Source organism: Calypte anna, chromosome 3, assembly GCF_003957555.1.
Source record: "Calypte anna isolate BGI_N300 chromosome 3, bCalAnn1_v1.p, whole genome shotgun sequence".
Classification (NCBI taxonomy): Eukaryota; Metazoa; Chordata; class Aves; order Apodiformes; family Trochilidae; genus Calypte; species Calypte anna.
In genome coordinates, this window is record NC_044246.1 from 88693985 (window position 1) to 89847417 (window position 1153433).

General features: G+C 36.6%; 4 protein-coding genes across 13 annotated transcripts; 2 read left to right on the plus strand and 2 right to left on the minus strand.

Annotated features, from left to right (window-relative positions):
* Positions 1–46740: 46740 nt before the first annotated feature.
* Positions 46741–756374, plus strand: EYS (eyes shut homolog). Its single transcript, XM_030447573.1, has 47 exons — positions 46741–47494; positions 49330–49443; positions 87361–87554; positions 90212–90339; positions 94681–94795; positions 109944–110103; positions 122898–123002; positions 123260–123399; positions 128840–129006; positions 134478–134731; positions 143454–143558; positions 225433–225555; positions 237648–237752; positions 254214–254336; positions 255318–255431; positions 255736–255849; positions 256301–256414; positions 273921–274118; positions 276444–276565; positions 304554–304675; positions 322458–322717; positions 333716–333812; positions 334827–334934; positions 335606–335751; positions 348833–349004; positions 349489–349567; positions 360080–360279; positions 416029–416153; positions 420048–420172; positions 427220–427460; positions 499625–499815; positions 501429–501520; positions 516384–516534; positions 547388–547500; positions 569136–569365; positions 614968–615132; positions 624144–624297; positions 659502–659610; positions 663714–663934; positions 704517–704689; positions 713999–714181; positions 718651–718817; positions 718999–719143; positions 725089–725263; positions 731438–731610; positions 745702–745863; positions 755176–756374. Exons 1-47 carry the CDS (start codon positions 46741–46743, stop codon positions 756372–756374), a joined length of 8727 nt encoding a protein of 2908 aa, XP_030303433.1.
* Positions 756375–759182: 2808 nt separating this feature from the next.
* On the minus strand, positions 759183–804852 carry PHF3 (PHD finger protein 3). 9 transcript variants are annotated; one of them, XM_030447158.1, is made up of 17 exons: positions 797012–797094; positions 792149–792286; positions 790307–790381; positions 789880–790044; positions 786871–788686; positions 776854–777181; positions 775715–775892; positions 773877–774009; positions 773596–773752; positions 772472–772588; positions 770200–770331; positions 769669–769801; positions 768976–769171; positions 766629–766776; positions 764836–764925; positions 763394–763589; positions 759183–762223 (listed from the first exon to the last, which is right to left on the minus strand). In XM_030447158.1, exons 4-17 carry the CDS (start codon positions 790022–790024, stop codon positions 760062–760064), a joined length of 5931 nt encoding a protein of 1976 aa, XP_030303018.1. In that variant the 5' UTR covers positions 790025–790044; positions 790307–790381; positions 792149–792286; positions 797012–797094; the 3' UTR covers positions 759183–760061. The 9 variants fall into 9 exon arrangements, with proteins under 9 accessions (XP_030303018.1, XP_030303020.1, XP_030303019.1 ...); XM_030447160.1 differs by lacking the exon at positions 792149–792286 and adding an exon at positions 790683–790757 and having other exon boundaries at positions 797012–797083; XM_030447159.1 differs by having other exon boundaries at positions 792149–792283; positions 797012–797065.
* Positions 804853–814720: 9868 nt separating this feature from the next.
* Positions 814721–829226, minus strand: PTP4A1 (protein tyrosine phosphatase 4A1). Of its 2 annotated transcripts, none has more exons than XM_030447164.1 (6): positions 828942–829226; positions 821022–821574; positions 819386–819478; positions 818911–819041; positions 817225–817299; positions 814721–816331 (listed from the first exon to the last, which is right to left on the minus strand). In XM_030447164.1, exons 2-6 carry the CDS (start codon positions 821124–821126, stop codon positions 816214–816216), a joined length of 522 nt encoding a protein of 173 aa, XP_030303024.1. In that variant the 5' UTR covers positions 821127–821574; positions 828942–829226; the 3' UTR covers positions 814721–816213. The 2 variants fall into 2 exon arrangements, with proteins under 2 accessions (XP_030303024.1, XP_030303025.1); XM_030447165.1 differs by having other exon boundaries at positions 821022–821571; positions 828942–829179.
* A 65012-nt stretch (positions 829227–894238) lies between these two features.
* Positions 894239–913417, plus strand: LGSN (lengsin, lens protein with glutamine synthetase domain). The gene is made up of 4 exons (XM_008502303.2): positions 894239–894268; positions 901572–902568; positions 910682–910860; positions 912218–913417. Exons 1-4 carry the CDS (start codon positions 894239–894241, stop codon positions 913415–913417), a joined length of 2406 nt encoding a protein of 801 aa, XP_008500525.2.
* Positions 913418–1153433: the final 240016 nt, after the last annotated feature.

A 1153433-nucleotide genomic window follows, 5' to 3' on the forward strand; every position in this document is an offset into this window, starting at 1 on the left:
CAAACAGAATAGTCAATATTTTTTGGCTACACACTGTTGTGTCCCTTGAAGTCTTTACTTTCAAGTGTCCAAAAAGTTATTCAGTATAATACTTCAACCTCCATCTTAATGTTGTAGAATCAAGCAACTAGCATTTTTTAACAGCACACAATTTTTCAGAAAATTTATGATCACATCTACACATAGCTAGAGAAGGGTTCATATCTAACTTTTTACATATGTAACGTGTAAATCTTACCATGGTTATTATGGTATCTCTTCAAGTACAAGACACTGAGTGTTGTTGAGTACTTGTAGTTTAGGTGTACAGTAAACATAAAGCATCAGTTATGTACAACTAATTTGAATGAACGACAAAAAGGTTTTACCTATGTTTTATTCTTCATTTGAAATAATATTTCAGCTATTTGTTTAGATATCAGCATAATAGATTTTTTTCATTTCACAGATATTTTATGCTCATTTGTCTCTTTTGTGATTTTTCTTATATTGCATAGTCAAATTGGTTTTCACATATTGAGAATCACATTATTCCAAAGTCCCCTTGTTCACTGTAGCATGCAAATACAGGAGTTTCCATTTTGCCTGTTCATACATTTAAATTAATCATTTTGTCCTTTCATTACTTATTATAGTAGGCAACCGATAAGAAACCTGCATATTTGGTCAACACTAAAATTACAGAAAGTAAATGAGTTGTGCTAATACATTTACACACTCTTTTGCTTTTAGTAGATTTTTGAAGTTACATTTAGCAATATTTGAATTACTCAGGTAAGATTATAAACTAGAACATGAATTTAGTATGCTTGAAATCTTTTCTGGTTTTCTACTTATTTCTCAGCATTGGTTGAATGCCCCTTTCCACAAAGCTTGAATTTCTGTAGTAATATTTTGTGGGTTTGCTAACAAATATAAATACAAAAGCTAAAGAAAATAGGGCTGAACAGGTAAACAATGGCTATTCAAGTGTTGTGTACTCTGGTGGATAGGACCTACAGTTGCATGAGAAACTTTTTTTTTACTTTCTAATGATTTTTACTTTCTAATGATATTAGAGTATTATCAGCTTATTAGTATGTAATTCGGTTAGAGTATAGGGTTGAGATTTGGGGTATCTTTTTCCATACAAAGCAAACTGGAACTGAAGCCATACAAACACCAGAGCTTTTCTTAATTTCTGAGTCAAAAAGGATTCTAGATATTAAACTAGTCAAATAAGATGAAACAGTTATGAAACAGTTGAAATAGGGGGATGATATTAGAGATGGTCAAAATTACTTGTGTTGTATTTTTGTAAGACTACACATTGTGAGAAATTCAGATACTGAAAATGTGACTGATCCATGTACAACAGATGAAGCTCAATAGTTTTGTTTCCTCTTGTGCAGCTATCTCACACCTCTTTCTTCTGTAAAACACCTATGTGTAAACATCATTTGCCTACTTGTGGCTAAAAGGCTAAAGTTATAGTTTAAAAATAATTTCTTAATATTTACATGGTATGGGTGACAATACTTGATAATTAAGAAATCTAAATATATTACAACATTCAAGTTATAGGTCCAGTTGTCATAGCTATTAAGTAATTTTAAATCATATTAAGTCACTATTTCAGTCATAGCTCAAAAAAACCTTGCTGCACTATCTTATCAAACTGTTTGTATGCTGAGTACGAATGATATCCCCTATTTCTTTTTTGCCATTACCAACAATTATTCCTCTCAGGTTTTTTGTCTACATATATAGTTAAATTGTAAAAGATTGCTACTTAGATGATTGGGAAGTAATTTGCATCATGCAACGAAAGTCTGTGAATACCACTTCTAGTATAATTGGAAATATTTTTTTTTCAAGACAATAAAGGCCCTGACACAGCAGGAAAACATTTTCAGCAAGTGTTTAGTAACATAGCTCTGAAAGACAGCTTCTGGGTGTCAAAACCCAGAAGCCTGAATGACTGCAGGATCATAGCTCAAAACCTCTCCATTTTAAAATAGTTGGACTTCTCTTTACATTGCTTTAGTTTTTGTGCTTCCTTCTGATTGCCAACTTAGGACATATTTAGTAGCTATTAGACATTTTTCTAACTTCTCATTCAAATGCTTCCACAGAGAATGCATACCTACATACCACTCTGCCAGTATTGTCTTGTGTCTTAAACAGTATTTTTTTTCTTTGCTGCTGTGCATGCCCTTGATGTGTTTGTACAGAGATATAGTACTCTTCTGTCTTTCTTTTGCTACATTGTGTCTGAAACAGACAGAACTCTGCTGCCTCAATTCTAGAAAAGTAATAGTTCCCTGGCTAATGTAAATATTTTGGCAAGCTCATACATTCCACATCTATAGCAAGATGCTTCTAACATTGCAATTTTAACTCCTGGCAGTGTATTAGAAATACTATGCTAGCCTGAACAAGCCATGTTTTTTCCATTTTCTCTCCTGAGATCAGCTCCCTACTCCATCATTGCCATTGCTCTTGTCAGCAGCTTCTGTAGTTTGTTGCTATCAGTCTTGAACATGAGGAAAAAGCTTTTCAGAATGTAATGAAAGCTGATTCCCTGATTTTAGGAAGAAAGTTTTAGCTGAAATACCTTGGAATTTATTTTGCTTCCACTGATTCACACTGATGGCTCATTGTCATTCCATAATCAGTTAGGCATCTAATTGAGTTACATGTTTCTTTCTTTTTATTAATGATGGAGATCTAGCAGGACTACCTTCACCTGAGGAGCTGATTTCCAGATGATTTGTGTGAAATGTAGTGCAGGATCTTGTATGTCTTGTATGTTTCTTGATTTAAATGTGTAAATGATAGATAACTATAAAATAAATTATGATTATGCTACAGTTTGCGTTATGTTTTAGACCGATGGTACTAATATTTATCTGGACATTATGTCCTTTTAGTACTTTGATAATTTCGTAAATAGCATTTGTATTTTCCAAACAAACAAACAAAAAAAGCTATCTCACAATGATGTATACTTGTATCTGGGTAAACAAAAAAATCCTTTTTCCCTAAGATACCCAGTCATTACTTGAAGCTCTCCTGCATTCAATTAAATTCCCAAGAATATCTTGAAATAGAAGCATTGAAAAATTAGTGGTTTTCTTAGGGTTGTTGTTTCAGGAATTAATACCAATACACATTGTAAAGCTAACAGACATCTTGAGATAACATTTGATATTTGATATTTGGTTCATTGACTAGACTGATTTCAGTTTCTGACACATCTTTAGAATGACATGAACACAACATAAAACTTCCTTCAAATTACTCATCAGCATTTTAAAGTAAGTTAAATCAGTATTCAAGTATTTTACTGATGAAATTTCATTGACACTCAGTGTGGAAGGGACGTGTTGAGGCTCAGTGTGTGTATTTATTTTGAGCATCATAGGATGTTTGCTGATTATTAGCGTATTAATAAGAAACAACTGGAATCCTTATGACTGGAGGATCTCTCAAGTTACTCCGAACATTGTTAAGCCAGAAACTGGACACAAAAAATAACTTGTTTGATCATGTTTTAGGGAAGCCATGTTAAGATTTTACATCTCAGACAGGTTTCCTGTAAGATTTCCAAACATTACTTGGTTTCTCATTGCTTGCCTCTCTCTCTCTGTAGAACAGAAACAACAGATATGCTTCCATATCCAGGATCTGTGTGAAGGTAGACACAGAGGAGTGTTCTTTTAATACAAATAGGAGGACAAGCAATTATCATCTCTTGGTCAGCAGTTATGCAAATAAGGTCTATTCAATTCATTACAATCCTAGATGGTGTCTATTTATCTTCTAGAACTTCAGTAACAACCAAAGAGTTTCAGTTCTCTGCCTGCACTTACCAATACTTGCCAGTCCGTAATTCTGTTGATGTGACTTTACAGCTTTCCTCCCCAAATATCCTGTTGATATTTTTAAACCAATCTTACATATCTCAGAGATTTATGCACTATATGAATTTATTTTGTAATTCTTTTAATTTACACATTTTAGAGTAGATCTCACAACTTGGATTCTAACTGATACCATGAGCATCCATGCCTGTCTTCTGTTCTATACTAAACTACCACTTTTCAAATACCTGCTTAGTTAGGCTTAATTGCATCTTCTGTGGCAGGTGGGTACTTTCCACAGCAGGAATTGGCATGATCATTTTAGGCGAAAATATGTAATGACTTTGTCATATAATGTTGTTTCAAAAGGACCACACAGCTAAAGAGGAAAAGCAAAACTTTTCTTCACCTTCTTAAGAGAAATGCTGAAGCAATGATTTGTTGAGGGTATGCCTGAATGTACAGGACAATGAAGTTCATGGTTCACGTCTCATTTTCTATGCAAAAAAGGATAACACTGTCATTCATACGTGCAAATGGTTCATGGCAGGAGGTTATAGTGATAAATTACACCAAAGATTTAAGGCGACTTATTTTTAAATAACAAATGAGGTTAATAGGTCTCCTTGTACAATGTTTATGTGTACTGAAAAGTTTTATAAATGACCTTCTAGTTTCTGGGAAAAAAAAACAACCTGATTTTTCAATAGCTAAAGGTCACACTATATATTTCTTCAGCTTTATCTTTTCCTTTGGGCATGTAGTCTTGTCTATTTGATTCTGTCAGTCTCAGCACCTCAAAAACTAGAAATGTGTCATAAGAAGAAAGAGACACTAAATTTCATCTGTTTCCTAGACATTAGCTGTTTCATATCTGGCCTTTTTTTATAATCTAGTGTAGTTTTTTCTAATTTTATTACTTTTGGATAATATATTAGATTTAAATATAGCAGGAAATCTGTTAAGTTGCATTACATGATTTTTATGATCCAGGGCAAGACTGGCCCATTTTTCAAGAACAGATATATAAAATGTAGGATGATCAGCTATTCGTTAGATTCTTTTCATCTATCTTATGCACCATGTTTACACACTGCCAATGAAAATTATCTTCTGATAATTTGAGATAACAGTTGTCCAAAATGCCATAATTTATTTCGATATTACACATATTTTGCTGTTATACTTTCAAATCTAGCAATAATATGTCATATGATTTCTCTTAACATCCACAATTTACTGTAGAAGTCAAAATGGCATAAGCATGGGGAATGTTAGAAACTTAAATTGCAACCATATACATGTGATTTTGACAAGGGCTTAATGGTCTTTATGTCTGCTACTTGTTATGAAGTGAGTGCAATAACTGATTTTCCTATGACTTTATGCACAATTTACAAGAGCTGGAAAAAAATCCTATCTGTCAACATTAGATGCTTGACTAATAGTTTATCTTGGTAAATAGTGCTGTTATCTCCATCTTGGAAGACTACAGTTATGAAGAAAGAGGAGCTCATTGAAAGATATAGAACAAAAACAACTAGAGAATAATTTCAGTACTATTTTTTTAAAAAGGAATTATATCCCTAAAGTCAGTTTACTGTTTTAGTTTTATATTTCTTTTTCATACTAGTAGAGATATCATACCATGGATTTACATTAAAAAAGATATTACAAGATCCAGACTGAGGATTTGTCTCAAAAGCTGTTTTACTGTGTAATAATCTATTCTTAAAGGACCGAAAACTATTCTTTTTTTTTTGTTTTTACTTGGGCAAACATATTTCAGAAGGTTGTTTTTTTTTTTTTTTTGGTTTAGATAAAAAGTATACGGAAGACATCTCCTTAATAAAGCATCAGTTGACACATCATTTGACTCATAAGGCATATGTTTCATTCAATAAGTTTATTTAAATATGGTTCTAAGTCTTTCTCTGCACTGGAAAATCCTTTAGTATGTATGGGTTCATTTTGTTTTTCTAGTGAAAGGTATTAAAATCTCTGAAAAACTTGGAAATTTTTCTTACTGAAATAGTTTAATTCATTTAAGTTTTTATTTTTTTTTTATGTTTTCATCAGTGCTTTTAGATCAATTTTATGTTTTATTTGCTCTCTTTCACGTGTTTTGTTATCTAAAAATGTAGTCATGAAAATACAATTAAAACCTTTACAAAGGGACTATTCACACTATTCTGTATAAATCCATTTTGAGTTGTTGCTTTATTCTGACTTAAATCTCTTCGAGTCATTACATTTCATGAATACAAATGCAGTATTTTTATACATGGCCTTCCTTTCTTCCTCCAAAAACCTTTTTGTTTCTGCTTTGTCTCTGACTGGCCCCAGCTAATCAAATATTATAGGTACTTCATAACTGACTTATCCATCTAACTCTTTAACATCCCAATAGCCTTTTTATGATCTATACATTTTATCCACAGTGATTGTTACACTTGGCCTGTACAGTATAGCACACTGTTTATAGTATTAATTGTCTCTTATACCAGCTTACTTGTTGACCTTCACATTTTTTCAAGACACTTGACACACTTGCTTGCTCCAAAAATATTAGAAAAATCCATCTCAAAGAAAAACGAAGGGAAAAAGTAGAAAACCCTTCAGTCTTTATAGGCAGAAATTTGTTGTTGCATGTATTTATTCAGGTTATATTGAGGAGTGGGGAATACAGGGGGATCAGCTCGTGTAAAGCACAATGAAATGCTATGAAAAGCTGCCCAAAAATCAGAATCTTTACTGCTGTTATCTAGGTTAGCATAAGCTTTGTCTTCCACACACTGTCCATGTTACCATGTAATTTGTATTATCAGGTTTCCCTATTGCACTTGAAATCAATTTAAAAAACATCATTGTTTAAAATATTTGTATGGATACAACTTTTTAGTTAATGGACTACACAGAGAGTGTACTAAATTTATTGTATAGAGACTGAAACCCTTGTTTTTTTCTGAAACCATCACGTTTCAGCAGACATGGAAGCTTCCCTACAATGCTGCACAAACATAGGCTTAATCTCATCTGCAAGTCAGAGAAATTGGCTGTCATTGTAATAACTCATCAATAAAGCTGAGCAGGTAAACAGAAACAGATAATATTTTTTTTTTCTTTTGATGAGCAAATAAGACATTGTCACTGAGGAAAGATGTTTTTAGTTTGCGTGGAAAATAATGTATACTATTGCACTTATAGGTGTACTGGTTTAAATGATTGTTGTGTCCAACTCTAATGAGTTTTAGAAAAGTTTGAAAAAAGCTATTTTGTTTTGGAAATAGAGTCCAGAGGCTAGGATTTTCTCTTCATGGAAAAGGTATATCAGTCCTGATGGTGTGACACTAGGTTGGGATAAGACACTAATAGTGTATTGATTTTGCATTGTACAAATTCTATCTATTTTCTCCAGTGTTTAAGGAGACATGTATAGGTCACTGATGTGAGCAGAGGCTGATGTTGTTATTCTTGTATGGGGCTGCCTGGCTGAGGTTTGTGTTTATCTGAGTTTATTAGTACTTCTGTGTTCACATTGTAAATACTAATGGTATGTTGTGGCACCTCCAACACTTGAACGGTCCTTTTGTCATGGGAAGTAAATGAATATAAAGTTAAGAAGGCAAATACCCAAGGAATTCTCTGAGGCTTTAAGATCAGTTAATACACATACATATAATTGTAGAATATAGTTGCTTATGACAGAAAACCTATTCAAGTAACATATCTAAGGCATTAAAATAATGTGATTAATATGGGCATGAAAAATATGGCAGAGGGTCATACAGTTTTAAAATAACTTCTACAGACACCAGAAGAGCATATTCCATTCTATGTACATATGATTTATTTACTTCATTCCCTTAGATTCCATTTTAAAATAATATAACAGTATTCTTTTAAAAGTATTGTGGCAAACAAAGCAATAATTCACACAAAATTCACACCGATATGATTTTGTTGTGTCATCTTACTGTCACAAGCCTCATCAAAACATATTTTAATGCACCATTTACTGAAATATTAATTCCTTCCTATATAGTCTCAAAGGTAACTTTCAAAGCAACTTGTCTGACAAGTATGATCTAACACTTCAGTGAGAAGGATGAAAAAAAATAATTTCCAATAAGCATATTTTATACAGTATGGTCCCTCTTTTATAGGATGCTTCCTGTTTCACCTTTTGAAATATAAAGTGGATACAGTGAAACAAATGTATCCTTTGCATTTTTGAAGTGATGTTTTACTGTGATCAAATACAAAGAACTTTTACCATTTCTGGTCTAGTTAGTATATAGTTCAGTTACCTCTCAGGAAATATTTTTGTTTGATAAAAGTAATAGGGTATCAGAACTGCTGAGGATATGAGACTTCTATGTAATACAAATGATATCTTGTAGAACAGAAGTATGTACTTTCTATGTAACCCAAATGAGGTATATTTTATTAGTTTCAGGCTTACAGTAATGTTTCTTTCTACAACATTACATTGCCTGATTGTCATGGTTTAACTGCAGCAGCCATCTTAGTCGCTTGTTCACTGGCCCCACGGTGATGGGGAAGAGACTCAGGAGGGTAGAAGTGCAAAAAATCATTGGTTGAGATGAAGACAGTTTAATAGGTACAGATAAAGCTGTCCATGCAAGCAAAGCAAAATAAAGAATTAATCTGCTATTTCCCATCTGCAGGCAGGTGTTGAGCCATTCACAGGAAAGTAGGGCTTTGGAGGCTAAGGATTTGGCTGGATGGTTGCACTCAGAAAGTAGTGGTCAACAGCTTAATGTCTGAATGGAGAACAGTGATAAGCAGCATTCCTGGTGCTGTTTAACATCTTTGTCAGAAACAGGGACAGTGGGATTGATTGTATCAGCAAGTTTCCTGATGGCACCAAGCTGTGTGGTGTGGTTGCCATACTGAAGGGAAGGGATGCGATCCAGAGGCACCTTTACAGGCTTGAGAGGTGGGCCTATGCCAACCTCATGAAGTCCAACAAGGCAAAATGCAAGGTCTCAAGGACAAATATAGGGTTGGTAGAGAATATATTGTGAACAGTTTTGAGGAGGCCTTGGGGATGTTGACTAGCAAGAAGCTCAACATGAGCTAGCAAGGTGCATTTACAGCCCAGATTCCAACTGCATCCTGGGCCGCATCAAAACAAGCATGTACCTGGAAAACAGGATAACAATACTGAGAAATATAAAATTATGAGAAACTTGGTCCAGCTTCTTGCTGCTGTACGCTTCTTTTATCAAATGTAAAGAGCAGCTCCGTCATACAAGTATTGAGTTTTCTCCTACTGTGCTGCTAAGGCTGTCCCTTATTATTGGTTATAAATATTTTTTTAAAATTTGCTCTTGTATTCTCATAATGCTTGTACACCCTTTTCCGACATTACCTTTTTCCTGCCTAATATTTACCTTCATGTATTATAAACATCAATCATATCCCTATCAGCCTTTATTTCCCTAGTTAAACAAGTAAACTCCATTTTCCCGTCATAGTTCAATTTTCTTTTTCCTTGATCACAGCTGTGAATTCTATGTTAAATTTTCCTGTCTTGTTTTTTTTCATTATTGAGGATATATGCCAGCTGAGGTCTTGCATGGTGGCATTATCATATATCCGTTGCTTCTGGAAATGCTAATCTGAATGTTAATTTTTTTAAATTTTTTTTTTTTTTTTTTTTTTTTTTTTTTTTTGCAGTCCCATTGCATAATTGGCTCTTAAACAAATCGTAACACTTATGTGTCTCTTGGCCTCTTCTGACATTTAATTCTTAATAATGCCTATTTTATAGTAGAAATTCATGGTAATAAATTCTTGGTTAAGTCACAAGTTAATTTCACTTAACATCTTGGCTAAGCTGGACACACAGTGATCAGAAAAGATCAACAAAACAAGGGATTCTGCTCATTCAGGACTAGAATAATCATTTAGAAGTCTTTTTTTCTACCTGTTAACTACAGAAAGTCCCAGTGGACCGAGGTCCCACCTACCTTCACATAATTAACTGAAGTGCCTTACTGATTTTAGACTGTTTCTGCACAGATTGTACATGAAGAAGGCAATCAAATTCATTGTCCCAGAAATAAACAGTTGGTGGGCAGGTCAATAAAAGGATTTTTAAAGAGATTAGGTGAGTGTATCATATACTCTCATTTATTGTCTAAGTCAGGTATTTAGAAGCACTGACTCCAGGAGATAGCTGTAGAAAAAGAGGAGCTTTCTATTGAACAGCTGTGTCTATTGAACAGTGATTCCTGTGAAAAAAATGTCACAGAAGATGACCTCCCAGAAAATTGCTGCTAAACAAGACAAATGCAAAATTGATAGGAATTCTGATTTTGGAACCCATGAAACAAATCCCAGAGTGCTTCTTATTGTTTCGTATCTGCTACTTCAACAAAGCATGATAAAAAAGCTAAAAAGTGAAAAGCTACAGAAAATACTTGAGAAGTGGAACAAATTTATCATTAAAGCTTTAAGTAGCAGTTATTTCAGGAAAAGAGGATTGAAAGATTATAGTATATAGTACAAGTTCAGCAAATATACTCCATTATCCAGAGGTCAGTGTACTGGTTTGGGCTCGGATGGAGATAATTTTCTTCATTGTAACTTGCATGAGACAATGTTTTGGATTTGTGACTCATGTTTGTGGACTGGCTGAACTGATGGGAAGTAGTGAACACCTTATTTCACTTTTCCTATATGGACAGCTTTATCTTTACCTATTAAACGGTCAACCCATGAGTTTTCACTCTTTTACCCTTCCGAGTCTCTCCCTCAGCCCACCTGGGGTTGCAAGCAAGGGGCTGCATGAGGCTTAGTTGTCCATAAGAACTAAAGCACGATACTACTCTGAAGTTTTTGTTTTCCAATTGGTCATCAGTGATTTTTATTTCCTGTCAGGGGAACAGTCATAGAATAGCTTTGACATTGGTCACATGGTAAATATGGTCACATAGTTACAGATGTGTGCTAGTGAAACCTGAGGTATAATGCTAATGCTTAGCACAAAATTATTTATCAAACATGAGATTTTTATGATAGAACCAAGAACTCAACATCTAAAATTAATCTACAGGGAAAAATAATTTTAAAAACCTCGCTTTGAAATATTACTTATTGATAATTTTCTTATATTTTTGTTTCAAAAATATATTTCATTTTTCTCTATTCTTTCATCATTCCAAGGGTGTGTAAAAAAAAATATCTGAATAGCATGATTAGTTCAAATACTGAAACTGTTTCACAGATAAGGAGGATGGGAAAGAGAGAATCCATTAATGCCTTCATTCTAACCTGCTTTCTAGTCTTGATACAAGTGTTGGAAGTAGAATAACAGTAGAATAACAGAATAAGAAATTAAACTTAGTCCCTTTATATGTACAAACCAAGTCTTAAAAGTGTGACTTTATCAACGGCAAACCTAAAAACTGAGGTCACTAAGCCACAAACATCAGCAAGATTGAACAATATGTAGTTCATCAGCACAAAGCCCTTAATAAAACCTCCACAACTAAAATGTACTAACAGCCTTCACCATTACTAATTTTCCAGCAAATATTCCAGATGCTTTTTTATAGTCCTTTCCTGTACCTTACCTAGCTTTTTATCAGATATGTGTCTCTATTCCTACAATTTGTAACAATGGCTAAATGTAATCTTTGGGATAAAGCAAATTTTTCACCCTTAGATCAATAATGAATGTATTGACCTGACCACATTAAGGAATAATGGTAAATATTGAGCCAGGAAATCTTTTTGCATTTAAGATAAACTAGAAATGTAGTTCACACCGATATCAGAGGCGTGATAGAATGCAGATCATAGTGTGTGTAAATATAGGGAAAAATTAACTTGACTTTGACACTTGACTTGTGTGGCATAAGAAAGCTTAACCTTGTTGCTGGAGGGTTTTATTTTAATTTTTTTTCAGGAGTCTCAGTAACTGATATTAATGACATCATCGCTTAACTTCATTGCTGTTTTATTTGTCTTAGTATTGGGACCTCTGAGAGTGAGGACGTCTGTAACTCATTTTCTGTCATTGTTTTCTCTTGGATTCTGCCACCTTTTCTTACTTTGACCTCTGTACACATTTTAAGTAGATTCTATTTAGAAGCTTTTCATATGAACCTAAATAAAACACATAGAATCAGAACACTTAGGACAGGGTTTTTTTCATTACACACTGTCTGACCTACAAAGAAAGGAGAAATTTTGTGAAGCACTAAACTGTGAGGTTTTTGACGATGAAAGGTTTGGGCTTGGTTTCCACTTTAAGAATTGCTACTTTTGTCTACAGTTGACTACAGTAATGTCTACACATTGAATATGGAATCTGTATTGAAGTAAGAATTTTAAGTTCTGCTATGCATCCTTTACAATTCAGTGTTACATGTGCTGAAGTAACAAATGTAGTTTCCCTCATTAAAATCACACAATTATGAAGTCGCCTTAAAAGACTTCAGGAGGAGTTGAACAGAGGAGTGCTAATGGCTCTACAGAAATCCCATTTACATCTACCCAAACCTATCTGCTTAGCTGAAGGCTGCCATTATCTTTTACCTTTTATGCCTCTCCTGTTCTGCTGCTTCTAATCCTGTTTTTTCATCCACGAAACATAATGGTTTAGCAGCAGCTTGTCAAGATTACTGAAGATAACTAAAGATGGGGAAGCTGTTGCTGCTTGCTCAGCTACCATCCTAATTTCACCTGCAAGAATGCAGAGGGAACAGGGAATCAAATGACAGGCAATTGTTAAAAATAATGCCCAATATTTTAAAATACGACATCTATCAAGCTAGCAGCGCATAACTGTGCTGATCACCATGGTGCCTTGCAATGTTTAAGAAGCATATAAAAATATTTTAAAATTTTTTACATCTAGGCAATGTATGTATAAATGCACATAACATTCTACAGAGTGGGAGATGGTGAGCCTTTCAAGTACATGCAGTCAAAGAGGGAAAGGAGAGAGAAGTTATTTTCCTGTTATGGCATGAAGCTTTCACTGCTCTTTTTCCTTAATCTTCCCATCATTTAAGTGTAAAAAATTAATATGCCATAAATATAAGAGAAAATATGTTTCAGAAGAAAGCACATACTTTCAGACTTTTTTGGCTTAACTCTTCTCTGTGGCTTTTATGTTTCTAACCCATTCTTTTCTTCATCCAGGGAACATTTAATAGAAACATTTAATAGAACCTGGATGCTTGTCAGAAACTAAGCATGTAAGAATGCAGAAATATCTATGGCAATACAGATTTCCTTCCTTTTGAAGCAACAGTATTCCACCATCACCCAAAAGCCTTGTCTGCTTTTACCTGTCAATCTCAGTATCTGAATGGTTAAAGAAAAAGAAGAAAATAATGACAATATACCTTCTTCCAGCAAGGACTGTGAAATGGCTAATACCATTTGGTGGATAACAAGAAGAATATGATCCAGATAAATGCAGAAGAAATTTGTATGTTCTGAGTTTCTCTGATTTTACTTAACTATTACCATTTTGTGTCTCTAAACAACAGCACTGCCTCAACAACTTTTGTCAGTACATTCATATGCACAATGAACATATCCTAGGAAATAGCTTTTGAAGTTTTATAAATAATTCTCTTTTTGTATTCTCCATGCTTTGCACCACAAACTAGATAAGTTTAGCCAGTTGGGATGAAGATTACACTACACATCTCAAACTGCCTCAATGGTAAAGCTGAGCCTCAAAATTGTACTCCCTCTAAAGATATGAATCACTGAATACATAGAAGCTATCTAGGATGCTCATGTCAGACTTCTTGCTGAAGAAGGTGTTGATGTCAGCCTCAAAATAAAAGATTCTCAGGAGTCCAATTATCAGTTCCCAAACTGCAACCAACAATAAGCAACTGCATTATTTCCCACTTTCCCATAAAACCATATAAAATCTAAAATGTAACAACTAATTGGTGTTGAGAGGTTAGCTAGGAACTATAAAAATTTGGAGTCTTGACAGCAGTTTATTGATTTTAAACATTCAACTGTAGCCAGAGACACTATAAAACACCTCCTTTGGTGTAATTGAAGCTTGTTCCAATTTGAATTTCTCCAATGGGATAAGCCAGTTAGAAATTAATTTTAAGATACATATGACTATATTATGGAATTTAAACTCTGTCACAATTACCTACATAAAGTATATGGACTGAAATAATACAGTAAATTTTAAGGCATAAAAATAAAATCATGGTAACTGATAAAATGCTCTATCATGGTAAAAAGGTTTAAAGTATATTAGAACGCATGAAAGAAAGGCAGTTATTACACATGATTCAAATAAGAAAAATTAAGACAAGGCTAAAAGAAACCATAAAATAATTTAAGAAAAATCAGGGTGAATTGTGGCTTTAGAAATGTTTGGTTTTGGTCTAGGAATCATTTTTGTAGAAACAGCAAGTCACAGCACTATTCTGAAGGAGGCATTGTACAATATTTTTAATGGAAAGATAGCAGTGATTTTATCACAGTAGATGGTGAAATTATTAATCAGATTCAGTTCTTTTATGGTCATAAATCAAGAGATTCCTGTGTACTCACCTTTTCTAAAAACACCTGCCACTTTTGAGAATCAGACTTCCTCTGGAGAACTCTTGGGTGGCCACAAGGCTTTAAACAGTGATGTTACACAAAATGGAAATCCCCAAACTAACCTAAATGGTTTGTGTCTTTCTTGAATTTTAGAGTTTAGCAAATTTAGTTATAATTATCATAATAAAAGGAACTGTGGAGCTTGTAATGAAGAATGTATTCAGGAAATCTAAATATTTTTATGTAGTCATTTTTGTACAACAAAACTGCTTTTGAATCCTTCCTTTGGCCCTATAAAAGATACAAAATTTGAAGCTGAAGTTGAATTTGAAGTTGAAGTTATACTATGTTAAGGTATGTAATGTTAGTCTGAAGGAAAATCTGTCACTGTTCTTCACATGAGGAAAAAATTACTTCTCAGCTGGATTCAAACTACTTGTGAATACAACTGGATGGAATCAGTAGCATTGCAAAAATTAAAATAACTATTCTCTATCAAATTATTTCATAACCTTATAAAAGAATAATAATTAAAAATTCACATAACTTCTACACAATTCTCACTAATCTGTTGATCAACCTAACAGAATCACTCTCAAGAAGGGACAGTTTTGTTCCACTGACTTTAGAGTGTAGTTTGGAAATTAAGAGTCATAATTTAGGCACTTCAAGCAAAGTTACATGGGCTGAAAAAATGCTTTAATAACCAATTAGAAAATTCCTTTCAATGGTGAAAATTATGAGTAAACAAGCAAACCCACTGCAGTATACTTGTAGTATAAAAAGAGCACTGTTTTTTTTTTTTCCTGCCATAGAATATTTGAAGATGTGAAGTTCAGTGAAGATCTTGCAATTAGGAATTTCAGCAGTGGTATATGGATTATTTTACTGAAGCAAGCTGCAACATATCGGTAGATTACATGTTATACCATGTATTACAAACTGTAGGATTGGGCCTGAAAAGTAAAGCAAGGATAATTTTTCCAACATTCCCTATCTAGTGGCAAGGTTAATAATGATACCCAGCTCCAAAGAAGGTATATGATGAAGAAGGCAGAAAGAACAACTCAATTATTTATAAGCTTATTTATAATAAAAAACCTTCAAGCTTATTTATAATAAAAAAAATTATCAAGTGTAACTATAAAAGCAGCTATCAAACAGATGTACTTGATAGGGGGGAGCATAGATTTCCACAAAAAAGAGTGCTAGGCAACACATCCAGATGAAAGGATTTTCAATAGAGCCCTTATAGAGGATACATCTTCTAATTGACCATCATATCTCAGCTTTGTCTACTTCTATTATTTCTCAAAAAATAACTATGTTTTCTACTTGTACTAAACTCCAGATTTCATTTATTTCATTATAAATGTGCTGTTCCACAACTCTATCAAGAATGAGTAGTTATCTATGATTTATGTACATATGTAAAGTTGTAAGAAAATATATTTCATGTTTGAATTATATTTTTAAATTTAAAAAAGGAGAGCAAAAATCTTTTAGAATGAGTAGAACTAACAGCAAAGCAACAAAATAAATTTCTGGTGTGGAAGGGCTTGTATTAGCTTCAGTGTGATAAAGAATCCAGTACATATTGGCCATATAGTTCTACTTTCTTTCTGTTCCAGTAGAAAAACAAGTTGCAAAATTCTAATTTTATTGAGAAAAATCAGGTTTTGTCATTGAATAGAACAAGCTTTATACTTTAGACAGGGAATCTATCAAGAATAATTTCCCAAGTTCTTTGCAGATAATTATTTTTATTGTTATATGTGATCTTCCTGAAGTAAAAGACTGAAGTTTTCATGGAACAAAATTTGAAATTCTAAAATTTAATTGAGATTAATATTTTAACTTTATACCCCACACCATACAGTGGATACATAAAAAAGAGGGAGCAGAAGACTTTTAGGTAATACTCGTCACAGTAACCATTGATTTAGTAAATCAGTTATCTGAAATCTATTCTGATTTACAGTACATAGGAGGCTGGTCCTCAGATAGAATGACTAATGGAAAAGATCAAGACAAATTATGTTTCAAAACCTAAGTTCCCTACTCTTTTTTTCTCTCCTTATGTTAAAGGCCATGATTTTGGATTCTCAACCAAGATTCTAAAGAATAAAAGAATAATGTACAAGGATAGACACTGACCTTTCATTTTGCAAAACTTTAATGGAATATTTACACAGTGTTTGAAGTAATTGCAAAGACATTTTCATTTAAATTATTTAAGCAGAGTGGGAATAAAGAAACTGAAGCAACTGCAACTGTTGACAAGTTCTCTAAGTAGCTGAGAAAGATTGTGACATCTGCTATAGCTGCTGCTAGAGTGGTTTGATTCAAGTGTTAATAACTCTTTGCACACTTTGAATATATTTTTAAAACTTTGAATGTAGAGTTCAAGCCCTGTGTCTTCAGTCACAGACATTTGAAGTTATATGGCTGAAACCTAAACCATACTTCAAAATCACAAATGATAAAATCTTGCTTTTTCTTTATTAGTTATCTAGAAGCACCAATATTTAAAATTCAGCAAATGCAATCACAGAATCACAGAAAGTCAGGGGTTGGAAGGGATCTCAAAAGATCATTGAGTCCAACCCTCTTGCCAGAGCAGGGTCACCTACAGGAGGTCACGAAGGAGTGCATCCAGGTGGGTTTTGAATATCTCCAGAGCAGGAGAATCCACAACCTCCCTGGACAGCCTGTTCCAGTGCTCTGTCACTCCCACAGTAAAAAATGTTTTCCTTATGTTTATATGGAACCTCCTATGCTCAAGCTTATATCCATTGCCTCTTCTCCTGTCATTGGCTATAACTGAGAAGAACCTGGCACCATCCTCCTGGCTCTCTCCCTTAATGTATTTATAAACATTTTTTATTTATTTATGTATTTATGAGGTCACCCCTCATTCTCCTCTTCTCCAAGCTGAAGAGACTCAGCTTTCTCAGCCTTTCCACATATTATCTGTGATTTATTTTCTTTTCTTTTTTTTTTGTGAGTGGCTTCGGTTTGGTTGTGGTTTGTTTTGGGTTTTTCTAATTCTTGGTCATTAAAAAGCAGCACTTATTCTTTCTTCCTCATTTTTAAAATTACATTTTAAAGGGACAATTTTCGAGTTTTCATCCGATGTCAAGTGCCAAAAAAGTATAAAACATTTAATACTCCTGTGACTCACTACTGAAATCTTTTGAACAGAGTCTTTCTGAAATCTCTGTCCTGTGTGAGTAGTTCATTCAGGATCTATTCAGGCAAAATATGGCTGTAATTGTGTTAAGTTTGATGGGGCATCAATGATATGCATCATCCTCAAACCACCTACTGCTGCTTGAATTGCTTTGGCAGGACTGTTACATCAATTAACATCAAGTCTCCACAAAATTAGTCTTCTGACTCTACTACTTCATGCAGCTTACAGTTATATACACATCACAACTTACATTTACTTTTAGCAAAGGAAGAATTATTTCAAAGATGAAAAATCAAATTTGCATTTTTTTAATTCTTTCAATATTCTTACTCCTTAGTTTCATTTAGCTAATTAATCATATAATTTTCATGTTAATTATGCATACACTTTTCACATGCATTCTGTTAGTAAGCATATTTAGAAATCCAACATTAGATGTGTATTTTAAGAAAGAGAGAGGGCTACCGAGAATGCAGAGAATGCCAAGAGAAAATTATGTACCTAGCTATTAGTATTGTCAACTAATACAGGGGGGAAAAAAAGAGCTGCAAACATTCATGATCATAGAAAATGATCATGAAATGATCATAGAGAATGATCATAGAAAATACTCTATGCTTGTCTCTAAATGTCTTCTTCAGATGTATGGCTGACATTTTTTGGAATGTTTGTTGTGAATGCCTGTTTCTTAAATTCTTTGAATGACGCATACGTATGTCAACATGTACTTGGCCACATACAAAGTAGAAGCTACTGGTACTTCTCAAAAAAAACTTTGACTTTTGCCTTTTAAGACATTCTCTGTTCCTGATGTGATTTTAGACAACACGGCAAATGCATACAGAGTTGAAACAAAATGCATCAAAATGTTGCATCAAAATGTTGCCAAACATTCTGTATTTTAAGTTATTTATATTTTGAGAGTCAGAAGCTGTTCTCTAATACATTAAATCCAACAAAATTAACTGGATGGAAAAAAAAAAAAAAAAAGCCTATTGTCTATTATTTTTTTCCACATTATTTTTGCCTATGTGTCTGTACATTTGTTACTTTTATTGAAGCAATTACTTCATGCTCCAGCTATGCTTTCTGTCTTTGATAATTCCTTTTCAAAGAGGTAATTTTTTATAGCCTGAACTTTACATTTGTTTTCCTTAATTGTTGATGCTTTTCCTTTTTCACATTACATCTCCCTCAGCATGCTCAGGCAAATAATAGTGATTAATACTCCAAAACCTAAGCGAATGAATCCATCCAGGACTGGAACATCCAGTAAAAATGAAATGAAGCCCCTTCGGGTTCACTACAAAGGAGCCACTTCATCACATCTTCAGCATCTTATTCTTGAGATTGCTAGGATGCTAAGATATTGTCTTCTTCCTTCTCATAATAACAAAGCACAATGTACTCTGTAATTGGACAGGTGAGGAGAAAGGTTTGTCAGGATCATCAATTCAACGAATATTAGCATAGCACCAGTGAGAACTTCAGCTTTATTTTCTTTCTTCACTGAACGTCACTTGCCATCTGCTGGCAGAATCACAGTTTAAGTGATTTTGAGTACTGTTTTATTATTATGGTTTGTCTTCCTAACTTTACTGTAATTTACTTTTGAAAAAAATCATCTTTTACCAGTATATTTCAGTTTTTTACCTTTATTTATAACCTGATCAATCAGCAGGAGTTTGACTACAAATTTTAATAGTCACTAAAGAGACCAGAAATTATCATAGTAGTGCTTCACTGTCTTCTGATATGAAGAAAGAAATTGTCATAAATTTAGCAGAATTTAGAAAAAGCTGGATGCTGAGGAGGGCTGGAGGGGAAGGGGGAACAACCCACAAGAAAAAAAGAAATTAAATTACATTTATAAACTTTGGAGAAAAATAGAAAGTTTATAAAGGTGCAGTGGATACAACTATTGTAAAAATTTAATTAAAAAATATAAGAAAGTAAACTCAGCTTTTGTGAAAAAGCAGACATTTGAAAAAGAATAGGAATGAAATGGAAAATTAAATTGTCAGGGAAAAGAACATTTAAATGGAGAGGATAAAATAAGGAATAATATTCCATGGTTATTTCATATATTTATGAAATGTGTTCCGTGATTGTTCTTTGACTAACCTTATCATTTGATTTGCCTTATCATAGTATGCAGGTACTTTACCATCTATAGTGGATTTTTTAACACAGCTCTCATTAAAAGCTGGAGATTATTTTTGCTGAAAAGAGAAGTGATTCTCTGGGTATTTACAACAGAGCAGGATACTAAACAGCAGTCTTCTTGTCCACATGTATTTTCTAAACTCTTTCTTATGAAGTCAACAGTTTAAATTCAATTTAAATTAAGGTGACTCAAGAGGCTGAAAATTAGCATAAACACTCAATCTGTTAAGAAATTTCATCTTGCACAAGAAAAACAAAGGAAAATTGGGACTGGATTCAAAAATCTATCAGTTATTTGTCTGTCATTCAGTTATATGTGTCTAAGTACTCACCCAGAAAATAGGACATCTAATTTAATTTTTTTTTTTTATCTGAGCTTTTAAAATCATCTTCCTTTTTAAGAGTACTGTAAGCAATAATTTTCAATTACCTGCAGGATTAAGTCTGGTGGTTTTAATTGCATATTAAAAATTAAAACATTTACTGGACCAGATGAAATAAAGTCATTCAAACCCCTGCTTTATTTTCTAGTTCACTGATTATTTAAGAATTACCTGTATAACAGAACAGCTGATCAAGGTCATAGCCCTCTGCAAGTACATGAACAGATACCTATGACATAACTGTAAGTTTGGTAGCTTATAAGCTATATGCAAATAGTCAAGTACTATCAAACTACTGAGCTACTGTTCAAGCACTACTGTGCTGGGGCAACATGTAATCAGAAGTGCAGGGTTTCTTTTTTTTTTGGCAGGGGTGTTTTAGACTGTCTGAGTTGTTCAAATCAGTGAATTATCAAGGACTACTGAGGGCTGATCTGTATACCTGCTCTGGCTGAAGTTTTGATGTCTGAAAACTCTCACCTTTCTTATTTTTTTTAATTTTGTAAGTGGTGTTATTTTCAGCTATGTAGAAGTTTATACCTGGCTTATAGAGGAAAGCACGTCAGATATCATAAAAAATTATGTCCTCCTTTCCTAGAAATTATTTTCTCCTTCTTTTTGTGATGTTTCCTTCAATTATCATGACTGCAGTAATAGTAATACTGGTATAGTATAACTGATGTCTAGTTAATAGTAACACGTGACTTTTTAAAATGTTGGTAATATGGGGAAACACAGGAACAATGCTATTTTATGTTTTTATTTAATAAATTCTATAACTTTGAAATTATGCATAATTAAATCATTATAGCATATGATCTGTGACTTATCGGTCTTTCATCTCACTTTGACTTCTTATAGACTCTCCAAAGATTATGTTTCTTAGAGTAGTCTGTATAAAAGAAATGTTTTTCTTTAAAAGTTTATCTTCAGTACTTTCTTGTGAGTAGCTTACGTTTGCAGATTTTGCTGCAGGACTACATTTAAACCTTCAAACAATAAAATGAATATCAAGTATGAACTGTATTTGTCATAACACCTGTAAAGTATAGAAGAAGTTATTCTAAGAATGAAAAAGTAAGCAATTTATGATGTTTTAAGAACATTGAGATGGCATATTAAATTGTTGAGCCCTTTTCTTTTGCATATATATCTGCATTTTTGCTGAAAGAATGAGGTTATTTCTGCCAACAGGTAGTAGTGCTTCACTCCCAGTAGCTGTAAAGATAAATGAAAAGTATTTAGTAAATATTTTTTGGCATTATTATTGTCTTGATTGCTTTTTAAAATAATCCTAAACTCTTGCTAATTTTTTTTTTTTTTACATATCTGAACCATTTTTTAGGGACAGGAAGTACTTCTGTTTCAACTCTTTGAAATGACAAAGGGTCACTAGGAAAGAAAAATTATCCAGGCACAAATTAATTTATCTTGAAATTCTGGCAATGGGAAATCGTAAGAAGAATATTAGCTAAAACACTTTCAGGAACTTACAAAGAGAATCCCCCTTAATTCTTTATATAAATGTGGAAACCTTTATGAGTCTTACAGGTTAAGTCTGTCTTAATCTGGAAGGATTTAAACACTTGCACGTATCACTGAACCCAGAACTGTCCATATTACTTGTCTGAGGCATCTAATGTAGTTTCTTCACATGATAAAATTGTAAAGCCAGGACATTCAGAATGGTAATTCAGAATACTGTTTGCATGCTCTGAAGCAATTTTTTTTACTATTATTTGGATAGGCAAACTTTTCTTATAATGATGATTTATCAATTAGAAGCCTAAAAGTAGGTTATAGAAATTCTTACCAATATTCCAGATGAAGTCTCCACCATGTTTTGCATTTTGACCCAACTCCTTACATGGCCTGCTAAGCCCTGCAAAACTCAGTGAGCTTCCCATGTCTCCATTAACACTGCTAGTTGATGATTTAATACAGAAAGAATTTTGTCCCTCTTTGCCCTCTCCAACTCAGAGTTTCCATGTATGCAGACTTTTATTATTAGCAGTCATACACTTCATACTGATATAGTTCATTTCCATTTCTGTCTCCATAGACTGCAGTTCTTCCTGTTCTGATTCTCTTTTATCAGTGATGCTTTCTGTATCTTTAGGTTAGGCAGATAATATTAACACTTTGTTATTTTTTTGTCTTTCTAGTGAGATATCTAGAATCCGGTTTTCAGTCCAGTGGATTCTCTTGGAATTATATTATTTCCTTTGTATTTTATATATATTATACACATACCTGCATATATTTATATATCCCCTGAATATTCTCTCTTTGCAATAAAACACCTTACAACTGCAGCCCTCATTCTCCAACTTCAGAATAATTCCTTGTGTAGCTCTGCATTAAACACTTTGCATCACATCTCTGCAGTTGAAGAAAACACAAGTTCATGACAGCTTTTCTCAGAATAGCAACATAAAAGAAGTGAGCACTACATTCAGAGGCAGGACATGCACTTAATTGTGGAGAATGTTACAGGTTTATTCTATGTGAAATAGCTTCAAAATTACTTCTGATATTTATTTGTATTTATGCTTTGAATTGGGTTTTTTATTTCTGAACATTGATTGAAATACTATCCCCCACTTAGTACTTTTTTTCTTAATCTTAAATTCATGGAAATACCCTTACTTAAATGTAATTCTTTATTAAATATTATTTGTTGAAAAATGAGTGCAAAAACAAAGATTTTTTCAGGTGTCACTGGAGGATATGTGCCAAATACATCATAACTAAATTATTCTAGTTACTCCTTTTGCATTTGAGAGAGATTATCCATGAAAACATTCATACATAGATTACACTAGAGACCATTAGTCACTTTCATGACCTGATCCACACTAATCTGACTGCAAGAACAGTTAATCCAGTTACTTGCCTTTGGAGGATTTTAAAATACAAGAGCGTGTTACTTATTACTCAATTTAAGACATGATAAAAGTTCTTTTCCACATGAGAAAAGCAGCTGCTTTTATACTTTTGACTCTAAGGATATTATCTCATTGAATGAGGTTTAAAAAAACAGCCTTTCAATTATGGAGCAGTGCCAATTTCACTGAGCTGTGCCTAGAGATCAATGTGACAGTCTCTTAACAGGTACAGTCTCTGAATGACAGTTTTCAGGAAAATGCAGGTCGAATTACTTTTCCAAAATTAAAAAAAAAGACAAGAAAAAAGTAATAAAGATTTTTACAGATATTTCTGCCTCCTTTATTAAATTATTCTATCATATCTTAATTTTACATTTTTACTTTGAATATATTTATTTTGTTTAAAGTATTTTTATAATTTAAAAATATTATTTTGGTATATTAAAATTTGGAGTAATTATAAACACATTTTTTTTTAAATTCTTACTCCTCAAGATTACATTCCCAACCTGCAGTCCATTGTCCTATTAGCAGCAAATTTAGGCCATTTTTTTCATAAATATACAGCAAATATGCTTTTGGTATGACACTCGGCTATGTGATGTAATTGTGGCAAAACTATGTTTGAGAACAGATTTTACATTCTCTTTTCCATAGAAGCCACTTTTTTATTTCAGCAGACTGATACTTTTCTTGCAGAGAGAGAGGGAGCAGAACATTTAAGCACAAGCTAGAATATCGCATAATACCTCATGACAAAGCAACAGTGAAGAAACAAAAAGTTTTAAAGATGTGAAAATAAAATCTCTAAAGTTTTGAGAATTTATTTGTTCTACTCTTGCTAAGAGTAAATCTCAGATATATCCTGGACAATAATTTTTAAAATAGTTATGTAGACATTTTGACATTACTGGTAAGAACACTTGCAGTCCTGCACAAATCATAGACTTTATCTTAGAGATTAAAATACTTACTAATCATGTTTGTGTGGTGTAGAAACACAAGGGGTCCCCTTAGAGATGTTCTTCTGTTAGCAGAACTTTTGTGTCCTTTTTTCCTTGTGCCTGTTAAATGTCTGTCATGTGTCTGATATCTGTATGGTACACTTAAATCTGACCTTATTTGCTTTCAGAAGCAAATACATTTACAAATACATTTCATTTAAGTTTTGGTTTGAACTGTGTCTTAACTTGCTGAATCTCTTGCCCTGGGCATCCGAGGGTTTTTTTTGTTGTTGTTGTTTTTTTGACTACAAATTGGTATAATTATGTCCAATCTCACCCTCTTCAAAGAACAGGTGAAGCCCACTCAAGTCATCAATGGGAGCTGAGTATATGTCAGACCTTGGAAGAGGATTACACCATGCAAGTAATCCTGTATAATCCTAAGTAAACCTGCTCCAAAATTTTCATTCTAGTACAGGACCTACTTCAACAGGCCATGCTTTGAGGCTTAGGTGTTAGTAACATCCAGCTGAGACAGTGACTAACTGGAACTGGTTCTGGGTGTCATGGTGTCCCTTACAGCCTTTAAGCACACAGCAACAAGCTTCTGATTTCTACGACTGATACATGGGGAAAGGGTGTGATTTTAGATAGTGAAATGTACAGTGTAATGGATTAAATTCAAGCCTGAAAACAAATTCCCTTTTATCCAGACTGACCTTCCAACCTTTCCTCTAATTTTGCTTTCCAGACAGTAACTTTGGCTCTTTTGAGGCTCCGCATGTGTTGTCATGGATAATGTGGGGTCACAGATCCCCTTCTTTGCAGAGTTTCTGAGACTTAGCTTTGAATATCTTTCCTGTTGTAAATGTGTCCTTATTCCTACTGCAGGTTCTCTCCTTAACTACATTGTCCCACTTACAGTGCATTTTCCAAAACTGAGCACACACCAGTGAACTCAGTTTAATCTACTCTCAGGAAGGTTTTGATACAGGATGTGAAGGTCAGAACCAGCAAAGGTACAGCCTTCTTTCTTCAGTAAAACTTTCTTTATCTGCAGGCCTATACCCAGTAATGGTATATTGATCAAATAAATAGTTAAGCCATTGTCAACAGCTCCCAGTTAATTTTGATGTGGTCGGTCAAGTCTAAAGTGCATCAGTTGTTATGTATCTGATCTTGAGCTGAGGCAGTCCAACTGAAAGGGGGGAAATTTAGCTGTTTGGTTGGTGTATGGACTGAATGCATGAAGATTATTCTGCAGTCTAGTTTTCAGAGCATTCTCCTTTGGAATCTCTCCTATTCAGCATTTGTATCCTGAATAGTTAAGATAGAAAAATAAGTATTACATTTAATTTCCTGACTGAGGAGTGGAATAGTTTCCTGAGCGAAAGGTTATCTTTACCAGACATGGAATTATCCATATGTATAATCCTGAAAAAAGGACAAATGGTATGTTTAAAACAATATAAGAATTGAGAACTGTTAGTCACTACATCTTACAATTCATAACTGAAAGAATTAAAACAAGCAGAAGAAAGGACTGTTTAACTGTGAGATACTGTGCCATAGCATATTTCTGGAAATGGGAAAAGGATATTGACCTAATGACAGTTCAATCAGTAACCCCTACTGTTATCAGTAACCAGTAATGAATAGCCTGACAAAATGCAACTTACACTTGCTCCATTTCTTTCTCTCTTCCCCTAAGTGTCTATTACTGGCTACTATTAGAGACAGAGTATTGGAAAATGCAGCTACTCATGCTGAAACATAATCTGGCAAAGCTTTTGTTCATGGGCCCTCATGTGAACATGGGCACATAAGCAGAAGCCCAGATATAGTAGATGGTATAGTTTCTAATACAGACCTTTTCTGGTTATTTTTTTTTTTTGTATCAGTAAGTTAACATCCTTCTCACCTGCTTTCTCATTTAGTGTGTTTAAATTTAGCATTTATTTCTTATGCAGTACAGAAACTTACATGCTTCTTTGTTTGGATTGTATTTAAAATGCGGTGTATAAAGCCTCTAGATGGTAGAGAACAAAATTAAATATTTATGTCCTGTCATCTCTTCAGAAAATGTTTTATTTGTAGTTCAGGCTTAAGAATTTTGGAATTTGAACTAAGCATCTAAAAGGTGTAGAGTTTCTAAATGTTTGTGCCTTTTTACCTTGGTAAAGACAGAACATTCACTTTACTTTCACAGCTCTTTATATTGACATGAAATAGCTCTGAACCCCAGAAAACAATATTGGATTTACACATAGATCTGATTTACACATCTTTCTGATGTTTTCCTGAGATGTTTACATTCATGTTGGAAGCTGAAGAAAAAAACAACCACCCAATAACAATAAAACCAGACAAAAACCAGAGGAGCATTAGTGAAAAATAGGAAATTGTGTATATCCAAAGCCGCCTATTTTTTAAAAGACTTGAAGAGAATGAAATTTTCATGAATCAAGAAATCTGTGAAATACAAAACATGACTATTTGCTCAGGCTGTTCCTTGGCTGCATGTCTCTGAAAGCTGAGATTAAAAAAGGAGCCCAGTTTATGGGCTCTTTTCTGGCCACTACAAGAGACTGGAAACAAGCTATAAAGGTGTTTGTAAGCTCAGTTCATTGCTGTACTCCTGAGTGAACAGAATAATATAGCCCACGTTGTGTGGTAAACATGAAGTTGTTAGTGATGATTCACTAGTGTGTTTCTTTGTCTGCCACAGTAGGCTTGTGATTGGTATAATCTTTGTTCACCTTCTCTTACCCCAAGCAATATACCATCAGGTTGGCATTCTTAACATAACCTCAGATATTCCTCATATCCACTCCACTACATACACAAAAGCCTTTCTGACAAGATGAAAAGAGATATTTAAGATGACATGAACCAAAGCTATTATTCCCAGGATAATTTTTAGCAAGAGTCAGTTTATAGTTGTAAGCTAATCTGAAAAGCACAAAATTCATAGCCCAATTATCAACTATGAATACAAAGACTGTCCATCAGCTCTTCCATGAATACTGTGGAAAAAAGAGGATGACCTGCAAAGTCAGTGAACTTTTCCATGTATCACATCCAGTGAGTACGGAGTAAACAGATCTGGCTGCTTTGGCATTGTCTCCTAAACCCCATCAAACCCTAATGCAGGAGGATCAAGGTCAAAAACCACTTAACTTGGATAACTTCCTGGCACTTGCTTGCTGTATCACTTTTCTGCTATCCAATCTAAACCTCCCCTGATGTAGCTAGAAGCCATTTTCTCTCATCCTATCACCTGCTACTTGGGAAAAGAAACTGTCAAACACAGTGTAATCATAGCACCGTAGAATCACTGGATGGTTTGGATTGGAAGGGATCTTAAAAATTATTTATTTCCGATACGACTTAATGGGCAGGGACACTAGATCCCTTGTCCCCGTAAACTCCCACTAGAGAAACTGGGGAAGTGGGCCCAGATGAACCTCATGAGGTTCAACAAGACCAAATGCGGAGTTCTGCACCTGTGCTGGAACAATCTGCACTTTCAGTACAGTCTTGGGGATGAGGTTTTAGAAAGCAGCTCTGCAGAAAAGGACTTGGGTGTTATGGTGGATGAGAAACTGGACGTGAACCAACAGTGTGCACTTGAAGCCCAGAATGCCAATTGCATCCTGGGCTGCATCAAAAGAAGCATGGCCAGCAGATTGAGAGAGGTGATTCTGCCACTTTGCTCTGGTAAGACCTCACCTGGAGTATTGCCTCCAGTTCTGGAGCCCTCAGTACAGCAAAGACATGGATCTGATGGATTGGGTCCAGAGGAGAGCTACAAAAATGATCAGGTGACTGGAAAACTTCTCCTATGAAGACAGGCTGAGGGACCTGATGTTGTTCAGCCTGGAGAAAAAAAGTCTCCAAGGAGACTTAATAGTGACCTTCCAGTATCTGAAAGGGGCCTACAGGCAGGCTGGAGATGGACTGTTTGCAAGGGCTTGTAATCATAGGATGAGAAGCAGTGGTTTTAAATTAGAGAAGAGTAGATTTAGACTGGATGTTCGGAAAAAGTTCCTTATGATGAGGGTGGGGGAAAAATGGAACAGGTTGCTCAGGGATGTAGTTGAGGCCTCATCGCTGGAGATAGTCAAGGTGAGGCTTGATGAGACTCTAAGCAACCCTACTTAGTGCAGGGGGATTGGACTAGATGACCTTTAGAGGTCCCTTCCAACCTAAATTATTCTATGATTTTTGACCAGGTAACTCAAAGCCCCATCCAACCTGGCCATCAACACTTCCAGAAAGAGGGCATCTACGCTTACCTGAGCAACCTATTCCAGTGGCTCACCACCCTCACAGAAAAGAATTTCTTCCTAACATCTAACCTAATCTAATCTAATTAGAACTGCTAGCTCTGATTTCCCAGGTATATATATTCCCATTAATTCAGTTTACTGAAGTTAAAACTGGTAACTGTGTGGATTAATTGCAACATATTATATGCAGATTTTGCAATTACTTACTTCAGTGAAGATTTCCATGGGTTTTGGGTTTAGGGAGGGGATTTGCATGTGGGAAAGCCACAAAACAATTTGCTTTATAGATGTGAGATCTTGTACTTCTGTTTTCAACATTATACTTTCATCAGCTACGCAGTTGTCACAGTTTAACACTGGCCCGGCAATTAAACCGAATAACAGATGCTCTCTATTAATCTCTCTCTCTCCTTGATAGAGAAAGGAGAGAGAATAAGGGAGAGAGAGACTTATGGGTTGGAAACTAAACTACACAACTTTAATGAAACAGTAGTGATAAATAGGTAAAATTACTAAATATATACAAATATACAGGAAAATGGAAACCACATTCCTCCCTCCTTTCCCCCAATAACTCTCACGTCACCACCGAGGCTGTAGGGCAGCCCTGGGAAAGTCCAGGCTGGACTCCTGGAGTCGGCAGCAGTCGGGAACTGGAGGCAGGAACACACAGATATGGGCTGGCACGGATCAGGACCACAGGCAGATGAACGGACGGGATCCTTCCAGGATGCCGTGTAAAGGAAGGGAAGCAGGAAATCAGGGAAAGATCTGGCTCGGCCCTCGTGATGCCTCAAATTTATACTGAGTGTGACGTATATGGGATGGAATACTCTGTTTGGTCAATTCTGGCATCTATCTTGTCTGTTCCTCCCCAAAGGAGGGTTCAGATGGGGCCTCTGTGTCCTCCTGGACGGTAAAATGTTTTCCTCAGAGCTGAGTGTCCTTGGTTCTGCATACCAGTCTCTGGCAGTAATTATAAACATCAAGTGTTATCAATCATAGAAGCACACACTGTCTGAGAAACTTGCTGTTAATTTCAGAGAGACTACTTACAAGGGACTTAGCTAAAAGCAAAAGTACAGAAACAGAAAACCACCTTTATCCTGGCCCAAACCAGGACAGCAGTTAAAGAGGTCAGTAAGCTTGTGATTGAAGAATAACAAAATCGTTGTAGAAGAGCTTCTTTCTACTGTTTAACTCTGTAAATACAGACTACAAATGAACAGTTACTTTAGATCTGAATTAACTTGAAGTAATAAAAAGGATGTGAGACTATGTTGAAGTACTCTCAGGTGATTTCAGAATGAATGTCTTCCCTGTTCGTGAAGCATTGTTGTCTTCAGACAAATATATACACCTCTTAATTGTATAATTAAAAACAAAAATGATCTTAGACAAAAACACATTCCAAAAGAGTTCTGGAAGTGATGTTGTCAAATAACATGTGAATCGTTTGAATTCAGTTTTGGGACTTCTGTCCCACATTCACTTTTGTGGGTAACTATCATTTTCTAAAAATGAAACAACTTTAATCTCCTTCTATGCAAGTGCAATTATGTTATCCTTTTCAAGTGTATCATACAAATTTGTGCATAAAGGAAATTTACATGAAAGGCTTTATAAAAAAATAGGAAACAGAGATAATTGTGGATCAGGATGCTGGCTCTTAACAATGATAGTATTATTAACATTTTTAAATTTTCTTATTATGTGGAAATACAAAGGACATCAGGCTCAGTGAATTAAAATTCTTGGACTAAATACTTGGACTTTTTTCTCCATGACATGCTATAAACTGGCTAAAATGTTCAATATTGTACCTTATTGTTTGCCTGGGCTGTCATTTTTAACAATGCAGTTGGTTGTGCATTTTACATTACATAGATTATGGGTTTCTTTGTTATTTTTTTTAAATTTGATGCCTAACATGATTCTAATAGTCAGCTACTTTGTGATCTTGTTAAACTTATGAAATTTTTGAACGATCACAGAAGTCTTCACAATGAATCTGGATTAGCTGAAAACTGAGCATTTTTTCTGAAATCAGAGTACTTTGAAATCTGTGTTCTATTAATAAAAGCATTAACCTCCTACAATGCTTTTTTTCTTGGTTGGAAAAGGAGATATGTATTATTTTTCAGACTAGAAAATCTAAATCCTAAGGATTGGGTTGTGGGTTTTTTTGTTTTTTTGGTTTTTTTTTCAAATTTAAGTAATAGATTTTTTGTGTTTTTAATACAGCAACATATAGTGACACTTCTGATAATTATTTCAATTAGTTCTCCTTTCACTATCTCTTGTAATTACTTCTGCAGATATGTATCATTACCTCCCAGCCAGTAGGATATTGTCTCAGGGGAGTTAACACCTTTTTTCAAGTTCATTAACTGTTCTTATGCTCACCACCTGAAATGCTTCAATAATTAAATCTCATTTTCCTAAAGCTTGTAACTTATATCTCTGTAAACTCATCTTTCACAGTGCTCTCCTGCATGTTTGAGGTATCAGTAGCACTCCTTCATACATTCCCTGGAAATAGACTGTTGCTGTGAATATTATGCTTTCTACTATAAGAGAAGTTCACTCAATTACAGGCTGGAATAGAGAGATTTGAAACCGTGTATAAATCTTAGTTTCTCTCTTTCTTCTCCCAGTCTTGTGCTCTGGACTTACAGGATATGAAGATGAGAACAGACACACAGTGGTGGTAATTGGCTTGTAAATGAGAGAGCTGACCAGTAAACCCATAGTCCTGGATGCTGCAAGATCTTGCTCTGCTGAGCCAGATTTTTCTTTAAAAGACTTTTTTTTTCCCCTTCAGTTAATTTTCTATGTATTCAGCATTTCAGTTCACAGCTTTCCCCTCCCTGCACCAAAATTTCCTGTGTAGCTGTTTACTTTGAGGGAATTTTCTTTGAATAGGGTTAATTTGCTGCCCTCTAGCAAATGTAGAAAACAAAATAACACATCACTGATATATTTCTGTAGAAAGTTAGTAGAGATACATCGAGTTCCTAACTCTAGGCATTTTATTTTAAGCTGAAGTACAAAAGAGAGAGGAATTCTAAATGGTAGCAAATGCTGCAGAGTAGCCACTGGGATTGAACTTCTGCAGTGTCTGCACTATGCTACAAGGAAATAAAAAAGAATTTAAAAATGAGTCATAAATATATGTTTGACTATTTCAGTCATGAAAGCAATCCGTGAGTTAGAGGATAATATCCTGGCTTTTTCTATAAGAATTATTACTATCAATTAGCTGAGCAGGTGGTAAGCCTAGCTACTTTATGAAGAATTATTATGATTTTTAAATATTTAAGTCTGATGGTGAGCTAGCAGCACACTTATATATAGGCGCCATTCTCTTTTTTTTACAATATCTTTAAATGTTCCATTGATTACCAACCACAATTCTAAAACTATTAATGCATTTGTTAGAGAGAAATATAAATTTATGCTACCACTTTCCTAGTAACACTGAACAGTATGTTGCCAATCTTACTTAAAAACCATATTCTTTAAGGAAAAAAATAATAGATTTATCCTATTACTAATAATAGGAGAAATCAAAATTGTACTTATATGAATTATCAAAATACAAAATGCAACAAACATAACCCAGTTCTATATTATTAATCAAATTAAATGTTCTGTATGATATGACAGTGTAGTATTATGTATATAATAAGCTCAAAAGAAAAGGCTACAGGTTTAGTTGGGTACATTAAATGTTCATTTTGAAATAACTAGCAGCAGTTTAAGATTATTTCCAAATGAAATATATATATGCCTACAGATATTACTACAAGAGAGAAGTCAGGAAGATATTTATGGTATAGGAAAGACAGACTCTATTTAAATACTGTAATAATGAACTGAACTATTCCAGGGGACTATCTTTGTGTTGTAGTTTGACCTTGTTTGGTTATTGGGTTTGGGGTTGGTGGTTTGTTCTTTTTGGGGTTTTTTTTGTTTCATTTGAATATTAAATACCCTTACATCTGTTTCAAAGTAAGGATAGCAAATTTATTTCAGGAACAAATAGCTGATTTCTAATGCAGAGAAATACAGAGACAGCATTTTATACCAAAACATAGTACAGTAAACTCTAGCAAAAAGAAAATGGGAAGCCATATGAATTGTTTGTATACTCAAATATGTAGAAAGCAAAAAATGAAGAGGATTTTGTCAGATAATAAAACAATTAGGAAAAAATTCCAACAAAAAAACTTAACATAAAAATATTAAACAATTCAGCTTCACAGTGGTTATGTTGGAGATAAGATAATCCAGTGACAAATATGGGTAAAAAAGGAATGCTGCAGAGTAGTGGCAAAACTATTTCATTATTTGAAATTTACAAAAAGATAATTGGGGGGCTTTTTCTTTTGTAATTTGATTAATAGTTGAAAATGAATTACATAAAAAATTCAGAATATTTGGGATTTTCTTTTCAGATATTTTTGTTTTCTTCCCTTTAAAGAGACACTTCATGGCAGCAGGTCTTCTTCCTCTGTATTTGTGCAATATTGTTATATGATTAGCTATAGGAATAATATTCATTACAATTTAATGGCAATAATGCCACAGAGAATATGCATACTAAGTTAGGATGTAAGAATGAAAAGACAGCACTGTATGATAGTTACATCACAAAGGTTTTCTGTCCTAAATTTAAATCTAAATTAACTAATTTTTATAAGAGAAGTCTTAATTTTAATATGAGAAGTCTTAATTTAAATCATATTAAATTATATGGTTGAGTAATTCTTCAGGCAAGCACATCAGGTTCCAAAAGTCTCTGTCCAGCTTCTTTTAGATAGTCCACACATGGAAGGAGTAATGTTTCATACCAAATAGTTATACAAAATACACTGTGTAACATAATACAAATGTAAGTTAAACTTATTAAAATATAGAAAAAATTACAATATGCCTTTTAACGACAATACCAGTATGATCCTCAATCATTTTTCTGTAATGTCACACTGCTGATTGTCCTCCATGACCACAAGGAAAACGTGTGGTGAAATGGGATCAAGCCCCATGCTCACTTCAAAATTCATTTACTAGTTGCCTGTTTTTTAAACTTTCTGTTGGGTTTATCCATGTATATGAGTAAACCCTATATGGTTTATTTAACTGTTATTAACTGTTTATCCATGTATATCCATGTATATCCAGTTTATTTAACTGTTATTAACTGTTTATCCATGTATAGGGATAAATTATACACAGACACCCTCATGGTGTTCTGGCTAACTCATGGGTGCATTCATACTTTGAGTGGAATCAGGGACAAACATTTACACCATCAATTGATCCATTCAGCTGTTGATAGCTGCTCATCTAAAACAAAGGCCACCCTCTGTGTTGAGATAGAGTCAACTTCTTTGCAACAGTTGTGTTCATTATTGATCATTCTGGTAACATCTGCACCATACATTTTGCAGATACATACATTTTCCCTACTGTACATAGTTACTAAGAACTTAGCTATTCATTTAACATTTGGTATCTCTTACTGAAACATATTTACGTACCTTACTAAGTTTTGTATAAGCTATTTGTGAACAGGAAAGAATGGTTTATAACTTTTCTGGTCAAGTATTTGCAATGCTGCATTCTCTTAGCCTTCTATCAGACTTAAGAAATGAGATTTGAGTAATGGAACTTTCTGTGTTTATGGAACTAGGCTGGCCAGTCATAAACCACTTCCTACCTGAAAGCTGTACATAAAAGTTTGATTGACCCCCCAGCTTGAGCACCGACCATGATAAATTATTATGCAACTTCTGGTTCAGATTGTTAGAACTTTGATCTTGCCCAAATCTTGACTATAAAAAAGCTTGTAGTGGCAAGGGGTGCTGTGGAGTCCTAAGGGGCCAATTGATCAGAGAGAAAATTGATGTAGATTCAGATAAGTGAGTGAAATCCATGGCAGGTAAGATAGCTCAGGGTTTGCATCCACTGCTTTTGAATATTTTAAATGTTATAACCCTAGCTGTAAGGAGCTTCATTTTCAACTCTTAACAAGAATATCATAAAAGCAGCAGCAAGCAGTAATACCAGTTTATGATTTATTAAGTATAGTTGGAAAGTTTTTAGAATCTGAAATAAACATCAGAGACCAGCAGATTGCTGCTTTAACAGTAAAACTTCAAATGGGAGAAGTGTCTATTAACTTGTCTCTTCACCACTCTGTTGAAATGCAGTGAAGTTGCACCAGGGAAAGTTCAGATTCAGTGTTAGGAAAAGGTTCTTGATTTAATGGGTGGTCAGACACTAGAACAGGCTCCCTGGGGAATGGGTCACAGCACCAAGGCTGCAAGAGTTCAAGGAGCTCTGGACAGTGTTCTTAGTCATATGGTTTAGCTTTAAGTGATTCTGAGAGGGGCAAGGAATTGCACCCAATAATCCTTATGGATCCCTTCCAACTAAAGAGGATTCTATGATTCTAAACCCATAAAGAAAGGGAATTTTAAAAGATCACAGAGATCCAGATGATCATTATGATCAACTATTATTTTCTTACACAGTGTTTCACCTGGGATTTAAAATAGACTTTGTCTAGCAATAACTCTAAGCGAAAGCATGATATAAATTCTAAAATGTTTGCATCTTAGCCATATTGTCCCAAAACTGGTGTGCAAGCCAGTAACACACGGAGTCCAGGTAGTAGCCATTTCATAGTAGTTGTATACAGAAAGGGGTGCTAGGAGTTATTCTCACAAATCTACTAAACACAACATGGAAGCAGTCATACATTCATACATTGTCAGTTGACATATTTAGCATATTTATTGCTCCCTAGTTTTTTACTGGTGCTTACAATCCCTCATCTTAAAGCTGATGTAGGATATTCTCTTCTTCATATAAAGGTCTTTCGGTTATACTGGCCAAGCTCAGTGGGTGGGGGTCTTCAAGGAGAGGGGGTATCTAACTTGTGGAGATGTGTTTTTTTAATTATAATTTGTCAAGTTCACCCATAGGACACATTTTGTCTGATTCATGCAGTATGGCCAAGCTCCAGCCCACTAAAGTTTCTAGTACCTGGTTTATGTCTGTGTGTTCCCTCTATTACACTGTTGTGTCAAGGGGTGATTTGCATCAGTTACTTATTTTGTTTCTTAAGTTAATTAAGAATTATATGCATAAAGATATCAACATCAGCCATACATCTAAACTCCCTTTTCTTCACTCCCTTACCAGCTCCTTCAAAGAACTTGATGACTGTGGTGGATTAACCTTGGCTGTATACCAAACTTCTCAGTCACTCCCCCTCCTTAGCTGGATAGGAGAGAAAAAAATATGACAAAAGGCTCATGGGGACATGGAGATCACTCACCAATTACCATGAGCAAAGCAAATTCAAATTGGGAAATTAATTTAATTTAATTTATTGCCAATCAAAGGTCATGGAATGATAATGACAACTAAAAACAAATCTTAAAAATCTTCCCCTTCATCCATTCTTTCTGGGTTCAATCCCAATTTTGTCTGCCTCTTCCCCTCCTGATCAGGAGAGAGGGACAAGGAATGAGGGTCACAGTCAGTTGTCTCTGTGGGATGTGAGTCCTTCCCATGTGCTGCAGTTCTTCAAAAACTGCTCCAGAATGGGTCCTTTCTATGTATCCTTTCCACAGGATGAAGCCCTTCAGGAATGGTCATAGGTCCTTTCAGAACTCTCATCCAGCGAGGCGTCTCCATGGGGTCACAGACTCCCTGGGACCCATCCAGCTGCTCTGATGTGGGTCTTCCATGGGTTGCATGGATATATCTGCTCCACCATGGACCTCCATGGACTGAAAGGGGACAATCTACTTCATCGTGGTCTTCACCATGGGCTGCAGGGAATCTCTGCCCCAGTGCCTGGAACACCTTCTTCCCCTCCTTCTTCACTGACCTTGGTGGGTGTAGAATTTCTTTCACATTTTCCCCTGCCTCTCTTCTGGCTGTTGTGCAGCTTTTTTTTTTTTTTTTTTTTTTTTCCTTTTTAAGAATGTTGTTACAGAGATGCTACTGCTGTTGCTGATGGGCTTGGCCTTGGCCAGCAGTGAGGCTGTCCTGGAGCCAACTGCAATTGGATCTGTTGGACATGAAGGAGACTCCTGACATCCTCTCACAGAAACTACCCATGTAACAGACCCACTACCAACATCAAGTTGGGTGTCCCTTTAGAGCACATCGTATTTATAAATTACTTTCTGCCATGTATGCTCAGATAGTATTAACAATGTCAGTGGGGCTTGATTTAATGTTTTGGAGTTTGTGCCTGATTTTCTTGCCCTGTCAGTGGAGAGTGATGCAAAGGGTCTGGCTCCCTCTTCTTCAGTCTTTCCCGTCAGGTGTTTATGCACATAAATAAGATTCCCCCTGAGCCTTCTTGCTCCCTCAGCTCTCTCAGCTTACCCTGATATGAAGGATCCTAAGAAGTGAAAACAAGTTGTGACAATTGAATTTCACCGCTGGAGTACTATTGCAAAATGCAAGATCATGGATTAAATCATACATCACATAAAAGTAATTGCAAATGTCTGAAATGGATATTGAAATCTCCAAGTATAGCTCATGTATTGTAATGAGTTATGGAAGTCAACAGATTAAGTGTTTCAAACAAATACTGCTTTGTTTAACAAGAATGCTTATGCACCAAACAAGCAGACAAAATGCTAGAAAACTTATCAGACTGAGAACAAAACATAATTAGATTTCAAATCTACCATAAGTGAAGAGAATTCCCTGATATGTTAGTTAATATATCTGAAATTAATTCCTCTTTCATTTATTATTTGTGGCAAAAACTGCAAAACAAAAACAAGGAAAATCCCATGATCAGCTAAATTGTATTTTCTAAAATTAAATTACTGTATTTTTACCAGTATATATATATATATATTTAGAAAATAAATTGTTTTTAATTAAAAATGTTTTCTAGCTTCCAGAATATTGGTACAACTTTCTGGAAAGATTAAAACCATTTTCTCAACAGTAACTTGAATTAATTTGCAGATATTTTATACACGTTAGTTAATATAATATTCCAAATTTACTCTGTTCTAAACACTGTCTTTAAGTCTTCTTAATATTGAAGAATTTTTTTTGTTAAAAATACCACTGTGACTGATGCTATTAGTAATCCAGGTTTAAAGATTTAGGTAAAAATCTCCTGTATCTTCATTTCAAATGTTGAATGCCAAGTAGCTATTGTCATAATAAGAAAAATAAACCTTGGAAACCCAGAAACTCTGTCCTTAGTTCCTAAACTACACGGGTTTGTGTTTAAATTCAGATTAAACATTTACTTTTAAACGCTCTTACCAAGAAGTGGACAGTTGTATCATCTGCTTTGATTTTGGAACTTCCTTCTCAGCTTGATCAGGTTTGCTTTCTTAGGCTTCTCACTAAGATACATCAATCTCCCTCTCCTTGAGATAGATTATATCAATTTTATTTGTTTCCTTGCATTTCTCTGTTTTTATGTGTGTCAAAATGAACATGTTTAGGCAACAAAGAAAGGTTTGTATGTTCCCTGTCCTAACTGATGCAGATAGATACTTCTGCAGAAAGAGTTGAAGATGATGCTTTGCTTGCAGCTCAGGATGCTTTTGAGGAAGCTCTTGCAATGCAGGTGATGAGCAAGAACCTCAGTAAGTAAGGATTGGCAAGTGTGAACAAGGCAATCTTGGAAAGAACAAAGAGGAGGCTTCAAAAAGTACAGGAGATTCAGATAGGGTTTTTTACATTCCTGGAGAAAACAATTGAGTTTTTTCAATGCAAAAAGACTTATGAAAATTGCTGAACCACAGGAAAGTGTATGCCATTCAACTACAAAATGGGTATTAGTAACTCTGTCTACAAAATCCTTTTCTTCTTGTCTTATCAACCCTAAGTATCTTGTTCTAATAATCCGAGAAATCCAAAACAATCTGTCTCCTCTAAAAAATGAAAAGAGGTATCAAGACTGTATGTGGCTTGGAGTCAGCAACCATCAATCAGTTTCTAGGTTGAGAAGTTCTGGAGAGACTTTACTATTGTTTTCCATCGTCAGATGTTCTAAGTGTTTTATTTTGTTGTGCTTTATGGGGTTTTGTTTGTTTGTGTGTTGGTTTTCTTTTTTTTCCTGAGTTCTGCTGAGTTTTACCAAAGCCTACTGTGAAAAATGAAGTGCTCTCAGCAGGACGCATTGAATCGGTTTCTGCTTTGCTCTGACAATTACAGTCTGTGTGCTTCCCTCAGAGCTGAAAGCTACTCTGGCACATGCACAACTTTCATGAATGATCAGGAAAACAGCGAGGTATCTCTCAGAGTTGCATGAAATTACTTTTTGGAGATCATAATGAAAGTCTGAGTAAAATACGTGTATTTCATCCATCCAAAATGTACCATTGGAGCAATACTATTTTAAGAAGATAAAATCAAACTTCAGATACCAGTGTAAATTTTGATATATCAGTAACATTTTTCCTCTGATCCAGAAAGCATTGATGCTTTGACTAGTAACACAAGCATGGCTGAATAAAATCACCACTTGAAGAAAAGCAGCATGAGGTCCAAACCATATCTTTTCAGGCAATTATATTCAAATGCAATTTCATCAGGGTTTCATAAAACTTTCCATCCTCTATTGTGTTTCTGCAAGTGAAACAGGTGGCAAGATACTGCTTACTCAAAAGTAGAGTCTGAATACTGTTCCAAGAACACTGACATCTATGTCAGCAGAAGATAATTCATTGTGATCATTATTTGTTTGTGATGAGAATCTGGAGAACAGTGTTGATGCTTTTTTTTTTTTGCTATCCACAAGGTCCTTCTCCACAATCAACTAAAATCTGTTTCTGAACATAATTTGCAGTCTTGATTACTCCCTGAGTATCCATTACAGCTGAGGTTTTAGGAGAACTGCAAGTTCCTTTCTAACATAATACTTGTTAGCTCTTCACATAATTCGACATCAAGAGTGAAATTCTCTTATGCAGCCCTCATGATAGCTTCTTCAAAATTTAGATTAAAAATCTATTCGTCTCATCTTGACTAGTGGTGGAGCTGGCTTTGAAATATAATTTATTTTTCTGTGCCTTATGTGAGAAAGATTTTTCTTCTGCACCTGCTGTAGCTTAACTCAAGTAGACAGAACTCAAATTATTGCCAGTGATTTGTAAGGTCTTGGCTTATTCAGAGTGTTAATAGTGACTCCTAAAGAGTGAGAATCAGCCTACTTACTTCTTGTGTCTTTCAAAATAAGTATGATTATAGTTGTGAACTTTCAGATTTTTCATTCTTAACCCTGAAATATAGAGATCATATATTTTTTATTGTGTGAATTCATGCAAAAATTATGATGGAGACAACTAAAAAGAAAGAAAATGGTACCTAACATTCACAGGAAGCATAAATCACCTTTTTTTTTTTTAAATTTACTCTTTCAAGAGTACAATTAACAAGTTGGATAATAAACCTAAACTAAATTCCCCATAATTAGAAACAAGCCTTTCATTCTATATGAGAATGTTGCTGGAGGAGCAATGGGAAGGTGGTTTGATTCCTGTTGGTTTGTAAAGCAGTAATTTGCAAAATCCAACTCAACATAAACCAGGTCTCTATTTCTCTTGTTGGCTAGATACACCATGGTACACTTGATATCAAATATATTGAATCTTAACATTTCAAGTAGCATGACTTTGTCAGTTTTACAATTAAATGTAAGCTTCTGTTGCCTCTATTAGGAATTTTCAAAAGAGATCTATTAGGAATATATATTATAAACATTTCTACTAACAGTGAGAATGAATTCCTTGTGTGAATGTCCTTCCCTCCTATGAAACTTGAGTCACCACCCCTGGAGATATTTAAAAGGCATGTAGATGGGCCACTTAGGGACATGGTTTAGTGGTGGACTCAGTGTTAGGTTAATGGTTGGATTTGATCATCTTAAGGGTCTTTTCCAAACTAAATGATTCTATGGTCCTATGATTCTATCTATGCATTGTGTTAAGAATAGAATTTAATCACTATATTAACATAAAAATACTTATCTGAGATTACATATTGCATGTGCTGTTGCTGCACGTTTGTCAGCTATGGATTATTTCCAAGGAAAATGTAGCTGGAGAATTTGAGTTCATAGTGTCTAGGATTAAGTAAAACACAACACTACTGAATTGATGATTATCATTCAGACCTTTTAATAGTCAGTCATACAATTTAATATTATTTCATTACAGCTCCAATTATTTTGCTTTCATATCTAATACATTTTTAAACACTATTAAAACATGAGTCATATATTCCGGGCATATGTTCTGGAGCAGGTACTCTGGGCAATTATTTTTCAGGTAGACATAAACATTGGTTTTGTGCCTTGTATTTTTGGTTCCCTGATATAATACAATCTCATCCAACAGTAAAGGCCTGAAGGTATTTTTCTATTACATGAATATTTACAGGGACCATTGTCTAGTCCTTAGGCTTAATAGGATCCTCTGACCTTCCCAAACTATGACTTTTTCTTAGCCTCCAGAATATGTATCTGCACTCTGACTGGCTTCTGGGGAGTGATCCTTGGCCTGACCCCTAGCACAAATTGTGCTTGAAAACTGACTGTTAAAGAATTGGGTTGATAATGGTCACAGTCGTTCCAAGAATCAGTCTAACAGTTTAGAAGTATAGAAGATAAATGCCTTTTTCCCACTTCCAGAACTGATAAAATAAACTGATAGAAACCAACTGCTGAAGGAACTAAAAAAACCCTCAAGGAAATGAAAACAAGGAAATAATCAATTTAAAATTGATTTGTGGATCTGGGTTTATAGTGCAATAAAGCTAAATTTGCTCTGTACCAGAGACTTATGTCCTTAACATAGTTCCAGATTTTGAATGCTGAAAGTGTAAAAGTTATAGCAGAACGAGACCAATTATTTTTATTTGTATGAAGTTGTATACTATCTGAAATGTCTACATATAACAATTTTAATAATTATTATTCTGTGCTGGTAATAGATTCATCAAAACTTTAGGGAATTTAACGACAAGTTTCAGAGGATGACTATGAAAATGATCAGGGGGCTGGAACACCTCTCCTCTGGCTTAGGGAGCTGCTGGCGTTGTTCAGTCTGGAGAAAAAAAGGCTCCAGGGAGACCTAATAGCAGAGTTCCAGTACCTGAGGTGGGCCTACAGGAAGGCTGGAGATGGATTGTTTGTGAGCGCTTGTAGTGATAGGATGTGAGGGGCAATGGTTTTAAATTAGAGTAAATTGGGTGTTAGACAAAAGTTCCTATGTTTTTCCTGAAAAGTAATGGGAAAATGGAGTAGGTTTCCCAGGGAGGTGGTTGAGGCCTCATCCCTGGAGATATTCAAGGTGAGGCTTGACGAGGCTCTGAGCAACCTGATCTAGTGGAGGGTGTCCCTGCTTACTGCAGGGAGAGTTGTACTAGATGACTTCTGGAGGTCCTTTCCAACTCAAATTTTACTGTGATTCCATATTCTATAAAATCAACTATCCAACTCTATCTAGATTTTTAGTCAGATTTTAATTACAGTTGTGTCAAACTGTTCAATTGCCCAGCCTTTTGCAGAATAAAGTATTGTTTCTTCAAGAAAATTTAAGTGACTTTTCTAAAAAGTAATATTAGCATGTAGGATGCAATTATTTTCAATAACCAAATTCTTCAAAGGAAAAGGAATTAAGAATTACTGTCTGACATTCTTACCTCTCTGATGAGAATTTATAGATGAAACTAATATTTGAATTTTACTTTTATATGTAGAAACAATAATGAAGAAGCAAATTTATAATATCTGTCTTTGAGATTTCAAAGCAGTTACACATTGTTATTGAATCACAATCCATTAAGTATGACAGAAAACTGAGTTTTAAAACATTGATTATTCAACATGAAAGAAATAAAGAACACATAAGGCAAATTTATGTCTTCCTAAGTACTGTTTAATAAAGCTAATTGGTTTTACATTGAACAATAAAATCATCAATGCTAGTAATACTATCTGAACATCAGTGGAAATACACTATCACAGGAACTGCAGAGAAACAGAAATCTCAAGACAAATCCAGCAGTTAACACAGTGGGCAGTGGCAGAATACAAATATTGATGGACTGGGTTCCCAAACAACATACTAATTCTATATAAAATAATTAAATGAAGTTAAGCTTTTCTTTTGTATTTAGAATCCTCTTACAATTTTACATTGTCCATCATACTTTTAATGCATTCTTCTTGAAAGTCCTGTTTCCATATTTAAAAAGCTTAATAAGCTTTACTGGCATGATCGAAAGTAAAGGTAACACGATGATGAGCAATAGAAACCAGTATCCTATTTTAACCCAATCTGTTTTCATTTCATTCTTTGTACACCATGATCAAGGAAGCTGTTTGAAAGAATGTAACTGAAACAAGCACTTCATATATATTTGAGTGCATTTTATCATCATTGCTGGTGGTCTCTTTCAGTGCCTTGTTCTGTGAATGGGCTGTAGCTATCCTCCTTTTAATGAAGCTGTAGTGCAGTTAACTAAAAAGACATGTAAATTAGCATGGAAATGAAGAAATAGTAGAAAGGAATTTTATCACAAGAACACAGTGTGTTCCTTAGCATTTTCCATTGTTAATATTTCCAGCAAAATCAGTTTTTTCCTCCAGTCACCGTCAGGATCATTGCAGCAAACCTGTGAAATTCAGCAGGGTGAAGTCAGTGGCACTAGAGAGGTGCCATTCTCAGCATCTTGTGAAATTTTCTTTAGGTCTATCTGAGATATGAACTTCTGAATATATCCTTTTATTCTCTAGCTTGTTTTGTGACCACAATTTTCACCAAATATGAGTATGATTCACTGTGCCCCTCTATCAATAGCATAACAATGTGTATTCAGAGAGTGTAGGAAAAGGTGCTGCATCAGGAATATTGACACATACAAGCATATTGGCATATCCTTTGCCAGCTGCAGAAGTAGATTTACTTTCTTCAGGCATGTTATGTGTAGAACCCTAAAGCCATGGTTTATTAAAACAGAATATTTGATTGCAAGCATTTTAACAGAGAAAATTAAGGAAGACAGAATATACAAAGAAAGGGTTTATTAACAGCTCTTACCTATTTGGCTGTGCAAATCACTGATTACAGACATCTCAATGGCTTTCTGGCTTGCCTGGAACTCTGTGTTTCAATCCTAATAAAGTACTGTCATCACTTTGGAGGCTACCATTTCTTATTGTGCCTGCTTCATGAGTCTCTTGGATCTTCTCCTCCAAATATGAAAATTTCCTTCATCCTTCTATTATCTTGTTCTATCACCAATGAGCAGATAAACTAGATTCACAGGAATCCTCTTTTCAACTCTATTCCAAAATAAGTCATAATACAGAAAATAAAATAACTCGTGTTTCACTGATTAAGAGAGATTGTAGTAGGGCACTCAGCTGGAAGAAAGGAGTAATTTGTTTTGATTCATCTACAGATAGTTCTTGAATTTAAATTACATTAAAAAATTACTTTTTTTTTTCTTCTGCAGAAAGTATACCTTAGCACAGAAAGAGGTTACACACAAAACCAAATTAATCTATTTAATCCCTGAGCTCCCTTATGCTTGGTATTTCATGGGGCTTGGTTCACTATTGCTGTTGACAGTGTTTACTTTGTTTTAAACACCTTTTGTAGTAAGTTTAAGGTCTAACAAATCCATTTTAAAAAACTCATCAGATTCTATCATAATGAATATAAAGACATATAATTTAGTCTTTTTAAATACCTCCTTGAGTGTTCATTTTGTACCCAGAATAGCTGTTGGTCATGGAGGCTCTCAGGCTTTTGTCTTGGTTTTGCTTGGACAGAATTCTAAAATCATTTTTCTGTTTGGAGAAACAGTAGTTTTGAGACTGCAGAGTCCAGTTTTGTGAAAACAAAACAGGTTGATGCTCTGGTAAACAAGTTTCTGTAGTGACCAAGGCCAAGGGTAGTTTTGAACCATGCAGGTGCAGTGGGCCAGGATGGGTGAAGCACAGGGCAGCTTCGAAGACAAAGTATTCCATATCATAAGCATCACCATCTCTATTATTTTATTGCTAAAAACACAACCTTTGTTCTGTCTTGATATTTCTTTTCTGTTGTACTATTTTTTCCACTGTTTTTACAAGATATATTTTTTTACTTAACGCTATTAATTCTATTACTGCCATAATAATATTTTAGTTGCATGAAGATCAACCATGATTTTAGTGGAGAAAGTGTCCACTGTTATAATACTACTGATGACTTATTAATTTATTAATATTATTAATTATTAAAAAGATATGTAAAGATGGGTTGCTGAAGTTAGGATTTCTAAACTTATACTACTATAAAGCATTGACTTTTACACCTGATAATAGTAGCAAATGCAATATCAGCTATAACGGGTGTAATAATTCAACACTGCTACCTTAAAAGAAAAAAATGCCAAATGATCCAAATTACACATTTGATAGTGCATTATCTAATGGTATCATTAAATATCATGAGATTCTGAAGATTAGAGAATGGTCTGAAAATAGAAATACTGTGAGTATTCTGTAACAAGGCTAGTAGTTTTCTTGCAGAACCATGATATTTTCTTTTTTTTCTGTGGGGAAATAGCTCCTAGGACTGGAAATACAGAGACAGAGAGAGGAATTAGAAATTAAAATATTTGCTCAGCTGTGGAGCGAAGTGGTTTGAGTATTTTAGTTGTATGAAGGCAGAATTGGTATTCAATTGGTAATTAAACTGAAACAAAAACTATTCTGCAAGATGGATCAAAATTTTTTTCCTACCCCCTCTGACTTTAGGATTCTAGGCCTCAAGTTTGCTATTATTGCTACTAGTTAGTCATAGTACACACCTTTCTTTAAAGGATCAAACAGTGGCGGTCACTGTGCTGCAGAAAAGTCAATGGGACACATTCAAATGCACAACAATTTACCATTAGGACATCACTAAATTTTAGATGTTTTCACCCTAGTTTGGCTGATAATAGGAAAGACTGAATATCACCCTTCGATATTAATGTATGACAGCTTACTGAGTCATTTAATATTCTCCACAACAAGTTTTCTACAAAAAAGTACTTGCTTTGATCTTTCAGCATAGTCCAAAGTATGCTAGCAAAATATTTTTTAAATATATGGGGGAAGAGGAAGACACTAATTAAATGTAATTAAACTGTATTATAAATCATGTGCACTTTAGAGATAGATCAGTTGTATGAAAGTGTAAAAATATATCCATTCACATGTCATTCACATACTGTGTAAAAATAAAGTAAATTTCAAAATACAAATGCTATTGTTTCTTTTTATTAAACAGCTTCCCTGTAGAACAGTTTATTCTTTAAAATAATTTTCTCATTTGTAAAGTCAATTTAGAGGCTGCTATCTTAAAGTGTAAGATAAATATACTGAGGGGAAAAAAGCATTAGAGAACTGCAGGAGAGGGAAAAACATATTTCAGGAAGATGAAACTGTTACTAACTCAAAGCTATTGACAATTTCTAAGATATTAAACAGCATACTGTGTTTTCATCACTTTCATTATGGCTCCAAGAGCAAGCTTCATAATCTTATATGTTTTTTATTTTTTTTCTGTTCTGTAATCTCTCATCACAATGAAGCAAGAATTGCCATATAAGTTTAAGGGCCAAAAAAAGGCTTTTGTATAAATTAAATAATCCTGGAAGACTCTCTAATGTGCTGATTTGACTGCAAGCCTTCAAGAAATCTCAAAAATATGATTAAAGATTTTGGTTTCCAGATATATACTTTCAAAACTAAGGATTTAATTATTCTGCTTAGTGTATGTTATGGAAGAGATGAGGATGTGGTTTTCTTTAATGAAGCCATAATTCACATGCATACACCTTTATAATATCTACTTTTACCACAAATGATGTCATTATCAGAAAAAGACATCTGTAGTTAAAACCTCATGAGTAGAACTTTGGGGTTCTCGTGTACTACTTATTTTTCCACAGATGTTCTATCTTAACTGAGTTTTTGTCAACAGGGAGAGGAAAGAAACATGTAAGTATGTGTTTAGGCTCTTTTTGTTCCATACACAAGTACACAATGTACACATTGTACACAATGTACAAAATGAAAATGAAAACATGAAAACTAGCAAAAATAGAACTAGGAAAACAGGACTTAGGTTACAGTGGTGTAGCTCTGATCAGATAATTGGACTTATTCCAGTTTCACATCAGTGTAATTGTATTAAGACCTTACTTTGTTATATATTTTCTATTTTTGTAATGAGGCTTTGATATTCAACTGTATTTGGAGAGAAAAAAAATATTTTTTTCTCTGTTTGAATTCCTAGGCTGAAATGGAAAAGACAGATGAACCTTAAGGAACACGTGCTCTGAAGCTACCCTCAGTAATGAAGGAGGTGTGAAAGAAAACTCCCGTTTTCCAGGTGAAACAATGACTTTAAAATCAGCAGTTCAGATGTTGATGTGCTTTCTTCAACTTTACACTGTAAATGGACAGACAGTATGTGAGAAGCAAATGACTGCTGAATGGCGTGTGAAACCAAAACCTACTTTAATAAAATGGACACTGAGGGAAAACATCTGCACAGACTTTTACACTGAATGTTGGAATATGAACAAAAGTATTACTGGGGATATCTCAGAAGAACAAAATCTCAGTATCCCTCAGATATGCCCCTTACAGCTCCAATTAGGTGACAGTCTCTTCATCTCCTCTGAGCCATCCTTTCAGTCCTATGGAATGAATTTGGTAAATGTATCCAAAGAAGAATTTATTAACTGCCCAAAAGCTGTTTTTTTTCAAGAGCAGTTGATTTTTGTTTGCCAGGTAAGAGGACTGCACCAAGTTGACCCTAACTGGCTTGGTGTTGGAACTCATTACTTTGCAGAGCTTCATAAGAGGGGCCCACTTCTGTGCAACATGGGCCTTCGGCTGAATGTAACTGTGAAGCAGCAGTTCTGCCAACAATCTCCAAATGCACCATTATGCTCTGGGCATGGAAAATGTCTAACCCATGTTTGGGAAAAAGCATATAATTGCCATTGTTTCTCACAGTATTCTGGAAGATTCTGCCAGAAGTTTGATATATGCTCCACTAAACCTTGCCAAAACAACGCCACCTGTACTGAGAAATCAGAACTTTCTGGAGATTCTTATGAATGCACGTGTCCTCCACAGTTTTCAGGTATTTCTTTTCCCCTCTAGGAATAAATGTTGCATAGATAATACATTTTTCTTAATGAGCAATAGAACAGTGAGAACACCATTATCAAAGGTTTATGTGTAGTTTGACTAGCCATTGCCACTACCACACCTACACGGAGTCTTTTTCACATGGAGTAACTCATAGGATACTGTGCAGTCATTTGAAGAAAGTTTGTACTTGCTTACAATACTTACATTGTGGGGAAAACCAGAGTAAGTTCTTGAGTTTTTGTCATGCTTTTTTCCCACTTAAGAATGAGACATAAGTAAAATTACAGAATCAACAGATTTTTTATTCAGCAGTTCAAGGTCTTACACCAAATTACTCAAATAATTTGGAGTAAGCTCCCTAGAATTAGTTAGTTGACCAAAGTGCTGAAAAAGACTAAATGGTTTTGTTGTAATGAGCATTTCATTGAACCTGCCAAAATCCGTTCCCTGTAAATTTAAAGACCTTTTAAGTTACATTAGAATATTTTTAAATTAAAAAATTGTTTTTAATTGGCTATTCAAACATCTAATTAGAAGAGCAAGCATAAAAAAATACTCTTTGTGTCCAGATTGTATTCAGACAAATGGATCTTGGGAATCCCTTAGAAAGTACCAGAAATATTCATTCACATAAAAAAAAAAAAAAAGATTGTTGTAGCTCTTTTTGTACTTGTGGACCAGAATCCTTTGATGGGCTGAACTTATATGCTCTCCCAAAAGTGTATACTATGAAATACAGCTGATGGGTCACGAACAAGTGAGGTTCACAGAACACAGAAATGAAGGCTATGTTGCATAAAATTTTCTGTAATTTATTTTTGATTGCTTTTCAAACTGCGTAATAATTTGGTTAATAATGCATTTACAAATAGAGGATTATGCAGGTGTGAATAAGTCGATGCTGTGAGAAAAATATTTCCAGAGTTATTCAAAGTTTAGCAAATTAGTTGGAAAATGATGATGTGCAGCATGTATTCTATGTCTGTTATGATTTCTGGGGGGCTGTGCAAAATGCTGTGAAAATAATAATATCAAAAATTTTTAGGTACTATTTTAATTCAAATTAATGGAGCGATTCACAAGCAATTCTGTTAAAAGCAAACACCATGCATATTATCAGAAAATAATGCTTAGAATATTCTGTTAGCCTATATTGGACAGTGTTGGTTAATGCCATATTTCCTTATAGGAAGTATTGGTCCAGTAAATAAGCTATATGTAAAGAAGAACTAGGAGATTAAACCATTATATACTATGCATGTGGCTGCAGAGGAGCAAGAGAGAAAAAAGTGCCTCCCGTAAAATAAAGTTTATTCTAAATTTTAAAAAATTGCTTAAATATGAAAACTATCTTAACAACAATTCAAGTGGCAAGTATAATTATATGATATTTAGACCCATATGATGTAATAGAATAAATAAATTAAAATTTGAGTTGTAATTTCCTGAAAGCTGTGTCTTTAGAAAAATTCAGTCAAATTGACTTCCACATGAGGAAACCTTTCGTTCATAATGGTAGAAGAAAATGTAAGGTAGATTTGTAAAAAGAAACTAAAAGTACAATACTTTTCTGCATTTTAGGATATACATGAATTTGGAACTATTTGACAAATGAGGTTAAACACAGTAGCTCATATTTCAGCAACTGAATATCTTTATGCCTTGCTTTGAGCTCTCAGTAATTTTGGTGAACTCTCACATTTGCACAAATATCCATCAGTCTATATATTACATTAAAAAAAATTAATTTGCATATAAATTTGACATTTCATTTTAAAAATAATAATAATAAATTTCAGTATTTCAATTATCCCTTTTAAACAGGTAAAAATTGTGCAGAAAGAGTTGGACAATGCCAGCCACATATATGTTTCAATGGCAACTGCAGCAATGTTACTCCAAACACTTTTATTTGTGAATGTGACAATGGTTTTACAGGTAAGAAACACCTTTGTTATCTGTCTTATAATAATGGTTTCCTGTGTCATAATACTGGTGTGACCAGTGTGATTTCCTGAAATAGCTATATTAGATAATTTTTGCACAGTTAGAAATCTTCTCAGAATTTTTCTTACGTAGATTTTCTAAAATAAAGAAATCAGACTTCCATGTGACTATTCTCAAATATTCTTCTGCTAAAGTAAAACCATATAAATGATAAAGGCTATTCATAATTCGATACTACCTATGAGAAAGGCAGACTCATAATCACTAACTTACTGGTTCTCAAATACAGAGTTCGCAAGAGCAGGATCAGAAGCTCTTGCTGGTTGATTTAGAATAATCATGATACCTATATTCATCATTTCAGTGTCCTCTTGATAAATGTATGAGGAAAATAAGATGGAAATAATTTAGAGAGTCAATAATCTCATGATTTAGTGGTGTATCTTGATTTAAAAAAAAAAACTCTCAAAAGCTAATTGATTTACGTATGTTATTGTACATATAAGATACTTTTATGAGAAAAACTGAAATTAGAAAATATTGCTGAAGCCATCCTTTTTTAAGTACTTTTCCTTGGGGATCATAATAGCAGCCAAACTTAAAACACTATTTATTTTTGTACTTTACACTAGAGATTTACTGTTTTGGTATGAGAGCGGTAGCAATTATCTGAAGAATCATAGCCTCATAGAATTGTATAAGTTGGAAGGGAACTTAAATATTATCTTAGTACACACACCTCACCACCATCACCTCATATCCCTGCCGTGGGCAGGAACACCTTCCTCTACACCAGGCTGCTCAGAGTGACGGGAGAAGAAGGGAGAGAAGTAGAGGAGAGGGGAGGAGAAAGGGTGAGCACACTTCCAGATACAGTAAACACAAATATATAATGACATGAAAACAGTTTTGTGGAATCGTAGGGATGCTGTAAGGGACATTTAAGATTATCTAGTTCCAACCCCCCTGCCATGGGCAGGGACACCTCCCTCTACAGTGGGTTGCTCAGAGCCCCATCCAGCCTTGGCTTAAAAGCTTCCAAGGAATGGACTTCCACCACATCTCTGGGCAACCTGTTCCAGTGTCTCACCACCCTCATGGTGAAGAACTTCCTAACTTCCAATCTAAGTCTACCCTCTAGTTTGTATCCATTACCCCTACCTAGTCCTATCACTACGTGACATCCTAAAAAGTCCCTCACCAGCTTTCTTGTAGGTCCTCTTCAGATACTACTGGAAGGCTACACTAAGGTCTCCTCAGAGCCCATGCCTCTCCAGACTGAATAACCCCAACTCTCTCAGTCTGTCTTCATAGGAGAGGTGCTCCAGCCCTCTGGTTATCCTTGTGGTCCTTCTCTGGACATGCTCCAGCATGTCCATGTCTTTATTGTAATAGAAGCCCCAGAGACGAATGCAGTACTCCAGGTGAGAGCAGAGTAGAGGGGGAATCACTTCCCTCGACCTGCTGGCCACGTTTCTCTTGATGCAACCAAGGATAGGGTTGGCTTTCTGGCCTGCAAGTGTACACTGGTGGCTCATGTTGGACCTCTCATCCACCAGCTCTCCCAAGTCCTTTTCCTCAGGGCTGCTCTAAAGCCAACCACTGCCCAGCCCAAGCACTGCCTGGTGCTTGGGATTGCCTCGACGCAGCTGCAAGATCTTGTACTTGGTCTTGTTGAGCTTCATGAGGTTGGCATGGGCCCACCTCTCCAGCCTGTCAAGGTCCCTCTTTATGGCATCCCCTCCCTCCAGTGTGTGAGCCACACCACACCACACAGCTTGGTCTCATCAGAAAACTTGCTGAGGGTCCATTCGATGCCATTGTCCATGTTGCCAACAAAGACATTAAACAGGACCAGCCCCAATACTGATCCTTGAGGGATTCCACTTGTCACTGACCTCCACTTGGACATTGATCTGGTGACAGCCACTCTATGAGTGCAGCCATCAAACCAATTTTTCATCCACCAAGTGGTCCATCCACCAAACCAATATTTTACCAGGTTTGAGACCAGGATATTATGTGGGACAGTAGATGTGGTTGCTCTTCCCTTGTCTATTGATATTGTGACCTTTTCATAAAGGGCCACAAGGTTTTTCAGGCATGATTTGGTGTTGATTATAGTCCTCTCTTCATTATTCTTCTGCTCCAGCAGTGCCCCCAGGAGGATCTGCTCCATGATCTTACTGGGCACAGAGGTGAGACTGACCACCCTATAGTTCCCTGGATCTTCCTTTTTTCCCTTTTTGAAAATGGGGGTTATGTTTCCCCTTTTCCAGTCAGTGGGGACTTCACTGGACTGCCATGACTACTGGAATACAATAGACAGCAGTTTAGAAACCACATTTTCCAGTTCCCTCAGTACCTGTGGGTGTATCCCATCAGGTCCCATGGACTTGTACACTTTCAGGTTCTTCAGATGGGCATGAACCTGATCTTCACTTACAATGGGCAGTTCTTCCTTCCAACCCTTGCCATTAACTTCTGTGACTTCGGGAGTGTGGCTGGAGCCCTTGCCAGTGAGGACTGAGGTAAGGAAGTCATTGAGAACCTCAGCCTTCTCCATATCACTTGTCACTAGTTCTCCTATTTCCTTTCTGAGGGGGCCCATACCTTCCCTTGTCTTTCTTTTGCTGTTAATATACCTATTAGAAATTTTTGCTAAGCACCTTAATCTCCCTGGCTAGATTTAATTCTAAAAGAGTTTTAACTATTCTAATGAGGTCTCTTGCTTCTCAGACAGCTTGCTTGTATGTCCCTAAGTCTAGATATCCTTCCTTCTGTTCCTTGTAGAGAATACACTCAGCTCTGGACAGCAGCACTCATTGCAATCTGCTCTGCAGGTAGCTGGTAAGGATTGCAAAGGAGGAAAAGAGACTATGAGTGTGAAATACCTTTTTTTTTTTTTTTTCTTTTCCAGTTAGCTAAAAGAAAAACAAGAATCCCTTCTTATTTTGCATAATAAACATCACAAGAGGATAAGGCAGACATCCAGGAATTTACCTCTTTTTCTCTTGCTCTGACAAAAGTTGCCTCAGGTCCTACTCTAACAAGAAAGGATGCAGTACACTAGCATACCTTGCAGCATGACTGACTGACTAAGATGCAGTTTAATTTTATAATAATTTTCTGACCATATGTGTTTGCCTTGAGTCTACATTTCTTACTGTGATCTTCTCTAAAAGCTATTAGAAAGGCAATTTCAAGAACAGTTACCTGAAAAAGCCAACCCAGGTGGAAACATTTTTTTTTTCTATGAAGACAGTTGCTTTTCTATTTCATTGTGGTTGCATTGTATTCTGAGAAAAGATGAGCTGTGTAATTATGAATCTTCTCACTCAAATGTTATTTTAAGTTTGTGAAGTTCGCAGCAAATTCAAAACATTCCTCTGTTTTGAAATTTAACTTTGGCACAGGAAAAAAATACAACAAAACTGTACTGATATTGTGCAAATGATGCTTTATATTTCATAAACTTTGATATACCTTTTTTTCTAAATTTAGGTAAGAAACTGGCAGCAGCTAGTTCACATGATCCTAATTAAAGTATGAAATATTACTGTCACTGTAAATTGATGAGATGTAAATAAATTATAAGAAATTTATTTTATATTCATAATTACAAGAGTTATTTACAAGTATTCACACAACATTAGAAAAAAGGTTGCCTTGTCCAGGTTGTTGTCTTCACAATGATAGAACAGCCCTATTGGAATCTTCACTCTTTCCTGAGCCTCTCCTCATTTGTGTTGTAAGGTCTAGGTGCCAGAAACTGGAGAGATGAAAGTGACAGTTTGGGGTCTGCAATTGGAGTTAGATCACTGGTGATTGTGGTCCTAATGTCTGTGGTGCCAGCAGTTGGAGTGAATGAGGGTCTCAACATAGGCAGCAGAAAGGAGACCACACATCATAGGAGTGTGTGTCTGCAGTGAGTGAATTTCGAGCTAAGAGACTGGCATCACACCGTGCATGATGGTGGTTCCCGTGACTTGTGCCAACTGGAGCAAGTAAAAGTCCCACCACCAGCAAGCGGAAAGGGTATCAAGTGTCATAAGGCCTGTATGGCTAGGCTTGAGTCATTGGAAGACCGGAGTGTTTGTATTTTCCCCTAAGCTGGTGTGTGTGCATATGTGCACATTGAGCATGTGTGCACCTGTATGTGTGTTCGTGCCTGTATGTGCATGTTTAATTCATTAGCAGACTTCAAGCTGGACTATCTAATGAGTAGGAGGTCAAGGATCTAGGCATCAATATCATCTGAGCTGAGGTCCCATGCTAATATTCAAGGGCTTCATGAATGTGCCTGTCCTTTTGAACAAGAGAGTAAGGGACTCAATCTTTTTATTAGCAAGTTTCAATCCTGATTAGTCCAATAGAATTAGGATTTGGCTATTTGAACGTATGTTTTATATAAGTTCTGGCAATGTTATATGCAGCTGTTGTTAAAGGCAGCACAGTCTCTGTGGGCAGTCTACTTAGCTGGCTTGGTTAATATCCTCTAAATGTGTGTGTCTCTGGCATATATGTTCATCTTTGCTACTGGCTGAGACAGCAGATAGGAAAGCAACAGCTACATCCATTGGCCTAGGACAGGTCTCTGGTTGCACTGGGCTGAGCTTCAGCAGCAAGGAAGGAAGCTCTTCAAGCCCCAGAGTCTACCAGAGGAGGTGCTTGTTAGACATTCCCCAACAAAGAAGATGTCTCAGAAATGATGATAGATATTTTAGTCCTGTTTAGAAGATGGACAGAAAATTAATGTGACTCATCCACAGCCTACAAACAATACAAGTATCTTAACTACCTGTATCATGTTAATTCTTAGTGTGGTTACCCTAGAAAAGGTTTGGTGAATTAAGAGCAACAGTTTTCTATTTGAATTTGTTTTGTTGAATTTCAGAGCTTTTTACTCAGTGGGGAGATAGGAGGTAAGAAAAGTGACTAAATACCAACCCTCTGTAGAGCAATTGAGATCACTGTGTTTTTTCACATATTGCTGTAAGGGAGGCCTTCATTTCCTGTGTTACCCAAATGGTCCAATTAGCATCTTTACATGCCATAATGAGTTCCCTTCTCACTTGTGGGACAAGAATATGGTGGTTTTGCTTGAAGCCATTTTGTTAGTTTCCATCATCCAGGTGCTTTAGTTTAAAATGATCTGTTTGCTTAATTAGTGAATTATAGCCAGAATACTTTGTAAAAGAACTTCACTACAGATGGAGAGAAGGATTTATTGTTTGTACAATTAATGTTTTAACAGTTCAATTTGTCTAATATAAACATGCATAGCCAAAATTAACACCCAAAGCCTTATTATTTATACACCTAAAATTTTATACATAAACTCCTTTGAACTATCTATTTTTTTGATTTGGTACTGTCTCGGAGCAGGAACACCTCCTGCTAAACCAGGCTGATCAAAATCCCATCCAGCCTGGACTCGAGCACTTCCCAGAAGAGGTGATCCACAACCTGTTCCCAGTGTCCCACCACCCTAACATTAAAAGAATTTCTTCCTAATGTCTGACCTAAATCTTCCCTCTTTCAGTTTGAAACCCTTCACCCTTGTGCTATCATTACTTGCCCTTGTAAAATGGTCTCCCCCCCAGCTTTGCTGTAGGCTCCCTTCAGGTACTGGAATGCCTGTATAAGGTCTCCCCAGAGCCTTCTCTAGTCCAGGCTGAACAACTCCAGTTTTCTCAGTGTATCTTCATAGGAGAGGTGCTCCAGCCCTCTTATAAGCTTTGAGTAAGAGTTTGCATCTCTCCCATTAGCAAGTAATAACAAACTTTAATTTTTAACATAAATTAATTTCTACGTGTGAATTACAGCTGCTTTTTTTTTTTTTCCTTTACCCTTTCTACAGTTTATTTTAACCTACTTTTGAAACAATTTATAGTAGAAATTTCAAAGTTAGAGCTTAAGTCTTCCTCAGTGTCTTCTGTCAAATTTAATGACTGTCATAAACTACAGTTTGGGAGACACTTCGTTCCACTGTACTTTCACCATGGTCCACAGACAGTACTTTCCTAACTTTCTGGGTATCCAAGTGAAGCAACTTAATGACAGGTGAAACTGATCTGATGATTAAGAGACTCAGCTCTTCTCCAGACTACATGCCTATTTTATGTCAGAGTGTAATATCTGACAGTAACACAGGTCCCCGAGGTGAAAATAAAAATGCAAAGACCATGTCCCTGCTCTCTGATCCACCTACCAGACATGCTTCTTTAATAATTATTTTAAATTCAGAGTCAGCAAGTTCACAACATTTTATTTAGATCGTGTTTCATAAAGGTACTTTTATGAAGACTGTTTTCTAGGGGCTTGTGTTTCCAGAGAGTGATTCAGGGAACCAAGGCCCTGAAGAGATTATTTCATCAATGAAGGAATATTCTAGCTTCAGAATTAAGGTAAATGCCCCGAAGTTAGGCAATGAGTATATGTGACAGGACATTTCATTTTATTCTTTTGAACTAAAGCTGTTTAGGCAATTGTTGTCTAGTATATAATTCTTGTAGAAATAGCTATAATTTACTCCTATAAACATGATACAGATCAATCTATCTTAGCCAGTAATAAAGATATATAAACAGAAAAGGTTTGTCAAAGCTACACCAAATGATGTGAATTATTTTGTCTGACCTAATATACTTTCATTACACATTTCAGTAGTCTGCTTTTCAGAACTTCCTATGAGTTTGATAATTCTCCCACATCATGCCGTTTTTTGGTTTTTTCTTTTCTTTTTTTAACAGAAAAGCATCATGGATTTATAAATAATTTTCATACCTCTTGAGTGTATCAATTCAGTGTTAAGTATAAAAAATCAATATCACGATAACATTGTAAATTTACTTGGAGAGTAAATTGTACGTATCATTGACATTCTAATCCAGTATGCCAGCTAGTAAGTCCTTAAAGAAAGAAATTGTAAGAAACTATAAAAAAAATTAGGGAAGATACTGACCATAAGATGAATAACAATGCTTAATTCTACAGTAAAAGTGGAAATTGCCCTATTGTAAAAGAAATGACTGTAAGCTAGCAATGGGCAACCATTTGTGGCTGCTGTACAGATTTTAAGTATATTAATTATAAAATGCTTTGGGGATGTAGGCATGAGGTGCAATGAAGCGAACAGTTTGGCTGATGAAATGCAGTGCAGACTGCTAAAATATGACTCAATGCAGAAAATGGTTTTTTCCTTGTCTTCACTTTTGCAAAACATTGTATGTCAATATTAGAATCATAAAAAGTAAGTAAATATTGCCAGCAATGTTATTGGCAGCAGTGTCATCTTAAAAAATTGTATGAAAGGAAGTTTATTTATCACTCTCAGTTTGTATTTAATTATCTGGGCTAGTAGAAAGATCTTCACCCTGACATCATGGTTTGAAACTTTATTTTCTAGCTTTTTAAAAATACAATCTCCCTACAAAATAAAAAACCAGAACTGCTTTAATAGCTGCTTTATTTTAAAGCAAAGAACTTCTAAATATCAGCTGGATTTCTGAGAGCTTATCATTAAACATATGGATAAAGGAAAATCCAAGGACAAAAATAGTGCCTTTAATGGCATTCCAAACAAACATTCAAAACAAACAAACACAAAATAAAACAGAACCCCAAAAAATGACAACAGTTATGTAGAACTAGAGGAAATTATTAAAAGCCAGATAAAGAACAGGAAGAAAAACGTAGGAATTAATTTTCATTGTTTCAGAATAGGGAAAAGTTAGTCATGCACTACCCAAAGACTATCACTGGGTCTGATTTTATTCACCATCTCCAACAGTAATCTGGAGGGGAAAATGACAAGTGATATCTCCAGCTCTTCAGAAAAAAGCATGCTCTTGCAGGTAGATATCTGGCATGCCAAAAATTAAGAATCCCATGAGGACTGCAAAAATGTGAGCAGAAAAATTTGGTGATGACCTTCAGTGTAGATAAAAGGTGAGGCTCACAGCCACAGACTAGCTCACTCTTGGGCTAGGCAATAGAGAGGCCAGTAGCTCCTCTGTGGGTGTGAGCGAGCCTCATCTTTTATTGGCCCCCTGGTCCTGTGCATGCTCAGTAGGGGGCCTGCCCTAACCAGGCACAGGTGGACTTGATACAAGCTCACACCCACTCCTTGGCAGTTAGAGGCACCTGGTTGCCTTGTTACTCTACAGTAGATAAGTAGAAGATAATAGTTCTAGGCTAAAAAATATTTAAAACAGCTTCAAATGAAAATACTACTCAAGAAAGAAGTTGAAGAATCACAAGTTTTGTTGTTGGGACAGACCTCTTGAGGTCATCTGCTTCAGCCAGGTAATCTAGGTTGAATTATGTCAGGTCAATATTCCATTTCTCTTAGACATTTGTATATAAAAATAATCGGTCTCTTTCATAATTAGTCTTTACCTGCTTTCCATGTGCTGTAAATCAATGCAAGGTAAAATATGTGGCTTCACATCTGTAGTATGCATTATAAATATATTTTTTTTTTTATCCACCAACCAAAAAAACCCCCAAACATTCTGACTGAATGAGTATAGAACATTATCACAGACTCTATTATTGGTTAGCCTTTTATTTGATAGTGCCTGATCCTAAGGCTTGTGAAAAAATTTATAAAGCAGAAGTTCCAGTTCATTTTATCTTAATCTTAGTCATTTAATCAAATACTTCAAACATTCAAACAATCTGTTGAAAGATCTGTCTTCCTGTTGCCTCTGGATGAAATAAAGACAATGTAAATAACAAAAGTGAAAATCATGCAGAAAAATAAATGCTTCAACAGGGTTTTGAATTTTGAACCACGGAGTGTATTGTTAAGTCTGGTTCCACAATAATTTAGAGACTTCTATAGCCTCTGTGTTCCATATTTTCTATATTAATATTCAAAGGTAGCATGAATACAAAGGCATAGTAAGGTGTTGGGTTTTTTCTTTTCACTTTCTCAGTCTCATTTTTTTATTCAGATACCTAACACAGCTGTTCATAACAATTTTCCCTTTACAAATCTGTCAGCTTATTTTGATCTGAATGTAATTGTAGTTCAGTTTCTGTTTATAAAAAAATATGATAGGAAGCAATTGTTAAGGACACATTTTAAGAATACAAATTTCTATTCCATGAAGCTTGGAGAGCAGCACAGACGTGAGTTGTGTAGGATGGAAGCAGAATTTCTGCCTGTATTTTCTTCAAGCACTTCACATAATTGCTTTGAATAGGCAGAAAAGTGAACCTGATATTGTAGAGTCCAGGGTCTACAGTATTTTTCATTTAATCCATGCAAACATATGATATTATAACATTTGGAATAATAATAGGAGCTCTAAGGTACAGTCAGAGTGTGCCTACAGTCTGCAAAATCCACTGAAAACAAATGCAGGTCCCATCCAAGTATCAGGGTACTCCAGTCTTACAGAGTCAGGAATATTTACTTTGGAGTATGAAGCAAGTGGGACATAACATTTAAGAAATGTGGACAGACATCATGTCTAAAAAGCAATACACACTGACTCTTGTCTATTTGATGGAATAACAGCCTCTCTCTGTTGCAACATGAAGACAATACTCAAAAGGGCACCAAGGATAATTGTATTAATTGTTTTTGTATACTGTGAAAAGATGAGAGATGAAAAAATCCCTAGATGTTTGTACCTCTTTTGAAGAAGGTAGAATCAGATGCATAATTGTGAGTCTATTTAATTGAAGTGTCATATCTAGTTTAAATAGACTGTCACTAGATATGGGTAATCAGACCAATCAAATACATTCAGAAAAGCTTCAGACTGGATACTAAATAAAATTTCCTTTAATGACATTAAAAAAAAAAATCACAGATATATACCTCTACATGGTAGGGTGTCAGAGTGATCAGCTCTGCATATCCAATTCTGAAGCATGACAGCTGCAGAATCACTTCTTCTTCATGTAGTTTTGTGCATATAAAGTGCCTATAAAGGCACTTTCAGCCATGCTACAGGCAGATTCATTACCTTGGTGTACAATTTTACATCAATAATTGGCCATTTGTGTGCATTGAATTGCTATCTTTGATAGTTTCTGCACCTCCAAAGCCTCTGCTTTGAACTCTTGGGGACCTCTGTTACAGTCTTGCAATTATTTACTTTTACATTTGCTTTCTAGACTCAATAGCTCAAAGTGCACAACACTGGTATTTAAAAGCATATCACTGTATATATATCACTTTTTCAACTAATTATTATTCATATCTTACTAGTTACTGTATTTTTGGTGGAGAAAAATGTGAAGGGGGGAGAAAAAGAATGTAGTTCTTTTTCAGATTATAGCACAACCAGAATATGAAGTCGGTGGAGACAAACATTGATCTTACTTGGTCTACTAAAGACATCCATGTAAAGCTAGCTACTAGCTTGCATGTTTCGGTTAATCACATAAAATCTGATGGAGAATTTCTGTGTGTTTTATTTATGTAAAATATTATAAATTCATTATGAAAGGGATTATCATCAGTAGTATTTATTTATCAAGCAGCCATTTCTGTAAGTTTGGTTTTGGTTTTGTTTTTTTTAAGGGAATGGTACAGGCTGCCTTTCTTACAGCTGCAAATCACACCACTGTAGTAATATTTCTGTATAAAAAATGTATATGTAGTATGACAAGCAATCGAAAGCAGCAAAAGCACTTCCTTCCATAGGACTAGACCACTTCTTAATAGCCCTGTAGAGCTACACTGAATAACACTCAGTTTCATGTTATAAGTATAATCAGTGAAGAACCAGAAGGATTTAAAGACAAGACTTAATAATAAATCTTTAATAACTTAGGAATATAAAGTGACACCACAAAAGAGAACATAGTGCGGGAATAGCAGAAAAAATATAGGAAAAGGAGATTAATTTCTGAATTATTGTAAAGCTTCATGGAAGACAGGCCCAGAAGTTGGTATCAGTTAAGAGTCTGAATAGAAATGAACAATGAGAGGCAGATATTTATCATGGTTTCAGCCCAGCCAGTATCAACTAGGCCTCCACTTGCTCATCCCTCATTGCACTGTGGGACAGGGAGGAGAAAATCCTCTTTAAGTGTCATGAATCAACAGACGGACAAGTAGGTTTGCATTCCCCAGTTACAGTAACAGGCAAAAAACAGATGGTTGTGACTTGGAAAGAAAAAAAACAACACTAATTTACTCTACAAGGAGAAATAGAAAACATGGCCAGATCTTAATACTTTCCCTCCCACTCCTCCCTTCTTCTCAGGCCCGGATCCCTTCTCTGCTGCCTCCCCCTCAGGGCACAGGAGGGTCAAGGGGGGTTTAGTTCCCCACACAGTCACGGTGTTTCTGCCACTCCTTCTTCCTCAGGGTAAGGGCTCCTCAGAGCCTTCCCCTGCTCCAACGCAGGGTCCCTCTCTCTCACAGGAGAGAGTCCTTCAGGAACCCCTCTGACATGAGTCCCTCCCACAGGTGCAGTCCCTCAGGCACAGACTGCTCCAGCCTAGGCTGCACACAGAGTCATGGCTGCTTGGGACACAGTCACCCCTCTCTGGTACGGGCTCCTCCATGGCTGCAGATCCACATCTGACCCCCTCTGTGATCCTGCCGAGGCTGCTTCTTCACACCTGGCCCACCTGTGACAGACACTTCAGGGGCTACAAATCCACATCTACCCCACCGTGCTTCAGGGACTGCTCCACCGTGATCTCACCATAGGCTGCAGGGAAATCTCTGCTCGGGAGCTTTATCCTCCTCTTCACTGGCCTTGGTGTCTTTTATCTGACATTTCTCTCACTTCTCATCTTCTGCTCTGCAGGTCTTTTTCTTATATTTTTGCAGTTTCATTTTTCCTTTCTTGAATATGGTATTCAGAGAGGCACATCCAGCTTCCCATATCTGCTCAGCCTCGGGCAGAGGTGGAGCAGGGACTGGAACCAAGGAAGCTTCCAACAGCTTCTCACAGTAGCCACTCCTGTGGCCCCCTGCTTCCAAAACACCAATTCACTAACCCAAGACAACATTTTAAGTTTATTAATCAGTACTTAAAAAAACCAACCAACCAAACAAAAAACCCACCAAAGCAAATAAACGTGAAAAATGAAAAATAAGTGGTTGAAATAAAACAGAGCAACCCTTTGCAAAGAGCCAAAAATGAGAGTGAGAAATATCCATTAATGCATGGAAGTCCAGAGGCTGATGAATGAGAGGTAGCTCAAATGTGACATTCTTTGTTAACCATAAACCACAGCAAATACCAAGAACAGAAGAGCTCTACTCCAGCACATTGCTGTACCTGCGATGGGACACACACTGAAGGCTCAGTTAAGTCTACAAAATATATCACTACTCTTTTTTTTTATGGAAGTGATTGACTATTGGGGTGATGAATGAATAGACAGATAGGAAGATAATTCAACAAAGAGAGATTGCTCAAGGTTTGACTGTCTTTATTCATATTTATCAATCACAGTTGGATTGTTGAAGAGAAAGCATACTTTGCAATATATTGGATTAATACTGATGAAAACAAAGATGTAGTATTTCTTTTTAGTTCTGTGCTGCCATTTCACTTACAGAGATAAATTAGTGAGAGAAAAAGGCATGAGCTGATATGAAAATGTAAGCTTAGACAGCATATTGAAGTCTCACACACTCATACAAAGAAAATATTTAAAATAATAGTAATTTTTAAAAGAGGAAAAATCTGTAGGAAATAATAAAAATGACAGTCAATAAAGATGCTGCCATTCATAACAGCAGACTGTTTAAAATTGTCAACATTAAGCAACTAACAGCTTTTTAAAAGAGAGGTCGTTTGAAATAAAACCCATGTTTTTGAGCAAAAATAAAAGGTAAATGTTACTATTTCACAGTGATGTGTTAATAATAACGGCTTATGAAATCCATGCAGAGGAGGAGAGAAGAAGGAGAATAAGGCAGAATTTCATTTATCTAGAAACATTCAAAAGCATTGTGGTTTGCAAATCTGTATCAAACAACCATGTAGAAAGGTGATTACATTTAGAAATTTAACCCTACAAAGACTGGAAGTGAGGTGAGCAAATATGCATGAGATGATCAGCACTGGCTTAACAACAAACCATTAATGACTTGTGTGCAGAAGTTAAAGCTACAATAAGGCAATTTGCTAAACATACCAGTTAGGATGCTCTGTCGATAAAAAAGACAACAGTTTTACAGGAAGATTTGGGTGACCTGGAAGACTGCATTAATAAAAACATTAAATGGAGAGAAAAACCTATGTACTCTGACTAATCTCAAAGAAACTCACACAGAGATACCAGTACAGTACCATCATGAAAAAGGCAATTGCTATCTGTGACATTCTACTCGAGGTATTTTCAACTGACATATGGAGTTATTCACACCTTTACAAAGCACAGTAATAAAGTCAGAAACTTAGCTGACATATATTCTGTAAAGTTCTGCTTATCGTTATGCAAGAAGAGTAAAGTTTAGAAAGTAAAGCACAAAGGAGGGAAGGTGAGACTATATGAACTTTATTTATATAGATTTATATATATAAGTACAACATTTTGTTTTCTAAGCAGAGTTTGAAATAAATCTGTCGTTGTGCTATTGTGAGTGTTCTGTAGAACAAAATACCTAGCTTGAGAAAAATACATCCTGATTAACTGTAAAATGAATAACAGAATGGTTGAAAGGTTGAAAGTAGCCTCTGGAGGTCATCAGGTCCAAATTTTCTACTCAAGCAGAGACCCTTAAAGACAGTTTCCTAGGACCAGGTCCAGGTGACTTTTGAATATCTCTGGGGATGGAGACTCCAGCATTTCTCTGGGCAACTTGTGCCAGTGCTGTTACTCTTACAGTGAAAAAGTTTTCCTGATATTTAGATGGAACCTCCTGAGTTTTAGTTAGTGTCCATTGCCTCTGGTCCTGTCACTGGACACAGTGGACAGCTCTGTTTTCTTTGCACCCTCCTTTCAGGTATTTATCTACAACATCACAACCCTCTCAAGTTCCTTATGCTGTGTGCACTTGTGAGGATACTTCAAAGAAATCAGCATGCTGATTTCCCAAAAAGGGTCTGTTGCTTTTTTCCACAGTAGAACTTCTAGGCACTTTCTTAGGCTGGAGGTGATTCTGTTTAAGTGATGTTTCACATGGTTTATGTTATCTTTTATTCACATCATTTCAGGCACTGGTGAGTCTCACCCATCTCTCCCTCATAGGACTGCTGGTAACCCTCTCCCCACCTGCTTTGTTTCTAGTTTAAAGCCCTCCTTAAAAAATCAGCCATCCTACTGGCAGTAATACTTTGCCCTGCCTATTCAAATGGATCCCATTTCTCTCAAAATATTGCTTGCTCATTGTTATAAGCATAAATATGCAACATATTGCTTTCAAGAGGGCATGGGACCCTTCAGTTCAATAAGTCCCACGTATTCCTGTATAGTAACTCTAACCTGTGTTTATTAACAGAGGCTTATTTGCTTGCATTTGTGGCAACTAAACAACCTGAAAAAAATGTACTAATTCTGGCTTGATTTTTAAATTTGGTTTAGAACCACCAATTCAGATTTATGCCACCAAGTAGCATTAGCTATTCAATATAATATGCTCTTAATATCATGTAATATTATCAACTCAGCTCACTCAATATCATTCTCATATGAATCCTCAATGAATACTAATTGGAAAAAGGAAGTTTGAAAGGACAGTTAAAATGATTGGAAAGAAAGAAATACTGGGAAAAAAGGCTAAATTATATAACTAAAGAAAATTATAATAGACTCTGCTGTAGAAGAACCCAGTGATTTTCTAAGAACTTGATGATATAAAATAAACTAAGGATTATTTAAGAGTATATTAATCTTTATTTAAAAAGCACAAAATAAATTAAGATCCTTCAAAAAAATCTAATAATAACAGAAGATTAACATGATAATCTAGTTGCTATGGTAACCAGAAGAAGTAAAAGGTAATGGCATCAGCGCTGACTAGTACACAGAAGTAAAATTAATAACAGTATTTTCTGGCAGGAGAGACTCTGTATCCTATTCATATGTTATAATGAAGCTAGTTATCTCTTTAAAAGCCTTGACCCCAAAGTACCTATTGTCTACCATACACTGAAAAAAATTACATACTAGCAGCATGTATGAAAACGAAGTAAATCTTTTCTTAATGGGAACATATGTTATTTCACTTGGCTTCATCTCCACAAAATAATCTTGTGCTGGCTTTCATCATGTAGTCAGACAGACTTACAGAACCAACTTGAAGTCACATTGTGAACATCCAGGCAGAAATGGTAATAGCTGCATTTGCTTAGATAATTTGATTGCAGCTACATATGTCACTAGGCTTTTCAGTCCATAAAGACTTTTTTCCACAATAATTAGATAGTCTGGTCTACATTTCTCTCCTACAACTTCTGTACATCTTACTCATTCTCAATAAAACCAGTCTTTTTTTTCTCCCTGCTCCTCACTGATCAAAGCTTAAAGCTCTCAAATACCCTAAATCTCAAACTGGTCCCTGTGCTCCTTAGACAGATGCTATTTCCAGGATTTTTAGAGAGCCACATCTAACTCAGTGTGGGAAGATTCAATTTTGTAACTTCATGAGAAATTAGTCTCATTTTTGTAGCCATTGTAATTTATGGCACTGTTTTGTAGACAATAGTATGATAAAAACCATAAAGTATTTTGTACTGTTTGTACTGCAGTCACTTTGAAAGGTGTCTTTTGTCCATGCGGAATGAATTAATTTTTGCTCGAAGGCCTTGGCAATATCAATATATAGGTTCTGTGATTCAGAAAGTTCCCCTCAGCCTTTAGCTTTCCACACTGTGGTGATACTGCTGCCACTCCACTAAAGATTTAGCTTAAGCATGTCCATGTAACATATCAGCCTTATTTGAAGCCATATATATATATATTTATTATCTGTCCAGTGAAAATATGTTTAAGCAATCTGTTTATGTAATATATAGGCATATATAATATGCCCGGACCAGAGCATTCTTAAAGAAGCATGCAGCTGTCCCTGTGATCTCAATATTGAAAACTATATTCTGTCACTTCATATCAGCAAAATCATTCTTACAGACTTACATGGAAAGCAGTGAGATGTTTATTCTGATGAATGGAAGTTTCTTAACTTCTGTACATTACATAAAAATGGTTTTGAAAAATTAATATAGTACACTTTCATTCAAAATAATTATTTTTTTCTTTTTAATATAGAGATGAGATTTTAATGTCTCAAAAGGGAAATTGAATTCATCTGTATTGTTGTTTATGTGTGTTTTTTTCAGTTATATTGTCAACCTAGCTAAATGCACTTACACATTTTTCAGTTTTTCAGTATGAATTCACAGCTCTTATAGACATTTCAGCATCTTTTAGCTTTTCTGGGTTGTGAACGTGGGTGTGGATTTTAATGTCATTTATGTTGCTGTGCAGGCTTAATTGCTTGTTCTTTTGATCAGAGTTGATAATATATGGCATACATCCTAAGAAGTGCATAATCATTGCCAAAGAACAACCTACTGTACAGCAATCATATACATTTTGATTCAGCATAAAATCTCTCTAATTTATGTTGACAAATTCAGATTCCTTTATGCCACCTAAGTACAACCTACAGGTTGCACTATACAGCAAGCTATTGCAATGTAAATTTTTTTGCAACTGAAAGACCTAAGCAGTCCACTTTAAAAAAAGGATCTGTGCCCTCCCTCACTATGAAATAAAAGAAAGATATTTGAAAACTTGTCTGAATTATTTTTCCAGAAACCTTCAGAGAACCTAATAGCTGATAGTACCAAAGGTTTTGGAATGACTACTGAACATTTTTTGTTAAATTTCCTTTGTTGTATGAATCATATCTGCTCAATCAGTGTTGTGGTTCAGCTGCAGTAGAAATGCCACACAGCCACTTGTTCACTCCCCACAGGTGGGATGCTGGAAGAGAATTGTAAAGGTAAAATTGAGATAACTGGTGGGTTGAGATAAAGACAATTTAATAGGTAAAGCAAAAGCCACGCACATGAGCAAATTAAAATAAAGAACTCATGCAGTACTTCCCATTGCCAGGCAGGTGTCCAGCTGTTTCCAGGAAAGCAGAGCTCCATCACACATAACTCTTACTTGGGAAGACAAATGACATAGCTCTGAATGTCTCCCCTTCTTTTTTCCTCCCAAATTTTGTTACTGAGCATGATGTCATGTGTTATGGGATATAGCCTTGATCAGTTGGGTCAGCTGTCCCAGCTGTATCACCCCCCAACTTCTCGTGAAGACATGAGAATGACACCTAACTGGAGAGGTAGTGTGAGAAGCAAAAAAAGCCTTGATGCTGTGTAAACATTGCTCAGCAATAACTAAAATGTCCCTGTATTATCAAAAATGTTTTCAGTACAACCCAAAACCATCACACCCTACCAGATCCTAAGAAGAAAATTAACTCTATCCCAGACAAAACCAGAACATGTTTTATCACTGAGAGTCAAGGTGTGATGTTTCTTTTTGTACTGATGAACATTAATTTGTCATGTGAAAAATATTCTTCAAGTTTGTCAAAAGAGCAGTTTTTCTGGCTCCCTACTGACTTCTTTATTTTTGTGTTTTGGTGGGAATACCATAAGTTTTTGTTTAATGTCTCTAATACATCTGTTCGGTAGTTGAAAGTATATCACAAAGCTGATACTCCTACCATCTGCCTCTTGATGGGTAGCTTAAGTTTCATTTAGCCTTTTGTCAGAAATGATAGATGAATAATTTAATGGTGTTCAACTGTTCACTTTGCACCAGTGACTCAGAATTTCTTTTCCATCAGTGGACAGAATTTGATCTGCTCCATTGAAATGTTGTACATTAAGACCATCATAGGGGCATATATAATTTAAAGCCACTGTAGAGGTGTTGGAAGTGATACCACTTTGCATTTTTATTGGCCTATATACTTTCCTTCATTAACAACTTTCATTTATGGTATGCAGCTTTTGTGCCAGTTTGTACATTTTATTCAAGGTTTTATTTCAAATATTTTATGCTTTTGCAGTGTTCTGATGAAATAATTAATAAAAAAAACAACCAAACAAAAAAACCCAACAACCAAACAAGAAAAAAACATACCCCACATCTCATCTTTTGCCTTTGGCAAAGCAAAGAACCTCATCTGAGACAGTTCATGCTGTCTAACTTGCATCCTGACTGACAAAAATAAAATAAAGACAGCATCTAATTAATCTCAGTATCACCTACTCCATTCCCCTTCTCCAGTGCAGTATCAGCTCTACCTGTAAAATTCCTTGTAAGAAAAAAATAGTTTATTTTGTTAGGTTGCCACAAGATAGCTATTTAAGTCCTGGTCAATGTCTCTCGTCTATTTTTTACACTTCCTATCATGAAGGTATTTAGCTGGGGCAATGGCTTATTATGACCCCAGTCAGAAAGACACTCAGACTCTGTAAAGTATCATGCTAGATGATACTTAAAATTATTTCTATCAGGACTACAAATATAAAGAGAGAGAAACTAGTCTAGATTATTTTATATTTCTATACATTTTGTTAATCAAGAATTGTGAAGCACTGAATACTCTTCCAAGCAGCATGCAGCACTCTATGCTGACCTTGTCGGGGGAAAGGGCTGGTCCATTTTTGTCATTAGAGCTACTGAAGGATTTTCTTAGAAGGAAAATCTTGAACTCTTTCTTACACTGGAAAATTGCTATCACATTGTCTCTGAGCCTTGATTTTTTTCTTATATTGAACTCACGTTCATTCAAATTCTCTTTGTAAACCATGTTCTTTAAACTTTTGGTACTTCTTTAAGCAGAACTTCTGTAATGATTCACTTTCTTTTTTCAACTGCTTTTAGACTGCATTTTAAAAGTATTATAAAACTTGTTGTACTTCATAAAACTTGACTTGTTCGACAAGATTTGTAGCTTACAGCTCTGTGTCATCTTTTATTTTTTGCTATTATATGCTGCCTTTATTGATAAAGATTGCAATTCTCAGACACGTAGCACTCTATTTGTTGAACATCTGGAAAGCAAACTGCATCCTCTGTAGCTAATTCTGACATCTGCAAATTTGAGGACAGGCTAAGAGCGTTAGTGTTGTTCAGCCTGGAGTGAACAACAGGGAAGGTCAAGGGGACCTTATTGCAGCCTTCAGATACTTAAAGGGGCCTATAAGAAAGATGTGGATAGACTTTTTAAGCAGGGACTGTTGCAGTAGAACAAGGTGTAAAGGTTTTAAACTTAGAGTAGTTTTGGACTAGTTACAAGGAACAAATTTTGTACAAGGAGTTTGGTGCAATACTGGCAGAGGTAGCTGAGAAGTGGTAGATGCCCCATCCCTGGAAATGCTCCAGGTCAGGTCGGACAGGGTTTTGAGCAGCCTGATCTAGTTAAAAAGGTCTCTGCTCATTGCAGAGGGATTGTACTAGATAACCTTTACAGGTCCATTCCAAACTATTCTAATACTCCATGAGAACCAGAAACTATGTCCAAAGAAAAAGAGCAGAGGGGAAAACATTACAGAAATAATACAAAATATTTTTTAATTATAGAGAAAATGTATACAGTAATTTTTGCAATAGCAACAAATTACTGATTTACATTTTTACCATGGTGCTCAAGAAGAAAGAAACTCTTTCCTAAATGCTGTTATTTAGGCAGTCATTGCATAAATAGGAATTTTTATCTAATTGTAGACTACACGTTTCACTGGATTTCTTCCTGCTTTTCTGAAGTATTTTGAAATCCATATTTCATAGAAAAAAGCTGTCACAAATGCATTCTAATAATTTGTGATTATAGACTCTCATTTGTAGCAAACTAATTTTTCAGTGTGACAAACATGATTTTATGGATTTATTTCAGTGAACATTTACAAAAATATTACAAACCCCAAGTCAAACAGCATTCTGCAAAGGACTATACATTTAGAACCACAAGCAATAGGTTTTGAATGGCCTGAATTGCATCTGCAAGATAAGCATAGCTTTAATCAATAAAAGAACAAATGGCTTAAGCTTGTGTTTAGTTTTGTGTGAAAGAAAGTATCCAAACCACATGCATTTCTGTAGTTGTTTTAAATGCATTTTTTATATTTGCATTATTCAAAACAAATTAAACTTCATTTAATTACATGCGTTCCTTAATTGCATTAATTAATGAATAATATGTTCACAGATATTATTCGATTTCTGTATAAAGATAGTTTTGGAATATCTGTGTTTTAAACACAAGACAAAATTTTATGAATCAAACATATATGCATTCTGCAGAAAGAAACTGAGAGAGGCTCCTAATTCTTGTATCTTCATTGAATATGGGTATAGTAGCATCAGAGAGTCAAAAAATCAATAAAGTAATGTCTTTAGTGTGTGTTTCTTCAATTAAAAGTGAATAAGTGTCATTTAGCTCTGTTATCTCAGCTATACCACTGAAACCAGACATTGATCACATCAAACGGGTAGCTCGAGCCTAAATATGGCATCTGCATGTGAGACAAATATAGAACACTGAAAATGTGATGCCTGTAGAGTGAGTTCTGATTAAGTTGGAAGCTTTTTAGAGGGTATTTTATCTCTATTTTGGATACAGAGAGAACTCATTTGCCAAAGTCCCTGGCACTAACACAGAAGCTTTCATGAGCTTTCACAACTTTCAGAGGCTTCAGCCTCTGATTCCTTGTCATCTCCCCTGAGCCTTCCATGCTTAGAATTGTCACTCCTTTGGGTTTCTTATGAAAGATCTCATCTCTGTACCTTGAGGTGTTCCATTAAGTTATGTTGATATAGAATATACACATGCGCTCACCGTTTGTTTTGTCCAAAAGAAATCTATGTCACTGCAGGAATAAAGAGCTTAATAAGTGTTCAGTACACAAACCTACAGTTTCACAGTTTCTTACTGTTATTAGTGGTCTTTAAAACCAGCAGGTACTCTCTACTCAATTAATTTTGTAGACGATCACTAAGCAGGTACCATTTTATCATCACTTGACAACTAAAGAATGCTCTGGGGTTTTTTTGCCGCTATTGCTTCATAAAAAGAAAACATAGTCAGAACTGTCTCTGAAACCAGATTTATTCAAAACACAAAAAGCTTTAATATACTGTTTTAAAGTCTTGTACAATACAGAAGCTTGTGTGGATGCCTATGAACACGAGAAATCATATGCAGAGTTTATCCCTGTAAAGGAATGCTTTGCTATGGGAAGAAGAAAGTTGTTTCTTTTTCAAATTATGGGAATCACTGCAAATAAAGAGAATTTAGAAATGTAAAGCAAGTTGCACATGTTTGCTGTTGAGATTGATTAATTCAAAATATTATCCTTTTGTTCACTGGATATACTTGGTAATCTTGTAAGTTTTATGCTGACAGTATGTTGAGTGGATTGAACACTCCAGAGTCTGAAAAAAAAAAAATTCTGTACATTTTATTGTTTTAACATATATTGTACACATTCAGTTCTATTCAATACCATTCAATTCCTTTTTTTAAACAGTTAATAGCAGGAAAAAGTACTGCTGTTTTTTTCTTATATCTGAACTTGTCTTGTGTTTATGAACTCACTCTAGAGAATCATTTGTTTAGTTTGCTGCTGGCATCTGTTAGTTTTCTCTTATGTAAGCCCTTAGTGCTTAGTGGTCAACTTGTGGTAGTTTGGTTGAATGTAAAGCCAGAGTGTACATAAGGAGTAATTTGAAATTCCTTTTGACACTAAGCATGGCTACAGGAGCATATCAATCTATAGTCAAGGGAACTTCATAGCTTCTTCATCTTCTTTTGTTACTATGACTTATTCCTTCCCTCTGGCTTTTCAGCTTTCTTCCAAGTTAATGGCTTCTCAACTCTGAGATACCTGATACCTTGTCTTGTCATTAATCACTCTGAAGTTGGGTAGTACACCTTTCAGCACTATTTTTACTTTAACTTTGTCCACATAGTAATGACTCAAGGTCATGGAAATACAGGATAGTGATGTTTGAAAGCAAAGCAGTCTTTCATTTTAAGAAAATATTTTTCATTGTTTCAAAAACCAGAGGCCTGATTGAGGTTTATGTGTTAAAAAAAGCTAATTGCAAATACAACAGGAGAGACCAGCATTTCCTGTAAACAAATTTGAATTAAAGCAGTTCAATTTCTTATTTCTAGAAATGTAAGTTATTGAAGAAGCGTTTGTTATACATTTATGTCACTCACCATGCCATTTCAATTTAGAATTTTCATGGTTTTGTGCTTTATTATGTGGACAAATCTGTCTGTACACTCATGATTATACACTTCATTTGTGTATAGTGTTCCTGTCAGGTGGTGCAAACAAAGAACATTAAATAATTACTTTAACCCATGATTTAATTGGAATACATCCCAGACATTGGTGTTCTTGCCTGCAAAATACACAGAAATTTCAATGCAGGGTGGAGAATGATTGAAAATTGATTATTGAGTTTACTTTCCAGAATAATTCTTCTCATTCTGAATGAGCCATTAACACTAGAGATCTTTTATCAGTCTTCAGCTGGACCCTGGGAATTTTGGTGTATTTCAACGAGTTCAGTTCTTGTTTTAATTTTGACTCACAATAACTTATAACTATAAGAGGCCAGTATTTTGAGAATGCAAATCTTTTGAAAACCTTCCATCATGGTGACTATAATCACACAAAAGCATCATAGCTTATGTGCATTGAACTTAGAGCCCAATAACCAAAACATATTAAATGTATTCCTATTAGAAGAAATGTTTGAAAATTTTATCTACCTAGTCAAAAAAAGAATATATTAAATATTTGTAGGTATAAGCTTCCAATCACAACTTCATTCCAAATGCTTAAATAGATTATAAAATTCTAAATACTTTAACATACTATATACTGTTTGACTGCATCAGTAACTAAGTCCCCTGCAACACTAGCTATAGCCTTTCACAGCTTCTCTTTATGGAATCTCTTAAAAGTAGCCAGTGTACACAAACCCACATACACCTCTCTTATAGGCATAAGAGACAGAGATTAAGAGAACATCCTTTGAAAAAACATCTTCTGTATTGTAATTAATAGTTGTAACCACAAACATATATCATATTCAAAATCTACAATGATACTATGCAATAAGGCAGTAAATTAGGAAGAGTATAAGACTGTACAGTCTTATACAGTCACAGACCAGGTAGAAGAGAGAGGACTATAAATGAGTCTGTTAACTGATGCCAGTAGTATAATTTTAAAACAACAAAAATGAGCAGTTTAGATTTTTGGCACCCATGCATCACATCATTTAAAAATGTAGGTAAAGAAAATCGCTATTGTTTGTCAGTCTCTGTTTATCTGTTCTGGTCCCTTAAAAAAAAAAAAAAAAAAAGATAAACCAAAAGAAGAGTGAGAAGATTGCTTCTTCCCTGGTGAACAAATGAGCAGAATTAGAGAGGAAATTTCCATATGGCAGTGTAGCAAACAGGATAGTGGGAAAAGAGATTGCAGTTTATGCAGAAGACTACTGGGAGGAGTAAGGATCAGCCAGCCAGGAGTCAGTGGTGTCTGAAAGAACTTCCTCGGGGCTACAGTGCTTGTGTGGTTAGCCAAGAAACCAAGCCCACAAACAAGAACTAATCTGCTGAGAGTCATGGAGGAGGAAAAAGCAATGTATTAGTGCCTTTGATTTTAGCTGTTTGGGTCATTTTGAGTTCTTTTTGTTTAAAGGATTGATTTTTCTAGCTCATGCTCTAATAAAATCTGTCCCTTTTTTTATTATTTAAAAACCTTTCAGATTTTTTTTGAAACTTCACTGTAAAGATGTCTGCCTCAAACTATTGGCTTACTTGGTGACCTCTTACAATAATTTGTATTCCACTGAATAGAATTGTAGTATGTTTGCATATAGTTTGCATAAATTTTAGTAGTTTGCTAAATCAATACCAAAGATATTTTATCGTTGTTCAGCGTTCATGAAAACTGCTAGGAAGAGAATTAACTCTATCCCAACCAAAACCAATATAAAAATAAGCATACTATATTTATAAGTGAGTGAACATCAAGGATATGAAGACACAGGACAGAATTTGAAAATATGGCAAACTGAAGGAAAAGGATTTTACAAAACAACTCTCTTGCTTATTGGATCAGGCGGGCTTTGAAGATGGATGAAACTTTGAAAAGTTCTTTACTCTTTATTGTGTAAATCAGTGTTTGGAATAAAATGGGAACAGAACAAGTTTCCATGGAGGAATAAGTAACATCACCAAGGCACAGATCTGGATAACAAGGCAATAGATTGATTCATAATCTGAAGTGCATTCTGAAAGGGGTATCGTGAGTTTTTCAGTATCTATACACCACAATTGCCTTTTTCTTTGCCAGTTAGAGGGTAAACATGCTATTGATTAGCTTGATGGTAGGATCTAGCACCCAGGAGAGAGAGTGTAATGTTTATGTAGTTCACTGCTTATGTGATTTTTTGCTATTAACAGCAGAATCATTCAGGCTGTGTGCTGATTCAGCAGTACAGGGGCTCACCTTGGCCTGATCTGGGTTTTGCATGTTTAACATCTGCATGGGGATGGAGTGACTGCTGCCTCTGTTTGCTCCAGCTTCAGCTCAAGGGGTGGCCTCTCCAAGGAGGTGGGGACTCCACCCCCTGCCAGACAAAAGATAGTGATCTGTGTGCACAGGGCTTGTGTGCCAGGCTGGAGGTCAAGGCTTCAGCTGACAGACAAGAAGAGGGAAACTGTCTGTGATTAGAAAATAGATTTTAAAAACCTCAAAAACATACATAAAACCCAACCCTAAGATTGAGACAGAGGAGGAAGAAATCACTTCTCTGAGCATCATACTTTCCATCAAGAAGACATCAACATGCTTGTCAGTCTCAGCTGAGCCTTGAGCTCTTATTGAGATGGCATGAAACTGTCAACCTCATGCTCCAGAGAGACACTGGAAGGGTGAACATAACACCAAAGAAAGATAATATCAGTAAATTTTATTCTATAGGTATTTTACGTGTTTCTATATTGTGTAGAGAGAATGAATGATTAGACAGCTAAAACATTACTGAACTAACAGTAACTCATTTGATCATTTGCCCATAATATTTTGTGCATAAGTGTACCTCTCAGTTTCTACTCAATACATAAAACAAATGAAAATCAATGTTTCTCCAGCCAAAATCAGCACTGTATTGACCCTTGTGTTCACTGTTTGTCACTTACTCAATTTCTTGATCTAGTTAAATCCATCCTACCTTTCCCATTTGATATCATCCCACCCTAAACACCATCAGAGGGGTGTAACACTGGTTATTAAACAAGTGAAAGAAGGTGTAGTTAGAAGCTTTCTTGCTTTTTGCTTCCATCTTCAGAACAGTGCCTTTGGAGATGTAGCTCTGATCATTCAGTACCAGAAACAGTGGCATTAAAGTGTAGCAGTTACATAACCCAAGAATTATTTTTAGCTAATGTTCCAATTTAGTTCCTAAGAATTAGTGCACAAAAAAATAAGGTAGCAGCTTGAATGGAGATGTCCTGACTGATAATACTGTAGGCTGAATAAGGCTGAAGAGCTCTTCAGCCTCTTCTTCCTTTAAGAATTGAAGTTAAGTTTCTTGCATAATGACAAGACCACCAGAAGATTGTGCTCTGGGAAATATTTCCAGTCAGAAAGTCGCAGGATTGATAATGCCACTATTCAGTATAATAGTCTTTCTCCCCAGGTTAGTGATTAATTATCACTGCTGGAGAGAGAACACTAGAATTCCTTGTACAGTTTTCTTTATCTTTAGAATATGCATAGGAAGGCTGACATTCAAAATCTCATAATATTTGCTTTAGTAGAAGATAGTAAACAAAGAAATATAAGGTAAATTTTCCTAGAAACAAAAAATTAATTAATTATCACTGTTATGGCTTTTGATTAAATTTACCATTACCATTTAGAAATGACACCTTTAAGACCCTCAGGATTTCTTGCAGTTTTATGTCTGAAATTTTAGACTTTAGGATCCTTGCTCAACATCTGATCCTATTTTAGGACCTGATAGCATCCATCTATACCTACAAGGTAGGTTACTGAGAATATGGAGTCAGGCTTACCACAGTGGTGCATGGTGGGAGAATGAGAGACAACAGGGATCAGTTGAAACAAGAGAGGGTTGAAATATATTAGAAAATCTTTTACACTGTGTGGACAGTCAAGAGCAGGAACAGGCTGCCCAGAGGGATTATAAAGTCTCCATCTGTGCTGCATTAAAAGCCTAGACTAGATAAAGCTCTAACTAACCCTTGTCTAACCTCATAATTTATCTTACTTTAAAAAAAAAGTTGGACTGCACACTTCCTACTGTCCTTAACACTTATATCCTATGATAATAATGCTGAAATAATGTTAAACTAAGTATGAATAACAATATTTAGAGCCACTTTTAGTTTCAGTTAGATATAATCCCAGAAGTAAAACACAGGGCAAGTCTATGTCATAAGGAGCAACCCATAATTTGTATAAAGTGACACTGTTTTGACGATTACATTTTAAAATTTTGTCATCTTCCATGGATTTATTAGTCCAGAGAGAGAAATTCAAGTCTGATTCTAGAGTTTGGACATCAGAACATACTTATCCTTATCTGTAGAAGGGATAAGAATATTGCCCATATTATGCATTTCACATTTGACATATAATTCTCTAGCTTCTAGACAATAAAGCCATATTCACTCACACCTTATTCTCTGTTTCTCAGTAAAATTATAGTGTATCTATACTTCCTATTAGATTTCTAAAATTAAACAGATGGTAGGCTCTCAGATTTATATACTTCTAGTAATATCAGATACTGGATACACCTAAAGGGGGTTTATTTTGCATATAAATTAATTATGGCTATAAAGACTACTGTATAAACAAAGCCAAGTTTATCTTACTGTTGGGAAGGTAATGGCAAATGAATTATGATAAAAAGTCACTATTTCAAAACCTTTTGAAAGCTTTGAGAATTCAATTTCTTTTCCATTTTACTGGTGAATCTAGAATTTAAAATTAATTTAGGCCTTAAACTTCTTATATGCTGAACTGTTCAAACATAATACCAATAAAAGTAATCTTGAATCTTTTAGGTTTAAAGCATTTTGAAAATTAATGGAAATTACAAATGAAAATAAAAATACAATATTGAAATATTAAAAAACATTACATTAAACACTGTTCATTTAAATTTATTACTTAGTGCATGTGTGAAGGAAATCCCTAAATGCATAGGTAGAATTACAAAATATTATGAAGTTGCTTTTCTTGTAAAATGCAGGCTGTTTTCAAAATACTAGTAAGTTATTTCAAAACATATTTTGCCACGTTCGCAGTAAAATTAACAGACTAAAAAAGATTAGTTTTATCAATTAGCTTTTGCAAGTTACTGCAAAAGGAATGCTTCTAAAGATAAGTCTGTGGTTAAATTATTTTCTCTGATTGGCTTTAATCTGTTTAATCTGTTAAAGCTAATTTGTTTAAATTGGCAAATTTTCAGATATTCTTCATCGACTAACTGTATGTTATTCAACACCAGCTATCTAGAATTTGGGATATAACCTGAAGTATTTCCTTACTTGGCCCTGTTTAGTTAGAAGGAAAACAGATATTAAAGGAGCAGTTAAATTGCATCTGTCCTAGATATCGTCAGTGGATGTAATGAACTTTTAGAGGTGTCCAATTTAGGCAGTTTGTTCTAGTGGGGGTTAGAGTGAACATCTAGTTTTTATAGAGCCCAGTTTAGGTTACATAAACTAGCTTTTTTGTATTACAGAGCACAGACCTCCCACATGGTGAGAGAAAATGTAGTCTTCTTATGCTTTAGAGGTCTCACTTACTAATGTAGAGGTCTTTTTATTAGCCTGCCAAGTGTCTTCAATGTTTAAAGTCATTATTTGGTTTTTTTTTTTCTTTCCCTGGATTTCATTTCATTTGGTTTGGTGACTGTGCTTCCATTATGTGTGTCAGCATGTACTGATATGCTATGGTGAGTGTTATTGTGAGCATCTGAAGTCTTACAGCAGGAGGTATATAATGTGTGTGCTGATGGTTTCATCTTCCTTGTTCTACGAGTAAATACTCAAGACCATGTTTATCCTAGTTACCCTCCTTTTTGTTCATTGGACTGCAGGTCCACATTATATCTGAATTTACTATATATGGTGGGTTTTACATAAGTCAGATACTATCTCTTTGGTCTATTTGTTGCCCTTAAGACCAGTTTTGTCCAGCTCCAGGTCTGCACTTAAACTGCTCACTGATGAGTTGTTTGCCACTGTGGGGTCTCCATTGCCAAGCCTTTGCCTTACCTCATCTTATTCCATACCTGTACTGCTCTATGCTGCATGCTGGGTCTAAAATTTTCAAGTCCTCTTTTACCACACCAGGCTTGTATTTCTGTATATTACATTATTAGAATCATAATCCCATGGTGGTGCTATCAGCTTTTTAGGATGACTATACTTTTTTATGAGAGACCTCGAAGCTCATTCCTCTCTCAATATTAGTGTCATGGCACATAGGCATTCACTGAATATATTTTGTCTAAAGTGCTTCCAGAACTGCCAGATGCTGCCAGACTCTGCACAATATCCAGAGATTCAAATACTCCCAGTTTGTTCCATTAAACAGTGCTGATAAATTTGGCCTCAGGAAATGAAAACATGACCAAAGATCTTTGGAGAATAAAAGTTACAATTGTAAGAAGCTTTGAATGTTCAAAACCTGATTTTCTTTCAAAGGGTATAATAATCTCTTTTTTCAGAGCCTAATAACATTATCAACTGCTACAATAAGAAGACCTTTTCCTTCTCACCACAAATCTAATAGAATGTACAGATTTTTTTCTCAAATTAATTCATTAAAATAAATTAATGTGCAGTCTAGAAGATGAGAAGATAAATTTGGACTATGAAATGATGTGATGTTCTGGTTTGAAAGGACCAGAATAGATTTAAAAAAAAACCAACACAACAACAAAGCAATAACAAAAAACAAAACCACAAACAACAACAACAAAAACAAACAAAAAATGCAAAAGAAAACAAAACTAAACAAAAACAAACCCCACAACTGCCTGGGACCCTACCAGCAGCCTGTTGATGTGGCAATTACAATGGGGAGGAGAGGATGGGTCAAATGGACCAATCACAGTATTCTTGCCCATGGTGCTCAGTATAAAATGGCCGCTCTCTGGGGGCTTCTCTGGTTGGTGTCCTGTCTGGTTGTTTGATAATGATCTGCTGCTTGTTTCTTCAATGGAGAGGTACACAATTCATCAAGAGAGATCACCTTCTGCCTTCCCAAGTAGGACCAGCTTGGTTGCTTTCTCCAAGGGTCTTGTGAATTGTCACTGGAACCCTGGACCTAAGCAGCCCCATCTGCAGTCATGTCCAATACAGGACTTTGCTTTTTGGGAAAAAATTACTAGTTGAGCTGTGTGAGGTCACTGAGTCTGTGAGTTCATATTTGTAATTTCCTATCTCTATGTCATTAAACCTAACCTAGTGTTTTCTTCCAACCTTAAGGTTTCTCTCCCTTATTCCCTTGTTCACCTTCCCCTGGGAAGGTAGTGTGAGAAGAACAGAGATTATCCATCCCTTAGTTATGGGCTAAACCAGTGGCAGACCTATTGGTGCTCAACATGGGGCTTGAATCTGTGACCCAGAGGTTAAAGGTCTCATGCTCTATCAACTGAGCCAGCTGCTGAGACAGAAGTGATTTGGGCATGTGAAGAAGGGTGGGGTGGGAGAAAGGTATTAAGATCTGGTTGTGATTTCACTTTCTCATGTTAGATTAGTTTTTTTCCATCTCAAGTTGAGTCTGTCTATTTTTACCTATTACTGTTACTGGGAAGTGAAAACCTCCCTGTTTTTGTCTTGATTAATGAGCCTTTTGGTAGATTTTCTTCTTATCCCACAATAGGTGGGGGAGTGTGAGTGAAGGGGGGCCTGATTGATACTGGCTGGGCCTAAACTGTGGTTTGTGGTCACTTGACAACATATCACACATTTTATCCATAGCCTTCATTTTAGGCACTGACACAACTGAGTTCTCTTGGGACAGAGACTGAACTCTTTTTTGGTGACAATGAGTATTCCTAAAATTTAGGAACTAGCCTAAAATATCAGCAATATGAAAACAGTCAAGTTAAAACCAGCATTTTTTTCTCACCAACAACATTAAGATTAGAAACCTTTTTGTTTGGGTTTTTTTTTAAAAGCTATTCTCTTTTCTTTCTTCCTTCTGCTACTACCCAGGCTACAAGATGTATCAAACCAGGACTATTGGTAGCTACTCAGCTCATCCTACTGCTTTTGTGTTGCTATGATGAGGCTCATCTATTCCTGAAATTCGAGTGCTATTTTTGCTTTCTTTTAGTATCACCTGCTCTGTCATCCTACTCCTTCTCCTCAATATGCTCAATACCCATTACTGCCTCAGGTTTCCCCTTATTTAGTACATATCCCTTGTCTCTGCACTTGCCTGAGGGTACACCTTCCCAGAATATATTCCTATAATTTACATATCTTCCTCAACCCTTATCTTGCTTATTGAATTTCAAATTAATAGATCTCCTATCTCATCTGTTTTCCATGTCTTTAGCAGTTGCCTCAAATCTAGTCATGTTTCTGAACACTAAGTAATTAAGTAGGAATTCATCTTGGGGAAAATCCTCTTTCTCTGTAGTAGAAGGACTTAGCCATTAAGACTTGTGATATCTGAGGATCAGGAATAAAAAAAAAACTAAAATGAGAAAAAAAATCATGAGAAAAAAAAAAGCTGTCTGTGGTAACTTCAGGGACTGAAGACTAAGTTAATCACATGCTACGTGCTTTTAGAAAGTCTGTATATTAGCAGGCAAACACCAAACTGTCAACTTTCTAGCTGCTATTTTATTTAAGACTCTTCCTTCTGGGTTCATATAAATGAATTGTTCACTATCAATATTTAAACTATTGCATCTTTAATTTATCCTGGTTTCAGAGCAATTCTTGAAAATGTTATTGCTAAAAGAATGGATGATAATAACAACAATAGTAGCAGCAGCAGTAGTAATAATAATAATAAAACCCCTGAATACTTTTACAGTTCCTAAAGATTTACATTTATTATGTTGTAGACAAGACTGCTGGATATTAAGACACATAATATAGGCATAATAGAATTTTAAAGTGTTTTAGGGATCTTCTAGCTGCAAGTCAGTTTCTTTATTTGAATCTCAATAGGTACTAGCCTAAAGCTTTTGATGTCCAAATACCAAAAATTTACTATTGATCTGTTGACTTACACTCTGTAGGAAAGAAAGCTGAAGAATTTGATTAATCTATCTATTGTATCTACTGATCCATTTTTTCAATATGAGTTCAGCAAATTTTATAAGATTTCTTCTGATATATATCACATATGAGATGCTACTGGGGTAAGTTATCAAAGACAAATTATTATGACTGCCCAAAAAATGGAAAGTGTGTAGTATTACCTATATTACTTAACTAAAAAACAGTTTGTCAAGAAGGCAGTCAATTAATTATTATGTAGACTACAGTAAAACTGTTAACACAGAGTTAAGAATCACTTTCAAAAATATATGGTTGACTTGACCTTACAAAGTTGTCATTTGTCAGAATATTTTGTAGTGCCAGCAAAGGAATTTCCATTCTAAATGTGGATGGATAATTTTTGAAAATGTGATTTCACATGATATCAAAGTATATAAGTCACCCCAAAAATGAAATCTAAAATTCAATATGGTGTTGATAACACTGCTTCATTCAAGGTGTTTTAAGATGTGAAATAATCTAGCTATAATAGGAGAGATAATTAAGTGAGAAATATTGCATAGCACTTTTCCATGTCAAGTTATTTAGATATTTTAAAAAATGTATCTCGGGCTCCTTGTGTTCTTTTAATTCCTATAGTTTTACAATGCTAGAAAGTGCTAAATAAAATTACTATAAGTACTATAAGTAACAATAAATTACTAGATTAGACATAATGTGGCTAAAACTGTTACCTGTGTTGTGAACACTTATAAAATAGAATGTCCAGAAGGTTTTCAGTAGTTCAGAATAATTCTGACCCATATATAATTAATATTAAGCATCTTGTCAAAACCTCTCCTTATTCAATGCCTCTTGAAGGGCTTTTCCTCTTTCTATCCATTTGTTAGTCTCCATTTAAAAAAAAAAAAAAACAACAAACAAAAGACCTCTAGAAGAAATTAATTTATTTCTTTAATTTAAAAAATATTGATTTTTCACCTTGAAGTCAAAGAGGTTTTAGCTGAGAGGAACAAATTTACAAGTAAATCAAGACTGGTGGAAGTATAAATATGTTTATTAATTCAACAGAAACGATTGAGAAAAAAAGCCCAAACAAGTAAAACCCCAGTTTTGTTCTACAAAACCTGTTTTGTCCCTACAAATTTTTTTTTTTTTTGCTTAATAACAGGTTTTTTTATTATTCATAAGGAGTTTACTGGAGAGGTAACTTCACTAATACATTACCAGGCTTCTCAAAATGTTTTAATTTTAAAATAACTTCCATTGCTATAATATCTAAGCTTTATGGTAATGTTGTAAGATGGAGGGTTCAAGATCTGAGAAAATAATTTGTTGAGTTGCACCACACATTACCTGCCAGAGTTGGACTAATCTGGTAAATCTGCCATGTAATTTTGTGAATCTCAAGCAGTAGTACAGAGGAAAACAGAAATATAGGAAGTTTCTACATTGTCCCAACTAGAAGCAAGCAATCTCAGTCTGTCCTTTACTGACCTGTATTCAACAACTATTGAAGTGATAATAATGATGACAAATGCAAACACTTTTTTTTTTCACTTTTCACTAATAAGTTATAGCAAAATTTGCTTGTCTTTCATTTGATTTACTTTATCCACAAAGTTACTGCTTTCCAAGACATCTGATAATCAATTTTAAAATTCCCTGTCATATTTACTGTGTAGACTATTAGAGAATACAGCTGCCCTACTAGGAAATCTTTACCTCCGTACCTTCCTCATCCTTAGGTGAAATAGGAAAATATTACATGCTTGATTTTTTTTTTTACAAAAGAAAGTGTTAAGGACATTTTACTCACATTGTGCATAATGACCAAGTCATCTCAGTTTCATTTATCAAAGTTTCATCCAAAAATTGCTATTGATTCAAGAGGCAAGGCTTATGTTCCAAACATACCTATAGGACATGGAGCAGCCTTGTTTTGGTGTTTCCTTTGATGTGAAATTGATATCTAAGCTAAAGAGCTTCCAGAAGGTTTGACCTCAGGAAATGAGGTAAGTTATGAAAACAACAGAACTTGCATCCTAAGGAGGAGCAAAAACCCTAATGACTCCAGCACCAACAAAAATTAAAAGCTGTAGGATTGCACCAGTCAGTCATTGCCAGTAAGAAGTACTGAACTACTCATTACTCCATGGAAGACAGGGAAATATGGTATCCCATGCAGATGGTGGGATTCAGTGCACCCTCAACAAGTTTGCTAATGACCTCTGGTAGTGTGGTGCAGTCAACATGCTGGAGCAAAGGGATGGCATCCAGAGGGGTGACAGGCTTGAGAGGTGGGCCTGTGCCAATGTGCTTCTCTTGCCCCAAGGAATAATAGCTTTCCAGAAGCTTTAGTGGCCAGCCTAGCATAGGCTCAGAATCAACCCAGCTTAAAATTCACTTTAGCTATTTTAGGATTTCTGAACACTGTAGTTAGTGAAGATAAGAAGTAAAACTAAAAGTTTACAAGGAGTCTTGAAGAGTTTTTTTCACAGCAGTACTGTAATTTTCTATCTAATAGGCTTTTCTCTGATGGAACCTAATGTTCTCATTCATTTACTTCCAAAATGTCTATTTTCAAGTGTGCTGATTGGAGCTTTTGTATAAAGCACATCAGTAAGCTTTGATACTGCCTATTTGGACTAAAATTAAGATAGTAGCTCTTATAATGTCCTTGGAGATTTGCACTCACTCTCTTCTGATTCCTAGATTTACAGTGTCCTAAGTAGGTTTCATTTGATTCAAACTTTATTGAAACTTCATATTAAAAAAAAATTAAAATTGTCATTCAGTGATTTTTATTAGAAATTTTTATGAAGATACAAATACTGTATTCATATTTCAAGGATTACGCTTTTAGTGCACCAGTAGAAATACTGGTATATTTTAGTGTCTAGATATTTAAGAAGAGAGCTTGTGATTCAGTGCTACTTATAAACATAAAAGTTATATTCTTCCTATAAAGACAACTTTTGAAAATACTTTTCAGTTTTGAATTTAAAAGGACTAATGAAACTCAGGAAAGTAAAAGCAAGGAATGAACTGTATTGTACTAATTATAATAAAATTGGAACCAAACTATGCAGATGGGGATTAGTTTCATTGCTAAGGTGTTCTTTCATATGTTTTACTCCTTAGAAAGAGAAAAAGTTGTATAAATATGAAGCTCACAAAGACTATTGAAAAGAAAAAATATTTCCTTTAATCATTACCCCTGATATTTATGTAAACGGCAGTATGCTAACTTAATGAACTGACTGATGCTTATCAAAGGTGTCAGGAATGTTTCTTGACTTGTAATGGATTATATAACATTGTAATAAAACTAAGGAAGACTAGAAGGGACACAGTTACATCAAAGAAGGCAAAGTCTGAGGGCTTTTTGTCATGTGTTTGGTCTTGATGAATGGTTTTTGTTTTCACATGTAAAATGCCAGAAAATACCGGAATGATTTCCTGAAATAAAAATTCATTAGCTTTCTTCTCAATCTATAGGATAATATGTACTTGCTCATTTCTTCTTTTTAATAGTCTTTTTTTTTTTTTATCTTATTGAATTAAACCAAACAAGAATTCACTGTACTGAAAGACGACAACAATGATGTCTTTATTTTTTTGAATTTTCCTCTTTATTCAAGATATTTAACCAAGATGATGACTATTTTTTTACTACACTTAAGGTTCTTTAATCAGCCCCCATTAGAATATGGTACATTCCTGAGAATTTGAACAATGTCTTGTATCTTTGAATAGTTAATAATTCATCAGTGAACACAAAAGACAATTCATTATTTTCAGCTAATGCCTGTTTTTGAATATGACTGAGGAAAGAAGCACTTGTTGAAATTGCTGGCAACAGAAATATACACCACCTATGTCTAAGAATATGTCCATACTATGGTGTTATTGATATCGAAGTAAAATACAAAGTCATGCATCAAATCTGTGCAGTTCAAAGAGTTTGCCTTGCACTTTTTAAACTGAAGTCTCAGGTCTACAGAGTTTATGCAAATGTTTTTAATAAGTACTTGCATGTTGGACTCATGTGTTGCTCCCAGCTGCATTGTTCATTGCTTAAATATTGTCTGCCTTCAGGAGCTGACATCTTACTTCAAATTATACAGATCTACTTTTCTCTTCCCCCTTTACATTTCTTCTAATAGCATTCAAGAGACCAGTAAGTGTTAGTGTGACTAGGGAGTTAAGTTTAAATAAAAACTTACCTAAACAAGAGGCACTGATGATAACAAAAATGTGTAAATTTTTAAGTGGAATTTTGCAATTAATTCCTAATTTTAGACAACTGTTTAGATGTTTCTACACACTTTGAGTCAAAGTAGATAAATAGATTTGCAAGTTTAGAGGACCAGTTGTTCATCAAAGTGATGAAAAAAGCTTCCCTATATATTAAGGCTTCTGTCTTGTAGCTGGTTGTAGCACTATGTTTCAAAAAACATGATTGTGAAGACATAAGGAACCATACAGTCCATTTCTTTCATGGTAGTCAGGTACAGAGACTTCACTGTGAGGTGTTTCTAACTTTATCTCATTTTGATTCTCTCTTCAGTCATTTGCTTTTGTTAAACTTTTCTCAAATGAGTTAATGATTTTATTAGTGCTTGATATTTCCCACATCCAAGGGCTGTAATTGAGTCGCTTTTCAATATTCTGTAGCAAACAGATTGAATGTAGATTCAGCTTTGGGAATAACAGAATGAAAATAGATGCACTGCATTTTTTTATTTTTTTTTTATTTTTTTTAGCAGAAAAATAGCATTTAGCAGAAAAAGTACAACAGGACAGCTAAATACTAATTTGAATAATAAGAAAAAAAATGACCAATCTATGTCACTCTATGTTGCAAATATTCTCTTATGTATGCACTATTACCAGACAACAACCTCATTCTGAGTAATGGCCTTCTTGGCTTTTCCTATTAACAAGCCCTAACATCTTCAATTGCAATATACTTTTACTGTGATTTGGCTACTATGGTGATGAGGGATGACAATAGATTTAGAAAAGATTATTTCAATGTCCTCTGGTAATAAAGAGAAGTAAATACTATGTTCCAAAAGGTGGATCCCCAATGAATTTGTCTTGTTGGAACAGCTATTTCCAATTAACTGAGTGATAAAAAGGAGACTTTATTTTGATCCTTTTTCTGCCAGTGGGATTTTCTCGTATAGTGTGGTTTGTATCAGCTATTCTGGTACAGAGCACAGACAAAGTGTGATATTTGGATCTCCTGACAAATGTTGTTTCACATACTTATATTTGCTCTATATGGCTACTCAGTGTTGGTAAGGAAATTATTGGAGGCTCACACACATATCTATTAATTGGTTCACAACTAGTTAGATAGGTTTACCTGAGAGTTTATAATTTGAAGTTAAAAGTATTACATTTACCATTTCAAAACCATACAGCTTTTTATAAAGTATAATTCATTCTCTTATGAATATCTGCTTTTAATTCAGTTGATTCAAGTGACTAACAAAATGTGGAATCAATACATACAACTACTTCAGAATAGATTTATTACTCTTGGTACAACAAATTATTGAAAAATGCTTCTGGTGTAATCTTTAAGTATGTGTTAGGAAGGTAGTTGAAATCAGAGTACCACAGTAGAAAATATATATTTGCTACATAATTTGCCAGAAGTAAATGGAATTAAATTCTTAGTTGCTACAGTTCTCCTGTATCTTTGATGTTGCACAATTTAAAAATGGTGATTGTCAAAAATACATATGCAGCTCACAACTATTGAGTTATACCGGCAGATTAGTAAACACCTGCCTGGGGCTACAGTGAACAGAACATGAGAAACTACTGGACGTAACATGAGAGGCTGCTGAGCTTAACAATTAACTGAGTGGGTGGCTGACAAATATCACTGATAGCATGAGCAGTGACTGCATTCCACAGATGGTTAAGGGAGAATTTTGTGAGAGACAGGAAAACTTCACAGATAATTAAAGAGGGAACTGGGGACTTTTCTTGCAAGGTCAACTGAACCTGGGTAACCATATCAGTAATCCCACGTAAAGCCAAGTATTGGATATACTTAATTTGTACATGGAGGTGACAAAACCAGGCCAATAGGGGCAAAGACTTAAATGAAGGTTGTTTAAGAAGAAAAATGTGAATAAAGACAGAGATTAATGTGGGTAAGAGAAGTAGAAATGTGGGAAAATGCAAAGAAAAGTGATAAAAGGGCTGTGTATAAGCAGGATTTGACTCATTGCACTTGCCTGTCTGAGCCCAGAAATCTAGTCACTGCAGTCTCATTTCTTTACTGTATCTGTCTTACCACACTTCCTAGTGAGCAGGGATTAAGATGCACTAGCCAGGAACTAGAATGGTACCGAATTCTGGAATAACTCAAGTTCTGAACCAGGAAGTTGGCAAGAGGTCAAGGACTTGGGTATAGATATCAGATTTAAAACCTGTGCTAATATTTGAGGGATATTTTGAGGGATTTAAAGAAACAACCAACCAAACAAGAAAAATAATGTGAAATAATAGGGTAACACAAAAGAGCACAAAATAATGTTTACAGGCAGCATATCAAGATACATTCACTCAAACGCACCCTAATTTTTTATTCCTCTTTCTTTTAGGTCCATTTTGTGAGAAACTTGGAGACCTTTGTGCATCTCAGCCATGCCTCAATGGGGGCTCATGCCAATATAATCAGTCCAGACATGTCTGTAATTGTCCTGCTGGTTTTCTTGGCCACAATTGTGAAATTGATATGAATGAATGCTCTTCAAGTCCATGTAAAAACAGAGGTACATGTATTGATTTGCCAAATGTAAGTATTAACTTCAAAGGTCCTTATTTGAACATAGAATTATAGAATGATTTGGATTAGAAGGGACATTTAAAGGTCATCAGTTCCAGCCCTCCTGCTGTGAGACATCAACTAGATCAGGTTGCTTAAAGTCTCATCCAAGATGACCTCAGACAGCTCTCATGATAGGGCATCCACAAATTCTCTATGCAACCTATTCCACTGTCTCACCACTCTCATAATGGAAAAATTTTTTCCTTATGCCCAGTCTAAACCTATGCTTTTTCAGGTCAAAATCTTTGTTCCTGGTCCTCTCACTTAAGGCCTTGGTAGAAAGTCCTTTTCCATCTTTCCTATTTTCCCCCTTTTTATATTGAAAGGCGACAATAAGGTCTCCCCAGAGCCTTCACTTCTCTGAGCTGAACAACCCCAATTCTCTCAGTCTTTTTCTATAGCCATTTTCTTGGCACTTTTCTAGATTAGGTTTAACATGTTCATACCTTTCTTGTACTGGGTTCTCAGACCTGGACACAGTTCTCCAAATAGGTCCCTAGGAGAGCAGAGTAAAATGGGAGAATCATCTCTCTTGACCTGCTGGTCACACTTCTTTTTGTGCAACCCAGGATTCAGTTGACTTTCTGGGCACATTGCCAGCTCTTGTCCAATTTTTCATACACCAGTATTACCAAATCCTTCTCAACAGGATTGTTCATAATCTATTCATTACCTGGTCTATCCTGATACTGGTAACTGCCCTGAGCCACGTGCAGGACCTTGCACTTGGCCTTGTTGAATTCCATGAGATTCACCTGGGTCAAACCTGATAAGGTCTCTCTGGATGACATCCCTTCCTTTTAGTGAATCGACTGCACCACACATCTTATCATTCTCAAACTTGCTGAGTATTCATTCAATCCCACTATCTATATAATTAATTAAGATATTGTACAGTGTTCATCCCAGTACAGCCTCCTGAGTGATATCAGTTATTACTGATCTCCAGTTGGAGCTGGTGATTGCAACCCTTTGGACATGATAATCCAGTCAATTCCTTAACCATCTAATACTTCATCCATCAAACCCATCAAATCTCCAATTTCACATCAATGATGTTATGTGGGGCAATGCCAAAGGCATTACAGAAGTCAAGGCAGATAGCATCTCTTGCTGTTCCCTTGTCCATCAACACTGTCTTTCCGTTAAACAAGCCACCAGACTAGTCAGGAATGATTTTCCCTTTGTGAATCCATGTTGACTCTTTCTGATCACCTCACTGTCATCCAAATGCTTAGACAGAGATTCCAGGAGGATCTCTTCCATAAAAGTGCCAAAACATTTATTTCTAACTTTTTTAATTAGCTTGGCATGCTTCATGAAGAAACAGAGAATTATCTGAATGTGTAGTATTTCTAATATTTGAAGGTCACTTAAGAAACTACTAATTTTTTTTTCATTTTCTTCTCTCTCTCTAAATAAAAACCCTAGTATAAAATTATATCAGTCATCTCTACTACTTAGTGTTGTTTCCTGTTGTTTCTTTTCCTTTAGTGTCAGTTTTAATTTTTAATTTTCTTCTTTTCTTTTTGTAGAAATAATTACATTTATGCCGATTCACAAATAACACATCTGATAAGTGTCATTTCTGGTATTATTTCAAACCATGTTGTCAATATTATTTCATTAGTGTGACTATTGCAAATAGAAGTGATTATACAGATTGAGAAAAATGAAAGAGTTCAAAATCTTAGTTATGATATACCAGTGATACATACTCACTTGGAGAGAGAAAAAAAAGAGGCATGTAAATAGCTGAATTGATAGATTTCTATGTATGCAATTTGTCTAAATATTTTATCTAGTACATAAACTAGCACATACTCTTTGGTACAATCATTTCTATAGACCAGTGCAGTAGTTTCACACATACAGAAAACTCTCAACAGATGCTGAAATAAAATTCCCTGTTCATGTCTTTAAGGTAGATTCTGAAGAAACACCTGAACACTTTCAATTTTACTGCGGGAATAAACCCCCGTTTATTTTTCTTCTTGGATATGAAAAGGCCTATAAATGATGTAATACAGAAAAATAAGGGTAGTTCAGCTGTAATAAATATTTTGTTTTGTAAAATAACTTACTGTTCTTAGTGTGTAAATTACAGATTGCATTAACTGACAGATATCTTTCATCATCATAGAGATGTATAGTTTCTGTGTTTCATTTCAAAGGGGAAAAAGGATACAATTTATTTTCTTTCCTGTTCTAGCTAGTGAATACTGTTTGGTATCTGATTTATTCTGTGCACTGTTACTCTTTGACTGATGTGAATACTACATTGGAACAAATTCAGAAATTATGAAAAAACATAAATAAATTATATATCTCCTACTTGATCCAGTTAGGAAATCACGAAGCCAGCCAAATTCAGAGCTGGTATACGTCCAGCTAGCAAACACATTTCTGGAATAATCTGTGCTGGAAGTTCTATGCCACTTGTCCTAAATTATGTTTGTAACCTATTTGTGGCTAGGACAGCTTTTTGCTCTGTCTTTATAAACTGTGTAATAAAATGAGACCCTGTCCTAGTTAGTGTCTCTATCGTAATGGAAGTAAACAATAATTTCTGTATTGCCTTGGTTACAACAAATAATTGTTTCTCATGTCCTTCTTTTCTATAGGACGTGGCATGTGTCTGCCTGCCAATATTCACTGGCAAATTCTGTGAGAGAATATTGAATCCATGTGAATTGCTGCCTTGCTTAAATAATGCAACTTGTGTACCTCAACAGCAGAACTATAGCTGTCGGTAAGATTAGAAATTAATCTATTTCACTACTTTGTTGGGTCACTTGATATCCCACTGAATGCAGAAATAAAAAACATCATCAGTCTGAGTGTACAGAAAGCTATGACCTTTTCTTTTAACAATTTTAAATTTAATTTTGATTCCCTACTGTGTTTTTCTTCTTGAAAAGTCCTGAAGTGCTAGAAAAAATTGTAAAACTTTTAAGGAATTATACATGTTTTCATCCTTAATTCAATAAGATGAAATACATAAATCCTGACTCATTAATGACAAATGATACAGTCAGACTATAGGTGCCACTCCATTCAGGATCTATGATGTTTATGCTGTGTTGATTTCTGATTCACAGACATGTATTAGTAGGTATTAGATTAATTCTTCAAACAGCATATTAAAAAGTAGTTAATTCAGAAAGACCATGCTATAAATTACCTGAGAATAACGGAAGTGACCTGGTAGGTATATAATTTGATTCCATTTTAGATGTCTTTTCAGCTGTTTTCTTACACTGCATTTACTTGGCTTTTATCTGGCTGTCTGAAGTACAGTAAGCATCTTTCAAATTTCAGGATATTCACAAAAGCAGAAAATTGAAAACTGTACACAACAAACTGAAAACATATTATGAATGAGCTTAGAAACTGCAAATACATCACAGAAGTATAGAACATAGTTACAGTCCATGAGAAGAGATTTGGCTGAGAAGTCTGGAAATTAAAATATAAGTAGAACTTGTTTCCTGTTTTCCCAAATAAAAAAAAAAAAAAACAAACCACAGACAATTTTATTCATATGTACACCTAAATACACAGAAGCTTACATACACAAACACATGCACAAAGTTTGATGTTCCCAAATAGTTATGTATAGTGCAGAACGACGGTGTTATCGTTTATTTTCCAGTACTTTAAACCAAAATATAAGCTATTAATAATTTACTATTCTACAGCCAGTCTTTTACATGGCATGGTGATGCAAGCATTAGTATGATGTGATGCCTAAAGCTTACATTTAATAATAAAATGAATAATTACTATCAAGCCTCTCAGGAAAAAAAAACAAAAAAACAAAAAAACAAAAACACCACATTTTGGCCATGTGTGCAAAGCAAATTTAACAGTCTACAATATCACAAACCACTGGTCATGTGTTCTGTAGCTTGAGCTCCGTTTTGCCTTGGAAACTGCTTGATAAAAATAGCTATGGAAAGTCACGGTGATTTAACGTTGATATATTTCCATTGCTATACTGAAAATAAAAGCAGTTTTCTATCATTTAATCCTAAATACTCATAAATGTAAATACTGTGCATATTTTTGCTTGTACATGTGGAAGAAAACATTTGGGTGAAAGAAAATTGTTGAGGGAGCATGAAGCACACACTTTTCACAAGACCAAATGTAGTAATATGGTTGTGAGAGCTCCCATTTTGCCAAAGTCATAGTGCTCAAATGTAGAAGAGCTGCTAAGTTTTAGTGAGGGTCAAGGATCGTAAGTTCTTATTGTTTTCGGGATTCAAAAATTGAGGATTTAATTTGTGTAAATGTGTCTTGCATTAGCTTAATGACATATAACACAGAATATAGGAACAGTGCTTTAACAATTTCAAGTTTTTAAGTCACAGACATGGAAACTTTCTGGTTCTGAGTCAGGCTTTAATTCATTTTACCCAAATGAAATGTACCGTCAACAACTTTGCTTTATTCAGGGAGATGGGAGCTGCACATTCAAAGTTTTAAGTGGAGGTGTAGTGAAATGAGGCAACCAGGTGCCACTAATTGCCAGGGAGTGAGCATGAGCTTGTGTCAAGCCCACCTGTGCCTTATTAGGGTGGGCCCCCACTGTGCCAATAAAAGGTGAGTCCTGAAGCACAGGCTCAGCTCAGTCCTGAGCACGTCTGCAGAGGGGTCAGTTGCTCTTGGAGCACTGTATTATCGTCATTGCGCCACTAGCACTCATTGCCCTCAGGATGAGGCTCTGGTGGCATTGGCCTCCTGGTTCTGCTCATGTGCAGTGGGGGCCCACCCTAATTAGGCTCAGGTGGGCTTAACACAAGCTCTTGCTCACTCCCTGGCAATTAGTGGCACCTGGTTGCCTCATTTCACTACATGGAGGTTTCGTTTAATTTGTGGTAATCAATTTCAAATACTGTAGGTTATGACTATGTTTAGTTACTCCATAGAAAACTGCATGTTTTTCATTCAGTGTAATAGTGCTACCTAAAATTTTACATGGTGTTTGGCTTACATGTGTATACAGATTAAAATAATAGCTGAATTAATATTTAAATCCTTTTTGTTTTGGTTTGGTTTCCCCTATTTTTTCTGCTTCACATTATGCCCAAACTGCATTCTGCTAACATCCATTACCATCTCAGCTTCTATCTGCTTATCCTTTATTCTTTGGGAAAGCAGGTGTCTTACATTCTAAACATATAACCAAACAGAATATAATTTTCTTCACTTCAGTTGTGATGTATGACTATCTTGTATCCTCATTCTATTCTTTCAGTCTTTGTATCATATATACCCTTGTGCTAAGAATCTAATAGTAGCATTTTTTCTTAAATGTCAAAATTTAAGGTGAATTCAAATAGGCAGTGAACAAGGATATCCATCACAATAAATTGTGATTGTTTACTTTGTATCTTCTTCTATTATCTTTGTTCTCTAGGACAATAAAAAGTCACAAAAAACATGAAATGGTGTTTTAAGAACATTTGTTCTGCCAGTGTCATTTCTGGAATTTTACTATCAACTTCCTTGATAACCTGTGGATATTTCTATGCTAGCCTTAAAGAATGTAACTGTTTAGAGCATGTTTTCCTTTGTCCACCTGCCTCTGCACAAATGGTTCTAAATGTGGTCTGTGGATGCTGTCTGGATGTTTCTGGCACCAAAGGCTAAGGAGTGACCCAATCTTCTGGATATTCTCTGTGCAGTCCTCAGAGGCATGGTTATACCCACTGGTTAGATATCATTAACTGATTTAAAAAATACAGTTAACTCAGATACTTTCTGTTGAACTTTTACTTTTATATGCTACATAACTATTGGAGGTTGCATGCACTCTGAAATCAGGGAAGATGTTATTTTTTAAAATGGGGAAAAATAAGCAACATGACTGAATTTTACCTATTAGAAGCAAGAAAAAAGAAAAACCAGTAATAATTCTGATTCATCTTAATGATTTCCAGCTTCTAATTTCTGTTTACCTCTCAAAATAGGTAAAGAAACTTCTGATCTCACACTTTTATGTTCCTTCACAAGCACAAATTTTCAGCCAGTTGGCCATTTCTTTTCTTTTCAATTTAAGGTTTTTCTTTCTATAGTAAGAGGATTAGCCTTTAGGCAAGGGAACATGCTAAACGTATCTATAAGAACATATCAAGCATATTTGGTAGGGACTATGTACCTATCAAAACAGAATAGCATATTAGCAGTCTGGATTTTAATTTTTGCACATTTTGAGCAAGATATAAATATTTAAATACTCCATGCTGTTCCATTATTGATTTTGAATAATATCAATAATGATCAATAATATAATATCAATTGATATTGATATATCAATAATATTGATATTGATTTTTTGTTTACTATCCAGTGGTGTCATAATTTTTTTTATGGAAAGAGGGCTTTTTTAAACACTGGAGGACTAGATATGTAAAACATTTTCTCCTACTAGTAAATGTGATGACATGAACCAGAAGAAATGCCTGCAGTTTCTCATACCACAAAGGAGTTATTTTCTTTGACATCACATTGAACTGAGAGTGTCAAAAAACTGTGTGCTAATTTTTATCTTTAAAGAAAGTACCAAATTACACTTAAGCAAACACAAAAACAGCCATGAATGCATTGTTCTCTCTAGAGGTTCCTTATGTTATGGCTTATATACCTAAGCAAATCATTACTGACTGCTCTTTGTTAATCACTAATAATGATTGATGCTAACTACTTTCAACCTAATATATCACCATATTTATAATTTTAATTTCTAAATTATTTAATTGATTCATCCTTTCTGATAGATTTCCAAAACCTTATTTTTACCTTCTTATTAAATATTACCTCAGTGGATTTTTTTTTTCCTGGAAGGTTATATGAAGTATTGGTATGAAAATGTTTTTATCAATGAAAACAATTATTGAGAAGAAAAAATATCTAGAATCATGCAACTGATTTTTAATTGCTTGAAACCATGCTCTGTTTATTTTTAATAAGATACGAGGACTGTTTTTTAACCACAAGAACATTATTTAATAGAATTATGGAACATAATTAAATACAATTAACTTTTTAAATGGAAGTCCTCTAATATACACTGGTGTATTTGCAGTTGCACACCAGGATTCACTGGAAAGAACTGTGAGGAAGTAATTGACTACTGCAGACTGCTCAGCATCAACTGTCTGAATGAAGGATTGTGTCTTAATATAATTGGAGGATTCACTGTAAGTAATTTGATATATGTTAAACTTATTCAGTGCTCTAAAGGTTCAGACAAGCCAAACTCCAAATACATTCATTACTCTAAGAGACAAGAGGAACATACATTTATGTGTTTGTTATTTATTTAAATCAATAACACATGGAGAATTCACATGGGTAATATGGATTTTTTAATTGCTTTTCTACTGAGACTGTGTTTTGCACTGTATCAAGGAAGAGAAATTCAGAGGATTTTTTTAAAAAATAAAAATTATATAAGTAATTGTGCTCCAGTTCTCATAGGCTTGAAGATTAGTGAATCTCATTTAAAAAATTTATTTAGACTTGTTTTTAAAGCATATTAAATTAACTATAAACTGATTGAGTAGTCAAAGAGTAAAATTATAAATTGGGAATTATTGTCCTCTTTGACTGTTTTGTTTCATGGCAAGTTGGTTTTGGACTAGTGATTCATACTGCTTTGAAGTAGTAGAAAATACAAATTTCTTTCTGTTGAAATGCACACGTGTCCACAGAAAATTGTAGTATAGTTAATAACAAGCAAATATGATCAGGCTACACTACTTAGAAAAAATGTTTTCTAAAAGAGACTAATGCAATATGCTTAGGTAGAAGAATATGAGATACACCATAGTGGCTGTTTACTGTTACCCAGTGACAAAGTAGACAACTTTAAGCTCAAGGTGGTTATTACATTTGACATCACACTATTGATACAGATGAAAAGAGAATCCCTGTAGTTAGAAATAGACACCGGTACAAAGAAGCATTTGTAAGCAGTCATACTTCTGCATCTGCCAATGGAGAGTACATCATGGGCAGTTCTATCGTCTAAATAGTTTTAACAAGGCTGAAAAAGCAGAAAACCCTACTAACAATAAGTTTTATGGAAAAACAGCACTTTAAACTGTATTCTGAAATGTATGTACAGATTTGCAGTTAAGCCAGTCCATGAGTTATTAGTTTTCCTCAGAAGAAAAACAACACTTGTATTTAGAATATTTAACTCCAGGTATCACAAAATGTTGAAGCCACGTTAGCAAGAAAGTGCTAACAGTATTGTGCATAGCTTTGTGCAGCTGCTTCTTCTATACACTATTGATTATACTGGAAACATTTATTTTTTTTTTAATTTTAGCTAATAAAATATAGCTTAATGCAGTATAGTAGCAGTTTTCTATCAGATCAGCAAGGCCAGGTCACATCTCACACAACCTCGCCAGATATGTCATGGGATCTGCTACTGAGGGATCTAAACCCCAAAATTCCCGGAGAAGACTGTAGTCTGGAAAACTTTTGGGGGACTGCAGTCAAGAGGGCAGACTCGTTCTACTGCTAATAGACTGAGAAAAGGATCACATTTCCCAGAGTTGCCACAGATAGTAAAAACATAAAAACAAACACAAAAACCAAATCAAACCAACCAAACAGCAAAAACACACACAAAACCCCCCCAAAGAAACAAACCAAACCAAACCAAACCAAACCAAAAAAACCAAACAAAACCCCCCCCCAAAACCAAGAACTTTGTCTGGACTCTGTAGAAAGCCAAAGAGATGACATTTATTTTGTTAATTATTTTCTAAAATACAGAAATAAAATTGTAGCCGTACTTTAGTGTACAAAATATGGATATCATTTGAACACGTTATAAGAGGTGACAGATAGTGTTTGAACATTATAGATCTGCCTCTCTTTTAAAAAATACTGCTATGTAAAATTCTGCTGATTTGTCAATTATTTCAAGACAAGACTGCTATTAAATGTCTCCTTGTTTTCAGCTTTAGTGATGGAATAGCTTTTAAAAAATCTATATAATCACTGATAAACTTGTGAAGAAAATATAGCTTATTTTTCTTTGATATCTTTCACATAGGAAAATTTTTAATTAATAGAATGTTGATTTGGCAACTTTATTCTGAACACCTCCATCTACTCAGTATTAGAACACAGGGCCCAATGTTTTAAGGAAGAAGTTAAATTAAAACCAGTTTGACTTTCACCGTAGTTTCAATTACTAAATTGTGAACCAACTGTAAATTCTAGTACGATTTTATTCAATTACTCTGGTCATTTGCATTATTTTGACAATATAACTTCCTTCTTAAGAACTTTTTAAAAAAAATTTGCACACACTGACACAATTCAATAGACATTTTTATTCTCAACTCTTTATTTTCTCTTAACTTCTGTTTTTGTTAAATGAATTTTATAAAACAAAAGTCAGTGTTCATAGCTGGTAGTTGATAGTGTTTCCTCAGTGCTTTTAATCTGAATGTCTAAAGGAATTTATGGCTATAGGTATCTGTTATCTTTATGTGTAGATGGGGAAAAAATGAACAGTTTCCAAAGGACATCTGATGGGGAAGAAAGAGCTGTTGTTTCTTTCATGCTAATAATGCTGCTGTCTCATGCTACCCATCTAGTGGTTTGGGTAGAGTTCTCCCAGTGAACTAGACTGGCTCCAGCAATGACTCTAGCAAAAGGAAACTCTGCAGTAAAAACAGATAAAGAGTGATTACAAACAAGGGAACACCTTGGGATTATAAAGCCTTCCTCTAGGTTCCAAGGGGAGATCAGGAGTCTATTGACTTTATCTCTTTATCCACAGCAAGAGGCTTAGATCAAGGCAAAAGAATAACTCCTGTTTAAGAACCTCTGGGGTTTGTTTGTTTGTTTGTTTTTGTATTTTCCTGAATCATTAGTATGAAAGTTAAAAAATAAACAGGATATAAAAGGATTCAGCTAATTTAGTGTAAATTATGAGGAAAACAGAACTGTCAAAACTGTCAGTTGTAAAATTTTGGAAGATTAACAGTTTTGAAAATGTAACATTGGGAAAGTAAAAGATCTGGAGACTAAAGTTTCCAGGATACCAGCTGTCTTTGCTTTCTAGGGAGAGAGGAGATTGTGTTCTTTGTTTTCAAAAACTGAATTGTATAGAATTGAACAGAATTCATAGGCCAATTTTAACTATCTACAGAAGTGCATTGATGGAAAAGAAGATGCAGCAGTTGCAAGCAGGAAATTTGGAACAGTTACACACACAGTCCTACATGTACTCTCCCACATGTCTTGTAGAAGAGCATACAGATTAAAAATACATTCCACGTCTTGCAGGGTATAAAATTGCTCCTTTATAGATGTTTGGTTGTGAGGTTTTTTGCCTAACAGCTTCTTACTATTTTATGAGCAACTATCTTTCAACTTACATGGTTTGCATAGTTCCTCCAAGTCTATTTTGTCAATATGCCTTTCTTCTGTCATCCTGACAAACCACGCAACATTATGTACTTACAGCTACCAAAGGAATTGTGTTATATAGGCACAAAAGCTGAAAGATGAAGTGAAAGTAATGCCATTGTAAGGTCTGTTGCTATTTGCATGCACTGCACTTGAGACAAGGACTAAGCAAATCACACGTTGCTCAGATAACAGGGATGTGTTGGCAAGCAAATATACACTAGAGCAGCATTAAAGAAGGAGTAATTGGTGCTGTCATTATGGGCTTTACAATTACAGCCACTGTTGGTCATTCAAAGCAAATACTTACATTTTCTTTGAGAAGCTGTACTGACACTTAAATGTGAATTTTTATGTTGGAATCATTCTCAATGGACATCCTGTTGCCTTCCAAGAGAGCAGCAGGAATTGCTGCTGATTTCTGGATACTGTTCATGCTGGGCAGTGGAACTAGGTTGTGCTGTTAAGGGGGAGTAAAGCTAAGCAAAAAGAAGTCATGCTTTTAACTGTTGTAAGTAATTTGCAGAATATATGTTCTGTAAACATCAGATGTTTACATATGTCTGGGGAATACTGATTAATAAGAACTTGTATGTGTAAAACAGAAGCAAACCAGAAAACACTTAATGACAATACCAGCATGGTGCCTTTCCTTAGTCATGCAATTTTTTTCTGTCTTGAATGGACATGTATTTGATAGTGTATATTAAATAATATGATCCACTGAAAAAGGAAAGAAAATTAATAAAGTAGGAAAGTCTGGCATCTAAAATCTTAACCTGCAGGTAGATCTATGACTGTTCATGTTAGTTTCTTGTGATCCTTTTCCACACAGCCATATATCAAAACCATCATTGTTATATTTTGAATTTGATGGTGAAATTAAGATATTTCAATAACAAAGTATAAACCAAGAGTGTATATGCCTGATAAAGTAAAAATGTGAATTCAAATGAATAATCATGGCTCTCTGGTAAAGCAGAAGAAGAATAGGAATAGAAAGAACTGCCTTTACGATAGGCAATATGTTCCTTTGTAGGAGAGGTGAAGGAAAGAGCTGGGAATCTCACTTTTACCTATGTTTTTTTCTCAATGTCAGAAAGCCAGTATGTGGTATGCATTCAACAGAAATTGTGCAGAAATTGCAATCAAGCAGACAAAGGCCCAAGTTTCAATCCTAACCAGATGAGGTTTGCCCTTGCGGGTGCCTAGCCAGACCCCCCAGCCAGCTGTCGGGCTGGGAATCAATCTACTTCTTTTCAGAAGAGTGTCAAGAAGTGCCAAGCCCCACAGGCCTGCAGTAAATCCTACATCAGCCTGAACAACCCCTGTGCAAATTCTGCTGCCACTGCTCCCCTTTGCCACTTGTTAAGTTCTTCTCTGAAGAGCCACTCTCAGTTCTAACACTCTTTCATAATACTTTATCCCCAGAAGTCTGGCTGAATTTATAACCTAGAAGTAAAGCATCTGTGTGCAGAATTAGCAATAATCTCCAGAACTGAGCTACATCAGTCACACTGCTTAGATCTTGTAGCCCTGGAAAGGCCTCAGACTTAGAGATTGCTTAGAGAAGCCATTTTTACTTACTGCATGAGAGGAAAAATACCTTCTAGATAACAAATCCAGACTGAAGATCAAATACAGATGAGAGAAAGCATTACCTTATTTCACAAATCAATTTAAAAAGCAACAACAACAAAACAAAACAAAACAAAACAAACAAAAAAACCCAAACCCCCCCCCCCCCCCAAAAAAAAAACAAAACCCAAAGAAAACAAAACAGCCTCTAGCTAGGGCTTTTTTTAAGTCCTCTGCGCTGTATCAATCAACTTTTGTTTTCTGAGTATAAAAAGCTGTAAAGAAAAAACCCCGAACATTTAATATGTTTGGCATACTATATGTTAAAGCAGTTGGTTGGAGTGATAGAATTGTTATGAATATTTATAACAGCTCTACTAGCATTACTAGAAGCAATGAAAATTGGCACTGCAAAATCTGCTGCTCTCAGATGCAACTTTTATACTTATGCTCAACATATAAAATAGATTATTGTCATTTTTCTTTTAAAAAATCTTGAATCTCTCCTACTGTTTCCTCCCCACAGACTACCTGAGCAATACAGTTTCATCTCTGTGAAGCCACTTTGCCACCATCATTAATTCTACTGATGTTTCTCCTGTATTTGTCCTTCCAGCTGATTGTTCAAACAACAGCAGTTCAAAGTCAGATACTTCCATTAGGAGCTAGTTCTGCACAAGCTAATGAGTCCATTTTCTTTCACACAGTAGCAATAATTCTACAGAAGTAATCACATAAATTTTGAAATGTCCTATACAGTTTTGTGCTTCTTCAGTATTTAATTTGAACTTCACAGAAACAGCCTTTCTCTGCTTTTCTTATTCTCCATAGGTACATTTCACACATTTTGTTAAGTATCTCTGAGCAGTACAGAAGTTAATGAACAGTAGAATTCTTCATGTAATGAACTAAATCTCTTTTATTTCCAAGAGTTAATTTAAATTAAAAATATTTTATTAAAGCTTTGATTCTGCACCTTTCCATAACATGAAACTGTGGTGAACTCAACATGCTGGGGGGAAGAGATGCCATCCAGGGGACCTTGAAAGGCTCATGCAAGTGACTGGGCTCATGAAAGCTGCATGAAGTTCAACAAGGCCAAATGCAAGGTTCTGCACCTGGGTCGAGGCAATCCCATGCATGAATACAGGTTGGGAAGAGAAAGGATTGAGGGCATCCTTGAGCAGAAGGGCCTGGTAGTGCTGGTGGACCAGAAGCTGTCAATGTGCTCTTGCAGCCCAGAAAGCCAACAGTGTCCTCAGCTGCATCAAAAAAAGTGTAGCCAGCTGGTCAAGGGGGCTGATTCTCCTCCACTACTGTGCACTTGTGAGACCCCACCTGGAGTAGTGTGTGGAGTAGTAAGAAGGACATAGAGCTCCTTGAAGTGTGTCCAGGGGAGAGGCACAAAAATGACCAGAGGGCTGGAGCACCTCCCCTATGAAGACACACTGAGGAAGTTGGGGGTGTTACACCTAGAGAAGAGGAGGCTCCAAGGTGACTTTATAGCAACCTTCCGATACCTGAAGGGTGTCTACAGGAAAGCTGGAGTGGGGCTTTTTACACAGGTTTGTAGTGAGAGGATAGGGGCAATGGTTTAAAATTCAAAGAAGGGAGATTTAGATTAGATATTAGGAAAAACATCTTTCCTGTGAGGACGGTGAGACACTGGAACAGGCTGCCCAGAGGGTTGTGGCTGCCCCCTCCCTGCAAGTGTTCAAGGCCAGGTTAGATGGGGCCTTGTGGTCTAGTGGGAGGTGTCCTTGCCCATGGCATGTGGGTTTGTAACTAGGTGATGTAACTGACCCTCTCTGACCCTAGCCACTCTGTGATTCTATGATCTTTATACACTATATCTTAGTTCATCTGCTAGAATAACATGTAATACACAGTAAAACACACCAGAAATAGCCCGTAAAAATAACCAGTTCTTCTATGAAATGTCAGTCATTTTAACCCATTATCAGTAAACAAAAGCATAAGCCAGCAAAAATACTGAAAGATACACAAATGAGTGAATATTAGAGTGAAAGAGGTGCTACACGTTCAGTATGAAAAACTGCTTTTTATTGTTAAAATGCAGTGCCATTCATATGAATTGTTTACAGATGAAAAATAATTGGCTGATTCTGAGATGGTGAAACAAAAATAATGTGAGTTTTAGACAACCTGAATGAAAAGACAAAAATACCTCAGAAGTTTCAAGAAGGAAAATAACCTTAAGAAAACAGTGTTCAAATCAGAACAGCAGCAACATTTCCTATTACTTTGAAACTATGAAATAGTTTCTATACCAAAGACTATTTAACCTATAGTCCAGTTGCTTAATTTTTATGTGGCGAGACATTAAATTAATAAAACGAGATGAAAATTTGTACCTAGGTCGAATGTCATGATCATTAAAAAGAGAACACATGCAAACATAAATGTCTGTAATTCACTTTCATATTGTAAAAACACAGAAAGGACAGTGCTAACAAGCAACCATATATTTTGCTTTTTAATAAAGTATTGTAATTTTTGATGCATATAATGAGGCCAGAATTCATTTATGTAAAAGTTTACCATGTTTGGACACTAAGTAGCCAAAAATTTAAAAAATTATTAAACTTTCAAAATGTTAGAGTCCTAAACAATTATCTAAAATAATATGGTTTTTACTAACATAGAAGCTAGGCAATTCAAGTATTAAAGAGAGTGGAAAAGCTTAACTTCATGTGGTATGAAAAAACTGTCCAGCCATAAGTGATTTTATTGTCTTTAGGTAAGATTCTTAGTCTGTTCATATCCAGATGTATCAATGTATAAGTATTGATACAAGAGATATTCCTACTAGGTGTAAGGAGAAATATTTTGACTGTGCTGTCAGTGATGTTGTGCCAGAGATGTTGTGCAGACTCCAGACTTGTATGTTTTCAAGGCTCAACTGAGTAAAATTCTGAGCCACCTGATCTGGTCTCATAGCTGAACATGCTTTGAGCAGAAGATATTACTAGCAGTGTCCTGATGTTGTTTCATACCTGAATTGTTCTATGTACTATAGTGTACACTAAATAAGTAATAAAGCCATCTACAAAGAACAGAACACAGCAACTTACAGATGACATATACAATTTTAAATTTTTCAATTAAATGATGCTATTACTTACCAACATTTTTAAATCACATAATATGCTTTTTTTTAAAATATAAATGCGATTCCTAAATATTCTTTTTCTATTTCCCTTGCCAGTGCATGTGTTGACTTCCTGTATCCTCAATGATCAAGTCAAAACTGCACTAAGTTTTCTGTGCTAAAACTATGTTAGGCAACAGTAGAGCGCATAGGTATTTCAATGCAAACTATAGGAGGATTGGAAATATAGACAGTATACAAAATGCAAAGAGTAATCACCTGTTCCCCAAACTTACCTAGTATTGGTAACACAAAAAAATCATGGAATACTAGAATAATAGAGTCATGGAATCATAGAATATCTCAAGCTGGAAGGGATCCATAAGGATCATCAAGTTCAACTCCCTAGTCCTAACAGAACTACCTAAAACTAAATCACTTGACTGAGCATGTCCTACAGAAACTCCTTGAACTCTGACAGGCTTGGTGACTGACCATCCTATCAGTGAAGAACTTTTTCCTAATGAAAATATGTAATAATTGTAAAATTCAATACATTGCAGTTGTGTTGAATGCATTTAAGGGTCAGTTAGACAGACAGAATTTCCTTCTTCATCTTGACACTTCAGCTGAATATATTTAAAGTTGTTTGACAGTTGTGCAAAATTTAAAATAAAGTTTATATCTGGAATGCTCTATTTTATGAATTTCCTTTTCCAGTGTAGAAACTGGTGGTTCTGGATCACAAACATTTTTTATATCTTAATGGAATCATAAAAAGCCTCCACAAAACCACAGAACCTTTATACAAATAATGAAACAGTGAATCATATGGCAACGACTATCCTCAAAACAGATAGCAAGTGGAGTGAAAGGAACAGGAAGTTTTTCTTTCATTATTTTATGTGTTTATGTTTCATAAAATAATGAAAACAACAATTTTTTTACTATTTTTCGTATATTAAAAATAGTGCTAATTTTCCAAATAAGATGCCCTGATGATTGAATGATCTTCATCCACCAAGAATTAAACTGGCATCCCAGAGTAGCAGAGGATCATGACAATAGGCATGCTCACTGGGAGTTAAAAATCTCCAGTTTTCAATATCTACAGTTAGGAACAAATTAAGCCAGCAAACAAAAAAAGCTTATGTAACATGAGGTCGTGAGAATAATGAAAAGGAAGTAGTGATTGGGTCTTTCATAATTTCAGTTTCCCTTACTCTCTTGTGACTCAAGGATTCTAAAAGATTGGTTGCTTTTTGGTAAAAGAAAAAAAACCTTAGGCTCTAAGAGTTCTAAGAATAATCAGTAACCTAAATAACAAACCAGGACTGAATTTTAACAATGTACTACTTTACTTTTATTAAGAGTGTAGGTTAAATTTTCTTTACAAATAGAACACCAGATCCCTTCATACCAGCTAAATCATGATGGTTAAAAGCAGAAGAGGTGAGTTTTGCCCCCACCAGTCCCCATATTTTATGACTTTGTAACTAAACAGTATTTTATAAGACCATTGCATCTTCACACATTTACACTTGTATGTGAAAGCTGTTTGCTCAGCCCCATGCCTTGCATAGGAAAGTATGAATTTAATAATATGGAACTGAAAACTTTTGTAACAGTGAAATAAGTTCATTTCCCACATCTCATAAAAAGTTCAAGGACCTGACTTTGAATTTTTTTTTTAAGAAAATAGTTAAAATCAAGCCTGTGATGAAGTTTAAACCACTTTTCAAGGATACAGAAATCCCCCAAATTTCTTTTTTGACTTCCCTGAATAATAAGAAGCTGGCCCCTTGAGATAAGGCGGATGGCTGTAAAGATTCCATAAAAGTTCAGCCAGCCAACTCAGCACTGTATATTTCTTAAGTGCTAAACTTATAATAAATTTCTTTAACCTGTTTATTAATGCCACACACATTTTTTCATGTGCTGTATAACTTTCGTAGTACCTCCAGCAGCTGTGTCCAATATTGGACAGTAAGGGTCTAGTGCAGATGCTACAACTTCTAGCTGGTTATTTTTCAGCATTCAACAGCTGTCCTTTTCTCACCTACTACAAAACACTCAAAAAATGAACAGCCTTAATTTTCCTCTCCAGGTTATACTTAAATATTAATAACTTTTCATTATTTTATGAAGTCTGATGAAAACAGAAGTCACAGATACTCCAGCTGCACATTCAAGTTCATCCTCCCCCTCCCTAAGTGAGGTGTGTGTGGACAGAATTTTGCTTCAAAGGAAGGCAGAATACTCAATGCTCTATAACAGTTCATTTCTGTTTTCCTCCATATGTCTACCTATAAAATGAAATAATATCATCTCCATTTAAATGAATTACTTAAGCTATACCATTTTTCTGCCCATACCCTTAATATTTTTACCAGAAATCAGGGTTTTGCATGAATGAGCACATCAAATTGTAAATGCTGTACCCTGTCTCCTGATATTGGTGGATAGGAATCAGTGGCAAAGGTTCTGACCCAAGTTCAGGGTGATTAATATCTCATAACATCTGTTGATGTGAGAGGTTAAACTCCAGTGGAACAGTAGTCTCACTTACCTTTTTTTACAACTGCTGTATATAAATGAACATATTTGTTTATACATTATAAAATAAGGTTAATTCAAAGAAAAATTCTAGATCTGAGGTCTGGATAGGGTGAGAGAGGAATGGGAACATTATTCTTCTCACTGGAGTACTCTTTCTAAAAGAAATTTGAAGAATCTGCAGAGTTAGACTGTTGCCTAAGATAATCCCACTGAAAAAAATGATCTCTTTATAAGATGCACTTCCAAAACATGGAAAATTTATCCATTCTGGACTATGTATGTCAAAGCAGCTGAAGAGGTGCAGGAATGGTAAGTAATAGTCCATTCCAACCCAGCTGAGTCTGTGATTCTGTGAATTACTGTCCTCACAGTAAACACGATACTTCAGTTGTCCTGGCAGAAAGCTGATCTTGCTTTGTGGTTCCCCTTGAAAATGAGATCTGGGACCAGATGAGTTACAGAGATCAGCCACTTGAGCAGCCATCAAGAACCAACAGGCTAATAGCTGCTCATATTAAATTAAGCAGTATGTGAGGAACTGAATCCCTCCACTCACATACTTTGCCATCTCCAATATACTCTGAGATAATATTGTTAAAGGAGAAACCTAACCAGAGCATTTTCACCAAATCCTTGCAGTCCGTGAATGGGAGAAGAGATCAGATGCTCCCACACCAGCATCACTAATGAGCTATGAAAAGTTCTGCCCTTCGAGTTTCCAAAATTCTAACAGTGTAGAATTTGTCAGATGGGATATTCTCACGACAAAGCAATGTACCACCACTATGATTCAGCTCTCGAAGTTTAAAACAACATATGTTACAGTAGCATTGTATATGTGTGGAAGTAGACTTAAATAAATTTTCAGTAAATAATTCTACCTTTTTTTTTTCTTTTTTTTCCCTTTTTTCTTTTTTTTCATTCCCTTTTTCTTCTTTTTTTTTCTTCTTTTTTTCTTTTCTGTTAGAATAATTTGCTAGACAGTAGTGTAATGCTTGAAAATAAAAATGTTCACCCTGTGCAGTCACAAATATAGTAAGCTAGGATCAACTCATTTTCTCTTTTTATGTTAAAAGATTGTTTGTATTCCCCAGTGTATTGCAGGCTAATGAATCAAAGCTGTAAAATTTTAAGTCCTTAGCCATTCCAGAATTACCCTCATTTAATTCTTTGTATGCAGTTTGAAGGAAAAAGACAATAACCATCTCTTTCATAAAAAGAGATGTGTTCCAAGTTTAACCAGGAATTGATTAGGCAGATATCCCCAAATAAATCCCTCAATCCACGTTATCTATGTGAAATGACACGTAGCAACATGTTATCTATGACCTAACTTTCCTTATGATTTTAGCAGTTCTTATGTTCCCACTCTTCCCAGTCTGAGTAACATCTACTCTTAGGCATGCAATTTGCATACCAAAAAATTGTAAGATTAAGATAAAGATTTTGTTGTCTTTATTTAAAAATTTTCATAGCTTCATCAACAGACCTAAAATAATACTACTTTTTTTGTCATTTAGCCCAATAGAATGTTCTGAGTCCTTCAAATCTTCTTTCATAAACCAGTCACTGTATTTCCTAATGTTGAGCATACCTCTTGGAAAAACTGAGGAAGTAAATCTGAGGGTAAAGAATCATAGAATCATAGAATCCTAGGGGTTGGAAGAGACCTCAAAAGATCATCTAGTCCAACCCCCACATAAGAGAATAGTAAGACAAAACAAAATGTGAAACATTCATACCCAGTTTTATCTCTACATTTTGGGATGAGATGGGGTTTTCTCCAAGTATTCTAAAAGTAGCAGACTACCCTATACTCATGAACATATTCCTTTTACAAGTCATCCTACCAGGCAATTGAAAACTGAAAAGAAAAAAAAAAGTTCATTATACCACTTTTCAGTGAAAGAACCAATATGCTGTTGGGGGTATTTCGATCCATTTAAAAAAAAAATTACTTAAGATTAGTGGGAAGTGCTGGCTTAAGCATCCCTGAGACTTGTCTTTTAATTATCCTCAAACCAATTCAGGTATAGTCTGGGCACAGTGATTTAGTTGCTGAATGTTGTCTTGCAAGTAATATGTTTCACCGTGGGTACGATAAAGCCACTTTATGAGATGAAAAGTAAAAGTAGTCTTCACAACAACTCATTCTCTGGTGTTTTTCCTTAATCTGAAAACAGAATGTGGATTCACCAGGAAGAGGGTTAAACTTAAGTGAACCTATTTGAAAAATATTTCTTTTCAAAATTAACTTAATAATAGAGTTAAAGAAAGAAAATGCTAGTTAAACACTTTTAATATTTAAATATTAAAGTTTAGTGACTGAGAAGATAAGAGGTTGACTCCAATCAGTAAGAGTTTCCAAATAAACACTATCTTTATTAAAAGCAATCATAAAGGGAGAGCTATCCTATAAACATCCTTTTTATAGGCACTGTTTTTCACTGCTTTCAACTTTCCCAAGTCACTGTGCTGAGAGGCAAAATTTGGAGGAAAGAAGTGCTATCAATAGTAGAAGAATGCCAAACTTGGAACTACATAGGCGAAAGGGGTACATATATATCCAAAGGGCTTCTAAGGCAAATGAGGGAGTGGATTATGTGATCAGAAGGTAGTAAAGGCTACCTTCATCTAATACTGGATTGCATTAGTAAAAATATAGTCAGCAGATCAAATTAAGTCATTAGTCCTTTCTGCTTTGCACATGCGAGGCCACCCCTAGGGTATTGTGTGAAGTTTGTGACTTCAATGTACAAAAAAGAGAGACTGACAAAACTGGAACAAGTCTAGCAGAGAGCTATCAGCGTTGAGAAAAGATTGCAGCATGTGGTGTATGAAGAAAGGCTGAAAGAACTGAGCTTGTTTAGTCTTGAAAACAAAGCAGAATGGAGATGTAAGTCTTTCCCTCACCTCCCTAGTGGGTGATGACAAACAATAAAGCAAAACTTTTCTCAGAAGTGCAGAGCAAGTGGGTGAGAGACAGCAGACATAAATTGCAACAAGGTAAATGCTGACTTTAATTACTTAATTTAGGTATTAATTACAAATTGTTCACTGTGTGGTTAAGCACTGCAACAAGTTATCCAGAAAGCCATCCTTGTAGATATTCAGAACTCAATTAGACAGGAACCTGAGCAATGAGCTTGGGTTTTAAAGTTGTCTTTCTCTGAGCAAGGACTAGGTAAATATGACCTTGAAAAGTCTCTTTCAACATAAATTATTCTGGGATCTATGAATGCAAAATATACTGACATGTCAGCTATGTAGTTAGTGCTGGTGGCTGTGGTCCTTGGTGATTCCTAGTTCCCATGGTTGAGTTAATTTGTCCAGTGAATTCCTTCATGCCTTTACTGAGTTTGTCTTATTTTTTGTCCAGCCTCCCTCTTGGTGTTTTATCCCCTTTCTCCCCTAAAAAAGAAGAATAAAAAACCTGCTGATGTTCCTTGCCACATGGCTGCCTGTGTTCCCTGCCTTATGCTGATCTTATCCTTTGGCAAATTTTTTTTACTTGCATGATATGCACCTACACCCAATCTTGCCTTTTTGGCAGTCACACTGTAGACATATTAATGTAAAATGCTTATACATTGTGACTGGCTATACTCTCCCATAGATTTAGTGATCTAAAATACTTTTATGAGACTGTTTGCTATATGGTTTTATTCCCCTTATAATAGGACTCAAGGCCAACTACTATTAATTATATCCTGATGAGGGCACTTGTAATCTGTAAATCTCACAGGGATCTTTTGAAATGTTTATATAAGCCTGTATTCCAACAAAATATTTTTGGTGTGATTTATTTTTTTGTGTGTTGATGGTTATAACCCATGTCTTTCACCTTTTTTAATGTGTTTTGTTCCTTGAAGGAGATTGAAGTAAAAAGACTCTGCCAACATATTTCTGTCATACTCATGTTTAACAATAATTATGTGATAATTATGGAATAGTAAGGCTACATGTTTGCTCCTGTTTTAGTTCTTTTTTATTATTATTTTATTAAATGTCTTTTCTGTTGACTTATGATTGCATTGTCATTTTCCCAAAGCAAAAGAAATTGTGAAGACTACCAATTTTATCTCCATTACTCCAGAAATTTATTTTTACTTAAAGGAGCAACTCTAGCCTACACCACTATACAGCTTCAAATCTTCCCCTTTCCTCTGAAGGAATTTTTAAAAATTTATTTTAGTTAACAGGTCATGTATAGAATGTATACTGAAGCTCCATATTATGTTTTGTCATTACTGCTTGGCTACTGTCAGTCTTGCAGGCTGTTTTAGTGTCACTTCTTAGTTTTTCCCTTACCTCTAGGCCTTTTAAGTCCATTTTTCACACTCAGATTTCCTTCTCCTGCAGGCAGCTCCATCCCTCACAGTCAGTAATTATCTTTCCCATTTTCTCTTACAAATGAGTCCTCTTTTTTCCACAATTTTTCATCATACATCATAGATAAGTGAGTTCTGCCTCTCTTAACTTTTACAATCTGCAAATACAGAAATGAAGCACAGTTGCAGCTGTACATTCTACCACCCTTTTACTCAGTAGTAAAACACAAGACTCAAACAAATTTCAACGAACTTTCATATTAAATATTAATTTTGTTTTGCCTTTGTTGTTGTTTTTTTGTTTGTTTGTATGTATGTTATATCTAGTGTCTCTGTGCACCAGGATGGACAGGAGAATTTTGCCAGTTTGCTGAAAATGCATGTTTAATTTACCCAAATATTTGTTCTAATGGAGCAACTTGCATTGATGTAAGCCAACTGAGAGAACAACCTTTGGTTCAGTGTGTGTGTCCTCATGACTTCACAGGTAAGGCTCAGAGAAATCATTTAAAAGTTTGTAGTTTCGTTTCCTTTTAAATATTGAAGTATAGGAATACTGTATTTTCAAAAATCAGGGACAGAAAAGTGTTTGGAGGAGTAATCATATCTCTATGAATTTTCTGCCATCTCCTCTGAAATGTACAATATCTAAATCATACTCTACAGTGTTGTTTTGAAGCTTCCATGTGAATCTTATAGTAAAAATAGAAAAAGAGTGTTTCTCTTTTTTTTTTTTTTTTCACTGTAAAAGAAATCTAGAAAAATAGCTTAGATTAGCCACATTGGGTTTTAGCTGGCAAGGAAAAAAATTTCTAATTTTTCCCCATCCTCACACTTTAAATAGAACCTCATTTAAAATAGATTCTGCAGTCGCTCACTAATCTTTGGCTAAAGAGAGCAATGAAAGGAAAGCATTGACTATGAATCACTCCAGTTTTAGGTAAAATTAAGGAAATAGATATTAACCATATGTATATCAATTTAAAGATAAGTGACAAAAAGGTTAACAGAATTTTTAAAATATCCAGTTCAAAGATATAAACTTAACATTTATTACCTAAAGATTAAAAAATAAATTAATCTAAAGAAATGATATTAATACATGGGGGACATGGAAAAGGTATTAATACACAGAGGAAATGGACTTTAAATCCTCTGTCATTGAAAAAAAACCCTAGACAGTAGTAACTGTCAACCTCTCTTTCCACCTTATCACCTATAAAATTTTCTTTTTTCAGTCTAATCTTGGGCTATTTTTCTTGGTATGACAACAGAAATGATGTATTTTTTAATAAATGTAATGTTTAATTATGATTCCTCAATGCTCTTGAGATGGTAGTAAGGTCTCTATGCTATGACATTATCACAAGTCTGATGGGCCATAGTAAACAGCAATAAATGTATGGAATTAATACAATTTAATCTTACTAAACACTCAGTTATGACTGAGCTCAAGTGCAATTGACTTCAGTGTTCAGAGACTTGTAATTATAAGGTCAAGATTCTTTCGTTTGTAGGATCTCATTGCAAGAGGTTCTTCATATTGCAATAGATAATTATTTTTATTTTTTTCTCCTTCCTGTTAAAAAAAGAAAAAAGTTACTTCTTCAATCTCTACAGCATTTTTCATTTATATCTTTTTAATGTTTAATTTTGTGTCTGGGAAGAGTGAGAGGGAGGGACAGTGCAGTGACAATTTTGGCATGCTTACTTGACTCTGAATTAAATAACATCTGCAACCAAAAAGACTACACCAGTTTAGCATCTAATTTTTCTTAACTGTGTTAGTAAATTATAAACACTACATCTGCAGCCCTTGTATTGACATTTAAATCATATTTGTAGTCTTAGGGAAAAGAAACTAGGACAATATGTGAGTCTCACCTGTGAGAAGTGGGAATTTGATTTCAAAAGTAATAAAAGCATTTCCTTTTTGTTTCTTTCTCTTTAATTAAAATGTAGAGCAGCTTAGTATATGTACACTTTTGAACTTTGTTTATTTATGCTTATGTGTGAAATAAAATTCGGGTAGTGGACTCAGAAAAATATCCATGTGTTTGGTTTAAACTTTCAAAGGAGAGAATAAAAGGTTATAAGATATAGTTGTTTCTGCTGAAGAGATGCCATAGCTTCTTTGCTTTCAATTTTCTTTTGCAGTTAGTTCCTTACTTTCCTTTCCTCTCCCTTTTTCTCTTCTCTGAAAGTGGATAAAAACCTTTATATCTACAGCAGTGCATGTAAGTAACAAAGCTTATGACATTGAAATCAAACAATCCAGTCAGCGATTTCTCAGGTTTCGCACGTTGGACTAATTGTCCTTGAAGAAGCCTGCTCTAATTAATTACTATCTTTCCTTGTGCACAGAGAAATCATATTGGCAGGAATTGATTTGGCATGTCAGACACTTCATTTAGTTGGTATAAAAGTCCTTTAGTTGAAATAATCTTACTGCTTCTAAGTTGGACTGCTCCCCAAGTAAATTCACCAACCAGAATTTAAAATACTGCAATTACATACTTTTTCCTCATTTTCAAACTTTCTTTTTATAAGACTCATTAAGATAATTCAGATATTTCTCCATAATTTAGGTTTTTTCCTTTCTCTCTGTTTTACTGAGTTGAGATAAGGATGGTAATTTCTACAGGTATGTGGAGAAATTAATATAAACAGATTTGAATGAAGCTTGTACTATTGAACTATGTAGGTGGTTTGAAACAGTCTTCTGTAGTCTCTGGTGCCATAATACCTAATGTCACAGGAAAGAAGATATGGGATAGAGAAGTTCCTATGTCTTTCACAAGCTAGTTAAGACAACATTTATAATAAGTAACAAAACCAACGACATGACCTAATTTAAACCTTACTACCTGATCAAAGCCACATTTTAAAATTCTGTAGTTCTGCAGAATACAGTGTAGTGATAGCTGAACCTCAGTGGGTAAGGAAGAATCACACAGTGGTGGCTCACTCTTCTTCGGCAGGATGGAAAAGAAAATTGGAATAGTAAAATAAAGAAAACTTTTTTTGAAGTTGAGCTATAAACAGTTAAATATGTAAAGTAAAATTTTGCAGACATAAGCAAAGCAAAAAAAGGAGTTAATTAACTACTTCCTATTGGTAGGTCAGTCTCTGTCATGCTGAAGTACAGTGGAAGACTTAAGACTTTGAAAACTCAAATAGATAAAAATAACAATAATATTTTTTTCCACATCTCTATTCCCTATACTAAAGGTAAAGGAATTTTCATAGCATCATGAGAGGTTCCTATTTCACAGGAGTGTCACTGGAATTACACAGCAGTGTATGTCACAGCACCACATGCTGTCATTTTAAGCTTTGCTCATCGTACTTTATGTGTTATTACCATTGTCACCTTTGAAAGAAAAATTGTTAGTGCAGACAAATTCCAAATATCAATGACCATGGACTCAAATAATAGAATAAAAGAAGTCACTTGCTAGGTACTAGTAGAGAAATTCGCTCAGAATACTTATCTTCATTAGATGGAGAAAAAAGGAATAGCTTGCTGCTTTGCAGAGGCTTAAATTTTCTATAGAAGACTTTTTGATGGTAAGTGACAGAAAGCAAAAATAACAGCTGAAGTAATTCAATCTCTAATACTCTTAAGCAGACATCTAGAAATGTTTCCTGCTGTTTATCATGGCTTATAGAACAGGGATGGCTGCATAGCACTAGTTGGGGTTAAAAGCAAATGGTTTTAGCTAGGGCATGGATCCTTACAAAGATCTACCTAAGAAGATACCAAGCTGAGTTACATGGAAACACAATGATTCCACTCCATGTTGAGCATTCCATTGTACTAATTGAGATAAAAGGATAGAGAAGCACACAGTCCAAAAATGAAAATAACCCATTAAACCATGGTGGCATAGTATTTCATTTGAAACAGATAAACTCTAGAACACTAAGCAAGGGTTAGTGCCTTGAGGTTGGTGAGATGCTGGAACAAGCTGCCCAGTGAAGTTGTGGCTGCCCCCTCCCTGGAAGTGTTGAAGACCAGACTGGATGGGGCTTCGAGCAACCTGGTCTGATGGGAGGTGTCCCTGCCCATGGCAGGCAGTTGTATCTAGGTGGTCTTCAATGGCCCTTCCAACCCTAGCCATTCTGTGGTTCTATGATTGTGTGACTGATGTATCATAATTGTTATACAGGCAGACTGTGACCTACAGAAGTTTAAGTCAACAATTTTTCTTAAGTCTTGATTGCCACAAGAAATACTATAGCTACCGATTCTTTAATGCAGGAAATACTTTTTTTTTTTCCTTTGGAATTCAGCAATTGCAGGAAAAGCCAAAAGACTGTGAAAATGGTCTACCTGATATTTCAAAGAGAAATATAATATCACCATTTAAGTTCTGGCTGTTTTTAAAGTGGAACAAATTTTTCCCAGTACATGAGGATATTTATGAATTTGTTCCAATTATTTAATATTTATAGTTTAAGTCACTGTACAATTAATATATTTGGCCCATATGAACAAGAAAGAATTTTGAGAGAATTCTTGTCCATTGAGAATAGCTATATTTTAAACGGTTAACTTAAATATGCTTTGTTTAATAAGAAGTATATATGTTAATGTAAAAATGAAGTTCTCAACTTTAAGAGATGTTTAAAAATGTTACCTTAAACTTGACCTATAAAATACTTAAGCTTGCTGCATCTACTCATGAACTCCAAAAATTGCTCTCACTCATCTCTGTAAAAGTGATGGGGTTTTTTAGGCAAAGTATAACCTCCTTAATCTTTTACCTTCTGGGACAACTAGTCAAACATTCAAACCAGAACCATGCTATACATCACTGACTGAATATTTAAAAAGCAGCAAAGTTGCAGAGACTCAGTGGGAGTGTTTCCTAATCACAATGTGTTCACATGAAAATCTGTCCTCAAAGTCAGGTGCATGCAAAAAAACCTACACACTTCACCACTTTCTTCTGCTTTTTATGATCCTTCCAGGGATCATTTATTAAGGCACATAACTCCTGAACTTACTCTAGGGTTTCCAGAACTTTGCTAATTTGCTTTAGCTTGTTTGTCTCCTCTGTCTCTACATCTACTGAAGTCTATTCTTTCCTTGTTTACTCATTCAGAATAAAACATAAAAGGGATTGAAGCTCTTCTCTTCATGGATAGTTTAATAAGTCTCTCAAAGAGAACAGTAATGCATTATTCATTTTCATTACCCAATACATAAATCTGCTATAAGTGACAAAGGAAAATAGGAATTTGCAACTTTCTTAAAGCCTCCAGAGATGCAGATGGATAGTGTATATTCAGATAGCTGTGTATCACCTCAAAAAATCGTATCATCAATAAGAAACAGGAGAAAACTATGCTTTTTACGTATATTCAGTAAAAAACCTTCAGAAAAAGGTGCTTGAAGTGTTTGAAAAATTGATGCTCTATAATAATCATAGACACATTTTTTCTGCATCTCAGCTTATCTTGTGTTGATTAGTTCAACTGAATACAATATTTCAGATCTTACCTAGGTACAAAAATTGTTGACAACCCTATAAAATCATCTATTACACTACCAGGTTTAAAACATTATAAGGTGTGTAGTCGAGTGTGGTGTAGATGTAAATATATTATGTTTAAAACCAGAAATGAACACCATTATCATGTAGTTATACTGAGCGATGTTTGTAGCTATATTTTATTTCTTTAATCTTACACCTTTTAGCTCCTCAAGTCTTTCTGTATAGTGGAAGCATGGGTCTTCATGGGCACTGTAAGACCTATCCACTTTCTCTTTAGCCTGTATTACATTGGAAAATTATATTCAGCAACAACTTCTATATTTTGGTCTTTATCCTGGTACACTTTCTGGATAGCTCAGGTTTATTCTTTTTGTAATATACTTGCTCTCATTTACGTTTCTTGGGACCTATCTCACTTTGAAAACATGTTCCTTTAAAATATTTAATCCTTTTAAATCTGTTTGTATGACATTTCTCTCCTTGATATTTGCTGCCAAGTTAGCATAAACTCTGTATGTGATTAAACTTTTGTTTAATCTACTTTCCAGAACATTAATAACAACATGAAATAACAGTAGAACTTTTGTGGCACCACCCAAATTTGGGCTTCCATCCCACCTTTTGTGTATTATTCTAGCATCCTTGGGGGTTTTATGAACAAGGTTTTTCAGTGAGACACATGAAGGGCATTTTGATAACAAAACAAACAAGAAAACCAACCACTAGCAAGCAAATAAGAGAAAGGTTAGCTAAAAGGGAGGTCTACAAAAGACCTCCAAGGGCAGAATCTTTAAGGCCAAATTTCCAGCTAAATCCTTGAGGCAGCTAAGAGAAAGGACAGATAATCTATTAGGTGGTCAAAAGTCGAATTATATGTTCCAGAATAATGAGTTCATTTAAGAGCCAAGGTTAATAAAATACATCTCAAACAAATTTAAAGACATTCTGTAAAAAGTAGCTCAATTAATAGACTGCACTAAAATAATAGTTAAGAAAAAACTTTCAGGAAGGAACATTCCTAACTAAGAGTCCTTGATTAATTTTATTCTAAACCAGGAGAAGGTGAAATTTTAACTCCACATTTAACATTTGAGAGCATGTGCTCATGTTTATAGTTCATGTAGCAGCAGACAATGAGGCTAAATTGCTGAGTGTGGCCAGTGGAAGTCTTTTTCATGTTTTTAAAATGCTTTAAATCCATCTCAGTGTGTGGGGAAAAAAAAAAAAAAAGATACTAGCAGTAAAATTTAAGAAAAAGCATACTATTTTTCACTAGAACTGTAAAATATTCAGATTAAAGTTGGGATCCCTTTTAGTCTATGAAGTGGGGCAGCATTACAGCATTTAGTGAACATATATGGTTCATTTTGGCTGTTCTCATTTATTGGGACACATTAAAAAGGTTATGTTCCTTTAGTAAGAGAAAAGTAACTTTACAGAACAATTGTGTAAAAGTGCCTAATATCTGTCACCTAATGATGTTTACTAAATTATGAGTTCAGCCTCAGAATTGTTATCTCCAACCCCAACAGAATTTTTGTTTTTCAGGAATGGCAATTTCTATTTCCTTTAGATCTTAACTACGAAAACTGTTATTAGAAAATTATTAATATCACATTTTTCTTGGGTTTACTTTCCATAATACTCTCAGAAGAACAACTCTCCTTCACAGACATTTATGAAACACCATCCTAGTGGTGAAACACCATCCATGGAGATGCAAGGAATTTTGGAAACATAAGTGAGAAATTTTCATTAAAACTGTGAATTTTGACAAAAATAATATTAATAGATTAAATTCCAAATAACACGGTAGATCAACATACATTCTTAAGCCATCTGCCATTTTAGGTGGCTGTAACATTCATTTACTATAATTAAATATTGGGATAAAGTACTGACAGTCAGTGGGTGGACTAATTCAGTATGCTGTGTTTTTATCAATTTAAAATTTAATAATTTAGTGTAAATACGATGTCTACATTCTATCTATAATCAATGGAGATTATCCAGTTTTAACCATCCTCAACTCAACTCTAGTAGAAATCTCTCCACTGATGGGATATATTATATGTTTCTTTTTTTCAAGTTAGATGTAGAAAGAGTCAAGACAACTGTTTTTTTAACCTGTATAAAATTATATTTTACACTAAGACAACTGAAAAACTACATATATTGATCTTAAATATATATTAACTTCAATATCCATAATAACTAGGTTATTAAAGATATATTTTTTCATCTAGCCAATAATAGAATTTTCAAATTCAAATGTTAAAACCAAGTCATTTAAACTGGATTGTTCAACTGTCTGAGTTACAGTCAGGCAGATGCTTTTAACACCTTCATGCATGAATTGTCAGATCATTTCTTTATTTCTGCCTTTTGTTATTCTTTTGTCATTCACTGAAACTACTTTGAAAAGCTCAAATATTCATTATTATACTAGGCTTCTCTAAGAATACATTTACTGCAGAGTACTGCACATGAGGAAATATTCAGAACCCTTGAAAACCTGTTTTTCAATTTCTAGTGGTTCAAAAAAAAAACCTAAAGATGTGGATTTGTTTTCTTTCAAACATAAATAACTGTAAAGTTCCGGGAAGTAGTATAGTATAGATCAAGGCTAACTTCTAAGTACCTACAATGTAAATGTCTGTGCAAGGCTTGTCACTCTGTGCTCCCTCCAGGTCTTGTGCAAAGTAATAGAAATTTCAGAGTCCGATCATCTGACCTATTCTGGAGCTGGAGTTCAGGATAAGACACTCCTAGCCTGTAAATGGGCACCATGGACATAAAGGCCCACTTTCAGAAGATGAAACTTAATTGCCCATGCCCTCCCAAAGAACATACTTTTAATTTTCATGCTAGTTTCTCAATGTAAATAGACAGGAAGCAATGGGTCTGTGTGTATGCCCGTATATGTATGTGTGTACTCATATGTCCCAAATCTAACTGGGTTTTATAACATAACTACATTCAAAAACAGGAAAAAAAAATAGTCTTGAACTGGGGCTTGTTAAAATTACTGAGCATAATTATGATGCACTTGTACACTGAAGAAAAGTGTTGGTCATATCATATGTTTTGTACGATAAGCTTGTTGCCATATAAAATAGAGAATAATAAATGCATAGGGTAGATTATCTTTAGGTACTCTTTATTAGAACACTTGTTAATTAAATAGCTCATTATTAGATAGTTTGTTACGTAGATAGTTTGTTACTTAGAGAGTTGATGACCTGCAGCAGTACAAAGGAAATGGGATGAAGATGCATTGGGCATAGTACAGATTAGACATTAGGAAAAGGTTCTAAACTGAGAAGAGTCACTTGAACAGGCTCTCCAGGGAAGTGGTCATGGTACCAAGTCTGTCAGTGTTGAAGGAGCACCTGTGTAATTCTTAGACATGGTGTAGGTTTTTGTAATCCTGCAAGGTGCAGGGAGTTGGTCTCAATGATCCTTATTGGTCCCTTTCAGTTTTAGATATTCAATCATTCTGAGAATCATGGTGTCACAGAAGGACTGAGGTTAGAAAGGGATTTCTGAAGGTCATCATAGAATCACAAGTTGGAAAAGGACCTCTGAGATCATCAAGTCCAACCCATGATCCACTACCACTGCAGTTACTATATCATGGCACTGATGGCCACATCCAGTCTCTTTTAAAAACCTCCAGGGACAGAGAATCCACCACCTCCCTGGGCAGCCCATTCCAATGTCTGATAACCCTCTCTGTAAAGTTTTTTTTTCCTCTATCTACCCTGCACCTCACCTGGCAGAGCTTCAGGCCATGCCCCTAGCTGCCGGGGAGAAGAGACTGACGCCCCCCCCTGTCTACACCCTCCTTTCAGGGAGTTGTAGAGAGTGATGGGGTCTCCCCTGAGCCTCTTCTTCTCCAGACTGAACACCCCCAGCTCCCTCAGCTCTTCCTCATAGAACTTGTGCTGGATCCCTTCACAGCCTCCTTGCTCTTCTCTGGACCTGCTCCAGCACCTCAGTCTCCTCCCTAAACTGAGAGGCCCAGAACTGGACACAGTACTCAAGGTGTGGCCTCACCAGCACTGAGTACAGGGGCAGAATCCCTTCCCTGGACCTGCTGGCCACGCTGTTCCGGATACAGGCCAGGATGCCATTGGCCTTCTTGGCCACCTGGGCACACTGCTGGCTCATGTTCAGCTTCCTGTCAATCCAGACTCCCAGGTCCCTTTCTGCCTGGCTGCTCTCAGCCACTCTGTGCCCAGCCTGGAGCTTCTGATGGGGTTGTTGTGGCCAAAGTGCAGGACCCAGCACTTGGCCGTGTTGAACCTCATCCCACTGGAATCAGCCCAACTCTCCAGTCTGTCCAGGTCCCTCTGCAGAGCCCTCCTGCTTTCCAGATGATCCACACTCTCCCCCAAATTAGCGTTGTCTGCAAATGTGCAAATTGTGGACTCAGTCCCCTCTAAATCATCGATGAAGATACTAAACAGAACTGGGCTCAGCACTGATCCCTGGGGGACACCACAGGTGAGCGGCCGCCAATTGGATCAGCACTGTTCACCACCACTCTCTGGTGGCCTCCAGCAGTTCCTAACCCAGCACAGTGCTCCTGTCTGAGCCCTGGGCTGACAGCTTTTTCAGGAGAATCCTATGGGAGACAGTGTCAGAGGCCTTGCTGAAGTCCAGGTAGACTCCATCCACAGCCTTCCCCTCATCCACCAGGTGGGTCACCCAATCACAAAAGGAGATCAGGTTGGTCAGACAGGACCTGCCCTTCCTAACCCAGTGCTGGCTGGGTCTGATCCCCTGTCCATCCTGTAGGTGCTGTGTGATTGCCCTCAGGATGATCTGCTCCATAACCTCCAGGCACTGGTCAGGCTGACGGGCCAGGAGTTTCCTCGGCCCTCCAAACCAACTTGTTCAAGTAGGATCAACAAAAGAAGATTGCCTAACTGTATACAAATGGATTTTTAATTTCTCCAAGGATTAAGACACCACCAAATCTGGCAACCTGTTCTAGTGCTTGGTCACCCTTGCAGTAGAATAAGGTTTCCTGGTGTCCATGCATAACCTCAGTTTATTCTTGTTTGTGGTCGCACTTTATTTCACTGATATCTTGGGCATATAATTTGTAATGAAGCAAACTTGTAAGAACACATGCTTAGGTAAAAAATGTATAAAGTCACTTTTAGAAATAAACAGTACAAAAGTAAATGCTTTAATCAAATTATTTTCCCTCCCTCTGAACTTCTATAATTTATTTTTTTCCTTTGTTCTTCCTACCTGCTGAACTTATTCCTGATAGAAGAATAACATGCTTAATTGTACAGAAAAATTTTGTTTGAGTTCTCTAAGTATTGAATTTTTCAGTTATTCAGCCTTCACTCACTATGAAGTGATAATTAGACATTAAAAGCTAAGTGGATTACTGTGGAGATCTCTCCTGACATCCATTTAGCACTTAATCAGATCTTAATACCAGAAATTATGTATTTCTCAGCAGCACAGAGATTCTAATAAATTTTATAACAGTTAGGAGTTACTAGGTTTTCTTGACCTCATTGTGGCAGGGAAAAGTTGTAAAGTTTGCTTAAAGGATACAGCCATTATAAGGATTTCAGATTTATAGCTAAATAGTTCTTTAAGTCAGTTTGATTATATTAAAAGCCACTCCAATTCCACCTTCATGAATAAATATGAAAAAATGGATTCAAAATATGTATTGAGTTAAAGTTTATTTGCAGGCTTTTTTTTCCCTGATTTTGCCTTACAAATCAACACACCAAAACAACAATAAATCCCTGGCTATTTCTTAGGAGATCGAAAATTCCTCAATACATACTGCTTATTTCACATTTAAAATATCTATATCTATATCTTTTTAGGGTATCTTTTTGCCAACCAATATTACACAAAGTTTGTATTTTATAATTCTTGTCTTTTCTTGTCTCATAGCATGGTTTTCTAAAAGTAGTGGTCATAATCATTATCTTCCCAGAGATACAGATAGATATAGTTACCAATAGTGTCAATACAAAATGAAAAAATAAGAATTTGTAAATGTAAGGTCAAGTTGTTCACAGTTTTCCATGTATTGTAGATTATATTGTAATTCTTCTAATTGCATATTCCATTACAAGAATAAACAGTGAGAAGTATCTAATTTTCTATTTTTTTTCTATTTTAAAAATTTTATATTAATAATATGCAAAAAAATATTTCTACCTCAGTAAGCTTTATAAGTTACAGTAAAGTATAATCTTGGCTGTTGAAAAATTTATATATGTTAATACTGTCCTATTTTTCACTGAAGAGCAATGAAACAAAATAAGCATTAAAAGCCTATATGGCATGCTGATCAACCTCTCTGTAAATACACGAGATTATAGGTATAGTTCACCTCCTGTTGGCCCAAGGAAGAGATTTCTGGCCAACAAGTCACAGAATTAAGGACTTAGGTACATGCCTGTCTGCATTTGTAAAAGTCCATAAAAGCTAATCCTTAAGTCTTAGGCTGACATTTCATTCCAGCTTATTAAAATTGGTTCATTTTCCCCTGATGTCTCCCCATCTTTAGATCAAAAAGAGAGATGATTAAAAATTTAAAATTAATTTCAGTATTTGAAGTAATTTTTTTTGCCATATCAAGAATTTAAATCATAGTACTAACTTCTGACAAAACACTTTAGAGAACATATTGTCTGATTAAAGCAATTATTCCAATTTCTTGTACATTTCTCCCAAATACTTTTCCCCTCTGCAGCTCTGGCTTTTCTGATAAAGACTCTGAGTGAAGTAACACTAATTACAGACATGTTGATGGTTACAATATCTGTAAACTATTCTTATATTCTTTCCTGAGGTTTTGCGTTTTCAAACTTTTCAAAACTCCTCTACCTTCTTCTAGCTTTCTCAACAGTAAAGATTATTTCACTTTTCATTGCTTTATATTTCTAAAATTGAAAAAAAAAATTAAATGTCACTGAACTGCTGTAAAAAGAGTAAATTGAAAGTTTAAAAAATATTATGAAAAACAAAACAATAGTACAACAATAACAAGATGTAGAGAACCTTTACAAAGAATTAATTAGATATTTTATGTATCAAAAATAATGAAAAAACTTTAATGTGTATTCGTTATTGTCAGATCTACTGGTTTTCCAAGATTAATAGCAAAGATAATCTTCCTTATTGACTCATCAATTTGCTATATACAAACTTCTCTTCAGTACATTATTTCTAGAACTCTCTAGTTACAAGTTCAGTTTTTTCCTTCTTGCTGAGCTACAAGATTTCTTCAACTAAATGATAGTAATTGTTCAGTGGAACGACACTGGGGGTTTCCTCAGACAAATATGGACTGGATTTTTCCTTGCAAAAATGGAGCCCAGAAAAGATGTAATGAAATATACGCATAATAGAATCAAAAGTCTTGAGTAGATATCTGGGTTGACTAATGCAGCAGTAAAAAGTAGAAAATACGTACGTATTACCTTTGCTACAGATAATTTCCAGTGAAAATCCTCCCTCTTCAGGACTGTATCCCATTTGAATCCCATCTAAAATCCTTTTTCAATGGTGAAAGAGTTTCTTTAGACCTTTTTTAAGACACTGGGATTTTGTTAATGTAAACGGAGAGGAAGAAGCCTGGGAACTTATACAAGGTCTTTGAAATCTAAGCAATAGTCCAGAAAGATTATTTATAGCAATAGTTATTTTACTAATATTACTTTTGTGGTGTTTTAAGATTGTGATATTAATGCTTAACCTTTTTAGGATTTTTTTTCAACCCTAGGAGAATTCTGCGAGGTGCAAATTGACAGCTGTGGTTTTATTTCATGTGAAAATGGAGGAACATGTGTTGATTATGAAGATCATTTTAAGTGTATTTGCCCCATAGGTGAGTAATTGGAAATCTATTGTATTTTCTAAATTAATATAAAAAGAAAGTGTCATCCATATCTTTAAGAAATAGCAACTTAACAATGTATCACATTGTGTTCAATGAACATTTTTATGAAGAATCCCACTTTTTCACTTTGGGAAATAAAACCGCCAAATTACTCTGGTAGAGTGTTGTTAACTGCTAACACCCTGAACAGACATAATGTCAATATTCTGAATGAACTGTGATTAAACATTCTCTTTGTGGTGCAGGTTTTGAAGGTGAAAGATGTGAACTGGATATTGATGCCTGCCTATTCTATAATATAAGCTGTGCCGCAGGAGCACTGTGTATGGATAAATCTCGTGGATTTAATTACACATGTTTATCACCATGTATTGGCAACACAGAGGTAGGATCAAGTGATATATTCCCCTCAGTGTTTTGGGGAAATCAAACAAGTTATTCTAAGAGCAGTGAGCTAACAAAGCCTCATTTCTCATGGGTTTCCTAAACACAGTTCTTGCTCTTGATGTATTCTCATGCTAACCTTCCTCTTTCCTGTGTAACACACACATTCAAAAGTGCATGATGTGAGTAGTCTAATCCTTGTCTGACAAACCATGTAATATCTGAGCTCTTTCTTTCTTACTCTACAGATTTACTCCCTGACAACTTCTGTTCCCTACTTGTTGCTCTTATGTTGTGAAACTTGTAGGAACCTAGGACAAAATTTCCCTGAAATGTTTGAAGTGCTTAAAAGTTACTAGAGAGAAGGATGATAGCACATCAGTGCATTGAAAGAATAGCAACATTTTAATTTCCATTAAAAAAAAAAAAAAAAGTAGAGGCCATAATCAACCAAGCAAAGAAAACAAACCAAAAATCTAACGCCAGGCTAACTATGCTACAATGACAGCTGAAAATGCAGTTAGAAAATAAAAATTCTTCTTGCAAGTTACTCCTAAATGCTCACAGAATCTAGTAATGAATTTGATTTTTGTACATTCAAAGTACTCTATAAATATTTAGGTTAGATACTTAGAATGTTTAGGCCAAAACTGCATCCACTTTGAACCCATATATATCCGAGAAATGTATTTGCTGTACCCTTATCATTTCCCTTCATGACCTTTTCAATTAAATTACTTGTCTGGGTAAAATTCATTCACATCAGGGTGGACTAAAGACCTAAGCTCTTGAGTTACTGAGTTTTCAATATGGAAGAAAGTAGAATACTGTTGCACTTTTTTATTAACATAGTTATTTTAAAAGCTGTGTACACAATACTATATAGTCCTTTCAAACAGCTGCTCAAACATGATAACCAGGGTTTTGAAGGTTTAATCAGTGAAATATATTCGCCATAAAAATATACTGTGTGGAGCAGGAAATGTGTTTATAAAGAAGCAATCAACATTTATGTCACCTTGAAGTCCATGGGTACACACTCACCAATTAATATGAAATGTAACATGGAAACACTCACTGGTTCAAAGGTTTATATTTAAATTGTTCAGCATCTGGTAAATTTTAACATTTTTATGATTTAAGCTGTCATACTGAGTGCGAATTTATTGTACAAGGCATAACAGCATAATGATGTAATAATCATTATGGATAGGATGGGAAGTGATCATGTTGTGCCAAGGATGCTGATGGGACCTACTAAAACATTTTACTGTAATATTGGTTTAAAAGCCCTCAGACATATTTAATTTATTCATATAAACATTTCTTAGGTTACCATAAATGCCCTATGGGGGAAAAAAAATTATATATATATATATTTTTATGTATATATATATACATACACACTGTATATTAATACACACTTTATGAGACAATTAATGTGGTTGTAATGTGAAAAATTAGTAGATTTTCTAATGGCAAAGGAAAGAGAAACTAAAATAAAGCAGTTATATTTTTGGATTTTTCTCCTTTTTCTTAGCCTTCAGATCATTAAAGTAATATAATTTGCTTATCGGAGAAAAAAAAGCCTTATTTAAATGAATATTGGAATACTATTTGAAATAGTGTAAGAATTTGAAATTAAAGGTTTACATTATTTAGTAAATTACATAATTCAGCATTTATTTCTTTATTCTTTATGACTGTAAAGTAAGTATATATTTTTCCATTCTCTCATTTGTTTTCTTTTTCTAACAGTACCTTAGTTATGCTGAACTTCTGGGTATTCAGGACAATATACTGAACAGAATGGTACCATTCTTTATATTTTCTTAATAAACAAAAAGTAAATTAAAATTTTTGTGGCTTTTTTATCTCTACATAAATGTATAGTACTATAATAGTACTACTATTCTGTATAGTATGTATAAGGCTAAGATGTTGGTGAAGGGTTTAGAGGGAAAGCTGTATGAGGAGCAGCTAAAGGCACTTGGTGTGTTCAGCCTGGAGAAGAGGATACTGAGGGGAGACCTCACTACATCTTACTGCTTCCTCACTAGGGGAGGAGGAGGAGCAGGCACTGACCTCTTCTCTCTGGTCACTGTCACGGTTTAACACTGGCCCGGCAATTAAACCGAATAACAGACGCTCTCTTTAATCTCTCTCTCCCCTCGATGAAGAAAGGAGAGAGAATAAGGGAGAGAGACTTATGAGTTGGAAACTAAACTACACAACTTTAATGAAACAGTAATGGTAAATAGGGAAAAATTACTAAATATATACAAATATACAGGAAAATGGAAACCACATTCCTCCCCCCTTTCCCCCAATAACTCTCACGTCACCACCGAGGCTGTAGGGCAGCCCTGGGAAAGTCCAGGCTGGACTCCTGGAGTCGGCAGCAGTCGGGAACTGGAGGCAGGAACACACAGATATGGGCTGGCACGGATCAGGACCACAGGCAGATGAACAGACAGGATCCTTCCAGGATGCCGGGTGAAGGAAGGGAAGCAGGAAATCAGGAAAAGATCTGGCTCGGCCCTCGTGATGCCTCAAATTTATACTGAGTGTGACGTATATGGGATGGAATACTCTGTTTGGTCAATTCTGGCATCTATCTTGTCTGATCCTCCCTAAAGGAGGGCTCTGGTGGGACCTCTGTATCCTCCTGGACGGTAAAATGTTTTCATGCAGAGCTGAGCAGTGTCCTTGGCCTGCATACCAGTCTCTAGCAGTAACTATAAACATCAAGTGTTATCAATCCTAAAAGCACACACACTGCATGAGAAACTTGCTGTTAATTTCAGAGAGACTACTTACAAGGGACTTAGCTAAAAGCAAAAGTACAGAAACAGAAAACCACCTTTATCCTGGCCCAAACCAGGACAGTCACCAACAGTAGAACCTGAGGGAATGGCAGAAGGATGTGCTAGGGGAAAATTTAGGTTGAATATTAGCAAAGTTTTTCACCCAGAGGGCAGTTCAGCACTGGAACAAGCTCCCCAGGAAAGTGGTCACAGCACACACCCTGCCTGAGTTCAAAAAGTGTTTGGATGATGCTCTTAGACACATGGTGTGATTCTTAGGGTGCCCTACACAGGGACAGGAATTGGAATTCAGGATCCTGATTGGTACCTTCCAACTTGGCAGATTCTATGATTCTGTGATTCTATGATAATGTTGAGAGGCTTTTTTTTCTTTTCCAGTACAGCACTTAAAACACTGAGGTAGTTTTTAATATTATTATATATATATATTTTAAAATAAGTATTTAAAAAGGGAAATGTGGAAATATTAAAATAGCAAATAATTTAAATTTCAAAATCCTTGTTAACATTGTAACAAGGATAAAGCCTGTCTGTCCTGTACCTCAAATTATGAAAGACCTACAAGTAAATAAAAATTTTGGCATATATAAATTAATGATGTCCAACAATACCAAATTTAGCCACTCATAATGCCAATGGTTAATGTTTTTTAAAAGAAATTATGCGAGCTTAAAATTATTTTTTAATTATTTTTCAAATTCTCTTTTCAGTTTTAAAATGTAAACAGGCACACTTGTGTTATCTGCTTGTTTTTTCAAAAATAATTTCTATCTGGGTTAGGGACTGAACTATCTCTGAAAAGTCATCTCAGTGTCTATCTACATCTTTATGGTGCTAAAGTTGTGTCCAGCTGCATTGTTGAGCTCCACTTGCATGATTGACTTGGAAACTGATTCCACTTTTTATGGGACAAATGATCCCAAGTTACTCTTCTTGGTTTAAGGCAAAATTTTCAACATTCTTGGTTTAAAATATAAGATTTGTGTTTAATCCTAAGAATGAGGAAGATTTTCTTTGGGAAAAAGAAAATGGTGATGTATGGGAGGATGCTGCTCTTTCCAAATCTGTTTGTCTGTTTTCATTTAAAAGCATTACTTGTATAAAAAAAAAGTAACAAATAAATCTTTTTAGTAGTTTTGAAAACCACAATGTAGAGGTACATTGTTTGACTTTAATAAATGATCAATAAATGTATTCAGCCTTAATGTCTTATAAATCCTTAATAATTCTAACCTGGAGATGTCGATTTTTAAACTGATAGGAAATAAATTTTAGAGCAGATTTGAATATCTATCTGATAGAGAAAAGTACTACTAGATTTGATACTAAAAATATCTGTCTTGGCTTTAATTTTAATTGAAAGCTGCTTTAGATTGCATTAAATCTTCAAACACATTTCTTCACAGTATAAAGTACCAAAACAACATTAAAATAAGATAATTATAATATTGTGGAGAAACTGAAATTTAACTCTTGTCTTAATTGCCAGAATTTTTCTAAAGTCTTATTGACTATAATATTGTTCAGTCTATTTGAGCTCTGAGAAACTTCAGGAAAAAAATCCCACAGAAAAGTTTAAATAAAGAAGACAAATGAACACTTTATAAAGAGATACTCTTTTCGAAACTATATACATATGAGTTTCCTTTGTATTTGTTTTGAGCAGTTCTTTTCTTCAAGAAATTGTCCTATTGCAAAACGATTGGAAGTCTAAAATTCAGTACTTAATTTTAAGGTCAATTTAAAACTTAATCAAAGACAAATGAATATTAGAGGATTACTGCCAAGAACCATTATTATTATTAAATCTTAATGACATTATAAAGAGATTCAGACTCAATCAAACCAAAGTACTAGTGCATTAGCACATCTTCTAGACACCATCTTCTTTAAAAACCTATTGATTAAATGGAGAGATCTTAATCGCACTGAAGTGAAAATGTAGTAATCCATTTTCACACTGGTAAAATTTTCATGGAAATTAAATGGCACCCTAAAAGTAAAATTAAGAAAGGAGTATTCATTCCGACTTTGAACTTTCTGTACTTCTTGAAGAATATAAGAAATACTGGTTCAGTAAATAATATTACATAAAAACTATGAGAAATAATAGATATAATTACTTTATATATAGAAATAAAAATATTCAAGGATAAGTTGTGAATCAGTGTCGTTATTACAAATTTAAAATAATTCTATTCTGGCTTTTTTTGATAGCCACAAATTCAATTAAGATATATGTAGATACTAAGCACAAGAACAGTTGTTCTACTCTTTTAATGAAAAAATCCCAGACTAGTTCACTATCGTCCCTCCTAGAAAAAGCACATTTTAAGGTCAGTTATGAAAATGATGCTATCAAGCTGAATCAGAAATGTCCCTTTCCAGCTAATCAATGAATGGATACATTGATTTAATAGCAGTCAGTATTTTAGGTTCTTGAAAGTCATCCTTTTGTAAAATTGCATTATAAAATCATTAAATAACCATATTTATTACCATCATTAAATAACCATAATTATTACCAATAGCTTACCCTGTTAAACTCTTTGGGGAAAAAACCCCAGCACGTAGAGATAAATGTTCTTATGTATCTATACTTTCCATCTCCAGGTATGTGCAAATGGAGGCAGCTGCTTCTATGATGAAGAAAACCAGACATCTCACTGTGTCTGTGCTCTTGGATGGACAGGACAAACATGCCAGGAGAATATTAATGACTGTGAGGTAAACCATTGCCAACATGAAGCCACATGTGAAGATGGAATTAATAAATACAGGTACTAATTAGATGCTTTCCATACAAGCATTCATAAAATGTTTATGTCATACAAAGTTCTTTCCTTCCAACAAGCATTACAGAGAGAGTTGTTACTGCAGTAATAATTTTCTCAGATTAAAAATGCCATGGATACTAACTTTCATTAAGTTAAACCAAGTATGCAAAAGCTCAGCAATACAAATAATCTGTTTTTTTTTAAATGGTAAAAACTATATGAGCCTGTAATGTTACATGGAGTAACATTTTTTATTAAAACTTCTATTTAAATTTCAACTGGATAGTTGAAATGCTGAGGTTTTGGTGGATTTTTTTTAATTTATTTTTATTTTAGGTATTGACAAAACTGTCAAGAATATGCTTTCCTTAGTGAGCTGTCAGGTGCTGCAGATGAGAGCTGAAAATGAGACAGTATAAAGGTCTGGGTTGAAAGTAAATGAAAAGGATTTCTTCAAAAAGTGGTGTTTAGCTGTTCTTTTTAGACTTGAAATATTTATTTTTCCTCTTTATAAAAACAAACAAACAAAAAAAAAACCCACCACAGAATAAGTAATATTTTACCGTAAAACAAGACCTTCTGAATTTAGTTTGCTAATACAGACTCAGAATGTTGACAGAAAACACTTAACTTGTCTTTCAAAGACTGAAAAAGTAAAAATTAAGTTGACAGATTATTCTCTTTATTTAAGGAACAAGAAAACATACTGTTAAGATCCCCATCCTAGATGTGTTAGTGGATGGTTTTGCTAGCAGAGAACATGAATCCCACAGAAAAACAATTGCTTATTTTTTCAAAGGCAACTGTTCTGCCTGTATACCTGCTCTGTAGACAGAACTGTTGTCTATCATCAGTGAATAATTTTTTAAAGAACTAAACTCTTCCTTCCTTAAAAATAATGGAATTTCCAAACAGGTATTTATTGTCAGCAAGTCAAATAATTGTCATTTCCTCTTCCCAATGCACCATTAAAGCCAAAATGAAAAGGAGAGGAAATTCTGAATGCGACTACAATTGGTACCCAGCTTTTTCTAAAGATTCATGCGATTTGCATTTCTATCCTAAAATGGGTATAGTTTTTGATAAGGCTGTTGTCAAGAACTGTATTTGACGCAAAGTAGTTTCAGGAAGATATAAGAAAACTATCAGCAGAATATATGGAGAATTAGATGTGTAAGTGCCATTAGTAACCCTACTGAGATCCATTTTTAAAGCTATTATAGTCATTCAAAACATCACTTACCATTATCTCCTCCACTTATTGAGTAAGACAAAATGTTATACATCACAGGTTTATTTATATATATTTTTTCCCTAGTAAAAAAAAAAAAAAAAAAAAAAAAAAGTCTTAACTTCTAAACTAATTATTGAGCTTAGGTCATAATATATTATTCCAGTGGTGACATTATAGAAAGACCAGGAAAGCATGGACAACCCTTCTTTTAAGCTCTCAATCAGGTATATGAAATTTTTCTAAGTTTCTACCTCCTTACCATGGAATATTCTATTTTTCCTCCCATTTTGAAATTACTGATCCAGACAGCAATGTCAAATAAGTGTATCTTTAATATAATTTCTTTTGAGTTCAAATTGGGGAATTGCTCTGGATGAAGGAGGAGGACTTTAAAACTGTGATTAATATAACACTCAGTAAGACCACAGAATAAGAGCAACACAATCACACTAATCAGTCTTAGCAGTTTTACTCCTTTGGTTTAGTGAGCCTTCTCCTTCAACAAATAACACTCCAACAACCTCAATCACACTGACACAAAGATCCTTGTTAATAAAAATTAAATACTGCACTTCCAGCTGAGTCTATGATTTTGAGTTATCCTAACATTAATTAGCATATATTAAAATTTTAACTTCTCCAAAGAATAACTGGTCCTGCTACTGCATTGATGGTGTAGCTGTCAATATGATGATTCTGTCAAGATACAATGCAATAGACCAACTGCATCCACATGCCAAAAGAATCTAGTGTCCTTTAGTCACACATACCTGAGATCAAAACCAGAGGAGATTCATTACATCAGTAAACAGACAGCGTCACTACATAAAAAGGTATTTTAATTTTCCTTTCAAATGAACCTCTATTATTTCATTATGTTCTCTATAGAAGAGAGAGGAATGATTCACATGGCCCAATGAAAAGTATTTAATGAGTACTTAAAGTGAAAGAACTCTTCAAGTTGTTGATTTCTCTATTTTGAAATCCAAGAAGGGCTTTAATGCTGTTTTCTTCACCCTTGTAAATTTATTCCTAGCCAATTATGTTTGGACAACCAAATTACAAACTGAAATAAGTCCTAATATATATTTTACTGTACTGAATTTAAGGGGAGCAAAAGCAAGAAATTAAAAAAATCTAAAATTCAATGCAGTTTCCATTTCCTGTCCTATTTCTGCTGTTTCTCCAGTCCAGTCTAGTCAGATGAACTTCTACACTTACCATAGCCCAAGGAAAGCATAGAAAGAAAGACATTATCCTTTTTTAGGGAAGATCTCTGTAAGAAGTTACACAATAGCTTTTCTACAGATGCTTGCAAAAAAGCAAATTCAAAGTAACCTTTTAGTCCATTTTTGAATGAGTGTGCAATTCATATTTCATAGAAAAAAATCATTACTGATAAAAGGCAGTTAATCTGCCTGAACTACTATAAATAATGTATTAAAAACCAAAGTAGACAGATACTGGGCAGTCTTTAGCACAGCTGCAGTGCACCTATGTTCCTTCTATTTCAAGACAGGGCTCTTCAACATTTACATTTAGCTGTAAAGCAACTGCATGTGATATTTGTGTGAACTTCATTCCATCAAAAAGTGAGAAACCTCGGAATCAGCTGGAGCTCTCTCAGCTGGAGGGGAAGAATTTTTAGCTAGGGAGTGACTGAGATTGGAAGAGAAATACATTAGCTGTACCTACTTGAGTAGGTGCTGTAGTGCAGTAGCAGTGGATCTGTAAAGCTAAAGAAGATGGTGCTGAAGAACTCGCAACCACACTATACAAGATATGGAAGACTTACTTCAAGCCAGCACTAATTTGATCCACAGACTAAAAGCCCATCAGTAGTTGGTGTCCATTAGCTGTGCTCCAAGGAGCACATCTACTGATTTAGTTGCAGCTGAAATAAATTGATTTTACATGCTGATACTGCTCTGCAATGTGCTACAAAACACTGCCATCTGGAACAGCCAAGAGATTAATCATAAAACTTTTCTCCTCATCCTATCTTTTATAAGTGTTGTACAAATGCACTTTGAGACATGAGGGAGCACAAAGCCAGGCTTCAGGTATTATGAAAAAATTTCATAGGATCAAGAAGACACAAAGTTGACATAAGCTTGACTGGGAAGCCTGGACCTTCCTGCAAGGAGTCAATAGGAAAGCAGCTGGTGTTTGTTTACATACCTATAAAAAATAGTAATTGTGGCTCAATCATTTAGTCATTTTTCTGTTTAAAGGATCAGCTATCTTATTTTCTAGTACTATCACTCTTTCCATAGATGGAAAGAAAAGAAAAAGAAGGAAGAAAATTACAAAAACATTTCTAAATTCAGTCCACTGTACAGTTCCACAAAAGAACCAAGAATATCTGCTTAGAAACATACCTTCTTTACTGTAGGTTTCTTTTAGTGACAACACAAAAGGGAAAACCCCCCATATTTTTTATTTGCTGAAGCTATATTCTTGAGAAAAACAAACAAGCAAACAAATAAATAAATTTGTTAAACAATAGGAGCTATTCCTTTGATACATATCTCTTTCCACCTTCTTCCTTTTTCTTCCAAAGTATTTCATTAGTACCGTAATAGATGGAATTCTCACAGTATTCTGCCCTTCTAATACTCTAATTTGTATATAGAAAAAGTTCTTTGAACTTGGGAAAAAAAATCTTGCCAAGAACTTAGGCAATATAAGAACCTACCCTCATAGAGAATAATGTGTATCAGCAGTGGATATGGTTATCCTCAGTCTGAAAGTTATGTTGCAAAAAACCCTTTGTGAAATGACATTCAAAATGGCTATCATGATGCCAGTATTATTAAGATCCTTTCTGTACACAGAATCCTTCATGGAATCTTTTTTCTAGTGACTTTTGATTGTCCAGCAGGAGATTTGGTAGCGATATAAAAATATTTACATGTAAATTTCCAGAAGTCTAACATGAAAATGTAGCAATAATAAACAAGGACTGAAACAAACAAGCATATGAACATTAATTTCTGTTAAAAAATCAAGGAAAAAAAATCATTTTTTCCAGATACATCAGTAGGGAAAATTGCTATAATCTAGTCTTCCTTAAAATGCTAATTTTTTCCAGCTTCTAGGTAACATCTCTATGGACCAAGAATATGTAAGATTACCTCCTCCTGAGAGGAGACTTCTGGACATGATAAGGATAGGATCAATCAAAAAAACTATTGCCAAGTACAAGGGATTTTCTAATACTGTGAGATGTGAATCAGTGATGAGATAATCCAGCTTTGTTTCCATTCACACATGTAGTGAAATGAGGCAACCAGGTGCCACTAATTGCCAGGGAGTGGGCATGAGCTTGTGTTAAGCCCACCTGTGCCTGATTAGGGAGGGCCCCCACTGCCCATGAGCAGGATTAGGGGGCCAATAAAAGGTGAGGCCTGAAGCACAGGCTCAGCTCAGTCCTGAGCAAGCCAGCAGAGAGGTCAGTTGCTCTTGGAGCAACAGCACTTATCCAGGCTGGTCAACCCTGAGGGCTGTAGGCTCAGAGCCCTCCTCGTGAGTCTCTGCTGGAACACCTGGTTGGACCTTGAAGTGCTGTTCCCTAAAAGAGGTTTGTCTTGCAACACACACATTTGTAAAAACTGTGAGAAAAAGGAGTGTGAAGAAAGTGATTGCCAGTCTTACAAAATGTATATGTCATCCTATGTTTTTTTTTCTGGTGGGTGAAAAAAGGCTTGCTCAGTTTCTTTAAAACCATAGAGATTGTTTATGTTCTTTTTTCAGTTATAGACAAATTAGAAAACTTGTTTCTAATGATAAAACATTTTTATACTGATTTTATATTCAGAGCAAGCAGGATGTAATATTGTCTTTTCTCCTAGTGATATTGTAGCAAGCAACTAACAATTTTCAGAAAAGCAATTCTTAAAATACGTAATACTCATTATTTATGCAAGCTTTTTATTTTAATATTGTCACTGGCAGCTTGATATTAAAAGCAATAGAGCTACTAGTTTGTCCCACCTAAATACCTAAGATTTTTATTATTGTGCAATTCCATTTAGTTACTGAAAGCAGTCTGTGTGAAACAAAATTACTTAGTAATTAAATGTAAAGCAAGAAGACTGAAAAAAAAGTTTCAGCTCATTTGTGAGTAATTCAAAGTGTATTGTTAAAATTAGTCATTATTGACCTATATATTCAAGACTGGTGGTTTGTGAGTTTTTGTTTTGGTTTGTTTTTTTTTATTTTCTCATTTAAATAACAGGTGCATATGTCCCCTTGGTTACACTGGCACATTTTGTGAACTTGATATAGACAACTGCATTGGAAACCAGTGCTCTGAATATGGTTTCTGTCAAGACCACTTACATAATTACAGCTGCAACTGTGTGCCTGGATATGAAGGACCTTTTTGTGAAGCTGAAATTAATGAATGCTCAAGTTCACCTTGCAAAAATGGAGCTACTTGTCTGGATTTAATTGGCCACTTTTCATGTCATTGTGCTGCTGGCTTCAAAGGTAAGTTTTCTCTTTTGAAGAGCCTTGTGCTATAAACATGATTGTCCAGCTTTATGCAGTCAATGTTTATATGATAGTTTAATAACAAATATGCATACATTTCTGTGTTTGTGTGACTTACGAGAGTTTTAACTGAAATAGCATGAAAACTCATAGACTGTGTCTCTTAATTGTTCCCCAGCTGATTATTTCTCCACTAAATGTTACAATTATGAGCATGAACTTTGCTTTGGGCAAGAAAATTGATCAAGTTACAAAACACAATTTTACTCATATTATTTTAATTTCACTGTTGTGCAGTCTTAGGTGTCATGGACTTAGACATACCCTGGCTGATAAAAACAAATGTTTTGGTACAGAACAGGAAATCTAAGTGTAAAGAGGAATGAGATCACCAATATCATGTATTAGCATATTTGGAATATAAACAGCTACATCTGAATGAGTTATACAGTCCTGCTTTCTACTCAGCAGAGATAGGGCACTACCTACCTCAAATCTGTTCTCGGATGAGATGGGCTGTAGGTTTCTGCATAGGGTTAGAGGAATCCCATACAAGCTGATAATACTATTTCTTTTTGTCCTAAATTTGTTTCATCTGAATACCCTGCAACTCATCAATGAGCGGGAGGCAGAAAATAATTTTGGATTCAGCAGTTCAGTGGTCATGACACAAAGCCTGCCTGAGTTCAAGAAGTGTTTGGGTGATGCTCTTAGGCAAATGGTGTGATTCTTGGGGTGCCCTACACAGGAACAGGAGTTGGATTCAGTGATCCTGATGAATCCCTTCCAACTCAGCATGTTCTATGAATACTGAAGTGTGGCATTCCCAGCCTTTAGTCTGTACCACCAGGCACATGCACTAATGCTCTGAATTCTTCTCTATCTTTATTGACAAATTGTGGTACACTACTGCAAACAAAGGCAAAAATAAATGGTATAGAAAGCACGGTGTCATCTGTACTAAATAATCATTAATTTACCTCTTATTCTTCCAAGCTGCTGGAAACTCTTTCTCCAGTTCAGGGAGCATGCATATTACTAGGTTCGTAATTCCCATTTCAACTGCTGAGCTAATACATGTATTTGGATTTTTCTAGGTCACTACCAGAGTGCTGATCTATTTAGTAATAATAACTTCAGTTCTGAAATTCCATGATAAATTCTGGCCAGCTATACTGACTTAACATTTCGGAGCTAACATTTTTATTTTCAAATCTACTTACGTTCATTTATGTATAAATACACACTTATGTATGTGGCATACGTTTGCAGACTTGCTGCCAATTTGAGGTTAGTATATAATTTCATGGTCATTGTAATACACATTTAATAAAAGATGGTATTTACTTTTAATGCTCATTAATTAATAAATGTGCAACAAAACAGAAAATTGTCCCTGAAGCAGCCTACATTCTGTTAAGACAGCACAACTACACTTTTTCACTGTGAGGGTGACTGAACACTGACCAAGGTTGATCATGGAGGCTGCAAAGCTTTTTTCTGTATAGATGTTAAAAAGCGTTCTGGACATTGCCCTAGAAAACTGACTCTCGGTGTTCCTCCTTGAGCAGGGACATGAGACAAGATGACATCCAGAGATCACTTCCAATCTCAACCATTCTATAGCTCTGAACACAAGGACTTGTTTTTATAAATTATATCGTGATATATTACTAGAAAATATAATTTTTATCGCTAAATGGAGGTATTATTCAATGGCTTTCTCACAGAAGCAAATCCAAACAAAAAATTCCACACTACTACTCAGTGTGGTGCATTACCACATGTACTGAACACATCAAAATCTGATTTGTCAGAGAGTATAAACAACAAACAATTAATAAAAGACTGTTTAAACTTACAAGAATGTTATCACTATCCTAGCAATTCAATTTTCATATAATCTCCTGGCAGTTTATTATCCTGGGATATTTTCCAGCATAGAACAGATTTGAAATTCGGTCATAACTGCATGTTATGAATCAGTGAAGAGCATCTCAGTGTAATACTACAAAACCACATTTATTCTTATCTCACTTCTCTTTTTGTGTGTTGGGTATGTAATTTATCTGTAATTCAACTTCTTTATATATCCAGATATACGTCATTTTTCTTCATAAACAGTATATTCACTTTCAGATGAAATATCAAAGGCAATAATAAACTAAAGGGTAAAAAAGTTACTGTTCCGGACTCTGTAAATCTTTGTGAAACCATCACATTTAGTGTACTAGAACTCATAGATTTGCAGATAAACCGTAAGTTAATACTCACGAAAATGGTTTCTCTCCTGCTAATAAATGAATCCCTGGGTACGCTTTAATATAACATTAGAATATTTTATTTTCATTTCAGAAGCAAAATTTTACATGGACAACTTATAGTTGTCTCCTCTGTCTTGATGATTGATTGATGTGGTGTCTATCAGCATTTCTCAAGTGCTTTTCATTCTATTAGCAAAGGATCCCTTAGGCATCATGATGAGATTTGCCAACATGAAAATCATAATCTGAATGTTACAAATACTTCGTAACATCATGTATGAGTCTTTCCTTTTGATCTATAAAATATACCTGTGATGGAAAATTTAATATGGAGATATTTTTTAGATGTCTGAAGTATTCCCCAGAGCCTATAAGAGAATTTGGCCTATGTCAAATTTGGATCTTTAAAAGTTGAGTAACTATTTTTTCACAAAATTTTCCAGGGAAACCATGAACCTGAATCCAAGAGTAATTCCAGTGCAGACAGTGCCATCACTTGTCTAGGCCCAATTCTGCAACATATACACAGGTTGGGCAGAATCAAGCAGCTGGTAACAGGGTCCTTCATAAGCTCCATGCATCACAAGCAAGGGACTAAGTCCAGGGTCTACCTAGGGAAGCAAGTTACAAGGAGTGAGAGACAGAATCAGGGAAAAAGCTGGGATCCATCCAAAGAGAAAAATTACTTACAACCTGAGCTGAATTTCTTTCTTGAGACAGGGACAGAGGTGGGAGTAGAAACAGGCACATCTACAGAGTAGATCAGGCCACTGGGTGTCTACACCTGAGTACAGCTGAGTTGAGGCAGAGCTCATTGGACAGTAGGCAGGGAGTGTTGAAAGGTCCCAGGTGGGGCTGTTCAGGGCAATTAGGATCTGTAAGTGTCCTCAGGGCCCTGATATCTGCTAATCTTAGCAGGATCACCTGAAATTATGTAGTCACTAATTCTGCAGGACAGGTGGGTTCAGTTGGTTTATTTATAGACCCTTCCTGCCTTTCCTATCCCTGCTTCCATTTGTGTTTATGGACTTCCTATTTCAATAAGGTAAAACCATTTTATGTCTGTTCTCATATCTCCAGCACACCCAGCCCAGCTCTTCTTGGTAACTTAAGCAATCTGTGAGTGCAGCCTTTGTGGAGGTTCTGTCTGGCTTTTCTTCTGCTAAGGGGATTTATAATCTTGGCACCCTGTGCCAGTGATGCCGGCCTGTCACATGTGCAGTTTAATGTCAGGAAGAGAGATGAACTGGGCTTGTGTGAGTTTACAGTTGAAGAGCTAGTACAAAACTGATTTATTTTATTTATTTTTAACTATTGCAGTTTCTTACACAGACAAGACCTTGAATAAAAGAAAAAAATTACCAAATGCATAGAACAGCATAGCTGAGAAGAGGAAATATCAGCTAAGTTCACTAAGACCACACCTGGAGCATCTGTCTTGCTTTTTTGTAACTGCATTTTCTTCAAAGTAAGCAGAAATATAACTGAGGCTGATACCTCTTATCTAACAGAGTAATTAATGGGGCTTAGAAATCAACAAAATTAAGTCATTTGTTCTCAAGCTTGGAAGCTTTATACTTATATACATTTTACAGAATTGTGGAGAGTGAGACAGGAATATTGTGAACAATACTTTCAAATAATTTGTTAGCGTTTCGAATACTAGTTGAACTTTCAAAGAGCCTCTTGAGATTTTTTTAGTAGTATTTATTTAAGATCCCATTAAGCAGAATTTTAAAAGATTTACTTTTCATCTGATCTGGGAATTGAACATTTCATCTTCTTTCTTGTAGTAATATTTCCTCTACTAAGGAGTTCATGCTAAATAAAATCAGAGAATCATAGAGTGGTTTGGAAGGGACCTTAAAGATCATCTAGTTCCTAGACCCTGGCATGGGCAGGGACACCTCCCACTAGAGCAGGTTGCTCAAGGCTGCATCTGACTTGGGCTTAAACACTTCAAGACATGAGATAACTATGGTTTCTCCAGTGCCTCACCACCTTCATTGAAAAAAAATAATTTCCTACTAATAAAAATCTAATCTCTTTCAGCTTAAAACTATTCCCCCTCATCCTTTTATTATGTGCCCTTGTAAAAAGTCCATCCACAGGTTTTCTTTAGCCCCTTCAGGTACTGGAAGGCTGCCCTAAGGTTTCCCTGGAATCTTGTTAATAGTAGTGGCAGTTAATCAGAGATACACATAATGCATATTACAATGAGAAAAAAGTATCTCAAATAAAATAAATTGTACTTTTAGCATGTACTTACTCAGGTCCTTAGGCTCTTCTCAAGACTTTTGTGCTCAATAATCATTAATTTTGTGCACAATAATCTGTGTCTGCATATTATCAATGTGCCTACCGAAAATGTTGCCAAACACCAAGCCATGGAGTTTACAAGAGTGATAGACTTCCTTCAGGAGCATAATTTTTCACTATATATATTTAAAAACATCAGTTTTCTATAGGTTGACATACTATAGAATTAATAGAAGTGAAACCGGCTCAGTCAATTTTAACATTTTCTTTGTTCTTCAAAATTTGGTGACATGACCCCTGTAGCTTGTTTAGGAATTCAGAATCATTTATTAAATACCTAATTAAATATCACATGTTATTACTGGGTATGTTTGGATGTGTTGCATTAATGTTAACCTTGAAAGAGTAAACCCAGTAAACATCTATATTAACTTTGATGGTGAAAGTAATTTGTAGCCAATTAGTGATTTTTATCTGATGTTCAAAGAAGGTTCTCATCATCCATTTCAAATGCATAGTTGAGATTAGCTGCATACTGAAAAAGAAGGCTTCTTTTTTGCTGTCCAGCTTTTATCATCTCTCTAGTATTCAGAAAATATGGTCTCACAGTAGCTTCATAGATACTTTGATTTTCTCTGAAATAGTTTAAAAATACTTTTCATATATTGCCTTTGTACTCTGAGGGCAAGAATTCATGAATTTCCCTAGCAACTCTTAGAAGTTTTGGGACATATCTTTTGTTAGGTGCAACTATGAGTTTAATAGTGTGCTGTGGTATGGCACATGGCCAGAAGAGATGGATATTGTCTACAGTACATAAATACCAATTACCTTTATTTTCACTACATATGCATTTGATTGGCAGAAATTGTATTCAAGCATTAAGCCTTTCCAAGCTTTAACATGATTAAAGGGAAAAAAATTGTATTCTCCTAAGCTTTTCTGAGATGTACAGAATTACCAGAACTGCACTATTAGTTTTTAGATTAAGAATAATATCATTTTTTCATAGCTGTACATAGTATATTTCTCAGTAGATAGATAGCAAATTTAGAAGGAAACCAAAAGAGATTTTGAAGGACTGGTAACAGAGATGCATAGAAACTAAAGTCTTAGCTATGTATGTCACTGATGCTGCAAGTTTATCAGGGAAAAAAGAGAAAACTATCTTTGTTTAAGGTGTTGAGAGCATTTCCAACTGAAATATTTCAGAAAGTTTGGTTTCTTTCTAAATCATTCTGCAAGGACTGTTAGCTAGAACAAATTGCAAATTAGTCAGTGGTTTTCACAAATATTTTCATCATTTATAAGAAAGGTATTCTCAGTGTTTGATAACAAAGATGAGGCTGAGTGGCATGTAATTGCTTCTGTGGCAGCTGAAGTAATTTAGCTGTAATAACAGTCTCCAGCATAAAATCAGCACCTTTGTTATCAAAGCAGGGTTTTTAATTTTTTTTTTTCCATTTCTTTATTCTCCTAAGTGAAGAATAGAATTTTCACACATCTAGTATGGCCTTAGATAAATTAAGGCAAAATATCTGAAACCAGACAGTTCTCTGTTAAAAAAGTATAGTATGTGTATCTCTACAGCGTTAGTTTGGACATTTGGGATTAGCTGTCTAAATTGAAATTAAATATTTTAATTCATGTAGTGTTGTAATATAGATTAATACATTAAGAAAAACTGTACTAAATAAGGTTTTAAAATAATGGGGATTAGTGTGGCCTAGTATTAGAAATGAAATTCCATTCCTGATGCCAGTGGTGAGAATTTCTTAGCTGTACTTTAGAAGATATTTATTTTTTTCCAAACGAAGTTAAAAAATAAGTTATCTTTTTCTGCATCCTTTCTCACACTGACAGAATCATTATGCTACCAGTCAGGCTTAGAATGGGAGATTAGCTTCAACTCCTTTCTTTCTTTTTCTACACACAATCAGGTTTTATGACTACTCCTCAACACAGCTAAAGCTCCAGAGTTCATCTCATGTCCCAGATACCTCTCACCTTCATTATTTTGTCATCCTCACAGGACTTGCAAAGTTTTAGATCATTTCTTGTAGTCCAGTCAAAATGCCACCACAGAATTACCCTTTTTAACAGGTATCATTTTGGTTTTGAATTCTTCAAAGGGTTCACCTTGCTCAGTACATTTTACTTTTTACTCCTTTTTGGAAATGCTCCTCAGTTGACAGCTGCCCTCTGTGTCATTGTTCTATTCTCTTATTTCCTATCATTGCATCAGGCCATTCCACCCTGAATGGCCAATTTATGGTACTGTTAGAAAACTGTTGCAACTGTCTCTGCTTCTTGTCTGTTTCATTCCCTTAGGACTGTTTTCTTTTGCATTAGATACTGACATTTAAGGAACTGAATTTCTCCCTAAATGCTCTGTTTTAAAATACAGATCTGTAGTCAGAAGCCTACAGTAGTTGATTCATTTTCCTGCTGAATGCCACACCCAGTTTCCTATCCCAAAAGGAAAAGAAAATCAAAGGATTTCACAAGGAACTGTAGTTATACCTGTTACAGCCATGTTTTAAAATTATGGTATTACTGAGTTCAGTTAGAAACGTTTGCTCCTTAGATTCAAGAGGAAAACAGAGCCATCTTCACAGAAAGGCAGTAAGAAGTTCACAAATCTGGAATATCATGAGTAAACAAGGATGATCTCATTCCATTATATCCCTCAGAATTTCATTTGCTTTATTTTAACCTTTTACCTACTGGGGGTACACAACAACTCAGGGGAGGTGAAATAGTCTTTTTGAAGGGGGTTTGCTTGCACACGCTGAAGCTTACCAAGGGCATGTGGCCAGATTATTTACCTCTAGAGGAAGCTCCATTTTTGCTACTATGCGCTTGTCTCTGCAGGAGAAGAGAACAAAAGCCAATGCATTTCCATTTATCTTCCTTAGGAGAGACCTACCTTAATCAGGGATTTAAGGTTGGAAATGGATCTGAAATAGAAAACATAAAAAAGCAAACTATCAGAATTAAATCAGAAAGGTTATACTTAGTGCTGTTATCCTAAAGAAAAATCTAAAAATCAAAAGAAATTAAAAAAGTATATTTTGGGCAGTCCTGACTATTCCTCACTGGTGCCAGGGCCATACTAAGCCATACTCAGCAGCTGCTCCTAGCAGATAGTTTTTTAGTTTACTTGTCTCCTTTTCATCCAGATATCTTGAAGTCTTATGGAAAATGCAAACCATGTTTAGAGGCAGGAAAAAACCTAATACACACTCCACCAGTTTATGTGTGAGGGAGAACCTTGGTGTTAATACAGCCTTATCCTATGAAGGTCCTTTATATGTTGTAGATTCACAAAATGCAGGTTTTGAGAGCTCTTGATTCATAAGATTGTATGAGAGGGTATGTATGTATGTATGTGTGCTGCAGGTAAGAGACCAAATATTTTTTGCAGTGCAAACAATTCAGAGGTGTTTCAACATTCATTTTGGTTTAATCTTCCAGGAAGTTCACAGAAAACCCAGCCTGATTTGTGCGCTGCTGACATATGATAAACACATTCCAGTGACTGGATGTAACCTTTCCTGTTAGAAATCAAAGCAAACCCTGTTATAGATTTCAAACCTACATTTCACTATACTTCCTACCTTTGCTCTTAATTTTTTCATTCCCTTTCATGTATACTTTCCCTCATGAAATATTCTTCAGTGACTTGATCCTCCTTATTATGACATGGAGAAAGAGAAATATCCAGTACCATGGTCCCAACAAATTCCTGTAGAACCTAGGCTGAATGCTGCTATTACACATTACTCTTGGCAAATTAGTGTTGGCCTGATTTTCAAATGCAGTGATTCTTAGCCATTCTTCCTCAAAGGAGACAGTGAGTGAACTGAAAGGAAATGATTGACACAACTCAGCTAAAATTGCCTGAATATAGTAATTCTGTATAATGGAAAAAAGCTCCAGGATTACACATACTCTCAGTAGGAAAGCTTTCTATTTTCCTGATTGTCATGCTTCCAACAATGCCTGTCAAAATGGACTGTCTTGTAACAGGATGTCTGTCAGTACTCCTGGGTACTCAGTAAGTGCACCTTGGCCACTGGAATCACCATTTAGTTTGGGACAATCCCATAGTCCTTTTCATTACAAATATGCCTGAGTTGAATACATGAGCATGTTTTTTTTTTCTTTTGTTTTTTTTTAATGGAAAATTACAGGAGAAACGTGTTCTGCTCACATGAATAATTGTCTAGACAGACCCTGTTTGAATGGAGGAACCTGTGAAGAGAACATAAATGGCTTCCAGTGCAGTTGCCCCTTTGGTAAGCATTTATATTTTGTATACAATTGCTAGTTTGGCATAATGTGTGAGTCCTACATATGTTACTTGGGTGCTATAATGTTTTGTATAATGAAAGCATTTTGCTTACATTTTGAAAAATATACAGAGCAAGTTATTTAGACTAATTAAAAGGAGCTTTTTTTTAACTGTGTGCTAGTGACTACTTTTTATGAATAATAGATTATTTAGATTAAAAACTACTTGTAGTGCTGAAAAATATCGGTACCCAGGATATTCTAGGAGGCAGAAAGATATGCTGCAGGATATAAGTGACATACAAGATGGATCAGGCCAATTGGCAAATGAACTAAGCACACAATGTAAAAAGACCTAGCAAAATAAAAGGAGAAAGAAATACAATGTTTAAGATTTTGCTGTGCTAAATGTGTATACATTTGAATACAGGATTTTGCATGTTCTTTTATGTTGACTAGGAAAACATAGAAAAAAGTGGATTAGAAATTTCTGACCTTAGAAATCCTTTAACCAGGATCAGCATACTTTCTCCAGTTTTTATAATAAGTGTGGTCAAAGGAATCTGGGGTAGAGAATTAGCTACTGGTAAATTAATAGGTATGGATAAGAATGTACTGATAAATTCTAAAAATGTTTTTGGTTTTGACATGTGCATGGTTACTATGGAGAATAAGGTCAGAAAAACTAATTTTATACACATGGTTTAGGAAGGCTTACAGTAATTGGGATGTTCAGAAGAGAAGCTGGTAGTGATCAGTAAACCCTGGAAATGTCAAAGTAGTAAAAAACAAGTCTCCAACCATCCCTTTCAAGCAAAGCAACATATTTTAAATATCTAGAGACCCTTAAATGCTGTAAGAATGGTATCCTGCTGGGCTCGGAACTGAAGACAATACTGAAATGTATCTTCAAAGGTAAGAGGAAATTTCTTGTATGTTACTCCATTGTGACACATGTAGACGTGTTCAAGTGTTTTACTGAATGAGGGTTTTAGATGAACATTAACACAAACATTATCTCCTCTGTTCCTCTGCGATCGAGATCCTCAGATTCAATGCACTTATTTGCTATCCCATGTTTAATTCTCACTGGTTAAAACTATTTTTTTTGGTCAAACTAATTTTTATTATCATTCTACGTGTGTGTGCATGTATATGGTTTGAGTGTCTGTAACTATTAATCCTTTATATTGTGCATCTGATTTTAATCCAAGTATATATCTGGAACAATGAAGATCTGTATAATGGACACATATATACTAGAAACTGTGAAGTTCATTCTATTATCTCTATTAAAATGCTGTGCATAACAGTGATTCATCATCATCATCATCATCAGTTTTGTTGTTCAGATCATGTCATAATAGTAATGTCATTTATTTGGGAAATGAGAGTATAAATTATCTTGACAATCAATTTAGAAGGAAAAGTGTTAATTTCCTTTGGTTTTCCCTTCAGAAGCTCTTGATGCTAAGCTAAATCTAAAAGGACTCCTGAAAAGTTTTATATTATCAGTGGGTGAAGATAGCTTAATGAATTATCTTGGCGTGGCTTAACACTGAAGAGATGCTGCACAAATAGTAAACATATATATATTTTGAAAGGGAAGAATATTTTGCATATTATTTGGTACAGTTTCCTTAGGCAAAGTGGATTATAGTTATAGTAGGATTGCTTATTACTAAGGCATATATATACTTCTATGGTGTTTACACGTGACATATCGTGTTGTACCTGACATAACTGCCTCCCCAAAAATGCAAATATAACGGGTGAAAGACTGGATTCTTCACTAGACTGTGTGGTTGGTTCTGAAGCGAGCAAGCTAATTAGCTTGATTAACAAACAAGGCTCATTAAACCAACAAGAAAACTATGCTAATAGTTGCACTGTTTCAGATACTGTAGTATGATCTTCCAGATACTGTGTCCTGGTAAAGTACTGTATTTAAGTAGTGCAGCTCTTGTCTGGAGTTAAGAGAATTCCATTGTCAGAGATTTATAGACTTACCAAAATGCTTTTGATTGAGACTTGTGGTCTTCCATCTTTATTTTATTTAAAGAAGAGTTTCAAGTGGGAACAGCATGTAGAATGAACAATGGGACCTCTGATTTACCAGGGCAATCCTCCCACAGACCAAGTTCCAGCCTTCAGTGTTTACATCTATATGAAGTTTTCAAAACAATGTCTACTTTTAAAAATCATGATAAATTAACTGTGCGAAGACTTTCTGAGCATTTGAAATATATTTCCTATCTTAAATGATTTATAATACTATTATGTCATTTTAATTATGAGAAGGTGTGTCTACATAAAGGAGTATTCATTGATGCACTAAGAAGTTCTACAGTCACAACAGTAATAAAAAAATAGCAAAGGACTACTTTGATTCATTAGCCATTCGTATAGTACATATTTTGTCAAATCATGTTTTAATCCTGATTCAAAAAATATAAAATCATATTTATCCCCATTTTTTTCTAAAAAATATCTAAGACAATCACAAAGTTTTCCAAAGGTAAAAATTTATAATGAAGTGCTTCTGCTCTTTTCAGAAATATACAGTCTTTTAATCTAAGATATAATAATTAAGTGAAAAGTAAGAAAAAAATCAGCACATCTTCCATTCCTCATCTGTCTCAGTTAAAATCAGGGAAACCCATAAGTCAATGCATCTGAATGTGAGATAGTAAAGTATGACGAGCACCCTTTGTGACAGGTTTCAACAAATTATTATGCCAAAACAAGAATGAGTAATATGAAGCTTTTAAAAAGCATGTATAGTGATGTATTATATGAAATCTATTCATTATTTTACTCCGAGCATCCTATGAACACATTCAGTATATTTGTAGAAGAACTTTGGGGGATATAAGAGCAGTTATAAAAGTGAAGAAAAGACTTTTTTTAAAAAAAGTATGCTTAGTTGAATATATATGACTATATTTCTCTTCAGATTACTCCTCAGAGTGTCTTAAGGGCTATAATAAACCAAATTCTTAAAAAAAAAAAAAAATGTAGATATTCCTAGTCAAGAGTTTCAGAAATTTGTATAATGTTTGAATATTTGCATTCATTTAAAGTAGGGTTTAGCTGGAATAACTATCTAGTAACCACAGGCTGCTAAAATATTCAAATATAAAGGAGAATTCAATGCTGATAATAGAGAAATTAATAAAAACTTCAAAAGTTTTACTTCCGAAGAACTTTAAATTTGATAAGAGTATGCCAGATTCCTTTTTCATCCATGTATCCAGTGTTAAAAATGCAAGTGACTTGACAGGGTCAACTAAATGTGACAGTAAACACATTTTATTCCAGAAAGAAATCCTGCGTGTTAGAAACTAAGAGAACACCAGTAAGGAAATTCTTCATCTATAATAGCTGAAAGGAAGGATAGCCTGAGGGATAAGGCAATGTATAACTTTAAGAAGTGTGATGCAAGTTATACATTACTCCAGAGTGTATTTTTACAAAATATATTTAATACCACAAGTTAGTTCAAGAATCGGTTCTGCTGCTACGAATTGCAGGACAATGCTGATAGCAGAAAGTTTTGATCTGAGGATTCTGATCACTGGGTTTTGCTCATCCAAATCTGAATTCTAACTCTAACCTTCACCTCTATTCTTGATGGAAGTTCAGGTGTGCCTTATCTCTGGACAGCTACCCAGATCTATTCTGAAAGCTTCTGTATCATACAGTCAGTTAAAATTACAAAAAAATTATCTTTCTTAGTTTTAGTTTGTAAACCTACATGAACTGTTCCTCCACCTTTGAGAAGCAGAATTGTTCTTCCTTGTTAAGGAACCAAAAGAACTATATGTATTTATCAAATCTAAAATATACATATTTAACTTCTATGTGCTAATTTTATCAAAATATACTCTATCAATTATTGTCAGGTAGTTCATTGTCATAACATGTTGTCAGTTTAACACTAGAACTATTATTTTCTTAGGAGAAATCTCCTTTCAGCAGCTTTAAAAATAATTCAAATTTTCTATGGTACAGGTGAGATATTTCCTAGAAATCATTTCAGTACTACATCCTGCGGTTGATAAGATACTGTCACTAAATAGGAGGAAATTAGGTCATTTAATCATACAGATCATTAATTCACATAAATATAGCTGCATTGATGGAAATCTGACATAACTAGAGTCTGAACTTTTAAAAATATAAAACCAGAGAAAACTCTTGGCTTTCATACATTTGGGATGGGTTGTTAAGAGATTTTAATTTTCTTTTTCAGATTTTTAAATGTCTGTAGCCTGATTCTGTCTAATAGTCTGTACTGTAGCCTAATTTTGTAGCACAGCAGAAAAACCTCATCAATGAAAAGGCATAGCTTACTTCAGGTAATGGACTCTTGTCTGACTCTGCTTTTGTGATGGAGTACAATTTTTTTGCATGTCAAGACAGGAAAGAAGACGATGATTAACACAAAAAGTATAAAATTAAATTGGATAATGGCTTTAGATATTGTATGACATCATAACAGTTTGTTTTCTAAGTGAAGACATGCATGACTTTCAGGTGAACACAAGATCAATCTTTTTAAAGTGTTTTAATAGGGAAGTAATTTTATAATAATATAGCTTGGGTGACTGGTTACTGCTTTTATGTTTTTTGGTATATTCTGGTCACCTTATAAAGGAGATTTTGCAAGCATTATATTTGAACGTTAGGAGTTTCAATAATAGCATTTGCATTTAGCTGATCAACAGTATTGAATCATCATGGCGTTTGATTATTGACTGAATTTTTTCAAGTGAATTCTTTTTTAAATGCTGTGACTGCATCCTTTTGTAGTGCTTTCTCTTCAGGGGCATAGAATGTACTTTCTGCCTTTATTTGTATCTGTACCCTTTTCTAAAAGGTATATATTTCTATATTTATACCTTTCTAAAAGAGTAGCTTCTGGAAAAGTGATCTCTCTCTTCCACTTACTATGTTGACTATAGAGTAGAGACTGTATGTCACTGGTAATGTGTGACTGGCTTCTGGGGGCACATGAGTTTCTTGTGCACAGGGAAACTTGTATATATTTATGTTCATCAAGTATGGACTGGTTTATTCAAAAAAATAACATGCTTTCAAAACCCATGGATTCATATCTGTGTATTTTATTGCCTTGTCGCTTCATTGCACATTCTCCTTCTTTTATGTAGCTCAGTTTTCACATTGCTTTTATTTGTCCCTTACATGATTTCTCATTTTGACAATTGAAATTGTTCACTGAAGCATGATTACTTTTTTCGCTTTTAAGTTTGTTTTATGTTTGTTGCTTCAGGTTGTTTTCTGAAACCATGCTGATTGTTGCCCTTTCCATTCTCCTCCCAATGGCATTTAACACTTCTTTTGTGTGATGGTAATTAATATGTATGGAATGTGATTTGTTGGAGGTATGCACATACACACTAATTAAAATTTTGTTTCTCACATGCAGGCTAGTTATGCAGCTTTTTTTTTTTTTAAATTTGTCGTCTGAGTATTTGTGTTCCTTTTCTGATCAAGCTGGTACTTTTTTTGTTTACTTGTTTTAACTTAAAACTTTTTTTTTTTTTTTAAACTTTAAAAATGAGCTTTGTTAGTGGCTTTTTACAGTTCATGTTACATTCATAAAGAGTAAATAATTTAAGCACTTCAACATTTCCAGGGCTTTTTATATACATTTTCTTCTTCCTTTAGTTCACTCTAGGTAAGCATTGTCTAGGATGCCATGATACTCTTTTGTGGAGACACTGACAAACTCTTTTAGTCACCTTTCTTTTTCAATCTTTCTGCTAGGTAAGTGTAGGAGTAAAATGGAAGTATTCATGTTTTTAATGTTTCAGTACAGGTTAGTACACATTAGTCATTGCCTTGTATCTGAAAAGTTCTTAACATAGCATCTTGTTATGAGAAAAATAAAATCATGAATCGAGGAAAATCGACTTATTAAAATAACATCAAGACTAAGCAGCAGCTAAATAAAATTGTAGCAACCCAAAGATTCCTAACCCATCTGTTTCCATGACAACCTCCCTTCTCAGAGTTTCAAAATCCATTTCTGTATTACTCTTGTGCTACTCCTCACTTTCATTATATGTTACTTCAATGGATAGGTATTTCTGTTTTATCCATATGAAAAAAGTCAGGTAAAATACACGATGGGAGATATTTTCTTTTTATTATTGTTATAATAGTGCCAGCAATGCTTGATTTATGGTAGTGATAATTATACTATGTGCTTTATGTCTGTGTTTGTATTTTACAGTTGCATAGGCATTAATCTGATCCAGAAAGTTCAATAGGTTTTGTTTGATTGCTTGATAGTTATTAAGTGTAATCATCATTGTTGAGAACAAAATAAGAAATCAGTGGATATATTAACTACTGCTTTCCCTATTTTGTAATTGTAGAAAAACATGAATGATGGTGGGATGAACATTTTCCTAGAGGTACCAGTGTCATGTAGCAGACTTTAAATGGAGAGCACTTCAATTAAGAAAACTAAGTTTTAGACATCTGAATGTAGTTGGGATGAGATGAATCCCAGATTAAGTGTTTTTTTCTGTGGCTAGGGACACTGCAGTAAAAATGGACAGAGTTCTCCTTAGTCTTGCCTTTTTTCCGTCTTTACAACTGAATATTGGGATTAAGGGTTTTTTGATTCACACAGTTTCCTTCCCTGTTATTCTCATTAGAACTTTAAGGTTTCAAAAAGTTCATATATTTTAATAAAGCACAATTTTTTGCTTTAGTCCCCTGACTGGATCTGAAAAGGACAAGTGGAAAATGTGTATGTATTAAATCTAAATCTGACTCATCAAAGAAATAACATGAGAGAAGTTATGTGCACCAGAATGATGAGGGCAGAATTGCAGTCCCTATATGACAGTGAAAATAAGCTGTAATGAGGCACCATTTAAAAGCTGAATAAAATGAAACTTCACAAAAGCTAGCACACAATTTTATTAACTTCACCATAATTGGCAGTCCTTTTTAAAGAATAATTCAGGACTGAAATAGGAAAGCTGCTGCCTGAACTGTTGAAGTAAACTGACAATGTCTGAAGCAAACTGCATCCTGTCTGCGTATATTATGCCTCCCACAACTTAAAATAAAATGTTAAACTCATTAATAGCATGGTTTTGCTGCAGCCAAATTACAGTCTAGACTGCCCACATTATTCATTAATTGTTGCACCCAACCTTAGTAGGCACTCCTTAAAGTCTGGTACTCAGGACTAGCACAAACACAAAGCCTTAGGCTGGATTCACTCAATTCACTTTAATGACACACAAACAGTGCTGATGTAATTAGCGATAAAATAAAATTATCAGTGCTCAGTTAGCCACCCACATTACAGTAACTTTTTCCTCCCTGTTTTTCTTCCTTAAAATGAGATGCAATGATATATTATAGATAATTAAAAGCATTAATAAATTCTAATTGGTCAACATACAGTTTAGTTAAACTTGTTTGTTACATATTCTTGCATACTTTGAGCTTAGATGTTGCCTAGTTCCAAAAGCGCAACAAAGAGTTAATACTACTGGTCATTTCCATACTACAGGCATATATAGGAAGTTACCAGTTAATAACTCTTTCGTCCACCTACATCTTTCTAGTTACCTTCTTTTACTTCAAATAGTTAATCTTTCAACATAAATTATTTTCTCAAGCCTTTATAGCAACTTTTCTGATGCCAAAGTAAATGCAGTAGATGTCTTTTTCTGGGTGTGATACCACAAGAGCTGTACAAAATGACAGTGGTCTTCATCCTTCATGACTTGTTAGCTTTGCTTAATTGGTTTGAACTTCCTTCTGTCATATTATACCACAAACTCATATCTAATTTACTGCTTCTGGTTACACAAAGTATCCACTGGAAGCGAGGGTCTGTCTCGAAGTTTCTCTTGTTTGCAAAATTTTATACTCATTTCATTCCCATGGACCACTGCTGCAATACAAAGCTACTAAGTACTCTTCAGAGTGAAAGGAGGATTATCTTTATCCAGTGCGGTGGTTTAGGTACATAGCCATAGCTTCCAAAGATTATTGAAAGAAAAGAATGAAATAAAAAGATTATTAAAAAGTTTGTTTCATTTTTCCAGAATAAAAAGCCCACGTTAGAACAATACTCAGTCTTCAGAAAGGACATTATATTAGAGGATAAAAATAAGGTACAAATAATACTTTAAAGTCCAATTTTTATGTCAATATTTTGTCACAGAATATCTCAGTTAGAATATAGAGATCCTGTTTCAAACTACATCTATAAAAATGCAAACCAAAGAAAAACATGGTTAGTGTGATTCATACTGAATATGGATTTTCATTCTAGTATCAAGTGCCTAAAGGATTTGAGGTTTTTGTTTCTCAAGGACATAATAATTTCAATTTATTGTGTTTGTTTTGCCAAAGTCTGGCTAGTGAGAACTATGACACATATTAAACCTGGATTCACAAAGATTAACAGTTTAGTGTAAATATTGTCTTTCTTACCTTCCTTTGTAGATATTGAAAAAGTGAGAGTTTCAGATTAGGAATTAAATTTCATTGCTCTGAATAAATCTGTGGAGTGTTTTCTAATCATAATAACTATGAACTGAAGACTGGGAGATTAGCATGACTAGGTAGTTTTTTGGACACTTATATTCTCCTTACTATCATTTTACTCAGAAAACCAAACAGAGCATCTTAAACTTGTGTTCTTTTAATGCAATACTGGAATTTCCTGTCTGTGATATAAAATCTATGGAATAGCCCTGAGGATCTATGAATAAGAGAGCCTTTCTTCAGGACATGTAGAATTAAAGGCAATAGCTCTATAATGTGATGCAAAGGTTATAACAAAATGAGATTTTAAACATGCTTTCCTTTTCTACATTTTCCTCATAATTTTAGATTTTGCAGGTTATCTGTGTACAGTAATTAAATATCTATTATGAATAATAATAATATATTATTATTGAAGCCTTAGCATGTGCTCACTCTGGCTAAACCAAGTTTTTTAAAATTTGACTTAGGTTCTTCATATTGACCAGATTTTGCCATGGCAAAAGGACTGAACATATGGCTCTGCCAGCAGCATCCCTGCTTTTTAAGTGTCTGTGGGGGATAAAATTAACTGCCTATTAACTTTAGCATTTGTTGCATTTGTAAAGTTGTAGGTCTGATGCAAAATCGCATCAGTTAGGTGAATAACATAAAGAGGCAGAAAATATGTTTCGTCTTAATATTAAGCTTTCTCACTTAACAATTCATGTTCCTTTTCTCTCAGACATGAAAGCTGTATGTATGAATACCAACTTCTACAAGTTTTTGTTCAGTACACCAAAATTATGTAGGGCCTTACACATTCACATATAATTCCATCTGACAATGATGAAAGTAGGTTACCTTGATTCTCTGGCCTTTACGTTCAAAAGATTAATTTTTTTTTCTCTTCTATCTATAAGTATTGATCCAATATGACCCTTCTTTTGGGGACTGGGGAAATGGGAGCTCATATGAGTTCAGTGGCTGTGTATGAATGATCAGATGGGAGCATCTGTTTTTCAGTGTTATTCAGTTCAAAATATTTTGTTAATTTTTCCTAGTACATGAGTTATTATTTGAGTTACATTTATTACTATGTCCTTGAGATTAAAAAGGACATTACATTTAAGGATGGCCTAGCTCGGGTAAATTGAGCCTTAAAGAATGCTTCAAAATATATATTTTATTTAATCTTGAACATTTATATGCTTAAATTTGCATCTCTAAAATTTATGTAAGATTTTGTCCAAGTTTTTTCCTGTGTTTAGATCAGATTGCACATAGCATCTCTCTCACTTCCTCAGCCTTTTTCACAAATTTTATTAATGTATATAATCCAGAGGAACATTAACTAAATTGCTTTAGCTCTGTCTTTTATTTTTTTTCACCACATCTCTATGTACACTAAAATCCATCTTCTCAACCATGACTATTTCTTTTATACAATCCTAGAATACAGCTCAGTAGGGATAGAAATGCAAAAAAAATGCTAAAATAACCACTTTTCCTTGCTAGGAGTTGCAGTCTCCTCAGTAATGTCCAAAGTGTCAATAGAATGCCCCAAATGAATTCACCACAAAAATATTGTGTCAACACATTATCTACCATGAATGAAAGAAGATTTTGGATTTTCTGGGGAGGAGGAGCCTGCCACTGACCATTTGAAATCTGTGAACTTCATCCTGAGAGCTTAGTTCTTTACATCCAGACATTTCTGAAAATAAAATTCTATTCAGGTCTCTTTAATTAGATAGTGTGTTCATAGTTAGAGCTAGGATTTATTTATCTTGGTAAAATATGACCAAAAAGTCTGTATTCACAATCCATAAATGTCTTTGCTTTTTCACCATTGATGTAGAAGTCACTAGGAAGACTAGATTAGCTGCACAATGTAAATCTGCACTGTAAGTATTTATGGATAGTAACAGAAATACCATTTTTCATTGTGACTTACCCAAATTTTGCTACTCTTGCCCATATCTCTGAGTTAGTTTTCCTTTTTTTTAAAAGAACACATTTTGGAATGTTTTTTTAATATGAAGTAGCTTTCTTTTCCTACCCTTTAAGATTAGAATTAACCTATATAAAATAGAGAAGCATGAGACAGACAGAAGACTGTATCACTGGGAGCTGAAAGACTGATAACAGTATTTGCATATTTGGATATTACTACTTTCTATTAATAGACTGTAAATTTTTGATATTTAAGATAACATGTCTAATTGTAGCCTCATGAAAGGTGAAATCCCTCATGAATTCTCCATGTTAGCAGAGGAGAGTTAAGGGTAAAGCTTTTCAGCTGGACATTTTTGAGGGAAGCTGGTTGATGAGCTGCTTGACCTGTGCTGGCAATATGTGCTTTCAGCCCAGAAAGCCAATTCTGTCCTGGGCTGCATCAAAAGAAGCATGCCCAGCAGGTCAAGGGAGGTGATTCTCCCTCCCTACTCTGCTCTCATAAGACTCCACCTGGAGTACTGTGTCCAGAAATACAATGAGGAAAATAACAAAACACTGCCAAAATTCTAATTTTTATATTTTTAGTGGTATATCTTGGTGCATATCCTGATTAAGACTAGTTTAAAAAAAAAAAAATTCCCTTCTGTTTTTTTTGTGTTCTGCACATTAACAGGCAAATCAAGGTGTTAAACAGCTGTAATGAAAAGAGGTAAAACAACCTGGTGCTCCAGTATTTCCTTGGAATTGGGTGCTACATATGTTTTTGAAAAGACATTTAGGACATTTAGTGTATTCTTAATGCTAACGGCAGTCATCAAAATTGATTTTATGCTATAAAGCATAAAAGAAAAAAGAAAAGAAGATAGTAAAAAAAAAAAAAAAGCAAGAAAAGTATTGTTCTTTACAACTAACTGAAAGGAGGTTGTAGCGAGGTGGGGATTGGTCTCTTCTCCCTAGTAAGCCACAGGATATGCTAATCACAGAATTGTCATGGTTTGAAAAGACCTCTAAGATCACTGATTCCAACCATCTAGCCAGAAAAGAATACCATGCCCACTACAGCATATCCTTGGTTGACACATCCACAAGTTTTTTTAATACCCCCAGGAATGGTGACTTCACTACCTCCTTAGGCAGCCTGTTCCAGTGCTTACAACTCTTTTAGTAAAGAAATTTTTTTCTAATATCTAGTCTAAACCTCCCCTGGTGCAACTTCAGGCCATTTCTTCTAGTCCTATTGTTATTTACTCGACAGAGGGGCCGATACCCACCTCCCTAAAACCTCCCTTCAGGTTCCTGTAGAGCACGATAAGGTCTCCCCTCAGCCTCCTTTTCTCTGAACTAAACAATCCCACTTTCCTCATCCTCTCCTCATAGGACTTGTTCTCCAGCCCCTTCACCAGCCTGATTTCTCTCCTCTGGACACACTTCAGCAAGGGGACTTGCACCACAGGAGGTTTAGATTAGATATAAGAATAAACCGTTTCATTCAAACGGTAATTAAACACTAGAATAGGCTGCCCAGGGAGGTGGTTGAATCCCTGAGCATATTTAAAGATGTGTAGATGAGGTGTTTAGAAACATGGCTTAAGCACTTGCTTGACTTAGGTTATGTTTGGACTCAGTGGTCCTAAAGGTCTTTCCCAACCAGAACGATTCTGTGATTTCATTACTGAACTATATTCTTTTAGATTAATTTCAATGATTACTTAAACACAGTGTGTCATTACCAGCCTGTTTAGCAGCCCATAACTGATGGATTATTTTACTACTCACCAAATTGAACTGCTATTTGAAAATACTGCAAGTAACCTCGAGATCTAATTGCCTGGCCCAGAGACAGGGATGGTAGGATCAATACTCTAACTGGTAGTTATTATTAAAGATATTTTTATTTGACTGTGATCAATTGTATTTCAATGAAATAAGTATCCAAGATGCATCAGAACAAACAGCCAAAGTCCAAGGGAAGATGCAAGCTTTGACATGGACTAATATATAGGCATATACCTAAATACTATGCAAAACATCAAATGCCACTGTTTTAACAACCACTTTATAACTCAGTGAATCCTCTTTTTGTTCTCTTCATTTAAACTTTTAAGTTTATATTAACTGCAATTACTTGTTAAGACCAAATTTTAATCATAGCGTTCAGTTATACTTGGAAAGGAAGTAAAAGCCTCAAATATGAATGCCAATAACACAAGGCATGAAAATTCTGTAGACCCTCAATATGATTCTGAAAAATATGAGAGAAAGAGGGTAGGGCTCAGTTATTTCCCATTACACTGAGAGAGGAGAGCTGTAAGTTTGAATTTAAAAAAAAAAAAAAAAAAGGCAAGGAGCACAAGTAGCTTCAGGGCATTCAAGAAAAGAAGTCTTCACTTTAAGAACAATTCAGTCCTGGAATAAATTGTCCAGAGAAGTGATGTAATGTCCCTTGCTGGAAATATCTAAGACTTGGCTTGTCAGAGCCCTGACTAATCTAATTTAACTCCCTGTTTTCAACAGAAAGTTGGCTCAGATGATCTCCAGGAGTCTTTTCTGACCTGGACTTTTCTATTCCTCTATTGACTACTCGCACCAAGGCATGCTGGTTGTAGGCTGCTTCAGTGTAGGATATGTGCTGCTTCTGCATATCAAAACCTCACAATAGTGGGCTGTGAGTACATATAAATTCCAACTTCACTATGCCTTGATTTTGTATCATAGACATATCAGATTATCTCAGTATCATTAACTGTATAACTGTATATATGCAAGGACTTCTTTGAAGACTAATTGGGTGAAGAGATCCTCAAAGGGAGACCTAGCATTCTTCATCAGCTCTGGTAGATGTTATCTAATGTGAAAGTAATGTGTATTACAGAACATCAGCTCAGACAACTGTGATAACCTATATCTTTTAAAATTCAGTAAGTGATATGGACTTACTTTGTATTTTACATCTAGCTTGATGTGTATGATGTAACATTATCATTTCTGAATTAAAAAAGTTTTTTTTTTCATGTCAGAATAGAAGCAAAATAGACACGGGAAAACTGGAATAACACAAAACTGGGAACTTGCTTAGCTTTGGTCAAAGTGACAGGAGTCTTTACAAATATTTTCATGACTATCGGCTCACAGAGCAGATGGTTGATTGGTAATATTCCAATAACAGGTTTGGAGGTTGTTTCTTACCAAAATCAGTTATTCAGAATGGATTAAATATCAGTTATCCTTTTAAATATGACACTTTGTCTCCTGGAACTGCAGTAGTACCACTAATTAATAACATTACTAATAATCAGTCCTGCAGTTTGGGTACTTTCTGAATACCCTCTGAGAAGTCAGAGCTCATGTAGAGAGGGACTGACACTGGTATGTGCAGCTTCTCATGTTAATTCTTGAGGTGTTTTGTTTAAACAAATCAATATATGCAGCTATCACTATATCCAGTTATATTCTAAAATACATCCCTGGATAGAATTCGTTACTCAAAACATTTTAAGAAGCAATATACTGTATAAAAATAATGAAAAAGGGACATTACTTGCAACAGATCAGTAGGCCTTGCAATAAATATGTGCCGTGGTGTACTTATTATTTTATACAATACACTTAGTTACGTTTTTATTCACTAAGAAGATAGATATGTAGGATTCCCTTGTTGTGAAAACATTTATAAAACAGTGTAGTTTAACGCCAACAATTAACCAGATGACAGATGCTCTCTTTTAATCCCCCTCCCCTCCCTGATAAAGAAAGAAGAGAGAATAAGGGAGAGAGATGTATGGGTTGGAAACTAAACTATATGATGGAACAGTAATGATAAAAAGGAAAAAAAAATTAAATATATGCAAATATACAGAAAAACAATACCATGGCTTGCCCCCTTACTCCCAGTAATGCTCACATCCAGGCTGGGCTCCTGGAGTCAGCAGCAGTTGGGAACTGGAGGCAAGAACACACAGATATGGGCTGGCACAGATCAGGACCACAGGCAGAGGAATGGATGGAATCTTCCCAGGATGCTAAAGCAAACAGGGACAGGTGAAAAAGGGCAAAGAAGAGAAAGGCCGAAGGAAGGGGAGGGGATTTGACCCTCATGATCCCTCAAATTTACATCGAGTATGATGCATATGGGATGGAATTCTCTCTTTGGTCAATTTTGGTCACTTGTCTTGTCCACTCCTCCCTAAAGGAGGGTTGCAGACGTGACCCCTTTACTCTCTTTCTCTTTCCAAAGCATAAGATGTTCATCAGAACTGAGCAGTGTCCTTGGTTCTGCATACCATTCTCTAGCCATAACTATAAACATCAAGTGTTATCAGTCCTAGCAGCAGACTGACTGAGAAACTTGCTGTTAATTTCAGCAAGTGCAGATACTTACTAGAGACGGAGATGAAAGCAAAATGACTTGACAGAAAATTAGCTCTATCCTAGCCCAAACCAGGACATTTGCAGAATCATGTATACACTTAACACTCATTCAATACATAAAAATATTTTTTCCAGTTTACTGTAATATTTACAAAAAACATACTAAAAAGTTATATATAGAGATTTACATAATACTGTATAGAAATGAGAGAAAGTATTTCTTCTGACTTTTCAATACAACTGGTTATCAAATCCACTGGAAAAATATTGTTTGCTGCTCTGATAATCTAATTATAATTATTACATATTTTAGAATACAAGGGCTGGGTCATTGTCTCACGGATTTCTAGATACAAAATAGCTTTATCAATTTACCTCACGTCACAGAATCAATAATTCTGGCCTCCAGACAATCTTACTGTAAAAATGTCCTCTTGTTGCAGGCATGTTTGTATCTAGACAGATGGAAGGGTTCATCTTGGCATTTTAAATATGTTATTGAATATTTTGTGAAGAAAGAGAGTAATTACAATATTTGGTTAATCTGATAGCACTATCATCTTGAATACATATACCTATAAATTTTGCAATTCAGGCAATCATTATCCATAACTTAAAACCAATAAATTAATGGTTTTATCACACTACGTTGTATTTAAAGTTTGCCAGAATAAACCTATGTTAAAAAGACAAGATTTCATCCCATAAAAGGGATAATGAAACTCTCAACCCAGCTGTTCAGTTAATTCTCTGTTTGAAAGAAATCTCTCTTTGTTTGTAGAAGATAAAAGGTAGAAACTGTATTTTTAGAAGTCAGTCACTGAAATTCAATCTATTAACTAAAACATTCATTTATTTGAAATAAAGTTCAAAATATTCTGCCTAGCCAAGCAGCATGAATAAAATCCAAAGGCAAGGTTTAATTTCTCAAAGAAAATGCTGTGGGCTATATTTGAAAATCAATTTTATTCAAGATCATTGATTTTTTAATAGTGAGCACGTTAAGGACAATACAAATGTGATGCAATAATTTGATACTACAAAAAGGATGGAGGAGGAGGACCAGATATAAAGAATAAGCATCATCAATGTGAATAAATCATTTGGTGCATTGCACACTGAACAATTTCCTGGTGAGGATGTACTGATGTGACTGTGCATCTTATAAATTATGTGAGTACCCACTTTTCATACAAGCATGAATGAAGAGATATATCCAGTAAATAAGCTAATAGAGTAGCAATATTGTCTATTGCATTAGCTGGGAAATACATTCCATATAAAAATAAATATCTGACTTGCAGAAGATTTTCTCTTTTTTAATCTTCCAGAAAGAGAGAGATTTCTCCCCTCTCCCCTGTGCCCTAGCCCTGCTTTTCCAGAGTGCTAATTAAAGTAGAACCAAAATTGCTCCCCTGTTGAAGAGGCAAAGCAAAGTAGGTGAAATAGTTATGCTGAAGTTGATTTATTTTTTTTTAATAATAAAAAAAAGGAAAACAGAAGGGTATGCTGTAACTGTTCTGAAAAGAAACAGGTAAGGTGAATATTTGTTCTGCGTACAAGATTGGCTTTTATAGTAGTTTACCAAGTAGGTTATGTCTGTTATCACTATATATATGGTGAGGCTGTTGCTCAGCAGAAAGCTACCAGACACTTGCCAGGAATTCTCTGTGCAAGTAAAAGTTCAGGTATAGCCAGGCCAGTATGCAGTCCCAATTCTCTCTCCCTGTCCCTCTCATTCCACCATCTCCACTTTTCAGCCCTCATAGGGAAACAGAAAATCAGCCAAAGACCACAGAATAAAATGCATTCCCAGAGTTAACTCACAGTACTCTAACAGCTTACTCCAAATTTCATTCTCAGGCAACCTGATTGTTAAATATTTTTTTGTTTTGTATTACAGAATGGTAATCAAATCTTTCATTTATCCTGCTGAAGGAAAAGGTGTTCAAATACTCGTCTGTGTTCATTTTTACTTCAGTATACTAATGTAAATATATGCATGAACTGTGTACTCCTTCACTCAGTCTTTTTCCATTATTTAAAATAGAATTTAATGTTATTTTTTCCTCCTCATATTAAGAGTTAAAAAGTTTTTTGTACTTTAGTCAGATTCTGGGGAAGCGCTTATTTAAGTGACAGTGAGAACTGTGAGTATCAAGCTGAATGGCACTATTTTTTTCCCTAGAGTGTACTGGAAATGAAATTGTTCATATTCCAGATTCACTGAAGTACCACCAGGTTTTAATTGCTTCTGAATTCCATGACACAGTAACTATATTATTGCAGACACCTTCAGTCAGCTGAAGTGAATTCCACACTGAAGATTTCACCCCAGTAATACCTCAAACAACACCAGACCTTGTAGATAAGATTTCAAAAACTGGAAGCATGTGGAGAGTCCCTAAAAGCAATCTTATTTCCCAGTATGGAGTCCCTAGCCAGAGATGGTATTATTTTAATTCATCTTGAGCTTCCTTTCTCTGAAATTGTCATGGATAAATGGCAAAGATGCATAGTAAGCAGGGGAAAAGAACTATTTTTAGTAAACTATTAATTTCCTCATTTTTGGGTGCCTAGTTTGGATCAAATCAGTCACATATAAAAAATTCCCCAGTAAGTTTCTCTCAGAAAATGTAGATGTCTTCATGCAAATAATTTGGTCTCCCTCTGTCTATCTGAACTGTGTCCTAAGGCTTGTTTTCATTAAATGTATCTCAGTTAGCCTCTAGTATTTGGCTAGTTAATACTTCAAATAGTTCAATGTTCCTTTTTCTCATTTTCAAAGACTTTTGAAAAATATTTTATGAAGATTAAAAAAAAACTATGTCACTGAGTTGTTTCTCAGACATCTGAACAAGCTGATGGGTATAACAAACAGGTATCACCATTCTGGAAGGTCAGGCCAGGTGGCTTACTCAGAAGTGGTGATAGACATCTGTATCTAGGCAACTTAATTCCACACAATCTTATTTCCTTTTTTTGCTTAAGCAGAAAAGAAAAGGTGTTTCTTCTTGAATATATCATTTGTGTTGGTCTAATGTGAATGCAGTCAATTACTTTATGGTGTTTAAAAAGGTATGTTCAGGCAACCTAATCCCAGCAAGGTTCCCTCAAAATAGTGTCAACTTCAGCAGGTGCTGACAACATTCTTTCTTGGGGTTACCTTTTGTGCTTCTGTGTATATATAGACATGAATCTATACTTCGAATTGGATTGCACTGGGTTTCTAGTACACTGGAGCGCAGGACAAGCAAAGATAAACTATTGTGCCATTTAGCCAAGTAATCTAGAGAGTCGCAGGGACTGAGAATAGCTATTTTAAGGCATTTCAAAGGATATCCTTTGAGCCACAGGTAGCCTTCCTTTATGAATACAACTATAACTCCAATATGTCTGAGTAGTGGGAGAGGAATAAGAATTTATATACTTGTCTTGGGGTAAGATTTTAAATGATCCTGTAAAGTGAAGTTTGAATTGAAAAGATTGTTTCACAGTAAGAACACACAAAGGGACTTAAAATCCTCTGGTATACCAATGAGAGTTATATCTAGCACATATTAAGGAATAACTCAGGAAGAAATTGCAAGAAAAAAGCCTGCTGACAGCAGTGTGCAAATAACATAATTTGGCTGACTGTGTGGTGTCCATTACTGTAAAATGGAGTTTCAGTAGCATTTGAAATATCTGGTGTTTCACAGATGGTTATGAAGTCTTACTTGTAACTTCCTATTAGGAAGAACTTTACATTTTTTTCTGCAGAAAAGCAGATTTGCCAAGGTTTACCTTTCTGAAATCACTTGCATAAGAATACAAGCAGTCTGAGGTGTAATCAAAACATTGTCAGAATGGAAAGAGTTGATTGTTCTTTCTGGAACTAGTTAATTATTGCTTCTGCAGGTAGTGCTCTGATATGTCTTAGGAGAGACCATGTAGGCTTCGTCCTGTATTTTCCATTTATACCGTTAATTTCTGTTGGAATGACCTCAAGAGGTTATCTATGTCAGCCTCCCTGCTCAAAGCACATCTAACTTGAAAGTTAGATCAGGTTGCTGAGGGGCTTGTCCAGTCCAGATCTAAAAATCCACACTGACAGAGATGCCGCAACCTTTCTGAGTGACCTCTTCCAGTAACTCTGGGATCAATACTGCATCTAACTCCGTCAGCATGTTCAGGGATGACAACAAATTGGGGGAAACAGCTGATATGCTGCAGGGAAGGGTTGTGAGTCAGTGTGAGCTAACCAAGCTGGAGAAATGAGCCAATGGATCTTTATGAAGTTCAACAAAGACAAATGGGAAGTTCAGCCCCTGGGACAGAAAAATGTCATGCATCAATGCTGGGACTGATGTGCTGGGAAAGAGCACTGCAGAAAGGGTCCTGAGTGGGTGTCGAGATAAAGAAATTAACATGAGCCAGGACTGCACTCTTGTGGTGATAAAGGCTAAACACACAGAAGGATGCTATGGTGGCTTGACCCCAGCTGGCAGGCAAATCCCCACACACCCACTGGCTCAGTGCCCTGCAGGAGAATGTGGGAGAGAACCAGGAGGCCAAAGGTGAGAAAAACTTGCTTTGTGAATGCAAAACAAAATAAGGAATTTATTCATTACATCCCACGGTCTTCCAGGAAGGCAGGGTCTCAGCACACATAATGATAAATGGGAAGACAAAAACCGTGACTGCAGAAGTACCCACTCTCTCTTTCCCTTAGTTTTTATTGCTGACAGTGATGTCATATGGTATGAAGCATCCCTTTGTGAAACTGGGGTCAGACATCCTCAGCTTTGTCCCCCCTAGCTTCTTGTGCATCCCCAATCTACTCTGCTGAGGCAGAGTGTAAAAAAGAAAAGGTCTTGACACTGAAAGCACAGATCAGCAATAGCTAAAACACTGGTATGTTATCAACATGGTTTTAGTCAGAAATTTAAAGCAACACCATACAAGATGCTATGAAGAAAATTAACTCCATCCCAGCCAGACCCTGTACAGCTGTATTACTAAGATTATTGCCAGATGGCTTTTATTGCACTAGGGAAGCCATATTTGAAGTAATATGTCTTGTTCTGGGCCCCAGTACAAGACATATGTTAATAAAATAAAGCAAATCCAGCAGAGGGTCACTAGAGCAGGTGTGCGTAACTTGTGAAATGGCACACAGGGACTTTGTTTAGTCCAGAGAAGTCAAGCTGATGAGACTTCATTCTAATAAGAAATAATGGAGAAGAGGGGCCAGACTTTCCTCTTACATGTGCAACAAAAGAGCAGGTGGTGATGGTCAAAACTCGTAGCAGAACTTCCAGAGAGGCTGTGGAATCTCTGCCATTAGAGATTTTCAAAACGTAACTGGACACAGTCTGGAGCAACTTCATCTGCCTTTGAAGATAGATCAGCTTTGAGCAGGAGGCTGAAGTAATGACCCCTCTCCTTCCAACCTAAATTACTCCACAACTTAGCAGACTGTTTGTTTCATCCTATTTCCCTATTGCCCACTAGATCAGTTTGGAAGAAAATGCAGGGTTTATTTCTCTGTCTCATCCTACACAACACAGATATTTGGGTTTTCTCTTCTTTATTTTAAAGACTCAGTCTTTGTGCATCATTAATTCAGCCTCCTCTGAATTATTTAGAATATGAATGTAAATATATGAATTCAGAGTCTCTTGTGGTGCTTTCTAAACTGTTTGTGACACTTTTACACTTACGTATCTACTTCTCACAATTAGTGCAAAACAATAGTTTAATGAAGTTTCCCAGGCAGAATTAATAAATAGTTACTTTCTATCTGATATAGAATTTACTACCTACACTGATATCTCTTCAGGAACGTTTTTACAAATAGTTTTTTGCTGTTACAGTGAAAGATACTATTTCTTTTTTTTTGTTTGTTTGTTTGTTTGAAAAAAGGAAGGTTTTTTTAAGCTCCTTGAAAGGGAGCAAAGAGAAAACTCCTTGTCATTTTATCTTTGAAGTGAAACCTTTGTGTAAGTAAATATGAGTAATTCAGATTTGCTGCCTTGCTGCCTTCTGAAGTAAAGTAGTTGCATGCTGTAATACTGCAGATATATATTGTTTGATTTACAATTTCTGTAAAATGGAGCTTCTGTAAAGGTTTGAACCACTGAGAGGAACTGCAGATGTTTTAATGTGTTCTTTCTGGAGGCACCTTCTAAATGATAACAAATAGTGGTAGGATGAAGCCTCTATTACAGTGCACTTCATGTGGTGTGAAACTGTAGTCCACAGCTTTTGCAAAAGAGTAATGAAAAATCATTCAGAATTTCAAAAGATAATAGGAGTTTTCTCTTATGTATCAATAAGCCATTATGCATTATTGTTGTGTTCAAGTGTCTTTACATGCTTTCTTTATTAACCTTCATTTTCATGAACCCTATAACAGCCATTTTAAAGCACCTTATCTATCCAAAGGCATACATGCTAATTTTGTTGAAAAAAAATTCAATACACTTAGTCTAAATATATTGGCATTATTGGCTCAGGGTCAGACAGTAGTAGCAATCTCAGCAGGTGTTGCTGTTCAAAGATCATGTGCTGAACTGGTGATGTTAATTCAGCTAAGATCAAATTTAAAGAAATCATAGTCAAAAAGAATGGTCTGGACTCTCCTATTAACCGGTTCAGCCTGTGAAATAACTAGGGCTTAAAAAACCAACCTAAACAGAAGGGATAATGAGAAGAAAAACTCAAAAAAATGAAATGTCAAGACCTGAAAATGCAGAGAAATGCAGCTGTGAGCTCTACAACTATCCCAGAGACTGAATTAACTTACAGCTTCTATTAAAATTGTGCTGAATATTTCAGGCCACCGATTAAGTTAAAACTGGACTACCCATCAGCTTGATCATTACATATATAGATCTGTTTTTCCGAATTATATTTTTAACAATCTCACTCAAAGCCATTTTGGTTTTGCTTACACTCAATATGAAGTTGCATCCATTTCCCCATTTTGTTAGTCGATCTCTAATCACTGTTCCCATGGAAACCAGTAATGTAAGGAAAAGGTGCAGAAAAATTCATTCAATTGTTTTGACAGTTTAAATTTTTTAATTTTTTTTAATTAGGAAAACAATCACCCTCTATGGTAGAATTAATTGTTCATTCTGCTTCCTTAATTCAGTCAGCATCAGTATTCACACATAGATATAAAAGTTTACTGTAGAATTAAGTGGTCTTTCAGTTGCTGATTAGTACATTTGTTCTCAAGATATGGTTAAAGCTCCTTGCACAAATCACTAAGTTATAAGATACTGTGTTGCAAAATATTTAACAATGATTACTAGAAACCTAGCAAGGAAAAGTTAGTATGTATAACTATAGATATCTGGGTTAGCAGAATTTAATTTGGAAGTAGTTGATTGTCAAAATCTCCAGGTATTTTCTAATTCCATGGGCACTTTGACTGGCAACTAAGTAGTCAGGTATCTTTAATATTCCATTAAAACAAAATATGAAATAAAACAAGTTGCTATGATGGAATAGAGTGTCAGAAAGCACCTTCTGTGTCTGGACTTGTTTTCCTGCTATTGCAGATGAATACATTTAATACTTCTTTTCACAAACCAATGAAGTTGCATTTAAAAGTAATAAAGTTTTTTCCATGACTTTTGTAAATTTATTTTGGAAAATCAATCACTTTGACTGCTTGCAACTTTATTTCTATTAAATCACAACCTGTTTATACCAGTTTATTCCTCTGCCAATATTATTCTCTCCAAGGAAATCTATTTTAAGATTAAAACATAAGCATTTTTATACCTCTTTTGTGCCACAAATGCATAATTAGATCCTTCTAACCCCTGTAAAAACAAAATAATCCTTTTATTTTCTGTCCTGCTTTACTGATATACATAATACTTTCATATCTTTTAAATGTTTCACATACCAGTACAACAGGCAGAAAAATAATGTCATAGAACCATAAAATAGCTTAGGTTGGAAGGGACTTTAGAGATCAGCTAATCCAACCTCCCTGCCATGGGCAGAGATGTCTCTGAACAAGACAAGGTTGCTCAAAGCCTCATCCAATATATATATGTATAATTTATCTGGGTCACAAGGCAGAATAGAAAGAGCAGAATTGTTTGTAAGTGGATGTGCATGAAGATGTAATTCACAGGTGACAAAAGGGTAAGATATGTTCTGATTTGGGCCTCCTAGGAAAAAGCCCAGTGTGTAGCATTATTTGTAAAAGAGAACTATCCTTACCACAGCAATAGATATTCATCCTGACCAAATCTTATCCAACTGTAATGCTGATGGACAGACTCAACCTACAGACCTGGGATTGCAGTTTCTCTAGGAGATGGCCTGTTTCACATGCTGGTAATAGGCTGATGTGTTCCTGATTTTAATAGGCAGCTTTTAATCATTCTATAATCTAACCACTGTAAGTGCATTTGAGTTCCTCTGAATTTTTGGCTAAACATAAGCTGTACCTTCTTTGCATATGTTTAATTTGTTAATTACTTTCTTATGCATTTCATAATTCTACAGTTTACCAAATTCTTGGAAGAAAATAAGTATTATACTTTATGAAGGTTCTATTTATTTGCCATCAAATACTCAACTTCAGACTTTTCTGAGATAAATAAACTTGTTAAATGGGCCTTACAGGTATTTTTTCCATACAGCACTGCCTTTTACATACTTCATAAATGTGTTATTTTGCATCTGATAAACACTGAGTTGTACTTCAGAGCACTCAAAATGTATTTCTTTGCTATGTGTCAGAATAACTGCATATTGGGTGCTCCAACATTTCTCTTACAGTTCCCATTGACTTTGCATTTCAGCATGACATTTACTGTTGCCAGGTTTATCAGCATATTCTGAAATGAAAGTTTGGCCTTCTAGTCAGAATAAGAAAGTGGTATCTTGTAATATAAGTTGCATTGAAATATATTCCTATATTTATATAAAAAAAGTTATCTTTTTCCACCTGTCTGCTCTGATAAATTTCACACAAATGACAATTTTTATCATAATCAATTTCAAGGGGAATGTAAATATTCATTAATTCATCTCACCAGCATTAATTTGCTGGGTTTTTATTCCCAGAATAGGGAGTCTCTGATGAATCTATTATAATCTCACATACCTTTTCAGCTCAACAGTGGTAAATGAGATCAGGGGAACACATGCTTCTTCTATTGATAGAATTTGAATAGAATAGAGAATGATAATAAATTATTACAATCAGTCATAGCAAATTCATAACTACATAGGAGAAAACAATGTACACAGGAAAGAGTCATAAATACATTCCTCTTTAATTCCTCTTTTTAGTGTGTTCAGAATACATACATTAAAACATCTGCATATTCTGTTCTGTGTGGTTAAGAATTCTGATAGTTTTAATGTTATTTGATTAATTCTCAACATTGTGTATATGACCATATATAAGCTTAAGGCTTGACCCATAGAGTGAGCGAAGGAAAGGGAATGGAACAGAAAAACCTTCTGTTCCTCTTGAATTCCAGATCAGCAACGTGGTTGGATTTTACTTTTAAAAACAGTGCTGGCAGACACTGAGGGCCTGAGATAGTCAATGGCAGTTGAGCAACATTATGAACGGGGATTGTGCAGTCTGGGGAAAAAAGGTACATATGGAAGAAAAAGGCTTAGTGGGAATTGCTCCTCATAGAAAGCTCAGTGTATCTGTGCATTATGCCTGTCCATGGTCAACTGCTATTATAATATTGATATTGATTAGCACCCTGATTTTGCTGGGATAAAACTCTAAAATAATTTTTCTGTTTAGAGAAACAGTAGTTTTAAGATGGCCAGTTCTGTGAGAACAGAAGAGATGGATGCTTTCTGTATCCGTTTCTGCAGCGACCAAGTTCAAGCGTGGTTCTGAACCATGTGGGTGCATTGGGCTATGAGGGTTGAAGCACAGGGCAGCTGACACAACATGGCCAACTGAAATACTATAAACATCACCCTCAGTATAAATCAGGAAGTTTCTGAGGATGCTTAGGGCCTTCTACAATGGCTGTCTCCAAGGAGGAGGGGAGGACATCCATCTCATTGGCCATCCCATGCCTGAGGCCTACTCCTCTTGCTTGCTCTGACCACTGCATTCTCACTGGAGCTGTGATGCTCAGTGCTGATATTCAGCCTTCACTGCAGGCAGCTGCACAGCCTGGGACTGTTATCTGGAGCTGAGTGTAACATTGTATACTACATTAGCATCCTAGTGTTAGTTCTTTATTATCATTCTATTAAATCTGTTTTAATTTCAACAACTCTCCTTTCCTTTTCCTGGTTCCCCTTCCCTGGTTGGGATTGAGTGATAGAGCAGCTGTTCAAACCACACCACTTAGTTTGCTACTAATTTATTTCACTTCAGTTATTTCAATAAACCTACAGATAGAAGACTTAGTAAAAATAGTCATAAAATTCCAATATTTATGATCTGAAGTAAATTAAAATCTCACTTAAAAGTTTCCCAAACCTTATTTCTTATCAGATTCAAAATTTTATCAGTCTTGTCAGGATCTGAGAAACAAGAGCTAAACATTGAGCAAAACCTGGTATGGATTCATAGAGACCACATGTTTAAGTCTGTTTCTCAATATGAATGTTGGCTCATATGTATTCTTAGATGGTGCCTGTCATACATAATTGAACACAAAATAGAATGGCAGGTTTTGCTTTTTTTAAAGTTGTTCTATTATTATTATTATTATTATTATTATTATTATTATTATCTTTTGTTATAGTGTAGTGGTTATGATAGTTGTCCAGTTTTCCTTCAGTGACATCCAAGTGTTTGAGAAGTATCTTTCCCTTGTCATTATGCCTTTATTTGATGTTCCATATCCAGAAGTCTGGTGAACAGAGAACACAGACTTATCATTAGAAGATAATGAGTTGTTCAGCTGGCTTTAAACAGTAAAATCAACTTTTTTTTTTTTTTTTTTTTTTTTTTTTTAATAGCATTCAGAGTTCTACATGGCTGTTGTTTCAATCAATATAGAGCCCCCAGTGGTCTTAACACAATTTCATTATGTCCATGCATGACTGAACCCAGAAAGCTTCTCTGTAAAGAATAATCCCAAAACAGGGAAATAGAAAGTGAGGCAAAGATATGCATGAAATTAGGTATAAGAAAGAAGTGCTGTGCAATGATCTACCAGTTTTGCTTCATTTGACACCATAAGATAGTACTATTTCATAGACACTCAGAGCAGTGATTGATTGAATCAGTTGGATTTATCTCACAGGTACTCTCCCTAGGTCTGAATCAGAGGTAACTTTGGCTGAGGGATGTGGCTGGGAGGGTGCTGGCTGGACCCAGGCACAGCCTGCCTGCCCCCCGGGAGTGTTCAAACAGAATGTAGCAGCACTCCTGTGCAAATGTGTGTGATTGCATTGTCTCAGCTGCTTGTTGTATTACAACATTTCAGATCATACCTACCTCATGGATTTTGTCACTGTCCTTCAATTATAGATATGTCCTTGCCTTAATTTTTTTCCAATATGAACATATATTCATTTTTCAGAATAACTTGTATGGGTTTTTATTTGAGTGTGCTACAGCAAGAAAGTATTGTGGATGCTTTAATCTTGCTGCATACAGTAAATTTTCAGAAAATGAATACTGGTGTTTGGATTTAGATTTCAGCAAGAGAGGCTTGTTTATGCTACAGCATACCTATGCATACATGTATCCATGTCAATGAAAATAAGCAAGTTACAGCTTGGACATATGCAGACGCTACCTCACAGGCTATTCCTTCCAGTAGAAACTCATTTATAGCATTCTTGTTTCAAATACCATTAAGCAGAAGAGCAGTAAGACTAAGAAATGCTCCTTCTCATAGTGCCTATTCTGCATACAGGAAAATAAAACCCCAGATTACTACTTAGAGGCACACCTGTGGATATTTGGCAACCGTAGCTCCCCTGTGTTTAGTCTTCAAAAGGCATTCACTCCCAGACACAGAGCAGGGCAAGTGGCTCTGCCACCACGCAGCCCCTTCAGCCCATACTTTATTCAGTCATATGATACCAAGCTCATTCCTTGGAGCCTTTTTTTGAGAATCTGGGTCGGTATGTGCTAAAAGAAGTTACAGTTATGTAACAATCCTTGCTTTGAAAACACAGCAAAGTGAACTACATCAGCATGCATTCAGAAATGCTGAATCCTGCAGTAGGAAGTAAAGTAATTTTGTGAGCAGCCTCCATGAACCTAGTAGTAATCTTCTTTACATTCAAATTGCAAGCAATTATATTAGCGTCTCTCTAGGCTCCCTGCAGAGAACCATTTTAAATCAGACCTATAAGAGCTGTTAAAAAAGAACAAAGTATGAAGATACTCTGCTCCTGTGTGTCTCGTGATAAGTAGCCATACCCTATAGCTGGTCATTTACTGAGTATAGTTAAGACATAGTTGGGTAACAGAAACTGAAAATGCAGTAGTAGATGAATGATTGCAATTTAACACATTCTGTAGCGGAAAACACTGTACATCAGATGAAGCAGAAGTAGTTTCCCTCTGGTACAAAGTGTCTCTGACAGAAATGTGACACATGTAGAAGCAATGCCTATAAACAAAGGCAAAAAGAATAAAGAAGCAACAACTGCTGCCAGTTTTGGAATAGGATATGTCTAGTGATTTATTGAGTGAATCACTGCTCTATATTTCTCAGTATTTACTGTATCAAATCACTGCTCTGGGTGATGAATTTTTTTTCCCTTTCATGTTTTATGCATTTGTGTATTAGTGGCTGCAAGGTGATGGAGAAATTAATAGCAAGACAGAAATTAATAAAGCATATAGTTTAGCTGCGCAGTCTTTATATTGATAAAAATATTATTCTGTGAGTAGCCTTTTTATCGTTCTGTTAAGCAGATATATGCTCCACAAAAAATTCTTGTTCCTATCAAAAAGAATAAGCCATAGATTTCTGAGCCAAGTCCTTACTTAGCATTTCATTTTCTTTAATGTCTGTAGGCATTTATTAATTTGACAGAAATGTTGGGGACAGTACACATTTTTGATGGATGAGGGCTGAAAAAACACCCTGAACACCCTGAAAGAAATCTGGCTTCTTACATTAATGTTTAATGAAAAATAGAGCAGTAATGCATCTATTTCTTATAACAATAATACAGAAAGAAAAGTAAAAAGTTTGGTTCCCTCCTCAGCTTCTATCTCCCACCACTGACAACAATGCCAAGCTTAATTTATTGGACTAGCACATGACTTGGGCCAGTTGTATAAACCTTTCCTGTAGTTACAAGACTACTGAGCAGTTAGGGTTTCAAGGGTTCACAGATGTGACAAAAAGCATGCAAGAAACTTGTGCTTTTCAACAGTGTAAGGCTGACAGCGTGAGCCCACTGAGAGTATGAACTTGCTTTTAGCCCTTGTTCCCAGAAATGTTTCTGTACTCAAAACAGGTCTAAGCTAAAACAGGTATAGTTAAAGCCCTATGTGAACTATCAGCCACGAACCTTACTTTCCATTTTTTTTCCAAATGTTGCATTTGTTGCTGCTTATTCTCAGACTGAAGCTGGGTACCTCCTGTTGTACCGGGCTTGCTACTGCAGGAGTCAAGCTAAAATACCTTTAGTTAAGAAGAGGGAGATAGGAAGTTACACTGATTTGGTTTAAACCAATATTGATTTATTGGAATGATGCCATTTTTTACACTATTTGATCCAAATTTTTACAATAAAGTCTACCATTAAAACATACTGAAGATATCAGAATTGGAATTCAGATGGAAGACTGTTTGCTGCAGTATTTCAGAAGGACATCAGGAACTTGTACTGTTTATTTGACCTTTTGAGTTCTAGCATCACCAATATGAGATTATAAATGTCTCAATCATCTGTTACTCATATAAGTTATACCTTAGTTATAAACAAAAATATATGGAAGGCAAATAAGGGAAGTGAGAGACACTCTTAAAAACATGAATTAATAGATCTGCCAACTACAGTCTCTTCTTCAAACTTTACGTAGTCCTTTTTGTAAATGAGTTTCATAGCTGTCATTTTGATATATTGATTTGTGCAAAATATACCTCAGGGCTCTGTGGCACTCTTCCTCACCAAAAATAACAACACAGTGGGAGGAAAAAATTGCAGCAAATTGACATTAAGGCTAGCAAAAATGTGTCAGTAGAATGACAAATTTAGTTTGATTGGGCTTCTCATGCAGTCTGTAAAAGAAATTATGCTTCTAATTATCTTTTAAAATGGCCTGTATTATGCCATGCAGTATTCAATGTAGCTTGAAATGATGTCCTTACCATTGCATCTTAGCTGGATGATTTGCTAGCTGATGTTGCTTAGAGCTAGTGTTTGGTAATTTTTATTCCACACTTCTCTATCTACAGACATTCATATTGCATGAGTTATAATTTCACAGGGTTTTGTGGATTTTTTTCAGAAAAACAGCACCTTTCTCCATGAATGTTTAATATCTCTTATGCCTTAAAATAAAGATTCATATGCATGAATAGCAGATACAGATGTATTTTCCTCTATTTCTTGACTTGTGAGTACCTCATGGTTATCAGTGTATCAGCAAACACTAACACATCTCCCATTCTGAACCACATGCATTAGAAAAGCAGTGGCATTAGCATTCATGCTCTCTTTCTCTTCCTCTCACTCTGGCTTTGTAATGTATGTCTTCTCAAGTTTCTGTGAGTTTACTGATACAGAGCTCTCAGACCATTATAGTTCACATATAAATACACAGAAAACAATTCAAAATGACAATATGGTATGAAGAACCTCCATTTTTCATGTGAAAATTACTTGATACTGCTATACTGTAAGCTCTTTTGAACTTGTTATAGCATATAAATGTAATGACTGACCTATTGGGAGAGGTGGCAACTTATACTGCATGTTGAAACCAGTTTGATTTTTAACCTTTTATACTGAAGTACGCTGTGGTAGGTAGTCTTTGCTCATTAAAGGTGCAAACTGGAAAGATTGGATGACTTCAAATATCTTTAGGCAAGCTTGGGCTTAAAATTTCTCTACTTTGAGTGGCCAGTTGGTGTTCCAAACAACCTTTTGCATTTATTATAATTCTATCCCTTTGTTACTTGAGATTCACGTATTACTGGTAGATAGGTGCCAGTTGTTGCTCATATAATGAACTGGCTCAAGGCCTAAATTTTTCTAACAATGCAAAACTCAGTCAGATTAGGGGCATCATACCCAAAATGCCATCCCAAATCCTTCTGTCGAGAGATTGTGTAGCCTGAGAAACAAAGATTGCTTTGTAGCCTTGTGGTTAGACCACTCATATCAGCGATGCACTATTTCACAGATTTGCTGCAAAGATCCATATCTTGTCAAAACCTTAAGAGGGTTCTCTCTCTAATGAAATTTTTAATCTTCAGATTAAGAAGTTGTAATTTTTTTTCTGTCTCCACATTTTCTTTGCCCATTTTATGTATCATTTCTTCACTGAGAAAGAGAAAAGATGAAGGTTGAATGTTTTGCAAAGATTCTTGATGACCTTGAGGCTAGGTCAGTCTCCTGGTAATAGAAGATGTCAGTGTAAATAATTTCAGAGTCTGAAACTCTCTAAATCAAGTTGTTTTTTTTTTTTTCACATCACTGTTTAGGATTCAAGTCATAAAGGTATAAAATAATATGAGTCCTGTATCAGAGTGCAGTGATGGTGACCCCAGTACAGGTGGTGCTCCACAAATAGGGGCTGGACATTATGGGCAGGGCAAGGAAGTGGTGGCAGCAGACAACTCAGCTACAGTAAGAAAGGAACGAGGTCCAGTGTCCCTCAACAAAGTCCAGCCAGAACAAAAAGCACACAAGGCCATAGGCCAGACTGGACACAAGGCTACAAGATTGGTCTGAAAGGTTCATCTACATAAAATGTGGGGTTTAAGTTCATCCAGGAGACAGGGCAGAGGCAGAACTGGAGGCTCTCCTTACAAAAGAGACTGAGATGAAATGGAGCTCTTGGGGCATGGGAAGGGGGCAGAGGAAGCAGCAGGGAGGCTGGGCAGGGCCCTAGGGGTCTACTGGAGCCCTCCAGGCCCTGACACTTGCCTGTCAATCTCATGTGTCTTCTCATTTAAAATCCTGAACAAAGATGAGCAATGGTATTGATTCTCAGTAAAGGATTCCAGGCTTTTCTCTTGATGGAGGCAGAGATAAATTGGATTCAAGGCACAGTCATCTGGGGATATTTCTTATCAGCCACCTCCAAGTGGTTTCCCATTCAGCATACAATTTTTGCCATTTCCCAGCAGCAGTGTCACCTCAGATACTGGCGTGGGAACCTCGGTATTTCACTTCAAAAGTTTAAGATCAAGGTCATCTATTGGACCATGTGAAAGATAGCTTCCTGAAGATCTGCAGTTCTCGGAGCAAAGTATGAACATTTTGAAGACAAGCACAAATTGTCACTCTGAATCAAGGACAGAATGAATAGAGTCAACAACAACCTGCAGTAGCACTTTCACATTCATCTTTAATTACACTACAGAACATGACTTTTAAAAGCTAAAGGTTCAAGAAATAAATAATCCAATTTAATTTGGGAAAAAATATTCTAGTCTTATGTTTTGTTTTGACTTAAATTTCCAATAAGCCAGTACAGTGTCCAGATATTAATAAAGCTATTTTGTATTGAGGGATTAAAATTAATCCGTTCAAAAGGAGTTTGGTAACTCTCAAATTTAAAATCATGACGATATGCTCTGCCATAACATTTACTCAGCTGCATTTTTCTCATTTCAAATAAACAGTCAAAAGAAAAAGTAAGACTAAGACTTCTGTTAGCTTAAACTCAACAGCGTTAGTTTAGTAACAGTAAGCAAATGTGCAATACTAGTGACAGCAGCAAACAATCCACTGAATTTTATGTAGTTCTCAGTAATCTTGATTTTCAATTATTGGAAAGGTTTTGTAAAGCTAAGTTTATAAAACATATTTAAAAATGCGTTTATAGCAATTTGCAAGAGTTTAAAAATTGGTTTTGTGCCAGTATTCAGAGGTTTTTTAATTAATAAGCTCATCTGATTGCATACAGATTTTGGAAGAATTGAGCTATGAGATAAAGCAAGAGATCATGAGATCTCTTGGAAAGGTTTTGAAATACAGCTGCAGAAAATTAGAAATTTAAATTTTTTAATTTTTTTTATTTTGGGCCAAACACAAATGTATTAAATGGATATTTCATTTAGTTGTTTCATGTCTGCACAGTGAAGAAAAGCTATCTAATAAAGAAAAGGCGATGGTCAAACAAAATGTAGTATTATGTACAAAAGAACCAAAGTCTGCTCAAGATGCAAAGCTATCTATTTTTTATAAATGCCAAATGCTCTCTTCAATTCTATCTCTATTCGCAATACTGCTTTGTCTCTTTTGCTCTCTCTGCTCACTAGACTGTTTTTTTTTTTCTTTTTAGTATGAACCAATTATGTCGTTATCTTTATACATCTTGGTTATGAGTTACCTCCAAATTTAGCTTTTTTTGTTTTGGCAGAATCATTTATATACTAATGAATTTTTTTAGTATGAATGAAGAATTAACAACACACCTCAGGATTTTTGTCTATAAGGGTAATTTTTAGTAATAAAATTCTTATTTTTATTTGCTGGCATGATCTCAGTGCATCTTAATATCTTAGGATCTAGCTGCTAAAATTACCATAATTATCCCAAACATCACTAAATACCTAAAGGGCTATATCAGCCTTTTATAGAAACAAGGGGCTTTCTTCCAAGATTTGTAAGAGACTACATTACCTATCTCTAAACATTTTCATCTGTTGTAGTGCCAAATCTATAATCCTAGATCTGGTCTTGCAATATAATTTCCTGGAAAGCACCTTAAGCCTTTAAGCCCTTGTTCAATCATACCAGGGAGCTGAAATATAGTAAAATGGCCCCTATTATTTTGATTTTTACTAAAGAAATGGAATTTTACTTGCCTTCCTTTTATTCTAATGCAGGGGCTATATTTTCAGAGAGATTTAGATCAAGACATAACTCATTTAAGAAAAGTAAATGGTCCAAGAGAAAAAAAATTCTTCTCTACCCTAAAGTATGAAAAAAAAATAATTAAATTAACTTTCATTCCTCATTTTATTCGTATGATCATTAACCAAAAACTTATTTTAGTAAAAGCTGATTATCTAAAGTCAACAGCAAACTAGTCTGAACTCCTTAGCCCTCGATAGAATTGTACTTCCTAAATGAAATGCAAAGATTCACTAGTTTCAATACACATGACATTTGTAATTGGAAATAGAGAATGAATACATTTGAAGTGATATGTACTGACATACAAAGCTGACCTCCCTGTCACAGCAGCCTTTTCCTCTATTCTTTCCTGCAATGTCAAAACTCACTTAAAGAATGTTGACTTGGTGTGATTTGTTGTTTGTTTGATTTTCTATTGTGAATATATTGTGTATATTCCTCCCCATCCAGTTTAATAATATTGTCCTAGAAAGAACAAAAAGAAGAATGAGAACAAAAACAACTATGGAAGGACCTTGATCTCATCCACTGGTGATCTCTTATAACCTGTAGAGGTGTTGCTTAGATCTGCAGGGCTGGGGTTATATGTGACAACATATAACCAGCTAAAAATATCTGTGAAAGAAACATTATAAACATTTTAAAGTATTTCTGATAATTACTAGGCAGGTTAATCCAAAGTACCGAAAGCTGTACATTTAGATTTCCAATACTGTATTTTTCTTTTATCCATTGTAATTTGCTTGAGAAGTGGTGTTTAATTTTTCTGTCAGAAGGTTAACAGTGAAGATGTAAGATGTCTGGTTTATTGCCATTTTGGTGCCTCAGGAGGGGCAGGTTTTCTCCTTTCTGATGTTACATGCACCTTTGAGGAGTTTCCTAGTCTTTAAATGCTTCAAGGCAGATTTTTATGGAAAGGATCAAAAGTAATCGCTTCATCAGATTAAAAATCAGAACAGTCTGGTTTGAATCAAAAGTGGGTAAGTCTGGAATTTCATATAGTGTTACACAATAATGTAGTCACTGGAGTATGGTCCCCTATCTGTGACACTTTTAAAAAAGAAATTGTTAAAAATAAAACCTTTAGATAAGAGATACCTGAAAGAAAACTGATTTTTTTCTGTCTGACAAATGTTCCTGGTCTTTACGTGCACTAAACTGTTCTGACCTGTGTGTGAGGAATTCTATGAAAAAGAAGCCCATGTTAAAGGGAGAAAGGACAAGATAGCTATTTCATTTTAGTGACCATTTTAAAATTTTACTCTTTGAAACACTTTGGTTTACATTTTCAGAAGTGCTTTTAGCTTATTTATGAATTCTCTGAATTCTAATTCTGTATTTATTTCACTACTCTGTATTTCCCTTTGTTACTTTAATTAGTTTATTCTTAGTACTTTTGGAAGAAACGTTAGCATTAAAGGCTGACATGTTAAAACCTACACTGGAAGAAGAAACCAAATCTAAACCCAAGATATCCATTTTCTGTTGCAGGTGCTTCAAAGTTATTCAGAATTTATCCAATTTCTTATTTCTCTCTTCCTATATGGATCCTTTGGAAATCTGGTCTTATTTTTCCCCTCTCCTTTTTTAGGGAGAGCAGCAGTTGAGAAAATGTGGCCTAAAAGCTCTCAATTCTAACAGAGCAATTATCCTCTTATAGGCAAACTTCTCTTTGACATTAATTATTTATAAATATATTAGTCACTAGGTGTTTAAAAGGCAAATGTCAAAAGTAATCAAGTAATTTAGAAGCTCTATTTTTCTCTATTTTCTCTTTCTTTTCAAAGAAGCTATAACCCATATTATCTGTAAAAACATTGGTCCATCTGATTCAAAACTTCAGGTTTACAACAATTAGAACTTCTTTACCTTTATTTTGTTTCTGTAATGAGAGAGGACAGACTCAAACTGTAAAGTCATATCAGAACTTACAGAATGCCAGTAGTCAATGCCAAAGATGGATATAGTATGGTTAAAGGAAGTTATTGGCATTGTGTCTACATTACATAGCCATTGATGTAGTTCTCCAGTCTTCTAGAAATGTCTATAAGCTAGACAAGACAGATGAGGCAGTGCCTGTTTAGTATGGGCGTTCATTTTCCCTCACCTTTCAGACAATGACAAGATAGTGCACAGTGTGTTCATTTTTAGAAGTCTGGTGGAAAGCTAGAGTGGACAATGATGAACATCTTATATTGATTAAACTGTTTATAGTGAAAGATATGAGTTCAGTTTATCAGGAAGAAATAATGGAAGGTTGTGTCATAGCTCATAAGAAAAATTTTCATGATGTATAAAACAGGCACCAGTGGTCTTGGGTGAATCTGGCAGAGGAGCTTGCCAAGCCTCTCTCCATCATTTATCAATAGTCTTGGTTAACAAGGGTGGTCCCAGATGACTGGAGGCTTGCCAATATGACACCCATCTTACAGAAAGGGCTGGAAGGAGAATCTGGGAAACTACAGACCTGTCAACCTGGAAAAATTACTGAGAGATTCAGCTTAAGTGTGCTCACATAGTAAGTGAAGGACAGCCAGGGGATCAGGCCCAGCCAGCATGGGTTCAGGAAAGGCAGGTACCACCTGATCTCAGTCTATAACCAGGTGTCCCACCTAATGGATGAGGGAGAGGCTGTGGGCACTGTCACCTGGACTTGAGTAAAGCCTCTTACAATGTGTCCCACAGTGTTCTCCTGAGAAGCTGAAGGCTCATAGAGTAGACAGTTGTACTGTTTGCTGGGTAAAAAACTTGCTGCACAGTAAGGACCAGAGAGTTGTAGTGAATGGAGTCAAATCCAGTTGGCAGCCATCACCAGTTGTGTCCCTCAAGGCTCAGTTTTGGGGCTAGTCTTGTTCAGTATCTTTATCAATGATCCAGAAGAGGGTATTGAGTGCTTTCTCAGCAAGTTTGCAGAGAATACAAGGTTGGGTGGGAGTGTTGATCTGCCTGAGGGTAGGAAGGCTTTTCAGAGGGATCTAGGCAAGTTGAATCAATGCATCGAGGCCAGTTTAAAAAGGTACTTCAGTCACAACAATCCCAGGCAATGCTGCAGCCTTGGGGAAGAGTGGCTGGAAAGCTGCCTGGCAGAAAACAACCTGGAGGTGTTAGTCAGCAACTGGGAATATGAGCCAGAAGTGTGCCTAGGTGGTCAAGGCCAACAGCACCCTGGATTGTATCAGGAATACTGTGTCTAGCAGCAGAAGTAATCATGCCCCTGTACCTAACACTGGTGAGATGGCACCTTGAGTACTGTGATCAGTTCTGGGCCCCTTACTACATGAAAGACATCGTGCTCCTGGAGCAAGTTCAGAGAAGGGCAACCAAGCTGGTAAATGGTCTGAAGAGCAAGTCCCATGAGGAGAGGCTGAAAGAATTGGAATAGTTTAGTCTCAAGGAGAGGAATCTGAGGGGAGACATTATTGCTCTCTAAAGCTACCTGAAAGGAAGTTGTAGTGAGGTAGGTAAATACCTCACAAGGTACAAGTACAAGTACAATAATGATAGGACTTGTACAATAATGTACAAGTAAATAATGATAGGACTAGGGGAAATGGCCTTTTAGAAGAATACCATTAAGCACATTTTTATTTGCATCTACTCTTCCTTAGTGGATAAAATCTCAGCGTATGCTTTTTAACTGCTGTGGCAATATGGGCTGATATTACTACTGATCTTCCATGTTTTTTCCTAATTGAATACCTCAGTTTACTCATCTGAAAAAAAACTATAATAAAGCACTTTCTATCCTCACAGAGGTGTTGTTACATTTAATGAGACAATAATGTGGAGTACTCAAGATCTTCAGATCATATGTAACTGCAAAGCATTAATTATTATTATTTCCGTCCCTCAGAGCATATTTTAAATTAAAAATCTACTGGCATGAGTATATTTAGACTATTTTTACCGACTGTAGTTTGCTATGACTTTAGTTCATCAGTGCCAATCATAGAGAATTAGGGGTTGGAAGGGACCTCAAAAGATCATCTAGTCCAACCCTTCCTGCCAGATGAAGGTCACCTATAGCAGGTCACACAGGAATGCATCCAGGTGGGCTTTGGATGTCTCCAGGGTAGGAGACTCCACACTCTCCTTGGGCAGCCTGTTCCACTACCTTGTCACCCTCAAAAGTGAAAAATTTATTCCTAATATTTTTATACAACCGCCTATGCTCCAGTTTATAACCATTGCCCCCTGTCTTATTGTTAGTCACCCCTGAGGAAAGCTTTACTCCATCTTCCTGACACTCACCCCTTACATTTTATAAACATTAATGAGATCACCCCTCATTTTCCTCTTCTCCAGGCTGAAGAGCCCCAGCTCCCTTAGTCTTTCCTCATAAGGGAGATGTTCCACTCCCTTCATCATCTTGGCCTCTCTGTGCTGGACTCTTTCAAGCAGTTCCCTGTCCTTCTTGAACTGAGAGGCCCAGAACTGGGCACAATATTCTAGATGTGGCCTCATCAGGGCAGAGTAGAGAGGGAGGAGAACCTCTCTTGACCTACTAACCACCCCCCTTCTGATGCACCCCAGGATGCCATTGGCCTTCTTGGCCACAAGGGCACATTGTTGGCTCATGGTCATCCTCCCATCCACATCTTGTGTACTATGGGTCTCATTTATTTCTCACCTAGATTTATTGCCAAATCCATGGTTTATAATAAATGTACCACATTTAGGTGTAGCATTCCATTTAGGAGACAGGAGAATTTTCCATTCAATAAAAACTGAAAAATCATCACTTCCTACTGTAAAATTATTGGGACTTTTTCAGAGAAAGCATCTAAGAAAACAAGCCTGCCTTTATTAATCTGAATTTGATGTTTTACTACCATAAGAAAAGTTCAGAATAAGCTTCCTAAGCTTATAGGTAGGCATCTCTAACACTTAAAAAAAAAAGAAAAAAAAAAAGAGACTGCCTTGAAATATCCAGAATTCCAATTATAAAGATAAATTTAATTAATTTTCACCTGTCAATCAGTGATAGGACATGGGTTGTAGCCTAGTAAATACAATTTCTGCTTCATGAGGTGAATGCTCTGGCTGTGTGCTGACCTGGAAGTGCAGATATTGTGAGCTGGATGTCACTGGTTTAACCTCTATTATATACTATGTTATAGCCTATATCCACTCTGGATCCAGGAAAAGCAGACTGTCTGCTTCCACTGCACTTGGCCATATTTTCTTCAACTCCATGTATGGAAGCTATTTTTTAATTCAGAAAGTCTAAAAGGAACAAATACTGAATTTTAGCCCAACAAAATATTGTAGTTGAAATGCAGGACAATAGCTTGGCATTGCAAATACCTGTTATGTGTCTTAGAATACAGTAGGAAGATGTGGCAGCTTTTGAGAATGCAGTCTTCTGGTGTAATTACAGAAGACTACATAGGGCTGAAAAAGGCAAAACTGTGTCAGTTTTCCTTCTTGGGAGCCGTCACTGAAATAAGTGACACTGAAATAATGCCTCAAGAACCAGACCTGAACCTTGATTTGAAGAGACTCTGCTGGAGATAACCAGACAACATGCTGAGTACCTTGCAGGTACTGAACTCTAGACATTCTTTGAGCCTCCCCTACTTTCCAAGGACATGTCCTAGGCACAAGAGGAGCTGGAATGACAACTTCCTCAACTTCAGCTGTCTCTGAAGCAGAATAGTTGAGGGAAAGAGTCTAAAATGAGGTTGGTGGCAAGATGACTGCTAGTATAAATGAAGTCCTTCAGAACAACACCCAAAGGCAGCATGACACTGACGGCTGCTGAAAGTAGTTGCACTCATTGCTGGCTTCCTAGGGTGTATTCCTAATGTAGCTGAAGGATGGAAGACACTCCAAAAGCTTTGGAAAATTTGTTTCTGGAAGAATACTGGGAGAGATTCAGGAATAATCTAGAGGGCAAGGAGCTCAGGAGGCGATAGCAGTTTTACTAATGCAGAACTGTTCAGAGTCAGCAAGGACTCACATGTCCTATTTTCTCCTTTGCATCTTGGCTTTTCCTTTTTTTTTTTTTTTTTTTTTTTTTTTCTTCCCAAATTACTATAGCCATCCTAACTATGATATAAACCTCAAAAGAATTTATTGTGAAAAGAATACTAAATATACTACTGCCTATTAGTAAATTAAATACCTGAAAGTAAATATCAAAGTATGAAAAGAAGAACAGTTTGATGTCAAACTCCTTATTGTTGTTATAAACTGTAGCTATTAAGACTCATGTTCTTGTGCTTTCCCTCTCTGTCTCTTTCCCCCCCATCCCTGTCAACCAACGTGTTAATTATGCTGCATGACATACCCTGTGCTGTTGCCAAATACAACTGAAGAATTGGTACTTATAATTCTATCTAAACAATTCTATCTATTAAAAATATTATTTGTTCCATTAAGAAGGTTGTGTGCCTATTATAAATCCCCATCATTTCATTTCTGCTGGAATATAATTTGCTTATAAAATATTCTTGTATTAAATCATATTCACTGCATTTAATATACAGAAAACTAATTGTAACTGTTATGGAACATATACTAGTGTGCAGCACTGCATAATATTTATGAGCAGAACTTGTAGAAGACAGCACTATTCGTATGGGATTTATGTCCACTCTTTTTTTTGTTGTTGTTTTTCTTAAATGGGTTTATATTGTAATTAAGAGTTGAAAAGTATTTCCAGAATTTTCATTATCTTTCACGTTTTCAAAGCAAAACAAGAAGCAATTATTTAGAAAATAGAACTTCTGAAGCAAAGAAAATTACAAGAATATTATATGGACCTAGAAACAAATCCCACAGTGTAGGCAATACAACATTTGGAGACTCATTCACATGTTCACAGCATGAACAAGTCATATAATGAAGACACTTAACCATCCTTCCCTTTTTCTCAGAATCCATAGCTTTAATACAATTTAAAAACAAAGTTTTGAGCAGTTCTGAATTGCTGGGCAATATTAAAATTAGGATATTAGAAGCTAACCACCTGTTATCAACTATATAAATGTCATGAGAATACCCATATTTTTGCACATGTTATTGCATATATTTTGTACGAAAATGCTAAATTCCCTAATCTTTGCAGTTATTCTATTTCTTTAAAACTCTCTCCAAGAATTTTCACTTTCTCTCTATCCAAGCTTTCCTAAAGCTTTCTATCCACCAAATAAAAATAAAGCCTCACTACTTACTCATATTTGTCATTCCAAGCACTTTAGGACTCTCTGATTACTTGCACATATTGACCTGGAGCCTAGAGTTAATTAGAGGCAACTTCTATTACACCTTGACTTACATCTATAGTGGTTATATTCTGCTACTCTTACACATAAATGAGTATTTTTCTGCAGCACCCTTTAATTTTATATGGCATTTGAAGCATTTTTTTTACCTGAAGTGTAATAAAATGTATAAATATGAGTCAAAATGTAATCACTGTTTTTCTGGGTTTTAAAAAATTATTTTAAAAAGCTTGCAGTGCTGCTCAGTAAATTCTTCTTAAAAATTATGCATTTCACATGCTAAAGCTTCTAATCTTTTACCAGTGGACCAAACACCAAAGCCATTCCTAGTAAAAGTGTAGATTTCTACAGAGATTAACTGGTATTACCTGCTTATTTCTCTGGAATAACTTCATACCCTCCTCTCACTGTGAGAAGTGATAGTAAATCATTATTCTTAGGTAAGCAGAGCTTCAGAGTAGGTATATGTTCCTCTCTCATGAAGGAATTTCTAACAGATTAATCTTAGAAAAAATAAGAAACATCATTAAGAGATATCTGTCTTGATTAATTTAATGTTATCCTGTGCTAAGTCAATATACCTGCTTGTATCACAAGAAATTTTTGTTTGTTTGGACATGGAACATTTAAATATTCTTCTTTAATATAACTTCATGTCAGTGATACAGCTTCTAAAATTTTCATATGAAATTTGCTTCTTTTTTTGCTTGTAACTCAATTTTTACTTTGCTGCAGCTTTACTGTTTGAAGATGATTGTATTAAATCAGATCAATGCTGTTTATTGCTCTTGTGCTGTCTTTCACAGCAAAAACTTAGGGATAAATTCTGACTTACACAGATTCCAGTAAGGAAAATGTAACTAATAATCTGATCAAGGTTAAAAAAAAAAAAAAAAATCAGAGCCTTAAACTGTATTTTTTACATCTTAATTATTAAATGGTCAAGATTGTAATTTACCGTTTTTTAGAATCTTCAACTGAATTTTGATGTGAAAAATACCATTTATCATTTTAGATCCTCTCCAGAAAGTTCAATAATAGCAGTTAAAATGAAAAAGTTAACTTCAAACACAATATACAGCATATTATGGCAAGAAGTACTTCTCACTCTATGAGCTTTCAGAATGATGGACCTTGCAAATTGGATTACGTTTTTCCTATAACTGTTTCACAGTAAGCCCAAGAGCAGGTTGTATGATGAAAAAAATTTAACGCAAAAAAAGAAAGTTGTGATTATAAAGTGAGGATTAGTGTCTATTTCTACTAGATAGATGGTGTATGTAGAATGATATCCAAGGTATACTGAACTTCTAGCATTTTCTTTCTTTGAGTTTAATTAAAAAACCACCGGAAGACAGCCTTTATAATTGAGTGCTCTCAAGTTGTGGGTCTAATTACTATAAGAAATATCTGGAAATTTCCTGGCTCAAGCCTTCTTATTAATTCTCTTCTGGTTTGTAGAAACCAAACATTTCAAAGAAATATCTTGAATTCAACAAACTTCTGTCTAGTAACTGAAATTCACCTGGCTTTCTAAATGCTCTATGGAATTTAATCTTTCAAAGCCTGTGACTTGAAGAGATCTATCAGGGCTTTCAGGACCTCTAACAAAGATCCCAAGGTCTGCTAGCTCTGGATGCCCTTGGAAAATCCCATCTGTCACTCAGCATCCAGGCTCCTCTGCTTTTGCAGTGGTGTGGAAAGCTATATACCCTAATAACTGTTACAGCCTGGAACCAAAAAGAATATAAATTTTGTTTGGAGATGTTCACAGAACATGAATTTGTATTATCCTGTCAACATCATGGACAGTTATTTTTCCCAAATTATTTATTTTCAAGGCTTTCTGTTCCATAGGAGGTTTTATATTCATATTCCAAGATCATCTATAATGTAGTATGACCTAATTCTCAGCTTATTGAGTCCCAACCTCTGAAGTCCATATCAGTGGCTGAAACAGAAGCTGTTGTACTGTTTCAGGAAGCCATCCTGATGACTTCTACAATTCCTTCTCTCACTGTCCCTGCTTGGGTCTTCTGAGCACCACCACCCTTCAAATGCTGTCTGGAACTTCAGCTATTTGTCCAGAACACAGCAGGTTTGACCCATTTCAGTGACTAAGATCCTCATTATTCTAGTAGCACAGAAATAATGTCTGGTTGCTATTGTATCACCAAACATGTTTTCCTTGGTACTTGGTAAAAAGAAAACTAATAAAAGGGAGGGAGGAAAAGAATAAGGATTCTGCTTAGTCACACAACAGCTCAGAAGTAGCATCTGTTGCCATACTTAGCCCTGTGGCAGGATTATTTGCATGAAATACTTAATTTTAAAACACTATTAAACTAAAGACCTCGAGTGATTTCCCATTTCACTTAGGTGAAATAATGTGGCAGTAAGTATTGAAGGGGAAAATTCACGTTTAGCTTCCTGACAATGAAAAGAAGCTGAACACATTATAAAGAGAAGGAGCTATTAAGGAACAAATCAATAGTCTTTTGCCTGACTCAGGCTTGACTTGTACACCTATAAAATTATTTCAAATCTTTTTTTTTTTTTTTAATTTAATCAGTAAAATAATATGATAAAAAATGAGTTCTAGCCTTTATGTGCAAAGGTGGAAATGGTTTTGTGATAATAACTGCTTGTTTTGGGATATAGCAACAAACTACAGTGCATGCTGAATAAGCCTATTCAGGAATTTGAAGTATGGGTACCACCATCATGATATTCCTTACAACCTAATTTAGTTTCCCTACAAATCTCTCCATGGGTCTCTGTACAGTGTGTGAACATATGCATGTATATATGTGTGAGTGAGTATGCATATATACATATTATACATATATATTTATGTGTCCTTCATATTTCTTAAAAATGGAAAATCAGGAAAATGTGTTGTTGAGTTCAGCATCAATAATTCTTTTATCCTTGTAGAGAATTGGTCCCTGTCAGCCTTTTATGAACAATATATTTTTTTTACATTAAAAAAGCCTTACATTTCTCAGTTAAAATAAAAAAATCCTTCCTTCCTTCCTCCCTTTCTTCTTTCCCTTACCTTCTCTAACAGTATGCATTTTTATAATTATTATTGTTTGATGCATAATATGACTAATAACATGTTCATATCAAGAATAAGATCTTCAGATTTTCTATTTTTCTAACTACTATTTTTTAGTGCCTCATTTGTTACTCAGTGAAAGATCGAGGATTTTGTTTTTATCTGTCTTGAGGTCATTGCAACAGTAGCTGGAGTATTGCTTTCAGCTCTGAGATTCCCAAAATAAAGAGGACATGGAGGTGTTGGAACAAGTCCAGAGGAGGGTCACAAAGATTATGAGAGGGATGGAGCAACTCTGCTACGAAGATGGGCTGAGAGACTTGAGTTTGTTCCAGGGGACCTTAGAGTGGCCTTCCCGTACTTAAAGGGAGCTTATAAGAAAGATGGAGAGAGACTTTTTAGCAGGGCCTGTAGTGGTAAGACAAGCAGCAACCCTTTTAAACTGAAAGAGGGTAAGTTTACATTAGGTATAAACCAGAAATTTATTATGGTGGGGAGACACTAGAAGTTTCCCAGAAAAGTCACTAGAGGACTCCTCCCGTGTTCAAGGACAGGTAGGATGGGACTTCGAGCAACTTGATCTAGTAAAAGATGTCCCTTCCCATGGCAGGACTTTTGAACTAGATGATCTTTAAAAGTATCTTCCAACCCAAATCATTCTATGATTCTGTGATTCTATGATGCTGTCAATAACCAGGTAATGTAAATTTATTATTATGGATTATTAGAATATTGTTTTCCTTCTTTTTCTTTCTTTTCCAGTTACATTTGAATTTTTAATGTTTAGGATTTAAAACACACATTTTTAACTGCCTGCACTAAACATAATGCATCTCATACAAATGCTTCCTCTCTGTGTGCATACTGCATAAAACTATGCAAAACAATTCAGGACATCACACACTCTTTGCAGAAGTAGAAACGGCTATAAAAACTCTTAAGAAATAGATAATCAAGTTCCCTTTGTGCTGAACAACATTTTTCATGCAGAGACCTTGCCAAGGAGCACTCAAGCTTTGTTCCAGGCAAAAAAGCAAGATTGTGCATAATAGTAATTGCTACGTATCCTGGCATCTGTGGTAGCCAACAAGTTTTTTCCTGATTATAAATTCAGGACAAAGAGGTAAGGAATGAAGACTAGAAACACTGAAATTTGCCTTTAGCTGAAATGGTCCTATTTCAATAAAGATTAAAGAGTATTTATGCAGATTGAAATATCTGTCATCATTTCTTAACAGAAAGAAATTTACTCAGCTGTTCTTTTCAACATAAATTATAGGCAGATTATCAATCTTTAATTTTTTTATCACTGCTGTAGATGACTTGTGTCCTTTACAGTTACATAAGAATATTATTATTTTCTCGTCAAAAATATGGTTGGCAGCCAAGGTCCAAGATGTATATATTAAAAATTATGTTTAATTCCAGGTAGTACAGTTCTTTCCAGATTAGATTATCATATATCTGAAATAAAGATTACCTTAAGAGCTCATATAGGGGAAAAAAGTCCTTGTTATAAGTCTGTGTATATAATACTGAATAGATGATCAACCACCTTTTAAGATGTCTGTAGTACTATTATTCTCACTGAAGCAAAATATGCATTTTGTGAAAATATGTACTCTTTTGTACTGTTAATACAATTTTGCTATCATGGCAATACCTTGAATCAAATAAGTAGCTTTTGAAAGGATGAATCCTCTCCTAATGCATTTGCTATTTGTATAATAGAAATTATTTCATGCACGCAAAGAAAAGCAGTGCCTTCATCCCATTTGTTCTTCTGCTGTGAAACTGAGGTAATAAAAGTTTTGAATGTCATAGGTAGCACTGCTTATGGGAAGGCTTTTTGTGTTAATTTCTATAAGCATGGAGGATTTGATGGCATTAATGCTATCATTCCTTGCTTAAGAATGGATTAAATCGAGGGGCTGAGAATGTAGCCTGAGCATGAGTACAGACCAGTGGGCAGTATAGGGCAGTATGTTCCTAAAAACGTGACACCAACAATGTTGAGCAGTACTAATCTTAATTCAGATGTTAGCTGTATCTCTTTTTTTGCCATAAATGCCTCTTTATCATCATGGTGCTATGACCTATATCCTGGACAACTTAAATTTAAAATTAGGGGCAGGATTCATTTTGAGAAACTGCATACCTAAAGTTCGGTAAACAAATTATTGTCATGATAGATCCTTTCAAGAAAAAAACACTTGTTTTCAATGATACTGCTTCACTACCAAAACTGTGCAATCTAGATTCCACTTAATTTTATAACAGTCTCTTCTCAGTCAAACAGTATTTTAAAGAATTAATCAAGAGATATTCCAATCCACAGTGTGAAAAATGAATGCTACATTCAGCACCAACAACTGTAATCTCAGTCTTCATTTTACTTTTGTATTTCTCTAAGAAGAAAAAAATTCATCTTGTGGTGGGACCTGGTGTTACTTCTACTTGAGACTAAATAGGGCATACTCTAATGTGACCATTGTGTCCCTCTAGCATTATTTCTAGTTTTGTGCTCTCTCTTAGCTTTTCATGCAGTGCAGTGAAATTTGGCAACCCATAGTTTTCTGAAAAGTATGCTAATTTGGTTCCTGGTTTTATAGATTCATACCTTTGCAACCATTTTAGTCAAAATATCAGTGGTCATCAATATACTCAAAAGGCAAAAAACACAATGCTGATAACAGTATATTTAACCCACACTTTAGAGCATTGTTTAATGTATTTAACTGTTTTTTTCTGATAAAAGAAAGTGCTATAAAATGTTACATATATCAGATATGAGGAAAAAAAAAAAACGACAAAAACAAACAAAAAACACCCCACACATTTCAGGAACAGTAAATGATATTGCCAGCAACACAAAGCACATCAAACAACTTAAGCTTAAATGAGTCTGGAAGATATGCACATAGCCACTTACATGAAAACTATTTAAATGAGAAGAATAAGCTCACCCAGAAGAGCAGATAAGCATAAGTCAAGTGGGAGTGATGATATGAGAAGCGATTAATTTCTGCCAAATGATCCTGATGGTGTTTTGTTGCATGTTAATAATCCCTAGAAATTCTTCATCATATGAATTTAAACTATACTCTCTACTTTATTCTATTTTTAATTGTGTAAAGAAGTGGTGATGAAGAAATGCTATACAGTTTTATGCCAGGAGGTATCGAAACATCTGTTCCCACTTTGATATTACAGCCTCTTATCTTCCTCCCACCTCTCTATATTAATCACTAAGATTTAACATATCAGTCCTCTGGCACAGTTGTAGGGAACAGCTAATGCAAAGGTAATTGTAAGATTAAAAAACATTTTAGGGCCCTGGTGTAAACAGGTTAAAAGAAATGTATTTATCTGATGTCAAAAAAAAAAAAAAAAAGTGAAATTTTGAAGAGAATTGCTGAAATTTGAGATCACTCACAACCTAGCATTGAGCAAAATTCCTTCTCTAGCATACATACAGTGATCAGCATGACCACTGGTATGTAAATACAATATACTTGTTGGGTAAAGAAACAGAGGATACTGGTGCCCTCTATTCCATATCCTGTACTGTATTCAGTTCCAGTTAACGTAAATTTCTTTGCTAATTGTTTTGATCACAGCTAAGGAACAAGAGTATACATGAGCCCTTTGCAGATGATCAGCAAATGAGTGGCTTTGGCTGGATATTGATATTGGTATTTTGATGTCACCCTTCTTTCCACCAGCTTGCAGAGCAATCTTTGTCTGATAGGATGTGCAGTGCCACTTCCCAAAACAAAGTCTATGGAAAATAAAATTATCAAGTTAGGTTTCCTGTCTCACAAGGTAAAAACCTAAGCATTTGAGTAAAGGAGCTACAGAGCACTCAGATATGAAGCTCCTTCAGAAGAAAAAGTAGAATGATGTTGGAGGACCTTGGCAAATTCTTTCACAATAAAAATCCCAATTTGATGATTAGATGGAGTGAAAATTCTGTGACAGTAAATTTAGGCCTTAGTTCTTACACTGTCTCTTCTTAAAAAGGCCTGGGTTGCTTACTCCCAGTTTTGATTTTCACAGCAGTAAAATAGAGACTGTATGATTTCAAGACAATGTCTGCTAAATTTTACTTCTTCCAAAAACACATAGCAAGGACTTGATCCATAAACTTCTTTAAGACAGTATCTGCCTATGCAAGGCTCTCTCCCAAACAAAAATTCTGAGAGTTATAAAGAAAATCTGGTTTTGACAACTTATTCCATGCCATCAGCTACTTCTTTATTATTTTTATAATTTCCTGACCTGAGTTTGCATTTTATCAAAGTGAATCTGTCTGAAAAATATCTGATTCATTGGAAGGAATATCTGTTATCCAGACAGTAAAATGGTAGAATGGATGTCAAACTGCTTTTACCTCTAACTGAGATTTCATACATTAAGGGTGATGTCTGTCAGTGATAGTTTGTATGAGAAACCTATACATACATAGTGCTTGGTTTTACTGTGTCTGCCGTACTTTCAGTGAGTTTGCCATAGCTAGCTCTTAGAAACTTGGATCTTATTTTCAGAAAGTTGTGGGGTTTTCCTTCAATATTTTTTAAGTATTTCTCTTGCAAGAGTATGAGCTGTAACCAAACATCAATTACCATGCCTTTAGCTTATTACCCATGGATGTTTTGAAAAATTCAATAAATTTAAGGAGTAGTGGTGTATAAACTAAGTATGTTCTCTGTTTAGAAAATAGCCCATCTTTATTGAAATATTTCTATAAATGGGATTTGTCTATCAGAATATGCCTCAAGAGAAAGTTGATTCACAGAGAATGTGTCCACTAAAGTAGTTTTAACTGACTTGGCTTACAGTTTCAGTATAATTTTTCCTTAATACATTGCAAATCAGTAAGATTTCTCTATAAAGAACTGTTTCCCTAGAATGAAAAAACTTCCAAGGTTCCTTGCTGTCCTTGGCTCTGATTACATTTGGTCACTCCTTACTTTGAACCACTCAGCAGAAACAAACAGATGCTGGTTTCAAGGCATCAGCTGTTGTCACTTGAGTTTATGTTCAAGACCCTGAATGATCAGTTTGTTCATTGGTGTTTTGGGTCTTTTTTTTATGATTTGGAGGATTTCCTGCCTATTTTTGTAGACATTGTCATTCTGTGCAGTTGCAAGGCATGAACAAATCCTAGAAAAAATTTTGAAAAGAAATTATATAAATTTGCTCTATAAATTTGATGGTAAATAAAAGACTACAGTTCGGGTGAAAATCAGAATTCAAACTGAATTCAACACATCTCTGTAAGAGACTTGATGTACCCCCTACTATTTTTGATGATTATATGCTTTGTAGACTTCCTTTCTTTTTTAATTGCCATAATTTGGCCAAAGTCAAACAGTTGATATGTTAACAATCCATATTACTTTCCCTTATGTGCTTCATCTCTTCAAGCTTGTGGTGGGCTGATATTAATGGTGTCCAGACCAAGCCTCCGTCCTTCCCTCCCTCCTCCCAGACTTCCAGCAGAAATTCCCTTTACTGCTTTGTTGCCTATGAATTATCTTGTGTGTCTCCTTAGAAGCTTTCCAGACCCTGCCCATGATATTTTCAATATTCCTTACAAAATCTCTTCTTATGCCAGCAGGGATGAATACTTGCTCTATTAGTCAGCAATGCATTAAGGTGGTCTAGAGCCTGCTCATTATGTTCCCTTTGCAGCAATATTTTCCCCACTCTAGTTCACCTGCTGGCATGTGGAAGAAAAGCAAGCAAGCAAGTGCAGGTAGCCCTGTTTAATCAGTTGGAATTGATTTGGCTCAGTCTGAGCCACCACTTTTGGTGTGGTTTGACATTAATGGCTGGAACAGGACTGAGAGAGACAAAAGTGAGAGAAGGACTGAACTAGTTTTTTGCATAGTTCCTAAATTTTTAGTACTCTTGCTGTTTATGTCTCCCCATTACATCAAAAGGAGCAGGAAGGAAGGAATGTGAGGGGTCTGCCTTGCTGCCCCACCTTTGCAGCTGTTTTTGATGCCACAGAATGCTTTCTACTAGCCCTTTGCTATGATCAAGAAGGTAAAACTGATTTGTAGCTTATGAGTATTTACTTTATGTAGGGGAAAACAAATCCAGGCTACCTGCAGAGAAATAACCTGTAAACAGGAAGAGTAATTTTCTCATTCAGAATTATACATGGACATAAAAGTGAAATTCTATGTAATTTCCAAGCACAAGTTAACAAAAACCTCTTTTTTCAGCCAATCATGGCTGGAGTCATCTCTTTCACTTAGATGCTGACAAGTTAATAGCCATTGCAGCTCATGAGGAGCCACAATGCAGTTTGTGTAGGGGAAGTGCATCCAACAGCAGCACAGCTTCCTTCCCATCCTCTGACCTAGACATGTATTGGTGTCGACAGGGAGAGAAGGACGCTGTACCACAGCAAATTGCTTAGCCTGCCTAATAAATCTATCTTGCATAATTTGCAGTTTGTCAAATTAATTTATGCCACAGCACCTACTTATCACAATTTTGGCTACATTGCAATCACTTCTCTGTCTTGATTGCAGCAGATTAGTTCCTGTTTACACCAGGATGACCTTTGACAGCATTTTGTCCAAAAGCAGCCCTTTGAAATCAGTGATGTTCCAAACACACGCTCCTGGGATTTGCTCCTGGACAGATACCTGTTGTTAAACTCTGTTCTGTTGCACAGCCTACCCAGATGTACAAAGACATTTGACATTATATGAGAGTCCCCTGGCAAATTTAAATTCTGATCAGATCTGTTAATCAAATGCAGATTTTCTTTTTCAAACTGGTGAGAGTTGTATGCATCTATTTTTATAGTTACCAATTATAATAACAGTGTTGAGATAAAATACATGCTTCTAATTAGTAGAATGTTAAATTTTTGGTTTATATGCGATGAAAATGTAAATGCAATGAGAATTAAAACAAAACAAAACAAAACCCCCAAAGTATCTGTTTGAAATATGCAGAAGAATATTATTTATCAAAAATTAATATAGATATCCATGGACTTTAGAATACTTGTCTTCCATGCATTTATAATAATGTTGGTTAATGTTGGTTGCCTATTAGATAAAGATCCCCAGCCCTAAGCATTAAAAATTTGAAAATTTGGTATCTGATGTGTTAAAGAATTGCAGTAGACAAGTCATTAGTCATATGGTTTACATAATTATCCACACAAATTTTCACATGCAGCAAATTAGAAACGTTTTTGTGTGTTGTACGTCCTGATTTACTGGCAAATCAACAAAATTCATAAGTACTGCTTCACTACATTTATGATTTATATGTATTTTATATGAGACAAATCTGACAGTCTGCACATACCTACTGCAGTCACTTATTCCCTCTCCTCATGTAAAAACAATTAAATGAAGATACATGATCCTAGCACCCAGTGAAGGAGGATAGTCATAGGTATTTACTTTCTTTATTTCCTTTTTATCTTAGCATGCACATAGTTTAATTGCCAGGTTTATACTCTCACTTGCATCTGATGCATTACATTTTTAGTTAATTTGCTGTATATTTTAGGCTTTCTAATATAAAGCTTTTCATTGAATGTTTTTCACCCTTGATTAAGTACATTCATCGCAGAAATAAAATGAAGTTACAAAAAACCTATTTCCCGCAAAGTATTTAATTACCTGATTTTACAATCATTATAAAATTGGGACTTAAGCTGACATGAATGAGGAATGCAGAACAATGCCCTAACATAAAAAATTTTTCTAGATGCTCATCTGCTACTGAGCTTTCATAAGCAATTAAGATGGATTTCCATAGGTTAATATGTTGATACTAGTACAGAAGAGACTAAAAGAACTGAGCTACTGTGTCTGAAGAAATAATTTGCTTAAACATAAAATATCAGACAAAATACAACCTGATACAAATACTTACACTGTTTCTATTTCAATTTTTGAGGTAATTATCTTACAATAATACTGTCATAGAGTGTTGAAGTCCTTTTCTTCACATAAGTAATAGTCTAAAAACACTGTTCAATTTATAACAATTATTATTTTTTAGTATATTTTGTGCAAATAGAAGCAAAACTATATGCAACAGAAAATATTTGCCTTTCCAACAAGTTTTATACATGAAGAATAGCCTGTTTTTCCCATTAGAAAACCTTTCAATGTCATCATATGTTGCACAATGTTTCAATGTCATTATTAATTTAATTGCTGACTTCCCTGTATCTTCCATACGTAGTCTTCATTACATTCTGTACTAATGAGTCATGAAGTTATTACAGAAAGTGTCATAAATGTAAGAATGTGTGAAAAACATTAAAAGTCTAGCAGATGTGGTTGAATAAGTTATCTTCTAAAATTTAGTTATCTAAATATCTGATTTTCTGCCAGATTTTTTTTTTTTTTTTTTTTTTGCACAGCTTTAGTTATTCTGATTATAATGTAGAGCAATTAAATCTGTAGACAGCCATTATTTTCCAAAGTTTAACAAATACCTCACAAAGAAGTACTGTGTCATCTTCTTGATTGGATTAGCAGGTGAAATACTCACTGTGGAAGTCTTGGCTTGGGGAATTTAACATCTGAGCCAAAGAAAATTTGAATCAACAGAGAACATCCTTCTGAGCTCAATAGGATCAAGCCTTTGGAGAGCTGCCTGGAGGTCCTCAAAGCCAGACAGCTTACCCACAGCTAACCATTTGCCTTTAGGCTAGATGTGTTTTCCTGCAGAAAAATCCAGCTGGCACCAGCAATTCAGCTGGCACTGGAGTTCCCTGATGTAATATTTTTAAAGTCCTCTTTCTTAGAGAATAACACCAAAAATATCAAAAAGCTGCTGGGTTTCTTTTTTGATTTTAATGCCTCAAGTTATGAAGGTTTTTCAGTTATCTGAAACTTCCTGATAGTTGGACTTCACTGCTTTTTGTCTTTGTTTAAGAGGTTTGTTCTGATCATCTCAAACTTCTTAGTGCTTAGACATATGTAGACTAAAATTATTTACCAGCATACCTGGAAAAGGGTATGCTAGCCACAGTTAAAATATATGGTAGTTATAGTTTATTTGGGGTTTATTTGGGAATGCTCCTGGAAACAGGCCAAGAATTCTGCTCATATAAAATATGTTATCAAATTGAAATAATCTTAATTTTATGGCTGTTCTGAAGAGAATGAGGAAAAGTGCCCTAAATCCAACATTACAGGGTAAGTAGCTTATGTCAGCTATTGGAGTAGAACTGGAGCAAAAGTACAGTGGGCAAATTGCTCTGTAGATATTGTAAATTATCCTGTATAAATAATTATCTCAAACTGTACAATATTATAGCAAGATAAAATTATAAATGTTCTTTCCTTAAAGCGTTCAGGGTCTTTAAGCATTTAAAACTTGAAGCTCTTGTTGCTGCAGGCTTCATCTCCTTCTGACTATTACCTGATTTTTAACAAAGTAAAATATAGTTCCAAGGAATGCTAAAAGCAATTTTAAAAATGGAAAGGAAATAAACATAGTGACAGATATGCTAAGAGCAATAGCTATATTAAATGTAAATGTAATGTAAATGTAATGTAAATGCAATGTAAAATATGTTGGGAATAAATATTTCAGCAGAAACTGTAAGGCTCTATTTTAAAGCAATATACAGAAAACACATGCCATATAAGTCCCTATAAACTTTAAGAAAACCCAATTACGGCCCTCATTTACAACATAAAAAGTAAAATTAAGAAGTATAATTTTATAGGCGTTTACCAGCATTAAGCATATATGTAGGCAGAAGAGGAGCACTGTAAAATAAAGCTGTGAAAATCCTGGAATGACACAAATGACATAAAGGTCAGCAAGCTGGATAATTCTATATTCAGTATTGATTTTCACAAGGTTTAGATTTTAAACTTCTTTTCTTGCCATCAAATAATTTTACACACTTGGTTCATCTATGTTAGAGCTGCAGGAGTAGATGCTGTAAACACAGTGAATAATCTGGCCCTGTCCTCAATTCATTCCTTGTTAAATATCATATAGCCACAGTTCACATACAACATATGTCCTATCTTTTCTTCTTTCCTTCAAATAAAATAATTGTCATGCTTCATATATCAGTGTGTGTTATCTATTGATAAACACTGTTTTGTGTAGGACAATATTTATATCAACACCAGCGTAATTCTGTGAGCTACAGTCCAGCTAGCCCAGAGTCCAGGTACAGATAGCTCGGTGTTAAATACTGACTGTCTGAACCACTCTGACATGGAAATTAATTTTTGAACTATTTGCCATTCATCTTCAGGATACAGCAATTGCAAACTCTTTATGTTTCATCTTTGTTTATGCATCTTGCAGCAAGATTCGGCTGCATAATTTTCATCAGTGGTTAATGAGCTGCAGTGCAGTCTGCTGGCCTTTAGATTCTTCTTTTCACTCTGAAGGCATTGTACTGCATTTCTCATTTTCTTTTCTCATTTGTAAAAACAAGAAATAAAATTGCCAGAACTATGAACAATGTAGGTGAAACCTTTTCAAGTGTGCTCAAGATACAAGAAATTAATTTTCTTGTTTGTGTGACTGTTTCCATTTCCCCACTTGGTCTGTTTTTTCTATGGGGGTTCTAAGCTAGCAGAACAGCCCTGTTCCTTTGGGCTGTATATATACCAGCGTTTAGGGCAATGAATTTAAACCTCTGAGCAAACTGGAATCTGCAACACTATTAACCAATAATGAAAAAAAGCAGTAAGACTAAAAGGAATAAAATTTAAATATGGACACACCTTAGAAGTCTCTTATGAAGAAGCTTATTTCTTTTCAGTCAATGGCCTATTTTCTTTCTACAAAATTTATTTACTTCTGCTTTTAATTTTATATGTAAACTGCCTAGAATGGTTTTTAAAAAAAATTCTGTTTTGACAGTTAGAAAAAAATCATGGTGCAAAACAGAGGAAAAAGGAAAAGTGAGTGGACTGTAGTCGATCCTTGAGTGATAACTGGTACTTAGAGTAGAACTTCATGTAAAGTATTTCAAATAACTATTTTAACACCAAAATATTGTATATGAAAATAAAACTTCAGGCTTGAACTGGCTAAACTCCAAAAGTAACCATAAGTAATTAAGTCCTGTAATGGCAGACCAGTGGTAGACTCACTAGAGGAAACACATATTGACAAGATGACAGCAATTGCAGCCTAGTGCCAACGTAGTTGGTACGTGTGCATTCCAAAACCATAGATGTTTTGAATATCAAGGTAAAGGAATAGTACTGAGTAATGCTCTCATGTAATTATGATGTGGTTATGTAAATTATTGTAATAACAGGAATCAAAAATACTAGAATAATTCAATTACTACATTGTGAAGCATATCTTAACTTTAAATGAGTCTGTCCCATCAAACTGCTTCAGCAATTGTTTGACTTCATAAATCATTCAGTGAGTGTTTCTGCAAAAAGAAGTAAAAGGTGGGGGCATTTCAGTTTGAACCAGATCAGATAAAAGCTTAATACATTAGATTTGCTGATAATCTCAAAGAGAAGCTTGTTTGATAAATTCCACCCACGTATGCTCAAGTCATTTATTTGTAAGCCCTATAAAAAGGCATGTGCTAAAATGCTATGGTATTCTAAGTACCACTAATAACATTTATGTAAATGCTTTGATCTGGTTTTAGCATATACTTTTGACACAGACCTTAAGACATCTAGGATCCAGATGGTCTCGTGCCTGTTTTCACCAATGTGACATGACAGTAAAATGCTATAATGTCTGCATTATAGCTCCACGTCCCACTTTGCATCAGCACAAAGAATATGAGATGAGGAGAAAAGTTGAACTGATCATTTGACCAACTCTAGGATGGAGCAAGTCCCACAGAGAACAAGTGAGGTTTGCATCATGAGCTCCTGCTCCAGACCACCCTGCCACTGATCCTATGTGCTGCTCTTATGTACGGTGTTATGCCACATCCTCTCTTCCACTCTGTGACCTCACTTGGGGATTTCTGGCCTCATTTCTGAGCAGCATATTGTCTCTGCTCAGTAGTAGTCAGGAGCACTACAGTGCTGCCTAGCTGAACCTCAGAGAAACTTTAGTAGCACCCTTCTAGAAATACATGGGTGCACCCAAGGGCACCCTTCTGTGACCAAGTTTCTGCTCCACAACCTATCCACATGACACACAAAGTCTCCCACTCTGGAATATCACAAGTGAGTTTCCCACACTCATTTGGTGCTTTTGAAAGTTCAGTCACAGAGATAACTCCCCAGGTTGCTACTGTTTTAAAAGAAAAATGAGAGCCATATAATTCTCTGGCCATGTGATCTGTTTCATAGCCAGGGTGTGTTCTGTTTTCCAAAAGTGAAAAGTTTGAGTGTAAGCCCACAATGAAATCCCTGCTTTAAAAGTCTCTTATGAATTTTTATTTTTTCTGCTGACTCTGCTTTTCTGCATAAAGTTGAATATTATGCCATGCCAATCCAGTCCAAGTCCAGTGGAGTATTTAATCACCTGAGTAACTCTAATTATGTAAGTACCTCCACTGAGATCAATACCATTCGTCACACACTTAAATTGTACCCATAGTTAAGTGCTTTCTTGGATTCTGGCCTAAAACACTGTCATTAAAAAACTTGGGGGTTTATATGTCAGAGAAATGTAACAATAAAGGGGTATTTCTGGAAAATTTCATATTTCAGATGCATGGTCATTTCACAAGGTCAGAATGATTCAGTGGATTGCATTCATAAAAATTATAAACAATGAGTAATTTGTCTATCAATAGCCTTTAAATAATTTGCAAAACCTGTTTTCATCACAATTATGGACATATTTAATTAAATCTTTTTCTACATAAATTCTATATGAATAAAGATGAATGAGAATAGATCAGACTTGATTCAGATTTGAACAGAAAGATACATGAGATATTCTGACTCCTGAAATGGGCAAAAAGTGTAAGTAATACAAAGTCTGGTGGTAGAGGCTGTCTTTTTTATCTTTGTATTCTATGCAGTAATCTGTATTTGTTCAGGCAAATTGGATTAAAAGAGGTTTCTTTGTGAGAAAAAGTCCTGAAAACCTGAAGCTTTCCCAAATCATTTTAGAAATTCTAACCCAAGGACTAGATAGAGAATTGCCATAGTGGTTCCACTGGTACTGTTCTTCCTATTCATATTTAACCTCTCTCACTTCATACACCAACATCTTAGCTACAACATTGTACTTTTTTGCAGCAGGTGAGATATTACTGTGATCCATAATCCCTTTGTAAGTATCTCTGCACAGGAGTTTAATCCCTACCTGCAAGTTTTGCCAAACTTACCAGTTTAACCACTTGATTTTGAAAATGAGCATTATTTTCATTGTCCACTCATCCTACAAAGCCATGTAATTTTTTAAACTTGCACGTCTCCATCAATATATTACTCTGTCAGCCTTACTTCAAAGTGCAAATTTTGGTAAGTTATATATATATTATTTAAATACTGAACATCTTTATATTAAGAACAGATCTCTTCCATATCTGATTAAAAAAACCCCTCCTGCTCTGCAGAGGTTTCATAGCCAAAGTTACGTAAATCTCAGATAGCTAATTTGAATTTCAGTACATGTGGGGACCTCTTATTTTGCATAGCATTGATGTGTTATTCAGAATATTTTATGATACTAAGCCAGAAAATATATAGAAATGCATTTTTTTCTGTCAGCATGCTTTCTCTTAACGGTACTTGCCACAAGTGTAAATTTTATTTGATACTGCAAATTACAATTTTCTCCACCAATTTGTCTCTAAGTTCTAACCAAATCTTCCTATAATTGTTTTATGGAAGAACTGTCAAGCTAACATAGCTAAACTTCTAAGAGCGCTCTTCTTGGGACTTTTAACATAGCAGTAAAATGTGTCCCTCTCTCCTTCATTCTTCTGAAGTTTTTCTGTTATTCCAAGCTTTTCTATGATTAATATTAATTATCATAGATGACTCAGTTAATACTTTTAATTATCTTGAATGAGGATTCTGTGACCTTGTAGACTCAAAGTGTAGTAAACTGGGTATTCATTTTTTAGTGTTATCCATAACATTGATAAATAGAAAAAAACTATTGATCACTGTAAAAATATAAATAGTTTCTAAGTTAAAAGGAAAAACAGGTCTTCTATCCTGACACAGTTTAGCAATCTATGCGGAAAAAAACCCAAATGACAGAATTGCTATTACCCTCCCTCCACCCTTCCAAGGGAAAATAAAAGGGGAATAAGGACAAGAGACTTAGAAGTTGGAAATTAAAATGGAAACAGTTTTACTAGACCAAGAGAAGAGCAGTAACACATGGAATAAGAAACAAGGATATATAAATATACAAAACCTGATTTCAATGGTTGCAGGGACAGGGCCCCGTGCATCAGGGCTGATTCAGGAGAGGGACCCAGGCCTGCTCCCAGCCAGTGGATTCTGAAGAGCAAGTGACAAGTTGATGGCAAAGTGGGGGATTCTCCAAGGACTCAGAATGGAGCACAGAGATGTAGTAGGGAAAGAAGGAGCAGGAAAAGAGGGGTCAGGCTTCTGGTCCTCCTGGCTTTTATGGAGTATGGGCAGGAAATGGGAGGAAATATTGATGCTTCTGTGTTCCTCCCCTCTTGTATCCTTTAGGGTCATAAAGATCCCCTCTTTTGGTCCTCATGTTGGTACCAAAAATTAAACTGGTCCACTCAAACCATGACATCTCTCTAATTTAGCTTCACATTTTTAAACAAATGCTTTAACAATAATAAGGAAAAATATGTTTGTATGCAGTAAGGAAAAATTTTAAACATGTCCGTGTGTAATTTTTTTTTTTCTCAGACCTTTTTAGTAATTCAACTAAGTATTTTTCTTATTATTAATTTAAATCTTAATCTTAGTTGTACTTGTGCACAATTGCATTTAACCTAGATGACATAATAGATATACAATAGTACAATTTATTTCCTGATATTTGCAGTATCATAAATAATGCTGTTTTATTTATGCTCTTCAAGTGTGACACAATATGGAAGAATGACCTTCAGTACTTATAGTAAGATGTTGAGATATGCTAAGCTATAAACAACTGATGAGTGAAGGATTATGATGTGATTTTAACAGACTGACAATATCTTATTTTATAGCTACACACATAGCTATATGAAAGCATGAAAGGCAATTTACCCTCCACTGTGACTATTTATTAGCTTTTTAATTGCTTGGACTAATACTGTACAAGAAACCATTAAATCATTGTTGAAATGAAAGGATGTGCATGGTGGGTGAGAGCATCTGTCTTTTTAATTTCTGAGTCAATAAATTTCATGTATTCGAACACTATTTCTAATACCTCTTTAAGAGCAATTAAGAGCAAAATAATATTATGCTCTTGGTCATTTACTTATTAAGCAGTTATAGCTGCTAGGGATTATGGAGACAGACAAGGCAGCAATCCTATAGTCAGAACTGTCCTCAAGTTTGTGGTAAGAACAACCAAGCATTTGAGCATTTAGATTTGATTCCCTAGAAATAAATTTTATTTTTAAATGAAAAAAAAAATCCTTTGAGTAAAAGTTCATTTAAAATAGTAATGTTTTGTTTCAGTCAGTGCAAAAAGACACTACAATAAGCCTGATTTCCCAAGAAAAAGTTTGAAGTACACATTGTTTGAACAAAAATGTAAGAACGAGAAAGATAAACTGTGCCTGAAATGGAAATCAACTACCTGTAAGGGATTTGGTTTAAGTCCTAATTCACAACAGAGATTAATTCCTACATCTGATTAGACTGAAGTACACAGCAACTGTAGCTGATCGTGGTATTTCCTAAAGTGGTTCTCTACTTTGTGTTCTTACCAGACTGACACCAAGTTTTGTGAGGAAGTGTCAAGTGAAATCTAATATGGACTGAACCCTATGTAAAAGAAGTAAATATATATATTGCCATCCTGGATATCTTTTGTGTTTCCATTCAGATGGGTTCTAGCTCCCAAAATCACCTTAGACTTTGTTTTTAATTTTTCATTTCTTTTTCAATACAGGAATTGTGAACTTACTCAAAATACATTTTTGTGATCTTAAAAGCTTGTGGTATTAATATGAAGTTTAATGGTGTGAATATACCTTATAAAAATGGTTTAATTTTTTTCAATTACGAGATGTGCAGAATGGCTCTTTTCTCATTTTCTGTCCTCTAGGAGATTGTTTCCAAAGCACCTTAAGGACATGATTTCCACTGACTGCTAATTACAGTTAAACACCTGACCTGGCCTGACAAAATAGGTAGTGAATAAATCCCACAGGTACCTTTCATTTAGTCTTAACACCACAGGTCACATAGCTGAGTACCATAGTTTATTAATTCACTCAGATTCCTTTCTGACCAAGTTCTTTTATAAATATTACATATTTTTAGCCTTCCTCTGTAGAATAGGCCATTCTCAGATCCTAAAATAATCCAGAAGCTTTATCTAACAAATTATCTGCTTCTACTGTATCAAAGACTTTAGTCTCTTTATCTTCAGTTTTTTTCATTCCATATTGATTCTTTTTTGGCACAAGTTTTAATTTTATGACAGTGTACTGAAAAGATTTCTGAAGGAGATGTGAAAAAAATGTTAACTCTTCTGAAAGAAGCATTTATTTCACAATTAGCAGCTTTCAGGAGTGAGAGAGGAGGAACTGACTGATTTGATGTCTGTGTCTACAAGTTATGTGTTTCTGTGGCTTAGGCTGCTTCTAAAATTAGCTGACTCCCACAGCATTTCCCTGAAGAAATACCTACTTTCTTTCTGAGATCTGATATCACCTTTGATCAGTTTTTAATTTTTAAATTGAAGAATCCTATTAGTGTAATTGGATTAATAACACATAAAGCATATTCTCAGAAATCTTTAAGCAACTCATAGGATTCCATGTTTGTTTTGGAAAGGTTAAAACTGGCTACAGTCTCAACACTTTTTTATTTTCCATTACGGGCTGTGTATTTGATAAAGAATTAATCTAAAAAGGTCAACCTAAAGTAAGTTAATTGTAGGATGTGTGTGAACAATAATATGCTAAGCTTCATATGTCACATCCGAAACTAAATTAATATTCAAGTGATCCTTTTCTCCTTAATACTCAAATGACTATAGACCTATTTATTTTGCTTTGCTTCTTAATTTACCCTATCATCCTTCCCCACTAGGTAGTTTAAATAATAACATGTAGTAAATATTGAAAAATTAATTTAGTTTCAAGTCTCAAAGGAGGTCCCTCTGAAGCCTGAACAAGTGATATATTGTTTAGGCTACTTGTGGGATGTCACTGTGCAAGTTTTAAGTGCTTTTACTTAAGGATAATGCTTGTCCGATACTTTCACCAGCACTTTACTCACTTTTTATGTGAAAAATTTCTGTGTAGCTTGAGTTTTCAAACTCCAGTGCTTTGTACCATGAAACAACACACTTGAGACAATCTTAACCTATTCCCTATTGCTGGGGAAACAGGCATCCTTGAAGACAATATCCCATCCTGCTCAGAGCTTGTCAGGCCACATCTGTAGTACTGGCTTCAGTTGTGGTCCCTGCTATATCAAAAAAAGATGCAGACAGGCTGGAAAGGGTCCAGAGAGGTGCACAAGGATGATCAGAGGACTGGAGCATCTGCTGTATGGAGAAAGGCTGAGAGAACTGGGTTTGTTCAGCCTTGAGAAGAAAAGGCTCAGGGGAGTACCATGTACCAGTACACAGTCGGTGGCTACCAATAAGATGGAGGCTCCCTTTTAAGAAGGAATCTCATGGAAAAGACAATTGGTAATGGGTACAAGTTACTTCTGGGGAGGTTCTGATTAGACTCAATAGGAAATAGGAAATTTTTCAATGGGAAAATTTCTCAATAGGAAAATTTTTCACCATAAGAACAATAAGACATTGGAATAATCTCTCAAGGGAAGTGGTGAATTCCCCTACATTGGACTGTTTTAAGACTCAGCTTGACAGGGTGCTGGGCCAACTCATTTAAATGGTGTTTTTATTTGGAAAAGTTGGTCTAGATGATCCTTGAGGTCCCTTCCAACTTGGGATTTTATGATTCTGTGATTATCAGAAAGTTCTTTCATTACCTGGCCACAAGAGCTATGAAACAATGCTGAGTTTGTTGAGTAAGTCTGGACTTCATGATCTCAGAAGTCTTTTCAAGCCTCAGTAATTCTGTGATGAATCTATGAAGTTTTAGGGATGAATTAACTTGTTTTAAACAGAAAGCCATCTTACTACTTCCTTCTTAATAGCTCAGTAAAGAAACAAGTTCAGGCTACTGTTTTCCTGAAAAACAAAAACAGAAATAAAGTTAGTTAAATACATGCAAAAAGGTGACATTTAATAAAATCTTTAAGCAAATGCAAAAGGAAAGCAGAATGAAAAAGCAAATTCACAATTTAGAAATAGTATGAAACATCATTTTAAATTGAAAGTAATAGAAGAAGTGGTTCTGTTCATAAAATGAAAACCAATAATGTGGACACAAAAGTACTTCACGTGAGGCTTTTATGAGAAAAAAAGATAGTGTTTTATCAGTGAGTAAGGTAATTATTGCTTCCATAGTGCAAATCACTGATCATGAAGGAGAAATAATTATATATCAGGAAATATACACTTAAATAGATATGTTAGTACACCTGAATGAGCAAGCTCAAAACAATTTTGTTATCAAAAGAATTCCATGTTGGTGGGTGCATAAGAATAATTTGACTGAAGAAAGCAAATGTAAATTTGAGTAACTGATGAGCAGGTACTTTATTTTTTTAGATTATTGGGCACAGATAATTGATTCCTTATTATGTGGATTAGTTTGTCTCTATGAAGTGAATTTCTGTTGAGGGTAAATTTGCAAAGCAACATCTTGATTTAGCATAAAGTCATAATTTTTACACTGAGTAGAGAAGAATACACAATTAACTGAAAGCAATTCTGATAATTTACTTTTATATTGAGTTTTTGTGGGTTTTTTACAGTACATGGGAATCAAAACTTCTTGGTTAGGCAGAGCTCTAATCAAAATACAGGGAAGGAAAGGCTTGCATTTCAGTTGCTATATATCATTAACTCATGCTGGAACAACATTATCATGCAGTACAAATTTGAATTATTTTTTTTCCCCATCATAATTTCACAGTGTAATGCCAGCATGATAGACTCATAATGGGATCCCTATAGACACATACAGAAATTATTTTGTCATGGTTATCTCACCTTGTAACGGCACAGAAAGTAGTTGGTCTCCATGGTCTTGCATTAAACTGTCACATCATTGTTAAAATTCTCTGTTACAGGAAGTGGTGATGGTGCATCTTGAGTGCTGTGGAAAATAACTACTTCATTGCCCATCGTCAGTGTTTCTGTAAAATCAGATTACTCTGTTTTTCATGAATGTGAGGAGAAAACATTTTTCAGTAGGAAATGATCATAAAGATAACCATTTTATTTGCTTGTTTAGATGCCTCAGAATCATCACACCAACATTTTACCACCGCAGTACTAAAGCCTGTGCTAAGTTTGTACTTTGGCTTGCCCTGACTTTAAATATTATAACAAATATGAATTTTTTCTTTTATGGTTATTTATTTTTTATACTAAATATAATTTAGCTACTGTCCTCAGAGGGCACTAACTTGTTTTTTCAAATTTCTGAGTATTCACTTCTCATTGTTTTGGTTTTATTTTTTTTTCCCTTTATCCTGACCAGAGCTTCACACCACTACACTAAGATACTAGATGGAAGAGAAATTTGTTATGCTGTTGTTGCAAGGGAAAAAAACTATACTGACTCCTACTGTTTGACTGTAAGAATAAATATTTTTTTATGGATGATGCTCTTTCATGTCTCTCTTTTAACTGGAAGAGTGAAGACATGCAACTTTTTTTTGTCCAGGTGTTACCAAAATTTACAATATATCCACACAATGATTACATCTTACAATTTGTAGACTTCTTGAGATTTTTACCCACAGCTATATCCACGATTATCTACTGCCTGCTGACATTTACAATTTAATCTGCTTTTTCAAGTTAAGATGTTTGGGTTTGGTTTTGGGTTTTGGGGGTGTTTTTGGTTTGGTTTGGTTTGGTTTTCCCTTCTGGCAGTCACATTAAGGGTTTCTATTTGGGGTGAATAGTTATCAAATTTCAAGGATGTCAGTTCAGCCCATTGCATTGAGAGTCATACTCAGCATTTTTGCCTTGATAAATTACAGGGAATTAAGGAGCCTTCATTAACTCTTTATATGATAGAATTTATGCAGGCTTTACCTGCAAGAGGCAAAAAGCAGACATTGAAGTCCTAGATCAAATGCTACTTAAATCGAACATTTTGGAATTTATATTTAAGATTAGTCTTCAGATTATTTTTAAACTTATGTTTGAGCTTTTCACAGGGTGAAATTGTGTCATGAATACTTTACTTATATAGACAGTTAATTTAAACAGATTTATGAATTTAAGGGATTTTGGAATTGTTAATATTCTGTTGAATTATTTAAAAGAAATTAAGAATGCTCCATGTCTCCATGAGACATCTGTGTTGTGCGTCTGCTGGGCAATAAACACATAACAGTCATATGCATGAGAATTTTACTTTCTTGGATAGAAAAGTTCCCATCTGGTTATTAGAGTCCAGATGTGCAACTATTCTTTTTAAACCATTTGTACATTTCATTTCTTTTACAGTCAGTTAATATTTTTCTTTGATCTCAGTTTAAAATCTGTTAGAAAAGTAAATGTAGAATAAAATATCTCTAGACAAAACACAACAGACACAACAAAAAAGGAAAGCACATATCCAAGCTCAAGAATGCCAAGCAAAAACATTTCTTTAAATCCTTCTACATATATTGCCTTTAATACATTTACACCAGGGAAAAATTTGGCTACATAGTACTTCCTTGTGCTGTACTTCCTTACAACTATGTGCACTTCATAAGAAATTCCTTTTATTCAAGCTGTTAATCCTGTTATATTTTTACACCTAAACTGTAAATTCTGAAAATCACAAATGCAAGAAGAGGACCCTGAGGCCTAAATGAAACAATAGCTGTCCCTGTGCTGACTGTGGTATCAGATAGGTTCAGCATTTCACTTGGAACAGAGCTCTTTGTGCTGGCATCTGAAGCCTTTTATCAACGGGAGGCACCCAGGTGCTGTTCATGCATCCTTAGTTTCGATGTAGCTTTATAAATTTGTCTGCAGTAATGACATCCTTTCAAAAAGACAGATACCAATGTAAAAAAAGAAATAAAAAAAATAAAATTGCTGTTCTTAACAAGAATGGAAGAAACCACTCTGATGCTTTTCATCTTTAAACAAAAATTTCACTGGGCATTTGAAAATTAGAGTGGGTTTAAAGAAAGGCCTGGAAGATCTCCCACCATAGCACAAGTAAAATCAGTAAGCCTCAGTTTGCACCATTTTTATACAATCATCCTGTCAGGGGGCATGGTTTTCTATTCAGGCCTGCATTATGGTTTGTGTGACTGGTATATCCCACATGCAAGTCTGTCTTTATTTTTCTCTGCAAGGACAAATCATACAGAGATTTTTTTTAAAAATAATTGACTACACGTAGTTTCTGCTATATGCTTGTTCTTAATTCCTTCTGAAATTTGTTCAGCAGTCTTGAACTGGCTGTCAAGAAAACTTTGTCTCCTCTACAAATAATTCTAATCCTTGTACTAGAAAAAGTGTGCGCTCTCCTTGTTCTGAAGTTTTCTGATACTTTGGTACCCCAGCTCACACTACTGAGTGCTTAAAAAATAAAAATCTGACATGAAATTCCTTAGGGATGTGGGATGTTTTGCAGAAGACAAGATAGCTAAGTTACAGATGTCCTCTTTCCCCTTATAAACCCAGAGAGTTAGTAATAGCTTAACCCTGAACAGACAGAGGTATAAAACAAATCATCTGGATATAGATTTAGAAAAGTGAAACATGTGAGAGATGAGATTCTGTTCTTTAATATTTCTAGATTAATCTCCAGTATTTCATTAATTTGTTTTAGAATAGTACTGTATCTGGAAAGTTAAGTACAATTGTTGGGAACACCCTCAGGTGGAGTAATTAATCCTGTGGAAGTCAGTGGAATTTTGTAGAAGCACAACAGTCTTCTATATCATATTCCTTGCTCGATGGCAGACTTTATGGTTTCCTTGTTAATATTTCAATGCACATGTTATATATAAACCCACAAACTGTATCAAAGAATGATTTAAGTTTTCAAAATCTGGAAAACCCCTAATTATTGTTGCTGATGTGATTTTCTGTACCCTCTCTCTCCTAACCTGTGTAATATTTTTTTCTTAAACTGTGCACAATACATTTAACGAGGAGGTCAAAAGAAAAATCTTGTTTACAGGCTTATTAGAAATTTCAGATTAAGAGGTAAGAGCTACTTTATCTACTTTTCCTGAGATTCTAACAGTTGAGGAAATTTCTTTATTGTGAATAATGTTTTATGCAGTTTAAATTTAATTTTATATGCAATCTTGATTTTGGGGAAAATATTTTCTTCTATCCTATTGGGGCTGCTGATATATATGTTGTTTATAAAAAGCTAGCATTTTATCATGTGAAAATTGTCATGTAATTTTTTATCCTCTCCAACACTACCCAACACTATCAGAATTCATTTATCCAGATTTAAGAAGATCATGAGAGATGATGATCTTCTTCAAAACGATGTAATGAGTACGTAACTATACATCAAGTAGCAGTAGCAAGTATAATCTTTACCTTCGTATAATATGTTGGACACATTTTAACTGAAATGGATGATAATACTATTTTTGGTAATTTAACAAAATTTGTGAACAAGGAAATAATTTTTGTTTCACTGACTGTGTTGTTATACTTGATCCCCAGCACAAGGCAGACAGTGACATAATACAGTGAGTCCAATGGAGGGCCAGCAAGATGGTTAAGGTACTGATGCAGGTTGTATATGGAAATATGAGGAGAACTGGGCCTGTTCAGCCTTAATAGGGAAAGAGTACGGGGGATTTTATCACTGTTTACAAATACCTAATGGGAGACATAGAAAAAGATTCAGAGTCTTTTTAGAAGTGGTCAATGACTGGAGAAGAAGCAACAGATCTCTCCGATCTCCAAATGCTAGAGTTGGTTGGTGTTTTGGGTTTGTTTTGGGTTTTTTTACCATCACAATGGTAGCCCAGAGTCTCACTGCTCTTTCCTGATTAAAACATTCTACTATGTAATTTAAATGTCTTGTGGAAAATCAATATCACTTTGTACCCTTGATATTTATCTCTTTTTTGATGATTTTTTTCTCATTGTCAGAGTTAGAAGAAATACTCATATCTACTTTTAGCTTACATGTTGCTACACTAGATAACCTAAATTTTGGTCCAACCTTTCATGGCAAATGGATCCTAGATTAGAATTTCCAGCACCCTGTGTCAAGTGACATGTTGAAAAGTTTCAGTGATGAGGACCTCCATCCTTGGGGAGGTTCCAGTGAATGCTGTCAGAGTAAAAAATGTCTTGAAAGAAGAAAATGTCTTCCTTGAAAGTAGTGCTTTCCTCTAATGAGCCTCTTCCTTTATTTTTCCAACATGCATTTGAAGTAGAAAATACTGTGCCATTCCTCTGGGTCTCTATCCAAGCAGTTCTGTGGACTGAAGTTTTGTTCCTTTGTTCTCAGAATAGGCTTTTAATAAAAAAAATGATCTTGCTTTGGGATCAAAACATAAAAAAACATGGCCTCAACAAGGAAAGTTCACACATAATTGCTGGAGCTGTAGACAATTCTGTTTCCAAATGGGCCTTATTTTTCAGGGCATAACCTGAGTGCAATAAATTCAAATGTAGCCTACTTTAGTATCTGGCTTAGTTTGACATTTTAAGAGTTGAAATTTTAAAGGGTGTAACATAAAATATTTTTCAGTTTTATGCTTTCATCCTTGGAAAATGTCTAGGAGTCTTAGTACTTTATAAAACTATTACTTTGATGTAAAGTGTCTGAATTCAAGCTCCAGCAAAACTGATCTTAGACCACATTTTTACTGGTCTCATTTTGTAGAAATTAATGAAGTTAACAAATGATAGACATATATTGTTTCTGTTTTGTGAGGAGGTGCATCTTTATTGAGTAAAGATGTGGACAAATAGATTTACGCATCGAGTGAGTTCCTGTTAAGTAAGATGCCTGTAGGCTTATGGGGCTCAAGAAATCTCTCTCATTTCTCTGACATATTCATAATGCAGATTAAATTTTCTGTGGTTGTGACCTTAATGCTAAGAATGAGAAGGAAATATTTAGATCTTTTTTTTCTGGTGTAATCATAATTCTCATGTATTGAATATTAGAAATATATTTTCATTCCATATCTTCTATTTAAACAACTGCATTTTTGGAGCTGACCCACAGTTTCTTGGTTTATTTACGTCAAATGTTCTCTTTTTATTATCTATTCCTTACCCTTACTGTCTGAAAAACAAAATAATTCTGATGTTTTAACGTATGAAACATAATAAATCACTTTACTGCATATGTCATCACAGAATATCTACAGTTCTGTTAAAATTCCTCTCTTTTTTAAAATAAATTTCATATATGTAAAAGGTTTCTTTCACAAAATCAATTCCATGTGAATTGCAGTCCTTTTCTTGACTATTTATGCTTTATGTTACCTTTCCATTAGCTGAGAAAACTATGGCTAGTGTCAGTAGAAACAGAGAACTCATCTCCATCTTGAGTATATCACTCCAAATACAGTTATAAAGCCTGAAAGCTGAAACTAATTACTTTGGTGCAAGTGTGTTGGTAAAAAAATTATGAAACTATATCCTCAGTAAATAATCATGCTGAGTTCTTCCAGACCTGTAGTCCCAGAAACAGTCTATTATCAATTCCTTCCTTGCCATACTTGAACTAAGCTTATTTAATATTTCAATTCATCTTTCAGATGCATTGTATCCTTGAGTTTTTAGTGTAGAGAAAAGTTGTATAGCAGCTGCATCATCTGCTATGTGCTCTGATGGCTATTTGTCACTCAGTTAAAGCAATGACAAATTATGCAGATTGCAATTTGTTTACCTACAATTTATGCTAATACAAACACCCTATTTAATGATCAAGCTCTGAATTACATTACCATACTAATATGTATATTGTTTTATATATATAAATATATATATATAACTTCCTTAATACAATATGAGCATTGCTACTGAAGTATTGATGCTTGGTAACAAGAAAATGCTTCCTTTAAATTTATAAATACAACAAGAATGAAAATTATGTTTAATTGCCTAAATCAGATAATCTGGATACAATGTTACTTTTGCATTTTGCTTGTAAATACTTACAGTTTTGTGGGGGTTTTGGTAAAGAAACAGCATTTTGACTACCCAGCACTGGTAAGTCCAAACCTATAGTACTCTGTCCAGCTCTGAGCTCCAAGGTCTGAGACACATTGAACTACTGCAGGTAGTGAGGGGCCCCAAAGATGACTCAGGGACTGGAGCATCTCTCCTATGAGGAAAGGCTAAGAGTACTGGGCCTGGAGAAGGCTCAGGTGGGATCTCATCAGTGTATAACTACCTGAATGAGACTTTTCTGTGGTGCCCAGTGGCCAGAGGCAATGGGCACAATAATTAAACACAAGCAGATACACTTGAACATCAGGAAACATTTTTTACTGTGAAGGTGTCTGAACATTGACACAGATTTCCCAGGAATGTTGTGGAGTCTCTAATCTTGGAGATATTCAAAAGCTACCTGGACATGATCATGGCTTTAGATGGCACTGTTTGAGCAGAAGGTTTGACCAGATGACTTGCAGAGGTCCTTTATAACTTCAGCCTTGCTGAGATTCTGTGATTTTTGACTGAAATCACTGGCTCAATGTACTCTTGAAAAACTTCACTGATATAGTTGTACAGTGAAGCTCTGGTGTGAATGCATTTGTATAACAAAGCTGCATGCTACATTTCTGTGACCTTTATAATTACAAAGAAAAGGGGGTTGATCTCAACTGTTCTGAATTAGCTTCTTAGTGTTCCTTGCATTTTGCACAGTCTAAATTATTTTTTCATATTCATTTTTGTAGTAGTCATGTCCATTTTTATGTTACCCTAGTTTTCCAAATCTGAATTTTTTGGCTTAAAAATTAAGTAAGTTTTACTCATAAAAAGCATAATAGAAGTATTTTATACATTTATCATCTTTGACTTATCTTTCGTATTTTTTCACTTAAAAACTTTAACAGTTTTACAGTTTCATCTCAATAAACTAATTAAATACAAATATACTATTTCCTCTCACAAGTCCTTTATGATATCTGTTAGCAATAATTTGATGTTCTTTGTTAGCATTCATGTCAATTTCTTTTCATATTTTCATGTGTATGGAACTGGTGAAACCTGCATGGTATCCCAGTTATATCAAGCTGGTACGGTTTCAAGCATGAAAATATATTTGTATTTTAGTTGACTGCTTTCTTCTATTTTCTTGTCTAACTTAATTCATTATGTTCAAAGTAGGTAATTAAATGTGAATACTTTTTTTATAATGTAGTTTAAAACATTGCTCTCTACACATCTTGATTTTGATAAAATGCAAATGAAGCTCACTTTTCCTCATGTCTTTCCAGCACATTAAGACAGTTAATTGATGTGTGTGAAAGAGGCGTCAGTCATCTGTTGGCATTCTGATCAGCAAGAAACATTGAAAAGTATATATTAATAATCTACTTCAGCAGAAACACATTAAGATAAATATAAAATGCATTTAACTTGTTGTCTGTCTCTTGGACAAATTCTTTTAAAATGTGACAAGGAAAAGATACAGAAATAAAAATCCATCAGGACATTTTCCTTTCATATCTTGCAGAGAGGATAATTTACACTGTGTACACCAAACAATTATGTTAAAGGCAGATTCAACTTATGCCTTTAATTTCTTCCCTCCCAGTCCTTAGGTTTGTAATGTAACAAAGGCAGTTATGAACAGCTGTAACACCATGAAGTAAGCTATATAATGAAAACATTTGTAAAAAAGTCTCTGCTACCTGCAACTGTGTATTTTCCCCAGTTTTGCTTGGCTACTAGTTCTCCTGTAATATCCTCAGAATATCAAGAGCAGACACTGGACATTTACATTCCTCCTGAGAAAGGCTGTCCCTGCCATGAGTTGTCACAGGGAATTGCTGCTGTATCCCAACCAGACATGTTGAGGTCTGGGAGCTCTTGTATCATTATATTTTCTCAGATTTCAGACTGTCTCAAAAGGTAGGATGGCTGACAATGTGTGGGCTGGTTTTGGTTTGGTTTTTTTTTTCGGATGCTGAAAGGGAAGCAGAAATTCCTAAAACATTTTGACACTATTAGAAAAAACAATAAGAATATTAAGTATTTATTTCAAAAACAACCAAAGTAATACACTTGCCAGTAGCTCTGTTAGGATGTTCTCTACAAAGTGTACTTTTCAGGAGAAAATTTCTGGAATAGGAAGTGCTCAGAAAGAGGAAAGTAATATTGAAAAGTATTTTTTTCCATTTTGAAGACTGAGGCTTTTTCTCCATGAATGTTAATTTTCTGTCTTTTCAGGAAAAAAACCAAAACAAAACAAAACAAAACAAAGCAGAAAACAATTTGAGCCAGAGCTCAGATAACCATGTTTTCATTCTAAATTTATTTCCACCTAGTTAGCTGCTTGTCACTTAACTTTAGGGAAGTGTCAGAAACTATAAGTATTACCAGCACAGACTTCAGTTGTTTACTTTTACAGGCCGTGTTTAAGGAATCATTTAAAGAATCTTTATAGATGGGTTAAAGGAATGTTTTTTAGAGGGGAAAAGACATTGAACGGGTCATTTAGGGTAACAGATTAGTAAAACAGAGAAAAGAACCTGGATAATTTGTTAATTGTTGTAAGTAGAGGGCAGGATCAATTATGGGTTTATTTAAGTGATTCAGTTTTTACAAATGTGAGCTACTTCATCATTCTCTGTATCATCAAATTACTTTGGTTTCTATATAATAAAGCTGTTGCATTCCATTATATCCATAAAGTAGTGAATTCATAAGCTATTACCCTATAATGTATAATTTTGTTTGCTCTAGGAGTGCAGCAGTACAAAGATTAACTGAGATAAATGCATTTTTAATCAAATGGATCATCTAGAAGGCTGAAGGAGTATGTGCTGCAACAAGCTATAGTTTGTGGAGATGACAAAGATTCATCCCTTTAATTCTTTGTTCTCCCAATATTTTCTAGGGAAATTCATACACAAATTAAAATTGCTAATAAAAAGAAGTTAGTTTTATTTTGATTTGGCATGCTTTTATTCTTTGATGCAAGCAAGGTCCTAGAAAAATTTTTATACAGAGAAACTAAATTTTAAATTGTGTGGAGTGAGAATTTTTATCCTCACAGTTGATGTGATCAGTGTGTCCCTCTTATTTATCCAAAATTAAAAAATTAACAAGGAATCAAATTTTTACTCTTTCAGTTTGGTCATTTGTCTGTTAACAGGTGAGGATATAGACCCAAGTAATACATAAAGAATTCTTCATTTTGATGAAAGCAGACAGTCTGCTTTTAAATCATTATTCAAAGAATTCTAACAAGAGACCTCAGCTGCCTAAACTGAATTCTTTATCTTCTTGTGAGCTATATGGAAGTGATAGTACCAAATACCTTTGCAAAGAACAAAAATTGTCAATCACAGTTTAACAGAATTGCTTTCCAAAGTAGAGCTTCTCAGAAAGTGAGATGCTTTTCCCCTTGTGTGGGTCCCTTGTTAGTTTGAAAAAACTCCTTTTCTGTCTTTTTCTTCTAAGATGTAATATCCCATGTTGAAAAATGTTGTGAGATCTTCAATACCTTTCCTTTTTCTTCCATTATGGAGCATTTCTAATGAGTTGGTGTATCTATTTGTTTGTTTTTTTTCTTTTAGTTGGCTGACCCCCTTTTGTTGGACACAGGATAAAGGATGGCTACTGTTACTGAGAAAGATGAGAAATTATCAAAACAGTAGTATTCTCTCATCTTTTCCATATAGAATTGTTCAAAGAGGCCAAATCATGAGGATAGTTTATTATAAGAAATAAAAGTGATGGTAACTTGACATTTTGGTGTCTAACAACATCATCTAATATACTGAAGATTTTTCTTTGCCTCTCATGCTGTTAAAGAAGTACTGCTTTTGATCACAGCTTTGTTTTCCATCCCTTCGCTTTTGCTCTATGACATTTAGGAAATTCTTACCTTCCTTCTGGCAGTAAAGAAAAAGCAGAAAGAAATTACTACAATTACAGTTGTTAGCTAATAATTCATAGCATTTAACCTAAAGAAAATAAGTAGCAAAAGCTTCATTTCTCCTCATTTCAGGCATCCTGAATAGAAAATTACTAAATTTTCAGACAAACTTCATAGAAAATACAGAAGGAAACACAAGAGATGCTAAATCAAAGGCTTCTTAAAAAACAGCGCTTTACTTTACCAGTCAATGAATATAAAAAAATAAAGAAGGCTTGAGAAATCAAGTATTGGATATTTGCTCTCCACCAGTACCCTGAGACAAGATTCTTGAAATGGTTTCTGAGAAAGCTGCCTCTCTGTAAAAGGAATGAATAAAGGTTCCCACCTGCCTTTAACAATCTAACCTCTCAAACATTTATTCTATCATCTGAAGCTGGCAGCAGTTACCTTGTTAGATAGAACTCCTGAATGTCTGTGCATCTGCAGAGCTTTCTGATACAAATAAAAAAACCTTGAAGATATATATTTGCTGCGTAAGAAAGAAACAATTTTCTCATTATTTCTTTGCAAAAGGCTCTGGACTCAGAGCTTTGCAGTTTCTTTGGTTCAAACTTGACATTGTTGCAAAACTTGAAATTTTAAATTTTAGTATGTCGCTATTTGCACAATGTGTGCCTCCACATCCACTCTTCTGGACTTCTAAATTAGGAACTTTGATGAGTCCTCTGTAAAAAATAACATCTTCTCTGGGAATCTAACATGTTCTTCAAGACTCTCAGTTTACCATATATTAAAGAAGTAAGTCTTAATTCACTAAAGAAAAACTAAACTTGTGGTAATTCATGTACGTAAACTGCTCAAATTTAAAATATTTATATTAATTAATTTTGCCTCTCAGCCATTCATTTTCATGATGTATAATCTCAATACATGGTAAATTATTGTTTGTGTTTCAAATATGAACAACCTTCACGTGTCTTCACTCAGGAAGTTAAGTCTGTCATGACCCAGATAGGGCACACAGGGAGATACAGATTGAAGCCTCATGCTCTATAACCTCCTTCTCAGAGGGGAGCCAAAGTGCAGCTACAACTGATCTTAGACTCAGGCCTGATCCTTCTGAGGAGAGAGATTAAGAATTGGATTAAGGTGAAATGACACTCAAATTCTGCATTTCAACATAAGATTTGATTAAAACTACAGAAAGAATAACTCATAAAAGCTGATACTTCAATTATTTTGCATGCGAGCATGCTGTACAACCATAAAGGCTGATGATTTTGATCACAAAAGTCACAACACATATATGTTCAAGCTGCACAGCCTGGGAAAAAAATTACAGTAGGCCTTCCATTACTTAATGATTTTAGGAAAGAAAAGGGAGAGAGATTGAGAGAATGAGAGAATAGTATGAGAAAAGTTAAAGAGATAACCTGACGTAGCGGTAGGTATCCCTACCCATGGCAGAAGGGTTGGAATTAGGTGATTTTTAGGGTTCCTTCTAACTGTAGCCATTTTATAATAGAAAATTACCAATCCTGGATCCAGGGCTAGGCCAACCAACAAGGGAGGGTTGATGTCAGCCAAGCTCCCAGATCCCATCACAGGTCGGTAGAGAAACAAGATGAACCAGGTGCCTCAAATTGCCAGTGAGTGGGTGTGAGTCCACCTGTGCCTGATTAGGACAGGCCCCTGTTGGGCATGAGCAAGATCAGGGGGCCAATAAAGGTGGGACACACACCGACAGAGGAAGCTCAGCTCACTGTGGTGTGAGGCATGGAGAGGCCAGCAGCTCGTTGAGCCTCTGGAGCAAGAAGGGCTCTTCCCGCTACACTTCTACCCTGGAAGCGCTGTGTGGTGGCTGGAGTCCTGGAAGAGACCAGCAGCTCGTCGAGCTTCAGAAGCAAGAATGGCTCCTCCCGCTACACAGGTCCTCCTTTTATAGGCCTTTTTCAATCAAAAGTGACTTCAATGCTATTCAAATTGGATGAGACATATCAGATTGAGCAACTGGAGTGGACCTCTGCCCCACTCTACTCAATCTTTATCTCTATTAGTGTTGTCTCTATATGGAGACCCTAGGCCACATGCAGGCTGTTAGTTCCATAGGTGCCAGGCAGTCCTTTCTCAGGCAGTCCTTTTGCTTTGTTTGAGGTCTACAACAATGTTTCAACACCAAATCCCAGAATACATCTGTTACGGTAGGAGGTAACATTTAAATTTATTTTTGTTTTGGATCTGCAAAACAAAGTCCAACTCTAGAAGGGTCAGGTGCAAGCAGACTTTATTTGACAGTTGATACAGGCAAAATTATAGAGCCAGGCAAAAGAGGGAGAGAGAAAAAGAAGATATAGGAGAGAGAGAAAAGTAGAGAAAAAGGGTAAGAAACTGGGAAGAAAGAGTGAGAAAGAGTCACCACCAAGGGTCCAGCTGTCCAGCGAGTTTCCTCAAGATGGCGCTGATCCTGTACAGGGTCCGATGCAAAATGGTGGTGGGTCAAGAGACAACAACAGCCACAGCATGGACAGCCATATATACCCCTGAGTTCCTTTTGTTCCAAAGGGGGCAGCTCTCAGTCAGCTGCCACAGAAGCTAGGGTCATTGGCATCAGAGCCATTGCAGACAGGCTGCCTGCAGGGGAGCTGCTGCAGAGGGTGCAGTCCCCCCCCCCCCACTCATCAGTTCTTATCTCCTGCCAGGTGCCACTCCCCCTCCATTCCAGCCCCCTCAGCCAGGTACATCAGCACCAGTACAATCAAGGTGGCTTCCTCCACCCTGCCCAGGGTAATCGTGCCTGAAGGGACATCCCAGAAAGCTGGCCCTCAGAAAAGGGGAGTAGTCTCCACCCAGTAGTTCTTATCTCTTCCAGGGTGTCATCCCCTGCTCAGCTCTGCCCAGGCCAGGTCTTCCACCCTAGCCAGATCTATTCACTTTAAAATTGTTCTTTTGAGACAATTGCAAATCAATGAGGACAGACTCTCACATCATCATCTCACAACATCCATCTCAACGACCTCACTAGGTCGTGTAAAACAAATTTTAAACCTACTTCATTTTATGTTTTCCTTTGGAAGTTTGAAACTACAGAACCTGTCTAGTAATGTGTGAACTGATTCTGGTTTTGCAATTGTTTTTTTTAAGTTTTTTTAATGGCAAAATTCTTCTTCTACAGAACTGTGTAGTGAAATGAGGCAACCAGGTGCCACTAATTGCCAGGGAGTGAGCATGAGCTTGTGTTAAGCCCACCTGTGCCTGATTAAGGCAGGCCCTAACTGCACGTGAGCAGGACCGGGGGCCAATAAAAGGTGAGGCCTGAGTCACAGGCTCAGCTCAGTCCTGAGCAAGCCAGCAGAGATGTCAGTCGCTCTCAAAGCAATAGCACCAATCCAGGCTAGTCAAGCCAGCTTGTCAAGCTCAGAGCGCTTTTTGTGAGTCTCTGCTGGAACACCTGGTTGGACCTTGAAGAGCCCTAAAAGAGGTTCGTCTTGCTACAGAACTGCATATAAAATATGCAGGCTAAGTACTTGAGAACATTCCTGTTATCGCATAGATAAAATTGCTGTCAGCTACCACTTTATATCATGAGGGGTTTTATTTACATTCTCACTATAGAGTTCTGATGATAAAATTGTAAGGAATGACCAAATATTGAGTTAAGCATTAGGATATGTTAATGGAGCTGTTAGATTAAAGGATGTTGCTGTTAAACGTACTAGTTTGTAAGACTCTCAAAATGCTGTTTCAACAGCAATTAATTTCCTTTTTCTTTTTTTCTTTTCCACTTTTTTTGATGTGATGTTACTAGCTGGTACAAATCAGAATACACAAGTTACCTATTCTGAATTCCCAACAGGAAGAGAGCCAGACTGGGTAGGACTAGTCTTGGAAATAAATGTGACAACATGGGTCTGTGAGATCCATGGTATCATTAAACCAGTTAGGTAGCAAATTATGTTATCATACCATAGAGCTTAACCTATCTTCTACTACTTACTTAGGCACTATTTATAAGCAGAAATATAAATAGTGTCAGTTCCTGGTTCAGTTGGAGGTGTCACATGCAGGGTTCTGTCTTTGGGGCCATAGGACCCTGTTTCAGAAATAAAGCTGCTGGGAAGAGACAGATTCATCTTAATGAGTAGTTCAAGGACATCTTTGCCTACAAATATATTGGTTAGGAGAACATTGAAAAGGTAACTAGTACTTTTCATGCTGGAAACTTGAAACTATAATGGCCCAAACATTCATGTTACAAGTATCCACACTGTTGTCCCCTGTAGTTTGGCAGTCTGTTTCTTAATCCCTCACTGTAGATTTTTCATCTTCAAGGGTAGCCAGGCTGGCAATTTTGATATTAAAACAATATGCATTGTCTGGGCTCTGTGTGAAAAAACTCACCTACTCTCAACTGAAATGAGATAGACATAAACGTGCATTTCAGCCTGCATGAAGGGTTACTCCAAGATTTAGATAACCCCCATGTTTTTCCCGGGAGAACAGCTGCATCCAAGTATTTCACACTTTAATATTGTCTTAAAGGCTACACTTAAAGCATCACATAAAATGCAATCAACACAAAAATAACCAATTAATGGGGAAACAATTAGCACTGAAAGCTAAATTAGACAAATTTTAATTCATTACTTTAACGTTGTATAGTAATTTTATTTAATAGTATAATAATTTATACTTCTGTTTTTGGAAAATGAATTCTGTTATCAAATATCCAAGTGGTAGTAAAATAAAGTGCTTAGGACAAGTGGGGACAGTCTAGGTTGTGGGGACAGCCTGGGTTATTTACGCCAGTTCCACAATGCAACAAAATCTAATCTAGAAGGGACAGTCTGGAGTTCCCTGGTTTGACCTTAATGATGCTTCACCCTGAATGGCTCTGCTTTTTTTTATTACATGTGCAAGTGGAAAAAAATGTTTCATTTCAGCAGAAAGGCCTTTGGGAAAAAATAATGTGTTCTTAACCAAAAATCTGTACCCTGCATGATACTTCTATCATTAATGTTTTGTGATATAGCCTATCAAAAGTAAGGACTAATCACATTTCAAATGTAACAGCATGGCTAGAAATGCTGGTTAATTATAATATCTGTGAAATGAATACAGGAGTTACAGTTTACCTCATATTAATCTGCATGATTTATACTCTCCAGCATCCATATGTTTACTCCTAGTAATTATTTACATTTTCTTTGACAGACAGGCAGAATTGTGGGAAATATGTGAGGTGGATTTGTGGGAAATATATGACACAGAATAATCCAAATAATGATGATTGTGTGGTGCCTTCTAGAAACTTCAGTCTAAGAAAGAATGAAAAGGAGATTCTTTGAAAGCACATCTGAGATCTGACTTCTCTTGTATTCTCTGCAGGTTATGATCAGTATCTTATGTGAGAGCTCAACCATATATTAGAATTCATAAATAAATTCTGCAAGAAAGAGGGAAAAGAACTCACACATTGATCATGCTGGGACACTCCATTAATTATCTGTGTTTGTTGCTTTTTTCTTAAAAGCATAATCAACTCAATACAAATTGTTTTTTTCTGGTATTCAAAACTCTATCATAGATTGACATTGCATTATAATTCTGAAGCCTTTTGAATTTTTTTTCCTAAATGAGATAAGGTTGAGGGACTTTAAAGATGATTAAAAAAAAAGAAAGATGTAAACTCATCTGACTTTCCTCACATGCACACTTTTTAAATTTATTGATTTCTTTTGTTAGTTTTAAAAATAATTCCTTAATAAAATAATTGGTAATCTTTTACTTTACATAAGTAAACATCTGCTTAACAGTGTACTTTCATTATACATCTTCTGAAGTTCATGTCCTAGGAACATAATAAAAAAATAATGCATTTTCTCCATTTGAATAATTAGTCTAAGGTACATGGAAAGGAACTGAGCAGAAGAAAAATATTCAACAGGAACACTTTCTTTTTATATATAGATGTACTTAATTTTTTTTTTCTAGTAACAATGAAGATATGATTTATTTTGTTCTTCTAATCAAACTGAATATGCTAATGGTTGTGAAAAGATTAGCGGTGATATTTGGAATTAATACAGAACACAGATCGATGTGTGGTGGGTTGATCTTGGCTGACCTTTAGACCCCCACCCAGACACCTTCTTATCCTGTCTTCTTATCAGCATGGGAGAGGGAGAAAAGATAACAAATCTTATGGAATAAAGATAAGGAGATCAATTGCCTGTCGATGTCACAGGTAAAACCCATCCCATTTTTCCCAGAGGGTCAACTTCAGTCCTTCATTCCCTGCTCCTCTACGGCCTCCTCACCCCAAGCAGTGCATGGATGTGTGGAATGGGGGCTGTGATCAGTCCACAGCAGCTCCTCTCTGCTGCTCCTTCCTCCTCACACTTTTCCCCTCTTCCTGTGTGGCCTCCATGGCTCCTTCAGGGCCCCTCTGCCTACTCAAGCAAGGGGCTTTCCATGGGCTGCAGCGTGGATGAATGCTCTGGCACTGCCCTCTCCACAGGCACCTGGAACACCTCCTGCCCTCCTTCTTCTCTGACCTGGGTACTCATGCAATTGTTTCTCACCCCTTTTCTAACCCCTAATCCTCATTTTGCCTGATCAGTCTTTTGTCACTTCTTATGTACGCTTGCTCCGAGGCACCACCACCACCATCCTGCCTGTGGAGCTCATCCCTACCCTGCAGGGCAGTGGGGGGAGTGGGTTGGAGCCTCCTGGAACCATCTGGAACCGGTCAGAACTGGCTGTGTCCTGCCCAGGGAAGCCCCACCCTCTCCCCTCATAGCCCCCCCTTGCCAGCCCCAGTGCACCTGTGCACAGCACACGGTGTCAGAGCTCCTCTAGGAAAGGAGAAAAGTGAGCTACCCTCTCTCTGTAAGTTTTGTTATTCTTGGAATTTTTGTTTTGATGATGTCTGTTTTCCTTCCTTTAGCAACATATACACATTCCTCATCTATTGTAATTAAGCTGTGTGCATTACATGGGCTGAAGACCTGACCGGCATGGCATGTGTTTTCTTATTCCTCAATGTATCTTGATTTTTTTAATGCTCTTCTCCACAGTAGAAATCACCAGATAATGGATGAGAGATAATTGATGCACTTTCTCTTACATTATCCTAAAAATACTAAAATTACATCAATACAAACAAAACATTAAAAATCTTTATAGTGTTTGCATATTTCTATGAACGTCTTCTCAGTTTCTGGAAGTACTTCCTGCTTTTTATTACTTTATTCCAGCAATAAAGACATGTATTTGCAATACTGAATAAGAAATGAGTGAAATTTAATTCATTGTAAGCATAATAAAGAAGGTCTGACTTCCATTCCTTTTTCAAGGGAATATGGATCATAACACCTCCTGGTTTTAATTACGGAATAACATTTGGAATAAAAGTTTCATGTTAATAACTCACATAAATATGAAGAAAATCCAAGGTTATCTTGCTTCCTTTGCAGGTTTTTCAGGCCAGCACTGTGAAATAGAAATGAATGAGTGTGATTCAGCTCCCTGCTTGAATGGTGCTATCTGTCAGAATGATGTCAACAACTATGATTGTTTTTGCCCTGAAGGTAAGTTGTTCAAAATAATTTATTTTTATTGTCTTTGACAATTTTCAAAATTGCCTGAAGTCTGTAAACATCTTCTTGACAGTCTTCAAAACCATTGTTAAAATGTCCTTTCTATGGAAGTTATTAATTCTTTTCTGAAGTTTCATTTGCATCTTTGTCCAACAAGGCACCCAATAAAACAAACATATTCATAAAGAATGAAGACAGATGTACTTGTGTTATTTTTCCAGACAAAACCCCAGGATTTTAGCAAAGTCTGAAGGAGTGGAGAAAACACAAATGTGTAGTACGTGTAATCCACAAAAAACGTAATCAATAAACTTGCAAAGAAAATATCTCATCCTGATGTACTGACTTGCAGCTTTGTGACTGAGCATAGCAAGCAAATTACAAGTACCATAATAATGACTGTAATGTATCTTCAGTACAAAAATCTATTAGACCTTTCACAGAAAAAAAAATAATGTGATTTTCAGCACCTTGGGTTTGTTTTTTTAAAAAAATGCATATTGCTGAGTGCCATCAGAAGAGTATGAACCAATGAATGATTTCAAGAAAAAATAATTAAAGGAATTATTTAAGGTATTTAAAATTATAGTGTCTTTCCGTTAAACTTTCAGGAATGGGTTTCTTCTGAATACTTGTATGGTTTTTAAAGTTGGATTTTTACTTAAAAATTAAGTTGAGGTTGTGATTTATAATCTGGTACTTTGTTTCTGCATTTTAACATTTTTATATTTGTTTTATTTTTCTCTTTAAATAGTACTGTTTTGTAAGTATATGGACTGTGGTGATTTAATTTCATAGCTTCCAATATTTCAGATATGTATATATTAATACAAGCATTCTAGCATTAATGGTAAGATCAGAAACTCATCACAAAGGTGAAAGTGCTACAAATAATTCTCATAAGTACAACCTCTGTCATTAGTTTAAATGAGAATTACTTTAAATTAGAAGCCAAAACAGGTATTGGGAGGGAGTTGAAAATTAATTTTAGAAAAGATGTGCTGTTTTAGTCTGCCTGCCCAGCTCATAGAAAAACAAATCTTGGTATCCACTTTGATGATTTTTGTGGCTTACTTGTTACCCGTGACACATGGGTCTGATTAAACCCTCAATGCAAATGAGAACTGTTACTGTATACATTATTAATGAACTAAGGGTAATTCAAAAGTTTTATGACTTAGGGATCAGTAGAAATTGGTTCCATGGTCAGTTTGAGAAATCATTGGAATATGCCTTGCACTGAGGGTGCTGATGGCTTAGCATTAGTCATGGTCTTCCTGCAGCCATGGCCTGTGGCAGCACTAATGACAGTCATTTGGTGGCATGACCATGAATTAGAATACATTTACAAGAGGGTAAAATGTCAGATACTGGAGTGGAGATTCTCTGGCAATTCCAAGTACAAAAAAGCCCCACTTCTGGACTTCTGAGTTTTCTAGAAGTCACTATGACATAAGAAACAAATAGAGAAAAAGCAGAGGAGTAACTATTTGAGAGGCGATTTTTAAAGTTATAATCAAATGTCCAAAGAGCAGCAGCACTTATCTTTGTCTGTGATGTTCTCAAAATGGCAGAAGAAATATAGATTCTTAAGTCTCTGATAAACAAAAAGTTCAACTAGATTGATGAAAATACTGAATCCTATATTTTTTTCTTTCAGTAATTAGCTCCTTTAAAAATATATTTGCTGGCCAAATTTATTTTCCTGTTAATGAAAGAGCAGAAAGAGCTTTTAGAAAGATCTTTCAATAAGACTTTCAGATAATTTTATTACAAGAGTAAATTGAAAAAAAAATCTGTTTTTTAGAAAAAGGGAGAGACGTGTTTTAGAAGAAAAGGTACAGATATAACCGAATAATACAAGTTCTTTGTTTTTTTCCAACTAAGGATTTGAAGGTCTGAACTGTGAAATCAACTTTGATGAGTGCACTTATGGTTTCTGTAAAAGCAATTCAACTTGTTTAGACCTGGTTGCAGACTACAGGTGTGTTTGTCCACCAGGATTCACTGGTAAGATGTATTTTAACTCTGGAAAAAAAACATTAAATAGTTAAACAATTTATTTCCATTTCTGAAATGAAAAAAAATTCTTTAATTGCCTTTTGTTCAGTGTTTTACCATTAATAAAAATGCATTCAACTCAGCATTCTGTAATATTAATAATCTGCTTTAATTTCCCTACTAATATGATTAAAATTGAAAGCAAAATGTATTCCATTTGCTTAATTGATGGAAAGCAAAACTGGATTTTGCCTAGGAAAGTGTTTGAAAATCACCAAGTCTATGAAAAACAGGTCAGCAATAATAGCTGTAGCTGTTGTTCTTTGGCTTCATAGGATAGTATCACAGCTATATTTGATTGAGATAGAAATGAGAATACAATTTCAGCAATAGGACACTTCACTCTCTTCAAGAAAGATACCATCAGACCCTTATGATAAATAACTTGTAAACTGCACAATTATTTGTGTGTCTAACAGATTTAAGAAAATAGCTATTAAAACAGAAGCAGTCTTCATGGCCCTGCTTTCTGCCAGAAGGAGCTAACAGGATCATGGGGAAATCAATAAATCTGTCTCAAAAATATGTCATCCTAACAACTAATACGTTGTGATGTCAGGGACTGAAATACACTGACTTTCAGCTGCTTATTTCAGAAAGGCAAATGGAGCAGCATTAGTCATAAGCAGTAACAGGGCGACAAGAAGTGGCAGTCTGAGAAATCATACACAGTTAGTGGATGTTGTAATAAAATGTTATTAAAAAAAAAAAAAAAAAAAAAGAGAACTATTATGGAGTAAAGAAAGGTTAAAGAAGCAAGCCAAGCAGTAAAGGATGAGGAGGCAAAATTAAGTTAAAACTAGTTTTACATTTACTAGTTTTACATTTAACTGGTTTTACATTTACTAGTTACTCCATTTACTAGTTTTACATTTACCAGTAACACCAGTGACATCCATTTTAGGAGCACTTTACACATATTTTGTCAAGGGTTAAAAATAGGCAGATGAGACGTAAGGAGTGTAAGATGATAGATGGAGATATGGTATCTGTGGAAGTCATAATAGTTGCATTTCCCAAAGACATCTGCAATTTTGTTTCATCAGTTCTAACATATTCTTATATTATTCAGCATTACAAAACTGAGATGTGCTCTATTTCCTACAAGATCATATTCTCCTTTCCTTCTTTCTTGGATAACTGGCTTTGCTGTAATGAGTTTGCGTGGTATATGCCTGTTTTGCGTCAATCCTGAAAATATGGGAGGTGATTACAAAGAATTTGTTCATATAAATAGAAGCATTTTAAGGCAATAATTTTAAAGAAGCTTTAAAATGTGGTGGTGTGTTGCAAGAATCAAAATGGAAAACATCTAACTTTTCTGTAGTAGGCTGCAAACAGGCAGATTGAACTAGGAAAAAGCAGGAAACGCTGTTCCTTTGAAAATACAGCAACACTATTTGCATATGGTGGAATCCACAGTACAAAACCAGAACGGTAAACTAATGGGTGGGTGTGACAAAGGCATCCTGAAACAGGGTATGTTCTCCTTAGAAACACTTTATCCTAGATTCATACTAATGCAAACAGTTTGCCAATGATGCATCAGTTCATTCCAAGACAAAAATGAGTCAAGATCTGTCAACATTAAAACAATTATCAGTGAGGTATGGGCAGATTTTAATGGGTATCTTGAGACTTATGTTGGATTCACAGAAGTTAATATTACTGCATAGTAGGCCATTATGAAAAGGCTCTATTTTGTCCTGCATTTCTTGTATGAGAGTCTTCTCATCATGAATTTGCTATTGACCTTGACTTCATATTGGCATATTTTGTGAGACACGACAGATCCCTCAAGAAAACAAATCAACCAGTCTACTGACTGGAATTGGCAGTAGGGATAAGGATCCTCCTGACTACACTAAATATTTTCAGCTGCGCTCATGCTATTTGTAAAATAAATGCTCAGTCAGACATTGTGGATGTCATTAGGTCTGCTCGCTACATGCCTTTCAGCAATTCCTTCAGCCTCCCTAGAAACAGTCTTTGATGCAAAGCACTAGATATTTAAGTTTCTAAGAAAAGCAAACAGAGGTGAAAGAATGTTCCATGTCCTTCTGAGTTTTAAGACTGATGTAAGTGACTCAAGAAGACATTGCCACAATAACAGTGATACACTCAAAACCTTTTTAAGAGCAAAGGAAAACATAGTGTATATAAATTAATTTCATTTTTATCCACTTAATATTTAAGCAGTGTAGAAATCCATACTATACAATGAATACAGAAAAGTGCCATTAATAGCACAGTCAAAATTGTTATACCAGAAAAATCATTAATAGCTACACATTTCCTTTGGTGCTATGTTCAGTTTTCCAGTGTCTCTCTGCATCCTGCATGTGATGGTTTCTGTCTTCTAAAGAAGGAGTGGGGAAGTTTGGGCTTTAATGATTAGAGTTCTGAGCCTGATATAGTAGAATCCTGAGATGATATTCCTGGTGGGGATTTCTTCCTCCTTAATCTGAGGTCCAGTTTGGGTTATTTTTGTACATACTCTCACGCAGCCTTTATCCTTCTCCTGCACTGCTAACTAGTCTGGCAGTAGTCCCCAGCTCCAGGCACACAAAGTGCTATGGTTTGTCAAGCAGTAACTGAGGGGGTCACTCCTTCCCCAGAGAGGCTACCCCAGGAGCAGCAGCTAGGGTAGGGCAGGCAGCAGCCACTCAGCCTCAGCACAAGGGTAACCTCAGATGCCCAGATCATGGTGAGGCAGAGCCCCTGAACTGCCAGGAAGGCAGTTCCTCTTGATGGGGGACAGAAATTGTATTTACAATATGAACATGGAGGCACAAGTTAAAAAGTTCCTCAACAGATCTGCTAACTCTTTGTTGATCATGTCTTGTGTTTTTCTGATGAAACTTGATCAAGGAAGTGAAAATTAAAAAAATTCAATTTTTTTTTTTTTTTCCAAGCTTCTTCGTTTTCCTAGCATGCTAAAATGCTTTCCACCTGAGCTGGTCCAGTATAAAAACTGTCTTAAGCTTAGCTGTTTGCTCTTCTTGCTATTTACTAGCTCCATGGTGGGTGGCATCTCTCTGATTTGGTGTTGCATGCCTTGTACATGAACACTCTGCTGGAAAGGCAGCAGTGGACAGGAGGGAAACAGCTTCCTCTTCCAAGGACTTTGGCTGTGGTCCTCCACAGGTGGTGGAGCTTGTTCTTTCCGTGGGAAAAGTCAGGAAGGGGCAGCACTATCTATGCATACGGCAGAAAATAGGCCTGGATGGAGAGAGCAGCTCTCCTGCTGGTGAACACCAGCAAGACATGAACATCCAAAACAGCTGAGAAAGTCCTAAGAGGATCAGGGAGTCTTACAGCTTCTGCTCCCAAGTGCAGATTTGCCTTAAAAGAGTAAGCACCTGAATGCTAGCAGCCTGGCAACCTGCTGCATGGAGCTTCCTTTACTCTGAGCAAGGTCGGCGGACAGAGAGAAGCTCCTGAGAAAAAAGAAAGAATTTTCTCTCCCTCCGTCTTACATCAAAGCTTGCTCTCAAATGCCCTCTTGTGGTAGTCAGCATACACAGGATCACGGTAACTATCCCATATGAAAGAACTACTGAAAAAATTGACAGATTGTGACACAGCCACCTCCTTCCCCCACGACGTTCTGTTCGATTTTATCAATTAGAGGAGCTTCAAGAACATCTGGCAGTTGAGATAGGTAAAGGAAGTCCAGATCTTAACAGGACAGGCCTCAAAAATTTGAAAAGACTTCCACAGCACATCCTGAGCATTATCAGAACCTGAAGATAGGTGAACTAGGGAATTATAACTTTGAACAGTAGGACCTGTTTAGTACTTTAAGTAATAAAATACCTTGAATCAAAGCATCAGTCAGGTGGGCTGGTATGTAATTCACCAGTAGTGTAGAAGGACGAGGCAATTTTATGAGATGTTGGTTACTGACAGTTTTCATTATTTGAGTGGATTTCGTCTAGTTGTGTAAGTCCCTGAAACTCAAGAGTTTTGGATGTCAGTATTCTGGGATGAGAAGGCATTTATTTTTCATTTCCGATAAGTAATAGGATTATATTTTGTCCATTTTAAACCATTTATATATGTCATATTTTAGAAGTCTTTATTAATTATATAGATTTTTAAACTGTGCACATGTACATGACTGTAGAATGTATTCCTATGCTATTAATGTGACACCAGTGAACCCTGGGTCCAAAAAATTATTCCAAAATGATTTTTACTTTAGTACTTCACACTGAATTTTGTTGCAGTTTGTATGCATGAGATTCTTAATCTGACTTTCTCACTTATGTCACGGTCTATATGAATTCTCTATGTGTAACACAATCCTTGTTTTAGGTTTTGTTTGTGTCTCATTCATGTTTATCATTATACAGCAGGATGAACCAACAGTCAAATACTACTACCTTTCATATGTTGACTTAAATAAGTTGTGAGGTTTTACACAGCAGACTGAATAAATTTGGAAGACTTTTAATATGCTTTTTGAAGATTGAATCTGTATAATTTCCTATGGCATGTTTCATGCAACAAGCTTTAGGAATCCTGTAGTAGGTATTGTGGCCTAAAGAAGTGCAACACTGACCATTTGAAAATCCAAAATATAAAAAGATGTGTGGTGTCTTCTAGTTCAATTCACTCTAACATGAGAAGACACCTTTTCTTGTGCTTTAAAAAGTCTTTTCCTTTACATTCTTTTCAAAGATTTTCTAAGCTTTGTTTCCAGCAAGCCTGCAAAGGCTCTTCTATTTTAGGCGGCTTTTGGCTGATTTGGATGTTAATGTCTGGGCCATTGCACAGTTTAAAACCCCTAAGTCACTCTATCTTGCATTCCCCTCTGATCGTCTCTAGTTCTGTCCTCAACACTTCAAAGGAAAGAATTGGCCTGGGAAATTTATTGGTGCTTTCCCATCTTTAGTTAGTCACAGGTACTTAGTCTTTCTTCCATCATACATCAGATTCCACATCAATGGCCCTTACAGAAGCAACCAAAAAGCCATCTATTTACTCTGATGTCCCCTAATTGCCAGGTTCATATAAACAGCATGCATATATCTCTAGTCAGAGTACTAATGCTAACATTAACTAATATAACTAATGCTAACATTTTTCAAACAAACCCAAAACATAGAAGCTGAAGACTGAACAGGGATGGGTGGTTCCTTTGGCTCCTGGTGAGCAGAAATATCAGTATTGGTCCCATGGCAGCATGAGAGGGAAAAGTTGCCTTTCCCTCTTCTCAGCAGTGGTAATGGGCTGCTCTTTTTCAGAAATACTCCAGGAGGCAGGCTGTTGAGGGCAGGCTTCCCACATCCCATCCATCCCAGTTGGATGTGCAAATTTAACATGCTGGGAAATTAACACTCATTAAGCATACATGGAAATGTATTCAGTATGTGTTTCTGTGGCTGTTAGAGGATGTTTATCACCACTTGTGATATGTAAGTGTACCTGCTTCCCCTGGAAGGAATTTGGGTTAGAACTCTTGAGTGGGAAAAAAAAAAGATCAGTAGAGTGCAGAACTCTATTTAAATTTCATCATGCTGCAAATTATATCACATAAAAAATTGAGAAAGTAATACGAAAAACTATTGAATTGCATGAAAGAAAAACAAATCAGTTATAGTTCAATAGTGATGTTTTTTCCAGTCATCTAAAAAATCAGCAAAATTTGTTTTTTGGGGTGAGAAATCAAACAGGACATTTCTTCAATAGTGTTCATATGCAAATACTAAATATGATTTCTTGAAAAGGTAAAGAGTAACAGTTGGAACCTTCTGAAAAAAAAGATAATTTAGTTCTTCAATCAAAAATATAATTAGCTGATACGTTATCTACTTTGTCATTGCTTCAGTGGAGGCCTTATGAGATTATTTCAGTTTATCCCCTTTAGTTTAGATATAATGATGGGTATTCAAAAGTGATGCCAATTGTCATGCATAATATACTGCACATATAGCATCCATTAATATTTTTCTGGACATGACTACCTATTTTATTTATTTTTGATAAATTGTACGATAACAGCAAAAAATGAACAGACTTGTTTTTAATTTTAAAAATGTTGTTGGTTGCTGGGAGGCCCTTATCAAATAAAAAATGAAAAGCCATCATGCCTAGAAAAGCTCATGGCAGTGATGAAAGCACATATAGAAGACTCTGGAAAATATGGTTGAAATTCTTGGTCTTCATGAGTTACTGTGGGAAATTAGCCATTTTTTTCCTTAACTCCATACTTTTTATGCAAAACATTTCTCTTTTGTCTTTTCCTTTCATAGGTTTTCTATTTATATTGTAAAGAGTTAAGGTGATGGATCATAGAATCATAGGTTTGAGTTGGAAGGAAGCTTAAAGATCATCTGGTTCCAGCCCCCCAGCATGGGCAGGGACACCTCTCCCTAGACCAGGTTGCTCAAGGCCCCATCCGACCTGGCCTAGAACACTGCCAGGGAAGGGGCATCCACAACAGTAATGAACAGTATGAACAGTAATATGCCAGCACAGTGAGCACAAGTTTTACTTTTTACATCTGAATTAATCTACAAAAATAACATAATATCTAGACAGAACTTCCTACTGCATCAAGATTTTTAAAATACAACTGCCTCAGTTAACCTGCTAGGATTAAATTTTCTGTTATGATGTGAGCGATCAGTGAATAAACTCTGACACAAGGCAATCTGCCTCCAGACAACTTCCCCAGTGCACATGTTCCACCCTTGCCAGGTATTGTGTTAATGAATATGAGAATCAGAAGGGGGGTCTTATGTGAGAATGGATTTCTCTAGGTTTTTTTATAGTGAACAACTCCTCTTCTGAAAAAAATCCATCAATTCATTGATCTTGGACAAAGGACTCTCCCCTGTACTCCTTGACACTGCTGTCTTACTCTAGGGTCATAATTAGTTCATTCTAGGCAGAGTAATTATTTGTTAGTCCTGTATTAATCTTATTAACAATAAGCACGCTGTGGTGCAATCATACAAAACTAAAGAAAAGTGAAGTGAAACAAATGAGGGAAGATCCACTTGGACACTAGAGAGGTCCTGGGGCCTCTGGTGTTAGTGTAACATCAAACCTGTAGCCTGATGCTAACAATCACAGTCCCATAGGTACTGAGATACAGGGTGATAATGGGACCATAATCCCACAGCTTCACTCACATCACTTGTAGGTCAGCAAGAAACTACTGGCTTCCCTCAGATCTGAGTCCTGAAGCAGAAGGGAAAAAATGCTAAAAAAGAAGTGATATTTTTAAAGTAGTTTATAAAACTTGAATAAGATTTTTTTTGTCACCCCACTGGCACTTTTGAAGTCAGGATTTTGCAGGCACTTTTGCAAGCAACAGGACTGTATAGATTATTGGCTCTGGTAACAGCCACTTTTCCTAACAATCTGCAGGACCTCCAAGAAAGAACAGGATATGCATGTTACACATATTGGCAATGATGCCACAGGGCCCAGCTGCCTTGAGGTAGGCTGTTGTCATCATCTGGCTTTCAGAAAACTGTCTCGATGTTTTCCCAGGAAAGATCCACAGAAGGCTACAGAATGATTGACTTTATTATGGAATTCTTCTAACAACCTGTAGATTACTGGTTGTATGTACTCCATTAGGTCTGCATACCAGAAGGCAGAAAATGTTGCCTATTATCCACTTTGTACTGAACCTAATTACTGAGTTTTGATTAAAGCACACTCTGAATCCAAAAATGTTCAATCCTGATTTGAATGCATGAAGAGAAGAAGCCAGAACTCCATTGGCATTTTTTCCTAGTAGAAACCACAACCAGATTTAGAAGTTTAAATTACTTTTTTTTTTTTTCTTCAACTCTGAGCTATTGAGTCTTATTACTCTTTCTACACAAAATGAAAAAGCCTCTTACTACTCAAGTATTTTCTCTTTGTAAAGACACTAATACACTGTAACCAAGTCACTTCTTGTTTTTGTTTGTTCTAAATGAAACAGATGGAGCTCTTTAAACTTTTGCCGGCAGCATGCTTTCTTTGGTTGTTGAATAAATTGTGTAGCTTTTCCTGCATCTTTCCCACATACTTGTAAATATGGACAATTTCAGTCAATGTTTTATGCAGAGGTATTTTACACATCAATAGTTTTTCTTGGTTCTTTAAATACATTTGAGATTATTTTTTTTTTTTTTTTTTGGTCACAGCACTGCAATAGCAATCATATGCAAAGGTCCTCAGCATTTCTTTTCAGGCCACTTTTTTGTTTCCTCACATACAATTGAGCTACAGTTCAGTAGCTATAACCTACATATCTTTTTCCTTGCTTGTATCAGGCAGCTGCAAGTGACCAGAAGGGACTTGCAGTACACTTAAAAATAAGCTGCTGAACTAAACAAAAGTTATCACAAGATATCACTTAGTGCATCTGCTTGTCCGGTAGCATGAAGATACAAGAAGGGAAGCAAGAGTGGAAATGCAGAGTTTAAAAGTCAGAGTTGAAATAACAGAGCAAGGGTTTTTTTATATTCACCTATGGAAAAATATGCTCAGGGAAGTATGAAGTGGCTCATTTTAATCCTCACAATTTTCTCATGAGAAAGAATTGAGGCATAAAAATGGGTTGCATGTGCTGAAAGTTGTACTTCCCTCTTTGTAGGACTTTCCACCTCTCCGTCTGTATTTTAACCACATCCATTTATGGTATGCATGAATAATATTTTTTTCTTCTTCCTGCTTGTGGTAATGATAGAATCATAGAATGTCCAGGATCATCCGGCCCAAGCCTTCTAATATTGTTTGTATGATATGTCTCATCATCCTGTGGAGCTGAGACTTAAAACTTTCCAAAGTGAGGGAACCTAGCACTTACCCTGGGAGGCCATTCCAATGTCGGACTGTCCTCAATATTTTATGACCTATTATAATTGTCCTATAATATTTTTACTACATCCTCAGTGTCCTCTATTAAGTGCTGCATGCTTGACTCACCTCTGTCTTACCTGATACAGAAATGTTTTCCAAGAGAGGCAGAGATACGGATTTTGACAGAAGCAGTAGGTTCCACAGTGCGAAAACAGTGCTCTGTTACCACACGTTAAGAACTTAAGACCTTTCCTATCCTATTTTAAATTTTCTATGCTTTTTGATATGAATGACTCTTGGTCCTTTCTTACATGACCAGTTTTGGCACCCACATCCTCCTTTATCCTACCGAGGCAGAACACATATACTATACTGTGCCATTCCTGACATGTTTATCCCAACTTAATGAAGTCCAACACCATTTCTTATTTTCCCAAGAGACTCTTTCCAGTGTGTTATTACACTAAGCATTGTAAGTTCTTTAACATCTAATCTTTTACTGTAGTTTAAATGCATTACTACTTATCCTGTCCGCTATGAACTTGGAGAACCAAATATATTTGCAAGAGCCTTTTCTTATTTTATGACTGTTTCTATTTCAAATTTCTATTCAAATGTTCCTTTGTTAGGATTTACAGCCCCATTCGTTTTGTTTTTCCTAAGATGTAATGCTTTCAAGTTCTTTGTCATTCTTGTCTTGCTTGTCTGGACTGTCTTCATTTGGTCCAGAAATTTCCTGAATCCAGGTCAATGCACAGTGCAAAGCACTCCAAATGCAGCTTGATAAGAATGGAAGGATTACTTAATGCTTCTAACTGGCCATGTTTCTTTTTGTATACCCCAGCACACTATCCGATTTGGAAGAAAATTCCAGATTTTGATCCTACCTCCTGATTTGCTGTATTATGATATCTTCTACTTGTTCACATTGGATAATATTCATTACTTAAAACTTTATCTCAAACATTGCAAAATGTATGAAAAATTTTAATCATGTCCTCTAATGCACTTTTTTGTGTTGCCATCCAGATTGTTGTTGAAAAAATTGAGCAGAACTAGATGGACACTCGACCTCTTTCAAAATCTGTGCATCTCATTCATCCATTTTGGCAGCAAACCCAAAAACTGATAACTAATGCAGGAATATGCCTTTCCAACACTTCCCAATACTTATAATATTCTCTTGTAGTTCATATCTAGCCCAATTATTACAATTTTGCACTAGATAGCAGCAAAAACATTACAGAAGTCAAGGCATATGACTTTTTTTTTTTTTTTTTAAATCCACAAGGCCTGTAACTGTGGTGCAAAAGGGAATTGGTTTGTTTATGTAAGTCTCATTTATAATAAATTATTTTATCTTTATAGGCTCTCACAAGTAATCAGTTCAGTAACTTTTTCCTATATTTCCCTCAGGAACTGAAATTACACAAATGGGTCTGTAATTTCAGGGCTCTGTCTTTTACTCCTTTTTAAAGGCTGATTTTATTGAGTTTTCTGGTACTTTACCAGTCTTCCACAAGTTCACAAAGAGAACTATTAAGTTTTTATCAGTCAGCTCTTGAAGCACCCAAGGGTTAGGAAAATGACCCTCAAGATTTCTCTCAGCCTATCTGAACATCTAACTCATCTGACAGCTCTTCAGCTTGGTTTCTCATTCAACACTGAAATTTTGCCCTTTAATCATAGTTATCAGTTACAGTAATGATCTGATTGCAGCTGACCTTTTTACTGATGACTGAAGCAAAAGAAGCATTGAAAAAATTGACATGATCACCATTATGAGTAGCCATCCTGCACTGGATGGCAAACCATATCTTTCCTTCATCTTTAATGTTGAAGTACTTACGGAATGATTTCTCATTACCCTGCCATCCCATGATAGATACATCTGCTGGTCTGATGTAATACCTATGTATTTATGCTGTGCTTCTTAGGCTATCTTTAGCAATCTGACTTTTTTTTTTTTTTTAATTATACGGTTTCATCCTTTGAAAAATAGGAAGAGACAAATTGGTCTCCTAATATCCAGTGTCTTTTTTCCCACAAAAATATTTTTTCTCCTGTTGTATGTAAACAAAGAAGTAAATTTCTTAATTATCTTTTTATTTTTGTTCAGTTTCTCATCAGGTTTCACATGATTTATTTTCTGCATTCTTTGCAACTTTTCTAAATTCCTTTGGTTTTATGTTGTATGCCTCTCCTTCCACATGGATCCTGATTGATCTCACCCAAGTTCTTCACATTCCTTTCTTTATGTTCAGAGATTACTTTTCCCTTTTACTTATAATCAAATACCAGAAAATCTTTGTTTGGCATTGTCTTTCCCACTATTGAATAAAAAAATTGCCAATACCAAAAAAAACCACAAAACAACACCTAAATCTTTATATTCTTTAATGATGATTACTTTCCAAAGTGTTGCTTTCCATTACTTTCTGGGTAGAATACCAACAACCATTTGGCTTACTCACTTCAGTGACAGCTACAGTCTTCTTCTGTCACTGGTATTCACAGGAGCTCTTAATCTCCATAGTCATCCCTTGATTTTCAATCAATTTTGGATCAGAAATATCCCAGTATAATTTGTATCAGGCTACAGTTTGCTCTAAATTAATGCAGTGCACAATAGAGAGATGAGAGACTGTGCATTTTCTTTCATATTCTGAATGAGATGTTTTCATAAGTGGCCTATTATATTATCTTCTAAATAGTCTCCTCTATGTCTTCTGTGTGTTGTCCTACATTTTAGTTGTTTATGATTTAATCTGAGTTCCGTCTCAATGAAATCTCTTTAAATTAAAAATGTGAATGAATTTGTGGTTTTCCTTTGGGATATGAGATGTGGCTCTATTCTTCTAAACTTGGAAGTGATCTTGAGAAATATTTTTCTTATTATTGTGTCTGAGGTTATTAAACCTCTGAAATAGTTTTAAAATTGTGGCAAATAATTCTAGTAATTACAATTTTGAGTTGTATTGCTAGAATACACAAAGAATATACTTGCAAACGTAGCTCATACTTATTACTTTAAAATATGTTTGTTAAGTATCAGCAATGATCTATTAATATGTCCAGTATTAAAGCCATCAAGCAGAAATAAAATCGTGATTCCAACCTGGAAAAGTTAAACTATGCAGTTGTCACTTGTACTGTGAAGTAGCTTTTCTGCTTTCCCAAACCTAGCATGATTTATGGTTCTAATGTTTAATTTTCTTTTCTGTCAGACAAAAACTGTTCCACTGCTATTGATGAATGTTCCTTCAAGCCTTGCAAAAATGGAGGCCATTGCCATGATCTGACTGGTGAATTTTACTGTAGCTGTTTGCCAGGTAAGAAGTCAGGTGATATTTAGTTGAGAAATGTTCTGTAATATTCAAGAAAGAAATACAGTTTTTCATAAGCACACAACTATGTAGTAATTTATTTTGCTTGAAAAGTGAGAAGGACTAAGTGGGTATTCTTTAAGCCTACGCTGTAGTTCTTATGCTGCTGGTGTCAGCAGAATCTGTTTGCAAAACATAGCTTGTGCACCTGAAGTCCTGCCTTGCAATCTGGTCAGAAGTGTTAGTGATCAACCAACACTGTCAATGGTATTCACCCCAGAATCTTTGAGGAATTGTGAATTTTTATATCTTTGCAAAAATTAAATTTCTTCCTCCCATGAATGTAGAATGATTTTATTTCCTTTTTTCTACTAGCAGTTGCTGATTTTTATATTTCTTATTATACACTGAAGAAGAAAATGAGGATTTATACAGGATTTATACAAGGGTTTCTTGCAGTGATGAGAGAAGCTTTTAATAATCCATACCAGGCCAACTTTTCTGTCCTCATATAGCATAAATAACCTTTATCAAATATGCAGTTACAAATGTATGAACATACATGCTTTAGTGTGCTTTTGACTCTATAAATTGGTGCTACAGACCAGCTTCTATACATAGAAATGTAATATCTTTTACTATAACCATCTAATTTAAATATATCATATTTGTGTAGTATAACTGTTGTTTGGTTTTTTTCTGGCCATCTTTATTGTGAGGCTGCAGAACTGTGGGCAGTTTTGGGTGCTGCAGGACATTGAGGTGCTGGAGAAGGTGCAGAGGAGGGAAATAGGATGATTAGGGGTCTGGAGAACAGGTCTTACAAGGAGAGGCTGAAGGAGCTGGGGCTGTTCAGCCTGGAGAAGAGGAGGATGAGGGGAGACCTTATTGCCCTCTACAACTACCTGAAAGGAGACTGTGGTGGGGTGGATGTTGGCCTCTTCTCCCCAGTGACTAGTGCTAGGACAAGAGGTAATGGGTTCAAATTGCACCAGGGGAAGTTCAGATTAGATACTAGGAAAAATTTCTTCACTGAAAGAATGGTGAAGCATTAGAACAGGTTGCACAGGGAGGTGGTGGAGTCACCATCCCTGGGAGTATTAAAAATCCAAGTAAATGTGGCACTTCAGGAGATGATTTACTGGTTAAGGAGGTGTAGGACTGATGGCTGGACTCAGTCTTGAAGGTCCTTTCCAACAATCATGATTCTATGATTCTATTATGTCACATACATGGCATGATAGAACAAGGTTTAATGAAAAGTTAGGAATGCAATGATAAAAGGAGCAAGCCTATATTTGAAAAGAAATATTTCCTTTAAACAGGTATGAAAAAGAAGCAGCTAAAATTATTATATCCCTTTAAGAATTATATATAATTTTATGCAAGATTTTAAAATGTATACAAGCTATTTAAAGTCTAATGCATCTTGAAAGTTATTGAACTATGAAACATAGAAATAGTACTCAAGGCCAGAACTGCCACTAAATCATGGTGCATGTGCTTTAAAATAATTTGGTTATATAAATACATAGGGGTATTAGTACATATAGAACTTTATGGATGTGTGTATTATATATGTACATACATTTACATACAGCTTCTTTCAAAACCTGAGAGGTTCCCAATTGCTTTTCAGGATGCAGAATATCTACTTTTTTGTATTTTTTTTAACTCTTATTATTATTAATACTATGGCCTATTTGTTAAGACTGGACTCTGATATGTTGATGTAATAGGTTAGTTTTCCTTTTTAAATCAGTAAACCTTTTTTCAATCAGTAATCATTTTTTCAAAGAATATTTTGCTTTGTGCAATCACAAACACAACAATTAGCATAAAAACATCTACCCTCTTTGCAGGACTTAAAAGTGAGACCATATGCATGGAACTATTATTAAAATGATGTAAGAAGTACCTATATAAATGCTCAGGCTATATACACTTTCATTTATATTTTTAAATACTTGTTAGATAGTCTTTGTGAAGAATCAACACATCTACAAAGTACAGGATCAAGATGAATGATGTAAATGGTATTTATTCTAGGAAGGTATGAGGTTATGCATGCATGTAATGGATTTGAAAGAAAGCAAGGGGGGGGTTATAAATAAAAGAAGACAAATTATTTATAATAATTCTGTATTATATGGACTATGAGCACAGATAACAAAGCTGCTAACACAGACTTACCAGTTGTTGCAGCAGTTTCCAGGCTTACCCAATGAACTGCAGGAAGCATTTTCTGGGATCTTCCTTTTTGAGCAACATCTTCTAGCAGGCTGCAACATCTGGTGAGGAACAGTATCTGGAAGGTTTAGCTTCTCTTAGCTACTTCCTTTTCCTTAGCTACTTTCCACACCCCCTGTACAGGCAAAAGTCTGAGCCACATGATGCAAGGAAAGAGATTATGCTTAAAGGAGTAGTGAATGGAGATTCCCAAGATGAGGGATGCCAGAAACTTATAACTGTAGCAACAGAAGGAATGTTCTTTCTTTGTCTGCACACCTGTCTGCACACTGAACAGGCACAGTGACCTGAGAATAGATGAGGACAAATCATATCTATCAGAGAAGGGACTGAAGCCAGTGGAACTCAAACCAACTGCCTGCAGAATGCATAAGTGACGGGTAACAAAAGATATTTCCTGCTTCAGGAGATGGCGAAACCCACCTGCCTACCTGCCATCACTTCTTGGAAGTTTTATTGCTCACCAGGGGCTTGGATTTCAGATCTTTTGGGAAAAATGCTGGTGTTCATCTCACCCTCAAACTTCTACCACCCATCCCAATAGAAACCAACAGTACTACCAAGGGAGACCTGGAACAAAATAAAGAGCACTAGGAAAAGTAAATAAGAGCTTGTGGAGCCATGTGGTGTTGTCCTCAGTCTTTTCAATGAATGTCAAAGGCTTAGGTAGGTTTGAGCAGCTGAAAGCTTGGCTGTGTGGATGGTATTGCAGGCAGATCTTTAGCTTCTAGGACCCTCCCTGAAGAAGAGTAATACTGGTGAGAGATATGTAGCCCAAATGCATACAATATGTGATAAACACGTGAGGAATTAAAAGTGTATGTGAAGTTGCACAGCAATTATCTCATGGAGTTCAGAGAAACATGATGAAATAGCCAACATTAACAGAGTGTTGCAGTGAAAGGATACTGGATCCTTAGGAAAGACAAACTGAGAGTGTGAGAAGGAGGGATTTCACTCTGTGCAAAGGAGAGCCTCAGACACTGAATTTTGCTTTGGAATGAATGATGGGCCAGTCAAGAACTTACAGGTAAGGATTAGTGGGCAAGCTCACACACGTGTTGTTGTGGACATCTGTCATAGAGCACCTGATCAAGACGAGGAAGTAAATGAAACCTTCTTTAAATACCTTGAAGAAGTGTCAACAGCCACTCATACTCATGTGCAACTTTAACAAGTACAGTATTTCCCAGTGGTTTAATAGAGTTAGGCAAAAGCAACTCAGAAAACTTCTCAAATGTTGAGAAAGAAAATACTTAGATGATATGGGAGATGTTCTGCTTTGCTTGTTGCTCACAAATAAGAAAAACTGAGGTCTGTAAAGAATCCTTGACTCCAGTGACTGAGTTGCATATCTTATGAGAAGAGACAAACAGCAGACTCACAGCCCTGAATTTTAAGAGAGAGCATTTTGTTTGAGGAATCTGCTTGACCAGATCTCTACTCCTGAGCAAAGGAGCCCAGGACAACCTTCTGAAACACAGTAATGGTCCATTCCAACATGCTGGAGGCTGAGCAGGTGTGGCAGAACAATGAAGAAAACACAGGTCCGTTTTTGAATGATGTTGTGTATGTAGTGACAAAGGGTAAGGAAAAGAAAGAGGTTGTTAGTGACTTCCCTGCCTCTTTACTGATAAATTCACCCTCTGGTGAATCCTAGATTGCTCTGCCTAGAGGCAGAGCCTGGGGAACTGAAACATTATTCATGGCAGAGGAAAGTAATAGGGAAGGACTTAAACAAATTAGGCATACATAAGCATGTGGGACCTGAAGGTATGCATCCACAGATGCTGAGGGAGTTGGCTGGCATAATTGTGAGGCTGCTGTCTATTTGAATAAACATAGTGATAAGGGGAGGTTTCTGATGACTGAAGCAAGGCAAAAGCAACCCCATCTTAATGAGGAGGATTCAGATAACTATGGGCAAATCAGCCTAATCTCAGACCTTGGGCAGTGCTACATCTTTGGAAGAATAATTCCAAACTCCAGTAGAGCCTGATGGACAACTGGTTGGAAAGCAGCTTTGTAGGAAGTGACCTGGGGTCCTGAAGTTCACCAAGTAGAACATGAGCCAATCGTGTCCTTTTAGCAAAAAAGCATCCTGGGCTGCAGCAGGAGGAGCATAGTTAGCAAGTCTGAAAGTGATTACTTTTCTACTTATGACTAGTGAAATTGCATCTGAAGGACTGTGTCTATATTTATGATCTCACAGTAAAGTCATTGCCATGGGTGAGAAAAGTCCAGTAAAAGGTCATGAAGAAGTCCAGGGACTTGGAGAACCTGATGTACAAAAAGGGGCTGGAAAAAAGACTAAGGGAAGATTAGACAGAGAAAACCCCACTATGAGGCCAGCTAACTATTGGAATAAGTAATCTGGAAGGCTTGTGGAATCCGTGTCCTTGGAGACATATTCAGATCTTGGCAGGAGCAGGACACTCTCCTGAACTACTTAATGTAGCTGGTCTTCCTGTCAGTGATGACTGTACTAGATGGCCTTGGGAAGTCATTTCCAACACAAATTCTCTTGGGAATTACTAAGTAAGGAACCTTTACCCAATTTTATGTGTACTTTACAGGTGTAATACTTTAAAGTTAGATTTCAGTTAACTGCCTATGCCTGCATGCAGAGTCTTCAAGACTGCTAGCGTTTCAACCACATCTCAAAGTTTTCCATAATCTTAATTAGTTAAAAAAAAAAAAGTGTTTATTTCTATGCAAGGCTTTTTCAAAGCCAGAATTTGTATGAATATTTTAAAACTTCTCAAATATCATATTCTCCTGATTTTAATTTAGCCTTCCTCTAGGAAATGGCTTCAAATCTATGCTGAATTTTAACAAGGGAAACCAATTTTAACAAGGAAACCAATAATTATAACAGTGTGGTGAAAAGTTGATTAAAATAGCAGTCTGTAATCTAGAAAGCTTGAAGCCTTGAGATGGTAAAGCAGAGAAACACAGTTTGAGGAAGAAGTGAGGAGTCACTTTTTAAAGTTCATAATCTGATACTTAAGGAATTACTATTCTAGAAGGTGAATTGTAGAATGTATTCAGAAAGCCAACAAAAGTGATCAGTGGAATGGAGAAACTGCTATATGAGAAAGCAAGGACTTTTTAAATTTATAGAAGAAAGACACAAAGGAAAGAGAGGAAACTCAGAAGGAACGTTTTGAAAGTGGGGGCTAAGTTCAAAGCAGAACTGTGGTTCACTGGAGGCTGCCTTCAAGAAGAAAGAAGGTACTTTAACCACCTAGTGGCATTTTAGACTAAAACACATGAAGTCTTTTAACAGATGACACTGTGCTTCTAAATTTGTTACAATAGAATGTGACATAGATAGACAATTCTCATTAAAAGGTTTGGTAAGGGTTGAGACAAATTCACAACCAAATGGCTGTAAGTGGATACTAGAGGATCCTTTGGCTTTAGTACCCCTGAATGCTTGGAGATGTCAGAGGGAACAGACTGTGGTTAGGCTTCTATGCTATCCCTAAAAAGCCTCTCCTTTTGCTGCTTTGAGTTCTGGGCTAGATGCACAACTGCACTGACCACACAGGTGTTTCTTAGGATCTTACAGTATGTTTCTCATTTCCATATTTTACAAAATATTACATATACTACACAGCCTCTTTCCCATCTCCTTTCATGCCTCAGTGGTATATTATCCCTGCTACACTTAACAAAATACACAAAAATTTCTTTTTTTTCAGTGGGATTACTGCATGATTAGCATGACTCCCAAGGGAGACTGAGTTTGAAGCAGAGAATCCCATCATTTGAGATGCTTGGACTGATAGATTCAACCTGGAATCAATTTTTGTTCAGCTTAATACATTGAATCAAAAGAACAGCACTTCTGATTAAGAGTAAACTCACACAGAAAAATTGTAAATCAAATTCTTCCTTTTTGAAAGAATCATTATTATTAAAGTTTACTGTACCATGAAATAAGACTATGCTTTCTTTCAAACCTTTCTGGCATCCCTTCTTTCGAAGTAAAACTTTATAGATGAAAGTTTTCACTCCAGGAAAAAAAAAAGCCTTTGGAAAAACATTACAAGCTATGACTGAAAAAATAAAGTAAATCATCAAGATTACAGATGGGAAATATTCAGGAAGTCACTCGGTCCTTCACATTGTTTCTGCACAATCACACTAATCATAGAATCTGTGATCATTATTTTTCTGCTTTTGGTTTCATGGTCTGAGGTTTTAGCATTTTTTTCCATATATTTATTTATTTCCTATTTGACATTTTTTCTATCTGTTTATATTGTTTCCAGAAGCACGGCAAGATTTTAATTTCTGAGTTTAGTGTTTAGTGCAAACAAAACTGGATGGAGAACCTCTCCTATAAAGACCAGCTGAGAGTTGTGGTTGTTAAACTTGGAAAAGAGAAGGCTCCAGGGAGACCTTATAGCTGCCTTTCAAAGCCTGCAGGGTCCTACAGGAAAACTTGGGAGAGACCCTTACAAGGATATGTAGCAACAGGACAAAGGGTAATGGTTTCAACCAGAGAGTGTAGATTTAGATTAGATATTAGAAAAATTTTACTTTGAGGGTGATAAAGACATGGGAGCAGGTTGCCCACGGAATATGTGGCTGCCCCCTCCCTGGAAGTGTTCAAAGCCAGGCTGGATTGGGCTTTGAGCAACCTGGTCTAGCCGAAGGTGTCCCTGCCCATGGCAGGGGAGTTGGAACTAAATGGTCTTTAAGGTCCCTTCCAACTCAAAGCATTCTGTGAGTCTGACATCTTCTAAGGCTTCAGAAAGTGCCTGCTAGTGCATATTGGCTGGTCACAAATATTTTAAAATAATGCTTTCAGGATTTTACTTATATTTCTCCAAAATTTACATCTTTAACAGGTTTTAGCTTCTTTTCAATTTCTACCTTGGAGATAAGGAAACTTTTGTTCCCTATTTCAGAGAACAAGAAACAAACACAGCATTAGTGAGTTTTTAACACAAGGCCTAAAATGGATGTACTATTACATGTAAGGCTGCCTACTTATAGTCACCATCCAGAGGCAGTTATATGAGAGTTTTTACTTCTGCCACATACGCTAATTGTAAGCCTTCAGAGACTAGAAGAATAGTGAGCAAGTTGTCATTACCCTTTTACATAGTCAGACATTGGTGGCCAGAATTTTCCTCATTTTTATCTTTTTTAAGGTGAAATATGGCGCTGCTTTTGTTTTCTCACTGGTGGAGCACTATTGATTTAATTTGTCTTAATCTAATCAAAGCTATTTCTACTAGGCAGTTTCTTACTACAGTTTTTTCATTGTGCATAAAGGAATTTTTAAACACCATAGATTTTGCATCTAAATTACAAGAACACATTATATAGGTTGGGGTTATAAATTACCTATAGGTAACAAGAAACAAGGTATGGACTGCAATGTTCATCATCAATTTCTCTGTATTGACATCCTCCCTAAGGAAGCCATGTATACTGACAACTTTGCAGTCCTTCTGGTAAAATGAAATTAGATAACTGCTACTTTGTCATAAGATTTTTCTTTTTCCCTTCTACTTTTGTGGCTATATTCTTTTGCAGTTTTAGAAGACCATTAGGTGCTGTACTAATGCATTGTATCACAAACTTATGTCACTGCCCATGTAGGGAGGCTGGAACTAGATGATTTTTAATGTCCCTTCCAAACCAAACCATTCCATGATTCAGTGACATGATAGCCTGTCTTATTTCAAGGCAGCAAGCAAAGTAAGAAAAAAATTTATTCTACCATTTCTTAGTGTAAATAATGGAGAATCTCAAGTTGCCTGCTGTGGTACAGTAATCAAAAGTCTGTTGTAAAAGCTGTAAGTCTTCTAGTAGAGTTCTGTAAGATGTGTAGAGGATGCCTCTATTCTTACTTAATCGTTTTTCTCTAATTCAAAATGTTGAACAAAAAGATTCCTACAGTACTGCAAGATGCATTTAGCTTTTTCCTAGGTTTGAGGGGGTTTGTAGAAAGAAAAACACTGTAGGACAATATTTCTCTTACATCTTCTCATTAAAATCTATGGCTTAAGGTCCATCTTGTCCAAAGCAATAGAACTGGTCATTCATGTAAGGCTGCAAATAGAGAAGTGATGCACTCATTAGCCCTCACTGGAAGAAACAAAGTCTTGACAGAGAAAGAATGAAGAAAGTGATGAGAGGTCAGAGAGCTTACAGAGAAATTCGAAGATCACTAGTCACAGAGTTTAAGAATTCTCTCATTTAAAAAGAATTTTCTAGATAAGTAACTTCTGCTATTTTGCTCTATATTTAAAAAGAGATACTGTTATTAAAAAAAAAAACCAAAAAACAAACAAACAAAAAAAACCCAGATGAAAACAAACAAATAAAGAACCCCTACATGCATTTGGGTAATTCTTTAGGCTAGAAAAAGGAAAGAGAGGAAAGTGTCAGTCTGCTTCCTAACAAAGAGAGACAGTTGTTGATACAGGATGCCAGGAAGTTCTCAACATCCTTTCTGCTTGACCTTAGCAGAAAAAGTCAACTACTGTCAGAAAGGAAGATCTTCTTCCGTAAAATAAAAGAATAATCTAAAAACCACTTAGATAAAAATGCGTACTTTTTATTTGGTCAAAACTTCAACTGTGGTATATAGAAATGATTCAGAGCAATTTCAGAGCTTGTGGATAGGTCAAATAACAGAAAAGTAGAAAAGAACAGAGGTGAAGTATCGAACTGTCAGGTTGAACTTGAATTCTTGAAAAAATACTAGAGAAAATATAAAGATGAACTATTTATAAGAATCTGAAGCCTACAAAAAGGCGGCAATCAGTCACTAGGTAACATGGATTTCTCAAGAGCTAAATGTGTAAAAGCATTGCAATTTCTGTTCTCAAGTGGTAATAAAACTTCTGGGTAGGGAAGAAGTAGCTGATATATTGTGCTTAGTGAAACTACCACTAAATGAGATTTAACTCACTGGAAAAAACAGTAGTGATTCAGTGTGGAAAAGAATTTCACTTGAAGTGTTTTGGGTCCACTAATATTCTTCATTAGTGTTCTTCATCAGTGACCTGGATAATGGAATTGGGAATATTGTGACTGAATTTTGCACGAATATGGAAGAGACGAAGGCAAGAACTCTGATAATTGTCTGGAAAAGAATGAAAGTTTAGTCGATCAAAGAGGAGTCCTCTTTGCAGACATAAAACAAATACATATAAATTGGGAATGACCAGGCACTGATATATAAAAAAAACAATAAACAAAAAACAAAACCCCATATCCAGAGAATTAAAGCTAAATGAGATTCAGCTATGTACTGGTGTTGTGGGAAAAGAAATCTCCATGCTGAGATATTTTGGTCAGGAATTCTGCTTATTGTTAATCAGTCAATTAACAGAGGCTGACAAAACTGGGTCTGGTTAGCCTTGAGAAGAGGCTTAAGGGGAGACCTTATTACAATGTTTCAGTACTTAAAGGGCAGCTACAAAGAAGATAGAGACTCTCTATTTACAAGGAGTCACATGGACAGTACAAGGGGCAATGGGCACAAGTTGCTCCTGGTGAGGTTCCATTTGAATACAAGAGGACAATTTTTCAAAATGAGGACAGTCAGACAGTGGAATGGTCTCCAAGGAGAAGTGGTGGATTCCCCCACTTCAGAAAGATTTAAGTCTCAGCTTGACTGGGGTGATGACACATAAACAATAATATTAGAAGGGTTGAACCAGATGATCCTTGAGGTCCATTCCAACTTGACATGCTATGCTTCTGTGATTAAAAATAAGAAGCTAAATCTAGATGAACACAGTACTTTAACATATGATGTTAAGATGTACACCTGATGTACGGTCACCACATGATGTGACTGAAACATGTATTGCCAACTATTACCCATCTCCTAAAGCCTATTGATATTGATAGCTCCATGCCTTTGTATGGAGTTGTAGATACTCAGATTTTGATCAAGAAAAATAGAAAACAAGTAATTTCTATCTGTAAAGGTGGAGTTCATTGGTGAATGAAGATTTTTATCAGAAAAGCCTTTGTGTGCTATAAGTGGTGATCAAACTGCTAGAGAAAATCTTGATAACGTTATAGAACTCAGTTTAATCTGTCAATTTGTTAATTTTTAAATATGCCAGACAATTTACATTCAGGTACTTACCTGTAATTGCCATCTCATTCCACAAGGGACTGAATTTATGAATTGGAAATAACAAGAACTTTTGCATCTCCTGTACAGGAGCATAACTGAAGCCGTTGTAGGTAGAAAAGAATCTCCGGGCTTGTGCAGCATCTGCAGATCTATCAGTGAGGGGAAATTACTGCATCTGTACCAAGAATTTCTGTCCTAGCATGGCTATGACCAGTACAAATTGGATGACAGTAATTGCTTAGGAAAAGCCTAGAAAAGGATAGGAAAGGCATGTGGCTTAAGGATCATACATTGTATTGTCCTGGTTTAGTAAGGTCTACCTGTTAGGTCTGTCAGCTTGGAGCTAGCTGAATCAGAAATTACCTAGGCCAGTCAAACTTCATTTGGTCACAAATCAATTTTGTAGAAATTATATTATCTATAATCTAGATTAAATCTTTTCTTTTGCTGTCCTTGAAAGGTACATCAGGTTACCATCACTGTCCTAAGATGACTGAGGCAGAACTTCTGTAATGTCAAGAATATTTTAAAATATACATGAATTTGTTGTTTCCAAAGTGAGTGAGCAGTAAGAGGAAGGTGGACTGCTATTTAAGATTTCTCTCCTGACTAAATTAATTTTAAATTATGTATACAACTTTTTGTTGAAAAAAATAGACTTGTCTTCTTTTCAGAAAGTCATTTAAAATTCAAAGTGATATGTAATGATGACTTTTCAGCAGCCAGTAGAGGTTTTTGAGGAATACATAATGAAATGTTTTTTCATCAGAAAAGGCTGACATGATGGGATAAAACCTGACTTTTGACCTAGGAGATTTATTTTTCTCACTTACTACTTAGTTGAGAAAACTTTGCATAAGATTTAAAGCTGTTGAAAGATTCACTTTAAACCTAAGTGACAAAAAATCTAAATCAAAAACTTTCTTAAAGTCACATTTGCATCATTTTTCAGACTCTAGTTTTAGAATATGAAGTTTTAAAAACTTTTAGTGAATAATTCTGTTATTCTAATCTAGTTGCTGAAGTTTAAATTAATTGGCTTTGCTGAAAATTAGTGGGTTTTGGTCTTCGAGTTCCAGAAACCCTATACACCCCATATGATAAATTAGAGAAAATTGCATCTTCCACTGTGTCTTTTATAGTTGTGACTGGTTACTTAAATACAACAGTCACATGTATTAGTTAGAGGAGGATGTATTTATTAGAGCAGGTGGCCACAACAAAGCCTTTTCCTATTGTATTGTCTGAGGTGACAGCAACATTTTTTTCTCCTTATTTTCATGCAAAGACCTGTTTATTTCCCTTTCTCTATCTTGTTGAACTATCCTATTATTAGTTGCATATTTTTAGAATTTTGTCTTTGGTCAGTGCACTGGTGTTTCAGACATGGGGGAGAGGAGGGGGAGAAGATAGGAGGAAGGGTGAGCACAGGGGTGGCTCTGTGAGAATTTACTGGAAGCTCCCCCAGCTCCAATTCTGTCCCTGTCTCTGCCCAAGGCAGAGCAGAAATGGAAGCTGGATGTGCCTCTGACAGTAACATATTAAAGAAAGGGAAAACAAAACTAAAATATTAAAAGACCTGCAGAGGAGAATAGAGGAGGTGAGATCAATTCCAGGACGAAGACATCAAGGCCTTTGGGGAAGAAGATGAAAAAGGGGGAGACAGTGCCTGAGCAGAGATTTTTCCACATCCAGTGGTGAGATGGCAGCTGTCCCCCTGCAGCGCATGGACGATCACGGTAGAACAGTCCTTGAAGGACCACGGTGGGGCAGATGTAGATTTGTTGCAGATGGGCAGACGCAGAGCCACAGCCTGTGCAGGATCACAGCAAAGGTCAGATGTGGATCTGCAGCCATGGAGGACCCCGTGTCAGAGGAGGTGACTGTTCCCGCAGCAGCCGTGACTCTGTGTGCAGCCCAGGCTGGAGCAGTCTGTGCCTGAGGGACTGCACCTCCTGGGAGGGACTCATGTCGGAGGGGTTCCTGAGGGACTCTCTCCTGTGAGAGGGACCTCGCGCTGGAACAGGAGAGGGCTCTGAGGAGTCCTCTCCCTAAGGAGGAAGGAACGGCAGAAACACTGTGTGGAAAACTGCCCTTAACCCCCCCTGCCCCTCCCCTGTGCCCTGAGGGGGAGGCAGCAGTGAAGGGATCTGGGCCTGTGAAGAAGGGAGGGGTGGGAGGAATGTATTAAAATATGTCTTTTTTCTCATTCTACTGGTAGATTAAACATTTTTTTTATTATTATTCTCCTGAAGTTAAGTCACAGAATCACCTAGGTTGATGATGATGATGAAAATGATGATGAAAAGACCTCTGAGATCATCAAGTCCCACTCTTCATCCACTATTACTGTGTTTACCAGACCATGGCACTGAGTGCCACATTCAGTCTCTTTTTAAAAATATCCAGGGATGGAGAATCCCCCACCTCCCTGGGCAGCCCATTCCAATGCCTGATCACCCTCTCTGTAAAGCATTTTTTCTAATATCTAACCTAAACCTCCCCTGACAGAGCTTAAGTCCATGCCCTCTTGTCCTACTGATAGCTGCCTGGGAGAAGACACAGACACTCCCCTCGCTCCCCCGCCTCGCTCCCCCCCCCCCCCCCTCCGGCTACACCCTCCTTTCAGGGAGTTGTAGAGGGTGATGAGGTCTCCCCTGAACCTCCTCTTCTCCAGACTGAACACCCCCAGCTCCCTCAGCCCTTCCTCACAGGACTTGTGCTGGATCCCTTCACAGCCTCCTTGCTCTTCTCTGGACCTGCTCCAGCACCTCAATCTCTTTCCTGAACTGAAGGGCCCAGAACTGGACACAGTAATGAGGGCTGTCTAGTTTTGACTGTGACTGTAACTGGAAATGAAAAACTCCTTTTCTTTGTCTTGATTAAAGAACCTTTAGGTGGATTTTCTCCCCCCTTGTTCTCCAGTGGGGAGTGGCAGAGTGAGCAGAGGTATGGTTGTTACTGGCTGGGCCTAAACCATGAGAAATCTGTACCTTTAGTATAGTTTCTGCAGCACGTACCACTTTTATATTTTAAATTTTAGAGGACCAAAGTAAAAGAACGTGTTGAATAAAAAAAACAAAAGAAATTACTCTGTCTCAGAAACAAAATTAATAAAATGGCTTATATGTTATTACTACCAGTAATAACCCCCTTGTAAATTAGGGGACATTAGCAATCCATTAGTATGAAATAATCTTAGACAATTAAAATATTGTACAGGTTTTAAGTGAATATATTAAATTCTGAAATTTGTTCCTTTCAACTGTTTTTGAGTTATTTGCAGCTGTAATTTCAGCAAGAAACAGCTTTTTCCCCCGAAGCAGTATTTGTTCAATAAGAGTGAATGCATGCACATCTCATATCATGCTTGCCCTGACAATAAACCTTAATATGAAGTTCCAGTTAACACCTTGAGATGTACCTGCCATCCAGAATATAAGGAGGCATGTAGAATAATCGCCATAAATCACTGTGTGGCTGGAGTATGTCAGAATGGATCACAGGGCAATGACCTCCCTGGAGAGTTTGTGTGTTGCAGTTTGACTATTAAAAATCACTTTTGTCATGAGGCATTTGGCTTTGCCAGAAAGAAATGTCTGAAGTGTGTAAATGCGACATTTCTGGGAAAAAAATAGACCCTGCTGCTAAATTTCCATTATCTAAATTCATGAATTACTTTTTGAGTGTCTGTAGCAGAAGAATAATCTGACCATTTATTTTTATAGGTAATAATATGTTCTTAAGTACTGCTGCTGAGTCTGTTTTGATGACAAACTTTAAACAAAACCAGATGTTTATTATTAAAATTGTGCCCTGAAATAATCACCTTTTGTTCTTCAGCTTAGTATAATAACTTCAAACATATTTTTCCTTGCTACAACACTTTGATAATTCATTCAAAACCCACACAAAAAAACCCAGCATACATAGGTTAGTGAGATTTTCATTTCCAATCTGTAAAGTTATTATGAGTATTTATTCTTATATTCTCAAACCAAAAAATCATGTTGTATTTTCTATATTCAGTATCTCCACTTGGACCACAGCCAAAAAAACACATGTAACATTTATATGTATATATATATATATATGTATGTATATATATTTATAAATATATATATCTGTATGTAACTGCTACCATCATTTTTTAACAATTACATTTTGCTTTTTCATAATTTTTTATATTAGTTTTATGTAGTACTTCAGCTGGCAGATGTTAACAGATATTTACAAAAGCAAAAATGAGAAAGGTGTTTGAATTTGTAATAGCAATCAACAGGGAGGAAAACTTATGCTGTGTGAGAATGTTGCACAGCTGGTGTTTTGGGATGAAATAAAAACATAGCTTGAAGACACCTTTCTGCATCTACTGATTTAGGAGCCAAAGTGACTGCATGTGTTATAGGGCAGTTTTAATATGCATTGTCTTGTGTTTATGCCTCAAAGGGTTGTTATACAAGCCAGGATTTCTTAAGCGCAGTATGCTTCAGAAGTTTACCCTGATGGTCAGAAGTTGCTGTCTTACCTGATCTAACCAGCTGTTCAAAAACTAAAAAAGCTTCCAGATCAATTGTGCCCTAAGGACATCATTTACATTTCCTGTAATTTGAAGACTGTGTTTAAAATGGGCCCAAGCAGGAATGAACTTTTAAAATTTTGTAATAATTTATTATTATGGATCTGCACTTAATAAATGCCTTTTAAAAATATTCTGTTTAGTTTTTAAAGCTGTAACAGTACACTGTAGTAATTCAGATTTCTTTGAACATCTTTGATCAAAGATTCTTCCTTCTTGTTGAGTAAAACACTGATGAACATAAGGTCAGATATGCGTCAACTCAGTGGTACATAAGAATCTGTTCACGCAGTACCTATGCTACTGAAGCCTGGCATGCATTTATAAATCTTTTCTAAAATGAAATACAAAGTTCAGCTTTTCAGCTGGACTTGGTATCCAAGTTTGTAAGACATTGAAATTAGTCATATTTAGCTCTCTGAACCAAACCTCTGGTTTAAGTCTTTTAAGTAACTTCATGCTGTAATTGTTAAACTATAATAAATTGGTCCAGTCTCTTTTGATCTTTGCTGGAATATTATCTTTGCAAGAATCTAAAAAATCTTTAGAAAATTTTAAAGTGCTCAGCTAATAGGAGAACAGTAAACTATACTTTTATTTTAGCTCATTGATATATTTATTACAAATGTTAGATGAAAAATGTCTAAATTTTGAAATGACTTTTTTGTTAAGCACTTGGATCCCTGCTCAACACCCAATAATTGACTTTTTTAATTGCCTTATTAAATTAATGTAAATATTCATTAGGTTTGAAAACTACTATTTTTCAGTGAAACAGTATATTTATTGTGAATGTACCAAAATAAAGGCATTGCCAACAATGAACCTTGTGATTTTCATGCTGGATGATGGCTTCAGAAACTATAAAACCTTAGCTAATATATTTTAAGTACAAAATGTAGTTTCATATTTTATCTTTGAATTTCTTTAAAAAATTGTGCACATGTAGCCCTCAACAAGAAACACAGATACTCAGTGTTCCACAACATTAAGTTTCTTGCTAACTTTAAGTTAACTGATTCAAAAAATCAACACCAATAAGCTGCCAAACCTGTCATATCTTGTAATATCTACTTTATAGCAGAATACATTAAGACAATTTTTTTTGGCCTGAAAAAATTGGATGTTTTCTTTAGTTTTCTACTAAAAATGAGAAGCCTTTTATCAGTAGTGTGTTGGCTGATATTTCAATACAAATACGAATATCTGCATAACACCACTTGAACAAATTGACATTCTATCAAATTCTCTTGAAGACCTATTATATCTTGGTTTTTATTACTGTTGCAAGTATGATTTTATTAAACAGTTCTTTTCTTCCATTTACAATTGCTTTGCATATGAACCTGAAAATTTCAAAGAAAATGGAATATTTTATTCTATCCTAAATAAAATTTTGAAATTTAAGTGAAGAACACAAAAGTACTTAGCAAAATTGATCTCTCCCTTCTTTATTACCTCAGATTAAATGTGATAACAAGGTTTTCATGAATTCTGTTACTCTATTTTTCATCAGGTTTTACCGGGCAGTTTTGTGAAGCAAATGTTCCTGCTTGCCTGTCACAACCCTGTGGAGCCTCCAGCATATGTCAAGATATATTGGGTGGCTATCTCTGTTTCTGTGCACCTGGTTTTATAGGTGGGTTTGAAGGAGTGTTGTTCAACATGTCTAAGTCAGTTTTAAACCTCAGAAATGTTTTTTCAAATGTGATATCACATTTCACAGCACAATGTGATCACATTTTCAAATGTGATATCACACCCACGATCCTGGGCAGGCCTAACTACTCATTCTCAAACACCGCCCTACAGGTCACTATCATTAGTGCAGTCTGAGTAGATTTAAATTAACTTTGTTATGTCAGCATCCTGTCATTTTTAATTCTAAATTACTTTTTTTAAAATAACCAACAAAACATTTCTAGATACAGATTCAGATCTTTTCAATCACCTGGATGATGAACTAATCAAACACAGTTGGAATTCCATGAGTGTCAGGTGAGATCTACAGGCCAGATCCATCCTGCCTTACTGCAGGGACTTTGATGGTGCTCCCAAAGAAGGAATAGGATGATTCCAAAGTCTCTCTTGATAAGGAGTTAAGGAGGAGAAAGGCGACCAGAGGAATTCAGACTTGGAGTAGACTCCATACCTCTTAAATTGTTGCTCTGTATCCTAATGTAGGTATCCATTTAGATAAAAGAGTGAAGAAGAATACTATAGAAAAAAACTGTGATGTTTTAATATATGATTTTAGAAATATATGATATTAATATGATTTAGAAATATATGATTTTAATATGGTTTTAGAACCCATACTTACACTTTTGTGATGTTTCAGGAAAACGAAAGACTTTACAGGTCTTAAAATATTGAAATATGCATATTTTGGATTGCACCTATTAACTAATCTATAAAATGTGTTGAATATCATGTATCACATATACATTTCATTTTTGCCTTTATTCAACAAGAAATGAATTCCTCAAAGTTAATATATGGCTCATGGGTAAAAGTTGCCTGTACTCAGCCTCAGCTATTTCATTTCCTTACTGCTGCTTGCACTGAAGACCTACCAGTGACACATCCCTAATGAAGTGAATCCTTCACTTGTTTCCAGGTAATAACTGTGAGATTGAGGTGGATGAGTGTCTTAGTGACCCTTGTCACAATGGAGCTACTTGTGTTGATCAACTGAATGCCTTCACTTGTGTCTGTCAGGATGGATTTCAAGGTATTAAAAAATCCATAGAACTATAAATTCTACATGAATGAATCCTAACTAAAGTTCTGTGCTTTGTTTTCATGATAGCATGGACCTTAGTGTTTTCTCACAGCTTGTGGCTCAGCTGTTGGGAATGGATCCATGGGATTCAGTGAAATTTTGCAAATAGCATAATCTGTTTCCTGTAATCTTTTTAAACTGTTGGAAAATTTAATATAATAGAATCAGAGCAAAAACTTGTCTGGGAAAGTGGTTTTTTGGGGGATACTTATGCAGTAACTTCTCTCCTCTTTGCCTGATTGTATATTTATAGGCACAACTTGTGAAGCAAATATAAATGAATGCCACTCTTCTCCATGTCTTCATAATGCAACATGTGCAGACCTCATAGGTGGCTATGAATGCCTCTGCCTGCCTGGCTTTACTGGTGAGTTGTATTCATAGCAAAACTTGTTTTCCACAGGGAGGTAGTCCACAAAGTATCCATTAAGACATCATTGACTAATTTGCTTGTGTTTCCTTCTCATTTCTCTTTATCTGCCCTTGTCTAATGTTTCATTTGCATTCCAACAAACTGGAACACTGACTCCATCTGTAAACTAAATAGCACAAGATAAATTAGTCTGCATTTAAAAAGGCCTTCAGAGCTTCCACACACAGGGAAGATTAGTTACCACTTAGCAACAATGAAACAAGTTGTTATGTATTTGTGGTGATAAGAATTAAATGGATGTTGACATTAGTATGTGTGGCTCTTCATTTGGCTGATTTATGTTAGTTTCATCTTACAAGTTGCTTTAGATTCTTGTGGTGCAAATGAATTAGAAATTGGCACCTGATTGTCTTACTAAATGTTAAAAGTTTTTGTCTTTTTAAAGGTGCAAAATGTGAAACAGATATAGATGAGTGTGCTTCATTTCCCTGCAAGAATGGAGCCACCTGCATTGACCAACCTGGTAATTACTTCTGCCAATGTGTAGCTCCTTTTAAAGGTAATGAACACCAAGGGAGTGGGGAAAGCAAACATAATTAACTTTAGAAAGCATTTGTCAATTGTCTCAACTCATTTCACTCTTCCTACAGCATTACTGGTCTTTCATTTTCTCAGGCAAGACTTTTAAAGTGACCAGACAATTATGCCTTAGGCTGCAAGTAAAGTGAAGTAAACTTTGTTTTAACATCTACCAGCAGTGTTTATGTGTTTATTTATTAATCAAAATAGATACTTTAAAATTAGTTTGTTAACAAAATAAGGTTATTTAGAAAATGAGAGATGTCTGCCTATTATGTTGCCATTACAAAAATTGACTTCTTTCCACACTGTTTTATTTTTTTTTTCCTAATGGTTGTGGCATTCTCTAGAATACTCATTCATTACTCATTCATTCTCAGAAAATGATTCATAGTTATCTTGGAATCCATAAATTGTGTGTGATTATTTCTGTTGGTGCTTTTAAAGGAAACACACTTGAAATGGAAGCTTTATTGTGACCTTTTTTCATATAAATTTTGGGGTTTTAATTTTGAATAGTCACTGCTAAAATAATTTAAAATAACAAATTATGCTGTGTTCTTGAGCAAATCTTGTTCAAGTTATAATCTCAGTTGAAGGTGCTTGTTGGTTTATAAATTAAATATACACACATTTTTCCTCCAGCAGTTCAATATAATGATACATAGTTAGGATTCCAGAATAATCATTAAAAGGCAATTTTCTTGGTGTGTTAAGACAGCAGGGCTTTTCCCCTTCAGAGAATAGCATTAAATTCATCATTCATGAGAAAACAGTGAGCTCTAATGTTTCTTCTTATTATTTTAGTTAGTGGTCAAAATTTATTTTGTCATTTTTATTTATGTTTGGCTGAATAAAATCTAATATAATAACAAGTTAATGAGTGCTGCACTACCATAATTGCCTCTGCTCAGAAAGATGTGAAATCATTTTCAGTACATAGTTAAAAATACTGGTCTCAAGTACTTATTCACAAGGAGACAGATTTTCAGAAGACTTTGGTATTCATTTAGATGTTTAAGTGAGTGATTAGAATTTCAGAAAGTCAGTGTTTCTGTAGTCATCCTTCAAGAAGCTAGCAGTGTCTAATACTCTCAATGGAAAAGTTAAGCCCTTCTGCCAAGATTCATAGATGGTAACTGAGATCCTCTGAAAACATAACATTCTTACTTCAGGAAGCCTACAATCCAAAGGGTTCTTGTTGAAATGAAAGATTTTTTGAGATTGCTTACTTCTTTACAAGTTTACTTGACACCTTTCAAGATTAAATTCTTATACAGATGTTGCCTAGATTTATGATGGTATAAATAAAAACAGAATTGACTTCATATATGGCTTCTAGTTCAGTCTCACACCATCTGTTTATTTAACTGTTGTAAATGTAGTCTTTAACCGATTCACGGTAAGCCAGTATAATGGTTAGTTAAACTATGTTCTCTAATTGTGTGGAAATATTCAGGTTACTGTAAATAGTACCTTTGTGTGCACTAATTAGACATAACAGAATTGCTTTATTGAGAAAGTAGAAGGAATATCTATTTTATTTTAGGAATATTTTCACCAGTTTTTCATGTGTTCCTGTTAATGTCGGAGGAAAAGCATAAAGTTATATTGTGAATGCAGTAATTTACTTGGAAAGCAATCTGGAGTTGTATTTCTATAATACATTGTAATGCTTTGGTTGTCCCATCACAACATCTGCCCTGAAGAGAATGCATCACAATTAGGAACATATAATATATCAGTTGATCAGGATGTGTACACCAGCCCTCTACTATGTGGAATATAGAATTAAAGAATTCAGAGCAAGATTTGGACATTCAGGTGCATTCAGACTCAGATTAAGCTAGGAACTGATTTTAGCAATTGAAACTGTTTTGAATACATTTGTCTTTCTTTCTGATTTCCCTGTCTTTTTTTTTTTTCTTTCTTTCTTTCAATTTCACTTCTTTCAAGAGAAAGCAGAGCTACTTCTCATTTTCATGTGCTGCAAACTTTTTGGTATCCTGAATACATACTTTTATATATTACCAAGCTTTTACATTATTCCTATATGAATATAAAGAGTAATCAGAAAATTTATTAAATACTGTTGTAAATTCAAAGTTTCTTGCATTTTTCTTTGTTTAGTTTTGTTTTTATTTTGAAGCACAGATTCGTCTACTTTGACAAAATGTGTTAACTCTTTCCACTGACTTCCATAGAATACGGGAAAATTTCCAAAGCCTTTAAGAACAACAGTGCTTGGCCAGTGGTATTTATCTGGATTTTTCTTCAAAAGTCTGACAGTCCAGGATGTGTGAATTAGTTGTACAAGCCAGATCTGTAAATGCTTTTAGTTTTCCTATGGGCACAAATCTTTTTAGAAAATCCCATTTCCATGGTAAAGTCAATGCATGGAAAGCACTGGAGAACTACGTTTTATGACACAGTTGCTGTAAAACTAACAGTGATAAAATTAATGCATTCTTCTACATCAGTGTTCCCCTGACAATTGATCTCCTCATACTTAGTGTACGATATATGCACTGTATATTCTAATTTTTCATCGGAATTATTATTGCTGAAGCTGGTACCTTTGAGTTTCCCCAAATAATCAGCTGAACAGCTTGTGGCTGCTGTTAGCCCATCTTGGTATAACTGAAAAGGAAAGCCAAAGACAATTATAAGATTTCTAGATACAAAACATCCTTTTGACATCCTTGTCAAATCCTAATAATATTCTAATGACTAAATATGACAATGGTAGGATTTTCATCATATTTTAGCAAAATTCCTTGTTCCATGGAGGAGAAAAGCCAATTTCTATTTTCCAAAAGCTACAATTTAGCTCTAATAGAGCTTTAACTCTAGCCCTAATAAGGTATGAATAAACTGCAAAGTCCATGAACTTTATATCATGTCTTTTGACCTTAGTTTGAAGGAAGTTCAAGCTTTGATTAAACAAAAAAAAAAAGAAATTTATACCAAATTATGTTATTTCTGAAGAGATTCCTGTGTGAACCCACACAGAAATCCTAGAACTTACTGAGAACATGTAACGAAGGTAAAAAAAAAAAGATAGTAGCATCTATATTTATATAATATTACTTTACCATTTATAATGTAGTTAGCTGTATAACAAACACTGCGTGAGCTTATGAATATGTTCTGATTACCCTAGTGCAACTGTTGTTTTAAAGTCCAGTTCTCTGTTTCTGCCTCTTTTCACTAGTGTTCTGTCACTCACTAGGGTAGTATTACTGATTACTATTACATCTCCCGCTTCAATGATGAAATGCTATTTACCATGATGCCACCTACACATACAGCAGTATAATGTTCTTTTAATACTAGATTTAACCTAAGTAGATTTTTGGTGTAGTTGTTTCTGCTTAGTTCTGATGTATTATTACCTGCAAATATGCTAGCTACAAATTTAGAAATGTCTGCATCTTCCACCCATTTTCCATCATATCTAAGGTAAAAGTGACACAATTATTGGATATCTTTTATCAGAGGACATTCTGAAATTGTTCAGAAACAAAAAAATGGAATTAGCTGTTTTTTCTGTTTCATTCCTCAGTGGTAAGATAGCTATTGGAACTGGGAGAAGGAAGAAAGATTAACTTGATTTGGCTACAAGACAAATTAAAGATTTTAATATCAGGAGACAAACAGCTCAGAAGTATATTCAGCTATGGTTCTGGCCAATACACTATCACTGATAGGTTGTTTGGGGTTTTTTTGTTTGTTTGTTTTTGTTGTGGTTTTTTTGGTTTTTTTTGTTTTTTTGTAGTAAAATATCTATTACAGTGTTAAGCAGGTCTCAGCTCTCTTACAAGCTGGATTCCATTTTAGTATCCTAGCTGGGGAGTTGCAATAACTTTTCAATTATGATATTGATTCTACAATTGTGGCCTTTCTATCATAGAGTCACAGTTATTACAGAATTGATATTAAGTGGTAGAGCATGAGGTACAAGAAACACATTGGGAGACTGTATCTCATTAAAGGTTTTTTATGGAACGTAGAATGAAAGCTCCCATGTTTCTATCAGGAAAAACTAACTTGTTCTGTTAAAAATTCATGCACAATTCACAAACAGTGTAATTAGTAAATTTTACAGTCTCCATTGTTAGTTTTCATATATATATAAAATATATATGTATATTTTATCTACATTTATATCCTTGATGCACCTTCCATGTGAAAGCATATTAAATGCAGACCTCAAGGGATTTATTTACGAAGATTTACAGGAAGCAGGAATTGATAATGGTGTTATTTTGAAATCAGCATGTTCTGTAATTTTCAGTAAAGAGAGAAAGACTCCTCATTCTTCTATGTTAAGGACTAAAAAATATTTTTCTAATCCTCAAATCTGCCATATTTTTCAGTCCCTTCTGGTTTCTGTTATTATTTAGAGGAGTATACTTTTTTGTTTTATGGTATTTATTTTAGTATGAGGCTAAATCATACCCATTGTATTCTTCCATCCATGACAGCAAAATCAGAACTGCCTTTTTGGATTGCTACACTTCTATTTGCTTTCCTTAGTTGTAAGTCCTCATATTTCTTATATCTGGAGGAGCACAAGAGTTCACAGTTTTTATCTGGCTCTTGCTCAGTTGTATGACGGGACAAGGAAGAATACCTGAAGTTCAGTTGCTCAAAGACAGCTTAGTAGAGGAGGTTCTCAGATATTCAACTAACAAACACTGTTTTACTAATTCTTAGCAATACCTGCCCTCTGCATAGTAGATGAATCTTTTTTACACTTTGAATTTTTCTAATATTTCATACCTACTTTCAAGGTACTTCTAGGTGCTTCAGCCCAATCATTAGCCATTTCTTCCAAATTTATACTGGTGTTGGTGTTTTGTAAAACCTTTGAAGTATATTCTAACATGCTTCTAGCAGCTGGATACATAGCTATAAATGCTAGTTTACTGTTCACAGCTTTGGAAAGCCAACATTTTTATGTATGTAATATATAGCCATAGCAATGAAGTTAGTTGTAACAATTAGACATCAGTCCTCGATGAGAGTGCAGCAATGTGGGGTTGTCTTTGTATAAGACATGCTGCTTTTCAGCATTTCTGGCATGCAAAAGGAGAGCAATACCATTACAATTTCTGGGCCTGCTCATTTTTATGAGAAAATAATGTAGGTTCTAAAGGGTGGCTTTATTCTTACTTGGGACTGAATACTAAGAGCTGATCGTGCAGTCCCACACCAGAACTGCAAATTTTCCCTATTTTCTAAACTGCCATTAAGGAAAAGGTGAACCAAATTACTTCAACAACATTTCTGTGGCTCATGGACTGAGCCAGTATTCTGCTATTCACAAAGATAGATCAGGAAGGTAGAAAACATTAAAATGCCCCTAGAGATTGTCCTGTAAGAGCTGACATCTTTTTTGTTGTTGTTGTTGCTTTTTGTTTGCTTCAATTAAAAAAAAAAAAAGGCTGTTTAGTAACTTGTTTTTAATAAACCGTGCAAAGAAGTTGATCCTTTGATCCAAATTATTATGTGACTCATTAAAGAAAAAAAAACCATTGTATGTATTTAGTCTAGATGTTCCTAATAGGTATGACCTTTTTAATGAAATACATGTAATTGCAGAGGAAAATTGAAATTCAGTTCTGAGGAAATATCTACTTATTTGTTGCAGCCTTAATGACACATGTCTCCAAATGTGCTCCAATTAAGATTAAAGCAAAAATGGTAATTGGCCATTAAACATGTTGCAAAGGAGAGTAAAGTAGTGAGAAAGGCAACTCAGCAGAATAAAAAATGCTTAAGTCTGTTGAAAAGCAAGAGTACTAATGGAGTTTTCAGGATAGAACACTCTATTATGGGAACAGCTAATTACAAAACAGATAATAAGTAAGAAACATAAGTGCTCATGGAGGCAAAAATCTAAAATAGAGATAATGGAGCAATTACTTTTTCAGTGCTTATAAGGCCAAACTTAAGTCTCTCCTGTGCCGAGACCCATGTGAAAAGGCAGTTTTGAAAGACCTGTGACACCTTCTAGTATGTCTGCATTAGACCGTAAAGGAATATTTCCTGTTTAACATCAGTTTCTATCTGGTTTTGCCAATCTCTTGATATTGAACAGCCAAATAAAATTTTATTTAGGGGAAAAATGCAACTGGTGCATAGAGCCATGAAGGGTACTTGGCATCACATAGGAGCTTTTGTGGGTAGAGGAGTAGGGTGGCCATGCATTAGTATATTACCTAGAAAATAAGCATTGCCTCTAAGTAATAAAGGAGATTTGTCTAAAAGGCTATATAATGCCTAATTAGGAACCAGTATGAACTGGGACTTGTTATTGACTCAAACATAAAATCTCTGCTGAACTTCTTCGAAACTTTGTATTTTTACTTATTTTGCATTGGTTTCAGAAGTTGCCATCTAGATACATAAATTTAGGTGTTTCTGCTTTCAAAATGAAACAATTCAGGGAATCATAGAACGGCTTGATTTTGAAGGGACCTTAAAGATCATCTGGTTTCAATCCCTCTGCCATGGGCAGAGACACCTCCCACTAGACCAGGTTGCCGAAAGCTCCATCCAACCTGGCCTTGAACACTTCCAGGGAGGGGGCATCCACAGCTTCTTTGGTCAACTGCTCCTGTGACTCACCACTCTTACAGGAAATTTCTTCCCAACACTAATTCAAAATCTACCCTCTTTCAGTTTAAAACCATTCCCTCTCATTTTATCACTTCACATCCTTGCAAAAACTCCTTCCCTGATTTCTTATAGGCCCCCTTCAAGTACTGGGAGGCAGCTATAAGGTCTCCCCAAAGCCTTCTGTTCTCAAGGCTGAACAGGTCTGTATAGGAGAGATGCTCTGGCTCTCTGATCATCTTCATCACTCTCCTTTGGCCTCATTTCAACAGCTCTATGTCCTTCTTCTGTTGGAGACTCCAGAACTGGACACAGTACTCCAGGTGGAGTCTCACAAGAGCAGAGTACTACATGTATAAATCCAGTCTTCTACAGCAGATGAGGGGTTTGAATTTCCAGGGAGGAAATTTAAGTTATGTAGATGATACAAGGTATATTCATTGCAAATGAGAATCTGTATGAGTATCTGTCTCTTAATTTTCCAGAAAGTATTTGCAAACCACCAATTTTTCAAAGACTTAAAAGATGGTTACATTTTCTCTGGCTGCCCTACAATTTATGAGGATATTGCTCAAAGAAAATTTACCACATTTCAGGGAACAGAGGAAGGAGGGGTGGTGGTTTGGCTGATGAAACAAATGTTTGCAGCTTTATTTTTCCACATGGTGGGCCAATTTATGGTGCAGGGTAATCTGTCAACACACAAATAAAAGTAATAAATAATCCTGGTATAAGCTTCTGTAAATATCAGCCAATCTGTCAGATTTTAAGAAAATGAAAACAGGATCTCAAATACAGAAGGGTTTGGCCACCTGAACTAAAAGTGGCCATGACTATATCTGAAAATTACACCCACAGGTCCTATACCATAAAGGAAAACTGATTATGATACCAGCTCTCTGTAACTTTTCCACATATATAGAAATCTCAGTTGAATTCCAGTGTAGTAAAAAAAAGATAAGAGTGAAAAGCATTCCCATATACAGTAGGATATACAATTGTGGTAACTGTTTTCCTTAACATTCTTGAATTCTCTGACAGATTAAAGCATGCTCTTATGCTGACATCTGAAATGCACAGATGTGGATACAGACGTATTTTCATTGTTTAACAGTTATAAACTTGTATATTTTAAAAGAAAAAAATACACTTAAATAATATGTTCAACCTCTGTTTTGTCTTCTTTTACAGAAATTTATACAGGTATGGAGCAGTAATATATGTATCTCTGTGTGATTTTCATTCTACAGTCTTTGATGAGGGTCTCTCTCATGCTTTGTTTCAGCACCATTGCATGACCTGCATTATCATATACAATTAAGAAAATGGGTTTTTTTACTTGAAAAGTGCTAAGTATTACTTTTCAAACATTGTTCCTTTAAAAAAACCCCAGACTTTTCAAATCATATGGATTTCGCAAAAAACGCCTTTTCACAGATTCTACTTATAAAGTGAAAGAAATTCCTCTCATGTAAAGTAGAATTTGCATTCCAAGGAAAAAAAATCGATTTGCTACACATTTGAAGTGAAAGAAATTACTTCTGACTTGCGATATTTTTAAACCATTAGAGTAATACTTTGCTTAATTTCAGGTAATACCACTATATGCATGCTTCTGCAGGTATTTCTCTTTCTATCCACTTCTAGGGTACTTCTGGTTTGGTTTTGGTTTTTGGTTTTTTGGTTGGTTGGTTGGTTGGTTGGTTTTGGGTTTTGGGTTTTGTTTTTTGCTTTTTTTTACACTTCCTACTCTAATATCATCTCAGTTGTGCAAGCATTTTGTTTTCCTTGGCCACAAAGTAGATCACACCAGGTAGCCAGTTTATAAAATAATGGCAAGCTTAGAGGTTCATCTGAACTTTTCAAAGTTACAGAAAATGTTAATTTTTAACTTGTAATTGAGAAAATTTCATATTTAGCATTAAGACATTTAATCTTTAGAGTTGGACCAGAAACTTTAGGCATCTAGCAGTGTTCATTACTGTTTCTGGGATATTAGTATAAGTTTAAGTGAGTTTTTTGGGGTGGAAGCCATTGAGCTGTATACAATTGATGAAAACCAAAACATTAATTTATCTGAAATTATCAAATAAATTTTTAAAATTAAAATTTCGGTATTCACTAGTTTCCAAAAAAACAGTCTTGGGAAAAACAGAAAGTTTCATGTAGATTTTGTTCTGGACTGGGTATTTTTTGTTTGTTGGGTTTTTTTAATAGCCTTATGGTTCCTTTGTATAGTGCATAATCTCCCATAACTTAACACATTTTTACTTTTATTGAATGGTATTCAACTTACTTAATTTAGCTCAAAACAGTGGTGATTCACTTTAGTGTGAGAAATGTCTTTTAATTCTGTTGTGAAAAGGCAAGTTACCAAAATACTGAAACTTAAAGCTGTTGAAGTGATGTTGTGATGATAAATAAAAAACCTAAAAATATCGAAAACATCTAAGAAAACATACTTATTGTGGAAGATTCACATCAGTCATCAGCTTTTATTTCATATATGAAATTAGTGTAATTTTGAAAAAATGGCCTCTGTGTTGTGAACCTGAACATAACTTAACAATGTAAATTTAAATAAAAACATTCTCCAGTTTTGAAAATTGTCAAGTATTCATGTAAGCTTTATAAAGTTAGTCTGTTGTAGATTTTCTCCCTGTTCTTTCCTTACTTTCATCCTTTCAGCTGCTGTACTTTTCTCATTTCATTGAAGCAAAATGCTATTAACTTTATTCATATGATATATTCATATGATTTCATGTTTAATGAAATTTATAAGAATGGTGAAAAAACTCAAGTAGCAAGGCTACTGAAATCCAGAGATAACCAGTTGTCATGACTGGGATAGGTCCCCAGTGAGACAGAGATTAAACCACCTTGCTCCTGGATCCAATCATATATTGTCAGACCTGACCCTTCTAGGGAGAGTGACTAAAATGATATGGTTGATACCCCTTGATTGGATTAAGTTGAACGATACTCAAGGTTTGTATTAGAATATACGGTTTTATTAGAACTATAGAAGGAATAAAAGCAGATACTTCAATTATTATATATGCTCAGGCTAAGCAATCAAAAAAGCTGATTATTTGGGTCACAAAAGTCACAATACATGTATATTCAAACTGTGTAACCTGGGAAATAATGTGGCTATTAATGATTTTAGGAAAGAGAAAGAGAAAGTGAGAGAGTAGGAGAAGAAATCAGGTCTGTCTTGAGATCCTGTCTTGTGTCCTCACAAGTGACTTGTGGAAAATGACTCTACAACTTGGAAAGCTATAGAGAGAGGTATGTTTATTCAGCACTGGCCTCACATGGGGATAATTCCTCTGGAATCTGTGCGCACCAATCTCACAATTAGGCTTTTGTTGTATACACTGAAGTTTTAGATATTAATTAGATTTTGCAATACTCCTTGCACATGCATCACCTACTCCTGCTTCATATTAAAATTAGTCCCAAGAGGTCATTTTCATAATCTCCTCCCCTCTGTGCCTTCACAGAGCCTCCTGGTGGTGTTCACAGGGGGTCGTGGGGATGAAGTAAAAATGAAGCAAAGCTCTTTCTCTGGGTAAACTTCTCACCTCTTCTTCTCCGGGCATGAGCATTCCTTCAGTTTTCAGCCAATGTGTTCTGTTTCTTATCTCAAGGTTGCTGTAGTTATCAGTTTAGCACATATATTTCCCTTATAAGGTGATGACTACCTAAACAATTTCTTAGCTTCTATCAGGTCAATGTGACCCTAGACAATTACTAGCAGGCATTTTATATTAACTCTTATATCACATGTGCATATGTAACACTAAGTTAAACATTAATTTAAGCTGAACATAAAGTTAAGCATAAATTTAAATTAAATTAAGTTTAAATTGAATTAAATTTAAGGTAAAGTTAAACATAAATTTAACTTTAAGTATCAGACTCTTTGGTATTATTTAGGTAACTGCCATCCAAACAATACACTTGTTGTTCTGGTACCAGCCATAGATAGCTTATTTTCCCTATATTGTCATAATCATGACAGCAGTTTGCAATCAGGTACATTTTGTCATTGATTCAGTCAGTACTTTTACGGCAAAATGCTGACTTTGAAAGCTGCTGTCAGATTTAATTCCTTAAAATATTAGTGGCAAATGTTTTTTAATTAAATTATTTTCCAGAAAGAATAACAACATTGAAGAGATGCCATTTCTGATTATAAGTGAATTCTGTAGTATACATCAAAATTTTTCATGTACAGATTTTGCTGAGCAAATAAAATAAGCATCAATAGCTTTGCATAAAGAAATGAAAACCTCTAAAAGATAATTTAATTTTATGTAATTTCTATAAATTGTTTTTGAATTTTAATAATAGCTTTAATAGAGTAGTCTTTTTCAGAAAAAAAAAATCTATTGTCAGTGTAAATTTATGCTTAGAGATTGTGCTGTAGACGTATTGTAACCAAAGTAGAGGGCTGATAAACATTAGCAGAGTTACGTTCTGAGTATGCAATCTGATTCTCATTTCTAAACACACAAAATGAGGATTTTCTAAATAATTATGCATTGTTTGACAAATACTGCATGCTAATAAATAAGCATAACATATGCTATAAGTATATGTGCTTATATACAAGTATACTATTCAATCCAATTCATAATAATACTGAAAAGAAATTGTGTCTTCAGCTCTGTGTAATTTAATAATTTGTGCTGGTTTCTTCAGTTTTTTTCAAACAGAGGACTTTAAATGTTAAGTAAAGACAATCTTGTTATAATCAATAATGTATAGCCAAGAATTAAACAAGAAAAAAGTTAAACTTGTGTAATGGAAATAAGCACAGTTGAATAGATGTGGTTCTTACTAATTCATTAATGAACTTCTTTATTTGATTTTTCGTATTTGATCTGTTGGATGTACTTTCTTTCTCTCTTTAGTCAGCTCCCTATGTTTGGTGAATATTAACTTTCATCCCTGTGATGGACAGTTTAAAAATTCTGATATGTCAGTGGGGGCAGACAGTTTATGAACTTTTTCCCTAGCATAGCATGCCTTCCTGTCAATGACTGGGGAAGTAATATCCTAGAAACTTACCATATCAAGAATTTTCTATACTTAGCAAAAAAATAGGTGTGTTCAAATTAATCAGCTACAGTTAAACATTTAATATTTACACATTTGCACAAAAATTCTCTAACAAATATTTTACAGGAAAGAGAAAATGCAGAAGGAATGAATTCTGTATTCGGATTAAAATGCTTTAATAAATAGATTTTTCATCTTTTTGCTGCTTGATTTATCCAAATAATTTTATTCATACATTTACAGCTTTGTGAAAAAATGCCAGTACGAGAGCTACAGCAGCAGTGCATTCATTGTAGTGACATGTTACCACCATTGCCTATTACTATTGAAGCTTAATCTTTGTGTGCATATGCATTTTTCAAAGAAATTGGACTTTAAATCAGCCAGCATTTCTTTCTTGTTTTCTCATTACTTAAACTGATTAACATTTGTGGTCAGTTATTTAATATTAATTGATTTTCAGAATTGTGTTAAAATAATCACAGAATCACAGAATTTTAGGGGTTGGAAGGGACCTCAAAAGATTATAGAGCCCAGTGCCGCTGCCAGAGCAAGGTCCCCCAGTGTAGGTCACACAGGAACATGTCCAGATGGATTTTGAAACTCTCCAGAGAAGACTCCACAACCTCACTAGGCAGCCTGTTCTATTCACAGTCAGCCTCACGGTGAAAACACTTTTCTTCGTGTTTATGTAAAACCTCCTATGCTTCAGTTTGCACAACAGTTTACACCTGTTGTTCCTTGTCCTATCATTGGACATCCCTGAGAAGAGCCTGGCTCCATCCTCCTGACACTTGCTTTTTACATATTTTTAAACATTAATGAGGTTGCCCCCTTAGTCTCCTTTTCTCCAAGCTAAAGAGACCCAGCTCCCTTAGCCTTTCTTCATAAGACAGATTTTCCCTTAATCACTTTTGTGGCTCTGCACTGGACTTTTTCAAGCAGTTTCTTGAAATGCTGTTCTTGAAATGAGGGGCCCAGAACTGGACACAGTATTCCAGATGCAGCCTCACCAGGGCAGAATAGAGGGGGAGGAGAACCTCTCTCAATCTACTAACCACATGCCTTCTAATACACCCCAGGATGCCATTGGCCTTCTTGGCCACAAGGGCACATTGCTGGCTCGTGGTCATCCTGTCCACCAGGACTCCCAGGTCCCTTTCCTCTACACCTCTCTAAGAGCTCAGTCCCCAGCCTATTCTGGTACCTGGGGTTGTTCTTTCCCAGATGCAAGACTCTACCCTTGTTCTTATTGTATTTCATAAAATGTCTCCCTGCCCAACTCTCCAGCCTGCCCAGGTCTCGCTGAATGGCAGCACAGCCTTCTGTGTGTCAGCCACTCTTCCCAAGTTTGGTGTCATCAGCAAATTTGCTGACAGTGCACTCTATTCCCTCACCCAGGTCACTGATGAATATATTGAATATTACTGGTCCAGTAGTAAGCCCTGAGGAACACCACTAAGTACAATGCCTAAGAATCTTGTCACATTAAAACCAACTCTGACTTCTTTCCTTTAACCAGGTCTATTCATACTGAAGGTTTTACATATCGAGTATTTCTAAAAATCATTTCAGCAGCTGTGTTTGAAGTAGTAAGAGTCATCTTCAGCTGCTCAAAGTGAATTCAATAAATATGAATTTTTGAATAAGAAAACATTTTTATCTAAAGTTCTTTGGAGGTCACTGGGTTTTGGAGGGACTGAGACCATGCAAAAGTTGTTCAGTTGCTTTGGTCAATGATAGATCTCTATACACACAATGCAGAAAGAAAAAGCAGAAGAAACCAAATATGCTGCTGAATCAGCAGAGCAAAATGTTTGAAATAAAAAAAAATCAAAAAACCACAAACCCAACTTCAATATACTCCCAGACCTCTAGCTTCTATGTATGATTTTTAAGATGTAATACTTTCCTGAAATATACAGTTAAGTCTTTAAACTTTTCCACAAGATATTGAAATCAAAATTGAAAATTTATTCACATTCATATGACAGCTTTGGGTACAGTCCCATTTATATTGGGCAAATACTTGAAAATTACATAAACCTGTACCCTTCAGGACTTATGTCCTCACTGTTGTCCACAATAACTCTGTTATGCTCTCATCCAAAAAGTGGTTTATCTACCACTGGAGACAAATACTATAATAGAGATGATGCACTGATGCATCAGCACTGATGCACTGAGTATGACTTTTGCTTTATCTACCAGAAATGTCTGGTCCCACAAACACTTGGCATGTAAGAGGATAGGCAGATCTGTTTACAGGTTCTTCTGTCAACAAAGAAGAAAAAGAAGTTCTGCAATACTAGATCATCTGACAGTTCCACTTATGATTGTGAGCCAGGTGTTAGCTTTATTCTTGTGGGTGTGAACTCTGGGAATCACCAGGGTTGTCACCCATGTCAAGCTGGTATGATACAAAGATGAAAACTTCAGGGCAAAGACTCAATGTGCCATATGGCAGCTTTTGCTATGCAATTTAATTAATTCTAGATCTGAGACTGTCAGCTGCCTATAGCAGGATCACCGTGCACCAGAGACACCACTGGTGATATAAAGACAGGGAACAACTTGTGCCATTCTTTTTCTCCTCTGTCAGTGTCACTACTGAAATCAGAGGGTTAGGTTCTGTTGTGTGTTTTTTTTAACCTCAGTTATGTTTCTACCTGTTGCTTTTGCTACTAGAATCCTTAAGAATTCAGCCCATAGATAACTCTGTCTTACATTAATGAATCAATTCAACTAAAATTCCACTGACATTGTGGACAGTGCATTTCATTATTATGAAGAAGACCTATTCACAGCTACGGTTAGGATATTGTGATTACGGTTACTGTAAAACAAAAGAAGGCAGCTAATGTGGAATAGGCCAACAAAATTTTGGCTATATTGACAGTACAAGAAAAGAGGGAGATATGCAGGTTCACCAGTACTAAGTGTATAATAACTGTGTGCTTTACCATCCTCTCTTAAAGCGGAGTCCAAATCATTTTACTGACAACATATCTCAGTAAATATAAAAGTACATTTTCCAAGTGAAATTTAATTATGATTCAGTCTCATGAACACATTAATACTGGAGCTATCTGATGAATCTTTCTCATCCTTCCACCACAGCCTATAAATTTAATGAATATTAAGCTTTCAAACAAGTCACAGAATAACACAAAGTGATACTGTAGCTTGAACTCAACCACTATGTTGTAGTTAAAGTCTTGATCTTCTGAAACCATAATAAAATATTTAGTGTATCCCTCCAGAATAAGCTAACCATTAACTGGATCACTTTGGCCAAAATTAGATAAAAAACCCTGCATGAATTACCTCTTCTGTTAGTTAGCAGTAGGTCCACAAACTTAAATCCAACATATACTATAGGTGACCTTTAATTTTGGTGGAATCATTGTCAGGAATTCTTGCCTGAAATTTTGACACTGAAAATTCTCAGCACTCTTATCCATCTCATGAACAGGGCTTTACCCCCTGTACAGGGTGCAGGTGCTCAGGCACTGGCAGAGGGGGCTGGGGTCGGGGAATGTAGTGAAATGAGGCAATCAGGTGTGGCTAACTACGAGGTGGAATGCTTCCACCTATGCCCAATTAAGACTTGCCCCAGCTGCGCATGAGCAGGACCAATAAAAGAAGTGCTTCAGAGTGCATGCTCAGCTCACTCTCAAGCAGCCAGAGGAGGAGGTTAGCTGAGTCCGGAGCAGAAGCACCAAACAAGGCCCACCAAGTCTAAAGGCAGCCAGATTGGAGCATGTTGGTGCACCTTGGCAAGAACACCTGTTTGACTTCGAAGCACGGTGCCCCAAGAAGGGTTCGTCTGCTACAGGGGAAGCCTCTTTGAGCAGTGACTGGGGCTGCCCGGTGCTGGACCCATCTGGTTACAGATGGCTCCAACTGAACCCCCTGCAGGGTATGGCTGAGGCCTCCAGCCAAGGTGCTGGTGAAGATGGGAAAATGTGTATAAGGAAGGGCAAAACAACCCACAGGAAGTGAGGAGAAAAGAAAACTGTGAGAAACAACCCTGCAAGTGCTGAGGTGAGAGAAGGAGGAGAGGAAGGAGGTGCTCCAGATACCAGAGCAGAAATTTGTCTGCAGCTTCAACAGAAGACTATGGTGGAGCAGGCTCCCAGCAGGAATTACGGCCTGCAGCAGGTCCACACTGAAGAAGGTGAAAAGGGAAAGGGGAACTGTTATGGACTGACCACAAGCCCTACTCCCCATTCTGCTGTGCTAGTTAGGGGTGGGGGAGGATGCAGAGGAGTCTGGAGTGAAGAAGTGAAGTTTAGCCTGGGAAGAAGAGGGGGATGGTGGAAGGCATATTTCATTTTGTATTTTTTTTCCCCATGCTATTATTAATTGGCAATTAATTCAATCAGTTTTCCTCAAGTTGAGTCAGTTTTGACTGTGACAGTAGTCAGTAAATTATGTCCCCATCTTTTTCTTGACCCACAAGGTTTTTTATTTTCTTTTCTCCATCTGACCTGTTGAGGGGTAATGTGAGAGTGGCTGGGCAAGGTCAAACCACCACAAGGTAACTGTATGGATTTGATTTTCCACGTGACTACCTAGTTGTAGTGTCAAATTGCCCATCACTAGGTTAAGCTTGCAGCCTGTCTAGGGGAGAGTGGGGTCCTTGGGGCATGGAAAAGCTGCTCCATGACGGAAAGGCAGGGCAGTGAGAGCTAGGGCAAGAGCACTGAGGAAGTGGGTGGAAGACCTATTGTACAGCAAACTTTGGGCAGCTTCTCGAGAAAGCATAGCATAGACACAGCCCAGGTTCAGCAGTCCCAGAAAAGCATTCGAGCCTGAAAGAGGCTCAGAGAGGCTTGTGCACAGTTTGTTTCATCCCCAAAAGCCACTGAGCTCTGTCTGAAACTAAGCTTGAAAGAACAGACTTGCCTTGAGCAACACTCAGGGAAAAGAGAGGCAGCTTTACAAACCCAAAGGCATTTGATCTTTGTTCTTTCTACCCTCGTAATTTCAAATTTCACTAATATACTGGAAAATATAAATCAGTCTTGCTTATGTTCTAATAAACTGAGAGTAACTTTAAAGAGCCTTTTAATCTTTTTTTGATCTATGTGTTGCAAATTAAAGATTTAGATGAGGGCATCTGTGCCCAAAGATCACCACCACAAAGTTCCCTGATTTGTCCAGATAAATGTGCATAATCTGTTATACACTAGAGTGTTAGGAAAGAGTAGAAAGGGACTGTGTGAGATTTTCTGTTGTACAGAATTCTTATAAATGATGGGGCAGCTACTTGTTATTAAAGACATACATAATTTCAGAAAAACTATTTGTGTGTAGTCACAATTTCTAAGCTGAATAATTATGTGAGGTTACTTGCATTTCATTAACATTCAGGAGTATGGGTTAATGTATAAACCACTCATATTCTATCTGTGACAATAGGATATCAGCAAGAAATAACAGTAAGCTTCAAAACAAAAATAATTGGTTATTTTTAAATAACCAGTTCAGACAGCTTAAGACAATGGTAAAAGAAAAGCTATGAACTATTTGAGATAGCTATTACTATTTTAAAGTACATTATCATTTTATCAATGAAACAAATTGAATAGTCTGTTTTGTGTTTTTTCTTTTTAATTCTACAAAGCAAATAGATGTTTCTGCATGGTGATATAAATCTGTATGTCTAAGACACTCCAACTCAATTTTAACCAGGGATATAAAGAAAATCCAGCTCATAATAGGTAGCAGCTGCAGGGATATGTTCATTAGTTAAGTACTGACAGCTTTGCCTTTTTTCTTTTCAGGTCTGAACTGTGAGTTTAGGCCTTGTGAGGCCAGCAATCCCTGTGAGAACGGAGCTGTGTGCACAGAAGAAATGAATTTGGACGTTTTTCCCCTTGGATTCCAGTGCCAGTGTGTGAAGGGCTTTGCAGGTCCACGTTGTGAGATCAATATCAATGAGTGCAGTTCTAACCCTTGCCTCCATGGATACTGCTATGACAGTGAGTTCAGTCTGGTTACTCACTTTAATGTAGAGTAGTCTTTTTGTTGAAATGTCTGTAGCTACTGAGCTGCTCTGGGGAGAACAGTGGATAATTTACTGAAATTTAGCTTGTCTGAAGCTCCACATCCAGTAACAGGAGGATTATTTTTGCCAAAATGCCTCAACTCCTGGCACTGGGGTTTATGTGTTCAGGGGGTCAGAACTGCAGCTAATTGGGAATTTTAATGAGATTTGTGCTGTCTCTTTTGATACCTAAATTAGCCAAATATCCTGCATTGTGCATTCAATGAGAGAATATTCAGTCCAAAACACTGCATTAAAAATCGAAGTGATGCAAAATGGAGTGTCTGCTTCCTATTAAGTGCTTTCTATCATGTAACTGTGTAACTTATGCATTCACTGATACACTTAAAGATTTTTGAAACAACTTGATGATTAATTACTCTGCTATAATCTGTCTGGATTGGCAGGCTAAATTTAGTAGCACCCATTAAGAATGGAGTATTTACTGTAAAGTTTTATGGGGCTCTTACCATCTATCAGATAACTGGTAAAAATGGAAATTTTCAGAGAATCTTATAATGGTGGCTGGAAAGCAGAAAGATGTCTGGTGGTCACTTAGTCAAGTTCACAGGAAGCTGCATTATCAACAGTGCTCCAACAGAAGGGGAGTTTTCTAGATGAGTGTTGAAAGCCTCTAAGGATAGACAGAAATTCCACATACTTTTTGGGACAGCCAATGCTACTGATGCACTACTCTTGTGGTGTTCTTCACACTCCAATCCCATCTGAATCTCCTATGCTGGAACTTTTGGCCATTGTTATATCATCTAAAACTACTAAGAGGAATTCAGTCCTGCAATCTGTGCAACTTCCCTTTAAAATGTTATCTAGCCCTCTTAAATTTTAATCCTTCCATAAAGGGACTAATACAAAGCAAGCCTAGATGACTCAGCTTTTCTTCAGAGGTCCCACACTTTAAGCATGGAGCAAGTTTTGTTTGTCTTCTGCTAAGTCTCCTGTTTCCCATGTCCCTTTTAAAATGAGAATGACGATTTGAGGGTTTCCCTGAAATTCAAAATTTTAACAAAAATTTGCAGAGGAGCTAATCAACTTACTGGTTTTAAATGAGATCTTAAAGAAGTGCTGCTGAATTGCTAAATATATCATTGCCTAAAACTCCCCTAGCTTTAAAAAAATCATTTTTTTCAGTAAGCTTTGGAAATTCTATCTTCCCATTCATGGGAATAAGGTTAACGGCTTCATTTTTACCTAGTAAAGACTATTTTACAGATGTTTTTATGTACTCCACCTTGTTTCAGAGATATTTTTGAACTGGAATTTGTGTGAGTTGCATTAAAGTTCTTCATGTTTACAAAGTGCCAAATCTTTTGGGGACAGCTTGTTTTTGTCATGCCTCTGGACTTGAATCATATCATGTGGGCATTTCAGTTACTCTGCTCTATGTGGACTTGCTGCAGAAAGCTGCAGTCCTGAGAAAGCTGGAAGTTCTTAGCAGATGAATAATGCTCCTGCTCTGAAGGACTTTAAGGATTTAATGAATACAATAGCAGAACAGATTCCATTGTAAATCTCAGCGATAATGAAGAACCCAGGGACCTCTTTGAGGCTATAATAAATGCAAGCCTGCAAGAAATGCAATTGTTGCTGTCATGAGCTCCTTATGTGGACATAACACTCTAAAGATTCCTCTTCATTCTGATCATTAATGAAGAAAAAAAGGAGAAATTCTTAGCATTATCTTGTTAGGATAAAAATAAAGCATGGAAATACATCATAGGATGAGCCGTCAAATTCAACTGAAGCCAGTTTTGCATTAATATAGTTGCATAACATGAAGCATTCCTTACCAAGAAAAAAAAACCAGCCCCAAAAAAACCCAAACCAAGAAACCAAACATTAAACTGCTCAATCTCATTTATTCACACTTTCAAATATAAATGTACTTTATAAATGATATTTTCAAATATCATGTACTTTGTGACAGCTTTTATATGGAAAATTACTCATTTGCTTATCAGATGTCATCACTTTTTCAAAAGGCAGTAATGGTCCACTGACTTATAATTCTTACATCAAAATATTTGGATTTTTAAAGTAAAATGCAGTAGATTAACCTGGTTTCATATTTAAAAAAAAACTCTTTTTTTCCATTTATTTCTATTTCGTAACATGTCTACACCTTTTCGCTAGAGCGAGTCCAAGTCTTTTCTAGATAGCAGTGATAACTGTAACTCAATTTTACTGCATTCGGTTGTTATTCTAAAACTGTCATAGCACTAAAATTCTATCTCTGTTACAGTTGTCGATGGCTTCTATTGTTTGTGCAACCCAGGATATGCAGGACTGAAATGTGACCAGGACATTGATGACTGCATAGTCAACGTTTGTGAACACAATTCTACATGTGTTGATCTACATCTGGTTAGTACAAAGTATTTTTAATTAAAATAATTTCTAAGTTTTTGTCATGAGATCTAAAGTAGTTCTATTGTGAGTTCTAAACCTCCCCTTAACCTAAACACCTGTCAAGCATTTTAGAATAATTCTTTCCATTCACATTTTTTCTGTTTATTTGTAATTAAGTAGGCAGCAGCAAAGATTAATGTTTTTTATCATTTAAAAGCAGTTACTGGGTCACAACAGTTATTTGGGAAATTCAGAAAGAGTATTTGCAACTAAGTATGTTTATGGCCTCATAATAAGAGACAGAAATACTCACATTGATGACATTGTCTTCAAAGAGACTTAAAAAGTATCTGACCCCCCAAAATGGCTTTACTTCAAGTACTTCAGCATTAGTTTTCACAATTATTCAGTTATATTCAGAGTTGACAGGAGGCCTATTCCATGGATGATATTTCAAGAGCATAACATGCCAGTAGGTTGGCTTATTACGTAAATTGTAAAAGGAGGTTTAATTGGAAGGAAATTTAGCATTGAGAAATAAAGTACAAAAGAATAGTTAGCTGTTAACAGTTTTTGTTACTCAAAAAGCAATTACTCAGGTCTTTGGACTAATCTACAATAATTTCCTGAATTTGTCCTTGGCTTCCACTTCTCGCCATGTCTCAGACTCTCCAAAAATTGCAACCTAGGACATCCAGAGATACTCAGTGCACGATTAAGTAACTTAACCTTGGGTTCTGCCTCCTCCTCCTCTGTCTCCTAGCTGAGGAAGGCAGGTGTTCTGATACTTGAAATGAGAATATAGACTAATAAAGTAATAAATATAAGTGAGTAAAATAAATCTAATAAAATTTAAAAATAATAATAAAATAAAATATTAATACAAGAATCAATGAAAAATTTCCATGGGAAATCCCACTCCGTGGGAGTGGAAATTCTCTAAGGTTTTGATAGACCAAACAACAGTAGCTCTGCTACTGAAATTGGTCCGAAATAGTACCTTGGTTTAACTAAAGGTCAGAACGCATGCCTTGAGTAGAATACAGTATATAACAAGCAGTAAATTCAGGTTGTGTTGTACGTTACTTAAATTTCTGCACTGACTTGACTGAGAGAATCCAAATGCTGAACTTTTCAATGTGCTGTTTGACAAATCAGATTTAGGTTACCAATTAAGCATCCTGAAAAATAGCTATACAGCAGCTGGAGTTGACTTAAGAAACCAGCAACCACAGCAGTACTTCTGCAAAGTATTACTGCTAATACAACTCACTGTAAATCTCACTGGCCATCCCTGATATATTTCATCTTCTACCTAGATTTTGTTAGGGAAAAAAAAAAAATGTCTTCACGGTCCGTCAATAGGAGTTTTTAGAAAGAGATAGAAAGAGTGAAAGAATTCCTTCCTTTGCCTTGTACCATTAGTTCTACATATCTACTAGTTTTAGTTGATATGGTACAGAACAGTAGATATAGCTGCACACAAGCTGAAAATTTAATCATTATGATACTTCCTCTGTTATGCTCTAGTAATCTGAGTCAAAGATATTGGAATGCACAAAATTCCAAAACTACTGATTTACTGACTTAGGATAGTGTCCTTAATATTGATTTGTTGAACTGTACATTGCTTGGATGAGGTGATTATGATATCTTAAGCCTTACTCATCTGCTAAAGTCAACAAGCAAACATCAGCATTCAGAGATTCACAGAATGTTAGGGGTTGGCAGGGAGCTCTGAGGAAGATCAACTCCAACCCCATTGCTAGCGCAGAATCATCTAAAGTAGATCACACAGGAAGACATCCAGACAGGTTTTGATTGTCTCCGGAGGCAGAGACACCACTGTCTGTCCATTCCAGTGCTCTGTTACCCTTCACTTCATTTTTCTATTTCTTGCATTATTTTAAATACTCAAATTTATTTTTTAAAAAGAAATTGCAGACACACATGAGAATTCTTACCTTTAATCAACAATGTCAGTACATACTATGGCAGTGAAGCCTTTCTATTGACTTTTTCATAAAGTGAATTTGAAATGCTCTGTAGAACTGAATAAAACTGTTACAAACTGGAGGAAAGGGAGATTAAGAGGAAATTAAAGATGGGCTTTGCAGCAAGACTTGTGAACAGATGGCAGATCAATGTGATAAAGATACAGGAAGGTGGTCCCAGATGGTGTGCTATAAGTTCTGCCAGCAGCAAGGAGGCTGGACAGAGAAAATCAATGACAGAAGGGAAAGAATTGAAGAACTTCATGACATAAGGAACAGGCTACAGAACTGTGGCCTGCTTGCAGAAATCATAACCCTTAATTTGATTTTTACGTGATATAGAGACTAACATTTTGTTTGAGGTGGGATATGGAGTGTTGATACCATCAAGAGCATTAAAAAACTGACAGTGGTATTATAGAGACCTGAGAATACAGAGACGTCATTGACTCATAAGGAAGAGACTTCTACAAAAGTGGATTTAGCTTCAGAGAATTGGATATAGTAAAGTCTCTGTATTTAGTAGATTTTAAGAGCAGAAGGTCATGGAAGGGTATGGTTCCACAAGGAAATTACTCTGAATTAAGTTAAATGGTGAAATTTATAGGTCCTCAATCTTTGAAAACTGCCCACATACATGTCTTTATCATACAGCACAGAAGACTTAAGATTAAATCTGTTTTTTGAAGACGAAGGATGACGAAGTAATCCATTTATTTTGGATAATTCTGAGAATCAGGACAATTACTGAAAAGGAACTCTCAGTCTGTAATTTCACACTCCAGTTTTTATTGCAGTAAGTCATTGTCTCTAGAGTCAAGCCAGAGGATTCTGGGTAGGAATTTTTAAGCCTCATCTATACTTAGTTCTGAGAACAGCATTGCTCTTTTTCTGATTATATGCTTTTGTGAAATTTGTCATCCAGTAATATAAGTATCTGGAAAATATTTAATTTAAAACGCAGCTTCTGTTGGCTTCAGTTGCAGACATTGAGTGTTCAGCAGTTCTGAAAATCACACCTTAAGATGAAAAATCAGAAAGAAAGAAAAGGAGACTTTAATTTCTACCTATAAAAAATACTTGCTAGATTACACCAAGTTCAACTTAAGTATGATTTATTTTCATTTCAATCAAAACCATAAAACTAACATTGTGGTGTTCTTTGAGTGCAAGTGCACAAAACCAAACATATCTCCCTCTACTTCACCTCTAGAGCAGACCATTTTCCTCATGCTGTCTTCTGTACTGAATGAAGTGATGGAAAATTATTTAATTCATATAAGTAAAGACTCTTTCATGGTATATAGGTGGGGAGGAGCTAAATCTAACAAATCATAAACCAATCCCTCAGTTTTCTTACACCTGCATTTGACTTTTAACATTTTTCTATAAAATAAATGCAATGTATCCAGATCAATGCATGGATAGGATTTTGTAAGGAAAACATTTTCTGTCATCTGTACAGTAGACATTTATAACTCTTAATGTGAGCAGATGCTACAACTATTTGCAGTATTTTCTGAAAAGCACTCAGCCCTATGTAAGGCCTGGCCTTGCTCTGCTCCCACTGAACTTGACAGAAAAATTGTTGTTGATTTCACAGTATCCAGCTGCCAAGTCATCTTTTCATGTAATGGCAGACCCTTGATGTATATTAACCCTTGCCAAGCAAATCTTTAACCTTCTTTATGGAAAAAAAAAAAAAACTAAAGAAAGAACAAACCCCCTCAAAAAACTCCAGAATATTATTCATAAATTAACTTCTTCACAACTACTGTTACCTATTCCTATTAACTTCCAAATTCTGTGACTTGTCCTCCTTTAGATTTTAAAATTCTGTTTCAGGGATTCTGACTCAAAAATGGTAACTGAAAAGCCAAGCTCCTGCCATCTTTTCACCTTGACTAAGAAGCTTTAAAAGCACACAAGAATGGCCACTAACAGATAGAGACTGGACAGGAGACATTTTTAAGGCTGTGTACATACCTAGAGTACTATGTGTATGGAAACCACCCCTGGGAGAACTGTGCTTACTGGAGAGTGCTGCAGTTCTCATTCTTCACAAATTCATTCTTCTGCATCAGAAAGCATGTGGCCAGCAGGAGTAAGGAAGTGATGGTGCCCCTGTGCTCAGCACTGGTGAGGCCACACCTCGAGTACTGTGTTCAGTTCTGGGCCTGCGACAGGGCCTCTCACTGGAAGAAAGACATTGAGTTGCTGGAGCAGGTTCAGAGAAGGGCAAACAAGTTGTGAAGGTTCTAGAGCACAAGTTGTATGAGGAGAGGCTGAGGTAACTTGGATTGTTTAGTTTGGAGAAGAGAAGGCTGAGGGAAGACTTTATCTCTCTCCACAACTACCTGAAAGGAGGCTGCATGAGGTGGGTGTTGATCTCTTCTCCAAGTAAATAAAGATGAGACAAAATGGCCTCCAGTTGCACCAGGGGGGAAGTTCAGATTGGGTATTAGGAAAAAATTGTCTACTGAATGAGTGGCCAAGCATAGAACGGGTGGTGGTGGACTCATGGTCCCTAGACTTATTAAAGCTACATGTAGATAAGGCACTTCAGAACATGTTCTGGTGCATGTGGTGATGGTTTTATATGTTTGTTTGGGTTTTTTTCCCTGGATGGAAGATTGGACTCAGTGATGTTAGAGATCTTTTGCAACCATGAAAATTCTGTGAAGCTCTATTTTTTCCATTGTGTAATAATAGCTTCTAGTAAAACAACCTAAATGATCTCACCAGAAGGCCTTTCTCAATTCCATTATACTCTTCTAATCTCACTAGAGAGGACAGATTTTCCTATCAAGAAAAAGCACACTTTCTCAGTATATATGTTGAGCTTAAATAATTTGAAGCATTTTTTATCAACATTGACTTACAGCTCTTATGTGCTGCAGAGTCATCTAACTTTGGTAAATCCATACTAAGTTGTTTTATGCAGATTTCACTGTGACACTGTTACTGACATTGCTAAGTCATCACATCAAATGATTACCTTATCTTCATTCTGATAAACTTCCCTCTGTTTGTATACCCAATTCCATTATATTGTTTCCATGTACACAGGCAAAATCTGTGATGAGATTTGTTGTGTCAACTGCTTCTCCCCTTGATCAAGTCACTGGCTTGCTGTGCAGTTCTTATATAAAAATAATATTGTCATACCATATGATAAACAGATTTTTTTACTACACTAGATAAGATCTTTTTCAAAAGAAATCAAATAAAATAAAATCCTATACATTTAACCTAATTCAACGGTTGACAATGCAATAAGCTATTTATTAAGATACTTCGTATCCAATTATCCAGAAAATTCCCAGTCTGGCTGTGCAGACTTAATACATATAAACTAGAAAGACCTTGTGGTGCTCATTTTTGACAGCCAAGTAGACTAGATTCTCATATTGTTACATATTCCTATACTTTTGTTCAGACTATGCACTTCAGTGCCAGCTGTCTTTCGTATTGCTATACCACATGCTGGAAATTTATTTCTCACAGCCTGGACTCTGTAAATTCTCCTTAACTGACCCAAAGTATCCAAAGTGGTTATGAGCTACACTGGCTTTAAAATGTCACGCTTTGGGGGGAAGTCTAAAGACGTGGGATAAGTTTAGAGTTTTATGAGAGGTTTATACCACATACAGTCAACTGATTATTTTAATGTTACCAAGACTGCACTGTGATAAAAACATGTCAAAGTGCATAACATGTTGACTGATGGACCAGAAGACAGTTTTCGGTAATAGTAAAATAAATTAATCTGGAATATTTCTTATCAGTATACTTTCCACATGCACACGATCAGTCTAAGTCTCTAATCTTTCAGTATAGGTGATGGCTTTAAATTAAAAGCATAGAAATTGCTTTAACTAGACATCAAATTTCAAAGGTCTCAGGCTAGAGATAATGTTTCTTGCTGAAAAGATGTAATCACAAGAAAGATTCTGGAAATACAACTGCTCAGATTAGCATAACACACTTCTGCAAGGGCTTGTTTAACACCAGGCAAACTGTCCAATAGCTCACTGCTTTGGCTCACTAATTTAGAACAAATGTAAATCTAGCTTGTTTGCCTCACTGGTACAAGTTCTTGCTCATATTTCTGAATTTAATTCCTAAGTGATGGTTTCAGTCTTAGCTACTTTCAGACCAACTCAGTTGTCTTGTACCAGCTTGCTCTATGGATAAATGTTTGCCCTGTCTACCTTTCTTTTTATCCTCTTCCTTTTGTGCCACATTATTACTAAACAAATTTGTATTTGAAACAAATTATTTCTGCTTGTTTCCATCTTGTAAGTCTACAGTAAAAATGAACAAAAAACCCCAACAAATCCAACTTTCAAACTGTCTGTAGGGTACTTTTACATTAGCTGTTTGCTTTGAGTGGCAACAATTCTGAAGCAAATCTTCTAGCTGTACCCACTTACCACATATTATCTGCACTGTGGAAAAGACATGTATGATGGAAACAGGCTTTCCCTCTGATGACACGAAACCAGAAATTGCTCTTCATGCATACAGTGGGTTCACACCATTGAATTTCAGTTCTCAGGTTTAGATGAAGACTTTAAAATTAAAATCCTCAGAACCCAGGTAGTATGTTGAGCCCTCAGTGCCACAAGTTGTCAGAGATGTGTTGCTATTGCTCATTGCTGTTGTAGACATAGACACAGTGATTTGAATTTCTTTGAATCATCACACATCTGCTTATCACCACCCACCCGGCCCCATATCAGCACCATGGGGAAATTGAGCCCAGGTCAGCCTTGCTGACTGTTTTCTCTGGCTTCACCTAGGTCGTTAGGTTGGATTTTGTATACACATAATTAATATGGGTTAAAAATTAAAGATATGTTTGGGTTGTATATACTCTGTTATATTTAGATAACACAAAAACATTGTCTTGGGTTAGTGCAGTGGTGTTTTGGAAGCATGGGGACCACAGGGATGGCTCCTGTGAAAAGCTGCTGGAAGGTCTGCCTGGTTTTGCCCGTTACCATAACTGAGAAATAAAAATCTCCCTGACCTTGTCTTGATTAATGAGCCTTTGGGTGGGTTTTGTCCTTCTTGTCCCAAAGTGGGAGTAAGGGGTGAGTGAGCAGAGGCCTGTTTGGTACCAGCTGGGCCTAAACCCTGACAAACATGAAATATTCTCATGTGTTGCACAGAAAAACTAATTTTTAAGATTAATTTCAATAGCTTATTCTTTTGTGAAGAAACAGACTCTGATAGTACTAGGAAAACATTATACTTATTCAGTGAGTAATAACATTATTTGATTTCTCTAGGTTATTAGAGAATTGTGAACATAGATCACACCAGATCTGGGTTCAATTGAAATCAAAACTCTTCATCAAAATTTCCTTTGAAAATAATCGTGATAGCCTCTTATTATTTCCTCATTAATCTCCCTTGTCACTTTAAGTCCTGCCTTTGTTTTTGACTGCAGTTCGGGTCCAGTGTGAGGGTTTTCTTCAGGCCTGTGCAGGGATACAGAGCACATACACCCAGTCAGAACATGGAGCTAGCCAGAAGCTTTCTGAAGCAGTAATTATGTATGCATATGTTTCTCTGAGTTATGCTACCAAGACTTTAAAATCAATTAATCACAGACAAATGCATCACTTTCTGGATCTGTTATAAAAAGACTTAAACTTTAGAGTCCTCTACTAACATTTTAAATAATTCCTGAATCTGTTTATACTAAGGTAAAGAGTTGATTCATTGCATAAATGCCACCTTTTGCATCTTTCCATTCAGCTTCAGCACCAGGCAGAAATTCCCTGAATGTCTTAATACACTGTTTCCTCCCAGACTCATTCTATTCCAGTCAGACACCATATCCCATACAAAAGTGTGTTTATAGGCAAAATAGATTATTTGAAACAAAAACTTCACCATCTAAATATGAACCCACTGACTTCTAAAACAGCAAACTAAACAATATCAGAGCTTGTTCCCTAGCTTTAAGTTTAAATGGCCTGTGACATTTTGCCTACTAGGAAGCTGGTGTAAAGCTTTTTACATGGATGTGTAGTGAGAGGACAAGGGGAAATGGCTTCAAACTTGAAGAGACAAGATATAGGTTAGACGTTAGGAAGAAATTTTTTAATTTGAGGGTGGAGAGACACTAGAACAGGTTGTCCAAGGAAGTGGTGGTTCCCTCCTCCATGGAAGTGTTCAAGGCCAGGTTGGATGAGGCCTTGGGCAGCCTGATGTAGTGGAAGGTGTCCATGCCTATGCAGGGGGGTCTGGTACTAGATTATCTTTAAGTTCCCTTCCAGTCCTAACCATCCTATGATTCTATGGTCTTGTTAAAGTACCTTTAGCAACCATAACAGGGTGGCTGTGTTCTGGTCACTAATGAATGTGCACATAACTAGCTAATGATTGAGTCCTGCCTTCGTTTCTCCCATTTTGTCCTTAGAAGCTCTCAGCACACAAGGATACTGTGCTTCTTAATTTGTTTCTGAGAAGCACCTACCACATTCTGAGACATAAAAATATAAAAATGCATTTAACTTTCCACACTTGCAATTTTCTTCACAATCACAAATTATATTTTATGTCACAACACAATTGAATAGCTAAATTGGAAAGCTGCAATTATTCAGTCAAATAATACTCTAAAATATTTACTGTTGTATGCAAAAATGTTATTTCCATGGCAGAATATGAGAAGTTGAGAATTATCACCAAGCAGTCAGTTTCCTCAAGCATAAAATCACCTTGTTATGATATAATTTTTCTTGTTTTTCTTGTTACTTGAAGAATATTTTAAGTCGTAAGTTTATGCCTTAAAACCATTTGTGTTTTATGGAATCTTTCTGTATGGCTAACAGTTGTGTTTTTTCATCTGTAGTCCATGACTTGACTTTTCATTTTGGCAGTTGCTTATTACTTACAGCATCTGGCACCTTATATTTTGAGATAAGCACTACCTCTCTGAAATAATTTTTAATGCAAAAGCAAACATTACACTTTATTCATCTCACTAGTGTTCCACATATAATACTGGATACTTTGCTCTTAAAACTTCTTGTCATCATCTGCTGACAAGATGAGATTTCACCAATACAGAAAGAAATCCCATAGGAATAATTCAGATGTCTCTACTCTGTCAATGATTACTTAAGCAAAACTCAAAAGACTTGATTACTGCTGCTGAGTGTCTCATCCAGTCAAATGATAAATCTGCTTGATATAATGGTAAGATAAATCCCATATTTTTAAATTACCATTTTAATAATAAATATATATGATGTAGTCTAAAGTATAAATACCACTGCAATTTCCCTGGGTAAAATATTGAATTTCATGTGTGATTTTCATTCATTCATTCTCTCATGCTCAATGGAAACATGGAGTGTCTAGAGAGAACCACAAATGACTGAAATAGAAAAGGAGACAAAATACTTCTTTGCATTGCACCTATGTTTTCTCTCATTTTTTAGATGATTGTTCTAATTGGGTAAATACTAATACCATGTTCTTTATAAAGGTGTTACTAGACTTTCCCTAGGGGGAACAACAACAAAAAAAGAACATATTTGAGAATATCATCTGAAGTCCCCTTGAGGTGAAACCAAGAAACCACAAAAATTGGAAAGAAGTTACGAATTTTACTGTAGTTTTTAATTAATGAATATACAGAACAGGTTCACTGCCCTGGTAACATATGAGAGGCTGGGAGTTCTGCCAACAAAGCATCCTAGCCAGCTGAGCCTGAGCCACTTAGCAGTACTCGAAGAAGCAGCAAGTGACAGTAGTGAGAAACTGCTGAGGATGAAGGTCCCCAACAGCCTATGTTACCTGCTGTCTAGAGAGTATTGCTGCTTTCCAAAGGACTGGTTTTGGGACACTGTGGCTTGGGACATCAAGGCTTGTCCAGCCCTGGGACTGTCATCTCTTGCTGCTCTTCCATGTAGGTACCTGTGGTATGGCCAAATGTAGACCTGGGACATACCCCAGGTGACTGCAAGTCTCCAGGCATGTGATAAAGGACATGAGGTCCCCGATGGTTTTCTTCCTGATAGTGAGAGAAAGTATTTGAAAAGCTGTGAATAAATCCTGCTGGTCAACAACTGGTTAAATAGCTGGTGTTGATAATAGGGCCAGATGTGTTTCAAGAGTTCTCCAACCAATAATGAGTATTTAGTCTTAGCACAGGACTATTCTTACTGTGCTAGAATAGTGCAAAATAGAAATCAGTCCAAAATAGAAATCAGTCCAAAATAGAAATGATCTTTTAGGATGAAGGGACTTTTTTTCCAGAACTGAGGCTAGGAAGAGATGGAACCCATTTGATTGAGTGGGACAGAACTGTCTTTGACAACAGAAATCAGCTGTCAAGCCAAAGGTGTGGGTTTTTGTAGACACCTCCTTATCAACAGAGTAGGGCTGCAGCAGGCCTACTTCAGTCTATGCACAAAAATAAGGAGGTGCTAAGAGAAAAGCTTAAGGAATGAACTGTCACACCTTTTGTGAGAAATCACCTGGGTACCCATTTGAAGTATCTGTACATTAACACATGCAGCACATTGGCAAGTAAAGAAAGCAGAGACAGATTCTTTTCGGTACACAGTGTTACCCAAAGAACACAAACTGTTTTATCAGAAAGTCCATTTAAATGTACAGAAAATATTTTTTTCTGTAAAAGTGACTGAATGCTGGAACAGGTTGCCCTGATGTGAAGTGTCCATCCTTGGATGTATTGAAAATCCAACTGAACAAGGTTCTGAGCAGCTTACTATAGTTGACCTTGCTGTGTGAGCAGTTTGGGTGAACAAGACAATCTCTAGAAGTCCCTTCCGGCATCTCCTGTTTTATGATTCTGTAATAAAAAAGTTTAATTCCTGTATCTGATCCAACCACTTACAGTTTATTACATACCTTCCACTACAGCAATATAAATTTATAGGGGAATGATGTAAAGGTATAGAAAAAACAAATAATAGAGCTCTAGAATTGCATTGCAGAAATATTATACATTAAGAATTGATCAAGAGATGATTCACACCCATACAAATCACTTAGGTGGAGAAAACTATACTGACAGAAAGTGATACTAAATATCCCCTCATAGAAATGCAGCAGTAATTTATTTAAAAAACACTACACTTGAGTGCAATGGAGTACAAAAAGGCAGGGAGTTCAGGTTCTTCAGGTCCAATCTTTGAGTAAAAACCATTTAAGATTGACTCATACCAGAATATGATCAGATTTTTACTTAGTAATGACACATTACAGGTGACTTTAGAACACATTTCAATGCTTTTTACTTAAACTAAAATTATTCTGTAAATGGGCTTTTCTAAATTTAGTTATATACGTACTTTACTGAAAGGCTGTAGTGGTCACTGTGGGATTGACTCATACAAGGTGGCAATTTCTGTGTAAATATAGTTAGTGTTAATCAGAGTACAGACTTCAGAAATGGACTGTAAGACAGGAAGAATTCTGTGGTTTTTACTCATGTTTCATAGTGCATCTGAACAAAGGGTGTTGCCACATTAGCAAGCAACATATACCACCAGACACAGAGTGAAAAAGCTGAGGGCTGCCTGCAAACACTATGCATGTTCTGGAGAAAGGGCTTTCTATTTTGGACTAGTTCTAGCGCAGTAAGCATAATCCTGTGGACTAAATACTCATTACTGATTGGAGAACATTAGGTATAGTCTTGAAACACATCTTCTGGTTCAGTTTCTTTCAAAAGTAACCTGGTTTGTGTGTACTGAGACCACTGTGTGATGTGAGGCAAAGTAGTGATGTGAGGACAACTGTGAAATTTGTTTGAAAAGTATGGGCCTGATCTAAACTAAAGCACTAATGAATCTGAGCCTTATGGATCCTAAGAAACATGAACAAATGGTTGGTTTTAAGTTACGTGGGACAACAGAGTCACAAAGGAAAAGTCTTCTGAAACAGCAGTTTTCTGATCTCAGTATGGGTTACAGCTTGGAAATCTCTGACTTTAAGTCTGTCCCTCATTAGTCAGCTGAGTTACTCAAATTATGTGTAAGTGTACTGATTGCCTATAAATATTCTCCATATGTTTGTCTGGTTTTCTGCTCACTAGAAAATCAGTCAACTATTAACAGAGCCAGACAAAATGTGCTAAGTGATTGAAATAATTTAACTCTTACTGATCCATAACGGTTCATGGCATATCATTTAAATGAAATTCAGCATTCACACTTCAACAGAATTTGGCATTTTGTCCCAAGCCCTAAAAGACATCAGAGCAAAGAGACTAAATTTAGACAGTTCTTGTCAATCTGCCTGTTGGCAGAGGTATACTATGGAACTGAACTGAACCATGAAGGAACTGCTAGCTGTTGGCACTGCATGGCACTGGCAGATATCAAAGAAAGTGTGTTGCCTTTTAAGGGTGAATGGCTAGATGCTTTTGGTAGCTTCACTGTGTGACAAGCTTGACTTACATCTCAGTGTCTCATCTGTCTTGATGTAGTTCAGTTAGTGATATGAAATAGAAACCTAGTTAGAAGATATTTCTGGTTTCTTGATTCTGAGTACTTAAGACAAAAATATTTTGTACTGATACATGTTTCTTGATGCATCAGGTGATGAGTAGTGTTCAAGAGCCTTGCTGTCACAGTTTTACTCAAGTGCAGTCACTGAAATACAGGAAAAAAAAACCAACAACAATTGATGGAAGATTGCAGAAGTTTTCAACTGCTCTGGTTTCTTGTAGTTTATGTAGTTTATGGCTTGGCTTCGCAGATGAAGATTTCAGAAGGGCTCTCCCCATGCTTGCTGCAAGCACGCTGAGGGCTGACAAGGCCAATGTGGGACAGGCAGTGCAGCTGCAAAAGCCAGAGCAGAAAGTCTCTTGTGAGGGGACAGCCAAGGCATGGTTCTTTCTGCACTGTCTTTTCTCCTTGAGACTGATTCTACATGTGTTCTCAAAGGAGGCAGCAGCATTATGGATGGTGTGTCTCTATGTCTCCAGACTGGAGGCCAGAGTGGAGCACTGATGGCAGTCAGTATGGCCAAAGATGAGGGATCGTTTCAGGGAGTCCTTGTACCTCCTCTTTGGGGTTCCTCTATTGCGGCAGCTGGTGGCAAGTTCACCATAGAGCACAATCTTAGGGATTATAATCCTGGATTATATCTCCAGGATTATATCCTGGAGACATGCCCTGCCCAGCACAGCTGTGTCCTCAGTAGCATGGCCTCAATATTGGTGACCCCTGCCTGGTCAAGGACACGAACTTTGGTCACGTAGTCAGTCCAGTGGATATTTAGGATTGTACAGAGGCAGCACTGATGGAAGCGTATCCTTCTCTACATGGATGGCCTGACAAGGCTAAACAAACTCCATCTATCTGGGTTTGGAGTTAAAATTGTCCTCCTAGGATGGTTGCTGGAAGGCTGGAGAGCCCATCCTGCCCATGGAAACACCTTGACCTTTCAGTTGGGACCTGTCTGGCATGGGAGTCCCTGTTGGAGGCATCTGCCACTGCCAGCAGAGCTTGCAAGCTTCTGCCCCACAGCAAGAGGGTGCCCGTGGAGGGAGTTTACGTATACTACTCTACCTTAATTACAGCAAAACTGTGTGAGATGTTCCTAAAAGTAGTAACTCTGGTACTTATTGATACTATACACTTACCTTCCCCATGTTCTTGCTATGTTATGTCTTGATATGGAAAGAACCTTTTAAGCAAGTATCTGCACTTTATGGTCTTTGTAGAACAATTTTAGGATCTGAAAAGATATTAACAATTTTTCATTTAAGGCTCATAAGAAGATTTCTGATTTCTATTTTGAAGACTAATAGAATATATGTAGTACTTTTTAAAAAAATAGCTGAGAAATCTTAAAATTATCTTAGCCCTAAAATATATATATAGTATAAGAAACCATTGGATTCAAATAGTACTCTATTTTTTTTTTTAGTTTTTTTTTTTTGTTGTTGTTAGGAGGAGCAACTGTGTATTTTGTGCAGCTAGCAAAACACAGTATACTTTTTGGTTTTCTCTCTTTCCACTTGCTGGTTAGCTATCCATCTGTGATGACTGTCACTAAATGAGTAGTTAAGTGCAAGACTGGAAAGCATCTGGAGGGAAAAGTCCTGGTACTATAGAGAACAATAATGTACATTTTGCATTCTGTGTACACAGGGGAAAGACACAAAAGACACATCAAAGAGTCTGGCACTTTCATTTTCCCCAAACTAAAGTGATTTTATTACCTAGGGATAATTCCCTGTCTCCTCTGGCTGTGGACATATGCTTTTCAGTCAAGTTTTAATAGCTTTTTCATGCTTGAAGAATAAACAATAATTGAGATGCTGTTTTCTACATGCTTTAAATACGTCAATTTGATTAATAAGAGTAATAATGATCAGTAGGTTAAATGCACCTTCTCATGGTAAATACAATTGTATACAAACCCAGTTCCCCTTACTCCTCAGCTTTTGTTACCTACATCTCCAGATTCCAAGTTTCCAGCTTTATGTTAGTTCCTCTGGTTTCATATGAATTCCCAAATGATTTGCAACTCCTGCCTTCCAGACAGTCAGGTCTTCTCCACTAAATCTTTGTCCAGTAAAAAAATCCATGCTATTTCCATTATTAACTACATGCATTTCATTAAGGGAGCTAAATAATACTTCTGAGTTTGTTCTATGGAATACTGACTTATAGCTGATTGAGGGGAAGGAAAGGAACTGTGTGAAAGACATAAGCTTTTTAATGTGATCTTTTATCAATAAAAATAACATCCCTTTCATAGAAAAGACTAGGAACAAATTAGAAGAGGATCAAAAGATTGCATTATGAAGAATGAACCAAGAAGTGAACTAAGGCAACTGTAAGTTTTAGCAGAAAATTTTCCAGCTGCTCTTCATGATGCAAGTGACAGGTGCAGAAAAGTAATGTGGGTTTAGAACAACAACAACAAAAAAAAGAACAAATAAGAAAAAAAGAAAAACAAAACAAAAAACCCACAAAAGAAAGAAACAAAAAAACCAAAACCCCCACAAAACCCTGAATAAATGCACTTCAGGAAAAAATATACAGAAATATACAATGGCTGTCTGATATAACACTAGTTTTGATACAGTTCAAATGTGCTGAATCTTTGCTAAACTAAGCAAATCCAGTCTTCTACAAAGTTTAGGCTTTAGTTCTCTGTCTTTACTGGATATATCTCCTCCTTGTCTAAATATTTTCTCATTTTTTTGACCTGTCCAGATTATTTTGCTGTCCTATCAGATGTAAATTTTTTTTTTCTTTCTTATGATAGACTCATTTTTCAAACTCTGACTTTACTTTCTGTTGCCAAACTGGCAGAGAAGAAGAATATATATCACACCTAGTCAATTTTTATTCAGCAAGGGTATATCAGAGTACTTTTGTTATATTTTTCTGTCTCTAATCTGTAGGTGAGAGAAAAAAAAGCATTGTAGACTTAATTTCTTAGAAAATACAGTTCCTCAGAAATATAAAAGTCATAGCAATTAGGTATATGGTCATAACCGAGAAATCCTATATTGGGAATGTCCCCTGGCTATGGTTACTCCTGAACTGTGCCTGTGAAGAGTTTGAAAGCATACTAGTTTTCCCAGGCAGGAAGCATTTACAAGGACCAAATCTAATAAATGAGACTGAAACCACAACAATTTTTTTAATAGAGTAGCTCATAATTTTTAAATTGAATGCTTAGAGATCCTCTGTCCCTCTTCTAGGGTCATTGTGTTAAAGCAGCAGTGATTATGTGGCTGTCCTATCTGCAGAATTAAAAACAAATAGATGCAGAAGTTAATTTAGCAGGAAGGTTATGATCTTCTCCCCTCATCAAAAACCCCCTTTCCTGTGATATAACTTGAGAAGCTGCATCTCCTCCACCCTGGTCTGCTCTACCCTTGGGTTATTAAATTTTATTTACCATCTTACTACTAGAAACCCAGGTTTTCTCTCTGTGGATCATGTGTTTAGGTAAGAAAGAGAAGAAGATAAAACAATTAGTCCAGTTTGCACTTTTCTGTTATTTTACACTGTTCTTTATTGGAATGACAGTCTCCTCTTCTGTCCTCTCCCTGGCAATTTTCACACTTCTTGATCCTGCTTCTACACATGATTCTGCTCTTGGTCACATACCCCTAGCAGATAGCACTGCTTTATCCTTACCTATAAAATCTTTACCTTTCAGTCTGTCCTGTTCTGTATAACATCACAATTTATTCATAGGATCCTAAGCCCCTCCTATTTGCCTTTTTAGGCACTTAGATGTGAAATGAGCTTCTTTCTTCTTAATATATCTATGCTTTTCATGAGGAAAGGAATACACAGAAGGAAACTTAAATTATTTCTGGAGCATGAACACAAAATCATTGACTCCTACAATGATTCTCTGTGTATGTGTAGTTGTTTTTGTTATTCTGTAATTCAGAATGATCATTCTGGAATAAAAAAAATTGAAAAGCTTAGAGATTTAAAATTTTAGATAAAGATCCCAGTCTACTTACCATCTTCAGTATTAAATGAAGAGACTATTCATTATGAACTGAGAGTTTGTATTCTGAATAAGCACCATCCTGTTTGTCTTATAAAAACTGAGATCTCCTTCCTCATTTATTATTGAGTACAATGGTGGCAACTAATCCAGGATAGTGCTCATGCTGGCTGTTTCCGTACCTATCAGTAAACAAATGTTCTTTATTCTTGTTCAGAGTATGCATGTTTAATGAAATATCAAAACATCACAATGCTCTGGTGCACTTCGTTATCTCATGATTTCTCAGTTTACAGAATGTTATAGAGTTATACCTTCTTTTTCTTCTGTATTATCTTTTCAGAAGATTATACACAAATTATGCAAATGAAAAGAGCAAGAGCAATTTCCTGAAAACATTTTTATTTTTAAAGTAACTTCCAACATTCAGCGTTCTTAAGCAGTGATATTTTATCTTTTTACATTTTTCAGAAACAATCATTTAATCAGAAAAAACCAACTTATTTACATTTTAAACATTTCTGCAATGATCCACTTACTTTTAAAAAAACTTGATTCAAAGAAGCTGGTCCATTTTTTCTCCACTAAGTTCAGTCTTGAATTCCCATCCCTTTGTCCTTTACTTTTAGGTCTTGCTATAAAATATTGCAACAGAAACTCATTCATCTTGTGAATTCAGTGTGGGACTCAACTTACTCAGTTTTCACTTTCTGACTGATGGCTAAGAGCTTTTTGCCTTTTTAGACATACACTGATACCACAATTTTTAAAACTAAAGTTTTCTCTTGAAGTTAAGGAAAAACCAACTATGCACAGAATAATATTGATCGATTTAATGTCAAAAGGAAAGTTAAATCATATGCAGTTTTTTTTCCTCTGGCATATGATCAAAAAAAATATCCATACAAAAAGTTTAGCAGGATATATGAAGGAAAGAGAACTTAAACCCTTATTGTTTTATATGTCAAGCATCTGCTAGTTGTATCTCAGTATCATAGAATCATAGAATGGCTATGGTTGGAAAGGATTTAAGATCATCTGGTTCCAACCCTCCTGCATGGGCAGGGACACCTCCCACTAGATCAGTTTGCTCAAGTTTCCATCCAGCCTGGCCTTGAACACTTCCAGGGAGGGAGCAGCCACAACTTCTGCCAGTGTCTCACCACCCTCACAGAAAATTATTTCTTCCTCATGTCTTAATTAAGTCTGAAAGCATTTCCCCTTGTCCTCTCACTACACATCCATGTAAAAAGCACTACCCCAGCATCCTTGTAGGTCCCTTCAGATACAGGTAGGTTGCTATAAGGTCACCTTTGAGCTGCCTCTTCCCTAGGCCGAATGACACCAACTTTCTCAGGCTGCTTCACAGGGGAGGTGCTCCAGCCCTCTGATAATTTTTGCGGCTTTCCTCTGGATATGTTCCAGGAGCTCTGTGTCCTTATGTTGTGGACTCCAGAACTGGACACAGTACTCCAGGTGGGGTCTCACAAGGGCAGAGTAGAGGGGAACAATCACCTTCCTCACCCAGCTGTTTATGCCTCTTTTGATGCATCCCAGCACACAGTTGGCTTTCTTGGCTGTAAGCTCACATTGATGGCTCATGTTAAGCTTCTAGTTAGTGTATGTATATTCCAGATATTAGCATCTTTAAACTATTTCACATAGCATTGCTACACCTCAGACAAAAGAGAATATGAGTCTTTCAGTGAAAAAGGGACAGAAGGGATCTTGAAAATGTGTCTTGACAAACCATGGCCCCAAATCTATGTGCCTGAGATGGCTGGTGGTAAATACACCATGGAAATCTCTTTAGACCAGAGTTCTCACAGGGCTTTCACAGACTTTTTCTTCCAATCTGCAGAAACCCCATTTTCCTCAGCATCCCTCATTTTCACAATTGGAGTCATTAACAGAAGGTGATCAAAATTAGATTTGCTAAAGATCTACAAATGCTAACAGAGTCAGACACTATGTCCTTTCAATGTTCTCATTGCTCTGAATCTTCAGTTCCCTAAGTGACTTCCCTATCCTAACATGCTACTGTTTTCTCCAATTTAAAGCTCTCTAAGTCAGTATATATCTCTAGGGTTCACCGCTGTCTCTTCACATTCCTATCAACTCTGCACTGTTTTCTGTTTTTCCTTTTTTTTTCTTTTCTGTTCACTTATAGTATCCCTTGATAGTGTTCAATTAGCTGCACTAGCTGTACACAACTTTGTCCAGTTTCTGCTAGGGCCTGGGTGAGATCATCTTTAGTTGTGGAGAGAGAAGGGTAGATAATAAAGAAAGAAATAGAAGACTCAGTGTCCTAATGAGGACACAACCACAATTACACAGATAGGAAAGGAAGATATATAATTTATCACAGTGTTAGACAAATATTAGAAACAAATAATCATTTTGTGGCTTGCTGATAAGATTGCCTATCTCATCAATATGCTGCTGAAAACCCCAGAATGAAGAAAAGCACCACCATTGTAAACTGTGACAGAATTAATAAATATGGGTAACGGCTCTGGTGCTTGCAATACCATTAAAATGTGTGGAGCATCCTGGAGTTCTGTAGGCAAGCACCATCAATATTCAGAAAGAGAACTTCATTAAAGTAATAAGAGGCAAACTCCAGCAAGGCCCACAACATGTAAATTACAAAAAATTGCCCTTAATAAGATCAAGTTCTCCTGAGGATTGGAAATGAGATGGAACAAGTTATAGCTAAGATTAAATATTTTTACAGCTTTATAAGATCAGAATGAAAATCTTTAAGCTTGCTGCTATCAAACAGAGAGAAAAGCCTTTTCCCTCATATGAAATATGAGTTAGAAGGTAAAGAGCTGCTACCCTCTACCATACAAAATATAGACAGAACCATAAAATCTGGCCATAATTTCTTATAGCGTAACATCCCTAAACTCACAATGTAGTTTAATTACAGCACAAATTATTGATCATTTTATTGCTATACCCTAAATACTATTAAAATTAATTTTAACTGTGTTAGGAAAAAAGAGAAAGAGGGGAAGACGGCTCTTAACATTTAAATGTAGGGAATTAAGTAAGGATTTTATTATAAGAATACTTCAATTTTATTTTCTCTTTTTAGTGTAAATGTTTCATAATGGAAATCCCTTCTTAGTAGTCCTTTAACATGCTAATAAATCTAGAACTAACTCGTATTTTTCAGGAAAAAGATAAATAGGGCATTGAAATCTGGAGCTGCTACTGCTGCTTTTAAATCATGTGCTGATTTTCAAGACAAAATAAGACACATGCAAAAGAAGAAAGGAAAATCCTGTGACTGGAAAAAGTTTCTAAAAATGGTGGGGGTTGGTCATGATGCTATTGATCACTTTATCTCCAATTTTACGATTCTCTTCCTCTCGTTTCCTTCAAGTAAATGTATCGTTTAAAAAATGACAAACCTTAGATACTTAAAAAGACTTTTGTGTCCTGTTCTAAAACCTCTTTAATATTTTAATTGACATGATTTTTAGAAGAAGCCTCAGAAGTAAACTCTCATTGATTCTCCAATTAAATAATCTGGTTTTCAAAAGAGTACTTGTTTTGACTTTTGGTGACTTATTTATAAATTAGGTTATGTAACAAGTGAATTAGACTGTTGCACATAATTTGTGTCTTTCCCAGAAAGTACTGATTTCTGTAACAAGCCACTCGGAGATCATAAGTATGAATTGCAGAAAATCTCTTGCAAGCTGAAACTGCTATGAATTTTTCACTTGTGAATCCAACTATCACTAGGTGACTCTGCTAAACACCCTTTCAAGTTCCTACTGAGTGAACTAACTTCAGGTGTGCATTATCATATGTGGTTTTCTGACTTTGTTTTAATGTTTTGCTTCATAATGTTTGTCTATATCTCGGTTAGGTCATGCCCCACCCCCTCAACCCACATGTTTTTCCATTCTCATAATTTGTTCTTCACAGGTTCCTAGTTGTTGTGTTAAACCAAACTCCTTTGTCCAACTCAGTGGCTCTGTTACAGCCATCACTAAGAGCTGATCCTTGGTTTGTACCTTTCAGTTCAGAGAAAGACATTCCTTTACAGCTTGCCTGTCTGGTTTTGAAACCTTCTCATTTTAGCCTATAGTAATATAGGGTTAGGTTGAATAAAAGGTCTTAAGAGTATGCATGTCAATACTGGACTAGATTGAATACAGGGTCATCTTGATCCTTTTCTACTAAGTGTCTGGATGATTTTTATGCTAGCTTTACTCGAAGCAGAGGACAAGTGCCTAGTTTGGGTGATTTCAGAAACTCTTTGTTAGATATCGTGGAGGCAGCTTATTGATTTTTATTGCTATTTGTTAGACTGAAATGCTCTAAAGATTTGAAATAGGGATGAGTGAAATTTCAAAAGAGAAGATTAAATCAAATAATTATGTGAATATGTGGGTTCTCCCAAGAATATTTGGGCTTAAATATATTCAGAACACCCTGCTTCTATAATTTTCATCTGCTTTTAAGCCTGGGATTGGCAAAAAAAGGCACTTTGTGGCATTGGAAATCTACTGATAATGGTCATATGCTTAAAATCTAAATCTGAATCAGGTGATAAGGTACTTGTTTTATGGAAAATAGTAGTTGTTCCACTGCATTTTCTTAGTTTATTGAAAAAGCTACCAACAGCAACACCAGTTGGAAATACAGAATCAAAGTGCTAATTCTACCAGCACCTAGACTATTTCTTTGGTATGTAACAGTATATATACCATAGCTCACCTCTTACATGAGATCTGGTAGTAAACTAAAAGCCCTGGACAAGTTTTTAGGTGCATTTAGTTTCTTGTCAGTGCTTCTCCCTAACAGGAATCTGTTTCTGACCTTTCGCTATTCATGAACCATCGAGCTACACATCAAAACAGATGCACTGATTAACAGCTGATATTCAAAATGTCTCTCAATACTTGGACTAGTTATTTGGTTTATTTTGCACGAACAATTTAAGGCTGTTGGTTTTCACTGTACTCTTCAGTACCTGTCATGTTGAAGGTGATTTCTTTGACGCGTTTCCTAGGAGAGGAAGCCCTCTAGGAGAGAAAGGAAAGAAGGGTATAAGTACAATAACTGTTAGAGGTCAAGAAATAGAGGAAAAAAAAATTTCACCAATTAATAATTATGTAAGAGTTCTCAAATGGACTTTGATTTATTATCATAAAATTACTCATGGTCTCATAAGATTAGGCCCATACATAACATTAACTTTCTAAAACCGGAAATAAAATATATTTTTTCCTTAGAAACTCTTCATCTTTCCTAAGAAGAATCCTTCCTAATTTGCTGCAACAACTTTTTAACACTTTGACTGTCACCCTTTTTTTATTTTAACTATTGGTCTTAAAGACTTCTTATGGTCTTCTAATGCTCATATTACATATATTGTCTCAGAATAAAGTTTAAAATAACTAGAAAAACATAATATCACAGAAGTATGCCTTCTCATTGAGTATTTTTTCCTTATTTTCTGCAAACCTAACACATGATATGTAGTATTGGCAGTTCTCAAAACTAGTGTCAATATGACTAAAAGCCACATTGCATGTTTGTATGCCTTAGCTTATTATGGATGAATCTCCACAGAGAAAAATAATCCCAGCAAGGTTTCCATTGAACTATGAATACTGTAATATCTAAATAGAGATGGAAATGATTGATTAACTTCTTAAGGTACAGGCCACCATTTTTTTGCAATGGTAACATGAAATCTAATATAATTTTAAGAGAATCTGTTGCTAGCATTAGTCATGATTTAATTTTTAAAAGGGTGAAATTTTCAGCTAAGTATGGTATTTTTACAAATGCATTACTTTAAAATGATCAATATAAAAAGCAGCAATTATTAGGCATTTATTAGCAAAGCTACCATTCTACAAAATGGTAGTGTAAAAAGACATGCAGTGAAAATAGCTAGTATTCCCATTTAAGATAATTTTCCTTGTGGTCACAAATTATAGTACAGTGCAAATTAGAACTTCAAATATGCAGTGTGCCTAGAGGCCAGCCATGTTTTAAGCTGGAGCCCAAAATGAATGAAAATGTAAACTCCTCTTTACTGTGAGCAACTGAAATACCATAAAAATAACTATTTTTGCACATATTTTGTTAGGAGCACACACAGATACAGAAATACTAAGGTGTAAAGCAAAACTCATTACAGCTTACCAAACTTTGTACTAGCTGTTTTCAGTATGCTTCTTGCTAACTTAAAAAAAAATATTATATAAAAGGTTGGAAAGATAAGGAAATTAAAAATTTTCTTTGTTTCTTCTGTAAGCCTTGCTTAAAATCTGTTTACAAGAAATTCTGTTTTATCCTTGGTATCAGATAATATATAATTTATAATAATATAGTGTTATTGGAATATTAGAATAGAAATAGGTTTAGAATGACAAATAAAAACACTGACCAGCATTTTTAACATGTTAAACTGTTTAGAGGGATGTATGAACAAAACCAGAGAGTAGGTAAGCATTTGAAAATCCATAGTGCTATCTCAAATTCTGTAGATAGCTAGTACTTAATATTAAATTATTCATCCTAGTATCACACATTTTGCAGTGCTCAGCACAAGAATCACATAGGGTCTGTAACTTGAGTAGCAGGAGTAAAATAGGAAAAAACCCACTTTTTTTCAAATGAAATAAGAATATGACAACTAGTGATTCTAATGGGAATGGTTTTCATTTACCTAGTGGTACTAATAAGATTTGATAATTTCTAAATAGTGGTTTTATCACGACCATCCAGTTATTGTAGCACTGCTTAGAAATTAGACTTCTAATTGTAATTTTTCTGCACTTCCAAATCCATTTTTCATACTTTTTTCACCTCAGTTTTTCACTTTGCTTAGTATAATTGTTCATCCAGTTCATATCAGTATTAAGAATCATATTGCAAACATCATGGCACTTACCTCTAAAAAAGTATTTCTTTGCAGTGAGCTAGGCTATCTGACTGCAATACAGAGTTATTAACTAGCATTAGAGCAAGACACACGTGTCTCTCTGAATAGGTAAAATGGGACAGTTGCAAATTTTCTTCAAGCTTCAGAAGTCAATTTTCTTTCACATGTGGAGTAATGATATTAATATCTTCACGGTTCCAAAACACTGTGGAGAACAGGTAGATAATTCATTACCAGATAATTCATTACCAGAACACTCCAGAGAAGTGTAGTTGCTGGGACACTACGTGGATCTTGCTTTAGCTTGATTATCTTTAGTAAAATATAAGGTTAGGGTTAAACCAGCTGAAGAGGAACCGGTTTCCAGGTTTTTGGTTTTGTTTTTTTTTTTAATTATTGCTGTTTTTTTTAAAGCTTCTTTCTTTAAGAGATTAATACAAACAGAATTGCATAATGAAGACAAAGTCGTGATAAAAAAATGGGAATAACCTAGTTTTGCTAGTGAATATGTATGGTTATGTAAGTGGTTAAATAAATAATAAATTAAAAGTGGAGCCTTAAAGTAGCAACTTGGAAAAGACCCTTAAATTTACAAAAAGGGCTGCATAAATAATATTAGGATCTCAATATGGTTTAGAGCAATTGCAAATATGATTTCACAGATGCTTACATTTTTATGTTCACATTTATTTCACAAGGTTAAATGAACTGCTGTTTGCACTAACAGAATTAAGTTGCATGAAGGTTTTCCGTAGGAAAAAGAGCTGCTTCCAGCAACAGAATTTTGTGATTAAAAGTTTTCTGAAGTGAGAAGACCATAATTTTTCAGGAGGAAAAAAATGCCAAAGACAAACTTGAATTTTCTTCCTGGAGTACAACTGCCATTACATGCCAAATATTAGTAGTTTTATGACCTGCTCATCCTGTTTGGCCTTAATGGAAAAGGAGCTGCACCACAAGAAACATGGACTGGTAGAAGCAGTTGGAACACACAGAATAAAGGGAGATTTCCACATTTCTGTGGATATTCACATTTCACACTTTTTTGTGTTTCAGTTTCCAGACAAGTCAATTTTTGCCTTTCTGTTTAACAAAAAATTAAAAACTGATACACCCCCAAAAAAAAGCCAAAAATGCCTTCCATTCAAATTTTATTCTGGATATGGAAAAAGGACCTGGAGCATGTATTTGTATGGTAAAAATTCTGATCAAACTACACACACAAAGTACAGGATTGAAGATCTACCATATTGATAATTCAGATCCTTGTTGTGTGTGATGTACCTTCTTTTTTTTTAAATTTGCCAGCTGTTCAGCTGCCATTTTCCAGTAAAGTAACACTGACTAGAGCTTAAGGAAATGAGTAATTCTTCATTTATGGTGTTGGAGAAGGGAAAATATGCAGAAGTTTGTAAGTAACACTTTCTTACCACACACACGAATTACTGTTTCAAGACATGATAGTGTACAAATGTGGTTCTGGGTATGTATGCAGAAGATGAAAAAAATCAGGTTTTTACCCTGGGTATAACTGGTAAAACTCACTCTTCTTGTAAGAACTGTGCTACATATTGTACAAGAGAAAAACTTTGTGCGAGAAATAATTGGGGTTTCTATACATTTATTGTGTTTTTTAGAGGACAAGCAAAAGACAATTTGGAGGAGCTCAAAGGTACTATGTATTGCTTCTGTCTACAATGGACAGTAATACATAATTACAGTAAATTTGGAAGAAGAAATGCATTAATGGGTATGAAATCCTATTACTTCAGTCTCTTGCTTGATTCACAGCATGCTCACCACTACACAGCTTCCTGTCATTTTATGTTGTTCAGTGTATCCTGTGTCCTGACCGACAGTCCCATCTCTCTCAGCCTTAGCTCAGATGAGGGATGCACCAGTCTCTTGATAATGTCAGAAGCTGCATATCGCTCTTGTGCTGGGGAGCCCAGGACTGACACAGCTCTCCAGCTGTGGCCTCACCAGTGTTGAGCAGAAAGGGTAAAACCCCTCAGTTTGCTGGCAATGAACCTCCTAATGCAGCCCAAGGTGCCTTCAGCTTCATTTGATACAAGGGCTCATTACTGGTTCATGTTCAACTCACATCCACCAGAACTTCCAGATACTTGTCTGTGAAGACTTTTATATAGAAATACTTCTTTTAATCTACCTATACTTATATATTTATTTTAACATGGCACCCTGATTTACTGTAAATATACATAGAGATTAAATAATATATAGCTTTTAGTTTCTACATGCTGCATGTATCCTATGTGTGATATGCATACATGTGAGTAATGTGTGTTTGATGTGAAAATGTAACATATTTCTCATTATCATATTAGAAATATTCAAAGCAATGAGTTTCAGGTGATTGAGAGATGTTTTTAGAGAGGCCAGAAAAAGTACTGCTGCTTTTTAAAGAAAACAGTTGGCAGCTCCTTTAACTTCTAATTTTATATTCCGTTTCTGTGAGATTTTTGGAAGTAAGTCTTTGTCTCACATTCCTGGTTTATGTGAAAAACTAGCCTGACATTAGAGCAGTTTTTAAGAAATATCAATTAGTTTTTTGTGGATATGGATTAGTGGTCCCCATTTTTGCCTTTTGTGTTTGAAGTATCTTCTTATTTTTGCATTCTAACACTGCTTTTCATGGAACTGAAAAATGTGCAGAGAATTGAGGACATCGCAGAAAAAATTTCAAATTTCTTAAAATATTTAATAAGTACTTTGGGTGTGGCTATGATTTAATAGAATACATGTGGGCTAGTAATATAATTCACTTCAATGTATTTTCTCTCTCCTTGGCACAACTCCCAGAAAATTTTATCTTTCCACATTTGTCTATAAGTATTTGGTTTAAAAAATATTTAAAAATTAAGCAAAAACTTTTTGTCTCCTAAGTTAACATTAGATTTACTGTCACTTCAAATATTTCCCTCTTCCTGGACTCATACTGCCCATTTTCTTCACTGTTCAGAGGTAATATTTCCCAGATCTTCAGCCTGAGTTCAGGAGTATAGAACAGTAACAGTAAACAATCAGTGTTAAGCTCTTTTTTTTTGTTTTCTTTGTAAGAGATGGAGCCCACAGGTTGCAAATTGAATTTAGTTGCATGGAATAGCATTGCCTATGTAAAACATGGAGGAAAAAATGTGAATTTATTTTTTTTACTAGAATATGTAGTTAACTCATCAGTATATACTGAACTCATCTTGAGTGTCCAACCCTCTTTCAGGCAATTATTTTTGTTGTCTTATTTTTCTCTGTAAATAAGTTGCTGAAACCTCATTTTTTTCAAAATGCCCTATCTCAACTCAGAAAACATCCTTTCAGTTTTATTTTCTGGCTTTTAAATATATCTCAGTGGGTTCAGAAAACCCATGTTAAATCATGAGTGTGTCCCAGGAAAGCATAACAACTGTGTTTGTCAACATGAACAAAACCAAACAGAGTTCAGTTGGTAAAAATATGAATCACCTGATTTGACCATCTATTGTAGAATATTAATCTAAATAAATTAATTTTAAGTACTAGAATTGGTGTAGGTGTACCATGCTGTAGTACATCTCAGGTCAATCATACTGAGCTTGTTTTTAAACCTTTAACTTCCTTTCTTTTTTATTCTCTTAACTTTGCTCCAATAAAATACTCCAACCTTTTAATTTCTCAGGAGAGGGTAAGAGTATCATCATAGAAAAGCCTGGTACAATTGCCCAATATACATTTCCTTCAGAGTTCTGGCACCTAACTTACTATATTTATTAAACTGTTTTAGAAATTAAATAATTTCTCTTTAATGTTAATGTAAATGTTCGTAGTGTGTATCTCTTTGAAACACGGCTGTCAGTTTCCAAAGTACAGATTTAGTAACAAAAAAGCTAACACACAGCAACATGATTTGCAAATTGTAAAGCCTATGTATGCCACAATGCTTCTTATACATTACACGTTTCATCATCATGATTTATGCACTCAATTTTTTAAAAAACTCTTACACTTTTTTTGCTGTCTGTTAATGGCTTCCAATTTACATGGATTTTTAATAGGCTTGAAAATCCACCCTGAAGGCTTTTGCAATGTTTAGCATGAAATGAAAAAAAATTCACATTAGTCATGCTTATCATTAAAGTGTTGCCTAACTTTAGGTAAAAGATGCCTTGTTAGAAGCAAGTGTGCTACAAAAGAAGCAATTAAAACTACAGCTGAACGGAAATGTTTGCATTGCTGCCCCTCCTCAATTAATAGTCAATTGACCAGATGTTCAACTTTTTATTGTGGGTTTTTTTGTTTTGGTTTTTTAGAACATGGACAGGAAAAAGATGCTTAATGCTGTTTGCTTCTTTGATACTATGTCAAACACCTCATCGAATGAGATACCAGCATATTTAGAAGCTGGAGATAACACTGAATAGTCTTTTTTCACAATATTAATATGTCAAGCTGTGGATACATTTACCGAATTTTCAAGTTTTGAAATGGAGAAGCACCTGTTAGAAGACAAAAGATGCACAGTAATTGGTTATAATTCCTCTTGTTTAAAAATAATAATAAAAACCCAAACCAATTATTTATTTTATTTAATATATTACAGCGATACCAATGTGTTTGCTTGCCTGGATGGGAAGGAACATTTTGTGAATATGAATCAAATGAATGTAATTCAGAGCCTTGTCAAAACAATGGCACCTGCATGGATCTTTTCAACAGCTATCGGTAAGTCTTGCATCTTCTCACTAGATGAGGAATGAGACTTACATATCCAGTTATTTTTTCATTTTGCAGCTTGGGAAGTGGAATGTTACTACACAGAGTAGAGCAAACAGCCTATGTGTGGATACACTGATTCACTGTGCATTCATATGAAGTCAGCAGACATAAATAATTGTAGATGAAAAAAGTAAAACAAACAAAAAAAATGCATCATTTCTAAACAATTAACAGGTAATCTTATCTGGAATTTTATTTCCTCAAAATGTAAGATCTTTCTCTGTCATATATGTTCTGTAGGCACAGGAGATGCTTTAAGAATAGGAGTAGTGGGAGTGGACATAGTTGGACACTTTGATAAAGAGATTATATCGTTGCTGCCACCTTGTGGTTTAAAATAGCAACAAATAGTAATTTAACTACACGGTCGCTCTGGGAGAGAGCATGAGGATTTGACTCTGGTTGTCTTATTTTTAACTGAAACCCCAGTCTTTATTCCAATCATGCATTTATGATTTAAAATTTTTTTTTTGGAGTCTTATGGGGATAAGAATTCCATAAACAATCTAGCCAGCAGATTCTTTAATTTGTACTCTATTCCTGGTAATAGAGACAAGAACCAGGAGGAAAGCCTACCACTCTTGAAAACAAGCATTTGTATTTGTATATTTATCTTATATGTTCATATAACCGTGCAGTACTATGGAACCCATGCTGTTTAGTTAGTGCTGCTGGCTATGGTGCTGATGGTTCTTAGTTGCTGAGGTCAAGGTAGTCAGTACTTAGAGTTCTTCAGTGAGGGAAGTGTCCAGTCTTCTTTTTTACCCTGTCTTTCCTCATATACCAGTTTTGTGCTTCCTTCTTCCTCCCCAAGAGAAAAGTGTGATCTTCTGAAATCAGGACCCCTTTTTGTGTCACTTGTTTTTACACAGACAGACACGTTTCCTGCCTGCTCATTCTTAGCCTATAGATTTTAGTTTGGCACCAGTTCTCTTATACCCTGCTTGTGCAGCTATATCACGGGTCTCCATTTGACCTTCATGGTTATGGAGATTATGTATATGTTCATGTGTGTTATGAAATACTGTAAGTGTTGTGAGAGTACTCTGAAATCCAGTTATACAATTTTAGTGTTCCTGTGTCTGGAAATACTAGGTACAGTTACTTCAGCCTACTTCTAAACAGCCTTTTTTGGGTGCAATGGTTCTCTTTGGCTACATATGATACAGATCTGAGTTGTCTAATGTTATCACTGAGCCATACGTGGGTAGTCAGTAAAAACTGTAGATAGTTTTGTGATGTTATTTGTATGGTTTGCACCGAAACACTGTTTTCCTTACTAACTTCTTTAAAGACAAAAGTGAATTGATGCCAGTGTCACTTTAATATGAGGCTTAAGCACTGAGAGAAATTAGTGATAATGTGCAAAAATGTCTGTATTTAAATGCTCTTCATTTAAACCCTTTTGTTGTTTATCTTTTCATGTACGAACCCCTGTTTTTCTGATTTCTTATTAGACTCCAATTTCAAGTACTAAGTTGTTTGTGTAGTGGAGGGTCTTTTGAGTAATTTCAGAATTAATCTCAAACTGTGCTAGCCTTTGTAACAGTACTTCTTCAATTAGTAACCGTGCCATGGTCATCTTTCTTCATCTTTACTTAGATAATAATTTATGCCAGCTGACAACTTGGATAACTATACTGTCAGACAGTGCGACTTAGTCTCCTTTCTGTTATGTTCTCAGTGCATTCTGAAATAAAACATCTTGCCCTGTAACTCCCCTCTTTGCCTCTTAGCATTTGAAGCCACATCTTTTCAGAAAAAAAATAAATTATTTTCCATTAGTGTAACTGTCATTTACTTGTGCTGAGTTCATAAAAAAAGGACAAGTCTTTTGTCATTAGGATGTGTTGCAGTGTTATGTATACCATGAACTTTGATTATTGTAGTTACAGAAAGGCAGCATACTTGTTTTCTTTTTTTTCTGTGCAAGAATAATTCTGTGGTTAAGTTGTATAAACAGATAATTCCTAAGTTAGAGATGGGTTAATGTCTGAAAGATCCCTAAGTAAAAGCATGCATATCTATGTAGTATATTTTTAAAATATGTTTATTTCTAAATGAGTGGATTTTAAACAATCATGGAATTGAAAAGTAGTGATTATAATTTGCTGAGTTCAGCCTGCCTTCTGTTTTCACTGAAACGCCTTTAAACTACTGCTATATTCTTTCTTACACTTTTTCCACCAGAAGCAGTAAACAGGTTTTTCCACAGATGGGGATCAGCTTGGCATTTAATAGTCCCAGATGCCAAACTCTGGAACATTTTTTTTCAAGCAGCATCTGGCTTCTTAGCTGATGTTTCTTCAGGGTTCTTTGGCCAGCTCTTCAGCCCTTGCTGTGGACATGTTTCCCAAAACATTAGTCTGCTGTGATTCTGACATATTGAGTTCTGACTTGTAATTTTTGCAAATTTTCTGCAAAGTTTTGACTACTAATCCTAGCACGAAGCTATGTATGTGCTTCTTACTCAGAAAAATCTTCAAGAGATTTATAGTGACAGTCAGGAGTTTTACTAATGAATTGATTAAAGAAATATGTAAAAGCACAAATAAGTGCTTCCTCCAAACACAGTGTTACATGGTTCAATCTCTGCTACTACTAACAACAGGAAATGTGTATTATGCTGCTTGTTATACTACAGTGTGTGAAATCAGCTTTAGGGTGTTTGTTGCCTTAGGCAAACAACAAAATATCACTGAGTCATCTCGGTAGCATCTTTGAAAAAGTCACTGACATTTTGCACTCCTTACAGCATATGTTGGCTATTATTTAACAGTGGCATTTTCATTGAAAATCCCAACGAAACATGAATTTTTAAACAACAAAGAGTAAGTATCTGGAAGCCAGAGTAAGTACCCCCCCTAAACCAGCTCATCAACTTTTCCTTCTTTAACAGTAGAATTGTTCCTGGTATATTTATTAAGTCATTAGGCAATGTACTTAAAATAAATTACTTATAACATATTTTGGTAACAGACACCCAAAACCACATGAAATGATCATTTGATGCATCTGCAGGTTAAATGGAGGGAGTAGAAAATAATTTCTAAAATGGCAAGGTACCTGAGGCATAGCTTTGAGAGTACATGAAATGTGATATAAAAATTATCCAAATTTATCATAGTTCTGGGGCATTTAAACACTTTCAGTGTAAATAATGTACAAATGCACAGCTAACAGCTAACAGCTGAAGCAGTTTGCATAGCAGTTTCAGGGCTCTGGCCTGAGATATGCTAGATTTTCTGGGAACTACATCTGGACTCATAAAAGGACTGTTATGAAGTCTTTGAGGTGAGCCTCAGGGTGTCTGCAACTCCAGGGAGGGGATAGCTACAGAAAGCTGTGACTTCTAGTAAGCTGTGGCAGTTTCCAATTTCTCACAAGCTTTGTTGTGAAAGTTTCTTGATCAACGGGGACTTGGAGTTTTTGGTTTTCAGCTGACTCCTTGTTAGGAATGGTCAAGCAGCCTTTCTGCAAATCCCAGGAAAAGAGTATGTATCTACCAAGCCTAGAGCACAGCCAGTAGGGGCAGTAGTGTAGAAGAGGGCCAGAAACTCCATTGAGAACACTGTGTACTTAAGCAGTGAGGTGCTACAGGGCACTATTGCTGACCATGCATAGGAGCAAATTCCTCAGCACAGTAGAGGCCTGACACCAGACTGAGTTTGTCTGGGGGGATGTAGTTGTGTGCACCTGGGGCTGTAGAGATGTCTGGAAACTTGGGGAGGCTGAGACCAGAGGATACAGAGTCTTTATCTGCAGGAGACACTTAAGAGCTGAAGGAGGATCAGTAAATGAGGATTAGCAAAGTGAGCGACAGGAGGCAGTCCCAGACTGTGCAGCTTCTGAAGTGCCAAGAATGACATTGTATTCTCCAAGACCTTACATTTACAAAAACTTGAACTCCTAAGCATAGTGAAGGAGGACCAGGCAGAGTCTGTGCTTAGGAGGTTTGGAAATAGAGATGCCAATGATAATGAAGGCTGGAAGCTTGTGACCTCAACAACAGGGTGAGTGCTCCTGCCCCATCCACAACTCTGCAGCTACAGAGTAGGTTCAGTGACCTGGTAACAGAGGATGGATTGGAAGCTCTGTCCAGTGAAGTACCTGAACCAGCTATAGCTGAGACACAAAATAACATCAGGAGGAGAGGGTGAATGATTTTACTCGGGAAAATCCTGCTGCAGAATTCTGGTAGGATGTATTGAGTCCTGAAGGAGCTGGATTACTTCATTGTGAGGCCACTCTTGAATATCTCTAAAAGGTCTTGGTGACTGTAAGAGGTTGCTGATGATTGAAAGAGAAGAGAATGGAAATATGCCACAGAATAGAAAGGAAAAAGGGCAGAAAAGGGATGGCTGAAAGTGGACAATGTTGCAATCTTCAAGAAACGTAAGGATCTAGCAAACTGTAGCCTTGTCAGCCTCACCCTGACCCCTGAAGCTGGAGCAATCCTTGATGGAATCCTTGAAGAAATTTCCACATACATGATGGAACAGGTGATTGGGAGCATAGATTTACAAAGGTGAAAGCATGCGTGACAGTAGAATTCAATAAGATGACTGGCTTGACAGATGTGAGAGCTGTGGATGTTGTTTATCTTGATTTTAGCAAGACTTGAGACATCATCCATCACAACATCCTCATAGACAAAAGTAGCTGAACTACCAGGCACAAAAACCAGCTGGTGGCCAGTCATGGAGGTCTAACCACAAGGTCAGTATGGAAGGATAGCAGCATTAGAATGCATTAAGAAGAACATCAACATCAGGTAGAGGGAGATAATCCCTCCCCTCAGTACTTGTAAGATTGATCTAGAGTCCTGTGTCCTATGGGCTTCTCAGTAGGAAACATGGATAAACTGGAGAGAATCCAGCAAAAGACCACTAAGACAATCCAAGGACCAGAACATTTCCAAACACGGAAAGAACTTTTCATGTTTCATCTGGAGAAGAGATGGCTTAGCAGGATCAATGGATGTAGTACTAGGAGGAGGGGTCAAGGGGAGGGCATAGGTAAAGAAGACAGAGACAGACTCTTGTCTCAGTGGTACCCAGTAAAAGGACAGGAGGCAGCAAGTAGAAGTTGGTATATGGGGAAGTCCATTTTAATGCAAGAAAAGGCTTATTTTACTGTTAGAACATTAGGACAGGTTGCTCAGAACAGTTGTGGGTTGTCTATCCAAGAATACAGAAAAAATCTATGGTTGTGTGGATCCCTTTCATTTTTCGCAAGTGATGAAATGGGGTGGAATGGAGATGCCAGTTTCTCTAAGAATAAGTTGGAATCATTTGTAACAGATTTTGGGAAAAAATACTGAGTTATCCCTGTACTGACAGCATGTGGAGAATGAGCAGGCTGACTGCCCTGCATCTTTTAAGAAAGGGGCTTAGGGTAAAAATCTAGGCCCCACTGAGGTACCTCTTGTCTTTCCTCAAACTTAAGCTCCTCGACTTCCAGGTCACTTCTGAAGAGAAAATGCAGAGAAGTGGACACGTGCAATTGAGGGGTTATGCACAAGGACCAGTTTTAAAACTGTACAAGCACATACTAAGCATCCTGAAGTGTGTATGAACAGGAGAATTCAGCACTCTGGTGCATGTAAAAGGCATAGAAATTATTCACATCTAAGGATGAAGAAAGATTAAAAATGGTAGTAGTCCAATAGTTTTGCAGAGGTGGAAGAACTGGCTCTGCAGGAGTTTGCCAAAACTGGGTTGGCAAATTGCATGGAGCTCTTTTTAAAAAAAGGAACTTTTCAACTTATTGATTCAGAATTTGCTCAAAAGCATTGAGGAAGCAGGAAGCAGGGATTTGGAGAAAAAGTTTGGACCATCTTAGAATATTCTTATTTCTTGAGGTCTGAGGATAAGATGGTTATGCTATAAAAGGCATATATATGAGCTAGAGTGCTGGATGAAACGGTGGATAAAGCTTAAGGAGAAATGCAAGTGAGATAGAAAGCTGGGTGTTCATAATGAGGTTTGGTCTAATAAATAAAAATAACAGGACAAAGAAATGTCCTATTACCTTCAATGTAAATGACAACAGGTAGCATGGTAGCATTGATTCTTTTTTAAATTTTTTTTTAATTTTATTTAACTGCCTTACCTATTTATGTTATCTTAAAGTGAGTATATAACTTTTAATACTTGGCTTTTTTCTGCATGGCAGAGCTTCATTGGAAGTCATTCCCCTATGATGTTTTATAGCAATGATATTAAAATTGAAATTCATGGCTTGACTTCTGTAGCTACACTTCCGGACTTTAAAATAATGCTGTCACCACTAAGTATTCTTTGAGAAGGGAGCATGAGAATTACATGTAGAATGGACAGAAATAAAATAGGCAGTGAACAGAAGAATGGCTGAAAAGTTTTTCAAGACAGATTCCACTGTCTCATTATTTCTCACCCAACTTTCTTAAAATGCTTCTCTTGCAGATGATTCATAATGGACTCAGTCTTTTCTTTTGCCCTTCATTTAACAGTCCCCTAAAAGCACATTTTCATTTTTTTTAATTCAGGCAATCTTAGTAAATAGGAAGTTTATACAAACAAAAATGGTGCTGACACTTTAAAAATGGCTCATTAGAAGTGAACAAGAAAACCATCTGTTATTGTTAGCTACAGATTAGAGGTTTCGTGCATTGCCAGTGTGTAATACATGCATAAGGGGACAAAACTGAGAAAGGATTGTGGACACTGTGGCTGACATAATTTTTTGAACTGTGGGGAATGGGTAATAAGCAGTTCCACATAACAGGGCAAGATGTAGATGACTGTTCTCTTTACTACAAAATTTGTGGATTTTTTTCATTGATTTGTAAGTCCATTACTAAACCTATGTGCTGTACTTGTTAGAGCATATTTAATCATTTTCATATATATTGGTCCTTTTACTTGCCTTCTTAAAGCAGTTCTGAAGTGGTTGACAGTCAAAATTTTTATAAATTAATTGTGTCAGTTGTAATGCCAGGGTATTACTTGAGATTATTTTGTACTGAAATGACTTCGCAGCCAAAACAAAAGCAAGGTTTCATCTTCAATTATAAGGTATTGTCTTTTGAAGTTAAGGAAAAAAAAAAATTAAAAAAAAATTTTTTTTTGAGAGTAGCAGTCACAATATCCTTATTACTAACAACATACAAAACTATTTTTCAGAAACCATTGTCAGGAAGCATTTTCTCTGTTTTGGCTGATAAGGTAGAAAATGAAGCCTGATTATATATTTAGTTGCAGTGTAGGTGAATATGTTTTAGTTCTGTCAAGCAGTACAGTAGTGGAATGCTATCTAACCCAGACAGCATTGACTGCCATCAGTTGGTGCTCAGATACCTTACATGAGTAGATTATATTACCATCATTATGTCATGGGGGTGATGAAGATAACGTCTGGCATATGTGGAACTGGCATGTAAAAATGTAGCTACCAGATGCAAAAAGAGAAGTTTTTGATTTTGTTTGGTTTTCCATTTCCACTAGAAGAAATCAATGTAAGACTTTTTCTTTAAATTGTTTTTAAAATAGATTGTGCTAGTAAATACAAAATTGTTTTTATAGAAGGGTATAATAATATGTTTATAAGATGTAAGCTTGAAAAAGTATGAATTTTCAGCTTTATCCATTTCATCTTTGAAGTCATCTCTTGTGTATGATAGTACAATATGAAATATATGTACATATGTACAAATTACATGAAATGGTTATAGTATAGGTAAACTGTACACAACGCATAATTAGAAAATCGACATTGTCTTCCCCACCACTAGTTTCTATGGGTAATCGAATTTTAGTTAATGACCTTTCTGGATTTGTCTGGGATTTAAATTGTTATGTTCTGTCAGATCAATAGAAGTATTATAGGAAAGTTTATTTAGACTGCAATTACAGAAACTACATTATTATCCTCTACAAAGCAGTGCTTGCTCTTCAGCAATAGCAAGCAGACTAATGCAGATCTATAATTATTATACTTGCTTCCACTAAATGACAGATTGGATGCAGGGAAAAAAAACATATCACAGTTATAATAGGAACCCTTTATCTTTGAAGGTCACAATTAGAGAAAAAGGACCACAAATACAAAAGTCACTCTTCAATGAGTATCCTTAAGTATTGTCATGTATATATGTTAGGCTTGTTCATTCCATGCATGGAAGGGGCAGTCATGAAATTTTTGTAGGTCTGCTCAGTTAAAATAGCCCAGCCATAGTAGAAAGTTGTATTGTTTACATTACAGCATATGTTAAAGGTAGATGAAGACATAACAGACCCTTGAAAAGCAACTGCAAATTGTTTTGTTACTTTCTTTCATAGCTTTATATCAGAACAATATTATTTTTAAGCACAAAGCTATTTTTTAAATGCTGGTTACCAGGATGTGACAAGTCAAATTTGGGTTTGCAACAGAATCTGGGGAAATACCAATCTCATCAAGTGACAATAGTATTTGAGCAGGAGTACTGTCTGAGTTTAACTTAATGGTTACTTTTGTCTTTTTCCTATTGTTTATATGCTTGGAAGTTTTGGCACTCCTTTATAAAATACTTCAAAGATTTACTTAAATAATATTTCTTAGGCAAAGTTAAGCAAGGTACATATTAGGTGATCTTTGGTAAATTTAGTTGTAGCAAGATAAAATGCTCAGTTATTTGTGGTAAGTTACAGTCTTCATACAGAAGTAGGTGAATGGCAAGATTTTATAATTAGGATATTGTCTGAAATCATTAGTGATGGTAATGAGATGCTGGAACAGGTTGCCCAAATATGCTGTTGCTGCCCCTTCCCTGGAAGTGTTCAAGGCCAGGTTGGATGGAGCCTTGAGCAACCTGGTTTAGTGGAAGGTGTCCCTGCCCATGCAGTGGGGTTGTCACTAGGTGATCTTTAAGGTCCCCTTCACCTATAGCCATTCTATGATTCTATTATACCGTTCTATGAAGATCATTGTCTTTTTTCCTTTCTTTCTGTTATTCTAATAGCAAATGTGAGAACGGAGGCATCCTTGATTCTTAATCTTTTTCTAAAATATCTTCTACACTATCAGTATTGATGGTGACAAACACCATAGTCTTTCTAAATGTTTTATTTTATACAGGCTTCTCTGAAAATCTGAATTTTTAATACTGAAATTAGCATTCTGAGAGTTACTCACATGCTAAATAATTAGCCGTATAAACTTTGATGTATAAATGACTACTGCTGAGTGTTGAAAAGGCTTGAATTGTGCTTTGAAAATGTATAAAAGTTGGTACTTTATGGTAAGAGATGTCCTGATGACCTGATGTATTCTGCTATACTGAATAACACAGATACCCTTGGTTATCAGTTGTTTACATGCAACTAATTGGTTCTAGACATAAAGTATGTAATCTGTTCAATTTGTTCAAAGACATGAGGGTTTACGCCATTGCTTCCATTCCTGGATTTGATAGTGCTTTGATGTTAGACTGAGCCAACGACATGCAGTATATTCAGTTATACATCTCCTTGGAACTTGAGAATACCCAAAGTAAACATCAAGTGACAATCCTGAAAGTAGGTCAAAAAATAGGCATAAAACACTGGGGAAAAAAAAACTGATAAAGACATCTTGTTTAAATGACAGAAGTGTTTGCAGAGTTCAGAAACACTCAGAAATATGAGGGAGAGAAATATTTCTTTGTCTCATCCATTCAAATCTATCAGGTAATTTTGCAGAGGTCATTTACATAGACTTCTGAATTGGTGTGCATTACATTCAATTATTTTTCATGTCAATTTTTCTAAATGTCTCAGTAATCTCTCTTCAGGGTTACATTTATATTACTCACTCTTCATAAAATTTCAGAGTTGCAGCATGCCATCTGCCACTTCATGTTGCTGTGCGAATTATTGCTAATAAAGGTTAGCAACTGTAATTACCATTACTTGGTCTTCTTTTGTTGCCTGCAGTAGAAAGTGCAGACAAGGAAAGATCTCCTTTACTCCCCTAGAGCAAAACTACCTTCTTTTGTTAGCACTCCACCTGAAGAGTTCATTTTTCTTTTCTGTAATCAGTGCCATCTTTGTATACCAGCTGAAGAGCTTCAAGGTCAACTACTACCTCATTGCTAAACTTTCCAAATTCAACAAATGTCTGTTACCTGCTTGCAAGTGATAGCTTTTTTTTTTTTTTTTAGTGCATCATTCTTCCTTTCAGATTTCTCAGGTCAAAGACGACTTGTCTCAAAATCTATGTACTAAAACATAGCAAGAGTTACCTGTAAGTCTCAGAAAAGATCAGAGCAACACTAAACTGATAAAAAGGCATAGGGCTCAAATCACCTAGGCTCTGAAATGTAGTAAAGAAGAGATTTCCAAGGGGCAATAATGCTGAAGGTACCTGTTTCTATAGGTGCAGAAATAAAACCAGAACTGAGAGATTTGTCATCAAAGTCTGGCATTAAATTAAGATGGAGGAGCACAAGCAAACAAGAAACTAGGGAGATGGAAGCCTTTTGATCAGGAATCCTTAAGAGATGAAGAGTGTTCCAGATAGCTAATTTATTCAACATCTGAGCTCTAAAAGATTATCTTTTAGATATTAGCTTCTTGGATACAGCATGATAACTGATCCCCTCTGATTCTTGAAAAGATGAAAAAAACTCATCTTTTTTTCCCTACCAAAGCAAATCAGTATGATCCAAGATACTGCAGGTAGATTCTTTCCTTATCCTCACCCTAGAACTAATTTACTGATGCTGTGTTTTTACACATGAAGGTTTTTCAGTCTGGCAGGCTCAGTCTTTAGTGTAGTGTTGCCTGTTAAAAAGAATGCAAATTAAGTCTTTTCCCCCAGACTGTTGGATGGAGTCTTGAGTTACCTTGTTGCTGTTGTACTGATTGTTGTTGCTCAGTTGTGGGATGAAGGACATGAAGGTGAAGAACACAGCTCTTGATGTTAGTGACAACAGATGGCAAGTTAGAAAGGAATGTCTCTATGCCTTTTCATTTTGTCAGGAAGAGAAGGAAGTCTAAGGCAGGTTTTCTTCAAAGATGATGTTACTCAAAAGAGCAGCTTCACATGCCAGAATGTGCAGATACCCCATGTGGGGGTTGGCAGTAATTAAAGAAATTAATGCTGCTACACAAAACATTGTTTTACACACTGAACACAAATTTAGGTATATCTTTTTTTCTCTTTACTCTGTGTTGTGTGCTAGCTTGCTAGGCTGCATTCCAGAATTTTCACATAATTATGACACCCTTTCGACATACCTTGGGGAATTTAGGACTAGGAAGTTCCTATTATTTTTTAAGAGATGATTTTGTATTTTAAAATGTTTTTATTATTTCTCTTAAAAAACTTGAACATGGTAAGTAGTTTTTCTCAACACAAAAGGGAAAGCAAGTGTGAAAAAATGCTCCCAAAACATAAAAAACATTTTTGGTAATTTTTAATTATTTCCTGACGAATCCAAAATGGGAGTTTGTGGAGGTAAGGGACTTTCTTCTTTTCTACATAGTCATGCTCAATGAACAAGATTGTTGATACTAGACTGTATTTTCTGGTTCTGAGCCATATAACCCAACTGACATTAATGCTCCATTTTACTTGTTTTATTGTCTTCCTTAATTAAAGTATTCAAAGTGAATATATTCAGTGTTTGTGCTCTTTTAAGCACTAACATTCTGTCTAACAAGATTGCCCTCTAGGGACAGTTTTACTGATGATTTTTAATTATTATAATGTTTGCTAGCCAAAACTGAAAATCATTTGTTTTCATCTGGCTTTGTAGATAGGAGAATTCTCTTAATAAAAACCTTCATGAGATAAATATGAAAATAGTTTGATTTATCTGAAAGGAATAGGGTGTACCTCATCTCTGTGGTCCAGTAGTCTGAAAGCTGCAAGGAGTCTGATGTAAGATGCATCCTGTATTTTGATTTCAGAGAATGCAAAAAGAAAAAAGCTGGGCATTGAAAGTTGAAATACCTTTGTACGACATGATTCCTAAAACAGAAATGTGTGTATTGCAGCTGAACTAGAGCTTCAAGTACAACTTGCTGTCTTACTGAGCTGAATGTTACCTTGTGATTCTGTCAACTCAATTTCAAGTAAAGAATTAAGAAAGAAATATCTAAGGAACACGTAAATATAACTTTGTCTATTTGTTCCTCTAAAACATTTTAATTCTTTCTATGTGTCCCTGAGTAGCCAGAATATTAGGAATAAATTTCAGTTATTGCTACTAAAAGAAAGAAGGTAAGCAGTTATGGGAGCAAAAGTATACAGAATAGAGGAAAACATATCCTAAAAAATTATAAAAAAGCTGCAGCAGTTAAAGTGGAGGGGAGTTAAAACTGGCTAAGTCCTCTGAATTTTCGTATATATATATCAAACATGCAAAAGGCACACTTACCTAGTATTATAGTAAAAGAAACATAATCTTTTAATCTCTCTTTCCAAAAATGTGCCTCCCAAATACTTGTCTAGTTTGGGTTCAATATCTGCTTCTCTTTCTGTCTTTAAGAACAAGCCAAAGGCAGAAGAAGACGTGTCAGTCTGTCTTCAGAATCTCCCCTCTTCAAGCCATTGCCCCTTGTCCTATTACTACACACCCTTGTAAAAAGTCCCTCTCCAGTTTTCTTGTAGGCCCTCTTCAGGTACTGGAATGCTGCTTGAAGGTCCCCCCAGAGCCTTCTCTTCTCAAGGCTGAACAACCCCAACTCTCTCAGCCTGTTTTCATGGAAGAGGTGCTCCAGCCCTCAGATCATCTTCTTGGCCCTCCTCTGTACTTGCTCCAAGAGCTGTATGTCCTTATGTTGGGGGCTCCAGAACTGGACACCCTACTCAAGGTGGGGTTTCACAAGAGGAGAGTAGAGGAGGAGAATCACCTCCCCTGAGGTGATCACCTCCACTTTCTTGCTGTGCACATTTACAGTTTGGAAAGATACTTATCATCTGGTCATGGCAGACATGTCTGTGTAGTGGGATCAAAACTACTGGACAATTGATTAGCTTATTGACTATTTATTCCTTTGTTTAATCTTTTTATACCCTGAGCTACTTTACTGAAGTCAAACCAAGCTATTGTTTATTTCACTGCTAATGAAACTTCCGTTGTCAGATTGACAGCCCAAGGAGCTGAAATTCTTTATTGACTAACCACAGCAGTGATACATAAGTACCACTTCCTTGCACTGAATTGAGAGGACAGTTCCATCACTGTGCTCAAATTGATAATTCAACATAAAAAAAATGTGGTTGGGACTGCTGTAGTAATTGGGATAATAATTGAGATAATAATACAATTATTGGGATAATAATTGTAGTAATTGGAATAATATTGTAATAATGAAGGATTTTCTAGTGTTTCTCAAAGCCAAAATTGAAAAACTTATGTCTGAGTCTGACATGTCATTTTTGACTGGGCCAGCACCTAAACACATCTGTAATATGTCTAAACCACAGTTATGTATATGCATTGTACCTTATATTTAAGGGTTATAACTTAGTAACTTAAAAGTTGCTTAGGACAAATGCAATCAACAAGACAATGCCACTCCTTAAAAAATGCTGAGGTACTGCAGTACTTTCCTAGTGCCCAGCACTCCTTGCAGCAGTCAGCTGCAAACTGAGGATTGGTTGGACACCTGCACTGAACTTTGTGATTCAGTTCAGGAGCCTGAAGTAGAAAGCACTGGTGTGGAAAAGATCCTTCTATTAATTCACATTCACAAGATCTGCCTTTGGTTAATTCATATTAACTTTTTCTGATACACCTCAGAAAAGGGTAAAATGCAAGTGCATAACAGCGTTTTTATTTCAGGTGTTGATTGGTCCTTCTTGCTCAACCACTGACTGCAATAAAAGAATAGGAATTTTAGGCTTTGCCATTATTATAATTTATGACTGCAATCATCTAAAAATTTTATCCCCTTGCCACTATTAATAAAAATTATTCTCTACATCCCATGTTAAGAGTATGTTAAAAAAAAAAAAAAAAAAAAGAGCAGAATAAATATTAATAGTACTTTCAAAGTGCAGAACAGATGAAGCAACTAGTTTCATCCTCAGTCTTTGGTTTTTCCTTGTCATAGCCCCCTCTCTTCTTCCAGGCTGCCAGCTGTGGTCTGGCTGTGGCCCTCAACTGTGTGGTTTGTCAGTGACTGCAGGTCTGAGGGATGTTACACCCTATTTGGGGGACTATTTTCCAGAAGCTGGGGCAAGTGAGGCAACAGTCACTGCCCTCCAGCACAGGGGTTAAACCAGCAATTCCCAGCTCAGGCATGGTGAGGTTGAGGCCCTACGCTGTTGTTTCAGGGCAGAGCTGAGGGCCTTTAAAGCAGTGGCCAAACCCATAGAGTCACAGAATCATAGATTGGTTTGAGTTGGAAAGAACCTTTGAAGATAATCTATTCTGACCTGTGCTATGGGCAGGGGCATCTTTCCCTAGACAAAGTTGCTGAAAAATATGTTCAGACTGACCTTAAACACTTCCAGTGATGGGGCATGCACAGCTTCCCTGGTTAAGCTGGTTAAGCTATTCCGGAATCTCAAGAACCTTATGTAAAAGATTTTTGTATCCAATCTTCTCTCTTTCAGTTAAAAAGCATTGTCACTCGTCCTGTCACTACAGACTCTGGTAAAAAATTCTCTCTCTTGCTTTCTCACAAGCTCCCTTTAAGTATTGAAATGCCCGATTAAGTCTTCCCAGAGCTTTCTGTAGTCTGAGCCGAACAATTCCATCTGTCTCAGCTTTTCTCCATAGGCATTTTTGTGACTTTCCTCTGGACTGGTTTTACTAGGTCCATGTGTGTCTTGTACTGGGGACCCTAGAGCTGATGACAGCACTTCAGGTGGGGTCTCATTAGAACACAGTAGAAGAGAAGCATGCTTCCCTTTACCTTGCTTCCTTTGATCCAGTACAGGATAATGGTTGGCTTTCTGGGCTGCAAGTGCACATTGCTGGCTCATGTACAGATTTTCATCCACCAGCATCCCCAAGTCCTTCTCTGCTCCAAATGTGCCTTAGCTTTCATAATACCAACCCTATACATTAGGGCAGCATACTATATTCTTTCCAGGACACGTCCCTTGTTCCATTGCCTGCGTACATTTTCTTCTTATACTTGAGTTGGTTCAGGAGGTCCTTACTAAGCCATTCTGGTCTCCTTGCCTGATTTTTTTCATGTGGAAGAGGTAGTGTGCTCAAAGAAAAACGTCCTTAAAGAGCTCAGAGCAGTTTCCTAGGGGACCCACCTGCTAATTCCTTAAACAACTGAAAGTTTACTCTCCTGAAATTCAGGTTCCCGACTCTAATAGTTTGCTGGCCTATATCCTTCAATATTGTGAATACCATCATGGCATGAGCACTGCAACCCAGGCAGCCCCCAGTCTTAACCTCAGTAATCAGTTACCCGTGTCACATTTGGTTGATTACAAAGGGAGAGCACTAGGAAAAAGGTAGGGAAAGAATGATGGAAGTGATGCTATGGAGGGGCTCAAATGAATTCAGAGGGGAGGAGAGGCATGGGTGGAAATTTAACGAAGGCATCTAGGAGTGACATGAGAGTGGAGAGCTAGTAGCACCACGAAAATAGCAGAGCATGTATATATATATTTATCTATCAGCATAAACTGGTAACAGGATTTTTGCAGATGAACGCTGGTGGAGTATGTAAGATGAGTCAGATAGCTGTCTGAGGAAAAAGGAGTGCATTAAGCTTTCAGACAATAAATGAAGAAAGATGTTCATGGGAGGAGAGAGAAGAGAGAAAAATGAGTATTTGAAGCCTCTTTGGTGGTGGTGGGAAGTGTGTGTCTCTGGAGCTCTGTGATGTGTGTTGGTCCTCTAAAGTCAAAGCTGTGCATGTATTGAAAGTGAGCTCTCATTTACTACTTCAGATGGTCCGGTAGCCTCTAGCTTAGAAAGAATAAATTTGTCACTCTGCACTGTGGCTTTTCAGCCTGTTAGTTGATTTGATTGAGTGTGCTAAGCAACATAGACTCATACTGCAGGATGGACCACTCTTGCATGTATTGTATAGTTCACAGACCAACCTAATCTTCATTGAACATCTTACCATTTCTTAGTAACATCCTGTCAAACAGAGGCAGGTAAATAATGGGCATATAGTGTATCTGAGGGTTGAGTTTAGAATTCCTGTTGCTTCGACTGAACCACAGAGGGAAAAAAAAAAAGTATCTTGAGTATTCAATTTTTTTCCATAGAAAGACTTATATCTGTGGCAAAGGCAGGTGCTATGGCTGGTATTTTCTGAAAATTTGTTACATAATGCAGAGGACTAAAAAGATCAGTTTCTCCTGTTTTCCTGCTGTAAGATCAATCATGGGTGATACTCAAAACCAGACAGACACAGACCTGAGAAACCTCTGACTGATCCTACTATGAGCAGGGAAGACTAAATGAAACTCAGAAACTTGTTCTAACATCAGGCATTCAGGGATTCTCAGGATTCTTCCTTGTTATATGATTCCTTACAATGTATAAAGTAGAATGTAAGGCAGATTATATTATCATATTTCACTGTGATGTAAGAAATTCCAAAGAATACAAGAGATCCCCAGGTGTAAGAAATCTAGCAAGGAAGGGAAGAAACCAGTGTGGGTGAGCCATAACCTGCTGGTCAAACTAAAAGGTAAGAAGGAGCTGCACAGGCAGTGGAAGCAGAGACAGGTATCCTGGGAAGTGTGTAGAGATGTACAACTTCATCCCAGTCGTGTAGGGATGAAGTCAGGAAAACCAGGGCATGGGTGGAGCTGAGCTTGACAAGGGATGCAAAGAATAACAAGAATGGATTCTACAGGTATATCAATGAAAAAAGGAATGTTAAAGAAAACATAATCCCCCTGAATAGCAATAATGGTGAACTGGTAACAACAGATGAGGAGAAGGCTGAGGTTCTCAACAACTTTTTTTCCTCGGTCTTCAATGTCAGCTTCTCTCCCAACATATCCCAAGTTAAAAGGTAATCTTTTACTGTAGGTAATGAGGACATTTTCACTGCAAACTTTGAAATCATTACCAAATAGTAATGTTTGAAGAGCCCTGTCATCACAATTATACTGTAAATAAAAACAGCTATTTATCTAATTCATGAAAATACATTCCTTACAATCAGATGTAATGTAGATTTTTGGCCAAGTTTTTTCTTCTGTGTTGTAAGGAACACAGAAGAGCATACAAAGAGTTCACAAAGCATACAAAAATAAAAGAACATGGTGAAATGAGTGTTTTTCTATATTTTATCACACTTTTGACCTCCCACATTCTTTCTTAAAAGTCTACTAAATGCTACCTGGTGCCTTTCATTCCACATACTGAAGTGTGCTGCTATTCACTAGTTTCAAACATATGAAAAGCTTAAACTAGCTTGCCTTTGACATTTGATCAATTGTGGTGTTGTTTCATCTTAAAGAAAATTCCCAGGTGATTCTGTCAGCATTAACTAAACCAAGTGGTTCTCTTAAGTGAATAAATCCTGTGATGTAGAATAAGTAATTTTTCTTTTGCTGAAATAAATAGTGGGAGATGAACCTGAATATAACTTTTAGTCATAGGGCAGTCTGGTAGAATTAACAGAAAAAAACTATGAATATAAAAAAAAATCTTCATTTTTTTCTTTTGTTTTAATTTTTTTAAATTGAAATATTTGGAACTAATTAAGCCAAGTTGTTTCTCATTCTTGTCAATTCTCACCTTGTAAATTCCTTTTTTTATACATATATTTTTTGTCAGATGCACATGTACAGCTGGATGGACAGGGCCAAACTGCAATGAAGATATAAATGAATGTGATTCTGAACCATGCTTGAATGGAGCCACCTGTTATGAATCTGTCAAGCAGGGACAGTTTGTATGCATTTGTCCTCCATTTTATACTGGTGAATTCTGCCATCAGCGCTTCAGTCCCTGTGAGCTGCCTTACAATCCATGCTTAAACAATTCAACCTGCTTGGCACAAGAAGATGGAAAGCCAATGTGTATTTGCAAAACAGGTAAGAACTGGTAGAGTTAATCTTTTCCATTGTCTGCTGTGCTGCAGGAACGTTGCAAATGTATGTTGAATTTAATGTAATTTTCAGTGAAAGTAACAACATACACATACCTTTCAAAGCATATAAAACTTTCATGAGTTACAGCAGGTTTATTACTGGTGTTAAAAGAGTGGTAAGATACCTGTCAGTTTGCCTACTATTTAAATCCTGTATTACGGTACTTATTAAATCTATGGTTGTTGTGTTTTCCAGTCAATTGTTATAACAACAAAGAGACAGATATGCACCTGGCCAGCAGAGCTGACAGACCAAACTGACAGAACAGGCAGAAGTAGACAAAATATTTGCAAATTTTTGAAAGTACAAAAACCAGAGCAAGTTGGAAATGGTTTCCCTTCCTGCTGTGCTGTCAGGAAGGTCTGGCACATCAGGGGAGTAATCTTCCCCTGCCTAATGGATAGAGTGGATTGCTCTCTGTATGCACAGCAAGCAAAATCACAACAGGTGCTGACAGCTTTCCTGGGCCATGACTTTGAAGACAGGATCTGTCCCTCGGTGTACAAAAACTGCTAAGGTGGAACAGAGCAACAGTTTAACTGTGCAGAACATCACTATGCAATTCTGCATAGGAATTGAAGAATGCAGCAAGTAATTAAAAATGCAGTGAAAATGTAAGTAGGGAGAGTTACAATTACTAAACTGGAAATTCAAGCAGGCTTCTGCAGTCAACAGTTTTATACCTGTAAATGGGAGGGGTGTCCTAGGGATCAAGATAGCAAATATATTAGTTACAGGGTTACATCACAGTATTATTATTCATTGCTTACTGAGCTGCAAAGATGTGGAGATAATACACCAAAGTCAGTAGTACTTACAGCTTGGGAGTTTGTTGTGCTTTAACCCCAGCAGGCAACCAATACCACATGGACCCTTGCTCATTCCTGCTTCTTAGATGAGGGAGAGAATTAGAAGAATAAAATCAAGAACAGTTGTGTGTTGAGATAAAGGAAGTTTAATAGGCAAAGCAAAAACTGCACACAAGCAAAGTGAAACAAGGAATGAGTTCACTGCCTCCCATTGGTAGGCAGGTATTCAGACATGTCCAGGAAAGCTTCATCACACCTGCAGTTACTTGAAAAGACCAATACCACAACTCTGAATAACCCCCCTTGTTCTTTTTCCCACAGCTTTATATGCTGAGCACAATGTCATATGGTATGGAATATCCCCTTGGTTGGCTGGTATCAGCTGTCCCAGCTGTGTCCCCTCCCAGCTTGTTGCATACTTCAATCATGTGAGAAGCAGAAAAGGCTTTGACTCTGTGCTATCACTGCTCAGCAATAACAAAACCATCTCTGTATTTTCAAGGCTGATCTCAGCACAAATCCGAAACACAGCCCCATATGAGCCATCACAAAGAAAATTAACTCTCTATCCCAGCCAAAAGCGGCACAGTTTTTTACTATTAAGGTAAAGAACCACAAGTGACTAAGTTAAAAAATGCTACTAGGAAGGTTTGTAAGTTGCTTATTGAAGCAGCTTTTAGAAAAGTACCTTTTTAAAAAACGGCTTTTAATGCAGTGTATTGAAAGACATATAGTTCAAGGCTTTCCTTAAGGTTACTCAGAGAAGTCTTCTTTTCAGACTTGTAGGAGCTCAATTTCTCAAGAAACCAAAAAAACTTACAAGCAAGATTCTCAGAGAGCTTTAACAGAATCTTCAAGGATTCTTGAAGTTTGCAGCTAGGAATTCTCAGGGAACCAGCAGGGGAGTTATGTGAGCTAGTAGCTTGCATTGGTAGCAAATCTTGGAAATTGGAAAATATCACAGTCTTGAAAAGGTATGAAGGGCATTGTTCTTGAAATGAATTAATCACTGATGCTAGGAAAAATGCAATCATTAATTCAGGATCCTTATAAAAAAAAGGAAAGATAGCAAAATACAGAAATTTAGTTTAAAACAGTTTGTGGAAGTTTATATTATATATTTCCACAGTTGTCTTCTTTTATTCTCCTATTTTTGTCTGCCATGAGCCTCCCTTTCTTTCCCAATAAACCTGTCAGGATTACAGTCAAAAAAGGACAATCGCACTGATATAGGTAGATTTTTGCAAGATACATGACTTAGGTACCAAATGGCATGTTGATTAACCAGTGTGTCAGTCACTGGAGGGCATGCACCTGGTTTAGCAAGAGCTGTAAAATGTAGCTGTGCTTACCAGATTCCAAAGATTATCTTTAGAAAATCTTATCCTTTTTTTGTTTGTTTCTTTGGGATTTTTATTGTTTGGGGTTTTTTGTGGGTTTTTTGTTGTTTTTTTGGTTTGGTTTTGGTTTGTTTGTTTTAGGAGTTTTATTTGGTTTTTGTTTGGTTTGTTTTTTTTTTAAATATGAGCAGTGCTATAGAACAGAAATAATGTTGAAATATTTGTAGCTGAGCCAGGGCAGATAGGACTGGTACTACTCTCTTCACTCCTGTGATCAAAGACAGGACTCAGGGAAACAGGGGGTGTTTAGGTTAGATATCAGGAAAAGGTTTTTCACCCAGAGGGCAGCTGAGCAATGGAGCAAGGCCCCCAGGGAAACGGTCACAGCATCAATGCTGCCCGAGTTTGAGAAGTGTTTGGATGTTCTTCTCAGACACATGGTGTGATTTTTGTGGGTGCCCTACACAGACACAGGAGTTGCACTTGATGATCCTGATGGCTCGCTTCCAGCTCAGCAGATTCTATGATTCTGTGATTCTAAGATCCAGCCTTTCATAAATTCCCTGGAAGGGCAACATGCAAAAGAACCAAAGAGCAATTCAACTGCATGCCTAAGTAAGCAAGAGGGTAAAATAAACTGAAGGATGAACATTAGACCTTTCTGTTCTAGATAATGCCAAGCATAAAAGTGTTAATTTTTATAAAAGAAACCCAGAAGAAAGACAGGACATTTTCATAATAATAGTGCAGTTTTCTGAGAAAAATGATGCTCAAAAAAAGAACAAATTACTGAAAAATACATATTCAAAACAAAACTGAGATGGTATGTAACTACAGAGTGCAAGATCAGGTCTTTGGCAAAGACTATTGAACAACAAAAGTGGAAGACAAAAGGAACAGTTATTGTGAAATGTGAAACCTAAGGAAATACAAGCACATAAATATTACAGAGAGTTAACAAGAAAAAAAATTATTTGTCAACATAAATCATGGGCCAGAAAACATCTACTGTTTTCTAATAAAAGACTTTTTTTACAGTGATTTATTCTTCTGTGAGGAGTATTATTAGATACATCTGGGAACTAAAATGCAAGGCAAGGTTAGTAAGAACAGATGATTTAGTTGTTGCTGACATAGTGACAAGAAGGACAAGGTTGTAAAATAGGGCTTTTAAAACTCCTGCTTTTTATAAGAAAAGGTAGAAATTAATCTCTTTAAAGTTAGATATAGATCTTCCTTCAGTAGTCTGAGTAATATCCATAGCTCAGGATGCTTTTGCACTCTACTTATTACAATAGAAGCAATATTACATTTATCTTTAGTTTCTGATGGGAAAATTCTCAGGAATGTAAACATGTAAATACATTCTGTATTGCTTATAGAGTGAGAGTATTCGTATCAAAGGTTTACCTGCCCAGTTCAAAACTAGGGGTTGTAGTGAAATGAGGCAACCAGGTGCCACTAATTGCCAGGGAGTGAGCATGAGCTTGTGTCAAGCCCACCTGTGCCTAATTAGGGTGGGCCCCCACTGCGCATGAGCAGGACCAGGGGGCCAATAAAAGGTAAGGCCTAAGACACAAACTCAGCTCACACTGGAACTCACAATCTCAGCATGCTTGGCTTTAAGTGCTGCTTTCAGCACTGTGCTACCTTTATTGCTCCACTAGAGCTCATTTCCAGCAGGGTGAGGCTTGAGTGGCGCAGCCGGCTAAGCACGTAACGACACAACCCGAGCAATGCTGAGGGCCACAGGTTCGAGACTCCTCAAAGCCTCACCCTGCTGGCAATGAGCACTAGTGCAGTGGGGGCCCACCCTAATTAGGCACAGGTGGGCACAAGGGATTATTTGTTCAGCATTTGTATTAGTTCAGTAGCATTTTAATGACAGGATACTCGGAAAGGAAGTTTAAATCAATGAAATAATATGTTATGTTTGTTATTGAAACAAATAAATTAAAATGTCTGGATTTAGTTGACCAGATGTAGACATCTGCAGTATTACATGGAGAAGGTATGCATGAAGGTATTTACAGTATATATTGAGAAAGTCCCCCAGTATTCCATTTACAGTCAGAGAAGAGAAAGACAGTTTTCTGAGGTAATTCTTTTTGGACAAAAGCTAATGGCATAGAATCATTTATGTCACCCTGATTAGTAAATAGGCAGCTTTAGACAATTTGTTCAGATAGTAGATGGGTTGAACTCCTTACCACTTCCCTGTTGCCTAGATTTTTATTTGTGTAGATATTTTTTTAAACTACATTGTTCCAGGAAGCACACCGTTTTACAGAGGACTTAAAAAAGAATGGAGAACAGCAATTTGTGTCATTATAGCACAGAAGTAGTCAAAAGCTTTATCATCGCATTTGTACTCATTGTATCATTGAAGATGTAAGACTAGAAACTGAGAAGCTGGAAAACTTTTATGAAAGAGGAATTGCATGGTTCATAAATTGCATTGGATCATAAATTTGTTCCAGGGAAAGGTGTCAATGAGCTCTAAGGAGAGTACTGTGTCATTTCAAAGGATAAAAAGTATCTACACTTTGTTTAGAATTAGCCATCGTATTTTTTCTTCCAAATATTCTTTCCAAAAGCAGGAATTTATTGTTCCTTTCTTGATGCTTCAAGGTAACTTTTTAAGTCATTGTTCTAAGTAGTTTCCAGGGCTTTCTTACCCCTTTTATCAGATTCATGTCAATAATGGTCTCCTGTCGTGCCTTCTTTTTTAATACCCTTTTTCTAAGCATGCTAATGATTGTTTTTCTTTGGACTGTAGCGTCATAAAGCCAGAAGCTTTAACTGAGATAAAATATTTTTCAGACCGTGTCTCAAAGAAGTCAATGAAAAATATAGTTCACAAAATTTATGATATCAAGCAGAACTAATAAGTAGCTGCTAAAGAACATAAGTTATATGAATTGGAGACTGCCATTTTCAGATTTCTGAGCCCTTCAGTCCCAGTTTCTTTTTCAGATACATGTACATAATTCACAAAGTGAAATAGCCTCTGTCCCATGTCTTAACATTTCACACAACTTTGATTTTGGTATGTGCACCTGCCTGTGTTATACTGAAAAACCTAATTACCTACACTTATGATTATGGGGCTATTGGGATATATCTGTGACTTGCAACATTGGTTCATAAATGGTTCACAGTAAGGGGACAAGGAAAATACAATCCATGGTACTGTGCTGATGCATCTAACAGTAGAGAGCTTTATAAGGAAACAATTCTGTTAGTCCTGGTTTACTTGAAGAGGTAAGTTCAGTAATATTTCTCTGCAATCAAGTAAGGAGATGAAAATGACCTTACCTGTAACAGCAGGTGTGTAGGTTCTACACTCTCCATATTCTTGCATGTAGGAGCTCACAGGAGTCCCATAGACAGAGCTGATACATGCAGTAGCCATTTCCCCTATTTTAGAGAAACAGAAGGCACAATATGCTCTGCACCACTGAGAAGACTCTGGGGAAACATTATAGCAGCCCCCCAGTCCCTGAAGGGGCCTACAGGAAAGCTGAGCAGGCACTTTTACAAGGAAATGTAGTGATAAGACAAGGAGGAATGATTTCAATCTTAAAGAGAGTAGATTTAGGTTAGACATCAAGAAGAGATTTTTTACTGTGAAGGTGGTGAGACGCTGGGTCAGGTTGCCCAGGGAAGTTGTGGATTCCACATTCGCATGTTGGAATTTCTGGAAACTAGAAATAATATATCATTCTGCCTTCATATAAATTGCAAGCAAGTTTGAGCATGCTGTCACAGCCACTAGTGCTAAAAATGTTGATTATGAGGGAAGTAAAGCATCAGAATAGATGAGCTGCTTTTGTGATGTTTTCCATGGGACACAAATATTTTTAGTCCTCATATTACTAAAGTCACTATCATTCTACCTGAGCTGATAAAGCTATACAGAAATAAAGGTAGATTGTCTAACACAAAGAATTGCAATGATTTTCAATTGTTTTAAATTTCCATTAATTTTCAAAAGTCGTACAATTGCTGTTACTATGAAAACTGTTAACATTTCTGAGCTGCATTTCAATTCCTCAAGAACTCCTATATATTTTCCCTAAAACAACAAATGAATGTTCTAAATGAAGTACTGTTTCCCTATTAAAAATGTGGATAAGTGGTAAAAACAGTGAGATTTTTAGGCTCACTAATGTGGAAGGAGAAATACTGTAAAATAAGTTTGGCAAATAAAAAAAATTTGTTTGTTTCTCAGACTTCACAATAACATTTGTGTTGCTTTCATATTGACCACCTAGGAAAAAGAAAATAAATCCATTTTTTTTCTTGAATCATGGAAATTTTTAGCAGGTATCTAATGGAATTCCATATTCAGTACAAGTGAAGATATGTGCCATTTGATTTTCCCCATTGGTTAGATGCACCTTTCATTCAGAAGTTTAGAATGGTTTAAACAGAATTCTGAAAACTTTAAGTTCTTTCACATAAAAAGCACTAAGGTCAAAATTGGCATTTTTAATGCTTCGGCAGAGTTTTACATGTGGAAAAGCCACCTTGTGAAGTATACCCCTGATAATATATGTCAGATCATTTACATATGCTATTGATTTACAGTTTGAACCTTAAGTTTGACTGATTCACAGCAGCAAAGGCAGCAAGTAGTTGCATTTAAATGTGTGTATTACTTTCCTACTCATACTACTAAATATTGCTAGAGTAATAATACATTACAATGCCATGCATATTTTATTTTTTTTCAAGTAATGTACAGCTTTATAAAACAGTTTGCTTAAAATAAAAATTACTGTGTTTAAAATTCAAATTAATTCACACTAAAATCTACACATTAGCACTGAAGGTTTTTTAGCTGCATTCCATGAATGCCTTCATATGTACTGCATTTTTTTGTTTGTTTTAAGTTTTATTCAGTAGGATATCTGAGAAGCTTAACATTTTAAGTCAGTTTTGCCCCATTTACTTTTTCTTTCCTCTCTAATGCGCGGATTTAGAAACATGTCTACATTTCCATAAAAAATGCATCCATACACTGATTTCAGTTTAAGTGTCCCAGAATATCACAGCTATGTGCAGCAGCAGCTGTAGCTTATACAAAATAACTTAATGTATTGCAATACTCTTTCAATGACTGACATGTAAAATAGAAGAACTATGTGAGTCAATGCATGTTAGATACCTCATAAACATGACTTCAAGAAGCACTAAGTAAACTACCAAGGTGATTCTCACCTTTAACAGGTTCCATTTAGGTATCAGAATTTTAAGTATTCTTTTGGAACTAAAAATATGATTGGAGTCTGTCTATTACATTAAAAAATTAAAATTTTTTACAAATATTTAAATCCTGACATTGCAATATATGTTTTGAGGTTTGACCTTTCCTGTTTGTGTGAACAATGGGCAGTGTTACATTTCTGTATTTTCATAATTTACCATGAGAACATGCATCAGGAGGGAATTAAAAACGGCTTATTAGCATAAGCTTTTATTGAAACATTCTCTGTGCAGGCCTAAGAAATATACAGCACACACATGCAGAAATTATGAATGAAATAAATTAAAGAACACTGCTAATATTTTTAGGCTCTTTTAAGCACATTTGTGTGCTTAGAATTTACTGTCTTAGTTGAAAGCAGAAGTATTTAATGGAATCTTCTGTAAAAATAGCTCTTGATCAAAAATTTCTTAGAAACAGTTGCTGCGTGAGTTCTGAAGTTTTTCTTGAGGATCAAAGCATCATATAAATAGCTCTGTAATTTTTAACAGCATATGTCATTAAGAGAAAAAGATTGACTTTTCTAATAAGAAAGGACGGAGCTAATTTATATGAGTTAGTAAAATACAATATTTAATAGTAAATTTAATGATAGATTATTTATTTCATAGTGGAGTAGATTGCCCGTAAAATGCTGTGATGAAAAGGATATTTTTCTTCATTTGTAGGAATAATAAATAACGTAGCATGACTGCTCTATGTCTTTTCAAGGTAGCTATATTTGCTATGGTCTGAAGAAATGTGCACTATTGCTGTAAAAAATGTGTCTAAATGGTGCTTTATGTATTCATTTCAGTACTGTTTACTTCAAAAAGTCTATAAACCACCCATAACTAAGTAAGGTTGACAGGCATAAGTAGTGTTATGAATACCCTCCATTTTCCTCTTTATGTATTTTAATCTGACAACTGTGTTATTTATTTTTTTTTAAAGATGCCTGCTCAAATGTTATATAGTATCACAAAAGAATAAGAAGCTATTCTGTAAAAGTGTTGTTAGTATTTTTAAGATTTTCTGTATGTTAGCTTCACACCCTTTTCTGATTACCTTATAAAACTAAAAACTGTCAGTGGATCTGTGAGTTATTTACAATATTACACAGATTTACTTTCTCTGGACTGCATTTCATTGAAACCTCATTTCCACTGCCCATGGACATAGCCTTCTGTTCTGTAACAAAAATTAGTTTCAGAAAGGTCAAACATTACAAATTAATGAGAGGTCACAGATGAGAAGTCCTGTGGGCCTCGTGTCTCACATTCACTGTGCCCTCCAATTTCGTAATGAAACCAGACTTAGAGAAACCTGTTATCATCTTTTGTGCTGTTATTCAGTGGCACTGGAGTGGTGTGTGTCAAAAGAAAACTCATTATTATCTTATTTGTGTGTATGTGAGTGATTGGTGTCAGTTCAGTGTAACCAGATCTAGTATGGAACACAAACTGGCCTGATGTACGGTCCTTTTTTCCTTTTTTCTTAATCAAACTTCAAGCTGACATAGATGAAGGTTCAAGTTGCAGCATTATGCAGACTACACACACTAGAGAATAAAGTATTTATATTGGTGATTCTGATTTCAGAATATAACAAAGGTACCTGTGCTGAGGGGACTACTCTAAAGCAGTAAACTGGGACAGAGAATTTTTGTCCCCTATTATGGCATTACGGAATTTTTTCAAAGTTTTTGTGAAATGTCATACAAAGAGGAAATAAATGAGGGTTTCACTTCACACTCAAGATATTTCTGGAAAAAAAAAAAAAAAGAAAAAAAAAGAATAAAAGAATGACATTGTAAGAGTATAGGTGACTCTAATTAAAGTGTTGGTTTGAGATACATTGAAGGCTTTATTTTCCAGCGTTACAGCAGACACTTCTGTGAAATCTTTAGTAAACATTCAGGAATCATTTCAGTTAGGTCTAACCAGGAAATTTACTGAACAGAAAAAATATTGGTATGAAGAAAGTACCAACTGCTTTGATGTGGGCTGATGTTTGGTCATATGTTGGAGTGCCAGCAGAGTTTTCTCCCTCCAGCTTTTCCCATGACTCTGGCCAAGCCACTTAATTATCCCAGTAATAATTTTCTCTAGGTAAAAAGGAGCCATTCTATTTTATGATTTCCCCATGTTTATGAAGTACTTTGTGAACCAAAAAGAAAATATATAACAATAAAAGTCATTACCATGCTTCTTTCAATATCTGAAAAAGTTCTGATAAGAATTTTTACTTGTTTCAATAGAGAATTCAGTAAAGCCTTTGTCATACTTATATAATGTACACTGAATTTCAGTGGCTTTTTAATAGTTGTTCTAATTTGATTTTGGTAACGAAATAGTGTTCAAAAGCATGTCAGGGAACACTATAAATGCTCTTCAGTCAAGTCTGCTGTCAAGGGTCATGTATGTTATTGTCAATATAGTGCAAACAATTTCTGCATTGTACTGTGTTCATTACTACATCAGTTGAAACATATATATTCATTTTGGTGCAAAATCGAACTAAATAGCTATAGTTTATTCACTGCATATAGTTTTAAAACAACTGTATTTGTTAGAACACATTTGTGTGAATGGTGTAAGACATAGTATGCTGTCAAAGAGCAAAAATAGTATTCTTATATCACTAGTCTCTGTTTCTGTTTAGCACATTGTCTGGGCATTTATACAGGTAAATGTAATATATTATGCAAGTAATGTATTATGAAGGTCTTGATCATATTTTTTCATCATTTAAATATAAAAACCCTTTAAATCTTTCTTTCTTATCTACTGACTGCTTTGAATAAATATGAATCTCTAACTTCCATTATGATATGCTATATATTCATTACTGAAGTAGCTTTTTGTTTCTGGTATTGTCCCACACTCCCCAAGAAAGTCTTTTCAGTCCTATAAAAGGAGCCACATTTATCCAGTAGATTTAGCCAGATGCTCCATCCAAATCTGTTCTCTCTGGTGCATTAAAGTATGTTCAGAGTTCCTGTTCTCTGGAAGCTTGTTGAACAAAAATAATTGGAAAAAGTTCTTTTAGGATTGCATCCGCTTGCTGCCTCTTATCTCCAGAAACAAAAGTAAGCCAGGAATCTTATCAGGGTTCCTATGGTAGGGACCTCACTGTCAAGGGTTCTGTCTGAGAGTATCTGAATGAGGAAGAGCAGGAGCAGTGGTGGTGCCCAGGATCAGCATAGTGTGCTACATCACCAATACAGTCTACAAGGAATGAGGTAGGTCTTGGATCAAGCCAGGGAGCTCATCTGCAGCCCAGAGTCAGCATTCCAGATGAACAGTAGACACCTAGGGATGCACACAGCTGCAGTACAGCTCAGGCAGACACCAAGACCCTCAGTTTAGGTGCCCCCAAGAGAAGGAAGCTTCTTTTTTCTCTTTATTGAACAACTCCAAGAGCAGCAGAGGTTTAAGTCTGATCTCAGATAGCAAATCTCCAAAAGGATCTGTGACCCTTACATTCAGAGGATGTGCTAAAATTCATTCATTCACAGTTAATATAATCTGTTTTTCAGGATTTGAAGGTATTTACTGTGAAGTCAACAGCGATGAGTGCATCTCCCATCCATGCCAGAATGAGGGTCTCTGCGTGGACGGGGTTAACCATTACAGGTGTGGAAAATCATCTGAATGACAAGTATTCAGTATGCTACATGGATATTTATCTTCTAGATTCTCTTGGTCCTTTGCCTGTATTATGTTTTCTGTCATTCAGTGATGTATTATGTTCTTTTTTTATGATGCATTTGACACATTATGCTGTAACATTACACTTCATGTCTTTATGCTCACAAAAAGGTTATCAAGTACACCATAGACCAAGAATCTATTGTAGGTTTAAAGTCTTAACAATTCAAACACAATATAACAAACAGATATTTGTTTACTACTTCAATTGCAATAATACTGAAGTTGAAAAATAATAGACAATAGCTTCATTAACCACCTAGTTATAATTTTTTTATAAGAAATCATGCAACTCTTGTTATAGTTACCTTCATAATGCCTGCCTTGGTCCTTGATCAGTGATTTAATTCTTCCTCACAGAGAAGTGGCAGTGTTACTGTAACCACTAACCAGTACCACCAGTATCTGGATTTCTTTGCCAAGCAAAGAGTGATGCTTATGGTGGGGGTTTTCTCGTCTTCAGTCTTGGGCTTTGATCTATTTTTGTATACTTCTTTATCACCACTTGCCTCTTTTGCACTGTTTACCAGCTTCCCCAGCCCAAGTGGAAACAAAATGTTGTTGTTTGTAACACGATAATTATCCCAGTGTGTCACATCCTCTATATAGGTGCTAAAGCATGAGAGGCAGCAGTTGCTTGGATCCAAGACAGGTGTCAAAACAAATGCAAGCCAGCTCAGGCCAAGGCAAGTTCTGAGCCCTTGCACAGTAGAGTCATCAAAAAGCCTGTGGCCTTTGACTGATAATGGCAAAAATTTTATTTCCTGGGCTGCATTCACTGTACTTATGAACTTGTTATAGTACAGCACTTTGTAATGACCAGGAAAAAAAACCAAAACATAAAGTTGGAACCACTTAGTTTGTACCCCTCAAAAAACATGATTCTGTAATCTTCTAATGTTAAATCAAAATGTAATATAGTGGCATCCTTTTTGGTAGGTGCTCCTGCCAACATGGTTTTACTGGGACACTATGTGAAGTGGAGATTAATGAATGCTTATCAAGACCCTGCAAAAACAATGGAACATGCTTGGATCTTGTAAACAGGTTAGTTACTATAAAATAAAAAGAAATTTCCTGTTTTCCTTTTGTATAAAATCTAATTGCTGCTTTGAGTTTTGGATGAAACTGTCAGACTATGACAAGGATTGTGTATTAAGAGGAGGTAGGAGAATGCTACTGACTCAGCTATTTGTATCTTATGTTGCCTGAGATGAAAATTGGAGGGACACTGCCTTTAGCATAACTTGGCTTTTTTCCTCCTTACCTTTTTCTTTTTTTCAAATTTGGCAAGAGAGTGAAATACAGGGAAAAAATTATCCTTAGTTAGATTTCTATCTCTCTCTTTTTTTAGGCTTCAACAGCGATCTTTTCTAACGTATGTTTACTAAAAGTGTAAGCATAAGAAAAATCTATATCTTGTGTTTGTTCCAGGACATCTACAGTTATTTAGACACGTGTCAAACAAACATTTGCCCTGAAGTCTTTCTTCATACATTCAGCTAAACTGTGCATATTTTTCTATTAATTAAAAAAGGATAAAGTGCTCTGCTTGCTTCAGAAACATGGACAAGTGAATAAAAGTCTATTAAAGTATTTTAGCAGAGATGATGTAAGGAACAACAGCTTTACACCAGGACATACATACAGCTTTGCACTATTAGAATTGAACATATTGTTTGCTTCTGTGAAATTACCTGATTTTCCCTTTTCTGAAGATTCATGTGCAGTTGTGCCCCTGGATACTACGGGCCTCTGTGTGAGATGGATGTGAATGAGTGTGAAGCTTTGCCTTGCTTGCATGGAGGGAGCTGCATCAACAGGCTTGGAGGCTATCTGTGTTTCTGTCCCCCTGGATTCACAGGTACGATCCACTCTTTACTACAGTGGAGAAGGCTATTTCATGGGTTTTACATATTTTTAATTTTATAACAGTGACCTCAACTAATCAAGAGTATACAGGAATAGCAGCTTATTGAATGATAAATCGATACAAATTCATCTAGAACTTTGACGCAATTCTTGCTAAGCAGATCAAGATATTTGCATTAAGGTTTGATTTATGATTTCTTTAGTCAACCATACATTCAGCTGAAACACTTTAAAAGAGAGATTGTATAGTGTAAAGAAAATCAGTGCTTTCTGAATTCAGCCACTTTGACTCTGATGTCCTGTTGCACTAACACTGTTATCTTTAGTGTTAATCTTTACATTTTTACAGAACTCATGACAAAATATTTAATGGTTAGATATGTAGTAAAATGTCTCTGAAAGGATGTTGACATTTATTTACATGCTGTGCATGCTGCAGAGCTAGTTCATACGTAATGTTTTGATACATCTGGTTTAAGCAACCTGAAAACACATGGAGTCATGCGATTCTATTTGCATAAATGTATACAGTTGTTTGCCTCACATTATATCATTTCTGCATTCTTTCTGCATAAAATTTTTCCTACCTATTCCAGCTTTGATGAGTACCATATAATTCATAAGATTAGAAAGGATGCAATTTGCATTCACTGAACTGAGAGGATTGTAAATTCTCTACAGAACAATGAACAAGTACACTTTGAGAAATGCCTATTTAGATGTATATCTTTCTTCCATTCATCACATACTACTTATACAGCATTCCTCAAAGTTATCTTTATCATTTCAGCAAAAATTGGTAAAATCTGTATAATGCTTTTGCCTAAAACTTCAGAAGCCTGAGGTTTTTTTCCCCCCTCATTTTTTTCTTTAGAAGGCCTGTGTTCTTGGATATCACAAGTACTTTGGTTCAATAAGCAGTGGTGCTGCAGATTTATAATTTTAAGTAGTGGCTGTTAAAACAGTTGTTTTCACCTTTATGTGTATGTTTCTCTAAGAATTTCCAGTTCTATCACAGAAGACAAGATACCTGCATCTGAAGGGTTTATGAAACTAAGTTGAAAAGGAACAAGTAATCTGTAGGTGTGCTTTCATATTATGATTTTTGATTATCAGCTTAGCAATTGGACTTGAGTTCTTGTCACTAACACATTTTATCAACAAGGATATGCTGTTGGGTTTTTTTTGGGGTGGGGGTTAGTGAGGTTTTTTTAGTCAGCTGCAGTAGTTATTTACTGGTAGAAAGTCTTGTATTTATAAAAATGGTTGTTTACTCTTTAGTGTAAGTTATCTTCTGCCAAGGGTCATGTGGTATCCAGGTGTCTATCAAACAGTGAAACGTTACTCAAACATTAGTGATAATCTCCCACGCCCCCCCCCCTTCCTCCTTAAAATGGCATTGTTTGGACATTCAGTATATCATGTACTAGTTAGATTAATCCTGAAGGAATAATTAATTCAACTCAAAGTGTGTTGTATAACAGTTGAACTAAGTTTTTAAAACTAAGTTGCAGTGTTGGCAACTCACAAAGTGAGTGAAAGTAATGCGGTTTCAAAGTGAGGTCTTTTCAGAGCACGACGTTGATATATTGGATTACAACTCAAAAGAGTCTGTGTGAAGTGGATGTTTCCCAGGAAAACATGCAGAACTGTATTCTCTTTTAGTTTGACATTCTGAAAACTAGCAATTACAATTCAAACAGCTAATAGCTGATTTGTCTATCTAATTTAACCAATTCTTTTTTGGTTTTATGTTACCCACACTACAGAAAAGGTAATTATACTCTCTGAGAATACCAAGCAGTGAAATTACAGTGGAAGCAAATACTTTAAAACTATAAAATATTAATATTTAAGTCACTGAATTTTTAACATTATAATGAAAGTAATTTATTTAACTCTTAACTCTTTGAAAAATAAGTGTATTTCCATTTTCACCTTCGGTAATTTCATAAATTTAGGAACTGCCTAGGTTTGGGGGGTTTTTTGGTCATTGACATGGCACTTTAAAGATGCTTAACAGCATGTATTGGTTTCAGTGATCATTTAATTTCAAAAACACTCTGAAGCACTTTTACAGAGATAACTTTTTAATCATTGACCATAACAATTAAAATATTATAGACAGAGAAATCTGAAAGGAAACTGGAAACATATAACAATGCCTTAAAAGGGTTAGGCCAAATTATGTTACTATAGTTCATTTGAGTTATAAAATTGTATTTGAAAAGTACTAACTGTCATCAGACATTTTTAATATTTTTTCTCTAATCATGTAATTTAATGTCTTAGAGAATGCAGTCTTTAAATACTGATGTCTGTAAGCTCTAAAATTTTTGGCAGCTAATATATTAGAAGTTTAAGTTTTCCATAAATTTATCTTATTCTTAATTATCGTTTATAGTTCATAATTTTATTTAAATAGCTGAATGACAAAAATACATGTAAAATAATATATTACCTATTAAAATATAACTGCTAAGATAAAGCTCAGGTAGACTTAAAAAAATTATCACAGCTAAGCTGAAAAATACACAGATTTATCCTTTCTGTCTAGTAACTATGGTGGTAGTGTGTCAAGGGTTGAACTTGATGATCTCAGAGGTCCTTTCAGGACTGTCTGATTCTGTGATTCTGTGAGTAACTCAGATTCAACTTAGGGAAAAATATATTTTTTTTCTAGTTAAAATAGATTTTTGAATGCTAAGAAACAGACAAAATAAAGCAATGCTTTAACCACCACCCATGCCCCTGTCACTGACTCAGCTTCAATCCCAGCTCCTCTGCCTCTCTGCCCTGAGCAGCACACCGAGATGGGATGGATCGCACCTCCGCTCACTCTGCTCCCCCAGTCCTCATCTCTATTTTATGCAGCCCCTAAGCTATTTGCAGACCCTTATCACTGTCTCCTTCCTCTCCAACAATCCCTTTCAAAATGCTAATGAGAATTTGTTCAGGCCAAGCAAATGTGGCTTGGTGCCCACTCCTTGCTGACCAGTCTAAGAGGGTCCTGTGGAGGGGTTACAGTGGTTCCTCCATCCAGTCCCTTAGATCTAGTCACTAGGGCCCTCCCCAGTTTCCATGGCCTTTCAGTCATGATGGAAAGTAACCTTTCAAGGATGTAAGCTGGCTTTCTCAGCACCCTGAGATGTAGCCCATAGGGTACTGAACCACAGGAAATTAATGCAACAGATACAGGAATTTATGTTTTAAAGTGTTCTGTGTGGCACAGCAGAAACCAAGGTAGATTATTATGTCTAACCTTTGTTACCAGCCTTCACTATTTGGATGTGACCTTTTGATAATTTTATTTCAAATCTTGTATTTAGAGCTTCAGCGACAGGAGAAGATAGTACAGTGTGTATTTTTGTCTTTGAGGAAACATTCCTTATATGTGTTCTGGAAGGTTACCATACCATAAAGCAGCAATCTCCAACTGGAAAGCTAGAGAAATACATATGCAGTTTCATAGTAGTGAAGTTACTGAACAGCTAAGAATCCTATTTGTAAGAAAGAGAGGTCTTTATAGTGCTATTCTTTTGCATGCAAAGTCTCTGGTCCTTAAGGAGACAAAGTCAATAACCACCTAATTTTTTGTACAGATTATGCTCAAAATACATGATGCTACAGCCCATTCATAATGAGTGTTTGGCAACAGCAACTCTCAATGTGTATACAAATTAAATCTGGTGATTAGACATTTGGATGACAGTATTTTCCCCTTGTTTAGTAAAATGTAATTGTTTTGGGTTACACAACTGTGCCTTTAGGGGGGAAAATCCTTGTCTTTTGGCAAAGAATATATAAATGTGAAGTGTTTGTTCTTCATGCTCATTACTGTCTAATTTGATTGTATTCAGTTTACCACTTCTAAGGTGATTTCACCAATGTGTTGTACAGTGAATTACTACTTATTTTCAAACAGAAACAGCTCCTTTTCTTGGATTTATAGGAGTCAGCAAATGAGGAATACAATGATTAAAAGGACACCATTAATACAGTCACGTACCTGTTAGGCCTTACACCTATTTCCCATTATATGCATTGCCTAAAGTGGTATCATGGAGAAAATCTCAGTTGATTTCCACAGACTTTGATCCAAGTTTCCTGAACTCTCATAGAGGTTTCTAAATGCAGAAACATAAAGAGTTTTGAATAACCTCTGCTCTTTTTAATTGCGTGCATTACTCTGTATTGACCGGCAAAGAGTCTTAGGTCTGATTCTTGCCCATAATATAAGGTTGTGGTGAGGAATCCTTTCCCACATTCTCTGTTTAGCTGGTATGTTTAATGTTAATCATTTATATGAAGTGGAAAAAAATTAGAAGAAATATTTCCAATATAAAATATCCAATAGCTGGGTCATCTGTGCATTGTGTTAGTTTATGTGAAACATTCTTGCTTCATAAAGCAGATTTGGAAATATTTGAGAACAGATATTTAATTTGTTCTTGAAAATGGAGGAAGGTGATCCCTTAGACTCATGCAGCTGACAGCAGTAAGCATACTATGCATCACAGTTCAAAATCTGAAAGCTAGATTCAGGCATTGGAATGGGGTGCCCAGGGAGGTGCTGGAGTCCCTGGAGGTTTTTAAGAAGAGACTGGATGTGGCACTCAGTGCCATGGTCTGGTAACCACAGTGGTAGTGGATCAAGGTTTGCACTTGATGATCTCAGAGGTCCTTTCCCACCTGGCTGATTCTGTGATTCTGGGATAGATTGAATGGAAAAAAAATTACCTGCATCAAAATGCTATCAACCTCAGGCCAATATTTCTCCTTAGAGGCATGACAGTATAGCCAGATACAATACCATAATAGCATAATAACATGATATTACTGACATCATCCACCCAATAATCAGCTCAGGATGGAAAAGAGACAAAGGTGACTGAAACACCTGCTGGAAATCCTGTTCCAATAATCGAGCAGAGTAATGCTGAGTAATGTCTGCCTCCCCTGGCAACTTTACCATCCCTCAGGTGTCCTAAAATACAAGTCAAAAGTAGCATCAAAGAAACAGTCAAGCAATAAATTGTCAGCACAATGATGAAAGCAAATATTGAACCACTGGAATTTACAAAAAAACCCCAAAACTTACCAGCAGCTGAGATCCAGGGAATGCCTGCAAGATACATGCATAAATAGAGTGAGATTCAGAAAGAGCAACCTCCCCAGTTTCACCAGCAACTGTGGGGTTTTGCTTTGTTTGTTTTTTAAATTTCACAATTTCATTAGTCAACATGGCCAAAGTGCTTTTGGCCTTCCAGAGCAACAGTTCTACTTATATTTCTTAGGAATTTTAATACTCTACTGCATTATGCTACCTAGACATGTGTTGATAGTTCTTCCCTCAGTTTTCTAGTTTCTGAAGTTCTTCTGTACCTTTTGGACTTGGAAAGGTTGGTCACGGATTTTGCTGAGGCTTCTCAGCATATTGGCACCACTTTTGTTATTTCTATCTTGTTTCCATAACCAAAGTGGCAATCAAAGTAATCATAGTAGTATTTGTAGTGGTAGAATAGAATAACTAATATTCCTAAGTATTGAAATGCCCTATTGAAGCTCTCTAGTTTTTGATTGTGACACTAAGTATACTGCATAGTTGTCTATCTTAGGCTGCACATGTAATATTCAACAGTATGGGAACATTTAATAAAACTGAGGCAATCCTCAGCTAAGCTGATAATAACTATAGTTGATAACATCCTAATTCACCTGCTGAAATACAATCTATTAGATCAGTATTTTGGGGTAAAACAGATGTAGATCCTTGGAGATTTTTTGAGCTTCTTCTAGAGCAGAATTCAGGTGATAGACTTATTCAGCAAGAACATTTCAGGTCAAGTGATTATGTTTGGATCCTATCTGTTACACTAAGGTTTTAGGTCAGAATATAAATTGTTGTGGGCTTCTAAGCCAAAATCAGTTCTACCTACAACAAACTGGAGAAAGCCTTGATGCAACTATTGGAGCTGCTTCTAAGCTGTTGATGCTAGCTAGGATGATACTTTTGAGCAAGTGTAACTTTGAAGGGGTCTTTGAACATACTCAAGTGTGCCACTGTGTATGCTTTAAAGGAGTTTCTATTCTGTAAGAGTTAGCAAGGCTCAAGGGATTGAAATCTTAATTTCTACACAAATTGCTCTGTTACAAGTACTGTGACGAAGAAACTTTTAAGCAGCTTTAATGCTCGAAAACCACAGAGGGACATTATGCATTATAATGTACTCAATGTCTAAATCTTCTATGTTAAATTATTATTATATTTCTAAAAGATAATGTTGCAAATGAAACAAGAATATTTTAATAGGACCCTTCTTGAAATTTTTCAGGAGGGGTTTGAATTTGACCAGAGTGTTATTAAACAGCATAAGAATTTTGAAAATTATGAAGCATTAAATTCTTGATGCATTGTCTTCTGCTTCTGTACACCCATTACATACTTCTGATCTCATAAACATTTTGCCATTAGCCAGGCTAGCAGATCAAGCTACCAGGAAAAATTTCATTCTTGAAACAGAACCATCGAATCAAGTTAGGGGTTGGAAGGGACCTCGAAAGACCCCCAAGAATAATTCAGGTCAGAAGGGACCTTGCAAGCCTCTAGTCCAACCTTTGGTGAAAGTAGTGTTAGCTATAGGGTCAGACCAGGCTGCTCAGGGCTGTTGTCCAACTGGATCTGGAAAACCTCCAAGGAAGGTATGGTTCTCATTTCTGATGGGACAGTTAAACAGTAATGGAACTAGTACATTAAGACTGGTGAGATTCCTTGCATCCCAAGAAAAGAAAGTTTGAGTTTTTAGCTATGCATTTGGACTATAAAAATGTGTAAGTGCTTCAGTTTTAAATAAGGCTATTACAGGCTATGTAAAACATGCATAATAAAATCAAAAGCTATAATAATAAAAGTATATTCAGGTTACTGAGTGATGAGGAAGTAAATGTGAGCATATTTTTTTAAACAAAGCTATACTTATTTTAAAATTATGCTAGAATAGAATCTTCTTGACGCCTTAACCATTTAATACAGCTCTCCAATTTCCCTTATTTTAGTTTTATTTTTACACCTAATTTTATATTACAGTGTTTAAATGGCTAGTAAATAGTGACTATAGTGAAAGAAGCAAGAATAGTCTCTGTAAGACTATATGTCTTTAAACATATATATGCAATACTTGAAATAAACACATTATATTTTCAGTACAACAAACCATTACAGTTCTTTGCTCCATACTGAGCTGAATTTGTTCAAATGAGAGATACTTTGCTGCTTAGAAATCCGTCTGCAGTTACAAGTTTTGATTTATTTTTTAGTTTTGAAAGTTTTCTAAATTGTAATAAAGCAACTACTCATGCTAAACTCTATGTTCTTAAAATCAAATATAAATGTTGTAAATACTGAATTGATTTTGGCAGCATGCCCTCTTACAACGTGGACTCCTCTTGTAATATTGATAACTATGACATTTTTTGTCACGATGTTTCCAATATTCAGAGATGAATTAATAGATTTTATTTGCACTCTCTTCAGCTTCATCTTGCTCTCCACCCCTTTTTGTAAGTTTACTCATCTGAGCATTGAATTATAATTCCAAACTGTGATAGCTTTAGGCATAGCTTGACTTTATCATTTTGTAATCCAGTAAATATGGTTTCTGCCTTTGCAGGGGGATGCCCTGGCTGCCCACTGACCCAGCAGCGCAGAGGCTCAGCCTGCCATGGCCTGAGCTGGGTGTTGCTGGTTTAACCCCTGCACTGGGCACAGGGACTGCTGCCTCCCCTCCTCCAGCTTTACTGTCTGAGGGGATAACAAGCCACCCCCAAGTCACTGCCTGACAGACCACAGCTCTTTCTGTGCCTGTGGCTGGGGGCTACATCCAGGCTGCAGCTGGCAGCCTTGTAGAAAGAAGGGGCTTTTGACAGGGAAAGGTATAAAGGGAAACCCAAGCAAAGCCCAAGACTAAAGGAAGAAGAAACTATCAGCCTCATATTTCTTCAAACAAAGAGAAGAGAGAAATTCTCCACCTCACACATCAGTCTTGGCAAAGATGTCATGATGTCGGCACATCCTTGCAGTGCCCCTCCCTCCACACCCATCTGCAATTTTCAGGATAAAGATGTAGCGACACAATTCAGACCCACAGGGCCTGAAGCTTGAGTGCACCAGTGGAAAGAGTTGGATACTGGCAAGATCTGGAGGGATTTTTGATATAACCATTTTAACCATTTTAATATCAAAGCTTTTAAATACTGACAATTTTGACTATCAGGCTATTAAGATATTAATAGTACAGGCATTACATTCTAGATATCAGTGCTGTGTTCCTCTTGTCAGAAGATTACGATTTTTAAATTTCTATTATTTTTAGCAGAAAGTGTTCATATCACTAAGATCTGATGCTCTCTATTACTAGGCAGAGCAGTATGCCAAGAAGTAATTTGCTTCAGTAGATTTCTGCTTCTGATAATCTCACCATGCTCCCAATTAGGGTTCAGATATCTAAATAACAGACAGTGCAAGCTACAGGTGGCTTCTGTATTTAATCCCTCTGATTTTTGCATTCACTTTTAGATTGATTGGTTCTCAGAAGCCATGCATGCACACATATCTAAGATCCAAAACTGGTATTTATGAAAAAGAAAAAAATCTTAAAAATTTTAACCCAAACATTTTAATCTGTATTTGTCTTAACTATTTTGAATCATGTGCTCTAATTTTATCTTGAGAAGTTCTCTTTACTTTCCCATCCAGAGCTGAAATCAAACCTTGCCTAAACAAAGCAAAAATAGTCAAACATTTTGCAGTCTGGGCAGCATCAATTTAACTTGACTCAATATACAGAAGGTGAAATAATTGCCTGAAGTAAATCTATTACTGACACAAAATATGATAGAAGCAGAAAATCTGACTCTCTGGTGTTGGTCACTATACTGTAATAAATCTTAGGATGAAATCAACAAAAAAAAGTTCTTCAACCTTTTCAACCCTAGTTTTTCATGCAGCATTCTTTGAAAACTTTTGTTACAGCTTGGTCACTCATAACAGACTGAGTAGAACAATAGTACTATTGAACATTATGCTGTTCACAAGATCAATGTCACAGTGACAAAATTCTAGTTCTTTGCAGTTACTAATTTTAAGTCATCGTATTTCAAAGCTTATAAGACAGCTGACTTATGATGATTAGGGCAGATTGTATCAAACTTAGATCTCTTTATATAATGCAGCTGCTGATGATGTCTCCATAATTTGGTAATTCTGATTTATTAAAAAAGAAAAAAAAATAAAATCAGCGATTCCTGTTTTTAAATCTCTGCAGGATTTTAACTGTAAGTTTTTTTCCTGGGAATGAAAGGAAAGTATAAAATGTTTACTACAATATGTTTTGTCTTTTGTAACATCTTTTGTAATCAGTCATTGACTCATTAAATTTATATGCTGAATTTTTTTTTTCCCAGAGTCAAGTAATGGGTTTTCACTGCATTGCCATTGCATTCATTTAGCTGCTCAGGCAAAAAATTATTCAACGGCATTAAGTTTGCAGATCAATTTAGCATAAATAAGAGCAGGTCAGGAATGTAAAACAGAATCTATTTAATGACAAGATGTTAATCATGTAAAGAAACTATAATTTTTCCTTTCTCAGTAGATTATGCAGTAATGGAAGCACATGTGAATATGAAATAATTGTCATTGATTACTTTAACCTTTAATCTATCTTTCAGAATCAATATATCAATATTTGTCAGCTTCTTCAAATTAAAGATTGCAGTCATTGTGGTATCTCAGTCAAGCTGCTACTGGGTTGATTACAGCCAAATCAAATTTCTTTTGGTGATTTTGGAATCTGCTACTAGTATATTGCTGAACTAATATTTTTGATTGGAGGTTTATTTCTTTTAGTTATTGTATTACACCTATTCAAAGGATAGAAAACAGCCACAGGGAAAGGTACAAGTACGAATGAATAACATTGGATTATTTATAAAGCAAACTGTTTTAAATAATAAAAAAAAACCAAACCCTGAACAGAGCTTTCTGGGTTTTGCTCTCTGCAAGGTCAACTATATCTGTCTTGAAAATTCATAAAACACCAAAACTTTTTAAAGTAATATTAATGCTTCCACATGTGTATCATTATTGAAGGCAAATTCCTAAATTTAAATGGAGAATATTTAACACTTAAAATACAGATTTTAACCTCCTATGCGTATTTATCTAGGAAAGTGAGTTTCTGAAGTCAGTCATATTTATTTAGGAATAGCATATAGTATAAAAGCAGCAGTCTCTGTATATTAATGCTACCCATTTCACTATATCCTGCCACTAATTTGATAAGATTAAATAACTAAGACTTCTTAGGAGGACAGATTTTTTTCTTCATGGGGAGTTAATTCCATTTCTGATCAGCAGAATTGGAAAGGTAGGTAATGCATTATTGAGTGAAAGTACAGTTGGTTACAAGAGCAAAGATTAGAATTGCTCGTTTACCAAAAAAAAAAACCATAGCCTTGGGACTATTCACATTTTAAAACTTGCAGTCTTTGCTAAATGGACCAGGAAAATCCAAAGATCTACAATCAAGATATGACCTTTTTTTTTATAATGTTGTAGATTAGAAATATGATGCTGTAGAGATGCCCTCACCATTGAGTATAAGAAAGATAATCACTTCAGAGTTTCAAGTAAAATGAACTTGAAGTATATTATTGTGTAGTACTACCATCGTATCAGTGTTATTGAGCTATTCCTTGAAAAGAGCAAAGTAAGAATATTCTTTCCTAATGCTGATTTATGAGAAAAATTGCCTCTTGGATAGTCAGATCTTCTGTAAGAGAACAGATGAACTTCACTTCTCTCTTCCTGGATGTAGATTTTGGCAGTATGTTCACAATGTTATCTGTTTCTAAAAGATCTGCATTCTCACATGTGATGTGATACCAAATACACCATTGATCCAGAGTGTGTGACACTGAATGAGCAAGAGTGTCCAAGGAGTGTGAATAATCAGAGCTGTTTGCTGAATGCTTGTATGTCGTGGGGGATAAACAGCTTTCAGAACTGCCTTCTAACTTGTACCAGTATATACCTGAGCATTGTGTAAGCACCACTGGGGAAAGGTCTGGTCAACTACAGAACTGCACAGCAGCTTCTCTCAGCTCATGTCCCAAGGGGTACCTGTCAAGTCCAATGCTCTAGGGCTGCAGGGTCTGAGACCACAGTTCTCAAAATAGAATCTGTGATACTGTTTTATTCTTGATTCCATTAGGAGACTGGGAGTATATTGTAAATTAAGTAGTTTCCTCAAATGTGTACAATATTTTTACATACCTAATATGTCTCCTTCACTATCATTATTACACTAAGTAAAAACATTCCCCATGATCTTAAGGTAACTCTATTTGTAGTATGTTAATAGATTTATTGCAAATGCCTTTTTTTCCTCTTTGACTGTATATTCATACATGGTCTAGATAAAGGCTAGAGTATCAGTGTGCTTCTTTCTTACCAGTTCTTTCCTTTAAGAAACTCCCAGTAGGTGAGTGTATAACAATTATAAAAGTCTATAGAAACTTCTGATTTACTCTTCACATTTGCATACAAAAAGCTGATTGTGAACTAAGATAATTACTGAGATACTTAAGTAAATAGTATATTCCAAAAAGGCAAGAAATGTCTTTGATTTTTGTTGTGAAATAGAGAGCCAGAGGACCTGATGTAACTTCTATCTCTCAGACACTTTCTTTGCTCCAGAGGAGATCTTTTGTCCTTAAGCAAACTTTTTCTTTCCTCCACACCTCCTCTGGCCCACACACCAGGAGAACTGGAAGGGTGTTCTTGCATTATCCCCAGTGTACTAGTTTTGGCTGGGACAGAGCTAGATTTCTTCATGGAAGCCTGTACGGTGGTGGGTTTGGGGTTCGTGCTGACAAAAATATTGATAGAATAGGGATGTTTCAGGTACTGCTGAGCAGTGCTTACACAGAGTTAAGGCCTTTTCTGATTCTCACACTGCCCCACCAGCAAGTAGCCTGGAGGTGCACAAGAAGATTGGAGGGGACGCATATGGGACAGGTGATCCTAACAGATCAAATGATTATTCTATGCAATATGACATGCTCAGTATATAAATTTGAGGGAAGAAGAAGGAAGAGAATTGGCATTTATCTTCCCAAGTAACAGATAATCTTCCCAAGTAATTTCTCAAATTACAGCCCCAGGAGCTCTGCTTTCCTGACGGTGGCTGAACACCTGCCTAATGATGGGAAATAGTGGATTAATTTGCTATTTTGCTTTGCTTTATTGCACAGCTTTTGCTTTACCTTTAAACTCTGAACCCAAGTTCTCTCACTTTTACCTTCTCATTTCTCTCCCTCATCAGATCACGGGGAGTGAGCAGGTCGATGTGAGGGGCTTAGCTGCTTACCAGGCAGTGGGAAATAGCTACTCACAGAGAGACCTATTTATGTGTCTGTTTTCAATTACTATTTTGTAAAGTATTTTGAGATAATTAGGTGGAAGATGTGTGGCACTAATGTGCAAGAAAATATTAAGTAGAAAAGTGCACCGCCATGTATTCAGAGGTTTCAAATGATTTTACGCCTTGCATCTTTTAGAAGCTCCTGCATTTTAATATTAATTGAGAAAATAAGTATTACAGTTAGATCACCACAAAGACAAGCAGCATTTTAGTTCTGTATTCCTCTTACAGGAAGCCTGTGCTATTCACCTTTCTAGTAACTGCATAGAAAAATTCCTTTTGGATGTTCATTTTCTCCATTTAATGATTTTGTTTGCAAATAGACCCTCAAAGCCTTTGACCCTCAATTGCTTTCCCACAATTAGACATGTTATCATCATAATAAATTGGAATATAACCACAATTTTCAGCATTTGCACCTATAGGTAACTCAAGTTGGATATTCTTTATTGATAAGTATAATGAATAATACAAACAATGTATGGAAGTAAAAACAGTTTATGTGTAATCATTAATATCAGTAAGTAACTGTTGGTTGGTTTGAGTTTAGAATTTAAAGCTTAGTCTTATCTTCTGCTTTTTACACAGGTGACAGATGTGAAGTAAATATAGATGAATGTATGTCTGCCCCTTGCCTCAACAATGCAAGTTGCATCGATGGTATCAATTCCTATAAGTGTCACTGTAGGAGGGGCTTTATTGGAACAAACTGCGAGATAAACGTTAATGAATGCTTGCCAGACCCTTGTCTTCATGGAAGGTGGTATTTTTCTTTACCTATTATCTAGCAATATTTAAGATTGATATGGGAAGGTTATTATAATATGAATGAAATTATTTCATAAAGCGTACAAGCATGCTTAAAGATGGCAGATGTTGCTTGCTTAAGCTAATGTATATGCTGTTACATTATCTCAGTTTTTTCTTTCATTTTTGTTAATTAGCATAAACCAATTTTCATTACATGTGAATTAGCTAGAGTTTAATATACTTAAAAGTGAATCTTTAGCTTTTACATCTCAATTGGTTGAAATGGTAAGATGTCTTTTAATATGAGAATCAGTATCTGTATACACAGCACCCATAATATGAACATTTGAAGACCGTTATGTAAACTAATTAAAAGTACTATGGATTTAAGTATGTTACATCAAACCACTATTTTGAGAAGGATGTAATAATACTACTATTGCTGAATCTGTAATTACATAGCTTCATCTGAATAACACTGTTTTGTATTTCAGATGTATAGATCTCATTGATGGATACAAATGCTCCTGTGAATCAGGATGGACCAGCTCAAGATGTGAGATAAATATTAATGTATGTCTTCAAATCTTATTTTAATTATAGGAAAAAAGGGTAATATGCCACTTAAAGCTCCTTTTTATTTAAGTAATTTCTGAATGGGTCAGTTTATTGAAAATGAGCAAAAGAAATTCAGCTTTCTCAAATCTGTTCTGAAAAGCTGATTGTTTCTTATTTGCATGAAAATATATTTAAAAGGACCATTGAGAAAGTGTCTAAAAAACTTTAAAGCAAAGTGTGAATAATAAATTTGAAAAGCTAAAGCAAGCTAAGGCAACATTACTGGAAAATCATTTGTCTCTCAGTTTAGCATGGATGACATAACTGCCTAATCTGTATCCGTTTGCTCCATTTGCTGTAGTTTAAGTGTGTATTTGAATAGTCAAGATTCAATGTCCTACACTGAAAGTAGTCATGACTTGTGCTCAAAGTTCCTAGTCCAGGTAATTGTAAAATTCTATGATATAAAACTATGGTATACAAAATACGCTGCCCAATTCCTCCTCCGAAGCTCAAGAATATTTTGCATTATCAGGGGGTATGGCTGTAGATAAGAAAGACCATGTATATGTGTATGTGAATTTGTGCTGTGATGATTACCACAGACAGCAAACCAAGCTGTAGAATGACTACATCTGGCATCATGATGAACAATTTTTATAATGTTGGCTACATTTTGAGCAAAGTTTGGAATTGGTTTAGACATGATTTTGTGCCAGAGTATAAACAGATCTTGGGAGGTGATCTTTTTAAAAAATATTTTGTCTCATGAGAAATTCTGGCATTATTTCTCTATTTTGGCTGTCGGGCTTCTATACTGTATGGATTTGTCAAAAATGCATTCCAAAATGTAATCCAAACATCCATTTAACTTATGCATTCACATAGAGACCTTTCATGGTTTTCTGTATATTGCTGTAAGTACTGGATAAGAAAAATACTTCATATTACATAAGAGGAGTATCGTCTGTAACTTTTTGTCTGAAAATGCATGGCAGTCTCACACTAGGAGTAAATCTAGCTGGAATATTATCTTCCAACTTTGTTTACAGAAAGAAAAAGTCAGAAAATAAGTAATTCAGCTGAAGTGTGCATCATCTTATGATACTGCACGTCTGTGTGATTATCAGCTGTTGCCAATGCTAATACAGAATACCCTTGGGTAATATTTTCTCGAGCAACATCCATGATTTACACTTCCCTCCATTTTAAAAGAATGAGAAATTAAATGACCTGTAGACAACTGCATGAAATCTTATTTAAACGATAACCATATTTCATACTGAGGTGTTTGAAAATGCATAGATTAGATATTCATAGAGAGAAACAATATACATATACATTTGACAGATAAATCTGCCAGAATGATGGCTTCATTTTTTTATATTCATTCTATTTGCATGCAATGTGATTCCCAGATTAGACTATTCTGCAGGTGTCATCTTTTTGAAGGCTCTAACACTGCATTCATCCTGCTCAGACATACATCATGCCTCTGCAAGTCTTACAGCAATCAATAAGGTTTTCTGACGGTGTAGAGGTGTGCACATTTGGGATAATTGTAGTAGGCTCATGTTCTGAGTTGTTTTTCTCCAGGTTAACATCAGCCAGTTCCTTTGTTTAAAAATAATAGTCAAGAATTCATCTAAGTAAATATACTTCAATATTTTCTTCACCTGGAGATTTTTTTATTATTTTTTTTTTATTTTATTTTTTATTAAGGTTTATGCAACTGCACTTAGTTTAGGTATCAAGGTTTTGTTTAGGGAGGCTATGGGGTGACATCTGTGAGAAAAGGTCACAGACACAGACAGTTGTACTCAGCCCAGTGAGTACTCCACAGGGCATGGCTGAGCCCTTCAACCAAGATAGTGGCACCTCTGTGGAAAAATATTTGAGAAAGAGTTAAAAAACGCTGCCCAGCAGGCAGTGGAATGAGGAAAAAGAATTGTGAAAAAAAACTGGCGGATGCTAAGGTCAGTGAAGAATGAGAGGGAGGAGATGCTGCAGGCAATGAAGCAGATTTCCTTGCATCCATTGGAGAGAACCATGGCAGAGCAAGGACTGTACCTACAGTCCATGGAGAGCACCACACCAGAGCATGTATCTACACTGGAGCCCATAGAGGATCCCATACTGCACCATGTGGACATGCTCTGAAAGAACTGCAGCCCATGGAGTGCCCGCAGAGAAGCAGGGGCCAGGCAGGACCTGCAGCTCATGCAGACAACATACACTGAAACAGAGGAAAGTGTGAGGAGGAAGGAGTAGCAGATAGGATCTGTTATCAATTTCCTACCCACCCTGCATCGGTCCTGCTGAAAGATGGGTACAGGGAATGAAGCCTGGGAAGGATGGCTGAAGTGGAGGTGTTTTTGCCTTTGTTTCTCACTATTCAAAAATTCATTTCTATTTGACAGTAACTTATTTTAACCTTCCCATGGTGGTAAATAGCAAGTGATCTATCTGGCCTTATCATCCCATGATGTTTGCTTCTTCCCTTGCCCTGTTGAGGATTAGAGAGTAAGAAAGTAGCTGTATAGGCATTGCACACAGGCGAGGTCAGCAACTAAGCTGTTTCAAATAACTAATTTAAAAGCAAAATACAATTATGTGCATTTCCCTATACATACTTGTATTTTTTATTATTTTTCATCTTGGATTTTTTCATTGTCTACATATATTGCAATATAGTTTGTAGGAAAATACACTTCGAGACTATTTCAGGTTGTCTAATACTTTTAGGAAAAAAAAAATTAAACTTTATATCTTTTTAGATACAGCCCATAACTTTTGTGTATCGAATACAGGGTGTGGATGTTGGAACTTCCCTATCTTCTACAGTTTTCATTGTTTTTTCATTTATGGATTTCATTCAAGAAGGAGTAAAAAAATATGAATAAGCTGCAATACATGTTACTTCTTTAGGCAGCTGCATTTTTTTGAAATTGTAAGATGAATGCATACTAGTGAAAATTGATCCTTTCTGATATAGGTAAAGAGATTGCTAGTATGGTTGGTAGAATATTAGTACATTATTTCTGACTTATTGTTTTTTGTGTAACTGATGAGAAGTCGGTCATTGGCAGTTGTGCTTCATGCTCAGTTAAGGCTGTCTCATGATATCAAAGGAGGAAAAAGCAGTTTGAGCCTTTATCATAGAATCATAGAATCATAGAATTGGCTGGGTTGGAAGGGACCTCAGAGATCATCGAGTCCAACCCTTGAACCACCGTTGCGGTTGCTAGACCATGGCACTGAGTGCCACATCCAGTCTTTTTTTAAATATCTCCAGGGACGGAGAATCCACCACTTCAGTGGGCAGCCCATTCCAATGCCTGATCACCCTCTCCGTGAAGAAATTCTTTCTAATATCTAACCTAAACTTCCCCTGGCACAACTTAAGTCCATGCCCTCTTGTCTTGTTGAAAGTCGTTTGGTAAAAGAGCCCAACCCCCACCTGGCTACACCCTCCTTTCAGGTAGTTGTAGAGAGCGATGAGGTCTCCCCTGAGCCGCCTCTTCTTTAGGCTGAACAACCCCAGTTCTCTCAGCCTCTCCTCGTAGGGTCTATGCTCGAGTCCCTTCACCAGCCTGGTTGCCCTCCTTTGGACCTGCTCCAGGACCTCGATATCCTTCCTGAACTGGGGGGCCCAGAACTGGACACAGTACTCAAGGTGTGGCCTCACGAGGGCTGAGTACAGGGGCAGAATCACTTCCTTGGACCTGCTGGCAATGCTGTTCCGGATACAGGCCAGGATGCCATTGGCATAGAAAGATTTTCAGTTTGGTGGTGCTTCTGCTGGTATCTGACAGAAAGCTGTGATGAGACTGCAACCAAGAGTTACTTTATTTTGTCTGGTTTAGAGATCTTTTCTCTCTGTTTCCATCAAAGACAGAAACAAGGGTGAAATTAGAAAATCCAACTAATTTTCTACACAAAAACATTACAGCTGAAACACACAGAGTCAGAGAACAATACTCTGCTGGTTCAGGCAAATAAGCAATTATTCATCAAATTGCACAAAAGACGTAAGGCTTGACAGTCATGTCATTATCTGTGATTTCATTGGAAAGAATAGTAGGATTCAGCTTGACTAACTTGAGATGTCATTGTGAAAACTAGCTGTCTGTGGACTTACTATAGTAAATGAAAATATGAATATTCAGTGAGATCTGCATAGCTTTCCAGCTGAGTTTGAAGTGGACATCTGCATTTCATTAGTGAGTCTAGTTTCTAATTACTATGATGACCCGATGGAGCACTGGTCAGATCCAGTATGTACCTGCATTGTTGCCTAAAAAATAGGCTAATTTTTTATTATTCTTCTCTTCTTGTGTCTATAATCCAAAATTGTAAAGAAAATATTTTGGTCATTTTGAACACATTTTGAATTGAATAATGGCTGGATAAAACCAATCTTCTGAAATATAGAAATAAGTTTTCCTAGTTCATTCCACGAGATGTTGTATGTGTACTTAATCTACCAAATGAAAACTTCGGGATGTTAATAAATCATCAACGTGCAAATATATTAATATATATATATATATATATAAAATATATTAATAACATATTAATTACAAAAACAAAATAAAAATACAGTAATAATTTTGATGGTTTGAAAAAAAAACAAAAATCCCTGGTTTGTATTTGTGGTAAGCATACAATAGAAATGACATTTGGAGCATTCATCTCAATTCTTGATGTATATTTCAGACTTTTACATAGTATCAATACTGTTGAGATTTATCCCCAAGTAAGAGTGCACTTCAGACTCCCAGGTGAATGGAAAAGTCTTTAACTTAGCAAATCACACAGTTTAAACTAAGTGCTGTTTTAAAGGGAGCAAATGAAATCTGAGCCTTTTGGTCTCTTAATGGCAGTCATAATTACATCAGCTGATTGCTCTCATGGTAAATTAAATAAATTAAACTGTGGTAAAATGTCTTTAAAAGGAACTGAAATACATATATATAGTGCCCCCCTAGTGCACTGAACCACGTCTGTTTTGCATAAATATGAAATCCTATTAAAACATCAAATTGTATATTTCCCATTAAGTAATACTGTAAATTTAAACTTTTTTTGAAACCTAAGTCAGGGTATATTAAAAACACACGCATACCATATTTTTATATAGAAAACCTTACTTTAGCACATGAATTAGTTTCTAAAGGATTTGTTTATGATATTGATTTTCTTTCTGCCTACCTTTTTTATTTTAATCTAAAATCTTAAGCACATGACTCTTGTTTGTCACAAAATCCTCTGCTTTTGACCTGAGAATAAATAATTTTACCTTCAATACTACCATTAGATGACTGGAAACATGGCTCTTTATAGTATATCCTTTTCTGATGCAATCTCTGTTTTAATTCTATCTTACCACTTTTCAGCTCCATCAAATTCAAGCTTTAAAGCTCTATCTACTTTCTACAAGTCAGTGGCTGCCACCTGGGAGTTTTGTCTCAGATACTGGGATGATTGCTTCCACTCCCTGAATTGATGTTTAAAACCCCTTTCTGCTTCAAGTCTTTCTCTACAGTTGTTTACAAAGAAATCAAACAGTAAATGGTACTTAGGGCTTTATATTATAAGTATTTACAGGAAATTAGACTGTATAACTCACCACCTACATACAGGTATGTCAAAAGATAGATTTGTAAATAGCTTATGTGTATTTCCAGTAGACATGTTTCCCCTCATAGTGGATTTGCATGAGTTATGTCTAGAATTTGTCTGCTTTATAATTACCTTTTTTGATACAAAGCAGAACTTCACATCTGTCATCATCTTGAATCTCTTTTACAGAAATAGATTCTGATTTTATTTTTAAGCAGAGTTTCCAAGGAGGACTACTGAGAAATAATCCTTTCTGAAGGAAAAAAAAAATTCTAGCTTCTAAAATGCATTTCTAGATTTTCTTTTAAGAAACAGAGTAGAACTGACACGGTTTAGAAAAAAGATGGATTTTCACCATTTTTATTAATATACTAAAATATGTCCATAATTATTTCAATGGATTATGACTATGGAAATGATACATTGTGATATGTAGAAAGTTGGATTTTCTTGGGCAGAATGACCTCACATCCAAAGACAGATGACAGTGTGGACCCACAGATTTGTGTAGGGGAACAATAAGCCCTGAGCAAAGTACTGTGCCTTTCTAGGTCATTACTGCAGTCCAGATTTCAGAACAATTCCCTGCCAGCAGAACCAGTGGACTGTGCCATGCCAGGTGGGCTATCTTAAGGGACAGTCATCCTCTTCCTAGTACAAACAAGATTTACTACCCCATGACATTCAGAGAACAAGAAATAATATATTATTGTGCTCTATTGAATGCAGTGGATCTTGTTTTTCATGCTTTGGACTACGGGTTATTAACGAAGCCTACCCTTGAGAGTTGTATAACGAGAAATCTGAATATTCTTTCATTTCTTTTGCCTTGCCTGCTAAATTGTTTTGCTATGCTAAGAAAATCAGTGAGGACTTACATGTACCATATCAATAGGTTGGTAAAAATAAAGCCAGAAAATAACCATTCTGTTCTCTCAGAAGTGTGTGCACTTCTGTCATTTACAGCCCCATGGAAACTAATACTTGTATTTAATATATTCTTGACTAAAGCTTATGTTTTAGGCATACATCCAGTATTTATTTGAAAACATAATAATAGAATCACACAATGGTTTGTGTTGGAAAGGACCTTAAAGATCATCTAGTTTCAACCCCCTTGCTGTGGACTGGGACACATTCCCCTAGACAAGGTTGCTCAAAGCCCCATCCAACCTGGCCTTGATCACTTCAGGGAGAGGGTATCCACAGCTTGTCTGGACAGCCTGTTCCCATGACTCACCACCCTCACAGGAAAGAATTTCTTCCTAATATTCAATCTATATTTACCCTCTTGCAGTTTGAAACTGTTCCTTCTCTTCCTATCACTATAAAAAATCTTATATTCTCAATTTTTCAACATTCTTTATGATAAGCAGATTCTAGAACTTGACACAGTGTTTCAGTTTTCCGTAGCCATAAAAAAAGGAATAATCATCAGTCTTTCACAGTTCTCCCTGAAGACTTAAGGGCAGGATTAGCAATTTTTTCCATAGCATTTCAATGCGAGTTCATGTTGGCAGCTTGTCCGTTACACCTTTCAAATCTTTTCCAAGGTTGCTGTCTGTTAACAGCACATAAACTCACAGTATTCCTTATTAAATCAAAATGGGAAAACTATTCTTCACAGGAAAACACAGAAAATAACCCTACAGAAAGGCATCCCTTCTGCTTTATCCTAAGGAGATCAGATAGAAGAAAACTTGAAGATATGAGAATAAAGTGTGTCCCTTCAAATTATCACAACTATATAATTTTTATTTTCTTAAATACATTCATTTGTTTATAAGGGAGAATATTGAAGCTGTCTGTGTTTAAAAGATGATCTTGGAAGTGGAGTATTGGTATGCTGCAAAGTGCGAGTACTGGGAATGATTTACAGATGTGATAATGTGTGAGGAATGAGCAGAACACCCTGGTTGAAGTTAATAGGTATTTAGCTTCTTTTTTTGGTGGCAGTGGAAGGAACAAACCTCTTTAAAGCAGGGAGGACCTGACAAGATAAGGCCTGAGGAGAGCACCTCTTCTAGCCTTCTGCTTTCCTTGGAGATGGTTGGCTGCAGCCCTGATTATACTGGTTATCTGTGAAAGGAACAAACTAGAAGCAGAAAGGGGATAGAGGGCAATGATGGCTACAGAAAAAGATAGGCAATACAGTTCAATTTTACACAGGTTATTTGCTCTGATAAAACAGAAAATAAAGTTTTACAGCCTATGAATGAAACAGGTGGGGTAAGTTATCTTTGGCTGGATGCAAGATGCCCACCCAGCTGCTTCTACATTCCCCCTCCCTATCAGCACAGGGGGAGAAAAAAGCTCTTGGGTCCGAATAAGGACAGGAAGATTGGTCGTGGTCACCAATTACTGTCATGAACAAAACAGACTCAACTTGGGGAAGATTAGTTTACTATCAGTTAAAAAATAAAGCATGTTTTAAAACTGCAGGAGTGGTAATGATATTTGTTTCACAGATTATTTGTAAAATTTTAGACGGATTATTGTAAGGTTAGGACTTTGAAGATTAAAAATTATACATTTTAAAATTCCACATCAAAATAGCATTTCAGATTTAGTAAAGGTTAAAACACCTTGAAAATAATAAGGTACAAAAAGAAATATAATAAAACTTCTGTATATCAACAATCTAGTGTTTTGGAAAAACTAAGGTGACCCAACTTTGTAAATATTAGTTTCATAATTTTCAGGTTTCTTAGTTGTTCAAAGAGAGTTATTCCTTTGGCAGGATCTGATGTCTTCTAAGCAGGAAAAGGTGAAATGATATAAAGATTTCTTACTAGGCTGGGAACTGGGCACCTGAGGTGCCCAAGGAATTTTTTCCCTATATTGTACTGGAGAAGAGGGAGAATATTTCTAGGGCTGTGAGTCTCTGCAGTGTTGCTCTAATCTGAGAACTGTCCGGTTAGGTGTTAAAGTTAATATGCAATCTCCTGTTCATAAAAGAAAGACAAAACTGAAATAGTGTAATTGGTTAGGTGAGATTGTCTTTAGAGAATCAGGATACTTGGGGATTTTCTGTAGAACCAGCTGTTCCCTAATGCCAAGCTGTAAAGTCATTCCCTGTAGGATCTAAAATAGGCAGGACTTGGTCACAGCCGTGCTGCAATTTCACTTTTTTATCTGATGTATGATAAGGTTTTTTAGACTAAAATTAACAGCATTTGGTGTTAGCTTCTTAGCTCACCTAATTTGGTACAAAATTATTTGCAGTATTTTTAACACAGTTGTGTGTCAGTTCATTGAAACTATTTTCTTGACTGAGTAAGAACTGTGCCGACCAGCACTTCTCAGGTAACAGAGTGTACTCTGTTTTTTGCAAGTTGAGTGATGAACCATTAAGTGCAGCACATAAAAGTGTACTGGAAAGTAATAGGAGTGATTTCTTTCCTACAAACTGTCTGTTTTTTATGTGACTATGAGCAGTTCGGTAAGATTTTACAAGAAAAACATAGAAGAAAATAAAAAGGTTTTATATTAAGTTTGCAGCTCAGTATGGCTTTGATGGTATATTAAGCCAAATCTGTGAACCTCTGAATGTATCTTTAATTCCTTTGATGATTTGGATATTTTTTGAATTTTAACTTTTTTATTGCAATTGGGTAAAGATTCAGTCCATTAGTTGATAGAGTTTTAATTTATTCTGCTAATGAGCAAAGGTGTAAAACCAGAAATAACAGAGAGAGATACAAGTGAATATAAATTGAGAAAACTAGATAGGAGAAGTTACTGGAATAGAAAAACAGGGGTTTTCGAAAAAAAAAAAAAAAAAGACAACTTGTGCTTGCCAACAGCAGATATAATTTATATAGCAAAAGACTACTTCTAGAACCTCTATACAGGATTTTTGGCAGTCTGTAGATCTATCTCCATCTTCCTGTGGGATGTGTAATTCAATTAGTTTATGTAATGCTCACTAATAAATCATCCTATAGACACCCAGCTAGAGACCTTGCAGGAAAATAAGTTGTTTTCTCATAATTCCCCATGGATAGCTGAATTTGCATTCTGTCAAAGCAACTGTAGTACCTGCAGGAAATCTGAATGCCCTTGGATATCCTTAAAGAATTAAACACTCTAAAGTTACAGCAATGTGAGAATAAATTTGAAATACTGGATTTAGCTAGACTATTTGGGTGGCAGCAGCAAAACAAAACTCCTTTGGGATAGAGGAAAAAAACAGGTTTCTGTCCTCAAGGGCAAAAATGCATTTTTGCACTGGCAATTGCACTAACTAAACTCTTCTGTAATTCTGGAGAGACATTAATTTGCTGCCACTTTGCATGCTTCGAATTTGACAACTTTTATATTAGCTTTATGAGAGGGAATTGTTATTAGGTAAACACAAGCATTTCTACATCTTTCTATTTCCAATATTATGAATTAATTGATAATAAGAAAGCATTTATCATCAAATACTTGAGAAAAGACTTGTGTGCATTACTTAATACAAGTAATTTTTTATTCTCTCCGAAATTGTCTTACTAATGTGGCCTTTTTCATTGCAATAGACCCTATTGTAAAAACTTAGAGATGTATAAACTATAGCTTGAAAACATGCCTAAAAATTTTAATAAAGGAATTGTGAGAAACACATACTTAGAGCTGTAAGATCGCTTATATAAAAGTATATTTGCATTTCTCCAAAGTTAATTAGTAGGAACAAGGATGGAGTGAGTATGAGTTGTAAGTAAAGGCTTTCTATATAAACAAAAATTGTCCCAGATTAGAGAATTTCACTGATCAGACTATTAAGAAGTTCAAGGATTTTTCCAGTCTCCAGTTTCAGTCTTCTGCAGCACTTGCTGCTATGTGTTTTAAATGTTTTAAATTTTTTAAAAAATGTGTTTTAAAGCTGTGTAGCCAACGTATTACTATTTCTCTCCCCAGGAATGTGAATCTGCTCCCTGCATTAATGGAGGTTCTTGCCAAGATGCAGTCAATGCATTTATTTGCAATTGCCCGAGTGGATACACTGGCAGGTTTTGTGAAGTTGATGTTGATGTTTGCAGTGAGCCCACGGTGAACACAGTTCTCTGTTACAATGGAGGTGTATGTGTTGATGGACCTGGAAGAACTTTTCGTTGCAGGTTAGTATGAATACAGTCATAGAATTACTTTAGTTAATACTTATTTGCCAGTTGTTACTATACGTGATATGTGAACTCAGTTGGATTTGATGCCTAATCTAGAGCTCAGAAATATTGTTACCTTAAACCATTCAATGTCAGGCCCTTTATCTGGAAACTGACCTTCTAGTGCCTTTCAGAGTTATATGTGGAAACTCCTAACAGAAACTGAGCCTTAAAAATTTAAAATTCTTATGTTTACATACAAGTATATACTCCTGTGTTTTGTACTTATAGAGGAATTTAATTTGCTATCAAATGTATATGACAGGTAGTTTGCATAGCACATGTGCTTGCCCAGGCATATGTCTGGAGAAATTTCATATGATCCATCATCATCATTCCCTGGCTGTTAAAGGCTCCTGACTAACTATATGTAATTTTATAGCTTACATACTTTAACATAGTGAAACTCTGTTAAAATTAAGCTGTTCTAGATATTGTAAACATTATTCTCTACTATACCTACTAAATATATCAAATCACGACTATTATTTAAGTTCCTATCCAATTGCCACATTTATAAAATATTAAATACTAAGAAAATATTCTATAAACATGTATGAGAATGATGCATAAATATCTTGCCTATATAGTCATATGCTGAAAATATGGATTTTGATTGATGGCAAAATTGAAGCTTAAGGATAATATTCTACTTGAAAAAAACCACAAAACCTGCTAATGTTAAGACAGGAATGATCATTCTTAGTTGTGTGTAACAATTTGATAGCTTTATAAAGTACTATAAGAAACGAAACTAATTTAGAAGAAGATAATTTTTATTAAACAATTGTATTATTTCCAATCCGTGGTTCAGTTTCCACCTTTTGATCCTTTGTGTTTTCCTGGTTTTACCTATGGAATTTCATCAGTATACAAAGAATTAACAAGGCAAATGATCTACAGATAACCAAGAATTACAGCAAGAATTTGCACTGATTGCTGGCTTTGTTTTCTAGAATCAATTTTTGTCCTACAAACACATTAACAGATAAAAATCTCCATATGTCAAATGAGATACAATAATTATATTAATGACCATAGAATCACAGAATGTTTTGCATTTGAAGGAAACTTAAGATCCTGCCCCTATACTTGGCTTTAGTGAAGCCACACCTTGAGTATTCTGTGTGGTTTTGGGCACCACAGTATAGGGAGGACATTGAGATGATGGAGAGGGTGCAGAGGAGGGCAACTGGGCTGACTAGGGATCTGGAGAACAGGTCTTATGAGGACAGGATGAGGGAACTGGGGCTGTTCAGCATGGAGAAGAGGAGGTTGAGGGGAGACCTCATTGCTCTCTACAGCTACCTGAAAGGAGGTTGCAGTGAGACAAGTGAGACATGTTGGCCTCCTCTGCCTGATGAGCAGTGATTGGACAAGAGGACATGGGGTCTAGATCTGCCAGAGGAGGTTCAGGTTGTATATTAGAAAATATTTCTTCACAGAAGGAGTGGTTAAACATTGGCACAGACTGCCCAGGGAGGTGGTGGATGCACCATCAGTGAAGGTGTTCAAAAGATGGGCAGATGCAGTGGATGATTTAGTGATTAGGGGTTATCAGGTGATAAGGTGAATTGAAATTCAGTGGCTTGACTTCTGCAGCTACAGTTCTGGACTATGAAAAAAATGCTGAAAGGGCAGGCATCTTGGGATGAGTACAAGGATCTAGTTAGGTCATGTAGAGAAAAAATTAGGAAGGCAAAAGCCCAGCTGGAGCTCAATCTGGCTGCTGCCACAAAGGACAACAAAATGTATTTCATTAGGGGAGGGACATGTTGACATTTGGATGCAGTGATCTTGGAGGTCTTTTCCAACAGTTCTGTGATTCTGTGAATAATTGAAAAACAAGCAAGGGGGAAATAGGTCCTACTCTAGTAAAATGGCACAAACATCCAAATGAATAGAGTCCCAGTGCCTGTTAAATAGTCACTGGGCATTATGCAGGATGAAAGACAAAATCCAGTATCTTTATTATGAGCATCTGTCTTGGGTTGTTTATATTATTGCAGCTGATGAAACTGGAACTAGCAAGTAATGAAAAGTGTCCAGTAATGGGTAAGTGTCAGGCTGCCTTCCTCAGGGCAGCACTGTCAGCTTCTGCTAGGATGTACAAGATATATTACCCAGTAGTGCAGTGAATGGTTCAACTTTTCTTGAATTATGTGGGAATCAATTATGTGAACACCCCTAAAGGCTTCTTCCTGAATGACTATGAAAAATACCCTTTGGGATAGCCTTTGAATTGTGTTATCTAAAATATTCTTTCTGTCTTCAAACCCTTGCTTTAAAATTAAAATAACTCATTGGAAATGAGAGGGGTGCTGGGAGTTATAATTCAGTTCTATCCTGGGCAGACTGCCACTGAGCTTCAGGAAAAAGATTACCATCTGAAAAGATGCCCGCTTACCTTGCTTTGTATTTTAGTCTTCTTAATTAAAGGAACGGGCTGCCACAACAAACACTATATAAACAAACAAATTAATAATAAAGAAATCATTTGACTCAAAGGGGCTTTTAGATGACAGTTCAAACCACCTCCATATGGCTGACATAATGAGCATGTCATAGGAATTCCAAAGCCATTTCATAGAATATTCCCTGTATTTTAAGGAAGAGAAATTGATCTACATAAAAAACTCAGCTTTTTTCCATTACAGTTAATCCACAGTTTGTTCTCTCTGACTTTTGCATGTCCCAAACCATTGATTGTGTTTGGCTTGGGATTTAAAAAAGCAAAAATAATTTTAAAAATTCCTCTTTCCCAACTCTTGCTTGCACTGAGTTCTTTTCCAATGTGCATTTTAGGCACTTCCTGCTGACTAGGTTCAGAAGGGTTATCTGTGCAGTGCTTTCAGTCTGATCAGGTGAAAATAACATCAACAATCTTATGACAGGTTTTGCCGTAGATTAAGTTACTGAATATTACAGCTTCATTGTACTTTTTCAGCACACATAGGCTTTTTGTAATATATTTCTTAGGGAAAACAGGGTAATTTTTGTTGTCATTCTGTCTCTGGTCATCCACTCTTGATGTAAATTTTTTCAGAGTTTAAACTTATTTAGTATACGATATATATCTAGTATAAGCTAGTGTCTTAGAAATGTATAGTGTCACAAGTTTTATCTTATAATGTGATTCATAAAGGGAAATTGGTGCTTCTTGTAACTATTCTTCCCTTTTCTTCCAGTAAAATAAAATTGCTCTCAAAAACCTTTGCATTAAATCCTTTTACATATTTTCTTTATTTAATGTTTTTCTTGCCACAGGTGGAGCATATGTAAAACATAATTAAAAACCAAAGCTGCCCTACAATCTTATTCTTGTGCTGCTTAGGAAAAACTTTAAAATTAGCTAAGATCAGTACATTCATATTCTCCTGATAAGGAAGAATATTTTAGATTTTGAAACATCCTGGTTCCAATTCCCTTCTATTTTTATTTGCTTTATCTGTGTAAGCAAGGTGTCCCACTGGGGCACCAGGCATCATAAATAGCTTGGGCCTCTGCAGGGATCTGGGAAAGGAATTAAACTGATTCAAGAATGGAGATGCTGTGTGAGCAGAAATCTGGAGCCTGAAAAACATACTATGCTGTAGCTCTGGCATGCAGACTGCACAATAAGATGAGAAAAAATAAAATGTTTTGTCTTAGAGCAGGAATGATATTAATTATACATTACTAGTATTAAATTTGTAGGTTGCAGGAGTAGCCTAGGTGAGCACAGTCTTGTAGGGCAACCTAGGCAACAGTTTCCGAAAAAAGCTGCTATTTAATTCTGTCATAGTATGCAACAGTATTTAATCTGTATGATCCTGAAAAATCAAAGTTGTTTAGGGTTTGATAAGTGAAAGACATGTATTTGAATTGAAAGCTACTGCATATTGCAAGCCAAACAATATAGTTCACTCTTGAAGACACGCTTCTTAAGATGGGTGCTGCCACATTTTTTATTAATTTAGCTTTCCATGTCTCTCTAAGAAATTGTCTTTAGTAAACTTTAATAAACCTGTCTGTAGTTGACAAATGTATCAGTTGCAGTAATGATGAAATCCACCTTTAAAAAATAAGGTGGAAATCTGCCCAGCATCAGTGATTGTAGCTACCAGTAGGACAAGAGGGCATGGACTTACGCTCTGTCAGGGGAGATTTAGGTTTGATACTAGGAAAAAATTCTCTACAGAGAGAGGGTGATCAGGCTGAATGGGCTGCCCAGGGAGGTGGTAGATTCTTCATCCCTGGAGGTTTTTATAAAGAGATTGGAGGTGGCACTCTGTGCCATGGTCTGGTAACCACAGTGGTAGTGGATTAAAGGTTGGACTTGATGATCTCAGAAGTCCTTTCCAACCTGGATGATTCTGTGATAGAAAACAATGTGAATGCTGACCATTACTGCCAAAAATGTATATTGCCTTCTCATTTTCCCTATGACTTCCTATTAAACTAGATGACAAAACAAATCATAAAGTTACCATTTATAAGAAAACATCTTTTAAATAGAAATGTGATTGATCAGTACTGTACATCCAGTTCTTCATCCCAAGGGAAATAGAACTATTTTTTTAAGCTGTTTATGTCAACTGTATCTCTGGGTAATAATCAAAAGATTCCCCTGTACTTTAAAAGGCTTAAGATGTGGATCATTTGCAGAGCTGTGTGCCCACATCAGCCCAAATAGTGACTTAATGGTATTAGTTTTGAAATTCACTCAGGTCTTACGTGTGTGTAGCAGAAGAGGCATGCTTCTGTGGGAAGGCTGTTAGCTGAAAAGCCTCATTTCATTCAGCTGTTTATAACAGACAAGTTTCAAGCCTGTCCAAAGTTGTGGACTACACATTGCACAGAGCTGTGTATCTAAGTTTCACTGAGATAAGCATATAAAGCAAATCATTTTATGATATGGAAAGGGTGATGCACCAGAAAATCAGAATCTCTTAGAACAGGCAGGTCATAAAACAATAGATTCACACTTTTTTATGTGCTGTGAATATGAGCCAATACTCTCTTACTTTCTGTGTCTCTGTGTGAAAGCAGGTGTCCTTCCATTTGTATGTAGATATCAAAATGGATCCTGGATGACTTGCTGATTTCATAACCAACTGCTTAGGTTTTTTATGTTTAGTGAAGCATGAGGGGTTTGCATTGTTTGTATTAGGTTTTGTGAAAATGTAAGAAAGGATGTATATTTTCTAATGCTATTTCCAACAACAGCCATAAGTGGATTGCCAGGAAAGAATATGAAAAGTGTATGCATATTACTCGTCCAGCAGTATTCTCCCAAGCTCCTTCAAACAGGGGTTTTTCTCATGCAGTTTTGGTTTGTTCAGTAGAAGTAAGAGAATCTCTTAAGTACTTGCACAGTCTCCCCTTGAACCTGTATAAACTTCTCCTCTGAGGGACGGGCCTGTGACCAGGCAATGTACTGAGATATCTGACAACAACATCTGTTCTGTGACAGGGCCATTCAGGAAGCAGACCCACAAGTCTAGCCTGTTGCATGAAAAAATGCCTCCTTTTTTAAGTACTGCTCCAACTAGCTTTTATTTCATGTCCTCTAATTCTAGTGTGGAAATCAGGAATGAAGATCCCAATCCATCCTCTCCTTGTTTTTATGGGCCACTGCCATGTTACCTTATGCTCCTTCCTTTCCAGGCTAAAGATTTCTGGCTTGCGCAGCCCTTCCTTTTTCAGAAGCAATCCCAAACTTCCGGTCATTCTTGTTGCCCTATTCCCAAGGCTTTTTAATTTCTATTTTGTCTTTACTGAAACAAGGGGACAAGAAGTACACAAAGTACCGAAGCTATGGGCCAATCTGTGTCCTGTGCTGTGATAATCTTTTCTTTCTACTTCTCTATTCCATCCATAAGAAGAACAACAAGCTTTTCACTGACACTGGGTGGAGAGGGAACGCAAGTGTTGCAATTTTTTTTTTTTTATGTTGACTGAACTCTAAGTGTTGTTTCCATGGAGGATCATCAGATAAAGGTGGCATACTAACATGTTCCTATACCATTCTGTGTGTAGTTCACCTCTAAATATACATGTGAGTGTATATATATGTGTGATTTTTTATTACCTTACACTTCTTTATTTGGTCAAACCCTCATTATCACTGTCAGAGCAATAACAGTAGATAATTTTTAACCTTTTCTTTCATTTTATAATGACAAATGGTTGTGTCTCATTGTGAAAAATAATGCTATGCTTTCAGAAGAAAATGTGTAAATGCACATAATGTCCCATATTTTTCCTTATTTCTGTATATATAGTAAAATTCCTTACTTATACATATGGTAAGCTTAAAAGTGGAAAAAGAACAAGTACTTCATGGTCTTTATTTGTAGCATGCTAATATAAAGTAAATGATGAATTTAACAAACTGCATATACTAACTGGTACTCTTAACATATCTCTACACTTTCATCTAAAAACATCAAAACATTAATATCTAATTTTTAAAAAGGTGTTCTCCAAGTGAACTATTGTTCTGAATTGTTTTAGAAATCTTTTTGAGAAGCTTTGGTGCTTGTAGATTGCACACCTCCCGGTAAGTTTGATTGTATTTTCCTTATTGCTCCCTTACTTATTCAGACTGGATCAGATAGATATGTTGCTCTTTTTGTATGATACTGCATAAAAGATGAAGAAATGTATTATAAATGTAAAGAGGCAATACATCCATTTTAGGGAGGTTTCTCTTATACTAGCAAATTTACCAGGAGGTCAAGATCCAAGGTTTTGGAATAGTATTTTAAGCCAAACAAATTTAAAGGTCTAAAGGTATTTTATGTATGGTTGATGGAAGAGCTTTTATAGTTGTGTCCCCTAGTGTCCCCTCTCAAGTGGATATTTATGTTGATAGTCAAACAGTCTAACACTATATCAAACCAATTTAAATATGTACAGAGGCATTTTGCCTATTAAATAGCAATATAGAAAGAATAAAAACTGAAATGTTGAGAGGCTGTACAAGTGGAACATAAAGAAAGGCAAAGCATTAAGAAATATAGCCCAAACATGGCTGCTATTTTTTTTAATAGACGTATATTCTGTGTGATATTTACAATTGCAATACAGTTTTAGTTAAAATTACACACTCTCATTACCATTTTTAAATTCTAAAATTCATCAGTGAAGTGCAATCTGCTAGAGAATTATTCCCTACAATAAGGCAGACAACAATGTCTGTATATGAGGCACTGAAACTAGTAGGAAAAAAACCTCAAAAGCAAAACACTATTACAAATCACCCAGCTGCCCAGTCTCAGAATAAAATAATTTTAAAGCATATATCTGAATGGGTATAGCAAATTGATGTATTCTGAATTTTTTTAAGCAGATGTTTTAAAGATTAATTGCCTGAAAAGACAGAGGATGCCTCTACCCTGTATATACACATATTGGTTTGGGTTTTTTTTTTTTTCTACCTAAATTGTTCTCTGACTTCCTGAAACAGAAGCCAAACAAGAATAGCTACTGGGAATCACATTCATGTCCCCATTATACAAATTGCAGTGACTGAACATTTGGGAATTTGTCTGTAACAGAACATTTAAGGTTTTTTTCTAGCCACACACAGAGACTATTTACTTCAACGTTACCCCAAACCTGCATGCCTAAATAAAATCCATCACCTAGAACACAATTTAAAATTTCACAGTGCTTTAAGATGTAATGTGCTGCTTATTTATTCAGAATTCCATATGGAATGCTAAAGCATCATATGCAAGAAATTCAAACATACATCACCTATGGTATTTTTACCATTACTGTCTTCAAAATTTTGTGGTATTTGTCACATATATGAGAAAATCAAGTAGATCTGAAAAAAATAAGTGACTTAATTATAATGTTTTGTTTTAGCACAAACTGTTTCACACTGTCAGATATACAGTTGTTACTTTTCAGAGAAGGTCGAGGGATAGGGAAAGGAAAAGAAAAAAAAAAGGGGGGGATCCAGCTTTGAAAATAGACATTTCAGAATTAGTCTTCAGGGGAGCCATTCAGTACATGTGTGTTCCAGTATGCATTAATGTGGTTAGTTACTACCTTAGAATTTGACTCTGTATTTATAAATAAGAATAAATCCAGCTGACAAAGTAGTAGTTACAGGAAGTAAAATTTAAGTCAGTTTACTATTCCTCTTTTACTTTAATATTGGTAATGACTTTGTTTTGTGTTACATAAATCAACAGTTTTCAATGTCTGCAGCTGGCTGGATTCAGATATAAAGATAGGACTTCAGGTACACCTGCTTCGGGCCATGGTCCTACCTCTACAACTTTGGCAGTGCAAGGTGTTCACTTCAACTACATAGCTCACAAATTGCAGTTTTACAAAAATGAGAGAACTCATTCCAGCAGTCACAAGCATGACTGGCCCCCATGTGTATCCTTCCTTCCAGCAGGAAAAAAAATTGCCTGAAAACGCCTTCACTGTGTAGCTGCAAACATTGGGTTGGTAGCATCTTAGCATCTAACCAGACTATTGCATATCTACCATCTAGCAGTTAGTCCCTCAGAAAACAAAAGCATCTAACGAGTTAAATAAATTTACAGAGACTGAGTTCTTTCCTATGCAATCCATCTTCTCTCCAAAAGCTTAATTAGAATGATAATAAGAGGTATAGAGAGTCTTTTGAAATAAGGCAAATAATCATAGAATCATCAAGTCTTGGCTTGAAGGTACCTGCAAGTCACTGTTCCAACCTCTTGTTTAAAGTAGGACTGTTGTCAACACTGGATCAGATTATGGCTTTTTCTGGCCAAAATTGCAAAGCTTCCAAAGAAGGGAACATTCTCAGATCTTTTTTTCAAAATGTCCAGCTTGACCCTCCCTACTGATGATCAGTCACTTTTGGCCGTACTTGTCTTTTCTGTCATTATTCAGAATTAATTTCCATCATCTTTGTAAGACTCCAAGTATTTTCACATTGTTATTTGAATAACCATTGATCTCCTTTTCACATGGTTAAACAAGATGATCCTTTAGCTTATTCACGTAGATGTCACCTATATGCAGTTACTTTGAACCAGACTCCTTTATGTTGCTTAATTGGAGGGTGGAGAGCATAGTGAAACTACACATAGTATTCCAGAGGCATCCCCACCATTGCCAAGAATGTCTCAAATGAACTTGGCATCCACTATAACCCTCAGTTTATATTTCTCAGTGGAATTGCTTACTCAGCTCTGAGCCCATACTATAACACGGGCTCACTCTGCCTCACTCACAATGCTTAGAGTCCTCCTTAGTGAGTTTCATGAAGCTTCCATGGGCTGAGCCTTTAAGTGTTTCAACTCTGCATTAAAATTCTGCTGTTCATCATGTTACCTCCCCTCCTTGCCCAGCTTTGTGCTGTGTACAGATTCATATGATATATCCTTGGTATTGTAGCCAAGACTGCTGATAAGGATGTGGAACAGTATCAATCCCTAGGGTGTTCCATTCATTACCAGCCATCAACTAGATGTCAAACCACTGTCTACTGTCCTGTGCGCCCGGAAGTCCAGCTAATTTTTAGCTTGCTTAAAACTGTTGTCATCTAGCTCAGATTTTTTTATCTTCCAAATGAGAATTCTGGGGGAAACAGCATCAAAAGTCTTACTAAATTGAAAATGTATTAAATTGCAGTGATTATACTGTTGGTTTTTTTTTTTCCTGAGGGAAAAGCTGAGTATTTCTACCTGCAAAAAAACCCAAAAAACAAAAGAAGGCAATGTTAATGATGTAGGCAGACTTCCTAGTTGCCTCATTGTAGCAGGTGTGCAAAATTAGAAACTGAAGTAAAAGACAGACAAACCCAGACCACTAATAAGATAAGTGTGTTAAGGGATGCTACCAGTATGAGTCCTTTCAGAGGCCTGAAGCAGTATGTGTGGTGCATATTGCTGAGATTATTTGAAAACTGAAAAAATAGCTGAATGCATGACCTGCTTTCAAATGAGAGTGAATGCTGCTCTTGGTAGCTCAGCGTGATGTTTTCTTCAGTCTCAGAGCCAACTGTTTCAAAACAATAAAAAAAAATCCTCTCTGAGTTGCACCTCTCCTTCAAATAGGAAAGCAACAATAGCTGGCAGTGAGTGAAAGAATCCTGCATTAGATACTTCCTTTCTTCATACAGGAATTCATACAGTAAAATCCTATTCCATGATGAAAACTGGCATCAGCAATATTTTATATATATTTTTAAGTTTTTGTAAACATACATTTATGCATGTACTTCACAACTGTTTTGTTGTGAACTAAGATTTTATCTGAAGAAATAAAAAAAGTATTTCAAATTTCCCATATATAATACTGCTTATGCTGAGTTTAAGATACACAATTTAAATTAAGCCTTAACATTGTAAATAAGGAAACAGCATGTCTTTACCTGGAAAAAACTGATGTGGTTTCTGAATATAATAGTCACTAATGTCTTGTATACTTTGCTGTGAATTTGTTGGCACAAAACTGGAAACACAGCTGGCTTTGATGTTCAGAAAATATGCAAAGTCTTTTCAATTCAGGCCCCTGAATTTTACTTTTGAAAATATAGGCATTGAAAATGTTACATCACAAAATAACAGTGCATATGTCAATGGTTCTTGAATGTTACTTATTGTATATAAAAATTACTTCCAAATAGCATGACCTGTATGAGGTATGAGAGGAGATGTTAAATATTTAACATTTACCTCTTAGGCCCATTAAACCACACTCACCTACTTTTAAAGTTTGTAAATTTCTCTTGTAATTTTGATCCATCTTTGTTTCAAGTTCAGACTGACATTTTCCCAAGCCAAATGGATCTGAATGATTCTTCTAGTCATTCCCGTTAGTTTGACTTTGTACCTTCCAAGCAATACACTTGAATAAACAAGGAGGGGGATAGGAGAGGGAAGCACCAATAGAGGGCAGAAAACCTTTGATATACTTTTTGAAGGCTTACAAGCATTGGTTGATCGTATTATTATAAAAGGTATTGAAGAGGAAGCTTCAGCCAAGATAAGCATTCCTGAGTACTGGGTACATTTCAGCAAGCATTTAGCATCTCACTGATTAGATCCATTCTTCACTCATCCTACACCTTCCCACTTACCTCATGGATTACCTTACCTTTTACTACTTAGACATTTCATTAACTTAGATTATTTACTCAGTGACTTTTATGGAGGCAACTCTTAGTAGTAGTTACTAAGTATGCACCATACTCTGAACCTTACAGAGTTGAGACAGCCCATAATTTGAAAGTATAAGCACAACAATCAATAAAACTATGAGAGGTATAATATGCTGCTGTTTAAAATGTAGCAGGATCACTAATTCACAACTTACATGATAATAGAGACAAATCAAAGCATGTAGCTAAAGCACAGTTGTAAAAATAAAAAACACTACATGAAATATGTCTTGTGGCCATGATCTGAGCTTGGAAGCTAGCACAAAGAAAAAGATGCTGTTAGAAGGCCATTATAAAGGAAATACTATTTATTCACATGTTTCCCCCAGACACAGAGAAACATCCTGAATCCCATAGTGAAACAGTCCTTTTCGAGGTGTGGACTGCATCCTTTCACCAATATGGTTCAAGAATAGTAGCTGATACATTATACACCCTTCCTGCCTAGGCCTTCCTCATTCATCATCTTGGTTCATAGAATACCATATTGTTCCTCCCTTCCCAAAGTCTTGTGTGTACAGATGCTCAGGGAAGAGGAAAAGGGAATTCTCTCCAGCCTCTTAAGCCCTCTGCAAGAAAACACAGAACTAGAACTGTCAAGATAAACAGACACAACATGCTGGCCAGAATTTTCAACATTTTCTTAATATCTCTGAATGATAAAACACATTCTGTTGCAACCTTGCAGTTCTTCCTCTGTTTTTCAGAAATGAACACTAAGTGCCATTGATTTCGAAATTTTAGTAAGCTTACAACAAACAAATACAAATTTAATAGAGAAACTTTCTCATTTTAGCTCCCTTTGCAGTACAGCACAGAAAGTTCATTAATGTTTCAGGCACATCTTTAAATCTTTGTTTTAGCTGCATAGAAGCTGACAGATACAGTTCTAAAGCTCTGCTGTTTAGAACAACAGAAAGTTTTACCTAAACTTCAGTTAATGCAGAAGAGTGGGCTGTGTCTGTGTATATATTTGCATGTATATGTGGTAAAATCATGGAAATCAACATTTCCATTTAAACTGACATTTTCTGTTATTAGAGATGATTCTGACCTACTTCCTTTCTGGTCTAACACACTTGTATGAAATGACCTTTGAAAATGAAGGAAAGCAAAACTCAGCTGTCTTTTCTTGCCTTCTGAAATGCCACTCTGTTATGGCTGACTTTAGGATTAGTGAGACTGCAGCAACTTTGTTAGAACAATCATAACACTGAAGCCCTCACTGGAGAGATACCTAGTTGGAAAAGGAACTCTCTCTTCATCACAATTAAACTGCCTTTTTGAATGACACAAGCCCTAGCAGTACCTTTTGTCCCCTTAGTTGTTTTGGATGGAAAATGTGGATTTTTACCCCATTTTCACTGGATCTATGCTAGCAAAAGATTTAAAGGTCAGCCTCGGCCATTTTGTCTTTCTCTTCAGGAAAAAGGTTGGCAGTCTGACAAAATGATAACTGAACATGAACATTTTTAAGAGCTGAGCTTACACTGCTGCCAAAGCAGCACCTGCAGTGGCAGCATATGCTGCATTGGGAGATGCCAGAGCAGTTTTACTGGCTGTGGGGAGGAAATGCCTCTCAGTAACCACCTGCAGTCTGCAGTCCTGGCACACGCCATGCAAGAATTTCTTCAGAACTGGGAAAGGTGTGACTACAAGAGGGACAGAGGCCTACAGCAATTACTTGGGTGTAATCTGAGCAGTGTTCCTCTGTGTGGAAAAAAACTTTATCCAGAGACCACTTATTGTGCCTGATATATACACATGCAGAACTAGATGCATATAATATGGAGACCCAAGTCATACACTTGCATACGGTGTGTATCTGTGTGTATGTTTTTTCCCGTTTAACTGAATTCTCAGTAAACAGATACAAAGTAAGCCATATGACAGTTGTATAGGTTACAAAGTCAAGAGACTGAGGTATAGAAAACACCTGATATGTTGTTAGGAAAATTACATATGCACAAGAATAATGTCTTTGTGTAGCCACCTCATATTTTAGTACTGCTTCTTCTGCACCGAGCAAATAGTTGGGGTATACATAAAGACAGACAAGACTACTCGAACTGTAAATTTAGCTTTTCTAGCAATTGAATTTGCATACAAAGTCTTTTTTTTCCTGGTTCACTACGTATATACACATATATTTAGTGTTTTAGATGTATCTTCTTAAAGGAAGTGAGACTAACTTCTCCGTTGACATGTTTCACTTGCCATTTTCACGTGTGTTATAGATGATATTATACAACCAGCAGTATCCATGGTAAGAAATTCATAAACATGATGAATGACACTCTGTAGTACAAATTCTGTGGTTGTACTAGACATGTGGCTGGTGGGGTTTCAACAGATGGAATTAAATGATCAGCATAAGGAAATAGCTGATTTTAACTACACGAGATGGTGCAAAGCACAAGTCCTGCTGTGTTATTAGCCCTTTATGTTTATTCACTCACATTTAAATTGTTCCCTTTCATGTGAAATAGCCAGCAGTGCAGTAAGAATGTGCCCTCTAGAATACATACTTGTTTCTGACACTCAAGTATCTTCTCTGACAAGGACTACTGTTCGCAACAGTATGAAGCAGCTTTTTCAAGGAAGTGGAAACAGTTAAAGAAATACCCAAGTATGGATATAGAACTAAAAATTTAACAATATTGATTTCCACATTTTCTTCAAAGCACGTGGACAATTTTATTTAAAACTAAGGTGATATTGTTTTCACTATATGTGTGAATTCATCTACAGTTTTCTACAGTTTCATCTTCTCACAAGCTATTTCCACTTTTGAAGATTCTGCATTTCAAATTTTGTTCTTTGTCATCCGTGTCTTTTTAACACCACTACTCAGCATTGATTTCAGGACTCTCAGCAGCCATTTCAATTCTCTTCCCTTTAATTTACACTGTGATCAAGGAAATCTGCAACCATAAAAACAAGTATTGTTTCAATATGCATCAGTCACAGTGGAAGACAGAAGAGCTTCACCGAGCGCTCAACAGAATGCTTTGGCTTTTTTTTGTGTTGCTTTTGTTTCCTTTTTGAGGAGCTGATCTATTCAGCAAGAACTCTTTGGAGGACCATTCAGTTATGCCAATTTCTCAGACCAAATAGTCGTCACAGTGTTTTGTTCAAATACTTAATAGATCTTTTAGCAATAAAGTGAACCACAGTTTTGAGCATAGATCAGTCATAGTAAATATCTGATTGTTCTTACCTCCTGTGTTGGTGCTAGCCTATATCCCGAGCCTAGCTTCTTGTTTGAGAATTATTTAAATAGATTGGTACCCAGCCAAAGCTTTGCTTCTGATTGATAAAAACATAAAAATTCTCTGCAAATCAGCAGGTATGTAGAAAAAACCAAATACCAAGAGCACGAAATAAATTTGAAAGCAACTGTGGAGTTCAGTGAGAAATACCTCCTTATAGTTTTTCTCTCAACTAATTTTTGAACTACTGAATGCTCAGTTTGTAGTGGGTTTGTATTTATAGTAGTGGTTTTCACAGTCTTTCCTCTAATGTAGGTCAGGCAAAAAGTTATTTTGGTCTGGTTTTCCAGCATAGATGTGGGTTCTAAAACCAAGCTATGAAAAATAGTATCAATGATACAAACATCTACAAGTGTTAAAAGCTTGCTTTATTTCCCGTATTTCAAGAGACCCTGGAAGTACCAACATATTATCTTAAGCTACACCCTTTCTATTTTCTTTTACCCTTTCTGTTTTCTGTCAATGATTTCTAATCTGTAATCTTTTTAGTCTTTCTTTCACATAAGTAGTACAATTACTTTCAGTATTAAGGCCACCTTACTAGACATCTTCAGAGTATCTGTCTCTCAGAATTGTTATCTGTATAGTTTTTAAGTGCATTAACTGCTAATTGCTCAACTAAGTACCTTTCCTGACCCTTCACAAAACTATGTTTCACCCTATCATCATTAAATTGACTCCAGAATTATGTGTGCATATGTGGTGGAAAGAAAATGGTGGCTTGCAAGTGTGTAGTTGTCATTTTTTGTGGTGAGAACAGAAAATTTACCTTATATATTTAGAACCACAAAAAGAGTTAAATAAGTAAATAAATAGTTACTGAAGAAATGAAATTATCTAGAAATATAAAAATCTAAATGTAACATTGGGAGCATCTTTCTTACAGAATCCTGAATTTAAGTCTTGTGAGTTACAGTGCTGGATATAACTTTCTCATTCATACTTCTTCCATGTAGCTAGGTCCTGACTGTTTTTCCATTAGCACAAGTATGTAACACTTGCCAGAGATGTCAAATATCAAATTTTAAGGCTTACCTAGAAATATAGTCTAATTTACTTTCTTTATTGAAGTCCAGGATGCACACAGTGCAAACATATATTACACTGTTTGATAGTGAAGCTTAAAACTTGACACATAGAACTATACAAAACTAACTTTTCCATTTAGGAGACAAAATGCTCTGCTACACAGCCCAACCAGTTCTTTGGAAATGTGTCTTTTTTATGGTTCTAATGTTTCCTTTTTCTCAGTTTAATTCGTCTTTTTAATGTTTGATTTGTTTCTTCAGCAAATAAATTCACCTCTTTCACTGTGTGAATTCTTGTGTGCTAATGCTATTTGCCACTGACTGGCATGCCTCAGTGTCCTGAAAGATTATTTCATATATTGTAAAATTATTTCTGGATCATTGTATTCTTAATAATACAGGATGCTGGAGTCAGCTGTACTAAATCCTGAATAAAGCAATGTAGCCTGGACATTTTATATTTGAAATATCAGAAAAAAAGACCATCAAAAGACTTCTAAAAATGAGAACAAATAGTAGTGGTAGAGGCTGTTTCTTTATAAACTGCAATCAGCAATAGGCAAATGTGTAGCCATTGAAGTAGCTAATACTGTGCTGTATGTGAAATCTGATGATTGAAAAATTCAGTGAGCTGAACAGTTACATTTATATCTGATATCTGACTGATTCTGACTAGCTGGAGCTTAACCATTAGGAAAGAAAGAAATGAACATGATGTACTGGGTGTAAATTACTAAAGGCTAATGGACTTGTTTTCAAGGGAAGCTTTTCTGCTATTTATTTTACAGCTCTCTATGATTGTAAATTTAAATAAAAAAGCAATCCATTGTCATTTCACTAGTACTTCATGGAGAAAAATACTTTTATGCAATTGCTGCATGTTAACCCTGGCAGGCAGCTCAGCACCACACAGCAGCTCCCTAACCCCAGTAGGATGGGGGAGAGAATTTGAAGAGTGAAACTGAGAAAACTCATGGGGTGAAATAAAAAAAAATTGATAAGTAAAAGCTGTGCATGTAAGCAAAGCAAGCCAATTAATTAATTAATTAATTCCCATTGGTAGGCTGGTGTTCAGCCATCTCCAGGAACGCAGAGCTCCATCATGGTATATGATGGTTATTTGTGAAGACTTATGCCATAACTCTGAATGTCCACCCACTCCTTCTTCTTCCCCCGGCTTTTATGGCTGAGCATGACATCATATGGTACAGGATATATCCTCTTTGGTCAGCTGGGGTCAGCTGTGTCCCCTTCCAGGTTCCTTTGCACCACCAGCCTAGTCTCTGATGGGGAAATGTGAGAAGAAGAAAAGGCCTTGAGGTTTGGCTGTCACTGCTGAGCAACAGTTAAAAGTCTGGTGTGTTACCAACACTGTTTTGGTCACAAATCCAGAAGTATGCCAGCTAGTTTGAGAAAACTTAACTCTATCCAAGCCAAAACCAGTACAACAATTCTCTATATAACCTCCAGTGAAGTTTTAAACTTGACTAAATGTAGCCTTTGTTACTGCAGTTCTGACTTACCAAAGCATTAATTCCTAGCTCTGAAATGTCAGATGTCATCTGGGACTAGGTAAAACCATTTTCTTCAGCTGAAATGAACAGAATTTCAAGCTAGTAATCATAAGTAAACATAAGAAGCCAGAATTCTAGAAATAAGTTCCTGAAATTAGATTATTTGAAGAAATTAATTAAAATTATAGAGTTCTGCCAAGCTTCTACATGCAGTCAAATGGAAGTGGCAGGCTCTTGATTTAAATTGTCTTTTCTTTGTATCTTTACCGTACCTGTCTTACAAGACTCATCTCTTGTCTTGGTTTGAGCCTGGGTAGAACCCATTTGCTTCTTAACAATATAACTTTTCAGTTAAATCTCTTTTAAGTGACTGCACTTACTGAAATTAACAGCATGTTTTTCAGTCAATGTCTGCTTACAGGACTGATAGCAGTCAATGTTTATAATTACTGCTGGAGAAAGGTATACAGAACCAAGGCCACTGCTCAGGTCTGCAAAACATCTTATGCTCCAGGAACAAAAAGGGGATAAAGAGGCCACACCTGTGACCCTACTTTGTGAGGAACTGGCCAGACAGGTGACCAAAGTTGACCAAAGTATTCCGTCCCATACACATCATACATGGTGTAAATGTGAAGGATCACAATGGTCAAGCTCTCTTCATCCATGGCCATCATCTGGGAGGACTCTGTTGTTTCTGAAATCTGCCTTTGATCCTTATCCAAGTATCCCTGAATCCATGTGTTCCTGTATCCAGCTCCCCTCCACTACTGACACCAGGAGACGAGCCTGGCACTTTTCCAGCACCAGCCCTGCAGCCTCGGTGATGATGTGAGCATTACTGGGGAGGACCATGATAGTGAGTTTGTAAATATTTGTATATATTTCATAATTTTTATTGTTACTGTCTCATTAAAGCTGTGTAGTTTAGTTTCCAGCTCATAAGTCTCTTTCTCTTATTCTCTCTTCCTTCCCTTTCTGGGAAGTAAGGTTAGTAGTGAACATTTGTCATTCCTTTAATTGCTGGCCCAGCTTTAAACCATGACATCTCTAAACTTAGGCACTTATCATCTCTAAACTTAGTGTACATATTCCATAAAATTCTGCATTATATACTGTACTATCATTCATTCATCTCTGTGTTTCTTGAAATAGCTGATGAAAACTCTTAAGGGTTTTTTTGCAAAAAATCTGTGGATCAACTCTGCCCCATTCTTACGTAACAGCTGGAATAGGAGTGTAAGGGTAACATACTTAATATTTTGGTTATTATGTTACAAAACAAGATATTTTGCTTTTATTATTTTTAACATCTTTAAAACATTTTGACAATTTGAATACTTAATTAGGAAGAAAACTCTGCTTATGGGCAGGAGTCAGGAAGCCCCTTGCAACTGTACTAGCCCAAGATATTTTGTAAGATAAAAATTTAGAATAAAATTTCTATCCTATATGTTGTTTCTCATATTAGCATTTTGGTGGCTTTCTTGGATGAGAAGGTGCCTATATGTGCATGAGTCTTCAGTTGTTAATAATTATGCAGTGTTTTACAGGACCTGGATAGTTATCTTAAGCTTTCAAAGAAAGACCTGAATACTAGAGACTTAAGAATCTTTTAACTTTGTGGACATTATCTAGTGACTTACTGAAAACTATGAGACCCAGCTTCACATACACATTTCTTGAGATCTTGACTTGAATATTTTGCAAAGGGAAGAGCTACACCTTCTCTGCGTTTTTGTCAGACTTGATGGAGCAACACTTCATAATGCTCAGCTTATAAGTAACTTAAATGTAGCTACAAGTTTACTGCCTAAAAATTGCCATTAGTTTGTAATCATAAAATGGTCAAGTGAGCAGTAATTCTCAGAGCACCATTATCGCATATCCTTATGATACATGAAATGCCTTTAGCAGGATCATTCATTTTTATGGAGCATAAATGAGAGTTGTGTCCCTATGTCTGACCCTAATGGAAATTTGTAGTCTCAAATGTCAACATAAATCTTTCTGGGAGTTGTACCCAGCATTCAGAAACTCAGTAATGGCTGTTTCTGTCTTCTTCTGAGAAGGTTATGCATTTTGTTTACCTTACTATTGTACTTGTGCTGCCAAAATTTTTTTTGTATTTTTAATACGTGTATATACGCACAATTTAAAAAAAAAAAAAAATCTTTTAAAAGCTCCACTGAACTTCTTTGATCCATTTTGTCCTCTTTTGTGAGGGTACAAGCCAGATTCAGCAATATGATTATGGTCATTTTTCGGCATGCATTTCCATAACTCTGCTGACAAAACTGTATAGAGAGTGACAGAAATGTATAAGGACACTTTAAAATGTGGTAGAAATAAATAGTCACTTGTCAGAAGTAACAAAACAGAAGCCAAGGAAGATGTAAGACACATAAATCTATCATTTACTAAGAAACATGGAAATTTTGGTTATCTTCTAATTACTGCAAGAACAAAAATAACCAAATTAGCACAGTTAAAGACAGCTATGGAAAGGTGTTGATTATGCATGTGCCTTTCCCTGAAACCTCCACACACTGAGTGGATTCTGATGAGTGAAAGAGCATTCAGATCTTGGTTTCTTGATCTGATTTCTTGAATATTTAGCATGCTTACTTGTGATTTTTGCTGTTAAAAAATAAATATAATCCTGAATATTTCAGCCACCATCCAGATCCAATTTGCATTTTATCTATCAAGATTTTGTGTATCTTCTTGTCCTGGATACTAAGGTATACAAATTTAACTTTCTAGCTATCTGACAACATAGTTTATCATCTAGGTCTATTTTTCTGGAGGAAAAGGTATCTTTGGAGGAAATACTCCAATTAAAACCCTTGAGCTACTCAATAAATGTAAATTAAAACAACGCTGGTAGAAGCAGGGATTTTTGTAATTAAGTGTTTTAATTTACCTATGTCTAAATTGAAACCTTTGACATTTGAAATATGAGTAAATTCTGATTTTATTTTACTTTTTAATTGGGTTCTTCATTAAAATGCTGCCATTGTGTACATAAACCACTATACAGGTAATATGGACTTGTTTAGAAATGCATTATTATTATATTTTAAATGAAAATGCTGTAGTGTATGACTCTTAGTAGCAGCTGAACATATAATTTTTCTCCTTCCAGTTCTTCCAGTACTTGTATTCATCTCCATTGCCAGAAATGTGAAACATTAAAAATGCGCCAGCCTAATGTGCACTCAGTTATTTTTCCCTTGCTGTGCTGCCAGGATTCTGATTTGCAAATTATCAGATACATCTTCCTTCTCGTCAAAATGCCTTTTGCTTTATTATGTGCTGCAGGATCATTTGTCACCCTGGCAGTATTAATATGTGCTGTTTCTATTAGATAGTCTCCATTGTTTAAAGTGAGTGATTCTTCTGCTTGAGCTAAATTTTTGTAGCAGGACTGGAGTGCTCTGGAGTGTGGAGATGTGTTCTTTCCCGTTCTATTATGGTTTTTTTCCTTGTTGCTTGTTGTTTAGAACTCACATGACTCCCTACCTTAGTTGGGAACATATACTATAAAAGCTGGAGTTGTGCTAATTTAAATGAGTCAGGCAGGCCTACAGCAAAACTCAGTGAAGAATTTTCTTTCCTTCTGCTATAATACTTTGTGACTTGAATTATTCCTACCAAAATTGTACATATTGCCTCAAGTACTACAGCTTAATCGTCCTATAAACATCAGTGCCTACTTTTCTATTCACTTACAGGGCATAGAAAGCCTTACATTGTAAATGTGGCTATAAAAAAATCCCACTTGACAGTCTAGTCTTCAGATACAAATTTATTTATATGTTGTATAAGAAGTTTATAGGACAATTTTACAATCAGGATAATTTTACATACGGAAATAACTCAATGAGTTATAGCTAGCCTGTCCTTCCAGTTATTGTCATTCTTACCTTATGTATTTAGGGTTTTTTTCCTATAAAAAGAACTCAGAATTATTTATTTTTTAAGTGTGGTGGTAAACCCCCTTGTTTTACCCTAATGAAGTAGTTAGCTCATAATTGCTACATCTTTATATATGCTTCATTTTTGAAGCTTGATTTTTTTAAAAAATCAGTCTTTCTATAACATCTCAGTGATTGTTTCTCTACATAGGTATGTAGTACCTATTCTCAATTTATTATTTATGCAGCTTGCTGTCCTAAATTATTCTCTGTTGAGATTAAAGCCAGATTTTAGACACAGTGACAGGTGCAAAAATCACTTTCTCAGATTCTGCTTGTGGGGCAGATCTTGCATCAAGCCCTCTGAAAATTGTTTTAACTTCAAGGTATTTCCCTAAAAAACTTTCATCAGGCAGCTAGCAATCTGTGTGTATATCAGTGTATATCTCCATTTTCTTTCTTTCTATTTATCTCTATTATCTCTGTGTGTATATCTCTATTTTCTTTCTCCTTATGGTGCCTGAAACAAAAACAACCAAATGGGAAAAACAAAACACAGTAAGAAAAAATTCTACAAGATAAAGCCTAACCTTTTAATCTTTTTTCTTTCTTTCTTTTTTTTTTTTTTTTTTTTTTTTTTTTTTTTTTTTTATTCATGAAAGTTCAGTCAAGTATGAGACTTTACTACAGTTCTTGATAGTCCATCTTATGGTCATTTTTGTTCCTGTCCATGTCTTCCTTATGCTGTCAGTTCTGTACCTGGAAAGAATAAATTTTCAATATGTTCTCTCTTTTGAAAGATCCTGATCTTATTGGGTGGCTATCTCTGGAAGCTTTGCAATATTTTGCATAGAATTTCTAGTATGCATAGGAAATAAACATTTTTGACAGATGTTTTTCATATTTTGAATTACTGAAAAAAACTGATCATTGTGTTACTCCCCTCAGTAGCACCACTGCATGTTTTTTTTTAAAGAAAAGGCTAAACATTTGAATTATAGCCTCTAAATTTTCATTCTTCTTATGAGCAGCATATAGAAAAGTTCACTGAACTAACTTTCATCTTCTGGATCTTCTGGATTTTTATCTTCATTGCCAGCTTCTAATCTGTGGTTGAATAGATAATTCAGGTTTTGTTAGATAAACCAACTTCATCAACTGTTTGGCACAATCATTGATTTAAAGTGAAACACTAATCAATCTTGGTTGAATCAGTTTCAGCTTCAGTCTTAAAACTCATACTCAGCCTCTCATATGTGCGTGACAAACGTGAATCACATCAGTGTTCTATTGGTTTTGAATCTCTTTTTCTTGTATATTATCTAAGAACAATTCTTTAAAATTATACATTACTGTCTCAATTTGCAGATTGCCTGGTTCATGATGATTAAAATTCTGAGTAATTACCTTTCCTAACTTTGAGGCTTCAAAGGAAAAAAAATTGTCTTCTTACAGTGTGTTTACATTCCTGGGCTAAATTTGAAATTTTAACAGTTGTATTTTATCTGTAACTAGGATTTCATTTGCTACAAAAAAAAATTAGTGTTTTTTTTTCTTGTTGTTGCTGAGTCGCAATATTGCAACTTCTTATAGGCTGGTATTCTGTTTTTCACCACACAGCACATCAGTTTTTCTTCTGTCATGGTTTCACAGAGTCACAGAATGGTTGAGATTGGAAGGGACGTCTGAAGGTCACCTTGTCCAATGCCTCTGCTCAGGCTGGGTCACCTAGAACTGGGTGCCAGAATCATGCATGAATGGGTTTGGAGGATCTCCAAGGTGGAGACTCCAAAACTTCTATGGGCAATCTGTGCCAGTGCTCAGTCATCCTCACAGTGAAGAAGTGTTTCCTTCCAGGTCAGAGAGAGCCACCTGTGTGCCCATTTTTTCTGGTCTTTTAATTGGATGCCACTGAAAAGAGCCTGGCTCTGTCCCCTCTGCATCCTCCTTTCAGGTTCTTACAGGCATTGATAAGATCTTCCCTGAGACTTCTTCAGGCTGAATAGTCCCCAGCCCTCAGCTTTTCTTCATAGGAAAGATGCTCCTGTCCCTTCAACATCCTTGCAGACAGACCTTTGCTGGAGTCTCTTTTGGGCTGGGGAGCCCAGAACTACACTCCAGGTGTGGCCTAACCAATGCTGAGGAGTAGTGACCTCCCTCCACCTGCTGACCAAGCTCCTCCTCATGTAGCCCAGGATGCCTTTAGCCCCGCTTGCCACAAGGGTGTATTGGCTGGCTCCTGGTTTCAAGATGATGTTTTGTTTTTAAAACCAAAATTGTGGTAGATTTTATCAAAATTTCTATGTATGAATAAAAGTAGCATAGGTTTTTTTGCCCAACTACTACTTTTTAATTAAAAGGTTAAGGTAAATAACTGTGTTGCTAGAAAATGAGCTAGATTTGTCACCTATGTATTCCATACATTATCCAGGATTCTGTTCTTTACACTGGAATTGCTTTTCAATTTCAGGGCCCAGTGGCACTTGTCATTAGTTGATAGAAAACTACTCTCAAAAACTGAGAATGCTCGATCAAGCCAGTGGCAATAATCTGCATGAGCATTGGTGTGACGGGGATTTATTTTTTTTTCTGTGGGATTTCAAATAGACTATGTAACTACACAGTGACCTGACTGGAGTACAGTGGGATCAAAAGCAACAGTCTTCTATTTTTCTGTACTACTCATGTTCTTCACATCATTTTAATTCACTGCCTGTATTTTGGGGGTTTTAATCTTTTTGTTTTGGTTTGTTCTTTCATTAAATATCAGTTTCTCTTACTGATCTCTATGATGCTAAAATATTTACCATTATCTGTATTCCAAATAGAGATGGCAGTAACTATTTAGTCCTTCTCAGTTTCTTTCTCTGAAAGCAAGGATATTCCATCTTCTGTTTTATTTTAGTCCCACCTGTAGACTGCAAATATAGCCATTTAGAATGTATAGAAAGACATCTATATGAAACATACTAATAAACTGTAAAACCTAATTTCTCAGCCATCTGAAAATAGATGCTAATACATCCTGACTAGGAGAACAACATTTCACAAAGCTCATGCTGAGGTGTCTCTCTGGTGAAAAACCTGGAACATATGGAACAAAGAACCTTACCTGCAGTTCTACTACCTGTAGTAGTTTCTGTCTGACTGATCTCACATTGCAACTGCCTTTTCTAAGCTCTAGCAAGCATCATACAGAGATGCACAAAGATTCTGCTCAACATCTGCCTCTCCCAGACTCTAAAATCCTGAGCTGTAGCATTTATGTTCATGTTTTTCTGCAGCTCTTTGATTAAATTGGGACGTGTTGGAATAAACTTTTTTTTTTTTTTTTTAGAATGGAAGAACAATTTTGGAGAATAGACCGATGAATGACCTTCTTCAGTATAGGAAGAATTTGACATATGTATTATGCATGGAAAGTGTATGTTTTTAAAAAAACAAACTACATGATTTAACAATGCTTTTGTGCCTTCTTCACATAATCTTTAAATGTGAAGATTTGATACTTCTTGAGAAATTTTACAGTTTATACTGGTCATTTGAAAGAAAACCCGTACTCTAAGAATGTGAAAACTTGAAAGTGTTTCTTTCAAGTCAGTGTAGGTTTGTTCGTGTTTTTTTTTACAACAGACTCTCATGAGCATATGACTGGGTTAGAACTGAATTCTGTACAGAAAGCTTTACAATTGCAGAAACCCATGTTTTTCTCAAACATGTACTGGGCTTTGAGATTTTGTAGAACCACGTAATATGCTGCTCTTATTTCAATGCCATGGGGAGAGAGGGATATCAATACAGGGAAAATAAATTGCTGCTGTCTTCACCTAACCCGTGTTTCTTGAAGACAATTTCCAGATGCATAAGCACATATAGAATAGTCTGCTGAAAATAAAATAGTGAATTACTCTTTTTAGTATACAAAAGGTAAAAATATGAAATTTTAAACAGGAAAAAAGGGAGTGGTCATCACAAATGAGTGAATTATTAGGCAGTTGAAATACTTTGGAGAAGATATTACAGAAAACAACTTGTTTTTAATGTTACATATAAGAAAAATGTAACTGTTCTAAGAAGATAACAGGTTATGTATTTACAATCATTTTGGTTTCCTGTAGATTCTGTACTCTAGAAAAGAAAGTATGTCTCCTTAAAAACAGTAAGTAAATACAGAACCACCATTTTTGAGCATCTAGTGAGGTTAGTGCTCATAAAGGTCTTTGTGGCAGGACTCAAGACATTGCATTAGAAAATATATTTTGTAGAGACCCTTCAGCCTAATGCTGATTTATTTTAGCACAGTTTTTACTCATTTTTTTGTTTTATTTTTGTTTTCCTTTTTGTGCAAAAGGCTCAGTCCTGGGTTATGGACAGCTTGGCAAAGGAGGTCTACTACCTGTCTCTTCTTGTCAGGATTTTGTACAATGTTTTATTGCTACTAAATTGTATTACTTATATGGGCAGTCAAGGAAGAAAACCAAATCTTTCTCTTAAAGTCTTCTTAAGACCAATATAATTGAACCTAATGGTTAAAATGTGTATTACATTGGTGAACTGCTGAGAAATACCTCTAGGCATTGCTCATTCTTGCTGTCCTAGCTGAGTTTCAAGAATCCTTCTCAACTGGTTGACTCAGGTAGGAGGACTGTTTAAATTTGCAGAGGCAGTTGCCAATGGATTGTCAAATAGAGAAAATTCAGTACATTTTGTTTTAAAATACTGCCTTTAGTCAAGTCAAACTATTATGTAAAAGAAGCTTTTAGATATTTCCATTGACTTTTTTTTACACGCTTTGTTGCAGGATTGATAAAGATGAGAGAGTCTTCCTAGCTTATCTTTTTTTTTTATCAGTTTTTTTATGTGGTGCAAAAAATCTAAATGCAGATACCATTATGGAAGTTTTCTGACTGATAGCTATTTAAGCAAAGTGAGATAGTGAGCCATTCACACAGCATGGTTCTTTAGTTCACAAAGTGAACTATGTGCTTCCTGAATGTGATACAGAGCACTTGATTTGGTAACACTGGATTGGCCTTAGATGCTTAATAAAAAGGGACTTGTAAATCTCATTTGGTACATATGCTTTCAAGTAAAGAATCTAAAGCAAACCTTTAAATTCCAGGAGAAAGGAAAATAGAAAACAGACACAGTTTATAAAATTGCACAAACCAAAGCAGTGACTTAAGAGTATACAAAAAAAAAAGACCTGCTTGTTTGAGGAAAACCCTATAGGATGATTCTTGGGTTATAGACCTACTTTGCAAAAGTAGAGTGTTAAAAACTAAATACAGGCAACAGTAAGACAGCTTTTCAAAGTGGTGCTTGGTGGTTCAAATGCAAGTTAATCTGTGGAGATTTATGAAGATTTATGCTTCAGTCTATGGTCTAACTAAGACTTCCCAGCCCTAGAATGTAAGTTATGAATGAGCCATTTTAGGTCACTGATTACTTGTTCTCACAGTCCTGTTATTTACCAATGCACTCAGAAAGCAATTCCTTAATTATGTCAGCAAATATTTATACTTATTTTGATTTTTACAGATTAAAATATTTCTGGGAGTTTCATTTAATGTTTTTTAAATTTAAGTACCTGATATCCATATTGCTTTTTCTTGGATAATGACATTTGAGTTAATTGTCTGTAAAATTATTTCAATGGTTAGGCACATTTCTTCAATAACACATCCATCCACATGCAGCATTTTTTGTTTTGGAAAAGTAACGTGGTGGGAAATGCAACTATGTGGAGCAACCCATTGTCTTTTGCTAAGCATCATGCATCTGGCATGACAGCCTTGACAATGAAAAGCCAGGTTGGCTGCCAAATCCTAGAGACAATGTATGACACCTGAAATTCATTTGTTCTGTTATTTAGAAACTGCTACTTGCCAGCTGAGATTTTCACCAGGACAAAAACAACGAAAAACACCCAAAACAATTCTTCACACTAAAATAACAAGGTTCATAATGCATTCGTTAAATCTCTAACTCTCTTTCTCACATTTGGGGCTTTGTTTAGAATGGAGACTAACAAAGAGGATTATGGCATTGATTAAAACATTTATAGAGACACAGTTATAGTAGAATAAATAATTTAAAAATCAGATCTTAGACATTTCTTATTTGCAAGGGAGAAAATTCACTCTTCCATAGACGTGTTATCTTACACAGAGTCCTACTGGGAACAAGAAGAAAGGGACAATGAGTGAAATAAGCAGAAGTCATAGAAAGAATAGAATCATAGAATGATAGAATAGTTTGGATCATCCAGTTCCTACCTCACCACCATGGGCAGGGACACCTCCCACTAGACCAGATTGATCTAAGCCCCATCCAGTCTGGCCTTGAACACTTCCAGGGAGTGTACACCCACAACCTCCCTGGGCACACTGTTACAGTATCTCACCACTGTCACAGTAAATAAATTTTTCTTTATGTCTAAATTAAATCTATCCACTTTCATTTTAAAATCATTTCCCCTCATTATTTCACTACATTCTCTTGTAAAAAGTCCCTCCCCATCTTTCTTGTAGGCCCCCTTCAGGTACTGGAAGGCTTCTGTAAGGTCTCAGAGACTTCTCTAAGCTGAACAATCTCAACTTTCTCAGCCTGTCTTCATACAGGAGGTGCCCCAGCTCTCTGATCATCTTTGTGGCCCGCCTGTGGACTTGCTACATGTCCTTATGCTCGGGACTTCAGAACTAGTAATCCTGATGGGGTCCCACATAAGCATTTTGTATTATCTTGTCTAAAGCAATGTAAATCATAGACTTCTTACAAGGACACGAAGCAACACGACAAGGATCAGTGGCACATTTCATGTGATGCCAGTTCTGGCCCAATCAACCTTTATTCTGTACCTTTATTTGGTACTGAAAGTGACAATGCACTGTTCCAGGTGATGTGTCTCTTTGCATACAGTGCAGACAGCTGAGGCAATTCACCTCCAGAATAAAACATATATAATTAAATTTCCATATATATGCTAAGGTGCACACGTATAGGCAGCTGTCTATGCAGCTGCTGTACCCAATGAAATCCACTCAGGATGCTCACTGCAGCCTGACAAGAAATTCAACCCTCCATAGTAATGTGGAGCTTAACTCTCCATTGCCTGAACATTTATGTCATTTCCACTCCAAATGCTCTGGAGCACCCAAAACGTTCTCACAACAGACTAGCAGGTATGGCATAGTACCTGTGGGAGACCTATGGCAGATCTGGTAGCAATCTGAGTCTGCAGCCCCTAAAGTAGTGGGGTATGGAATCATATCCTGTAGGACAGTCAGCTGTCTAAGACCAACTAGGTCTTTATCAAATATTGGTCTACATGTCTGGCAAACCTAGACTGAACCCTAAAGTACTTTAATAGGTACAAGCTTATTTGCTTGCTGACTTCTAAATTTATAACCTAGCCTTGACTATTAGTATCAAATATACACTAAATAGTGGATTAAGTTCCCTTCAATTTGCAAAGGCAGTGGGGACATCTTAGAGATAACAATTTTATGGTGTGTGATTTGTGTAAAAATTTATGCAACAGCTTTAAGAATTACAGACCCTGTATGTTATAATCGATACTCTGACCTATGCTGGTCCCCATAAAAAACTTCTTGCTTTTTTTCTAAGCTTAGTTATAAGGCTGCAGTTTTCTAAAAAGATACTTACTAGTGCACATATACCATCTGTTACAAGGCATCCTTGTTTAACTCTGATTTGAAGCTATATCAGAGATGCAAACTGCATTCTTGATTAGTATTGATTGTTGGTGTAGTGCTGACCCAGCCAGATTGTAACAGGGGAAATTAGGCTGGAATGGCTGCAAGAACAGAGCCATGCTCCTCAGTAACATAAAATGCAAGATTTATTTCCTTAGCTGGATAGGTGAACAGCAATTCCTATTCTGTATCACATGCATTCATACAAATAAGTTCACACCAAGACTCCAGTTGTTCTGGTGTCATGGTGGCCAGAACCACAAACCTGGGGTGGGAAGAGGACAGTCGCTCCTGGCTAGTTGTCTGGCCTTTCCCTGCAGTGCTTCTGTTTCAGGCTCAACCCTCTCTGCAGCACTGGGTGTTTGCAAATGTGATCCCTGAAGGGACAACTGTTTCCACTTCTCATTGCTTTTTAACTTGCATGGTTAGCACAATGACCTTGCTGAGAAAGTCATCCTAGATAAATCTCTACCATTTTCTCCCCATCAAAGCCAATTAGCGGTCATTACCTGGGTTACTATCATTTTCTGCCTTCCACCCCAAATGTGCTACAAGCATGTAAAGATATTAACAGTTCATCTGTGATTCTGCTTCTTTACAGAGTATGCAGCTAAGCCATTATAGCAGGGTAGAGATAGGTCAGATCTCCTCATAACTGCTTTCCAGAATACCTTCCCCATGGCAATTATCTGTTCTTTATTTTCTCAGTGCATTGCAAATCATCTCATCCCTTAGAGCTGGGCAGGTGTACTGCAGATCTCATTTATTTCAGGTAGGCTTACCTATGCTTCTAGCTACAGGATTTTAGTATTTGGGTTTTTTTCTGTATTTATCAATGTAAGAACTTGTACAACATAACCAAAACCTTATTCCTTTCTGTAAAGAAGCATATTTTAGTGTTGTAATTATACAAAGATAATTACAGACTGCCCTATTAAGACATTGTAACACCTCAAAAGTAAGTCATTTTGGTGGTTCACAGTATTTAAGGAAGGACATAAAATACTTGAAAACTGTATTTACCAAGCTTTTTTTTTCAGGTCATTAAGTGTATTTTAACTATTAATAGATTGTTCTCAAATTCTGGTTTATGTATTTCAGTTACATCCCTCTTTGGAACATTTTTCTGTCAGGTTATTCTTTTGAGTTTATGTGTGTAAATACATACACAGCATATGTGTGCACATATAGATATATAAATATTTATTTTATATATATCAACACATGATTTGTATTAAAACAACTTCACATCAGTGTGAACCCCCTTTTGAACACTGACATGAGGCACATGCTTTAAACAGAGTTGAACATATGATGAAAATAGAAGTAAAACAAAGAAGTAGAATATTTTGATTGTTTTCATCAGCAGTCAGTTCACCTCTATTGCTACTCATAGCCATGATTGAATTAGTCAGTCAGTGAGCACTCATAAAAATGTCCATGAGATGAAAGAAAATTAATATTTTCTATTCCCATTGTATGTAGCAATAGTTTACAATTAAAGCTCAGATGATATGGACTCATTGAACAGATAAACACTAAACACTTTTTCTCTCAATTCTAACAGATCAATATGTGTTAGCACTGCAAAATAAATAAATTAGGCTTAACCCATGCTCAGAAGTGGATTTAGTCTTGAATGATGATGATCTTCCTTTGGGATTCCTAAGTACTAGTAGAATAAAATGCCTGGGCAAGTCAGAATACACTATTAACTGAACAGAACAGAGCTTATGAGCGATGAAGGTAAACCAAAATGCATTATGATAAATATAATTTTAAAAAAATTATTTATGCACTATGTTTGCTTTTTGACACTAAAGAGAAATGTTCAAGTGTTCATTGTGCTGCAAGTGATAAAGAAAACAACTGGAAGAAGGAAATTTTTAACACATACAGTTGCCTGTAACAGTGAGACTTGCAAAGATTCTTCCTGCTGATGAATGCAGAAAGATGGACCCCATGGGTGATACTTGAAAACACTGAGGCTACATACACACAGTCAGTTTAAGCAGAAGTTTACAAGCTTAACAAATACATTTCTGGGAGCAGTTTTACAATCTGTGTTTTGCCAGAAATCCAAATAGTTATTGGTAGGAATCCCTTTGAATTTAGAATATATTAGTCTGCAGGGCTACAGCAGGGGTTGGATAGAAAGGAAAACAGTGAAATGCTAATGTTATTAGAGAGTATGATCCATTTTGAAATTAATTTGTAGTATCTTTTGCCATATAGAGCCAGATAGACTTGACTTGTAGTATGATTATAATTACTTTAATACAGTTAACAGGTTGACCTATTAATAAAGAATGTGAAACTGAGTTTCTTCCTGAGTTTTTGTCAATATAATAAAAGGATGTGGATATGCTGGAGAGGGTCCCAGGAAGGGCCACCAAAGCAAAGGACTGGGAACCTTGCCATATGAGAAAAGCCTGAGCGATCTGGGTTTGTTCAGTGTTGAGAAAAGAAGTCTTAGGGGAGACCTTATCACCATGTTCCAATATTTAAAGGATAGCCACAAGAAAGATGGAGACTTCCTTTTTTCAAGGAGTCATATGGAAAAGATCAGGGCTGGTGTGTACAAGTTACTCCTGGGGGCATTCTGATTGGACACAAGAAGAAAGTTTTTCACAGTGAGAACAATCAGACATTGGAGTGATCACCCTGGGGAAATGGTGGACTCCCTGGCACTGGAAACTTTTAAGATTGCACTGGAAAGAGTGCTGGGCCATCTTTTCTTGACTGCGTTTGCCAAGATGCGTTGGACCAGACGATCCTGAGGTCTGTTCAGACCTGGTGTTTTACAGTACTGTGATGCTATGATTTCACTTTCTAGCTTTTAGTTTTTTCTTATATATATGTTCGTTATACTTTTAAGTCCAAATAATGGGTTTTTTTCTTCAGCTAGCCTTCCCTTTTAACAAAAGCTATCTGGAAACTGCTTCCTTGCCAAAAACTACTTGTACCTGGGATGTCCCTATTATTTTTTTAGTGTCATCTATTAATGAAATTTAATGTGTTACTCATCCTGGAAAAATAATTTAAAGAATTGGGTGACCTACTAAATGAAACTGTATCTTCTTTTTCCTTTTTGATGCCTTAGATATATATTTATGCTATAAGCCCACTGTGATTAATAATCTCTAGTGGGTCGTACAATCAGAGCTCTTGCATACTGTAACAATGGAATAATAATTTCTGATAAATACAAGATACATATGTTTTAATCTTCCATCTAAAAAGAAGACTACAGAGTATTTATGTTTTATACCAGGCACAGTTTAGTAGAGAATTTGAGAGTCACATCAAACATTTTGTTTTCCCAGAGCAAGCACCTGCTGGATTACAAGTTTGTATGTAATACTCTGGCAATTTGCCAGCACTTTTATTCATATAGATTTGCACACCGTGCCTTCTAACAAATCTCTAAGCACATTTGATATCGATGGCTTTAAACCAAAAGGACTCAGCCAGCCCTAATCAAATTTTGAAACATCTGTAGCTTTATAGTTGACAACTGTTAGGTTTAACACAACTACCTGTGGAAAATCTTTTTTTCATAAGACCACAGCAGTCTCTTTTCTTTGTGTGTGCCAAGGTCCTGACAGTGATGTCTTTGCAGATTTACATCTCAACCACATTCTTCATGACACTCTTAGATAAATGCATCCTGGATTTCTGTCGCTTCTTTATTCAGAAGCAGAGGAACATCCAGCATTCAATTTACATCAAAGCATCTGGTCACAGCAGCAATAGCTGTGCTTAAAGATGCACATACCCTTTTGAAGTTGCAAACATCTGCATGCACAAAACAAGTGCCTGTTCTAGAAATGGGCTTAATGAAATTTCAAGATCTAATGTGTAGATATGTTCAAGCATTACATTTTTTGAGGTGCTTTCTTAGCATTTGTCTGGACTATATGCATAGACTGCAAACTTCTGTTTAATTCAAAAGTCAACACACATTTTAATTAAAAATGTAAGTTTTTTTCAAATGTATTTTTGGACACATAATGCTGAAATTGTAAGACACCTGCAAATATTAACATGTGTTACAGGAAATCAGTTTTCTTGTATAGAGGTAGTAAATACGTGCACAGGTGCTTAAATGAATGTAAGCGTATATATTTAATTAAAAATGAGAAGGATTTAATGCTGTGTGTACACATAGAGTTTCTGCATTTGCTTCAAAAAAAGGAAAAAATTACTCTTGAAAGGTTGCACCTCATTCCTGTTCTATAATGTTAGAAGCTTACACCTGCAGGAACTTAATCTAGCACAGAAATCTGTGTGTGTATGTGTAGCCATGAACACTTACCTATAACATTCCTTATATGATCAAAAGGAGAAAAATATGCCAAGAAGTATGAAACACTCAACTTTTTCTGTCACTTCAGATCCTTTTTCATCATAACAGAACATTTCTTACTGACTATAGAATTGTGTTGCTGCCAGAAAAAGATTTTTCCTCATATTTTATATACTTTAACTTTTGTTGAATGTTGTTCTAGACATAGTAATGCAAACTATTCCTCTATTTAGAAAAATTAATTTTGTGTCTTCCTTAACTGACATTGCAGTGTGCGTAAGAGCCCAAGATGTAAAACAGTGACTGCAGAGAAACTTGACATGCCAAATCCCCACCTTCTCTCTATTGCTTGATCAAAAACTTTAGTTTGTATACTCTAAATTTATGTAAGACCTAAGTTATTATTGATGAAGAGGTACAAAAATGCAAGCAGCAGGTAGGGCATTTACAGGTATTTCTTCTTGAGGAATAGGAGCATGAAAACTTTCACAGGGGTCAAACATATAAGACTGAAGGTATATAGAAAACTTGAAAGTGGGATGAATACAGCCTAAACAAAAGGGGAGGCACTGTGTGCAAGCAGGATACCCATTGATCAGTTATCTGCAAGGTATGTGAACTGCCCTGTGTTTGAAAGGGCAGACCTCCCAAAGAAACTTTTGTTGTTGCCATTTTCCACTATAGACACAGATGGATCATTTCCTGCTGTCGCTGAAGGTACCCTTTAATTATTAACTGAGGTTCATAAGCCTCTATGGAATTTTTATAAAATATTACAGCACAGCACTAGTCAAAAATTCCATCTGTCAAATGTTTTTTAAGAAGAGCAGACTGAAAAAACAAGAGGTGGTTTACATTTTTCCTGTTATTTTGTATGAAAAAAATAGTATTAAACATCCCAAATTATTACAAAGCTTAATGACCATATTACAGTTCTGAATTATTGGAGTGTTGGTTCTTTTATAATGTGCATGCATGTAAAACCAAAATGAACATTTGGAAAAAAGCAGAAATCTATTTATGCAACAGCATCTCCTCTTTTAAAGTTGATTAATCATTTGCATTGTTGCTGAACATGCTATAAGGCTCTGATGTGAAAGATAATATTAGGCATCATAACCAACATCAGGATTAATGAGCTACATATTACTATTTCAGATTGTTTTGTATTTATGTCAGATAGGATTAGAAAGTCACTATAGATTCATCGAAAAAGATTAAGCTAGAGGGTATTACATTATGCAGAATAATACCCTAAATTTAAATTGCTCTAATTTGACAAGTTGTTTATGTTCCTTTTGAAATGGTTACCATATGGAATGCTTCAGGAGTTTTTACCGGTATAAAACCTCAGCTTTTTCTCACTGATACTTCAGATGACCTTGAGTATCACTTCTCTTTGTCAGCACTCCCATCCCTCTGTCTTTGTCTGTTTATATTGCTAGCACTTTCTTTTATCATGTACAGACTTGCAGATCTTGATCCTCCTATTTTGATGTTACATTTATAAGAATGATAATAACAATAACAACAATAAATATATCAGTGATGTGATTCTGAGTCTAGAGGAAAAAAGTAACACTTCAATAGCTGTTTCTTTTTCAGAGAGAAATCTGCTGGAAATTAATTGTTTAAGTCCCCTAAGTATATGTTTCCTTTTCAGAACTGAGCAGGGTCAAGGAGACTTAATGTGCATAAAGTTGAACTAAGTATTTTTGTATGGCTTAGTAGACTGTAACTGAAATCGTTCTCTTCTGTGAACATCACTGAGTTCTAGGATCCCTGCAGGATTTAATTCCTCTTTGAGAGTTGCAGGGCAATGGCAGGAAAGTAGTGAGATTCACTCATCTCCTTTAGAAGGCTATATTTCATATTCAGCCAAATTAATGTTTTTCTTGTTGTCAGTAAGAGGCAGAAAGAGAAATACATTATTTATAATGTCTATCTAGTGAGCACTTACTGACTTCAAAAGAATGGCTTAGAAGGCCATTAGTTCAGTTGTGCAAAGCCCCAGCATCCTAAATTGGCTGGAGTGAGAGAACACTGGCGTAAGGGAAGCATAAAAATTGTGGGGTTGAAGCAATTTGATTCTCTCTCTATGCACTCATCACAATGTCAGAGTCAGTAAAAGCAACACAGTGTCACAGGGTATCTTTGGCCTCTTTCACACTGCTGCAAAATGTATTTTAAAACTGTAGAGAGATTGGGAAGACTGAAGTTCTGTGTGAGGTTTACATAGCAAAAAAGGTTTGAAGGTGGAGCTGGACACTCACAGTTTTTAATGAAACGGCTCACAGACAAAATCCATGAGAAAAGAAGGGGCTAATGTTGTGTTCCGACAATGCTTTTCACAAAAGGATTACCTCTGTGTTAAACCCAGTGCCTCTAATTAAATAAAGGTGATAGGGGACTTTGACCTTTAGGGAGCTTGATCTTTACTTGGCCAAACTGATAGTCAAAAGCCTACTTGGTCCTAGGAAAAAGAGAAGGTTCTCCAGAGTATGTCAGAGGCTTTTATAATAGGTCACTAGATGGCATCATATTTTTGTTTGCTGTTGTTTGGATTTGACAGCTGTACCATGCAGGAAGGACCATGTTCAGTGTCACCCCTGCTTCATGCTTTGCATTCCATAACAATCAGGTGAACAATGAGATGTGAGGAGTGAGAAATGGAGAGACAAGAAGCTGGCAGAGCTGGATGAGATCAGAAAAGACTCATCTGCGAGGAGCCTTCCTGCAAGGCAAGGAGCTGTCCTGGTGGTTGTGGCATAAGTAGTCTGGCCAGACTGCCTGTCAGAAAGTGTCAATCTCCAGTCTGCCACAGAGGTGTCCATCAGGGCAGTGACCTAACAGCCTCTGTGCAAGGTGAGGAAAAAGCAGCATGCTTCTGGTCACAGTTTGGGATATCCTGAGGTCTTCTGTTGTGGTCCCAAAACCAGGGTCTGCTTCCTGGTGTGCAAAAAGACAGTCCACACACAGAGTCAAGATATTTGCTTAATATCCATTTCTGTGCATAAAGAGGAGCAGGGTGGTATTCCACAAACCAAGCTCAATTTGCCAAAATCCAAGTGCTACTTTTATACCCCAAAACATGAGCATTATTCTATCATTCGCGCTTCTGATTTGTTAACTAATCCCTCACTTCCATTTAAAGTGGCAATGGTCAAAAATTTCACTATGCATGCTCAAAGAGTAAGGGGCTTTTTACTACTAGTGTTCCCTCTATGCATGAATATTGTGGTATGCTAATAGATCAGGACAACCAAGGAAAACGTAGGCCCTCTCCTAAAGGAAACAGGAGACCTAGCTTCACAGGATATTGAGAAGGCTGAGGTTCTGATCTGCAAGCTGCTCCCTGATTGTTGGGATCCTACTTGTTAGCTATTTCCTGATAGGATAGTTGATGATACAAGGAGTATTTCCCAGGGAGTCTTTCCTTTTTTTTTTTTTTTTTAAATCCTCCATTTTCCCCTTTTAGTCTGCTGCAACCAGATTTTATAGTGTTGAAGATGCAGGTCAAATATTCTACTGGTAGAATAAGAGTCTTAATTACAAGGCTGTGACATGCTTAAAATGCATTTTCTGAGTTTTAGGAGGAAAGTCTGTATTATCTCTATTGTTTATTATTGTCTGTTCTGTGAAGTCCTGGTATGTCTGAGGAGCAGCTCACTGTGTGATGCCATGTTGTGAGGCAAGGGACATGTCTGCCTCACATCATTACGATTTGAAGAGGTTACAAAAGAAGTTATAGCAGTGGCTTACAAAATGTCAAGGTAACTTTCTTAATGCATATTTATGATAGTTCTGTGAATGACAGGAAAGAATGACTAAAAGTAGAAAAAAATCATTAAATCAAGCCTTCAGGTATAAACACTGATTGTTGTTCCTGAGTACTTAATCATGAGATCTTAACCTTCAGTATCACCTTCTGTGCAGAAGGTCTTAGATAGCTTAATGGGCAAATTTGCTACCCCTTTAGATAAAATTAGGTATAGCCTTGTGATTCCCATTATGGTCTGAGCCCTGCAGCACAGCATACATGACTGAAGGTGTGAAAACTGTCCTCTGATGGATTAGGTAGGATTCAATTGTCTGGACATGGTTACAGGTGGTGTTAGCATGAGCAAAGGGAAACACCACACATATGGGGTTACCATGAACTAGTTTTATCAGCCTAGTGCTCCCGTGTAGCTAATTAATACAGAAAAATGCAATTGGAAATGCAGTTAAAGATTTTTATTTTCTTTATAACACCTGCCCTTTTTCTGTTATGTTCACACTTCCAATGTCCCTCCATGTCCTAATGTAGGTAGGCTGTGATAAACCCTTAACATTCTGACATATTTATGAGAAGCATTATGCTGTTGATGGGACCATCTACCTCCTCAGATCTTGGGTTGACTTGGGTACTGCAAGGTGTTTCTTTCTCCTGGGCTGCCAGCTGCAGCCACCTGCCCACAGAGGACTGGCAGTGACTTGGGGGGACACCCTCCCCAAAGGGGCTACCTCCAGAGCTGAAGCTGGAGCAGGGGAGGCAGTGTTGAGCTCCATATAGATATTACAGCAAAACAAATCCATGCCAAGACAAGCTCAGATAAATCAGGAAACCCTGCAATGACAGTTTCAATGTAGAGCCTGTGTCTTTTTACTGTTAGAAGCAGAAATCATATTTACCAGAGTACAATAGGTGTTAAGTATAATTGTAATTTCCCCTCTGAATCTGAGATGCAGACAGGGTAGTATATATGATATGGGACCTCTGGGAAAGCTAAGCACTTCTGGAATAGTAGCAGGAAGCTTGGGGGTATCCATAAGATCACCTATGCGCCATTTGATGTCTCTATGTAGGGGGCAGAATCCTACCTGTAACACTGTAGCTTGTAACTCAAGGCTAGGAAAAGCAAACAAACAAACAAAAAAAGCAGAAGGTATTAGGGCTCTGCAAATGGCAAGAATGAAGCCTTTAGTAAGAGAGTATAAATGAAGTTCTCAATAGAGCTTAACAAGCAGAACAGAAAAAATTGAGTATATAATAGAAATGTGCAGATAAGGATTTGAACAGACCCTTCAACTTACTCATAAAGGTGGGAAAATGGTTGTTTTGTAATAGAAGTGTCTTCAATGGACAAGAGGAGATTAATGTCAAAAGTTCTGAAAAGTGATAGGTCAAGATGGATAATGTATTGCTTCCTCTACTAAATTTTATGAACACATTTTTTTGACTGAGCATTGCTTAACACCACCTCTGTGCTAATACTCATCCCATTCATTCTGGCAGAGGGTAGTGGGAATGGGGAGAGGAATCCACTTCTTAGCTTGAATGATGAACTGGATCTGTTGGCAGCAGCATTAGTAGGTTGGCACAAATAGTTGTCAATATTTGTAGGATTCCAGACAATGTAAGGAAGACATGAGTTTTTCCTTCTCATTTGCAGTAGGTATACTTGCCTAAAGGGGAATATTCCACACTAAAAAAAAAAGACAACATAAAAGATGTGAAGATGTGAAGTCATTGGAAAAAAACTTTGCATTTCTCATTCAGTCTCACTTAGCAAGTATGAGTACTGATATCTTTAAATGTTATTTATTCTTAATATCTATTTTAATTTTTCTGTTTTTACAAATTCCTGTAGTGCCTGTGAATATTTTATGGAATACGTGTATCAGTAAAAAAGTCTAGAGATCTTTTTGTCAATATGCAAGATCTTCCAATTACACAGTATAAGAAAATCAGCTAATGTTCTAGTTAGTGTGAGGAGCTCTTATTTAAAAATCAGTTCTTGTTTCACCCCCATTGACATCTATGCAATCTTTACAAGAAGCTGGCATGTAGTACTGCTCTATATGATTCTTCTGCAATCATTTTGAATACATCAATAATGCAAGTTAAAAATAGCACAGTAAGCACTACATTTGCATTCAACTGGTTCTTCACAACTTCTCTTTTTCCCCTATTTTCTTATATTGTGTCAAAATTATCTTCAGCTCTCCATGAACTATTATAGCTTTGTCCAGCTTTTCAAAGAGATGCTCTGACTTTTTCTGTAGGAGTGCAGTTTTTAAGTGTTTTAACAACATTGTTGGCAGTCAAATATGTCCCTTGATAAATAAACTGACTTGACAGTGTTCTTCTCTACTACAATTAAATGGAGCTATATGCACTACTAAAATGTCTGCTGCACAGAAAATCTGTGGATGCCAGTAATCTGGAAAGATTGCAATATTGTCTGATCGTGCTTCTGGGGAATCTAAGTTAACAGTTTTGGTTTAAAAGCAGTTGTTTCTAGCCATTAGAGGCAATTTTTATATGTCAGTTTCTTCTTGCTATAGTAGTTCACCAGCCTTCTTCCCTGACCACTACCATGGGGAAATTTTAGTCTGTCTCTCTTCAGCCAAAGAAACAGTAGCAGTGTGACTAATCCTGAACAAATAGCATTTTTCAAAAGTGACTTTATTGCTCCACCTTTGTAAGTCAATCTGGGTTCAAAAGGGATTGTTTTTTTGTCAGTTTACAGATTTTATAGTGCTTAATAATGGAAGTAGCTAGCAGAGCCAGTGGGGGGAGAAGTCACTATAGTTATCAGAAAGAGCTGGGGAAAAAATGGATGAAGTAAATTTTAACTTTGGTTGCCTCTCCCAGTATGTTGCATTAAAACTTCAGCATCCCAGCTGCACAGGAGACCTGCTTTGTCCAAGCCCAATAGTTTAATGTTGATCTAATTGGAATTTTAACAGTTTTGCCAAAGAAGTATATTAGTGCAGTTACAAAAATACTAAGAATTACCATGCAAGTTATCCCTTTACTACAGTTCAATCACAATAATAACAGTTTCATAGTTAAAACTGACAACTTTGCACTTTCAATGGTTTCATGTAGGGGAAAAAGGGTTATTATGAATTGTCAACCTGAATCCTTTGCCAAAAGAATGGGGGGGGGCTTTTTCCTTCTCATACTTGAGGGGCTCATAGTAGAGGATACTTTTAAGCACTCTCTAACATAATCTACATCTTGCTTCTTCTGTATGTCTGTGTTACATCTGCATTTGTTATGTAAGATGTGTTTTATTTATGTTGGAAGATTGTCTTTCTTTACTTGTTAAGCCTCTTTCACCCATCTCCAAATGTGTCATCTCTCTTCAGTGATCAGTAGTAATTCAGTGATAATTTGTTTATAGCCTTGATCTGTCATCTTGTGTTTATATTTTTCAGAGCCTCTACAGATATCCAAGTGTTTGTATCTGACAATAGCACACATTCTGTGCACAATAAACTGTTTCACCAGAATAGTACTTGTTATCACTACTAGTATTTGTTATCATGAGTCACAGAGCTGTATCAGAATTATATACAACACCACACAATTGTACAAAGATAAACAAAGCTCAAGCAAATGAGCCAACAGTGTGAGAGCTAAAAAAGCTAAAACAAAGCTCCAGGCAAGTGAAAGACAAGTCTAGACAAATCGTGTCTGGTAAGTCCCAGTCCAGTGGTCTTGCAGGATTAGAACAAAACCTGTGGTTTTTCCTTCAACAGTGCTGTATCTACTGAGCAGAAGGGCTACAAAAGTGAGATGCAGGGGGACAAAGTATTTGTAAAACTGAGAATATATTCTTGAATGGCCCTTGTTACAGGTCATTTGTTTTTAACCATTCAGAGTCAAGATGACTGAACACTGCAAATCAGCTGAGACAGACATTGTGAAATGATTCTTGGGGATTTTAAAAATAACACAAGGGTGGTAGGGAGTTTGGTCTTAACAACCTGCTGGTGATGTGCTCACAATTCTGTATAGTACTGCATTCTCAGCATTGGGAAGTACAAAGTTCTTAAATAGTATCTGCAGAACTAAACTAATGTAATACAAACCAAATACCAACCTTTGCTGGTGCTGACAAAGATCAGTTATGGGGTAAAGTTGTGATCAGTCAGTAGAAGAACTTGCAACCCTATTTATGTGAATAGAGTTTGCCAACAGTGACTGAGAAAGACACATCTTAGTCTTCTGGCAAGTTTTTGAGTCAGTGAGAAAGGACACCAGCTCCTCAAAGCTCTCTCATGTCATATTTTAAATTAAGAAGGAGCAGTAAGGGAGAGCAGAATCTGGTGGATTTTTAGTAAACCCAGAGTATTTCTCTGCTACGTCTGCTAGATGTTTACACATCTGACCAGGAGTGAGGCCATGTACAAAATCCAAAAATAGCCAATCAGGCACACTGATTAACACAGCAGTGCCTTTACAGGCACCTACATAAACACAACAACAGCCACATAGAAATGATAAGCATGAACTGCCTGGTCCTGTTCCTCTCTGACTGAAGCTCTTGATTTTCACTAGTGGGACTTGCACACAACCTCTCCATCTTTATTCACGGATAAATCTGTATTTATGGATCCCTCAAGTATTAGCATTGCACCTAAAGTCCAGCATCCATACTCACACCATAGGGCCTTTATACAGTTGAAAGTTCAGACCTTGGGTTGTCCCAGATGCTGGCCTTCTCCATAGCTAGTCCAGGTTTAAGTTAACTGGCTACTCATGTCTACACATTACACAATAGAGCAAGGGTCACAAAGAAAATTGTTTGTAATGGAATTCACTAAAAGTATAGCAGAGACTATGGGGATTAGGCAGAGGGATTGGCCAGAGAAGCACACTGATGAGAAGACTGTTTACTCTTTCTGTTGCTTCTCCCATCAAGTACATGATAAGATTTCTTTTCTTGCTAGTTAGAGGGTCCTGGACTGAACCTCTCCACTCTTTTACTCTTCCAGTTCTTTCAATGTCCCATCAGTGACTTGAAAGGTCTTGTATTTGTTATCTCAGTTATCTATTGCTCTTTAAGGCTTGTGTCACTCTATTTTGTTACTTTTTTTCAGTTTTTATCATTTTCCTTATGATGAATAGCTGTTAAACAAATATCCTTGCAAACCAGGTGTTCTTCCATTCTATGTGACCTTAAGTGTGTAACTTTCCCAAGAGAAAAACTCTGCATTGTGTCTCATGTTCTCTGCCTCAGAAGTCTCCCTAAGTCGAGAGCACTATCTTTATGGTAAGAGCACATTTCTTTTTAGAGAGAATTTCATAACCCAGTATACACTCCTGTAGTTTCCTCTGTGAGGATGGCTTTCAGTTTGGAACAAATGAATGTTGTTTGAGTGTTCTCTGTGTAATAGAAATCACTAACTGCAGTCACTTGTCCAGAATTTATGAGTTTTCAAAATACTTCTAATGATCAGTATTTGATTCTGGCTATTTGTAAGCAAGAAGTTTAGAGACACTAAGAGTAACACAAAACTTGAGAGACCAAAGAAGTAAATATGTTTTGCTAGCTAACGAGCTGTTTAAGTCCAAAATCTTATTGCAGATACAAAACTCCTACTAATATAACAATAATGAGAACCAAATCTGCTTTGCACAGATTAGGCATCTGTGTAAACAAGTTGCATGGGTTCTGCTAATACTGAAATAGGCACCCTCAAACTATCAGTTGTTCCTTCCTGACATAAACAGCTGAAACACTTTCTGGAGACTGCCAGGTAGGATGGGTATTTCAAGCAGTATTAATTGCTCTCAGGAAGCTCCAGTCTCCCTCCACTGAAAATGGGGAGATCTTAGATGACTGGAGGCGGGGGGGAGTTAAAAAACAAAAACAAAAACCTGCTTTACTTCATTTTCTCTCTTGGCTGGAACAGGCTGAAGACCATTTTGACTAATTTGACTAATTTCATCATCCTTTCCTGGCTGTTCCAGCAAAAAGACAACACTAAAACATTAGAAGTGATGCCTTTATTTGCCTGTATAAAATATTTTAATTCAAAACTACCATTTTCATATGCAAGGTTCTTAACATAGGAACACAAGGAGATGATTTGAACCAGGGAAACTGGACAAATAAAAGAAAAATAAGAAAATGGCATCTAATATTATTCTGTTTTGTTGTGTCCAGGATTATGAGTGAGTGCCAGGACCACACAAAAGCACATAAAGACTGATACTATGAGTAAGTTTCCAACAGCTAAGCAGCTGTCTTAACATACTCATATGTGTACAAGAGCTATTAATAAAAAACTCAGGAGGACTTCTATTTAAGCAGGGTGGGAGCAGATAATGATAGCTTTTCTGTATGTGAAATTTCAGTGCAGATCTGGGTTATTTTAGTGAATAGCTGAATGGTGGCTTTTCATCAGTCCTGCAAGGACACATGCATGCACACAAATGCCAGTTTCTCCTAATGCTGCCCACACTACTGGTGTGTGAAGAAATGCATCTAGTTTTCAATTGGGTAGGTAATAAAATAAAGAAAGGAGTGTGTTAACTCTAATACACTTTCATCAAGGCTTAGCCATTCTGGTTATAGTACTGTATTCACGCTACTCTTATCTTCCACAGATTAACCTTTCTTATAACACTGTCACAGCCCACCAACTGTGATTTAGCAAGTGAGTAATTTATCACTTAATAAGAATGTCCATGTTAACCACAGTGGGAGATTTTAGTGCCAGTTAAATCTGCTTTTTCTCTTAGGGAATATAAAGGCTGTATCCAAGTGGACTGGGCAAGTTTAAGGTCTCTTATAATAAGGATGACCTTAGAAAGAGCTGAACTTTTTATTAGCAAATGTTTAATAATGTGTTATGGCTGTCCTGAGACATTCTGTGAGAATAAAGACCCTATTGGCCCAATATTTTTATAAATAAAAATGCAGACAATGTCCCAGGTAGTTTAGTGTGCCATGAGTAGCAAAAACGAATTTTATATAACCCACATTGCAATTACATTATTACAAACAGGAATAAAGCTCTAAATATGGTCATTGCTGCCCTACATTCGTGCTGTTGTTGTTTTGGCTTTGTGTTTTGGTTTTTTTCTTTTTTCTTATATAAAAGTGATGATTTCTCTATTTTATTAACTCTTTTTCAAACAAAGAAAAAAAGCTAAAAAGTTGCAGAGCTTCCATCTCCTGTCTTCCCTAAACTACCTGAATCTGTTTTGAGTTGTTACATGCAACATTCCATCTCTGGAGAGAAGGATGCCTTGACAGGGTTGCTTTTCTAAGAGGACTAAGAATAAACTGCTTCTTTTTCCTTCATTCCTTACGAAGCCATGACGTATCAGTTCATTGTTGTTTACATTTACCCCTGTGAATGTAAATCTCAGGCAATAATATGTAGGAAAAATTGTGCTAGACTCCAATGATAAACGTGTGGCCTATTTAAACCAGTCAGAGATTTCTGTAAGCCTGTGCTAATTTCTGATAGTGAAAATCTGGATCTGTTAAAACTGGACATATGCATAAGGTCATAGCTTCCTATTCTAACACTGATTCTCTGAGAATGGCACTTTTAATTACCCTTTTCAAGTTAATTTTACTGTTGCAAAGCTACATTCTGTGAAACAGATGATGAATATGGAGAAGTTCCTGACTGTAAGAATCAGAACATTTACAAGATCTGAACCTAGAGCTCTTGGATTACTTATGTGACCCCTCTTCCCAGCTTATTTTTTTCGCTAATGAACATGTTCAACTTTAAAATATTCTAATCATTGAATGACTTCTCTCATAAACTAAGAAAGAAAGTTGAAAGGAAAAAGATGACTCTTGTTTCTTCAGGGTATAAATCTCTAGGAGGGACACTGATGCTAACTTGGAAGGAACATAACTGTAGATGAGTAAATGGAAGAAAGCCCTCTAAAATAAATAAGGACTCAAATGCATTACTATTTTTTTTTCTTTTTGATTCACATTCACTGTTCTTTAAAATAGATCTAACGCTTCCTGACGACCATGGAGAGCCCTAATTTATTTTTACTTCAGTGGTAAATAAGCTTGCTTCATTCTTGACAGTGCCTCCAAGGAGAATTCAGGGGAGGGAAGGGAAAGAAAAAATGTAATATGATATGTTAGACCTGTAGCTTAGGGAAAGCTTCATTGTCAGTGTTCTAAAATTAACAATCACAATGTCACCCTTGGGAAGGGTTTTAGAGAAAATAATCTGAGAAGAGCTCTCTTGGGAGACTTCTGTAAGTTCCCTATTGTCTGCTTTCTCAAATTCTCTCCACAGAAACATGCTTCAAAGTACAACAGGAGAAGCAGTTTTCAGTAGTATTAATAATAAAGCAGCTGAGTCATATTATTTTAAACTCAAGTCATTTGGCTTATAGACACAATCAATTTAATACATCAGTGAAACCACTGTTAACAGCCAAGATCTATCCTTATCCAACATAAGATCTCAGAAATCACTAGCAGTTCTCACATACACACACAAAAAAAGACAGTGTTTTTTTTCTATCAGTTTTTCAGAATCTAAGAGCAATATAATACTTTATTTATTTGTTTGTTTGTTTGTTTATTTCAATGTAGCATATACATTGGTTGGGTTGCCTGCTTCATTATCAGCAGCATCGAGTCTCAAGACCAGACAGATGAACAGACAGCAGTTAATTTGCTTTGATATGATACCTTCATTTTTCAGTTTTCCATAAGATATTACTGTGCCTGATCTTAATGTGATAAAAGTTGAAAATCTGTAGCTAGTGAAACATGTGAGTCTACACCAAGAGGAGCTCATTATGTGACCTGTCCATCGCCCACATTTTTAGTGTTACTACAAGACCCTAGTGAAGCTCACCATGAAAGATGTGATGCAAAGCTTAGAATGGTGAAAAAAATGGAAGAAGGGTTTCTCAGCTGAAGTGATTTGCCAGTAGAATTTACTTCTAAAGCAATGAGATGCTTATTCATGCCATAGATTTATAAAAGTTTCCTTTCTGAATTCTCAATCAAGTTCACAGTAACACCTCCATAGTATTATTCTCACTTTCAGAAAAGAAACATATCAAAAATTCCAATAACTTGGTAAGTGAAAGAAGACTATTATAAAAGATTCTACTACCCATAGGTTGTTTTTTTGTTTATTAGTTTGTTTTTTAATCAAATTAATGTCATAGTCATGAATGGTCAGAGAATGTAAGAGAGACAAGGATTATGGGATGAGATAAATAAAACATTATTGTTTGAATTAAGATACAAACTTTCATTGGTAATAATTTCTTTTTCAGATGGGCTGTGATGTTGTATTAATGGGCAGGAGTATATAGATCTAATGGTTCATAAAGATTTTGATGGCCATTTCTTTGACATCAACTATGGTATTGTGAGGAACAGAAGGAAAAAAAAACCATCAAAAACATTGTCACCAGAGGATGCTATTTTGCATTGTCTCAAGGAATCAATATTTTAGTATTTATTTTTTATGTACATAATATGCTTAGAGTACAGAACAGTTCATGAAAAAAGTATGATTATATAACTGTTTTCTGAGATGCGTTCCTTAGCAATGATTTGGCAAGAACTGCAGAGGCCTGGTCTCTGTCTTAATTATTGTAAATAGGATTAATTCTTGAGGTAGGGAAGTCAATGAGAATATCAGTAGTTATGTAGAAATGTCTGAAAAAGCACAAAGCTTTGTGATGTGTTGAACTTATTTGTCTGCCAGATGTCCACCCAACTACTCTCTCCCTCCCTCTTCTCAAGAGGATGAGGGAAGAAAAGAAGACAGAAGAAGTGACCCAAATAAACACAGGGAAATCATTGCCTTGACTTGGGGAAAACAGATTTGACTCAGGGAAAATTGTAATTATTGCTAAATTTAAAATAAAACTTGATGGTGAGGAAAAAACCCACAAAAACTAGAAGACCTTCCCTCCCCCTCCCTGCCCTGCTCTCTTTTTCCAAGCTTCACTTCACTCCTTTGCTCACAACTCCTCTACCACCTTCTTACTCCCCCAGAGTGGTGCATGAGGGACGGGGTCTTCATCATATGACAGTGTTTCATGTATACATTCCTTTATGAAGCAACATTTTTCACATGTTTTAAGTACAGATACTGTGTAGGTAGGTGTGTAAAATAATGAAAACCCCAACAAATTGCGTAGGTTTGAAAGAAATAAAAAGATCTGAGCATTCAGAACCTCGTAAAAAACACACACTAACTTGCAAATTAAATAGATTTTTCAAAGTAATGTTGGCAGGGTCAGGATTTTGGCTTGCTCTTGTATTTCTTGAGGAATTGTAATTTCAGTTGCATTTTGACTGTGAATAATACTACATAAAAGGGCAAAAATGATGCATTGGATTCCAGTAAACTGGAACTTATGATCCAAAAGGTTGGCTGTTAGAGAGTGAAGTATGGTAATGACTGAAAATCTCTTTCACACTATAGATGAATTTTCCCAACACATTTTCAAAACTTTGAAAACACATTGTAATGATACATATATTTTAAATTAATTTATATATATTTAATATAATAAATTAAATAAATTATTTAAATAAAAATTGAATATATTTAAAATGAATCAATACTTTTTCTCATTTTTTATTTGAAATTAAAAAGATTTTACAGACGTTTGTTGTGTTAATATTGCTTAGGAAGGTCATGCCTCAATGATGCAAAGGCAAGGATCATGTATTACACAGGAAAGTGTCTAATAATATTGAAAGTGGTTGAATTATCTAGTTTTTCTTGCCCTTCCTTTTTTCCTTTCCAAGCTGGCTTATGAGCATTGATTAAATGAATGATGAGGTCCATGTTTGATCGATTTTTCACTTTTTTAATTTAGAAGGTAAAACTTTATATCACATTTGAAGTTGAGAATTATGGTTGAGATAATAGAGGTCTGATTCCAGTGGAAGTTAAAAAGGAAAAAGTTGCCTTGCAAATGTCAAGGCACCTTGTGGTCCAAGATGATTAAAACTAAACTGTTTGCTATATGAATCCCAAGGTGCTACTATATCTCTGTTTCTATGACATTTAGCCAGTGACTTTTCATAGCTTGTTAATAATGTATAGCAGTCCCAGTGTAAATTTGCAGTGACAGAGCTGGCCTGTTACAGTGGAGCAGTTAACTAGATTTATTTTGGACAGAAAATACAGATTTGAAAGAGTAAAATCATGACTAGTGTCAAAAGAGACTGCACATTTATAAAACTATTTTACTAAAGATATTTGTTCAAGATAGGTGCTTTTAAATTTTCTGTTATTCTGTTCAAAATCTTAATAACCTAACCAAGGGACACTAACATAATGCTGCCCCACTCATCAGGGTTAACACATGAGGAAAAATTGTCCCAATCAAATCTCATAGTGTGGTTGGGTCCATAAAATTCATTGATTTTGTCAGGTTGAATGAGTCACATAGACAGGTAAAGGTTACAGCATGAATGTGCTCTTCTAAGTACAATTGCTGTTAATCACTGGTCCACGATAAACCTAATGAACTTCTGTGTTGTAGATACCATGGTTTTTTCTGAACCTTATATCTCAGAGATACACAAATTATTCATAAGCTGTAAAAGGTTAAAAGGCAGATGAAGAAAGGAGAGGAAAAGGGTATGGATTAAAAATAGGCTCAAAGAATGATGAGTTATAAAACAGTCTCAAAGAGCGAGGGTTTACAACAGAATATGAATTAGATATGTCAGGAAAAATTTGACTTTTGGGTTCTTGCAGATTTTCTCTGAGGCTAAAAGTTTACTCACATAGAAGAAATTTTACACTGACTGGGGTTATAATTGTCACACAACAAAATCCTTCATTCAATTCTCTAAAAAAATCATGAATCAGTCAATTTGGAATTGTTTTAAGTATAGTATTTGGTGTAGTAGAAATTTATGCATGCCTCTAGCCCTCAGAATGAAGACTTAGCACAAATTAAAACTTTGACAACAGTTATCACTACTGCATTTTATAGGAGGTTTGTGTAGGACATCTTGAGCTTTTACTGAAAACTTCATCTAGGAGTTATAGTCTCGTATTGATTTGCTCACTTTTTATATAGAAATGTGTTGGCAAAAAAATGTAGATATTTTGGTAAAAATAGATATTTGGTAAAATTGTTATTGCAAAATTCTGATTAGGCTTGAATAACTTCACTTCTGCATAAAGCAATTGAACAAATCTGCAAAGTTCCCTTTCCTCAGCTGTGTTCTGATTCATTAATAGATTCCTGTGCTGCTTTTTCAGTTTTAATCTCAAAAAAAAAAGAATGTTGCTTTGATGTGGAAACACCAATTTTGTTAGGTTCAATCTGACAAGCTGTGGACTAATGAAAAAATAACAGCTTTGTTCTCCCTCCCTATGAATTCATTACAGGAAGTGTGTGTTTCTACCTTACTATTGATAAATCATAATGTCCAAATTAAAAAAATATGGAAACCATAGATTTTTTTTATTTTGCATTTTTCCCTGCTGCATTTGCTATTATAATTATTTTATTTGATATAAGGAAGAGTGGGAGTACAGACCTGGGGTCAGTCTCATATATGCAGCAGCTGCTGCATTAGATTTTTAAATGTTACATATAAAGCAGAGACCTTTCTTATTACTAAAAAGTAACCTAGTTCTGATCCACTATGTATCCATCTTTGGGGTACAACACTGTGAGACAAGGCTGCTTGATTCATGTAGGTGGCATTTTATCTGACCTTTGATTGATAAAATATCAATAGTGTTACTATTTCATGGAGTTCTGTAAATCTATCAGTGTTATGCTATTAAATGCTTAGATGGTGGTATAAGACTACTGAATCTGTTAATGTTTCCTAGGGCCTGATTCATCTTTCCTTAATAGGTCAGCCAAGTGCAGATGGACAACACCCTATTAACTCCACTGTCTTTCTGTATCTGTACAACTCTTTTAGATTAAAAAGTCAATTTTTCATTATATTAATGAGCAGCCCCTTAGACAGCTCATCCTGGATGAGTCATCTTTCTTTTATCCTAAACTGTGTAGCTAGGCCAGATTTAAGCTTGCAAATTGCTTTTATACTGGGTCCATTACGGTCCCATTCTCCATCCCTTTCCTGTCTGTTCCCTGATTCTGTATAATGCCTCACTCACTACGTTTAAAGCATCCTAGCTGCTTTTTGCAAAAAGACCTTCAGTGCAAAATCATTCCCTCTCTTGTTACTGAGTCAAAGTACCACAAAGCCCTGTGATGCAAGAACAAAGAACAGCTTCTATCAACCCAGAGTGAGTTACAATGAGAATCATAGGGAAATCATCTTATTAAAGATAGAATGCTGGATCTGACAAAATAAATCTTCCCAGCATAACCCTCCTGTCCAGGACCCAGGCAGCAGAACTTTCTTACTGCTTTCCAATGACTGAATCTTCCCAGTGATCTGCAACCACTTGTGATGTCAAATATGAATGAAAGGTACTAAGCTTTTAATTTTTTTGCCACCTTACTCTATGAGCAAAACAATTTTCAGTGTCTTCAAAGCATAACATGACAATCTCTGTATCACAGCACTTTGAGGGATGGTGAGAGTATGACAATCTTGTTATGGAATCATCTATTGATGCTAATAGACCTCTCAAACTGAACATCTCACCAGAAGCCAAACTTATAAACTCAGCTGTGATAGAGGCCTGCCATCTTTTGAAGAATAAGATTGGAAGTATCTCTGCTTTCTGACTCCCAAAACCCCCAGAGATGTAGGGATACAGGCAAGAAAGAGGATGCCTGAGGTGGAAAAGCACTACTTACTGGAAGGACTGGAGACTGACACTGAGGATAAGGAAATCGGTCTTACACAAGCCCAGACAGCCTTTGTCCCAGAGCTGTTGCTTTTTAGACTTTTAGATGAAAGAGGTAAAAAAGTAGTCATGGCCCTAATGTAGCATCATTAGGGTACCAGCTCTTCCTGCCTCCAGATGAGCAGTGCAGTGGCCACTTCATCACTCGAAGGGCAGGGCCTTACCCTTCTTTCAGCCTCTCAATAGCTATTTCCCTGTGTCTTGAAAATAAGATTTTAAACCTGTCACTACTTTCTAAGCTTGCCTTTTCTGTTTATGTTCTAAGATCACTGGTATTTGGATCTTTGTACTTCCCCACCCTAGGTGTCCCCAGCCTCTTGTTCTATTAGTATTCTTGCTCCTTCTAAAATGTCCCATCTGATCTCTCTCAGCACTTACATTCAGTAAAATAATTCGTGATGAATTATTGACTCATCATTTTCTCATTATCTTTTCTCTGTTCATGTCAGCCAATAGCCCAAAAGGGCAAGCATAAAGAGGAAGCACCTTTAAACTTTTCAGTGGATTTCATTCACGATTTATGAATTTTGGCTTGATAGTGCCTAAGATGTGATGGTTACACTTCAGGCTTGTTTTGACTAATGGGTTTCCTGGATAGTTTGGGATTTACTCAGACAAAAGAAAGGAGTTAACAGATGAGTGGTGAAACTGACGACTGATTCTAATCTGTGTACATATTTAAGACTTTAGATACACAAAGGCAGGTATGTCTCTTCCTTTCACTTCTGTTTTCATTGTGCTACTTAATATATGTGCTCCTGAAACACTGTTTATGCCCAATAGCTTCCTATAGGACCTTCAAGGTCATCTTAATAAACTCCTGCATTTGCTGTAGAAGGTGGAGTTTCCATTCCAGCTGAGATTAATGGGACATGAGGAAAGATAGAATTGAAAGTTTGCAAATATCATTACATCACCATTTGCCATTAATGACATATGCAGGTTGAAGAGTGCAAAGAACTGGCTCCTATAGATACACAGAAGATATACTAGTGACTAGCTGGCCATGCTTTTCTGGAAGAAGGAAATGTATAGTCATCTTCTGCACCACACTAATCCCCAGCTAAGCATATTGCTGAGATGCTTATTCCCATCTCTTCTTTACTGCAGTGTAAAAGTTCTAAAGTTACATTCTTCTCTTTCAAATCCATCCAGTTCAGTAGATTTTTTTTCACTCTTTTATTTGGCTATTGCATTGGCGTATGCCTGAATTAAGATCACCACTCTTGATAATGATTGATATAAAGGTACAACAGAAAAGTGCCACATTATCTAAGCATTTTGTATGAGAGAAAAGACCTGAGGAGAATGATATAAAAGAGAAAGATCTTTACCATCATCCCTGTAAACTGGTTATAATTAAATTGTGAATGCAGCATTCTTACAGAAAATGAGCACTATTTTTTGCTGCCTCTCAGTACTGAACTATTTCTACCTTCCTAAGTTCAGCCTTCGAAGTGTGTAGCTTTCTTAATCAGATAAGCTCTGTTATTTGCTGCTAAACCTAGATATGCATTTACTTATAAAGATATTTTTTTATTATTATTAAATGGTAATAAATGAACAAGATTTGCAGCGGTCACACCTTGATATGAAAGCTAAGAGTCCATTTTTCATTTGCAGAAGGGTCATATCCAAGCACCAAGCACTATGTTTCAAAGTATTTGAGTTAGGCTTAATGCCATTTATAACACAAGAATTGTTTCCTACATCTACTTACAGTGTCTAATGTCAGTTGTATTAAAATTTTATTGTTTCTGTCCCTCCTAATGTTCTGAATAGTTGACCCAGAAGGTAGGTAAGGATGTGGAGAGGCAAGACAGAAATATAAATTGATAAAAAAGGAATTAGAATGAAGCAAAAATTTAAGAAATTATTGAAATGCTTGTCATATCCTGAGAAGAGTTAACTTCATTATCACTCTTGCTAAAGCATAAAATTTATTGCCTTTTGGAAAACTTTGGAAAGGTGCTGATATCAGGGAAGTGGTTTATGATCTGTAAACAGTAGTAACATGCTTTCTGCTGGCTGTTTCATAATTGTTGAGAATCATTTAGTTAATCGAATGCCTGCCTCTTCAGCCACATCATTTATACCTGATTATGCTATCTGAACCCAAGCAAAACTGTGGGTTTGTAGCATTTGAGGAATTTACAAGAAAAAATAAAATAAACCACCAGTGTACGAAATCCTTGCAGTATCCCTCCCCTGAGAGGTGCCGAGGCTCCTGCCCTGGTGGCTGCCGCACCCCCCGGTTTTCACACCCTGGATGGATGCTGAGCAGCACCGAACCCCCACACCTCACCTGGGGTGGGGAAGGGGGAGGTGGGACCCCCGGTTAACAGACAGAGTCAGCAGCCAATGGGAGGCCTCGGAGCCAGGGGAGCCTCGGGGTCGCGACCAATAGATGGGCAGAGTTCGGAGCTGAGCTGGGTATAAGGTGTGGGGGGGGACCCCCCTGAGCCCCCTTTGTGTGGCTCTCCTGGGAGGTGCGGGGTGGTGGTCGGAAGCCCTCCCGTCCCTGAGGGGTGGGACACCACCCAAGGGAGCTTCCTGGGACTGGGAGCCCTCACCTCCTCTTTTTGGTGAGTGTTTATTCTTCTGGCTGTATCCTTCGACAATCGCCCTTTGTGGGTGATTCCTCCCATTTTTCAAGGTACCTTTGGGTGGGAAGTTTTCCCTCTTGAGAGTGAACGTTTTGGGTCATCCTTCTAAAACGACTATTTGAGAAATCTTGGAAATCCTTAAGTGAAGTAGCATAATGTTATGTTCCCTCCTGACATCTAAACTTGTTTGTCTGTTGGAGTGCTGATAAATTTTAATGGGAAAAAACCCGGCATTTTCAGTAGCTGTGTTCTCTGTTTTGTTAGTGCCTCTGTGGTAATTATGCACTTAAGAAATGTTTGGAAAATTTTTCAGTACAAAATATATTATTTTACCATGCATTTGTACACATATGTCTTTTAATGTTACAACTCTGATTTTGTATGTCAGTGTTTAAAGAATTTGGCCATTGGCTGTATAGTTGTGTCTCTGAAGTATCAAGGTGTTTTAGAGCCCTGGGTCTCTGAAGTCTCAAGCCTTGCTGTGTAGAAAATCATCCAAATCTCATCCAGGCAATACCCTGTGATATGTAGCTGATTCCATTCTATTGATTCTCTCCATTGGAGTTATATCAACCTCCTCCACAAGTTACTCTTTCTCCAACTAGTTATGACCACAATCTGCAGACTGCTCTGTTTTTTACTGAGTTCTACTCTGCAGCAAGTGTATACATCACAGATAACAATGTACCCACTTCAAGCTGCCAAGAGGAGTTCCTAAAAAAAGCTTAAAGCTTTTTTCAATGTTTGAGTTTCATGCCTTAAAAAATCAAGCCTATTCACCTTAGGTTCACATAGGTACAGTTATTTTTGCCAGAAATTTTACCTAAGAACCACTTCTTATTGTAACTGCTTTTGTACTGGAATACCTGTAAGTACAACATAGTATAAGGTTACTTAAAAGGATTTTAAACTGTCTCAATATTCCTATGTGTAGTTGCCTTTTTTCCCATTAGCAAATTATTTCTGTTATTTTATGGGAATTTATCATTCTGGTCCTCATTCCTGTGTCCATTGTCTCACTTCAATCTTTTTTTTTTTGTTTTTTTTTAATATGCTGTGTAGCCTGTGAAAATACAAAAGTATCTGCAGAAAAATACTTAAGTTTTCAGTGATCCGAATCATCCTCTGCACCCATTATTTCACTGAGGATAGGAGAATCCTAGAGTTATTGCTGTTAGGTACTTGAAGTCAGGTGGGTTCTAAATCCTAGGCTTTAATGTTTGCCATAGGATGAAAAGCCACATTCTTATCTTCTAAGTAGATTTTTCCTTACTGTGGACAAAGAGCTATACAGGTGGCCTTAAAGCTGGGCTGCTAAACCTTATCTGTAGTTTGTCTCTCACACATTATAGGTATTTGAAAAATCACAGTGTGTGCATTGCTCTAACTTCACCAAGCAGTATACCATCACTGTCATCTGTAGTTGTTGTAGACCTTGAAAATTCTGTTCGGCTGTCATTGTCTTGGTAGAATATGAATTCCCATTATCCAGAGTGTATACCATATGAAATGAAACAAATAGGTTTTTATAGTCAAAGCAGAAATAAACCAAAACATGGTAATGGATACATAGTGTAAGCATCCAAGAAGTGGGTTTTTTGTTTGTTTTTCTGGTTTTTTGGGGGTTTTTTGTTGTTTTTTTGGAGATTTTTTGTGCAGGATCTGGAAAGCTAAAGTAGATGCTGCAAATGCCTCATTTTAATGTGTTTTATATTCATATAATGTAGCATCTTGAGGAGTAGATGGCATGACTATTCTAATTTATTCAAAGGTAATTTGTTAATGTACTTACCTTCCTTTAAGTGGGGCATAAAGTTTTATGCTCATCATTAGGGCCAAGACAACACACAGTATGTGCACCACCCTGTTGCTATCTTGAGTTTTTGAACGCACAGCCTCATGAGAACTATACGATATATCTCAAAAGAGTAAATGTTGTAAATATCATTATGGGGCTCTGTTTTGCAGAATGCATTTGATTGTATCTGTAAAGTTGTGCCTGTTCGGGTCAGCTGTATAGTTATATGTTAAAATTGTACAAAAATATCTTGGTATTAAGGTTCACATTGAAAATATACAACTGGAAAAATGCAAAAGAGTTTTTTTCATGATGACTTAGATTGGTAACTAAACTGATAATGAAAGCATAGTCCCTAAGGGTTAGCTTTTATGCCACAGTTACATTTAATGGTGCAACATTTCTGAACAAGCAGTTTTCCATGGACTGCAGTTACTTAGCTAAATAAACTATTTCAATAGACAGTCTCCCAAGGTTACATTAACAAAGGTTTGTACTCATCTTGCTAGAACCAGTAAACTGTAATTGAGACTCTAGCTTGATAATGATCCATATGTGAAATTTGTGGTTAAGTTTTGCTGTCATAAATCCCCTGAAAGATCACATTACAATCTGGAACTTGGAAGAGTTCCAATGAGATACTCCTTAAATCAGAAAACTGTATGAGATTGTGTCTTGTTAATGTGCATACTTTATACAAATTGTTTCCACACAAACCATATTTTCTATCACAGTTATGCATAAACAACTTTGGAATGTTGTTTGCTTCAGGTGTCTTGCTGGATTTTCTGGACAGTTTTGTGAAATAGAAGTTAATGAGTGCAATTCATCACCTTGTCTGCATGGTGCAACCTGTGAAGATCATATTAATGGATACACTTGTAAATGTCAACAAGGTAACTGACATCTGACAGAACAATCTTAATGTTACTAGTTAGAAATTTGGTAAATTATATCAAGCTCACTATTTGTACTTAACCTATAAGATACAAAAAAATGTCTCTGACAACCTTTTGAATGAAATCTAAAGTGAAATAACTAGTCTTATAAGTATGCTGGAAAGACTGATAACAAAACCCAGCTTATCAGTTGGGTCTGAAGAACTATTTAGAGTTGCATTCATTATATTGTCTTGACTAATGTAACTTACTGACCAAGCAAAAAAATAGCCACTGTATTACTGCTGTTGTACTAACATATACCCATGCTTAGGTTTGCTGGTTGGGATGGAAAAAAATTTATGAAAAATTATAAATGAAAGCAAAGTCTTTCTGAACACTAGGAGTTGTTTTCTTGTACTGATGTGAATCACCTTAAATAGGTTTTGTGCCTTTGGAAAGTGTAAGGGGTTTAGTATTTATACATAAACAAAGGTCACAATCAGGCTGCATTGTCATGTAGTCAGTGATTTAATCATTTCAGGACTGTCTGTCATACCTATTTACAAATTTGTCAGCTTAAGTAGGGTATAAATAACTGCCTTGAAGCACACTGTTCAGTAGTTCAGTTACTCTTAAATTAAGTATTATGCTTAAATTAAGTATTATACATGCCTCCTGAAACTTAAGTTTTCAGTTTGTCTATTGTGCTGAATATTTTCTTTGATGGTACTGATCTATGATTTCTTAGTGGTTATTCTTGAGATTATTTACATATATTCTGGAAGATATATCTATTTATAGTGAGGTATGTTTGCCTTTTTTGTTTCTATTTACAAACAGTAAGATCTTGCTAAGCTCTCATGATGTACTTGTATATGTATTACACAAAGCTTTTTTGCAGCCTTTCTAGCAATCTGTTAATACAGTTTTTATATAGATTTATATCTATGCTTGTTCTTCATTAAAAAGACAACAGAGAATTAATTGAATATTAACAAAATTAGATGTTTATTTTACATATTTTATTTATTCTGAAGAGTACCTACTGTGGTTTACAAAACTATATGTAACAGATTTTTTTTAAAAAAGGTATACAAGCTATTGGAACAAGAAGTGTGTGTGTGTGTGAGCATAATGAGAGTCAACATGGGCATTTTATTCATCTGTTTGATCAGTCCTGGAGAATGATACTCTAACATGCAAGACTTAAATGCAAATATCCTAGGCTTACTAGAGCCTAACTAATATTAGGACTAACTTGCTCTCAGATTAATATTTTTATAGCAGCTTTTTAATGTCTGAGATACTTCATAGCCCAGAGGGACACTCTACTCCTGATGTATGAATCACTGAGTGAAAAATTTCTGGACTTTACCATACAAAGGTTCAGAATTCATAATCATAAAGGTTCCTTCTGATCTTAAAACTGAGTCATGACCTATCTTCAGTACTATATATCTTTTCCTCTCAGCACAGCTACACAGTGGAAATTGAATGTGGATGAAACTGTATGTCCCCTCACTTTACCTGGTACTGGGTACGGCCCTCTACCAACTCACCAATACAGATGACTTCAAAGATTATTTTTTTTATCATTACAGTGCCTCAGACAGAATACATGGTAGAGTTCAAAATTTTTCTCCTTACTTTCAAAGCTAGTAGTACTTTAAATAACTTGAATATAAACATTTAAAATTGCTTGCCAGCCAAGGACTGTAATTGCTGTCTCTGCACGTGTACGTGGAAATGCTTGGTATAAGTAGCAGAAGCTTCTTTGGGGCCTTGGAACTGAGGAACTCTTGCTGCTAATATTTTGTAAACACCTTTGAATTCAAGTGTAAGCTGCCTTTCTTTCACTTTTCTTCTAAAAACAGCATTCATTACATAGGGGTAAAAGAGATTATTTCTCCACCAGGAAAAGACATAGTGAAGGAAACACATGCATTAGGTATATGCATCATGGTTACATATGTTGGTTTTTGTTTTTTTTTTTAATGTGGTATTTTCAAATGTTATTTGAGTCTCTGAAACAGCTGAACAGATGACAATGTTCAACTTAGAAAAGGAGTGAATTTGGAGAGGCAGGGAAACCTTTGGGAGGAATAGGTTTTTGGAAAGCTTCACAACTCAAGAAAGGGATTAAAAAAACCCAACCTTGCAAAAACAATGTAGAAATGCTTGCAACAGATCTGCCTTTGTTGCAGGCTACTACTGTTTACATACGATAGGTCTTGGATTTCTCTGTTAACATTCACCAAGAGAACTAGGGAGATGGTTTGGGGTCTGCAAAGACAACTATTAGAAATAACTTCCCCCAAGGCAGAAAGTCTGAGATGTCCTGCAACACATCCACAGTTGTAATTTAATGAAATGAAAAAGGGATAGTGGCAAGTCAGAAGTAGGAAAAAGGCAGATTGCAGCTTTCCAAAAGCCTCCAGAGAACAAAATGAAGCATGTGGTGACAGCCAGTGATAACAGAAGGGGGCATTGATTTAGCTCTGACAAATCTAGTCTGTAATGCATCATGAATTCTGTCAGCTATTGTCCCTGCAGCAAGTCCCATACCCTTATAGTGATAGATGCATGTTCAGGATCTGTGACTGCAGCTCCAGGCTGTTGTGGTGCAGGAGCAGCACAGAGAGTTGTGAACTCTGTTCTATCATCTCAGCTGATGGAAGGCATCAGGAGAGCAGCAGGAACTAATAGACACTAGTAGTGGCCTCATGTCTGAAGTTCTTAGCCGGGGATACTGCACTTTTTTTCAAGCAGCAAAAGCATGACTAGAATGTGGCTGGTGGGGCCATTTGCATACTGTGAGGCAAATGCAGGGACAAATAGATCTGTACCAGCTGAGGACTGCTGCTTTTTGGGAGGCTGTGGGAATTTGTTTCTTGGTTTAGAAATGGTAAGATTCATTTGGAGAAATAACCAAGCTGCAATGGGTGGTGGGAGGTCGTGTGTGATTCAATAGCAAGCTGTATTTACAGAATTCTGGGTTTGCATTTACCAAGCAAATTCCCTTCTTCCAGTTCAACTTAACCTCTGAGGACCAATGTCGAGGCAGTCTCAAATTATGTGATCTAAAAACCAGCTTCCAGCTCAGTTCTTGGTCTCAAATTGATGGGTGTACTTAGTTGTGAAGGACATTTGTATATGAAATGTGTATTAATAAAAATTCCAGTACTCTGAGTATTGAAGTATAAGAAGATAGTATTCAAACTTGAACCTGTATTTGCTAAGGAATTGCCCTTGTCCTTGATTTGATGCAGTCATCTGTCTCTGTAAGAGATTCTCTTTTAAAAATTTTCCCTTTATTTTATTTTGTGTAGCTGACTACTTTCATCTACTTAAACCTCCAGTTTTTCTTCCCTAGTGTGTCAATAATGAACAAAGTGAAAAGATAAAACATTAAGATATGCAACTCCATACTACTTCATTTAAATTCTGCAAAAAAAATCAGCTTTGGTAGCAGTATGCAGGTCTGGAATGAAAGTGGTTTCAGGGATCTTTTTACCCTTGCCAGTTTTTAGCCAGATAAGAGATAATACAGATTATTCCACATGTGAAGGGCAATCTGCCACATCAGTTAATTAAAAAAATAAAAATATTGTCAGGTTTTACTCTTGTTTGCTTACTTACATCTCTACAGAAATAGAAGCAAATATTAACATCCCTAATAGATGTTCAATAGAGTGTAATTGTGAAGTCCATGTAGTTTTTTTGTTTATTCTTAAACTGTTTATTGGCTCTTTCCTGCTTTGAGAAACCACACAAAGTAGTTCATACCCATCCTATACAATATAAATAGAGATGAGGATTGATTACAGTTATCTATAGCCTATTTTTGATTGACACGCAAATAGATTTATATTTTTATGGATCTTAGTTCTTGTTCTTTTTTCCTGGCAGGATGGGAAGGTCTCCATTGTGAGCTGGATGTTGATGAGTGCATATCCAACCCCTGCATCCATGGCATCTGTGTTCAGAAGGACCCCAGCTTTGGTTATACCTGTTTTTGCAAGCCAGGATTTGTGGTGAGATGCTGAGTTTTTCTTTTCCTTCCCTTAACATGGCTATAGTTGTTGGACAGAAGACACTATAGGTATTCCCTTTCCTTTTTAACCTCATTCACATGAAACCTGGCCTTTGTGAAAGCTACGATATTTACTAAATGTTCCTTATTTTGGTTGTTTTACTAGCAGGAACACTAATTTTCCAGAGGAATAGTTAGCTAGTAGCCACAAAAAGTGGAAAAGTGTCAGTGCATGTAATGATTTTGTCAGTCATCAGAGTAGGTTAATATTTTTCAATGCTAATTATTATATGTTTTTTTTTTACATAGTGGTTAATATTTCTACATATTAAGAGAACCCATATTTGAAACTATTGCATAGACACACATTTTTTGTAAACAAGTTCACAGCAACAAAATCAAATACTCCCTTTGAATGCTTGCCCTGCGTGCTTTGGTCCTAGGTTTTATTTTCTGTTTAACATACCAAAAGAATCCTTTGAGGGTGGCTAAGTGCTATTGCTGTATTTATTGAAGGCTGCCATCATCTCTTTATGCCAGTTCTGTCTGTAGCTGCAGATGCAGCTAGTACCTGCAATTGTGTTTGTGCTTTAACCTCATCACACTTCATGTTTAATAGTATCATTTTAATAGTTTAGAGTTGGTAACAAGGAAATAAAAGAGTAAGTGGTTTCTATTTTTTTCCTTCAGTAATTTTTATCTCTACAATTTCAAGCCTGAGATTGTTATTTGAAAGCTTTTTCTCTATAAATCATGGCTGATTCTTATCAGCATTTATTTGGTGTATTTAGGTCTGTAAAATAGAAGGAAGATATTACTCCAAGTAAAATTCAGATTCCGCTTCACAGATTCTGAGGAACTTTTCAGACTTCAGCCAGTTTAGGAATTTTTTTCTACAGCAAGTTTCTTATTTACAGTCAGTAAAGCAAAAACTAACCAAAAAATAAAATGGAAAAGTTTTTCTACAAGTGAAAAAAACCTGTCTTCAGTTTTTCTCAAGCATGATATTAATATGTGTCCATGCCCATTGTCCAAAGAGGATTCCCAGTAGAACAGGAGATACTTGCACATTTCAGGGGAGCTTCAATGCCAAGCACTCTGCTCCCCAAGGGAAAGCAGACCAGCAGCCAAGGATAGAACTAAGGTAGGCAGGGGCAGTAACATTACAGACAGGGGGTGCAGTACCCAAACAAAGATAGCAAAGCAAGACCAGTGATGGTGGTAACCTTAAAAAAGTTATTTTAGATGCTGTTGGGCAGTACCTGCCCTGATCACAAGGCATATTTATGGTTAAGCGAGGAAGTCAAGGCAGCAAGGCAGGGTCAGGATCAACAAAGTACTAGGCTTACTACTATAGCAAGCTTTAGCTTTATTGCAAGCTCGGTTAAAGGCCAAGGGCAGGGGTCTTGAGGTTAAATGCAGCTTTTGAGCTCAGGTATGAAGGTTCCAGGTGAGATCTCTCATATCTTTCTTACAGTTTCTCTTTTCACCACAGGCTGATTTGAGGTTGCAGAGTTACACCATATCAGAGCTGACCTTGAGCACAGGGACCTAAACCTGTGAGTGAAGGAAGAGATTACAGAGATGGCTTGCAGAAAACTGAGGCTGATCAGGATGTTAGTTCAAGTCTAAAATACCAAGAAGAGTGCTTTTTTAGTGCACTTACTACTGGACATTTCTGAGTTTTTCCTCATACAAACCGTAAATATTCAGAGTGGAATTAATCAAACAACATACCAATGAGGAAAGCATTTTCCCTTTGAGAGTGACAAAACACTGGAACAGGCTGCCCCGTGAGGTTGTGGAGTCTCCTTCTCTGGAGACATTCCAAACCCACCTGGTCATGTTCCTGTGTGACCTACACTAAGTGGTCCTGCTCTGGCAGGGGGCTTGGACTCAATGGTCTCTCAAGGTCCCTTCCAACGCCTAACACTGATTTCTGTGAAAAATCTGCCTTCTTTATGTGGTATAAACATGTCATCAGATAATGAAAGCCTTTATAGGTAACTGAAACTTCCATGTTTTCAGGAAGTTTACATCCATTTACAAAGCTTAAGAGTGCCTTTAGTCTGCATCCAGATTGGTCACAAGCCAAAATGTGGAGGAGGAATTCAGTGTAACCTCATTAACCTGAGTACAACCATAAGCCTTCCCTATACTCACAGGACTCATTATATCTGAACCCAGGAGTGAGAAGGCATGTCTGGGTTGTTTTTTTTTTCCTTTGGCTAGGACTCATTCTTGGTGTTAAGTTAAATGAGAAAAAATAGAATACCTCCCTGCATTGTTGACTTCCAGACTTCCAGTTCCAGTTTACAACTTTTTCATTGTTCCTCATCTATTTGTTTACCTTGCAGAATCATGATTTTGGCACCAGTAGGTTATTTATACAAAATATCCCTCTAGAAACCCACACAGAAAGGATTCTGTGGACTCAGAGGTTTTCTCTAAAAGTTTTCTGAAATTCCTCTGGGGAAAAATGGAGGATACAGAAAAGTTGGAACAAGGCAGTGGATTCCTATTTCACGACAGTTCATTTCTCTGCATAACAGTGTACAAATACTAATGTGGCTGAATTCTGTAGGTATTGTATACTCTGTGAAGAAAACAGGTGAAATTAGGAAAACTGTAAAACACTAACTGGACTGGTGATTCTGCCACTTTCCTCTGCTCTGGTAAGACCTCACCTGGAGTATTGCATCCAGCTCTGGAGCCCTGAATAGCGAAAAGACATGGACCTGATGGAGCAGGTCCAGAGAAGGGCTCTGAAAATTATCAGAGGGCTGGAGTATATTTCCTATGAATACAGGCTGAGGGAACTGGGGTTGTTCAGCCTGGAGAAAAGGCTCTGGGTGTTAAAATGGAATAGGTTGCCCAGGGAGGTAGTTGGTGCCTCATCCCTGGAGAAATTCAATGTTAGTCCTGGTGAGGCTCTTAGCAACCTGATCTGGTTGAAGGTGTCCATGCTTACTGGAGGAGGGTTGGACTAGATGACCCTTCCAACCAAAATTATTTTATAATTTGATTCTGTGAGCTGTCCCAATTATCTCCTTCACATATCATCCAAAGCTAGAGTTAACTTTTGTCCTCTTGAAAGCATAACACAGAGGCCTTTTTAGTTTGTTTTGTTTTGGTTTTTTAATAGATAAAGCATTCAGTGTTTCAAATGGATGATGGAATAATGTAGATACTGTTGTAGTTTTTAGGCCTAGCTACAAACAAAGAACTGTGTGGCTGCTTGCTCACTCCTCCCCCCACAGTGGGATGGGGAGGAGAAAATATAATAAAAAATTCTTGTGTTGAGACAAGGACTGGAAGGGCTCACTCATCAGTAACATTGGCCAGCCAGTCCCATTTCTAGACCAGCAATAACACAAACAAATCCCCCTAAGGTACATAGAAAATAAGGATGGGCCTGGAGACAGCCAGCACAGCTTCACTAAAGGCAAATGTCTGACAAATTTGGTGACCTTCTGTAATGGGGCTACAGTGTTAGATAAGGGAAGAACAACTGATGTCAGCTCTCTGGATTTGTTCCAACCCTTCTGCCATGGGTGCCTTCTACTAGACCAGGTTGCCCAAAGCTCCATCCATCCTTGAGCACTTGTAGGGAGGGAACAGCCACAACTTCTCTAAGCAACCTATTCCAGGCTCTCATCACCCTCACAACAAGGAATTTCCTCATAGTGTCTGTTCTAAATCTATCCTCTTTCTGTTTGAAACTGTTCCCCCTCATCCTATAATAACACCCTTGTAAAAAGTCCCTCCCCAGCTTTCTTGTAGGCTCCCTTCACTTACTGCAAGGCTGCTATAGAGTTTCTCTGGAGCCTTCTCAGGGTTGAACAACCCCAGCTTTCTCAGCCTGTCTTCATAGGAGAGGTTCTCCAGCCCTTTGATCATCTTTGTGGTCCTCCTCTGGGCTCTCTCTTTGAGCTCCATGTCCTTATGTTAGGAGCTTCAGACCTGAATACATCACTCCAGGTGAGGTTTCACAGTGAGGAAGTAGAAGGGGAGAATTGATTCCCTTGACCCAAAAGGGAATTGATTCCAATTGGTTCCCAAAAGAAGTGATCACACTTCTTTTGAAACAGCCCAGGATACTTGTTGAGGGTGAACTGTGAAACCATCCATTATTGAAGAGAGAACCTTTAGGGTATGTTATTATTTGCCTCCAGCAGTACTTTACACTTCTGATCACCAAGCACAGCACTTTGATCAGTTCAAGCAGTTTTCAGTCCATTTCACTGCCCACTCATCTGGTTGATGCAATGTCAGTTTGTCTGGGAGGATGTTAGGGCAGAAAGTATTGAAGGCCTCACTAAAGTCGAGATAGACAGCATCCACTGCTCTCCCCTCACCCACCAACTAGTCATCTCTTCATATTGGGCTATCTGTCTGGTAAAGTGTTTGTTCCCCTTCTTATCTCCATGCCAACTGTTGCTAACCATCCTCTTGTTCTTCTGCTGTGTGGAAATGGTTTCCAGGGGTCATTGCTCCATCTCTTTCCCAGGAACTGATGTGAGACTGACTGACTTCCAGTTCCCTGAATCTTCCTTCTCTCCTTTCTTGAAGATAGGAGTGACATGCACTCCCAGTTATCAGGAATTACTCCCAGTTGCACAGACTGCTTGCCCATAATTTTTTAAATTCTGTATTTTACCATAAAGGCTTGGTAGGTTTAGAAGGAATTTTAATAATGCATTTAATCTGGCTAAATTTACTGACAGGCTATCCTAAGGAGGAACAGACTAGACTGTAAGAACTTCCAGAGCAATAAGTCTTTGAGTAAGTCCAGCCACAGTGTGTGTTAAATAAATCTTCTATGTATGTAATTTTATCTGAAATGGGGGTTGTAAAGTATGGATCATGAAGTTTCAAATAAATTCTGAGAAGAAAAGCTTAGCCAGTGGTATATTTATATACATATATAAATATTTACTTTTTAAATGGAAATGACACCTGCTTTTAAGTCTGAATCTGCATCCTCTGCCTGCATGGTAACTGTTAAAAGATTTACAGACTTTCAAGGCTATCAAATTTATCTATGACTATTTAATATACCCTTCATGCACAGTGGAGGTTAGCCACATCTGCTTTGTTTCTATGAGTCATAAAATCATAATCAAATGCTCTTCACCATTACATGTAGAAGTAATAAAAATGCAGTAATTTGTCACAAGGAAAGTCAGAATGAAACAGAAGATTTTTCGGGTTAAAAAAGATTATTAGGCAGAAACCTTATTAAAACTGGTCGATTTTTGCTACATGTGGAATTAAAAGAACAAGGAGGAAATTTTTTTTAATTATTGTAGGTAATCCAGCATAAATTGGATGCTGTTTAGGCCAAATAAATCCATCATAAATTCCTTCATGCTTTTGGAATACAGATACAGTGAGCGATTTTATAAAATGCTGTGAATTTACCAGATAGCTTATCTGCTTGCCAAAACAAATTTGTTTGAAATGAGCATGGATGTGTCTAAATAATTCAAAACCCCAGAATTTTCCATTCTAAAGATGGAATGATTTAAAGTACTTGTAAAAAAAGTAATTTCATTCTCTCTGTGTACATTTCTGCCTCTTTCTCTCTTACACCTTCTATTGTTTCATAGTATGTCTAGGAGGGCCTACAAGAAAGCTGGGGAGGGACTTTTTACAAGAGCATGTGGTAATAGAATGAGGGCAAACAGTTACAAACTGGAAGATTGTAGATTTAAGACAGATGTCACAAGGAAATTCTTTATTGTGAAGGTGGTGAAACACTAGACCAGGTTTCCTGGAGAAGCTGTGAATGCCCCTCCCTGGAAGTGTTCAAGGCCAGGTTGAATGGAGCTTTGAGCAACCTGGTGTAGTGGCAAGAGTCCCTTCCCATGGCAGGGATGTTGGAATAGATGATCTTTAAGGTGCTTTCCAGCCTAAACCATTCTATGATTTTATGCATATGATTAAGGCATTTAATAGAGTTGATAGAGATCTCAGAAAATGGGAGCTGCTTCAAGTTCTTTCTAAGTAGCTAGCCAGCTACATAAGAGATACAATTTAAGCATCATGTCTGAGTAGAAGTGTCCAATGAGCACATGCTTATTGAGCACAAGAGAACTGGTTTTGATTTTCTTACACGTGCCCCAGCTGTTGGAGAAGCTTCAGTTGGAAATTGTGTAATGATGATGTGCTGTCAGAGATGCATGTCTTTCAGAGATGACACTGTGTACATTTTAAATAGCTATCCAGATATGTAGAATCCTTCTGGGTTAGCTAAGTTATCTGTAAATCTTCACATAGTTCATTATTACAGAAGTGAATACAAAAATGAAGCTAGGCCTGGTTCCAGCATGTATTTATTTCACACTTCAAGAATGTATTTAATTCACATAATTGATAAACAAGAAATGTGTTATTTCCTGTCTTTTTTACAGACCACTGGATATAAACATTTTTTTTCTTTATTAGTGGGAAGGATACTTCAGGCTTCTCATGAATTGTTAGTCTTGGTAAAAAAGAAAAAGCGAGCAGGTCCAATTTAATACTGCCACTACATTTTTTTCTTTTCAAAGCATTTTCTGTGAACTTAATGTATTAACAAGGTGTTGTGTGAAGGTCTGTTAACAGGCAACAAGTACTGAGCTTCAGAGTATAAAAAGAAAGAATATTAACTTCACAGTCAGAAAAAGTAGGTTTTTAGTCAGGTAAATTGCCTGCAGAGTTTTCTCTATATATAACTGCAATGCTAACTGAAGAATATTATTTTAAGCATTTATTATTGATGGCATTACAGTCTTTGATACTTTGCAGTCACAATTCTATGGGGAAATTATTGATAAGCTTTAATAGTAAGAGTCAAAATATAATTTAGTTAAAATTTAAAAGATACACCTGTTCTATTGAGTTAAGCAATATTTTCCACATGATTAGATTTGCATTCAAAAGTGTGGACAGCTTAATGTAAACACACAATATTTTAGAATGAAAAGAAAGCAATAATTTGAACTAATGTGACAATGAAATGCAAATTGCCTTCAAAAATGGCTTTTAAAAAATTCTTTTTCAGGGAAGAAGCTGTGAGCTTAATTACAATGATTGCCTTATACAGTCCTGCTCCACTGGGTTCCTTTGTGTTGATGGAATAAACAATATCACCTGTTTACCTACTATCCTCCAAAGCAAGAAAACTGTCACTGAAGTGGCTGAGCTGTTTCCTGCTGAGATTTTAGATAATGACCTTACAGCTGCCTCTATGGAATTTTGGCCTAAACAAGCTTCTCCTGATTTTCACACAGAACTGTCACGAGGTAGGTAGAAAAAAATTTGAGTAATGCATATATCAAACTTTAGCCTTGTTGGTCCTTTTGAAATGTTATGACTGTTAAAAATATTCTTCTTAAGGATGTTGCTTTCAACTTACAGTGCTACCTTCTATTATTTTGATTTTATCCATTATCCTTTCTTAATTATATCTATATGTAACTGGAAAATTACTTCTTTCAGTATAATTTTTCCCAGCATCTTACACATCCAGGATTGAAAATTGGACTTTCTTTTAGCTTGGTTTTCAGTTTGCTTTGCTGGAGTGCAATATTTCATGTACCTCATGTTGTGTTCAGCAGTCTTTGACCCTGATGCCATTCTTTCCTCCTTCCTTGGATAGTTAGTAGCAGAAATATAATTTGCCTTACTCCATGGTTTGCATTCTCTTCCTTTCCTAGTTCATGTTTTCTGATTTATTTTTTTTAACTAAAAATACCTGGAACAAGTTTCTCAACATCTTTACCACTCTAATGGTTTATAGTCATGTTTTGGGTAAGCAAAAAAAATTGCCCGTCCTGTTATTTTTAAAATATTTGAAGACAAGTCAACACTCACAGAAGTAACACACTTTATTTTGAAGTTTAAATTCATTGTGGACTTTTTATTTTATGACAGCTAGTTTTATACACATAGCATGTGTATAAGGCATCCTCTTTCAGATTTTTGTGCTTATATACTTTTCAAAGAAATACTTGTATAAGAAATAAGACAAAAAACCCTGGGTTTTTTTGGTTTTTTTTTGTTTTAATTTGGGTAAATTAGTTTTACCAAATGTTTCATTTCTGTACAAAGTAGTCTTTTGGGGATATACCTAAGGTTTATTTGCATCTTTAACAGATAATATTCCTTCTTAATTTAACTAATGGCCATGTGAATTGAAGTTTCACATAGAAATAAGAAATAAGTGCACTTACTCATCTCTTGAGGCCACTACAATTACTTCTGCAATTTTATTAAGAATATGATTTGCAGGGTTGTATTTGTCTGCTATGTACTATTTTAGTAAGACTGAATGACATTTTGCTGGCCATGTAATTTGCTACAGACTCATCCCAGTTTTGTTTCTTTTCTTATGTGGGGTTTTTTTGTGGGGGTGAGTTTTCTCTTCATTTTTAGCCTTATAGGTCTGAAAAGGGCGGATGTTTTAAGCAGTGGCATATTTCTGACCACTAATTTCAATAAGCTGAGCTACAGACTAGGAGGACTACTTGCCATTAGAGAGTTTTCAACAGTATTTGGGATAGCAACCTCAACAGATGTTTTCTTTTCACACTTTCATAGTTCTGCTGTTTAGGTCTCAGAAAAAAATAGTCTAATATCACATTTGCACTGTATGAGGCTACTAATACTTCCAAATATGTAAGCTCACAACCTGTTCCCCAGCATAATTATGATAAAATCTCATACTTGGTTTTCCTTACACAAGTTTCATCATTAGAGAAGCACCAGGCTGTTGCTTTGTCTGCCACAGACATAAGTTCAGTAATTAGTAACATACCAGGGGCTAAAATAGAATTAAATAGAGAGCCATTGCTCTCCTGTGGATTACAGTTTAGAACTGATTCTACAAGTGCAGCTTCAGTTCTCTCTAGGTTGTCTCAAAAGAGTTCTGAAGAATTGTCAGGTGCCTTTTCAGCATCATAAGAGCAGCAGATTAAGTAGTCCTTCAATAATTTATCGTTCCCCTGCCAGGGTACATATTTAAAAACAGCTATTTCCTTAATTTCTTAGTCATGAAACTCAAAAGCTAACATCTCTTTCTAGTGAATATTTGGCTTCATCCGTCAGCCAGAAACTCACAAACATCAGACCACAGTCTAATGATCTCTTAGGTGAGTTAAGCTAAATATGTGTAACAAGTTCTGTGCTGGAATAAAATCAACGAATTCTCTCTCCAAGTTCTGCAAAGCAAACAGTGCCCATTTTATGAGATTCTTTGGATGAAAGCAGTGATATTAACCAGCTGGCACACACTAGTGGGAGTTGCTGCTATTACTTCTGGATATTTATTTATCTAGCAAAATAATGTCATCAGTGGAGTTCACAAACCTGTCATCCTTGCATTCTGATTGATAGAACTGTCTGTTCCTTTATTGATGAGTTACCTACTTGGTTTTATCTGCAGAGTTAAACTGCATAAGCCTCATCTGTGCAAACAGAAGTTTGTAAAATGTTAATGACTAAGCATTTATCTCTACATAGCTGTCCTTCTCCAAGTTCTGCCTTACAAGAACATTAGCAATGCAGTACTGAAATGTATGAGATGAGCAGGCACTACTGCTGTGCATGATGAGGAACCCTCATGAAAATAAATGCCACCCTACCTAGACCTCATAGTATATCTGCAGTGGATTCAGTTTTTGGCCTTTATCATTTCATGCTATCTATTGAGTTTCTCATTTCTATTCAGACAACTTTTTGTGGTGGGCATGTATTTTTGTACAAAGATAAAAGTGTCGGTCAAGGTTGCCAGGTGCCTGAAAGAGATTTATGGTAATCAGGCAGCAACCTGTTCAATGGTTACAGCACCTGCTGGTGTACCTGACACAGATGGTTGTTCTTCATGTTCTGCCACATAGGCTACTTGATCAATATTGGAGGAGGTTGGAGGCTGCTGTCATGCTAGCAGGCAATCAGCAGCTGAACAGTTTCTCTTCATTACAGTTAAGTTTTCAGAATTTCAGGTGTAGCTTTCATTATAGTTACATCTAAACTCAGGAGGTATCACTGTAGTTGCAATATGTATATAATGTATATATATAAAATAATGTATAAGTATGATTATTAATTAAAAAATAAAATTGATAGAGATATTTTTTCTCTTGAGATAATAATTTAAAATTACAATTAACTTGCTACTTTTAATTTCAAAATGATACAGAATGGCTACATTTTTTAAAGCAGTACTTTTGTAAGAATATTGCAAGTCTTTCAGAAATAAAGTCAAGATCTATAAGAACACACAAAAATCTATGAATTCTAGAGTTATATATTTGGGAATGTTGATTGGTTTTGACTATGTTCTCATAATGCAATTTTATAAAAATACTTTCTACAAAATTAATACCCAGCAAGCCAAGGAGCAGTTTTTTACTTTTATTGGTTTTCGTTGTTTGTTCAGAGGACTGTATGGGGAAAATATTATTTTGTTTCATTTATTTAATCACATATGTCCTGGTCTGAGCCAGAATAGAACTAAATCTTACAGTAATTTTACTTTCCAGTTAAGTCTCTTCTAAGTAACTGCACTTGCTATATTTGTATCTATTTTGCTGCTTTTTTTTTTTTTTTTTTTTTTTTTTTTTTTTTTTTTTTTTTTTCTTGTTACTGTTTCATTAAAGCTGTGTAGTTTAGTTTCCAAGCCTTAAGTCTCTCTCCTTTATTCTTTCCCCTGTCTGGGAAGGAAAAGGAGTTAAATAGAGACCATCTGTCATTTGTTTAATTGCCAGCCCAGTGTTAAACCTTGGCAACATAAAAAAACCAAAATGGATTCTAGACTGACAGATATGTATAAAGGTGTCAAAAGACAAGTAAAAAAAAATTTTGTGTATGGGAAAACATACATGGGTTTTTTTCTCTGAGTGCTTGTGCATGTAGATTTAAATCTCAGTGTACATACATAAGTACACAGATCGAATTCTTTCTACCAGAAGTGCCTCCTGATGCTGTGCCCGTACTTTTGAGGTCAAGTTGTCTGAGCATACTACTCTGCTGATTAAGATATGAATCAATACAAAAATAAATCTCAACCTCCACATCTCCCATATAACTACTGACTTAAAAATTCCCTCAGAAACAGCAAAGAAAAACATGCCTCAGGTTCTAACAAAATCAGTTAGTCTTTATTTGCATGGGTAATGCCAAACACTTTCTAAGAGTTTCTTTAATTGCCTGTGACTTAATTGGCACCAAGTGAAATCTCTGCAGTCCATATTAATCCCACTTACTTGTTTATATGATATCAAGACCCCTGAAAGTCACCAAGATCATAGTGTTGCATACCACAGTTTGGCTGGCCATCATCTGCCGCTCTTTTAAAGGTGGGAGGCCTAAGTATACCAAAATGAAGAGTAGAAACACACTTCTGTTTCACCTTTCCTGTAAAAGCATCAGAGAGATTTATCTCTTAGTTGTTCCTCTTAAAGAGAGTATCTTAGAAAGCAGAGCTTTAGAGTGGAACAACATCACTTTGAAGTTAAAGAAAGCAGGTGTTGCTTCCATGGTTCCTCTATCCATTTGTTTAAAATGTGTAGGTTCATGTAAGCTATCAGGTACACCAAAAGGTATACAGTCTCTTTCAATATCTTATTTTTTGTGACTGGTTTTTGTCTGTTGGGGTTTTTTTGTTTGTTTGTTGGTGGGTTTTTTGTGGGGTTTTTTGCTTGTTTGTTTTTTGTGTTTTTATTGTTTGTTTGGGTTTTTTTGTAGTGGAAAGAATAGATGAAGAACAGTACATATCAAAAAGTAATGTTTGCCATTGTGTTAATGCATAAGAAAATCTGTGCCCTTGCTCAGTAGCAGAAATGGTACTATTGTGAAGCTAAACTAGAAATGCTCTTGGATGAGTAAGATCCTTAATACACTGGGCCTTCCACAGCAGAAGAAATGTGCCAAGCTGTTAAACCTGCTGCAGATTTCTGTGCTAGGTAGACTTAGTGCATTTATTAATAACCCACAGTTGTTAACTTGCATTCTAGGGATTAATAACCCACAGTTAACTTACATTCTGGGAAAGATACTTTTCATATGTTTTAGTATTGTTATTCTCATCTGGCAATGAGGTCATACATTATGGCAAGTTCTAGGAGAGTTTAAAGTCACTGGGGCCCTTGAAAAGGGCTATGAGAGGTGGGATCTATTTGGCAGAAAAGTATATTATTTGGTCCCCGTCTCTGGGTATGCATTTCAACTGCCATACCATTGCTTGTGGCAAATAATATTTTGTAAATAAATTTGTTCTGAGAAAAATATATGTTTATAGATAAGCTTTTATGGGACCAAAGGGAATGATCTGAATTCTCCATCACATAGAAATGTCCCTTAGCATGCTGTGAAGTTCAATATGTGTGCTTAATACCCATATCCATAATATGACCACACTCCTGTTGATGTGAATATTCTCCTGGTGACAGTTATAGTAGAAGAGCTTACATCTGAGTTTTGAAAGCTCTTTAACACAAAGATAGTGAGAGAAATTTTCCTTAGTGGTAGTTTCCAGAAGTATCTGAAGATCAATGAAGACATGTAATGATTTGTTCACTTGGTGCCTCTGATCTAGTTTATGGAGCTCAAATGTATTCTACTACAAGCTTAGAAAAGCAGCTCTTCTTTAAATACGCAGGGCTGTTTGGAGAAAAATGGTCCTCACATTTGCAAGCCAGTTCTGTGGGAATGGCTCCCATACAGGCTATCCAGCTTCAAATGTGAGTGAAAATGCACACCCTTTGCTGAATGAGGCAGGGAACCATATGACAAAGTACAAAGAAGGGCAAGGTACTTGGTGCCTCTTTTGGCTCATTCTTTACAGCTAAGACTGTTCTTCTGGAATTCCTGGTACCAGTGAGAACTTATGGACCAAGGAAGGCTGACTTTTGAAGAGGATCAGGTTAGGGAACATTTAATAAAACCAGGCATAAACAGGTCTGTTGGACCTGTTACAATGATAGTCCCTCAAATGCTGAAGTCATTGTGAGGAAACTCTTTATAATCTCTGGAATGTTACAGGGATCAGAAGTTTCTGTTGGCTGGAACAAAGCATATGTCGCTTCTGTGTTCGGAAGGAGAAAGAAAGAAGATCCAGAACTACAGGACAGTCATCCTCACAGGGGCACAGGAAGGAGGAACAAGGTGGAGGTCAGCAGTAGTTGGTGTGGACCTATGAAGGGGAAATAGTGCTTTGCCGACCTGGTAGCCCTCTATGATGAGAAGATTGGCTTGGTGGATGAGGACTGGGCAGTGGTGGTTGTCTTTCTCAACTTTATTAGGGCTTCCAACACTTCCTGTCATAACGTCCTCACAGACAAGCTGGCAGTGTATGAACTAGATGAGTGTACAGTGAGATGGACTGAAAATTGGCTAAATTGTCAGTCTCGGAAGCTGTGTTCAGACAAACCAGCATCCTGGGCTGCATTAGGGAAAGTTTTGAGACCAAGTCAAGCAAGTTGATTTCGTGCACTGGTGACATCAAGTCAGGACAAGAGGGACATGGACTTAGTCAAGTGAGCACAGGGAATAACCATGGAGATGATGAAGGGATTCTAGTATCTCACATACAAGGAGAGTCTGAGGGAGCTGGGATTTCTTAGCTTTAAGAACAGAAGGCTCAGGAGATGACCCTGTCTTGTCAGAGAGATCTTATAAATATGAAGCTAGACACTTCACAGTGGTGCCTACTGGCAGAACAAGAGACAACTGACACAAATCAAAATGCAGGAAATTATTTTTATTTTTACAGTGTTAGGGCAATCAAGCACTGGAGCAGGTTGCCCAGAGGGAATATGGAGTTTCTGTCCTTGGAGAGATTCAGAATTGAACTGGACAATATCCTGAGCAACCTGTTGTAGCTGCCCTGGCTGTGAGCAGGTGGGATTTAGGCTAGATGATCTCCAGAGGTTCCTTCTAACCTCTGTTCTTTGAGTCTGCAATACCCTGTAACTGTTAGGGGAGACTTTGTTTAAGAAAATTCCTACTATTTACTTCCATGAAATAATCTAGTTATTCACCAATGTTGGAATAAATTTTACGTGTAGCTACTCAGTTGTTAATCTGTGCAAAATGTATCTTTTTATAGTAAATAAAGAGGAAGTGGCAACACTTTGGCCCCTCAGTTTAGGAAGGATATCGAGGTCCTGAAGCAGGTCCAAAGGAGGGCAGCCAAGCTGGTGAAGGGACTCGAGCACAGACCCTATGAGGAGAGGCTGAGGGAGCTGGGGCTGTTCAGCCTAAAGACGAGGAGGCTCAGGGGAGACCTCATCGCTCTCTACAACTACCTGAAAGGAGGTTGTAGCCAGGTGGGGGTTGGTCTCTTTTGCCAGATGATTTTCAACAAGACAAGAGGGCACGGTCTTAAGTTGTGCCAGGGGAAGTTTAGGTTAGATATTAAAAAGAATTTCTTTACGGAGAGAGTGATCAAGCATTGGAATGGGCTTGCCAGGGAAGTAGTGGATTCTCCATCCCTGGAGCTATTTAAAAAGAGACTGGATGTGGCACTCAGTGCCATAGTCTAGCAACCGCAACGGTGGTTCAAGGGTTGGACTCGATGATCTCTGAGGTCCCTTCCAACCCAGCCAATTCTATGATTCTATGATTCTATGAACACCTGCTTTATCTGTCTGTCACATCCCATGACCTGGCCCAGATGGGACATCCAAAAGATATTCTATCTCCCAGGCCAAGGTTTCCCTTTGAGGAAAAAGTTACCTTTTGAGAGTAACCAAACGATGATGGTCACCTCAGGCTGTGTGAATACACCTTGATCAGATTAAGATGAAATGACACTCAAGGTCAGTTTCTCTACAAACAAAATAGCAATTTCAGTGCTCCAACAGTAAAGGTTTATCTTGGAGCAAATCTTAGGGAAAAGAAATCACCCACAGATGCTTATGCATATATGTATATATATATGTCTTTATGAAGGAATAAAAGCACAAAAGCAGATACTCTGATTATTATATATGTTCAGGCTGCACAGTCACAAAGGATGTTTATTTAGGTCACAAAAAACCCACGATACATGGATGTTAATGCTGCATAACCTGGTTAAAAATTGTTGTTACTTAATAATTTCAGGAAAGATAAAGATAAAGCTAGAGAGTAGAAGAAAAGAGAGATAGATGACAGAAATCACCAGTTCATGGGGGAGGGTTATCATCAGTGAAACTCCCAAAGCCCACCAGTGCAGGCCCTGGTTTTTTATAGGCCTGTTTCATCTAATAAGCATGATTGAGACGTACCATTAGAACAACTGCATGGATTGGACCTCCACTCACTTTGCTCCCCAGTCCTTACCTCTATTGTATGCAGGCCCTATGCATTTGTTTGGGGGGGGGTGGGTTTGCAAGTGGTTCCCACTCCTTGCTGACTACTCGAAGAGGGTCTGGTGGAGGGATTGCAGGGGTTCCTCCATCCAGTCCCCTGCAACATCTCATATGAGATAGGAGGTAAACTCTTCGCCTTTCCTCCAGGTATAGCATTGTGCTTCTTTGTAGTTTTGTGGGGGGGGGGTTTGTTTGTTTTTGTTTGGTTGGGGTTTGTTTGTTTGTTTCAATATTGGATTGACTTGCTTATTCATGTCATGTATGTGGATGATGGAGCTCACAAAAATGGCTGGGACACCAAACCAATAGAACTGGATATACGAGTGTTAACAACACATCTGAGGGAAACAGAGCTGCTACACAGTAGCTAGCTGAGTTCTATTATGGAGAATAACACACATTAAAATAATACTTTGCTGAAGTGGATTTTCATCCCTCTATTTCACCACTTATTCCCACTGCTTAAATAGTTGTGTTCAATATATTTCATTATTTTCTTTAAAACTTTCTAATATATGAAGTTGAATCTGAAAATAAGATTAATAATAGTCAAATTGGCACATGCTACAAAGATCCTCATATGTGCTATTATTTTTAAAAAAAATCCTGCTCTATGAAATGTCATAGGTGATTTCTCACTTGTCAAATGATTTCTCACTTGGTCACATTCAGTTGCTATTAAAGACTCCTAGGAAAATTCAGAGTTTTCATTGTTTTCTACACTGTTTTCCATAATGATGTAATCCTTTCCATCTTTCTCCTTAATTAAGTTCTTTTCAATTATATGAAAAGAGTATACCAAGGTTTCTGAAAAATGCTGAAATTACATGACACCTTTGCCTTCAAATTCTGTTTTATCGTCCTGATTTGTGTGTTATATTCATGAGAGATGTCATCACTCTCAAGATTACTTTAAACTTTACCTTTTATCTTTTCTGCCAGACAATATCATTATTATTCAGCCCATTTTAGCTTCCCCATGCTCAATGGCTGTAATAATATGCTGATTTTAAACTTGTTATATTTGCTATATCAAGGAAAGAAATGCTCCTAACATAGTTAAGATACTAGCTATGTAGGATGGCATGGACTTTCATTGAACCCTGATCCACTATTTGCTATGAATCTGTAACTGCTAGAAGTTTGAACTTGGTAACTTTCCAGACCTCTTCCACAAGCAGTCGTTCTTCCCCGTGGTCTGATAAAGAACACACAGTGTAAATGTGAGCCTGGCCTTCTTCTGCTATAAACTGCTGCCCTGCAAGCAAAATCATTTTGACAGGCTACAACTTTGAGATATGTTTTAAAATCTGATCACATCATACTCAGACTTCTAGGCAACAAGATATATAGGAATATCTGTGTGAATTCTATGTACTTGAGTGCCATAGCAAAAAAAAAAAAAGTTAAAAAAATTTTTTTTTTTAATAAAATTTTTTGATTTCTAAGTTTCTATATTGGAAAAAATATGAGTACATGAATATACTGATGTGTGCATTTACATATGTAAATTATATATGTAGTGTATATGAATACTCTAATGTTTGAGAATTTTGTAAAACACTAACAAAGGCCACACACTTTTCAGGTTCCTAATATTATGTTCTGTTATACCAATGTGATTTTTTTTTTTAGTTTGGTTACATTGAAAAATAATTGTCTAGTTTGGAAATATTGACATCAAACTTTACTTCATCAAGTATTTAGTTAAATAAATAAGAAATAGCTTGGGTCAGTAATGCTTAATATTCATCTCACTAAAATACTGTATCTGTGTAGAGAGCAATGCTATTTTAAACAGTGTGTAGATGTAGTAATAATTATTATTTGTTGATGTCATACTTTTAAATCTATCATCTAGTGTGTCATAACAATGCAGAATCAGAAAATTTAAGAAGGGGGCTAAAAATATCTGACTAACTTTCAGTTAGGGTTTGATAAGAGTCTCTTGATGTAAGTGAAATTGATAGTGGAGAAAAGAAGAAACAGGATCTCAGGTGTATTTTTGTTACAGTGAATTTTGGAAGAGAAGTTTTAGAAAGAATAGAAGGAATAAATCTTATGCATCTGCAAAAAAAAAATCACAATCTAATACGTAAAAAAATACCACAATTGTAGAGTATCTATAACTCATATATAAGATAATGGGAATGACAAAGTATTAAGTGTAGTGGTTTATATGTCATAATAGACAAAATGTTTAATCAAGTAGATGAATGACAAATCACAAACTGCAAGGGTTAAATCCAACCTAACATACATGTAATATCCAGTAGACCTCTTAGTATTCTAATGTTCATAATATTATAAGTATTTACAGTGTATCTGAAGAACATAGAAGCGTCAATCAAGTACAGTGACATCTTAGCCTTTATAGAAAATGAGGTTAAGTCTAGTACTTTAATTAATGTTCCTGAGTAAGTAGAAATCCTTCACATTGTCATTTATTTTATTATGAGCTCTTAGACAAATTAAACTAAGATCAATTAAACCAGTCTCTTAATTTAGGTCATCTCATTTTAATTTCAAAAATATTTTACCTTGATTTTTTCACTTTATATTTTCTGTGTTGTCAGCTGACATAAAAACCATAAAACTCAAAAAATGTAACAGAATCATGATGAATTCAGGTAATATTTTTGCTAACCATTTTCAAAACTGCCATCATAAACTAATAGTATTCTGTAGTATCAGACAGATTGTACAGACTAGCTTTTCATAAAATTTAAAAAGCAGAATTTTCAAGGAGAATGCATACAAGAATCAATCTATAGTGAGAACCTTTTTTTTTTACTGATGATTGTGGCTCACAGCAATACTTTCTTCAAATGACAAAATAAACCCCTTAGTACAACTCTGTATTTCCCAAACATGTAATTAGGTTTAGCTTTTAGAAATAATGTTGGTAATTAAGATAGTAAATTGTTGTCCTAGCAAAAAGATGATAGTTATAGGTGTCAGATTCTTTATGTGTGCTGAACAAGGCCAGGTTGGATGGGGCTTTGAGCAACCTGGTCCAGTGGGAGGTGTCCCTGCTCATGGCAGGGGGGTTGGAACCAGATGGTCTTTAAGGTCACTTCCAAAACAAACCATCCTATGATTCTATGGGTTAAATTTCCTATTTGAGTTGACAGCTGTGTTCTGCTATCTAACCATGAAATATGTTCCAGTAGTATTTAAATATTTTCTAGACTTTGTATTGTCCCTCTGTGCAGATGGTCCTTTTGCCTGATATTCCCAGGACTGTGTTCGTTTACAACAAAAGAAATTGTGGTATTGGGAATAAAACAGTAAAAAGTGTATCAGATTTTGAGTGTTGGTTTATAGAAGCCATCTTGAGGACAGTATCTATGCCATTTGGATTTTCAAAGTCGGTGGGATCTATAAGCAGCTGGGGCTGATCGATGACCACTTCTGTTTTTGAAAGACAGTACTCAAGGAACCTCATATATACAGAGCATAATGTGCTTTTGAAAGTAAAAGAAGAAAAATAATCCTTCAAATATGCTGTGATATGTGTTTTCAAGTGAAGCAAGTTGTAGGATGGAGAGGGTGAAAAAGAAATATAAGAGATAGAAGGGTGGGGGGACAATTTAGGGTAAGGACAGGATCGGCAAAAGTGCCTAGGCAGTGAGATAAGGAGGGATAAGAGCAAAGCAGGGAAATTGATCAAGAATGTGAGAATATTTGAGATGACATGTTTAGGAACAAGACTTGAAATGATACCACAGGTATCTGAAGAAAACTTGAGTGCCTTTACATTTCCCAGACTCCCCTCAATTTCTGACAGTGTATTAATTCTAAAAATCTCCATGTTTACCATGATAGAAGCAAGAGGTAGTACTGTCTCATGAGTTAACCAGTAGTCTTTCTACAGTGTGCTATATACGCTCACTATTATTTTACCCTTTTAATACTTCTAAGTTTAATAGGCTTGTAGAACTGTGAGCAAGAGTGGATTATGCACCTCAGACCCTTGAATAGAAAGGTTGCCTTGTTTCAAGCAGCCAGTAAATCTTTTTACTTATGAGAAACATAAAATTACTTCATAAGCCAATTTTTTTCCTTTGATGTCACATGGGTCACTTTGTCATAAAGACTGAACTGATTACTCAATACTCTTGAGATGATTGTGCCTGGTTGGCAGTAAGCTGTCCTGTGGCTTGGCTTGGCCTTGCCAGCAATTTGTCATACATAGCTTTTTTTTTTTTCTTGAAAAGAAAAATGCAACACATTTTCCAGACTAGTAAGTACACAATGTGGAGCTGGAGAGAATCGTCTCAAGTATTTGTTGTCTCATCTCTGCTTAAGTACCTTAAGTACCTTAGACAAGTAAAAGTTGGACAAATAGGATAGTTGAAGAGGTGTTGGAGCATTTTCTGCATACATGTATAGGTCAAGAATACACCAGAGGAAAAATGTTTTACCCTCCTTGAACAAAAATAGCTGCTCCCTAAGAAGAGGTTCTACCCTACAGCTTTTGGGAAGTATTTTATGTTTTGCGGGGGAAAAGAAGTGGTTCAGCCTTGTTTGACATAGTTTATTTCAGAGGCTTATCTTTACTTATGATTTGTATCGTAGCAACTGTCATACACTTCAAATACCAAAGAAACTCTACAATATAAGAGATCAAAAACATTCACTCAGAAGGTAATTGGTCATTGTGTTTATCAGAAGCAGTTTTTGTACTAGTAACATTAAAAATAATTTAAGAGTAAGTGTGTTTAGAACTGTTTGGTTCAGAATTTAAGTAGCAGAGTAAATGATTCAGGAAAGTTTGGAACAAATAAGACCTACTGAAGACTCTCAGTTTAGAAACATGAGTTGAAAGTCTATCCTATCTTTCATGATAGAAGCAGGAATGAAGGAACCAAAATATTATAAGTAGCACAGTAATTGTTTTAGGTGCTTGAGCATCTATATGCTATATTTCCTTTTTGGACTAAGTTTCCTCAGTTTCTCCTGATACCGTGCTTTTCACTCTGAATATTCATATATTGGTGTTTCTATCTTAACTTGAAGAATTCACCAAATATTGGCAAATAGCCTAGTATGTAAAATTTCTCCTTCATTGTTGGAGACTACCAGGTGTTACTAAAGAATACCAGTATTCATGCCACAGTATTACTTAGTCTTCTTAATACTCTCTTAGTACTATTAAGCAAAAGATAGTGTTAAATATGTGCAGTGCAACAGCACATTTAACAGCATTTTTGATTTATACAATGAATATTTATTTAAGTGAAATAACTGGGATAGAATAATTTCTTAAAGGAAAACTTAAAACAGCAGTTACCTGAATTGTCTTCTATGGATGTGGTTTTAAATGTCACGTCTTAAATATTGCATGACATAGAACAGTATAATGACTTTTCCTGCTTCCTTTTTTCTTCTTTTTGTAGTCAGGTACCATCACTTACAACCTTGTTTTTCTCTAATCTGCTAGAGATATTTTCCTTGGTATCTGTAACTTTTTTATCCGTGCAACCACTTAAGATTTACATAAGGATGGTAATATTGTGTAAAAAAAAAAAAGAAGATATATAAAAATTGTACTTTAAGTTAGGATTATGAAGTATGAGAGATCTTTACCTCTAAAACTGTGTGTATATCACGTCTTTTCTGGAAAATGTGGGATTTTTACTTAATGCAGGCTTTAACAAAGGACTTTCAATATATTTATCTTTGTAAATATCAAAAATGATATTATTTTGGGGGTGAGAGGTTAATTGCCTTTATACTTTTTATACTTTACTATAAAAACAATTCAAGGGAAGTGGAATTTGTAACAAGAGACAGAATTACTGGTGGTAGAGAAAGAAATCTAGGTTGGTGTGGGTTTTTTTTTTTTTCTGGGCAAATCTTTAGTTCTACCCACATACCAAGGAAACGGGTACAGTCATTTCTGAAAATCCTGTTGTTAGGACTTGAGACTGGGAAGACTTTCTTTCTCTCATCCCCTTCCCTTAGGTTCATGTTCTTTTGCTCCGAGACTTTCAATCTCTGACTCTTTCAAAGTTCTCTATGTCAGTGAGAATAAAATTTCATCAAAGCCTGGAGGGTGAAATCTACTTCCAGTAGAACAGGCCATGCTTCAGTGGCTCTTCACAAGGGGTCTGAGTTTGACTGTCCTGCAAGGAGGAGGGAGAATTCTTACCAGCACATCTTCAATGGAAACACTGGCCAGAGAGGCAGGGTCCCCACTAACCTCAGCTGTGATAAAGGGAGACCTCTCTCACAATAAAGATAAATAGAGATCTCTCTCACAAAGGGAAGAACATAGGTGTGAAACCCTTGATAATACTTATCCCATGAAGTTTCTTGCCATGGATTTATATCAAAAAATGTATTTATGGATTTGCAGAGATTGACTAAGGGTGTATGAAGAAAATTTTTCCCATTAGTAGGTTTGTGTTCGTATAGGCTACTCTAAATTTTTCAAGCTGTCTAGGAAGTGTGTAAAAAAACATTGACACCTAACAGAAGTATTAGATTCTTGTGATATACCAAAAATTAACTGTGCCTCAGTAGCAGCTCTTTCAGGTTATAAACCTGACTCTCTTTTGACTTGAGTTACTCTGGAGAGATGTATGCTCTCTTTATACCTAAAAGTGCTGTACTATGTGTATTTTGATGTTACAAACGCTGAAGGTTGTAAGTTGTAAAACTAAGTTATTCTTAAGGCCAAGTGACTGCAATGCAGAAATAGTGAGATCTGGGTGAATTAATGTATCTAGGCCTTCTTACACAGACTTCTCAAGGTTATCTGGTTGAAAAAAATGAATTGCTGTGTTAAAAAATATAAGAAATTTTAAAACTCCTATTAAATGGGTGTATAAGCCTAATCATTGATCTAGTTAGTAAGTTTTTTAAATTTAGATAAATAATATGATTAGTAAGAATTCAATGATGAAACCTCAGTGTAAGTTTTTTTCTTTTGCATTTCAATATAGAATATGAGATACTGATGTTAACATTGATTTAAGAATTAACCTCGACATGAATGTTTATATCTGCATTTGATTAGAGGGGTAAGAGCTATCCAGTCAACAAGTTTTTTTTTTTCTATTGAAGAGAGAAGAAATTCTCTAAAATAATGGACATGTTATAAATCATTTCTATATGGACAATTCACTAGTTGGACTTAATGATCTCAGAGGTCATCTCCAACTCAGCTTCGTAGTACATAATCCATGAGTAACTCCTCTAAAAGTTAAAGCAGGTTTTCTGTTCTTCTGGAGTTTTTGGTTTCTAAGAGCCCTTTTCATATAGACAGATCATTTTTCAGAACTTTGTAGAACACTCATGATTTCCAATGCTGAAAGACAGCCAGTGTCTGAAGCTCTCTGACTAACCCATCTACCTCTGCATGAGTCTTCACAAGGAAGAATCAGGAGTAGTTTAGCTGCATCAATATGACATCTGTTAAAGAGAATATGCTTCCTGACTTGATTTCTGTGAATGTGGTTGTAGGAGAGGTTCTTTTAGACCATGACTTCTATTTTTAATAAATAGATATTAGTGTTTTGTCCAAACAAATACTAATAGATATTAGTATTCTTGTCCAAAATTCAAATCCTGAGTTTTGAAATAATAAAGAGAAAACAAGAACATAATTGTTTTGTTAGAAATGGGTTGCATTTACTAAATTTGTTTTTTTTTTTTCATTAGTTTATCTTAAAAAGGGGTAGAAGGAAGTAGAGAAGGGTTTTCATTTTTGCTCCTGCATCATGCTTTGAAGTTGGAATATGTGTTATTGTACTTAGTATGTGAGTCTTTTTTTCCACTACCTTCTCTTTTTGTAATATTTTGCCTTTTTTATTTCTCCTTTTTTCTAAGCCCAAATGTACGAAGGAAGTAGGAGGTCTGTCAGGAATGGTGTGGTGCTGAGTTATAGTCCTGACCACTTCTAAAATTGTGAACTAGTAATTCTTACAGTTTTTATTTAAGACTATTGGAAAACCGTTGTGTTGAAAGATTGTTTCTGTTGATGGCTGAAAAATAAAGCCAGGTTCTTTAATACTGACTCATCCAAAATTCCTCAGCTATATGAGATTTTTTTTTTCCACTGTAGCCTCACTGGATTTTTTCCACATTGTATAGACAGTCTCAAAATCAAGTAGATAGCTGTTAAACTTTTTTAATTTATCTCCTCTTGACATTAAGACAGTAGCTTCAGGAATTATGAAGAATAATATCATGAAAGGAATTGGTAAAACCTCAGAATTTGCACTCCTGTGCTGTCACTACTCAACTGACAAACCTCAGCAGCTCGCTTAAATAAGAAGGGTTTGGTTAAAAGCCCAGGTGGCCATAAAGACCAACAGCATCCTGGTTTGAATAGTGTGGCCAGCAGGAGAGGGAAGGGATTGTGCCCCTGTACTGGGCACTGGTGAGGCTCCACCTCGAGTACTGTGTTCAGTTCTGGGTCCCTGGCTACAAGAAACACATTGAGCTACTGGAGCAAATTCGGAGAAGGACAACCAAGCTGGTGGGTCTGGAGAACAAGGCCTTTGAGGAGAGGCTGAGGGAACTGGGAATGTTTAGTTTGCAGAAGAGCAGGCTGAGAGGAGACGGTTACCTGAAACAGGTGTTGTCGAAGGGTGGGTGTTGGCCTCTTCTCTCAAGTGAACAATGATGGGACTGGAGGAAATGGCCTGAAGTTGCACCAGAGGAGGTTTAGGCTAGATCTGAGGAAGAAACTCTATACTGAGAGAGTAGTTAGGCATTGAAATGGGCTGCCCAGGGAGGTGGTAGAGTCACCATCCCTGGAGGTATTTAAAATCCGTGTAGATGAGGCAGCTCAGGACATGCTGTAGTGTGTGATACAAATATAGATACATATGTTTTATTTGGGGCAACATTGATAGTTGGAAATGGTTATCTCAGAGGTCTTTTCCAACTGCTACAATTCTGTGATTCTCTGAAAAGCTCATACTTCAAGTTTTTGTTTGTTTTAATGTTATTAGCATTAAGTTAATTATGATTCAGCTCAAGAAGCTATCCACATCAACAGCATGCTAGATTTATTAAAATTGCCAACTTCATGTTCAGAAACAAAACCATCTTAATCCCTCAACCACAGTGTACAGCAAATGTGATACCTATATTGGAAATAAGTGGAGCACTTCATTATAAAGTTGTCATTATGTCGCCTCTTGCTAATACCCAATTTACTTGGGAAAATACGTCTTCAAGAAATGGAAAAGGAAATTTGAATTTATTTTTGTTGCTTAGGAAAAGGAAAATATATATGCACTGAGTTGATATGATGTGACAGAACTCTTCAGAACTCTTTTGATAGAATACACATCTGTTTGAGTTTCTAGTGTTAGTCTATTTTTTAAAGTATGTAAATTTGCTTCCTAGTGTTCTTAAATATTTGAAATACTGGTTGCTAGTGTACAGAACTATGCAGCTATTAACTTTCAAGGTAAAGTGGAAGTTTTTCAAAGTAATTTATTCAACTGTTACTTTTATTTCTTCTTCCTTCTTCCTCTCCCTAATGCAGTTTTTCATTTTAAGGTTTCTGACACTTTCAAAGTCCACATTATCTTAAGGTAAGCATACACATATGAATTAATGTATTACATATGACGTCAGTCTTTCTTTGCTTTAGTTACATTTTGGTAGCCTCCTTAAATATGGTCCATCTGCAACATATCTAGTTTATTGATCTAATTAACAGAAATCTACTGGGAGAACAAAGGCATGTGCTTTCTATCATACTTTTTCTGGAATATGAGGACTTGTGTTTCTCTTTCCTCTTTCCTATACTTGTAGCAAAGAGTGAGTGAGCAGCACTGCCCCAAGCTATAATGCCAACAAAATTAGTTTGAGATTGAAAAAAAAATAAATCTGCCTTTGAATAGCTTGGTTGAGGTCGAAAAGAGACCCTGAAAGGGGAGATTAAGAACTTAAAGGAAAAATACATACATCCTGTGATCTGCTGTTTCCTTATCATAAATAATCCTGCAGTCAACTCTCTCTTAAAAGTATTTCTTTGTGAAAAGTTGACTTCACTAAAATATTTCCTGACCTATTGTTGAAGGTAAATTATATAAATGTGTGCACAAGTGTGGCTTCCATTTAATGAATGATTAAAGCTTTTCTGTAAGATACAAGTACAAAAATAAGAACTTATTCTAATTTTTGCAGTTATTTACAATATACTTTTTAACTTGCCAGTTCCCTCTTGGTAAATAATTAATATTCTGAGAGTGACTTTTCTTTCCTGAAAATTTTCCTTGTAGGTAGTATAAAATTTTGTTGATGCTTCCACCTCAGGCTGCTGTAGAAGTAATAAACTTGGGGTATTTTGAAATTTTATATTTAAGTATGCTGTTTTTATTTTCTGAGATGTTTTTGCTTTGGGAAATATCCATAACAACAGATACAAGCAATGTTCAGATGACCTCATAGAGCTGACGGAAAGATACAATTTATAATTCAATAGCAGAATTCTCATCTGAAAGGCAGGGGATGTCTTTTTGCTCCTCTATGTTATAGTAAGACCAACTGAAAAAAAAACAAAAACCACTCGTGTTTGTATTTGTATACATTTCATAGGAAAGTGAATTCTGTATATAATCTTACAAGCATTTACTAATGGGTAAAATTCTTCCTGTCAGGAAGCTGATTTTCGGAATCTAAACCTCAGCCAACTGTATGTGTTTTATTACATCAGTTTCAAACTCTCTGTAGGCTCTGTGAAATTATCTGCTTAAAATTTAGATCACTTTTTAAGCATATATCATATTTCGGTTTTATACACATACTTTTTTTCCTAAGACTTTAGACTGGGTAACTAAAAGTTGTTTTTATCAGAAGCATTTTTAAAATTAAAAAAAAATCAGATCTCAAAAGGACAGTTAAAGTTTCAGTGGGATATGGCAACTCAAATGAGCGTATTTAAAATTATTTTTACTGAAGGACCTTTTTTGCTATTTAAAAGTAATTATTAAGTTATTGCTGTAGTAACTGCTGAAAGTATCATGCCCCATTTGCAGGGTAAGCAAGCATGGGTCATACAAATGTTACAGATGTTCTTGGACTTAATTTGAAAAAGCTATTAAAACACCCATTTCACTGAACTTCAGCATTATAAACACTGTTCTGCATATTTTGGAGCTATTAAAGCTTAACCCGCTACATTTGTAATGGTTGGTTAATCATTGCTCTTTACTAATTTTAAATGAAAACATCTCAGTATCAACACTTACTGCAGTAAAATAACTTTAGTTATGCTAATAAGGCATTAGCTGAATGAGATTATGAAGTATCCCCTCATAATCAACACTATCACTGTAAAATTTCTGAATATTTTCTTTCCAACTCTTTGCTTTTAGATAATGACCTACTGTAAAAACTCTTTGTGTTTCACAGTAACACAGGCTATTGCTGCATGCAACTGACAAAACACTTAAAATACCTTTACTAAGCACTCTTGATACAAATTTTAGTAGGTTATTCCTGGTAACCATTTAATTCAGATTTTTGCTAGGAAAAAAACTGGTAAGAATGGGGAGAAGAACAATAACAGTTCTTCAAGTTCTGATGTATTTACCTAATCTCTTGAAACATGATTTGCTGGGCATAACACAACATTGGCCTATGAGATGTATGCAACTGCTTACACAGGTGCCTTGCATCCATGGAAATATAGCAAAGAAATGATTCATCCTTTTAAGCAATAGGACGTAATAATATTTATTTCATAGGTCAACATGCATGTCTTCCCAAGAGATGAGGGTGATGAGGTGAGATATGATTTCATAATTGAAAGTCCAAGTAGGCTCAAGAGAACAAGAGTGAATTATTTCAAGGGGAAAAAATGTGGGGAGGTACCCTCCTATTTCCTTAGTTCTTGATTCCTTTACATTTGGAAGCAGCAACCAAGCAAAAAATCCACTGATTAGTTTAAGTAGCATTTTAACTACTTATAGGAGGAAGGATAGAAATGCTCCTGTTTAGTACAATCACAATGATTTTTATTTTATTTAAAGGTTTTTTTCCAGTGGAAGCATAATTTCAGTTACACTCCATATGCACAACATGAGTCTATAACTGAAAATAACTTCTGATCTTACAGATAGCTGCAGTAAACATGTATGTCATGCTGCCATGTGCTCTAAAATTTGCTCATAAATTTACTTGATCATAGAAATAGGCTACATAACCAAAATATAATTGATTCTGATCTACTTTCTCTTTTAGTTTGTTTATCCTGATAAGAAGCATCATTATTATTCTTCATGTTCATGTGCAAGAGACCAGCCCTCACTGCTTTGTCTTTGTTCGTATTCTAACACTTAAATGTAACAGAGAGAGAGCAAACAGTAGCAGTGTATAGATTTCCAGAATTACTGAAGCCCCTGGCAATGACCTAAGCACAAATGGATATTTTAAAAATACTGTTTTAGAGATATATTAGAAAATTCCATTTAATAAAAGCTAAAACCTCTTGCCTTAGCTCTTGAATTCTTACTGAATCAAAAAATGTTTGGAAATAGGTGTGTACAATATCTGCCTTGGAACGCGCAAAGCTAGGCAGGGCTTCTGTCAAGGTAAGAACCATTCCTTAGGAGTTATAATTTTACTTTGTTTTCTAACACAGAAATAAAGTTTTTGTTTGAAAAACAGTAAACATCAGAAAGAGTGTATTTACTGAATAGTCTAAGCAAGACTGTTGATACAAAATAAACCAAAACAAACCACACAGCTTCCAAGTATTTTTAAAGCAAGGGAATTAATGAAGGACTGCTTTTTACTGCCAGGATTTTTAACTTTTCTGTCATATTATACATAACTTTCTTCTCAATGTGATCAAAGCCTGGCCTCCAAATTAGCTGAAGTCTGCCTGGTGTTTTATTGTTTATAAAGCATACCAACCGTGGTGTCTCACAGTGTTGATTAAATCTCTTGTCACTTTATATTTAGCATGTATAAAATATCACAGTCTGCCAAGATAAAAATTTGCACCTAAAAAGAATACAAGCATGTAGCATTTCCTGTTCAGTGCAACATGTTGAAATATTACAAGGAAGGAAGAAGAGTAGAACCCAGTCAGCTACAGCTCACCTGATCCTGGATTTTTAACTCATTCATGCTGTTGAAATTTTGTAAAAATCCTAGGAACATGGATGGGAACCGGTAGTCTGTTCTTCTGGCTTTTCTAATTGCAGCACTAGAAAGTTGAGTGCTTTCCCCAACTTAGTGGGGAAAGAGTATTTATTGCTCTTTTCTACAGATCTAAAGCAGCAGTCATAAGGATTGTCTGTCATTGCAGAGTACTTACAGACTGCAAAAAGAGCTAAATATAGTGCAAATGAAGAAAATGAAAGATGATAAATTCTGGAGTTCTGGCAGGCTAAACATAAAAAACATCAGGCAGGTGTAAAAGACTGTGAAGAGCAACTAGCAAACTGTCTAATCTAATGAAACATTTTTCTTCTTTATTTCAAGGGCAGGATGTCAGTGAGTAGGTCCATAATGTGGATGGATGAAGGTAAAAGAGTAATGGAGAAGCCAGGGCCATTACAGAGGAACTGAAATCGGTCTTTACATATATCTTTATGGTCTTTATTCTATCTTCACTATAAGACATTGAGGAAGCATTTAGGCTGAATCTCTTCTTTGACTGTGAGTCTTCAAAATATCATTTTGGAAAACAAACTACATGAATGATAGTGAAAAACATCAAGGACATGAACATTAAAAATTTTCTGTGTCTTCAGCTCAGTTTTAAGCAAGACATTACTGTGATGCCAGACGAAGTTTTAGGAGAGCTCTAGGAAACTACAGATCATAAGAATGTTCTTCTGCTATATCAAGTAAGGAAATAGAAATCATAGAATCACAGAAGAGTTAGAGTTGGAAGGGAACTTAAAGATCATCTGGTTCCAATCCCCCTGCATGGGCAGGGACACCTCCCACTAGGCCAGGTTGCTGTATAGAATTGGTGAATATGCAGCTAAATATCACCTAATTAGGAGCAGTCAACATGTTTGTTTGTTTAAAAAAAAAAAAAAAAAAAAAAAAAAAAAAAGAGATATTTACCCTAAAACTTGTGGGGAGGATTGGAAGAGTTAGCTGTCATGTAGATAAGGGATTGATGGAAGCTTCCAAAAGGCTGCTACTGAGTTCCATAAAGCAGACTTTTAAGGAAATGGAGCAGCTAAAGAGTAGGGAACAGTAAAACAGTAAATGTTTGTTGGAGCGGGAAGTCAATAGTGAAATTTTAGAAGCTAGCAAGTTCTTTAGGAGCCTGGAAATGGAATATTCAGTTCAATGAAAAGTGGTTCACTGAAGAAATGGTTAGTTGACTGTAAGAGCCTTACGACAGTGGGACTATACTATGAAAAGTCATAATGGAATTCAGCATCTGTCTTAAATGCTACAGAGGCACAAAAAGAAGATTAAAAATCCTGACTCAGTTTACAGTGATAGACTAAGGAGCAGTATTTGGGTGAGTAACTGATATTTGGGTGAAAGGGTCAGCTCAGTGCTGAGAAATCATAAGAAAAATCCTAAATTAAGTGCTAAGATTTATTAAGAAAATAAATGGGGAATTCTGTAGCATCACAGATATAGCAGAGGTGCTCCTATCTTGAATACTGTGTGCAGTTTTAGTCTTCATGTCTCTTTTTAAAGGGATATAATAAAATTGGGAATGATCAGAGAAGAATATTGAAGTTATTAGTGTGAAAGCTATCAGTTATATCTGAACTGAAGAATATTAGGAGACTCCCAGAGACTTACATGTTTTATTCATTCTTGCCTTCCTACAGTTATTAATTTTCAATATTTCTAGAGAACGATGACTCTTGATACCAAACAATAAGTCTGTTGTCACATTTCCTATGAGAACATTTGGAATCCCATCCTAGTTCTGACAGAGTTTTTGATTGGTTGTCAAAAACCAGCATTAAATAGAAAAAACAACAAACTGTTTTTGGTACATCTGTCAATTCAGTAGCTGATTTATTTTGCCTTAAAGTGCTTACATAGTCTGGCACTTTTATAGTAACATAATTTCTTTTATAGTTTCTCTTCTACTTTAAAGTACACTTTAAATTTGTTAATCTTTATTTCTAGTATTTAGTCACTTCCTTTAACATCTTTGCAATACTTCTTTGAACACTTGGTTATATTATCATTCTTCATCCCTCCCCTAACTTTCTTTTCTTTTATGTGGAGTGGCAACAAGCCATAAAGTAAGTTGAATTCTATTCCTGTGGACAACTTCTGAAATGAGCCTTTTCACAGAGAAGTGCATATAGCTTCTTTTCTCACATGATGGTTTCTGCTCTGTCTCTGCCCCTGGAGCAGAAGTTTCCAGGCTACAGGTACAATGTTTTGCAAAAACGTGCAACAAGTGTTCCAATGGAGTTGCTCTTATTCAACATAATGATAAAAAACCCAGAAAGTGTGTCTTGAAACCTGGGATGTATTCTCACTTCTTTTTCTATAAAAATTTGTCTTGCTAGAGAACAGAGCTTAAAATTTTGGCTTTCTTGTGACAGCAAAAATGCAGTAATTGTCCCAAGTCTTGGCAGCTGTTGAAATATGGTTAATATCAAAAAAACTCACGTCTTTCTCTGCAGAAAATCCTGTAGAATAGTTTTATCTAGTAAACTAATGAAGAACTGTACCACATGGAAATTATCAGTGCAAGTTGGACAGTTAAAGTCACAAATATGCCAATCAAGCTTTCTTGTTTGTTTGTTTTTAAATAAGCATCAAGATATAATTATCAGAGTCACATTGGAGAGTTGCAGTGTCTATGCTGCTTTAATGATTTGTTCTGAAATTGTATTTGACAGCTGAGGTGAGTAAACCTTGTTATATAAATCATTATGAGCATTTTAAACTCCCTCAGGATGTTTAGAGAACTGTGTTTATTCAGTCAAGAATGAATCTGTTCTTCAAGTTTTGGGGTTTTCTACCAAAATCACTTTAGAAAATGAAGAGCAAACATGCCTCTTAGAAACTGTGGCTTTTATAAGTTTCATGTTACTATGAAATGAAAGGTGAGGCTTCTTCTGCCACGTGCTTTAAGATCACCTAAAACAATGTGCAGTTCCTCAGGCTACATATTTAGGCAGGGATTGGAAGTATTTGCCTAAATTTATAGTTAGGACTGTGACTGGTCCAAGCGTCCACACATAAGAAGCCAGATTCCTTCATTCTCATCCTTCCAGGGTTTTTGTGTGCATTTAGTATTGAAAAGCTGCTCACCTCCAATTTGTCCCATGTGTTTTTTTCATATTTCTTCTTGTCACCAGATTATAGTACCAAGCTCTTTATTCTTTGTAATCTTTTAAACTGCTTTACTCTTGGAAAAATTTTGGACTTGCTTGCTTGGTAACAGAACCCATTAATTGCATATTCTGGGCTACAACAGTTTCACTTCTTTCATAGAATGAATAGGAAGTATCCTTAAAATCTAATTATTGACAGGCAGAAGACGTAGATTTCAGTATGTTTAGGTTGTAAATGGCCTAACATTTTGGGTTTCTAAACAAATGAAGCTGAGTTATCTCCAGAGTAATGTCTCTGTTTCACCCCCCAGACAAACAGGTATGAATGAAAAGAACTTGGAATACAAATAGTTCTAGGCAAACACAATACAAGAACTTTATTACTGAATCTCTGGGGTTGAGGAAAAGGTATTAGTTGTTTCTCAGATTGACTTTGTGTGTGTTGGGGAAAAGTGCAGTAAACCATAATCATGTTCTTCATCACCACGCAATATTTCTTGAGAAACCACTTAAGTTTGCTTTCAATCAGAAATGTATAGATTAACCTAATTCAGCTTCAATGCAATGTTACATTGAAATGACACTTTAAATAAAAATCGGTAATTTTGCAGCTTTGAAAATATGAGACTTTTATGAGAATTGAATACCTGCTGTAGTGACATTTGGAGAAGAAAATATCTTTGGTTTTTTGCTGTGTTAGGGATCATTGGGAACTTCTTAAGAACCTCTGTATTTGTGTGCAGTACAGTTCTGTTCTGTATTTGTCATCTCTTTAGTTTTTCATGAATGCTTGGATTCTTAAAAAAAATTCTGAATAACATGACTTTCGTTGGTCTTTATTGATGGAAAAAATTGTTTACAGGTGTTATGTGCCACCTCACAGATAGAGGAGGATGGTAGCTCTCATTTGTAAATCCCTTCAATTGGATTATGATGAAACACTTAAGGTCCATACTTGAGCATTAGATTTAATTAAAACTGTAGAAGAAATAAACCATAAAGGCTGATAACTTTATTACTTGCGAGTTGCAATCATCATGGGAAGTGGCAGGAGAGCAAAGACCTTTTAGAAAAGGAAGCAAGAAAAACAAGGTATGAGATCATAATAGGACCTTTTGCCTTATTTTTTGTATAATTATGTGTTAAATTTTTCTTCTATGATCATTGTCAGAGTTACTTTTAATAAAAAAGCATGGGCTTTGTGTGGACTTGTGAGTTTACAGAATATTATTTATGAGTTTGTACAATCTATTTATAACCCTTTTTATTTCCTTTCCATGAATTTTTTTTAAAAATGTAATACCTTTTGGAGTCTATTGATATACTGAAGCAAATATAAATAGAGCACATTTTCTGAGGAGAATCTATAAACATGCCTATTATTTTGTTGGGAGACAGAGCAGTTACTCTTCTGCTGCTATTAATCAGAGAGTGAGCAAGAGGCTGAGGATGGGGACAGAGTAGGAGAGATGGTGGACAGTGGGTTTTTTTTTCTGAGCTGGGGCAAAGAGACTTCCATCACACCATGAAGCAAAATCAGCCTATAGATTCTCTGTCTTCAACATTTGTGTAGGACTTTGTTATCTTTTTATGTGAAGTAGAATAATGGCTTGAGAAACAAAAGACAGACTACTTGAAAGCAGAATTGTATGATGCTTTTTCTTATAATACCAGATTCTCTCTGGAACTATGTTTTATAATTATGTAAGGACTGAATTTTTACATCTTCTGAGGCTTATATAGTTTAAAACTTAAAGGCTGTTTGACAGCCGAAAAATCTCTGCTTAGACTCTGCTGAGTCCCTTGAGAAAAAAATCTTACTGTTACACTGAAATTATGTCCCATCTCTCTGAATTTCTCAGATACCTCTCATTCTGATACTGTTATGAACTCCTTGCTTGTGGTGTGTCTTGCTGTTTTTATCCCAGTTGAGTAGGTTTGGTTTTGAGAAAGAAACATTCTCCTGCTTCCTTAGCCTGCAGTGTTTCTGCTCACCAGTAGTGCAGTACTAAGGCAAAAGCAAATAGGTATTTCCTCTTTGTTGCTGAGAGTCTTCCTTCTAAAGTTAAACTGTGAACGAACAAAAAAGATAAAGCCTCTTTCACCACTAAGTTAATGTCTACATTTCAAAGAATCTGTTCTTGAATGAAGTAAGTTTGGTCAAACTCTTTTGGAGGTGGAGAGGGAATGGAGAGAAAGTGTATATCAGGAATATAGGATAAGTGATCACTGACTAAAATGGAAAGAGCTATTCATCTAAACAATCACATATGAAAATAATGAAAAATACAGGACCTACAACTTAAAGTATTCTGGGGATCTTAAAGGAAAAAAGTATGAGAAATTAGATAGTATTTTGACTTACAGCAAGATATGTATTGAAGCAATACATTTTTTCAAGAGAATGTCTTCATTGGTATGTATTGCTGAAGTCTGTGTGAAGTAATGAGTGCTTTGTCAGCTTACAAACTTATTAATTAGACCTAGTGAGTATATGGGGTTTGGGGATAGTTATGAAATTATGCCCCTGTTGCAAATAAACAAGTGATCCTCCTTCAGGAGTCAGCTAAATTGGCTTTTACTTTGAAGTACAGTTTGGCATCATGGCATGAGTGGATTCCATTCTTTTCTCTGTGTGAGAATGCTTCAAACTATAACTGTCTGTAAAATGACAGACAAAACTATTGTCCCTTCAGATCAAAATGTTTTTGTCAGCAACTTGAAAAAAACCCTACCACATATTGAGATTCTTCTAAGAGGCACAGCAGTTAATTTCAGAAGTATGAAAATTAATGTCTATCCTCTAACCTTGAGATCCAGAAGACAGTACCTTTGTGTTTTGCTTTGCTGATATCCATTAGCTTTGTGGAAAGTTGGTGGATATAATAGTAGAACTTGATCAGAGAACATGTGTATAACTAATCAATTTCTGTTTGTACTAGTATATGGACATATGAAAGAAACTGTTGTGTGCAAACATTCAATGAAAATCCCTTATATGCATGCTAATTTAAAATAGCATAATGACTGCATCTGAATAGAGCTGTTAATAATTCAATTAATTTTTAAATTATATTTTGAGTGCTACTTGTGTAATGTTTGGTTTGAATAGAGACAATAGAGTTGCTTGAAAGTGGTCAGCCACCCAGTTTCTAATACCTGTTTTACACAGACCAGTAATACAAGCTTTGATTTTTTGTCTATTGCATTTCAATTGTTTAGGTATACCCATGGAGATTTAGTTGTGCATATTTCAAATTAACTGCCTTAAATATGGTATATAAATTTGAAAAAAATTAAGAAGGTTTCACCTGACAACAAATTATATTGTTTGACAAACTCAGTAAAATTCTATAGAAAAGAGGCCTTGGTTGCCAGGCCTTTTTTTTTTTAATTGCTCTTGTTTCAGACTTTTTACTTTGACCTAATTTGCAGGCAGTATCTACTTGTTAATGGAAACTGAAGAATACAAACAACTTTTAATGTATACCAACTTCATTTTTAACTACTTTTTTAAAAGGGAAGAAGGAGACAAACTTCCCTTCTTACAGATAGTAATACCACATGCTCTGAACTTTGTCATTTTTTGGTTGCTTAATGCAGAAATTTCATTGGCAAGCAGTAGTGTTCTTTCTCCCCCTTCACAATAGCAGAAAGAATTTGAAAAACAAAACTCAAGAAAATCTATTTTTTACCATTCTTTTAATCTGTATGAAACAATATTCACTTCTCAAGTAGATATCAGCATCTTTATAATATAAACGGGCATCAGCTAATATGTGATAATTTATGGCAAGTGATTTGAAAAGTATTTTCAAACATAAGTAAACTTGCTAGTATGTCTTTACAAGAATGCTTTGTATATTCAGTTTTTTGGAAACTGAACCATATTATATATTGTAGTAATTGCAGAGAGGGTTTTTTGGGGGGAAAGAGAAGGGTGGAAGGTTTGGATACTTTTCTAACAAAGAACACAAGTTGAGATGGATTTAGGAGAATTTTCCAAACTTTAAAAAGCCTACTTCATATAATGCATGTAGCAAATCTGTTACCTGAGTGGTAGATTCATTCTTTCTTTTTCTAGCAGTACTTCCAACGGTATTGTTTTAAAATTTATTTTAAAGCTGAATTCATTGGAGAATAGTAATCCTATTGCTTAGGCAAAGAAAGAGGTGAAGTGAGCAAGTGAAGTTTGAGGGATTTGCACCTTTGATTCCTTCCGTTAAGTTACATGTTTTCATTCTGGCAGTGGACGTAATGTTGCATTCTGCCCTGAATATTCTATATTTCTGTGTTTCTGTGTTGCACTCAGCTAGTTTAGACTTCCTACCAGAGAGAGGAATATTCTTAGAGCAAGATGTGCTACAGTGATGCTTGGCAGCAACTGAAATACTGCAATTGCAGTAGCTCAATCAACAATTTTCTTGTTGCAAAAGTGGACAGGAGAAACCTAGATGATGTACATAAACTGTTGGAATGTCTTATGCTGTCTCCTGTGCTAGAGGGAATACCATTATTTGGACTCTATATGTAGAATATTTGTTCAGGATTTAGACATTCAACTAATGAGACAACTGTCTCAGAGGGTAAGTTGTGTAAGTGTCTGGAGGATACAATACATGCGACTGCCATAAACTGATATTTATAAGGTCTGCTGATTTTGTAAGCAAGGTGAGAGTATTAAGTGTTGCCAGAGTCAAATACATGGTTTTAATACCTGTGGTTACAGCTCAAAAGATGTGATGATTATATACAATAGTGAAACCAGTCAGTCTGCATCATGTTTGAGTTCCAGGGTCAAGTTCTTGTGTATTCAGGAATGTTTCAGAAGAAGTGAGATTTCTGGAAATCCTTCTTCAAAAAGGGGGTAAAGTGAGAAGTAAACTTGTAACTATACAAGTAATTTGAAATTTAGACTTGAAGTTGAGAAGGTTTTGCTAAAAGTGGTGTGAGATGGCAGAGGGGGTCAGGGCTACGTGAATGTTGCTAGCTGTGTTTCATAGAGAGGTAGCTGGAGTAGCTGGGAACCAGTTGGAATACAAGGTTGTGGGTAAACTAAAGCTTACTTAGGACTTAATATGCTGTTGTATATAAAGTAGAAAAAAAGGACTTCAATTAGTATCAGGAAAATAGAGGAGACTTGCTGGCTGGGAGCAACTACTGTGAAGAACCTGGGGGACTGCAAGCTGAGCATGAGCCAGCAGTGTGCACAGGTGTGGAGTTGGTATCTTTCTCCTCTCACATTCATGGCCATGCTCCTGCAAATCCTTATGGTGTCATTATGGGTTCTCACAGGAAGGAAATGCCAGTGGCATGCAGATTTTCCTTCCCCCTTTTCCCACCTATTGCTGGTAGCTTTTGGTTTACATTAAGGAACCCGATAAATTGTACATTCAAAGCTCAACCAGTTAGTGTGCAGCACCTGTCCATTACCAAGTCATGATCCTGATGAAAACTGCATGGCTGTTGTGGTAATGCTTAGGCACCAGAGAGCATGCCCAGGGAAGGATGCTTGTCTGAGCATGTGATATGTCTGCAGACCTGGAGGTAAAATTTTCAGATATGTACTGGACTCTGTGCAATCACTGTTCAGATTCCCAGTACTTCTGAAGTGTCTGTTTCCCCTGTCCTTTGGAACTGTAACTTCTCAGTGCAATGGTGGTTAATTAATAGCATTGTTTCAGCTTGGAGAGTACACAGGTACTATTTCAAGAAAAGTAGTGGAATACCAGTGCAATACTGCTTTCAAAGAAAGACCTGTGATTGCAACTTCTTAACTGCACAAGTGAGGGAAAATGCTTAATTTGTTACTTTTCTCACTCTGTACCATTGTTCAAAGGCATACTGTACACTTTATGCTTCAAGGTAATATCTGCAAATGCATTTTTCAAAAAACAAATAAATGTACTTTTTTTGTGGGCTCAGAGTGATTAATTAAGCATAAAGCACTATTGAATCACTTTGATTCAACAGTGAACCTAATGTTTGCTTTTCATCTTCCCAAAGACGATTTTTAATATTTACAAATCCTAGGAAAGGAGGACAGTGCAAATTGAGTTAAAGCCTGAAAATTGTGGAAATAATAAGGAACTAGTGCATTTGCTACTAGTCTGCCTTGATCAGCCAAGATAGATTTAAGATAACTGTTTTTTCTTTTGGAATATAGTGAGTGCCTCGTTAGCCTTTCTCATGTCACCCATATCTTCCAAGACCTTTCTCATATTATTCTTCCATCTTTCCAGCTCTATTTAGTAAGAAGGCGATCACCCTTTGTTATTTTTCCAGTTTTATACTGCCAGTCTGACTGGGGAGCCAGACCACTCAGTATTCATAGTATGAGACAGCACCAGTACATGAGCCTAATGAGATTTTTTTGTTTCCTTGTCTTTGCATTCTTAGTGTCAAACATCACTTCATGCTTATCTACATTGGCTTTCATTTACCATTTTATTGCTCTGTAAGTTAATATTACAAAACCCTTCTACATTATTTCCAGTTCACTTGGTGTAACAAGCATCAGCTCAGAAACTGAAGCCATCATGACCTGCTAGAACTGAAGGGGGAAATGTAGTTCCATGGTTGGAGGTTTTGGTTTTTAGCTGGAAGGTTAAAAAGTCACAGTGGACATCGGATCTTTAAAACAGAATAAAAAGGAAGTTCATGTTTATTCTTTTGTCAGGGTGAATTTTACTGCAATGTGTAAATTATTATTCACTGTAGGAGTAAGGTTAGTGACTGTTTTATGCTGGGTATCTCCCTGTTTATGATCAAGTTTCTCCTTAAACATTGTTCCTCTTATAAATCTAACTAAACTCATGTGTGTGCATGGGTACACAAATGAACTTTTTTGCCCTTGGCAAGAAGAATAGGATATAATTCACAGAGGTCAGCATTATGCAGTTATCAGCCACTCTTTGTTAAGATTAGGCTTTTCTCAACCTAGATTTCTGATCCTTTGAGTTATGAGATTCTTTGGACAAAAGAATGTCACAGGAAGAATGGTATTTAAATCTAAGACTACAATAAATGCAGTTGTTATTGATGCAGGTATTTATACATACAGTTGTGATTAAAAGCAGCCTTTATGCAGAATAACAAATTGCAATTATAGCAACTGACTTCTTGCTCTAAGAAAAAATATTTGTGCCTCCTTCCCCTGTCGTGCCACCCTGTACCCTCACTCCCCCTCCAACCCCTGCAATGAAAGTTCCTAAAGAAAAGGTTCAAATTAGAACATATGTGAGAACATAGGTAAATCTGGGGAAGTGAATGGTAGCATTTCTAGCTTCTTTGAAAAAGGGAAGTACAAATAGTGTTAAACAATGTCTAGCCACTAGAAGATAGCAGTAACATAAACAGAACTGTATTGTGGGCTTTCTAAGTATGTCCTCCAGTTATGAATCAGTGTGATTGTCTTTAAAAAGTGTTTCAAAGTAGGCCCTTTCAGAATGGTCCCCTTCTTTTTCAGATTGATCAAAAGCTTATAGTAGATTTGTTTTGTCCAAAGGATTCAGCAGCACTGGGCATGTTTAGTTTGCAGAAGAGGAGGCTGAGGAGAGACCTCATTGTCCTCTGCAGCTACCTGAAAGGAGGCTGTAGGGAGGTGGGTGTTGGCCTCTTCTCCCAAGTGAATAATGACAGGACAAGAGGAAGTGGTCTGAACTTGCAGCAGAGGAAGTTTATGTTAAGATACTTGGAAGAATTTCTTAACTGAAAGAGTGGTCAGGCCCTGGAACAGCCTGCCCAGGGAGGTGGTTAAGTCACCATCCCTAGAGGTATTTAGGAAACATGTAGGTGTGGCACTTCAGGGTATGCTCTGCTGTCTAAGATTGTAGGTTTTGGGGTTGCTTTGTGACTGTTTGGTGGAGTGTTTGTGTTTGTTCAGGGCTGTTTTTTGGTGGTTTTTTTGTGTATGTATGGTTGGACTCAGTGATCTCAGAGGTCCTTTCCAACCATGACTATTCTGTGATTCTGTGAGCACTGTGGCTTGTGTCTAGTCCTCATCACACTGCAGAAAGGTAGTGATTTCTGTTTTTCTTCTCTCTTTGGTACAATAAGATTTGTGTTCACAGTTTAGCATATACCAATTAGATTTGATTCCTCATTAATGTTTGCTCCTCCGTTTCTGGTTCTGGGTGAGAACTTCAAGCTTCTGAAGTTATCCTCAGTTTACCAAGATGGAAATCTGTTTTCATAGACTCTGAGCAAATCTATGAAAAGTAGGTAACAGCTACAGTACCACTGTCAATGCCTTTATTAAAGAGAAAAACAATATTCCTGCTGAGCACATTAAGAAAGACCTTGGCCTCTTTCTTCAGGAAGAGATCTGGCAGATAGAGTTCACCCTCAGCAGCAATAAATCAGAAAAACCTGTATATTCTGGTCATCCTACCAGTTATCTCTTGACAGTTTTCTTAAAATATTTTTGTGTCTGACCTTGTGTGGTCTTTGTGGAATGAACCTAAGTTCAAACAATGACTGGTGGCTCTTCAAGCAATAGATACAGTAAAGCATTTACTACCAATAAACCAGCACTATTCCCTGTATAACCACCTTAGAATATCATTCTATTTAACATACAAAAAGCAAATGGGGGAAAAATTTATAAGTGCAATGAGAGAAAGCCAGGAGACGATGATTAGAGAGAACCTGAAAGAAAAGAACAAAAGTCTGACATACCATTTGAAGAGGAGAAAGGAAGGTATTTGATCAATAGGAATGTTTTAAAAATATGTGTTAGTAAAAGAGATGAGCAGTCATTCACATTTTAAAGTAAATAAAGAGGTACAAGCAAGGTACATCATAACTTCTATACTTTTTGTGATGCTTGGCTTACAGACAGTTTTATACGCTCTTCAGGCAATAAAATATGTTTCCTTCTTTGTTTTAGGAGAGGAAAGCACTCTCAGATTGCAGTGGTTATTAATAAATGTGTTGGCCATTACTTTTTAGACTTCCTAATGCATATTGTAGATTGAAAAAAAAAACAACTCAGAAAAACTTCCCGTAATGGCTTCTGTTATTTGGAAATTCTCAAAATACAGTGACTGGTAACTTGGACTACCAAAGGCTTTCTGTTTTAATTATATGATCCTAATATCTGTTTACCTGAGAAATAGCACCATGTTCAGAATATAGATTTTGCTAGTTCCTATGGTGAATAGGTAGCTTCACAAGCCCACCACAGCAGCAAAATCTTTTCAGATAGCCACAAAAAGTGACCTAACTGTTGTATCAGCTTTTTCATCAACAAGTTCTGATTAAGTGTTGTATCAGATATATTTTTGGGGTAGAAGATAGGTAATGGAACAAAACTGGATCTATACAAGCCTCATCTAAAGCTGACACAGAAACTGGTTTTTTCCAAATTGAATCTTCAGTAAAGGGCAAAGAAAGTATGCTACAGAGTAGATGATTGTATGAAACAAGTTCTAAATATAGTTTGGAAACAGAGTGATTATTTTAAAGGACACAGCTGGCAAGCTGGAATTTCTTTAAGTATCTCCCTGTTCTTGTAGTTCTTGTAAAAGCCCCATCGGTACAGCTGTATGCAGGCAGCTACTTCTGTGCTCTCACAAGGCCTTACAGTTTTCTTGAGGTTTATTATGTCTTTGGAAAAAATACTAAGTAAGGGAGTAAGCAAATAGTTTTTCAGTATATCATCTCAGTAGGTTGTTGTGAAAAGTTTTAAAACAAGGACCCTTTCTGTCAGTTACTACAAAGTCTATTTTGAATTTGTATTACCAAGAAATATTTTTCTCTACAGATTAAAAAAGCCTGATGTTTTAGTCTATTAAAAATACTGGAGTTAAGGGTAACAATGCTGAATACAAAAATGAATCAAAGTGTCGTTCCAGTGTTTAGTGCTTAGATTGCTGCTTTGTGGTATGGAACAGTTGAGAGCAGGAGATGAACTTTGCACTGATTGTCCTCTTCACAACTGTGATTCTTCAGCTGGTTCATTTGAGATACTCATTTTCCTACAGACTTGGGGGTTCTGTGCCAGGAACCAGAGAGGTAAACGTTAAGCAGTACCAGGTCAAATGGTTAGCTAATTACATTCTTTTGTGACTCTCATACTTTGGCAGAACTTATAAGGTTAATGAAGGGATCTAAACAACAAAATAAAGTTAAAAGAATACTTCTATATAATGCTGAGAAACTTGTCAAGCTGTATGAAAAGTGTGTCTAGATGCATAAAAAAACCTGACCACAGACATTAAGTCTTGAGTTGAACAAATGACTGGCACTGAATCCTCTTCAGTCTTCAGCAGCTACCTGTATTGGAAAGAGGTTGGAACAAGACTGAAGAAAATGCCCTCTAGACTAAGATAAACTGTAAGAGGTCCTAGAGGTCTATATCTATAAATGCCAGGAAACTCCAATGAGATCACTGCAGCCTGGTGAAACAGAAAATTGTGCCAGTTTGGATCCTTCAGTGCTGTTCTAGTGAATGAGATAAATACTTAATTCTCTGTAAAACAGAATGGCTGCCTCTTATTTTTCTTACTGGAGAGTTAACTCTGCCACATCAAATTGACACCAAAGTTTACAGAAGTTTTAGGTTTGGCATTTCATAGTACTGAGGTTATATCACCTTGTATACCTTGTTCTTTCTCACTTGCTTTAATATATTTTCAGCTGAATCACTAGCGCTGAATTGGGAGGGATTTAACAGTCTATAGGTATGGACATGGTACTCTGATCTCAGTATTTGAGTAATTTGAAGTTTCATTCCAAGATATATTGAAACCAAGCCAGTTTCTCAAATGTGGCTTGATCAGGTAAAACTAAGCTTACGCAGAAATAGGTGGTTGTCTCTTTCAAGCTAGAATGCATTTCTAAATATTGACAGCTTTGTTTTCATGTGGTATCTTTCTGAAATCCATACACACACACATAGAAATTATTTCTCATAAGGTGACTGGAAAACTTGTTTTGAAAAATTAAAAAAAAAATTAAAACACAGTATATTTTCAGAAAGGAGAAAGGCTGAAATGAGACATATATTAAGTAAGTGAAATACAAAATCCTAGTCTAAACTCTCACAAAAAGGAAAAGAGAGAACAAACTTAACCCTAACTGTAATGCTACTGCATAAATACAGAAGAAGGAAACCTTTTATAGACCAGAATAAATCACAGTAGAAGATTGAGCTGGCACAAGATGGCAGAAAGGTCTCTGCATGTCTTGAAAGCCTTTACATACCTCTTATTTCACCTGAATCTTAAGAGAATTTCAACTTAGAGATACAGATAGAAACATCCAAGGAATCTCTTCATACTTCATGCGGGAATATTTTTTAAACCTATTCTGTTTCTCTCTGAATAGTGTCTATCGGGAATTTGTATTCACTTGTTTTCTTCATCTCGTGCAGGTTTAATTAACTGTTTGGAAATCCTGAAAGGTATAGTTTTGCCATTCCCTAACAATTGCCTTTCACCATCATGGTGCCTATTTGCAGAGGCTCTGTTTTGCTAGTTTCAGAGCTGGTATGGGAGGAGTCAGTCTTCAGTTATCAAGGATAACCAAGAGCTCATTGAGTCTGTATAGACAGTGCCTCATCCTCCAAACTTGAAAAGGGTTATATGAAAATCTGAGTTTCATTCTTCCTGTCTCTTGAGTTGACAGTAGTTTAATGCTCATTGTGGACCTTACTGATAAAAGGGTTATGTCAAATATTAAGCATTAAAATATTTAATGAAAACTTCTATTTGAAAAGGAATTACATGTATTAGCCTTTCTACAGTCATGCTAGAGAACAAAATTCTTTGATGGGGTTTCAGTGCCACTCAGTTATTCGTGATCTGTTTCCAGACTAAAGAGATTCAAGTTCCCAGCTGCAGCTGATTGTAGCCATAGGAGGTTTGGCACATCTCAACATCAACCTGCAAAGGTAGCTAAGGCAGTTCAGAAGCCAGAGTGGCTCATAACACAACCAATGCTATACTGAAGTTCAGGTCAGTTGCCCTAGTCATCCATTTACACACTGCCTATCTGTCCTTCAATCACAAAATTGATTATGTGCTCTCTGCATATTGTTTCCATGTAATCTCAATTCCTGAATCTCTGTCTATGAACTGTTTGTTAATATTTTTATATGTAATGGCAAAGAATATTTTCCAATTGGGAGCAGAAGTCCTCAGCTCTTTCAGGGATATTTAGACAGTTATTTTAAAATACATCTGCTATGGTGCATATTGTATTTATAAGAGAAGGTGGAAAATCAAATTATAAACAGAAAAGTTGAGAAGTACCTACCAGAGCTGTCAAGGTTTGTGAATCCTTTACAATGTTGCTTCATAAGAAAGATATAAAATAATTACCAGTGATATCTAAGAATAAATTATATATGTTTGATATAAAGCATATCAAGAAGATGTATAAAAAACATAACTTTGAAGTTCTTTGTCATTAGTAATTTATCAAATAGCCATTTTACAGCATGCTAATTCATTTTCTATGCTCTGAGTACATTTATATTTCCTTTTGAAATCCAGGCTATTGTTACTAATTCATTGCTGCTATGCAAACCTCTCCAGGATCTTAGCATTCTTAAAAATTTTACTAGTTTACCAAAAGTATTATTTCCTTCAACTCTCATTGAAATCTTAGTCAATTTATAAGTAGTTAAAGGGTATTGTTTGATTTTTATTGCTCATGTTGATTTGTTTGGTATGGTTTTGTCTTTCCTGGTTTTGGTTTGGAGAGGCCAAGAAAGTCTTTCAAGTGTCCAATCAGATCATCCTGCTCTCCCTCCAGTCAGAGTAAAGAATCTTTCCCTTCAGATTCCTGTGGAAGATCCTCTGTCCTGAATGAGGTACTTAAGAGTGGTCTCAAGATTGTCTGTCAGTACCTACAGAATAGCCAGGGCACACTTTTAATACTGCCTTTCTCCTTAAGGGTAGATTTGGCTGAGTTTATCTAATGTAAAAAAATATTTTTAAAAGTTTTTTTCTTTTTTTTTTTTTTTTTGTTTTTATATATACTTTTGTCACCTACGTTTTTGGACTTTGGACATATAAAGTAGTTATTTTATAAACTGTAGCATGTGCATCAATTAAAGGCTGAGCTTGGGTTCCTTTCACATTATTTCTCTTAATTGAGAGCTAATAATGGTAATTCTGTGTCCCAAGGAGTCGCTGAGACAAACTTTCCCCAGTGTAATGAGTTATCAAGTGCAAACTCGGAGGCATTTTAGAAAGACAGGATAATTTATTTGAAGAATCATTCTTATGTCCTAAAGCTTTGAAAAGTCTTTTAGAAAGGCACTTTCCTTTACCTCTGATGCCTCTAGTCAGAGGTTACCTTTACATGATTTATGACAAAGTAGGTCTTAGAAGTATTTAGATATTTACAATACTGGTGTAGTCTTTTGTACCACATCCCTTTTTTTTCTTCTTTTCAGTTTTTTGTTAAGTGGAATCTGTATTTTGGAAACCTGATTTTTTTTCTTTTTCTATTTGTTGCAATTGTAGTAGTTTATTAATGAATTGATATAGATCTGAATTGCAGATGAAATAATTTTTAATTAGGTTAAGAAAAAATTCTAACCTCTACTGGAAGACTAATTGAAATTCAATAATTATTTGATCTTTTGCATATTATGGATATATATATATATACATATATATATATGCTCAAGGTATGTCTTGTGGTCAAGGTCTGTCTTGTGGTCATTTAGTTCAACCTGGAAGTTTGAATGTGTCCATAACTTTATGCAAGTATTAGTATGATTTTATATACATATATACTAAGAGTAGTTTCTTATCTTTGGTAGAATAAGCAAATTTATACTGAGAAACAGTGATTTCACTTGGTCTTACAGTTTTAATTCCATAAGCAAAATAACTAGTAAGATAGTTAAAATAGTATTTGGTATTCAGGAACTGTGAAGGGTTTTAAAATAACACTGTCAGTTAGTTCCTAAAACCATTCATAATAAAGAGGGAAAAAAAATGAAAAAAAAGGTGCATGTTAATTTTTTTAAAAAAAATTATGTTTTCAGTCTCATTGACAGTTCATTGAGAGTGTCTTAACAGAAAATTCTAGTGAGACAGAGACAGCAAACCCATTATACTGATTTGCTTTTTCGATTAACTTAGAGATGGCAGAAGTATACATAGTTTCTGCAAGAAAAATTACAAGATAGAGAACAAATGCTGCAGAATTTCCACTTGCCTTAGAAAATTTTTCTTTGGCACTCTTTTTTCATTGTGTCAGTAATCTTTTCAACTAACTTCCTTGTTCTACACATATAACAATATTTTCTTTATTGTTTTCTTATTTTTCTAGGGTTTTTTTCCTGTCACTGGTCTCATTTTCTTTTTATATTAATGGGGAGAAATTTTGTCTGTAGTTCTTGAGCAGTGGCTTTTAGGTTCTGCATACCTCATTTTTTTTTTTCCTAGCTTAGCTGTGGTTTAGGTTTTTGTTTTCCTACTGATTCTTTCTTTCTTTCTTTGTGTTCAACTAAATCTACAGGTACATTAAATCATACAATGACATTCAGAATTCCCTCCTCTTTTTCCAGACTATGCTTCTTTTTTCATCACACTTCTGTTGTCATTAAAATATACTGCTGCTTAAAAAATGCCACATATTGTAACCTCCTGTGTAAATACCTTGCATTAGCATACAGCTCTTCTTAGGAAGACTGTCCTTTAATGTTACTGTCTAGTCTGCCACTGGTGAGTAACAGTATCTTTGAGCAATCTTTGACCCCCTTACCGGGGGAAAGGACAAACACAAGGAAAAAAAAAAAAAGCCCTTTTCCCTCAGTCTGGAGTCCAGCCCTGAAATGACTTTATTAAAAAAAAAAAAAAAAGTCACTGAGCTTGGTTTTATGTTTACTTGTTTATGTGCTCCTACATAATTTACTGGCGTATTTTTGTTGAATTGTCCTCTGATGTTTTATAATCAACATGAATCCAAAATTGAATTAGGTTATATTTTATTTTGTGTACAGTCATTAGAACTCAGCTTTATTTGCAGTGCCCTTTACCAAAGATTTCTCTTCAAATTTTGCCCTCAGATGCTACCATACTATAGATAACAGAATTGTAAAGATGCAATTTAAAGTCTATTTTGGGAATAATCAGCTTCCATAGAGTAGCCCGAGGGAATGCTTGACCTGCAGAAACTATTACTAGTGATTTTGTGTTTTTCCTTGATTAGGTATCATGTTGACTTTCAGATCCTGACCTCCTTTTTTTCCACCAAGGAAATAATTTCCTTACAAACCTTTGGACAATAATGCACCTTAAAAAAAACGGCAAGTACAACTTGCATGAGGTTATAGGCAGGAGAAGAATATTAGTGTATGATAGGTAATAAAAAAAACAAAACTGATTGTGGCCAGTATTTTTCAGCATTATGGAAAGCTGCTTTTTATTAATGGTGGTAAAACCACTTGAAAAGTAGGTTTGAGTGGACCTGGTGTATTACTTCTCCATCTACTAGTATCAAAGCGAGGCAATGATACTTGCTCATCTCAAAGTTTTCAAAAGGCAATACACAACAAAATAATACATTCTTCATAATGGGAATGCTTTGAGCAGATCTGTTATTCGGAAAAAGCTTGAACTTTAATATTCTGGAGGCTTCATTTCTTCCCATGTTACATCCAAATCCATGCATTATAATAGGCCAAGCTGTTCTTTCAGCCAAATATTTAACTTCATGCCATAGTACTTAATTTCCTTACATGTCTCAGCTGACCACAGACTGCTTTTAGAGAATTTGTATCTGTGGTCTAAAATTTCCATGAAGTTCTAAAGAACTTTTAGAATTTCATCTCCACATTTTGAGTACATCTTACCATGTCTTGAGGATGAGCACAGAACTGGGAGAGATGGAACCAACATGCCATTATTCCTGCCAGTCTCCACAGTGACTCAGGCCAGTTATTTTAAGGGCTGTATTGTCTGCTGAGGTGCCAGGTATTGAAAAGCCCTTTTTGAGTCTAATGTTGCCAAGGGACTGAGAAAAGGGAGAGAAACTCAGAAAGAGAAGTTCGGGTATTCCTGCTGACTGCTTCCTGGAGCTGTACAAGTCTTACACCAAATTTCATAGAATCATAGAATCATAGAATTGGCTGGGTTGGAAGGGACCTCAGAGATCATCGAGTCCAACCCTTGAACCACCGTTGCGGTTGCTAGACCATGGCACTGAGTGCCACATCCAGTCTCTTTTTAAATAGCTCCAGGGAATAGTCCCAGTCCTCCTGTAAAATGATCAGATAACACTACTAGCATTGAATAGACATCAAGAAATGGTCCCCTAAAGCTCCCATCTGGATGCTCTATTCTTCTATTGGAAAACATGTTTTCACATTCACACTTTTAAACTGGAGGAGTCCCAAGTGCAAGTTTTCAGGGACAGTTTTGAATCTTGATTGTCTGTGACCTTGGAGAAAGAAGGCATAGTTATGTTACTTGTGAAAATAATTTCTTGTTTCTAATGGGAATTTATTGTTTTCTAAGAATTTTGCTACATTTTTGCTACACTACTTTTTCTAGTGTGAATTAGAGCTTTGTAGTTTAATCACTACTGGCTGCATTTTGTGCTGCTAATCTGGTTCTGTAGATGGTTTCAGGACGAAAGGTGAGGTTCTTTGTTTTGGTTTTTTTAGTTGCCTCAGACCTAAAATATAGAAGCATTAGGGGAAAAAAAGTTGCAAGTTTGATTTTTCCCTTGCTGTAATTCTCACAATTCACACAATACCCTTGGTACAATTTTGTTTCTGCAGTGGAGTTACAAACATACCTCAGTTCACATTGCACTGGAAGTGAGGAACTTAAGGAACTTAAAATGCACATTTAGCTAAAGGAACACACAGAGGCACACAAGAATGAAGACTTTTGTTACTGTTGCTGTGACCTCTAATGTTACTTGCTTCTAAGTGAGGCCTGGGAATTTTTTCATGCCTAGTCTAGCAAATAGTTCTCTAAGCTGAAAGTTAGGTACAGGACTTGGTTACTGTGTGACCTTGAGTAAGATATTTTATCCTCTGTGGCTACACCGCTTTAGTGGGTTGTCCCCTGAAAAGTGCTGCAATGTCAAAACTGCTACTTTTGTTTGTTCTCAAACATTCCACCAGCATGCACATAAAGATTATAGCTTGAGAGACAAGATTTGATTAATACGAATTACCCAAATTATGGAAGATTTTGATATTAATCTTTTTTCTTTCCATTATCATTTAAAATTAAAGCCAGTATTTTTCTAAAGGATTACTTTTATTTTATTAAATTCATGTTATGATACCCAGAGCTACAATCAGAAAACAAAATAAAGATCTAAGGTAAGATAATGTGCCTCCTGAAAAGGCAATTGCAAATCACTAAGTCAACCAAGTGTAATTACAATGAGGGTTTAATGTATGTATTGCAAATAAACAACTTTTTGAAATGAAGAAGACATTAAAATAACTTTGAAATTGTATTTAGAATTAATATTATTTATTTATTTTAAATTGAAGGCATCTGTTGTAGCTAGATGTGTCTTGTTAAACAGGATTCATATATGTACTTTATTGCCTGGTACAATGGGAAATACCAGGACAAGAAGAGACTTGGCTGAAATTTCTTGATCTAGTTTTTTTTTTCCTAACATGTTGTTATAAAGTTGTGCATAATAGTAATAATAATAATACAAACCTAGAACTAACAAAAACAAGGTCAAGGAGTGGTTTTATTTTACCACATTGAGTAGCCACTTGGCTACTTTAAAAAAATAATTTAAAAAATCTTCCATGTAACAGTTTTCTCACATTCCCATCAGATGTTAGTATAATTTTCTCATTTCTGTGCACATAATGAGTATGGTTAGATCATTTTGTACACAGGCAGGTAATTAAAATCCTGCTTTGTTAAAAGAAGCCAGCCTGTTTGGAGGAGGCCACATGGATGGCAAGGGACCACGTTGTGTCAGGAAGTGTTAACCTGCAGCAGGTACCAAATTACAGTGCTGTAGCTCTCAGTGTTTGTGACACAGACATCTGCCCTGTGGCATCAGTTCTAGACTGACAGAACTGCAACATCCTTTATTACACTGCTTCTAATGTAGCACAGTCCTAGCTTTAATATTCCCACTAGTGTAATGGCTGCACAGAGTTTAATTCTTGATAACTTTCCCTGAATGTGAACCAGAGACAAATGCCTGGTGAGCAGCTGTATATCATTTAGTCATTTCCCTGTGGAAAGCAGTCATTTCAGCTAGATTTAAAATTAGAGAAGTCACAGACTTGGGCACTTACAGAGTTTCCCCTTTGCCCATAATGGAGAAGAATAATGAGTTTCAATACAAATTGTAAGGGCTAAAAATATTGCTTTGTGCAATGAAAATTATGTTGTTATATATCACCTTCCCCTTCCTCTGACACTTTCAATCAGCTTGTCAGCTTTTACTGGTAGATAATTTGGAGAAAGCTTTGCACTAAGTAAGGCTTTTTGTTCAGTTGTACACAGCAAAAATACTGATTGTGTCAGGACCAATTAATAATGCTGAGCATGTTTTCATACATGTGAACAGTTGCTATAAATCTTTTTTTTTTCCATGAAACACCAGGATCTATAGGAATAATGTTAGCAGTAGGTACTAATGGCATACTTAGTGGTTGGTCTAAAGATGCTAGAGTAGCCAGCAGATAGATTTGATGACAGCTGGCAGATTTCTGATATGTTAGGAAGCCTTTAGACTCCTGGTAATGTATTTTAAAGCTTCATATCTTGTAGTTACCTTTAACCATCCTTAAAGACTGCAAAGCCACATATGTGTCTTAACCCATGCTAACATTTCTCTCTCTAGTCTGCAAGAGGAAGGGAGGATGGCACTTAAGACATTTGATACTTAGAAGATCTATGTTCTCTCTCTCTTTTTTTTCCCTACTGAGTCTATAAATGCCTTGAATTTTCATTACATATACAATCCAAAGTGCATACTATTAAAACACATGAGAAAAAAATCTCTGAAATGCATAGTAGTACTTCCTTCTAATAATAGCATCTCAATTGCAAAATAGTTGTTTATGAGGCAGTTATTATTGGAGACCCACAGAATCATCCTGTCTTTTGCTCACTAGAAATAATATGCCAAGAGCTACAGAACACTGCAAGAACAGGATCTCTGCAGCTGAACATTAAAGTAATTGAAAAAGTTAATGTGTCAGACACTTAAATATTTTGAGGCTTGCTTGTTCTAGCTGATTCCATTCTCCCCAACTCTCATTTTAGACACCAATATTTGCTTATAAGTTATAGAAAGCTTCTTTGTTGCCATGTTAATAATTTAACACTATTAAACAACTTCAAATTTTCCTTCAAAGATTTACAAATTTACCTCTCAAGAGTGTAGCCAGGGAAAAATCTCTTTTGTGGTTTTAATTTTGTGATATCAGTAATGCATCATATCTACCTTGTGAATGCCTAATTATTTCTTAATCACTTTACAGTTCAGTGCTATAACTTTCATTCTCTCTTCAGCTGCAGTCTATGTGGAGAACGAACTAAAAAGACAGGTAGAATAAGGGTTGTATGCTGGTCAACTCTGTTTTCTAGGTGTTTAGCACAGTTTGTAAATCACTACTAATTAAGAAGATTTCTCATGATCCCTAAACTGTAATCAACAGATTCATCAATAAGACCTAGTACAATCCCAATCCATTCTTAATTGCTTTCACTTGCTCCTGTTCAGTGCACCTTACTTTCCTGCAAGGCTTGACTTTAAGTGCTATTTGTGGATTAGCTGCATATTTTTTTAGTTTGCATGCATTTCATTAAGTTGAGCCAAACCCCCGTGCTTTTCAAAACCCTGTATTGATTTTTAAATGCATATTCAATATTTCAATAGAGTAAATGACACTCATCTACTTTTACTTTTATATATATATATATGTACAACCTTTAACCTACAAAGTAAAAAAAATTGTCTTGGATTTTTGCTTCTATTCTCTTAAGAAAATAAGAACTACATGTTGCAGCAATTGGTAACTTTTTTTCCTAGAATTTTTAACAACACACAAATAAATTAGATTTCTACTTTTAAAAAAGTAGAACTAGAAAATAGAGTCTCTTTCACAAGTATCGTGTGAGCATTAAGTTTAAATTAATGTTGTCTGCCAGTGTATTTTTTTTTTATTATTTGCTTCATTTGAAAAAATTCTGTTTTGAGTCTCAAGAGTTGTACTGGTGGTTGGTATAGGGTGTGATTGAATGCCCTCTTAGATATGTCATGTTTCTTGCAGAAGAGAGGAGTAGATGAAGGGATCCATGTACAAATGATGATATCTGAGAGCTGTCAAGCAAAATTCTAAAATATATAAGGCAATAATTCAGCTGCTCTGCTAAGGTTCTCAGAATAGACTGTATCAGTCATTTCTCAGTGAAAGCTTCAATTGTTTCCATCTTGTGTCTGTTTTCAGTTCCTGCTTCTGATGTGCTGACTTTGTAAAAGTCATGGCAGCATGTGTCCATTTCCCCATTTCTACATTGGGAGATTAATATATTACATCTTGGCAGCAAGAGCTTTGAGAACCAGTAGTAGAAACATACAATAGAAGAACTTATTACCTTATATCTGTATAAGAAAAAAAAAAAAAAAAAAAAGGCATGGAAGGAAAGTACTATCTCTAAAAATCCTTTCTGATGTTTTTTCACTGCAGCTGATCAGTCCATGACTCTTCTTTTAACTACACTTACAAAGGAAATGTGTAGGATGCCAGTATTTCTTGTACAGGTGGCTGTCGTGCATACCTGGTGCCATTGCTGAAGTCTCAGTGCTGTGTTCAGAACAGATCTGAATTAGCACTCAGAGTCCTATCCAGCCTAACCTTGAACATTTCAGGGGACGGGAAATCTACCACCTCTCTGGGAAGCCTCTTCTACTGATTCACTACCCTCACTGGAAAAAATATCTTTCTTATATCTGGTCTAAAACTACCTTCTTAGTTTAAAAGCATTAATCCTATCACAAAAGATCCTGTTAAAATGTTTGGCCCCACCTGTCTTACAAACTCCCTTAAATATTGAGAGGCTTTACTAAGGCTTCCCTGGAGCCTTCTCTCTTCCAGTCTGAGAACAGATGTTCGTCTCCAGCTTTCAGGATGTCCAGAAGTTCTCAGACCATTATATTCTTAGTGTTTCTTGATCTGGAGGAACGTAGCTGTGGTACAGCACAAGAGAGCTTGTGTAAATTAGCTTGTGTGTTTAATTCCTTTAGATGTTTTATAAGTTAATAGGTATTTTCTCCTGCCTTTGAAAAACAAAAAAACAAAAAAACAAAAAACAAAAAACAAAAAAACCCAAACCACAATGTAAATTACAAACACGGAACCCCATAAATTACAAAAGTGGACCCTCTTTTCCACAGGGGAGGAAAAAAGACAATGACACAATATGCCACCGATACGTTCAATTTAGCTCTTAAAAACTATCTCACTACTTGTGTGGACAAAAGCATGTAATATATATTCATGGTGATTTGTTTAGTTTTCTGACCAGAGTTAAAAAGGAAATAGTGTCATTATTGCAGATTTCTCATACCCTTAACATAAATCCTACTTTGTTTTCTGTGACACTTAGGGTTTTTTTGTTTGCTGTGCTTTCTTTAAACCACAATGATTGATTACTGGTCAGGCAGAATAGATTCTCCCTGTAGACAGTTTTTGTCACACCACAAAAGCAGGGGAAACAAGTGATCTGACCTGTGCCATGAAAAAAATTGTAAAATATGGAATGCTGAGGCAGACATCAGTTCATTTCATCTGATTATCATGACTGGCCTGAGCCTTGGAAGATCCAGGCATGCCTAACCACTTGTGTGTGTGTATAAAATGTATGTTTGGGGGGTACAAATATTTTTTGTTGCTAGTGAGATGAAGGGGACATCTATAACCATACAGCATTCCCTCTGAATAACACACTAATGTTTTCAGAACTACTTCAGTTGAATGTTAGGTCAAGAATGTACACTGAAACTGTGTTTAACTCCTCCTCAGGGTTTGCTGAATTTAAGATGTAAATTGTAGTGCCTCTCATATGATTGTTGCCATCCTTTCTTCACTCAAGGGTGCAATCATGGGTTTCATCGGTGTCTGGAATGTCTTCTACCTCATAATCTCCTGTTACCACAATGTGCAGCTACAATCATAGAAAAAAATACCTGAACCAATGGGTTTTCAGTAAGAGCAAAAATATTTAGTAGGGGAAAAGAATACAGGTTTCTGTGGGAAGATTTTGCAAATTCAAACGTGGAAGAGTCATTTTGCAAGATTTGCATATGACCTGTAAGGCCCTGAACTTGGACATGATCTCATCAAAGAAATAATGAGATGTCCAGGGTCTGGATACAAGAGTTGCTGGGGGTTGCCAGGCTGGTATTTGGGATTTTTAGAGTATGTGTGATAGTAATACAGTTGGTAGGGAATGGTAATAGACTGAGCAGAGGGGTGATTTACAAGTTTCTGTAAACAGTAGAAAAATAAGGACACAAAGTTTCCAGCATGCAGCTGTGGGAATATGTTTATACAGGTAGAGATGATGAACATTTAACTAGAAAATAAAAATTGCTAAGAGAAAGAGTGAGACTTGAAGTGCAGATATCATAATGAAGTAATTAGTAAAAAATAAATGATAACCCAAATGTCTGCAGAAACTTGTTCTGTTGTTGTATAAATGTTTGGGGGTTTGCTTGGTTGGTTGTGTTCCTTTAAAAAAAAAAAAAAAAAAAAAATTGAAGTTGAAACAGAATACACTGTAGGAGGGGGCACATTTTCTCCTTTTTCCAAATCCCTTTCCTATATATTTTGACTTCTTCAGCATGGACAGTGACTTTTTTTGCTTTCTTTTTTTCTGTTACCTGTGCTGTTTCTTCAGCGACTTTGGCATTTTACAGGCACATGGAAATAATGGTCCCTTTCCCAGTAATGCTGGCAATAAATGTGACAGAACATATGCAGAAGAGATTAGCAGAATTAGGACACAGAAAGGAAAGTAGGAATTTCAAAGACAGATACGGTTTGTTGGTTGCATCGCGGCGAACAGGAACAGGCAAACAGGAACGGGGTGCAGCAATTAGCAAGGCAGATCGCGCAGGCAGGGCAAGCAGGAGGGGCACAGACACCTCCCAGCTCTCTTGAAGGAGGAATGGTCTCCAAAAGTCAAAACCTGTTGCTGTTAAGACGCAGGGTGTGTCCATTCATTCCTTCATTCCAGAAACTGCCTTTTTCCTCACAATCTATAGTGATGATGATGACCATGTCTAGAGCACTATAACTTTTCCATAGGCAAATTGTCTAATAAAAATCAAGTTTGTGTCTAAAATCGGATCCTTTTGCAATGTAACTCTTTTCAGGACTTTATTATTGTGGGACATAACTCTGATATTTTATTCCTTTGCTTAATTGAAAAGTGTGTCTCATTGATTGACTATCAAAACACTGCCATTCAAGATGTGGACAGGACAGGTAAGGGAAAACTGTTGCCAGAACAATTATAAGCAACTCTACCTATGTTGCTTCTAAACATTTTAATTTTACTGACAAATATGATTATTCAAACAAATCTTGGTTTAGGCAATGGAAGAGAATTTAGATTTCATTCTAACCACAGCAGCAGGGCTTGGATAGGGAAATATTAGGCACTTTACAAGTATGATGTTCCTCTTGGCACTGGAGAGGTACATCATATACTTTACACTGGCAGCAGTGCATTATTGTTGTTTACAACACATCATCCTGAGAAGTTCTAATTGTTTACTGTTACACCCTATTTTAAAAAACTTTCCAGCCTACCTCCTGGAACAGTATTAGAAAAATACCACTAGTATTAATAAATTATCTCAGAGGCCTTTTTTACATGCATGCTTTCCACAACCTCAATGTAGTGAAGGAAGATTAGCCTTCTCAAACAGAAAAAAAAAAAAAAAAGAAGAGTCCAGGAAACAATGATGGCAAGAATGAGAAAGACAGCACAAGCCTGTGGGATGCAGACTGCCTCATAATTATCAGCTGTTTTTTCCTTCTTTGCATTCTTAGAGTACTGTTTTTTACAGATGGACATAGAGTGGGGTGTCTGTCTCTCTAAGGGAGTCCTGTCTGAGCTTACTTAATATTGAGAACAGAATGCAGAATTCCTCAACTATTGTCAGCTTTAGGAGATTAATTTTTCTTCTTTGCCTACAGTGTCTAGTCTTTCTGATTAGAAAGATTCAGAAATAGGGGTCAAAAACGGAAGTTTTGCTGCTATGTATATCAGGCTGAATTTGAATGTCCCAGAAATTAAATATCTTTTATTTTCTGTTACCCTGACCTGAGTGTTCTAACGTGACTCCTGCAGGATTTGCCATTTTAACTGACAAGTCGTAAACAGAGACAATGATTCAGTGCTCTGTCTAGCTGCAAAACATCAGTGACATTCCTCAGAATTAACATGAACTTGCTGCTACAGAGATAATCATGCACTGTGCAGAGCTAATCCATTTGAACGAGAATTGCAGAGCTCCTATATTAAGATTGAGTCTGTTTTCCATTTCAGTATGAAAAGATATTTTAAATCTGGTTTAGTCAGACAATCCCTAGGAAGGATGATTGCTCTTGAATGTGTTTTTCATGGATCTCTCTTCACTGAGATGCTTGTGGTTTTCATTTCTTTATTCTAAAGAATGCATTTATGGGGTAGCTTTATGTATATCATCAGAGATCCTATTTTGTGCCATCAACATTTAATTAAGAGATATTCCAAATAGAAAAGAGGTTTCAGTCTAAAGGATTTTCAGGCTTGTATTTAATTATATTTCAGGTCTAAACTAAGTGGGCTCTGCATTTTCCTTAGAATATCTAGGAATAAAAGGATAGAATCTCATAGACTTGAGATATTCGGTTCAATTTTGAAAAGTTAATGTAGGTGTTGCCAGCTGCTTCAGGTGACTGAAATGTGGTTAGTATTTTCAGTGAATCTTGGAGGGCTATTCTGCTGACCAAGAGTTCAATTCTGTTGAGCAAATGGATGTCAAGTGAAACTCTAGGTTATCGGATGCATCTAGAAGCCCTAGATTATCCTATGGATACAAAAGGGCTGAAGGATACGACTAAAGTGTCCTCATTAAGAAGGGTATGCTAAAATGGCTCCAAATACCTGTGTTCACACAGCTAACTTCCTGCACTACCGAACTCCACTGATTATAGCAAGAATTCAGTATGTCTTCAAATGGAAATGTTTTGGTAAATATATAGTCATTTACATCTTGAACTGAATCCCATTCCTAATACATTTTTTGTCTCCCGTGAAAAAGCTCTCAGAGCTTGTGAAATCTCTGTCAACAGATTTATTTTTTTGGATATGGAAGTCAAAGGTAACCAGAGCTTATGTAGGTACAGAGAATGAAGCTTTAAAATAGTTTGCTGTGATGCAGGTACAAGATTAGCTTTACCAGGACAGAGTTGAGTCCTGCGAAACCTACCAAGGAACCTGAGCAATTAGCTCATCCTGGCAACCACTCTTCAAGCATAATACTTTTACTTTTTTAACCTGAAGGTCCAGTGCACCAGCTGCAAGCAACAGCTTCCTCTCATTGTAATTGCCATAGTTCTGAATTCAGAAATCTCAAGCACCATGCACTGGATTGAGTTTGATGAGCAGTTGAATAGCTTGAGAAGTGTGAAGCTGGCTCACTCTTGGTTGTCATAAAGCACACACCTAATTACACAGTGTGAAAAGGCTGTGTGTAGTCAGGGAGAGAGAAAACTACACCTACATGTACTCTGTGAACACAGGCAGCTCACTCCATTAAGAATGCCATTTCTTTTAAGGTGTTATAGTTAGAATGGATCCCAAGCATGCCCCGCTCATGTTAGGTGATGACTATAAGTCGTAGCTATGCAGAGAAGATTCTTTTTTCTGTTGTATCTTCTCATAAGAAAATACAAGTAGACAAGGGTCACCTCAAAGTCCCATTGGGCACTGGTATTTTAAAGAATATTTCATTATATTTCCAGTAAACTTAAGAGCCTAAAGTGGAACTTCCACCAACTGTAGTGCCTTGAAGAGCCATGGCAACTATAGGACAAGCAGCAGTTCTTACAAAACTATGAATAGATACCTGATACTCTCATCTGCTAGCTTAACAAAGAGTTATTAACTTTGTGCTATCTGCACATTTCAAAATTGTATGCAGGGAATGATAATCTTCTTAAAATACCTATATCTATGCGGTGAATTGTATCATCAATTCTGGAGGCAGTGCGGAAAAAGAAACTGGCAAGTGTGATTATAGTTACTAAATTCTGCAGTTTACATCTGTGGTTGTATTAAAACCTGCTGTGGAACTTTTCAATCTCATTTGTCACATGAGGCAGAGCTTGCACTACTCAAACTTTTGGCAATGAGTAAAAAGGGGGTCACAGCCTTGTAAGCATCTCCTTGTACAGTCAATCCACTCTTTCAGGTGTTGCCCAAGAATTTAATTTTGGTTATTTCAATCTTTTTTAAATGCGCTTCAATAATATTTTCCTACATCTCTCAGGTCAGCTAAAGAGAACATGAGTATTTAGTTTAAAAAAAATGAGCATCAAAAGTTTATTTCTGTATGAAGTCTAGATTTACTGATAATTCTGTGGATTTTTGATGCTTTAACTCTGAAATACCAAAATCTATCAGCAACTTTTCTTAAGCATATCAGATACTCTAGATGGAGAACTCCCTACCAGTGGGACAGATGTTGACTGAATTAAAAAATTGATTCTGTAAGTGGTGGGCAATACTTTAGCTGAGTTTGTTTTGAGGAACTGTGAGGTATACTGGTTGCTGAAATGTTTACTGCCATTAAGAAGTAACGTTCACAACAATATTTTTCTTATTTTTTTCTGGTTTTTCTTCTATGCACCTTAATGTGTTAACTAATGTATCATTTAAATGTGATGTTTTTAAATAACAGCATGTGACAGGTGTTTTGGGTTTTTTTTCTGGTAAGTCCTTAATGTAATTTTCATTAAGACTTGGTGCAACTTATGACAGAATTATTAGCTAATGCTTTTCACTTTCTTAAGCTCAAGTACTATATTTGACTTAATACACGTATAAAAAACTTCTGAATACTGATTCACACCATTAAATGCCTTTCAAATTGCCATAAAAGGTTTGCCTGCTCATCTCCTTTTGAAGCAGAAAGTGTTCACTGGTATAATAGATCTTCTGTGATCTACAATGACAGGTTTATAGGTGGTATGCATCAAAGGGCTTTTTCTAGTTCTGCATTACAGGTATGATCATACCTGTAATACTCTAAGGCCACTAAATACAGTTAAATTGCTGAAGGTCTCATATGTGAGATATCTTGGTGATATTATGTTATAAGAGAAACTAAATGTAGAATGAACTCCAGGGAGATTATAAAAGCTAAGTATGTTATTTGAAATTATTACATATAAATTTATTGAAAGCTCCCTTTGCAGTCCCATCAATAGTTGTGTTCTCTTAAACAATCATGAAGAATTTTTCTGAAATTACAAACTATGTAGACCACTAATGGAATGCACTTTATTCTGATTCTTTTAGGTAAGAAAGGTCTTAGTTTCATCATATTCACCAGTATTCTATTCATACACTAATAAAACATGGGGGATCTGGGTATGTGTCAGAATAACTACAAACACTTAAAATCTTTATTTACTTTTTTATGGCTTGCTTTAGTTTCATGCTGTTCTGCACAGACAGTTAAAACTCATCCACTGTAGGCAGATGAAAGAAAAAGATAATAAAACACATTCTTGTTTATTCTGCAGTGTTACAGTTTTGTGTCTGGGTTTAATTCCTTTGAAGTATATTTAGCCTTGTAAGTTATTTAGTTTTCTCTTAGTGCCTCAGGGAAAAAAAGTGTTATTTTAAACTCCTGTCCTTTATCATTAGATAGCATGTCCACAGGATGGAAACATTAACCTGCTGAGGAAATTCTTTTAAAGAAAGTCTTTATATCTGTAGCAATCTGTGCCCTATATGCCAGCAACTAAATACTCCAGCCATTCATACTGAAGGTGTGGTGCTTTGTATTTGGGCATATTCTACATACTGATTCCTGAAATCATCTGTGAGTGCAAATACAATCCTTTACACTGCCATTAAGAGATACTGTTCTGAAAAAGTCTCCCCAGTAGTAGTGGCTCAATTTCAGTCAGTTCTCAAATGAGCAAAAGTAGGTGCTCCAAGAAAATGTCGAAGTCATACTGGGAGCCAGACAGAGGATCTGCTCAGCAGGTTAGCCTGATGGCTGCTGGTTTGCCAATACAGGTTGAGACAAAAAAAAATAAAGTGAATATAACACCTTTGGCAATCTAAACAGAGAAATAAGGCTTTTAATTAAATAAAGACACAAGACTTTCATAGTATGCAAACCAACCAGCCAATGAGTATCAGCTCCCTCTTCAGATTATACACAAATCTCTATAGATTGCTTTAGGTGTCCTCCAAAAAGTGATCCTGGTTGCCAAGCAACAATGTTACATGTGTTCAGTATGCGCTACTACTGAATTTGTTTGCTTGTCGTAAAACTTGGAGAAAATTCATCATCTTACATTTAGTTGTTCTTTACTGCTGTTCTTGTCAGCAGTACAGATTATCTGCACTGAACAAACTGTATGAATTGTTACCAAAATACTCCAGAGACAACCTTTGCCAAAAGAGGTCATAAGAGCATCAGAAGACATAAATAACTACAGGCTTGTATTAAAAAATTTACTTCTGTTAAAGTATTAGATAAGTATATTAATTTTTAAAGCCTTTTAAGTGATTTTAATGTTAGCATTGCCCCCCACCCTGCTACTTATATTTTTCTCTGCTGCTTTCAAGGACCTGTAAGGTCAGAAATGTCAGCTTGGCCAATGTTATTTTTAGTAGATACTGTCTGTGTTACAGTTGATCACTAATAGTCCATGGCAAGACTTCATGCACTAAAAAAAGACTTCATCATGCCAAACTTCAGAGATTTATAATGTTACCTGTATGGAACCTAGATAACTAGTGCAGCCCAATAAAAATTGTTACTGCCTTAGCAGGGGGATGCCCTGGCTGTGCTCTGATCTGATAGTGCAGGATCTCAGCCTGCCATGGCCTGAGCTGGGTGTTGCTGGTTTAAACCCTGCACTGGGCACAGGGACTGCTGCCTCCCCTCCTCCTGCTCCAACTTTGGCTCTGGGGGTGGCCCTGCTGAGGAGGGGGTGACCCTCTAACTGTTGGTGCCCAGGGGCCACTGCCAGGCTGCAGATGGCAGTCCAGGAGAAGGAAACAGGGGAATAAATAAAAAGAACCCAAAGCATAGCCTAAGCCTGAGGAGAAAGAAATGTGACACTTGTTCTGATGAAAACCTGAGATTACTGACAGCTCTCTGTGCCCCCCCCTTACAACCTCCCAGCTCTGTTACTCTTAAGGGAGACTGAAGAGTCACCCGTAGGACCCAGTAGATTACAGGAAGGATGAGTATAACAGCTAAGAAAAGGAATAGATGCTAAGGAGACTTTAGCATATAAAAAATTATACCATATTAATTAGTGAGGCATTTCAAAATAATTAGATAGTATGTGCTATGAGGCCTTTAAAACCCTGATTTCTGGGAATCATATAAATGGTGTTTTCTCTTTTGCCTATGGCTGGGTTTGAAGTCTGAGACTAGACTTCCCTTACGCAGAGAAATAGTAGGTTTTAGGGTGTGCTTCATCTCAAGGAATGCATCTAAAATTATTCAGATAAATCACAGTATAGAAGTTGCTCTTTCTCCATACACCATAAAGCACATCTGTATCATCCTTTGTCTCCCTGCTCTCAGATAAATGCACTTGTCTACAGCTACAAAATCTATACTTTCCTCCTCACTTAGGTTTTTCATGAATTTTGCCAATCTGAGGGACAAAATGCCCTCTGGGCTGTCTTTCTGCCTAGTAGCTAGGACATTTCCTACTACATAGAAGGTACAGGTATTGAGTCTTAGAGAAAGAAATGAACCTGTGTCTCCAACAGGCTGATCAGTATAATAATTGCTTTGTAGCATAAAAGATGAACAATGGCAGTACCATAACCTCTGTGGTACTGCTGTAAAGGAAAATAATGATCCCTGTTCAGCTCTTTGAAAGTGCAATTGTACATGTCAATGCACAGCAGAAAATTCTGGCCTTCAGCTTCCAGGCAAACAGATCTGCACGTGATCCTTCATCAGACACCTGGCAGCTGAGAAGGGGTCAGAGTCCCAGCCACTGTCTTCCCTGGTTTCTATTATCTAGTGTTAGATAGATCCCTGCTCGTATACAGATTTTGGATTATTGTTTGGACATGGTTCATTTCCCAAGTACTGCATAGTTCTTGATCCCAATCTAGGGGGTCAAAAAGCCAGAGTATAGGGATTTGATCATGATCACTCTAGAGGAGATGATGCTTAATCAGTAATTCCTTAAATTATTAAAAGAAACAAAGGTACTATATTCATTATTTAGCAAACTGAGTATTTAGATAGCTGGTTTTGCATTGTCTTTTTTGTTATTTCAAGCCCAGGATATCTAGCCACACCTCTCAAACTAAATAAGAGGTTTAACCCATTAAAGCTATGTTACCTTTTTCCTGCTTTTCTAGGCATAATGCAACAGATCTAAAACACCATATTTGCATAGTCTTTCCCATACTTGATTTAAAAATATTTCTCCTTTTCTTTATTCCTAGGTTTTCTCAGCTCTCATCTAAAAATTATATAGTGTTTTAACAACATAGAAATTCTTAGTGGTAAAAGATGACATAAGTTCTGTTCTTATTGCTATCTGTGGTACAATTGAAGTCATACAGTCAAAATCCTGTTCAAACCCACAAGTCCTCTGGGGTTTCTAGCCAGGTGACAGCCTTTTTCAGTAGGCTACAGCTAGAAGTCTTGGACATCTCCCTTCTTTTTTCTGTCCCAGTGGGTTTTGTGTTCGCTTCTGCAGAATGGCATTATTAAAACACGAATATGATCCAGAACACTCCTAAGGAAGATGAGAGCTGTAGGTTAATCCTCTTCAGCCAGAGGGGTTCTGTGATATATATGTCTCTTGACTGTACTGTGTGTACTGTGAATTGTTGTCACATATTAAATATGCCTGCTGTCTGTATAGGAGAAGAATATGCTGCTCATTCTTTCAGAAGGTTTACCTCTATGTTCCTTATGGATGGAGAAGCCCACTTTGTACTTTAAAGAAGGGAGCTGGTTTTAAGTCCTTAAACCTTAAAGTTGTGCAAAAAGTTCAGTGTGATGATTAGTTAAATGCTGTTTTAACTCATTTCCTGTACCGTAAGAAGCTGATCCTCACTAGACTTTTACAACAAACAAATTTTAAATGTCAGGCCATTTTTTGTTCTCTCTTTAGGATGTTGGTAAAACATCTATGCAGAAGGAAAAGCTTCATAATGAAGCTGGTGAAAAAATAACCCACAGAGTTTTCTTACTTCTGAGAATGTAGCTTTGAATACTAAGAGTTGGTAATGTTGAGATTCCACGCTCATGTAAAGCCGTGAATTTGCACGTTTGAATTTCTAATGTTGTGGAATACTTAACAACAAATCCTTTAAATGTATTTAATTGAGAAATAATTATTTTGAAATGGGCTGTTAAAAACACTGACTAGATCTGTCCTTAATTGTAGGTTAGTCTCTCTATTCTTTGTTTTTGTTTGTTGTTTGTTTTTTTGTTTTTTGTTTTGTTTTTAGTATTTCTCCAACATTTATTTATAACATTAGATAGAAAGAAATTCACTTGGGGTTGTTAAGCATAGTCATTATTTGCTAGCCTGAGATTTTCCTTCACTTTACCAAACTGACTACAAATTTTCCAAAAGAGAAAGAAGAAAAGGACCTTTACAAACCAATTTAAGAAGACAGCATGAATGGCATCAACAACTATTTTAACTGGTACTTTCAATATTTCTCTAACTCTGGAAAAAACATCCTAAGTACTACAAGCATTATATAGTGCCATACTGCAGATTACACTCTAACTCTCAGTGTGCTGAGCTAACGCCAGCTTTCAGAACAAAACCTCTGTAGTCCAGGCTCTTTCTGAGTTTCCTTAATGACTGTTCTCCCAAAAGTGTGCACAGCGTGTGTTCCTGTTGAAACACACAGCAACTGTTCTTTTACTTTTGACGGGTTTACAATTGCAAACAACAGATCGTAAATCCTACAGTGTTTCTCTTTAGCCAAGTGAGTTTCATGTGAATGTTTGTGGTGAAAATCATATTTATCACACAAATATTATGGTGGGCAGTTAGAATTTTTGTATTTTTTATTTCTGAAAACACTTGCCTTTCATGCCTAACATTTCTAATAAATCAAATGGTTTTCTGGAGATAATTTTAAACAAAGCTGGAGCTGGATAAATGAAACACCAGAGTTTTTGTACAAATTTTCTTTGGTGTAAATAAAGCGTTCTTTTCCCGTGTTATCTATATGTGCTGACAGTTCCTGTCTAGCTTTCTAAAGAAATGAAATATAATGTGCTATAGCTCCCAAACAGCAATCTACTTTTGCAGATATTTTTTTTTTTTTTTGGTCTGTATTATGGTCAAAACAGAATCTTGTGTTTGTCAAGAATTCCTCAGTGACTGCTACTGTGTGGTATTTAAGCATAAGTCAGTATTTGTAGTTTGATTTTCCTGAGTAATCTTTACTTGGAGGCATTGGGGAAAACATTGTTTTTCTTAAATGGTATTTTATATGGAACAGGTCAACAATGGGCTTACCAGAGGTGAATTTTAGATTTCTGTAAGAGTTAACAAGTACATTTAGATCAAAGTGCTTGTCATATTACCAGCTTGGGCAGAAAACTGAGTAACACAACAACAGCTAAAAATTCTAAATGCACTTGGCCAGGAAATAAGATTATTTCCAGCTCCCATACAAATTGTAATTGTGCACCTCAGTCTTTTTTCATACGCTTAAAATATTTCTGTCTTGATTGTTTATATTTTGTGGATGTTGGAGAGATCAGAAGCAGGTAAGGAGGAGTTCTTCATTCACCCTGTTTACAAAGATTTTTTTAAAAAGATAAATATGCAGGCTGTTTTTAAAAAACAGTGTTGTGCACTAGATGTAGAAAATATACTGTGTTTGCTCCTACTTGAAATAATTTCAGCAATATATACCATTGTAATCAGAAAATTCTGTAAAGGCCGCTGAGGAATAAGTATAAAGTTGAAACAGTAACTCTTTTGTAAGCAGTTTATTGATATTCTGAAGCAGACTGCAGTTGTAGTGCCCCTGCTACTTGGATGTATAGAGGATTCTAAAACCAAACAAAAACCTCCTGCTATTTTCTTCAGCAAGACACTTTCCATGGAGATATTATTATTTCTCCAAGTCACTTAACATGAGATGGTGATCTACTATCTTTCACTAGTAGAAAAAGGAGATTTACAGTTTTCTTACCTTTTTTCTAGAATGTTGTCTTGGAACAGGTTGATTTTCCCACTGGGCATTACTCTCCATTGACTGAACAGAAAGACAATGTGATAGCTGTTTTCCAGCTTTTGAATGGGTAAATTAGATAACCCAGCCATTAATGGGCTTTTTAATTGACATTAACTTAGAACCCATGCTGCCCCTCACAATGTACCTCAACCATAAATTCACTGTGCTTCAGTTTTGGGTTTTGTTTGGGTTTTTTGTTTTGGTTTGGTTTTTTTTTTGTCTTTGGTATTTGGCACTGTAGGAACATTTCTGAGTCAAATAAATTAACATACCCATAGGGAATTCGCTGATAAATTATTAAAAGAAATAATCTGTTTAAATTATGGAGAAGCTCAGCAGTTTTGTGTTGTAAGTGAATTGCCAAGCAGCAATTGTCAGAACATTGTCTCTGTCTAGAGTAACTCCTCAGTAGAGGAAAGCTGAGGGCTATTGTGGCACAGTAAACACACTCGTGTAATGCTAAAAACAGCATATAAACTGGCATGATCTCTGTATCAGCTCAGGATATCTGTGGTCTTTTCCTCATCATTGTTTGCTTATCTGAATCACCATATATTCTTAGATTCTCAGCTGGCATACATCTGTGTGTGGGGCTGTTATCTTCTGCCACCATCCTTTTTACTCTGTACAGGTGAAATGTATATGCACATTTAATCTAAATTTGATCAATATTTCCAGCTTTTTTGTTGTTGTCATCTTCATTTTTGAGAACTATTAGAAAAACTTAATTTTTAAATATATGCCTTTGAAACATAGTAAAATACTATGTATTTCTTATGGTTTCTTGTGAAGCAAAATTTCTTGCTCTTGCCACCTAAATTGTCTATGTCACCTTGATGGCAGACATCTGTTCTATTCACTTTTATTTTTTTCCTTCACAAATAAAGGTATATGAGTAACTATTATTTGTTTTACAGGCCTGGTTGCTAGCTAGCTAGCATTAGTAAGCTGTTTGCCTTTCATGTTTCTCCAGTTAGGCTTACATTTAGCATTCTCTTTAAGTGAATATCATTAACAAGGGTGGGAAACTTTTCAAAATTCCTTGTTTAGAAAGCCTCTATCCCAACCATGGAGTCCAATCTGCATTTAAACCAGTCATGTAGTCCAGCACAATAAAAACACTTGTATTTGCTCTGAAGCAACAAGAAGTTTCTCAGTTTTTCAGTACCAAAAATTCCATACACAGAGTTGTTCTGGAAGATGTCTGGTGTCTGCATACTTCAACCTAATCTTCATGATTCATGCAAAAACTTTGCTACAGGAACTGTGTGTGAAGGCTTCTTTTTGTACTTCTACAGAGTTCTTCTGCATGGGGGAACTTAGTCTACCGTGCTTGCAGTAGAACTCCAAACGTAAATTCAGATTTTTCATTGCAGAATGTACTTCATATGTATATTTTGAAATAAATTACATAAGCAGCCGTACTGTTCTGAATCTTCCCCATCCTTTGAGGTGCCACTTTCCATAATATTAGGCTATCAAATAAAAATTTTGCATTTATATGTTGCGAGTGACTGGTTCACATGCAAGACAAGAGAAGAAGCAACTGGGACTGTATATTCTTTTATTTATATATCTATATATAATTTATGAAGCATTGATTTTAGATTTTGAGTTTTGTTTTTTTTCTAATCAGTTCTGTGTCTTAAATGATGACTACTAAATTTCCTGATCTTGTTTTTAATCGCAGTTTCATTCTCATGACCTTCAAAACCTTCACTGAGTTTTATGTGGTGTGATGTTGGTCTGCTATGTTATTAATGCTTCATTCCTTATTTATATTCTCAAATATCAATGGCAGCATTTGTTTCCATAATACGTGTTCACAATAGCACCTAGACCACTGTGACTCAGAAAGTGAAACAGAAAGTTAGGTGTTGCATGCACCCATCTTAGGCCCCCTTAACTGGACATCGTTGATAAAGTTAATACCATGAATGAGTGTTTTAACATTCACTGAGTGGTTTTTTTTTGCTGATGCTTTGCATGCATTCATTAGAACTAACGAGTTAAGTGGGAGTAAAATACAGAAGACATCCTGAGGGTTTCTTACGACTTGATGTTGGATGAAGGAAGTAGAAATAAGTGTTCTGTGATTTAGTATTTATTTCATAAGAGAGCCCTATATTTGCACTGTAAAGTCCTTTGGGGGAACTGAGACTGAACTCCGTACGTGTAAGATAGTTGAAACAGTCACCAGAAGAGTTGTATGAAGTATTATTTCAGAGTACCACGTTTTTATGTATATATATATATGTAATATTTATAAATATTTATATATTTATATTCATATTTATATATTTTAATTTATATTTAATTTTTATATATTTATATATATAAAGCACCTATCACCAGATTGATAAACATTCTGACACTGTTAGGATCAGTAGCATCAGCCCTATTTGAAAAAGACATCTTGATAGGGCACTACTGTGAATATTATCCATGTCTGAAGGCGCAGCTTCAGTTGAGACTGTTTCCAGGTTTCACATATCCAAGATAAAGACTTTGCAGCTGACGTACCTGCCCAGGAGCAGTTTTGGCACCACTGAATGCAGAGACTACACAATAAGTGACGCTTCAAAGCAACAACTGTAGTCAGGTGTATCATGCATCTTCATAGTGATTTTTTCACTGCATTAGAAAAAAAAAATACTATGAAGCAAAATTAAAAATTCATCCTTCCTAAGAGTGGTTTTGGTGAGATTGTGTGGTTTTTGTGGTTTGCTTTTTTTTTTTTTTTGAAGTCAGAAAATAGTATTTTTAAAATTATTGATTTGATATTAAGGGAGTAGCAAGGGCAGGATGATTACTAACTATTTTTTCTTGTGTTATAGTTTTAAAAACTTGTGCTTTCAGTGTGCAGTTCTTGCAGTGCATTGCAAGATTTTGATTATGGTGCTATTCCAACCTTTATAATTTTTTTTGAATAATGGGGAGCTAATTGCTTTCTGGAGAAACCTACAATACTGTAACAAACATTTGAAAGCCATATTATATACACTTCATCCTGTGACCATTAATATCACCTGCAATCTTTAAAATAGTTGGTAAGATTTTGTTCTTTTCTGTTTGTTCAAAGTCTAATTGTAAGAGACTGGAAAAAAGCAAGTTGGTTTATAAATAGGAGAAGCGAAAAAGCTTGGTTTCTTATGGATATATCTGCTTCTCTCCCAGTGGTGGCTCTAATGCTCTCTAGCCGCAGGGGTTATCAACATGCAAGCAATGGCACTGGGCTTGATGTTGGCTCTGTGTCAGCAGCCAGCACTTTTGTAGAAAGGGGAGCAAAAGGGAAAGGTTTTAGCAAAGCTTGTGAAATTCTGCTGAGAGCAGATAGAATTATCCCCAAGGTAAGAGCTGCTCCTGATTTCTTCTGTAACAATACTTGATCCTCTTTGTGTACCTTACGGTACATTTAAAAGGGAAAGAAACAACACAGGCTCTAGCTGAAACAGAACCAGACACAGCTGAGGTTTTTTCCTGATTATGTGTATGCATATATATATATATATATATATACATACATATATATATGTGTGTGGTTTTGTGCCTTCAGTGAGAGAATCTCTTCTACTGCCCTGCTGATTGCAGTAAAATTTAAAACCTCTCCACTATCTGTATGTTGTTGAGCTAGCCCACATGTTGAAAAATCTCGTGTTACTGGCAGACAGCAGTCAGTCCCAGCTCATCTCACTGAACTAATATTGTAATTAAAAGATCTTGTCCTGCAGTATGTGTTATGTGCAAGTCCACACTTGAACATGAAACAGTCTCATATTAAGAAGTACTTACACTTTAATGATAATAACAAAACAATTTCCTGCAGTAATTACATTCTTGGTGCCTTCTATAATTTCAATAGATTGCTGCTAGAAGGCTCTGCCCCCCTTTCTCCTGAGTTCAAGGAGGGGCCAAGACTTAGCAGCTTCTTAGTTCTTTGCAGTCAGTAGATTTGTGAACAGATGTAGGTAAATTATTATTTTCAAGTGTACAGTAACCAACAAATATATTTATTGTTTTATGTGTACTTTTAAGAAAAAAAATCACAAAATATCTGCTATTCCACTCCAATCTATGTATAAGCATACAGAATTCACTGCTCTTGCTGCATGTGTGAACTTTTCTAGAAAATAAATCGTGTTTATTTGTAGACATAAAAAGACTTTTTCAAAGAACAAGTGAGCAGAATGCAAAAGTAAAACAGAAATTCTTGAAACTTCCAAGATGGTTATGCTCCATCTGTAGGCATTTTAAATAGTTTTAGTGTTAGAGCCCAACAGAATAAACGCCTCAGAGCTTTTATTACATGCTCCTTCTTATACACCTTGAACTTGTTTAAACTGTATTGCATAGTTCTTATCCTGAATTTTTCACAATGTCAGCAATTTTTCCATTTTCTAGCACACTTGCATTTTCTGGTTGAATTATTGGTGGAATTTATTTAGCAATAGTAGTAGCAGCAAAAGCATTTAATATGAACCAATTGGAGGAAAAGGCAAAGACAAGAAAATCATAAAGATTTTCAAGTCCATTGGTCTAGTTGACGTGTAATGGTTGACATACCAGTCTTCTGTAGTCTTGCTTTTAGAGAAGAAATTTCTGTCAGTTTAATTTAAACATTGGTGGAAGATACTTAAAGATGCTTTGTCACAGTGCCCCAAAAAGGATTTGCTAAACTCAAGAAAAGACATTATAGTGGCCCCTGATAAATGTCTGAGTGAAAAAGGGGCAGAGGGAATTTGACATCTGAAAGTAAATAGGTAAAACTGGCAATTAAAGCTTTACTCAAGGGCAAATAGCAGTGATAGAAAAAGGTCATATTGTATGAACATGGTGTTCTTCAAATTCAGTTAGTATAAGCGAGAAGCATACCAGAGTTTTTAGATTAGCTTCTAATAAATACAGAGCATTAAGATATTAAAATCCTCATCTATATTACCTACATAAATATCAATTTCCAGAAATACAAAATACAGTATAGTTACAAATAAATGTATATATATATATATACAGATAGATAGATAGATATAGATATAGATATATTATTCTGTCAAAGTAGATCATAGCCACATTTTACCTTCACTAGGTGGTTCTGGAAAGATGTTGAAGTGCTGACCTGAGCATCTGTAAATGGTCATCAGATTGACAGTCAGTGAAAATCAGAATAGAAATCAACAGAAACTAGGAGCTTCATTTTAGGCATTACAACTGAGTATGTGTCATCCTAAAATAATTTCAGATTCAGGGATTTCCTGCATTGACGAATAAAGGTACAGGTGTTAGTGCTCTCCAGACTGTTAAACCTTAGGGAATAAAAGTACATCTGATTTCATTTAGTTTGAAACGGACTTACTTAAGTTACAGTTTTGAAAGACTGTTGGAGCAGAAGTGTCTCACTGCCATCTACTTCATAACATATGCCAGTGTGAGGCACACTCTGTATTGCTAGGCACAATCCAGCATTCCAGTCCTTCCTTTTCCAGAAGGAACTGTTCAGAATATTTTTTTTTGGCCCATAGGAGTCTTATCTATTTACTGGTGTTCAGCAAGTTTTATTTTAAATAAAGAAATTAGAATAGCCGAAATAAAATTTAATATGTATTTTCTATATATGTCCCAATATAGAGAAATTGTTAATTATTACTGTGAATACAATTTAATATTATCCTTATATATAAACAAGCTTCATGTCCATTTTCCCCACAGTATCTAAATAGTGTAAATAATAAGTTATTTACATTTTTAAAAGGAGATTTTGCTTCCACTTCCCATAAAATGGGCATGCCATGTCTTACAGAATGTTGCTGCTTGTATGATTAAGAATCTCCGAGTCTCAATCTCTACTGGAGCCTTGTCTTTATACCTCTACTATCTAAAGATCTGTGCTGTTTGTATATGTATTTTGTTTTTGAAAAATGAGTTGAAAAATTTATTCTGTAAGGTAATCCTTTATGTATAGAAATTTTGCAGTTGTTTCCGACTGTATTTTATACCTCTTGAACAAAATGGAACCAAAAATATATAGAAAATTCAGCCAACTCCCCCCTTCATGGGGTGAGCAGTGAGAGTCAGTGTACATCTCACTACCAACAGCATTGCAGACTGACTTTTGAACATGAAGGAGTTAAGAATTAAAACATGGATCAAAAGGTATGACTGATGAATGTGTGAAGAAAGGAAAAATATACAATGTTCAATAACTGCAGGAAAAGGGAAAGAGCTTCCTGGTTTTTAGGGTCTGAAATTCCATCCCTTTAGGGCGGTTGAATTACATGTTTGTGTGTGTCTCTGTGTGTATAGGTATGTTTAGGCTTGAAGTGTAAACAACAAACTATAAGAGCTCTATACCCATCATGTTTTTCTGTAGCTCCGTGGAAGCATGACAAAGAAACAGTAAAGAGGGTTTACTGATAGCTGTTGGTTTTTTTGTTTGTGTTTTGGGTTTTTTTGTGGGTTTTTTTTTTAGTTTGTTTTTTTTTTTTGCTTGAAAGCTTCTTGTGGGCTGCATTGGCAATGGTTCTGGATGTTAACCACACTTCTTTCTTGTCTAGCATGCCACATTAGAGAACATTTCAACATTGAGAAAAAAACAGAGCTATAATTCTCTGCTAGTCATGCTGCACAGACTTTGACAGCAATAATACAGAGGTTCACTATAACTGTGGGTATGTTACGTGAACCCAAGGTGGGGCATGCCACAGTGAAATAGCATTGTATTTGGAAATAGAAATAATAGTTGAAGATCATTGTTCTGCTCTGTTGTTAAAGTGTTTAAGCCCAGAAGACTGAATAAAATATAATCTGAAAAGAAACTAAAAACTTTTAAATGCTGTTTACAGATATGAAGTAGATTATTGTATGTAAGGAAATAAAGATTAAAATTTATGGATTATTTTGCTGTGGCTTTCTGCCAGAACTCACTGTAATGATTGACCTTATTTTAGAATGAAAAAGAGTATGATTGCAGTTTTTGGAGATAAAGTGGAGATGAAGTACATTCAGCATATTGAGAGTAAAGAAAAAACACTGGTATATGCATAAGCCACCTGAGACAGGAGACTTTAAAAAAAGCATCCTATGACTAGTATTGTCCTTTCACCCTGCTTTTATATTCTGTCTGTTCACAAAACTTGATAGAATCATAGAATCATAGAATCATAGAATTGGCTGGGTTGGAAGGGACCTCAGAGATCATCGAGTCCAACCCTTGAACCACCGTTGCGGTTGCTAGACCATGGCACTGAGTGCCACATCCAGTCTTTTTTTAAATATCTCCAGGGACGGAGAATCCACCACTTCAGTGGGCAGCCCATTCCAATGACGGATCACTCTTTCCGTAAAGAAATTCTTTCTAATATCTAACCTAAACTTCCCCTGGCACAACTTAAGTCCATGCCCTCTTGTCTTGTTGAAAGTCGTTTGGTAAAAGAGCCCAACCCCCACCTGGCTACACCCTCCTTTCAGGTAGTTGTAGAGAGCGATGAGGTCTCCCCTGAGCCGCCTCTTCTTTAGGCTGAACAACCCCAGTTCTCTCAGCCTCTCCTCGTAGGGTCTATGCTCGAGTCCCTTCACCAGCCTGGTTGCCCTCCTTTGGACCTGCTCCAGGACCTCGATATCCTTCCTGAACTGGGGGGCCCAGAACTGGACACAGTACTCAAGGTGTGGCCTCACGAGGGCTGAGTACAGGGGCAGAATCACTTCCTTGGACCTGCTGGCAATGCTGTTCCGGATACAGGCCAGGATGCCATTGGCTTTCTTGGCCACCTGGGCACACTGCTGGCTCATGTTCAGCTTCTTGTCGATCCAGACTCCCAGGTCCTTTTCTGCCTGGCTGCTCTCCAGCCACTCTGTCCCCAGCCTGTAGCGCTGCATGGGGTTGTTGTGGCCAAAGTGCAGGACCCGGCACTTGGCCTTGTTGAACCTCATCCCGTTGGAATCAGCCCAACTCTTCAGTCTGTCCAGGTCCCTCTGCAGAGCCCTCCTGCCTTCTAGTTGATCAACACTCCCCCCCAGCTTAGTGTCATCTGCGAATTTGCTGATGATGGACTCAATCCCCTCATCTAAATCATCAATGAAGATGTTGAACAGAACTGGGCCCAACACTGATCCCTGGGGGACACCACTAGTGACCGGCCGCCAACTGGATGCAGCCCCGTTCAGCACCACTCTCTGGGCCCGGCCCTCCAGCCAGTTCCTAACCCAGCACAGGGTGCTCCTGTCCAAGCTGTGGGCTGACAGTTTTTTCAGGAGGATGCTGTGGGAGACGGTGTCAAAGGCTTTGCTGAAGTCTAGGTAGACCACATCCACAGCCCTCCCCTCATCCACCAGTCGGGTCACCTGATCATAAAAGGAGATCAGGTTGGTCAGGCATGACCTGCCCTTCCTAAAACCGTGCTGGCTGGGTCTGATCCCTTGCCCATCCTGCAGGTGCTGTGTGATTGCACCGAGGATGATCTGTTCCATGACCCTGCCAGGCACTGAGGTCAGGCTGACGGGCCTGTAGTTTCCTGGGTCCTCTTTCCGGCCCTTTTTGTGGATTGGCGTGACATTCGCCAATTTCCAATCATCTGGGATGTCCCCAGTGAGCCAGGACTGTTGATAGATGATAGCGAGAGGCTTGGCGAGCTCTTCTGCCAGCTCCTTCATTACCCTTGGGTGGATCCCATCTGGTCCCATAGACTTGTGGGGATCCAAGCATCGCAGTAGGTCACAGACTGTGTCCTTCAGGATTACAGGGGGGCTGTTTAGATTCATGTCACTTTCTATGAGCTCCAGAAGCCATCCGTCTTCAGGGTAACCTGTCTTTCCGCTGAAAACTGAGGTAAAGAAGGTGTTAAATACCTCAGCCTTTTCTTCATCTTTAACAACTATATTCCCACTCGTGTCTAGTATAGAATGGATATTTTCCTTGCCCCTTCTTTTGCTGCTAATGTATCTGTAGAAGGACTTTTTGTTATCCTTCACAGAGGTGGCGAGATTCCGTTCGCATTGTGCTTTTGTGTCTCTGATTTTCTTTCGACATGACTTAACAATATTCCTAAATTCCTCCTCAGTAGTTATCCCTTTTTTCCATAATTGGTAGGCCCTCCTCTTAACCCTAATTTCTTTCAGAGTCTCCCAATTCAGCCAGGCCGGTCGTCTTCCCCGCCGGCTCGCTTTTCGGCATATTGGGACAGCTTGCTCCTGTGCTTTCAGAACTTGTTCCTTGAAGTACGACCAACCCTCCTGTACCCCTCTGTTTTCAAGGTCTGTTTCCCAGGGTATACTCCGAACAAGTCTTCTGAAGAGGTCAAAATCTGCCCTTCGGAAGTCCAGCGTAGAGGTCTTATTGACGACCCTCCTTGTATCCCTGAATATTGAAAACTTTATTATTTCATGGTCACTAAGTCCCAGGCGACCACCGACCACCACATCTCCCACCAGCTCCTCTCTGTTTGTGAAAAGAAGGTCAAGCGAGGCTCCATTCCTGGTGGGCTCATTTACTAGCTGGAGCAGGAAATTATCCTCTATACACTCCAGGAATCTTCTAGACTGCTTCGTCTCTGTGCTGTGGAGTTCCCAGCAGATGTCTGGTAGGTTAAAGTCGCCCACGAGAACAAGGGATGACGATTTGGAGATAGTTAAGACAGAAAGCATGTTTCTGCTGTGGTAAGTTTCCTGTTTCAATTTAAGACCATTTTCTCTTATCCTCCTGTCACTCTGGTCAACAAAGAGCCTTTCTTTGCTAACCTCCTTGTAAGTCCTGAAAGGATGCTGTTAGGTCCTCCTGCAGCCTTCCCTGCAGGCTTCTCATCTTCAGCATAAGCATCATGGTCTGTCATGATGGGTTTTTTTCCTCATGTGAAGCATTTTTTTACATGTGGGAAGCACAGAATGGTAAGGGGATGGAAGGGACCTCTGAGTTTCATCTAGTCCAACCCCCCTGCTAGAGCAGGATCCCCTAGAGCTGGTTTGAGAGGAATACATCCAGACAGGTCCTGAATGTCTCTAGGGATGAAGGCTCCACAACCTCCCTGGGCAATCTATTCCAGTGCTGTGTTACCCTCAGAATGAAGATGTATTTTCTCATATTTAATTTAAATCTCTTTGGTGCCAGTCTGTGTCCATCTTGTTCTGTCACTAAACACCACAGAGAAGAGTCCAGACCCATTTGTCAGCAAAGCATCCAGGCACACTGGCAGACCCAGCCATGGGCAGCAGTGAGGAGGCCCTGGCACCTGGGGCAGCTGTTGGCATGGCCTTTGGTGAAGCAGGACAACTGGGCTGACACTTAAGTCTTTGGCCTACCTGCCAGCTGGACACACAGAGGTGGTAAGCACAGGTGGAAGCCCAGTGTGGTGGGCCAAGCACTGTCCCTGGCTGAGGAAGCCAGGGCACTGTTTATGGTGGAAGCTGACAGGGTGACCAGGGCTTCTCGCATCCTTTGAGTCATCCTGTGCCATGGGCAGATGTTTGAAATGGCTCTTGGGATGAAGAAGTCTGTAGCCAGGCCAGTGAAACAGTTCCTGCTCTGAGCTTTTCATTTCACTTTTTGAAAATATTTTGTCACTTGGTGTTCTCCGGTTTTAAACAAACATAACTTTTTATGACCGTAGTTATAGTCTGTTGTGAGAGATCTGTTCCTTCTTTATAAAAAATAACGTTTCCAAATAGCTAATTGATAGTTTATATTTTTCATGGAAGGCCTTTCGACAGGCAACGATGCCTTGTCTTTGAATGCTGTAAGGTATTTCTGATTAAATGAATAGCAAATGATGTAAAAGATATGTCAAAGGAAGAGGAAAAAATGATACCTTGAACAGGAATAGTTTGTCCTAAGCTGTAACATAATAAACAAGATGAATAGTAGAAAAAACCCCCAAACATTTATTAGAATCCTCTCTAGGGGATTAGAATCCCTAAAAAATGCAGAATATGCATTAGGCACAGAAATATCCAGATACACAAGCACCATTGTCTGCAGGAGCATGTATGAACATGAGCATATTAGCAATTTAATCGTCTCTACCTGCCTTGTAAAAGCCAAGCCTTATAGCTGTCTGAATCTCAAGAAATTCAAAGGCTTCCATTCTGAAGCTGATGCAGCTCATTGGAGTGGAGGAAACCCAGTAGATACTGGAAGGAGTTGATGAAGCTTGGCACTGGCTGGGCTGCAGACCTGCCTGCCTCTGTGCTTACCCTTACTGTTCAGTCTCACAGCTTTTAACATCCTGACATTAATGTGAGCTCATGTAAAGGGAAGAATGTGGAGAGCTGTGTGTACACGGGGGAAGAAGATACAACTGAAAGGATTTCATAGGCCAAAGGCCTTTGCTATTTCTTAGGAAGGTAGGTGTTAGACATTCAGAGTGAAAGATAAAATACAGCTTCACTTTTTTCTTTTTTTTTCCTAAAGGCTTGGGTGATGAGCACTCTGCTTTAGGACATAAAGCAATCTAGGAAGCCAACTCTAAAGGTCAAATGGAAAAGTTGCATATAAGTGTAGTAAAAGGATTATAAACAAAGCTAATGCTCTATAAAAAGTATGTGTACATACACAATATGAGAATCTTTACAACTAAAACCACAGCAGGTTTTTTTGTCAAGAGCTATTGCAGAAAGATATGTAACCATTTGTAGTGCATTTTATTTGGTTTCACAAAAACCTGGAGCCCACTAAATATTCTTCAGTGCTTTCTCTCATTAACTCTTTCAATCTCCATGAACACAGAGCAACTGCAGCAATTTTACTGCAGCTGATTCTTTTAAAAAGCTTTCTGGTTGTCAGCATGAATCTATTTCCTATAAAAAGCCAAACTGACCTCAAATCTATGGAATAATGGAGTGTATTTCCTTGCAATACAGAATCATTTGGGGCCACAAAAGATAATTTTTGTCTGCAGTGCGCTGTGTACTTGCTACAGTTGTATATAGAATGCTAAAGGTAGCATTTGTTTGGCCTAGTTTTGTTTGGCCTTTCCTGAATTTTCAGATTTCATATATAATCCAGTCTGGCCTCAGTTTCCAGAGTTGGACTGTAGTTTCAGGAATTATGAGTAAATTGCTTTGTTCCTCTACTCACCATTTTTTTCTCTTCATAAGGTCTGATTTCAGTCTCTTGTAGTGAGATCTAGGGGCTCAGATGCCTGGTGTGAGCAAACCATCAAAAAGCTACCAAATTTTTGTCCTGTTCTCACATGTTTAATTAATTATAGGCTGAACAATGCAAATTAAAAAAAAACCAAAAAAACAAAACCCCAGAAAAAAACCAAACCAAAACCAAACCCCAAAAACCAACCAACCAACCAAACAAAAAACCCCTCCCAATAATTTAAAAACTGATCAGGTACAGAAGGAACTACAACTTCAGGAAAGAGATATTCCATACAATTTTCTCTCTTAGAGCCAAGCTGATGTCCTAAGTGGGGTCAAGAAAAAGAAGTGGTTTGGTACAAGTATCTCTGGACTCTGAGGATAGTTCTATGAGAGAAGCAAAACCTCGTACCTGAGGACAGTTCAGGGCAAATGGGTGAGCTCAGGAAGGAAGACAGACAAGAGGCAGGGATTAGGGGTAATCCTCTAAAGATCTGTCTGCCCCTTCTCAGAGAAATTGTCCTGTCCATAGAGTGGAAGGATATATATTTTTTTTTTACTTGAGTTTTCTGAAATTTACACATACATGCTTATATTACATAGCAGTATATTTAAAGTATAAAGCCCCTTAAAATTATATGATCATCATTTTTGAATCACTGGTATATGATTCATATTGCTTGCAATTTGGAGGTTTTTTAATTGTGTGTTGTTTGTGCACATGTATTACTGATTTGCTGCTGTATCTTTTTTCACTTCTTCCAGAGAATTTGTTGAGAGCTTTGTTCAAAATTTGATCACGGTGACTCTTGAGGTCATGAAAGGACAAAATCAACATACCTGTACAGTGTTAGACAACAGGGCAGCATTAACAGTTTATCATTTATGCCACTACCATTTATACTCACAATTTAGGCATATGTAGTAATGTATTTCCTGTTAGAGCTACTGTAAGAACAGATGAGAATTTTGACTATTTTGGAAATCAGAAATGGGATTTCTGACCCTCAGAGATACTCAGATTCAGTGGAATCTGAGCCAAGCAAAACTGAATTATTCACTTAATGTTTATTATGCACTGTGTCTAGGTTCATATTGTTGCCCTGACTTTTTAACAAGGTGGATGAGTTATTATTATTATTACCTCAAATTTTTACCAATTTCATAAAGTTTATCAAGCAAATAATTGTATGCTAAGTTATTCTTCAAGTGAGACTAGAGCATATTTTTGCTTGTGCAAAAATCAAAATACCACAGCTGTCCTAAAATGGAACAATATAACTCATGTTACATGTGTAAAAGAGGACAGAGTTTTTAAGTCCTTATGAGTAAATAAATGTACTAATCTGATGCTCAGTTGTAATATCTGCAAGAAAAAAAAACAACAAAGAAGTGCATGACTGTGCATTTATGCATTCTGGTACCTACTTTGAATGTTATTTTTTTGTAAAAACACAGCATGCGAGAGAGAAAGGATGCAGAGGGAAAGAAAAGAAAGAAGAAATAAAGAAGAGAAGGGGAATAAAAAAGATGAGAGGAAAGAAGGAAGGAAGGGAAGGCAACAGAAAGAAAAATAGAAAAAGAAATGGAAGGGAAAATACTTATAAAGAAATCCCTTTTAAGCGTACTCCTCTGTTGTCTGATGAGCTTGCAGCCATATATTCACATATCTTTTGCATTTAACTTAAAGGCTGCGTCTGCCCTTTCCAGGTGTGGCACAGGGTGTTAAGTGTTAAGAGAGCTCTAGATAAGTCAACCAGACAAGCTGGATGTAGTCATAAGGGAAAACTTTTCCTTTCACCCTCACAACATCCCATTGTTTGTGTTAGACAGAGATAGTTGACATATCTGATTAAGATGGGAACTTCATAATTAGGTTCTGGAATGTATTCCTTCTTTTCCATTCTCTGTGATTTCTGCAAAGACTTCAAAGTTATTCAGTCTTGCCTCAAAAACCATGTGAATGCCTACATTTGAAAAAAAAACAACTGTTTTTCATTTACAAGGAGCCAAAGCTGCGCTGTTCCAAGTGCTGTCATCTTCATAGCCTTTTCTTTGAGGTATTACTCCTCGTTGTAAGCTTAATATAATTTTGCCTAAGTCTTTATGTCTAGTTTTATAAATTTTCATCTTTAGTCTTTGACAGAAAAAAACTATCATCTGTTTTCAAATTCATGTCTGTCTCTTTCACAAGTGTAAAAGAATATCCTAGATATTTGTCCCCATTGGCAAAAAAAAGAAAATTGTGCATGAAGAAGAAAAATGTCTTTGTATTCTTATATTATATCTCTCAAAATTCTATTTACAGACTTCAGTTATGCTCACTATTATGGTGATTCATACCTGGAATTTCCAGGAGTGCATTTGAACTTGCAAAACTTCATCCACTTGGAATTCAAGACCTATAATCCTCATGGACTCCTCCTCCATATTGCACAGAGCCCAGAAACAACAGGAAGTTTTTTAATTCAGATATTCATCAAACATGGCACTTTACAGGTAAGGCATCAAAACAACCCACTGGAGAAGTAACTAAAAAATTAGGATATGTAAAAAAATGGGTTTTTTCCCTTTCCTACTTTAGAAGATAGTAGAGGTTCAAAGAGTTTTGAGATTCTTTAGTATTTTAAAGAAAATATGTCTTAAACTTACTATCTGTTAGGGCCAGTTCATGGCTAATGTGATTCATATGTTTCACAGGAGGTGGTGCTTAAGGAAAATGGATTATAACTGGAATTTCTTATAAGTAAATATGAAGAGACAAAATTAAATATCGCAGATCTTGTCTTTAAAACTCTCATGAATTAAGGTATTCTATTTTATATAACAAGCCTAAACCTATCAAACATTGTCATGGGGAGGCTGTGGAGCTGGATGAATTGTTACAGGAAAATTTATGCAGGGAGTGAAGTCTATTGCCATGTGACTGACAAGAAACTTTTAAATCATCTGTCTTGTCAATTCAAAGTTCCATAGGATGCCAAAACACATTTGATTGTTTTTTGTGGACAAACTAAATAGGATTATAACTCTTAGGAAACGTTAAAGAGTAAGAGCTTTGGCAAATTATCCCTTCTCTTCTGAGGAACAGATAAAGTTTGAGCTTTGTGAAGAGATGGGCAGATGCTAAAGAGACTGTTTTCTGTTTTTCTGTCAAAAAGTTCAAAACATTTGGCTATAATTCTATCCTGCAAGAACTGTGAAATGAATGTTAGGAACAACATATTTCAGTTAAATTTCTCTTCAGTTTTAAGGATCATGATCATACTAAAAAGATATATAAATTGCAGATAAACAGAATAAGAAGAAAATAACCTTTTTTTTTTTTTTTTTTTTTTTTTGTTGTTATCTTGTAATTTGTAGTGTTTAATTATACCATGGTTATCCAGAACAAATGAGATTAGGCAGGGACAGGAAGCTATCAGAGGTGTAGAAAATGTTGAAGGCTTTAAGTTTATCTTACTTGTATTCATTGTAAAGAAGCAATGTGGAAAAGTATTTTTCTAACATATCATAAGCACTATAAAATATGAAAGTACTTTCATTGTCAAAAATCTATTCAGAAATCCCACTGTGCCATGTTAAAACTAATTGAATTCACTTAATCATTCACAAAGCCAGTCAATTAAATGTAGATTTGAAGCCCAATGAACAAATGGTTCCAAGTTCACAATCAAGCTACAATTATAAGTAGACAAACCATGAAATCAAGTGCTTGTTCACATCAGTATAGGAAATTAAATGTTGTTCCAAAATGCTGGAACTTGCATGCTACATTACGTGTTTGGAAGTGTAAGGAGGCCATAAAATGGTAAGTAAAATTCACCCATGGCCAATGCTAATTTCACCTGGGTTGCAGATCATCAACTTTTTTCCAATCAAGCCAATAATACCTGAATGTACAATACACCAAAAATAAAACCTTTTCATGCAAGCTAGGAAGCATGTATGTTTGCTTGCATATTTCTGGTACAACAGATTTCCTGATCAACATCTTTACTGAAACAGCTTTCCTTGATGCAAGATTTGTTATTTTTTAATTCAAGTTTCTAATTCTTTAATCATTCAGTTCATGGAAATTATATAATAAAAGCATTTTTGCCATTCTGTAGTACCAGTTTTTGTGTGGTGAAGCAGCAGAAATAAAAACCATCACTTCTTCTGCTAGAGTGGATGATGGACACTGGCATAAAGTGCAGATCAGGTGAGTTTTACATTTTTCTGTTGTCTTTGTTTATAATTGCATTGAAGATTATATAAGTTGGATAGCTGGTGAACTCTACTGATATTGTATCTCATTAGCTAAGAGTGGTACCTGAACACGTGCAGTAAAATAATGTTATGCTAGTGTGAACTAAAACACATATTTGGAAAGAATCTTTATAGCACAGCTGGAGAGTGCTCATCAAGTCACTGAAGGGGTTTATGGAAAGAATTTTTTTCTCACTGAAATCAGTATGTCCAAGCTACAAACAGAAGCAGTACCGTGACTTTTATTACTCTTTCTGCAACTCATAAGATATATTACCCCCTTAAAACAGCAATACTTGCAACTGAAAGGATGAAATGAAAGGAAGATTAGACAGGTAGCTTTTCCATGGTTTTTGTTTCCAGGTTGTGATTGTTTCCTTTCATGATAAGAAATTAAAGGAGAAAAAGAACCTTGTGTTGATTGGAAATAGAAGTGCAGAAAACCAAAGTGCAGCAGGCCTTTTAATCAGACTCATTGTTGATTCATCCCTTGTTTTGTGAAGTTAAAGTAATTATGACCTACCAAAATCAGCTGTTCCTGATTTTGAGAGGATATCTGTGAGTTAAGAAAAGAAAAGAAAAAGAAAAGAAAAAAGAAAAAGAAGAAAAAAAAAAAAAAAAAAAAAAAAAGAGAAAAAAAAATTAAAAGGGAAGGGAACCCCAAAACAAACAGAAACAGAAAAATGTCAGTTCTAGATTACCAGGGTGTGCTGATCTTGTTACTAAATTGGCAACTTGCATCACAATTAGAAAGTGGATCCTTTTTACATTCTTTGCACAGAGGCAATGGTGATTTACATGTATTTTGGATTTTTTAGCCAACCACACGTATGCAGATATATCTAGTGACCAAATGTCTGTGCTGTTAGAATCCACAACCTTTGAAGAACTTCAAAGATAAGTTTTGGTTTCATTTACAAGAAAATTAGGCATGAATTCTACTGAGCTCTCCAGATGCCTTGTTTCCCTATAGACAGATTAAAATAAATCCGTCACCTAGTCTAGCAAAAAGAAAAAGAGCTATTTGTCTGCTTGTCTCTTCAGAGTAAATTATTCCCTAAAAAGTTTGTGAAGGAGTATAGAAAAAACAAAGCTTTTTACAGGAATAAACCTTTTATAGCTATATCTGTCCAAATATAGCTAAATGAAGCACTTTAGCAGAGCAGCTACAACTAGACCCTAAGCTTCTATGGGAAGCTGTGGAGAAGATTGTATCTATTTCATTGTGCCTTGCTGCCTCAGATGTGGCAGTGAGTAATCAGTGAGAAGGACAACAGTTTGTTTCTGCAATACAGCTGTCAGCACTGTCATATTTTTTTCCCAGCATGGTAAATCGAGCCCAAGCTACAGACCACATGCTAAGACAATGCATACTAACGCAAGGAGCAAAAGCCAGTAATTCACTGCAGTTGTGCTTTTCATCAAAGAATAATATAAAAACAAAGCATGCTAGTGGAAGCTAAAAGCACGTGTAAACCTCTCTCTGACCTGAGAGGCAGAGAAGCCATCTCTGTGACACTGAGTGAAAGGGGAATTCTCTAAAATCTTGAATAACATACCCAGTTCAGTTTATTTCTTTGCTTGTCACTACCTCTCAGTCTCAAAACAGAGGAAGTAGAATTGGAGCTTTTTTCCCAGAAAAGAGTTATAAAGATGACAAAGGCATTGATCAGCTTCTATATGAACTAAATAATCAAGGACTCTGCAAGTCCATTAAAGACAATTGAGGGAAAATACCAAAGCAATCTGAAAAATCCCAAGTGAAACAGAGAAAGTAGATGAACACTGGAGACATACAAATTTTAGTCTGTTAGCTAGTTTAATCCGTCAAAATTCTATTGTTACTCCTTTGTTTTTCATTTTAAGAAAGATTTAAGATCCTGAAGATAACAAAAGCATGACTGGCTGAACCCTCAGTACATTAGGAGACTTTAAGAAGAACGTTCTCTCCCCTGGCACCAGAACATTAGAACTGTTGTGTCATTGACATTGCTCAGGGATGCATTAAGTACCACAATGGGACTGCTGCTATTTTATGCATTTTCCCCCAAATCCGTTGTGTAGAAAATAACTTGCAGTTATGAATCAGCCTAGATCAATAGCTGGAGAGAAAAACAACCCGGTTTCTCTTTCAGATGTTTTTTTTTCCTGAGCCTAAAAAGGAAAGAAGAAATAGTTATCTCATTTCATTTGCAAGGAATGGTAATTATTTCAAGAGAGTATAAGATGAGCCACACTGATTTTTGCTTTTGAAAGAGAAGGAATGCGTTATATTTATTGGATCCAAGCTAATTAGTGAGCCATTATTAATTAATCACTCACTTTGGTAGAGTGAAAGTAGTTTTGGACATTGTTTTAGATTAAAATCTTAATGGCACAGGTGCCAAGAATTTGGTCAGAAGTTGCTTCTTATTTTCATCTAGTGAATCTTCCCATATGCTTGAGTTAATTAAATATTACTGTATATGCTTTAAAGAACAGTAAACACTATTTTACATGGGTTTTTCTTTATTATCAATTAATCTCTTTATTAACAATATGTTGACGATGATTAGATTTGACTGAGTCATTCCTGAAATGTGCTACTTGTTTTGTGACATGAACATTTCCTTTAATCAACTATGCTATAATGGCATAGTAAAACTTAAAATAACTTGGTTAAAATTGCCACGGGTTATTCAATAGCTATCTAGAGCTTTGCAAACATTGTTTAATCTTTACAGAACTGATTTGCAATAAAATAATTAGATTAAGTTTTGAACAATGTTATTCAGGAAGTTTTTGAAGTCTGGATGGGAATATAAGAGATACTGAATACTATAATGTAGTGAGTATGCATAGTGCAGGGATTTTCTTTGTTCTGTAGATTTTAAATATTATGAACAGGCATCAGAAGTAAAAAAAAAAACCAAAAACAAACAAAACACTGTTTTGTACTAGTTTGCTGAAAGAAGCCACGCATTCTCAGTACTTAAAATGTTCCTAATAGTTATATTCCCTTTTGATGTGACCCTGCAATGGAAAGATTTATGTTTTTCAAATTCACTGAAAGCATGTATTTCAGTGACTGAAAATAAGGCACCTGCAAAAGAATATACTACATCTGCAATATCATATAGACTTAAAAGTAGTGTAGAGTGTAATAAAAGTTGGAATGCAGAGAAAATTAGGCAGTGATAATAACTTCTTTTTCTGATTACAGAGGAACATTTTACCACTTCCTTTATCCTACAAAAATAATTCCTAGTATGAATAAAAGAAATAGCAAACCTTTTACTGTTTGCAAGTAAATGTTCATATAATTGCCAAACTGTAGCAGCAGTATTAGAAATTTTTCATTTTCTTCACCAACTACACTCCATTTCAACAATTATTACAGTACTGATAATATTAATTAATAGTGTCTTATTTTACTTTTAATCTCAGATCACGATTGCCAGTTGCCTTTAGCATATCTGTCATATAAATTCTGTCTTATAAAATATATAAATTCTGTCTCCTATAGATCTGTCTTATAAATTGATTATGCAGTAGATGTTAGCTATACAATTTCTTTCATTAAAATAAGTCAATCCATTCTGAACTTTTTTAATTGACTGTGACTGTTAAGATTAGAAAATTGGTGTAAATGCTCCATCAGTCTAGAAACAAACTGAAAAATGTGGTAATTTGCTTTTTTTGAAAGTGCATTATTCTTCTCCCTTAACTCATGATGTTTGTAATTTGATGTTTGAACTAGTTAACTGCAGGACTTTTGGTGATTGATTGTCTTGGTTTTGAGATGTAGATGTTTTCTGATTCCTCTGGTCAGAAAAAGTTGTTTCTAATCCTGCCATAATGTAACGCATGCTTCCTCAGGAGGTTCTATATTGCTTGGTTTTAATAGATTGTTATGGAGGCCTGAGATAATCCACATTGTGCAAAATATGCTGTATTAATTATCCTTCAGAATATTCTATAAAGCTTGTTTTTTCTCTAGGGCTTTCAGGTAGATAAGATAAGCAGATTATAGATAAAGTGGTTAGCAAAAATGCAGACTCTCCTGTATTTATTTTTTCTTTAATTTCACTTTGATTGTAAATTCCTATTTTTATTTTATCACAAAGGTGCAAAAAGTTGGCTTTGTTTTTTAAAATAACACCATGTAGGTGAAGAGATTTTCCATCTGTTGTTTCATATACCATGTAAATGCCATATACTCAATAAGATGCCTAATGGGCCATCTCCTCAAAACACTATATAAGCCACAAGATATTAATAGCAGTGGCTGCTGCTTACTTAGAGTTTCAAGTGCCTGTAATATTCATATAAAGCTGTAAGAAGCTGTATTCTTGGTTTAAGACAGCTTCATGCTCTCTTCGTTTTCTGGGCCTCTCCCCAGGAAGCTATCAATGGACTTGCAAGAGCTGCAAGACATTTTTTTTAAGTAATTGAACATACCCAGGGTTAAGACAGATTTATATTTATTGCCATTACAAATTATTTGGGAAGCTGTTGGACCTTGAAACTGACCACTGACAGGGTCCTGACAAACACATTTTCCTACCTATGGCTGGGTTCCTCTTTTAGTCAGTCCCTCCTAAAGTGCCTACTGCAAAACTAGAAGTGAATGAAATACCCATAAGTGCCCACTTATCTTACATTGTCTAATTTTTTATAGTATCAAACTTCTCCTGTCTCAGGGGTCTTACTTGGAAAAAGTCTAGTTCATTACATGCAGTCAAATTTATTTATGGTTTATTAACACTAGTAATATTTCTTGTTTCCTAAGTTCTCCTGTATGTTGATTCTTAATTAGGTTATATCTTCTACTTACTGTCCAATATCTATTGTAGAGAGGCAAAGTCAGTGAAAACAAACTGATTTGAGAATATAATTTAGATGTAGAGGCATTTTTATTTAAAACAGAACCAATAAAAACTTTAAAAATAGTAATACTCATCTCAAGACATGGAGAGGTAAAGTAGAAAAGAGGAATCAATTGATCATGAAGTATGAAGAAAATAAGAATTCTCTTTTTGGTTTGGTTTGGGTTTTTTGTACAAAGATAAAGAAATTTAACCTACAGTGCTTAGTGTGGTTAAGACAAAAATGAACAGGAAGAAGTAAAGAATATATCCCAAAAAGGTATTCTGGAATACATCTGAAAGGAAAAAGATTCTGACTACAACAGTAAAGAATGGCTGCTGGCACAAGTAGCTCAAAAAGTTGAAAAATAGCTTTTGCTGAAGGTTTCTGTTACATGGTGACACTGTCCACTAGCAGAGCATGACAGCCTCACAGAAATGACAATTCTAGGTTGAAGCAGAATAGTCAAAAGAGATTCTAATTTATGAATGGTAAGATTAAAAGCAAATATGAATCAAATCACCACTAAAGAGAGGAAAAGTTTAGAAATCTTACTAGTCAGAATATACCTTTATGTGTTTTCCAGTTCATTCAACTAACCTGCAGAGTAGCTTTCGAGATAATTAATTTGATTTTAATCCTTTTACAGATAAGTAAAAGGGAAGCAGGGCTAATAACATTCTCTTCTGTGACTAATTTTATTCATTACTTTATCTCATGAATACTTCATAATTTAAGTGTAGTTTAATGTATTTTTCCATTTGGAGGTCAAGTGTTCAAAATAAATGCTGATGCTTCCGAAAAATAAATGTACAATCAATAATGGTTTCTAGAATATACCAAATTTTTAACAAGAATCTAATCCTCCCGTTTTAATGACTTAGAACACTGTGGAAATTATCACTTTGTAGATGCTAGGGAGGAATATCAGTACAAACACACAAATACAGCATCTCACTGAAAGTCATCAGATCAGTTAAACAATTATAAACTTAGATAAATAAACTGGTCTATTAATAAGCTGAAAACTGAGAATGCCTTGGTGATACCTGCTACTAAGGAAATATTAAGGAAGGTGACAGGCGAACAGTGAGATACTTACCCAGTTTGTTTTGTCTTTAAGAACTGGTTTCTGTTGCTGAAGATTTTATTCTTGTGTACAAATATCAGAAACTAGGTTTATGCGCAGTGTATAAATGTATTTATCTTCTATAATTTGGGGTAAAGTAACAGTTCATTTTTTTTTTTACTTCTTTTTTTTTAAAACAACATCTCAAGCTTCAGTAATATGAGTGCTTTACCAAAACAATTATCTATTCTTTGAAGTGTCATTACTATGAAAAACAAAACTATGTTTTTATTTCTGTGTTCTCAAACTGTTCGTTTTTTTCCTTGCAGTTGTTTTCCTTTCTCTGTCTTCAGTAGAAAAAACAAAGAAACAACATGCCCTTTCTTACTGACTGCTGCATATCACTAAATTCCTTATCTTTTTGAGATACTGTTTCAGCAATTTATGTATTTGCCAGAGGCTTTTCCTCAGGACATGGCCTTAGCTGGTTCTCTGTTCAAGCATATTTAATCCTTTCCTATCCCATGTGATCTATGCAGTAATACTTAACTCCATTCTTCACATTCTTAATTTCTGAGACTGCTCATCAGTTCATCATTTTATTCTCACAATAGAATAAATGGATATTTTTTAAAGCAAAGTAGTTACAATATTGAAAATATTGAAATAATGTTTCCCAATAGAAAGTAATAGAACATAACAATACTCTATTTCTATTAACAGGATAATATAATAACATGTTATTGAGGTTTTCTTGTTATTTGGAAAGCAGACCTGATATATATATATTTTAATATATATATATATATATACACACAAAATCCAGTAGTTTCTTTTATGCATTTAAATGTGCTGAGCACTTTGATTTCCTAAAAATTTTGTTTGCATGTTTTCACATAATGTCAATGTGCTTTATACAACACATTCTTCTTAATTAAGAGTAAATACTCCAGGTATCACAAAGGGAGCTTAGAGGAAAAATAATTGTAGGATCTATAGAATATTTTAGAAAAATTGTTTTCCCCTTTATGGACAAGCATATTGCATCATCTGAACACTACAGAGTGAAATACCATAGGCTCACATTTTTATCTAAGATGGAACTTGTAAAATTTCTTGGGTTTAGAGCTTCATCCCAGGTCAGACCACTTATAAGAGACCACTAGGTTGACCTCCTCTGTGTCACAAATGATCATTTTTTTTTTCTTCAGTTAAATCAAACCCTTCATTTCTTAATTATTTTCCTAAGACACATTCGACTGTGGTCACCTCTTCCTGCACCCACAGTATTGTTGAGGAATTTCTATATCCAAATGATTCTGGCTGACAAATCCCAGCCAGTACTTCAGTAAAAAGCTGAAAATAAAAGCTGGGTAAAAATTTTTTTCTGACCATGCTAATTCTGTGTCTCAGATATGCAATGGCAGGTATCTGAAAGGTGTCGTTCACTCTTGCCTCAAAGATTTTTTTTACCTGCTAGATATCCTTTCACTGCAAAACACAAGCTCTCCTATTTGAGAGATGTTGCAGACAATGGAGAAGCATAAATAATTAGCTAGTTCAGTACTAGGAGAAAACTGCTGTTAGGCACTGAACTTTGCATCTGGAAGGCTGAAGGCGTAAATTTTATGCAGTTCATTGAGGCAGATACAAGGCAGCATGAGTGTTTGAATGGTGATGCAAGGCATCCTTTTCCCACTGAACCAAGAGCACTAGGCAGAGAGCAGGACAAGCAGTATAGCTGTCTTGTTTATTCAGAGAGAGCTGCATGAATAGTGTACACTGTAACTCCTACACAGTAAGTAGGAAGCTGTCTTTTTACTTTATCCTGCATGATTCCCTGTCAGTCAGAGGCATCTGGAGGCAGGGAGACTGCTCCTCTTCTGAAAGCAAATTAGCTTTGTCTCCCTGAAGAGGACTGCAGAGAGTCTGCAGCAACAGACTGGGAAAATCCTGGAAAAAAAAAGTGAATAGTCTCTCTGCTGTAGGAAGCTATTACTAAGGTGAACTTTGTAAGATTGTGGAAGCAAGGAGATTTTCTTCCAGGCCAGCAGTATGTAGTAAAGAATTTATTCAAGGTAGATAATAAATTTTTTTTCAAGTCTTTTATTTTTACAATTTTTCTATTTAAATAGTTCTCTTTAAAATCTCTCTATCTTGTGCTCTAAACAAAGCCTGTCATTAAAAAGAGGGCACCTTTTTGGGAGAAGTCACTTTGACAAAAGGGGGACAATTCTGAGTGCTTTTAAAAGGAGACTTTTAGCATCATATAGACTGGGAGATTTTCACATGTTCAAGATAATTTGTTGTCCTTTTTCCTTTTTTTAAAAATCTGGTTACTGAATCAGGTGGCAAGAGCTCACATAAAGGACTGATCCAGTTAAAAATAAATACTTTTATTGTTTTCAGCTAAATTGATCTCCGTAATGCACAGCGCTGTGCAGAGAAGGGAGGAGAAATGTTTGAATGCCCATGGAATAAAGGCCGGAAACTCACTCTTTTGCCTAAATTGCCAGTCAAATCATACCTATAAATGCATAAGAAGTGCCAGTGAGATGATCCAGGTTTCCAGGCTCCACCATATATATTGTACATATTCACAGTCCTTCTCTCAGTTTCAGAATGTCTCTGAAATGTTTGCTCAGAGCTTTTCTTCTCAAAATGAGCAATTTGCCTTTCTTTCAGAAACAGGTTTTTTTTCCAGAAAGAAGTTCATTCTGCTGATATTTCATGAGCCATATTAATTTCAAATATTATGGAGTAAAGATCTTGGTTCTGCATTGCTAGACATGTCAAAATACCCTTTGCTATTCTGAGGTCACTAAATGTGTTTTATTAATTCATTGTGGACTAAGATTTCACAGAGAAAGAAGGAAATGCACAAAACCAAGAAATTATGACAGAGAAACTGGGCATTCACATTTTCAGGTTGTGTAGTTAATTCCCAGAAACTCAGCTTCATGGAAGTAGGCTTTTTGCACTGACCAAATTTAATAAAAGGTTAAAACTAAGTGCATTTGTTTGCACCCTAATAATAGAATTTTATTTTGCATCATTGCAATGTAAGAAAATTGTAACTGGAATAAAAAAACATCAGTAAACTAAAGCTCAATATGTTTTGCATTTTTTTTTATATGCCACAAATAGTGTCTTACTTTACATAAACTTCATATGAGTCAATAGAGAATAAATAACTGTCTTTTTCTACCAATGTAATTGAATGAAATGGATTTAATGATACTAAATTGATCATAATAACAGCTAATAGCATCTTAATACCACCAATTAGTTTGATACAAACTGTTGTTTTACAGCCTCTTTAAGATTAAAGCTTAATTAGTCACTCTGTATATTGAGTACAGATCACATTCTATATCTTTGCAGAACTCTGCTGTGAAAGGAGACATTTGGAAGTTAAAATTTAGAATCATCAAAGAGACAAATCTGTAGTGTGTTAGTGATCTATTCTTGCTCAGATTATTTAACCAAATAAATATTAAAAATGTTTATGTCATTGCTTCTTTCTTTTAATTTGGGTCTCAAGACAGCTCATTAGTCTGGCTTCTAAGAATGATTTTTTTTTTACTTCTAAAGCACCTTATTGCAGGGATAGGGATACACAAGGTAGAGTAAGAATAATAACAGGCTGCATTCCAAAAACTTTGCTCTATATTGTTTTCTAAGGAACACTGAAGGATGCTTGTTGATTCTAAAAGTAGGTGCAGTGTTCTGGGGCCTTAGCCCCATGTCACAAGCATAAAAATATTACTATGAAGAATACAAACAGAGTACAGAAACCAGAAATACTGTTGGCCTGCAGAGCTCATGTAAATATGAATTCCCACTGTGTAACTATCTCCTTATTCACTGCGGTCCGTCAGTTTCACTTGAAATGAACTGTCAGTGTTGCAAGTCCATCCAAGTCCAAGCTTATCACTGCCTGAATGCTTGAATACAGTAAGCACTATTTGAGTCAAGCTGTTCACTAAATGACACTTTATTTACATCTACATCAACATATATATTCACAGTCCTCTGCTCGCTTGCAGGTTGTCTCTAAAATGTTTGCTCAACGCTTGTCTTCTCAAAATGAGCAATTTTAATTTTAATAAATAAGTGCATATTGTTTTCTAAGTTATTAGAAATTATTCTTAATAATTATTCTTCTTAATTATTAATTATTAAGGTTTGTGGCAATGTGAGCAGCTAGAAACGTGAAGCTCTCCCAAATGCAAAGACACAAACGGCCAGAGGCATTGATCATTATTTTTTTATATAGTCATAAATAAATCTGGAATCTGAAGAGTGTTCTCTGGACCTGAGGGAACTGACAGGTCGCAGATCATGTCTGTTAAAACACTTATTGCAAATTAGGTTGGCAGCATTTAAACTGGGATCGATTTCTGAATTGTACTAGCCAGTAAACATTTTTCAATTTCAGAATTGGAGGAGATAGCTAGCTTTGGTGGGAACTGTGACAAGAACTGTCATATCTTCATAATAAGTATGGATTATTTTATCTCAGAACTTAAACTCATGTTGTGGACCTTTTTAGTTTAGTAGTGTAAGAATGAGAATAAGACCATATTTACTCATTCCTAAGAATATGAAACAAAGATTTCTTTTTCTCCCTGTGTTCTTAGAGCAATTGACATGATGCCTTGTCATTAGTTTAACTGCTCTGATTTAGTTACTTAAGTCACTCTCTGAAAGCAGACTAAGAAATCAGGGCCATATCCAAGAAATATGAGTCTGCTGTGAGAAGGAATTAGAAAAAAAACATTGACTCATTAGATCATCTGCAACATGAAAGTGTGTGTTACCTGGTGTCTCAGTAGGGCACAGTCAGCACCATCAGATGTGAGCAGTCTAAAATGATACATCTTGCTGCAGAGTGAAAATTTAATGACTCTGAGAATAACTGCTGTAATTTCTAGATAAATAACTCTCCTGAGGCAAGTTAAGGTTCTGCCTTATTCTCTAAATGTTATTCCCATGGGACTGGGTTTGGGGTTTTTTTTTGTTGGTTTTGTCCTGTGGGGCTGGGTTTGGGGTTTTTTTTGTTGGTTTTGCTTCTCTTGGTTTTTTTTTTGTTTGTTTGTTTGCTTGCTTTTTTTGTTTTGTTTTGTTTGGATTTTTTTGTTACATAGATCTATAGGAAAATGTCATTGGATTCTAGAAGCATAGGCTAATTCAGTCTAGAAGGGACCTGAGGTCATCTCCAGTCCAACCTCCTACTCAAAGCAGGGTCAGCCAGGAGGTCAAACCAGGTTGCGTAGGGCTTTATTCAGTTAGGTATTGAAAACCTAGGGTGAAATGAGCAAAACCTCTCTGAAAAAAGAGATATTATGATCTTAAAGTAGTCTCAAACACACTTGCAAAGCCAAAAGGTTTTTAAAACTGGTTCTGGGTCAAAATCAATATCTGTTTTTAAATGTGTATTAAGGAAATGTAACTTTCGATTGACTGTGACAGTACATCTATTTGCTGTTTCAATTTCACAAAAATAAACATTCTACTGCAAGAAGTGGTTTGAGTAGGAAAACAGAAAATAAAATCTACTAGATAATGAGTGAAAACAGAGGAAAGCACGAGTTTGCTTTTTTTTAATATAAGAAATCTCTGAAATTCTAATCAAAAGCAGTGAAAATGGGGTGTTTCTCATCCTCAATTGATCAGTTTTCTTCAATAATGGAATTTTAGCTATTATTTTTAAAAATATATAATTAAACCCTTTAATTCTTGTAGTTCTCAATTCATATTTGATATAGCTGTTTGCAAATTTGTCTTTGTTGAATAGACTGAATGCTAACTTTGCATATTTAATAGTTCAAGGGTAATTAGTGAATTATTTATTGTCCTTTACTATGATCACATTTGAAGTGGAAGTGCTAGAGATAGGTGAAAGTTTCAGTCTTGTTTCTAGAACAATATATTTCCCTTTCTCATAAGAAGAAAAACCAAAACAAAACAGATTAAAGAAGCTTTATTTCCAGCAAGGATGTTTAGTATGACTGACACTTAATACTTTATCTGGAGGTCCCCCTTTCCCTCCTCCTCTTTCCCATTTGTTTTATTACCTTTTTACCATTTTTTGATAATCCCAAACATGTCATTTCATCATCACTAACAAATGTCAGCAAGTTAAGGACATTATATAAAAGGATTTGGTTTTCATGCAAACATTTTCATATTTAGGTGCTTTTATCCCAACACTTATCAAATTGTTATCTGACCTTTCAGTCCTTCCAGCCTATGAGGCATTGGGCAATGGATCTAATACTGTTTAGACAGAACTCATCTTCAGGTTATAATTATAGACCAGTATTTAATCATTACATCTATGTGAGTACAAATTAGGAATCTGTGAACTATTACTGCTGGGTTGTACTGAGGCACAATTACTAGGAGCTTACCCAGCAAAAGTGCTTTAGAGTTGCTGTATGCATTTCCACATTCATAATTATGCAAAAAGCTCTGTCTTCTTACTTGACCTTTAAAGTGCCCACTGTGCTGATTGTAAAAAAGGTATTTTAAAAACCTGATGGAAATTTCATAGAGTGCATATATGACTCAGTGATTGTATCATCATCAAATGTTAAACAATAATGGTTTAAGGATGTTATTCTAATTTGACCAAACCCTGCTATATTCAATCAAGCACAATCAAAGGAGCATGGCTGGCATTCTAATCAGCTTAAGGTGAAGGCAGCTCATGCTTCTGAGTTGCAGGAACTTGCTTTTTGACATAAAATACTGGGAATTAATTTTAAAATATGTTTATATATAAGCACACAAAAATGTCCCTACGTATCTATCATGTAATCTATTAAGGACGACCTAAAAAATATTCCTGAAGCTAACATGAAAGGAGCTATGTTTGTGAATAAGTGTGACAGGAGAATTTACATGGTTACATAGATAGTTACAGCATTAGCATCTCCAAATATTTAGAAGAAATAGTAATTAAAAAAAAATAAAATTGTTTAGGCAGCTTTCCTTCACTTATCACATTCATTAGTTTAAAAAAAAAAAAAAAAGCACCTTTTTATTCCCTCTTCCAATCCCTCCAGTCTTAAGCTTTACGTTGCATTAAACCAAGTCTGATTTAGAAGATTTCAGACAGACTGCTATCCTATTATTACAGCTTTATTCATCAGTATCTTTTAGTTGGAAAAAAAAAAGAAATTTAAGATATTTTAAAATCAATATTCTTTTTCCTTAGAACCCTCATGAAAGTCTTCTGTTGTAGAATTAATATATCCAAGATACCATACTGGGTTGAAGCCTTTGGAAAAATTGCACGATCATTGCAAACAGAGCTACTGAGAATGCATGTATGAGTTATCAGCAAACTTCCTCTGTAAACTTATAATGAAAATGTTGTGCACTGGAACCTCCTGTATGTACTAAGACCTGCAACCATTGTGTAATATCTACAAAACATCATAGGAAAACAGTTCTTTCCTTGCTATAGTTTTCTCCTTCTTTTTCTTATTCATTTTAGCTATTAATTAGCAAGTTTGAAAAAAACTTTATAAAATTTGAGACAAAAATTAAGAAGAACTAGTCACTTTTTCATCCACAAAACAAAACCACCAATTTATTTCTCTTCTTTGCTGTTGATTTTAACAAAACAAAACGTTGTATTCTCCACCTGAAGTTATTCACCCTAGGGTGGACAATCCATTTTGCTTGGAAAAACATTTATAATTTGGCTGTTAAAGATCTATTACCATGTGTGTGTATTTTTCTGGAAGTATCATAAAACCAGAATTATACAGAAAACATAGACAACTGTTTGCAAGTGTAGCTTATATTAAGTCTATGTGCTCTAAATTTAAAAATTATAGAAGACTTTATGAAATAGTACATGGGAAATCCTCTATACACCATCTGACAGAAGACTTTTTCCATGCTTCTTTTGTAACTAATAAGTTTCAGAAGCTAATTTTGCATTGTGAAAGGTAAACTGAATTCATATTTTAACTAAAGCATTCTAGCTAAATTACAGACTTTTGCTCTTATAGCATTATTTTTTTATATGCTTTTTTCTGGTAGACTATTTTGTGGCACCTATATGCAAGGGAACTTGAATATTTTTAAACATGTAGCTGATTGAACTCTGATTTGCTCTGTGTGCAGAGAGGAAAAGAATTCCTATTTCAATGACTCTTGTTTAGTCTCATATTTCTTTACTGTGCTTTCTTTCATGAAGACAGAGTGGGTGCTACCAGTTGGTTAAAGGAATGTAAAGAAGCTTTGCATCATTAAAAAAAAAATGAAGAAAACCAAATTGTTTACTTTGCTCCTTCTTCTTATTGTTAATAATTTATGCATGCTGTTGAGAGCAACACCATTAAGAGGGTATGGAATCAGGAGGAGAGAAAATGTACATATTTATTTAAGGCCTTAATATTACTGCCTTAATCTTTAGGAATAATGCTTTTGAAGGAAAGAATAACAGAGTATAGTGGGTGCGCACTCTAAAATGAAGTTTTTTTAATTGCTTTTCTCACTTTTTTGTGTGATGAAAAAGAGGGATATTTGAAAAATTTGAAGCCAATGGATTTTTTTTTCTTAAATTACAGTCTTCTTGTCATTGTTAAATTTTTTCTAACTTTATTGCAGCCAGTATAATGTTTCTTGGCTTTTTTAGCAATTACACTGCTTGGATTTACGATGTGGCTTAATTTTAATGGAAGTTCAAACCCCAAATACATGCCAACTTACAGCTTGTTAAACAGCTTCTTTCAAGTTTATGGTCTTTAATATAAAAAGAGCTGTTTATTTGATTTTATTTCTTTGTTGGTTCAGTAACAGCCTAATTAATTTGTCAGATAGACAGTAATGTAAACTATATATGGTGATAAATGTTTCTGTTTCTAAATTTATGCAGGCAAGGCATGGTACCATGTGAAGCAGAAATGTCTATCCTGGGGATATCTGCGAGGACGAGTATGCCCAGCAATTTCTGGTCCCATTCACACTGGCTTGAAACAGGATCTGTATTTGTTGGTGGTTTGCCTCATCATTATGCAAAAAAGCAGGTATTATTTTATTATCATTTCTTTTTATATAGGGCTTTTTTGTATTTTGGGTTATAGAATGTAGCTGAAGAGATTTACACTATTCAAAAAATAAAGATTACATAAAGCTTTTTGAGGATTACTTCAAAGGGATGAGTATGGTCCCCAGCAGAGTTCTGCTGGTTCCTGAGACCTTGATAATTGAAGTTAACAGAATCAGCATTCCAGACTGATGTTGTGATTTGCATTCCTCTTTGTTGTGGGTAGGCAATGTTAAGGAGCAAAATTTAGATTCCTTCAGGTGCTACTTCTTTTAAGATGTGAAAAGAATAAGTGCCCTGGCTTCCATTACCAGAGAGACTCATTTATATGAGTAATTATCTTGGGGTAGGTGGCACCCCATAACTGTAACAAAGCTAATATGTTATTTTTGTGGGGTTTTTTTGGTTGGTTGTGGTTTTTTGTTAGTTTGTTTGTTTCAAGTGCATAGCACAATCATGTAGCCAGAGTTTTTTAAGCTTTATTTTGGGTAGGCTTCAGCCCATCACAACCAAGGTTTTAGCAAAGGTTTTAACCTTTTTATTTATCTTCTTCAGTAAGTGAAGGTCATCTTACAATGACTCAAATACAGTTAGTTTAAAGCATAAATGTGGTTTTGCTGCTGCTATTGTAAGGCAGCATTTCTAGATTAGTTTCACCTTATAATAAATTGTAAAGTAACCAGTGGAAGGACAATGCTGCTGAAATGTAACTAAAAAGTTCTTGTGAGTAGGTACTCTTAAGGTTATAAAGTACTCAACCAAAAGTATACTTCTAAATACCACATGCTGGCACAAATATTTGTGGTTATATAACTTTGCCCTTGACTCAAATGTTTATACTCTAACTACTCATTCATCTGGAATATTTTATCCTATTAGTTACTTCTAAAATTTTATTTACTACTAGAAATGCATCTCCAAGAAATGTTCCATACTAATAAGATATAAGAAAACAATATTTTCATTGTTTAAATTATCTGTCTTCTAGAAGCTAAGTCTGGTCCGTGGAGCATGCTTAGGCATAGATAAGAGATTTGGTTTAGGGTTATGCATAATAATGTGTATGTGAGAAGGAAGTTTGAGATGGTAAATGGCTCTTCATAAGCAAAGGGCAAAATAAAATCCAGAACAATAAGTTTAAGTTACTTAAATAGCAGTAAACCGTAGCAGGATGAGCCTTTCTTGCTCCTGAGGCTCGATGAGCTGCTGGCCTCTCCATTACCTTGCACAAGAGTGAGCTCCCTCCTTGTGGGTGTGTGTCCCACCTTTACTGCCCTCCTGGTAATAGGGGGCCTGCCCTAACCAGGCACAGGTGGACTCACACCCACTCTTTGGCAACTCAAGGCACCTGGTTTATCTTGTTTCTCTACAGTAAACCACAATGTTTTAAGGGTAAGTGAATGCTAAAAAATTTTGCCTGTATATGTGTTGGATTGTCATATTCTTTCTTGAAGGATATTTCATTTCAAGTGATTATTCTGTCCTTAACACAGGATTCATAGGTGAAATGTTATGGTCCAGGCTTGTTAAATGTGAGATGTGTAAGTACTGAAGGTGGTGGATAATACTTAATCTCTCTTAGTACTAGGAAAGCATATGTTCATGTAACTTTCCCAAAAGCTGAAAATACATCCTCGACCCTCAGTTGCCTCTCTAGTTTTCCATCTAGCTTTTTTGCAGTCCGTTCCTTTCTGTCTGAGATTGCCCCAGCCTTTTATTCTATTTATTGTAATTGCTCCTTTGTGATTTTTGTTTTCATTTTGATCTTAGTGTCTGATTTTGCTTAATATCCCATTGTATAACTTTGGGCAAGTTTAATGTTCCTTGGCTTCATTATCAAAGTCTGCTGGTTATAAGCCACATACAGTCTATAAAAGCTGTATTTTTCCTTTTTGTCAGGGAACGGAGAACCACTTGTCCAAGTTCTCTTTATGTAGGCTTTTCAATCCCAGCAGTAGGAAACCACTCCAGGAAGTTTCTTTCTCATCAGCTTTCACCCAGGCAGTCGGGCTTTTATTGTAAAACCTTCATCATCCCTGAAACAGAAAAGGTCTGTTTCTGACCTTCATCCCGCAGTTTGCTTCAAGGGAGATTTCTGCTCCAGTTGAGACTCAGCTTTCTGTGGCAAATGCTCTGATCACTCTTGTAGTCAAGTCTGATAATGACCCTTGTAATACCAGTAGTATCTGCCTAATACACTGTCTTGTTTTATATGAGCTTCTTCACTCACAGGAGTTCACTCTGCCGTTGGCTCTTGTGCCTTCTAATATTGTGGAAGTCGTAGAGAACAGTGACTTCAGACCTAGTCTGCTTCAGTTTCTGTCTGACAGAAACTTTGAGCTGTCAGTGCCAGAAACTGTTGACACAAGAGTTCTGTGTTACTGAAATTGGCTCATGCTACACTATTAATTTCTGGGCTGGATTCATCTTCTTTTCTTTATGACTTAAGTTTAATATGATATGTGAAACCCTCAGAGTAAAATATTGAATCCTCTGAGGATTTCCAATACTGCAATTTTCTAATCGTCTCTCAAGTGTCCATGCATGTTTCCACATATTTAGTTTTTTCTATGTTTATTGCTCTGTATTGCTTAGAGCCAGAGTGCCCTCAACATGTAAGGCAAGATGGAACAACTGTTCTCTGCCTTTGAGTCTCAAAAAGTTGAAGGTTTCTTCTCTAAAACCTCCAGGGGAATTACATCTCTGTTGATTGCTTTTCCTTTTACTTTTTAATGCCATTCTGTGTAAGGAGTACTATTATGGGTAGTCTTTTACTCTTTATTTAAGGGAAAAAATTGCTTCAGTCTTCCCTTAAGATTGTTTAGGAAACCATAGGGTGTTTCAGGAATTATTAAGAGAAGTTGTTCTTTCTCTGTACCTATTCAGAGGCATTTTGAATCTGTTCTGAACCTGATTGGTGTTCTGCATATTATATACCATTTTGAATAGAAATGTCAATAAACAAAGTCATAACATTTCTAGACTGCGAGGCTTGATAAGTGAGGAACTATGGATGTTTCCACTGCCCAGGGTAATAACAGACCTGGCACGCCATCAACAGAAGTTTAATTTCCTTCTTAGTCACCCTCTGCTGATTTCCCTGGTTGCTGCCACAGCTTGGGAATGCACTTCAGGATAACAGATTACAGCCTTACCCTCAAAGCAGTGATATATTTAAAAGAACATCTGTGACATCTGGGGAAGCAATGCCATAATACCCAATAGATTTCTTCATTAATCAGAAACTCCTAGACCTCCCAGATCTGTGTGCCTGGTGACAATGGATGGTGGGGAGAAACAGTACCAACAGCAGAGAAATATAAAGCTACAGACTACTTAACATAAACAAGACATTGGAAGTGGTGTGGGTCCAGATGGGATGCGTGCAAATGTGCACCACTGGCTCATGTTATCCCAAGGCCACTCACTGAAAGACTAGAGAAATGAGAGGAGGCCCCTGATGACTGGGAAAAGACAACTGTCATATCATGTTTATATTCAGAAGGACCAAGGAGGAAGATCTAGGTAACCATGAGCTGATGAGGCCAATGGCATAGCTCTGTTTCTGAGACAATTGTAGAAACAAGTGAAGGACCAGCAGGTGCTTCGGAACAACCAGCATGGATTTACCAAGGGGAAACTCTGTCTGACCAGTATGATTACTTTCCATGTTGAGATGACTGGCTCTGGACAGAGGAGGGCAGTGGATATTGTTTCCTTCGCTCCCCAGATTCAACTTGCTCCCAGCTACTCTGTCATCTCCTTCTGAGGGGGATGGGGGGAATGGGGAATGGGAATTGTGGTCAATCCATAACAATGTGTCTCTGCTTCTCCCTCATTGTACACATCTACAGTACTCTGATGTTACATACCCACAGACCGAAGACAGAACAAGTATATCCCTGGATATGAATTATATCTGAAAATGCGGGTAGAAAATGAGGTAATGGGTATATGCACTAGGACACCTTGGACAAATTCATCCAATTTCAAGCACTGCAAACCATTTCATGCACAACAAGAAATTGTTTTTGTCACTCTCTGTAAACTGTCCTTTGCAAAGTTGAGTGAATTCATGTGACAATGTAGGAAGGCAGACCTGAACTGTCAGGAGAAAAGCTAAACTATAAATAGCTGGCTGGCAAGCATCTTGTCCTTCTGTATCTGCACAGAGAAAAAAGTCCCATTCAATTATGTGACAGCTTTGTTTATTGCTTAAGTTTTAAATCATACCCTATTTCTTCATTGATAAATGTGATGGACACAGTTCAGACTTGTCACATCTAAGAAGCAGATAAATGAGAAAATCAATTAAACAGTTAAATAGCATAATCTTTTTAAAATGCTGGCTTTCAAAAACTGCTTATGATAGCTGTTTTCTAAGACGTGAAAATCAACAAGAGAGTAGGTACCAAATTGCACACAGAAAAAAAAAAAGCATTTAAAATCAAAACCTGTAAAAATAATGTATTATTTCTGAAATCTTGACATATGTTTCAGAATAATTAATTTCATGCTGGCTTTACTATCATTAGCTGTTTACAATAGCTTGTTCCTCTGCAGCAATGATAAGATTTGAACACTGAAAGAGAAATTAAAGATTGTTTTCAAATACCTACAGCAACAGCTGATTGAAGTAGTATTGTTATTTCTGCTTTTATAATTGCTTCAATAATTTGTATCTGCAAGCTTAATAGTTTTTTACTATAGAGAATTTGAAATGTCATTATGTCTCCACATAGCAGTTCTCTATAATTAAACTTTGCAAGTATTCAAACATGGAACTTTTAGGAGTAAAGGAAGCTTCTGCACCAAGAGAATAATTTTCTAAATAAAATAAAGATTAAGGGGAAAGTGTCCAAATGTGGACATTGGTATCCTGGTGTTACCTATGGGGAAACAGAAGCAGATAATAGAGTGTTACAGCTGCTGTGTTTCCACAGACCAAAGAGTAATACCTCTGTAACTACCTAGATACACATAGTTTATGATCCATTTCCCTTCCTGGAGGATTGCAAAACAGTGGGAGAATTTAGTACAATATTTGAACAGTATTCAGGTTTGATTATCTGAAAGGTACCTTGTCTTAAAATGCTTCAGAGTGGGATTCTGATAGTAACTTACATAATAATTTATGATAATATTATATTTACATGATGCTTTCATAGCCTGTCGCAGTATCCTACAGTCATTGAATGTGAGCAAATACAGTGGTCTTGACTCAGTTAATGGCTCCTGGGCTGCAGTGTTCAACTTGAGAGGATTCCTGGAGAAGCCAACAAAGTAAAAGTGTATCCAGTTTTTCATATGATTACAAGGCATACTAGACTGTGACATGGCTGCTACAGTGGTGTAAGAAATGGGTAGATTGAAACCTTAGAAAGTCCAGTTCTTGAACCTCCACACATTTCCTATTGGTACACAGCACATCTCAAATTTTCACACTTAATGGTTAAGAGTCCTATGATCTGTAAAACCGTTTCATTTTGACAGAATTTTGACATAGAAATTGCTGGTACAATTGCCAGATCTCTTTACAGAGTCCTCTTAAGTTTAAAAATAAACAAACAAACAACTGTTTCAATTTTTGTAAATGTTTTTATCAGTATATAAAATGAGATGCACATTGTGCTTATAATTTTTTTTCACTAGACCATAAATCTTCTTGGGAAGCGTTCAAAGGATATTTCATATTTAATATAATTTAAAGCACCATCTTCTCCATGAGTTTAAGCTGTAGCTCAGAACAAAGAGGGAGATAGTTGCCAGGCGTTAGTCTTTACTCAAGGTATAGTGGAATATAGGTGCTTGGCTTCTAGTAGCTATGCACTTGAGTTTGTTGTTCTAATGTGATACAGAAAATAGAATTGAACAGTGTTGACCCTTCTATCCAACATCTTTATGTGGTGTCAGTGCTACCCTACAGAACCTGTGAGCTGTTCCTCTTCATATCAATTCCAGTGCCTGTATTTTTCAAAACCAGGGATGAAAATATTTGTCTCTCTACTTACGTCCCTTCTTTTTAATTTTACTTTCCTTACACCCATTATATATCTTCTAAGCCTGATCTGTTGTCTGGATTGTGATTATAGTGCTCAGAAAGGCTTTTTCAGAGTGTTTGTTGGATTGAAATGCATTGTACATCCTGAAGAGTGCCTGATTTCTTCTTGGATCTTGACATGACAGCCTTAGATCCTGACAAGTATTTTCTTTCTATTGTCCTGTTTCGGATATACTTTGCATCACCTGGATGCTTATTCTAATTAAGAGCCTGTTTCTTCTTCTGCAAGCTATTTTATATCATTATGTAGTTTCATATAAATACACAGGGACTGAATAGATACTTGTCACATCACTACATGTCACTCGGTTTTTTGACTGCTTTCACATGCTCTGTTTGTATACAGTTCAACATGAACTGAAATAAGCCTGAAATAAGACTTTTTGTCTCTTAAGTGAAGAGATAATTCTGCAGTCTTTTGCAGGGAGCTGCTGTTTTGGCTATTCTGAATAGTTTGTTGTTAACTTTTTCTCCTCAGTACTTCCTCAGAAATTTTGTGAATGTGTTTAAAAGCACAGGACTCAGCTGGAAATATTTGTGACAGCTAATCAATGCTAAAACTGACCTAGTGTTTGTCATTTTTGTTTCCTTTCTTTTAACCAGTTTATTAACCCAAAAGAATACCTTGCTATATTTCCCATCACTATTAATTTTCTTTACAAGTTTTTGGTGGGGAAAAATATCAGAATATTCTTGGAATCAGCAATGTTGTTCATTGACCCTCTTGTATATGACCATTAATTTTTTCAAGGAGTTCTAATAACTGAGGAAGCATAACTTCATTTACAAAATTTTACACTGATTCTTCATGTCATAACCTAACAATGGTTTTGTTGTTTACATTTTTTATTATAGCTTTTGGAAATTGGCTCTGAATGTAGATTTGCTGGGTTATAATTTGTAGAAATGGTTTTGGACTTTGAGTGTCCCTTTTAAAAAACTGATATCACAATTGCCACATTCCTGTATTTTGGTACCAAGTGCAATTTAAGTGAAAAGTTACATACTGTCTGAAAGTCTTAAAGTTACTTACTGTCTTAAACAAATCCATGATTCCTACTTTTCATATATTAGAAAGATTTTTATAAGTACTGGAACAACCTATCCAGGGATCTAGTAGAGTCCTCAGCACTGGAGGTTCTCAGTATTCAGTTGGGCAGGTGCCAGGTAGTTTCATATAAGCTCCCTTTTCCATGAAAGGCTGGACCAGATGATCTTTGGAGGTCTTTTCAACTTAGGCTGGTTTATAACTCTGTGTTTCTATGATACTGTGGCTCTATGAGTATTTTTTTACGCCTAAAAGAGGCATAAAAAGGCACCCAGAACCTTTTTGAATTTGGATAATTGTAGATTTAATTTACTATGTATTTCCCTTTTATATAATTTCTGCCCTTATTCTGGTCTGAAGGATGTTCTCTAATAGTCTTTATTCTGCTATTTTATCTGTCAAGGTCCTTTTTGTTTTAGAAAAAGTGATGCTTGATTTTTTTCTTTTTCCTGCTAGAACGAACAGTTGTCTGAACTGTATGGAACTGTTTTTCTGTAATCTGCTGGCATTTTACAGATTAGTTTGTCCTTTTCTTTTTATCCTTACTAACCTTGTTTTGGTGCAGTTAAACTATTTTTGATGGACTTTTTAAAGTGTTTTGTTCCCAGAAGAACACTGAAGCTGAATACATTATAATCAGTGTTTTTAAATGTTTTTTTTTAGGAGTGATTACATATTTAAATAGATTCCTGTGCCTGGCTTAATGCAAAATCAAGAGTTATTTCTCTTGTGGTTTCTCTAATGGTTCCAAGAAACCATTATTTACAACACTTAAAATGTAGCCTCTGCATCATATTTTGTCATGATTCCTTACCAAGCTGCCTGGGAGTAATTAAACTCTCCTATTACTGTTTTCTGACTTACCCTTACTAACCTGCTTTAGTATTTAACAGGCATTAACATAATCTTACTTAGGTGATATAGCTCCAATATAATGTTTTTCATTCTGGATGAAATTTCAGTGCAAAAGGATTTGTGATACTTTGTGTATGTTTATTTGACTGCTTTCTTATGTTGGCTTTTCTCTGGTGCAGCCTACACCTTGCATGATTTTTATTATTGCATCAAAACAATTATTATAATGTTAATATTGTATTAATTGGCTACTTATACCAATATCAATATAATATTAATATATTTCATTAATATTATATAGTTATTAACACTTTCCATAAAATCTACCAAAAACATAACAAAATAATCTCAAACCAGAAAGCAAATGTATTCACTGTGTCAAGTACACAGACCAGAAAATATTGCTGGTGAGGAATCAAGGTCTTTTCTCAGTTGTCATCTACCTCATCAAACTAAAGGAAACACTTGAAGTTATCTATAAAGTGATACATTTTCACATGACAGTGCTTCACAAACGTGCCAAAAATTCTCATTAATAGCAACAACCCTATATGAAAAAACATGTTTGTATTCCATATAAGTGTAGTATGCCAGCAATCCAGTGTTGTTTACTATAATCAAGTATAAAAATTTAATTCAGACTGATTAGGTAATGCAGGTTGCCAAGTTCATTCTGTGTGCTGCAGAGCTGCAGATCACCTGAACCAGGAATATTAGAGTTACACTGCATTATTGCAGGATAGAAGCCTACAACTGTAAGAAGTTCAGGCCCCAGGCCATCTATGCAGAGGGCCTTAGCTGGAATTGCCACAGTGAATCACAACATTAAAAACAGTGGGTTTGCAGTCCAAAAGTCTAGGCAGAATCAGGATGCTGAGACAAGCATATAATTCCTGTTTCATATTAGTATGAGTCTTGATATGCATGGCTTTAACCCAGTTCTCTAGAAGCTTTTTTATTCAGTTAGAAATAACCAGACCTCTCCATTTGTGTATGGAGAAATAAAATTGCTGAAGTTTCTGAGTCTGAAATAAAGGGAAAGAAGGGGAGAAAAAGAAAAGGCTACCAGTCTCCTGCTAATCCTGAATGATGATGACTGCCTCACTGTCTCACTGCAGTCCCTTCAGAATTTGACTATTTTAATTGTTTCATACTTACGGTGCCTGAACCTAGATTTGTGTGTTCCAAATGCTTGAAGTTAAGCAGATAGAATCTTCAGTAAATTAAAGACTCATGCAAAGCTATAATTGAAACTTACTCTATCTTGTTCTCTTGAGATAATTAAAAAACAACCCCAGACATATGGAAGAGCAGGATATAAACAAGCTCTATATATGGAGAATTTAGTAAGAGATTTAAGTTCAGAATTCTTTTCTGGTTAGTAGCATTTTCTCTCACTCTTTTTTTTTTTTTTTTTTTAGTAATATTTCCTACAGAGAAAAATAAGTGTTTGGGTAATAAGAGATAAATTAAAGGCAACTGGTGGGTAAACTCAGTTGAATTGATATACCACTGTAAAAATAATAATGTTTTTGAAAGAAGGTACATGTTGTGTATTCCTGCCTGACACCAGAAGGCTTTTCTGTTGCAGTGCCTCTAGAGGGTCTGCTTGAGCTCTTTCCTATTAGTCAACATGTAAAATACAAGAGTATCTGCAATCATTTCACGCTTTACTGAACAGAAACTCTCTTCTACTTGGTATTTCTTGCTTGAACTTCTCTTTTCCTTTAGTATTTTAGGAACTAAGCTTCAGTGCCCTTTCAGCTTTGTGCCAGCTGTGGATTTGTACTTCATTCCTGAGACACATTTTATTTTTGTACTGACACCAGTGATTCAAGTCTTACCTGGAAACACAGGACCATTGTGCACGTTCATTTATGCATTAGGAGAACAAAAGATCCAGTGTAGAACGAGGCAGAGGAACTGGGTACAAATGTTATAGAGAAGTTCAAGGTACTTGGTGTGATTTTTGCCAATAAAACCATCCTTTGAAAATCCCAAAGCTGAGGGAAAGTCTAGAGCCAGGAATACTTACCATCAATGGAGAAGGATATGTTAGGGGCAATGCAAACAAACTGGTCATACCATGAAGTCTGACAGGTTGCACCCATGAGTGCTGAGGAAGTCATCTGATGTCATTGTGAGGTCACTGTTAATTATCTCTGAATGGTCATGGCAATCAGGGGAGGTTCCTGAGGTTCCTGAAAGAGAGCAAATATCACTGTTTTTAAAAAAGGTATGAAGGAAGACCTGGAAAACTGTAGGTTGGACAGCCTCACCTAGTCCCCAGGAAGGTGGTGCAGAAAATACTGGAAAAAATTTCCAAAAAACCCAGAGAACAAGAAGGCCACTGTGAGCCTTCAGCATGGATTTACAAAGGGAAAATCACACTTGACTGGTCTTACAGCCTTCTGCAGTTAGGTGACTGGCTTGGTAGAAAAGGGAGAGCAGTAGATGTTGTTTTCCTCAACTCCAGTTAAATCTTTGACATTTTCTACTATGACATCATCATAGACAAACTAAAAAAGTACAGGAATAGATAATCCCACAGTGAGGTGTATTAAAGAGTGGTTGAATGACAAGGCTTGGAGTATTGTGGTCAGTGGCCCAGAGTCCAGTTGGAAGCCAGTAGCTAGCGGTGTACCCCAGGATTCAGTAGTGGATCCAACACTCAGTACATTTACAGGTGACAGTAGGAGGCTAACAGTTACCAAGTTGCCTGGTGAGGGTCCATCAAGGCCTCACTGATGGAAATTTTGTGAGCTAATAGAGAAGAAAGTTTCCATCACACTGTGTTTGCCCAGATGCATTTCCCCAAGTCTCTTTTGGCTGTCCTTTTCCTTTACTTTCCTGGTTGCCTCAGAGGAATATGTCTCACATGGAAGAGTGATGCTAGGAGTGTGACTTCTAGAAGAAAAGTCTTGTTTTCCTATATCCTTCAGATTTCACTAGTGAACTGTGGTCTTTGTTCACAAGTAAGAATTTATCAGTAAAACAGCTGAAACTTCAGAATCTGTCTTGAATGGTACTTTAGAAGACTTTTCAGCCACTGTCACAATTTACTTCAAAGTTCTGAAAACTTGATGGTCTATCAGGTACCTCATCCCACTGTTGCCATTCATTCTTCCATTTTTGCACAGGGCTCCCAAAGGAAATGCGGTGAGAACAGGAGAGAACTGATTTAAGTCCTTCAGTCCTTTAAAGCTATGTAGCCCTATATTCCCTCATAATCTTTCTATTCTAAGGAATAACGAGACAGTTTCTTTCTACCTCCTTTCACAAGATGCTCCTCGAGGTCAACCTCAACAGTAATTTAACACACTTCACAGATGGCAGCTCTTTATCTATCATGGATTGCTTGCATTATTCCCATGAGCTCACTCTTGCATAACAGCATCCTTAAGTATGTGTTGATTTAGTTGATACTAGTTTTCTTCTTTCTGCATTTTAGTGCATGCAACTGCAGTATCTTCTGCCTTCTTAAGGTCTTATATTCAGTCCTTGACGTTTAGCTACAAATGGTCATTTGACTAGCTTCACCATCCTGCTACCTTCTATGCCTCTGAGTTTTCAGGACTGTGACTGTGGTGGGTTAACATTGGATAAGTGTCAGATGCCTACCCAGTCACTGACCCACTCCTCCTCCTCAGCTTGACATGGAAGGAAGATGAAAAGCTCATGGGTTGAAATAAAGACAGGGAGATCACTTTCCATTTAACATCATGGCAAAACTAGCCTTGACTTGGGGAAAAGTAAATGAATTTATTGCTAGTTAAAAAAAAATTGGGTAATGAAAAACAAAGACAAAATTAAAACAATGCCTTCCCCAATTCCTACCAGCCCACCCCACCACTCACACCAGGCTGAACTTCATTTCCCAACTCCTTTGGCCCCAACCCCAAGTGGTGCAGGTGGAAAGCAGGGTTGTGATCAGTCCATAACAGCTTCTCTCTGCTGCTCGCTCTTTCTTTCTCACATTTTTCACCTGTTCCTTTGTGGGTCCACTCCAGAGGCCAAAGTTCATTTAGGAAACCTTCAGCTGCTCTGGCATGGTCCTCTCCATGGGCTGCAGAGGAATATCTGCTCTAACAGCATGGAGCAGACACTGACCTTAATGTTCACACTTCTGTTTCTCTCTCTTTTTCTCCATGTCTCTTCTATCTTTGTGACATTTTCACAGAGGCATCATCTTGCCTGAGGGGCTCAGCTGTGTCCTGTGGTGGGACCATTGGAGCTAATTGGAACCAGCTGTGTCTGACACTGGGCAACCCCAGCCTTTCCTCACAGAGGTCACCTCTGCAGCCTCTTCACTACAAAAACCTTGACACCTTGACCCTATACAAAGAGACACTTTTTTAATCAGAGTAAGGATACTGTTTTGGTGATATGCAAAGGCATGATTTGGTGATGTGCAAATACATGATTCTGTGGAGATAAATTCTTTATTATGAAGAACATTTTGAAGGGATGGCACTGCTTGAACTTGCAAATTCATAAAAGCATCTTGCATGCAAGTTCAAATCCAGGTCATCATTTCTCTTTGAATATTGGCAAGACTTCAAGATCATTTTCTGTCTTTCAGCTGTGAGGGCACTTATTTTCCCATAGCTGCCAGGCTGACATGCTGTTAAGATCTTCAGTTTATGGTTGATATTGCTACATAATTAGTCCACCACTCCTGCATATTCAATAGGATCCTGGTAACAGCCACAGCCCATTTTTTTTTTTTTTTTTAGCAAGGTATCTTCTTGACATCTTATCTTAGTCTGTGAAATAAAGTGGGAATTGTCTGGGGAGAAAATATTCAGTGTATAGTTCTTTCATTCTTTAAGAAGATGTTGTTTGGTGGTTTTTTTTTTGTTAGCATTAATCATTTGTCACCTCTTTCTAGTCAGTGTGCAGAAGTCAGGACAGTTGCAGAGATTTGGGATGACTTCACAGAAAGTTAGAGGTTGGACCTCAAAAGATTGTTTATTCCAACCTCCCTGACAGATCAGGGTCACCTTCAGGGGATCACGTAGGAGTGCAACTAGGTAGGTTTTGAATGTCTCCAGAGAAGGAGACACCACAACCTCCCTGGAAAGCCTGGTCCAGTTCTCTGTCACACCCACAGTGAAAAAATTTCTCCTTATGTTTATATGGAACCTCCTATGTGCAAGCTTATATCCATTGCCTCTTGTCCTGGAACTGGGCATAATTAGGAAGAGCCTGGCTCCATCCTCCTGGCTCTCTTCCTTTATGTATTTATAAAAAGTAATGAGGTCACCTCTCATTCTCCTCTTCTGCAAGCTGAAGAGACCCAGTTCCCTCAGCCTTTCCTCAGTAGGGAGATTTTCTACTCCCTTAATCATCTTGAAGGCTCTGTTGGACTCTTTCAAGCAGTTCCCTTTGGTAAATACAAGCTGACTGCTTCTGATAACCTTCTCTTCCATGTGCTTAGAGATAACCCCTAATTCTTACCCACAAGCTTTTAATCCCTTCTATCTCTCCCTCTGTATGAAACTCAACATTCCAGTTGCTCTCGCATGTGAAGAGCAACACCACCATCTTGCCTTGTCAGTTTGTCTCTCCTAAATAGTGCATAGCCATCCATAACAACATTCCAGTCATGGAAGCTGTCCCACCACGTTTCAGTGATTGCAATTACATCATAGCCATGCAACCTAATGGAGATCTCCAACACCTCCTGCTTATTCCCCATACCCTGTGCATTGGTTTGTAAGCACTTCAGAGAGGGAGTCAGGCAATTAGTTTTCACTTTTGGTATTTGACCATTTTCAGACACTTTCATGGCTACTAACCTATTAGTGAGCCCTGTGTTTTTGTTGTCCCAATGTATATCACCCAATGTATATCCTCGAGTGGGACAGCAGACTGAAGGCCATCTTTAGACTCATCTCTAGTGAGCCTGGTTTTATCCCCTTTCCCCTTCAAGCCTACTTTAAAGCCCTCTCAATGATGGCTGCTAACTCCAGTGAGAAGGTCCTTTTCCCATGCTGAGATAGGTGTACCCCATCTCTTGCCAGCAGGCATGGTGATGCATATACCGCTCCATGGTCAAAGAACCCAAAGCCCTGCCAGTGACAATAGTCCCTGAGCCACGAATTAATCTGTTGACTCTTCCTGTTAGTTCCCTCATCCACTGCCATCATTAGAAGTATGGAGAACACAGCTTGTGCACCAGGTCCCTTAACTGGTTGCCTCAGAGCCCTGAAATCTCTCTTATTTCCTTTTGTTGATCTTGATGCCACATCATCACTACCCACCTGGAAGACCAAAAATGGGCAATAGTCTGAAGGCCTCACCAGGGTGGGAAATTTACTTATGACATCCTTTACTCTGGCCCCCAGGAGGCAGCAGACTTCCCTATGAAGTGGGTCTGGTCTACTGATCGGGTTCCCTGCACCCCTCAGGAGGCTGACACCTACTACAGTGACCTGTCAGTTTTTCTTATCCGGCTCAGATCTCCTGCTGAGCATATTCAGCCCTTATCCAGTAGCCTTCCATGTTCGCAAATTGTCTGGCTTAGCTGGGAATGTGGCAATGTCTTCTGCAGATATTTCACCTTTGTTTGCCTATTGTTCCTGGTCTACTCTTGATGCAGCTTTTTAAAAAGTGATGCCTCGAAAGTGGCAGCAAACAGCATTATGGGATGGAGAACACATTCAGGCAGTCTTCTACACAGAATCTGTGGTGTTTGATGGAGCTATACCTTCATATTGATATCTTGGAAATCAATGAAGTTCATAAGACATATACCCTTGAGAATTGTAAGTATAGGGTTTTCACCACATTATACACACAACAAAGAGAAACTATTTTCTCTGTCTAGAAGCACTGGAACTCAACAGATGGCATCATCTGTGAAGATGACATTTCAATAAATCCTCTGTGTGACTCTTTGAGATCCTTCTTGGAAAATTTCAGTATGTCTGGTTGATGATAAGTGAGAAGTAAGGTTTGAGCAGTTAGCAGATAACTGTTGTGAGCCCTTAGGAGATGTTTGGTATTAGTAGCTTCCAGCAAAACTTGAAGCTTAAAGAAACTATAGTGAAGTGACTTAACGCTGCAGTGCTCTTCAGAGGTTGCATCCTAGATATGTGTCCTCTGATCACTTTGAGTTCCTTCCAAACACCGACTAAACTGAACAGAGGCTGCTGTTCCCAAGCAGCCTCTCAAATCTTGGGAGGATAGATTGTAAAAATGCATTGCATATCTGTATTCTGGGACCTTCTATAAGCAGCTTGGTGGCAGACTATCCACTTAGAGTTGAAACTTATACAGACACACTTATCTGTGAAAAAAAATAAAAATAAAAAAATGTTTTCACACAGACAATTAATGTACAGCCCCCCACTGAATTTTTATAGTTCCTCACTTTAGTTTACCCTTCATTTTCAGTCTTTTTTCCAAGGCAGAATTAAATCTGAGACTCAAATGGTGGCCACTACTCACCTATTGCCTATAAACAAAAAAAAGGAGAACAGAGGAGATCTAAGGTTTACCTCTCAGAAAAGTTACTATATTGCCCATGTATACCAGCATATATTTAGTGGCCTGTAATCTTCCTTTGTAGTTCCTGTGGTGATACAGGAAAAAAAGTTGTAAAAGTTGATGGTATAAATCTAAAAGGCAACTGTGTAACAGCAATTATTTCCATGTAGTTTAGGTAGGACCCTTTTTTTTTCAGGAAAAACCAGACCACGGCACATTTGACTAGGCAAAACCTTATTTAACAGAATGTAGGCACCTGTCAGATAACTAGTGCAATAATTACCCAAATGACCCTATGAATCTACTGTTCAATAGATTAGTTGCCCACTCTTTCTTTATGTGTTTAGGAATTGTAGATTCATCTCTTGCAGATTGGTTCTTCCTGCTCTTGATGAGAATGCATAAATCTTTGTGTTTCTTAGTGCATTCCCTGTAACCCAGTTAAATTCAAGAGTAGATCTCCTTTAGCTATCAGTTTACTCATCTGTTGACTTAATTGGGATAACAGTAAATGTTTAGGCTGTAAATGTAGCAGCTTAACCACAGAATTCAAGCTACACGAGAAAAAAGCATATTATGCACACTTCTTATCACATTCTAATAGACAAAAATAATATTCATCTGTTCCTATTTCATGTATATGTGATTTTTCTCTAACAGCAGAGATGTTTATGCCATGAATATGAAGTTTTGGGCGTACACCTCGATCCTATTAAAATGCAAATCTATGAGTTTTTTCTTCAGGAAAAAAGAAAACAATTTACTGCTAGATCCCGCAAAATCCCATTGAAAATTACTTTTACTGGTTGTATGCCTTGGATGGCAAGTGGAGAAAATTCTTGCCATCACTGATTAAAAAAAGAAAAGTACACATGGTGCTAGAAATTTCTTAGCAAATTGATAAGAATAAGAAAATCTTTGCTCTAACATTTTTTTTACAGTGTTCTGAAACAGAAGTTTAGGGGGTTTATTTCTCATCTCTGTCATCATTATCATGTTTGTACTGCCTTGTATTTTGATAACATCATTAGGGACAGTTGTTTCTATTTCCATGCACTGACTCATAGTAAGGATTACATCAGTTATTCTTGTCATGTGTCTGAGAACTGCTGAATTTGTGTTGATTCCCTGGGTCTGGCTGGGGTGGAGCTAATTTTCTTTGTAGCATCCCATACCATGCAGTGTGTTAGGCAGTGACCTAAGTTGTATTGCTAACACAGGGATGAACACCGCTGAACAGTGTGTACACAGCATCAAGGCCTTCTTATGCCCCTCAAGCAAATAACTCAGGGGTCAGCAAAGCTGGGAGAGGACACAGTGGGGACATCAGACTGCAGTAAACTGAAAGGCACCCTGTACCGTATTGACATCATGCTCAGCAAAAGTACTGAAGGGAAAGTTTTTTCCAAAGGAGCCACTGCTCAGGGACTGGCTGGGCATCACTCTTGTGGTAATAACTGCTTTGCATCACTTGATTGTTTTTTTCCTCTTCCATTTTTTGTTCACTTATTAAACTGTCTTCCTCTCATCACACGTTTGCTCTCTTTTGCCCTTCTCACCATCATTCTGTTGGGAAGGGGGAGTGAGCAAGAAACTTACTTGCCATCTGGGGTTAATCCACCTCATTCTCTCAACTTCAGTGCCACCAGAGGGACCACACTCAGGGAATCAAGCACAGTTTTCTCTTCAACACTTGTGCTAGATGTAATTGTTATTTTGTAGGTTTATAAATAATAGATTTTTCAATATTTTAAAGGCCTGTCCAGGCATGGTTCAATGTTTTACAGGAGCTGAGAGCCATGCCTGACTAGTTGGTAAGAACTGTTTCACAAGAAAATAATCTTTATAAAGAAATTCTGGGACAGCCACTGTGAAGTTCTCTTTACTATGTGGATGTGTTTCAGCCTGGCAGTTCTCAATGAACACCAGCATTTTGTAAATTAGAAGAACATTAGTAATTCTTTGGCAGAAGAGATACCCCAGGAACAAAATAGTGATATGACTATTATATACATATGATGTAATATATGCTTTCTCTAATCTTCGAGTGAAGGGAATGTTGAAATACAGAGTTTCCTCATGAAATTCTAACACAGGGCTGCAAAAATATGCTCACAGTTGAGAGTCTGACCCAAATTTCAGGAAGCTACCTAGGCATAATATTATGTATAGTTTTGCTTAACCAAAGAAGACCAAAAGTCTTGAAAATAAACATCCCATAATAAAATCTTAGTGTGATGTCAGACAAAATAGGAAAAAAAGCCTAGATGTAATCTTCCTTCATGCACCATGATCTTGCAGGTGGGTTTTTAGTCTCTCACTGCCTTCCAAAGTTTGGTGAATCCCATCTTCTTTGTTCCTATTTTGCTCTCTGTCACCACTGAGTGAGCCCAGGTTCTCTGTTGTGTTCTCCTAACAGTAATTTCAGTTTTCTCTGCTTAACTGCAGCCTGCTGCTTCCCTGCTATGCCCCTTGCCTGTCACCTGGCTTGTTCTCTGTAACTTTATTTTTAACTAGAGTTCACTCAGTTGCTTCTCATGGAAATGCATCATATTTTTGCATTCTAACAGGGGTGACTTATTCTCTAGGGAAAGATGTAGTTTTGTTTGTCTAGGCTCTGTTTAAATTTATGGTGATTCCTGTTTGGCCCTCCAGAGTTTATCTGGGTGACTAGTGTATCTGTAGTGTCCTGTAGATTGATTTAACTAAAATATAAGGTATATTCATCTTAGTTTAGGCTGACTGTGTCTTTGGTGAACAAAAACAAATCACATTTTGCTGAGGATCACAGACTCTATCAATATCAAAAGCATTTGGTCTCCTGTTATGCATGCCAGCTCAGTCTCATAGTTGTGTGATTTCCCCTAGAAATCTACTTCCCTAATAATGTTGACCATGTCTCTCTGCATTTATTCTCAATCCAGGGATCTCCTGTTCTCATTGATTTTCTGCATACAAGATTCCATTATTTCACTAGCAATGGATTGACTTTGTGTATCTTGTCAGCTTTGACATTTCACTTTGGGGTTTAATTTCTTTTCCCAACTGCAAGCAATGTAACAGAGGCAGTTTTTACAAAAAACTAAGTAAATGGAGGCCATTCCTGATCCCTGGCAAATAAGCCCTTCAGTGCTGTTTGTTTAATGGCTTCACTCTAAACCAAGTATCTGAATGTACCTATTGGGCATGCAGCAAATAGCTGAGCCTGAAAAACAGTCATATAACCCATTTGCCAAGCCAGCAGGAAATGCACTCTGCTGTAAAGGTAGTAGCCAACTAAACTGTTCTAATAAAAAGAAAGAGTCCATTTTAAGAGGAACATGGTGATCACGTTGTGAACTTTTGACTTTCGGTGTGCATCATAAAAGCAAGAAAGGAACAAAGGAACAGGCAGCTTAATGAAACTACTGAAGTAACTTATTTTTTGCTCTTTCATTTAAATAAAATGAGATTTGGAAATGAAAGAAGAGAGGAGGAGGAAACATAATAAAATGGAACTTTGGGGAACATAAGCATAAAATAATTTGTTTCTTATTTTCTTAGTATTAATGCTATGCTTTTTGAAGGCAAAAAGGAGTGAAGACAAATTTTGGGGATCCTAAACTTGGGATGTTTCTTATTTTGGTGGCTTTTCATCTTCTTTGATTAAAGAAAACTATGCAAAATATCATACCCAGTGTCAGTGCATGCCACTCTTTTCTGTGGTTTAAGCCTCCTTCTTACTTACTAACCTAGCTTCTTCCTACATGACTGTGCTGTTATTTAGTTATTAACTTAATTTGGGGAAATATACATATAAGTACTGAAAGAACCTTCCTCTGAATGTAACATTAAACAGAAAAATTTTTTTATTGTGTTACTGTCTCCTTACACAGATTTTCTTTCCAAATAAAGAAGGCTATTTTACAGCCGTATTACAGCACAGACAGAATAGTATGGAAAAAGAGATGAAAAAAATTAAATCCAAATAGACTTATAGAATGTGTTTCAAAATTCACACCAGCTAATTATAAGATGAAATGTAAATATAAATGTGAAATGGCAGAGATATCCTGGCTTTTCACATTATCCTATATTGTTTGACATTTATGAGCTCATCTATACCCAGTACCTGAAAAACAAGGCTATTGATTTTGCCTTCTAGTCAGTTTGTGACAATGGAGAAAACTGTTTGTCTGTGCTGCAAAACTGCTGTCTGTTAACAGCTTGAATGAGCTCATAATAAATCTGTTTGTCTGTGTGCACACAAGCAGGCATGTGTGTATGCATGTATTTATATTGAAATGAAAGTTTATTCCTTTTGGTTTCTGAAATTCGAATAGCCAAATTATCATGTGATATTTTATAATTCTATAATTAGTATGTGAAAAGTCTTCTACTAGCATGGCAAAATTTCCCCCATAAAGAAATGTCTGAGATCACTTGGCATCCTGTGATTTTTAGGGTTTTTACAGAAAAGAGTATGTGGACTTCTTGCAAAGGACCTTGGGGACCTGATGGTCACCAAGCTGAACATGTGTCAGCAATGAGCCCTTGCAGCAAAGAAAACTGATGGTATTCTGGGCTGCGTTAGGAGTGCTGCCAGCAGGTCAAGGGAGGTGATCCTTACCCTCTGCTGAGCACTGGCGTGCTGTGTAAGTTCTGGGCTCCCCAGTATAAGAGTTATGGACCTACTGCAGAGTGTCCTGCAAGGGGCCGTGATGATGATTAAGGAATTGTTGCATTTTCTCTATGAGGAAAGGCTGAGAAAGCTGGCACTGCTTTTCCTGCAGAAGAGAAGGCTCAGGGGGAACTCATCAATGTGTACAGATGTCTAAAGGGAGGATGTGACAGGACTAGAGGCAATGGGCACAAAATGAAACTCGGAAGGTGCCCTCTGAAGATCAGGAAAAAACACTCCATCTTTAGGGTGACTAAGCAGTGGCAGAAGTTGTCCAGAGAGGCTGTGGAATCTCCATACCTGGACAGATTTAAAAGCCTTTAAAATTTTGTGACAGAATGTGCTAGAGAAAGAATACAACAACCTTAGAACATTAAGAAAGAGAAAGCAGCTGCCCCTGTGCTATTTCCCCTGAATAGCAGCCTGAGATACATTGTAAGTAAAAATAAAAGAGGTAAGATCTCATGTTGAGAAGAATAGAGCAAGTCAGCATTGAGGCTTAAATCAGTGCTAGGGAGCTGGGAACTCAGTTGCAGCATCTGAGTGACAGGAGAAAGCAAGGAAGTAGTTCAGAAGCTGATATACATGTTTGATTATCTTAATACTTTTTTCAGTTTTGTTAAAATTAAGAACCTACTTCATACTTCCAGATCTTAGAATATTGTTTGATTTATATTCTAGGTCATCTGGGGCATAATGTAGGTTCATGCAAAGTTGATGTTTTTGTTTACTCTAGCTTTCCTGGGAACTATAAATACCAACTAAAGTTTGTAAAGACTGTTTACAAGGACCAGTGTGTCTTTTGACAAGTGTATTAAGAGTATATGAGTCAAAAAGAGGGGAGATAGAATTGAGAACTAAAACAAAAGGAGATATTGCACATTTAACCAAGATCTGCCACAGCTCTGGGGAAACATATTGTCATTAAGTCTCTCAGAATTATGATTCTCAAACTGAAAAAAAACCAAAACAACAAACCAAATAATTTAATAACTGAATCCAACTGCTTATGTCAGCCCCTTGCTAAAGGTTTTTGTTCCCTCAGGAGAGATGACATAACAGGTCACGGGTCCATTTCTCAGTTGTTTGAAGTTAAACTGCCATTGACACAATCTATGCTAATATAATGAATTGCAGATGTATTTTCTTACTACGTTACATTTGTCACAGGGCCAGTAACGTGTAGCTGAAAGACAATGCAGCCAACAGTATACAGTAGCCTGGCAGTTGTCTTATCAAGAATTGGTAGAGGTTTTAAATTGTTTTTGGAACAGAAAGATTTGTCTTCCTATAGTAACAGAATTAAAGGCATTTTGGAAATTTATGGATTCATTACCATGTTCACACATCATAGTTAACATTTTCACGTGATCTGTCAGCTATAGATACACCTCTGATCACATAAATACATGTGACTAACGTCTTGGTGACCTTGGAATTCACATGTGTTCATAAACACCTTGTTGTGTATCAGGCAGCTCTCTTTATTACCATGTTACTAACACTGCAAACCACAGTTATACCAGGTGTGACTTGCTCCTCTGGCTTGTATATGCCAGACTGTTAAGCTTAGGATTCTCTGATCTATCTCTGGGAAATGAAGGCTTTTTTTAAAAGGCATAGTGTGCCAGCTGATATATTCCTTACATCTTGTGTGAGAAATTCTGTGTTACCATTTAATTAGATTGAATGTCATAAAAGAGACTGAGCTAGGAAAAGTCGTATGTATTAACCAGACAATCCACTTGCAGAAATTTATAAAAGTTGTACATCCACGATATAAGAAAGCACAAAACCATAACAATATTTGAAGAAATATACTTCTCATATCATCTCCAGCTGAGATTCTTCAACTTTCTTACAACTCTGAGAAAACAAACCTCTCCTGAATACTGTATACCTCAGGTTACATTCACTAAAGGGAAACCTATTTTGTTGGAACTCTTTAGCTTTTATAGCCATTTTTTCCTTCTAAAGACCTCCAGATGTTTCAGATAAATACAGTCATTCTCTCTGAAACATGTATTTCCTGCTTATCCAGGAGAGATTCTTAGCACCATATGAGTATTAATTTCTTTAATATGAAGATGGTTTTGAGTTAGATAAGTTGCTACGTCTTCTAGTTCTGACAGAAGATGTACAATTCTTTGTTTAAACCTCTCCCTTTCTTTGTAACTCAACAATTGTGATTCAGTAAGAAGTGTTTCAATCTGAATCTTACTTTAAATGTCATGGAATATCCTCAGTTGGAACCAACTGGTGAGTAACATCAAATCCATCTGAACATAAGCATATATACTTAAAATCAAACATCTCTTGTAGGTGAGCTATTGATTATTGATTGGACAAGAACCAGAACTACTGAAGTTAATTGGGTTGGACTGAAAACTAGTTCAGGTTGATGGAATTTGGACAGCTTTCTTCTAAATGTGCTGCACTACTCCATTATATTAGTGTTCAATATGCTTAACTTTAGCACCATTCTGAAAAGGTGAAGTATTTGATTTGACAGGGAGATGAGTTACATTCCAGAGTTGACAGAATCTGTAATAGATAAGAAACAGAAGCCTGTTTTCCAAATTCCACGTTACTTTTTCTAATGATCTCAGGCCAGTATATTATCCAGTTTGTTTATAGTCAAGGTATTGTACAACATTAACAAGAGATAATTAAAAGAGATAAATTACAGTAGTTGAATTTACTAAAGATTGCAATAGCAAACACAGTACGTGAATTATACATTACACTTATAAGCAGAGACACCAAAATTGTTTTCAAAAAGGCCAGATGTTGCTAGCCATTTAACTTAAGGAAGTCCTTCCTCTTCAGTATCTTTATATAATTTCTGAAATGCAGCATTGCACTTGCTTAACTGCAAGGCAAGAGCAAATTTAAAAGGCAAATCTTAGCCAAAGATGAACTTTCATCAAAATGGTGAGGGAGTTTATCGGTACCCTTGATTCTTTCAGACTTTCCGATTTTAATTAATCCTTTGTGGTTTAATTTACCATTCTCAGCCAGAACAAACTGGCAGAATCACAGGAAATTGACAGAGCAACACCTATGCTCAAGTTTTATGCTGCCAATCAATTTTAATGAGAAAATGATGCAAGTGCAATGTGAATGTCTGTTACATAATGAACTGGCTCCATCAGAGTCTGGGATCAGGCAAATGACAGGTCTGATTCCCACTGTAAATCACAGCAATCCAAGAAGTACATGACCACTACTGATCCACTCACAAATGCAGTGTGAGAGGGCAGTCTCAGTTCCTTGCCCCTGCAGTGCAGGAGACTGGAATAAGTCATGAATTGTTGATTTCCCATAAGGAGACAACTATCAGGGTATCAAGTTTTGTAACCTCTGATTTGAGATGCTGGAATGAATGAGAGGTGAGGAGCAGAACGGTAAACCAGTATCAGTCTAGGCAGACTGGGAACATTTTTCCCCCCGTTCTGTGTATCTTAATATGCTTTGCCATTCTTGCTTCACAAAGGTCTTGTGATAAGGTTCAGTATTTGTGGCAGATATGATAAATGTAGATTCAGGGTAATAGCAACAAATTATTTTTAAAAATACAGTAGAATCTGTTAGGTGAAAAAAATTGATCTTTATTTAACTGTCTTCTTAACCACTTTTTAGTTGTGTTAGTATAACTGAATTAACATTATGTTTTGAATGTTTGGCTCACGCTTACAATTTTAGTTAAAAATCATCTATTATATTAACATATCAATTAAATGAAACTTTGATATTGTGCATGGGTTTATTACAGTGTTATATTTCATGGCCAGTAGTGGTCAGGATGTAAGAGAGATTTCAGGGGTTTCTTTAAATCATCCATTTTATTTTCTATATGCTGGCATGTAGGCAATTCTAAAAATGTACCTTTCCATTTTTCCTTCCCAAACAATATTCCTTTCGTATATTTTAAGTCCTTTCTGTTATTTCTTCCATCACTTTTCTTTTCAGAATCAATTCCACTTTTCATTTTCCTACACATTTTGAAACGTTATTAATATCTAATTAAAAAAAAAAGCAAAAAACCCAAAAAAACCCAAAACCCTGGAACTGAGTAGGAAAGATATTTTTAAAGTATTAGAAAATGAAGAAACTAACAGCATAGATAAATAAAAGAAAAACCTTCCTGTTGTCTACTTTAGAACACTTCTTAAAGGAAGGCAAATTTTTCTAGTTAGTTGCTATACAAATTAATGAGAGTAATATGCAAAGTTTAATTTTTATGTCTTTGTCTTATTAATTGATGTTTTAAAAGTTTAAATCCCAAAGTCTTAGCATTTTTTGGTCAAGGTAATGCCTGGGTTACTGGTGTTGATTTTAAATAAATCCTGGAAAATCTGGAAAAACTACATGCCTACCTACATGTAGGTAGGTCAAGGCATGTACATGTAGGTCAAGGCAACTACATGTTGCCTTGAATGCAATAGGCAAGTTTCAGTGCTCACTAAATGTTATACAAAGGCAGAATTTGGTCCTTTTTTAATTAAGCATGTTCTGTTGGCCTTTGTGATATTTTGCACTATACTTAATATCTAATCCAGAAACATTGGTTATTAAGGAACAAATTTTGAGGGACAAAGAACCATGAATTCAACCACAGAATTCAGACTTTTTTTAAAAAAAGGGGTTTTTTTCCTGATTTATTTTTAGTGGGTTTGATACTGAAGTTCAGTTGTAGAAGATGCAGAAGCAGAAGCAAATACAGAGCTGGGAGTAGAACTTGCTTAATTTCAGAGATCACTGCGACCATTTTACACGATTTTGATTACTAGTAAGAACCAAAACTCAGTTAGAGAAACTCTTATCTCCGGGTTGATTTTTGTCTTGGAATTATGCATTACTTTCCAAACTGTTTATTGTGTTCTCAGTAAATATAAATAAAAATGTTGTTAGAGTATTCAGAAATTTCTACCTTGGCCATTTTGTTTATTTTTAAAATATTCCAATTCGAAAAGTTTTGCAATCTTTTGCAGAGAGTTCTACAAACTGGACTGCAAAATGGGACTTATTTCACAGAACTAATGAAGATGTGGAAGATTACTGAACAGTGTATCCTGGTACATTGTAATATCTGTAGTGAGAATTTTTAGGATATATAAAATTTATCTTGGGGAGAGGCAAATGAAAAGAGATTGTGCTATTCTTTGCATTTTGAGTTAATTATAATTTTTTAATATAAATCATAATCCAAAACCTAGTTATATTATTTATGAATCTGTATGAAATGACAACATCCAAGATCATTTCACTAGGAATTCAGTTCTAGGTTAATTATACCTAACAGCATCTCTAATTTGGGCTAGTCAGTAAGGGTTGTTAATAAATGGTTTGGCATATATGTGAACTTTTCCTAGCAGGTAAGTATCTATACTTATTTTTGTCAAGTATAAAGGGCATTTAAAGACCACAGTTACTATATGTCAAACATATCTGCATAGTTTCTGAATAGTTAATTGTATTAAATTAATTTTCTGGTGTTGCTGTGACCCTGACATTTTCTGGCAATTCAAGTATTACATTTTGTTAGCATATTAATGTATTTTTGAAAATGGAAGGACAGCCAGTTATATGTCTACATTTGAATACTTTTTTAATCACAAATGACTTTCTATTCTCAAAACCAGCAAAATAATAGAAGCTTACTTTTGATTGTATTTATCAACAGACTTCATGCTAGGGTTTTTTTTATAGCTAGCATAGCACTCCAAAGTCCAGTGATTGTGTTACCAAAGTGTTTATGATAGATCTGTGATCTCAAAACAGAGAAGTATGTATTCTAATATTACTTTAGAGGAATCAAAACGCATATATCGGTGCAGGAGAAAAGATTAAGACCCTAATCAGTGTTTGTGGAAGAGGAAACACTACTGTTAAAATATTCACCTATAACAGCTGTTAAAATGCTCACCAGTAATAGTGCTTTGGGGAATATGCAGATAAATGGTTATTCCCAAATTAAGTTATTAATTTGCTACTCAGTATGCAAAATGGATTAAAGGTTGTTGCAGTGAATTTTCCCTACCAACCTGATATTCAGAGTCTTGAACAAACTTACATAGGCCCAGTAACTGTCATAACTGTTAAAACTGTAGTTCATCTGACCTTTGGATTTATTGGGTCATTTTGTTTTCTGGTTTTTGCTTGCTTGTTTTTGCAATCCCAAGAATGAAGGCTTTTGTTTAAAAGCATACATTAAACAAATATAATTAAATATTAGTGAAACTTCTTAAGAAAGTAAGGGAGAGAGGAGTAATCAGATCTCTAACAAGTTAATTTATGCAGCCAATATTAAAATGATGTTCAATATCTTGTTTTTTTAGGCAATTATGTGGTTCTCATGTCATTTTCCAACTCGGTGTAATTGTTTCTGTCCATGATCATATTGAATTTGCAACAGATCCTGCATCCTGTTAATTTGAATTTTTTTATTATTTACCATTAATAAAATGCAGGAAAAAATAGAATAACAAATGTCTCTTGTAAAATGTGACACTTCATAGAACAATACATTTTTAAAGATTTCCTGTATAATTTCTCATGATAACAGCAGCAAAAGCAGACTGCTGGCTGTCACACATCATACTTACTTCCTTGCTAAAGTGATAGGCAAAAGAGGAAGAGAGTCTTCTCTTGTCCATAATCAATATCAATAGTCTGTCAGTCTGTCAGCCCTCATGGTATATCAAATAATACTGTTCTTTTAACATCCGAACAATAACTTTGAGGAGGGGAGTCCTTGCTTGAGGGGTTTGTTTCTTTCTATGCTCCAGGAAGCCTCAGTGCAATGTTCTACAGTGTATTTGCTACACAGAGTGCTGACCCTCCCTGTTCCAGCAGCTGAACTTTCCTGACTTCAAATACCCCCTTAAACAGTTACACAACTTTTCACGTTGTCACTTTTCAAGTCTTAACAGCCTTAAGACTTCACTACTAAAGAAATAAGCAGTGAACTCTTAGTGAGCTTCTAGGAGGCCTCCCCTGGGTTGGAAGGCCCATTCATTTCAGTGCTTCGCTATGGCTGTTACATTTCAGAGCAGTTGAACAGAGCAGAGGAAAATAAATTGCCTTGCTTCGGACATGCTTCAGATATGGCTGTGCTTGTGCAGCTCTGCTGGGAGAGAGCGGGCTCTCCTTTTCCACAAGGCTGGGAGAAGCTTTTGGCAGCCCCTGTCAGAAAACCTGCGAGAGGAAAGTAAACTGGGGCAGTTCTGAGAGGAACAAGGTCCCTATGTAAAGCTTGGAGATGGTCTCAGCCATTTTGTAGAAGGGATGGTGGAAAGGAAATTTTCCTTGCAACCCAGAAGCAGTTATTGTGCATCTGGAACACTGAATGTTTTTGTCATCATATCCATTGAACTCTTTTAAAAGTGTCTTGGGTCAGTGCAGTGGTGTTTTGGATGGGGGTGTGTGTGTGTATGTGTGTGCACAGGGGGGGCTCCTGTGAGAAACTGCTGGAAGCTCCCCAGGTTACAGTTCCAGCCCTTCCTCTGGCCAAGGCCAAGAAGATATGGGAAGCTGGATGCTCCTCTGCGAAAAACATATACAAGAAAGGTGACATGAAACAAAAGACCTCCAAGAGAGGAGGAGAGGAGAGAGGAGAGAGGAGAGAGGAGGAGAGGAGAGAGGAGGAGAAGAGAGGAGAGGAGAGGAGAAGAGAGGAGAGGAGAGGAGAGGAGAGGAGAGGAGAGGAGAGGAGAGGAGAGGAGAGGAGAGGAGAGGAGAGGAGAGGAGAGGAGAGGAGAGGAGAGGAGAGGAGAGGAGAGGAGAGGAGAACAATGCCAGAGCAAAGACACCAAGGTAGGTGAAGAAGGAGGGGCAGTAGGTGCCCAAGCAGAAATTTCCTCACTGCCCATGGTCACATGGCAGCTGTCCCCCTGCAGCCCATGGAGGAACATGGTGGAGTAGTCTGTTCCTGAAGGACTGCGACTCGTGAGAGAGACTCATGCCAGAGAGGTTCATGAAGGACTCTCTCCCGTGAGGGGGACCCTGCATTGGTGTGGGGGAAGAACGTGAGGAGTCCTCCATCTGAGAAGGAAAGGGGCAGAAACACCGTGTGGGGAACTGACCCTAAACCCCCTCCTGTGCCCTGAGTAGGGGGCAGCAGTGAAGGGATTCAGGCCCGGGAAGAAGAGAGGAGCAGAAGGGAAGGTATTAAGTTGTGTTTTCTCTTTCTCTTGATAGATTAAGTTAATTATTTTCTCCTCAAGTTGAACCTGTCTGGTTTTGCCCTTGAAAAACATTTTCCCTACACTTGTGAGTGAAAACCTCCCTGACCTTGTCTCAATCGATGAGACTTCGGGTGGATTTTCTTCTCCCTGTCCCAGACTGGGGGCAGGGAAGGTTGTGAGTGGAGACCTGGTTGGTACCCACTGGGCCTAAACAGCGACATCAAAATCAGAGAAAAGGGCAGAGAAGGAAGGTGAGAGATTTTATCTACCTCATCCAGCACATCAGAAATCTATTAAATAGTTTCAGTCTTTCAAAATGTCTTTTCCCTTTAAAGGAAAGGGCAGGTGGTTTTACTGCAGGGCTCTGGACAGAGCAAGAAGGTGTCACAACATGAAATGTGTCATACTGTCTGGTAAGGAAGAAGGCAAATGTACAGGCTAGAGGCCATGATACTTTTTATGACTTAAATGATAAGAAAAGGCTACTTTGGAAAAATCTCCTTCCATCAATTTGACTATTTTTTACCCCGTTTAGACTTACACCATTCACAACAGCCTATGGCAGAATCTCACAGCTTCTTTTTGTGCCATATGAAAAATACACCTTTTAGCTTGCCTTCATCTTCATGCTGATTTATGTAATTTCCTGTTCTTTTGGTCCTGTACTGTGAAAAACTGAAAACTGTACTTGTGCACTACTCTTCTAATTTTTCCTGATAGTGGGTTTTCCTGAGCAGATTGCTGATCTATATAGTCACTCTCTGTTCAGAAACTTTCATATGTATCATTCTTACTTATAATTTATGCATATTTTGAAATCCTTCTCTCAGGATTTTGTTTTTGCTATCTTAAGTAATGTAGGAAACACTGAGCCACTTCTGAATATGCTGGAGAGCACAGATGCACAGAGGAGATTGCTGAGGGAATTTGTAGGGAGTCTCTATATTGAGAAAGCCTCCGATTTTTCTGCTTCTATTTTAACCTTTTCCTTCATTTATTGAAAGCTTGCCTTGTTATCCAGAGGTGACCAAGTTACTTTAGAATTTTTAGTACAGAAACTTATCTTTCTGTTTGTTTGTTTTTTTCTGCTACTCTTCACTTTGTTAATTCATTATAAAATATTTTCCAGTAATAATTCAATTTGAGACAGATCTCTGATATATCTCTAACAAAAAGGGGTTCTGGCATGAAAACCTCCCAAAGCTCCTCTACATTAAATTTTGATTTGGAGAGTTTATTTACATTTCCTGCTAGAGCCTTATCTCTTTGAACACTCCTTTTATACTTTGATGGTCTATTGGCCCTGCAGCCTTTCTGGCAGTCTTACTGCTCCTGTTGGATTTTAAAAAGCGTTTAATGCTTGCCATTATGCTTTTAGAAAATTATTCCTCAAGATCTTTTTATTTTTCTTTACCTGGCTAAGGTTTTACTGCTAACATTTATATAACTTTCTATTTTCTTCATTTGGACAGGACTTCAACTTTTAAATTATGTCTTTTAGCCTTTATAAACATTTTGTACCTTGCTATTTAAACAATCCAGGTTTTGAAGGTCTCTGTAGTCCCTTTTTTTTTTATCTCCTAGTAGTTTAATTATGTTTTATGTGAATCTCTGACAGCTTGTTTTAAGTATTCATGTGCATAGGCTTTACCCTTTGGGATATTCCTTTTAAAGAGTCCCATTGTTTTTATGTAGTGCTTCTGTACAAAATGATTACCTCAATGCCTTTTGGTTTTTGTTTCTGCAGTTATTTAAACCTGCAGGTATCTAACTACATGGTCAGTGTTAGGAATGGTTCTTCTGCAGTGTTAAGGACCAAGCAAAGACTTGCTGCTCCTCCTATGGGCTTATGACTAGCAGTCACTTAAATTCCTCAGGTTATACCTTCTTCTGCTGTTACTGTGTTTTATTCCAAAGTAGTCCCCCAAGTCCTCATTCAAATGTGTCACTGGCTTTCATCTTCATAGACAGCCCTAGCGGATCATTTTTTCTATTTTGACACGAAATTTATCATATGAACTATGGAGTCTTACTGCTACATGGCCCTAAGGACAGGTATACGTGATCTGGTCTGACCAGGAACTTGTCCGAGTCCTCTACTCCAGTCCATACGGACTCTGTTGCAACATTTTGTGTAGTTTGTTCATATATCATAACACTTGTCAACATAGTATCTGTGTTAATTGTTTAGATAGCAAGATATGCATAACAATTTCTTTTCCTGTGTTTTTTCACTGCTTCTACAGTGATTCCCATTTTTAGTACATGCTTAGGCGTCTTTGAAACATGATTAATGGTAGTAAGTAGCTCTTGAGCAGGGAATTAGTAAACTTAAAAGTAGACTTTTCAGCTGTATCTTGCTTTGATTTCTTTTCACATTCATATCTTAAAAATAGAATTTAATTAGAGAAAAAATGGAGACCAGAGCAGTTCTTCAAGATTAGGGTTAAAGTACCTTACTTAATTATTTTTAAAACTGATCACAAGGGCAACAAGCAAAAGAACTATGTGTTTTCTCCTTTGTAGGTACCTGGACCTGTTTACAATTTCACTGGCTGTATACAAGTCATAGAAATCAATAATGTGGGACCTTTCAACTTCTCTAACGCTGTGGGAAGAAATAATGTTGAAAATTGCAGGTAAACTACCCTCTGTGCCTTTTCAAATTGGAAGAAACTGTGTTGATTTTGCTTTTTTCCTTAAATAGGATGACTATTTTAGATAATTTCAATGAAGGTTACAGAAAAAAAAAATTATCTAGATGGATATTGTGCTTTCTTTTATGTGTCTGAAGCCTTTTCTTTATATATGATGTTTTTTGCCAAGTAGTTCAATTAAGCTTGACAGCTTATTTAGAATAAGTTTTCACCCACTGAATGCTGAAACATGCTGTACTAAGCAAGATAATCTGTAACAAGCAGAGAGAGATGGGATGGTGTGCTGGTTGTTTCTACTCATGGTTTTGGGATTTCCATAAGTCTTGTAAAAAATGTTAGTGAATTGCTACTAAGCTTACTATACATGAGATTGTGGAAAATGCTTTTGAATATTTATAAAATCTCACTTGATTTCACTTTTGCTTATTCCCATTGCTGTTGGTCATGCATTGATGGAAATAAAAGGGTATACAGAGCCAGTTGTGTAGGTAGAAAATGTCTGGACATGGGAAAGTGGAAAACAAAAGAATATAGAGATGAATTGCATTTGCACACCATTAAGTCTTTCATAACTGAGTATGATTTTAGTCATAGGACAAATTCCCTGTATTCCTGGAGAATTTTGCGTAAGCCTTTTTACATTATTTTTTTGGAGAATAGGTTAATTAAAGTTCTGTCCTTATTTAAACAGTGTCTTAGAAAGCTAGTGGTGGCTGACTAGTTCATTAATTAAAGGATCCATGAGAACTGGATTCTGCACTCACTTCTACCTCTAGCCTCTGAGTGAATTTACACACATCATACTCAGAGTTATGAAAGGAGGATAAATATCAAACCCATTATCTAATCAACCAGCTGCCTCAAGTCCCAGGCATCAAAGTTTTGCCAGTAAAACTTATTCTGAATATTCAGCTTGTTACACCTGCAAAGACCTGCCACTGTTTTTATTTAGAAGAGCAGCTCAGCATCATCTCCTGTCCAAACAGGACAAAAATAATCCTTTACATCCTTTGAATTCCCAAGGCATTTTGTTTGAAGATGTTCTGGTAGTAAATCCTGCACACAATACAGGACTCTGGCCTCCATGATGAAAAATCCTTCTGAGAGAGGAGATGGCTCCACTTTGCTTTTCTGTAACTTGTCAGAACTGTGGTCTCCTCCAAAATGGGGCACATACTCTTGTCTTTGGAAGTATACCTCTGTGTGGAATAGAAATTCATGGAGGTGAAAGGCTGCTTTATGCCTTTAATTCAAGTATTAACCATTGAGTAGTTTATATAACAATTCTTTTAAGAACTAATAACATTCAAGAACCTGGATAGACTGGAAGAATGCTTATAAGCAAATTCATCTTGGATTCTTTAAAGCCTTCTTTTATTTAGAATGCTATATTATCTGTTATACTATATAGAATTATAGGCTAAAATTTATTGCAATTTTTATTGATTCCAGTACTTCTTAGTGAATTTACATAGAAATATGGCTAATACAGTATAATATAGATAGTAAAGATTAGTTTATTTGAATCAGAACTCAGCAATTACAGTCTAGGACTGCTTCTTAGAATTGCTTAGTGGGTATACATAACTGATTAGGTTAGTAAAATTACATGATATTTTGTACAGATGAATGTTGAAAATAATCTTATAGATAAAAGGATGGCAAAAGCATTTTTCTTGGACAATATGTTCCTTTTCCCTCTTTGCTTGTTCCTGAATGCTGTAGATGAGCCAGGTACTGTCCAGCCCCATGTAGTCCACACAGAACTGGCTCCATCCTGTTCCAAATCACAGCTCTTCCTGTCCGAGAAAAGATGGGAAACAGAATTGAAATTAGTCTGAATTTCCCTTGGAGTCATGGTTTTCCCATAGAAGTTGAGTGCAGGAGGGTCTGGCAAGCATTCTCTAATTCTCTGCACTGTGATACATTAATTTCATATCTGCCCACACATGGTAGCTTGCATCATCCTTTGCTCTTCACTTTAGGTATAACTAACATGCATCCTGACTGTCATCAATCTTTACATATAAATTCTGCTTCCCAGAAAATATCCAGGAAATTCAGCTGCCATTCTTTTTTTTGCAAGACAAGCTTCTTCCGGAAAAGGGGTTTGTTTTGAGAAGGAAGGAGAAAATGCTTGAGGAGAGCTGATTAAACAGGCCAATAATATATTATATATGTTGCAAACATGAGTAGCTGGTGAGTGCTAGAATGCCTGGTGTACCTACATTGTATTAGCAGAATTTGTATGATTCTGTTGATGCAATAGCCCTATGATTAGAGCTGCCTGGCAGTAACAGAGCACTCTACAATGTGACAGACAAAGCAACGTATTTTTTTCCTGTATTTATCATCCACTGACACAAAGTATTTCTGGTTTTGCTGTTGTAATTTTTCTTTAATTGACTTTCCACCTTTCATCACCTGCTTTTAGACTTTAATCCTTTTGAATGCCTCTCCATTTGCATATTTAGCCATACTCTAGTCTTATTCATTTAGCCTGATGGGGTTTTTGTTTCTTGGTGCCCCAGCAGCATGGTTTACTTCATTATTGTGGTGCAGGTCAGCCAAAAGGAGACATGCGGAAACTATTTAGTGTTTAGGCTTGTGAGTAAATTTTAAGCTTATGAATTTTTAATGGATTTGAAATTTACTCAAATGTGTTCTGCTATTTTTTTAACTGGATCTGTTTGAATTTTAAAATACCAAAAAGATGAGCTAACATGTGCAAGGAATATAGAGAGCTTTCAAAAACAAATTTTAGATACAGTTCATTAACCTTTTCAAAACTATTGGCATCAACTATTTCAGGGAATTTTGTATGATATTAAATATTCTTATTTCTTATCTCAGACAATAATGTAATTAAGTTACTGTTTAAAAATTTTGAGGATGAAGAAATGTAAAAAATGAAGCCATAACAGTAATCTCACTGTATGTATCTGAATATCTGCTGTCTAAATTGCCCTGAATATTTGGGGCAAGAACGCTGTTTGTTCCTTTAGAATTCATATTTTGTAATGCAAGTAACATACACTGCAAAGAAATGAAGAGTATTTCACCTTCACAGTACTAAATGAGGGTTGGGAGCAGCATGGAAATTGTCTTTCATGTAATTTTGTTAGCAGGTGCTAAGTTCTGTTTAAATTCAAGAGGGTGATTGATAAATTGGCTAAGATCAAAGACCTTAAATCTTGCAATAATCCTGATCATTCTGAAAGATACAGGATTTCTGTGTGTACTCAGAAGCACTGAGGCGCTTCAAGCGTGAGACTTTAACACAGTTAATCTGCAAGGTCACGGCTCAGATCATCCTGCTAATCACATGCATCACTGTTAAAGCCCAGAGTTCATAGATGCACTATAATACATGATACCACAGGGAGGAGAGAACAGCTAGGAGGGATGTGTTCCACTGAGGGCTTATCAGGGCTTCCTGACATAAGATGCAACCAAAGTGGAATAGGAAATGGTAGAGTAATGTTATGGGTGGGAGAATGAATTTAAGTTGACTCTGAGACCAGATTTTCAGGCACAGAAGTCCTCTGAGCTATGCAGATTTTTTTGCTTTCAGGAAGGGTTATAACGCAATTGTATTAATTAGTAAAGGTCAGCCTCCAATATGTAGTTTCCTAGAATTACTCTGGACTCTATACTCATCTAAATCTTGTCAAGGTTTATGCTAAGATTCTGTTTAAACTATTCCTGACTCAGAGCTATGGATATATAAGCAATTTGGAAATTGATCATGTAGTGGCCAACGTAAGTAAAAGAGACAATTTGTAATAACAGATCTATTAAGAAATAATTTTTTTTTCCCTCCTTCTGAAGCAAGTAAGATACTTGTAAGGTTTAAATGTGACATAAAGCTCCTGTAAATATTTCAGAAAATTTCACTGGAATGGATTTGTGGGGAAAATGTCTATCACTTCCAGGAAGTGGTCAGATGACAGATATAAATCAAGCTTTGTGTCCCAGTATTAAAAGCTGATGCTTACTGCTGCTCACTTCTGTTTTAGTGTCTGAGAGTTTGATCCATTTTGTTTGCCTCTTAGAGTTTACTGCCTGTAGTAGTTTCAAAGGTCCTGAACACACACACACACACACACACACACATAAAATACATACATATATGTATACATCTACGTATGCCTATGTGCATGCATATGCATATACATCTATCCAAGCCATGATTTGTTGTGATATTTTTAAGATCCTTAGTGGGAATACACAGAATACTGTTTGCTGGTTTCCTAAAGTCTTACTACTAAATGCAAATCTTCAAGGCTAATCTGCACTCACAGACAGGATCTAATAAGCTGCGCTTTTCATTACTGCCCATTGGACAGATTTTCAGTTAATTTTTTAAAAGATTTTATTTTGCTGATGTATTATCACAAGATGTTTTTTCCAGGCTGAATCTGAGCTTCATTTCAGCAAAGAGCTTGATAGCTATTTGCATTTTGAAAAAGAGGCTCTTGAATGTGCATTACTCAAATTCCATTTCATCACGAGAACTGATGAGTTTCCTAATGCATGGTAATTTTCTCAGGAGCTATGCAATGCGTTTTGGAGATCTCTGCATGTTTTCAGTAAGCCCTCAGTTCCACTTTCACCTTGCTTATCCAATTTTCAACAAGCTCTAAATTCACTTCATTATGTGTGAGTACTTCGTTTTCCATTCTGTATTTTTTGGTGATAATTTTAGGAGCATCCCAACCAAACCCCTTACAACCTGGTGAAGTTTAGTTTCCTGTGCAGTTTCTCAGCATACCTCTTTCTCTGTAGAACTTACTGCTCTTCAGTAATTGTATAAAACATCAAAACTCAAAGCATCTGACACCAGGCACCTGAGGTGTTTACCACCAGAGGTATCTGGTGGTGCATACTGTATGAGTTCATTGTAAAAGTCCATGCAGGACTCGTGTAAGATTAGAGTTTCTTCATATGAATCTCCCTGAGCTGAAAACTTAATGTTTTAATGAATATAAATTCAATCAAATGTACAAGTTGACTTAAACCAGAAGGGGAAATCATATAATTCCAAGCATAGGGTCTTCTGCATCTTTACATCTTAGTTTATGAATAAATGCAAGATATGATGAGAAACATTGAGCTACTGTCATACGTGAAAAAGAGATCATTTAGTCTTTAAGTTACACTCTTACATCTCAGCATAGATAGTATAAAGTTCTACTCAAAGATGTTGAAGGAAATAAATAAACAATACTGACAATTCTTAGTTATATTTATTCACAGGTTTTCTGTGATTAACATAGAGATTGGGCTAAATATTCTGAAATACAGAATTGAAAATAAATGTTCAGAATTGTCATTCATGTTCACCACATGTATGCTTTGTGTTATCCTCCTTGCAATTCTGTGCATTTTAAACAAAGACTGTGACAACATTCGTTCTTTATACATTTATTTTGTCACTTTTTTCTCTCTCATATATTGCTTTTGCTGGCTGATAATCTTTTCTGTGTATTTCTAATCACTCCTTCCTCCTTTTCCAGTGCCTGAGCTGCTTTTGTATACTTTCATCCTCATTGCTTGATTTGCCCTTCTCGATTTCCCTCATCTTTTGCAACATTTGTTTGCAGTGTTTTCTTTGTGAGTTTTTCTGTCCTGTGAAATTTCCTTTCTGTTCTGAGTGTGTACATGAATTCTGGGTATTTTTCTTCCTGCTTTGGCATTCCTGTTCAGATGATGACTTTTCAGTGATACAGACTTCAATGTTGAAAAAGAATATAAAAGCAAAGTGACAGATCTAATCTTTTCTACTGTTACAAATCTTCAAAATCACTGTAAATTGTTGTGTAAGCCTTTAGATCAATCTTTTGAAGTATCCTGTGGAAATTGTTTGTGATGGATATTAGATAAATCCCTGTGTCAAATATATGCAGGTGAGATAATGTGTGATAATATTTGTTAATATTACATTTCTCTCCCTTTTTCTGGAAGATGTTCCCTCTTTCCAGGATACTACAAAACTAGCATCCATCTTTCCTGGGGCAACTCACTCCTTCTACAAGATTAATGATAGGGTTTTTGTGATGTATTTCTTGACTTACTAGCCCCTCTGTCACTTTATGTGTATGCATTATACCGAGAGGATTGTTTCTTAATTCTATCAACAGAATTCAGTGACAGTTACTGTCTGTGAGTGTGTCTGTATTGAGCAGATATAATGAGATCTTGATTTCTGCTGAAATTCTTAGGTACCTGCATGGGAGATAATAAGACTTAAAGGATACCATGCATGGTTTCAGTCTTCTTTTACCAAGGAGGCATTTGCAAGTGTGTATGTCAATGTACACATGCCAGTGCATACTTCTAAGGCAGTGTGCCTCAAATAAATAATAGCTCAGTTACATATTTTGGAAAACCATCTGGCAGAGTTGTACAGAAAGGAAGTTTTGTAATGACTAAGACTCATGCTTGTACATTAAATTGTCTCCACTACTGCTATATGTGCTTCATTATTTTATAACATGTTTGTTTCATGTGCTAAAGAAAGTGTGAAGTAAGATGGTGCTGGAGAAATGCTGGTTGGCACTCATGGCATCTTTGTATATTATTTTAGTGCAGTTATATTGAGTATCTCCAGTTACTGGTGATTCTTACTCTATGTATATTTATAATATACATAGAAATTTATAATTGGAATTTATAATTGGAATTTAAATATCTTCTTTCACCCCAAATAATTAGCCACCATTGCATTTAAACTGATGCCTTTATACATCAGTAAAATAAAGTACTGACCGTTAGTCAGAACACTCGTAGTATAGAACTGAATGTTACACAAATACTTTAGAAAGGAGAAGTATGTGCTAAAGAGTTACATTACAAAAAAACCCAAAACAACCAAAAACTGTGTCTACTACGGCCTTTTTGCTTTAAGGTAGATTCAAAGCTCCACATGGAACTGTGATTTGTGTATAAAGTCACTGTATCTATTTCTTAAAACATGGCTATGAGAGGGATTGACTACCAGGTGTCTGGTCAGTAGAACATCACAAGTGCTTAGTTAGGAGACAGGAGTTAAGGATGTGACTGACTCCATGGACCACTATGAGGTAGTTCAGAAATTCCAGAAGACATTACAGCCTAAAGGACAGCACAGTGAATTCTCTGTACTTGGAGTTTTTTCAGTGTCAAGAATGAGCAGAATTAGAAGGCTGTCAAGATATTTTAAGCTTTTTTTACCTATGGATTGTATGGTACATTTTATGTTGCTCTAAGAAAATATATTTTTAAGATTTATAAGAAAGACTTTTCATTTCAGATTTCAGAACAATTTATCCTGAAAACAGAATAGTATTATTGTATTAAAAACTTGAAAATAAAAGATCTTTGTTAGAATTTAAAAATAAAAAAAAACAAACAAAAAAAAGGATTGCATCAGGAACATCACAACTTTCCTACAAAGCTGAGGCAGATTCATAGAATACAATCTAAATCAAAAGCCATTTTTTAAAGTTCCTAAAACTTCACTGCATGTATTTTTCAGAGCATTGATTTGTCATAGCCATTGTAAAACTCTCTGGAAATTTCACCTTAATGCTTAAGAAAAATTATCTTAGTGACACAAGTTCAGTAGTTTCCTGAAATAATCTCTTGGGCTTCTAGCCAGACAGGTATGTGAGTAATAAAACCCTCTTCTACTGTCTCAGAATAGAAAAAATATTTTTTCTCTATCTTTTTCTTCTTTTCTAAAATTTGTGGATGGGTGCATGGATGGTTTGACAGAATTCTGCTTTAAGAATATTTTCCTATATAATCAGTCTTAAATTTATTATGAGCTAGGTATATACCAGGAGGAACTGTCTAAAAACTAAATTGAGAAGTAAAAGAAATCTTTCAGGAGTTCCTTGTTGGACTGCAGTCACACTTAACTTTAGTGCTAGCATTTGATGTTTGTCCAGTTACAGAAATCTAGAAATAAAGAAAAAAAATGTTTTGTTATATACTGACAAATAATTAAACTTTGGAGCAGGTTTCCAAAACTTCCAAGTTAGGTGCAGCGAGTGCCTTGCAGTGGAGATGCAGTTGCTCTTGTTGTTATACTGTGGCATCTTGTGAAGAGAGGCATATTTGACAGAATAAGGATGCATCATACTGAAAGGAGTAATTTGCCTACAGGAAGCTTGAATCAGTATAACACTTTCTCTTTGACTTTTGTAATTTCTGAGATTTAGTTCTGAATTTGATAGAGAGGTAATAGGAAGACACAGGAGTTGCTTTCAACCACTAACAGCCAGAATGTGAAGAGAAAAGTTTGGAAGTTCAGTTTTATTCTGTCTAGCAGATCACTGCTGGCATCCCACATTGTGCCAGGGAATAGACCATAGGACTTCATGATTTACCAAGTATTGTGGATTTGTAAAAAATCTAATTTAACAAAGCTAGAAGTGAAGCAGTCAACAATATTACAACACCTTTTTTGTTTTTATAAAAAATAAAATCCATCATAAATAGTATTTGACTTTTTGAAAAAGATTTTGAACATTTCGTACAATTAAAAAGATGGCTTGGAGTACTCTTTTGCTGAGCACTTCAAATGACAACTGAACATTTCAGATCTAAAAATTATTAAGGAATCCAAGTTTTAAAACAGGATTTTTTAAAAGAGGGCCCTTATACTTTTGATATCTAAAAGACGTCCAATGTAGTGATATGTATTGTGAACCTATACAAAAATTTTTATATATTAATATGCAATAACATAGAAAGTGTTTACAAAAAATTTCCTCTTAAAACGCTCAAAACATTGCAGATTTAATTATTATCAGAAAAGGAAAGCTTAAATAAAAAGGAAATATTTAGTAACATATTTGAAATTGTTTTCAAAACTTCATATTTTAAGTTCTTTTTTAAATAGGCTGAACCCCAAAGAACAATGTCCAAAAGACTTATTTTTAGTTAGTGCAGACAAGCAACTCAATGTAAGCTTCTGGAACAAAATGATAAATGTGATTTCTGTGTGTCTGAACAAGCAAGTAGGGAGACAATTTCATTTCTGTGTGAACTATTGATTGTGATGTTGGTTGTAGTGTATTTCATTGTGTAATGGTACTTGCTGGAGCAGTACCTAAAAAGTACAAAAGATGAAAAGTATAATTTTTAAACCCTCAAATACTTTTTTTTAAAAAAAAGGTATGCCTAAAGATACTTTAGTAATTAGGTCTCTGTTGGGTTTTTTTTCTAAACTATGAGATGTTTTTAGTGTATATGAAGATAGCACATATATTTAATGAGGAGACATGCACATGGAGGAGGTTTCTTTAAGTCAGCAGAGACCAGCATATTAGAGGCAATGGCTGAAACCTGTAACTAGAACATCTGAACTGGTAATGAAAAGAAAAAGCTGTAACAGAAATTATGATAATATTTGGTACAAGCTACCAATTGAAGTGGTGGCTTCTTCATACATTGATGTGTTAAAATTAGATTATGTCTTTGTAGAAAGGATTCTCTAAACAACCAAAACTTATTAAGCTTAATACAGTTGTAACTGCAGGAAGTATGAAGATCTGATTTAAACAGAAGAGGCAAAACTCTGATGTAAGGTTCATTAAAAAAAATAATAATTAATGTGTGCAAAATAATTAAAGAATAAATAAGTAGTACTTAATGCAAAATTGATGATGCAGGCATAGTTGTATGTCTGCCATATGTTGCTGAGTGATAAATTGTCATACAATCTTATTTCCAGGAAAGGTCTGCATCTTAGATGTCATCATTCTTAGCTTCTAAAATAGAAAATACTGAATAAGCTGATAAAGCATAAAATTATTTGTTAAAATGTATAATTCTTTCTTACTGTAATACATTCTTAATTAAGTGGCTCTGTGAATCAGATAGTATCTGTATTGGCTGATTAATATATAAACAAGTTACTATCAACATCTAACAAATGACCTTCTTTGGGGAGATGCTAAGCAAAAGTTTATTTTCTACAGGGAAGGAGGATTGTTTATTTAAGGCTATAATAGTAAGTAATGCAATATTAGAAAGATGTATCATCCTTCAAAGGACCTTGATTATAAAGTTGAAAAAAACATCTTATCCTTACAACTACTTGATTGCAGCAGAAAACAAATATATTTACCAGTAAAGGAAACATTAATTCCTCTCCAAAATTCATATAAATATTTTACAGTTACCTAATTTCTCAAAGCTTAAATTGATTATAAATAGTTTATGTGTTTTTTCTGTATCTGTAACCTGCAGCACTGTTTAATCATATCCTGTCTGACACTTGCTCTGCAGTCCTGTAGATTTACAGTGCACCAGTGCCCCCTGCAGCCTTGAATTATTAGTATAACATTTTAAAAATATGCTATTGATCTTTGTTGAAGTAACTATTCAGAAGAAAGAACAGCTTTAAGTCTTGTTATATCCTTTCAGTTTTTCTGCTTCCTCTGAAACTGAAATCACAGCTCTTAGGTAGAAAGAAAATGCTTCAGAAATTTAACCTAAAAGTCAAGACAGATTTTGATATATTTGTGAGAATTTAAAAAAATGTGCTTTTTTTTTTTCTTCAAAAAAACTGGTATATGAAGAGGAGAAGCAGAAGCAATTCAGAATGGATGTGTTAACTTTAAAATTAAGTTACGAAATGAAATCCTTGCTATTGGAAGAACAAATTCTGTAATGTGTAGAAGAGTCAGAGTATACAGAAATCACTGTTTTGTTTGAAAAACTGAAGTATTCTTCTCTATTTTTGGAAATTCACTCATGATCACACATATGATATAACAATAAGGGAGAATTTCAGCTCATAAACCCTTGAGACATTTAAATTGCAGTGTCAAAAAGAGGACATGATCACAAATTTATTAACTAAAAAGCGGCTATCTCAATGATGTAAAAAGAGCAGCTTTCTCAAGACAGATTTCCCTATTTTCCCCTCTTCATCCACTTTAAAATTAAGAGGTAGATGTAGGCGCTACACTGCTGGTATTCATACAAGGTCCAACTTGGCAATTGTGAGTTGGTATTTCTTAGCTCAAAAAGATACCTTACTGAAACTACAAGATGTAATATGATATTTTTATATCAGTAAGGAGCAAGGCTGAAGGCCAAATGACATTAGGCAATTGAAAATGCAGTAATTTCTTAGCACTAATTGCCTGACATTTGCAACTGATGTTACAAAATTGAGTAAGTATTGTATGAAAATGAAGGGAAGTGATTAGCTCTCTTCAGTTTCTGGGCACTATAAACACAAGTGTGACATCAATAGCTGGCTTGAAGCATTTACCAATTATAAAATCCATATAATAAACCACAAGATATAAAATATTCTTGACTGATTAAACTATATGAAAGAAATTTGCCAGAGTTCAGAGTTCATCAGTGGCAAGATGGTTCTAGCTGTAAGTAAGATTAGGGATTTTTTTTACAATAAGCATTGTTGGTAAAACTTTGCTAAGTTTTTGTCAAATCTGACTAATAGAAGGAACTTTTTACTGAAAAATGTGGATTTAGCTTTCATAAAAAGCTTGGGGTTTTGATATGATGATGGAAATTTAGCTGATAATCATTTTTCAGTGTGACTGGCTTTGAGAGAATGGCCCTGTTAAATTGCTAATATCAATGCTTTAAATACAGGTGCCCTTCATGACTTAAAGTTGCTGAAGAATGGCAGAAAAATATAGTGCAATCTGAAGTTAACAATGAGTAGTATTTGCTCTACCATTGAGAATATTCTCCCAGTTTCACCTCTGGTTTCTCTGTGTCTCTGGCCTTGAAACTTGTTTTGTAGTTGGAAAGATCAGTGACTTCTGGCAACTGGTATTGCTTGGGCCCAAATCACAATCAGGTCTTTAAACCTTCAATGACATAGCATTTCAGTCTAGGTAGTGTCTAAGGTAACTGAAAGCATTTGGATCAATAGATGCAAAAATATCAACTTATTTAAATGTTACCCAGGTTTACCACCTGAAAATTTCAATATAATACTTTTAGTTTTATATGTACTCTGCCTGCATATGATGTTCCAAAATCACAACCTTTGGGCTGATAAGGAGATGAGAGGGTACAAATAATCCATTTTTAGCATTTCTCTGTTTTGTAATCCAGGTCAAGAAAAGGCAGGTCCTTAATTATTCTTAGTCTACTGAATAGCTCAGTGCAGTGCAGTAACATGTTGTTCTTGGGTTTATCTTTATTCCTCTGCAGACAGTTTTGAGTATTGGTCTGCAAGTTGAAAGGAAAGACAGAAATAGATTGATAAGGCATGTGGAGTTTCTTTATTCCTTTTTGGTGAACTGCTATGTTTTTTATCCAGTTGTTCACATTAATAATAAAACTTCTCAGTCTTGGTACTTCTGCCTGTTACTCTTTCCATGTTTGAAGATTTTGCTAAACCAGAGTAACATTCTCTTGCTAATGTTAAAGTCATATTGGTCTCTTCACTGCAAGCTTTAACTGCATAAATATTTAAAGCTACAACTGTGGGGTGTTATAGGATAAAGTAATCTCTGTCCTTGCTTTAAAGGTATGTGATTCAGAGGGAATACTTTTAGCAAACGTTTTGAATACCTAAAAGTGGTTTGTTATGGTTTTCAGTTATATAATCAAAATGTGCATGATTTGAAGTGTGACGTAGTGAGTAGAACTAGGAATTTGTCCTCACTGGTAAGAGGTAATTTCTTCAGTTCCATCTGTAGTCAATGGAAAAAGGTGGGTACCTATCTTAAAATGGCATGAACTGAAGATGCCTGTCACTGTATGTATACCATCTACAGAGAGAACTCAGGTTTCCAAACTCTTGGACAGAGAGTGTTTGATGAAGTGAGTTCTGTTGTAAGAGTTTTATTGGCTGATGAAATTTCTTCAAATATTTAGGAGGGAAAAGGCTGGTTTTGGTGGCATTTGGATGTCTTAAAGAATTTGGAACTGAAAAGAGATTGAGCACCAGGTCCTAAGTATTGAATATATTAATTGTATTGATTGTTCTTGCTGCTGCCACAATTGTAATTGCTACATTATTTGTTCCCTCTCAAGTAAAGTGAGACTGCTCACTACGAATACAAGTTATGGCTAAAATTCAGATGGTTTTCCAGCTGCATGAAAGAAAATTATTTGTACTCTGCCAATCAACAACTTTCCTTTAGGAAAATACTAATAATAAGAACATAGAATTGCTTAGTGTTCTTTTACAGTCATTTCATGATATTAACAGAAAGAAGAAAAAGACACTTACCAGCACTGGCTATTACACTAGGACACTTTAAAATATGATGCTGCTTTAGGGGAAAACAAAATATTAAATTGTGAACAATAGCAGGCAGAAGAAGTTGCACATAGAAACATGCACACAAATATCCAAAACTGAACATTTGAATTCTCAAGCAGAAGCTGAGAAGTGAATATCCTAGATAGAGGAAACATCCTGGAATTGGAGGAAGGTACTGTAGATGAGAAGGATACGTGGAGATGAATACCAGATGATGCACAGGGACCATGTGAGGTAACAATCAAGACCAGTTACTACAAGAAGTGACTCAAAGGTGAATCAACATGACTTTCTGCCTGAGTTTCCCAGACCACCTGTAACCTCCCTGTTGGGAAGTGGAGACCTAGTGACTGTAACAGTGCATAGGGTGGAGTGAGGGCATGAAGGGGTGTGAGAGATAGTCAAGAAGGGCAAAAACTAATATTTTTGGTTCTTCAGTGATCCCAAATATTCAGATCCATTATGGACCGCTGTAAAATGTATGGACATCTGTGAAATGTACTTCACTGATTATAAAATAATTTTTTCCTCATAGAAGAATTGTACATACAAGCCTATTATTTTAGTTCCTTATTTGTTATCTTGTAAAATATTATTTAGGAAATATTCAGTAGTATATTTTTTTGCTCCATCTGTTGCTATCACAGGAATCTTTTTGACCTGTCATAATTACAACATTCTATCTTATGCACTCAATGAGAATGCAATAATATTTTAATTAAATGCCAGATTACTGATGAATACATGATGTTTGTGTTTATGCATGCCAGCTTTTCTCCAGCATTAAGATATAATTAGAAATTAAGTCTAGAAAAAAGATTAGATAATAAATAAGAGTACTCTGCATTTTTAACTCATTCTGTACTAATGATTTCTACATGTCTCATCTTGCTTCCTGGCCAGTTCTTATATTAATTTTAATACTGTATGATACATAATGCTTTTTTATATTTCCATTTCTCTACAGTCACAGTCTTAGAATAGCAAAATTCATTCTACTCAGCAATCTTGCTTAATATTTACAAAGCAGTGTAGGCCTCTCCTACTACGTAGGCAAGAACTATTTTCAGCACAGGGGAAACAAATGCAAAAGATATTAAGGACTGTCTGTGCAACTTATTTACATGCCTAAGCTGCTTTTATGTGATGTACCTAAAATCAAGACTACATTCCCTCAAAACTTCATTTTATCCATAATGTATTCAGGGTGCATCGATGTTCCAGCATGGTAAAGTGTGTTTTTCCACACATCTCTAGAAGAGCTTTGCTAGGGTCCTTTACTCATCCTATAAAAGTGTATATCACAGATGGAAGACCTACTAGGCACAACCAAAAGAAATTGAGTTGAGAATATACAAGACAAATCAAATCGTGCTACATTCCTGCCTACCCTTTTTGTTTCTCAGACAAATGGTCAAAACACTGATCTGGTTCACCAGATACTTCAGCTCTGTCCTCATCTTGATGAAATTATAAACTTTCCAGTCTGCTACTGGAAGTGTTGTAGGAATTTCCCAAACCCAGTCCCTTGGTCTGTTCTGTTCTGATGAAGCAAGCATTAATTGGGTTGTGTGGAGAAAGGAAAAGTGTTTGCATATGGTTCTTCATCCCTTGGGTTATATTATTCACATGAGAATGCACTTAGATTTTTTCCTCTGTATCACTTGTTTTTATTAAAACACCTCTTGAAGCATTTAATTTTCTCTCTTGACAAGGTGGGGCTTTAGCTGTGTTGGGAATCTTCACTGTGAGAAAAGGCCAAAGCTTTGGCTACTATAGTCCTGCGAAGTACAGTGCAGAAATCTTTTCTGAGGTGGATTATTACTTTGGAAATCAATTGCATATTCAGGATCTAGAAGTGATTTTCCTCTATCCCCCACAGACACACTGTGCAATAATATGCCATGGGCAGATCTTGCATTTTGGAGTCTGAATTATGGATGGCATCACAGAGGTGGAAGAATGTCTTTAGCCCTCGAAGCTGGACGCAAACTTTGATAAACAGCAGTGACTCCATTCTGGAACTGTGATATTTTAGATAGCTGTCAAAGCATCTCTATTACAGGAACTGAGTTTACCTAGTACAATTTACACAGCCACTTCAGACTAGAACAGATTGGTTATTCTGTTAAGGCTTTTCAGAAAGACAAGTACAGTGGCATGTTAAGAAAAAAAAATAATACTTCTGATCTCCTGAAAGAAGTTTCAAAGAGGGAATGAAAGTATATTTTCCCATTCAAAAACAGTAGTTTCAAGAAACTAAATAGTTGCCTAAGTCCACAAAAAAGAGGAACTAGTCAGTTCTTTCAAGTGCTATTTTCCTGAACAGCAGCTAAGATGAAACTGGCCAGACGTTTTCTGACTGTGACTAAACTTAAACTAAAACTTAAACTTAAATATGATCTGCACATTGGTCCACTCACTGCTCAGTAGTTTCAAGTAGTTTTGCTGCTCTCCCTTTTTGAGTTTAATGTTTGGATGATGGAAAATTGAGAGGTTTAAAAGGAAGGATGGGGAAGGCTATGAGACAGAAAAACAAACCCAAAGTAGTATCAGTGTGAACAACTGAGAGATTCAATGATGCCTTACTTCTGCAAGTAAGCCATATTAAAGGATGACTGGATTTGGTACAGAAATTCAGTTCTAGCAAAACCATGATTTTTCATGTTCTAAATATAGAGACTAAGAGGGTTTTGGTTTCTTTTTTTTTTTAATATCACCTAAGAAGGATTCTTCTACAGAAGACATGCTTTGATGTCTTGTTTAGGAAAGCTTTTGCTATCGTGCTTTCAATGTAAAGTATTGCTACTGCAAATTCTGTGTCACAGTAGCTTATTTATCTATTGCAAAGTCTATGGAAATTACATGCTTTCAAGCAAACAGAACAGGAGTATAACTCTTAGTCCATATATTTCCTTTTCCTCTGTCTTCTTTCACCTCTTTTCACCTCTCTATGGTTCTTCCCATATCTGGCACTTCTATGCATCCTGGAGTTTATGATGTTTTCTTTGGATTTGTAAAACAAGCTTTCATAAACTTCCTTGTATCTGTTAATTGCATTCTCACATCCTTGGCTGCATTGTGTATGAAATATACTATTTGCATTGCTAAGAGTTTGCACCATTAAATGAGATGCTGTGTGTGCAAAAGCAGTTGCAAATGATGTTATACCAACTGTGAATTTTTAAATGGTAAGCTGCAACTACAGTATCACTGAGTTCTGCTACCAAATGTAGTGCCTAGTAAGAGGGAGAAACTGGGCTTACAGCCTGAAATACATATTGAGAATTGAATTTTTTAAACAGATATGTCCGATATAATTTATCTCTATTAGAAAAATCACCTGATTATTCCTTATCAAACAAAAATAGGGATGGGTGAGGAAATAAGATGCAGATATAAACTGCTGAACAAAAACAATCACTCTCTGGTAACCTCTTAAATAGCTGTGTCGAGTGATTTAAGTGCTTTCTCATGTAGGGTAAGTGCATAGCTATACTGTTCTGCGGATTCATTAAAACCAGTGAAATGCCATTTGAAGTATTCTTGACATGCTTGTGAACAGTGAAATAAGCACTGTAATAGGCTTTGTTCATTCTTGCCAAATTACATGCTAGGTACCAGTTTTTAAATTCTTGTTTAAACTGATGTTTCTATGAAATGTAGTTGTTTTCAGTTTCAAAAGGGAACTATGTTTGAACTATTGTGTTCAAAAGACAGGTAGATGGAGAGCTGCTGTGGATGGTTTGGTGGTCAGGGGTTGTAGAGTTGGTGGTTGGACTAGATGATCTTAGAGGTCTTTCCCAACCTTGATGATTCTATGATCCTATATTGAAATTATATTCTACCATGCATGCTAATGCCCTTGAAAAGTCTTTCTTTTGGCTCCAAAATATAAAACATTTGCTTAAAATAATATTCTGTCAGAACCTGAGAAAAATGGCATGTACATGCTTCTGCGCTAAAGAAAATTGCAAGTAAAAGCAGTTGCTTCTCAGCACAAATTACTATACTGACAAGCTAAAAACCCAAATATCCTTATCACCCTCATATCAGATAAGGCTAAATCCATTACTTCAGTAATAAAATGTTAAGTGTGTAAGTACCAGAGGATATAGGCAGTGGAGATGTTATCGTATCATTGGGAGTCTCGTGCCATTGCGTGTCTCATCAACCTGCCCCAGGAAAAATGTCAGAGTGCATCTGTAGACATGGCTGCCATTAGCCTGATAATGAATTATGTTGGGGACAAGTCTGCTCTTTTTGTAGGTCTCAGTTTGAAGCCCATTATACAGATACACAGATAGATCACCCCTCTGGAGAAAAAGAAAAAAAAACATAGGTTTTCCTTACACATGGGGGGGATTTGTGGGTATTTCAGTTAGTGTTCCTTGCCTCATGTTCCTTCACTGGCTAGATGAAGGAAGAGCCTGGCTTCATCTTTCCCCTCCCCTCCACCTCAGATATTTTTAAAAATTGAGAAGATAGAGCTCCTACAGGCTGAACAGTCCCAGCTGTGCAGTTGCTGGCCCTGGTGCAGGGGTTAAACCAGTGACATCCAGGTTAACACCCCAGGGTCACTGAGCCCCTGCACTGCCTGGTCAGCACACAGATGATGATTTATTCACTCTTTATTCTGTAGTGCCTCTAACTCTACACACTAACAGTTTCAGACTATTTTTGAATCAAGTATTGAAAGCATAGTTGCTTAGGCTATGTGTGCTTTTGGTTTAACAACATAACATTGAGCACAATCCCTAAGCACTATATTGCTGCCATTCAGCTGATCATACAGTTCCTTGAGTGGTAAAGATTGCAATATAAAATAAACAAGACTTCAGATTGCACTAACATTTATATTTAGACAAGTATTTCAAATGTACATGCACTCATTCGTGAAACACAAGGTTACAGGCCTTTAAAACTCAGCTGTTTGACCTCATCTTAAGATTAAAAACAATCTGTTGCTGCTTGCAGCAAGTTAGAAGATCTGTGTTTACAATATTGACCTGAGACACAGTGACAGGCTGGGAAATTGAAAATAAAAAAACCCAGAAAACTCTGGCCTTGTTATGTAGTATCAGTGAATCAAGTTTCACCTGATTTATTTTTTTTACACATTGTCAAAGCTTCTAACACCTCAGTTACTTAATTACTTCAAACGCTTCCCGGCTCTTTATTCAAATAAATGTTTTAGTTAAACTGCATTGAGCCAAGGCCATTGCTTATTCACAGCAGCAGCTTGAATGGCTGCAGAAGTCTGCCCACCAACCAGCCCAGGGAAATTCTTCTCTGCTTTTGCAGCCGGGCAGAGAGCTGCTGGGCGCCTGGAAACTGTGCTGGCACGTAAGCAGTCAGGCACCATCTAGAAGCAAAACATCCAGAACAGCACTGTGAAGGCTGACACCCTGCAGAAGACTAGCAAATGAACCAGAAAGAAAGCAGCCTGCCAAGGAGCCTTCCTTTCTTTCTTCTCTGCCGATTAGAATGTCAACCAAAAAAACGAAGCGAGACTACAGCACTTGCACTCCTAAGATGTCATTGGAATCACACTCCTGTATTTCTATTTTGGAGATGAACAGTAGCTTCCCATCAGAAAGGGAATATGAAATTTCCACAGCTGAAAGTTAATGCTTCCAGTGGACACAAGAATGTGTATTTTGCCAGTCAGGCAGATTTCCCTCTCATTCATTATCTGTTACAGATTTTGTGATCTATAGGATTATCCATGATTAGAGAAACAGTCTTTCTAATATCTAGTAGTGAGAGCTTAGTTTATGTCCTAATTCTTCTCTGAGTTTTATTTAGCTTTGTCCTTTTTTTTTTTTTTTTTTTTTTAAAGGAGGAACAGAAAACTCATGTCCTAATTTCTCCTGTTATGTCTGATTCTCTCTAGAAGCCTGGTATTAGTTCAGACTTTCTCAAACATGTAGTGTATGTTTGGGGAGAAAATTAAAATTTTAATTATTTTAACCAGTTATTATCATCTCAACAGCAGGTGACTAAGCATGTTTAATTTGCTCTGCTACCCTACTAGAAGAGAACACACATGTTGGTGCACTCTTAATGGTGCTCTGAACAGAATAGCCCATATGAATATTTTGTTAGTTATTTCCCTTAGGAGTAAAGGATGGTTGCAAGCCTAACATTTTCTTTGTTGTAATTCTTTTCATATAAATGGAAATAGTTATTCCATTCATGTAAATAGAAATAAACAGTCACTCATTTTCCTAAAATTCCAAGTCTCTTATCAGAAAGTCCTCTGTCTCCAAAATCTTTTAGGGATTTGTTTTCAGCTTGCCTGTTGTCTGCATCTTTTTGGATGCTTCTCTTTCATATAAAGTGGATGGTTTTAATTGCCTTGAAATACCTGTATCCTCATTTCTAACCATCACAGTGTTTGTGGTTTGGCTATGCTATATTTTGGACATATTATATGTCTCTGCTTCAGTATATCCTTCTGATGCTCCCCTCACCATTACTGCTCTGTGTATCTCCCCATTTCTGCTGGGAAAGAGGCAATTTTTGTTTGCCATCTTCCCTCCTGCTCCTTCGTGCCACCTCATTCACCACAGGAAGCTGGCAGTGCCAAATTGTCCTAGACCCCTGTCCATGTTCTTTTCCTTCCTCCTTGCCTCTCAGCATGTATCACTGTTTTTGTGGAGATGCTGTATTGATTATTCAGAGTACTGATTTTTCAATAGTGAGCTTTACATGCAACATATTCATTTGGGATGCATTACATTGTTTTCTTCCAGAATACTAATAAGTTTGTTACTGTTGTCTAAAATACAGAATCCAAAAAGTAAATTATTAAAATCAGTTTTCAGGTTTTCGTGAGTAAATGGGATATGTAAAAAATTTGGAAGGTTGATTCGAGAAGACACATTCCTGGAGTGGTGAATGGGCAGCACACCTCTGCCTCCCCATTGGTCTTACTTCTACAGACACACTCTGCTCTCATGTTGCATTGTCCCTTTCAAATGCTTCTTTTTAAGACATACTCCAACCTCTACAATACAGTGAAGCAGACATTTTAGCTGATACAAGAGTAGGTTACAAGGAGAGAGGGAAGGGTACAGCAGGGGCCAATAAATGATTTTTTAAATTTGAGGTTTTTTGAGGTTTATACTACCATTTTCAACAAAAGCATCTAAGCATATGGCTAGTGATGTTTAACACATTGGCAAAAATGCTGATTTTCACTGCCTGTGATGCCTCTAAACCATTGTAAGAAGAATTTTATTTTTATGTTCTGTTTTGGCTAAAATGTAAGCGACATTGCAGTTCAGCCTAGTCTCTGTTTCTCTAACATGATTTAGTTTGCACAACATTAAGACATAGTAAAAGTATTTAGGAATTTTTAAATTACTAACGTAGTAAAAACAGTAAGTCATTTTATTAGATTACTGTTGCCACATTTCAGCATTAGAAGTTTCTTTCTGGAAAAAGTAGTACCTCTTGAACTTCATCAAATGAGAGAGGAATGTCTATCTCGTATGTAAAATTTTGTGAAAACTATTTTTTTAACTGTGCAAGCTGATTAAATAGTCAGTCTTCATAGACTTTTGATTTCCTTAGTAAATTTTGTGATGCACATAACTTGTTTTGGTAGGTAAATCAGTAGCCTTAAAGTTGTACAGCTTTAGTGAGTCACAAGTTTGTTTCTCTGGATAAATAAAAAAGAATAATTAACAGAGCTGATAACCAGGGCAAACAGGTAGCATGGCTAACTGATTTTAGAAACTTTTAGATAGGAAATTATTAAAAAGGTTAACTGATTAACATGTCAATCTAGTAGCTAATGTGAGAGGTCAAAAATTGAAATGCCATGTCATTCTAAACAAGAAAATTTATGGGGAAAATGAAAATAAAATATCTCCCTTTCTCTCTCCCCTTAGTTTTTTATTTGAATCAAAAGATGATTAATTGCTATATCACAGCATTTTCCTTTTGGATTCTTATGCTTATTCTACTTGTACAGAAAACGTTTTCTAGAACAGTTTTACAAGATCTACTAACTTCAAGCAATGAAATATTTAATAATATATGTATGTATTTATTTATCCCTGGATTGGCATGCACCCAAAAGGAATCATGAGAACACCTATAAACTATGCCCCCTGTGCTTATTTCTTGCTCCCTTTAAGGGAAAAATACCTTCCTTAACTTTTTGTGAGATTTTAGGGTGGGGACTTGATTTGGGAATAACTAATATAGTCACAAATAAAATCTGAATTTCTAAAGGAAATAAACCAGCTGTTTTTAAATGAAGGTGAAGTAGTAGCAAAATTAGGTCTTGTGATTTTGTTTGTTTGTTTGTTTTGATCCACTGTCTTTCTCCTTCCATGATTCCTTCCAGGATTCCTGTATCCACACATCTGCCAACAGCATTCCCTATGGTTTCCTCTGATGTGCCTGAGTTGCCTGAGCCTGTTGTGCCCTCTCTGATTTCCCCTAAATTGCCATCTGTATGCCAGGAAGGGCTGTGCCATAATGGAGGGACTTGTCATCCTCTCTCTCTGCCTACTGGGGCCACCTCCTTCCAGTGCGACTGCCCGCTACACTTCACTGGTCGGTTCTGCGAAAAAGGTAGTCATGGTTCATTCTTTTTCTGTGAGTTATGAAATACAAGTCTTAAGCCTCTTTGGAGCAGGAAAAAGGGAAGAGAGCATCATAATAATTGTGTTTCTGTGCTTTTCATTGCAGATATTGTTGGTAACTCAGGAGCAGATTAATTGAGGTGTTCAGAATAATATTTATTTGCTGTGCAAGAGGCTTGATATCAGTCAGACACACTACTAAGAGTTGCAGACTTAAGTTAATAAAAAAATTAACTATTATTTGTTGAAATTATTAATGTACAGTATCAGCGCATGTAATGCAACATACTATTTCAAAGGCAGAAGGAAATTAACTTAAAAATGAGAATCCCTCAAAAGATTGTTTTCCATTTCCACAGCTTATTCCTTTTTATAAGTTAGATAATATATTTTTAAATGTTCAGTGTTAAAATTGAATTCTGTTAGTATTTTCTATGCATTTGGCATTTACATAATATTTGCACTTGCTTTCAATGTATGGGAGCTGTGCAAACTGCACTATAAAAAGGTGGAACCTAAAAACCATATTCTTCAACAATAACATATTTACTCTCCATTCAGTGTGTATTTCAATTAAGTATGTTCAGTAAAGTGTTTGACTTATTTACATACCTTTTATGTGCCAGAATTCACTTCTGTGTTCCAGAGAACACAGTTTGAATCATCATCATCTGCAAAATTCTGGATGGGATCAGGTTTTGGCTTTGCCAAGGATCATGCCAGCAATAAGCAATATTAAATTTAAGCAGGAGTTTGATAGACTTGCTGCAGTAATAGGCCATATGAGTGTATATGCACAACTACTCTTTTGGCATCTTGCCTGGACCCCCCTGGTGCCTTCTACCAATATCTGATTGCTGCCTTTTTCTGACAGTTGATCTGTCAGTCTCTACGATTCTTCTAAGCTTGATGTTTTTAATGAAAAATGACATAATCTATGTTTGAATCATATTATCTGGGCTAAGTAGTTACCTTCCTGTGCCATGGACTTTGGTAGAACTACCTTCCAGTGCATTGACTGAGACATCTGGTTTTGAGCTGCTCATTCAAAAATACATTAACCTGACCTCTTTTTTTTCTGTGCATCTTAACTAGTACAGGCCTGGTCAGTTCATGAAATGGGATGAGCTGACTGTCTTCTAATATATTTCCAAGGGAATTTCATATTTATCTTACCTGCATAAATTAAATGGTGCCCTTCTTTCTCTTTCTCTGACTGATTCAAAAATCCTGTCTGAAAATATGACTAAGTTATGATTATCTGAAGAGTAAATTAAAAGCAGGGGATTATTATATTAAGTCACAATTTTAAATGAATCTCTGATGTTTAGGACTGAAGTTTTCTCTGTTAGACACACCTTTAAAGATTCTATTAAAAAAAAAAATCAGAACACAGGCTTTAAAAAAAATCTGAAACGAGTAGCTCCTTTGAGAATATAACCTCAACTGTATAACCATATCATCTTTTTAATGGTGGATGTCTAGTTTCCATGAGATATCTTTTTCTTTTTTCTAAAATGGAATAGATGCCATTTGCTTTGCTGAAGCTTGCAGGCATGCTTGCTGATGAGAGTTTAACTGTGATCCATTTTTCTGTGTAGGATGTTTTTTAATAGTTCTGGCTCTGGAAGAAGAAAATTTCACTTTTTTTTTTCCCCTTTGTGCAGAGATGACAAATGAAAGAGTTCCTCTCTGCACACAGCACTGCTTTTACCATCTACAACCCCACTATGCATAGAGGGAACAGCTTCTGCTTACTGCTCCCAGGTCATCCAGGGCTGCTGGATGTGACAGGCTCATTGGCAGCTCACTGGGGCAGCTACAGCTCAGGGCCTGTGCTGTCACATTTTGTGTATATATAGAACAGGATCAGATTTAATGATTTCTGTATTTAGTAGCTGAACATTAACTAAAGCATAATATGATTTTATGTAATCGATAAGATTAAAATATCGATAAGATTGATAAATTTAGCATAATGAGACCAGAAACTTCCCAACTAAGCTACCATTATAAACCTGGGATATTCAGGGATCAGTTCTTCAAGAACTCTATATAGAGAAGTGATAATTAAAGAAGCCAAGGATATCTGTAATCATTTTATGATTTACTATAAATTTTGCAAAGGAGGAAGTAAATTATTATGTATAGAATTCAGAAACTGTGTTCTAGTCAAGCAAATTGTCTCTTGACTTTTTAGCGATTGTTGTGATCTTTTAAAATCATGTAATTTATACCTGTGCATTTCACTAGTATGGAGTTATTAATCCATCTCAGTGTTCTACTTTATATCTACCTTTAACCAAATTTCACCAAGCATATATATCATACACTCAACTGGCACAGTAAGAGTCAGCACAGGATACTACAGGGTCTTATCTACAAACCCTGTGTAGACATCTTGGCTTCACTAGAATGTGTGCATTCTCTTTTTTTCCTGTCTAAGTTAAGATACACCACTTAGTTTCTTGCTAACTACTGCATATTTCTGTCAGCATATAAAACCATCTTCTAGAGTGAAAACAAGTGAATGACATTATCTCAGTTATGAGGCTCAACTTGATAGTGTGTTATATAATGCAATACTGTATTTTCCTATTTGATTGTTCCTTAACTAATAAGGTCCAGCAGTTTGTGCTGCCCTTACAAGAAATATGTTGAACTCATAAGTGTCAGTATGGATACATAATGCCGAGCCAGTTTATTTTAATTCATAGTGTATTTACTTTAAATAGTAAAATATTTCTGAAATGTCCTTAAAACAGAACTTTGAAAAATGGGAATCTATCTCAATTTTTCTATGGAAATATAAAATTAAGGATACACATGAATGTATTTGCTAAATTCACATTTTCCTTTTTTTAATTAAAATTTCCAAAGTTATCTGACACTTAGAAGTTGCTACACACTTTCTTTAAAAAACTCTAACTTTCAATTCAGCCTAGAAAATTTGCTGCCAGTGTAAATTTAATCTGTATTACTGCACATTGAGTGCTAGGTCATACAATAGAAAGGGAGGGTAGATAGGGAATACAGTGAAAAGTAGTGTACTCTGAGCTACCTTTTTTAATTTCTGAGTAAACAGTTTTTTTACTTTATTTTGAAGTGTATCATTCTTTCTTCCATGAAACAATTCTTTCTTAGATAAGCTGTTATATCTGCTTTATTGTGAAATCCCTACACACACATGGAAAAAACATAATGCTTCAGCTTTAGCACGAAAGCAGATGGCTGTCTATTACTGTAAAGTTCATAGTGATAGGTTTGGAACATCACTGTCTTGCTTGTGAGGGAAAGTATGTCCCTGACTGTTAATTATAAGATTAACATTTTTAAAGTCTCCAGAATTTTTAGTAATTCTGTAAAAGTTTTTTAAATTGTTCAATAAAAATAATATTTAAATGTCATGTGTTAAACCCAGGAAACCTGTTTAATTTTATATATTTCCTGTGTATATTATGTACATTACTTAAAGGTCAACGCCTTTGAAAGGCTGCAAAACTGGGAGTAAAATGAGAGGCTATTAAAGGCATTTATCTTGCAGCAATCCCACCTGGAGACTATGCTACATTTTTTTTCCCTGAGAAACAATTGTTGAATTACTAATTTGTTGAGCAGTATATAATATCATCCCAAACAGAGGGTTCTTTTACTATTGGCTTTTCTTGAAATTTTTCCTAAAAAATTTAACTTGTGTCATTCATTAGCATCATTCATCTTTGACATTTTTTTTATTTATTTATCTGTGCTTGAAAATAAGTGTCATTTGTCCAATTTCAGTGATTTCAGACATCTGTAGAAGCATAGAGTTTCATAACTCCTGTAGGTCATAGGTCTTTCTATCCCCCTAATAATGTCTATAGTGTGTAGAATTTAAAATAAATCTGCAAATTTGCATCAAAAAGAAGGATGAGGAACTGGAATCACACACCGAGCTGTGTGTGAGGAATGGCAATTGTGGATTCCTTTCCACATTCGAGTCTCAGTTTGAGGTACCCAGAAAGATGAACAGGATTCTGCTACTCCATATCCCCTGTTTTTCCAGAATTCAAGTTTTCCTTCACCCATTTTGTTCTCCATTGAAATGTTTCATAATCTTGTAGGACTCTATAAGCAGAAAAAAAAGAAAAATAATGTGTTTAGACATATGTATAAACTTCAGTAATTAATTTGATATTATAAACCACAGCTGAAGTCTTAGACCCATGAGACATCTATTGATTTTCCACAAAATGCATTTATTTTTGTATGCAAAGATTTGACATGACCTCTATAGCATTTGGGCTATATTGGAAAAAAGTAGTAAGCTTCCCCTTTAGATTTACAATGGTATTTTAGAGGATAACTTTAAAAATTAAGAACACAGTAGGATAGCTTAGAAAAAACAAAGACTCAGCCACAACTTAAATAACTTGGCATATTGGCTTCAATATACTAGTTGCCATTATAGCAATTTCAAAGTTGTGTGTAGGAAATAGCCAGCCATTACCTGTTTATTTGGTACAATAAAATTCAATAGAAGTACTATTTTGCTATGCAGTGCAAAAAGGAATTATCTAAATGAACATAAACATTCTTCTCTGCCCTTTTGCTCAGGGATATAATCTTGCATTTCAATATGAGACTGGGCAAACCTTGTGAGGTGTAATTTGTTAGCACTTTGTAACTGCATTTTACAAGTAATCTGATTAGCAGCACAGTCACCTGGACTTAGCAGATGGTGCCTACTTTTTTTCTTTCTTACATCACAAAATAATGGAGAATTTATTAGAAATGTCTAAAATATCTCCAATATGATACCATCTTGTTTTATTACTTACTATGTACCATTTTTTTAATTTTTTGTGGGTTAATTTGCTAAAGTGTTTTTGAAATTGAAGGAAAACAGGATTTTGAAGGACACAAGCTGGGTGACATGGAGGTGGTGAAGCAATTTTCAGCTAATCTTTCTTCTACCCTCTTGAGCAGTTTTGCAGAACTTTACCACCTCAAAAGCCAAGTGCCAATGTAAGTGAAATTTAATACAACCTAGTATGTTTTCATTTAATTTAGACATTATGTCCCAGATCCAGTGGAGTGTGTAAGGTTTACATATGTTTAACTGTAAGAGTTCAAGAAATCTGTATGATTCATGTGCTTAATGTTCAGGATGCAGGTATTCTGCTACATCAGCTCCTGATGTGCACCCATTCCGCCCCTAGTTTGGTCATTTATATAGCTTATCAGTTGAAACAACAACCTAGATCTTAACCCCTTCTCGGTGACTTCATGAAATTGTAAAGAAATGTTGCAATTTTCTGTGATTAGTAAGAATAGATTAAAACCATAGTTTAGTGACAGCCTTAGACACACCTTAATTTCACCTAGAGGGAAGATAACAAGAAAGAGCAACTTTGTTGAGTTATGGAACATAACTGAATTATAGAGCATAGTTGAGTTATGGAGCTCTTCAAAGCACCAGGCAACTCTAACAGCTGGTGTTCCAGTGTCTGTAAAACTGTTTACTAATGCACTGACACTTTCCCCTAAACCACAATCTTCCAAACAGCTATAGGATCTGAAAGATTACAGTGAAAACAGTTGATAGTGATAGAACCGTTTTAAACAGTTGTCAATTCACTAATGCATTCTCTGTTTTGTATTCACATCCATTCACATCCAGTCATGAGCCATTTAAAATAACTATTGGCTTTAAGTAGTTTTTCAAGATTTATTTTCTCATTTGAACATTATTAAAAAGGAGATAGGTGTAGCATTTTATTGTAAAGGTTTGCATGGATAAGTGCTCTTTAAAGTTATCCTTTTGTTTCTGGGGAAAACAGTTGATAAAAACTGTAGAAGCCTTTTGTCTCCTTATGTCGATAAGACCTGTGAAACGTTGGTATTTCTAACATTAGGCACCTGAATCATTATTTCTTTAATATGGGTAAGAAGAGCAAAATGGACAAGAACAGATAACAGAAAATGAAATAATGGCAAGTTCAGAATTCGTAGGAAACAAGCTTTCTTCTTTTCATTTTCTGCTTGAAAATAGGAGTATAAAAATGTACTGTTTCTAAAGCTTGTAACCTATTCAGCTGCTAATCTCCAGCTCCTTAGGGTAAGTTTTCATTCAAAGATAACCATTGTTGCATAGGTGAAAAATACTTGCTTTTTTCATTCTTCTCCTTTTATTGCTTTTTCTGGAAAAACTTTCTTTCAGTAACACCTGAATTGCTGCCATGTTTTCCGTTGGTGCTAAATTGCTCATAATCAAGTCATCTGCGGAAATGTTATGTCTCTCCCCAGGCATTGTGGCAATGCTTATTTTCTGAGCTTGACTCATTTGTGTTCTTTCACAGGAAATACCATGTAATAAAGCAGGTGAGCTATTAAATAATGTCTTTGAGCTGTAGGAAAGAGACATAGAAGACTGGGTTTGCTTTCATAGCACAGAATAAACAGTAGTTAATTAGGCCCTTTACCAATGAAATCATTTGTGCCACCAAGTTAGGATAATGGTATATTATGCTATGTTAACATTTTGATTTCAAGAATGCTGCAATTGCAAGCAGAGGGGCTGTTTCATTACTGGATAGGAAGGTGTGCAACAATTTGTCCGCTCCCAGACCACTCTAAGGAGCTTCAGCTACAAAATACCAGGATTCTCTAGGGAGATCCCACTAAAACATCTTTCTTGTCCATCCTTCCAGAGGGATATTCCAACTGGCAGACCTTTCATGTCACTTCCCAAAGCAAGCGGTCATTTTCAAGAAGATAGGATACTTACACAATTTGGTAGCAGAGGAAATGGCTTTGCTGGAGAAATCGGTTATGCAGATACTCACTGGGGAGTTTCCTGTCCTAAGGATAAAACTCTGATTTAAGGATGAAACAAGAGAAGGCTCCAGGGAGACCTTAGGGCAGCCTTCCCGTACCTGGAGGAGGCCTACAAGAAAGCTGGGGAGGGACTTTTGATAAGCATGTAGTGGTAGGATGAGGGGTAATGGATTTAAACTGGAAGAGGATAGATTGAGGTTACACATGGGGAAGAAATTCTTTAGTAGGAGAGTGATGACACACACAAAACAATTCTTCACACTAAAATAGTAAGGTTCTTAAATGTTCTGTTCAGTCAGTCCCAAACTCTTTCTCACATTTTGGCTTAGTTTAGAAAAGAGGCTAACAGGGGATTGCAACATTGATTAAAATATCTACACAGAAACACAATTATAGCAAGATAAATAATTTAAAAATCAGATCTTAGAAGTTTCTTGTTTGCTAGGGTGACAATTAATTCTTTCATGGACAAGCTACCTTATACAGAGTCCTTCTGGGAACAAGAAAGGGATAATAAGTAAAAGAAGCAGAAGTCACAGAAAGAATGTAGATTCATTAAATCTGGTAGAGTGTTTTGGGTTGGAGGAGACCTTAAAGATAAAATAGTTCCAACCCTGCTGCCGTGGACAGGGACACCTCCCATTAGATCAGGTTGCTCAAAGCCCCATCCAACCTGGACTTGAACACTTCCAGGGTGGGCATGTCTGAAACTTGTCTGGGCAGCCTGTTCCAGTGTCTCATAGCAAAGAATTTCTTCTAAATGTCAAGTCTATATCTGCCCTGTTTCAGCTTAAAACCATTTCCCCTTGTTCTGTCACTTTGTAAATGGTCCCTCCCCAGCTTTCCTGTAGGCTCTTTCCAATACCAGAAGGCCACTATCAGGTCTCCCTGGAGCCTTTTCTTCTCCAGGCTGAACAACCCCAGCTTTCTCAGCCTGTGGAGAGGTGTTCCAGCCCTCTCTGATCATCTTTCTTGACTTTGTCTGGACTCCATGTCCTTCTGCTGGGGGCTCCAGAACTGAATGCAGTAGCCCAGAAGGGGTCCCAAAAGGCAGTCTTTCTTCCCACCATTGTAGTTTCTTTACATTCTGTAATAACAGTTAACAGATAAAATATTCAAGTAATTATATAGCAAAACTATTTGAGCTGCTTAGCTATTTTAGCTTCACGGGAAACTGCAGATTTGAAAGGTGAATTTCTTAGCAGCACAATAGACTTGAGTATTTTCATTGTGCATGTGTGTAAATCAACTATTTGCAGAATGTTTGGGAGAGTCAAAAGCTTGAGGGCATGTGAGGTTCCCCTGTGTTTCAGTGGAATTAGTGAAAATATTGAAGACATAATCAAACAGACCAAACAGTTGAGGCATTGCTCAAACAGAAAAACAAACTACTGTCAGATTCCTGCTTTCTGTTAGGTTCATATTTAAGACAGGAACTGCATAAATTAAAACAACCTTTCTATTTGAATTGTATTGCCCTGTATCAAGAATTTTCTTTAATGAATTCTTTAGCTATATAAAGGTTAAAATAAAAACACTGTAATATAAATAAATAATAAAAAACTGTTGCATATTGAATAGTATGGGAGATATGCAAATATGGGAAATAAACAAAAGAAAATAAAGCCAAGCATCCTATTAGGCTCTACCAATCATAATGGAAATCTATAGGTTCATCTGACTTCAAAATATATTTTCCAGCACATGCCATTTTTCTTAATACTATCATCTTACGAAAGTAATTGTAGCTGTAGTGACTGTTTCTTTTTATTCATCAGAATAATCTGTTTCAGCAACTGGTGAACTTCAGAAAACAGGAATAGCGTAAATTGACAAAAAAATATGACTTTAATATGTACAATTTGGCAAAGTACAGCATTTTAAGTTTCTTTTGGAGTTTGATAGCAGAACCTAGTCCCTGCTGGACACCTCTCTCTTCACAGGCTAGTGGGTGGGGTTTTTTGCAGTACAGCTGCAAAGCAGAAAAGGCCTATGCCTGCACGTTTGTCTGAGGTTTTAATTATGGAATTATTTTACTAGTAAAAGACTCCAAACTAACCATAAGATGGGAGTATTCCTACTAAATACATGTGCACTCTTGTTAAGAGCATAGTAGTTCCAATGTGTAAACCTCTCTGTTTCTGGAGATTCTTATATAGGACTTTTATAGGAATTTCTATTATGTTAATTCTGCTCCTGATATAAAAGTATTTTAAGTCGCTCCAAAAATATTAATGCACAGAAAATATCCAGAAAATCAAGGATTTCCAGGCATTAAAAGGCACATTTCATTAATTGCTCTTTGAAATCCAGCAGGCTGCATAAATCTCTTCCTTCAAAGATTCATCAAGACAGATTGAAGAGAGGAAATGATAAATTCAGTTCTACAGGATCAGAATCAGTCTCCCATTTCTTGACAGTTTTGGAGACCAACCTGGGTGCAGTTGAGAATAAAGGGAAGAATGTCAGCCCAGATTTAAAGCCTGAGCATTTCCATGAATAATCCATATGCTGATGCTTGAGGGTCTGAAGTTAACCCAGAGATGCTGGGGAGGCGACAGATTTTAAAAGAACAGTAACAGTAAATTTTGCCAAAACTGAACACTGTGATCCAAACTAGTGGCTCAAAATGTATGAGGTAAGAGTGACCCTTTCTCTTTTTGTTTTGTTTGTAAAAGAATGTAATTTCACAGGGGTTTAGGTACACTAAGGAAATAAGCCTTTGGAAACTGTTTGATATGCTAAAAAGTTGATGACATAAGGAAAGGAACAGGGAACAGGATAAAAAACTACTACTTTGTTACTGAACAGCAGACAGGACAGATTTCTGAGGCTGTCTGACAGGATGAATCAACACGGAAAATATTTTTGAACTTGTCTAGAAATACAAGATAAAAATGAGGAAAATAGTCTTTATGAAGAAAACTATTAATTGGCACTATTCTTAATCCATCTGAAGATATTTTACAAGAATAAAGAAAAAGAAAGAATGCTAATTAAAGCTCAGAACTATTTGAGGAAGGAAATAAATATTTTATACTTGATATTTGCCACAAACACTTTCAGCTTGTCGTGTTTTTTTCTCACAGATACTGCAGAGGCAGTTTGCTACTTTGTATTTAAAGTGAGGTTTCAGCAGGGACCTTGCCAACCCCAGCATTTGTCTGCATTTTCTGTTACATCTGAACATGCATCATATGTTTTCAGAACAGAGGTGCTCTTCATTCTTTCCTCTGACTCCATAGTGGTGCTCTAAAATATTGCTGAGTTACAGTTCCAGAAGGAGTAGATTAATACTGTACTATTGTATTTCTGTGTCTTATTTTTCACATAACAACCTGCCAAAAGTATGTAGAGCTCTATGCGTTACTTTGTGAGATTACTTGTCATAATAAGTCTTAGGCACTGTACGTTAGGATTTTTATGAGTTTTGGCAATGTCTTCACTTATCTATTCTATTATTTTATTCTTATAACATGAGTAATTTTATGCTTCACTTTAAAAGATGCTTCCTTAAAAAATGTGTTTTCTCCCTTAACATTTGATTCATGAGTCTTTAAGAGAGGATGTAGTCAGATAGTAAAAAAATGTGAGGGAGAAAAACGCTAAAGGAATCTATAGATAGTAGTCTCTTTGCTAATAATACAAATGCTTCTTATTGAACCTGACCAGCACTGTTTATTCTTTTCTTTCTTAATGTTGTGTTACAGACCATGCAATATTGATATTATGCTCTTATTTCTTTTCCAGATTTCCTCCCCCAAATAATAATGAACAGGTTATATGCTATGGTCTGTATATGTGTAATACACAAAAAGCATATAGAAATACTGTATTTCAACTTCATGATAGTTTTATCGTTTTCTCTCTTTTCCTATCACCCTTTCTGCTTGCTTTTTTTTTTTTTCTTGTAGCTCTTACAGTTCTTTGTGACTTGCCAAACCCATTCAGTTCAGTGTGAACAGAAGAGAAAAAGACTGACCTCTACACCTCTTTTTTTATGATCCAAAGGATACAAGAACATCTCGTATCTGACAATTGCTTAACATTCTTACATGCATGGTAATCTGCCAAAGAGAAGGCAGACCTGGTCTGAGGGTTTTCAATCCCTGCTCAGATGGAAAGTGATATAATCTGTATGGTGCCTGTCCAGGCATTGCTCTTTTTCTAGTCAAATTATGTGGAAAACATTCCTGATTTCCAGTCCCTCCCAGTTTAATCTGAAGTTAGCGTTCCAGATACAGCAAAGCATATGTGAGTACGTTGGGTATCAACTACAATACCTCTGAATGAGGCAAACAGGGCCATGTAGCAGTTGCTCAGCTTGCTCACCTAGAACAGCATTTGTTTGGATTAGTCTGCTCCTTTCACTTGAGCCAGCAGGACATGCATTCTGTGATTAGGGTTTTCAGGGTGGTTGTGCCTGAAGGTGGTTGTGGTGGCCCCTGTGGTGGGAAGGTCAGGTCATTCAATAGAGCATGTGGCTGAGACAAGAAGTCAAAGTGAGGTTCTTTACTACTGATGGTTTTACTGAATGCTTAGTAGAAATAAAATTCTACATAAAATACTCCTTCCGTTTTCTCATTGCTTTTATGTGCTGTCACCACACTCTTAGTGTGCTTTGTGGTGCTTTTATTATGATGACAATAACTTTGGAAATGAGAAAATACTTTCTAAACAAAATCTGAATTCATTTATCTCTTGGTAGAAATCTGGTTGCAATTCTCTAGCCTGTCAGATTTATTCCAACCAAGTCCAGCTTAGACTTTTTCTCATAAAAGAGCATGAATGTTTACCTATTGTCACCACTGAATAAAGACTAAAGTTTCTTTATTTTTTGAGAGATGGGGCAGGGAAAGGATCTTTATTTTTGTTACTTCCATTTATGTTTTCTATGCTATAGTTCCAATTTTTTTATTCTCGCAGAAAATGGAAAACTTTGTAGTAGGCTGAAGCTATAGCAGTGTAACTAAATATCTAGTCAGAAGAATAATGATGAAAGGAAAAACTGATAAGTTTACCTTCAGATTTCCTATAATGCTTTTAAATATTACTCTTCATTCTTTTGCCCTTGATGTTTTTGGACAACAGTATGTGTAGAAAAAAAAAACAAAACAAACCAGTATGTTCTCCAATCAGTACTTCATTATATATAGTTGTGAGGTCCTTATTTACTTCCTTTTCTAATCCTGGGATATCTGATCATTCAGATCAGCTGCTTTCAAAAGCTAATATAATATCCCAAGAGCATGAGGCTCAATTGCATTAGCAACCATTGTGATCATCAAAATTAATAAAATGTGGTGAACATAAAACTGAAAATTTCATAGAAATTTGGGGTTTAAATTTTTGTTTACATATCAGTCATCAAAAGTGATAGTGCTAGGAAATGATTGGAGAAGTTGAACTAAAAGCTGAATAGCTTCTCTGCTGTCAACCAGAGATTATTTCAGAAAGTATATCAAATATTTATGTTAAAAGTTGACATTACTAATTACTGTGCTTTACCCATTCTGTCCTTGACCACAAAACTTGTACTTGGCCTATACCTTGTGTTTTTCCACTGGTTCCAGAAGTCCTTCTCTCAAAATCTGCAGTAGCTTGCTGCTTATTTTCATTGCTTTTGTGACCACTGGACCATCACAAAATGATACAGCAGAGAACAGAATCCACTACTCAGCTTAGCTTAGTGCTCTATACATGTCACATCACATCTACAACATGAATAAAGGAAAGGGTGAAAGGATTTAGGAAAAAAGAATAATCCGTATATTCTGAGATGGCCTGAATCATTCTAGCGAGACCACAGAAATGGTTTTCTCTGGTATACATAGTGGATTATGAAGCTGAATTAAATGTAGCAAAGAAGAAAACAAAACAAAGCAAAAGCTCACCAAGGTGAAGCATAGAGAGAGATTAGTTTCCAGAGAGTTTGACTTAAGAGAGAGATGTTTTTGAGAAAGACGATGTCACATAGCTTTACAGCATTAGTTTCCTGGAGCCAACTATTCAGTTATTTCGTAGTAACAGTAGAAGAGGTACTTGCACAGACAATGTTCAATATAAGGGAAGAAATCACAAAGGCAAATACACTGAAAGAAAAGTAATATGGACTGTCACAAATTAAAGAATGTGACTTTCTCAGTCAATGCAGAGTCTATTTGAGGAAACAACAATCAGAAAGGAAGTGAAAAGAGCATCTCCTCCTCCATCCCCAAGGAAATCTACAATAATTCAGAGGCAAAAACCTTTTTTGCAAAAAAAGCCTTTTTTGGGGAGTAGCTCATGGAGAGAACTTCAGGACACTAGCAGCAGTTCCATGCATGCTCTGCAAGAAACTGATCTTCCAGTACGTATTTTTTTCTATTGTAGTCCTACAAGGTCAGTGCATGATAGAGAAATTCATGCTATTGAAATTGAAAAATAAATCTCTCATATATTCTTGAATTAGCCTCAGACTCACTGTAGTACTCTGGATTTGTTTCCACACTGCAAGTATTGCTGCACTTTCCTCTATAGTTTTTGTAGGTTCCTAACAATGTGACTGCTCACCAAGTGATAATTCTCTTTTCCATTCGTTATCTAGATGGGGTTTTTTTTTAAATGTCCAGGATGGTCTCAGGGAGATTCTTATTTACATCTTTTTTAAATCATGGGGTTACTGATAATTCAGATCAGCTGCATTTGAAAGCTAATACAGTATCTTAAAGAAGATAAAGCTCAATAAATTAGCAGTTACTGTAATCTGTCAGGTTTCACAAATTAAATACTGAAATATATCTGATAACAGTCAAGTCCCACAAGTTCATAAAAATTCCTTTCTGGTAAGAATCAGCAGATCACCCAGAGAGGTTGTGTTTTCATACAGATAGCTTTATCTCCATACATGATGGTCAGCAAAGAAAAATTTATTCTCATGAGAATGCATGGGAATAGAAACCTTAGATTGTGGAATTGGTTAGATTGTGGAAGCAGGTATTTCTGATTAGCAGTTTTAAATCCACAGGCCAGTAGTATAAGACCAACCACAGGTATTCCATGTGTTTTCAAGGATCCTATTTATATGTTTCACAGAACACAAGTCTTCAGTTTTATTGCTCTGAAACAAACGTGTACATTATCAGTGATTTTTTTTCTTCTTTCCTATCTCAGAAGAATTTTTTTTTTCCTCAAGGGAAAGCTTAACTTTGCTTGAAATTTAAAATCTCAGCATATTAACATTCAGAAATTATACTGAGGTTTCATTTGCACTGACCAATTTTCAAGTATATTATTTCTATATATCATTACTATAAGAGTTCATCAAGTATCAGTAATTCATTCTTGGCAACAGATCCTATTTGTTATTAAAAAAACAAAGTGCTTGTCAGTCTAGTAATTACATAAAGGCAGTTTGCCTTAGTTTTAATGGAATCAGTTGTACATGTAATTAAAAAGTTCCTCTTGCTGCAAGTTTCCTTGGTTAATGGCTGATATGAAAGAAAACATCCCCATATAGGGTGGGTATTCAGCATAAATTCAACACATTAAGAAGCCTAGAGTAGCTTTGGTATGTGACTTCTCTTGAGAAAAATCTGAAGTTCAGATCTTATCTGATTAGGTAGAGGTTTCCGAATCTTGCAGTCAGAAGAAAACCCAGACCCCACACTGTGTTGCATGACTTGCTAGAGTACTACTTCATGTTATCATAACTTTTATCATATTATAGTCCAAATTATGCTCCTGTTATTAGTTTCTTGAATTATATTTTGACCAAATGCTGTGTGATTGCACTAGTCTGTGCCTGTCCATGTGATCAGAGACAGATGGACATGATCTAACTTCATCTGAGAAATCTCTGGTCTTGAAGCAGCGTGTGAAGAAATCATAAACAATGTGATTTTATTAGCATGGGAATTCACACACTGAGGAAAATTGCTACCATCTGTGTGCATTAGTGCAGCATCATGCATTTAAGACCAGATCTGATTCATACCCTGCCAACTTTGTAAAAAAATTGAATTAGTAACTGTTTTTCTGCACAAGGTCATGCAGATAGGCCTCTGTCCATCCAATTGCTATCTCTGGAAGACCAGAAAGGCCAACGTTTTCATATATGGCTCTATGTCAGAGGTTTCTGATTATAACAGAAAATAGATAAATATGGCAATTTTATTATATGCCATATTCTCCATCTACAAGAAAATGGTTTGTCTTGAAGGTGACCACACTGCACCACATCGTATGTTCTCTGACTAACTCATCAGAGCTTCAGAACACATAACAGAAAACCTTAGCAGACAAACTCACCTCCTACCATATGTGGGATATCAAAGGGGGATATCCAAATATCTTTTAAAAGCTTGGGCTTAGCTTTAGCTGTGTATATATTTAGGTTTTGATTAGTTCCTAAAATATGGATGTCAAGCAGGATTCAAACAGTTGGTTTCTAGAATTCAAATCCTTAAGAGTTCCCCTCTTCAGTGTCCTACTATTCCACCTGAATTTATAAATAAAACCCCACCTTTTACAGAGTTTATAAACAGATTTCTTTTTCTTCATCAGAAGGTAATAGGACCTGCAGTATAAGAGATACTCCTCAGGTTATTTCTGGAGATATCCCAGGAAGTATCTGATATCAGTCATACCTCAATACCTTTCATCCTAGAAAGTTTATTAAAGCTGAAATAGAGCAATTTGGCATTTAATTTGATCAAAGATCATTTGGCTGCTATTAGTTTCACACTTTTTTCAAGCTACTTTCTCCCACCCTCCTTTAATGCAAAATTATTGGAGTTTTTAATTAAAAAGGCTAAGTGTTTAAACCAATTAAAGACCTAGTCACAGCTAGGACCTTAGTTTAACATTTTTAGCCTATGGAGATGTCTTAATTTAGTGGCAGCATGATCCTTAAAAGATGTAATACTAAAATTCACTTGTTGTTTGTCAAGAGCCTGTACTTCTGAGCTGTGATGGCACTTTCCTTGTCTTCTATCTTTACAAGCAGTTTCTATCTAAGTTGCTGAAAGTAATAATGGAAATGCATTTTAATGCAAAATCATAGTGTATCAGTACTATTACCTAATTTTTATCCTTTGTATGCTATAAGAGCTGGTAACAGCTCTTGCATCTTCAGTGTTTAGTGTGTTCTCGTCTTCTGTCTTCATATTCTGAAATCATCCAGATCTTTGCTGGTGCTCTCTGCAGATGTCTCAAAAAGGAATGAAAGGCAAAGCTATCTGAATGCAGTCTGTTAAGATGATTTTCATCTGAATGAAACTTCCTATTGAGTAGTCTGTCACTTAGAAGGCACTTAGCCAGCACTCCCTGGTATCGCTGGAGTACATATGCAATTTGAATATTGATACAACAGCTGTAGGCATCTGTTTATAATTTTTTGAAAGCTGCTGTCATTAGATCGTGAAGAGGTTGAGGCAATACTTCTTATTTGTGCTCTCAGCAGAGAGAATATGAATTCTCATGATGCCTTTTTCAGGAGAAAAAGCTCCAAATAAATCTTCAGCACTAAATACATACAGTGCGTTTGTGTCAGAAGTGGAAAATATGAGTAGGCAATACATTTTGAGGAAGTACCTAATGTGAGGTGATTAAGTTCACACTTTCTGTTACATACTTCAGAAATTATGAGGAAGTTATCTCATACATAATTGAAGTTATGTGGATATTTTAGCAGTTATTTATAAATGTGATGTTAACTCCTGAACATCAGTCCTAGAGGAAGTACTGCACAAATAACAACTTCTATGCATTACACAATGAAGTAATTTTTACTACATTTCACAGAAGGAGAATGTTCAGTTTTATGTACACAAATGAAACAACTTGATGAAGAATTTGCTATAATAAATATGCAAATTGAACTTAAGTAAGACGTTTAACTAAATTAGCACTTAGAAGTCCCTGGTATTCTGTGATTTACTTAGAGAGAGCTTCAGCGAAATTTAATATTACAATGTTAGCAAAGCCATGAAAACTTCTGCCCATGAGAACAAAAGTCTTTAAAGTTTAATGAGAAAAGTATTAATAATTGTCCCCAGCTACTTTACCCCAAACTAGGGTAAAGTAGAATGGGAAACTTGGTGTGTTTTGGTACTATTGATTATGGCCTCCTAGAATACTTCGTTACCAGCCAACTATGCACATAAATGCATTAGAGTTCTGGGATAGATCACTCATTGTGAAAATTGGCAGTTTAATCCCTAAAGGCAGACAGGGTGCAGAGCCTAGATGTGTGTGGTCCCTTGGTAACATCCCGCTTGCACTTCTACTTCTTTCCAGATAATTTTGTTACAGACTATAAAGTATTCTATTGATTGAGCTCCGAAAGTTGTAAATGTGATTTATGAGCTATATTTGATTAAAAGTGTAGCTGCTTTGGGGGACACAGACATTTCTTCCCCCTTTGTCTAATGCCGTAAATCACTTAAATCCATTGCCCGAGAGAGTATGCCCTTATAAAAGACTAGTAAAAATGGAAAGTTGCCTTGGAAAACTAGGTACCAGAGCTTTATTTTAACCAGAATGCTTGGGGGGAAAAAAAAAAAAATAAAAAGATAAAGCATGAGCATAGAACTAAAACTCTGCAAACGTTGTTCACTGCTAGATATACTAATACAGTTTTCCCAGCAATTTTGTAACTACAACAATTTGAAGAGAGTGAAGTATAACTTGCCAGAAGGCTTAGTAGCAAAGCTGTCACTCCTGGCATTGTCTATTTAATTATACTTTTGTTTGATATACAGAGGTATGTATCCAGTTTTCAGGAAGAAAGCAGTATCTTCTGAAAAAAGGCAGAATGTGAGAATAGCTTTTAAGCAGGCAACAAATTTTCCCAGCTTACTAGAAGCCATGTATTTGGCTTTCAAATTGTTTACACGTGAAGTAAGAGGTGTCGACAGAGTTTGGACATGCATTGCTTTTAAGTTAGAACCAAGTGAACATAGAGTGAAGGTATTTGATATGTACTGGAGTCCTTAATGCTACTTAGGATGAGACATTTTGAGAGTGGCCACATGACTTATCTCTTGTGGCTGATATCTAGTGAGGTTCTAGTGTTTCATTTTAAAAGAAAAATATCTCTCTATCATCAGCCTATAAAAACTCCCTAGGGCACTTGCTCTACCAGTTTTCTTTAGAAAGTTCTGCATGCAAAATATGACTCTTGTCAGTTGATGCACTGAGCTTTAGTAAAGGAGTCTAAAAAATATCAGCAATAACATTTAAAAACACCTCTATTTCTAATTAATTTATATATAAAATGTGTCATTCCTCAAGTTATACCTAGGTTGCAGTGATAGTTCCTAGTAGTGACAGCTACTAATAGCAAACTAGCTGTGGTAGCATTGAACCCAAACTGTAACTTCCATGCATAACTCTCTCTCTATATATATATTAATTGTATGTAGTTACATGAATGGAGCCCCTTCTTGTGGATGCACAAAGGTGCACCTCTGTGAAAGCAAGCTTTAGAGATTAAGTTTCTTCTCTTAGCTCAGACTTAGCAGCAGCTTTAACCAGTGTTACTACATTTCTCACCATAGTTTCAAAATTGAAGTCCCATGGAGTTAATTTCCAAGGCCTGAACACCCTTTGCTCTTCCGATATAGAGGATTGCATTTCTGATATGAAGCTAAAACAAAGTCTCACTCATGGAACCATAAACTTATAAGCCTTCTATTCTAATAAAGAAATACTTGACTGAAGCTCTAGAGTGCCCTTCATTTACTTTATAGTTAATTAGTTTAATTTTGGTACCTCACTGCTTAATAGTAGAGTTTGTCTCACATAACTCTATTTACAACATAAATGACTATCTGAACTAGACAGCCTAGATTCATTTAGTGAGTGGAGAGAAGCAGGCATTTCTTAGGCATCCATTATCTCACCTATCTAAACAAGTTCAGAGGATTCAGGCATTCAAATATGCCTATTTCTACGCACTGACTAGAGTATTCATGAATAACTCATACTGTGTCAGATGAATGTGAGCTTAGAAAGGCAGTCAGCTAGTGCCAACAGCTAGGACAGGAATCAGAATCAGGTTTTGTTTTGTTTTGTTTTCAATTGTAGGCACTAGCAGGTTTTTTTTTCCTTTATTCTTGTGATAGTTACTGTTGCATTTTATGTTAGCTCTTGTTACTAAGTTTCAAACGAAGGGACACTTTTTACAGCAACAATGGCTTAGGTCATCCAATGTTTCCAGTTCCTCCAATATTTAAAAAATATGCTCCTCAATGATAGTTTGCATAGATTTTACTCCTGCAGCTACTTACCAGCTTTCCTGCCATGAAAAGTCTGTTTTTAATTGATGAAGAATGTATGTTGTGGTTTTGTGTATATCCATCAAATCCCAACTTAGCTGCATAGGTACTAAGATACTTCTTCCATACTGCTAAGCTCCAAGCCAGCTGTAGGCAACTAAATACCTTACAGGTCAATGCTTTACCTTTATATAATGGGTTTATATATTTATATAGTGGATACTGCTTCACTGCAGCACCAAAACTACAGTCTCATTTGTTCTAGACTCTCTGTAAATTCTCAGTGGTTCTGACTTGAAACAGCACTGTGCAGAACAGTTTTCCGACACTTTTCAATGTCCATTAGAAATGGGACAGCAGCTGGTTCAGTTCTTTCTTTCTCTGCCTTACCCTGTGCTTGTGTATGCAGTGCAGCTCCAGAAAGTGATATCATTTTAAAATCCTTAAAACTGAAGGGTTTTTAGAAGTAACTGTTCTATCATTGCCTTACATGCTTGCTTACTTGCCTGTTTGGATGCCCTTTTAATCACTGGCCACTGGGTAGGAAGGTTTCATCAGCTCTATTGTACCCTAAAGGCACACAAGAAAATTAAGAGGAAGTATTTTTGATAAGAGTATTAAAACACTAAATGAATTCAGAAAATGAGAAGTTTCCCAGTCTCAAATCACCAGGGGCATCATAACCCAGAAAAAGATACTTATTTACCTGTCTGTCTATACATACTTTCTTTTCAAATCTGACATCACAGAAATTGTGAATGTAACTTAACTGTAACAGTGTAGGACACTAACACTACTTCATTAGATATTAGACTTTGACTGTTAAGATCTAAACTAGAGACTTCAGTGATGGAAATCTCTTTTTTGTTTAACAGTCTTGAGGGGAGACAGTTGTGAGAGAAGCTACAGAAAGAATGGGAGACAAGTTAAATTCAAAATTTTAAGACCTGAAATCCTAAATATATTGAAATTAATTCTGAATTGTTATTCCTTAAATATTTCTTACTGCTGGAGGATGTCCTCAGGAGCCCCTGAGGCTGCCGAGAAAGTCAGGGTAAAGGATGAGTTTGCCTTGGTTGATGACACAGCAGTAGACATAGCTTATTTGATTTCAGGAAGGCATTTGACACCATCTCCCACAGCATCCTTGGAGCTAAAGTGAAGAAGTGTGGCCTGGATGACTGGGTAGTGAGGTGGTATATATTGCTGCCCGGGGAGGTTGTAGAGTCTCCTCCCCTGGAGATACTCAAAGCCCACCTGGATGTGTCCTTGTGCTACCTGCTGTAGGTGACCCTGCTCTGGCAGGGGGGTTGGACCGGATGCTCAATAGATCATGTTACATACAGCATGTGCCTATGCAGTCATTTAAAGTTGGAGTCAAGCTTGTATTGTGTGTGCTTGGAGACAGTGGGACATGACTCTGGTTTTGCCCCGAAGCAGAAAACCTGTATTGATGCCGTGCTAGTCATGAGCTTTGTTGAATGCATGCTTTCCCGTGAGCTCACTGTTGTTAAAATTGAATACAGTCAGTGCAGCGGGCTCTGACACTGAGCTGCAGGTGTACTCAATGCCGGTGACTGACAGCGCTCCCAGCCCCTAGCAGGAGATGGAACATCCTGGGATCATATCAAAGGTTCCTCACACAGTGTTTTTGCTCCTTAGTGGAGGTTTAAGTGGCAGCGGTGGTGGTTGCTGTGGTGGGAGTGTAGAGCACGGAAGGAGGTTGGTAGTGCCGGGGCGGCCCTCAGGGGCCATTACAGCCGCTCCAGCTGCCTGAGGGCCGCCCCGGGCTCTCCTTGCCTCAGCCACCGCAGCCCCTGTCACTGAGAGGAGCAGGGTGCCAATTCTCGCTTCTGATTGGCTCAGGTTCCCGCGGCGCCTGGCGATTGGCTGCCGCCCGTGGGCACTCCCCGCCTTTTTCTCCGCACCCCGCTGGGTGCCGCTTGCGGCGCTTGGGGCGGGGGCCGTGCCTGGGTCCCACCCGCCCTGTGCCCTGTGGAAGCACAGAGTTAAAGCCCAAACCCAAGAACTGAATTTTGATTATCGCCCTGGCAGTAGCTGTGTTGAGTTTGAGCCTGCTGGGCCATTGCTGAAGGTGCAGGTTTCCTAACTACCTTAATGTGCGTGACTGAGTGCCCTTCATTGCTATGAGCACTTGAATAGGAGCACTGCTTTTCTCCTGTAAAATGAAGGTAATGCTTATTTAAGAGGATTATTAGACAATTAGCTATTGGTTAATGGCACTGAAATGGTGAAGTCTCATGTATGTATTAATTGTTGTATTTAATTGGATTTTTTTTAAGCTAGGATCTGCATATAATTGATATTAGCATCATTTAGAGTCTTTTAACATGAGTAGTAATAAACTAGGAAATTTTGTAATTATCCCTCATTTAGTTGAAGCTGCATCATAACCCTGAGGCAAGAACAACAGTATTTTTTTCATTATTACTTTAACACTGGATTTTTAATAGAACTAGAGGCACAAGAGAAATTTCCTCAGATGTGCTTTAAAGCCATGAGATGTACAGAAGCATTAACAGGCAAAACAGACTGTAAACATGCCTGAGAGGCATCTAAGGACAGCTCTTTTATTTCTGTTTCAATGCTTAAACATTGAAGTTTTTGGGTTTTAGTTTATGAAAAATAAAAATCTACAAGTGCCTTATAACCACTTTATAGGACCAGATTCTTAAGTGCCATCCAGCTTTTTAAATCACTTTTCCCAGTTGCTCTGCCCTTTCTTTTTGCTGGCACTCACTCATGCTGCAGGCTAAGTTTATCCCATGGTGATGCAAATGCTGCTGCATTTTCACTTCTGGGCAATTCTGACTAATTCTGAGTGCCAATCTTCACATGATCATAAAACCTAAACAAAACAGAAGTCTTCAACCCCTGTGGACCACTGTTCTCTTTGCAGTGGTTGTGACATTTCTTCCTCCCAGGGCACAGGAGACTCTCCAGCTTTTTCATAGACAACAGAGGCTTTGCTAAATTTGTTCATTTTCATGCCCAAAGGAACAGTAGTTGCAGTGTAATCATCTTATATTTGTTCTGAAAGATAATAATTTATTATTTACTTATTGAGGCCAGCCATACTTCATATACTTCAAAACATAGTCTTTTCAAGGTAAAGATAATTTGGTGGACCTAAACCTTGTTTCAGCTCATCTTGGAGTCTGCCTTATTGGAGTATCAGTGCATGATTTTCTTAGGACAAGGTGCATGCTTTAGAGGTACCACAGGGTTGGAATGTAACATAAGCAATTCTAGGAGACCCAGATACCCACAAAATGAAAAACAATCTGTCATTTTCTCTACAATAACATCTGTTACTAACTCTATCTCCAATTCTGGGTATCTTGAGCTATTTGCTTAAGCAGCTCTGCCTGTCACTGGATTTGATAACAGTATATTTAGCTGCTACCTCAGCCATGTATCATCTATTACAGGGCTTTTTCAGCATTTTGTCAGCAAATGACAGCCTTTCTAGGGGATTTAAGTAAAACTGTCCGTTAAGTGGATGTAATATGCTGAGTTTATATTTTCATTTGGCTTTATCAAACCTCATGGTTCCACATTTCAAACTTCCAGCTACTTTGTAACTCATTACTAGTGGCAACACCTCCATGAAAAAACTGCATAGCAGACATTGATAATTGAATTTTCTGCCATATTTCATAAAGTTTCTGTGAATTTGCAACATATATATATGCGAAAGTTAGCTCTGTGTCACTTCATAAATGAACCTAGCCCCTCACCAGCATTTTGAAATTACTTTCAGATAAGGAGAACACAGACTGTAATATTGCATGTTTTCAGAGAATTTTCAATCAATCTAGACAGGTACATTTTAGAGAATGTCTTGGGAATACATGGCTGACGAATAAAATGCAGATCTACTACCAATAAAGGGATCTCTAGTGGAATATTTGAATGTAGCAGGTTATATCACTTGCTGCTTCTGACAAACTTGCAGCTTGTTGGTTTAGGACTTAGTCTCATTGAATGAACACTGGCACAGGTAATTATTTTGCTTGGGTGCTTCTGGAAATGTGAAAGTCATCTTGCTTAATGTCCTCTTACAAAATGCATTCTTGTTTCCTGTTTTGATGACACAAAACTTGGTACAGGTTTGCTTTGGTTACTGTATAGATAATTTCTTTTTGTTTCATTTAAAAAACCTACTGCATTAAGTCATCATCAGTAGAAATGTATGTACAATCTCTGCCTCTTATCTCCCAGTAAATGATGAAATTTGAAATACGCTGTAGCTGTATTTTGTGATGTACCTTTTGTTCCCAGTACTTAGTCATGAACATTTTTCAGAGCAGCAGCCCCAACTGCTATTATTAAACGGAAAAGTCTCTGGATGTTTTGAATGCTCTGAATCTCTCTTGAACAAGGAAAACACTTTCATATACAGGGCATTTTAAAACCCACTTCTGTCACAGGACACTTAAGTGTTTGTCATCACCTGCATATATTTTACAAATAAATTGACATATAATTTTCATCATTTATGTATTTTGCTTATGACATTCTAGTGAACCATTTATAAACTGATAGGAGTAACCATGTGTGAAATATCCATTTAATGAGTCCTTTTAATAAGAATGACTGAAGCAGTTGCTATCTTTGACTTTTGCATATTATTTTGTACTTTTTTCACTTGTTTTCTGTGTTCTCTATCATCAGTTCTGCCGGTATTGTAATTTTTATTTATCTGGGGGGATATGATGATTATCACTTCAGAGAAGTAGAATTCCTCTTGAAAGAGGCTCTACCACTTGCATTCTTAGGTTTCATTTCAAGGGATCTTTCCATAATTTAAAGAGTGTAATGATAGAATAATATCCAGTCTTCTCCAGGAGCAAGTGCAGGTCTTACTCTGTTGATTGGAGTAAAGGTTTTTAAGTGGTTGATTTCGCTGGCATGGTGAACCTTAGTACAACTGTCTTGTAAGTTGACCTAAACATATTGGTCAAAAAAATGCAGAAAAATCAAATAGAAAATCTATTAGGAATGTTTTAGCAGGATCTTAAATGCATTTTCACTAGCCTTTAGAAGTATCTGCCTGCAGGCTCTAACACCTACTTATTTGGCACCATCAAATATACTCATGTGACAGAAATGCAGACTCACTGTTAATTATAAAATTAATGATACATAGTGAATTTCTTTAAAAATTAAGAGAAAGAAAACTGTGAAGAGATTGAAGAAACAGAACATTCCGTGAGAGTTATTTATCTTTTGTAGTGGCAGGCTGGGGTTTTTTTTAGGGTTGAAGAGTCTCATGCAACAAAAGTGTGATATCCCTACTTCTTTTATCCAGATAATTGGAGCTCTTAAAACAGGTACACCATCAGTACTGGCATCCTCACTGAATTACTGACAGTAACGTTTAGAGCATTTATCTCTAGGACATAACAGACCTGCCTCCGAGCTAACTAATGGGTTTAAAATTATTCATAGTACAACTTGTTACAGTGTGGTGCTGCCATTAAATCAAAAAGCAGATGACACTGCAGTCTTTTTATATAGATTACTGAAAGCTCATAATCTCACAGCTATCTCCTCGCCTCTGTTGAAAGGCCCCAGAGCAACATTGTACACAATTAGATGGTGTGCAGAAGCAGCTTGATACTGTGCAGTTCTTGGTACTGTGACTATGTGGTGGTATTAAGGTCTCTACCTCCCTACAGCATCAATGTTGATGTTGTCCAGGCTGCTTCCCAGCTGCCTCACAGGTAGCACGCAAATATCCACTGTCTGTGCATCCCTTAACAGTTCTCACTCAAGGGATTAATACTGGACTTTAAAGGTCCGTTCCAACACTAGCCATTCTGTAATTCTAAATGTGGATGATGGGCAGTTTATCCGAGGTGTAAAGGTCAATTGATAGCGAGATTTAGTCTGTGAGTATTTATTTTCTTGTTTTCCTTTGAATCCTTACAGCTAAATTGTAGCATTCTAGTAAAATGTTTTGGACACGAGTCAGACTTCACCTGATCAGAATTTCAGTTTAGTTCTTTGAACCAAGTGCTGAACAACTGAAACTGTGTTGTAAGAAAATGTGAAATAATGCCCCACTGATACCATGGTACAATACCTAGCCTTCCTGTATTTGTAGCAGAGCTAAAGAAATACAAATCTGCTGTTAGAAACTTTATAATAACACCTTTCAGTGGTCATTTTACATTGATATTCAATGTCATAACTATAGAGGCTGCTGCTCCATATCAGCTGTTCTGTAACTGACAAAAAATTTCTCACACAAGATGACATTGCTAAAAAAATCTCTATGAAGCAAAATCCTGAACAAAAGGTGCAATTTGCTTGCTCCTGTTGTTTATGCAACAGTAGTTCTGTTTTAATTATCAAACATAGCCACCACAAACCTCTACTCATACTTGAGAGTTGGGGGTTTTTTTTGTCATACTTTAGAAGTATTCATTCAATCAAGAAAAATTCTGAGCAGGATCATGGTAAAAAAACATACAAAAATATAATTCTTGAAAAACCAAGTTTTACCATGATAGTCAATGTATTATACTAATACAAAACATACTGTAATGCAGCATGCATGACTTAAATTAGAACAGGAAAGAAAGAAGAAAGAAGCATTTTCCTATTGTGTGTTGGGGGTTTATCATTACTATTTTGGGCTAATTGCCATTAGGGGTGTTCTGGTCCTTTAGGTAGCTGAGTTTTCTACACACCTGCCCCAAAGCAGTACTCACTTCATGATTTGCATTTCATGAGTTGACAAAGTTTTAAAACTGTGAAATGTTCTTTTTTCTAAAAAAGCCTGTAATGCTTATTTAGGCTTTGGAAGCACTAAGTTGAGCACATAAAGCAAAAGGCCTATTTTTATAGATTTTTCAGTCTTGGCAAAGCATGAGTCTACTGTTTAATTTTTCACCTAATTTAGGATATTACAGTAATCCATGGTGACAAAAATTGCTTTTGTAATGCTCTCATTTGTAAAGTGATTTAAGCTAACATGTTTTACTGTGTACTGAAAGGATTCACAATTCACGTGATTAAAAGATCTTATCAGAGGGCACAATAATGAGCAGCTGAAGAACAGTAACACTGTAAAGCTACTGCTTCTAATTCATAAATGAACATGGGTATAGTCTCAGAATTTCTAATATTTCCAAAACCACAGCTCATTTAGAGAAAAATTTTCCTGCTTTCACTTTCAAATTAGGAAGCTCTTCTTGCTTTCTGTCATATGTTCTATGATGTTTTTTTCAGATAATTTATTTAAACTTCAATTCTTTCATTAGATCATTTATGAGGAAAAAAATCCAATTTAATGAGGGATGAATTAGATTTACTTCTGCAGATAGAGAGACTAGTGGTGGACGTGTCTGTATAAACTTCAAGATTTTGAACAGAAATTTCTCCCATGATGTCAGAATGTGTACTGTATGGAGAAGTAATTAAGGACTCAGGGTTTCTTGAGCTCTTCCTTTAAATTTATGCTGTGAGAAAGTAGTTTCTTAATAGAAGATACTGTCTTTTACTCTTTTTGACATTAGGAATGGTTGTTGTCTATATTTCTCTTACATCTATACGCTCGTTAGTGACCAAGAATTATTTTATTTGTAATCAGAAATAGTTGTTTTTTCTTATTATTGTTGGCAAATGTGCTAAACTCTATGATAGGTTCTTAGTTTTCAAATTCTAAAGATACACAAGAAGTTCTGGAACTGCTAAAAAGCAGTTCTGGAACTAATTTCTTGGGGTGTAATGCAGAACTGCTAGCAGAATGTGCAAGGAACTGTTGCCTGGAATTCATATTTTCCCCTGACTTTTAAAACCTCTTTTTAAAGCACTGTGTTCTGGGGGAAAAAAACCTTTCACCTGGCTGAAATCACTGGGGATTCTTCTGCTTGCACTCTGCATGGTATAATTAAGCAGTGGGACATTTTTGTCGGATCTTGTGGATACTGAAAGTTACATGGGTTCAAAATGCAGCATTTATAAGTCCATGATATAAATATTCATTAAAGGATATTAAGTATAAGGACAAAATATTTGTCTCATGAGGTTCATGAGCTGCAAATTGTGGGAGGCTGGAAAAGCATTTTTCAGAAGCATCACTACGTACTTGCCATGTTCTTTTCCTCTTCCATGGCATCCCCTTGTAGCCTCTGTCTTAAAGAAAATACTGGGCTGTGGTTGGACTACCTGTTCTTATGACACCAGGATTTTACTTGTATAGCTTTAGCTCATATGCAGGTTTTCATCTATGCTTGGCTGTTTCTAGCAGCAGAAATCTCTGGGATCATTATAAGAGCCTCTTTTTTTATCTGCCCCAGATGCTAGTTCTAGTTGGAGGGGTCAGCTGCTGAGAATAAGACTCACCACCTTGACGTATCTGGTCCCAGTTATGAAGTTAGGACTATCTCAGACCCCTTGCCTTCATATTTATCTGTTGCAAAATCTCCATTCTAACCTTTTGCTTAGAACTTTAATCCATGACCTGTACCGGCTGCAGCCCTGGTAACTTCCCAGATCCCTAAGAAAACAGAAGGATTGCTAGTCTAATTGAAGAGAACAAATTATTAATTTATGTTGTTATTCCATCAGGATTTTGATTTCTGTCTCTTTGATACACAAACATAGGCAAGGAAGAATCAATGTTTATCATGTTTTAGCTGCAGATACCTCCTTACACAAATGTTTGAATCTAATTAAAGACCAGGCAGTACAATTTGACAGCAGCACTTTCAGTTCAGTTGACACAGTTTGTTCCATGACAGAGCTGTATGCTATAGTAAAACATATTCGGTTTTTGAGAAAGAATAAAGAGGAAAGTCACACTGTTTTTCATATAAATGAAAAATTCCTATAGATTAAGAAGCAAATATGTCATCTTGTAAGATTTAGGTGGTTGGGGAAGGCATAATTTTCACTCTATGTTCATGTTATTTTCTCTCCTTTTCCTCTTCCACAATGGTTATTTTTTTAAACAAGTCTAACAAAGCCAATATGGTAACTGGGCAAGACCACTACCATGTGTTCTTACTAATGCCAACATGATTTGCAAATTCATTGCATGTTTGGGTATAACTTTGAAAAGATTTTACTATTATAATAATGTCTTTATTTTGAGCTATTTGTTCTTTAAAATCAATGTGAATCTTTTTTTCAAAACAGTTGCTGCTCAGGAACAAAGGAACACAGTCTACATTAGTAGTTTTTAAACATCTATTTTTTATTATGTACTGAATATAAAGTAAACAAGTTTTTATTCTGTTGATCCAAGATACAAAAAGATATTAAGTATATTTTTATGGTTATTTATATGGCTTATGGCAGCTGCCCAGGCTTTGTGGTAATTGTCACTATCACACTTAGCTTTACTGTCTCTTTATTTTGTCTTTATACTACTGTGCCTGACATCAACAAGCAATGTAGAAAAACAAAGCAAATAGCACATTTCAATTTTTATAACCATGGATTAAATAAATGTGAATTTAAATCATTCTAAACAAGACTGCTTGAAGTCTGAGTCTGTTAGATAAAAAAGGTAAAAAGTACTTTTGAAGATGACTGATGTCAATTATATTGTTTCTTACCATTGAAGTTATAAGCTGAAAATGGTATGCTATGTTTTTTTTTTTTTCCTCCATTTATTTTTTTTAATTCTTGGAATTTATTTCACTTGAGAAAAGTATGTAGGAGCCTTTTTTCCAAATGAGAGGTTTGAGTTGTTTGTTTGGGGTTTTTTTTATGTAAAAATCTAGGAGTAACAACTGACAGTCCAAAACTCATTAAAGTGATTTAGTAGATGAATTAGATTAAATCTGTCTTGGATCATTTACCTGCAGTTCATTCACTGTGGTACTTTTTAGACGGATTTTTACCAAATGAAAGTAGTAAAAACTCAGAAAAGCAATTACATTTTCCCATTTGAAATTCATCAGCACTGAGGCTGCTAGAAAAAAAATTCTGAGGTGTGAGTCAGGGTGAAATATGGTGCAAAGAGGAAAAATCAGCCAGCACTAAAACACAGACTGTAGCTGTTAATATTAGATACCATAAGCTAAAAGGGCAGGTGTTCCTAATCCTGGGACATGTTCTTTTGATTTTATCTCCCTTTCAGTGTGTCTTGAGATTGTGTTTCTCTCAATAGTTTCTATTCTTTCAATAGAATAATCAGTACTGCTGCTGTCCTACACTGCATCTCAACTATGCTGGATGATGGTTCAATTCAGCCCTTTTTTTCCACGTCATACTCATTTTGCATCTATGATCTGAAAAAGAAGTTATTTCATAAATGATTTTTTATAGCCGAGCAAATATTAGTAAGGCAGATTGGGAACATGTATTTTAAAGTAGAAGTAAATGCAATTGCAGTATTGGTTTATGCATTGCTTTCCTATTTTCTTTATCATGTACTAGGGAACGATAGTATCATATATGGTGTTAGTGGCAGAGCTGTGACATTGCTGTAAGGGCATTTTACAATTGCAGTTGCTCATCAGACTGGGAAAAATGTCTAGAAAAAATAATACTACAGTGGTTCAAGTGAATCTCGAAATTTAGCTCAGCCCCTGCCAATGACTTTAAATAAAATTTCCCATCCTAAAGTACCATATCATGTTCAAAAGGGGTAACTGTGTTTTGTTACATAAAAGCAGATCTTGGGAGAGGCTCCACCCTGCAGTTCTGCCCATAGTCTCTGGAGACAGAGTGGGGCCTTTCAGAGTTTGGTAGCTGGAAAGAATAGTTGGTATACCCACACAGCTGTCAAGGGAGGAGTGATACCTCTTTTTTTCAAATATCTTTAGCAATTGTTCTGAATTCTGTCATTTCAGATGTTTCAGATCTTTTTTAGAAATCCTTGCAGTTGTCAGTCAAGGAGGATCTTACTATGTTTAGTTTGAAGGCTCCATGTTTAATCTTAGAATTCTAAGTGGGTTTGTTCTTCACTGATATTATTTCCAGTATCCAGGGCTGAGCAAGGAGCTTTGCCTGATTTTCAAAGCTATTAATAGTTAGTTTATAAAAATTACAGCAAACTGCACTGCAATGCTTTATAGATGGCCTTGAAGTATTTTTCTAGACCAGTACTATGGTTCAAACTCAGAAGTCAGGTCAGCATCACACTGCCACTCATTTACTCTCTCCCAGTGGGATGGAGAAGAGAACTGGAAAGGCAAAATTGAGAAACACTGTTTTCATCACCTTTATCCCAACCAAAAGCAATATAGTCAGTCCATTGAACTTTACTGTGGAACATCAGAGATTTAAAGCTGACAGAATAACATTTAAGTAGTGCTGAACTTCATGAAGTAGCTCTTGAAATTCTAATTCATATGACAAAACACTGGCACATTGAAAAATTAATGCTATTCTAAATTATTGGTTTATTTTATCTATATATAAACAAATTTAATTTCTTTATATTTTTTATTATCCTCCAGAATGCTAATCCAAATGGTACAAAATATGTTTTATTTAATATGTATCAACTGTAAATCAGTGATACATGGAACATAGGAGAAAATAGGAATCCCTAAAGTGGGATCATTTTGCTATCAGTATACCAAATGGAAGTTTGTTTTACTACATGCCAGTAGTTCTATTGCAAAGGTAGTCCAAAGTATTTGAGTTTCAAACCTGCTCTGAAAAGTGCTACCATCAGTTAGTTTGGGATTAACAAATACTGCCCAGTTCTGTTGGATGTATGTGCTTTGTGAAAACCTATAAGGCCAAAAATAGAAATACACCAGATGAAAAGCTGGAAGTGCCTTTATCTCTCAAATGGTGGGGGCAGCAGACTTTTTATCTCAAATAGTTTTGGATCTCTGAAATCACATAATCCAGATTTTTATCTTGCCTCATGCATTCCTGTCTGCCTTAGTACAGCTTTGATTTTAGCAGCTGCTCATTGAAAGACTGCTAAGCTAAATCTGAAATCAATATCATAAATGAGGTAATGTAACTTGGAGTTAATGAGAATTTATGTTCTAAAATCATGAAGGATGGAGGGAAGGGAGGATAATCAGAAATGCTTTTAAGAGGAAAGTGTTATTTATTTAATTTTTTCTTATTCTGATACTGAATTAAGTTGAAGCTATCAGTACTTTCACAAAATGAAATGAAAAGGTTCTGTTTGCCTCTCAGGTGTGCTCCCCTCTCCAGTCTAAGACATTGCTTGTATTGTGTGTAACACTGAAGAAATATTCCAAAGGAATGGTGAATATAGGTGAATTTATTTCAATTTTAGAGAAATAAATATCTAACACTATAATGGGGCTTGTTTATCAAGTTGTCTACAGTTGTATTAAAAAGAGGAAAACCAGCCTTACTGTCATAGCAACATCAGCAGCTTCATTTTGAAGTGACCTTTCAGAGTTTGGTGGGAGAAAACTGCTGATATACAAACACTGAGCCTCTAATTGAGATGCAGTAAATTTCATAAAGTTATTATTTGCGGCTTACCAGGAAAGATGTATGAATTGGTAGAGATGCAGATGTCAAGTACAATATAAAGTTGCTTGTCCTGAGACTTTGTGTTCTTGTGTGCCATCATATTTTGTTTGTACAAAGCATTGATCCATGTCAGAAAGGGAGAGGAAAGAGTCCAGGCTCTGTACTTTTCAATAGCTTCAAGCAGACAATTGCTCTACTCACCTGTAACCAGACATTGATTCTCCAAGTCCTTGAACTGCTGTTGATTCTTGATACAGTATCCAGGTACACATCTGTTCTTCTGAACTGCAGCTCCATAGGGTAAGTTTGTACAACATGATTTGTACTTTTAGTACAGCCACTTGCCTGTGATCTAAGCAGTTCACGCAAGTATAACAAATTATTTTTTTCTTTTTTTTTTTTTTTTTCCCTTAATTTTCCTACTCAGGCTTGGGAGAGAGATTCCATCTGCCTTTTATACCCACAAGTAAATAATATTTCTCTTCTGGGCTGTTTTTGTTCACCCCATGTCTTCATTGCTTTTCTTTCTCTCAATCACATCTACAAAGTGCTTCTGGACTCAAAAGTCCTCACAGTGATTATAATGTCATTCTTCTGATGTTATTTCCTACATTTTAATAGTCTTTGAAGGTGTCCCATAGGATAAAAATGCATTAGGTTGATAAAACCTCCTTGAGGACATCCTTGAGAAGTTGCTATTCAGAATTAATTCCTAGTGAAATAATAACTTAGAATTGCTAAAACATTTCAGTATAAATATGGAAAGTAAGTGAATATACTTTATATGAATTAATGTAGTTTCTTTCTGTCTCTAACACTGGGATGTACCACATGGGTTTATGCCTATATTTCATATCTAAACTGGCTGGAAATTTCCATTTTAAGACAAGTGTGAAGAAAAGGTAAAATATTTCAGATATTGTTTCCTGGTTGTTGGAAACAGCATATAAAAAATGTGTAGTGTCACAAAGTACTGAAGAATGCAGAATAATAAAAATGATTACAAGCAAAATAAACATAGTGCATTTCATCAATAGCTTTTAAACTTTGCTTGGGCAATGGGCAGATGCTTGGGCAGCTGTGAAAAAAAAATCATGAGCTTGATTTTTTTTTTTTTTTAATTTAATTTGAAACATTGAAAAACCCCAGTGATATTGACTTCAACCTCGTATTCTGAGATGACTGCAATTATAAACTCATCATTACATTTCTAAACTCGAGCCTGATGATTCTTCAGCCTTGCAGAAATTAGTAAGCCTCCAGACCCATACTCCATAATCTGGAACCCCCTGAGGAGTGTCCTGAAGTGTCCTCCCCCAGAGCTGGAGATTAGAGTATCTGAAGTTTTATAAGTATACTAAGTACTTACTTTTCCTAAGTAAGGAAGTGGACATCAGTGAGAGAGCTATTTTGAAAATCTTTTGAGAGAATGCAACCCACCCTTTAAAAGTAGATAATTAATTGAAAACAGAATACCATGAGATTAATTCCCTAAATCAACAATTACAAAAATTAAATTATTAAAAATTACTTTAATTCTTTTTTTTTAATTTTTTTTAGGTTTTTCTCTTCCTGTTGCTTAGACTTCTATCCCTCAAAACACAATAATAACAAAAATATGGAACACAAGGTATTTAAACAAAAACAACATAATACAGGAGACCTGGATGTGGTTTCTAAAGCCATATTTCTTTTATTCATTCATTCATTCTTATTTTTTCTAAGGCCTTCTTTCTTTTTTCTGTACATCTTTTTGAAACAGTACTTAAAAGCTGTTCAGTGTGTTGAGTCTTGTAGCACTGGAAAGACTGACATGAACTTCAGATGAGTTCAGAACTTCAATTTGATTGACTAGCACTACTAAATCTTGTGATGAAAATAAAAGTTGTTTCTTTGGAATTAATGGGAGTGGGAATCAGCCTGATTTGGAAAAGGTTTAATTGAACACTTCTCTGTTAAATATATAATTTTTATTTCGCTATTTGTTGAAGCTCTAGGACAGCTTCAGATCTCTTGCTGTGCTTTGTACAGTCTCCAAGGAGATCTACCTGAGTGTGTGGGTAGTTGGAATAGGTCATCATAGTGTGAGAACAGAGTGGAGTGCAGTGGTTTACAAAGTGTGTGTTTACTTCCACATTGGCCTCACGCTTTTGTCTCTAGCACAGACCAGCTTCCAGTAGCACAAGTGCTGTTAACTTCTGAACTGAGGAAAAAAAACTTACTGAAACAATAGTATTCTAAGGGCTTGCCTTGCTTCACTGAGAAACTCTCTAACATTGAGATTTTGCCTGCTTTTATTGCCACATGACCTTCATACATTTTTGTTTGTGCTCTTTACATCAGAGAGCTCAAAACATTTTTTCAATAGTTCTTGTGTTTGATGCACAATCAAGCCAAGGGTGCTTGAGATCTGTTGCTGCTTACATACCTTGCTTTTAAAATTCTGTTTTGTGTTGTGGTGAGGTACAAGGATTACTTTAGTCCATGACAAATGTTGCTGTACTTGTTTTGTTGCCAGAAAGAAAAGATTATTTTCCTTCTGGGATCCTCTGTAGAAATGCTCATGTATACAGGAAAGTGTTGCTTAAAAGTTGGCAAACAATGACATAATTTGTTTGCTTTCCAGCATTTTTGTCATTTCCCTTACTGTATTTTCCAAATTGTATTCTGGTAGTGTAGTTTGGCCACCTGGACTTGAATTATTGTCAAGCAGAAGTTTTGCTTATCTTGAAACACATGTGTTTGAATTCTGCAGGAAAGCAAGGGAGAAAAGGAAATTTTTATCTACATGTACTTTTCTGTTGGGTAAAATTATCTCTGTCCTTCCACTGACCACCTTGCTATTCATTTAACTATCTATGTTTACAAACAAATGCTGTAAATCAAATTGACAGCCTCTTTGACTAGACCTACTTAAAACAAAATAAAGGGGCCTACAGTTGTACTAAAATCTATTTCTATACAGTTAAGGGGAGATTATGTTAGGTTCTGTGTAATGCTTCACTGAAATCAACAAGCACATCTTATTTTGCAGTAACTAAAAAACTACCAGAAATAGTTTTGAAATGAGAGCTTTCAGTCATGGCAGGTGCCCAAGTAAGCCACAATCTGAACTTGAAATATTGTTTTCCTTTGCTTTTAGAGAGAAGACCCCAAAACATGAAAAGAATCTGTCTAAAGTCATCCTCTACACTACATAAAATGCATTAGAACTGATTATGGAATTAGAACTAATTATGGAGCTGGGGCTGTTCAGCCTGAAAAAGAGGAGGCCCCGAGGAGACCTCATCACTCTCTACAACTACCTGAAAGGAGGGTGTAGCCGAGTGGGGGTTGGCCTCTTTTCCCAGGCAACTATCAGCAAGACAAGAGGGCACGGTCTTAAGTTGTGCCAGGGGAGGTTAAGGTTGGACATTAGAAAGAATTTCTTTACTGAGAGGGTGGTCAGGCATTGGAATGGGCTGCCCCGGGAAGTAGTGGATTCTCCATCCCTGGAGATATTTAAAAAGAGACTGGATGTGGCACTCAGTGCCATGGTCTGGTAACTGCAGCAGTAGTGGTTCAAGGGTTGGACTTGATGATCTCTGAGGTCCCTTCCAACCCAGTCGATTCTATGATTCTATGATCTCTTCCTGCAGATGAAGGTCACATCTGCACAGCAAAGAAGTTAAAATTAAAAACATTTGAAAACTGTTCTGTTCAAGAAGGTTGGCTTCCTAGTTTTAATAAAACTCTAATGGACCTTTTTATTGCCTTTGGGACTAAATTTAAGCTGATCTTTTTGGGCAGGCAGAATGGAGGCTGTGAAGAGATGGGGCTGAGAATGTCTGGTTTTATAGCCATTCTGCAGGCTTCTTCCATCTCCAAGTAGTGCTAGCGTAGCTGTTTCACAGGGAAGTAGCCTTTTGCCTGTTTCTCCATTCTCAGAAGGGATTTACATTGACATAAAATGCAGCAGCCTTGGCAAGGCACTAGGCAGGTTTCATCTCTACTGCTGAGTCACTTCTGCTTTAACCAAATCTATGCTACAGCCTTCTCGCAGCAGGCAATGTACAGGTGCATTTTAACAGTTACTCTGTTTCACCTACACCTGCAGCAGGGGTTTGCTACATCACTGTAACATCAAATCAGTGGGGAAAAAAGCATGCAGATGAGCTGAAAGCATTAATGCTTAATATCCATCTCATCTTGCACATCTACCTGTTATATTTTCAAGGGGAGTATGATGGTAATACAGTTAAAGCCAACATAGCCAAGATAAAGCAAATAAAATGACTCATTTCTATCTAAGCTAATGCCAGACTGTATTACTTTTGCATCTTAACTGAATACAACTGAGAAAAACTTGCCTGTAGTTCCTTTTTTTCCTTTTTGAAAATGGGGGTTATGTTCCAACTTTTCCAGTCAGTGGAATCTTTGCCAGACTGCTGTGAATTTTCAAATATGATGGAAAGTGGCTTAGCAACTTCATTGGAGTTTCCTCAGGAGGCATGGATGGATCTTGTTAGGTGCCATGGATTTGTGCACTTTTAGGTTCTTTAGATGTTTCAAACCTATTCAAATCCATCTTGTGGGATCTTCCTTTTTCCATTCCCTTCCAGCTTTTGCCTTCCACAACTTCAGTGGTATGGTCAGGGCACTTGTCAGAAAAGTAAGTTTAAAAAGTTGAGTACCTCAGCCTTCTCCATACCCCATATGACCAGGTCTTCTGTTTTCTTCTGGAGAGAGCCCTCTTCTTCCCTAGTCTGCCTTTTGTCCATTAATTTGGACCTTGCAAAAGAAAAAAAGAAAAACAACAAAAAGAGAAATCAACATACCAAACTGAATAAAATTTAACCACTTGCCTGGAGAAACACTGAATGTATTGACCACAGGTTACAAAGTATCTGAATAAAGAGAGGCATTAAAAAACAGGATGTGAATGTATTCCTGTAAATATGATTTAAAGATCTTGCAAAGTCCTAGGAAACAGACTGAAATTAATTTTAATGTCATCTAAAAAGGTTAAATCAGTAATCTAAAGGGTAAGATCAGTATTTTCTACATTAAAAGCATTGGTAAAAAGATGTCAGCACATCATTGGTTATTAGCCAGTGGACACTCTGCCAAATTACCATCCCCATTTTATGCAGTTTTTTTTTTAAGATTAGGAGAGCATTCATAAGTAGCTATAATGAACAGCAGGGAGATAAAGAAACTTCATGTTTCATAGAAGCATGGTAGTAGTGCCTCTTATACACTGTTTTATCTTTTTTCTTTCCACTGTTAAGCAGGAGGAGTGTTATGTTTACAGTGAAGGTGCTGATAGCCAGAAAATGAGAAATTTCAGAAGCTAGCCTTGCAACCTAAACCTATGAAAACAAGTTCAGATTAAAATTCAGATTAGATTTACACAGTCTTCCAAATGATATATTTATATGTCTAAATAAAAACAGGAAAGTATAATAAAAATCTGCTAGGGCTTTAGTAGTAAAAATTTGGTGCATGCACAATGTATCAATACAGAAACTGCTTAAAACTACAGCTTGCATTGTACATATAATATTGATCATCTATTATCTGATGCCAACTATATGACAGATTAGTCTGCAGTGTTATCCAGATGGAAGATTCCTCAATATGACACATGATGAAAGTCTGAATATTTGTCCAAATTAAACTTTTATAGTAGCAAATTACTCAGCAACTATTTCTCTCATCTTTTGGGACAGGAATGTTTATGTGTTCTAGCACCATTGCAGACAATAAAATTAAATTTAATTGGCAGAAATAAAATTGCATTGACTGAAAATGCATTGATATGTCGTAATGGAAGAGTATGACCTTAGAATTTTGATAAACATAAGAATTTCAAATATGCAAATAAAATATGTGCACATTTAACTGAGACTCGCTGTAAAAACAGCAGAAAATGAAGCTATTGGGTCACATTCATTTGTTTAACCAAACAGTTCTCATTACAGTGAGTAATATATGATCTCTAGTACATCAACATTTCATGAAAAGTCTGTTTCCAAACATATTTTGACAGCTGCCTTTTCTCCCCTCTGAAAAACAGTACTTTATTTCCTTCACTTCTTGTACCAGTTCATTAGGCTTGGATCAAAAATGGGAATGCTAATGTTCAAGTAGACCTTCTGCGATACTTTACAGAATAAACATATTAATGAGGACTTGAAAAGTTTTACAAGCCCTTGCTTCATTAAAATTTCCCATAATATGTGTCACAGTGACCTGAAAAGCAACCAGCTTTGCAACATCAAATATAGTAGTGCATTATTACAGTTGATATTCAAAGTCTGCCTAAGATTTTTTTCTGTAGTTGGGAGAGACTGAAAAATATAAATGAAAATATAAAGGATCTTTACTTCCCTCTTAGATAGGACTTTTTTTTCTTTTTTTTTTTTTTTTCTTTTCTTTTTTTTTTTCTTTTTTTTTTTTTTTTTTTTTAATAGATGAAGCTCTGGTGGTTTTGTAGGAAGATCATATTTCCTGTAAAATATGTTGTGCTTGAAGAAAATACTACATAGTAACTTCCCAATTTCCTCTATGTCAGATTCAGGAAAAGAGCCAAGCACTTAAACATCATTGTGAATTCAGGTGGGAGAATACATCTGATTAGGTACTAGTATCAACTGAGAACAGTCTTTTGAATTCAAAATCCAGTGCCCTTAGGAACAAAGTCATAAATTTTTGAGATGAATCTCATCAAACTGGAAGATAAATGACTGCGTAGGTTTCAAAACTATTAAATAGGTGGTAAGATGATAACTTTATTCCTGGATTTGGACTGACAATAACTACAGTGTTTGGGGGTTTTTCAACATCCAACTTCTGGACTGGTTTTTGTACTTCTCTTGAGGTACGACTGTCATACTTTCACAAATTCTTGAACTGAATGTGAATTAATGATTTTCTTTTCTCCTTTCCCATGTCAGTCTATTCCACTTACTTATACATTTGGCCTTACTTTACATGTCTATGTTATATCCATATAAAACAGCAGAATTTAATACCTATACAGCATCTCCCAGCTTGACAACTTCATTGCTATTAACTGAATAAGCTTAATCTTATTCAGTGAGACAGTTCATTTTCTTTTCTTTAACAGATACACAGGATTTGGCTGAAAATAGTGAATTGTCATCTGCTGTAAACTCATGAAGTGAAAACTTTGCTGATATACAACGACGGAGAGTCTGAGCAAAAAATAAATAAACAAAGTTATTCTTTCCTTCTAAAATGTGAGGTCAGAAGAGGGAAAGCGAGCACTACAAAACAGGAATATAAAAATCACCAAATTGCTTTACCACCATTTCTTTCTGTCAGACATGAATCTACCTCTTCAACTTCACAGTATTTAAGTAACGCTAAAATTATCAACATTCCAATTTTTTCCTGAAATAAAACTAATAGCTTATTTACATTGGGTTGATCTACTTAACTACAGTGCAGCTGCTATAAGAGGAGAGTAACTTGATCTCTATCCACTACGTAATAACAATTGCTATATATTTGAGACAACTATGGACTCATTAATTTCCTTTGTATTACATGATGTACAGATCTCTCATCTTCTGGAATGAAATCTTAGCAGTGCTATTGAAACCAGAACAAGTCACAAAACAATTACTTGCCTGGTCAGGCCAGTAGGTCATCTAGCTCAATATCCTGTCTATGAACAAAACTAGGCACAAATACTTTGATAGTATAAAAAACAGGGCTACTGTGATTTTTTCTGTAGTACATTACTTAAGCTTCCAGTGTTCAGTGAGATTAGAATTCCTATGGTGTGGTTCTTTTATATTGCTGGTCTGATGGACTGGCTTTCCTGTACTTTTCTTAATTTTCTGTGGTTTTTAAAAAACACTTTTCACACAAATAATGTCTTGTGGCAATGAATTACTCCATGCAAATATTAATTTTATGAACATTTATTAATAATTTCCTTTTGTTTTTCATATCTGTGACCTGAAAGTATCAAGTGCCCTTTGGTTTTGTGTTAGAAGACACAGAGTGGTAATTTCTTATTACATTTTCCTCTGCATATTTTATCCATGTTTAATAGGGCTGATCTGTTACTCACTCTGGAAGCCATGCCATCCCTTTGATCATCCCTGCTTCTGTTCTGTTCTTCATTGTACCTTTTCAGAGGCATAATACTAGACTCTGTGAAAAATTCAGAAGAGACATTTAGTAGCATAATCTGTTGTGGGTTTTGTTTTGTTTTATTTTCATCTAATACTGCTCCATTTGCATGGCAGTTTCCCTCAAAGAAAATGAAATTATGTACTGCTCTTAAGGGTTGCTATAGCTTGACCCACTGCCTCTCAGGGCTTCCTTTGAGTCTTCATGATTAAATGCACTGTCTTTCTGCCATTCAAAACCCCTAGCACTCTGCAAGTAAGAGATTAATTCAGTGATCTGAATTTAGATCTCCCAGTTGACAACTGAGAGCATTATCAACAAGGCACCAAGCTGGCCTGAAAAAGAAAAACTTGTCCAGAAGGACTCTTTTTCTCATAAGGTAGTAGGTGAGTTACAGCAAGCAGGATACTTTTGTGCTTAGAAACAAATAAGACAAGTGGAACCATCCAGGGTGATATTTATTTTGTTTCACATTTTATTGTCTGGAAACAGCTGAACTCACCAAATCAATTATTTTGTATATTTCTATTGTTAGAGTCATTGAGGAAATACTTATTGTATATCTGTGCTATTGTAGGTGTGTGTGATGCTTTATGAAATACCCATCTGATTTTGTAAACACAAGATACAATCCCTGGGAATTTTCTTATTTCACTTCCATTTTCTTCCCACTGTGAACATGAGATAAAAGGATTCATTACCCTCAGGTAGTTAAACTTGATTCTCTGGGATATTTTGTGTACATGAGATGGATAGAGCAAGTCAGATATTCATAAGTCCCTTGATACTGCTGCTAAACAGATTTTGCCTGCTGGGAACACTTGCATTCTTGGTAATATGGAAAAGGTTTTCTACACTGGTCTACCAAGTTTTTTTATCATCTGTGCTTCTACTATATTCCTTGAGTGTTAAAAAAGAGCAAGTACAGAATCTCTCCAAATGTTTTAGTTCTGTCATAGTATGTTTACCATTGTAACTAAAAAATGCAAATAGCAAATTCAGAATTTAGGCTGCAACTAATTATTCTGACTTCCTGTTCCATTCATGTCTCTAACATTTCAACTCAGAACTACTATATTAACTTGATTTTACCTTAAGAAAATCTGTTAACAGGCTACTTGGTTTTGATGTGCAGACATCAAGAGGGAGAATTTGTTCATTTAACTTCAGATATTGGCAGTCTATATGTCTACACCTGAATTAGTGACACACAACCTCCCTCCCCTGAGAGCTTCTGTAGAAAGTGAAGAGTAATAGGTTTTAGGTTATGATTCATCTGACCTTTTTAGATGTTTATGATAAAGTGAGGAGAATCATATATGGGGTTATCCATTTCTCTTAATTATTGAAGAGGACCAAAGCCTTCCAATTGTCCATTCTGTAGATTGTAGACCGCTTGATCAGATATTTGGTTGTATCTGTATGAATGCAGTACTTATCTTTCCAGGATTTTGTGGTGGGCTTTTTTTTTTTTTTTATGCTCATTCTTACTATTAAAAGTGTTATGTATTTCTTAATTGAATTTTAGTGATTATGGTGCAGTTGATGAGTCTCGTTGTCTTCAGGGTTTAAAAGTCTAGTTTCAATAGAATCCCATAAAATTTAATAGAATTTAGTATGAGGCCAAACATGTCACAAAAAGCAAACAATGCAAATGAGACATTAGAGATAGGAGTGGAAATGCACTGATTTCATTCTACTATCAGTGGAGAACTATGTTTGTCCCTTTACTTCTGTTTATTCTCTACTAAGACAAAGTCAAATAGGTTCATAATAGAAACCTGTTAATGTTTTCTAAACATTGTGATCAGTAATACCCCACAAAACCTGTTTGCTTTGTAGAAAGTTTGAGCCTTCATTTAATCCGTTGAAATATAATTTTTAGCCATATGTGTTGTTCAGGCAATTCATAACCAAACTCTGTTATAAATTTTTGCAGCTATTGTATTTTGAATTAATTAGAGACTCCTTTTTTTCTCTTGAAGTGTTAGGTTTGTTTTTTTTTTATTTACTCTAGTATGATTTAGACCTGTAAAACTGTTACATTTCAGATAGTTGATTGTGACTTGTACTTTTTTTGTTTGTTTATCATTGCATTATGTTGCTATCCTGATAATTGATATATTTAAGTATCTAAAGATTAAGGTTGTATGCAGAAAGGGATCTGAGTTTGGCCAATTTAGCTTTAAGACACCTATATATCCTCAATAATTCCATTTGAGTACTGAAATTATTTAAGTAATTTTGCTATTGAAACAGGGAATTACTCTGAATCTAGAAGAACTGTATGGCTTTCAGAAGTTTTATCTCATTGGTTTTGTCACTATCCTCTATTGGTATAGTGCCACATTTGTCAATGTTTAGTTGTAGTAACAGCCAATATCTCAAAAAGTAGCATTCTGCTCAAAGATCTTAAATCTAAGTCAAAGAATTGAAATGGAATTCCTTTGTAGAAATTCTTCATACTACAGACCTGCTGTGCTGGTGACCCTATTAAGTTCCCTGTCCTTGTGGGGAGCAAAGCTGGTAAGTCCCTAGTGCCCTTCAGTTTTTCCCTAGTACAGTGGTTTCCAAACTATTTTGATCATGTGCCCTGTCAGTAAAAAAAATTAAAATCGAGGACACTACAAGTGTAGGTATATGTTACATATATGTTACATATATGTTCTACTGTAGTTGTAATATTTTTCTTCCTGCACCTCAGTAAATTGTCTTTCATACCCCCTGGGGTGCATGCTGTCCACTTTAGAGACCACTATCCCAGTGGAACAATCCCTTGGGATCATGGACAGAGCTGACATGTCAGATTGTAGCCCCAGGAAGGAGTAAAGTAACAATTTTTTCTGTCAGCCTGTCCTTTGAAATAAATGAAGTAAAAAATTGTATTACAAGCAACCATTTTAAAATACAAGATCTGTAACTGTTAACAGAAAGCAGCCTCAGATGCTCTCATGTTGTGGTAGAGTCTTCCATGCAGGCAGTAGCTGCGCTTCCATGCAGTGTTGGTGGTATTTGTGGTATCAACTTATTGTAGCTGAGCACGTCATCTTTATCTCTTATTCATGGAACCATGTCTCAGTGCCACATCAGACTTTTAATTCCTGCTAATTCAGATTCTTGTAGAACAAGGGAAGTGGAAAAATAGATTCCAGCAAACAACTTCGCCTCTACTCTTCTACCTTTGTATTTCATCACAAACATAGATTTTAGGCTCTCAACTACCTCACAACATCATTCAACAAGGCCAAGTGCACTTTGGCCACAACAACCCCATGGGGAGCTCCAGGCTGGGCACAGAGTGGCTGAGAGCAGCCAGGCAGAAAGGGACCTGGGAGTCTGGATTGACAGGAAGCTGAACATGAGCCAGCAGTGTGCCCAGGTGGCCAAGAAGGCCAATGGCATCCTGGCCTGTATCAGGAACAGTGTGGCCAGCAGGTCCAGGGAAGGGATTCTGCCCCTGTACTCAGTGCTGGTGTGGCCACAGCTTGAGTCCTGTGTCCAGTTCTGGGCCCCTCAGTTTAGGAAGGAGATTGAGGTCCTGGAGCAGGTCCAGAGAAGAGCAAGGAGGCTGTGAAGGGATCCAGCACAAGTCCTGTGAGGAAGGGCTGAGGGAGCTGGGGGTGTTCAGCCTGGAGAAGAGGAGGCTCAGAGGAGACCTCATCACTCTCTACAGCTCCCTGAAAGGAGGGTGTAGCCAGGGGGGTAATGGAGTTCTGAGCTGCGCTGGGTGTGGCACTACAGGCGTAGTCACCTACAGTTGAAGGAGCGTTTTTCTGAGTAGTTTTGGCTCCATAAATGCAGAGACTTCTGGATGCAGGGTACTGAACTCTGTGGAAAGTTGCAGGTCTTTATGGAAGATCTACTCTTTGAAAGAAAGTTTACCAGTTAAAGGACTGATGAGGTTGTCCTTTTAAGATTACCTGGACATCCTATGCTTCCTTTCCCTTCTTCCTCCCCTTCCCCATCAGCTAGCTGAAAGAAACATCAGAAAATATTATTTTTAATGTAGAAACTGAATTGTGGACAGTTAATATCAAAGATGAGTACTTTTAAAACTGCTTAATGAAAGAATATTTATAATCTTTATCTGCAAGATCTACCACTCTGTTGTGAGTACTGTACTAAATCCTGGTTCCTGAAGGCACTACATTTAAAGATTAAGAATAAATGTTGTCTACACAGTCTTTCTGTAAAAGATCACAGAATCACCAAATCATTGAGTTTGGAAGGGACCACTTGAGATCATCTAATCCAGCCTAGACCCTCAAGTAGAGCAGGGTCATCTGGAGCAGGTTTCTCACAACCGTGTCTCGTCAGGTTTTGAAAATCGCCAAGGATTAAGACTTGAAAGACCTCTCTGGGTAACCGGTGCCTGTGTTTGACTGCCCTCACAGTGAAAAAGTTTCATCACCCTCACAGTTTTCATCTGTTGAGGTGAAATTTCCTGATTTTTGGTTTGTGCCTATTGCCTGTTAGAAGCACCACAGCTGAGAAGTTTGACTTCCTCTTCATCCTGTCCAATCAGGTATTTGTAGACACTGTTAAGATCCTTTCAAGCCCACTCTTCTCCAGCCTGAGGAGTCCTGGTTTTCCTCTCTTTTCTCATATGAAGGGACTCCAGTCCCTTAAGAATATTTGTGGCCCTGCACTGGACTAGCTGGATCTGCAAGTACTGTTTCCCTTGCAAGTATGATTTTAATCAGACCAGTGGCATTCTTATATTTTTGGTCTGCTTCTAATTTGCCTTTGACCTTTGCTTCAATCTCTTAAGGACTTTTTTCAACCCATAATTTTTTCACTTGCTCCAACAATCCTTTCTAGACCCACCATTTAGAAACATAACTACATCTTACTTTCCATCCTTCCTTTCTTTTGCTGTCAGGTTGTGGTGGTATCTTTTTAATCGATGCTCTTCAACAAATGTTTGTTTAACTAGAGCTTTAATTTTATTCTTTCTTAAATCCAATAAAAATGACAGAGAATAATATACATGACCAATTTCACAAGCAAAAGATTAATAAAGCGAATAAACATTTTGAAAAAAAATAATCCATGCACTAGTCATGCCTATGTGTACTTATCAGTCACAAATCCACTGTATACTTTTAGTTTATTAAATTTAAAAATTCCTTACAAAATATTACCTGAACTCAGAGTGCTTTCCTTGTTCCTCATTCCTTATTCATATCACTGGTGATGAATTTGGACAGTCTTCAAGGAGTATTTCTTAACTAGGATGCTTAAGGCATCACAAAGACATTCTACCTAATCTTAATTAGTTTTAATTTTTCTTGCTTGAATGATATTATTATCACAGCTACAGGGGAAAGAACACCATAGTGACAAAGGTGCTTAATGCAATAAATGTTGCAAATGTTAAACCTTCTGAGTTCAAAATTTTCTCTTATGATTATTTATTTTCAAGACAGGAGTAGTGTAGTGGAAAAATGTATATATTGCCCAGTAGCATCTTCATCATAATTTCAAACTGAGAACATTTGCTTACCCTCAAAATGGAGAAAACCTGCATTTCATATCTACAACTATAAACCAAAAGTACTTACAGGGATGTTACAGGATGAAAGTTCTGCATGGACATGTGTAAAGATGAAAGTTTGTCTCTGTCTTTTGAGCTATATTGCATCGCCTAGCTGTACTCCCTCCTGTAATGGTCTTTTCACTTCTGGTATGCAGATGCTAGATGCTAGAACATTTTAATTTTTTGCATATTTAACTTGAATGTTTGAAATTAAATAAATTTTAATGCATGCTCTGTGAATATTATAGTTGATTACCCTATTCACAGGTATTCAGAAAAAGGGATATTTTAAAATGTGTTTTCCTGATTATACCAAGTTTATTTTGTAAAAAATTAATAAAATTAGCCTTTTTTTATTCATTTCAGACATAGCCCTGTTTTTTCCATCCTTCACTGGAAATTCTTATTTGGAACTACCTTCTCTGACATCTGTATCCGAGACCAGGTCTGCATCTGGGCAGGAAACAAGCAATCTGACAACTCTGTACTTGACAGTGAAAACAACTGCTCTAAATGGCACAATTCTTTACAGTGAGTACCAATGATACTTGAAGCTAAGTATCAGTTTTAGCTCCTTCAGGTCCTTATTAACTTTAGTGTACATCAGCTGGCATTTCGTATTCAGCAGCAAAATGAGTCATTAAAATGCAGTAGAAGCCTTTTGGTATTCTAATGCATGGTGCAGTATAAAATCTGAACTATCATTCTTCATGTTACTCTGCAGAGTTCTTTGATTTATGATTTATTGAGCAAAACGTAGCTTACAACTGAAAACACTGCTTCCTGACAAGAACACAGTAAGCATAGGACTCCAGTTATAAGTGTTGCAACTCTAAAATACAAAAGTTTGAAGAAGTTTTTGAACAATTTATTACAAAGAAACAGCTTCTCTGTAGTTGGTCTGAGACTCACTTTTTGTTGTAATTGTGATCTTGGTTCCAAAGATTTTTTGACTTGCAGAATTATCTTAAATTTAGAGTACTTACTGTAATTTCACACTTCAGAGAATTCTTTTGTGGTCCCTAGAGCGTATGCTTGCAGACTTGGATGTATGCTTGTTAACACTACATAAGAATGTTGCTTCTTGCCTGCATATTTCATTCCTCACTACATGGCGTGCACTTCTGTGCTTTTCCCTAGTCAGCAAGAAAAACAGGCTTCTCTGCCACCTGAATATTTCATATATTTTTATCCAAATGGAAAACCTGGAAAGGGAGGTGATTTCTTCTTGAACTGAGGAAGAGCTAGAAAAATGTTTATGCAATTTTTCTGATAGATGTACCCTTCAAAGAAAATATTGAAGCATATAGGAGCATTAGGAGCATTCTCTGTTCACTGCAGCTGCCTAGGCTTTTTCTACACAAAGCAATCTTGTTGATTTAATATAAAATGCTGTGATTAATTTGTTATTTTTATATTAATTTTGAAGTAATGTATGTGAATTTACATACATTATGTAAATATTTATAAGCCACTTTTAAAAGTAGTACAAGCTTTGTGATATTATTTAATTATGCCTTTTATTATTACCTGTATAACGTTTTATTTAGACACCAAACCCTGTAGCCCCAGACTTAACATTTATGTTCACTGTTTTTCAAATTGCTATCTCAAATCCTTGTGTTTTATAACTAGGCTGGCGCTGCAGCTGCCTAAGGGGTAGTCCTGGTCAATATCTTTGTCAGTGATCTGGATGAGGGAATTAGATGTGCCCTCAGTGACTTTGCAGATGATGCTATGCTGGGTGGGAGTGTTGCTCTCCCTGAGCATAATAAAGCTCTACAGCAGGAGCTGGATCAATGGGCCAAAGATACTTGTATGAGGTATAACAAGGCCAAGTGCTGGGTCCTGCACTTGGGTCAACACAACCCCTTGCAACTCTATAAGCTTGGAGAAGAGTGGCTGGAAAGCTGCCAGGCAGAAAAGGACCTGGGATTGTGGCTGAGAGCCAGCTGAACGTGAGCCATCAGTGCTCCCAGGTGGTCAAGAAGGCCAACAACATCCTGGCCTGCATCAGAAATAATGTGTCCAGCAGAAGGGAAGCGTTTGTGTTGCTGTACGTGGCTCTGGTGAATACTGTGTTCAGTTCTGGGCCCTTCACTACAATAAGGACATGGAGTTGCTGAAGTGAGTTCAGAGAAGGGCAGCCAAGCTGCTGAAGGGTCTGGAGAACAAGGCCTGTGAGGAGATGCTGAGGGAACTGGGATTGTTAAGTTTGGAGAAGAGGAGGATGAGAGGAGACCTTATTGCTCTTTATGACTACCTGAAAGGAGGTGGTAGTGAGGTAGGTGCTGGCCTCTTCTCTCAAGCGAATAATGAGATGACTAGAGGAAACGGCCTGAAGTTGCAAATGGGTTAGGTCTTTTTTCTCGAGTAACTGTCAACAGGATGAGAAAAAATGGCCTCAAATCGTTCCAGAGGAGGTTTAGATTGGTATTAGGAAAAATTTCTTTACTGAAAGAGGAATCAGGCATTGGAACAGGCTGCCCACGGAAGTGATGGGATTACCATCCCTGAAGGTGTTCAAAAATGTGTAGATGTGGCATTTCAGAATATGGTTTAGTGAGCATGGTGGTGTTTGGTTGACAGATGGAGTTCATGACTTTTCCAGCCATAATGACTATATGATTCTAAGCTACAGGACTGCTAAGAATCACAGATGAGTGGTGATGTGGCAGTTCTTGATGTTGAACTGTTATTTCAAATGTACTGTACTCCTACAAACACAGCCAAATTTTTTCTACCACTACTTGTTGGAAAAGTTTTTGTTCTGAATGTGGCAAATATACAAAACTGGGCAGGGATGGTTGAAGTAGCTTTGAAACAGAATCAGCAGTGGTGAATGTTGTTTGCCTAGATTGCAACTCAGCTAATTTGCACATAATGAATTTGCTTACCTTGGCAAACATCACATGTTGTGTAAAATTTATAACTGAAAATCAAATTCAAACCTTTTCACTATCTATGCTTTCCCGTAATTATAAAAAAAAAAGTAAGACACTTGCCTCTTTGCATTTTGTACAGAAATTACAGAAGGATGAACAGTGTGTCCTCTCCCCTTTGCTTCTACAAAGGCAGATTTACAAACAAAGCTTTACTTCATTGTAGGTGTTCCACACTTCCATTCACAACCATTTAAAATGAAAGTGCATTGTGTCTATGAGTATTGATTTAGGAGATGTCCCTGCTTTTTCTTTTTGGGTTTTTCCAGTTGTCAGGTGAGAACTATCCCACACTTGGAATTAATAGGCTCTGTTTGAATAGTGCTGAGAATCATAGATGAGTGCTATCTTGAGCTTTCAGACTATGACATAAATGTATGTGGGCTGTAGAATTTTGGCTTTGTTACTAGTTATTTTTCAAAATGTTTTGAGAAACCTAAGAAATTGTCAAATTTTATGTCTAGTTCTCACTGTGGCATGATAGGGCAGGTAATCTACACATTTTTCATGTCTTCTAAGTGTTGTTGAGCATCTTGGTTACAGTGTTCAGAGACTTAAGTATCTTAGGCAACATGGAATGGGGCACACAGACTGCCTCTGGATCAAGTACTGAAAGTTAAGTAAAAAATGCCTAATTCACTTGTAAGCAAAAAAATACTGAACAGTTTTAGGGATATTTAGATGTTACTTTGAACTTAATCAGTACAAATTATACCCCTCCAAATCAGCTGGAGGGACTGACTATTTATATTCATCAGAATCATACCAAATATATTCAGGATGCTGCTGCTTCAAAATAAATTCTCTAGTCTTTCTTATACTATGTTCTATATATTGAGACAGTTTCTGCTTTTAGATAGCAGGGAAAATACTCAAGTTCCTACCTAAAATGCATTTAATCAGAGAAAAGTTACTTTCACGTGTACAAGTACACAAAATCTTTCTCTAAGAGAAGTAGAAACCAGTGCCAGACAGAAACTGAAAAGCTGGTAGTCTGCTAAAAAAGTTAGGGACAATCATGCATTGCAGAAAATCTTAAAAAGAATGCTGAGAAAGACAAAAATATTTTTAAACCAATGTGATTTTATGTCTTTTCAGTCCTCTGGCTCTACAGGGGTAGCAAGTGTACATTAGGGACAAAAGTCCTTTGACTTTAAGAGTAGAACTTAGAGAATTTTGTGACACAAGGGTGTGTGTCATAAAACCAAGCTAGTATGACTAATTAAGTAGCTTAATATCATATTAAAAGTAGTAATTGTATTTTTGAAGGAAAGCAACATATATTGTACACCTCATAATTTATATCTCTTTCTTTGTCAGTACAATGAAAGCCTCCATGGACATTGTGAGGAATTGGCAATGGTTGGATTTGATACTGGGAAAAATTTCTTTACTGAAAGAGTAGTCACGCATGGGAACAGACTGCCCAGCTAAGTGGTGAAGTCACCATCCTTGGAGGCGTTCAAAAAACGTATGGATGTGGCACTTGAGACCATGGTTTAGTTGGCTGGTGGTTTGGGGTTGATGGCTGGACTTATTAGAGGTCCCTTCCAACCTCAATGATTCTACGATTCCCTTTTACCACCTTCAGAGGAGAAGCTGCTGTGGTCAGCTGTGCTGCTTTAAATAGCTGTAAAACTCCTGATTCTGCTGTTGGTTTTTTTAAGCTGTGCTACCATTGGACAGCTGAGAAATGAACTATTAGTGAAAAGTCTTCTTGAAGCTAGTGTATTCACTAGGTACAAGAACTACAGAATTATTAAAAGAAGTTAGTGTTGCTGACATTTTCATGTTCTGTAAATGTACTGATGTTAACAATACTCCATAATTAAGTCTGCAACATGTTTCACACAGTCATAAAGGAAAAATCCTCTTTGTTAAAAGCATATTTTAAAATACAAAGCAAATTATAGTTCTATACTTATTTCAGGTATATTTTACAATAAAAGAATTAGGCATTTTTCTTTTTTAAAAAAGTTAGTCCACTTGCACATCATTTTACCAGGTGGTGATGAGGTTGCATCTGTTTCTCTGACAGAATCCTAAACATTTACTTACCGTGAAAAATATCAGACAAGATGCTTTTGATGTGCAAATGGATTTGAATCAGAAAGTGTGCATAAGAAGTATATTTAAATCAGAATCTTAAGGGAAAATGTAACAGTTAAATCTTGTATCTGTCTTAACCTAGTACAACAGCCAATGAGGATCAAAAAAGGAGATCCATGCATTCTTCTTATTCATGTACATGTGTCTTAAAACAAAGAGAAGTGAACACTTGAAAGTACCAATACATTATTTTATGATCTTTTAGTAGCTAATATAAATACATATACAAAAATACATACATTTTTTTACAGATAGCAAGGCTACTTACAGGCTGACTGATAGGCAGAATATGGTTGTCAGGTCATGTCACTTTACCATAATATATGGTATTGTTGTTGAAAAGCCTTTTCCTCTTTAATGCTTTTGTTGGCAAGGATTTTATCAGTTTTTTGCTGAGAGTAACAAACGCTATGAACTAACTGTTTTTGGAGAGGCTGCCAAAAAAACAGATTGTTAAAAAACATTGAGAGATAGAATGTAAGAGATTTATAGAAAATTACTACATGCATCAGAGGCAAAGAAACTAACCCAAGAAGAACTGGTTTGCACATATTTTTTAATAGATTCTAAACCATCATCTGTTCTAATACAAAGACAGATGTACTTACCTTCTTGCTAAGTACCTTACCTTACCTACTCATATTCACTGTGTATTTGAAAAGTATACAAACAATGAAAATCAATGTACTAGAAATCTCTGGACCTTTTTCAGCTATTTTAAGTTCAAATTTATTGAATTACTCAAATTATTGGCAGAATGTGAGAAGATTTCAAATATGCTGGGAAAAATTATGCACAACTGTTACATTTTTGCCAATAAAGTTTATTCATCATTTTAGATATTTTTTTTGTTGAATACAGTATGAATTCTTTTATTATTTATTCTGTTCCTTGCTTATTTTACTTTCTTGCATTATTTAATTTGATCAGCATGTCACAGCAAATTGTGATACTTAACCACAAAGCAAAATAAACTGCCGGTGGTCATAAGAAACCGATACAGTTTTAAAGTTCTGCTTCATCATTTTCCCTTTTAACAGTCAGCATAGTGCTGTTCACAATCTCTTTAAGGACAGATTGGTTAACTTCCACTATACCTGGTAGTCTATAACTTCTGACAACTGAGTTTCAGGTATCACAGTCCATGTTTATAGCATTTCTTAGAGACATCAACTCCTTTTTCATAAGCTGTTCTCGTGAACAGTTTTCTTGTGCTCTCAGAAGCTCTGTTCCCCTAATCTACCCCTATTTTGCTTACCTTCCTAAAACTGAAGATGAGCCTTTCAGGCAATTCAGTCATCATTTACTTGCTGTTTCATCTCACATTCTCAAGCAGAGCATTTCACAGTATCCTATCTCTGTGTCCAAACATGTTTTTTCCTAATAAAGCTTCATCCCATAGCTTAATGGGAATTTATGTATCTTCTCTAGATAGCCATTTGAGCCCAGAGGCCACTTGCTTGCCATCTACTGATCCATGAAAATAGTCTTCCAGATTGATAGTCTTCCACAGTCATTTCCTGTGAAAGAATAATTGCTGAAATTTTGCTTTTTGATGTGATCTTCACATAATCTCTGCTAACATCAAGATATTTTACCTCTGATATCCAACAAGATTTTTTCTCAGATGGTTCTTCATCTCTCTCTGTTCCCAGAATCTGTCTAGTTCACTTAAAACTCAGGATTTTCCTATGAGGGCAACTTGCCACCATACACACTAGATAGCACATGCTCTTTTACATTGCCAGAACAAAATTCTTCAAAGGGCCTCTCTGCTTCCTTATGTCCACTGTAGAAAGATTTAAAGGACTGTCCTTTTAAAGGATCTCATAGCACCTAACAGATAATGCAGAGAACACTATTAGTCACCTCTAAGTGTGATTTATAAACTCTTCCTAGACTAAAGTTCAAGCATTAACACTCGCTGAGATTTCAAGGAGTAATGCTAGCTTTGGGGGAGCTGCCCCAGATTTTTTATTTTCCTGGCAATAATGAGGACCTCTTTCCAAGTTTTCAATAGGAGGATATGTGAATGGACAGACAGAATCACTGGGAGAAGAGAAATAACTATTCATCTGTAACTTCACTTGTTCAAGATGTTGTCATTACATGCATTCACACCTCTTCCCCACTTCATTCTCCCTAAATTCAATGTAACTTACATCTTCACATGTTGATAGAAATTAGAAATTCCTTGAACAGCCTGTGCATGGACAGAAGAAGGTAAGGGATCAAAAATATAAGATGTGCATGTATATCTGTTATGCTAGGGTTAAAAGCAGTGATTTTTTAAACAGTGATAGTACAATATATTTTGAAAGAGAATTATGAAATTATTCTAGAAGAAAATCATAAAAGCCGAAGGCATGAAATCCAGTCAAATTAAAGTAGCCTTGGAGTTAGTTAGGTATTCTGAATACAATATATGTGTAAGCATAAAAGACTTTAAGTAGGTCATCAGGATTTGTAGCAGACTGAAGAAACCTTGTGTTGTCTAGAAAGCTGCTGTCAAGGAGGGAATTTTCATTGTGAGTTGTTCATGCTATGAACAAAAAAAAGCAAATGAAGTTCAAAGTATCTGTTGCCTTTCTATCTGCTGAAATATGTTATCTTTTTTTAGTTCATTCTTTTTAAGTCCACTGGATCATTTTCTCTTACAAGTTAGTAGATTTTCCAGCAAGGAGCTGTCCCAAGTGCTCTGACAGTCTTTATACAATTCAATAAAAATGTTAAGGGACATTCTGGGCTGAGGCTACCTCCAGGAGCTGGGACTCCATCCTGCCAGCTGCTGTAACCCAGCCCATACACTCCAGGGTCTCCATCTCAGGCTGATGGACATGGCTGCTGCTTTCCCTTTTGCAGCTGAAACATGCACAGCCGAGCAGCTATTCCAGAGACACGCAGACACACAGAGAACATGAGGCAGCTGTGCATGGCTACACAGGCTGCCACAGGCAAGTCAGTGCCTTAAACACCATCTGCTTAGAGGCTCACTTAAATCATGGCTGTAGAAAGCCAAGTCCTCTGCTCTCTGCCTGATAAGGATAGAACTGCTGAAGTGATGCCTGAAGCTTCTTGATAGCCCACCCATAAAGGTGACTGACAAGATTGGTTTCTTGTCATTGTTTCTATTAGTTTGTTTGTCACATCTGTTTTTTGCTTATTGCCCTCCCCTTTTCCTCATCATCCTATGTTGACAGGGTCCTTGATCAGATAGTATTAGTGGAATAAGCATTTCAACACTCTGCATGCCCATACCAGTTCCTGAAACCAATCAGGTTTGGTTCTTGTTACTACCTGCATTTGTTGGTCAGGTTTGTGCCTCTTCATTTTTTGGTTTCTCCCTTTTCCTTATAATCTCATAGGACAAGATTTTTCTTGATCCAGTAACCGTAAGGGAGCAAATGCTCTCTCCTACCACATGCTCTTGTAAAAAGTTTATCTTTGCAGTGTATGTGTTGTGTGTTTTTTCTCAACTCAGCTACAGACAGTGGATGGAGCTCCAGACACAATGGACAATTGGATACAGATATGATTCTGGAAATCAGGATTCCAGTTTTTCAAACATTATGTATCTGGAAGTTAAGAAGAACACAGTAATCTTATGTTCAAATGCTTCAGAACAAACATAAGCACTAAAGTCAATTTCATAAGCTAGCTATTGAGTCTTTACTTCAGTTAAACAGAGTAACATATAGTGCAAAAACCAGATTAACATGTTAACAGTTTGTCTTAAGGGGGAATAAAAATCCTTAACAGGAACAGTGTCTTACCTTCTGTTAGAATACAGTTAAATTGCAAAATAATAAAAAAAACCCCATCCAAAATAACTTGCAATTGTAGGTGTTAGGTTTTGGGGGATTTTTTTTTACTATTTGAAGCGTGTTCCAACTGTCATTTAAATAGAAATACTTGGCTGTCACAGCTACCATATGCTACTTAGTGGCAGTGAACAAAAATTGAAAGTTGTTTTTTTAAAATATCTTCTCATTCTTATTTTGAACTGTGCAAGTAACACAGTATGTCTGATGTTTTGTAGATAACAATCATTCCTGTGACCAAGTCTGAAACACATTATTAATTGGGAAGGGTGAACTGTTCATAATCCTTACAGAGACTGTAAGAAAGATTACTTTTGTTTTCCATATTATGGTTGAAAAGCTGGTTGAAATACTAAAGCAGACTACATTATTGTCATCATTTAATTTTTTTATTATCACCTCTATCACCTTAATGATACTGATGGATGTAGAGAAAAGTTCACTTTCAATGAACTTACTTGTAAACATGTGAACATGTAAAGATAAAGGGTTTGTACAACTACTGGTACAAAAGTAAACTTTGTATTTTGTTTGGGGTTTTTTATCTTTTATGAGTTGTTGCTGCATATACTCAATATGACTGGTGATGGTGTTCCAGTAGTGTGGAATATTTTCAAAAGATTCCTACCCTTTCTGAAGTGTGACTGTCTGCATTTTTGTTTTTTCAAAGCTGGTGAAAGGAATTTTGGAGAACAGTTTCTTCACCTGTATCTTGTGGAGGGAAGACCAACAGTTCGATTCAGCTGTGGAAACTCTCAGAACATTCTCACTGTATCTGTCAATCAGACAATTAGTAAGGGTATACTCATACCTATCAGAATAAGGTAAGAACTTTCCACTTTGTTACCCTTAAGAGATATAGTCATACATATTGAGTAATTAAGTGTTACCTCACATGGTTTTTGACAATAAGACAAGTCAGAGAATCATAGAATGATTTGGGTTGGCAAGGACTTTAAAGATCATCTAGGTCCGACCCCCCTGCATGGATAGGGACACCTTCCACTAGACCAGGTTGCTCCAATTCCAATTGTATGCATATTTGGAAACTTCTTTGCATTACTGAAAAAACATTTCAATTCCCATAGATTAGTCCAGTCAGTTGGAGAAGTTGGGAATCTTTCAAACTCCAGACACTTTTACAGATACAGGTGAAGTAATTTTGAGAACTGAAACAATTTAATGTAGGACTAATTCATTGTTTAAGGTGAAAAATTGAAAATGGGAATGCTAACATCTTGCAATGCAGTAAACCCTTATATCTATGTATGACCAATACATTTTTCATCTAGTGCACACATTAGTTCACAGAATAGTTAATTTAAACATTTGGAAAATATATTGGTATCTTGCCTTTGTCTTCTGGGCTGTTTCTTTATAATGTAAAAGATTATAAATTCTGAAGTGTTACTCATGCCAGCAAGTTTAATGATCTCAGTATATAGAGTATATGGTATGATGAAAAAATGTGTTTAGGCTTGTTTGGTTAGATTTTGTGCTCCCCCCATAAACTTTACCATATACTTCTAGAAACAAACTTGTTAGATTGTAAGTATAAAACCTCTTCTTAGTATAGGAATGATTACATATCTACAACTAAATAAACAGATTGAGTTCTATATTACATTTCTTCTCAGGCACAGTTCTATACTTTACTTTTATGCTCCACATAAAACAGGGCTTTTTGCGTTTTATTCTATTTTAGTAATAATGAAGCAAAGCTGCATACTATTCATAGAAATCTAATTACTTGATATCTGAGACTGTATTAATCTATTTCAGGATTTTTAAAAAAACTGTAAATGTATATATAAATTTTACAAAGACAATTCAATCCCTTTCTCTTCCCATGAGCCAAGAATTTTTTCTCATAGAAGATACCTGGGAGAAATATACAGTTTAGTACTGATTAAGTTAGTTCTGTTTGTTTTTTAATCTCAGAGACTGTTCTTCTGTGAGGCATTGGTCAGCTAATCATCCGCATTGTATTAGCTGTGGTAGTATTCTCTCTGCTTCATAAGTTTAAGGCATTAAAATGCTGTACAGATTTCAAAGTCTAATGATACCTTAGCAACCAATGCAGTTAAATGGCATTGAAAAGAATGATTCTAGTTCTGTAGTTCAATTTCACAATGAAAAAAAAATTTATTTCTCTCTTTTTTGCCATGTAATTAGCATCTATATATTCATGGCTTTTCCATGTGATAAATCTAAAAAGTAATGTCAATTCATTTTACAAATTACCTTTGATTACTTGATTGCATGCTGCTATCTTTAAAATAGTGAGCTACTATATAACTTGCCAGGTGTGACTGTAGACTCTGACTAGTGAGGATTTACATGCATCTGAGTTTATGGGTTTGGCCTTCAAAATGACTAGTAATTATTCTTGTGAGTCCTAAAATGTAGAAAGAGCAGTATATCCTTCACCAAACAGCAATAAAATTGTAATCTTTCAGCAATCATCTTTAACCTCTGCCAAAGAAAAAAGCAAACTTGACAAGGCATTTGTGCTCCCCCAGGATCTTGCATCACAGACTGTAAAATATGAATCCATGCAAAAACTGTTGATTTGTGTTCTCATAGTGGCTGTTGAAGTAACTCTATGTTTTACCTGCAGGGTTTTTTTTCCTGTAATGTAGGAAAAGTGACAAAGACTTGAGTAAATAACTGGTTTTGCTCTTATTTCAAAACAGTCTGATTGGGAGACAGTATTTCTGTTAAAATTGACTGAATATTGCTGTAAGATGATATTTGACAGATACTCCATTTCTCCGACTAAGACTACATTTGGTAAACAGCATAATTAACACAATCAGTAATATGTGTAGAAGCAGATTTTCATCTTATCAAAATTTTATTTCTATAAATCTTACTTTCATGTACAAGAAGCTAGGATATCCCCCAAGCTTACAGCTATGACTTTCTCTCAACTCTATGATTAGTTTCCTTAAGGACATTTATTTTGAACCTTAGGAAGATTAAATGAGTTTTAAATGTTCAATTATTGTCATTATGGTCCTTGTGAAATGACAGCATTATAGAAAAAAACTCTGATTTCTTACTTTTTAATCTTGCCTAAACAATTTAGAGACCTGTTTTAATACAGCTTTATTCAATGTTTCCATTTCTGTTTATTTAGAACTATTTGAGTGCTGGTTTTGAAAACATGCATTTTTTTAATTGCATTTATTTCTTTGTTACTTCATAATTGAGACTGTATTGATCTTTTCATCTTTTCAGTTAAATCTGTGAGTGTGCACTTGAGATGTAGTTTGGATTAGTTTTATGGATATGTTCCTTAAAATTATTCATGGAGCATTAGTTCAAACACATTTCATTCATGTCTGGGTTCTAAAATATGTTTGCCTGGTTCAAAATTTGCTGTTTGTGATGTGAATGTCACACGGATGGTGTTTCTTCAGTTCAGTGGTTGGAGGAAAGTAACTTTAACAAGCAAAAGACTGAGATAATTAAGTCACCAGAATTTATAGTTTTTTCACACTTTGGGATTGATTTTGGCTTTCAGAGTTTTAATACAGATTTGGTTTTAGACATCTTACACTTTTTTCTCTAAATTAAAATTTTAAAAATTCTCTTACATTAAAAAGTTTAGTCTGTTCTAGGTAGCGGATGCGGGTACCAGATTCATTTCTGTTTGAAAGATTCTAGGCAAAGATTAATTACAATCTCTCCTGTGTAGGATAGTGTCACTCTTTTCCATCATATTTATCTGCAGAATTATCAGAGTTTTTCTCTGGAATTTCATGAAAATAATGCTTAGCCCCACCAGTAATTTAGGATTGTATTATGTGCATAGTATTTCATGTGTTTGTCAAGTGAACATTTTGAATGTAGTTGTTTCCAATTTTCTGTCACACTTTAATTAGTCGTCTGGGAGTATGCATTTTGTCATGGCTGAGAAGGGCACCTTCAGCTGTCCACAAAAGCATCTGTTTGTTAAATAAATTATTCACTTAATGTTGTTTGGCCACCTCTAGCCTAGACCATGCAGTTGTACAGAAGCTGCTAAAAGTTTATTATTTGGTCTTCATGCTTCAAAAGCAGATGGCCCCTCTGAATTGTGCACATCCTAAACAAGTTTTTTTTATATCCACATGGAAACTCTGGCAAGATATAGTGTAGTGAGTACAAACTACACAATTATATTATCAGTGTCCATTCTTTTGCCTACACTTCCACTTGGCTCTTTTCCACAGAGACAATTGTTTGATGTTATTGAGTTATGTATAATTTTTTTATTGCTTATACATTCTGAAAATGCATTTTTTAAAGGAATATGTAAACCACCATCCATACAATTTGTTGACTCACTCTGAGTCACGAAGTTTACCTGTTTCATGTTATTATTCCAGAGATATGTATGTTCTCATACTAGTGCCTACTTCTAAGAAATCATTTTATTAGTATTTACAGGTGCCGAGGATTCTGCATAGTGTGCAAGTATTGCTGGAAATTATATTAAGTCAGTAAAACTGATTCTCTGATGTTTTGCTATTGTTTCCAATGTTGCTAGTTGCCTAGGAATATAGGAAATATTTGTTTGATTAATTTGAAACATTTGAGGAGATCTTAAACTTCAGTGACTTGTATCTGAGCGGGTATATAGTGTAGCCTACTTTCATGGTATGTGTAAAATATTTTACCATCTTAGTATACTCCTAAGCTTCATAGTTGCAGTGTTGAGTTCCAATATAATTAATTATCTGATGAATGAGGTAAGGAAAGGTGTTTTGGAGGATAATTTGAGCCAACTTAATGCAATATCACCACCATCTTATCACACATCCCCTTTCCCAAATTCTTTGAAGGTTAACAGTGAAAGTAGCCTGGGAGAGATTTAAGAATTTGTATTCTATCATATGAATTTATAATTTGATAAAACATTTGATTTGATTTGATAAAACATTTTTGTGTGGTATTTGAAATGTAATATCTTGTATGCTGTGTGTTTTAAATTTTAAGTCCACATATACATGAACCATATCCGTGTGGAAGTTGTGTTGCATAAAACAGGAAATGCTGTTGGACGTTAGGTGAATTTAATACAGTTTGAATTAAATTTGGAGTTACTTTTAGCAGGACTGGATATACAGCTATACATATTTGTACTTTCTGCATTCTTCATACATGCTGCAAATCATGATGATTCAGCATAAATCTTAGTGGGACAAATCCTAAAACTAACAGTTGAGTTTATCCAGCCTTGTGAAAATAGTAGTGCACTCGGTTCAGTTTATAAAGTATTTCTATTTCATATAATCATCAAATTTGCCACTATAAGGCAGGAAGGTTTGTGAAATGTTTGTCTACATAATGTTTGTTCTCTGAAAACCTTAATCTTAGTTCCATCAATCCCTCTGTTATAGTTTTATGTAGATAAATCACTACATCTGCTATTTGGCCTCAAAAATTGTTCCATAATACATGCTTTGAATCAAACTAATGCATATAAACTTGAATATTAACAATTTGGTGAAACATTAGAATCAGCCAGTTAAATAATTCTGTGTGGCCTGCTAGCTGAAATATCTCAAATAAGAGAATGCATTCTGATAATTAGTATAGAAAAGATTGTGGTTTGTTTTCATTTCTGTTTCAGATGTTGTGTTTGAACAGAACATTCAGTGTCACTTTCTGACATACTTTTTTCTTTCATTCAGCACCAGTATTCATTATTTAGTCAGTGATCTTTTGAAGCCAACAAACCAACTTCTTTGGCTATTCAAGCTCATTAGCTACTGACTTGAAGAGCAGATATTTGAATTCCTGTACCATTCGTGTTCTGGCTTAGACTATATCTTATTAATTATTTAAAATTATTAAAGTTAACTGACCCTACAGGAATATCTCTAAGAACACAGAAACACAGTTTCACATGATTGTTTAGGTTGGAAGGGATGTCCTGAGATCATCCCGTCTAAGCAGGGTCACATACAACATGTAAGATCATGTCCAGTCAGGTTTTAAATATCTCGAAGAGACTCCTATACCTGATTTGCGTTTGTGACCTTTTGCTGAATTCACTGAGTCCCTGTCTTTCTTGTACTGGGGAAGGGAGAACTTGATACAGCTTCACACTCCAGATGTGGTCTCACCAGTGCAGGAGGGGAAAAATTGCCTGCTTTGACCTGAAGGACTGTAGTGCCAGTAAAAACTGAGTTAAAGAAGGGACTGAGTATCTCAACCTTTTCCAGGTCTTTTGTCAGTCCTATTCGTCAGTAAGCCCATGTTTTCCTAAGTTTCTGTAATACTGGTAATGTTCTTGTATAATTCCTGCTTGTTACCCTGCATGTCACTTGCCACAGTCAAGCACTTCCCTAATCCTGTCCCTCTTCCTGGATCACCTGCCCATGCTTCCATGCCTTACACACTTCCTTTTTATGTTGGAGTTAAATTAGAATCTTTTTCACCCATGCAGGCCACTTGCTGTATTTCCTTCATTTTTACTTGTTGGGATGGACGATTCTTGAGCTTGTAGGAAGTGATATTTTAATATCAATCAAGTATCCTGGACCACTCTTCTCTGCAGGGCCATAGCTCATGGGTTTCATCCAAGCAGATTCCTGAACAGACCAAAGTCTGTTTTACAATGTCCAGGGTTGTGCTCTTGCTTTTTTTGCTATTCCCTCTTTTTGGCATCCTGGATTATGACTTTGACACTTCCAACCAGTTCTTCCTTTTTTGTAAGTATCAAGTCCAGCGGAGAACCTGCACTGGCTCCTTGATTACCTCTGCCCTGAGCTTGTCAATGCACTCTAGAAGTCACCCAGGTGGCTTGAGCCCTGCTGTGTTGTGCCTACAGCAGGCACCTGGGTGGTTAATAACTCATCCGAAAATTCTTTCAAACCTTCTGCATCACTGTCTTATTGGGTTATGACAGACTGATTGCTGCATTATTGGTTGATAGTTGACTTAATATGCGTCAGCAGTGTGCGCAGGTGGCCAAGAAGGCCAGTGGCATCCTGGCTTGTATTAGGAACTCTGTGGCCAGCAGGAATAGGGAGGTGATTGTCCCTCTGTACTTAGCTTTGGTGAAGCTACATCTTGAGTACTTTGTCCAGTTCTAAGCACCTCTCTATAGGAGGGACATAGAAGTGCTGGAGCGTGTCCAGAGAAGGGCAAAAAAGCTCATGAAGGGCCAGGAGCACAAGTCCTGTGAGGAGTGGCTGAGAGAGCTGGAGTTGTTTAGTCTGGAGGAGGCTAAGAGGAGACCTCATGGCTCTCTTCAGCTGCCTCAAGGGATGCTGGAGCCAGGAGGGAAACAGCCTCTTCTCCCTAGTAAACTGTGAAGGGACCAGAGGAAATGGATGGAAGCTGTGCCAGGGGAGGCTTAGGCTGGATGTTGGGCTATATTTTTTCACTGAGAGGGTTGTCAGGCATTGGAATGGCCTGCCTAGGATAGGGGTGGAGTCACCATCCATGGAGGCATTTAAAAGGCATTTGGACCTGGTCCTCAAGGGCATGGTTTCATTATGTTGACTGTGGTGTTAGTCAAAGGTTGGACTGGATGATCTTGGAGGTCCCTTCGTAATGTGTTGCATTCACTCCATCAAATCTTACCTGCTTTCAGCTTAGCTATCTAGTCTAAATGGGTTTGTATATATAACTGTGGATTTATGTCAAAAATTAAAATTTCTTCAGTGCTCGGACTATTATTACTCATCTGACCCTTTTGCCATTCAGCTAAAAGATAGCAACTTGTCTTTAGGTTACCTACCTCCAGTGAAATAGAGAAGTTGGTGTTTAAATTATGAACATTCTGAAAAGATAAAAGAATAGGCTTGCAAAGCAATTTTTTTTCTTATTTTTCTTAATCTTTTTCCACACTGATAACCTCTTCTTTCTGTTGCAATAACTACTACTTCAAATCTTCTTGAAAAATCAAGATTTTATGTGAGCCTTAATTATAAAGGAAATATATTTTAAAAATTACTTTAGTACCATGAAAAATAATAGTGCAAATAGTGGCAAAGTTCTTTGAACTTCCCAATAGTGTGTCACAGCTTCCCTTCTCCTGTGAACACAGAATTTGAAAAATTAGATTTTGTTGTTAATTTTATGTAATTAAATTTTAAGTCAAATCTGCCATTCTGATAAATTAAACTCTGACTGGGGGCAAATGATGACTTTTAACTCAAAAAGGTGCTCTGAACTTAAGCTTGAAAATGACATAGTAAATTCTTGCCTGTCTTTCAGTGTCCTGGAAAAAAAGAGGGCATAAATTAACCTCTAATCCTCAAGGTATCATCCACCAGAATTTAAAGGTTTTACTTCATAGAGTAAGAGGCAGTACAGATTACTATATTCACTATAAGAAAAAAAGGATAGCTCTTCTTTTCTTCTATACATCGTCTAAAGAATCATAGAATCTGTGATTCTATATTATTAACTGTTTTAATATTGTAATATACTTTATTTTTATAGCCAATGCAGCCAGAAGGTATTTAGATCTTATAAGCATGTTCCACTTAGCATATGTTACTTGGAGTAGTAACATATTATTTGAAAATCAGAACAAGTAAATTAGGATTAGATTTATTTATAGTGTGCATAAGGTACCTTCCAACACTAGCCAGTATTATATACATATTAAATGTGGAGAAAAACTGTTCTGAGCTCCTTTCTTCAAGCCTGTGACTACTAGAGAACATTTGCTTCAATAAAGTGTCCCACTTTCTACACAACAGTTATACTGCAAATAGAGACTTTTTTGCTCATTTTACAGTGTTATTTTGCTTTCCTGCAGGCTCCTCTCTCATAACTATATAAAAAAATTATTCACTACAAAGACTTGAAGATTTAAGTTTCCACTAATGTACAAGACATACAAATAAATGGTTTTCCTTACTAAAAGAGTTTTCAGGCACTGGAACAGGCTGCCCAGAGAAGTGGTTGAGTCACCATCCCTGGAGATATTTAAAAGATGTTTATATGTGGTGCTTAGGGACATGGTTTAGTGGTGGACTTGGCAGTGTTCTTGTTAACAGTTGGATTTGATGATCTTAAAGGTCTTTTCCATCCAAAACGAATTCTATAATTATGTGTTTTATGATGGTGAGGAAAAAAAAAAAAAAAAAAAAAAAAAAAAAAGCTTCAAAAGCCACTTTGGTCCTGTCAGTGGTCATTCTGACAAGAGTAAAGCTTCATTTTTTGTATACTGACTATCCAAGTAAGAGTGCCTATATAGCCTAGTGACAGAATGGAAAGAATTTTTTTTTAACTTTTCTGTGGTTAAGGTGGACCCCTGGCCAATAATACTGATGCATTTCCAGTATTCTCCATATTAAAAGTATAGGACCATATTTGAAAATTGTAACAAACTTTGATATTCTCAATTTGCTAACTATTTTAATTATATTATTTTTTCCTAACAAAAATAAGTAATTTCAGTAATATGCCTCATAGCCCAAATTTCATTGCTGCCATTGATTGTGAGGAAATACCAGATGGTTCAAGACAGCATATTTTCTTTCTACTTTTCCTACTGCAATTGAAATAATAGGAATAGGACTTATGAGGGACACTTGCAAAATTTGTCATATCAATATTCACATGTTTAAACAAGATCCACTAATTATTGACCATGGTAATCTCTAACATGTTGAGTACTTATTGTTTACAAATATTAAAAGTATGTTGATAATTAGGTGAATAGATTGTTAGTTTTTCATGCTATAACCTTGACAAAGCATAACTAAAGTACTGGATATTTCAGAACAGACTATCTCCTTCCTGTTTAGCAGCCCCTCTTATCAAAAGTGACATAAATAATAGCTAGTGTAATTGGCAGAATAAAAGAATAACTAGAAAATCTCATTTACCAAAGAAGTTTTAGGATTAATAGTTACATTAAAGAATCTATTTCAATGCATTCCTGATAATTGCAATATTTATTTTTTACTTTCCTAGAGTTTGATGCTGCTAATAGCATTGATGACATATTACTGAGGCTCCATGTCACAAGGTACTGGGTTTTTTAAAGACAAGGAGCTTTATTGGCCTTATGTTACAATTTAAAATTCCAGGTTTCCTTGCTCTATTTCTGCAAGGAAAATACACAAGATTAAAATTCTAATAGTCTGTACAGCACAGTTCCCATTTTCTGGACATTTCAGCTTTAATAATTATATGATTTGCCTTTCAGCAATGTTACAGCTAAAGCATTCCTTTTTATTGTATTATACCATGGAAATTCTAAACTGCATTTAACCTAAATTTCCAGAATTTTGCTAAGCTCTTTAGAACTCTTCTTTCATGCATTAAAGGAGACACTGATTTTATGGTGCATATCAATCCTTTCAAGTATACTGTAGTCCTTTTTATTTCTGTGTGCTGCATGAAGCATTGTATTCCAAGTATGGTTGATGTGATTGCTTACTCAATTGCAATTTCCCTAGATAAATAGTTTCTGCTCTATGATCTCATGTGGTTCACTTTTTCATCTTACTGTGGTTGGGTGAGACTGCATGAAACAGATTTCAAAATACTTGGCTGTTCCCCCTGTTCCAAAGAAGCAGAATGCAGAGCCTTTCTGATCTGCTTGAAGGGAAGAGCTGTTCTGTCATGATAATACAAAGGGATTTCAGTACTACAGAAGAGAAAGGTATTCTACATGAAACAATGCAGATAACTGTGACTTGAAGAAAAAAGCGGTCACTGGATGACAGAGTGATTAATAAGCTATTAAAATTCAAGATAATCTGATATACTGAAAACAAATTAAAATATAATTCAGTATTTTTATAGTTTCTATATTTATTAATTTATTTCTAAGGCATATAGAGTTTTGTAAAATTCATTAGATGCCTTTTCAGACAGCTGTTTCATTTCATAGAATAATTTGGGTTGGAAAGGACCTCTAAAGGTCATATAGTTCAAGCCCCCTGCAGTAAGCAGGGACACCCTCCACTAGATCAGGTTGCTCAGAGCCTTGTCAAGTCTCAGCTTGAATATCTCCAGGGATGAGGCCTCAACCAGCTCCCTAGGCAACCTGTTCCATTTTTCCACTGCCCTCATGGTAAAGAAGATTTTCCTAACATCCAATCTAAATCTACTTTTCTCTAATTTAAAACCATTGCCCCTTATCCTGTCACTACAAGCCCTCCAAACAATCCACCTTCAGTCTTCCTTTAAGGTCCCTTTAGATACTGGAAGGTCACTATTAGGTCTCCCTGGAGCCACCTTTTCTCCAGGCTGAACAACCACAGCTCCTTCAGCCTGTCTCCACAGGAGAGGTGTTCCAGTCCCCTGATCATTTTCATAGCCCTCCTCTGGACCCAATCCATCAGGTCCATGTCCTGTATTGAGGGATCCAGAGCTGGATGCAATACTCCAGGTGAGGTCTTACCAGAGCAAAATGGCAGAATCACCTCTCTTGATCTGCTGGCCATGCTTCTTTTGATGCAGCCCAGGATGTGATTGGCTGCAAGTACATGCTGTTGGCTCATGTCCACTTTCTCATTCATCAGCACCCTCAAGTCCTTGTCTGTAGGACTGCTTTCTAAAACCTCATACCCAAGCCTGTACTGAGATGGATTGTTCTGATCTAGGTGCAAGACGCTACATTTTGTTGTGTTGAACCTCATGAGGTTCATCTGGGCTCACCTCTCCAGTTTTTCCAGATCCTTCTGGATGACATCCCATTCTTCTGGCTTATTGACAGCACCACCCAGCTTGATGTCATCCACAAACTTGCTGATGGTGCACTCGATCCCACTATCTATATTGTTGATAAAAAAATTAAACAGTATGGGTCCCAGCACAGAACCCTGAAGGACACCACTTCTTGCTGGTCTCCATGTGGACTTCGAGCCATTGACCACTACCTTCTGGATGTGACCATCCAGGCAATTCCTTATCCACTAAACAGTCCATCCATCAAATCCTTCTCTCTCCAACTTGGTGAGTAGGATATTGTGGGGAGACCGTGTCAAGGCCTTGCAGAACTCCAGGTAGATGACATCCACTGCTCTTCCCTTGTTGATTGATTGTAGTTACTCCACAGTAGAAAGCCACTAAGTTGGTCAGGCAGGATTTGGCCCTAATGAATCATGCTGACTGTGTTGCATCACCTCTTTCCTCCATGTGCCTTAGCATGTCTTCTAGGAGGATCTGTTCCATAATCTTTCCAGGTACAGAGGTAAGACCAACAGGTTGGTAGTTCCCAGGGTCCTTCTTTATTCCCTTTTAAAAATGGGTGTGATATTTCCTTTCTTCCAATCACCAGTGACTTCTTCCAAGTCACTTCACCTGACTGCCATGACTTTTCAAATATCATGGAGAGTGGCTTGGCAACTACATCCACCTATTCCCTCAGGACTCTGGGATGCATCTCATCAGGTCCTATGGACCTGTATATCTTCAAGTTCCTCAGATGGTCACAAACCTTGCCTTTACTTACAGTGGGGGGGACTTGGTCTCTTGGGTTTCCATCTCATGGGCCATCAACATAGAGAGCCATGAGGAGAGGGTGTAGTTTCTGCTAGTCTGGCATAGCACATGGAACTATAGCAAGGCCACACAGCTTATTGAAGGTGCCATGAAGTCTCAGAAGTGAGACAACAGTAAATCTTTATACTGTGAGTTCTGAAGAACTAAACCCAAAAAACTCTGTGAAGACAAAGCAATTTTTTGTAATTGTCTTCCTGAAGCCTGTTGCTTAAGTGAGAGATCAATACTGAAATAAAATTGGTTCAGTGTGCTTTTAACAGTTGGCAATTCTCTACAGATTTGCTTTAGCTGAAAGCAATAGGACATTCTATTTGCTCTGTAGGTATTGAAAATCAGAAAAAATTAAAAAAACAGGAGGCAATTAATCTTTGCATGAGAGTTCAAAAAAGGAGTGATGGAAGGAAGGGGAAGATAATTTACCTCCCAACAAACCAGTTTCTCTGCTTTTGATGAGCACCAGCAATTGTAGAGGAATCAGAGGGTAGGTCTCCAGAAGCAATGAAAACCAGAGAAGTCACACAGTCCAGACCTCTGTGGGGTTAGCTGAATTTTCTCCTCTGTACTGAGAAGGGAGCAGTTCTTATCTAGATGATCAGCTAGCTCCTATCTCAACAGCAAATTTCCAGTGTAGTTTTGAAGGGTTTGGTTAGTGTTAGTTTGTTAATTAGTTTGCACAGATCTAAAATGGGAGTAGAACTTACCTGTCTCAGAAGGATGTTTAAAAGTTTAAGTGTTCTAAGGCCAAGTTAAGTATTAAAACAGACTTTAAAAAATGTGACATTGAGATTCTGGTGCATTAACTGTATTTTGTCTATCTCTGTGACTTCAGATTAATTTGAGATATCTGTTTTGTACATCTACTTGAAAATCCTTTTTTCATGGGGTTGAGGGAAGGAAGAAACAGCAAATGTCCTGCCATTTCATTATAATTTTATTTTAGTCGGCCTCATTTTTTTTTAATTTTTTGCCTTCTAAATGAATTTCTGGCAGATATTTAATATATGGTTTGCATATGTGCAGAGAAGAAGAAAACAAAGAGCTGATTGTTTCAAGACTATCTAGTTTAGGTCTAGTTTTGCATACTAGCAGCAAGAAAGTTTGCTACTGCAAATTGAATCACTGGATTAAGAGAATATTGAGTAAAATTGTCATGTATGATTGTTAATAGTCCTGCCCGGTGGTCAGATTAGAGAGAGAAAGAGAGAGAGAGAGACAGAGAGAGATGTGAGCTGCATCTTTCTGAAAGTCTGAAAGAATCTCTTTAAGGAACACAACCAAGGAAGAAATTTATTTCTCTCATTTGATGGAAGTACATAAATTACGTGACTAATTTATATTCTGTAATGTAGCTAATCCAGGTGGGAAAAGCTTTTTTATTTATCTCTCCACAATCTTGACTGTCCTTATTAACCTTTGCCTGTTCTTTGAAGCAAACAGTGACCCGGCATTTTATTAGACTGTGAACTCATAGAGTTGTCAAATGATTTGGGTTGAAAGAGACCTTTAAAGGTCAAACTGTCCATGAAACTTCCTTATTTGCTTGCTCATCATTGTGTGTTGCTTTCCTTTTGTTCTGCTCCCTTTAGCTTTGTTGGTCTATTTTCCATGTAGTTACAGATGGTGCTATTATATCTCTGATCACCTTCATCAAATGCTTTGTCATTTTGTGACTGTTACTTGATCTTGTCCTTAGCATGGTTGGAAATACAGAATTAAATAAAAATACACTTCACTGGAGGCTGGTTGCAGATAAAAAATTAAGCTGTGGGGAGAAGTGTAGCAGAAACTAGGGGGAAAACAATTTCACCAGAAACAGGTTTGGTGGAAAGATTTGTGCAGTTCAAAACAAAGATATTTTAAAATATCTAGGACTAGTGTTCAATGGTATTGCTCTCATACTGGTACTGGCCAAGTTGTACAATACGACACTTAGGTTTTCAGCTAATAAATTTATTTCCACATGTCAGCATCTTAATCTTTTAACAAAAAGCATGCAAAGTTCATAGGAAGAAGGTGCACTGTTTGCAGGTGCCCCAGCACTGGCAGCAGAGGCTGCAGGGCTGCATCTGTGAGGAGAAGACAGGGCAGCCTTGTGATGGACACAGTTCCAGCTGGCTGCAATCACATGTCAGAGGGTTCACCCCCAGCCAAAGTGGGGGTGCCTCAGGGAAAAGAAAGAAAGGGCAAAACACCACGCAGGCAGAATGAAGAGTGAGAGGGAAAAGAAGAAAACAATCCTGTGAGCACCAAGGTCAGAGGCGAAGGAGGGGACAGGGTACTGCAGGCAGCAGAGCAGATTCCTTTGCAGCCTGTGAAGAGACCAAGCCAGAGCAGATATCCACACTGAAGCTGGTGGGTTGCAGTAGGTGGCTCTTTCATGAAGAAACTGTGGCCCTCGGAAAATCCGCACTGAAAGCTGGGGGAAAAAAGTGTGAGGAGGAAGGAGCATCACAGGAGCTGTTATAGACTGACCGCAACCCCACATTTTCCATTGTGCACTGCTTGGGGTAGGGAGATGCAGGAGTTGGTAATGGAGAAAAGTTAAGCCTGGGAGAAAGTGTGTTTGGAAGAAGGGTTTTTTGGGTTTTTTTTCCTTGTTTCTCACCACTCAAATCTATTGCAACAGCAATAAGTTAAATTAATTTTCCCCACATCAAGTTTGTGCTCTGTGTGATGCTAATTGGTAGGTGACATCCCTTTCTCCCAGGAGTTTTATCATTCCCCTACCTCTGCTGTCCTGATGAGGAGGAGGAGTGAAAGAGAGCCCGTGTGGGCAGCTAGCAGCTGGCCAAGGTCAGCTCACCACAGAAGGTATTGTGAAGTGATTCAGAAAGTGTTTTGCTACATTCCTCGCATACATAGTTGTGTGGGAAAAGCTATGTAATAAATACATGACCGCTGTAGTTTATTTAAACTCTAGCTAGTGCTACCTGGTGTCGGATAAGCTTCTATTTTTCTGTTTTTCAACAGAAGGTAAAGTTGAATAGGTTGCAGAATTCTTGTAGTCACAGTATAAGTGTTTACATATACTGAACACAGAAAACTAATTAATGTCTACTGGTTCTATTGTCTTTCTAGAGACATGAAAAACATCTGCTGCATTACAAGGTATTTCAGGATATACTGACTATTGTAGCGTGATTTGTAAATGGATTCTCTGTGCCTGTGGAAACCCTGCGCTTTGCTAGGAAATGGCAAAACCTTATAGAAGGCCAAATCTGCATCTGCAACCATATTAAACAGACATTACATGGATATTTGGAGTACTTTAAAATTCTTCTCCAGGCTGTGGACTGCCTTTTCTGGAGGCCATGCATCTCCTCATCTGGGGAGACAATGCTTATGTAGCACTAATCTACATCTGTGCCCTGGGATATGTAACCCCTGTGGTTTTTCCTCTACAGTTTCTGTGCAGTTCACAGTCAGCCTCTTGCATTGATGGTGGATATGACTTCCTACTGAACTGATGGGTTTTAGTGAGAACACCAGGACCTAGGGATCTGTATGTTGTCACAGAAATTGTTTTATCCCCCCTACAGTTCCCATTGTCTTGTCAGAGCTGCCAGCACGTAGGGGACTAGTAGTAATGAAAGATGTGACTGTGGGAGCTATAGCATAGCATGCTGTGTTGCTACCAAATTACTCAGCAGCTGTTCAAAACACCTTCAGAAAATACATTTTCTCTTGCATTTGAATACATTTTATGTAAATCTGATAGGTGGTTTGGCCCCTGGGTTTTATTCCCAGCACTGTCAGAAACAATCTTCTGCAACCTCTTTTGTTCGCCCATCTGGAAAATAACAGGATCATACTTGCCAGCCTTCTTGGTGAAGGTGTAAGTTTTGCTCAACAGCAACTATTGTGAAAAATACAAATCTAAACATGAGCCTGTGGCTGACATAAGGCAAGCCGTGATCTGACCATTTTGTTTCTTGGCTGAAGTAGATGAAAAGTACTTTTTCTCAACCATCCAAAGAGGAAGGTGTTTATTATTAAGATTGTGAGTTCTTCCTTCATCTTTAAGAGAAGAGGAGCATGTACTGCTTTGTTTTAGTAAGCTTATGTGAACCATGTATATACCCCTATAATTCTGTCAACTCTCCTTTTCCCTGAATTTCTAACAGTATTTCATGTAGGTAACGAATCTGGCACTTCTATCGTACTGCTTTGTAAGTGGTATTTCTTCAGTTCCTGTATAGAGAGCATGTACACAGCAATTTTACTGAAAGCATAAGGTAGAGAGGTGTAAGCTGAAACAGGCTCAGATAAGTGGAGTTTTCTGGTTTGCTGCTTAGTGCAGATAATAGTCTCAGCATGATGTATATACATATTTTTCAATTCTAAAACACAGATTGTGATGAACTGAGGTTCTCACAGGTGATGCAGTATTTTTGTCTTGCTGAATACCCAGTTCCTACTCTGAGGACTAAGAATGCTTTCTAAAGCCTATATTATTTAATTTCTTTCCTCTTATCCTCTTTAAGTCTCAAATTTAATTCAGTAAGTGTTTAGTTTTGTTTCAGTGTGCATTTTTTTCTGAAACACAGAGCACACATTTAATAATAGGGAAATTCTCTATTTAATAATAGAGAAAAGTGAGCATCACTGTAAAAACCCTGCAGCATTAAAGTGTTCACACATTCCAATACATATAATATTCATTCATACTTAATGGTAAATGACTGTATATTCTTGCCTATACTGCATTTCAACATGAAGTATTTTGAGCATATATGACATCTGCAGTATTTTATTTTCATGTGAATTTTAAGCTGATCAGCATCTTTCAGCTTTTGGAATTAATGTAGTCAGGTCCTGTTTGCTAAGGTGGGTTTTGTCAATTTTACTGAGCAGAAAGAGATTCTGAGGATCTGACTGAAAAATACTCTTTTGGGACATTTGGTTATTTGGGATTTAGTTGAATAGATCTCTGATCACACTCCCTGAACAGCTGCATCAAGGTGGGCACCATTCTTTTTGGCAGCAACACGATATCAGAATAGCTAAAACTGTCCCTTATTAATAGTAGATTAAATATGAAGTATTTTACCTCTCAAGCAAGTATGCCAGTCAACCACAAAAAGAGGCCTAGATCTTGGAAAATCTCATTCTTTACAACATACTCTGTTGACTCTTGCTTTGGCAAGTTGATGTCTAGAAGACAAAACATATCCCAAAACAGTGGATCCAACACTGTCAGAATTAGTTCACTTCATCCTACTGCTCTGTGATTCAAAGTGATTCATCCATATAGTTTTAATTACAGCTGATCATGTTTTCTGACAGATATTCAGAAAGGCTGTAGGGGTTTTTGATAGCTTTTATCTTGTTCATGTACTAAATCAGTGGTTAAATGCAGAACACATTTTTGCTCTCACTTTGAATACTTTCTTTGATGTTTTCTGGTTTGGTTTGTTGTTTTGGTTTTGGTTTTTGGTTTTTTTGTTGTTGGTTTTGTGGTTGTTTTGTTTTGGGTTGTTTTTTTTTGTTTTTTTTTTTTTTTTTGTAAACTACTCAGATTCTACTTTAATGCTTTAAAAGACAGAGAAAGGGTAAGACGTCATTTTTCTCGGTTCTGAGCTGGAAGACTGTTAAGTATGCCAAAGGTTGCACACTGAATACAGGAGACCAAAAGGCCAAAACATTTACAGCTACATTAAGTAGGAAATGAAGCAGCACAAAATCATTCCATTTAAATTCAAGGTGAGCTACAAGAAGCTGGTATAACATATCTCACCTTACACAAGTTCTTGAACTAAACGTGAGATAATATTTCAGCACCTGCAACTTTCAGGACACACTGCTTCTGCATCTTCATTCAATGAAATAAATTAAACTGCCCAATAATTGGGAAAATTGTAGATACATAGTCTACACTTTTCAAATATCATTGTATACTTTTAAACAACAGAAGGGCAAAAATTCAGATATTCTATTCCTCCAAACAGCATATTCAAACATTTTAGGTCTTTTAGATGGCAGCAACTGTAAGTGTCCCTGCTCATTTTAATACCAGAAAATTAAGGATGGTTTTCTATGAGCTCCAAAGAACATCCCCCATAAAACTAATGTGCTTTAAATCATTGTCATGGATGGAGGACAAGACATTGATTTGATCGAAGGTGAATATTGAAATCTTTGCCTTATAAGCTTCTTACTGTCTCCTTTTCAGTTTTCCCCCTGAAAATAAGCATGCTGACTATTTTTGTCAGTGGAGTTAGTTTCTGATTCAAGTCAAAAAAAGGCTGGTTTTTCCCTACTTATCCAAACTGATATCAACATGCAGCACTGACAATGGAAGTCAAACACAGACTTGCCTTTGCTCCCCCAATGCTTCCTGAATGAGAAAAGGATGGTAAGAGAAAGGCAGTGAAAAGAAAGCTAATCATGCAGTAGATATTCCATAATAGATTTCTGACACAAGTTATTCTGCTTATCTCATTATGTGCAGTACATATTACAGTTGAATCACTGCCAGCTTGATCCTGGCCAGACATTAGCCTATTTTTGTCTTTATTTTTTAAGTCGAAAACCAATAGCTGGTTACTCAAAGGAGCAGCAGGATTAGCTGATCTGATCCTGCTCACTGTATCTTCCTGCCCACTTGCTTCCTCTGTCTCACAAATGAGAGGCAGATGTATAATAGAGGAAGTTTTCAAAATTTATCATTAAGAAAGCACTTAATGACTGAAGGCAGATAAATATGTATGTTAAAATTTAAACAGTAAAGTAGCTATGTTCTTTAAAAGTGTTGTGAGTTTAGATTTTTTCTGCTTAATTTCTAGTAACTTAATACTAGAATATCAACATGACATTCACAGAACTTGCACTCCTTAACTGACATATTTGGCATTCCTGGGATGTGATCTTTGGCAAGTCTTTAAACCCATCTTTATTCCAGCTCCTTTCCTGTGATATAAGACTAGCAGAAATTTTGTTATAAAATTCATTAATAATCACAAAGTGCTGAGATGTGCAGCTGAAAACTAAAATAATCTAAATAAACAGCTTATATCTGACAGGTAAAGATGTATCCTAACATGTACTGCTATTCAGTTAAATCATTTAAAAACAGATCAACTTTGTTTTAACCTAGTGCTGTCCTTTCTGTCCTTTCAAATAACACTTTCATCATTGTCTGCCATAATACTCTTATATCCAGATCAGCTAAGTGAGTGGAAAATTTGATGGTCAGCAATGTATAGACTTGCCAGCAGTCAGTTAGTAGTGGCATCCCTTAGTGCTCAAAACTGTGAGCAAAAGAAATAATGAAGTAGCACGTTGGTTTCTTCAGAGGGAAAGAATCTACCAGCACAGTCTCCTAGGGACTGTTTCATTGCCATGTCAGAAATATACTGCTATGAATGCTTTTCTGACCAGGGTAGAAATGTTTATACTATACCATGTTCTTTGAAATGACCCTTTTTTTCCTTTCCTATTTAAATCTGAAGGACAGCTTTCTTCTCCAAACCTTGTAAGAATTTTGCATGTAGGCTGAAATATGTTGTTCTATTTAGCTTGATCATTTTAATAAGCTTGTTTATTTCTTGCTATTTGGTGTTTAGACTTTGGGATGACTGGAAATGAAATTTCTGGCTGCCAGACCCTGCCCTGCCACTGCAGTGGCTCCTGACACCCCAGCTCTGAGGGAGCAGCTGTCCTGCACTGTGTCCTGTCAAGTTCATAGTATAACATTTGGTCTTCCTTGTCCAGCTATGAGTTGAAGACCCTGAAGGAATGTGAATTTCCTTCCAAGAGGCAGTAGTTGGCTTTTCTGGTGGTGGCTCCTTTAGGCTTTTCAGGGCATTTTTTCTCCCACCAAAGTTTGCATAGTACCACGGTGGGTTTACATAAGCAGTCTCCTGGTCTAAGCATTATGTGGTTGCTTAGTCAAGTATTAATTTCAGCTATTCCCTCAAGTCATTCTTTTCATCTCCTGTTGCTGGTTAATATGATTTCACCATGTTACTTTCAGTACCGCTCTCCAGACAAAGTTATTTCCTTTATCGTCACTACTATACCTAATACCAGGGTGAACACTGTTGGCTTCTCACCACAGATCCTGGTCAGTGACCCACTTCATTACAACTAATAGTCATGAACAATTCAGCAGCATTTGTCTCTGACAGGGTTTTGGTGATTAGAGAGGATGATCCAGACTCTCACACATCAAGATCCATTAAAAGCTCTAGCTCCTGTGGATAGTCCTGTTTATTTTGATGAACTGAATGCTGACTGATGATGTTTTGGTGTCACCTGAATAAAAAGATTTAATGTTAGCTTTAGTAATTAACTGTTAAGCTATCTCACACCAATGGTTTTAGCAGTTACTGACGCTGTCTTCCTAGGTGCTTCTCTTTGTCCCTGTAATATTTTGTATTATGAGCTATTCTGCTATATAGATGCTATATATTCTGATATATAGAGTTAGGCTTTCAAAATCTTTTTTATGTTTCAGTAGACAAAGGTAAAGTTTGTGCTATGCCTTGTTATGACAAAGTATTTTGTATATTTAGGAACTCAGTTGCTTCTTTCGTAGTTCCACAAAATTTCATATGTTTTTTACCAAAAAGACAAGCAGTCCAAATGTTTTCATGTTCTTATTTTTCTCTAAACATGTGATTTGCTACTAAATAGAGCAATTTGAGGGTAAGATCAAAACAAATGGGATTTTTTCCTGCTGTGGAAACAAATCTGAATGAATTCTTAATTCCAGGTGGAATTTTGTGATTTCACAGTCTTTAATAGGATAGTTAAATTGACTCTGATTTAATTTGTGCATACCATCTACACTGTTGCAGAACAGAGATGGCTTAATTGGAAATGAATTTTTGTCACTTAGAAACTTTTATTCTGATAAACTGAAACTTTATTTAGTGCTTGGATTTTAACTTAAAGTATGTTAAGTAACCAGCACTGAACATCCCTTTGAAATAATTAATCTCCTTTTTCTTATAGTGAAATATTTTCTAGTACTTCCAAATTCAATATGTGGGTAAATGCATTCATGATATTTAGGTGAAAAATTGAACATCAAAATGAAAAAATAAAATCCTACATCTGTAAGGAAAACCAGATTGATTGTACATACACAGCAGTAGCCATTGTGGTGTTTTTCCTTAATGAATTGCATTTATAAAATAGAATCTTGTTAAAAGGCTACTGTCAAACATAATACTTTGTTTACCCATGAAGAACTGTAACACATTTGCCATCATACAGGATTACCCTTTCCACAAACACCTCAAACTTTTTTTTTCTAAAAGCTGATGAAAGTAATCTATCACATTTAAAAAACAGAAAACTTAATAAAAGGTGATTTATGAACACACATTTACTCATACAAGCTGAATGTATTATATTTACTTTGTCTTTTCTTTTTTACAGTTATTATTCATGAATCTTGTGCAGTATTATTTTCCAAATACTACATTTCAGCTCAAATATAATCACTAACCAAAGTGACTGAAAAAAAAGTAGGTGAGACATTTGTAGTACATTATAAAATGTACATCTGGCTATTTTAATAGTCTTGCTTGAAGTACATTGAAATGACTTTGTAGTCTATATTTTACCTTTTTTTATTCAAATAGGGAAAAAGCATTATGATCTTGTACTTAAATATGTATTTAAGTGTAGCTTTGAAGAAGATTGCAGCTAATATGTATATTAACTATCACCCTAAAGCAGTCTCATTTTTCTTTTTTTTAAAAAAACGTGACTGTTTATAAGTTAGCAAAATCTTCATATTGGTCATATTGGATGCTGTTATTAGACAGCTTCAAGTACCCATTGCATTTGAAAATATTATGAGAATCTTAATTTCTTTGACATAGAAGTTCTTAAGGTAATAGTTTTTTGATGTCAGAGGAAAATACAGCATGTGTGTTACCATAAGCAAACTGTGATGCAATAGTTGATTACTCTGGTCCAGATGAAGGTGAGTGGACCTCTCTGATGAGTTTAGATGACACCAGTAAACAGTAAATTCTGTGCAATTTTGTATGTATGTATATATTCTGAAAGCACAGATCTACTCCATTGGGTTGTTTTGTGTGTTCAAACAAATAAATATTAGTCAAACACAGTTTTCAAAAAAATTAACTGATTACATTGCCTGTCAGTGGTCATGTCATTTAAACATTTCAGCCTTGTATTATTGGCTTTAGGTGAGTTGCTTATGCTTTGTGAAAATAGATCTGTAATATGCCTAGCCCTTTTAGAAGCACTGGTATCTCTCATTTGTCCAAAATCAGAATTAGTCTTTCCGTGTGTTGAAGAGAGCCTGAAGGTGACAAGGGCTTACCTTCTTTCTTACTGATGTTGTCAAAACAAGAGACAAAATGTTGGTGAAGGTTGAAGGCCTGGAGATGACTCACATAGCTGGCATTACAGCTTATGAGGAAGACCACTTATTTATTCCTGGTTTTTTCTGGGCTACAAATGGCACATTACCATTCTGCAGTATGCTCTGCAGGTCTGCTCATCCTTTTGTTTACAGCAGCATAAGTAATAATACTTACCAAAAATAAAATTCTATGGTAATTCTTGTCACACATAGAAACTACTTTTTAGCAGGAGTATATTTGCACCTTCAATGATACTAAAATAATAATTTCTAAATTACTCTGTACAGGGGAGAACTCCATATCTTATTTTAAGAGTATGTCCTGGGCTCCATATGCCCAGACTCACATTCTCTTGCCATAGTTTCATAATTCAACTGAATTAGGCATTCTTAGACCCTCATAGAAGAGTCAAGTAGGGGTTATAGGTTCTTCAGCAGCTGTTCCTGAATTCTAACAGAGATTAGGTATCTGCCTTTTCTTTTTGTCTTTTTGTCTTACTAGGATGTTTCTGAGAATGTGAAGAAGAAAATTATTTGAATGACACCAGCAGGGCGCAAGAATAGGCTGTCTGAAAGTTACTGTGAGAAGGAGAAACAAAGTTTGCCTAAGTCTCACTTAGGGCAATGTGAGAGTAGCTTCAAATTCAAAGACTTAATGTCACAGAGGATTAGAAGACATGAGTTTTAAAGACTCTGAGACCAAAATACTTTTTTTTTTTTTTTAGTAAATACTTCAGTACTTAAAAGTGAAGTACCAGCAGGATGTCTCTTGGTTTTATGGAGAGAATAGGTGAAAACCTATTTTGTCATGACTCTAAGTATAAAAGTATTTTTTCAGTGAAGATTGTAGTTAAATTTCCCTCTTTTTTTACCATGTATCTTCTACACTTTTAATTAAGTGGTGCATAGGCTTTAACTGGAAGCTTTTAACTGAAGGAGGAAACAAACTTTGCTTTCTGTTGTTATGTAATTTTTAATCAGATTGCTTGAATGCAATTAAATCTATATGAAAATCAGTGAATTAGAGAAGCAGGGCAAGTCAGAGGACAAGAACAAAATGTGAAAAAACTGCAAGCACTTTCCTTTGGAATATTTCTCTCTGGAGCTTCAAAAAGTAAAAGAGTAGAAGTCTTTGTCTTTGGTATAATGTAGGCTCAAAGAAAAGTTAAAGGGAGCCATAATTAAAATTAAAACAGCCTTGTTCAGGTGCAGTAAATGCCCAACTGGTACATGAACCTGAGGCAATGCTGTCAGAAAAAGGACAAAGCAACAGTATTAAATCTTGAAGGTGGATTACTGGGTTTAAGCCAGGTTTTTATCAGCAGTGAAACCTGGTGGTTCCATGAATTTATGTAACACAAAAAAGCCCACAGAAGCCAATTACAATTCAACAGACAATAGTCACTACATAAGCAGAAGTGCAGCACATATTTCCATCCTTCTAAGTAAGAAGGTTGTCTCAAAACTCAGATTAAAATACAAGGTTTTTGCAAGAGTTTGTGCCTACTGTCAGGATCAATTTTGTAACACTAAATTCTTCAGTACTGTCATGGTCCAGAATAATGAGAATAATAGCTACCGCAATGATAACAACTATTTCAATTTTTTTTAGACTTCAAAACTCTGCGTAAATGTTAATGCTAATTCTCCCAGTATCCTTGAGCTGTTCCCAGTTTTGTGTGTGTGAAGTAGAGATGTCACAGTCTATGGTTCTGTTGTCACAGTGCACTGAAGCATTCTGTTTACACCAGTGCTCTTCCTATGAAGACAATGGAATTAAAGAGATGTGATTAAGAGTAGGATTTACACTTTCCTGTTAGGAGCCAGTCTGAGAACAGATATCTTTAAAGTCATGATTCATAAAATAAATATGTTGAGGAAAAGCATTTCATTTAAGTAAATGATCCTTGGGTACATGCTGCCTGTAGTTTGTTCAGTGATAAATGCAATAGCAAATCCCATTAACCAGCCTACTAAAGGATCATATACTTGACTGTTGGACTGGCAGAACTGGATTAAGTGAGGCATAAAACAAGCTAAGTAGAAACTAGCATAAACACTACCTGTTTCATCTAAAGTAGATATTACCATTTTCCAGTAGTAATATACTTATTCACAGACATGAATTTGTTTGGGGAGTTAGATTCTGTATAATGTGTGGAAAACTGTATGCCAGTACTAAGTAAAGAAATTGCATCTTCTGTGCAGGGTAGACAATATTAGGTAGGATAAAGTGTATTTGTTCTCTTTATGCTACCCGGTTCTACTAGTATCTCCACAACAAAAGAGAAAACCTTCAGTCGGGAGATGAACAAAAGCATTTTCCTTCTTCCCTTTAGTTTAGGGGCCTCTAGAAAGACATTTTTCCTGGGTAGGCAACATTAGATTTGTGTATAATAGAATCCACTCCTTTATAAATTCAGAGACACTGATATTTGCAGTCACATGGGTTACAGCCTTGTTTGTCTATTATGAGGCCTGTTCTATGCTTTCTTGACTTTGTAGATGGCTCAGTTAGCTGAAAGACTGGAAATGTCATAAACCACTGCCTCAGTGGCACACTTATGGCATAATCATCATACCTGTAGATGAAATGCTTCTACCATTTCTGACAGGTGTGTCTAACGTATCCTTAAAAACCTCCAGTGAGGGAGCCTGTACAAACCCTCAATCTACCTACAAAACTCTCAATACAAGCCTGTGCAATCTACCTCAATACCTCCTCTAATAGAGATGTTTTTTTAAGATGTCAGAGATGGGGACAGAGAAGACTGCTTATTTTCTGTTTACAGCAGCCTTCTACACAGTTGGAGATTATAGTATGCATCTTATTTGGTTTGTCATTTTCAGTTCTTCTGATTTTGCCCAAGTGATAGATGGTATTATCAACATCTGATATCCATTCAAAGGTGCCAACAACTAAAGGATATATTAGATTTGAGGAAACCTGGATTTTAACTTATCATGCTGGTCACATTTCTGTATCTTCAATGGGCTTCAAAGCACTTTTCTAGACTTCACTCTGTTGGCCCATATGTTCTTCAATGTGATGCACCATTTGAGGGCTATTAGACTGAGGGCTATTATGTAGCTGCAACAATAGAAATGAGGGAATGCAGATACCAAATATGTTGATAATAGTAAGGGAACAGAAGATCAGAGACCAGTGAAATTGGATTGAACAAAACTCCTGCTGATAAATAAACAGGGTCATTAAGAAATACATTATTCATTGTCCTTACCTTGGAAGAAAGTAAAAAAATGCTTTACATGTCTGCTGTCTCTTTAGCTATCTAAGCTATCTATATACACCCCATTATTGTGCTTACCTTTTCTCTAACAGCATGCCATGGTTGACTTATTTTTGGCTTGTCATCTACTCTAAAAGACCTCTACTATAGAACTGTTGTCATCAATCCAGTTTCTGGTGGATATTTATTATATTTATTTATCATTAAATCAAAGAAATTTTCATGTAAATGGAAGAGTAGAATAAATATAAATACCCTTCAATTAAAAAAGAAAAGGTTCTATTCAACAGAATAATGGCAAACCCCCTAATCTTTTGATACTAAAACCAGTAGTATGGAAACACATGTGTAGTAAGCAGGTTTTAAATTTAGTGGATTCACTTTCATAGTACTTAAAATGTCACAGCATGTTGCTAATGGAAAGCCAAGAAGTGTTCTCTTATAGAAACTTCATTTCTTATAGTTTGATATATGTATGACTATATGTACCACACCTCAAGTACTGTGTTCAGTTCTGGGCCTCTCACTACAAGAAGTACATTGAGTTGCTGGAACGTGTCCAGAGGAGGGAAAAAAAGCTGGTGAAGGGTCTTGAGAACAAGTCCTGTGATGAGAGGCTGAGGGAACTGGGATTGTTTAGTCTGGAGAAGAGGAGGCTGAGGAGAGACCTTATCACTTTACAACTACGTGAAAGGAGATTGTAGTGAGATGAGTATTGTTGTCTTCTCCCAAGTAAATAATGATATGACTAGAGGAAATGGCCTGAAGATGCCCCTGGGGAGATTTAGACTAGATATTAGGAGGAATTTCTTTACTGAGAAAGTAGTCAGGTACTGGAACAGGCTGCTCAGGGATGTGGAGTCACCATCCCTGGTGGTATTTTGAAAAGCGTAGATGTAGCACTTGAAGACATGTTCTAGAGGGATGGTCATTTTTTCTGGGTTGACAGTTGGACTTGGTGGTCTCAGAGGTTTGTTCCAAATGTAATGATTTTGTGATTCTGTGACTTTAATACGAGAGCCATGTAAGGTTGTTATTATTCTTCCAAACTGATGAAAAACTGGCCATATTTTTCTCTCTTTTGTTAATCTGAGTCTGCTGAAATATGTTACACTTCCACAGAATTTGCTCTCAGAAGTCCCAGAAAGTCAGAATTTTGAAAAATGGCATTCTCTAAATGTACAGCAAAATTTGATACTTGAAAGTCTACTGAAAAAAAAAAAAAAAAAAGCAAACAGTACTCTGTATTATCTTTACAGGAAAGTGTATAAAACATCTGTGAGATTTGAAACTGTAACATAGCACCAGTTTTATTACTGTGGTAAGATTTTTGTTATGACAACCACCTGATATATGCAAAAGCACATTGAGAAGAGCTATGAGGTTTTTCTGTTTGTTTTTGCTTTGCTTATTCAGACATGTAAATGTGAAGGGTTTTCTAAAAGACCTGTGTGGAAAAATGAGATAAAGGGGGGATCTAACACAAAAATAGTTTGTTATTTCCCTCATATAAATCCAAAAGTGTGGCAGGAAATCAAGTATGTTCTGTAGATGAAATAACCCTGTCAATAGATCTGTAGTAAAATGCAAATAGGAAACATTTAATTTAAAAGAAAATTGATGTTGAGAATGGTACCTAAGAATGATATTTCCATAAAACTATGTATCTGTGTTCAAACAACAGCTGGATAGGTTCTTTTCATGTTTTCTTGGTTGCAACCACCATGCATAAAGTAAAAGTGGAGTGTCTGGAAGACTTTCAAAGTCAAAGTAGGATGTAACTGGGCTGATGCTCTAAAAACTTGGGTTTTGTGGATTTTTAGGGTTTTTGTGACTCTTTTCATTGAAAACAGTAAATAGTATTTTGCAACAATACAATATGGAGCACTTAATAACAAACTGACCTGAAAACAGAGTGCTATGTATAATAGGAGGAAAAACTCCAGTTCAACTTGAATTTTTCCTTTTCTGCAGTAGCCAGTAATGTCCTTTTGAATCAAGAAGAATCAGTGCTGTACTGCAGGACCCACTATGCCACACAAACACATCAAACTATAAAAGGCATAGAGATAGACAAGAAGTATCGTTTTCACCTAGCTGTAGTACCCTTAATATTTGGTACAAATATATCAGAGTAATTGCTTTTATCCATAAGGCAGGCTAGACCCCCCAAAATATTCATGTGCCCTACTATGTCCACTCTTACATGCACTTAGTGGGTGTCTTTAATGGCTCATTCTGTGAGATTTGTTTGACTGTTATGTATTTTTTCTAAGTTCCTTTTTGCTTACACATTCTGACAAAACTGATCAAGGAATAAGGGAGAAATTTAAGTAGAAATAGCAGAATCTTTTTTTAGCATTGTTAGAAGGAGCAACCTTTGATGTGTGGATATCAGGAAAGTGCCAGCAATGACAAAATGTAACATTCAATGTAACTCAAGGACTGTTCACTATTTTTCTTCACATAGGGGGGAAAAATGTGAATCTTACACAAATACCAGACACTCCAAGGTTGGCCAGCTGTGCTGTGTTTGATGCACCTCAGGACACAGTTGGCCCTTTTGCCTGTCACAGGACACTACTGACTCATACTCAACTTGCCATTAACCGAGACCTCTTGATCTTTTCCTCCAGAGCTTCTCTCTAGACTCTCGTCCTCCAATTTGCACATATAACCAGATTGCCACATCCCAGACAGAGAATCCAGCACTTCTCATGTTAAATTTCATACAGCTGGTGACTACCCAGCTCTCTATCCTTTCCAGATCTCTAAGACCTCTAAAACCTTAGAGGGAGGTCACAGCTCCTCCTAATTTGCTATCATCAGCAGACTTACTTACTGTGCATTGAATTCCTGCATGCAGATAATTTTTAAAAACAGTGAAGAGAACTGACCCTAAAAATGAGTCCTGGGGCTGGTGGCTGGCCACAAGTCTGATATAACCTCATTTACTATAACTCTTTGAGCCTAACCCATTAGCCAACACCCAGTGTATTGTGGCCTTGTCTAGCTGTGTGCTGAACTTTTTATCCGGAAGGACATTCTCAGAGACACTATCAAAAGCTTTGCTAAAATCCAAAACCACCTCATCTTCTGGCTTGCCTTTGTTAACTAGATGGGTGACCTTGTCACAGAAGTAAATTAAGTAAGTTAAGAAGGACTTCCACCTCATGAATCCTTGCTGGCCAGTGACTGCTTTTTCTCTCAAACGTTTTTCATTAGCTCCCAGAATAATCTTCTCCATAATTTCACGAAGCCCAGAAGTGGAATTAAGAGGCCTGTAATTGCCAGTGTCTTCCTTCTTACCCTTCTTGAAAACCTGGAGTATCATTCTTGAAGACTTGCCAGCTTCCAGTCAACTGGGACCTGTCCAGACACCCAGGATGGTTGAAAAATAACAGAGAGGTCCTGCAGTGACATCAGCCAGCTCTATCAGTATGCTGGGATGAATCCCATCAGACTCTACAGACTTAGGCACATCCATATTGAGCTGCAAGTCTCAAAAGAAAAGTTCAGGGCCAGCTAGGACTTAATAAACTCCTAATATATTGCCAAAATTTGCACACACCTCTTTTTTATCATTTTCTTAAAGAACTGGGCATCAAGGGATTACTGCAGGCCACTTTAGGAGGCAAAGTTATTTGAGATTTTGTCTACTCCCTGTCTTTGTGTCTCTTTCTCTCTCCCTCTCCCCCCATGCTGGAACGCTTTTAAAAATTGGTCAGTTCATAATAACTAGAAAACCTGAAATCTGGTATTGAATGTCTGGAGTTATGAAAGATGTTTCGTTGATTTAAAATAAAATAACAGATGTAAAATGAAGCATTTTTTTTATAATTATGACTTTGTGTTGTAATTGAAAGTAATAAGAAATACCAAAATTTGTCCTTGTTGAAATGCAAGAGGGTAGAGACATGATGAACATTTCCATGGAAGCAGTATGTTGAAGTTCATTTTGGGAAAAGTAGGTATGGTTTTAATAAAAAAAAAATTTCAAATATATTTTTATTGAAAAAAAAAAAGTGCAAGATTATTGGAAAGAAGTACCAACATATTATTAAAACAGAAATACATGGTACAGATTTTCACACTTGTGAATTGAATGTGCTCAGTCAAAAGTGAAATCACTGCTCTTGAAAAATCTCCTGTATTAGTTGACAGCTGGTTAGATGTTCCCTTGACAACTACTCTGGTTAATCATGGGTGTAAGTGAAGCCACTGTTTCACTGCTTTGCAGGAATCATTTTGGGTTTTGTCTTTAATATCAACACTTTTGCAGTAAAGAGGATTTTTTCCTAAAGTGTGCTGTTAACTTGGGATGTTGTTTGTCAGCTTGTGTTGAAAAAAATAGCAAATAGTTCTAAATGTATTCCTGCAGTTGTGGCATTAGAAAAATGCCAGTAATATAACTTGTCTCTAGTAATTTTTCAGGAGACCAAAAGCCCTGGTCTGTGCGAGATCAGTGAGAAATATTTGGTCAAAAAAGATCTTACCATGGTAACTTAGCTTGGATAAAAAGAGAAGCCGATTCTCTTTATAATGCTTGGGGGTTTTTATACCTAATGGTCTGACATTTTAATTTTGTTATGTCCCTCCTTAATCTGTTAGAAATACAGCTGAACCTTCAGTACTATATAGAAAACATAACTGCTATAAGCTGCATTTTCTTAAGTATGTTTACACAACCATGGATGCATCTTTTTTGTGTGATTACATTAGGTAATTATAATGCATGAATGCAGTTAAAAGTCTTCCAGAAGTTCAGTCTTAAGACCTATTCTCATCCATATTGTCAAATACTTATCAGTTGAAGATACTTTACTGTGTTTTCCTTGATATAAACTGGAAGCTGAAACAGTCATGCTATCAATTAGGGCTTAAGTCAGTCTTTCCCATGATGACTGGAGACATTGGTATGAACCTGGTGTTCATGCTTTCTACTGTGCTCCTTTAGTGCCATCTGGTGACTATCTTGGGGGAAAAAAACATCATTTCTGAAGTGGAGAACTGTGGTAATTTAAGGTAAAACATTTGCTTAAGTGAGATTATACCAGGTAACATTTTATTTTATTTAGAAGTGCCTCAATCTTACCTATCTTAACAGAATTTCTTTCAATATAATTTCCAAGCCTAAATTATTTCAATATCACAGTTATGACATAGGGATGAGCATGTTAGGTAAACATTGCACTATGTTAGAAATGCAGCTTTTATGCACATAATTAATCAAGATGTAACTAGTAATGTCATTAATCACTGTATATAACTTCTGGTTTGCAACTGTTGAGGCCCATGAGTCTTCTGTAAAGAAATAGCCCCTGTAGTAAATCCTGTGTTAATACTTGTTCTTAACAAGCTTGTATAAAATCGACAGCAGCTATGAAAATATCATGTTATTCTAAGCTAAGCACAGAAAAGAAGGCTGAACAACTCTGTGGAAACAAATATTCGATGACATCAAGCCTGTACCTTAGAACTGGTCGGAATCCACATGGCTTCATATCTATTTAGGTTATTGTGCATAACACTCCCATATGTCCTTCCCACACACCCATTTCCCATACCGACTCCACACACACAGAATTCTCTACTGCTTTGTGAATCCTTTTTATATCATTATGAGTGTGATGTGCATGAATCATGGTTTTGGTGCCTGACAAAATATTCCTGCAATAGGAATCATATTGCATTCTCCCTTGTCACTGTCTCTGGAGAGAAAAAATACTCTGGCTTTGAATGCAACTGAAATATACCACTGAGATATGAGGCAGATTGACTGAAATGCCTTCAGCATTGAAAAGAGTGAAAAAGCATAACTGAACTAAAAATACTTCAAAATTTAAAGATGTCAGTGATGAGCCAGTTTCTTGTCAGGTGTTCTGAATGTGAGGTCAATATCTCATAATACAAGGTTAATTAGAAAAATAAAGGAAAAATGTCAAGAGAATAAATCATCAGTGCCATTTTATCTTTTCTAATGTGCAGAATGTATTTCAATCTTCTACGAGATGTGTGCAATAATACACCTGCATTTATCCACTTGCAAGATTAAGATAGATTTAATCTTAGATTATAAGAAAAATGTTATCAAGTTACGGAGCTACGTGAAGGGACATTTTACTTCAGGTCATTTCTGCCACAGAGTATTTCAACAGCATTCTTTTTTCTGTCATTGTTTTTAAAAACTAGTGTAATTATGTCTTGCATACGTCCATGTTGTAGCACTTTGTGGTTTTAACTGGCATAGTAAAGTTAGAGGCAACATTTCTCTTTTAATTTCCATTTTTCATTATTTTTATAATTTTCTCAGAAAAATGTCATATGGGCTGTAATTTTCCATGCCCTGTTTCTTTATAAAAGCTATTCTAAGCATATTTAAGTAATCTAGCTAATTCAAACTGTCCTAATTTTGTGGTATTGCAAGCATGAAAAATATTCAGTTTGTTCACATTCCAAATTACAGTTTTTTTCTTTCTATAAGATAAGAAAGACAAATTTCAAGTATTATTTGGTTGGAAATCCTTCTAGAGAAAGGATCAAATATTGAAGAAAGTAGTGGTAGCATTCCTAATGTGTACTCTAGAGTACAGGGCCATAGGCTGCTGCTTTTAGCCTGTTTTTTTCTCTCAACTCAGTCACTAATCTGCTGGCTAACATCAAACAAGATCAGTTCTTTTCTTTGAGATTTCATTGCTGCATCTTCAAAAAAACTAATAATAACGTTATGTCTTTTGTAAAGTTGAGACCTATTAATCAAAATCACTATAATAGCTGCTGTTCAGATACGTTTGGTTTTTTCTCTCTCTTTGGAATTTTTTTTTCTTTTTTTCTGGCACATTTCTTAAAAGTAGAATGGATCACCAGGGATGCATACAGAAGGTTAACATGTCTGTGTTATTATCAGTATGAATTCAGGATACTGGGCTTGTCTACATAAATATACTGCAGGATAGAGTGTGTCATCATCAAGTAATCTTTAAGACTTATTTTAATTGAATGTTTTTTCTAAAGTTCCACATCTTAGCAAAGAGTCAAAACAAGATCAATTATGTATACTAAACAGTGAGAATGTGTGAATACCAGACCTTTGCAATAAAAGGCCAGGTTGGATGGGGCTTTGAGCAACCTGGTCTAGTGGGAAGTGACCCTGCCTGTGGCAGGGTTGTTGGAACCAGATGATCTTTAAGATCCCATCCAACCCAAACCATTGTGTAATTCTATGAAAGTTTGCAGTGCTCATTTGGCTTGAGTGGCTAATTTCTTGAAGATGATCAAACCAGCATAACCCCTATTGTTCTTTTCCTTAGATGAGCATTCTTCTCAATTAACTTTACCACATCCCTTAAACTTTTGTTCTTTCTGGGCTGAACTATTATGATATGTGATATAAAGGGTTAAAACTCCCATTGATTTAGAAACTGATTTAGAAACTGCAGCAAATGCAGACTTCATAAACCTTCCTGAAAAGCAAGGGCAACACAGGGGCAGAGGGTAGGTTTTGCCATGGGCATGCTAGGTCTGTACTACAATATCCACTCAGGGTGGAAAGCAGCAAGGAAAGGTTATGAGTTGGTTTTTCCAAATGGAATCCTAAATGAGCCAGTTTTTCTGTACCTGAGAAATATATCTTTATACATTGCAATTTACCTGGACAGTTCCCAGCAGCTGAAATAGGAGTAGGAATTATAAATAAAATTCAAAGTATATTTTATATATCAAGAGTTGATTGGAAATCACAGTAGATGGAAGTACATTCTCCAAAATTGTCCTTATTCCAAGTATCTAAAAAGGGGATCACAAAACTAGCTGTTAATATACCCATTATTTATTATGGAGGAACTTCTCTTTACTCAGTTCATATTTTATATTGAAATTGTGAAAATAATCTGATTTTCAGAAAAGCAGATGTTGCTTCTGGCTCCCTACATTCAAAATCAAAATGTTATGCTAACTTTATACTACATAAGAAACTTAACTTAAAATACAGTCAAAAACAACAAAATTTTTTAATCTTAAATAAGAAAGAAAAATCTTGGGATCCAGATCAGATTATAAAAGGCAATAATAGAAGATGCCATTAAAATATCTAAGTCTTTTTTTTTAAATTTAAACTGTTGTTCCTGGTTCAAAAATAGGAAAAGTGTTGCAAACACTTACAAAGGTAAAATACTTTAGCCCATTTCATCCCCATGCAGCAGAGTGAAGTGGAAAGTCAATGAATTGGTATTGACTGGGTTAGCTCTGGAACCAGAAGCAAGATAACCATTGGAAAGGTAGAATTTATTTGTTCAGGTGCATCACCTGCTGATATAGATATCCTGCTTAGGAAATGCACTGATTTTTTGCTGCTCACTCAGAAATCACTGCACTGCAATGAATGTTATAAATATTCTTTAGGGGCCTAATGCTGTATCCAGTTATGTCAATACAATGTTCCCAGTAACTTCAGAGATAAAAACTGTGACTCTAAATTTCACAATGAATCATACTGAAGTATAAAATAGTAACACTGCAGACACGGGAGTAGAAAAGCAAAGCTCAAGGCATAATACAGGATAAATCATAGCCTGGCGGCTGCACATTCCAGCCAAGTGTTGGTAAAAGAAAGGGTAGGCATTTCAGAGCACAGTAGGTCTTGACATGGTTCATCCTGGATTAAATTTGTCCTTGGCAGTGTGGGGGGCAAGTTTAATAATGTATGCTACTAGTGTTCAAGGCATAATTGCCTTTAAAATATGGTAACTCTTTCATCGAACTATGACCTAACATAAAAATTCATCTACCCTAACACCAAGTAGTTCATGAGATTCCTATCATTGTCCTTTTTCTTTTCTTTGGCTGAAAAAAAAAATTGAAAAATTGGCAGTCCCTATAAATACATGTTATTTTTTCTGGAATCTTTCATAAAATCTGTTGTACAACATTTGTGAAATATTACACAAGTATGCAACATTGTTCTTGCTAAAGACCTTACTCTGTAAACCTGATTATATGGATTTGACTTATCAGAGTATCATATGCAGAATGCGTGTAGTAATCTTCCCCAAAGGAGGCTCATCACATTCTCTTTTAAAGCCTGTGAAACTTGAAATGGAGGCAAAGTGAAATTGGAAGGTACTTCTAGAGAAATAGTGGAGTTGTTTTAAAGACTCTATTAACTACTACTATCCTGACATGACAGTGATAATGTTTATGCAAATTTCCTTTCTCAATACAAAAGCATCTTACCTGAGAATCTTCTTGTTGGACTGAATTTTTATTGCTAATACTATTAATATTATTTTGTCAGATCTCATCATAGAAAAAACCTGGAGAATTCCCAGTGTTTTACTGAATATTTGCTAAGAAAGAACTTGAAGAATTCCCAGTGTTTTACTGAATATTTGCTAGTATTTACTTTATAAATTCCATTTACATTATATTCTCCTTTGTCTCTGACACTCAGTACCAGAGTTTACATTAACAGTGTGCTTCCCAAGTAGCAATAACTATATCACACTGTAATCTTGCTGCTCAGAGGTATGCAGCCTTTCATTTATTATTCCATTTCTGTTTGCCCTGTAGGGCAGGAAAAGGAAATTTCCACCCAGGGAGTTCAGCATCATTCAACACTGATGTTACTTGTCCAGCAGTCTTCTGTACTAGGGAGACCATATGTCAGCCACAGTTAGCACTTAAAATTTATCAATATCCACTTACGCTCTTAAAGATCTCTTTCTATTTTGTCTCTGTATACATTTCAAACACTAGAGTCAAGAACAGTATGAAAGCAAATAAAAGAGACTTACATCTTTTGTCTCACAGATGGTCCAAGTAGCCATGAAACTGAAATTATAGTACAAAGATTGTCATACTTTATGGAGAGAGAAACATCTCTTTCACCTTGCCTTTGCCATGTGAGTCTTTGCTGTCAACATCATAAACACTAATGAGATCTTCTGTTTCCTTCCAGCTATATGTTGCCTGTGAGCAGTCCTGAAGGTTATTGTATGATTGAAATGGCTGCAGCTGGAAATTCTCCTGTACAACACAAACTTTCTCTGTCATATCGACCATCTCAGGTAAGTCTGCAAAACATAAAAAATAGCTATTGGCTTTGTTCATTTCATCATGATATGTATTTTGGTTATTCTAAAGAGAGAATACGCAGTCTAACGTTTTCTAAAGGAGGAAATGTAAATGTTCCTCAGATATGTACTTAGTTTCTCTTTAAGAAGTCTTTTCACATCAAGGATCCATAATATTTTCATTAATTTCTTCAGTTTGCCTAACTCTGAAACTTCTGTTTCAACTTTCTAAAATCCTTGAACAGGACAATGATATTGCAAGAGGAAATATAATACATTAGCAATGTCATTTAACTAGGTCATGACATTGTTAAGCACTAATTCCAGTTGCTTTCCATTTGCAAGCCACGAAAACTAGTGGGTGGTAGTTATGAATCATCAGTGACTTCACTTGGTGTCAGTATTGTTGCTGAGTCTTCACTTCTGAATAATGTTGTAAAAATTACTATCTCTGTTTTAAAATTGGTATCAGAAGACCCATTCTAAAAGGGTGATAGGCCAGCTTTCCCTAATCTCAAGTTTTTCTGTTTTGCCTCCATGTTATGGGCCTTTTTGTTATGCATTCTCTCACCACGATTATTTCTGCATGATACATTTTTAAAGTTTTTGGAATTGAAATTTGAACTGTGATTGACAGCTCTCCCATACAGGGCAAGGTAGGGGGCAAGATGTATATGTACAAACACAAGATTTATTTGTAAATAGCACAGGATCTTAAAAACTAGACTTAAAAGGCAAAAATCATATTGTATGAGTGTTAGGATATTAAAATAGCAAAACAGGGTATTAGAGTAAAAAAACAAAAATGTACTTGAACAATAAAGTATGCAAATCAGGTATCTGGATAATTGGTACACAAAGGCTAGTTGAGGGCTAGCAACTTGCTTATTAATAGGTTTTATATTAGATCTGGAACAATAATTAATACGTATAGGCAGTGTAGTTAGACGATGAGTCTATTCTTCTCTATTATGTTTAAAAAGATCATAAAGTCTTAAAATTCCAAAGCTTGTAAGTCAAAAAGTCCAGGACACTTGCTGGAGAAAGTGTAGAGGATTCTCTCTAATCAAAGATGGGATTATACTTTTATAGAATAAACTGACCGGCTGCTGTCATTTAATTACATTTAACTCAAAAATCCTCTATAGGAGAACAAAAGGGAAACAAAGAAAAACTCATTTAATTTCCCTCATTTTAAAAAAAATATTTTATTTACCTAGCCATTGTTATTTGGCCTCTGCTTGGTCTATCTGTAACCAAGGTAGGCTGCATGTTTCTCAGCACGGGTGAGCAGCTGATGCCATATATAACAACTTGGCCTTCTATTGGCACTTTCAAGATGGTTACCAGTTCAGAGTTTGCTATGATCTTTGCTTTCCATGGAAGCACTTCAACTCTGGTCTAAGGGCAGTTAAGCTCAGAGACCAAGAGTGTGAGACTGAGAGGCAAAGAGCAGCTGAATCACAAAGGGATACTGATGTAGGCCTACTGAGGCAGAGCATCCTGCTACAGCATCTCACTTTATAAGTTTGTTCACTAGGAGGCAGGACAGTTAGTAGTAGAGATGCTCATTCTATGTGCATCTCACAGAATGCACTGCCAGTCAGTAACAGAACTTTTGACCTGTTTATTCAGTGTGATAGAAAGAATTAACTTGTATTAGATATTGGTATTGTCCTTACTCAGCAATATCTAATCATACAGAGAAGCCACCAGTAGCCACCTTTGGTGTCATGCACTAAGACCATATATCAGAAATTTTCTGCTCCCTATCAGGAAATTTCTTTGATTCCTAAGAAATTCCACAACTCTTCTCTGTTCTGGTTTGGTTTGGTTTGATTTTTTTTTTTTTGTCTAGTTTGGTTTGGTTTGGTTCCTTCTGGGTGTTCATGGGTCTTACCACAAGTGGGGTTTTTAAGCGAATGTTCTGGTCACCTCCACCTACCACACTTCAGTTCATGTTGCAGAGCAATCCTGGAGCATGTCAGCTGAATCCTTTTAGAATAAAACAGTACATCATCCTCAATATAGTGCATTTAAATGCTGTAACTACTAATAAGTACCAAATTAAACTTAATATGGAATAACCCTTTACACATTACATTGGATGAATGTTGTATCCTCATGAGTAGCTGTTCCACTTGACAGATCTGCTCCTAATCTCCCAACTCCCCTATTTTCTTTTCAAAGTACACAAACAAAGGAAGAAAATAAAAAAATCTCTTACGTCTGAGGGGACTAAGACTTTCTTCATGTTCCTGGCCAAGCTAATCATTCTTACCACTCAGATTTCAAGTGAAAAAGGACATTTTCAAATTAGTATTTGAAAAGTTAAGCATGAGTGTAAGGCCTGTTAAGCCTGTTATGTTATTAATAAGACTTAAAGGAATTCTTCTTGCTTGTTTCCTTAAAGCATATTATGGTTAAGCCTGTTAAATTCAGAGCAGGACCTTTACAGAAAGAAATGTGTAGTATGGTGTACTAATGAGTTTTAACATCTAGCACATTATGATAAAATCAATTGTTTCAAGAATCTGAGCAGAGTCTACTGGAAGTTCATCTGAGGTATATTGGATCTGCCCTCAAGGCCAGGGCTTTTGCAGAATAAGCCCAATAATAAAAAGATTGTGTCACAAGAGAAGTGTTAAAAACACTTGCCTTAGTCACAGACATTTAACATTCCAGTTCAAAGCTTTGCCTAATTCTTGTAATAAATTCAAAAGCAGAAACTGCCTGTCTGCAGATGCAACTTACAGATCTTGTCTGTAGCTACTCTTGCTTACAGCTTTGTTTGGAAAGGGATAAAGTCCAGTGATATGAAATGAATTTGACAAGTGCTGAGCCAATGTCTTTAAATGCCTTCCACATGAAAAATCTGAATTAATTTTATCCATGCTCTAAAAGTAGTAGAGTTTTTTCCCTTCTGAATGAAAGTCATTGTACATAGAATAATATCTGCAGGTAATCATGTTCACACTCCAAATTTTACTAGAAATTGTCAGCAATGGAAGTCCAGGACTGATAAAAGCAAGACAGGGAGCAGCAAAGCGAAATCAAGATGCATGAATTCCCAATAAGTCAATATTATGTTTTCCCCCTTGTCCTAGTTCTTTGATGTCTGAATATGATAGTGAAAGGCCCTTTCACTGTAAGTTATCTCCTCACATAAATTATCTCTGTTTTACACATGCTGCAGTATATTTTTTTATTCCATTGGTTTATTTCTACTTGACTTGCATTGGCTAGGTTTCACTCACTTTCTGGATTGATGGTATCATACAAATAAAATCATCACAGTGTGATAGACTCATGAAAAAAAAAATATGATCTTTTCAGTTCTTAGTGACAGGCATTTAGCAGAAGAGCTTAGGAATGGTGAAAGCCTATGTCAAAACTTTAGAAAGTCAGTTATCATCTTGAGGGGTGAAATACAAAGTGCTAAATGAGTCACAGATCCTTTGTATGTGATGGTCAAGGGTTTGGTTAATAAGTTAGGAAGTGCAGGAAATACCATACTGAGCACTAATTTGGTCAGTCCCAGTATGAATAGTTGTAGGTGTTTCTTTTGCACCTCTGTAAGGAAGCTCTAGAATTTGCTATGTAAAGCTTTCCTTTTTCCCTAGACTTCAATATAGCATCTTGGTTTCTGTCATACAAAAAAAAGTAAAATCTTGTTTCAGCATTCCCCTGATCTTGAGGGTTCTGTAGGTCCTGGATCCTAAAGAAAACCTTTATTTTCTAGCCTACAGATTCTTCTGTGTTCCAGCACCAACCCTCAACCACAAACATGGAACTCATAGTACAGACATGAGGGAAGCAGTGAGAGAACCTTACCATGATCACTGTGGTTAAGGCTTGGAATTCCAATTTGTGTTTCATGGGGTATATGTTGTCTTACCTATTTGAAGATGTGAAAACAAATTGAACCACTCTTTATATATGATACTTTTTTTTTTTTTTTAAAGAGAATGACATTTAAAAATAATCTCTTCAGCAAGGATCATAGTTTTTGACCAGCTTCAAGTTATGGCAATTTTCTTTATCTCTAATTACTCTCCATACATTCTTTTCTGATGATTCTCTTCTTGTTTCTGCAGATCACTTTTGGATCAATGTTTCTTGGAAAAGTTCCTGTTCATGAAGAGGTTCATCAATGTGCTGGGCAGATATATGGCTATAAAGGATGCATTAGGGATTTTCAAGTTAACAATAAGGAGTTGTTTATTATAGACGAAGCTCTTGCAGGGAGGAATGTTGAGAACTGCAATGTTCCAATATGTGATTATCATCCATGTCGCAATGGTGGGACCTGCACTAGGTAAGAGTTACCTCTTTAATCATTTTATCATTATCTGTTTCCACTCTGTGGCTGGTAGGTTGGTCTTTAATGGTAAATTACTGTTTTCTGTGTAATGAAATAAGCACCAATCTTTTGCCATGATAATATTAAATAGAAAATGTGACATCTTCATGCCTAACCAGAGATATTTTATACCTTATTTGCTTACATGAGAAGAAATATAAAATGTCATTACATTGCCCACACTGCATTCTTTGCAATCTACTAGGTCATTTCCCCTACAAGGCTCAGTGACAGATAATTTAAATAGAAACATATAAGATCTTATTCATCTGTGTAACAGTTCTGGATTTTAATAGACCTTGTATCCTCACACCTTCATGATGGGTTCTTGTGTGCACAGCATAGGCCTTAATAATCATGCTATGAAAACACTAGCAAATAAATCAGCACCTTCAGCGTGTGTGAAGAAATATTGTCAAAAAACTTTAGAAACCTAAAGTGCATCATGCTGAACAATGAAGCAGGGTCCAAAAGAGATGTAAGCTAAAAGCACAGAAGATTATGGTTCAGTTGAATGATGAATCAGTTGAAGCATGATACGTTTTTAAGCCACAGTGACTTCATCATTGTCTAAGGCACTCAGCATTTAGAAACCACATTTCTTTTAAAAATTGATAGAGTTTCTGAAGTAGCTGCCATGTCTATTTTAAATATTGTACTTCAGCTCCAAGGCAAATGCTGAAGAGAGCGTAGTCCAAAGTTCTTTTAAAACTCTGGACCACTGTGTGCCTTTTAGGTTGAGGAGACTAAGTTGAAGTTTTGAGGTGCTTCTCTGCTTCTCTTCGTTGATGTGAGCACACAAAAAAAATCAAACAGGATTTTGACCTTTGTTTCACTAGAGCTCAACTGAGGGCAAGGCAGCTTTGTGAAAACATGCTCAATATGCCTACCAAACTGGTGAAACTAAGTGTGAATAGACTAATGAGTCTATTTTTCCTCTCTTGTTCCTTTGTTCCTTGCTATATCTGTCATTCCACTGAGTAGCCTGTCATCTACCAATATGGAATACTATTTCATTCAAAGCTGTTTCAAGAGTAAACATATGCTGTATCAGATGAGTGGTTCAGTACAGAACTGTATTTCTAATTCTTTACTGAGTTATTATTAGTTTTTAAAAACAGTGTATTCTCTATTAATGCTCTCTTGCTTTTAGAACCACTTTTGCAAGTTTGCTAGGTACTTTACTGTACTTTACATCCATGGTAATGTAGAATTCCAGAAACAGGATAATTTCAAAGGAAAAAATGACAGCAGTAAATTTAGGGTTTGAGTGTCATATAATTCTATGACAATTTTGTGGATTTAAAGCTCATTGGATTTGAAAGTATGTATTTGAAAAGGGCATGGAAAGATTAACCTAGGAAGATCTTAATATTCTTTGTGGCCCTCTGATCATATGAGCCAGATGTTTCAGACCACGCTCAGTGTTAATTAAGAAGACACATCTGTGTGTGGGAAATAAACTCATAAAATTACTTCACCAATGATATGACAGTAATGCCAGCCACTATGCCAGTAATAGTCAATACATTTCTTTTAAGTTTTATGAAAACTCTAGAAATTGTAAACATAGCCAAGCTAAGCTTTTATAGTGCAGAATACAATCTCAAAGTTAATTGCTCCCACAAACAATTATGTTTCATGTGTCTCAAACTATTCTCATAGTGATTATTCTTACTGTTGTTCCCCACATATTGGTGCAGCAGATGGGTCCATTAATGTTAATCAATTAACCAAGACAGAAAAATCAAACTCAATTAGCAATAAATTTCAATAGAGAGACACTTACATTCAGATTCCAACCACTACGAATGATTTAAGCACCAAGTATATACAAGGAATATAATTTTTCAATATTCATATATAAGTATATATATAAGTTCATTTTAAGAACTACTTTCCCAGATATATAGGCCTCGTTTGAAGGGAATCTTTTCAGCTATATGTAGGAGAAATGTTTAAAATCAGATTTCAGATACCTTTTTCTGCGTGCTGGGGCATCACAGAGTTCTTGAACCTTAAAGAAATGATCAACAAATCAGAAATTCATTCAAAGCTGTTTTCTAAAGCTCTTCTGATAAGGTTTTGAATGCGTTTTTAAGTCTGGGGTTCTGTTAATCTAATAAAATTAGGTATAGTTTAGCTTTTTTTTAAGTTAAAGGAAATTTTATTGTTGAACTCAGTTAAGTGATAGAATTCCATGTGTTGCAGATACTAAGGAGACCAGGTGAAGTGACTTAACAGATTTTGTGGTCTCTTTTTAGTCTGTGTCCTCAATGTTAATGGAAACATAAAGGAAAGAAAAAGAAAAGTCACTATGAATATTACTGTCTTTTTTTTTTTTTAAGCAGGAGCTCAAAATGCAAATTTTAGAGACACTAAAATGTTCTTTTCAACTTCTTTTTACATCTCATTTTCCATTTCAAAGGGTAGTCATGGTGAACCTTTCCCAGAAACACTTCATGTGCTTCCTTATGCCCATAAGCAAAAAATGCACATTATGTCAGGTTCTGGATGAAGGTATTAATCTAAGGATAGGATTTTATGCCCTTATTAATGCTTTTCACAGATTTCTAGCACAGAGCTGCAGTTTGCTTCCAGATTGTAAAATCTGATTTTTGTGTTTGTTGAACTAGAGAAAGGAAATTTTTATAATTGGTCATGGATTTCCCATCTCTGCTTTAGATGTAGCTGTGTCTGGTTAAGAAAGCAACCAGCTAGTCAAGAAAGCAGAACTGCACATATACCAAGTTTTTATAGTTATGTTTTTATGAGCTAAGAGATTCAGGCAAATATATTACCTAGAATATCTGTTGGGTTTTTTTAGAAATCTAAATCCTAGTTAACATCCCTGATTAAGTCCATATTAAGTCCAGAACTAATGTTTTAAGTTCCGCTGTATTCAACTCTTGCAGAAAGATAAACCAAATAAAGCGATTCAGTTAAGTTGATTTGCAAAGGAGGATGTTTTCCAGATAGGAGTTTTGTGTTCTCATACCTTTTCAGAATTTGCACAATAAGTACATATCATATGTAATACTGATTTGTATGAAAAAGATAACCTACTTCCTTTTAAAGGGGTTGGGTTTAGGAAGATGTGTCAAAACTAAAGATGCTTACATGTTTTGCAATTCCAGAAACTGCTGGTATTATTATTATTATTTTAATTCATGCTTACACACACCATTATTTAGGAAGAGTAGTTTTGGGGTCTGGATGTTTCGGATCCAATACTTTTAATGAGTTTAAGTATCTAGGATAGCTGCACTTTGGCACTTATGAAAGAGATTCTTTGGGAACTGGTGAAGAAAAGAATTAATTTAAATTTATTTCCAAATTGTTTTCTTTTTCAGGCAGAGAGATTGTTCACTTTTTCATGTTCATAGGAAAAAATAAGAAAAATCTTTCACATCATTTTTGAGGAGTATGACAGATAATGACACCAAGCTTCTCAGAGTGACTGAAATCCTGTTGGATATGCATTTTCACAGTAAAGTCAACTAAGCAAAAGAGAAAATTTCATTTCCAATTTTTCTGACACTAGGTATTAACAAAGAAATCATTTATTCAAATTGATCTTCCTGGAAAATGGAATTGCATTTGGCAATTTGCATTGGCATTTTCCCATTTATTTTATCGCATTTATTAGTCATTATATTCCTCAGATTATAGTGCTATGGATAAGAGATTTGACAAAGAAATTAAAGCTACATTCCCCAAAGCTGGTAGAGTTAAATTTTGGACAAAACAGCTGTAAAAGACATGGTGCATGAGGAAATAGCAAAATACAATCTCATGAATATTTTTGGTATACAAGTACTCGACTGCTGTTCATTTTGGTTAAGCATAATTGATACATTATTTTAGAATATGCAAATTATTTATTAATGATTAATATGTGATGCACTCTTCAGAATTTGTTTGTTTCAAAACATCATTTTATCACAGAAGTAATGTTGAAATAAAAAATTCTGTCAGTTGCAAAATAACCCGAGCAAACAAGTTAGAAAAAGTGATGAACAAAGACTAAAACTTTCTCTGTTTTTAATTTATGCATTGCAGTGGTGGTTCTATTAAAAACGTCTCTGGAAAATCAAATGTTTATGTTCAAAAATCTGCAGATTTAGCATTTGACTTGATTAGCATTGAGAAAAGTAACACACTGAAAACAATGCATCTAAATATAAATAAGACTCTAAATTCTCAACTATTTAGATAATAAGCAATCTGTGCACAAAGTTTATTAAACATGATGTTTATACATAAATTCAATTGATATAAATCAGAGAGGATGCCATGGAACACTTTTTTTTTATCATTATTGAAATATGAGTGAGTGCCATTTTTATACCAGTCAACTTAGGATGTTTTGACTCCATTCTCAGGAATACAATATAACATCATTTTTGAAAATTATAGCACAACCAAATCAGCATTTCTGATAGCTTTGGTTCCCAAAGGGGTATCTAATTTGAAGTAGCTTTAAAAGATATCAGCAAAATGCATTGATTATTATCTTTTTTCAAGGCCAGTGGGATGTTTAAGTGTATATAGAAATCCTCTAAAACTCTTCATACATATTTCTCCAACTGCAGAGGCAGAGCAGGGGTTCATGTAAGAATTTCACTCTGCTATAAATTCTGACAAATAGTGTAGCTGCAACTCCGTTATAAGTTGTATCATATGTAGCATGTGTATGAAAAATGATAAATGTACCATATTCCTTTTGCTAATGGTTTTCCAAAGTTCCACAGAGGTAATTTCTTCAGTGAAATGTGTAAGTTTTCCATAAGGACCCATTATATGCTCTAGCTGTTTACTGTAAGATATCACAATAAAATTACATGACGGCTACTATGAAGATTAATAATGCACTATCTGTAAAATATGTTAGAATATTTATTCCTTAGCTGCTAACCTAACATATACACCTGCATACTAGTGATGGATTTCTACACTCCAAGCAACTCAAATTACATGAGGGAAAAAAAAATATAAAATTTCAGTCCCAACTGGCATGATTGACTGGAGATTGAATGAGGGAGAACATCATTGTTGTGAATCCCTATCTGGGGAGCTTATCATTGAAAGGAAGAGAGTAGTCTATCTTGAGGTCACAGAACAGAAGAGGTTTTTATTAGGGGTTTGCAAGGCCTTCTTCACCCTTGATATCTTGCTGAATTTGAGAACATGCTTAGTATTCAAATGGAATTTGTGAAGTTTCGATAGAAGGTATCGTAGTAATATGGAAAGTTGAGATCTCACCAAACTTGGTTTTGTTATTTTATTTTTTTCTCACTAATGACATTTATTTGTTTGCTTCTTAAATAGAAAACTGGATTTTTTTACAAATAGTCCTTGTTTTTCAATTTAGTAAAATCAGCCATATGATCATGTGCACAGCTTAATATGAAGAGTGGTACCTACATAGTCATGGAAGATTCATGCCCTGTATGGATGCATTTAATACATTTAAATTAGGCTTGTTTTAGCTAGCAAAACCTAGCTATAAGATAGCATTTGGGGAGGAGAAAGAACTGAAATAGAGATGTTCTACCTGTACCCAGACTATATCAGTATCACATCTTGCAAAGGAGGGAGCATGTTTTGTTTGTGTTTTTTACAAGGAAGACCTGTTGAACCTTACTCTTAAGTGGAAGGCAAGATCATCTTTATTTATAAATAACTCAGAAAATTATCTGGTGTCTTGCTATAGAATTAGTGCATCCCTCTTCAAAAAAAGACTGTCTTGGACAAACATATGCATAAAACAATTCTCTTGAAGATTCATTCTCTGTAACCTGTAATATTTAGGAGACATGAAGATAAAAGGACCACAAAAATCCATTTTTCCTTCTTCAAGACCTCCTTGATTTATCTGAAATCATGTAGTAGATGATGTCAGCACCAGACCTAATATGGGTCCTTTGGCATCTTGTATAATCTGTGTAGCCATCTGGCATTGCTATCAACTAGTTATGGAAGGAGAAAAAGTATTTCACAGCAGCATCTTGAAAGCTGATGTCATTATTTTCAGTAATAGTTATTTATTGTCTATCTTGTTTATTACTCATTCAGTATCAATACTGTACAACTCTTTATCTAGAATACTGTGTTATTAAGTAAAAAGTCTTTCAGAGCTTTAAAAGTCTTAATGTTTCCATAAGCAACAGACTTGGTTTTTTAATACTTGTGCTTGTATTATTACCATACATAATGAAAGTATGCTCTTTGTGTGCTTGTAAGAGTACAGCTGATATTCCTTCTTCTCTGTTTCAAAATCTAACAGTGCTTAGGAGTTACTAGTTATACAGTCAAGGAAGTTTTTAATTATTTGTATTAATTACTCCACCAGGCATGAACTTTCAGTAAGGAGTTCTATGCTTTCTTATATTCAAGTCACCATCTCAGCATGCCCGTCAATTTAGCCTTCTTTTGTGCTTAGGAAAATTCATTTGGCTTGAAGGTCAGGACCTGTGCTTGATTTCTGCTGACATTCACTCAGTAAGGAGTTTTACAGATGGCTAGGACTGCAGAGAAGCTACACAAAAGAGTGAACATGCTGGGTCTTATAATTTTCTGATGTAACATTTAAAGTGGGCCACATGAAATAGCCATATGAGGTTTTGAACATCCTGATTTACTCTGTTCCAGGACCACTTCAATATGTTTTAACATATAAAGTACTTTACTTCATTGTGTACATAAAAGAATACATAAGTTCTATTAAAACTTGTGTTTTATTAGGTTGTAATGGAAATGAGATCAAGTTTCAAAACAGTCCAGTGGGGAGGTTCACCTCAGGAATCCCCCAAGGTGAAATGTACCAGACAGAAAGAAGTTCTTCAGCATCAGAATTGTTGATTTAAACAGATATAGAAACTGCCAGTTGTAAGGGCTCCTCTGTGCAGCACTCTTAGAGACACCTCTCTCATTCCCCTGCAAATTTTCTTGTGATTACCAAAGGGTATTTAAGACTTCAGTTCCAGAAACCCTGGTTAGGACATCGCTTTTCTGTTTACAACCAGCCTTGGAAGTTTCTAATGGGATGTGAAGCTTCATCACTTAGGTACCATGTCATCATCTTCTCTGCAATCATCAGGAATCAGTGAAGTCTGAGTTGAGTATCTGTGTAAGAGCATAGATACAAACATGTATGTATATACACTCAAAAACATTAATTATGGGGTGACTATAGTTGTTCTGTATGTATCGTTCCTTTGTTTGGAATTGTCCTTTTATGCTACAGAATTTTATACTATGTTGGTGAGGATGCTTAGGGCACTGGGGTTTATAGTACAGAATTTTATACTATATTGTTGGTGAAGATGCGCAGGGCACTTGGGTTTATTTTGTATGTCCTCCCAATTGTAAAGGTTAAGCCAATGAAAAAATAGGTAAAATCCCCAACAGACCTGCAAAGTGGCATACATTGAAGTGAATACTATAAATGAAATAGAAATGAACAGCTTTTGTTCAAGATGCATTTAGTTGTCTCACAAATAACCACTTTTTTTCTCTATTTTTCTTGGTGACAGTTTTAGTCCTGCACCTATTTGCAGCTCTAATTTACTTTATTTTATTCACCATTATTCAGGGTAGGGGTCTTGAAAAGCCAAGGAAAAAAATCACTGTAAAATACACAGAAATATGTTAGAAAACAGTATGGCATCAATAACAGAGTTATTACATTTAGCATTTTAGAAAAATGCTTATTAACAACAGAAGTTTTTGAGTTATAAATAGTTAACATTTTGAACACAAATCTTCTAGTAAAACATGAAGACTGCTACTGTCTGTAGGCTGAAGAATATCCAAGAATTATTCTTTCTTGTAGTTGTCATGGTTTAACCACAGCTGGCAGCACAACGCCACACAGCTCCTCACTCAGTCCCCCACGGTGGGATGGGAAGAGAATCAAAAGAGGGAAAGTGTGAAAATTCATGGGCTAAGATGAAGATAGTTAAATAAGCAAAGCAAAATCTGTGCACATAAGCAAAAAAACCTGAGTATTCAGTTCACTATTTTCCATTGGCAGGCAGGTGTTCAGCCATCCCCAGGAAATAAGGGCTCCATCAAGCCTAGCTGCTAGCTGGGAAGACAAACCCCATCACCATGAACATCCTTCTCTTCCTTCTGCTTCACCCAGCTTTATACCCATAGCATGACATCACAGAATGGTATGGAATATTCCTTTGGTCAGTTGGGATCAGCTGTCCCAGATGTGTCCCCTCCTGACTTCTTGTGCACCCCCAGCCTACTTGCTGGGGTGGTGGGAGAAGCAGAAAAAGCTTTGACTCTGTGAACAAAATCTCTGTGAGCTCTGTTTTCAGCACAAATCAAAACCATAGACCCCTACTAGCTACTATGAAGAAAATTATCTCAGACAAACCCAGCACAGTAGTATTATATAATAGGATAATCCTGCACCATCATATTTCAGTTGTCAGACTCACCCAATTATTCATCCACTTTTCCATTCTGTAAACCACTTTCAGAAACAGTGCAACATATTTCGTAACTGAAAAACAAGCACAATAGTTCATTAACCCAGATTTAAGCTCTTTCCTGGATACATACAGGGAATAATTACAAACTTCACCACCTACCAAAATATTCAGAGATTGCTTTAAATCCCAAAAATCAATCCAAGCTTTTTTTTATCATGTTATCCTTGTATGTGATCCAGATTTTTTTCTTGGCATTCGTTAGTATTAATTTTATTTTTACATAGATCAGAGTCACTGCCTGGATAAATATGCTAATGTAGTGGAGAGAATAAACTATTTAGAATAATCTAGAGAAAATGATATGTATTCAGAGTTAAGAACCATTTAAAAAAAATTGTGTATATTGTAAATAAATAGCTATAGAGAGCTAGCTTTTTTAACCTTTTTTCCACTTTCCCCCAAGCATATTTCATGGAGAAGGGAAGGTGAAAGTTTGCCAAAGGGTTTGACTCTCCCCTTTTGACTTTTGCAGGGATGATTGGGTGAGAATGCAATATATAAACATGCATCTGGTTTCACAGGAAGTTAAACGAAGACACTCACAGGAAGACACTCACATTTTCAATCACTGAATGGTTTTGATTGGAAGGATCCTTAAGGATCACCTAGGTAAAAACAAATGCAGTCTTTGAGTATTCTTACTATTTTTCATGCTTTGAAAAGCAGTGAAGTAGACAAATTGTATTTGTTTTGCTCTTGGCAGGCACCTGTTTACCTGTTGATCGCTGAAATTCTTTGAGTGGGCAGACATCAGATGTTTTTAACAGTGAAATCTAGCTTTAGGTTGTATGCTTAAACTGCAGTGAGAAAGACAATCACGAGTTTATTTTCACTTTACAAGTGTTGAGACTCAGCATCCAGATTTATAATGTGATAGTTATGCCAGCTCAAGATTCAAGGCTAAATTATAAAGTCGGTTTTCAGCTTCAGCAGATGCTCTCTGGGTCCTGCTGTGTTTCACTTAATAGCAAGGACAAGTGGATTCCATCTGTAGGAGAGCATGTTTTGTGTATGAACTACTGCAGGGCAAGGGCCAATACTGAGATGGAGAAGGATGCAATATCAGGACACAGTTTTATTTATGGACAGTTGCTTGTTTGTTTTCAGGCAGGTCTTTAAAGCTAGGTTGATGATTTAGGAACAGATGAAGGGTTATAATAAGGTGTGCAATTATAATACTTAGGTTTAAAATTAAAGGATGTTTGTCCTGTACTTTGATGGTAAAATGCCATGATTTAATATGAACAAGATGGCATTCATGGGTATGAACTAATCTTGTTAGGTGCAGAATGGGTACGAAGTGGTAATTGAAATGAACTTATATTTTTTTTGCCTAGGACTGATGTAGTTTAAACCTCAGATTTCATCCATTTTTTATGGATGTTTGTGTAGTAGCAAAGACAGCTGTGCATTATTATATAAGTGAATGCATTGATAAATTGGTACATATTAATATATAATTTTTTTTTCATCAGTAGGTTTTGTCCATATTTTGAGGTGGATTTTTTTTAGTGCACTGGGCAGTTCCTAATTCCTGGATGCTTAAATTTTCAATGATTTTCTGTAGGCTTGTCTTGATACTATGTGTTTTTAGTAACTTAGTCAATACACATTTTTCTCAAGTCCTTGACACAGATGGAATATGTATTCCACCATCTTAGAATCATAGAATTGGCTGGGTTGGAAGGGACCTCAGAGATCATCGAGTCCAACCCTTAATCTTACCCTAAGAAGCTACAATAATGTGTGATTGACTTTCCTTAGACAGGAACACTTGAACCATAGGAACAAACCCAAAAGAAATAGAGCATCCTGAGTTCACCCACCAGAACTTGCCCCAGTTTACAAAAATAAAAATTAACGACAAAATGAGGAAGGTTTTTTAATGTCAAATTTCATCTTTTTATTTGTTTGATTGTAGAGTGACCAAGACTCCAGGTATGCAAAATAGCTCTTTTCTCAGAAATAAAAAACCACAAACAAATCACACCAAACCTAAACACACAAACAAAAACAAACAAACAAACAAAAACCAAAAAACAAGAGGAAACAAACTTAGGTAAAAAAATATTTTATTTGTAGAATGTATTTATTTAACAAAAAAAGAGAGATCATTATATAAGTAAATGAGTGCTTCACAAACTACTTTTCTTTGTCAGAAAAGCACTGGGATCCTTTACTGGGGAAAATCCTCATTATCTGTATTACGTTCTACTGCATCTGAGTGAAACATTGTTCTCTGTGCCTGGTCTGGTTTTAATCTTTGCCTGGGTTCTGAAACAAAAAGGCTGTGGGTTACTGCCACCTACAGCTGGAATCCACCCACTCCCAGCTAGAGAAATGGACCTTGCACTCAAGTCCCTCTGGGCAGAATAGAGTAGATCTTAGAGGTGAGTTGAAGGAGGACAGTGCAGAGCTTGTAGAAATTGCATTTTTCCAGCTTTTTATGGCATTTAAATAAAACTAGGGCTACAGAGAAAGTAAATCCCTTAGTAGTATATTCAAGCAGTTTTCGTCTTGTAAAAGTACCTTCCTGCTGGCAGTAGCTTGGCAGTAATGTTGCAGAGTTTAAATTTCATAGAGAGGAGAAAAAACCTCAGCTTCTGACAATCCTTATGTCAGCTAACATTTGAAATGCTCTGAGAATTAACAGAAAGAAAAAATAAAAATAAAAATAAAAATTGTACTGCGTTGAGGCCTGTTTAGTGTATTGCAACTCTTTTAAGACGCTTATGATATTTGTCTTCTTCAACCTCAGTACCTCCTCCTCACTGAATTTTTATCTCAGCAGCTTTCTAAAAAAAAAAAAAAAAAAAAACAAAAAAAAAAACCAAAACCCTAACAAAAACAAAAAAAAAAACAAACTAAATTAAGACCTCAGGAGAGCAGGAATAATGCCCAGCAGTGGTGTGCCATTTTCTCTGACTGCTCCCACCTTTTCTGTTCTGTGCTTCTCTGCAATGTCTTTTTCAATTACAAAAAAAAAAAAAAATCAGGGTTGCTCACTTCTAATAATTATTCTGTGCTGCTTAATCTAGTAAATATGGGCATGAAAAATTCTGTTTGCATGGAAAGGAAAGGAGATGGTTTGTTTCCACTCAAGCCTATCCTCTTTTTTCACTACTGCTGTGGTATCTGAGGGTTTTTTTCCTGTGCTCTTCCTGATTTCATTTCCCTTTCTATGCCACGTTGAAAAAGAGTGTTCTATGTGGGCCAATCAAGCTACTTCACTCCCCAAAGGATTTCCTAAGTAGATCCAGTGAGACTTAGCAAATGATGTATTTGAGTAGAAATGCTGTGTTCACGAAGGTATCCTTGTGCAGTGAAGTGTGTAAGCAACTAGGCAAGAGCCTGCATGACACTGCCACCTTATTTTCATTCACAGTACAGACATTTTTTTTATTATGCTGAATTTATAATATAGGAATAAAGCTTGAGAATTTTTTCCTTTGTGAAAGCAGAATGAGCATAATAAAAACACAGGAACACAAATTGCTATTAAATAAATAAAATCAATACTTTGCAGACATCTATCAGAACTGTCTTTTGTTTAAGGTAACCTATGCCTCAACCAGCATTTCTTCAAAATACCTTTCTTCAAATAGGAATTATGCAGTGACATCTGAGTCACAGAGGCAGAAGTACTCTTTCAAGCAGCATTTGCAATTATCTTGCCAGCAGATGTTAGGGGCATATTCTTCTCTGCCCCAGTGTTGTAATCATTAAAAATTAGTAATTGTGTTTACATTTAAAGGAGTTTCATCCTCTGATACAGGATTTGGAGCTAACGCTGTCAGTGGAAAAAGCAAGAAAATGGAGCTTGGTTCATATTTTACATCGGAGGTTACACCATTTTATAGTGCTAAGTTTCCCTTGTCTTCTGTGAATTTACTCAGATTTATACCAGTGAAGTGAAAATCTAATCAAGCACACAGCTGGATACATTCAACAACTTTTTTTGTTCACCCAGGATAACTCTATATTGTATTGATCTGCATTATAGAACTGAACAGAAAACAACAGGAGAGAAATCTGAGAAACAGTGTCTCACTTAGAACCTAATAAGAGTTCTTAAGGTCCCTGTTTCATTGCCATGCTTGGTTGGATCATCCTTAGGAATCGATGAAGGACCTGCAGTCAGAAGCATGCATAAAAATGGCTTGAACTTATTAAGTGATTTCTATGGATAGAAAGTAAAGGCTGGGGGCAGGGAGGATATCAACGAAACACTGATTAAAAATCTGTCCAACTTTACCTTAATTATTCTTTTCAGAAAAGACTAGCCAGCTAGAAGGGAAGAGACAGGGTGCTATGATGAGACAGAAAACAGAGCAATAAAGTGCTATTTGAGTCATTTTAGACTGCTGGATGAATGGCTCTGTGGGAGAGAAATTGCTGTGGTGTCACTGGCTTGCTGCTGCTACCAGCTCATGTCACTGTGGATGTCAGTGTAAAGTAAAACTGGAGAAAAGAGAAGTCCACTCTCCTTTCATTGTGAGACAAGGAAAAGGGCAAAACCTGTTCTGCCTCTAGTGATAGGAGTCATAAGTGTATGTGTGGCTGAGAAGTCTAAGAGTTCATCCTTTGAAAAAAAAGTCTTTTTATCTTTAGATGACTTTGCAGCCCTTGCCATAGAGTGACTAAATGATCCACACAGGCCTGATTAATAACAGCAGGGAAACACTGTAAGCTCTGAACTAATGTAAAGTCAATTCTGTCACATTTGTCTTTCAATACTTTAGGCATTAATATGTATTTAATGTTGCTCAAATACAATGACTGGATGTGTTCCTTAGAGTTCACTGTTAGCTGAATGCTTACCAGCTCATGATTAAGCAGTACAGCATTTTGGTACTCCAGCTTAAAAATGGCTTCTGAATAAGTGCAGTGCAAACAGAAGGCAAAGCTGCAAACAAATACTTTCAGATCTCTCTATTTTAGAATGAATGTAGAGGAGTATAAACCTGGCCTCTTTTCTCAACACTGATTTAACAGAAAAGGAAGATTAAATCAATATTGTTCTCCAGAACCACATCAATATGAACAACAGTCCAAAATCTCAAGGATATGTTACAGCCAGGAGACTTACTTGATTCAATTATTTATAATGAGAGTGTGCCAATAATCCTGACTATTGTATGAACTATTAACATCTTCCAACCTCTCTATCATCCTGCTTTCTGGAAGGAGTAAATTATTACAATGCTCTCAGCAATTACAGAGATCTATTGCACAGAAAGATAATATAATAATATCACATGTAATACCTGAAGTATTATTATACTCTTCCTCAGACAATTTTCCAAATAATGCATTGAACTAAAGGAATTTATTTCCCTTCTTGCTCTTTTTGCTTGGGTAAAGAAATATATATTAACAAATTATTTGGCTTGATTTGGCTTGGGTTTGCTCTAAGAAGGAGACAGTAAGGGACTGCAAGCAGTCACCATAGCTACTGGTAAACAGCATAATGTTTTCCTTATGCTTTCTATTTTGACTATAATTCTTTTTCAAGAAAAAAGGAAAAGGGGATGATTTTTTTTTTTTAGTGATTAGAAACGAAAATAGAAATCTTAAGTGATAACCAATTAGATCTGTCTTAGAAATGGGACTCTAATTCAGGTCTCTCCTGTATGCTGCTGAGAATATGACTGTGAACCTTTGCATCTGATTTTAGCCAGCTGAGTGCATCAAAGATTTTGTCCCATTAAATGTTTTCATCTCTGTTTTATACATCTGGAAACAAATCTGCCACTGTGCAACACAGATAATTATTTGAGTGTCCACATTTGCAATTGTTTTCTGTCTACACCAGTTTTTTTCAATTTAGGCAAACTTTTTGTTATCTCAGCTAGTAATTCAGATTGTTCACTTCCAAGAACTTCATGGCTCCAATAGGTGTGCAGAATTTGCTGCTTTCATTTTAACTTACAGAGTCCAGATATTTTAGGTTTATTTTGTGAGAATTCTTTTTATTTCCTGAGAATCAGTTACAGTCGATCATAACACCTCTGTGCAGTGCTAACCCCAGTCCCTGCTTATTTTCTGAAGACCACTTACCTTCTGAAACCACTGTTCAAGACACGCTATTTTATAATTTCTCTACTGTTTCTTTTACAACAGATTTTATGATCTTCTTATGCTGTTGGGGCTTTCCTCTGTAATGCTTAAATTCTTCACGTTTTAATACTAAAATATTTATGGGCCATTATTTTACCCACTGCCAATATTCACTCTCCTACCTCAAATGCAATAATTTTGCTACCTAAATTTCTCTATTATTGTTCTACTTAATAATTGTATTCTCTTCTTGCTTTTTGATCCATTGAAGGTATTAGGTCATAGTTGGAGTATCTTTCCTACCTAATTCTGATTTCTCTATATGCAAATAGGGCACAAAGACTGTATCTCTTGTTTGTTTATTTTAATATATTAGTTTTGATGTTGGCAGATGCAGTCCAAAACAGATATTCAGTTGTAATCATCTGAGAAAATTCTCTCTGCAAGTATTTTTCAGTGACCACATCCTCAGAACTGTTCTAGAACTACGCAATTCTAGTGACTACGTCATACCTTTAACTTCCTACTCTTCAAGTTGGAAGGTTTTAACTGCATTTCATAGATGCTCTCTGCAGTTAGATCTAATTGGACTACTTTTTTTAAGACACCTAGAGCCAAATCTACTGTTGATAGGACAGCATTCACTTCAGTGGGGTGGCAGCAGGTTGCATCAGCAATTAGTTGGCTCAGACTTCCTAAATATCTGTAGAAACAATCAGTACTAATGGATGGTTTCATTTCTTGTCAGGTCAAAGAGAGGAAGCTTCCCATAAACATTCCCTCACTTTCCAGTTGAATCAAAGCTGCCTTCTTCTGTGAAATATTCAGGGTGATTACTGAAATTCTTGGGTTTTATTGGTCTGGCATAGCACATTGTTAAATACACAGAATCCTTTTTCAGGAAGAATTTACCAAAATGTGACAAGTGTGAAAAATTTCAAGTGTTCTTTGACTTTATAATTCTGATAGGAATATGAAGCAGCTAACATAATATATTTCATAAGTTTTAGTATATCCAAGTGCAAATTATAACAATATTGAATGTTATAACAGATATTTAAAGCTACTGAGATTCATCCTTTTATTCTATAGCTGTACCTTCATTTAATTTGCTCTATTTACCAGAATTAAGTGGGAGCTAATTTATTAAATCACCCCCCACACACACTTTCTGAGGCTTTTTACTTATCATTAGAATATGTATTTTAAACTTTTGCAATACTTTTTAAAATATGTTTTTAAATATTGTAGAAACCAAAAGCTACATTTTTAATTTTAAAATCAGTACTGAACTAGCTATCATTATTGGCCTATGTGTGATGTCAACCCTTGAATTTCAGGTTTTTTTCTGCAACTCAGATGAATCACTGGGATAGGATTCACCGTAATAATATGGACCCCAGTAAGTAGGATGTCTGATCTAAAAGTTGTGTGTGTGCTTCCTCCTTAGTCAGTACGGAGTTGCAGGTACTTGGCCAAATATATCCCATTACTTAGGCATATGTCTTAGTACTTGATAAATTCTTCTCCAGAAGTGCTTTTCTGTCTATTTGACTGTAAAGGGTGTATGGATATTTAGCTTGGTCAACCTAACTTTCACACCACCCCAGTTAGAAGAGAGGATTCCCACTTTTTTTGATGATGTAGTGAATCAATGTCTTAGCAGTTAGAATGCACTGTACAAAACATTGGAAGCAGGGCAGCTTGATAATATTTGATTTGGTTTTGAAGTGATATCTTGCTGATTGAAGAATTATTGAAAAACAAGAACTAAAAAGAATTGCATTTTAAAATAAACAGAGGAACTGCAAGAATTGTTCATAACACATAAAAGTATGTATGCACAGAGTTGAGTTTGATACAGAAGTCTGATACCAATGTTCATTGTTTAAAAGTAATTTTGAAGGAGATTTTCAAAAGAGAGTTCTGTAACATCACATATAGCATAACAGTGCATTAAGTTATACAAGAGGTTTATAGAATATTTCAGCTTGAAGGAACCTACTGCAATTGTCCATTCCAATGGCATAACAAGAAGAACCAGAGGAATGTGCTATTAAATATAAAATAATGTATATATTTAGCAGCAGAAAGCACAATTCAGGATTGTATTTGAAAGCTGAGGTTTTGTTCTCTACTAAAAAAGTTTGCATATCCCTTGTGATATTTCCTCCTTTCTAATAAACATTTTTAATAATTTTCCATGTAGAATGTGAAGGAGGGTGTCACATTGGTGTAGTGAGGTATTGTTTCAAATAATGTGAAACATGAAGAGTAGTTGATTTGAAATGAAATTACTGTTCTAATCTACATCTCTGACGTTCATGTCACGCTCAGACTTGGAGTACAGTTAAATCTCATGTCTGAAGGCCAGAAGAGTATTAAATTTAGCTACTTCTATATAAAAACTAAGTACAAATATTTTTCTTTATATGTTAATAAAAATAGCTGGGCATACAGTTCTTTTTATGGGGTTCTAATTAAGCAGTAATTCATACACATCTTTCTCCTAAATACTTAGGAAGAGAAGAGAGGATATTAGTGGGCGTTATGAGTTTATTATCAGTAATGTGCATTTATTTTAAGACTTTGTAAAGACTGATTAATTTTTAATTTTTTGTACCAGTAAAGAATAACTTAGGTTCAGTTAATTTGGTTACTTAGAGCTGTTAATACTTTATTTCTCTATTAATGAATGAATTGTATTTTATTATTCTTTAGTTATAAAGAGTCTTACTAAGTAAGACTAATAAGTTAATGTGACACAGGTTGAACATCTGGGGAGGGTCACAGATCTCTTAGATGTTAAAAAAAAAAAAGTAGGAAAAATCTTTAAACAATTTGCCACATATTTGACTGAACAAAATGTCTCATTTTGTGCTGAAGAACAGGTGACAGAGCCACATTGACAATGTTGGGTTTGACAGTCACTGACTTACTTTTCTGGCTCATAAACTAAAATTAATGACTGTTCCATCTCATAAGTCTAGGAGAGCATTGGATTGCAGTGGGTAACTGGAGAAGGTAAATTATTCTTAATTATGATTAAATCCTTTCTTCCACCATCTTTGTAGCTTTTAAAACATTCTGAAGAATTCCTGTCCTTTTCCTTGAAAGCTCTAAATTGTCATGCTAGTTTGATAGTTTTCAAAGTTGGGCAAATTGCTGACCCAACAAAGTGCTCACAATTACAGTTTCTTAATATGTTGCAGTCTTTTTAACTATCTTAATTGCTAAGCCTTACTGTTTCATTGAGTAAGACCTGAACTTGCCCTCATGAATTTTGCATTTTTCACTTATGTTTTTAAACTTGATAATGGTGACACTTCTCACTATATAGACTTCTATATAGCATCTCATAAGCAGGAAGAATTTAGTGCTGCATTCCTGGTCATCACTTAATATTTATAGCTTCATGGAAAAGATTTATTTAATGGAATCAGTGAAAGTTTGGTAATTAATTTTTTTTTATTTTCTTTTCCCATTAGGCGTTTTTCTTTTTCTTGATCATCAAAATGCAAACTCGTTATTGCACAAGACTTCTGACTTGTTTCCAGGAACTTTTGGCCAAGTACACATGTACAGTGCCTCTCCAAGGCACACAAACATGTTGACATATTTCAAAAAGTCATTTTCTGAATCTGGATTCTCTAAGTATTGAAAGTCTGCATGGAAAATTAGAGCCTGGAAACACTATTCCTAAATATCACTTAGTATTCTTCGAAGCTACAGATACAACAGATATAAGGCTAAATAATTGCTGCCATTACTGTGAAACATAAGTAAGAAATTTAAAATTTTTTTTTTCACATGATCATCAAGGATTCACAGCACTGCATCTGGTATGCATCTATAAATATAGAATAAGGTTAAGCTTAAGCTTGAGAAAATTAATAAAATAAAAAAGAAATTGGATGTTTAAGTTTTAACTGACATGTCTGAGTTTATAGAAAGAAGTGCCATACTTGGTCTGCAGAAGTAGCAATATGGTAAGCATAGTAATTTCTTGGCAGTTGCAGCTATGCAGTAAATGTCTTCCTGAGCTCCCTGTGGAGAATATTTTTCCTTAAAGAAGCCCAGAGGGAAAGACATATCACATGCAGAAACTTGTCAAGGAAGAATTACCTGGAAACTATTAGAAATACTGGGTTGCAGTGCTGAAACAAGAGCAATGTTACAGAAATAATATTTTTTTCAAGTAGAGTGCAAAGTTAAAAGGGCTGCAAATGCCTTTTAAAATGTAAAATCTAATTAGTGAGAGGTAAGAGAGACACAGTTTGTTGTCATATTCATATGCATAAAAATAATTGGAACTGAGTATTACAAGCTGAAACGTTTAAAGCAGTGTAATGCTGACATATAAAGCTATCACTCAGACTCTCTGAGGCTGATGGGAGAAGATACTGAAAGAGAGCAAGGCACAATAATAGATCAGAAGCAAAGGCTAGAGACAAATTATGATTAATTAGTTCAAAATATAGACTGAAACCCTTGGGAAACTGAGAGATTTTGTTCCCTCTGTAATTTAGAAACTGTCTGAATATAATTCCTAAGACTAAACAGGGCATTAAGAGGGGGAAATGCCCATACCATTCACTCTTACCTTGTCTTAACCAACTTTAGTAAGAGGGTTTCAAAATTTAGATCTGATAAATGAAATGTTGCAAGGAAAGAAGCTTCCAGTTTGCATTTCTCACCAGCCAAGGCCAGTGCTCAGCACAAGCAAGATCTTTCAAAGTTGGTCAGTCTATGAAGTTACTAGGTCAAGTGGAGTCAAAGTGTTCCTTCATCTTGGCTGAAATTACTCAAAGATTAACCTGAGGTTGCAAGTGTAACTGCTTTATTATGAAAGGGACAATTTATCAGTCCCTGCATGCTGTAATTGCATTCTTGAGACTATTTTTTCTTCCTATCGACTTGTTTGAAATGACTGCATGAGTACTAACAGGACATGGAAAAAGTATTTTGGTGGAATATTGATGCAGTTTTCTGTATCAATTGGCTACTACAAAAAATTCAGATACTAATTCCTATCTTCCAGAGCGCCAGGAGAGTGTGTTGTAGGAGAAAAGCAGGAAGTCTGAGATGGTCTGGGGATGGTTATGTACAGCCTTCTTATTCTCCTCAAAAATCCTGGAGCTTGTGGATGCATTTTCACATCAATACTTTCAGAACTGAGATTTGCGGCACTTTACCTTGCATTCTGCTTTCTAGTTACAGATGAGAAGAGTCAGTTTTAAGGGAGTATTTGGTGGAAGAAGAAGAAACTAATAATGTATATTACACTTGAGAAATCCTAACTAGGGGTTGTGATTCCTGCCAGTCCGTGGTGCAGGAAAGTGTCATTTTTTATCAACAGCTAATTGCTCTTGAAAGTAACAATCTTTTGGTAATAACAACAAATTGGTGCTTGACTCTTGGTCCTGCAGACTGAAGTTTTTTACACTCAGCTGATTACTGCTTATTTATTTTTCTTTAGATTTCATGAGCTTTATTATCACAGAGAAGGGCTTGGCCTGTTCCCATGAAAATCAGATTAGAAACAGTTCACTTCCATCTGATTCAGTTTTCATTAAAATCCTTTAAATAATATATTAGTACACATTGCCTCTGACATAACCAAAGGTGTGACACTGATTCTGTTCTGACCTGCTCAACTTAACTGCACACTTCGTAATTCCAAGCCATGTATTCACTTTAGTTCAGTGTAAAATGGGCTTCTGCTACAATAATGTTCTTAGTGCTTTATGGAGTTCGTATGAACCCTGCATGCTACTGGTTTTGCTCTAAATGGTTTCTGCCTCACGGGTGATTATAAACTAATTTCTATAAGTGTCCTTTCAATTTATTTTATATATTAGAAGAATAAATTTTCTTCAATGCAGATTTATGTACTTACCTTCAAGGGAGCTTCTGAAATATGGATGAAACTTTGATACAGCATTTTAAAGCTGCATGTATAAATGCGTTTATGAGAGCAGACATTGTGGTTTGCAATCCTCTGTCAGTAAAGGATCACTACAAGGTCCACCTGACCCAAAAGCAGAAGATGAGAAACAAATAAATAAATTTCAGAAAGGAAGGTCATAGAGTAGTACGAGAGGAGCAGATACTCTGTAGGCATATTGTATTTTGCACCAAAACTGACAGAATTTTAGTCTGAGTGGTGCTGGTTTGGTGGTCAGACAGAAAACCTCTGCAGAAAACCCAGGTGAGAGAGTCAGCATTGTTGACTCAGTCAGGAACACTTATCTCTGTAACTCAGTTCTGGTTAAATATCTTAGTCTGAGGTTAAGGAACACAGCAATTCTTTTGCAGCTGAGATCTTAGATGCAAGTCTTACATGCTTTTAATTGCTTAAGTTTTTCTGATACTTCAAAAATGCATAGGGCTGATTTATACAGGAGTAACCTGCTCCCGTAGGAAAACAAGACAAATACTTGCAGTTCTGCTTGCACAGCCAAATAAATTATTATTTCCTGCCAAGATGTTCAGTTCTCATTAAGCCATTATTTTTTTTCCTTCCTAAAAAAGGCTGCACTTAACCGGTACAGGAAGGGATCCTTTAAGAATATTTTTCAATTTGATTTATTAACTTCAGAAATTGTGGTTTGGTGTTCCGTAGCGTAAGCCACAATGAGCTTCACACATTAGCAAGGTATTCCATCATTTCATATGCAGAATACAGTCAGAACACAATTTATCACTGAAGTTATATCCCTACCTTATTACAAAGTGGAAGGTTTTTTGTAAATTGAACATATTAATTAAGGAAATTTTAAAATGGGTTATTTGAGGAATGTCATTAGTTGTATCAGAACAATTCTTCTAACTATAGCAAAACCTAGCTAGATAAAACTTGCAGAAATCTTCTGTATTGGCTGAATAGTTATTTGTTTTTATAGGTAGTAGCAGAACCATTATTAAAATATCATTGGTAACTGTGATTCTATTCATTTTTCGAGTAGCTGAAGAAAGTATTCTGCTGCAAAAATCCACAAAGACTTTCTTTGCCATGGTCTGCTTGTTAAATGAATCTGAATTCATGGTAGCCTTTGGCAGAAAAGGTAACGCTTATGTGTCCAAAGACTTCATCCAAACAGAAAGAACAACCATTTCCAACCCAGAAAATTTCCCACAGAACCCTCTGTAAAAAAAATTTTTAGTTTTTAGCCCTCATTGAAAAACTTTATTTCCAGAATGGAAAAAAAAAATCAATCTTAATTAAAAGCCATTCAGAAATAATATGGATGTATGTTTGTATGTATACTTATTTGTGCAGAAGTACCACAGAATCATAGAATGATTTGGGTGGGCAGGGACCTTTAATGGTCATCTACTTCCCCCCGCCCCCTGCAGGTTACTCAGCAAACTTGAATGTTTACAGGAATGGGACTTCTGCCACTTCTCTGGGCAACTTGTTCCAGTGTTTCACCACTCTCATTGTACAAAATGTCTTTCTTACATCTAGTCTAATCTTACCCTCTTTTAGTTCAAAGCCATTACCCCTTGCCAAACCAACAGGCCCTGGTAGTTTGTCACTCTCTTTCTCATAGGCTCACTTTGAGTGTTGACAGGCTGTTATAAGGTCTCCCAGTTTTCTCTTCTCCAGACTGAACAACCCCAACTCTCTCAGCCTGACTTCGTAAGAGAGGTGTTCTATCCCTCTGATCATGTCTGTGGCCCTCCTGTGGAACTAATGCAACAGATCTGTGTCTTTCTTGTGCTGAGGTCTCCAGAACTGGACACAGTACTCCAGGTGGAGTCTCACTGTAGATGAGTAGAGGGAGAGGAGCTCTTCCCTGGCCCTGCTGGTCATGTTTCTTTTGATGCAGCAGAGGATATGGCTGTGACTGCACATTACTGACTTGTGTGTGGCTTTTCATCCACCAGTTTCCCCAGGTTCTCTGCAGGGCTGCTCTCAACCCCTTCGTCCCCCAGCCTGGATTAATACCAGGGATTGTGCTGACCCAGGGGCAATAATTTCATATCCTCTTTGCATATGAAATGATATTCTCATTAGTAAAATGGGAGTTTCATATTGATGTTTTTCAATATTAAAGTTGATGCTTAAGATCAGCTATCAGATTACTTGCACACTTGGACTGAAATTTCTTTCTTACAGTGAAATTTCTTGCTTCCACAATACTCATCAGGCTCTGTAGTTCAAGTTTATATGTTATTTGAGATTTCAGCTGATGGCCAAAACCACACATTTTGTCACAGTTTTTGTGGTTTTATGCATAATGAATTTGCCAAATAATACAAGTTGGCAAGGTCTATCATGTCTGATCCTGAATTATTTAAGAGATTATTTAATGCCTGTTATTGTTTATACTATAGCAACCGAAATTGAAGAAGTCATTCTTGTGATCCTCAGGTGAAGTCTTCTGGTCTGTTTTCCTTTTCCCTATTCCTCCTCACCTAGACAAAACAATCCCTGTGAGAGATAAGTAAGCAAGAGAGAATTTTGGGATGTAAAGTGTGTTCTACTGAAAATGGTGTATTGTTTGTACTATCATGACAGAGGGGAAGCTAGGGAGACATAAAAATATAAGAAGTATCAAGTTGTCTGCTTTATGTGTCTTTGCATTTGCATTCTTTCCCACTTTTGATCTATTTGCAGATTCCCTTCTTACAGTAATCGGGTATCATTTATAGGGGATTCCTTCTCATGAAATAAGAAGAATTACATTAATCTTTTGTTAGTAAGTAGTGATTTGTTTTGTCTCTCGTATAGGCAAAAAAACAGTTAAATGTCTGTAATTATCTTTAGTGGGAGCCATGGTAAGTCCTATATGACAGTTTCCAAATGTTTTTCTGAATATAAAATCAGTACATCTGTCATATGTATTGTACCTAAATTCTGGCAGCCATTTTAGATCAGATTTAAGTGGTACAGCTTTACATAGGTTGTTTGGGTTTTTCTAAGGAAGATCCACTTTTAATCAAATGATAGTGGTAAATCCATTAATCTTTTGGAAAGCTTCTGAATGACTGCAGTTTGAAATCCCAATTATAAAATCTAAAATAACACTGAAGAGGAGGCAGCAATACAAATAATCTGGAAAGAAAGAAGCCTTATTTTGTCATGATTTTCTTAACCATGGCTTATCATTTCAATGAAAATATTAGCCCCAAGCTGTTGAGAGCATGGTGTAGTCCATTTGTGCATCTGGTAGCACCACTGTGTTTGTTACTGACTTTCCTTGCACTGAACCATGTAGTGACTGCATTTCCTCTGCTCTAAAGACCACTGTGAGCACCTCAGCTTTGTGATAGAATAGAAATAGTATGATGGACAACTTGCTTTGGCATTCCACAGTTTAATGGAAATACCTAATCAAAAGAAGACTAGAATTTCTTTCATTTCACCTCCCTGTTGAAATCATGAAGATTTTTCTGTACTAAATCTCAGTATGTACATTGTTAAGTATTTGATAGCTTACGTTTTGCTGCCACCTACTGGTGGCATTTTATAGCATGTAATCAAATAATTTGAAAATTTTTGTTTAGGAGGCGGTGTTATTAAAAGTTATTAGACTTGTATTTATAGTATAAAGACAGAAAAAAGAGCCTATATTTTGCTGACAGTAAAGACTTTATCCCTGTGTAATATAGCTCTCCCTATGGGCTGTGTATTCTCCTGGGCATTGTTCACATCTTTTAACCCTGCATCTTTATTCAGCATCATTTGTCTTATCTAAAGAAATTCCTTTAGTTCTTTACAGCCACTGGAATAATCTGTGATCCCTGCAGACTTTTAAGTATTAGATATGTGTCTATTAATAATATTTTGATCTTTTTTCATGCAGTATATGAAAAATCATAATTTGTCCTGATTGCTAAACATAAAATGCTGAAAAATTGGACATTCGGAAACTACAAGCATTCAGTTCGATAGCTGTGTGTTAGTTTGTGAAAAATGTGTCTCACTTGTCATTTGTTTGCAAGGCACAGCAAGTCTGAAAATTTTATTATAAATGGAAGTTAGCCAGCTGATAAGTAAGCATAGAAAATACTCAAAATCCAGTGAACTGGATCCATCCTTCACTGTCTACTTGGACTGCTCTAATGTTCTTGTGTAAACAACTTCCATTTTACTGACTGCTGTAACTATTAATAGGTAAGATCTGCCTTGAAATTAGCATGATTATCAGGTGGCCAGTGTCTGTATTTCTTGGGTTTTCCTTATAATGATCCTGATAAGAGGTGAAATGAGCAATAAAATTTGCATTTGCTTTGTAGTGCATTAAGTAGGTGACCCTGCTTGAGCAGAGGGTTGGACCAGGTAAACTCCAGAGGACCCTTCCAAGCTCAGGCTTTCTACGGTTCTATGATCTTTGAACGAGAAATTCTTCTCCTGGCACAGTATTATTTCCTCTGGTTTTTAGGGAATCAGAATCTGACAGCTGGTTTTGTTTACCACAAATCTCACTGTTAAGTGGATTGTTCTGGTTTAGTAGCAGTCTGATAATTTTAAATGTTTAGTAATGGCTGATACTACTGTTAAAGGTTTTAATAGAAGTGCCGTTTGTATATATACTAAAATATAGGCTATCAATGTGTGTATAGGCTTAGTATGGCTTAGTCAGAAATGCCTCTGGGTATTTCAGAAAAGGAGCAAGTGCTGGACAGAGAAAGATAGGATGAAGGGAAATGTGTTTAATCTTGTTTGCTTGATATTGCTAAGCAACAGGATTGTACTGCTTTAGGGTCCCCTCCTGACAGAAGTGTGTTGTACACTAAAGACAATACCTGCCTACTTCAGGAGCTGAACAAGCAAAGGTATTCATTTCTGGGAAACTGTGAGCACTGACTTCTGTAATATCTTTATGTTGACTGAAAAACAAAATTCTAGACTGGCAGATAAAGTACTTATTTTCTGTGAACATAGCTTTTTACATTTAAGGGTATCTGAAAGACAATAAAATTATGTATAAGACCAGTTTGAGCCCTGAATCTCTCCCTCGATTTTATAAGATCTGGAATAGTGTTCATCAAGACAAACACTGTGGTTCCTTCATCTTTTTCTGAATGTGTGCAAATGAAGCAAAGAAAATGGGGAAGCAAGGTCAAAAGGAACTCCTTTATTCCTTAGTTGCTTTTCATAACGCATTACAGAATGGTAGGAAAAATGCAACAGTAGTGTACTGTAAAATTATACTTCTTTGCATTGAGATCAGTGAACAAAAGTGAAATAGCACAGCCTTGCAGAGAACATCTGAGACACTAAGAAGAAGAAAAAAAGGGCAATTGTCAGTACAGAAGTGGCATAATTTTCACATCTCATGCATTATTAAATTGCCTGTGATTTTTAGGTTACATTATGTTTCTGCTATTTTAAGAAATGCATAAAAATGCTGTGCTCTATTATTTCAATAAAGCTTTTATGTAACTGTATAAAGTTGCAGTGTATTACTGCAAATATACAGAGCCTTATTGCAGAAGAGTACATTAAGATAATGCTGAACCAAGGGCATCATAATATATGTAATAAATTCTATATAGTAGTTTTGATTTATCCTATTAGTTTAAGAGCATTATTTTATCCAGATGACCACAGAGTTTACATTACAGACAGTTGCCAGAATCATAAACATTGCAAATTGTCATAAAGCAATTCTGAAACTTGACTGATGAAGGCTTTTGATTGTGCTGCCTGGTACTCAAGCCTCCTGCTGTGAATACCAAAGCTCAAGGCAGACAGCTAGGCTCTGGGGACAAACTGCAAATAGACAAAGGATTTGCAACATGCTGGACAGACTTTGATTTCCTAAAATGGTTCATTCCCCAATTGTACCTTCAATTAAATTACAAGATTGTTGTTTAACTTTTCAAGTATTTAAGTGTAATGAAATAATCTTACAAATTGTGGTATAGTACAAATCTTGTCCTCAAGCTTTTGGGACATGGAGAACCCCTAGAATATGTAGCAGTATGAGCTGTGTTAAGAAGCACGTGGCTGAGGTTTGTCATTCCTCCTTCTAGGCTAATTTGAGGAGTGGGACAACAGTGAGATATGAGCCCTTTCCTCTTTCCAGCACAGAGAGAAAGGAGCACAGGAAATAATAGCTAACAGGCTGTTGACATCTGCAGGTTTTCTGTTTATACTGTTGTAATGTCTATGGTTTTCCACAAACTACATGACCAGAACCCTTACCATTGTGTTCAAATACCATATTGCCCGATCTGACTTTTTCTGTGTATTAAACGTGTTATAATAGGACCCAATTCTCAACACCCTATCAAGACACTGCCTGAGTGATTATTAACATGTAATGTTAATACACTTTAATGGATACATCACTTCAGATTGATGTTTTAAATACAGAAAAATAGAAGAAAGCTAAAGCATAAAAAAATAGCATATAACAATTTTAAGAGGTCATTACAGGGGGGATCTGCTAATATGATACCATCTCAGTTTTCTCTAGACCTAGTTTAATTTTACTTTTGAGAGTGAAAGCAGACTTTTAAAACCAATTGCTTCCAGCACCACTTTTCCTTTGAATTTTCCCTACTATAACCTGTACATCAGGATAAAATAATGCTCTTACAGTAATAGGATAAATCAAAACTATAATAACTTTTGAAAGTTTTCTGAAAGTATACTCAGGCCTCGGGCAAGCTTGTAGAGAATGTCCTGAAGCCTTTCTTACACCAGTGACATCTGGCCAGTTTGGCTAGCACTGAAGCCACTTGCAGTATACTCATGCAAAGGAAGTCACACAGCCATTTGCACATAAAAATCTTTAGTAAATTTACATTATGAAACTGGAGGTATTTAAAAGACATGCAGATATGTGCTTAAGGACGTGGTTTAGGGATGGACTTGGCAGTGTGATAGGTTAATGGTTGAACTTAATTATCTTAAACGTCTTTTGGAACCAAAACAATACTATGGTATTTTTGGTTTTGTTTCTGAAACCTTGTATATATGAGCCTGAATTCAAATAAAAATACAAAAATAACTATAGTAATTTCCTAAGTTCAGAATAAAATGAGTAATTTTGCTTTCAGCAATTTTCAGCTTTCCTTTCCTTCCAGTGCTGAAAGACAATAAAACAGTATTTCCCTCCAGCCAGTACAGTAACACACTGAAACTAAGGCCAAAGAGCAAATATTGCTAAAATGAAGTAGAAATATTAATTCGTTCCATTGAATCTCTGGTGTTGGATGACTCTGTGAGCAGGGTTGTAATAGATTTTTTTTTTTTAATAATCATTAAGAACTTATCTCGGTCCTATTTCCACAGTGTTTCAGGCTGATCTTTTAACCCACCCAAGAAAACAAACTTATACTAATTTGTATATAATTTGTATAAGAAGAGCCTTAGCATAGGAAAGACCTGGTCTTCCCTTAGGTGAAAAATTATTCATATTCAAAGTTGAGTCTTGCCTCTAACCTGAGTCCTTTTGCTACCAAAAATGCAAATGTAGTGGTCTTCTTACCTCAAGTTGTTTGTGCAAGCAGAGGGATCTCATCAGACTGCTCTGTAGGTCATATGTCATAGGGAAGTTATTGCTGTCCTAAGTATACTCTTCAGTGAAAAGATCTGAGACATTTGCCCAAGATCTGAAAATCTGTGAAGATCAAGGCTTTATCCCAAAGAATGTTTTCGTTCCACATTATATTCCTACTATACCTCCTGCATTAACACACAAGGACTCACCAGAAACTGAACAGTAATGAGCCTTCTACCATTAGAAGCATTTATTGAAAATGCAGATGACTGGCTTGATGTTATCAAGACTTTGCTTTCTAGAGATTTTCTAGTTTTATAGTGTAATTTTTGATGGCAACTCTTTCTGAGAAATAAGGCTTATTGCAGGGGGCAATTCTACCTTCAGGACATTCATAACAATGGATGTGTTACTACTAGAGACTAGATAGCAGAAAGTTTGCTTTCAGTTTTATAAGTTTTGTCTGCCTTAACAGCACTATTAGCTGATTTCTAGAAAAAACTGACAAGATAGATAAAAATGTAAATTCATAAAATTGCAGGAGAATGTCATGTTTTCTTATCACCATTTTCAACCTTAGAACGAAATAACATTTTACTATGTGCTCCAGAAATGGCTGCTGGCCTTTTTTTTTACAAGTAGGATGAGTTTGTATCCTTATCACCTCTGCATAACACCTCTTAACTCTGCCTTAATCTGAATTGAATGCAAACTCATTTAAAAGCAAACTTTACATCATTTTACATCAGAGAATCTTAGAATATAATTAAGAGCCTTCTAAAATAGTCATTTTAGTGGTTTAAAGCTAGCACAGTGTGACATAATAAGCAAGATATCATTTTCACCTCTGCTGCTCTACAGAATGTGGCCTTTTCCTAACTTCCTCGGATTCCTTATTCTTAGCTGGAGATGCCTTTTAATGATTGGGGAACCACTTTTAAACATTAATTGTAATATAGCCATAAAAGGGGACCTGAAATTAAAAGGGAAAGTTGCAACTGCATTGTAGCAGATATATCTTTTAATCAGGCCTAAGTATGTGTCTGGTGCACTGATATTGTTTAGCTATTCTCCATCATATTCTAAAATTTGAATTTTAGAATATTCTGCTTTATTCCACTTAGGGTAAGGAATTAGGGCATGTGGTTCACTCGATACAGAGGTTTTGCTGTCTTTCCCAAAGCTCGTGGTAAGTAAGCCACTCTTAAAAGTAACATGTGAAGCAACACTTCCCTCTTCTTAAAGCTAGTATCTGAAGTATCACAAAATACCCCACAGAATAAGGTACTTGGTATTTTTTTGGTCCATCCTTTTGGGTATCACATTCCAGTATTTATTTGTACAGAAATATTTACAATTATTCTGGGAAGATCACCAGTGTTAAGGAAAGTTAAGAGTTGCTAAACAGCTTCATAATGATACATATTCCTCCTCACCTTAAATGTTTCATTAGGTAGCATGCAGACTGTCTCCCCTGCAGTCCTTTTTGTTCCTGGATTTCATGGACTACACTGGGCCAGACCAAGAATTCTCTGCATATTTTGGTGTTCTACTCAGCCACCCTTGGTGTAAACTGCAAGGACTTACTCATAGCTCTGTGGGTAGGTTACTGGGATTTCTACTGACTCCAAGGGAATGGGTTTTCTGTATTTGCCATCACAAAATACAGACGAGGAGTCTGCTATGGTCTGTGGGCCATCAGGAACAGAGTCAAAAATGAAGTATGAAAGCCTTTAAGGATATTCAGAATTTCTGCTCTCTTGTTTCTTGATTAAATTGTTGCAGCCTGGTTGTCACACAAATCCTGACCTGATCGTGAACTCACTGTGACAAATGTTTGTTGTTACCAAAACAGGGAAGAATTGCAGGAAGTTAATGTCCCTTGCAAAGTCCACATTTTCCAGTCTTTGGTCCACATCATTTGTCCTTGAATAGCACACCAAATGCAGACTGTTACTGTAGCACCCAGGACCACGTAGAATTTTTTAGTTACTCAGTGAGAGGTGGGTTGACCCCAGCCAGCAGCTAAGTCCATTCAGTCCCTTGCTAACTCACCTCCAGCAAGATGGTAGGAAATTTGAAGGGCAAAAAAACTTGTGGGTTAAGAGAAAGTTTAATAAGTGAATGAAAACAAAGAGAAAAAAAAAAGTGATGCAAAAGCAATTATTTACCCCCAATAGACCAATACCCAGCCAGTCTCCAAGCAGCAGCTACTTTGGAAGGACAGTCTTCCACTTTGCATTGATCAGTACCTCATGCAGTATGAGATACTGGACTTCCTTTGTCCAGTTTGGGGCAGATGTCCCAATTCCATCCCCTCCCAACTTCCTGCTCATTTCCAGCATACTCAGGAACAAAGAAAACCTTGATGCTGTGCAAAGAACACAGCAAATAACAATGCTTAGGTCACAGATCCAAAACATAGCACTATACAGAGTATTATGAAGAAAATTAACTCCCTCCCAGTCATACATGGTGCAGGTAGCTGGAATAAATATTGAGGGCCTGATTCTTTGATCTGTTGCAACACTGGTGAACTGTGAAATACCCAGTAGGTTGCACTCAGTAGTAAGCTGATGTATATATTATGTATTATTATGTCTTGGTTTGGGTTTAAATAGAGAATGTCCTCTATTTTTCCCTTCAGCAACTGTCTTTTTTTTGGGGGGACGGGTGAGAGACTATGAACAAATAGAATACAAACTTTGGCCCAAATCTAATGCATGAGGGTCATATCTAGACTCTAGCAAATGCAAGTTCCTAACAGAAACGTCATGTGTTTCAAATCCTACCTAGAATTCAACTCAGAAGAAAATTAAACTGATGATTTTTTCTAATATCTGTGATAAGGCAGACGATCTCATCAGTGTGAAATGTGTGCAATATTAGAAGTGTCATGGTGATTATAATAGTATGATAATAGTGAAATTCGCTTTCAAACTATCAGCAATTTAATTGAAAGCTTTTTCTGGGAAAGTTAAAAAAAGATTGTTTATTTTTCCTCTGAATGTGATGGAATGTAATGACTAGGCTTCACTTTTCACCTCTTTGCTCTTTGAAGCTCATCAGAATTCTTAATTTTGGAAACATTAACAGAGTATCAGCAAAGTGGCATGTGTCTCTGCTACCCTGTACTGTTTCAAGTGAGGAGGCATAGCTTTGTATCTGTCTCTTGGCCACAGGACAGGTCTTAGAAGCAAAAAGTTTCCATTCCAAGAATTCCTGTCACATAAGCTAACAGGGAGAACGGCTGTTCCTGCCTGGGGGAGGAAAGGGTTCTGAATTTCTCCCATGAGTTAGTAAGACATGTTAAAAATGAGTCAAGATGGATCACCAGTTCTTTTTCATATCTCAGAAAATAGAGGGCATGATATCGCCTCATCAGCCACAGCATTTTTGCTGGCAGATCACTGGTTTTCATTTATAGGTCAGAGCACAGCTGTGAATCCTGCCAGCCACTGTGATTGTTGCACTGATTTCATCTGGAACTGTGGAAAGGCATTCTTTTTTCTTGTCATTAGATTGGCTGCAATAAAGTGTGTTTTGGGGCTTTCTCACAGTATATCTGGCATGTATTTGGAAAAACTCTGCTGTTGCAATGTGACAGGTGGTAGGAACATGCTGCAGGTTGTGTTCCTCAGAGACTTGACTTCCCTGGCAGGCAGGAGAGTACAGTGACCACAGAGCAATGTATTCATTGAAATGATGATGAATGGGGGACAAGGCTTTTTAATATCTTGGGTAGTAAGAGGACATTGCCTTTTCTCCAAGATACTTAACCTTCATAAAATAGGACATAATACTATTTCAGGCACTGCCTGCAACTCTTTATGAATGAGTGAGGTGACATTACTGACCGTCCCCTGGCAGGTGGTGACATATGAGGAAGGAGCGATGAATGTACAGCTTGTGATTCAGTGTGATTTATACTGGTGGTGCTTATATTAATTCATAGTTCTAGTGGTCCTTGCATCTTATTGTATCACATCAGCACCATAGATTAGCTATGTATACAAAAAGTTATTTAATAGATAACAGAGTGTTAAAGAGGCTCCATGTTTTTCTTGTCTTCCCTAAAATTTGAGATTTATAGAATCCTGTGTACAATAGATTAGCTTGCCTGTTTGGGGCATGACTTAGAGATAAAGGTGGCCCTTAGATGAAATGGACAAATACACTAAAATTTTAGTTACATCTTTTATAGACTTTTGTAAAAAAATGTCAGCACATCATATTAGTACAGAGACTAAATACTACAGAGAATACAAATCAATCATAAATGTGCATAAGTTGAAATTCCTGCCCTCTTGCATCCTTTTCTTCAGTATCCAACATGCACACAAAATATTGATTACTGACTTTGAATACAAAGCCAGTATTTTTTTAATTATTTTTATTTTGAAGCATTTTATTAGTATCACATTCTGATTTGTCATACAATAGCATATTTGAGTTTTAACTTTTCAGGATTGCATCGCATTCAGTAAGGCAAGAACTTTTTTGGGTTTTTGTCTTTGATGCAATGAGCAAAATGAAGCATGTGCATCAAAGAATTCAGCTGTTTTACCAGCTTCTGTAGATGCTAAGTGGTTTCATGGAGATCATTGTCTGCATTAAAGCATCTGCCACTGTGCTAAAGATTATGATCCTCACAAAACCAGTCATCTGGTTCAGACACAAGCTGAACATTCACACCATGGTATGACTCTTCAACACATTAAAAGCCAAAGTGTTGGAAATTCAGACACAGGTAGGAGTTTCAAGAGAAAAATATTCTTTGATGTGAAAGCTATTTAGTTGGGGGGGACCTCAACTCCAGGGAACTGCCTTCAAGTCCTGAATCTCTTAAAAAGGCTTTACCAAGCACATCATAAAATGGATGTTAACATCAGTTACAAAGAAATTGTTCTTCTCAGGCTAATAGTTGTATCATTAATCTAGACATAGAGATGGTGTTTGTATTTTTAATTTTCACACCTGAAAAAAAAATGCTACACAACCTCAGTTTCAATTAAGTTTTCGTAATTCTAGGGTAATTTATGGTACATATCTCAAATAGCACTGTTACTCTAGACCCTGTTCTAGTTCTTTGTAAGTACTCAAGTCTCTCAGAAGCTTTCAGGGGAAATTTTTCACCTCCTCTTTAGAAATGAAGAACTTTGCAGCAAGGAATGCTACAGTAATAGAGTATGTCTTTGGAACAATAATCAATAGGGAACTTCACCCAACCTTTGATCAAGCAAAAAACAGAAACAGAGAGCACTGAGGTTCTAGTTGGTGCTCTGAGGTTACTTTTTCATTCCACCAATACATTTCCAATATTAAAGCACAAGCAGCTCAGAATTTTAAAAAATCAGATTTCAGTTTGCCTTCTTCCATCTAGGTACTTCAAAATTAATTTTCTGTGTTTAATAATACCTATTTCCAAAAAGTTGTGACAGATTTCAGTAGTGTTCTCATCAATCCACCTAGTCAAAAGGAAGGAACTGGAAAGAGTTGCTTGAATTGGGAGAGTAAATGAATTGTTAAAGGAGTGATGCTCTAGTCAGAGCTTTGGTTACTTAGATGACAGGACTCATTTTAATAAACCTGGTCTCCTGGGGGCTGATGTGGTTCATCTGTTCATCAGAAGAAGGGGAGAGATACTTTCTCCAGAGTCTTGGCAATTTAGCTAGGAGGGCTTTAAACTAGTGATGCTGAGGGGATCCTCAGTTCATTCCACACCCATCACTTTGAGGCCAGCACCAGTATAGAGTCATTACCTTCATTTTACAAGGAGCTTGAAATAATATTTTTTACAGGCAAATGACTTAGTTATATCTCAAGTTATACTCATTCAAAGAATGTGTAGAGGTCCTGCACTGTCACCTTTTTGGATTAGGTCAGTGGTGCATTTTTAATATATAAACTACACCATGATGTTGTACAAGAAATGTACATTTTAAAACATATATTAATGTTACTATTTAATCATATTTGTTGTAATGCATTGGCAGAAGGAACATGGGGCTTCATTCCACTAGACACTGTGCAAACACAGATAATAACTCTCCATAAATGCTTACTTCTTCCAGGCATGATCTGTAGGGAGGACCATTACCTTCTCCTCTGTCAGCTTAGAGAATCAGAAAATAACAACAAGCTCCCATGGCCCATGAATGTAATTCCATGGGGCACCCAATGCCCCAGCAAATGCAATTTAATAATTAGAAACTATGTGTAAGCTTTGAATAAGCGAAGTGGGGAGATACAACTTTCTCATTAATGTTAAAAATACTGTTATAAAAGTATGTCTTGTAGCCATTCCTTTTCATGGAAAAGCTTAATGATAATACCTGCTCTGTCCAGTTAAAAATTCTAGTGGCTCCATAAGCTGTCCAGAGATAAAAGTAGAGAGTGTGCCAGTGCACCTGATTTTGTGCCTTCATTGAGATTTGAACTAGTGAGGTGCAAATTTTCTTTTGGCAATCACTGAGAAAAATAGGGTGCAGACATTAATATAAAGATGAACCTCCTGAGAAATGTTCTGTTCAGATCCTCTTCCATGGAGTATATTTATTCAGAATTTATCTCTTGTAGCTTTTGTAGGACTGTTAGAAAAGAGAAGTATCAAAACTAAATTTGATTTTAAAAGCCCCAAACAGGGCCATAGCATTGGGGAAAGAGTGGCTGAAAAGCTGTTCGGCAGTAAAAGAACCTAGGAGTGCTGGTCAACACCTCCTAAATATAAGCCAGCAGTGTGCCCAGGTGGCCAAGAAGGCCAGCAGCATCCTGGCTTGTATCTGAAACTGTGTCACCAGGAGGATGAGGGGAGTGATCATCCTCCCTGTACTCTGCACTGGTGAGACTGCACCTCAAGAACTGTGTTAAGTTTTGGGCCCCTCACTACAATAATGACATTGAGCTGGAGTGTGTCCAGCAGAGCTAGTGAACGCTCTAAACAAGTCTTCTGAGGAGAATCTGAGGGCACTGGAGTTGTTTAGCTGGGAGAAAAGGAGGTTGACAGGAGACCTTGCAGCTCTCTACAACTTCCTGAAAGTTGAAGCAAAGAGGGGATTGGTCTCTTTTCACTGGCAATAAGTATGAGAGGAAATGGCTTTAAGTTGTGCCAGAGGAGGTTTAGATTGGATATTAGCAAAAATTTTGTTAACTGGAAGGGTTATCAGGCACTAGAGCAGGCTGCCAAGGGAAATGGTTGAGTTACCATCCCTGGAGGTATTTAAAACCTGTGGATGTGGTGCTTATTAGGGACACTGTTTAGTGATAGCCTTGGCAGTGTCAGATTAACAGTTGGACTTGATGATCTTAAAGTTCTTTTTCAACTTAAATGATTCTATGATTCCTCATGATCTGTGTAGCTAACTACAGTTGGTCTGTGAGGAGATCTTGAAATCTTGGAAATTACTAAGTTGTAAATTCATCTACTATTTGCATGATGAAAGTTTATCTGCTAAAATATTGTTTTAAAAGTCTTAGAGAAAAGACTAAAAGTATACAATGCATCTTTACTGAAAATACTGCAATAAGAAGTATGTTATTGCACAGCAATTTTCAGTGTTATTGCTTTGGATATGGTGCTCATGAGTCCTGCTGCAAATAATACATATGCTGAATCAATGTCTGTTTAGGGCTTTAGGGACTGCTGGGAGCAGTTGAAAACTTTCTGTCATGAGGAGTTATGAGAGATTTTCAAAAGACAAACAAGAGTTAGGCAGCATGTGATTTCAGTGAGATGTAGAGGTCTTATGAGGTTCTACCTTATACTGTTGAAAATGTTTATGTCCCTGGCTATGTTCCAGAAAGTGCTATTTTTTTATTATCAAAATCAAAGCCTTTCAATTATTTTTTAATAATTGCATTTTTTAAATATATTTTAGCAGATTATACCATCTGTTTACTATTTTTCCCATACCACACAAGGAAAGATAAAATATAGATTTAGCTGAAAAGACTGAGGAAACTGGGAAAGGAGTGTTGTTTGACCTAATTACAGGTCTTGCAATGGAGCCAGTCTGACAGACCATTATTTCTGTTCCTAGATCTGGCCAGGAAATATAATGGACTGTTGCCCACAGAAATTGTTCTCAACAACCATTGCTTGCTGTATTTTTCCTGAGGGATCTCACCCATCCAGCATTAAGTACAGTGTCCAGAAGTGCTTGATACCACAAGTGTGTACCCTCTCCTGTGTAGCAGAAATGGTCATAATTGTCATATTGTAGGACAGGACTTTCTATGCATCATCTTAATTAATGGATGTGTATATTTCATGTGATAGGGAATCGTGTATATTCACCATCTGAGTGGAAAAAGGAGGTTAAAGAGTCTTTTTTATAAAGATGCCAAATAGACTTAATGATCATGAAAGTTAGATAGCACTATATATTTGAATGAATACATTTTTAAATTAATTTTAACAATCCTAATTTCCTGAAAATAATTACATCTTTGAAGGTCTGAAATAGGTATTCTGCCAATAAGCAAGAACTCTTCCTCCTCCATTGTTTCCATAAACCAAATGATGTCCCCTCCAAGCCATGACTAACTCAAACACAACTCCAGTGAACTTTCTAGGATTTAGGTATTGTTTCAGGTATTCAGCATATTCCTTGAACTTTGTGTTCAAGGAAACTCATATAGATATGCTTGTTAATAAGCATATGTATAGGAGGATTGAGCAGATACTCATTTTCTGACTGGGATGGATTAAGCATCTACTTAATTACACTTCTTGGTTGAGTCCAAGAAAACTATATAAACTATATATTATAAACTATAAACTATAAATTAGTTTTCTTTTTGAGCTGAACCATTCTCTTATGCGATGGTCTCCTGGTGTGTTGGCAGTAGGCAAGTGAGGTACTGCAATCTTTTTGTCACTCCTTTTTCAAGTGGCGTTGGAACCTTCCCATTCCAGTACTTTTAACCTGGATCAAAGAATTTGGAAGTATCATTTAAATGTGAGCTTCTGTTTAGTCCATGCTAGAAGCAGTATAACTGAGCAAAGCCTGCCTCAGAGAAAATTTAAAGAAAAAGCTTTTTTCCATGAGTAACACCCAACCAATCTGGAAATGTTTTCCCTGGGAGTTTTCAAAACCAATTTAGTTCTCAATTGATTTAGACTTGGCTTAACAAGAGCCTGTCAGTGTTTGTTTATATAGAGAAAGCAGTTTAGAAAGTGCTTTCAGTGAAAGGAAATTCAAAGTGAATCACCAGAGGTTGCAGAATAATAATTCCTGTAGGAGAAAAAACAATTCAAAACAGCAAAGCTAACAAAAACACTCAGATCTAGAGACGATACCATAATTGAGGAAACCTGAGTGAAAGAACTGAACCAGCAGTAAAGCTGGATTGATTTTTTTGGAGATGTATAATGCAAGGAAAGACTGAGAAATATATTCTAGAAAAACTCTTGCCATGACAAGGAAGAAATGCCTCCTTTGTATATATTCCTTTGATATTTTTAAGATTATTGAAGAGATAAGGTTATACTTGTGGCTGCCGTGTTTTTGTGGATATTACAAAAAGGTTCCAAAGCAATGTCCTAGTCACTTTTACATTACCCTGGAATTTTCCAGAAAGTATCTTTGCATGAAGTGTAATTCAAATTAAAGTTTAAACTGATAAAGTATGAGGCTTCTTTCAATTTCCAGTAATTTAAAACAAAAAAAGGCACTATGAATAAATAATATTAACAACTTTAAAATAAACTGAATTACATATCCTATTTATTAACTGAACAAGCTTAGGAAGCTTTTCCCTCTGACATCCAAAGCTTTGTCCCAGATAATATGGTGAGAGCACATAAAAATTTGTGTCCTTAAATACTGAGCCCACTGTGACACTTAGTTTTTGATGCTCTCAGCTTGGCACTGTCATTATTCAAGGATGTTGACTGTGCTCCCTTCCAGGGAAGCCCTCTCACATATGACTACACAAATGGCATGTACAGTGCTATCAGTGATAATCACAAAGCAAGACATTCCTACTTTAGAGATGGAAAACGCATGGGAATATAGAAAATTATAGTCTACTTCGTAGAGCCACACTACTGTATCATCACCAAGGCATTTCAACTGGGGACAACAGGAAGCTTTTCCTCAAACCCACGCTCTGGATCTGAATTCAAACACTAATAGAGACATACAATACATTTCAGCAGAACATTCCAAATTTGTTTCTAATTTTGCAGCCTTAAAATTCTAATATTTTCTTTGTTTCTTTCATGTATTACTTTCTTCAGCTTGTGTTTGTAATTATCCAATGTCTTTTTTTGTCTTGGAGCCATTTACAGGTGTACAGCATAGCCAAAAGAAATTACTGTTCTGGTTTGCTGTCTGTTTTCATTTGCTTCTTGCATTTGTAAAGGATGAAATTATGAAACCCACTTGGGAGGAGAGAATTCCTTTGTCATTCAAGCATTTTTGTGTTTCTTGCTGCTGAGATTAATTCAGCAGAATATGGAATACCTTTTCCTTTCTTCAAGTACAGTGACAGGACTGCTTTGAGAGAGAATAAGTCATTTGGCTTTTGGTGTTTCAGTGTATCAGTTCTTGTGAAGCAGCTGTTGTATTTTTTTCTGTGTGGTTAGCTGTTATATTTCCAAGCTCTGCGTTATGTTGCAGAAAATTTTAGAAAGTGTTTTCTTTGCCTTATTGGGAATCACTCTTCTTTGTTATTAGGGTTTAATGGTATCAATAGTCAAACGTTATAACATTGCTCACCTTGATAACAATAAAGTTGTCACAATTTTTAATAAGACCTGTTATTTCTCATCATCTCAACAATAACAAAAACCAGACTATAAAAAAAATGGCCATTGTTGACAGACACAGCTCAGTAGAAGAATGTATGAAACTTTTTTAAGGGTGAAGACTGTATTTTGGCAGTCAGCAGCAACGGTCTGCATTCTTTCATATAAGCAAACAGAAACGCATTTGCTAAGTAGCTTTAGAGCTGATCACATCAATTGTAGATTTCCATTAATAATTCAGTTTATCATTGCTTTTTTAATCGGCTGAACCGTAATGCTGATATGGAAGCTGTTGTAAAGCAGACATCTCTAAGCTGCACACATGAAAGCAATCGAGTATCTCATTTACATTCCTCTCCTGGTGCCTGCAGCAGATCTATAAATAGAATAGGCTACACACAGAAATTTATTATTGCAGCTGATGGCAATTTTCTTTTGCAAAGGTGTCTGGAGGCGTTATTCATGAGGTTCATTCTGGCAGACTCTCCAGCTGAGATTCTCTCTCCCCAGAACTGTGGGTGGTCACTAATCTGCTGCTCTGCACAAAGACTGTCACAAGACTCACTTATTTCCCTCTTTTGAAAACTGCAGTTTTCTCAGCTCCAGATTATTTTCTTTAACCTGATTGCATGGATATTATAAGCAGTAAACAGATTTTTAGAAATCGCATGTATCTGACATTTTATCACTGAACATCCTAAAGATTATCCAGTTATCAGGAAAAACACAATGGCTGTGGGTTGATACAGTTCACATCATTTCTTCTGCATGCATACCCATGGGCACATGTGACCTTATCAAGTATAAGACTGACATGTTTCTGTTTGATACCAAGGATGTGTAGTAATCACATGAACTGACCTATCTGGCTGTCATCTAATTTCAGTCATAAAATAAGGGGGAAATCAAGTAAGTCCTTTAATGAAATTATATTTTTAATAAGTGATAAGATGGGGATGTCTTACACTCTTGCTTTTCCTATCTGATTTTGGTTTTCCTACCATATCCACCATTGTGCTATCTTTGTATACTAAACAAAAAAAAGATAATGCATGCAGACAGAATATACACATTTCTAGACCTTTGTTTTTACCACCCCTCCAGGATGATTATAACTTATTTTTTCCCTTGCTATGCTAATATGTTTTCTATGACTGAGAATGTAAGATACATGAAAGTAGAGATACTGGTTCAGTTTCAATATAAATCACTACTATAATTATTCATACTTCAGTTTTTCTTTACTACCTACTGTGTTGTCACAAGCTGCATATAATACCTGAATGTACAAACTATGTTGCCATTTGTAAAGTAAACTGGTAACTTCACTTTCTCTTTTTTCTCTTTCATTTTTCTTTCAGACATAAAAGCCATTTTTCTGTAGCAGTTATTTCAACTGTTATCAAAGCAGCAGCACAAATAACTAGTGAGACAATAGAAAAGTCACATATCTTACCATCAAAGGAAAAATAAATTAAAATCTAAAATTAAATCCAAAATAACCTGTTAATTCAAGTCACCCATAAAGTATTCTGGCATCTGTAATTCCAGGTACACAAGCAAAGAAAAAAAAAAAAAGAAAAAAAAGACTGTAAATCCACAGAAATTTATTACAATCATAGGTCAAATGTCATTCATTTTCTGATTGTAAAACCCACCAAAACCCACCTGGTCTTTTTAAGCGTTTTAGTACTTACATATGGGTTTTTTATGATTTTTTTTGTTTGTTTCTAATTCAAATTTTTCAGTGATGCAGAAGATTGGTTTTGTGAATGCCCTAAACTCTACTCTGGAAAACTCTGCCAGTTTGCAACCTGTGATGAAAATCCATGTGGAAATGGCGCCACATGTTTTCCAAAGTCCACACGAGATGCTGTATGCCTTTGTCCATATGGAAGATCTGGCATCCTCTGCAATGATGGTAAGAACCATATTTCACATGCATTGGTCATATTTTCTATCATTCATGGCAGTTGTGGCAAGAAACAAGTCAAATGCTTTGAAGGCAAAACTCTGTAAGTGACCACGTATTCACCAGCACTAAAATCCAGTCTATAAGCAAAGAGTGTCTGAGCTGAGCACCCTTCTGGTGTGTTTTTTCATAGCAGAGTTAGTCAGAGAAAGGGAGACAGAGTGATCAGAGAAGCTGGGGGCAAACAAGCTAGGAAATACAAGGTAGTGTCTGATGTTTCAGTAATTTACCTGGAGAAAAGTAGAAAAGTTGAGAGGGATTTGACTGAGAGCTCCTTTGGAGAAATTAATTTTTCACATAGTTTGATTTTTTTCTATACTTAGGAAAGCATGAGTGTACATTTTGTAGCTAAAAGGAGTGTGTAAACAATACTTTCTGGATTGCAAATTATCTCTGGATGCTAAAATTGGGTTCTTTTTTCAGGTCAAAAAGAGGAAACATTTCAAATCTACCAAGTGTTTTGCTATGAAACAGGAGACAGGATGAGGAGAAATTAATACAACTATCTAAATAGGTCATTTTGACCAGTGTTATCAAATCAAGAGCTTTTGTTCTCAAGTACTGATTATAATGATTGTTCTAGGGTAGAAATTCCTACGTGTTAACATCCAAGGCATTCTTTTCCCCTAACACTCAATGTAGCAAGAAGTAATGATTGAAAAATCTGCATATAGAAAATAATTACTCATTTTGAGCTGATTCAGCAGTGCATATGAAGTGCCTTTTAAAATATTAAGCACTGTTCAGGTCAGATCAAGTCTACATTCTTTTTCTTCATAACATGTATATCTTTACCTCTTGCTTAAAATCTTAATTAGAAGACCTTTCCAAAATTTTCAGTAGATGAACATAAATGCTTTATCTAGGTTTTCATTTAACCTAATATCTGATAGTCAATACTTAGGCAAGTGTGTATAACACATATGACACTTCCTTGGTAATCTTTCTTAACTTGCAATAGGAAGCTTAGTAGCAAGTGTAGTAGCAAAACAATAGAGCTCCCTGTGGAGGGATTAGTGGCTGTATTAGCCCTTGATAGATTTCTTCCATGCACTTCTCTAATTGTTCTTTGAGTCCATGTAAACTTGACATAAAACATCCTGTGACAAAGAGCTCCAGAGTTTAAGTATACAGCTTGCACAGAAGTACTTCCATTTGCTTGCTTAACTGCATCAATTGCTAGTGACATTAATGCCTCAAGCTTCTGTGTTAGAGCAGCTGTTTCAGTGGTTCCCTGCTTCATTAATGTTTCCCTGTTCACCTTTTCCATACCTCTCCTGGATTTATATATATCCTTATTATAACCCTCCCCAAATTATTTCTGAATAGTTGAAGTTGATTCGTTCGTTTTTGAGACCCCTGCCATGCTGTGTCTTTAGTCGTCCAGGTTGCCTTTGTTTGTTCCTTCTCAATTCCACTGCATCCTCATTTAAAATGAGAGTCCAGAGATGATCCCATTGTTTGAGGTGTGATAATGCCACTGCATTTTTTTTCTGTCTGACATTTTTCTGGTTTACTCTTTGTCCGTTTCTTCCATTCTGTTTCTTTTTATGAGTGCAGTGATGTTTTCATGGAACTGCTTATTAAATCCCCTAATGCATCTTTTTTTGAATGCTGATGGGGAATTCAGAGCTCACTATTGAGTATCTTAAGGCTAGGACTGTTTCTGTAATCTACTTCAATTTACATATGCCAGCACTGAGTGTCACTTAACACCTTTGCCCTTCAGTCATTCAGTGAAGCTCTTCCGCAAGTCTTTGTAGTTATCTCTCTCTAAATTGAGTTTAAGTAAAAACTGAGAGAGTCTAAATTGAGAGAAATCACTCTAATTCATTAGTTTGATTACACTACAGACCTGAAGGCTTTGAAAGCACACAAAGAACAAAATTTTATTGTATCGAAAGATCATCACTGTAAGCAAAGAAGAAACTATGCACAGCTTCACAGGACAGAGTATAAATCTAGGTTCAATGCACCCACAACATAAAAAATTATTGAAATATGAAAAATCATTGTATTCATCTGTGTCTTAAGGGATTAGCAGGAACAGGAATAATTGAGCACAGACATAAGTCTTGTTTAGCTGAACTTGGTGTTGAAATTTAAAATGAGCTGCAAAAGGCTTTTTTATCACATACGATGAAACTGAATTAAAAAGGAGAGAAACAGAGCCACAATGCAGTGAAGGCTGGGTGCAGTCTTAGAGACAGCATCAAAGTCATACATTTGATGAGGTATTTGAAGATAACAATAGATTGCCTAATTAAAATTGTAGAACCATGTAAATTATATTAGAAACAGAAGACAAATTTGTGTATTATAGCAAAATGCATGGCCCAGATAATAAATTGATTACAAAGAATTACTTCATAAAATTTAAAGTCTAGGCTCATGCATTTTTAAGAAATGATCACCCATTTAAGATATGCAATAATATTGTCTGTACTATCAAGATTAGCAACCAAGTGCATGCTACTTTGTATATGAAACAATGAAGAAATCTTCTCTGAAATGCTTATCAAATAATGGTCTTCATCAATAAAAATGTGTAAAGTGTTACAGTGATTATTTGGTAAAATGAATATGGCAAACGTACCAAATAGAACTGCAATATCATGTCAGCATCACTGCTCCTACCAACAGACAGTATTTACAAAAGACAAAGTAAGGATAAATAAAGTTGTGGGTGGAGCCACAAATGAGCCCACTGCTAGAGGTCTCGTCCATATCAGAACTGCCCTCTGTTAAGAGTTGGAAGTCACACTAAGGACAACGTCGATTTCTACAACTATGTAAGAAAAAGCAATAATAAAACTATTGTCACTATTAAATAAGAAAAAAAAACCCAAACGCTTGGCATGAGAAGTTAAAAATCCATAATTTTATGGGGAATGCATAACATTATAGAAGCGAGATAACTGTAGAGCTACTGTGTATATGACAAATAAGCAAAACTTTGACAGTAACTCTGATTAGACAAACTTATATAGATGGAAAAACAGATAAGCTCTTGGGACTAACAAAGATTTCCATTTCTGGAGCAGATGGAACATAGCACAGTCTAAGCAGGTTGTGAACAATTGTTCTGAAATCATATTAGTTACTTTATGCTTGTTTCAGACATCAAGAAAACCTTTCTAAAAGTATGTCCTTTTTCCACATAGTTATAGTAAGATGCATTTTTTTCTCCCTACAAGTCTTCATGTGCTTTTTTCACTAGATGACCATGTTATTATGACTATTACTGTGACCTTTTTGTAGTGAAACCTCTGTCAGGAGGCTACATAGCTAAAGCATAATGGACTGACAGGGTCTTATCTGACCAATGCAGCCTGTACTCTCTTCTGACTTAATGATCAGGTGAAGGATTCAGCTGGACAAGTGTACTGACCAGCCAACTATTTACATGTGACTGGTCTTTTTTTGTCCCTGTATCCATTTATTTTTCTACTCTTCCTACTCAAATCACCTAATTCCCTTCTTCTCTCCACCTTGGTTCCTCCCACAGTCATCCCATAAGTCCAAAATGCTCTTCACATGCATTCCATGTGTCCCATAGCCCATGGGAGTTGCATCCCTCTGTCCAAAAACACTCCATCTGCTTTTAATTGGGCCTTAATTTCCCACTTGCTTCAGTGTAAGAAATGTCATTAAAATTGTACAAAACACATACAGGCACTCTCACTTACACACTTTTAATGTCCCTGATGTATTACCAGTTTTTCAGATTCATATTTTCATCTTACAGCAGGACTTCCACCTTGTCCCTGGGTAGCTGCCTTCACCTGTCAGCCTGCAGTTCCTTATCCAACACCTTCTAACATACTGCAATCCACAGGGAGTTTCCTATGAGAACCTTGTGCCAGAAATCTGTGTGCAAATCAGTATTTAAAACTGGTGATTGTAAATATATAGGAATTTATAGAAATGCATTTATAATTTGCTTTATATTAGCTTTGTTAAGCAAGCCACTTCCATCAGAAGCATGTGTTGTAGCTCAAACATCCAATCATCTTGTTTCTTCATTTGAAACAAGAGGAGTAAGGGAAGGAACAGCCTAGCTACTTTTAAAATAATTTTTCTAAGCTCAGCTAAGGAAACATTTTTCACTCCATATATCAATATTTCTGTGCTCAAAAGCAAGTTTTGGTTTATCAAGAGTGATACTGCAAATCAGTAAGAAAAACAGTGGTGGCAGATTTTCATGATGACAAAGGACATTTTTCTGAAGATTTTGTGCAGCTTAGAAGACTGGAAAATACAATGCTGGTTTGCAATTTGCATTCTGTTTTCAATATTACAGTTGCAAATATGTAAGCTGGTATTTAGGAAAACTGAACAATACTCATTCCATAGCAGCCATATAGGCTGCTGACCTTGGAGACAGACACTGAGCTGATAGCTGTTCACAATCAATGATAGTATAAAAAAGTGGACTGTCTGACTAATTCTGTAGCCTGAAGTTTTCATCACTTTATTTCCTTCATGTCCTTCATCTGTCTTGGATTTTGCAACATATTGTAAAGCCGTGGTTCAAGATGTATTGGCAGTGAGTGGAGCTTTAATTTTAACTCATAACAGAAAATTCAAAGATAATGAAACCATTGTTCTCCTTCATTTTGTCACTTTATTCTCTCTTCTTTGTTAAGATTTTTTTCAAAATATAGTTGATATTTTTACCTCCCACTTTTATGCTCATCTCTGATAAGATGTGCAATGCTAGGGAAGTAGGTAGCCCACTATATTAATATATTTATGCAATGGGATAATCTGTCATTATTTGTTTGTGAGGCATTGGGACATATTATACCTTATTATTTGTTCAGTACTGGGAGTGCAGAAGAGGACAATGATGAATGGTGTTGGACTGACAGAGAGACATAGGACAAGATCAAGGACAAAAAGTTGATAAAAGTCTTTGGTACTGTGTTAGAGCAATGTGTGGCTTAGGCACAGTGTTAATTTAGAGTATATTTTTGCATGGCTTGTAGTCAGAGCCATTAGGACATGTCTATGTTCTTTACCACTTCACACTGCAAGTGTGGGATCAGCTTGGATAGTGTCTAGGCAGAAAAAAGGAAATAATCCAGTGTGGTTAGATTTGCTCTCTGCTACTTCAACCAGCTGCAACCATTTTATAAATAATGTTTTGAAGGACTGCGTTTCAAGGAAAGAGGGCTGTAAGATTATACAGTTTTGTACACAGTCTTGGATTCATAGCTTTATAATGAAAAATACAAAAACAAAAAAACAATAAAAGGAAAAGGCAGAGTTATCTTGTTTAACACTATTTTACCAGGGCATTTTTTGTAGAGGGTTATTTTATTTTATTTTATGTTTGCTTTATTTTAATTACATTTTATTTAAAATTAAAAATATGTAAGAGTCTGGCAAACTAGTATGTATTAAAATTGAACTAATGAAGGTCATTGCATGAAAAATATCTCAAAGACTGAATATTTTACATTGACGTACATTTACTTATAGCCTTTAACTGTTTTATATGATTGGATAAAATCTCTTCACAAATAATACTTAGTGTACAAAAGAAACATGTTTTTAAATTATGTTATTTAGGGGTGGCAGTCCAGAAACAGGTAAAATATGGAATGGCTGTCAAGCTATATGTATTGAATTAGCCAGAAATACAAGCTTTTGAGTCAGGATTAATTAACATCTCTAAATACATTTTAGTCTCCATAGATCAGCACAGGGAGGACTATTTACAAACATTCACTGCATGTACCTGCCTGCTAAGAATAGGGTGACTCATTAGATACTGCAATGGACATTTAATAACTGTGAGAAACTGTTTCAAAATAATGTACAATAGTTTTCATAAAACACACCTGTGGGGCTCCTACTGCCTTATACAGTATTTCTCTGTTTGGTGACCACATGCCTTATATCAGTATAGCTCCATATGGTGGTCACACACCATTTCAGGTAGCATCCAAGCACCATGCACACAAAGGGGAGGATCAGCTCAGAGGAGGTCTGTGTATGACAGCTGGACAACAAATGAAGGTCGTTCTTCTCTGAGTCAAGAGAAAAAAAGGACAGTCTGATCGGGAAATTTGAAGTTCCCCAAATCCATTGGTGGGCCTGGGTTGCTCATCTGGAGATGATCACATACCTTGCTTCCTGCTGGCCTCCCTGATAACTACTGTTATGTAAGTATTTGTCTGCCCAGATACTGAGTTTGGCCCAGTATTCATGATTTACTGGATTTACTGTTACCATAGAGTCATAGAAAGGGTTGGGTTGGAAAAGGACCTTAGAGTTCCTTATATTTGGGTTGGAAAAGAGACCTTATGTAGTTCCCCCCTGCCATGTGCAGGTGCACTTTCCACTAGACCAGGTTGCTTAAAGCCCCATTCATTATTTTGATGCAGCACAGAATATAATTGTCTTTCTGGGTTGCAAGTGCACATTACCAGCTCATGTCGAGCTCCTCATCAACCAACACCCCCAGTCCTTCTCCTTGGGGCTGTTCTCAATTCATTCTCTGCCCAGCCTGTATCTGTGCTTGGGATTGCCCCAACCGATGTGCAGGACATTGCATTTTGACTTGTTGAACTTCATGCAGTTTTCACAGGCCCACTTTCACAGCCTGAAAGGGTCTGTTTGAATGGCATCTCCTCCCCCCAGTATGTTGACCACACACAGCTTGGTATCAGCAAACTTGCTGAGAGTGCACTCAGTTCCATTGCCCATGTTACCAAGAGATATGTTAAACAGAGCCAGTCCCAATACCAACCCTGAGGAATGCCACTCATCACTGATTTCCACTTGGATATCAAGCCATTGACTACAAACAATGTGAAATAAAATGGTTTGTATTGCAATATAGCAAAATATTATTATATACTAGATTTTTTTGAGAGAGTGCAGAGGGTATTCTTCTATATATAATCTCTCCCTGTATGGAGATCTTGAAAGTAGAGTGCAATTCTTGTACTTAGTTCTGGTAAAGTGTAAGATTCCATTGCAGGTAAAGGTCCAAACCAGAATGGTTTTGGTTTTGATTTGTTCCTGGTCAATGGAAGTAGCATCTTCCTACTGTCCAGGTTCTTCAGTTGAAGATCACTTTGCAGGACATTCCTTTAGCAATGTTCAAATCCATTTTTGTAGGGAATACTGAAAGAGCAAGTAGAAAGGCAAGAAAATAACATAAAACAGCTGAGACAATGGCACACTTCCTCCTTGAAAAAGAGTGGTTTACACTGATAGGAATAACTTGTCAGTAATAGGCTCTTCAGTGATCTCTGCAAGTGAACCAAAATACCTGGCTCTGTGGAAATACATGCTAGAATTTTCCATTATAAAGGAAAGCACAAAAAGACAACAAACACGAAGGACTCCTTTATTTTAAAATCTTCTTGTCTCTTAAGTGTTATGTGTTTTATTAAATAAACAGAAAGAAAAACAAAGGAAAAAAAATAAAGGAAGAATACTTCATGGTACAAGTTTGTTATAGCTTCCTGAGAAGCAAAAAATGCAGAATTTGAGTCTTCCTCAGGCATGCTTGGGTAGTCTAGGGGAATATTAGTGGGCTGTAGCCAACACCAAACTTAAATATGGAAGAGTTGTGGTTTTCCGCTAACACACACAGCTCACAAAGGTCTGAGACTTGAGGTTACATTCAGCCAAACTAGGCTGAGAACAAACTCATTGCCAGTTTTCTTCTAATTAGAACAAAAGCACTGTTTCATATGGAAATTTCCTGGCTCCCGTTTTGAGATCACAGAACAAGGCATAATGTGCCACATGTGTGAAGAAGTGCTTAATAGATGGGACAGCACACTCTGTACTGCTACAGACTCCAAGTCTCTGCTGGAAAAGCTTTGTCAGGGACTATGTCTGGACCTTTTGTCAGGTGCAGACACTAAGGTAATGTCTGCCACCTGAATGGCAATATAACAGGTTTCCCAGGTTTCAAAATCAGGAACAGATTCCAGAAACTAGAGATGATGGTATAGATTTCACAGTCATGTGTGATTTTTTCTCTCTCATTGAAGGTATTAAGGCCAGATGCTTAAAGGTATTTAAGGCTAAAATAGATTTACTTGGGGAAGATTATAATTCTTCACTAGCACTTCCCGATCCAGTTTGTACATGGTACAGCTGTGTATTCCTTCCTCCCCCAATGCTTCCTAATTCATTCTTTAGTTAAGTTGGGTTAGCCCCATTTCATGCTTATGTTTTTGGAGATAATTGCTAAGTCTAGCCCCATACCCAGTCTTTTAGGATTAGGCTTTACTCAGCTATTCTTTCTCTTTCCTATTTTTCACTAAACCTTATTGTCAATATCAGCATTATATTCTCTCTGCTCTGGGTGTTAACTACAAGAATTGACTACAGCACCCCTGGCTACTAAGCTCCAGGAGGGAGTCCTTGGGGCTATGTGGGTGCTTAGTACCAGTGTCTACTTTATTTGATTTGCTTTTCATTTGCTTATTTAATCCCACAGTTTTTCTCAGAGTAAATTATGAATTTCTGTTTCACAAAATCAGTAGGTGTTTGAACAAACTTGTGGCTTTCACAGCTGTGGAGGAAGGAGACTTATATAGCTGGCAAAGGTATTTTAGGGAAAACTATATGCTTTGCTTGGTCAGTGCCCAACATAAAAGACATTTTCATTAAATTGAACCTAAATGACAGTTTTTAAAGGTTAAATAATTTGTCAGCTACACATTTTTTAACACCCAATTCCCAATTCCAGACAGTTCAAATTATGGAGTAAATAATGTGAACAACATCGTTCAGGTTGTTGACTGTGCTGTAAATTGATCTTTTTGTAATGTTTCTTTTTATTATTTTTTTATCTGTGAAGAGTTATTATTCCTTAAAGTCTTCACCATTGCCTTGTACTCACTTTCACTCAAATGCGTGTTAGAGGTGGCATTTCTTTTAAGAGCATAATTTCTTTGTATGGTTTCTTTTGTCTATTTGAGTTTTGAGTAAATATTTCAGTGGACTTCTACTTGTAACAATGCTATCTGGAATCCAGAAGGTGGCAGTAGTTGCCAATAGTTTAGTGGTAAAAGTCTGCTAAAACTTAATGATAAGAAATTGAGATTACATTCAGAGGAAAGCCAAATTATATTTGTATGTGTGTAAAGTATGAACATATACCAAATTGTCAGTATTATTTATTAGTTTTTAAGTTCTAAAACTGGCTGCTAAATAGAACACACAAATACATATGTTACAGAATTTGCCCTAACACTGGATTTCCCTTTTTTTAATATCCAGCAATTACTATTAGCCAGCCAAGTTTCAGTGGCACAGATGTCTTCGGCTATACCTCATTCCTAGCTTATTCTACAATCCCAGATATCATCTTCTACTATGAATTCCGCTTAAAATTTCAGTTGGCAAACCACCACTCAGCTTTACAGGATAACTTGATTTTTTTCACTGGACAGAAGGGCCAAGGTAAGCTTTATTTTTGTTACTTCTTACTGTCCTTATAGACTGTTACGTATTCATTAAACAAGTAGAATAAAAATATACACAGCTTTACACAGCTTTTTCTTGATTTTTTTTGAAGGTACAATTTCATTAGGATCTTCAATATCTCTTCAATACAGCATTGTTTTGTAAACATACAATAAACATTTAGGTTGTATAAATGTTTCCTTTCCTTAATGAGGACTATAACTGCTTCCAGTAGTTAGACTTGAAGTAGTGTATTTCTGAACAAAATAAATGAGAACCAGAAAATTAAGGTTCTCTTTTTTAGTCATAGATTTTAATTTTGTTGTTGATTACATTTATTTGGTGCCCAGTGTTGAGAGCTGCTGCTTTATTGGAAAATCAATTCATCCATCCAATGTGCCACAGCCACCCTGTCATTTCTTCTTCCTGTGCCCTCAAACAACCCGTAGCAGAACCATCCGTGAGCTGCTGCTGTTTTTCACAGTGGCTGCACTCCTACAGCCCACAGGAATCTCACGAACCAACCTCGTGGCAGCCATAAATGGACTTGGTGTTATTTATGTAAAATATGAGACCTGAACCCCTGAGATCACTCAGTGCAACTTAACCCAAGATAGTTATGAATAATTTGTGCTATAGCGTGTATAGTGAAGTATTCAGTCTGGTCTGATTAAGACAGCTGAGAAGCAGGTTATATAAATCTACTTCACAGAGATTGGATAAAGTACAATGTTTGTACTATGATTTTAGCAATACTTTAAGTCTCTCTTCACAGTAGCACACTGTGGCAGGCTGACATGGCCTTAGCATTGAAATGGAGTAAAATAGTAATACTACTTTTGTTCTGTCCATCTTAGCATTACTATCAGCACAGGACCTATAATACTGATGAAAGTTGAGAAAAATGTTAAACTTTTGAACATTAAACATAAACATGAAACATGCTAATGCTGACTTAAAACAGTCAGGGTAGAAACCACTTCATACTTAGTAGATCGTAGAAAACATTGCTTGTTTTTATCTTGTTTCTGCAATTGGAGTATGAGCTAACTTGTGGATTGAGAACTGTCCTATGGAAATCTTGAAGCCTAGGAGGGAGGTTTGGTCTTTAGGTCTATACCCATCACAATAGGAGAGCGATTTAGGTATGTAAATATTTCTCTACTGCCACAGTAGATGCTTTATCACATCAAAAATGTCACATGAGTTTGGCAGATAAGACCCACAATTTATGGGAACCCAATGCCTATGCCAGATCCAGTCAGCTCCAGCTGACCCCCTGCAGGGTACTGAAGCGTAAAGTATTTAGGAAGCGGGAGAAAACATCACAGAGGGAGAAGGATGGAACAAAAAGATTGAGAAACAACAGATGGAACACAAGGTCATAGGAAGAGGGACTCCATGCCACTTCCACAGAGGAGCAGATTACCAATCCTGCAGCCTGTAGAAAAACCCCATGCCAGAGCATGGATGTTCCCTGAAGCAACTGCAGCCACTGGAGAGCCCGCACTGGAGCAGAGGAAAGGTGTGAGGAGGAAGAAGCAGCAGAGAAACCACCATCTACTGACCATGTACCCTTACCTTCATACAGCTTAGTGTTGGGGAGAAGAGTCTAGAGCAAAGGAGACTAGAGCAAAGTTGGGCCTTAACATATGCTAAACTTCTGTAGAAACAGATGAAACAATAGTAGGTAAATATGTAGCATATAAATATGGATGTTCTCATTATTGGACAGTCTGAAAGGAGGAAACCTATATTATTCACTTGGCAAGAAAAAGATTATTTTTAGGAAACAGAAAAACAGTCTTTGAAGGTCTTCAAAATTAAAAGCACTAAAACTGTTTCAAAGAGAACACATCTAACAAGAGGCAAGTGCTTCTGAGTGAGCTGTTTGCAACTCAGGCACAAGATTATTTATAAATTCTAAACATTTTCTCAATGTAAATTATTTTTAAAGGATGTAACTGGAGTTTAACATTGCAGGACATTTAAACAAGCAAACAAACAAAAACAAACCACATTTATTTTGAAGGATTTCTGCCAATGACAGCATATTCAGTCCTGAATGCAAAGAAATTTACTTCAGGTTTTCAAATAAATTAGTTCTAAATCGAAAGTTTAAGAAGACTTCAAATCAAAGCTATTCTGACCAGAGAGACTTCAGTAACAGTTAGAAGATGCAAAAGAAGAAAAAGCAGGAATTATTTTGTTTCCAAAAGTCCCTCTATTACTGTATATTGTACAAAGTAATCACCATTGGTTTTCAGAATTAAGATATTTACATCATTTATAACCTTGAAAGTGTAAAATGTTAAAACATTTGTGTTCTGATTCTATTTGCAGTTATATTAGTGTAATGAAAACTGAGCCAATACAATTATGCTATCGTAAGACTAATACATAAGTAGAAATCAACCATTATCCTTAAATAAGTGGGTCAGAAATTCATAATAATATTGCCAATTTAAGATGGCTTGAGTTCTTTGAAGTCTATTCTAGAGTCTCTTTTCCATTTTTAGTATAAACAAGGAGAAAGACAATAGAATCAAAAAAACAAAACAATTAAAAGCTTTCTTGTTTATACAGACTATTAATTGACATTATCTTCAGGTAATTTTTTTTTAGGATGTTGCCTTTCTTTTATGCATTTTAAATAACACTGTGTCTTTAATATGCCTCCTCAGTTTTGCAGGCCAAATCACACAAGAACATTGTGGACACTGCTGAAAAGAGCAACTTTGGCAATGATTTTAAAAAGAGTTATTTACGGTTTGGAAGTCCTTCACTGGTAATGTGCCAGTGCAACTGAAGGCAGTGGGGCTTCATTCAGTCATGAACAAATCAGTGTAATAAAAATGAATGGTATTTACATTCTATTTGACTGAATTTAACTGCACGTTTTGTATAGAGGCTGTGTATTTAAATTCTTTGGAATAATCTTTTCATGTATATTTACATGTTCCACCAAAATAATGCCTGTACAGAAAAAAATCAAACTCTAGAAAAAGCAGAGTACTGTTGCCTCCCCACACTGCTAATGCAGCATGTGAGATAACAGAAATATGACAGTATGCAGAGCTTCATCAGGAGGATGAGATACACCCATCATTGCTTCTTCTGGGAAAAAGCCCACTTTTTCAAATGAAGCAAACTCCTCATGCACTTAGTGAAGGGATGTCAAGAGATGTTTGAAATTAGGGCCACCGTATCACACTGCAAGAACAAATAAGGGAATTTTCCTAAAACTAATGCAAAATAATATAGCCTTTTGAAAAGAGAATAAAATATCTAAAATATAGCTTACAGGCATGAAAATGAACACTGAATTTCTTGAATTCACAGGAGAGTTGTAAAAAGAAATTGATGGCTTTGAATTTCAATTCAGAATATCCTAATCCAAGACTGAAAACGTTCTTCCTTTTTATCATTGTTTGTATCCCATTTCTGTTACCTACTAGGAGTACATGCAAAACAAAGGGTGAGATTCGTAAATTGAATAAATTTTTTCTAAGTAATAGTAGTGCCACTCTGGTCTGCATGAGATGTATTGAATTCTCTTCAAAAATACCATCATAGAAATCTGTTTACTTGAATGATCAGGAATTAGTCCAGAAATTGAATTCTTACTCACAGGCTTTATGTCAGACTTAAAATCTTTCAAATAAGATTTTATAGTATAGCATCTGAAAAGCACAGGCTGCACCTACAGCATGTAGTCCTAAATGTAAATAAATTACAATATTTTTTGCAAATTTTCAAATGAATGAATTCTAACCAGAAAATTTAAGACGACTTACAGGAATTAGAGCATACAGCTGTTCTGACTAGAGAAGCTTCAGTAACAAATATTCTAGAGCCTCTCTAATCAGGGGCAGCTACAATAAAGTCTTCAGGCACCCTTAGGTTGAGAGCAGGTGAATGAGCTTGTTAGAAGCTCCTAGAGCTTCCTCAGGCTTCTATTACTGTTGCTCCCCTCACCTCATATCAGATGCTCTCAAGTTTTGAGGCCATTAAGGAGCCTACCATGAAAGCTGAAAGTATGCCAGAATAACTTTAAACTGTGGGTTATTCACACGGGCAAACTGGAATTTCAGTTTGCATTTTAAAAGATTTTGGAAGAAGCTGAATGTGTTCAGGTTGCAGGGGGAGGGGGCAGCAATAACTCCTGAATGCACCAGACTGAACAGGATTTGTAGATGTCATTGACTTGCTCTACTGTAAAAAAAGAACATCCTTCAAAAAGCTTGTAAATGTGTTCAAAATCTCTTCAGTTTCTATTTTAAATCTGCAAGAATACTGTAAATAGTATTACAAGATAAACAGAGAATATTAAAAATATATACAAAAAGGTAAAACCTTTCTGGCTAAAATTTTCCTAAATTGATATATTTTCAGAGGATTTTGATTATATTTTATGCATTCACTAAATGCTGGAATAAGTAATTATTCTAATTTTGTCTTTTCAGGTCTGAATGGAGATGATTTCTTGGTTTTAGGCCTTCGTAATGGCAGAGTAGTATATAGCTACAATCTAGGTTCTGGCACAGCAACAATCATTAGTAAACCACTTGATCTGACACTCAATATCCATGTCATCTATCTTGGCAGATGTCTCCAAAAAGGTTGGATGAAGGTAAGAAATTGTTTCTTTTAGAAGGAAAGAGCTTTTAGATGAAAGTCTTGGCATTTTTTTACATTTCATGTGGAATTGTAAAAATCAGTTTCCCTGTTAAGTTTGCAGGACTGTGTTCATTAGAAGTTCCTTAATAAAGTAAATTCATTTGTTATAACAAAAATAAATGCTTCATTGAAAGGTGGATGATCAGAAGAATAAAACTGTCACTTCTCCTGGGACTCTGGTTGGACTCAATGTCTTCAGTCAGTTTTATTTAGGAGGCTATCATGAGTATACTCCAGAACTCCTACCAGAGGGATCCAGATTTATGAACGGCTTTCAAGGTAAAGATTATATTGTTTCAGTTCCTTTTAAAGCATGCTTTGAATTGCTTTAGTTGCCTAAGAAATAAAGATCTAAAATCTCTGTCTTTAGAAGGAAGCAAACTATGGTCTTCTTGGCTGAGATTCCTATGTCTTTTTCATTATTTCACTATAGTAATTAAGAAACAGGGTGCAAAGAGAGGCTTTGATAAATATTTTTAATACTGTCTGTTTCTGATCAGAATGAAAGTTTGTCATGATACCATTTCTTCCTATCTGCCCCTGTTCATCACCACTGTTCATGCCCCCTGTCAGCATCACTCGAAAAGGGCTTCCTTTCTCTGCATTAAAGTAGTTTATGTTCTCCCAGCTAGCTGTGACCATTGTTACTGGCAGTGCTGGTCTGGGTAATCATTTGAAGCTCTGTAGAAATGTTAATTCAGTTCCAATCAGTTGGATCAGCAGTGAAGCAAAGCATTTGTTCACAACACTCCTTTATTTGTATTCCTTACTCCCAAAGAAATAATGTGCTTGGTATTTGTAAGGCAAACTTCAGTTTATTTTAAGCACTGGAAAGCCTTGCAAATGGAAAGAAAACATTTTGCCATAGCAGAGCAGAGTTTCAGTTCTCCACTATCAGTTTAGGGGCATATTATGAAAGACGAGCATAGCAATAAAATTCACTGTCATACACTTGTACGCTCCATTTCCATTAATACCACATAACTGATGCTTTTCCAGCCATTACCTTACTTTTTCTTCCTACATGGAAACTTCAACAAAATCAAGTTTCTTATGCTGTAGTCGAATTTTCACTCAGGAAGTCATGAATTAATATTTCATTTGTCTCTGTCTTTCAGGAAGCATGGGTTGAATATAGTTTTCATGTCTTCTTGCTTGCAGATTGGCATATCATAAACCATGATGTCTAAGAAAGTATTTCTGGCCTTTTTTATGGAAATGTTAATGTTAGGGATGACCAAGAATGCTTTGGTTTAACAAAAACTTGGCAGTTTTACAGGCTTCTCTTATCACAACTGTATTACCGTGGCTAAACTTCTACAGATGAAGAATGAATATTCTTCTGAAAGAATGAAAATTACTTACAAGTTCATATACCATTAGTTACCATACTATTTATTGATTCCTCTTACTTTTTAAAAAGAATTTTGTCAGACATGTACCACTAAACATTTTCTCTTTGTCCCTATCATTCACACTATTAAGTGCCCTGTATTTGCTAATTCCATTCTCCAGTTCCCAGCAGCATCTTGTCTCTTGCCCAGAGTGGGCTGACTTTCAAGGAAAGCTACACTTCCCTAGGAATGATTTTCTATGACATTTTCTTATGTAGTTAGGAGCACATTTTTCTTCTAATTCAGAAATATTCCCAGTTTGAGATCTCAGAATCAGAAATAAAACTCTATAGCCTTTCTCCAGAGTGGGAACTGCAGTATTACTAACATAAAAGAAAATTCTGGATCATTTTACTTCAGCTAATTTGCAGCTATAGGGAGCCCACAGAAAATCTCTGGAAGTGACAGTCAAGATAAATTTATCTAGCACATAGTTGATTAAACCACTAAGACATTAAAAGCTGCTCTTGGCTGCTTTTAAAGACATGATTTATTAAAACTATTTTGCTTCTAATACCAGAGTGTATATCTCCTTTTGTAAGCAACCACTACTGGATCAAGAAACATTGAGGTCAGCCTTGCTGCTACAGACTAACTGTCCCCAGTGTCAGTGTGCAATCATTTAGGATTTTTACTCGGTACAGCTACTGTTTCAGACCATTTCCTCCCTTACCTTCAAAACCTTTAGCAGTTTTTGTTTCAGTGATTTCCATGGGGGGGCGGAGGGGGAAGGGGTGCGATACTGAAAATAATGTCTTTAAAAAATTGGAATTTAATTATCAAAAGATTGGAAGTCTTAAGTTTGGGAAATTTGGTGATCAACACCTACAGATTCTTTTGGTAGGCTGAAGGATGTTTGTTGATACCTTGAGCATTTAGAAATCTTTCTTCAGACACTGTGACAAAGTAGTAAAGGTAAACCTGAAATGAAGCAGCCACGCTCGTGTAGAGTTTGAGGTGCTCCAAACTATGAGCTTCATCTGAATTTGTAACTCCTTGTGGGCTTACAGGAACCTTTTGTAAATGGGCACATGGTAGTATAGTTTACTTAAGCCTCCAGCTTTTTCTTTGTTGTCCTTTTACAGTTTAATTAAAGGACCTTTTAGTTTTCTGAGATATGTAGCAGAGCATAGTGCAGCTGCTCTTAAGTCCATGTGGGTAGTGGGTAGCTGGAGATCTTGTGGCCAAAACCTGCTCATTGTGGACAGTCTGCAGTGGATGGAGTATAAAACCAACTGCCTCATGTTGAGTTCTGCACAACTACGCACTGTGACACCCCCACAAAACTAGATAGTTATTTGGAAAAAGCCAGAAATACAGCTGGATTTCCAGACTTCGCATTTCTGAGACAGGCAGAGAAAAATCTGGTGTCAAGGAGAAAGAAAGAGGGAAAGTTTCAATGTTTCATAACCTGTGGTACCACTGTGGCGTGATGCAGTTTCTAACCACAGAGCAATTGCTGCATATCCAGGGCTTGCATCTAGAAATAAGTGAAGAGCAGAGAGAGAGGAGTAACTGATTGTTCCTCTGGTATGGCTATAGAAACAATCTGTTGTTTGACAGCAAATAATATTAAATAGAGTAAAAAGGCATAGGAGAAGCTTTTACCATAAAGCTTAACTGTTGATGAATCTCCTCCACACTAAAAAAAGCTACCTCTTCACATAAATAATTTTGCAAAGAAGCAAACAAAATGTCAGCTACTTCAGTCACTTTTTAAAATAAAGTAAACCCAGAACTCAGTTGAGTTCTAACTAGATACAAATATAGCCTTGAGGTCAAAGTTTATGTTCATAGTCAGATAGAATGCATTACAAGCCTGCCAGGGCTAAAACTACTTTTCTTTATATTCCTGCATCTCAGATTTTGCAGAAGGAAACTGACTTCTGAAGTATCTTTTCATCAGTGTTGCTTTTTGTATCACAGTTTCATATTAGTTATACACAGCCTCTGGGTGTTTGGGTCACAGCTTGGCAGCAGCATTGGGTAGCCATTGTGGGGGCCATCCTTTTTAGAGAAACATGCCATAACTCACAAGCACTCAAAAAAACAGGGAAAAAGCAAAGCACTGTAGGACAGGTAGAATTTTAGCAATGCCTAAGTTCAGTACTGCATTCAGATAGACATCAATTTATGTATGTACCTTGTTCTGTGAGTTCTCATGCTAGATATAAATATCTGGAAAAAAAATAAAACTGTGTAATGAATCGTATTTTTAATAGGCTATTTATACATTTATTATATTATTGTATATATTGTATATATATATGTATATTATTTATACAATTTTATAACCTATGCAGTTATTATAAGCTATGAAGTATATTGTTGGTAGCTCTGGTGATTTGTGAGCTCTGTTTGACTGGGGTAAAAGCGATGAATTAAACTGAGAGGAAAATAATTAATTGACAGAAAGCTCTAAATGTGGTCTAAGGAGTTACTAGACAAAAGATGACGAGCAAAAAGGGGGTATATCCTCCTAGAGTAAACTGTCTTGCATCTGATTTCAGCTTACTTGTATAAAACTTTGATCTTCATAATCAAACCAAGATTGACTTAAAAATCCAGAAACTTCTGAGTACCTCTGGCGGACTTGACTGTGTCAGAAAACCTCTCCACTATTCAGAATAGTTGGCAGCCTCTTATTTAAAGAGGCCCAGAACGGGCAGAGCAAAGGGAATTCAGGTCAGAGAAAAGGCACGTTCATCAGCTGATTCCTCTGCAGAATGTTATAGTGCTTGCTACAACAGGCTCAAATTGTTGCTCTAATTCCTTCGTTTACATCCCACTGACTAAGAATTAGAAGAAGTAAAGAAAATTAACTTAAAAATTCAGTTGAATTCATAAAGCTGGGCCAAAAGTCTCTTGTATGCTTTGTATGCAAGTGCTCAAGAACTGTTCCTATCCTAGATGTTCTGCTGGTACTATTAAATTAGTCATCAACACAAATGCCAGTTTATTTTTTAAGATGACCTTACCAGTTCTTGGGTACTCACTGTGCTTTCCATTGTTTACACAGACCTCTGAGCTGCTTTCTCTTAATACTCCAGTGAGACCCAGAACAGAACATGCTTTATCTGTACTGATAAACAGATGAAACACTAGTTAGGATTTACTGAGCACACAGTGACCTAAAACCAACCCTGTTAAAAGCAAAGAAGCAATAATACAAAGACAGCAAATTATCATCAAACTGAGTTATTTTTAAATTGCTAAACTGGGTTTTTTAATTACTAGTTATGGGTCAATAAAAAGAGAACTATAAAATGTGTGTAATACAGAAAAAGCCTATCTAAGAAAGGTCCTTTTAGTAACATTTTTCTAACTATATTTGAAATATATATCTTGCTACAGTTATATAGCTATAGTATATATAGCTATATATATATATATAGTTATCTTGCTATAAATATTACTTCTATTTTGTTGAGAACGATTTATGTTATTATTTAAAAAATCAAAATTGGACATTAATACTGTTTCAGGTGCAAGTCTTCTTTTCCAAATGACTTTTTTTAAAAAGCAGTGTGATGATTACTTGCAATTGCCACATCATATCCTTTCCCTACTTTTTGTATTAAACAGAAAGCCTTTGGCATACACTGCTGAATACCTATGATTCTCATTATTTCAAGCACTGTGGGGAATTCACCATTTCACAGCTAAATTGTATAAATAAGATTTAGAAAGGTATGAGCATTTCCAAATACATTACTGGTTTATTTGAACTGGTTTAAAAGGCTATTTTTAGTCTAAAATAGTATATATTTATTTATAGATTTGGATGTCATTTCAAAAATGCTTAAGGCTACCTTTAAATGTGATTCTAAATCACTTGGATGTTGAAGTATACTTTGAAAAGTTACTTAAGATTTGATCCAAAAAGATATAATATATGACAGTCTTCAATTTTGCAGTTAATAATCAGTCATGCAGATCTGAAAATGTCATTCAGAAATACTGATGAATTAAATTAGACCCATAAGGCTAATCATCCTGTGCAGTCACTAGGAAGTGCAAAGACTCTCCAAAGGGTCAGTCCCCAGAAAGCCCACAGGGTAAACAGGAGCTTCCTGGAGGAAGAAAGTTGGGAACATCTCTGCTTCACTCTGAAGCTCTGGCTTCTCTTTGCACATGGATATTAATGCATCCCAAATTAAAAGAACATCAGGGCACAGATCCAGGCACTGGCACTCATTTATCTCTACAGATAAATTCTTACACTTTTTTCCTGTCAGATATTTGGCCTGTGAATTGTATTCTCAGATCAAGGGCCTTAAGGAGCAGCATATACCTGCTATAAAATGTGGTCATGTGCAATGTGATCTGTATGTACCAGGAACTGAAGCATTCGTTTTTGAAGGGGAGAATGTGGGGCTTTCCCTGAAAGAGTCCTTTTCAGTCTGTTCTCTGGGTTCTTACATACCTTGAATTAAACAAACTTCTTGGTGTCCTTTTTTTTTCCTGGGTCATTGAGGTTTTTTGACTGGTTTTATCTGATATAGATTCACTCCTGTAAAAGCATGCATATGTAAATACAAAATTGCACCTAGCCATTCCTTAGCCACTAACTTTGTATTCTATCTGTTCCCTGAGAAATTATTTCTCTTGTTTAACATATCATTAAATGAAGGAACATACAGTCGTTCACTCATTTGCCTTAACAGAAAGCAATCAGCGTACATATAATTCATGTTTAGATGGGGTTGCCACTCATTGAAGACAGTCAGGTGAAAGTCACTTCTATGGAGGGTTGACACTGTCCTTTTGTTTGTTTTGACTTCCTGTATCCGTTTTAAACTTCATTTGTTTTTTCTTTTTACTTTTGAGGTTGCATTTTTGATGTTCAAGTTCGCACCAGCACGAATCAAGAGTTTAGATCACCAGGGACTCCAGAAGGTCATCCCAATTCTGGTCGCAGTGTTGGACAATGTAAAGATTCTCCATGTAGCTTAATAAAATGCAGAAATGGTGGGAAGTGCATAGAAAGTGGCTCTACTGTTTAGTAAGTATATATATATTTTTTTTAGACTGCAGTATAAACTGTTTTCTAGATTAATAACTATGGTACTTGAATGGCTTGATAACAAAAGTCTCTAGGAGCCTATAGGAGCTCTAGGAGCCTATCACCCTATCAGAAAGAAAAAAACTGCTGAAGGGTTTCATATATAAGACCGTGTGAACATTTCATCCTTTCCATTGCAAACCAAACAAGGTGTGTTAGTCAGGATCTTGTGTTCAAAGTGCTTGAACTAGGTCAGTGCATCATATAAGCTGTTCATTGGGCTGACCTATGAGATAAGAAGTGGTGGCAAGGACAACTGGCCCAGAAGACAGGGCTATGGTCCTTCATTCCTTATCACTAAGTATGGAGGAATCTTTCTTTACATCCAAACTATGAGGCATGCACAAAAGAATTACATATGGCATTCCAAATTACTCATGTGTGTCAACACCTCCATTGTAATAAACCTTGTTTTCAAACACTTTGTAACTCAGCTTTGCTGAGGAGCACTTTTGATTTTAAAAGTGTCTGCCAAGATGAATTATACTCACTTCCTCTCATGTGCTTTACTATGTCTTCATTTATTTACATGTATTTGCATTATTTGCTTACAAAGAGGAAAGTGCAGATTTAAAGCATCTGAAGACACTGACTGAAAACCCTGTAGAGAGCAAAGCAGATAAGAATTTAAAAATAGGCTTTGCACTGTGGAGAATCTGTATGCTGTTTCTTCAAAGCAACAAAGGCTGTGTGCTACAAAGAGTTTGCATACCTGTCAAGCTCAAAACAACCTACTAACGATGTGCTGGCAGGAGAATTACATGGTAATTGGTTTTGCTGAGACAAAATCTTAGCACAGCTGGATAAGTTGATGAAGAAAGGATTTAAAGTGGTGTAGTTGGGCAGATGGGAGTGGCATGCCTAGCACACATTTCTGATTATTTTTTACTTCTTGCAATTTTGGTTTTGTATCTGCCCCATCTGCCCATCTATACCACTCTAAGTCTTTTCTTTAGCAACTTATCCAGCTGTGCTGTCATCTTCATGTCTATAAAGTACACAGAGTCACCACCAGCAAGACCTAGAGAACATTTGGAAAGCAGGTGGATGGCTAGAGTGGCAACTGGTGACATTACTGCATTGGAAGCTTGATACAGACAGAGTTCTTTTTCATCATTATAGTTTCATAATTTGTATTCCAGGTTTGTTTAGGGATTGTTCTAAAATGAGTGTGTGTTTGTGTGATTTGTGTTTTCTGCATTTTGTTTTTAATTTGTAGTGACCTATTCCTGAACTATTTTCTTCTCCACATATTTCAGAACAGTAAGGTCTTTGAAGACTGTATATACATGTGTACCAGTAATGGCCACTTTTTTTGCTCACAAAAAAGTGAAATGTTGTCAAAGAGGTGTGGATGTAGCATGCATTTTTTTTTCAATGTATAGTATCTGTGAATCAAATCTTACATTTTCTCAGAGGGAACACCTTTCTGTTTTCAAGTCATCAGTGTTCCTTTGAAGAGCAGAGTGCTTGAGGGAAATGAATTTGTATTTAAATTTTTTTTTCTCCTCAAATGAGATCTCTCTAGAGGTTTTTGTTGCTGTTTTGAGCTATTTTTATGTCTTGCTTTCACTACCCTGCCAGAAAGAGTGCAATGCTGTTAAGCTGTAGAATTAGTTGCTATAGGGACAATGCTTTGATTTAAATATAAGCAGAAATATATAGCATTAAATTTAACATTCTGGCCAGCAACAGAGCACAACTAGTCTGTTTTAACAAAATAAAGAGGAAATATTTGAATAATAAAATGAAGAATTTTGTGTTTAAAGGCCAATAATATCCAGTAGATAAAATAGTAGATAAATAGTATCATAGAATCATAGAATCGACTGGGTTGGAAGGGACCTCAGAGATCATCAAGTCCAACCCTTGATCCACTACCGTTGCAGTTACTAGACCATGGCACTGAGTGCCACATCCAGTCTCTTTTTAAATATCTCTAGGGATGGAGAATCCACTACTTCCCTGGGCAGCCCATTCTAATGTCTGATCACCCTCTCTGTAAAGAAATTCTTTCTAATATCCAACCTAAACCTCCCCTGGCACAACTTAAGACTGTGCCCTCTTGTCTTGCTGAGAGTTGCCTGGGAGAAGAGACCAACCCCCACTTGGCTCCAACCTCCTTTCAGGGAGTTGTAGAGAGTGATGAGATCTCCTCGGAGACTCCTCTTTTCCAGGCTGAATAACCCCCAGCTCCCTCAGCCTCTCTTCATAGGATATTTGCTTCAGTCCCTTCACCAGCTTAGTTGCCCTCCTTTGGACCTGCTCCAGGACCACAATCTCCTTCCTAAACTGAGGGGCCCAGAACTGGACACAGTACTCAAGGTGTGGCCTCACCAGGGCTGAGTACAGGGGCAGAATCACTTCCTTGGACCTGCTGGCCACGCTGTTCCTGATACAGGCCAGGATGCCATTGGCCTTCTTGGCTACCTGGGCACACTGTTGGCTCATGTTCAGCTTCGTGTCACTCCAGACTCCAAGGTCCCTTTCTGTCTGGCTGTTCTCCAACCACTCTGTCCCCAGCCTGTAGCGCTGCTTGGGGTTGTTGTGGCCAAGGTGCAGGACCCGGCACTTGGCCGTGTTGAACCTCATCCCATTGGAATCAGCTCATCTCTCCCGTCTGTCCAAGTCCCTCTGTAGAGCCCTCCTGCCCTCCAGCTGATAGTAGTAGATAGATTTAATGTTTAAATATACTTAATTTCCTTCCAATCTTAATTTCAACAAACTCCATTTTCACCCTCTATCCTGAAGACAGACTGTTTTCCATCAATAGTTTAGGTTTCTACTGCCTGAATTTAAAGCCACTTTTATTTAGACATCCCCTCCATCTCTCAGCATCTTTCAGTTCCCAATACAATACATATTTAGGAACTATATCCAGAAATCTCTGTTTTTTGGGGAGCCTCATGTTGCCAATACAGACCAATATGAATTTGAGATGTCCTGTAGTATCTGAGATAGCTAAATAATGTTGACAAATGTGACAGTTCCTTCTGGAAAAGTACATGGAGGCCTCTGATCTCTATTGATTATACACCCATCTTGCATGTAGACATCTCAATTCAGGTGTCTGACTTGGCAGAGCTGAATCCCTCCTTTAATGCTATAAGATTATTTGTTTTATTTAACACCACATTTGCCTAATTATAGGAATATACAGATTTGTTAGCATTGAACATCGCATTTTAAATGTGATATTTTCTATGTGCATTGTAAGAATGCTCTTTGTTTACTTTAAGAAACTAGATTGGATATAAGGAAGCTTGCAAATTATTCCCTAAAAATCCTTTAGAACCTTTAGTTATTTCCCTATGAAGTTCAAGATATGCTTCTGGTTTTATTAGGATTTCCTGTAGTAACATACAGACATGTCACTCACATAGCTTGTAACATGAAATTACTTCTCATGATTGTTTTTAGATGCCTGGATTTTTATATATAAAACTTTAAGGTTTAGTCCTTAATCAGCAGTGAAATAAACTTGTTGTCCTTACTTATGCAGAAACTATGCTGCTTGAGAGGCCTGTTTGGCTTGGGTAAGGGACTTTGAGCCCAGGAAGTGATTCTATGAATAGTACATGATACTGTTAAGCATTTAACAAGAAACAAACTAGAAGAAAGAAGACTTTAAATGTTACTATACTTGAGCATTCTGAATACAAATATTAAAGAACTTGAAGCATTATCTGAAATTTCCAGAACTGAAAGTGATCTTTTTTTGTATTTCTCTGACAGCTGTGAATTTTGAAGTTCTTCCTTCCTGAACTGGCTGGCTTTGTCATGTGTGTGCTGTGAATTGCAGCTTATTAAGAGTTCTTTGCAAAACTAGGGGATTCAAGATTATCCACTTTCCTCTCAGACACACTAACAAAGCCTTAGTATTCTTTATCCGCCTAAAATACACCACAGAAAAAATAAAAGATGTTTTAGCAGTTGCTCTTGAGAAACTCAAAAGCTGGAGTATAGGAGAATCAGTTTAGTCCATGTTCTTCAAAAAGCTTGATAGTAGGAATGTATCTTGTAGTGAGATTTAGTTTCTAAGACACATAAACTTAGAGTGTCTCCAGGTGAGCTAAATATGTAATATTTTATCCCAGTCAATGACCCAGGCCTTTCCAGTTTTCTGCAACTGAATGCATCACTTCATCATTAACCATGCACGCATTGATTTGTGGGATGAATAGTGCTCCAGTTCCCCTGACTCTTACAGCTGAAACACCATTGATTAGCCTAAGAGCTCAAGCACCTGTTTGAGAATCCCTAATTGCCTAAACTTGAGCATTCTATCAGAATCTTGTTTCCCTTGTCTCAAGCTGCCTCTCTTGAATGCCTATAGGAAGGCAACTGGAGGCCATCTAGGCACCTAACATAACATAAAATTTGGTGTCTTGGTCTCATAATGAATCTCACCTCTTATACCTAAAGAAATTCAAGAGTATCTGGATGATGTCCTTAGTCGTGTGATTTAGTTTTAGGTAGTCCTGCAAGGAGCAGGATATTATTATCTTTATGGGTCCCTTTCAACTTGAGATATTTTGTGATTCTAAATGGGCCTTTTAATTCCTGAAACTCAAGACACTAGTTATGTTGTAAGACATTGGGTTCTCTGCTCTGGAAAAATAACAAGCAACCACAACAAAGAAAATATAGGGAAAAAGACCAGCATAGCAGGTCACATGAGGGAAGGGAAATAAGATGCTGCCTATCTTCCTTATCTTTCTAAAGATTAGGAAGTCTTGGATGTAAACTTCTCAGCCCCAGTCCAACTTGCTTAGGAATATTAAATAGAAGAGGACACATTTCTTTATAGAGCTTTGCCACTGTAGGCCACAGCGAACATCTTCAGCTCAACTACACGTATGCAGACAGAAGCCAGGGAAAAGGGAAGAACTGTTATGCCTGTTTCCCAACAGCAGCAGCTACAGCTCCAAACACCCTGCTTCACAGCCCAAGAAGTGGAAATTTCTGATTGCACTCAAGGAGTTAAATTGCTTCTCCTTCTCAATAGCTTTCATGGATCAAAGCATAACATTTCTAGCTGAGACAAAGCATTCTGATGCTGACTTTGATGAATTGTGGTGCTTTTGCTTTTGCAAGGTCATGTCCTCTTTTCCTCTTCATTCCAAATATCTGTTAATCACTCAGATGAGCTTGTTGGCTGTGTTTTGTGTACATGTTGTTGTCTGATCTGAAGGTTTGGTGAAAAAGCAGAATTGAACAGTTTCACTGTGTTTTGCCCAGAAACAGTGGGTCATTAATGCAGAAAGTGTAACAGTGAGTTTGAAGAAAAATTTAGCATTTTGCAACATTTTGCAAAGACATGAGCTAAGAATCAGCCAGAATACATGAGGTGTCATTTTTAGCCCTGAGAGAGAAAACTTTCAGGGAAAAATCACTAAGTGCTTTTTTCAGGGAAGCAGGTTTTGTTTTGGTTTGGGTTGTTTCTTTGTTGTGGGCTTTTTTTTCCTGGATTGATGGTTGGACTCCCTGACAGTTCTGTGATTCTGTGATTAAGAGTAGTGGACACTAAGATATCCAATGACTCAGTTTAGAAAATTTAGTTATGGCATAGATTTGCAGTTGTAGATAAATAATAGTCACCTTGCCACCTCTTTCATGGTCAAATCTCTATCCTCTTTTCCATTGAGTGCTTCACCAAACCTACCTCCAGACTGCTGATTATTAGAATTTAACAGATGAATAATGGCTAAAGGAGAGTCACCTTCTGACAGACCTGTTACTAGCTAAAACTAAGAATTGTTAGCAGTTCTCTTGTACTGACATATGGTTTTATTTATGGCTGCTCTTCACTGCTTTCCTTCCTCTTCAGTGTTCACTTTGACTCCACCTAGTTCATGAAGCCAAAGCCTTTTTGAGTTATTTGTAGAGTAAAATACAGAAAAAAGCCACAACCTTTTGAGGTATTTTTTGTATTTTGTGTTGTAATTCTAAGATTTGAAATAAAACGTTTTCTATTAAGTACATTTTTCTTTTACAATAGAATAAAAATCTCTCTACATGTAGATATCCAAAACTTCATTCCATTGCTAGACATGTTGATTTCTTTTGGTCCTAATGTTGCATTCTTTCTTTTCACTTGCTTGCCCCCCATAGCTGTGACTGCCTGACTGGATGGAAAGGTGCCTTTTGCACAGAAACAGTGTCAGTGTGTGAACCTGAGCATGATCCTCCCCACCTGTGTAAGCAAGGCAGTACCTGTGTGCCACTGCCTGATGGCTACATGTGTCACTGTCCTCTTGGAACAACTGGTACCTATTGTGAACAAGGTATGTCAAATGGATAGTAAACCGCACATACAGTTTATGCAACAATGCCCAGGTAGAAAAACACATGTATTTTGTAATACATCCATTAAATGTGGCCAAAGATACAAAGTACAAAATAGGTTTTTTGTAAGAACATGGTGCCCATTTCTGTTACAAAAATCAAGTGATTCATAGCTATGAGATGTTGGATGTTATTCTCTCATTTTTAGCACTGTTTGTTCCTTCAGTCTTTTCAAACCATTCAACCAAATTTATGGGCAGCACAGCCTTGTAAGATACCAAGGGGACCAAGAAGCATTATGCAGAGCAGGTGCTTAGTTAAATTTCCAAGCTTAGCATAATTAATTATGTTGAGAAATACACTTAAGAGCTCAGTAGTACATTTCTGAATACACTTCTGAAGTAGGAAGCAACTGGCACCTTACCCAGTTTCTGCTGACACTAATGGGGAGGTTCCTGCTGACTTCTCTGACTACTGAGTAGGGATGGTGATGAAAGATGCAAACATCAATGTAATGATCTTCAAGTGCCTATTCTCCCTGGTTTTCTTCCAAACATGCTCAAAATATGTCTCTGGTTTTGTATTCCTCATGTGTTAGAATGCTTTATCTGTCTGTGTTCTTCTCTGAGAGATTGCACAAATTAATTTCCAGCAGTGTGAATACAGAGGTGCTACAAGCTCAGGGACTTTACTGCAAGTGTCTAAAGCACTCTGTGTTCAAGGAGATGTAGTACAGGCCACACCTTGTATTCCACAGCTCTTGGATTCAAGTTAACATTACACAAGCTTGTGTTTTGCCTTCAAGAACCTTTCTATACATCTTTTGGAGCACTCCAGTTATTGTTAAATATCTCTCTTTAGCAAACTGTGTGCCAAGGTCCAGCTGCTCTTGTTGTGCCTACAGAGCGGGTTTCAACCACAAAATTGACAGGCTGAACCACATTTGACCTGATTTGCAGTCGTAGATGGATATAGATGGATACAGTTTTGAAATCCTGTTACAGAAAGCACTTGTGATTGGTAGGCTCAGATAAAAGAAAATGTAGCTTCTGGAAAATAAATTCTTTATTTATTCTTTATTATTCTTTATTCCATATAAGAATGTGCTTGCTCTATTGCCTGTGCTGAAACAGCTTTTCAGGGCTCTTTATAGGAACTTTTCAACTTTGAATACCCATTTCAAGTGAGGTTTTCAAAAGTAATGCCATCTAGATTCAGGATGCTGATCACCAGGGCATGTGCTATATATAATGCAGGTAATTAATTAGCTAAACACTACTGCATTCTGGTTTCAGAGTAGATTTGGATCTTCCTGTGATGTCCACTATTACCAGGACAAATAGTTCATATTTTAGCAACAGGAAATTGTATTTTGGGTAGGTTGTCATCTGTTTAGTAATTCCTTCACACACTAGAGAGTTCCTCTCTGTTCTATTTACTTTAAATATATTAAGAGAGAGACCAAGGAGGATGGTGCCAGGCTCTCCTCAATTACACCCAATGACAGGACAAGAGGCAATGTGTATAAGCTTGAGCATAGGAGGTTCCATAGAAACATGAGGAAAAAAAATTTTTACTGTGAGGGTGACAGAGCACCGGAACAGGCTGCCCAGGGATGTTGTGGACTCTCCTACTCTGGAGACATTCAAAGCCCACCTGGATGTGTCCCTGTGTGACCTCCTGTAGGTGACCCTGCTCTGGCAGGGGGGTTGGACTCGATGATCTCTCAAGGTCCCTTCCAACCCCTGACTTTCTGTGATTCTGTGATTCTTTCTTTTTTGAGTAGAAATTATGGGTCCTGACCAAACTCTTTGCCCTGCATTTCACCTTACTCTGGCAGAATAATGAATTATCATGAGATTTTTCAAAGCACAGTTTCCAATTTTAGTGGATGGCAAATGGCAAAAAAACAGCTGCTTATCAAGACTGAAAATCTTTTCTCAGGATTGATGGTGATTATTGGAGCCAAAAGGAAAAGAGACAGAGAGCAATGAACAGCCCAAGGGATCAGGAGAGAACAAAGGGAAATTAAATTATGAAGACTAATGAATGATCAGAAAAGAAGGGAAGAAGTGTGAAAAAAAAAATACAGAAGAGATTTATGAAGCAAAAAAGCCAGAGAATAACAAAGAGGAAGAACAAATAGGGCTTTACCAATAATAGCAGCTGGCAAATACAATGCAACAGTATGGATTGGATGAGAACAAGTCAGGAAAATTTAGTAAATGGGGCAGTAGAGGTAGAACCACAGTAAAAAGGAAGAGTACTCTGACCACAAATGTTAATTTGACAACAATCAAGTGAAAATGTGGTTCTTAATGAATTGTGTACATGATAGAAGCATATGTGCAGATGAGGATGTAACTGGTCTTATAGAGAAGAGTAATGTTTTCTGCTTAGAGCAGCAACTTAAACCACCAAGGATGCTGTGATTGTCAGCACACAGATATGGTACATGATGGTTAAGCTCTAGAAGTCAGAAGTACAATAACAAGTGTTCAGTAGTTGGAAAACTAAGTTAGAATAAGAGTAACTACAGGGAGAGAAAGATTAAAGAACATAGTCTGAATGGCTGATATGGTCTGAAATTCACAGTGCTTAGTTGGTCCACTGTCACGATGCTCATTGCCACAGTGTAAATACTGAGCAATATTCTCAGGAGGTTTCAGTAAGATGTTTATTAAATCGTGTATTTTAGAGGAAGGTAGAAGAAATCAGCTCACTTGATGAAGAGAGCATACCAGTTTCAATTACTCTGCATTTCATAGTCAGTGAGTGGTATACAGGTATTTTTTGGTATGACACTGAGAGTAAATATTTAATTGAATACTTAGCCTGCCAGAGCAAGTGACAGGAGTTGCTTTTCTGGTGAAAGATCAAGAGTTTTAGCAGGTAGGCAGCAGACTGGTAACTGAAGTGCAGTAGGAGGATGCCTATGAAATTTAGGACCTGTTTGAGTCAATGATCCATCAAGAGCCCTAGGAAGAGAGAGGATGATTGGAAATTATGTCTGAATGGGTCCAAAGCCTTGCCAGGGAAGTCGGAGTAAGGAATTAATTCTAGAATATTTTAAAGCTCTACTTGGATGTACTGTGTTGTCCAAACCCATTAACACGTGCAAGGCAGGGTGGTTCATGAAGTACATTAAATTTCTAAAGGTAGCACGGATGTGAGGAGAAAAAAAAAATTAAAAAAAAATTAATTTATACTAAGCTAAAAGTGTTCCTAATGAAAAGGGAAGGAAATGGAAAATTTATCCAGGAGTCTTTTTTACATAGTGTTAACATGGCTCAGGCCATGTTTAAGACTGCTTATGACACATGAAGCAACACGAAATTCTGTTCCAGTGTTTGAAAAGGTCACAGTAATAATAGTAACACAACAAAACCTGCTCAAATCCTGAAGAGCATAAGTGGCAACCAAACATTGCCAAAATCTGGCACAGTGGGAATTCTTAGTTCACACACCCTTAGCCACAAGGATTAGGAATACAAGAGAAGTAGTTTATCTAGATTTTCTTTAAAGTTCTGTATAGGTTTTTTCCAGAACACCAAAATACAATGTTAACAAAATCTGTTGTTCATTTAACTTAAAAGTTTGTTCATTGGACTTAAATTTTGCAGCTGGAGTACCAGACAGATCTAATTTGTCTTCTGTTTAAGAAATGAAATCCAACCCAGAGCAAAATGTAATTTAGTCTGTTTATTTCACTAGCACACAATGTTCAAAACCAGTAAGAGTCGCCAGCTCCCAGCACTTTGTCTGGGGGAATCCACACCAAATTCAGCTTATTGTATTTAGTCCCATGACTTCTTTTGTAATTAGATATTACAAAGGGTTTCTGAAGAGGAAGAAATCTCTGGTTTTTTCAGCTCTCCTTCAAGAGAGACAGTAGATCTTTTGTCTTCAATGTGTTTATACTCAGAGAAAACATGAACAAGACCAAATGTCAAAGGTGATTCTTCCTGGTGAAGCAGCAGCAGTCTAAAACCCTTTTGCTGCAGATAGTTTGATTTAGGACATTGTTTGATAGGATGTCATTATGTAATTGAATATAATGGTTTTTTTCATAACTAGTGATTATTAAGAAGTGTTAACATAAAAAATACAGACATGTTATCCATAGGGACTATCTACAATTGCATTCTAAACTCTTCTAAATTTTATCTCAGCACCTTATTTCTCTTAGAGAAAGAGGGTTCCTGCATGAGGCCAGTAATCCTGTCTCTAGTAGTGGCCAATAATGAAGTTTTATAGATAAACTTACTCCAACAGTTACGTGTGACATCCCAAATTTGGAGTCAATGAAGTTCCCCTGACATTCTGTTAAGCATTGAGACATATTTCAACATAATCTAGAATTCTTCCAGATGCTGAGCATATGGAATTTATATCCTAGATAATTTTCTCAATTTTGCAGAGAAATGAAGAAGATCTATAATTTCAGATTAGTTAACTGTGAGATTTCACAGACCTGACAATATTCTCATTTAACAGGACAACACTGTAATATTTGAAAGATTCAATAGATGGCACTATTGGAGAAGAATTGCCAGTAGCTCAAAGAAGCACAGATTTCATCACAGTATTTCTATAAATTTTAAGTTATTCAGCACTTTTCTCTTTAGCTAGATTAGTTTGTGCCACATACTTCCATAAAATCTATTATTTTATTCTTTTTTTACTTCAAGGCATCATAATGGAATGTTACTGCCCATTTCACAAAGAGATGATTTCTTCAACTGTATTTTAGTCTCAGGCTTTCATAGCTACAAATACTACCTGTCAATGTACAGCACTTGAAAGAAATGCAAATGTAAAGAGCTTTTTATTGCTCTGTCCTCAATTTAATGAGTTACTTGTCAAGCAATAAAGCTTTTAAATGTAAACAACTTCCTTTATCCATCAGCTCAAGTCAACTTTCTAGATACTCTTCTGATGTCAAATTCTGTTACAACAAAATTTTAAAAATACCTGATAACATGACAGAAAAAACAAAAAAGTAATGGGAATTCTGTAACTATTTGATCCATCTTCATATTCATAATGAATGACTGAAAAAAATGTGGTTTAGTTGGTTTCCTAATACTGAGGTTTCATTGCTGCTGACAGTACAATTTGCTGGCTTACTTATTCTTAGGCACTCATCTCTTAATCTGTGTTGTATTGAAAGACTGAGGTCTACTGTTTTGACTTTGGCTAGTAATAGCTATTTTGGGCTTTGGAAAGCCACAGAGCTCTTTAGGGATTTAGCCATATGCTCCTAGATGCTACTTCTTAGCTAATTAGGTCTCTAATTATCTAACGATAGAGATTACGATTCCACTGCAATAAAACTAAAGAGAACTGTAGACTTCCCTTACACAACTCTAATCTTTTATTCCAGTATTGCCCAGAACAATGATTGCATCAGTCTCTGCTCTTCAGAGACAGCAAGGATTACTAATGGCTGCAGGTCTGGGGAAATTACAGCTTTCATGAATACATTGTTCAGATGGTTCTGTTCAGTTTGTTAAGTGCTCTACTTGTTACTGCACTACAAGCTGTAGTTGTACACTTTCTTTTTTTGCTATATATGAATTAGTTTATAAGTTAGCAACAGTTCACTCCTCAAAGATGAAAAGTGGTAATTAAACAGTGGTAATTAAATGCATTCCATTTGGATAAAAATTAAACCATCTTTTTTCAGTTTTTCTGAGTATTTACACAAAAAAATGTTTGTGCAGTATCAGTGATGTTAGAGCTACGACCTTAAGCAAATTGCATCTCAAGGTGAAGCTTCCATGCATCTGTATTTGTCATTGTTTAACAAAATGAAAAAAACAGCTGGTGGAGTTGCTCAATCTCTCTTGCAAGGACTAGGTTCGAAGGGGGAAGGGGTTGAAACAAGGTCCTCCGGAAAGGAGCCCAAGGGTGGACAGCGCAAGTTAAGGGACAAATCAGCAGCCCAGCTGAAATGCATGTACACCAATGCACGCAGCATGGGCAACAAACAGGATGAGCTGGAAGCCACCGTGCAGCAGGAAAGATATGATGTAGTCGCTATCACGGAAACGTGGTGGGATGACTCCCATGACTGGAGTGCTGCAATGGGTGGCTACAGGCTCTTCAGAAAGGACAGACAGGGTAGAAGAGGTGGAGGGGTAGCCCTGTATGTTAGAGAGTCTCTTGACTCCACAGAAATTGAAGTAGGTGATAATAAGGTGGAGTGCCTGTGGGTAAGAATCAGGGGGAAGGCCAACAAGACTGATACTGTGGTGGGAGTCTGTTACAGACCACCCAACCAGGAGGATGAGGGTGATGAACTCTTCTACAACCAGCTGGCACATGTTTCAAAATCGTCGTCCCTTATTCTCGTGGGTGACTTTAACCTGCCGGACATCTGCTGGGAATTCCACACAGCAGAGAGGAGGCAGTCTAGGAGATTCCTAGAGTGTATTGAGGATAATTTCCTGATGCAGCTGGTAAATGAGCCTACCAGGGATGGAGCCCCACTTGATCTACTCTTTACAAACAGAGAGGGGCTGGTGGGGGATGTGGTGGTCGGAGGGCGTCTGGGACTTAGTGATCACGAAATAATAGAGTTCTCAATAATCAGGGACACAAGGAGGGTTGTCAATAAAACCTCTACATTAGACTTCCGGAGGGCAGATTTTGGCCTTTTCAGAAGACTAGTCCGGAGCATATCCTGGGAAACAGCCCTTGAAAACAAAGGGGTCAAGGAGGGATGGACATTCTTCAAAGAGCAAGTTTTGAAAGCTCAGGAGCAGGCTATCCCGGTGTGTCGAAAGGCGAGCCGGCGGGGAAGACGACCACTCTGGCTCAACAGAGAGACTTTGAAGGAAATTAGGATTAAGAAGAGGGCCTACCGGTTATGGAAAAAAGGGTTATCTACTCAAGAGGAATTCAGGAATACAGTTAAGTTATGTAGGAAAAAAATTAGAGACACAAAGGCACAACTTGAACTAAATCTCGCCACCTCTGTGAAGGATAACAAGAAGTCCTTCTACAGATACATCAGTAGCAAAAGGAGGGGCAAGGAAAACATTCATTCTTTAATGGACATGGACGGGAATGTAATTGTCAATGATGAAGAAAAGGCTGAGGTATTTAACACTTTCTTTGCCTCAGTTTTTAACAGTAAAACGGGCTATCCTAATGACAGCTGGCTTCTGGAGCCTATAGGAGACAAGAATCTAAACACTCTCCCTGCAATCCAGAAGGAAACTGTCAGTGATCTACTGGGCTGCTTGGATCCCCACAAGTCTATGGGACCAGATGAACTCCATCCAAAGGTGATGAGAGAGTTGGCAGAAGAGCTCGCCAAGCCTCTCTCTATCATCTACCAGAAGTCCTGGCTCACTGGGGACATCCCAGATGACTGGAAGTTGGCGAATGTCACGCCAATCCACAAGAAGGGCCGGAAGGAAGACCCGGGAAACTACAGGCCCGTCAGCCTGACCTCAGTGCCTGGCAGGGTTATGGAGCAGATCATCCTGGGGGCAATCACACAGCACCTGCAGGATGGACAGGGGATCAGACCCAGCCAGCATGGGTTTAGGAAGGGCAGGTCCTGTCTGACCAACCTGATCTCCTTTTATGATCAGGTGACCCGCCTGGTGGATGAGGGGAAGGCTGTGGATGTGGTCTATCTGGACTTCAGCAAGGCCTTCGACACCGTCTCCCACAGCATCCTCCTGAGAAAGCTGGCTGCCCACAGCTTGGACAAGCGTACTCTGCACTGGGTTAGGAACTGGCTGGAGGGCCGGGCCCAGAGAGTGGTGCTGAATGGGGCTGCTTCCAGTTGGCGGCCGGTCACCAGCGGTGTCCCCCAGGGATCAGTGCTGGGCCCAGTCCTGTTCAATATCTTCATTGATGACTTGGATGAGGGGATTGAGTCCATCATCAGCAAGTTTGCCGATGACACCAAGCTGGGGAGAAGTGTTGATCAGCTGGAAGGCAGGAGGGCTCTGCAGAGGGACCTGGACAGACTGGAGAGATGGGCTGACTCCAATGGGATGAGCTTCAACAAGGCCAAGTGCCGGGTCCTCCACTTTGGCCACAACAACCCTATGCAGCGCTACAAGCTGGGGACAGAGTGGTTGGAGAGCAGCCAGGCAGAAAGGGACCTGGGAGTCTGGATTGACAGGAAGCTGAACATGAGCCAGCAGTGTGCCCAGGTGGCCAAGAAGGCCAATGGCATCCTGGCATGTATCAGAAACAGCGTCACCAGCAGGTCCAAGGAGGTGATTCTGCCCCTATACTCAGCCCTGGTAAGGCCACACCTTGAGTACTGTGTTCAGTTTTGGGCCCCTCAGTTCAAGAAGGATATTGAGGTCCTTGAACAGGTCCAAAGGAGGGCAACCAAGCTGGTGAAGGGACTCGAACACAGATCCTATGAGGAGAGGCTGAGGGAGCTGGGGCTGTTCAGCCTGAGGAAGAGGAGGCTCAGGGGAGACCTCATTGCTCTCTACAACTACCTGAAAGGAGGATGGAGCCAGGCAGGGGTTGATCTCTTTTCCCAGGCAACTCTCAATAAGACAAGAGGGCATGGTCTTAAATTGTGCCGGGGGAAGTTCAGATTGGATATTAGAAAGAATTTTTTCACGGAAAGGGTGATCAGACATTGGAACGGACTGCCTGGGGAGGTGGTGGACTCTTCGTCCCTGGAGACATTTAAAAAGCGACTCGATATGGCACTCAGTGCCATGGTCTAGTGACTGTGGCGGTAGCTGATCAAGGGTTGGACTCGATGATCTCTGAGGTCCCTTCCAACCCAGCCTATTCTATGATTCTATGATTCTATGACTGAAACCACTGAAAATTTATGACTTTGAAATTTAGATCTTTTAGACGTGTTTATTGGTAATGAACTGTTGTACTGTAAGTGTTGGGGCCCTGAGCAACATCCTCCCACTGCTTCCTGAGTGGGCTCAGTGCTAGCCTAGATATGGGACTAGCATCTGATCTCAGACAACTCTGCTGAGAAGCTCTAGCAGGAACTACCTGCTCATTGCTCAGGTGTAGATTTTGAGTTGAGGCTCTTGTCCTTGATCCCTCACAGAACTACACTGCAGAAGCATCACATCCATGCCTTGTCTGACCATTCTGATCTGGATCTGTATTCTGACCCATAGACTGACTGACCTGCAGGCTTGACCTTATCACCTGCCCCATTACTGTGGACCTGCTTGGTGATCTGCCTCTGGAGCTGATCTGGCTGCTCCCCCTGGGCCTGTCCCACTCAACTCACTCCAGGCAGGACCCTCGCTGGAGAAGCCTCTGCCCTGCCTGCCATGTTATATCCCTCCTGGCCCCAGGCTCCCAGCTTCCAGTCCTCATTGCTCCCTGAGAGTAAGTCTGGGTTCTAACACCAACAAAACAAAACAAACACTGAGACAGAACAGTCAGGAGGCTTGTGGTCAGGACAGTAGATGTGGCAATAAGTGACAGAGTTCCATGAAAAATCTTGGTTCATATATCTAGTTGTAAAAAGGTTTTGAAAGAAGAAAAAGCAACCTGATATAACTAGTTAGTCTCCCAGACTGTCCCATCCTGACCACTTCCTGCCAGTTTGGCCTTGTGGCTACTACAGAGGGCTGTCAGAGGTCTTGTCAGACTTAGGGCAAACAACATTCAGTGCTCTCAGCTTGGCACTGACCCAGTCCACGTCCTCACAGAAATCTGTCCGCCTGGTGACACTTGGTTTGTCCTTGTCACTATCTTGTTCTTTATGTGCTTGGGTATTGTGTCAAGGATGTTTTGGTCCATGGTAGTTCCCAAACAAGGTAAGGCTGACTGGTCTATAGGTCCTTGCATCATCCTTCTTGCCTTTGTTGGAGTAGGACATGATGGTTTGCCTTTCTCCAGTCGTTAGGAACTTCCCTGTGATCACCATGATTTCTCATAGCTTATTGATAGTGAGCAGCCCCACAGTGATACTGGACATCTCCCTCAGCACTTGGGGGAGCACCCTGGCTGGTGCCATGCCCATGTGTTGTCTGCTTGGATGATGTGCTCCGAAATTCTTCCTCTGCCACAAGAAATGCTTCACTTCCCCAAGATCAGTTACCAGGCACAGGAACTTGGGAGGCTTGATCAGGCTTTACCAAGGTAAAAAATGAGCTAAACAAGCCATTGAGTAGTTTGGCTTTTTCCATGTCCTTTGTCACCTCAGTATGCTTTGAGGAGTTGGCATCACATTTTCCTTAGTCTTCTTGTTGGAAGTCCTGATTGTTTTCCTTCATGTATCTTGCCTGTTTCAGTCCCTGCTGAAACTCCTAACTCCAGCCCCTCCTAACTGCATCCCTGTTCAGCTCAGGCACTGGCTCTTGTATTCCTGCTAGATAGCCCATCCCTTCTTCCACAACCTGTGCGTCTGTCTTGGAATTAGAGCTCAGTTTTTATATCTTGACTGTTTTGCTTTTCCACTGAAAATTTCCTTGACATGCTCAAAACCAAAATGGGCTTGATGGGAGTTCTGAGACAACAAACTGCTTGGAGAAACTATCAGAATGTAGACTGGGATGTGTACAAGCACTTCACCTTCAGTGGTGGGAATTGAAAGGTGAGAATAACCTTGAAAGCTTTGTTACAAGAGTTGAACAGGATGTGTGAGCATTACAGGGATGATCAAATGAGGGCAGGAGGAGGAGCCTGGAAGGTATTATATTAATATATAGTAGAGGTGGAAAGAAGCACACTTCAGCAACATTTTGTTGCCATAGCTGTAACTGATCTAAAAGGATTTAAAGTTTCTCTTGATATCATTTATGAATGTATAGCTTCATCAGTTTAGTATATAGTACTAAGCTTAGAATAGTGAGTTGTTAAATACTCAGAACAGAAATGTTCACTTAGATGCCAGTTGTATTTACAGTGCACCGCAGAGTGCTGAGCACCCTGGTGAGTAATGCAGTAGTTACACAGAACAAGTTCTACAAATTTAGCTTATAGGGTTGGCAGAAACATCCACTCACCTCATTTGTTTTAGAAAGGAGTTTCTCTGGAGTAAGCACATGTAACATAGGAACTGTCTTGTGCAGGTTTAGCCAAGCTTGTTATTTTCTTGTCTTAGGTGGGGAAAAAAGGGTTGTTACCAAGAAAACAACAGTAAGTACCTCAGTACTTCATGCATTATTCAACACGACATGTTAATTTTGCATATGCCTGCCATAAAAGCAAATTGAAAAGCTTAAATTGACTAATCCTTCACCTTATAAGTTTGTCTATGCATAGATGTAGTTTTTCAAAAATGAATTTTTGTAGTGATCATCTCTGTGCACTGCAGTAGAATCAAACCATTCTGTTCTGAGCTATGGATGCACATTTCTATGTACAAGTCAGATGCTTTTCCATGCATACAATGAGTACTTACAGGATCTACAGTTAATTTATTAGCAAAACAGAAGTCATTCTAATACTTCCTGTAGTTAGTCCTGTGGCAAGATATGTTACTTTATGATATTCATTAAGATACATTTATTAGGAATAAAAACATGTTTAGCAAAATGGTAATAAAATATTTGCACTTGGATGTTTTGAAATTAAGAATATTAAATGGAGTATTTTATTTGATAGCTATAAATGAGGATAATTGCTCCTTTTTAAAGTGGGATGACATCTGACATCTGTTGCTGAAGATGTAGGTGTTATTTTTTAATACTCTGTAATGTAAAAACATGGATGTAATTCATTCTCTGGGTGATGCTATAAAAATCGCCTTTTTTCATCCTTGTTCTCTCTCCCTGCTCCAATGCTTTTTATCTTAGCAATCGTCCTTTCACATACCTTCCAAAGATAAGCAATGTGTCATTTCAGTCCTGCTGCAGCTGAACATTTTGCTTTCACACTACTCATTGGCCATTAACTACATTGACAAAGTGAAACCCAATCTGACCTGAAGGGTTTCAGATGCTTCATTGTACACTTCACCTGATATGACCTTTAAAGCAGCAGATATGTATTTTTATATAAGATTGACCATGGTGGCACAGTTCCTCTGTATGTAAGTGTTGCTGTGAAAAAAATTGATACAAAAGACTTCCAGTGTATGCATAAAACAAAAATGTCTGTGTGCAAAATGAATTATTATTTCTGATTGGGTTTTATATCAGGAGAAGACATCAGGGTAGGGATTACATCTTCAACTACTAATGGAGAATGTTGTCTCTTACCTACTGAAAAAAATACAAGCACATAGAAATCCATGTGAAAATTAAGTATTAGTTTGTCTTTTGTACCTGACAGTTCTTATAAATTTTATTGAGATGAATTACATCACCTAATCTTCAGTAAGTTTTATTACTATTTACCTTCCAGGGCAATTGCTACTCTTAAAACTATTCTTATTTCTGCCAGCTTTTAAGTAGACATGCTGGGAACTTTCACATTTCTGACATTAGGTAATATCAAGGCTAGACAGTGTCTCTAGTAATATATCACAGCATCTATTATGATGCTTAGGATGAGATTGATTCATTTATGTAATGTGTTTGCATGAGGATGTGTATGTAGGTTGAATAACAGCTCATCAAAAGCCTGACTCTGATCATTCGAGCATTTCATAAATCCATTATAACTGATATTCCAGAGATTAAAAGTCACTTCCAGGCTTGCTGAGAATTTGTTAGGCTAAATCCACACACTTTCCTCAGAAGTACTAACTCTAATGTAGTGGGGGGAAATGAACAAAAAGGCCAGCTCTATTGTTGCTACCCACTCAAGGGGCATCCTCAAGTCATTGTGCTGGTAACAGGTGAGAGATCTGGGTCCTGTCTAATGGCACATCAGTCCACTGGACACAGTCCACCAGAAACACCTTGAATCCCATTAGGAGAGAGGAGGTGTGACAAACAGCCAGATATGAAGTCTTGCAGCATGCTGACTGTATACCAGTCTAATAAATAAGGCCCATCTGCAACAGGTGACACAAGGTACAACTGGATGGCAAGTGGATCCACAGGCAGATGATCAGCAGAAATCTTGACTGTGGAAAGATAGCATAAGGCTGCATGGTGTGTGCCTCCTGGTAGGTATGCAGGTGAAGGTGTGGTGGCCTGGAACCAAGTTACTCTAAAACCATGACATTGAGAGTACCAAAGTGAAGAAAATGTTTGCCTCTTGGAACAGAAACAGCATAGCTTCAGCAGGAAAACTGAAAAGTGAGGGGGGCAGCACTTAAGTGTTGTTTAGGCATTTGGTACTGCTGTTAATGAAGTAGTAAAAAAAGCTCACACACACAGGATTAAATGTGCCCTGTACATCTAAAGAGCTTGACCTTTACCAGTGAACCCACAAACACTGCAAACTAACACCTACATGATAATGAATTGGCTTATAGCTCACATAATTGCATCTCAAATATGTAATGTCATTATAGTGGGAAACACTGGAAATTGTTCCAAGTGACACAAAAAACGTAGAAAAGTATAATCATTTATCAGTGGGCTGAAAGAAGTTTAAGCAGCCCTATCTCTTAGGGGTATGTGAACAATCAGCACTTAGAGAAGTGGCAAAACAGAATTATGAAGTTGTGTATATTATATCTTCACTGTAATTGTGTCAAAGTGCTCCATAAAACAGCACAGTTGGAATTATCAAGCATCTCAGTATGATTATCCCCCCAAAAATTTCAGCAGCAATTAACTAACACATTTTGCTTTAAATATACTTTCTTATGGCACAAAAAGCATTAAAAATCCACCTCTAAGGTTTTCATCTGCATGGTGAAGAAATAAATGTTTATTCTGACTCCTGCAAAAGTATTTTGCATTTGAGCTTTTAAGAAATGTAAAATTTATGCTTACATTTATTTGAAAATGAACACTAACAAGATCGTATTTATTTTGCATTACAACTACTGGATTGGTTAATAATGAAAAAAAGACAGAAGACAAAATGGCATTTATTTTCTGTTATCTAAGTTTTATTCTGAATCTAGGTTACTTGTAGTCTTTGGAAAGGGAAGAATTGGAAGCATTATGTACAGCATTTATGAACTTTGCAAAATAACTGTAGACAGCTAGTGGCATAATAATGCAATCCTCTCTAAATATATTTCAGAAGACATTTACTCTTGTATTTTCCAGATATTTCCATTAGTGATCCATCTTTCAGAAATACTGAATCATCATGGATGTCATTTGCACCCTTTTATATCCGTTATAAGACCCATATCCAACTTCAGTTTCAGCCTCTGTCTCCAGAGGGAATCCTGTTCTACACTGCACAGCATTTGGGCACTCAGTCAGGTAAGGAGATTCCAGTTTGCTGGTGTCACACCCAGGTACTGTTTTGAAAAAGAAAATCAGTACATTGAAGTGATTTGGGCATTCAGCATCTACAACTCATTGTCCATGGTGACCTGATTTTGAACTGTGAATAATCAAGTTCATAAGAAAAAAGGTGCATATTATGATTTTGGGTTAGACCAAAGCCAAAAAGTATTTAATGAAGTGGTTCAGGAAACAGTTTTCCCCAGAAAATGAACTGTAGAGAGCTTTTCAATAGCCATTCACTGATACTGCTTCCATGGTTTCAGTGCAGCCACACTAGGATTCATACTCTGGGGGTTTGGCTCAGTGCTTCAAAGTTACCCAACAAAATCAATACAAAACCTAAACAAATACGTTAGAATCAAGTGAACAGACTATGAGAAAGCTAATGATGCTCATCAGAAATTCAACTTTTTATTATATAATATTGAAAAGCTTGCTGGCACAGCCTGAAAATCATAAAAGTTCTTATTTGCCAGATAAGAAGAGTAAAAAGCAAATCTAAACAAAATACTTCTACTATTTATAAAAGCATTTTAGACTTAGCATTTTAGACTGAAATAACTTCCAAGCTTTTCATGGCAAGAAAACATAATTTGTCAACCAATATAAATACCTTTTAAGATTTAGTCCTTAAGACATTTTTTGTAATTACTTTATTAAAAGTCTTCATCTTTATATTACATTTATGTGGTGTCTTGCACACTTTTAAACAGAACTCTTACATACAATTCATAACATCATCTTAGAGCAAAATTTCCACTTGAATTAAGTAGTGTGTTATAAAAAATTGGCAATTGTATGACAGAAATAGAACTCATCTATTTATCATGTGTTTTTACATTCCTTCGTTCAAAGCCTAAAGCCTTGAGACCTTTCAATAAACATACTCAGCCACAGATGCATATAAATACATGTATGGCAAATTTACCACCTTCTTATTCTGTATAGAAATGTTTTCACAGGCTGCTGTTCAGTAAGACTGATAACTCATCATACATTGCTGACATTACCTGCTTTCCCTGTTCTGATTATAGCCACATACAGAGAATCAGCTTCAGAGAAAAATATATGGAATATCTGTAGTACAAAGAACTCTGTCTTCCACTATTACTCTTTTATAATTATATCACTTGCAGGCCAAATTCTGAAATTCTCAGTGAATTCTTCTCTCCTGTGTAATCTAAAGCATATCACAGGCAATGAAAAATAAAAGAGAAAAAAGAATCTCAAAATAATATTCAGAGGTCTTGGAAGCAGCTAGCGTATGAAGAAATTAAATACCTCTTTGGAAGTATTAAAGAGAGTGCTAAGTATAACTTGGGTCAGAAGTGGTTGAGCACAAGTATGACCTCATTCTATTGCTGTCCGTGGATTCACAGGAATGAATATTTTCTTTAAAACACTTTCTAGAATAATATGTTTAATTTCAAAGTAAATAAAAAACCCTACCACCTTCTATAGAGTAATTTAATTTCTATACAAATTTCCTAGTTCTATTTTCACTGTCCTGAAGTTTTGAAACATTTAGGAAAAGCTAATCATCTGGCTTTTTATATTTGCCTTCATATAATCCAGTCAAATCCAGACAGAATTAGACTGATGAAAGACTCAAAAGTATTCTTAGCAGCCAGCAGATGTGAAAGAGCTTTCTGCTGGGGATTAGTTTAGAAAGCACTTTATATAAAGCCTTTTCTTCAATACAGTTATGTAAGATGTAATAAATTGATTGCCAAAATCACAGGAATTTTTTTCTAAAATTCCTTTTTAATAGGAAATAATGAGAAGATTTTTTTTTCCTCAGTAGGAAACGCTATTTTTTTAAAAGAGATGAGCTCTGACACTACACTGGGACTTTCCCTTTAGGAGCACACCCCTGTCAAATAATCCTAAAGAAAATCTTTAGTAGGTGAAGAAATAAACATGAGGTTTCCACTGAAACATTTCCCTTTTGCTTTGTTCTTTTCAAAGAATATTACATGCATTTCTAGAAAGGTTGGATAGGTGGATAGGCTCTTGACAGGCTGTTTCCAGTCTCCACACCTCTAACACATGACTTTTTTCAGTACACAGGTTTAAACACCTGGCAAATTGGCATAAAATGGAAAACATCCCATGAATCTTTATCTGCTAGCAGATTTCCTCTCATTCTGTCAGTCATCAGTTTTCTGGCTCTGTCAGCTGTTTCTGAGAGTGTATCATGACTTCAACTCTGGTAGTGTAGATTTCTGCAGGCCCAAATTTCAGAAGTATGGTGATCTTTTAATTACTTATTATTGTTGTTGCTATTATTATAGGGAAAAATTTAGTTTGGAAACTTTAAGACAGAATGACAAGGAGACTTTTTTTCCCCTTTTGATTACTTGCTTTATGGCAGTAAGGTAAAGATGTGTGAGATGCACTGCTTCTGAGTGAGTTATGCAAATAGCACAGCATTCTTGTGGAAGTCAGCAGGATGCTGGTAGAAAGCCAGCCCACTTCTCAGTTTCTCAAGTGCAGTGGATGCTACCAGTGACAGTGTGAGAGCCCAACTTAATAAATAGCCTAAAATTCAGACAAGGTTTGCTGGATGCCCATCAAAGGCTTGAACAGTGTATAACTCAATCCATTTACGTTATTTACCTGAAGGCCTTGGAATTCTGATTAAAAGGGAGCAAAGAGCATTACTTTATCATTGAGTCATAGCATTACTGAAGTTTTTCATTTGTTCATGGAGGTGGATTATGCTGTAGGCTGCCTGCACTGTTCTAGAGTTCAGGCCAGGGTGATGGAAAGGTTTGCTCCCTAACGAGATGAGAAAGAAAATTATGCTGGGTGAGAAAGAAAATTATGCTGGGTGACTAAGAAGGAAGTCAGGTTAATAAACTGAATGGGATGACTCATGCTCCATTTAATACTCAACATTTGCAACACCAGTGCTCTATCTCTCTTTTACAGGATTATGTTGCCAGTCTGATCTGAAAACTCTCAAAACTTTAATTCCTGATATTTAAGGCATTTCGGTTTAAAAAAGTAAAGCATGAAAATAAGAGACAGCCAGTACAGGTTTGTGATACTTGCTTGGTTTTCTAAGACAATGCTTGTGGTGAAAACTGAATCATGGAAGTAGACTAAAATCTTTTGGAAATGTGTAGAATTTCTAGAATAACCATCAAGAAGGAGTGTTGTTTCCCTTATCAAAAAGAAACTGATTATCCACCAACTTACAGAACAGACACTGAGAGTGCTTGAGGCTTCCCTATTGGAAGCCATGTTTCCTTCACTGACAGGGACATCATTTTTGCTTTGTTACTACTTTTGGGATCAGTTATATGGACAAAATTAGCAGCATAGGAAGCAGAACTGCCAGCTATCTGTGTGACAGAACAGACATCCTCATTATCTTGAAATTTGTTGCATATAAAGTGTTGTTACTACCCAATTGCTACTGGCAAGCAATCCAAAACTGAGGATGGCAAATCAAGGTTGCTCAAGAAGGAAGGTGGCTCCTTCTAGCTGCTGAAATATGTCAGGGTAACTAAAGTCAGCAGGAAAATTTCTTCACCAAGGAGAGCAGCATTTTTGAAAGGTGAGGCACAATGATCAAATCTGCAAATAGGTAATCACCCATCCCTTCTAGATGTATGTGCATCACTGTGTCAATGGGGTTGTTCTGGATCCTAGCTATACATTTGTGTTCTCAGATGGAGCTCCCAAGTAGAAGCTGGAATTTATCTAGTGCCACAGTGGGTTTTGACATGTTTGAGAGATTAACAGGCTTGGCTCAATACCTGGTCTCAGTCTTGCATTAGCTGTGATATGCAGCTATATAAATGTAGAATAATTTTTTAATAATCCATGAAAGCAAATCCTTGAGCAGTTCCTGTAAGTGTCCAGTAGGGGCGCTGGCTATGGTCATCTCTAGATAGAAAATCCAGTCACAGCAGCTACAAAAAGCTGATATAAACTGTCAGCTGACTGTGATGAGTGTGCATGCACTCGGATGTGGCAAACACAGGGCCGAGGTTAAACAAACCCCTAAAGATGAGGTAGGCAATAAAAGATAAGAGCTTAAGCTAAGAACAACAAACTTCAACGATGCTGATGTGTGACTGGCTAACAATTAGCATCACAGGGTAGGAGTGAGGCTTCTCTTTTCTCTCTGTCTTCTGTTCCCCTGTTCTACCCATTTATAGCCCCCCCCCTCTTCTGCTTTGCTTTCTCTCCTTGGCCCTTGGCCTTTTTCTGGCTACTGGAAATGCTCAGGTGACCCCACTGTGAAGGACAACATCTGGTCAGTGAGGTACCTCTCACGTGGAGGTTGCAGTGCATCACTTCCCTTGGGCACAGAGTACAGCCATTCTCTGGAGGCTGACATGGCTGCTTCAGGCCCTGCTAGACAAGAAAAGTTCTGCTCCTGGAAGAACTTTTGCTCTATAAAGGATCACAGCGTAAAAGGATGTGACTTGGGTCCCTGGAAAATCACACAGGATACCAGGTGTAGGGAAAACTCGAGGACAGGATGATGAAAAAAAAAAAGGAAGAATTAAAGCAACGTGGAGTGAGTTCAGCAAGACAGGAAAGAGCAGTGAGCAAAGATAAATCTGGAGCTCTGATGGTTATAGGATGTGTCATACCAACAAGAGGCACTAATACTACTGGAGACACTGGCACTTTATTATGCTGGTTAAAGGGGTCAATTAAGAGTGAAGATGAGCATATGCTGAAAGCAACCTCTTCCTGGGAATGTTACTGCTTATAAGAGTATAACGTTCAAATGATCACTCTGTCAGCAAAATGGGGCCAATGATGAGTAAGTGTTTCTGAAAAAGAAGGTGGAAGGCAGGGGAATGCCACCCAATACCACAGTGAAAGACACTGACATTGTGACCGTAAGCAAGAGTAAGCAAAAGTGAGGTAAAAGCAACAGAAGGCATAAACTAATGCCAGCAAACAAGCTCTGAAATGGCTGAAGAAACCAAAATTATAGATGTTCTTTAACCCGGAAACCGCTGCCTAGAGCTCTTGAGACACCTACCCTGCAGAAGCTGCTGAAGCAGTGGGCTCATCAGAACCTTTGTCCCAAACAGAATACTGCAGCACAGGGGCTTCTGCTTCGTAAAACAGGATGAGAAAAAGGACAAGCATCAGATGTCTGATAAGTCTTTGTAAAGGAATCCAGACCTTCACTAGTGCAGGAACTAATCAGTGATTTCCAAGCAAACAGTGAGACTGCCTCTAGTGAGACCTCTATCTCTGTGTCACTGGGGACATGACAACAGCATCAAAATGGTGAACACTAGAAGAGTGCATCCATTGCTTCCAAATTACTCTAAAGGGTTCTCTGGAAGCTCCTTTGGCCTTAAAACTTGTGTGAATTTCTCATTGTCAATTTGCAGTGCAGTGCAGGAATAAACTCAGGTACTCTAAACAGGTAATAAAGGCTTTACCTCATGTGGACACAGATGGAGCACAAGGGCAAACTCTGAGTCACTGTGGAGAAGTGACCCCAAAAGAGAAATGTTAAAAATACCATCCAGTATACCCTCACTGCCCATGGTCTATGAGCTTAAGATCCTCTGACACTGTATTCAGTCCTCCTAGGAAATAAACCAGCATTGGGCAGATTTGAAAGGGAAGGCAGTAACTGCAGAGATCTTAGCCCAACAAAGCTGTGTAAATTTGCCACTATAGCATTTGTTACTCAGGGTGATGCTGCTGGCATGAAAAGGATTCTCAAAACAGAGTGCAACATTCCTACCATGCATTTCCAGCTGTAAAAATCTTCGACATATTACACTGCACATGAGTTTCCTGTGGTAACATAAAAACCTGGAGATCTGATAATGCCTCAGTGTGATTCCCTCTCATGACAGGGATACAGACACACCTGCAGGTGTAGGGAAAGGCTGAACATGAAAGGGCATTGTCACTACTTGAGGGAATTCAAAACTTAACTGCATGACTGCAACCAACTTGCTTACAGACTTACCTACTTACTGAGACTAGAACAAGGCAAAAAAAATTGTGACAGATTGGGAATCCATCATATGAAGTCATATGAGCAGGTATCATCATGGGTAATCCAGGTCTCACAGAAGTAGTCAGCAATGTGTATAGGAGACTTCTCATTGATTCCCAGTTTTAGGAACTCCTCAGGACACAGAGTAGGGTTCTGGGAATGCTGACATATGATATGGTAGCAGGCGAGTCTTGTGAACACATAATGGAAACCTGAAACTTAAAAGTGATGAAGAAAAATTGATGCATCGTTTTGGAGTGCTGGCTTCTACTATGGAACAGAGACAACACACCCTGAGGTAGAGCAATTTTGGCCTTCAGTCATCTGGTGAAAACCCCAAACCAGTTTTGCAAGTAAAAGTTAAAGTCCAGAACAGTTCCTTACAGTAACATCTGCTATAAAATCCCCTCCCCCTGAGAAGAAAAGGAAACAATCTTTTAGCATTTGCACTATCAAAAAACCCTCTTCTTTTTATTTTACTGAAACAGGGAAGATGAAAGGGGCAGGAAGTTGCATCAGAACAAATGAATGCTGCAACCATTGAAGATTTTTCAGCACCCAGGGTCTTGACACATTGCAATTTCAAGCCACAGCTATGCTACAATAGCCTATTCCCAAAGAAAATTCAACTTTATTGAGATAGATTCCCTTACAGTATGGACCAGCTAGCTATGAGGGCTATTCCTAGAAAAACTGAGGATGTCATCTCCCTCATGCTTAACAAAAGCAAACTTCTTCAGAAAAATCTTGCTCTCCATTGCTCCATGGTATCCCATACTGAGACTGCTGAGAAATACAGGAGTAAGGATACCATTTTAAAATGGTGATGCAATTCCCATGATGGCTTCAGCTGTGCAGCCTCTCCCTCTGAGACACGGCAGATTGAGGTCCCTTGCTGAAACTGTCACTGGTTGCTAAAGTGAAGAACAAAGTCCAAAATTTGTCTTCACTTTGAGAGGATGTTTCACAGACACTGGGCACACAGCACCTTAGAGTCCTAAAATGTTTTCAGCCAGTTGTCCCTGAGTAGTACCCATGGCATGATAAACTTCATGGAGAAATATTGCACCAGGACCAGTGCCCAAGGCATAAAATTTCTCAACTCTGCTGTTGTTGCCAAAGGCTGAAGTGGGAAGTCATCTGTGAAAGGAGAGGATCTCACCAAGGGAGTAAGAAAGTCTCTCGAAAGCCTCAGGGAGAGCTGAAATTGGATTTTGTTCATAACTAGAAGTAAGTTACACCAATTTGAAGAAAGGCCTCACCTCACATCTATGCCAAAACATAATTCAGAGCACTCGGCTGTAACCTCTCTATACACTGTAGGTAACAGAAGCAGTAGCACAGATTTGCTCTGGTCTAAATAAGGCTCCAAAACTGACTACAAGGACATTAGCCACAGACATCATCAGGTTTGAGTCAGAAGCCCTATGACTAACTGCTGAAACTGTGTCATTTTTGTCCTATACATTACTGAAGTACTGTGCTCTATTGTCAGACAGATTGCTGCCAAATACGCAAAGCTACCAAAAAAAACTTCTTTGCAGGCCAGGACATCTTGGAGAAGTTCCAGCTTCTCCAGCTGTTGATTACAAGACAGATGAGCAAGCAGCCCTGGGCAGATGTTTTCCTTGTTCCTGGGCATCAAAGAATGAGTATTCATGTCCTTATGCAAGACATATCTGAGTAGCAGAGGGGATTGAAAGCTGCCAAAAAGATGGTTCAGAAACTTTCTGATGCTCCTCTCTTACCCTAGAACTGAGCTCATAAAAGAAACAAACAGGATTTGCAGACTGCTCAATCAGGCAAGATGAATGCATTCCAACTCTGCACTGAAAATTAAGCAACCTTAAAGCTCTATCACTGAGCAAGAGCAACAAGTGAAGAGAATTGTGTTCATTTTCTGAAAAAAAAATAGAAACAGTAAATGCAGGCATGCAGAACATCACAAATGGAACTGGCAAGCTAGAAGCAATTTCATCATTCTGTGGGTATCTGGGGAAGGTGAGGCACAAAGCAGGTGCTCAACAGCCACTAAAACAGTGGAAACATCCCCATCCTGCCTGACTGGGAACCTGAAAACCTGCTGAGAAGAGAACCACTTTTACAACTTGAAACCATTCATCTTTAACTTCACTAAAGGCAATGTCATTCAAGGATGAGGTTTACTAAAAAATTAAACTCCCAAGAAGGCAAATTTCATTCTGCTGACAGGGCCACCTGCTGAATCTTTAAGGAAAGTGTACTTTTCAAATTTAGAAGTATTTCTTCATTAGTAAAATACTACATGAAGTTTTACTGGTAACTATTAGAAGAGAAAGTTTGCATTAAAATTTACATTGTATTTATGAATCTAATGGACAAACTTGAGAAAAAAGAAAAAGCTAAAAACCTTGTCTGCTATTTCCAAAAGCAATTTTTTTAAAAAAATTAAATTGCAAAGGCAAGTATAGGCTTAAAAATGTGATTTTTTTTAAAATTTTTTTTCATTTGCAGACTCTTCTGTTTTCCCTTCTCCCTCCCTGTCACTTTCTAGACTCTCTCTGCCCTTCCCAACCTCTCCCAGCCTTTCTTCTGTACGTTTATAAGTACAGTTTGCAGTGGTACTCTCCCTCCTGTTACATTGCCTGTAAGGCCAGAAGCACTGGTAGTACAAAAGGTAAACCCCCTCCTGATACTTGCTGACATGGAGGCCTCCAGAAGAACAATTCAATAAAAAGGTTATCTGCTCCTGCAGCTGCCAGAGCATTAAACCCAAAACATCCTTATTGCAAAAAGCACCTTCAGGGAAAGCAGGATGTTTGGTGGAGACAAACACTCACTGCATTAAACTGACAAATCCATCAAGTCTTTATTCAGCATACAGAAACCCAGAGTATTCTGCTAGGTAACATGGCCAAAACTTGATTCTTTTTCATAGGAACACTAACTCACATTCCTTGGATGCCAAAGTGATCCAGTTTCCTTCTGCCTCACAGATCTACCTTGTCTCTGCACCAGAGCAGAGCTTTTCAGAAAGTTGAGCTTTTTTTTCTTTAAAGCAAGCATGAACTCCACTTCCAGAAAAAAAAAAAGAAGGAAAAAAAAAAAGGCCATTATCAGAGTGAAGCTCATCAGACAACGTTTCCCTTTGTGTGGTTTGTGGGGGTGATGAAGTTTGTGTACTGAAAGTACATTACTGACTTGGGAAAGTGGAGGCTTGAAAGCATCAGGATGATGAATGTGCTGTTTTTCAGCATGCTGCCACTAAAAAGCTGAACTTTTTTATACTGCTTTTTTTTTTTTTACAGGTGACTTTCTATGTATATCGTTACAAAATGGATTTATTCAGTTACGCTACAATCTGGGAGACAAGACAGTCATCCTGCAGAGCTTTCAGAAGGTCCGTGCAAATAGAAATACCTGGCATTTGCTCAAAGCAGGAAGAGTTGGTAATGAAGGCTACCTGGACCTGGATGGCATCAACATTACCCAGAAAGCCAGTCCTGGAATGAATGCACTAGACACACACACAGATTTTTTTGTTGGAGGGGTGTCCTCCTTAAGCCTTGTCAATTCAATGGCAGTAGAAAATGAACCCACAGGTTTCACCGGTTGTATACGAGAAATTGTTATAAACAGCAGGGAACTGAAGCTTACTGTGACTGACCCCAAAGGCGGAGCCAATGTTGGTGACTGTGATGGAACAGCTTGTGGTTACACAGTCTGCAAGAATAACGGGACGTGCAGAGTTGAAAACTCAGGTTTTGCTTGTTCCTGCCCACGAGAGTGGAGAGGGAGCACATGTGAACAATCAATCTACTGCTCACTGAACAGATGTGGGTCTCAAGCTCTCTGTATCCCACAGCCTGCTTCATTTTCATACAGCTGTGTATGTGCACTAGGCTGGGCAGGTAAGTACTGCAACAGCAAAATCACATTTTTCATAGCAAAGTTTGTTGGCAACTCCTACATCAAATACACAGATCCTTACTATGGGAAACGAGACCTCCAGCATAGCCGCATTTCAGTAAATTTTACTACCAATCAAACTGAAGGCTTAATAGTATGGATGGGAAAAGCTGAAGATGAAGATAATGATTTCCTTGCCATTGGTCTTGCCAATGGAACATTAAAAGTTGTGATAAATCTTGGAGAAAGAATCTCTGTTCCTCTAATGCATAGCAAATACTCCTCCTGTTGCGACGGGAGATGGCATTTTGTCACTGTGGTTCAAAACCAAACCTGCATTAAGGTTTATCTTGATGAGGAGCTAATTCTTTTTGAAGATATTGATCCAGACAGAAAGTACACTGCATTAAACTACGGTGGCATTTGTTACTTTGGTGGGTTTGAAATTGGCAGGAAAGTCAATATGGTCACTGCAGGGCTTTTTCAGAAGGAATTCATTGGTAAAATTAAAGATGTTGTGCTCTTCCAAGATTCTAAGAAGGTTCAGCTAATGAATGCAGAAGGATATAATGTTTACAATGGAAATGATAGAAAATAATTGAAAACTGTTTAGGACTCTTTAAAAAGTGATGAATTTCCTTTCCCACCCATTTCTTGTTAGCTAGCAGTATGACTCAGAAGACAACATAAGGAAGCAGTTAAGAAAATTGCCCCTAATTTCTTTTTTTTTTTTAATGTTGAGTATTAATAGCACATATAAAATGTGAGATGTTTCACTCATAAAATTACTTATGCTGTTCAGTATTTGCTTTAAAATAATAGCAAAGTCTGCATGGTTTTTTTCTTTATTACACTAGAAATAGGTTTGTAGGCAATAAAGTAGTAATTAGCTTTTAAAGTCAGCCATCACTCCACTATTAAATGTTTGTTGCTCTATGAGAACAGACAACTTACCTGTTTCTCCAAAATGCTTAAATGGTAACAGAATGCAGTTTCTCTTACAATTTTGTAATATTAAGCTCAAGTGTAAAAACTGAAATTCGTTGGGGCCACAAAAACACTTTTATTACACTAAGAATTTTAAAAATCATCTCAGTAATTATTTGCTTAACTCCACAAAGCTCATCAAGTTTTTCTTCCTCCATTCTGAGTCTCTCTGTATACATTTATTTAAAAGGAAAGAACTTTACGCCTGGTTTCTCGCTAAAACAGTACAGTTAAAATCATTCTTCTTTAAAAGAAGAGGTATTTTAATTAATTACTTAAATTACTCAAATGAAATATACTTAATTACTCAATAGATATATAAGCACACCTACTGTTTTTCTCCAGCAGAGGTCCCCCATTTGATTACACGAAACTTCCAGTTTAGGCATTCACAACTGGAATGTAGGAACGTGGCAGTCTGCCTACAAATAACTTCAATTACTGGCAGCTTAAAACTAGAAAGTCTGAGGACTGCTTTGATTTAGCTTATATGTCCTTAAAAGAGATTTTGAAACTTAACTACACAAAGGTTTTGGGTGCACTAAATTGGATTTTCATTACTATACTCACCATGAATTTATAATAACAATAGTAAACAGAGGTCTTCATGTATATGCAAAAACTCCATTCCTTCTCTAAAAGCTCAGTAATACTCTGAACTTTAGCTAGTGATAAAAACAAAATTAATCAGGTTATATTTTAAAGGGCTTAAATGATTTATGATGGTATCTATGTTTCTCACGTGACTGTCTTACTGGATAAGTAAAATACTTAAATAAAAGTAATAGTGATTGATTTCTGCCTTTTCCTTTTTCACTCAACTATTGCCTCAAAAGCACAAAATAAATCATCACCTCCTTGCATGGAAATTCTCCAAATGCAAGTCTTCAGTGGGTACCTAACAGAAACAGGTGAGTATTTCTGAGTGGGTGTTTTTGTCTTTCCATGCACCTGACACAGAGCAGAGGCAGTGAGCAGGGTAAAGGCAGGGGACACACATTGCTTCCCACATAACCATAATGAGCACACAGCAGTGACTGCACCACAAAGTCAGGGACAGAGAACTTGAGGATAACTAAGGGGGGGTGGTGGTAGGAGTGGTAGTTGTGATGGAACTACCCTGAGATGTCTTAATAAGGAGATGCACACTTCTTCATGAGGTTCTTTTTCTCCTCTTCAGCAGTTTTTAACCCACAAATGATCAGCCTGATGCCACAGGGCTTCTTCCCCTCTTCCCAACAGGCAATACATGAAGCCCATGTGGCATCTGAGCTGGCTCCAGATTCATCTCTTCCAGTTTCTCTGAGGGGGCCTTTTAAGGCCACGTGATGCTGGAGGAGGGAGAGTATTTAGGGTTTCTCCTGTTCTCTGTGGGGCTGCTGGTGTACTGCCAGTTCCTCATCACTGCACAGTGGTTTTTGTGGTCTGAGCAGTGGCTCAGTGTAAAACAAGTAATCAGAGCACTTCCAGCTAACAAGTGTTAAAGGGGGAGTCACTGAAGGCAATGGAGAAGATAACATACTTTATTCCTGTTGGAGTGGGATATATTCCCGTTACCCTAACAGATTCTAGGACCAAGTCTTGGAAACAATTGCTGCTTGTTAATTCAAACTCTTAACAAAACTCTTCCTCAAGATCTGCTTTACTGTGGCTCCCTTTGGGTTCCTCATACAAGTGGCAGGCAGTGAAGCACTTGACAAACTTGGAAAACGTCTACGTATTCTTTCCAAACAAAAAATTTCTAGTAGTTTTGGCAGAAAGCATTCTTTATAAATCTTCTCAGCTATGAGTCTTAAGAAACGTAACTTAATCAAAGTCCACCACCCCCTTTACTGAGTGCAAGATACTTAATTTTAGTCAATTTGACTGTGAAGCTGCCAGCAAGGTATCAAAAAAAAATTTATCTTAAAATATATTCATTATTAAAACTAACAACTAGTGTGTTTTTAAACTGAAAAAACCTTTATGGAAAGAGTCTTTCCTAGAGCAAAGTGAAAAAAACTAATTCAGTACATAAGGTCATGTATTCAACATGAAAAACAAATCACTGAAAAACAGAACAATGAACCTCACTTTTGCTTTACATAATGCAGTTATTTTTGTTGTTTCTGACAGTCTCAAGAAACCCACCTGTGTATATTTTGAGAAGTAGAAGAACAGGAGATTTTAGTCTGTTTCCAGGTTTGCCTTTTTTGTGTGTGTTCTATACAAGTGGATAGCAGTGACTACAAAAAACCTATTAACTAGAAGCTCCGGTGGTGCAACCACCTTTCTGCCACTGCCAACCCCCCCTTTGTCCCTCAAAACGTGAAACAACCAAGTCATGAAGTGTACAACAAACGTGGCACTTTGTAAGTCAGCCTGCTATATTCATACTTAGCCTGTATTTTTACACCTACAAAATCAAACACACACAGTATGTGAGAAATTTTTATCATTTTAGAATCAAAATATCCCTTAAAATATTTACATTTTACAGTAAAAAGGATAGCAAAACACAAAGTAATGTACAAGCTTAGGTATTCAAGTTCTTGAAGCATGGAAACTGGTGGGAGAAATGAATTTACTACTACAAATCATATTTTCAAGAATTTAGGTTAAAAATGCTTTCTTAATAAAACAAGTGCAGTTTAAAGCAATAACATTCCAGCAGCTCAGCCTTCCAATTTCTGGTCACAAACTGCTTCAGATGCCTAGGAAATACTTGAAGAACTAATGAAATACACTTGATTATTTTATTGTACTACTGAATAATTTAAAAAAACAAACAAACAAAAAGCTCTTTACACCACTGAGCATATTATATTTTGTTGTAATGTGTGTGGATTCTGAGGCTTTGCTACAGTCTTTAAAAACAGTGCAATTTAAAAAGAAGGTTATTGTAAGAAATTCACCTTTAAAATTACCAGAGCATCTTAAAACAGAAGAGAGCACAAATTACCAAAGGCAGCAACTATATTGCAGACTTGACTAAAGCCAACTTCATCAGCTAAGAAAATCTCTAAGCCTTTATTGCATATTAATAAAAGAAATCTTTTAAATTTTGAATATACAGCAATGTAAAATTTTTAAAAATATTAAACTCCTACGTCTAGCGATAGTTGGTATAATGAAAAAAAGGATGAGTATTGGTACATCAACTGGTACCAAAACACAGACTTGTTTCTGCAAAACACCAACACTGAATAAAAAAAGATGGCACAATCCTAGCAGGCTTCTTTTTTTTTTTATACAAAGGTTTACGACATTGCTCTAACAGTTTATTTAAATAGGATTTTAAAAGGCTGCCTGCATCTTTTTACCTTTTGCTCTTAGTTCTGTCACTGTGGTCCCTATGTCTCTCTCTGTTCTTTTCACTTTCTCGTTCTCTATGTTTCTCTTTGCTTTTCTCCCTCTCCTTCTCTTTTTCATGAGCCTGTTCGTCACTTTTAGGCTTCTCTGACTTTTTTTCTGGATTTCTAGTCTCTCTGGGGCTTTTTCCATCAGCAGACCTATCACTGTGTGGAGATCGCAATCTTTCTTTGTCTCTCTGTCCTTCCTCTCTACTCTTTCTCTCTCTCTCCTTTTCCTGGTTTCTGTCTCTGCGTCTATTTCTTTCGGAATCTTGCTCCCAGTATTTTTCATTGTTCCACTCTTTTTCGTGTCTGTCTTTCTTTTGGTGATGGGACTCACTGTAAAATCTTTGTCTCTGTTGATCAGTTTTTCCTCTATTGAACCCTCTTTCCAACTGCTGTTCTTGTCTGCCCCAAGGATCACTGTGGCGTCTTTCTGGTCTCCTACTGTCTTTATTCTGAAAAAAATTTTCTGGCCCCAAAAACCTCGATTGTTTGTGAGCTGCTGGTAGCCCTTGTGCAATGGGTCCAGCATAGTGTGGTGGCTGACCTGATAAATGAGCTACTGGTGGCCATGGCATCATTGTGTTTTGAGGAAAGCCAAAGCCTGGAGGAGGAAGAAGTGGAGGTGGTAAATGAGGAGGAAATCCAAACATAGGGTTGTTTTGTGGAGGGAAGTTATGAGGTGCAGGAGCCTGAAACTGAAATCCAGGCGGATTAGCTTTAGTATGCTGAAAATTCTGCTGTGGAGGTCTAACAGATGAGAAGGAGCCACTTGGAACAGGGCTCGGGACTTTGGAAATGAATTCAGAACGAGAAGAATTTTCAGTTTCAAAATGAGATGAAGTTGCTGCTGGTCCTCTTCTAAAGGAGTTCACCGTCTCAATGTTCTGCATCAGCGCATCTTCCTGTGAGAGTTTGGAATCTTCAGCTTGTGACGTGCCTGCATTTTCTGCTTTTGCTGCAGCTGAACTGCACTGCGTCTCTGTTTGGGCATCACTTTGATACAGGTTTAAGCCCACTTCTCCAGAAGCTTGTTTACTCTCTGGCTCTGCTTGATCATTTCCTGAAGCACTCTGTCGGTCTTCATTTCTGCTAACATCTCCTTCCTTGTTTTCTGAAGCATTAGTCTGCTGGCTTCGTCCAGCTGCCTGTCGTGGGTCTCTTTTAAGATTAATAAATGGTGGTGATTTAGAGGTATTGGCAGTGGTGCCTTCAGCAGAGCCAACATTAACGTTGTTCTCAGGTTTTTTCCCTGCATTTGATGAGGCAGAAGGAACACTGGAATTCGCTGTCTTTCTGACTTCCTGTGCAGTGTTATCCTTGTCAGGTAACTGACGCTTTGGGTCACTTTCTTTACTTTCTTCAGTTTCTTTATTCTGTGCCTGAGCAGATAAGTTTGCTAAAAATGCTTCTGTGGAGACATCTGGAGGTTTTCCCTTAAGACTCAACCCAGAAGCTCCAGCACTTGAGGTTCCTGCAGCTGCTGTATCCAGAGCTAAAGTAGCACTGGTGGATTCTTTCACATCATCCAAACCAGCCTTTGCTTCACTGACTTCAGCAGTTGCATCAGCAACATCCACGTTTTCTTCTTTCAAGGTTGCTTGTTCATTTACTACTGGTGTCTCTTCACTGGGACTTGCTTCTGACTTGCTGTGTTCATACCCCTGCCCTGTTGTACCCAACAGGCTTTGAAGAATGTCATCCACTGGCAATGGTTTATTTGCCAGCTCCAGTGTAGAAGGCTGATTTTCCCATCCAACCAGGACCCCAGGAAGAAATCTGAGAGGCTTGGGTGGTTCATGTTTGGTACCTTCTACCAAGGGTTCAATAACTGCAGGAACATCTTCTGTATTAGACTGCTGAGGCTTATTTCTCTGCTTGTGTAGCACAGTTGTGAAGGAATTAAAAAAATCATTTTCCTCCTCTTCTTCTAGTGCCAGCTCATGATGAGAGACTTCAGGCTTGTTTGGCTTGCTCTTCTTCTCTGGTGGCAAGTTACTCACAGTACTTTCAGAAGCTTCATCTGCAAAGCTACTAGTAACACTTGTGACAGCAGTAATCTGCCTCTTCATTTTCTGGCGAATTATCAATCCCAGTAATAAATTTGGTCGATGTATTTCAATTCCTGTACAAAATTGTAACAGCATTTATCATTTCCTTATGCGTTGGTTAAGGCAATCATTTTAACCAAAATCCCCCTCCCCATACTTTTACAATATATCTAGATAAAGTATTAACTTTATGACATTTGAAATTTCCATCATTAAATACAACAAATACTTAAAATAATGAAAGATATATTTCCAACATAAAAATTATTGCTTTAAAAGCTGCAAATTAAGATTGCTTCAAGTAGCATATCACCCATTACAACATCTAATTATATTATATATGAGACAGCTGTGCAGAGGACATCTAGTCACATAAGGAAAAGCAAATAAGTTAATCATAATGTTAGTCTAACACAGCTACACTCTGGTAAAATAAATAATAAATAAATATATAAATGGCACATTTGCAACCACAAAGTCTCCCAATCAATTTGTGTTAGACAACCTTCTTCAAAGCTTTAGCATGACTGACTTTCCAAAATGCTTCCCTCATTCCAGGGAATGGCACTTTGTTCAAGGTATATTATTAGCTATCTGTTAATTATGTATTTTGTTCTGCATAATTTACGTTCTTGTAGAGAATTATGAGTTGTAGCTCATCATCTCTTTCAGCACTCCCTACCTCAAAGCAAAAGAATCATCCACCAAATTTTATAACCAAATGATACAAAATAACTGAGGTGTAAGCAGAACAACTAAGAACTATTTCAGGTTCTTTTCTGGCTTGCCCACCTGGTTTTTAAACTTCCCATGTTTGGGGTTTTTTTGGTTTTTTTAAGAAAGTTTAGAACATTTGAGAAAAAATTAATTAGTACACTTCAAATAATGAAAAATACTATTTTAAGGTGTCTATTTAGAACTCGGTACGCTGCTATTATCATTCACTTACATCACTGAATTTACTGAGACTGTAACCTAAAAAGCCACTAGGGTTAGAGGAAGAATATGAAGCAAAGTTACAGACAGGAATCTTTCCAATAACAACACTTAACAAGTATCAGAATAATCTTACAATGACAAATTAGGTTCTTTTCAAGGAAACTAATACAATACTATGGAAAACTCATGAAACATTTGAACAGAATATCTGGTATTTTAACATTTAATTTTCACTTATATTTCTCTTGTAAACTTCTTTAAGAAGCATTATAATAATGAAGCTCCAAATTCCAAGCTGTACTTACCAGGCCCATCGAAAGGCACCAGATGATGTGGGACTTTGTCTGAGGAACCTAAAGGGATGAGGTACAAATCTTTCACAAGCTTCATGTTATTGGCTGCTACACCATATCGTTTCCTACTGCTGAAATAGGCAAACAGCAAGGCATAGGATATCTGATCCTCTTCAGTTACAGGGGTAAAACGAACTACACAAATCTCCTGTTTACAAAAAGAGAAAAAAATGGTCAGATACATTGTTTCTGTTACGTTTTATTTTAGTCACTTCTCTTTGTTTACAAGCACAGATCAGAGAAGAATAATAAGGCCCAAGAATTCAGAAAACAAAAGAAGAGACAGAAGGAGCAGAAAGAGGGCCAAAACCAATTAGGGAAAACTGAAGAAAACAAAAAGCATTTAGCATAAAAAATTAATTGCATTGCAGGACAGAAAAGAACATTTAATTAGCCAGCCAAACAACAAATTTTAGGGAAGCATGCCAGCTTCCAGGTAATTATTCCCCTCCTCCTCTTAGCATTACTCGAAAGCTTTGTTTTTGTAGTCCATTGTATCCAAGATACCCATTAATAGTATGGCAAGACCAGTATTCAGATCCTGGAATTATGACCAAAGCCCAGCTCAGGAATGGATGCTGGGGCTGATGCTGTTTCATTAGCTTAATTAATCACCTGGAAGATGGGATAGGAGACTCTGCAAAACTGAGATGACACCTAATTAGGGCAAGTGGTCTATATGCTGATGCATGTGGGCTGCCATTCAGAGGGACCTCACCAAGCTGAAGGAACAGGCTTGACCTTCATGAAGGTCAACAAAGGCAAATGCATAATATTGCAGTTTGAGCTGGAATAACCCCATGCACCAGGGCAGGCTGGATGACTGAGTGGCTAGACAGCAGCAGCTTGGCATGAAAGGGCACGGGGGTCCTGATGGACAAGTCAAGAATGAACTAGCAGTTCAGCCACGCCAAGGACTCCGACTGCATGCTGGCAGTCAGACCTGAAGCAGCCAGCAGGCCAAGGGAAATTATTATTCCCTTCTATCCAGAATCTAAGACAGCATCTGCAGCATGCTACCTAGTTTGGAGCTCCCCAGCCCAAAGACAAGCTGCACACAGTAGGACAAGGCCAGCAGAGGACCACTGAGATAGTTTTGCATGCTGCAAGTGCCAAAATGGAACAGCAGCACTTGAGACACGTGAAGTGGTGTCCAGATATTCATGATCAGTTACTGTCTCAAAGGAATATAAACATTTTCAAACACTAAGTGACAGGTTGAGGTTTGCTAGCAAGAAAATAAACAGCATCAGCTGCCAACCATCTCATTCAACATAATCGTCAGCAATCCTTACAAGTGTCATGTATTTTGAAAATGTCCCAGGAAAAAAGAGTTGGTTAGGGTGAACAGAATGATTGTTAAACAGCAAGCCTTCAATAGGTAAATTTCTTACCTTGGTCCCTGAAGCTTTGATTTTTTCTACATACTCCCAGACAGTGTGAGGAGATATCCTGCCACCCACTTGAATACTATCAGGTAAATCCTATGAGAAATGACAACAGAAATCTGAATCCAGTGTAAAAATTGTGTTAAATCCTTCATCCAGTATCCGCCTCATATATTAAAAAATAATTTATTTTTACAGTTCTTAAATGATAATTCTAAAATACCAGTAGAAGTTACAACAGCAGAAACAAATTTACTTGCATTTGATTTTGCTTATTTAAATTGGTTATCATTCAATACAGTTCACCCTGCCTTCCTCCAAATTACTAATTTCAGTTACATTAACTGCAAAAATAAGCACTGTGCTCTGAAAACACTCCAGTTATCATAGAATCATAGAATAATTTGTATTGGAAGGGACTTCTAAAGGTCATCTAGAAAGCATGGACACCCTCAACTAGATCAGGTTGCTCAGAGCCTCATCAAGCCTCACCTTGAATATCTCCAGGGATGAGATACCTCAACTACCTGTTCCTGGGCAACCTGTTCCATTTTTCCACCACCCTCATGATAAAGAATTTTTTCCTAAAATCCAATCTAAAGTTACTCTTCTCTAATTTAAAACCATTGCCCCTCATCCTATCACTACAAATCCTTCCAGTCCATTTCCAGCCTCCCAGAAAGACCCCCTTCAGGTACTCTAAAAGATCAAATGGCTGTGAAAGCCCCACACTTAAAAAGGAATATAATAAGCCTTAGATTCTTAATCACAAGGGGGAAAATATAACCCACATATATGCGTATATCCAGGCATAAATTTGTACTGGGATATCATCAAGTTCACTACTCACTAGTAACAAAAACCAAAACCCAAGGCTTTCAGAATCATTTACGAATACCTAAGGAAAAACTTTTTTTAAATAAAGAGAAGCTCTGAAAAGCACATTATGTTGCTAAAATAACCCTCTAGTACTAAAAGGTACTGCATGACCTGTGCTCTGCTGAAGATTTACAACAAAGTAACAACAATCACATTAAGACAAGGTACAGGTCCTTTTAATTAGAACCCTGATGCACCCTGTCTCACTGGCAAGAAGTGACACTGAGCCTGATGAGCTTTCTGATGTTTATTTTATGCCACAAAGACAACTATTTTAAGCAGTTACATCCATTTCCCCTCAGACACTGAAAAGTGTACTAAGTAAACCTTATTTGAGGGGACAATATAATCTTACAGAAGGAGGTTAGGAACAGAATTGCCATCAGATAGGCAAAAAATAAACCCTGTTAGGCAGGTTTCTGTTGTAGCTGAGAAGTCTTCTCACACTGTCAACAGAAACCACCAGCTGATGCTTCTCTTTGTATACACTTGTTCAGGGCTCTGACTTTCAAACTGAGGTAACTTTTTCTCACCTCTAACTCAGAAAATGGATCCTATCTTTCCCTGCTACCGAATAATGCAGAAGACCCTCCATAATAAACAAAAAGTAGTTAAAAGTTTCTAAAACCTGGCTTAAAAATATTGCTGTTCATCCTCAACAAATATACTTTGAGATGAGCTCAAAACATCTTAAAATATAATAAAGAACTTGAACCCTGATGAATCATGGGTCCACAGAGGACAAACTGAGAAATACTTTACTTACAAATACACACCCTAATTTATGTCCCCCCCCAAAAAATACTGTGTCAGTACAATTATCACTCCCTTTCATCATCACACTATTATTAGCCTACAAGGCAAACAAGTCACCAAAGTCAATAAAATAATTTTTCATTCTTTGCAATAAAGATAAGTACCTCTGTTAAGTACTCAAAAGAGCCAGAAACTGGATAAGCCTTAATAACAAACTTTGCCACAGAAGGCATATTGATAAAACCTTTCCAGATAAAATTCAGGCGTGCCAGAAACAGACTTTCACATTCCACAGTACCAGGTGTTTCTGACCTAAAAAACAAAACAAAAACAACAAAAAAGCCCACTTAGGTTAGAACATGATACATAATGCAAGACCATGTAAATCATAATTTTTTTTTTGTTAAAAAATTGTGTGTCATTACGAATTTTCTTATTAAGTTAAGAATACTTGACAGTTAATGAAAAGAGAGAGGCAAACAACCATGTTGCTTCAGTGGAGTAGATGAATCATAGAATCATAGAATTGGCTGGGTTGGAAGGGACCTCAGAGATCATCGAGTCCAACCCTTGAACCACCGTTGCGGTTGCTAGACTATGGCATTGAGTGCCACATCCAGTCTTGTTTTAAATATCTCCAGGGAAGGAGAATCCACTTCTTCAGTGGGCAGCCCATTCCAATGCCTGATCACTTTCTCAGTAAAGAAATTATTTCTAATAACCAACCTAAACCTCCCCTGGCACAACTTAAGACCATGCCCTCTTGTCTTGCTGAGAGTTGCCTGGGAAAAGAGACCAACCCCCACCTGGCTACACCCTCCTTTCAGGGAGCTGTAGAGAGTGATGAGGTCTCCCCTGAGCCTCCTCTTCTCCAGACTAAACAGCCCCAGCTCCCTCAGCCTCTCCTCATAGGGTCTGTGCTCGAGTCCCTTCACCAGCCTGGCTGCCCTCCTTTGGACCCGCTCCAGGACCTCAATATCCTTCCTAAACTGAGGGGCCCAGAACTGGACACAGTACTCAAGGTGTGGCCTCACCAGTGCTGTATGTAAAGGACTCTCAGGTAAGCAGCACATTAGATCACTACTGTATCTTTTGAGAATGGAGAAGGTATTTAGCCCAAGAGTTATTAAATGCTACTGAAGGGGACACAGAAACACAGATAGGGGCTGCAGAGCCAGTAATATCTTCCCCTTGCCACAGGGATGGGGGAGCAGATGCCATACTGCCTGCTAGTGCCTATCTTTACCCTGCTTGCCTAGATCTCACATTTTGTTGCACCACTTTCTGCCCACCAACTGAATGCCCACTTCCCCTGCCCTTCTCTTGTCCCACGGGTTGGCTACTCAACTCTTCTCACCCATGCATCACTCCCACTTCTGAGTGCCCCCCCCCCCTTCTCAAATCCTCAAGTAAAAAAACCCAGTAGTTTCCCCATCTTAAAAAAAAAAAAAAAATAAAAAAAAAAGCACCTCAGTTTTGTCAATAAAGCAGCTGCAAAGAAAAAATGGCAAGACATCATTAATTTGAACAGAAGAGTGTTAGAGTATTTCTCAGCCTGAGGGTTTCCTTATGGAAACACAGTCAAATTTCACCATTTCCGAGTGTGTTGTTACCAAAATATTCCAGGCAGGAAATTAGCAGTTTTCAGCTATCCCCATGCTGTGCTGTTACAGTAACACAGTATCTTTGTTTGTTTCTGTATACACTAGAAATTTGAGTCTTCAGCAAGCTATTCAAAAACCCAAGTCCACTGTTCTCAGTAAAGGATCCTACTGTTCTGACAAAGGCAGACTTTCAGCATGAATTCTGGTCTAGTCTAAATAATTCTGAGTCAATGTCAATGCTCTTCTAGAAACCCCTCATTCAAACCAGAAAAAAAAAACAACCAAAAAACAAGCCACCAAAAAAACCCAGGCTCATAAATTGCAATCCTCTCTTAGTGAGCAGCAGAGCAGAGCGTGGAAGAAAACAAAGAGAAATGACTGCAAATATGGCAAAACATCAAACAACCTGCTGTTCACTGTCATTTCTACAAAAACATTGCATTGAGGTTTGAAACTGGCCTGATTTACCAATGCAAATGCTTCATTTAAAGCAATCTCAAATACCCTAATTTTATATGTACACATATACACACACTCATCCAGCTGCAGCACTGTACATCCTATGTTCATTAATAGCAAAATACAATGAAATCTATATCCTGATTTTTTTAAACATGAACTCATGTGCCTTTTTAGACCTTGTTGCACCAGAAAACATAAGGTTTTCCCCAAAAGAGAATGTGGTAATTAGAAGTTTGTACTCACAACAATATATGTAATACTACTTATATGAATGCCTGGAAACTTTTCCTCCAACAGAGAACCCCGTTCCTAAGAAAGGGTGTAGAACTCCATGTACACAAATGGCTTAATGAAGTGCCATTAAAAATAATTAGCTTTAGTCATAAGCTCAACAAGATTAATAATGTCTTTCACTTAAAAGTACTGTTTCTACAGTTTATATTACTTTGGGAGAGGTGTGACTGATGACTTTGATGGGTCTTGCTTATCATCTTCCAGTAATTCTGAAGCTAAAATACTTGATGTTGAAGAAAGTGCATCTGCAATGCTCTCAGCTTCATTATCTGACTGTTTCCGAGCCACTCCAACAGACACTTTCACTTTCTTTGCAGAAAGATCATCAGTAGGTGGTGCCATTCGGCCTGCAGAGAATAGATTGCAATAGTTTTTTTCATTAAAAAGAAAAAAAAGAGGACTTTCTCTGAAGACTTGGAAGATGCACCAGAAATACTACAAATTGCCATTCAAGTGGGATAGGATAAAGAAGTTACACATTAAGTGAGACTGGATAAAGAATTACAGATTTTTATATATATTTTTATACAATGTATAAATCTACATACATAGACACATATATATACTCACATTGTACATAGTACAGTATTACACATAAGTATTGCAACAGCAATACAAGAGGAATCATTGAAGAGCCTCTCTGGGTTTTTTTGCTTTTTTTTTTTTTTTTTTTTATAATAGAAGACAAGATTATGCCAGTAGACTATCACTTGAATAATCTCTATGGAGATCTCTCTCAGCAAACTAGGGAAAAAATATTTATTCTATTCATATTCTTGAACTATGCTGAGATTTATGACTGAAGAGTATTATGTATTTATTTTGATACGCTGTTCAAAATTACCTATGCAGATTTTGCAGTTAAGGTCAAAAAGATGATTTTTATGTTGACTTGTGGTATCTGGAGATGCAGATTCATTTCCTTCTTTATCTTTTTCAGCTTCCTCTGACTTCTCAAACAACTTCATATTAGGTTCCTAAGAAAAGTTAAACACATTTCAGTTAGCCTTCTTTTTCCCCATTAATATTCTTAATATTACTGTTCAGATTGCTTAAATATTTTATGGTACTCCAAAACTCTTACTTCAGGTGCATTTTATAAAAGGCTATCACAAAATCTACAAATGCATTATAAGTATGAATTGATATTCCTAAATATCTTCTGGTTACATTATAGAAAATTTTCTACTATTACCAGAGTCTTTCTACAATGAACAACAACAAGCCCAAAAGACAAAGTCAGTGAGAATAAAGAAAAACTGAACTTAAAACAGACCTAATGTATAAATACAGATCTGAATAATCAAATCATACAGAAACCACTTCACAAGCATATTATCTATGAACTAAATGCCCTGTGCTGACACTTTTCTACCTGAATTTCCATTGCTTCCTCTTGTTCTTTTAGTGGAGCTTCACTTTCAATTTCTATTTCTCCTTTGTGAGTAATTTTTGTGATAGGTCTTCTTTCAACTTCCCTCTGTTCTTTCTCGATCATTTCAATTGTCTGTGAAAACAGGAAGTTATGTACACTTACCTTTATACCATCAAACATAACAGAAAATAGGACTGCAACTAGGAAAACTGTCTAGGAAAAAAATAAAACACTTTTACTTTGCAAGTGTCTAACATCACCTAGAGTACCATGAGTATTTATCAGACATGTATTTAAACAAGTTATAAAGCAGACGTTCAAGACTAAGTTTACAGACAGACAATTCTCATTTTCCAAGAAGAAAAAAATGCATCCATTCCTCTTCCATAATTACTGGGAAAACGAAACACAGATTTGTATCATTTTTATGAGCTTGTTTTTTAGTACATAAACCTAACACTCTACCTCAAAAAAATATTTACATGTATTCTTAACGTAATGGGCATGCTAATTTTGATCAGCACTGCTGCTTTGCTGTTACAGAAAATAAAAAATAAACCATTATTTGTAAAATTCTTCTCAAAGCACATTTCTACTTCTTATACCAGGAACAGCTCGTGTTGGCTTGTACCCAATATTTTAAGGCTGGTTTCATACAGAAACAAAACTACTACACTAGCTTCATATGTTTGCCAAGTACCTAAAGTGTTCTTCGAACATACTGCAAAAATTTTTAAAAAATTAGGAAATAGCAATCTCAATCTCAAAGTGTTGCTTGAACAGGAAACTGAAAAATACATTGCTATTTATTTTACATATTGTATTTCATTCTAGCTTCTAGAAATGTAAAGTATTCCTCTGAAATATTTAGGGCTCTTCAGTCATTTTGGAGCAGAATACACTTTCGGTTTTAAACTGTTCTTCACAGCAATGGGATTTTGTTTTGTATAGTCTTATAGTTTGCTTTCAGTATTTCAATGATATTGTAACAATAAAATAAAGACAATGAAAATGTAATACAAAAACCAGGCTTTGGGCAGCTACAGAAGGATTAAGCCAACTTTTCATGCCTTTCTATATCCCCAAAACAACTTTTAATACATTATTTCATAGACTGTTTTTGCATCAGAAGTGGCAGAAGTTTCTAATGGTTCATAAATAAGTCTAATCACAATATATAAAGAAAAGGAAAAAACCCTGAGGAATAATTAATGTTGCAATGCAGCTCACAGTCCCACTGCACTGTACTGAACCAATTATCACTGAACATTTCATTCTGAGTGCACAGAATTCAAGAGGATGAATTTCCATCTATTCTGTGTTACAATACCTACTCATTAAATATTTATCTGAAGTCATCTGATATAACACACAATTCCTAGCATCATAAAACCCAAACACAAAATGCTAACCATTTGGTACTACTGATATTTTGTGCCTTTCATTTCTATGAAGTGGTATATAAACCCAAAGATTCTACCAATTCTACAGATTTTGTAAACTGAAATGTGATGCTGTAACTGTGACACAGTAAATTCGACGTGTCTAAGCAGCTTCAAATAACTGTCATTGGCCAGACTGTGCAATAAACAGGGTAATAGCTAAGAAAAAGATATTTGCTATAAAAATTGTACAGCTCCTTATATTCCTTATACATGACAGCTTCTCCTGTCAACACAGCTATAAATAATGTGACTTTCTGTTTCAAAATAACTAATGCTCAAACTAACCTAATATGCTTCCTACACTTTTTGTTGTTTTGCTGGTTTTTTGCTTTTCTTTTCCCTTTGAATTGCTTTCCAAATGGCTGATCAAGTTTTTAGCTTCAGGTTTAACTTCTTGGTGGGGAAATTCTCATGCTCCATAGGTATGTAAGTTATAAACAACACTGGTTTAGTTTGTCCAAACAGATATCTCTCCCCTTTAAAGAAACTGGTGTCTATAAAGCCTCATCAAGAGCTTTAAAATCTTGTTGGAAATAAGGACAAAGAAGCTTTTGCTCTTGAGACAGAAGAAAGAGCAAACAGCAACAAAGTTGCACAGCTAAGGAAAATGCATGGTTTCTCCCTTTTGGCAATTTACCACATATCTTTCACTTCTGTCCTAACAACACCTTCAGGTTATGAATACTAATTAAATTAGAGATCCTCCATATTAGTCAAAGTTGCTCTATTCAACATGCATTCTGATCTTTCTACACAAACTTAAGCTGAAAATAGAAGTTAAACATAGTTAGGCAGTCAACTAGACAACATAAATTAACAAATCTCACATGTCTGTTTTCTCTCAGTCTCCAAGCAGCCAGTTCTTTGGAAGCCAGTTCTTCTGGGCTCATTTTTATAAGATGGTCTGGAGTAACTTCTCCTCTCAGGACTTTCTTAAATAATATCTAGAAGAAAGAAGAAAAGTTACCTACTGCTAAACAGAGAAATAACATACAACATACTCTGTACAACTACAGGGATCATGTGTTTTTCTAATTATCTCCCACTGTAGGAAACACTACTAGATTTTTTTAAGACAAAAAGCTTAACTCTAGAGTTCCAAGTATTCTATGTAACAGAATGTATCTACAAATCCCCTTAATGATAAGATGTTATCTTGTAACTTTTGGAACTGTTGTTCCAAAGAAGAAACTGAGCTTATGCCCACTGCAGCAGGAACACAGCTTATTTTTTGTAAACATCCAAATCCCCTGTGTTACACAGTAGAAACAAGCTAGTATTAAAAAAAAAAAAAAAAGGATGTCTACATTTCTTAACTGACTGGAGTGAATTCTGACAGTTAAAAAAACCCCACACTTATTTTAGCAGTATGAGCAAAGAGAAGTCAGTGACAGAAGTTAGCCTGCTCGTATGATTTACAGTTGGCTAATTGTAATGTACCAGACACAGAGTAACTTGATCAGAGTAATTGATAAAGGGACAAAAGGCACAAGTTGAAGAAGTTGATGTTGAATAATGGGCTCATAGGAAGCAGACAGGAGTTCACTCCTGAGAAATGTGAATGAAAAAACACATCAGGACAACCTACTGGACAGAAACAAAAGCAAGCACAGTAAGTAGGGAAGAGTTATGGGGGAGATGTAGACACCCAAACAAAAGATTAATGGTAAAGACAAACGAGGCAAGCTATATCCACCACACTCTGAAACCCCACTATAAAAGTACAGTGGGAGCCAGGGGTTGAGAATGAGTGATGGGGAGCAAAGAAAAAAAGAACACAGAATACTGAGTGCACAAGAGGACAAACACTACCAAAGAGATGAGGAAGCCTACATAAAAAAACTCAGAGGACATATTGTGAAAGGATTAATAATCTATCTACACAGAAGACTATTCCTTTAATATACAGCAAATAAAGGATTTCTGTAAAGCCTATCAGAAATATACTTACATTATTTTTAGGATCTTTTAGATTGAACATTAAGCTTCTGTATTTGTTCTTATACTTGGAGTCAGTATCCCGAAAAAAAGAAAACAACTCTCTTTCAATCCTTGTGGCAACTTTTGCTGCTCTCTCCTCAGGAATCTTTAAACTGGAGTCTGTCAACCTGTGAGAGAACATCAGGCAAAAATTAACAAATGCCTCCAAATAATCAATCTCTTTTCTCTGCCTTCCAAAAGAAAATAATTACAGACATATATTAATAACTTATTTTCATAATAAATCTTTACCTTTTCATCAAAATTTCCTTAAGAGACTGCTTGACACTTTGTCTTATCTGATCTGCAGAGGGTTTGGAAGCTGGCACGGCTGGCAGGTGTGTTGCAGTAATGGATCCTTTTTCATTTTTCTTTTTCTTAGTTTCTTGTTTTTCATGAAACAGAACACAGAGTTTAACACAGAGTTAAAAACTGTAAGCTACTGGAGCCACTGTTACAAACTTTTACTGTTGCTGGATGTCATGAAGTTTTATTTTTAAACTTAAGAATTAACCTTGAAGGAAAAGGAATGGACTTGCAAGGTAGTTGTTCTGTTCTTTTTTTCTCATCTGGTTTTTATTTTGCATTTTTTAGATTAATCCAGAAAAAACTTCCTTAGGAGAAACAAACAGGATTTCTGCCCTCAGACTGACCAGTGCTTATTAGCTTGATCTTGAAGAGGATTTTTGACTCAGCTTCTGATTCAGGTAAAAGATGCTCTTAAATTTTAAGACCATTTTAAGTTCTGAATCATAAATAATACAAATAATGGACATTTCTAGTCATATTAAAACCATTACAGCAAAGCCCCTAAATTCCTTCAAACTTTCATTTTCAGGCATCAACTGATAACTCGCTTATCTCAGCATGTGAACATATCACTAATGTAGACTTGGTCCTCTAACAGGGAATCAATGGAGAAGGTCAGCAACAAACAATGCCACTATAAGCATAGTTCAAAGCACTTAAGAGATTAAGATAAATGTACTGCTTAATAATTCCATGCTAATTGTCCTAAATGTGACTGCCAAGCCTCTCCTCTGTAAGAAATAATTTCTAAAATAAATTTCTATTCTGAAATTGGCATTGTAAAAATCTTCTTGTCATTTGCTGGGCTAGGTCACATCATATATTTTTGAACAATTCAATTATTTCATGGATGCCAAAGATTCATTTCACTTTATTTAATATGTAGTTAAAAAGAATTATTTTGTGACTTGGGGTTTCAAAGCTGAATAAGGTATTTGAAGTCTAAAAAAATACCATACAGTATGAAATACATACATATAAGTTTACACTTAACCCTGACACTTCCAGCTCCACCAAAAAGAATTTCTAGAATGCATCAGCATTGGCAAAAGACCAGAAAAGTCCATTTTTCATTTTTTTATACAAGGATTTGAAGTATGAGTTTAGGAGTAAAAAAACACAGTTCTCACAAAATCTCACTACCTTTGCTGCTGAGATTTCAGTCCCAAATGAGTTTCATAATACCCTTATCTTACAAAAACAATACTTTCTGGAAGGGAAATGGGTAGGGGATAAATGTTGGTGGGAGAGGAAATAGGTCCCCTCTTCAGATCTTTTAAATTAAATTTAGATGGAAATAGGATGACTCAGTGTGCAGTATAATGTTCCCTCTCTTTCAAATTAGTCAATACAACTATTTTTAAATTTGTGCAAAAGACATCAGTAAGTCCAAGTACAACTTACATAGCAATTAAAACGCTTTTATGTAAATTAAGTATTCCATAGCATTTTATAGAAGAGTATTTCAAAGTTTTCTGCAATGTGAAATAAAGTTTACTGCAGAGATAACAGTGTACTTTTCCTGCCATTCTTGATTATGTGAGTATCCTCTGCTATTCTAACAGGAAACATTCACACATCTACAACAGAAACATTCACCTGCTAGAAAAAGTTTAGAAATGCACAAGAAATAAAGATCATAAACAAAACGGGAACAAACAGCTCTTCAGATTACCCTCACTTGCATTACAAAACATGGTTTTAAAAACTATAAAGAAAGTCATCATCCTTCACTGAATAAATACGTGAATTACAGCAAGTACTTTACCAAACCTCAGTACCTGATTTTGTGGACCTTTCAACCACACTGAGGGACTCTTTACTTATTTTTTCATTTTTATCTTCAGGGGACCGCCGAGGAATTATAGAAGTCTGTGATCCTTTACGAGCAGTAACATGTTGCCCTTTTTTAGTATCAAAATCTCTGGACTCAGACAAGTTCTTCCCATCACCAGATTCCTGAAATAAACATTCATATATGGTAGAATACTACTAAATGCTACAATAAACCACTACATAATTACCACACATTTTTCCAAATTTTTTTTCTTTGTAAGCACACTGTATGATGAATTCCCTGGATATAGATGCCATCATGTAACATCTTTAAAAAGGCACAAACTATTGTGAAATGTTGCTTAAGAGTCTTTTTGAAATACTGGTCAAAGACACATCCCAGTCAATCTGCAGTTAAGCTCTGTTTTCAGCTATTTTAAAAGATCAAGGATACCAGTGAACCAGTTTTAGCCATGTATCCACAGAAAGTCACTTATGATTAGAACTAACATGTAAATAAAAATTTAATAGAACAGCTTACGTGTCAGAATTACAGAACTACTATTCATAAATAAAACAAAAATAACTATTGGTTAAGTTATGATGAATATGATGATATATACTAAGAGACTCTAAAGAACTGTAATAAAAACATCTCACCACTCTTGGAAATTATCCACTGGTTAGTAAAATGAGACAAAAAATAGGATGGCCCTAAATTTAAATGTCGGGCATTTTAATCTACATACAATCTAAACTTTAAACAATCAAAACTAAAATACTGCTTTCATAATCTTTGGCAGATATTTAGAAGATCTGCAGTTTATATCATGCAACACATTGACAGATGTTCTGTAAGTGTTAAAAAATCTGAAAGAAAATGGCACTAAGTTCTTCAATGTTTCTCCATACACCTAGAAGTGTATATACACACATAATGTGCACCAAACACTGCTCAGTGTAAGAGGAGCTTAGCAATATCTTGAAATATTCAAGCCAGACAGAAAGCTCTAAACATAATAGGGAGAAGTCTTAAATTAGATTGACAAAAATGTTTGAAATACGGGATTTTAAATACTACGGAGCTAGGAGGAAATTCCTTCTACTACAAATAATCAACAGAACTTTAAGCATTAAGACTAACCCGTCTGAAGATTTTGACTTTGTGCTTCCCAGTGTCCTCTGTTTGCTTCATTTTTTCAGTTGTTACATTTATATTACAAGTGGGTGTTTGCTTCGACATCCCTGGTTTTTCACCCTCAGTTGCTTTTTCGTCTCTATGGATTTCAAGTTTCAATTGAGTATCTGATATACTTGGATCAAAACATTCCATTTTTTTGTCTTCTTCAGCACAGCATTTCACACACACATATTCTTTATCTTCTTCACCCATCTGCTGTGCTTGAGAAAGACTCAGTCCAACACAATCACCGTGAAACCAATCATCACATCTACCACAGCCCACCATAAATCTGAAAACAAAATAAGACATAAGTCAGTATATAGACGACAAAAGAGGATTCAACAACGTAAGCACAATGTACTGAACTTGTTTAAATTTGTGCATATCAACAATTCCTTCTTACCTTGTGATTTTTTCTGTAGCTTTACATCCATCTCCAGCCTTACAACATGGTATGATCTTCCTGAGAAACAGGCTTTTTGTCATTTGCAATAGTCCAAAAGAATATCATAGCCTCATTATGTCTTTCGTAATATGCCCCCAAATCCTACCAACAGGATTTTTTCAGGCTACTATTATAGAAATACATATTAATTTCTATATATAGAAATTAATAGAAAGACATAAAAAAAATAACCACCAATCAAAAATTGACAACTCTCAAAACCAGTAAACTTTTGTTTGAAAAAAAAACTTGGAAAAAAAAAAGAAACTCTAAGAAAATAGCTTCCTTGCTTTCATTTGAATGCAATCATCATCTTTACAGATGGAATTATCAACTGCAATTTTTCCATAGTAATAATAGATGCCTAAACATTTTGAACAAGTAAGATCAACACAGAAACATCAAGATATTCCAAATCAGTTGGTATTTTACACCCCATTCCTTAAACCATTATTACTAATTTGTTCCAGAAAACTCACTCCTTACTAGTGAATATGAGGTCAAGGGTTTTAGAGTCCAGCTACATCTAGTTAGCCTGTAGTGAGTGGCAGGATTGTTTTTAATAAGGTATGTGTGTTGCTCAACTATTTTATTCAGAGCTGGTAGTAATTTTTTAATTATTTCAAACACTAAAATGAGTATCAGTTAAAGGACACTTCTCATCTCACAGTCACTTAAACTTTTTCATTGTTTTGAAAGTAATTTCAAGTACAAATAGTATTTTCAAAGTGTTGTAAGGATCACTTTGTCTAAAGGAAAACCATAATTTCTGACTATTTTGCAGATTTTTTTTAACACTTGGTAAGGCTCACAGACAATTGCACTGAAAGGTACAATTTCCAGTGAGACTACTTTGGAAGGACATGAAATTCTTAAGTTGGACAGGTTAAACACTTCAAAAAAATTATTCCAGGGGACTTAAAATTTACAGTAATTATTTTTTACAAATCTTATAATAATGAATCTGGCATCATTACTAAAGGTCTGCTTTCAAATGACAGGAAGATCTCTTGCATTATAATCCACTTATGCTCTCTTTCTCTTTTTATACCTTTATTTCATACATACATAAAATATATTAAACATACTATGATATTATCTGAAGAAAATCCAGAGTGCATTGTGAAAAATGCACTTCATTATTTGTTTTAGCATTTAGTAGTTTTTAAATGCCACAGCCAACAGACCCAATTTAAAAAGTAATTCAATAATGTGCTGATAATTTCAGCAATATGTTCAACAAGCTAAATGCACTGACCTGCAAACTTTGTTTCTCTAATATCCCATAAATCTCTTTCATAAGATGATTCTAAGGATATATACTAACATATATATATTCCTATGAAGGCTAGGATCTGCTATCTGGTGACCCATCTACTCTGCAAAACCATATGAATACTACAGAACATGCTCACAAAAACTGTCATTTGCCAGAACTGTAGATGAAAACTCCAGGGGGTTTGATTAGGGTACTATTACTTCAAGGAACTCCAGGTATCTCAAGAGATGAAGTATCTATCTGATAGATGTTTGAAACACATAAAGACAGAAGAAGATTCTGTGGCTTTATTTCTGTCCTTGCTTACTCAAAATAAATCAGGATTAAATTTGGCTGAATAGCATTTTGATACAAAATGAGTGCAAGAAGCTTTAAAGCTCCAGCAGTTTGAGGAAGAGGTAATTTCCAGCTTCACTACAAGCCTCTGATGCTGTCTGCTACATTTGAAGAAACCCCTTTTTAACCTATTGTGTGAACAGAACTATTTTCTGTTTTAACTTGCTTTTTTTCTAAGCTGCCAAGTACATTATTTATATTAGGCATGACTAGCTAACAGTGTCTGCCTATTTAGTGGTTTAAATTAAGGCAGAGATTCCTTCATGTTTTGCCAGTATCTCAATCTTTCCAGATCCATGTTTCAGCAAACTGAAGATACAAGACAGGTAACAGGAGGAGACAACTGCTTCTGATGGTCTTACCAGAATAATGCCATAACAATCACAAACACAACAGGCAAACAAGAGAAAAGCAACAGACTTTAAGGAGGTGATTGTTGCTTTCTGAGAACTTACAGCTAAACACATGATGTGTGTAGGAAATCCATGCAAGTGCCTCTTTGACAACTGCAAGGATCCACAAGAGGATGCTTTACATAGGTTACAGTTCTCACCACAGCAAGAAAATATTAGTAAAGCTTTGGGAATACTGAAGCAGATTATAGATTCCAAACGTAAGATTTCCTACAGAGGAAAAGGAAAGATCAAAGCATACAATCAAGTGTTTTCTTGTTTAATAAAGGTTTTAATGTGCTAATGAACTAATGCCTTTTGTTTAAAAAGAAAACCAAGAACATACCATCTTGAAGCCACTACTTGAATTTTTTATTAAAAATATATGTACTTTTTTCCCTGTTTGGAAATTCAGGTATTGGAAACTGATTTGTTAAATGAGCAATGCAGATTTCAACCATTAACAACCAAATCAAAATTTTCATTACTTAGAAAACAGACTAAATTTGTAAAAAAGCAGAGATGAACTCTGAAGACACAAGATGCTGCATATCTTCAACTTTAAATTGACAGCATGTGGAATTTTTCAGCTTAGTTCATACACAGTAAGTGGGAAATAGAGACAGTGTATGATGAGTAAAGCACTAAGACATGCATCCAGTCTTACATATTTATTTTCAGATCTGGCAAAACAAACAAAAAAAGGTAAAAAAAGCCTCTATAACTAATTTGTTTCAGAAACAGATTATTCTTCTCTAAGAATATACACCAAGATGGACAGATGTCATTCAGGCCACCTTAAACAAACTACTGAAAATGGAATATCCATTTGGCTTCATTCCAGTCTTCATAATAAGGTACAAATTACAGGATACTTAAGCACAAACAAAAAAACTTCAGAATTCAGAAACTAAGCATGCAACAAGAATTTGGAGAAGTCCATTAAGTTTGTACTATAAAACAGAATGTAGTGTTTCCTTGCTTAAATGTAGTGTCTTGCTTAAACATAATAATACAAAATGGTAATAAAAATACTGGTGCTTCCTGCCTAAAAAATTCACTATTTCCACTGGTATGTTCATGCTAATTAGCTGCAAGACTGCTGACTTTCGAGGCTGGGAAGGGAACATACTGGTTTTGCTACTAGCAATATAAACAATCCTTTTTACTGTAAGGCCACTTTTACATCTGTTAACTCATCCCAACAGGAAATTGGGGTTGTTCAGCCTGGAGAAGTTTCAAGGTGTCTTTAGAGTGGCTTTCCAATACCTCAAGGGGCCTACAAGAAAGCTGGGATAGGACTTTTTGCATGGGCATGTAGCAAGAAGACAAAGGGCAATGGTTTAAAATTTGAAGAGGAGAGATTTAGATTAGATATTGTGAAGAAATTCTTTACTATGAAGGTGGTAAGACACTGGCAACAGGTTGCCCATTGAAGTTGTGGGTGCTCTGACAGTGTTCAAGGCCAGGTTGGACGGGGCCTTGAGCAACCTGAGTGGAAGGTGTCCCTGCCCATGGAAGAAGGGATGGATCTAGATGACCTTTAATATCCCTTCCAATCCAAACCATTCTATGATTCTATGATCTGCACACAAAACACAAATAGTATTTGTAACTGCAATTATAATTAGCTAATGGACAACGCTTAAAAACTAAAAAGAGTAGTCAAAGGAAACTGAAGCCTGTCTTGAAGAATCAAGAATGTCCTCTTGCACAGCTGCCAGAGTTGTGACTGGTGAGGATATCTGGTGAGGATATCTTGGACTATTAAAACAGCAAAGTTTCTGACAGCAGACTGCTTCAAGTTTGAAGTGCAGGAGTTTTACCCATGTTGTAAGGCTGTTGTAAGATGTAAAGCTGCAAGAGAAAGAAAAATTTGTTTTAAAATATTAAATCATGCCACATTCAGTAATAGAATAGCTTTCACTGGACATTATAATAACACTACATTTTGTTCAAGAAAAATCTAAAAAGACCTGACAGGTGACAGCAGACAATACTACAGTTCATTAGAACCTTTGCATAGACTATGTCATTGTTTCACTCCTGTAAAAGAATCCTCTTGGCAATCCACACATCGGCATGAAATGATGTACCTTTAAGTCAGAAAGAATTAGATGTAAAAAAAAAGAGAGCAAGTAATACAAACCTTGAACAGTTTCTCTTAGGACTGGGAGATATCAGTGTGTTATTTGCAGTAAGTTAAATTTATCTGTTAGATGAAAAACTCAGCACTGGATGATTTATTTGCAACATATACAGGCTACCTTTTAAAATTAATTAATATACATTCATCTTATGTACCATAAACAGATTTCCATAGGAATCAATTACTCTGAAACAAGATTTTACAAGTAAAATGGGCAAAAAATACCTTATTAACAAAACTGTTTGTTATCAAGCTATACTTCTGAGTAAAATAAAAAACAAAAAATTGGGAGCTGTCAGAATGGTTCATTGTGGGCCAGTAATCAGCTTTTTAAGATTAACCAATAGTGTATTACTCCAGTGACAATCACAGAAAATAGTTTATTTAAGTGCTACAATTTAGTCCTTTGTATTCATAATACATAGCATAGGGAAAACTCTGCTACAGGACTCAAATCTTAACAAAAAAAATAAAATGGCAAAACTTAAAACTATTCAAAATTACACCATAACACTAAATTCACCTAAGACAAGTTTTTAACAACACTCTAAGGACTTTAGGGATTTAAAGTATGTCCTTTATCTGTATTTCTGCCCCTCCCTCTCCATTACTGGCACTGTTCACCAATCCTCTGTATGAACATTTGTGTTAACATTTCACCTGTGCCTTAGCCACATATTCATGGCAGCTTTAGCAGAGCCCACATTCCACATCTGTGAAGTAGCGTGGGCTCATTTGAAAGTGAAATGAGCTTGCCAAAAAAAATTTTGCATCACTGCCTTGTCAGAGCACATATACACAAGCAGTTTCTCTTTTTTGGTTTTCGGACAAGTCCACCACACGTGACACGATTTTTCAGGTTTTGATCTTCTAGAAAAAAGAACCCTCTCTTCAAAGTAACACTATCAGCAGATCTCTTTACACACAATTTACTCATAATTCCCTAATGGTACTGGTATTAGTAATAATCTCAGCAATACTGCAGCAGTAAAAAATTACTAATAAAAAGGTACACCTGTCAATATAAAATGGAGTTCTTCAATTCTTTAATTATACACGACAATGGTATTTTGTTTAAAGTGTCATTCAGTTTTTCTTCAGCTGTAGCTGCACAAGCATGACAGCTTTTAATCTTAAAAAACTTTTCACAGTGGAAAGAAAAAAATAACAGATGCAAAAAACCTTAAAAGCATCATCCACAACTGTAAATTGGTGACATCTTACAAAATCTGCAGTTTCACATACTCATACTATTCAAAGACTATGTACTAGAACTAAGGCTTCATAATTACAGTAATTCTGATTAACAGTTCTTCTAAAGAATGTTGTCACCATTATTCATTTGCTGTATATGCATCTACCCTTAAAAAAACACGCACACGTAACAGTTCTATACACTTGAAGCTTTCATTTCCTTCCTCAACCACTCCCTTTGGCTGTAAAAATTATATAATAACCTGGTTCCAAAATACTTTACTTAAGTATTAGCACTCTTCAAGAAAAAAAAAAAAACCAGTGCCCTAGTAATCTTTACTATAGGAAACACTTAATTTTTAATTTTCACCTAGAAGCCAAAGTAATTTTCTCAATTACGAGTTGTGCAGAATTTTTTTAGTTGACTCCGTTTACGCAAGAGATCAGGATACTGTATCTTAGCTAAACCAACTTCTGCAATTTCCAATTAGTTGCCATTTATAATATTATTTATAGAGGAACACAACAGCAAATTCGAACAAATTGAGAACAATACTATGAGCAACAGCAATAATTATAACTTCCCACTGAAAAAAAAATGTTTCAGAGGTGCTGGAAATTATTCAATGAGGAATGTTACAATGTAATTATCTCACTGGCTCAGAAAAACAGGGTTTCATTTTCATACAGAAGAACAACTTTGTTTCAGTTATGTTGCAAAGATAGATCTCTAAATAATCAAAAAATAACAAAACAATACATCAAACAAACTGACTGAAACAGTCCTAAAACCAAAGACTGACCACCCACTTTCTGGGTCATGAAGATCTAAAATACAAATCAGCTATGTTGGTTCCAGTTTATAAGCACCAGGTAAGTGGAAAACAGAGCATGAATATTTGCTCTTGAAAGCTCCGGTGCCTAAGAACTAAAGTCTATCAACAGAAAAAAACAGACATGCCTCTTACAAAGCAAGACAAGTTATAATTTGTTAACTTTTTTGATCATGCAAGTCACATGTTTGTAAAAAAGGATTTCTCCTTTCCCAACCAAATCCAGTGTAACTGCAGTACCAGGTAAGCATATTGGACATTAAAGTTGGTCAGCCATTTATGTCAAGTATTCCTAAAGATATAAACTGACTCCATTTGGCAGGTGCTGCTTTTGAAATAAAACAACACACATGTACTATCCTCCTTCTGCTGTTCTTCTAGAAAGCACATTGGGCTCTGGGGGGCCCAAGTAAGTACTCTCTCTCCTTTGGGGATTCTGTGCACAAACAAGGCTGATGAAATCATCTCCACACATTATCTTTTTCCAAGCTTAATATTACCTTAACAGGTGGAAGGCTTTGCATTTATTATAAGGAAGAGAAAAAAAATGTGTTCAAGAGACTACTACTTTGCAGACTCAATCCTAAATGTGTACATTAACATGACATATTGTAAAGCTCTTATGCATATTATTTTCCAACACAGAGCTGCAATTTCAGTTGAACTTTTTTCTAAAAGTAATTTGTACTGTAGCACTGAAAAGCCTTCCCGAAGTTCAGATAATCACAGAGCAGGATAGGAACACAAATATTGTTTCATATCTTAGCTCTCTGCCTTTGACACTTTTTGCACTTAGTGTTATTTGACAGTATTTGTTTCTCAGCTTCTCCTTTCTCCTATATAACGAAGTTAAAAAAATAATAATAATAAAAAAATAAGCTGGCCTGCAAGACTATTATAAAAGGGAAACAAAAATTCCTTGAAAGATAATCCACAACATACTACCAAAAAAAACCCCTCAACATATCACTATAGTCAGATTTTGATACTTTTTATGTTTTTCCAAGTGATAAAAGTGAAAATTATCATATATAAGTTTTTGCACTGTAATGAAAACGCTTTCTTGTTTTTGCAACAATAACAAGACAAAAATGCCATGGCACTCCAGATAAAAGTTTTGCTTCCCCTTGGATCTTAGTGACATCGAGTGAACCTAAAAGGTTTAAGAGTTCATATTTGCAGCACACAAATACAAAATAAAAGTAACTTGAGCAAAATGAAACTTTGATTTTTAGAACAGTGACAATGCTGGATTGACTGTTTTAAGTCTTCTACTACTAAGCACAAGGCTTGGTACTAGTAAGTGTCAGTCACATTCTATATACAAGAATTATGTGTTTATAAACTACATATTTTTCTGCCTTTAGAGAATTTTATCTTTTTCCACTGAAACTGCTGATTGGGTTAACAGTTTAGTAACATTGACATATTATTAAAACAAATCAAACAAAAAAAATACCTTTAAGACTAACATTACAAAGTTGAGAATAACCATAAAACACCATTTGTGGTAATTCATGGGTTCCCTCAATCCAACCTCATCTGGTGATGCCAAAATTATACTATTTGTCCAGCAGCAGTTAAGAGCTGGCAACGCAAAACTGATTTGTTGCATTTAATGCTACATCAACAGGATACACATAGTACGTGTACCTTCTGTAGCATTACTTTATAAAATAAACTAGGTAAATCTAGTTGTGCCTCCCTGCTCTGTCTTCCCAGTATTGGTTACATCTATTTAATAAATAAAAATCAAGCCTTTCTGTACTCTAGTAAGACATTCAGAACAAGAAAACCCATAGGATATTTCAAATCTTAGAAAAAATAAATCAGGAAGACTTCAACACAAATCTCAGTTTTTAACAGGTATGCGGCAGTTTAAAACTCAAACATGCATCTAATGCTTTTAAAATATCCACAGAATCATTTGCATATCATGAAGCAGACTAGTTATGAGATGATAAAAAAATAAGGAAATGCAAACTCTATAAAATTAAACACTATTATAGATGCACAAATGGTAGAGACTTAAAACAATTGAAGGATTTAAAAAACAAACAAAAAACCCCAACAAAATAATAAACACAAGGAACTAAGTCTGAGTGCCCCTTCAAACTGGTAATTCTCACCAAGCAAACAAAATAGCATTAATCCTTTTAATAGGCCACACTGATGCAGTTGCTACAGCTACACAGTAAGTTAATGTCATGTATTTGTTTTTCAAATATGATATAGTAAGTCAGTAGGACTCACGTGGGCTCATCCGAGATACAAATGAATGCTATAAAAACTGCAGGCACCAAAAGCAATTGTTCCATATTTCACTCTGATACACAGGGTACTCACTGTACTAAACTACTCACTGAAAACTACTGTTAAAAGTTTCTTTCATGTAACTATCAGAAACATATTCAACTTCAAATGTGAAAAAACAAAACAGAAGCTGGCTAGTAGAACTGCGACTAAAAAAGAAAAATACTTCAATATTCAATCTAGAAATAAGAAGTGAAGATAAAGGAATTCCTTTTTTTCAACCTGCAGTTCATTAGTGGAGCCCAACAGTCCTTCTCCATTCATTGACAGTGTAGAAGTGTAACTTTTGTCAAAGAGAGATATTATTCATATGCAACCTCATCAATAACTTTAATTAAAGGCAATTTCAGATATGCTCACATGGAAGTTTTATACTTCTTTTTTTTGGAGAGGGATCTTCCTCCTACCTCCCCAACTAATTTTATTATTCCTGTTACATAAAAGCCTCATAAAAGCCTCATAGAAACAGAACAGCTATACAAATTGAAAATGAAATAAAAATAAATTTTAAAAAATTAAAATTAAAATAAATAAAATATAAATAAAAAATTTAAAAATTAAAAAAAAAACAAAAAAAACCCAGAAGATACAAACAACTCTGAATCTCTAGGTATTAGAATCACATCTCTAACATATGAAGTCACATATGAACAACTATTTGATTTTTTCATTGTTGGCAATCCTTCAATTTAAGATGCTTCTGGAAAGAGGGAAATAATGTGGAACACAGACTTAGTCTTATTGCTTTTCTATGAAAAAGAAGCCAAGTTTAAAGTACATATTTTAACAGCATAAGAGAATTACACATTCAAAGCACGTACTAATATGAACATTACTAGTAAGATTTTTTGTTAAACTGGTTTCTAACGTCCTATATAAAAAAAAAATTAATCAACAGTGTAACAGGCTTTCATTATAAGGCTTTGCCTTATTGTTTAGGTACCAGCAGTATGAAACATATTGTAAGATAGGAAACTAAAAAAAAAGTTATCTTCTTAGACCAACAATAAACTCCTCAGACACAAAACCACACACACCTGTTGCCATGTGGCTTTCTGCAAAAGCCACATTGCTTGCTGGGCACCCAAACATTTTTGCTTTCACTGGCAGGGCTATGTTCCAAGCCTTCCCGTTTAACAGTTGAAATATTATCTGGAATGAACAATGGAGGTTCATCAACTGAAAGACTTTTGCTACTTCTTCTCTGTCGAGGTTGGAGATTCTTATCAGTTCTTTTTCCTTTATTTTTTTCTTTCTCATCCTCCTTCAGATGTTCTACTGCTTGGGTATCTTTTGTCTCTGCCTCTTCCTTTGTGGAACTATTTGTTTTTATCAGAGTGGCAAAGTGGTGTTTCTGACCCTGGGCTTGCTTCTGACCAAGATTAGAAATGTGCCCTGAAAATAAGTGAACAGAGTGGTGGGTGTCTTTAGAACAGCTTTGATGAGTAGGAGATTTCTCACTTGTTCTTTGAATTGATGATTTCTGTACCTGCCCAGAAGCATGGACTCGGGGTATTTTCTTCAGCATTGCATTTGACTGCTTTTTTACAGTCACTCCTGAAACACTGGTTTTGGCTTTTAAAACCAGATCAGATTGTTTTTTCCTAATTTTAACTGGGTTATTTGGATGCTGATGACTCTCTTGCTCATCCGCATTCCGCTTCAGACTTACTGAAGATGGACTGTGAAGACCTGAAACAGTAAGACCAGCTCTTGGTTTTGAACGTGTTATTTCTGGTTGCACTGTACCTGATTTCTGTTGAATACCTGCAGTTAGATTTTGCTTACTCTGTATTATAGATTTACTATGCCTGGACTTAATGTTCTTTTCACATTTTGATGAAATGCTAACTTGTTTATCATCATCCTGAAATTTTGGTGGCTCGGGGCCTTCTATTTTAGTACTGCTGATCTGCTGCTGTACATCCTGGATTGTTTGGTCAAGAACAGGGCTTTCTAAAAGCCCTGGGTCAGCAGAAGTAAACTCTTTGCTTTTCAAGTCTTCATTATCAATCTCTACACTGTCCAATAATTTCTCAGATGAAGTTTCAGTTTTCTCCACTCCCTTGGTATCATCTACAGGTTCTGTTCCACACTCCTTTACTGACAATGTATTTTCATCAGGAACTTCCACATTGTAGGAACCTAAATTACAATCAACTACTTCCTCTACAGAGCTGGACAAATTCAGGAAGGTCTCACAAGTTTCACTCGGACTCGCAAAAGCACTAAATGGATCATCAGCTTTTCCAGTTACCACACTTTGATTATGCTCTTCTGTTCTCTGCAGTTCCTCTGTTTTATTTTCAGTCTTTTCTGCTGAAGAAGTTTCAGAGCCCATTGAATCAATCACATCATTTGCTTCATTCTGTACTGTAACTGTAACTTCAGTATATGCAGATGCCGAACAAACTGAATCAACATCCCCAGATTCAGCCTTTGTTTCAACCTCTGTTATTTCCTTTGTTTCTTCAGGAAATGGAGAACAGGCTCCTGCTAAATTAGCACAACTTAACTCTTGAGATGTTTCCTCAACTTTTGCCTGCTCAAGGTTTTCAGACTTTTCATCTACCTCTTCAGGACCAGCAAGACACTTTGTATTACTTTGGGATGCTGTTACTGCTGCTGTGGCTCCTTCAGTCTGTCCTGATCGCCTTGTACTGCGCCTTACATCTTTAGGCTGTTCTGTTTTCAGGGGTGCAGCAAAATCTGTCTCTTTAGCTGGACTTTTCTCTTGTTTCTGTCCAGGTTTTGGAGCCGATCCACCTTTTACAGATGATTTCTTGTTACTAACAACAGGTGCAACATTTGAACGCTTGGCTAAAGTGCTCTGTCGCAAACTCCGTACTGATTCTAGGAAAAGAAGAAGAAAATGTCTCAGCTATAATGGAATTTTTTCTTTACAAATACCACACCAAAAACAGAACTGATCTAGCTTACTAGACAAAAGAGAACTTAACACAAAAACAAAAAACAAAGCAAAAAACAAAACAAAACAAAAAAAAACATTACAAAAAAAAAAGCCCAAAACAGAAACAGAAAAACAGCTGCCTATTTTAAAATGTTATCAATTATTTGCATTTCAATTTTACATGACCCCAGTTTAGATGTAAAATCTTACTACTCCAATGACTATAAAGTTCTGAATATAAAAAAAACAGAAGTGATGATAAAAAAGACAAATTCCACTCTACTTTATTCCACCACTCAGCTTTTTTGACCTCTAGTAAAAATTGCACAATAAGTTATACTCTGATTAGAAGTATAACTGTGGAGTTTACAAAGCTTTCAGAGAACACTGTATATGAATTTGAAATGCAGTCAGATTCTCACGTGACATCTCTTGCATTTTCTAAACAAGATACCATAAGCCTTTTAAAAAGCATACTTACCACAGGCTTATCTAAATTGTGATTTCTCTATTAAGTAATTTTCTCTTTTTAATTCAGCCTACTCTACAGGGGAAAATAGCAGAGCTGTCAATAACTCCAACTGTTCAACAAGTTAGAAAAACCCTAACCATACTCAATTAGCTACCACAAAGAATGTAAATAATTTATTAAAATACTCATTAAGCATATTGAGATATGATAACAAAAAGAGTTTATGACTGCAATTACTAAAACCTAATTTAAAATAAAAAGAAGAAAGTACACAAATAAAAATAAATTTCATTAACATTTTAGTTGGAAATAAAGAGACATCCTGACCTAATATTCCAATGTTGTTTGCAAAAAAACATGCATTTTTGGTGAAGAACCACAGTGCTGATCCGGTGCATAGAAAAGGATCAAAATCTCAAAAATTAGTTTAAGGACCACGGGTTATAAGGACAACAATATAGATTTATCAAAGATCAATTCAAACTTAGTAGTACTCTACAATGTCAGCTTCTAGCTCCAGTGTATAAAAAACAAGTGCCAGTACTTGAATTCAAACAATGAAATAGCAAAGCTTTACTTCAAATTTATGAAAATTGAGGGGGTGTGATCATAAAAATTCAAATTACTTGAAATGTGCAAAAATACAATCTATTGAATTATCACCTTGTGCCATTAAACGTGGTGATTTTCTTGGTGAGGTGAATGATGATGTTTCTTCACAACGACTCCTCAAATTCCTGTTAGGTAAAACAAGCTCATCATCATCAATGGTGTCATTACCACCCTCTTTAACTCCTTCTTCATCCATAATATCATCAAGACCAATAACTGCAAAAAAAAAAACCAAACAAAACAAACAATAGTCTAAAATTCAAAATTATAAAAAATGTTGCAGTTGTAATGCTGAGCAAAACAGGGGAAGCGACAGGGAAAATAAATTAATTTGCCATCTGAAAACAAAAAAAATTGGGGAAAATGAAGAAATGCAAGACAGAAAACTCCCATGTGAGGCAGTATCAGTGTAAAAGAAGCTATCACCCAAAGCTTAAAATTTCTGTAGACAGTCCTTATAGCTTTTTAGTGGACTCACATTTTTATTGGTTTTTTTGCCACAGGAAGGTCCCCAGTCTTAGAGGATCAGCTGTCCCTCACTGTCCCTTCCCACCTAAGAAAAAGTGAAGAACGGTAAACAGCAGAAAGAGCTGATCCGGAAGTGCAAAGACTTTAAAATCACAATTTTCTCAAACGATACAGTTTTAAATCCCTATATCCCACCCACATATCTGTATCTGCAACCCCATTTTTGAAGAGCATTGGGTGCAGCATGCACTAGTCTCCCAGGAGAGTCAGAGAATGCTGTCTTTGTCACACTCCTATCCTCCACTAACCTTAGAAGGATCTCAGAAGTTGCTCATGAAAATAGGTTTCAGAGGCAGTCAGGCCACTGTACCAACCATTCTCTTCACCTTCTCTAAGTTTGGTTCTGCAATAGTAGCCTCTCCTATCCAAAGATCCTATGTCTGATTAATGAATCCTGGTCCCTGTGGGATGCGAAATCTGTGAGATCAAGCCAAGCACCCAAGGGATTTTACAAAACAGATAGGAGGCTCTAACAAATACTACAGACTCCAAACAAGTAAGTACACTTATTTTTCACTACTCAGACACCCAACTAAAGCATTTTAAAGATAAATTATCATTACAAAAATATCTAAAAATTTCTAACAATTGCTTACTTAAAACTGATTTAAATTACTAAATTTATCTTAGAACTCAAAATAAGAAGTTAACAGAAATTACAAACTGTTAGAATTTCAGACTCTCCAAAAAACAAAATCCAACAATTCCCACTCATTTTCAAGTCTGATGTTACTGCAACTTAAAAAAAAAGAAAATGCTCTTGCAAAGGCACTGCAATGAGCATACCTTTAAAAAAACAAAAATTGGAAGTTGTAAAACACTGCTAAAGCCAAACAGTGATAAGTAACCAAGCCTATCAAGACTGTAATCCAGTCCACAATTGCCTGCCATGAAGAATTAAAAAAAAATACTCCAACCAAACCACCTGCTACTTTTAAAGTTCTAACATTAGAAAGATTTTAAACAGCCTCTTAAGGAAGGCTGACCTTGGCACCAGGTAATTGGCACTCTGGACTAATTACTAATTAGTGGTTTCCAGTCTTTCTCCAGAAAGCTAGGAGTTTATTGAGCTGGGTATTTATTGTTTCTCATTTTATTTTAACCACAATTTGTACTTCCTGCACTATATACATAAGATTACAGGAAAAATACATTTCTTGAAAACAGTGGCAGCTTTTGCATATTAATCCATGTAGCCACCTTTATGCCTGTGCATGTTTACATACATACACAGATATCAACACAAGCTGCAAGGGACTGATAATGCTGGTCTTACTCCACTCATCCAAATGGTCCTTAATCACTTCCTCTTAGCCACACACTGGGAAAAAGGACACACTGGCAAACAAATGACATAGCAGCTGCCCTGTTTATTTTCTCCTAAACATCTAAACGCTGGCCATTGTACAAGATAGAAAATTGAATGAAGTGGACCCTCACCCTCTGCCTGCTCATTCTCATGTTCTGAAAGACTGTGTCCTCCCAACAGCTCTGCACTTCAATATTAGTGTTCTCATTCAGAAGCGTTCCTGCAAAATGTGGAACCACTGTTTGAGAACAGACTGTGACAAAGGAAACTGCTTTCAGATCCTCTTCTTTTTTCAGCACAGAACTAAACTACTAAGCCACTGAAGTTAGCATGGCAAATAAAAACTACTCAAAACAGCTCTGGAGCAGATTTCAGGGTTGCCATCAATTTTTACTATGTTCTCGTTCAAGTTATTTAATTTGTTCAATCTCCTATCTACTATTGACAGTTTGAATATTTGAATTAAAGTATTTTCATACTTACAAGACTCTGTGCTGTAGCACTAATTTTACAGAAGAGTCTGAAGCACAGAATCTTGCTAATTTCAAACCACCTGAGCTATAACTCGGCTAGTACAGCCCCATGAGGCCCTCGGATGAGAAGCATTGGACACAGACCCTGCTGGGAAGAGAAAAAGTGACAGAGAATAGTAATAGGTACAGAGGACACTAGGAAATTAAATTATGAAAGGGAAGAGGAGGTAGAGAACCATCACTGGGAAAAGTAAAACAACAAAAGCGAAAACAGAACTTAAGAGATATATATGATCTTTGTAATAAATATCTAACAATTAGCTCAGTAATAAAAACAAAAAAATAAGACAAAAGGATAGAAGACAAAAGGAAAAAATAAAGAAAACAAACCAATATGATCAGAAAAGGTGTAGACCAGTATATAACTGAACAAGTTGAAAATAAGGAAAATATGAATCCCATTCAACACAATGACACTGGAAGAAGCACCTTCAACTTAGTATTTTGAGTCTTTCCATTATTTGATAAGTATTTAAATTTCCAAACTACTTTGCTGTGCAATAGACTCCTTTTTATATGTTATAAAATAACAACATAACATACAGTAAAAGTAGTTTACATGCAAACTTGAAGTAAAATTTTCTGTGAGTTATAATCAAAGCACGACAGTTTTTTAATTCTTCATCAGTGTAAAATTGAGGAAAACAAGCCTTATTTGCTGTGGGGAGAGACAAGAGAAGAAAATAGCACTAGAAACATCATCAAAATCTTTGACATTTATGTATTGTTACCTTTATTAATGTAAGTCTTCCCTTGATTATCTTCAGCAAAAATTATGCAGGTTTTTGGCACACTGGTCAAGGTAAACCTCAAGTGTAGACATAAATTTATTTTCTGTAAATGTTAGCCCTGATTTTCATAATCTTAGCTAACTACACAGAACAGAACACCACTGTTACTGCTGCTTTGTGTTGCTGTAAATGCTAAGTCCACCTAAATTATGCTAGCAGCAGGACTGCACAAGTCCGTGGCAGATTCCATATTTTAATTCTACAAGCATTATAAGTTATATGGAAGTAGTTGAATGTTCTAAAATGTCTCCTGTTGCATGCAGATGAGAACATAGAAATGTAACATTATGCTTCAATGAAAAGAACTGTAACAGCCCAAAGCAGTAACTAACACATATCTAGGTAAGCCCTAAGACAATTTTCCTATTGACAATTGCAATGCATATGTTCAAGAAAACAAAAAAAAAATGCTCATTAGAAAAAAAAAAAACTTTTCAAAAGAAATGAGGGCATTATTATATAACTTACATAAGAAAACACCAAATTCCAATCTTTTATGAAAATTCTCCTGTAAGCCTGTAACCTCTTTAACAGATTTTACCTGCAAGTAACTTGCACTGACTGCCTAGTGCAGAAAAGAATGACAGTAAGTACCATATGAAATACTAACTAAACATTTACTCCCATTCTCCATTAACATCTAAATTGTAAAGAGGAATTTTTCCTGTCTTTAGAACAAAAACATATGAAAATTAATTAGGAAAAATAAACCTAATACAGTATGTCTCTTGTCAGATAACTGAATCCCCATTATAAGAAAAGATGGAGTCACGTTACAGCAGTGTCATCGATTTATGGCTTCTCATAATTCCAGCACAAATTCCAACAATGAAGTAAAAAAAAAAAGCAACAAACCAAGCACTTTAAATAAAATAAAATAAAATAAAATAATTTTATTATTTTATTTATTTTATTAAGAAATCCTTTAGATTATCTCTGTAATTTATAAATACATAAACTGACTTGCAAATCCTACTAAAGATCCAACTTCTCTCTATCTATAAAACTCCATTAAACTGACCCAAAGGAATAAATAACTAAAAGTCTTCAGAAGGATCTAAAATGGGGAAAACTGGTCAAACAATGAAGTATGCAAAATAAACATTCTCTAAGTTTTCAATATAATGCCACTATAATAAAATTGAATTTTATACAGGAAAGTTACTGCCCTAGTCACAAGACACTGTGCAACTGTTCACAATGACACCTCAGAGGAAGGAAGGCATAAGGAGGTAAGAAAACTGAAAGAAACAACTGTATACCCAATTTTGGTTTGCAATTTGAAGGTTACATTTGAAATTACTTCATATGCAGGAGTAAAAACCTGTGTACATTTGGCTTTCATGAGGAGTGTGAAATGGCCAGACAAGACACTAGCTAAAGAAAAGAAGTATTTGTAGTCAGAACAATTGGCTTCATTTCAAAGATACAGCAAGGGATCATGATTTCAGGAGAGGCAATGCTGCTTTCAACAGTCCTCAGGAAAACACAGGCTAAAACTAGCAGACTAGGCTAAACAGACTCCACCTGGGGGAAAACACTTTCCCACGGACAATTGTGATGGACAGGAAAAAGATGTTCCCAGCACCAGTTGTACACTCTTACTGGGTCAGTCTTCATCATTTATTAGAAATAACTGATTTGATCAACATACCCATAAATGAAATTGATAAAAAGTTTTATTTTATTATTAAATCCAGAAATGTCTCTAGATGATATGCAATTCAAATCCCATTAACCCTGTTATATGTATTATAAACTACCCCAAAAGATGACATCCTGAAAAGCTACATAATTCAAAATAGTAAGAAACTCCAGTTTAGTATGAATGTTGGTTATTTGGTTCACTGGTATGTGTTTTACTAGTACTGATAATAGGCACCAGACACCCATGCTCATGTTCCTTGCTATCTGTTATGCAGCAATATTGCTGACTATGAGAGGCTTAGTACAAGAAACACATGGACCCAGTGAAGTGGGTCCAGAAGAGGACCACAAAAAATGATCTGAGGGATGATGGATCACCTCTTCTATGAAGAAAGGCTGAGAGTGCTAGGGCTGTTCAGCCTGGAGAAGGCTCCAGAGAGACCTTATAGCAGCCTTTCAATAATTAAATAGGTCCTCTAAGAAAGACAGGGAAAGATTTTTTAGCAGTGCTTGTTGACCCAGGATATAGGGTAATGGTTTTAAACTGGAAAAGGGTAAATAAATCTGTGCTTCTGGAAAAAAATAACTCTTTTCTTCAGGAATGAAATCGAGACTGTAAGAAACAACACTATCTACCATTTCAGTATTTCCTAGGCCTGGCCCTGCTTCACATAAATAGATAACAAATGTACCCAAACCTAGTAAAACCTTATTAAAATAGGCACAATTCTAAGCCCAGAAAAAAGCTAAGAGAAAAGCCAATGACCAACTCTTCTATTACCATACATCATTCTGTATGACATATCAGTTCTGTGAGGAGAGTTATGCTTTTTTCTTTTTTAGACAAATTGATGTCGTTGAAGAAATGAACTTTCCTGCATACTGTCTGGAAAAAACAGCCTTTGTATAGGTTTCTTACTTATCTTATTTTATACCTAATATCAATTATTAATCTAATAATTTACCCAGTAACAACACACATCTTGCACAGTTGCAAGATGGGAGACTGGAAAAAAGGGCTGTCTACTCAGGAAGAGTTTAGGAATATAGTTAGGTGATGTTGAAAGAAAATTAGAAAGACGAAGGTATGATTTGAACTCAATCTTGCCACTTTCACTAAGGATAACAAAACATCTTTCTACAGATGGATCATCAGCAAAAGGAGGGGCAGGGAAAACCTCCATTATTTGTTGGACATGGGGGAAAACATCATTACCAAAGATGAGGAAAAGGTTGAGGTATTTAACACTTTCTTTACCTCAGTTTTCAACAGTAAGATAGATTGTCCTGAGGACAGCTGCTTCTGGGGCTTGTAAAGAGAAATAAGCAGCTGAGTAGCTCCCCTGTAATCCTGGAGGGAACAGCTTGCGACTTGCAGAGCCACTTGGATCCTCACAAGTCTATGGGACCAGACGGGATCCACCCCAGGGTGATGAGGGAGCTGGCAGAAGAGCTCACCAAGCCATTTACCAACAGTCCTGGCTGACTGGGGAGGTCCCAAATGACTGGAAGTTGGTGAATGTCACACCAATCCACAAAATGGGACAAAAGGAGGACCCAGGAAACTACAGGCCTGTCACCCTGTGTTTGGCAGGGTTATGGAGCAGATCATGTAAATTTGCTCACTTATTTTAATGGACAGCAATCTTAAGAATTTGCTGTCATTATTTAGGTATCAATAGTCTTATTAACTGCATCGCTGATGACTTGTAGAAGTATCCAACTAGTGTGCCAAAAAGCCCCCAAAGTCTCTCCATAATTTGCAAAATACTCAGCTGTACCCTATGAGTTAATTAAAAAATTTTAAATGCAGTATAGGTTTACCGGGGGAAACACAAGATGCAGGATGCAGTGTGAAACAAGAATCTACATTACTGTTTTACCAGAAAGAAATAAAAAAATTTAGAGGACGAATTTGGTTTAACTGTGTACATTCTATAGTGGTATGCACATTAAGAGTGATACAATTTTGTTTGTTGCATAAGAGACAAAAAAGTATAAGGAAATGGACTACAGAAAAAAAAAAACCCAAAACCAAACATTAAGGATTTCCTCAGTGTTCTATTGAAGTAGCAAAAAGAAAACTACGTGCAGTTCTTCTTAACTTAGTGGCACAACAATAGAGGAAGGCTCCTAATCTGAGGCAGAAGAAATTTAGGTTTTGTCTTGACAATGGGTAAATTATTCCCAATTAAAGCTTTGATTTATTTAGTATAAGTCAAGACAAAGTTTACATGCCAGGCACATAAGCAGTGCATCAAAAAGGGCAGAAAGGAGGCAGAAATCCTAAATTATTATTTCTACATTGCAAAAAAGGGTTGGTACTAAACTATAACTATATTTTAAATTGTAATCTTAAAAATTGTAAGATTTACCTGTTGAACAAGGCATCTGGAAATTGGGATCATTGCTATCCAAAACAGGCAAACAGAACTGGGCACTTGCAGATCCTAGCATAGGATCCTTACTGCTGAGCATGTTCTTCAGCGAATCCTCTAAGATATTTTGACTTGTACTAAAATCCTCACAGACTTCATTCTCCAGGTTGGATCCTAGAAATAGGGCATCATCTAAGTGTTCAGTAGGAATTAAATGGTTAAATGTATCAACTATATCCATGAAGAATCCTGTGTGTCTTTCAGCCCTATAGAAAGACAAGAAAAATACCATAAGAAAATAAGCTACAAATTGTAAAACACCTAAAGAATTCTTAAGGTATTTTAGACTGTAACATAAAAAATGTATATCTGCTTATGGCTTAGTATGGCCCACTGTGAATAAAAAAAATTCTCTGATTAACTTTGAAAGAAATCCCATGCTAACTCTACATTAACTCCACTATCAGCATCAGTGTGCTGCCACTTCTATAGTGTTTATAAAAAGGATTAACTGAAACACCTCTTTTCTTAATTTTTTTAAAATCTTAACCAACCCAAGAGGGTGGGACAACAGAGGGAGAAGGAAGTAAGTGAACCTGGCTAGCAGTACTGTGTGCACACATTTTTCTTTATCTTTAGGTATAAAATGTAAGATCAGCTTCTACTAAGATCAATGGAGCTGAGAAGGATAAGGACCTTGCCGTACTAGGCCCAAAATTAAAAGGACTACACTTCTGTTCATAAAGGAATTATCAAGTACTTCATAGCAAGTAAATATTTCAAGCAGTAAAGTCTTATCTCTGTTATTTTTTACCTATCATTACATTAAATAAAGTTAGAGAAATTTTATATGAAAATCTGATATTAAGTATATGAGAATTCTGGGCCAGAAACCTTTTCAAAACATCTATTTGAATAAGTTAAAACTTAAGGAACTCTGTTCAAGGATGACACCTACATTTTACAAGAAGGATTTTCCTATTTTCTACATCACTTATTTGCAATATAGCAGAAATACAACTAATGCAGCAGAGTAAGAATGTAGAACTACACAAGAGAATGGAAAAAAAAAGTCAGCAAAATGTTGCTTCAGAAGTTTATCATTAACAAATACTGAAGAGTGGAGAAAGATAATCATAATAAATATGGTCACAGAGGCAAGGAAAATGGAGTAGAGTAGGTCCTGCTTGACCAACTTGATCTCACTCTATGACCAGGTGACAAGCATGGACGAGGGAAAGGCTGTGGATGTTGTCTGCCTGGACTTTTTTAAAGCCTTTGCTAATGCCTCCCACAGCATTCTCCAAGAGAAGCTGGTGGCTCATGGCACAGACAGGTGTACTCCTCACTGGGTTAAAAACTGGCTGCATGGCCAAGCCCAGAGAGTTCTAGTGAATGGAGCTAAATCCAGGTGACAGACAGTCACCAGTGGTGTTCCCTAGAGCTCAGTTTTGGGGCTGGTCTTGTTGAACAGATGAGGGGATTCTGTGCATCCTCAGTACATTTGCAGATAATACTAAATAGGGAGGGAAGGGGGCTGGAAATGGTGATCTTAGAGGTCTTTTCCAACCATGATTAATCTGGCCTACAGGAAAGTCTGGGAGACCAGGTTTGGCACACACCAAGCCATTCAAGCTTTTGGAAACAGAAAAAGGACATACATTCTCACACACTCCTTCCTTCATCGTCCTCCTCCCACACACTAGAGAGGAGGTTGGGTTCTTTTTTTGGTTTGCTTCTTTTTTCATTTGTTAGTTTGGTTTGGGGTTTTGTTTTTTTGGTTTTTGTTTTTTTGGGTTGGTTTTTTTTTTTGAATGAGCATATTAATAAAAGAAAATGAAAGAAGGGAGATTTAGAGTTTGTAGTATTTGAATTACTTTCTACATCCCTATTCCAGCAATCCATTGCTGATAAATCCAGTACTAACTCATGCTGACTAGAACAGTAAGTATAATTCCTTATACATGTTAATAAGACTCCTGATCATCAAAAGAGAAAATCCTAGCCTATCTATGTAATTTATTTTATGTCACAGGACTACAAAAACTACAGGTAAGCAATATGGGTGAGCAAGAAAAATGTTTTGTGGGTTTTTTTGTGGGGTTTTTTTGTTTGTTTTTGGTTTTGTTTTTAAATCATGGCAGAATTTCTTCCTTCTGAGGGTAGCTCAGAAGACAAGAATGGTCAAGTTTGGCATTTTGACTTTGTTGTGCATGGTGTCTGTAAAGTATCTGCATGGTAACCATGACAAAACAATCTAATACACAAGGTCCTTCTAATGAAACAGCAAGCAAGAAGTCGGGACACATAGGGTGCATTTAATAAGTAGGTAACAGTCTTATAGCGAGCAAGTATGTTAAAATTTGAAATCTCTCTACACCAAAAATGAACTATTCTTATCAAGCAATGCAGTGCATCTTTGTATACATGATACCAACTAGCACCTACAGTACTCCACACTTTACAGTTTTCAAAGTAATTTCCAAATTTGGCAACAAATGAAGCAGCAAACTCAAGTGAGGAAGAGCTATCCTGCACTGTACAATGTATTTTTATTATGCCATGTAGTAACAATAATCTGATACTATACAAAATAAACTGTGTGAGTGGATGTGGCTCAAAGAAAGAGAAAAATTACAGATGCCATTATCCAAGACTTAAAAACACTTTTTTGCAATGACAGGGTTTTTTTTCATATTAGCATCACACAAGCACAAAAGGACAGGATAAAATGATGATGAATCCATATATTAAAAAGTCACAATGACACTGTAATAGAATACCCATAAATTATTGTAACAAACCTTTTGCACCCAATAAGTGGCAGGGGCTTTGAACATGTGTACAATGTATCTCAAGTTTTTTCTGGACAGGGGGAGAACTTATATAACTATTACTCAAATATTGCTATGACGAAAATAGGAATGACCTCTACATTAAAAATATATCACTGTTGGGAAATTTTAACCTCTATTTTCATTAATGTGACTACTTTTTTTTTTTTTTTTTTTTGGGTGGGGGGGAGGTTGGGTTTTTTTGGTTGTTTGTTTTGCAAGACCACCATGCAGCCATTTAGAACAAGCAGCAGATTGCTAGAAACAGTTGCTACAAAAACAACAAAAATTCTTCCCTTACACAATGCCTGAAGCACATGAATTGTCAATGTTTATTTTGCACTGGAAACACTTCGAACACCAGGAAAAAGATCCAGAGGCATAGGTAAAAATACAGTTAAGTTTTTCATGGTCACTTATTTCCAAAAATAACCGACTGATGGGTGGAGGAATGTATTGTTCCCCTGGAACACAGCTGTGTCCTCCCCTTGAACCCTAAAAGCAAGTAGCTTGACATCACCCTCAGCAAAATTGCACATACCACGTGTACTCCCACTGCACTATAATTTACAAGTGTTTTCCTACAGGGTAGTTAATTAGACACACCAGAATACGCAAAGCATGTATGGAGAACCAGTGAAGAGTGTTCATGAACAAGGCAAAGAAGCGAATGACTGTGGTGGAAATCCCAGCCATTATCCGTCTGGACAGCTATGAAACTTATCCCATCCTCTGGTTCCTGAAGCATCAAAGCAAAGTACAGCAAGATACAGGAATGTGGCTGCAATGAGATCTTACTATTAAGAAAATTTAAGGGTCTAGAGAGTATTCTCCTCAATTCCTTAAATGAAGTACACTGCACTTCTGAGACTGACTTGTTTCCATCAGCCTGCCACTGCAACAATAGGTACTCACAGAGGTCACCCACCAACTAAAATATTTCATTATGACATGATCCATTATTAAAACCAACCCAGTTAAAGAGAAAAAGCACGTCTTCACAACTCACACCAGTGTGCTTACTGCCCTGCTTCATATCAGCCCAAATCTCATCATCTAGGGGAACCTTCAAGAACTAAATTAACAGACAAAACTTTTTTTGACAGGACAAGGAATTTGATTTATGAGAATATTAATTTCTATACAGCCATAAAAACGTATTCAGAAATGTTGAAGAGAAGAAAATTTCAATGTCCTTTCTCTAAAAAATCATACAGTAGTTTCACAGAATATTGCTAGCTGAGCTTCAGCCTTTCAGCAGAATCAGATTTGATCTCCTTCACTCATCTTCCATCAAACAGGACACTGTCAAAGACCTGCCTGACAGTAACAAGTACTCAACAGATTTATTTGAAACACCAGCATTTCTGTAAAGGAGGGCCAGGTACACTGGCAAAGCTATATGCTAGAAACATCAACCTTTAAGTAACCATATGCCACCTGTTACCTTATTTCAATCCCCTACTTATTACTTTAATTTCTCATTTAAGATTAAACTTGTACTGGCAACAAAACCAATGCCTTGAGACAGTCACAGAACAAGAAATGTAAATCTGATCATTTAATTCATTTTCAACCAGCTCTTCTGTACTAGTTTTTGTTCCAACCACCTTAAAGTCTTCAGACATAAATTGACCCAAATCTTATCACCCTGCTACTGAAATATCAATAGTCAGAGACATCAAATAATAACCACATACCAAAATCTATCTATAACATGAAGGTATATGCTTCTCCCCTCACTGACACAGCAGATCCCTTACTACTTCCTAACAAAGTGTTTGAAAGAAGGGCTGACAGCTCAAGATATTTTCTTAATATATTAAACTTTCACTACCCAGAAGAATTACATTCATCAGCCAGAACTGTGCCTCATTTCACTGAGCAGGAAACAGAAGTGAATTTCAAGCAAAGGCTTTAATTAGAGGACAATAAAATGCAGCAAAGGTATAAGTAAAAAAAGTATAACCTTTTCTTAATCGTAGATTTATCACTGAAAACCAACTTACCAGTTTTCTTTAAAACAGAGTAACCACTCCTCAAAATAACACATTCCTCAACCCCATTTTACAGCTACAAAAGACACAAAGTACTTTTACTGCAGTAAAAGTTGTGTTGTTACAAAGATCATACACAATTTTATTCATTTCTCTATCACTTTATGTATCCTCGAATTTGTAAGTTTACTACCAAGAGACATTTCCCTGAAAAGACAAGAACAGTTTATTTTTGCATCAATACTGCTGTGCTCTTCCACTATTTTCCACCTTCAAGTTCCTCAAAAATTATTTCACGTATTCTCAGCTTGAAGAAAGTATAATTGTAAAGCTGTGTAACAGGTTAACTAACTATTTGTCAGTCACCCAAGGGAGAAAAATATAATTTGTAATATCTTTTGAAATTGTCAGCATGTCAGCAACAATCTGGAAACACACATTAGAATCTGGGTGGGGAATTTTTTTGGTTGGTTTTTGGTTGTATGTTTGGGTTTGGTTTGGTTTTGGGTTGTTTGTTTCCAGAAAAAGAAGCTCAATGGATAAGCCTCATTAAGTTTCCTACAGAAATACACTATCCACCATGCAGCTACACGGATACCACTCAGGCAAATTTCACAATCTGTCTTTATTTTTTCAATTTTTGCTTCTATATAATGAACATCCATAAACCAATTAAGTAGACTTTGCTATTGCTTCTTCATACCTTTCAAAAATATTCCATTCCCAATAAAAAAAGAAGTTTCTAACAAGATATGCCAGAACTTTATGGTAAAACAATTCATTGTTCTGTACAAATCCATGTCTGCTTAGTATTTTTAAGACTTTGATTTGACAACATTGAAGTTGATCAGGGAAAACTGAGTTGTCGGCCTTATTTTTAAATGCAAACTTTCAATTAAAATAACAGCTAAAAACATGTCATACAGCATATAACATCTCAGTTCTTTGCACAACATGAGTAGAACTTCCGATGGAGAGCTAAGCCTCCTAAAAGGAGTTCACAGAAGTAGGGCAGACAGTATTTACAGAGTTTTTAGAGCTTTTGCTTTCTCTGAAACACCTTATCACTGCATTGAACTACTTCAGTTAACTAAACTGAATCAGATCTAGCAAATACACTTGCATTGTACTTCTGTGCCACAAAGATCTGCAAATGTAAAATGAACATAAAAACTGAATAACTGATTAACAAGCAATGACAACTGAAAAAAAGCCTAGGTGTTCAGAACTACATATATATATATATACGTATAGTTTTTAAAGTTAACTACAGAAACTAAGCACAGCAGCTACTTGGTAAAGCAAAAAGAAAGCTGAGAACCAGTTTAATTGTGGGTGATGCAATAACTGCAAAGACCCAAGTTAAATTATTCCAAGAAATAGAAAACCCAGTTTTTCCAAATCCAAATGTGTCTCAAACCTTTAACAGATTAATTTTTTAAGTAAAATAAGGCACTAATTAGTGGTGTCAAAGTAATTCCATATATTTATCATCCTTAAACTCAATCCCACAGTATTTCCATGGCTTAGCAACAGCAGCATCCATTTTTATTAAAGCAACAGCTTAGAAAATAGATAATAGTTGAACAGCCACATAAAAGACAACACAACTAACATTTGTATAGCACAGCTGCTGTCAGCCCATGCTCTGTCTCCTCTTCCCCACTTTTATGCTTCATTCCACAGGCAAGTACTCAGCCTACACTTGCACAGAATGCTCTTCTTCCAACCCCTCACCTAATGGCTGTAACAGGTCTCCATTCTGCAACCTATATATAAAGCACATTCACAACCACATGAGCAATGGCTCTTTAAAGATTTACAGATACTATCTGCATTCCAGTAGAAGCTTGGATACGTTGCCTTAAAAAAAAAGCATCTCATCCAAGAACAGAATCTGGAGATGCCACCGGGCCACTGAATCCCCTGGGTGCCACTAAATTTTCTTCTAAACTTCCTACAGTGGGTACTATACACAAGAGTTAAACACAGAAATTGTTGATGATGCTAAGTTTGAGAGACGGGAGGAGGAGCCCGGAACAGGTCAGACCAATAGCAGGAAGAACAGCAGGGACTAAATTGGTGTTTGTTCCTCACGTTTGTATGGGGCAAGAAGGCATCTGCGGCTCAAGAAGTGAGAAGGCACAAGCACTGCCAAGAAGGGCCAAGACCTCACAGTCGCGGGGCCGGGAAGGCCATGCGAACAGCCGGCAGCAGCACGGCTCCAGGCAGGGAGCCTGCGGCAAGGCCCAGCACGGACGCCCAGGGAGGGCGGGGACGGGAGAGGCCGCCGCAGGCACAGAGGCCGGGGCAAGAGCGCCATGTCAGGCGGTAGGACGAGGACCCCGGGACGCAGCCGGGCCGGGGCCGAAGGAGCGCAGCCTCCGCAAGGTCGGCGCCGCGGGGCCGAGCCCGGGAGGAGCGGAGCAGCCGGGGCTTGGCCGGGGAGCGCTCCCCGGGCAGGCAGCCAGACCAAGGGCTGCCCTCTGCACAAGGGACACGGCGACGCTGCCTCCTCCGCGCCTGTCCGTGTCGGCGCGTCGCGGTGGAAGCGGGCCGCGTCCCGCCCGGGCCGACCCGTCGTGCTTGGCCCCGCCGCCAGGCCAGGCCAGGCCGAGCCAAGCCGCGGCCCCGCCGCCGCCGCAGAAGGCCCAGCCTGGCCCTGCCCGGCCGCCCGCCGCGCCCCCGGCGAAGGCAGGGGCGAGGCTAGGCGGCGCGGAGGGCCCCTTCCACCCCTCGCACCCTTCCCCCTTTACCTGCCCTGCCCGCGGCGCGGCCCGGCGGCAGTAACTCACCCTGCTCCGCCGCCCAGCGCTGCCCCGGAGCCGCGGAAGGGAGGACGCGGCGGCCGCGTCGAAAGGAGAGAGGGCGGCGCGCGCAGCCTGTGGGTGCGGGGGTGCGTGCGGGCTCCCCCGGCCCAGGTTATCCCGGCCTGGCCCGGCCCGGCTCGGCCTGGGTCAGCTCGGCTCGCGGTGCCGGCCGCGTGCCCGCTGCCCCGTAGGCGCGTCCCCGCGGCGTCAGGCGAGCAGCGCGTCGCCGGGCCCTGCCGCTCACGTGACGGAGCTGTTCCCCGGGGCGGGCGGTGCGCGGGCACGGTGCTGCGCAGGCGCCGGGCAGGGCCGGGCCGGGCGGGGGGCTGAAGGGAGCGAGACCCCGGGGAGGGCCTGACCGAGCTGTGCCGGGCCTGACCGTGGGGCGGAGGGAGGGGTGAGAGGTGATCCAAAGGCGTCGTGCCGCCTGAGGGTTCTTCTCGGCGAGGCCTGCCGCTTCGTGACCGAATTGCGCTTAAGGCCCCCTGCCGCTTTAGGCCCCACGAACGCTCTGTCACCGGAGCCGGCCTCCGGGGCTCACCCGGGGCGCTCACGGCACCTTCGCAAGGGTTAGGGGCCGAATCAATGAAAAGTGCCTGGGGGCGGCCCCGAGTCCGCAGCTGCGCGGCCGCGTAGGACACCCGCCAGGCCTCGGCCTGCGGTGGGTGGAAGGTGGTCGGGGGCAGGACCAGCACTGCGGGTTTTTCCCTGACCCCCGTGGGCCAAGAGGCAGCAGATCGCAGCTCCAGTGCAGTGTGGCCTTCCCAGCGCCGCTCCGACGGGGGCGGATAGAACTCTGTGGCCTTTGTCTGCAAGGAGCAGCTGCCACCGTCCTTGGTGTAGTCAGCGTTACACAACCTGCTCCCTGACAGTTTTTCGTGTGCTCCGGTGGCCGTAGGCAGGTTCCTTCAGCTCTCGATGTGCCGGTTCACCAGTTTAATGCAGGTTGGACAGGAACAGTCTCCAGAGCCTGTCAGCCCCGAGGAGACATGTTTCACACTGCCTCTCAGCACATGCATTTTCTCCTTGGCCTTTCTCCAGTAGCACCTTCTCTGTGTGTGCTACAGGTACCCATATTCACGCAAATCCACACTGAAGGGACTTTTGTGATGTCAGTTTCTCAGGACACGAGAACTCGGAGTAGTTTAGTCTCTGTCATGTTATCTAAGAAAAAGACTCTCTGATTTGCATTACAACATTAGTTAAATGCAGCACACCATTAGGCTTCTTTAGCCTGATCGCTAGTGTAAATTGCAGGGCTGAGGGGTTGTTGCCTATACCGAGCTTTAACCTGAATACACAGGAAAAAAAAAAACACCAAAAAAAACTTATTCTAAAAAACAAATTTAGAATTATCTTCTGAATGTCTGTATTTTAACACTGTCTTTCCATACTCCATATAATATGTAAAGAAATGCAAACATTTCATTATATCAGGGGAAAAGAATTACAAAAAGATGAGGGAGCTGTAATGGATTGGGTTTCTTTCAGTTTCCTTTTTGCAGTCCGCTTTGAGTCTGTTGAGATCCATGTTCTCTAAGGCTTCCTGTGGTACTGTGAAGTCTGAAATACATTAAATGCTTCTCTTGCTACCACCAATCAGAAACCTTTAAACTGTAGGCATGGTAACAGTGTGACATTTTCAGCTGTTACATAGCATAGTTGCAACAACATAGTAGCACCTTTGAAGCAGAGCATAGTTTTTAACCCAGTTGAATTTTTTTCTCCCTGTCCTTTTAAAATCAAATTAATGAAAATCACTGCAAGCGTTTTTTTCAGTTTTCTTCCTGCGCTTTCCCAATTTGAAACATTCTCTCTCATTTTCAAGCAAACATCATTAAAAATTATTTTGTTCTTATGACGGCACAGACCTGAGCTACAGGGCTGTTTGCATCATTTTCTTCAAATGCTTTTTATGCACAGTCTTTCAACAGGGCACTAAACCTCTGCTATATTGTCAACATTATACTAAGAAATTAAATTACTGTTTGAAGTGAAATTCAGTTAAACACATTTGAATTGCATAAGTTTTTCAGCCCTCTAGCCCTTTGATCTCAATGCTTTTGTCACAAGCAGCAGGAAAAGCACTACTAGTCACTGATCATTACCCTATTCAGTTCCTTTTTTCTGCCAAAGCTGCAGAACTCCAGTGGCCCATCTGAGTTTGGTAGGGTTTGTATACGTCTCTTTTTCCATGACCCATGCTAAGCCAGTCCCTTTATACTCACAACTGCCTGTCACGTACATAGTGTGTGTGCCTGCCTCCCTGTAGCACCTGTGTTGTGGTTTAATTTAAAGAAAAAAATAAAAAATAAAAAAAGCAAGCCACAATGGACAATTTAATAGGTATTACAGGGATCTTTGTATATAAAATGACAGATCAGCTATACACAATTACAACTGCACTGTCTGCTATCTCTGCTGGCAATGTTTTTATCATGTTGTCCTTTTACACATGAGCTACTTGGTAATAGCCCAGATCTTGTAAGTTGTTTCCCTTGGAAAGCAACCTGTTTATTTTCAGGAAATAGTCTACTATTGCCCTGAACACAATAGAAAGCAGCAGAATGCAGATTCTTTGCTTACAGTTTCAAGTCTATTTTCAGACACAACTCTTTCCAAGAGGTTCCTGAATTATTTTCTTTACAGCCTTTCCCTGCCCTTTTCTAAACTACATTTTTGAAAATATGCTGTAGGTACTCAGATATCATACTGGCCTTAAACATGGCTTGCTTTTCAGTCTAAATCACTATGTTTCCTGTTTCCAGTTGATAAAGTATAGAAAATAGTTAGATTGCTCCATACACTTAACTGGATAAAGAAATTACTGTGTCTGGTAGCAGGCTAACAGGTTTTCTCCCATGCTACAGGGTAGGATTTACTACTGTCAAAAGCTGAGATACATTGTATTAGTTGGCCAATAACTACTCAAGCAAAGTTTCACTTTTTTTTTTTTTTTTTGGCTGAGTATGTCTGAATTTTCTCAAGGTACTTGATCTAAATTATTTTAAAGCCCATGAGTTGCACTGATTTTGGGAATTACATAACCTCTTAGAATGTTATCCAAAGCAGAATTAGACAAAATTTAAGTATATATGCTACAGTAGCAGTTGCATTTTATCTCCTTACTTTACAACACAGAGCAAGCTTACTTTTTCCTGCTCCCTGTTTTCTGAAAACTCATAAATACTATATTTGCATATCTTAATAATCAGATAACTGCCTTTCATGCCACATTTACCATTATTTTTCTCAGGGTAAACAGCAGACCGGCTGTTCACAATACCCAGTATTGGCCAATATCTATGGTTCAGGAAGCTCCATAGTTAGCTCATTTGAAGCCTGTTAGATGTAAATTACTATGAACTAGTATTCTTAGCAAAATTTAAAACTTAGTTCTTCAGATCTACTTATTGTAATAAGAACTGGTTTACTTTTTTAAATGCAGAATAGTAACAGCCAATAATATAAAATTTTCTATCCCCACACTGAAAATGTAGATGTGTTTCTTAAGAATCTCTGGTTTTGACACTTTTTCCTTTCATTGCCCATCTTTCCTTGCTTTAGCTGGTACAGAAGCTGTAATGTTCCCTTTTAGCCACATGCCACCAGTAAAGATCATTCTTTTTCCCCACTGAAGGCTCGTTAGCTGCCAGTGGTTGGATCAAACAGCAGCTGCATGCCATGCTCTGGAAAGCAGCAGATAACTCAGTTCCACAGGGGAAAGGGGACTGTGTCTTTTAAAATTAATAATACATCTTGGCAAACAAAGGCAAGGTTCTGAAGACACAGGATGTTTAACCACTGGTTGCAGGAAAGACAAAGAGGAGATTTTAATAGAGTTGAAACAGACAGAAGCTACAAGCTACTGATAAGAATTATCCAATGGAATACACAAGTTCAAGACTGAAAAAAAGACATTTTATTCCAGAACGCTATGTGGAGTTGCAATTATTTGCAGAGATTTGTGTAAGACAGAAAAAAAAGAAAAAAAAACTTTGAATTTTTGGAGGGCTACAGGAAAACAAACTATGATAGCTAGTACAAATCAGATATTTGAGACTTATCCCCCAGACTAGTCTGGGCAGTTGCCTACGGAACTGCTGCTAGAGTTACTAATACTCTGAAAACCTGAGATTACACTCCAGTACTGTTCACCTTAATTTTATGTACTGTGGAGACAATCAGATGGTAGTTAATGATAGTAAAAATAATTTTATTTTGGACAAATGCTCACAATATTTGCGAGGGTGTTTTTTTTCTGTGTAATTGTAAGGAGAGATTTGAGAGAGCATCAGTTAATATATTAGGGAAATTTTCATATATAATTTCATATAAGTTCCTATAGTTTTGTTCATATACATTGTCACATTCCTGTGATATATCTTTCATTTAAAAATGTGTACAAGTTTTCTGTAAGGCTGGTTTCTGATTTGAGAGTTTTCCTCTCTGCTTTTCATAAGGGTGAGCATTTAATTTTCTTGGCACATTCATTTCTTCTCTCTGTGTGTGTCCAATAACCAGATATCTTAAGTGTTCTTCTGTCAACAAGCATGATATTGCATCAAGTAGCAGGGTTGCAGGCATGCTCCTGGAATTAGAGACTGTCAGTATGCATTTTTGCTGGGATTGCTGAGGGGGGCGGGGGGGGCTGTTTTGTTGAATATCAAAGCACAGAACCAACAGATATTAAGGTGATCACTGTACAGAAATAAGCAAATTGCTTCTTAATCACACAATTCTAAACATAGAAAAATACAAAGATTAAGGAAAAAATGCAATAAAATAGTTTATGAGTGAAGCATAAATGTGTCTCCGGAAAGAAAATATGCAATTAAAGACCTTAGAAAATTCATAGTTTGAATTTGATACTGCATTTGGAGAAGTATCACAGAAACATTCTGGTTGTAAAAGACCTGTAAAATAATAATAAAAAAAACTATCTACCAACCACTTACCTGAGTCTACCAAGTACAGTGGTTAAGCCATGCTCCCTAGCACCACATCTACACACCTTTTAAATACCTCCAGGGATGGTGATTCAACCAGCTCCCTGGGCAGCCTGTTCCAGTATCTAATTACCTTTTCAGTGCAAAAGTTTCTGCTAATATCTAATCCAAATCTTTCCTTGCACAACTTGAGACCATTTCTTGAGAAATCTTATTTATTAAGATTATTTCTTACTATCACATGTCCAAAGCTGCTGATTTTTTTCCCATTCTTATGTGTAAATATTGCACTCATTAACCTCCAGCTGCACAGTGCTATGTTTGCAGTCTGAATGTGTGGGAACCTCCCTAGCAATACATCACAAACATGATGTGATGTGGAGATGCTGGCTGTGCAGCACTCAGTTCTCCAGTAAATCTGTTCTATCCTCAGCATCCTGCTGACACAGACAGGCCTCTGTTCTCAGCAAGAAAGAAGATCCAGGGAAATACAAACCCATTGGATCATTTCCTTTCCCTCAAAGATTATGGTGCAAGTCTTCCTGAAGCCATTTCTAAACCCAAGAAAAAGAAGTGATTGTGTATAAACTGACTTGAATTTACCAAAGTCAAGCTATGTCTGATCAGTCTGATAGCATATGATGAGATGATTGTGTCAGTAGATGAAGGGAGAGCAATAGATACCATTTAGGTTTTTAAGACCTGCATGTGGGAGGTAACAGCCCATACAGTAGTAAAGGCTTCAGGTCAATTGGCAAGAAAGGACTTTCACATAAAGGACCTGGTGGACAAATAGAATAGAAAGATTGCATCAGAAAGAGAGCAGGCAGCAAGTCAAGGGAAGTGATTCCAGACCATAACTGGAGGATTGTATTCTGTTTTAAACTCTCCACTACAAGAAAAATACCGACAAACTGGAGTGAACTCTGGTGGAGGGTCACCAAGATGATTTGAGTCTTGGAACATGTTGCATGCTGAGATCTCTGTTTTTTCACCCTTCAGGTGAAACTTAGGGGGGAATTTTACTGTTGTCTCAGCTACTTTGCAGGAAGATGTAGAGAAGAAGAGACAGATTCTCCTGGAGGTTACAGTGGAAAAAAATGAGAGAAACAGGCATCCAGGAAAATTCTGGCTTGTTACCAAGGGAAGAATATTCACTGGAAGTAAAACCCTAGAATGGAGGTCTGGAGAGGCTGCATTACTATCTCCATCCTTGGAGATAATCAACACTTGACTAGAGAGGCTCCTGAATAACCTGACCTAATTGTGAAGTTAGCCCTACATTGAGTGTGGTGTTGGACAAGATTACCTCCCAGTGTTTTGTCCCATTTAAATGACTCTGTGCCTCTAAGTGGGACAATTAGGAAACATCCTTTAAAAGCATCCTACTTCTTGAAGCCAATAATATATGACAATTTTAACTCCTTTCCTGGCCTTGGCTTGGAACCCCAGTTTCTCCTTTTACACTTAAAAGGGGGAAGGGCTTGCCATTTAATTGAACTTACTGAAACCAAGGTTTAAAGTAGGATAAATACTAGGTGGTGCTGGAAGACTAACTGAGAGAGAAATGTAAAGATCAAATGCCATTGAATAGTATGTCTTTATTTTACTTCCGGTGAAGAAAACTAGGTACCAATTAAGGAAGTCCAGAAGGGAATTCTGAGGACAAGTAGACAAGTGAAAGAGAAATCTCCAAGAATTTCTGAACAGGAAAATTAGAAACAAAATAAGGAAACAAAAATCTTGGGAGGTCAAGACTCTCCAAGGTATGAAACAAGCTTCATGCAGCAAAGGACTGAGATCAGAAATCTGAATGAAGTCTGAGAATGGGAGGAGTAAAAGAAGTTCAGTACAAGTTTGTGATTAAATACAAATGTGGGGAAATTGGATGTGCTCTACCATAAGGATAGATGATTTGATATCATAAAATTGTCTGACTGATGAGATTAAAATGGGAAACAGCCAAGTGTCTGCCTAGCCTATTAGCCAAATTAATCCTGGCTGGCTAAAGACATGGTGCAGAGACCCAAGGCAGCACCTGAGAGACCCAAGGCAGCACATAGCTCTTGCCAGGTACCCATCCTCCATAGCAATCCACAAGAAACAGTCTGTTAGGAAGAAGGAAGAATCCAAATCATGGAGAGTAGGGAAGCCTGCCTGGGACAGAGATGGGGGGGGGGTGTTTATGTAGAAAACCTTGCACATAAAGCTTAAAGGTATGATTGTACTTTCAGTATAAGGAAACATTCATGGCTTTTCAGATCTAGCATGTGCAAATTTATTTGAAGGATAAGCATCTGCTACTGCTGTTATTCCAAAAATAATGTGGAATTAAGGCTCCAGCCCACTAGAAAATACCCTTTCCATACACTAATTTATATTTCCTTACACTGACCCAGGTTACACGTAGTATGAAAACTGAATGTCTTTTACTATTTAAGTTCCTGTGTAGAGCATTCCTACGTATCTAAGCATTGTGGTATCTGGCTTTCTTCAGCTATGGTTTGAAAGAGTTCTCATTTGAATCAGAAATTGAAGGAGGCAACTTGATCTTCTGGCACTGGCCTTATCCTTTCTTGTCAGACCAGTTAACCAGTATTTAACCCGCTCAAAGATGTTTTCCACAGATAAGTAACTGTGTTGTTATTGAGATAATTATCAATGAATTGAAATCATGCCTTGCCTCACTTGCAAGGATGAACAATGCTGACACTAATGAGCAGCACTTTACTTTTCTTATGGCCAAAGGGGGCCTCAAGTCTAACCCAGAATCTGTACTCAATTCAGAATTACACTTTCCTACTGGTTCTTCTACAGTATTACAGATGGGTCTAATTATCTCAGAAATTATTGCTTACCTCCACAGCTGTCCTCCTTATGTGAGGACTGCAGCAAACAGATTTTTATGCATGAGAGAGCTGAAGACCGGGGAGATTAACCATCAGAAGTATGAACTAGCTTTGAGTACTCAGAAATGCTTCAGGATTGTTCAGAACTACGTAGTGTTAGATAATTTCACATGTATTTAAGTAGTTTTTACAGACTTCAGTTGAAACAGGCTGCTCAGAACTTCTGAGACTCAGATTTAAGAGAACAACATTGAAGTTTATGCCTGATTTTGGATAGCCAGTTACAGAAGATCTTGACTGTCTTTCCTCAGCATTATTTAGGGACTGTGTGACAGAACAGTACAGAGAACCCGCCAGTTATCTGTGGCAGTAATTTCAAGATCATGCTCTCCCTCTGCCCCTAGTTACCTTGTTCAACTCATGCTAAGGATTCCTATAAATGCTGCTACCATTTACAAACTAAACTCATCCAAGCCATTGGCTACACAGCACAAAACAGTGTAACACACAAGAATGTGCTATCATGCAATTAAGTACTGCCACAATGTAACTTCTGAAGAAAGGATAAACCAGTTACATAGTCATTCTAAGCAGCTAAAATTAGATCTATCAGTAGAGCCTGTCTTCCATGTGGGACTTTAGCCTAAGCCACAGTAATTCCATTTAAGCTTTTCTTCCCCTTTATTTGCATATTCATGTAACTTTAAACTTTATTTAGCTTGCTTTATGGAGTTCCATCTGCTGTCTTTTCTTCACACGTCGAGTATGGTCAACATTTTTGTCCCTAAAACCTACCAGAGTTGTTAGACAAAGAGACTGTGGGAATAGTTCGGAAGTTGAATTGATCTTCTCTTTGTTTAAAGACGTGAAAGGTTAAAAAACATTAAAGTTTTTCCTCTTTAGAAATCTGAAATTTAGAACATCTGATTTTACTAAAGTCAGGCCCAGCCTTCATGTTTAAAAAGTTAAAAGAACGAAGCCCCTCTCACATAATAGGACTCTGAATCTAAACACAGTCTTCCCTATTCATGTGAATCCTGTGAAGACATAGCAAATGTTCTGATATACGTACAGAAATTGCACTAATAACTTTAAAGAAGTAAAAAATCCTCAGGCATTTTGCTGCTAGTTATTTTACATAGTCCTCTAGTTCCATGAATGACCAAATTAGTATTTTTACCTCTACTTGGATAGTAATCTGTATTCAGCAGCCTAAAAGAAAGTTGCAGTGAAGTGTGTCAGTCTCTTCTCTGGAGTAACAAGGGATACGACAAGAGGAAAGTTGTGCTGGAGTAAGTTCAGACTGTGTATTAGGATATATGTCTGTACCAAAAGCATTGTCAAGCATTGGAACAGACAATCCATTGAGTCTGATCCCTGGAGGTACTTAAAAGATGTATAGATGTGGTGTTTATAAGGGACAGAGTTTAGCAGTGTATTCAGCTGTGCTAGGTTAACAGCTGGATGACTCTAAAAGTCAAAGCACTTAATGATTCCTTCATTTGTATCAGTCTGCTGAATTCCTGAGTTACAGAATTTTTGTAGATTTTGTTTGCAAAAAAAGCCCACTCTATCTTGACAACAGAACAATGACAACTTTGGACATAATTCCAAAAGAAAAGGTCTTATTTCCACAGCCAAAATAAGCTGTATTCCTTTAATCAAAATACTTTTAAAACCAAGCTTAGCTTCCAAAGGAAAGCTGTACTAGTTAAGAGTTTATTTTACACACTAAGCTGAACTGTTGCAAGCCTTTACAAATGACACAATTTCAACATGCTCTTTATAATGAACCTGTAGCTTTCCAAAAGCAGTCCTTCAGAACTCTCACTGGAAGTTCTGTTGTACATTGCATCACACATCACTGTTCAGAAGGGCAAAATATGTTTAACCATAGCTTAATTTTAAGCAGGTGTGGGCTTGAGTTTAGGATTACCAGTGAGAGCAGCATGTCTGCTGTTCCAACAGCATTTCCTCAGGAATTTTGGTCACCGCTCCCCAAAAACTAAAATTTGCACAGGTCTTAGTTCATACAATTTTGGGGATAGTTTCTCTATAGCTTCAGTCTTGACAATGTAGCACTTTACTGTAATCCTTTGTCATTAAATTCTAATGCTATCACCAAGCACTCTCCAAGCATTCTGATAGTTATACTCATGTCTGCATCTGTTGCACAGACAATTTCAACAACACACCTGGTAACCTTTTTTGGTATTGGGCAAGGAAAACCACATGTAAGCTATATAAAGAAATACCATATTTTCTGCTAATTTTTGTCCACATTTATTTATGAGCAAAACAATCAGCAAACATTACAGCAAAAGGGACATTCAGGCCCAGATTTAAAAAAAAAGAAAACGGATGCCTGAATAGATTCTGAATTTAGGCACCTGAAGATTGCTGACAAAGTACACAAAAAGAAGTGAAAGTCGTGAGTGTTTCAGCAAACTTTTTAAGTGCATTTCAGTATTTATTTAGATGTTTAAGCTCTCGCACTAGATTTTACAAGCTGGTGAACACTGGCAAAATTATTTCTCCCACAGAACTATAACCACACATTCCCAAGACAGTATAAATATATGGTTAAACTAACATTAATACACATCACCATTTTATCAATTACATAATAAAACAAATTATCAAGTATCCAAATATTAAGTTACGCAGCTTGAAAGGCATACAAAATATTACAGAGGTCTGCCCAAGTCATAGCAGAAACTCAAGGAGGAAAAACAGAAGAAAAAAAAATAATCACACTTTCAACAAAGCAATAGTTGGTAAACAACTTTCAATAGGTACAGTAAAAGAAACTACAAGATTTTTCAGAAATTTTCTGATTAAGAATTTTTAGCTACAATAACAAAGCATTTCTACATTTTAAAAAAATATTTACTGAAGTAAAGGGCATATTCTATACTTCCTGCACAAGACAAAGGCAACATTTTACTAGAAATATTAAATAGCCCCTCCCAACCTTTTCAGGCCCTCTGTTAGGTTGCACATGAAGTGCCAACATTAATTTTACTGTAAGGCTTTTTGTCTGGAGACATTAAAGACTTGTGTGCTTCTGTACAATTTAAAAGATTTTCTACATGAGTAACCAGAGAGTAATGATTTGTAAATGGAGAGGTTCAGGTAACAGAAAAGTACAGACACTGGGGTAAAGGTTGCTGTAATTCATAGTATTAAAAAGACAGACTGTGCAAATCCTGATAATTCTAGTGCGATTGTGGGAGACAAAACATACAGTGAACAGGCAAGACTATCTTAGAGGCCATATTCTTCAATATTGATTTGACTGTAGGAAAAAAAAAAGATAGTAAGGTCCAGATAGGCTGATAGCTCTCACGTCATCAGAACTATGTTCATTTATAAGGAAGAACATGTAGCTGATATGCTGAGTATTTTGGCACCTAATCTCTCTACAGACTGATTCATTTTTGTACTCCAATTTTTAGTAATTGAAACTAGGTGGGTAAGACTCAATAGCATGATTAAAGGGTATTTAAACTGGTAATTAATGAACAAGGAGACAGCTTTGAAACAGGGTACAGCAAAAACATTTACTGGGTCTCCAAACAGATTGATATTTATCTAAACATAAAAGTTGCATTTCTACTAAGCCTTTAGCCTATTGAGTACTCCTAAGGAAGCTTCCTTTACTACTAAAAAAATATCAGACTCATGTCTTAGGCATGCAGTCTGCTTAACTGTAGTTTCCACCCTTTATTCCCAAAGAAGTACTATAGGCTGTTGAGCTTTACTGAATACAACAATTATTTCGGTGACCATTGGAGTCTTTAAAACGCAGACGCATCTTGGGGCGGTATTTCTCCAAGTACAGAAGTTGCTTGCTGTTAAAAGCTCCCCGCCGCTTCCTAGAGGGAGGAAAAATATTTTAAACAGACTATAAATCTACAGCCCAGTGAAATAATATCACCAAGAAAAAAATACTTTCAAGTAACTTAAAAACTCCCACCATTTAGTCAAGATTTTTACCAAAGTAAGGGTAATTAAAAGAGCCAGGAAAGAGGATGGTAGCTTCCTTTCACTAATACCTAATTGGACTACATGCTCGAAAGAGTACATAGCATTTTAGACAGTGGAACACAAGCTAAAGGCCTTACACGAAGATCTTTACAGAGTAAATTTATTTCTTTAAAGACTTCACCATTATGCAAGTAGTTTGGTATTCTTTATACAACCTAGAGCTTCTTTTAAATATAGTTGAAGCTTGCAAACTTAATGCACTGAAAGTAAAACCATTCTCACTCAACTTACATACATTTATAAAAAAACATCCAAGGAAATATTTTCCTTTGGTAGACTACTAGATTTAGCACACCTTGATCCAATTCAGAAGAAAGTATCCACAACTGTGAATGAGCATCGGCTCCAGCTACCAGAAACTCAATTTCAAAGGCATTCTGCCTTTCACATGTACAATTAATAAAGACAACCATGCAGATACAACTGAAAGTTAGGGAGGCTGGCTTTTTGTTGTTTGGAGGGGTTTGTTTTGTTTTTTAAACTTGCTTAAATTATTACTTACTGATACCAATTTCTACAAAAACAGGAAATACCCATACCACAGGCCAAATCCTACAACACCAAGACTCTATGCAGTATGTGTGTTAAAAAGTTCAGATGTACTAAACTTTTTTTTTTATATAAGATTGAGACAAGAAGAGCATTCAGAGTTTCCTATAGTGCCCAGATATATCAGTGTGTTGGATCTTGTAAACAAGACAGATGTTAGCTTTATACTTACTGTCTTATGAACTGCACTGCATCTTCGTATTTCATTCCACATTCTATCAGTGCAAGAGCAACTAAGACTGGAGCTCTGGTGAAATAAAAAAATACCAGTTTAGCATTTGCCAGTGCATATATAGATGAAGTTTACTTTCCTCTGTTCTCTTTTCTATCCTTCTGTTTCTGTCTGATGTTTCTGACCAGCAGAATTTCTACATTAACTCTGCCACCATACCACCTGGTTTTGAGCTACCTATCCTCATTAAGGAAAGGGTAAAAGTTAACTCTGGTCAACCTTATATTTGTTCATCTTACTTTAGTTGTAAGACAGGACAGCAGGAATAAAATCCAAGTCATCTTTATCTATTTGTTTCTAAGCCAACTGATTCTGTGTAAGAATTGCAAATGCGTTTATTTCCCCCCACAAGCATCCATAAAAGCAGTCAGGAGCCCAAAGCAGAAATCAGAAGAGGGACCAGAATGGACAAGTCCTAGAACTAGCGTCACAGGTTTTAGAAACAGAAGCAATCTGCAGGCTGCTGCCCACCTCTGAGGATTTCTCTGCTTGCCACAGTATTTGTCATCTGACAGAATACAGTTCAGTTATAAAAGCTTGACACAACCAAACTCAATCACAGTAGCAATTTATAGCTAAAAAACCCCAAACCACCACAAACTCAAGACAAAACCCTATGCCACACACTAGCAACAGACTTGTGCATTTACTAGCATTTTATGTATTTAGGAATTCAAAAAAGCCTTATATAATAGAAAGCTAAGATGATCTTCTCAACTGGTCATCTGACTGCTATTGAGATAGAAAACACCACACCACATCATTCTAAGCAGCTGAAGAGGACTTGTTTTGGTAGCATTCACCACTACAGTCAACTTTGTTACCCAGGGAGCCATAACACAGTTATAAACCAGGCTTATGGACAGCAGAACCAGAAACCTCCATTTTACATGGGAAACATTGAAACACATCGCTAGAATATGGCAACTGCTTTTTCAACAGATTGAGTTCTCGGGTAGTCCAGAACAACAGCAACAAAACCATCATGTTCTCACAGCTACTGGGATTGTATTTATATATGGTGGCACCAGAGAGAAAAGGACTGAGGGGAGAATGTTTAGCATTACCCATAACTAACACACATACACCCCCCAAAAAAAAAAAAAAAAAAAAAAAAAACTGAAAAAGAAAACAAAAAAACCCACTTTTTGTCTCCCAGTAGGGATGAAAGTCAGTCTGGTTGTGCCAAAACATCCTACTTGTTTGTGGCTAATGGTTATAATGTGCTCGGTACAAGGAAATTGGCAATATTGCAAAAATAGGTTTGAAGAGTAAAATTAAAGGTGAGTCACTAACAACCAGCCCATTAGGAAAAGAAGGAAAACTTAGCAAGATAAAAAATAGAAATGGGACACTCATCAGCACGCTTGGTACAAGAACACATACATATACTTTATTCAGCAGTTTTTGTGTGAGAACTGTGGTAACAGCATAATCTACTGATTAAAAGACAGTAATATCTAGTATACACATATACCAGCTTCCTGTTCTCTGAATTACTTTTAAGTGTGAAGTTATTCCAATACTGGGTATGTGACCAATTTTGCTTCCAGTTCATTTCTGTACTAAATCTTAGTAAGTTTGATCAGAGATAGTAATTAAATAAATCTTTAAAACTTTACTCACCTTCCAAGACCAGCAACACAATGTACAGCAATGCAACAACCAGGTTCTTCACGAAATTTAACTTTAACGAGGTTTAGCCAATCATCAACAATCTGGTTGGATGGTGGAGCACCGTCATCAAAGGGCCAGTCCTGGAATATAGCATGACATACATAAACAAATATGTAAAGATAGAACTCTATGCTTGTGTGCTGCATTGCATACAAAAAAAAAAGTTGGGGACACCGTATAAAAGACCTAACAGCTAAGGGAACCAATCAAACCCCCTACTTTTCTACTAGTATAAGATTTTAGGTATCAGGAATATATTTCTTTCAATTACTTCTCATTGAGCAAATAATAGTCTGTACAGCTTTTGCCCCTATCAGTGGATGAAATACATTTGCAGAGTTAATATGGCAGTATAAAAAGAAGCCTTTTTTGGGGGGAGGTAAAGGGGTGGGCTGGTTATAAATTCTGCATTTTTGCTACTTACCAAAACCTGAATGCCTTCTTTTTCCACCGGAGCAGTCTCGTAAGTAGCTTCACACACTCTTACCACTGTAGTAACACCATACTTCTTAAGTTCCTGTGGAATAGGGGAAAAAAAACACCGCCTGCTTTACGAGTAAACTGACTTTACTTGACATTTAATTTTCTTAATAGGTTAGCTTATAATTAATTTCAAAAGTTTCAGTAAGTAAACTTGCACAAATGCTTGCCACCCTAGAACTAGGAAAGCTGAAGGAACTGAAAACTTGTGTGTGCTCATGTCAGATACATTTAAGTTCTTGCGCAAACATTTCTGAAGTTTTGTTGTGCTGGATCAGCCTCTTTTTTTAAAAAATCAAATCTAGATAAACATTAAGTAAGTAGTCCACTCCAAAAAGGTTGTCCCTTTTAAAGGAGCAGAAATCCTGGTTTGTTAAGCTACAGACTTTACTAAAAGCACTGTGAATGATGTTTAGATCCTCCCTGTTCTCTCCCCCTCTACTTAAACAGCAGGTTTATAATGCTTCTTACTGATGAGAATTATGAGCATAGGACAATAACTTCTTGCAGTTCCTGAGTTACCATAGCTAGAGGGTAACAAAAAGTAACTAATTTGCTATTAGCCTCCACTTATTTAAAAACAAAGCCAAACAAAAAATCCCCACTCTTCAGTCTCCCCACAACAACCCATCATTCACACTGACTGAAGCATATCCTAAGCATACTTTATCTAGTTGTGAGAGTGTAAAGGCAAGCAAATGTTATCTTACTATATTTCTTGTAAACTATTCCACGCTGAATGCAAAAGAGGTGTAATACACTGAGATACAATATATCTAAAACGCTGCTTAAGAGGGACCGCATTACAAACTCAGACCTTACCAGGACAAAACTTCAGAGGAATCTATTGTTGGCATCTGTGCACACACTTTTAACTGTGCACTTTATAGCTCTAACACAGTAGATGCAAGGATAAATGACAAATTCAAATACCAGCTAAGCCACCTGGCTTTGTTCAGTGAACAATTTCAACATGTACCAAAACACATGAAGTTGCTGCAGGCAGCTCTGGATGCAGAGCAAGCCTTCCACCACACCCTTCAGTCAACTCAGACACTGACACTCTTGAGAATTCTCTTGAGGTACACTATAACAATGAGCTACTAAAAAGCATATTTCAGTCCTATTATTTGCTCTTAAGTGTCTGATTCACAACATGTAGTGAATTCTCTTTTTAATCACTATGCAATAGATGTAAGAAAACATTACAATATTTTAGATTAATCTAAATGTGAGTTCCTACCACTAGTAGATCTCTCTATTGTTCTACAGGTAACTCTGCCAGATAATTTCTATTTTCAGACCCAAACAATGTACTTAGTGTACAATCTAGTAGACAATATTATTATTTCTTTGCTTCACTTTCCAAAGTATGTTTTTGTGGAGACCAAATTATATCTGAATAGATTTGTCTGTAGGTCTTTGAAGCATGGCATCAGTATTTGAAAAACATTCATACATGAAGAGTCTCAGCATCTCCTTCTACAGCTATTAACAACTAGTAAAGAAGAACACTTAACATAGCATGCTGTTCAGACATTAAAAAAAATACATCATTAAGAATTCTGTCCTGGCCTTACCTCTATGAATTTGTTTAAGGTTGCATTGGTTGGATTGTGTGTGATTAGGAATCTCATGTTCTTGTAGGTGATTTCCACAGGAGCTGGGCGGTTCATTCGGGCCATGTTGATTTAGTTAAAACATGCAACAAGATTATGAAAGGATTGAAAAAAAAATTCTAATACAGAAGTGATGTAGAGAAACTGAAGTCTACTTCACTATACTCCACGTGAAATTCTCAGTGCTTGGAAGTATGAAGTTGGGAGCAATGGGAAATGAAATGAACCTCCTAACAAGAAGCAGCAATTCTTCAATCCAGTAATACTGAGGCAAAAGAAAGGCAGTGCACTGAGGTTTACCCCATCCAGGTCTGAATTCTGTTGTTAAATGCTCTGCCAATTTCAATTCAATACTTCTTATCCTGGTCAACCACTCTTAGGGGGGCTTCTTGGTGGAGTAGTAATGAATTTCTACAGTTCACTTGTCTGCATAGAGGTCGTGCTGTGCCTGGCAGTAGTCTCCACTGCCCTTCAGAAACTCCATAAATGTGTGACCAAGAACACCACAGAACTGCTGTAAAGAAAGAGTGAAAAAAAGCATAATGAGCACAGATGAAACAAGATTAAAGACAGCAATCATTATAAAATGAAAAAAAAAAAGGGAGATCAACAAAGCAGTTTTACAAGTTTTATTTTTTAATCTGAGAAACAGGTTTGTGTTTCAAAACCCATTACCTTTCTTAGCAAGAATTAAAAAAAAAAACAAAAACCAGCCAACCCAACCAAAAAACAAACAAAATCCACCATTTACTTATCATAACGTTTTCCATATAGGGTTGTTTCAACACCAAAATCTGAGAAGTAGTAAAATAACAACTCAAGTGTGATAAATATAGCATCAGGAGAACACATTTAAAGAACTCTAGAATTTATATAAAGGATAGCTTTTCCAAGATACACATACACCTAAGTTTTCCATTCTGAATTGAGAGACACAACAGCTACTGAAGTTATACTGTTCTTAAGTACTCCCTCATAAAGACAAGTTTTTAGTGTTTAAACAAAACTATCAGTCTCTATATAGATGCAGACTCAATTGTTCTAAAGGCTAAAGACTTTGCATGTAACCATCATTAAGTCACCCACAGAACAGAAGGGGTGAGGGGAAGCATCTGAACCCACCTATCTGAAACAGGAGGCCCTGAAAGCAAATGCAAAATCTTTGTCACTTAACTAAACAATGCAAGCTTTTGAAACTTTCATGGCACACAGATTTGTATTTAAGAACACTTCATACACTACAGGCTGAAGACTCATAGCAACTTTAACTTGCCTATGATTGCCTTTTTACAGCACGACCTCATTAATATACCAAGACAGTGGTAATAGACTAGGCTAAAAACATACACAGGCAAGCTTATTGAACAGGTTATTCCTGCTCACTGCTGTGCTATTTTTCTATGCTTTACTTGTAAAATTACTGCAAGATGCACAACCAGGAAATAGCTACTGCTGAACTGCTCTAAGTTGTGTATTCATATGAAGATGTTGCTATCCAAATGAACCAAAAATGGTTTTTATGCACTGTGGAACCCTACACCAGAGCAGTTAGCTTTGTGCTCAGCCACAGAACCAGTGCTGCTGACCATACTCACCTAGGGAACAGAAGGAAAGACAGAAGTTTAGTTTCCTGAAAATTAGTACAAGCTGGACAAGTGTCACTAAATATATTTAGGTACTATAGAGCAAAGTCACTGATCCTACAACTATTTAGCAGAAAAAATCACTTATGTTTACCAGTCAACTCCAAACACTGTAAGGGATCCACCTATTTCCATGCCCAAACAAAAATATGCCCAAGACACTGCAGAAATATTCTATCTGAGCACACAGTGTTACAAAATTACTATCACAGAGCTGCCTTCTTCAAAAGGAGAAAAGATGAGGAGTTTTGGTAGTGTTTGTTTGGTGGGTTGAGTTTGTTTTGTTTTGTTTGTTTTTTTCCAAATGGGTCACAGTAATCTTTGTTCTTGCTTTCATAAGTCTAGCTTTTAGCAAACCCAAGTTCTAACTTCATTGTAGCAACGTTCTGATTTGGTTTAAACTACAAATTGTTTTAAACTCCTCCATGTATGCAATCAGGACAAGTGTACACGAGAAAAGGAGACAATATATTTCAGTGCTCTCCTCACATTTTTTGCATTCAAAATCCCATGAAAGATGCAGCCTGTGCTGAAAAGCTTCCCTACCATCAGAAAGCAAATTCAGAAGACCAGGTCCTAAATACAGCTTTAAAATAAGTCCTAATAATAGCCAATGTCTTAATGCACCTTCACCAAAGGGAAGGCAGAAACAGTTATGTGCAAGTTTATCATGGTCCCTGACTGCCATCTAGGATTTGATGTCAGACCAAGACCCCACTGCAGGCACTAAACATAAAGCGAAAGAGTACAGTGAGTCTAACAACATCTGGTACTAAGCAAAAGTCACAGCAGATCAACAGTCTAAGGACTTTTGAGTTTTTTAAAGTAGTATAGAATCATAGAAGAGTTTGGGCTGGAAGGGACCTCTAAAGGTCAGGCAGGTGTAGTAGCAGGAGGGTTCCTAAAGTGAAGTACAATTTTAAGAATTGTGACTATGTTTCAGGTTGCAGACACTGCTTTGGGCGGTTCCAAGTCTAGAGAATAGAAGTTCATTAACAGAGAAGATAAAAATTATAAAGAGACTGGGTTGCAGCAGAGGAGTAGAGCTGCATCATGGAAGTTTAGAAAAAGCAGACCAAACAACTCTACACACCCTTTGCAGACAGATTCCTGGGTAAGGGTGCAACTTCACCACAGGCAAGGCTTAAAAAGCAAAATGAAACAAAAACCTCTTAAGCAGTATTAGAAAATTTAGCAGAAACAAACTAATGGGATGATTTCACATGCACTTTACTGCCTCCATTTCTGTAAAAAATGTAGGATTAAGTTTACCAGTTACTTGCAAAACATTCTTTCAAGGGTTTTTTTGTTAAAACCTGGGGGACACTGAGAACTATAAATTTAATTGGTATTAAAAAGGTGTAAGAACGATCCTCCAGGAACTAAGGGAATTTAGACTCAGAAGAACTGCAAGAATCCTCATCTCACACACCAGCCATGCCCTAGAAGGCAGGTGTGCATTAAAAAGACTCCTAGGACCAGACCTAGGAATCACCTAAAATAGCAAAAGAAAAGAACTGGAGATAGAGTATTTGAAGTCACTTTCAATTAGTTTAAGACACAGAACAGCAAAAAGGGACAGCATAGCTTATAGCTTTAAGCAGATATAGCTGCACAAGGTCTTATGCTGCTTTTTGCATGCAACAGCAGATCTCATGTTTATCTCTTCTTAAGACTGCTAAGAGGAATTACAGCCAGTCCTTTTCCCTGGTAGAGGATGAGGGAGTGAAGGCTGTCAGAAAAAGACACAGAAAAGCATCCAAGTAAGCAAGAGGAGAGAGGAGTGGGGCCACTAGGGTAAAGAAAAGACCTTTCAATCTTGGGGAAAATAATGCAGAATAATTGCAAACTGTTAACACGACCCCATACCAGGCAGGTAGCAAGTAAGAAATAATCAGGATTCATCCAGCCTTGGAAGAAGGCTGCCCTTAGTATTCAGCTAGCAGTATTCAATTTGTTACCAAATAAACTTATCACAGGCATAAGGAGGGCAGGCAGCAAAGCATTGGTTAAGTAATGAATCCTACTATTTGAATGCAGATTGTTCATCCCATCTAGAAACAGTTTAAATTCTTAGATCAAGTTGAAGCAAGTTGAATGCAACATTAAGTTTGAGTTCTATGTGTAATTAACGACTACAAACTAATTGATTGCCTTTATACTGACTTAACAGTTAGCAATTAGACACATCAGCACCTTACTAATTCACACAGCTAAGGACCTAACCAAGCATGTATTTCTGTCTCAGTGCTTGCCTTGGCAGCTATTGCTGCCATGTCATAAAGGAGCAAAGCTCACATTTCTCCTGTGATGTGAATGCCATCACTTCTCACCACTGCTAGCAAGAAAATTCTATGTGCAGATGAATTCCTTAAAGCAGTTTTCCTTGAGGAAAATTAACACTAAAGAGTTCTGGAAGCAGAAACAGCAGTTTCTATTAGTAACAGAAACCTAAAAACACATTAAGACTGTTAGATCCATCAAAATAAACTTGGAAAACAAAACTGCAGTTAGTATGCCTGGATGACCCATTAGGAGAAGGTATCCTGTCCAATATAAGGTAAAGTTATGTTAATCATGATTATACCATCTGCATTCACTTTTGCTAGAAGTTAGAGAATAATTTACACCAGAAGAAGACCCCTTGATAATATAATTTTTAATTCATGCTTTTCTTTGTGTATCTGCCTTCACTGTGTCTGTTAATTCTGGGTTTGAAACAAGGACTTGTGTCTGCCAAAACAGCTTATGGAAGCAATATATTAGATTGTTACTGATATCTGGAAAGCAGAAAGGTGTTAGGTTATCCCATGCTATTAACATTCTTGTTCACAACTCAGCAGCATCTTAAGAAGCATGCAAACAAAAGCACTTGATTAGTGTTACATGACACTTCATTCTACTACCTTCAGAATGTTCACAGTTCCTCAGTCCACCTACTCATAGACCAGAAACATTTATGCCTAGAATAAACGATATGTGATCACATTCTCAGAAGTCAAGACCTGACACTCACCTACTGAAGCCAAGAATCAAAACCAGAAAACTGAAATAAAACCTACATTTCAGTTTAAGAACACCTGCAAGAAAGTTCATTGTTCTAACTTGCTACCTAACAAAACGTTACTGAAGGACAGAGGGACAAATACCCCTGGCTTTCTCTTGCTATTCAAGCCCTAGGTAGAAGCTGCTAAGGCAGACAAGAAAGAGTGGGAGAGCCATTACACAAGGTAGAGGCACACCTTCATCAGGTATTCTTGATAAGATGCACCTCCTATCTACTAGGGACGTGAATGCCTGTACTATGATATCCACAATGATAACACTCCCCATTTTGGACCTGAGGAAGCAACCCATGGCCTAAGAAAATACACTTGTGCGTCACAAGGCAGGGAAGTCCAAAGGTTTATCATAAATTTGTTATGACATACCCTGTAAAGAAAGGATGTTCTCGTGGTTCAAGTATGCAGTTTAGGGGGAAGAAAATATTATCTCAAAACTTCCTGTATAACAAGTCAACGCAACCTCCAGAGATGATGAAACTGAAGCTGCATGACTGTCTTCCTAGCTATTCTGCTGGGACTATTTAAAAAAAATACAAAATAATCCATTCAAAAAAGCCTTAGCAGATACGAGGGAATCATGGGTCATCATGGAAACCATTCCACCCTCTTGTCTAATGCATCTTCTCTGAGCTTCTGAAAGCAAGGAACCTGAAAATAACGCTGTCACTTTAACAGCAAACTACATGAATCCTGTCATCCTTCTCAAAAACCATTCCATTATGTTTTAATCAATAACATGAGAAATTGAGCATATACAAAGGCAGTTCTTGATGTATTTTAAAGTCTAATATAAGTATGCATGTCAAACAAGAAGTTTCAGCTGTGAAGAAAGCTGTAAGGAGTTAGGGACATTTTTAATACAGAGGTATCTCTTGTATTGATGTGATAGTTTCAATTTTTTAAGTATCAGGTGACAATCTGCTACTAGTTTAGAATTCAGTAATATCTTGATCTGCATGTTCTGGTTAATGAGAAAAAGCGATCACTTACAGTCACTGGAATTGATGCAGCATTCTTACGTGGCATGTATTCTGTCAGAACAGAGTGTTTCACAGGATAGAAGTTATTAGATAAAGCTACATTCCTATTTATTTACTGCCTTATGGACACATTTTGTTTCTGTAAGACAATGACATCCTTCTCCCTTGGCTCCTGCTACATCTGCCACGCATTTTTTTCCCCTCACTCCTACATTTACTCCCATGGCTCTGCAATTTCTTGTATTGCCTCTTCCAGTTTCCCCCAAAATTATTCTGTTACTGTAAGGCAAATTCAAAACCTTGTGCTGTTCCATCAATGGAATAATAAAAAGCTGACATTTAAGTGTAATCTTCAGGCTTTTTGATTTGCCAGTTTTATGAGATTGCAAGGAGACAGGGTTCATACTTCTGAGTCACTGCCTTGGAAAGACTCTGCAGATAAAGGTAGACATATTGGAAAGTTGTCTTCAGCAGGAATCAAATACCAGAATGACAGGACCCTTGTGCCACAAAGACTGCATTTGTCAGCTCATAATATTTGAAATGTGTGTAGCTGGCTAGCAGAGAGCAACCAAGACTTGCACAGAACTGCCACTCATCCTGCACTCACTATAACCATAAGATAGTTACTTGATTTTAATGATGCTTTGTCTTTGTTGCTTCTCTACTTCTGGAGGGTGTACTACCATCAGCAAGCCTTGCATTGTGTGTGCTTAAATACACACTGCTCTGTGCTAGCAGCTGTTAGACAACACAGACACTGAGATTACTGGAGGAAAATTACAACAAAACTAAAAAAAAAACCAAAACAACAAACACACACACACACACACAAAAAGCAACTATATGAAGAAAGAAAAAATTTCTGGTGCTGAACTGTGATCCCCCTCGAGAAGGACACGTCTGCCTTGAAAAGACAGATGGCAAGGTCTTAAAAACAGGTGCGGCCAAAACTAAGGTATTTTATTATATTCGTGAACCTCTGAGGGCCAATGGCAGACTGTTAATCCACCTCAACGCGTACTTCAATGACTTCTCTGCAGACTTTTCCTCCCACTGAGGAAGCACCGAACAAGGAAGCTGCCTGAACAAGGCCGGTTGCATACGTGAGTTCAGACCTACCCCACCTCCGCTGCATAAAGCTCATTTTGGAAAGGCTTCACGTCCACGATTTGCTGCGGGTTCCGACTCCCCGCCCAAGCACGTCGGAAACAAAGAAGCCGCTCGGCTGCCTTCGCCCCGGCCTTGGCGGCGGCCGCACACGTGGGGCCACAGCGAGGGGGAGCGCGGGCCGAACCAGCCCTGCAGCCGTCCGGCCGCCACGGCCCGCCCGCCCGCGCTCCCGCCACACGGCCTGGCTGCTGAGCGCCAGCGGGCAAGCCACGACTTGCCCGGAAAGCCTCGGGCTCCGGCCGCCAACAATGCCGCATCAGCCGCAGGGCTCCCAGCCCGCCCGTCTCTTCCCAGCGAGGGGACGCTGTCCCGGCCGCGCCAGCGCCCCGCGGGCCGGGCCGTCGCCCCAGCTGCGTTAGTCACGGGTTCGCACCACGCTTCGATCAGCCTCTCGACGCGGAGCCATCTTGTCCCCGGGAGCCGCCGCCCGGCCCCGGCCTCCCCCCGGCAGGGGGCTCCAGGCCCAAGCCGCCTCCGGCCGGACACGGCCCCGGGTCGCGGGAGCCCCGACTGTAGGGCCGCTGCCCTTCCCGGCTACCGGCCCGCCCCGACACACAGACACCGGTGGGGGGAGGCCGGGCCGGCGGGCGGGGCCGGCGGCAGCCAGGCTCACAAAGCAGCTTTGTGCCCGGGCCGGGCCTCTCCGGAGCCGCGGAGGTCGCCCCGTCCCTCTCTCCCGTCAGAAAAGGGGAAAGGGGCACCGGCAGGCGGGAGCAGGAGGAGAGGGACACCGGGGATGGGAGGAAGGCCGAGCCGCACAGTAGCCGGGATAGCTCAGCTCAGCTCTCCCTCGGCCGGCCTTAGAAAGGCTGCAGTCCGGCAGTGCGAGAAGCCGCCCGGAGCCGGCGTGGCCCGGGCGACAGAACAAAGAGACAACATGGAGGAGACGGGGCGGGGGGGAAGGATGGAGGGGGCAAGAGGCGCGGGAGTCGGACACAGGCGGGCAAGCCGCGGGGCTGACTCCCGAAAGGGCAAGGGTCCGAGGGAGGCGGGCGGGGAGCGCGGGCGGACGGCACTCACAGGAATATGGTTACTCATTGAAGACTGTAGCCTGATCATACAGCCGGGGTGCAGGCGCCACCGCCGGGGGCAGGAGGAGCAGAATCAGGAGGAGGCGGAGGCGCTGGAGGCCGTGGAGCTGCCGGAGGGGGTTCGGCGGCGGAGCGGTGCTGGACCATACAGCTGCGGCAGCGGGCGGCTCTGCAGGCTGGCGCGGAACGGACGCGGATGCACCAGCAGGGACACTCGGCACCGCCTCCCGCAGAAGCGCCCCAGGGCCCGCCCCTCGCTCTAACGCGTCAGCAACGAGCGTCGCGCCCGACCAATCAGCAGCGCCGCCAGCGCGTCCAAGGCGGGAGCAGGAGCGCCGCGGGGCGTGGAGCCGGCAGGCTGGGTGGAGGCGGGCGGGAGCCGAGAGGCGGAGGCAGCCGGTGAGAACCGGTTAGTGAATGGAGCGGGTGGCGGCGGGGTCGGGGTGGGGCGCGGAGCGGCGGGGGCAGAGCGGGACGCGAGGGCGGCCGCAGGGATCGCCTCCAGGGGCTGAGCCGGTGCCACCCTGCGCGGGAGCCCCATCCCCCGCTCGCCTTTGCCGGCGACTTCTTCGGGAAGAGTCTGGCGCGGCTTGAGGCTCCCCCGGGGCGAGGAGTTCTAGACTCTTCCCCCTGCCCCCGTTATGGGGTTGCCGGGTGGCGCCCGGCTGCCTCACCTCTTCCCGGGGCAGGGGGGTGCTGAGGCCAAGGCGCCCATTGGGGCTGAGGTGAAGGAAGGTGGCAAGGGCAGCACGGGGGCTGCGGGGGGCGGGCATCGTGCGGGGCGGTGGGGTGAGGCGAGGCGGGAGAGACGCGGTGAGGCGTAGTGCTGTCCTGCGGCCTCGGAAGGGGAGCACGAAGTTGAAGGGTGGTGGCATAGCAGCGGCTTTGAACGCCATGTAATCCCTGAGCCGCTTCGCTCTCAGGCTGCAAAACCTCTTCTGCAAGTTTAATGCTAATAGGAAGCTCTTAGCGCATTTTGTCTGCAGATTATTCTGTACTGTTAAGTCGAGATAAAATGATTTTTGGTTTTACAGATGGGCGATCGGCCCAGTAGGCCAGAAGTGGCGTGGGCAACAAGATAGACTCTCCCAGCCTTGTGCTCTCTCTCTCTCGCTTCTAGGAAAGCCTCTCCCGAGATACAGGCGCTGCAGAAAGGCAGACATCTCCTGAGTTAAACCCGGCAGTGGGAGTCACCGGTGGTGTCACTGCCGTGTGTCACGACACAGACATGGGAGTCAGTCCCCAGCTGGACACCGTCTATCTGGAAAACACCTTTATGTGGGTCAGCGTTAGCTTTATGAAATAACTGGCTATTTTTAGCTTCAGTTGCTCCGGTACTGTTCTAGTTATATTTAACTAGTCAAGCCTTCCTTCTTCATGTTACGTTATTGTTACTCTACAGGTTACAAGAATCTGCAGAAGTTGGTTTTGATATAAAAAATAAACAGCTCCATGCTGAGACTAAGCAGTTTGTATTGGCTTGTACAAAGGTACAATTGGCTGGTTTGTGGTTTTGCCCAATTTTTTTGCCCTTCAGAAACCATGATTTGTACAGAGGAGGTTTTCATGGTAGCTGACTTGTGAGATGTGTTTCTTTGTATTACTTTTTCACTCCACCTGGCTTCAGGTAGGCATAAACTAATTTCTGACCACAAAATATCTTCTAGCATAATATACACAGCTGTTATGAGCTATACATATATCTGGGCTGTATTTATTTACATTTGTGTTTTGTATTTACTCATTGACTAAGGTTATATGTCTGGTGAACATTGCAGCTGTTTCCACTTCCCCATGTAAAACTTCTTGACAGTGTGCTCAGAATCCTGTAAGAATATGATCCCAGGGTTAATGGCTGCTCGGAATACTGTTTATTTGTTGGTGGTTACAATATCAAGGAGGTTTGGGGAAAAAGAAAAAAGTCAACACACAGCTTCTCTCATTAGTTAAGCTTGAGGAATTTGTTCTGGATAGAGTTGTGAGACAGATTGAACAACTCTTTACCTGCTTTAATCCACGGTACTGGTTAGGATTTTTTGTCTGTTTTGGGTTTTTTTGTCTCCAACAATGCAAGCTTTTGTTTACTGTTCCATTGCACGTTAAACTGATTAGGATTTTAGGATCAAATTACTTTCTGCTGCAACATCCTTTCAATACTGTAGCACAGTAGTTTACACTAAAAATAAGAGTCACTGACTGCTTCTTTGGAATTGTATGCCCTAAGAATTTTGTGCAGTCTAAAAACTATTTTGAGGAGAGAAAAAAATAACAGAAAGACATAAAACTCCGGAAGACCTTTTAAGTAAGAAAGAAATGCTTGTAAAGAGAGAAATGTGTGGCGTGACTTCTGAAGACACTCACCAGTTTGAGAAGTAAATATGTAATCATCACCATTGTTGTGGCATTACGAAGATGACTACAACTCTTATGGTTAGAGGCTATAATAAGACAAAAGTTTGAGTGTCTGAATGTCCATCCCTTACCTAGTTGACTATTATCAATATTTTTAAGTTTTAATAGGAAGTTGTGCATTGAAGCAGTCAATTTTAAAAATACCCAAGTTTCAAAAGTCAAAATTGTCATACCTTATGATTACTTTCTTTTTTATAAAACCTGCCATTTTAAAATCTGATAATTTGATGTTGTCTTATTCTTTAAAGTGCAAGTGAAAAAATTCTCCACTTTATTCATGTAAAAGTGCATATACTGCATATGCTTTTTTAGTTATTTTTGTCAAGAAGGGGAATCTTAATATAATTAGGAAGCAATATTTTACTTCTGATAATCTTTGTCAACCTTCTTGTACTTACAAAAAGTCCATTTTATTATTTTTTAACCAGAGAGGCCAGAACAGGAAGTAGTCTTCAACATGCAGTCACACAGTCTCCATGCATCACTTTGAAGTGGTTTGTATTAATTTCTTGCTAGTACATGTGTTCTGGTTTCAGAATGCAGCTTCTGTGGAATTCATGAAAGTTTAAAGTTTAACTTTTATGTTTGAAACATGTATCTTTATGTATCAGCTAATATAAATATTACTCAAAGACTAAATAAAAATACTGATTCTTAATGTGGTGCTTGTCTTTTCAGACACTTAACTTCCTTAGTCCTTCTAGACAGAAGTCAGTTGTACCTAACATTTATGTGGGTCTTTTGTATCATACATGATGGCAAGACAATCTCAGTTCTATACTGGAAAGAAATATCAGAATCTGAATTTGGTTCTGTATAGGTTGGATATGATTTCACTGTAGTTTGACTGTGTCTATGTGGACTAGTCCTGTTTTAAGTTTTAGTGACAACTGGGGAATTTTATATGGATACTGATGTCATCTCCATTATTAGTCTATCTGTTCAGAATTAAATTTATGGGTTTGTTGGTTAGATCTTTAATTTGCTGATACTGACTGTAGCTTTCTGTTGGGAAATTTCTGAAGGCCATATTTATGCCTGTGTGATGTTTAACAATGTGAACTAAGTTGACCATGACTGGGTTAAAATTGTCATCTAATAGAGAACTCATACATGACTAAGCTGATTAAAACAACAACAAAAGAAGAACTAAAGAATAAGAACATAATTAATGCAAATCAATGTAGTTCTAGGGAAAATAGTTATTGTAAAGAAATCTAACTTAATGCTTTGATAAGATTACAAGATTGGCATAAAAGTAACTGCATAGCTGTAAAACTAAATGTTCATGTTTTCAAACACTTATCAAAGGAGTATAATCAAAGATTACTGAAAAAAGCAAGTGTGACTGATGTAAAGAATGATTAATAGCAACAATAATGTTGAAGTAGTTATGCAGAGTAATCTGGATTGCTTAGTAATGTGTTCACTCAAAAATGTGTCTTAGTGCAGACACACAAAGTCATTCAGCTACAATCAGGAACACAGGCAAGAATTCAAAGTTTTTAAGAAAGCTTCTGCTACTCTTAAAAAAGAATCCAGGGCGATAATGAACTGACAAGTCAGTATGAATTCGCAGAGCAGTTCTGTGGTAATAGTAAAATTGACCAACTAGTTCCAATCCCCTTGCGTGGGCAGGGTCACTTCCCACTTGACCAGGTTGCTCAAAACTCCATCCACCCTGGCCTTGAATACTTCCAGGGAGGGGGCAGCCACAGCCTCCATGGGCAACTTGTGCCAGTGTTTCAGCACCCTCACAAGAAAAAATTTCTTCCTAATGTCTAAGCTAAATCTATCCTTTTCCAGTGTAAAACCATTACCCCTGATCCCCTTCACTTATGAAAAGTCCCTCTCCAACTTTCCTGTAGCCCCTTCAGGTACTGGAAGGCTTCTCTGAGCTCTCTCTGGGGCCTTCTCCAGGCTAAGCAACCCCAACTCTCTCAGCCCATATGATGGAGGAACAGACCTCTAAGCTGGAGGCAGGAAGCTTTCTTCTATGGAAGTATCTGTGCTGTCCTTGGGATGTATTTGATATATTTCTGGTTATGAGTGGAAAGAAGTTGTTGAGTAATGAAGAATTAAGCTAATTATAGGAAACTTGCATGTTGCTCCAGCACACTGTAAAAGCTGAAAGACCTTACAGTGGACTCTCCATATTTGCTTGGTTTCCTTGTCTGTATATTTATACAAAATACTGTGAATCCATTATAAGCGTTAAGCACAGGCCTTTTTGACCATTACTGAAAATGGGCAGTTTAGATACAAGGTGTAGTATGCTAAAGATTTCTGGTATTGTGATCTTGGGATAGATCTTGTGTATACATGTTACAGAATCACAGAATCATCTGGGTTGGAAAGGATCTCTGAGATCATCAAGTCTAACTCTTCATCCACTACCAGCGTGGTTACCAGACCATGGCACTGAGTGCCACATCCAGTCAATTCTTAAAAACGTCCAGGGTTGGAGAATCTACCACCTCCCTGGGCAGCCCATTCCAATGCCTGATCACCCACTCTAGTAAAGAATTTTTTCCTAATATCTAACCTAAATCTCCCCTGGCAGAGCTTCAGGCCATGCCCCTACTGGTAGCTTCCTGGGAGAAGAGACCGACCCCCTCCTGGCTACACCCTCCTTTCAGGGAGTTGTAGAGGGTGATGAGGTCTCCCCTGAGCCTCCTCCAGACTGAACACCCCCAGCTCCCTCAGCCTGACCTCACAGGACTTGTGCTCGAGTCCCTTCACCAGCCTGGTTGCCCTCCTCTGGACCTGCTCCAGGACCTCAATCTCCTTCCTGAACTGAGGGGCCCAGAACTGGACACAGGACTCAAGATGTGGCCTCACCAGCACTGAGTACAGGGGAAGAATCCCTTCCCTGGACCTGCTGGCCACACTGTTCCTGATACAGGCTGGGATGCCATTGGCTTTCTTGGCCACCTGGGCACACTGCTGGCTCATGTTCAGCTTCCTGTCAATCCAGACTCCCAGGTCTCTTTCTGCCTGGCTGCTCTCAGCCACTCTGTGCCCAGCCTGGAGCTCCCCATGAGGTTGTTGTGGCCAAAGTGCAGGACCCGGCACTTGGCCTTGTTGAACCTCATCCCGTTGGAATCAGCCCAACTCTCCAGTCTGTCCAGGTCCCTCTGCAGAGCCCTTCTGCCTTCCAGCTGATCCACACTCCCCCCAACTTAGTGTTGTCTACGAATTTGCTAATTGTGGACTCAATCCCCTCATCTAAATAATCAGTGAAGATATTAAACAGAACCGGGCCCAGCACTGATCCCTGGGGGACACCACTGGTAAGCGGCCGCCAATTGGATCAGCACCGTTCAGCACCACTTTCTGGGGGCCTCCAGCAGTTCCTAACCCAGCACAGAGTGCTCCTGTCTGAGCCCTGGGCTGACAGATTTTTCAGGGACAGCATTCAGGAGAATCCTATGGGAGACGGTGTCAAAGGCCTTGCTGAAGTCCAGGTAGACTCCATCCGCAGCCTTCCCCTCATCCCCCAGGTGGGTCATAAAAGGAGATCAGGTTGGTCAGACAGGACCTGCCCTTCCTAACCCCGTGCTGGCTGGGTCTGATCCCCTGTCCATCCTGTAGGTGCTGTGTGATTGGATCTGCTCCATAACCCTGCCAGGCACTGAGGTCAGGCTGACAGGCCTGTAGTTTCCTGTGTCCTCCTTTTGTCTGTTTTTGTGGATTGGTGTGACATTCGCCAACTTCCAATCATTTGGGACCTCCCCATGAGCCAGGACTGTTGGTAAATGGCTTGGTGAGCTCTTCTGCCAGCTCCCTCATCACCCTGGAAGGATCCCGTCTGGTCCCATAGCCTTGCGAGGATCCAAGTGGCTCAGCAGGTCACTAACTTTTCCCTCCAGGATTACAGGGGAGCTACTCAGCTGCTTATTTCTCTTTAGAAGCCCCAGAAGCAGCTGTCCTTAAGACCTGTCTTACTGTTGGAAACCAACAACTTACTGTTGGTAAAGAAAGTGTGGCAATATGGTAAAACCTAGGAAGTTTGTTAAAGAAGGATTTTTTTAGTGATTGAAGAAGTCATGATCTTTTAGAGACATGCTGAAATTGCCAATTTGGCAGGTCTAACATTCATAAGTAGCACTTCAGCAACATACAGTGCAAGTAGATGGTGATTTGAGTATTACAGGAGTAATACTAAAGACAGATATTTTAAAATTTGTGCAGTATAGTTCACAAGTAAATTTTCTGTTATGCACATTTACAACGTCTGCTTATTTATTTCTGTTGAAGCAGATAAAACCTAAATTTTAGGAAGTTTGAGCCTTTTTAAAATTTTATTTAAGTTAGATTTTCTCCAAACACTGTTTTTGGAACAGTTCAATTGCCTGACATTCTGAATATATTAAAGCATTTATCTCAGCAGGCTGTTTGAACTGATAGCCTGGGAATGTTTTCTCAGGACATGTTAAGGGGTGAATTAGAGCCTAGCCATAGGGACGAACAGAGCCTTTGGTGCTAATAGTACTTCCCATTTTTGCTATGAATATGAATGTAGGAAATGTGGTGTAAAGATTATATATAGCTGCTGTTACAGAATTGAAACCTCATTCTGATTTTTTTGTTACTGTTGTTCAACAATGCCACCCATGAAAAGTGCTAAACTGATACTTTAATAATAATACCTTTGACATTTTAATGTCAATTACAAGAGCATGTTCAGTGCCAGTTTGGATGGGGCCTTGAGCAACCTGGTCTTGTGAAAAGTGTTCCTGCCGATGGCAGAGGTTTGGAACTAGATGATTTTTAAGAATCCTTCCAGCCCAAGGTCTAAAATAATAACCACAGATTTTATTGCCTTGTTCTATTAGTGCTGCAGCCAGGGCCAAGCAGCTATTTCTTTGTTTAGCATGTTCAGATTGTAGGAATGCGGAGTTTTTTTAAACAGTACCATTAGCCTTCAGTATTTCAGGTCTGTATGGGTTAAAAGACTTCATAAAAATCTCTGTAGAAAAGTTCTCAGACTTCACTTTATTCCTTATTCTTTACTGCAGCTGTCAGTCACTCATTACCTGTTCAGCATCCTCTCTTACACTAGCCTTCTTTTCTCCAGGCTGAACAGTCTCAGCTCTCTCTCTCTCAGGTGTTCTACTGAAACTGCAGAATTTATATGTGGGGCCAGGTGTCATGCAAAACCTAATACTCTCAGTCTTGCAAATCTAGAGTGACATGGACTTTCCTTACCTATGGCTTTAGTGTATCACTGATCTGAAAAAAATTACCCCATCATTCCCTAGAGCCATGCCAGGTGTTTGGTTTAGTTCTGAGTCAGAGGAAAACGTATCTTCTGAGTCATCAGTATCTCTTCCCATACTCTGCCTGATGTTTTATTTGAGTTGTGCTATGTACTAAATAGACCTTAATCCACTTAACTTGTGAAAACAGAGAAAATTACAGCACAATTACATATGACTATTGATAAATATATTCAGTCAGTTGACAAAGTGCATCTACCATTCCACAGGATGTGATTTTCTACCTTTCTTTTGCAGTATTTAAATACATTGTCTTAATTAATTCCTGAAGTTAAACAGTGATATTTTATTTAGTTAAAATGTTTTATCAAGTTAAAATGCCAGGTACTTGCAAGCCCGAATAACATATGCCCATACTTCAAATTATGCAGTTGAATCTAAATTTCTTGTATTTCAAATGAACTTGTAATCTTTAAGACAGGGAAAAAAAATCTGCTTTTGCTAAGATTAAAACCAGTCTGATTCCTTTTGAAGGAGAGAGGTTAGAGAAAAAGGAAACTAGCTAAGAGCCTCGGGGGTTCCCCCAGTCCATTTTCCTGTCCCAAATATGGTATGGTATTGAAACAAAATATTTCAGGTATGATTTTGAACAAAGAGTTTACATTGCCCAGGGAGGTGGTTGAGGCTTCATCCCTGGAGATATTTCAGGTGAGGCTCTGAGCAACCTGATCTAATGCAGGGTGTCCCTGCTTTCTGCAGGGGGGCTGGACTAGATGACCTTTAGAGGTCACTTCCAACTCAAATTATTCCATGATTTCTCATGCCTTTTAACATGAAATACAGGCCTTAGAAAGCACCATTTTCTGCACATCTTGATGCCTGTAATAAATGATGCTTGTTGCTGAGTAAGGTGGGACATCTGCCTGTGATTTCAGAGGGAAGTCAAATAATGCAACATAGTTTATTAAATGAACAGTTTTTCTGCTCACTGGACAAAACATATGGTAACTTCTAATTCTCGTATTAAGGCCTTTCTAATTTTGAAATACAATTTTTTAAAAAAAAGTTTAAATTAAGTATTAATAGTTAAATTAGTGTTTTTAAAGTTCCTTTGTCAAAGTTCTCCTGCTGGACTTAAGTGCACAATGGAGACTTTGCTATTGCCATCCTTCTTATGCTCACTCAGTTTGGTGTAATCTGCCAATGGTAGGTCTGGCTTCTTTGTAATGGCTTTCTTCCGGGTCAAAGTTGGTTTCAGTAACAGCAGTGAGGACTTGGGGGATGGGTGGGAAGCAGTGCCAGTTATGACTGTAAAACCAACATGAGAGAAGCATTGACATTAGGGATGTGTTTTGTTCAGAGGTCAAAAAAGCATTGCAGAAGGCATGCCAGCAAACTGCACTTCAGCAAAGGATTATGTTCAGGGCAGCTTCTTTGCTGTGGGTTTCCCTAGTGTCCTCACAGAAGATGGAGCGTTTTTAACAAAGCAAAATTGGCAAAGGCTTTGCTGTGAGTGGAGGTGTATAAACTGCAAGGGCATGATCAAAAAGGAGTGTGCTTTGACATGAGATACTATGGGATACTTCTGAGAGCGTTTGATGGGGAAATTCTAATCTCTGTCCAAAGTACTTCTGTCTGGAGCTAATAGGAATGAGTACCTTACATTTGATGTGGAGTGGGCTGGGCCCAATAGGCCTGAGTAAAATATATTTTATGGAAATAATGGGAAAAAAACTCCAAACAACTTAGCTTACCAAGGTGAGTAGTCACCTGGCTAAAAACAGGCATGCTGTATAGGTGCCTTGGTTTTCAATGAATATTCCACTAGCTTGGAAGGGCTAAAGTTGATTTTTAAAGGTATATTTCCAAATACAGTTAAATATGGGTAATATTAAATTTTTTTTTATATTTCACAATTTTTCTTGCATTTTCTTTCTAACACTTTTTTTCTTAGTACTTTTTTATTATTATTATTCTCTAGATCTGTTTCCACTTGCATTTGCTGTTGTGAAATCAGAGGTGTCTGGTGCCTTGTGTCAGCCCTGCGTCCTTCTGTGCACTTTGTGCTAACTTTACATTATTTAGAATGGAGTTATTTATAGAAGTAAGCCAGACATCATAAGTAGAAAAAAAAAAAAAAGAGGAAATATAGTAGAAATAATTTCCTTGGAATTGTAGATATGGATGACATGGCCTCCCAAAAGCAAATCTTTTCAGGTGGGGTTTTCTTACTTAGAAGGGAGGCAATGGAATGAACCTAATACTTCACAGCACTTTAGACACAGCTTTGGTCATTTTATAGAGCAACTAATGGACTGTCTGGCTAAATATTGCTGGAATTCTATTGGTTTAGATTTCTTCTGGAATTAAACAAACCGATTTCCTTCAGTCTTTTGCTCCAGAGTACATATTTTGTCTCTTATCCAACCTAAGTTTGTCCAGCTCCTTTCTTGAAGTCAGATACTTGAAACAAAACGCAGCACTCAATTCAACCATCTGTCCCACCATCTGTGGCAGTAGAAATGCTACTTCATATTGAATTGCCTGCAACACGTTTGTTTAGGCATCCCAGTATAGCTTATTTTTTCACAATAGTAAGACAGTGTTGATTGACCTTGTCTTATGAACCACAGTGACTCCCAGACTGTTTTTTGAAGAATTTCTTCCCAGTCATCTTACAGTTTTACTTTTGGGAAACCCTGAACAGAAGGATACTTGAAACTTGTGTTATTTTTTTATTGCATTGATCTTTTCTCCAATTTTTTCAAGCATTCAAATTCTAATTCTGTCATTTTATCTGCTTATGTACCCTCCAAAACCTAATATAAAATACAACTGTAATAAATTACTCTTCTTTTTATGTGATAATTTAATTTGTTGGTTACATATTATTGAGCAATACCAGAAGAAAGGAAAATTTCTGTGGTCTGATACTCAATCATACCTCCCTTTGGACAATTAAATATTAGTTTTAATTAAAAAAAACCTTAAAATAGTATCCTCAGTGCTTTTGCACTCATCTTTAGTTTCATCAATATATTTTTCTTTGCTTGCTTGAAATACAGTCCCATGGAAGTAAGTAACAAAAAACTTTTTGCAAGTTAGTACATATCTTTTCTACTTTTCTCCTATCTACAGGCTTACTGCCTGATTCAGAAGGAGATTAGATTGGTTTAATGCAGGGAATTCCCGACAAATCTCTTAGACTATTCCTTAAAGACCTTCAAATTTCTTGGTTGTTTATTACAGTGTTTATCTGAGAATTGCAGCTGACTGACTATTTTGTAAGTTCCTAATTTCCCCTCTGGCTCCTTTTAAAATGTGTTATAATTCGTTCTGGAATCTTATTTGCTTCCTACAAGTAGCATGTTAATTTGAAAATTCTCTAGAAAATAGCAAACATGGGATTGAGGTTGGAGGGAAGTTTTAAAGCCAACACAGTCCTTCTCTTAGCAGTATGTGAACCTCAAGGCAGTTATGCAGAAACCATTCCATTGCAGTCTAGAAGGAAAGAAATAAATCTGCATCCAGACTGCTCTCAAGCAGGAATTCACAACTGTGGGTCATGATGCTGTTGCCTGACATCACATGTGACATTTCTGGACAGGCTGGATTTCAGACATTTCACCATCAGGATTTTTATTTGTCTGTGCAGCAGGGTATCAAATTTTGTTGTCATTCTCAGCCAGTTATATACTGCAATGTGCTATATCTGTCATATGGATGCCAAATCCTCAGTTTTGAAACCTACTCCTGGGATCAAGTCTTTATTTTTTTATTGTGTCTCTTCAGGTCTTTGGGTGCAATATGATTTTAGGCTAAAATACCAGGGATAGGGAGGGCACAGGAACAAACTCTTTCAGAAAGACTGGTGCTGTTTAGTGTTAGGAACAGACCTGGTAGACACTATGTTGTATTATCTTTGTGAGAGAAGAACTGGCTACAGGCTTACTGGATTTTGCTGCCTTTTTGCCTGGCTGATAGCATCGCTCTAAATAAGTCAGAGAAAGAAGAGTGCATGTGTAGGGCTATTTGCTTGCAAGGAGAAACTTGCCTCTTTAAAAGCTCCTGAAGCTCCCAATATGCTGCAGTAAAACTTTTTTTTAATTGGGACTTTAAAGATCATTACTTCCTGTACAAATTGTTCTTTGTCCCACAGATCTTGGCCAGACAACGTCTAATTTGATAGTGCCTTTCTTCAGGCAGACAAGATCACATGGGTTGTGGGGCATTGCCTGAAAAAAATTTGAAGAAGTTCCAGTCTAGAAAAAGAAGTCAGGAAAAATGTTTTTATTCTTGACTATTATTTTCATCAGTGTACAAAACCATTACTCCACTTTAATAATGTTTTATGAATCATTTCCATGGAGTTACAAGGAAGAGAAATAGGACATAGTTCATTTCTAAAGCACACAGGGCACTCAACTGCTTTGACTCTCATTATTGCAGCAATACAAACAATAATTAGGCCCCAGCAAAAAGATATTTGCAACCTGTTTTTGCATAGAGCACCACACTATTTATAAATTGCAAGTGGGAGCTGAGAATAGGAAGAGCTTTGTGTTCATGTAATGACAGTGTCAGGAGAGCAATATTTCAGCTAAATTGGGATGGCCTCTACAAGGCCCTATTTTTACAATTGTAATACTACTGAAGTCTCCCAGACACAGGCCCAGCCTCATGTGATTTTTCTCTTCTTACATATAAAAATAACCCAAGCTATCTTAAAGTGCCATTTTTTTTTTGAAGCAGAGCAAAGCTACATAAAACTTTTTTTTGCCTTAGTTTTAGCTATATGGAATCAGTCAATAAGACAGGCTGTTCACCAGAAATTGCAAACATTTTACTGCAGAAGGCCAAAAGGTGGTTGTTACAATGCTTACTTATTTTGAGGAGAGAGCAGGGATGTGTGTGAGACAAGTAGATGCATTAGGGGTAAAAACTTGCCTTACAAGACCTTGAAGTGGTAGAAAACACTGTAGAATTCTAGCTGGTCTCCATCTGCCTGCAAAAGTGCATATCAGATATTGTATTTCTGTTTCTCCTTTCTTTTGCCATAGGTAAAACCAAGACACTTGACAAGGAAAGGGGGAACCTCAACTTTACAATCTTACTTAATCTTTGCAAGGGAGGTATAATTCAAAAACATTGTAGAAAAACATTCTTTTCAGGCACATTTGCCATTATGACCTATGGTGTTTTGGTTTGGAGCAATCTGTCAATTTGAGCTTCTACCAAACTATTAGATTCTATTGCTAGAACAGAGACCTGCAACTCACTGGACCACCTGCTTTTCCCAAAAGAGGTTACAGAAACATATATTAAAAGGTGTATATTTTTAGATTTTCTAAAATAAACATTTTTTAAATCAGTCAAAACTGTTCTTTGAATTTGGCAAGATACTTGCCTCTCGTTTGAACATACCAACAAAATAAGGGTAGGACATGTTTGTTTCCCTTCTTAAAATTATAGAAATGGAGTATGCAGTTTTATTTTATAACCTTCTGGAACTGGAATTAAAAGCAATGCAGTACTCTTCAGTTCATGGGTAAAATGCCTTTTAAACCTACCATTCATATTAAAAATAATGAAAATCAAAGGTGTTCAGAGACAAATGGTAATGAGACACCACCGGAGTTGTTACTGTTTTTAACACTTCTGTGGATATGCCTGGGAAATTATAGTTAAGAAAATGATAACTTCTCAATGTTTGTGAAGGGAAATATAAGAATAGTGTGACTTACACAGCGCTTTAAAAATGTGAAACAAGTACAAACAACTTCCAGTTAATAATTGCCAATTTCCTTTTGTCACTGTCTAGTAACAAGGCTAGATAACTAACTTTCTTATTGATGTTTTTTAATCACTTCTTTTGTACTAAAAGAAACAAATATCTCTGTGTGTAAAAATGCCTTGTTGAAACTAAGTTTCATCTTTCTTCTTTGGTAAAAGGAAATCTAGTACATTGTTTAACATCCTGAAGCTACAAATACAGGAAGTGTTCTGAACACCTCAGCGATTTTTTCATAGATTTATGCTGTTTACATGCTTAAATGCTAATGTAGGTCAGTGATCTGTAGCAAAGATTTCCTTTGAAGAATCCAAATACACTTTGCAATTTGCCCCAGTGTCCATAGTCTTCCTACTTAAAGGTGCTGAAGTACTGACAGCTTGTGAACTTGTTGGCCAAATTAGCTTAAAGTTAGCTTTCACATCCTGGTGCTGGTACATGTATTCCTCTTCCTTACTATGATGTCTCCATGCCTCTGGATAAAGCTGAGGGAGAATCATTTGTATGCTGAGGGAAACAAAAACACCGATATTCTTTAACACCAGCAAAATTTTAATAAATTGTTGAGTGAATGAAGAAATAACCTTGTGTATGCTAGGTCTGAACTGATTTTGAAAGATCACAAGAGGCTTTGTGCAGATAATCCACTGAAGGTTTTCTCTCCAGATCACAGTTTACTGGGACAGGATCTTAGAATTTGAGTCAGAAAGATACAAGTACACAGAATTATAGAAAAAGAGAAGAAAGGGGCAGGAACCTATTGGGGAATTTGTTTCTGATGCTTTTGGTTTAGAAGCACACCCTACAAGGATGCATTACCCCATGAGCTGAGATGGCCCAGTGCTCTTTACAATTATTCTCACTTAGGTACCTTGCTGTTAGTCCTGTACTATATTTAAATACCTTGGCAGTAATCAAAGTCATAAGATATATGTTTTGTTACTAAAACTCTTCCTTTTTTACTGTTGTTGCTGTTTTCTAATCTGATTGTCTTAATCACTAATGTATGACAGAAAAATAAACGGTTACAGTAATTTCTTGTTTATTATTTGTAATTTATTGGGTTTGTTTCCTATTTCTTAATAATTTACATTTTTTATCATGTGACTTGAAAGCATTTTGATTTGAAGATAATTTTGACAGAGAAAAACTTATGTAGATAAAAGGATATGTATACAAACGGGTATATACACAAATTATATTTTACATAGACACAAAACTCCATAATGAAATAAAGAGTATTCTTAGTACAAGACTAGTGAAGGCATGACAGCTCTTTCATTTTTCAAGTCCAGGTCACTCTTTGTGAGAGGGACATGTTGTCAATGCTTCAGAAGTCTTAGTTTGAACCACCTGGTTTACTCTATCCAACCATAGTAAATAAATAGAAATGCATATATACAGACATAATTGGCACTAGTTCCTTTAGTCCCCATCAGTTTGAGTCATCTCAGTAAAACTCATTAATTCATAGTCAGTTTTGTATTTTCAAAATGTAAATCATGAGACTAAAAAGCATGGAGCAAAACTTGCAACTAAATTTCACTCTTACTCTCTTTTGAAAACTATGGAGATAATACAAAGGTGCTCTAAAACATGGGCTTAGAGCTTTGCCTTTCAAAATTCCTTATATCCATCCTGTTTACTTGCTTTTTTTTTTTTTTTTGTTATTTTGTAAAACTGATGGCAGCTGTTTGGAGCTGCAACCACTACAATTACTTGCAGGAATCACAACCATCATCTGCTTCAGATACTGAGTAGAAAAATGTACAAAAAGAGAAATATTTTTGGATAATATTGTGACAACATGAGAGAGTTTGAATATCTGGAGGAAACTTTGGGAAAGTTCAGGCAGCCCTGTCAGGCCTGCAACAAGGGGTCTCAGATTTATGGTGCATTTATGGAGAACGCTGCTGACTGTAGGGTCCTGCTACTTTTCAGTATACTTTAATTTTTTCCTTTTAGAAATTCTGATGAGGCATTTATGACACAAGATAGAACAGTTTTGTTATGGTGCTTGAAATGTTAGATGAAAACTGTCTTTTAACTCTAATGCAAATTGGTCTCTCTGTATTTCTTTTGAAAGCTTAAAACATCCTGCCATTAGTGATACAACATGGGAACCACAGTGCACAGTTAACTGAATTTTAACTTTTATTAAGTTTAGGTTGTAATGTTCAAAATGTGTTCTTTTAAATGATGTGTATGGAAGCATGATGTTGGATTGGTCCCTAGCATCTTCAGAGAATCGTAGAATTGGCTGGGTTGGAAGGGGCCTCAGAGATCATCGAGTCCAACCCTTGAACCACCGTTGCGGTTGCTAGACTATGGCATTGAGTGCCACATCCAGTCTCTTTTTAAAGATCTCCGGGGATGGACAACCCACTACTTCACTGGGCAGCCCATTCCAATTCTTGATCACTCTCTCCGTAAAGAAATTCTTTCTAATATCTAACCTAAACTTCCCCTGGCACAACTTAAGACCATGCCCTCTTGTCTTGTTGAAAGTCATCTGGCAAAAGAGACCAACCCCCACCTGGCTACACCCTCCTTTCAGGGAGTTGTAGAGAGTGATGAGGTCTCCCCTGAGCCGCCTCTTCTTCAGGCTGAACAGCCCCAGCTCCCTCAGCCTCTCCTCATAGGGTCTGTGCTCGAGTCCCTTCACCAGCCTGGTTGCCCTCCTTTGCTATGTCTAATTAACACTTATACCAAAATTTCAGTGCTATTCTAACACCCATAATTTGTAAAACTTTCACTTGCAGCAGTTCAAGAAATGCAGTGATAAACCAGTCATCATTTTTACCTTGTAGAAACTCCAGTGGATAAAACAAATCCAGGCTGTATCTGCTCATGCTGCTTTCATTAAAGTGCTGGTCACTGATCATGATTTCATGTTTTGTAAATGGGATTCTCTGTCTGACTGGGTTTTGGGATGCTTCCGATTTCCATATTATATTTGGTACACCCAATTATCCTGATCTCAGGATCATCAGAAATTTTATGTTCTCTTAACACTTGTAAAATTTAACCTTACTAAAATATGGATGCTATTCTACACTTCACTTTGATGTATTACAGTAAAGATTTCAGGCATTCTTTTGTATGATTTTCTCCTACATGCTTTTAGTTTGTTGCTAGTTTATCACTGAGATAAAGGACTTTTACTTTGTAAAATTGATTTACTGTGGTGAATTTCTCTTGCTGCTATTTTAATCTTTGTTGATCTGGATTTATAGTGACCTCTCTGAAGTTTTGAATAACCTATTTTTTCTTAGGATTTAGCTGATTGCTTCAGCTGGATTCCTGAGGTTTTTTGGTCTAGTTTTCATCTTCAGGATTATTTATGTTTTGCATTAGTTTGGTTGCTCTCTTCTTGGTGACCTGCTTGGCTATCACAAAGTCCAGACTGTGTTTTCCACTATGCTCTTTTTAAAAGGCTCTTTCCAGAAATCTGCCTTCTTGAAGAGTATACAAATGAAATGACAGTACAGGTCTTCTTTCTGGTGGTATGCAAAATTTTCCACAGCATCTGTTATTCCATGTTTTTCCATGATGGTTTTAACCCTGGTATTGGAGTGAATGCATGGATATGTTGTCTTTATTATCAACTCTAAGCTGGAGTTCCCAATGCATTCAAATTTTAATTACTATGTCAAGCTGCCACTTTCCTTGGAGAATATTTATGTAAATATAGCACTTTCTTACTAAGTAAATCTATTACTTTATGAATTGAGAGCCACAGCTGCAAACGTAAACCGGTGAAAAAACAAAATAGAAAATATATTCCTGCTAACTCCCTTCACATCTCTAGAATTAACATCAACATTTTAGCTGACGACAGTTAAAAATTAAAGGTTAAAAAGGTAATTAAGTACATTGGCATGTAGCACAGACTGAAATTTTCTTCCTCAAAGTCAAATGATACTAAACCAAACTGGTAAGTAAAAATTTCCCTTAAAGGTGAAACAGGACAAGAACTGATGATCTATTATCTGCTCTGATGTTCATTTATCTGATTTCACAGTCACAGACTTAGAGTGCATCCTTTCTCCATTACTGTATCAGTGATTTATTTTTCATTATGGACGGCAACTGAAAGATTTACATGCTTATAAACAGATGTCTGTACTAAGGTTGCACAACCACATAGCAGTAAGCAGGTTGCAAAGCAGTGAGGGAGAGCATCTTTTACACAACTTCATCTCTCACTAGAGTTACAATTATGCAAGGCAGGGCATAGTGAGAAAAACAACTGTAAAAGCAAACTACAGTCAGTAGTAATTAATAATAATTATAAGGAGAAACAGTCATGGCAGTTATAAATAAGATGTTTTCTATTCAGAGTCTGTAGAATTTGCCTTTGACTACTGACTTAAAATACTGCTGCAGCAGAAGTCACTTTTTAAAATGCTATAGACATATACACAAACATAAAAATGTGCATAAGGTTGAGAAACCAAGCACTAAAAAGTTTCTAAGGGCCAGAATGAAAAATGCTTTTGCAATCTTAATTTGGCATCCAAGTGCCAATGTATTATGATGCGGAAGCACATACCTAAAATACTATCTAATGCATTATAGCTGACCAGGCACATTCTTTAAATTCATCACTGAATCATTAGCTTTCCCCCAGATTTTTCTCTTAAATGTATTGCTCTCATCTGAAATCACCACAAAAATTTGTTAATTTATTTTTCCAATGTCCATGTGAAATAAGGGAGCATTTTATCCCTGTTTGATTTTTAGGAAGAGTGGTTAAGGTCAAACGGGTCCATTAATTTCATGTGTCTAACGGAGAAGGCTGAGTCCTCATTTTTAAAATAAGTTAATATTTTTAGCAATTTATATGTCTAGAGCAGAGGTCCCTCTGACAACTGTTACAGTCTGAATTCTTAACACTTAAAAAAATCAGACCATGCAGTTATGCTTTTTTTTTCCCCTTTGTACCAGGACCAATCTGAGGCAAAGCAGCTGGGAGCAACCAGGAAAAGAGAAGATTTCCAAAGCACCATGTGTAAGCTCAGTCATTCACTTTATGGAGATTGTGAAGGAATATTCTACACATCACTATAAACCTTGTGAACTTTAATGTGTTCAGTGGAATTCCTAAGGCTTTTGTTATCTCACACAGGTCTTTATGGTTATGTGTGAGTGGCATTTTGAAGCTCTATAAAATGACAATTCGAGGTGGTATTTCACAGGGACAGAGGTCCATCCACAAAATATTCATGTCTTGCTCATGTTCAAAACTGTGGGACAGGGTATGGAGGATAAGACAGAGGGAGAGTGAGATGGGGCTAACATAGTGGCAAGTAACACAATTTTATTTTTTTTTTTTTAAACATGAAGTATGGCTTTTTTGGCTTGTTAAGTATTTAGCAAGTGTTTCTAGGTCCAGTTGCTTTATCAGACACTCTAGCAATTTTTCCAGGAGAAAGCCTAGTTTGTTTTCCAACTTGCCTTCAATTATCTGCATCCTGACAATCAAAAATCCCAGATAAGCAACTTAATTTACATTTTTTTTTTTTCCAAAATCAGATCAATCCTCAGCTAAATCACATAGAGAAGTGCATAATTTCTATGTGTCTTTTATAATGAAATCCACTGATGTTCATAAAAGAGCATGCCAAAGCACCAGAGGCTACACATTTATTGTGTAGATCAGGAGTTATTTCAGTGCCATAGGAGAAAATACATTACTTTAAAACTAGGGCAAATGAGAGAAGTGAACTAATTTTAAAGAAGTTACATGGAATGAATACTGTTAGGACGTTTTCTATTCTATTTTCAACTGTAAGTCAGATAAGAAGAAAATATTTAAGTGTATGTCAATAAAGGGAAAACCAGAACAGAGCACTTTGAACTAAAAAAAAAAATTACCAATTATGATAGACTAAGCACATTTTCCCTCTTTTTTTCATTTTGCACTCTAAAGTAAGAAGTTAAGTATCTATGAATGCCTTGTCTCTAAGGAAATTCCATTGTCCAGAAAATCTATTTTGATGAGTAATTATGGTCAAAACTGACTTCTGCCTTATTTCTGCTGTAGCAAGATCAACAGTGTCTTAGCACTGTTAGGATGACTCTTATCCTGTTTATGTTGCCTTTATTTTCTTACTGATCTGGAATTTGAGTGTCAGATGACATCTTGGACTTTGTATGGACCTGGAGCTAAGTCAAATCCTTCCTGCACATCCATTGCAGTGGCTGTTAGTGGCAGCAGCAGCTGTCTTGCTTTCCCTATATCTTAGGGAATTCTTTGAATCGTGACCTATTAGTTTCTCACAGAAAAATCCACTCACTTTTCTTTGCTTTAACCTTGTTGGTTCAAGTCTCATGCAAACATTAATTTATTTTAAAATCGTGTTACTTTAATAATAGGATAACTGCATAGAAAATATATTACGTTTCTGTAAAATTAGTCATTTCAGCAGCTGATAAAAATATTAGGCATATTGTGAAATTTTTGGCTATCTACATTTTCATGAGAAGTCAGTGGAATTTAATATTACAATGAATCTCTGGCAGGGTTCTCTGCTTCTAGTGATCACGCAATGTCACTTCTTGAAATTTAGAGTTGTTTCAACAGAACTTCATTTGGGAAAGAAATCCACTTGTATTTCTTTTCATTCCACTTCAAAATGGAAGTACTTTTGAAAGCTATTAGCGAATGGTATTGTTTTTCATATAATCTTAATAATTAGCTTTCCTTCCAGTAGAGTCACTAAGTATGTAGCTACTGCAGTTCATCCTCATGAATGCAGGCATGGCTGGCAAATCCACTTCTGATACACTCCCTGAGATGGAGTTTAATAACGAGTGTGTGTCAAATGTCAGCTTCTTCCATTCCTCCTGAGGCTCCTCCATCAAGATAATACGTGTTCTGTCTGTGCTATATGAGCATTTTCTAAAGCTGTCTTCCAACTTCCTTGCCCAAGACCCACAGAGGATTCAGAAAAACAACCAAATTATTTTTTTCAAACTGCTACATGAGTAATTTTAAATATACAGTGCTCACATCATCATAAGTCAGGGAAAGGTGAAAATGCTGTTTGTCTACTGTGTAGCAATCATGAATGAGGCAAAGCTATGAGGCAAAGAGACACATTCTTCCTAGGTTTCCAAACTAAGCTCTATTTTGGTTCCTTTCTGAATTACACACTGGTGATTGGTCATCTTCCTTTAAGTAACTTTCTGAGGTGTAGTTGTTCTACACATGCTGACCAGGGCTTTAAAATAAAGGATATAACATTTAGAAATTTTAGTTATTTGCACACAACAATATGATGGCCTGTCTCCAATGCACTTTGGGAATTAATTTCAAGGATTGGATGTTCATAATGGATGCTTTTGCATAATAAGTTAAGTGCCCTTCAAATATGCTGTGGTTTAAGAAACGTCAGGTTTAATGAGGTGGCTTTATTTGTGATTAGAATATACTCTGTCTATCATGGTAAGACACTGGAAAAGCTGGAAATGAACCCACAACTCTCCAGGAAAATTTCACCTGAAAATACATGGAATTTACCCTCAGCAACTGCAAAACTGGTCAAAATTTAGTAAAATATTGACATCTTCTTCATATTTATAACCTTATATTCTTTTCAGAAAGGAGGAATGTACTGACAAATGAGCTGCACAGAAGATAAAAGCCTTAAAGGCATTCATTTATGGGTAGTAATTAAAGTATTAATTATTTAATTTTAGTAAATGCAGTAATTAAACAAAACAGTTGCTTTTTGGAAAGTAAAAGTTTGGTTACTTGAGACACTTGTGTATTTCTGTGGTAGACTTTCAGTTCATATTTCTAGTCTTGTTTTTGAAATGGCAGTATATATCCACACACATGTATGCACCTGCCCATCCTTCCACAAATATATATGTATAGTGTACATATAACCACTTTTTGATACATATTCTCAAGTGCATATTTTTTGTGCATTACATGAGCTAAGATAGTGAGATACTGTATAATTATAATAAATTTCTAAAAATGTGTGACTATATTTAACCAAAGTTCCCCCTTGTGTTATCAGGGAGCTTTATTTCTTAAATGTAAATAAAAACAGTGAAGAAATAGTGTAAGTTAATTTGATCTTTTTCTAATTGAAAAAAAAATCTCAGAGATAAGGTTGCGAAAACATCAATGGGGAAAATAGGACAGGAAGAGGAAATGAGACATTTTACTCCTGTAAGTTGTAAAATAAAATAATCAAAACACAACAAGCAAGCAAACAAACAAAAAAAGATCTGGACTGGTTTACAAGAAGAAAAAATGAGAGGAGGTTGAAGTAATCCATCCTGAAGTCATTCTGTTAGTCTGAGACAGGAAATTTCACCTTCAGAAATCTGAAAGCTGTTGATTGATTGACTTGTCAATCAGAGGAGGAATTCAGTAGACTGATTCCAAAACCTGGTTTAGAGCACTGTAGGAGTTACTGAGTGGGGTGTAGGGAAACAGGAGGCACTTGGGAACTACAATTTTTGCAAGAGATTAGATTAGATTTTACAAAACACGGAATGAGCAAAATGGAGAAGAAAAACTAAAGAAAGGCAAAGAAGAGGAAAAAGGAAGAGAGAGAAAATCTGTCTTGTTATAATGTCTTTTCATTATTTTCACACCTCATGTTTGCTATTTTCCTGGGACAAATTTTTGTCCAAAGTGATTGTACTGGGTTTGTGTGGCCAGCTTTTGGTAACAGAGGGACAACAGGAGTGGCTTCTGTGAGAAGGTGCTAGGAGCTTCCCAGGTGTCCAACAGAGCCAATGCCAGCTGGCTTCAGGTTGGACCCACTGCTGGGCCAAGGCTGAGCCCATCATCAGCAGTGGTAGTACCTCTGTGATGACACATTTACGAAGAGAGGAAAGTTACTGCTCAACAGCTGGAGAGAGGAGTGAGAATATGCAAGAGAAACAACTCTGCAGTCACCAAGGTCAATGAAGAAGGAGGAGATACTCCAGGCTTTGGAGCAGAAATTCCCTTGCAGCTCATGGGGTAGCCCATGGTGAAGCAGGCTATTCCTCTGCATGCAGCCCATGAAAGTCCACAGTGGAGCAGATATCCATGATGGAGCAGGTGGATGCCCAAAGGAAGCTATGATCCCATGGGAAGCCCACTTTAGAGCAGGATCCTGGCAATACTTGGGGACCTTTGGACAGAGGAGCCCATGCTAGCACAACTTGTGACCCCATGGGGGACACACACTGGACCAGTCCTGAAGGACTGAAGCCTATGGAAAGGATCCACACCAAAAGTTCATGAAGAACTAGGAAGCCCAGTTCATGAAGCCCATGGGAAGGATCCACACTGGAGAAGTTAATGGAGAACTATTTCCCATGGGAGGAACCCCATGCTGGAGCAGAGGAGGAAGGAACAGCTGAGACAACATATGATGAACTGACCACAATCTCCATTTCCATCCCCCTGTGCCACTTGGGAGAAAGAGATAGAGAAGTCAGGAGCGATGTGTAGCATAGGAAGAAGGGAGGGGTGAAGGAAGGTGTTTTAAGATTTAGTTTTTATTTTCCCGTTGCCCTTCTCTTATTTGATTTGCAATAAATTAAACTAATTTCCCCAAGACAAGGTTGTTTTGCCCATGATGGTAATTAGTGAGTGATCTTCCTCTCCTTATCTCAAACCATCCCCTTTTTGTTAGATATTCTCTCCCCTGTCCAGTTGAGGAGGGGAGTGTTAGGTCAGCTTTGGTGGACATCTGGCATCCAGCCAGAGTCAACCTGCCACAATAATCAGTTGATGCCCATGTGTGATCTGTGCTTGGTGATCTAGTGCCTCCTTAACTAATGAAAAGGGGTGATTGCTAAACCTGGGAGTTTGGCTCTATGAGCTGCTACTATGTGTGAATATTTCATGTCATGACTTGTTTGACCTACCTCACTCCTGATTTGAAGCATTATAGTGAGTATCAGGCACACATTTTCAAACTTCAATGCTCACTGAAGTCCTAAAAGTGGAATTAAACCTGAAATAAATAACTAGGGGCAGTCCATGTTGGTGGAACCAATACTTCTGAGCAGCTTCTTTCAGACAAGATGCTTATTTCACTGTATGGCTTCTGAGGATTTGCACTTGAAACTGTTTGCTTCATTCCTCAGAATATTTATGTGCCATCTGTAAACTTTCTACCCTGCTATTTTGCATTGTCCATCTGTTTAGACTAAGCATTCTCTCATGGGTCCTGAACACAGAGTGTTATCCTAGAAAGCTACATGAAAGAATGTTTATCTGTTGATCTCAGAACCTGGCAATTCTTAAGGCATTTATTTCCCCACAATCTTTGCAAGGAGAAAGCAGCTCTGTCTGTTATCCAAAACGGAGGACTAATACCAAAAAATGCCTGATGCAGAAGTCTTATACTCAGGCAGTGCCAAATTCTGCAGCTTTGCAGACACCTAATGCAGCAATTTGTGCACTGTGTGAATTTCTACCACTGAGGTGCTTGTGCCACCTCACACAGCATGTCACTGTACTGCCTGGGGACCTACACTGAAAACTATCTCCTAACAGGATTGCCAAACCAGTCTTCAGTCTTCTCATAGGGGACCAATTTAGATGGTACTCTACATGGAATTCTAGATGGAATTTCTGATGAGTAATAAAATACTTTTCCTTTTTATATGGTAGTAGATATACACATTCCCTCCAAAACCCAACACTTGGGTCACTGGTGAGAAGCAAATTGTATATTCAAATTTTCATTTAAAGGTATCAATATCTGGAGCAGTCTTCCCCTTTTATGTGAGAACACTGTAATCAACAGAATATAGGGAAGAGAAACAAACCACAATGAAATAATTTTTTTTTTATAACTTAATTTTCCCCTGGAGAGAAAAGACAACAGAGTAGTTTTAAACTGGAATATAAGAGAATGAGGCTTAGATTTCTGTATATTTCATATTTTGCAACAACAATGAAAAGTAAGAGTTTCAGCTGTATTATTGGGCAAAATGGAATAAGCCACTAAAATTTATTTATATAAGCAGAGGATAAAATATAAAAATTTGGTTTTTTTTTAAATCAAACATTTAAGAAATCACAGTACTCAGGTATTAAACATTAACAGACACTGATGTATCAAGACAGAATCACTTCAGCCTTTAGGCTAATGACAACCTTTTCCGAAGGTAATTTAGTGGCTTTTGGCATATTTGGCAGAATGGAATGGCAGCAGGATATCCTTAGCATGTTTCTGCAAGCAAGAAGTTTCGTGTTCTTCCACTCCTCTCATTTCCCGTAGATTTTTTTTACATCATACCTCTCCTGACAAACATGCAAAATTAATTATGGGACTTTGAAATTTGTGTGTGCACTGCACCAGGGACAGGATACACATGAACAGAGGCAGGCAATCCATATCACCTCTAGGGCTCATTCCTCTTTCACTTAAATGTGTGCTTTCTGAATATAAACCTAAAGAAATAAAACATTACTAAAACCATGCAGGAGTATCCAAGACAATAGTGCTATAATCAGCAAAGAAGGTGTAGAATTATGGAATATTTTGAGCTGGAAGGCACTTTTACAGGTCATCTAGTCTAACCACCCTGCAATGAACAGGGACTCTTCCAGTGGAGCAGGTTGCTCAGAGCCCCATTCATGTTCAGCTCTGTCAAAGGTCTGTGGGTGGAAGGATTCGAAGCCCTTGTAAAACTCCACAATTTCCAGCTCCAGTTAAGGGGATGGAGAAGGAGTGGCCATTAGGGAGGAGGTATTTCCATGGAACTTCTCCTCTTGCACTGCCTGTGCAGAATTCTTTCCTTGGCTTCACGCTGTGACCACTGGGAGGGAGCAAAGCTGGTGTTTCTTCTCAGAGCTCTACAGAGTGACCCAAATCAGGGCAACAATAAACACAACCTAAACAAAGTTTCGAAGGGTGTTTGTGTATAACAGCAGGAAGAATGATTAGGACTTCATTAAAGAAACCAATACCTTAGTGATGTTTAATCAATACCTTAGTGATTTAAAAAGCAAGACATTACAGTACCTGTTAAAATTTGTTTTCATGCTGAATTATATAAGATTCTGGACTATACCTTAACACCATACACAAAGAAAAACAGAAATTAAAGTTAAAAGACCACATAGGTCTGAAAAGTCAGCAAATAATTGCTAATAAACCCCCAAAGTCTAGATTTCCGCTTATACCCTAACAACACTACAGTCACAGTGAGTTTACAAGCAAGAATAGCATAAAAAAAAGGCAACGTTAATCTCATTATATGGAAACTAGTAGTATTTTATTCAGCACTGAAACAGTTGGCAGCCATATGCCAGGAAAATTTACTTTGTCTTTAGATATCAGTGTTGCTATGTGACTAGGCAAGATATTTCAGATATCATTGTTCTCAAGATTTTCAGGAACGAGCGCTTACTCTCACTATAAAAAGAAAAATGCAATCTGATTAGTTACTATAGAAATATCTGAACATTTTTCCATGGCATGTTATTTATGGAAATAATAGAGAAAATCTATGGGAGCTAAACAGTAAATAATTGGTTGAGGTGTTCTGAATTTCATATCTCATAGTCTGCCCCTTGTTAAGCATTCAAGAAACATTAACTCAGAGTATGGTACCCTGTTATCCTAAGCATAGGTATCACCAAACTGCTAGAGCAGTTATGAGTAACTAATCTTTCATTTTCTTCACATACATAACCCAGAAATTTTAATGGCAGAATATGTTGAACTTATTAAATTACCTATCTCTTACCACCAGCTTAGCCTCACTCAGCTGTAAGGGACTTTGGAATAGCATTTGCAGTTAGTGGAAACAATCTAGTAAATAGATATGCAAAAAGTCTAAAAACTTATGGTGAACACATTAGGTAAATTAGAGTCTTTTTGACTTTTTCTATTACTGTGATTTAGGCTACTGGCATTCTATGTCATTATAACCAGTACCATCCAAGTCCTTTTTTTATTCAGAACTACTGGTTTTGGTAAGAAATGTTGTTCAGTGTCTCAAATACTCAAAAAAGGCAAGAAAAGGATGTACTGAGCTTTGTTATAACAAAGCATAAAGAAAAAGGAAAGAAAAAGAAAAAAGGCTGTAGCCAGTATTGAATGTTTTTAATTTAAAGTGCTTTTTTCTTGTTTATTTTTTTTCCTGTGGGACCAAGACCTATCCAGCATTGAAAACTTTTAAGAACAGGATAGACAAACTTCAGTAATTGTGATAAAATTGAACCTGCACTGCAGAAGATAGTAAGACTAAATGACCTTTTGTGTTCTTTTTCAGGCTTGTTTCCTATTATTTTGTTAGTGTAGACTATAAATCACAATTATAGGATGCTGAAATGCCCATACTGTCAGCATGCTACCATATATTTATAGAGTAGTGCGTGTATGTATATGTGTATAAATATGCATACACATGTACACACAGTTTAGTAGTCAGTGAAAAAAGTTTTTGTGATGGTGTTTAAAAAGAGATATAAATGCAAAACATCTTTCTCATGTTTTATTTTTCTGTAAGTGTCAGCATAAAGAATCAAGAGTGTTCTATTAAAACAAGACAGTCTATTTTGTATCTGGTGGAATTTTAATAGGAATTTATAAAGCTTGAAGGTTTGAGAACATAGTGTTTATTTGACAAATGATAAAAGCAGTTATGCCATACCTATGCCAAGCCAGATTATCTGGTAGGGCAGATTAGTGCCAATTGAACCTGTGCTTGCAAGGTCAGGTCATGAATGGTCACTGCCTGCACTGGAAACATATGGAAATACATTGGAAATATCATGTGTATTTTATGTGATCTTTTGGGTTGTCTGGTGTCTAATTCTCCCCCTGCTTTTCACAAACCTGCCCTATCCAGTGCTTTTCTATCTGCTTTTTGCTTCAGAGCTCAGCTGCTGCCCCAGGAGGCAGCTGCACTGCAAGCTGACCCTGCCAGATGTAACCACTCTTTCTAACTTCCCACCTGCACTGGAATGAGAGCATAAACACTGTGCTGGAAGGACTTTAGCAGGTGATGGCATTTCTGTTTCAAGCATGTGAGTACTCATTTGTGCCCAGCTGATGAATCACTGCTGAGCTCAGTGGGACACCTGGAAACTCTGCAGTCCAGACTGACTGGCAGGCTGGGACCTGCTAACTTCATCGCCACCTCTGGAGGAGCCCTCCTTATTCCATGCTATTTCTGGGTTTCCAAAGAGAAAAATGAATGTTAGCAGATAGTTGTGCTCTAAGGATTGTGAATGGATATAGAAGTTTCAGTGGGGGACAGTGGCATTCCTATGGTATCGTAAGCTAAGGAAGAATGAGTGGCTGTTAGCAGTTTTCCACTAGTGCCTGTGTTGGTCTTGGAGTAATGTCATTTTTTCCTGCCATGCACTGCTTTGAGCTCAAGATTGACTTTCTCCTTGATATTCTGAAATACCTAAGACCCCATGGCTAACCCAAATACAGCAAGGGGAGCAATTGGTCTTTTTCAGGCAAGGATATGGAAATATTCATTTGTTCAAGTCAACATAAGACTGGATGTATATGTCTAGTAATGTTTCAAAATGTGGAACTGCAAGGAAAGACAAGCACACAGGCAAGAAATATTATCACAAATGGGACAGTAGAAAAACAAAGTTTTGCAAAGTGTGCACACCATGAATTGATTTGTGATGTGTTTGTGTCTGCTGGATATCCTGATTAAGTGGGAATATCCTGAGATGAACTGATTCTGCTTGGGGATAAAAACTTCCAGAAGTGATAGGTCAAGTGGAAGATAGCAAAGAGTTGTAGTAAAGAGCTTGGTGCCTGCAATTGGTGGAGGAAAGACTGTGTTCAGTCTGTGAAATCTATCATTCAATGGCTCTAATGTGACTGCCAGGAACGTTGATACATGGGATATATGTGGCCTTTGCACAGACAGCCACAGCTCCAGAGATGAAATGGAGCCTGGACGTGGATTCTGGGCTGGGATTCATAGCTTTAACTTTGTAACCGTATCTCCAGAAGCAGAATGCAGAAAGTCCAACCCATAAGTTGTCCCTGTTCACAGAACACTGGTAGCCTGGTTGTGTGCCCATAAAATGGAGGAATGTTAGAAGCCAAAAGTATCTATTCAGATACACACACATACAGTACTGCTTACCTGAGCTAGCTGTAAAGCCCTCTATGGACATTGAGCCTAATTTTCCTTGGGTTTTGCTGTGGCAAATAGCAACAGCCTTACACATTAGGAGATGCTTGTGTGCTATTCAGAAAAGCCATTAACAGACCCAGAATTAAGGTCTTCATCCTCAGGAAGGATGAAGCCATCTTCTCAAAATTTGAAAGATCTGATAGGTGGTCCTGCAAAGTCCTAAAATGTTCTTCCTTTCTTGAGATCCCTCAGGCATCTATGGTGGTTCTTTAGAGAGGGAATGAGGCAAAGAGCTAAAGCCAGTAATGGCTTCAAACATTCATTTATTCCTCCTCTGCACTCAGGACATCAAACTTGAGAGCAGTGGATGACTGTCCTGAATATGGCTTTCATATCCCACAGGAGACACAGATAAAAGGCACCAGCAGAAGGATGTGCTTTCATTGGACCAGTGCTGTATCTCAGAATCTTTGCTATTCAGTGTATGATACTATCAAGAAACTTTTGTGGTTTGGCTGATCCGGTTGTGCCCAGGCAAAGAACTTGTTTAGAAGGAAGATGTTCTGGGTGAGATATCAGCATCTGTAAGACATCAACACACAGCTATATCTTGCTATATTTACCACCTACTCAGAATGTACGGTTACATTTATCAAAATGTGTTTATTAGCAGTTTATCCAAATGTATAGTGGAGACCTGTTTTGGCATGAGATATTTCACATCCCATAAGTTCTAAGAAGATGTGTTGCCAACAGATTGTGATTGCAAATACCTCAGTGCTAATAGCTTCACATGAAAAAAAAAAAAAAAGAAAAATGGGAGGAATGATGGTTGCATTACCTTTTTGCTTAGGGGTTGAGAAAGACACATGGTTGCAAAGAGTTTCAGGAAGCAAGTATCACATTGCAAAGACAATAAAGTTTAGCAAAAGAACAAGCAGAAAGGTTCCCGTGGTTTTTAAGGGATTAAATGCTTATTCGTGTGTCTCTGAAGGTACAGGAAACACAACAGGATTGGAATACCAGACTGACAAAGCAGCTTGTTTCAGAATAAAGGAGAAGGTTCAAGGCAGGAGTATGATAAATGGTGATGTGTTTGTACCCTTCAACAAAAAATGAGAAATAGGATATAAACAAAGTCTTTCCAATTTCATGGCTATATCTCTCAAAAATGTGCAGTATAGGACAAATACCTTCCTTTTGCAGATGTGCTGCAGTTCCAAATTACAAGTAAAACCAACCCAGAAAAATACATGAATTCAGCAAAGATGATAAAATTTTTTATGGGCATCCTGGTTTTGCCATTAAATGCTAAATTTGCAGTTCTCACGAGAGGACAGAAATGGAAAGATGGAGTCAAAACATCTGACAAGATTCTATCTAATCAGTCTTCGTGCAGTATTGTCAGGTGACATCGGAGGGAATCTACACCTTAGCAATCCATCAATGTGTAAACACAACAGATTGTGAACTTAGCTTTGTAAGAGCAGATTAAAACATTATTTTCTCTCATTTATTTGTTTGCCTTGTAGTGAGAAAGCTGTAATTTAAAATGAATTAATTTATGGTGTGCCTGATTGTGCAGCAGGTGTATCAAATTTAAATATCATTAGTTTAGAATTTTCCCTGCTGAACTGGTAAATACTGTAATTTACAATTAGCTGCCTGCTGCTGACTTTCAGACACTGATCACCATGAAACATATTCCCAGTGTCCTGTCTGCACAAGCAGTTCCTGCCATCCTCCCACTGCTGCCTGTTCATCTGGACCTTGATTTCATAGGCTCATTTGAGCAGTAAGTAAGTAAAGATTTGACATTGCTGGCAGATTTACAACTCTCTGATGCTAGAATTACAGTGATGCTGGGTGACAGTCTGACTAAACTAAACTGGCAGAAAGCATGTAGTCACATCTCAGACCATCTAGAATTTTGCAGTTATCAAGAGACTGTCTACTGCCAATACATTTAGCAACTAGAACATGTTAAGCTACTAGAAAACAGGGTTGTTTATTTTCATTGAATCTCCTGGTTGTGGATTTGTCAGTGTTGTAACCATTTGAACCTGACCTACACCTTTTCTTGGCAGAGATCCAAAATCTCTTTCTTGTCTGTATCTTCTTTATCACCTGTACTATCTGAAGCACTTGTGATTTTTTCTCTTCAGAGCATGGTATGTCTCAGAGTCCACAGCTCCAGTATTCTGCCTGGCTTCTAAGCATCATTAGGTAACGATACTGATGAAGAACAGGGATATTCCAGAAAATAATGACTACAGTATTTGAATTCCTCACAGAGGTCACAGGGGAAGTACACAAATATACAAAACACAGTGAATTTTAAAAGAGCTACATAGCTTAAAATGTTTATTGTCAGCATGAAACCTCAGCAGTATTATCTTTTCTGAACTAATTATTAGTTGTCAATGATTTCTAAATGCATTACATTCAGAAGGCATCATATCAGCTAAATCATTAGAAGGAAAAATGTGAAAGGATCTCTGCTGTTGTTTTCCCTTTTCCTGTCTAGTCCATCCCCTTCCCTTGGATATTTAACAGTGTTGCAAGACGAACCTCTTTTAGGGCACGGCACTTCAAGGTCCAACCAGGTGTTCCAGCAGAGACTCAAGAACAGTGCTCCAAGCCTATATCCTCAGGGTTGACTAGCCCAGATCACTGCTGTTGCTCCCAGAGCAACTGACCCCTCTGCTGGCTAGCTCAGGAGTGAGCTGAGTCTGTGTCTCAGGCCTCACCTTTTATTGGCCCCCTGGTCCTGCTCATGCGCAGTGGGGGCCCACCCTAATTAGGCACAAGTGGGCTTAACACAAGCTCACGCCCACTACCTGGCAATTAGTGGCACCTGGTTGCCTCATTTCACTACATAACAGTACAGCATCTCCTCATCCATTAGGAAAATGCGTATTAAAAGAAAAGCTGACTGTTAGATGAAAGTCCAGTTGAGCCTTATTTCTGAAAGTAATGAAGTTCACTATCATGGGCTCCCCTGATACTCCCTACACTAACACCTGTCACATCACTGTCACATATTGTCTAAATGGAAGCTCTTCCATGTACTCTGAAATTTTCATTTCCTAAAATATTTAAAATTAGACAAGACCCCCAGTCCTGAAAACTGCTACATGCAGGGAACAAGTCTGCATACTATCAATATTTTTCAGATAATTTCTCTGCAATTACAGTACTGAGGGTTTACAGAAGCACATCCTAAGACCTTGCGGTCAATAAATGATTTTTAATGCAAGCATTGTGATGTGTGTAGTCAGTGTGTCATGCTAATCATAGAATCAGTTAGATTGGAAAAGACCTTTATGATCATCAGGTATAACCATTAACCTTGTACTGCCATGTCCACCGCTAAACCATATTCCTAAGCATCACTTCCACATGTTTTCTAAATTCCTCCAGGGATGGTGACTCAACAACTTCCCTGGGAAGCCTGTTCCAGTGCCTGACAACCCTTTCAGTGAAGACAAGGGCTGCAGTATATTGAACTAAGGCCTTTTTAATTTGAAGTTTTTATTGTGAATATGGCTTTGGGATGCAGTCATCTCATCTCTGGGAATCAAACCGACCCCATCAATTCTATCATATAAGAGTAAGACAGGCATCACATTACTAGAGCATCTACACATTTCTAGAGTTGAGGCAGCATCAAACCTGAAATTTCATCACAAGTTTGCAACCATTATCCAACCACCAATAAAAAACCCAGCTATAATTTTTTTTTTTTAAATATGGTCACTTTAGAATAGGAGTGAAGGTCATACTTCCAGCAAAAAGCCCAGTCGAATTCTTGTCACAGTATAAGAACAATGCCGTTAGATTGAAACATCTGTCAAGCTCACTGATCTGCCTCTTACAATTGCTACTACTTCGGGAAAGAAAAGAAAATAAAACAAGGCAAGCACAGAATCATTTTTCCCAGTGTTATACCCTTAATATTTTCATCAATCTGAGACTTGGGGACTTTTAGAATGGAGGTCTTTCATGAATTCTTCCATTAATTTTGTCCACTTGCTTTTGCCATTTATATTCTTGGCATCCACAACATCCTATGGCAATAAGTGCTACAATTTAATTATATGTTGCATGAAAACCACTTCCTTTATCTGTTCTAAACCAGTTGTCTGGTGATTTAATTTTGTTCTACTTTGTGTTATGGAAAACTGAATAGCTATTCCCTATTCAGTCTCTGTGCTTTTCACAGTGTCTACATATTTCTCTCCAATTTCCCCATATTTATACACTTTCCATACTGGAGAATCTTAGTTCATATGGTCTCTCCTTATGTGGAAACATTCAAAATCCCTTCATCCTTCTTTTCCCATTTTACTGTGTTCCTTTGGGTTAGAACCAGAGTGCCTTGTTTCCATTTGATTCTTTAATGCTTTTGTAATAGTTCTTGCCATTTCTGTTTTGATCATTTATGAACATGGTAAAGATGCTTTTAGAGAACTTACCAAATGATCTACTTCAGGATCACTTTCCTCACGGTCATTTGAAATCTAGAATTATGTTCGTCAGTTTGTGGGTTTTTTCCCCTTCAGGCTGATCTGTGTGAATTTGCTTTTGTGAAGGATGAATTTTATTTGCCACTCTTGTGCAGATATTCTGTATCACAAGATTATTCTGTAACTTTTCCTTGCCAGTTCCAGAGCAGACTCTTGTAATTTATTTTGTACTGCTTAGAGATTTTTTGCCTTACTGCTTACCTCTTAACCAGATCATTTAAGAATATGTTTAATATCATACGTCTAAACACAAATAGCTGTGGGACTCAACTGGTACCTTCTTTCTCTGTGAAAATTCTACTGTTTCTTTGTAATCTTGGTTGATTGTTCTTTGATTGGTTACTAATCCATGAAAAAACTTTCCTCTTCCTCCTTTGACAATGAGCTCTTTTAAAAGAGCCCATTGTCAAAGAATCTTTTCAAAAGCATCTTGAAAATCTAAATTAATTGGGTAATTTCAATACTAATTCCTTAAGGTAATTAATTCTCATGATAATAGAAATAATTTGTAGTTCTTGATCAGGGGTTAGGATTTAGCTATGCTTATGCTGCCAGAGAGTCCAGGCTTGACACCTGTCAGTGCCTAATTTATCATGAAGAAAAGCTCAAGGAAGTAGCTACTTTTTGAGTCTGTTTTGGTATTTTTTTTCTATTGAGCATCTTTCTGTGGCTCCAGTGGAGCACAGTGGGCTGAGCAATACTCCCAACTCCGTGTTGGTGATTAACATGAGAGGATGAAAGCTGGAAACTATATATTTGAAAATGAAGACTTGGGTAGCTGCTATCTAGAGGTCCACAGTAACTACCAATTTAGAGATCTTGGATAGTATTGCAACCAGAGATAAAAGTCAGTATTCATTTCACTGCAAATCCTCACTAATATGTCTTCACTGTGAAGACACAGGTACTTTTCTGAGACTGAATGGCTTCATGGAAAGGTACCCTGTAAATTGGCTCAGCAAACTGATGGGAAGCTAGGCTGGAGGGAGATTGTGATTGATCTCTCTCTATTTTCTTGGAAAGCAAGAATACATTATCCATATTTTGTAGTCTTGATTCCAGAACGTATAATTTTTCCTCAACAGATATATTTTTTCTCTTGTAGCTCTCTTTTGGCCTTTTTTTTGCTCCTTAAGCATGTAGGCTTGACATACCAGTGTGTGTTGGTAACAGTGATCCGTTTGGAATTGTGGGATAACAGAGAAGTGGAGATGTAACGAAATTTAAAGATATATAGTCAAGTGCAGGAAATAGGAATAAAATGTGTTTCAACTTCAATCTGTGAAACCTAACAAAAGTCATGGAATACCTGAATTTAATTAAAGAGGCAGATGCAATCTTGCCCAAACTTCTAGTATTTTACTTGGCAATTTTACTTACTATAGCCCTTCTTAATTGGAAGTAAGATAGAGTTTAATTTCTGAGCAATAGACAAAATTTACTATGACCCATCTTTAGAGTTAATGTGGAGGCTGAAAGTTCTTTATTTAGGAATAGGCATCAGAATATTTCAAGTGGTGTCTGTTAAATATCACCTGGTTATGAGTAGAAATTTTTATGCTTGGGTGAAAAATATTAAGCTGAGGGAGGCTTAGATGGGGGAGTGGGAATTTGAGATTGCTTCTTGGGAGATGACATCTTAGAAGAACAAAGCAATTTTAAGTATGGTAACTGGCATATTCTTAAAAGTGTAGTCTGCTTAAATATACATAAATAAAAAATGAGGGTTTCAAGGGTCTAATATTTGATATGATTTATAGAGAAAAATACATTTGAATAGAAAGGAGAATTTAAATAGAAAGAGGAATCTGAATAGAAGCTTCACTGTTCTTTAATCTACCATGCAACATAAAAAAATCTAGATATTTATTCTTAATTGACTCTATTGAACATCTGGAGCCTCATTATGGTTGTGTTTTTCCTCTTGGACTTCAGTATGCACCTAAACTTGGACATATTTGTTACACACATGAGTTTTAAATGCTTGTTATGCAAGACAGAAATTCATTACAAGAATAGAGAAGAATTGTTGACTTGAAGTCAACACTGAATTTTGAGATTGGAATAATAAAATAAAAATTCATGAGGCACCCTCATTAGCTTTTTCCACAGATAAGGGCTTGCTGAGAGAGTAGCATTCTTGTTGAAGAAGCACCCTGACAAATGCAGTCTGTTTCTGTTACCAGATAAATCCTAATCTATTCAAACATATTTAATGTTCAGGTATTTCAGAAATAATGGCAACAAACAATTGATAAGCTAGAATTCTTTCTTTGAATCTGCATCCAATATTTCTCTAGTCTCTGAATTTTTTAGCTGGAAAATTATCTTTTGGGTTTTCTCCTAGTTTGCTATTTAACCAGTATTTGGGACCAGTTCTGTCCATTCCTTATTCCTTGAACAGTCCTGGCTAATATTCACAGAATCTTCTTTTTCATATCAGTTTGGATGGGAGTGTGTAGAGGTTACAGTTGTAAGGCATTTTCAGCTGCCTGGCTGGAAGACAGACTTAAGTAGTGAAAGAGGAAGATCAAATTTGTGCTTTCAGTAAAACTTCAATTGAATCAGAATTCACACTGAAATTTATTAAACTTTTAGATTTCACAGCCTTTTGATTTATTGATCTGTATTCCTTTCCATACATGTGAAGAGCAAAACTGAAATCTAAAGGCAAATTACTGAGCAGTGTGTATACTTATGGCTCTTCCTGAAATGTGTGTAAAGAAAGAAGAGGGGAAAAAGAGAATAAAGAAACACTAGGAAACAACATCATTTCCTCAAAGTTTTGTGGTGTCCCAGAAGCAAGCTCCTGGGTTCATATGTAAAATCCCACATTTAGAAAACTAGCTGAGCCTCCTATTAGAAGCAAGTATTGTATTGTGCACCCTTGTATTATTTTTTTACATGAGGATTATAAAGAAGGGTTATTTCTTTGTGAAAATCTAAACCAAGGTATAATAACTCTGTTACATTTCTTGACTTTCAGTGCAGTTTCTGAAAGAACTAGCTGATATGAAATAACTCAGCCAGGATATATGTTCTTCCCTTGAGACAACCCACATTCATTTAAGAAAGGCTTAGGTCCCCAGCCATGTACCAAGGAGTTTTATTTGCCTCATTTAGCACAGGCTGCCTTGGCAAACAAAAAAAAACCCCAAAAGCAAAACAAATAGATTCATATCAAGGAACAATTTTGGAGACCTGTAAGTATTCACACATTAAAAAAAAAGTGACTTTTGTTCTGGTAACTGGTATTTTTGGAGGCTATGAACTGGCTTCAGGGATTCATTATTCCCTTAATGCCAACAGACATCCACGATTGTGCTGGCCTGGACTCTAGAGCTACTCATTTGACCTGCTTATATTTACTTGTGGGATTCATGTCCAGTCCCAAGACTTAAACTGTATTTTATCTTCCTCCTGCCAAAAGTAACTATAATAGATCCTAAAGTATTAAGGGTCCAAAAGCCTTGCTTCTGACTGGGATTTTCCTCCTGCTGGGAGAAGCAGTGCAGTAAGTTCCCTACCCTTCAGTCAGGTACAGCTGCTATGGATAGATCAGGCCCACTTAGCATGTGGATAATGTCTGGGATTAAGGCCAATGCATATAGGAAACAACTGAAACTGAAACTTAGCTGAAACAACTATAAGGAATAAATAGTAATGATTTAATACAGTGCAAGATAAGACATTATGTCCAGTGTTGGAACATATCTAGTACTAAGACATCTAATAGTATTTTAAAAGGATTTCAAGATTGATAAAAGAAGCATAACATCAGATAAAATTTTCTACTGTCAGACTTGTAAAACATGGCTTTGATACCACTGATGCTGGTATAATCCTTGGACTGAAAAATGTTTTCTTGTAGGAAAGCTGCAGTAAAGAAGAGCTTTTAATAAACATTACAGCTACTTCATGGTGAGATGTATCAGTGCCCTGAAAGCACCAACTGGCCTCCATGGCTTTGAGCAGCCTCACCTTAATGGTCTGCCTTGGAGTTCCCTGTCCTTCATTTCTGTCCTGAAGCCTGAGTTGTGGTTTAGGGATGTCTGTCTCTTGGATGAAATTCAGGTCTTTGCTGTGGGTGGCTGATCTCCTAGACTGACCCCTCAGATGTACATGTGAGCCTGTCTCCAGGCCTATCTTCTTTGCTTCTGGCTGAGCTCCCTGGATGGACTCTGGACCTGGCTCATCTCTTGCTGTGGCTACTGAGGGACCCTGCCACCACCCCCATGGGACCATGCCCTGCTGATGAGGTGCTGCCTGTGACTCCTGGATTGCCTTCCTGTGTTGGCTGCCTCTCACTGTGCCTGAACTTGTGTTTCATCTCTATTGGTAGCTAAAACTGATAATTTCAAGTGAAAATGTTTTCCAGAATTGCAAAATAAAAAAGTGGCTTTGCAGAGAGATAATTATCTTCTGCTGATTAATAAAACCCAACCAATTAAACAAACATCTTTTTACTCACAGAAAGCTGAAATGCGACATTTGATTGCTTATTTATTTATTAATTGATTGATTAATATTAATTGTTTGCTTTGCATAACTTAATACTGTCATGCTGAAACATTAGGCAAAAAAACCCACAATGTATTTCCAGCTGAAAGGAAACAATAGTCGTAATAGTAATAGTATGAGCTAAGTGCAGTGTTTCCTGCAGTGTTTGGAATATACCATGAAAGGATGTGGCTACGGCAGAAGCATTTATGAACAATTCAATATTCAGGTCTGGATGATGAAGAAAACTGCTCTGAAGTAATTGCTTTGGCCTCTAGAGCCAGTGGTGTTTCATTAGCATTTTGCTTTGCTTTTTACTAAACAGTTTCTCCATCAACAAAGGTGGCTGCTTTGACCTCCTATAAACCCTGGAGTTTCTGGAGGGCACCGTGTCCTTATGCCTGGACACAGGCATATATGCAGGACTTAGAAAGTGACACCCTAGCTTTGCACCACTGTTTAGTTCCTGGAAGAGAAGCTTCTTTTACCACATCCTGTCACAGCCCATGAATATGACCATGTGTGCTGTCATTTGCCTTGATGAAAAAGGAAAAAAAAAATCTTAAGAAAGCTTACAGTAAATGGGGGGTGACTCGCAAAAAAGATTCTATAATGGCCTCAGAAAGATACTCAGAACACATTCTGAAATGAATTTTTGCCTGCAGAAAACAAACTCTTTGGATTAGGAATGTAAATTTAATAAAAGACATCTGTCAGGCTATGGGCAAACATCCCTTCTAAATCTACATGTCTCAGCTGAAGCCATTTAATGGCCCCAAATGTATCACACAGCTGTTTATGACTTGGCTGCCAAAAGGCTTGTGCATTTATTTTCTAATCCACTTTCAGGCAAGACTGACAAGGCAGTCAGTGACAGGGGTCATACAAGATTTTGTACCAGCCCAAACACCTTCGCCTGAAGCAAATCAGGGGTTGCTCACAGGATTCTTCCCCCAGGAGGGCTTAGGGTCAGTAATCTCCAACAGACAGATGGGAACAACCACCCTAGGACTACCACTGTTTTCAGCTATCTAAATGGAAGTTAATTGTTGCCTAATTTGTAAGCTTTCATGTACTTTGTGACCTTAACTCCATTATGTTTGTTTCAGACATGGTGCAAATGTAGTGGAATACAAATGTACTTGATCGTGGGCATTAACAAATTAGGTGGTGATGAGTAATCTCTGCTTTCAGATTCTCACTGAGAACAGTTCTGAGACACAGCCTAACAGATGTGTGAAGCAGAAAATAAGCTATATAAAAATGGGATATTAAACAATAATTATCTTGCAATTTGATAAAAATAAATTTCAACTGTGAATTTCAACTCCAGATTTCTCAATATCATCTTTGAGGTGAAATCTTTGACCCTGTCTTCTAATTTAAGATGGCTGGACTGGGACAACTGGCATTTTTTTCTTTCTTTTTCCTTATATGTATCTGAATATTTGATGTGTATAAGTACATATCTGTTTCACATTTTTATATGCTAAGGTGGACTACTTGCTTGTGTCTGCATGCTACCCATGTTTACAAAGAAGAAAGTATCAGGACAGATAGCAAATCTCCCATGGATTTCACTGAAATACCAATGAAAATTTATCTGATTTATCATGTCTTGAAAAGTCTTCCTTTAGTTAAGTTGTGTTAACACTTTCTGTTCAAGGTGAATGTCATAAAACAATTTAGTGAGCAATCCTACATATATTAAAGATGGTTTGTACCGCTATGGGTAGGAAGTATTTGTGATGATGCAGTTGTTTTATTTTTAGTGACTTTAGAATCATCAAGAGAATTACACAAAGAAAAAAAATTTCAGAAAGTTAGTTAAATGCAGTGAATTAGCAAAAGTATCAAATGTAAGGGTCTATCTTTAATTCAGTTATTGATTTTGTTTGGCATTTCACATGGAAAGGGAAGATCACATCAGAACTAAGTAAATCAGATGGCACTCTTGCAAGGTGCCATGCACATTCCTGGCCTGGTCAGCAACCTACAAAATTAAACCCCCAAAAACCAAGCCACAAAACTCTAGTAATGTCAAGTTTGTTTTGTTTTGTTTTGTTTTTTTCCCCCTGTAGCCTGAGGGCTTATTTGTGTTACAGAATATTTCCAGTGGATAGAAAAAAACACGCTCTATTGATTTGTTACTTCAGCTCATACTTTCTAAAGCACATACTTTTCTCCCTTTTTTTTAGGAGATTCTGAAACCACACTTTCTTTGTCTCAAAGTCTGATCACCTGGGTGATGGGATGGATGAAGCTGGAACCTATAGTGTGGATGAGGCTGGAATACTGTGCAGAAAAGACTGCAAAAACTACATGGAATCAGGAATTTAAAAACTCACGGGGAACAGAGAAATGTCTATTCCCAATACCATTCGTGCCTTTTATCCCATGTCTCTCAAATGGCTGCTGTGTGGGTGGAGCTCAGATCAGGAGAAACACAATCTCAAAAAGGTTGTAGATGTATGAGCCCTCTTGTTTGTCCTCTCAGTGAACGCTGTAAGGCACCAAATGTGGACACACTGGGTATGGACAAGGACCTGAGGGTCCTGGCAGCTGTAACAGGGTTGCAGGTGAGCGAATCTCAGTAGCATGAGAGGTCACATCTGGACCAAGCACATTCAGCCCCAAAATTCAGACTGCAGGTAGGTGGAATTGGAATGTAGTATATTTGACTTCTGTGAATAAACTGTCATATTTCAGAAACTATGTTTAACATTGTTGGACTTTATTTGTAGCCCATGGAGAAAATGTTGTGAAAACAAATTTTTAAAATGCATTTTATTATAGATAGATGCCTCTTAAATCGAAGGACATGAAGTAGTAAAAAAAATAGGAAAAATCCAAACTAACAGACAATTGCAGACATTCTCTTGGGGAGAAATCTGTTTTCTGCTCAGCCACAAGCTACAGGCAGAACGTGAGATATGATCCATTTAATGCTGTCTGAAATGCAGAAACACCCATGCTAGATCCCGTTTTATGAACTATTCTCTAACATTGCATTAAAAAACAAATATTGCAGTGTTGTAGAAAAACCATAAACACTATTTTTTCTCCTCTGGGAAAGTTCAGCTCCCCTTTGTATTAAGAACTGATTTTTGTAGACTCATAAAATTCCTCTAAAGCTAGTCACAGTTTTTAGAATTTTGCAAAAATACTTATGTCCTCTTTAGCAAGCTAAATAGGTGCTCCTCCTTAGCATTCAGAACAAACTCCAACACTTCAGTGAACAGATTAATAATGTAGAGAAAATAGGAGAAACAAGGTATTAATAGCAGTCACTGGGGGATCTGAACTGAGAATCTGTCTTCAAAAACTTCCCAAGTTATAATGGCACAAAGAAGTCAAAGCCAGATTTAAATAAACATTTTGTAGAATCCTATGGGCAACTAAAGGTTCTGAGATCCAAGAACTGCCTCATTTTAAATCCAGAGCTGAATCTTTCACAGTGCAGATGCAGGCTAATATAGCAACCTTCAGCTTATTGCAAACCAATTTTAATTTTTTTTTTTTTTGTCCAACAAAAATGAGGTTTATAGACTTGTATGTTCTGAGATTAGGCTGCATATATGGTGATTTTCTGAATCCTCCCTTATAACTGAATAGTCTGAATGCTATTACATTTGAAAAAATGGTAGAGATCTCAAAAATAATTAAGCTCCAATTAGAGAAGGGAAAGTCTGTTAATTAAAGCCTGCAGTAGAAATTTACACTCGATTAGAATGTGCATGAAAATGAAGCCTGGAGTCTGGAATGAAGAACTTCATTCAGACAGCACAGTTTGTGAAAAGCATTGCTTCAAATGCTCATGTCTGGCCAAAGTCAATCAAGTACAAGGCACAAATTTATAGGAAACTAAGCTTTATTAGATTCAATGTTTAGGGAGATATTTATTGAGATATTTATTTTACCTAGTAAATATTTTATTCCTTCATTTTTTTGCAGTCTGCTCTGCCTCTGCTTTGGCTTGGTTTGGGAGCAAAAAATGCAGTAACACTGTGAGAAAGACAAAGGCATTTCTGAGCCAGTCTAAAGCAGAAAGTCTGGGTAGTCATGTGAAAATAAATTTGTTATGAGATTTGCATCCCAGCTTCTAAATCAAATAGGTTTTGATAATAAACATCCATTATAATGTGTCTTGTTCCAGTCTTTATTTGGGTTGTTTCTAATGGGGGTCACCTCAGTGTAAGATATATTCATTCTAATTATCTATTCTAAGACTTTTCTCCTTTGATACATTGCTTACAAAGAAACTCCTCATTGCTCAGGCTTAAGCCACTATTCTCCTTCTTCACACCTCTGAGAAAAGGCTTTTTCCTAATTGCTATATCAGAATCTCTGCTAACTGTGCAGCCATGTGTGAGAATGTCTACAAGGAAACTGCATAGGTGTGAGAATGTCTACAAAGGAACTGTATAGGTGTGTATATACATTCAGGCTTTATAAAGCAAAATCTATGAAATTATGAAGCTTTAATCAAATGCTTATATCCAAGAAAGTCCACATCACTTGAAGCTCAACCACAAGATTGATCCAAGTGTAGTTTATGAATGTGTTAGTATTGCAGAAGACTTTTTTTTTTCTCATTTCTCTTCTGCTTTTCTGCAATGTGCAGTAAACCAAATTCAGTGTTTCCAGCATACAAATGGCAGCCTGAGTAGCTACCATCTAAGCATAAGAATATTTGCAGTGGGATTTCCTAAAAGGCTTCATGGAAAAAAGGTTCATTGTTTGAAGCCAAATTCATCTTTTGGTTAAGACTGATCAAAATAGTTTATACAGATTTTCATAAGCTTTTTGCTCACACTGTGTATTATTTGGCTTAGTGATCACAGCTGAAAAGCATGATTTTAATAAAGAAGTTGAATAAGTAGATTAAAGTAAGATAGGGGGGGCTGCCTCATTCCAAGGGTAAACTAAAGAAACCAGTTTAATCCAGGCAAGATAGGTTGTCTATAGCATGTGGATTATCATTACTTCATTTGCTTATTGCTTTACATTCATATTTAAAGTAGCCAACATATCACAGATGATAAAAAAGATTACTTTTTAATTGCCAGCTGAACTCCTTGATGTTTTTACAATTTCTTCTGATGAAGTAAGGAAACCTCTTCCTGTAAACTCTAATTAGCATCTCCCAAACACCCAGGAATCAAGGAATTTGTTTACAAGTTCTTATAAGGAATGACTGAACTAATCACTTTGAACATACCTCTTGTGCAAGGAGAAATCCATGCATACTTATGATTGTATACAGACTGATTTTATCAACTCAACCATTCAGAATTAGGTAAAAGAAGTGGTAGGAAAACAAGTGGTAATACTAGTGTCTAAGGGGATGTGTGCAACAAGGCACATAAGTACAGGGTTCCCAGGCTTGGAATTGGGAAGAAATCTTGCTCAGACTGCTGAGGATTTTGGAAGTTCTCAGTCTTTGTTAAAATCTAGCAGGGATATTCCACACAATCATATTCCTGCAAGTGCTGGAGGGAAGGTGCTGATGGCTCTGACTGCTTTTGTCCCTGCTGCTGTGGCTTGATTCAGGCTTCTGGGACTCTGCTCTCTCTGATCTGCCTTTGCTTGTTAGAAATCTCCAGCACAAATAAGGTGACAAATGTGAGAATATTAGTGTGGGTGCATGACTACTTGTAACTTTGATATTAGTTAACAAACAATCATATGTACCATGTGAACACTGATGGTGTATTTCTGTGTAAGGAACAGTCAGTCTCATCGAACAATATTTATGTAAAGGAACTCCATTGCTTTCCTGTAGCATTCAAAGATTCTTTGGGGTATTTCCCTAATTAAGAACTAAAAAACGTTTGACCCCTGGCCAAAAGACTGTTTGTGTCACTAACACTGCAGCCCCAAATGTTTGAAAGCAAGTGACCTAGAGCTGAGTCTGAGAAAGGGTCCAGCAAGTAAAATCTGTTTAATTGCGTCTCGTTGTTACAATATTTATGCAGAGACAGTGTTGTATTCGGATACATTATTTTAAATATAAATATATATTGTTTTTAAAGTGCTTTTCTAGATGAATGACTAATCTCGGAAAGCCATGGGTCGCTTGGGATGCCGGTAACCATGGTTACTTTGTTGCCTAGCAACACCTGCCTTACGCTGCTTCTCTGCTCCAGCTCATGCTGCTGCTGCGCAGCACAGCCCCCTTCAGCTCGCCCCAGACCAGCTCCCCTGACACAAGATGAGTTGTTTTGGGTTTATCCTACAGTCCAGAAGATCAGAACTGAAGCTGGCATCTGAAAAAAAACAAAAACCTTACAGCAACATAAACCCAGCTGTGGCTTAAGGCAGGATCTGACTTAGCATGTTGATGTAAATTCTCAGTTTTGCTGTAAGACACAAGTTTGCACAAAAGTCCATTTGGGACAGAATTCAAGAGTATTGATTAGTTTCTTATCCCAGAACGCAGAACAAGTACTAGGTTGTGGCTCCTTTACTGGGTGAAATGGAACATTACTACATTTAGAAACAAGTAATGCTCATTTATGTCCATTCAGAAACAGAAAATGCATTTATTTTTACAAATAAGGATTAAAAATACAAATAGAAAGGGGCTAAAGATCAGATTCTCCCAATTATATAAATTTAATCTGAGTTAATTGCAAGAACATTGACTTTTACCAGACTTGGTTATGAAGTGCTTCTTAAATGCTGCTGTTTTATGTATGCCATGACTCACCAGCATCCAGCCTTGGTCTGCAGAGGTCTGTGGTTGATGTCACAGCCTTGGGTTTTGTGCTTCAGAGCGTTTTCTCAGAACAATGACTTGCAAACTCTTTTCACCTGAGCACATAGAAAGGTATTTGTGGTCTAGCTGGATTGCTTACACAAACAGGAGGATAAATTTGTCATGTAAGTCAGGCACTTTTGGCGCGATATTGTCTGTCTGTAAATAGAAATGCCCTTGGCATCCTCCCCAGCTTTCCCCCTTTACAGCACTCAATAAACCCGTTGCCTTGCAGTAGAAACAGACAAAAGAAAATAGTTTCTCTGCTTACAGTCTTGAATTTGGCCTTCCAAGCAGTGTTCTGCAGAACAAGAGCTCACCTAGGAGCTTTTTTCTCGAGTATCAATATGTTTTCTGACACTGGTACATAGAGACGTAAAGTCCAATTAATGTGATTTTGCAGTAAGTTTGTGAAAGCACCTTTGTTCTCGTCCAGTGAATTCTTGCTCATGACTTCCTCGAGGTTAGTGCTTGAGGTTAGTGCCACAGGTGGTGTCTCTTATGCTAAAACTTTTGGAGTAATAAACTCAGACGTCTGGAGTGCTGCACCATTAACCTGGCCCCTGGTTTGGGCTGGATCAGCTCAGATTCCTCTCAGCAGTTCTTGGGCACTCCTTGGGAGCTGGTATGGAATAAAGGTTATTTCCCTGAGGCTGTTTAGAAGCAGTTATTGTGCTTTGGAGAGAAAGAGTGGTCAGCAGTACAGACATAGGACATTCTGTTCTAGCTCGTTTCAGTATCACAGAGAATTTCTGGGCATGTTTAATCTTCTGTAAAGTAGTGTAGTTCTTTTACAAGTTGCTTACTTGGCACCTCTTGAGCAGGTTCAGTCTGATCACTTTTTGCAGAGATTCAGACAAGTATGGGACTCCCACACTGCTACATTTCCTGAGTTCCATCCAGAAAATCAGAAACCTACAAAAAATGCTGGCAGTTAGTGTGCAGACATTTGGTGAAGATGTTCTTCAACTAATATCTGTCATGGTGAGCAATAATGTTTCAGTGGGCTTTCCCACTTATATGGGGCTGCTAGACTAGAAAGGACCACCTAGATCCACCGAGTGATGTTCATCTGCATTTATCTGTTAATAATTCTGTTGTAATTAGGTGGTTAGCAGTAGGGAGCTTGTAAAGCGCATAGTAAATAGGGTTATGGCAAGACTGCAAATAAGCTCTACAGTTCAGTAAATAAGGAAATAGAAGTGGGCTTAGCCAAGCAAGGGGACTGTGTTGCCCAGGGTGGTACCGGTGTCCTTGCACAGTCATAAAAGTAGGGACTTGCTAGTAGGGACTTGCTCACTTGGAATGTTGTCCAGAAACTTTGTAAGAAGTACATATTTCCTTTAGTTTTTTATGCTTTTTTTTCAGATCGTACTGAAACTTTCATTGTTTTTCTCCTCTTTATTTTCCATTGTAATTGCATGGTCAGGACTACCCTCAAATTACACCCTTCCTCTCGCTGTATATCCTAATCCTATGCTTAGCATTAGAATTGTGTGTTTTTTTTCTTTCTACATGCTGTTCCTTGTAAAGGCTTACTGGTTGAATATAATTTGTTTTTCTGTGTTAATTTAGGATAATAGTTCCCCTTGCCCCATTTGCAGCCCACATACTGATGCAACTTCCCCTTGTTTTGTTCGCAGATAAGTATTGCCACAGTACTTTAATAAAATGATGTAGGACTCTGTTTACAAAAGAGTGCTTCTGTGGTATCTTACTGCTTTCACAGGAAGCTTAACAGCTTGCCGAACAGTAAGTGGCAGATGTTTAGTGCAACATTATGCCAACTTGAGGACAAACTGTTCCTCTCAGGAATGTTTTCAGGCTTAAATGAGAGGAAAATCCCCCTTGCAGAATGCGAATTCTTGGAGGGGGTGGGGAGCGACTGCCCCTTTTTTGCCTTGCCAGCAGCTCCAGTTCTCAAGCACCTTCCAAGGCTTTTTTAGATTGCACAGCAGCAGGAGTAGTAAAGCTGTGACTGGCTTTTCTAGAGGTGTGAGGATTCCTTTTGTGTACAAGACAGAACACCTTCCAGCCTATTTCACAGATTGCTGTGTGCCCTCAGAAGCTGGGAGTCTACTGGGGAGGGAGACGTGATGCCACGGCAGAGTTATTAATGTGAGTAAGCAAAGACTAACATCACAGCTCTAAACAATGTGAGACAGAACAATTCAGAACTTACTGATGAGTCAGACTGAAATGTGTGGTGCTTTAGCCATTGATGCAAATCACCCATCAAGAAGATAAGTGAATATTAATAAATTAATTATTAGTTTCACTAAACAGTGAAAGGAGTTGAATTTAACATGATTCTTTCTGCTAATCCTCCTAAGTGGTAAAAAAACATTGGCTAATGAGCTCTGCCCATCTATCTTCATCTCTGGACCTTAGCCTCAGTTTACGAAGTTCTGTTGGCTTTGTCTGGCTATTGGGTCCTGGATTACACATCAGTGGTTGAGCTATAGAGTGGGCTAGACCCTGAAAGCACAAGAAAATGTACTTTATGCTTTCTATTTTATACACAACCTTTGGGGCAAGGCAGCACTCAGGTGCTTTAAAGCTGACAGAATGCTCAGCTGTTGTGAATTTTCCATAGGTAAAGTACACCCAGCTGCAGCTCATGGCTCTTGAAGTGCCCCTGTACTCAGCGCTGGTGAGGCCACACCTCGAGTACTGTGTCCAGTTCTGGCCCCTCAGTTTAGGAAGGATATTGAGGTCCTGGAGCAGGTCCAAAGGAAGGCAACCAGGCTGGTGAAGGGACTCGAGCACAGACCCTATGAGGAGAGGCTGAGGGAGCTGGGGCTGTTCAGCCTGGAGAAGGGGCAGCTCAGGGGAGACCTCATCACTCTCTACAACTCCCTGAAAGGAGGGTGTAGCCAGGGGCGGGGTTGGTCTCTTTTCCCAGGCAACTCTCAGCAAGACAAGAGGACATGGTCTTAAGTTGTACTGGGGGAAGTTTAGATTGGATATTAGAAATAATTTCTTTGCTGAGAGGGTGATCAAGCATTGGAATGGGCTGCCCCAGGAAGTAGTAGATTCTCCATCCCTGGAGATATTTAAAAAGAGACTGGATGTGGCACTCAGTGCCATGGTCTAGTAACTCAGATCAGTAACTGCAGCAGTAGTGGATCAAGGGTTGAACTTGATCTCTGAGGTCCCTTCCAACCCAGCCAATTCTATGATTCTATGATTCTATGATTAACAATGTCTGAAGATTTTGTAAAGTCTGAATGAATTTCAGCTCTGGGTGTTCTAGTTCTCTGCCTCCAAAATATGGTCAAATAAGGGGGGAAAAGAGGATTAGAATTAAGAATTCATCAGATGAAACCTGTGTCCTGATAAAAAAATGTTATTCTTCACTCTAGTAAGGGAAGTCTCCAGTAAATGTTGGGAAGTCTGGCCAGGAAACTTCGTAAGAGGCAAAGGAGGGTTACAGCTTTTAGATCACAGGCTCCTGAAGCTCCCTGAACTCCTGAGGAGTTCAGTGCATATCAAACAACACTTTTATGATCCTCGTAAAAAGAACTATTGTGTTCTGGTGTTTTTCATTAAAAATATTATATAACACGGAACATAAACATTTACAGAAATCATAGCTGCCAAGAAAAGCTTTTTAAACAAAATTCCTTCTTTACATGTATGCAAAGACTTCAGCTTTGTCTGATCAAGGAGACAGGTGTGTGCCCAGGTGGTGTGTGGAGGGACCACGTTCTGACCCATGTGCCCCAGTTCCCTTTAGGTGAAGGCTGGGGGGAGCTGAGACATTCCCAGGTTTCAGCTGGGTAGGGTTCACAGGTTTAAGCTGAGTTCCCAGGTTTAAGCTGGGTTTCAGCTGGGTAAGATAGGGTCAGCATATGCTCTTAGACCTGCTCACTGGAAAGCATCCCACAGCTTAAAGAGCAGGAAAGCAGCACTTGGTGACTTGGCTATGAATTGCAGATGTGGTAGGCAAATTGCTTTTGTAAATCAGCAACAGCAGCAAACTTTCCAGGTGAAGGTACACTGGCCAGAGAGAGGCTGAGAAGGGTAATTTACATGAAACTAAAAATGTTCAATTTCAGTGGTCCAAAATTTTTACCTTCATGTAGAAATAAATATAATTTTTTTTTTCAATGAAGAAGAACCATTTAAGTGCAGAACATTAGTCATCTTGTCTTCTTTACTTCAAAACAGACAGAAAAAATTGTTAGGTAGTTGAATTTTAGAAGGTCAATACATGAAGCCGTAGTAGGCTTACACAGAAAGGATTTTAGTTTTTCAAGTACATAAAAGCATTTTGGAGAAGGAAGAACTAACTAGAAGATCCTCCTTGATGCCTCTGGAACTAAACTATGAACATGGAGTTAGGTAAGCTTTTGAGGAATTACTTCAAAAGCCCCAAAGATCTATTAAATCATGTGGAAATCCTTCTTCAATGGAAATCCTGCCTTATTGAAAAAAAAAGGAAAGATTGTGAATGATGAAATGTTTGCTTTGTTTTAAGAGGATGTACTGAGAAATCTAAAGAAAACACTGCATTATGCTGCATGATCTATTTTTCATGTGGCTTTCCAGCACCAATAACTGTTTAGTTTGTTGGTTTTTTTGTTTTTTTCTTTCATGTGATTAAATTATTCCTGTGTTGCATAATAGGAAATATCATCATGTGGCCACATGATATAGCCTATACTTCCCCCTTTATTCTTGGCTGGAGTTAGTCTGTACTCCTAAAAAGAAAAGACTGGACTTGAAAATTTTAAACTGGATTCAAGACCTTTGTTATGAGAAAGTGAAGATTAAAATGGCAGTAGCTTTTATTACAATGCTGTGCTTCCACAAATTAATTTCAAGTGTCTGAAGCTTTGTTAGGCATAAAAATGTCAAAGATGGAGGCATTCTCATAGTGTTATTATTATGCTCATTAAAAGCTAACAATATGGTTTATTTCCATAGAAAATCAGTTTCTAACAATGCTCCTTGCTTTGTGGCAGTTCTGCAATGGCTGCACCAAATCAGGCAACAAAATCAGAACGAGTATGCTAGTAAAATAAAATTTGTTACTTTGTTTTGTCTTCCTTGTTTAGTATTTTCTACAAGTAGTATCCGTATTCCTGCATCCCAGATTCACTGACATTAAGACTCCAAAGCAGGACTGCGGGGAAGCAGCAGAAGTCTGGAACCATCAAAGGTCAGTAAGTTTTTGTACTGTGTTGTTTCTTCCTAATTTTTATTAGAAACAGTTGTGTGAAAGTTGTACTCCTGACACTCACTTTTCTTCCACGGAAAACGGTTGTAAGCATCTGTATGAAAATAGTACTTTCTGTGTCAGTCTATTGCAATGTCTCATATACCTGTATGTTTGTGGAAAAATAAAAAAATTATGCTGTGTTATTATGGTAGATAGTAACTTGTTAGTGGCAACTAACATGATTTATTGCTCTTCAAAAATAAAAACAATCAATGCAAAAAACTCAATGTGCTATGAATAATTTTCAAAGAATAAGAATCCCATTTTCAATCATATGTTTATTTTCATAATAATAAGAATGAGAGCCATAATAAAAAAAACCCTTGTCCCTGTACTACAAAAAAGAAATGGTTTTCTCAGTAAACATTTCTACAAAGCAACAGTGGCTCTCTGAAAGACCCATATTCAGTGCACAGCAGTGGATTTGATTCAGATACACAAAATCAATTACTGTCATTTCTTGAACAGATTAATTAGAGGTGCCTCTTGTGTGCAGTGGGTTCCCTGTCCCATAAACTAATAAAGCAATGAGATAGTATAGGCAATTTGCATCAAGCCACTTCTGATAACACTCCTGTTTTTAGTGGGATAAAGGCATTCCAGTAATATGAAGGGCTTTTGAAAAGGAGGACTCCAGTAGGAATCCACAGTATTGCCTTTTAAATTTTGATATTGCAGCTATTTATTAGCTCCAGGCACAGGATGTCTGGCGCAAGCCCTAACAAAGTCTCAGGGCGGTACAGTGAAAAATCTGTTTTCCTAAATATTCATGGAAGTATTTAATACAAAGCCCCATCATCTAAAAGTTTCTATCATAATAAAACTTTATGAGTCTCAAATATTTCCTGTGTTCCATAGTAGCATCAAATCTCCTTGACTGTTTAATTTACTTCACAGGTTAACGACCTCCTAGAAAACTTTGTTTTTTATCACGTTCCTGAAGTATTTGATTTCTTTTATGTTCTCACTTTAGGTTTAGTTATGAGACTGAAAAGAAGAGCCAAAATGAAGAACATCTGCCTGAAGGCAGCCAAGCACATACTGCAGGCATACCCAGAAAAAAAGGCTGAGGCAGACCAGAATAGAAGTAGCCATGACAGATGAATCACCTTGTTCAATAAAGAGCAAAACTGAGACTGTATTAGCTATCCACAGATTAAAACAGAGTGAGTAAACTTCTCCAGAAAAATGCAAAAAGCTTTCAGGTCTGCTGAATGGTTTGCTGGAAAAGATGCTTTTAAACAGGCATAAACAGCAAATATCAAAGCGTCTTACACTGCCAAAAAAATAATGTTGTAATTTTTCAGTCCTGGAAGCAAGTGACTGGCAGGGACAAAAACACAGTGTTCTTTGAGGGGGTTCATCCTGCCCCTAGAACTTCATTATAACTTTAAACAAAAGAGCAGAAACGGGCTAAATAAACAAAACTAGAAACAGTTTCTTCTCTTAAAATCCTAATGCAAGTTAGAGTACATTGGGGAAAGAATTTTGTTTCATTTGTTCTCTGCTGTCCTGCCATGGCCTGGTAACATTTTCAGACAGTGTTGGCCACTACTTGGAAGCAGAATTAGTAGGAAGATTGACTTTTTTTCCTCAAAAAAACAACCAAAAACCCCCCAAACTGACTTTTTGGTGCAAAATCAGATGCTGAAAGTCTGCAGTTGACCTCATCAATTTTCAATCTCAAGCTTTTATGTTTAAAACTATGGGCTTTTTTATGTGGAATACTACTTTGATGCCTTGTGGGAGCTGCAGCTTAATTCGTCGTATCCCATTTTCTTTCATGATTTTCAGTGAAATGCAAACTCTCACATGAAAAATGGTCACATTCTACTGTTTAGTAGGAAGACATTTCTTCTGGAAAAAGACCAACCAAACACTGAAACTTTTCACAAGGCAATGCACATAGGACTTTTAGCTTGTGATGCATGAAAAGCAAAGACTGCCTCTGCTTGTCACTTGCAAAACTGTGGTAAGGAACACTCAACATTCAGCTGACTTTGATGTTATCAGTTCATATAAACTCACACATTGAAAAAACTATGCCAAAACCATAATCTAGCATGAAGGGTCAAGCTGCACAGATGCTAGGGTTAAAAACTACACCTACGGTTGCCTCTGAAACCTTAATTGAGGTACCATGAGAATTTATTTTCTGCATTAAATAGAAGAGGAAAAAAAGGGAAAGAATGGGGGATGTGATTACAAAGACTGTATTTAAATGTAATTGCATGAGAGAACAGAATAAAGGTTGCCAGGAAATAATTTATCAGTTGTTTTCTGAGGTGTCAGACCTCAGTTCCTCAGCCTGCATTCCTTGCCAGATGGGCACGCACCAGCTGTGGTCCCACAGTTGTATGGCTGTATTATGGTAGGGTAGTGCCAAGCTAATGTTCATCTGTGCTTTTTAAGCTGAGCAGACTAAAGCTACTAAAGTGGCTCTTAGAGCAATTGCTAAAGAAGAAGCAAATGACAACAAAGGATCTTGCAATCCAAGTAACATTCTTAGTTTTGAAGTTAATTCCTTAGTTGTTCGTTTGGAAGGATGACTGAAACAACTTGTTATGTGACCGTGCAAGAATACCCATCATCAGATTTGAAGCCTCAGTTGTTTTTTCACATCAGAGATGTCAAAACTTGACATATCTGACCTTTGGACAAAAGGAGTCTGTTACTCATTGTAAGAAGGCAAGTCCCTGTGCTAGTGCATAAATGACCTTGTCAGGGAGAAAGAGAAACAATGATTCTTCTGTGGAGTGAATTTGTGCTCTACATGGGATGTCTTGATTGAGGGTGGGTAGCTGTGGCCTCCTTTCAAGGAACAGCTAAAGGAATCTTCCTTGTTTTAGCACATTTTACATTTCTACTCCCAACTCAGAGTTGGAGGTCCTTGAGGTTTCTTTGTGGTTGTGCTGGGAAGTGTGGTCTGTTCACTGGATGAAGCGTCATCTACCTCTCATTCTTAGGCAAAGAAAACGCCCAAGATGTGACTCAGCTCTTTTTCAACAGAATTCAGTGATGGCTCTTACCTTGAAATATTTGTGTGCCTAGTTATTTTATAACTGCCAAATATCAAAGATCTGGTGGAAAACATGTTCTCAGAGAAAAGGATGCAATACTCTTTTGTAAGAGTGTTGCCACAACCAGCCCCATGCTGAGGTATCTCAGTGTTGAAGTAATCACGGGAAGGTTACTACAATAACTAAAAAAAATTAAATGCAAAAGGAGACCTTGAGATTTCAGTTAGTTCTCCTAAATTCTTTTCAAGATTCTCTGGTGCAGCTGTGCAAAGGACTCCTCGACTCTCTGCGTGGATGCTGAGTCACTCTGATGTCAAATGCCTGAAGACTGCCGGAAATTTCAGATTTGTTGTTGCTGAGTCATAGTGCATGTATGACTTGTTAACTTCAGCTGGCATAGAGGAAGTACTGATATGCATCTCTCACTCCTCACATCTCTCCTTGTCTCTCATGAATTGAGGACTGTGGTCTGCTTTTGAGATGTCCTAGAGAATAATGCCAAAAATACCTTCAGATGATGTTTATTTACTGTTTGCTTCTTAAGCTTCTGATTGAAATGAAATGCTAGGTAGAGAATGAATGAATGTTACATAAAATGGGTCATTATGAACCTTTTAAACAATTATTTTATTTCTGCTAAGGGATTCTTTTCCCTGCTGCAGTAATGGAAAGAGAAGAAGCAGGGTCAGGGCTCTGTGTGTCTGTTGCAGATGCTGCTGGCAGCACCACTTACTATGCACCACTGAAGGCATCAGTGAAGTCAGCCTCTGTTCCCATTGTAAAATGCAGGCTTTAGTTGTTTACATCTTTTTTAAGCACTGAGATTAAGCAAAAGGTTTTCATACCTTGCCTGTGCCCCTAACTGAATTCAGTAATATTTCAGCCAAATAATTCAGCTCCTTTGATGAATGAGCCTAGGAAGAAAGTGCCACTTTACTCATGTTAATGCTTCAAGGTCTTTCAAATGCTTCAGCACCACCCTCCTTTGAAGCAGGGATTTTAACTTTGGCAGAAGGATAGCTTTTATGTCAAAAATAAGCCCTCCATCATGCCTGTGGCAATTCTCCCAATCTGTCTCAAAGATAATAAATTAATAATTAAACATAATTATGATTAATAATTATGTCAATCACACTTTGTACGGGAAAGTAGTGAGAAAACTGTTACTTTTGGCTTTTTAGGTGTCTTCCACAGGAACTAAGGATCACTGAAGGTTTTTGATATTTCAAGCTGTTACTATACCCTTAGATGACCAGATGTGTTATGTGTACTTTCCCCACAGAGTAAATTTTCTTCAGTCAGTGACTGTGGAGGAACTCAGAAAAGCTTTTTATATCCTGAACCACTTCTAACTCTGTACTGGCTTTTCTGTACCTAGAACAAGAAACAACAAAGAAAAGTCCCCATCTGAAAAAGGAGAGAATTACAGAAAAGAGACTGGTGAGATTGGGTCTGTGGGGAAGAAAGAAGGATCAGTCACAGTCACATAATGGTGCCTAAAGAATTCCTGGAAACTGACTATGGAAAAGCATGATACTCTGTATTTTAGTGTCAGAAATGACCCTGGGAGTAGAGTACAGGGATGACTGGGTAAAGAGACTAGAACAGATATGCTGGGAATATTGGCTGGGACTGGGAGAGATAGGAAATGGGTGTAATACTTTGAATTATGGAAGGAGAAAGAGGTGATGGCAAGAGAGATGTTACAAGAGGAAAAGCAGAGGAATTCTTAAAGAAGAAATAACAGAGAGAGAAGTATGGTAGGTGTGAATCCACACCCCATGTCTGATCTCTTGTGTCTTCCAAAATGTTTTTGCATATTTAAGCCACTTACTATGTAATGGCCCCTATTCTATGTTAAGTCCTGAACTGTGCCAAGGCATTGTTTGGTAGAATGCCACCTAGCATGTAAGCATGTACTAAACCCATGTCAGGTTCACCAGTGGAAGTGTTGCAAGTGTTCCAGTCCACTATTGGAAAGGAAGAGTGATGGGCCATGAGTGCAGTATTGGAGCACCTCCCAGTCTTCAGCCCATTCCTTGTTGTGCACTTGACTGTTTCCATACCACTACCTGGAGGTCTATCAGGGCATGAATTATCCTCACTGGCTTGATTAAAGAACAGTAATGTCAATACATAAAACTATTTGTGTAGTCTGACACAGTGGTATTTCAGTGGACATAGTAGGAAGTCTAAGTCACACTGCACTCTGTCCAGTTCCTTTCCTATTACAGATAATGAGTATTTAATTCAGTGATTCAACCTTGAGGAAGGTTGCTTCAAGTATGACAAATGATAAATGACATTTGTAGAATCTACTGATATTACCTGACTCAAGTAAACATGCAGAGCTGCAGCATGGTGATGAAAATATTTGCTACATTCTCTGTGCAGTATGTACATACTAACTACTTTTAACTCCTTGGGATTTTTTTATAGCCAAGCCTCTTTTCTGCAGTTGCAGATGCAGTCCCAGTAACAGTACATTACAGAATAAGCCTCTGATTCTTTCCTTCCCCTTCTGAGTATGGACAGTATTATTAACTCGGTGTGTCAGACAGGCACAGTTGTGTGGGAGTAAATCTGCTTTCCAGGACTATTGTAGTTTCCTCTATTGAAAACATACACAGATTACTTGGAATTTTTATAAATGTAACCTATTAGGCAGTTATGTGTTTCCATTCTCCAGCTGACTTATGAGGTGCTGAAAATCCCATGATATCTGCTCCATAAAGACCCTTACAGACAGTAGGAGAGGACTCAGGTACTTTCATAGAATCATAGAATCATAGAATTGGCTGTGTTGGAAGGGACCTCAGAGATCAATCATCAAGTCCAACCCTTGACTAGTTGCTAGACTATGGCACTGAGTGCCTCATCCAGTCTCTTTTTAAATATCTCCAGGGATGGAGAATCCACTACTTCCCTGGGGAGCCCATTCCAATGCCTGATCACTCTCTCTGTAAATAAATTCTTTCTAATATCTAACCTAAACTTTCCCTGGCACAACTTAAGACCATGTCCTCTTGTCTTGTTGAAAGTCATCTGGGAAAAGAGATCAACCCCCACCTGGCTACAACCTCCTTTCAGGTAGTTGTAGAGGGCGATGAGGTCTCCCCTGAGCTGCCCCTTCTCCAGGCTGAACAGCCCCAGCTCCCTCAGCCTCTCCTCATAGGGTCTGTGCTGGAGTCCCTTCACCAGCCTGGTTGCCCTCCTTTGGACCCGCTCCAGGAACTCAATATCCTTCCTAAACTGAGGGGCCCAGAACTGGACACAGTAATCGAGGTGTGGCCCCACCAGGGCTGAGTACAGGAGCGGAATCACTTCCTTGGACCTGCTGGCGACGCTGTTCCTGATACAGGCCAGGATGCCATTGGCCTTCTTGGCTACCTGGGCACACTGCTGGCTCATGTTCAGCTTCCTGTCAATCCAGGAAGACCCTTTCTGCTTGGCTGCTCTCCAACCACTCTGTGCCCAACCTGTAGCGCTGCCTGGGGTTGTTGTGGCCAAAGTGCAGGACCCGGCACTTGGCCGTGTTGAAGTTCATCCCATTGGAATCAGCCCAACTCTCCAGTCTGTCCAGGTCCCTCTGCAGAGCCCTCCTGCCTTCCAGTTGATCGACACTCCCCCCCAGCTTAGTGTCGTCTGCGAATTTGCTGGTGATGGACTCAATCCCCTCATCTAAATCATCAATGAAGATATTGAACAGAACCGGGCCCAACACTGATCCTTGGGGGACACCACTAGTGACCGGCTGTCAACTGCATGCAGCCCCGTTCAGCACCACTCTCTGGGCCCGGCCCTCCAGCCAGTTATTAACCCAGCACAGAGTGCCCCCCTGGGTACTTTAAAGTAGCCTAAGGTAACCCTTGCTGCCTAAAGTATTTTCAAGAACATTTTGCTGTTGTTCTTTGAAAACTATAACACTGATACCAATGCAGTTTCCTTGAGAGCAGCAGAAAAAGTATATTCTGTTCTTATGCAATATTTTGTAAATTTTGTTGCTGTTACCTGAGGCAAGTTTTTTTTTAATAAATAAATTGGTCATCCTTAATGCAGCTCTGAAGCAGCAATGTGAGCAAGAACACAGAGTGCCTGTAATCAGTCCAGTCTTACCTAAGACTGGAATACTATGATGAATTTAATAACAATTGCATGGCCATGGCATGATGTTGTCTGAAGACAAAGTTAAGCAATAAGTATTTGGGGCCTTTCATACCTTAACATGCATTTTTGCTACATCACGGATCCAGAGTCATAACTTCAAATTATCATAGCTTTTTTATCTGGATGTAAACAGAGTAGAAAGATAACTACTGGGTCAAACTTTGAAACTTATGAAAAGTCATCTGACCAGAATTCAGAAGATGTTTTTACCTGGTATCTAAAATTGCATATTGGGTTGTCTTGTTATCTAACTCCCATTTAAGTCACAGGCTGTTTGGGTCTTCTGTCTCTGTGAGCATTGATAAATGGCATAAGCTTGCACTGAAGGGAAATTTGGTATCAGATGATCATCAGCTTTAAAAGCAATAAGATGAGTGAGTGAGAATTTCAAATAGCATCTATTTTCCTCTAGAAACTTGACAGTTGCTCCTTAGGCCATGAAAGAGAGCTTACTTAAACTGATTGTACGTGCTGCTAGAGAGATAGACTAGAGATGAAATAGTAAGTCACATCCTTTATGAGTTCCTGAAATATTTAGACAGTTCTCATACATCTATTCCCATCTGTTTGACTGTATGTATTTTTCCAGGTTTGACAAAAATAAACCCCAAGCTTTCAAGTACAGTTCCAAGACTTCTCCTCCAGACCAGGAACACCAGTGTCACGAGTCTTGGGAGAATTTCTTTCTAATGAGATTTTCAACTGTGATGGAAGACTATTGGCATGGTAATAGGACTACAGTCAGCTGGAACAATGTTACCCGAATATTGAAGTACATCAGAGTGGTAACATTTTGCAGAAATATGTTTAAGAATATACAAAGTCTTCTTTTCTACAGAGACAGGGAATCTTCTTACATATTACCATTTATTTTGAGGTACCACCTAGAGGCACTGGTTATCTATTTCTAAGCCCATGCCTTGCCAGACATGTAGTTGATTTCAGAAGGGGCTTATTTATTAAATCTTAACTAATTTTGAGGTTGATTGCTGTTAGCACTTACCTCCTCCTTCATTCCTTTTCTAAAAGTGTTTTAAAAGTTCTGACTTCATTTTAAGATGGAGAGAACCACACTGTGAAATAATAATGAGTGCTAGGAAATGGAATTGGCAATTTCAGTCAAGTTTTTTTGAGAAATTCCTTCATTGATAATGGAAGAAGCTAAGGGTCTTGGCAAAGTATCACAACCCAGCTAAATAAGTTGAATCATAAAGTGGGTTTTAGCAATTATTTTTCTGGGAACAGAATCTGTTTAGAGATGGAGAGTTCATTGCAGGTTTAGTGATAAGCCTATTACAAAGCAAGGTTTACTAGTAAATCCCTTGGCATTTCTGTTTTCCAGCTAGCCATTCTTTTCAGCTTTTCCTTAGTAATGGAGATTTTTTTTTTATGCTGAAACTCAGTACTTTTCCTTGCCTACATGGTGTAAGATGTTCCTGATGTCTGCAAACTAAGTATCAAGATGTTTCATACTCGATTTCAGAATGCATGTTTAACAGTTTGTTAACCTATACCATAACTCTGTGAGGATGGTGCCACCTAATGTAAAAAAAGAAAATGGCAACTATTTTCCTTTCATTTGACACTCTTAAGTTACAAGTTGGGTTTGAAAGGTTAGGACTTTAATATTATTTTACCCTTCTGTCCCTGCCTCATTATCAGTAAGGCTGTCCAGCCAGTGATTTCCTTGGAATGACTGGGAAGTTCTCATTCCTGCAAGGTTTACTTCTATTCTGGTCTTTTTACTTCTATTGTGTTTTAAACTATTTTAAGTTTTTAAAATATAAAATACAGAATATATTGATTAAAAATCTCTTAGGTTTAGCTACATGCAGCTCTCCTTTTTTTCTGTTGGATTCATCTATCACCTGAGAACACTGTCATACACCACTGGAAAAGGAGATGCCAGATTTTAGTATCTTGTCCACCAAGAAGAAACAAGGGGAAATGACTTGGAGAAAGCATAACATAGCAGCCGCTCTCATGTCCTCCTTAACTACCTTCTTTCTACCTGCACTGTTGCAGATTTAGCCATGATCATGTCAGTACTTTTAAGAGGGTAAAAGTGATCCTTTTTCAGTATATCTAACTGTGGGACAATAATGCCCTGCATTATGGACTGCCTTCCATAGTCCTTGTGGCTAGATGTACTTCTGGCTGTATCCCAACTCTGTGTTGGGATAAGAAGAACGTGAATGTGACCCTCCATTTGACATTGCTTTCCTTGAAGGGAAACTCAGGCATGTGGGTAGCAAAGGTGCAGGAAGTATTCAGGTCTGCACTAGCTAAGCCAGATCAGCACAGATCAGACTGGAGTGGAATAAATAGTGTCAAAACCATTGAAATCAGTGAGGCAGACTCATTAATACCAGTGGCAAGCTGAGCATGACTGAATCTGGACACAGTAAAAGTCAGAAAGAAGGTTATTTTAGCACAGGGTTTGGCTAAAGAAAAAAAAGAGAAAATCAAGACCAAAACCCCCTCCCCTAAACAACAAAGATTTCAAAGAAACTGTTTCCTTTGGCACTGGCTCATTTTCAAGTCTTCCTTGAAAGCATGAGATGGAAATGTATTTTTCAAATGAAAGCAGACAATCTTAAATTGTCTTGCCCAGGGGCACTGGGGCTCCAAGAAAATGGAAAAGCTATTAGGACACTTTTTACATAATACTGTTGAGTGCTGTTAACAATATCTTTGTGATGTTTCCTATGGAAATTCAGGAAAACATGGCAACTCCTTGATGTCATTGATTCTCTACAAGTAAATCAGAACCATATTCTGATTTCAGTGGTCCCTAGAAGCACCTTGTTCAAAGAAAGTTCTTAAGCACTTGGATTAAGCACCTTTGTCACTTATTCCTTGAGTAGCATCAGCTGTTGGCCTGACTTTAGAATAGAATTAGGATAGAATTCGAATAGAATTTAGACTAGATTAGACTAGACTAGAATAGATTATTTCTTTTGGAAGGGACCTGCAGTGATCTTCTAGTCCAACTGCCTAACAATTTTAGAGCAGAACAAAAGCTAAGGCATGTTATTAAAGGCATCATTTAAATGCCTCTTAAACACTGACATGCTTGAGACCTTGACTATGTCTCTCAGGAGCCAGTTCCAGTGTTTTACCATTCACTTGTTAAAGAAATGTCTCCTAATGTCCAGTCTAAAACTTCCCTGGAGGAAGTTTGAAGTATTTGAATATGATTCTTAAGGGGATCAGTTCTAGCTATGGTCCTCATTCGGTTCCAATCTAATATCCTTCAACACCTAAAAACCTTAATATTATTTTATAAGTTGTCTTATTTTAAATTCTCTTGAGGTAACAGTTGTGTACAAAAGCAAGTAAAGCAGCATATACTTTGCACATAAAAGCTGGCCTATGAGGAAAGACTTTGGTGCAAGGCTCTATTTAATATATGAGAAGATTGGCTTCCAGACTGGAAGAGAAATTCTGTTTTTGACAGAGAATTAAAGCAAAATAATACAGCAATACTTAATAAAAGCACAACAATTTCCAGTCATTTAATAATGGAAAGGGATGAAAAAATTATTTGATTCCTCTTATTCGGAAAGAGATACAAACTCAAAAGGACTTGCCTGATAGTGTACATTTGCTCTCCACAACTACCTGAAAGGAAGGTGTAGCCAGGTGGGGGCTGGGCTCTTTTGCCAAACGACTTTCAACAAGACAAGAGGGCATGGTCTTAAGTTGTGCCAGGGGAAGTTTAGGTTAGATATTAGAAATAATTTCTTTACAGAGAGAGTGATCAGGCATTGGAATGGGCTGCCCACTGAAGTGGTGGATTCTCCATCCCTGGAGATATTTAAGAAGAGACTGGATGTGGCACTCAGTGCCATAGTCTAGCAATCGCAACGGTGGTTCAAGGGTTGGACTCGATGATCTCTGAGGTCCCTTCCAACCCAGCCAATTCTATGATTCTATGATTTATCACGTTGACTTACAGATTGGCAGACTCTTCATGATCTCCTAATTAGCAGTTCTTAAGCAGTAAAAGCAATTTCAAAATTGCTTTTAAAATTAGGACGGGAAAAAAGTAAAATGTGTTGACAAGAGTAAAATAAATAAAAGGTCTGTGCATTTTGTTTGCATATTTGATATATAAAAGACTGAGAACCAGGAAAGCTGTAATAAAGTCTGTAATTTCATTATAATTCTGAAATTACAGAGAACATGTATTAAGACATTGTTTAAAGCTCAAATAGTGGTACAGCTTCAGATAATCAACCTTTCCGACAAGGGTAATTATTATGAGTAGAAAATAATTGCTTATTACCTGTTGAGAAGATTTCTTATATATGCCATTGATGTGAATGTTAACTTCATTACCTTTTCATACATATTAGGCCAATTTTTCAGTCCTGTCCTTGACTGTGGGTGCCATTTTTGTCTGTCTTTTGTCACCTGCAAACACAGGAGTGAGCAGTGCTTTGTTGCGGCATGCCAAGCCGCCTAACTGGAGAGTAAATCACTGGATAAATGGAGTCACACTTAGTGAAAGCATCCTTGTGAGGACGTGGGAAGAGAAAACAATATGAAGAAATCCTAAAAGAGGACCTAGCAGAAATGCTGGAGCAGTAAATAAGTAAGGATCAGTACAACTCCAAGCTCTAATAATTTTTCTATTTTTGTGTTATATTAGGTAGAAATATAAATGGAAATTTAACTATCTGAAGTCTTTTTCAGATCTTGGTGCTGAATACTATTTTAGGTCAGCTTTAAAGAAACAGTGAAGAAAAATAGAATTTGTGCAAGACAAACTATAATGTAGTTTAATAATGATGGCAAACCAGAAATATATCCTCTTGGTGAAAGAACACAAGATTAGATTGTCCTGAATGGATTTTGCCATTTGAATTTCTTTTGGGTTTGTATTTCAGCCTCTGGGAATTAGTGAAGAATTTTATAGATTTATGATGGTGGGGTAGAGAATTAGTGAATATCACCTTTTGCTGGCCATGTAATTGCCACCCTTGGAACTGGGGACCTCAAGGGTCTTTGTTCTCAAAAGCTTCTGAGGTAGACCTGCAGGGCTGTAAAAAAATCTGTCTTTGCTTTTATCCCCATACAATACTGTGTAATAGGGATTTTAGTCAGTAGTAGCCAGCTGGCACCTGTTTGGAAATATCCACCTGTTATAATAAATGTGTAACTCTTTAAAAAGCCTTTTATTCTTAAGGTTTCTGAAACTGATGGAAACAATTTCCAATTTGAACTGTTTTTTCTCTATTAATCTTTAGTTACTTACTTTAGCTGTCTCTAAGGAGAGGACTCCTACATTCAGTCAGAGTGGATAGGTGTCTTTTGACATGCCTGACAGCATGAGAAATGTGAATGGCTATATCCCATAAAATTTAAGGGATTAAAAAAAGTGATAAGATTATTCTGACAATTTTTTCCATGCCTATGAGCAGATGATAGGATGTAATTCTCCCTGTCTCCAACCTGTGAAGCAGTAGGCACTATCCAATACCCATCCCAGGTACAAAATCTGTATCCTCTAAGGTTTCTTTTGAACAATTTATGTATTTCAGAAGACAGAGAAAAATTAACAGCTGAAGGTAACTAACACCACTGGGAGAAAAAAAAGTTTCCTGATGAATGTGGCGAGACCTGATACTTTGCTGCTTAAAATGATGTTAATTGAGAGTATAAAGAAACTTCCCTCTCTGAAAAATCAATTTGAATGGGAGGAGAGTACATGCAGTGATAATTTTAACCTCTATTTTGGAAAATAAAAAACCCCATAACATCTGTACCTGGAATCAGAAATAGTTCTAAACTACAAGGATGGTGAAGTTGTGTGTATGAAGGTTGCTGGCAACTCCCCAGCAGAGAGCTCCCCTGAAGTGGCAGCAATTTTACCATATGAGATGTTTTCAGGGAAGCTGTATCCCTCTCTTAGCTGCTGAAGAGCCACTAATGAGATAATGAGCAGTTCACACTTCCTCATTACCATTTATTCATCATAGACACTGCATACAAAGTATCTGTAGTTAAAGTATTAAGTGATCACTTTCATGATGCTTCTTCTGTGTCATATTTCCAAAGTGCTAGGTTTCTAGATTAGTATTTGATAAACTGTGGTTGAAGCCAAGCATATTTCAATTAAATAATTACACAAACTCTTGAAATCAGTTCTACATTCTAAAAGGGATCATCTCTGCTACTCCTCCAGAAAAAAGCCCTTATGGGCTGTTCTTCTGAGGATCCTTTTCCAGTGACGCTGTGAAAAAATACAGTTCAAAACGTTAGCCTACTTTATACACACCCTTGAAGAACGGGATTTATTAGTAATGGTGATAAACACAATTTTCTAGCCAGTATAGGCTGGAGATTTTTTTTAGCAGTTATACTAATGTTAAGATCGAAACCATCTCAGGGTTTCTTAGCAAGCAAGCTAAGTTTTGCTACACCTACCTGAAGGGATTAAAGACGAGAAAAGGTACTTCTGTAATCAAGCACAATAATCAAGCTTCCCTGATCAAGCTGTAGTCATTACTCTGTAGTTTTTGACCCTTTCTTAGTGGCCATGTAGGCAACCATCTTGGCTGACAAAATTTTCTGGCCACCTTAATCTTCTAGGCCTATTAGTTTTGCACCTTGATGTTGGAAGCTATTGCCTTATTTAAATACAGTAGATTTAACTTGATTTTTCTCATGTTCCACAGGTGGAAAGATGATGAGTATTACTGATCAAACTGTGTTCTTTGCAGGAGTCACTGTATTGTGGCTTCCACCAGTTTCTGGATCAGATTCTCAGCTTCTCTGATCAGCACAGTTCTACTGAAACCAGCAGCCTCTTGCAAGCATGTGTTAGCAGAGAACCTTCCCTTGTTTCACCCTGTCCAGAAAACAACAATAACAACACTGTTTTTAGGAGGATCTAATAGGCATTTGAGGTAGAACTAGTTGAATCCTCCAGTGCTAATGAAAAGATTATTCATTACTAATGGTGCCTGCCAGACTGGTGCCTTAAAAACTACACTCTTTACGGCAGGAGTTGTCTCTTGTCTTATGTTCTGTTGAGCTGAAGTAGTATAACAGAATACAAAGTATGGTAGAGATGTTTTATGCTTTCAAAAATGTAATGAAGTTCATTAAAATATGTATAAGTGAGTCAGATGTACATAGAATAATTTAGGCTGGATAGCATCTGTGGTAGATAGCAGGTTTGATCCCCACTTAAATCAAAAGCTGAATCAGGCTACTCAAGGCCTTGTACTGTCAAGTTCTGAGTATCTCCAAGTATGGAGTTCCCACAATTTCTCTGGGCAACCTGTGCCAGTATTTGACCTTTCCTGTTATGAAGAATATTTTTTGTGCTGCCTGAGGGTAAATTTTGGAAAAAGTATTCTGCAAGCAAAACGGTGATTTCCATTCTGTCTTTCTTGCATAAGCCCAGTCCTATAGTGTACGGTGTGTTGTGCTTCTTGATGTCAGCTTGACAAAGTCTTCTAAGTAAGCCTATTTCTTGAATACTAGTAAATTTTTAATTTTGGCCTGCTCTGCCCTGTGGCAAGTGGGGCAGTTCAGAAAAGTTACAGAAATTGTGCAGATGGAGTCACAAAGTTAGGAGCTGTCTCAGTGCCTCTAAGAGGAGGAGGAAGGATTTTCAGAATAATAGTTTGGGACTGGAGATGCTTAGGATTTTTGTGATCTATAGCACCTAACCCATAGTCATTATTTTGATGGGGTAAACTCTTTTTTTTTTTTTTTTTTTTTTTTTTTTTCAGTATGGAAATTTTCCAAACCATTCTTAACATGTTGTTTATTTGAGTTTATTGAGCAAACAGTTATTAAGAAGGGCTTATATAAGCACACACAATACACTTATCCTGTAAGGCTATGTCAGCTAAAGGAACACGAAAGAATGATGTGCCAGTTAAACACAGTCCTCTGAATCCATGTTAAACTTGACAAACGAAAAATCATAAGACAATCTGAACTGTTTAATCTTTGAAATATTTTTGAGATCTAAGGCAAAAAAAATCCCTCCCCCAATACTAATACAACCAGTTCCACCAAAATTAATGAACAACACACAAGCACCTAGAATAACAGGCTAGTGCTGCATTTTGCTCTTGCAGTGTGCTGTGCCTTTCAAATCCCTGTCCATGTGCCTCAATAACATACTGTTGTTACAATGCCCAACATAGGTTTTACCTTTAAGGAGCCTAACAATAGCTTCTATTCCAGAACAGGAATGGCTTGTTACAGGACAAAAGCCTTTTGTGAGGAAAAAAGTTGAGCAAAACAGTTTTATACTCAGTTGTCTTTGTTTCCAGACAGGCAGGCAGCTAGTAATGTGCATTTGTCATTTTACTACTTTAACACTGTTCCAGAAAGTGGTGCTCTTGGCCATCACACGTTGGGGTTGCTCTTTATGGCTCATCATTTGTGTGACCTTCTGGGAAAAGAACTTTACAGCAATTCTGTTTTAACTAACCTTTATTGTATCTGTGCCTATAAATAAGGGGTGTCTTCCTACCAGATTTTCACTAGGCCATTTCTAATGGTGACCTGAACTAGAATGAAGTGGACATGAGCAAAAAGGAAGATCTTACTCAGCAGGTAAGAGACTGACTATGAGTGATTTCTAAGCAAAGGAGCTACTTCAGGATTTTAAGTGAGTGAATAATTCATTGTGGATTGTGTGCAAGGTTCTTCAGGCACATATGTTTGGGATGGTCTAGTTCTGAAACAAATACAGGTCAAAGACTTGTTGTTTAAGCCGAACTACCCCCATTTGCTTTTGGAAGGAAATCTAACACTTTCTAGTTTCCTATGTCTTTCATTTATAACTCTGTCAAATGCCTTCAATAATGTAAATGAAAGCACTACAATTGTGGACCACAGTCTGATCCAAATTAGAGAGTGACACTTGAGACAGGTTACTGACCTAAGTGAAGCTGCTCAGTTTCTATATGAGTGCATTTTAAAACAGATTCTGGTCTTGAAGTTGTAATATATACTTTAAAATAAAATAAGTAAAACGAATGTCTTTATTTTTTTTGAGTAGTGAAGAAGCCAGAAGATCTCATTACAAAAATGTGAAGTTAAAATGTTTCATTAAAAATATTGAGAAAGATGTGGTTTACCAGTGATAGTGCAGACAGACTTCCTTAGGCTACAAGACATTTTTATCAAGGTGAATACATGGATACTTTATGTGCCAGAGATGCACCTACTCTTGAGTCCTTGACTATCTCCTTGACTGTCTTTGTATAGATAATGAGTCACAGAAATTAGTCATGAAAGTTCTGTAGACCATGTCAGTCCATTCCCTTGCAAATGTCTTCCTGAGGATTAGTCAATTGTTATAGGGATCCTGCTCTTAGATCTTGTTTACTGTGCTGCAAATTGGAGATAACACCACCAGGGTATTTTTGTGGTCCCAAATAACTATGAAGGCAGGATCATCTTCTTAATTTTGAGACTCTGTTTCTAGGGATATTTTTCTTTAATTTTGTTTTTTCTTCACATGTTTCAGGTGGCATAGTACAAGGGAAAGTATTTGCAAACAACTTTGCCAGAAGGGCAACGTTGCTGCTTTGAAGCTGCAAGAGAAGTAATGACCTTGAGGAGCTTATCTAATAATTGCATATATGGTATGAAGGCTTTGAATGGCAGCAGCAGATAAAAACATATGTCAGGTGTGAAAATAAGTGACACAACATTGTGAGCTAAACTCATGCCATTTATTTTCACATGAAATAAGTTAATAATATTGAGTATACTTAGATATTTCAAAGAAGAAAGGAGATGTTTCTTCCACTCCTAACATTGCCACAAATCTTCCTGAGACCTATGGCAAGTTTGTGCTTCAGCTTCTCTAACTGAAAAATAATCACATTACCTAAAATTTATGCCACTTGCAGGTCCTTCACCAGGAGGTTTTTGTAGCTGTAAATCACTCTGAAAGAACCACTTCATCACACAAGGTTACCAAGGGAGAAATTAGTCACAGCAATATCTTGACAATGTGCTATGGTCTTCATGTCTCTGAGCTTGCAACCTACCCATGTCTGTTTATTGTAGCACACATTGATTTAGCACTGGGCTCGAGAGCCAAAACCCCTCTCTGTGCCTGGAGCTTCTCCCTGGAAAGGTCAGTGATGCCCTCCCTGCCACTCCATGGGCCAGATTCCCTCCTGGAACAAATCTCTGTAGCTCCAGTGACTCCAGTGAAGCTGCATTAATTCCCAGCAGTAGATAAATGTGTTTCTGCCTCCACTGCTCCTTTACTCCGTGGTTACTGGGGGGGCAGCTGACCAACGCTTTCCCTGTGCCAGGGGAAGGGGCAGAGAAAGCACTTGGGCACAGGCAAACTTGCTTTATCGTCACTGTTGTCCAAGGTTTTCAACAGCATTTTTTGTTAAGACCTGACTCCTATTTTTTTGAGAGTGATTACCACACAAAAAGATTATTTAAACTTAACTGTACCAACCTAAAGGAGCTGGAAAGAGTAACCTGGTAACAGGCAAAATGGGTCAAACAAAGTTCCTCAGCGTTTAAGGCTTCATAGAAATTAAAATACCTAGAGAAACTGTATTAATTTTGAAAGCAGCAATAAAATTAATATCACATGTCAACATAATTTGAACAATATTTTAAATTGGAACATTTAATTTGAGTTTGTCCACTTAAATTCGATTTTGTTTTTTCCTGTCATATTAAAGTGAAATACTTTAGCTTTTGATAACTAAAAAATTCAGCCAATCAAACTATGAATACTTTTTACTTTTCTGTTTAGAAGGATTTTTTTAGTTTCCCATGTTTTTCTAATTCTTAGTTATACTGAATTTTGACATTTTGATGTTCTTTGAAAAATCAATCTTTTGCTCTTGAAAAATCTTTAGCAACAACTTCAGAAGATCATCACAACTGACCTCTTAACAGCCAGTTAAAATAATGTTTAAAATTGGTTAACAAGGTGAAACAGAAGAGAAAATGAGAATGTGGCTGAGACCCCAGAGCACTTTGCTGAATGACTGCATCTGTGATTTTGGGCAGCCAGTAGCAGGAACATTGGGTTATCTTGTCAGATACAGAAAAGCTCCTGCTAGAGTTGCACCTTGCTTCTTTCACCTTTTTCTGTGACAGAAATCCTTCTGCAGCTGTTCATCTATAGTTGGAGCATCTTTGAAACTAACTCCTTTTCCCTTTTTTTCTTTTCAAATGCCATACTGTGAGTTTCTTTTTATCACTTCCCTCTCTCTTTTTGTCAATGCATTTTGAGAGAGTTTTATAAACCCTGATAGCATTTGCAGTCTTGTCTGAAGTCAAACAAAAAGTGGGAGAAAAACAGATCCCCTCTGCAGCTCTGAATTTGTCTCACAGGACATTGCAGATATAGTTTCAGTCATCTATACAATCCTTTTAAAGCAAAAGTTCAAGAATTACTTTGGATTTTCACCGTGTTTCACATAGTAGAAATCTCAGCACTTCTTATTCCTCCCAAAAGCAATATTTTAAATTTACAGAATGTTCTCAGCTTGCTGATTGGCAGGTTTACAGATTAACTGCCTTTTGGCAATGTTATATTTCATGATATAGTTCATGTTTCACTTCTGAGCTTGTACAAAAAATGAATGCAATCTGATTAAGAAAAATTGCTTTAGATGTAGGCTTTCTTCATTACCACAGGACATAAAATGTCTATCAACTGTAGGATCTTGATGGTGTGCCAGAAGTGGCATGTAATTGGGTTAAATAGTTCACTTGCACTGTCCTGAAATATTTGTTTTTTGATACTGTCCTCTATTCTATCGTCTTCCTACTTGCATGGTGCTCTAGTATGCTGATCTAATGCAGAATTGTACCCCTTATGCTCTGCTGATAGTCTCAGACATCCAGACACATGTACAGGATATGATAGAGAAGGTATTTAGTGAAGACAAGCAAGGGTATTATTTGTAGGGGTTGAGATTATCCATAATGGGAAATGAAGTCCTATCAACCCCTACTCTTCCTTTTTGTTGTAGGGCTTGCACTGATCTGCCCCTCTGAGCTCACTCCAGGTGCAAACCCCCCCATATGGAGGGCATAGGTGTGTGAGTTGCAGCATTGGTGCAAGAAGTCCTGATGGAAATCAGACCTTGTGAGAGTGCCAATACCAATCAATAATGGTTAACATCAGATACACCTTTTAGAAACAAAATCTATATCTCAGATTTCTTGCATAATGCAGCCAGCATTTGATATTTTGGACCTAAAGAAAAGAAAATATTCTTGAAAGAATATTTAACTCATCACCCAAGTGTTCACTTGCTAAGAAAGAAAAGCAAATTTTGAAACTTTCAAGACTTAGGGTGTCAGTAGATATTTGAAATCAAGCAAACAAAACTGAACTTTAGTAGTTTTAGAATCTCCTGTTACTCCTGTCACACAACAAAAATATAAGAACCTTCAGCAACGAAATAAAAAAATTATCAGAAATTTTCCCATATTAATTTCACCACTCCTTTGATTTCTTTCCTTCTACAGCAGGACACATGGTTCCATGAAATTAAACCACAATCTGTATCCAGCTTATTTGCACTGTAACTCTTTCAAGCTGTTTTTTCTACATAATCATCCCTGTCTTCTGTAAATAAAACTTGCTAGAAATGAAATGTTACAGATAATTCTTAAGTTGTGTTTCCTGGGTCTTCTCCTCTCTGTGCCCAGGTACTAGGCCTTTTCTGTTGGTAGACACCATGTGAACTAAGGCTGTGTTGTAACTCGTGCATATGACTGCTTCTAATATCAAGGGATGCTGTAAGTGCAACAAATCAAGCACTGTTTAACTCACTGCAGAAAATACTATGAATGATTTCTATATGAAGGCCATTAATGCCTGCATTTATTTAGAAATGAAGAGTTACTCTCAGGCACAAAGGCAGAGTGTGTCATGTGCTGAGGATATTAAGTAATGCTTAGACTGCTCTCCATAGCAGATTCTTTTCTAGTATTTGAAGGTAAAAGTGACCACTGGTTTTGTTTATGAAGAGTAGACACAGTATCTCTTTCAGGTCTATGATCCAAACGCAGTACTGTGTTCTCAATTTCTGTATTGTAAACAAACCCTTTGCAATAAGACAGAGAAGTAAAGCTGCATTAGTTATTAAAGTTCAATTGTAAAAAAAGGTTTCTATTATCAAATTTACAAGTGGTCAGTCCTTATACTGCTCATCTCTATTGAAAATAAATTTTCTTTGGTAACAATTATAATCATAGAACCATACAATCATAGAATTGGCTGGGTTGGAAGGGACCTCAGAGACCATCAAGTCCAACACTTGAACCACTACTGCTGCAGTTACTAGACCATGGCACTGAGTGCCCATCCAGTCTCTTTTTAAATATCTCCAGGGATGGAGAATCCACTACTTCTCGGGGCAACCCATTCCAATGTCTGATCACGGGGATGGTATCCTGTATTCTTCAAACAATCTTGAATAGCTATTTTGGAATCAGACAGTTTTCTAATGTTTTGCTTTTGATAAATAAACTACCCTTTGATTTCAGGATATGTTATACAAAAGGATATGCTCCTCTTTCCTTCTGTCATTATGCTGAACAATTTTGAAGATATCTACAATAGGGACAACAGAGAATTCCGTGTAACATAAAAATTTGAAATGGCTACTGTTGAGTGAAAAGCGTGGGAATATATAGTAAAGCAAAAATGCAGATGATGTTATGATTATGTCACTGGCTTCAAGTTCTTAAAAGTAAACAAAAGAATTAAAAAAGCTTCATAAAATAGAAATTAGAATATTTTAATGCTGGCAACCCCTGACACAAAAGACATTTGAGTAAATATTTTTCATAAATTCATTTAAAAATACAATATTTTTATGACTATAGTTTTCATAGCTGGAACTCTTCTCTCCTGTCTCTCAGAAAGTAGTTTTATACATCTAGAAATTTAACTTCGTGCCTCTTTTATTTCAAAATTGCTGTAGCTTTGCTGTTTCTTCCCCAGCTTCATTTACTTTCTTGTATTAGTAATGGAGATAGGTAGTAAAATTCTTCAGTACAATTCTCCACCTATACATTGTTTTTGCCAGCTTAATCGTTCAGGAATGCTCCTTCATTACGTTTATATTCCATAAAGAGCTACAGGAATTAGGCCTATTCTGCTTGGGTGATGGTATAGAAACATCAGCAATACACTCAGAATTATTTGATGGGGTGCACTAAGGGAATAAACCACAGCCTTTAGATGAAGAAATAGATTGATTAAGAACTGAGGGCTAAAGCTGAGCTAAGCAAGTATTTCTGCTATGAATGAGCCAGTAACTCTTTGATTGCACGTGGGTATCACAAGCATCTCATCTGCATTGAGGTGCATGCATGGGAGTTACAGGCAGAGAGTGCCAGGTCCTCCCCATGGAGCTGGCAGCCCAGCTGCTTTCCAGGCTCCCAGCGCAGCTCTAAGTACAGCACGTTGCAGAAATATGGACCAAGTGGGCAAGACAGTGGAAATAATTGTGAGCTCTGTGTTAGGAGAGAAGTCATAAGCCCCTTTTTTCCCTAGATAATGATGGAAAAGAGCATAATGAGAAAACAGGGAGGAATAATACAGAAAAAAAGAGGTGTTAATGAACTAGTGAGGGGCATGTAACTGTTTCCTTCCATATACACATCAGGCATTGCTGCCTTTTCTTCTACATGCTTTTGTCTGCCAACAGAAATCTCTTTGCCATACCCAGACTGGCATTCAATTTGCTTTTGTGCAGATCCCTACTTCTTCTGGAAATTCAGAAATTGGAAAGAATGCAGATTATTCCTTTGTGGAAAAGGTAAAGAGCAGTCTCATTCAGAGGATATCTTTTGATTTCCCAGTTTTTTAGTAGGTGTTAAATCTTGTTCAGTCCAGGCAAACAAAGGACTATTGGTTAAGATACTGAGTCTTAAATACAAGCTTTAGTAGATATTCGTAAGAAATATAACAATTTGTGATTGGTTATGGAGTGAGTTATATTTTGTTTAAACAATATTACAGTGTCTTTTTTGAGATATTGTGAGATGGAGAACTCAATCCCTAACATGATAGTTTGTAAAATAATTAAGCAAAATATTAAAATATCTACTTTTTTACAAGTGGAACGTATCTGGTGTTGGCATCCTATTAGTAACACTTGTGGTACTCTTAGGATATTTGGATGGTGATCCAGACATATATTGATATTCTTTGTAATAATCAAGCAGTTTTATTTTTGTAGTTCCTTTTTGCACCTTTTTTCACATTTATATCCATTTAAAAATCTGCTTCCAATACTACAATATAAATCATATCAATGCCATATATAAATGTATATGGTTCTTTCCTCTTTGCAGACCCAAATATGGATTTGTCCTTTTGACCACTGCCCTGGAAGTTCAGTTACATGACCAAATAAGATACTGAAATAAATTCAAAAGCTGTTTGCGTTCAGGTTTCACTCCCCATATTTACAAGGACTGCCAATGTTCTAGGGCAATAAATTTCCTTTACAAATACAAATGCTTTTAATTTGAGTAAGAATATAGTTGAATGTAACTATTAAAATACATTTTTTTTCACATTTAAAGAGTACATGTTTGACAACCTTTGACATGCTTCACAGTGTACAATGTCTTATATTTTAATCTATTAAATCTGCCTAACAACGACATTATGAAGTCATTTGCACAATTTCTGTTGTAAAACATAAAAAGAATTATGTGAGGTTTTTAAAAATCAAAATCATGGAATTTGAGGGTTAGTAAGTGCCTACAGCCACCTCCACCAACAAGATGTAGTGGGAAGGCTACAAAGCAAATGCAGCTGGTGGTAGTATCCCATTGCTGTGTTCTGTTTCATTCATGTATGTTATTTGGTTGTATATTTTATTACTGGTTACAGAACACATCTGAAAGTGACAGTGATGAAGTTGATGGCAACAATATATGTGGTTTCAGAAAGAAAAAGGGAGTCGATGGTCCTACGAAGTACATTTCTCCTTTAGAAAATGAGAAGATGGAGCTGTCACACACCACAAAAATCCCAGATCCTTGTCCCCTTCAAGCAACCACTGGTTGCCCAGAATCACCATCTGATGGGCCGCTTCAAAGACCATCTAGCTTTCCTACAGAACAAAAGGACACAGGGAGCTGTGACAGTCCCCACACTGGCAGCGATGTGAAAAAAGACATGTCTGGAGAAACACAAGATATCCAGGAAAATGCTGACACTGGGAAACGAAGCACAGGAAAAATACAGGAGGAAGTAGACACACCATCTAAAATGGAGCTGCCTGTGGGTGTGCAACCTGCGAGCAGAGCAGGAAAAGCTGGATGCATCAAAGCAGAAGGCAGGGGAGATGTCAGTGAGAAGGCAGAGAATGAACAAAGGGGACAGGGGGAGGTGGAGGAAAAGGATGTCACGTTTCACATGAGGACGCTGGGCTCCCTGTGTGGTGCTGTAACCATGCATGGAATCGGTACTGCAGAGTCCTTTGCAGGGACACCTCCCATTTCTAAACAAAGTTTCCAAGGGCTGAAAAACCTGCTGAGTGAAGGTCCTTTGCCTGATTATGGACCCAATCACAGTGGCAAGGCAAGTGGCCCTTTTTCCCAAAAAAGTTTGAAGCCACGTGAGAAAACAGCTGACAAGCAAGGCCAACCCTTCACGACTTTTAGTCCTCATTTTGGAGAGGAGAATCGAAAGTACCACAGCTTCCACAAGGAAGGAATGGGACAGCAGAGCAAACCTCTCCTGGTCCTCAGTTGTGCTGGGTCTGATCAGCACCAACCAGCAGGAGATGACATGGATAATCTTATCCTGAGACTACCAGCAACTTCTACAAATGTAGAAAGCACATCTTCTGAGATCCAGTCTGACCATTCTGCAGATAATGCTGGTAAGGATTTTTAAACATCACCTGCTGTCAAAGAAATTACTACTGCTGTTTTGTACAGTTGTTAAGCTGCAAACTTAAGAGCTAGAGCATGAGTCCTGCAGTTTCTGTGTTATCAGGATGAATCAGAAGTTGTGCTCCACATGTATATGTTGGTGTTTGGAGTTTTTTTGTTTTTTGGTTTTCTTTTTTTTTTTAAAGTAAGGCATTTACGAAGCCCAGCTGCCTGTCAAAAACTGCCATGCAAACATGGTCATGTATTTTTCACTGAAACTGATACTGTTCCTCATTTAAACTGAGCTCAGACAACATTTCTGGAAGGTTTGATAGATATTGCAAAGCTCTGTTTGTGTCTGGGCTTAAAATTTCCTTTTTTTGTTAACATTTCTAGGATTCCTCTAATTTCCTTTTGTTAACATTTCCAGTGGTGGAAATTACTTCCATGTAGGGGTGCTGTTTTCAATTATCTGTCCTGTGAGAAGACTTGAATGCAAAACCATCCAATACCATCCAATACCATTTTTTTCAGGGGAAGAAAAGCAAATGAGGCAGAGAACTTCCACTTACCTTAATGCTGTTCAATAAGTCTGTTTTGGAAGTGTTTATAGATTAATTGCTACTAATATAATTGCTTTTATAATTAATTGCTACTAATACTGTAGTTTCTTTGAATCTGTAAACGCTATACTTTGGGACTAGTTGGATCAACAAACTGAAAGCTGCTATTAGTTATGATAATGTAACAGGCTTGAGCATTTCATTGTTTTGTGTCTATTCCAGGAAGAACATAACCATCAATTTGCCAGCTGAATAGATATCAGAACAATAAGTTTCCAGGAGCATAAGGAAGTCTCAGATCGTATTATCATCTTTTCAGGATAGCTATCTTACCCTCTGACATAGCTCACTGATACAAGAATATGAATCTTATCTCTTCATTGACAAAAACCCCCTTGCCTATCTTTAACTACTTAATAGAATATAATGGTAGCAAATTCATACAACAACATTAAGTTACTCTGCTTTTTTAAGGCTCCATTCAGATGGGTAGAAATATTGCTATACATACTCCAAAACCAGACAATTTTATATATCAAATGTTAGCTACAGAAGGATTTCTCAGTAGAAATATTGTCTTATCCCATTTGAACAACTCTGAACAAGATATCCACGACCATTAATAGCCCTAACTCTGGGCACTGCATAAAAAAGATAAAGGTTTGAAAAGATATTTTATGCTCAAACCACTCTATTCATGTCTGTTAGAATAAAGAGGTTAGAGGATTATTTCTCAGCGTACACTTGATGCTGTTCCCCTTCTAGATTACACTGTTTTTTGAATTGCTAGCAAAATGCATTGTCAAATTCAAATTACTACAATTTTCTCAGTTCCTCTAAAACCAGTAAATACATTTTAAAACGTCATAAAACCATTTGCAAGGCACAGGGAACTAATGAGATCAATTGTAGATTCCACAGGGAGATTTCCAGCTGATATTAAGCCACTTGAAGTGAAGTGGCTAATCCAAGTTTATTACATATTCAGAAGAGAAAAACATGCACTTTGTCTTCAAAAAGGTATTAGGGGTTGAGAAGAAATTGAACTGTAGAGGTGGGCAACTCTTTCCACTCACTGGTGAAGATGTCCCATGATGATTAGTTTAGGGTATTTGAATAAAGCTACCTAGGGTTAATCCTACTCTGTATCACTGCAATAGCAATGACTGTAAAAGAATTACAGATGAGAACTAAATACGATAGGAAGTGGGGATAAACTGATTTGTCTCATCAAAAACATGCCCAAACTCAAAAATTTGGAATTTCACAAGGTTTGGATTCCATTTGAATTTGACTAAACGAACCGCAGAGTTCAGTGTGTGTCTCCCTTAGTAAACAGAATGCACAGAAATAATTCCTACTTAACTAGAAATGTATGTGTTTGAAATTTAATTTCCATTTAATAGCTTCAATAACCTAACTAAAGAGAAGAAAGTTTAGATAACATTCTTTAGTCTTTAATAAGCCTTTGCATAAACAGGATTACAGTGATAATTTACTGAGTTCAATATGAGAAAATCCTAAGTATTTAATTGTATAGCTAAAATATAATCTTAAATTCTTTAGCTATCAAAGTTCCTGAGCAGAAATTATTTTAAAGAAAAGCTACTAACAGGTTACCTCACACTTATGAGTGGAGTTCACCAGTCCTACAAGCAATTCCCTTTTTCTTTAAATAAATAACCTCATTTTGTAATTCTTAGCTTGTTCAAAGTTCTTATTTTCTGTAATAGGTTGCTACATAGGACAATACCTGGTATTTAGGGACAGAAGTATGAAACAGAAGATTTTAATAAAAGAAATACATGGGGCTTTTTGCTTCATTGAAACGAAAAAGTTTGCCCATACACTTTTAAGAGAAGCTGAATTCCCCTTGTGGTTTCACTGTCTTCTGTGCTCACCTGGAAGAGGCAAGTCTGTCTCCACTGATTCTGCTCAGTCAGTGTAGTCAATCTTAACAGGGGTAGGTTCGTGCTCCAGGTAATTCACATTCACTGCTTCTGCAGCCATTCCTGTTAAATAACCATGTCTTTGGGAATTACTTAGGACTGTCTTTTTCACTTGCTACCCTTCTTTGCTTTGTATTTTACATACTTGTGCTGTTCTCGTATCTCTCCTACAGTAAAAAAACAAAGCCATACTATTCCTTCCTCATGCCTTCCCTTCACTTCAAAAACTTTCTAATATTTCTCTTTTTTGAACTCAACTTGAACAGAGCAGTGTTGAAGCTCAGCTCCTTTCTAAACCTTCTTGCTTGCCTTTTCTTTCTGTTGAACAAGCTGTCATATTTTCTGCTTATTTCTTTTCCCTCTGAACTGAGCTATATACAGCTTGCTAATTTTTTTTCCTTCACAAACTCTAAGAGCAGCTCTTTTCCTTTAAAGCAAACAAAAATGCCCAAGTCCTTTATTTTACATCCCAGTGTCTGCAATCTTCCAGCTCTCTGGCTCTGTATCATTTCCCATTTTTGCCCTCAATCTCTACAAACCAAAAATGCTCAGACAGCAATCCTTCCTTTCTTTCTGATCAATTTTGTCCTCTTTCAGGTGAGACCCAACTCATCTGACTCTGGCACCTGTAGTAAGCCAGTCATCCTCTGACTCTATGACAGAAGGAGGTGTATTAAGACAGTAATTCTTCCAACCCAGTGGAAATGTTTGCTTTCTGCTAGTAATAGTGAAAGGTTGCCAGAACAATCACTTTAAACCCCAAGTAAGTGAAATGCATTCTCTGCTTGAGATTTCTGCCAGCTACCTCTCCTTCTACACCATTTTCATGAACACTGTAGTCCTTACCTGCAGGACTGCACAAAATCATCTCTTCCCTAACTAACCTTGCTTCCTAATTAACTTGGTGTTCTCACTTGTTCTCAATTGTTTTTAATTAGGTGAAATATTTTTAGACCAGAAAGGGCTATCTAGTTTACAATAGTTCATCCCTCAGTTCATGGGATTTTGCTCAGTGATTTCTTACTTAAAATCAAATTTTCTGTTTGAATGTGAAGAAAGATGTACAACTCTATATCCATCCTATTTAGGATTATTAATTAGGTAGTTCCAATGGGTATTACTGACATTAATTTTTTGTTCATCCACCTGCACATTTTGTTTTCAAATCCTCTTGAAATCCTCTTTCAAATCCTCTTGCCTAGGTGGAATATATTCTAACCTTTCAATAAAACTGTGATAATTTTCTCATTTAATATGGAAGAGCCACTTTTATAAAACACCCTGGAAGACAGAAAAAATGGGTGATATTTATTTTATCTTTTATCCACTGAGAACGAAAATCTCACTTTGTATTTGACTCTTGATGATGTAGGTCTCCTGGAAGATGTGTCATACTGTCATGTAGTTTGGAAAGAACAATTCATGGATGACCGAAGCTGTTCATTGGTCTTTAAATTATCTATAAACTCATGAAAAAGTTCTAAGCTTTTCTGTGGTCAGATCAGTAAAAAAGCCTGCTTATCAGTTAGGATTAAAAAAAAAAAAAAAGCAGACCATCATGAGACAAAGAAACAGACAAAAAAACCTATTTAAAGTATCAATATCAAACAGATCAGGGAAATATTATTACTGTCTCCTGTGCTTTGATGAGTTTCTGGTATGTTTACATACTTATTGCTCTCTTGTAGGTCTTTTAGGAGAGTAAAAATAACAGGTAGGAAGCAAGTTTTGATACACTTACAGAACAAATCAAAAACTTAACTAATCTATCAGTAAACATTTTTGATGAAACTATTTTTGGGTAATAAAGATACAAAGTTTTCAACTGTAAATGCTTCTGATCATTCTTCATATCAATAGTACTCTTCAAATGTGACCCAGCACTCATTTCTATTTACCATATTAAAAACTAGAGGAAAAGAGAAAAGAGAAACTTTAAATGCTAGCAACAAGAATGATGTCTAGCACAGGAAAAGCTTTGATGTGAGGTTTGAGAAATAGAGACTGCCAATGTTTGAAGACAAGCACGAGAACAGTAAGAAACATGCTGTACAAACTAAGTAGACTGGCAGGTCATAAATACATAAACCAGAATCCTGTAAAGATGGCCAGACATATTTAAATTAGTACTGACAGGAATTTCCATAGGGTTTAGAGAGTATAGATGTGGGATTACCCTGAAGGACATATTGTCAGTGGATATCATCAACACATTTGTTTTATAAACAAATATTCACATAGCACTTTAGAGCACCCTGTGTTAGATTTCTAAGGATGAAGAAGAAATCAAGAGGATGAAGGGATTGAGTCTTGCCTTAGTAAATTTGCAGATGACTCCAAGTTGATCTGGACAGGCTGGGTCGACGGGCTGAGGCCAGTGGTATGAAGTTCAGCCACACCAAGTGCAGGGTCGTACACTTTGGCCACAATAACCCCACGCAGCACTACAGACTGGGGGAAGAGTGGCTGGAGAGTGGTCTGGCAGAGAGGGACCTGGGAGTATGAGTTGACAACTGGTTGAAGGCCAATGGCATCCTGGCCTGTATCAGGAATAGTATGGCCAGCACATCTTGGGCTGTAATTCTCCCCCTGTACTCAGCACTGGTGAGGCTTCACCTTGAGTACTGTGTCCAGTATTGGGCCCCTCGCTTCAAGAAGGACATTGAGGTGCTGGAGCAAGTCCAGAAGAGAGCAATGATGCTAGACCAAGGGACTAGAGGGAAAGTCTTATGAGGAGAGGCTGAGGGAACTGGGGTTGTTTAGCCTGGAGAAGAAGAGACTCAGAGGAGACCTCATCACTCTCTACAACTTTCCGAAGGAAATCTGTAGTCAGGTGGGTGTCAGATTCTTCTCCCTTGTGACAGGATGAGAGGGCATGGCCTGAAGCTGTGCCAGGGGAGGTTTAGGTTGGATATTAGGAAGTACTTCCTTACAGAAAGGGTGATCAGGCATTGGAATGGACTACCCAGGGAAGTGGTGGAGTCACCATCCCTGGAGGTGTTTAAGGACAGACTGGATGTGGCATTGAGTGCCACGGTCTAGCTGATGCAGTGGTGTTAGGTCACAGGCTGGGCTTCACCATCTCAGAGGTCCCTCCCAGCCTCAGTGATTCTGTGATTCTGTAATAACTCTTCTTGTTCTTCTAAGCACAGGACCACCCTTTTAGTGAGGAACTGCAACACTGATTCTCTTTAGACTGATAATTTTGCAAAGAACACATTGCCTTTTCTGTTAATAGCTGATAGCAAACACAGCCCTACAGTGATGAAACACTGCTTTGACTGGTACAGCAGTTCCTACACTTGCAAAGGTTTTTATTTCCCTGCCTCTCTGAGGCCGTAACAGGTGCCACAGCAAGCGCAGGGACATGCACTCTGATGCTGTGTGGATTCAGGCATGACCAGAACCCACCTCAGAGGGCAGGAGGACGTGCAGCAGCTACATGGCTGCAGCAAGGTCATTTCAGGAGGGACCATACCTGGCACAGCTGAACACAGAGTGGGAGGAAGAAACTGAAGGAGAACTGATGGAAACATGTCTCTTTCTCTGGTGTATGGTTTGTACCTGTAGTCTACTGTCTGGTGTCTGCTGTAATTGCTTTATATTACATCCTGTTTCTCAGTGAAGAGTTTCCAAGATTACTACATTTGTTATGTCAGTCTGTTCCTTTCATTGTCAAGTCCCCTGGCAACATGTAGCACATTCTTTTTGTTTCATCAGTTTGACCCAGTCACCTTTTACAGAGCTGAGATATTATTTGCTTTAGTTTGGGTGTCATTTAATAAAGGAGCATGAGGAAATATCTTTTTGCACAAGCAGATAATGATGGATTGATCTGGGACGTGCATTTTCTTCCATCATGGTACTTTCCTGTTGTTCGATACCTGCTGCCTGATGTCAGCTGCCCTCAGCAATCCGAACTATTTCAGTATTAATGAATCTAAGAATTTCTTCTCTTAGAAATACCATTAATATAATATGTAGGGTTTTTTTGGTAATATTTTTAGGTTTTTGTTATTCATCTTTTTCAATATGTGAAGAGAATTTTATATTTTTTGAAATATTGTACTAATTACAAAAGAAACAGGAATAATGCTAATTGTTTCTCAACTTAAATGGGTAATTTAAATGGGAAATACAGATAGAACCATAGAAAAACAAACATAAAGTGTTTTTCCATGTACGATTGATTTGATATAGCTATTTAAGGATTTGTATGTACCATTCTGCTTTAAGAGAGATAGCCAGTTTGGATTTATATTTAATTTTAAAAAGGACATTCTGAACCAGAATCTGAGCATCTTGTGAAATCCACATACATTTCCATAAGTAGATTTTTCTAAAATTAAAATAAAGATGCCATTATTTCTAGAGGCCCAGAGAACTAGAGAAATACTTATACTCATGAACGTAATCCTGATTTATAAGAATGTAGGAATTTTAGACTGTGTATTTAAATCAATCAGTCAATTATTCCTAACTTTTTGATTTTTACTCTATGTTCTTGTAGACTCTTGTCTAGAAAAAGTTTTGGCTTGTGCTTTCACCTGTTACTCCTCTGGGACCACTGATTTTACTTAACTGACCTAAAGTATCCTTGTTGCTTCCTTCCCATCTGAAGCTGGAGGATGTGCCAGTAACTGCCAAAGGTTTCAGGAAGTCTGGATGGATTTGGTGCCTTCTCATGGAATGATCAGACAGACTTAGGAGGAGTCAAAAAGATGTGTTTTTGCCTTCTGGCTACAATTAGAGGAGATACACTCCAGTCTGGGTAGTTTGCTGCTGGAGAGATTGGAAATGCTCCCACAAGCCTTCATAGTGCCTTGGCATGAAGCTTTTAACTTCCACTGGAAGGGTAGTGATGAATGCTTGCTGTTGCTGATTGTCCACTCTGGATCTGCAAAAAGTCATCTTATGCAGTTCAACTCAAATAATAAAAATAATTACCCAAAAGCAGGCTGAGAAATTGATAAGTTACTACTTCTCTGCTCTGTTACAGGAATTATATGTAGATGCTACTTCTTTTGTATCAAGAAGTTTATACAGTTCTACAGGTACTCTAATAAACTTAAGAAATAAGCCTGTAAGAGGAAGTGCATAAACATGTCCTGAAAGTTTGCTGCCTGTGGTGGAGAAGACTACAGAACTCTGCAGGAGGTCTGGAGAAAGGTTTAATAAAAGACAATCACCCTATTTATCATATTTCTGTATCCATGCACTTTTCAAAGGCATCGAAGAAATATAGCATCTGAATACTATCAGCTTTCAGTGGGAAATAGATATCCAGCTGCTATCTGTGCTTCTAAAATACCAAACAAAACAACCTAGGTACCCTTCAGAAATTCCTGGTTTTATCATATGATTCCCCTGTGTTTTCTTATCAACATCAAAAAACATTTAAGCTGTAGACAGTTCTCAAAAAATCAGGGATTTTATACAGATCCTCTATTTACACAATAAATTGTGTATTTATCAACAAAAATATTTTATGATCCATATCTTTTTTTTCCTGCATGTTGGAGTTTCCCACTACTGAACCCTTTAGGATTGCAGCCTGTATTCCACCATCCATTATTCCGTTTGACATGAACATTCCTCTTCACTTATAGCATCCAGCAGAGAGCCTGATGTAAACGGCCTTGGAAGTCCATCTCTCCTTCACCTCTTCTCTCATATTGAATTTATTAAGCAGCAGATGGCCAGGGACAACGTACAGTTTGTCAGATTTGAATCAATAGACCTCCACGGTGTGTCAAGATCAAAGAATATTCCTTCTCGCTTTTTTCATGTAAGTTTTCTGTTTATAGCTGCACTTGTATGTGTTTTTCTGTGCTATTTTTCATCACTGCAATGATCTATTCCTCTGTTCCTTTAGACAGTAATCTAATTAAATAAGGGTAGTAATTCTAGCCATAGAATTCAATTCTGTGAATTTATAATAATCTCTTCTCTCAGAATTATCTTTTCAGGCTCAATGCATTACAAGGGTTTTGTTTTACAGAACATCAGTAAATTGTAAAAAGAAAGGAGTAAACACTAAAAGAAAGAAAATGACTGAACGAAAATAACTTGCTATGGCAAGTAGCAAATGTCTAGATCAGCATGTTAGCATCTGAACAAACTGGACATTTGCATGACAGCCTAAATGTCTGAAATGTCTGAATAAAATATGTGTATGAGTACACACGTATACACATAGTGACTGAGAGTAATTGCCTGTTTTCTTTTTTAACTTTTTGGGGTAGGGGAGTGGAAAGATAGTACAGGGTAATCACCTTCTACAACCTTTTAGATTGAAATGGACAGTTTAGACATATTGAAGAAGTATTCACCATGCTGCATACTTTTGGTTATGGGAAAATTGCTACCACTGGACTGCCACCTACTTAAGGCAGATTTTATTTCTTTATTTTTTTAAGAGAAGCCAGCATATGCTATTTGAAGTATTTCAACAATTTTCTATCTGGATTGGCAAAATTTTTTCACACCTCTGAGCTTGCCCCTTTCTAGGCTTGTTCTGCCTCCTTACTCAGATGGTAACCCTTTATCTTAGAAAAGTACAGGTTAGGTGTGAACATGAGCCAAATTTCACTTGACAGAATTTGGCAGAATAGCAGTTTTCATCAGCTAGTGGTTTGAATTTAAGAAAAGTTGAAAAGGTGCTTGTTTGCAGATGATGCTTCCTTGGGTTCCTATCTACATGTAATTTGCATAAGCTGAAATTCTCTGTTCAAATGTAGGAAGTATGTAAAAGGAAATGCTCGGAAGATATGGAAGCTTAGTGGAGTAGCTATAGATAGATGTTTGACTTGCAAAGTTTGCACCTAATTGGTGATGTCTGTAATTGTAGAAGGACCATGCAAGGCAAGTGTTGAACATTTTTGTTTTAGTTTTTTTGGAAATTTTCAAAATGGTCATGAAGATGCTTGGTGCCAGAGTTTTCATACCAATCCTGTAAAAAGTTGTTATGCTTCATAATGACACTAACTGGCTTTTGCCCACTGCTTTAGTTAGTGATCACTGCATCTAAATGTTCGTTTAGGAAATATACTATTATTCTTACTGAGAAACTGAATTTTACATACATAAAAATACTGTTGAGATGTTTTCTCATTTCATAATTTGTCATTCTGCTCTGTATTCAGGAAAAAGCAATTAACGGTGTTGCCATGCCCAGAAGTTACCTTGAGCTGACCCTGAACCCTAAAGATAATGAATTAGATTACATAAATGCAAGCAATTTTAATTGTGACATAATCCTGAACCCTGATTTATCAACGTTTCGAATACTCCCTTGGACTGAACAGACTGCAAGAGTGATATGTGATTCTTTCACCATCCTGGGCAATCCACTAATGACCTCACCGAGGCACATTGCCAAGAAACAGCTGCACCAGCTTCAGGACTATGGTTTTTCTCTGCACTCTGCCTTCACATATGAATTTTGTATTTATGGCATTACTGAGATTGTAAATTCAAAGACAATATCCTTTCCTGCAGCCACGATACTAAATAACCATGACCAGACTTTCATTCAGGAGCTCATTGAAGGAATGTATTATGCTGGTGCCAACATTGAAAGCTTTTCTTCTTCCACTGGGCCTGGGCAAATGGAGATTACATTTCATCCAGAGTTTGGCATAGATGCTGCTGACAGTGCCTTCACATTTAGAACAGGCATTAAAGAGGTGGCTAAGAAATATAGCTACATTGCTAGCTTTTTCTCAGAATCGGGATTCTACAATTCAGGGGCTCTGTCACATAGCCTGTGGGATGTGAATGGCCAGAAGAATTTGTTTTCTGCTGGTTATGGAGTTGAGGAGCTCTCAGATATTGGAAAATATTGGTTATCAGGTCTCTTGGCACACACAGCAGCTATTAGCTGTTTGATGGCTCCTACCACCAGCTGCCGCAAGCCTTATTCTAAATACAGTAAAGAATCAAAAGAGACTGTAAATGCAAAATGGGGATATAATGACAACAGCTGTGCCTTTAATGTCAAATGTCATGGTGGAAAAGGCACTCAAATAGAGAATAAATTAAGCTCTGCTACAGCTAACCCCTACCTGGTACTTGCTGCTACTATTGCTGCGGGTCTAGACGGAGTGAAAAGAGAACTTAGGTATGATGATATGCTCCAAGATGAAAATCACACTGCTGATCTCAAACATTCATCAGTCCCTCTGAAGCTAGAAGATGCTCTTGTGGCACTGGAGAAAGATCAATGCATTAAGGAAGCCTTAGGTGAAAGTTTTATCCGATACTTTGTTGCCATGAAACATTATGAGTTAGAAACTGAAGAAATGGATAGTGAAAGGAATAAATGCCTGGGGTATTTTATTTAGAAGGTGCACTCTTCTGCAGTGATGTGGTGTAAATGCATATAGTGAGTGGCTAAGAATCCTGAAATTAGTAAATGTATTCAAAACTGTTTTAATGCTTCAGGATTCCCCCCCTCCTTTGTATAGTACATGGTGATTGCATTTACAGCAATGCTGATAGTCAAGAAATAACAGGTTGGTTTTTTTTAACATGGAACAGATCTGATGAAAAGAAGGTGAAATGGAAAAGAGCAACTTTACAACTGTACTAGGACTGTACAATGTGCATAAAAGTAGGAATAATGGGATTTCTCCCAGCATCACTTGAGTAGCTTAAGGGTTGTTAAACCAGAATAATTTGGTTTTGATTTAAAACTTAGGGTAGAATGATGAATATTATAGAGAGGGGGGGGCAAAGGACTGAGGCCACAGAACCTGAGAAGTGGGAATCAATATCTTAATGGGCATAAATAAAAAGACAGGAAGGATCATAAAATAATCTGTACATCAGGAATTCTGCCACTGAATGAAGTTTGCAAGAATTATAGTGGATAATGATACTAAAACAAATCAAAGGGTGACTTGAAGAGGGAGATTCATAGAAAGCCAGTGTAATTATTACACAATTAAAAATGAGCTGGTCGATGTTTGTTTTGATAGTTAATAGGTTTCTTCAGGGTTGAATGGTAAATGAGGAGTAAAAGGGTAAAGAAGCAAGAGAATTAAGATCTTAATTGGGAAAACTTTTATTGGGAGACTTGGTGTTATCAAGGATGAAGATTATGGCACTCAGTGCCATGGTCTAGTGACTGTGGCGGTAGCTGATCAAGGGTTGGACTCGATGATCTCTGAGGTCCCTTCCAACCCAGCCTATTCTATGATTCTATGATTCTATGATTATTATGAAGACAGGAACAAAAAGAGTAGGTTAATCCCAGAAAGAACTAGTGAAGTTGTGAATTCAGATACTGGAAGATAGGGGTTAAAGCAGAGGAGGAGAAGATCCATCCTAAAATTAGGAATAGCAGCTGATGTAAATGACATGATGTGGGGTTTAGATTTGCTCTGGTTTTGTTACTGTTGCCACTGTCATCCTTTATTACTGAAGATAATAATGGTTTCATACCTCTCCTCCACATTAACAGTGATTTCTGATGTTCCTTATCTTGTCAAATTATTTTGATCTCTATGTAGTGAGTGAAAATGTTCAGTTATCAGTGGAGTAAAAACAAGATTTAGTCAGCACCTCTGTCCACTTGCAGAACTACAAGGTGTGAACAGAAATGTGCTAGTTCCCTACTGATGGATCTTCCACTCTTCCTTACAGACTGTTGTACTTGAAATTTAGCACCTGGTATACCAAAACTTTGTGCAGTTCCAAAGAAGAAATAACTTTATCCTCAGGTAAAAAAAGGAAATAAACAATGCTAGGAAACACAAATGCATTCCTTTGTCTCAGTTGGTGATTGGTGGCTGGATTTGCTTCTCTCCTTACTCACCTGACACATTTTTTTGATCGTTGCTCTCTATTTCACTGCTCCAAGCTGATTTGCTCTGGCAGGTCTAGTCTTGCATTTAAACAGAACTTCCCATTCTAAAAAAATGCTTTCCTTCTGCTCTCCTAGTAGTTCTTTAGGCACTTGAGAAATCTGTCTTCTGACTTCTCTTCTGTGTTGTCTTTCTGATTATTTCCTACTGTCACCTTCACAAGCTCTTGGCAGAAAACACTCATAAAAACACATTTCTTGCTCAGACAGCTTACTTACCATACTCATTATTTAGTTCCAGCAGTCACAGAGGTTAATAGCTCTTCCTCCTTCATCTGGAAAGGCTGTAATAAAGCACAGTACTGCATGTACGATGTGTTTTAAGGTGATGGGATTTCTTGTATGGTGGTAAATATACTGGCTAGGCAAAGTTGTATCAGAAATTACTGTGGAACATCTTGAGCTTCTGCATCCATAATGATATTAATTTTAAAGTTTGTCTAGAAGTTGAATATGAAATAGAAACAAATTCCCACAGAGGAGGTTCTAAAATCCAATTTCAAATCTGTACCTGCTTTTCACAAATTACTCTCTAAAAATGAAGAACATTAAACATAATACAAGTGAAATCAGCCTTCTCCATGAAATACCTTATAAAATGGAGTTACACAGCTGTTTCATTTCTTCTGGGACTCGGGAAGCTATCCTGGCATAAGTGACCACATTTGTAAGCTGAAATCTCAGAAGATATTAAGGTTCACTTTCTACATTATACTTCTTCTGGATCTGACTATACTGATGATAAAATATAAAAAACAGATTAAAATGTGTGTTTTATGCTTAAACTTAAAATATATGAGTTGGGTGTCATTCTACTTACTAATAATTTTTTTTTGTAGGTTCATAAGACAGTTTGTGGTTTGCCTTGATTTATAATTACGTGTCAGTCTATACAGCCAATTTTTAATAGATAGTATAGAATGAACTCCTGTAACTGAAGGTAAAGAACATGAAGTTCATTACATGTTATATATATTATACATATTGTTTTCTTATTCCAAGCCTAGAAGAAATAAAAACATCAGATCTAAAGCTTTCACTATATACATCCAGCTATCTGATTAAATTAAGTTACAGAAAACTATTATTTACAAACAAAATACAGTCAACAAGAACTAGGTGGTCTACAGGTTATCTTATACCAAGATAAGATAAACCTGCACGCATTTTCTAAATAGTCATCAATGATAAAGACTCTGCAAAGACAGTGATTACATGACTAAATAAAAATATTTCATGTTTCCAGAAAAACAAATGCCTTTTCTTTAGGGGAAAAAAAAAAAAGGCTAAAAAATGCAGTCTGAAGCTAGTGTGCCCTAAATTTTGGTCAATATTTTGTTCAATACTGTTTCCTAAATATGTTTAATGTAATAAAGTTAATATAATTTGTAATAAAGTTAATATAATTTGCTTTAATATAATTCCAACTCTGTGGGAAAACAAAAAATAATTATTTCAAAATGAGCAGTTATGAATTTTTAAAGTTATGTGCATCCCCAACCAAATTTTCATTCATGCTGTTTAGAAATGCAACAAGAGAACTACTTCATACTAATAATTTGAAATCAATTACTATTGACTACTCTACCACTAACATTTCCTCTTGGAGTTTTGTGTGAAAACATTCTTTACTCTTCACTCTTCACTCAGGTCCAAGATCAATGTCTTGAGAATCACAAATTAGATAATTTAAATGTGGGCAGTATTGCAAAATAAAAAAAAATAAGACCAGGCAGATGTTGCTAAGATTTATATAAGACCATTCTGCTATTAATAAAGCATCTTTTACTGTTTGCATCTGCTTTGAGCAGTTTATATCCTTATGTCTTTGTTGACAAAGTAGTACTAGTTTTGACATTCTGCTATGTCATTACAGCTTTTCCTATATGTTCATCCATGTCAGGCCTTGGTTCCTGTATTGGGTTTTTGTGTTCAGGTTTTGCTAGCAGGGAGGTTGCAGGGGTTGCTTCTGTGAGAAGCTGCTAGAAGCTTCCCCTACATCTAGCAGAGCCAATGCCAGCGGGCTTCAAGATGGATTCACCACTGGCCAAGGCTGAGCCCATCACTGAAGGTGGAAAAACTTCTGTGATAACAAAGTTAAGATGGGAAAGTTTCTGGGCAACAGCAACTGCAGCCAGAGAAAGGAGTGAAAAACGTGAGGGAAACAAACCTGCAGACACTGAGGCCCATGGATAAGGACAAGGAATGTCTTCCAGGCAGTGGAGCAGAGTCTCCTGCAGCCAGAGGGCAGGACTTGTGACTCTGTGTGGGACCCTCACTGGAGTCCCCATGAAAGAACCCATGCTGGGAAGGACCTCACGCTGGAACAGGAAGAGTGAGAGGAGGAGGAGGAGGAGGAGGAAGGAGCAGCAGAGATGAACTGTGATGAACCAACCACAGCACCCATTCCCCTGCACCACTGGGGCAGAGAAAATCAGGAATAAAGTTGAGCCTGGGAAGAAGACAGAGGGAAAGTGCTTTAAGATTCAGTTTTTATATTCCTCCTTATGCTGCTTTCATCTTGACTGATAATAAATAGAAACTAATTTCCCAAGCCAAAACTGTTTAGCCCATGCCTGTAATTGCCAAGTGATCTCCTTGTCCACATATCAAGGTAAGGTATCTTACCCTCCTGGGTAAGATAAAACTGGGAGTAAAGGAGAGAAATTTAGGTTTGGGAAAAGAAAGTAAAATAGGGTTAACGAAATAGTAAGTAGTCACACTAATAAAAATGATCACGGAAATTATAGAAAGTTAGGGGTAGGGACCTCAAAAGATCATCTAAGCAGACAAACATATATAGCCATGCAAACACGGAACCTGCACTCATCATTGAGTCATTACTTTTCAATCAGAGAAGTCCCAAACTGGACTCGGCAGCAGACAGAAGTGCGGGAGTCCCGCGTCCCGGTGGCAGCGTCCCCATAAGCCTTGGAGCTGCCACAGCGGTGCTACTGAGGAAGGCAGGAGAAGGCAAACAGTCCCAGTGAAACACGTTCCCCTCTGTCGAGGAAAGAGGATGCAGGAACATCAGCAGAGGGAGACATGACCAACAAAGACACCGCAGCCCGGGGTGCCACGGCAACCCTCCCCGAGGCGCCATCCCGCACCGCTCCCGGTGGTTGCACCGCTCCTGCGAGCAACCCCGGGCAGGAGCGCTGTGATTGGTCCGTGTGGGTCACATGACCCCCCCCCCTCCCCAGGCCCCTCACCGCCCTTCGTGCCCGGCACAGGCACCGCGGGGTGGGAGGGATCGGGAGGGTCGGGGCAGTGCGGGTCCGGGATTGTTCGTCCTGGCACTCTCAAGCCAGGATATCGATCCAGGCCATTTTTTAATATTTTCCTTTCCATTATCCAGATGAGGAGAGAAGTGATAAAGCAGCCTTGGTGGGCACCTGGCATCCTGCCAGGGTCAACCCAACCAAAGTTCCAGAACATGCAGAAGAATGGCAATGAGCACTGCTATAAACTTTTACATATACAGTTGCAGCACTCGCATAGTAAAGGTATTAAATAGTTTGCAACTCAATGTCTGCAGGTAAAAAAACAGGTGCTAGCTAGGCTTTTCCGTCAACACTAAAAATAAACATTAAATAAAAATTCTCTCAAAATAGAGAAAGAAAGGTGGGTGGGTTTGTTTTCTTGTTTTTTTGTTTTTGGTTTTTTTTTGTTGGTTTTTTTTTTTTTTTTTTAACCAGAATACTTAGAAAAACCCTTTATCATTATCATCTAGGACAATTAAATTTTTATGGAAGGATATTCCAAATTGCCTATGCTGTATGACACGTTGCATCATTACTACACATCAATAAAACTTTTCAATAAAAATAGAATACAGATGAGTGCTATGAGTTGTTTTCCAAAACTTCCACTCCACATTTTAAGCAAAACTATAAGTTTGATGAAAGGAATATTTTAAATTTAGATCATATTTATAAAAGTCATCAGTGATAGTAATAAAAACAACAGTTCACCTGAAACTAGTACTAAACATGAAGAGAGTTCAGTGTATAATTTTGGTGTAACACCAAATGAAGGAAATTTTACAGAATAATATAAATGGAGAAATGGATAGTTATAAAAGTTTTTTTCCATATAAATGGAAGGATGTATAGAACAGGAATTGACAGAGATAGCTCTTGGAGTCCAATGTTCATTGTTTTGCATAATACCTGGCTAATGAAAAGGAGAACAGGCTTAGTGTATTCAAAACCACCAAACTAATTTTTTTCCCCTGTGCTTATGTTAGAGGACAATATTAAAATAATAAATTGAAGAAATGATCTGAAAAAAAACCCCAAAAAGTACTTGAACAAGTGTAAAGGCAAGATACTACTTTGAAAGATGGATGTGAAAGGCCTAAGTATGGGTTTGTTTGTATAGGAGTCTGGGACTCATTAGGAGTCTGGGTTATTTTCATTGCAGCTCAGCAATTTCAAAGCAGCAGATCAGGAACTATAAACAAGAGTCTAGCTTGCAAAAACCAGAAATGGATCTTTTAAATTCATCTCAGGATTTGATAATAAGGCGCCACACTTCAAACATCTGTAGAATATCTGGGTAAAATTCGGAGGGGACCAGAGCAAATTATTGGAAGTCTAGCACCTATTTAGTAGGAAGAACTGTCTGACTGTGTTTAGCTTACAAAGAGGAGGAAGGGCATAGGACTAAATAAGTGTTTCCAACACATAAAAGATGCTGCTAAGTAGCAGAAAATAGTATTTTCTTCCTGCCTGTTGCAGTTAGAACAGACTGACAGACTTGTATCATTGAAGACTGCCTAAATGCAGTCTGTAAAACCTCATACTGTTAAGGAGAATGAAGCAACAGAGTTGACATTTAGAAGAACTGCAGAGCCTCCAGTAATGATCTCCAGTAATGGTACCAGGTGGATGTCTGTGGAAACTGTCAGGGATTTGATAAGGGATATCAAAATGCAATTAATGATGTACCAAGACTGTAAGTGCATCCTTAGATGCATGGCGTTTATGAGCTTAATAAGCTATCTCATTTTCCTTGTTTGCTGGGGTCTTCTTTTTCTGTGTCATTATGAAACAGGTTGCCATATTGTGCTTGTAACCGGTTTTGTAGGCAAGAAAATACTGATAAAAATAATAGCTAAATCACATTATTTTTGTGGGGAATTCTGTAATAATGTGTGTATGCAGGGGAGAAGTTGGACCAGAATATATGTTCTAGCAAAGCAGTCAAAAACAGGTTCACAATTATGCTTTAACACAACATACAATGAAATATTAGAAACGCAGTGAAAATGTGTTAAAACACTTTGCTGTGGTAATTTTTATGAGGTAAATTTTTATGTTGTGTGATGAACCATGAGGGTGTCTCACACCTCTTATTACACATTGTGTCTTGATGTTGTAGTATAGCACCCGGAAATAACAAAAAAGCTACAGAGCCCTCCATACAGTAGCTTAGTTAAATATGCTTCAGGTTTTGTGAGAAATGAAAACAGAATCTAATATAGTAACTAACATTTCTACAGCATGTCTAGCCACTGACATCGTGTAACCAAGTGAATATTCAATCTTTTTTCTTCCGGGCTTCAGGCAGAGGGCAGCAGTGCACTGCACAGCTTCCCTCTGGTATCTCAGTTACTCACACTGTGCTGAAAAATGCCACATAAAAGTATTGCAAGATATCAAAACAACATCAAATAATTTTTTTCTACCATTTCACACTGTCTGTGATAGTCCATCCTGGTAAAAGTTATGTCTTTAGTTTTTCACTGCTTTCTTTTCATTTGGCTTACAAAGCTACAGTATGAGATGGAACCTGTTTCCTCTTCCAGGACTGCAGTTCATACAGTCTGTTATGTGTTCACACAATACTGTTATGTGTCTTCCATAATTCACTCTAAATGGTCTCTCTGTGAAATATTTAGTTGAATTCAAAGCAGACACACCCCACTGAATTTTAGAATTTTAATTGGTAAACCTCAGTTAAGAGAATAGCTCCTATAGGGCCCTGGCAACTCAGTAGGAAGAGATAGGCATCTCCAAAGGTCAACAAAAATACTATATTCTTTTCTAAACTGCATTGTTTAAATTTTTTTGCCTTGGTTTTGAAGTCAATGCTAAGGACAGCCTTACTGAACCCTGTTCTCTTATGCATCATTCAACAGTGCACCGGGTCTGGATGGGATGGAGTTAATTTTCTTTGCAGCAACCTATATGGTTCAGTGTTTTAGATTTCTGACTCAAATAGTGATGCTAATGCAGTGGTCTGTTAGCTACAGGTAAGCAGAGCTTATGCTACATCAAGGTTCTCTTTTTCTCACTCCCCCATGTTAGTGAGTAGGCTGGGGGGGAAGAAGTTGGGGGACTTCTGGGACAGCTGACCAGAGTTGGCTAAAGGGTTATTGAGTGCAATATGATGCTGTGCTCAGCAATAAATCAGGGAGGTTGCCTCTCCAAAGAACACACTGCTTAGAGGTTGGCTGAGCATTGATTTGCTTGAAGAAGGTGATGACCCTTTACAATACTCACTCCACCCTGCCCCAGGCTTTTCTTCAGTTGTTAAACCATCTTTATCTTGACTCCTGAACTTTTCTTGTGTTTGCTCTTCCCATTGTCTCCCCCTGTCATGATGGGGTGGAGGGGGGTGAGCAAGCAGCTGAGTAAGTGCTTAGTTGCTGTTCACCATCAACCCACAACAAGCAATTGTTTGAATATTTGTGTCCAAGACCACCTGAAAACCTGTATAGGTTTCACCTAGTCATCTCTAGGTGAAAGACTGAGTTTTAGCTAGAAATCCTGGAATTTCTCAAGGGAGAATAATCATGTGTAAAGTTAGTAATACTAGGATTTTTCTTCTGTTGGTTTTGAAAGCTGGAATATACAAGGCACACATTAGATGTCCTGGAGAAAATTATCTCTTCTGTGTGGCACCTTGCTAGTGGGCAGATTAGCAGATAATGTGTTTTAATGCAGATTCTGTGTTCTGGAGGAAGCTTTTTATATTTAAGTATTTTATTGGCTACAGACATGCTTTTACATGAGGTAGCATCAGTGGGTTGTTCAAGTCCAGCCCATTCTCCGACAGAACTCAGTGAGCACATCATTACAGGGTCATTAGTAACATTATTTGTACCTCCTAGAAAACTGGAATGTTTCACACTGAACTTGCAGTCACAGTTACAGCTGAACCATACTGAAAGTAAGAAGAGTCTCACAATGAAGCTACACCATAAGGTGCTGTATATTGTGCAGCAAATCAATATAGATTTACAGCAGAGTTATATACTAAGCTTCTTTATATTATACATTAAATCACTAAGACACACAGTCAGGTTCACTTTTAAGGTCCCATGTAATATATGATAAATCAGCAAGTTACATCATGCACCTTGCATTATTTGGGCCTACATTTTTGTGGTCATAGGCAGGTAAAGTTAAGGAAAATGGAAAATCACTTTGAGGATTTACATAGGACTTGGTCACCTTTTGCTAAATCAAACTTGTGCTTCTTTTGGGATGTTCACAATGCTGCTTGGAAACATAATAGCTCTGCAAAACACAGGGATGTTTTAACAAAAGGCTGTTTAACAGTGAGATGGTTTCTATAGTGTAGGTATTCTGCACAACGCTCCATCACTGATAAAATACTGTCCTCACTAGACAGTGAGGATGAAATAATCCTGGGGCTCTGTAGGTTGCCTTAGCAGCATGACCACTCATTAAATTAAAAGCTGAAAATATAACTTTCAGCTATATTTTGTGGATATTTTGCAATTCAGGGAAGTCTTTTCAAGAGACTGGCAAAACAGTATTTGCAAGAAACTATGTGAAAATATCAGTTTAAAACTTTAGTTTTGTTCTGATGGGTCATTGCAGATCCTAGTCACTAATATTTTCATAATATTTTTTAGTTAGAACTTGGGGGAATACTCTTAAGCATATATATGCTTACAGAAGTGCTTATACTGTAGGTGTGGTGTGCTGGAGGTTGGAAGAGGAAAGGAGAAATTAATGCAGATGAACAGGCATTAATAAAACCAGTAGAATGTAAAAGAAAAGATGATGTTTACCACAGGAAAGCAAAAGAAAATGAAGAGAGATTTGACGGTTGCTTCAGGCAAAAAAGGGTTCATCGTTCACCTATCTGAATACCTGGGGCATGACTAAACAACAAAATGGGTGGGAAGGATGCACCTAGAGGCAGGTTCCAAATTGAAGTTACTTTGGAGAGGGCTTACAAGACTTTGGGAGTTTAGTATGTTGATGGAACTTTATCACTCAATGCAGGCTTTTTACCTTGAAAAATTTGTTGTAATCTGTGTCAAATGATGTCATTTCACCAAAGCATTGAATACTAGTAATAGAAACCATTTAGACACCATTAATTACTTGGTCTAACCATTGTCTTCTCTAGAGTTCATTAAATGATGATTAAATGATGACTTCACCTGTTGTTTTAGAACGGGTCTAAGCCTGAAAGGGACACTGCATGCTGTGGGACCAGTGTGTGATCTATACCAACTCACTGAAGTCAGGCTCTATAGTGGCATCCTGCAGACAGCAGTTATTGGTCTGCTCAGCTGCTGCTTTAGCTGAGTCCTGCTGCATCTGAGAAGCCCAAAGCTTTCTGCTCTGTCCCACAGGTGTTGGCTTGCAGCTAAAATGCTCCTTTTCATCCCCTTGCCTCAGTATGTGATTCCAGGAATGACAGAGTAGTCTGTCATTTGGATCAGGGCCCAGCCAAAGGGACTCTCAGTATCCACTGACCAATGCATTGCTTATTTTATTTCTTTCTCATGCAGGATAAAAAGTATTTAATGTGTTTTTAAATCTAGAGTCCATACAGGCCACCTCTTGGAGCCTATGTGTAGCCTTTGGTATGCCAAGCACTTAGAAGGCCAGTAAAATATCCGTTTTGTCATTTTTCTTGTTGTACTACTCAACCCAAATGCTCGGTGCTGATTTCTGAAGCATCTGTGTGGAATGACCAGGGAAATGTTAATGCCATCTTGCATTGTTTTCATATAGTCTTGAAATGCCACAAAGAATCAATGAATTGTTTTTGTGGATCTGGGTTACTTGCCCAGAGGGAAGTATGTATTTGGAAAGCCTGCATTACCCACCTTGCTGCTGTAATGAACAGAAATGGATATTACTACCACCTGCTTCTCCTGGTAGCAAGGGAACAGATTTTTCTATTGATCCTATCAGAACAAACTGTGCAGCTCACTCTAGTTGTATGAGATACACTACTGTCTATCTACATAAATGGAGATCTTCAAAAATAGTAGCATGCAAAGTAAAACATATTATACACATAATTTCTTTTAAAAGTGAAGTTAGTTGTTTTTTTCTTGTAGAGCCATACATTAAAAAAAAAAAAGAAGGCAAGTCTATATGCCCTTGTGACATTATATCTTACTTTAGGGACAAGAAATATTTAGAGAATGAAATTTAAATTTGGAACTCCAAACTGCACAAATCCAAGTTGGCAGTCAGAGGTTATCATCATCTTAATTTTTTCTCATTTCATAGATGACTATCCCAGCAGCTGTGTGCATCCTGCCACCACCTGTGAAGGTTCTTGTCCAGTAAATTTCAGAGTGCAGTGTCTAGTTTCTGTAGCAAGGAAATATTTACCAAATGATCCCACAATATTTATTTTGTAGGTGTGAGGTCTAACAGAATGATGATACAGTTTGGTATTTTGCTGGTTTTACTGGCCTGATTTCAGAGATTGAGAAGACTCACACAGTTGGTGGAATTTACATTTGTATCCAGCTTAGTTTGTCCAGTGGCTACAAGTGTACCTCCAAAAATCCTGAAAGCACAAGAGGCTTTTAGTTTAAAGTTTCTTGGGTAATAAAAGAAATAAGTCTGAGTTTTAACTTTGTAATGTCTCTTGCTGACTTGCAAATCTTAAAGTACTACTAATATCCATATTACTTCATTTTAGTAAGGCCAAGTTTTTCAAATAAGTCTTGTTTGCAACAGAACCATAAATATATTTTTTCCTACATCAGTGGTACAAGTGGAGATTGGAAGATGAAGAAACAGATGATTAAGCAGCATAGTATGAAGCCTAAACCAATTGTAAAATGTAATTGCCAGCTACAAAGAAAGAAAATAATTTCAAGACTGTATTTATTCTCATTGATTTCCTTTTTTTTTTTTTTTCCCTCTGGATTTTGGTCTTGGGAAGAAGAGAAATGAAAATATTACTTTCTTAGTCTTCTGTCTGTGGATCATTTGTGTGTTAAGCATGTATGGTTTCCTCCATTCAAGAATAAAACTTTTAAATACTTATATATTCCCTTATATCAATTTAAATCAGAGCTATTGTCATAATTGTTATTAATTATACTGTTAAAAACTATGTAAAATTAAGAGGTTTAAAAGTATCCATTTTTCATCATACTTTTTTTAAACTTTTCCTTGATCTGTTATAGTGTAGACACCAGCTATGTGTATTTAATTGTAAAACCAGCTTGAGCAGACACCATAATTTAGAATTAATTGCAGAAGAGAAAAAAGTTTTGGGCTGTTTCCTATCCAGTGCAAGGGGCTGATTCCCTTCCATGTCCTGTCTCTCCTCTGTCAGCACAAGCTACAGTCAAGGACCTCTCGCCTGATCTCCCCTTGGCAGGCTTCTCCTGCTCATCCCTTATTACTGCCCTCCTGGGATGGCCTAAGCTCTGGCAGCGAGTTGCACCTTCCCTAGCTGCAGTCCGAATACTTGAGAGAGAAAGGGTTTCTGTCTTCTGCCATACGTCAGATATATGGCCTCTGCCTAAAGCCCACATATTCCTGCATCGACTGCGGCGCTCCTGAGCGTGTCGCTTACTTCACCCCTTTGCCTCGGCACTTGGGGCTGCTCTGCATGGCTCATGATTTGTACTGCATCAGCCTGCAAATTGGGCATTACAGCTGAATGTGGAAATAGGAGGAGATATAAGGGAAGAAAAGCAGATGTTTTTTACTGTGCTTGCAGTTGCATGTCTGCAGGCAAGCAAGAAGAGAAGCTGCAATCATAAGCAATTTGGGAATGAAGCCCATGCTCTCTAGTAATGAATAAATTCTAATAAGCAAGGTGCTTGAAGACAGAAGTATGTGGCTTATAATCTATGTAGCTATTTATGAAACGGCATGCTTTCACCATATAATGAATAGTTACATAAAGGTCTTAGAAATAAATGTCAAAAATGTTTCAGCCAAAAACCAGAAGTATTTCACTCCTCTGAAAGTTTCCCTGTTTGGGTTTTCACAAACAGTGGAGGTAAAGTTTGTCTACATGGATGCATGGTAGTCTGAGCCTCCATTTGGGAGGCTGATGCATTGCAGACTGTTAAGTAGCACTGTTGCCACAAATCAAATAAATGTCTAATTACTAGCTATGTGTTCTGCAGAGCTACTTCATGTTGTCAACAAAAGCATTTAGTATTTGTGGAGGCTTTTATACTTTTATTTTCCTAATCAAGAAGAAGGAATCTGACAGGTTCATTCCTCTTTTTTGAAGGATTCTCAGGGTGTAGCTGCAACTGTGTTAATTAGTGGCAGTCTATGCAGAATAAATTACTGTTATCAACTTCTATTTAGAATTTTTAAATTATCTCTAAATCTCACCAGAGGACAAAAAAGACTTAGGAATATTGAGTTTTTTTAATCAAAGTGGGTTTCTAGCATTTCCAGTTTTACAATCCTTCTCTATGTTGTGGAGTTTTGAGTGTGAAAACACTGACTTGCAAAACTGTAATAATAATCCTATTTTATTTCTTGCTTTTAATATTAATTAGTTGCTTATATAATCTCAAGTGTGTGAATATGAATATATTTTTGGCTCAGGAAAAGAGTTAAGTCATAACTGAATGCATGAACAATACAGGCAGGACGAGTTAATATTAGTATTGTATATTAATGATATTACCAGGCATTAGAATCTATATAATTCTGATGGACCATTGTCTTGCAACAAACAGAATGTTTCCATCCCCAATATAATAGCACCTTCATTATAATATTTTTTTCTGAATGTCCACTCCCAAGATATTATTGTGTTCTCACTAAACTTCTTCTAACATTCTCTTCAGCCTCAGGCAAAAACAATAATTAATGACAAGACTTGACTGGTGTACAGCTCCACACTAAACCAGGTTGCCTCTTCTCAACTCTGCCAGTTACCTTCTGTCTGATCTTCAGCAATTTCTCAGATTGATTCTTGTTAAAATTGAATGTCATGAAAACTGTTTCGAAGCTGATTAATTGAAATTTATGGTGCTGTGGGACTCTCAGGATCTTTGGTCTAAACAAAGATCTGCTAGAGATAAATCAGGACATTAAGGTAAAATTTGCTCTACAGGAATCATTTTCCCTTCTGTAAAACCTTTTAAAGTGTCTACACTTAAAAAAAAATATTAGAAAGGAATGCAAAAAATACTGATTTAAGGCTAGGTCTATACTAAAATAGTTTTATGATAATGTGGTGCTAGTTGCAGGTATTGGTGTTATACCAGAGAGGGCATGAAGTCAGGGAGAAAGATTATCTTTAATAGATAAACTCAAAATCTTTTTTTTTATTTTATAAAAAAACTCATGCATTTTTTTAAGATGAAGCTTGCCTATTTTTTGTAAGCTACATCAGTTGGTCTAAAAAATTACTGCAGCACCTAAAAAATTCAGAATACCTAGCAGTACAGCTTTCTGTAATACTTGTAGTTGTAAATTTTAATGTTAACACAACTATACTGGGTGAAAAATGTGTTTTGCTAGTGTGTTTCAGTTTGTTGGAGTGAAGGTAGACATGTTACTCTGTCAAAAGATGTATCTAACTTAGAAATGTCTCTTGTTAACAGCTGTACAATAACTCTTCTCCTAACATCAGATAAGCCCATGGTCTTTCATTTCTCTTCTCTTTTCCTTTCCTGAGATTGTCCCGGTTTATTTAGATTTGAGTGGTTCTCACTGCTGTTACATTTCCAAGAATTTTATTGCACCACTCCATTGCTGAAATCACAATATATCAAGCAGTTGATGGCTTCTCAAACAAACTTTTTTTAGATTGAAAGCCTTTCTGCAGGAAAGTTAAAGGAAGTTAGTTAAAACGCTTCAGCAGATCAATGCTGCTGCAGTGCACAAAGTTTCAACTGTAGAGGGATTTACAGATCAAAACAAAAAGCCAAATATTGTGCAGAGTTGAGTAAGAGTCCTCAGAAGAGAAAGACATTTCTCACTCCAGTAAACAAGTTGGCAGCTATATCAGCACAAGTATACATTTCATGTAGGCCTTCAAAAATAGCTCATGTGTCAGTGATCTCATTAGTTCATTTGGGAGACCCCAAATATGCATAAACTTGTGCAATGCGTGAAAACAACAAAGAAATGGTACAACAATTCCAGCAATACTCTTGCTCCCACATTCTTTAGTCTGGCAAATATTTTGTCAAGAAATGAGTGAGCATACTTGCTTAGGAGGGTACAGATGCAGTCATTGAACTCCTCTTGCTTTTGTGAGGAAATGTGACAATGAGTTTCAGCTGATTTTCCAAATTTAATGAGAAAGGTACTTTTTCCCTTGGGGCATTATAGTCCCCCTTACCTTCACTAAAGTCCTCCCCCCTCACCCACACCAAGTGTTTTTGTAGGTCCCTTGAGCCCACAACAAGGGCTGCTCTGCCAGCCTGTGCTCTGCTTCAGACTTGAGAATCCACATGCATATGCTCCTGCTCATATCAGTTTTTACAGGAGTAGATGGAAGCCTGGGCTGGATTTAAAGCCAAATTTCAAGAGACAACAGTCAGTTGCTAATAGACATGCCTTAACATTTTCCTTCTCTATTGCCTTTTGTCTATATAGGTATAATATATCAACATGAAAGAAAGGATGCCATATTGAATTGTCCTCAGAAAAGGTAAAAAAAAACCCCAAACCCTGGATGTTATAACAAATAATTTTTTCTTATTATCTTTTTGCTATTGGCATAGTCATAAAACTGTTGAAGACTGTGTATGGAGTAGATGAGCAATCTTTGTAAACAAAAGATTCAGAACCATATACTAGTAATGCAAGAAAAGAGAGCAAAAAAGGAAAAGAATACTTTTGGAGTGAAGATTTAGTTGAGTCCAAAACACAAGCACATCTGACTTAGCTCCAGAGAAGAATTTGTGTAACTAAAAAATGTTCTGGTTTGGTCCAATAATAACATTTGCTTAATAAAATACTATTTCCCTCTATAAACTTACCTCATGAGTAGTTGTTAGGGTCTATCTTTGCATAGTGTAAGGAGAGGAAAACAGAAATATTCCTCTAAAAAACTACAGTGAATTGTGCCATTGCTTGAATCCATTTGTAGACAGCATAACTCCATTCCAAGTGAAAAGAGAAGGTCTCTATGTCACACTCAGATATCCAAGGAAAAGCACTAAGCAGCTCTTACACAGAGAGCAGTTTGCTGCTTTCTCTCCACTAGAGAGAGGTGGGGGAACCTTCTTGGTGTGGCATCCTTGTTTCTTCTGCCAGGAGCCCTGGTGCTCCTTTCTACTTGTCTGGAAATACAAACAAAGATGCTTTCAGAACTGGGTTGGCTTCCATGTTTCGAAACATATTTTATAGATCATTTTATATCTTATATTGAAACTCAAACTGGGGGCAGTGGAAGAGATAATAATATTTTCCTTTGTCTGTACTTTTAAAATGTTTGAGTTGTAAGATAAGGCCTCAAATCCTTTTATTATGCATTTATTAACATGTCAGCTTTCTTCATATTAATATGGCTTCAAATCTTACATCGGATATGCCTTTTTGTCTTACCTGATAAAATTGCCAGGACAACCAGTAATTAAACCATTGAAAAACATACCTTTTGAAATTTAATGTGTCTTTATTATTAGAGTTGATTGCCTTGACAATGACCTAATATTTTACAAAATTTTTAAACTGAAGATTATATTTTGAGATTTTGCAGTTTTTTAAACATAAATTTTGCACCTTATAACAATGTTAGTTAGGGTTTTCTTTGGTTTTTTTGTTTTTGTTTTTGTTTTTGTTTTTGTTTTTAATTTTTGTTTTTTTTTTTAATTTTTGTTTTTTTTCCTTGCTTCTCTCCCTCCCCGCTCCTGTCAATTTTGTTTCTTTCCTTAAGGAAGGGTACTGTAAGATTGAATTGAGATCAAACTAATAAAGTCCCATAGATATGAATCCAAAAAGTATAGCTTTCTGATGATGCCACTGAGCTAGGGAAATAGAATTTTATTGATTTTTTTTTTTATTTTTATACTGTCTTATGAAGTTTTTTTTAAAAAATATCATTTGCCATTACATTTTATTGGATTTAATAGAAAACTTCAAACATCTACAGTCTGAAATTGTCTCTCATATTTGACAGTGCTTTCCTTAAAGTTACTACACTTGCAAGGGAAAAGACTGGCACAATATACTTCTGATTAAGCCATCCACCTGTCTGAGGGAAGGGCTGAGCCTGCAGAATGCAGATGGAAGTGGGGGCTCTCTCTGCAGCCAGATGGGCTGCTTGCTGGCTCTTTAAATGTTTGCAATAAGGCCTTGAGAGCAACTAGGGATAGACAGGGCAAAACACAGATATTTGAGGGAAAACAATTAATGGAATGCTTGGGAAAGTGGAATATTTCTGTTTTCCAGTGTTTGTTTCTTCCCCTCATCCCCTTCTTTTCAATTTTTTGATTGCACTTTATAGAATTACATTCAGATGCCTGAATGTGGGAGGATAGAAAAGATAAGCACAAGAAACAGAGGGCTAAACACTTTATATTCTTCCATAAAAATTCAGATATACATTCAGACATTTTACCACGTTTTTCTAATTTTCTGATTTGGGCAGATGTATAAAACTCCAGTTTATTTATTTGTGTAACTCAGAGGACTTTCTCGTGTATCTGCAGCAGAAAGCAGCAGAGAAAAGAGCATTTAAAGCACATACAGTATATTTTATTTCTTAAAGCTGTTTTCTCAAGCTGAGGAATATTTTCTCATCTCTTTGTCTTTTCTTCAGTTCTGTTTTCCTGTAGATCTAAATTAATTTTGAATCATCCTAAAAAAAAACACGTTGTGGTTATCAGTAACTCCCAAAATTCAGGTGGAGCTGTTTTGAATATTTTCTCTTCTCCACTGAACTAATTCTGATGAGCATCAGCTTCAGCCAGTTTGAGGTGTGTGGCTGGACTATGTCAGTCTTGGTCTTCCCTGTACAAAGAGAACAGTCATCTCATCTTGAGATGTAGGAAATGTGGGTGTCTAACCTAGTTGTCCTGGTTCCTAGTCCTTGATTTTGATGCATCTGGTCTGTTACAGACTTCAGGTTTGAGATTAGATGAATTGTACCCTATCATATTTATATTTTTTCCAGTCACTATAAAGAGAGCCTAACTAATTCAGTCATTTGGAATATAAGCATCTTCATTTGAACAGATTGATGCAGCTCATCTAATCTACCTGTATATTTTATGTAGATGTGGTAAAAATACCCAATTTATGTAAGTGAAATAGAAAAACTCTGCCAGGACTCTTTCAGCTCCAGCAAACTGTTTAGCATGTGGGTCACTACTGAATTATCCAGCAGACATGCAATATACCAAAACTTTCCTATGGAGCCAAATGTATTCAGACTGAAGAGCTGATATTTGGATCAATAATGGCAATCCAAATAAAAAGTGTGTTTGTTTTTTGAATTATGCATGTCCTGTTAAATTATACTCTTCTCTGCATGGAAAAATGTCAGACAAGACATTAACAAGACAATAAGGTTCAAAATCACTTTCCAAATACTCAGGTTTTCAGCTGGAAAAGGCACTCCAGAGCACTTTTCTTCATTAGACTACGACCAACAAACTATTCCTAATATCTGAAATGATTTGCAGAAATATAAAACTGATTAATCCTCAGCAAAGGGTGCTTTGGTTTGCTTATGTGCATCTTTTCTGTGGTACTTCATGAAAGATAAATATGTCTAGGCTTTTGCAGAAAGTAAAAATGTTGATGTGTAGAAACATTTCAGGAAAAGGTATTTTTTATGTCCTACCATATTTCCTTTCAGTTTTTAAAATACTTTGCATGCTGATAAAAACAAAGTACCAAAATCTAATGTGAAATTTCACCTTTTTTTGTCTTAAATCAGAGCATGATAAAGGTATTCAAATAACTGTGCAATATGCAAGTCACTGTTAGCAGTTCCCTAATGAAAGTCACGGTGTTCATAATGTCACTGTAGCATACCTATTGAATTCCCTATTAAAATTATCACAATTTGTGTTCCGTGTGTTTTAGCTCTGTTTTCTTATGTACTTGGGAAAAAAATTGTCCTGTTTCTTTGGTCCCTCCCAGATGCCTGAGTAAGGACCAATGAACCATTGTTAATATTTAATATTTCACTCATAAATTGTGAGTATTATGCTCCTCTCACAAGTATGAAAGATGCATTATGGATTTTGAAGGTCTTTTTGTTTTTATTTTTTTAAGTGAACTTAAATGTACACTTTGTAAGGAGTACCTGTTTTACTTGTTCTGTCAGGTTTCATTGCAATTTTTTAATTCAAGCAAGTGAACTTTCAGAGCCTGGCATTTTGTTGTACCTGGATGAAGCAACGAGTAGATAGGTAGGTGATGCAGAAGATGGGCTGAGATAGATCTTTTAGGATTTTTGCTTTCCCAGTGTTCAAATGTCATTTTTGTGAAATGTACAGTAAATTGTCCATATTTATTAACATAAAGAGAACATGTTTTGAAAATTACATGTTCCAAAAGTTCAACATTCTGCTGCTAAATATGCAAATACTAAAGAATTCTGCTGAAAATTACTCCATGGCTGGTGCATAAAAGGAAAGTAAGTACAACTTTTTCTCCTAAAATTCCATGAAAATATTTTTTCTTTTCATTTTCCCTGTGGTTTTTTGTTCCAAGAAATTTCAAAGAGAGATGTGATCTGTGCAGTGTTGTGGGTGAGCCAAGAATAGCCAGCACTATGAATAATGAAACAAAAGCCTTAGAAGAACTCACTTAAGTGGCTGGCTTGGGCGCAAACAGAACAGAGAGATGTAGGATTCAGGAAGATTAATGTCAGCTTTATCTTCTGACCAAGACTATTTCTCATTCAGTGTGTATCTTTTATATCTTCTATTCTCGAGTAATTCCAGGACACACCAGTTTTCAAATACACACTTTTCAGAGCAACAAGCAGTATTACGTACTAATAGCATTAATTTTGTAACAGATTTCTGTTACAGTAAAAATATACCAATACTTATATTTTTGGTAATTATTTCTTTCCTGTTGTATGTTTCTTTTACTTGCTACATTGCTAACTCCAGGAATGAGAGGGATTCATTGACTTTATAGCTCAGTTTTTTTCAAACTTTCTCTACTTGCTGGTCACTAAGGGACTTTTAGTAAAATTACAGATAACTTCAAGTATTTTGCATGCATATGGTGATATTTAGCATAGAAAAATTTCTTTCCTTTTGCTTTCTGTAACCATTTATCTGTGGGTCTTATAAGCAGTTTAAAAGTTTCAGAGAAAAAATTGATGTTTAATTTATATAACTGATTAATTGGTTAAATTTCAAAATAGATTAAATGATTTAACATTATGTATTAATATTTCTATTGATATGGAAACATAATCAGTTGAAGGATGATAAAAGTGTTAAGAGATTTTGATTTATCCATACCTTCCTTCAGGCTTTGAGAAAAGGTACTTGTACAATTCTTTACTTTTGTGATATTGACATGCATATCTGAATTTCAGAAAGTTAAGAGAGGATTTCTTTGAGCAGTACTTCTAACAAAAAGAAAAAAAAAAGCAGAAGTAGAGTTGTTATGTAGGCACGTAGAGTTGTTATGTAGGCACGTAGAGTTGTTATATAGGCACATAGAGTTGTTATGTGTAGGCATCAAAGGTTAATTATTTTTATCAGTATCTAAATAAACTGCACAGATTAAGATAAGTTATTCCAGCTAGATACAGTTTCTTGTAAAACACTGGGGTTTAGGGAGAGGTAAATTCTCAAGAGATCAAAGAAACTAAGTATAGTGGCTATGTACTGAAAAATCTGTGAAGCTGAAAAATTCTGGAGAAACTTGAAGGAATTCAGAGAAATGGAGCTTGCTAGTGAAACTCAGCCATTTTTACCTACATAACCTGGAGAGAAGAAGACGACTGGAAGCACGAGAGAGAGTCCTATCTGTAATTTGGAGAAGGAAACTGGAGGATATGTTGCTGGTCTGGCATTAAAAAAAAATACTTGAGAACCATGTGATGTTTTGTCTATTACTACTTAACACTGAAAGCTGAATTAAAAATCTCCTTAGAGGAGTACTAGGGACAAGAAAACTAAAAAGATTTTTGATAAATTTGAGCTAGATAAATTCTGAAAGTAATGATGTAGTATAGTTGTCTACAATGGCAAGGAACTGAATTAGAGAATTAAGGACAGGTTTTTCCATTATGTGGTCCTTAATAAGCAGATGCATGTGCAGGTGTCAGTGATATTAGAAATATAAAAATTTTAAATTTCAACCTATTGTAAAGTTTCTTTCTTAACAAGTACAGTCCTAATCTGTGTTGGAATTCTTTTCAACAACTGTTTCCAGAAGCAACTCTTCTTACAACAAAAGAGGGAAATTTTGCCTTCTCAAACCTAATTTTGTATTGCAGTCTTCTTTTCTTAAGCAGAGCAATACATTTATCAGAATTCTCTGTATTGTTTCTCACACAATCACATAGGCTGTGTGATACATATGTTTTGCTACCCTTTACTGTTCAGAAAGGAGCAAGTTTAAAGAGCAGAGTTGGTTCTACTTGATGTCAGGGAGGGATTTCCTGGTGGGCTTTCCTCAGCTTGATCTTCATGCTGTGTTCCTGCTGGGCACTTCTGCCAGCACCACGGGAGTGATGTTGCAGTCAGCCAACTCAGACACTTCGTTCTGCTAACCTCCAAAGCAGGAAAAAACCAGTTTTCAGTAGGGGCAGGAGGATGTATCCATGTGCTTGATCACATAAACGCTTGTCTGATACAAGAAAAAGATCGGGAACTTGTACCTGAGTGCAAGGTGAGATTCAGTTGGCTTAAACTCGCTCCGAGCAGCTTAAGCTTTCTGCAGAACAGCCAATCTTAAATGGGCAATTTTTTAATACATATTACTTAGTTATCATCCTAATACTTTATTTTCACCTTTCTCTCTTTACAAAGGTGTGGAATCAAACTGTGTTATTTTTGTATTGAATTTACCAGAGCACCTGCTGTTACTCAGATTTCCTTCAATGGGAGATACATTTGGATTCATCAACAGTTGTGGTTCGTTTAAATAACAATAAACTTGGACTCAAAATGCCATTTTCTCTTTTACCCACCCTAATCTAGTACAAATCCTGCAGGGCTAGCGGGGGGAAGCTGCAAAGAAATCTCAAATGTATGAATGCATTAACGATACAAGTCTTATACAGTAACATATAGTATTGAAGAATGAATGTTTCAAAGTCCAAGAAAACTGGTTATTAGCTCAGCAGTTACCCTAAAGTATTGAAATTGAATGCAGAAACAGCTTTACTGGAGATTTTTAGGTTTATTTAAGCATTTTGCAGTTGTTTCTGTTAAGTTAAAGTACAACCGAACACCCAAATCTTTCTCATCTGAATGTAACCAGAATGCCAAACCTTTTGAACTTGCTCTATCACTAATTAACTAATTACATTATTTTAGATTGTAGGGAAGATGGAATTTATAACTGAGATTTTAAGCACATTAGATAATGAAAGATAATAATTTATCAAGGGATGAAGAGCAACAGAGCTAAATTAGCAAGAAAAAAAATCCTAATTACAGACACATTTTATTTCTCTGTGACTGTCTGTCAAAACCATTGTGTCCAAAATAAAAGGCATAATTTTATTAATTATTTGATTAGAAATTTGCTTTAAAAATTCTCAAGTTGAATATTTCTTTTGCATTTATTAAAGATAAACTTTATGAAATTAAATTATTTCTAAATTAAAATGCCTTAAATTCATGTATTCATGTAGAATACTATGGTTTCAATTACAAATAGATACACGGGGAAGAAGCAAAACTAATTCATGTTTGTTTCTGGTCTCTCTATATTTAAAATACTACCTGGGTTTGAGAGACAGTCTTATTCCTGATCTCATTATTTTGTATGACAAAGCGATCACAAAAAAGGCTTTGTTCTTCCCTCAAACATTTCTCTAAAAACCTACTGTAAAATAGGTTTTTTAAGTATTTTAAGAGGCAATGTTGAATTATTTATTAACTACCAAATTGCCCCACTGTCTCTGTTTAGCGTCAGGGATATGGGCAGGAATCTCTCTGTTTCTGTGTTTTGGAACCACTGGGAAGTACTATCTGTTCACATGGAACTTTGGTCTGTTGGGAATGATTCAGGGCAGAATAAGGTTTGATCCTTTTTAGTATTTCATTTTCTAAAATGCAGTTATCTTTCTTTTTGGTTCTTCTACCTGATATTCAGACACTTGTTCATATACATTTGATTTCTGAGTGAGAACCAGGGTTCAGATTCTCTTTCTGACTAATATGTCTGTTGGGCTGGCTCTGTGCCCTGCTGTAGAAATGCTTTGCCCCTAAACTGAAGATTTTGCTGTAATACATTCTCTTCAGTTTAACCTGTCTTTTCTACCTTCTGGTTGCCACTGCATATGCTTATTGCATTTGATAACAAAACTTGTCTGTGAGTGTTTGAAATCGTGCTCAGCAACAAGGCACCAGCAGTCAAAGCTAGTAGTCACAAAGTTTTTAGCTTCTTAATAAATTGACTATGTATAGCAGGTGGAAAACGTGATGTTTCAGTAAGTTCAGAAAAATAGTAACTACTAACCATATGGAGTCTTGCTGTTTGCAAAACATGGTGCATAATTTTCTCAAATTGCTCTCCCTAGCAGTGGTGTTATAATAAGAGCTGCTGTTCTCTAGAGCTTTATATTCTCCATATACCAGTGTTTTTAACCTTGACACTGCTGAATCATTTGAGCTATGAGCCTCTTTTTATTTATGGCTGTAAATATGGTCCTGTACCCTTCTCTGTGGGACTCAGACCATGCAGTGTAGTGATCTGTATCAAAGGAAAAAACTACTCAACCTGTGCTTTAAATCAAATGAGAATCAACATGGTTTATTGATTTATTAATGACACAGTTAACTGGAAATCAGTGAACTATACATTCAGTATCCATACTGGTGACACAACCAGTGAGTAAAATCCATTTGCAATTCCTGTTGTGGAAAAAGCTAATATCTGCTGGTATACTTCCCTGGACTATAACTATACTGATTCATCATCTGTAAAAGCTGGAAAAATTATATAGCACAATATGAAGGCATCTTCCATGTATATCATACATAAACAGAGAACATACTTTTAAATACGTGCTTTACATAATTTTGCATTTCAGAGGTGAGGCCTGGATATTATCCTCTTGTGTCTTTACATTTTAGTCTGTACTTTGATATATATTACATTTTCTTTGGATTTGTGAGTAAGGATTCTGAGGAGCAATTAATGGACATTATTCTCCTATGAAAAGTAAAAGTATTAAGATGAAAGGTAAACTACCAAAAAGTATACAGTTGGATAAATACTTGGATAAATACTAAGCTGCTCTGAGAAAGAGAAGGGAGATGAGCTGCTGATCTGTTCATATGTTTGTGGAGGTAGGTGTAAAAGAAAAGGAAGAACAAAGGTTTTCATGTCTTGCATGTCCAACCTTGCTACCAGTTGGACATGGGATAGTTGCTTTACTCTGCATTTTAAACAAATGATGTTTCCCTACTGTACTCTCCTACGACAACAAAAGTTGCATGTGTGAGAAAAGTGAGGAACATCTAAAAAACATGAGGCTATAAATCTGAACACACACCATATGTGCTGGATCTGCAAAGTGAAAATTAAGCAACTGATAGAAATGTGTTTGTTCTGTACAATTTTCAAGCAATGAAAAAACTTCTGAAAGAATGTTTTCAGTTAAAGAACTGGAGGAATAGTTGGAAATACAATGGGATATACAATTTCATTTAGAGTTTCCTCCTTAATTTTAAATACATTGATTGACAAAGGAATAATTTTGAAAGAGGGATCTTCAGATAAATATAACTAATTGATAATTTTGCATGCATTTGGTGCAAAGGGTGTTATAAAATACATACGTTATTCATCTAATTGGTATTTTAACTCTAATTAATATTCTAAATTTTAATAGGTTTTAATTAATATTTCTCAGAATTTCAGAGAGGCCTGAGCTGTGATTAAAAGCCTTTTGCTCAAAACAGGAAAATTGTCTGATTTGAAAAGAAGTCACAACACTAAGGAAAAGCTTCTTATTAACTATTTGTGATCTAAAGAGAAGAAAATGTGAGCACAATCTCCATAAAGACATGCAAGTCCAGTAGTTGCTCCAAATATGAGAGTTTTCCCTGGGTCGAGGGCTCATTCCCAGGTTATCCAGGGCTGACAGTTTCCACTAGTGATCATAATTACTATGCATTTTCAAATTTAGAGTTATTCTTGCTTTTTGTTTTAAGCCATGGCTTTACCTACTTCTTTGTCTTTTCCAAATCCCTAATGAGTCTTGCTGTGACCCTAAACCTCTGGACCATCCATGTCAGAGTCTTAAAAAGTCTTGGAGTGCCACTGTGAAAATAACAAGCTTCCTTTTCTTGGCTGATGGCAGAAGCAGCAGCAAAGTCCCTGTTATCTAGGGAAATAAATCAAAGGGCTTCACTTGGAAACCAGAGCTTTTATTAAGCTGTAGCACTGGGCATATTTAATCGGGGTATTTTGGTTTTTTATTTTTATTTTTATTTTTTTCCCTCCTTAACACCATTTTTGAAACACAAAATCTATTTTAATTGTACATAGGTTGTCATTACTATCCAGAACATTTATCATGACAGACTTTCTCTGACTTCATTGAAGAAAAACCTTTGTGTACAAAATACAGCTTTGTTTCACACATCACACTGTGGCATCATTTTCTAGCTGAAGATAAAAATCATACGGTCCCACTAGCACCAGCAAATAAAGAAGTAGCTCTCTATTCCTGTAAAGGCACAATTCACTGCCACAGTAGTGCAATGCAAACAAGAAAAAGTACTTTTCCAGCAGCTGAAAAAAAAGATGCTACAAGAAATAAAATGGCCAGAGACATTGTGCTCTGAGGCCATAAAAGCAGGTGCAACTTACCAAAGCCAGCCACCTAATTGCACCATCTGTGTTACTGTGACATTCTGAAAGCAAATATAGGAACAAATATTGCATGGATCCACTGATATGTGAACAGGCATGCTCAGTAATCTGTGGTGCCATTTTGACTTTGCAGACAGTGGGCATGACTCCAGTATTGCTATTCCAGGAAAACCCTCACTGAAATCCTCTCTAATCAGAACGGCAGAGCTAGGTCAATATTGATGTTTCTAGTCCAGCAGAACAATGAAGTTAATGCTATTTGTCTGGCTGTATCTCATAAAACTTACTATAGAGCCATCTGAAGAAACTCCATGGTTTTATTTTAAGTGTCTTTATAACTGTCTTGGACTCAGTTCTTACATGTGGTATATTTTTAGAACTCATTTTTGTGCAGAATACTACTAATAATTCAGAGCCAAGTTAATCATGTTTCCTTCCCCAGAAGCTTTCTGGAGTCAAAGAAAAAGGTTTGCTCCTTTTGAGACAGGCAGTGAAAGGTTTTATTAGAGTGTCTTGCAGGCTTCATCTTCTGTTCTGCCCCAGGAATGCGGTACTCATGCAAGGTATTGGGAGGACACTATTAAAATCACTCTGTTCTAGTGATATGGAAAGAGCTTGACTCCTGTGAAGCAGAGATATAGAAGATACATTGCCTGTGCTGGGATGTCCCAGAACACTTTTTTTCCTCTTCAGCCCCTTCCTGACTCTGCTTTTGCCTAACAGAGATTTTAATTTTAATTTAATTAAGGATGTATTTAGAAAAAATATTGTGTAAAATCACTGCTTAATAATACTTCTGTTGTCAGAAAAATACCTTTCTGCTAGTAGCTTGTAAAGCGCAAACCCTGAATTTATGGATAGAGAAATGAATGAACATCAGTACCAGATAACAGCTCTTAAAACTAGAAGTCTAAAAAAGGAATGTGTTATGAAAAGGATTTAAAAAATATTTCCTGTAGAATCCAGAATTATAAACAGGTGATCACCATAAAATGTGAAAAATAAATTAAAGGGGAAGATAGATGCTGGGCTATAACTTTGCAGACTATATATTGCTGTGAGTTCCATGAAGATCCAGCAGTCCAGCCACTCTTCCAAGTCTGCCACTTGATCAGCCCTCAGCTACAGTGCTTTTGCCTTTGCAGCATCCATCAGGTGAGACCTGGAGTTATTCTTTTCTGTCTCCCTCTCATTCCTTTCTAATAAAATGAATAAAAGCATTTTGCTCTCTACACAGTTCTAGGGTGCACAGTAATGAACAAACTGCTAGGAAAATGCACAGTTTGTGTAGAAACTCATTCCCTTTGTAAATGTAATGGTTACAGTGGAATTACAATGGCACCAAATGTGTCTCTGGCTATTTAGATCTGTCACAGTACAAGGTTTCTAAACTTTTAAAAAGTAGCACTTTGTAAAGGTCCGAAGGCCAGGCAGAGACGTGCAGGATCAAATTATAGCAAGAGCGGTGGAAGGTTTTTGATTGAATTGGTGTGAAATAGAGCATATAGACAAAAGAGGAAATAGCTCTCTTTCCATAATGATAGCACTGGATTTTGAAATTAGGCACAGCAGGTAGAGAGAGAGCCCACACAGATTTTGAAAGTGGATGCATGTCCTGGTACTAACACACTCTTCAGAGTGCCATGCGGTTGAAAAATCACTATGTTTAACAATAACTCTAGCTTAACATAGACAAAGCTATCAGGCAGCACTGCTTTTAATGCTGAGCTACCATGCAGCATTAACACACCTGAAGCATACAAACATCAGTAATCACACCTCTGTATTTTCATCTCCTTGTTGTCAGTACAGAAGTCTCTCCATTTTGCTGGTATACAGCCACAAGAGTGGGACTCACTTTAGATTAAAAATGAGGGCTCTGATTGAATTAATCTTTTTAAATTAGAAGACTCTAATTTCTGATTTAAATTTTAAGGAAAAATGAAGAACAAGCCCAAACAAACCATTCTAAAGTCGTGACGAATTGTTATACCTTCCATATTGCCTGTGTTGTTTTAGCTCAACATCAGTTTTGCCCCTGAAAAATAAGTAGGAGGAAGACAACACATCATCAAGCCTTTGGTTGCCCTTATTTTCAGTGGAAAATTTACATTTTTTTGCATGCCAAAATCCTTTTCTAAAATAATACAATAAATTTAATTCTGTTTAGTTTTATATAAGAAAATTTTATCAAAGCAGGCAGGTCCCTAGCGAGACAAAACAGCTCATGGTGATGGTGAAAGAGAATGAAAAAGAATATCATGCGTATAAGTAATTGTTATTAGTGGCAAAGAGGATGTGTAATGACCTGTGCAGGTACTAGAAATGCTACTTGATGCTGTGTATGTCAACTTGGTTGAGCCTTGCAGACACAAATACCCAGGTTTAGAAAAATGTTAATTGCAGCTGAAGCATGGAAATTCCAATAGAAGCTTAAAGGGTAAGTTTGTATAAGCTAAAATTAAAACTTAAAAACTTACCTTAAGTATTCTTCAGAATAAAGTGCAGATTTATAATGTATGTGGAAGAGTCAGATTAGCAAGAGGACAGCAGTGTGGTCAGCCTGTAAAGCAAAGCCTTTTTGCTAATGGTGTTCCTACACCATTACTGAAAAATCCTTTTGCTCCAGCTGTCAGAGTGGTTCCAAAGAATGTTATCAGTATGGTGATAGGCGCTTTATGTATATAAGTATATATATAATATATATTATTTATATGTATATGATAATACTAATCATATAATAATATAACCATATAATAATAGTAATATATATATATTACTGAAAATCCTTTTGACCCTTCAGTGCCTGAGCTTGTTCAACAGTTCCTTATGCAGGCCAATGGGAAAGACATCAGTTTTCTGGAATAAAAGAAGAAAAATAAATAAAAATAAAAATGGAAAAGGATGAGAAAGAGGGAAAGGAAAAGGAAGAGAAAGAGAAAGAGGAAAAGGAAAAGAAAAAGAAAAATGGAAAAGAAAAAGAAAAGGAAAAAGAAGAAGAAAAAGAAGAAGAAAAAGAAAAAGGAAAGAAAAAGAAGAAGAAGGAGAAAAAGAAGTTCCTTCCTTGCTCCTGAGTAGTTTGAAAGACTGACAGGCTATGAACAATTGAAGCTATTTTTTTTTTTATTTTGCAAAATAGCATTTAAGTAATGTCAGTAAAGGTCAGCTGTTGGAATTAAATCAGTTAAATGCTTTAGATGTTTTTTAATCTTCTACTCATAATGCCATGTGCTAGCATGCTAATGCTATAAAATGTCAGTGTGTTAAGTGTACTATAGAGAACAAAATCTGCCACCCATTAACTCATGGTCTGGAACTCTCCATTCTCTCTGTCAATCAATATATAAGAAATAAGAATTTTGCAGATGGCGGGTGCTATTACTTAATCAAAACATTCTAGAATTCAAAGGTGATTCAAATCTGCAATAACCCCTTGTGTGTTTTTTTTTCTTTGGTGTTTTTTTTTTTTTTGGCTTTTTTGTTCTTGTTTGATTTTGTTTGCTTTGGTTTTTTTCCGTGGCTCTTCTCTCCGTAAATAAGGTTGGTACAATAATTTGTTTCCATTTAGAGATAAATGACTTATTTTGTGTATACAAATATGTCTTGGAAGACAAGTATTCCATTCACAGGGGTCTTGGGCTGCACATGGACATCAGGATTGCCTGGGAGAGGCAGGTCCTGCCTTTGCTCTTCCTGCCTCACTGCTTCTGGGAGAAACACCTTGGGCAGCATGCAGGAATGGCAGTGCAGCACTGAACAGCTCTTCTCGTCTCTTTCATCCTTTGGTTATAGAAAAGATCAGTTTGAGGAGAAATAAAGAGTGGCTGCTTCAATACCTACCAACTTTTCAATCATGATTCATACATTAAGCCATTTAAATTATCCAAAATGGTTTTGGTGTTGTGTATTAGCCTCATCTGCTTGAATGTTACCTCCCACTTCTTGTAGCCTCAAATCATGCTCTGAGAGGATGAGCTATGCTTTCATCTGTATCATGCCCAATATTATGATGTTCTTATCTCATGTGTTCCAAATAATCATATATTTTAATTCTGTAAATCTGTTATAGTGTGCAAAACCCCAAGAATGCTGCTGCAGTTCTGTTCTTCAGTGTAGATGAGCCTATGTAAGCTCTATGCATACCACCTGCAAGTCAGGATCTGCAGTAAAAAACCAAGATGCTTAACTGGGGCCCATATTTCAAATAAATAGACCACAAACAGTATCTCAATTTAAACTCAGAAAACTTGGGTCATGAAGAATATATCTGACTCAACCAGTCAGTTAATTTTACTTTCTCTTTTTCTTATCTATATGCTATATTCTTAGCAGGATATTCATAAACCAGAGATTGGGTTTTGTAACCGGAATGGAGTCTCTAGTCCGAGATTGAGGTATCAATATGGTAGTATAGACTCGGAGGAAGTGGTTTGAGTCTATTGCCCACAGCGAGGAACTAGCAAGATGGTCTGCTGCTATGGAAGCAACCAGCCACTCTCTCAACTAGCTCCAGAATGAGCTGCCTCAGTGGGTGTGAGCCTCACTATTTATTGGCCCCATGGTCTTGCACATGCTCCATAGGGGCCTTGCCCTGACTGGGCACAGGTGGAGTTGATAGCAGCTCACACCCACTTCCTGATGATCAGAGGCACCTGGTCGCTCTGTTCCACTACATTTCCCCCCTCTTTTTTTTTTTTTTTTTTAAAAGGGGGGGGGGGCATAATCAAAAGTCATGAATTAGGTATGTTGGTCGTTCCTTGGAGGTCTATTTGTGGCAGGGCGCGTCCACTTACTGGGCACCCAGAGGGGTCCGTGGTCTGTGGATACACAACTATAACCCCTCCCGGTGAACAGCAGCGGTTTTGGCCCTAGCCACTGGCCTGTTGAAGGATCTTTATAATAGATCCGTACGTCCGGCAATCATGAGGACAGTTAGTGTCCGCGGTGAATAGCCAGTCTAAGATGGCTTGGCCGCTTTCCGATCTTAATCCCCCCTCCCTCAGGGTCTTCTTCGCCTGTTGGAGCGTCTTCCAGCTATGCTGCTCGTAGATGGGTGGCCTGTTGTTGTCATACAGGATAGGGTAGGCTATGGTGTTAGGCTCCCAATCTCCTTCGATGATGGCATCACGGATGATGCCGGACCATCTTCCGGGTCGGGATTTGCCGACGCCCTGGTTGGTTTGCTTTGACAACAATGGTGCTGGTATGCTTTCATCATCATCATCGGGGAGGGAGGGTGGGTCCCGGTAAGTGTGAAATGATGACCGTTGTTCTAGGTTCAGTATTCTCTTCTCCAGGGATTTCATTGCTTGGGTGGATTGTTCTAATAGTGCTTTTATCGTTGATTCTGGCCCAACGGGTATGGTCGATGGAGTGACTGCTGTTTTGTCACAGTTATTTTCTGGGCTGGGAGGTAACAGTAGGGACGGTTTTACATCACTACTAGAGCCACTTGTTGATGTCTTTACATTATCTGAAGCCTTTTCTTCCTTTAAACCAAGGTCGGAGAGGAACTCAGCTATAGTATGATGTACCTTCCCCCTCATGCCCTTGACGGCGAAGCTGTTGTCGCTTAAGATAGGGAATGCCTTCTGGGCTCCTTCATCCTCGGGCGGCAGTGGGGGTGCCGAGGGAACCACGCTGGTATCTACCTCAGGAGGCGGTGTTTTAATAAAGCTGCCGTTTGGTGGCATTGCCACTATTGCGGTGACGGCAGCCCTGGCCTCATTCTTTACCCCTTCTAGGGCGTTAGTCATCAGTTTCCAGGTGGCCTCTACCCCCGCTATGCTCTTTTGAACCTCCTGTTCGTGGAGTTCATTTAGTAAGTCTCCGACCTCCCTCCAAAGTGCTCGAGCGATGATGGCAGATGGGGAATAGGAGGGTCCCTGTGCAGAGGGGGTGCTGGAGGAGAGTCCCATTTTTAGTAATAATTGGAGGATAATGGATTTTCCTACCCGAATGCCGGTTGTCGTTTGTCCTGGGTCAGGTCCTGTTCCTTCTTGATTCGACGGAGGCTTGGGCTAGACCGGGGTCTATGCCCGCATTCTCCACCAGATGTAACCGGAATGGAGTCTCTAGTCCGAGATTGAGGTATCAATATGGTAGTATAGACTCGGAGGAAGTGGTTTGAGTCTATTGCCCACAGCGAGGAACTAGCAAGATGGTCTGCTGCTATGGAAGCAACCAGCCACTCTCTCAACTAGCTCCAGAATGAGCTGCCTCAGTGGGTGTGAGCCTCACTATTTATTGGCCCCATGGTCTTGCACATGCTCCATAGGGGCCTTGCCCTGACTGGGCACAGGTGGAGTTGATAGCAGCTCACACCCACTTCCTGATGATCAGAGGCACCTGGTCGCTCTGTTCCACTAGAGGGTTTTATTTCTTTGTCTTGTTTAAGTGTGTTCACGTTTGAGACTATACATATACTTTACATATGTGTGGTTACATATTTAACAAAACCTTAAAATCAAGAATGATGTGGTGGATGGAAATGATCTCACCTACTTCAACATTTAACTATAAGCTAATTTTTAAAAGTGAAGTATGGGTCTTGAACATGTTATTCATTTGTCCCAAGAGAGTAGATTTAGAATGAGACATTCTGTCCTTAAATAGTGACCGTTTCTCTTCAGTGCTTATAAAGAAATCCTAGGAGAGTAGCCCAAACTTCAGATGCCCAGAGTTAGGGAAAATGCTGTCTAGGTGGGCAGAAAAAGATGAATACTTACTTGCAATAACTTATTTAACAGTGACTGGTGTCTGGGTTTTGCAGCTCAAAGTGTTTTCCTTGGTCTCATCTTTGTATGAAGTTACCTTCTTGGTGTGCCTCTGCTCCAGGTGTGCAGTGTCACCTTACAAACAGTTTTCTGGCAGAGTAAAGGGAGTAGGTGAGAATGACTGAGAAGTGGGAAGAAGTGGCAAGAAACAAAGGGAAACTAAATTACTTAAAGATAATTTTTTTTTCTGAGTAATTTGTATCATTTAACTATATCCCAGACCCAGAAAATTAACATGAAACAACTTTCATTCTTTTTTGTTTGACCAGATGCTGCTGAAATTTACTTCAAGAAATGAAAGGGTAAACACTGAATTTAAACAAGACAAAAAAGTTCCTGAAAAATATTAATGTTTATAATATTTATTATTTCATATCTGATGAAGGAATTCTTAAAAATGTATTTTTTTTAAATTAATGGGATAATTTTATTTCTAATATTTTCAAATTTCTCTGTTCTTTATTTCTACACTAGAAAGCCTAGGAAACTTGTAAAAGCTGGGGAGAAAAATAAATTTCACTTACGTTATTTCTTTCCTTTTCTGTGAAAAAGATTCAAACAATGTAAAATAAATTGAATTAGTTGTCATATTCTTTCTAACTTTCCTTCTGTACTTCTACAGTAAAAGTAGGGAAAGGGAAACAATGTACAAAATCAAACAATTAAAATTACATGTTCCAAAGAAAAAGCAGCATGAAATTGTCTAAATTGATTTTTCTCTGGAGTAATTAAAAGATGAAACATTTAAAATTAAATTAAGACTTCTAATTTTCATATATAGCTCTTATTTATCTCTCATTTTCTGATGAATTACATTATATAGGATTTCACCATGTTAACACCAAGCAGATTTGCATTTAGTTCGGGCTTGCACAAGATTGCATTATGTTAGGCCATATTCATGATTTAGAAAAAAATCACTCACTTATCCCAAGAAACTGTAACCTGAATAGAAAAAAACGTGGAAAAGTAGTGAGAAATTCCCTACTGAAATGCTCTGTCTGACCTTAGGAAGGTCATTTTAACTTCCCCAGAAATCACCTCACTTGATTGATATGGAGAATCTACTTCTATTTTTTACTGAGAATTTCAGAAGATTAGTATATTACAATTCTGGTTTTTTTGGAGACTAGAGGGATGATAACCTAACAGGGCTTAATTATGTAAACAGGTAGTGAAGTAGCTGAACCACAGCTCTTGAAGCTTTCTATCCATTGGCCACTTAGTTTCTTGCTAATTTATGTTTCAAACATCTTCATTAAATATTCCTTTTCTTATGTAGCTTAATTCAAAGTAGGTCTTTTTCCAGTGAAAAAAAATGCAGCCTTATTCTGCTCAGGTGGAGAATGAAATAAAAATAATGTAAAACAATCCAGATGCCTTCCACTTTAAGGCATCCATTATAACATCTTCTACCTTTGCACTTTTTGAAGGGGGGAGAGTAACGAGCACATTTGCCATGTCTTGCAGAGCTCTGCACACAGTCATCCAGTTTCTCAAATAACATTCAAATTAGTTTCAAACCTTGCAATTACATTTCCTCCTGAAGTAATGTGATGGCATTTTAATCTTAATTTTACTTTCCCATCTATAAAAGTAGCATTACTTCATGCTGTATCCTTCACATTAAACTTTGAGATGTGTGAAAATTATTTAAGTCTAGAGTTATCATTGAGGAAATGTACTTTGCTGCATCACACAGTTCAATTTAGATTAGGAGGATGAAAATTGCGTGTGGCAGAAATGAAGACAAGAAACAACTTTTAAGAGATTTTTTGCTTAATGAAAATTGCATGCAGAATGCATGAACAATTCTGAAACATCTGTAAAGTTGTTTAACTGCAATCACTGATTTTCACATCCTCTGTTTACATATTGGAAATGTATTATCAGATCTTTAGCCTAACTCCTGATTTCTAGCTGGACTTATGGCAAGTGGTAGTCTCAGAAGTACCAAGTTTTCAGCAGACCCTGCTGGTTTCAGTGGGAAAGAAGTTCAATAAATCTTTGTGGGATTTAGGAATTAGGACATACTTCAGCATATTTATATTTCAGAACTGGACCTCTGTAATCCTTCTTTGAAAACATTGACCTGTAGATTTGTTCAGCTTCTGAAGGAGAATTAGAATGAATGAGATGGAGACATCATAATGAATTCTATATTCGGTCACATCTCATTATCTCATGTTGCCTCTGGAGTTATTATTTGACGACTGGTAGTACCAGTGGTTTCTTCTTGCAAGAAAATATGAAGGGTGTTCTACTCGGTTCTATTTCTCCAAGTTTTGTTTTGTTTTATTTTGGTTTTTTTTGTTTGGTTGGTTGGTTTTTTGCTTTTGTTTTTGTTTTGTTTTTTGTTTTTGGTGTGGGGTTTTTTTGTTTGTTTTTTTTGTTTGTTTGTTTTTCATTTTGGTCACTTTCCTCATATTCCTAAAAATGTATATACTGTATCACTACAAGGATAAAAAAGTATGTCAGTAATTAAAACAACAATAAAAATAACAAAAACAACATCAATAACTTTAAAAGAATTAATGCCAGAAGCCCTGCCAACTTCCTTTTAAAGTCTGCATTTGTATACCTCTCCACCTCAGATATTTTCCATGTTCCTGTTAAAATTTCACTTCGATGAATCTTTTGAACAAAATTCTATAATAGACAGAGGTGTACATAACTATGTTAGCCTTCATTTTGGAAAATTTTTCCTGGATTGGGCACTTAAAGTCCTGAGAAAATTTATCAAAGTCAGAGGACAAAATAGAAAAAAATTCCTATATAGAAATTTCACAGAAGAAGAAAAGAGAAAGAAGAATACTGGCTGGCCATACTGACATGCACTTAGACAAAGGAACTGATCTAATCAGCCATCTGAAGAATGCTGTGAAACAAAAGTATAGCTAGACATGATGATTCAGGATAGACAGTTAATAGTGGTGAATAAGAGCTCTTCCAGCACATGCGCTTTAAGAGGCTTTCAAGAAATACCACTTTGTAACAAGCAATGGCACCTAAACTGGTCCAATGCTTGAAAGACGCAAAGGATTTAATCACAGTCTACAGAATCAGAATCATCAAGTGCCAGGTTGGATGGGACCTCAAGGATCACCTAGTCCAACCCCTCTAGGTACAATTATAGTTTAAATGATGTGGCCCAGCACCACCTATTATTCTATTATTACCAGAGTAATAACAAAAGTCACAATTGTCTTATTGCAATTTTAAAAGCAAACTTTCATTTGTATTTGTTATTTTGCTTCCAACATTCCTAGACTGGTTAATGTGACTATAATGTACCAAAGATATTTGCAAGATTCTGCAATTGGGAAGTTATTCATCACCATAGTCCAGGAGGAAGGTTCCTCTCAAGAAATCTGCTAAATATATTTTCTTCATCCAGCAGCAAAAAAGAGTAACTTTGAGGACAGACAGAAAGTGGCGATGGCAAAGTGTATTGTTAGGAAGTGACTTGGAAAATCACTAGTTTAGGAACTTATTTTATCCTAATACTTTCATATCATGTTGGACAAAGGAAGTCTGAGCACATCTAAGAGAAAGTGTTGCATCACAGTGATCTATAAAACAGGGAAGAAGTGATTTTGGAATTATTCAGGGTAACAAGACAAGGGCAGGTTGTGAAGAATTGCAAAAGGCTTTATGATATATTATGATTTGGCATGGACAATGAGATGTGGAATTCAGTTTTATCAAAAATAATGCATTTGGTCAAAATGTGTTTGAGATGGCTGTTACCACTCCGGAGGGGTTATTGAGCTTCTGTCCTGTAGATCCCAGAAAGCATCAGCTTAGTGCTTAGTAGCCATCTAACCAAATCTGAAGTTAAGAACTCTAGGGAAAAAACCAGAATAAAAGCCAGAAAATATTGTCATGCCACTGGAATAAATTTTTCACTTCCTCCATCCACTGCCCAGGGCATGCAGTTTTCATCTCCTCATACCAATAAAAGACACATTAGAATGACAAAATATTCAGGGAAAGGAGATGAGACTTATCAGAAGTAGGAAATTATTTCTAGGTGAAGCAGGACTCCATGAGTTTGCTGCAGCCCAGACAGAGCTGATGCAGGAGGAATATGACAGAGATGTAGAATGGTGGGAGACAATGAAATCATGGTTAGAAACTTCATTATCTCTGTCAGTGGAAGAACAAGGGTATTGCAGTGGGTAAAACTCTCATGGAATTCCTTTGCAAAGGACTTTGTGGAAGCAAGAATTTTACATGGATTCAAAGGTTCCTGGCCAAGTTGTTGAAAGAGACATCAGATGAGGAAAATTAAATAATAATCCGTATCAGTGGCCAGAACCCCACTCACCATAAAACATGCAGAAGCTGAGTGTATTGATGTCAGGCATCATAAATGCTTGCTTTGTTTTAGCTTTTCCCTAGACTTGTGGTTATGGCTGCTACTGGGGATAGGATAACAGTGGGCCATTTCACTCATTCATTATAGCCATTTGTAGGTGACGAAAATTTGATGTCATACTGTAAATCTTATTTCTGTGGGCCCTATTTCTAATCACAGTTGAACAAAACAGAAGTGTTATGTGAGTGTGGCCATTTTTTTTTTTTTAAATTTTCTGAGATTATTAGTGTGTTTTTTTGCCTTTCATAAGCAGATAACTTTTTTTGTAAGAAAATCTGTTCAAATAGAAATAGAAACAACTTACTTAAGGGGCTGCTCAAGCATCTGAAAAATAAAACACTTCGAGTGGAAGCTAATATTCACATCTTTGAATGCTACAGTTGTTTCTAAAATATGCACTGAAAAAAATTTTGGAGCTGTGAACTCCAGACCAAATGACAATTTCATCAACATTTGGGCAAAGTCCTTTCACTTCTATACCTGCCTGATTTTAACACAGCTCTGGATATTTCTGATTCATAAATAAATAGATGTATTAGTAAATCATATATAACTGCATGTAAAGATGTTATTACTACTTATAGTACAAGTATAAAAAAAATGAAATGAGACCCAGCAGCTGCAAAATGTTTAATTCATGAAGCTCATTGCATGATTTTAGCAAAGAGGTGTGTTATATTACATAATGTAAAATAACTTCTATCAGTAAACTACTTAAAGTTGTATATTCAACATCTGTGGTATTACTTCTGAAGCATAAAAATACAAAGGAAAACATAAAGTCAGATACTTGAAATATACTCCCTTAGTTTCTTGTTGCCTGGAACATCTGTCTTCTGCCACAAGCTGACTTATATACTCTCTGTTTTCATAGCACATCACTTCAATGAGTCAGAAGAACACTAAGAAACTTTAAACATAACTTAGCCATATGCTGTCAGATTATAGCATCTTCTTTGTTCTCAGATCAGTGAACTCACTGAGCAAGTTTCTTGGCAAGCTACCAGATCACTAGCAACTTCATTTGTTTAGAGGTTTTTAAATAATTTCAATTATTTACATGCACTATACTTCAACTTCCAGAGGTATTTAGGTTTCTAAATGGGCCCCAGAAGGATCATTTTGATTAATACTCAGATGATTAGCTGAACAAAGGCTCTTTTTCCCTTAATTGGTTGCAGGCACAGAGTGTGATAAAGACCCTTTACAAGGTTGTCACTGAATTGGGTACAAATGATGTAGCAATATTACATAAATTATCTGGAAAAAAAAAAAAGCCACCCTATAAAAGAATTTTCTTTTTCTTTCTTTTCTTAATAAAGTTTCTTAGTAAAATTACCTAAGCATAGAAGAAAAGACCATTTGAAGACAAACACTGCTTAGGAAGCTGGGCACACCACAGAGTATATTTAGTGGCAGCTCTGCACCTTGGTAATCTCCTGGTTTTCATAGAATTTTCATAGAATCATATCATTTTCAGGGTTGGAGGGGACCTTTAAGATCATCTAGTTTCAACCCACTGCCATGGGCAGGGACACCTCCCATTAGATCAGGTTGCTCAGAGAGCTTTCCAGCCTGGCCTTAAAGACTTCCAGTGATGGGGCTTCCACCACCCCTCTGGGCAACCTGTTCCAGTGTCTCACCACCCTCATCGTGAAGAACTTCTTCCTGACTTCCTATGTGGTTTGCCAAACCAGCTATGAATGATTAATGTGGTCTAGGTGACAAACCTGTGTGACATACAAGTGTGTTCCATATCTTCATGTCCATGGCCAGAGTAATTCTTCACCAACAGACTAAATAAAACATTTAGGCCAAAACTGATTTTCCTATGAAAGGTGCAGATTCAGCAACATTGACAGAAGTGCTCTCCAAACATGTTAGTTTCTCCAGTCTCTTCTCTCCCATTTAAAATGATGAAAACTGGCATAGCTTTACTCCTCTGTAAAGAGGTGGGAATATGGTTTTAGCAACACTTTCCTGGACAAACCTACAAGCAGAGTCTTGCCAGTATGGTACTCTCTCATGTGCAGTTTTTGAATGAGTCCAGTTCAGACTTCATGGTTAGGTTTATGGCTGATTTGTCATGTTTTTTTCTTCTTTAAAATAATTTGTTACCTCAGGACTCTCCCATCTTCACTGTATCTGAATTTACACTTGGGTAGCAAGCTCCAGTAAATAGACATTGAAAAAAATGCAAAGTTCCTAACAGAAGGGGGCCCCAACTACTTCCATATAGACAAAACACAATTAATAGAATGAATTGACTGGGGAGTTAAAAATAGCTTTTGAGAGGAGAGTAGAATAGCCATCTGCCATTGACTAATGTGAGTTAAATGCCCCTACTAACTGAAGGATGTGTTCAGGTTTTTTTACCTGGGTGTTAATTTATGCCTGAAGGTGTCAGGTGCTTAGAGGTAAAGTCTTCATAGAACACAGAAATATCCCATGCAACCAGTGCAGAGATTGTGTGCAGCTGGAGAACCTTGCTGAGTAAGTGGGACAGAAACCTCTCCTGCAGCCCTGCAGGAATCCCTGCCCCCTCCCCAACTTCCATATGGAAGTGTTACAGCAGGGGCAAGAATTTACCTCCATATGTATATCAGGTGGAAAAGTAACACTGAATGCCACTGACCCTTGTAGTCTCTCTGCTACTCAATGCAAAAATCTGCTATGTACTGGATTTTAACAAAGCTTGGGCTATTTCTGAGTGTGAACAGGAATGAGTTGATCTAGTGTTCTAGTATAGTGCATATGCTGCAGAAATGGTCATCGTGGAGGCAAAGTCACTTTTACCACTGAAAGGAATTTGTCAAAAAAGATTTTTAGTTTAAACCGTGAATTGAACCATCTCCCATAAGAGACAGGCTTAATAGAAAGAATGTAATGCAAAAATGTATCTAAATTTGTCTTTTAAAATGTGAGAAATAATTTTTTCTTTTCGTTGTCAGTCTCAGATTTGTCACATACTCTTCTAAATATACTAGAGTGTCAAAGGAAAACAATGAAATCAATGGGATTTTAGTCAGGGACACAAAGCAAGGTTTCCTGGAAACAATGTTGTTTTCTTTTTTGGTGGCACATAGTCATTATAATCAGTTATACTTATTTGATGTGATAGGCTGTGTAGAAATGGTGGAGTAGGAACAGTGTATCTAATAATATTTGTGAGCTTTATACCAAAAGGTTGTTCATCACAGTATTCCTAATGTTTGCATACAAACAGGACACATTTCCTTCTTTCTTCAGCATGCATAATTCAAGTTTTTTTTTTCTCTTTTTTTAAATAAAATTTAAAAATACCCAAGAGTGATAGACTGTAGTTTTTCTGTGGTCTTTTCCAATTCAATTAAAATCCTCTGTTGGATTTATTTCTCATTTGTTTTTGTTCATTAAGGATATGTTTGATCTTGCTGAAGATTGAAAGAAATGTCATTTCAGCTGCAGCCTCATGACTTATGCTCTGGGCCTGCACAACAGTAATTCAGCTAGCTATTTAATAAACAGAGATTAATAATCATAAGAAGTTTTCTGTGAGTTAATTGGTGCTTTAACATTATATAATGCAATAATATAAATGATTTGAAAGAAAGAAATAGCTCAATAGCCTTGTTAACCTCTTAAGAAACAATGTTTTCCTTTAATCTTGAGCCTGAAGTCCAGCCAAAATTTGTAGACCAAAACTTCAATATAATGATGCTGCAATGATGCAGTTTTTCTTATTTAACAACTAGGCAAAATTTCAAGGTTCTTTGAATAAATAGCAGTTCTGTTGTACAAGAGAAAAATCTTAACATGCCTCTTAGAACCTGACTCTAGTCCTTCATCATTTGCAGCTGACAAGTATTTCAGTGATGTAAACAACAGGAAGAAAATTATCCTCAGATGTTTCCTCAGAATGCCTCACAGGTTTGGGAAAGCAGTGGGAGGTGGCCACCCCAAGCTGCTTGTTGATAGCATGTCAGAGGTTCCCAGCAAGTTCCCAGTCCCTGAAGATCTCAGCTGCTGTGGAGTCAGCATGGGGGGGAGAACAAGGTGTCCAGCAGCTCCCTGGGCAGTCAGACCTCTGGGACATTGCAAACAAATCCGTGTTGCCTCACAGAGAAGTGCTGGTGTCAGCCCACTGTGTAGGCCCTACATGGGCAGCTATATGGACAGCTGTAATTTTAGATGTTCAATCCCCCACAAATGCCTCAAAGCCCTCATCTACCCAGGACACTTTCTGTAAAGGGAAAGTTCAATTAGTGAAGTTCATTGGATGCTGGTACCTATTTGCTGAGCTGTGCAAAAGTACCCAGGTCTCAATAGGGAAGTTACCTGATATCATGTACCCAGATTTAAGCTTCATGGGAAACACAAGGTTCTCTGTTCTATTTGCTCTACTTTTTGTGCTGCCTACTCTGATTATAAAATTACAGGATTGTTTGGGTTTGAAGGAACCTTAAAGATCATCTAGTCATTATAATATTTGTGCTATGAATGTTCTGAAGTCAGGTTGCCAGTGAAGTACATAATGGAAATAAAGCACTAATTTCTTCCCAATAAAAGTCACATTTTATTTTCTGAAGACCTATATTCAGGATTTCTCCCTTTGGTTACATTTTATAATGCAGGTCTCCCATTTCCATGAGGGTGCTCAAACTGCCAGAACACAACATATTTTAAAATAAGACCTATTTTATGTTCTGAAGATGTGTAGTTTAAACAAATATTCTGATATGTAAAAAAATCCAAATGCAAAACCTACCAATCAAACAAATATTTTTCTTGTCCAGTGCAAAGTGGCTGGCAAAGCTTGTAGCTTTTACTTAGTGGGCTCTTGTGCAAGATTGAAGGCAAATCCAGTAGGTATTGTGTGGTCTTGCTTTCCTGTTCCTTGCATGACCCCTGTGCCTCATAAAAGCAACAGGGGTAGGAAGCAGAGCAGATGCTCCCAATACTCACCCTTGGCACCTAAAGCCAGGACAATCTTCACAATTGTGAAAATTCCCAGTTAGAGAGACTCTATCATTGCTGGTAATGTTGGGAGTGAACTTAGACTCTTTCCTGGGTATCATAGCCCTGCTCCATGCAGAGGCAATGGGGATGTAACACACTTATTGATTATGACAAGATCAAAGTGGAAGAGCAATATTAATGGGTTAAAATGGTGCTTTGAGTGGGGCTGAAATACCAGCTTCTGTTTCCTGACATTCATTCGATCAGTGAAGTCAGTAAATTATTTTTTGAGAGAAATCCAAGTTCTTAAAATGATGATTTTTTAATTGTGTGCTGATAAAAACATTTCATATTTGAAAGCTCAAAGTTGTATAAATAGGACATTTATTTGAAGAACAATAATTTTGATCCAAAGCCAGTCTGTTTAAAACTATTTAAAATAGTTCAAAGAAAATGTCTAATTAAAATAACTGGTATTTCATTGACAAGATCTGTTCTTTTGATTAAGGATTAAAGAAAAACATTCCACTCTGATTTCTATTGATCAAGATATGAGTAATTTGATTTAAATTGATTTAGAAGGTGAGCCAAATAGTTTGTGAGTACACTGATGTTGTCTTTGCCACTGAATATATGATCCATATGGCAATTTAGGGGAGGAAATACAAACCTGTGTGTTTTTTATGGGTTTTATATTTGCTTGCTCATCTTTCTAATAAAACTAAACAAACACATTATCAATCTGACATACCACAGCTTCAGAGAGCTAATGGCACAGGGTGATGATAGTAACTGTGACAATCAAAGTCATGATTAAAATAGAGTCAATAAATCAAAGCACTTAAATGTTCAAACCTCCAATTAATACAGCTCGTAATCAAGCCACATTACTCTGTGTTACTCTTGGATTAGAAAATGTGAGAGAGAAGTCATTTAACATGTATTATAACAATTAACCAGTGCAATTATTTGACCTACTCAGAGAGGAATGAAGAGGTTCATTTTGTATTACCATGTTTGTTTTGGAGACAGATAGGCAACAGTGTCTTGGTTCCTCTTAGGAAAGAGCACCTCCAGGAGTGCTTCTCTGTGTAGCCTCAACTTCACAGCTCCTTGTATCTAGCTACTGGCACAAGCTCTTTTTTCCTCTGTTCCAAGTATGATGCAGATTCATAATTAGAAGTCTGGAATTTGGAGCACACGCAGCTGATACATGGCTTTTCTAATGAATGCAGTTGGACCTGGCTTTTCCATCACTTTTATGTAACCTATTAGGGTAGAACACAGAGTTTAAGACATTACTGCTGGTGCAAGGAGGCTAACAGCTATTCTGCAGAAGATCCTTGCTTTTCCACAATCACATGGTGCTTCTTTGTTTGAGTTATTGATAGCCTTATAGTCAATCAGTTGGATCCATGCATTTGGAACAGGCAATATGGCTCAGTTTTTTTAAAGTGAGCAGTCTTTGGGCACTAAATAATTATAGAAGCGTCCTTAAATCATTTTGCATCATTAATGATCTGAAAGGCCTTCTGGCCAGAGTGTAGATAGGTGTTTTTCCAAGAGCACAAGCACAGGCTGCAATTGAGATGAATTCCTGGAAGCTTGATTATAGTCTTTCATGTAAGACCTAGTTCAGTAATTAACCAGCTTGGAAAAAAATGAAAAAAAAAAAATCTAACCAGCACATATTGTTCATCACTCTTTCTTCTGTAAGAATAATTTTCCTACCCTAAGTAAAGGAACTGATACAAAAAAATTTAGAATGTTTTAATGATTTTTAATCTAGAAAAATCTGAAGCTGCTATTACATTTTGTCACAGTAAATTACATTCATAATTAAAAGCCTTAAGTTTTTCCCCAAATCAGTTCAGAATTAGGTCTTGTCCATGATATAAGTTATATATATTTTCTGACCTACTTACATACAAATATGTAAAATTACTTCATTTATTGAGGAATTAATCCCTATTTCCCATTATTGAAAGGCACCATTAGAGGGAAGTTCCTTTTTAAATAAGCATGAAAAAAACTGGTTTCTGCATATTTAGTCTTCAGCTCTATCAGAATGTACATAGCTGCAGAAAATTATATTCATTGTACCTTCGCAGACAGTGGAAAGAATGTGTGTTTACTTAGAAAACAAGGAATGCAACTGTATTAGTATTGAATAAAGGCTCACAGAACCCAAACAAATTAATGGAGAGAAAGTTCAATTAAAAGGCACAGATCTGGAGGAGATGGAGCAACATATTCAGCTGGCAGAAATTATGTCAATAATTTTAATAGCTTCCACACACTGCAGAATTTTTCACTTTTACTATTAGGCAACAGACACTGACATTTGGGCAAAGGGCTTTAGTTTCCTGTACTGAATTTTGGAGTAAAGATACTGAAGTAGCATATACATTTATGGCTGTTTAAGTATTATTTTTGCTTCAAGTGCTCTCGTGGAAGCTCTTAAAGGGAATGTCAGGCACCTTTGTGGAAAAATTAGGTGCTATTTGTGATCTGTCAAATTATTCCAAACACTGAGTTCAAACCTGAGGTCTGCACAGTCGATGCAAGCAGTGGATCCTACAAAGTGTTTTTGGCAGTGGTTCCCTCAGCAGCCTGTAAGAGAATTCCAGTTTTGCTGCCATTCCAGCTTTGCTATCACATAGCTTTTGTGGCATGGGGATAATTTTGATTTTAGGCTCAGGAAATTTCTAGTCCCCATTTTAATGAATTTTCTTAGTCGATAGGTTCAGTGTACCCTGCCTTAAGTGTACCCTTCCATTTACACCTGAAATGGTGTAATTTATTGGGTATTTTGTCCCCCTGAAAATCAATGGCTCTGCAGTTAAGTAGGTCTTCTTCTTTGTTTTCTTACATAATTCTTTAAGGGCAAAGTTACAAAGTTTCCTTTTCAAGGAAATATTTATTTAATCATCTGCATGTAGGAATTGTAAAAACACTTCCAACTAATTTTAGCAAAACAGTATGATTAGAAAAAAGGTTGCCTCTGATATACAAATGCCTTGGAACGAAAAAATCATCATTTCTCCCCGGGACTGTTAGCCACCTTTGAACAGTTGATCACATATTTTTGTGTAATAATAATCTATGCTCTCAAACAACTCTCAATATTTTAACAGTGAAAAAATTGCAGGCTTCTATTCACAGCTGAATGCTAGTTCTATAATTTTTTAAAGTCTGAACTGCTATCAGCATTACTGTAAAAAACCACTAAATCCTATTTGGACATTGCAGCAATTTAGATTAGAATTCTTGTGATAATATTTCACACATCCCATAGCCATCTATATGCTAATGTTTCCAACAAATTATCAGATGTTATACTACACAACCTTTTTTCCATAAATGACCTGTCATATTCAAAATGGCATCTGCATTTGGTGATAGTTTTTCTTCTTTCTAGCAAAAAATACAGTTCCATAAAGAAACTAATTATATGGTGGCTGATAATATGGTTTCTGGTTTTGTAACTAGCAATATGCAAACTGATTCAGTACCAAAAATTGTCCCTAAACTCAAGGGATTTTTGGAGAGCTGGACCAGTTTTATAAGCAACAGACAAGATTTCATAGTTATTCCTCTAAGGCATCACTTTTTTCTCTTTTCTGACTGTCTCTGAATAAAGTTTGTTCTTACATTCTGAAGTTTTGTCCAGTGTTTGTAGTTTACACCACATTTTCTTTCTAAGCTTACCCTGCAACCCCCCAAAATAACTGTATCTATAGATCTTCTCTTCTCATGAGCAGAACAAAGACAAATATTTCAGGGCTCCCACAATGAATTCAAGAATTACCACTAAAAAGATCAAAATGACTGTCCTGGTTTGGAAAGAAGCAGAAAACTATACCTTAGTTGTAGGGTGAGCATGAGATCTAACTTCTGACCTCTTTGCAGCACTCTCAGATGCAGTTCAAATGCAAGAGCCCAAGGCCAAGTAGCTCCTGTCTCACAGGTGCAATGGGACTAAGACAAGTTAACATGACAGTCATGATTTGGCACCTGCATTTACATTGATTAAAAGTGTTGATTTTGGAAGAAAACATTTTTATTCATCTGAAAGCTTTTAGGATATAAGCACTTCTGTGTATGCAAATTTCTCCTTAATCCTTCCTTGATAAATTTGGCAGATTACTTTAAACTAAATAATTCTGTCTGTGACTGGAAGAGATGAAGTGCTTGGAGTGTGCTGCTTCTGTCCAGGAATTTCCACAGATTCTTGATGAACCTTCAGTCTCTCTACTCTTAGTAAGCTTTACTACTGGGGCCCAGAGCCACCTTGGTAGAATCATTTTTTAGTTGTATTTTGGAGTATTCCCTTGTTAGCAGCTGTTCATCTGTCTTTAAGGCACTGAAATACCTGTGTCAATCCTCTTTCTTTACTACTGTTTCATTTCCTATTCTTCTCTGCTATAATTCCTTTTGGATATAAGATAATCTAAAATACTGTGATAGACCGGGCTTGATTTTTAAGGACTAAAATTTCCTTGTTTAGGACAAAGAATAAATATAAGAATGAGGGTAAGCCAATTTATAGTCAACTATTAGTATTTGCTTAGCATATTCTTAGTATTATACTACTTGGTAAGATAATTGTTTGGAAAATCAACATATGGAAAGCATGGCACACTGATTTCCCACATGCTTCTCAGCAATGCAACATGTGAATAACTTACCAATAGTTCCCATGTTCAGCAGAATCCCTAGTTCTGTAGCAATCCTGATTTTACAGATCCAGATCTTGTGTTACTTCCCCTTTTTGAGTTTGCACAACCCCAAGACTCCTTTTGTCGTTTTACTGTTACATCCTTTGCTCTCTGCTGAGACACTAGGATTCAAGATCACTTTTACACGAGTGGCTGATTATAGTTTTGCTGTTAAACAAAGGACATTGAAAAATACTACTTGGTAGGGATTAGTCACTTTGCAATGCCATTTTCTTTCAAATAAAAAAATACATAAATCAATAATTCTCTGGGTCATCAATAGCATGCATAATACTAAGAACAATATCACCAACTTAAGACCACCAGCTGTAACAGCAATGCAAATGAAAGCATTGAGTTGCACATAAGTCAAATGTATCTTTTTTAAAAAATCAAAGTAGATACTGATACTGTAATCGCTCGTAGTTATCATTCTGTTCCCCAGGAATGTGTAATAACTGGACGAGGTTAAGGTTCTTTGTAAGTTTGGTATCACCGAAATGATTTAAGGCTGGTCCTTGTGCTACATTCTGCTCCGATTTTTAGACTTGTGCAGTCACAGCCTTTTTGATGATTAACTCATAGCTCACTGGCTGGCAAGGCACTTTCTTTGTTATTACTATCTATTATGAAACTAAGGGATGAATCTTGTGTCTCCATATAATTGAGGCATAAACCAACTCATCGTTCTATTACGTTTTAACTAGATCTGAGATTTCAACAGGATGGTTAATATGTGCAATATATATTCTAGAGCCTTTGGAACAAAGAATGTAAAATGAGCATCATTGCAGTAATTCACAAATGTATTCTCCTTCCTTTCTTAAGATGAACACATTCAAAAATTATTATCTTGAGTTTCAGAGTTTTACCCTGAGCTTTGCCTTGCAAGCTAACTTGTTTCTATTGTATCCTGGGGAGCAGTTTGAGCACAGAAAGTCTCACCTTGCACTATTTCATTTTGTTTTCTTTTCTTTTCTTCTTCTCCCTGAAAGGAACTGTCAGAAGCCATTTCCAGGAGAAAAAAAACCCACTAGATTTACTTCCCTTCAATATACTGATACAGTAGATAAACCCAGCAAAATTAATCCTACTTTTTGTGTAAAAAAATATGTTTTGGCAAAATCTAACTTTAAATAGAAACAATGTTTTATGCATAGCAATCCATACATTTACTGATTTTCTTTTTTCCTAATTGGTAGGAAAAATAAATTGTAGACTTAGGAAAAAAGCCCATATTCAGCAAGAGATGAATAATAAAACTCTTTGCTATACTGTTTGTCAGGAAGAGAGTCAACTAAAGATGCAAAGGTGACTGCATCTATGTCAGCTGAAATCAAATAAACGGATTTAAGGTCATACTTGAGAAATGTGGTCAGGAGTATGATTGTTTGATGGATTATTTATATGAGGAGAGAAAAAGAGCAGTGTGATTGAAGGAAAACATAATGTGAAAGAAACTACGTGTGAAGGAATTAACAGATAAAAAAAGACAAAACTCACAACAATTACCTCAAAATGAAAAAAAAACAATTAGAGATAAGTATGTAACAGGTGACAAAAAGGCAGAAGTGTAATGAACTTTGAACTTAATAGAAATATGATGGGACATACAGCATGACAGAAACTGTTTTCTTAATTCCTGTGTGTTAATGGTGCGTGTAATTAGTTTTCCTTTTTGAGAGAACTATTTGAATGTTCCACCTGTATTTCTTGCCTGGCTTTTTCCAGTGATTATAGTTCCCTCTTGTGCTTTAAGATTTTTTTTTCAAGGTCCTAAAAATTCCAACAGATCGTGTTCCAGTTATCCCAACATTTCCTTTTCTAAAACAGCCACTTGAAAATTTAGATGGAGGGGAAATAAAAGTGCAGGATCAGCCTCTGATTGCTATCTGTTGGTCTCCAAACCAATGGATTTCTGAGTCAAAGGTTACATCTGCACATTTTTGTTTAGCAGCAATTGGCAGTTTCCTCTTATCATTTTTGAATCAGTAGCAACTTGTAGCACTGATTTTCATAATTCAAAGTCATATTGTATGGAAACAATGCTTTTTTATGTATTGTAAAACTACTCTCTCCCCTTTAAATCTTGAGTTATAGTTAGTGAAAATTGTTCCCTAGTAATATATCCATGAATTTCTTCAGTTTGTATACCACTATAATATTCCTTCTCATTTGTCTCATTTGTCTGCTGAAAGTCCCTAGACCATGTTACCTGCCCGTATTACCTAGGGGTTTGTCTTGTTTGGAGAAAAAGAGGCTGAGGGATGATCTTCTTACTCTCTACAGCTTCCCAAAGAGGAGAAGTTAGGAGGAGGTGCTGAGCCTGCATACCTGTTACTGTATATCCAGTAGCAGGAATGGTTCAAAACTGCCCCAGAGAAGGTGTAAACTAGATATTATTAACATTTCTTTGCCAAGAAGGTGGTCAAACTCTGTAACAGACTTATTTCTTAATTTAACTTAGAATTAATTTCTTAATTCTTAGCTCATGCAGAAGTGGGTTTGCATCGAAAATGCAGCAAGGAGAATTATGGTCATATTTTTACAGTCAGTTGTCTCAGAATGCCAGGGTATTTCTTCAGGCCTGGCTGTGACAGGGATACTCTCTACAGAAGACCGCAGGTTTTCACAGTCTGAGATCCTCACTAGAGATTCCCCACTTTCCTTTAAAACCTTCTTCCTGTTTGGGTGAAAGGCAGATGGCTGAGATTCCTTTGGATTTGCCCTTCTCTCTCTTCTACATGTAGGACACTACCAATTGGTAAGTTCTAACTTTTTGTCTGTTTTTAAACCATTACTGTCTAAAGTTTTCTCCAAAAGACTATGTGTTGTGATTTTATCTTCTTGCTTCTCCTGCACATCCCATACCTTTCTCCTCTCTGGGTGGAATCATAAGTTTCTCTTAGCTTAGAAGTTCTTAATCATCTCCCTCCTTTCTCAGATAGTGAATGTCTGCTGATCATCCAGAGATCTGAGAAAGTACAAAGGCCTTTGAAGCTATTTGGAGATCAAACATTAATATAATCATCATGGTTTCCTGAGTGGAAAACTACATCAGTGTGGAAATGTTAGTCAAAAAATCAGTGCAGGTGCCCAAAAAGAACAGCAATGTGAACAATTTGTTTCCATCAGTAGAAATAAAAAGGCAGGGAACAGATTTTCTCTCTTCTGATACTGTATGTGGAGAACAGTTTTGGGATGAGTAACCATCCTGCCTGTGTACACAGACATTGCTGATTAGAGGCTGAGGAAGCAAATGTGACAGCTTCTTCCAGGACTTCTATTAGGGTAAATAGAAGTTGCACTGACACAATGGAGGAAAGAATTTTGAATTCCAAAATTTTTTGCTAAGCTTACAATTTCTGTTTGTATTTAATTAAGTTTAATAAAAGTTTATTATTTTCATTCTGCTTTTATCTCTGCCATCAGCGTCAAATTCTTGGTTGTTCATTATATACACCTATGTTGTCCTCTCTGTGTTAACCATATGAAAATACTGCAGGATTCATGGTTTTAAGCTATTATTAATTTATGACTCTTCAGATTTTCTAGAAAAATTGTGTATATTTACTGGGTTTTAAAACACCACATCTGCCCTGGAATATGGTTCAGTAGAGCTATTATTCAAATTCATAAGATGAGTAGACAGTGCAGCTTGGATAAATTACAGGTCAGAGAAGGTCAAGCTACTTTCCAGCAAAATATTAAAGGTATACACACAATATTCCAGTATGTGCTTTATGTCATGGGACAATCAGGTTCATATCTACCCCGCCAAATAATCAGGCTTGAAATACAATGTTGCCCAGTAATAGGATTTAGAAGTCTTGCGGCATAAAATACATCTCAGAAATTACTTTCAACTTTGTTTTTTTTATTCTTTGAAATATACATAGAGCAATAATCCAGTCATCCATTTAAGTTAAACCAAGGACTGTTTTAGCCCTTCATTAGCTTCCACTGCAAAAGTATTTTAGAAGATTTTCTTAATGCTTTAAGCTAGTGGATATTCAGATGTCACATAATCATAGAGACTCATTTTGCATTCTTAAACAAGCAAAAGTCCCATTAAATTCAGTTGGCATTTTGCCCAAATTGGCTTGTCAGATCAGACATACAGCTACTAACAGACTGTAAAGACTGTCAGGTTTCATGCCATTCCCATTACAGAGCAACTGATTTTATTTACATTTTACTCCTATAGTTAAAGTTAGAAATTCAACCTCGGAATTAAAGATAACCAGTCTGATGTATATTCACATTACAGTCACAAAAGGCCCTTTTCAGAAAAGCAGCATATTTAAAAATAAGGAGCTACTTACATACATTCCTATTCAAAATATGTACAACCTGTGCTGAATTGAAGCCAAAGAATGTTTTGAGATTTGCAAAGATGCTACAGGAAAAAAAAAGTACTCATATCCCCAAATGAGTGCTTAAGTTCTATTTATTTCCCTACCCTCTGGCTTGAGAGAAAATTATTTTACAGTTCTTCTCCCAGTACCAGCACTTGGAGATCTTCTTTGGCTGAACTTTCAATGACTTGATTTATTCCTAAGAGAAAGGACTCAGTATTTAAAAATATTTATGACAAGGTAAGCCAGACCTTGTATACAGCATATATATACTTATCTCTTTCTTTGAGAGAAGTGCAGACTAGGCTACAATTTTCTTCTAGTACACAACCAAGAGATGTCTGCAAATGTTATTTATTTTGGAGCAATTGTCACCCAAGGTGTTACAAAATATTTATAAATCTGTAAGTGCACTCAGATGAAAAATGCTATATAGTTTATAAATAGAATAAACAATATCTCACATAGATGGTGATTCTGTTCTACGTCAGCCAGAGTCAGGAAAGAGGGAAAGCAATGGAAATTTGGCTGAAAAATCACGAATAAATAAGAACCTTTTAAAACATCAGATTAATGTTTATTCTTGTGGTTAGAAAATAAAGAAAACATATTCTTGTTATGAAAAATTTTTGCTGAAAAGCTTGACTGAAGTACCAGATCCATTGAGGGAGAGTGCACAGCACAGAAATGATAACTAGCTAGCTTATAAAAGAAATCATAGCATTCAAAGTCGACACAACTGTCTCCTGTAGATGTCAGTAATTAAGTTTCTTTTATCTGGTGGAAGAAGCACTGCCAGTTTCCTATAATGAACTCAAGATCACCTCAAGGCTTTTAAATCTTAGCAGTTTTACAGTCATGCATCAAAGCTGAAATTACAGATCTCGTGTATTTTATGATAGAAACGCACACTATGCATACATGATTGGACATCAGAGGAGCCCTATTTGTAGAGAAGCTCTAAAAAAGAAAAAAACCACTCTTTAAAGAAATTTACTTGATGTATTAGCAATTTTGAATTAAGTTACAGTGAAGTAAGTTGTACAGAAGTGTGTAATGGAGAAATGGTTACAAGAAGCCAAGATATTTTTAAAAAAGATGAGTGTCAGAACAGAATTTAAGCCATTATGCATGGAATTAAAATTTCATTTTCTTGCTTCCCTGACAGTCATTGACTCACTCAAGTAAGGCAGTACACTGTAGCCCCTGTGACAGCTGCATTCTAGGTAAGAAACCTGGAAACTCTGCCCTGGCATCAAACTGAGATTCTTATGACTTCAGTGCTTTGAAAGCTCTCCTCATCAACAGAAAGTCCTGAGACATTCCATAGAATTTTTCCATTTTTGGATCCTGAAGATCTGGCATCTCAGATTTATTTAGGGGCAACCCATGACAAGGTTGTCCTACAATTTTTTGCTCTGCAAACTGTGCTTCCCAAGCAGTTCACCAAATGTGACAATGGGAAACAGGGAAGTCTCTGAGGGGCACCATTAATTACTTGTCAGGTGGGTCAAGAAGCTGAAGCAGTTCTGCAAAATGTTAATCCTTGATGAATAAACATACATAAACCTCTTCCTAAGCAGCTCCATAGTAGCTCAAGCAGGTAACTTCACCCTTGTGAAAATTTTACAGGTACCTACTTAATCTGCCATATCATATAACTTCAGTAAATAACAATTTATGATTAAAAAAAAAAAGGGTTGTTTGGAATTCCTAGTTGTGATCATGCCTACTTATGAAGGGAAACCACCCAAAATCATGCATTTAGTCTAACTCTAGAAAAAAAAGGTGGGCTGACCAAAGTAAAAATACTTCTGCTTTATTCACAGTTCTGTGATATAAACACCTGTTTATCCAGGCTCAGAGCCCATCTATGACACAACTTGAACGTTTCTGACTTTTAATATTTTCCTTTGAAAATCATGTGGAAGATTGCCTGATTAATGATTAGACCAGCTGCTAATTTACTTAAACTTATTTCCACTGATCTCTTTCCTGCTTCATAGTCCAGCTCTTCTAAACCTTCTACACAGTAATATTTTAGTCTAAGCTGTCCATTTATTTTTCTTTTCCAGAATTCTTTTGCAAAATGAACAGGTTATTACTTGCATTTCATTTTATAGGTTATTACTGTATTCAGCAATAACTCAACCAGCAGAATAAGCAGTAATATCAATTCTCAGCTCAGCTTGCATCATACCCAGGTAAATTGGGAAGCCACCCTACCAAATGGTGTCTGTCCTTCATCTCTGTCAAAGCACTCTCAGCTGTGTTTCTGGAAGGGTGAGGAATCTCACTGATCATCTGCCATGAAGTGTAAAAAATAATTGCTTCAGGATCCTGGGTGGTTTCTTTTGTTCATTTAAGAGGGAGCAGGAGAATCTGGGGAGGCTGAAAATGTTATGTCTCATCTCTCAATGTCTGCTTGAGTCCCACTTTCAAGGTGCATTTTTATATCTCTGCTTCCTGTTCTGGGGAAAGGGAATGAATGAGAAATTATACTCAGGCTTCTTTTAACTCCTAAGTGACTGCAGCTGGCATAAACATCTTCAGGTCTTTGGTGACAGAATCAGTAAATAGGAGCTGTTATTTATCTTTTCTACTCCTGTTTACACTTTCTTTATCTAAGTTTCCTGGAAAAATGTGGTTTGCATCATTTGTTGTTGTTTTGGGTGTTCTCCAGTTCTAAAATCACTTCAGTGTAAAATACCACTATCTGCCATTTTTCCAAAACTCCCATAAAATTACAGGCCTAGTACTGCAGTCCATAAAAATTCCAGTACTCCTGCTTGTGCTTTCTCGTCGCCCCCCTTCTTGCACCTCCAAATGCTGATAAGATGGCAACAGGATAAAGCATTTACAACTCATATATGCAATACAGAGGGGCCATTGGACATGTCTACTCTTTTTCTCTAACTCATATATCTTTGGTTTTGCTTCTATTTTTCAATTTTGCTTAGATAATTTGTTCACATGATAAAGGAGAGACATACTGCCCAGTTCTGGAAAAAGCTTATATACTTCAGGTGTGGTAACCTTCAGGTTCTTAGTAACCTATTCCTTCTGTCTGCTTATCCCTTGCAGCCATTCTGTGTGGGCTTTTTTGGGCAACAGTTTTAGATGTGATTCATGGATCAGTATCAAGCAGTTAACTCTTCATCCCTATTGAGTGGGTACCGTTTTGTAGATGCTAAATGATTAAACAGTCTCTCCTTTACCTCACTGAATCTGTACTTATGTTCACCATCAGCTTGTTTCCTATGTTTAAAAAATGTAGATTTAAGTTCTTTGGAGCAAGGGCTTTCTTTTTATTCTGTTTGTAGATCTATCCCAATAATATGTTAGTGTAATGAATTACACTGATGTTAAGATGCCAGAGCATTCCAATTGTCTGCAATATTTTGATTTAGTGCCATTTTAAATAAAGACAAATGTATTTTCTTTTGTACGTAGCTTTTTGTTCACAGCTCTGTTGGCCAGGTTTATGGTTGCAAAATCAGGAAGGATTCTTATTACATGACTGATACTTCTTCAGGTTTAAGTCTCACCTTGTTTGTGCTAAACATTGAATTTGTTGTAATTTTCTTGTTTCTGAAGACAATACTATTAACATGATATGAAATATCTTTAAGTGACTTTGTCCGAATAAACCTGATTTCTCTCTTACCGGTTCTTGAAATGTTCTGCCTCTGTGATGACCTTGTTTATTACAAATTGTCCAACATTTGTTTTAACTTGTCTCACATGTACCTATTTACAGTATTCTACCCAAAATAATCTATGATATGACTCAGCAGCCTTTTCTTTCTCATATGACAGGCTAGCAGGAAAGAGAGAATACAGTATATGACTACCCATTCAGGCAAAATAGGGTCTAATGTAAAAATAAAAAGGTATAACTTTGGATATATTAAGAATATATAGAAATAGTTATTTCTTTATAATTAGGAAATGAAGGAGGAAAACAATGAGACAAATCAAATTCTAATTTCCAGATGATTGAAGAACTCACCCTAACACACATCAGAAAATAAAGTGTGTATCGCAGTGACTGTGGAGTCTTCTGTTTTTTTATTGCTTTTTTTTTTATTGTGGGTTTTTGTTTGTTTGTTTGTTTGTTTTTTCTTTCCCCTGAAGTTTATGAATTTATTCTTTGGGCTCTGGCTCTGTGTTTTGCAAGAGCTTGCCCTAGTGTTTTGCAGCAATCAGGGAGTCTGCTGGCCTAGCAGACCTAAGCATGGATCAGCTAACAAGTCCCCTCTTTTCAGTTTGCCTCTCTAATGGGAACACATTTATCTTTTTTAAGGCTCTGCTCTAAGATTGCGTGGATGTTTTCATTCCATCAGTGTGAGTTGTTGAGACTAGATGGTAATAACACAAACAGAAACTGGGGATTCAACTAGATTTGGTCTTTGGTACTTCAGTTATCTAGCAAAGAAAGAAAATTGGTCTCAAAAAGCAAGTGTTCCATGCTATATGTTGATCAACATGAAAAAATCTTAAAAATAAGCCTGCTCAGAATATTTTGTTTTCTTTTCAAGTATGTAGCAGTTTGTATTTTTAGTTTCCTCTTTAAACCCAGAGTTTTTTCCTTCATTGAATTTCAACCTTTCTAACCTCATAAATTTAGCAAGTTTCATTTTTGTAATGTATACACTTATGTGTATGTGGACTCCTCTGACATTAGTGACAGGTGCTATACGTAACCCACTGACAAGTTTACAGTCCATAAGCATTTGTAACAACTATCACTATTTTGTTTTAAAGTAAGATTCAAAAGATTTTAAAGTGAGATTTTTGGCAGACCAATTTTCTGTCACATGAATTGCTTTCTCTGCAGATGTGCTATTTTTCCCTTTGTACACCACTCTTCCACGTTGCACTAGCTCTTGGATTTTTCATTTTTTCTTCTACCTGCCATTTATTATTATTATCGTAAATATTATTTTGCTACAAAAAGAAGTTAATAAATTTGGTATAATTACTATTTTCATTTTGAGTTAGTTAACCCTGGTGAGACAGTAGTTTTCCTCACCAATATAGTCCATGAGATCATATCCTAGCAGTGGGCTGTATTTCACAGATAAAAAAAACCAAGTTTCCACTTTGTAGCTTAAATCATTCCAACAAGACAAAACGTTCAGTGCTCTTTTTTTCCACTGTGAGAATGAGACTAGTAGAAATTTCTTTTTTTTTTGCAGAAACCATGTGATTCATGTACACTTGAACAGGTGCATTGATGTTTTGTGGCTCCTTTTTTATGTCCTTTGCCCTTAGGGAACTCCACTACTCCTCTCTGCATCACAGTTCTGTCATTCTGGTAAGAAACTTCTCAGTGATATATTTTAACTGTCCAGAGGAACATAGACTTGAAGGTTTTATGTTTCAAATGCAGATGGTTTCCCACAATTAAGTATATGAGAAAAGGTTCCTGCTGTTTCCTTCTCTTAAGTGAACCAAAAAAGGGCTCCCAAGCTTTCACATTCCTTTTCATGCCATATGTTGATTAGAATTTCTCCAGAATTTTCCAGAAATTTGTTAAAAATATCTGTAAGCAGCTATTCTAGTTGTCCTGCAAGTCCAGGGCAACTTTTCAGGATGTGAAGCATGGGAGATTGTCTCGGTCCTTAATCAATGTCAGGCAAAGAGCTGTGTCTTCCCAGCTTATCTGACACAGTCAGGTCTGAACAATCAGAGTCATAGAATAGTTTGAGCTGGAAGGCACCTTTAAAGGTCATCCTTACCCTTTTCAGTGACAATCATGCCTGACCGTGTAGTCTCTCTACCAGATGATCTCATGGGCTCAAAGGAGAAGGTGGCATTAATATTTCCACCTTGCAGATGGTGAACAAAGTTTTGATATTTTTATCCCTTCATCTAACATAATGCTATACCATGGAAATTGTTTGCACTGTTGGGCATGTGAATTAGCCTCTTCATAGAGCAAAAGGAATAACTGTCCATTAAGAGGCAAAAAAGGGACAAACTAGATACATCTTAGGATGAAGACAGGTTGAACTTCCCTATGGGAGCCACAAAAGGATCTTTCATTTCTTCTTAAGCTCTATGCTGAAACACAGAAATGATGCCACCTGAGATCTGGTGCCCTCACTAGTATGTTATGAATGTCAGTATATGTTGGCTGAATCTGGATACATCAACACCATATTACTTCCTAACATGAATAGTGTTCATTGTTAATAAAAGCCTATACACACAAAGTATTTCCCCCTCTCTGTTTCTTTGCTAGCTTGTTGCACACAGAGAACATCAGCATGTCTCTTCCTGTAAAAACCTCTGTTTTCTTGAGTAAATGAATTATCATTCAGCTTAAGTCTGTTTTTGCTTCTAAATTTTCTGTAGTTCCATGAGAACTGCAATGTTAGCCTGCTTTTCAGAGAACTGACATATAAAAATAATAAGTAAATACTTCTGGATTCCGTTAATTATGTATTCCTTTTATTTTATACATAAAGGAATCTCTTTCAAATGTGATTAATACAAATAATTTTAAGGTCTTCTTAAGATTTCCTTTTAATGTATGTTTTTATTTCTCCTTTCCCTTTCACAGCTGGTATAGCCTCAAATACATACATCCTTCATTTTACTAAGCCACAAAAACTGTTGTACATGTATGATTAAAGCACAGAAACATTAGTGACATGCTGGTTCTTGTATAATCCTAGAGATATTATACAAGAAAGGGCAAGAAGAAATGTTACAGACTGGAACGAGAGTTTGGACAATAAAAAAAAAATACATACCCCAAATCAGCAAACACTAGTGAGCAAACACTAGTGTTAGGGTGACATTTACCATTCGAACTGCTCCACATAAAAGTAAAATAAAAAAAAAAAATTAAAAAAAGTTTTCAAGTGAAACTGTGACTCTCTGGCTGAAAATTTCACAATCTTGTGGTTAAATTTCACATGTCCTGGGTTCAAATGGGCACTTCTGTTTTCTGTGCCATTAAAATTCTTGTGTATCTCTGATTCCAGCAGCTCCAAGGAACTGAATGTTAGGCTCTGATACAATACTCAAGAATATGAGTGAGCCTGAATCTTTCCCAAATATGAGATTTCCCAAGTTTGGCATTAATAGAAAAGTCACAAACATAAAAACCACCCCAAATGAAAAAAAACAGCATATATATTATGAAATTAGATCAGAAAGTTTAATACATTTTAAGATTTATTGTATATTTTTTGATTTTCAAATGCTACTTAGCTCATGTTTAGAGAAAACAAAGCAAATCAGAATACTATTCATAACATATAGAAAACAAGCCCATAGATAAGGATGTAAATTTAAATTCATAGACCTTTTTGGCAAATTACTTTAAAATGTTATTTAACTAAATGAAAAGAGAGCAGCAAAATCTTTATGCATGTAGAACTGTCACAATATTTTATCAATACTCAGATTGTTTTGAGAGAAACTTTACCTTTGATGTCCTACCAGTGAATTTACATTAGTTTCATTTGAAGGTGTAGCTTTCCCAGAAAGATGTGTGACACAGATTTGTCATTTTAATGCAGGCCAGATCTGAGCTCTTTTCTGTTTATTAAGTAATGGTTCTTTTCAGGTAAGCACAGGAACTAGAAATAGTTATTGATTGTGCTACTATTTTCTCATAGGAAATTAAAGGCTTTATCTAAAATATATAAATCTCAGGTGGGTAAGATAAATGTATTCAGAAAATGCTTTAGAAATGCATGACTACTAAAGTAAAGAGGTCAAATCTGTTTGAAAGGCTAGCCAAATTTATACATTTTAACATGTTGCTCACAGCTACAAAAACGTAGCAAATCAAAATTACATATAAATATTTCTGAAGTTATAGAAATCAAACAAGGTGCATCTGTCCCAGAAAAAGGGTACATTTGGTAAATATATGGGTAAAATTAATGAGTACCTTCAGGCAATTAGTTAAAAAATTGCCAGAGATGGTTATGTAAAAACATGTGAGAGTTGTCTCATGAATAATGTAGCTGTCACTCCATGGAAGCATGATAAGATTACTTAAGATATGTTTAAACAAACCTGAAAAGAATAGCATCTTTCCTAGAAACAAAATCTGTTCCAATGGTTAAAACACATTTTCCTGGAAATGCTTTTCAAGCCCTGTATTTAATCAATAGTATTTAATCTGATTGTCTCTTCTACAGATTAAGTCTATTACTATTTTTTTCTTTTCTTTACTGACTAGGGAGATAATTGACCCTATTTCACTTCATTACATCACCTTATGCATTTGTAGACATTTCTGTCTCCCTTTTTTCCATCTTTTCCCAGACTGAACAGTCCTGTTCTATTCACCTTCCTTCATAGGTCCTGGTTTCTGAGCTTTTAATAGGTTTTATTGCTCTTATCTAACCCTTCTTCTATCAGAGAGTGTCTGATTAAGAATGTGGCTTTCATGCTGAATGGATTGCTCCAAAAGAAAAGAAATATGGCAGAATGCCAAAGCAAGATTTTACATAAAACCCTCTATCCAGGTAAAGACTTAGCACCTAATGTATTCAGTGAGATAAGCTCCTGCTTCAGCTTACAGGCCATACACAGACAAGCTGATCATTACATAATCTTTTCTTGTTCTCAGTTTACCCTTCCATTTTTGATGAGTGATAATGTCCAGAAGAGCTTGCTTTTCAGGGGACGCTAAGTATTGCCTTTTAAGAATGAGAAAATTTCATTTATATTTGTAATCCATTCTTGATCTGGTGTTAAAATATCCTGAAGACATTTAGCTTCTGCAACACAGTGGTACAGATTCAGCTGAAGGAATGGGACTGTGTAGAATAGTAGTTTCTTCTTTAAATTTTGCATATAAAAGTCTGATGTTTGCACCCATTATTATCTATACCTCCATATTGTAAATTTCCAGTAATTTTCCCTATTTGCAAGGAAAGAAATTTTACATTTTTTTTTTACAAACAGTAAAATTTTACAATTTTACTCATTCAATTGGAATTCTGAAGATAAATGTTTTAATGTGGGCTTAACTAGGTGCTCAGCACTTCATAGAATAGATTCTGAGTGAAAAAACTGAAGCACAGAATTATGCCTGCTAAAATTTTATTGATCACATGGATATAAATTTTTTTCTTAATCTAATTCCTACATATTGTACATTGTAATCTGCACTAGCATTTGATTTTTTTGTGTGGTAAAAAAACCAGTTATAATTATCAAGTTATTATATTCAACATAGTAAAAATGAAATCATACTTTTTTTAATAGAAGTCACTTCAATGATAACATGATACTTTTTCTTGTTTGTTTTTTTTTTTGAGCAATTCACATTGGTTTTCTTAATAGAGATCAGATATTTATATTTACAATAGCCCAATGGCTGTTGAATGGTATTCAAGCACAGTTACTGTCTACCTTTTGTGAGTTAGATCCTTAGCATTCTTAAATACTCTTAATAAAATTCTTGGTCACAATGAATTGCATGCTGATGAACAACATCTTGACATTTTGTTGTCAGATGATCAATGTAAACATCAAGCAACCTTTCAATCTATAAAGTATATGCATTATTGTAAAAGTGTCAGGTTGTTTGTTTACTGGGCCAGATGCCCTGAGGTGCTGTCTCTTTCCCCCTCAAAGGTCAGTTTGAAATTTCTTTCCTTTCCTGAAAAAAATCTATGAGCTTTTCATAAAGCTTTTGCCTTGTTTTTATCTTTCCTTCTCAAATCAACAGAAAATGGCATCTGTAATGCCACCTGAGACACATAAATCTATGCTCATGGCAGATATTTCATCTGAGAACCCAGTTCAAGAAAACTGTCAGGTCTCATTGGGAAAATTAAGCTTTCTATTAGAGGAATGAATCATATATGACAAATACTGAATGGTAGGTTGGAAGAAGTTATTGTTCGTGAACTGCATCTCAACTTCTAGTTCCTTCTCACTTCATAATTAAAGTAGCCAGTTTGTATCACTCCTTTAATTTCTGTATCAACTTGCTCATAAAAATATGTTTCTTTTTTTGCAGATTTAGGAAGACAGACCATAAGAATAATTCAAGGTATTAATGTTATTCAGGTAAGAGGAGAATAAATTTTAATTTTCAAGAAGTCTTACAACTGATCATCTGTCTTTTCTTCTGTTGTACTTGTTTAAAGAAGATGTCTCTTATGACAAGAATGGCCTTTCCCAGGCTGAGATCCAGGGAATGAAAATGTGCAACCTCAGAAAGACATTTTAAAAAAAAAAGTAATGGAATTTAGTATTCCATTGATTCTTTTTAATTGTTATTACTGGTACAACCATATAATATTTCAGTAAATGTTTTAATGTAAGTCTATTTTCTGTGTATTATTGCTATTTTATTCCACAGCAGAAGGAATAATTGTATGTTATTATACAAAATTACAACACCAACGTGGGTGGAAATTATATCACCTTACCACTGTAATGTAGGAGACCTTAGCATGCCCCTAAGAAGGGAATTAATCCATATCGTCAGGTTGTTCTAGGAATGGGAATAACAAAAATCTTGGTTAACAATTGTTCATCCCTCCTTATCGATTCTTGTATGTCAGAGCAATAGTATACATTTTGGCCCAGTACATTCTTCCCTGTTCTTTTCCCATATACTTCACTTCTAATTTTTCTCAATCTTTCTCTCTTTTTTTTTTTTTTTTTTTTTTTTTTCTACAAAGAATTGAATAGCCACTGTCTCACCTTAAGGCTTAGATTCAGAGGAAGCCAAAGTGCATATCTCAGAAGCTATAAAGTATATGCTATTGAATCAGTTACTAAAAAATTGAGACTCTTGTATGTAAACCCCAATACTAACTAAAAGGTTCCTCTTGACATACCTGGTAGTTTCAAAAAGTCTTTTCTGACTGATAACCAGCTGACTCAATGCATACTATTAATGTGCATTCATTTAAACCCTGATATTACACAGGATGCTGACTTTGAACATGCTATAAAAACATGCTGCTAATTACATCTTAAAAAAATGGTGAATTCTGATAGCAATAGTAGCAATCTAGAATCTTTGGTTCTCCTACTGATTCCACAACTGAGGCAAATATTGCCTCCCCTGTTGTAATCCTGACGTATTTGTGGAAGAGAGGTAAATCAGGCTCTGTACTTAAAAGGAGAAATTTTATTCTAGTTTCTTCTGGAAAAAAAAAAAAAAGCCAGACAAAGAATGTGGGAACAAATATAGGAACGAAGAGCTAAATTACAGTATGCTGAAAGAGTTAATGATGGCCAGCTAAAAGATAACCAGTGAAGCTGAGACAAAAGTGGCCTGGTGTGATAGTCACTTCAGACCTGATTGGCCAAAATGTTAAAATTAATTACAGCAGTAAGCCTCCTTTTGCCAAAAAATGAGATTAGAAGAAATAACCTTTGAAGTGTTGGTCTTGAATTTCTAATGTATTAGTGCAAGTATTTTTTTGTGGCTCTGAGTAATGCATAGCTGATCAGTTTCAAACATAATGCAGTTAAATTCTGCTCCAATATACAGACATACTAACAACTTGGGGAAGCTATCTCTGAGAATCAAAACCATGTTAAATTACATTTGAATATCTCATTAACTGTCTGCAGGACATGCATTTACATTCCAAATATCTGAAATGCTGTAAACAGCCAGAGTTCTCTTTTAATAATTAAGTTGTCAAAGGAGCATTTGTTCCATTACAAAAGTGGAGAATTTACTGCAATAATCCTCTACTGTATTTGTTCTAGCATAGTAGGAAATTAAGGATGTGAATAACACATAAATATTAAAGAATAACAGCATTATAAACAGATATAAACAAATACCTATACACATATGTACATACATATTTATATATATATAAAGTACAAGAGAGATGCGAAGGTATTTATAAGATATCTTAAAAAACAGCTTTTAGAATCTCTTTGTTTAATATCATTGCAGGTGAAAATGGTGGCTTTCCTTCTGTATTTGCTATTCCTTTGCATAGTAATGTTTCATGACTGAATCTGACCTCGCTGAGTTGATAGGTAACTATTCATAAATTTGTCTTTCCAATTGCTGTATATCTTTCAGCTTTGTTTAATAATAGGGACAGATGCCCACCCAGTCAGTCTCTCACTTCCTCTTCAAAAAGAGCATAAAATGAGATTAAAAACTCATGGGCTGAAAAAACATGAGATCACTTACCTGTTAACATCTGTGGCAAAACAGGTTTGACTTGGAGAAAACTAGCTCAATTTATTGGCAACTGAAATAGATCTGGATAGTGAAACACAAAGACAACAATTAGAAAACCTTGTTCCTTGTGGTCCCCTTAGGATGAACTCCGCTCCCTCACTTTGGACTCCTCTACCTCTTCCTGACAAATAGCACAGCAGGATGGGGAATGGGAGTTGTCAGTCCACAACAGCTCCCTCTGAGCTCATTTTCTCCTTACTTTTTTCCCTTGCTCTGCTGTAGGTTTTCCCATGGGTCGCAGTCCTCATACAATGATCCAGTGTGGCTCCTCTTCTGAGCCTGCAGAAGAATCTCTGCTTCCAGAGATGAAACACTTCTTCCCTTCCCTCTTCTATCACTTTGGTATCTGCAGGGCTATTTTTTTTCATCATTCATCTCTGCCAGGCACTATTTCACCCTTTTTTTTTTTAACACATGCTTTCCCAAAGGTGCCATCCTTGTACCTGAGTGGTTCTGTTGTGCCCTGCAGTGGGTCCATTGGAGTGGGCTGGATATCTTGCCATGTCAACAGTACAAAACTCTGCTCATTTCAACTGTGAGATACATGTTTGGTGCAATGGCAAGAGCTGCTAGATGAGCCCACGGCACAAATGGAGACTGTGCTGGAGTTGTGTGTTGTGCTAAGCTCCTACTGGAGGTGGAGTTCCTTCCTTCAGTGGATTCACAAAACTTGCTGATAGCAATGACTAAACAGCAGAAACTGTAAACAACAATTTTTGAGGTCCAGTCAGGCTTTTGAAACTTATCTGAATGGGATTTTTTCATCTCTCACTTATCTCATTAAACATCCATGTGCTTTCTGATTTTGAAAGCTGAGTGAAACATCAAAATCCTCAGGTGATTAGTCCAAAACAAAGCAGCATCTATCCTGTGTCAGGCTCTTACGAAAGAATGTGAAGGGCAGCCTTTGGCTTCAGTTCAACTGTTACCTACAATACACATAACAATTTACAAGAAATAATTAGATGGATAGCTATTATTATTTTTTAGAGCTAAAAATTGTCCCTAAAAAATTTTTCCAGAACTTCTAAACAGAGTTTAGTGAGTCTGTAGAAATTATACAGGAAATAGAATGGTTATAAAAATATGTAATATTTTGTTGAGATCTCATTAAGAGCAGATATATGAAAGCCTGGATTGATTTTAGTCATCTCAAAGAAATAAATATTTGAAAGTATAAGATGATTTTTCATATTTATGCTAATGAAAAATGTACCGTAGACTTAGGTTTAGCTACCAGCTTTATAGATATAATTAGATTCAGAGAAGGTTATGTTTTTGCAATGTCCAGAAGTGTCAGAACACAAAAAGATGATATTGCTGGCTCAGTAGGCTAGAATGATTAACTAAAAATTGTCTTTTACTGTTAATATTAAATTCTTTTTATTACGGTTTCTTCTGATGGATGGCACAAAATAATTTTCAGACAAGAAACTCAAGTAAAAGAATTAGTAGCATTTTAAAAAGTAGCGCTTTTTGTACAGCAGTTAAACCAATAGTGGCATGGGAATCTTAAATATTGTGCTATAACAAGAGAACTAGTAAGATTTTGATCTGTGTAAGTAACATAATTCTGTCCCATTAAATCATTCCTATAGCAGGTCAAGAGGTCCCGCTCACCCTCTTCTACATAACCATTCAATGGGTAAAGAAGTCACCCAGTAGGTAAAGATCTATCTTATTTTTGAGGAGAAATAAAGCTATAGCCTCCTAACTCCAGGCACACTTTGCAAACAAACCCCTCTGGGTGAAGGGTCCAAGGCATGCACATGGAAAGCAGACTGAGCTCCACAGCTTGCCTCAGTAAACATCTCCGTTTCATGCCATATTCCATCTAATTTATTTGTCACACTGCTAGGCAGAAGTTTTGAGATGGAGAGGGATGACTTGTCTCCTCAAAAAAACCCACAAAAGCTGCTTCATTGACCCTTCTCACCTCTTCCTGGCCAAAACATTCTTCAAGCTTTGCTGTGAAATGTTGAGGGGGATGGACAAGTCTATGATAGTGACAGAAACTGTAGCTTCCTCAGAATGTATGATGGCTGGCCACGAAGGTAGCTCTTCTGATCTTTGAAATAAGAATTATATCAATGTCAAAATGGGAATGTCTTTGCAATGGGCTCACTAGAATTGAGAATGTATATAATTTTAAGATGTTTAAAATCAAGTGTGTGTAAGTCATCTGGTCAATGAAAAAGAATGTCTTGTTTAACTCATGTTTTAAATGGTGGGTTTCTATTGCTACTAGCAAAAAAAGTAAAGAATGCATTAAAAAGGTTGCAGACTCACTTATTTTCTGCTCATGCCTTGTATAATTTTTCAGCAGCTTGATGCAAAAGCAGGAAACTTGAAGGAGCTCAGTCTGGCATAAGCCACCATCCTGATTTATCTCTGCTGACTTAGACCATACCATTTGATTCACCTGTTTAAATGATCATCCACTCAGCAGGTAATATTGGTTTTTCCCTCTTAGAAATGAGATGATGCAATTTTGTGAGTAATCTCCAAATGTGAATTGAAATAAATAAAAATTATATAAATAAAATTGAGAAATAAGAAACTATAAGATACAGCCACTGAAAATTATATGCCTTCAGAAAGGAGCTCTTCATAACATGGCCATCGTCTTTCAAAAGATTTGCAAAAGTTCTGTAAAAGTCTAAGAAAAGCAACACTGAGATGTTATTTAAAAAGGAAGGACAAATTAGTGTGCTAATAGTAAATTGTATTGGCATGACATTGAGTCTAAGCTGAGATGGTTTTTTATTAATTAGTAGTGAAAATAGGATAATGAAATAAACATTGATCAAAGGGAATATAAAGAAATAGATTTATTATAATGGAAAAGAAGGAGAGGATGGAAATGGGAGAAGAAAATATTGAGAGTAGCCTTGGGGAGATGGACTTGGGGGTGCTGGTGCACCAGAAGCTTAACATGAGCCACCAACGTGTGCTTGCACCTCAGAAAGCCAACTGGGTCATGGGTTGCATCAAAAGAAGCCTAAGCAGCTGGTCAAGGGAGATGATTCTCCCCCTTTACCTTGCTCTTGTGAAACCCCACCTGGAGTACTGTGTCCAATTCTGGAGTCCCCAACATAAGGACATACAGGTTCTGGAAGGTGTCCAGAGGAAAGCCACTAAAATGATCAGAGGGCTGGAGCAACTCCCCTATAAAAACAGGCTAAAAATGTTGGGGTTGTTCAGCCTGGAGAAGAGGAGGCTCTAAGGCAACCTTCTAGCAGCTTTCCCTGAAGAGCGCCTACAAGAAAGCTGAGGTAGGTATTTTTACAGAGGTGTGCAGTGAGAGGACAATTGGAAATGGTTTGAAACCTGAAGAGGGGAGATTTAGCTAAGACATTCAGAAGAAATTCTTTCCTGTGGGGGTGATGAGACACTGGCAGAGGTTGCCCAAGGAAGTTGTGGCTGCCCCCTCCCTGGAGGTGTTCAAGGTCAGGTTGGATGGAAACTTGAGCAACCTGATCTAGTGGGAGGTGTCCCTGCCCATGCAGGGGGGTTGGAACCAGATGATCTTTAAGGTCCCTTCCAACCTAAACCATTCTATGATTCTATGAAAACAAGCGTCTAATTATTCACAAGCTGTCAGGAAAAAAAAATAATAATAATGTTGCTGAATATAGCTCACACTTCTGCAAGACAAGTAGCAAGATCTACAGTGAGATCCTATGGTGTCCCCAAGGACACTCTGAGGTCATGGTTTTACATTTTTTGTCAGTGAACTGGAAGAATGGATTTTAACCACTTAGTAAGCTTGAGGCAAAAAAAACCTTTTGGATACAAAAGGAGAGGCATATTGAGGACATGTCAGGTGGCTGTAATTCATACTGAGAGTGGAGTGATTACAGCTGGAACACAGAATACAACATCTATAGTGCAGAAAGGATGTTGAGGAATTGGAGAAGGTTCAGAGAAGACCCTTAAGAATGATGAAGGGATAGGAACACATGGCTCTCACTTAAATATATAACGCAAACAATTTGTCTAATAAAAGACAAGTCTGTGGGGGTGACCCCAATGTAATCGATAAATAATTTCCTGGGAACAGAAATCTATTAATAGAGAACTAACAAAGAGAGAAAGTAATCGCCCATAGTAAGCATTTAGCTAATGGATTATCCATCTCTGGAGAATATTTATAAATCTAAACTGTGTCACCCACACCAGCCTGCCCCTTAATTCTTACCCACAGACTTTCAACTTGCCCCTCATCAGCCCCTGCACAAAACTCAACACATTCTAGTTGCTCTCTCACATAAAGAGCAACTCCACCACCTCGCTTCCCCGCCCTATCTTTCCGAAAAAGCACATAGCCATCCATGGCCACATTCCAGTCATGTGACCTATCCCACCATGTCTCTGTTATCGCTACCAGATCATAACCCTTAGCCCGTACACTGACCTCTAACTCCTCTTGCTTATTCCCCATGCTGCGTGCATTAGCATACAGACATTTCAGGAAACAAACAGAGCACACTGGTGGGACTAAATCCTTCCTAGACCAACTGCCTTTGGGCCCTGGTTTGTTCTTCTTGTGTTTGTCCCTAACAGACCCAGTTTTCTCCCCTTCCCCCTTCACATCTAGTTTAAAGCTCTCTCAATGAGCCCTGCTAAGTCCTGCCCCAAAAGCCTCTTCCCCCTCTGGGACAGGTGCATCCCACCTGTCACCACCAGGCCAGGTGTCTCATATAGCATCCCATGATCAAAAAAACCAAAACCCTGTCTTTGGCACCAGTCTCTTAGCCACTCATTGACCTGTAGACTCTTCCTATATACCTCCCCACCCATTCTTACAGGAGGGATGGAGGCAAACACTACTTGTGCTCCAGACCCCCTAACTAGCCGTCCCAGGGCCCTGAAGTCACTCTTCATTGCCCTTACATTTCTTGTGATAATTTCATCACTGCCAATCTGAAAAATCAGCAGTGGATAGTAATCAGAGGGACCCACAAGATTAGGGAGTTTCCTTTTAATAGTTAACTGACATGAATCAAGTTCTGACTACGTGCAAAAATATCACCTCTGCAGATTTAATGGTAGATATTTTTAAATAAGTGCATTCCAGATATATATGGTTTAAACTAAAATGACATACGTAGTCTGAACATGCAGACAACGTTTTTTCTGGCTGTTTTTTCCATTTACTATAACTGTTGGATGTGGTGTTGGAAAACACTTGCAGTTATCTTCATTAGTAATAAAAAATAACCTAGTGGTTCATTTGAAGGAATGGATGTATCATAAGTATTATATACTAAAAGTAAATGTAAATAACTGAACATTGGTTCTGGATCATAGTCTTAAAACAAATCAATACTCCTGAACACAAAGACAATAATTTCTTTTCAAATAATAGATTTAAAAAATATATACTATTTTTATATTTCTCTTACAAATTGGTAGAGTATAAATCTGATTTAAACACATTTATTTATGTACTGCTTCAAATATGTATTTTTTGTGTATAATGTGAATTTTTTTTGTGGTGGGTGGATCTGTTATCACATTTTTTTCTTCTAAGAAAACAGGATGTGTTTCAGACAACAGTACATACATTTCACCTACTTTAGTGTTAAATAGCTGTTAAGTTAAAGTGTTCAAAACTTCTACTTTACATTTACTTGTTATAAGAAATACGATACTTATGTGTGCTTCCTTGTGCTCAAATTAATCCTCAGTTTATGAACAACCTAGCAATGCATACTGGGCCAGATAGAAAAGTGCTGAAGTCCATTCAGCCTTGGAAACTGGTAGATGCATTTTATTTATCTTTATACATTTGAAATTAATTCTTCATTCAACTACTGCTTCCTAGAATGGAGATTCAAAGATGGACTAGAAAGGGCACAGCTCAAGGAGGAAGGAATGGTGGAGGAAAAAGAAGCCATGAGAAGAGAAGCTTAGTTGTGCAGCTAAGGTTTTCATACTGTGGGTGCAGTGAGTAGCAGGAGGAGCTGTGGATTGGTACACGTTCATGAGGATGTATACTCACAAGACAGTTATCTTAATTGGTTTATGTGTAAACTTATGTTAATTGGCTCATATCTAAATGGAAAGTCAGCTTTTTGAGGAGGAGACAGTGCTTTAGCAGATGGAAAACATTGAACAATGTAAGACTCGAGGATTTCTTTGGAGTATTTTTTTCCTACCTGGAAATTCTTTGATAATTTCCCATGAACCAATGTTTTCTGAGGTCTGTTGTTCCAGTTTCCATAAAGCACTGAAAACATGCTCTAATAATATGCTACAGTATTAGTTTTTAAAGTGGAAATGTTGTCTGCTAGTAAATAAAACTGCTTACACAAATCAAACTATATCTACAGAGTAATTTTTTTTCAGTCTCGCTGATTATAATATTAAAACAATCTGAACTAGTTTGACTAGATGAGTTTTATCTAAAATGGTTAATACTTATATTTTTGTAGCACAATAACTAGAATTCACATTTAGCTTTCTTTGGTTTGTAGCACTGCTTGAAAGTATTATAGAGTTTAATATTTTTAGTGCAAAATCCTTAACTGTGCCAAAATTTTCCATAGTTGTTTCTTCTGTTTGCAATCACAATTGGAATTTGTAATAAGATATTTCAACTGGAGTGCAACAAAGTATGGCTTGTATCTAAACAATGGTGATGACCAAATAAACAGTCTGTCTTTTCATGGAAGATATTGGTGAACTTTTCATATTGTAGTTCCCACTTCATGGATAGATATATGTCAAGTTCAATGTAAATGACTATGTTCTACCATTGGGGTTGCTTTCATTAATTATTTTAAAGTGTTATGTAGTTATACTACACCACTGGTTTAGGAAGCAGAACTCAGTCCACCTTAAAAGAACCCACCTTTCTCAGAAATCTTTCAAATTAGATATATGTGTTACGAATAAGACATCTCTTATTAAAAACATATCAAGGTCATACAAGGAAAAAAGGAGAAAAGATAAGAGCACAAAAGTGCCAAGAAATTGGATTCTTACACATGGTTTAGTATGTTTGACCTGATCTCTCTTTTGCATTAATTAGACAAACAAAGGATTGTGGAATTAGAAAGCAGAAGATAAAATTGCAAAACATGGAATAGGAAAGTAGAATGACACGATATAAGCATTTTCATAGCATCTATGAAAAACTTTGTTACTTTTTATTACTCATGTACACTTTACAATGACATTTCATGTACTCAAAACATTCATTTCATGGTGATATCCAGTCTGGGTACAGTAATAACCCTGTCACATAATGAAAGACATTTTAAAGCATTTTAAAGGCAGAGCTGTTACATAATTGCACCTGCTGTACATTCTGGTTATAAAATCTATAACACAGTTCTGGTGGTTTCCTCTGTTTCTATTGTGACAACATTATTCTTTTCACATCTGCTACATGACTAGAAAATGAAGAAAAACATGGTGCACTTTCCCAGTAATGTCTCTTGACAGCTCCACAGAATGCACTGGAACATGGTGGGTTACAGACACTTTTTTGCTTAAAAAAAAAAGACAAAGGAAAAAAAATTAACTGAAAACTCTATACTAGGAAAATGAAAGTATCAATATCATTTTTAGTAGTATATTATAGTTGAATAGTATTGTAATACCTATAAAATAAAATCTTAGTTTTTTGTTAACTCATATAGCCATTAAATAACGAATGTTCCACTAATTTCAGTAGGCCACAGGTCCTAATTAGCTTTAAAAATCTGTTCCTTTGTGTTTTTTACTTACCTCTCAGGGCTACTAAGTGGGATACCAAAATGAATGATTCTCAATGTAATGGTCTAAAATCTGTTTTAATCCAAGAAAGTAGCAATATGTAACTCTCTGAGGATACGATTTGATGTAGATTTTAGAGAAATATATTGAAATAAAACTTCATTTTTTCAGACTACATTCTTTCCAAATGCATCAAGATAGTTAGGAAGACTAAATCAACATAACCAAAATGCTTTAATTCATATTGCAGCTACAAGTACAGCTGAAGAAGTATGTTTGCTCTAACATTAGTTTTCTGATGTATAATTTGACTCTGTTACTGTTTCCAAGGAAATGTGTACAATGGAATTATTGAGGCATTCTTATATTCCATCTAACCTATAAAACTTTACAACCCTAATAAAGATAATAAAAATAATATGGTTGTAATCAGATATGTTTAATAGCAGTCTTTAACAATGAGAGCATGTCAGTCTTCATTGGAGACAGGATGGGAAAACAAACCCATAAATCTTGCCACTTTCTTTTTGTTCTGTATTTTTGATAGCATAAGCAAAAAAAGAGGAGAGAACAGCTTTTGAACAGATTGACTTTTCTCTCTCATTGAGTGGGGAATATATTTTGAGACCTTTTCTCACGTGTTAGCTTACACAGTAGAGTGGTTGCTTCCAAGGTCAAAGAGATCTGCCAAAGTTCCTAAATGCTACTCGCTGTGGATGCTTTTGGTGTAAGTGGCATGCTTATTTATACTTCCACGAGTGTACAGTTATAACCATTTGTTTTCTAATACATGTCCAAAGTAACAGAGAGAGAAATTAAAAACATCACTCATGCTGTATACAAAGTGGTCATTTTGGTCACTGAGGGAAAGGCTTTCATTTAGCAAGTCAGAGCAAAATGCAGGGATCAGCAGAAGGCAGAAAAGATTTGTTGAGGTGTGGAGGAATCCTGTTGGCACAAAAAGAACTCCTGAATTATCGTCTACATTTTCACAGTTTGTAAGATTAATGTATTTTCCAAAAGCTGTCTTCTTACTGCACTTAGAATATGAGCTGGTTCCATATGAAATATATGAAAACGTAATCTACTTCTAAAAATGCAGGTATTTTCTGTATCTACAGATTAGAACAAGATGATGCATACATGATTTCTGGGAAAAAAAAAACCCAAACCACTATTTTCTGTTTCTGGATATTCTTTTTTTTTTCTTTTTTTGGCTAAAATAAGGTATATGTTGCATAGGTTGCTATGATACCACCAAATTTTTATAGAACAGAGAATCAAAAAGCTTGTTCTATACTAGTTCAAACTGGTCCAAGTAGTAATTCTACTGTCTCATATATACATATAAAAGACAAAAGATTCAAGCAAGGGTAACTGAGCAACTTAAAATGCTACAAATTCAAAATTTCAACAGTTAGAATGTGGCAGAATTACAGTTGTTGGTGCTGCCTTACTCTAAGCTATCATACATATATTTTCAGATATGTTCAATTCAGAAGTATATGATGCACTTTTTATCCAAATTCTCCCTCACTTGATATACAAAATGTTCAAAAATTTCAGAATAATCAATAATCTGACCCTTTCTTTTACCCTCATTAGCCAATGGGTGTCTCACCATTTGCCCCACCTTTGGTCTCAGAGCTCTGGTATATCAAGGAGCAAGGCTTTGGGATAGTTGCACTTGTATTCTATTATTCTGTAAGTAGATACCATATGTGTTGGATGGGGAAGAAGAACCTTTCCAAAATACACTTGACCGGGAGCACTCATGCTATGAACCAGTGTCTGAGCAAAAATGTGAGTTTAAAATAATTTATCCAGAGCCACTGAAGTTGTTGGGAGGGGTACTTGTATACAACGATATATATATAAACTGCCAGAAATAATTTTAATAACCTTTGATTTTTTTGTTGAAAGGTCTGTCAGAGCACAAGAACTTATTTAGAGCTTCATAGCAGCTTAGGTAGCTGTTTTTTTACTTTTTACCTTTCAGCAATAGTCACTCAGCCAGAGTTTTTCTGTGACTCCACGAGTCTACCTGTGGGACCTAGATTTTCTCTGTGATTCTCAGGCAGTTTCATGCTGCAAGCCAGGATGTGACAGCCTAGGCTTGTCATTTAACAGTGTGGATGACCAGCTACTGAATGCACAAATTTAAGACTGCTTGGGGGTTTTGTCAGTTGTGTGAAAGTAGTGAAGGATAATTTATAAATGACAGTGTATATTATAAAATCTGAGCATAAGAGAACTCAAAGTGAAAAGAACAATGTTTTTTTAGCAAACTATAAATCTGAGGATTTGCGAAAGGAGGTAATGGAATTGGAGGTACATATTTGTGTGTGAAATTTTGCAGATTCCTAAAACCTCTATATTAACCATTCCATTTACATTATGTGCCATTGCACAGATACCTATATAATCTCTGTGGGAAATGCATTCAAATTATAACTTATCAACAGCTATGCTAGCTGATAAAAAGAACAGGCTATCCTCCTCTCTGTGGACGAGGGGAAGCTGAAGAAAAATCCCATTTTTTACAGGGTTTATATGTGGCCAAATCGCAACACTTCCTTTCTCCATTTTCTCCCTCCTTCTTAGGAAGCTGGCCCCATTCTCCTCTCCTACTCTCCATTTACTTCCCTCAGTTCAGTGTTAGTACCTCATTTGTTCTTTGGTTTTCAGCCTCTGTTGCTCTCAGTCCAATATCTTTCTCCCTCTCCTGAGTACTAGCTCCAAAACAGTCTCCTTTGTTTGTTTGGATGCTGCCCCAGCTCTGAGAGTTCAGTCACAGAGGCAAATTCAGGGAGAAGGCATCACTGTTTCTATGGTTCTGGAGTGTCTTGTTCAGCTGGGACTTCAGTAGAATTTGTTTGTATGGTCAAAGCAAAATAATTTCTCTAGTTCTATTCCTAGAAGCCAAATAATTGTTTTGGTTAATGTTCTCTTCTCAGAGTTCATACTTTAAATGAAAACTTACAGTTCAGAATATTTTCAAAATAGGTGTTAAGCAAAACTTCAGTGATACATGGGATCCTCTTCTTTAAAAGCATAAATTATATTAACAGTTAAACCTATTGTTCTGCTTAGGTAAACTTTCATTCTGTTAAAAAAATACCTCCTTCAAATTTGTCTGGTTTTGATTTTGACTTTCCCATCCTACTTTGCCTGACTGTAAACAGATGCAAGTCAGGAGGCAGCCCGAGTTTCAGTCTGTCAGGTATTCCTAATATCAGTATACACTTGTTTCCAGGAGAACTATAAGTGACTCAAAGATGGGAGTGAATCAGCCCACTGGGGACACTAAATAAGAAAAATATGTCTCACATTTATTTTAAGCTCTCTTTTATGCAGTAGTTCAGGCTGAACTAGAGATCCTATGAACTGCTTGTTAATGTTCCACTGCAATGCTTTGTCTGGACATATGAAAAGAACATTCCCAAGTATAGTTTGGATATATTGCTTCACCACACTGCTACCTTACCTTAATATGCCTTACATTTCTCTTCCTCACTTCATATCACAGATGCAAACAGACATCAGAAGCTCAAAGGAAAACAAAACAACAAAGCCTGGTCAGTCAGCTGTAAAAGAATTCACTTTTGATCTGAGAAATACACTTTGGAGTTATTTAGAGGACAGTGCCCAAAGGAAAACCTAATCTGAAAATGGTAATGTCTGTAAAAAGCATCCTAGTGACAAATATACAAAGATGATCTCTGAAGCAACAATTTTTGTTTCTTGCTCACACACAGGTTTGGATTTCTTCCCTTTTTTATTTTTTCTTCTTTATTAATGAGTATTTGCTATTAGAAACTGAGTAGCCTATATTTAATAATTTCCTGGAAGAAGAGCTAATACTCTCCTGTGACCCAGACAGTAATTATCAGCTTATTGGACTCTCATCAGGAAAAAACAATTACAACAGTCTTGGCTGATGCAACTACTTATTTCCAGAGACTGCAGATGTTTAATGGTTTTAAAAATATAACTACTTGGCAACCAAGACCATAAAAACACTCTTCCAAATTCCAGGCCAAATTACCTTTTTAACTAAATAAAATATAAGTTCTTCACAGTCAGGAATTCTGTATACCATTAAAGAACTCACGGAGGCTCCTCTAGTATTCCTTCTGCCTCTCAGATTCCTTAACAAAAAGAATGATGGCAGGGAGGGTAGCAAGTCTTTGTACTGCTATCCTGTCAAGCACACATCATATAAGATGAGAAAATTCTATGTGTACATTGTAGCCAATGTTTTTATCTTGGATACTAAATCCACATAATCCTAAGAAAGTAAAAAAATAATACTGTGGATCTTCATTATCATCAGACTGAAATAAAATACATGGGTGTTATTCATTCAGGGGTTTGGTAGTTCATGAAAATTTGATAACTGCATCAACAAAAGTTTAACATTTTCAGTACAAATTAAATATCACACTTTTTTCTTAAATAAAAAACGTTATGGAGGGAAACAGTGATATCCTCAGGACAGGGAATGCATATTTTAAAATGAACATTTTAAAAGTAGAAACATATTTTAAATGGCCCACAGGTTTACCAATGCCTTTTGTGTCAGTCTTCATGAATCTCTTGTGCAGCGTGATGCCTTAAAGCAGGTTACAATAGCAAAAACTGAAAATAACTAGAACACCCTACAGAATGTCAAGATTATATTCATTTGTTGTTACTGGATAAATTGACTAAAAAGATCAGTATTAGACAGCTTTTTTCTCAAGAGAGTTGTTAGAACTTGTTTGCAATAAAATTGGGAAAATAAAAAGTGATTTCGTAAAGTCTGTTTTAGTACTGCCTGGAGTTAAAAACGTCAAAGTCACTGCTGCTTGCCCAGGGGTTTTAACCTTGTGTAAAAATCTACAGATCCAGTATTTACTGCAAATGCTGAAAAGTAAAATAAAATACTTTTCCTTTTCCTCTTTTTTTTTTTTCTTTTTTTCCATCAGGAATGAGCATGGAGAAATAAAACTTGGGAATTAAGAGGAAAAAAAATCTAAGCAGTGAAGAAGATGGAAAAAAAATTCAGCTTACTTTATAAATCTCCACTCCAGCAATATCTGAGAACTGCTTGTCCTTTCTGACTTTCAATAGAAATGGAAAGGAAAGGAGTTCTAGAGGGCTGTCATGCTATCTAGCTTTAGACATACCTTGGATGCTTTCACTTCCCATATTCTTAAAGTCAAGGTAGGTGCCTCTACAGGAAGTTCTGCATTGGGATTATAGCTACTGCATTGCTTGGGCTTTCTAAACTCTGGAGGCTCATGCTGATCTCCATTAAGTATCAGAGTAGTGGAGAGTTGGAAAGTTTGGTGCTGAAGTTAATGACATGAGCATCCTCTTTCATCTCTCTTATTGCACCGCAGGCTTGCCTGGCCTTTGATTTCAGTTCAGAGCATATTTTGGGTTGCCAACACTTCAGTCAACCTACAAAGATTTACCCTCAAGCTGATCCTTAGCCAAAAGCTGTGCAATGCAATCCAGACCTGCTCCCAGTTTCTGACATATGCGTGACACATCATCACAAAGAGTTGTTTTGGCAATACTTTTCTGTCAAAACAATTCCCTAAGTCTGGTCAACTGTCTTAAAGCCACTTTTGGAAACTTTATCTGCACTGAAATAAGTACTGTATGAAATGCAGCCAAAAGATTTCCATATCTCGCAGATGAGTATGCTTCTTGTAGGCAGATGACATGACATTTCAGCTATTATTTATAGCTGTATTATGATTAGGTGTTAAAATATTTTATATGGACTATTAGCTGTGCACTCAAATTCAATAATTTTTTTTCTCTCAGAACATGTGATAAGCTCAAAAGTCCTATCTAGCAGCTGTGTTATTGTCCTAAATCCACTCTTAGTTGCTAAAGGTGCATGTAATGTAAGTGCAGCTTGAGGTATCCCTTGAAGGTGTTTTTTTTTGTTTGCTTGTTGTGATTGCAGCTTTTATATCTAGAAAATCTTTTTGGGACTCCTAGTGGAAATTTCAACATTATTTTCAAAATAAGATCTCAAACATTTTACATCAACCTGGCAGCCCAACAGATGTTGCTCATTGTAAAAACAGGACAGGCAGCCCATGAATGTTTTTGTATTTATTGGGCTGACTGGATATTTGATGTGTTGGTTATTGTTTTTTATTTTAAAATGTCCTCAGTCATGATTTAGTGATAAAATACTAGTGACGGATATTGCTGCATATTTCAGAATAAATTGAATTATCAAAGGAAAAAAATGTTAGCCAAGTGTGGTAAGTTTCTAGCTGTTTCTCCATGTAAAACATCATCTTCTATGAAGCACAGAAAAGCCTTTATTGGTCATCCAAAGCGATCAAACTCTTAATTCATGTGTGAGGAAGGCTCTTAATTATTTCTGATTAGGTTCATATTTTAATGGCTGCTGTTGGTATGCTGTAAATAATAATTTGACACTTGGAAATGAAACAAAAGTGACTTCTGTAATGCTTACAAGAAAGTACCAGCAACAAATGTAGGTCCAGTTGCAAAAATTTGTGTCATTTCTGCAGGTTTATCCTGTAGATCACAACATATGAGAAAAGATGGAAAGGGAGCCCCATGCTGCACACGATCAGGAGCAGCAGTCTTAACCAAAATGTGACCTGTGACAGAGACACAGCCAAAATGGTTGAATCCCTTGAATTTACACAGTATGGTTGGACATGACTTTCTATGAAAGCCGGAAGATTATTTCACAGACCCAAAAGCAAGTACATTTTTTCAAAGTATATTGTGTGGTCTAACAAATAATGTTTTCTCTTGGCCTCTTGATGTACAGTCAAATGTAATCTTATAGGATATACATTGTAAACATTACAAAACATTGCAGCAGATCTTTCTTTCATGCAAATCAGGATGACAGGATTGTAGTAGAGTCACAAAACTGTTAAAAGAGGCAACTAAATTTTCTTCTGCCTCCAGAATGATCTACACCTTCTGTAGTTACAAGTTAATTATATTCCTTATGTTCTGTCATTATAATCTGTGTTACACATCTAAATATCCTGTGGTTGTTTTATAAGATCTTATTTCATTTAATTTTGAGTTTCCTCATCCTTATTGATGTTCCTTTTTTCTTTATTTGCTTGAGTTCAATACTCTCAGTAAGGTGCTGGATCTTCAAAAGAAATCTTCAATCAGAACACAGTTCAATCAAAACCCATTTCCTCAAGTTGTCTGCTCAGGTTAAAATGAAAACATTACACTTATGGTGTGTGGATGTGAAATGGAAAGAGAATGATTGTGAAACTCCTTTTAGAAGTTGAAAGCAGAAAGCTGATAATTTTTTATTAATATTTTCTCCTTTAAAATTATCATAACTTTAAAGTACCGTGTATCTAATTTATTTTCTACACTTCACTTTTCTGCATTTCACATGCACCTTAGAATAACCTCAATAGAAAGCTCAAAGCACAAAACATTAAGAGGCAGCTAAAGGCCCACATTAACCATTTTTCTGGTAGAGCTACCAAGTGAAGAGTACCCCTTTGTCTGGGAACCCTCAAGGATTTCTTTAAAAAGATTATGATCTTTTACTTTGTTTTCTATGGAATTTCAATACTGGAAATGTAAGAACATATTTAATGCTGGAAAAGTAAGAAGTCTTAACATTTCTATGCTGCATAGCCGGTAAATCCCTCAGTGACTCCAGGCCACAATCTGACAGTGGATCATAGAATCATAGAATTGGCTGGGTTGGAAGGGATCTCAGAGATCATCAAGTCCAACCCTTGAACCACCGTTGCGGTTGCTAGACCATGGCACTGAGTGCCACATCCAGTCTCTTTTTAAATAGCTCCAGGGACGGAGAATCCACTACTTCCCTGGGCAGCCCATTCCAATGCTTGATCACTCTCTCCGTAAAGAAATTCTTTCTAATATCTAACCTAAACTTCCCCTGGCACAGCTTAAGACCATGCCCTCTTGTCTTGTTGAAAGTCATCTGGCAAAAGAGACCAATGTGCACCCGATTACAACCTCCTTTCAGGTAGTTGTAGACAGCGATGAGGTCTCCCCTGAGCCTCCTCTTCTCCAGGCTGAACAGCCCCAGCTCCCTCAGCCTCTCCTCATAGGGTCTGTGCTGGAGTCCCTTCACCAGGCTAGTTGCCCTCCTTTGGACCCACTCCAGGACCTAAATATCCTTCCTAAACTGAGGGGCCCAGAACTGGACACAGGACTCGAGGTGTGGCCTCACCAGGGCTGAGTACAGGGGCGGAATCACTTCCTTGGACCTGCTGGTGACGCTGTTCCTGATACAGGCCAGGATGCCATTGGCCTTCTTGGCCACCTGGGCACACTGCTGGCTCATGTTCAGCTTCCTGTCAATCCAGACTCCCAGGTCCCTTTCTGTCTGGCTGCTCTCCAACCACTCTGTCCCCAGCCTGTAGCGCTGCATGGGGTTGTTGTGGCCAAAGTGCAGGACCCGGCACTTGGCTGTGTTAAACCTCATCCCGTTGGAATCAGCCCAACTCTCCAGTCTGTCCAGGTCCCTCTGCAGAGCCCTCCTGCCTTCCAGTTGATCGACATTCCCCCCTAGCTTAGTGTCGTCTGCAAATTTGCTGATGATGGACTCAATCCCCTCATCTAAGTCATCAATGATATTGAACAGAATCAAATTCAATATCAATGATATTGAAACAGAATCAATATCAAAGATATTGAACAGAACTGGGCCCAATACTGGTCCCTGGGGGACACCACTAGTGATGAATCTAGGATGAATCATACTCTTTGTGAACTTGCAGACACCTGCTACTGAGCTTCAAAGGATAGTTTTGTTGTTTTAGTTTACATTTCAAAGGTTAACAGAGGTGAGACTATGAACTCAAATTGCAACCAGACAGGGTGCTAAATAATCTCTGTGCTCTTGCAGAAACACACCTAGAGAACTGTGCCCAGTCTGGGGCTCCCTGGTGCAAGAAAGGCTTAAATAAATTGGAGTCAGCTGTGGTGACTTTAGGCCTGGTGCACATAATGTAAGAAGAGAGTGGAAGAGTTGGGTTTGTGCAACCTAAAGAAGAACAGTCTGAATCTGCTGCTGTCTTTAAGTACACAACAGCCTCAGAGAGCACATACTATTCCTCGAAAAGGACAGAGAAAAGATAAGAAGCAATAGGCACAAGCTGCAGTGGCAGAAATTCTGATTAAATTTCAGAAAAGGAGTTTTCACAGAGCAATTGATCAAACATGGAACCAGGTTGCCTGGAGAGTCTGTGAAACCTTTACCCTTGAATACAGTCAGAATTTGACTGGGCAAAGCTCTGAGCAACCTTTGAAGTTGGCTTTGAGCAATAAGTTCAGCTCTAGAGGTCCTTTCTGACCTTAGGAATGCTATGAATCTATGCTTTTCTAGGTGAGAATAACCAGGTAATATGTTTTTGATGTGTATTTCCAATACTTTCTGGTCTGGGACAACTTACTAATTGATCACACAGCACTGCATGGACACGACTATACCATTCTAGACCAGAGTAGCTCAGACACAAAAGTACTATTTCTGTTTCAGATTTATATCATTATCCAGAATATCTGAGCCCTCAGTCCTCTAACTTGTAAAAATGTGATGATTTTGACTTTTGCCAATAGCGTGCAGCTCTAAGAAGGTCAATCAAGTGCAGACAGGCCCACCCCCGTGATCATGCACCTCTATTGAAGCTGAAAGAAATTAAGAGAGTCTGAGGACAAAAGTCTGGCTTAAAAGCTCATTAAGTTCCCAAGTTCCCAAAATCTTTACCTGCAGATAATGACTGCAAGGGGAAAACTAGTCAACCCAATGATTAATTACCATCCAGACTATACTTACCAATTTTACAGACCAGTTTCTGTAGCCTGTAGCCTTTCAGCAGTATATACATTTAATTGTGGATGTCTTGAAGCTGGTTTTTTTGTTTGTTTGCTTGTTTGTTTTTTTAAACAGAAAACAGAAAAAAACACAGGAAGCCTCAAAACAGAAGATAATGTAGCTATAGAAAAGAAGTCTATTTTCTGATTCTTCTTTCATCATGACTACTGAGAGATCACTGTGAGTGAAATTTATTGCTCTCTGATGGGCACTCTCTAGACAATAAAGAGAATAGCTTCTACTCTTAAATCAAATTTTACAATTTTCTGCTTCCCCTTTAAATGCAAAGAGAATATTTTTTTCATTCACAAACCAATTACTAGATATTTCTTCAATTTTGTTCATTCACTAGTACCTGAGAATAGCACTTCATTCCTGTTTGTTAAATTAATTTAAATGAAAGTAGCTATTTCATTTAAAGACTTTAAGTTAACAGTTGTCTTTCTCTCTACAGAAAGAAATGGTCAATAAATTGTCATGACAAAATATCATCCAGAAGCAGTTCTGCCACTGATAGTCTATGTATTAGAATAGCACTAGCTCTCAGATACATTTTTGGGGACAGATCCTTAGGGGATACAGATTAGTTTAAATGGACCTGTACAAATTTACAATAGTTGAAAGATTAGTCTGTGGTGAACCTGAATATTTACAGAACACATAGCTGAATATAGAGTGCAGTTTTCACCATTTTTCCATTCTTCAGTGTCTTTACTTCCACATTTCAGCTTCCCTGAAAAATACTCCACACTCTCATGAGTCCTTTAAGACAGCAAAAGATAATTTTCCAGTTATCTGCATTCACATGACCCTCATTATTGGAATGGCTCATATGTTTGAGCAAATGGCTATGATGATATGATTTAAATTAATATGTGCGACAAAACCAGAAATAACTTTGAAGTATCAGTCTATTTTGAAGTATTCAGAAATTTAAAATGAGAAATCAAGGCATCTCTCTCTGACTTTCAATCCTAATCCTTTCCAAACTCTCTGATTATTACTGTCAAACTATTTAACTTAATTCTTCTGAAGACTTATTTTATGTCTCCTACTTCAAAAAAAGTGTTGTAGTTTCTTTTCTGAGCATTGGTGAAATTTGATCCTAACCTGATGCACACTAGAGGGAAATAAAGACATGGATGCTTTCCATTCTGGGGCCTGCAAGTGTGGTTCAAAAAAACTCTTTATAATTCTCATTTGCAAATATATTAATGTTCAAAGAATGTCTCTTACTGAACCTGTGAATTTTTAAGTAGAAATGTGATAGCAAAAAAGGAATGTATCATCTGGAAGTCTGGCTGACAGTCTTTGGCTTCACAGACATAAAACTAGAAATTATTTGTCTTTGGTAGACAGCAATGCATTTTTTTTTTAAAGAGAACAATATGGCAAGGCAGCTAAGTGGTGAAGTAATTTGCAGGACTAGGTGTTTTGAACAGCTGAGTAAGTCTTTGCAGGTAAGTGACAATCAGCATATTTTGATAAAGCATTTATGAGGCTATATATATGAGATATATAAGGTATATCTAGGTTATGACCACACCAATACAGTTTACATGGGAAGTGGTGTAAATGAAATTATATATGAAAGGGTATATATGTCTACATATGTCTATATATATATGTGTGCTTATATATAAATATTTATAGCCTTAAACAAAGAGGAGAATTAAATACCTTGGATTATAGAAGGACATGTGAAAAAACAATTTCCTCAGAGCTTTCCATCAGATAAGACCTTCAGCGATGTCATTTTTAGGGCTGCTGTTGCCTGGGCAGCAGACCTGATCAGATTGTTTGCTCTGCTGAAGGATGAAGGTCTCATCTTTCACTTCTCCCTCCTCACAGCTCCTCTCCCCCATTCCTCCTTGTAAGGGAGGAAGAAGAGTTGGGATTAGGACCTCTTAGTTTTAATTAAGGTGATAAATCATTTCATGGTGTCTAGTAGAATTATATATTTAAGATGCATGTTCTTGATTTTGACCTTTTATTTCTACTGAAGAATGCCCTAGCTTTTTGAAGTGGTTTTGCTACAGATGGTCACAGGCAGATTTAGGAGAAGTAACTGGAATTAAGCTGGCCCTTACTATTTAACACAGTGCAACAGCTGGCACTGTTGTATTCTGCTGACTGATAGGGATAAGGTTGGACCCTTTCATGTAGGGACTGTTACAGCCTGAGGGAATCTTTGGGGTCAGGGTTTAAATCTTGTCTTTCTTAAATCGAATCGAATTAAATTAGTGGTACAGCAAAATGTGTTGGTTTAGATTTGATATTCTGGTAACTTTAATACATTGCTACAGCCTGTGGCAGGCACAATCTCACCTACCTGCTCTTTGGAGTAAGCAGAGGAAGAATTCTGTGCAGTGGTGTTTTTTCCAGACTGTGTTCTAGCTATAGTTTTATGCCTCCATCGAAAGAATTTACTGTCAAAAGAATTGTTTTTTTAGCTTTCTTGCAACACAATATTTTATAAAACTCTAGTTTCGTTCTTGGCTTTATAAGACTTACAATAGTTTTTTAAATTTAAAAAAAAATCATTGCAAAATCAAATCTAACACAGACTGACACTTCTCTTGAACTCCTGTGACAGCCAGTATCTCCCTTCATCCCTTTACACGTGACTCACTGCAGAGCCACCTTGGATGTAGTTATGTCAGAAGCTAGCCTAAACGACTTGACTTATGTCAAGAGAGAAGTTGTTTCATTTCCTGCCTGTCATGGACAAATGATTTTTTTTTTTTCATGGTCTCTCCACATCATGCTTTCTGAGATACTGCTTGGAACACTGTATAAAGGAAATACAACTGAGAGCAAGATCTTGGAATACATTTATTATAATTTCTGATTTGGAGCCTTTAATATGTGGCTTTAAGGCAATTTTCTTTGTCCTAAATCATATTAAGGCCTGGTGTAGACTGCCTATTTTGGTAAAGCAGGGAGTCTTAGATCTTTATAAATTTATTATTAAAATTGAAAGGCGTAAACCCTTGTTATTACAGGTAAATTAATCGCTCAAAATTCTAGATTCTTAAAAATTTTAACCATACCATAGTTAATGTGAACTTGAATCTGCTAAACTAGTAAATCCTTCTGTTGGGTTTAGGATCATTGTTTTTAGTAAGAACAGCTTTATTTTATTTTCCTTGAAATTCTATAGGGTAGAATGGACAATAACAGGCATATAATTTGCTCCTTCATTTTCAAGAATAAAACAAATGTACTGATGATCATTTGTTATCATTATCCTCAGTACTTAACAGTATGCGGGAAGCTGACAAATTTCAGCATTAGAGAAGAATGATAGATATTCTCCATTAAGGACCAAACTAGAAAAGAAAGTAAGGACTTTCTTTCTCAGCCTCTTTCTTGTTCCAGGGAGACAAGAGTCTGTGCAAACCTTGTAATAAATACAAATCACCTCTTTTGCAGTGCTAGTAACTCTGTGCCAGCTAAGGCCCTATCCTCTCCCATTGCAGAGAAGCTGCAGTCTCAGGTAATCTGTTCTTTCTCATCCCTGCAGAGTAATTACTTTGGGTAGACCTGCTTTTTGCAGACTTAGAGTCCTCCTGCCACAGGCAGATTTATAAGACGACAGAGACTTGACTGCATGGGCCTAAGGGTGTTAAATCCAATGTAAATTCTTCAGTTAGTTATAATTGCATAAATGGGCACAAAATTTAGCTACTGTCACGGTTTCTCTGTGCTGCATCTCTGAGAAGTGCAACACAAACCTGTCTGGGAAATGTCTTTGCACCCTTTATTCCAGGGGTGTTTCATTATACTAGGCAGTCAAAAAGCCAAGGCAGCTGTTGAGCCTCCAGCAGGCTCGTAAATGGACATTGGGCCTTGCTTGAATCTGCCCTGTTGCCTGGTGCAACTTGATCCTGGTAGCATCTTCTCATCTTTGCCTTTTACTTATGTAGGGGGTCTTGTTTGCCATACCAGAACACTGCTGCCAGCTACCACTGGGGCTTACACAGCTCCTTTCAGCCCTTCAGCATTTGAACCCAGTATTTAAGGGTCAAGGCAGAGCAGAACTACAATTATCTGAACAGAGACTATCTCTGTGGCGGGAGAGAGGGTGTATGTTCTGTGCATTTTCTTGTGTCAAATAAGAGAAAAATCTTATATATATGCAGGCTAGATTCTTGGTTGCTATGAATGTAAGTTCAAGCTAATTTGTCTTGGCTGTTTCTTTGACAGGATTTCTATATTCTTGCAATGTACAGCCAGCAACAGCTGTAAGAAACCAGAGGAATTGGTTTGTGCACTGCCAGAGGAAAACAATGTATCTGAAAATTGTTAGTTCTCTGTTTCTTATGCTCACAGGAAAAACAAAAATGGGTGAAGGGGAACCTTCAGACAACCAAGTAAAAAATGGAAATTAGAATTCCATCTCTTCCCTTCCCTTCCCTTCCCTTCCCTTCCCTTCCCTTCCCTTCCCTTCCCTTCCCTTCCCTTCCCTTCCCTTCCCTTCCCTTCCCTTCCCTTCCCTTCCCTTCCCTTCCCTTCCCTTCCCTTCCCTTCCCTTCCCTTCCCTTCCTTCCCCTAAATTATAACAGCAGCAGAGGACCCCTTTTATAGAGAGATAATGTTCCTACCAAAAAGCTTTGTCTTTTAGGCATACAGGTGCATTTCATAGTTTGTTTAATATAAAAGAATATTTCCATTAAAAAAAAAAGACATTTCAGAGCCTCATTTTTTTACACTATATGTTTTTCCCTCTCCCAGACTCCCTCACAGAAAAGCTTAAGAATCTAAATTCACTTACCCTGCTCTCCTGGATTTGTAATACATGTACAGTTTTATTTTTTGTTTTGGCTATAAAAAGCCATAAAACCACTGAATTCTATTGATTCTGTTAATCTTGTGAGAAATAGCTGATAAAATCTATTTTAAATACTATGAAAGAGATGCTAATATTTTGTTTTCAGCTGGTCTGATTTTAGGCTTCAGAAGATTTAAGCTTCAGGAATTCATAGGGTCAGATTGTTGTATACACATGAAGCTTTCCCCAAGGTTTCTTACATCTTTTAGATTTCTACATTTCTACTATAAAGCACAGATACTCGGAGGCAGTAGTCTAATCTCCATTTTACATAACGCATTACTGATAATATCCTGAAAATGAGATGTTTATGTTTTATGCAGTAATCTCTTGATCACAGAGCAGTGAAATGCTTGGGATAAAATACCGTGGAACACAAGTACTGAGCTGCCCAGGGGAAAAAAATTGCAAACAGTTCTGGAAAACAAGTGATGCATACCCTGAGGTTCCCCTTCAATCACTAAACAAAGGGAAAATTTCATAATATGAAAACAGTTAGTTTACTGACTGACAGTAGAATTAGGTGACTGTTCTGAAACACAGAGAGCACTCAAAAAAGACAAACTGATTCCTCAGAATTGTAAAATAATTCGTAATAATATAATCAGTAAGCATAAGACATAATAATTTAAGAAAATTAGAGTATGAAAGGAAAAAGCTACAATACTGCTTAGCATATTTTGAGAGCAAGAAGCTGGTTGTTCACAAGGAGATGACAAGAGAAGAAAGTGCCTAAGTAACTTGAAAGGATTAAAAATGACACAAATATCTGGTTTCTCAAAAAAATTCAAATGACTGTTTTTTTAGCAATGAACTTATTTGATGTACTAGGGAAATTTAAACATTCAAAGCATAAAAAAAGTCAAAAAAAGAAAAAGAAAAAAAAAAGAGGAAATGAGAAAATTAGAGTGGAATGAGAAACTTTGGAGTGTTTTCCTTGACTGGTATTTTACAACATAAACTGCCAGGTTTCTCATGAAGCTAGAATGCAGAGACTGAGAATGCAGATAACTGTTTTCCCAATTCCTTGCTACCCTGTCACCTGAGGAAGTAGCTTCTTGACTTCCCTGGCTTTTGAGTCCCAGCTCCATAATGGTCCATGTGCCAAATATAGCCAGAACCTGAGGAGGGACTCCTCAAGATTCCAGGATCCTGTCTGGCAGATCTGATAGGAGGCTGAGGAGCAGTTCATCACTGGAGCAGGGTTTCCTATCAGTGCATTAGGCAGCAGCTGGACAGTGAACCAGCCAAAATCCCTCCTGGCAGAGAAAGCTCCTCAGAGCACTGATGGCACTGTCCCTTTCTGACAGAATTCATTGGTGTTGATGGATTGACACATCCTATGGAAAAAGCACTGTATCAGAAAATGTTCTGATACTCCCAATTCCCAGTCAACAATCTGAGTTGTGTAAACATGTCTGTTAGCAGGTGTGAGAGACAATGTTCCTCATAAAAGTATTTGGAAAGGTGAAAGAAACAAATGAGAATGATTATTCACAAAGAAAAACAAAGAAAAATGTATTCCCTAAATATCAAGACTATCACTAAATGCTGACAAAACCAGGCATATCAGTGGTCTGATGTGCATTGTGCATTGTGCTGCCCTATTTCCATTCTACCTGTTTGAGATAGCTAATTTTGGTATTAAAATTTAATTTGGTATTTAAAAAACAAAATGCTCTAGAAGAATTGGGGCTGAATTTTTATTATCATAAATTTGAATCAAAAGGGCATTAATTCTTTTCATGGTAGTTGCCCATTTTGGGTAACTTATTTGTAGCTGGAGACATCTGTAGTAAAAGAAAAAGTAAATGAAAAATATTCAAAATTAGAATTTACCTTCATGTAGAAATGTTATAAATTAACTCAGACAAACAGTGTAGTTGCTTATCATATCAGCAAAGTGACTCACAAGAATGTAACTAAGAAAACACTTGCAGGGTGAAGTGCAAGTTAATCTGGCTAAATCATAAATATTTTGAGTTTTTTCTTAAGAGGACATGAGAGCTTTGAGTCTTTCTCAGTTACCCATCTGGTTATTTTTCAACTCATAAATATTGTTTAAAATTGTTTAGCTGCTACATATATTGTGCTACTTATTTTAATTAAAAGCTAGAAGATTCTTTTTCATCCACCACATTTATTTGGTAATAGAGCAGAAAAAATAACTGAAAAATGGTCTTATACTATGAGCAATAAATTACTGTGAGTTTAAGTGTTAAAACAACATTTTAAATCAGTCAAAAGAGACAGGGAGTAATCGACATCAAACAAAGATGGATGTCTCATTCCTCATTAGCTTTGTCTTCAGAATAAAATGCATGGTGCTTCTATTATGAGAAATAAACTAGACATTAAAAGACAGTAAAAATGTGCATCATCTGTTCAGTTCTAAAACTTACATCACAAGACTACAGAGGAGTTACTAAAATAAACATGTAATTCCCTTCCTAAGAAGGATTTCACTTATTAAGTATGTAAAAGCTTTATTGTTCCAGAAAGTAATGAGAAATTAATTTAGAGAGAGGAAAAAGTGTAAATTAATTTTTTTCATTATAGCCTGAAATATATTTCATTAGGCAAATGTCCTTGCAGGTGTACACAGCAGTGAAACAGAGCAAAATTTCGTTATTAAATATTTAGATAATTGGCTTGCTATTTCCCCCTTATATTTTGGTGCCAGAAAAGGAGTCATAGAAAGACAAGATTCTTCTTAATATATCACAGTGACATAGTAATGTTAAAGCTACACTCACCCTTGGCATTACAGATAATATGATTCCATTGGACTTCTCTGCTCCTTTCTTACTATCTCAGGTGACTGACACAGGATTAGTTGTCATTTCTCCAAAAGAATTGTTAACCTCTATGCCCCATGTTTGGGACTGAAGAACAGAGAGAGCTGGCAACGGTGTTTTCTGTTTGCCTCCTTCAGTTCCTGTCATGCTACACAATAGAAAAAGGCTCTCTTCTCAGTCTGCCATAAAAATATCATATCTTATTTATAAGGTTAGGTTTTGTGGTGTATGGGATATTTCACTGTTGACAGTCCCCCACCTTTGGGCATTACTTTTTGCTTTGTCTACAAGCAGACTGTAGCTCATAGTCCTTCTTTGGGCCAGTGTGCTCTACAACCCATGGCACTTCTTTGACCAGGATGTTGAACAAGAAGCCTCCTCAGATGTCTCCCCACTGAATGCTCTACCTTGTGTCCAGAGTTCCAAGCAGGGTCAGGCCATAGCTCTGTGTGAAGCCTTCAAGCACTGGCCAAAGCAGGAGCTGCTCCTACACTGGGGGCAGTGGGGTCTGTCCTATGCAGGGCTTTTTAAACTTCCAGCCTTTTTTGTCTTCTATCCCATGCTAAGGACAGATGGTGTACATGCCAGTACCTGGCCCAGAACTGCATTACCCTTAAGCACAATGCTTGTGCTGGAATGGAAGGCAGCCCCACACCTGCACAATGTGTGTCAGGGGAGGGAAAACATTAAATCAAAATTAAACCTGTTTTATCCAGCTTTTGTATCCATTGTGTGAAGGTCATGATCTTTTTTGTTCTATTATATGTGAACAAGTAGCAATTAAAATACATACTCATTAGACTGTGTGTGCACTCAGGCAAGAAAAGGTCTTTGGATTACCACTGGAACTGTTGGGAATACTCTCCATCACTCTCACCACATATATGCATTTTACCCAACCCAGGGGAGCAGAACACGGGTGTGTGTGTGCATTAGCATTTTGTTTTGTATCAGAGAAGCACAGAGGCCAGCCTAGGATGTCAGCTTCTTTGAGTGTGGGACAGGAACAGGAGTGGTGAGAGGACCCTGGGTCAGACATGGCCCTGACATGAGGCTTCCACAAGTCTTCTATCAATTTCTCATGTGGCCATACCCCTCACTGACCTACGCCTTGAAGATTCCACAACAGACAAAGAGTCTTTGGGTTCCTGAACAAAGTGAGAGTGAATTTTTCAGAGATATATGATATGTGTGGTGCCTGACAACATGGACAGTCCCTTGATAAGATGTCTTTCAGAGGGGAGTAGACATGAGCTTTTCATATTATAATTGTTATTGAAGTTTGGCATTATTGATTAGGTGTCCATCATTTAACATGAAAAATATTAGCACAAAATTTTAGCTTTTAAAAACAAGTTTGGCATCAAACACTTACCTTTCAAATCTAAACTGAGTTCCACAGCCATTATTTCTTCTCCTCTGTAAAGGAAGGGCAGAGATCAGTTCTCATGAGATTACAGTTATGTTCTTACATCCAAACTAAACCCTTGTCCTGCTTACAGGTCTGTGTAGGATGAAATCACTGATCTGCACTTCCACACTTGCAATTAGTCTTTGATCACTGGGAGAACCAAAACCATGTTTGTGTTTTTAACTGGAGACTTGTGAATCTGTAGGAGCCAGTGTTCTAACAAAATCCCACTAACCCTTTTTAATGAAGGTTGAGATGTGCAAGGCTTTGTTTTCATGTCTAATACCAAGATTAAGGCAGCCCATTATAATTAATTTTAAATTCTCAGTAGAGTGTGAAGGGTTTCGTATTTTCACATTATCATTTTTATTGTTAACAGAGAAAGGTGGAAGAAAATATTTTTATTAATAAAACTATATGTTCTGAGATTAATGACTCAGCTGAAAGCTCATAAAATTGGTTGTCATAAACCAGATTAAATTTAATGCAGATTGTATGTGTTTTTGATGCTCATAGATGTCTGGTTTATATTTTCTTTTCTTTTTATATTCCTTTAAAGTAATGTCTTTGCAAGGTTCTGTGTTAAAAGCTGTTCTGCAGTAATTTTTACTATCTTATTCTATGAATAAATGGCAGATGACTTAATAAAGTTTAGACAGCTGGTTTACGGACAAAAAAGCACAATCAAGTTAGACTACAGTTTAAAAATACATAAACCAGCTGTACCCTACCAAAAAATGTTAATAGTTTTGCATCTTGTACATCAGGCAATTTGAAATATCCATAATTTTAAAAGTGCATTTATTAAATCTTCTCCTTAAAACATTAGAAAAAGTAACTTGTACTTTAAAAAAAACCAAAACAACTTCTGAGACATATTTAGGTAATTGTTTTTATTGACTTAGGTTTGTTGGTTTTATATTGTGGGTTTTTTTGGTTTTGTTTAAGTTTATTTCAACTTCAAAATATAATTATTCTCTACTGACTTGCCTGACATACACAGTTACATCTTTCCAGTTCTGTCACTATGTAGCAGTTGTTAGCTGTTTTCCATTCTACTATTGCCTTTGATTTCTGGAGAAACAGTAGCTTTAGGAATCACAAGACAATTTAACCATTGAAATACCCACAGAACACACAAGGATACTAACAAACTGTATTTTTTGTTTGCACTAATTAGTACATGATGATATGAAATGGATAATAGCAAAATCTTTAAGCTAATGAAACCTTGAGATATATATTTTAAAAAAATATTTACAGTACATAGAAGAGTGTTCTGTAGTGAACTCAGATTCCAAAATTTCATATTACAGATAAAAGGAGTGATTCTGGCTCCATCAGAGAGAAGCATGTCTAGACTATATCTCAACTCTATGTCACATGTATGATGGCAAGGGTAGAAGTAGACTGGTAGGAACTAGACAGCAAAAAGTTGTCATATGGTGGGCATGGGGCATGGTCTTCTGGCAGAGACAGTTCAGGTTGTCCTAGTATCATGAATTTTTGCTTGATGGTTGAAAGAACTGTTTCCCTACCCTGGTTGTCACCTAGATAAAGTCATATACAGATAGTCTGTCTCCATACTTAATACTAAATAGAAATAAATACAGAAGTGATCATCCTTTAACCATAGGAGAAGTGGTAAATACCTGTGTTTGTTCCAGATGTGCTTCCTGACTGTACCCATTTCTTAATATAGAGAACTTGAGTGCCTGCTGAGCTGGATGCCCATTACTCTTCGGAAAGAGTAGCAAGAAATTTGCTTGCAGACCTTAGCTATCACTTAGCTGGCTTTTCCTCTTGTGTCCCTAATTGCCTCTCCATACTCTCCATATGTTTTCCTTATACACATCAATGTGTGTGCATATGTCAATCCCCTCCTGCAGCGGTTTAGGACCCACATCTACACCTTCACCTCTTTACAAAGATTTTGTAGCAGAATAGTCTTTCACCTATGGAGAGCCAGCATTTGGGTCTCTATTTAGCTGTGGCAGTCTGAAAAACAGACCAAGAGAATTTTGTTAACTCTAACAAGTAAAGTTTTCCAGTCCACTCAAAAATAAAGATTAACTATTAGTTCTTATACTGTTTATGTCCAGCTGGATTTAAGATATAATACTTTCAAAATTAATTTGGAAATTATTGCAGTTAATTAGTTTCATTTTGAAATTAAGAAGAATGGATGATTGTAACAAAGTTCGCCACACAAAAATTAAATTTCATGATTGGACCACTGCTTGGAAGTTAAGAGGATTAGTATATCATTATTATAGTTTCTCATTAGCTGGGAAACTAATGACTCCTAGATCATTAAAATTACTGGCAAGTGGTGCTCTGTCATCTTCAGTATTACCGTAACTTCAGTATGTTCTGCATTATCACCTATTTACTGTTCTGTGTTCAGCTGGCTAGATTAGCAGATTTACATGATGGTTTTATCTGTTAGCATTGAAGGTAAGGTCAGGACTGTGCTTAAGAAATAAATTTCCAGTTGTTCCTGGAGATGCTTTGCTTTGATCCACATCATTATGTATGCTTTGCTTTACATCAGTATCAGAGACAAAACTTCAATTACTATGAAATGAAACTGAGCCACGAGGGTCACCCCAAGAGGACACCTAATGAACTCTAGCCAAGAAGCATTCATTTTACTAAGCCAAAATATTTTCAGAGAGAGCTTCCTTAAAATACACACAGAATGGAAATCTGGTCTTCAAAGCCAACTCTTTCCCGCTACAGCTCCATATCTGCTGTATTGCACTTCACATTAATGTGGATGGCCTGGGGCATGAGTGGTGGGCGTATTGAGGAGTACATTAGAAGAGAAAGTTGGGGCCTATTCGTAGTGAATTCAAGGGGATGGGCTAAGTATTCATATGTTTATTAATCCAAAATCTGCCCCTAGTTCTCTCAGCATGTAGCATAAAATTTTCTTTCCTAAGCTCTTCAGAGCTTTTCTTGACAGGAAATGAGAGGCATGACATCTTCATCCTTTCCAGGCTGATGTCTAAACAACTTTATCCACTGTGGATTTGAAATTCCCTGAGAATATCCTTGCTAGTACTGTACATTACATGATAATCACCACTTTAAAACCAGAAATAGCCACTGTAAAATTATTCACAGATTCAGAGATTGCATTTGTATTTTACATTAAGCAAAATTAGGTAATATATACAGCATTGATTGAATATGAAAAGAAATCCCATGAATTTAAGGCTGCCCTGCCATGGCACCTGTTTGTGCAGTAACATAGCTTTAACCAGCAGAACAGAATAAAAGTGATTATGTCCAACCTAAACATGGCAGTGTGGAAAGTGAAAGTCTAAGGAATTTAGAATAAAGTTCCTGAGGCAAAAGAATGAAATGATCCAAGGAGAACAAACAGTGCTGGATAGGTATCTAAGTTCAGCTGCACAGCATTGCATTCTAAAAACTATGGACTCAACAGAAATAGGGCTTTATGAAATACTGTAGTTCTCTCTGCTTTCCAGGTTAACCCCTCATTGTTCCACAAGCAATGAATTACCATTTTTGTCATCAATGGCCACCTTATCAACTGTCATGCTGCTAATATTTTCTCAGATACCAGTCAAGTTTTCTTCCAGGCAGTTTGGACTCAATATTTTCAACCTATATTTAGTCTGAAAAGATGTTTGCTTTTTTTCAGGTCCAAAGAATTCATTATCTGTCTGCAAGCTTGTCTATTTTATCCTCAGGAACCTCAGATGTTCTAATAATAGCTATTATTCCTCCCCCACAAGTCTTGCCTTACTTCAAAGGAAAGGGCAGGAGTTCCCCACATTGACTCAGGTGATAGTAATGAAATAGTAAATAGTGATGGTACTATGCATGGCAGAGACTGAAAATTCATTTTGATGAATTGTTAAATTTCACAAAGTTTATTACTATCTTGTGATTTCTACATTTCTTCATAACTCTTATATGATCTCTTAAGTCTCTAGTGCTTGCTGTTATGAAAATAGAGGGAACAGGCCTACTAAAAACACTTTTAAATTTTATTAACTTAAAAAGTGCTAAATACATGAGATGGAGGAGGAAGAGAGAGGGATTGGCAGCAGACTTCTAGAAAACAAAGACTCAATCTTAAATCCTTTGACTATCAAGAAACTAAGGTGACCTATTTTTGAAGAAGTCTCCCCTTTACTGTACAACAGAATGGTCTTTCACACACCTTCAGGTCTTTCCACTGATTATATGTCCCCTAGAAAAAATTAATTCCTTTAGATGTGAATTCTGGTGAAAGAAGAAACCAAGTTTTATACTAAATCATCCATTATACCTTATAATTCCAGATAAAAGTCAGGACACTGACAGCAAATATATATGTGGTATTCTCCTAGTTCCTTCCATTCTCTTAAAGTTCCTAATTATTAAAACTTTGAAAGTAGAGTTTCTTTGTGTTAGATTAACTTGGTCATTGAACATATGATTTGACAAGTTCTGAAATGTGCTGTGTGCTAACTGATCAGTAACTTTTTGAAGTCCATCACATAACCACTGTCCTCAGGAGGAGCTTCCAGGCTGTGCATCCCATACAAACAAAACTATTCCTGTGTAGTTCCAAGTTCTTAAGGAACAAGATTTGAGAGCCTGTTTCTTTATTTGCTAGCTAAACAGAACTCTTTATGTGATATCAATTCAGAGTATGAGTGATCTTAGATTTCAGAAGTACCCAGCTCTTCCCAGATACTGAAGTGGGTAGTGAATGTTATTTCTGTGATACTTGAATGCCAGTTTTTTTTATCTCTTCTTCCTGCTGTGCAGGTTTTGACCTTAAGGTTTTGACCTTAAGTGCCCAGTACAGACTTTCAGCCTCTGCTTTGTTGTATGATGCCTTTTATCTGGGTACCATAGCTAAGACCATAATGTTGAAGCCCAAAGTAATCCACTGGATATAGTTTAGAACAGTTATGTTGCAAGTGTACATTGCAAATGTGAATTAGAAAGTTGAGCTGAGAAGCGTTTAACGAGTATCTTAACGTGTATTGTTAAATACTGAAATTGATATGTTTGATAAACTGGCTTTTAATGAGTAGAAGAAATCATGGGTTTGTCAACACAGAATTCCAATTTTCATTAACTATTGAAAGAGCAAATACATATATGATTACTAATTTTATTGAAACAGATCTGTGTTCTTCAGGTCTGCCAGCGGAGGAAAAACAGGAAAAACAAGTCCTTGCTGAGAAATGGGTGAAAGCCATCATTTCTCCTAGCTAGAAGATCACAATATCCTTTCTAACATCACTGAATTTAGAAACTACATTATACAGCTTCTTGAATCCCTAAGAGATGCAGCCTCTGAATCCAGCTTAATAAAACCGTACTAGCACAGAATGTCATATTGTGTTATGCAATCAGTGTAAGGGAAAGTATTAGCACAGGGACACCTTATAGAGATTCTTGCAAAAAACAAGAAATATTTCTGCATCTAATTGGCTGCTCAAATAGCATTTTAAGAATAGAGATTCCATCTAGATTTAAAATTAACACTGTTAGAATAAAGAATGTAGAATAAGCTTGCAACATCTCAATAACAAGAAGTAAATCTATATAGCTTGGGGACATCTTAGATTACATTTTCTTTATGAGATTCCAGAGAATTTATCAACTGTAAATTACAAATTGTCATCCCTCTGTGTGCTAGCTCAAAGTAACATGAGAGATTTCTAAGAAAGAGAGAAAGCCCTTTTTTTTTTTTTTATGGTTTTTTTTCATTCTCAATCCTGCAAAGAAATTATAAATATCAGGTAATTATACATTTCAAAGGCAAGAACATCCATAGTATACATGTACTCCTTAATAAATAGTGTCATAGCAGATATTGTGTCTGGACTTGAGAGACAAGTTTCATAAGCTCATACAGAAAGATTTTTTTGGTTTTGAATAGTGTAAGAGTCTCTGAAGCTCACTGTCCTTAATCAAGCTGTGATGGAAAGATTACACAATGGAAGAATATTAAATTTGTTTACTTCATTGTTTAAGTAAAAGGATAGTGACTTTTAAACCTAAGCAAAGTATTCTTCCATTTTTACACTTCATAAGAAACAAGGCAGTATCTTCTGCAAGTAATATATTTGTTTGTACATTGGAAGAGAAATGCAGCTGATGCTCCAGACTTAAACTGCAGGGGAGCCCTACAGGGTATCCATCTCCCAGGTAAATGTGATGTGGCACATAGTTGTATTTGTAGAGAGTATAGGCTGTTGTAAATGGTATTGTGAAAACATGGGCTACAGTGGGTTTAGACCATAAGAGATACATAAAGCAAGATAAGAACAAGAGTGGAGAGTCTCAAGGCACAGAAAAGGAAAAAGCTTCAAGCTACAAGAATATGCTTAAGTCCTTAAAGTAAATCAAGCACTCAGCTTTCATTCCATTCTAAAGTAGGCACAAGAAGATATAAGCAAAACTGACATCTCTACTGGATCAGAAAGCAGTGAGTAATAAATTTCATTCTCTTTCTTTCCATTTGCATTTGGGAAGGATTAGGAAATAAAGTGTGCATTGCGAAACTGAGGACTCACCTGATGATGGGACGGGACCACTACTATCTCTTGTCTTACCTATATCTCCATCAGTGTGCCTGCCATGGTGCCATAGAGAATATATCCTCAAGGTCTGAAACTGATTTTCTCTTCTGTGTTCACCCAGTTCCAGCAATTGTAACTTGATCCTGAGCTGCATATAGTATGTTGGCATGCTAGGGATATAATCTGGGCCTGTGGAGGCTTAAAGAAGGCTTCAGTTTTTCAGAGGGAAGTCCAGAGTGTGAGATTCAGCTTATGGAACCTGGAACTTCCACTGAAAAATAGCTTGAAGAGGTTAGAATTTTTCTCAGCCTGAAATTCACACAAGATGATACTTAGGTATGTTTGATATATGGAGACACAGTCATAATAACGCTGAAGGGCAAAAAGGTAAGAGGAACCCAACCCCATACCTTCTTCTAGCACACATTAATGGTGCACATTATTCCTCCACCTCCAAATGAGCTCATCCCTTCAAGAGCATCAGGAAACTTCATTGTGATAACTGGCCCATGCAGAGATGGAGAACACAGGTCTAATATTAATGACCTTACCTGATTGCTTTACAGAGTTGTCATGTGTCACTGCTTTGTCATTCAATGGCTGACTATTTTATACTGAGTCTTTCCACCTTGATTTTTTCATAAACACCCAGTCCTATCAGATCTTTTGATCTCTTTGCACAGCTAAATGTTTTGTGCTTTTTATTTATATCTAATCCAGAGATGACTTTGAACATCAATAGGGAGAACACAACACTCTGGAAAACTGGACTGGAAATTCTCTTCTCAGGACTACACAGGAAGATGGCTTAAACAGATATCTCATTTACTTTTTAATGCTAGAAGGCCTTCAGTATAAAAGATCCAGTGGGCTTGCTTCTAAAAATTTACGGCTTCTGGTTTTAACTACTGCAACTAGTATCAATGAGAAGAACTGTAAGATTAAAATGAAAGACAAAATATTTTGGAATCAATTTACTCTCATCATATGAATGTATGGACAATATAAACATTGTTATTAATGCCAGTTAACTGAATCATAAATGACTAACTATAAGAAATTTTTGCCTATTTTATTAGATCAAATTAGCTTTTTGCAATGATAGATATTGATTTTTCTCTACACATAAATACAAAATGTGTTTCAAAGTTAAACTATTGATTTAACTTAATGTGAAAAGATTTGTCTATACATACAATGTGCTATTAATTGCTCAAGGATATTCTACATAAGTTATGGTACAGACTTATCAAGACAAGGTTACAAATGTAATGTTAGATCTTCATTGTATCTGAACTTATGTTTAATAGAAAAAACCCTAGCAACACTGAAACTAGGGGTTAAATAGTTACTGATTTTAGTAGCATATGACTTAGTTTGGTTTGTGTTTAATATTTAATTTAGCTCTGTTAAAGATAATACACTGCATATAGTGTTTACTATGAAATATTTTAATTTCTTCATCAGATTGAAACTCATATTATCACTAATACTTGCAAGAAATAATGAAAAGAAATAATGAAATAGTCTTAGGGAAAGACCAAACAAAATAAAACTTACACCATTGGTTAGTTTAGAATATGAATATTCCAGATTTAATTTCCCAGTCAAATTTACAACTTCTAAATTAAAACTACTTTCAAAGTTTTGCTCTTTTTATGTTTGTTTTTTGTTTGTTTTTTCAATAAAATTATCTTTAATTATATGTGCATCTCAGTTTTTATTCTTTCTTCTGAAAAAAAATTTCAGTTGTCATATAGCAAATTTTAATGTAAATCCCAAACACGTCTGACTGAATGTATGCAAAATTAAATAGGCTCAGACAACTATCTGTGAACCAGATTGCTAGTTTTCTTTACACATTTTTAGGAATAGGTAAAAAGTGTTTAGAGGCATTTAGGTAAGAGACTATTTTGGAAGTCTCTGTGTCTGCATTATCTTCCAACTTGTTCACAGTTGCATTATCAGGGAGAGGAGAGAGGTTCAGTGACACTTTGGACATATCCCATTATCCTTTTAATGTCAGGCTAATATTAGAAACAGAAATGCATTTGCCAAGTGTCTTTCAAGCTGCATTTATCTGCCTTTATGTCTCTTCCTAGGAAGTGTTTTTACAATGGTAAGACTTCTTTTTTCCTTCAATAAGCCATTTGTAACAGTAAAAAAAAGGGTGTAGAAAGGGATTATAACAAGGAAAATGAACTAGAAACTGAAGTGCACTTTCTGTTAAAGCTTTTTCAATCTGATTCTATCAGTCACAGTAAGCAGCAAAAGAGAGGAGAATTCTCTCTTCTTCCTCAAAGTAGGGCCACAGTTAATAGGTGGATCCGCAGTCCAGTAGATCTGTGAGTGAAAATATTTTCAGGTTATATGTTATTGATTTTAGTCACATTATTTTATTTCATTAAAAGAATTATTACCTTATGAAAATAAACTCCGTACACATTTTCAGTTTTTCTTTACCTTCCACTTAAGAGAATACAGGGCTGTTCCATTTATGGACAACCCAAGGAAGCACGAATGATGAGTCTGAATACTGAACCATATGAGGATTATTAACCATGATGGTTGATGACTACCATCATAATGTATGCAATATGCCTACATCTCAAAAACACATTTGCTTTTTTTAGGCTGTTATTTCTACCCTTGAATAATTTGCCATCCTTTTCTTTATTATCATGCCTTACACAGAAGTCTCTCCAACACAGTATTTTAGAAGTGTTTGAGTCGTTCCAGATGTGGTCACAACAGAGTTATATACATGTTACTCCTCTGATATTTGCATGCAACTTTCAGCTGTGCTTAATATAGACTACCACACTATCTTAAGTAATTCTAATCTTAGAATATTAGTATTTATTTAGTTTTGTTTGAAATTCATAAATTGTGGTTTCAATTAACATTCTTCCTAACCAGCAAACTGCAGTGGGTTTCATTTGTTCTGCCTATGAAAAGATTCCTATGAGGTAATTTTTAACTAACAGTGCTCTACTCAGACACCTCTCAGGAAAATGAAAGGTTCTATTTATGTATCTATGAGAGGAGTATATTGCAGAAAATCAGTTATCTGTCGTTGAGACATTAAAAAATCTTACTATCTGTGGATAAAAAATAACCCATGGTTTAGATAAAAGCAAAATAAAATCTTGGAATGTTTAAATTAACAAGATTTCCAACTCAAATTACTTCCAAGAAAGCAAGATAAAATCTGTTACTCAAGATTAGAATAGAGACGAGGCAACTTTTCTGATTTAAGGTAAGATCCTACATATGACATTTTAGCTCAAGACACAGGTGAAACTTCTGAGTTTTATAACACTTTTGTTGACTTTGGTGTAATTGCAGATTTCCATTTGAGTCTAACTCAATTTCTGCTTTGTATTGAAAACAGTAACATATTCAACAAAAGACTAAGATCTCTGGTCTATTTCTATCAAAATGAGAAAACAATTGCTGTCCCATCTCTCTCTTAAAGCTTATGGAAGGCCAGGAAGGAACACATAGCCTTGCTTTAGGATTATACTGCACATGCTGATATGCATATTTGTGTCTTTGTTTAATAGTTGGTACGAAAATTATTTATTCCCAGACCAAATCCATCAATTCTTTTAAAAGCTTTACTAGATTCTTATCAGAACCATACACAACATCCACACACATGTATTAAATTGTCCACACTCATCCTTCAGCCACTTAACAAAAAGCAAAGACAGCATGCCAATATGCACTAAATACATCTCATAAATCAAAGATTTTTCTGAATAAGAAATTGGGGAATTTTCTGAAGAAGAATCAAGGAATAAGTTACTTCATAGCTGCCACGATCCTTAAGCTAGATGTGACTACAACAGATATATTTCTTACTAATACTCCCAAGTCTCTGTATACACTTGGATATCCCTAGTTGTGACAAAGCATGTATTTTACTTCACACTTCAGGTTAATTGTCTTCCAAAATCAAGATGTCAATTGATTCTGGAATAAGAATATGCTATAGTTTCTAACAGAATTTTTAATTTTTTTTTCCCAAGCAGACTGATATATTATAGACTGTAGGTCCATAAATACAGTTATGCCAATGACAGTAAGAGAACACAGACTTTGTATTGTGTTTGCAAGGTCTCAGGACTGAAGCTTGTAGGGCTCAGTTTGAGCTTTCTTTAACCTGTTTGGGGTCTTTTTTTTACTTAGTCTAGCTGCAACAGCAGTTTTGTTAATGATCAGGCAGCTATGCTTAATTTGTTTTCTTTTTGTTTATCTTCATAGGCCATAGCCATAGTTTTATATAGGGGGTAGTTACAAGTAATTATTCCCTGTAGACTGAAACAATTATAGCTCTAATGTGATGATAGAATTTTGAGGAACAAAGGCTTGGTATGATAGGCTTGGCCTTGAGGAGTACAAAGAGACTGGCACCAGAGACTCACAGCAATCATTTAAAGAAAAGCAAACCTAGATCTGGAAGAAAATAGTTTTAGATGCATCAAGGAGAGCAAAAACAAAGCACAAAAAATTTGTAAAATGCACTACCTGTAGTAAATTCAGCTGTGTAGACCATGACCCACTGACTTTGCTTCCCAGCTTAACCTTAGACCTATCTCATCACCAGGGACTTGCCAGAGGATCTCTGCACTGTGGCTGACCCTGACTACTGTCACAGGATCTGCCCTTGCCCTTCTTGATCAGACCATGGGACTGTGCCTGTGCTGGTGAGGACATTACCTTCCCACCTTCCTGTTACTCTCTCTCCCAGCTCACCTTGCCTGAGGAGCAGCCTGCTTTTGCTGTTCTCTGACAGACACGTTTCAGACTTCCATTTGTCTGCAAAATTATGCTTTCTTGTCAAAAAGATATCTTTGTTATTTTCTGAAGGTTGCCCTGGGCATCTGTAGTTTTCTGAAAATTTCATCTGTTCCCAGCACTGAGGTGTTCTGGGGGGACAATTCCTCTACAGCTGGCAGCACATGCCTTCTGTTTGTTAAAACTAATGGCTGATGGCTTACTAGAAAATGTGATGTTTTTAAGGTCATTAATCATTCCAAAAAGTGAACATGAAGAGGAAATACAGTTCAGTGTTATTTGCACAGATTTCTGGGAATGAGCAATCAGGGTATTTTTGTCAGCAGAAAGATCTAACAATCTTGTTGCTGGTATTAAAGAGGTATCCATCAAGCTCTGAGTCTGATCTGGATACGTGTAACATCTTGCAGTCAGCTGAGAGCAGCATGACAAAATATATATTTAGCAGTGTAGTTAGTGAGATTACACTGCTCAATGCTACCAGAGGAAGTGAATTAAAGGCATTAGAACTTGCCTTCATTCCGCCATGAAATGGTCTAAAGCTCAAAATGAAATGTCTAAGCAGCTGATTCTAATGTAAAGACCCTACCAATGGTGTAAAACGTTAGTATCAGGTTAGCAAAGTTTGAGCAGAGAGTTTTCTATATTTCTGTCCTATGTTTTAGCTGTAAGAGATTAGGCTTGTTGTTAATTTCATTCTCTGAAACAAACTTTGCTGCCAGGCAAAAAAGACTAAGTAAGGCAGTAACATGGACCTTTTACTAATAGTGCCAAGAATTTTTAATAGAATTCCTCAATGAGGGTAGGAAGTCATTACCTGTCTTAGAAAAACAGACAAATAGACAAAGTTTACAGTCTTGGGGGATCCCTATTTTATCTTGCATAAGCAGAAGGAGCTTTCTAAGGATTAGGAAGCCTCAAAGCCTCTGGGAGTCTCAATTGAAATATGAGTAAGTACTTTGTCACCTGATGTCACCTAAATTTCTGGGATAGGAAGGGATAGCTAGAGTGAGCTGATGTGTTGTGAAGACAGGTGTTCAGCAGCCTTGTAACTGATGGTGGATTGTTTACTGAATAAAAATTTTAATGCTGACATTTAGTTCCACGAATTAAATTCTTTCCAATCAGAAAATTAATCTATCCAAAATTCACACCAGGGGTGGAGCTGCCATTAGGCAATCCATACTGTATTTTAAGAGAACCATTAGATTTTATACCATTTTGATCAAATTGTTATCACAGCTCATCTGTTTTCTTGCCATCTTTTGTAACTTCAGTCTATGCTGAAGACTGTAAAGGTTTTTCCTTGATGTTGATAGTCTATAAGCCGTTTAAGATATATACAAGCAATATTTTCCATCAAGCAATTTCCTGCAAACAGTCTCATAGAACTGGTCTTTATATTTCCAGACCATTGAATCAAGAGTGTTTAAAGTATTTGTCTTGAAAATACTCTTGAATTGATTAAACATTGCCAGAAGTTGTATTGGTGACAATGCAGCTTGCATTACAACGCTTTATTGTTTAGAAAATTTATTGTAATTTAGCTTCTTTAAAGGCTTTTTCCTGATTTATTTCAGAGAGAAGATGATAGGCACAGAGGCTGAATTTTGAGCAGACAAAAGGATGATCTGCCCAACATTAAATTTCTTTTCTGAACTTGGTGGTTTTGATGTTTCTGCCTCATACTGGCTAATTAAATATCAGTATTTGGGGCTCTGGTGTAACTAAGAATTAATTATTTCTTATTTAAATACCAAAAGATAGTATTTATTGTAAATTAATGTTCAGCAGCTTTCCTGAAATAATAAATTATTACTGTTCCTTCTTTTGTGTACATTCTCCTAAATAATATACTGTGCAGGTGTCCTGGTCACCAACAACACCAGAGAAATCAAGAATAGGCTTGGATTCTATCCTGGCCCCAAAGGATTTGGTGTTGCAGTTGTGCCTACACTTTGTTTTGATCTCATTAGGCTTTCTGATGACACTGATAAGACACTAAGGATAAGATTTCCAGCCAATCTAGTGTATAGACATTAATGAACCAAAGAGCAAACTGTAATTTGTGGTGACAATATATAAAATAAGTATAGCTGAGTGAGGAGGTATTGATTCATTGCTGCTTCAGCTGCCCATATACAATGTTTTTACAGTTGTATTCCCTTCATATCATTTATGCATGCTTTACTGCATATCTGTTGTCACAGGATACAGAAATAATGATGGAGATATGAGAAGCTATAAAATCTGATAACACATAAATTACATTTTTGAGAGGATAATTTGATGAATAGACTTATTCGAAGGAAACTTGGCTGTGCTGGGTAGGTGTATGTCAGTTCCATGAGTTACAGTGACTTAAGCTGTCTGTAAGACTTTGCCATAGAACACTACTCCTTGAGAATATTAAGATGTCTTTCAGTTCATCATACCTGACTTCCAGGAGCTCGGTGCTCTGTAGTCTGAGAGTCCAGTGAATCGTTGCTCTGTGAAAAAATTTAATGGTTAGGATACGGGTGACATCTGTGCCTGAATGTTTTTGAGCAGGAAGGAAGACTGGTGACAGAAAAATACCTTATTTCCATTTTGTTCAAAGCTCTAAATAAATAAATATTGATGAGAAGCTGAACAAATAATGAAAGACCGTGAGGTGTAATTTAAGTAAACATGGTTTATACTAAGTAAGCATAACTTCTGTTCAGACCCGTCTTCATGAAGTCCAAGTACAGATAATATAGAGAGGCAGTCTCAATACATAGCATATTGAAGACCAAAGACTAAATTAATATTGAAAGACTGACTAGAATAAATGAATTTTAAAACACATAATCTCAATATTAGATTTTTCCATTATGAAAAAGGACTTCTACATCAGTTCCAAATGCCTCAATTTTTTGTTTCCAAGTAACTTCAGACTTTCATGAAAAATATTAATCCCTTTTGAAGTAGAGCATTTTCTTTTCAAGACATACTGGCCATAAAATCAAAATCTCATGGCAGAAATTGTGGATTCCCTGCTGTAAGATTTTGCTGTACAAAGTAATTTTGTAAATAAGATGAAATGATGATGTTTTGTATTTTTTGCCATTCAAAAACTTCAAGTAAAATTTATGTAGGTTGCAAGTACAAAAGTAGTTGCAACCCTTAGTATTTGCTGTAACAAGCAAATGAGATATCACTATTAATATAAGTAATACATTACTATGACTCTGCAATCATAGAATCATAGGGGCTGGAGGGGGACTCTGGAGATCATTGCATCCTACCCGTGCTAAAGCAGGATCACCTAATCGATGTCACACAAGAGATTTTTCATACATTGACTAAAGCTCATCTCAGAGAAGGAGAACATTTAAAGTTCTTTCTCCTAAAAGAATTCCTTTCTGTCTCCACATCTCAATATTAAATCTTAGCTAACATTTTTTTATGTGTTGGCTTTTTATTTTTAATTTTTCCTTTAATGTGAGTTCTAGAACTCCAAGTTGTAGAAACTGACTCTGTTTCTTACATGCATGTAGTTAAAAAGTATTATTTCTGGAAAAAATTGAATACACTCTCAATTTAATTAAACTACATGGAATATAGGAAGACATGGCTGGTTTCTTTCTTTCTTCCACTTTTTTCTTCTTTGGCACTTAAATTCAGTCAACTAGGAGTAGAAAGTATATGGTTCTGGAGGTAAAATTTATGCCTCAGGAAGCCTGAACAATAAGTGATTGTTCTCTCTCAAAACATTGTTAACTCAATGCCACAGATGATGCCAAATGATAAAATCACATTATATTTCTTTTTCTTTTTATGCTTTTCAATCAATATTTGAATAGCTAGCAATGATAATCTTCACATTTTAATTAGGATTTTGAATTTGCCTTCCATTAAGAGGAATCAAGGAACCATTTCTTTCAAGGTCTTTGCTAGGCTGAAGTGAAATATCTGAATCATTCCAGGCCTAGTTCACATCATGCAGATTATTTGTTTATAACCATAAGTGTCAGAGGTGTAAATTATCCCAGATGAAGCCCAAAGCTTCAGGAGTGAGTCTCCTGGCCAGAGGAATCATATGTAGCTCATGTCTTGGTACATAAAAAAGATAGTACTTAAATTTCAGTAAGGAACCCCTTGGTTCACTTTAGTAAGGAAAAAGTGCTACAATTAGTACCTATTTTGCAAAAGTTACTAAACCAAAGCAAATGAGTGTAATATTGCTGGATTTTGACGTTAAGCTGCTTAGGTAGAGTGAAGGAGAAAAAGGTTCCAGTTCCTGCTGTAAAGACTGCTGTATTCAGTATCTTTTGCTATGATTTACTTTCCTGATTCCATCAGTATGTTTAGCTTGCCAGAATAGTACAGGAGTCAGTTTGGATGTGAATTTGAGTCAAATGAAGTGGAAACCTACATGGAATTTGGTGGAGTTCACTAGGAAGCTTCCAGGCCCAGGGGCTGTTGTCTTATGGTAATTCATGGGTAGCCTGGATCAGGACAATGCTCTAAAAGACCTGGGGGATCATTTCCAATGATGGGCACAAACAATGTGGGGTATACATAACTCTGTGCAGGGATATCAAGACAGAAGCAATGTCTAAAAGGAGCAGAAGCAGAACTTTAGCAATCATCAAAGCTTTTGGTGCTTATGAAGGCTAAGAACCTGACCGATTTGTCAGTAGCTGAAGAAATAGCTTTAAAGATTCCTTATGTGAACATAAGGATAGAAAGTGGGAATTAGTCTGACTTCAGGACTTCTTTTTTCATAAAACAGTCTTTTCCCCTATCTGTAGAGCTGGCATAGCAAAACTCCTTGGAATCCCTCCAGCCATAAGCTAAACTATTGTTTACCATTAGTCAATATCATCTGAGTAGCTTATCTCTTCTAATGTGGAAGCTGAAACTAAGGATGTTCAGTCTGGGAAAAAAACCAAACAAACCACCCCATAAAAAATTATGTCAGATCACTGATTTATTTTTCAGCATGAGACCTAGAGCAGAGGTGATTTTATTGTGCCTGTCAGTGTACAATAGGAAAACATCTATGGAGAGGTGAACCATAAGCAGTAAGCTGTAGAAACTTTTCAGGCTGTGCAGTCTGAAGGACCAGAGAAGAAACCTGAATGCCATATAACCTTTCTGTTTTCCGAAGTATTGAACATTTTGTAAAAGGGTGACTGCTCTTAAGGAAAAAGAATTACAAAACCAATGAAGTGTTGTTACAAAAATCCATACAATATACTTGTGGAAGTGCACCTCATTATGGAGTATGACAGATAATTCTTCAGTCAAAAAGGCACTGCTGTGGAGGCTGTGAAGATGTATGGATTGCATAGATCAAAGGGAAATTTTATGGGAGATGAATGCTTCCGATAAATACAGTCTGTGCTTTGCTCTTTCTCCCATGAAAGGTTCTGTAACAAGGAGGTATTGATGCAAGTTATTTGTAGGGGGATGGTTTAAATGCTGAACTTTGTAAATTGTGTGAAACATTCAAATCTCTCCCTGTCTTGACTGAAGACAACTGCTATCTTAGTGTCTTTCTCAGTAGCAGGTTTATATGGTTAAGTTTATTTGAAAGTACATTATGTATCTCCATATTGAAAAAGAACTTAAGAAAGAATGAGTGAAGTGATATAAGAGAATATTTCAAAGACAAACAGAGACCAGTAAGAGTATGGATTATTTTACAGAATATACAGAAATTACCGTTGTTTTCCATTTGATTTTTAATAATTATTCTTAGGAGTAAATTCTCAAAACATTAGGTTGAACTCTAACCTACACTCTATATAAACTAGGCTGAAGTGGAAATGTTCAATTTTACTGTAGTTTGTCAACTAAATATTTTAAAGTACAAAATATCTAGAGTAGTATATTTAGGAAATGAAACAAATATACAGGATTAAATGAAATCCATTAGCTATAACTGAATTAGCTATGGCTATAGCAGTGGTAAGTATAATATAAAACAAAATTTTTGTTTGCTATTGGAAAAAAGATATTGAGTTACTTGTGAAATAGAACTCATAAAAGAGTAGTTTAATAGAGAATTTGGCCAGGTTCTCACATAAACATATAGAAGTCTCTAAGACAAGTAATGAAATAATGCTTTATGTATCTGTTGGAATAAGCAGAAATCAGACAAACAGATGTTTATCAATCTAGAAATGTTCCAAGTAGAATTCTACAGTTTGAAGGCTTTAGGCTTCTCTCAGATTCAATTTACAGGAAAAAGATGATTTTTTGTGACTCTTTTCCAAGTCTAATCTATCAGTTTATAAATGACTGTTTATTGGTTTCATCAGTTGCTGTGCAACGTGAATAATAGCATATAAATTATGAAACAGCATTCTGCAAAAACTTCTTACCTGGAGACTGAAAAAAATTATTGAACCAATTCTCCTCAATTCAAGATCATATACTAACCAAACAACTATTCATGCTGCCTGCTGGTGGTTAATTGTACAGCTCATGCCCTGGTTTCTGACAATTGTAACTCATTCTGTTGTGCAAAAATACTGTTTCCTCTGGAATGTTTCTGACTAAAAGAAGAACATCTGATTTGCTATGAATACATGTAAAACCAAAATGCAAAGTACATGTTACATGAATTAAAAAAATCTAAACCATAAACTATACCAAAATATAGTAAACCTGACATTTTTTTTTCATTTTACCTTAAAACACAAAAGAAACACTCTAAAGAGTCTTCGTGAAAATACAGAAAAGAAATTGAACAGCATAATTTAAACAGTTTCCCAGAAATTAATTTTTTAGCTTATTCATTTTTCAACCTCCAAAAGATTTTCCTGACAAAAAAAAAATAAAAATTGTCATATTTACCTCGTAGCTAATATTTTTTTCCCCTTTGTTTTTCTTCTTGATCTGTGTTTTGGTTTAATCCCAGTCAGCAACAAAGCACCACACAGCCACTTGGTCACTCTAATGGAAGGAAAAGAATCAGAAGAGTAAAAGGGAGCAAACTCATGGGTTGAGATAAAAAGAGTAAAGAAAAAGGCAAGCACCCAGGCAAAACAAAACAAGGAATTAATTGGCTACTTCCCATCAACAGGCAGGTGTTCAGCCACCTCCAGCATAGCAGGCTTCATCACACATAATGGTCAATTGGGAAGAAAAACACAGTCACTCTGAGTGCTTTTCCCTTTCTTTCTTCCTCCAGTTTTTATTACTGAGCAGTTTTTTTTGATGTCATCTTATATGGAATATCACTTTTGCCTGCTGGGATCAGATGTACCCCCTCCCAACTTCTTGTGCACCCCTAGCCTGCTTGGTGGTACAGTGGTGGGAGAAACAGAAAAGGCTTTGACTCTGTGAGGACTGGTCAGCAATAGTGAAAACATCCCATTGTTATCAACACTGGTTTCAGCACAGATGCAAAACACAGCCCCATACCAGCTGCTATGGGGAAAATTAATTCTATCCCAGTGAAAACCAGCACAAGCTTACAGCCAGCATCCTTTTCCTCTGCCAGTCTATTCACACAGGAATCTTACAGCAGGAGTTGTTATGGACTAACCACAGCCTCTCAGTTCTCACCCACACTACCCCACTCATGGACAGAAGGTCAAAATGTGAGGAATGAAAGAGTGAAACTGAGTCTGGGAAAAAGGGAAGGGTGAGGTAGAGCTGTTTCTCTTTCTGACTATCCTATTGTGTTGTAGGTTGGCAATAAATTATAATTTCCCCCAAGCTGATTCCGTTTCACCCGTAACTGTAAATGGTAAGTGAACTCCCTGTCGTTATCCTGACCACAAGCTTTTTAACCTTATTTTCTCCCCTTCTCTCCAGAGGTGGAATGAGAGAGCAGTTGGGTACACATCTGACAGTCAGCAAAGGTTAACCCACCACTGTATCTGCAAACAGGGAGCATGTTACCAGATTCCCAGAGTATTTCAGGGCAGAACAGCCACGGCCTTAATTATACAGCCAATGCAAAGTGCCATGGGAAACATCTGGATGGATGCTGTGAGGCTGAGGCAGATTGAAAGAAAGGTGTCCAGACAGAAAACAATTGAACAATTGAACATGCTGATGGTTGCTGCTAAAGGAAACACCACTAAGGTGTGGCCCTTCTTTCTCACTCTGTTTTTCCAATTTCCCCATCAACTACATCTCTGAAGTTTGTGTGACTCTCACGGCTTCCTTAAATCATCATTCTCAATCTTTTGATTTTATATTCCCTCTAACTTGTGTTCCACCATCTTCCTTCACAAACTTTTCTACTGCAAAACTGTGTGTTTTCTGTTCTAGTGATACTAGACTCCAGCATGAGCTGTTTTGATCTCATCCCTTGAGGAAGGGGGAGGGTTAATTCAACTTTGCCTGTACCAAATTGCTGCTGCCAACCCTTAATTTCTGAGAAGTGTAATGCACATGGCTCATTCCATGATTCTTTAAAACACTGACATAATTTTAGAGCATATTGAACTTGCAGAAAATATTAATATGCTACAATAACCAGTCCCCTATACCTAGCAGCTGCAGTGCAGCTATGCTTATGCTTCCTGATAAAATGTGACTATATTATGGCAAAAAAAGATAACTGCTGGAGCTCTATGGATTAAATCAGTGAATTGTGAGGAAAAACCCCTGCATTTCCATGGGTGCACTCATAAGACTTTTGAATTTGTAATGTGAGATATTTTAACATTCTTTCTCAATTCTGTGAATGATTTGTGCCATTCTGCAGAACATAAGAAAAGATCACAAGTCCCTTGGCACTCTCCTCCCCTGGCAAGCAGCATCCTGCACATGCCAGTGTTGGTAAAGCAGATTTTTATCATGTGCAAAACTGATGCAGTCTGGAATTCACAAAGCTATAAAATGGGTTATAGAGACGTGTATTTCAGATGTTGCAAAGCTACTACAGTACACTATTTATAGCTTTGTGTTCTTGGTGCTATATTTCAAGGCAGCAGACAAATATTCCCATTAATTCACCCTAAAGGAGATGTATACAAAGGAAAATTTGAAATGAAAAGGTGAACTTTTATGTTTGAATCTGAAGAGCAGTGTGCAAGTAATGGTCTTTGAAGGCACAGGGACAGTCTGTTTCCTACATAAGAAAGTATTTGCCCTTGTTAAGGAACCAGTGTCACTAGGGATACCCTATTTTCTGATGAACTCATGGAGTTGTTTGCACAAGCCAAATATCCCTGTACATATGAACATGGATATATTATGTACCAAACACAATGAATGAATAAAGATCTTATTAGTGGAGGTGGTTAGCATCATTAATTTCTATCATTAATTTCTGTTAAGCCTTGAGAAAGCTTTGTTATTCCTTCTTAGCCACTAAATAATATCTAAAGCCTAGCTTCATCCATTATCTTTGGACAATTCCAACCAATCAAAAGTGCTTTTGCATGTATAGTAGGGGAATTATCCCTTTAATTGAAATAAAAAGAACAAAATCTGAAAAGTGGGAGTTTTCGGGGGTCACCATTTCTGTTCATCAGTCAACAAAAAAGTCTTATGAGTATAAACAAGATTACAGGCAGTATAGCATGAGGTAGATTCTTTGCCTGAGCTGCCAGTGTATTTCTACTCTCAGACTGTATCTTGAATGCTATTTCTCCTGAAATATGCCTTCTAGAGCTAGAAATCATGACAAATGCAAAACATAGCACATGTGTATGTTAGTAGAAAGCAGGGTCCTGATTGATTTATGTTTTTAATTTGTTTCACAGTCTATAATTTGACTTAAAATTATCCTTTTCTTCTGCTGGGATATTAATCTTTCTGCATCTCCTGTACAAATCAGGGTTTGACAGAGGGGAAAGAGAATTAAATTTGTTTTAAGAAACTTCCTGCCTTGCTACTTTTACCAATGGAAGAACATTCCCTTTGTCCAGTTATCCTCAGTTAACAGCATTTTTTCTTTACTGAACTCAGCCTGAAGATTCTGACTTAAGTTTTTATCCCACCTTTCACCCCATAGATTGGAGCCAGCTGTGCTAAGCAGGTTTTGGTAACCTGAATTGTTGCTTCCTCTCATGTCCAGCACCTTTGGTGCTCTCCCATGTTCAGCCTGACTTCTTCACCCTCAGCTGGAGAAATCCCAGTGGTGGGTGAGGAGCAAGAAAATGTAGCTATCACCAGGGTAAGTAACAATGAGATTTTTAAGGCAGATGCTACAGGATTCAGCTGATCTTCTACAGGCAAACCCAGATGAAGGTGAAAGTGCCCTAACCCCCCTAGCAGGGGATAAGATGCCTCTTTCGCTCCTCATAGGAGCAATATTCTATGGGCATTAACTTAAATGTCTCTGGCATGACTCTGAAAGCTGTCCCAAGCATGGGAAAGGCATCAGCAAAATACATACCTTGCATAGAAGGTTAGATTCATCTTATGTTGATTTTCTTGAGAAAAATCTTGTCTTGTTCTCAGAGAAGGGATGCTACCTTTATCTACTGTGCCAGGTGGTGTTCAGATGGCCTTACTGGGTGATACTGGTAAATCATGCTGGGTTTTTTTCACATACACTCTAAATGAGCTAAGCAAATGTTATGACGTTTGTTTCTAAAGGCCTTGTATTTTCCTGTTGCAAACAATTTAAGCTATTTTTCAAAATACTTTGAAATTTACTCAAATGATAGCTTTAATTTAAAGAGGTTGCTCTAGGCACAGTGGATTAATATAACTTTTTAGTCCTTTTAGATACACCTTCAAGGAAAACTATAATTTTTAGAATGTTGAAAATAGTATATTTTATTATCACATTGAGTTAACTCTAATTCTAAATTCCCAGCAGTCCTTGCTAGAAAGCAGTTCTTGGCAGGGATAGATATTAAAAAAAGAACCCACCCCAATATTGTAAATTTCTGGAAACTGCAGAACTCATATTCCTAAACTTATCTATTAACAAAGTAATCAAAAGGAAAACAGTTATTTTTGTAGCTCTTTCCCTGGCATTATCAAGCAGAACTTGTCTTAGAATTGGAATAATTTTAGAAGTAATTCAGCCTTGGCACTTTGCTGCTCAAGCCCTATTTGCTCTTGTTTTCTACACAAAAGGATACTAAGAAAATAAGAAAACAAATTCTTTTGAGTTGAAGATCATAAAGCCAGGTAAGAAATTATGCTCCTCACATTTCCTCACAATAGTAGCTAAGATAGAGTAATAGCTTTCTCATTCTTTCTCACATTATCTCTGATAACTCAGGCTAACTTTGTTTTGGCAAAACACTGTTACCAGCACTGAATGACAGTATCTTTCCATCATTTTAGAGGGCAATGATGGACAGATGTGGAGAAGATAACTAAGTGACTGAGACTTGACAGAACTTCTGTTGTGGAGAGTTGCTGTAGTTTCCTAGAAATATCTGACAAATGTTAGGCAGTCAAAAAGATCAAGATAAGAAAGAAAATGGGCAAGCAGTCAAAGGATTTAATTGGGATTTTTTTTAGGTCAGGGATGACAGAACAATGTAATGATTTCTCTGGATCAGAGACAGGTATGGGTTGACCCTGACTGGATTCCAGGTGCCCAAAGACATCCTTTCACTCCCCTCCTCAGCTGGAGAGGGAAGAGCAAATATAATAAAAGGCACATGGGTCAAGACAAGGACAGGAAGATCACTCACCAGTTATAGTCACGGGCAAAACAGACTCACCTTGGGAGAAACAGTTTGGTTAATTGCCAATCAAATCAGAGAAAGGCAATAAGAAATGAAACCAAATCTTAAAACATATGTTCCCCCCGCTCTCTTCTTCCTAGGCTTAACTTCACTCCTGATTTCTTTACCTTCTCCTTATAAGTGGAGAAGAATAACATGGAATATGGAGTTGTGGTCAGTTCAACACATGTGATCTCTGCCACTCCATCCTCCTCACATGTTTCCTTTGTGACAATATAGGCTCCCTTCCTGGAGAGACAGTCCTCCACAAACCTTTCCAATATGAGTCCTTTCTACAGTTCTCCAGTAGTTGTTCTAGAGTGGAGCCTTCCTGTGGACTGCAGTCCTTCAGGAAGAGACTGCTCCACAGGGCCACAAGTCCTGCCAGAAAAACTTCTCCAGCATGGGTACCTGCCATGAGCCTAGGCTTCCCATGGGGTCACTACCTCTTTTGGGCATCCTCCTGATCCTTCAGGGGGTCCTCTACAAGCTGCAGGTGGATATGTACCCCACTATGGACCCCCATTGGCTGCAGGGGTACAGCCTTGCCTCACCAAGGTCTTCATCATAGGCTACAGGTGAGTCTCGGCTCAGGTGCCTGGAGCACCTCCTCCCCCTTCTTCACTGCCCCTGGTTTCTAGAGAGTCGTTTCTCTCACATATTCTCTCTTCTGCTGCAGTGGCTGTCATGCAGACCCTTTTGCCCCTTCTTAAATATGTTATCACAGATGTGCTATCACCCTCACCATCAGCAGATGATGCATCATGGAGCAGCTGGGATTGGCTCTATGGGACATAAGGAAAGCTTCTGGCAGCTTCCCACATAAGCACCGCTGCAGCCTCCCTATGACCAAAACCTGGCCACACAAACCCAATAGAACAGGAGAAAGAGTAGAGGTATTTTTTGACTGAGCAGTCCAGAAAAGCTTCAGAGAGAGAAATAATTTTGTCAAGATGTGGAAATTTAAGGGACAATGGAAAACTAAGTTTTTTGTTGAAAACACAAGTGTCTTTTTCTCAGTATTGGATAACAAACTGCTCTGGGTATGAGTGTAAGAAAACTTCTGAGGAAATCTTTGAATCACTGCCAAGACACAGATATATGGTGTGTTCCTTCAACAGGCACTTGCTGTGTGTTTACTACAATTGCCATAAACATGTTTGTTAGATAAGCAAAATAGCTATCACAGCAAAATACATTATTGCTGTCCTACTCTAAGGAGATCCACTAAGGTTTGGTTAAATTAAGAATAGTTTTGAAGGGTCTCCTCTGAGTCTCCTTCCTAGCTTGAGTGACTCTGATCACATCCCATGTATATACTGAGAAATTTCATTGTCTTCTTTTGGCAGCATCCATCTGCTGTGAAGATTCTGTTGGGTCTCTAATGGGGTGGATCAGGTTCGCTGTATTAAACAGGCAGTTCTTGAAGAAAAGGCAGCTCCATTAATCCAAGTAGCATTCTTTAAAGGCAGAAAGGAAAGCATTTCCTTCTAATAACAAAATCCTATAATCTGAGAAGAGTTAGCTTATCATTCTCTGCTTTCTGTTCATTGCTTCAAATTATGTTTCCTTGCTTTTCTTCACATGTAGTGATAATAAGGACAATTTTACAAAATTACATTGTCTAAGTCAGGCTGTGGATGGTAAACTTTCCAGAAAGATGAGTTGTGGGCTTGCAAAATAAATAAAAAAAAGACATATAGGCTTGTCAAAAATATTTTCAGTCACTCATGAATGTGAAAGATCTCATCCATATGATTTTTTCAATTCCCTCTGTATTACTTGAACATTGGCACATGATTAATCTCCATGTGAGCTAAACTCTCAGGCTTAGGATTTATAGAGGTCAAATATTAAAATTCTAGACCAATGGGTGTATAGTGGCTCTTTTTATTGTTTTCCCTTTCATGGAAAGCTTGAAACAGGGTGAGTGTTCTAAAAACTCATCTAACTGGTTGGTTTTGCACAAATTGTAATTTTTTTTTCTTCTACTATTAACAGTGCATATTGCAAATCCTGAGTAAATCTTTCTGTTCTAGTGAAACAGGGCTGTGGATTAGGTTGCCAAAGGAGTTTTCCTTTGAACATTTATTTATTTATTTATTTATACCCAAAAAACCCCAAACAAGCAAACAACTTTAGAAAAAGCCCAGGGCACAAAACTATAGCTGTAAGACATCTTCAGAAAAAAAGCTACTTGAAGATGTTTGGGTTATTTTAATATTTTCTGAAAAAAATGTTGGAGGATATTTGTTGAGGGCTATCCATTGGCACAGAATATGGGTACCCACTTTGGTACAAAATGGCAGAGTTTGGGATTTGTGATTCAGAGTTTCTAGTTCTCCTTGTGCACAGCACAGAACACATGCACCAAGGAAGGATATCATAGTAAACAGAAAAATGTGGAGACTGATCAGTACCTACGTATGCTGGCAAATAATAATTGGATCTGTTTATATTGGGATTTGATACACAATGGGTGGTGGAAGCAAAAGGCTGGAAACTTTATGCTTGCATTAGTGAGTTCTGCTTTATTCAGTCCTACCAGGTTTGACATATCACAATCACTTATGTGGTATAATCTGACATATTGACATAACAAGAGCTGATATGTCACCCTAATGATAAGTCTATTCTGAAAAATGAAAGAAGACATTGCTCATAATATCAGAGCTAAGATTACTGTGGCTTTCAGTAACATGCTCTTTCCAATTATGATCATAGGAAAGCCATGCTAAACGTGCATGCACGTGAATATGATTAGTCATATAATCACATGGTTTTATAATTACAACTACATTATGTAATTCCATGAACAAATATTGCATAGTTTAGTACAATTGTCGCCAAGTAGTAAGGAAGGGCATACAGAAATTCCTCTAAGTACTTAATGGTCAATAATAAATTTGCTGTAGCTTTTCTAAGCCATCTTGTGGGGTTCCTTAGTCACAATCCAATACTGTATTACACTTTAAAAAAAAATTAAAATGACTGACATACCCTTTCTTTGTAAATGCATCAAGATTAAACATTCATTCTGAAAGATTCCAAGATTATGTTGCAGTCTTAATTAAGTTACAGTTCTCACACACATAAGAGTACTGCCATTTCCCATGGGGAGCGCAGAAATACAGAAAATGTATGGCCATTTTTACAATGTATCTGTCACTTTCCCTTTGTGTTAAACTGTTACAAACATGGTAAAAATACAGCAAATAATTGCAATTACTATCATACTACACCCATGACAGTTAAAATGAATGCAAATTTTGAAAAGCATTTTATTCACCCCTTTTGCCAAAAGGTTTTGAAAATCTTTTACTGTGGGCCTGTGACCTTGCATAACATGATTGACTCTCTGGGAAATAAAAGGTGCACATTTTCCCTGTCATACTGTTTGAGCCTTTTCAACTCCTACTACTGTCAGGGGAAGGCAAGGACTTTTGGCAGCTTCTATGGAATAGGTCCTATATGAAAATATTTGTAGTCTAAGCTGTGCAGTGTAGACCCAGGAAACACTCTTCACTGGGTAAGGAATGTATGATCGTATCCCTGGGATCAATTTTCTGACTTTTTCTATTTGCCATCTTCAGCTTGCCATGAATAATGTTATACATAGCTAAACTTTGCTTTAATCCAACCAGTAATATTTATAAGTGTTCTGTGTATGTTTACATTTTAAAAAATAAAAACTGGACTAGGCAGTTTGATTCAGCTGTTTATCCTTTAGGAATCAGGGAGTATTGGTACATTTTGTTTCTAAGCACTTTGTAGGAAAAAGAAAGATGTTTCCCCCCCCCAGATGGACATTATAAAGAAAACAGCTCACCTTTACACATATGAACTGATTAAATTTATAATGTAATCTCACATTTCTCTGGTGAAAATAAAAAAGAATTTCTGGAGAAACTTCTTCCATAAAAATAAAGACAAGTAAGTTTGTCAAAATGAAGTAAAATCCATATATCATGAACAGTGAGGTTTTCAGCCTCTTTTCTGGCTTCAAAACTATTGCACAAGGAAGGAAACTAATATAACACCTTTTGCTCACCAGCATCACCCTCTCCCTCTGTAAAATTCACACTAGAGAAGAGCTGGGGGATCACACCTTTGTCAGAAAGATTCATTTGCAGAATCACTTTGTTAACGATTTGGTCATATTTGTTTTCTCTTTTAAATAGTTTTTTAATGGAGTCTTAATTTTTAATTTATTTTGAGCATCAGTGTACTTCTTAAAATTTTACAGGGAAAAAAAGAAAAAAACCACTACAGAATCCAAACAAATAAAAAAAAAAAAGATTGGACTTATATTGCAGGATTATTTAAAATATAAATGAGCTGCCTTTACAAGTGGACTATAATAATGTAATTTCCCAGCTTGATTTTTCTGTTTCTTCTACTTAAACATTAGCCTATAATACATTATTGGGAAGTGTGAATATAATGTATTTTGAAAAAAATGCACATTAATTTTTATTGTTTTTTTTTTTTTACAGAAGAACTGAATTTCACAGATTTCCAGCAACTCTGAAAGTGCTTGATCAGTACAAAACCAGGCAAAGTTAATTAATGATTTCAATTTCAAAGTGCCTTTGATTAAGTGAAGCCAGTACATAGTGAGGCAAACTACTTTTCATTAATGACTCTTTTTATCGTTTTTATTTTAAAATGCCTCTAATTGACATCACATATTTTCCAAACAGTCTGTATTATTAGATTAGAACTCTTGACGTTGCTCACATCTGGGTATATGAGCAAAAATAATTTAATTGAGTAATAATGGAAAAAACACAGTAATCCATCATACTACTACTGTTGCATGAGCAATGAAGTCTGAGTGAGTGCCAAATTTAAAAATGAATCCATAAAAATATGCCAATTAATATAACCATAATAAAATTTCATCCCCTGCTCAAATGAATATGAACCATAATCCTCTCTCTCAATCTCACCAGGGTCTTCTGATTTCAAATTGCACTTAAGCACATATTTTAGGTAAGTAGTGTTGCACGTTAGCTTCAGAAATCATATATACACTGTAGCCCTGACTGAAACAAATCTCCAGGACTCTTCAATTTAAAGTTTCTCCAATTCTGTGCTATTGCCTCAACTTCATCACAATGTTTAGTATAAACTGAACTATTTTTTCCAGACTCATTGTTCATATACTGGCTCCTTCCTAAGGTAAGCACAGTGTGATTCTCTTTCTTTAGACACTGCTTTTTTGCATTCTTCTCATCTTTCTGTACTTTCTCATTTGTCAGACTGTTGGAGCCTGTTTGAAAAGTAAATAGGGATCTCTGAACATTCAGAATTGTTGTGTGTATCCTGTGAAAGGTACTGTTCAACAAAAATTTTTTTTCAAGGTTAAAATGGATTGCTATTGTAGCAACCACAGAAAGCAGTGTATAAATGTTGTTTCAGCAGTGCAGATGCATGCATCAATGTCATGTTTGTTTCATCTTTATTGAAATGGAAGAATACAGTATGCCCTGGTAGACATGCTTTCACTATAGGCTCAGTATGGCCAGTTCATTAAGTCATTGATAATTTATGTGTGAAGGGACCTCAAGAGGTCTCCAGTCTAACACCCTCAGCAAAGTAGGGCCAGCTGTGGAGTCAGGCTAATTTTTGCTCACGACTTTTTGTAGTTGGGTCTTAAAAACCCCCAAGAGTGGAGCCTCTCTGGGCAGCCTGTTCAACCAGTGTGGTTTCCTCATAGGGAAAAGGTGTCCCTTTGTCAACAGCCTAAATCTCTCTGGTTTTAGGTTATGTCTGATGTCTCCCATCATCCTCCATGAACCACTGAGAACAGTCTAGATCTGTCTTCTTTATAATCTTGTAGTACTGGAAGGATTCTGTTTGATCCCCCTGAACCCATGCCCTCTCCAGGTTAAACAAGCCCAGCTCCCGCAGCCTTTCCTCACAGGGTAAATGCTTTTGGTGACCTTTCTGAACCTGCTCCAGTTTATCAATATCTTTCCTGAGCTGGGAGACCCAAAACTGGAAATAATACATCAGTTGCTGGGCTATGCTTTGCTAGTACATCCCCAAATGCTATTGGCTGTCTCTGTTGCCAGGGCATGCTTCTGGCTCACACTCAGGTTGCTATCTGCCAAGACTCCCAAGACCTTTCCTATACTGCTGCTCCCCAGCTGGCCAGCCCCAGTCTGGATTGTTACAACAAGCTTTTCCTTCCAAAGTACAGGGTTTTGCATTTTCCCCCATTGAATATCCTGAGGTTCATCCAAAACCATTTCTCCAGCCTGCTTAGAATTCTCTGGATAATTTAAACTTGTGAAACTGCCTTCCCCTGCCTCTCCACATCCCTGATGAAGCTTGTAAACAAGGCAAGTCCGAGGACAGACACCCTACACTTGATACTGGCCTCCAGCTAGAGCACAATGAATTAATAACAGCCATAACCTATCTTGTTCACCCACCTACACTGTAATGTCACAACTTTTGTACTAGAAAATTGCTAAAGATGGTGTCAAAAGATTTTAGAATAAATGACATTCGCTGCTCTCTTCTCACTCTCAAATGCAGCCATTTTTTCAAAGATGGGAATAGGGTTGGTCAAGCATGATTTATCCTTGGTAAACCCATGTCTGTTCAAAATAACCTGGTCATTCTTCACCATCACAGAGATGTTTGCCAAGAGGACACTCTATGATTTTCCCAGGGATACTACTTTGTACTTCTTCAAACCGAGTTTCCTTTGTTGCAGAACTCTTGTAACACTGTAGCAAGACAAACCACTTTTAGGGCACAGCGCTTCAAGGTCCAACCAGGTGTTCCAGCAGAGACTCACAAATAGTGCTCTGAGTCTACAGCCCTCAGGGTCAACCAGCCTGGATCAGTGCTGTTGTTGCTCTGACCTCTGACTGACCTCTCTGCAGGCATGCTCAGGACTGAGCTGAGCCTGTGTCTCAGGCCTCACCTTTTATTGGCCCCCTAATCCTGCTCATGTGCAGTGGGGGTCCACCCTAATTAGGCACAGGTGGGCTTAACACAGGCTCATGCCACTCCCTGGGAATTAGTGGCACTGGTTGCCTCATTTCACTACATAACACCATGAGGTTTATTGTCAACACATCCTCTTGAACCTGTCTACAAAGAGCAGATGATTTACCTCCATCTGTGCATGCACTTCTTGACTGTATTTATTAGAAGTTTATCTCCTCCAATGAACACTCTTCTCATTGCTACTCTCCAGTAAGGATCGTACTCAAATGTGTCACTGTGAAGAACCTGAAAGGAATAGCTATAATATATCAGTTATAAATTTGACTTCTTTTTTGTTATGATTTTGGACAATATAAGTTTTTATAGTTTGCTTGAACTTTTTGAAATTATTTTTTTAATTTAAAAAAATATGAGCATTCTCACAGAGCCCTGGTATACCTGTCTATAGATAACTTGTCCTGAAAAATAATTTCCCTTTGAAAAAGCATTCTCTGAAATGCTCTATTTTCTCAGCAATATCAAAATTGGAAAGGTGCATTGTAAAGTAGCATCAGAAAAACCTGAAAGCCTTGCTTAGGAAACATAATATACTGTTCCAAGGTCTACAAAATAAATAGCAGCAGTGAAAGCCAAGTCATTTGGCTTAATGATCAAGACACCTCAAAAACATCCTTACAAACTTTGCAAAAACATTTGCAAGAGCCTGACTGTAATATTTAAGAATCCATTAGAAACAGACTATTTTCACAGATATAGTAGTATTCCTTAAAGTCTTTGGCACATCTTCAGGTGCAGAAACAGAATTAGTAATAACAACATTTATTTTTGGAAGTAAAAGTAGAATTATTCTGAGGTTATTCACTAAATTGAAAGGTTTTCTTTTTTAAAAAAAAGATGATCTTTCTCCTGCTTTTTTTTTCTTTGAATCAAATCCATTAGTGCTGAGAAAGGAAGGTAGAAGTCCCTTGTCACCATGTTGATCATATAAGAATATGCTTTGCATGGCAAAAAGCTGCTGCTTCTAACTCTAGAACATATGGATCGCATATTAGAGCTTTTCATTTATTTAAACTGTAATGCTGTGAAGCATCCTAGGTAATTGATTTTTTATAATTTATGTAAATACACCTCAATTTAAACTTGAAGAGGGGAGATTTAGCTTAGACATTAGGAAAAAGTTCTTTCCTGTGAGGGTGGTGAGATGCTGGGACTGTCTCCCCAGAGCAGATGTGGGTGTCTCCCCCCTGGAAGTGCTCAGGGCCAAGTTGGATGGGGTCTTGAGCAACCTGGTCTAGTGAGGGATGTCCCTGCCCATGCAGAGAGGGTTGGAACCAGATGATCTTCAAGGTCCCTTCCAACTCCCACCATTCTATGGTTCTATATATTATTTTCATGTAAGAGATATGAAAAAAACCCCAACTTTATTCAAATGGCCAAAAGAAAATTATTTTATATTTCAGCTACTTTGATGATTATTGCTATATTTTTTTTCTTGTAGGGAATGACCTAGTATCTTACTAGCAGATAGATGCACTCATTATTAATTCATTACTGAATTAATTTAGTTCATAATTATAGGAAACTCTGCTGCTACAAATTTTAAGGTTCACTTATACAAATTAGTCATAGCAACAGAAAATAGTGAGCAACATGGGGCATCTAAGTAAGAACAAAAGTTACTGCACATAATCTCTCTGATCGAAAAACTGTGGCCAGGCTAAGCAATTATTTGCACTCCTACAGCAGTTAATGGGGTCACGCTTCTGAAGATGATTAACATTCCATTTTAGGAGATTTTTCATCCCACCAGATCTCTATAATGGCAACAGAGGAAGCAAAACCACCCAGTTTGCCTGGGATGCTCAGATTTTTAGATGGCCTGTGTGAGGGGGAACCTGTGCAACATAAAGTTTGCAAAGCTGTCAGAGGATGGTGGTGGAGTGGCCAGGAGGAACAGTGGCCTCCTTGACCACGTACTGTAGGTGTCACCACTTTTACACAGTAGCAGAAATCTGCTGATTCTTGGTAAACACCTTTGTCAGCAGAAAGCACAATGCTCCTGGGCTGTAGGACTTGGCAGGTAAAGCATGCTTAAGGTCAAATAGATTTTGGATGCACAGGTCAGGAGAGTACAATAAGACCCAGACAATGAAGCATCAATCATCATGCTGAAGACTAGAATCTGGGTCAAATCCCATTAGCTGCAGTAGGTAAGAGGGCTGAGAACCAAGAAGCTTGGAGAACCTTTATTCCCTTGGAGTTTCAGGATAAGCAGGAATTTTTTCTGCTTGGTTTAACAGGAATGGACAGATAAGGACTAAATCTCCATGGTACCTTGAGACAGACAACTTGCTGCAGAACAAAAGGTTTATGGAATAGTCACATGCTGAACAATAAATACCAAAATTAGCAAAAATTTTTATAAATGTTAACTAAGCATTATTAACAACAAAAAAATTGTAACTATAAGACAAAGAAGAATCCAGTTTTTTAATGGAAAGTGAACATCAGCATGTGTGCTCTGCTGTAAAACATGGTACTGCTTAAATATAATAGTGAAGAATTTTCTTTTTCCAAGCAGAATAAGTTGATATTACTGATATCTCTCTCTTTTTTTTGCTACCACTGATAAGCTTTGCCAGTATGAAGCCTGTCTTCATCCAAATACTATTTGTTGAAAATAACTTTGTGTACCATGTTGAGGGGCTTCACTGACAGAAACAACCCTGGTTAAGACAAGAAATAAAACAGACAATAAATAAAATAAAATAAAATAAAATAAAATAAAATAAAATAAAATAAAATATAAACTTTGTGTCAAATGCATACATCTTTCTATTTCCTTTTCCTTTCTCAGAAGCATTCTAAAAGCCCCTTAGTGAACCTCTGGACTATGAGAGACTGCTGGCAGTCCTTTTGAAATGACAGCTTAAGGACTGCAGGCACAGGTGCCCTGATTCATTTAAGTGGCTCTTTCTTCTAGCAGCTGATGGGAACCTGGGACCTAAATGTAGGCTACAGTTCTACATAGTTTTTGTACATCTGAGCCACATGTCCTTACACTCACTGAAGAAAGTAAGCAAAGCTTTTCAATATTAAGGAAGATTACATTACTGCAGCTAAGCAATCAGTTGCAGACAGTCCATTTGCTATTGTGGTTTAATACAAATATGGTGCAAGCCTTTGTGGTGACTTCATATTATGAAAATATTAAGAACAAGTACATTCAGTGGTTTGCATGTTAGTATTACTTTTGACAGCTGTAGAGGATAATAGCCCTGTACTAGACTTTTGCTAGTTCAATACCCTTCAAATCTGCATGAATTATTTCCACTAATTCTAAAAAGTTGACAACTTATAAAAAACAGTATTGGACTATATATAGAAAGGAAATAACTCTGACAATATTGCAAAGGTATAGAGAAAGAAGGATGTATTAAAAAAACTCCATTGATGCGGGGTTAGAATTTTTAATGAAATGTAGAATGTCATTTAAGGCACTTCTGGTATAAGATTCTGTGAAATTAATCATATTTTACTTGCTCAGACTAGCAGAAATTTCTTCTCATACGCACTGTTTTAAACTTGAAACTCAAGGTATCACTGAATCAAAAAATAATCACCATGGTGATATGACAGTCAAAGCAAAATTTATCTAATTAAGGTGCCTAGTACACATTGCAAAGAAAAGCTTGCTGTTATTTTATGTCCTACTGTTCATTTTTAAAAGTAGAAAAGCTGTTCCATCTCTTTGGTTGCAAAGAAAACCATAAAGATGTAGCCAAGCACAACCAGCCCTGTCCAGCTCCATTTAAAGCACAGAGCAGTTCTCCAACTTGAGAACTTCCTCATACATGTTAATGAGCTGTATTGCAACAGAATAAGGAAACCCAGCTCACAGTACCCACTTTGCTCCATGGGAATTTCACAGCTTCATTGATGTTGTATCAACAAGCTCAGCTAGAGTACAGAAGAGCTAAGTTTGTCAGCATGGCTAAAACAAAATTGGAGGTTCAGAGAAGAAAAAGCAGGAATGAGTACTTCTGAGACTTTACCAAGAAAACAATTTCTTTTCTGTGGTTCACTTCTAAAACTACCCACTGCTGCATGAGACAGAGGAGAATAATCTGTAATATTTACAGATGGGTATATGAAAATTTAGCAAGGGTCATGGATCTGTCACTTTGAAAATCATCCTTGCGGTGAGAGTTAGATGGAGCATACTGGACAACTGCACAGATTTGTTCCAGTGTCCTCTTTCCTTCCACAGAAAATGTTTAGGGAAACATCGTTAGAAAGAAAACCCCCAAATATTATCTCAGAAAATCAATCTTGCTGTACAAATGACCAATTGCCTGTCATTCTGAGAGTTGTGAAGTGACTGTTAAAGAAAAATTAGTAACTATATTTATCTAAAACTGAAGAACTGAGAAAGTACAGGGTTCAAGTGTGAACAGAAGACAAAACAGTAACTCTATATTCTTGTGAAATCCCTGTTAAATTTGCATGGAAAGACATCAGATGATTGCTTTCATGTCAGACTCAAAATGGAATAGTAGCCCAGTGCCATATTTCAGTGGGGTTTTCATGCTTTTCTGACCTGGCTCAAATAGGATAGCCGAGAGCAGCACAAGTTCTGAAACAACTGGTCTGAAATTTCCCTTAGAAATGTGAAAGTTTCTTCATTTTTAAAAGGTCTGGCAAAAAAGGAGTACCAAGCATTGCAGTTCCATTTCTCATAACTGTTATTGTCACCAATAATATCTACAGCAAAAGAAGAGGTAGGGAAACTGTTTCATCTTTGTCACTGTACTTTGCTATGTTTATTTGATTGTTCTGGCAATATTTTGTTGATGAGTACTTTGTTGATTGGTCTAGAAAGCAGTAACTTATTCAGATAAGTAATTTTGTCAGGAGTCAGGAAAAAAATTTAGTTATAGTTTGATATCTGCTCAAATCCTGCTGCCAGTACAAGATTTAAATGATAACCTGGTTAACCAAATTACTCTGCAGGTCCTGATGACCACATTGACCAGACTTCCACTGACTATAATAGTGGAGCCTTAAGGCACCTAAATCCAGATGTTTAAATACAGAATTGATTTTTTTTAAAAGAATAAAAAAAAAAAAGGAAAAAGAGAGAAAAAAGGAAGAGAAAAAAAGAGAAAAAAAAAAGGAAAGAAAAAAATAGAAAAAAAGGGAAAAAAAAAGTATGCAGCATAAAACCAAAAGGTGAGCATCATTTCTCATCTTGCCCTTTCAGCCCTGCTCAGACATCTGGTTGCACTGTAAGTATAGGATAAAAGTACATAAGAATGAGTTAAAGTGATATCACAAATTTAGTCTTAGTTTTGTTCTTTTTCTGATTGCTTTTCGACCAGTGTGTATGATCAACATTGGGTTTGCTGTATCTTTGCCAGGAAATCTCAGCCCTTTTCCAGCTGTGATGCCCACACTGATAACAACACATGCCTGCTGCTTTGACTTGCTGGAGCAACAATACTTCAGATGCTGGGGGACCTCAAATGGGAGGGAGGGGTGATTTTGTAACTCCAATTCAAACAGCTGTGTTGCCACACCACTACCATATAGTGAGCATTTAATGTATTTTTCTTCATACATTCATACTTGGCACCCAAGTAGAGCTCTCCACCTCCAAAGATACAGCATCCTGCAAAGGAGGTAAATAGTGTTGTCTCAACTCCTTTTTCAGATTCAAAGAGATTAAACCAAAGAAGGGATTAGTATAAGGTAGGTGTAAGTGGAGATTTCTGTTGTGCTCTGATTATTACATCACTGGCAGCTGCAACAGCTATATCTGTCTTTCTCTAAATGTCTTTTCCAAGTTTGTAAAACAATAATTTCTTTAAATGTTATTTTTAAAAAATTAAATATAAGGTAAAATTATGCAATGAAGTAAAACTTAAAATTAAGTCAAATTAAAGTTAAGTCAATAGAAACAGTTTTACATAGTGTGTGGTCCGCACTACTTCTGCAGGTTTAGGTCTTGCTTAAAGAATCATGACAATGACAAACCTTCTTTCAGAAAGATTGGCATTGATGAATTTTCAAGAAATGCTTTGGCAGAGCAGGTATGGGAAAGAGAGAAAAGATTACAGATGAGGGATGCTTTCTCCACTTCTGCTCCTCCCAGTTATTCCCTACGCTGGCAAATGTTTTATGATTAAACACTGCTTCTTAAACACCATTTTGAGAGGTTTGTCAAGCACCTGAAGTGCTAATATTTTTGCTAGGGAATGATGGAGTGGTCTCTTTGGATCGACATTGCCCTGTCTGTGCAGACAAACCTATCTCTTCTGCTGAGAACACTACAGGAGGTGGAACTGTGCATGTATTTTAAAATTGTCTCACAGGGAAGTCAATATTAAAGTTTTAAATGTACTTGTCTCATGATACGTACTTTAGACAAAACAATTGAGCCTCTGATGTTAGGAAAGCGCAGACATTAGCTTTTTCTGACTATTTTCATCACATAGTATCTGCAACAGCTGAGGTACTATTTGAAAAACAAATGGTTTAGAGCATATGGCACTAAGTGACTTTTGGCAAACCTATAGAGAAAAGCATATGGCATATGATAACCTTGAAGGAAGAAATGTCTCCTTGTATCCTGTAAAATGATATGACAAACTGATCTCTGAGCATGTTAAAAATTTGAACAATCACATTGCTTACTGAGTATAAATTTAAGTTTTTTCCTGATTATTTTGCAGCCAACTATGATTGCTAATTAAGCCTAACTGGTAAACTGAGAGACTATTTTTTTGAGTGAGGCTAATATGTGGACAATAATATGAGCAGCCACTTAATCACTCACAGTTATCATCCTGATTTTTATATTCTTATCAGTTGAGGTTATGAGAGTATATCACAAACCTTAGGTAAACCTCATAGAGCTGTGGCATGTAACAAGGTAACCTTAAATTGCACGTGCCCAGGAGGGATTTCTACTGAAAAGTACAAACAAGACCCTTTTTTTTTTTTTTTTTTTTTTTTTTTGGTTAATACAGAAATGTCATTAGTTTCAAAACAGTGAATAAATTAATTTAAGAAAGAAAACTCTATGTCTCTTCTAGTCTATTATTTCAATATTATGCTAATAGCATTTTCTGGCTTTCCCCCCACTTATTATCAGTGTTAATTATATATAAAATGTAGGTCATTCTTATGCATAGATTTCTGAACTGAAATCATAACATGTTATACAACATCATTAATAAGGATTGCATTTTTAGCAGAAGTGAACTAGGAGTATGCAGACTGTTTTACCATGAAAATTTTATGCCCCACAGTCTTGCTGCAAAATCCATTACAAATTAATCACCAGCGTTGCAAATAAATATTTTTTCCTCATCTTCCATTATTTTTTTCTCTTAAATAGACAGATTTTCCAAAGCAATGACATTAATTTGATGTGTGGTCATAAAATAAAAAAGTGTGTTTAAAGACAGTTTCAAACCACACATAGAAAGATTGTCAATTTAATGATGGAATATCCAGTTTTCATTACCAGCAGACCCCAAAGAAACCCCTGAACCTTATTTTTCCTAAAGTAAGCATAAATTCAGGATGTGGTCTTGGCATCTTTTAGAATAAAGACAGGTTTTAATGAAATAATAAACTCCAGCCAACCAGCATACCCCGATACCCACAGTTTTCTGTAACCCATATGACTGTGATGTCTGAAGCTGGACAACTTGATAGCAACTGAAATTATAATTATTTTGGAAATTTCAGTTGCCTTCAATGTTAATTTGTTCCTTGTAGTGTAAACACTCATGTAAATCTGTCATTCAGTTAGTATATAAAATGGGAAAACTCCAGAAAGCAAATCAACTTCTTTTTTTTTTCTTTATGGTGATGTAAAACATAGACTGGTTTTGGTTGGCAGGGACCTTAAAAGTCATCTAGTTCCAATCTGTCTGCCAGGGACAGGGACACCTTCCACTAGAACAGGTTGCTCCAAGGTCCATCCAACCTTGCCTTCAACATTTCCAGGGATAAGGCATCCACAACTGCAGCAGCCAAACTTAAAAAAAAGAATTGAAAATGTTAGACAAGACACTGAACTTTCAGATGGATAAAGCTATGTCAGATGCATCTCTTAAAGTATTATCTAATCATCACAGAATGATTTCCAATAGCTCCAAAGGAGCAAACTTTCTTTGAACTTCAGAGCCAATAGAACAAACCTGATCCCATGCACACAGACGCAGCAAGAGCCATAGAGCTACCTTAAATAGGCTCTTGGTTTGGGGCTATGTCCTGGGACTTGTAAGCTGCTGAGACAATGCTGAACACACTCAGACTGTGGGGGTTAGTGAGGGTCAAGGTTCATACCTATCTTCCAGGCTGGAGCAGCATAGACCAAAGGAGAAGAAAGCAGCATTTCTTCTCAGAAGACCTTCCTAGTTGATTATGCTGTGAATTTCCATAGAGAAATATAGACCACTCTACATCACTAGGAATTGCATCTTATATTTTAATAGAAAGCAGATCTCATTATAGGAACCTAACTGCCCACATTCATGTGTATATAATCTAGGAGACAAGAGGAATAAGTTACCAGACTGGTTTGCTCCTAGTTTTGATGTTTAATGACAAATTCAAGATGCAGAATGTGTACAGGTATTCTTGTGATGAATGTCTTATAAATAGATTTAGTAAAAACTAAAATAAAATAATCATACATTTAAATTAATTTTCATTATGTTAATAAAATTTTCAATTATTCATTAAAAGCAATTAAAGAATAAACTATACTATTCAAACTCCAATTGTATCTTGTTACACTGATGATTTTATAATTACAAATGAAAATGATTCGAACAGGAAGGAAATTGTTTGCAAAAAGGTGTTGAAATTGATTTTTGTTAGAGAAGCACACCAAATACATTTTAATAAAGCAGTTAGACTGGGATTGGACACAAGATCTGTAACATGCACATTTAGAGACTAGCTCCCATCCTCCAAAAATAAACCTCGTGTTTATTTTAATTATGAACTGACATAATTAAAAAGCAATGACCTTACACACTCTTGATTCTGATCACGCATGCTTTTTATGAGATTTCATATTACTGCTAACGCATTGCAAATAATTACCTTATTCAACTGCTCAGAGGTTAAACAGACTTTTTTACATTTCATAAAGAAAAATAAACACCATCATGTAGACCCAAGTAATTTATGGAAGAAATTATGTTCTGCTTTCTCTTTCCAATACTCCCTACAAGCCCATGCCTTTCTAATGGAAATCACTTGCAGAGCTTATGTGGAGAAGCAATTTTTATAAATAAATTGTGTATATTAAACTGATTCTCTTTTTCCTTTCTTCTGTAAATCTACCTAGCACCTTAACTACCCATTCGTATCCATCACTGATCACATTCTAGTTCATATACATTCACTGCTAATGCCCTTGACTGTAAATTGCATCTGAAAAAGCTAGACCACCAAAAGCTGAGTGCAGACAGGGCACTGAGAAAGACCAAGGAGCATAAGAGTAAGCCCCCAGCTGCATATTTTTTTACTTCTTCCAACACAACCCAGCAGGAACTAAATCATGCTTCTGGACTGCCCTAGTGGAGAACATCTGTATGGAAGTGCTGGACACGTGCTCACCCTTCCCTGCCCCACAGCACTGGTTCTGGGGGGCTGCACTGGGAGAGAGGAGGAGTGGGAGGGACTCTTGAGTTCCTGAAGTCTCCCTCTGCATGCAGACCTTCAAGACTGCAGAGCTGCAGTGAGCTGCAGAGCTTCACTGAGTTGCCCTGACTGGGGGGAAAAGCCTGGACACCTCATTTGTTCTGCTGACAGTGTTTGCTCACACTAAGCTTACTTATACTTTTTTCAGGATGAACCCAGCATTGCATAAATGGTGTATGCTAACTTCCTAATTATATAATGTTGTATATTCATTAATACAGTAAATTATTTATAATGCCTTCAATGGCCCTGGCCTTAGCAAGGATGACATCTACTAATACACATAGGACCACTATGTCTGCAGCCTGGCATGACAAGTTACAGTAAAGTCTTATTTTAAAAATTAATTCCTCAGTGTAAGGCTGCAAGTGGGATATAAAGCAGAGGGGATAGAGACCTTTTCAGTTAACAGATTTGGGAGCAGCAAAGCAACTCATGTAGTTTTCCATCAATGCAAGTCAAAATCAAAACTTTTACAACATTTTTCAATAAAACTTTCCAATATGCATACTTTATAATACTAAAGAATCACTTAACAGGAAATTATTTGTCACTGTTTTGAAATAAATTGAGCTTGTAATGAACTTGTGCCTATTGTTTGCCTTCTGCCTTTCTCTTTCATTCTACAGTAACTGACTTCTAATCCAGGTATCTATGCTTCTTGATTTTTAATATGAATTTCATTGCTTTTAAAAACACATACATAGACTCTAGAGCTGATGTTTTGTACAAATTATATTTATTATTTTCTCAGTTTAGTTTTATCAGATAAATAACTTTCTCCACCCAATAAAACATTTTAAGTTTTGGAAGGTAAGAACTGTCTTTTTCCATAAACAATATATTTAGGTCAGAACAATATTGTTGAAATAAAGTCCAAAGCAAAGGGGTTTGGACAAAAAACCAAACCAAACCAAAACAAAAAAAATCACCTCAATTCAAGGACAAAATAAAAAACCTTTTGTCTAGAAAAATATTACCACAACTTCTGTTAGCAATATGATCTTCTGAAGAGGATTTGTCTGTGCTGGTGGGGCTCAAATTGTCTGTCAGCTTTCTGAATGGACACCTAAATCAGATTTGATATATTGCTGATTGGTCCATTAAATCACCACTGTGGTCCTGATTTGTCTCATTGGTTCAGATTAATTTTTTTTTGAGAAGGTTTGAGATTGTACTCTGCTTCTCAAATTTCCCAGGTGAAGAGTTTTCAAATAAAATTGTGTTTTCATTGAACTAGTCTAATGGATAATAAAGCTCTATACCAATAATAAGGTATTTTAGAACATACACATTTGTTGAGTTTATTTAACCATGTGCTTGTTTTTTTTTCTATTTTCTTTTTCCTTGTTTTTCTTTTTATATTTTTTCTATTTTTTTCTTTTATTTCCTGTTTCTCGTCCACTGCTTTCCTCTTCCCCTTTTCCTTCTCCTTTTCTTGTTTCCCTTCCCCTTTCCATCTCCTATCTCCTTTCTCTCTTTTTTCTCCATTACAGAATCACAGAATCACAGAATATTTAGGTTGGAGGAGACCTCCAAGATCATCCAATCCAACCTTTGGACTACAAAAGCTACACAGAGTATATGAAAAATCAAAGTTCTCTTTTTCTGAAGTTCTCTGCTAATATTTAGGTCAAAGGAAAAGAAGAAGAAAAATCAAACAACTCTGGAGAGCAATAAAACTTTTAGAATTCAGTAGTTTCCTCTGTCAAAGTAGCTCTGAGACATGTGTTGTATGACTTCATTTTGTTCCTGGATTTTCTATTAATATATTGTATGTGCACCCAGAGCTTTGGATGTATGAATATTTCAGCAATCCAACAAAATTAATACATTAAATTATAGCTACTTTAAATATTTCTCCCTTAGTTTTGCATATAGGGATACAGTAGTCTCAAATCCATATTTGAACAGATTATACTCACACTTGATGTGACACCGGGCACGTTATCTTGAGAGCAAAGCTATGACCCAGCAACTTCCTGACTTGAAGCTCTCTCATCTGCTGGTGAGATTGTAGCATAGCTGCTTCCCTTTTGAGCCAGCATGAAGAAATACCACAGCACTTCACATTTGCTGGGTTCCTGTAGTTAGCCTACATAATCAATATTTCAGCATCTTCAACACACGCTTGACAGTCCTGATAAACAACACTAATGTTTTTCCATGCCCTGATTCTTTTTGAGGGAGCTTAATTAAAATTGATGCAGAATATAAATAAATTAATACAGGAAAAAAAATTGGAAGCTCTCTAAACATTTGCTTGTGCATCTTTTTAATCAATGGCCTTTGTGAGGGACTCTGCTTACCCCCACTGTGACTAGAGAGTTCCAGATGAATCAGGAGCCAGCACACACAATCATTACAGATATAGTAACATTGATACAGGGCTGATTAAAGGTCTGAGCCTATTAGCAGTTTGCCTGCTTCCCCTTTTCCCAAGCAGGTAAGGACTGCCACTGTGGGTTGCTTACCTGTTTCTTACCTGTGTAATACATATTTCCCAGAAAGGATGTGCATGGGGAGAAGGTAGGAACTATCTGAACAAGGGAACTATCTGGACCTTTCTCCCTGCCTGTCACAGCAGGAGGCCTGAAATAGGCTATCCAGGTATGCTTGATAGTTTAGTAATTCTCACTACCCAGCTGTGTTAGAGGCTGTGCCTGAGCCTAGCCTGACCAATTTGCTCTCTAAATAATCTGCTCTTGGTGGAGCTGGGTTTGAACACAGTTTATTTCAGCAGCACAGATATGGTCTGTCAAACCTCAAATGTACAGACTGCAAGGCACAGCAAGTCAGAGACTCCCTGAGACATCCACAGTGTACATGTAATGTGAGAAATGAATGAGCCAAAATTGAGGTGTAAAATAGGAAGGCTGTATGCACAGAAGGTGAAGACAGGTCTCTTAATTGAATGACTAATGCATGTAACAAGAGCTGCATTTTCCCAAGAGCCTTACATTTTAACAAATGCATCACTTTGCATAAAGGTAAGCATCACTGAAACATATTCTAGTAGAATAGATTTCCATTGTGAGAATGGTTATGTCCCATTGCAACTGGCTTAAGTAATGAAATAGAAAGCAGCAAAGTGGTGTAGATTGCTATCAGCACTGCCAAAACATCTCCTCTTTGATTGGTTTTGACTGAGACTCTCATCTAACTTTAGTTGGGTATATTTGGGTAAAACTTGGAATGCTACAAATCTTTATCTCAGGCATGGATCCCAGCACCTGGACCACATTGTTTACAGCCTCTTAAGTTTTCCTTCACCAGAAGTTAAGTAGATCAGTTGTTAAAGCCATGCCTGATATATTGAAAAAAGTATTAATCATTGGGAAAAGGTCAGCCTTGAAGCTTTTCTTCTTGGCTTGAAAAATCAGAGAAAACCCAGTAGAGCAGTCACATTTGAAGACAGGTATCAGTGAAGGAATTAAAAAATGCCTTTTCTCGTATCTGCTAAAAATCAGTGGAAGTGTTGTATTGGATCACTGTATAAAAAGCACAACATATAGAGAATGTCAATAAATGCCCAACAGCTTTTGTGTCTAACTTAATGCAATTTTAAACAGTATCTACTGTTTCCTCTATGCTTTGCACATATGCTTACAAGAAACTAACTCTTTACGAAATTGACTGAACACTATTGAAGTCTTAATTCTGGATTTTAAATGGAATAGCCTCAAGGCTTAATTCAATATATTGCATCCGAGTGTCCCCAAAAGACAGAACTCTGGCCTTTACTTCATCAAAGAGCTAGCCTGAGGTGAGGTAAAAAAAAAGAGAGAGCTACATGTGGTGTTAGGTCAGCATTTTTGCTTCCTAATGCAAGGCAATGCTTCACTGTTTCTGTGCAGTTATCTTGTCATGAGCTGCATCATAGAATGATAGAACGATTTGGGTTGGAAGGACCCTTAGAGGTCATCTAGTCCAACTCCCCTGCAGTGAGTAGGTAAATAGATCAGGTTGCTCATAGCCCTGTCCAACCTGACCTGGAATGTAGCCAGAAATGGGTTTTCTACCACCTTCTCTGGGCAACCTATTCCAGTGTTTCAACATTCTCCATCATGAAGATTTTTTTCCTTATGTCTGATATAAATCAACTGTCTTTTAATTTTTAAGGATTATCCCTTATTCTATTCCAACAGACTCTGCTAAAAAGTTTGTCTCCATCTTTCTTTTAACTTCCCTTGGAGTACTGAAAGGCTGCACTAAGGTCTCTCCAGAGCACCCTCCTCTCAAGGCCAAACCATCCCATTTCTGTCAGCCCTTTCTCATAGGAAAGGCATTCTTATCCCCAATAAAAATTAAAACAAAACAAAACAATAAACAAAACACTACATCTAGAACTACATTAAGAATTTAGCTTTGGCCTAATTTTGTTCAAAGCATCCTGAGTGAGCAAGTTCAAGAATTTGGTTTGAATAACAAGTCCCTGAACATTAAAAGAAGCCTGAAAAGTTGGCATCATTGAAAAGACAGTTATGAACTTGCACCAGAGATCTAGATTAAGTTATTTATAGAGGCATTGGTAGGTATTTCAGCTACTTCTGATATAAATAAATGGACGTGTGGTGCAACATTATTCTTGTAGCATATGGTTTCTTAAAAGTTTATTCTAAGAATGTGTAAGATTGTGCATTTCCACTGCTTTTTATCTTCAGCTTTTATAGTTATAAGACGTGTTTGCATTTTAAATTATCTGATTTTCACTTGACATTTGTTTGCTATTCACTTCGATGTTGACACTTTTACTACGTCATTTGAGTTATAGGCACTCTAAGGAATTAAGCCATCACTTTGGTAATTTAAAAACAAAAAAACCCCATGGTTTTAAACAGGATGTTTAAAAAACATGTGGAATAACTCCTTGAAGAATCAGCAGCTGCGTTTCAATTTGACTTTTCAGCTGTAGCTGCCAGTGTATATCAGCCCCAGAAGAGAAAAAGAAAGAAAACAAATCAATGCTTTAAGTATTAGTTTGGATGTTCGTAAGTGTTTTTAACACTTTAATTTGGGATTTACCATTATTATACATAGGAAATTTACACCTTTCATCTTTGAAAGGTTAGCATTTAGACACACAATATAATAATTACACTGTATTCATAATACATGAATACTCTGTATTTTACTTTCTGGTGAATAGCTATAATTAACTGAAAGCCTCAAATCATGATACTATGCTATTTAAGAGAACTAGGTAGAATATATTGATTTGCCTGGTATGTCAAGCAGACAAATTCTTTTTTTCTTTAACTGTATTTACTTATGTCCCTATAAAATTCCACAACACCTTCTAGCCATACCCTTTTCAGTCTTACTTCCCAACTCCACCTACTCTCAGCTCAGCTTTCTACTCAGTAGGAGTCCCAGTTCAGCCTCCATATGTGTCCCTGTCCTGCTTCCTCTCTCTGTCTCTGTCCCCCTTCCTGTCCTTCCTTACACAGACACCTCCAGCCCACTACTTATCATCATAAAACACATGAATTTATTGGGTTAAATTTGGTAGAACCTGGCTAAGAGATTCAAGTTATCAAAAGGAATACAGGTGGGTGGGCAGATATGAAAAGAGACATATGGTGGAATTACAGAAGCCATTTCTGCCAATTTTGTTTGGGAAATGAGTCTATAAGTCTCTTATTTTCAGAAAGACAACAGCAAGTGAAGTCTTCAAGTCACATAAATGCTATCTCAGTGTAGCTTGTTTCCTATTACTTTTAGTGAAAGTTTTGCAGTACAAGAAATAAAACAAAATAAGAAAGAATACTGATAAGAGATAAGAATACTTATAAAAAGATTGCTAGCACCAGGTAAACCACTTCTGCATCAGCAGCTAGTACAATAGGAGCTCTGCTTCAGGATGCTTATTTATTTATAAAACCTTAGCAGTTTATCTTTCGAAACTGATTTGATACTTTGTGAACAAAATAAATGGAAAAGATACCTTAAAATAAATGGAAAAGATACCTTGTGACAGTTCTGTTTATTTTTCAGTTCCAGGAAATGAAAGCTGATTTTGAGGGAGAATGGAAGTATCTTTTGTTAGATACTCTATATACTGAAATATGTATATGAAATGGAACTTTTTATTTCTGTAGCATATATTTGCTTTCTTTATTCTAATTTAACAGGGATATTGGAAACTTTAATGTCAAAAAGATTTTTTGAAAATGGAAGATTTCATAGTTTCACTACAGATGTCCACAGAGTGGAATCCTCTTTGGCCTGGAAGACTCTCCCAAAAGCCAATCTCTTTATCAAGAATGCTCTGTCCTCAGGACTTGGAAGTCAGCCTTGACACAGAAACACAGCTGTTTACACCAACAAGAAACCTAATCTTTAACATAGCAGTGGAAAGGTTCATTAGGGATTTTAAAGTTTATGAAGGCTCAAGATTATGGACATGATGTTCTCTAAGCAACTCAAACCATGGACGTGATAATGCATCATATTTCTGAACATGTTGTAATCCACAAATTTATAAAAGTATATCATAGTAATACTGTTCTTGCTAGTTGAATTACAGCCCAGACAGACAGTGTAAGAAGGATCCCTATTGTATCATGTGGAACATCGTGAGCACTTTGTCTCCAGGGTAGGTTAATAGGTGGTGATTAATCCTGTCTTCTTTAACTCTGTCCTAGAAAACATGCTTGCTCCACTCACTTGGCTGTAGCTGAGTATTAAATATTTCCTTTGTCATCTCCTCCAGTAAATCTCAGCAGTGATTGACAAGCTAAGAACATCAGTTTTCTCATGATTCATAAATAAAGACCAGACCCAAGCATTATATCAGATATTATTACTGTAAGAATTACATTTTCAGAGTAAGCTAAATGCCTATTGTCTACTCCAAATATTTATTAGTATAATCTAAGAAAATATTCAACTGCATTCATATTATTCATGAACAAAACACTTTCTAGTAAAGAAAATGAAGAAACTATTTTCTGACCTCTGGTGAATCACATCCTATCAACTTCTTGCACAGTCCCATGAAAACCTTAAAATCCTTCTTTGAATTTGGAAGCCTTTTAAGCATGACAACTTATCCTCTGTGGCACAGTCATTAGAGTCCGCTATGCAGCTGGACCAGCAGTGTTTCATCTAGAAGAGAATTTCTTCAACTTATTTAGAGGCTCAAGTTTCTAAAGCACTAAATGAAGTTTTACTTTCATCAAAATAACCAAGGAAAACATAAGAAGCTACATATGTGCAATCTAATGTTTATGAAAGGTTGTTAACAACTACCTGGAGTTCTACTCCTAAAGATAGAGAAGACTTCAATATTATCATTGCACTTGTGCCAAGAGATCAATGCTGGAATATGATAGTTTACTTGGTGAAGTTTTATAGAAATTGTTAGAAATTAAAAGCTATCTATCGAATTTACTTATGTTATACTGATACGAGCACTAAATGAAAACTACGTGTAACTAAGTCTAGTAATAATAACTAACAATATATTTTATTAATGTAGCACAAAAAAAATTCTATCGTTTTTGACAGTGTATTCCATGGGTTCATTCTGCATCATCTGTAATCTATGATCATATTCAACAGTGGACTGTAAATCACACACAGACTTTGATCTGGTTACAAATCTAGGTCAAATATTTGTATAATATATTAATTAGCTTTTTCTGAAATTATTTAATGTGAAATCACTAAAAAAATCTGTGTGATTACCCCATATGGCCCTTCAAACTTCTTTTTCTTGTTTCTCTTACATGAAATCAAGTAATCACAGGACCTCAGCACTAGCAATTACAAAGTTGGGTGGAAGACGGTAATGCTTCAACCCAAGCTCTCATCCATGCCTACACCAAGTACTGTTCTATTTGTTACTGGGAAATATTTCAAGGTGTGAATTTTCCAGCACTGGAAACAGAATTTAGCACCGTAAATAAACAAGAGGTAGTAAAAGGAAAACTTCATGACCCTCCATATTGACTCTTTAGAATAATATAGGAGGTACCTGGGAAAGATCTCTTTTCTTAACTTGTGATATTATCCACTCATAAGAGAAACATATGCATACAATACTTATGATGATGTCTGCCATGTACAGAAGAGATATTATTCTGAGAAAGAACCTGTTACCTAAATAATCTAAATCACCAAAATCAAATAACATATTGGTTTTCTTACAGGGAAACAATGGACATTATATTTCTATCAGTAGAGGTATGTAGTGTCTAATGTAGACAGTATGTCTACATTATGTCACTTCCATGGGACTGATGATGTCTTCAGAGAAGTAAGAGATTTATATGTATCTTTGGAATGCAGCAGAGACAATATTTTTCCTGGGAAGGGACAGCTTGGAACTCTACTTTTAAAAAAAATTCTGACTCAAAATGTACACCATTCCAAACAGAACTTTCTCGAGTTTGTGTAAACATGAGAGATTTCATGGATCTCTTTTAGAAATCATAAGATGCTCTTATGTTCTCTGTTTCCTCCTAAAAGAGCAACAGTTGACATAAATAATGCTGTTGTCAGCTGTTCTGGCAAAAAGGGTTGAGATTTATTAAAGCAAGCACTTGCCATGCAAAGACCATCTGTTCCATCTTGCCCCAAATGCCATTTGGAGGCAGTTTTTGCAGCATGAATTCATCCTATTGAATCCAAAAAGTTATGGCTGTACAGCTGATGCCAAAGGGAATCTGGATATTCAGAGAACGGCTGGATCATCAGCATCCAAAGCTCTCACAGAAGTTACATGTACAATCTCATTCTTTCCTGCCATATCAGTGAACACACTTGCATTAGAAAGCCACCTAAGTACACAGGCATGTAAAAACTGCAAACCCATTCGGTTGTACACAGGCATGTAAAAACTGCAAACCCATTCGGTTAGTGAAGGGTGAATGGATTAAAAATTATACCAGCGAAAAACTGGAGAAAAAATAGTGTATTCACTTACCTATGTCTACCTACTATACCTACTATAGTATATAACAATATATAATTATGAAACTGTAAATAATATTCACACACGTTATTTTACATAGGATATTAGAGTATAAATTCTAAGATAGGTGTTCACCTTATTTCAGATATTTGTGCTGATATTGTCACTGTTCAAGTCTAATTCTTCTGAACTAAAATGGATCTTCTGGCCTATCTACCTTGGGCTCTCTAAAGTGCTTGTTTCTCTGTGGTGATTATAAACACTGTACATATTTAAAGTTAGATGAAATGAACCCAGCCCCTGTTCTTTCACAAATGCCATGTGTTGTATCTAGTATTCTTTCAGCAAGTATAAATACTTGGGCTTTATAATAACTTATAGAAATAAAATTTTAGTCTCCTACCGGTGCCAGGGCTGCATGGACCCCAGCCTGGCTCCCTCTCCTACATAAATGGGAAAAAAAATCTCTCCAGGCTTTTGTTTTGTTTTGTTTTTATTTATGCAAATTCTGTTGATGCTTTGCTTTCCTTTACCCTTAGTGTAGGCAAGTCAACCCTTTCTAACTCTGAACTCATTTAATTTATCTTTGTCAATAGCAGAAGGGTTGAACTAGATGACATTTAAAGACCCCTTCCAAGCCAAAATCTGGCACAAGTGATTACTGTCTGCTTTCTCTTTGCCCCATGAATTACAACATTTATGTCCAAAGAAGGGACTCTGAAGAGCCTGTCCATAGATGTAAAGCTTCTAATTTTTTAACTGCTATTTTTCTTCCAGTTCATCAATATTTTTCACAGGACATGTACACATACAGGTGAATATTTTTTAGCAATGCAACACAGTGTTTTGGGCCACTGAATATGACATCTTTTTTTTATCTGAGCTCTTGCCCCATCTGTATTCTATATGTCATAGCACCACTGAAGACCCTTGAGGCTCCATGGTGATCTACATTACCCTGAATTATTCCAGAGTGCTTCTCTGATTATTCATGTATGCTGGAATTGACTTCTACCCATAAGACATCTGCATTGCTAACTGTCAACTGAACTTAAACTTACAGTCCAAAAAACTCTCTTATAATATCCTGGAAAACTCACTAAGAAACTAGATACTTTTTGTTTTCAATAGAATGTATTTTGGCATTCTTTCATACTAGGTCACTACTTTTAAACCACCCTCAACTACAGTCATATTGAGTTAAGCCTAACCCAAATGTTTTTTCCTCTCCAGACCAAGTCACTTAACTTCAGACATCTACACAGTGCGTATCTATCACTGATCAAAGCACAGCTCCCTTTGTATTCAGAAAAAAAAGCAACAGAAACTTTTAAAACATGTTTTAAGATGGGATTAATTTAATAAAGTCATAAACTGAGTATCAAATTAGACTGATAATGGGTTCATTGGTATAATGTCTTTGAAGAAAGCATGAGACTGAAGTATGTCTACCTGTTTAGCAATCACCTTTGTGAATTAAGGAAGCCACAGTTATTTCACACAGTAGTTTCTACTGCCTCCTTTCATCTGTCAATGTGCTTGCTTCAAAACCATTTAGACATCTTGTTGCTTTTGATGTGGCTGTCTTCACTTTTGTCTTAGGTACTATATTATGTGTCAGCATGGTGGCTTTGCCTCATTCATGATGCACAGCCTATCACTAAGCATGCCCTTCAGTTTGAGAGAAATGTGCTTCTTTTATTTTTATGCTTATCTTCTTCATGTCAGTGTGTTACTTTGGGAAGACTCAGCTTTTACAGATGGATACACCCTGCTGAAGATGTGATCCTAGTGTCCATATTCTTTGTTCTACCTTTCCATACAAGTATCTGCATCTCACAGTCACATTTAACAAACACTCAATGCATGCTCCTCTCTTTCAATTACTTGACTGCATTTTAGGTGAAGATACAGCCTGTCTCACAGCTAGTTGCCATATTTAGAGCTTTCCTTGTTTTTTTTCCATGGTTTTAATTTTTATCAGCAAAGGCATTACCAGCAAAGATAAAGAAGTCATCATCCTGCTCTGCTCAGCACTTTTTAGGCATATTTGGAACACTGTATTAAGTTCTGGGCCCTACTATACTAAAAAAAAAAAAAAAAAAGTGTGGAGGGACTTTGGAAGGTCTATAGAAGGGCCACAAAGATGAACATAGGACTGGGAAACATACCACATGAGGAAAGGCTGAGAGAACTGGGTTCTTTCAGCCTGAAGAGAAGAAGGCTTAGGGGACACCTTATTGCCATATTCCAGCACTAAAAGGGTGGCTACCAAGAAAGAGAATCTTTACAAGGATTCAAATGGAAAAGACAAGCAGCAACGGGTGCGCGTTGCTCCTGGGTAAATTCCTGTTGGATATCAGAAGAAAATTTTTCACAATGAGAACAGTTGGACTTGGAATAATCTCCCCAGGGAAGTGGTGGATACCCCAGCAATAAACACTTTTACGATCCAGCTTGACAAAGTGCTGGACCATCACATCTAAACTTCACTCCTACCTAGAAAGGTTGGACCAGGTGATCCTTGAGATTCCTTCCAACCTGGAATTCTATGATTCTATGACCATTTTGGCCACTATCACTTCCAAGAGCTTGGCTATTTCTATTGTGCATATGTGTTATAATTTCCAGAGATGGTGAACATACAATACTGGGCTCTTATCTAAACTTTGGTGACATTTGGGCTGGTCATAGGTGCCCACCAAGAGAATTGTCTAGAAGCGTGTTCTTGAACCCTACATAGGTGCTTGGATCTTTGCAAATCTGCATACTACATTTGGAAATTCCATGCATACTGCGGGAAGACATGTCCGTTGGTCTCATATGTGGGAACGTAAATGTGGGAACCTTTAGAATAATTCCATAGTGCTGCCTGGTACATATCATCATCAACTTCTATTGTGTTCTCCATCATCCCAAAGCTGGCAAAAACCCGCTACCACAAGAACAGCCTGCCACAGGACATGAGTTATTTGCCCTTGAACAAAGCAGAGATGTTCCCTATGAATGCGGTCTTGAATGGTTAATCTATTTCATTCTTTGTTCATGTAAAGTTTTGTCACAGTCTTCTTTTTTCAGCTTTATTTACTCTTCTCAACTATGCGAAGTTCTTTGCTGCATGAATCATCTTTGCATTTAGTCTCTAATTTTATGTATTTGTCATCATCCTAAGGTCATAAGCATTATTTTCATTAGTAAATGTGTGAGTGGTGCTGTAATATGGATTCTCATAAAATTTTTGCAGAAGGTCATTTACTAATGCTACTAATTTTTTCAAAAAAGATGATGCACATCTCTTCCTGGAGTCTAAAGATTCTAAACTGTCCATGTTTCTACTTACTGTCCAAAGAATGTCAACAGAGAGGGAGGCTTCTTTGGAAACAAGTGGATGTAGCACTTGTCAGGCAAGTGTTATAGAACAGCCTATAAGTTATAGAACAGCCTAGGAAGAAAATAAATGCTCTTTTACCAAGTGTATTACAGTTGCCCACTGTCTGCTACCATCAATAACCATAATTTTTTCAGTTTAAGTTTTTAAGTGTTGTTTCATTCTAATTAAAGCCCCCAAAGACAATTCCTTGCTGTTATCAAGTAATATTTTCATAATGGGATTAAAATATAATGTTATTTATAAAAATGTTCCTTTCCTTGAGTTACTTAATAAAATTGGACCTAGTCACATTTATCAAGATAGATTATTTATTTGATGTATTTGGAAGGATGAAAAATATAAGTAATATATATACCTAAGCAATCTCAACTCTAAGAGAACAGCAGTACAGAATTTACTAATTTTGTAAGATCCATACAGTATAACAGAAAAGCCTCAAGGTAAAATAAGGAGTTGGAGGAGAGAAAAGGTTAAATTCTTAATAAAGAGATGAAGGCACTTAGTTGTAATACGGGACTCCATGGTAGCTTTATACTATTGCAGAATTACAGTTTCTTCTGTGTCATGAGTAGGTATATCACTCATGCTGTGGCAACCAGGAGGGCTGAGAGAGAAAATGATACAAAAATAAGTCGAAACTCAGATTATTGTTGTCTTTGTTCTGACAAATCTGGTCTGGAAACCAACATTCAGAATAGCACAGCAGTCTACTATGCTCAAAAAAAGCATATTCTGAAACCACAAAAGCTAATTGTTTGTACAGTAGAGCACATAGTGATATTTCATTTACTTGTAGCAGCAGAGAATGTAGCCCTCTTAATCAAAAGAATTGGTGAGGCTGGAAGTGTCAGCCAGAAAAGCAAAGACAAATTGCAACTTTTCATAACTGATGATCTATAACAGATTTAATATACAGGTGAGAGATATTTATGTAACATCCAGAGAATTTATTGTCATAGTTTGTCATGATATATTTAAAGAAACTGGAGAATCTGAGCACATTTACATAGAAATATATGTTATATTAGGCATTTGTAGTTGTAGTTAGATAATTTCTGCTACACTTGGAATACCTAAAATCCAGTAGTTAAGATACATGAGTAGTTTTACTATAATGAACAGTAAAGTTAGAGCAACCAGTTATGATTCAAGTGATTGAAAGTATAAAAATTTTGTCCTTAGTCAGGAAAGAGTAGAGCAATTTGTTATCACAAGAGAACAAATCAGAACTTTGAAGCAGAAAAAGAGTAAGAAAGATTGAATAGGTTTAACACCAGAAGGTTGAACAGCACCATGACTATAACCTTTGGAGCAGAAAAAGAGCAAGAAAGACTGAATATGTTTAACACCAGAAGATTAAATAACACCATGACTATAACCTAGCATCATGCTCAGTACTGACATCACAAGATTTGCAGCATCATTTAGCAATTGAGCAATTTGCTAAAATTTCAAACAAGAGAGATGGGTTCTGGCGGGTGGAATGAGACAGGTATGTCTCTTTTTAGGTACCTCTAACTCTCCAGGAGGCCATTATCAGTTTTCTTCTTCAACATCTGAGATTAAATGTGTCAGTTAAATATTGTAGGAAGAGAGTTATGAGGCACTTGGTGATACTTCCAGGGAACATATAATTGCTGATGATATGATTATTGCTTCAACTGATGAGGCTGAGCACGATAGTACCCTGAGAACAGTAATGTTGAAAGCAAGATATGAAAATATTAAATATCACAAAGATACAGTAGAAAGAAATAGAGATAAAATACATGTTTGTCTGCCTTCAAAAGCGAATGCTATTGTGATATGCTGATTAATCTCAATAAGGAAAATGAGAAGTTTTTATGGAGAAATTATGTGTAAAACATGCTCATCTTAATAATAAAGGGAATACCAAGCCACATTTTTCTGTCATACATAATTCAGTTTTTGCCATATTAAGGTGGTCTTCATAACAGAAAATATAATGTTCTTGTATGGTGCTTAGAGCATAGTTTATATTCTGAATCATTTACAATTTTGAAGATATCTAGAAACAGACAAACATTTATTCTCTGTTACCATGACTAGAAAAGATTCATTCCCTGTGTTTTGTTCTTGTACTGTACCACTGGCTTATTCAACACTTTCTAAAGGTGCTGTATAAACAACAAAATATATCATCATTCATCCCACAGGCCCATAGAAAAGATAGACCTTGTTGGATTAGGTTCTTCCAGAAAAATCCAGAAGGCACTTCATGTCATTTTAAAATTTAAGTCTGAGTCAAGGAAGATGAATCACCTTCAAGAAATGCCTGTTTCTCTTTTCTAACTATACAAGGGACCTAGTATGATTAGCTTACATGCCAAACATTTAGGTATTTAGGGGAGATAAATCACTCAGAAAGCATGTGAAAAATTAACGAGCTTGCTTTTCACTATATGCAGACAACAGGGACAAACCCAGTATAATACAAGTTTCTTTTTTATAGTAGTGGAGTTCCAAGTCTCAATGTTGTAGTAATTGTAAATTCTTACATTGTACTGTTTTTCTTCTAAGTATTTATCTGAAATTCAGTTTAGATTACATATATTGTCTTCATAGCATTACTGTGGTTTTCCTATTAATCTGTGACAAGGCATGAAATTTAATATTTTCCCCATGACAAGCCCATAAAATTTATCATCCTAGTCTATGCTCTGTACAGGGAACTATTTATAATCTATGGATGTTAGAAGAAAAGAAAGCTCAAGCAAATGAATAAACATGCAGAACTTTTCTCCCTATGGTAGTTTTATTAATTACTTTTGTGGAACTTAAGCTTTACATTATTCACAAAGCCTTCTGAAGCTGTAATAACAGCCTTTGTCATGGTACTCTATGATATTAATATTGATCTTTATACTAAGAGAGCAGCTAATTCTGAATGAAATTTCAAGAATAAATGGAAAATCCTCTTTGAGGATATTTAGGATGGGATTCCTCTGTAGACTCGACTATCCTCAGTTGTCATAGGAACTTAAGACATTCCCTGCGACTGTCAGATCTTGCTGCACTTTTTATCTTTCACACTGTTGGCTGTCATTTGTTGCACAGTCAACTTCAAGTACCAAAAAAGACAAAATCTCCCAAATTGCGTGAGTGGCTTAAAGAGTATATGAATGAAGAGTAACCATTCTCTCTGTTTGCTCTTTGGCACTGAATGTGGCTTGCTTTAATTCCCACTGGTTTTCTCTCAAATCACAAAGTTTATATAGTCAAGTAAATACTTCAAGATCTGAGCTTTTTGAAGGACAACTCTTATGATGCCTATCGAAAAGCTCACAACATATATTTTAGCCCATGCTTCTGTACCTGGTGGGTACAAGTTTTTGGGAGTTGTTTTTTCTTTTCTTTTCTTCTTTTCTTTTCTTCTTTTTTTTTTTTTTTTTTTTTTTTTTTTTTAATATATTCATTTGCCTTTCTCTTTTAAAGTTAGATGAGCAATTTCAGTCAACCTGTATTTATAAATTATATTCTTAATTGATGAGGTGAGTGGATTGTAAAAAGCAGTATTTGGAAATGTAAGTGATGCAGGGAAATTAATTGCACATTTTAAAACTTAACACCTAAGATGTGGCTTTATTAAACTCTCTGGGGAGTTCCCTTTTCCTGTCATGTATGTACATTCAAAACTGTAGCTTTAAATACCATGCCAACATGGTGTAAAGAGAATACCCTGGCTGAACTGTGAAACCTGTTGTATAATTTGTATCCATAAGAACATAAATTATTTTTAATAAATATTTCTCTGTGTGTATATGTAAATGTATACATCTTTGTTCACACAATAAGCTTATTTTACATCTTTTTGGTCTTTCTCCCTACCCATTACAATCAAGATCTTGAATTGCCTATTCATTTCCCTAAATTTTCATCACATTAAAGAATAAGAACTTATGGTAAGTTTTCCTATACTTGCAGAGCACATTAATTCCTTTGAGCTTTATGGGTAACATCTTTTTTATTTATTCATATACTTTTAAGGAAACGAGTACAGCACATATAATTAAGTTTGGGCTTAGGGATGAAAAGGAATAAAATATAACCATTACATTAGAAATGGTTTTGACTTCTTACTTGAAGTTAGTAGTTAAGAGCCATATAGGTTTACAAGGAAATCTTTTGGTAAAAGCTGATGCAAAATGATGCAAGCAATATATATGTTTTCCTTACCACTCTCAAATCTAAAATAATGGATTAAAATAAAGACATAAATTACAAAGAACTTAAAAAAAACCCAGTTAACCCCAGTTATTTCAACAATTACGTAGCAAAAGCAAAATTTTAAAAAAGAAGGTTTGGATTTCAGAGATTATAGACATCAAGACTGAACATTAAACAAGCTACCAATACAAATAATTTTTTTAAAAAAATATGATTTTATGAGTATTTTTGCCAGACTTTATAGAGAATTAATATCAATATTCAATGTAAGCTTGAGATATTAAAAAAATAAAGAAGGAAAATAGTGGTGATACGATTTGCTAAAAGTTAAGAAGCAGGATAATAGTCCTACTAGGACTTAAACTTGCATCTTACAGGGTAATGTTGCAGTTAGTACTTTACACTCCTTTCATAACAAATCAAAGCATTTAACCTTTTAGCAATAACAAGGAATTCTGCCTGCATAATGAAGAATGTGAGATCATATCCCATAATCTTTCTTAAAACACCCTGTTTATATGGAGGATAACACATTTGGCCAAAACTAATTAGAGCTCTCAATTTCCCTGGAGATAAGATGTCCACCATCAGCTTTCACAAATAATTGACAGCAACCTTTTGAATGGAATCTTTTGTAAATGCTTTACAAGTTTAAGTGAATTTCCACTCTGGTAGACTGCAGTAAAAAAATAAAATAATAAGCCAATCTGCAGAAATTACTATTAATATATGAAAAAATTTTAAAACTCAGATACTTCATGATCAGACACATTTTTCACTGAAAAAAAAGTCCTCCCTTGTAGTGAAATGAGGCAACCAGGTGCCACTAATTGCCAGGGAGTGGGCATGAGCTTGTGTTAAGCCCACCTGTGCCTTATTAAGGCGGGCCCAAACTGCGCATGAGCAGGATCAGGGGGCCAATAAAAGGTGAGTCTTGAAGCACAGGCTTGGCTCACTCCTGAGCATGCCTGCAGAGAGGTCAGTTGCTTCTCTCAGCACCGCACTACCTTCATTGGGCCACTTGAGCTCATTGCCATTAGGGTGAGGCTCTGAGTCTCGAACCCCTAGCCTCAGCATTGCTCTGGTTGTCTGTATAACTGCACGCTAACCAGCTGCGCCACTGAAGCCTCACCCTAACGGCAATGAGCGCTAGTGGTGCAACCAAGTTAGTGCAGTGCTGAGACAAAAGCAATTAACCTCTCTGCAGGCATGCTCAGGAGTGAGCCAAGCCTGTGCTTCAAGACTCACCTTTTATTGGCCCCCTAATCCTGCTCATGCGCAGTTAGGGCCTGCCTTAATCAGGCACAGGTGGGCTTAACACAAGCTCATGCCCACTCCCTGGCAATTAGTGGCACCTGGCTGCCTCATTTCACTACACTCCCTTACCTTCAAAAATGTTTGTGTCAGTGGAAGGTTTGGCTGCTAAAGTGGCACAAAACACTACTGTTGACTGATCTTGTTGGAAATATGCAGCTTTCATAACTATGCCATATACCACTCAGTTTTATCCTCTGAATAAATACAGAAAGCAGTGGAAGTTCTAAGTAGTGAATTTGACTTGTAACTATCTGAATGGGTTTACAGTATGCTTTGGATTTATTGTTAACAAATCCCTTCAAGGAATCACAGAAAGGACCTTCAAGGAACATCTAGTCCCAACCCCCCTTCCAAGGACATCTTTCACTAGATTAGCTTGCTCAAAGCCCCATCTATATCATGGCCTTTAACACATCCAGGGAGGGGTTATCCACAACTTCTCTGGGCAACCTCTGCCAGTGTCTCACCATACACTGTAAAATATATCTTCCTAATGACTAATCAAACCTATCCTCTTTCAGTTTAAAATCATTGCCCCTTGTTCTGCTACTACAGATCTTGATAAAAAGACTCTCTACATCTTTCCTACAAATTTCCTCCCTTTTTATATGGAAAGGCTGTAATGGTGACTCTCTGGACCCTTTTCTTCTCCAGCCTGAACAATCCCAACTTTCTCAGCCTGTCTTCATAGGAGAGGTCCCTCTGGATGGCATTCCTTGCCTCCATCATGTCAACTGCCCCACTCAGTCTGGTGTCATCTGCAAACCTGCTGAGGGTGCACTCAATTCCACTGTGCTGTTGATGAGATAGTATTATTTCCAGTATGAAACCTTGAGAGACTCCAGTACTTGATATCTTTTTGGACTTCTGTTGTTGACAGAGTTGCCCTTCAGTCATAAGAGAAATGTAACAATGTGTCTAGTGATATAAAACAGCAATTTAAAAAAGTTTGATAGTAAATGCAACTGTGGTTTTGCAAGATTCAATGGCAAGATACATGTGACTGTGTACTGCATAAAGGACAGGTCAGACAAAATTCTCAGGGAGACATTTCTGTTAAGTTACAAGGTTCAGAAAAGACCACCTTTCTAAACTCTTTCACAGAGAAAAGTCTAGGTGTGCCTGGGTTCAATCCAAGTCTGAGACTTGGTCAACAGTTTAGGCCTAAACTGCAAAAACAGTCATTAATATCACTTAGTATTTCAAAGTTTTGCATGTTACTGAGTGCCTTAACAAGAATCTGTTGCAATGAGGAGTCTCTCAGCCTTGAGGAGTAACCTTGAAAGGTGCCCCTACTCAGGGGAAGATCCTGGCATACAGCCTGCTCTCATTTCAGAAGAGTTCAAAGAGCTCTTAGGATGCTCACTATTTATGGGGGACAAGCTGATTGACTAATAGCTGTATTTCCATACTGACCAAGCCTGGTTTGAGTCAGATATTAATGAGCACCATGGCTAGAATCATAGTAGCTATAGAATCATCATAGGTACGTGGGTGTATTATTCACCTTAGCCCTAGTGGTGTTTGTTTCTGTAAATTTCCATATCTCTGTGTCTGTATGTTTCAGTGGTAGCCACAATTTAGGATATGCAATAAGATATTTATATGGAAAAAAATATCATAAAAGGATGATGTGGAAATAGATTAGAAAAGCAAAGAACTCATATACAACATTTTGACTCAAATAAAAGCTAATTTTTCTTTGTCAGGTTGAAATAAAACAAAGATTTAATATCAGTAAGATGGATGCTACATAGCTTCATATTTGTTCATTATTTCATTCCACACAAAGTACTGGGACATCTAAAGGACCTTAATTACTCAGATTTCTGTGGTTTACCTTTCACTTGAAATATGGGAAGTTTGTGTGGCTTAATTATTTAATTGTGAAGAAGTTCATCAAGGTTTCAGCGCGTCAAAAAGCAGTTGTATGTTTAAATTTAAGCACTCGCTTATATTGTTCCAGTGTGTGACAAGTGACCTAAAAATGGTGATGCTATTTTGATACCTTGTGAGGACACTAAGGAAGAGTTAGTTATGTAAAATAATCTTGGAGGCAGTTATTTATATACAACCTAATTTTATTCAGAGTACAGTGAAGGACAGACAAAACCTGCTGAGTTACCAAACAGCAGACTTTTATAAACTCAGAAACACTACAATAGAAATGTTCATAGACTTTAATCATTCTCATAGTCCTCCTTTGAGCTTTTCCAATTCAACTATACTTTTTTTTTTCTCCTTTTTTTTTCTTTTTTTTTTTTTTTTTTCTAAATACAGGCCAGATGTGCATTCAAACTGCAGAGAAAAATAATTTATCCTTGGATTTGTTCTCTTTTCCCATTTTGATAAATTTTAACATTTAACTTGGCTGTTGGAAAAAAATAGCACTACTTCAAGAAAAATAGGAGCGAATGCTTAGTGAGCAATTTGATGTGTTTGGAAAACATGGGAAGTCTGATCAGGTGTTAGGGAACTGGAAAGTGTTGAAAGTGACTGGGAATGGCAAGTATTCCCCATATCTTCTACCTGTGTGCAATATGCTGTGAAAATGATCTTGGGAACTTCCAGTGGGAACCTGGAATTAGGACATAGCCCCTGCTTAGGGTATAGAAGAATCTGGATTCACATTGGATGGTAGGATTTAGATATCAATGCCCTGGCTAACCTAGGAACATTTAGATCATAGAATAATAGAATTGTTAGGGCTGGGAAGGAACCTTAAAGTGCCATGGGCAGGGATACCTCCCACCAGATCAGGTTGCTCAGAGCCTCATTTAGCCTGGATGGGGCTTCAACAACCTCCCTGGGCAACCTATTCCAGTGTCTCACCAGTTTTGATCTGGGGTCCACTAGAACTTTCCACACGTGAGTAGCTAAATTGGGTATTGAAAGACAGTTTTAAAAACATACTGAGCATATCATTTTACCATGTGGGTATCCACTGCAAAGGGCCACCTTCAAATAATATAAAATATGTACAGGGCCACTGCCTCCTGGTGGAAGACCACTGACTTCTAACCCACATTAATGTAGGGTATAATCAAGTTTTCAACATTTAGACACAGATCCTTGCACTAACACTTTACTTACCAAAGTGTCATCAATAATGAAATCTAGACAGAGGATGAAATTCTACAAATTAGCAATATGTCACTTAGGATTGTAAACATACTACTTGTGAAGCCTCTTTCCAGGAGCAATCCTACCTTTCTGTAATCAGCACCAGAACTATTCACTTGCTCCCCCCTAAGCCTTTATCTCCATGAAGTGAAGGTTGACAATGAAACGCTCTCCTGCAACATCCTCCTGGCAGCATTCCCACAATGCCTGTTGGACTGTTTTGCTCCCATTCCATATGTCCACAATTTAAGCAGCATTACAGCAGCCTGTTTCTGAACTGTATCATATCACACTGCAGGGCACAATCCTGTGGTACCTGAGTTTCCAAGTAATCTTCTCAGCCTGTTTCAATTTTCACATTAAAGAGCATGCTGCCTGGAACTTGATGATTGCAGGTTTGTAAGGACAGGATCAAACAGAGAGAGATACTAGCAGGGAGTCAAGAGTAAGGACGTTATTCTGTAGGCATAGCTGGTTTTCTCTTCTCCTTTGAGAAAGTTCAGCCATCTACAGCAATAGTGGTGTAAGCATGGCCTTGCAGTTACATATTACTGCAGATATCTTTGAGTGAATTTCTTATATGTGACTGCAGTCAGGAAAGTAATTTATGAGAGAGATGGTTTAATCATTATCTAATTGCAGCTCAGGATTAAGTGCAGAGACTGAAGATTTAAGAATGTCTTCACAATGTATAAAGGGGTACATATTTGATAATTTAGCTATAAAACTATCAATTTTCCTGACTACTGATTAAAATCTATGAACACTGAAGAATCAATTTATTTTTCTGGACAATCACTTTCCTAAAGACACTAACTGGCTTTTTTTTTTCCCTGAAATTTGTCCAATGTTCTTAACTCAAATTACACCAGCATTTTAGTAAAATTACTGATGGCTAATTCCATAAATGATAGTTCTTTGACAGTCAAAAACTCCATCATGTCAGAAGACTAGGTAGTGAAGGTCTTGGTTTACATGTTGATTTTGTATTTAGAGAGAAAAAAATTGCCTTGAGATACCACAGTCAACCCTCAAAAAATTTAATAGAAAGATATTTGATAAATAAATACTGTATATGTTAGTGGTCCATTTCATCTGGTAAAAACTGACATGTCAACATTTATTAATGTTTTAAAATCTTAAATAGTAGTAAAGATATAAGAAAATTCTTGTCAATTACATAAGGAGTAAATAGGTTTTGAAATTAGTTTTCACCACTGACTGTAGGACTGCACTAGGGAGATCCTTAGTGGGCACTTTGTGTTCTTTTCCTGGTCCTTGGTATTATTTGTACAGGTATAAACAGGATCTGGTTTTCTCCTACTGATTTTCTTCCTGCTGTAGATGGTTAGCAGAATGTATACAGACCACAGAGCATTGGCTTTGTGTGAGGGTTATTACTACTCCTGCATTGCCAGTGGCAAGGGCTAAAATACTTTCCATCCCTGTTCTTTCCACTTAGCAAAGAGAAAGAAAAGCACAAGAGGAATTATGCCAGGACAAATTTTTGGGATAAAGTATTGGATCTCAACTAAGGATTGGGTTCTGACATCTTTCCTATTTCATTCTCCTCTCCTCTACTTCATTCTTTAATAATCACCATAATACTTAAAAATCTGTCTTTGGTGGATTGAATATTATGATTAACATCTCCCATGTATTCTTCTCTTTTCAGGACCATGAGTTTTGAGAGGATGGTGTATTACATTTTGGGATCTTTTACATGGCATATATTGCTGTCTGTTTGTGTATCTACATATACACACATGGGCATACAAACCCACTACTCTGAGTTAAAGAAGACCATGTCAAATGAAAGTGAAGTAGAATCAAATAAAAAATAACTTGTGATGGGCCCTGGCTTCTAGAGTGCTTTCTACAGTTGGGGACTCCTGAGAAAGCTGTCTTTGCTCTGCAAAATAAATGAAATATCATTTTAAGTTCTAACTTTATAAGTTTTTAGTATTTAGATAAACTGGAAACAGACCATAAAATGCCTTGAGCAGCACACTTTGGGAAGCATGTGTCAGAATTCCCAGGCTTTGTACCTAGGTGGATCAATCAATAACAATGGCCAAGACAGAAAAAAGTATGAGTAGCTGTGATCAAGTCATAATCTGCTGGAATTAATCACATGCCACTAGCCAGCTGGAGTGTATAGAAAGCATTATTTTTTGACATTACTTCAGGCCACTATACAGAGATGAAGCATCAGTGAGGAACCCAGGGTATTTCTAACACATGATCTGCACTGGCGAGCTGAATATATCTCAAAAAAAAGGAAAAAATCCTAAGGTTAGGAACCTGTCAAGTGCTCTTCTAAGTTATGATTACATAAGGAAAAGCACATATTCCTCTATGATATCTCATTGGCTTTTTGCCATAGTTGCAAATGTGGAATATAAATCAATTTTGAAGAGAAAATACCTGGTGTTAGACAATTCACCTCACCTCTTGATTAAGTGTACACACGTAACTTCAAAAACATGTGGAAAAAAACCCACTTCATTTGTACAGTTAACCTGGCAGTGAAGAAATGTGGCTGGAAGTTTTCTTTGTGTGCTTACAGGTCTGGCAGCCAAGCTGAGGTGGCTGAGAAGCGATGCTGAACTGTTCATAGTTGTCCAACAACTCACCATACACTTTAGGCCAGAGGGTAGCTCCATGCTAACATCTCCTCAGGGCTAGGGTCTGCTCTCATCCTACTCTTGAGCAAAGGAATCAGTAAATTGTTTCATTCCAGAATTTACTGATTAGTGCCAGGCATAACATTAAAGGTCAGTGGTTAGTCTTCGTCTATCTCTAGTAAATTAGAAATTTCTTAATGAAGAGTGTTTTTATTTGGATTTTTACAAATAATTGCTTAGCTTATGGATGGTATAACAATGGAAAGTAAAACCAAAATGTATTAAGTGCCTGAAAAAAGTGAGAGAAGATATTTCTGACTTAAGAAAATATGAAGAATGGTAAGTGGAGGACTCAGAGGTAGATTTGATACCTGTAGTATGGCTCTACCAAGATCCAGGTACTATATAACTATGTGAATTAATACCTCAGTATTATAGATGTCATCCAAAACTAAATACTTTTGCCAGTTCTCCAGTTTTATCATGATAATTTATCATTTTAGCCCTAAGATGTGGGAGATATAGCAGAAAGTCAGACTCATAGAAGAGAAAAATAAATTGTGTATTTTTAATGTATCTTTGGGTGCCATAGCTTTGCCATGTACCCTGCATTCAAATAAATGTCTTTTATGTTTTATAACAAAGGAAGGAATACATAGCTACTAGGAAGCTTATTTGGCCTAACATTTCACTCCTTCAACTCGTATACTATCTACACTAACTTCTGTCAAACTAACTTTGCATGTGGTGCCAGTTGTGGAAGTAGGAGTGCTATTTATAGAGATTAGTTCAAAATTATTAGTTTCTAAAATTAAAATTAGATCTTGAAAACTTGAACTTAACAGGAAAAGGAAAGACAAGTATTTCGGAGAGCTGAAGCTTTGAAACATTCAGTGTCAGTAAGGGTAAAATTTTAAAATAAAAGAGGATGCTAACAACAAAGTAATCAAATAATGGTAATGAATATTTTAATGAATAAACCCACCACTATTGGAAAATCAGTGTTTTTACACTAATATATAAGATCCCTGATTATCCACACAGGTATGCATCCACATCCACTGTGAATAAAATATCCTAAAATGTATTAAGAATCTTGATTATTTTAACCTCTGTTAATACTTTCCTTTCTTTATTCAACCTTTTATTATTATCCTCACTAAACTTTAGCAATTCCATGTGCCCACTTTTTAGTATAAAGGAGCTTTCACTTTTCTTAAATATATGCAGATTTTTCTTCAAGGAAAGATATCAGTGTCAAGGTGACTTTTCAGTTGTCTAAAATTCTGAATCAGCTATACTTAGGCATCTTAAAAATATGCTCATAATGGTTTTGCAGATTAACTGTTAAAGTATGAAGGCAGGAGACGTTTTAATTTGAAGGGCAAACTAACTTGAAGAACAAAGTTGCAAGTTTTGTCTGGTCAGATGGACTGCTACAGATGTTTTTCAAGTATACTCCTTACAGGAGACATGAAAATGTGGTTTTCAGTGGAAAAGACATGTAATTTTATTTGTCAGAGCACAGCTGCCTGTCTTCTTAGTGAGAAGTTAGACTGGAGGTGATCTCATGCAAACTGACAGCCCTGTGTTGTGAGGGTTTACTTGTACTTTATAAAGTAGTTAGAACTTATAAAACTCCTGAACATTTACAAAAGAAATGACCTACCTAAGCAATAAAAGTGGTTACATATAAAGAAATATTGAGGCAAAGTTTTAAGTGGTTTTCATTGGGATGAAGCTGCTTGTTACACATTTTTATTTGGTCTTCAAGAGTCTTCCCTACCAAGAAGGATTTAAATTTGCAAAAGGCAGCAACAGTTTTGCAAGGTTGCTATTAGTTGCACATCATGCAACAAAGAGCATGTCACTGTTATTGAGCAAATAAGAATGCATAAAATAATCCATGCAAACTATTATAGCAATAATAGCTTATTGATTGCAAATTAATCTATGAGCTAAAGGTATAAAACATGAGAAATGTAGCGGAAAAATCTGTTAACGTCTTCAAACATAAACAGGAATTAAATTTTCTTCTTTAGGAACTAGAAAACTAATATCTGATTCTGAACAACAAGGTGAGAATGGGAAGTTGAAAAAGACAGCAAAGACCAAAGAGCAATTGATGAAAAAATTTTCTGTTTGTCTAATATTCCAGGTCAAGAAATAGGAGAGGTCTCTCAAATGCAAACAGGGAGACTCAGGTTGAGTCCTATTCCTTTCATGGGGGACGGAACTAAAAAAACAAACAAAAAACCAGAGAATATTATTCTTTTCAGTTTTCATTTTGGATCATTACTTTCTTTTTTATCTCCTTCTACACTACACACATTCTTAAGGAACATAAGTGCTGATTACGGTAGCCAGGAAAATAGAATCTTTTAGCTGCAGTTAACACAGAGTTAAAAATCTGTACTGAAAATTATGGACACATCTTTCTGTTCTATTCTTTTAATAAAAGAAATTAAAAGACTGTGACAATATTGACTAGATCATTAGGCAAACAGAATAGGAGCAACAATAAGGCAGAGTATACTAGTGACTGGGATAGAATGATGATGGTTTCTCAAGACACACAGGCACATTCTTACAATCTGCCACAACATTTATTTTTTCTGCCCTATTATTCCATCAATCAGGAAAAAGAGTTGCTGAAGCTGATGTTCTAATATTTCGCTGATAAGGTGCTGAATGTATTGATCTGTAGGTAGCAGATTTCATGAGCAATCTTTGAAATCCTGTATAGGACATTTTACAATTTTTTTCCAAACCAGAAAGCAGCCTAGATCATTTATCATTTAGGCATGAGCTCTCAGTCACTGAGTGGCAAGACAATTAAAACTGTTAAAATTATTATTTCTCCAGAGTTTTTCTTATCAAACCAAAATAGATCATATAAAAGGAAAATGCATTTAGGATCAAAGCTTTTTTTCATACTCCTAACCAACAGAGAGGCCATGAAGTTCTAGCTGTAAGCAAATATAGCAAATATTTCCATCATCAAAACAGTGTGAACTGCACTGAAAACCAAATACTTACTAGAGCTAGGAAACAGTATGCCATACATGTCATGTAGTGAAAAGTCTATAATTGTTCCAAACCATATTCAGATCACCACCCAGTGTCTTGGAGAATTTTCACCCGTAGTAGAAAAAACCCAAAATTAAGGCAAGATTTTGAGTCCCTCTTCCACTGCTACATAAGACAGTAAAACTGAATCCATTCGGTTCTCTTTGTTCTGCTCATGGATTTTTTTTTGGGGGGTGATCATTAGATAATATTTAAAACCAAACAAAAATGCAAAATGAACCTTTTTTGGTAGGGACTGTATGTAGAAATTTCAGTTTCCATGGCCTATTTGTCTACAATATTCTAAACAAAATATTTAATCTCAGTAGTACTCAGGAGCCTAGATACAGGAATTTTGTGCAATTTTGGACACCTTAGCACATATCAAATATCTACATGGGTCCAATGGATAGGAGATAAGACTTAAAAGAAACCTCTACACTTCTATACTGTCAACTGAAAGCCAAATAGCTGAACCAAGGGATTAAAAGGTCAGTAGATCTATTTTTACTACATCACAGAAATCTATATAATTTTCCTTGAGATGCTTACCCTCCTGATTCATCTGGAATAGAAAAACTGTATTTTAAAAAATGAGGTAAGCGTGTAAATAGTCAGGCTATATTCTTGTATGACCTAGGGCAAGATATTCATATTAACAAGAGACAATTAAGAGAGCTGCAGATGTTAGAACATCTCACAGACTATTTACATCAAGTTAAGTACCCAAGTTAAATTTAGCTCTTAATTTTATGTAGATTCAAGTATGTACTCAGCCTTATGCTACTTCGTGAAATGTGTGGAAAGATGCATATAATCCACTTGCAGAAATATGGCAAGGACAAGGTCCAAAATCTTAATCTCATTTTCTTGAAGCTTAATTAGTTTGGTTTATTTTTTTTTAACAATTTCAAATGCTTACAGTGAGAGCTTTAGTTAGCTCAAATGATATTGAAATTGAAATTGAAATGTTTTATGAGACTGGATCAAAGAACCGTATCTTTGAAAACAGCAGTTGGATGGACCCTACAAATGCACATCATTTTGAGATAAGCTGTAGCTATATTATGACTAAGATGGCAATTATATGCAGCACACATCATTCCTGCAGGGCCGGGGCAGGTTTGGTCTGTGGGTTGGGAATAAGTCTGTGGCTGAGACCTTACACATGCTATATGTGTTAGACTGAGTGGTAGCAAACTCTTCCTCCTCTAGCAGCATGAAGGTGTTCAGCTATCTCTGTGGTCCTGGGGACAGTACAACACTGTATAATTTGAAGAGAAATGTACAAGTTAAGCATTGATGAATGTCACTTTTGGAATTTAAGGGCAGTTTATGGAGCCTTGCAAATCTGTATGTCAATTTCTTAAAATATGGAATGGCATTTGCTAAAATTATTTCAGACAACAAATACCTCCTGTGTAACAAAACTACTGCTCTGGGACTAAAATAATTTATAGAATGTTCTCTTTTAAAAATACTACAAGAACATCCTTCCTTTTATCATTTTAGTATCCAGTCCTTCTAACTTTTGATTTCCAACAGACTAAATGCTTTCTCCTATACAGAAGGGAAAATTTCTTTTCAACAATGCAACCTACAGGAATGTTCAGACTTTCTACAACTTACCCTTCAAGTGTTTACTTTTCAAAGAAATTCTATCACTTTATTCCACCTGTGCAAGACAATATATATAGAATTCAAGTGTGAAGCAAGAGCCATCACTATGTAGTTCAATTTAAGAAGTGTTGGCTTTCTCCTTTCATCAGTAACTAGAAAAGTTTAGAATTTCCAAGTCCCTAAGTAAAGTAGAAAACTAAGCTCAATAACTTTCCAAGAAATGTAGGCTCTTGGAAATGGAGTGGGTATCTATTTTAGAGATAAAAAGATTAATTTTTACATATGTGCAGACCAGATGATCTTCTGAGGTTCCTTCCAAGCAGGGATGTTCTATATAGGCATAGAGAGACAGACGTACTCAAATGTATATATTAAAATCTCATATACAGTAAATATATCTATAAGCACCTAAATTGCATAATTAATAGTTTATGTTTCCTAGGTCTTGATTATATGATTACAAAGTAATAATCATGTTTTCCTTTTATAATTCCTAATAGGACAGTCAGTAAATATTCTTGTCTTGTTAATGTTCTCAACACTTTGTGAACTTTGTTTTCAATCCCTTTAGAAAATGATGTTTAGCTTCCTAAGTTTCTAAGGAGCTTCTGATTCTTTTTAAAGCAAAGACAGAAATAAAGTCCAACTGATCAATATTATCAGAGGACTGGATCACTGTATTTACTTTGTTTCTCTACTATCCCTTCAGCACAAAGCCTGTAACAAAACTCTTACTGTTGTTGTCATGTTCCCATGCTGGTGAATCTATAAAAGGAGTGACTACAGAATGGTCCCTGTAATGCATTTTTATTTGGAAATTAGTGAGTCTGCTGGAGAAAATCTCACATGTAGGGTAGGAAGAAATGGAGGGAAGATAATAAGTACTTGCTTAAGTCTGAAATTCCGCAAACCTCTAGTTTGCTTCTCCAGGCTCATACTTTCAGCAGAAATTTTGCTGCTCTGCTCAGTCATTTACTCTATTCTACCTCAAGAGTTCAGCTACTTCCCTCATTACCTCTGCTTAGCACAAGGCATAGCCTTGTCAAGGAATTAAAAAAAAAAAAAAAAAGATTGAGAGAGATACGTAAATGTGATGGAGATTTTTTGTTCATAAAAGAATTTTTTTAGCTGGTAGTTAGAAGGACATAAAACAAGCCTCTTAGCTCTTCTTACTGAAATTATTCCTGTTCAATGATCAAATAAAAATGGCCGAATGCCCTAATTGTATGAGTAAAGTAATTAAAAGTATAGATTGCATTATAGGATGGCTCTCCTATTCGTAGGAACTGCAAACTTCCCCTGAGAAGAGTATATCTTCACTGTAGCTCTGTGGAGTTTCAGCAGCTTGTAGCTATCATGACAAGAGTAAAGTAGACAGAGATGCTCTTCCACAAGCTTTCCTGACCTGCTTTGGTGGGACTTCAATAATTTTAATGAAACTCATATCAGTCAGAGTGCTAATACTTTGCAAGTATTAGATCAACACACAGTTGGGTGTACTGAATCATGCTCCCCTCCTTGAATGTTTCAAGTGGAAAAAATATATTTCATGCCGTCCGGATAATCACAAATTTAAGACTTTGAATGGCAACCTTAGACTTCTGAGAATTTATTTCTTTTATCACAATAAGTCTGCTAAGATCAGTAGGCTTTTCTATTCTTCTTCTAAAAACCTCATCTGGAACAATCATGTCTCCCAACATGAGTGATCTCAATGCAGTTGTCCAATGTCCTCTTCCAGAACACTTAAAATGAAAACAACAAATTTGGTCTTGGCTGGCGAAGCCTGTGGCAAACCCTTAGTCACGGTGAGACTGAGGCACAAAGAGGGAGGTACTGGGGAGAAAGAGCTCAGGCTTAGGTTGAAATTATGGTAAGACTCTTCAAAATTTATGCTGATAAAGCTAAAAGATGTTTATGCTCCTCTGTGAAAAGACACTTTCTCCTCCAGCGTTCATCAGGTTTCTCTGGAGGCAGCACTGGCCTCTTCCCAACAGTTTCTTCGCTACTAGAAAAAATGTCATCAAATCTTTCTACTATTTTGACTTAGTCCATGTTAGAATAAAATAATCATAGGTCAGAAGTGCCTATTTCTCTCCTCCATTGGGAAACGTAAGTAACTAGCACAAAGTCAGACACCTGACTTATGTGAGTAATGCCAGATGAGATGACCCTGGTCATTAACACCACCTGAAGATCAAAATCTAGCCATGAGGAGATAATGGCTTTTGCTACATATACAAGCAACATCAGAAGCATTTTACTTTGCAAATGTTAATGATTTGTGAAAACCATGAGTGATTTATGTTCAGTAGCGTTTTCCTGACTTGAGATCTTACTTCACAAACCTCTTCCTGTGATCCAAGTGAAGCTTTCATTGTACCAAGCATACTTAAAAGCCTTTCAGTAAATGCTGGTTTTCACCCTCTTCCTTTTCAGATCTTATGTCTACTTACCTTATTTTTTGTAGAACTGTGGAACTCCCTACCTGCAACTGATATGACATGAGAGATTTCTGTATAGCTATCAAAATGATGCGTTACTTTTTGCAGAACTACTCCTTAACTAATGTCTAACTAATCTTTAATCTTTGAGACACAGCATTATTTTTTTACCTTCTGTTGCCTTTCTTGTATCAAATATGGCTTCCCTTTCAATTCATATTTGCATAATTTTTACCTGTTAGTTTTTCTGTGGTCTTCCACAAAAAAAATAGGAGTTATGAAATTAACTCCAGGTATACTATTAACACATATTAGTGTTTTACTTTGTTCTCCAACACATTTACTGGGATCCTTTAGTCTTTCCTCATTACTTGATAAAGAGAAAAAAAACTTAAAGTCAAAAAAGAAGGGAAAGAAAAGACCAGCATTATATCTATTTCACTGACACAGAAATTGGTCATTAAAAATAAAGAACAGAAACTGTCATATGAATATGCCATCTTTCAAATCTGAGTTATATTATATACATATGTATATGTTCATTTATTTTTTAAAGCACTATTTTCCACAAGTCTTGTCTGAGACATTGTGTGTGCAGACAATTAATCTGAGCAAGACAATATACTGTGAGGGATAAATCTTGCACACAGTGAGAAAACACACAAAATAATAATAATTTTTAAAGTTATTATATTTTCTAATTCCCTGTGGATTGCTCTTTCTTATCTTTTTCTATTTTTGAAGCCCTTAAAAATCTACAGAAAATCCTAGTCTTCTCACAATAAATTTATTTTTGTTAGTTGCCCTTAGTATACTCATGAAGAGTAAAAATCCTCGAGCCCTTGAGCTATATCTATTCCAATACAAAAAAAGCTCCAAGGACTGTCTGTTGGCCTGAAGGTAGCTGGCATTCATCAGCAAAATATTCTCCCCTTTCTCCCATGCAGAGTGGCTACCTCCTGGCTATCTACGGGGAAAGGCACCTCAAACCATTGCTAGGAATCTACTAAAAAATTAACAGCATGAACCATTGTTAAGGTCCTGGGCCCTGATACTGTTTGATTTATGGATAAGCTATAACCTTAGGATCTGGAAAACACAGCTGGAAAACATTTTTTTGGAAAACTGTGTTTCTAGAGGACTAAGTCAGGGAAACCCTTCACTTGAAAAATATATGCAAAACTGTTCATTTTGAAATCACCATTCATTGCTTCCTGATTTTGAAAGTCAGACAGTCAAACTGTGACTAGACAGTCATTATCAAACTGTGATAGTGAGCAACAGCACACTTGTGGTTATACTTACCACTGTGAAGGGAAAGAACTGGAGGGAACCAGAGGTGTATAAAACATAAAGGCTAGAACTGATGCGGGCACTTATTATCTGCTGAATTTGCAGGTCTGGTCATTGTTTTTACTCATTTATTTGTTCTTGCAACCCTCTATACAGGAGAGAAATTATATGTCCTTATGCTACCCTAATGGCCTAGAGTATCACTACATTTCACCTTCTTATTAGAAACAAAGCCCAGTCCCTATAAAGCCTAATTTTTTTGTTTCTTTATACATTCTGAATTATTTATAAACCATTTTTGACAATCAGTGTGAAAGCACAGGGGATGCCTCTGTGGAGTACAGCAAAAGCTTTGAAGTAACCAGATCCCTACAACCAACAGCTTTCATGCAAGACAGTTCTGTACTGAGACAATTAGAGACAGCTTTGGAGAAGACCTGATAAAGCTGTCTCTACTGATGATGCCACTGAACATCCCAAAACAGTCTGCATGAAATGGAGGACTGCTTCTGTACCAGTAGATTCAATGTCCCTAGCACTGGGAAGTGCTATCAAAAGCTTTACCTAAAAACATTACTTTCTACAGAAACATATATTTATACTATCTGTTCTATCAAAAAAAAAAAAAAAAAAAAAAGCAAATTTTTTTTTCTCCTCAGGTGACACACACATAAAAGTTTTTTTTCTTCTTTTTTTTGGTGGACCACTATCAGCAAGCCCAGTGGAGTGACATTAGCCTGTAAACAAAGGAACAGCTCTCATTAATTCCCTGTTTAATGATCTTGAATGACTCACTCCAAGATTCAGCAACCCCTCAACTTTATGACCTGGTACATTAGAAAACTTGAATCTTATGTTTTTTGTTAGTTCTATTTTGTTATATTAAACAAGTATATTTTTCACCCATTTCTGATCTATTTTCCACATTTCTGATCTATTCATAATTCATATTAAACACCACATTACCTCTTCCTAAACACAATATGTTGAAATAACAGCCCAGGGAAATCAAAGGAAAGAAGCATAACAATTGACAATTTCTTCTGCTATGCTCATGTTTGTACTAGTGGGAATGAACTCTAGAGGACCACATGTCTTTTTCTTGTTTATTAAAGTAAATTACTTCATTATACAAGATGTGTTTTCTCTCCTGTGTCTTTTAAAGTTTCCCCTATGCTTTGTTATCCTCTTGGGTGAAAGAATCAGTGATATCTAAAATACTAAAACAGCCTTCTTGTTGCTGCATGTAGGAACAACTTCAGAATTTCACTGGTAATTAATTTCAGCCACTCCTGACATATTATGTAAATAATTCATATTAATGTGCGATACTAGAGTAATTAAAAAGTTTTATAGATTGAACTGTAGGAAGAGAAGGAATCAGCTAACTCCGTGGAAAGCTAACAAAAGGACAGAAGACAAGGTGAAAGAAAAGCAGGAGAGGAAACCCAGAGGCAGTATACATATAATGTATACATATAATGGAAATAAGAATGAGGAAGATGTGAACAGAAAAACCTAAGTTTGAATAAGTGAAATAGAAACTAGTAAAGTGAAAACAAAGACACAGGTGAAAGATAGATGCAGTATATATTTTGAAACACACCACTGAAAGGTGGAACTAAAGACAGGCTTTCCTCTCCCTTGTGAAAGCAGACATCTTATTCTAATGCTATTCAAGATAGTACCTTTTTCCAAACTATACTTGGAGCTAAGCTCAATATGCAGACCAATTTTACTGTGCTGTAATACATATGCATTGGAGTGGTAGCTGTCTCTTCAACTTGCCTGGTTCATCTGCCTCTGATATTAGAAAGTGTGAGAGAGACAGTGCAGGTCTCAAGAAATCCAGCTAGAAATTTCATGCCACTACAAGAAGTGCAAAAAGGAAAACACTTTTGTGATCCCAGGGAAAGAAAAGGAAAAGCTATGATAACTTGTAGACCATCAGCATGGTGAATGACATTTTAAAAGAAATCTCCTACACTTTCTCCAGTTCTTAGTCAAGAAATAAGGCATAATTGCCCTGAGTCTTCCTCCTGTCTTTATGTCCAAGGCAAAAAAATGGTGGCTATCTAAAAACCTCTGACAGTGAACCCTTTTCAACTTTCCTATGTTTGGAAATACTCTACAGAGCAAAGTCTACTAAAAAATTTGTTTTAATATTTCATGCAATTCCAGAAATGACAGAGTTAGTTTTACAAACCAAATCTCACCTTGAAACTGGTTTGCAACAAAGCCAGTTACCTAGCCAATAATTGTATAATATTAGTTCATAGTTTAGATTAATTTACACTTAAGTATTCATAAACCCCCTAAAAATTAGTATTACATAAAAACTTTAAAATTATAACTTTTTCCCCTGGAAAGTGCTATTTATTTCTTAATTAAAAGCAAAATCTGCCAACAGAAAATGCAAGAGCAAAAGAACTGAATCCTTTTGCCCAACCTATGTTGTCACTCTATTGCAAACAGTAATGTTAAATAGATTTCTAACTTCTCCCCCAGAATCACACCTGTAAGATTAGGACTTTGCTTTTGAGTCTTTTCAGTAAACTTTCTTTCAATACATGTTCATGTAGTGCACATCTGGTTTTAGTTGAGTACATGCATAAGCTCATCTGCTGACAGTAGCACCGAAAGAACATTTTCTTGTAGATTTCAACAGATGCTTCTCTCTGGACTTATCTGAAGCATCATGAAGTACAAATACCAAGAAGTCACCTTTCTACACAAGTCTTCGGCAGAAAGAGAAATAGGCTCTGCCAGCACAGACAGTTTGGTTGTTCTACAAGTGTGTAATGTGGGGCAGCCCAAAATGGTCTTGATGCCGTGGCTGTCCAGATCAGGGACTGATCAGTCCCTGCAGCTCTCTTTTGGTCCTCATGCACTGGATCTCGATCCATTTGAAACTGAGGCACAGGGCAGACTGTGAAGACTGATGGAATGTTCTTGGCTTCCATTCATATGTGGAGGTAGGCTGTACTTGGAAATGTTCCTGGGTCAAAAATATTTTATACATGTCAGATCTCTAATGTTGCACAGATTATGGCAAATTAAAGCAAAAAAATATTTATTAGGAACACTGATAAAATGTGCTGCTCTAGAAGAAAAGCTGTTTTAGCCATGCTATGGAAAAAGCATTCTAGAAGAATGAACTTAAAGTTATAGCTAGCAACATTTGGGTCTGATTCTCATTTATATGAATGCTCTTACACTCTTTTTCACTAATGTAAAAGGAGCCTTAAAGCAGGAATTATCCCATGCCGAGACTTCCTTTTCACCTGAATACTGCAGGGTGTTTTCAGTATAAATAAGAATGTCTTATTCCACATGAAGACTACCAGGCAATTAACAGACTGTTCTTGGCTACAGCATGTTACTGACATTGTGACTTACTCAGATTCTTGAAAACAGATTGCGCTATGTATAGCTCTGCTAGGTCCATCCTTCCTGCCTTGTACAATTCCGTGTTGTGAAACTAGAGGAATTTCACTCTGTCTAACTCATCAAAAGGCTCCACTATTTCTACTTCAGTCTTGATCACCACTGAGATGTATCTCTCCCACTCAGTGTTGTCACCCACATGAGACTGAGGTTGTTTACACTCAAGTGTATTTAATCAGGGCAAGTCCAAAAGATAGACACAACATATAACAATTTGACACGGTATATCCTGAGTCCTAAAGACTGGCTCATCAGCCTTTCTTACTGATATCAATCAAAAATTTTCTCTCTTTTGTATCAGAGTGGAATCAGAGACCTTAGTGAGGAGGTGAATCTGCCTCCCAGAAGTAACCTAAAGACCCAGAGCCACAGGACTGGCAAGCTGCATTGGCAGCCTAGGAAAGTTATGCTGTTATATCCCACATGTGCAGCTTTCAGACTGGGCCCAGAGCTCCATCACAGAAAAAAAACTGGCAACCTACAAAGGTTTTAAGAGACCTACATTTAACATATCTGTTTTTTTCTGAATAGAACATCAAGCCAAATATTTCTTTTTCAACTGAGACATATATTTCAGAAAAACATCTAATCTTTATTTAAACACTTATCAAGTACCTAGGTAATTTGTTCTGTTGATTAGTGGTGATTCACTGTAAAAATGCATGTTTCATTTCTAGCCTCAGTTGACTTATGCTCCATGCTAAGTCTCTAATGCCACCGATAGATTAACCTTCCCTCCAGTGTTGGAAGTATCTGCATTTACAGACCATGATCAGATCACTTCTTTAAGGTATCATTTAATCATTTAGGTATCATTTCATTAAACTGAATTTATTGAGGTGGTTTAGTATCTCACTCAAAAGCCTTTTTTTTCAGAACTTCCATCATTCTTTTAGCTCTTTTAAAAGCCATTTCCATTATGTCAACACTGCTTTAAAATGAGTTGGTAAACCAGAATAGAGAGCAGATCTCACCAATATTGTAGAGAATGAAAATTAGCTCTGCCCTTTCATTTTCTATTCCTCTTTCTACTTATCTAAGCATCACATTTTCTTTCTTAGACAGTGCTTCAAACAATATGCCAAATAAAATCTAGGCTTATACTGGTATCTACTGCATAAGGGATGTCTTATGCCAAAATCCATATTAGATGAAACCACATTTCACCATTGCAGAACACTTCAAAATCTTGAGCAGTCAACCTATGAAAGTATCACACAAACATACAAACCTGATTTACAGATGATGACAGCTGATTATCTGACTACAGATGACAAATACAGGGAATATTTACCACATAACAATACCAGTAAATTTTAAAAATTATAAATAGATTTAATGTATTAAAAAGTTGTGTGGGATATTAAAGAAATTATCTTTTAAAAGCACCACTGAAAAATGAAAAATTGGAGAAAGTACTGTTTTTTTCATTATGAAAGTATTATTTGACTTCTTTGTATTCAGCTATATTAGTTACAGACTGATATTGAACACTCATTTTAACTGATCTGTGTATGACAATGAGTCAGATTTATATCACAAAAATGTTTAATTAAAATGTGATTAATGACCATAGCCCTGCTATCACAAAGATGTACACAGAATCTTACAGTCCCATTCCTGTGAAATTTACCAATTTCCTTTTTTTTCTTACTCTATAAAAGACAGTTTTCCTACAAGATTCAGTGACTGGGCAAGATATTGTATTACAATAAACTGTAATTGTGTACCACCACCTGTGTTATATTGACATTTGTCATCAGAAATTCATTTTAATTTTCCATTTTTCATTTAATGCTTAGCTGGAAAGTTCACTGGGTGCTGTATGGTGACACAATTCAGCTACTTAAGTTGCCAAGCAGGAGAACCACCTGGACAAAGCTCTGGATGGGGCAGAGAGGGCCTTTCCACTTTGTGGGAAAGAAGAAGTCACTGTCCACAGAAGGTCATTGCTGGGCTGGCACCTCAGGTGGGCAATGCTGTGAAGAGACACAAAACCTAGCTCCGAGTTAGTTCAAGAATTAGAGTCAATATAGTCTCTGCAAATGTAAATCAGGGGAGTGTAAAGAGCTAATTTAAAGACGGAATGGACATATCTACTGAAGTCTTCATTGTAGGCATACTCCCATGGCTCACTTAATTTTTTTGATCCAGGTAAGGATTCAAGCTTCGTCAGGGTCTGACATTTTCTAACTTTGCTCTCTGAATAAATTGTAGTATAGGAGACATGCAAGAAGAATCAAATTTCAGCATACTGCACTGTGATGTCAGGATCCTAGAATTTCTTTTAAATGTAGTCTATCATATGTATTTATTGTGTTTTTCACTCAGCTTGAGTTAATATTACTACATCATGATGATAAATACAAACAAAACTGTTTGCTTTTCCATCACTGTCATCTTCCATTTGGGTGTGAACACAACTCATTAAAATTCTCATTTTTTCTGCTGATAGCTCTGGTACCAGAAGAATTATTATTTTTTCATAACAATTCATGCTTTATTGGGTTATTTAACTTGTCTCTTGTTTTAAGTTTCTTTCAAAAGAGATAATTCACAGGGTTCTTGCTACTCTTTTGTGAGAGACAGATTTGTTTGCTTTCAGAAGCAAAGGCATAAGTAGACTGTGTCTAAGATAAAGAAACACCAGAAGCACAAAAGACAATATTTTGTTAGATTATGCAAACATCATTAATGTTAAGGCAACAAAAAGAACCAAAAAATCCAAAGGAACATTCTGTTCCATATTCTAATCCTTGCAAGATAGCAATATATGCCCAAATGACTGAAACCATCAAGAACAATAAAAATGTCTAGTACAACATTTGTTTTCTTAATACTCAGAGCAAATGATAAGACAATGAGGTAATGTCAGACAGACTGACAAGCAGTCAAGAGGATTATGATTCTCTTTTTGCCAGAGGTTGGAGACGCATACACACTCACAAGGGGGGTAGCAATCATACAGCTCCACAGTCACTCCAACCACAGTTTTACTGCCTCTGCCCTGTACTCCAACACACTTGCATGTCATTTTGCCACTCTCAAGGACAAAGCACCACCAGAGATGATTGCAATGTATGTTTATCACAGGCACTCCACACCCTCTCAGGAGAAGAAGAGCCTTCAAGGCAAATACCTGCTCCACATGAAATCCAGAAAAATCATTGTATCTTTAAGATCATACAGGACAGTGATATAATGCAAAACCCATTTGTGACACCACATCTGAACCCATCCATTCCCTGCTCCAATTACATTGAGAACAGCATCTCTGTAGAGAGAAAAACAGAGAGGGGGGTTTTGACATACAGAGACTTATTGAAATGGCATTGCAGAACTAGGAAGCCACAAATATTATATTCTTACTGTATCACGCTGCCAGCTAGCATTACTGTTGAAAGATTTATCTCTTACAATATTTGCAGTGGAAGGAATAGATTTGTAATTGTACTTAATCACATATGAAACTGTTCAAAAGGAGGACAATTTATTCTCGACTATTTCTGTCCAGATTGCTGTCCTTAGGATTTATTTTGTCAAGGGCACTGAAAGTTTCTGCTGAGCTCATTTTTAGTTTTCATGTAAATCAAATAAACTCAAAGAGTGCCTGGAGATATAACTAGGTTTTCATGCCAAATCACTATTCTTTTGGTTTTCATGACAACATCATAAAAGGTGGTGAGGCTTGTCCAGGTCACAGGTGTTGCTGATTTTTTCTAATTAAAGGTCCATTTGCTAGGAATTATGAATGAAGAACACATTCTACCACACCAGATTTTTTTGTCTAAACTGTATCATGAAAATCTCTTTCCACAAAAGATATCTTCTGTGAGCAGCACATTTGTCTAGATATTATTTTGATGACCATTGCAATGTATTTGTGATATATATGTATAAATATGTATTTAAAGTAACAATGTACTTTGCAGGTAAAAAAATTATTTCTAGATAGTTAAAAAGCTTCATTACATCTCTAGCAAATACGTCTTATATAACTTCTGAAACTCAGAAATAAAAAAGTGTGTGTTAAATACATTGTATTACTAGTTCAGTCTGAAGCTCCACCTTAGAAGTGGTTTGCCTCCCTAGTAACAATTCCATAATAACCCAGTCATGTTTTGTAAATCTGTACTGAAGAATCAAAACATATCCCTTACAATAAGAGCCAAAATGTCAATTTTAACACCAATAATTTAGAATCTGGCAGGTAGCATCATAGGCCCTTTCAGTCAGCCTGTGAGTCTGACAAGGCAGAGATAGGTGACCTCTGACTGCTCACCACAGGTGGTGATATGATCCATAACCTGAGATTCACATCTGTGCTTAAAGCTGTAGTTATAATACAGTACAGGAGTTTTCTCAGAAAAACAGCCTCCCAGCACCTTAGATCTAACTGCATGCTCAACCCTTACCCTCACAGCTGGGAGTCCCACAAATATTTATCAATAATATTTTTTGCAGGTGCAGCTTCCAAGGGACAACAGGCTGCTCTTTCATTATTGGTTGCTGTATTTCAAGATGGCAAGCTATATACAGTAATATTTTATATGACTGCATTTGTGTCAAAATGGTATATCAGAAAATGAAATTTAATTAGCCCTTTTCATATAAAATAGCAAAAAGAATCTTAGGCATTATAGTACAAATTATACAGCCTTTCTTCTAGAAAATAAAACTAGATATGGGACTGTAAAGAGTTTATGTGCTCAGGCACTGGCAGAGGGCTGTGAAGTGGCCTCTATGAGGAGATGCTGGGGTTCTTTTTTTTTCCTCAGACTCTAGTAGAAGAAAGAAAATGTTTCTTTTAAGAATTTAGGCTGAGCTGATCCCTGACTTTACACATTTCCACTGCTCTATTGTGAGCGGTCCCTGTATTTTCCCTTGGTGAATGTGTTGCAGTTCCTCCACAGCTTCTCAGCTTTTCTGACATTTCCATCACATGGGCTTATATAATTGCCTCTGCTTTCAACCAGCTCCCAGCAAATCTTTAATGTTGTCCTTTAGAACAGGAAGAAAGTTAGATTTCAGAAAACCAGTTGTCGTGGTGTGTGTTTTAGGTGAGGGGAGGCCACTTACTTCTGGAATGTGCTTATTTGGTTTTATTCAGTTGTCTAGTTTATTTGGTTTATATTTTTCTTTTACTGGCTACACAGGATTGATAAGACACCTTAGTAATTTTCTCTCAGACACTCTTCCAAAGCCTTCTGAAAACTAAGTCCATAACTGTACATATTAAAATCAAAAAATTATGAGATCCTTTTGACGGATGCACCAGTATGTGATGGATAGCTCAGTAAATCAAATTTAAAACAGCACTTTATGAGACTGAAAGTCATAAACTCCATATTTTGCTGCCAAGACTTGGTTCTTACTCATTATCTGCCATTACCACTATGTATTCAAATAATTAGTTGTTAAAAATATTGTCCTGATGAATGATTTTCTTCTTCAGTGAGGAAACAAGGAGCAGCAACAAACAAACAGGCCCCAGCCCAGCTAGCTCATCATACAGAGAAGTCATCAAGGGGGTCTCTTGGGAGCTATTTTATACTTAGCACCATGAGAAGGAATACTGTGATTGGTCCATTTGGGTCACTTGGTGCATCCTCTCTTCCCTGTAAGCACAGCTGGTCCCCACTGTAACTGTCCCATCAACAGACTGGCACTTGCTGCTGGTGTCCAGACAGACTTTTTTCTATCCTGGTCCTTTCCAACCAGGAATATATCAAGACCCAGTACACTCCCAACACCATTACTGTGCTATAAATGTTTATACTGTTCCCTGTTATGCAACTTTATTGGATGAAGGAAGTTAAGTGGAAGCATTGATTTCCTGGCTTTCAAAATCCAGTTTAGGCAAAAAGCTCATTATTAGGATATTTGTATACAAGTTATGGTAAATCAGTAGTATTACAGGAATCATTAGTTTCAGGTCAAACAGAAAGATGCTTCTCTGGCTTATGTATTAGATGGAAACTGAACAGAATGATCTTCAGGATGGCATCTTTTTTTTCCTTCTCCAGACTATTCTTAGACTATAATCAGACATATGGCACACTTTCAATAGCATAACCCTAGCTAAAATCTGTCACAGTCCTGGGACAGAGACAGTAGCAAAATACGGTACCTAAATCTGTCTATGTGAGATTTACCAGCTCCTTATCCATCCAGCCCCCTTTCTAATTCTGTATGCCATATGTAGGATAGGACACAAAGAGCAATGCATTCAATAGGAAGTTTCTAAGCAGTGCTGCAGTCACTTTAAGGATAGATGCGTTTGACAATGTATGCACTGCTCTGATATTAGCTTCTCTTGTATAAGCAGTACAGTTAATATCTATTCTTGAGGTCCAGTATTCTATTTTTATTTGAAATTATTGCAACTATCCTTTATTTTTGACAAAGCTTTACTCTGAAAACACATGCTGAGTTATGAACTCTTATTCTTGCATGTGTTACTATACATATGGCAATGTTAAAATAGAACTCAGTCAGCTATCAAATGGTCCATATCAATTGATTTATATGTATATCAACCCTTTTTTCCAGTATTATTTATAGTTTCTCCTTTCTTTGTGCCACTTGCTTATGTTTACCATAATTTACTTCTTATTTTCTTCATTGTTTAATATGATTGTTGGAAATATTGGGTAGCAATAGGTCTTCTATTCATCCCAATATCACTTATATACAGTCTCACTTGAGGGCAGATCCCTGTTCACACATTCTTTTCTCTGTCAGCCCTTCCAGTAACCTATTGGTTACTGTATGGTTCAGGTTTGTGATGTTTTGTTTTTTAAAAAAATTCAAAAACTATGTTGTACCAAGCTGATCTGAAATATAAAGTGGAACACTGCCAAACAATGTTCACTCTATAGATAGCTCGACTGAGCCAAAACAAATGAATAGAATTGCTATCAGCTTAGCTGCGATTCAAAGGAAGAATTTGAGTGTGATACTGGGTAGAGATAATTGTTCCTATGCAAGCTTAACTCCTACTGTCATGTTACGTTAAAGAATGTAAGATAGTTTTTTTCTGTGTGTCTATTATGGTAATTCAGGAGAAAATAGTGAGTTTACAGCTGGCAATAAACACAAGATTTTGAAGTTATGCTCTGCTGTGCTAACATAGTATTTGTGTTCCTTCTTAGAGATTACTTTGGAAAACCAAGAGGATAATTTGAAGAAAAAAGAAAAGCAGAAACACTTGTATCCAAGTTACTAGCATTTTTGTAGAGCCAAGACATAATACATTGGTGGTAGTCTATGTATAAACAATGCAAATTAAAATAATCCTACACAATGATGATATATAAGACAACACTTATTTCAACTTAATATATTCCCTTTGGCATTACTGTGGTCAGTTTTAGAACAGATGTATACCTTGTGGACAGAGTCCAGGCTGCCAGACATAAAATATAAGCTGTCAGATGTTCATATATTATTCCTTTATTTCAAATTTTCCCCTGAAATTCACTATCAGAGTGCCATATATCCTTAAGGGATCACTTCAGATTAATAGAGAACATTCAAAACACACTTCATATTAAAAGAACTTCAGACATTATATCATTCCTCAGAATAAACAGATGAGTATTTAATATGTTCTAGATATTGCCCAGAACTCCGAAGAGAGATTTAGCATCCTGAGAACACTAAACTGAACATAGAAACAGTGAACAGACACCAACATCTCTGTTCAGCAAAGAGACAATGGAGAGGAATATCCCCAAATACTATTCTCTAATTAAGAGTAGGAGAACATTCACTTCACCAGTACTAAAGTTTAAATTTTTTTTCCACAAAAGTAGCAAAGGATGTGGACAGCCAGCTGTGTCATTTTACATCAACACAGAGTGTACATTTATGCAGCAATCAAACACAGCATCTTGGTATCCTGATGGATAGGGGAGCTAATCTAAAGACACTACACAGTTATTCTTAAAGAAATCTCACCACAGCATTTCCAAAACACAAAATACTCATATTTCCATTCCAATGACAATGGCAGACCAAATGCCTCAAACTGCACTGATAAGGAAAATCACTTATACACTGTAGCTTGTGTGCAGATTCAGTGACACTTCACATTTCCACTCTGGAAGCTAGAAAGAGGTCCAAAGGATATTCTATTCTCATACTTGCAGTATGTGGCTTATGTCTTGAAGAGTCTGGATTAGGAATTAAAAACAACTATAATCTTCTCTGATTTAGGCTATTTCTTGATAAAAGAAATTATTATCCTTTTTCATTAGAAATCAACTAAAATTATCAGTGTCTTGGTAATCCCAAGCAAATATAGTTAAATAGTCAAAGAAATGTTTGTTAGAAGATCATCTAGTTCAGCCTTTTATTTGAAGAGTCACTGATGGACCAGGGAGGAAAGAGATGCTGTGTTGAGCAGGGTTCTGAACTTGTGGACTAGGAGCACAAATGGGAAGGATCACTGAGGTGACTGGAAGCAGAATATACATAAACCCTGGTGCCAGTGAGTAGCAAGTAAAAAAAAAACCAAAACAGGGGCACCAATGCCAGCCTCCTGAGCACCCTGAGTCACTCTTTGAACACTGAGATCCTCAGCTGACACCGAGGATTTTATCTTCTTTGAGAACAATCAATCTTCACAATAAACTCTGGAAGGTCCAAGAGACAGTTCATGCAAAATAGATTTTAATTCATCTTGGATACCTAGCTTTATTTGTTGTGTTATTTATTTGCACAGAAGAAAGCTTACAGTAGTAATAATTTTAAAATATTCTTCTTGAAACCATCCAGGATAGAGTCCCTACTGAAATAATTGATGAAATGATAGAGAAAAACTGTGTTTTGATATTCAGCTCTTGTGTGTTAGAAAATCACAGCATGGTTCTTCCTTGGAGATACACAGACATTACTGCACTGTTTAAGAGATTAAACATAGAAAAGGCTAAATTATGATTTTAAATTCCACAGTTACTGAAACTGATGCGAAAGAATCATGATGCATTAATTCTGGAGCCTCAGATCATAAGACCTCGCCCTAGAAAAATAATGTATTGAATAGGAAAAATCTTGTTTAATAGCTCTGTCTAGTACATCAATATAAACACAAATAGTAATTTTAAGATGCTTTGCCAAACAGAGTTTACAAACTATCCCCTGTGATATATTAATTATTTCACAGATTATTGAGATAAACCTTCCCTGAATTTTGCACAGTTTATTTTTGTATAAACCAAAGGACTCAAAGGGGAAAAAGAGGACAATCCAGGTTTACTCAGGTGCAGAGAGAAATCCCACTTGTGTAAATACTGCCCTTGAATGAGTAGATTTGGTCAGCCTGATGACATTACATTGCTGCATTTAATTTGAGATTATACAAGACACATTTTCTAAATTGTCACAATAACTACAAATTCAGTGAGGAGATCTGAAAATCTGACAGCATATGACTAAATCTCCTAAAAAGAGTCATAGCCTAAGTAAATCCATATTTGTAATGGGTCTATGAAACGCACATTTAATGTTAAAATTATGCTCAAGCATTAAACTAAATTCTACTGTTGTTTCTACTCTTATTTAGGTACAATTGCTAAGCAGAGAGCTCTGTTCATTACTGGTAAAATAAATTGGAAGTACCCCAGTTTTCAATCAGTTCAGTAATTCAGTAATTTCTACAGCCCTTCTGTTTATAAAAGGCAGGTTGGAAGTCAATCTGAGTATTTTATTGGAAGCATTCAAATGTCAGCACTCAGAGTGGTCAAAGTATTGACAGTATAATTGTCTCTACAAATGCAAGCACAAACAATAGTTTTAAGAATTATATTATTTCTATAGTGAAAAAAAATATGAGGAGCTCTTTAAGAATGGTAATTTTAAATGCTATATGGAAACAATGCAGAATTTAAATCATGTATTTTACTCCCTTTTGTATAATATTTATGAGAGTATAATAAGTCAGGTAATTCAAAGCTTTATACTCATTTCTACAAAACACCAGACCAAAACAAAACTGAAAAAACTTTAAAAGCTTTGTGTCACAATATGGAAACTCATCCATACAGAATGTATGCTATTTGCCTTCTGTGTAGGAATTATTGATTCTTTGCAAGGTCTAAGCAACCAAGGGAGTGCCACACTAAAGGTCATGTAGCAATTGTACAGACATGATGACAGATAGATAGACAGACTAGAAGAAAGCATAACCATCCACAAATCCATCCAGAATTGGGCAGCAGAAACAAAAAAAGCCCCCAAAATCTGAAGTTTTGCAATAGGAAGGATTAAAATCAGAATTTCTCCCATTGTGTGACAAAAAGATTCTGGTAGCTCATGATTAAACACCACAGCCAGGTGCAGAGTAACATCAGATCAGTAATTGAATAAAGCAGTAAAAATTCAACGACAGAGCAGTTACCTTCTGACCATTACTCTCAATTACAGCTCTAACTGTCAATTTATAAGACAGCTACTAATGTGTCATTTAAAACTAACAGCTTAGCCAGTGTTTCTCAATTATTTGGAGATAAATGTCCCCCAAGGGTACTACTATTAAGGAAAAATAAAAGAAAACTATCTTTGGGTACATCACCACTAGAGCTGAATGCATAATTATATTGAAGAACTCTGAGAAGAAAAAATTGGTGATTCTTATTTTGTCATTAAATGGTCAGTATTTCTTACTTTATTGTACTTGTTCACTTAAAACAGCTACAGGAAAGGGAGGTACACAAGATGGCAATGAACCAGCACCCATGTCACTTTGTCAGGAGAAATATCTTTAGGTCTCATTTTCTCCTAAGGTAAATATGTACATAGAGGTTTGGTTGAAATTAAAGAATCAAAATTATTAATTGATACTTTTAATCCAGTAGCTAGCTCTAATGATATTTATACATTCTACCATTTCATGGCAAATACAGCTTCTTTAACACAGGTTAAGATAAAAAAAAGACAAGGGAGCACTTTTATAAGGTGAGGTTTCTCTTCTAGAGTATTTCAATCTTCAATATAGATGAAGATATTTCCAGATTATGTATTTATGAAGCAGTTCATTTAAAGCTGAAATCATCTGTCATTTCACTGTAGACCCAATAGAAAAGTTAGAATGAAATAGAATTTGATAAAGCAAAATATTCTTTAATCATGCTTATGTTTTTCAGGTTAATTAACAACTTTCAGGACTACGTTGACAAATATAGGCACAGGATTTTACATAAATGTTTATTTAAAAAATCAATTAAGTAGATCTCAATAAACTTTAAGTATTTGTATCCTGAGAAAAGAAAGAGCTTTCAGTTGTAGAAATAGTAGATTATATGGCAATTTAAATAGAATAGTTTAATGCAGAGGTATCTTAGAAAGAACATATAGCTTTTCAGTGGTACCAGTGACAGGACAAGAGGCAATAAATGCACAATGAATCACAGGAGGTCCCATCTGAACATCAGGTGTTTTACCTTTTCACTGTGAGGATAGTTAAGTACTGGAACAGGTTGCCCAGTGAGGTTGTGGAGTCTCTCCCTCTCAACTTGGCAATGTACTCTAGAAATTAAGAGAAAAAGAAGTATGAAAATATTCAATAATTCCGAAACCTCAACCATTTATTTCTTAGTGAAATATCAATTGTCTTTTTCAGGAATGGGTGGCTTCCCCAGAGAGTTGGATGTTTTCTTAGGAAAGCTTATGATAATAATCCAGTTTTAGAAGCAAGTCCCCAGACTGAAAACTTCTGTTTCAGTTTTGTATATATATATATAGTTTTCCATATTCTTTTTTTATGGACTAAGAAAATATGTAAAATAGTAGTATTTTGCCTGTTTTATAAGTAACTGCTTATTAATATTGCTTTTCTTTTTAAAAAAAAAAAAAAAAAAAAAAAAAAAAAAAAAAAAAAAGATTTCAGAGGAAGAGCCAAAAATCTAATTTAATTAAAAAGTCCATGCCTTTTGTGATGTTTTTGCTTAGCATTTATTCTTCAGACATGAAAGATAACAAATGCATTTTCTTCAATCTGTGAGGAAAAGCCATTAGAATTCACATACTGTCCTCTATGCATTCCATCTCATTGGGCTGGGACTAGAGAAATGACTGCTCTGCTCAGGTATAGCAGTGAAAAGAGCAATGAATCATGTCTGTGGGAAATGAAGCTCTATGATGCCATCTTCTGTGGTCCAGCATTGGCCAAGACTTTTTAATACAAAGCTATAAGTCTTATAAATAACACTTAGGGCTTGATCTAAGAACAGAATGGCATCAAAATGCCTTTTTTTTTTTTTTTTTTTCTTATTAGTGTCTCTCTTCAGTCAAGATATATTTCAACTGCTCACATGGTAGAAAATCTGCTGAAACAGCTTAGAGCTTTGAAGGGTATTATTTGTCTGTTCTGTCAATCAGGATAAAAACAGTAGTGAAAGGGATAAGAAGAGTAAATTGAGAGTTTCTCTCTATTCATCTTTCTGAAATTTTTTTCATGGCATTTTCCTTCTAATGAGTACAAAATTCATAAAGCACAGAGAGGTCAGTTTGACTTTGCCTACCACTCAATTCACTCTCAAGTACTTGGCACAAGGAGCAAATGGATTTTATGACAGGTAGAAACACAATTTTTGCAGGTGATCTATTTGCATTTGTCCTTTATCTGACAGAATGGAAGTCCTATTAGTCTGAATGACTGAACAAGCATAAGATTAGAAAGATACCAAGTACTGCTATAGAAATATCATGGGTTTGGGATCACTTCGATGACTGAGTTTTTTCAGGAAATTTGAACAGTTCAGTTCTGAACTCACAAGAGCCTAAGGCCTGACATCTAAGGAATAGTAGCAGATTCCAAAAGTTGGTGTTTTTTGCCTTATTAGATAGCCTCCAAACAGGTGCAGATAAAAGGAGACTACAGCTGAGAGAGGACTGATCCTATATCACCTCTATATCACTTTTACATCATAAATGACATCATGCATGGAAAACATTCTTTAAAGTACAGTATCAGAACATAAGGATGAAATTTAGTTAGTTCTGAATATGTAAATGTTAGTGGTATAAGTCTAAATTAGTTACCATACATATCCGTAATGGATGTAAAGCTGGTTCCAGTTCTTTCAACTTGTATGCTAATCCTTGCAGGAAATGTTTTGCTCTTTAATGGTCCATATTTTCCTTTTATGGTCCTGGAGGTCATTGCTTCCTGGAGATAACAGTGATCTGGGTTGACTATTTAAGTTTAGATAAATCATATCCAGATGTCTAAGTCAGCTCAGATGAATCTCACTGCAAATGCCCAGTAGCAGGGCATTTTTATTCACACCTTTCAACATTAAGCACTTGGATTCGTTTAAGAAATATGATGTGGATAACAAAAAAATGACATTTAAATTAATTATATTTTGTTTTTCTTATCAGCAAAGGATAAAACAGTTTATCTTCAATAAAAATTTACTCTCACATAAGATGAACATATTAATATAGATGGAATTGAAAATCTGTAAAAATAGAAGGAACTACAAAATTTTAGCCTTTGTCACATATGATAAAGATACTTTTGGAATATGAAACAAATACAGAGCTGCATGGTAATTGTGTTCAAGCCAGTCATGAGAATCATTGAATGCTATATGTTAAAAGAAGAGTTTTGAATTTTTTTTAATGATTTTAGCTACACTGGAAAAAGACATGTTCCCCAGAATTTTCTTTAGGGTGTCTGACTAATATCCAGAAATCGATTTAAATAGTCCCCTTTATGCTTCATGTAATTAACCAAGACAACCTCCCTCCATAACACAAAATTAGATTAAGATACTGTTTCTGCTTTTTTTAAGAATTGGTAGAGCTATTTTACATGTACCAGAATATAATCTTGCCCAGTGAAATGATGCTTAACTGAAAACTATAAAATGAAACAGAAAGTTAACCAAGGTTCCTACTCAAGATTATTGGGAAGTTTGTTAGACATGGGTCATTAAAGTAAACTGCCTTAGAAGCATTACAGGGTCTTTGCAAGGCTGACCCATCTTCCCTCTCCAAATGGTATTTTATGTTTTTTTAAATATTCCTCAATAAAACAGAACATTTCTTTTAAGATTTGGGCTGTCAAAATGTGAGCTGCTTAGCCTTGATCATGTTTCTTTAAAAGTACTTCTAATACTTTTTTGAAGCCTAAGTGTGACTTACTCAATAAAACTTGTAACTTAGCTGACTCTTACTTGAGTGGTACTAGACATTATTAGAATCAGTGATGGGATAAACTAAAATTGTTCCAAAAGAGTAATAACTTGGGGCTAGGAAGAAATTGCATCCCCTAGGAAAGACTGTTAAAAACTGGAATACATCACATAACTTTTCTCTGCATAGTGCATGAGATTAAAACTGGATTTTTTTTAACAGATTTCTATTCCTCAGAGAACAGAAGCAAAGGACATGTGTTAAACTTCATGCACAGTTGCACTGGAAAACTGCATGAAAAGATGTGGTTCTATAACAATCTTTCCCCACATTGCAGGGACCAAAGGTTTGGCTTTAGATAGAGACAGCTTACAAGATGATCAAATTTAAAATGCAGATTTACCTCTTGAAGGGAAAATATAAATGAGACATCTCTATGTTTCAAAACCCATGTAATGCATAAAATATTTAAACTCTGTAAGCTTTTGTTAACACAAAAATTAATCTCTACCTTTCTCATAACAATATTCCTCATGTACTGTGTGCCTTTATTGTTTTTTCTCTTTCCTTTCTTTTTTCCTCAACATTCTAATCCTACATGGTAATTATAAACTGGGATAATTAATAAGTGCTGCTGGACCCTCTGGGTAGGTATGTATATACTCCATTCAATACTTTTCACGGTTAAAGACCCCTGTACAGAAATTTGCATTATGTCCTTAAGTATTTGGATCTCTGACTCAAATGAAAGAATATACAAAAAAGTTTTGTTTTGTTTTGTTTTGGTTGTTGTTGTTGTTGTTGTTGTTGGCTACACAGCAGCAAAGGTTCTAATTATTAATGCTAATAAGTCATTTGAACAAATGATGGCTCAAGGTATGCTTATTTCTGATGCAAAACTGAGAAATTTGGAACATTCTGCAAAGTGTAGCTCACCACCAACAGAAGAATCCTATATCCATAGCTTTCTTAAAGGTTGCTTAAAGCTGCCACATAGATGTTTACTAATAGGCAAATCTGCCAAATCTCAAAATCAGAACTCAGACATGCCCCTGCATACCCACACCAGACCTTACAACTGAGATCTGTCATGGTTTAACACTGGCCCGGCAATTAAACTGAATAACAGACGCTCTCTATTAATGTCTCTCTTCTCCTTGATAAAGAAAGGAGAGAGAATAAGGGAGAGAGACTTATGGGTTAGAAACTAAACTACACAACTTTAATGAAACAGTGATGATAAATAGGAAAAATTACTAAATATATACAAATATACAGGAAAATGGATACCACGTTCCTCCCCCCTTAACCCCCAATAACTCTCACGTCACCACCGAGGCTGCAGGGCAGCCCTGGGAAGGTCCAGGCTGGACTCCTGGAGTCGGCAGCAGTCGGGAACCGGAGGCAGGAACACACAGATATGGGCTGGCACAGATCAGGACCACAGGCAGACGAACGGACGGGATCCTTCCAGGATGCCGGGTGAAGGAAGGGAAGAAGGGAAATCAGGAAATCCAGAAGTCTGGAAATCTGGAAATCCGGAAAAGATCTGGCTCGGCCCTCGTGATGCCTCAAATTGATACTGAGTGTGACGTATATGGGATGGAATACTCTGTTTGGTCAGTTCTGGCATCTATCTTGTCTGTTCCTCCCCAAAGGAGGGCTCAGGTGGGACCTCTTTATCCTCCTGGACAGTAAAATGTTTTCCTCAGAGCTGAGCAGTGTCCTTGGCTCTGCACACCAGTCTCTAGCAGTAACTATACACATCAAGTGTTATCAATCCTAGAAGCACACATTGTCTGAGAAACTTGCTGTTAATTTCAGCAAGTGCAACTACTTACAAGAGACTTAGCCAAAAGCAAAAGTACAAGACAGAAAATCACCTTTATCCTGGCCCAAACCAGGACAAGATCCAAAATGGATTACAACAAATGGAACAAAATCGTAAATCCAAACATCTTTATGATTTAGGCAATTACAATACTAATATTTTGTTCTTTCAGGACACACTCTGTTTGTCCAGGAAATAACTTTTGAATTCTGGATATCCATCCTGTAGAGCTAGAAGGAAAGCCTTCTGAAGAAGAGATGGATCTCTGGATAAACCGTCTCCAAACCCCAGTACACAAAGTTTTTTACAAGAAAATATCCCAGAGAAAAAGTGCTCAGAAGTTATCCAGTCATACAACACGAACAGAGATATTGGCAAAACTCTTTTGGATATATATGGCAACACACATATGTATTTAAAAGGAAATATTTTACATAGTCTCATGTCTTGTTTACTTAAATATAGAAGTGGTAATTTCTAAACATGCAACCATGTGAATATATCTATATTCTCTATAATTTAATCACAAACTCTAATTGGCTAAGTAGAATTAAACCTTATCTTCTCTTCACAACTCCATTTCTCAAATTAAGGTCTATAACCTCAAACTTATCACAAGTCCCAAATCCATAGTCAACAATAATAGCACAAGGAAACAGAAATGTCCTTGAAGGGCTTGCAGCAGGTCAGAAGGAAGAAAAAGGGGCTGTGCTGTCAAGAGAATCATCAATGATTGCAGAGGTGGTTGGGAATGGAGTGCCTGGAGTTTTAGGAAGGCATACAAGGATGCAAAGAAACTAGCAAAATCAAAAGGCCAGCAGTGAAAGAGTCTTCATGTGACAAATATCAGGCTTCATGGTAAACAGCAGATGTTACAGTAACAGGTAACCCACTTTCTCCATTGGGAAATGGGGTTACACAACCTTCTACTAGCATATCCACACTTTTTGCCATTTAATTCTTCCTGTGAGTACTGAAAACATTCACAGATCTCCACTGCTACTATACATTCTAATATGGGTCCACCGTTCCTACTAAAAGGTTCCAAAAGAAACAGAAAAAAGTTGAAACATCACAGTGCAGAATAAGACTGAAATAATGAATTTTCCGTTCCTATTTTATTAACGTATTTGAAAAGCGGGAAGGAAAATCAAATTATAAATAAATTTAAGTCATAAGTTCACCAAGGAGTTGACTGTCTTAGCTAACATTGCAGCTGAATTTGACTCTTCATGTTGTCATGAAGGGAGCAGTAGAAAATTTATGTAGATTGCTTACACTCTCTTGAGTAATACCAAATACAGTACCTAGATGCATATCTTAGAAGAAGTTCCTGTGCAGCTAGAAAGAATTTTTCAGTGTTTACATATAATTTGCAAACTAAAATCATATGCCAGTACATCACTGCAAGGAGTAGTGTTTTCATTACATGGCATTTGGGAAACGGGAATCAAAAACTTATTAAAACCAACCAACCAAACAAAACCCACAAAAAAACAAAAACCCAAAAACCCCCAAACCCTCAAATAAAAAGTGAGTGATTATAGAACTGATTCAATGAAAACACTTAGAGATTATTCCAGTTGTTTCTGACTGGTCTTCCTCATTCTCTTTTGGGGAGTTTAGCTGGTTCTTTCTAGTGCTACACAGAGGATGTTTGAACATTTTGGAAGATTATTCTTTTAGCCTTAATGTAAATTAAATGTATTCTTCATTTCTGTAAAAAACTGCATCAAGATTCCTCTGGGGAGTATTATTTTTAATCATGAATTTCAAAGAGATAAACTGAATTATGTATCTATAGTGATGTTTGAATTTTAATTATGTGCCAGAAAATAGACGTAACACTATTGTTAGCTTTTGATGGCAGCAGATGTTGCACAGTAAGTTACAGTATTTTGAAATTGCTTTCTAAGGGTTGATGGCACGGCTTCAGAAGTTATATTTTTAAATTTTCTGAAACTTTGTCTGAAGGTGAATCTAACATACAACAAGAAAATATTTTTTAAATATTGAGTAAATCATTAATACTGTTTTTATTTTTCAAGGCAGAGTCTGCAGTTTGTTAGTGGGAAGAAGTGATGAAATTCTCCTAAAAAAGCTGTCAGCCCACAGCTTGGCCAGGGGCACTCTGCGCTGGGTTAGGAACTGGCTGGAAGGCCGGGCCCAGAGAGTGGTGCTGAACGGGGCTGCATCCAGTTGGCAGCCGGTCACTAGTGGTGTCCCCCAGGGATCAGTGTTGGGCCCAGTTCTGTTCAATATCTTCACTGATGATTTAGATGAGGGGATTGAGTCCATCATCAGCAAATTCGCAGATGACACTAAGCTGGGGGAAGTGTCGACCAGCTGGAAGACAGATCGGGACCTGGACAGACTGTAGAGCTGGGCTGATTCCAACGGGATGAGGTTCAACAAGGCCAAGTGCCAGGTCCTGCACTTTGGCCACAGCAACCCCATGGGGAGCTCCAGGCTGGGGACAGAGTGGTTAGAGAGCAGCCAGACAGAAAGGGACCTGGGAGTCTGGATTGACAGGAAGCTGCACATGAGCCAGCAGTGTGCCCAGGTAGCCAAGAAGGCCAATGGCATCCTGGCCTGTATCAGGAACAGCGTGGCCAGCAGGTCCAAGGAAGCAATTCTGTCCTTGTACTCAGCGCTGGTGAGGCCACACCTTGAGTACTGTGTCCAGTTCTGGGCCCCTCAGTTTAGGAAGCATATTGAGGTCCTGGAGCAGGTCCAAAGAAGGGCAAAGGACTTGAGCACAGGTCCTATGAGGTGAGGCTGAGGGAGCTGGGGCTGTTCAGCCTGAAGAAGAAGAGGCTCAGGGGAGACCTCATCACTCTCTACAACTACCTGAAAGGAGGTTGGAGCCAAATGGGGGTTGGTCTCTTTTCCCAGGCAACTCTCAGTAAGACAAGAGGGCACGGTCTTAAGTTGTGCCAGGGGAGGTTTAGGTTGGATATTAGAAATAATTTCTTTACGGAGAGGGTGATCAGGCATTGGAATGGGCTGCCCAGTGAAGTAGTGGATATCTCCATCCCTGGAGATATTTAAAAAGAGACTGGATGTGGTACTGAGTGCCATGGTCTAGTAACTGCAGCAGTAGTGGATCATGGGTTGGACTTGATGATCTCTGAGGTCCCTTCCAACCCAGCCAATTCTATGATTCTATGATTCTAAGTTTAATGGAGTAATTGAACAGAAAGATAAGTTTCTCTGCCAAGCCACCAAAAAGTTCAAGCTTCTGTATTCATTCTATGTAAACTATGCTCAGTTTTTCTTCTATAATTTTTCAATTTTGAGGTGCCTAGACCACATGAAGCCACAGAGGATGCCAGCTGTTGCAGGCTTGTCTTTTAATATTGGTGGAAAAGATGATTCACATAATCATTTGCATTAATTTCAGGGCAAGCATTAGATAGCTAGAATTTAGACTACACCAGTAATAATACAATCTTAGACAAGTTTTTTTAGGAAAAGAAGGAGCATATTTAGATCAGGATGAATTCTATTAAAATAAGACAAAAAATAAAGTTTCCAAAAAAAATATTTTAACAGTATTTTTTTAAAAATCTCTAGTATACAAAAAAAGACTACCATTAAGTTGTTACTAGTTTAAACAAATAGTCAAACTTACCACACTATTGATTTAACTTTTAAATTTAACACCTTCCCCTAAAGAAATGGCAAAATTCCTCTCAACAAACCAAACCAAAACCAAACTGAAAACACATGTAGGCATAATCTGACATAGTAACTGTGACTGGTTTTACAGATACTTGTCATGGTGTCACAGGATTTCAGACCATCTGTTGCATAACTTTAAGAAAAGCAAATCTATTTGACTAAAATAGAAAGCTAAATCAATTAAGATGTGTAAAGATTTAGCATTCCACCCATGTATTTTAACTATGAATGTGTACTTGCAATACTTCACAAACACCAAAAATCTTCAAAAATCTTTTCTTTGGGCAGTTATTAGTTCTCTTTGGTAGTTGTAACAATCTTGTTTCTAAGAGTTACATGAAGACTGCTTGTGCCAGTTACCTATGGAAACAATATTTTTCCTAACTTCTTATTCTAATTACCCTATTTAAAAGGGAATCTGAGAAGACTATTTAACTGCCTATCAAACAGCTCTATGTTAATATTTCCTGTCATAGCTCATGCATCAGACATAACTTATGGAGATATTAAGAATAGCAGTAGTGAACATTTTTAGAGCTAATCAGAAGAACAGCAAATGACTCCAACGCTTATTGCAGCATTTGTCCTGGGAATTACACTCTTTATTGAACTGAGATGAAACTGGAGTACAGGATATTTTGGAGTACATTTCATTCTCATTACTGATGGCACATGGTTGATATATACTTTCTATACACAAAATATTGTAGAGGCAGCAAATAGAAATGTTATTTTTTTTTTTATTTTCCTATTTTTGTTCAAAAGTTTTTTCTCTTCTCTAGAGATTCTTTGCTTGAAAAAAAAAAATCAAAAATAATCTTCCTTGCAACTCTGGGTTGGATTCTCTGAAAGACCTGTACACTATTTTTCCAAGAATCAATAGAATAACTTAAATAATAGAATAACTTAAATCTCTAACTTTTCACTTTGCACAGTTACATTTTAAAAAGACTTATGTGATAATACCAGGTTATAATTTGCAAGGAGTAAAAGATCACTTGGATGCAAACCCCTTAATTCTTGAGGGAAATAACCAAGAAAAGATAAGAAAGACTTTCCAGTGACACTTATTAATGCTAGTAAGTCATTCAAGCAAAGGATGGCTCAAGGTATTCTTATTTCAGATGCAAAACTGAGAAATTTGGAACTTTCTGCAAAGCTTAGCTCAACAGCAACAAAAGAATCCTATATTCATAGCTTTCTTAAAGGTTGCTTAAAGCTGCCACGAAGGTGTTTACTGCACACTTACCTGCCACCCCCACTGAGGGATAGGGAGGAGAAAGTCCACCTTAAGGCTCATGAATCGAGACAAGGATGGGGAGGTTTTCACTCTGTAATTATGGCAATGGGAAAAAAACAGACTGAAGTTGGAGAGAAAAAAAATAATTTAACCTACCAGGAGAAGAAGACATGACCAGATCTTATTACCTTCCCCCTAGCCCTCCCTTCTTATCAGGCCCAAATTGCTTGACTCTTGCTTCCCCCTCAGGGTACAGGGCATGGGCAGTGGGGTCAGATCACCACATGGTGTTTCTTCCACTTTCCTCTTCAGGAGGAGGATTCTTCACAGCCTTCCCCTTCTCCAACATGGGGTCCCTCTCACAGGAGAGATTTATTTCACATCTCATGTATCTTTTAAATGCTGCTGTGCTTGGTGTAAGAGTAGACATTTATGTATTCCTTCAGGGACCTCTCTGACCTGAGTCCTTCCCAGGGGGTGCAGTCCCTCAGGAACAGACTTCTACAGTCTGGGCTGTTCAGGAACAGTCACGTCCTTCAGGGCTGCAGATCCACATTTGCCACTGTCTTGTGATCCTGCACAGGCTGCAGATCCATGTCTGCTCCACCCTGATCCTTTGGGGACTGTTCCACTGTGTTGCTCCATGGGCTGCAGGGAACAACTGCCATCCCATCATGGGCTGCGGGGAAATCTCTGCTTGGGCACCTTTTTCCCTCCTTTTTCACTGACCTGGATGTCTTTTATCTGGCATTGCTCTTACCTCCTCCTCTCCTCTGCTCTGCAGGTTTTTTATTTTTTATTATTATTTTTGCAGTTTTATTTTCCCTTTTTAAAATATGTTACTGTCAGAGGCACCTCCAGATCCCCATATCTGCTCAGCCCTGGCCTGAGGTGAAACCCAGGATTGGAGCTGGGGGACCTTCCAGCAGCTTCTCACAGGAGTCACCACTGTGCCCCATGCCTCCCCCTTGCTTCCAAAACAACACTTCACTAACCCAAGGCATAGGTGAACCTGCCAGAATCTCTTTGAAAACATAAAAGGAAATTGGAAAATAAGTGACCTAGAGAAGAAGGGTTACATGTCAATCTGTCTAATGTATAGCACTTGATCCTGTTAGCCCTTAGGTTATTATACTCAATACATGTTGAAAAACTGTTTAACCCTTGCTGCAAAATATGTGCAGCCTATTACTGATACTGCAACTTCTAGTGCTTCTCTCCTGGCCTCCAATTCTTTTGTCCTTCTCTTGCATGTGACTGGGAAACCATGACAACACCTGAGGCCCATTACCATGTTATCCTAATCCTTTGAGATGAGCCAGATCTAGGCATCCTGGAGGAGGTTTAGTTCTTCAGAATATGGAAGATGCTGACCAGAGCATCCAAAACTACCTAGAAAGTGTTGGTTATTTTATTGAGTTTTTCAACATATTAATTTTAAAAAACAGCTGCTTAAAGGACTGAATCACAGTAAAATATCTTGACTATGAAAGACATAGCTTCATTATAGCTCCTTCATTGATCCTCAGAAGCAGTCATGATCATTATGACTTTGGTTTCTGAGAATGTGGAGGCATGAGATAGGCTGCACTCCAGATGTGTTTATCACCTTGAAACTGATGTTGCATCTTTGATTCTATATGTATGATAATGATGGTCTCTATATACTTATGTGCATGTCTATAAATTGATGACTGTCAGAGCTATCTTTTGGCTGTAATACACCCAGACACATACTTCTCATCTTTCCACTGAGCTTTTGGTCTTTAGTGAGCTGATTTGCACAACAGTTTTTGGATTTATGGGATTTTTTTTGTCAACAAATAGAGAATGGAGTCAAACACCAACCGTCCTTTCCACCATACTGACTTCCTTCTGAGAAGGAACTGCTTGATTTGCTCCAGAAGAAACTCACTGGCAAACTTACATTCAAATGCTGCTGCAAAACAGCAAGCAAACCAACAAGACAGTGCCTTTTTTCTTTTCAGTTCTGGCAGTCTACACACCCATTTTTTAAATTCCACTTTTGTTTAAGTTCTCTAACTATTATGTTGTTACCAGTCAGTGGGATGCATAAGCAGAAATTCTCTTCCTCCTGCATTTTTCAGTGAAGGGTACAATGATTTCTGTGCTTAGTGTGAAACTTAGTGCTCTGAGCAAAACTACTGCATAGAGCCTTTTAGAGGATATAGATACAGGGAACAGTTTATGAACACTAAACCAGTAAAAGACTGCAGAAGTTTTCATAGAGGTCTTACATACACTCCTTAAAATGTCTGGTCATTAACTAAAATATTGTGACAGAAAATTGTAATTCATCAGTATTTGGTTGTTACAAATCTCTTACTACGTATTTCCTATGGACTTAACTAACCATCTTTTACAGTATGTTTAAAAATTCCAGGTTTTATCATGCATTTTTACTTTGTGTTATCTTTATCACTATGGCTCTTGCTAAGATGGTACCTGTGCTGCAGTTTTAAGGATCATGTAGCACAAGTTATATCACTCCTAGGAGTGTGCAGAGTAACTCTAGAGAAGTGTAACAGAATTATGGTTAAAACTAACAAAAAGTTGGAAGACATGTGGCCTAACAGTGTTGATTAGGCACTGCATAAGTCTATAGTTCCGCATAGCAATAGACTACTTACATATGTACTCTCAGGTATTGCACAACTTGGTTGTCTGACTTTTATAAGGGTCTTAAGTGAATCTTAAGAGACAAAAGAAAATATAAAGTGTCTCTTCAGTGAATTAGTCACCTACACACTGTCTATGGTGAAAGAAAACAGTATCTAAACAAGAATTATTAATGAAATGAAGGAAATAAATTGACTATAAAGTCAATTCAATTTTATTCTGTTGATATTAATAGTAAAAATCCTCATTGTTCTCATTGGGAGCAAAGTTTAGCCTAAAGGTTATATGATGTTCATTAAAAATTTTTATAAGCTTTAATATAAGGTTTATTAGAATTTTTTTTCATATGTCATTAATATGTCAAGGTTACAACTAATAGACTGCAGATATGGTAAGTTTGAGAGCAGCTTTTTTATTCTCTTTGACATCTCTCTCCATGAGCTCTGTACACTTTCTGGATCATGTTGAACAATCACACCATTTAATTTGTTCCCCCTGACAAAAAACTCTTGAAATAAAACTGAATGGAAGAAGAAGAAAGAAATATTCCACTTTTTACCCCCCTTTTGGAGGGGATCTATGCCAGCAGCAAGTGTTTTACTACTCACACTGTGCATCAAGTTGCACATAACTCAGTACAGCACCATGACCTGCAGGAAAGCACTCCATTTGCAAAAGGTCAAACATTCTTTGCCTTAAGCTTTTGAAATAAAGCAGAGGAAACAATTTCAGGGCTATTTACTACCCAGTTTTCTGACAGCTTTTATCCTAGATTCCCGTAAGAGATATTTGCTTTTATAGTCACAAAGTCACAATCCTTTAAGTAAATATGACGCTTGTGGCTACAAAAAAGCATTTGATTGTTTTCTTTGAGTCATAAAGCTTTTATCTTGCTTCTAAAACCATAAAGTGTGTCTGGTAATGTGGTGGTTTGTTGTTTTGTTTTTTTTTTTCAGAGATAATGACTGATGTCCTTTCTATACATATTAGAGAATAAGATATGAATACAGATGATCATAGAACAATGCTAGTAACACAGAAAAAATTACAGTGCTTTTACTACTGATGTAAGTATGGTCACTCTTGAAATAAAAAAAATTCTTGCCAATTTCCAATTTTATTTGCATTCCTAATCTTTTTCTATGCTTTTTTATATCCTAGCTTGTACCGATATTGAAGGTTGCTCCTTCAGGTGTAGGACCTTGCACTTGGCCTTGCTGAACATAAAGTTCACATTTGTCCACTTCTTGAGCTTGCCCTGGTCCCTCTGAATGGCATCCCATCCCTCAGGTGCACCACTCAGCTTGGTGTCATCTGCAAACTTGCTGGGGGTTCACTCGATCCCACTGTTCATGTCACTGATGAAGATAAAACAGTACTGGTCCCAGGATGAATGTAGAGACACTTCTGGTCATTGAATTTAGAACAGTTTAGATAGGAGCTTTATTAAGTATGATCATAGTGACAGAATATTTTGACTGCTTCTCCCCCACTTCTTCCCTGTTTTGTTCCAAGCAATTGCACAGACACAAATTATATGTTCTTTCCAAAAAAACAGAAAGAAGTGAGGAATTTGCAATGTTAGCAAAACCAGATGTCTATCCCTGGGATGGACTTCTTAGGTAGCTTGATAACTGCCACAGTTCCAGGAAGGAATCAAATAGTAAATAATGTGACAATATAGACATAGGTCTTGATGGAGCCTATAGGAATAGCACACCCTGTTTCACCCTAGCTCAGAAGTGGGGAGTTGGAGGCAATCACTGACTGTTAGCTTTCAGTCAAAAGGAATGCTCTTTTAGTTATGATAAACTTCTCAGCCGGACTGTCTCAAATCTTCTGTATTAACAATTTTACCACCACACTATCCTTGATAGTTATCTTTATATGAAAGAAACAATAAAAAAGAAAAATAGTGAAGACCACTCCTGTTCATTCCCTCAAAACAAAAGACATCTATCTGGAATAAGTGATAGTTATGTAATTTGCAAACCAAATGAAATACATTTTTACCAGAAGCCATATTCAGAATTTGAGGACTGTTATGAAATGCATTTCAGTAGAGGCAGGACACCTTACGCTAGAACTGCATACACCCTTCACCACTAACTTACTCTGATTCAGTCTTCACTCTACAGCTTTCTTTACTCACATTTTCCATATTGTGTGTTAGGTTTTTTGTCTCTTTTCCTGTCTTGTCTTTGCACAGTAAGTAGCAAATGATTAATTTCTAACATTATCTCACTTGGAATGGCCTCTTAGTGTTTAGTTGAGTCTCTGAGTCAAGTATTGCCTTGCAAAGTCTTATTGAACTTACAGAGCGTGGTGGGATGGCTCATATGACTGGAGTGTTAGAATGGAAAGATACACGCTCTTCAGGAAGGACAGGCAAGGGTGACAAAGAAGGGGTGTTGCCCTCCATGTCAATGACAAATTGGAGCATGTGGAGCTCCAGCTGGGGATGGGTGAGGAGGAGATCCAGAGCTTATGTGTCAGGATTAAAGGGTGGGCAGGAAGACCAAGCAGATGAGGCCCTCTATAGACAGACAGGATTTGCCTCACCTTTACAAGCCCTGGTCCTCAAGGAGCACTTCCATCACCCTTTTTTCTGTTGGAGGGACAACACAGCACAATATAAGCAATCTAGGAGGTTCCTGGAATATACCAATGATAATTTCAATCTACAAGAGACAGAGGAGCCACCAAGGAGGGCTGCTAGGCTATATCTTTTTCCCATCAACAAAGAGGGGCTGGTAGAGAATGTGAAGCTTAAGAACAGCTTTCATTTCAGTAGTCATGAAATTGTGGAGTTCAAGATCCTTTGGGCTGAGGTACTCAATGACTTTTTTGCCTTTGTCTCCACCATCAAGTGCTCAAGCCAAACGATCCAAGTCACAAAAGGCAAAAGCAAGAAAGGCAAGAATGAAGAACCCCGTACTATAGGAGAACATCAGGTTCAGGACCATCTAAGGAACCTGAAGATGCATAAGTTCATGGGACTTGATCAGTTGCATCCACAGGTCTTGAGGGAAGTGGTGGATGAAGTTGCTAAGCCACTATCCATCATACCTGAGAAACAGCAACAGCCCAGTGAGGCTCTCACTGACTGGAAAAGGTGAAACTAACCCCCATTTTTAAAAAAGAAAAAAAGATTGGAGAAGTGCAGTCCAGTCAGTCTCACCTTTGTGCCAAACAAGATGAATGGTTCGATGTCCAAGTGGTAAAAATTGATAAGTGGTCTTCCTATGGGTTGGTATTTGTCCCTGGAAAAACCTGCATGCCATCAACCAGCTGCTTCCACACCACTGACTCTCCTGTGTGACAACTGTATGCCAATGGGCAAAAGATGATGCTCTTTCAGCACCAAGAAGAGAACTTTGGGGGTCATAGTAATGGACATGCCTCTGTTCACAGTGTTTAAGGAACTGGAAATTGATGAAAGCATCTGTCAGTGTTATCAAAGCATTTTCTGTGTATACAGCAGAAAAATAATCCAACCTCTCATTGTTCCCTGAGAGCACTTGTGACTTAAGGTGAGAAAAAAAATCCATAAATTACAGAATTCAAATCTTGATATCAAATCTCAAAAATCTCAACTTTATGTGTCAACCTCAAATTATCCAGCAAAATACAAAGCAATCAATCACAAATCAAGGCAGACTAAACTGCTAAATACGAGTCATGTCCAGCAGAAGCTGATTAATTGGTAGCACAGCATTCTATATCAGAACAATTTTGTAATATTTATTTATTTATTTATTGGAGCTTCATTCAATGTTTTCTTTGTCATTCCAGATAATAGGATTGTTAGAAAATCTGTCACAAAGAACAAGTTTTCCGAAATTGCTTACAGGTGATATCTTTCAAGATCACTAAAAGTTGAAAAAAAAATACTTATGTCAAAAACTATGATCTAATTCTCTTTCATTGCTGTAGGATTGTTCTTTAAATTCCTACAAGCCAGGCTTCCTGTTTTGCTTCACTGCTCAGTGTTGCCTTAGATTAATCTACAAAGTGACAATAAATCATGAACTCTTTTATTCATGCTCGAAGTGCATTCAATTCAATTTTTACCCACTGCCGAGCTTCTGGTATTGTCTAATATCTGACCTATCTTTGTGCATTTACTAAATAATTGCGGAATATGATATTGACTGATTATACATTATTTTGAAGCCTTGAAAAGCTGTAGCTATATTAGTTTTTCAAGATGACAAAAACTCCCTCAATTGTTGTTGGGAAGATATGACTAACATGTTCCTTAACAGTGCACAAAAGATACCTTTTAGATGAAAAACTTCTACTTACACAAGTCTTTGTTAAGTGTTTCTGTGTTATACTAAGTCTCTAATCTGTGTGTCATTTTCCTACTCTAAGGGTTCAGACTAGCCTGGGGCTTTAAGTAATCTGGTCTAATGTGAGGTATCTCTGCCCACACAAGGAGATTGGAACTAGATGTTCTTTAATGTCCCTTCCAGCCCAAAACACTCTATGATTCTATGATTTACGCAAAAGAGCCAGAAAAGCTTTCTGTATCACTTTTTTTCAATGGATAGATGGTAGAGGAGTAAGAAAGATACATGGTAGGCAAATAAAAAGATAATGAGCTTGAGATCTAGCTGAGGTGTGCTGGCATAGTCCAAAGGAAAAGAGTGGTCCTGCATCTTGAAGAATCTGTGAATTCTATGTTTCTTTCTATGCTGGTTTTTGTATTTTTTGTACAATGGGAAATCTCAATGAAATGTGATCTTTAATTTTTACTCATCAAACAAAGACCATAACTGTTCTTCGGCGTTAGTAGGGAGTATTTTTATTAGTGTGCACATATAAGAGAATAAGAGGTTGGCAAAATGCTCTTATCACTTATAGTAGAAGGCACTGAAGATTGTTCTTGCAAGGCTTCATAACTTCAGATAGTGTTCCTACAAACTGGTGACTAGTACACCAAAGTGATGAAGTGTTACCATATCTCAGTGTGGGCAGGCTAATTAATCATAGGTATCATGGAAGTCTAGTCTTACCTTTCACCTCACTTGCTTGGTTGTTTTAAAGAATTAAGTGACTTCTGACCTTGTCTTGCATCAAAACTGGTATAGATACCCTCAGGACATGGACCTTGGTTTGACAAAAGAATCTAAGGTATGCTCAAGGGGAGTAGAACACTTTCTGTTTAATTCTTCCCATCATCAAGGAAATTAATTTCAAAGTATTATAAAGTAATTTTTATCATTTTCAGATAAAGAGATTTTGATAGGCACAGGAAGAAAGAAGAGATATAAAACTATTTTTCCTTGGAGTAAGGAAAATATGATGCACTCAGATATGAACAGATTATGTTTTCTTTCTCGACAGAGAATTAATAGCTGAACAGTATTTAGGTTTTATTTTGCTAAGACGTCATTACATTTTCAAGACATACTACTAGAGAACATTTATTAGACATTATAAAGTATTATAAATAATTGAAACTAAGCTGTGGTTGACAGGTGAGCAAGTGATTGCAATTCATTATTATTACTTATTTTGTGTGTCCACTCAATAGTCCACAAAATTCAAGATTTGTCATTGTATATGAGTTGCATGTGGATGTGGACATTTCCTGACTTTCCATCCCTGAGCCAGCATTTCTGGCTTAACCAGCCTGGGACAGCAGCTCAAGGTGACCTTGCAAGAAGTGCTCTCCCATGGCTACACTCTCCCTGCAGTCTCTCCAGTGACAGAACACACAGTGACAGTGACAGAAAGAGAGGCTGCCTGGCGCAGCTTAACATTTGATGTAGCTCTTCTGGGCAAAGTAGCATAAATTCTGGAAATCCTAAACACCCGAAGGAGAATTCATGTCCCTCAGTGTACATGCCCCATTCTAATTTCTGATCATTGTATCTTGGGTTAGTTCAGTGGTGTTTTCAAAGCAAGATGAGGCTACAGTGAGAAGTTGCTGGAAGCTCCCCTGGCTCTCTCTTGGGTCTGCCTCTGGAAAAGGCAGAGCAGATACAGGGAGGTGGATGCGCCTTTGCCAGTAACTTATTCAAGAAAGAGAAAACGAAACTTCCCCTGAGGAGGAAGGAGCAGCAGAAACACCATGTGGAGAACTGATCCTAACCCCCCCCTGTCCCTCCCCTGTGCCCTGAGGAGGAGGCAGCAGGTAAGGGATCCAGGTCTGGGAAGAAGAAAGAGGTTGGGAGAGAGAGGCATTAGGATCTGGCCATGTTTTCTCTTCCTCCTTGTAGATTAAATTAGATTTTTTCCTTTTCAAGTTGAACCTGTCTGTGTTTTGTCCATTACCGTAATTGGGGAACGGAACCCCCCCTTATTCTTGTCTCAATGGAGAAGACTTAAGGTGGGAGTTTTCTTCCTGTCCCACAGTGGGGGTGGAGGAAGCAAAGGGAGGCTTGGTTGGTACCAGCTGGACCTAAACCATGACACATTGCAAGGTACATAAAAATGCTCTGAAGACTGTGCAAAAAACAAAAATACTGCCCTAATTATTCTTCTTTGTTTTACTCTCTCATCCCACACTAATTATTAGATGGGAGACTATTTTTATATTCAAGAAGCCATGTTTGCCATAAAGATAGTATCTTGCATGCCATACTGATACCCAGACTGATTCAGACAATCCTGAATGTGGTTCAGAAAGTCAATCAACATTTTGTATAATGTGGTGTGTTGCTTTTAGTTTTGACTAGCAAAGAATTGCTTTCTGAATCACTTAGGCACTGAATATAAAACCATATTATTATCTATTGTTTCCGTTTGATAAACAGCTGTGCATGAATCAGTCATTGATTTAGCAGAGCTTTGTCTCAGATTACAATAGAAACTTGACTGTTATTCCTTTAAAACAGAAGTTGCAACAATCTAATCAGCTCATTCATTCCTGTGAATTCCAGTATGATGTGGTATCCAAGACAAACACAACCATGACTATACTTTCTAGTATTTTAAATTAGTAAAATAGGCACTGCTTACACATCTTGGATCACTAGGATATTGCATGAGTCCCCCATGGGGCTCTCCACACACCTGTTTGATTTTTCTCACTTCTGACTCATTTAAAGAGCACAGGTGAGGTTCAACATGACTGCATATTGCAATATCTGAATCTGTCTGGTTCTGCTGAGATAGAGAGGAAAGGAAGGCAAGAGGGAAAATGGGAATGAGCAAGAGAGAAGAGGCAAAAAGGGAGGGGAGCTGGCTGTGGCTCCCTTTGCTGTGCAGGTTGGTGATGGGATCCTGTTGCCTAAACCTTGACATCTGGTGTCATGCAGGGCCACCCATTGCATCTGTGTTAGTGCATCTGAACTGTGACTGCTACTCCAGAAAGGGCCACTGATTCTTTTCTGCCACCCTTGTTTGTCTATCCTGAAGACTCTGTGTAATCTAGACTGGACCTGGAAGCATACATATATTCAGCCAAATCATGATGCTGCTCCTTACTGACTCTAATGGGAGTGTAGTTACCTATCACAAATTTATGTATCTTAACCTCCAGCTGAGGCAACCCTCTCCTAAGTTTAGCTGCCTTACCCTCAAACTTAATTCTGCTTTCATAACTCTACTTGTAGCTTTCTAGACAGTGCCCAGGCTCAGTCCAGAAACTGTTTAGCTGCATTACTGGGACACTCAATCTCCTCACTTCTATTTGGGGAGATGGATTGTTTCCTTACTTGTACTCTCATACTTTTGCTCCTTTTCAGCTGAGTGGCTATAGCCATTGCTGTAAATCCTGTCTAGCTGTATAGCCATCCTGGCTTAAGGTCAGGAAAACATGGCAAATTCGATTTGCACATCTGGATCTTTCACTATGTGGGCAGAGTATACGTGACTCACTATCCTCATCCATATATATGTGCTCATTATCAAAATCAAAAGAGAAAGTTTAAATTGAGGTGCAATGGAACAAAAATCTGACTAGCTGTAATACTTTCAGAGTTTAAAATGCCTTCATTATTTTTTTAAGGAAGCCTTCTTACTCTTTTCAGCAGACTGTCATTTGTGTTAAGAGAATTTTTTTTTGCCAGACCCGGTAAAAGCTAAGCAACAGAACTACTTTCTCAGAATATCCACCGAAATCCTCTTTTCGTAATTATAAGCTTAGACTTGGAACAATCTGTTTTTAACATGATAGTTCAACAGGATAACTGCCTACTAATTTTTTTTTAAATAAATAGAACGTTCTGTCTAATAATAAATAAGGGGCTCTGTATCTTTTGAAAAAAGAATGAGGAGTAAAAATAAAAATATTACATCCATGATTGACAGAAAAATCAATACATTTCTAAAAACATAACATACAGACACATCCAATGATATCTGTACATGTGGAGAGCCATAATATGGCAGGTGCCATAATTCTTTCTACCCACCAACTCAGCTTCTGGTTTGTATTCCAAATTATGCCTGTGTACTTTGTTTAAAAAAAAAAAAAAAAAAAGATAAGTTTGGGTTTGGGGTTTTTTTGTTTGGTTGGGTTTTTTCCTGCTTTTCTTGCTGTTATCCCACATTTAGAAAGGATTTAGTAAAATCATATTTCTTTTACTACCTGTATCATGAGCAAAGCTGTATATAAATTGTAATTTACAAGGCCATTCAGTTAAACAACAGAAACAACAGCGTAGCTGAGGACATGCTGAGGCCAATCACAGAAGAAAATGGTATTACAGAACTGCAGGAGATGTAATTTATCTTCAGATATTTTATGATGATGTTGAATCACAAGAACTATTGAGATTTCAAAGCTTTTGTTATCTCTGGTTGATTTTTCTAAGTTTGTTTTTAGTGGGAAATAAACATTTCAGGCAAATTTAAACTCACCACACCATCACTTTTACAGTCAGTTTTCTGAACACATCTATGCTGCAACCCTTCAAATAAATATGTTTTTACTGTAATATTATAGGTAAGAGGGATACTCAAAAAGTCACAAAGCTTATTTGACTGTCCCTTGCATGTTCATTCTCCATTTAGCTTAACATCAGAGTCATGTTTGCAGCCTCCTCAGTTTCCTAGTGCTACCCTGTCAGTGGCTCTGCTAAGCCCATTTAAGGACAAAATTGACTTGTTCAATATATGGCAAATTATTCACATGATTCCAGAACTTCCTTTATTCCCCTTTCAGCAATTTGAAATAGAGACTATCAAGTGCTGAGACAATACTGTCATAAATGTTTGAAGCAATTAAGTAATCCTAAAGCTACTGTTTTGTGCATCATCATCATTTCCCAACCCATTTTTGAACTTGCAACCTCAAACTGTTCAGTCAGGTCACACCTGCAGCTGTGGCTCCCATAGGCAGAACCAAGGAGCTTTGTTATCCTGTTCCCTGCCTCTGAGGAGCCCTTGTTTCCTGAGGGTGTAAAGGAGGTGGGAGTAGTTCAGAGATTGTGCTTAGGCTCCTATTACTGCAGCTTCACTTCTACCAGTGCTGTTTAAAACTAGCATACACATATCTATGTAAACATATGAAGAGAACAAAAAGCATTTGGAACATTACAAGACATCAATAATATGTTCTTATTATTCAGGTGTCTATTAATAGTAACATCCTTGTCCATTTCCCATCATGGTCCTTGTTCTTAGCAATTTGTTTCTCTTTAACTAGAAATTGTTTTTACAAATGATGTTGTGATGATATTTAACTGCTGACCACTATTTGTGAAGAGAGACAGAAGTTGCTGCCACACCACTTAATTGAAGAATATTTGTGCCTGTTCTCTGTTAGTTTGTATTTTTTTTTAAAAGTCCAATCAACAAAACCTCTAGGTTGGAAAGTCTAAAACCTGCAATATTGTTATTCTCACTTCTAAATAAGTCCTTTTGTCTCAGCACTTCAAGTTTAGGAATGACCACAGGGAGGGAAGAGGAATTGCCTGTTCATCCCTTGTTCTTGCACACTTCACTGTTTTTCCATGCTGAAATATCAGATATGCCTTCCATTCAAATACAAAGACAGACGTTTTTATTTATTTGGTTGTGTATTTAATCCCAAAAGTAGTACGTGGCCCTAGGTACAAATTTCAGACCTCTGATTTTATTCTTTATTTTTTATCTTACCTTAGAACTCATCACAGCGAATCCAATAATTGGGTAAAACTTATGCCAATATATTCATTTTACTCACATAACCATTGAGCCTGTGCTCTGAATGTTCTATGTTCCACTAAGTCTGTTACTAATTGTGACCATCTTTTATTCTTCCTCTTTACCTATTTTTTTACCTATTTTTAATTTACCTATTAATTACCTATTAATTTACCTATTTAATTTACCTATTTTTAATTATTTTACCTATTTTTAATAACTGTATTCTGTTTTTTTGTTTCCCAAAGAAATGTAACTGTCTCAGCTAACAGACAACCTAAAATATTTTGGCAGCTTGTATAACCATTCCTGATCTCTATATAAATGCATCAGTTCCACCAAATAAATCATTATTACTGTCTCAGCATGTGTTGTCCTATAAACAGAACAGACCTCTTCTTTCTAGCATTCTTCCATTCCTAGAATTCACCTTAGACTCTGGTTTTCAAGTAAAATTTTATCTCTGGTTTAAATAATTGGATAGCAATGATTATTTAAAACCTAGAAGTCATCTGTCTTGAAGCTGTTCTACTCTAATTAGAGATACATTTTAGGTGTTCATCCACCCATTACAAACAAAATACAAAAAACTGAGAGTTACTGTCATGTTATGTGACAAGGAAATTCTATTCTGTTTAATTACTCTACAGAAATGAGTAAATAATAAATATTTTGGAAGAAACAGTACCAATGCCAATCAAGTAAACCATGTGTAAGTAAAAGCTGTTTGCATAACAGAGATACATAACATAACCATCATATAAAGGATTAATCCAAGTAGGCAGGGATAAAATCCCCCCCGGGGGTAAAATCCAGTGGACAGTGTACGTCAATTAGAATACACATAAAAAGTAATAAGAAAATAAGAAAAGCTTTGAAAATAAATTGAACAAACCTTGTTAAACCTGCATTGCTTTGCCCAATCACAGCAGCAATTTACGCGTAGTGACTGAGCAAGCTGCTGTTCATTTTGCTCTGATAAAGATACCAGAAAATAATACCTTATAGTGCAAAACTCAGACATATATATATGTCATATATATATATATCTGATAAAGAAAGCAAGAATGTCTAGACATGAATTAATTGAAATACCAATTAAAGAAGTGGCTAGTCTAACAATGTGTAATATCTTTACATGAAGGAAGAAAAAAAACTTCTTTTCCTTACAAACATACTGGATATATCAATATATTACAAACGTGAATGAAAAAAAATATTATTTTATTGATCTACGTGGCACCTAAGGTTACAGAAGTTGGGGGATTTCCTCTAATATTACCTATTATAATGGTCAGCAGAATAAAAGTTTGGTTTCCTTATGATTTAAAGGCTGCCTGCCCATTTGTGTGCAAAACTACTTTACAAGAATCTCATATATTACTGTTTTGGTTTTAAATACTTTATGAACTGTGACATTACTGAATCAAACTCAGACACCTTCCCCATATCACTGAGTTAAACTAAATTGAGGATCTTTAGGGTCTTTAGGAGCCTGAGAGATCCTGGAGGGGTGGAAGGAAGTCTGCTCCATTCTGGTCCCTTCTTCCTTGGTGCTTTCCCATGCTCAGAGGTCTTGGGAAGAGGCTATTGCTTTTCCATCAGCTTGCCATGTGCTTTTCGGAAACCAAACCCACCACATTCTGAGACGAGCCATGAACCCCTATCCTGAGTTGGCCCTACACCAAGGGGCCTTCAGGGACCTGCTTCTGCCATCACTGAGACTGAGTTTTGTATATTTGTATGTATGTTCTTGTATGTTCTTCATCCCATCTGTTACTGCCCTTTCCCTGCCCTCAAGTCTCTCTGCCTTTATTCCCCTTTTGTCTTCCATCAGGAAGGTAGAGGGGGGGCTAATATAGGATGTATCTGCCCTGATTTTTGCTTCTCTCTGAACACTAAAATGAAACAGTGTTTCCCTGGTTTTTTCCATGATAACCAGCTCAAATTCTATTCCCCATCATCATCCACAAAATATTGTATTTTCTACTTATTATACCATAGCAAGTGCAGGAATCGTGTGCATATCAAGAGAAGGATTCATAGGGATTTCAATAAAAGGTTCAAGAGACAAAGAACATGGGTGCAGACAAAAGTGGGTTGAGGTTGTAAACATGGAACCCACGCTCCTCAGTTGGCATTTACCTCCCAGCCACACAAGTCCCACACTGGACTTGACAGGAGATGGGAGTGCCTGAGTCAAGAGTCCCAGTGATGGTTCACAACAGTTTCAGAGCAATCAAATTGGTCCTGCTTGGGAAGGCAGGACAAAGGGACCTCACTCGACAAGCAGTGTCCTTCACCAATGAGGAAATAAGCAGGAGCAATAACAAAACATTGGACCCCAACCTAGACAACACACCAGCCATGGAAATGAGGAGAGGGCTCTCTTGGAAAATATTTTGTAGTCAGTACCATGGGAAGGAATTTTGTGATTGGCCCATTTGGGCCACCCCTCTCAATAGGCACAAATGCTCCCCAGTAGAACAGGCAGGCGGATGCTGGTGGTGGCCCAGGCAGTCTCAGGTCAGTATAATCACAGACAGTTATTTCTCCTGGTCCTTGCTCTCAAACCTGGACAATCCACTCCTTATTACTTACCATGTGCTTCCATAACTAGATATAATATTTTTTTTTAATTATTTTATACAATTTGAACTTAAGTTTTCACCACCTAAGTCCAATTGCTTTGCTGAGGCATAGGTCTGATTGGGCAGGTCCAGCCTGAATCATTGATCCCTTGGTATTAAATAACAAGGCAGCTTGTGCTAAACATTTGTTCCAGTTTTTCAAATTCCACCACCCATTGCTTTCACAGTGGTTTTTAGCAAGCCATTATGAAGTTCAGTCTTTCTGGAAGCTGGTAAATAATAAGGAATATGATAGATTCACTATATACCATACTCTTTGGCCCAATTATCTATTAGGTTGGTTTTGAAATGAGTCCCATTGTCTGACTTGATCCTCTCTGCTGTCCCATACCACCACAAAATTTGTCCCAGAATAATATTACTGCCAATGTTACACTGATTTCCTCCACAGTTGGTATATAAAGGTGTTCTCACTGGGTCATTAGCAAATACATTCATTTCTTGGCATACTCTCAGACAATTTCCTCTTCCTCTTTCCTACCCACACCAACCACCCCAGACTGCAGCCAGCCATGTGGTTCAGTAACTGACTTAATAACTTATAAATTCAGCTTGCGTTACAGCTTCTGCAGAACACAATCTCTCACTAGCAACAGAATTTTCCTGGCTAGAGTAATAAATGGGGTTACCTCAGGGTTTAAACAAATGTGAAGTGTGTCCTTAATGCAACCAATTTAATCAAACACATCACTGAGTTCTTCTGGTATATTATTTTCATTTAGCTCATATGAGACCTCCATTATACGTTTGATCAGTTTTAATTCTTTGGAAACTTTAATCCCCAACACAGGCTAAGACTCCACATTCACAATGAGAAAAAAGAAGAATTCCTGTGTTTCTTTATACAGAGAAAGGTGGACCTTTAACACATGAATGCTTTGTGCATTATTTACTGCGGTATCCATGGCATTTTTTTTAAAGATCTCCTGTACCTGGCCATGAAAAGCCAAATTTAGATACTGCCATTATTTAGTTATCTAAGGAAAACATCTATAGAAATTTGCATTTGTAATTATCTGAATTTGTGACAATTTTTCTGCATATTGAATACTTCAATTGCATCTATTATTCAAATGCTCAAGTGCTTTTCTGTCAGTACAAAAGATTTTACAGTGTGCTTAGATGACAGATTCACCATTTGCTTTCAAAATATTTGACAACATTACAAATGATGATCTAAATTTCTACTGAATTTTTTTTTTTTTCTGTCGAAGGAGTTACACAACTTTTGCTTAAAACTGTGTATAAATAATGAAATTATCAGAAAACAAAGTTTTGAATAAATATCTTTTGGATTTTTAAGAATGAAACTTCAATGTAGTCAGTTATATCAGAGAATCACATGGGCAACACAGGAATTGGTTTATTCAAAACATAGTAACAACTAAGGTCAGGTGTTCAAAACAAAAATCAGTTGGAGAAACATTTTTATTTCATGGTAGATCCAAGGTCATTACATTGTTCCTACTGAAGGACACATTTCATCCTTGGATAGTGTGAACCTGCTGAGAATTAAGAAAGGTTTATGCCTCTACAGCTATTGACACAGTGTGTCTTATTGATTACTTTAATTTGTTATAAATTCAATACATATCTTTAAATGTTCTCAGAGGTTTGAGTTTGGCTTTCTGGATTTGGTTTGTGTGTGTGTGTGTGTGTGTTATGAAAAATCTTGCTTTGAATTCAGGAACTGGCTTTAGGGTCTGGCTTTCTGATCACTGTCACTGGTCAGAGAGCCACTTCACAGCTCTTTAAATCTAGAATTCTGGAGGTCAAAGAATTTAATCCCAGCCTGACTGGCTCAGATTGCTAGATCATCCTGCCTAGATCTACCTTTATTGCCACTTCTGTGCAAGTCATTATTTAAGACAAACTGTATATGTATCATATAAATTATGCATCAAGTGAGGAAAGATGATCAAATTTACAGGAAACTTATCTCTTTATAAATGTGATATAATTTCCCCCCATGAATTATGTACATTTTGAAATTCAAAACCCTAATTGTAACATTTCACGTGGCAATTTAACTATCTTATATTTTAAAAGTTGAAAAATCTGAGAAGTATGGGCTAGATAAGTGTACTGGCACTGGCTGAACTGGCAGGTCTAAAGAGTTTTGATCAGTGACATGAAATCCAGCTGGGAAAAAGCCACTGTTGGAGTATTCCAGGGGTTGGTACTGAGGCCAGTATTGTTTAACACCTTCCTTGATGACCTGGATGATGGGACCTCACTAAGTTTGTAGAGGATAAAAAGCTTGGGGGAGTGGTTGATACACTAGATAAGGGTGCCACCATTCAGGGGGACCTTCACAGGCCAGAAATATAGGACAGCAGAAACCTTATGAAGTTCAAGAAAGGGAAATCAGGAAGAATTATTGCGGAAGCAGCTGCGGAAGAATTACTCTAGGCACCAGTAAATGTTAGTTTCTGGAAAGCAGCGTTACAGAATAACATTTGTCAGGGGACAGGGAGTTGATAATGAACAAGCAATATGTTCTCATGGCTGTGGAAAAAACCAAACTTTTGGGATGCACATAGAAGAACATTGCTAATGGGTCAAAGGAGGTGATCCTTCCCCTCTGCTATGCCCTTATGAGACACATCCAAAGTGCTGCATCCAAACCTGGGTTTCCCATTACAGGATATGTACAGGCAAAATGCAGTGAGTATAGTAAGAAAATGAAGCCAGGAAAGTGATTAAGGTATTTTCACAGGAAGAGCCTGAGAGAACTGGAACTGTTTATCCTAGAGAAGTGAAGACTCAGGGACAATCTTAGTAAAATATATAAATATCTGACAGGAATGTATAAAGAAGATAAAGCCAAGCTCTTCTCAAGGGCTCCCAGTGACAGGAGCAGAGGTAATGGGCACACACTGAAACACAGGAGGTGCTATATGAACATCAGGGAACACTTTTCCTCTAAAGTTAACTGATCACTGGCATGGGTTGCCCAGGGAGGCTGTGGAATCTCCAGTCTCTTTAAAACCCTGAGTACTAAGCCCTGAGCATCCTGCTTTAAGTGTCTGTACTTGAGCAGGGAGATTGGACTAGACAGCTTCCAGAGGCTGAATAACCAACACAGAATAACCAGCGTGTTATTCTGTGAACCTATGGGTAGCATATCAGACGGACTGGGAAGTGGAAGAAAAACATAGGAATGGGATGAACTAGAAGAAAATAAATTACCTGACTAGCAATTTCAAATAAGGCCAATGAAGCTTACTGGCACCACCAATTCACTATTGTTTTCCATCAAAAGAGTAGACTCGAGATGGCAGTTTTTCTTATCTCTACTATTAACCTGAGCCCCACTTTACTTTTGCTACCCACAAATTTATCTAAGTGATAAAAGGAATACTGTGACAGAGAAATAAAAATGCTCAAATGAGAACAACAAAGGACCCCTCCAAAAAAAACAACCAAAAAACCCCCAAAAGCTGAACAATATTTAGGAGAAAATAGACCTTATGATGTATGGGTTTTGAGATCATTAAATTTACATTTCAGTGCTTTCCAGACAGAAATGTTCTTTCTAAAAAAACAAAAGAAACAAGCAAACAAACCAAAAAAGGTAATAGATTTCACATAAAATTAGGAATGGTAACTTTAAGAAAAAAAGAATAGTATTGTAAAATACCAACGACAAATGGGGAGAAGATTTTTAAAAAGATTTGTTAAATTTTTACAAAGAAATCTCTCTGAAAGATCTCTCCTACAGTGTTCAGAGTAGGGAATAAAAAGTAGAAGATATAAAACTGCAGCAGGAAATGTGAAGAAAAGGATTTGTAGGGAAGAAGGAGAAATGGAACACGGAATACATACTGTCAGCAGGCTAGGTTCAGGCAGCAATAGAAAAGCAGGATTGCTATGAATATACCATCATTTCTTCATGATTTGTTGCTATATCATCCTGGAATCTGAATTACTAAATACTTGGGGGGAAAAAGGCAAAATTAATTTGTAATATTTTGTCTGACATAATTTGTATTTAAACAAGTGAACACTTTCTGTGTTAGATTATTTTTATTGCCTGTTTAGATGAACAGTGGATCAGGATGTAAAGATAAGGTCCTTGTTAATCTACTCTACTGAAAAACAGGAGACAGGAGAAAGCTACAACGGGGACAGAGTATCGCACAAAATTGCCTGAGAAAGGGCAGCTCTCTTCTGTTAAGTGAAATTGTTTTCTGCTTCCAGAGTCTTTGTACAAAGTGAGTAGATGGTAATGTGTACATCTCCATTGTTTGTAGTTCAACTAAATTCAGTTATTATAGATAATCCTGTAAAAAACCTGAATAACAGTACTTGAACCAGATGTAAAAAAGATGGCATTTTTAGCTTTTGTGTCTATAGCTATTATACAAGGATGCTTTTAGAGGCCTTACAAAACCTTCAAAACCAAAAAGACATGTAAAAAATAGAAGCACAACCTGTGGCTACATGAAATCTAGACTATTTGTAGCATATATAATATATATATAATATATATAATATATATAACATTTCCAGCCAGATATAAACAAGCTGCAAAGACACATCTGTTACAGTACTATGCTACTGTGTCTTGCTGCAGTTTCCAGCTCATTTTAGCCTAAATTTTAGTCTTTACTTGTTACACAGTGCAGGAGAACTGATCATGTAGAAGCAGCTCCAATGAGTTTGTGAGGAAAATCCACAGAGCAAATTTCTTGAGTGTTCCCCAATGGATCCTGGGGTTTCTTACAGTAATTACTTTGCCTGTCAGTCATGGCACAGTTAAATAGCTACCTAGCTGTGGCAGCTTGAATCTTTGAATCTGACAAGAGCTGAGCAAGTTAGATTGGAAAATAGTTTAAAAGAAACCACTCCAAATGCCACATCAGTCATCAGTGGTCCTCTGCAATCCTCATTAGGAAGGCAGCAGGAAATCAGATATTATGAGACTATCACAAAGTAACGCAGGCTATTTTTAATGATATTTAATTTTAAGAATAATAAATGCAAATCACACTGGGAAGAAAAGATATTGTAATTCAATAGAGCTTGTAAGTGGGGAGATAAACCTTGCATACAAAATTAACATGTCAAAGAATCTTTAGATGTCAAAAGACAACCACCCCTCAGAAGTTTAAACAACATCTTCTTTGCATTTTTCAAGTAATCATAGTCTCAGGAAAATAGGGCACTTCCCGAATAATTTAGAGGAGAAAGGGAAAGTGAAGATTTCTGGGAAATCAGTTTAGAAAACTTCTAGTGCTCATGGATGTGCAATTATCCTCAACAAAACTGGAGGAAAAAGGAACTCTTTCTCAATGACAGTACTTTCAAGAAGTGGTACTTGTTTGGTCCCTGACTTTCATAACTGAAAGTTACCTCAGTTAATGCCTTAGGAACAACTAGGACTAGAATAAACCTGATATCTAGGTCTCAGTTTACATTTTCTTGCTCTTATGGTTCTATTTTTTAACTGGTTTATCATTTTATCACAAAGAATTAAATCTTTTGTCTTGCTAAAGTAACACTTTCCTGGTGAATAAAGTAAGATAAATTCAGGTGCATTTAAAAAAATCTGTTCCACTGCCAGCCCAGATCAGTCTTCGTCTCAGAGCAGAATGCCTTTTCTCAGTGCATGCATTCTGGCTTCCTCTCCATTCTGCTTTCCATTTTCATGAGCAGCAAACCTGTTAATACTGGTATGAGTTCTCACTCTGAGTAACTTCATAGTATGTACACTTCAACACAGACAATGAACTGAAGCTGAAGTTCACGTGTACCATGAGATAATGCTCTTCTATTGCCACATCCTCGAAAGGCTCAACAATTTTTCCACAGTAACATGTGAAATTTCAACTCACCACAGCTGCACTAAGATCATAGATATATCCTCCTGGGTCTACTGCTTTCTTTGGTATCTTGACGGTGTTCTTAGAACTCACTTGTGGCCCCATGAGGTTCCATTTAGTGGAATTTTGAATTTCCTTTGAGTCAAATGACAGTGTTGAAGGAATGCTGAAGGGTAGACTCACACTGACTGAAAAGTTAGAGTGGGAAATCTTGCCCAGGTGGAGTAGGCAGTGAGCAGATGCCCCCAGCAAACTGGCTACCGCTGGTAATGACTGAGGGCTGACCAACAGCAGACTTTTTGGTGGGGGTGAAGGGACCCTCCTGAGAGGTGAGATATCCTTGAGTCTGAATCAGCCTCGAGAGCAGTGGGAAACTTTGGAGGATACATTCCCAGAGTCCAAATCAGCTACCTGAGTGTGGGAAATTCAGGGTATATAAGGAATACCAATGTGTTTGTTCATTCAACATTGCCTACCACCAACCCTGCACCAAAACTTTGCCCCATCTGGAATCAGATTGCCATTCCAAAGAAAGGAAAAAAGTCTCAGAACTAAGCTAATTAGGAGTGTTTGACAGATTCCTACTTAAAATGTCATAACTGTTCAGCACTACCTCCTAAGACTTGCAAATCCCATAGTCTTCACTACCTTCACTTCCACCTATTTTTAATGTTGGTAATTTTACTCTAAATAATTTTATTAGTCCTAAACATCTCTATCAAAAAATGTTACTTCGTATACCTTCTATCATATACTAGAATATACGTTTTTGTACTTACCTTACCAGAACACCTGTAATAGTTGATATGCCAGTAAAAGCAGGGTAGCTTTATTTCATCTGCGGTTTGTACCAGATAGTAAAACAGCGTGAAAGAATGTTGAAAGCTGAACTTCATAGGCCTCAGGTCTGCGTTTGATGTGGCTGTAGAGGATTCTATTGCTCTAAAAGCTGAATTAAAATTGCGAAAGAGTTTCCTGCTACTCTAACTATCAAGTTCTAAGATCAGGGATTTTTTTTTTTTTTTTCTGTTTTCATCTGATTACATAGATCTTATGTTAAAAATCAAAGTAAGTGGATTTTATTTTCTTTTTAAAATCTGTTTGCCATGTCTGGCTGTCATCATTATTGAACAGTAAGAATTGGCTTTCAGAAAAACTAGGGTGAGGGGGGGAAGAAAAATGAGGGACATTTGACAAATCAAATGGGAAGTTTCACATTATTTTGGTAGATTTTTAAAGTGACATAAAAAAGCAAAACCTAAGATTTTAAATGCCCCAGCCCCCATTACAATTAGTGGACAAAATTTAATGGGCTATCCATCAGGAATGTGATTCAGATCCCTTTAACACTGTTTATTTTTACACCTTCAAAATATTACTTGTGGATGTGGCTATATTATTTGCAGTTAAGCTCATTCAATGTTTTTGAGAGTATATTACCTACATTATACAACTAATGTTAAGACCCTGAGCCACTAATGGATGCTGGCAGTAGTGTCCTGCTCTGTTCTGTGTTCTGACTATACACAGAATATAGACTGCTAGGTTGGGTGTCTAAATATTAGGCAGTATGAAGACTTCCTCCTTAACCTAACCTGCTTTAAACTCATGTTTCTAGTAGAGCTTTGTCAGAATTTTATCACAGGACTCATGGTTTTGATTCTCAGCTTTCATCTGTCTCAGACATGAGGCTCTGAAATGCTGGACAACCTAAAATATACACGCATTTTATTGCGCAAAAAAAGCGAAAGAGGATTAGTGATTTTGTTCATTATAGTTAAAGAGAATTTGTCTTATGAAATGCAAACAAATCTAGTGGTTCATGCACCCTGTTCAAAGAAACTGTCTAGTCACATAGACATTTCTACTAAAGTGACACAAAAATTGGTCATAGTATTTCTATGATTTTAGTCCACTCTTTTTCGTCTTCTGAAAATTGAGTTTAACTGAAAAGCTGTTTAATGCAATTAAACTTCCATGCTGACCATGAAGTGGTAGATTTACTAGCACTTTTTGCATGGGTGTGACTGAAACCGACTTTGCTTTCCTTCAACTCAAAAGGACTTTGCTCATGCCAGTTCAGAAAACAAAAACTATTTCAAAGGCCCTCCTATGCAGCTGAGCACTACAACAGTATGCAGGGTACCAGTATCAGAAGGCTCCATCAGAACAACAGAACCTGTATTTCTTGACAGACTTCCGGCTTGGCTGGAGGGCTCTCATTCAGAAACAGACCTGAGTTTCTTTTAGACTTTTTAAGAACCTGTTCAGTGTTTCTTAAACACTACTGATTTGTTTGCTTTAATAAGAGCTTCACATGACTAACAAACTCTTAAGAAAAAGCATGAGATTGCCAAGGAAAATAAGGTGAGAATCATACCAACAAAATAACTCCACAATATGCTGTCTCAATCACAGAAAATTGTCCATGTTCAAGAAGCATGTAAACCCAGTGTTAGTTTTAAACTATTTGTTTTAGTGAGTCCTGACTGTATTACAGCTATCAAAACATTTTGGTAAAACTTGGAGGAGCAGAATAAGACGATTCAGAAGACCATATAATGATCATGTAGAAGATAACATAGTGTCTATCACACTATATCATATGCATTTTCTTCATGAAAATAAAATAAATAAAAATAAAAAGGAAAATAAGTTATTACAAAATGGCTACTGTCATTTACATAGAAGTGGAGAACAGTGAAGACTGTTTTTTGAACAGTGTACTAGTAGTACCCTTGACAGATGGGTACCAGAACAAATGACTCAAAATTCTCTCTAGTAAGAATGATTTCATTTTAACACAGTCCAAAACTGGAGCCTAACTCATACTACATGGTTATTATCACAGTTTGTTACCAACTTTCTGCTGCAAGAATGGTCTGCTAATCATAGAATCACAGAATTTTAAGGTTTGGAAGGGACCTCAAAAGATCATTGAGTCCAACCCCCCTGTGAGGGCAGGATCACCTCAAGTAGGTCATACACAATAACTACAATTTTGGGATATTTCCTCTGGCCATAATTGCTTCAGTATCTAAATCAACTTAGGCATCTTCACTGTGGCCCTGGTTCACCGAAGTATTTCTGAACAGAGAAGACAATGTGGTTTCGCCTACTTGTTTTTTAATGTTAGCTTATGACTATTTGCTTTGCTGAATCTGGTAGACTGAAATTATTCCTTCTTTCAGTCTTTCATTCTTTTCACTATTTCTAAGTCAAAGCACACTACAGAAAATTATACTTCCCTCAGAGAAAAGCAATTTACTCTTATCAAAGGCATTTCAGTATAAAAAACTGAGTGATCAAAACCAAAGTCAGAACTAGTTTTTCTCTCAGTGAAGTTTTGCATTTAAATGTGGAGTTTTATATTTGCATGGAACATGTGGTATGTACAGAACAGTCATTTCATATCTTTATAAAACTCATGTACAGCATATGGATAAGGTACTTTACTGGCAGGATAAAGCAAACTACTTCTCAGGGACTTCAAGTCCATCATACACTTTGCACTAAAACTGTGCTAGTCTCAGCTTGGTAAAGTAGACATGGGTTGGCATGGAGATAGATGATATCAGGCAAGATGGAAGAATGTTTGAGAGTTGCTTATTTTGCATTTGCAGGGAATAGAGATGAATCTGGTGCAGTTAGTGAAGGCAGTGGCATATTTTCCATTTACTTTAATAGGGTGGAATTTCAGTGCTTGAACGTAAGTTTCAGACAGGAAAAGGTGTCATTGTGGTAGAGATGGAAAACTGTATAATTTGAAAGGAATTTTAAAGAGAAGCAGGAATTTTTAAGATGTCAAGTAGGATTAAGGTATTATTTCAGTGAAAATAAGAAACTTGAAAAGAACTGTGATGTATATTGGTCACGGAAGCAGAATTAGAAACTTCAAACAGGGAAAGATTAGATGTTTAGTGACATATAAGCAGTGTAAAGCCGAAATGTTAGAACTATATTTTCCAAACTATTTCTGATTTTACTGTTACTCTATAATAACACAATAGTACCATAAAAGAACTTCTAGAGAAGTCCAGACAACCTTTTCAAGTTTTGTATCCCTCAAGGGCTACTATGAATTAAAACACTGCTATGCAAAAAAAGCCACCTAAAAAAAAGAAAATCAAAATTGCAATTTCAATGTGTAGTCAGATTAAACACAATAGAGATTGAAAAAAATGTTAAAGGACTGGTAAAGGAACTGTAGGACTACAAAGCAGAAAGCTATGAAATTAGGAAATGTTAGATTAAAGATAGTTGTTATAATTGATAACTTTAATATTTTGCTATGATAGTCTTTATAAGATGATACACTACATAGTAACATGATCATAATTGTCACTGGATTCTTATTTCACTTCAGACAGGTGTTGAATTCTTCTCTGGAAACAAATCAGTCAGCTTCAATCCAAATGTTTTAGGCATGGTATAGTTATATGCAAAAAAGGACAAGTTATTATATAATGAAATAATTTTTTTCCTATGAGCTCTGCCTTCTCTATATATTGAATATCTGTGGAGTTATACAACAGCATGTTTAACAGCAAACAAGTATACAATATTAAAAGCTTATTTGCAGGTATACATATATATATACACATGCATTTCAATGTCACTAAAAGAATAAAGGGTTCTTCTGAGTCCCTTCTTATGAGGGGCTTCTTTAATCTTACCCATTATGCAGTTTTTCAAGCAAAAGTTTTTTTCCTTAAAAAGCTTTCTTTAGTTGAAATTACTCTTCTTGAGTGACAAATTTAAGAAAAAATTGAGACGAAATAAAATTAGGAGATCAAAAGATAAGATAAAATAAAATTAAGATAAAATAAATAATTTTTCATCACTCAGAGCTAATAATCTTGACATTTTTTCCAAAGCCTGAAACTTATTTTTTCATACTTAGATAACTAAAAAACAGAAAAATTTAATTTTATCAAACCCTTCCTTCAGTAAGAGAAATATATAACCATGGCATTAAAAACATTCCTGAAGAAAGGTCAGCCAAAAGAACAATAATTTTCAGTTTATAAAAGCCTCAAAACACTGGTTTAAGAGGAAAACATCCCTTAAGCATTCTGACAGCCACTGTAAGTGCTTTATACATATTATTTTCAAAATGGTGCATGATAATTATGTAGAAGATCTGACTGGAAACAAAGAATGTAAAATCGTGGTCCCTCTGGAAGCCAATAGAAAGCTTTTCTTTATAATTCCCTTTCAAAATTGTACTGATCTTAGGAGTGTGCACTTGGAACAGGCCAGGCAATGTCAGGACAACTGCTGAGTACCTCTTCAGCAGCGGGAAGTGAACAGATGCCTTTCAGCTGCCACTGCCTCTCTTACAGATTCAAAAGAATAGAAATTACATGAGCTGACTGGCATCCACAGCAGAGAAGTAAGGTAAAGAAAAATGGACATACAGAGCTGTTGAGGACTTAAATCTGGGTCCAAAAGAGCTGGTTTGGTTGGATAGGACCACTGCAGGTCAGCTCAGTTCCAAGAAATTACTTCTGAGAGGGAACATGATATTAATGCATGGAAAATAGCATCAAGGAAGTAAAATGCATGTGAAAGAGTTAGGCAAGAGCAGCAAAGAATTGTAGAAACATTACATGCACTCGTAAATAAAACCAGCAAATCATTCTTCAAATGGAGAAAGTTCATTCTGAGATACTAGCTATCTAGATACTGGTAGATACAAGCATTCAACCCAATATGAAGAGAATATGGCAGATCCTTTGGGTCCAATAGGATGACAGAACCCATAACCTTCTTAACCTACACTCCTTCCTGATCATAAGGAAGATGCTTGTCATTCAGCTGCCTAAAATCTCATATTCTCTTGTGACAAAAGAAAAAGAATACTCCTAAGAAGAAGCCAAACTACTTCATTGGTTCAGAACTAAACCTGTTAAATCCCCACAAATCTTTAGGTGATAGGAAGAACCATATCTGCAGAAGCAATAAGAGCTACACCCAGCTTTCCCATGTATGCAACAAGTGGCACAACCTCCACTTAGGATCAGTTTAAAGGTACTGTAATACTACATCTGTCAGACTCACTTCTGTGTCTGGGATACCATGGAGTAGATTCTCCTAGAAGGTCTGATAAGGCACATGGAAGGTGACCCAAGACAGCCAGCATGGCTGCACTAAGGGCAAATCTTGTCTGATGAATCTAGTGGTTTTCTAGGATAGGGTAATTACACTAGTGTACAAGGGATGACCTATGGATGGGATCTACCTGGACTTCTGCAAGACCTTTGGCATCTTCCCACACAATATACTACTCACCAAGTTGGACAGATATGGATCTGATGGGTGGACTGTTGAGTGGGTAAGAATTTGACCAGCTCAAGACAGGGAACTGCTGAAGAGAGTCCAGTGAAGGCAAGAAAGATGACTGGGAAACAGGATCATCTCTCATGAGGAAAGGCTGAGAGAGATGGGACTCTAGCCTGGAGAAGAGAAGGCTAAGGGGACACCTTATCAATGTCTACAGGTATCTATAGGGTGGGTACCAAAAAGATGGAGCTAGACTCTTCTCAGTAGTTCCCAGTAACAGGATGAGGGGCAATGGGCACAAACTGGAACATAGGAAGTTCCATTCAAACATAAGAAAAATCTTTTTTACTATGAGGGTGACAAGGCACTGGAACAGGCTGCCCAGGCAGGTGTGGAGTCCCCTTCTCTGGAAATATTCAAAACCTGCCTGGATGCAGTACTGTGTAATGTGGTCTAGGTGATCCTGCTTTAGGGGGAGAGTTGGACTAGATAATCTCATAGAATCATGGAATGGTTTGGGTTGGAAGGGACCTTCAAGATCCTCTAATTCCAACTCCTATGCATGGGCAGGGACACCTTCCACTAGATCAAGGCCCCATCTAACCTGGCCTTAAACACATCAAGGGAGCAGACAACCACAACTTCCTTGAACAACCTGTTCCAGTGTTTCACCATCCTCATAGTAAAGAATTTTTTCCTAATCTCTAACCTAAATCTTCCCTCTTCAAGTTTGAAACTTTAAGTTTGCCTTGTCCTCTTGCTACACACCAAACATACCTTTGTTATCCACTTACTTTAGCAGAAACTTCAAGAGGATCTGCTCCATGATCTTGCCAGGCACAGGGGTGAGACTGACTGGCTTGCAGTTCCCTGGGTGTTCTTTCTTTCCATTTTTGAAAATGGGGGTTGTATTTCCGCTTTTCCAGTCAGCAGATACTTCACCAGACTGCCAAAAAATTGTAAGAAAGAGTAAGAAACACTGCACAGGCAGAAAATTTGTTCTTCCCCAAACTGAGCCTCTTTTGCTTACAACAGTAATTGGTAAGAAATCTCTTTGGCATTTGTCCAAGGCCAGAGCCCCATAGGCTTTGATAAACTGTCCTTCTTTACCCTGTGTTTACAGCTGTGTTGCCTGCCTCCTGAGTTGTAGAGCTCTTTTGGGTGAACAATCTTAATCTGAGCAAGTTTTGCCTATTTCATCTTTGCTTCAGAGTGAGAAAAACAATGCTCTCTAAGTGCCTGTTCCTATCTTTGGTTACAAAGAAAGCTCAATGTGATTAGATTAGCTGCATATGAGTGCTGTAGGCATGAAAATTAGGCAAGGCTAATGTAATCCTTTATGTCCACAATTTAGGTGTGCACGAGTGGTAGTGCACTTGTTGTGAAGGGAATTTTGAAGGACATCATGCAAACAGAAGGTTTTTGAGCTGTTGAATATGAGAAGCAAGTAGTGAAATTGCTCAGGTAATGAGCCTAGCTGAATACTCAGAGTTCCTCTGTGAAGCCTTAAGACTGACAAAATATTTTTAAGATCTCCAAAATGCTAGTCTGGTCTCTAGTTATGAAGATTAAATAAACTCAAATGCTGATCTTATATCTTAAATTCTAATGATCTGAAATCAGCAATGTTCTTAAAATTAATTTTTTCCTGTTACAGATAGGAGATGAAGCCATACAATCACAAATTTCTCTAAATCCATGCTGGCAAGAATAATATAAAAATACACAGATTGTACAAAAATGAATTAAAGGTATATCTTAAAAATAACTTCAGTTTGCAGTTCCACTGGTAGGTTAATCTGACAAAAATGCCCTATGTTCCATTTCTTTCATTTGAAAAGAAGCATAAAATAGTTTATCGTAGGTTTGTCAATTGGTTGTTCATTTATTATAAAATACTCTTTGAACACATGCTGTGGTAATTTGTAAAACTATATAGTGCCTCATTATAGAGCAAACCAAAAAAAGCAAGCTGTCTTTTTAAAAATATGGCTTCATCCAAATGTATATGAGCTTGCTGTAATGTCCATATAACCCCCACTTTTGCTGTTCAGTGTAATGAATAATCCACATTTTTTGTTGTTCAGTTTAATAAACCACTTCATATAACCTCTTCAGCTTGAACATCTGTGCTTTATGACCAACTGAAATATTTAACAGAACTCACTTAGTCATGAATACTGTCAGGTGTATTGTTAGGGAACTGTCATCTTCCTCACATCACTGACTATTGTAGTATTCATTCTATCCATTGGAAAAATTGGAGGTGCAGATACTACCTTTAAAATTTTCTTGGTGCAGACAAAAGATAAATATGTATGTTTGCATGCAGGATACACCTCACAAATTTAAGAAAGAGTATTCTAGACTACATGGAATCACGGTACAGATACTACAATGACTCAAGCAGCAACTTGGAGGCTATGGACCTACCAGCCTAAGGATGAAGCATTCTGAGGGGTTTTTTTCTCTGTTATATATGGCATATCTTGAAAAAGCATTCATAAGAGTTGTAAGAAATGAGTTCCTATACTGATCAGGGTATTGTGCTATACAACACTGATTGTTCAGACCATCAGGCACCTTGGCTTGGAAGCGTGCTGAAGACACTTGGAAAAAAATTGCATTGAGCCTTATGCAGTAAAGCTCTGAGACAATGCTTTATTTGTAGTGAAAATGTGTACATGTGTATGAACAATGAGATTTGATCATGTAGTGTTAAATTGTAAGAAGAGTTTGGTTTTAGCTTTGGTTTTAGCACCAGCTACCTAACTCTCTCCCCAAGTGATTCTCTGATGTCCTTCAGGATGTAACACAGGCCTTGCTCCTCCTCCAGGGGCAGTGAGGGTGTGGAAAGCCTCTGCTGGAGACCAAAACAGTCCATAATAGAGGTAAAGAAATCACAGTCTGCCCAGGGCCATGGGACTGATGAAGGGAGTTGGGACTACAGGAAGTCTTTGTGTCTTCTGGAGATTTGAATCTGCAGGATGCAGCCCAAAAGCCCATAATCTTTTAGATAAGATTTCTTTTATAATTTCTTTTTAGAAATTTAGAATGTAGAAATTCTTTTTAGAATTTCTTTTAGACACCCCACCATGTGGATTCAGAGGTCTATGCCTCACACAGATAATTTGTCATTATGTAAGTTTCACATAAATTTAAGATATGAAATATTTCTGACAAAATTTTTCCACAATATTCTGTGTTAGGGTCATTTTTTTACTTATCTTTTGTGACTCATCCTTTACTAACAAACAAATACATTCTACAGTTGCTAGGGAGTAAACTCTGGATTCTGAGCCCAAAATAAAGCACTGTGGATTGACACAAAGTTTAAAAGCTCTCACTTATATGGACTAGTGATTGGATGAAAAATGGCGTGTTTTTAAAGTGCAGATGTGTAAACTTCAGCTGAAGCCATATCTGCACACAAAGCACTGCCAAAATAAAGAGTCTAATCTGCTGAAATTTCTGCTGACCTTACCATGTGCAATGATCTGCCAGCTCTTGAGCTTCAACTTTTCCCCTTCTTAAAGGCCAGCATCTGGACTAGTCAAATTGTAGTGGAGTTTTCATAGAAGGAAGGATAAATGTTCTTCTTCCCCTGACTTATTATTACTTTATGAACAGAAAGTACTTTCTGTTAGAATTCCTATTTTTTTTGTAAAAATTGGGAGAAGACAAACTCAAAAAAGCTAACAGAAATATAAGAGACAAGAATGACGGAAACATTATTATATAAATAAATTTAATGATTTGAGTTGAAAATTTTTATACAGAAATAATTGTTACAGGTAGTAAATTATACCTTTACTTAAATTTTTAGGGAAAATAATTTTAAAGTGTGTGACATAAAGGATAATATTTTGGTTTCAATGTATAAGAATTATACCTGCAACAGACATAGTTGTCTTAAAACTTCTGGGACAATAATTTCTAAATACTTTTCAAAAAGAAACCAAATAAGCAGGAGGTTTAAATTAATTCTTCCTAAACAGGAAAGGAGTGAAAAACCCAGTATCTTCTTTTTAACAGACGTTCTGATCTGTTCAAAGTCTGATTCAATAATTGCAATATCATCAATTAGAATGCATTTTACAAAAAAAAAAAAAAAAAAAAAAAATTATATATATATGTATATAAACAATTTTCATGAACTAATTTAAAATATGCATTTTAAAACTTCAAAGGTTTCCAGCAGAATTGGGTACTGCAATAGTAATTCAACAGTCAGAAATTCCACTCAGGCCTTACAGTTGTGTTATGTGAATAAGGGAGGGATGTGATGGATGGAAAACCTAGGACTGCTGGAGTCATTACAAAAAAACTCTTGTCACAGGATGTGGTCCAAGTGATAAACAAGGTCAGGCTAGCATGCCATCTGCCCATGGAATATCACACCCATGTGTTGTTCTGGATCTTTTGCATCTACATTGTTTTCAGTCATTTAAAGACAAGTGGAATTTCAGTGGAAGAGACGCTTACTTAACAAAAGATGAAATGCGGAGCGAAATAAGCAAAACCCAGAAACACAGAAATTTATACTGTGTGAGACAGTGAAGCCCACAGCTGAAAACGCTGCCATCTCAAACCACGTGTCAGAGTGCTCTAAAATGGGGAGGAATCTAGGTTCATCTGTCCTCCTTTGGAAGGTGTCTTTCTGGGAGCTGTTACCTTATTGGCACTGGGCTGCGTGTTCTGGGCTCCCGTGGAGGGAACGAATTGCTGTCATTCCTCATCTGACTGTCTCATGCTCTGTGCACAGTGTGATTGAATTGGCTAGGGTAAAGCAAAGCTTGTTGAAACTGTGTTTAAGACTGTTTCCAGAAGTGGACTTTGAAAACACAATGCAAGAGAATGATGCCTTTTGTTTTCATTACACAAAGAATTATACACAGACATAAGAAACAATACAAGTGCATGCAGAAAGGTTATAAAGCTCTTTTCCTGTTGTATCTTTCCTTGAAAAAAGGAAAATTATCTTTTCTTTGGTATTTTTAAATTTTAAAAATTAAGTGCATTAAATAAATAAACAAATACATTTGTATTTCTCAAGGCCTGTCATTTTTCATGTTTATTCCCCTTGGAGAGATACGATTCCTGCTGGCCTCACTTGAAGGCATTTTGTGTTCTTTGAATTATGAGAAGTAATTTACTTCTTATTCAGGATACCACCTCTTTATATCATTGTGTTAATTCCTCAGCAGGAAGATCTTAATTCAAGGAAAACTGCACCAAAAAAAGTGGAAATGTGAAGAAAAAAACAACATGTAAGGTTTTTTTATCACATGTATTTCAGATCCTTATATGAATGCATTACATGAATGTCTAATTGCATTTTAATCAGGAAGCATTCAGTATGGGACACCCATTTCCCTAAACCAGGGAGAAATTCTGTTTGCCAGTTTGAATGCTCACTAAGAACTGAGAACGGTCCCCATGAGCCTTCAGCAAATTGCAGCTCTTGCATTGTGTGTTGCCTGAAGATTGCTCCTTTTCCTTTGTTCTTGAGACACAAGAATATCAAAGGACTGTGAAAGAGTGGACAGGTGGTGATCAGTGGCCTCACTCAATAGTCAGCAGATCTGGATAGTTTTATCAAAGGGAAGAGAAAAAGCAGATTTCTGTAGGGGGAACAAGGACAGCTCAACTACACTGTATCCTCAGGTCCGCATCACAGAAGCAGTGTGACCCTTCTAACTCCTTACAGATTTCACTGAAATACAGTAAAATACAATACAAGGGAGATAAAATACTTTTACTATGCGTTCTTTTAAAAATGTCATGGCAGCCTGAAGTTTCTTTGCTTACTTTTACTTTGCACCGTTCTAGCCATGGGAATACTTTTTCAGTACATTTAAAGTTTTAATTCCCCTCTCTTTCCAGCTTACGTATATATTTATGCATTTTGAAATTTATATATATAAATATATATTATATACCTATATAAAATATAGAGAATATGATATACAGATAGACAAAAACATATTTTCAAAGACTCCCATGATGGGTTTGTTACAGATACAAGGTTTTTGATACTGGGTTTTAGCATATGTAGATTTTTCCTTTTTTTTAGGGGAACGTCTTACAAGTACTTTTAATAACAACGTTTTCTGTTCTATATTTGAGGACTGATCATAGCACTGTCAAGAAAATAATTCACATACGTGTTTATGGTCATGGAAATTATTTTCAAGGTCAGCTGAGGTCTTGAGTATTAAAAGATATGTGTCCATTTTGGTCTTTTGAGAAGCAGACTGTCCTAAGAAATCTCATAAAAACAAATGTTCTGGGTTAATGCTAAAAATAGAGGACAGATGATCACTCAACAGCGTTTAGTAGAATACAGCTGATGAACTAATGTATCTTGGAGCTCTGTATGAGAGGTACCTAAGGTTAGAACTCCACAGCTTCATGAATCTGGGGTGACTTTATGATGTAAACGGACAAAAGAAGTATCTTTTTATTTGCTCAGTCAGTGCACTTGCAAAAACTTAAAATATATATATGAAGATCCTTAGTTAGAGCAGAGCAGTTGTTTGAAGCTCCAGTGAAATTTGGCACATGCATTAGGGAGTATCCTGCAGGCAGTATCTTCTCCAGCTATTTCAGTGGGCACCATTGAAGAAGACAGTAGTGTTATTGCACAAACTTGGAAAAGATTAGGGTATTGTATAGGATCAAGATTGTCTTCATGTTAGATGAAAGAGATATTCGCTTCCAGTTTACCTGGATAATTAGTACAGAGACAGACATATTTGTTTCCACTTCAGAGTGTGCTGCTTTGAAAGCAAATCTATGCTTTTACATTGCTTGGCTACTATTCATAAATTCAGTTTACAACGGAAATGAAGGGAAGGCTGATTAATTTTCCACTGCTTAATTTTCCACATAAACATTGATTTAAATTCCATTGAAATATATGTTTAAATTATATTAAAATGTGTGACCCCAGCAATTTAAATCCTGTATTCACTATTCTACGTGGTAGAGTTTAGAATATGTTTTCCGATAGAAAGATTCTAAGGGAAAACAAGACTTTATCTCGGTCCTTATTCTGTAATGTAGAGCATATCTTTATCTGCTGATACTGTTAACTTCATTCTTTATACATGTTGCTGTTTGGCTACTAATCTCAGGCATCTGTTCTTCCACCACCATATTCCAAGTGTTTCTTACTCTATTCTTCAGGTTTTTCAATTATTTTTTATTTACATGTGGCTTCTGTCTTTTCTTGGAAACTTATTCATGCTTGTTATAATTAATTTTCCTTCTCATAAACTTATTTTTTGTTTCTTCTACTGCCAGCCCTCAGTATTTCACAGACTTCAGTATACTGTCCTAAGAGGAGCTTTGCTAAGCTTCAGAAGTTTGTTACAGGATAAGGAAAAGTGATATTCAAAACAGGAGCAAAAGCATATTAACTGCATCAGGAATCTGTTTTTGTATGAGATAGACTGAGAGTGAACATGAGAGACTGCCATCCAGAATCTTGAGGATCTGTCCAAAGATCAGACATCTCTTAAAGAGGAATGAAATGTTTCCTCCAGTTGCTTCCCCTGGAGTGGAAGCAAAAAAGTTCTGAGCTGTTTTTTGGGAACAATTTGACTTCAGTATGAGGTTTCAGTGTGAGTTATCCTAAAGATAGGCACATGGTAAGGATCAGAGAAGATACAAATCAAGGCAGTGGTAGTTTTTACCATGAATGTTCTAAGAATAAATAAAAATACTATGAAGATGGCCATCTTCTTTCCAGTGACTAACTAAGCCAATGAAACTTCCATCTTGGTACTTTCCATTTCATTGCCATGCCATGCATAAAGCCAACATGAATACTGGAGAAAAACTACTGGTAATAAAAAAATAAGAGTTTGATGCAGAACACTCAATGGAAGCAGATATTTACAACACAGAGGTAATTGTGCATTCCTAAATACCTCGGCACACATACATGGACATCACATAGAAATGAAAATATCTGCAGATCATAAACTTTAAAATATAGCCACAGTGGCAACTTTTTGTACTGCTACTACAAATGTACTCCACCTCAAACTGTTTAAATTGTGTATTGATGGACATTTTTCTCTTTTTCTCATGTATGAGCTTTGCTTTCTTTTTTAGTTTTAATAAGTCATCTGTAATGACCCTTTCTTGACATGAACTTTGGTTCTTTGATCATTTATAGCTAATTCTTTTCAGTGTTTTGTAGCAAGACGAACCTCTCTTAGGGAACAGCATTTCAAGGTCCAACCAGGTGTTCCAGCAGAGACTCACAAGCAGCGCTCTAAGCCTATGGCTATCAGCATTGACTAGCCCAGATAGGTGCTATTGCTCCAAGAGCAACTGATCTCTCTGCTGACTAGCCCAGGACTGAGCTGAGCCTGTGACTCAGGCCTCGCCTTTTATTGGCCCCCTGGTCCTGCTCATGTGCAGTGGGGGCCCACCCTAATCAGGCACAGGTGGGCTTGACACAAGCTCATGCTCACTACCTGGCAATTAGTGGCACCTGGTTGCCTCATTTCACTACAGTGTTTTTTCCAGAAATTCTTTATTTTTTTGTTGCAAGTTCACACCTAATCTGTGGCTTGGTTTGGATGTCTTAATGCGATACTTATTCTCTTTGCCTCCCACACTTCTTCAAATTGTTTTTTTCATGATGCTCACTTAGTTCTTGTGCTTATTATGCTGATCTTTAGCTCCAACATTTGCTGTACATTTGTTTGGCAAGAGTTTATTTTATCCTTCCCATGGCATTTATTCCTTCAGCCTAAGTAATTCAAAACAGATTCCTGAGTCTTAACTACTGAGTGTTATCTTAATCAGAAATGTAGCACTCCAAGGCTCACTCTCCAGTAACAAGTCCTCTGCACAGCATCTCTCCTCAAGCATTTAATATTCTACTCCTATTTTTCTAAATCTGAGATTTGGGAGATTTACTAGTAAATTAAAATGTTAGATGTTTCATCTTTTTATCATTCAGAGACACTACCCTGCATTTCTTCATTTGAGATGTACTTCAAGTATTCAAACGTTGCAACTGAGCTCTTTAACAGAACATAGGCCTGAAATTCAATTGTGGAATCCTATTTATGATAAAACCTAGCCAGAAATATACCATAGAGTTTAAAAATGGCCACATATCAAATTAGACAAAATAATTTTAAACACTTTCATAATACATCAAGAAAAAAATCAGAAAATGGATGGCAAAACTGAGTTCCCACTAAACAAAAAAAAAATTATTTGGAAAAAAATTAAGTAGTTTATCTGTCCATTTACAATTTGATACATATGTTAGGAAGGTGAGAACCGTAACACATAATGAGCACTAGAATTAAATGGAAAGTAAATTGTGGTAAATGTAATAATGGAATGATTGGAAACTATTGTGGGTTGATTCCTTTTCCATTTAAAGAAATGGAATGTTTATCACAGACTCTAAGAGAGAGAATGAACTTATTTTTGTTAGTTTTTATTAACATTTAATTCTTCATCCTGCCAAGATAAATTAAACACTTAAAGTATGGATTATTAAGTTTCAGTTTAAGTTAAAATTGTGAATTTTTCTCACTTCGAGCCACAGTGTGGCTACAGAAGTCAAGAAAAATCCTTAGAGATATACCTAAAATGCCAAACTCAAATAAAATATTCAACTTCAGATTAGTTTCTTCCTCACTTTTTTCTCATGTCTGTAATTTTCAAGGCTGTCCCGGACAGCCAATTCTGTAAGTGCCATGGCCACCTGTTGAAATATATCTCTTATCATCTTGACTGGCTAAATTCTTATCATCTTGACCTAACCGTCTGAAAGAGCAGGTCCAATTGCTCTTCTGGGTCCAAAAAGTGGCTGTCTAAATGTAGCACACTATTTGCAGTTGTCTAATCAAGAATTCAGTCTTTTGTTTTCTCATCGCAGAAGTAGACTTGTACTTACACTGAGGAAGTGCAGGTGAAGCAGTTTTGCAAACAAGTAGTTGCAGTGGTCTTAACCCAAGATGAGCCTGGGATTTGAGACTTGATAGTTATTTGCCACAAATTCTTCAGTTTTCATTTGGTGATGGTGTCAGAATTCTCTGTTAATATTTACCCAGTAATCTACATGACTTATATCCTATGCAACTGGTATCATTAAATCTAAAATACTAATGTGATGAAATGTTTTCAGATCTGACTGATAATTTGAGATTTCTTTTAAAGATCTGTGTCCTCTGTTCATCAAATGTCAACTCAGTGATCCATGGATTAGCTGGGATACATTTTAACAGCACACTGATTAGCTCTCTTCAGAGCAAGCATGGAGAAAGGGGGAATTGGAGAAAGATATGAGGCTATATCTTAAGTTACAAGAGTGATCAAATTTTCTGTCTCTGAATTGTAAGATGGTTGTAAACCATTGTTTTAAAAATCTCTATTAAATCTATCGAGCTAACCAGAAAATCTGCAGTCAATCATGGTACGAAAATAGGCACTGCTGAAGAAGAAATACAAAAATGTCCACAATCCAACTGTCAAAACCATATCTTTTACCCTGTTTAGGTGTTTGAGCATTGCACAGCCTCTGCCTTCTGTCAGCAGTTTATTGAAAGCTGTTCACTAATCTCATTCTACATAAGCAATACATTTCAACACTTTCGTATGAAGATTAGAATCAATGTATGGTTCAAAGAACCTATATTAATGCTGTGATTTTATTAAAATACAAATAAAATTCTGTTCATTGTTCATTGTCATTCAGTAACCTGATTTGTAAACAATTTGCATTTTGCCTGATCTTATCATTGTTTAATCTCTTTAGGCACAGAAAAATATCAAGATCTTTAGTTATGAGTATGGGGAAGTGAGCAAAGCAACATAAATAGCTAAAAATAACAAGAAAAAACCCCTCAGAAATATACAGCAGTTGCAAATACTTATAGTTCTAGAGAGTACACTTTTTGTTTCTTTGAAGTTTGTAGTTATTTTATTCACCCTCATAAAATTAAGGGCAAAGAGACATTAATAATTGTGTACAAAAGGAAAAATATTTCTTAAAAATAGTTTGGGATTCTTTTGTTACTTCAGCACCTAATTTTTTTCTGGATGAGTTTTTCCTCATTCTTCATGACATATAATGTCATACACTGAAATTCACATTCTTACTCCACAGATCATCTGCTGTTTGATTATCATCGCATCTATTAATTTATTGAAATTACTATTATTCTTCTCATGCCACTTAGGCTTGGATATCAAACATTTTGTTTTTCATGTGAATCCAAGTGTCTGCAAAATGTTCTGTCATCATGGTATTTTTCTTGGCTTTGGAGGCTGCAAAAGACAAAAGAGCCTGCTCACTCTGCTTCTCAATATTGTTGTGCTGCAACTGGAGCACTGGCCAGTAGAGCAAGAAATAATCTTAACTCACTATTACAAGCAATGGTCCAGGTTAGATTGGAGAGTGTACATGAATCAGTGTTCCTTACTCCAACTGTCCAAAATCTAGGAAGAAGTTGTTCCATGGAAAGAAGTGATACAGCTATAAATACCTGGGGTATTTCTTCTTTGGCTTCCTGCTGTGTCAGCGTAGCTATATGCTACCTGTTACAAGAGTGTAACTTTATGATCTAAGCTGTCTGTTGTACCTTAATTGCCTTGGGTAGTTGTAGAGATGTCCCTGAAAGCAAAATTTGGCTGAGTGTTACTGCATTGCTAAGGATTATAGAGAAGATAAAAATAACTCATTTTGACTCTGAGAAATTGAATTAGAAGGAACTGAAGAAATGACAAAAACACTTTTTACTTGAGGATTTGCTCATCTACAATAGATTCTCTCATCCACAAAAACCCTGAGACCCCATAGAGCTACATCTACTGAATCATTTTTTCAGAGAATAATCATACTTCAATGGTTTCTCATATTAGTATATGGTTTTACATTTTAAAATAAATAAATAAAAACATTATTTCTATTTCAGTTTGATTAGTGTGCAAGTTCTTGCCTTGGACTACTCAGAACTGGCCAACAATTTAACAGTCAATTTCATAATTTAAAAATAGGTTCTTGATCAAAGTCTTGTCAAGCTGAGTTCAAACAATTTTCTTAATCCAAATGCTGCAATAAAATGGTTTTGGGGGTTTATCTGAGAATTTAGCACACATCTATAATCCAGCAAGCACACAAGCAACTGATTCAAAAACTTTCTCTGCTGTTAGAAATTATTTCCTGCCCTTCCCTGAATATGATCTGACTGATTATATAAAAGGTTTACAATACATATCTCTCTTTACAGAGAGGAATGCACTCACTTCATCGGTTTCAGGACAGCTCAGGAATTAAACTTTTGCCATTTTTCTCAAGTGCACATGATATAACCAGTGACAGATCTGTGTCCTTGCACATTTTTCTTGGTGGGTTTGCACATAAAAATTCTGTGAGATAATCTGTTTACAGCTTGATTTCAGAAATGTGACCTTTGTTTTCTACTGCTCTGATCATGTGTTCCCACTCTCTCTGTATTGGATACTGATATAGTCAGAAATTTAATCTTTGGTTTTGTGGTATAGCTGCCCATCAGGTTAAGAAGCTATCACTAAATGGTAGTTGCATGATTCTGTGCATCAGACTGTCTATGTTTCTTTAATCAGTATCTGTCTGTGAGATGCAAATAATAAGTTGTTTGGAACAAAAGAGGCCATCCTATATTTTTTCTATTTCTGTTTCCTGGAAATGAGCAAAGCATTGCATTTACAAGAAGTTTGGGGAAGTCCTCTCAAGACATCTTGTGGAGGCAAGTCATATTATTGCACAGATAATCTAGTTTGCTATGCTCCTATTATAAAATATCTTGTATATCAGTCCAAAAGGCCTTGAAAAAGGTTTGAAAATATTTTGTTCTGCTATTTTGGCTTTTTTTTAGGTATAGGGAATGTCACAGATGAAAACCAGGCATACCACTTTTTCTATTTCCTTTTGGAATGCCAAAATCAATTTTCTTTTTTTGAAAACAGTGACCATAGATCACCTAATGTTAGATGTTACAGCTAGCATTCTGCTGTGGAGAATGTATTTTCTCTGACCTTTGAAAGTTGATATTTCGTAAAATTTTAAGATTCTGAGGTGAAAAAATAACAAAATGAGACATAACCCTGTTATTAATATTGAAGAAGAAACAGATCTAAAACAGTTTGGAGCAACAAACAGAAGCCTGAAGGAATAAAGTAGGTGTTAAAATTATGTTGTGTCAAATTCCTAATTTTTCCTGACAAGTTCATCTAAACGTTAATACACCATCATATCAATAGTTAAATAATTTATATTTCTTCAACTTCATTGAAGTTTATAATCAGTAAAAAATCAATGGCACCACAATCACAGCATGTATGAGGGCTGGGATTTTATTTTATTTTTTAAATTTAGATGTTGTAGGAATGGAATTGCATTGTAAAATATTACAGCAATCTGTCAATATTAAAAAAGAATATGCATAAAATCATCCACAGCACAAAAAGAAACTGGAAAAAAACCTGCCCAGTAACCACACTGCTATTTAGCATTTTAAGATGGGAAAGATTTTCTGTCATGCTGCTAAAATGAAATGATAACATATTTCTTTGTGTATACAAATACTGAACTATTATTTTCAGCGAACGCAAGTAATCTGGCATGTTATTTGAACTGCTTGTTATTTAAAATACTGAATACTCTATGCATTCTATAATAGAACATATATAATTTTAGGAGAGCTGCTAACTTAAAAATGTAACTGAGAGTTCAAAAATGATGATTCCTTTTCTAAAGTACCAAATAACAGAAAAAGTTAGCTATTAGTAAAAAAGCATGTTATAGCAAAGTGGGTTTATTTATCCATTTGAATAAGTCATAAGATAATATTTATATGGTGGGAAAAGTCACGGGGAATAATTCTGAAACTAGATTTTTAAACTAGTTTTGAACTAATTTTTAACCAGTGGACTCCCATTACCATGCTGAAAGCACAAATATGATAGTGGTACTAATGGCAAAAGCTAAATACTGGCTAAAGCAGTAAAATGAGATTCCCAGATACAGCTAAGCTTTCATAAATTTTTATAGTGTCACAAAACTATATTATCACTACAGGTCCACGGCCTTTGCTAGAGACAGGATATATTTCAGTAGAAAATGGAGATGACCTTGAAAATTTCCACAAAGGTATGAGATAGCTAAACCATTTTTTTCTGTCTACATATTGTACCCTTATGCAAAGAATTAAAAAATAGGAAATGTGAGAGAACAAAGAAGCATATTCAAAGGTCATCAGCATAGCCTACTCCGTCATAGTTTTGAGATGGATGTAGGTCCCTTACAGGTCCCCTTGAAGAGCCTTTCTGAATACACAGAAACAGATCTTTTTCATTACAACTCAGCTGTATTGCTGGGCTCTGACTGTCTCAGAATTTGATTTCCCAGGTGTATTTGTAGTTGTTTTTAAAACCTGATTTGTAATTTGGAAGAAAAAATAATAAATGGCAAATTATTTTACAAAGACACCAATAATTATACAGGAGGGAACACTAAGGACAACCTATGCCAATAAGTTTAACTGTTTTTCAAAGTTTCAACACTCTGTTGAATCAGTTTCTCTGCACTCCCCAGATTTATTTCTGAGTAACCCCATGAGTGAGTATTTGCATTCAGAACTGACAGCTCTTTCTGTTCATGACAAAGCACCCTAATTCCTGAACTCCTGGTGTTACTCAGCAATCCCTATTGCTCTGTAAATCTGTGTGCAGCTTAGATATGTATTAATTTCAAATATAACTGAACCCTAAAGCTTCAACACCTGGTTACTTTCCTTCCAAAGACTCACCTTTCTCCAGCTCTCATCATGGGGCCAAGCAGGTCTGTCCTGGCAGCTCTGGGACCAGGAGCCCTTGATCATCAGTATCAGGCCTGTGTGCCACCAGATCACAGTGTGACCTGTCTGATCCCCTTCATCATCTATCTGCTGAGTGAACCAGAACATATGTCATGGTGTTTATTGTACCTCTATACTTTTATACCTGCTGGGAGGGTAAACAATAATTGATCTGTCATAAAGTGGCAATCCTCAGACTAGCATAAAGTCTGCCAGTATAAAATTAACCTGTCATTATCCTTTTTGAACAGTCTAGAGTGTTGGATTGGCACTTTAGATTGTGTGATTACAGTGTTTTCAAACTGGGAGCAAGAGCCTTCAAAAGGGATTTCCTGTGTTGCTGAAATGGTCTGAGCTGGCTGCTGCTTTTTAATCCAATCCTCTGAAGCAAAGTATTGGAAGACACAGGGAAATTATAGATAGATTTTCTCAACACTGCTACAATAAAAGCTCCTTATCTGGTAATTCCATTAACTTCAGTGACCTTCTGCTATTATTCCCATGCTCAGCTTTATACACAAGTAATCTCATCCCTTTGAAGGAAGGCACAGGTGCTACTGGCTGCCTGATGGTATCCTTTAACTTTCTGCCTCTCTGACACTGTCTCTCTCATATAAATGTGACATCCTTTGTGGAAACTCACTGTAAGCAAAGATATGCTGATTAGTTTTCAATTCTTTTACATTTTTTATTCTTACACAAAAATAAATACAGGTTGCTTCTTTAATGTGCTTTTATATTTTCAGAAAGAAACCCTCAAACTAAACCCTCTGCTTCTTTTCCAAAGGTGCTTCAGAACAGTTTATTTTCAAAATAAGTCAAAATGAGCTGAAACAAACTTTTTAGTTCAGAAACACACATACAAGTTTTCACCACACCGAAGAGCTGTGCACCATTCCTCCAGTTCATGCCAGGATCTACCTTGGTTTTGCAGCTCTGTGATGTGATATACACAAACTGGCATGGGTCTTTTGCTGTTAGACATTTGCTTGAGTACACTGATGTGGGCATGTATTATCATGGGAGAGAACAAACAAGAGAACTCTCACAAAAAACAATTACCAGGAGTGGCTGGGGGAACTAGAAATGTTTGCCTTGAAGAAAAGGAGGATGAAGGAAGACATCACTCTCTAAAACTACTGGAAAGGAGGCTGTAGTGGGTGGGGGTGTGAGACTCTTCTCCCAAGTAAATAACAATAGGACAAAAGGAAATAGTCTGAAGCTGTGCCAGGGGAGATTTAGACTAGATAGTAGGAAGAATTTCTATGCTGAAAGGATTGTCAGGCACTGGAAAATGCTGCCAAGGGAACTGGTGGAGTCTTCCCTGGAGGTGTTCAGAAAAACATGTGGACGTGGCGCTTAAGGACATGGTTGATTTGGTACGGTGGTGTTGGGTTGACAGCTGGACTTGATCTTCAAGGTCTTTTCCAACCTCATTGATTCTATGACACTACCAGATGACTGTTTCATCAGTTTCAGTTAATAATTTGCCCTTTTCTAAAGCTCTAAGAAGAAAATTGAAAAAAAAAATATCCAACCAACAAGCAAATAAATGGCCTTAAAGGTGTAAAATTTATGGAACTCCAAATATTATTTTCTAGGGCAACTGCTTTGACCATTCCTTGTAGGAAAAAAAAAATAACTCCGATTATACAAGTGCCATAAGGTAAGTGAGCTGACACCACAGTGTCCTCTGGGGGATCCAGTTCTGGAGCTCAGTGAGGTTTGGACACTAATTTGCTGGCTGATGTGGATTTTCAGGCTCAGCTGAGAGCACTGGTCAGGGAGAAAACAGGAAAAGCCATGCCTGTGAATGGGCATACAGCTTCTCAAACATCTGTATGAGCTTTAACCTCAGATTTTTTAGTAGTTGATATTCAGTCCAAAAGTGTTCAATTGCATTTTTAGCCCAAAACCAAGACAGAAGAATGTATAGTCTGGTATTATATCTACTAGAAGCTTTGGGTGGAATTTGCAAGATGCAGTAATTCCCCTCATTAGTTTCAGAGGCTGCAGGCAGTGAATGCCATGGACTGCAGATATGTGGCTGATGGAGATGACATTTTGTCTTGATGTAGCAGTAGCTGAGCAGTATCTGCTGAGCTAACCCAAAACCTGGTAAAATGAAAGACTTGCTAAAATGCTGGCATTTCAGACACTGCTTTTAGATGCTTCTCTGACATTACGGACTGGGAGATTTTGTACTATGACTTTCTTTGCTTTCACTGTGGCAGTATTTGTGTGAAAAAAAGGTGGGAAGAGTCTTTACGTGTTGTTAATTTGGATGTAGTTTGGTAAAGCAATGCTGGTGAGTACTGTTGTCTATTTAATTCTCCCACTATGTAATGCAAATTGATTACTTCACTGCTTTGATCCTAATTTTTTCCTTTGTAGTAGCAGATACATTTAAAAGTGATATCAAAGTTGTCAGAAATACAGGCCTAATACAGTTATCACGAAAGTCCTTTAATGAAACTAATACAGTGTTAAACCATGTGATGTTTTTACTCTGTGTGCCTGGAGGCTAGTAACAGTAACATCTGATAAATGAAAAATAAATCAATAATAAGTTACCTACAAACCAAATTAATCTAGCAGAAAAATAATAATGACCATTAAGCATCCATAAACATTTGGAAATCAAACCATACCGAGTCTTTCAATGAAAAAACTACCTATCTAGTAACTGTATTGGGACATACACACTGAAATAAATGCACAAAAAGGGTATTGATATTCATATCACTAAACTTCCAGTACACGTAAGCTGTAATGGGAGAGATACCTATAATGCAGATGTCTGCCTAGGCTCTCATTGGAGTAACTGCCATTGTGTGAGTATCTCACTGTAAATTAGATTTAAAATTTAATTAGATGGGTAGATTCTTTGAATGGACTTATCTGTCCACTGATTAAAAGAGGGGAGAGGGAACACAGTTAGAAACAGGTGAGCTGAATCCCTCCCACCTGGACTGCATGCAGTGGCAGCACCACTCAATTAGCACATCCTTCACAGCATAAAAGTGTCACAGATGTTTTGGTCTGACAATAAAGTATTAACCTGTCAATTTTTTTTGTAATTAATCTATGCTAGGCTGACCACTGGTGTGTATATGGATACAGTGTTTCAGTTTGGTACTTGCACCCCTAAAACTGGACTGACAGTGTCACAGCAGAATTTGAGTCACTTACTACATTTTAGGCTAGGTCCTCTGAACTGGAAATGCAAAAGCTACAGGGAAATAATGTTTTCTCTATAGATACAATGGCAATCCCTCCCGATACACATCTCTATGATTAAAGGTGTTAGAGAAAGCAGCGTTGGCTACAGAAACTGGGAATGAAGCTAAGAAACTAAGGAATGCGAGATGGTCTGGCAGTGAGGGACATTTACTGTTTCACTCAAAACAGCCTAGAGTAATTGAAAAATTTTAAATAGCAGGTCTTTTCCACATAGCCCATTCTGACTGAAGTGACTGACAGGTTGGAGCAGACAATTCTGACTCTGAAGCAGCAACAAGGGGGTGGGAGAGCAATCACCTCACTTGAGGCAGCTGCAGCCAGAGATGTATTTTATTCTCAAATTTTATTCTCATTTGAACTGATTTTTGAATCAGAATGCATTTATCCTTCATAACAAGTTTCAAAGGACAAGTTCATCTTTCCTTGCAAGTTCCCTCCTTCTTAGTGAAGTTACCTCATTAGTGTGGAAGGGAGGAGGAGAGAAGTGTGCTGCCTATTGAACATGACATAAGGGCAGCACAGGATCTGTGCACAATTGCTCCAATAACTATTACACAGGAATCAATTTCCTTGCAAGTGAGTCACGGTTTAGGCCCAACCGGTACCAGCCAGGCCTCTGCTGACTCAGTCCCCACCCCCACTGTGGGACAGGGAGGAGAAAATTCACCTTAAGACTTGTTAATCGAGTCAAGGACAGGGTGGCTTTCACTCCTCATTTATGGGCATGGGCAAAACAGACACAGACTGGAAGGAAAAGAAAAATATTAATATATCAGGAGAAAGAGAAAATTCAACCAGATCTTAATACCACCACCGCCACCCCTCCCTTCTTCCCGGGCCCGGATCCCTTCACTGCTGCCTCCTCCTCGGGGCACAGGGGAGGGTCAGGGAGCGTTTAGGGTCAGTTCTCCACACGGTGTTTCTGCCCCTTTCCTCCTCAGGGGGAGGACTCCTCGCATTCTTCCCCCCAGCTCCAACGCGGGGTCCCTCTCACAGGAGAGAGTCCTTCAGGAACCCCTCCGACATGAGTCCCTCCCACAGGTGCAGTCCCTCAGGCAGACTGCTCCAGCCTGGGCTGCACACAGAGTCACGGCTGCTTCGAGAGCAGTCACCACCTCTGGCACACGGTCCCCAACAGCTACAGATCCACATCTGCCTCAACATGATCCTCCATGGCTTCAGATCCACATCCGCCTCTCCCTGATCCTTCAGAAGCTGCAGGTCCACATCTGCCCCACCTTGGTCCTTCAGAGACTGCTCCACCATCCTCTATGGCTGGAAGGGGGACCGCTGCCATCTCCCCACGGGCTGCTTGGGCACCTTCCTTCCTCACCGATCTTGGTATGTCTGCTCTGGCATTGCTCTCTCTTCCTCTTCTCTGCTCTGCAGTTCCCTTTGTAGTTTCACTTTCCGCTTCTTCTATACGTTACTGGTGGAGGTCCATCTAGTTTACCATATGTCACATCCCGTGACCTGACGCAGACGACAACCAGCATGGGAGGATTGGTGTTGATGAGAGTCCCAAAGCCCACCAAGGCAGCCCCTCATCTCATAGCCCTGTCTCTTTTGTTTCATAGTGAGTAAGCGTGGTTGAATCATCACGGCTGGGCAGCTAGAACTGTCTTCAGCCCCTTCTGCTCCTCCTCAGTGTTACCGTTACCATTGTATGCACGACTCCAGCAATATGCAAATGATTATCACCGTCTTCTTCCCCTCTAGGAGTCCCTTTGGGAATGCTAATGAGGTTTTGTTCAAGGGTTTGCAAAGGTGGATCGGTGCCGCTCCTCGCGGCCCAGTTCTATTGGAGTGCTAAAGGGGGGTTCGGATCCGGTGGGGGAGATTACAACAATCACAATACCCTTACCAGCAGCTTCTCACATGAGCCAGGGCTCATGGCTCCCCGGCTACCAAAACCTGGCCATACTAAACCAAGACAAAATGTTATTTCAGTCACCCTGACCACGCTGATGCAGGGCAGAGGAGCAATAGCAGCAGTGTGAGAGTGTAGGGTCTCAAGCATTTCCAGAAAGTGACAGCACAGCAGCACTTCATCTATTTGACCATAGCACCAAATACATAGTCTTCCAAACACTGGAATAAAAACTAGCATAATTAATCCTTTATTTACTAGAAATAGCACAACTTGTGGCACTAAGCAGTCTAATTTTTTCCTGTCTTGTTGATGCTGTTCTCTCTTAACATACCTAACAGGCTAGAAAAACTTGTATTGTCATTAAGCTAGTTTTTTTTTGTTGGCTCTGACAGTTCAGAAGAAAAGTGTACTGAGGATTTAGTTGCAGAAGCACTTGGCAATGCTCAAAGCTGAAGGAAATTGGAAAGATATCTAGGCTTCAAACATAAAATCCTTCCTCTGCTTTATAGAACCCTAATATATTCATACTTAGCAAATGGTTGTTTTATTATTAGATTATTCACATATTATTTTTTCATAGCATGCCGTCCTTTTCCTTTTGATTTTTTGTTTTGTTTTGTTTTTTTTTATGCAAAGTTATCTTCCTTGAACAGTTGAAAAAGAAAAAAAAAGTACCATAATTCAACATAAACAGGTAGAATACATTCAGTTAATACAATGTTCTCCTATTCATCATTATTGTTGAAGTCATTGGGCCTGTCCTTAGACAACAAAGAACATGACCCCTTTGTTTTATACTATTTCTTATTTGTGGGCAAATATATCACTTTGCAGGTGATTGCAATACAGTTGCAAACAATCCTGTGCTGATCAGAAAACCCTGTGAACATCTCTGAGATTATGAGGTAATATGAAGATATCTCAAAAGTATTTATTATTAAATACAAAAAAGGGTATTTGATTTTTTTTTTATTTTTTCTTTCCCAGAAGCAGACATTTAGAAAAAAACTGTCTTTTGAGCTGCAAGATTTATCTTGTTAACTTTTTTTCAGGTCCAGATTCTTTTTTTTCCCCCCAGACTACAATGTCTTCATACTTAATCAGACAAGACACATCTATAGAAAATAAAAGTGAAGATGGTTTTGTTTGTTGGTTTCCCTTAGATTCGTATCCATAGGGAGAGCCAGTATTACAGATTGTTACAAAGTGTTAACTGTTTCTAAGCCTTATTTTTTATTTGACACATATTATGCATGAATTACCAGTAAATTGACTTCAGAAAGAATTATATCCTAATCGATGGCTGTAAATCTGTGCTAAGATCTTTACAGCACTTTAAACTTATTCATAAAATTTCTTTTCTTCGAATTACAGAATAGCCTCCAAGCACTTTCTGAACACTGACAATAAATTTTTTGTGCTTTGCAAGTCAGTGCAAGTCAGTTGCCACTCATTATTGATACTGTGTTGATGCCATCAAGTTGCACCAGTGTTATATATAACATTCTATTGTTAATATCTTTTTTGTACGTTGAGTCCTTGAAATTTCATTATGGCTTTGTCCAGAGTTACTGAAAGGCAGAAAACTGACTCAGAAGGAATCACAATATTCTGAAGGTTCAATAGCTAAAGTAGCATTTTACCCCTAGTGTTAAAGTGTTTCCCCAATCTGTCAAAAGAGTGGTAAAAAACAGACTGTCAAATATTAATTGATTTCTATTTAATCATGTACTACAGCAGTAAGATGCTCCAGGGCTTGAATAGCTGTTCTCTGTGCACGCTCATAGCTAGACTGGGAGGTCAGAGACTGAAGGCCAAGTCTTTCATCCGTGCAGGAAGTGCAAATTACACAATGCTGCACAGACAAACAGGAATTCAGTTTTTATGGTGCTAGAATATAAAACTTCCTTGTCCTGTGGCAACTAGACCGTATGCTGGCTAAAGCTTTTAAAAATTCCAGTGTCAGTATTCTCCCATCAAGGGTTATGATGGGGTCATAACTGTGAGAAGCCATACTGTAACCATATGACCATAACTCACTAAAGCTGAGCAAATTGCAATACTTACTTCCTCGTTTCAGTCAACTAGTGAGCTGTAATGGCATCATTTTCTAATGCACATCTTGGGTACATTGCAAGCACTTTTGTGAACTCAAACAGGAGGGATGTTGCCTCAGTGGGCAAATAAAATGTTCTCATCTCCTCGTATTTTAGAGAATCTTTACAAGTCACTTTCTGTATAGTAATATGAGACTGTGGGGTTGGTTTTTTTTCACCCTTCAAATGCCATTAGGAATTCTGTATCATGTCAAGTATAGATTTTGTTTATTTTGAAATAATAAAACACTACCAAGGGAATTCACAAATTGCTAAGGCTCACTCTTTCCCTAATTTTTTTATATTGGCACATACAGTGGTCCATGGAGCTTTCCATCAGCTCTGTTTTTCGCAGCCACATTAGCACAAATTTCAGTGTGACATAAAAAAGGAAAAGTTCTTTATGATCTGTTTGCATCATTATTTCAGACAAAACTTACCCTGTACTTCTCATAACTTCATCTGACTGGATGGGAGCAAAAGCTGCTGTGGCCACTGTTTACCTTTATTAAGATAGAATGGTGATTCAGCTAAGGAAGCCTAGTTGCTCCATAGCTATTTTTAGTTCAGCATAACATCATGCCAAAATAGATAAATGGCTTTGGTTTCAGAGCTGTTGTGCATCAAGGCCTGATGCAGCACAAAGTCGCCCTTTTTGGCCTGTCACTGAATGTGTACAAATATTCCTGGCTTTGAAAACCCTTTAAACTCTGAATAGCCTTGCCTGTCTCTCAAGAGTTTACCTTTCAATACAGCCCTATCTCTACATACATATCTTTACCTAGTGATTTCAAGAGGCATTTGATCCAGACAGTAGGCACAGAACAGATATTCCACAGATGTCATAGCTAAGACACTAACTGAATAACACAATAAAAATGGTTCTTTATGCATTGACTGCATTCATGTTCTGGGATTTTTGTTCTGGAAGGCACTTATAAACACAGATAGTTTTCTGTACATATTTAAATAGTTATAAATTTCAAAAATCCTCAAAATCCTTGACTTTCCAACAGAAATCATGGTTATAATAAAAAGGGGGGGAAACCCACTAATTTTCAAAAGTTTCTTGGGGTTTCAAGTTGCAAAATTTTTGCTTGATTTTTATCAGAGAGCATTAAAAAAATACTATGGAAGGAATATATGGAGGAATTTCCTAGTATCATAAGTATCAACTTTGATTTGCCCTTTCTCATTATTAACTGAGTCATTTTGAAGCTGAGATTCCAGAACACTAATTAGCACTTGTCACAGTGATTGCCAGTGTTGAACATCAAGAGACATCTTCTGGAAGCTGTATCTTGTTGTAGGAACTTCTGGTGGGCTGATGCTGTGGGTGAGAGGTAGTTTCTGGAGGCTGAAAATGTTGATTTTACATCTGGGAGTTGTTTTGTTGGTTTTTTTTTACTACAAAGCTCAATAAACTCTGGAATAGGTTGTCCAGACATATTGGGAAGTCTCCATCTTTGGGAGACAAGTCCATGTCTTTACTGGACAAGACCCTGGGCAGCTCCATTTGATTGGGTGTGCTCTCAGTGGGGATTTGATTAAATGATTTCTACTTCAGACTTTTTTTCTGCAAGCTAACATCCTTTTATTCAAGCTGTGTTATACCTCTGGAAAGAGACAACTCTCTTGTGTGAAAGTACAGCTCTTCTAAAATCCCAGCACTCACGAATTCAATGGAAGGTACACACTGAATGTTCAGCACCTAAAATGTCATCTTTGTAGTCTACAACATCGGTGCTCTGTGGCTGGACAAAATTCACTGCACCTTTAACTCAAGATTGCTTTGTGCTGCTCTTTGCTGTTGCTGGCTGCACATCAGTAGGATTTCTGCACTGTCATTTCAGAGCATGATTAAAGTTTCTTACTGCCAGGAGCCACGGTGAAAAAGTAAACAATTCTTTGTTAACACGATCGTAATCCCCATTATAAATTTTGTTGATTTGGCATAGAAAAATGTTGTAAATCTAAATCTCTGGTGTCTGCTGTTGGCCTGTATTTAGAAAAAAAGGTCATGCTTTGTGTTTGTGCAACTGCTGAGAACAGCATCCTCCAGCAGATATGAGGGTTATGGTTCTGCAGTTTTTGCAGAAGAGCTGCAATCCAGATCTTTCTTTGTTTCTCTGATTCCTCATGGGTATTAAAAGAAAAAATATCCTCTTCTCTTTGTTGCCACTTATAAGATGACAAAATACCCTGAGCAACAGAAGGGTGTGGATGAAGGAATGCTATGTATATTGGGTTTTAGAAGCTATAATTCTGCTCCACAGAGTATTCAATAGCATGACTTTTTCTCTAATCGAGTTCAACTTTGTGTATTTACAGGAGTATAGGTGCTAGTGCCAGAAGTTTCACTGAATCAATATTCATTATTTCCCCTTTTGCATATGAGATAAACAGACAGGTATAATATGATCTAAGATTCACTATAGTGTGAAATACTACTTCTGCAGCTGGTAGGACTGAACTCTGATACAGTTCCATGCCCATCATAGGCTTTGACTTCAAAATGGGGCTGCTTTTGTTTCCATCCAAATGCCTTTTCAATTTAGCTTTTTTTCTCCCAGGGATCTTTAGTATGTTTAATAGATCTTCTTTTAAATGTTTATCTCTCCCTCTGAAATTTGACTGGAAGATGCAAGGAGGTAAGCTATAAAGCAGTGGAGGGATTAACTTTATTTAATATTTGTGAAAGAATTTATTAATTTCTATGAAATCTCTGTGTCTGTGTCTTTATTGAAAACATGGTAGAATACATGGTTTTCATCTAGCAGATCAGAATACAGTACTGTCGAAACACGATCTTAGCAGAACTCATTTTCCTTTTTATTTTTGGGGGTTTAATTAAAAAATGCAAATATTACTGATACTAGATGGCTGTTTTCATTGAGGTGTGAAATACTTTTATGGAAGAAAAAATTTAGAATATATAAAAGAACTGCCTGTAACTCACAGGCAGATTCACAGCAATGCAAAGGGCTTGAGAACATGACCTGGACTGAAGGAATGCTTCAAATGGGAGATTCTTTGATTTCAAGAAGTCTTCACACATGTAGCCCCCTCAGTGCCTTCAAAAGAGTGTTTTCCACTCTTTAAAGCCCAAGGATAAGGAAAAAAGTCTAATACAGCTAATTTTATTTATTTGTTGTTGAATAAGCTAAGGAATTAGCAACAAATCACTCATACATTCTTGGGGCAAGCTCCTTTATCTAAAGGTCAGCAAAGAGGAGACAATGCTACAAACTTGTACTAAGCAATGATTTCTTGTGTCAAAGTAGATTACAACCAAGTTTGGTGAAATTTTCATTCTAAGAATATTTGCTTAAGTATTTGCATAGACTTCAGAGATGTTACCTGTAAAGAAGTATCTGTGAGTTTGTGAATCCAACAGAGCTGAAGCATGAAATATTAGTAACACAGCTGAACTACTTCTAGAGTAAACTTGAAGCATGTGTGTTAGGTGATAGCTAAAGGAGATTCAGGCACTTAAGCTGCAGACAGAAATCTGCAGTTCAGAACCCTTGTCCTGTGTCACGAAGAGGACTCTCTTCCAACAATAGTCAAAAAGTACTGAGTATCTTGACAAGACATTACTCAAGGTTCTGTCCTACTGAAGATACTCAAATCTGTATTGGAGACCCCATCTCTTATAATGTCACAAAGCTCTGGCATTCAATTATCATTTTGCAGTTTTCATCTGTAGTTATAGATAGGCTTGTACTGTGCTGAAGCAGCCCAATATTTCATCATGGTTAGGCTGCATTTGCCTAGAGTTGTTTTGACAAGTTAAGCAGCAATCCATAACTAACTGTGTTCTTCCAAGATCATAACTTAGTCTAAAGTCATGATTTTGTAAAGGACACAAAAGGGGCAAAATAAATCTCTTTCTACAGGGTCGTGATTGAATGAGAGGAAATAGTTCTTAACTCCCTGGCACGCTAATGTTCCAAACCACTGTTCTGCTATGTTCTGCATTTGTAGTAGATCAGACATCATAGATTACACTAATTTAATTACAATTAAATTATTGTAATGGAAGAAAAAAAATACCATTCCTGTCCTCATGAAAATTTCGTGCTTGTAGTGCTCAGGCATTCAGACTGCTTAGAAATTTGTGGCAACTGTTGGAAGTATTTGAGAGATACCAATTGCATGCCTCTTACTACTCCTTTTCACTAGTACTTTCAAAAGACAAAAAATTCATCTTTGCTCTTATATAATAAAGATTTTTCATTATTTGTCCTGTGAAAAACTGCTAGGCTATTTTCTCTTTTCATATCAACTCATCTTCCAATTTCTACTTTAAATGTATTAGAGAAGTAACTTAAATGAGGCGAGTCTAGAGAGATGAGAAAAATAGGCAGTTCTACCAAGGCCAACAGAGTTAGTGCAACAGAGTATTTCTCAGAAAGAGATAAATTAAAAGTGACTTTGAAAATAAATGTCTCAAAACACTGGTGTGAGTTTGGGTGGAAAGAGAGCAGAAACCTGGAATATTATTGCTATTTAGTGCATGGCTAATAGACTCTTCTTAGAATAAAGAAATGACAGAGGTAACAACAATTGAGGCTATGTATACAGAGATAAGTCAAAGATTATACTAAAAACTGCTATACTTTAAGCATAAC

What these genes read in the sequence shown, in the direction of transcription:
- PTP4A1 (XM_030447164.1), bottom strand. Translation starts at nt 821,126, where the DNA reads ATGGCCCGAATGAACCGCCCAGCTCCTGTGGAAATCACCTACAAGAAC. An exon ending in CCTTAAACAAATTCATAGAG is followed by an intron (nt 819,479 to 821,021) that starts GTAAGGCCAGGA and finishes CCTATTCCACAG; the next exon opens with GAACTTAAGAAGTATGGTGT. An exon ending in GCAGTGCAGTTCATAAGACA is followed by an intron (nt 816,332 to 817,224) that starts GTAAGTATAAAG and finishes TCCTCCCTCTAG; the next exon opens with GAAGCGGCGGGGAGCTTTTA.
- LGSN (XM_008502303.2), top strand. Translation starts at nt 894,239, where the DNA reads ATGAGCAAAAAGGAAGATCTTACTCAGCAG. An exon ending in CCATTCTGCAGATAATGCTG is followed by an intron (nt 902,569 to 910,681) that starts GTAAGGATTTTT and finishes CTTCACTTATAG; the next exon opens with CATCCAGCAGAGAGCCTGAT. An exon ending in TTCCTTCTCGCTTTTTTCAT is followed by an intron (nt 910,861 to 912,217) that starts GTAAGTTTTCTG and finishes CTCTGTATTCAG; the next exon opens with GAAAAAGCAATTAACGGTGT.
- PHF3 (XM_030447154.1), bottom strand. Translation starts at nt 797,255, where the DNA reads ATGGATATAGTTGATACATTTAACCATTTAATTCCTACTGAACACTTA. An exon ending in TAAAAGATCCTAAAAATAAT is followed by an intron (nt 772,589 to 773,595) that starts GTAAGTATATTT and finishes TCTTTCTTCTAG; the next exon opens with ATATTATTTAAGAAAGTCCT. An exon ending in AGGAAGCAATGGAAATTCAG is followed by an intron (nt 769,802 to 770,199) that starts GTAGAAAAGTGT and finishes AACTTTTCTTAG; the next exon opens with GAACCTAATATGAAGTTGTT.
- EYS (XM_030447573.1), top strand. Translation starts at nt 46,741, where the DNA reads ATGACTTTAAAATCAGCAGTTCAGATGTTGATGTGCTTTCTTCAACTT. An exon ending in CCATGGATACTGCTATGACA is followed by an intron (nt 274,119 to 276,443) that starts GTGAGTTCAGTC and finishes TCTCTGTTACAG; the next exon opens with TTGTCGATGGCTTCTATTGT. An exon ending in ATCATTATGCAAAAAAGCAG is followed by an intron (nt 516,535 to 547,387) that starts GTATTATTTTAT and finishes TCTCCTTTGTAG; the next exon opens with GTACCTGGACCTGTTTACAA.